The sequence below is a fragment of the Mirounga angustirostris genome, unplaced genomic scaffold (genome assembly GCF_029215605.1).
Source record: "Mirounga angustirostris isolate CCGP_5_RB_7025 unplaced genomic scaffold, mMirAng1.0.hap1 SCAF_10, whole genome shotgun sequence".
Classification (NCBI taxonomy): Eukaryota; Metazoa; Chordata; class Mammalia; order Carnivora; family Phocidae; genus Mirounga; species Mirounga angustirostris.
Genome location: NW_026991718.1, coordinates 72,478,156 through 73,594,137, shown reverse-complemented (window position 1 = coordinate 73,594,137; position 1,115,982 = coordinate 72,478,156). Strand labels below are relative to the sequence as shown.

Sequence of the window (1,115,982 nt, the reverse complement as noted above, 5' to 3'; positions counted from 1 at the left end):
CATTCTGCATGGAGCACTGGGTGTTGTGCACAAACAATGAATCACGGAACACTTCATCTAAAACTAATGTTGTAATGTAAGGGGATTAACATAAGAATAAAAAAATTAAAAAAAAAAAAGATGGACTTTTTAATGTTACAGTGAATGTAATATTGCATATGTCAGAAATAATGTATATATTGAAAAGGAAAAAAAGGTAATTAAAAGCCTGGAGGGGGCACTCTATAGAAAATGTGAAGCAACTAAAATATAGTATACTTTTCTCAGAGTATAAGAGAATTCATTTCACATGATACTTGGAACATTCTCCTTCAAGAGTTAGTGGCATAGAATTATGTTTCCTTCTCTGAGGTCCCAAAGATACTATTTTACCCCACAGTTCACAATATTTAGAGTCCAAAAAATTTAACGAATTGCTATTCTTTTCTAGGTTTTAGAACCAGTTTACAAACAAACCAACAAAGCCAAAACAAAACAAAACAAAAACAAAACACCCAGACACTTCATTGCAGTTACAAAGAATATAAATGCTTTAAATCTCAATGCTGTAAAAATACTGGAATGCTAACAGATGTGGAAGGGTAACAGAAAATAGAGTAAAGAAACAAAAAATAAAGAAAAAAGGGTGAAGGAATTGCAGATACCTTTATTTTCTTACTTTACAAAGTAGTGAATCAAAATACATACAGTCTAAAGTTGGGCAAGAAAAGAGGGCTTACATATATTAAAGCTTAAAAAATAACCAGGAGAAGACCTAAATAATAAAACTATCAGTCTCACATTTTAAGATGGAAGAATAAAGAAATCTCTGACTCTGTTATGGACTGAACGTTTGTGTCCCCCACCACAATTCATACATTGACACCTGTTCCTCCAGTGTGACGGAATTAGAAGGCAGGGTCTCTGGGAGGAAATAGGGTGAGTGGGGGCCCCATGAATGTAGTAAGTGCCCTTGTAAGAGTTGGAGTTTGCTTCCTCTCTCTGTTCTCTCAGTGAGGAGTCTGCAGCCTTGAAGAGGGCTCTCACCAGAACCCAATCATGATCTCAGACTTCCAGCCTCCAGAACTGTGAGAATAAACTTCTGATGTTTATAAGACACCTAGTTTATGGTATATTGTTACAGCAGCTGGAGCTAAGACAGGCACTGTCTGCTTTCTAAAACCAATCAGAAACAACAAGGGTAAAAAATGAAATAAAAACTCTATCTATGAGGGCGCCTGGGTGGCTCAGATGGTTAAGCCTCTGCCTTCGGCTCAGGTCATGGTCCCAGGGTCCTGGGATCGAGTCCCGCATCAGGCTCCCTGCTCCTTGGGAGCCTGCTTCTCCCTCTGCCTCTCTCTCTCTCTCTCTGTCTCTCATGAATAAATAAATAAAATCTTTAAAAAAAAACCAAAACTCTATCTATGAGGAATCAGGCAACACTTATGATCTGAACCTTTTTACTTATAAAGAAGGGCTGCCAAGTACAGTGAAAATTAGGTCAGAGAAAGGGTGCCAAGAGACAATATCCATGGTTGCAGATCTCAAGCAGAGGCAACAAGGCACAGTTTTCCAAGTTAGTTAGTGTACCCTGAGGAGCAAAAGCAATAGTTACTTGTTTTAAAGAAGGCTGACGTTTGCAAACTGGTTCTAGAATTCTCCATGACTCCCTTTTGAAACCACACAGACATGACATTCTTGCAAAAAAAAAATTCTGGAAGTAGGGAAACTAGGTTAATGGATGGAACTGAAGTTACCAATTCTATTCAATCAATATTGTGTAAAGTCTGAATCCACACTCACAATACACTCCACTAGACCTTGTGTATGTAGGCCTTTACTGTGAGTTAGGACTTGTTAGCCTAGAAGTTGTTCAAAGCCTCTGATGCCTCTCTCGTATTATCTTTCCCCATATAGGTGGTTCAGAAAGGACTGTATCCAAAAATGAGAATAACAAAAAAGGATCAGGAATGGTTTCACAACCTTATGCATATGCTAAAAAAATATCAAGTTGTATGCTCTAAGTGGATAGATTATATTTTATGTGAATTATATTTCAATAAAGCTTTTAAAAAAGGAACGAGGAGACAAAACCATTGCAGGAAAAAAGACAAAAGAAATAAGAAAACAAATTCAACATATGTCAGAAAACTGTGGAATGGTTGAAAAATGTGACTAAAAATGTGACTAAGTGGTTGGAAAATGTGACTAAAAACTGTGGAATGGTTGAAAAATGTGACTAAAATATGGATTCAAAGAACTTGGTGAAAAAGTGGCCTCCATGAGTTAAGAGTTCAAAGCACAGGTAAAAGGACTGAAGGAAGAAATGATAAGACAACTTCGGATAAGATAAAATTGACCCGAATGAGCCCAGGGAAGATGTAGAAAAAAAATTTTTATTCTTAAACTGTTACTCAATTTTCACAGAAATGGAAACTGCAGAAAGAAGAAGAGATATTGTTGAAAACAAGCTAAAGAAATGGGAAGATAGTCTTAAGAAAACTTGAGTAACAGGGCACCTGGGTGGCTCAGTTGGTTAAGCAACTGCCTTCGGCTCAGGTCATGATCCTGGAGTCCCTGGATCGAGTCCCGCGTCGGAATCCCTGCTCGGCAGGGTGTCTGCTTCTCCCTCTGACCCTAACCCCTCTCATGTGCTCTCTCTCATTCTCTCTCTCAAATAAATAAATAAAATCTTTAAAAAAAAAAAAAAAGAAAACTTGAGTAACAGCTTAACAGTTACAGTTTAAGAATATAAATAACATTTGTAAAAAAATCAAAAAGAAAAAAAAGAATTTTAAAGAATTATAGGGAAAAATCACCTACATGGAAGACAGATAAGAAAGGGTTAATGTTCAATATTCATTCAGAAGACAACAGAACAATCAGCACACAAAAAACATTCACAGTATAATTCAAGAAAATTTTTTTGAAATAAAACAACTTGAATCTATAGATTTGAACAGGCACACCATCTTCCAGGAAGAACCAACAAAGATTAATCAGCACTAGAAGATGTCCTAATAAAGTTACTAGACTTCAAAGATATGATCTTTCAGACAGAAAATCAAATCACCTCAAGGGGAAGAGATAGAAATCAGGATGCTTCATACTTCTTTAAAGCACTATTCAATACTGTAGAAATTCACGGTCTTCAAAATTCTAAGGGATACTCTGATCCAAGAATTTTATTTCCAGCCAAAGTATAGTTTAAGCATAAAGGCAACATGCAGATGATTTGAAACATACAAATACCTAGAGAACACAATTCCTAGGAATCTTTCTTGAAAAAACTACTAAAAATAGCCTCTGTCAATTGAGACAAATGGAAAATGAAAATAATTAAGTGTCCAATTCAGTAAGTTAGAAAAGGAACAACATAGCAATCCTAAGAACAAAGGCAACGAGATACTTATAAAGATAAAAACAACAATTTAAGAATTAGAAAACAGGAGAACTATAGACCAAATAAATATATCCTAGAGAATATTCTTAAAGAAAAATAAAAAGGTAAAGATCTAGGAAAGCTAGCCGAACAATATAAATAAAAAAGGAAGAAGCACATATATAAATGTAAAAAATGAGTATGGAGAAATGAGCATAGATACTTAGGAAATTAAATCATGAGAATATATTGTTCGGCTTTATGCAAATATATGTAATACATAATTAGGGAAATATAAATTATTAAAACTGACCCCAGAAAAGGAAGAAAATACAAATAGATCAATTTTCAGAAAATTTTATGAGTGAATTCTATTAAGAAATATGTAACTCTAATATTATTTAAATGGTTCTAGACAATTAAAAGGAACATTTCCAAAATCTTTTTGTCGATTCAGTATAACATTGAGACAGTCCAATCCCTAAACACTGTAAAGAAAATATCGGCCAATTGATTCTAGCACATTAATCAAATATATCATGATTAAGTAAAACTCATACCTAAAATGCAAAGATGGCTCAATATTAAGATGATTATTGTAATACAACTTAAACATATGTCAAAAAAGAAATACTATATGAACATTCCTGTACCTGCTGAAAAGGCATCTAAAAAAAATCTATCCATATAGGTAATAGATGAATAGTTTCTTAGCATGAAAAATATACATATATCATTTCAAAGGCTAGAAACCATATAGTGAAACATTGAGTCCCATTAAAATCAGAAACAAAACTAGAATGCACATTATTACCAGTATTATTTAGCTTTGGCCAATACTAGCCAATGTCATTAGAGAAGTAAAAAATATATATATATATACATATATATATATATAAAATCATGAAGGAAAAGGAAGAAAACATTACTATTTGCAAATAAGATGATGCTATGGCAGAAAATTCAGGAAAGTCAACTTAAAAAAAATTAGTTACCAAGAGTAAGATAATTTAGTAAGGTGGCTGAGAACAAAATTAAAACACAATTAATAGTTCTCCAATATATGAATGATTATCTAGAAAATATAACAAAAATACCCAATTTACAAAAACAAGAAACAAAATACCTAGGAATAAATCTAAGAAATAGGTAAGATTCACATGATGAAAATGTAGAAACACTATGAAAGGTCATTTAAAAAGATTTTAATAAATAGACATATTCTTAGGTAAAGATATGATGGCAATCCTTTATAAATAAATATGTAAATTGAACTTTCTCAGGAAAAATACCAATACCCATTACTTTGGGAATAAAGCAAGGAAACAGTAATGAAGGAGGACTAGCCCTACCAGATACTAAAAGGTATTATAAACATTATAGTAATTAAAAGTTTGATATCTCCATGCTCAGCCAGGAGTCTGCTTGTTCCTCTCCCTCTGCTCCTCCCCCATCTCATGCCCTTGCTCTCTCTAAAATAAATAAATAAAAGTCTTAAAAAAAGAAAAGGCGGGGTGGAGCCTGGGTGGCTCAGTCAGTTGAGCATCTGACTCTTGGTTTTGGGCTTGGGTCATTATCTTGGGGTCGTGGGATTGAACCCTGGGTCGGCTCTGCACTCAGTGCGGGGTCTGCCTGTCCCTCTCTCCCTCTGCTCCTCCCCTAGCTCATGCTCTCTCTCTCTTTCAAAGAAATAAATAAAATCTTAAAAAAAAGTTTGGTATCAGCACATGAACAGTAAGATCTATGGAAAAGAATACATATCCCAGAAATAGATGCAAATAAATATTGGGATTAGTTCCTGATAAAAGCTGGCATTTCAAACTAGTGGGGTAAAATGATATATTTAATAAATAGGATAAGAGGGTAGCCATCTGGAAAATATGAAATTGGATTCTCTCTTTCACTTACACCAAATTAAATTCTAGATAGATATATATTTAAAAGAGAAAAATAAACATAAAGGTAAAAGAAATGATACATTTGATTTTACAAAAATTTTGATTTTTATGACAAAAATTTCCAATTATATTTTTCTTTCCAAATACTCATTTGGTTTCTTTTATCAGACCTACTTGATCACTTAAAAAATATTTTCTCCTTCTTCAAATGAATTGTGTTCAACCTCTTCTTTCATTAAAACATATTAAAAACACTTATTTTGTAATCTGTGTCTAATTCCAATGTGCAAAGGGTTTGACTCATTCAGCTGTTTTTTCCTGCTGCTTCTTACAGTGGCTTGTTTCTTGTTTTGTTTGTTTCCTTTTAAATTTTTTATTGTGATATCATATTCCTTGAACTTTCCGGAGAGAATTCTGCAGAGACTTGCATTCACTTCTGCAGATGCCCAGGGGCACAGTAATTTTAAACAATATTCTCAGCTTGAGGATTTTGAGATCACTTCAGTAGTATGAAGCAGTTTTATTATTTTTGGTAGTTTGTATATTTCTTCTTTTTTCTTTTTTAGTTCTAAGTATTTTCTAATTTCCACTTTGATTTCTTCTTTGACTGATGTATTATTTAGAAGTATTCTTAAACTTCCAAACATTTGTTATTGTTTTTTGCTACCTCAATCTCCTCTGCCAGCATGCTGCAAGTGAATCTTTATCACCACTACCTTATTCAGGCCTTGGTTACCTCTTTTTTGTAATAGAATAACCACTATGCTTGATCTATAGCACCAATACTGTCTTTACACTTAGGGGAGAATGCTCTTTATTCTTCGTGTATTTTTTTAAAAAACTGTATATAGGAGTGTGTCTAATCCTGATCTTACAAAATTATTCCAGAGGAAAATTCACAGACAAAACTTAGCAAGGATATCAGTAATGAATTGTATCACCTGCTTCACCTGAAACAATAGAGCCCATTGAATTAGGGCAGTCAAACATGCTTCCTCTAAGGACACATAATTGATTTGTTTAATTTCTGCAAGGTCATCTGCCCTGGGAACGGGCAGGGGGATTCTGCATTCCCTTCCATGGTTTGTAACCTCATCCCTGACAGCTGCAGGGACACGTGCATGGAGAAGAATCTCTCCTCTTCCTTCCCCCCTCCTCCCTGGCATCCACACATAACTTTGTGGCAATTTACTTTTATCACCATGTCCTGCAATGAGCTTTACTTGCTTAGGCATCATGTTCTCCACAGAGGCTTGCCATGGGAAAAGTCTCTCCTTCTGAGCCCCCTCAGATCATCAGACCAGGCATTTTTCCCCATCTTGGGTTCATCCTTGGATTGATATCAGTTCATCAACAAGTCCTAATGAGTGTACTTACCCATGTGGACTGAGTCAGTGCCTATTCACACTAACTTAGACAATCCCAGTTCCAGAAGGCAAAATACAAGACAACAGAGCCAAAAATCAAGCGAAACCCAGGCTCGCGTGAACTTGTACTTTAATTGCTGCAACTGCTTCCTAACTTACCTCCTGGATTTCTCTACCCCTCGCATCCCCCCACAGTGCATATGTCTGCTAGAGCAACTTGCCTCAAATATTGCTGCACATGGTTAAATGTTCACCAGTCCCTTTCCCCACTCAAAATCTTTAGTGGATCCTCTTTGCTTAGAAAAAAAGGTACAAATTAAGAGAACCAGAAATGGTGGATTAAAAGGTTAATATAACGAACTCTATAAGATGAAGTTTCTTGCTTTCCTCTCTTTTATCAGGTTCTTTAATAAACATAAAATTATATAGTCATCACTATACCAATGTATTATTGTTGGGTTTGTAACACATATAGATGTAACAATAATATAACAATAATAAGAACAAAAAAGGGCGGAGGGAATAGTTATATAGGGCTGATGTTTCTGCACCTCACTGGGAATAAGTTACTGTAAATGTGAGGTCGGTTGATACCTACTATCTTATCTGGTAAGCCTACAGAAACACTAAGAAAATAATTCCAGACAAAGACATCACAAGTAAAGAAAACAGATCAACATCTGTTATGAATACAGATGCAAAAATCCTCAACAATAAACTAGCAAACCAAATCCAGTAATATATAAAAAGGTTAATTCAGTGTGTAAGTTTGTTAGAGCTGCCATAACAAAGTATCACAACATGATGGCTTAAACAACAAAAATTTATTCTCTCACAGTTCTGGAGGCTAGAAGTCTGAGATCAATGTGTTGGCTGGGCTGGTTCCTTCTGACGGTGCTAGGGAAGTCTGTTCCAGGCCTCTCCTACCCTCTGGTAGTTCTTCCATTTATGGTAGTATAACTCCAATCTTCACATGACATTCTCCCTGTGTGCATGTCTGTGTCCAAATTTCTTCTTTTTATAAGGACATGAGTCAATTAGATTAGGGGCCCATCTCAATTGAGAATGACCTAATCTTAACTACTTACATGCTCAACAGCCCTATTTGTAAGTAAGGTCACATTCTGAGGTACTAGGGGTTAGAACTTCAACATGTGAATTTTGGGGGGACACATTCAACCTATAACATAAAACCATGACCGGGACACCTGGGTGGCTCAGTCGTTAAGCGTCTGCCTTCGGCTCAGGTCATGATCCCAGGGTCCTGGGATCGAGTCCCGCATCAGGCTCCCTGCTCCTTGGGAGCCTGCTTCTCCCTCTGCCTCTCTCTCTCTGTCTCTCATGAATAAATAAATAAAATCTTAAAAAAAACCCAAAAAACAAAAACCATGACCAAAAGGAATTTACCCCAGAATGCAAGATTGGTTTAACATTCAAAAATGAATTGATGTAATATATCACACTAATAGAATAAAGGACAAAACCCACACAGTCATCTTAATAGATTCAGAGAAAGAATTTGAAAAAATTCAATATCCCTACTTGATGAAAACAGTAAAAAACTAGGACTAGAAGGGAACTTCCTCAATCTGATAAAGGTCACATACAGAAAATGCAAAGTTCAATTGTACTTTTTTAAAAAAATATTTTATTCTTTTTTTTTTATTTGAGAAAGAGAGAAAGCAGGGGGAGGAGCAGAGGGAGAGGGACAAGCAGACTCTGCTCTAAGCACAGAGCCCAATGCGGGGCTTGATCCCACAACCCTGAGATCATGACCTGAGCCAAAATCAAGAGTTGGACGCTTAACTGACTGAACCCAGGTGCCCCCTAAATCATACTTAATAATGAAAGACTAAATACTTATTTCTTAAGAGCAGGAATAAGACAAAAATGTCCACTTTCACCACTTCCATTCAACAATGTACTGGAGGTTCTAGACTGAAAAATTAGGCAAGAAAATTTGAGAAAAGAAATTCAGAGTGGAAAGAAAGTAAAACTATCTCCATTCACAGATGGCATGATCTTATATATAGAAAATTCTAAGGAATCCACTAAAATAACTATTAAAAGTAATAAGTGAGTTCCATAAGTTTACAGGATACAAATCAGTACAAAATAATCAATTGTATTTTTATACACTGCAGCAAACATTCAAAAAATGGATAGAAGAAAACAAGTCCATTTACAGCTGCCTCAAAAAGAATAAAATACTTAGGAATAAACTCAATAAAATAAGTGTAAAACTTAAACTTTGAAAACAGCAAAACATTAGAAATTAAACACCTAAATAAGTGGAAAGACATCCCATGTTCATGGATTGGAAGACTTAATATTGTTAAGATGGCAGTACTCCCCCAAATTGATCTACAGATTCAATGCAATACCTATCAAAATCTCAGCTGGCTTCTTTTCAGAAATTGGCAAGCTGATCCTAAAATCCATACACAAATGCAAGAGATCCAGAATAGCCAAAACAATCTTGAAAAAGAAGAGTTGGAAGATTCACACGACATAATTTCAAAATTATTACAAAGCTAAAGTACTCAAGACTGTATAGTACTGGCATACGTACAGCTATAAAGACCAGTGGAACAGAATTTACATATATGTCTATAGTATAGAACCCATATGTCTATGGTCAACTGATTACTGACAAGAGTAGCAAGATAATTAAATGAGAAAAGAATTCTTTTCAACAAATAATGCTAGGATGACTGGATAACTACCTTAAAACAAAATCAATCGGATCTCTACCTCATTTTATATACAAATTAACTCAAAATGGATCAAAGATCTACATATAAGAGCTAAAATTATTAAACTCTTAGAAGAAAACATATGTGTAAGTCTTCATGACTTTGAATTAGGCAATGGTCTCTTAAATAGGACACCAAAAGCACAAGAAACAAAAGAAAAAAATAGATAAATTTGACATCGTATCAAAAACTTTGTTTTTCAAGATGAAACCAGAGAGGGAGACAAACTATAAGAGACTCTTAATCTCAGGAAACAAACTGAGGGTTGCTGGAGTGGAGGGGGGTGGGAGGGATGGGGTGGCTGGGTGATGGACACTGGGGAGGGTATGTGCTATGGTGAACACTGTGAATTGTGTAAGACTGATGAATCACAGACCTGTACCCCTGAAACAAATAATAAATTATATGTTAATAATAAATAAATTAATTTAAATTTTTTGTTTTTCAAAAGAACTATGAAGAAAATGAAAATAAAACCCTACAGAATGGAAGAAAGTTTTTATAAATCTTCTATCTGATAAAGGGCTTACATCGAGAATATATAAAGAACTCCAAAATGTAGAAAAATAATTGAAAAGTGGTCAGAAGCTTGAATCGACATTTCTTCAAAGAAGATATATAAATGCCAATAAGCACATGAAAAGATGCTCAGTGTTATTATCCACGAAGGAAATGCAAACTAAAACCACACTGTGAAACCACTTCACACCCACTAAGATGCTATAATAAAAAATAGAGATGAACAAATGGTGATGAGGATGTAGAACTCTGTGAAAATCATTGACTTGTAGCTTTTAAGTGGTGAATAATATCTCAATAAAGCTGTTAGCAAAATCCAAACCCAAACAAGACCAAGGTAAAGTTTCTGAAGGCAAATTTGTGATTGCAGACTATTTTCTTTGGTCCTGGCTCCATTCACTGGGGCCAACAGACTGTATTAGTGAAGAGTTGGCCAAAGCCCAAAGGAACTCTCTTCAGCCGTGCTTTGCCTTGAGCAATTTATTTTAAAATAGCCCTTTGTCAAATTAGACATACACAGTCTGGTTTTGCATATCCTCTCCTAGGGTTTTTGATGTTTTTATCTTGGGGATTGGGTGGGACATGGAGGGTATGTTTTCCTCTTTGAAAGATGTGATGGGTTAAGGGCCAATTAATTGTCAGTTTTAGTTTTCTTGGCCCCTGACTCATGTCTATTTTCAACTCCAACAGCTTCCAGTATCAATCATACAGGAGCCAAACTCTCCATGAAGCACAGAGATCTCACTGCTCTGAATTTCTAATTTTCTTTCTTTAATGGTAGTGCAGTCTCTGCTTACTGTTCTTAGAAGTGTGGGTGGGACGGAAGTAATCTAAGGGAACCTTGTAAGTGATGAAGAAATAGAGTTTTTTCAGTATCTGGGTTACCCAGTGCTGCTATAAATTATGAGGCCAGTGATGGGTAGGTGCTGGGGCTGGTTTGCTTGAGAACTGGTTAGGCAGCTGAGTTAGAGTTGAGTTCCCCAAGTACAGAATAGGAGCAAGGGATAACTGGTGGGAAAGGGAGGGAATGGTGGGCATTCATGAGCTAGTGGATCATGTAAACAAAGTTAGTTTGGAAGAACTTCAATTCTAATGCTCCAGTAGCTATACTGGGCTTGTTTATGAGGCTCCCAGATTCACCCAGCCTCACTGGGTGACACCTACCCTCATCCTCAGCCATTGGCTCCACAGGAAGGCTGGCTGCTACTGTAGTTACTGCTGCTTGCTGGAGAAGTAGGGATAAGGACCAGAATTCAGTGTGGCCTCTATCACACCTGTTGCAGTGGGATCCAAAGTAGCTCCAACACAAAGGTCTGACCCAACCACATCTACTTCCTTAGTAACTGTCCACAGAAGGCAACCTGGAAGCACAGGGGAATCAACGCCTGGTAGAATGAACTGTGACCAGCGAGAAACAGGAGACAGGAAGGAGAGAGAAGATAAACTCCTCCTCTTTCCCACCTTCCTTCCACCCTTCCACCATCTGAGCCACCATCATTCCATATAGCTTCTTCAGAGACAACCTGGTCACTAAGAAGGCTGGCAGTGTTTTCTTATGAGGCTGTACACAACATCTTCTTTTGCTTTCCCACTACCTGGACTCACTGCCCCCTTTCCCTTGCTCTTCCTGACCTGGGATTGTAAACCCCAATAAAGCATGAGTACATAAGTTTTTTCTCATGCTGTTTTCTAGAGAATCTGAGCTAATGCAGAGACCAAGGCCAAACACTGTATCTGGAGGAATCAAGGTAAATATATTGGACAGCTCAGGTCTGATGAGGATGCGGTCATAATAATCTGAGGAGGTAAGGAATGAATAAAAGGGGGTGAGGTCCCAATACCATGCATAGTGGTGGGAATGCAAGGTTGCTGTCTTCGTGGAGTTTCCAATCTGTAGAGGAAGATCTTAGTTAAGTGCTGTTATCACATACATAAATGTATAGTCATAAACTGTGTGTAGGAAGTGAAGGAAAAGTACATGGTGCAAGGAGAGCCTATAAAAGGGAACTTCATTTAGTCTGGGAGCTTAGTAAGTCTTTTCTGAGAAAATACCATCTGTGGTGACATCCAAAGGGGTGGGATGAGAGCAAAGGGAGGCTGTTCTGAGCAAAATGAATGGCTCTATGGTGAGAGGAAACATGCTCAGTTTGGGGGGGGGGGGCAGGCAGAAAGGATTTCTCTGTAGAGAAGGTGCCTCCCAGCCTCAGTTTTTATACTTTTAGAGAATATCTCAACAACACAATAAAGAATGTATTTTACATCTTAACGTAGCACCAACACACACACACACACACACACCCCGAAACAAAAGTTTCATGACACAATATTTATCTTTATGGGGTTTTTCATAAGAGCCGTTAACAATGAAATGTTCATATGCTTGGAAAGAGCGCTAGCACTGCAACAATGCGCCACGGTGTTCATCACAGAACTGTCCGCGGTGATTTACATACATATGATGAAACATATCAAGGTAGATATGTAGGTACTCACATGGAAAGATGTACATGCTATATTTTAAACAGAATAGGTACAATATATATAATCTTATCCCGATTTATTAAAAATATTTATTACATCAAGAAGTATATGTGTGGAAAAAGGGTTGAGGGAAATATAAACTAAAAGGTGCTACTTCTCAAATTACAGGGGATTTTGTTTTCCAACTTTTATACTTCATTATTTGCACTTTTTACAATATTTGTACTACTTTTTCAATTGGGAAAAATAATGAAAATAAAGTTAAAAGAAAATACCTTCAGATGTTCCTTGAGGATGCCACTACAGGTAAAGTGAGGTTATTGGTTTACTAGAAAATTGGGTTACCCAAGCAGCAAATTATACCAAATCTGACTCAACTGGCATATTGAGTTTTAGCTTCATGGAATCATTTTCACGTTGTGAAGCAAAGAACTTGAACAAACCTTAGGTTTGACTTTCACTGGTGCCACTTTCTTCTTCATTGCCAAGAGACTCAAACCTGGGAAACAGGTGGGCAAATGCCAAGTGATCAAAGAACCACCACTGCGACCAGAGATAGACATCCGAAGGGGAGTTGCTCCATTGTGGAAAACCTCCCTAGTTACCGTAGGCCTGGCTAGAAGTAAGGAGGTGGAAAGTGCGTCAGAATTGAGAAGGTTTTAGTAGCAGGCTAACAGCAGGCTGTTACTTGACTGCTTTTGCAAAATTCTATGACAAATCTGGAGACTTACATTTGGCCTCATTACTTAGATAAAACAAGACTTTCAAAACTTGAGATAAACAATGCTGGGCTATTCCACTGCTCTCTGTCTGTCCCCCCATCTCTCCCTTCAACACTGCATTTTTAACTTCAGATTTTTCTGCTCAGATTGACCTGTCACATGAGATGGGTTATATAGCTCTGACAAATTCTCTGGTATCTGAGAGGTTTCCCTGTAGTATTTAGATTAATAATTTATTTCCGTTCTTCTTGGGATAGGCTTCTCTCCTTAAAAATACTTGGGGGGGGGCATTATAATCCTTATTTAGATTCTTGATATGAGCTAAGTGAATAGCAAATCTTTTCTGGGGGAAGGGTTTAATTTCTAAAGAGGTAATTTTTGGTGCTGACAGGACCAGAGTCTGCTTATCCTACGCTCCCTCTAAATAATAAACCCAGCCTCCACGCACAGAATCATCTTCACCATATAAAATGAATGAGTGGGAAGAAATCTATATCTTTCTTCCTGTGGAACAGACTGCTCTGGCAATAAGCCCAGTCATTCTGAAGTTCTCCATGATCTGTTATTTAAATCCAACTCATTATGACTGATTTCAGGCAGGAAGCCAAAATGAAAAGACTGACTAAATACGTATTTTTGTTTTTTTCCATTCTGTCCCTTCTTTCCATCTCCAATTTTAACACAAGTGCTAACTCTGAGGTCAGGGTCAGATATAGAGACACCTCAACATGAGCACTCCATTAATACAAAACCAAGTATTCCAAAGGATCTTGTGGCTTCATATGATTTGGGATGATACCATATTCTAAAGTAGATAGCAGCCAGGTTTAACTCCAAAATGCCCACGAGATTTAACTTAAAATATTCTGCACTACAGCTTAAATTCCAGCTCCCTGTGGCTGCAGACATCCTCAGAAGATATCATATTCATCTTTTGTCCCCAGCACCTGGCACAGGGTCTCATGCTGGGTGTCCAAAATAGGTCTTCTGAGTGGAACTGTGAGTCTACAGGCCCATTGTTCTGTTTTTCTTGCATTCTGCAACCATGGCTCTTCACTTTGTAAAGCTCTTCTATGTTTGCTTGTAGTTCTTTAAACATCTTACTTATGTTTAACGCATCTGGAATGTATTTTTGTGTGTAGCATGGTAATATGATTTTGCCCCGCTATGAAATGCCACTTTAATGTACATTAAATCCCCACTGATTTTGAATTGTTTATTCCTCCCTTCTGTTTGTCTCTTTCTGTGTTAGTACCACACTGTTTAAATTATGGCAGCTCTTCACTATACTTTAATATCTGGAAGGACAAATTCCCTCATACTTACTATTCCCTCATATTCTTTTAAGGTATTGTTTTGACTTTTTTCACATAATCCTTCCAAATAAGTTTAATTTTTAACTTAAGTGTAAATAAACATACAAACAAAAGCAAAGCTGATTAGAATTGTGCCCAAAGTAGACATATAATAATTTTTGGAGGACTGATCTTTCTACAAAACCATGTCTTCCAATCCAGGAACATGGCATGCCTTAATGTTTTCTACTTTTATTTTATTTTCAATAGTAGAGTTTTCTAAATTGTCTTCATACAGATCCTGTACATTGTTTGTTAGATTATTTCTAGATATTTTATCGTGTGTTGTTGTAATAAATGGGAACTGTTTATTCCATCATATTGTCTAACATGATTAAGGAAAACTGGATTTGGGGAACATTTTATATTCGATCATTTTTGTTGAACTCTTTTATATTTATTCATCCAATCAACATTTGTTGAGTCCCTGTCACAGGCTAGTTTTTTTCTATGTACAGGGGATTTAGTAAGGCACCACATAAATGCATATTAGGGAATACACATTACTGTAAACCTCCCTCTGCCCCCTCAACAGCTTAAATGAATAAAGCTTGTTTTTCTCACCTAATGTGAAGTCCAGAGTAGGCAATTCAGGGCTGTTGTGTGACTCTACAATGCCAAGATGGGTTCAGGGACTTTCTATCTTTCTGTCCAGCAGTCCCTATTGAGTGTTTGTCACTGTCTGACCTCCAGCACCTCCAGCATTCTGTCTGCATTCTGAGCAGGAAGGAGGGCAAGGGCAAAGGATAAAAAAAGTATGATAGCTGGGCCTGACGTCCCCACTGTTTCTAGCCTTTCTAGAATCCCGTCCCCTGACTTTTACCTACACTCACTGGCCAGGACTACACCACATGGCCACATCCGTGTCCATTAGTCACATTATGTTCCCCTCAGATCCGAATTCTTTTAGTAAGGAAGGAGGGGAGAATTCTGAATAGGCACCCAGGAAGGCCCTGTCACGATAAGAGAGATTCCTGCCCTTAGGGAGATGTTCAAAGATTTTATACACATTGGTGATCTTAGTCAGCCTTGTGGCTGTGGGTACAGTTTTATGCTGCTGGCCACCGACACTTCCAGCCCAGGCTTCTCCCCGGAACTTTAGGCTGAAAGAGCCTGTTGGCACCTCCACTTAGATGTCTAATGAGGATCTCAAATTTAACTGGTTCTAAATGAAGTCCTTCACTAAAATTGTCCAAGACAGCCTTTTCCACCTCAGTAGATAACAATTTCATTCTTCTAGTTGCTTAGGCCCAAAACCATCCTAGACTCTTGTCTGTCTCACGTCTTCTATCCAATACACCAGGAAATCCTGTTTGGCTCTGCCTTCATTTTCCAAATACATAGAGTATCCCATGCCATCTCACCATTTCTACCACTAACATTCTTGTCCAAGCCACCATTATTTTATGCCTGCATTACTGTGACAGCCTCCTAAAATTATCCACATAATCCTTCCTGAAGTGGTTCAGTTCCTTGTCTTCCTCTTTTCTAACGATCTTATCCTTGTCCCGTACCTCTGCTACTTATTCCCATAATCATTCCCTACCCTTTGTAATTACCAAGCACTGCAACCCCGAAACCTGTCATTTCAGAGTTAAGCATCCCACTGCTGACAGCCACTCTTTCACCCATTATGTCCTCTGTTATCCCCACTCTAAAATTCCTCCCTCAGGACCTACAATCACTAATCCTGTACTTTTTCACTGCCCCTCATTCTCCCCTTATACTCTTGCTTTCCTTCTTACGGAGTTTAAATTCCATGGTCAACAATTTCTTTGTCTACATGCCCTTAACTTCCTTGCCTTTCTGTCCATTTTACTTGCTTGGCAAACTCCCAACCCTGATTAGATCTACCTCTCCACCTGTGCTCACCCTGCTGGTGTGGTGGAAGAAAAACAGATAAGCAAGTGGACCGATCCTCCACTTGACTGACCCTGACCCCTCAGTGGAACATTTAACACTGCCCAGAAGTCATACTCTATTTCCCTAGGCTTTTTACTCTTTCACCCTTTGCTTTGTTTTCCTTTTCTTTTCCTTTCTTCTCACACCTCCAACTCCCTTTACTCCAGATCTTCAGGCCTATGATGACCTTCCTTTTTATTTCAATGAGAAAAACAGAAGCGACCCAAGGAGATCCTCGATGAGCTCCCATCACCACAGCCTCCTACCTACATCTGGGCCCATACAATCTTCTCTTGTTAATACAGACAAACTGTTTATATCTCTATCTCAGACTGTGTACTACATTCCACCCAGTCTCATCCACTCAAGGATATCACTCCAGCGATTCTCCTCTGTCTCCTATCTCAAATTTTCTAGTTTTACTAGCTCATTTCCACTTGTCCATATTATTATTTCTTCTTAAAAAAATACAAGAACTCTCTCTGGACTCCATTCTCCCCTTCTAACCACTATAATATTTCTCTTATTGCTTAACAGCCAAACCTCCTGAACAAATTGTCTATATTCGCTATCCCAAATCTAACTCCTCCCACTCTCTTTTAAACCCACTCTAATCAGGCTCTCACCCCCCATCATTCATCAGAAACAATGCTTGCTAAGGTCAACAAAATATGTGTCCTAGTTAACTTCTGGTCATCTTTCACATTTCAGTCAAACCCCACTGAAACATTTTCTGACATTTCTGACTAGGTAAACCTATCTATTATATGCTGTCACCATTATATTGCTTATTCTTCTTGTAATTTTATATTTGTATGTGATTTCTCGGTTAATGATTCTTTTTTCCTCAATAGACTCTAAGTTCCATAAGGGTAGGGATAATGTCTATTTTTCCATCATAATTGTATGGTCAGTGTCTAGCACCATGCCTGGCACTCAGGAGGCCACCAATAAATTCTGGGAGAATCAAAAAGAAGAAGATAGCAGGAAGGGAAAAATGAAGGGGGGGAAATCGGAGGGGGAGACAAACCATGAGAGACTATGGACTCTGAGAAACAAACTGAGGGTTCTAGAGGGGAGGGGGATGGGGGGATGGGTTAGCCTAGTGATGAGTATTAAAGAGGGCACATACTGAATGGAGCACTGGGTATTATACGCAAACAATGAATCATGGAACACTACATCAAAAACTAATGATGTAATGTATGGTGATTAACATAACATAATAAAAGAAAAAGAAAAAGAAAAAAAATTCTGGGAGAATGAATGCTTTATTACCATCATCCCCATTTTAAACTTGGGAAAAGGAGGCCCAGAGAAGTAAAGACACCAGATCAAAAGCACATTGTGGATTATTGGTAGGATAGGGACTAGGATTAATTGAACATACCAAGTGCCATGCTACATTCTAGGGGTACAAGACAAAAGAGACATGCCCCACTTTTCCCAGGCTAGGCCTTACAGAGCTTCGACGATGCTTGGGCTAGACAGGACAAACCATGCAACCTAGTGCAATATCAAGTTCTTGTGTCTACAAGGGCTTAGCTACCAGGTCAACGGAGCTGCTTCCACTGCTCTGGTTCTGGTATTCAAAATGGCCAAGGAGAAGGCCTCTTCCCAAAAAGCATTTGTTTGACTATATATGGTGATAGATGTTAACTAGATTTATTATGGTAATCATTTTGAAATACATACAAATATCAAATCATGTTGTACATCTGAAACTAACATAAGGTTATATGCCAATTATGCCTCAATTAAAAAAAAAAGCATTTGTTTGAAATTACATTGCAAGCTTCAGAATAAGACTCTCTGGGTGCATACTACTCATCACTGATCTACAAATTATGAACCAGGAAGAACACTGGAAGGAATAGGAAGGTCAACTTAAAGTTACAACATTAAGATCCATTGTCACTTGAAGACCAGTAAGAGAGAAAAGCGTTTCAGAAATGAAACTGTTGGGAAAACAAGCCTTGAGTTACACAACTTTTAAGGGAGCTACTGCATTAAAAAGATCTACGTACACCAGTTGGAAGACTGAATATTGTGAGATTAGCAAACTACCAGGCAGAACCATCAATAAACACAGTCCAATTTACCACTCTGTAAGGGACTATACTACTACGATGATCATATGATTTATTATGAACAATGGGGAAGTTTGGGAATAAAAAGAAGTACTATGAAAAACCTCTACCAGGACAATGAGTGTTTACTAGGACTGTCCCAGGCAAAAAAGCAGGACGATCACCCTCTTTAGTAAGCATCCTCCACTCATTACACATGGAGAAAACCAGGTACTCATTCAGTCATGCCAGAATCCATTAAGCAAATTAACCAGGGCAGCCAGAATGGACAAGACCCCAGTCCAGTGTGGGCTCTATTTAAATAATTTTGACCCTGAATGGTTATGCAATACTTACCATCTCCACTGAATAAAAACAGAGTTAAGAGTCACTTGCTTTATCTACTTGTTTTTTTTTGCCCCTTCACACCTAATCTACAGTCACTCTTTAGGAAGGCTCTTTCTTTCCCCATTTGAGGTTTAGTTCTAATGCTTAAGAAAGAAAATACCTTCGGTGCTAAGCAAAGTCAAACTGAATGCCATTCTTCAAGTTTCCCAATTGCTTGGGAAAGAGCTTCCCTCTTGCTCAAAGGCACAGTTGGCTTATATGGAATTTGCATGAATATGTGCCACATCTTTAATTAGGAAGGACTCCTAGGTCATTCACTGAATCAACATAACAAAAACAAGGTCACTAGCCACAGAACTTTATTGTAGGGATCAATACATATATACTTCTCAGAAATGTTTTGAGCCATTCACTTGATGGTTACAAACACATCAGGATCTATCTAATTGGTGTATTTTTTATTTGCTTGGCAAGAGAAAATCATGAATCAAGTCCAAAGGCCTGATTAAAAAATCTGTAAAAAGGGAGGGCTAACCACTGCCTGCCCTATGTCAAGAAACAATGTACAATTCAAATCAAGAAGACAATTCCATACAAGTCCAGCAAAGCAAGCTGGCAAGTAGAAATGAAACGACAGTCTATTATACAAAATGCAAAAGGAGTCAAAGATGAAGTACAAAAAATAAAATTTGGATCAGAAAATCATTACTAAATAAAACCACATGAGGATGTCTATTAGTTGTTTTCTTTAAGGGGAAAAGAAATTGAGCTGTTAGTTTCCTATTTATTCAGAAGGAAAAGTAAGGCAAGTGTTTGAAAAATACTTCTGATATTGAGTGAATTCTTTCTCATCTGCCACCTAGAATTCACAAACACCTGACTTATTCTTGCCCATCTCTAGAAATGAGAAAATAAAATCAGTGTTTGATCTTTAGTGCGACACTCACAACACCCGAATGAGGTCCAGAGTAATCCTCGATCGGGGGATGTCAATGTTGAGTACTTGGACTTCCACTCTTTCTCCAGGACCCAGTCCAAGACTCCTTCTCTTCTTTGTTTTAGAAAGTTTTGCTTCTGTTACATTTCGTATGGGAATCAGCCCTGATCTCCCCACTCCTATATCTACAAAAATTCCAAACAGAGTGGCATTCTCGACTTTGCCTGTAAGAACTGTCCCAACCTGCAGGTCTTCCAAGCAGACAATGCTTCTCTTGAAATCAGGTTTATCAAAATCTACAAGGAAAAGGGGACAAAAGACAGTGTAAATAGTAGGTACTACACTTCCTGGACACAATATACATTAGTAAATAAGTATTTACTACATATCAGTTATGTGCCCAGACCACTAGTCAACACTGAGAGGGAGCATAAAAGAGCTGAAACCCAGGCTTGCCTTCAGAGAAAATGCATCTTAATTGAAGAAGCAGCATTCACATAGTAGGAACAACACAAGAAAATTTACTCATTTTCTTCTCCTCAAACTCTACCTTGCTAGCATGCAAACATTAGCACTATACACAAGGATTGAGAAGAGTAGAGAGTCTTATTTTCCTCTTTATGAGAAGGTGATGAGAAAATATCTTTGCTCAATGAATATATAAGGCCAAATCACAAACACTGGGAAAATTAAGACTTTTAAAGACAGAAAATTGGGAGATTTTTTTCCCCTGGTACCTGAATTTGCAAACTGTTTAAAGGTGGTAGAAAGTACATCAACATTTGAAATTAAAATGTTCTCTTCTCTCATTTCCCTCCACGAATTTGGAATTCAGGAATCAACTTCTGCCCATTTTGAATATACTTGTCCAATCAAAACTTAATACATTCTTGATTATCTATGGCTCAGAAACCCAGAGCAGCCAGGTACCTAATCTTCTTTCTCCTTTTTCAGTTCAAGTCATTAAACATTTATTAGCTCCTAGTATGATCTCCTGTCCAGGCACTCCGCTGGGTGCTAGAGATACAAAGATGAAGACACACAGATCCCTGCTCTCAAGTTCCTTACAGCCCTCTTTTCTTGCTCGCCCCACTGTACATTTCTCTATTCATTAACACCAGCCCTCCCAAAAGTGGGTATAAAGCATACCAAGGAATCATGGCTCTAGTAAAAACAAAACAAAAACAACAACAAAGGTTTTATGAGGGAGAAGGGTAGAACTAACAGTCTAAATGGGGCTTTTGGGTTATCTGTGGATTCCATTTTCCCATGCTCTTCTTGGCCCCTTTTCCTAGGATTACTGAATGTTGATTCTAATAACAAAGAACATTCTAAGCTTGGATCTCCTTTTACTAAGGCCTCATTTTCCCTCCACCCATCCCACTTCCTTTTCCTCCACAGCTGTTGGCTTGATCCTGATTACTTGTTAAAGCTATCCTTTACAGTTGTACTAACAACTGGCCACCTCTTGGTTCCCCTCCCCCATCCAACCATCCTGAAATCAAGTTGTTCTTTTTTTTTTTTCTAAATTCACCTTTTTCCAGTAAAACAAAACAAAAACCCTCTTTAAACTTCAAATCTCATTTTCCTCATAAAAAAAAGGAATATGTGAAAACTGGAATTGATTCTGTAGAATTTTCCCTGACACTGCAAGTAGTGGATTCCAAAAGCAAAAAAAACTGTTGTAATATTACACTGGGCAAAGACTGTGTCAAAGCAAAGTGAAACTAAGTCATTGATCAGGGCAGAGGTAGGATGGTCTCTAAGGTCTCATAGGCATTGTTTTTATGCTTGGAAATCCTATTCTCTTATAGAGGTCCAGCTGCTATAGATTCCCCAAGGGTTCCTGATCAGCTGCTTAGTTTAATTTTGCATGGAAAATCAGAGTCAGGAACTACTTAACATGTTCCTGAAGACAGCCTGGGCCACTGAGAAATCAGAAAATCCTCCATGTACCAGGCAAACTTTAACACTTTGATTGCCAAGGCAACAAATTCAGTCGGCTGTCACTAGGCTGCTTCTGATGACTCCAATTATGGAAAATAACTGGCAACCAGAGTGTTAATAAAATAGAATCAATTTTGTCAGAAGACAGGATGAGTATGGGGAAAGAAAGAGGCATCAAGGGAGGAAACACTTTTGAGAAAATGAAGAAAAGAAAAGATGTAATGTTTATAATACTGTAATGAGGAAACATCCAAAATACTATCTGCCTCTTCAAAAGTATGACTATCTGCCTTCCCCCTTGGGGATATTTTTAGTATTAAAATAAAAGCTTTCAGACATTTTGAAAATTGTGACTTACACAAAGGGCAAAGGCCAATTCCAAAGTGAGTTTAAAGAGACTTATTTGAAATTTCACTTATCACAATGATAAACACTGCAGTAACTGGTAAGCTCGGTCCAGAGCCCAGATGCATCTGTGTTTCTGCTCACTAAGGGCATGACAAGGTGAGGACCTCTACTTAGCAGTTGGTTGTTTAATTGAACCATATAATCTGAATGTTGATTTTCACTCTGAGTCTGCAGTGTAACTGGGAAAACAGAGCAATCAACACCAAGACAGAAAAACGATCAAGAAAACCAGTACAGGAGGCCTGCAGCTAGAGAGAGCATATTTACCAATCTTCTAATGTGGTGTCCTAGGCATACCAGCCTCGTAGCCCACTCTGTTTAAGAACTTAGTATCCTGCTAAACAATACCCAGGGAATTCACATACAATGGTATCAGGCCTCCAAATAGAGATGGGTATGTCTACTGAAACATCCACTTTGGATGGACCACCCTGGAGGCTCCTACTCCTACATTTTTGTCATAGATCTTATATATTTTTTCTCCGACTTTAAAAAAATTAATTTCTGACTTACAGAAAAGTTAAGGGAATAGTATAATGAACTTACTGGGTGTTTTTTTTTTTAAGTTTATTTATTTTTTAGTAATCTCTACACCCAACGTGGGGCTTGAACTCACAACTCTGAGATCAAGAGTTGCGTGCTCTTCCGACTGAGCCAGCCAGGTGCCCATTACTGGGTGTGTTTTTAAACTCCTTTAAACCTTTTCTTTTTTTTTTTTTTTTTTAAGATTTTATTTATTTATTTCAGAGAGAGAGAGAGCACAAGAGGGAGGAGCGGGAGAGGGAGAAGCAGACTCCCCGCCGAGCAGGGAGCCCGATGCGGGACTCGATCCAGGGACTCCAGGATCATGACCTGAGCCGAAGGCAGTCGCTTAACCAACTGAGCCACCCAGGCGCCCTCCTTTAAACCTTTTCAAAGAAGCATGTCTGACCCCTCAACAGAGCCTAACTCAGAATGAAAAGAACCAAGCCTTAAACACAGTATCCTAAAACTGGTTATGAGACAAGTGCAGATTCATTTAAATCTCAGAGCTTCCTATTCAAATATCCTTAGGAAGTGGGTCACTTGATACCTTAGTTCTTTTTCATCGGGTCATTGCCCTCAACAACTATGGCTGTTATACTTCCCTCACCATCTACCTATGCTGAAAGCTGAGAGCTCTTTTAATTAGAAGGAAAATAACAGAGTATCTGTTATTATAGTATCTTATTTGTTCAATGTGTTCACTGACACAGAATCCAGGAACTTGGAAGGCTGCAATTTAGGAAGAAGATTCACTTTTTAGTTTATGAACTGAATGTCTTACCTTGGACTTCTGGCTCCTACAAGATAAGAAGAGCTTACAAAAGGATTATGAAAAATGTATACCTCCATGCACACAGCAGCCAATGTGTGATGCATTTAGTCTAGTGTGATGGAAAATAAGCATGGGACAAGGAGTCGTCGGGAGACCTTGCTTCTTGCTTTGGCTCTGGATGCTAACCAACTGCAATGACTTTGAAGAAAGGGCACGATGCTTTAGTTTTCACATGTACAGAATGGAGAATAGTATCAGTTTTGCCTACGGCAGAGGTTTGTTGTGAGGGCCATAGAAGATTATGTGAGCTATGTAAATGAAGGTGCTGTTATTCAAATTTAATTATTTACCTGTTCGAAAATCAAAGCTTTCAGGCTGGCTGAGACCATCTATGATGACCTGTAAGGTGTGAACTGTTGTTTGCAAACTTTCTGCAATTTTCTCTATTCCTTCCTTTTCAAGGAATGAATTTATTTTTTGTTCCATTTCAGGCTTTCCAATCTCATACAGTGTCCCTCTGATGAATGACAAAAACCTGCAGGAACAAACAAACAAAAAACCCAGCACTTATTAATAATATTATTTATTTTCCAAAGTCCTTATATAGGTCACCCTAAAATTCAATCATCTCAGATCCATATATCATCAATCAACCAATCAATCAGTCTTGATTAAAAATCTATGTGTGTCTCATGCTGTAATGAATGACCTGTCTTGGAAAAAAAAAAGGAGGGGATGGACTTAGGTTCTTGTGCTATTTTCCAGTGAAGCACGTTCTCAAAATCAGCATCAGAAACGCTTTACAGTGTAATGTTCGTTAGAGTTTAGTGTTAAACATATTTTCTAAATAAGGATACCTGTTTACCTTATGCTTCCTAAATTTGAGTTAGGAATACTCATTTGAATTTAAATTAGCTAACAGGCAAACAATGAACTGATGATTTCAAAATCCAGCAAAATACCCGGTAAGCATGGCCAGCTTTTGACAAATGAAAATTTGTTATTCATGTGCCATATCACTGGCACATGAATACTTTTTTGTACTTTTTTTTTGAGTATCCATGATGACAGTGTTACCTAAGCAAGCATACTGTCAGCCTACTAATTCTCAAATTCCATTGACAGTCAAGCTTCACGTGGATTAAATTGTATCAAGTACATTAAGTATTCAGAGTCCAAAGGAAAAATATGGGGGGGGGTATCAAAAAGAAAAAGTACTTGCTTACAAAATGGAAGGTGTGGAAGCAAGTAAGACCTTAATAACATAATCTTGAGATGACTATTGTTTTTATATACTGTATAAATTATTGCTGCAATATTTACAAAATAAAAATATCTGCCTTTCTCAATTTCCCTTTTCTTTGTTTACCATTTCCCTTGCTTGCTGCCTCTCAATTACCTAGCTTTGGAGTTCAGTAATAAGTTAACTAAGAAAAAAAGAAAGGGTTAAACCATTTCCCCCTTCAATTTCATCTGAATATTGGGCTGTAGCTTACTTTCTTGATAGTTCTTGGTTGGGTATTTTTCAACATCATTAAGTTCCATTTCCTATGATTAATGGCACTTTAAAAATGTCAACACAGGAATCAGACAGATAGTAATACTAATGCCCTCAAATCCTTTCCTCTAAGGATGTCTCTGGAATACAAGAAGGGAAAAAGGAAACTGTTGGAGGCTTGTCCATCATCAGAACTGGGATATATCCCATTTGGCAGATTGCTGCATTATCACAAAAGGAATGCTTGTCATTTCCAGTCTTTTTTTGCATTGCTCTGTTCCACCAGAAAAGCTTCTTCAGTGATCATGCAGTACTGATAATCCAGCATCTGGTGGAGAAAGCGCTCTCATCTCTCATTTAGGACATATTTTGTGTTCAAGTGGGCAATCTTCCTACATTTCCATCCTACATTTTTAGTCAAAAACAGATAGATTCTCCAAAATCCAACTAATTCTCTTGAGAATATATCTTGGTTCGTGGTCTAATGAAAGACCAAGGAATTGGCGCTTGGTCTCTCTTTTTGGAAATGACCTTCCGTCCAAACTGGTGGCCAGTGAGACATACGATGTAAGTCTGTGTGTCCATGGCTTCCCCAGCCCCCACCCCCCAGAGAGGCAGCCAGTATCTGTTAGTGCTATTGGACAAGCAGTAGCACATAAGGGCCCTGGTGACAGGGAACAGCTGTTGAAGCTCTGACTGACGGGACAGATGACACATGACAACTTTTGCCCACAGCCAACTTCTCTGCACAACTTTCTCATCAATGCATGCCCTGCTGAGCAGGCTTCCCTGGTATTTATCCTCTTGGCTTGATCGGTCTGCAACTAGCTATTTGGTAGAACATCTTTCAAATCCTCAAGATTCTGGCTTACAATCAACTGTTAAAATGCCAAAGCATATTCATGGGCTGTAAATCTATAACCTTGAATGGCATTTTATAATTAATGAAAGCTAACTAAATGGCAAAAAATTCCTAAAGCACTGTATAAGTCTTGGCCTCAGTAACAAAAACACTGGCTCAGAAGGCTGCTTGGAGTTTTGAGGTTGTGTGTGCGTGTGCGCGTGCATGGGCGTTGTGTGTCTGCATGTGTGTGTGTGTGTGTGAGAGAGAGCGAGAGAGAGAGAGAGAGAGAGGGGGACTAACTGCTACCAAAGTCACTTCCATATAAGGAATTCTGTTTATAGTAGTTGCAGATGTAAGAAGAAAATTGGTCTGTTTAACCTGGGTGCATATTTCATATATCATTTTCATTCTCACATACAGAAGGTAACTGAAATCAATAAAAAAGTACCAAATTGTGCTCCTAGCTAACACTTCATATTGATCAACCCTATTTTTAAATGACTATGGAACAAAGTCAAATGTTACTTTATTTTGAAAACCTTCTTAAAGTTACAACAGGCTTACAGAAAAAGGAAAATAGCAAAACCAAAGGGAAGAGGGACTATAAAATGAACTGGGAATAGAATTCAGATTGACCTCTCCCTTACTGGATTTCAAATATATTCAACTGTAAATGATAGGAAACAATGCTTTACACCTGGTAATCACTCAAGAAACATGTGTTAAGTAGCCTAAGAAAAATTTATTCTACATTTTCTGAATTCTGGCCCTGGAGTTGAGTGTGATAAGTAACATGCAATAGAAAGTTTCATTTTAGAATTGGGTATGATAAGTAACACTAAATACAAAGTACTTTCTGCCTCGAAAATACCATATAAAAATACACTGCACTTTATGAAGCTTGGAACACAGTACTGACAAGTAAGTGCCGGGCATTATGCTAGTGCTTGATAGAGGTGTTCGTCCAATCCTGACAAGAATCCTAAAAGCTAGGTGTCCTATCATACAGAAAAGGAAAACTGAGGTTCAGGGAAGTTAAATATTTTGCCCAAGGCCACACAGCTATTTTCACTGATGACTGGAGTTTCATGCCATACACATAATGTGTGTCTGTTTATAACTGCAGTCATGTCAAAATAAGTGATGTGTTTGGTTAAGATATAAAACATAGTACTTCTGGTAACATTTCACCAACACAATTTAATGGCAGATTAGTTTTATTTTATTTATTTATTTTTTTAAAGATTTTATTTATTTGACAGAGAGAGACACGGCGAGAGAGGGAACATAAGCAGGGGGAGTGGGAGAGGGAGAAGCAGGCTTCCTGTCGAGCAGACAGCCCGATGTGGGGCTCGATCCCAGGACCCCGGGACCATGACCTGAGCCGAAGGCAGACACTTAACGACTGAGCCACCCAGGCGCCCCGGCAGATTAGGTTTTAAACAGGAGACAGTTAATACTGATAAATTCCACAAAGAAATTACTACATAAAGGCATTTATGTAGACAATTCTCTCAAAAGTCAATGAGTTATTAAAGTCATGGCATCATTTTCTCCACTGTCTCTGCAAGGCTTTTTTAGTTTGCTAAGGACTGTGGCCTGAGCTGCTGTTTTTATTTAATATGTAATTTCATCCATCTTACTTAAAATAAGAAAGTAGCATAAATGCAACAAATAAGCACATCATGTTCTTTTAGCGCACATCTGCACAAAGTTAAAATACAGACCTTGCAGCAGAGATAATGCTTATTTTTTGAGCAGAATGCTTATATAACCTAAAATCACTGATACTTTCAACAGAAACTTGTTACAAACGCAATATTCTTCCCATCCAGAGTAAGTCTTTTGGAAGATTCTTCCCAAAGAATAAGAAATTCTGAGATTAAGAATTCCTCATATCAGTGAGGTCATATGATACATGTCTTTCTCTGATTGACTTATTTCGCTCAGTATCTTAATCTCAGGAAACAAACTGAGGGTTGCTGGAGTGGTGGGGGGTGGGAGGCATGGGGTGGCTGGGTGATAGACATTGGGGAAGATATGTGCTATGGTGAGCACTGTGAATTGTGTAAGACTGTTGAATCACAGACCTGTACCTCTGAAACAAATAATACATTATATGTTAAAAAAAAAAAAAGAAGATAGTAGGAAGGGAAAAATGAAGGGGGAGGGAATCAGAGGGGGAGACAAACCATGAGAGACGATGGACTCTGAGAAACAAACTGAGGGTTCTAGAGGGGAGGAGGTGGGGGGATGGGTTGGCCTGGTGGTGGGTATTAAAGAGGGCATGTATTGAATGGAGCACTGGGTGTTATACACAAACAATGAATCATGGAACACTACATCAAAAACTAATGATGTAATGTATGGTGATTAACATAACATAATAAAAAAAAAGAATAAGAAATTCTCAAGATTAGTAAGACTTCAGATATATCCGTTCAGTTTGGGAGCCCAGGACTGGGTTCATTACATTAAAGTACCATGGCACCCGACAGAGCACAGAAGAACCATGGTGATGCAAGTCCATCACTTCAAGAACAACTTACTATTAGCACGTACTTTGGGGGCCCAACACACAGCCTGAAGAACCGTGCTGCAAGGGCAAAGTGCCTGTGGCTGTCTACCCATTCTCAACAGTTCCAAAGGAGACTTTTGTACTGGCTTATTTTTATCCATTAGTTTTACTCAGTTGTAATGATATCAATAAACAAAACATTAAATGCAAGAGCACAGTCATTTTATAAATAAGTAGGTACAGACAAAGCAGGTCATAATTTGTAATACAGGGAGATGCTCAGTGATTTATTTATTTATTTTTTAAAAGATTTTATTTATTTATTTGAGAGAGAGAGAATGAGAGACAGAAAGCAGGAGAGGGAGGAGGGTCAGAGGGAGAAGCAGACTCCCCGCCGAGCAGGGAGCCCGATGCGGGACTCGATCCCGGGACTCCAGGATCATGACCTGAGCCGAAGGCAGTCGCTTAACCAACTGAGCCACCCAGGCGCCCCTGCTCAGTGATTTAAAAAGAGAGCTTGTACTCTTAAGTAAACCCGGCCCTCTAACTGTGATTGTAGAGTAAGTGGTGGGACATAAATGAAAGTTCAGGAATAATCTGTTACACCAAAACCCACAGATTCAATATATATTTTTAAATCTGCTCTTAATATTAAAGGCTAAATATAAATTCCAATGTGGCAAAAGAGAAAGACCCATTGGTCCTTTTATGCTACCTATGGGGAGCTGAATTTAGACAGGTGAACACACAGCAGTGCACACTTAGTTCAGCTTAAACAGAGTGTGCTGGCTTTACCACATCTGCTGTTTCAGCAGCCAAGTCAAAAGGGCAGCAACGTGAGTTGCACTTTAATCATCAAAGAACCTTTTCAAACTTCTAGCCTCTTTGTGAAACCGAGACACTGAATTGGGCCAAAATCTTTAAAAATCGTTGCTGGTGCAAAATCTACAAGTACTGGTAAATTCAAGTAGAGTGCAAGGACAGTGCATTTATGGAACAACCTACTGTACTGCAGAAGCTGGGAGGTCAGTGAAGACAAGGTTTAAATGGCTTTTCTTAGCATGTAATCAACCACAAAAACTTACAGCAAGCAATTTTTCACAAGAACTTACAGCTAACTGGCTTTTGAAAACTGCAGATACTTTTTAAAAATGTAGCCCTTACAGACAGGATAAAGGAATTTTTCTGGAAGCCCTTACAGACTTTTGTCTGAGAGTATAGTTTTAAATGGTGTGCAGCTATCCAGGCAGCAGCCGGGGGTATCTTCAGTCACATTGGCTTGGTATCACGTGGAGGGTCTTTGGAGCACTTCCTGCGTCTAAACACACTCTTGCATTTATGAGTAGCAGGAACAAAACATAAACAAAAACAAAAACAAGAGGATCTGAAAAGGAGAAGCTGTCATAGATTAAGAAATGCAGTTTGTCTTCCAAAAGACTTGGTTTATAAGCATCAGACTGTTACCTGCTTCTAACTTCTGAAGAACTTAATAAACGTTTCCTTCTTTTTCAAAGATCTGTTATACATGCACAGAAACTGGATACAGCATGCATGCTGTATTAATTGTACATAGGAGAACATACCCTTAGAAAGCTGTTTTATTTTATTTTAGCAATTTAGTATAGGGAATTGGCTTTATAAAAAAAATGCCAGTTACAATGTGCTTACATAGTTGCACCACACAAAACATCTAAGATCAGTGAAATAATAACCAATGCCACAAAGAATAAGTAGTAGTGATTTTTTTTTTTTAAAAGATTCATCCATTTATTTGAGAGAGAGAGAGCAAGAGAGAGTGCGCATGAGCAAGGTAAGGGGCAGAGTCAGAGAATCCTCAAATAGACCCACTGCTGAGCGTGGAGCCTGATGCAGGGCTTGATCCCAGGACCCTGAGATCATGACCTGATCCGAAATCAAGAGTCATTTGTCACCCAGGCACCCTGTAGTATTGATTTTTATGTAGCTTTTCCTATTTCAGAACCACTTGCTAGGTCATGGTACACTGTGCGATGATAATATAATTTAAAAACCCAAATGTATATACATATACATCCAAATGAGTATGAGTACATAAAAATAGGAAGGCATCATGTATTGAAATGATGTGTTACTACTCTAAAGATTTCTAAAATCCTGTTTTAGGAACTGCTTTAGAAAAAAATTTACAAGCAACAAAGGAAAATTAGTTTTCTTACATTTTTTAAAATAACAACACCCCCTCCAATAAAAAGAACCAGAGAAAACCCCAACAATCCTATATTACTCAGCTTGATCATCCTCTTTCCATTGAGTCTGGTTGTTTTAAACATATACATAAACACTCACACCCTTAAATGATAAAGATTTGCTAAAAAATCAAGGCTCTTCCAAGGAATATGACAAAATGGAAGCATTTTGAAGCCTCTGAAAAATAATTTAGAAAAACATGCTCAGCTTTCCTCATTAAGTATTCATTTACTGTAGAAGACGACTATGGAAGATAACAGAGCCTCTGCCTTGAATGAGCTTACAAAGTCTAATTGTAAGCAATGAGAGTATGTCAGAATAAATACTCTTCCACTTATATCTGTTCTTTTAGAGGTAGGATTTTACATGCAGATAAGTATACTTTTAAAGTGTTCAATAAAGATGACTTCACTTAATTCTTCAAAAATTTATTGTGGAGAAAGATTTGCAGATAAAGGAGTCAAAACTCTGATAGATTAAGTGATCTGCCCCAAGTCACAGAGCTGAGACCACAAGGTTGTAGGTAAGGTAAAAGCTGTCAGAGATCACCTCTTCATTAACACTCCTTAACCCTTTACTTCAGGGAATATCCAATGCAGATAGAAGATTTAGATCCCAGATAAAATTTGGCATCCAGAACCACTGCCTGGGAATGATTTATTATTATTTTTCAAACCAAATTCAAAAGGAAAAAGTTTGGCTCTTTTTTAGTTACTCAGTATGAGTTGGACAAAATTAAGTTAGTGGTTTCAAAGGCTGTGGACTCTCTACAGCTCAAAAACACTGTGTTTAGAACTCATATAATTTAATTTACTGGCTGTAAAGCCATAACGTGGATTAGTGCTTGTGAGTATTTGAAAGAAGAGGGTAAATAAAAAAGTGGTGCTCAAAACCACTAGGCTAGACGGCAGAGCTGGAATTAAACAGCTCTGGCGCTACTGGGGGATAAATCCTAGGTATTAGAGTAAGGACTGTCCTCCTTGGGAAAACAGCCTTTTTACTATGAGTTTGGTCCTGTCAAAGAATTCTCCTTTCAAGGACTTTGAAAATGCTTAACATCTGTCATTTCCATAAAACCCCTGGTTGTCCTCTGAATAGGCAGAACCATTTTTATTCCATTTAAAGAGTATGCAATTGAGGTCAAAGTAATTTGCTTATGGTCACACAGAAAAGTTAGAAGACAGGCTAACGTTAAAATCCATACCGAGACGGGACAGGAAAGGGAGGAGGGAGATAATGGGATACTAGATCAATACCCTACTGAGTTTCAGGCTCCAGACTGAGTGATCTAAGCCTGAAGAAGAGGAGAGAAGAAGAGGGCCAATACTCTGGAGATGACAGAGCCTGAAGCAAGCACACCACTGTGGCTGGCTGGCAACTCCCTGCCACTCCTCCTCCACTGGGTGCTAACAGGCAGCTCCACACACACCGCAGAGAAACCACAGCATTTTCTCTAGTCCCCAGACCCAGTGTTAACGTTAATTAACAATGTTCAATGATCCAAATTATAGCCGATCACACGGTAAAACAATTTTTTCCTGGGAGACCAACAGTTGTAAACCACACCCCCCTTTTCTTTAATGGCTCAGTTTGACAGCTCTTCCTCAATCTCAACAAAAATAACAGCAATAAGGGGGCACCTGGCTGGCTCAGTTGGAAGAGCATGCAACTCTTGATCTCAGGGTTGTGGGTTCGAGCCCCATGTTGGGCGTAGAGATTACTTAAATAAATAAATAAACTTAACAACAACAACAAGCCAGTAATAGTAGTTAACAGCAACAATAGCTTACTCTGTCCCAGGTGCTAAGAATTCTAGATATATTAACTCATAAAATCCCATGACATAGGTACTATTATTATCCTCATTTAACAGACAAGGAAACTGAGGTACAGGGAGGTTAAATCACTTTCCCAGATCAAACAGGCATGATTTGAACATGTCTGGTACTGTACTGCTTCCAGAATGAGCTAGGGGAAAGTTAGGCACTACCTTGGATTCTTCAGCTTCATAGTTCCCTCTACCAGCCTTGCCTTAAACTTCATGGTGGTGGTGGTGGTGGGGGGTTGTTGGAACAGCATGTAAGACATGAGACATGACAGTCAGTTCCTAAGAACCCCACAGTTTAGTCAAGTGGGTAGATGCTCTTTCATCACTTTTCTCTTTTGTGAAGGTACTTTTGAAGATACGATAAATGCTACTTCCTGGGAATTACAGTATGATGTTTTTGGGCTTTACTAACAAGAAGGGAAAAAATATCACCTTTATAATCTGTCCATTTATCATCTTATAGTTTAGGTTTGGCTTCCCTTTTATGATGCTGTGCCTCCTTCTGAAAAGGCAGTCTACTGCTGTCTAATCCTAGCTCCATAGGAGCTACAGCGGGGAGTAACTCACTGATATACATGCTAAGACATCACTTATCAAAAGCCAGCAATGATTCTGCCTTAATTTTCATGTCCAAATGCTGCCAACTCTTGTGGGCAAGTCCAGAAAAATGTAAGACCTTTCAAATTTGCAAATAATTTCTTACATCTGTTTACCTAACCTTCACTTATTTTACAGAATTTGTAGTTTGGTTTCTTTTCAGGCCAGCTTCCCGCAAAGAAACATGTTTTTATCATTGCAGAGTTAGCTGGCATGCGAATGCAGAAGCAAGTCATGGTGTATTTTAGATGTGTGGAGGTGTGTTAGGCATACTCAGCAGGCTAAGTGACTTACCGCTCAGAAAAATTACAAATCACCTCAAGTCACATGCCTTCTGGGTTGCTCCCAGTCAAAACTATGCATGTCAAATCTGCAAATGTCACTGTTCTCCTGCTGCTGTTTTGTTTTGTTTTGTTTTGTTTTAAAACAACAATCTAAACTCCCTGCATTACAGCTGCTTATTAGCCAAAAGACTTCCTTCCTTGCTGGGCAGAAAGCTAAGTTTGGGAAGAATGTGACAAAACCTCTGAATGCAATTCTAAATGAAGAGTTCTGAGACGCTAAATCCTTTAACAGGAATGGGAAAGAAACAGAGGTTAAGATGTGCTTACTCATTAAAGGTCTTCGGTACGGGGTACTTGCCACTGTCTGGCTTGACTTACTATAGCCCTATGGCAGGGAGCAAGGCAGGACTCTACAGGGCCTCCCCAAACCCTAGGCCCAACTATTTGTAGGCTATGAGCACTGTTGGGATCCATTTATCCATTTATCTCATCACAGAATCCTGTGTATCTATTGGTTTAAGTTTACTTTTGTTTTTCTTTTTCATTTTTTCCAGCTTTATTGAGACACAATTGACAACACTGTGTATGTTTAAGGTATACAACCAGTTGATTTGATACATTTATATAACTGCAAAATGATTACCACCATGGCAACTCATCCAACTGGTCACATAATTACCATTTCTTTTTTGTGGTGAGAACATTTGATATCTACTCACCAATTTTCAGGTTAATAGTCCAATAAAAAGGCATGGAATTCAATAATACAGTATTGTTAGCTATAATCACCAAGCTGTACATGCGATCCCCAGAACTTAACTCATAACTGAAAGTTTGTGCCCTTTGACCAACTTTTGTTCTTAAAAATCTGACATAAGTTTTTAGTAAATTAAGAATAAACATTACTGGTCTTTTGTATAGAAGATTCCCCCCCTCCCCCAAGTAAATATTTTGTCATGTTATATGATTATTCCCATCCTAGACCTGAATTTTAAATTGATGGTTGTTTACTCTCTGAAAACATACTTTTCCGCACTGACTGTAAGGGTCAGAAATGGGTACATCAGCAGTAATAAAAGGAGATGGTAGTGCTAGTACTGCTCATCAGCTACCAATACAAATCATTCTTGGTACACCTTTGCCTAGTCCATCAGAGTGGTGCTGCATGTCATAGTCCTGCTGTGCAGGCTACTAACCGCTTCCAGAAACTAGTCTTTTAAATGTCTCCATAATGGCCAAAATGGAAATAACAATTAAATATTAGCTAATGCTTTATCAAAGTGAGTGCTGAAATTTTTCAAGTTAAATCAAGAACATAACAACTTTCAAGCTTAACTATCTAAAGTGAATCAAATTCTCAATGCAGGATATTCTTTGGGAGAACACCAGGTCTCACTATGACATGTACAAACCAGCATAATCTGCAGCACAAAGCACTACCTCCTAGCACCTTATTCAAGAAAAAGGAAAAATCACATACTTGTCTTTGGCTCTCTTGATCAACCAAAGTGGTACGGCAAAAACTGAAGAGGCATGGGGTGTGGCAACCCCTAAATTGGCTGTTTCTGGACTTCATTCTACTCATAATATGGCAGCAACTTTCCTCATGGCCCATATTACCCAACACAATGAAATCACTCGCACATGAGGACATCATGACAATTTCTAAATGATGACAGAAAATGGTAAAGTAATCCTCTTTCAGGGTCTGTCTCTGTTTTCTAGTCTGTAAAGTCTAGGAAGGCTGTGGACACACATGCTCTGTGAAGGCATGGAATTCAATTTGGGGAGGTCTGAAAATGTCTTCAATCCACAAGGGATTCTGAAATAAGTACTTACTCAACTTGTGGGATAGGCAACAGCAGAAAGGATGCTCTAGATGTTCTATCAACAATTTTGCTTATGCAACTGCATTGACCTCAGCCAGTTTATACTAGGGAAAAAAAAATATCTAGATTGAAATAAAGCTAGACATTTCATTTTTAGCCAAAATAGGATAAAACTTACAAATAACCATAACACAGGGCAATAATTAGTAAGTGGCCTTTGTGAAGCATAGAAGTTGTATAGAGAAGAAGGAGCTCATTTCCAGATAGGGGTATCTTTGTAAGATTTCATGCAGGAGGTGACATTTAGGCTAGGTCTTTAAGAAGATTTCAACCAGTAGAAAGAAGAAAAGCGATGTTTAAAGAGTTGGAGACAGGAAAATATGGCTCAGGTCAGGTTTGGGGAATAGTTAATAGTCCAATAAAAACAACATTCACTGAGTATCTCCTCATTACCAGTCACGTTAGAAACATAATCTTGTTGACCTCATAGCAATCTTATGAGGCTGGTATATTATTATTCCCACTTTTTAAGGTATACAGAGTCTCAGATGGGTGAAGTAAATTACCTAAAATAACTCAGCTGGTAAAACCACGATATGAACCAGCTATACGACACTCCAAATCTTGAGCTCTTAACTAGCTCCAAAGCCTGATCTTTTAACTAGGTCACAATTAAAAAGCTAGTTTGGAGCCAGATTTAAATGTAATCATAATGATCTTTCAGATTAAGGATATCATACCCTTAAAGATGGTATGTTAGCACAGAAAAGTAACAAGTCATTTTATGTGTGCTTCCTAAGGACAAAAAAAGAAATGAGTATCTGGAATATGCTAGATTTGACTGTTATTCTCTATCACATGGCTGAAATCAGACTCTGCCTTTCCTCTGGAGAAAACATTACCTCCTCCATTAAAGGAAACTTTGTCTATTATATTAAGGGATCTGTAGGAAATGAATTCTTCACATAGAGTGTGTAGAATTTTATGCTGTTCTGCTGCAGATATATTTCCTGAATATTGCATTAAAAGAATTCCCTTCTGTTTTTCAGAACGAGGGTACGTGCATTTCAAATGAAGCAACTTGATAGTGACTATATTTGGTATCTTCTCATTTTAAGAGAACTGGGTATAGAGCAGGAGTAGTATATTCATCCTAGAGATGTACCCACCTCCGCCAGCAAATATTTTTAAGTAAGAGGGAGAGGGTAAGGAATAATGCAAGGCTTTTAGGAAATGTCGATGAAAAACACATACACAATCCATATTACAGAAGATTTAAATGGAACATGGGATTAAGAAACCTATTGCTACAGATAGATTTTCATCCAGTAATCCTTTGAAGCCATTCTGTTCTAAATCTCTCTTACTTGTTTCAGGGCCTTCTCACATTTACTTGATTACTGTCTACCTCACTGGAAAATTCAAAGCTACCTTGGGCGCCTGGGTGGCTCAGTTGGTTAAGCGACTGCCTTCGGCTCAGGTCATGATCCCAGGGTCCTGGGATTGAGTCCCACATCGGGCTCCCTGCTCAGTGGGGAGCCTGCTTCTCCCTCTGACCCTCTCCTCTCTCATGCTGTTTCTCTCTCGCTCGCTCTCAAATAAATAAATAAAATCTAAAAAAAAAAAAAAAAAATTCAAAGCTACCTTAAAATCCCCTTCCTTAGATGTCTCCATATCTTTACTCATCCTGCCCCATACTTCCCTACTACTCTTCCATTCCTTGATTCTGTTTCTCTCCCCACCCTCACTCCTCACAGGTTGCTATTAAGGACTCTTGACCTTGGCATTCTTGTGGTCTCTCTATGTCCTAGTTGTCTCACCTCTAAATGTGGTGGTGGGGGGTGGGGAATGACAGCTAAATGAACAAGGTCTTTTAGCTTTATAAAATGTTACGACTGTCTCTACCATGTCTCTACTACTTGCTCCTCTCATTTTGGCCACAGATGTATTATTGTTGTGGTCTCCCCATTCTCTGCTCCCTAAAAGCTAAAAGCAGCAACCACCCTTTATCTTACCTCTTCCTGGACTTCCACCACATGGCTCCTTCTTTTCGCTACCAAAGTTCTCAGAAGAACTATCTGTCTCTAATTCTTACTGCTTGGTTTTCCCCAGTCTCTTACACATTGGTTTCTAATCCTGCCACTTTTCTGAAATTACTCTCTCAATTAATGACCCCCCGATTGTCAACACATCCTTAAACCACTTACCCATTCTGCAATATTTGATACCATCAACTTACCTTCCTTCATGACTTTTGTTTTCATATTCTATCTGCTCTGCCTTCTCTTCCTCCTCTGGCCCTCTAAATGTAGATATTCTCCAAGTTTTTTACCTTAACCACCTTCTCCTCTTGTTCTACATGCTTCCTTGCATGAGTGCATCCACTCACATGACTCCTTATCTCTCGCCTCCCACTGATAATTCCAATCCTACACATCAACATGTCTAGTCCAGGCTTTTCTCCTAAGCTCTAGGTCTGCCTTTCCATTTGCCTGCAAGAGATGTTCTCATGAATATTTTAGCAACTCAAACTTAATATATCTAAAACCAAAACTTGTATCCTCCTTTCTCCCTCCCTTTATAACTCCCTCTTCTCCTCCCATTCATCCTTACCAGCCCTGCCCCAAAACAATAAATAAATAAAAAGGCTTGGTCTTCCTCTCTTGTCCCATAAATGAATGGTTAATGGCACTACGGCTTTCCACTAACTGAGGCTAGTATTGAAAGAATTATTCACTCATTCGTTCATTAAACATATACCTTCTGAGTGCCTGTTGTATTCCAGGTACTCTTCTGCAATCTTGGAATACATTCAAAGATCCTTGCTCTCAGGGAGACTGACAGGATACAACCAGCATAATAAATAAGTTGTAAAATATGATAAAGGTAAAAAGTGCTGTGGTAAAAAAAGAAAGAGCAGAGAGAGTAACGGGGATCAGAATTACCAGGCTTACAGGTAAGGGCATGCAGATTTAAGTAGGGTAGTTGGTGTAGGCCTTGTTGAAAAAGGTGACATGTGAGCAGTCTTGGTGAGATAAAGGAGGTGAAGTAGTTAGCTGTGCAGATATCTGGGGGAAAAGTGTTCCAGGAAGAGGGACCGGACAGCGTAAAGACCCTAATGTGGGAGTAGACTTGGCATGTTCACGGAATAACAAGGAGGCCAGCATGGCTACAGCAGAATGAGCAAGGGAGCTATTATAGGGACTTGGCCTTAATTCTGAGTGTAACTGGAAGAGATAGTAGGATTTTATGCTGAAGAATGACACACCCTGATTTACATGTTAAAATGATCTAGTTGTCTATTGTGCTAAGAACAGACTATCCGGCTGGGCAGTGGTAGAAGCAGGGAGACCTGTTAGACTAATTGCATTAGTTGTGATCCAGGTGGAGATGATGGTGACTGAGACTAAGATGACTGCATGAGTCGGTGAGAAGTGGTCAGACCCTTCTCACCAGGGGCTATATTAAAACGGCAGCCACTACAGCTGGCTAAAGACTGGGTGAAGGGTATAAAAGATAGTAACTGGATATAAATGGCAAAAATAACATGAATACTAGAGGCACTGGAGGATGAAGTGGAAACTCACTGTTAATGGAGGAAATGGGGGAAAAGAAAAGTTGAAGAACTAAACTTTGGTCACTCCTGTGGTGACTTCTTCCCATCTCATGGCTTTAAGGACCTGCATAAGCACAGGACTCTTAAATTTATATCCTTAGTCCAGTCGCTCTTCCACACTCCAGACTCATGCATCCAACTGCCCACCTGATGTCTCAAACCTAACAGGCCTTCAACTCAACTCCAGGTCTCTCCCCTAAACCTTGCTCCGACCATAGTCTTCCTCATCTCAGGTGATGGCAGTTCATCATTACAGTTTCTCAGTTCAAACACTCCAAGTCATCCTTGCCCTTACAAGAAAACCCCATCGGGAAATGACCTCTCTGTCCTGTGAACGACTTTGTGTTTCACAAAGGGCACCAACTATTGATTTCTATTATTTTTTTTTTGTGAGTAATAGTTTTAGCCTACTTTGGTAGATTCCTTGAGAGCATGAAGTGCCTCTGTTCATTTTTTATATTCTTCAGGCCCTACCACAGTGTTCTGTACATTCTAAGTAATAAAACCATCAACTATAAAATTCATAGAGTAAAAAACAAAACCATAAAGAATATGAAAGTATGGGAAATACTGAATTGATCTTAGAGATGAGTTATCTTAAGAGAAGGCCAATTTGCATAAAAGCAAAAAAATAGGTGTACTTCATAAAAACTAAACATTCATATTTCAAAAACAAAATAGCATTATAAGGAGATAAAAAAGGTAAACAGATGAGAAAAAATTCCAGCTCATACAACAAAGCACTTTAATATTTAACAGAGAATCTCTACATGTAAATAAAACTGGTAAAATAAAACTTTAAAAAAGTAATAAAAAGGGGTGCCTGGGTGGCTCAGTCATTAAGTGGCCGCCTTCGGCTCAGGTCATGATCTCAGGGTCCTGGGATCGAGTCCCACATCGGGCTCCCTGCTCCGCGGGAAGCCTGCTTCTCCCTCTCCCACTCCCCCGCTTGTGTTCCCTCTCTCGCTGTCTCTCTCTCTCTCTCTGTCAAATAAATAAATAAAATCTTAAAAAAAAAGTAATAGGGCGCCTGGGTGGCTCAATTGGTTAGGCGACTGCCTTCGGCTCAGGTCATGATCCTGGAGTTCCAGGATCGAGTCCCGCATCGGGCTCCTTGCTCAGCGAGGAGTCTGCTTCTCCCTCTGACCCTCTCCCCCTCATGCTCTCTCTCTCTCTCATTCTCTCTCAAATAAAAAAAAAAAAAAAAAAAAAAATTTTTAAAGTAATAAAAATAATAAAAATAGTTTAAAAAGGTAGACTTTTAAAAGAACCACTAAATGACTAACTCAGGTTAAAAAATACCATGACTTCAATTTTCTAAAATATTATGTGAGAGAGAATACCATATATACAAAAGTAAAAAGACTTAATGGCTTCACAACTTGGTGTATTTCTGGGAGGGGAGCATGAAAGCTACTACATTTCTACCAGTTTTCTGATGTAATCAAAAATGAACTTTACTGCAATGGAACTTACTTTTACAGAACTGAGGTCAAACCAATGATGACCTAATCATAACCTTAGTGAGCTTTTTTTCCCTGGGAAGACACTTGTGTAACACTGTATGAAAGTATGAACTACCTATGTTGAGTGATGTCTATGATGTCTATACTAAGTATGCTTAAAAGCCAGAAAGGACTATCACAGTGCCAAGGTGGATAATGGGGATGGTAAGTTTAATTAGATAAATTGGTAGTTCTGTTGCCAGATTTTCAAGGTTGAGAGTTGGACTTTATGTAAACAAAATTTCCCATGAAACAGTCCATAAGTACCCTCCTTCTGAGAGACAAGTCTGCTCCCAAAGGAAGCATAGAGAAGGGTGAAGTTACTGGTAGGACTTTTATGCTCCCCAGGCAGAAAGTGTAAAAATTGGCAGAAAAGTCCCGCTTAACAGGAAAAATTCAAGATCTCTTAAGCTTCAACACTGCTGGTGGCATTATAAATTAGAATGTTACTTGGCAATGTAGATCAAGAGCCACATAAACTCTCAAACCCTTTGGAAGAGTAATTCCACTTCTAGGAATCCATCATAAGGAACCACTACTAGTACTACTATTAATAAATTAAAGTTCAATCATGTGATGGAATATTACTCAGCTTTTTAAAAGAGATACGCAGAAATAAAAAATGTGTGCTTATGTTAGAGGGCAAGTTGAAAAATTTATGAACTATATTAGAACTATATTATGAAAACAAACAAAAATGTACATTAAAAAAGACATTGAAAAAAAGGCACTGATTTGCATGTAACAAAATGCTAATTTAGTACCCAAAGAGATGTCAGTTTTTGCAAGAAGTGTATAAAATCATGTGTAGCACATATGCATATTCTCAAATAACATTAAAAACATAATTATTATGAGACCGTAATTTTTTTTATATTAAAAAAAATAGGACCATGTGCTAAGACTGAGAACAGGACAACGATGCCCACTCTCACTACTCTTCAATACAGTACTAAAGGCCCTAGACATTGCAATGAGCAAGAAAAAGAAATAAAGAGCATGAAAATTAAAAAAGAAGTAAAGCTTTCATCTATTTGCTGATAACTGTTTACACAGGAAAACTTAAAGAATCTACAAACACCTACTAGAACTAGTCAGTGAATTAGCAAGGCTGACGGACACAAGGTTACTATGAAAAAATCAATTGTATTTTTACATATTAGCTATAAATTTAAAAAATTCCATTTATAATAATGTTGAAAAATATAAAATACACTTAATAAGAGACATGCAAGCCCTGTACATGGAAATTTTAAAACACTTCTGAGAGAAAGGAAGGACCAAAATAAGTGAAAAGATAGAAATTCATGGTCAAAAGACTCAATAGCTATTATGAAGACATCCACTGTTCCTACACTCACTTACAGACTCAATGTAATCCCAATCATAACCCCACCAGGTTTTTTGCTTTTTAATGAAAACTGATAAGCTCATTCTAAAATATATAGGAAAATGCAAATCATCTAGAATAGTCAGAGCAATATTTTAAAAAAACAGAGTTGGAGGACTTACACTATCTGCTTCAAAACTTAGCATAAAGCTAAGATAGTATGAAATTGATAAACAGGTTGATGAAACAAAAAGAGACCCAGAAATAGACCCACATTTACACAGTCACTTTATTTTCAACAGTCACCAGAGCAATGGGTAAAAAAAGAAAAGTTGTGTTGTTTTTTTAACATGGTGCCAAAATCAGTAAACGTTCATAATGGAAAAAGAAAATGAACTTTGACCCTTATTTTGAATCATACATGAAATGTAACCTCAGATGTATCACAGACCTAAATGTAAAAGGTGATACTGGGTGCTTGGGTGGCTCAGTCGGTTAAGCGACTGCCTTCAGCTCAGGTCACGATCCCAGAGTCCTGGGATCGAGTCCCGCATCGGGATCCCTGCTCTGCGGGGAGCCTGCTTCTCCCTCTCCCACTCCCCCTGCTTGTGTTCCCTCTCTCGCTGTGTCTCTCTCTGTCAAATAAATAAATAAAATCTTTAAAAAAAAAAAAAAAAGCTGATACCATCAAGCTTTTGGAAGAAAACACTGAAAAATATATTTATGATTTGAGGTAGGCAAAAGTTTCTTAGACAGGACACGGAAAGCAATAACTATAAAAGAGAAATATTGATAGAGTAGACACTGTCAAAATTCAAAACCTCTGCTCATCAAGACACCAATAAGAAAATAAAGAAGTAAACAACAACCTGGGACAAATTATTTGTGAAACATATACTGACAAAAAACTAGTACCCAGAATACATTAAAAAAAAAATGCCCACATCCTTAATTAATAAAAATGTAAACAACTCAATCAGAAAATGGCTAAGTGATATGAACAGAGTTCACAAAAGAAGGTATGCTAATGGCCAATAAGCCATGAGAAAGTGCTCAGTGTCACCAGAGAAATGCAAATTAAAGCCACAAAGAGATACTACCACACACACACGAGACTGGCTAAAATTAAAAAGACTAACATCAAATAATGGTGAAGATGTGAAGTAACCAGAACTCATATATTGTTGGTGAAAGTGTAAAATGGTACAACCATATTGGAGTAAAGTCTAGAAGTTTCTAAGAAAACTAAAATATTCACCTACCTTATGACCCAGCAAATCCTCTCCTAAGTATTTTTCCAAGAAAAATGAAAGCAAATGTCAACAACAGCAAAAACTGTACAAGAATGTTCATAGCAGCTTTACTCATAAAAGGCAAAAATTGGAAATGTATAAAGGTACTTCAATAAGGAGAATAAATTGTGGTATATTCACAAAATGAAATATTAGCCAATAAAAAAAAAACAAGCTATTTATACTTGTTACAACATGGATAAAAATCTCTAAACTTTATGCTGAAAGAAGTCTTACACAAGAGTACAACTGTATGTATCATAGCAAGTGCTAGAAGAGGCAAACTATTCTTTGGCAGAACAAATTAAAACATGCAGTTAGCTCCAGGAGGCTGGGGCAGGGATTGTCTAAGATGGGGCATAAGAGAAGGTTTTAGGATGATGGCAAGGGTTTTTTTCGTTTTGTTTTGTTATTTTTAATCTTGAGAGGGGTTTGGGTTAGACTGATATAGGTATTTATTTGCCAAAACTCAGCTAATATACACTTAAAATTTAATTGTATGTGAATTTTACCTCAGAAGAAAAAATACTGTTAAGAATTATAGAATTCCAGTTAATGACAGTATACTGAAGTACTAGCTGAAAGTATACTGATGTCTGCAATTTTCTTTGAAATGCATAAAATAAGATGGACTGATGAACAAACAAATGGATAGATAAGTAGAAAACAAGCATAGTAAAATGTTAATATTAAAATCTAGGTGTGGGTACATAGGAATTCATTGTAAACTTTTTTTCTTCTATTTTTCTATATGTTTAAATTTTTCTATGACAAAATTCTAGGAGAAAAACAGGTACCACTATTTTGATGTTGACAGAGTATTATTTTTTACTTCTTTTTTTTCTATTTCCCAAGTTCTCTATGATGTGCTATAGTCTATAATTTTAAACACTTTTAAAAGAAAGGAGGGGTGCTTGGGTGGCTCAGTCGTTAAGCGTCTGCCTTCGGCCCAGGTCTTGTTCCCACGGTCCTGGGACGGAGCCCCGCATCGGGCTCCCTGCTCCATGGGAAGCCTGCTTCTCCCTCTCCCACTCCCCCTGCTTGTGTTCCTTCTCTCTCTGTGTCTCTCTCTGTCAAATAAATAAAATCTTTTAAAAATAAATAAATAAATAAATAAAAATAAAAGAAAGGAAAGGAAACAAGGCATGCCTGGGTGGCTCAGTCAGTTAAGCTTCTGACTCTTGGTTTTGGCTCAGGTTAAGATCTCAGGGTCGTGAAATCGAGCCCCACGTCGGGCTCCGCACCGGGTGTGGAACCTGCTTAAGATTCTCTCTCTCCCTTTCCCCCTGCCCCTACCACCCCCCCACCTCCCGTACTCTCTCTCTCAAATAAATAAATAAAAGGAAACAAATTACATTGATTAAAATAATCAATAGAAACTTTTTCAAAACAAGCTAAAAATCTCTAGATTCACTGAAAGTTAAAATACTCACTATTTTTAAACCCACTGTCATTTAACTCACTAAAAGTCTTAAAATATTTAGTGATGTAGCAAGACACTGTTTTTTAACTAATTAAAAATTTTTAACTAATTAAATGTCGTATTAAAGTTATTTTTCTTTTAATGCCTTACATTAAACTTTTCCTTGTACTCAAAAAACCTCCCCCATATCATTCTGTGTAATGTATGCTCATTAAAAGTACATCATTTCTTAGACTCTAATAACTTAGCAGGGCAATATTTCTTAAGAAATCTGAGAGTTGGCTGTTTACTTTCAAAAGGGCTTTATCTTTAGATAAGCACAAGCTTTAGGCCAGGTGCTAGTCATTTGTGTCTCGTTAATTTCCAAAGCAAACAGAGGAGAGTGCCATGCAATTTCCATTACACACACTTCACCATTAGTACCAGGGTTTATGAGCTTGACACTGCTCCAGGAATAATGGTTTCATTCCTCATTGAAATAAAATGATGTGCCACATAACTCAGCAATGCGGAACTTCTGAAAAATGTTGTCATGTTAAACATGGTCATATTTTTTAAGTCTCCATTGTGCCAAAACAAAGGCCATTTGCTGTAGGGAACTCACTCTGGCCACAGAGCATTCTCACGTGGGCCTCAGACTTACCTCATTGCTATGTCATACGATTCCGGGTGAATACAAGTTTGGTCCAAAGGATTTGGCTTCAGCACAACATTCACTGCAGTTTTGCTCTTCTTCTTGCCCTGCTTCTCATTTGTGACCTCAACACCTGCTGAAGATGTCACAGCAACTCCCTGAACTTGACCGGCAGATTCAGTTTGCTGACTACTGTAACCATTTAAAAAGGCAAGGAGTGGGAGGGGAGGGAAGGTTGGGAAGAAGAGAAGTCTTTAAAATGTGTTTATTCCTCTGCCATGCAAATACACACAAACAGTACCCACATTCTGACCATTCGCCTCATAGAAATTATCACGTATTTATTTAAACACTATTAATAGAGTTTCCTGTTACTTAAAGCCAAAAACAATCTTAACTGATTCAGCCTGTATAATTGGCATTTTACAAGAGAAGACAGAAAAACGAGGGTAAGTAAATTAAATAAAAAGGAGAAGGAGAAAGAGAAGACGAATTCCCAGAACTGAAGAGAATTACAAGTTCTTAAATTAAAAGAACCTACTGAGTACAAAATAGGATGAATGGAAAAAGACTCAGGTTTGACATATTATAGGGCAACTTTAGAATATGATTTAAGAATCAAGAGAGAAATATAAAACAGATTACCTCAGAAGGAACTAGAATCAGACTGGCATCAGATTTCTCATTGATAAACATCAGATGCCAGAACACAGTGAACCATTATCTTAAAAGTTCTGAGAGAAAATGATTTTGAATCTAGAATCATATATCTCACCAAACTAGCATTCAAATAGGAGGACAAATTAAAGTCATTTTCAGACATGTCAGGACTAAAGTATAACCCATATAATATACCCTCTATGAAAAGAATTTCTTAAGGATATACTCCTGGCAAAAACAACAAGTTCAAGAAAAGTGGTAATGGGGGCTACAAGAAACAGTGATGAGCACAGAGACTATAAAAACTTATTAACTGCTCATGAATTACGGGAATATATATAAAGGGAAGTCTGAAACTAAAATTAAAATCCCAGGTCATCTCCTCATGGGACATACAGTTGAAGAGAAGAAGGCTGGGTAAAGTCCTAAGGTGCTAGTCTTCTCCAGGAGGAGGACAGAGACACCTATTAACTGCAGAAGCCAGTCCAAATGACACTTAAGGATAATCACCAGAAAAAAAGACATACAAGTTGAAATCACTAAGGGGAGATAAAAATGAGGTGGGAAAACTTGTTAGCTGAGAAATGTAACGAACAGCATGAAAGGAAATCAGAAAGCATGATGATGAGAAAATATGTAATAGATATAAGATTAAGTCCAAACATATCAATAAATCTAGTAAATGTGAAGGTATGAATATAAAATTGAACAAAACCATGAAATCTACTGGTCTCTAAGAGTCGTATCAAAAACTAAATGTCATAGAAAGTTTGAAAATAAAAAAAATACCAAGCATACTGAAAAGGCAAATGTAGCAACACTGCTAACAAATAAAATAGATTTCAAAGCAAAAAACACTCAATGAGATAGCAGTAGTCCATTCTGAATAAAGGTATGATCTATCAAGATGTAACAGTCATGAATTTTCAAGCACGTCATTATCAGCTGAAAAAACATACAGCTTTAAAAACAACCCAAATGTTCATCAATACAGCACTGATTACATTAGGTTATGGTCCACCCATAAATTAAATATTATGCAGACATCATATATAATGACATACATCTATATGTAATATGTGGAAAGAAGTCCAAGATATATTACTGAAACAAATAAAGCAAGTTTCAAATAGTTGGACAGCACAATCCCTTCTATCTGCATTTTTAAATAATAAATATACAAGTTGATCTAAGTATAAATTTACTTTCAGAAAGCAATATGTAAGAAACTATTTTGAAGTGAGAGGTTGAGGTGCCCTTTATTTTTCATTGTATTCTTTTTTATACTGTGTGAATTTTCTAACCAAGTGTTCCAAAAACATATAAACTAAGAAACATGGGATTATTTTATCCTCAATTGTTTTTTATTTCCAGCTTCTACGTTTTGTTGTCTACTTAGAAAAGGCCTTCTACCGCTCCGATGTTCTGCAAAACCTACCCATGTTTTCTTCTGGTACTTTTACAGTTTCACTTCTATATAAGTCTATGATCCATCTGGGTCGTATTTGGGTATAAGATATAAGGTGGAACTAGAGCTTCCCCTATGCATATCAAATTCCTGCCAGTTGTCGCAAGACTGCTTCTTGGACGGTTAATCAATTTTCCCCACTGTTTGAAACTTCTCCTTTATCATAAACTAAATTCTGCCTATGTTTTGGTGAATTTCAGACTCTATTCTCTTCCATTTCTACATTAAAACTAAATGGTTATGTAACTATAATTTTATATTATTATTATTATTATCCAGCAGGGCTGGTTTTCCCTTATTAGTCTTTTACAGAATAAAGATTATTTTTCCATATTACCTCTATTATAATTTTGTCAAAAGAAAAAAATAATATGAATGAAACAGGTAGTCCCAAAGTAGCAAATACATAAAAACTATTCTTTCGTGATGCCTGGGTGGCTCAGGTTAAGCAGCCAACTCTTGAATTTGGCTCAGGTCATGATCGTGGGGTCCTGGGATTGAGCTCCACATCAGGCTCTGCACTCAGTGGGGTGTATGCTTGAGATTCTCTCTCTCCCCTTCTCCCTCTGCCCTTCCCCCCACTCACACTCTCTCTAAAATAAGTAAATAAATCTTAAGAAAAAAAACCACTAGGGGCGCCTGGGTGGCTCAGTTGGTTAAGCGACTGCCTTCGGCTCAGGTCATGATCCTGGAGTCCCTGGATTGAGTCCCGCATCAGGCTCCCTGCTCAGCGGGGAGTCTGCTTCTCCCTCTGACCCTCCCCCCTCTCATGTGCTTGCTCTCTCTCATTCTCTCTCTCTCAAATAAATAAATAAAATCTTTAAAAAAAAAAAAAAAAACCACTATTCTTTCATGATGTTAAATGCTATAAATGCTAGGAAGTTTACCCAATTTCTTTGCTTTTGTGCTACCAGGATTAGCAATTAAGGGCAAGAATTTAGTTCTTAATCTACACAACTGATAATTATTCTTTGGTCAGTTTTCAGGGAGGAGGGAATGGGGAGGCCCAACTACACTTAGGGAAACAGCTGTTAATATAAAGTGGCCATTGTAAAGTCCTCTGTGTCACCTTATCTTGTACAAATCCTTCCCACTTGGGATGCTACACTCACACTGGCCTTAGTTTCATTTCCTGAATACACCACATTTGGTCATGCTTGGGACCCCGCACATGTACTATATGCTCTGCCTAGAATACTTTCCTTCCGATCCCTGTGTGCCTAGCTCCTTCATTTCATTCAAAATTAGGCTCAAATAACTTTTCAGTGAATAACTCATATAAAGTGTAATAAACTCATACTGTTCCCCAAGACAGTGTCACATCTCTGTTTTAATTTGTGTAATTTACACATCTGAAACTATTTATTTTACTAGTTAAAATTTAACTTCATGAGAGCAGGGAATTTGTTGATTTGTTCATTGCTGGATTCCCAGTGCCTAGCAAAGATTAGGGAGTCAACACATGTTGAAGGAAGGAATGAACATATGGACACCTAGGATTGGGGCCAGTGAGCAAGAGGGGCAATAGTAAAAGAGGAGAGTGGTAACAGAACCCTGAGCAGATACTTTACTAATCACCTGCAAAATGTTCGGATATAATCCTGGTTGATTCTGATGAAGCCAGCACACTGTTGGAAAGATTTTGGACCCAGACCTTTCACTTTCTTTAGCTGCTCTCGATTGACGAAGGGCCCATTTTTCTCTCGCCACTCAATAATACTTTTGGCTCGGTTGGCATTGAGTCCTGCAATATGCCTAGAAAAAATAAACAAAACAAGTAATGTGGCAGACACAAGAGTTCTAATAGTATTCCAAAAGGGAGCTAAATAAAAGAGACAAAGGGGGACGGAGTTGTCCAAGAGGAGACAAGGACAAGAGAATGCAGAATAATGATAAAACCAGTAGCTGTCATAAAGATGCTGGTAAACTGGTTCATACTGGTACAAGAAAAAGAACTGCTTCCCACAGTTCTATACTATTCACATTCCTTGTATTTATGAAGCAAATAATAATTCTGCCTATTCCTGTTTAGTTTACAAAGTGAGTTAGCAGCAAAAGTTACAACAGCTACAGTTGCATTGTACTAACCTATTTTTTTAATCAGCCTGTTCTCATTAACATAAAGACTTGAACTACAGAATGTACTTATCCATGAATGTCATGATTAGTGTAAAAATATAAAAACTGTAATACTAGGTAGTTTGCTTGGTGTTAATTAAAAAATTACAATTTAAGAGATTTTTAGTTCTATTATTGAATTCCATACATGAAATTATGGAATGTTTGTAGCTGTGGTAGAAAAGCAACACCTTAACACGTAAGGGATATTTTCTGCTATACTAGTCTCAAAGCAAAAGAGTCCAGATCTTTTACAGAGGTCCAGAATTTCATGCTGCATCAGCAGATTTGTGTAATCAGTGCAAAACTGTGAACGAAAAAAGCAGCTCTTCTATAACCACAGTAAAACAGGACAGAGTATATAAGATGTGATTATAGTATGATAAGGATTTTGATATGTGACTTGCAGAATCAAGGTAAAAATATGGTAACCATACCTTGAACCCTCAGAATTTATCTTTCGGTTACTGCCACCTTTGACAGATGTATGCACAAGACTGAACTGGTGAAAAATACCTACTCTCATGTGGTGGGAAACAGCTCTTTTCCCCATTAACCTTATTTAAATTCTATTAGCAACACTAATGCACTCAATGGTTACCATATGTTCTTCACTTTAGATTTGCAGTATTAAAAATGATAATGTGAATTGTTACAATTCTTTTCTTAAATGATGTCTTCCCCTCAAACTGATTAGCTCAAGCAATGTATGAACTCATAGATTTTCTATACTTGACAACTTTACACGTCTCCTTATTTTAGCTAAATTTGAACTGAATAGTCAGTTAAACTTAAGATTCTGTGATCTTCAGCCACAGACCTCTTGTCTCACCTTAACAAAACTTCTGAACAGATGTTAATATCCACTCCCACAAAGCTGACACATTCTTCTACAACACTGTCCAGTGTTGCCTTAAGTAAAGTCTGAGATACATCGTGCTAAAAAGACAAAGATCAAATGTCAACCCAAAGTGAAGGACATGCAGTTTTTGGACAATTTCATTACATACCTATATTACTGGTAGCTGGCTGAGACACAGCATAGTAAATTTTTTCATTTTTCTTAAACATATGGTTAGTATGTAATTGAGCTGAACTTAAGGAATCTGTTTTCTTACTCTCTAAATCACTCATACACCTAACTTCAATATAATAGCACCGGTAATTTTTGCTTTCCCAGAATTCTACCAGAGCAGTGGTTCTCAAACCTTAGTTTGCCCTCAAAATCACCTGAACAGCTTGTTAAAACACAGGCTGCCAGGCCCCCTATCCAGAGTTTCTGACTCAGTAGGTTTAGGTGGGGGGCCTGAGAATTTGCATTCTAAGAAGCTCTTGGGTGATGCTGTTGCTGCTGGTCCCAGGAGCACACTTTGAGACATACTAGTCTCCATCATTCACACAGTACCTGGCAGTGTTATCTTCACTTACATGTGTATATTATCCCTTAGTTCTTCTTAAGAGAAGAGAGAGTAAATTATAGTAGGATAGTGTATACACTAATATACAATAAGTCTGACAGCAAATTAAAGTCTCATGTTTCATCACATTAAAGATACTATTGCTGGGCGCCTGGGTGGCTCAGTCGGTTAAGCGACTGCCTTCGGCTCAGGTCATGATCCTGGAGTCCCAGGATCGAGTCCCGCATCGGGCTCCCTGCTCGGCAGGGAGTCTGCTTCTCCCTCTGACCCTCCTCCCTCTCATGCTCTCTGTCTCTCATTCTCTCTGTCTCAAACAAATAAATAAAATCTTTAAAAAAAAAAATATTATGGTGAATCCTGAGAAGAGAGCACTACTCAGAAGTAAGAAGAAACAAACTGCTGATGCCAGTAACAATGTAAATAAAACCAGTCTTAAAAGAATACACACCATGTGGGGGCGCCTGGGTGGCTCAGTCGGTTAAGCGACTGCCTTCGGCTCAGGTCATGATCCCGGAGTCCTGGGATCGAGTCCCGCATCGGGCTCCCTGCTCGGCAGGGAGTCTGCTTCTCCCTCTGACCCTCCCCCCTCTCATGTGCTCTCTCTCTCTCATTCTCTCTGTCTCAAATAAATAAATAAAAATCTTAAAAAAAAAAAGATACTATTGCTTATAAGATGCACTGTTATTTTATTTACCACTAAGAAAGAAAATACACTGCCTATTAAATCATGACACAATGCTTTATTACTTGAAATTTTTATTTTTTGAATTGAAAGAATTCTTTTAGACTTATTTAGAAAGTTCTTAAATCATCTATCATGCATAGATAAAAAGGAAAATATAAGCAATCTAAACTGGTTAAGGTATTCCTAAAATTTCTTCACATTCAGCATTCAAATCTTCTGGTCTAAGTTTTTTACTCAGAGTCTTAGATGTCCAAGTTTTTCCATTTAGTAATGTCTTTTACTCTCTTAAGATCCTAGGTAATGTAGCATTTCCTGAAAGAGTAATATTCTCTAGTCTCTGAGATTTTCTTTAAAGCTTCCGATGCTCATTCTGTAAGCTTTGATAGTGGTTCTATCTTAATCTTAATGGAAAGTATCAACAGAAGAGACTCTGGACAACAACAAAACTATTCTTTCCTTAAAGGTCCTTACATGTTTTACTGTTCAACAGTTTGCTGACTGAAATAGTGAAGGGTTTGCTGTTCAGTCATAACTCCAAGATTAACAATCGAGGACACACAGAAACTACACCATGATTTGCCATGAGGCCAACAGCAACTGTAAGACACGATTAATTGTTCAGAAGCATCCTGATTTCAGAAATGTGAAAATGTAAGAAAATGTGCAGCTTAGAATTTATAAAAGACAGTATTTGAAAGTAAATATTTGTTGGCTAACTGATGAGTACCTCATAATATACTTGATGTTATTCTTAATTCTAAAATTAAAGATCCTCTAGTTGTTCCCACACGTGAAACTGTGGGTCAGCATCCTTCTCCATGTGTTTCAAGAAAACAACGTTAATTTTGATAACCTTAAACTCCCAGGAAGACCATACAGTTAATAGAGTCCCTAGGTATTGTGACTATGTTATTATCTTTTAATAAGAGTAGAAGTTTTGTTCTGAAAGACTGAAGGGTGCAGGAGTACTTTTGTATTTCAGAGATAACCTCGTTGGTTATCTAGGCCACAGCTAAAAACCACAGACATAATTTTAAAAATCCTAATAAGCAAACATAATCATGAAAAGGATCATAAAGAAAAACCTAAAACCTTGCTGAGAACCTGATTACTTTTTCTTAAAAAGATTTTATTATTGCGGGGCGGGGAGAGAAACCCAAGCAGACTCCACACTGAGCATGGAGCCTGACATGGGGTCCGATCTCACAACCCTGAAATGAGACCTGATCCAAAACCAAGAGTCGGTCGCTCAACCAACTGTGCCACCCAGGTGCCCCGAGAGCCTGATTTCTTTTGAGCCACAACATTTAAGAAGCTGGATAGTCTTTTCTTGGTCCAAGTAGATGAGAAGCAGCAAAATGAAAGGGGGCTTTTAAAAATGAGAGGGTAGGAGATGATGGACAACATAGTGGCAAGCACAATGATATCAACAAGAAAAATATCTGAGAAAGAGACAAAACTATGAACAAATAGGAAAAACTAAAAGTAATAGTTGGGAGCCATTAGAATAAAGGCAAACAACTCCACATATGTCAAATCACACCAGACGCTTGGGATAGCTAAGTAAGTAGTAAGCAGTCCCTGTAGCTGGACAGTCTTGGTTGCCTATCCTACCTCTAACCTCCAACCCTCTTTTCCTCCTTCCAAACAGAAGCCCGGCTGTGTTTCATGCATCTACTCTACCTCTAGAAGGCCATATGATTTGGAGAGGCTGGCCCCCACTCCAGCAGATGATAACAGTAAAATCAGTGGTTTTCAAACTGAGGGTTCTGACCAATTAGAGGGTCATAAAGTTAATTTGGTGGCTTGCCACCAGCATAAAAAAGTCAAGAAAGAAAAAGACCATATCAAGTGTGTTGCACATTTTCTCAACATGGAATGAACAGTGCAATAAATAATGCAGCCAATTGAGAATATCATGTGAGAGGAATACATAAATTGGCCAGGAACGTGTTTTGTTCATGGAAATCTCATTGGATCTTCTGATAAATGATGGTCATGATTGATGGAGAGGTTAAAGAGTAACTCTACAGATTTATGAAGCAAAGTATCAAAAAAAAGCATGAGAAGTTTATCATTGATGGCAAAGCTCTGATTCTTACAACCAAGTTTAGTTACAAACTTTCAGTGTCTTTTTCAGAAAGGATGTTACTGATTATAACACTTTTCAAATTATAAGCAGTTGTAACATTTTAACTGAGTTAGCACAAGTTGACCTTAAGAATCATTATAAACTTCAGGGCGCCTGGGTGGCTCAGTCGGTTGAGTGTCTGACTCTTGATTTTGACTCAGGTCATGATCTCAGGATCAAGAGATCAAGCCCCACATGAGGCTCCGTGCTTAGCGAGGAGTCTGCTTTAGATTCTCTCTCTCCCTTTGTCCCTTCCACCCTGCACTCTCTCTCTCTCAAATAAATAAATAAATCTTTTAAAAAAAAGAATCATTGTAAACTTCGAAGAAAAAGAAAGAATAATGAAGCAAGCTCATTACCAGATTTGGAAGTGTTAACAGTGACAAAAAGGACAAAGTACTAACTCTATTCAATCTGACTTGAGGCACATTTTAAATAGAAAAAAATAACTGTAAGACTTTAAAATAAACTTAATTTAAAAACGATTTACAAATACACAATACAATAAAAATATATGACCTCAGATATACCACTGATAGTAATGTTCTTGTAAATGACAGTATAAAACCTGCAAAATTAAAAACCAAACAAAAACACTTGGAACATCCTCCCAAAATGGCTAAAATGCAAAAGATGGAAAATACCAAGTATTGGTAAGGATGTGCAGCAACTGGAATGCTCAAAATATCAGCGTGATAAATGTATTTTAGGTCAGATATGCAAGGAAAGGGAAGGCAGTTTTAGGACATATTTATTTTGTGTAGTTTAAATATAACATCACATAAAACTCATCATATGTATTTATACAATGTAAAAATGCATTCTTGTTCAATATAAACTGCAAAGGAGTAAAAAATGGACAAATTCCTAGAAAGAGAGTAATTGCCAAAAATGGGCTCAAGAAGAAATAAAATCTGAACAGACTTACAACAAGAGATTCAATCAGTAACCAAAAATCTCCCAACAAAGAGTCTAGGACCAGAGAGCTTGATGAATTCTACCAAGCATTTAAAAAGAATTAACACTAATCCTTCTCAAACTCTTTCAGAAGATAGAAGAGAAGGGAACCCTTCCGACCTAGTTCTTTGAGGCCAACATTACCCTGAAGTAAAAGCCAAACAAAGATAACATCAGGAAAGAAAATTATAGACAAATACTCCTTGTGAAGATAGGTACAAATATCCTCAACAAAATACTAGCAAACAAAAATCCAACAGTACATTAGAAGAATATGATGCATTCAGTACATGTGAACTCAAGAACCGCATGCATATTTTTTTTTCAGGTAAAAAACACCTTCTTTTGGAATTTTTAAACTTAAAATTTTGAAGTAATCTCAAATTCAGAAAAAAGCTTGCAAGGAATTTTCTTGGCTTTCCTTCAGATAAATACTTCAGTGTATATTTCCAAATAACAAAGACATTGTCTTACATACCACTGTAGAATAATCAAAACTTTTGTAGCAAAGTTATCATCAATGTAATATTATCTACTGTGGAGCCCATACTCAAATTTCATCAATTGTCCCAATTCTACTTTACAGCATTTTTCCTCCCCATCCAAAATTCAACCCAGGATCACACACTACATTTTATTTGTCTTATCTTTCTATATTCTGTGCTGGCCAGCTTCCAGGATGGTTCCCAATGATCCCAACCCCTGGTATGCCGGCACTGTATATCCCATCTCCTTGAGTATAAAATTTACTCAGGAGTCTTGTCTGTATGAATTATTACTAAGATTATTTTACCACTCACAGTGACCTATTAATGTAAAAAAGTATTTTCAATTTTGACTCAATCAGAATTTAAAAGAATAGGCTCAATAGTGTATCATATATGCTCATAGTCTTCATGTATTCTAGACTGGAACAAATTCATGAACCTTGTAACTATACATTGAATTAGATCTAATTTTTTTTTTTGTATTTGAGGGTTAAAAACATTTAATTATAAATAAAATCATATTTAACTTTATCATGTATATGGGTATTATATTGAGAAGCTTTTATTTTGAATTATGTTTAATTATGAAAGACATATACATATACACAAATATATGGGTGATGGGTATCTTAGTCATGGTATAAAGTGTATTTCCTACTGTGTATCATGATCAGAAAGTATGAAAAATAATGGTCTAAGCCAATCATGGTGGTCCCATTCCATTTATTCAATGATGGCAAATGAAATACGAGGATAAACCCGCTAGGGGCTTTTGAAAAAGCCTTCCTTACTGAGAGGTTAAAAGAGTAACTTAAATATAGACCCTTATGAAGAGCTGGATCTTTTCTTGTTTTCATTCAAATATGACAGTTGGAGCCAGGGTAAGCACTGTATCAGTGACTAGGCCTGGCTTGAGGATAAAGCTGACTCACTGAGGATGGCAGGTGGCACATAAGGCCACAGTTTAGTTCTACATGATACTCTTGAGATTTTCTATTAGCCAGTGCTGAACTCTCCCCTCCTCTGACCTTCCTGTCATGAAATGTCCTTATTTTTCAATAAAGAATCATACATTTACTTATTGTTCAAGCCACTTGGAGTTGGGATCTCTGATGTTTTTCTAACTGCAGCAGTTATTTTCTCAAGGGACTCAAGGTCTAGTGGGAAGACTGAGATAATAAAAACAACTAACAACAGCCTTACTACCAAAACCCCTTGAGATTGTACTGTCAGGCTTTGTTATAAGGCTTTATAATATTATCTAATTTAATCCTTACAATAATTGTACAAGATGTATATATAATACAATGTAGCGTCTTCACATGTAAGAGTTTATTCTAATGGAATAGAAAGATATGTGCAAAGGTATGACATATGTGTGTGCCTGTGCGCAATCTAAAAATATACCCTGAGGGGACTGATACAAATAAATATGAAACTGTCACCAATGTGAACTATTATTATGAAGTCATTAAAACGTATATGTATAAGTTAGAACAGCTATTTTACCAAAATGCCCTGCAAGATAAAAGGTCCCAGATAACTTATAGAGTTCAAATATTTTTTAATTCTTCTAGCAGGTAGACTTATGTAAGAAAAAATTCTTTTTTTTTAAATTTTTTAAGTATTTTTTAAAGATTTTATTTACTTATTTGACAAAGAGATAGAGAGCGAGCACAAGTAGGCAGAGCAGCAGGCTCCCCGCTGAGCAGGGAGCCTGACACGGGACTCAATCCCAGGACCCTGGGATCGTGACCTGAGCCGAAGGCAGACACCTAACCGACTGAGCTACCCAGGTGCCCCAAATTCTTTTTTTTTTTAAGAATTTATTTATTTGAGAGAGAGAGAGAGCATAAGTAGGCAGAGCGGCAGGCAGAGGGAGAGGGAGAAGTGGGCTCCCTGCACCAGGCTTATCTCTGGACCCTGTAATCATGACCTGAGCCGAAGGCAGACGCTTAACCGACTGAGCCACTCAGGCTTCCCTGTAAGAAAAATTTCTGCAAGAACTGCTGTGATCTATAATTCTGAATTTTGACTACATTCTTCCCCAACTTTTTGCTTAGGAAAGTACTAAAGGGTTAACACCATTTTCTAAAAGTACAAATCACCTATGTTTAGGGGAGGAAATAATGAACAAATCTCCATATTGTCCCCACTATAATGTCTTTGGCATTAAAGAAGACTCATTGATTTTTGTCATTTTGAAAACATTTTCTAAGCAACTATCATGTACCAGGCACTAGGCTAGCTGGGTTGGGTGTTGAGAGAACGGGAAAAAGCATACGAAGTCCATGTCTTTAAGAAGCCCAGTTTCATCTGCTGAAAGCTGAGATAACATGCACCACCTTCCTGGCAGTCATGAGTAGAAGAGGCAAGAGGACCCCAGGACTGACTGTGCTAATTGTCAAGGACTTGATGCCAGAAAAATGGATTGCTCCATTTTTTAAAAAGTTATCTAAGTCTGAATTTTTGGACAAGTTATTTGAATTATATAAAGTCTTTTTCAAATTCAAAGAAATATTGTTTGGGCCATTACATTCTTACCTAAAATTTATGAGATTTTTAAAAAGGAATATAAGCACTCATTCATGCTAGTCAGCTTTTTTGAGGTCAGAATCCACATTTTTATTATTACTCTACCACAAACTTCTGAAGAATTGCTGATTCAAACTGCTCTCCTTTTTTTTTTGTCCCAAAGCACTAAAATTATCTCAACTATTTTTAAAAAGTTCTTCCAGATGAAACCTTGTCTGTGGACTAAAGCTTCTACAGCAATGAAACTGCACATTGCATATTCCATACTAAACTTTAAATTTATTCCCGAGTGGTTTCTCCATGAAGTATTCTTGAGTATTTTCTTTAGAAATTATTATTCACTCATGGCTCTTCCTATCCTTTACTACTGTGAAAATACAAAATGCAGTTAGAAATTAAAAATGCAAAAAAGCTTTATAGAGAAAATCTAGTCAACTTCAAATAATGCAAGTTGATTTCCTTATCTTGCATCTACTTTTCTTTGACATGTGACAGTTTGTCATCTAAGGGAGTGTGTGTTAGATGACCTATGAAAGACAGAACAGATAGAAGAATGGAAACATTTCAGAAAACAGAGTATGTGCTTAAGAGTAGCTCCTCCTCTACTTCTTCAAATCCAGTATGCAATATACTCCCTTTAAAGACTAAGACAGTGTTTAGCACCATAGAAATACTGTATTCAATCTTCTAAAAACCTATGTGTTCTAGCTCTACTAGATCACAAATATTTATATGTAATGAGACAAATACTCTTGATAAAAGGCTTTAAAATATTTCTTCATAAACACATTCTTTTAAAAACAAATATTTTTAACACTAGCAGAACATTTTTATTTTTTTAAATGAATAAATTATACAGTGCACTTTCATTGTGCTTATGGGGCTCTGGGAATTAAGATGGCAAAGGGCATTAGTCTTTCAGCACTGGAGGGATTTTTCCAGATCTGGAAACATAAAGTATGGCCAGTGGTCATAAGAGGGGGAAAAACAACACAGGAAGAGATTCTCCTTGTAAATTCTCCTCCTTTAATAAATCACATGGAAGGTATGCTGAATACTCCTTTAGTGCTAACTCCGTATTTAGGCACCCAGTTGGCATTAACTTACACTATTTAATGTAAACCAATTTATTCAAGCCAACTTGATGGAAAGATCCCTGGAACAACGCCTGTCTTCTTTGTTCTGCACAAAACAAATGGAAACTAGTTTTTAAAACCCAACCTTCTACCCTGACTCTGGAGCTAGAGTAGCCCCCATTCCTAAGGCATGGATCTTCTGGGGATCTCAAAAGAGTGCCTGCAGTTATTCAATGGGGTCTTCCCACTCTGGATGGCCAGAACTCCTGTTTCCAGGGCACTGTATAATCTCTGGAATCTCCATTCAGCTCACAAAGCTCCAGCAGCTTTTCTGGCCTTATGGAGTCTTTGCTTATATATGCACCTTAATATCTGGTCAAAGACATTTTGAAAAACAAACAAACAAACAAGACTTCTCCTTTTAGCTGTAATTGAGTAATTGGTACCAGAATATTTTCCCCACCATAAACATCTCTAAAGCTGGGCATAATATATTTGGCAACTAATTTTAGATGGTAGACAATAGGCAGGGCAGGATTATGATTCTAGAGAGAGGGGAATTAAGTGAGATGAGTCCCACAATTGCCTACAGTCTGTCTGAAGACACTCTGTAGACTGTGGCATAGGGAGGTGGCCAGCAGAGCACATCCATCTCACTGAGCTGGGAAAGCAAAGATCAGAGTTTGCAACAGCTGAAGTAACTGGAATTTTAAGAGTGGGATACCAGAGAGAATGGAGCTTCGAAGAACAGAACTACAGAAATTTGTATGAAACTCTGAAAGTATTTATCTAAAGACTAAGCTGCATATACCCAGGGCACCAGGACAAGACTCTACAAGACCCGGCAGAAAAGAGCTGCCTGGGAGTTTGGGGGCTATACAGAGATTCCTGAAAATGTGTAGAGCTGGGAGACATAGAATGTCCCTCCCAGCCTCAGTGGGGAGACCTCACTGAATACCCAGATACTCCACTGATACCTCAGAAAGGACAGGCCTTAGAAGTGGGGCTATTTTAGTCTTAGAGTAGGGGCAACTCTACACCCATTCTAACCAAGTTTATTAAATAATCCTTTTCCAGATGCGTTCACTGGTGTAGTCTACCAAACATTTGAGGAAAAAATGATACCAATTCTTTACAATCTCTACTAGAAGACAGAAGTAGCTTTTATTCATACAGATCTTCCTTGACTTATGAAGGGGTTACATCCCGGTAAGTCCACCAGAAGTTGAAAATATCATTGGGTCGGGTGCCTGGGTGGCTCAGTTGGTTAAGCGACTGCCTTCGGCTCAGGTCATGATCCTGGAGTCCCAGGATCGAGTCCCGCATCGGGCTCCCTGCTCGGCAGGGAGTCTCCTTCTCCCTCTGACCCTCCCCCCTCTCATGCTCTCTCTCTCTCATTCTCTCTCTCAAATAAATAAATAAAATCTTAAAAAAATATATCATTGGGTCAAAAGTGCATTTAATACAACTAACCCATTAAACATGATAGCTTCACCTAGCCTACCTTAAAGATGCTCAGAACACTAACATTAGCCTACAGCTGGGCAAAATCATCTAACACAAAGACTATTTTATCATAAAGTACTAAATATCTCCTATTATTCACTGAATACTGTTCTGAAAGCAAAAAACTGAATGGTTGTATGGGTACAGAATGGTTGTAAGCCTCAACTGTATACCCTCATGCTCATATGGCTAACTGGGAGCTATGGCTTGCTGCAGCATCCTGAGAGGGCATCAGAGCACCATACCACATTTTACTAGCCCAGGAAAAGAAGAAAACTCAAATTCGAAGTATGGTTTCTACTAGACATGTATTTCACATCCCTACCTTAAAGTTGAAAAATTGAAAGTCAAGCCATTTTTAAGTAGAGGACCATCTGTCAAAACTTGAAAGCAACCAAGTTACTCTTCAGGAGGTGAATGGATAAATAAACTGTGGTACATCCAGACAATGGAATATTATTCAGTACTAAAGAGAAATGCACCATCAAACCATGAACAGATATGGAGGAACCTTAAATGCATATTACTCTGTGAAAGAAGCCAATCTAAAAAGGCTACACATTGTATGCTTTCAACTCTACTAAACTATGGAAAAGGCAAAACTATGGCGATATTATAAAGATCAGTGATTGCCAAGGAAGGAGGAAGGAATCAGCATAGCAGAGAGGATTTTTAGAGCAGTAAAATTGTTTTGTATACTATAGTGGTGGATACATGTCATTATATAGTTGTCAAGACCCACAGAATGTATAATACCAAGAAAGAAGCTTCATATAAACTATGGACTGCGGGTGATATTATGTGTCAACTGTAACAAATGTATCACTTTGGTGCAGAAAGTTGATAGTGAGGATGACTCTGCATTATGAAAACTCTGTCTTTCCATTCAATTTTGGTATGAACCTAAAAACTCTTCTAGAAATACAGTTTTTGAAAAGTTTAAAGTTTATTAAAAAAAAAACCACTCCTTACAAGATTCAATCTGATCTGACAGAAAATTAACTGATTGCTGGAATAAAATTCAACACTATTTAAAAGAAGACAACAAAATTTGCAATCTCAACAACATCACAATGTCCATTATACATTAAAAAATAACTAGACATACTAAGAAGCAGGCAAATAGGGGCGCCTGGGTGGCTCAGTTGGTTAAGCGACTGCCTTCGGCTCAGGTCATGATCCTGGAGTCCCTGGATTGAGTCCCGCATCGGGCTCCCTGCTCGGCAGGGAGTCTGCTTCTCCCTCTCCCACTCCCCGTTTGTGTTCCCTCTCTCGCTGTGTCTTTCTCTGTCAAATAAATAAAATCTTTAAAAAAAAAAAAAAAAAAAGCAGGCAAATATGTCCCATAACAGAATGGGGGTGGAGAATCATCAATAAATAGAAACCAACCTAGGATAAACCCAGATGTTGAAAACAGCAGACAAGAAATTTCATGCAGCTCCAAGATGTAAAGGAAATATGGTCATAAATGAACAGATGGGAAATAGAATAAGATAAATGGAAACTATAATAAATAACCAAATGGAAATTACAGACCTGAGAATATAGTATCCGAAATGAAAAATTTACTTGATAGGTTTACTAGCAGACTGGAGACGAGCAGAAAAAAGGGTCAGTGAACACAAGAGAGATCAACAGAAATCATCCTATCTGAACAAGAGAGATAAAATAGAAGCAGGGGGAAGCAAAGCCTTCAATGACCTTTGTGACAATACCAAAACATCTAAATATGTGTAATTAAAGAAGAAGAGAGAATAGGTTATGCAAACATTTGAAGAAGTCATGATCAAAATTCCCCAAATATTTTGTAAAACATAATATATAGATCCAAGAAGCTCAGTGAAGAATCTCAAGAAGGATAAATATGAAGAAAACCACATCTATGGATATTATAGTCAAACCGCTGGAAAACAAAGATAAAAAGAAAATTGTAAAAGCAGGAAGAGAGAAAGGACACATTGCAGAGGGAGGAACAACAATAGGAGAAATGGCTAACTTCTTATCAGAAACAACAGAGGTCAGGAGACAAAGAAATGACATCTTTAGGGTGCTGCATTAAAAAACAAAACTCAGGGGTGCCTAGGTGGCTCAGTTCATGATCTCAGGATCCTGAGATCCAGCCCCACATTGGGCTCCATGCTCAGCAGGGAGTCTGGTTGTCCATCTCCCTCTCCCTCTGCTCACCCCCACCCCGCCCTGGCTCGTGCTGGCTCTCTCTCTCTCTCTCTAATAAATAAATCTTAAAGAACAAGACTCAAAATTAAGAACACCAAATTCTGTTTTCCAAAGAAGAAGGAAAAATTAAAGGCATTTTGAGGTAAATGAGAACTCACTGCCAGCAGACCAGCATTACAAAAAACATTAAAGGGAATTTTTTAGGCTAAGGAAAATTGATAACAGATGGTAAATATAAATATATAATTCAGTATGTTCTAATTTAACTTAAAAGACATATGAGCATTTAAAGGAAAAATTATAGCATACTTTGGGATGTCTATATATGAAAACAATCACACAAAGAATGAAGGGTGGTGAGATAGTATAATTAACTCTAAGTAGACTGTGAAAAGAATATAAATAATAATGGCTGGAGTAACCACTAAAAAAAAAAAAAAAAACAGCCAAGAAGTACAGGTGAAAAGTCAGGAAAAGAATTAAAATAGTAAACTAGAAATTATTTGATTTTCTTTTAAAATAAGGCAGAAAAGGAAGAGAGGCTAGGAAACAAATGAGACATATAGAAAACAAATAGCAAAATTGTAAACTTTAATTCAACCATATTAGTACACTAAATGTTAATGAAGTAAATGCTTCTATTAAAAGGCAAAGATTGTCAATCAAGATATGACTTATGTTGCCTGCAAGAGACACACAGTAAATAAAAAGAAACGAAAAGGTTGGAAGTAAAAGGATAGAAAAGAAATACCATGCAAATATTAGGACTACAAAGATTAAAGTGGCTATATTAATATTAGACAAGAAAGAGTTCAACACAAAATGCTTATTACATAATCACAGAGCTTCAAAATACTTGCAGCAATTCAACTGTTAAGTGTTTACCTAAGGGAAAATTTTAAATATGTTCTTCCAAACCTTGTACAAGATGTTCATGGCAATTTTATTCATTAATAGTAAAACGAAACAAAACAAAACAACCTAGGAATAGCTCAGGTGTCCATTAACAAGAGAATGTATTAAAAATGCGGTATGTTCACATTATGGAATACTATTCTGCAACAAAAAGAACAAACTACTGATACATGCAAAAACATGGATGAATCTCACACACGTTAGGCTGATTGGAAGAACTGGGTTCAATGGACTACACACTGATTCCATTTATGTTAAATTCTAGAACAGACAAAAGTAATGTGTGGTGAAAACATCTGGGTATGTGGGAAGGACAGGAATAAATTTTCTGGGATGAAAGAAATGTTTTACTTCTTGATATATGTGGGGTGTACATTTGTCAAAACTTATTGCACTATATCACTTTGCCCTTTTCTGTATGTAGATTATATCTGAAAAGAAAAGAAAAGAAAAGAAAACTGTAAATAAATAAAAATCCAACCTAAGTTTCTGAATCATTAAGCTGGGAACAGTAATGCCCTTAACTAGAGATCTGTCTCAGGATTCACAGCTCTGGAGCAGGTGGCTGGGATACAAAATATAGACTACTCCTGACTTTTGTTTCTTGGAATTTGATGGTAGATGTTCTCCCCAGATGTCTCACCTCCTGAACCTAAAAGAGAATTCTTTTTTGTATAAAGTAATTTGCAAATTCGGAATCATTGTCAACATAGCTTCAGTAGACCACATAGGAACTTAATGACAAATGCATGCTGTTAGATGGCACAACTTGCTAGTTAGCTGTGTGCTAGTTCTCATTCCATAATTACTAACATAAAATACTGATTCTGCCTTAAAAAGTTTCCCATGATGATTAAAATTTAAACAGAATGTATAACGTCTTTATGAATTATGAAGCTAAAAAATGAGTCTCTGCTATCATACTAGTCCAGTGTTAAAATGTTAATCTGATCTGGCTTTCATTTTGTCTTCTAGTAGGTGCTCTTATGTCCCCTAGTGGATACAGGTCGATATGGTAGAGGAAAGATAAGGGCAATACTGGCTAAGTAAAGGTCCATAAATCCTAAATGCCTGCCTTGCCCACATGCTTTTCCAAACCAATGCCTCATACTACCCAATTTACCATAAAAAAAGAAAAACATTAACACATCTGAACTGGACCACACCTATCTGCCCCATGTGTGGTCACATATAAGGCCTGGGCTAAAACACAATCCTGATTTATGACATATGCACGAACAAATGCATACCAATTAGCTAGACATTTTGACTTGATATAATACAAAGAAGTCGGCATTTCCACTGTAAATCTCTATTTTTAAAGATTTATAGCTTAGTCATAAAAGCAGACTTTAGAAAAATTTAGGGTGCAAAGATTTAGCCACAAGAGAGAAATTTCCCTTCTAATAAATTAAAAGTAAAACAGTATGTAGAAAATCTGATCTGAAACTCGTGTGTGTGTGTGTGTGTGTATGTATTAGAGAAAAAGAAAGATCCTTGTGCACAGAAATTTTGACCGCCTACTGTTTAAATTGTTAGGGGGGACAGGAGTTAGGGATAAAAGGAGGGTATAATGCAAAGTAATAAAAAGGTTTTTTTCATCCCCAAATTGTAGAAACTAGGTTCCTTGTCAATATTTCCAGTAATAAGCACTAATAATACATTTTGTCTCCCGAAATTCACATACATAGACTCATATGCAGCCACATATGCAGCCATATATGAATTGGCTTCCAGTCCATTAATACCATGGACAGTAAAATTACTGGAAATATTGACAAGGAACCTAGTTTCTACAATTTGGGGATGAAAATACATATATATTTTATATGTATAGTATACACATACACACAACAAACCTGTGTGCAGTAGATGACAAAAAGTACTCTAGATAAAAATAAAATAGGAAATGGGGATAAAAGTGGTGTGGAGGATGGAGTTGGGAGCCCTGGTCCACAGTAGGTGTTCAATCCTACTACTGTTTTAGTTTGCATTTCCTTGAGTACTGGTTTGGTGGACGATCTCTTTGTATGTTTGCTAACCAGTTAGACTTTTCTCTGTATTCCCATTTCCTAACACTATGCTCTTCAGCACATGGTGGGAACTCAATTAATTACAACTTAATTGCATAAAGGAACAACCAAGAGCCAATTTCTGGCAGTTTTGCTTTTGGATTCTTCTTGCTGAAGCTGGGAATTTGGTTTAAGAAGAAGAGTCACCTTAAAATAAAAGGAGATACCAGTGACAAGGGATTGCTTGAGGGCATTACAGCAGTACAACCCAAATTCGTATTATGGGGAAACTGTTCTAGCAGGTACCAATCAATAGCACACTCAGAAGGTGAAATCTGAAAATGAAATCTGAGATGCCCTACCATGACATGTTAAGACTGACCAGGGCCACAAGGTCCCTTACTCCAAGCCACCAAATCCTCCGGTGAACAGTTTCTGGTAGGTTTCTAGGTCAAAAAGAGTTCTTAACTCAGACCCTGGTCATAGACTAATCCCTAAGGCTATTAATTAGAAAAGCTTAATTAAGTCTTTCTTCTCTTGGGAATTGAATTAAACTTAAGCTTCTGTCATTTTGAACATAAGCTAAAGTACAGCATCCTGTCACACAATAAAAGGAGACCAAAGAAGCTGAGAGATTTGATCCAGAAAGCAAAGAAACCCTTAGAAAGTCCTGAGTTGCCAGCTTCCAGATCAAGATTTGTGAGACTCAGTCACAGGACTCCATTTACAATGGTCAATCTCATAACCAGCATGACTGAGAGTTGTTTAGGCACCTCTACCAGAAAGGTCAAAGAGCATACCTCGATACAGGTACATACATACCTTGATACAACTAATGGGTATGGGGGAAGAAATACTTTTGATATGCAAATTTGTTATATTTACACAACATCTTTTCCTTAAGGCTCAGTGCAGTATAATGACTCATTTCCCTGAAATATCTCTGTGGGTCATGGCAGAATTGGGCAAAATCAAACCCATTTGACCCAAGAATAAGTGGGCCACAGACAAGGGTTAGGTCACAGAATTAAAGAAAATACAAATTGGAGAACTCCAGAATTTAGAAGGGGGATCCAGATGTTACCAAGGAAAGAATACTAGGACATAAGAACTAAACACTGGTCCTTATAGGATCAGTTATGCAAACAGGACCAGAGCACAATTCATAGTATTCATTTCTCAAACCACTAATGGGATTACTCAGGTGGAGTACATCTCAGTTTAGAACTGACAGTTTATTTAAATAAATTTGAGTTTTAAAGTGAATTAGCAACTTACTTCCCTTTAATTTTATTTTAAAGGTTTTATTTATTTGAGAGAAAGAGCAAGAGAGCACAAGCCAGGGGAGGGGTGAGGGAGAGAGAGAAGCAGGCTCCCCACTGAGCAAGGAGCCGGATGTGGGGCTCAATCCCAGGAACTCGGGATCATTACCTGAGCTGAAGACAGATGCTTGACCAACTGAGTCATCCAGGCGTCCTTTACTTCCATTTTATATGAAAGGTTTTTTTGCCCTCTTTATGTCCCCTCCCCTTTCATAATATTCTAACAAAACTTCTTTCTTTGTTTTTGAGGCAGAAGTGTCTCTTGGTTCATAAGAGATGGTTTATAATTAACACATACTATTTTGAATGGAAAATCAAGAGGCGACCACAGTCCCTCATTCCAATGCAGAGAAGTGGTAAGCTCCACTCTTTTAAAAGTCACATTGATCCAGGTCACACTTAGGGAAACTGACACTCTATCATTAATTACTGTGGCAGACAGACTCTTAGGAGACCCCCAGTGAGATTCACCTCCTGGTGTTCAGTCCTTATATAATCCGCTTCCCTTGAGTGTGAGCAAGGCCTGTGACTTGCTTCCAAGTAGTGGAATATGACAGAGATGACAGGATGTCACTCTCGTGATCAGGTTAGATAACAGGGGAAAGGTGATTCTCCCAATATCTTGATGAAGTAAGCAGTCATATTGAAGAAGCCTGTTTGGCAAGGAACTGTGGGTGGCCTCTAAAACCTGAAAGTGGTCTCCAGACAGTAGGCAGCAAAAAGCTGGAGCCCTCAGTCATCCAGCCAGGAAATACTTTCTGCCAACAAACTGAATGAGCTTAAAAATGAAGCTTGGAAGTGCCTTGAATCGAGTCAAAGCAAGAAATTAAAAAATAAACTTTCTAATGCTTATAAAAACTTATTCATTTATTCATTCAATGAATGTTATAAATATATACTGAGTATCTGCTTTGTACCTGGCCTTGTTCTGATTAATGGGATTATAGAAGCAAACAGACAGGATGTACAATTAAACAAATACAAATTATAATGTGATAAATGCTATAAAAGAACTAGAGTAACATGATAGTCACAAGCAATAGAGATAGCTACTTGAATGATTGGTAATTGATTCTTTGAAGAAATACATTAAAACTGACACTTTAAGAATGAGAAGGAACCAGCCATGCAGAAAGCCAGAGAAAGAACATCTCTTGGCCAAAAAAACAAATGCAAAAGTCCTAAGAGAGGAACGTGCTACTATGTTCACAGAAGTGAAAGGAGGCAAGTGTGGCCGGGACATAATGGGGAAAAGGAAAAGCAATCAGAGATAAGGCAGACAAGGATCTGACAGGTCCTATGGCAAAGAGTCTGAATTTTATTCTTACCCCAATGGGGATAGAGACAGGACCTAACACACATTTTTATAAAAGCATGCTGTAGAAAATGGATTGAAAACAGACGAAAGTAGAAACGGGGAGTCCTGCTAAGAGACTTTGCAGTACCCTGATATACCCTGACAGAGATGACAGTTGTCTAAAGTCAGGTGGTTGGGGTAGGGAAAAAAGGAGACACAGTCAATTTTGGGAGATGATGAAGTAAAAGGAAGGATCAAGGATTTTAATAAAAGTAAGTTTTTGGGGGTGCCTGGGTGGCTCAGTGGTTAAGCGTCTGCCTTCGGCTCAGGTTATGATCTCAGGGTGCTGGGATCGAGCCCTGCATCGGGCTCCCCGCTTGGTGGGAAGCCTGCTTCTCCCTCTCCCCCTCCCCCTGCTTGTGTTCCCTCTCTCACTGTGTCTCTGTCAAATAAATAAATTCTTTAAAAAAAAAAAAAAGTAAGTTTTTAATGAGGATAAGTTTGTGACTCTACTAATTGGGTGGATGGTGATGCCATTAATCGAAATAGGGAAGGATGGCAGAAAATCATGTAATGGTTTTCATTTTAAATTTGGGGGAGACAGGGAGAGTTAGGAGACAGAGGTCAAGAGTTCTTTTCTAGACAAATCTATTAGACTTCCAAATTGAAAGATCAGGTTGGCAGATGGATATATGGAGTCTGGAGCTCAGGAAAGAGATGTATTGGGAAGCATTCTAGGTATGAACATAATGAACTTCTAAAACCTGGGGCAGGAGGCAGAGTGTAGGGAGAGGATCCAGTAGCATCAAGGGATGGAAGTGGAAATGTGCATATTGGAAGCAGCCACATAAATCAAAAACTCAATGTAATTCTTTTGCAGTTGCTATTTGCAAATAATTCTGAAATTCACCTAAAAAATGGGAGAAGGTGATAACTACTACTACCTGGCTTATACTGAGTGTTGCCTCCAGAATCCTTTTTACGAACATCCAGTAATTTTCACTGGATGAGATGCTTAATATTTAATGATAGATACTCCATAAGTAAATGTCCATGATAGGGCTAACTTTTCAAATGACAATTCATAATTTGGTGCAGTTGTTATTACCATGAAGGGGCAAAATACAAAGGGTTATGGAGAAGCTATACTAAGCTGTCAAAGTTCTTCAAGATCCCTGTACAAGAAAATCCATTTTACAATAATAACACCAGAAAACATATGTATTTCGTGCTAATAAGTGTCTGGAATTTTATAATGCTAACTTAATTCATCTTCACAATGCTGTGGTTGTTGTTATTGTTATATTATTACCTCCATTTTGCATAAGAGTAAACAGGCACACAGTGGTTAAGTAAGTTGCCCAAGGTCATACTGCTAGGGTGCTACTGAGCTCAAAGGGTCTATCTCTGGAGCCCAAGCTTTTAAACACAATAGATGCCCCTCTGTTTCTCATAAGTAAATTAGTATCATTTGATCTAGGAATGCTAATTTTAGCTCTCTTGCTTGGGTTGCAAAGAAAGCCCAATGACTTTACCTATTCCATTTTTTAAGGGAAAGTTTTGTAACAACCACGAACATATTTTTTTGTTTACAAGATATTTTCTATTCATTCATAAGGTTTACCAGAACTAAAAATGTTCTGACAAAATAGGTATGCTTTAAAAATTCTGTATCACCTTGCTCTTACTATAAATCTTAAGTAAATGGTAACAGTGTCTATGCAATGACCAAACAACAACAAAAAAGATTTCTGAAGAAACTACTTGCTTTGACAGGGCACTAGTCTTTTCTCTTTTGAAACTATAATTTACTTTCTCCTGTTCCCTTTCCTTCTAATTTTTCTATCCTTCTGTCAATAAGAAAGATCAATTACAGCATTTTATTTGACACACTGAAAATAATTATGATTTGCCACCTAACCAACTCAGCTATGAATGACAGATTTTGTTCTCAAAGGAAACTTGACTGCTTTGGGACATTTCCATTCCTGGCTGGTTCCTTCACAGCAGCAGAAGAGTAAGAGTGGAGGTTAGGACACAAGTGTGCACATGGCAGAGTCAGAGGAAAAGGAGTATATCCCTCCTACTGGCAGTTTTCCTTCTCCTTTTGGGTAACTATTAGTCCTGATGAAGTTGTTTTGTTTTTTGTTTTTTTTTTAAGATTTTATTTGCTTATTTATTTGACAGAGAGAGCACAAGCAGGGGGAGTGGCAGAGGGAGAGAGAGAAGCAGGCTCCCTGCTGAGCAGGGAGCCCGACGTGGGGCTCGATCCCAGGACTCCGGGATCATGACCTGAGCCAAAGGCAGATGCTTACCCGACTGAGCCACCCAGGCGCCTCGCCCTGATGAAGTTCTAATTTGGATTTTAAACATCTGCATTTTTTAAAATGGAAAACGCAAAGATTTTATGGTTACCTCCCTTTTTTGGACAAGTAGTATAGAAGAATGATGTCCAATGATCTTCAGGCCCAATGTCCCCTGTTTCTCCTCAGCAAACTGTATTCCATTATTAGACTACAAGAAGACCTTCTATGCCAATAAATTCTCAACATTTAGGACTGGAAGGGCTTACAGGCGATCATATAATATAACCTTTCAATTCACAGATGAGAAAATCTAAACACAGAGCAACTGGCTAGAGTGACTAAGGTTAATATAGTCTTCATATGCTACTGTCCCTTCCACCATGAGTAAGAAATACAACTTGAGTTTCCTCAATTTGGTTTTTCTACAGCCACATTTCAAAAGACAACAAATTTTTCTTTATTCAGCAAACACCTAAGAGGCAAACTTAAAAATTACTAACTGAAATACAGTATGATGAAGGACACTGGTTCCCAAATGTCAGTTCATGACAAACTTCAGTGGTCAATAGCAAAATGAGTAAAAGAACAATGTCAAAATTTTTCAACAAAATAAAACAACTGTCCTTTACTATATAATTATGACATTCCTATTATTTTGGTGCTAAAATAGTCTTTTTACTTTTCCCTGTGACTAAAAAATAAATAAATAAAAATCCTGGAAATAAATTGGTCTCCCTAATCCTACTATATTAGTTATCTACTGCTGTGTAACAAATTACTCCAAAACCCAGCAGCTTAAAACAACAAACATTTATTATCTCACAGAGTTTCTAAAGGTCAAGAAACCAGAAGCAGCTTAGCTGGGTGGTTCTGGCTCTCATGAGGGTCTCTCATGAGGCTGCAGTCAAGATGTCAGCTGGGGCTAAAATCATCTGAAGACCTGAGAGGGTTGAAAGATGTTTTTCCAAGATGGCTCACTCACATCACTGTTGGCTGATGGCCTGAGTTCCTCAAATGCTGTTGGCCACAGGCCACGGTTCCTCTCCATATGGGTCTCTCCTAGGGCTGCTCATGACACAGAAGTTGGCTTCCCCCACAGTCAGTGATACAAGAGAATGAAAGCATCCAAGACAGAACCACAATGTCTTTTATAACTTAATCTCAGAAGGGATATGCCATTACTTCTGCCATATTCTACTAGTCACCGAGACCAGTAGAATACGGGAAGGGACTATATTAGAGTGTTAATACCATGAGGTAAGGATTACTGAGGACCATCTTGGAGACTGGCTAGCACGACCACAATTTTTTAAAAAATTATTTTACTAGTCCATGAAATCAAATCTGAAAACTGTTGTAGTAGAAAGGACATAAAAGTTAAAAGATCACATTCTAGTTAGTGGTAGATAAGCTACTCAATTTTCTTGCCTTCAGTTTCTTTAGAAAATAAGGGGGATGGATTTAATAGTCTCTCAAATACCTTTCAGTGCTAATGTATTACACTTCTACACTAGGGATGATGATGACGATAACAATGATGACAAATTTGATAACCTGCCCAAGGTCACTAGGCTAACAAATGGTAGAGCCAAAATTTGAACTTAGGCAACTTGACCATACACCCTATGCTATATCTTACTTAACCTTTGGAAATAAATGAAAATGAAAGGTAGTGAGAAAGACTAAGCAAATCAAATAACATCTTGCTGCCTTACTCTTATCCACTACAAAAGGAAAAACAATCTCATTTCATCCCTACTAAGTATTTCATAAATACTAATTAGCTGTTTTATTATTATTGACATAGGACAATGTAATATAATGGCCTACTTCAGGAAACCTACCTTCATAGCAACTTTTAATATAATAATGCTTTGTGTAATGTGAAATTTCCATTGTAAAATCACCATGCTTACTATATAGTTAGGGTATCAGTTCCAGATGACTTGGGTAAAGAATATCTATAGTCAGGGAAACCTGTTCAGGCTTTGAATGGAGGTAGGGGTGGTGGTAATTTTTAATCGTGGTATTTTTCTCTCCTTTACTTTTCTTTCTTTTCCCTAAGAACTACTTTTAATTTCCCTGGGAAACTTTATAACAGCTTAGTTTTTAATAAATCATTTTTTGTTAATGTTTTTCAAGAAAAAATACCAATTACTATGCAAATAAACAAAAGACCATACTACAATGGTTTAATATTTTTATCCTTCTCTTTTAGTTAAAAAAAAAAATACACACACACATATATATGTATGTGTGTATATACAAACTCACTGGCATCATATTCATGATAATTTCAATTATGTTTTTTCTAGATTTCTTCTGAATGTACTTCTCAATCCCCCAAATGTTAAAATTCTTTTACACCAGAATCAGAAGCCACTGGGGGAGGGCGCCTGGGTGGCTCAGTTGGTTAAGCAACTGCCTTCGGCTCAGGTCATGATCCTGGCCAGAGTCCTGGGATCGAGTCCCATATCGGGCTCCTTGCTCAGCAGGGGGTCTGCTTCTCCCTCTGACCCTCCCCCCTCTCATGTGCTCTCTCTCTCTCTCTCTCATTCTCCCTCTCAAATAAATAAATAAAATCTTAAAAAAAAAAAAAAAAAAAAAAAGAAGCCACTGGGGGAACTCCTTTGGTATCAATAAGAGACAAGGAAAATCCATGACCCTGTGACTGCTCAGTGTGCAGTAAAGGCAATCTTCTGGCATGAAATAAGGCCAGAAGTCAGTCAGAAAGAATGATGCAAAATTTCTTAAAAATCTTGCCAGAGAATGAACATGAAAAATAGAGGGCAAAATAACATTGTCAAATTTGCTTTCCATTTTAGAACTCCAGGCAAGACAAAAGTCATCTTGGGAATAGTAGACAATGTTTCCATTGCTTTTAACTAATATGGTAGAAAAAGCATTTAAGGTTCAGGCATTCAAGAGTGACAACTGTCTTTTAGACAGTTGGAAAGGACTTGAAGAAAACATTTGTTGGAATAAATGGAATGTGCCTTGGCTTCTGTGGTCAAAATTTCTGGGACTCAGCTGAAACAAGATTCTGGCTTAAGACTTATATGGTTTTCATCACCCTATAAACATTAACATTATTGATGCAGATCTGTCGCTTGAAATATTTTACCCATATCCTCCACTGCAAGGAATTTTCTTTTTACCCATTCATCTCTAGTGACAAATTTGTGGCACTTACAAATTTAAAAGGCTGTCAAAATCTAATAATGAAACCTTGGGGGGAGTCATATGGGGGCACAGATCAGAAAGAACCAAAATTAATTTCAGAGGATTTACTACATCGGTTAAGGGTCACAATGAGGTGAATTTCATTCTATAATGTGAAATTTACAGAAGCAATACCTTCCCAGAAGTAAAGAGAAAGTAGAAAAGGAATTAGCGCTAGCTAGTCAAACCACAGAACAAAGTTAGAAACTCATTATAGAAACCAATGCATAGACAGCAGAAAACCACATGTTGTCAGTGACTTGAATCTATGCCACTAATAGCTAGTCCTAAAAATCAGATATGCATTTTAATTACTGATAACTCACCTAGGAAACTATCCATCTTAACAGGAACTGAATTTAAAGGCTTGAGTTCTACAACTTCTCCCTAGAAAGTGTAATGAAAATGGAAAGATAATTTAAAAAGAGAAAAAGGCCTGGGCTTTCTCCCTTGCCTAAACCTCTGTGATGTACCTGCTACTAGAGACAGTTCAATGGCTAGGAACATATTTTCCTCAAGGCCTTAGTATTAGGTGTCTTGAGGAAGGAAAGTCAGAAGGAAGAAGTTGCAAGCTGGGGCATTCATGCAGCAGACACAGATGAGGAAGGAGCTCATGAATCCTGGCCTGGGGTATGTCAGAGACCATACTGGAACAAGACCTGGGGCATTAATTCTAAGTTGGACTATAAGACACTTGCCTTCTTATAAGAGGTAAAAATTAACATGCCAGGACTCCTGGCAGGCTGACTTCACGTAGAAAGGAGATGGTCTTCAGTATAGCATGCCATGGGAAAATGTAGCTCAATGCTTAAGATAATCAATCCTGATAGAAATCTGGGGTGGGGAATCACATCACTACTTCACAATGCCCCTAACACTGGAACTGCAAGTCTTGAGACCATAGTCCTTTTTTATCATGCCGGGGATGGGCTGGTGGTCCCCCAACCACAAATGCTGAGCAAGCAGAACAGGAGTGCAGATAAAAGGCTCTGCCACACCCTACCACAACTGAGTCTTTCCAACCTCTACTTACACCAGGGGAGAGACTAATCCCTCCTTAATCTGTAAAGCTAAAATCTCATGGACTAAGAACTGGAAATCCTTTACTCATGCCTGAGTTCTCCAGTCTGAGGTCTGGCCCTTTGAAATTCTTGTGTACAGTGCCCAAATGCAAAAGGCCAGGAGGCAAGAGATGCTGTTCAAAAGGCCTGGTGAGTGTGCTGGTCAGGTCATTGACTTGGTTGCTGCATACCTATTTCAGTTTCCTAGGGCTATCGTAACATTACCATAAACCGGGTAGCTTATTAACACAACAGAAATTTATCCTCTCACACTTGTGGAGCCTAGAAGTCCAAAATCTCTGAGGAAGAATCTGTTCCATGTCACTCTCCTGGCTTCTGGTGTTGCCAGCAATCCTTGGTATTCCTTGGCTTCCAGTTATATTCACTCCAATTTCTGCCTCATCTTCACACAGCATTCTTTTTCCTCTATGTATCATTGGATGAGGGCCCACCCTAACCCAGTATGACCCCATTTTAATTAGATCTACAAAGACCCTATTTCCAAAGAAGACCACATTCTCAGGACTTAGGTAGATATGAATTTTGGGGAGACATTACTCAACCCAGTACTCCTCCAAACTCACCACAAGAAGCATCCAACATATTTATTCCACCTATACAGCCAAATATTTATCCTACCTTCCCTCACCAAAGGAAAAAAAAAAAATGTCAGATTCTTCACTAAGGAAACTGAAAAGGTCCCAGGGGAAAAAAGTCTTCTGAAATGCAGCATGTAGACATTCCCCAGTTTAAGAAGAGACATCTCACCCTCAAGAGATCACAAGAAAGCAAAGCCTACTAATGAAACAAACCCCACCTGCATATAACAAAGCCTTATTCGGCCTCATATGGAGATATTCTTAAATAGGAAGAAATCACCAAGGCTCTCTTAGAAACTAAAAAACTCTCCATTCTAAGAGATATCAAGATAACAAAAAACCAAAACACATAAACAAACAAAAAGCAGGAGAAACAGAGATAAAGGGGGAAATCCCTCTGGTCTGCATTCTTAGGAAAATAAAAGAAAATGTTGTAGCTAAAAATATAAACAAGAACATAACACCATAAGGAAAAAATGAGATAGAGATCAAGAGACCTTTTTTTTTAGAAATTAAAAATAAGCTTACCAAAATGAAATATTCAAAATAAAATGATTAGAAGATAAAGTTGAGGGCTCCCCCAGAGCAACAACAATGATAAAAATCAAAAGCTGAAAATTTCAGGGGAAAAAGACAGATTCTACCTAAGATGTCCCTTATCTACCCTAGCAGAGAAAACACAGGACAAGAAATCAAATGCATGGCACAAGGTATTTTCCTAGAGCCAAAGACATCTTCAGATTATGGAGGCATCCAGCCCAATAAATGAAAAAAGACAAGCACCAAGGCATATAAAAAAAGATGAAAAAAAATCTCCAGAGATATGAAAAACAGGTCATCCTCAAAAGAATGGAATCACATCAGCACCAATTTCACTAGATGATAGGAGGCAACAGAATGGATGCAACAAAATCTTGGAGGAAAAGTTATTTTCAACCTAAAAGTGTGAAAGTCAAATATCTTTGACTTTTACCTCTTACACACCTCCAAACAGCTATCCATCAGTGGTAGGGTTTTATTTAGTGCTTTTTCCTCTTTTCGAACTTCCCATGTACTCCAGTGTAATAAATGCTTTGTGTTTGATGAATGAACACCCTTTCCCTGAAGAGTTTAAAGCAGAGAACACTTTTGTGTTTTTTTTTCTTTTCCCATCACTTGTAAATAATTTGAGAATGGCACGTCACAGTTTCTAAATAGGATTCAGATATAAGAGTTACGTGACTTAACCCTCATGAGATGATTAGAAACTTCGGAAAGCATATTTTGTTCCATTTAAACCAATTTTCTCCCTCTAATCAGAATCCCCCAAATTGTTGTTTGCTTTTTTTTGCCAAAAGAAAACCAAAAGGTAAAAACAAAAAAAACCATATACTTGAGATAATAGGCATTAGGTATATAGAACTGTGAAAGTTGTCTATTAAGGTATTTAGCAGAGAGCTTTGTTTTTAGATAATTATGGTAGGGGTTATGTAATGTTCCTGAATATGTTATGTAATAGGAACTGAATATATCAAAATTACATATCTGAAGTCAATATAATTTTATGTTAAGAAATAGGTATACTATTCTTTAGTATAGAGAATAACATTTATACCAGGTTTCCACAGCAAATACCAGTATTTCCTCTCTTTCCCATCTTAACACAATGTACAATTATAAACTACCAACACCGCTTTCTCCTTTCATTTGTGACACGCATACACATGAATGGCACTTGTTCCCAAGTTCTCTCTTCCATAACATAAGCAGCAGAGACTCCCAGAGATGCTCAAGTATATTAATTATGCATACAACTTAACTATTAAGAGCACAAACTTTGAATCAAAGTAGAGTTAGCTTCAAATCTTTGCTCTATTAGGGCCAAGTTGTTTGGCTTGTTTCCTTGATAAAATGGAGGAAATGATAGCACCTAGCCTTACAGAATGGTGAAAATTAGATTACATGGTTAATCTAAGTTGTATTATAATCCTGGCACATAATAAGGGCTCAACAAATGCTAACTGCTATGATCACCATCACCACCACCATCACCATTCTCATCTGCTGGGCGAGCAAAACAAAACCAAAAACTACATGGACCATTCTACTACTGAGAGAGGTGTTCAGCATTAGGCACAGAGCTGTTCAAATACAACATTTGCATCTCAGAGACCTGGGAGATTACACGAAGGTATGAATCAGGCCAGGAATATGAGAGATGGGTGGGGGCTGTTGGTGTACTGGAGAGGGTGTGCCCTCTCCTAAGGGCATTCAAACTTAAAAATTATTTTAAAATTCCAGTGCTAGCCAAACAAAATCCTCTGCTGGTGGAATATGGCCTATAGGTAACTGTCTTTCACTTCCTGAACTAGGACCATTATTCAAGCTCTTAAGCCAAGCCTTTGAAAGAAATTAGCAAACTGGATTCTAAGATTCCAGTGTGTCACTACTATTTTTTTTTTTTTGGTTTCTCATTTAATAAACCTTTTTCTCCCACAGAATTAAAGTTACATGTTTTAATTATAGCAAATTATGAAAGTGTACAGGTGCATAAAGGAGAAGAAAATAATATATTCAATCTTATCACTGAGGAGCAACTGATCTTAACTTCTGGGAATTTTTCCTCTAACTTTTCCAAGGCATATTTTTTCTCTTGTAATACAAATATAAATCTAACTTTCTGACTGAATATTTGAACATTTTATTTAAGATTCTTTGGAAACTTAATATTAAATGGTTGCAGATTATTCAATTATATGGACACACTTTAGTTAATTCAGTCTTTCTAATAATTGAGCATTTTCTTTTGCTTTCTCAGTACTCAATTAAAGGTAACACTGTAAGAATTTGTTTATGCATCAAATTTAAAACTAAACTTGCTTCCTTAGGACATAATCCCCCCTTCCCAAGAATTGGTTAAAACAAAAAGGGATATTTTAAGGTCCCTTGATACTACTGTCAATCTGTACAATGAAATAGTTATATCAGTTGATATTCCCACAGAAAGACTGAGGAATGCCTTCTGGCTACCTGTCTGCCAACTATAAGTCTATGGGTATGTTTACCACATAAGCAAACTAAGATTCCAAAACTACTTCCACATCATCAAAAGATATTAAAATCCAGGGATAATATTAAAATTATCATTCTAGCCAATATTTTCAACCAGTATCAACCTGATTTTCCTTCTGCTTCAGAGCTATAAGAATGAAAATTAAAACACTGTATCTTACAGGAACATTCTCAGAGGGCCTACTGCACAGCTCTAGCTCACACTAGGATGTGATCTGGAATGTAAAGACCATCTACCTAAGGGTAAAGCAGCAGCAATATGCCAGCAACAGTTAATATAAACTGTATAATCATCCTGAGTCACCTATTTCAATTAAACTTGCAGGAGTAGGAGCTGAGAAGGTAAAGATCAGGGCTTGCATAAAAGTGATCAGGGTCTTTAGTGATTAACTATCTCAGTTCTCTGTCTTAAGACAGGTGAAGCCAGGTATCATGTTCAGATTTAAGAGCCCCACATAACACAACAAATAGTGCCCTAAAATCTGGAAGTGAAACCAGAGTTTTATGTTTCCTAACAGATAGCATGGGAACCCCCCCCACAGACACACACACAAAACAACAACAAAACAAAAAAACCCACAAGGAATAGGATACTAAATTTTCTTACTTGCCTTATGAGACTGTTATATGGAAATCAAGTACAAGGACAGCTAGGCATTTGAAAAATTAAACATCATTATCACTAGATGTTACAAACTGGTGCATTTCGAAGCACTAATTATTGGTTAAGTTTAATAAGAAGATACTGAATTCCAAGTTCCTAAGGGCAGGGATCACGTTCTTTGCAATTCCCATGGTTTTAGCACATTTGCCTTGAAATTGAAGGTATAATTATTTGTTGGGTAAATGAATAAATAATATTAATAAACTGTATTTGTATAGTCATATGCAAAATGGTTTTCAAAATATTTTCACAGAACAAATGAATCTGTAAGCCCTAGTAGCAACATGTTTACAAACATTTTAGATCCTCGATAGTGGAAGAAAACAATTATAATATTCCTAAATATTTTGTGCTCTATAACATTAATTGTGAAATAAGTTCTTCTTAGCATCGTATCTTAAAATAAAGCACTGTCTTAGCCCATTAGATGTCTAAGGGGGTAAATAAGAGAATGACTATATATGTCAATTAAAACAATTACAGAACAGAAAGATGTTGGGATGAATATCCATTAAGTTAGTTTTAGAACACATAAGAAGCATCAGAGTTTTGGAGAAAAAAAAGGGCAAAACTGCCCTATCTTGGCTGAGTAGCACTATTAAATTCAGATGCAGGGTTCTATTTAGTTTGGACAGGTCCCAGCCACAGAACAAAGTCAGTCTGTCTTAGTACCATAACTGAATTCTACAAGTTAACAGCTTTTCATGAAAAGCTGCCATTTCAAAATGTCAATCAAATCTGAGCATAAGTGGGAACTCCTGCAGAAATAACCAGCTGCAGGTTTGAAAAACATTTTTCACTGAAAGTGGAAACACAAAAGATGTTTGAACGGGATCTCTTTTCATTCCTGTAACAGTAGACGGCCATTTTCACAACATCAAGGACAGAAAACAGAGGACAAAATTGCAAATAATGTCTTGAAAGGGCTTTTTGCAGGGGTGATGACTGATTCAAGTTACAAATGACAGAATTATTGGCAAATGGGAACTCATTAATATGAAATTGTTTGTTTCTCATTAACTGATCATAGTCTCAGACTATTCTTTTAATTGCACTTGAATGACTGTGCAATACAGAATGAAATGTAGCCTCAAGTTTTGATATTTATTTTCAACCTCTTTATAGAAATTGATGATGGTATCACCTGTCTGTATGGGGGAGGAGGGGGATCCACCAATTATAGTTTATGATCAAATTTAAAAAAAAATTATTTCACTTTTTGGAATGTCAAAGATAATAAAAATACTATGCAATTTTGCACCTTTTTTCCAAGAAAAAGGTCCCTTGTAAGCAATGATATAATAAGGTGAAACTTAATAATAGAGTAGTAAATATGACATACTATAAGCATTTATGTGGAAAGGGAAATGCACAGCAGAAAATAACACTCTGCAGAAGATCTGCCACCATGTGAGGTCTTTGGAGGCATAAAACAGCATAAAAATTAATCAGAAAATAGCTTTTAAAAGTTGTTCCACGACTTGAAGTGATGCAACACAAATGCTCTGCATTTTCTTTTTATGTCACATACTTCAACAAATATTTTTTTCACTTGCTGCCAGCTAATAGAATTTAAATGTTCATAGAAACTTTGACTCCTTTCAATACCAATGCAATTGTCTATGTGTGCAGTAGAGATGATATTAATGTTGATTTTCTTTTGTAGAAATGAAGGGCAAAATCAAAACTGTAGTTTAAAAGGTACTACCTATATCATAAGGTTCTATTAGAATTTTCTAGACTCCCATGGTTAACCAATTTTTATGTATTTGGAAGACTTAGAGAAACTTTCTGAGCCTTGTTTATATATTTATTATACCCCATATTGTTGACACGTAAATATGAAAACAAACAGGTGGTATTTAGAAATTAGACTCTAACTCCCAAATAAATGCTACAAACCAAAAAGTGTTTTCATATGGTTATGAGATAATTCAGAGACATTAGAATCTGCTCTTATTTTTTTTTAAGTTCAATTTCCCTCATTTTCAGAAATTAAGACTCTCTGTTTTGTTGACATAAAAATTAACATACATCTATCCCAAATGCAGATTTAATTTTAGTAGGTATGGTCTAATTAGCATTGTCAACTCTAGCCCAAATTGTGATGCTCTGGTTTCACACACTTTCATCTACCTGGAAGTTCCTCTTGGGCTTATAATCAACAACAACAAAACCTCAAAATAAGCACCTAATAATATCTGTATAAAAATTGAGTAAGCAGAGAGCACTCTGCTTACTCTTTGCTCTACTTTAAGAACTTTTTACTTAGTACTACAGCATTCATAGATCTTTCTAAGAGAATATCCGATATTTGGTCCCAAATGCTTTTAATTCTTGCATTCAAACAGCTGTATGAGGTTGTAGAGCTTGTTAAAAAAAATTGGGAGGGGGGCATGAGTTGGTTACCAGTTGTCACCCAAAGATAACAGTTACTTTTATGGGGGAATTACAAATGCAAATGGTTAATGTAGTATAAATTGTATACTAGATTTTAGTGAGAATGTCTAAAGCTATCACACAAGGCATTCATCTGTGTTCCCTGTTTATGGGAATAAAATATGTAGTCATTTGAAGTCCACAATATGTATACTGTGTTTGTAATAACTGCAGATTTTACAAGCACATTATTCTTTCCATTAGGATTAAAACCTCACCGAATAGCAATTTGTGAAAGAATTCTAGCAGGGCCCGGAGCCCAGAACTCTGACCTCTGATGAGATGCTTGGCAGCAACAAACTCTGAGTCTAGGCAAAACATCTGGTTTGAGTTAGACTTCCTGAAAAAATAGCCCCTGTACTGGGGAAACTGGTATTCACTCAGCTTTGTATATATACTTTGACTGACTTCAACACTGCTTTAGAAAAAAAAAGAGAAAAAGAGAAGAAAGACTCCACTAGAATACTTGTCAATCATGAGAGACTCTTTGGTGGCCCCTCTAGAATGAAACTCTCTTATTAGCTGGAATAGTCTTTCTTTCCATACTCCTTGAGCATTTATTTTCCACATTATATCATGTAGAATGTACAATAACTTCAAAATATAAGTCCAAGTTTGTTATTAGCAAAATCTATTACTTTTCTTTTACTCACTTCAGGGGGGAAATCACCAGTTAATTTTATTTTCATTCTGTTTACATATATGGAGGGAAAAAAAAAAAACATTTTGAGGATTCCTATAAACCTGAGTAAATACTAAAACTCAAAAAAATTAAATAGCTTCTAATTAGTGTTCCTTCTAAAATGATACACGTAGTAGCAATGTTTATTGGCTAAAGAGGTTCTCTGAGTTTTTGCAAATTTAATAAAAATCAGAATCCAAAAATGATTCCTCTAATAGACATATACTACAGAAAAAATGTTCTGGGTTAATATGCAAACATGATACAACAATTTGGAGACAAGACATTACTTAAAGGTTCTCCTGCCACTTTCATCTTCTGATTAGCAGGTTTAGTAGGACAAATGAGGAAATCCAGCCACTGCAATTAACAACTCTCTAGTTCATTTAAACCCATCAAAGGGGAACCATTAAATTATCCTGCATTCTTATATATATATACACACAGTTTTTTGAAGCAGGGTTCTTATATATCAGACTGAAGACAATCCAAAACTATGAATGGTGCTTAGGAAAGAAAAAGGCAATATCTAGGTAAGCCGTTTTATAGCCAAAAGGACGTAATGTAATATTGTATATAAAATTAAAAGAAGCATAAAAGCAGGATATTCTAACGTAGTACTACTCTCTACCTTGACTATCATTTTATTTGAGTTTCTAGTAAAAGCAAAAATGTAACCCAACCTATCCTACTGTCAAACGTGTAAGACTAAGGCCGTATGGGATAATGATTGGGAGCATGATTCACTTTAAAGGACTTGGGAAAGTTTTGTCAGTCTCGGGTGGTGGTAAATTGCCGTTTTACTTTTCTATGTATCCCTTTAATTTATTACTTTTGTACAAACTCATTTAAATTTAGTCTTTTGAAAGAACAGTGTGGAATAGAATGCAAATTAATAGTTGTATATCTTGTTAGGTACAAATTTACTTATGGCATTGCTAAGGACTCTACTGAATAGGAATATGTTACAAAACATCAATATCATTCTCCAACAGGTATCAGCAATCTGCAAACCGCACTTTTACCATACTTTAGGGAGCTATTCAGGAATAACTATGATTATTTATGCTCTGCTTACAGATTAAAAATAAAATCTTATTTGCCAAATTCAAGCTAGCATCTGCTCAAAGTTCCTCAGAATCTTCATGACACACACACTTGTTTGTCTACTTGTCACAAATAGCACAAATAGTTTTTAATATCTGTCACAACTATTACTCAGCAAATAACAAACTTTGTACCATCTCCACATTATATAATTTTTAAAAAGAACATTCATGTCTCTACCACAAAGTCTTATAATTTCTATTCTAACTGAATCAACAAAATGACCATGGAAAGTAAGATTTTGCTTCTCCTAACACTATTTCTTGAATCTATAATTCTTATATATTTTAACACAGTATATGCACTTGCTGGCTTTGAGTAAAAGACCATGTTGCTGAAATTCAGCACTTCTTTCCCCACACTCTTGCAACCTTTTTTTGTACACACACCACACATATAACCCTTTACACTTCTTAGCTCACTGAAACTTAAATGTTTCTCCAAAAGGTATTTATTTTGATACAAAATAAAAGTTAATAAAAGATGTGACAAACTCTTCCCATTTAAATGTAGTATTTTGAGAGAGTATATTGTGAAGTCCAATGCAGATTTATACTAGCGAATTTCTACAAGCACACATTTACTTTTCCACCTCAAGACAAGGATAAACTAATCCTGTTGTATTCATTTCTGGAAGAAGGCAGAGGCATTTTTTTTTTAAACTGTGTAAGAATGCATGCAGAATTATCATACATATTTATAGGTAATCATACTTTAGGTATATGTTGAGAGACTTAGACATAAAGTTTTTAGAATAATCATTGCCTAAACTGCCTACATAAATTATTTTTGAAAGACTGCTTTCCCTTAAACCTGACTGTCTAACAATCTGTATTTGAGTCAGAGCATAAGCATAAACGTACATGACTTGACACATGCAGTTTTTTTCATTTTGTCTGATGATAAAAAAAGTCATTATCATAATTCTGAAGGCCACTCAGAGAAACTCTTTGAAGCATAGGGAAGGGGACTCCTCTGTCATCCTCCTTATAAAGAAGTAGCAAGTAAAACACTTATTTTCCTGATGCAGCTTTGGAATGTACATAGCTCACTCCTATGAGTACAGATCAAAAAAAAACTATAACAATGAACAGTTATAAAAAAATAACAGTGGTGATTTTGTATTATAGTAGTACTTTTATACTGGAATTAAACAGCAACTTTTCTTTCCAAAAGGCATAAAGAGCATTTCACTGCTAACCCCCTGCATTTTTGAAAGCTGTGGCCACAAAGGCACCTTTATAAAATAAGCCCCCACTTGTTAAAACTGTAACATTGCCACCATCACTAGAGTTTCACCTTAGTGACTTAAATAAATATAAATAAAGTAATAAACACTATATGTTTTATAGAGTTCTATGAACCAGGAAAAAAAAAATCACCTTACAAAATAACCTCCTGGCAAATGCAAAAGAAAAGCTAAATTTGGTTTGCTCATATTTTCTGAGTTCCCAGAATACAAGAAGGAGCTAGGGGAAACCTAACTTACTTAACTGAAAGACTTTTGCTTATTTCATTTTCCACATTACTCTTTATGGAAAGCAAGGGGGAAAAAAGTATTAAACAGGAAAGAATTAGAGAAAGGCAGTCATTATAATAAAAAATATTTAGGGGTTTAAAATAAGATATCTTTCATATTCTATGTTTTAAGATGACCTTGCTGGAAATCTTTCTACTGACTGATACTGGATACTGAAAATAAGCTCTGTAAGAATTAGATACAATGGCTGCTATTCTAGGTGGTCAAAATGTCCAGCAAGTAAGTTACCTATTTCACTATCCTATCAATTGAGTGATGGTAAAACTCCATGCTATTGCTGTCAGATGGCTGTGGTGTAAACTGTTTTGTTTGGAATTGAGGAATGGAAAATATTAATGGCTACTGTCATATGAACAACTTTTAAAAATATATTGTTTCACGCTTGTTAATATACTAATGGAGATTTTGTAAAGTTTGAATATAATTCTTGAGTCATCACCTGGATGATAGCAATTAACAACAACACTTATTTTAAAGAACTCCAAATTATATACAGTTGAGTCAATTTTAATTTGTTTTCATTTAAGGTCTTCTAAAGTTGAGGCCAGCATGCAGAAGAAAAATATTAAACTATGTATAACCCTGTGTCAACATATGATGCTACTGGGAATGGTAAGTGAATTAATTTTCCAAGGAAAATTAATTACTTATGACTTACAGTTGTAAAAGCAAACAACGTAACTCTGGATTAGGGCACATTTAATTTCTGTTTGTAGTAGCGATTAAATTAATTTCATATAATTCATGGTATGTAATGGAAAGCAGAACAAAAATGAAATTCTAGACAATGACTGACATAGAAAAATGTATATATTTATGAACCTGATCCAAAAATAAAGGTCATGGATATTAATCACTGGATAATAAAACAGTATTTTTAATGGTTCTTTAATAATGGATTTTTAGCATAGTTTTTAAAAAAACTTGTCCAAATAGAAATGTTTGACACAGAGAAACAAAGTAGAAAGCTGTAATTATATCCTGTAACATCTCTAAATCTCCCTCCTCCCCCTCCTGAAAAGGTAGTTGGAATAAAGGATTTGCACATCTTCTTTTTATAACAATAATTTTTGTCCACATAGATTTGGGGCAGCTAAAATCCAATATACCATTAAGTGATTTAGGAATGAAGTTCTTAAAATTACAACTAAATTATCTTCCTAACACTCAAATAGTAAAGTGTTTCTAAAATGAATCATCTGTGATTCATTTGACTCAATTATGCACCTGAGTAGCACTAAGACAACAGATTTTGGCTAATGGAGCTGTAAGAATATATGCACAGCTGCACATAGGAAAGTATTCATCTTTTTACTCCATCACTTCCTACCTGTTGTGATTAAGCCAGACATAATCTTTTAATTTTGGATTGCAACTTCATGGCACAGCCCATATGTTAAAATCAAGAATTAAACCTTGCCCTGATGGTAACTGTAATTACTTTCAAGTAGTTCTATGAAATGTCATTCTCATGATATATTAAAAACACACACAAAATCAGAACATTTCATATTCTGGTAATAATCCTAGGTACCGACTGTCACTGGCCACCTAGCAAAATCATTGTCAGTCAAATTCGGATCATTTAGGATCCTTTGGCTATGAGAGAGCAAGCATTTTGAAGCAAAATAAAATACTTCTATGACTTACACTTTTAGAAAAGAGTAGATGTGGGCTTCTGGTGAAAGATACAGTATGAACCCATGCAAAAAATAGAAATAAAGACTATCTGTATATAAAATATACATTTCTCCTCAAAATTTTACTTTTTTTAAATTTTAAAGTATTCCCCTTTCCTAGTCACAACTTCTATCAAAAAGAGCATTTACTATTCCCATATTATTTTATCTTTCAAGAGAAATATTTATATAATTTATGTAATGCCTTTGAGATCAAAGAGAGAAAATTACTAAAAATATTCTAAATTCCATTATAATTTTAAACCTATCAAAGGAAGGAGAAATTGTGACATTACTTTGGAGTCTATGAAAATAAAAATTCGTGGCACTATAGTCTTTACAGAATTTTTTTTTTTGAAGTAACTGCACTATGAAAAGAATAATTAAGGACAGATACTTTCATTCCAAGAGAAGCTGTGACTTAGGCATGATTAGGAGACGTTTTTGCTCTATTTCGAAGAGTAAAACTAAATGGAGCAATGAAACTTCACCTTTCTGGCTTGTTTTCCTAAAACACAGGTTACCCTTATTTCAAAAAGGACCTCACTCAGCATAATCCAGACTGAAAATGCGGTCTGTTTACAAAATGTCCTAGATAGGTTCTCTTTAGGGTCAGAGGCACATTCAGCTTTGATTCAGCTAGTAAAGCTACCCAGGAGGCTGAAACATCACCTTGGACTCTCAGAGAACTTAAACTTGACTTTATTTCCTTTCATTCCTGGCTTCAACATCAGAACAGGATTTTTAGAAGACAGAAAAAAAAGAAAGAACAAACGAACAGAAGAATGAAACCATGTCCTTCTGGATCAGAACGAAATCGATCCTGCCACCCACATCCATGCTGCTTAACTTCACTTGTGAGAACACCAAATGCTTTTCCGATTGGCAACAGAGTCTACAAGACGGGCAGGAGTTACAGTGATACTCCTTCCTTAGAAAACACACACACACAACACCCTCTACATTCCCTTCAGTTTGAAATGAATTTCAGAAGTCTCTTCAGGCATCTTTCTTTTATTACAACCCACATTCATATTTCAGTAGAATGACTACAAGGGAATCACTAATTTTTTATCTAAACTATGACATTTTGGCAAACGTTATACAACCAACTATAAATCCACAACAAGCCTCAAATACTAAAGAGTTGGTAATTATATGATGAGAAACAGCTTGATTATGGGAGAGGCAAGGCGGGCTGTCAACAAACAAACAGCTGTTTCTTATTGACAACCCATAACTAGATCGTGCATCCCAACAAACTAAGGAGTTTGTTTCTGTTGTTTCTGTTGTGTTTGTTTTTAACTAGTCCACCCTTTGCTCCTCCCACCTCCAAAATACTGAGTCAATTTAAACATTAGATGCAAACCACAACAGAAGAATCGGATACACAAGGATAACAAGTAAAGCACTATAGACTTACAAAAAAATTCTGTAGGTAATAACTAACAGAAGTTTAAAGTGTACTTTTCAATTCAACTTCAAATGCCTATCTTTCCCTGCGCAACACGTCCTGTCATTACTATTTATAAGAGGCAGCTCAGGCAATGGGCCTGTTTCCTCATTCCTGGATTATGACCACAGCAATGCCGCCATTCTGATCCTTTGTTCTGGAAGCTTTCCCTGGAGCTTCTTCCGTCCTTCCTTTTAGCGGAAGGGAATGAACATACTTCTATTTGCCAGCGTGAACTCTAAGGTCCCTTATAACTTGAAATTAACAGATTCTAGGAATACCTTAGCATAAGGAAAGCTTAGCATATGAATCAATAATAGGAATAGGAATAAAAAGAACCTTAACATCAAAGGCTTTAACAAAACATAACAAAACAAAACAACAACCCACCAATGTAAATAGAACCTGTTTATTTGATGGTCCCATCATTTGAAATAAACTCACTTTCACATTTGCACCTTCAGGCACTTTCACATCTTCTTTTTCTTTTTTTTTTAAATACACGTTATTTCCTTTAACACTCTTTCAGAAAGTATGTAGATAACCTTATTTTACTTTCCCACAAGGCATGAAGAAGTAAAATTACTTTCCCGAAGTCATACAGTAAATGTGGCTAAACCAAGGTAAGACCACAGCTCCTTTTGCTACCCTGCGACTCTGTGTTCTTTCCACTGCACCACACTGAAATGAGGAGGGAGGGCCAGCGAGAATGTTCATGCAATTTCCGTTTAAGGCAGGTTCCCTGTCTATACCTCTCGGGGAAATTTTGATTAAACACACCCTGAATTATAACTCTCCAAATACAAGAAGGAGTGTATGTCAATGAGCATAGCTATATGTCCCAGGTATGACTAACCAAGTTATTTTTTTTTTTTAAGATTTTATTTATTTGACAAAGAGAGAGACAGTGAGAGAGGGAACACAAGCAGGGAGAGTGGGAGGGGGGGGAAGCAGGCTTCCCCAGGAGCAGGGAGGCCGATGCGGGGCTTGATCCCAGGACCCTAGGACCATGACCTGAGCCGAAGGCAGACGCTTAACGACTGAGCCACCCAGGCACCCCATAACCAAGTATTTTAATCTAGAATCCAAATTTCCTTTGCAAGCTTAATGATAAACATGGGATTTCTCCATAAGAAGATTCCTCCTGTCTCACTCACAACCAGTGCTCCATTTTATTTAAAATCATGCTCTTACCGTCTAGCAGTTTGGGCTGGCTATCTTCTGTATTCTGCTGCCATCACTGGGTCTGTGTTCAGTTAATGCTACTCGGGTAACATGCCCATAAATTTATATTTTGCAAAACTCAAAGTTGCTTAAATTTGTCAACGCATATCTGGGTAGGTTTCAAATTGTAAACAAGGGTAGAATCACTTTTTTAAAAGCCTCGTTGTATTTCACACCATATGAAGGGAGGGGCCCTGAGTAAGGGACTAGGGAACAAACTACCTCTTCAAAAAGCAGCTCATAGGAGGTTGGAAGGGAGATGAGGAAAGAGGCACAGAAGCAAAGGACTCAGCAGGAGAAAATGCTGAGGAAGGCAGAGAAAATGGAGGGTGCACTTGGAATGAAGGTTTCTCCGTTATCCATGCTTTTAAAATAAATGTTATGCTCTGAAAGTGTTGTGATGGGCATTTGGGGGGGGGGGGGTTGGTAACAGACTTTTTAAAGCCAAGAATATTTAAATTTCCATCTTTCAAAAAGTAACCAAACCGTTATGAAGATAAATCTGCTTCAAGCAAGGGAAATGCTAGCTTAGGTGGTATCAGACCTAATGTCTCTTGGAGTGTCCAAAACATAGTTTCATTCTCCTAGTGAGGAGATCTCAAAAGTTTGAGAGCCCTAACTAATGTCACTAAAATGAAGTTTTGCCTATAATCCAATTCCTTTTAAAATTAAATTTCTCTCAGTCTGGGGCTGTGGATGATCATTACTAATCACCGTGGCTGGAGCAGTCTCCAAGTGGACACATTCTCGCCGGGCCTGACTGACTGCTCATGATGACTGAGTAATAACCTAACCAGGGGTGCCAGTGCCCCCTCCCAGTCTCCCCTGTTTACATAAACTACAGGCCTGGACCTCCCTCCTCTACACTCCGTCTTTAAACTACACAAATAATGTTTCTCCTGGTCTTTGCCAACTCTCTGGGGAAGTGCTATGAGGGAATGACATAATTTTTAGAGCAAATTGAGGACTCTGAATTCCACTCCAAAAGCAGCAGAGATAAAATCTAAAACTGACTGTCATCCTTTTCATGGAGTCTTGTAATGTCCCAAATATAAAATGCTCTAATGAACTCTTACCAATTAAATGCCTTACTGATTTCCAAGACTGTTTGTGAACGGTTGGTACATAGCACATCTGGAAAATGAAGGGGGTCTTTTAGAAATATTGCCAGGAAGATGAACTATTTTCCACTCTCTCTCTAGGCAGGTTCATATCACCACATGATGCTTGCTATGGCATAACTCCAGAGAAAACAAACTTTTCTTGGTCTTGCAATGGCTGTTTATGAGTATACAACAAGTGCTTTATACCCTGTCTCCTCATTAGATGGACAGGTCTCGTTTTGATTCCATTCCATAGTGTGTGTACTTCTATGAGGCATTACATCCTCACCTCTTCCCACAGTCATCCCCCACTTCCAAAGAGATGTTTGTCAGAGACTACTTTGCATGAGATTGATCTCCTTTTCCACTCCAGTATTCTAATACAGTATGTTGATAAACACATCCTACCAAAGGAAAGAACAATAGGTTCCTCACTTTTCCTTAACTCAAATTTGACACCAGGTAGTCATCCTCATTGGTTGAAGGTCTGGAATACTGATTTATTTTGTGAAGTGCTTCTGTGAGGTATGTGTGGGCTGCTTGGAAACCATAAAGATGCTACCAACTTCCCTAATGCCCTTTAATTTTTTCCCCCTTAATTTGCCGGCAAGGACTGTTTAGATCATTTATATTCAGTAAATGCCCAAAATAAAATGAAGGGGAAAATTTCAAGTTTAAAATTGGACAAAAACATTACAGAAAGAGAGAGAGAGAGAGAGAACCATTCTGTAGATAAACTTCATGCCCTGGTGTTGAAAGTTATGGTCCACAAATCAAAAAGCAGTCATTTCTACAGAGTGAAGCTTTTCCACCATTCTCTCAGTGAATCACGCTGTGGTTAGCTGAAAGTGCTGTTCACATAATAAATTAACCACCTCATTTCCTTCATCACCAAAATATACATAGCACCCCCACACAGATTTGTTTTAATAAACGTAATAAAGCAAGCCCAGAGGTTATGGCTGTTATGACATAATCACACCTCTGAGATTTGAAAACACTCACTTGCACATCATGCCTCAAAAAGTCTTTGCAAGCTCCCCTCCAACAAAACCTAACTGCACTCATACCGTCTGGCCCCATTTATTCCAAATAAATAATGAAACAAAAGCCTTGTATATGGCAAGAGAAAATTCTCCCTTTCAATTATACATTTGAAAGGGAAATACATCTTTTTAATAATATTATACAATAAATAGCTTGGGAGCCTGATCTGGATTATTAAAGAAAATCTATCAGCAGAGTTAACAGTGCACAAAGAAGGCAGCCAACTAGCCTACTATCTCACTCAAAACCGAAGATACTTTCTAAAGTTAGTTATTCAACAAGACAAGCGACACATGCATTTCCTTCTGTGGAACTAAGAAACAATCTTCATTCTATATAAATCCAGGCAAATTAACTTTTCTTACCTGTAATGATATTTAAAGTTATTGAGAGTAAACCCTCCCCCCAAAAACCTCTCATCAAGAGAATTTTTCCTCAATACAGACTTTCTCCCTTAGAATTCCTTTCCATGATCACCAAAAAGAAAGACACTGTGATACAACCATCCACAGCATAAGAGAGATCTGGGACCAGAAATGTGCCATCAGTAAACTCATGCCAAAATTTAATGAAAAGGCCAGCTTTCCTGTCTCAGCATCACATTATAATCACTTCGCAGGCAGGGTTCACTTCTTATCTAAATTCTATAAACTCCCCAGTCCTTTCTACAGTATTATGCATTTAAGGCATCCTGTTATATGATAATGATGATGCCTTCCTCTTGAATTTAAAATAGAATATAATCTTACAAGTAATTTACCTGTACTATTCTCTTTTATAATGTTTCTTTTTTTTTTTATTTTATTTGTTTGTCAGAGAGATTGAGAGAGAGAGCATACACAAGCAGGGAGGGGGCAGAGGGAGAAGTAGGCTCCCCCGCTGAGCAAGGAGGCTGATGTGGGGCTCGATCCCAGGACCCTGGGATCATGACCTGAGCTGAAAGCAGACACTTAACCATCTGAGCCACCCAGGCGCCCTTTACCTGTACTATTCTTAAATACCAAGATCAATACCTACCCTAACACAACATATATAAAGAATGAGTTCATCAGTATTCCTTAATAATATCAGATAACAGATATTCAGAATATAGTTTTTAAGTTCTCAGAAGTGGTCTTCCTAATATTTACATTTTATATCTCTTCCTGATTGCTATAATTATCTAGCATTAATTAATAATTAATCGACCTTAAATTTGGGTTTTCAAGAATTCTAAGATGAACATTACATTACAAAGATAAGTTTTTTGCACTAAGAATTACATCCCAGATTCTTTTATTATCCAAACTAATTATATACAAATAGCACAACAGAAAGTAATATCTCTTTGAATGTCAGAATTAAACATTTTTAGAATAATCTTATTCCACTATTTTTAGCCTGTAGACTATCTATCCGCACACAATACGAGACCTAACCAGTATACCAAAAACCTCCTTAGGGCTTTGTGGCAACAAAGATAAAATTATTAAGAACTTTCATAAACTTACATTTTAGTAGGTAATTTCACTTTAAAGATTCTACATCAATGAATCCCATCATAACAAAAGTTTTTCTTTGATAAAGATAGGACACTGTATTAAAGGTCCTTAAAAAGACTGATTGACTGATTTCATCACAAAGAACATTCCTCCGTAAGTGCTCTCCATGATCTGTCTCTGAGAATTGTCTCCGCTGAGAATAGAATATGCATCGTGGAGCAAGAAAGGAACGGAGCAGTAGGTGTTAAAATGAAGAATTCTAGTTCCTTTGGCCATAGCAACTGTTCTTCACTTTCCATTCATCTCACTGCAACCACTTGGCTACGCTAATGCTCTCTGCTCTGAAATTCTCACTTTGCCTGAAAAGAAATTCATTAAAAAAAAAAAAAAATACTAGTAACTCGTATTTTAGGTTTACCCCACAAAAATTTTAAGTGAGAGGCTACAAAATTTTATGGTGTGTTCACAACAGAGTTAAAAAATACAATAAAAGAGCAACTATACTGACACTCTACCATACACTCACTCAGCAAATACTATCTATCATGTGCCTGGTCATGGGAGCTGTGGATACAGAGGTAGAAACACCCTGCCCTCATATAAGGCTTTACATTCCATTAGACGAGACAGACAGTAAACAAAATAATACAATGATTTCAGAAAATAAAAAATTCTCTGTTCTTCTGGGACAAGGGGTATAGAATAGGAGGCTCCCACTTCACAGAAAAAGAAAACTATCCACGTAGGGGGAGCAACCCCTCCCAGTCCTGCTCTCGTCCACCGCTTTCCAGCCACCTGCCACTCTGGGAGCTTCTAGTTTCTGAACTCTTGTCCATTTCCTTCCTTAGGCAGGCTATGGGCATCATCTCCTCAGGCATCCAGCCTCTGCCTCTCCAGCATCTTCAACTTCTCCCTAACTACTTCTACCTCCTTCCTATCAACATTAAGCACATTCAAATCCCAACCTCCGTAAAAACCTCTCTTCTTTAGAAATGTGTATACACTTGTCTCTAAGTGCTCATCTTTCATTCAGCCTTCAATATGCTTTTATCTGACTTCTGCCTCCACAACTCCAATGAAACTATTCTCATTATGGCTACCACCACCATTTTTTTTTTAATTAAACATGAAAGCATTTTCAGTTTTTATCCTACCTTTATCTTTGCAGTGTTTTAGAATATTGATTTTTGCTCCTTCAAATTCTCATATCCCTTAGATACTGGCATATCCTGATTTTCCTCTTACATTGCATATACTATAATGTGCATTCAAAATACCTGGAAATCTTGTTAAAATCGGATTCTGATTCAATAGGCCTGGGCTGGAGCCCAACAGGCTTTCAGTAGGGTCTCTTGCTGCTCAAAGTGTAATCAATCGTCAGACCAACAGCAATGGTATAACCTGGGAGTTTATAAGAAACAGAATCTCACGCCCTACCCTAGACCAACTGAACCAGAATCTGCATTTTAACAAGATTCCCAAGGGTTTTATAGGCACATTCAAGCTTAACAGCTTGATACCACCCCCCAGAATTTGTGATTCTATAAGCCTCTGAAGTGGGTGCAAGAATATGCATTTCTAACAAGTTCTCAGGTGATACTGATGCTGCTGGTCCAGGAACCATACTTTAAGAACCAATGGTTCTCAACATGGCCTGTACATTAGAATCACCTGCAGAACTTTAAAATGCTGATTGATGTCTAGGTCCACCCTCCAGGCCAATTAAATGAAAATCTCTGAGGATGTGGCCTAGGCTAGTTATTTTTAAAAGCTCCCCTGCTTGATCTTAAGGTTCCTAATTTAGATAATTTAGGAGTGTGTTGGGGCAGTAATTAGTGGTGAAAGGAAAACAGTATAGGATGAATACTAGTTATATTATGGTACCATTATTATAACATACTACAATTCCTTAAACATCAATTCTACCTAACTCTGCCCTGTAAATAATCACTAGAAAGACACTCACTCACAGCTTTGTCCTAGGCCATATCTCTGAAATGACCATTTCAAATAATGGGGCCAAAAAAATAATATTTCATTTTTAAAATTCACAGAAGAAAAATCCATATTTGTAAAATGAAAAAAAAAAAAACCTTAAAGATAGTGTTAGAATTTTGCGTTAAAAAGTATTTGAGGGGTGCCTGGAGGGCACAGTCAGTTAAGCGTCTGACTCTTGGTTTTGGCTCAGGTGGTAATCTCAGGGTCGTGAGACTGAACCCCGGGTTGGGCTCCACGCTCAGTGTGGAGTCTGCTTAAGACTCTCTTTCCCTCTTCCCCTCCCTCACCCTTTCTTTCTAAAATAAATAAATAAATCTTTAAAAAAAAAGTATCTGATTTGGTGCAAACTTACGGTTTTAAAGATGAAAATCTCAAGGAATATTACAAAGAGAAGTGTACTTAATATTAAATTTTTTTTTCATTTTCACTGAAAACAAAATAGTTTTTCTGACTATATAAATTCTCATTGTCACACACACACACACACACACACACACACACACACACGGAAGAAATTAAAACGAACTGGAAGTCAAAGTTCCTGAAATAAAACACCTTTAGCATTTGACCAAGGTTTCCTGCATCTTTTTTTTTTTTAAAGATTTTATTTAGGGGTGCCTGGGTGGCTCAGTTGTTAAGCGTCTGCCTTCAGCTCAGGTCATGATCCCAGGGTTCTGGGATCGAGCCCCGCACTGGGCTCCCTGCTCAATGGGAAGCTTGCTTTTCCCTCTCCCACTCCCCCTGCTTGTGTTCCCTCTCTCGCTCTCTCTCTGTCAAATAAATACATAAATAAAATCTATAAAAAAAAAAAAGATTTTATTTATTTGTTTGTCAGAGAGAGAGAGCGCACAAGCAGGGGGAGTGGCAGGCAGAGGAAGAAGTAGGCTCCCTGCTGAGCAAGGAGCCTGATGGGGGAACTCAATCCCAGGACCCTGGGATCATGACCTGAGCCAAAGGCAGACGCTTAACCAGCTGAACCAGCCAGGTGTCCCTGCTGCATCTTTTTATAAAATTATGATTTATTTAACAAAAAGTTATAGTGTATAAGGAACACCATGTACCCACCAAACAACTTAAGAAATAAAATACTACATATATAGTTGAAACAAAATACTATAAATATAGTTGAAACTCCTGGTATACCCCTCCCAGTTCCTACTCTCCCATTTCATGCCCCACCCAGGGTAACCACAATCATAAATTCCAGTGCTTATTTCTATATTCTTACTATATACATTGGTATTCACAAATAGTATACAGTATTATTTTTCATATCTTAAAGTTTTATACTAATCATATAATACTATACATATTCTGCAACTTGCTTTCTCTTTTAATATTATATCTTACAAAATTTATCCATATTAATACAGATAGCTCTAATTGGGTTATCTTCACTTCTAAACAATACTCTACTGTCTGAGTATATTACAATTTATTTTTCTGTTTTCTGGATGATGAACACTTGTTTCCAAATTTTCACTGCTATAAATAGTGCTTCAACGAATTTCTAATACATTTCTTCCTGTGCACATTTGAGAAAATTTTCAAGGCTATGTATATATAGCAACAGAATTGTTGACTTGAAGAGAATCCCATCTCCAACTTTATTAATGTTCAATTGCTCTCCAAAGAGGTTGCACCGGTTTATACTCCTATAAGTTAAGTACAAGTTTCCCAATGCTCCACATGGTTGCTAACATCCAAATTGTCAGACTAAGTTTTGACAACCTGAAAGATTTCCTATACTGGCTTTAGTTTGCATTTCCCCAGTTACTAGTGAAAGTGATCATTTAAAAAATATTTTTGGGGGCGCCTGGGTGGCTCAGTCGTTAAGCGTCTGCCTTCGGCTCAGGTCATGATCCCGGGATCCTGGGATCGAGCCCCGCATTGGGCTCCCTGCTCCGTGGGAAGCCTGCTTCTCCCTCTCCCACTCTCCCTGCTTGTGTTCCCTCTCTCGCTGTGTCTCTCTCTGTCAAATAAATGAATAAAATCTTTAAAAAAAAAAAATTTTGTCTTTTTCGTCTCTGCTTCTGTCAACTGCCCGTTGATATCCCTTGCCTATTTTTCCATCTTTTTTCATCTTGATTTGTAGATCTTTATATATTTTGGGTCCTTTATAGCTTATATGTTTTGCAAATACCTTCTCCCAGTCTGTGGATTTTCTACATATTTTTTTATGACTCAGAGATATTTTAGATTCTAATGCAGTTAACATTTACTAATCTTTTCCTTTATGGTAGTACTTTAAATGCCATGTGTAATTTTTTTAATCATCCATGATAATTACTAGTTTTAAACACTGAAAATAGCTTAATGTTTTAGAAATCCTAGCACTTTGTGCTGATGTATGAAAACTAAAAGGTGAACTTGAGTAAAAATTGAAACTGATCTAGTTTCATTTTCCAAGGTCAATGACATAAAAAGAGTAAGCAAACAAAAGATAAAGGAAATTAGATATTTCACTGTTAATAATTTAAGGCATTATTGGTAAAAATTTCTTTAAATCATCTTCCCATATCTTTTCAAGATAAGTAAGGTCTTATACTAGGATGTGTGTACGTATACATGGCTTATTACATTGTTGGTGATTTCTAAGAACCTGAGAAAACTGAAGCCAATACTTCAAAGAAAGAAGCATAATTCATCCTGAAGTGAAAACAAAATACCCAGAATAGAGATTTTAAAACTAAGTTTAAGGAATAATTAGCAAATTCTAATAGATGAGTTTATTCATACTCCCACAGCACAGATTCAAATACAGGCCATATGCTGGGACTTATAGTTAAGGGACAAGATTGTAAAAACATTTTGGCAAGGAACTCATCTACATAAGTGATGCCTGATTTTTAGAACAAATTTCTTCTATGTTTTACTTCTGTGTTTTATCTATTTCAAAATACTGCTTTAGTATAAAGGGGGCAAAAATCCAGGTAAAAGTCATCTAAGTGAATGTCCATGGGAAAGACTCTTTCCTATATCCCACTCTATAATAACAAATAATTAAGGGATTAAAAAGTTTAAAAGGATTTAGGCAAACAATATAAAACAGAGGATTCTTACTAACATTTACAGACCTAAACTAAAACATTTCATAATCCCTCCATGTTACCTATAAACAGTTTTTAAAACTATAATAATATCACCACTGAAGAATTATTTTTTTGTTTTTACTCATATCTGACCCCACAGAGCGGGTAAGGAAATAAAATACAAATTCCCACCTTTGAGGTTTTACCATGAAAAATTCAGCTGGGAAGATGATTTCCCCTTTACAATGACTTCTCCATTATCCATAACAATGAGGAATAAAGAGCCGGGATACAGAAAATTCACTAAGGGTTCCAAAAACTCATTTTGGAACACCATTTCATTCTCTAACATCATCAAATGATCTAACAGGCACGAAAGGAGGAAGAGGACTGTTTTGTCTTTTTCCCACTTTACTGTGCATGCTCATTAACAAATGGAGGTGTTAATGAGCACAAAAGTATCTCAAACACAGTCCAAAGAAGAAATAAATAGCAAGTAAATCCAACTTACTTAAGTTGTGCTCTGAGGATATGACAAGGCCAAGCTAAACCACACTCCCCATGTCCCACAGAACTCGACAGAGCCAACCCTGCATCATCCTGCTCTCACCCTGGAGTGTTTTCTTGGGAGTAACACCAAGCCACTTTCCAGCAGTCTGTAGGGGTCAGTTAGGGATATGTTGTCATTCGACCACACTGGCTGCCTCTCTCTCCAGAAATTATGACAGGCATGTGTTTTTAAAATCAGGTCTCCCCATTTTCTAAGACAAGAACTGGAGGGCTGCCTTTAGCATTCTAGCGGTTACTAAACCAAAAGTATTTTAGTTTCTATTGAAATAATATTATAGTTTCTATTATTTCATCTAAGTATTTAACACTCTTTGAATAGCTTTCATTTTCAAAATCAACAATGTTTGTGCAGCTACTTATATTTTAAATCAGAATAAATACAAGTATTAAATTTATACTGAAAGCATTTAGAGGTCCCAACTAAAAAGAAATTCAGTCCCACTCTGGTTATATTGGAAGTCTATTGTATCAAGGCTTAAAATTAAGTGGCCCATTGATTGGGATATAGACATGGATATATATATTTTACAATTTCTTCCTAATACATATTCACTACAGAAAGTTTGAAAAAAAGTAAAAAAGAAAGTAAAAACCCCTAATCACACCAACAAAAATATAAATATCAGTCACTAGCCAGGTTTTTTTTTTCTTCAGTGTAAACGTATATCTATATTTTTAAAACAGAAACTGGTTTTATTCTGTATCAACAACTTCACTGCAATTTAAAAATAAAGCAATTTCTAATGTCATTAAATCGTCCTTGAAAGCCTGTATTTTTAATGGTTGTATAATATTTCAACTGATGGATATACTATTCTATTGTAGTTACTTCCAATGATTTTTCTATAACAGCAAACTTGTATATAAATCTTATCAATAGTTCTTAATACTGCCTTAGAAGAGATGCCTAGGGGCACCTGGGTGGCTCAGTCGGTTAAGCGACTGCCTTCAGCTCAGATCATGATCCTGGAGTCCCGGGATCGAGTCCCACATCGGGCTCCCTGCTCGGCGGGGAGCCTGCTTCTCCCTCTGCCTGCCGCCCCCCTTGCTTGTGCTCTTTCTCTGTCAAGCAAATAAATAAAATCTTTAAAAAAAAAAAAAAAAAAAAGAAGAGATGCCTAAAGGGAGCACTACCAGGTCAATGGCATGCATTCCTTAAAAGTGCATCTTGATAGGTATTGGCTATTTGCTAGAAATAACAATTTATACTTCCACCAGCTGTGTATGTGAATAATCATTTCCCTGTATCCTCACTTGCACAGATGTTTATCATTTATTACAACTTTACTCAATTGTTAGATTGAAATAATATCCCTTTGTTTAATTTGGGTTTCTTTAATAAAGAAAAATTTTTATTTCATCTATGATAAATGGTGTCTACATGCTCTTTATGTATCTTTTGCAAATTTTTTATTTAAACCAACACACGATTGTGTACAAATCAACAAGAAAACACCAAAACCTTAATAATAAAAGATAGTTATGTACATACACATTTGTGGCAAATAATTTCCCTAGTTCATCATCTGGCTTTAAATTTTTATGTTAAATGACCTAACAAACACACTCCTAGGTATATATCCAAGAGAATGAAAACATACATCATAAAAATTCATACAGAATGTTCATAAAAGCATTATTCATAATAGCCCAAAAGTGGAAATAACCCAAATCTCCAACTGATGAATGGATAGACAAAATGTGGTATTATACACATACAATGAAATACAATATGCCCATAAAAAGGAATGAAGTAATGACTCGTACTTCAGCATGGATAAACCTTGAAAATATTATGCTAAATGAAAGAAGCCAGTTACAAAACGCCACATATTGTGTGATTCTATTTATATGAAATATCCAGAATAGACATACCTATAGAAACAAAGTAGATGAGTAATTTAGGGCTGGGGAAGAGGGGGTGGTAGAGAGTGACCGCTCATGGACACCGGGTTTCGTTTTGGGTGATGAAAATGTTCAAAAATTAGATAGTAATAATAGTTTCACAACCCACTGAATATATGAAAATTCACTGACTTGTACACTTCAAATACGTGAATTTACATATATATGTATGTATTGTATGTGATATCTCAATAAAGCTGTTTTTAAAACAGTCTGTTAAAACTTACAAAAAAGGTGAATTTGTCTCTTACTCTAATTTTAGAAGTTTTAATACAACATAATTTTTGAAGCTATGTTTTTAGATAACATAGAATGTTCAGGGCAATTACATCTTCTTGGGAAACTGTGTGTTATTAATATGAAATATCCCTCCTTGACCTGTTCAATGCATTTTGCCTTAAATTCTATTTTGTCTGATATTAGCAGTATTACGACTTTCTTTTGCGTTTGTGTGGAATATTTTTCTCCAAATTTCTAATTTCAAGGTTGCTTTTTTCTTTTAGAAACATCTTGCATACATATACAACTTAGAGCTGTATTTTTTTTTAAAAAGTATGAGATTCTACTAACAGGAATTTAACCCATTCACCATTACTATTATCCATACTTATTCCATCATTGTGTATTTTATTTATTTACTATATACTTCCTTGTTTTCTCTGCCTTTGGTTGGAATGATGAACTTTTAAATTTTTACTCTCATGATTTATATTAAATATCCTATTTGTGGTTATTCTTCATATATCTCAGATTATGTTTTTCTAACAAAGTATAAAGTTAATCTACATCTCGTTTTCCTGAAAAAGAATCTTTTATCACTTCTTTTTCTTCTACTCTCCCATGTTTAAGCTGATCTGGCCCAGACTGATATATTTAAAGATTAACATAATAGAGGCTCAACTAACATTTTACTGCACATGTATGTACTGTAAAGCTCTCCACTGTTTCTTCACCTTAATACTGTGTCTTCATGACATGCCTTCCCCTTCTTTGGTCCCTGCTTCCCCCTTTTTGGGGGTCAGGAGTGCTTTCATAAATAATTCTTTCAAAGAAGATCTGTAACATTCCAAAAAGGTAAATCGTTGCAGGTCCAAAAATGTTTATATTTTCTTCTCACATCAAATTGCTGAGTTGTCTGAATACAGAAGTATGGGTTCAAATAATATTTTTCCCATAACTTCAAAATTACTGCATTCTATCTTCTATTACTTGTTTTTACCAATAACAGGACCACTTCTTTCCTTTGTAGGTGAACTGTTTTGCTCTCTGGAAGCTTTTAGTCAGTTCCTTTTTTATCACTAGCACTCTGATGTTTCATATGAAGGTGTTTAAGTGTAGGTCTTTAGTTATTCTTTTATTCAATACTTACTGGGCCTTTTCAAGACTCGTCCGTCTTCAGTCTGAAGAAATTTCTTCCTATGATTTCTGTGATTATAACTCTCCTCCATTCTCTGTATTTGAATTTTCTATGAGATGAATGTTGAAGCTTTAAAATGGCCTCTACATAAATATGACTTTTTGTTCATACTGTGCAACTTTCTCAATTTAAGACTGTATTCTAAAGAATCCCTTAGCTCAATCATTCAATTCATTAATTTGTTTTTAGCTGTGTCCACTCTATTTAGACCGTTTGTTTTTTTCCATCTTGACAAGCGTATTTTTTAATTCTAAGACTGGCTTAATTCATTCTATCTTAGGTTTGTTTTATACATGCAATAATCTCTCTTATCTCTCTATGAATATTAATTTTACTTATTTCAAAGTCTGCTGTCATTGTTATTTTTTGCTTATTACATTTGGTGCCTCATTTTGCTATAAATGTTCAGTGATTCTTAGCAGAAGATCATTTCAGATTCCCCATTTGTCTGTATATGATGTTTTTGTTTACCACCATCAAAATCCAGTGATAATGCAGGATATGATGCCAGGTGTCAGGTATGTGCCAGAAGTCTGTCTTCCCAGCATGGGACTCCTTGAACTTCCTGACAAGCAAAGGCTACTTGAGGGGTCTCCAGCCTCTCTCTGGTCCCTGGGTTACACCCAGTGCTTGAGCTTGGATTCACAGGATATGGAGGGAGGGGTGTCACTACGGGCCTAGTCACTCCATATGCACCTCCTTCTCTAACACTACAGGCCCCCTCCCCAATACTTGAATATGACTCTGGTTTGAGAACACTATTCATCTGCATATTTTGAGATGCAGCTCCACCAGGTTTTATTTTCCATGGATGTGATTCCTCATTCTTATCATCTTTCAGGAATTCCTGAAATTTCCACCCACCAACCCTTTCTTGTTTTCCCAGGTTACCACTTTATTCACGTATGTGTTTATATGGACACAAATATACATGTGCACCTTCTCTGTCATCTTAAAGAAGGTGGAATCGTGGATATGCCAGTAGTGCTGGTAGCAGAGTTAAATGATATCATAAGCTCGGCTTACCCTCTTGATCACTTTCTCAGTATCGTTATTTGCTGAAAAGTCTGTACTCCAATGTTAATATGGCCATTCCTCTAAATCTCAGACTTGTATATGCAACTTCTATTCGACACTTCTTGAATTTCTCACAGGCATCTCAACTTAACACGTCCAAAACTGAATTATTGATCTTATGCCCACCAAATCCGCTCTAGTCAGGCATCATCCACATACTAGAACCCCTGGAGCAAACTCCCCTTCCTCCACTTATTACCAAGTAGTCCCTACAAAATAGATTTAACTTCTTTCCATTTCTACCACTTTTTTTTTTTTAATTTTATTTATTTATTTGACAGAGAGAGACAGTGAGAGAGGAAACACAAGCAGGGGGAATGGGAGAGGGAGAAGCAGGCTCCCCACTGAGCAGGCAGGGAGCCTGATGCGGGGCTCGATCCCAGGACCCTGGGATCATGACCTGAGCCGAAGGCAGATGCTTAACCAACTGAGCCACCCAGGCGCCCCCATTTCTACCACTATTAACTTTGTCTGAGCCACCATCATCACTCATCGGAGCTAGTATAACAGCCTCTGAATTGGTCTTACTGCTTCTCCTCTTCCAAGTCATTCTCCCCAGATTAGCCAGAGCCAATGTTTAAAAATACAAATCAGATCATATCATTCCCTTGCTTAAAGCTCTTCCATTTCTTCTCACTGCTATGGGAAATGAATTCCAAACTCTTTCACGTTAAATGCTGTATCTCTGAAGAATCTGGAGGCTAGGTCTCTGCTATTTATTAAAGATTTCTTTGATGCCAATAGCTTATTAGCCTGCCTGGGTTCTATGAGTTTGACTTCTCCTTTCCTTTTCTTTGTTCTACTACCTTGCTGAGGCATTCCATAACTTCACCTTGAATTAATATAGTTATAATTCCTCTTAACTACAGTGCCTATATCATAAAACTTATAGTTGTACTCTTTAGATATTCGGCATTTCTATCTAGCTATATAGCTAGATCTGTCCCTTCAGCAACTGTCCTTCCCAAATGAACAAGTCAAGTCAAAGGTCTAGATGCCTCTTAGTCTAACTTGCTATAAAATGGGAATACTACCAGTTAAGTTCAGTATATGACAGGTTAGTCTAGGCTTTCACTGTGTGAATCTGGGTAAAAATCCTAACTACTCTGGGACACAGCTTCCTTTTCTGTCAAATGAGGGTCCTATGATTTCTAAGATCTCTTCCTTTTCTAGTGGTCACAGATTCCATGCCCTAATATATTTCTTAGAGAGAAGTATAAAACCTATCACTCAAGTCCCATGAAAGTTATACAGAATATTCTATTTCAGATTTAAAAAAAGACTTTCATTGAAGAGAAAAATAACTCAACTCGAGGTTTCTGAAGACAAGATACCATGGATTCACTTTGCCAAGATTTAGTGTGTCCTCAATTGCTCAATGAACACACACAACCTCAAGAACTGAAAATACAGTAACAGTAACAAGCGCCACTACTATTACTGCTATACAGTAACAACTGAAAGGCTCTAGCTCATCCTGGGTAATGACCAAAAACGCATTATAATAATCAAGTAGAAATAGGAACCAGAAAAAAGAAATAAGGCCCAATAGGTAGCAAAGGCTTCTTCCTGAAAGATCAATAAAGATCAATATTTCATACTGGCTTACACAAAGAGCCAACATATCCCTCTTGCTCCATTTCTTCTCCTTTTTTATAATAATGGTAAAGGGAGAGGCTCTCTGGAGTAAGTTACTAGTCTGATCTAATTTGTTTTAATAGTCTTTAAATCTGACTACAGTCAATTCTAAATCTTGATCCAAACCATAAACACCAAAAAAAGAAAAGAAAGAAAGAAAAAAGAAAAACTCCCTTCTTCTCTAATAACCTAACTCCTAACTAACCTTCCCATCAACTGTGTAACCTCTGAGAATGGGAAGCTATTCCCACCGACACTTAATTACTACGCCAAGTCTGCATACTACTGACGGGTTTCACAAAGTAAATGACCCACACTGATTTACCTGGTACATTCCAACTCCAATATGCTTCGGCTCAATTTTCACCAGCTCAGCTAATGGGTCTTGTACACGCCTTGCTATGGAAACTGAAAAAAACAAAATAAGTATGGCTTAATGTGAAAAGCAGTATCCAAATAATTACGTTAGTCCCTCATAATTCAAGTATTTAATTCCTTCCCTCTTCCCCCACATAAAGAGACCAACAATTTAACTAAGTTTCAAAGTTTCCTTTTTTTTCACACAAAAAAAGTGAATGCAAAATTTCAGGATTAATTTTGTTACCAGAATCTGTAGGGATTCCTGAGCACAAACAGATTGAAAGGTTTATACATTTGGAAAAACAGATAAAACACTTACGTGCTATACATACAAAATCACTTGTTTAACATAGCATAGCAGGGCACCTCATACTTTAATGAACAAGTCGATATTTGCTTTTACTTTTAAATAATGCTGCATTATTATGACATACATTTGTAAATCAAATATGTTACTGGACTCAATCCTGATAGTGATAAGTTACTGATGGAATCAGTAACTTACTGCACCCAGAGACCAAGTCAGTTGGCTAGTGAACACACTTATATTGCCTTAAATGTGATTGCAAGATTAACTGTGAAGTGATCTGAATTTCAACTGCTCATCTCTGAACACACTCACAGTTCTAAATCACATCCCTTTCTTGACCATCACAATCCATGTTCAAGAGATTTGAGTTCGCTTCAAACATTCCTTTATCTGTTGTCATGTTTTTACTTCGTCATCACTTCTTATCTTTTTTTTTTTTATAAAATGTTAACAAAATTTTATATCTAATTTAGCTTATAAGATAGATTTAGCTGGAGGGGCGCCTGGGTGGCTCAGTCGTTAAGCGTCTGCCTTCGGCTCAGGTCACGATCCCAGGATCCTGGGATCAAGCCCCGCATTGGGATCCCTGCTCGCATTGGGCTCCCTGCTCAGCGGGAAGCCTGCTTCTCCCTCTCCCACTCCCTCTGCTTGTGTTCCCTCTCTCGCTGTGTCTCTGTCAAATAAATAAATAAAATCTTTAAAAAAAAAAAAAAAGATTTAGCTGGAGAAAAGAAATTTAGTATGAATATTAAGGATGCTTCCAAGGGCAGCTCTTTTTTTCCTTTCCCAAGTCCAGGTCCTTACATACAAACAGCTTTCATTTTCTAAATGCGAGAAAGCTAGTCAGTGTCATCTATTCAAACAGAAAGTTGGATGAAATATAAACTCATTTAGTGAAAACACTAAAGCCATCAAAGGATCCCATGCCTGTTCTTGTGTTATTAAACTGTTCAAGGTCTGGCAACAGAAGCCACCACTTGGAAGTGACTACCGGATTCTCCTGTCACTGATTTGTACCACCTCTTCATCAGAGATAAGATCTACTCTGAGCATTCAGTTCACTGCATGTTCATTCAAGTCTTTCTCAGATATTTTATTATTACTTCTAATATACAGTGACAATGGCAGCTTGCAAGCAAACTTAGAGAGCAATAAGCTGGTGTCATACAATCTGCCTATTTCCCCACTGAAGAAATGCGGACTCCAGCCTCCAAGGCCTTCACATACATTTTCTTATCAAACCTTACAAAAGGCTAATGAGGGCAAACGCTGCAGGTTACAGGGGAGCTGCTTCCCCCCAGTAATCACATGTATAATTACACAGCGAGAATAGATGCCACCAGAGAAACATCTGATACTCTGAAAGCAAAGATAATTTTTTATTCTAGTCTTTAAAAATATAATCCAATAAGACTGACTTTCGAACATATGCATACATTGCCAAAATACTTTCTGATTTAGAAAAAAAAAACAAAAAAAACACAACCCACAACAGTAAACCAAGTGAAAGATACAGGCATCAGAACATTCACTGCAGGAAGGTATCAGAAATTTTAAAAAAGGATATTAATAATAAGTAAATCTCTCTAATCTACCCCTTCAGGAAAACCCACACTATGAAAATCTAAACTTAGAAACTGGTTATAGAGCAGTTGTATAATTTGTTAAGTGTGAGTAGGTTTCTATATTTAAAATTTTTTTTTAGGTACAGAAAAGGACTTTCCCCTATTTTCTACCTGGTTCCCTCCTAACTGGTTCATTGCTAGCATCTCCTTTGTTCATCCTGATATTGCTAAATGCAGCAACAGTGAACTAGAAATGACAGTTTCTAGATGACATATTAATTCTCCAGTTAAGTCCCAAGAGCCTCTGGAGTTACAGTGTCCCCAATAAACAACCTCTACATAGACCCTAATGTTTCTAGAATTGGTATTTTGCTTTCAGATGTTACTCACTCTACAGAGCATAAAAACTCAAGCAAACATGGAAGAGATGGGAGATAGGAGAAAGAGGAATATGAATATTGCTCATCTGAAGGATGTTCACTGTTCATGAAGGAGGGAATTTAAACATTGTTTAAAGTAGAATTGGAAAGCTGTATGTCCAGGCTTTCAAGAGAAGATGATGCTGGCAGGAATTAATTAACAGTAGTAACACACACCTGTAGGTTGAGAATGATCAGGCTGACAACAGAGTCCTGAAAGTAAGAGATAGATAGGTAGCTCAGGTAAAAGGAGTCTTATAGAGTGCTGATAAAGAGAACGAAGAGAAAGGAAGAGTCATGGCCCAAAACTTGGGGGCATATTCACATTGTGACATAGAGAAGAAAAGATGGACACAGTGAAAGAGGCAGAAACTAAATAGTGAGGAAAGTATAGCAACAGAAGTAAAAAAAATTCTAGAAAATGTTTGCATAGTTACCATATGTCCGCAAATTTTTACTACTATGTGGCATATGTTCAAGAAAAATGAAAACATATGTCCACGTAAAATTTTGTATATGAATGTTCATAGCAGCATTATTTATAACAGCCAAAAAGGTGAAAACAACCCAAATATCCATCAGCAGATGAATGGATGAACAAAATATGGTATACCCATACAATGGAAAATTATTTGTCAGTGGGAAGGAATGAAGTGCTGATACATGCTACAGTGTGAATGAACTTTGAAAACATTATGATAAGTGAAAGAAGCCAGTTACAAAAGACCACATGTTGTAATGATTCCATTTATATGAAATGTCTGCAATAGGCAAATCCATAGAGACAGAAAGTAGATCAGTATTTATCAGGGCTTGGGGGAAGAGGGCCAAGGGGACCGATTGCTAATAGGTGTTGGGTTTCTATTTGGAGTGATGAAAATATTCTAAAATTGGATAGTGGCAATGGTTGCACAATTCTGACTGGACTAAAAAACACTGACTTACACTCTTTAAAGGGGCAAACTTTATGCTACTAAATTGTATCTCAATGAGGCTGTTATATATTTTTTAAATGTAATATATCCAAATGTATGCCAATACTATTTTGCCCACATGATGTCACTATATCTCTGTATCACTGTTACTATTCACCATTGTCCAGGAAATTCTAGTCAATGCAACTGGACAAGGAAAAAAAGAAGGTATAATTACCGAAAAGATAGAAACTAGATTATTATTTGCAGATGATGATTGACTACTTTAGAAAACCCAAACAAGTCAATGAAAAAATATTAGAACTAATAAGATTTCAATTGGCTGGTTTTAAGACACCCAGACAATAACTGATACAGAACCATATGCCATCAACAACCAATAAGAAAATACATGGAGGACAATCCATCTACTTTGTGTGTGCATGTGTGTGTGCTGCCTGTGAGTAATGAAGTGTACAGAACTAGGATAAAGGTGCCAATTTAACAGAATTTCAATTAAATGGCTCTAAAATGTATATGGAAAAAAAGAAATAGGAAAAGTGCAATTAAAAAAAGATCAAAGCAAGTCACATCATAAGCCACCATAACTGAGAGTCTTGCGCTGTGGCAAATTAGTCAGACCAAGGAAAAGAGGACTAAAAATACACACAGGAATTTCATCTTTAATATATGGTAATTTGTTAAATGGTAATAACATAACTCATTGTGTAAAGGGAGACAACCAAACCACTCTTGAACAAAAAGTTAAGCATTAGAGGAAAAAAACAGGTTATACCAAAAGGAGGGGAGGGGAGCAGACAGTGAGCTAAAAGGTCAGCAAGCAGAGCTACCTCATACGGTTAGGCAGGATGTCCAGGGCACAAATCTGCACAACCACATGGAGAGACCCTGAAAGCACCATTCCCCCCACAACATTCAAAATGTGTCTTATATCTGAAGGACAATAAGGGTTCTATGGATTTTGGTCTTCAGTTCTATGAAATATCTAGAATCTAAAGCCATTCTAAAGCAAATAAACTTATTGCTTAAAAGACTGTACTAAACTGCGTTCTCCTAAAAATTTACCTTATTTTGTTATCTAAGAATATCAAAGTGGAAATTTTTATTTATAAAGTCCAATACTCCCCTCAATTTCCCCTTCCCCTTGTCATCAGATAGCAATAGAGGAAGATAAGTAAGACTTCTCATGCTGTCTTTTTTCATTCAGCAATTCCGAATAAGAATTTTTTTCATTATAATACTTATTAAAATGTAGTTTTAATAAATGATCTTGATCCCCTAATAATTACATTTTTGAACAAGAAGTTGACAAATCTGTTGACCAGATAAAAATATTCTTTATCTTGATTGTAGTGTTAGTGGTTGTGGTTACCTGACTAGTTTAAGCTTTTCAAAATTCACAGATGAATTAAAAAATGCACCTAAAAAGGGTGAATTTTACTTAATGTCAAGTTCATTTAAATGAACAAAATACCTTTCATTTCTCTAAGGATGTAAAAGTTTTTCTTCTTTCTATATAGTCTTTATTTCCTCTAAGTGATTTCTGCACTACCCCCACATCTGTCTTTAATAGTATAAGTTTCCTCACATGATAGGTGACCCCTGACAGTCCACCTGGGGCAGAGTACCAAAAAGCTGACTGTAAGTGCCTTGCTTAAATGTGAAGTTTATCAACTGTGGGCTTCATTATATGGTGATTTGGCCCATTTCTTGTGGACCTCTGATCTACATTTGGAAGATTTAGTCTTAAGATCTCTATATCAGCATGTAAATAATTATCTAATCCCTCTTTTTTCAGCAGCTATCCCCACTATCATGTATAACCTGTGTCCTCCAGCAGAGAGACTTTCTGTTTAACCCTCTCCAGAGAAAAAAATCTCCAGTCTTCTGCAAAGGTGAAAGAAGGATAGTCACCCAACTGTGTGGAACAGGAGATCTAACTATTTTGTTTTTTTTTTAAATTGATGTGAAATTCACATAACATTACTATTTCAAAGTGTACAATTCAGTGGCATTTAGTATACTTACACTGTTGTACAAACCACCATTTCTACCAAGTTCCAAAACAGTTTCAGTGCCCCAAAAGAAAACCCTGTACCCATTAAGCAGTCCCTCTTCATTTTCCCCTCTTCCCAGCCCCTGGCAATGACCAATCAGCTTTCTGCATCTATAGGTTGCCTATTCTAGACATTTCATATAAATGTAACCATACAATATGTACCTTTGTGTCTGGCTTCTTTCACTTAGCATGTTTTCAAAGTTCACCCATGTTATGGCACATGTCAGTACTCATGCTTTGTCATGACTAAAAATAATAATATTTCATTGTATGGATATACCACATTTTGTTTATCCATTCATCCACTGATGGACATTTGGGTTGTTTCTAGCTTTTGGCTATGTGAATAGTGCTGCTATGAGCACTGTATACAAGTATTTGAGTCCTTGTTTTCAACTCTTTTGAGTATATCCCTCGGAGTGGAATTGCTGGGTTAAATGGTATTCTGTGTTTAACTGGGTCTAACTGCTTTCTACACAGAACTTTGAATCAATCCTTTTACTTTAGACCTACCCGCAGCCCTCCCAAGATATTTCTAAAGTTAACTTGGTGCATGCATTTCCTGAACCTATAAGGGTTCCATGATCATTTCAGATTAGTTCTCGGTTTTCTACAATGCTGTCTTAGTATTCAACTTTCTCCAGTTGGCTAGATCACTTATTATTCAGCCATCTGCTTTCTTGCTTCAAAATGATTATTGCAGGGTGGGAGGGATGGGGTGACTGGGTGATAGACACTGGGGAGGGTATGTGCTCTGGTAAGCGCTGTGAATTGTGCAAGACTGTTGAATCTCAGATCTGTACCTCTGAAACAAATAATGCAATATATGTTAAGAAAAAAAAAAGAAGAAGAAGAAGGTAGCGGGAGGGGAAGAATGAAGTGGGGGAAATCGGAGGGGTAGACGAACCATGAGAGACGATGGACTCTGAAAAACAAACAGGGTTCTAGAGGGGAGGGGGGTGGGAGGATGGGTTAGCCTGGTGGTGGGTATTGAGGAGGGCACATTCTGCATGGAGCACTGGGTGTTATGCACAAACAATGAATCATGGAACACTTCATCTAAAACTAATGATGTAATGTATGGGGATTAACATAAGAATAATAAAAAAAAAAGATTATTGCTGTTCTTTCCTCTCCCATCCTTGCCCTAGTAAGTTTGTGTCTTCTTTCTATCATGTTACTGTCATTTTAATGGGAGTTCAGAAGGGAGTAAAGGAATAACAGGTATACTCAATCTTCTATTTCAAATCAGAAATCCATAATAAACATTTCAATATCACCTATCTACTATTCTGTCTATCCAATTCAAATGCCTCTCAAGTATAATGAACTTATTATGGGGGACCGTAAGAATATATAAGGATAATCTCTGCTCTCAGTAAGCTGACAAACTGGTCAAGAAGATACAGTAATATGAAGGTCATCTTCTTACACATGTTAAAGACTGTATGAATGTTAAGGTTCTGTTATATTCTGATATAGTAAACTTACTGAGGGCTGAAAGGGAAAACCCACAACCATCGGTAGGACAGGTCTCAAATGAAGTATGAAGTCATCCCTGGCATCAATTACTAGGAAAGGAGTTCCAGTCAGAAATGAGGAATTGAGAAGGAAGTGAACCCTAGAAAATCAAGAGTGGAGACTCAGTTTCTTTCAATATTTGCCACCAGGATCAGTCCTTGAAGGCTCAAAATATCTAGGTGGATGTTTCGAGTTGATATGGATCAACCTAGTCATTGACATGTGCAGAGAATCCCAAATTGAAGACACAACCAGACTTTGGAATCTGAGTAATTCGGACCATATAATGATTCTTCTTTTTATTATCTCATATTTTCAGAGAGTCTTGTTGGAATGCTGTAATCTTGTCTCACCTATAACACTGTTGACAGTTACGCATCCACACAGGCCAGTGGTGAAAAGGAAACAGTCAACCCCTTAGCAGTGGGAGGTCTAAGAGACTGCCACTTCCTAGACAATATTTCTTTCAAATGTTCTTTTGGAAGATTATCTTTCAGTGTCAACTTGAAAGGTTCTGAATTTTATTTTTTTTTTTGAGAGAGAGAGAGAGAGAGAGAGAGCACGCGTACACAGGGGAGGGGCAGAGGGAGAGGAAGAGAGAGAATTTTAAGCAGGCTCCACCCTCAACCCGGACCCCAACGTGGGGCTCAATCTCAGAACCCTGATATCACCTGAGCCAAAATCAAGAGTCGGACACTTGACTGAGCCACGTAGGCACCCCTGAATTTTATTTTTTAAGAAAGAAAAGTATCCTTTTATTATACAAGTACACAAGTATTATATATGCACTTATTGATTAGGTGGACTCTTTAAGCCTTGGTTTATGAGAATAAAACAAAACAATCCTGGTAATGCATTTACTACAATGTTTCACGTATATTGAGTGCTTAAAAAAATTAGTATTAGCAGCTCCCACTATGATTACTATATCTCCTCCTCCTACAATTATTAATGCTATTGTTATTACAAGGTAAGTACCAAAAGAGAACATGGGAAGGAGGCAGAGACCACACTGAGTGCTGTGATAGGGAAAAGCTTCACAGAAGGACCAAGATTTTGAGCTGGGATCTGAGTTTGAGAAGATGATCATTTTAGACAGAGGATGATATCATGGAAAAAACTACAAGCTCTTTTGGATGTAAGAAATAGATTTTTAGCCTCAGACTAATGCAAAAATTTTCAAATGTGTATCTCCAAGTATAGATTTTAAGAACAGCCAATGAACTTGATGAGAATATTTAAGGACTATTTTATTTTTTTAAAAGATTTTATTTATTTGAGAGAGAAAGACAGAGAGTGCACGAGCACAGAAGAGCGGGGTGAGGGGCAGAGGGAGAAGCAGACTCCCTGCTGAGCAGGAAGACCAATGTGGGGCTTGATTCCCGAACTCCGGGATCATGACCTGAGCCAAAGGCAGATGCTTAATCGACTGAGCCACCCAGGTGCCCCTTAAGGAAAAATTTTAAATAAAAAGTCCCTTTCTAACAAAGCAGTCTAAATATCCTGCTATTACACAGAGAAATGATCTGACCAGATTTAATAATTTCCTTATAATACAAATTACTTTCACTAGATGTATCAAAGTATCTCAATTTCTTCACACACAAGATTTTAACTATTCCACAAAACAGAAACCAAAGCAACTTAATACAACTAAAATCAAAGCAGGCTGTTTTAAACATTAATGACTGCCCCTATTAGCAAGACAAGAGAAACTGGTCATGTGACAAATACTTAGCAAGAAACTGTGCATATTTATATATTTGCACAATATTTATGTTAATATATTATTTTTGTCAAGAAAAAGCTGTAATAAATAATATTTTGTAGTAGTAATAAGAGATCTGGAGTATTTTATTAATTTTATTATCAACTCTCAAGCACCTAATTTTACTAAAGATGTTTTGGGCTAATTTTTTACTATATTCTTTAAAAACACTATTCTTCCTCTTCTTTTCCATAATTCCAACTATTATCCCAATCAGCCATTTTCTTTCTAACATGCTAATTTTTACACATATATCTCCTAAATTTTCTTGCTTGCTAAAAATAGAAGTCCTTCAAAATATCAAAACCACATGCTTTTGTGATGGCCCATAGTTTCTTACCTGCACTTCTCAAATTAGGGTCCAGCCCTGGCATCTCTTTGTTAGCTTCAGGGCTGACACTGTAGATTGATGCCCCTGCTTCACTGACGATACTGAGAAGAAAGAAAAGGGGGAATATCATTTTCCAAACTTTCTGCCTGGTCAAAGAAAATTAATGAATAAGACTGGGCATCATAAGGAAAAAAACTGCAGGGCTAACTGCTCTCTTTATATTTCAATGGTACCTATAGCATTTAATTTTTCATAAACATCAAGTGATCAAGTAAGGTTTGTGTTTGCCACAGAGGAAATACACAGGTTTAAATCCATAACGAATTCATTCAGTTGTTTTCTGTCAGTAGTAATGACACAGTTTATAGGTGAATACAAAAGATCCTTTCCCCTAATGCCAACTTTGAATTTCCAGAATATACTGAGATTCTTTATGTTTATAATCTATTATTGACTAACACTTATGACTCCCAACTGAATTAATCATTCTAAAACATCATGAGAGCACATACATGTGTGTGGATATGTGCACATGTGGATATATACAAAAACCACTGCCATAAACACTGCCATGATCACTACTCAATTATAATGAACAACCACAATGTGAATAGGAAAGGGATCAGATAGGATATTATTCCACTTCTTTTGAGGAGGTCTGAAATCATCCTTTTAGTAAACTTGAAGCCTTTCACTTTAGGCAGGTGTTAAACCATTTATTTAATCAAAGCATCACACACATTATCCTCTTCTTTGGCTCCAAATACTTTACAAACCACGATGGGAACACTCTTTTACAGTGGACAAGTATATAGTAGTTGACATCACTACAGTTTATTCAACATTTTTAAGTTAGAGGTTTCCTTTTTTCAGATTTTATTTATTTCTGAGAGAGAGAGAGAGCGCGCGTGTGCACGTGCACAAGCGGGGGCGGGTTTGGGTAGAGCAGAGGAAGAGGGAGAAGCAGACTCCCCACTGGGTGGGGAGCCAGATACAGGGCTCGATCCCAGGACCCTGAGATCATGACCTGAGCCAAAGTCAGACACTTAATAGCCTGAGCCATCCAGGTGCCCCTAAGTTAAAGGTATTCTCTATGACATAATATGCAAAGAAACATCATCTACCCGAAGTATTCATGATACCTGTGGCTCTACCACAAGACCATCTAGGTGTCAAGACTCAAAAGCAGAAACATGTTTGTGCTTTTTAATCCACTCTCAGAAACTTCTTCCTTTCTCTGTTCCTCAATATTTACTTTAATTGTGAGACAAGTTTAGTGGATAACTTTTAACATATTGCCCCATTGTAACAGCTCAACACTGACAAGAAAAGTGTGAAAAAGTTAGTTTGCTACCCCTGTCTTTGAAGAACTCTTGACTGAACTTAGACAACAATCATAGCCACCAAGACTTGAGAAGATTATTTTGGGGAACATGAAGATTTATATTTTTTGCAACCAAGTCTACTGTCCTAAATTTCATAATAGGAAAAATGAACACTCTGTAATTGTTTATCCTCATCAATACTATCATCACGGTACAGAAAGCGGTAATTGAGTGCATATTACACACAAAGTACAAAACCAACCACTTTGTAGACATTATCTCATTTAATTCTTTTATGGTGATTTTTTTAAACAGATAAGTAATATGCCCAAAGTCATTTGGCTGGTAAGCTACTGAGCTGAATTTGAACTCTCATCTGCTTTAAACCTAAGTCTGAACTCTTAACCAGCACACATAAGTAATTTCTGAATAGCTTCAGAAACCTCTCATTAAAATGAAAACCCAGGGGTACCTGGGTGGCTCAGTTCGTTAAGTGGCTGCCTTCAGCTCAGATCATGATCCCAGGGTCCTGGGATCAAGCCCCGCATCAGGCTCCCTGCTCAGCGGAGAGCCTGCTTCTCCCTCTCCCTCTGCCTGCCTTTCTGCCTACTTGTGCTCTCTATGTCTCTGTCAAATAAGTGAATGAAATCTTAAAAAAAAAAAAATGAAAACCCATACTTTTGTGCTAAATAAGTGTAGTAACATCTTTTTAAGGAAGAACCATTTTCTTCCTTTCTTATGTGTCTAAGGTAGAATCTAAAGCACGTAGAAGGTCAAATATATTCTATAATTTCAGAGATGGACTTTAAAATTAAAAAGTAATTGTGCTTTTTCTCCAAAATAAGATTTAGATTCTGCTCATCTTCTACTATGTAATGATCAAGGAGAAAATGTAATGTCAAATAAAGCTTGAAGTGAAGAAAATTCTTAGTGTGGCATAACAGGATGTTAAAACCAACACTCTAGAAGGGATTTTTTCAGTTCCATTATAGTGGCACTTTCTAACCAGGGGCCCTTGGTCCTCTGGGCAGGGAGAAACAGGATTAATTAAAACTGCATACAAAATACCCTTGTTTATGCATTTTTTTTCCTAGGAAAAGGGATTATAGTTCAGTGATTACTTAAAGAAACCCATAACCCCTGAAAAAGTTAGGAAGCACCATCACAGGATAAGAATATTCAGTCACTGGTCATGGAAAATATGGTTTCAAATACAAATCACTCAGTCTAACAAAGTTTTTTCTAAAAAAACTCGAGTATCCATGAAGTGCAGGCTGGACCTATTATTAAGGGAAAAGAATATTTTTTAAAAATTCACCACAAATTTATTTTCTATCATTTCAAGAAGACTCCAAAATTGCCACTGTAAAAGGAAATGAAGTGGTAAATAAAAAATTCTAATTAACTGTGGCTTTTAGCAGTTTGGTACCTGAGAATTTGCTGGGTGATTCACTGTCTCTTGGAAGTTATAATTCTCAATAGACTGAGGGGAACTGTTGCAAAGAAAAACACTCAGATAATAAATATTCCTCCAAATACCACACTGCCACTTCTTTTAAACAGAGGAATACAAAACAGATGTGACATACTGCACTGAAAGATTTTAGATTAACATTAATATTAAATCAATACAAAATGTAGTAAATTTCATATGCTTTAGTTATTAGACAGCATGGGTCCAATAAACAGGTCACTACTAAGCACAGAACAGAATGCTCCAATAATCTAAATGAACAGAAAAACCTCAACACTGATTTCTTATACAACATATAAGGACCTAAGAAGTTTATGTGGCAGGAATTAAATGAAACAAATCAAGCTGAGATTGGTGATTTTTTCCAGGAGAAGTTGTGAAGAATAAAAGTTTATAATGATCCCACTCCCATCTTGTTCATTCCCATCTGGATGTCAAGGATAGAGACTAAAAAAGTATGCTAGATTTTATAAGCCACTTTCTCTTTATTGCCAAGTTTTCCAATAAACTATAGAAAAGTATTCCAATTATCTCTAATATATTTTGAGAAAAGCAAAAATGAATTTTACATAAAATTCAGACAGCTCATGATTTAATAAATATTATATTCCACAAAACAAATTTCTCTCAGGTATAAAGAAACCAGGCTCATAATGTTAGCAACTTGATTACTTTATTTCGCCATAAAGCAGACAAGACTCTGAGCAGGATTTATTATTTGGAGGGAATTTAACTGACACAGTTGTAAATGAACTGAAGGGTCAATATTATTACAGTGCTCTGAAGCCCCTTCAAACTGCTAATGCATACAAATAGTTAAATGCATACATATACTATCTCAAGTGTTAAAAATATGTAAGTACGTTTCAGAAGCTACCATTGGACTTACATTTTACCAGATACATACGTTAATGTGCTAATGCTCTATAATTAAATAGGTATTTTTAAAAACAATCAAATTCAGCATGATTTTAGGGTCTTTTTTACTTAAAAAAAAAAATACAAACCATACACTCAAAACTAAAAAGCAAGTGAAATGCCCACAATATGGATGCATATTTTAAATCCATTCTTAAAAATTTTAATAAAAACTCAAGTTAAAAATGCTAAAATGTTATATCTCAAGTAAAATTCAATGACATTACATAAATTGACCATTTATCAATATAATTTATTTTTTTAAAGATATGTTTAAATTATGCAATTTAAGTATCTTCTGCTAAAACAGACTGTATGTTGATGAATCTTTTAAAACCTGTGTTTACAAGCAGTTTTCTTATAGTGACTATTTGTTCTGACAAAAAAGAGAATGGCAATTTCTTTTACCAAATTGAGATGGGGTAGGGATTCTTTTCATGAGACAGGAAAACTAGCTGTTTGTGTTTTTTAAGTTACTAGGCTAATAGTTTTCACATTCATTTACAAGGTTACATGATGTCTGTCTCCTCTCTTCTCCCCATTTCCCAAATACGAAAATAGTTTTGTTATTTTCTCTTATTTTAAAATAAATCACATGCTTCCTTATGTTAACAGGAGAGATTTAATTCAAAGATAATCTATTTAAATGAAAATGCAGTTATTTATTAAGATATTAAAATCAGCCAGGATATATTGCTTGAATCAATAAAAACTGATATGTTCTTAATTCTTTTCAAAAGTACATTAGAATTCCTCAAACTTTACTGTTACCTAACAGCTTTCTTCTGCCCACCAAAAAATATGCACTAAATAGCTTCTACATTAAATGCACAGCTTATTTCACTAAAGTTTTTAAAAACAATTTATCTAAAAACCGTTCTTCCAAATTTTCAGACTGAGGAACATTCATACGGAGAGAGTAAATGGCTTGACCTAAGTTTCCCAACAAGTAATAGAAAGTGCTAAAACAGCTAGCCAACAGAGACCTTGATTCTGTGCTCTGCACATGAGATAACCCATTCTGAAGTATGAAAGGATGGCTGTTGTACTTTGGGGATAGGAGACAAAGCCAAAACCAAACCACCGTGAATAAAAGGGGGTCTAGGATTTAATGTTTAAAGGATAAAGCTTATTTCTAAGAAAATATCAAAGCAATTTTAAGTTCCTGTATTTAATGATGAATTGTCATTTCAGGGAGTCTCAAATGAGCAATATACAGCCGCTTTAAAAACCAGGGTAACCTGGTGATAAGGAAGCAAAGAAACAAGCAAAATCATACGCTGTTAAAGACGTTTAAACTGTAGAACTCTTTCAGATGGTAGCTTGAAAATATAGATCAAGTTATAAAAATATGCAATCTTTCTGAATCAGCTATTACATTTTTAAGAATTCATACAAAAGAAATTTAAAAATACACAAAAAAAATGAAAAACTGCTATTCAAGCTTTTACTGAAAGAAACTGAAAATCAAAACACCTATCATTACAGGGTTCATTAAATGAAAAACTATACTGTCACTAAAAATTAGTTATAAAATATTAAGTGAAAAAAATGGTTATATGACTATGAGACCAACTCTGATATTTTAAAATATAGACCTATATAAAAAGAAGAAAAAAGAAAATTTATGTAATATAATGTTAATAGTATTTAATTGAGTTATTCCTTTGATTGCATTCTCGTTTAAGTTTTTCTGCAATAGCCATGTAATATTTGTAAAAAGAAAAAGTTTAAAATTTAAGTTTAAAATAACAATTGTTAATTGGCCAGGAAATGGGGTATCACATAATGCCCAACATTTTCTTTTATTCTACCGAACTTTCTTGTATAGTTATTAAAGTTATTTTGAACTTAATCTGGGTAAACATGATGAATAATTTTATAAGAAATTACATATTATATATCCTTAAGTTTTACTCAGTCCTTGGCCTCTGAACCCACCACTCAAGTTATCCTTTATGATCGCCAAGGCACAATCAATTCACTACCCACAACGTACAAGATGTGAAGCGACAGAGTAGTGTGCCAGGAAAGTAGTGTGTGTGGAAAAAACACCAAAAGCAAAATATCGTGAAGGAGAAAAAGAAGAAAAGACATACAAGCTCAAGAGTTCACTGGCACCAAGAAGTTTACCCTTTAGATATGTAACACTGGCACCATCTGGTGGAAGACCAGTTAGAAAGAATTCAATTGCCAGTTTAAAAAAAAACAAATAAACAAGAATTCTAAGCATTCTTTCAAAAGATGAGCATTTTTCAAAGAGAGTAAGCCTAGCAATGGTACAGTAATCACACAGAGGACTCATAATAAGCCTGGGAGGACTTAAAATGTCTACCAAACGTGTATGTACTCCCCGACGGACATCCTACCATATCTTACCCACAGAGGAAGATTTCAACAGTACAGAATTCCCTCGGCTACCTTTCCTTCAGTGCCCCATACCACATCAGATGAAAAGAACACTTTCCAGCCACAAAGGAAACCCCAAAAAGGAAGACCCAAATCAGCAACTATGCATCAGAACTTTTAATTTAGAGTTAAAATTTCCTCAGAGCTACCTATCCTTCCGTGCTATAAATACACGAACAGTATTGAGCACGAGAATCTGATTCTGCTCTTTAGCATCAGAGGTTTATGTGCACAGTGATGCCGAGCCTCTACAGTGGACCAGTGTGGCAAAACATTACACTGAAATCACTGTTACTGCTGGCAGTGGGCCATTCAAAGACAGAGATGATCACTGGTATCTTCAAATGCTGTTATAGGGGAAAGCAAATCAACAAACTGAAAGACAAAGAGGATGGAGAGCTTGTCTCCCATCTGGAAGCTGGGTCCCTCCACTGAGGTAGAAGCTACTTCCAACCAAGAATGGCACCAGCACAAATGATCATCTCTGCTACTCTCCACAGTAAGCATCCCTTTTATTCTCTTTCCCTTCCCTTCACCTTCTTCTGCTTTCCTTTTTAAAAATCCCTCCTCTATTTCTTTTGTTTTCCCCATCTACATTTGAGACCAACCAGAAGTTGTTACAAGTACTGCATGATACCACTAAGGGAGCTCAAGAAAAGGCTGCCATAAGGCCTGGAGCCTGCGTAGTGTCAGACTAAGCAGAAGGACAGGCCCCCCTGCCTCCAACACAAGAAAATGGGGCAAAGAGAGGAGCACTAACTACAGAAGAAAGTGTTGTCTGCAGCAGTAAACACTGTAACTGTAAACATTCAATGTTCATGACTGACAAGACACAAAAACTAAGAGGGCGGGGAATAAAGACTGACCTGATTTTATAGTGAAAATGTCCTTTGATCAACATTTTGAAATCTATTGCTCTAAAGATCAACCTACTTGGGACGCCTGGGTGGCTCAGTCGTTAAGCGTCTGCCTTCGGCTCAGGTCATGATCCCGGAGTCCTGGGATCGAGCCCCGCATCGGGCTCCCTGCTCAGCGGGAAGCCTGCTTCTCCCTCTCCCACTCCCCCTGCTTGTGTTCCTTCTCTCACTGTGTCTCTCTCTGTCAAATAAATAAAATCTTTAAAAAAAAAAAAAAAAAAAAAAGATCAACCTACTTGCCAATACCCCACCCCACACCAAAAAGTATGCTTCTCCTGATTCTTACATTTTACGCCAAAACTGCCCATTACTCATATAATAACCAATTATCTGTATTTGTTTATTCTTCAAATGCAATTCTATTCAGATATAAATTTGAGAGTTGCATAGAGAATTGTGTTGAATTTTCTTACAAAGGGAAAAATTTGCCTCATTAACTCATCTTTTCACCTTTTCTAGCTTATATACATCTACCCAAGTTTATCCACTAGTAAATATGAAGAGTGCAGATTGTTATGGCATAGACTTTTTAGAATGAAACGTATCTCAAAATGTTTTATTCCTTTATTATCCATCCAATAATAAAAGTCAGAATCGGAATTACCAATTTAGAGATATAATATTCTAATATTTTGCTAATAGTAAGTGTTCAATAATGTCATACTAATTATTAAAAGTTTTAAGAACAGTAACAAAAAGGAGAGAAGCAAAGGAAACGAGACAATGAAAAAATAAAAACAACAATAATTAAAAAGAGAGACAGAGGCTGAGACCTACTTTGCCAGCGAGTAGTAGCCCTGTTCTTATTACCCACAGTGGAATAAAGTTTTGGAAACTGCAATGGTTTATGCTACATTCCCTAATACTCTTCTAAATATTACCATTGACAATCTCAGTGAACTCCACTAATAAGCGCTGCACATTGATTGGCTTGCATACATTGATTGGCTTGCATACCTTGCTACCCATTCCTCCTTTTCTCCCTTCTCATATTTGTTTTATTCCTAACCGTCCAAACCCCTACTTTCCTCTGAAGTGAATTTATACCTTGGCAGAAGTCATTGCCGTTCCCGGCTCCTTTGCCCCGTTAAGGGAGACCCTATCTACAAACTTCATCTTACACATGCACCAGCTAGCAGCCTGGAGTAGCCTCAACCTTCAAAATTTCCTTTGGCCACCCAGATAATGCTGGGGGGAGGGGGGAGAAAAAAGAAACCTGAACTCACATGCCAGGCATAAGACCACTACTCTAGGTCAACCAATTTTCTAATCGTAGTTTTTAAAGGTACACTGAACAGATGGAGGGAGAGAATGAATTTCAGTTCAGCTAACTGCTCCATTTACTTCTTTATCTATAGTCAGATCTTTACTTTTTTGGGATCACTGCACATTTCTGGCTCTGCTATATTACACTGTGTAAATATTTAGGAGAAATAATTCCTTTCAAGGATCTAAACTTCCACTGTCGTTATGGCAAATGAACCTGTTTATGCTATGTTTGTTAAGTAACAGTAAGCCTAAAAGAACACAGGAATTTACTAACATATGTGGTACACAAACATCACAATCATAAAGCTTCTCGTGGGGACATAGCAAGAACATGAAAGGCCAGTTTATTTTTATTCCCATTGCCCTGTAATTTTCTTTAGCTCTACTACAACAGTCCTTAATTCAAACCTTTCCTGCAGTTACAGGAACAGAGTAGACTGAATGTACATAAACTATACCCCAAACTACCCTCATCTCCATGTGCCCTTCCGTGATTCTAGAACAATGGTTCTCAAACTTGATCCTGCATCACAATCAGCTGCAGGCTGTTAAAACGAAGCTAGCTGGGCCCCACCCCAGAGTTTCTGCTTCACTGGGGCCAATAATTTGCATTACTAACAAATTCTCTGGTGATACTGATGCTGCTAGTCCTGGGACCACACTTTCTGTTTTATGGTTTTATTGAGGTATGATTTACATTTCATAAAATTCACCCATCTTAAGTGTATATAATTCAATGACTTTTAGTAAATGTTATACAACCATCACCAAAATCCAATCTCAGAACATTTCCATCCCCAAGATAGTGTGTGCCCATTTACAGTTCTCATTCCTACCTCCAGCCCCAGGTATCCACTTTCTATTTTCTGTCTCTATATATCCACCTCATCTGGACATTTCCTATAAATGTAATCATAAAATATCCGGTCATCTATGTCTGGCTTCTTCACTTATGATATTTTTGAGATTCTTCCATGTTGTTGCATCAGTGTTTCCTTTTTATTGCTGAACAGTATTCCACTGTTCTATATATACCACATTTTATTTATCTACTCATCAGTCGATGGACTCTGAGGTTCATTCCAGTTTTCTGTTATTAAGAATAATGCTGGGGTGCCTGGGTGGCTCAGTCCTTAAGCACCTGCCTTCGGCTCAGGTCATGATCCCAGTGTCGTGGGATCGGGCCCCGCGTTGGGCTCCCTGCTCCTCGGGAAGCCTGCTTCTCCCTTTCCCACTCCCCCTGCTTGTGTTCCTGCTCTCTCTCTCTCTCTGTCAAATAAATAAATAAAATCTTTAAAAAAAAAAAAAAAAGAATAATGCTGCTACAAATATCCATGTACAAATCTTTGTGTTGGACACACATTTCATTTCTCTTAGAAAGATTTCCAGGAGTAGAAATGCTAAAGTATAAATTTATGCTTAATTTTAAAAGAAACTGCCTTGGTGCAATGAATGAGTGCTGCAGTTTATTCATTTCCATGACGATACTTGTTATCGTCTGTCTTTTTGAATAGCTATTCTAGTAGTTATTAAGTAGTATCTTCTTACTTGTAGTTTCATTTACATTTCTTTAATTAATGATGCTGAACATTTATTCAAGTATATGTTGACCTTTTCTAATCTTCTAAAATCTGTTGCTCATTTTTAATGGGCTTGTCTGCTTGTTATCCAGTCATAAGTGTTCTTTATGTATTGTAAATACAAGTCTTTAACAGACACGTGATTTGCATACATTTTCTCCCAAATTTTGGCTTGCCCTGTGATTTTAATGGTCTTTTGAAACACAACAGTTTTTAATTTTGATGAAGTCTGAAATGATACTTTAAGAACCACTGTTCTAAAACTTCAAAAATACAAAAGAAATACCAAACCCTTGAAAAATGTGAAAGCTTAGTGGTTTCCCATCTGCATAAGCAAATGTAAATGTCACTCATACTCGCTTTTCTGTTTTGTTTCCTTTTAGCAAAGCCTATTACAACTATCATCCTAAATATATTCACCATTTTCAGGAGGAAAAGAAAATTTGCAACTAACTGGTTTTAATATATTATGGAATGAAAAATTCAGCTGCAAATATTCCGAGCTATTTGGAATAGTGGATGGAATGCCAGCACTAAAGAATATGAACTTCTGAGCCAGTGTTTTCAGAATCATTGATCAGTCCTATGGCTTTTAATGCTGTGCTTAAAGCTTGTAAGAAATATGTCTACACAATAATGGGAACAAAGATAAATGGTGTACCATGGTAGAGGGTATAGAGAAAAGAGCATTCCCTGAAAGATACATTTGATTTATCTTGATGTTTTTGTCTGATTTTATTAGCCTTCTTCACTGAAGATTTAAAGATAATTAATATATCACTACAGCCCTTTCTTTGTTGAAAAGCTATGGAACTTTAAATTAACTTTAAATTAAAAGGAGCCAAAGATGGCAACCAAAGTACTAATCCTGTCTAGGACCATAACTTGCAAATGTATGAAACACACCTCAAAAAAATACCAGATAGGTTTACTTCAGGTAGAAGCAATGGTAAGATTAGTAGTTTCTAAGGTGAAACCCAAAATACTCTATGTTTATTCCTTGATGATTATCCACATCCAAAAAGGAAATCATAAGATTAAGAAGCTTACTCAACATTATTTCTATAATCATGACCTGAGCCACATATATATTCTGTGATTTTATGGAAAAACCTTAACAATAGGAAGGATCCAGTTAAAAGATGAAGAAAATCCATTTAGGTTTGCAACAAGGGTCCTTCTTTATATAATTCAAGTTAACATAGGATGTGAAGCAAGAAGCTTTGTTCACTGTAGAACTACCAGGCTTCTACTAAAATGTTTTCGAATATTTATGTTCCAATACATGGATACTGTTGATAACATAAAAGCCATTAGTCCTCACTGCCTTCCAATTGCTGGAGATGTATTTTATATTTCTACTAACTTTTGTATATTACACTACAAGGAACAAGACTATCAGCCAATATTCATCCTCCCTTTTCCACTGAGCCACTTCAAGCCACTTCAAAGGAAGCTGTCCAAAGAAATGCAGAAGATACAGTTTCACAGGTGATCCACAGCCTCTGAACACAGTCTGGCTCCCAATAACTTAACTTTTAGGCATCTTCTCACCCAACTCTTTTGTATTTTTTTGCAATTGAAAATACCTAGTCAGTGGAACTTCTTTCCCAAATTATACCCAGTTAGGGTATTACCATCTCTGTGATGTTACTGGGCTTGAGATCCAACATAAAGATCAAGATAAGAGAAACAGAAGAAAGAGTTTACTCAGTAGCACATAGCCAATTATGATTTATCCATAAACCTGAAAGGTAAGGATAAGCAAAATATAATAGCGTTTTAAGCCTTCATTTTGTACCAGAGTTCAACTTCTCTCCTCAGTCATTTAGATACCAGTTACCACAAGGAACAAACTAATCAGGTTGGCACTTCTGTCTTTTATTCACCAATCTTTCCTCTGGGTGGCTCAAGGTAGAAAAAAAACAGAAACAACAGGGACCTCAAACAGGATGTCTTACTCCTGGCCATTTAAGATTTGACAATCGTTAGTGTGTGCATAAAGACGGCAATATGATCATAAAAGCAGCTCATCCTTGAAAATCTGCAATTTCCTAGTGAGGTTCTTAATAAAAATGAGGAATACAGAGGAGCACTCTGCCCTGACCCTCACCATTTATCCAGTGAACTCCATAAAATAATCACTAAAACATTTGTTTATACAAATAGCAAATCAGTATCCCATCAAATAGGTATAAAGGAGAGTAAGAACACACAAACACATACGAACTTCTACACAAACCCCGTGTGCTCTCCAAAGCTGGGAGAATTGTACCATTTCGGCGATTTATCCATGTATGAACAAATGCCCTCAGTTGATTCCTGGGAAAGGGAAGAATGATCAGTTATATCTGTCTTCACCTTGCCTGCGAATCTTGACATTTTTCGGCAAGTAAAAGTTCCAAATGGCAGGTGTCAGAAGGCCTTAGCCTCACATGTGGTGCTAGAAGGCAGGAAAGCAGCAGCAGCGTGCGGTCCTGTCAGAGCCACACAGACGCTGCCTAGAGAGCACATTCTGAAACGAGCAAACCTCAGACGTGGCTAAATCAATCTAGTGCCAGATGCCACTACTGGAGCACAGCCTCCCTGCCAAAGATTAGCTGCCCAAAGAAACATTCAACTCAAGACTCTCACAAAAGGGAAAATAGCTGAGTGCAATGGCACCTGCCCATATCCTGTCCATCTGATAATTTGGTCAAACTAGACCCTTCCATGCAGAGAAGACAATGGCCACAGAATCCTTTGCTTAGTCTACAGATGGGTATTATTTTTGCAAGGTCCTTTTCAGTTATTCTAAAGCAATAATACAAATCCGCTGCATTTGCATAATTCTAGCTTTTTGAAAGTGCTTTAAGATCTACTAACTCTAACTTCCTATAAGGAAGTCAGGATCACAAGTACCTCTTCATTTTACCTATGGAGTAAGAGAGAACCAAAGAACTCAAGTTAGGCCAAGATCATCTGAAACCAAGACTTAAAAAGAAAAAATCATCTCAAGAACTGTTCGGCCAGACTTCTTTCTGTTTAGATATCTACTCTCTGTCTGTTCCTCCCTCTCAAACATCTTTTCACAGGTTTTCACAATAATAAGAAAGTTTTGGAACTTTCTGAAAGTTGTTTGTGAAGGTCAATCAATAATCATTTCGTTCCCAGAGATTAATGTAATTGGCATGATGGTCTCTGTTTCTTCTCAGATCTCACTCTTAAGAAACAGGAATGATTTCTGAGGAATATTCTCAGGAGATGCTGAAGAAACACAAAATATGTCAATTGTTTAGGGTGGAACATTCACTATCAGGTCATCTGGTTAGAAACATCAGAAACTAAGCAAACTAGGATTCTCACTCAGAGGAGCAGTACACAATATAATGATATAATCCACAGAAAAGAAAATCCATTATCATTAGGATTTTATGCCCTATTTGAATATACAAAGGGATCACTGTGCCAAAGACTGTTAACGTCAAAACACCTGATTTACTCCTATACCTCAAAGGACAAAGCATAAACATGAACCAGGACTTCACTTGGATTCAAGTTATAAATTGTTTTTTTCCTACATTTTTACTTACTATGGCTACACCACTGAAATTCATTTATTTGCCATATACTTGTGCCTGTTTCCATGCTAAAACAATTCACTGGAATCTACATTATCTCGTCTTGCCTTCTAAGCAACCAGCAAGTACTATTCTTCAACTGTTTGCAGTTGCTCACATAATTTTTTCAATTTCGTATTTTTAGATCTTATTCTGATCTATATTCAGATCTTATTTTTATGTAAAGGATAAAAGTAAATATCAACACACACCCACATTCACTTAAGGACTCAGAGTACTCTCACATATATATTCTACTACTTGAAATCAAAGGTATTAAATACAACTTAAAAATAAATTAAAGTAAAATTTTCTAAATTAACTTCTTGCTCATCATTTAATCTGAAGGTTTTCATTTCTGTAAAACAAGTTATTTTGATATGATTATTTTCCATGTCTGCTATCTTTTTTCCTATACACTTTGCTAACTTAATTGATTCCAGTGTTTTTCTGCTTTACCCATTGAAATAGAGGGATTTGTTTCTTCATTTATATTAATAAAAACCAATCTGTGTTCACGTTTGGGGTATAGCAAAGATGAGGGTTGGTGAAAACAAAGTGTGAAGCTGTTGTCAAGGAACGATTGCTCAAAATCATGCAAATGGTAAATAGACACATGAAATGGACATACTCTGCACTAGAATCAGATCTGGCACAAATTTCAACTAAACACAAGCAGAACTAGGACAAGCCATATACAGGTATCTCATAATTTTCCGTATCATGAAAACAGTCATCAGTTTCACTCCCCAAAAAAGAGTGAGCACAAACTCAGGCATTTCAATGCTAGTTGGCTAATGATGCAATCTCTTCAATTAAGCAGAAGAACAAAAGAAAAGTCTTATGAAAATCACTGAATGTTCTCTGAAACTTAAAAATAAATCCATATACAGTCAATTCTCTCTTTGGATCTCTAAAATTTTCTAATACCTCTGAAGGTCTCCCTGGCCATTTTAAATATTGGGCCTTATTTTTGGCAAATGTATTTTATCTCAACAATCCTCAACATTAAGAAAATCATAAGCAGGAAGAAAAGGACTCTAAAACCAACAAATGAATAAACATAACCTCCTGGTCTAATCTTACCTAAAAGTAATGACATCTCCCCGATTCCTTCATAAAATTTCCTGCCCCCAATTTTTAAAACCTGGCCATAGATATTTACATAATTTTAAAAACACAATATACTAAAGTTGGATTGTTCAGATGTTTAGTCACACTGTAACCTACAGGTATACATATATATATATACCTGTATATATATATATATATATATATGTATACATATATATATATATACTCTTTAAAATTAAAAACAAATCTAAAAATAACACAAAAAAAGAAGAAAGCTAAAGCTGTGTTCTTGAGATTCCCAAAGGTAAGAAAGGAAAAGAAAGTTATAGCTGTCACTTAATATGTACTTAACACCATGTGTAAAGAAAATCTGCGATATAATCTGATCCTGAAGAATTTAAACTACAGACTTCCTGATTCTCCAGTGCTGGCAATCACCTCCAACAGTAACTGTGCACAATGGCTGAAAAAGCTTTTAAAATTATTTTATTTCCCCTAAGTTTGTTTAAGTATGAATCTCTATTCCAAAATAAATTTTAAATGACTTGATGTTGTTCTAAAAATATATTTTATATCAAAGGGCTCCAAGGAATTTTTTTCTGTTAATTTCAAGTTTTCTAACTCAAACTTGAATGACTGTTAAGTCAAATTACAATCGCTAAAGTAATGTTAATGTAGCACATCACATACTGGGGAGTCATATTCCAACATCATTTTCATTTGAAAGTTATAAAAACAAAACCAAAAACATTAGAATACAAACCCAAGTGTATGTTAATGTAACTATGACTTTTTAATTCTTTTTTTTTTTTTAAGATTTTATTTATTTATTTGACACAGAAAGAGCACAAGTAGGCAGAGTGGTAGACAGAGGGAGAGGGAGAAGCAGGCTCTCCGCTGAGCAGGGAGACCGATGTGGGGCTCGATCCCAGGACCCTGGGATCATGACCTGAGCCAAAGGCAGCCGCCCAACCAAATGAGCCACCCAGGCACCCCTATGATTTTTTAATTCTTAGAGGAAAATTGGATAGTGTTGTTTCTTCTTTATGTGCAGTTATAAACACTGGATTGCTAAATGTAATAAATGACTTTACTAAAAATAGATATAAAAATGATTTAAATCATGTCTTTATGAAACAAAATAAATTATAGACAGAGGCATTCTTATACAGTGATATGGAAGATGTGAACTTTTTCACCATATTTAAATGGTAGGGAAAAGAAAAAGAAAGAGGAGAGAAACAGAGGGAGGGGAGGCAAGGGAAGTAGACAGATAAATGTTTTCGAGAGAGAGAAAGAGAGCGAGTACACACATGCGTACATGACTGGCAAATCCATTAAAATAGGTTTTTTCCCCCACTAAAATATGTAGGATACAAACTAATAATGGCTTGTAAAGAAGTAACAGAATGTAACCAATCGACCCAAAGCAGTCTACTTTGCCAAGCCATCAACCCACCGCACTCTCAGGGGGATAGACTGGTAGTAAAATGAATGCATTTTCCTCACCTGGAATAAATCACTATCATCATGAGCAAGTTTGAGAGTATCCATTTCTAACCTTATCTGGTGGTTAAAAAACAAAACCTCACGTATTAGAAACACATGCACACACAAAGAAGAAACTAAAAATCACTTTTACCTTTTCTTTCAATCTATTTCCCAGGCTTAGAAACCAGGCTTCTGTCAACAGATATTTTTCAAACACCCATTTCAGTTCCAATTTGGCCCTTAAAATACTCCCCAATATACTTGGAGAAATGCAGGTTTCTCAGATATTTTTAAGAAATAATGAGCATGCATGCTTGTGTGTGTGTGTGTACACTTTATATTTGCTTCAAGATTTGACTTCACCATTTAAAAATGTAAATCTTCCATTATACAGATATAAACAGATCACTTGTATCTGCAACTAGTCTATTCCACCACTTTCAAATGCCAGGAACAAAATTTTAAAGCAAATAATACTTCTGAGTTAGAAAGAGATAGACTATAATATAATTAAAGAATAAAGAGGCATAAAATTCACACATTTTATACCTAAATTTATTGTTCTTATGGAAAGCTGTGTTTTCATCACAAAGGTAAGAATTTATGCATCAGCCCCCACATCTTAGTATGTATAGGGGGACAAAAGTCTTTCACCTGTGTAAGAAGAATTTAGGTGAAGCTCCTATGAAAAACCTGCCAAGCTTGAGCTATCATATTAAATGGATCACAGGGTTTACAAAATGCTACAGACGTTCAAAGGCATTCCCTGCACCGGTATCACAACCTTAGCGAGAGAAGACTTCACTTCAGGCACATGTCTAAGTCATTTTTCTGAATTGTTTCTTGTCAAATTAAAATGTCAAAAATTATTCTATCAAATGCTGTCCCTAAGGAATGTAAGCTCAACCCAAAGAGCAGCTACCAATTAGTAAAGTCGGGCCTTTTAATGGGAAAAATTTTCTTTTTCTATTGATAACTGAAATTAGCAGGGTCCAAAAAGAAAAGTTTCATCTCAGCAGTTAGTTTAAGTGCTACTGATAGCTATAATCACACTGGGGAGGCTGCAATTCCTTTTCAATTGAAAAAAAGCAATTGAATTGCTTTTCAAATGAACAAATACAAAGAAAAAAGAGAAACACAAGTGTTTTCATAGTGAATGACTGCCTAGGATTACTGAGTTATAAAAAGCCAAGGTTAGAGACCCAGATATACATGAGTATTGTGAACTAACAAACCAAAGTCAAATGAAATCCTTGCTCACTCTTTTGACAAGGTCAGTGCACTCATCCCTTAGCACAAGAACTGATTGAATTTCAAGTTATAGAAGGTGCTTCAGGAAAATAAAATCCACCACAAATCATTTAATGTTTCTCTACTGCCTTGGATGAACAAATAAAATCCTCTAAGGAAAACATTTCCGGTTCACTCCGTTGTTTTCCAAAAGCTGCATATCACTCAGACTGCCTTGTGGAAGTGTTCATTCATTAGCAGCATAAGTGTGCAGATGCAATAGATGTTCTTTGGCAGCCAATCACACTGTATCTTTTTTACCTGAAAGTCCAGATGAATTTATACAGTACAATTATCTGTAATTTACCCACAGAGGTAGAAGTCATGTTCATCTACTAGAAAGAGCTATTGATTGTCCATAAACTTCCCCCCAAAAGTTCTAAAATTTGATTTCAAAGGACAGAAATACAAGCAATAGGACAAACAAGCTCACAGAAAAAAACTGTTTACATGAGGCATGCACCCAAGTTATCTAGGCTTACAATTTGGCAAAAGTCATCGCATGACCTGTGACTACTAAAGTAATCAAAAGATTTTATTTTAACTGTGGCAAGGGACAATGTTAGAAGCAAAAAGTCAATGGTATATATTCCCATGTATATACTCCTTCTGCACTTTTTCACCGAAAGCCTCTTTGATTTGAAATATCAAACATTTCCCAATGTTGTTGCTTTTTAAAGTCTCCATTCCCAGAGACTAAGTTTCTTGGCTTTGTGGCTCAAGCAATGACAAACAGATCATTTCCTATTCACTCTACTTACCTCATCATCAAGACTGCTAGAATCCAGTTATGTTAAGAATTATTTCAACAGCCACCTTCAATTACAAACGTTTGACATGATCACAGACTTCCAATGCTAATCCCCTTTCAAGTAGAAATACCCACATAAGGGCCCTTTGAGACACACAGCATGGCTATTTTCTTCACTTTGCCTTATCCTGCAAAGCAGCTGAAATACACTTGAATCTTTTCTCTCCACCCCCATCACTACCATCCATCTCTTAGGCAAAGTAGCATGCAGACCCACATGCTTTTGTCAAGACAAAAGTGTTTTCATGGTTAAAACACTGTTTTTCTAAGTATGCTTCTAAGTCTGAAGGCCATTTAAAGAAAGGAAAAGAAAATCTTCATGTTATTGACTCTTCTTTCCCCACGTTTTCTACCTATAGACTACATTTCCTTAGTTTACATATATTTGCATGACCTTAGTATACTTAATTTCCAGAGCCCTATTGCTAACCACAATTCTGGACTTAGAAACTCTCAGTCTGGTCTATTCAAGGAGAATACCCATCACTTAACCCAGATGGAAAGAAAACCTGAATCCATAAAAAATAATCCTATCAACATACTGAACTATACTTATCTGCTGAAGAGATTTTTTAAATTTCAAAAAATAACAACAATTTTCTGGCACATCAAATTCAGGCATTTATGCCAAGAGCATATATCGAAGTCTCTACTATTTCCAAGTGACAATCAACCTGGGCTTTGAACAAAAAGAGGATGATTTTGCTTTATGTGTAGGTGGACTCATGAAAGTCTGCTTTTAACCTGAATTTTCATAAGTCAAATTCCATTTTAAATGCAACAAGGCAGCTCACTTGCTAAAGGAGCAGAAAGTGAAATTTTAATAGTGCAAAAAATTAATTGGTAAAACAACTGATCATCCCTTCCATTATGAGCTTTTAACTTGTGATTCTGTTTAGAATTTGCATAATTGAATTATACTTTTCTTAAGCCTGTACCGTACCTATATGAGTCATGGAAACATGAACCTCTGTGCTTTCCTATTAGAAGAAACAAAGTCTGTCCTCCTTAACCAACAGCTAGTTTATGTTCTTCCCAAGGGAAATGGGAAGAGGTAAAACCTCTTATTGAGAAGGACCGAGCAAGAATACAGTAATCGCTCACAAATTACCCTTAGAGCACACCCCCTCAGCTAAGAGGAAGCAAAATCTGAAAGTGAAGGGAATCGGGATATGTCACCCCCAAATTTGCCACTTTGACAGAATAATTATTTTAAGCTGAAGGAATCTGAGAAACAGCAGGCACAGGAAGGACTCTCTAACCCTCCTTCCCCCTGAAGCAGGTCATAAGACTCTCATGTCAGAGCTGTCTTCCCTGTATCTGAGGAAAGGAGCATCCGTATCTCTGAAGATGGAGGGATGCCGGGAAACCCAATACACAGGTCTTGCTAAGTTTCCACCAGTTCACTACCCTAAGCTCATACCCTTTTTGTGCTAACATGTATTTCCACTTTCCACTCTTCAAATCTAGTATAAAAACACTCAGTCTTAACCATTTCTTTGGGTCTTCATTCCCTCATGAACGCTCATGTTCCACATAGAACTTATATGAAATAAATGTGCATGCTTTTTTTCTGTTAACCTGTTTTTATCAGTTTAATTTTCAGACCCAGCCAGGGACTTTCTAGCCTCAAAACTGCCTACTTATATAACATGGGCTAGTTTACCCCTAAAAGTCCACTTCTCCAGAATGCTTTCTTAAAAAAAATGACCAGTTGAAATAGTTTCACCTTAGCATTGAGACAACTTTAGGTCATGCTGAATTCTAAAACATTTAAAAGTGGAAGAGGATGGGAAATTCAAGAGGTGATCTTTTCCACTACCTTAATAAAAAACTATTTGAGGGTCGACAAAGAACAAAATCTGGCTGGCTTGATCACTGAGTCTCATGCCCCTTTTGGAACGTGAGGACTTGGATGAGGTCTTTGAGGGTATTCTGACTCCAATACTGTATGATGCATGATTTGGGGAAATTCTTTAATGCTAAAAAACATATGAAAATGGATTAATCTAAACATAAACTCAGTCTTGTTCAGAAGTTTTTTGCTATTGTCTCCAACTTTTCCAAATGAACAAAGATAAAAGATTAAATTAAGAGTGTTGAAAATAGGCAAGTTTATTCCCTTAAATCAAACTTTCTATAAACACCTACCATATTTAAAGATTTTATTTATTTATTTGAGAGAGAGTGAGTGAGAGAGAGAGAAAGAGCATGAGAGGGGGGAGGGTCAGAGGGAGAAGCAGACTCCCCACTGAGCAGGGAGCCCGATGCAGGACTCGATCCCATGACCTGAGCCAATGGCAGTCACTTAACCGACCGAGCCACCCAGGCGCTCCAACACCTACCATTATTTAAACAACGAAGAGGTAAAAAAGCATGTGTGCTGGAAACAGCATGAGATTTAAGATCAGATAACCTGGACCTAAGTCCCCATTCCACTAAGTCTTTGATCCATACTCTCCTGCAGTCTAGTTTCCTCACCTGTAAAATGCAAATAATACTTAACAACTAGGGACTTCCTGTTAGAAATAAATAAGAATAGGTATAAAGGTACTTGAAAAAGCTGTAGTAAACCCATGGGATAGTATTACAAAAAAAGTCTGAATTAAAGAATTCACTAAAATCTACTTTTTTTTCACCTGTAAAAAAAGGACATCATGATTTAGGAAAGAAATACACATCAGAACACAAAATAATTTGCTATAAAGTAAAATATTTTCCAAGTAAAACTCCTAAAGTCAATATTTGAAGGCAAATTTCCTGATTTTTGATTGAAGTAACCTTTCATCTACAAACAATTTGAAATTCTTACTGAGAGTAATTCCCAGTTCATGAAATCACATTCTACAAAGCAATGACCTACTGACAAAGCAAATAAGCAGGAATAATTTGTTGTGGTGAGGTAGCATCGTGGCTAATCAGCAGTACTAAATAATACAAGTATAACTTCACAAGTAAGCGTGTATTAATCTCAAAAACCATGTGAGAGATAAAATTTATGTGGCAACCCACTTATGAAAGAAAAGGAAAAAGAAAGGGTTATTTTACTGCCATACAGTATTTCCTAAAATGCAAAAACACCATTCAGAAACACATCCCAACACAAATAATTTAACTATGACTTAGTTTAGTTAGCTTCTGAGCTAAAATTAGGCAGAAAAACAATTTTCTTACATGCCTACATAATCCATGACTGGAATGAAAACAAATACACATCACACTTCTGTACCCTTTTCAGCAAGAATAAAATGGAATGGGGGATGTTGGAACTGTCTGAGACCTCTGGCTCCATCATTATGGAAATCAATGACTATTCTGACTCAGGGTTTCCAGAGGAAATATCTACTTTCATCACAGTCTCTCTCAAAGTGTTCCAATTCTCATTTAAACCTTTTTTAAAATCACTAACAACTTCCTTATACCTTCAAATGTTATAGCACTTACAATTTTCAAAGCATTTTCAACCCAAAACTCCAAGTCTGTCTTAGATTATGAACAGCTATGACAGACCATATTCTTTATCAAATATCTTTATTTGGTCCTTTTATCATTGGATGTCACTTTCATTTTAAAAGGAATTTCTGTATCTCGTGAGAAAACCTACTACTGAGCAATATGACCAAGACACTTGGAAACTAACAGTGCTTTAAACTCAAGAACGGCAAATTCCGTGAGAATCTGGGAATAAGAAAGAGTAGATGAGATGATATCCTACGGACATGAAGTGTGGAGGCACTTCAGAATGAAATGGGACTTCTTATGAGTTACTGAGTAGCAGCACTTAACAGGGCCCAACACTGTTGTGCTACAATATGTATTAGTTTTCTGTAACTGTCACAACAACCCTGTTGTTATCCCATACAACAGCTGAGGAAACTGAGGTACAGAGAGGTTGGGCAATTTGCTGATGTTCATACAACTAGTCAGTGGCAGGGTTACAATAAGAACACATAATGTGACCTAAGAGCCCATATTCTTAACCATTATTTTGAGCTATGTCCAATATTCAGCACAATGCAGATATCTCATTAATCTTCATATTCCTGAGAGGCAGATATTATTCTAATTTTACTAATTAGAAAACTGAAGCTCAGAATAAAGAAACTTTCCCAAAGTCAGACAGCTAGCAAGGAACAGAGCTCAGGTTCAAACCTGAGACTATAGGACTCTAAAGTCTATGCTCCTAGACTTAGCATTAGACATCTCACCTACTAAAGAGGCAGAGACTCCTCCACCACCACAACCTCTCACCAATCATTGTGATATTTATTTCTCCTCCTCTGGCTCTTCCATGCAATACAGATTCTTCAAGGAATCTACTGAATATTTAATTATCCACAACACCTCCCAACTTCCTTGAGCACTTGCTAGGAGACTTATTTTGATAAAGTCCAATTTATCTATTTTTTTCTTCTGTTGCTCATGCTTTTGGGGGCCATATGTAAGAGTCCTCTGCCAAATTTGAGATCAAGATTTACTCCTATGTTTTCTTCTAAGAGTTTTATAGTTCTAGCTTTTATATTCAGGTCTTTGATCCCTTTTAAGTTAATTTGGGTATATGCCATAAGGAAAGAGTTGAATTTCATTCTTTTGTATGTGGCTATCCAATTGTGCCACCAACATTTGTTGAAAAGACTATTCTTTCCCCATTGAATGATCTTGGCACTCTTGCTGAAATCAGTTGGTCAAAGAAATGAAGGTTCATCTATGGACTCTCGGCTCTACTCCATTGATTTATATGTCTGTCCTTGTGCCACTTACCACACTGTCTTGATGATCATTGTTTTACAGTAAGTTTTGAAATCAGAAAATGTGAGTCTTTCTTCCACTTTGTTCTTTTCTGAGGTTGTTTTGGCTATTCAGGATCCTTTGCAATTCCATATGAATTTTAGAATCATTTGTCAATTTGACAAAGAATTCAGCTGAGATTCTGATAGGGATTGCACTGCATAAGGAGATCAGTCTGGGGAATATTGCCATTTTAACAATATGTCTTCCAATCCATGAACTTGTGAGGTCTTTCCATTAATTTAGACCTTCTCAAATTTCTTTCAATAATGTTTTGTAGTTTTCAGAGTAAGTTTATACTTCTTTTGTTAAATTCACTGCTAGGTATTTTAATCTTCTGGATGCTATTAAAAATGGAATTTTCTTACTTCATTTTTGGATTGTTCAAGTATATAGAAATATAATTGGCAAGTGGCAGTTGCCAAGTGGTAAGACCACTTGGTCTAGTATCTTGCAACCCTGCTGAATATTTTAATTAGTTGAACAGGTTTTTTGTTGGTTTTTTTTAGTATATTTTTTAGTATTTTCTACATATAAGATCATGTCATCTCCAAACAGAGATAGTTTTATTTCTTCTTTTCCATCTGGATATTGTTTATTTTATTTATTTTTTGCCTAACTGCCCTTGCTAGAACCCAATGCAATGTTGAATAGAAGTGGTCAGAATAGAATCCTTATCTGGTTCCTGTTCTCAGGGAAAAGTATCTAACCTTTCACCATTAACTGTGATGTTAGCTGTGAGTTTCTTCACATGCCATTTATCTGGTTGAGTTCTTCTAATCTTTGTTTTCTTGGTGTTATCATGAGAAGATGTTAGATTTTGTCAAATGGTTTTTCTGTGTCTACTGAGGTGATCATATGAATTTTGTTTTTTGTTCTGTTGATATATTAACTGATTTTTGGATGTTTTTAACCAACTTTACATTTTTGGGATAAGTCTCTCTTGGTCATGGTGTGTTGTTTTATGGGTTGCTAGATTTGGTTTGCCAATATGTTGTTCAGAATTTTTACATTCATATTCATAACTGATACTGGTCTGTAGTTTTCTTGGTCTGGTTTTGGTATCAGGGTAATACTCGCCTCATAGAATAAGGTCTCAGAAGTGTTCCTCCTGCATTTTAGAGGAGTGTGTGAGGAATTAGTATGGTTGTCTGTTCGTTTTAGTATGTGGTAGAGTTCAGTGATAAAGCCATCTGGACCTGGTTTTTCTTTGTGTTTGTTTGTTTGTTTTTTACTAATTCACTATTTTTATTTAATATAGGTCTATTCAGATAATCTATTTTTTCTTGAGTCATTTTTAGTAGTTTGTGTCTTTTCAGAATTTGTCCATTTCATCTAAGTTATCTAATTTGTTGGTATACAATTTTTCTTATTATTCCTTTGTAATCATTTTTATTTTTGGAAAGTTAGTAGTAATGTCCTCTTTTCCATTTCTGATTTTAAGGATTTTAGTCTTCTCTTTTTTTCTTGGTGAGTCTAGTTAATGGCTTGTCCATGCTGTTGATACTTTCTAAGAACCAACTTTTGATTTCATTGCCATTTCATTGCATTTGTTAATGAAAAGTCTATATTTCATTAATTTATGTTCTATTCTTTATTTCCTTTCTTCTTCTTTTCTCTCTCCTGCTTTAAGTTTAGTTTGCTTTTCTTTATTCAGTGTCATGTGGAAGGTTAAGTTTTTTAATTTGAGACTTCTTTTTCAACAAAGGCATTTACAGCTATAAGCTTTCCTCCCAACACTCCTTTAGCTGTATCCCATAAAGGTTGGTATGTTATGTATCTATTTTCATTCAATGTGTTTTCTAACTTTTTTTATTTCTTCTTTGATTATTTAGGATTAATAAGTTAGTATTGTTCAATTTCCATATATTTGTGAATTTCCCAAATTTCTAATTTCTATTTTTATTCCATTGTGCTTATAGAACATACTTTGTATTGTTTGTATCCTCTTGTATTTATTTATCATCACTGCTTTAAATTTTGTCTTTATTGTGGTAAAGTATTCATAACATATTTTTAATCATTTTAACCATTCAAAAGTGTACAATTCAGTTGCATTAAATACACTGTTAAATGTTTAACAGTTACCAGTACCTTATATAAGTGGAATCATGCCATATTTGTCTTGTGTCTGGCTTCTTCATGTACTTATTGACTATTTGTATCTCTTCTTTGGAGAAATATCTATTCAAGTCCTTTATTCATTTTTTAATTGGGTTGTCTGGCTTTCTGGTACAGAGTTGTGGGAGTTCTTTACATAAAATTCTGGAACTGGCACTCTCTTCTGCTGCTTCTCCAGATCTCTATAGGTTTTTGGCTGCATCCTGGTGGTAAATGTGGAGATCTTCTAGTTGTCATCAAAGATGCCAAAAACAAACTGCTCTTTGGCAGTTTGTGTGAACAGGTGTGAATCCACTTTCTCACAAGGCATCCTGGACTGAAGGGGTATCTCTTCCAGATGCTCTTCAGTGAAACCAGATTCAGAGCTTGAGCAGATATACTCCTGCAGGCATATGCCTGATTTGAACCAACAACAGCACAAAAGTACCACTGAGGCCCAGGGCCTGCTGCTGCCTCTGCACTACTCACTGCTGACTGCTTAATGGGCCCTCTTTGACATCTGGAAACGCTTTCTTTTGACTAGTAATTGCCTGGGATATAATTTTCCATTCTTTTACTCTTGTCATTTCTGTGTCTCATGTTTTAGATGTATTTTTTTAAACATGAAGAGCAACTTTATAAGGCTGCTACAAGGATTAAGTGAGTTAATGTATGAAAGTATTTAAAAGATTGCACCACTGCTATGTAAGAGAGGCAAATTCCATCCTCCCTGAAGAAAAACACATTAAATCCAGGCATCAAAGATTTTAGAGTTAAAATTCCAGGGAAAATGAATACACAATTTAAAAAAATCACATAATGCATGTGCCTAAGTCAGCAGAAGTAACAAAATTTGCTTCTGAACCAGCAAACACACAGTTGTTGGAATTATCACATGAAGAATATAGTGTGTGTATGCCGAATATATTTAAGGAAATAAAAGAGTATGCAATGGGGGAGATGGAGCACAATGAAAATGTGCTTAATCAAAGATAACCTTGTAAAATTCTTAAATGGCCATCTGGAAGCACAACGGGCCAGATGAACTTTTTGTTCCTCTTTTCCTTTGGTAAAGGCCTTCTCTTCCCTGAGCTAACAAAGCAAAAGTTTAGTTTGAAAGGGGTGGGGTGTGAGGTAAGGTGGTGGTATGAGCAAAGGGGTAGCCACATTGTACAGCCAAGGACCCTTATACCAACATTTACTGATTACATATTATGTGCCAAGCACCATTCTAAGTATTTTTAAATGTATCATTCCACTTCATCTTCACCACATCCTCTGGTTGATAATATTATCATTCCCACTTTTAGAGATGAGAGACCAAAAGATTAAATGATTTGATATATTCACTGTAGCAGTAAGGGGTGAAGCTCTAATTTGAACCTGGCTCGACAGACTGTTCTCTTAACTACAAAAGTAGAAAAAGAACCCACACAAGTTCAAAGAACAAATATTCCAATTTACCTGGAATATAAGAATTTCTGATATCTGAGAACACCTGTTCTGAGAGAGAAGGGCATTTAAGTGGAATCCACTGAAAATAGGAACCAAAATTTCACTACAAATAATAGGAGCAGATCAGAGGAAGATTTAAATGAGATTACCTTGAAAAATAAAACAAAATATTGAAAATGGACTTATTTTAGCTATTATTTAATGAAATATAGGTTTATAAATTATAACTTGGTGCTAATTCCTATAAGGAATGTTAACTTATATGATTCCTTAATGAATGGTATCGGTGGCATAATGTAAAGAGCTATGCAGACTCAGATTATGAGCCTGAATGATGAACATCATGCCTTGGGTTGAGAAGGGAGTATCAAGAGATTATCTTGGAAATGTAGCTTAAGGCCAGCTCATCAAAGGCTCACACTCTCAAAGAAAGAAGAATGGCAACAGGAGACACTGTAGGAAAGAAAGAGTAGAAACATTCCAGAGGGAGAATCAACAGGATTTGACAGCAATTTGAATGGAGTATATAGCCGAATAAGAAATCAAAGATTATCCATTTTGTGCCCAACGACAGAATTGCTAGCAAAGTAGAGGCTTATAAAAGAACAGAAACACATGAAGAAAAATAGTTGTGGGAGCCAAAGCATGGAGTTAAATTTGGTTGAATCTGAAGCACCAGAGAGGTACCCAAATGTCAGGCAGCAAGCCATTGAAACCTGAGTCCAGATCTCTGGAGAGAACTTCAAACTAAGGATGTACATTTGAACCCACAGATGCAAAAGATGAAGAAGCCCCACAAGTGGATGGAGAAATTACCAAGGAAAAGAAGACCTACAGAGAAGAAAAAGGAAATGAAGAAAACATTTGGAGCACTAAGTTGAAGAGCAAAGAAGAGGTGCAAGGGTGCAGAGAAAAAAGAGTTATGAGAAGTGGAAATTAGATTATTCAAAAGAGGTGGGAGAAACAGCAGTATATGAAACTGAAAAGGAGTCAAGATGAGCTGGACCAAATAGTAAATGAAAACTATTGCTTCTATATAAAAACAAAAAATGGATGCTGTGCTTACACTGGATTTTGGAGACAAACATTCCTCCAAGTTACTAAATTCAACAATACAGATACATTTTACATTTTCCCACTTAACACAAACCTGTCACTTCTCACTAAGGAAAAGTAGCCAGAAGGAGAAGATGACAAAAAAAAAAAAAAAAAAAAAGTCAGTAAGAAAATGAAGAGTAGAAGCAAATCAAACCTGAAAGATCTAAGATACTTCAGAAGCCCAACATGTTACTGGGAGATTCTCCGGTCAGCTTCTTTTATCCACTTCTCATACTCCCCTGCCAAAAACCATGAATGAGAAAAATATCAAGTCTCAAATCTGAAAATTTAAGCAGGGGTCTTTAACATCCTTCCAGTCTTTCTACACCTGACAAAATTTATTGAAACAGAAAAAAAGACTGATCTCTTGGTAAAAATTTTACTTATTACTTTTCCCACCAAAGTCAAAACCACCTAAAAGTAGCATTTTGTATTTAGAACGAGATACAGAATCTCAAAAAGAGTTTGACAGGTAAAGGCCCTCTCGTAAAGAAGTGGAGATAAGAAAGAAAAAAGATATCGGAGTTCTTCTTACATAACCAATAAATTTTTTTAAAAACTTTTTTAAAAGATTTTATTTATTTGAGAGAATGAGTGAGAGAGAGAGAGAGCACAAGCTGGGGGAGGGGCAGAGGGAGAGGGAGAAGTAGGCTCCCCGCTGAGCAGGGAGCCCCATGTGGGGCTCAATCGCAGGACCCTGAGATAATGACCTGAGCCAAAGGCAGATGTTTAACCGACTGAGTCACCCATGCGCCCCAACCAGTGAATTTTAATTCAAAATAAGCCTACGACCTGGAAGAGAAGGAAATCACTGACCCTTAGAAATCAGAGCATATGATCTGAATAGAAATGCACATCTTCAAAGTATTTCTTATACACTGAAGACACTACAGAAGCTTCTTCATGCCTGTATTCCACCTCAAAGTTTTAGCATTTTGGCCACACCAACATCTGAATTCTGAGCCAAGAGACATCCGCAATATATTACTGAGTGTAACTTAAAATAGCAAGTAGAACGTGACAATGGCAATGGTGACAGCATCAGGATGGAACCATGGAACTGTTGGAAATCAAACCTGTTGGGAGCTGGGAGGGTAGTCTATCACACTTCTTGTGGTCCCTTATATTCCTAGATTCACGAAAATCATTCTGTTGAGAGGAAAAATAAAATGCTCTGAAGAATAAGGGGAATTTTAGGTAAGCAGGGTAACTAAGGGAACATAAAAAAATCAGTCGAAAACATACCAGTCAACTGTAAGCTGGTGACTTATTTGCAAGCCCAACTTGCTTATCACTAATTGATAAATTTATAATCCTTGACTCTGTTGATCCTTTCAATCAAGCTTTAGATTAACTTATAGTTATTATGTTTGAATGATTAAATATACAATATTAGGGCTAATTCATGTGCTTTAACTACACTGACCTTAAATTAGATAGGATATATAAAACCTCAGAATTAAGGGAAAAAAAAAAAGATGCATGCATCAGTATGCCAACCAAAGGACTCCACAATACTGGGCCTCACAAAAGCTGAAATGCTTGCAAGATAGATTGTGATGACTTTTTAGGCAGTATCACGCTTCTCTGTCTCTCAATTCCCTAGGACTATGATGAGTCATATCAAATTCTTAAAGGAACATATCTTCTATGCAAAAAAAGATGTTGCTAACTGTGAAGGGGGAGAGAAAAACGCGGCATGAATGGAAAGGTACACATCTTCCAGCCTTCATTCTACTACCGATTTCCTAGTATCTACCCCTCTCAACCCTCAGTCACCTTTCCTAATGCCAGGGGTGAGCCATACATGGTGCACAGCAATGGCAGCAAGAAGTTCTGCATTTCCTATATCAGGAAACGGGCAAGAGGTACCTCTTCTACCCCCTTCCTCAATCATAGACTCAAATGCCAAGTAAGTTGCATATGCTGCTCACTCCCCCACATAAACTAAGCTATCTGTCTTCAGGAGACCTCTACAGCTCTGTAGCACTATGTTGACAGTGAGAAAGGCTGTTACCAAACTCCTCTGTGTTAGTTACACTGTTGGTTTCTTACACTTTACAGGCCAAAGACTTTAGTTCAATAAATCGCAAGATCAGGTCTGGGTTGAAATTTATTTTCCTGCCATATATGAATAAAATGTTAAGCAGCTAAGTGCAAACAAAATTACAGAATATCAAGAGAATACGCTATTTTTAAAGCGTTTTAATATTACACAAATACATTTTAACAAATACCAATTACAAAAAGTTTTTATTACAATAGATTTTAAAAGACTTCTATAGGTCAAGATTAAGTAATTTGAAAACAAAGTATAAATTTGAAAGCAAATTTCATTTTTTAAAATATTCTGTGATTTCTATTTTTCACTATTTAGATTAAGATAGGTCTGCGGTAAAGATGTTAGAAATAGATCCACAGATAATCCTTGTGATAATAACTGAAAAGCAAAATGTTTTAAACATTTTTTCTTAAGTAGAGAGAAACATCCAACAAATGTTTGTGAAACAAAGAAGGAATCAGTTTCAAAATTGAGCTACAAGAATTCTACCCCCATATATTTAACCTAGAACAGAGACCATAGACTCTAAAACATGCATTTACAGGAAAATAAATATTCCACAATACATATGGCAAACCTTGTCTGAGTCCTGTTTCCTTTGTTCTTCTTAAGACTCAGTTTCCCGCATTACTATGTTTAAAAGCTTTTTCTCAGATGGCTCAGTAAAGAATAAACAGGCTGTGAAGTTAAACTGGTTAAACAATCTCTGAATAAGATACTGACTTTGCCTTTTATTCTGTCTTTCATGGAGGTTTGATGAATTTTCTCTGGCCACCCTCTTCAATTTCCTTATAACCAAGATGAGTGCCTCCTCAACTCTAATCATAAGTGCCACTTTGGACTAAAGATTCCCCAACCCAAAGAAAAACACAAAAACAAACCACCTCGGGAGGAGCACAGCTGAAAAAAAGTATGTTCTTAACTTCTCGTTACTCCCTTCTCTAGCTAACTATTGCCACCCAGCCACCACCACGCCAGCTACCACCACCATAACCAGCCCCCCCACAAAAGACTTGAAACAACTGCTTTAAATTTCTTTTAGTGCAGCAAGCAATAGCTTGTAAAAGGATGCAAACCAGCTGAAACATTTGACAGACAGTGTTAAATACCAGGGAATTCCTATCAACCATTTTACTTTAAAAGGTACTTTGATGTTGGCTATCTTTCATGTACCTCTTTCATGGTACATTAATAAAGAAAATGGAGCTGAAGTAAATCAAGTCCCAAGGTCACATCTAGAATTACAGCACTGTAGGTACCTGATGAAATACGGATTAATGCTGCATGAGTAGTGAATAAATAAAAGCACCTCTACCCACCAATCAGGCAAGTTTTACAAGTGCTTCTGAACTTTATTCTGCAACTAGACCTGAGACATCTTTAATCCTCCATGCCCCTGAAACCTAATTATCATAATGTGAACCCAAATGTTAGGGTCCCTTCAAAATGCAAGTGCTGTGAAGCAGAAAAGTAATGGGAATTAAGCTGGGTGTAACCTTAGAAATGTACGGATGTGGGGGAACTTGAAAGTTGTATTTCAATAAGTCAGAAGAGCATAATACAAAGATTTAGCCACATAAAATACATTAGACTCAAAAGGTTCCTCCCTCAAAAACAAAAACAAAACAAAAAAACCCAAACCATATAAAACACAAATAAGTTGGATTCAAACTATTTGCAAGTATAAGTTTCTGGTCCTAGAATCTCCAAGTCCCATATAATCAAATGAAAAGGATCTCAACAACAAAGAATTCTAGCAATTTTGCATTCTCCTAATGCAATTGAAATGAGAGACAGAATCATAGTGATTCTGTACAACCCAAACTTCTCTAATTTAAAAAAAACAAAAACAAAAACCTTAAATGCTCCCAAATAATCAATGGAACATGTTTTTTTTTAAATGTCGACCAAAGGTGAGGGAAAATAGCAAGCTCTTTAATGCCAAAGAAAAGAGGAAAAAACAAATTAGAATGGGCCAAGGAGTTAACAATCTCAAGGTAAAACTCATTCCATCAGTAATTTGTTGATAATGTAGTCTTATTCCTTACATATCTAATTTATTGAGGGACTAGGACTTTAAAAAGAATTAAAATTACGTAATATAAATACATTCATCTTGTACTCACTACATGTCTGTGTTCACTACAACACAGAATTCAGCATAAATCAAGATTGTTCTGGGCCCGAATCACAGAGACAGTTACTTAGTGTACCAAAAGATCTACAATACAAGCTTATAAAATGGTTCCTATCTTTACCAAGTACAGCATTTATGGAAAGATCTGTGAAAACTTATTTCATCTACTTATTTATAAACATTAGAATATTTTTTTAAAGATTTTATTTATTTGAGAGAGAGAGCACAAGCAGGGGCAAGGACAGAGGGAGAGGGAGAAGCAGACTCCCCGCTAAACATGGAGCCCAATGCAGGGCTCATCCCAGGTTCCCAAGATCACGACCCAAGCTGAAGTCAGATGCCTAACCGACTCAGGCACCCCTATAAACATTAGAATTTAAAAACTATTCTATGCAACTGATGTCTCTATGGCAGAAAACAGTATTTATCTGATAAATGTACTTTAATAACAGAACTTGTGTACAGATGAAAATGGTGAACTCCACTCCACTTTCAAGATCACAGTAAAATGTTAGCTTGGAGGAGGATCTAGGAGTGTAAGACTGTACATATACACAAACTGGGATAAAGAAAAAATGTAAAACAATTGCATAAAATAAGGCGTTGTTCCTTCCATTTCTAAAAGTTATCAAAAATACTCATAAAATCCCAAACTTCATCACTTGTTACATTAATGCAGAACATACTATTGTTTTAATTTAAATTTTAGGTTCTGTTATAGCAAATACACTTGTCTAAACAGAACATCTGTTTTGGTTATAATACATTGTATCTTTGGCAAGAACTTGTAATAAAACTAACAAAAACAATCAAGACTCTTTATTGGATCTGGCAACAAAAGCAGATTTGTAACCAAAAACCTTAAGACTAGAAATGACCATCACTGGGCTCTAGGCCAGTTCTAATCTAAGTCAATAAACAAAGATCTGCAAGAAGGGCTACAGTTAAGGGGGGTTGGGATAACTCCTGCAGATATTTAAACTGGACTTAGAGATACAGAAACACATGGGTTACAAAACTGGTAAAAAATATTTTATTTTGATCAAAAACTGTCAAATTGAATCTGAATCCAAATAGTATTTTAAAACCACACACACACACACACACACACACACACACACACACCCATAATTATTCATTCCTTATGCCTCCTTTCCAACATATCTCATTGAAACGGTCTACTTAAATATATATTTTTAAAAGTATATATTAAAAATATATATTTTTAAAAGTATTCTGCCATTTCCACAAAATGAACATAAAGTATATGGGTTGTAAAATAATTTTACTTTAAAATTTATTTAATTTTAAATTGTATGTCACAAACATACCAGAAAGGAAACTTTAAAACAAGTCCAGTGTTTACAATAGTCAAAGAAATGGAAAGAGGATTATCAGTCAATAGGTGAAGGACAACAAAATCCTAAAACATCACAATACATTTTCTGTAGCCATCAGTGTAGAAAGAAGTGAGACAAATATTCTATCACCTTAACCTGTCATTAAGCATAGTATTCAAACTAATATCCAAAAAACACTTTTAGGCTGTCCCATGTTTCAAGTCTAATTCATGGCCTCCATCACTGCTATAAAATGGAGATGGAGGAGAAAATCTTTTTAAATACAAAGAAACTGACCTTACATGAAAAGCAGAAATTATTGTACTAGTCAAAAATAAATAACAGGGGGGCGGCCTGGGTGGCTCAATCAGTTGGGCCGCCAACTATTGATTTTGGTTCAGGTCATGATCTTGGAGTTCTGGGACTGGACCCTGTGTTGGGCTCCACACTCAGCCTGGAGTCTGCTTGGGATTTTCTCTCTTTCTCCCTCTGCCCCTCCCCCTGCTTGCATGCATGCACATGCTCTCTAAAATAAATAAATAAATCTTTAAAATAAATAATTAAATAAATAGATAACAGCAACCACAACAACTTTTCCTCCATATAAAATAACTAACTTCACAATATAATGAGCTTTACATAGCTAGATATATCTTACGTCACATAGCTAAGCTTATTGATTAGATGGGAAGTAAATTCCTTTAAAACAAAACCATAAAATTAAATCCAGGTGGTTCAAGAGATCTGCTACACATTATTCTGATAGAATCCTCAATGGTCAAATTTCAAGGAAACCTTAGAAATCATCTCATCGAAATCTCTACTGAAAATTCCTTTAACATCACAAAAGTCATTTATCCCTGTGCCAGTTCATCTTGTTAAATTGGGTTCAATGTGTTTCCAAAATTTTCCTGATCCTGATTCTTTTTTTTAATTTTATTTTATTATATTATGTTAATCACCATACATTACATCATTAGTTTTTGATATAGTGTTCCATGATTCATTGTTTGCGTGTAACACCCAGTGCTCCATTCAATACGTGCCCTCTTAATACCCATCACCAGGCTAACCCATCCCCCCACACCCCTCCCCTCTAGAACCCTCTGTTTCTCAGAGTCCATAGTCTCTCATGGTTCGCCTCCCCCTCCGATTCCGCCCCCCTTCATTTTTCCCTTCCTACTACCTTCTTCTTCTTCTTTTTTTTTTTTTTTAACATTTAATGTATTATTTGTTTCTGAGGTACAGGTCTGTGATCCTGATTCTAATACACCTCCATGTCTGCAAACTTGAAAATCTTGACTAAATCACTGAGCAGAACATTAACTAATACAGTGTCTGTGGCAAGCCCCTAGAGACCTCACACCAGACATCAAACCAGTAGCTAATCAACATCCTTCCGGGAGCCACGTAACCAAATCTCTATTTCTCTAGTTTCTCCATTAAAGTATCAAGAGACTATTCAAAGTTGTGCTGAGATCTAAATGTGCCTACCAGTTTTAGTTTTCCAAACAGAAAATGAAATGGGATAAAGCCAAAATGTTTTATTTATAGAAAGTGTGCACTGATTTCCAGTAGATATGTTCTATTGTCCCTTCCTAGGTGCTCATTAACCATCCTTTTCTGATTTCATAATAGCCTGATCAAGATCGACACTCAACAGTCATTTGCATCTTTATTCCCCTTTGGAATATTAAAATACCATCCACCCCTCTCCAAGCTCCCATAATTTCTTAATAATTAACCAACAGTAGCACCAAAATTTTATTCCCAAGTACACCCAGAATGCCAGAAAATATTTTATCTGCGCCAGAAGATGAAATGAGAAATGGAAACACTCTTACTAATGCCCTATTTTAGTTACATTGGGGTTTTCTTTGGTGATCTTTATTCTATCTTCTTAGCCCCAAATCATTCTATCTCGCCAATCAAAAGAAGAGCACTTTTACTTTCTGATAGGCCCTGATAAGGAGGATGACATTATGTACAAGCAGTGGGATCTCTTTCCTCACTCTCTTTTTCCTAAGATAATCATTATAAATCTTTTATGCTATATTTAACATTTGTGGAGAGGCAATAAATAGAGGGATTCAGGCCTGGAGCCTTAGTCTTCCTGTACTATTTTTGGCAGATCAGTGACTCTTCTTTTACACACACTTGGTTACTTACTTTTTATCAGCTTTGTATTTGACCTTGTAAAATATACAATTGACTGAAAGTTTACAGCCAACACACACAAACTGATTTACTTCCCCATCTTTTTCTGGTGGTAGAGCCCCTGGAAGTCAAAATGCTCCATTCAGAACATGATGAAATATGTGAATTTCAAACCATATGATTGAATATACAGGGCTAAATCAAATACTAGATACTAGTAGACATCAACAAATTAAGAAAAATATATGACTGTAAAATAAAAATTGCTCCAAACTTGGTTTGACAAAGAACCATTCTTGTATAATGTAATTTACAGCCTTCTTCTATGGGGGGGGGGGGGGGGGGAAGCATTCTTCACAGAATGTGTCAGCAATTTTCATATACTTAAATGGGTATAAGACTTAGCAAACCAGTCACCCAAACTATTTTGTTTTCTAGTGTAATTATCCTACATTCTCATTTTCCTCTAGAATTTTGTTACCAAGAGTGAATCTCTCAATTGGCCTAATAGAAGCCTTTTCCTTTGCAAGAAGATTACCAAAAAACTAACATATGTAAATGAAGTGTTTGGAAAGTTTTCTTTGACATGAGGAATTTTAATTGAGAAAATTCTATCCATTAACTTTTTCCAGAGAATTTGGAAAGGATTGTAGTTCATAATTTTAGTGGTGGAGCACATTAGTCCAGCTTACATTTCCCAATATGTTGAGGACTGTTGCCCTATTTTCTTTCCCTAAGAGGATCTTTTGCAATTTTATAGGGTAATCTGAATTATATTTCTAAGAGTTTCCCAGCTTCTCATTAGGGACTCCTATAATCTTACCTCTTAACTTTGCTTTTTTTTTTTTAAGTAGGCTGTGGAGCCCAACACAGGGCTTTAACTTATACTCATGACCCTGAGATCAAGTCCTGAGCTGAGATACAGAGTCCAACACTTAACTGACTGAGCCACCCAAGTGCCCCCTTAACTTTGCATTTTTAAAGGTTCAAATATCGGACTTCATATAGCAATATTTCTTCAAATTTTTCTGATTATTATTGACAATAAAATATGCTTTACATCACAATCCAGGGCACAATACATGTATGTACCCAAAACCTATATTCATGGAACAATACCTAGACTTAATAACAAGAGATGCACTCTAGTTTTTATCCTTTTTTTTTTTAAATGCTGATTGGGACCCACTATATGGATGTCACCTTCCTCCAATGGACTGCAACCCACAGTGTGAAAACCATGGGTCTAGAGAGCTCATATGACATGGAAAGATGAGGATAATGAGGACATGAATGTGGATGCAGATAAATGAGGGGCATAAACTCATCATGCTTTTCTTCAGCCTGGGTGATACCATAACACATGGAAAGAATTCCTAGCATAAGAGATAAGAATATATGTTATATCTAGATCTACCTACAACTGCACTTGTTACTTTATCTTCTTACCTTGCTTTTAATTCTCCATAGAGAATTCATCACCAATTAGCATAATATATATAAACAAACACATACACTTAGATTTTCATCTGCTTTCCCTACTAGGTAAAAGCATCAAGAAGTCAAGTCAAGTACCTCCCAGCACAGTACTTCGCCTGCCACATAGTCTTGAGTGCTAAGAGTACTTTGCTGACCATATGAGAGCATGTGTAATGGGATGTTTTTGTTCTGGCTTAAGTCCCAAAACCCCATTGTGCCACCATGAGCAATCGCCCAACTTCATCCTATAAAATGGATATATGTTTGAGGAGAAGGACAGGGGTGTTAGAGCTGAAAGAGAACATTTCTTTAAGAAAACTGTTGGAATGCTGCGGCATTTTTCCTGCTGCTGAACATCTCATGTGGAGGCATGTCCCACTCACACCATGCCAGGAGAGAGGGGCCTGCCTGGGACCAATATGTGAGTGTGACATAAGAAAGAGAACAGATGTAAACACAAGCATGAGGGGAGAGGGGAGGAAAGGGAGAGAAGGGGAGAGAAAGGGAGAGAGAGAATAACAAAGGGAGAGAGCCATACTAGGGATAAGTTGCTGATCCCCCTTTGAGAGAAGACAAGGATGTATGAACCAAACAGGCCTGCAGGAGACAGTGAGAGGGAGCTCTAAAAAGATTCTGTCCAAGATGACTGAGTAGGAAAGTGATTCAGACAAGAGCAGCCTGTCTGAAACCCAGGACTGAAGGAGGGTCATGGTCAGCCTGAGAACATATCTGCCAAGTCACAGAAACAATTCAAGGATCCTGTTGGGGAAGATCTCAGGAAACAAAAATAAAAACCAAGTACTTCAAAAATTCCCCGTGGAAGAATGAATCAGCAATTGCATGTAGGCCACCCAGAGGGCCCTATTCTCAGACTGCAACTGTCCCCACTGTGTAATATTATGGCTCCTTTTACCTCTTCACAACTCTGAAGACTATACTTAAAGGAATCTGAAAATTCAGCTGGTGAGTTGGGAAGAAAGGGAACAATAACAAGGAGGGAAGAGTGAGGAAGCTAACCATGCCCCTACAAACCCCTAGAGTGAGGTGGTGTTTCCCCAGAGTGAAACAGACCTGACATAGAAATTAATGCACATCAAATGTGGAGCCTTGAAGATATTTCAATTGTTGATATGAGACTGTTCTCCAGACTAAAAGGGAATGAAAGAGCAGAGACCCTTATCTCAGCCAGGGATGGAAGAACTACTCCAAGCATGAGCTGACTAGGAGTGGGATAGTTAAGTAAGCAGTTGTCTTCTTCTTGCACCTTACTGAGTGAGTCCATCTCATTCAATGAAACATTTACACATGATAAATACTTGTGGAATGAATGAATACATAAATAAAATATATAAAAATGTTGATACCATTCTCTGGTAAAATCACAAATTATTTTTATTTTCCTCTTCATATTTTCCTAGATTTTTCAAAACCTCTTTTAAACTTAAAAAACAAAAACAAAAAACACTAAATTGCCAGAGAACAATGTCACACACATTTCAGTGAGCATTCATAAAGTAAACAAATAAAAGAAACAAGTAATTCTTAATTCAAAAGTATAAATTTAGATGATTAAAAATGATCATCTAATTTTACCTTATGTTTTATTTGTCTTCAATATCTGAAAACACCAAATTTTAAGTTTAAAGTAGTAGATAAAAAATAGAAAATCAAGTGGAGGGGGGAAACAAAAATAGAAAATAAAGTTATGAACTTGTTTGCCAGTAATATGGAAGATCAGTTACCTGGACCTAAAATGTCGATTTTATTGAAAACAACGAGAAGTCCTAGATGTAATACATCTTCTTATTTAAAAATTGAGTTGGCAAGAAAGAAATACTCAACCTAAAAAAGGTTAAGTGAATGTGGGAACCTTGATTTCTGAAGCTGACTTTCACCCGAGGGCATTTGTTGAACCAGGTGATTTTTATTTTCCATCTTCATGGTCTCACAAAGCTTCACACAACTAGAGGACTAGAAGACAAAACCCAGGGTCCACCTATGATGCATATGGGTTACAAAAGATTCCCCTGCCTACTTTTACATATATAAAACCCCCAAAGTGGGGCTCCTGGGTGGCTCATTCAGTTAAGCATCTGCCTTTGGCTCAGGTCATGATCCCAGGGTCCTGCGATCGAGCCCCGCATGGGGCTCCCTGCTCAGCAGGGAACCTGCTTCTCTCTCTCTCCCACTCCCCCTACTTGTGCTCTCTCTCTTTCTGTCAAATAAATAAAATCTTAAAAAAAAAATACAGTTTAATATCCCAAAGTATATATATCCCAAGGGGTTAAACCCCCATGGTTTAATATCCCAAGTATATATATGGATTAATATCCCAAAGTATATATATCCCAAGGGGTTAAATATCCCATGTATATTTAATATCCCAAAGTATATATATCCCAAGGGGTTAAATCCCCATGTGTATATATGTATATGTATATATGTGCATATATACACACACACACATACACCCACATAAGATTAAACCCCCAGTATAAGGGTCAAAGAGAAATAAGCTCACTGCACCCTACCCCCAGGATAGTGTGATGAAAATGGACTATCTCAAACCTTGTCACAAGGGGAATCTCTGATGAGAACATGGAACAACCATAAGCCATCTCTCTAGTGTGCAGCTTAAATTCACACTACCTGGGTGGCCAGAAAAAAACTCAAGCCGAGAATTTAATTTAAATGATTCCAAGCTCGTAGTGTCTACAGGAGCCTGACAGAAACAAATGCAAATCCTTTTTGGAGTGTCTCACAATCAGTGTAGGCCTCAATGAATTCCCACAGATAAAGTTCATGAAAATAAGGAGTTTTCAATAAAAATTAACTGAAGAGGAAACAAAGCAGCAGAACAAGCAGTAACAACAGATAGCAGAAATAGACTTCCAAGGATTTTCAATACTAGAATTATCACACAAACTATAAAACAGCAATGGTTGGTATGGTTAAGGAAATATAAGATAGGTGTGAAAATATATTCAGGAAAAACAAAAGACCGTAAGAATGATCAAGTGGATCTGAAAAAATACAGAGCTTCTGGAAATGAAAATCATAACTGAAGTTAAAAATTGAATCAGATGGTAGCTACACTCATGATGAGCATAGCATAATGTACACTTGTTGGATCACTATATTGTGTGCCTGAAACTAATGTAACATCATGTGTCAACAACACTAAAAAAAAAAAAATTACATGGATGGATGTCAATTCTCCACAAATTAAATTGTAGAGCCAATTTAATCCCAATCAAAATCCCAGCAGGACCATTTGTAGAAATTGAAAGGCTGATTCAACAGTTTATGTAGAAGCATAAGAGCCCTACAATAGCCAAAACAATTTTGAAAAAGAAGAATAAAATTGAAGGACTTACACTACCTAATTTAATGACTTATTAGTGTTAAGACATATAGACCAATTAAACAGAACAGACTCCAGAAATAGATTCACATGTATATGGTAGTTGAACGATTTTGAACGAACATGCCAAAGCAGCTCAATGGGGAAAGGAAAATCTTTCACAAATGGTACTGGAATAATACAGTCATATGCAAAAAAATACCTTCATACCATATATAAAAGTTAACTTTAAATGGGTTATAGACAAATCCCATACTAAATGTGCCTGCAAATAAATACCGAAAATACAGCTGATTAGTCTATACTCATAGGTTTAAAACTGAAGATACATCAAAAATCGAAAATAACCAGTTGTCAACGGATGACTAAAATATGGTGTAACCAAACAAGAGAATTAAAGAAGAAAAAGGAGGGAGGGAAGGAGAAGGAAAATGAGGAAGGAGAAAGGGAAGAGGAGGGAGAGGAAGGGAGGAAAGGGAAGAAATCAGGTGGCTCTGCTGTTTAAAAAACACTGCAGCTGGCAATAAAGGCCTTCAGAAAGAAAGGGAAAAATCAGCATCCATCCTTTTTTCAAAACTACTCTCAAAACTAATTAACAGCTTTCTATTCTGTTTCTGTTACCTAAGCTGATTAAGGTTCTCTGGTTAATTTTTGGTTTCTTGGAGAATAAAAAGCTTCAAAGCAACCATATCAGTAACTGAGAAGATAATAAGGTTTTATGGCTTTACAAAGAAAAGTCAGAAGACTTAAAGAAAAGTTAGAGAGATAAAAACTTGAGGGAAGCCTGCATTAAAAAAAAAAAAAAAAACTTGATATTCTTGGACATATAGGAGGTTCTTATTTTCTACAAAAACTAATAAACTTTCTAATATTCTAGACTCAAGATTAATAAAAAACTCAAAAGCCATAAAGAAAAAGACAGATAAATCTTAAAAAGATAGGGGCGCCTGGGTGGCTCAGTTGGTTAAGCGACTGCCTTCGGCTCAGGTCATGATCCTGGAGTCCCTGGATCGAGTCCCACATCGGGCTCCCTGCTCGGCAGGGAGCCTGCTTCTGCCTCTGACCCTCCCCCCTCTCATGTGCTCTCTCTCTCTCATTCTCTCCGTCTCAAATAAATAAATAAAATCTTTTAAAAAAATTTTAAAAAAATCTTAAAAAGATAAAATTTAGGATTCTATACAAAATAAAGCTTGAATTTAAACACAAAATGGAGAAAACTACTTGCATAATCTGCAAAAATTACAACAAATGGACCAATAATTAATATATAAAAACATTTACAAAACATTATGAACAAGACAAAAACCTCCAACAGAAAAAAAATGAGCAAAGGACATAAGCCATCCACACATACACAAACAATTCAGAAATGGCCAGTGAGCATACAAAAATATATTTGACTTCATTAATAATAATAGCAAGTATATGCTAAGTGCTGTTCTAAACAATTTATATATACTAACTCATTTAACCTTCACAATAATTTTGTAAAATAGGTACTATTATCATCCCCTTTTACAGATGATGAACCTGAAATACAGAGAGGTTAAGTAATTTGTCCAAGGTTACACAATTCGTTAAGAAGCAGTACTGCTGGGATATCAATATGCAATTAAAACAAAAATGATAGAACAAACATGCATCATAATAATACTCAAGGTCCCAGAGAAAGGTGAGCAGAGACACTGTAGGTAAGAATATTAATTGGCACAGTCATTCTGGAAGACAGCACGGCAATGTACTTCAAAAGCCCTACAAATACGCAGTTTGAAAATTAATTTTCTCAAACAAGCAATAATTCATACAACCCAAGACAGTGATTACATGGGGTAGAGGCACTCCAAGGAAAAAACACACAAGGAGCCTAAAAGCTGGGAACAAGGACAATCATTTTATTCTTCCTCAAACTATATATAGAGGTTCTATATTCTTTAGATATATTTCACACTAAGAAGTGCTTTATTTTCTTCCCTCTTCATCTGGACTTTTATACGGACTTATAATATAAATATTTTTAAGTAAAGACATCCCAAATTAGCCAACATGCTGAGAAGAGGGAGAAATAGCATGGAAATAATCTCAGTAATAGATTGGGTTTGGTAATTAAGCACTCTGCAGTTTAGGAGCAGTGGTAAGGTACCTCTTTAAACCTGTAGTCTACTTCTTGGAATGGATTCTAAAGCAATAAAGGTATGTGCAAAGATTTAAGCATGAAACATTTATTATAGCTTTGCTGATAATAGTGATGATTAGAAAAAGCCAGCGTCACACAATGAGGAATGACTAAAATATAAGATCATATAAAAGTTTATCCATAGTAATTTTAAATGACTTTGTAAAGTCCATTTATTGGCATGGGAGTGTATTAAGTTGGGGAAATGCTGTAAAACATGTACAGTGTGAGGTTCTTTTTATAACACACACAATCTAGAAATATGCTCTAAACTATAAATAACAATTGAGCTAATAGAAAAGCCTATCACTTATCTGTGTTTTCCAATTTGAAATAATATTACTAATACCTTTAAAGAAATAACGTTTGTTTTCTAATTTTAAGGCAAGAGTTTCATTAGCTTCACTCTTAAACATTTTTCACAAAGGAGTTAACCCTTTGAGGCTCAAGCTACTCCCTGCAATTAAGTTAAACTCTGGAAAATACAACAACTAATCTCAAGCAACAAAATTACGATTCCTTAACTTCTATTTTCTTTCTATTAAATGGTTGGTACCCTCCTGGAATGAAAGAAGAGAGAAGTCCAATATGTACTTTACAGATGTCCAGCACCGACCCTCTTTTCCTAATATGATTTAGCCGTCTGCTCGTGCTTCAAGGGCCAAGCCTGCTACATCTAACCTCAAGCCCATAACCCCACGCCTCTCCAACAGCGCCTGTTCCCTTTTCTCATTCTCTCATCACACACCGCACCTCCTCAGGTCACTCTATTTTCTAATTCTTTCATTATCCTAATGATCTAGGGCATTGGGAAGCAAAATTAATTTCTTTTCTCTTATTTTCTATATTTGCCTGCTCAAACTCACTTGTATACTGTAGCTTTCAGGGAAGAAACATAAAGTGCAGGGTCTGAATTAACAGCACAAAATTTTCTTTTCCATTTGCTGCTCCCAGGTTTTTATGTGATCTCATGTAATTCTACAGAATGCACACAATGCTGTGATTTCTAGCAATGATTCTACGATCAGCGTAAAGTGTGCCAACCATAGTTTGAAATATAAGAAGGCAAACATTAAAGAGTCCTTTTAATTCTTTCACAGTTCATTAAATAAATATATAACTCTAACCATGCAATATTTTTTATTTCAAAATTATCATTTATCTTGGGCAAAATATAATCTCTAATCTACCAAATGCAAATTTCTCTATCAATGAAAAAAGAGAAAAAACAGTAAGTCATAGATTTACCAGAGTGTTAAGCTGAGGGGAAGTTTTCTACAGTTGTTCCATATTGTAATTCTAGTCAATAGCTTGAAAATATTTATCTGATTAAAAATAATTTAAACCTTAATTTGTTGAGATGGACCTATATACAGATGTTTGTGCACAGATGTTATGTTTAATGGGAAGGAGGCAGAGATAAATAAAACATGATCCCCTGATTTAAGAAGGTTTCAATGTAGGAGGAGAAACTAGATACATTGCTCATAAGCATAAATGTCTCATAAGGAGCTAGCCGTTTCTACATTTCAATAAATGTTACCACTGCTACACAAAAAACACTATTTTTTTACAAAAGGAAAAACCAGGACAAAAGCAGAAAATAATCAAGTATAATAATTTAACATGAATGGAAACAAACATTCAGATATTCAAAAAATAAAATGAGTGCCTACTATGTGCCAGAAGATTGAAACAGCAAATCATACTAGCACATTTAATATTTTAATGATCTGAAAGTTCTTTTTATAAGCACTACAAATGTACCCAAGATATTTATATTAAATTAACATGAACAAGTTAAAAAAAAAAAATCAGACAAGTTGCCTGAAATAAACGGAATCAGCTATATCGGGTCCTTGTACCAGGTTCTCAAAAGGATTGGATGCATGTGCACAGTTCCCAGTATAGGTAAGATCCAGAGTATTCCCCAGACCATCCTGAACAAGAAGGGGGACAGGGGAAGCTGAGGTGGACTTTTCAATCTGGTCCTTTCCTGAACCATGGCCTGTGGTACCTACAGCTTTTTTCTTTTTCCCTGACCTCCTAATCCCCTTTGGTTACCCTGCATTTGTTTTCCTGACATCTTGATTACACTCTTGGCCTATGGAACACTACACTAAATACAAGCCCTCCTCTTTTGGCCTACCTCCATGGATCTTAGGATTCTTCTTCTTGTGTTGGGTTTTGTTTGTTGATCTTGTCAGTCACATACTCATCAGTTGACTTATAGCAGTGGAAAATGGTGCTTGTGCACTCTTCCCTAGATATCAGCTATTGTAATTATCTTCTGTCGTAGAATTAAACCCTTAAGAACTTAATATTCTACTGTAGTTTGAAAAAGGTAAGCCTGAGGGCACCCGGGTGGCTCAGTGGTTTAACTGTCTGCCTTTAGCTCAGGTCACGATCCCAGTGTCCTGAGATCAAGCCCCACGTTGGGCTCCCTGCTCAGCAAGGAGCCAGCTTCTCCCTCTCCTGCTCCCCCTACTTGTGCTCTCTGTCAAATAAATAAGTAAAATCTTAAAAAGGAAAAGAAAAGAAAAAGGTAAGCCTGGCTACCTGAGGTCTAAAGGGAAAGTAAGGAAACGAAGGTGAATGAAAGCAGAACTACTACAGATCTGGGGAAGGACTAGAGAAATGGGTCATGCTAAGCCAAAGCTATTCAGAAGTTAAGTGGATGCCTATATAAAATGAAAGCTTGCAATGAAGACACAAACAAGAAAGGAATATCAGAAGTGCTTTTAATTGGTAATACCCTTGGCTGTCAGTTCTGAAAACCAATTTATACGCATCAGAACTTTGGGAGAAAAAAGCTAAGTTATCCACAGTCCTATGTACTAGTTTGTAGTTAATTAGAACCCTCACACAAGGTACAACCTAGAAAACCCCATGAACGCAAGTAAGTCCTATCTTGCTATTTCTGTGGGAATCTTTAGGATACTGAAACTCAAATTTCTCTAGGAGACAGACACTTTACATTGTCCTACAAAGCGCTTGTGAACAGCAAAAGGTGTTTTGCAGGCAAAGAAGATCGATATTATAAAGAAGAGAGAATTCATCACAGAAGGAACTGTAGAAGTTCCTTTGCTTCTCAAAGAAAACAAACATTCCTAATATCCTTACCAGTAAACAACATCCAGTGGTGAAAAGTAATTTTTCATTATCAGGTCAGCAAAGTAAGCTTCTGTTTCCCGGCAGGCAGTTCCATTTCCAATCACCACCGTGCTGCAGCTGCAAGGGATAAACAAGATGAGAAATGGAATGAGCTCAAGGCATGCTTCTAAATCAATCAGGAGAAAATGCACAGAATGCACAAATACTATCATACGATGATCTTATTCTCTCATATAGCCAAGCAACATCTCCACTATTTCACAATGGAGGCACAGACTTTTATAGAATAAAGGACAATGCCCCTGCATTTGGTATGGGAAGCAATGGAGAAATATTTTACTGTCATACAATCAAGAACAGTCAGCTTTCTTCCCATCTAGAAGGAACCAAATTTACACATAGATAAGAAACTCTGGAGCATTCTAGGCCATAATAAAGACATCATGACTGAATTATGTGATATGTTGCCAAATAATCTCTGAAGCTTCAAACTACCATCACATCCACTCCTCAGATCCATAAAAAAAAATGGAAGGAAGGAAGGGAGGGAAAGAGGGAGGAAGGGAAGGAGGGAGGCAGAGAGAGAGAAAGAAAGAGAGAGAGAGAAAGCCCAAATAAAAGAATTCAATGCTCACTTTTGCTCATATTACCACCTTTGTTTAGTGAAGGTGGCAGAGGAAGGGAGAAGCATCCCTCTGGAGTCTCCAAATGTAGAGTTCTCCAGCAATTTGCCCCAGCATTGTTTTACATGATTCCTTCTCTCTCACCAGGGCACTTCCCTTAATCCCTCCCTCCAAATTAGGAGCTACAAAGGTATCTCTGATTGGCTGAGCCAGTGAAGTACTCAAAAGGTTACTTATGTTCATACTTGAAATTCAGCAAAAGCCTCTTTATTTTCTCTGCCTCTCGGAAGCCTTGTCCACAATGCAAATAAACCACGTCAGTATGAAGTATCTGACCTTAGAGAAAATGAAAAGAATAAGCCAATTTTGTAAGAAATTACAAAACACAACACAAAGATGATATGCTTAAGTAATTTATACCAGAAAAGGGAACTGCTTTGTCTTTTAAAATGCAGGATGAATCATTCATATTCACTAAATCAGATTCTCCCAAAGCACTCTGAAATTTTGTTACTTCCAAAGTTATAAGGACACTACTTTGCTACTTATTATTAACAAAATCATATTAACCAGATTATATGCCATGACACCTAAAAGATAAATGGTTTTTAATAGCACATAACATCAAGCTAACATTTACTGAATATGTACCAAATGCCAGGCAATGTTGTAATATGATTCTATTTCTTCTTTTGGGGTGTAGATATGTGAATGTAGATATGTATAATTCTTAAGCTGCATATTTATGACTTGTGTGCTTCTCTATATATTATATTATATTATATTATATTATATTATATTATATTATATTATATTATATTTCAGTGAAAAATATATTCAACATTTGAGGGTAAAGACCTCAAGAACAGAAATAATGAGCTAAGTGACCAACTTAGGAAGCTATGAAAAGAACAACAGAATAATCTCAAAGAAAGTAGAAGGAAGGAAATTATGAAGTTAAAAACAGAAATTAACAAAATAAAAAAACATATATATAATGGAGAGGATTGGTAAAGTTTAACGTTAAAAATCAGTTAAGCAACTTCTTCCTAGAAACAACGCCAAAGGTAAGGGAAGCAAGGGCAAAAATGAACTACTGGGACTTCATCAAGATAAAAAGCTTTTGCACAGCAAAGGAAACAGTCAACAAAACCAGAAGACAACCGACAGAATGGGAGAAGATATTTGCAAATGACATAACAGATAAAGGGCTAGTATCCAAAATCTATAAAGAACTTATCAAGCTCAACACCCAAAGAACAAATAATCCAATCAAGAAATGGGCAGAAGACGTGAACAGACATTTTTCCAAAGAAGACATCCAAATGGCCAAGAGACACATGACAAAGTGTTCCACATTGCTTGGCATCAGGGAAATCCAAATCAAAACCTCAATGAGATACCACCTCATACCAGTAGAATGGCTAAAATTAACAAGTCAGGAAACAACAGATGTTGGCGAGGATGCTGAGAAAGGGGAACCCTCCTACACTGTTGGTGGGAATGCAAGCAGGTGCAGCCACTCTGGAAAACAGTATGGAGGTTCCTCAGAAAGTTGAAAATAAAGCTACCGTACTACCCAGCAATTGCACTACTGGGTATTTACCCCAAAGATACAAAAGTAGTGATCCGAAGGGGTATGTGCACCCCGATGTTTATAGTAGCAATGTTCACAATAGCCAAACTATGGAAAGAGCCAAGATGTCCATCAACAGATGAATGGATAAAGGAAATGTGAATGAAATATTATGCAGCCATCAATAAAAATGAAATCTTGCCATTTGCAACGATGTGGATGGAATAGAGGGTATTATGCTAAGCAAAATAAGTCAATCAGAGAAAGACATGTATCATATGATCTCACTGGTATGAGGAATTCTTAATCTCAGGAAACAAACTGAAGGTTGCTGGAGTGGTGGGGGGTGGGAGGCATGGGGTGGCTGGGTGATAGACATTGGGGAGGATATGTGCTATGGTGAGCACTGTGAATTGTGTAAGACTGTTGAATCACAGACCTGTACGTCTGAAACAAATAATACATTATACATTAAAAAAAAAAAAAAAGAAGAAGATAGTAGGAAGGGAAAAATGAAGGGGGGGAAATCGGAGGGGGAGACAAACCATGAGAGACTATGGACTCTGAGAAACAAACTGGAGGGTTCTAGAGGGGAGGGGGGTGGGGGGGTGGGTTAGCCTGGTGATGGGTATTAAAGAGGGCATGTATTGAATGGAGCACTGGGTATTATACGCAAACAATGAATCATGGAACATTACATCAAAAACTAATGATGTAATGTATGGTGATTAACACAACATAATAAAATAAAATTTAAAAAAAAATCATTTAAGAAAAACACATACTTTTAGCAATACCAATCAAGAAAAAGAAAGAAGACACAGATAAATTAAAAAAAGAAAATACAAATAAATCATATTAGAAATGAAAAAAGGGTATTACTAGAGCTTCAGCACAGATTAAAAAGATATAAAGACTATTATAAACAACTTCATGTTAATTTAAGTGTTGAAATGGATAAATTCTTGGAAATGTCTTACCAAAACAGAATGAAGATACAGACATATATATGTGGGTGTGCATAAAGTATTTTTAAGAAGTCATCCTGCAAGCAATACAAATAATATATCCAAATACAAATACATATGGTATCTCAACAGATGCAGGAAAAAACATTGGCAAAGTAGTCTTCCCACTTACTGTAAAAATATATAGTATAATAAAAAGAGCAACTAGGACAGCAAAACCAAAAATTCATGGCTATCTGTAACAAACTGTTCACAAAACTCAAAATTGATGATCAAGTGGGAATAATGCAACTATCAAGACCTACATGCATTGGCATTTCTGTGGGAGCAAGAAGAGACAAGCAATGAAATATCTCATGGACCAAAAAATATCAAAAGATACTTCCCTGTAGTGTGGGAAAGACCTCTGCATACCACAATTTATAGGTCAGTAGAAAGACTGCCCACTGAGTTCAGGAAGGATTGGACAATTCTAATCTCTATGAACTCTTGAAACTAACAGGCAGGATATCCTTTTCAAGACAAAAACCCCAACTGAGAAGAAGTTGTTGGGAATCATATCCCCACTGAACAAGATAAGGATAACATGGGCAAAGGAAAAAGAAGTCTAGGTAAAAGAGAGAAAGTATCAGGAAAACAGATTCCAGAAAGTAGAAGACTATCTCTTTATTCATATAGATATTACAGTGCTTTCCCCCCAACACCAATAATTTGGGGGAAAAAGAAGGGATAGTTCTAGAAATATAACGCTAGAAAACCTTTCCTGACCTGGTCTTCTATCCTAAAAGTTGGGGAAAATGAATTTTATGTCAAATTCCATATAGAATGAGTATTTTTTAAAACAGTAAATTAAAAAAAAGACTAGTATGTCCTTACAGAAAGATGTGTCCACAAAACACAGAGAAAAATTGTAACCTAAAGAATGAGCTATTAAAAAAAATCATAGAAAATGAGAATAACATAAATCAGAATTAGAAAACCCCAGAAATAACATGAGAGAACTCAAAACTGAAGTAGACATGAAAAAGTTATTCCAGGAGTACCTGGGTGGCTCAGTCAGTTAAGTGTCTGCCTTCAGCCCAGGTCATGATCCCAGAGTCCTTGGACTGAGTCCCCTATTGGGCTCTCTGCTCTGCGGGGAGCCTGCTTCTCCCTCTCTCTCTGCCTCTCTCCCCTGCTTGTGCTCTCTCTCTTTCTCATGTTCTCTCTCTCTCTCTCAAATAAATAAATAAAATCATTTAAGAAAAAAGTTATTTCAGAAAGAAAAATCTAAACCAAAAGAAACACAAGAACAATAAATATAATAGTATATAATATATGTAATATATATGTAATACATAATAATATATAGTAATAGTGCATAATATAATAATATAAATATAATAAGAGAACTATAAGGTAAAAATAAGAAAAATATAAAAGCTCAAAAAAATTTAAAGTGAAGAAGTTCATTATAGGACTGAAATCTATTTTTTATAAGTACCAAATGGAAATTCGAAAACTTGAAAACATAATAATTTAAATAAAGAACTCAATGGACAGCTTTAACTGCAGATCAGACACAGCAGAATAGAGGCTTAATTAACATAAAGACACAGTATAAAATAAAAGAATGAAAAACAGAAGAAAGAGGAAGTTGAAAGGTCTAATATACATGTAATTGGATTTCCAGAAAGAAATGCAAGAAGCTCTAAAAACCCCAAGGAGAATTCATGCTAAAAAACCCAAAAAAAAAACAAACGCACAACACACACATACAACACACACACATACACACACACACAGAGCTAAGCACATCATAAGAAAACCTCTGAAAACCAAGAGAGAAAATCTTAGCAGCCCGAGGAAAGAGACATCAAAAGAGCTCTTCAAAAGAGCAATAATAAGATTTTTGGTTGAGTTCTCATTCTCAACAAAAAGTGTAGTAGTCAGAGGGGGATAAAAACAGAAACAAAAAATGAAATGACACCTTTAAAGTACTGGAAATAACTGCCAATCATGAATTCCATGCCCAACAAAAATATCCTTCAGAAAGGAGGGCAAATCAGAAACATTTTAGACAAAAACTAACACAATTTGTCACCAGCTGACCCCATATTAAATGTAACAGGTTAGAGGGTCAGGCAGGGAGAAAATGATCCCAAATGTAAACACAGAAATGCAGCAAGAAATGAAAAGCAATAGAAAGGGTAGATAGTAAATAAGGGGGAAAAATGGGCAAAACAATAAAAATGGTACTTAAAATACACAGAGTTAAAATGTATCATACATTTTATAATACACTACAATAAACAGAAGTTAATGGGGGAATAGTAAAACTTGAGCCTGGTTAATCTTCAACATCTCCACAGTGACATAGGGAAGGGCATAAATGACAGTAATATGTTGAGATTTTTGATCAACAAATAAGACAAATATGAAGTTTGGTTTTCTGGCTTCCACATTGCTGTATGTGAGAAAACCATTTTCTAAGCCTTGAAAATTAACATTTCAAATCCTCACAATATGTATGATGTGAAACTTAGGACCAACCAAACAACTTTTAATTGAAGAACTGAAAGATGTCCTTACTGGTAGGAGAAATTATAGCCAATTTGCAACCATGTTTGTAACCAGGATCCACTCCCATCATGGTGCGCCCTGGAACAGGGCTTGTTAAAAGGAGCTGACGAAGGTTCCGTCCAAACATCATTACTGATTCCTTCTCTGCATCTGATGTTAGTTTGGCTCTTTAGAAACCAAAAAATAAAAGGAAAAAGAGAAAGAATTTAGTTTTTTATTCACCTAAAGTTTCTTCCTGAAAAAGAACAGAATTCATTCCATACACCTATTCCTCACAGGAATAATTATTATAACAAAATAAAGGAGAAAACACCACAGATAAAATTATGCTGAGCCTATTTTTGCTAATTGCAGTAATATATGAAACCATAAACAATTCTGAAGCAAATCTGAGGAGTTTGTCATACCTACATTTTTTCTCTATCAACTCTTTATATATAAAATCTATATGTATAAATATCTGTGTATGTGAAAGAAACAGAGTATATAAAGACCTAGACATCATATAGGAAGTCAAGTTAAAGTTTATCAGCTGATTAAAAATACAAACACAAAATTAGTGATAAACTATCCAATCCTAAGTAGTCTCTTCCATCAGTACTTAGTTTTTACACTTTTACCTATACAAATCTCAATGTCATCTTCTCACTCTGTTCAGTTCCCCACATTTAGCCCCCACCTTGTCATTCTCACAGACATGTGACATGACCAAGGATATTAGTAATCAGTCCAGAACCATGCTTCATGCACATAATTTCCCAGGTTTTCTCCAGAGAAGTTATTAAAAGTCTAATTTTAAAACTTTTTCTAGGATAAAAATATATGCCTAGAATGAACTTAAAGGCATTCAGAAACTAAGTTTTAACACCATTCATTTTCTTTCTTTTTTTTTTTAATATTTATTTATTTAAGTAATCACTACACACAATGTGGGGCTCGAAAACACGACCCAGAGATCAAGAGTCACACACTTTTCTGACTGAGCCAGTCAGGTGCCCCTTAACACCATTCATCTTCTTAACAAAAGCTCTTAACATATTATCTCCTGAAATTCTTATGAAATTTATAAGAAGACATAAAAAGTATGTCTTCTCCATTAGAACAGGTAAAGACATTCATGCCATGGCCACAAGAAAACTGCCAGTACAAAAACCATTCAAAGTACATTTCTTATCAGTGCTGAGGTAGAATTATCTACATATCTGAAGCTAACTAGTGTCTGCTTTTCTGTCGAGTCAATTTCTGAAGGCTTTCTCTCATCTTTTCACTGTCATTCTCCCGACGTCAGCCAAGCAACATGAAAAGTATCACGATAGGTATTTCTTTTTTTTTTTTAAAGATTTTATTTATTTGAGAGAGAGAATGAGAGAGAGTGAGAGAGCACATGAGAGGGGGGAGGGCCAGAGGGAGGAGCAGGGAGCCCGATGCGGGACTCGATCCCTGGACTCCAGGATCATGACCTGAGCTGAAGGCAGTCGCTCAACCAACTGAGCCACCTAGGCGCCCCCGATAGGTATTTCTAAATCTTCACTTTTAACTTTATTTATAAAGCGAATGTTTCTTGTCAGTCTTATATAAAGTACCATGATCGGTGTAAGATACAAAGCTGAAAAAAACAAGATCCCTGCTCTGAATACGACTGTACAGTGCAAAAAACAGAAAATAATCAGATAAGTATAAACAATGATAAGTGCTATGCCAATGAGAACATATGGGATGGACACCTAAACTGCAAAACTTTCTAAAACAGATGCCTTCTTAGGTGAATCAAGAAGAATAAGTATTAGAGTTAAGCAAACAAAGGCAGGGAGAATAGAATGAAGGCATAGAGAAAATGTTGCAGGCAATGCCATACGTAGACTCATGACTCATTATAGAAAAAGCAAGTAATTTCATATGCTAAAGTAAAAAGAAATACCAAAACACAAGGCTGTAGAGCCAAGATGAAATCAGACCACAAAAGGCTATGCATGATCTTCTAAAGAGCTTGGATTTAATCCTAGAGACAAAGAAGAGCCACTGGAGAATTTTAAGTAGAAGAGCATGATATAACCAGATGGGAGTGTGAGGATGGCAATATGAAATGTGTAGTATGGCAAAACAAAGACAGGGATCATCTATGACCCTAGAACAGTAATCCAGACAAGAAATTATCATATCCTTAACTAAAACAGTAACCACAGAGATCAAGAAGCGGCAAAATTCAAGGTATAATAAAGGAAGGGAAAACGGGCAGCACTTGGTAACTGACAATGTAGAATTGATGAAAGAGGTAGGTGTGAAAAACAACACAGGGATGAATCATCTTGATAGTTACAGAAATAAGAAATCCAAAGTAGACTGCATAGTATATAGTCAACTGAATCAAATGTCTGCAAAATAATATAGTCCGTATGATTGTTTTAAATACTCACACATGAATGGAGAAAAATCTGGTTAACAGTGATTATCTCTAGGAAGTAAAATTTTGTGGGTTTTTTTCCTTAGTGTTTTACTGATTCTTTCCATTTTTCTACATTAGGACAAATTTCTTTTTAATTAGAGAATTGAAGTAATTTTCTTTAAAGAAAATTCAATTGGGAGTTTTCTCCCTCAATTGCTGTTCGGGTAATTACAAGTATTTCTATCAAGAGACACATCTGCAGACAATGTCTGCAAACCAACTTACAGACTAAAATAAGATATATTTTTTTAACCACAGGCATTTTAGAAAAAGAAAAGAAAAGTGCTCTTGTTTGCCCACTGCTAAAAGAAGTCAGAGAAGGATTATACATTAAACAATCCCACACCAAATCGCTTACAGTAAATCTCAATGAAATCACCCCATAGGCAGTGAAGCTACTCAATTCAAATGTATGCAAAAATGTCCAAAGCACTACTGGACATTATATGCAACATGAAAAACCAAGATAAAGAAAAACAAGAGGAAATGAAATTTTGAATAAGGTAACTTTCTCTTTTTCCTTATGAACAAAACCCCTTATTTTTAAATTTTATGCCCCAGCACTCAAAAGCAAGAGATGTAACCTCGCACAGACTTGAAATAGGATACGAAAAGAAACAATATTGTTAAGGGACAACTGAGCTATGAAGGATGAATCAAGAGAATGAATGACTTTGATACAAAGAAGCTGGTCGAAAAAGCTATGTGTCTTTTTTAGTAGTACCCCCTCAGTCCCTGTCGTCAACACCTCCAAAGTCAATGGCCAAGTCCAGTAAAAGAAAAACAGGCAAACATTATAAAGGCTGCTATCAACTATAGTGAGCTTGAAGAGATGGCTAGAAATCTACAGTTTTCAAGCAACGCTTGCTGAAATCCATAAATAAGAGAGAATGAAGAAAGTCTAGACACGTAGGAAGGAATATATGAGGGAATGGCTGATTTGAAGTTTGACTACAAAGACAAAGGCTAGAGATAAGCAGGAAAGAGGGCTTTTGCCTCCTCAAACGTCTTTCCATCTCTTCCCCTACAAAAACCCACAATCTGCACCTCAGCTCTTTTGCAGTTCTTCTTTGTAACTCTTAGTCCTTCCACGAGTTCATTTAGATGGTCACTTTAATCATCTCCTCTAATATGTGCTCATCACTGCTGATAATTATTCACCTAAATAACTCCCATTTAGAATTAAAAAGATGTATTAGCTTTCGCTCTTCATAGTAATAAATTCATAGTAAGAAATTCATCATGTGCTCAGTGGGGCACATGATGAATTTATTATGCTGTTTTTGGTTCTCTTACCTCCAAAAACTGTTTCCAACTAAATTCTCCATTAACTTCTTAGTTTATTATCCCAAGCTAAATCTCTCATCAATAAAACCATTTGTTTGTCTTGGCTGTCAAATTGCAAAACTGGTTTTGTAGGACTGGAAGGGGTACACATTAACTGGTGAAGATTTGAAAAGTACATTATAATTAAGACCTCTGTTTTGTGGTCTACGCATATGAATGCCTCTACAGATTGAAATCTACGCTTAACTATAATTGCTTTGTGATCCTGACTCAGTCTCCGGATGGGTTAGTAGATCAACAAATACTTACTTCATGCTTTAATAGGTCTATTAGCATAAATAATAATAAACAGTACATAAAATTAAATAAGACAAGATACATACCTGAACTCTCTACAGAGGAGAGGATAAATAAGGCGTTTAAAAGAATCATCAAGTGAATTGTGTAAGATCTTCATTAACTCTGGCCTTGCAAAGCCACGTGGTCTCCACCTGCAAAAAAGAAAAGCCTACACTAAAACCGATGTAGCAATAACAAGAGCATAAAAGGGTTCCTGGAAGAGGGGAGAGGAAGTGGAACAGAAAAGGGGGAAAAACTTTACTGAAGCCAAAGTAACATAATCTGTGAGGAAAGACTGTGATGTCTGGAAATTATTACTATGACATCTGGAGTTCTTATTTTTAAAAATCTGGTAACCACGGTCACATATAAAACTTGAGGAAAAACCTTTCTTATTCTGGGAAGAGTCTCCAGAGCATTATTAATAATGGTGAAAATCTTAAGATATAAGAAAGTCACCAGAAAATGACTAATACACTTCTGTGAACTAAATTATATTCCCTAAAATTAATATGTTGAAGCTCTAACCCCCAATGAGATTATACTTAGAGATGGGGCCTTTGGGAGATAATTAGGATTAGATGTATCATGAGGGTAGGGCATCATGATGGGATTAATGCCTTAGAAGAAAAGATTATCAGAGAGCCTGCCCTCTCTCTATCCCTCTCTCTCCCAGCCAGGTGAGGGCATAGAGAGAAGGCAGCAGTCTACAAGCCAAGAAGAGGGTTTTCACCAGGAACCAAATCAGCCTGTACCTTGATCTTGGACTTTACATCCTCCAGAACTAGGAGAAAATAAATTTCTGTTGTTTAAGCCACTCAGTCTATGGTATTTTGTTATGGCAGCAAAGCTAAGACAAACATGTATCCTTCTTTGTCCATTCCTTTATCTCTTCCTGAGAGTTAAAGCAAACTGAGCAAAGGAGAAACTCTGTTTTAACCCTTGCCTCTTGCCATTCCTTAGTAGAACTCACTCTACTCCTCAGGCTGCAGTGCTCTGCCACACAGTGCATCTGCATACATGCTGATGGATATAAATGTCAGAGAACTAAATGGTAGTGGGCACTGGATAAAAAACAGTAAGAGAAAAACACAAGCTAAAAAGGATAAATTCAGCCCAACCCTTTCCATGTTTCCATCCATCTATAGCATCTCTGCCTTTGCCCTTCAATGACTCTTGAGTAGAAACCATTAATAAAATATCTATTTTATAAATCATAATAAAATAAACTATTAATATAGCCCAGGGACACTGTCATCTCTCTTACATCTCTTGGGTAGGAAATAAACTAAATTTCAGTGGACAAATCTTTAAGCATCTATAATGTGATACACCAACGGTTTCATAATAACAACTAATTGAATCCTTTCCATAGAATGTTATCATCTGAGTAGAATACAGTTTTGTTTTTTAATTTGAATGAAAGTGCTTTCAGGACATATATCCTTCCACTCAAATCCCTGTTACTCCCTATTGTCACCTTTACCTGAGGGCATGAGGGCTAGGGAGGAGTCGGAGATGAATTAGACACACATTATTAATATTATAATTAATACTATGTTGTTACTGTTATTGCTGTTATTATTATTAATTTGGAGAGCCCAATGTCATGAAAGATGTCCCAGAAGAAACATTTGAGATGGGTTTTAAAAAAGGAATTGTGCTTTACCAAAGACCCAGAAAAAAAAGAAACCACAGCACATGTAAAAGCATAGAGGCGTGAAAGAACATGATGAGTCCTTTCAAGTAGATTAGTACTGCTAGAGTATAACTGTCAGGATCAGGTGGGCGGTAGATGGGGCTAGAAAATATGGCAGTGGCCAGATCATTAAAGGTCTTATACAGCATGCTATGGAGCTTGGCAAGTTAGGAGAGAACACAGTCCTGGGTCATGGGACAATATACTAGGAAGATAATCCTTAGAGGCAGGAAGGCCCCAGTGGAGTGATTTTTTAAATATATATATTGGATATCTGCTGGGGGTCATTCCCTTTAAGACCAAACTTAGGGGGCGCCTGGGTGGCTCAGTCATTAAGCGTCTGCCTTCGGCTCAGGTCATGATCTCAGGGTCCTGGGATCAAGCCCCGCATCGGGCTCCCGCTCAGCGGGGATCCTGCTTCTCCCTCTCCCACTCCCCCTGCTTGTGTTCCCTCTCTCGCTGTGTCTCTCTCTGTCAAATAAAATCTTAAAAAAGAAAAAAAAAAGACCAAACTTAGGTTTCCCCATTGCTAGTAGGAAAAACATAGAAATCCTTAACATTGCTTACCCAATCCCTCTGTAAGCCTCAATAGTTTTCCACAAACCTTATCTCTTGCCCCGATATCTACTCTGGGTTCCTTCTAAATAATTCCCTATATTGAAGCCAGAGTGATCTTAAAATGCAAACCGATCATGAGAATCATCTGTTTAAACTCTTTATTGGCTTTTCATTATCCTTAAGAATAAAATCCTTACCCTGTCTAGAAAATTAGGTATGATGTGGCCCATGCCTACAAATCAATCCTCATTTCTTGTTGCTTCCTGTTCCTCTCCTTTTGTCTCTGACCTACATATACACACAACCCAGACTACATTAGGGTTCCCTGTTACAAGCTCATGAAACACTGCACTTCTCCTTTATAACCTCAGCATACTCTTAACCATTTGCTCAGGGTCTTCTCCATTAAACTACATTGTCACCAAGGACAAAGAGCATATTTGTCTGGTTTACAGGTGAATCCCCAGCATCTAGCATATAACCTGAATAGATGAATACACGAGAGAGGTGGAAGGTGGAAGAAGTAGGGACAAAGAGAGTAAAACAAAAAAAGAGGAAGAAGAAAAGATTTGAGTATCTCTAGTCATTCACATGTGTTTAAAAAATGAAAACAATTCCTTGAGAATGGTTCTTTGGTTTCCAGAGAAGTATTTTAGCTGGCTCTTGTTTCAGTTCTTTAGTTCCCATAGAAGAGTTTCTTCAATTATCTATATGAAGAGAAACTTCTAGAAAGTAACTGAAACTTATATTATTATACCATCTATACTATCTCTGTAAGGAAACCATTCCTTAACATTTACTTAGTATGAAGATACAGTTTAAAATGTAACTAATACTTGTTAGCTATTGAGGACAGACTCTGATACTGAGCATAATGAACATTCACAGGAAAATAAGATAGAAGTTGTTTCCAGTTTACTGTGATATATTTACAAAAGCCATTTCTAAAAAAGAGTTTTGCGGGGCACCTGGGTGGCTCAGTTGGTTAAGCAGTTGCCTTCGGCTCAGGTCATGATCCCAGGGTCCTGGGATCGAGCCCCGCATCGATCTCCCTCTGCCTGCTTCTCTGCCTACTTGTTCTCTCTCTCTATCTCTCTGTCAAATAAATAAAATCTTTAAAAAAATAAAAATAAAAAATAAAAAAATAAAAAAGAGTTTTGCACAACAATCCCACTACTTTGTAATAATAGATACCACTGAAGGCTACACAATTACATGGAATATAATTTAATTCTCTTAAATCTGTGAAAAAGGTATTACTCATCATTTTGACAATAATGAAACTAAAAGAAATTAAGTAATGTGCTCATAGTCACAAGGGTAAGAAGTAATATAATTGGAATTCAAACTCAGATATATGTTTCTAGGATTTTGTTCTTTTTATGAAACTCTTAGAATTTCATCATATTTTAAATTAAAATTATCTAATTTCTTAACACAATTGTTTAAATCTATAATTTCTTTTATTTATTTCCTTTTTATTTTTAATGAAATGTATTTGTTTACAAAAGAAATAAGCATCATTTAAAAAAAAACTCTACAGGACAGTATACAACAGAAAATTAAAATCTTGGGCGCCTGGGTGGCTCAGTTGGTTAAGCGACTGCCTTCGGCTCAGGTCATGATCCTGGAGTCCCAGGATCGAGTCCCACATCGGGCTCCCTGCTCAGCAGGGGGTCTGCTTCTCCCTCTAACCCTCCTCCCTCTCATGTTCTCTGTCTCTCATTCTCTCTCTCGCAAATAAATAAAATCTTAAAAAAAAAAAAAATTAAAATCTCACACTACAGCTATGGAATAGATCATCTGTGTTTTTCAAAAATTTTCTTACACATACAACGACCTATTTTTTGACACTAACGAGACCATACTATAAATACTAATTGTAAGCTGTCTTTTTAACCTAATAAGACATGTTTATATCTCAATTTTAGCTCTATCTCACCTTTTCTAAAGATGGCTGCACAGAATTCCACTGAATGGATATAACATAATTGGCTTACACAATTTACCTACTAATTAACATTGAGACAGTTGTTTCACTTGATGGGTCCTTGGTTAGCATTATTTGGTCATTAAGCAAGCTGATCCTTCATGGAATTGGGTTTTGGCAAACCAGTTTCCAATCAATTGATCAAAGAACGATATTGGATGAGAGAGTTAACTTTCAAAGTATATAGCACTTGTTCCTCTCAAAGAAAAATTCATCCAACTCTTCAAATAGCTTTCCCAGCAATCTCCCAAACTTAAGGTTACACAGAAGTAGCTTATGAGGAGCATGACCCAAATCTACATGTCCTAACTGCTAGGCAAGCTTTTTTACCTTTGCATCAGTTTTCTCATTGGTCAAATGGCAGCTACAAATCTGCTCTACCAACCGAACAGACTGTTGTAAGGATCAAATACACTCTGAAAAGCTAAAACTAAAAGTTAGAAGTTCTATACAAATACGTGGTGCTATTTTAAAAGGTTCCCTTAACAAATGAAAAAGGATAATGAAAAGTTACATAAGTTTAGACAATTCTCTGAAATATCCAATAAACTTAATGTTTGTTTCAATCATTCTTAGTGTGCAAAACATTTTAAGTAAATTGCATATACTATGTTTAGAGACTTATATTGTAATATCCGATAAATTATATTCTTGTTTCAATTATCCTTAATGATCTGTATCCTTAGTGATACAGATATGCCATATACACTATATTTTTGTTAATTTAGCTTCTCATAAGAGAAAACACTGTATAAGATTCGAATGGGGGCGCCTGGGTGGCTCAGTTGGTTAAGCGACTGCCTTTGGCTCAGGTCATGATCCTGGAGTCCTGGGATCAAGTCCCGCATCGGGCTCCCTGCTTGGCGGGGAGTCTGCTTCTCCCTCTGACCCTCCCCCCTCTCATGTGCTCTCTCTCATTCTCTCTCTCTCAAATAAATAAATAAAATCTTAAAAAAAAAAAAAATTTAAAAAAAAGATTCGAATGGTACAAAAAAGTATTAAAGTAAAAGTCTTTCTCCCCAGAGATAATCACTATCAATAATTTATTTTAATATTTAATATATCCTGTTTCCTATGTAAACATACACAACATTTCTACTTCTTTTTGACATAAAAAGGACACATATCCATTGTCAATGTTTGTTTGTTTAATAGAACGGACATTTTCCCATATCAGTAAGTATAGGGTCTCAGTATAGTATTTTAGAAATGGAAGACAGAAAATTCTGTAAAATCTATAAACAGACCTGTTTTGGACGCACCACCTGCAGAATTCATTCTTTACTCCATCAGAAATGTTGACTTTGACAGTCAATATCTTCAAATTTTCTCCACGGTTAATTGCCAGAATCTGAATGCAAACATATATAGCAAAGACTGATGATACACTAAATAGGTAAATGGTTAATTTAACCAGTCAACACTGGTAAAATAAATAGCGTGGTTATCCAGCCAAGAGCTAGATCAATTTTTTATTAACTTATTTACCAAAAATGTATTTAAAAATAATCATTTCTTTATACTTCTTTCAAAAAAGTTTTTTTTAAATAAAATATAGGTACAAAGCCTATGACATTCACAGGAAGAGATTTTGGTGAGATTATTTCAGATTTGACTAACTGAAATTTTTGATCATCTGGAGTTAGGAAATTTTCTCTTTATATTTGTGAAAACATATTGCTAAGATAAAGATGCATGCAAATTCCCAAGTGGAATAATACTACTAACTGTTATCATTTATTGGGCATTTACTAATTGTCAGGTCTATCTCAGCCCTTTAAATACTTATTTAATTTTCCAAGCTAACAGGGGGATATGTATTATCTTCACTTTATATAATAATTTTTTAAGATTAATTTATCCCTAATAACAAAGATAACAAGTGAAGGAAAAATTTAAACTCAGATCAAGCTGTCTATCTCTTAAGCAAATGTCTTAAAATACATTAAAAACACTCCTTTAGGGGCACCTGGGTGGCTCAGTCGTTAAGGGTCTGCCTTCGGCTCAGGTCATGATCCCAGGGTCCTGGGATGGAGTCCCCGCATCGGGCTCCCTGCTCAGCGGGAAGCCTGCTTCTCACTCTCCCACTCCCCCTGCTTGTGTTCCCTCTCTCGCTATGTCTCTCTGTCAAATAAATAAAAAAACCTTTAAAAAAAAAAAAAAAAAAAAACACTCCTTTAAAGAAAAGCAAACAAACCCAAGCAAGTAGAATAAAGGAAATAATAAAGAACAGAGGAAAAATTGAGAATAGAAAACAACAGAAAATAGTGTTAACAAAACCAAAAATCTTCTTTGAAAATATCACAAAATTGAAACGCCTTTCCCTAAACCAAGAAAAAAAGGAGGAAGCATTCCAATTACCAAAATCAAAAATAAGAGGGGCCATTACTATGGAAGTTATAGAAATAAAAGGGATCATAAGAATACTATGAACAACATACGTCAAATTATACCACTTAAATAAAATGGAAAAATTCTTAAAAAGACAGACTGCCAAAGCAGAAAATAGAAACAGAAAATCTGAAAAGATCTACAATAAGTAAAGAAGACTAAATTAGTAATTTAAAATTTTCCCACAAGAAAATGTCCAGGCCCAGATGGCTTCACCACAGAATTCTTCCAACCATTTAAAGAATTAACACCAATTCTTCACAAACTCTTCCAAAATATACGAAAGAAGAAAAAACTTCCCAACTCTATTTACCCTGATACCCAAACCAGACAAGAACATTGCAAAAAACAAAAATAAAATAAAGACCATTCTCTCTTATGTATACAGATATAAAAATCCTCAATAGAAAAAGTAAACCAAATCCATAAATATATAAAAAGGATTACACACTAGGATCAAGAGGGATTTATCCCAGGAATGCAAGGTTGGTTTAACACCCAAAAATCAATTAACATGATACATCATACCAATAAAATAAAAAACAAAAATTACACAATCTTCTTCTTACACAATAGATGCAGAAAGAATATTTGACAAAATTCCAGGTTTGTTCACAATAAAAACACTCAACAAACTAGGAACAGAAACCAACTTCTTTAATGTGATAAAGATCACATACAAAAACCCCACAGATAGTATCATATTTAATGGTCAAAGACTGGATACTTTCCCTCTAAAATTACAAGGGTCTCCTCTTGCCACTTCTATTCAACATCGTACTGGAGGTTCTAGCCAGGGCAATTAGACAAGAAAAAGAAATAGAAGACATCTAGATTGAAAAGAAAGAAAACTATCTCTATTTGCATATAACATGACCTTATATATGGAGAACCCTAAGGAATTCACTATAAAACTATTAGAACTAATAAAGAGTTCGGCAGGATTGCAGGATAATCAATTTTTACACATTAGCAATAAGCATTCTGAAAATAAATTAAAAAAAAAAAAACTCATTTACCATAGCACCAAAAGGAATAAAATACTCAGGAATAAATGTAACAAAGGAAGTGCAAAATGCATACTCTGAAAACTACAAAACATTGCTAAAAGAAATTGAAAAAATGGAAAAATATCTCATGTTCCAGAAAATTTAATGTTGCTAAAATGGCAATACTAACCCCAATTGATTTACAGATTCAATGCACTGCTATCAAATCCCAGCTAGTTTCTTTGCAGAAATTGACAAATTCTAAGAGTCATACAGAAATTCAAGGGACCCAGAGTCAATCTTGAAAAAGAAGAAAAAAGTTGAAGGAGTCCTACCTTCTGATTTCAAAACTTATTACAAAGCTACAGTAATCACAACTGTGTGTTCAGAAATAAGTCCATACACCTACAATCAACTGATTTTCAACAAGGATGCCAAGACAATTCATTGGGAAAAATAGTCTTTTCAACAAGCAATGCTGGGTTGACTGGATAGCTATGTTCAAATGAATGAAGCTGGACTCCTTTACATTTTCATACACAAAAATGATTCAAAATTGGTCAAAGACCTTAACATAAGAAGTAAAGATATAAAACTCTTAGAAGAAAATATAAGAGAAAATCTTCATGACCATGAGTTAGGTAAGACCTTACACATAACACTACATGCACAATCAACAAAAGAAAAAATAAATAGATTAGACTTCAATAAAATTATACATCAAAGGATACCATTAAGAAAGTAAAAAGAAAACATATAGCATGGGAGAAAAGTTTTGCAAATCATTTGTCACATAAAAGAATTAGATCTAGAACAGATAAATGACTCTTATAACTAACAAGAGCAAAGGCCATGTCACCTTCACACCCCAAGTAGGAACCAATATATAATAAGTGTCCAAGAAAAATTTGTGGAGTAACTGATGACTCTCCATGTTACCTTAAAGCAAACAAACACCTTTGCATGTCTGTATATCACCATAAGTTAAAAAATTAAGAGTTGTAATGGTGGAAAATATCACATGAAAGGTAATGCACTCTAATTCTTTTTATTATCTTTTTTTTTTTTCAAAGATTTTATTTATTTATTTGAGAGAGAGAATGAGAGACAGAGAGCACGAGAGGGAAGAGGGCAGAGGGAGAAGCAGACCCCTGCTGAGCAGGGAGCCCGATGTGGGACTCGATCCCGGGACTCCAGGATCATGACCTGAGCCGAAGGCAGCCGCTTAACCAACTGAGCCACCCAGGCGCCCTTTATTATCTTTTAACAGTAAAATGCAGATGGAAGGAAAAATTAATTTTAAAAATGTTATACTGAGGACTTCCAAGCTTGGAGAACACTGGCAATCTCTTGATTCCAAATCTCCCCCTCATCTTCCTATAAAACCTTAATAAAAGAGACAAAAACAATACGGACCCACATCTTTGGCATTTCTAGGGAACAGAACTAAATTGCCATCTGATTTCTCTGAAGCAACATACAAAGCAAGGCAACAACAGAGCAACATATTTAAGAAAGTTAAGGAAAGAAAGTAAAAACAAAAAAATAATATACTGATCTAAGCTGTCCACATATCAAGCCCATTGGAAACAACTGTGAATGTATTAGAACTCAGAGAATACTGTACACATACACTCTCCTTAAGAAATATAGAAGAGCAGGGGTCGGTACCCTGGTCAGTAAACTATGGTCCATGGGACAAATCCAGTCAAACATCTGTTTGCATAAATAGGATTTTATTAAAACACAACCATGCTCCCTTGTTTCTATATTATCTGTGACTACTGTCAGCTGCAATGGCAGTTGTGTAACTGCAGCAAAAGCTACCTGGCTCAGAAAATCAAGACATTTATTCTCTGGTCCTCTACAGCAAAGCTTGGCCAACTCCCTACTGGACTAGACAATAAGCTTCATTACAACAAAAGATTGGAAAGTTCTGGCAAAACGACTAAGGGCAAGCATTTCATATAACTGTAGGGCTAAGATTAAAACAAGGGAGAAATCAATTTCCATTAAGAAAATACAGGTACAATCCTGACACCAAAGTAGATTTTAAGCTAAAAACCATTAAACAAGATAAAGAAGGACAGTTTATAATGCTAAAGCCACATTCTGGTTTTGGAATAGAGCAAGGACTATTAGCACACTTTAAAGTTGCTGTTAGGTGTGACATCACCAACACAATAGAGAAGGGAACTCCGAAAGTCCATCCCTCTACAACAGTAGCAAACTGGCCGAAGCTGTCAGAATCAACTTTTTTAGAACTCTGGACCCTAATAAAAAGCTTACAACAACCAGAGGAACATTTAAAGAAAAAAGGAGACACAGAGTTTTGGTAAAAGAGCACTTTTAAACTTACTCATTTGCCATCCTCTGCTCTTCAGATGAGCAGTGGCCATGAAGATAACAGCCTACATTCCTAGCACAGGTTGCTAGTGCCAGAGGGAGCAACATGGACCTCATTCTCAAAAATTTGTAATTGTGTGTTTTGATCTGTCTGATGGCTCTGTGAAGGATGAACTCAAGGGCTTGCCTTTGTTTTGCCTGTCTCAGAGTTTCCCCAGGACAGAAGCCATTCTCTGGGTGGCATTTGTCAAAAGTATTTAAAGGCAAATAAATTAGTCGCAGTGTTGAGGGGTAAGGGATAAAAGTAGGTGATGAGGGATTACAGTCAGGGTAACCAACAAACAGACCACAAAAACCTGGATGAAAAAGACGCTTGAATACTAGATACTTGAGGAGAAGGGGGTTTTTTAAAGTTCCTGCATAGATTAGAGAATCTTGGAGTCTGTATGCATGCTTGGGACTAGACACATGCTCTGAAAAGACCTTAAGCTTTCACCTTTGACTAACCTTTGGGCTCCATGCAAACAGGAAGTGAAGGCTAAGGACAGAACTGTAAATAGCCTTGCTATGCTAATGTTGAAGGAGTACCCCTAACAGTCAATCTGCAAGAACTAGGAGAATATGCTTTTTGTTTTGGCTATCTAGGCATTAAGAAAATCTGTCAAATAACTAGCGGTCCACTAAGCTAATGGAAGAGATTTCAGTGGTCACACATGACAAAGAATACAGACATTTAAAAATTAGTTTAGAAGGCACTAAACAAACAATAAAATCCCCAACAGCAGCAACAACAAATACTAAGGAGGAGGATCTGATTTTCAGTGTTGCCAATTTATAATATTCAAAATGTCAAGTTTTTAAGATAAAATTACAAGGCATGCAAAGAAATAAGAAAGTATCACCCATTTACAGGAAAAAAGAAACCAACAGAAACTATCTCTGAAGAAACTCAGACATTGGTCTTCCCAGACCACTTTAAATCAACTGTCTTAAATATGCTCAGAGTTAAAGGAAATCATGGACAGAGACCTAAAAAAAATCAGGAGAACGTGGTCTCAACAAAAACAGAATATCGATAAAGAGTTGAAAATTACAAAAAGAAACCAAACGGAAATTTTGAGCTGAGAACTACAATGACTGAAATGAAAAATTTACTGAAAGGGTTCAAGAGTTAATTTGAGCAAGCAGAAGAAAGAATCAGCAAACTTGAAGACTGGTCAATTGAGATTATACAGTCTGAGAAGAAAAAGGGAAAAAAAAAAAAAGAAATAAACAGAGCCTAAGAAACCTGTGAGACATTATCAAGTATACCAACATACATGTAACAGGAGACCCAGGAGAGGAGAAAGAGGCAGAAAGAATATTTGAAGAAATAATGACCCAAATTTCTCAGTTTTAATGAAAAATAATCAACACATCCAAGAATCAGAATGAACCCCAAGAAAGATAAACTCAAGGAGATCCACAGTGAGACACATTATAATCAAACTGTTAAAACCTAAAGCCAGAGAATCCTGGAAGAAGAGAAGTAATTCATCATGTGTTAAGGACTCGGTAAGACTAACAGCTGATTCTTCATCAAAACCATGGAGGCCAGAAGACAGTGGAATGACAAATTCAGAGCTGAAAGAAAAAACTGTCAGCGTAGAATTCTATACCCAGAAAAAGTTCTGGAGATTGGTTGCACAACAATTTAAATATACTTAACATTACTGAACTGTGCACTTAAAAATGGTTAGGATGGTAAAATTATAAGTTAAATACATACGTTACATATATTTTACCGCAATTAAAAATAAATTAAAAAAAACAAATTAAGACCTTACAAATAAACAAAAACTGAGGGAGTTTCTCTCTAGTAGACCAGCCCTACATAAAATGTTACAGGAAGTCCTTCAGGCAGAAATGAAAGGACACTAGACAGTAACTCAAAAGCATACAAAGAAATAAAGAACACTGGTAAAAGTAGCTACATAGGTAAATGTAAAGCCAGTATTATTTTATTTTCAGTTTGTGAATCATCTTTTTTCCCCATATGACATAAAAGCCACTTTCCACATTGTAGATATAACAATTAGGAAAAAAATTAGTAAAATGAAAAATGATATTAAAAGACAGAAATATAAGAACTATAATTTACACAACTAAGTGAGATCTCACACTTTAAATCAGATTATCTCTAATTTGTATGTCACACGGAAAAGTATTGAGCTCTAAACCAAGCACAGCGAAAAGCAAAATCTAATATGAAAGATCACCAGCCAAAACCTCAAGATATCTGAAGTGGTATACTGTCAGTTCTGCTAATAAATCTCAGTTTTACTAACTTTTCTGGGTCTTGAGTTCCACATTTGTGAAATGCGAAAGATATGACAATATTATAAGAATTTATATGGAAAAAAGAAAATGGTTGCCTTAAAATTCTTTAATTCCTTAATAAGTAAAGTTGTAGGCAAATCCAAAGTATCATCATTATTACTATCAGCATGGATAAGCAGTTTCTTTATTTACCTGATGATGTTGAATGTTTCTTATGTTGCATGAAAAATTCTGGTAGAGCAGAAACTTATCAACATCTTTCTCATTTACTTTTTTTGAGGACACCTTTGCTAGAGATGACTGGATACAAATATACCTATTTTGGCACCTGTTCAGTAAAGAAACACATTATATGGAAACAACGTTAGCAAAAAACTTAAGCTATTACCAAATGAGATTCTTTTTTTAAGTGATGCCCAAGTATAAAAAGGTACTGACCCATCAAAAGAGGACTCTGCTAGTATAAGTCCTCCAGATCTGTGTATATGTCAACCCAATCCTCCTATAAAATGCCTAAATCAGTTCATCTGCAGTTATGTAAGAGACCAAAACTACAGATACCAGATCAATAATTCTGGTCTAGATATCATCCTTTTCTAACCACTGAGTCAGGCAGTCAAAAGCCAAGTAAAAGCTAAAAAGAAGGGAAATGAGAGGATATGGCAGGACAGCTTTCCAGTGACAGTTTATAAAACTGAAACAAATTTCGGTAGTATGATACTTATAAAAACACATTTAAACCTGGTCGATTCTCCTCCTTTGACTCATTCCTACTAGGAATTTTTACTATTACTGAGGAGATAGGAAACTTCTCTCCCTGTATTAACAAAAACCCTGACAAGCCACTGCAGTCAACTGGTTCATCTCCACCTTTCCTCTCCTCTGCACACCTCATACAGAGATGTGGAGAAAGAGTAAGAGCAGACAGTCTTCTCTGCTGATACACAGCTGAAAAATATATTAAAATAGGGTTTTAGGATAGTATCTTTTTTTAATGAGGCATAAAATCCAAAAGCCCAAGTAGGGCCTACTAGGTCATGAGGTTTTAATCTCTTATAAATGGACCATGATACCATGGATAAGCAGCTCTCTCCATCAGCTGAAATTCATTTTGAGGTCAGCACTTTTATCTATACCTGATATTAAACATTCTCAAATTAACTCAATCACTTATAAATACCAGAAATGAGATATTATAATACATATATAGTACATACGTCTAAAAAGCATGCCACCCAGTCTAAATGAATATCTCTAGCATACATTGTATAATGTAATGGGTTTTTTTTGTTTTTTTTTTTAGTTTTTGATGTAGTGTTCCATGATTCATTGTTTGTGTATAACACCCAGTGCTCATTCAATACATGCCCTCTTTAATACCCATCACCAGGCTAACCCATCCCCCAACTTCCCTCCTCTCTAGAAGCCTCAGTTTGTTTCTCAGAGTCCATAGTCTCTCATGGTTCGTCTCCACCTTCGATTTCCCCCCCTTCATTTTTCCCTTCCTACTATCTTCTTCTTCTTCTTTTTTAACATATAATGTATTATTTGTTTCAGAGGTACAGGTCTGTGATTCAACAGTCTTACACAATTCACAGCACTCACCATGGCAATGTCTATCACCCAGCCACCCCGTCCCTCCCACCCCCCACCACTCCAGCAACCCTCAGTTTGTTTCCTGAGATTAAGAATTCCTCATATCAGTGAGATCATATGATACATGTCTTTCTCTGATTGACTTATTTTGCTTAACGTAATACCCTCTAGTTCCATCCACATCGTTGCAAATGGCAAGATTTCATTTTTTTTTTGATGGCTGCATAATAGTCCATTGTATCTATATACCACATCTACTTTATCCATTCATCTGTTGATGGACATCTTTGCTCTTTCCATAGTTTGGCTATTGTGGACACTGCTGCTATAAACATTGGGGTGCACGTACCCCTTCGGATCACTACATTTGTATCTTTGGGGTAAATACTCAGTAGTGCAATTGCTGGGTTGTATGGTAGCTCTATTTTCAACTTTTTGAGGAACTTCCATGCTGTTTTCCAGAGTGGCTGCACCTGCTTGCATTCCCACCAACAGTGTGGGAGGGTCCCCCTTTCTCCACATCCCCGCCAACATCTGTCGTTTCCTGACTTGTTAATTTTAGCCATTCTGACTGGTGTGAGGTGGTATCTCATTGAGGTTTTGATTTGGATTTCCCTGATGCCAAGCAATGTGGAACACTTTGTCATGTGTCTGTTGGCCATTTGGATGTCTTCTTTGGAAAAATGTCTGTTCACGTCTTCTGCCCATTTCTTGATTGGATTATTTGTTCTTTGGGTGTTGAGCTTGATAAGTTCTTTATAGATTTTGGATACTAGCCCTTTATCTGTTATGTCATTTGCAAGTATCTTCTCCCATTCTGTCGGTTGTCTTCTGGTTTTGTTGACTGTTTCCTTTGCTGTGCAAAAGCTTTTTATCTTGATGAAGTCCCAATAGTTCATTTTTGCCCTTGCTTCCCTTGCCTTTGGCGATGTTCCTAGGAAGAAGTTGCTGTGGCTGAGGTCGAAGAGGCTGCTGCCTGTGTTCTCCTCTAGGATTTTGATGGACTCCTGTCTCACATTTAAGTCTCTAATACAATGGTTTTTAAACTGTTCCTCAGAGCCCTCCACTGAGGTATGTCAGTGTAAGGAAGATGAGCAGGCAGAGTTCCAGGCTTCCTGCCTAGAATTCAATTAAAGCAACATCACTTTTATCTGTTTTATATGTTAGGGTTCTATTGCTTGAACAAAGAGTTCTGCTACCAAAAAAAAAGTCTAAAAATAAAGTTTTTAATGAACACTAGTGTTAGCACTAACCATACAACCCTTAACAGCATGAGTCCACAAAGCAGAAAACGCTAAAAAAGAGTTACTCACAATTTCCGAATGAAGTCAAGCGTGTCTTTGTCTTTAGCAATCATGTCTGCTAAAATATGCTGCACTCCTGTTTCAATATCCTGGAGTGCTGAAAGTCCTTTAGGAGAAGTTTAAGGGGGAAAACAAAGCAAAAACTACAGATTGGTTCTTTAAGTCTACAATTAAATCATAATAAATTTACTCCAGTCAAAATGAACCCTTAAATTGAAAACCTTAAGACAGAGAAGTATCATAGCAGTGACTAGCTTACCTCTGCAAAAAAAATAACAAGTCTCCAAAGCAATAATACAGGACCTTTACATATCATATAACCTAGTGGTAAAAAATGCAGCTCTGGAGCCAGCTGCCTGGCCTAATCCTAGTTCTACCACTTACCAAATGTGTAACCTTGGGCAAGTTACTTGACACCTCTGTGCCTCAGTTTCCTATAAAAATGGAATAATAGCACCTACTTCATGAAGTGTTTATAAAGAATAAATGTACTATGGGAAATATATATTAACAGAGTTATAACCTAAGGTATACCATTTCATACCAGTTACAAAAATTATCCCTTACAAGTAATTTTATTAATATTCTTATTTTGACTTATGAGGCATTTATTCACATTTTTAATGATCCATTTGAATTTCTCAAATCTCATGAGCACAAAACAAGAGCCATTATGTGGTCATTCATCTTCATAGTTGAATTGTCTACCAGTTGTGCATTATGTTCTTTCCAAGTGCTTCTGGTTTGCTAATTTATAGCAGTGACTCTTGAACATCAGGGCCCTGTGATATCAACTTATATATACATTAAGAGAGATCATTCGCATTGCTTTTTTTTCCATTTCTTCTTAGTTGTTCTATTAAAGCTTTTTTTTCTTGCATTAAAGTTTGAATTACACAAGCAGTTAAGTATCATAAGTATGTTTTTCTGAGAGCATAGTTTTAATGAGTAATAGGTACAGAAGACAAAGAAAATAAGAGGACAGACTTAGGGAGTCATTAATAAAGAGAAATGCCTTGTTGGGTTTTCTTATAACTACTCTTAACTATTAAAATAACTAAAATTATTTTAAAGAAATTTAACCATTAAAATTAGTATAAATTCTGTTTACATTTTAAGAGAGTTTCCCTACGAGGGGATTTTCAGGAGTGAATTACCTTTGAGAGGTGGAAGGTTGTATATATAAAGGACCTAGAACAGCTGTGACATACAGTAAGCAGTCAGTAAATATCTGCTCTTGGGTGAGCTATCTCCCTACATCAGTCTTCATCTCAGAAAACCAGTCACTGAGCCTCAGTTGGTTGAGCGGCTGCCTTCGGCTCAGGTCATGATCCCGGAGTCCTGGAATCGAGCCCCGCCCCAGGATTAAGCCTGCTTCTCCCTCTGCTCCTCACCCGACTCATGCTCTCTCTCTCACTCTTGCTCTCTCTCAAATAAATACATAAAATCTTACCAAAAAAGAAAAAAGGAAAGAAAGAAAAGAAAACCAGTCACTATGCACTAATTCCTGGAGTCCCAAAGCACCTTACAGCATCATTACACAAAATTTAATAAAAACACCAGGGTAGTAAGTCAGAAGTAAAGATGGAACCTATCTCCAATGAGAATCATCAATGAGAGAGAACAGAAAAAGGAAGTTATATATTTTTCTATTATAATAATAAGAGACCTTTAAAAAGCCCCCATCATTTTTGACGAATACAGTTTGTAAACTTTTTATAATTGACAAACCTTATATAATTAAAATTACACTAGAGCTCTAGAGCAATGTTTTGTACAGTCTAAGGACCCAAAAATAAAATCACACTAGGTACTTACTAAAAATATGGATTCCTAGACTTGGGGATTTTTGTTTTGCAGAGCATTCCAGATGATTCTGATACCCATTAAAGTTTAAAAAAAAAAAAAAGGGCAAAAAAGCACTGCTGGGGAGGTGCCTTGAGCTACCTTTACAGCAGTGGTTCCTAATGGGAGGTAGAAATTATCAGAGTCACTTGGGTAGCTCAATCACATTACATTACCTCCTTCTCAGTCCAACTAGAAAGAGAAAGGATTGGGAAAAGAGTCTTGTGTGTTTGAATAAGCATCTGCTTCCATCAGAGAGAACTGATCACTGGGGCTTAAGACAGCCAAAAATAACAAGAGTTCAAAAAGTTTAGCACCTCAATGAAATCAGGAGGATATAAGGACCACAGAAGCAGAAAATCGTTATCTCCTCTGTTGTAGTGAAAACTTTCCAGCCAGATTCTTCAAAGCTCCACAACTGTAACAAAAATTGAAGGGCCAACACTTCTTTTCACTTTATCTGCAATACGGCTACCTCTTCTTCCACACAACAGAGCAATCAGCTACTCCTCCTTGTAAACAACATGGGGATATTCTGAAAATTCTAGGATGTAGTTCATCTGTGGCATGTATATCTTTTTGATTCAGACCAAATTCTTATTGGTCTGTGGCAAGTAAGAAGTGTCTTCCACTTCACACTGAAATAGCTGGTTTCTTAAATATTTCTCTGAGAAATGATGGGAATGATGAAAATACATCTTTAGAAAAATAAGAGAATTGAGGATGATCATGAGTATGTGTATAGCCCAAGAAATGAGGGGACAGAGAAAAGAAAAACACAATCCAAGCAAACTTTAAAAACCAGTATCTAGCTTGTTTGGAATTAATTGTAATTCTTTGACATTTATAATCAGAGTAAAAGAAAGAGGGAATAAAGCAAACAGGAAGTTCAATATATGTGCTAGTACTACTGTAACTGCACTGAGCCCTGACTGAGCCCCATTAACAGAAGTATCACTAAGTGTCCATCACCATGTAGTTCATGAGCATCACCATATATGGCCATGCAAAGAGACAGAGTTATCAAACCCACCCAGTAGGAACTCAGTATATGTGCAAACTAAGGAAAACTTGGTAATAAAGGAGGTGAAAAGGAACAGAAATCGATCATTAAAGAGTAAGAACAGACAAACCTTTATGCACCTGACATTTTGAAAACTCCAATATTTGATTCTAAGAAAACATATCATCACTGGGGAAGAAAGTTCCTTCTGTGGCTGACCTTAATGCTTGGCTATACAGTCTCAGCTTCTATTAAAACATTAAAATTGCATCATTTGAAAATCTAACTAAAAATACACATTAAAAAATAAATGAGCTTTACTCATTTCGATCCATCTCTAAATTTAATACTTACTTGCTTTTTCTTTTAATTATTGCCATTTTCAAATCAGATATTAAGATGTGTATATTTGTATGTGAATAGATACAGACACTCATCCTTAATTTTTTATTTGCAAACTCACATTGCTGAATAGTTTAAAATGAATGCAGGTTATAATATGCTAGGATTCCCCATAGTGTAGTACAGAATGTGGATATTCTTATCAGAGACTGCCCCCTATAGACACTTAGGTCTCCTAGCCAAAAGAATAAACAGAAGACCAAAGAAACTAGAATGAGAATAGGACTTAGGAGAGCACCAATCTCCCCATCCTATCCTGTCAGAGCACTCCTGTAAAAAGTCACTCTTGCTCAAAGAGCTCTCACTCTAGGGCTGATTTTGCCAATAAAACCAATGTATCTTGACATGTATCAGTTGTCACTTTCCATGGGTTTCTCTTAGAAATTCTCTCTCCCCTACCCTCCTCCCATCTCACTCTCCTTCTTGTGCACACATACACAAAAGGTTAGAAGATACATTTCAGAAAAAGACCCTCTATTCCTGGAGAGTAGAAGTGTGGAAGCAGGACTTCACTTTATAACTAATATATGTCAGAATTGTTGAGATTAGTATTAAAAAGTAAATATGATTTTTATAATTAAATAAATTTTTAGAAATAGAATCCAAGAAAATATATTTAAAAGAAAATATAGGACATTCTTTATAACCTTGGGACATGAAGAAATTTCTCTAAAAAGAAAAAAAAAAAGCAAGTATCTTAGAGAAAAGATTAGCAAAACTGAAAAGATTAATAAATTAACTATAATAAAATTAAGACCTTCTATTTTCTGTTTATTTAATAGACAGCATAAAGAAAGTGAAAAGAAATTACAAACTGGGAGAAAAGATTTGTAATACATATAACTGGGAAAGAATATCTTAAAAAGTACTTATAAACTAATTAAAAAAAAGAGAAACAACACAATAAAAATGGGCAAAAGACTAGAACAGGCACTTCAAAAGAGGAAGCTGATGCCTAAGAGGAGGTATATGGGGATTTGTTTATTAGAATTATTTATTCTTATATGCTACAATACTCTTGTATAGTCATTACTTAATGAAAAAAATTTTTAAATAGTTTTCAAATTAAAAAAGGAAGAGAAAGAAATAGGGATGATCTCTTAAAGTAAAGCTGGTACCTTTTATATTGGGTCTAATGTAAGATAGCAGATTGAGCTGTCCTGGATTCTCAAGCAGTATCTTGGCTGCTCCTTCTAATCCCAACTGCTTTGCTCTCTGGGCTTTGGTGCCTTTGCTTCCAGTTTTATATGGAGCTGACTAGAAAAAAAAAGTCAGAAAATATACCATATCGTTGTTTTAAAAAGCAAGTCAAAATTAAAACACAAAATCAGAAGACATAGTGGGAATGCTAAAGACATCCTTTTCTCAACCCTTTCCTCTCCCTTCAGAGATGAATTAATACTAACCAGAGACTACTAGCTGTACAAAGATGGTTATTCCTTATGTGATTCTTTAGACTTTTCTATTCACTTCACATTAGGCATTTGTTTGTATTCACTCATCTTAAAAACTCAGTGCCTGGACTGCAAAGACTGTCAGGTCCTCTCCTCAACCCAAGGGAGCTCCTCTAATAGCTGCTGACACACAATGCTTCTACTTCTTAACACACATTCACTCTTCAACCTGAGCCAGTGGGCTTCTCCTCCCACACCTTGCTGAAAGTGGTATCCCAAAGAGGCACAATGATCCCCTAATTACCAAATATACATTTTTCAGTCCTTATCTTGCCAAACCTCCCTGCTACGTTTACTTACTTAACTATTGATCATTACCTCCTTCTAAGACTCTCTTCCCTACAGTCTTCCATGGTGTCATCATCTCCTGATTCTCCTCCTACTTCCCTGACCATTCTTTCCATGTCTCCTCCTTCGGTTTTCCCTTCCTCCACCCATGCTTCAAAAGTTAGTGTTCCTCAATGGTCTATCCTGACTTGTTTACCCATAAACTCTCCCTGAGTGAAATCATCCATTCTCATGGTTTTAAATACCAACTACATGCTGAAGACCCTCACAGCTAGGTCTCCAGCTGAGCACTCTCCCTTAGGTTTCTCAATTCCATAACCTACACTCCTTTGTCTCCCCACTCAACTGGGAATGCCTTGGAGACAAGGACTCTGTATTACCTATCTTAGCAAACCACACAAAAAAGCATTTGATAGATATTTACTGAATAAGCACTTTGTTGAATTAAATAATGATGGCGGATGACTTTAGCTTTTTATTTCCAGATCTTTTTTAACTTTATATAAAAAGATCCAAATCATAATATAATTAGGTAAGTATGATATTAAAAGATTAAAAGAGTTCCTTACCACATGTTCTAGTTCTTCAAAAGTTTTACAGTTCAGCAAGGTTTTTAACAAGCACTCAGACATCTTTCCCTCCTTCTTAATTTTTTGGATTGTACTATGAACCTTCTTTGCAACAGCCCTGAAAATAAAAACTTTTGTAATATACAAGATTTACGTGTCAAAACTTCCTTTTTGAAGCTATCTCAAACTTACAGGAATGTTGTAGTTGAGATAAAAACATTTTCCCCCCTTCTGGACCATTTAAGACTAAGTTACCATTACCCAAATATTTTAGTGCATATTTTCTATAAATAAGAATCTCCTCCTACATAACAATATAGCCATCAAAATCAGGTAATGAATATAGATATATTACTATATTCTAATCCACAGATCTCACCTAAGTTTCACCAACTATTTCAATAATGTCCTTGAAACTGCTCAGAGTCCCAGTCAATGCCCCCACTTACTCAGAGAAATATTCCTCCATTAATATTCAATGTATTTCACTATTAATAGATACCCAGGAAATGAACTCTTTTGAAGTGTTTTTAATAGAAAAAGAAAATAATAGGAATCTTGACATAAAGTTTCTATTTGTCCCCCACACAACCAAATATTATTAGAATATCTTTAATTTTTAATGTAAACTATTCCTGCTTGTTTGTGACACTCTCCTCAATTTCAGATCCCCAAATCCTCAGATTTTCTCCATTACCTTGAATTCAACCAAATAGAAAGCTTACTTCAGAATTTGTAAACTACTGGCCTTCTACATGTGACCTGTAGATGGTTTTGTCTGGCCCAGGAAGTTTTTATATAAAAACTCAGATTACCAGATTCTTTGGGGAAAAAAAAAAAAAAAATAGGACAAGCTGGCAAACTGGGTGGACAAGCCTGCATGTCAGTAATCAGCTGGAATAGATGCTAACCCTCTTATGAGTTAGGATCTCGAGTTTGTATCCCTTAATGCTTGATTATACTACCCTGGGCCTGGAAGACTTAAATCTGAAACCACCTGATTAGCTAATCATTTATACTTCTGGGCTGGCTAATTGATTTTTCTCTCAATGAAATATAACTCTCCACCTATTAGCATCTTAATCCTCCTGGCACTAAAAGAACTTCAACAAAAGGTATAGAAATCCTAGTGAGATGCAGGTTCCTCCCAAATCATAGGAAGATTATTAGGTTGCTTGTAAAAAATAACTTTTAGCACTTTTAGAATGGCTTGAAGGTTAAGATTCTATCCAATTTTAATCAGATCCTTGTCATAGAGTTGAAGAACACACACATTAACAACACAGTGCTTGGCATGTAGGAGATATGCAATAAATACATGAATGGTGAAGAGTGTTTAATAAACTCTACTGAAAAATATAGTTAATCTTACAGTCTTTGCATGCTTATTTCTGAGTTACTACAGTAAGTCCAGAGAAATAATTTTTAAAGGATGCTTTTCATTCTATAACTATACAAAACTTAAAACCCACCAATACCAAATTACCATGCCCTTTAAAAGATCAGAAAAAGGAAATATACATATTTCCCACAAACTCTATACTGCCAAAAAAACTCTCCATTTAGGGACTTCATAGTATTAAGAGGACAGTTTTACATAAGCTATTTAAGATTCAGACTAAAATGTGTTTTTCTCAGTTTCCTTCCTTTGCCATTATGCACAACTATTTCTATGAGAGAATATGACAGTCAAACTCTTAGGCACACACTTTTAAGGCAAACCTCCTTTCTACCCATGCATGCCTGAGCTATTCATAAACACTCCAGCAGAGGGACTCTATACACACCTAAAGAAGTAAAATGGAGCTGACTTCCTCTGTCAGAAGGCGACTACATTCAATTACAATAATTCAAGAAAACAAAACAATGGAACTGTTGAAATAAGCTGTCATTCACTTCCTCACTGTTTCTCCTCACTGGCTCTCATGGCCTCTTTCGCCCCCCAGTAGGCTCATCCCTTCCCAGGTTTCTTACCGGAGCTCCTCCAAGGTTTGTCGAACTTCTCTCAAGGAATCAGCATCGAGGTTATTAATAAGCTCTTTTCGATACCGTATAATGAAGGGAATTGTGTTATCATCATTAAAGAGACGAATAATGTTGGCACAAACCCAAAGTTCAATATTAGTTCTCTCAGATAAAACCTGCAAATTAAGGATACTTAGTGATTTAAAATCCTGAAACTTAAATATCTATATTATAATGTATGGTTTAAATATAGAATCAAATAATGTTCTCCAGTCACTTAGAAACACTTGCAGTGATTTAAAAAAAATACATATATATACTGACAATCATAAAATAGTCATTTCACTAATTCAGTAAAATAAAATCAAAGCCACTCTGTAATCATTCAAATTCTACAGGGCTCAATAAGACACATTTTTCACCTCTCAAGATTAGCAGCAAAGTCAAGGAGTTGGTAACTCATTATGTTGACATGTGTCAACATATGACACAGTGTTGTCTCACTGCTAGTGAGAAAGTGCAATGGTATAACCTCTGGAGGAAGAACAATTTGGCAGTATCTATCAAAATTTATAATGCATAAACTCTTTGACCCAGCAATTCCACTCCTCAGAATTTACCCTGATATATTCATACTCCTGGAAAATGATATTATTTATAGTGATATCTTTTGAAGAACTTTTTCCAGTATGGAAAAGTCAGCAAAAACGTAAGTCCATAATGGGAAACTGGTAAATAAATCATGATACTATAAGAGTAGAATGTATACCATGCAACTAATCTTATGTGAAATGATATGGAATGACTCACAAGACCTAGGAACATGGCTTACTTTCAGAAAAGGTAATTGATTGGATGGTTAAGGATAGGAAGACTCTTCTGTATCTTTTGATTTTCATATCATACACATATACTACATATTTGAAATAATTAGTTCTTTAAAAAAAAAACAAATCTATAGGTTTCAGGAGAATGTACATGTAAGCAGAAAAGTTTAGGGAAGTCAGCCTGAAGAAGAGAAAGAAGGAAAGGCAATTTCAGTAACTGTTCTCAAAACCTTGCAGATTTTTCAAAGTACAGTACAAAAGGTATAAATTTTATTTTTTTTTTAAGATTTTATTTATTTTTTGACAGAGAGAGACAGCAAGAAAGGGAACACAAGCAGGGGGAGTGGGAGAGGGAGAAGCAGGCTTCCCACTGAGCAGGGAGTCCGATGCGGGGCTCCATCCCAGGACCCTGGGATCGTGACCTGAGCCGAAGGCAGACACTCAATGACTGAGCCACCCAAGCGCCCCCATAAATTTTATTATTATTTCAATCTTGATGCCCAAGGTCAGCCAAAACTGGAAGGGGAAAAAAAAACCAGAAAAATCACTAAGGAATTATCAAAATCAACTAATTAACAAAATCAAGTCAATATATAAAATAGAGTGAATTTCAAAACTACAGGTGAAATAAGAGGCTGAAATCCAGAGATTATCAAGGGAGGATACTCTCATTCTTCTGGCCATCTTAAATCCTGAGGCCTACATCTTATCACGTTTTGATGCATTAATACCATCTCTCTGGTGAGTGAGAACGTTAACTTCATATCTCCAGCGCTGGCTCTCTTCCACATGAGCTCCAGACTCATTTAGACAACTACCTGAGATATTTATTCTCTTGAAAACATAATGGGCATCTCAAACTTGGCTTTGCAAAGTGTTCTTCCTCTCAGACTTATTCCTTCTCCAGTTTTCCCCCTTATTATGTCCAAACAGCAGTTCAAGCCAGAAAACTAAGTCTAACTCTTTCGTTTCATTCAACTCTTAAATCCACTCTATCACAAGAACTAATTAACTCTAGCTATAAAATATTTCTGTAGTCTCTTACTGTTCTTCATTTCTTCCTCCCCATACCTGTCTAGTTCAAGCCAGGATTACTCAACAGCCTGTAACTATTCTTCTTGCACCCACTCCAATCCCATCTATTCCAGTCTCCGTGAACAAACAAGGATTATTTTTTTAAAATGTATATTGGGCGCTTGGGTGGCTCAGTGGGTTAAGTGTCCAACTCTTGATTTCAGCTCAGGTCATGATCTTAGGATCGTGAAATTGAGCCCCACATCGGGCTCCATGCTCAGCGGTGAGTCTGCCTGATGTTCTCTCTCTCTCTCTCCCTCCCCATCTGCCCCACCCCCCTGCTTGCATGCATGCACACACACAGGCTCTCTCTCTTAAATAAATAAATCTTAAAAAAAAAAAAAGGATAAAATGTATATTGAATCATGTCACTTGACTAGTTAAAACCTTTTAATGATTTCCCATTGCATTTAGAATCTAAACTCCTTACCACAACCCAAAAAACATCAGCCTCCTGCCAACCTCATCTTATCTAGTCTTCCCCTCATTAGAAGCCAGCCCCAGGGGCGCCTGTGTGGCTCAGTCGGTTAAGCGTCTGCCTTCAGCTCAGGTCATGATCCCGGGGTCCTGGGACCTCAGTGGGGAGTCTGCCTCTCCCTCTCCCTCTGCTGCTCCCCCTGCTTGTGCTCTCTCTCTGTCTCTCTGTCAGTTAAATTAAAAAAAAAAAAAAAAAGCCAGCCCCAATGACTTCCTCTTAGTTCCTAAAACAAGCCCAGCTGTTTCCCTCTTTAGAGGCCTTCCTGAGGTTGCTCTATCATTCAGAAATGCTGCTCTTGCTTGTTATCTTCCCTGACCCCTCCAAAATCAGATTCAGTAGTATTTTCTCAAACTGGTACCTCTTCCTATTTCTTATTCCAACCAACATCATCTTCTACCACAGAAATCCTCAGGGATATTATAGCTACCTCCTCCAACACCATCTTCCTACCATGTAGCAGCTATATACCTTAAGAGTACTTGACCTCAACTCCACCTCCACAGCATTTTGTTCAGTATCCAACTGTTTTATCATTAACAGCCAGAGTGTGGCCAGAAAGATTGGTACAGTCAGCATGAAGCTCAAGATTTGGGTTGAAACTCTGGACAGTTTCTTCTAGAGAAACATGGTTTGTACACATAGATTCTTAAAAGCTGAGGATGGCAGTGCTAAGAGAATCCTGGAAAGATTGTGTCAGTGCACTGATCAAACTTTTCCTGTTACAGAGGTCAAGAAATATCCTTCATTGCGTAAGCTAGTTCGAGACGGGTTTTCTCTTACTGCAACCAAAAGCATTCTAGTCAATGTCCTCAGTATCACTGTGTGTTCCCTATCATGACCAGCTAATCTGTCACCAAGGAAGCAAACTGAACTTCTAAAATGTCTGTTCTTTCCCCTCAAGTTCCCTTTCTGCTAATATCATCTTTTATCTGAACCACAGAGCAGTTTTGTTTTCTATGTTTTCCACCCAGCTTCTCTGCATTACTGATTACATTTTTAAAACACAGATATAAATTGGGTATTTTTTCTCTTTTTCTTCTTCTAAACACAAGTTCCAATGACTTTTATCTACATACTGGTAAAAGTTCAACCACCGTGGCATAGTTTTAAAATCTCTTCCTAAGTGTGGTTCCAAATTGCACTGTCTTAAAGGAGTAAACAATCTAGAAGGGAAGGCAAATGTTAATGCAATTAAGTACAAATAAAACAGGATGTGCCAGTGATATACTGTTTTCAGAGAAAAGAAAGGTCTCCCAGGAGTAATCAAGGAAGGCTTCCTACAGCGGTAGCATTTCAGCTGGCCCTGGAAAGATAGGCAAGATTCTAAAAGACAGATATGAAAAATGAAAATGACCAAATGCTCATCATTTTGGAACTGTGTGATTGTTAAGAGAAACCCATGGGTTCCCACTATCCTAAACTACCTCAGCTACTGTTAACTGAAAGGGGCTCAAACATAGCCCAAGATCCACATTTGGGTCGTACGTGGTCCTAACAAATCCAGAAGCATCATATGTGTTAAGGGAGTGTATACTGCTGCTTATGTAGATTTGCTCCTTGAAATTAAAGACAACAAAACTCCATATAAGCAGTCTCCACTTTTGGGTCTCCAAATCATCCAATTCCTTCTGTCTTTAGTCAAATGTTTATTTTAGCTCATATTATATGCCAACAACTATATCAAGCCAGTGAAAATGAAATGTAAAATACCAAGACTCTCTTCCCAAGGAGCTTACAAGCTAGAAAGAAGAAAGACAGACAAGTAGTTAAAATATATTGTGATCTGTACTCTGACAGAAGTACATATAGACTGTTTCAAGAACACATGGGAGGTAGAAACATCTAATTCTGCAGCGATGGAAAAGCAACAAAGAGAATGAAGGTACCTCCAGGCAGCCAAACAGGGACAGGAATTCCACGAAGAAAGAACAGCATATCAAAAACCACTGATGAGAAACCACTGCACATTTTTTAAATTGTTGTAAGTTCAGCAATGATAAAATGTACAAGGGGTGTTGAGATGAGGTGAGAAATGGAAAGGTGGATAGAGCTAGATGGTGAATTCCATGTAGTTTGAACTTTATTCTATACTCAATATTAAGCCACTCAGTGACGATCTGCTCATTACTTAATTTCAGCGGTTGAGTCAACCTCCCTGTGCAAATCCCTGTGACATTTTACAAATCAGTGAGATCTGTGGACTAGAGAAAGTGGCTCACAGCGTGTGGTCCTCAAACCAGTAGCATAAGCATCACCTGGGAACTTGTCAGAAATGCAAATTCTTGAGCCCCACCCAGATCCACTTAAGAAGAACCTCTGGAGTAGGGCCCAGATATCTATGTTTCAGAAAATGAGGCGCACAACAAAGATATAACTAAAAGAGCTAAAAGCAGAGATCAAACCTTAGGGATGGGTAAGGGTTCAGGCCAGAGAACTACTATAGTTTTTACTTTTAAGCTATTCACACTTATTACTATAATATTATTTATAATTAACTGGTTAGGAATGAGAGTAAGTAAAAAGGAAGGCAGTCTCAAGATTTTTTTCAACGCTAACACTTAAATAAGAGAAGCAGTTTTTGTGACTGTTGTTTGAAGCTAACACTTGTATAGAGTTTATTATGTTCCAAACACTTTCACATATTCAGTATTAACTCAAACTATATGACATAGGTATTATTACTCACATTTTATAGATAGGAAAACTAAGGCCCAGAAAAGTTAATTGCCCAAAGTCCCACAAGCTACATTACCTTTTCAAAAATTTGATTTGTGTGCAAAGCAAGATGATTTTTTTTAGGCAAAAATACAAATTAAACAAAGAGCCTCACTTCTCTTCCTGAATCCCACTGCAGATGAAACATGGTGCCTTCATACTGCCCTCTGGTGTCTAAAACTGCCAACAAAATGGCCTTCTCCCAAAGTGTCCTGAGATTTACTCCTCCAATCTATATTCCCGTTCCCTTAAAAAAGAAAATATCTGAGTATCAACAAACTATAGCCTTAATCATCCTGGCAGCATCTATATTTTAAAAGAACTAAAATTAAATTAAATTCTACTCTAATGAATAGAATTGAGAGAGAGAATTTTCTACTCAAAGTCATTTCCCAATCAGCAGTTTGACACCTCCTTTCTCAAAAGCTTTTGATTCCTGCTGTTCTCTTTATCCCTGCCTATTTATTTTATTACTTATTTTATCACACATAGAAGCTTCCTTAAAGCTTTTCCTGCAAAAGGAAAAACTAGGCTGTCAGAAGTCAGAAGAGTGGTTAAAAGAAAGAGGACAGGAAATTGGAAAACCATATAAAGGGGATTGTAGGGTGCTGGTAAGGTTCTGTTTCTTGATCTGGAAGCTTATTACTTTCGAACATTCATGAGCTATATATACTTCAAAATAGTATATATACTTCAAAATAGAAGTATATATACTTTCCCTCATTAGAAGCCAGCCCCAGGGGCGCCTGGGTGGCTCAGTTGGTTAAGCATCTGCCTTCGGCTTGGGTCATGATCCCAGGGAGCGAGTCGCACACCGGGCTCCCTGCTCAGCGGGGAGCCTGTTTCTCCCTCTGCCTGCCGCTCCCCCTGCTTGTGCTCTTTCTCTCTCTGACAAATAAATAAAATCTTAAAAAAAAAAAAAAAAAAGATGTTTTTTAAAGCCCATAACAATACCAGCTAAATCATAAAAACAAAAAGGGCTAATCCAATTGTTTTACTTAATCCCTCCTGGAACAAACAGGTAACCTAATGGGTGGTGTGTGCTTATATACAGAAGTGCAGTGAGAAAGCCAACTCAGACACACTCACCTCCCTCCAGTCCCACTTCTTTCCCCAACTTTGTCATCCCATGGTCACATCATTCCCCATCATCTCTTGCAAGAAAAATGGCTAATAAAGAGGGTTTTGCTTGCTTTTCCTCTCTAATTTGGCAAACTTTACTAACATATATGTGGCTACTCCACTCCTATATTCCCAGCCCCCTCAAAATAAAGAGACTCTAACAGCAATCACCATTTTGAAGCATTTAATTTTCTCAAAAACTGGTTGTAGCTAGTTACCTCTTCAAATTCTAAAAAAGGTCATGGTATTTGTATCATTATTTGCATAAATATATAATGTTTTTTAACGAAAACTAGTTTCTGATAGCAACCACACAATTGCAGTTTGGGGAAAAGGGCTGAAGAATAGGTTGCTTCTGCTCAAGGGACCTGGAAATTCCCAAAGCCTGAGTAAGAAATGGACACAAAGTTTGTTTATACATAAAGTCTGTAAGTAACCTAAGTACTTAAGTATTGGCAATGCAGTTTTCCCTCCCCAAACAAGATGGTAATGTTCCTGAAAAACCAGTCGACTTTTCAGAGTTGAGAAACACACCATGAAGGGAAAAACAGAGGCTCATGATGACATGGTGGACAGGGGCTATGGGGAACAGCACATAAAATGAAAGAAATAGGGCTGCCTCGGTGGCTCAGTCGTTAAGAGTCTGCCTTCGGCTTGGGTCATGATCCCAGGATCCTGGGATGGAGCCTGGCATCAGGCTCCCTGCTCAGCGGGAGCCTGCTTCTCTCTCTCCCACTCCCCCGCTTGTGTTCCCTTCTCTCGCTGTCTCTCTCTCTGTCAAATAAATAAATAAAATCCTTAAAAAAAAAAAAAAGAAGGAAATAGAAATGACATTTCGCACATGATCAATTAGTAATGATTTAACAATTAATTTCCATTGACAATTCCTTACTAACTAGGTATCTTTCAGGATTTCCCCAAAGAACTTGGCCACATATTTTGTTTTGTGGCAGGTAATAAGCATATCACAGACATTTCAATGAGTCTGCTCCTCATCCAATGGGTCAAGGCTCTTCTGACTGTTGGACTCAGCACTGGTGACTCTCCCTCTTCTTAGTCTCCTCTCCCCTAACACCTGCCACTGCTGTCCACCATGTTTGGAAGCAGGAATGCAGTGCCAAGATAAAATTATTCTCTGCTGTTTACGGGGGGAATAAGAAAGGAATGGAAAAGAAATTCACATATACCACAAGAATTGTCTGAAAAAGTAACGCAAGGTTGGACAAGGAGGACTGCATCTGGTTAAACAAAAAAACCCAAATGCAAATCACACCTAAAGTTCCCCGGGCAACCCCTAAAGCCATCTAGAAAATGCTGAGCTTACTAGTTGTCAGGGTGCCCGGTGAAAGTGGCAGCTGTAGCAGCCATTTCTCCCAACTCACAAGCAAGGAGTGCCAGATTCCAAGAGCAGGATTGTTTGAACTGTCAAAAAATCCCTTCCAGGAAGGAGGAGGAGGAGGAGGAGAAAACAACTTCCTCAAGTCCTCATGGTTTTCCAATTTCTGGTTCAAGGCCTTTGGGAGCCTTGATCACACTTCGTCCCTTCCATTCTTTGAAAGACCCCTGTGTCCTTGGTAATAAACTCTTTTCTGTTTCAGATTATTAGAAGCATGTTTCTATTACTTATAACCAAGAGATAATGGGCTAAGTAGGACCATTTTCATCGCTTTCTCTGTTACACAGATTAGGGGATGGGTGTGAAGCAAAGGGTCACAGAGTAAGGAGCCCTTAACTTTGAAGAACTTATCTCTGCATTTCAAGAGACTTCATGGTCTCTGAAACCTTCTTTCCTCCCTCCTGCTGACTGTCCACTACTAGAAGCAGATCTATGTCAACAGCAGAGACATAAGCTTTTAAGTGTTAGTCAAAGGAAAGGGAAGTGGGACACATCCATCTGTTCCTGTGAGTCTGGAATGGAACTAAGCAAGGGGTCTGCATTTTAAGAAAGCCTTCAGGTGAATCTGATGCAGATGGTATATGAATCATCCTTTTAAAACATGACCTTCTAAGGGGGTGGAGGGTAGGGAGAAAAAGTAAAAAACAAACAAAAAAAAAACATGTCCTTGTAGACCTAAGTGAATAAAGAAAAAGATGGTATAGAAAGGAGCCTAATGATACATTGCTTCTCCAAGAAACTTTGGACTGTTCAGTTCAGGAACAAGGATGAGAAGAAAGTTCTGAGGCAACATTCTACTCTTTCGTGGGCCAGAGAAAAGAAAAATCATAATTAAAAAATAATGGTGATGTTCTACTAATAGGTAACAGAAGAGACAACATGGGGAAAAAAAAATTCCTCTGAAGAAAAAGGTAACGCACAGCTAGTCCCAGACTGAGAAGTAGTATTTGGAGCAAGCAGAGGCCCCGGGCTCTAAGCAGTAATTCACAGAAGGGGAAGGAGTACCCATCAGAATCACCATAAGACAGACAAGAGGAAGGGAGGTCACACGCATCTACCCTGAGAGGCACTACCATAATTAAGTTTGAAACGTTCCCAGTGTGTGTTGGCACAGACAAAAGGTTGAGAATCACCATTTAAAAATCACTTTTCCGGGGCGCCTGGGTGGCTCAGTTGGTTAAGCGACTGCCTTCGGCTCAGGTCATGATCCTGGAGTCCCTGGCTCGAGTCCCTCATCGGGCTCCCTGCTCAGCAAGGAATCTGCTTCTCCCTCTGACCCTCCCCCCTCTCATGTGCTCTCTCTCTCATTCTCTCTGTCAAATAAATAAATAAAATCTTAAAAAAATAAATAAATAAATAAATAAATAATAAATAAATAAATAAAAATCACTTTTCCGGTCTTCTCTGCCATCCCTAAAGCCAACCAAGAAATTGGGAGAAATCCAAGGCAGCTCAAGTTGGAATTCAGATAGACTTTTCCTAAGAAATTTCTAGACCTTGTTTACAGTATATTACAACATTACTTTAAGAATTAGAGCTGTACTAAGGCCAATGTCCCAATCACTCACACTACTTTTATAAGGAAATACAGTCCAAGTTCAAAACAAAACCTTCACAATGAACTTATGAGGGCCCAGTCTGTTAGTGTAATCTCTCTATAGACTCATGTTCACCAAAACACCATGGCAGAGACCCACCTCACCTGAGGTCAAAGCTCTTAGCTCAAGAGCTGATGATGAGCTATAATATGAAACAGCATACCTAGGATAGGAACCAGTGGCCAAAGCCTCCAGAAATCACTGGCAAAAGATGTCCATCGACAGATGAATGGATAAAGAAGATGTGGTGTATATATACAATGGAATATTATGCAGCGATCAAAAGGAATGAAATCTTGCCATTTGCAACGACGTGGATAGAACTGGAGGGTATTATGCTCAGCGAAGTAAGTCAATCAGAGAAAGACATGTATCATATGATCTCACTGATATGAGGAATTCTTAATCTCAGAAAGCAAACTGAGGGTTGCTGGAGTGGTGGGGGTAGGAGGCATAGGGTGGCTGGGTGATAGACATTGGGGAGGGTATGTGCTATGGTAAGCACTGTGAATTGTAAGACTGTTGAATCACAGACCTGTACCTCTGAAACAAATAATACATTATATGTTAAAAAAAAAGAAGAAGATAGTAGGAAGGGAAAAATGAAGGGGGGGAAATTGGGAGGGGGAGACAAACCATGAGAGACTATGGACTCTGAGAAACAAACTGAGGGTTCTAGAGGGGTGGGGGTGGGGGGATAGGTTAGCCGGGTGATGGGTATTAAAGAGGGCATGTATTGAATGGAGCACTGGGTATTATACGCAAACAATGAATCATGGAACACTACATCAAAAACTAATGATGTAATGTATGGTGATTAACATAATAAAATAAAATAAGAAAAAAAAAAAGAAAGAAATCACTGGCAAAACTGAAAAGAGACCTGAAAACTCCCAACCCTTTCTTAGCCAGTGGCACTCCTATCCTAGTCAAAAAGAAAGGAACCCCACAAACTAATATGACTACACATACCTGTACTATGTCCCAGTTCATTTCCACCTCCTCTTTAATGCTGTTGGCATTTGTTGGAAACCTCACAGGCTGCCCCTGAGGACATGTTTCAGTCTTCATTTTCTTTAAAGGGGACTGACCAAATGTAAAGTCATCTTCATTCTCTTCCTTCTTGCATGCACCTTCCCACACGGTGCTCGTGGATGGTGTCTCGGCAGTGTTGACCATGTTGGTTTCTTCATCAACTTTCAGCTTTTTGGTCCTCTGACCCGAAGGTGACTGAGCTGAATTCTTCCGTTTTGTCTTTGCTGTTTTCAGAGTCTTCACGCTATCCAATTTATTTTTCCTGTCTTCCAAATCAACATCAGCAATAGCCACAGAGTTATTCTATCAAACCACAAATAAAACACATGAGAATTAAAAGATAAAAACCGAATGCTCTGGAATATTATTCAGCAATAAAAAGGAACAAATTATTGATACACACAATAACTTGGAAGAATCTCACAGAAACTATGTTGAATGGAGGGGGAAAAAAGCAATTTGCAAAAAGTTACATACCTTATAATTTACATAACATTAATGATTTATGCTTTATATAACAATCCCGAAAAAATTAGTGGTTACTGGGGGGGTCAAGATGGGGGTAAGGGTCCGAAGGGAGGTGGGTGTGGCTACAAAAAGGCAAATACTAGGCAGTACTAGGGATTCTTGTAGTGATGGAACCATTCTGGATGATGGATACACATATGTATACATGTGATAAAATTGTACAGAACTAAACATACAGAAATACACAAATAAATGAATACAAAAAAAACAGAGAAATCTCATAAGATACCTGGATTTTATCAATATAAATATCCTGGTTGTGGTATTTTACTATAGTTGTGTAAAATGCACTATTGGAAGAAATTAAAGGGTACACAATCTCTGTATCATTTTTTATAACTGTGTGTGAATCTATAATTATCTAGAAATAAAAAGTTTCATTTTTTAAAATGAGTAAAGGATAAGTCTACGCATGCTGGAAAAACCAAGATTTAAAACTTGCAATCAAAAGTCAACCCTTTGGGGGAAAAAAGTAACAACTCACACACTCATAAAACTCAACAGACTATACCTGCCACCAATTTATGCAGAAGGCTAGGGAACAGAAAACACAGCATGACAGCAGAGTGGTGTCAGGCATTTTTCTTTAGGAAGAATCTACATAATAGTCCACACTAGTGTCCAGGGGCCACTCTCTCCACCACCCCCACCCCTCATGACAGCACAGGTGTGAAGGAATGACACCTGACATTCATTTTGGCACTGGAGTGGTAAATAACATACAGACGCTACCTGTATGGAGTTTACAATTTCACAAGCTAGCCTGTTTCTGGTTACCTAAGCAGATGCAGATGGCACAAACTCAAATAAAAGAAGAACTCCCAAACTATTCTTCAGTCAAAATTCAATTTTCTCTCCTATCAGGTATTTTTCCAGAATTACTGACTACTGAAAATACTGGGAACTACTATAAAGAGTGTCCCCATCCTAATACCCACCTACCAATACCTAACCTGGAAATGATGTACCTTAGATAGCCCTCTGAGTATTACATTTTTAGCTGAAACATAATGGATAAGAACAGAGATATAAAAATAGAATGACTCCTATGTCCATAAGAGTTGATAAGAACCCGGTCAAATAACTTGATATAGTAAAAGAAAGGTGTCAACCATACAGAGGGCTGTCAGCCATAGAGCGGCAGAAAAAGAGGAACTGTAAAATGCAAAGATGATCAGCATTCTTCTAAGCAATGTACAAGGAAGAGGAAAGCTTAGCAAACAGACTCTGAGTATTTTGGTCCCAATGGTAAGACAGCCCTCCTATGAGATGGATACATCAGACTACCTTAGATTCGTGCATTTAAAACATTTGATGTCATTGTGACAAACATAATGCCTAGACCACAGTAGGCATTCATTAAATCCAATAGAATGGATTTATCTAATTCTCCCAATCTGGATCCATGCTCATCGAGTAAATTTCCGATTCTTATTTAAGTGCCTACTTACTTCAGCCTCTGAGGAGAGACAACACCAGTCAGAAAAAATTTCATGTCCTTGTGATTTGATATAATTATCAAATCATTAATTATTAAATCAGCACTCTGGTTTTACACATCCCTCTTATGAGCACGGCTGAGGTAAAACCACCCATGAGAGATATATTGGTTCCTGAAATGCTGACAAAATCATGTTGCTAACTTAGAAACCCAGTTCCATCACCTACTATCTATTATCCATGAGCAAATCACTTCACGTTTCTTGCCTTGGCTTTCTCATCTATAAAGTTAGGATAGTAATAGCACCTGCCTTGAGGGGCTGTTGTGAGGATTACGTAAGCTCACACAACCGAAATGTTGAACATGTTGCCTGGCTGCTGATAAGCACTAAAACATCTGCAGATCCCACCATCATTGAATACTTTTTAAGTGCATTATTTTGCAATCAAAAGTCAACCCTTTGGGGGAAAAAAGTAACAACTCACACACTCATAAAACTCAACAGACTATACCTGCCACCAATTTATGCAGAAGGCTAGGGAACAGAAAACACACATCGTTTTGCTGCAAGTGTGGCAGTGAAGGGAACAGTGATTGCTACTACTGCTTGGTGCCATTGCCTTGGGGTTTGCTACCATTGCTCTTGTACTATCAGTGAAATGTCAACAGAAAAAGGCAAATCATGTCTTAGCATTATTATGAATAGTGTGACCTCGCAGATCCCCTGAAAGGGTCTGTGGACAACACTGAGAAACACTAGGCAAATCTTGCCTGAAGACTCCACAGAGGATGCCTTTAAGTGTCTTTATGATTGCTGACTTTTCTTTTTTTCCTCTTGGTCATTTTACTTTTTCTTCATTTCTTTGTCTACTTCCTGAGCCTGGGTGGCTCAGTTGGTTAAGCGACTGCCTTCGGCTCAGGTCATGATCCTGGAGTCCCGGGATCGAGTCCCATATCGGGCTCCCTGCTCAGCGGGGGGTCTGCTTCCCCCTCTGCCCTCTTCCCTCTCGTGCTCTCTGTCTCTCATTCTCTCTCTCTCTCAAATAAATAAATAAAATCTTTAAAAAAAAAAAGTATTCATTTTTAGGGGTGCCTGACTGGCTCAGTTGGTAGAGCATGTGACTCTTGAACTCAGGGTTGTGTGTTCAAGCCCCACACTGAGCATGGAGCCTTTATTTATAAATAAATAAATAAATAAATAAAGTATTAATTTTTAAGGTCTCAGTCCTTGAAAACACACCTTTTTAATACTCTATGCTGAAATAGTGAGTACACATAAAACACTTCTGCTGCATGCCAGTGCATACGGATGTGCAGTGGTCGTCTCAAACAAAAGCTCTCATGCACCCGTTTCAGTTGTGAACTGAACCAGCTTCTTTTTCCATAAAGCACCATTTTTACTTGAAATAATGACTGACAAACTATGGTTATTCAGACTTGGGTATCTGGTGGACATTTTTTCAAAAATGAACTGAGACCATCACGTTAAGGAAACACCTGACATTTGCAACCAGTAGTAAATTTCAGGCTTTAAAAGTGAAAATTAGAATTTTTGGAAAATTGTATCCACTGTGAACTTGACAGCTTCCCAACACGGTGATGAGACTGGAGGTTATATTAACAAATGTGTTTTTTTGACATCAGATAATGAAAGATGCTAACATTTGGAAGATCTGCATAAATCAGTGAACCGATATTTTTCAAATGACCAATATATGTCATAAAATCATGCATGGGTAGAAGACCCATTCAAATAACATGAACCAGTGGATTTTAATGTAGTAGAGTATAAGAAGTTCATTAATATGGTTTCAGATTCCACAATGAAACAAACTTTTAAGAAACTACCATTTACTGAGTTTTGGTACCACATCAAATAAGAATATCCATCTGAAAAAGCTTTTAAAACACGTCTCCCTTTTCCAAATACATATCTGTGTGGAGGTGGGTTTTCTTTATACATTTCAGTTATATTCTAGTAGGTCAGACATTAAAGACATCTGTAAAAATGTAAATAATGTCATTCTTCTCACTAATTTTTTGTTGTTGGTTGGGAAAATATATATTTATTTTTCATTAAAATAAAAATTAGCTACATTAACATGTACTAGGTTTTTTAAAAAACTAATCAATATTTTAATTTCTCATGTTTAATTTTTATATGGTAAATATCAATATCAATAACCCACATATCCAAAAGTTCCTTGGGGTCCTCAATAAGTTTTAAGAGTGTAAAAGAGTTCAAAGGCCAAAAAAGTTTGAAAGAGGTAGATCTAAACTATTGAAAACATAGGGAAATATCTCTCCATTTTATGAAGCTTCTAAGATTCTACAGCCTGTCTCAGTGATATACTCAAGTTTAGTAAGCCCCATGAGAACACTTTTCTTCCTTATGTTCAACCTGAATCTTTGGCAGACTGAATAATCAAAGTTCATTTTCTTCTGCCTTCATTGTTTTTTTAACCAGCCTTAACACTCCACATGGTTATTATGTAGCCTATGACTAAGCCCAAGACTCCAAAAAGAATGTGATTATTCTTCTTTTTGCTGTCTCTGAAAGCAGTCAACTATCTAAAACAAAAAAGTAGCTCAATGTGTCTTTTCCAATCAAATCAGTCAGCAGGCTTTGGCCTTGGCTTGTGTTGTACTGGGTGAGCTTGACAGATAACTGGAGACGGATAAGGAGCTGAAGGGAGGCTTCTTAAAAATTAGATTTAAAAGAGCGTTTTTATACTCTGTAGCAATTGAGCCACTGGAATAAAAGTTGATGAGAGAAAAGAAAGGGGATGACTGAAGACACACAAACCTTGAGCAAGAGGGGACAGCAATGACAGCCCCAGCAGTGGGACTAATCCCGGACAGGAAGGATGACATTTCCTCCATCGTAACAGGACAGAAGAGGAACGCAAACATAGCTAGCCTGGTTGTGAGATAATGAGGAGCTTCCTGTGTTCACAAATACGTAAAAGGCAATGTCATCAGCTGAGAGGGAGAGAAAGGAATTTAGGTAGTTTAAGAAATGAGAAAAAAAACTGGAAAAACACATCTGCCAGAGAAAAGGAAGCAGTCTACCAGGTATTCTTAGTGTCATTTTGAGGTCTGAGATTATGAATCTAAAGGGAAACAAATTCAGTCAAGGTTGTTCTCCACAAGAGTCAGCTGCTCGGTGCTGGCAGAGCACAGGCAATGGCTCACCCAGTGTCAGCTATGATCGGCCCTGTGTCACGGAAGGAAACAAGGGCAGAACTGGGGAGGCTAATAAAAAGTGGCTGAAATGAGAGATTCTGTGGCCTGGACTAGGTAAAGTAGGAAAAGAAAAGGGCTGACTGATAGTGATGCGTGAAGCAGATCTGGTGAAGCGCTAGAGTCCATGGATTAGGTCGTAGCCCTCGGCCCCTGTCCACAGAAGTCACAGGAGAGCTTTAGGAAAGAAATACCACTGAGGCTTGGGCCCACCCCCACCCCCAGAATCCTTTCCATATTTAACTGGTCTAGGACAGGGGCTTCAACAATGGCACTTTTTCAAGCTGCCCGGGTTGAGAGCTACCAAGGAGAAGATGTGACGAGGCTGGAAAAGTATGGCTGTGAGGGCACCTGGACAGTGAACTGGGAGAACAGGAAATGGTAAGATGGTCCTCCGAATGCGGGATGCTTGAAAAGGAATGTCAGTAGCAGAGTTTCTGATGATGGCAAGATTCAGGCTGAGTTCCTGAGAGGGGTGATGAAGGCAGAGAAGAAGACACAGTCCCTGGAGATGAGGAGGTCAAAGAACCAAGAACACAGGGCCCCAGGGAGTTCATCCCAGTGGAGGGGAAATCCCCAAGAACAACAGCAGAAGGTGGCAGACAGGGGATGAGAAGTGGAGCTGAGCTAAAGTCTTCAATGAATGGAGTGGCCACCGGGTTGGTAAATGCCAGCAACATAGAGAGGAAGAGGCTAAATAACGATTAATTTTGTCTATGATGTTTGCTAAAAATAAAGTTATAAGGAGGCTACCAATTCTAATTCTACCCAAAATAAGGTTTTCAATTACTTTGTTCAGTGGTGGCTACGGCAGAGCAGAACGCCAAACCTAATGAAATGAAGTCTTCTAACATGCTCCATGTGCTCTCGCTGAGGTATAAAACGGGTGAATTTTGGCAATTCTGAAAGAAATTTTAAAAAACCCCCAGAATGTTTCTTAAGTGAAAGACTTTCTATTCGAATTCTTTTTTATACACATATAACTGAGCATCACTGGAAGGATCAAGAAATCACCACAAGGGTTCTTAAGCTGTACCTTCTTGAGCTATATTTTAATATTTAGAGGCTAGGCACGTGCACATTCTACAGAAGAGAGGGTTCATAACTTTTATCAGATTCTCAAAGGGTTTATGACCCTAATGCCAACAACCACTGAACTAAGAGCTATTTCGTCGGTTAGGCAATCAAGCTACTTTTAGGTGCAGCCATGCCACGCTTAATGAAAAACCTCCAAATTTTGCCAACAAGATGATAGAAGTCAATACTTTCTCAGCTATAGGTAAAGCCTACTCACCCATTCAAGTGTGTTCAGTGAAAAGCCTGTATGTAAAGATGAAGAAACAGAGGTACTGGATAACATGAGAAAGACTGATTTAGATAAAAGCCCTAAAAGCAAAGCAGGTACAATATAATGTCCTCTACTATACACAATAAATGTGTCCCTGAAAAGTCAGGTTTCTACTGCATATTGAAAGAGTATTATTTCAAATGTACCATGGAAGCAGTTTCTTAGCGGAATACCATAGAGAATGATTTGGGAAATGCACAACACTTTTTGCAATGCAACAAAGCCTGTAATTTATTGCTGCTGTTGTTTTAATCCAGATTAGTATAAATACATCGTTTGCTTATAGCAAAATACATCAATATGTCAGTTGATAAATATTCTTTCCCCTCCAACACAGTGGGTCTAATGATAAATACTACTATGGCCTGCGGTAGAGAATGCCACTGCCCTGTACTTTTGTCAACTACCTACACTGTTCGCTCTCTGTAAGGAGAAAGTAGCGTCACCAATTAGGAAAGCACTACAGAGTTCCCTCCACCCAACTCAAGCACCTACCAGCTCCTCCTTAACAGCCACGCCTTCCGAGCCATCACTGATCTGTAGGGTGGTCTTCTTCACTCGCGGCACCCTCTTTGGTCTGGATTCTTTGGGAACAGGCTGCTTACGACTTCTGGGGGCTTTCTTTTGGGGCTCCCAGGCACTATCTTCCTTGTCATCTTCTTCAGAGGCAGATGATCTAAAAGTAAATTGACAGAAAAATATCTAGGAAAAATGAAGCTAAATGCTAAAGGCAAAAAAACATGCTTCTCAAAAGAAAAATAAGGTAGGAGGTGTTTAATATAAAATGGAGTGATATGAGCACAGGCTATGAACAGATATAGCTAAGTACTAAAACAAGAGTTGATCGAGGACCAATGTAAAAATAGCCCCTGGTATGCTATGAATCACAGGTCTCTCCATTCCCCTCTGGTGAGTGAGAGGGGAATGGGATGTGATATTTAGAGGCTAGGCATCCCTCCATTCCCCTCACACACACACACACACACACACACACACATTCAAAACAGAGGAAACCATTTATTACCTTAAGCAATTTACTGAGTGATGTCACACCATAGTCATTGTAAGGTTTACCATTATAACAGAGAAAAGTGCTTAAACAATTTCCTAAGTGATGATCAAATTTACTTATTCAGACCAATGTAAGGAATGGGAAATGGTGCTAGGAAACACCCTAAATTACAAAAAAAAGCTAGCACCAAGACCCTTCCAAATGCTTCAATTAACCATTTCATTTTGTTTTGTTTTTCCCTTTTACAGAATGGATTTGTTTCCTAGACTGGATCAGGTGCAGATACAGTACTTTCTAACAATCCATGAATCAAACTCACAGCAAGAGCAGAAGAAAAATAGCCATGTGAACTCTGGTAAAGTAACATCATGCTCCTGCCAACCCACTTAAATCTACGTCTACCCCCAATGTAAAAGGTCAGTATTGGTGGGAAGGACAACCACTTCCTTCACTAAGGCTAGTGAATAGGGATATCTGGCTTTTTGAATGGTTTTAAGTTCTGCCTGGAGGCAAAAACCTGATTAAATAACTTCTTCTAAATTATGCTCTCCTAGGTCAAGCCACTGATAGTCCCCCCCACCCCCCCAGTGAGTTCTCTTCAGAAGCAGATGCAAACTAAAGCCTAAGAGTAGGCAAAAACAAACAAAATCATTTAAACTCACCTAACACATAGCAGTGGATTGAAAGGAGGGAGAATGAGAAAACTAAGGAAACAGGAAACCAGGGTTCTGCTCATACTATCTCCAAACTAGCAGAACAACTTCATTCCAGCAGGAACGCGGACCCCAGTTCATAGGGGAACATTGCAAAAGTCACATGACAGATACAAAAGGGCTTTCAGGTATCAGAAAGAAAAACATAAGAACAGGTATTATTTTATGATATGTGAGGCAGTTTTAAGTCATCTCCCACTAACCGTACCTGACCTATTACTGGCATCCGGCTGTCACTTCTTACAACACATCCTTCACACCTTCCAGGTCTTTCCAAGGTCTTCATGCCCCTGGTTTTCCTCCTACTTCCCTGGCAGCTTCTCCAGCTTCTCCTTGTCCCTTTGCTTACCGCTCTTCCTCTCCCCAGCCTTTCAATGTTGGGATACTCTAAGACTCAGTCCTCAGCACTCCTCTAAGCAATCTTACTAGATGACCTATCTTATTCGATAGCGGAATAGAGAGGAATCTCAATTTTCTGTCTTCCTTTCCCACTTGACCTGAGCTCAAGACTTGTATATATATCTTCACTGGATGCCTCACAGTCATCTCAAACTTACCAAGTCCAAAACAGAACCCTTGATTTTACCACCCTCATACCTGATCCTCTTCCAGTCTTCCCCAAATTCCTGTCTTTCCTTCACACCCCAAATCTAATCCATCCCCATATCTGGTCTAGTTTATCTTCAAAATATATCCCAAATTAGACTACTTCTCACCACCTTCACTTCCAGGACCCTAGGCTTCTACAGTAATCTCCTTAACTGACCCCTTGCTTCCATTCTTGCTCCCCTACGGTCTGTTTTCCACCAAGAAATCAGAATGATCTTTTACAAATGTAAACCAGAGCATGTCACATCCCTGCCCCAAGCCTTCCAATGGCTTTCCAACCCACTGTCACCGGCTAGACCCCAAGACCTGACCTTTATTGCCTACCTGCTTTGTTTACATTTTTCCTTAAGCTCTTCTTTCCAGCTTACCTCTTAACTCAGGCAAATGAAACCCGAAACCACCCTTCAGGTGATGGAAACTGGCCCAGACCACTCAGCCCCTTTGAGCTAAAGCCCTGACTCACGCCTGCGCAGACGGACCTTGGAGCAACCCCTGGAATGACTGGCAATTACCTTTACCTCATCATAATACTAAAATCTCTGCCCAAAGAGGAGGCTCAGCCTCATTTACATGACATACAATGTATATATAGGCATGATTCCTTAAGGTGCACGCACGACCTGATACCTGCCTCTACACAGATGACAAGGCTTCCCTATCTAAATCTTCATCCTAACCCTAAACAAAAGGTACCCATTCACTCTCTTTGGAGGCTTTGAAAGCTACTCCCCAGCTATTCCCTGTGATCTCTTTATTTGCTGCAAATAAAGTTTACTTTGCATGACAACTCCACCTGGTGTATCTGTGACTCACCAAGGAGCAAACTCATATTGTTCAGTTATACCACTTCAAATAAGACCATAATGCTCTGTCATGGCCTATTAGGTCCTGCCCATTCCCATCTCATTTCCAGTCACTCTCTGCCTTGGTGACTCTTGTCTGGCCACACTGGTCTTACTATTCCCTGAACACACAAAGCTTGTTCCTGCCATAGGATCTTCACATTTGCTGCTCTGCTCCCTCTACTTGGATCTTTACAAGTTATAGTACTTCCAAATTTCATTTAAATCTCTTGGCACATCCTCCAAAAGAACTTTCCTGAATACTATATCCAAGATGTCCCCTGCCCAGAACCACTGACCACGCTCTCCCTTGCCCTGTTTTATGTTCCTTTAGAGTACTTAATACTGCCTAACATTCATCAGTCACTTATTTAACAAATATCTTCAGGGCACAAACACTACAGTGCTCTAAAGCAGAGGTTCTGAACCGGAGACAATTTTGCCCCCATGGGGAATATCTGGCCATGTCTAGAGACATTTTTGATTGTCACAACTGGGGAGATGTCACTGGCATCTAGTTGGTAGAGACCAGGGATGCTGCTAAACATTCTACAATGCAAAGGACAGTCTCCACAGCAAAGAATTATCTGATCAGTAGTGCTGAGTTTGGGAAACCCTACTTTGAAGTGATATAAAAAACTCCCTGCTCTCATGGAGCTCATATTCTAGTGTAAGTATCATGTTATATATTTAGTTGGTTACTTTCTCTCTCCTTGTTCAGTAGTTTAACACCAACACTGAAACAGCGCCTGAGACACAGCATGAGTTCGATAAACATTTGTCTCATGAATGAATGAAAGAGACACAAATGACTTTCATTAGTAAGTGACAAAATGCATTCCTCCTTAAAATATACATCATTGTCCTAACCCCATATGAAGCCAATATGCTTACAATTCAGACAAGGAAGAGAATTCATCTTTGGATACCACAGTCTGGACCTTCACTTTTGCTCTTCTTGGCAATGATGACATCTGGAAGAAACAGAATATAAAATCAGCATGATCTGAATCACTTGAATGACTGATCACTTATGTTGTCTACCAAGTGATGTGCCATTCAAAACTAACGCTCCAATAGCTCTGCTGTTAAAAAATGCCACAGGAAAAAAAATGAGAAGCATTCAAAAGCCTGAACACTGGTTTCCCCTCCCACGCAGCTGCCAACTATAAGAGCAGCTAACAGCCTTCGAATGGTTTAAAAGCCTGATGAGTATGTACCATCTTTGGAAAAACGTAAGCTCCAACAGGGTGACAATTTTTAGTTTCGTTAGAGTTATATGCTTGCATATACCACAAGTGCTATTAGATGGCTCATCAGTCAGCAAATTATAAAATCCTTTATTAAACTGTAAGAAGTATTTCCCCACTTCTATATTTTCTCACAATATAAAAGAAAGGCCTTTCTATAAAGTTGACAGTCAAATAAATGATGTTGATGGACTGAATAAGCAGCCAGGTTATTCCTAAAACAAGATAATCCATTCCCTTATAATAAAATTTACAGCATTTAAATAAAACACTTATTTGAAAATAAAAAAAAACAATCACTAATGTCCCTAGAAAATATTTACCAAATTCAAAGGCCTAGTGCTTTAAGAAATTGAGACAAATAACCAGAGACATCCTATAATATAGGAAGTAAGCAAATTCACTTTAGATCATATAGTTTATTACCTAAGGAGTGCATATCAAACCACAAAAACTACATGAGACTCTGACATGCTTGGAACCCTTTAAAAAAGTTTCTAAACCAGTCATATGTTACAATGCCTCTGGTTCTAACTTCCACTTAGAAGAGAAAGGAATGCTTCACAGAAATACCAAACAGGTTCTCAAAAAACAGAACATGTGCCCTCGGTTCCATAGCTCAACTCCAAGAAGTGTAGCACTATTAGCCAAGAGAGCACTCAGAGTAAAGCAGGAGAACAAAAGGAAAAGAATCTCCAGGAAGTAGACAAGATAATCTGCCATCTTTTCCTTCACCCCCCTTTGTGGCATTTTATGTTTATAGAGGTCATTCTTCCTCAAATAAGTGCTTCTAGATATTGATCATAAAAGGAATGGGTAACTTGATTTCTGTGTCACATGTACTTTACCAGAAAACAAAAATGCAAACAGAGAAAATTAGTGTATGACGGGGTAGCATTTTAAACCAGGGCAGAAATGAATTATTCAATAAGTGATATTAAGACAACAAGGTATCCCCCTGGAGGAAAACAAGTATTTAAGTCCTACTACCACATCCTGAACAAAAATGTATTCCACACTGACTAATGACTTAAAATGTACAAAATAGGGGCGCCTGGGTGGCTCAGTCGTTAAGCATCTGCCTTCGGCTCAGATCATGATCCCAGGGTCCTGGGATCGAGCCCGGCATCAGGCTCCCTGCTCAGCGGGAAGCCTGCTTCTCCATCTCCCACTCCCCCTGGTTGTGTCCCTCTCTCGCTGTCTCTTTCTTTGTCAAATAAATAAATAAATAATCTTTTAAAAAATAAGTAAAAATAAAATGTACAAAATAAAAACATAAAAGTACTACAGAAAATAAAGATGATCATTTTCATAATTTGGAGTAGAGGTGGGGGAATAAAAGTTTTCCTAGGCATAACTCAAAATTTCAAAAGCCAAAAAGACAGATTTCACTACATAAAAATTAAAATTCCAAGTCAGCAGTGGGAGCATTTCAGAAGCAAACTGATCTGCTTTGCACTATCCTCAAAAAAAATCACAAGAAGCAGTACCTAATACCTTGGAACTATGGATGAAGGGACTAAGGGCTGGTGTAAGCTGTCTGAGGCAAAGAAATATCTCTAGAGGCCCCACTCTATTTCATGCTATTAAGCAATTGCCCCAGGAAAACATCTGGAGGTTTATTCACTGAAGAGGATAAAAAGAGTTTCTGGACTAGAGGACAGCAAGTATAGTTGTGGGCATGGGAACCATACAGACTGAATGCTAAATATACAGAGGACCCCTCCCCCCAGTCCTCTTCTCCCACCAAGCTCCTAGTCAGATCCTTACCTTCCAGGGAGAATGGAAAGACTGTTCTCTGGACAATGTGAACAGCCCCAAAATAAAAACCTGAACATACTAAGTTTCCCAACCAAATCATCTACTCCCACCACCCTATTCTACAATATACCTGAATTCAGAACATTCCCTTACAGACCACCACGCACCAGTTCTCACTCCATACTTCATCCTTAATAGAAATGGGTTTAAAATAGGAGTAGACAAACCCTTGGCAGTCTCATAAAATTCTGATTACCCATTAAAGAAAACTTCCCTGAAACAAGTATTCCCAAATGCCCCTTAATTAGGCACCCGGGAAGCAATGTTACCATTGAAAGATGAGTAAGATGTAAACTTGTCTTTTGACAAGCAGAAAAATAATGAGTTTGAAAAGGGAGGTGGGGGGGTTGCCTAGGTGGCTCAGTCAGTTCAGCTTCAGACTCTGATTTTGGCTCAGGTCATGATCTCAGGGTTGTGAGATCCAGCCCTGTAGCAGGCTCCACGCTGGGTGTGGAGCCTGCTTAAGATTCTCTCTCTCCCTCTCCTGCTGCCTCTCCCCTCCCCTCATACATGTGCATGGGCGCACTCTCTCTAAAAAAAGAAAAGGGAGGTGGGAAAAGAGAACATTCATGAGCACGTAGGTCAATTTCAGACTGATCGGCTTTAGAAAGAGTATATACAGAAACTAAGGACCTAGAAATTATTTCTTAAAAACTGCCTATGCCATGTATATCCCAAGAATATTCATATTCCAGTTTAAAAACCAATGTTCTTGGGAGAAGTTTCTCCATCTCCACTCCTCCCATATCCCCTTTCTTTATATCATAGGATTTGTTAGATTAACAAAATTCCATCCATTTCCATGGTTTTAAATATCTGTATCACCTACTTAATAACAATCCTAATATCTCCATTCCAATCTTGCCTAAGATACAGATTTACATAATAAACTATCCATACTGCCTATGAAACTATGCAGGTGCCTCAAAGTTACCTAAAATGTAACATACCCACAATGAAACCTTGACAACCATTTCTTGTTTTAAAACCCACTCCTCGGGCGCCTGGGTGGCTCAGTTGGTTAAGCGACTGCCTTCGGCTCAGGTCATGATCCTGGAGTCCCTGGATCGAGTCCCGCATCGGGCTCGCTGCTCAGCGGGGAGTCTGCTTCTCCCTCTGACCCTCCCCCCTCTCATGCTCTCTCTCTATCTCATTCTCTCTCAAATAAATAAATAAAATCTTAAAAAAAAAAAAAAAAAACCTACTCCTACTCCAGTCTTTCTCATCTCAGTAAATGACACCATCATCCACCTAAACGGTGAGCCACCTAAACGGTGAGCCAGAACCTTAGAAAATTTTTAACAGCTTCATTGAGCTATAATTGATATACAATAAATTGTACATGCTTAAAGTGTATAAACTTGGTAAGTTCTGGCATATGTATACACATCTCCACAACCAAAATACTGAATACATCTATCATCCTCTAAAGTTTCATTTGCTAAGCCAAAACCTTGCAAATCTTTTTTTCTGTCACCTCCCACAACCAGTCTATTAGTAAATAACATAAATTCTTCCACCAAAATATATGTTAGGGGCGCATGGGTGGCTCAGTTGGTTAAGCGACTGCCTTCGGCTCAGGTCATGATCCCAGGGCCTGGGATCGAGCCCCGCATTGGGCTCCCTGCTCGGCTGGAAGCCTGCTTCTCCCTCTCCCACTCCCCCTACTTGTGTTCCCTCTCATGCTGTCTCCTTCTCTCTCTCTATTAAATAAATAAATAAAATCTTTAAAAAAAAAAATAGGTTAAATTTCTATGATCTCCAGTGAGTCTTTAGTCCCCAATATCTCTTATCTAGACTATTATAATAGCCTCTACTGGCTTCCCTGCTTCCCCTTTTGCCTCTACTACCCATTCTCCACATATCAACCCAAAAGATCATTTAGAAAATGCTTAAAAACCATTCAGTGGCTTTCCACTCCATTATCCACTTAGATCAAATCATATTTTTTACCATGGCCTTCTAAAATGCCACCCCTGCCTACCTTTCTAACCACATTTACCATGTGCTGCCACTCTTCAGCCACAGTCACAATTGTTTCAGTCACTGTAACAATCATGATTCTTTGCCTTCCCAGGTTCACTCGGCCTGAAACACTATTCTCCCTGCTCATCAATAGGCTGGCTCCTTCTCATCTCTTAGAGCTCAGCATTTCAGGCCTAAAATGGGTTTCCCAGATATAATATTATAGGACCCTATTTACTTCCTTCATACAGTACTATATAAAGCACAATCTATAATTATCCTTGTTCATTGTCTGCATCCCCCATGTTTACTTCGTGACAGTAAACACCATGAAGAAACCACATTTGCCTTACTCACTTCTGCATAACACAGAGCTTAGCACTTAATAGCTATTAATAACTATTTATTAAATGAATGTAAGAATATATACAACATGGTCTCTATAGAAGAGTATACATTTTTCCCCATCACTATGAGGCAATAGCACACAAGGCACTCATTATTATTATTATTATTATTATTATTATTATTATTATTATTTTAAAGAGTGATGGTACAGAAGAACATTCCTATTCTTAGCGGCTTGAGATTTTTCATTTTCAAAGTTGTCTTTTCTCTGTGGACACATGAGCATATTCAAAATCAGATGCTGTGATATTACTAAGGGGGGAGGCACTAAACTAGGGCAAGTAAAAATCAAGGGAAGAGGGGGATGAAGAAAACCTGCAGACACAAATATTACATTAAAATTGGGAAAACCACAATTAGAAATCTTAAGAAGAGCAGAGGGGAACACCTTTTTAAGAGGCACCTAAAGAAGTTTCCCAGTACAAAATGAAGTGCTTGGAATGTCAGCAAAGATCCCTCCATAATAAAGTAATACACCTGGAAAGAGCCTCTTTTTTTTTTAATCTCAGAAGCCTGAAATCCACTGAAGTGAAACGGTTTACTCAAAGGGAAAACCTATGTTCTAGTTATGTAGCTAGAACCCAGAGCCCCAAACAGCAAGACTAGGCTTGTTTCCCATTCCACAAACATATTAATAACATTCTGGCGCGTGGGAGGTTCGAGGAAAGTTGCCTAGAGTTCCCATTCATTCATTCCTTTCCTCAAGAGTTACTGAGCGCCTCCTATATGCCAGACACACTGCTGAGGATGCGGTGGATGCAGTCAAGGCCATGATGTGCTAGTTGAAAAGGGTGCTTCCTCCCTCATCTCTGATAACTTGAGGTATACAGATAATCTAGGTTTGCCTGGGTTTTCCCATGTCTACCCCTACGCGCTAAGAGCTGCAATTTGACTGAGAAGACGCGCCAGGTGACACGCGGCAGCTAGGAGGGGTTTTCCGGGTGTAGGTTGGAAGATAGAGACCGCAGACCGTAAAATGTAATGAAACTTCTCACTTTTAAAAGGGGTATTAGTTCCCAAATGAGCGCTCCGAACTTTTTAAATGGCCCCAAAAATACCGGAGCCCCGGCGCCGCGCTCACGCGAGCCCTCAGGAACACCGCCAAGGCGGACGCTCAGCTCACCTTCCCGCCCGGCGAGTCAGAAGGCCCGGGATTCTGTGTGTATGACGGCATCTTCCGGTTCCCGCCGGAAGTTTTTCAAACGCCGGAAGTCCCGCCTCGCTTCTCCCTCCCTCGCCGCAGAGGCGCTGGGCTACCGGAGCGGGATGGAGCGGAGCCGGACGGAGGCGGGGCTAGAGCGAGGATCCCGTGGGAGCGCTGAGGTGGGGCCCTACTCCCGGGGCCGGGGGGCGAGCTTTCTCTCCCCGGATCCGGGTGGAGGTGGGGCCGGCGGTGCTACGAACTCGGACCCGCCTCTCTCTTCTTTTTCTTCACACACTGTACTGTCTTCGCATCCAGCGTCTTTTAAATTCAGTCAATAATATTTTCATTACATTATTTGTAATTGGCAGTAGAAAAATGAGAAAAAAATAAGTTTTATTCTTTCTAAAGTCAGTTTTGGTTATCGTTAATGAACTTCCCTCAGGGTGTTTTAAGCGTATTTTTAGCATGTTTCATTATTTCCTAAGCCCCGAGATAAGGATTTTTGCTCTAGTTTATGAAAATACCCAAATCTTGCTTCTTTTTTTTTTTTAAAGATTTATTTATTTGAGAGAGAGAGAATGAGAGCGAGTACATGAGAGGGGGGAGGGTCAGAGGGAGAAGCAGACTCCCTGCCGAGCAGGGAGCCCGATGCGGGACTCGATCCAGGGACTCCAGGATCATGACCTGAGCCGAAGGCAGTCGCTTAACCAACTGAGCCACCCAGGCGCCCTAGTTTATGAAAATACCCAAATCTTGCTTCTTCTGAGAAGCCCTCGCACATCCCTGAGGTGCATGCTACCTCAATGGAAGAGTTTAACCCTACAGTCATCGTTGTCTTACTGCAGTCTCTGAGGCAGCTTGTACTGCCAAGTACATCGATTTGGAAACCAGGTTCTCTTAAAAACTTACTAGTACATTTGGGCAAATCCCTTTATGTCTTTGAACTTGTTTTCACCCCCTCCCTTCCATCTTACCCCATACCTGATAAGGTACCCCCTTACATATTAGGAGTAGATACTCAATTAATTTACTCAAGGTAATCGCAGCTCGAGATACCTTATCTTGGGCAAGAATGAGAAAACCCTGCCCCATTTCATTTTCAGATTTTTGGAAGGTGCTGTGACTTGAGTCCTAACAACCCAAGTGTCCTAGGTGAGCCTTGCTCCTAATCCAGCATTTCCAGTCCCCTTCCCACAAAACACAAAAGTAGCTCCTGCTTTTTATTTTAATGACTCCAAAGTATCTTAACCCCACTTGCACTCCCTAAGCTCCACTTTTTTTTTCACTAACCCAAGTTAAAAGCTATAAAGGCCTCCCCAGCAATTCTTTACCTTTTCCTTGAATATATTTTCTCAAAATCAGTATTCAGTAGAAATGAAAAATGACTTGTTTTTTGGTGATGTGTTTTTTGCCAAATACACCAAACCCTAAACTCACAAAAACAGACAAAAAAATTAGACTGAAAAATTAGGGAAATAAGTCTGTTGGTAGTCTATATTCAAATTTAGCAGATCAAAACCCTATGGATTTGGAACGTCTTGCTGGCTCAGTTAGTAGAGCATGACTCTTGATCTTGGGGTTGTAAGTGTGAACCCCACATTAGGCGTAAAGTTTACTTAAAAATTTTTTTTAAATATTTAAAGAAAAAAACATTTGTTTTAGAAGATTCTGTAGAGCAGCTTTCCATGCTAATGACTCATTTCCATGTGAGTACTGAAAGACCAAGCAAGACATTGAAATGTCTTATGAGTTGGCTTTGCTACAGATTCACCCAAAGTGAACATAAATTTTACTGGATAACGTTTGAGACAGAAAGAGAACAAGATTCTTTTTTGAACAGTGTGTTCAGCTATATCTAAGCTTCTTGGTGAGAAAGGATCAGTTTCTGAGATTGTTCAGAGGTTGGTGTTGGTTTTTTTTTCCTTCTTAATTTGTAGTTTTATGTTGCCTTTTGAAATGGTTCCAGAAGGTTTGGAACTGTCTGCTATAATCACAGTCTGCTCTGTAATTTCTAGTTCTGAAAATACTAGAGAACACATTACAGTTCAGGATTATAGAAAGGGAAACCAGGTCATAATAATCAACAATAATAATTTACTCTTTTACTATTCACCTATTTTTGATGTTGAATTATGCTATACAGGTTTAAGGTAAGGGATAATAAAGGTTAAGGTAAACCAATATTTTACAAAATCTTTTGACATAATTTCTGCCCTGGAGGAATTTACAAACAAGCTGGAGACTACATATAGTCACAAGAGGCAGAGATCCATGTAAGACAGTCTAGAATCAGGATTCGTTTGTATATCAAAGTAGCCACAGTATAAAGTGAGGGCAAGAATAGGGATTAAGCAGCTTTGTGTTGGATCTTGACTCCTCCAACAGGGATATTTGCCTTTCAACTGGGGAAGAAAAAAGATTATTAAATGAAAGTAAATAACCTATAAGGTTTTAGACATCAGACATCTGGGAAAAATAAAAGCTGGGATGGAGTCCTCTAAAATTAATGCAGGTGGTGACCTACTCCAAAGACAAGTAAGACTGTCCAGAAAACATTTCTCTGCTGGAATTTTGTAAGACAGTCACTCCCACTAAAAGCTGTCAAAGGAAATTTATAATCACTAAATATAAGCCAGGCCCCATCACAAAAACTGCCTTTTCTTTCTAGGACCTTGCCCAATCTGTTGTTTACTTTTGGATCTTAAGTGCTGAATTTCAAAAAATTCATGGCTTTAGCCTGGAGTAATCTAGACTCTCACCTGAGACTTATGCAATAGGGTTTGTGAGTAATGAAACATGTTTTGGATTTGCTTGCAGGTTATTTTATTGCTGTAAAACATACAGCTATTCATATGGTATTCATTGGTATGTTATCACTTGCATGTTATTTTCTGTGTTTTCAAGTTCTTTCCCTATGAGTTCTGTCTCCCCAGGGACACTGTAATAATGGTAATGACTTCTAGTCATGGATCATCTACTTTGTGTCAGGCACTAAGTTAAAACTTTTACATGTATGTGTATTTAACTCACATATTAGCTCAATGAGATGTTACTATTATCCTGTTTTTATAAATGGGAGGACCAGCCAAAGTCACATCAGCTATTAAATTGCAGATCTGGATCTAAACCTAGTACTCTTTTTTTTTTTTTAAGATTTATTTATTTATTTGAGAGAGAGAGAGAGAAAGACAGGGGAGGGGCAGAGGGAGAGGGGAGGAAAGAATCCTCAAGCTGACTCCCCTCTAAACTCAGAACCCAATGTGGGGCTAATCCCAGGACCACATGATCATGACCTGAGCCGAAACCAAGAGTCTGTCGTTCAACTGACTGAGCCACCCAGGCACCCTTAAACCCAGTACTCTTTTTTTTTTTTTTTTTTAAGATTTTATTTATTTATTTGACAGAGAGCACAAGCAGGGGGAGCAGCAGAGGGAGAAGGAGAAGCAGGCTCCCCGCTGAGCAGGGAGTCTGACACAGGGCTCTGTCCCAGGACTTTGGGATCATGACCTGAGCTGAAGGCAGATGCTTAACCGACTGAGCCACCCAGGCATCCCTAAACCCAGTACTCTTAAAGCCATCCATATACCACCAACTCAAAGCAAAGATCTTTCTTTTTTCCACTGTATTGGCCAGTGCAAGACTGAATCTTTGAGATGCTCAGGAACTGTTAAATCTCTAAATAGACATAACAATGCCCTTCTCCCCCTTCACTTCAAACTAATCAAAGTTCCATGGGAACAAAAATTCTAAATATAGATCCACTATATTTTGCACCCACTAAATTGTAAGGTACTTGGATCTAAGTCTTAGTCATTTTGGTCTCCCCTTCACAACTTCTCCCTCAACCTACACAGTGCCTAATAATCTTGACAAATAATAGGTATTTAATAAAATTGTAGACTAACTTGTGGCCCAAAGAATGTGCCTGGAGTAAAAAAAAAAAAAAAAATCCTTTCTCATACTATGAAAGTAATCTAAAGCTCCTGCCATTGTGGGTTACCATTTAAAAACTCAAGTGTACTTTTGGAAGCTCAAACTTTTTGTCCCTGAGAGTCAATCACCTAGCAAAGGTAGAGGAGTCTCTTTCAGATTAGAGAATGCACAAACTGAAACTAAGACCTATTTTATGAATTTGCATATTAGCCTTGCCCATCCACTTTCCCACTCTTAGAAGCTCTCATTCCTAACACTGAAACTCATTGGCTTCAAAGAGCTTCTCTCAATAATTCAGCCAGGAACTTAGAGATTTCCTGCAAAATGTAAGAGATTGGTAAACAGAGAGGGGACTGCCTCTGTTTTCCTAATGAGAAAGAGTGTTAAGTGAGCTAGACCAGGCTGGTAGTTGGGTTCCCAAACTTGGCCTTCTCTATTATTTTTTCAGTCTGACTGGGAGCAGCAGCATAATTCCAAAGTGCTTGTCTAGTGCTGAGGACATTGTTCTAGCCCAGAGTAAGTATGCCAGTCTTTTGTGTCAAAGAAAAAAGATTCAAGGGATTAAAATCCTGAGTTTTGATAAAATAGCGAATGGATCTTGAGGAGCCATCAGTGAAGCCTGAGAAAATTAATTGTAGATTTTTCTAGGAAATAGATATTCAGGCATCATTCAAAGGGATTAGATATATTTAACTTATCTTACATGAAGTAAAACTATGGGGCCAGCATGTTGAACTAGAATATAAATTCTGCTTTAGCTGAAAACTGAGATTTCCAGTGTTTTATCCCACTTACTTTTTTTTTTTTTTTTTTACAAATCCTCCAGATATTTTGTAATGAATGCAATTAAAAGCAAGATTAAGGGACACCTGGGTGGCTCAGTTGGGTAAGTGCTTTCAGCTCAGGTCATGATCCCACGGTCCTGGGATCAAGTCCTGCATCAGGGTCCTTGCTCAACAAGGAACCTGCTTCTCTCTGCCTGCTGTTCCCCCTGCTTGTGCGTGCATCACTCTCTCTCACAAACACACAAATAAATAAATAAAATCTTTATTTTAAAAAAAAGGCAAGATGAAGACAAAAAATACCCGAATAATAGATGAAATACTTTATTGCATGGTCCACTGTTCCACTCATCACCTGCCTGGCAAATTCACTGGCTAAAAGGCTCAATCAGTTGATTCATGAGCAAATATATTGCACAATTTTCTCATGATGAGTTTCTCATTCTCAAATAGTATTCAGGGACTCTCTCAAAGGCCCAAAATATCCATTAAATAACCTGAGATCTAAGCATAGAAGCCCCATAGGGTTCATTAGGATCCTAATTATGGCATGGCTGGTTGGATTGCAGGGAAGGGATGAAAGGCAGCATAGTGGGGCCAAATTTATTTTGTTCCTCACCATAGGGAGCCATGTCTGGAGACTGAACATCAGAACTAGGTTTTGTTTCTAACACCTTTGGTCTATCTTACAGCTTAATAAGCTGGAACTATCCTGCAAAATGCTTGCTAGAAACACTCATCCAGAACGCCTACAGAGTTCTAATACTGGAAGCTTCACACACTAACTGGAATTCAAATTCAGAAAAGCGTGTGTGTCAAATCAGTTTATGTCCAAGTTTGCCCTTTTTTTTAAATCAGGGTTTTGATATAATTTACACAGAGTAAAACTCAACTCTTTTATTCTGACAAACACACACAGTCATGTAACCACCACCACAATCAAGATATAAAACATTTCCATTGCCTAAAAAAAAAATGCCCCTTTGTAGTCAGTCTCCTCCCCCATGCCCAGCCCGTGCAACCACTCATCTGTTTTCTGTCTCAATAATTTTACCTTTTCCAGATTGTCATATAAATGGAATCATACAGTAAGTAGCCATTTGAGTCTGGTTTCTTTCACTTAGGATAACACATTTGAGATTAATCCATGTTATTGCATGTATCGATAGTTTTTTTTTTTCTTTTTATTGCCAGTTAGCAGTCCATTGTGAATGTACTGCAGTTTATTTATCCATTCAGTAGTTGATGGACAGGGGGCACCTGGGTGGCTCAGTCATTAAGCATCTGCCTTCGGCTCAGGTCATGATCCCAGTGCCCTGGGATCGAGCCCTCATCGGGCTCCCTGCTCAGTGGGAAGCCTGCTTCTCCCTCTCCCACTCCCCCTGCTTGTGTTCCCTCTCTCGCTGTGTCTCTCTGTCAAATAAATAAAATCTTCAAAAAAAAAAATTAAAAAATAAAAAAAATAGTTGATGGACATACAATTTTTTCCACTTTTTGGCTATCATTAATAATGCTGCTATGAACATTCATGTACAAATTTTTTTATGTGAGCATATATTTTCATTTATCTTGGTTAGATAAATAACCTAGGAACAGGATTGTTGGGTCATATGGTAAGTGAGTGTTTAGTTTTATGAGACTAGTAAATTGTCTTCCAAAGTAGCTATACCATTTTGCATTCCTACCAGTAATGCATGAGAGTTACAGTTGCTCCACACCCTTGCTAGGACTTGATATTGTCAAGTTTGTTTGTTTCTTTCTTTCTACCCTTTAATAGGTGTGTAGGAGTATCTCATTAGAGTTTTAATTTGCATTTTCTTAATGATTAATGATATTTATTACTAATGTGTTTATTTGCCACCCATATATCTTCTTTGATGAAGTATCTGTTAAAATATTTTGACAATTTTTAATTGGATTTTTTGATTTGTGAATCATGAGAGTTCTTTATATACTGTGCATACTAGTCCTTTATCAAGTATGACACTTGGCTTTAAGAGTTGTAAGTTATCACAGGCAGTTGCCAGCATAATAGCACACAGAAAAATGAATTCTTCTCTGACCACAAAGAAAACTCTGCCACAGCCAAGTGTTTTTCAAGAGCCTAGCTAAAAGATGATATCAAAACCAACACCATTTTTACATACATGAATTTTTCTGAAACCAACATCACCACAGACAGAAAAATGTGTCATTGTAGAAAAATGACCTAATTTCACAGTGAAAGATCATCACCCTAAAAGAATGCTTTAAAATCGAGAAGGTGGTACCCACAGCTTTTGCAAACAATGTGGAAAGTCAGTTAAGCCATAGTGTTCATACAGCATAACTGGGTATTTTGTTTAGACCGGACTATGATCTGAATATAAGAAAATCTAAATAGTTTACCAAGAAACTTCTTAGCAGAAGTAGGTATTGCATATATAAGGGCCTTTGATAACTTTCTGCTATGAGCTTTTGTCAGGTCTATAATTCCTATAACTTTCAGGCATGTTTCTAGAAATTATTAGCTAGTGTTTCCCAAATTTTAATGCACATAAGAATCACCAGCAGAGATCCTTTTAAAAGCTGATTTCTAATTGGGGGAAAAGATGGCAGAGGAGTAGGGGACCCTATTCCAACTTGTCCCCGGAATTGAGCTGGAAATCTACCAGACCACTCTGAGCACCCACAAAATCAGCCTGAGATGTAAGAAGATCTGGATCTCTACAAACAGAACATCGCAGGCAGTTGGTTTCGAGGTACGAAGCGGGGAGCTGTGATTCCGCGGGCAGATATCGGAGGATAAACGGCAGCGGAAGGGTGCCTGGCCGTGGGGATCCTACACCTCCTGTGAGTGACAGCCTTGCTTGCTGGGGACAGGGCACAGACTCGCAGACTGGTAGTGGCAGGGAAAGGACTTTAGGGCAGCCTCCGGGGCAGAAACCCAGAGCGGCAGGGTCGCACGTGTGAACTGGGAGCGGCTGGCGGTTTTAAAAGCACAAAGGGCAGAGACATGCCCCGACCTGGAGGCAGGACTGGGAGCACTGTGGAGGGGCACACAACCCAGGACACTGCAGGTTATAGCAGCACAGACAGAAACAGAGACAGTGTGGCCTGGAGAGCTCACTGAAGAACAGACTGCGATCTCTCTGCTCTGAGGCAGAGGGTTGGAAATGGTCTCTTCTGCTCTGACTCACAGAAGAGACGCAGAAAGCCGCCAGGGAAAGCCACCAGAGAATAAAAGCCCCCAAAACTGATTCCCACTGAGCCCATCCCCCACCACAGGGGGGCAGGGCAACTCCGCCCAAACAGGGTTGCCTGAGTAACAGTGCAGTAGGCCCCTCCCCCAGAAGACAGGCTGGGAGAACAAGAGGCCAGCAACCCCAAGGTCCCTAGAAAACAGATGCATCTTTGGGCACCTAGGTGGCTCAGTCGTTAAGCATCTGCCTTCGGCTCGGGTCATGGTCCCAGGGTCATGGGCTCAGGCCCTGCATCGGGCTCCCTGCTCAGCGGGAGGCCTGCTTCTCCCTCTCCCACTCCCTCTGCTTGTGTCCCCTCTCTCGCTGTGTCTCTTTATGTCAAATAAATAAATAAAATTAAAAAAAAAAAGAAAACAGATGCATCTTGCTTGGGTTCTGGTCAATAATTTGGACTTTATACATTCCCTCAACCACCCCTCAACAGAATGACTAGAAGGGGGAACCCCCAAAATAGGAAAGACTCAGAGATTATGACTTATGCCGCAGATTTACAAATGGATGCAGGTATAACCAAGATGTCGGAGATGGAATTCAGGCTAGCAATTGTGAAGACAATAGCTAGAATGGAGAAATCCATTAATGGCAACATAGAGTCTCTGAGGGCAGAAATGAAAGCTGAATTGGCAGAATTTAAAAACGCTATCAATGAGATCCAGTCTAATCTAGATAATCTAACAGCTAGGTAAGTGAGGCAGAAGAACAAATCAGTGACCTGGAAGACAATTTAATAGATAAAAAGGGAAAAGAGGAGGCCAGGGAAAAACAACTCAGAATCCATGAAAATACAATCAGAGAAATAAGTGACACCATGAAGCATTCCAATGTCAGAATTATTGGAATCCCAGAGGGAGTGGAGAGAGAGAGAGGGGACTAGAAGATGTATTTGAGCAAATCATAGCTGAGAACTTCCCTAATCTGGGGAATGAAACAAACATTCATGTCCTAGAGGCAGAGAGGACCCATCCCAAGATCAAGGAAAATAGGCCTACACCCCGGCATGTAATAGTAAAACTCCCAAATTTTAGAACCAAGGAAACCATCTTGAGGGCAGTTAGGGGGAAGAGATTCCTATGTACAGATGGAGGAACATCAGAATAACGTCAGACCTATCCACAGAGACCTGGCAAGCCAGAAAGGCCTGGCAAGACATATTCAGGGTACTAAATGAGAAGAACATGCAGCCAAGAATACTTTATCCAGCAAGGCTGTCTTTTAGAATGGATGGAGAGATGCAGAGCTTCCAAGACCGGCAGAAACTGAAAGAATATGTGACCCCTAAGCTGGCCCTGCAAGAAATATTAAGGGGGGGTTCTATAAAAGGAGAAAGACCCCAAGAGTGATATACAACAGAAATTTAGAGGGACAATCTATAAAAATAACGTCTTCATAGGCAACATGATAATTAATTCATATCTTTCAATAATCACTCTCAACGTGAATGGCCTAAATGCTCCCATAAAACGGCACAGGGTTGCAGATTGGATAAAAAGACAGGACCCATCCATATGCTGTCTACAAGAGACTCATTTTGAACCTAAAGATATATCAGACTGAAAGTGAAGGGATGGAGATCCATCTTCCATGCCAGTGGACCTCAAAAGAAAGCTGGGGTAGCAATTCTTATATCAGACAAATAAGATTTTAAACTAAAGTCTGTAGTTAGAGACACAGAAGGACACTATATCATTCTTAAAGGGTCTATCCAGCAAGAAGATCTAACAATTGTAAATATCTATGCCCCCAACATGGGAGCAGCCATCTACATAAGCCAACTGTTAACCAAAATAAAGAGTCATATAGATAACAATACGTTAATTGTAGGATACCTCAGTACTCCACTCTCAGCAATGGACAGATCATCTAAGCAGAAAATCAACAAGGAAACGAGCTTTGAATGATGCACTGGACCAGGAGGACCTCATAGATATATACAGAACATTACACCCTAAAACAACAGAATACTCATTCTTCTCGCGCACATGGAACTTTCTCCAGAATAGACCACATACCGGGTCACAAATCAGGTCTCAACCTATACCAAAAGACTGAGATTATTCCTTGCATATTCTCAGACCACAATGCTTTGAAACTGGAACTCAATCACAAGAAAAAATTTGGAAGAAATTCAAACACTTGGAAGCTAAAGACCACTCTGCCCAAGAATGTTTGGGTCAACCAGGAAATCAAAGAAGAACTTAAACAATTCATGGAAATCAATGAGAACGAAAACACATTGGTCCAAAACCTATGGGATACTGCAAAGGTGGTCCTAAGGGGGAAATACATAGCCATCCAAGCCTCACTCAAAAAAATAGAAAAATCCCGAATTCACCAACTAACTCTACACCTTAAAGAACTAGAGAAAAAGCAACAAACGATGCCTAAACCACACATTAGAGGAGAAATAAGATTAGAGCAGAGATCAATGAATTAGAAACCAGAAACATGATAGATAAGATCAATGAAACTAGAAGTTGGTTCTTTGAAAGAATTAATAAGATCGAGAAACCACTGGCCAGACTTATCCAAAACAAAAGAGAAAGGACCCAAATTAATAAAATTATGAATGAAAGGGGAGAGATCACGACTAACACCAAGGAAATAGAAACAATTATTAGAAATTATTATCAACAACTATATGACAATAAACTGAGCAATCTGGATGAAATGGAGGCCTTCCTGGAAACCTATAAGCTGCCAAGACTGAAACAGGAAGAAATTGACAACCTGTATAGGCCAATAACCAGTAACGAGATTGAAGCAGTGATCAAAAACCTCCCAAAAAACAAGAGTCCAGGGCCTGATGGATTCCCTGGGGAATTCTACCAAACATTCAAAGAAGAAATAATACCTATTCTACGGAAGTTGTTTCAAAAAATAGAAACAAGGAAAACTTCCAAACGCATTCTATGAGGCCAGCATTACCTTAATCCCCAAACCAGGGAAAGACCCCATCAAAAAGGAGAATTTCAGACCAATATCCCTGATGAATATGGATTCCAAAATCTTCAACAAAATCCTAGCTAATAGGATCCAACAATACATTAAAAGGATCATCTACCACAACCAAGTGGGATTTATCCCCAGGATGCAGGGGTGGTTCAATATTCGCAAATCAATCAATGTGATAGAACACATTAATAAGAGGAGGGAGAAGAACCATATGGTCCTCTCAATTGATGCAGAAAAAGCATTTGACAAAATACAACATCCTTTCCTGATTAAAACTCTTCAGAGTATAGGGATAGAGGGAACATTCCTCAAGTTCATAAAATCCATCTATGAAAAACCCACAGCGAATATCATCCTCAATGGGGAAAAGCTGAGAGCCTTTCCCTTAAGATCAGGAACACGTCAAGGATGCCCACTCTCACCACTATTGTTCAACATAGTACTAGAAGTCCTAGCAAAGCAATCAGACAACAAAAAGAAATAAAAGGTATTCAAATTGGCAAAGAAGAAGTCAAACTCTCTCTTTTTGCAAATGACATGATACTTTATGTGGAAAACCCAAAAGACTCCACCCCCAAATTACTAGAACTCATACAGTAATTCAGTAATGTGGCAGGATACAAAATCAATGCACAGAAATCAGTTGCTTTCTTATACACTAACAATGCAACTGTACAAAGAGAAATTAGAGAAACAGTTCCATTTACAATAGCACCAAAAACCATAAGATACCTTGGAATAAACCTAACCAAAGAGGTCAACTATCTATACTCTAGGAACTACAGAACACTCATGAAAGAAATTGAAGAAGACACAAAAAGATGGAAAAATATTCCATGCTCATGGATCAGAAGAATAAACATTGTTAAAATGTCTATGCTACCCAGAGCAATCTATGCCATCCTGATCAAAATTCCAATGACATTTTTCAAAGTGCTGGAACAAACAATCCTAAAATTTGTATGGAATCAGAAAAGACCCCGAATCACCAAGGAAATGTTGAAAAGAAACACAAAGCTGGGGGCATCACGTTGCCTGATTTCAAGCTATATTACAAAGCTATGATCACCAAGACAGCATGGTACTGGCACAAAAACAGACATATAGGCCAATGGAACAGAATAGAGAACCCAGATATGGACCCTCAACTCTATGGTCAAATAATCTTCGACAAAGCAGGAAAAAACATGCAATAGAAAAAAGACAGGCTCTTCAATAAATGGTGCTGGGAAAATTGGATGGCCACATGCAGAAGAAAGAAACTCGACCATTCTCTAACACCATACACAAAGATAAACTCAAAATGGATGAAAGACCTCAATGTGAGACAGGAATCCATCAAAATCCTAGAGGAGAACATAGGCAGTAACCTCTTTGACATTGGCCACAGCAACTTCTTTCAAGATACATCTCCAAAACCTAGTGAAACAAAAGCAAAAATGAACTTTTGGGACTTCATCAAGATAAAAAGCTTCTGCACAGCAAAGAAAACAGTCAACAAAACAAAGAGGCAACCCACAGAATGGGAGAAGATACTTGCAAATGACACTACAGATAAAGGGCTGGTCTCCAAGATCTGTAAAGAACTTCTCAAACTCAACACCCAAAACACAAATAATCAAGTCAAAAAATGGGCAGAAGACATGAAAAGACACTTCTCTGAAGAAGACATACAAATGGCTAAGAGACACATGAAAAAATGTTCATCATCATTAGCCATCAGGGAAATTCAAATCAAAACCACATTGAGATACCAACTTACACCAGTTAGAATGGCAAAAATGGACAAGGAAAGAAACAACAAATGTTGGAGAGGTTGTGGAGAAAGGGGAACCTCTTACACTGTTGGTGGGAATGCAAGTTGGTACAGCCACTTTGGAAAACAGTGTGGAGGTGCCTCAAAAAATTAAAAATAGAGCTACCCTATGACCCAGCAATTGCACTCCTGGGTATTTACCCCAAAGACACAGATGTAGTGAAAAGAAGGGCCATATGCACCCCAATGTTCATAGCAGCAATGTCCACAATAGCCAAACTGTGGAAAGAGCCGAGGTGCCCTTCAACAGAGGAATGGGTAAAGAAGATGTGGTCCATATATACAATGGAATATTACTCAGGCATCAGAAAGGATGAATACCCAACTTTTACATCAACATGGATGGGACTGGAGGAGATTATGCTAAGTGAAATGAGTCAAGCAGAGAAAGTCAATTATCATATGGTTTCACTTATTTGTGGAACATAAGGAATAGCATGGAGGACATAGGAGAAGGAAGGGAAAAATGAAGGGGGGGAATTGGAGGGGGAGACGGACCATGAGAGACTATGGACTCTGAGAAACAAATTGAGGGTTTTAGAGGGGAGGGTGATGGGGGGATGGGTTAGCCCAGTGATGGGTATTAAGGAGGGCACGTACTGCATGGAGCACTGGGTGTTATACGAAAACAATGGATCGTGGATCACCACATCAAAAACTAATGATGTAATGTATGATGACTAACATAACATAATAAAATTTTAAAAATTTTAAAAATAAAGAAAGAAAAGCTGATTTTTGGTCCCTAGCCTCCAAGATCCCAATTTAATGAGTTTAAGGTGGTATCTACATGTATATGACAACACCAGGTGATTCTGATGGGTTGTTCAATGCATTACAGAAAGATTGGCCTGATTCTTTTTTTTTTTTTTTTTTAAGATTGGCCTGATTCTTACTGGGCACTTGGTTTAAGAAAGTTAGAGGACTAAGCTGTACCAGTCTGGTCTCTAAATGTAGTGTTTTATGATGCTTAACCTTAAACATGCCCTTCCAAAAGGTTAAACTAGATATTCACAGTTCCTACTAGCCACACTTACTACTGTGGTATAGATTACTAATTGAAAATAGCTTACACTTACAGATTGCTTGATATTTGTAAGATACTCTGCTAAATACTTTATATAATTTTTTTGTTTTAAAAGTAACCCTTTGAGGCAAACAGGTGATATATTTATCCCCATTTTAAGATGAAACTGAAGCTTAGAAAGTTTAATTCACCCAAAATTACAGGAAACAATTAAATGTATGTATCACAAACCTCAAGAACTAAAAAATATATAGTTATGTAAAATAATTATATACCTACTTCAGCTGAACCCATATGTATTAGTTATCCATCGCTGCATATCAAATTACCCCAAAATATTATTTTAGTGCTGTAAATATTTTAAATAATCTGGTAAATATACTGGATGAACTGAAGTCCAGAGAGATAGAGTCTGGTAAGTAAGAGTATTTTCAACAATATTGAAAATAATGTCCGGAAAAAAATAATGTCTGCAGACTATTTTATAATATAATAAAAGCTTCCAGTTACAAGATAAACACATTCTAGGGTTGTAATGCACATCATAATGAGTTTAGTTAACAATATTATATCATATATGAAAGGTACTAAGGGAGTAAGATCTTAAAAGTTTTCATCACATAGAAATGTTTTATGTTTGTTGCACATTAAACAATCTTATTAAAAAGTAAATTTATATAAAATTAGGTCGTCCTAATTCTAAGAAGTGTTGTATCTGTACCCTAAAACACAAACCACTGAAAATTGTTCATTTCACTCCTGGGCCTTTAAGCTTGCTTCACCCTGCACCAGCCTACCTTTAACAAGGAACCACAAACGCCGACAGGAATTGATGGTAATCACCCTGAATCCTGCTCTTATCCACATCCAAACATCACTGGCTTTGATCCCATCTCCATCAAGCTTGAAAGCTCTGACCCTAAAAGTTGTACTTCTGTGTTAAACTTTCTGAGTTCTTTTCGAAATAGGCCTGATATCTCACCCCTGCACTGGTTATCCGTTATTCTTTGCCACCCAGGATTGCTGGGATTGATTTTGCCTACTTGAGATTTAATACTATGTTTTGTGTATATAAAACATTCAGAGTGGTCTGGGAAGTGGATCTTTGCATTTCTAAATATTATCAACAACAGGAATGCATCAGCAATGCTGTTTTAATCGCATGCATAACTGCCAACATCTTAGAGTCATTCATTGCAGTTGCTTCCTGGTTTATTTAGCAAACACCACGTATGAGCTATCATGGTAACCCAGTTGTTGCCAAGTGCACTGGTGCCAATTAAACTGTTTTTCTTCTCTTTTCAAGATGTTTCTCTCCTCATTCATCTAGATGCTGCTAGATGGTTCTGCTGGAAGTCAAAGTCTAACAAAAACAGAGCATCTGATATATTTACACCTTGCCTCATGGAACAGATTTATCAGTAGAAATATCAAGGAAACAATGAGGGAAACAGCTATATTGAACTTAGTTTTAACCAACAAATATCTGGTTGATGATTTACAAGTGACAGAAATCCTGGGAGAAAGGGATGATGTCAGCTGGAGTTAATGGCTGGCCGGGCACCATGCTGGACTCCAGATGAAGAGTGTGTATGCAGTGGCAAAGCCCTTCCTTCACAGTGCTCATTGGTCATTACTAGGAACAAACACAAAACTATGTACAAGTCTGAACAAAGTAGTGGTGTCAAGAGGACTCATGTCCAGTTGCATTTTTTAAATCTGAATTTATTATTCAAACATTTTATTTGTTAACCTAGTTATGTGATTCAAAATGCAAAATATACAAAAAAGAATGTGATAGAAATTATCACCTCTCTTCCCTAGCCACTTAGTACCCATCCCTATGAGCAACCTATGTTACCAGTTTCTTGTAAATCCTCCCAGAGAAAATTCTTTGCGTATGCAATCAAATGAAATAATGTATTTTATCAAATCTAGGATGCCATTGATTGCATACAAGATGCAATTATTCTGTTTATATGCACTATATATGCTTTTTATTATATATACTACAAATATAGTATATTATTATAATACTACAAAAGAATTTTTTTAGAGCCCTGGCAATTAAACCATGTCTTGTTGTCAACTGTACAGTGAATTCTAACTTCAGAGACATCAAAAATCTGTACATTTTATAACCAGTAAAATATGGTCTATTTTATTTTTTTTAATTTAACACTAAAGATAGTAACCTATGTTTTTGATTCTGTATCATGCTTGCTTCACTTAACAACACCTCTTGGAGCTTATTTTGTATCTAAGGCATTTCTTTCTCCTTTTTTATGTGGGAACACTATGAAATGTGGTGTTTAACCAGTATGTCCTAAGTCAGAAAGTAAAAAAGGAAGGAATAGGACACTCTTTAGAAAAGATCATGAATAAGCTGCAGAGAACTGGAGAAAAAAAAAAAAAAAACGGTAACCCTAATTTTGTTTCTTTCTTCTCCAAGGATAAAGATCTTCAAATTGGAAAGTGTAGAACAAATACCATGAAGAAAGACTCAAGTTTGCCAGAGAAGAAGAAAAATACTAAGATGATCTCTAGTCAGGTTTTAGGAGTTAAAGTCTCTGAGTGTGCACAAATACAAACCACAACACTAAAACACACAGATGTGACAAAATCATTCTTGGGAATCACTATGAAATATGAAAGAAAGAAGAGGTGACTAAAGGTTTTTGCACAGGTGGAAAATGTAGATTATAAGAAATACAGACTGGTAAAGTTTTTCATTCAGAAGTTTTAAAATACATTATTAAAAAGATGGTTTATTAGCATTTAAAAATTAAAATGTCATACTATTTTTAAAATTTAAAGAAAGATAATTAAAAGGCCCCAGAATAGGTTCTCTAGAAATCTTATGCCACAACCAGGTTGTAGCTCTGGTGTGGGGGAAAGAACTCAAGAGATGCTTGCTTTGCCAGCAAACTAAATGACTGCATCCTGTCAACAGTCATTTGACTGTTCCCTTCACCTCTGCTCCGAGTGACCTATAAAGAACAACAAGTATGCATTGTATGTCAACTACACTCAAACAAAAAAGATTCCCCTCCTTAAAAAAAAAAAAAAGAAAGAAAAGAAAATGAACAACAAGCATAATTGGGTGAAAATTGGAATTGAAATTGAATTCAAATCCTGTCTCTGACACTACCTAGTGACCTTGGGCATATCACTTCATCTTATTTTTCTTTCTCTAAAATAAGGAGATTACATTCATTAACTGCTAAGTTTCTTCCAGTGAATTATATTTTAACTATAACCTGGTTGTACCTATATTATATATAACTATATATATTTTAACTATAATCTGGAAAATTTAGAAGATCTAGAGTTTGTTGATGTAAGCAAAGTGTCTGATGTCTCATAAAATCTTTGTGGAAGTGATGAAGAATGTGGATTAGATTTCCACCTAGTTCCAATCAGACTGGCATTTCTACACCATGTGTTGACTGATAAATAAAATCGTAAAATTGGGAGAAACGGGGTACAAAATCATCTCGTACTACTTGAAAAAAAAACAATCTCTGAAATCAGTAAAAGGAAATTTAATAAAGTTGTCCTTGAACTCCTCTATTTCTAACAGTTTGGAGGTTCCTCAAAAAATTAAACATAGGGGCACCTGGGTGGCTCAGTCGTTAAGCGTCTGCCTTCGGCTCAGGTCATGATCCCAGGGTCCTGGGATCGAGCCCCATATCGGGCTCCCTGCTCGGCGGGAAGCCTGCTTCTCTCTCTCCCACTCCCTCTGCTTGTGTTCCCTCTCTCACTGTGTCTCTCTGTCAAATAAATAAATAAAATCTTTAAAAAAAAATTAAACATAAAGTTGCCATAGGACCTAGCAATTCTACCCTAGATATATACCCATAAGAAATGAAAGATGTGTACATATAAAAACTTACACATGAATGTTCATAGCAGCACTATTTGTAATAGCCAGGAAATGGAAATGAACCCAACTGACCATCAGTTGATGAAAGAATAAATAAAATGTAGCATATTCACACAATGGAATATTATTCAGCTTTTAAAAGGAATGAAGTACTGATATATACTACAATATGGCTGAATCTTGAAAACATAATCCTAGATGAAGGAAGACTGACACAAAAGGCCACATATTATATTATATGGTTCCACTTACATGGAATGTCCACAATAGGCAAATTAATACAGACAGAAAGAGGTTGTTGGTTGGCAGGGTATTGGAATGGGGCCGATGGGGAATGACTGCTAATGGGTATAGAATTTCTTTTGGCAATGATGAAAATGTTCTGGAATTAGGTAGTGGTGACAGATATACAATCTTGTGAATAAACCAAATATCACTGAATTGCACATTTTAAAATGATGAATTTTACAGCATGTGAATTATATCTTATTCTAAAAAATTAATTTAAGGGGCATCTGGGTGGCTCAGTTGGTTAAGCGTCTGACTTAGGCTTGGGTCCTGGGATCAAGCCCTGCATCGGGCTCCTCACTCATCAGGGAATCTGCTTCTCCCTTTCCCCCTACCCCTTCTCCCACACATACTCTCTCTCAAATAAATAAAATCTTTTAAAAAATGAATTTAAAAGGTATTTACAAAAATTCAGTGTCAGAGACCAGACTTCATAGTTTTATGTGATGAAAAGAAAACTGAGATTTTGAATTACCTATGAACTCATAATAAATCAATAGACTGAAAAGGCTGCTTAATATATGCCATCTTGGGTTTCATCAACACTTATTGGGGACACTGAGAATTGAGTCAAGAATTCCCAGGATCATTACAAAAACTTTGTAAGTGGGTATTATCTTCATTTTATAGAAAAGGAACCTGAAGTTAAGTAATTTGCCCAAGGGCACTCTGCTAGGAAAGGGAGAGTCAGACTTTGAACCCAGTTTAGCTGACTCAGAGCCTATGTACCTGACCACTGCACCATACTTGCATTAAGAAAAGATGAAAAGTCCAGGGGCACCTTGCTGGCTCAGTTGGAGGAGCATATGACTCTTGATCTCAGGGTTGTAAGCTTGAGCCCCATGTTGGGTGTAGAGATTACTTAAAATCTTTAAAGAAAAAAAAAAAGATGAAAGGTTCAGATCAAGGGACATGATAGCCTGACAGCAAACTGTACTGACTGTACTTCATCTTGGCCATCATGAGTGACCAGCTTTGAAAAACACACTGATCATTTTAAATTATGTCCACAAACTTTTTAATGCTGGTACCTTCAAAGGTGAAGCCAAATTTCCCTCCTTGAGTGTGGGTTGTGCTTAGTAACTAGTTTCTATAGAATAAGAAGGAAGTAATAGTATGTCATTCTGATATTAGGACATAAAACAGAGCTTCCCTCTTGCGCTCTTTCTTGGATCACTATCTCTGAGGTAAGCAAGCTGCTATGTTTTGACAACATCCAAGTAGCCCTGTGGAGAGGTCCACATGGTGAGGAACTATGGCCTTCAAGAACTGAGAACTCCTGACAGAAACCAGAAAGAACTTGCAAGGTACATGCATGAGTCTTCTTAGAAGCAGATCCTCCTGGTCCAGTCAAGCCTTCAAATGATTGATTCTTTTTGGGACTTCATGAGAGACCCAGAGCCACCTAAGCCATTCCTGGATTTCTGTCTCTTTCTTTTTGGAATGATGAAAATATTCTGGAATTACCTAATAATGATATAGTTGCACAATTTTGTGAATATGTGAAAAATCACTGAATTGTACACTCAGAAATGGTGTAAGACGATAAGCACTTGTAGCCTTCAAATGATTGATTCTTTTTAGGACTTTATGAGAGACCCAGACCCACCTAAGCCATTCCTGGATTTCTGTCTCTTTCTTTTTGGAATGATGAAAATATTCTGGAATTACATAATAATGATATAGTTGCACAATTTTGTGAATATGTGAAAAATCACTGAATTGTACACTCAGAAATGATGTAAGATGATAAGCACTTGTAGCTTTAAGCAACAAAGTTTTAGGGTAATTTGCTTCATGGCAATAGATGACTAAGACACATACTTTAAGAGACACTGAACAAACTTAAGTGTGACCCAAGTGTGTCCTTCTTGGACAATCAGGAGGGCACTAGGGTGTGAAGCCCTGTCACGTGTAGATTGCACTTGAGGTTCTTTTTGTCTGAAGTAGGAAAGTCCAATGAGGACCTGGCTTCTGAGTGCAAATATCTTCCAGTTGGATGACATCAGCATCATGACTAAATAAAACATCCCTCATCATGTCCCATCCCTCAACAACAACAATATGGCATCCATCCTCGGACAAAAGTGCCTTTTTGGAAACTGTGCAATCCAACACCATACACTAAGGAGTCTGGGAGGAGTATCGCCCACATGTGTGTCAGGTAATGGACATACAAACTTCAGTCCCAGCTGTGGACCCTACGGTGGCCTGTGAACCAGCTCCAACCCTTCTTGACAATGGTCTGGGATCCCTGGAAAACACTGTCTCAGACAATCACTCATGGATGAGATAAGTTTTGTGGAAGTCCAGCTTTCCAGCAAAGAGGTTCCAACATACCTTTGAAGCAAAAAAAAAAAAAGAGTTTGGATGCATTGGTTAGTAAAGACTGGAGGAGGTGATTGCTAATTCAAATGCAAAGGCAGCAATGGAAAACTTCAAGAAACATGAAAAATCAAGGAAACGTGACACCACCAAAGGGTCACAATAATCTAGTAACTGACCTCAACAACATGAATATCTGTAATTTACCCAATGAATGAAGAATTCAAAATAGCTGTTTTAAGGAAACCAACAAAACTAAGAGCTGGTTTTTTGAAAAGATAGACAAAATTGATAAACCTTTAGCTAGACTAAGAAAAAAGATCCAAATAAAATCAGAAATGAAAGAAAAGACATTATAACTGACACCATAGAGATAAAAGGATCAGAGAGACTACTATAAATAATTATAAGCTAACAAATTAGACAACCTAGAAGAAAAGAATAAATTCATGGAAACACACAAACTACCAAGACTGAATCACAAAGAAATAGAAAATCAGAATAGACCAATAATGAGTAAGGAAACTGAGTAATCAAAAACCTCCCAACAAAGAAAAGCCCAGAACCAGATGGTTCCCCTAGTGAATTCTACCAACATTTAAAGAATTAATACTAATCCCTCGCAAAGTCTTCCAAATAATGGAAGAGGAGGGAATACTTCCAAACTCATTTTACATGGCCAGAATTACCCTGATACCAAAGCCAGCTAAGAACACTACAAAAAAAAAAAAAAACTATAGGCCAATATCCCTGATGAATATAGATGCAAGAATTCACAACAAAATATTAGCAAACCAAGTTCAGTAGCTCATTAAAAGGATCATAAATCATGATCAAATGGGATTTATCCCTGGGATGCAAGAATGGCTCAAAATATGCAAATCAATAAATGTGATACACCACAGTAATAGAATGAAAAATAAAAATCATATCATCTCAATAGATGCAGAATAAACATTTGGCAAAATTCGGCCTCCTTTTATGATAAAAACTCTCAATAAATGGGGTATAGAAAGGGGGCACTTGGGTGGCTCAGTGGTTGAGCGTCTGCCTTCGCCTTGGGTCATGGTCCCAGGGTCCTGGGATCGAGCCCTGCATCGGGCTCCCTGCTTCGCGGGGGGCCTGCTTCTCCCTCTCCCACTCCCCCTGCTTGTGTTCCCTCTCTCGCTGTGTCTCTGTCTGTCAAATAAATAAATAAAATCTTTTAAAAAAATGGGGTATAGAAGAAATGTACCCCAATATAATAAAGGCCATATATGACAACCCCACAGCTAACATTATACTCAATGGTGAAAGGTTGAAAGCCTTTCCTCTAAGGTGAGGAACAAGACAAGGGTGTCTGCTCTCACCAGTCCTGTTGAACACAGTACTGGAAATTCTAGCTGGAACAGCTAGGAAAGAAAAAGAAATACAAGACATCCAAATTGGAAAGGAAGAAGTAAAATTGTCTGTTTTCAGATATTATGATCTTGTATGTAGAAACTCCTAAGGACTTTACCAAAAAACTGTTAGAACTAATCTACAAATTCAGTAAGGTTGCAGGATATAAAACTAACATACAGAAATCAGTTGCATTTCTATATGCTAACCACAAAATAGCTGAAAAAGATACAAAGCAAACAAGTATCTTCCAGCCTGTGGAGTAGGCAGACCTTCTCTATGTAACTCCAACAGGAAAAAAAGAAAAGATAGGTTTGGATTCTCACTTAGGAAGCATTTGGTAACAGTCATAACTGACCCACATGAGAAGGGGGCTCTTTAAAGAAAGTTACCAAAAGGGTCCCAGCTGAGGCTAGATGGCACTGTTAGAAATGTGTATGTTCCTACAGGGGAACAGAGAATATCCTCGTAGGGACATACAAAGTTATTCCTCTCCTACCACCCACCCTCATGGTATAGTATCCTATTTTAGGATACTCAATTGCAACTTAGAGCTGACCACAACTGAGCTGTTAGTGTCAATGGATATAAAGAGTTGTTCTCTTTCTATCAAACTACAAGCTGTTGGAGTTCAGGATCTCTGACCAGTGCTGAATGCTGAGCAGTGGTGACAGTTAACATCCTGCTGGGGCAAAGATTTTTACAATGGTATTATTTACATCAGCACTACCGACTTCTAGTGTTTTCATTGTGGTTTCACATATCTTCTCTCTCTTGTTTGATATCAACACTGTGAGTAGGTGGCAGCAATGACTCGCCTCTTTTATGTGGATGAGGACACTGAGGTTCAGAGTCATTTAGTGATTGACTCCAAATCACACAGCTGGCTGGTTAGCTGGTCAGGCAGGAACTTAGAACCTGGATCCAGTCCATATCCTAAGAGAAATGTCACAAGAAAAGCTGAACTATAGGTAAATAGATCCCGTTGGGTGGTGCCCAGAGGAGTTTTTGGTAAACTTCAAAGCTAATTAAGGCAAACAAGCCAGTGAAAGAGAGACTAGTCCTAATGCATACAGCCGGAACAGTTTTCCAGAGATAGTCTTCCACCTGCCTCTTCTGAATTAAGCTTATTCATGGAAGGAACAAGTGTGGGGTTCCTTGATTTGAAAATAGGACAGTTGGACAGTTTCCTTTCCTGGAAAAGGAAAATTATCTTCTAAGGAAGATAAGCAGTGAAAAGGAAGCATGATTTCCCCCAACTGTGGAGTGCAAGAGAGAAATCAGTGATAATAACCAGGGGTTTAAATTGGGGGTTTAAAAACTATATTCCCATAGTAAGCTTAACCTTTTTCTCTTAAAAGTTTAGCTGGTGCTCCCTGGGAAATTCATAAGGATTGGAGAGAAGGGGGACCTCTGGCTCTGTTCCTAGTTGCACCACCCTGAAGGCTAATGGCACACTTCAAACACTATGAGTATACCTCTTTCAGGGGAGTGTGTTCTGCAGACTGAGGAAGGGTGGATTGGGAGCACGGAGGAAGTAGAATAGGAAAAATCAACAGCACTGCCTCCTTTTCCAAATAGACTTTCGGCTCACACCAGTACTAGTCACCAGCCTGGGTTGAAACAAGCCCCAAAACCTGAGGTAGGCAACTACTCCTATCTTTTCATCTCCGAGTGATCCACGGTTCCAGGGTAACTGAGAAGCTCAGGTCTCCAGTAAACCACATACAAGCTCTGTGTCATTTCATATGCAGAGTGGCATTTTTTCCTTAATTAGCCTAGACACATTTCATCAAAGAGTTGATTGCTCCTTTCCAAGGACACTGAAGATGTTCTGCTGTCTATGGTGATAGAGCAACAGAGAAACATGAATCCAATGCTTCTCTCATTCATCTTTTGCTCTCAATCTTGAGCCTTTTCTTACTTCCACAGGGACACAGCAGTTTCTCATGTAGAAAACATGGGTTTAGGAGCCAAACAGACCACAGTGAGTCTTGTTTCTATCACAAGTTATGTGATCATGGGCACATTATGTCCCCTCTGAGGCTCAGTTTACCCATATATGAAACATGAATACTGCTACTACCTACCACATACAATTCTTGTAAAAATTGAGTAAGATTGCGTGTGTAAATACCTAATACAGGGCCAGGCTCACAGTGCTTGCACAACAAACATTTGTTCCTTTTCCCCAAACTTTTATTCCTAGCTCTTTGCCAGAATCTTCAACTATCAGTTACCTGGTCAGAGTCACCTGGGGGGAATGAATCTACCAAACGTGTCCTTCTTAAGGAAATTTGAAGGCTCTTGGAGAGACGGGGCCCTCTGAGTTGTACCCCCAGGAATGAGAAAAATTTGTACTGAACAGTCTACCATACTGTTTCATCTGATTTCTTGGGTCAAAGGGCATGCATCTGAAAGACATGGTCAAAGTGAGGAGTCAGGGTTGAGATGAAATGTGTGACTAGAAGTTATGAGTGTATCTTTGAGTATATACTCATATACAAGGCACAGGCTAACTGGCCTACTTAGGGTCAAAGCTGGGACTCTGAAGAAAAGCTGACCTGTGTAGAGTCGACGAATTCTTCTTTATGACCTGAAGACTTCCCTTTCTTGGTCTTTATTTCATTTAATCACTCAGGAAGCCCATGCCACTTGTCTTAGTTTCCTGTGGCTATACCATAAACTAGGAGGTTTAAAGCACCAGAAATTTTATTATTTTACAGTTCTGGAGGCCAGAATTCTGAAATCAAGGTGTCAACAGGGCCTTACTACATCTGGAGGCTCTAGGAGAGAATACTTCCTTTCCTCTTCCCGCTTTTGGTGGTTGTCCTCATTCTTTGGCATCCTTGCCTTATGGCCTCATCATTCTAATCTCTGCCTCTGTCTTCACATCACCTTCTTCTCTATGTCAATCTCCGTCTACTTTACTCTTATAAGGATATTTGTCATTGAATTTAGAGCCCACGTGGATAATTCGGGATGTTTCCTCATCTCAGGATCTTTAACTTAATTACATCTGCAATAACCCTTTTTCTAAATAAGGTAACAGTCACAGCCCCAAGGATTAGATTCCAGAAATTAGGAGGTAATCCTATCTTTTGGGGGACCACCATGAAACCTCCTTAAACCATCCAAATCCTTGCTGACCAACTGATTCATGACACCATGAGCCCAGGTATAACTCCTTCTTGGTATATTTGCATTATAAATATATTAACCTAAAAGAAAAGGGCAATTCTTAATTTAAAAGGAAAAATAATCACTAATAGTGGTATTTTAGGCACTACCAAGGAACTCTTTCTTTCTTTTCATCATTTTCTTCCTAGAAAGCTCCCCTACTTCTACTTCTCACTGGATAGCTTTGTATTATATGTTCAGTCTTAAAATAATCACAGGTAAGAGGGATGCTTTATATTTCCTGTGGTTGGCTTAGAGTCTTAGACTGATCAGGAATTCACTCCTGGGGCTGGGGAAGTAGGGGAGGACCCAGCCTCTGAGAAACATATAACCTCCCACCAAAAGCAAAATAAAGCAATCTCAGTAAGGAAGTAGGGCTTGGTGGATGGTTGTTGGAAGGCAGCCACCACTCCCCTTGCGCTACCCCCTTTCCCACCAGCTATAGGGCTGACCCCTACCATTCACAGTACTCCACCACATGGAACATACCTACTTGGGGGCACTTGGCTGGAAGGAAGATGAAAAAGAGCATTTAGCATTTCAGAAATGCCAGAGGCTATGGGAGAAGGCTTTTTAATGAATATCAACTGGATCTTTTAAAAAATATATTATTTCAAAAGATAGATACCTTGTCATAAGGCAAATAGCCATACATGTTCACTCAGTATTTTTAAATTACCAAAGTTTCAAAGCACCAGGAAAAAAGCTCTTTTCAGAACTCAGAATGTCTCTTTGGAAAAATGATTGGCTATTCAGATATGGCTGAAAAGATGCTAGAGGAAGAAAGACCAAGATATCTGCATTTAAATCAGTTTAGAAAAAAGTAATAATAAATGAGCCTGGAGACTATAGGGAGATTAGCCATATCTTACTTAGCCTGATTTGAACCTGTGACCTGCAGGTAAGGGGTAAACCTTTTTCCTCCAGAGGAAATGTCAAAATGGCAATTTTCATGGAGCAGCCCCTGTCCTTGACTTACCCAGGAACCTCCCTTTCAGTACCTCTATCCTCAGGGAGCTTATATTTGCTTTTGATACAAGCTACACCTTGTGAGGTCCTGTCTTGATTGTTCTTGTCTTGTTATTACTCTTAACTTTCAAATCTACCTCAAATTCCATCAAAGTACAAAGTAGCCTCTGGGCATCTTACCCACTGAGCAGCACTGATAAGAGTTTAAATTCAGGCTGTGGAGCACTGGAGAAAAACTATTGCCTCATTATGCAATTGTACTGCCATGGGATGTATCTTACCTTACTCATGCTATTATGCCAGAGACCTGACAGCCTACTGGAAATGTCTGCCTTGCAGATTTTTTACTTTTTAAATGAATTGCTTACATTTAAAATTATAAAAATGAAAGAGACAGATCCAAATATTTATTCTGTCTCTCCCACTCCCAGTCTTTCCTCTTCTAGGACTGCAATTACATTGGATATAGATAGATAAGGCTGTTTAAAGTTGTTCCACAAGTCAGTGATGACCTTTTCATTAAAAATTTTTTTTCACTGTGTGTTTCATTTGGATACTTTTTATTGCTATTCTTCAAATTCACTCAGTTTTTTCTTCTGTGCTGTCTAATTTGCCATTAATTTAAATGCGGTTTTTCTTCTCAGATATTGTAGTTTATATCACTAGATCTTTGATTTGGGTCTTTTTAATATTATCTATCTCTATTTAACCTTTTGGACATAGGGAATTCAGTTATACCTGTAATGCTTTTGTCTGCTAATTCTAACATCTGTGCCAGTGCTTCATCAGTTTCAATTATTTCAATTTATTTTTCACCTCATTATGGGATACATTTTCTTGCTTCTTTGCATACCTGGTAATTTTTCTTAAGTAGGCTCCACACCCAATGTGAGGCTTGAACCCATGACCCCAAGGTCAGGAATTGCACTCCCAGTCAACTAAGCCAGCCAGGCACCCTGCATACCTGGTGATTTTTGATTGGATACTAGACATTATGAATTTTAACTTGTTGCACAATGGATATTTTTATTTACCCTTAAATATTCTTAAGCCTTGTTCTGGGGTACAGTTAAGTTAGTTGTAAATAGTTTGATCCTTTTGGGTATTCCTTTAAAATTATTAGGCAGGGCGCCTGGGTGGCTCAGTTGGTTAAGCATCTGCCTTTGGCTCAGGTCATGATCCCAGGGTCCTGGGATTGAGTCCCGCATCAGGCTCCCTGCTCAGTGGGAAGACTGCTTCTCCCTCTCCCTCTGTTCCTCCCCCTGCTTGTGCTCTATCTCTCTCCCTCTATTTATTTATTAAATAAATAAAATCTTTAAAAAATAGAATAAAATAAAATTATTAGGCAGAACTAGAGCAGTGCTCAGTCTAGGGCTAATTTTCCCCACTAATAAGACAAAATCTTTCTTAGTACTCAATGCCCTGTGAATAATGAGGTTTCCCATTCTGGCTGATGGAAAGAGGCACTATTTCTAGCACTGGGCACTATTCCCTCTAATCCTCTCCTGTGGTTCTTTCCCAGGCAGGTAGTTTACCCACACATATATACTAATTGGTGCATGGATGAAAACTTGAGGATGCCCTCTTTACTTATCTTCTCTCTAGTACATCTCACCTCTCCAGTACTATGTCATACAGCTTTTAGCCACTGTGGTCTCCCATACTGTCAGCTATACCTCCCAAGCTCAGCAGTCCACCAGGCTCTATCTGGATTCTTCCTCATTGAACTATGGCCTGGAAACTCTCTCAAGGCATTAAGCTGAGTCAGTCATAGGACTTGCTTTGTTTGTTTCCCATCTCAAAGGAATCACTCTTCATTATTGCCTGACATCAAGCATCTTAAAAAAAAAAAAATCATTGCTTCATATATTTTGTCCTTTTTATGATTGTTTTGATGGATAGATAAATTCTGTCCTTGTTATTCTTAGTTGGAAGTGGAAGTTTTTCTCTTCTTAAATTTCATTATTTATTTATATTTCACATAATAAAATAATACATGTTTAAAATTCATTAAAAAGTAAATCTACAGGGGTGCTTGGGTGGCTCAGTCGTTTAAGCATCTGGCTCTTGATTTCAGCTCAGGTCATGATCTTGGGGTCATGGGATTGAGCCCCACATCAGGCTCCATGCTGGGCATGGAGCCTGCCTGGGATTCTCTCTCTCCCCCTCTCCCTCTGCCCCTTACCTCATGCCCCACTTACACTGTCTCTCGCTCTCAAAAAAAAAGTATCTATAAAGGTTGGTACTTCCAGTTCAGGGTGGATGGAGTAAGTAATTTAAAAACTAGACAGAATGCTTGGAGAAGCCATCTGAAGACTCTGAAAAGTAAATGATAGCAGACATATGTGGGAAGGAAACCAGAACCAAAAGTACTAACGACCTGGTGATGAGTTCTCTTTTTTCTTTTCCATATCTCCTGGTCTGGATTTAAACAAAGACCAAATCCCAAACTGTACCAGCCATGTCCCAAAGAAAACATCTTTCTGGTTTGAGGAGCACAAAAGGGGACAGATCTGAATAGTACACCAAAGACTATGAGAGTTGAACAGACATTGAAACATAGCCCATAGAGGAACTTGCACCCTGACCTTAACAGGCTTATTGACTATTAAAACAGACAAGTAAACAAAAAATGTATATTCTCCATGGGACTTAAATGAAACACAGAAACTTATAATATGATATTTAAAATGTCAATTCAAATGTTTTGGATCCAATTCAAAATTACTCAACTTATGAAGAATCAGGAATAGCTCCATAACTAACAAAGGAAAAGACAACTGATAGACACCAATCTCTAGATGATGCAGATGTTGGAATTATCAAAGACTTTAAGGGACCATTTTATTCATGTTCTAATAAGTAAGTACTGGAACAATGGAAAGACCAAACAAAACAAAACAAAACAAATCTTAGCAGAGAAATAAAAGTATTGAAAAAGAACCAAATGGAGTTTTTAGAACTGAAAAACACAATAAGCAAAAAAAAAATTTTAATTTAAAAATCACTTGAGAAGATCAGTAGCGGAGTGGGAAGGACAGAAGAGAGAATCAATGATCTTGAAAAGAGATTAATAGAAATTATCCAATCTTGAAAATAATCAAAGAGGAAATTTCAAGGGAAATTGGAAAATATTTTGAAACATTAGGAGACATTAGAAGATATTTTGAACTAAATGAAAATAAAAATACACCATGTTAAAGTGTATGAGCTACATTTAAAGCAATGCTGAGAGAGAAATCTTTAATACTAAATGCTTAAATTAGATGATAAGAGGAAGAAAACTACACACGGATATCCCTCATGAATGTAGATGTAAGAATCTTCAACAAAATATTAACAAATAAAATATAGCAATATATAAAAAACATAATACATCACGACCAAGTGGAATCTATTCCAGGAAGATAAAGCTAGTTCAACATTTAAAAATCAAATTAATGTAGTCTACCATATTAACAGACTAAAGAAAAAGAAATGATCATATTAACTGATGCAGAAAAAAAAGCACTTGACAAATTCTAACATTCATTTATTCATTTATGACAAAGAAAAAAATCTCAGCAACCTGGGAACTGGCACATCCTTAATAAAGTGTATCTATAAAAACCTACCTCTTCCTTAAGAACAAGAAAAAGGCAAGTACATCCACTCTAATGAGCCCTGTTCAACATTCTACTTGAAGTCTAGTGCAATTAAGCCTGGACAAAAGAAATAAAAGGCATATTGCAAAGGAAGAAAAAAAAGTGTCCCTATTTGCAAATGATATGATTGCTTACATAGGAAGGCCTGAGAATTTACAAAAAAATTTCTAAAACTGATAATTGAGTTTAGCAAGGTTGTAGAATACAAGAGCAACATACAAAAATCAATAGTATATCTGTATACCAGCAATGAGCAAGTGAAAAGTGAATTTTTAAAAATACCACCTATAAGGGCTCCAAAATAAGTGATACTTAGGTATAAATCTAAGAAAACATGCATAAGATTTGTATGCTAAAAACTAAAAAACACTGATGAAAGAAATCAAAGTAGCTCTAAATAAGAGAAATACTGTGTTCATAAATCAGAACACTTATATAGTTAAGTGTTAATTCTCCCCAAACAAGAGTTGCCAGATTTAGGAAAAAAAAAAAACATTTCAGGATGCCAAGTTAAATTTGAATTTTAGGGCGCCTGAGTGGCTCAGTTGGTTAAGCGACTGCCTTCGGCTCAGGTCATGATCCTGGAGTCCCTGGATCAAGTCCCACATCGGGCTCCCTGCTCGGCAGGGAGTCTGCTTCTCCCTCTGACCCTCCCCCCTCTCATGTGCTCTCTCTCAAATAAATAAATAAAATCTTTAAAAATTTTTTGAATTTTAGATAAACAATAAATAATTTTTAGTATAATTATGTTCCATGCAATATTGGGGATGTTATAATGCTAAATATTCATTTGTTTTTTATCTTAAATTTAAACTTAACTGGACGTCCTGTCTATTATCTGGCAACCCTATAGGACCCAACTGATTTTAGAGACTTAATGCAATAACAGGACTTTTCGTAGATATAGGGAGGCTGATTCTAAAATGTATGTGAATAGGCAAAAGATCTAGAATAACCAAAATAATTTTGGAAAAGAAAAACAGGGTTTGAGGACTCACACTATTCAATTTTAAAACTTAATCTAAAGATAAACAATCAAGATAATGCAGTATTGGTGAATGTTTAGACCTAAATAAAATAGACCTGTGGAGAAAAATAAGAGAGTCCAGAAATAGATCATCACAAATACGATCAATTGATTTTTTTTAGTATATGTGCTGCCGAAGCGAGCACACGATCAATTGATTTTTTAAGATAGATTGTTTTATTAAGATAAAATTCACATCTATAAAGTTTACTGTTTTCATCATTTTAAAGTGGACAATTCATGATCAATTGATTTTTGACAAAGGTAGGAAGACAATTCAGTGGATAAAGGATAGTCCTTTCAACAAATAAAACAACTAGATGTCTATATGCAAAAAAAATGAACTTCAACCTATACATCAGAGTATTTTATAGAAAATTTAACCTCAAATGGATCACAGATGTACATGTAAAATCAAAAGGGTAAATTTTACATTTAAAAAAAAATAGGAGGGGAGCCTGGGTGGCTCAGTCGTTAACCGTCTGCCTTCAGCTCAGGTCATGATCCCAGCTCCTGGGATCAAGCCCCGCATCGGGCTCCCTGCTCCGTGGGCAGCCTGCTTCTCCCTCTCCCACTCCCCCTGCTTGTGCTCCTTCTCTCGCTGTGTCTCTCTCTGTCAAATAAATAAATAAAATCTTTAAAAAAATTTAAAAAATAAATAATAAATCATAGGAGAAAAAGACTGTGACCTTGAGTTAGGCAAAGAGTTCTTAGAAATAAAAAAAATGACCCATAAAAGAAAAAAAAAATGATGAATTGGCCTTCATCAAAATTGAAACTTTTTTCTGCAGAAGACATTGTTAAGAGAATTATAAACTTGGAAATATTAACAAATCACAAATCCAACAAAGGACTTGTATCCAGAATACATAAATAAACTTCAAAACTCAACAGTAAGAAAACAACCCAGTTTAAAAAATAGGCAAAAGGTCTGAATACACTTCACCAAAGAAGACATAGCATGGCTGATAAGCACATAAAAAGATGCTCAACCTCATTAGTCATTATGAAAGTGCAAATTAAGACCACAAATACCCCTATACACCTATTCGAATGACAGAAGAGTGGAACAGCAGGCGGAATGCTAGTGGGGATGCCGAATGGCTGGAACCCTCAGATACTGCCAGTGAGAATGCACAATGGTACAGATACTCTGAAAACAGTTTGGCAGTGGTTTGGTTTTTTTTATTTTTAATTTTCTTTTTAAATTGTTGTTGCTTCTGTGGGTGACAGGTGGTAGCTATGGCAGTTTCTTATGAAGTTAAGTGTATATTTATTATATAATCCAGGAATCCCACTCCTAGATAATTACTCTTAAGAACTGAAAACTATACATGAACGTTTATGGCAGCTTTATTCGGATTTACCAAAAAACTGGGAACACCCTAAATGCCCTTCAATGAGTGAATGGCTAAATAAAACATAGTATACCTTTTCTTTTTTTTCTTTTAAGATTTTATTTATTTAGTTGAAAGAGACAGAGACAGCGAGAGCAGGAACACAAGCAGGGGGGAGTGGGAGAGGGAGAACAGGCTTCCCGCCAGGCAGGGAGCCCGATGTGGGACTCGATCCCAGGACCCTGGGATCATGACCTGAGCTGAAGGCAGATGCTTAACAAGTGAGCCACCCAGGCGCCCAAAACACAGTATACCTTTTCAATGGATCACTACACCGCGAGAAAAAGGAGCAAATTATCGATGCACTCAACAACATGGATGAAGGTCAAAGACATTCTGCTAAATGAAAGCAACCAGTCTCAGAAGGTTACATATTGTATAGTTCTGTTTACATGATATTTTGGAAAAGGCAACACCATAGAGATGAAGACTGGATCAGTAGTTGCCAGAGCTTAGGCATGGGAAGCAATTTCACTACCAGAGGTAAAACAAGGGAATTCAGAGCAGGTAATAGGTCTGTTCCGTATTTTTACTGGGGTGATGGTTATACAAATCTGTATGTGTGTTAAAACTCATAGAAGTGTACACACACACGCACACGCACACATTTTACTCTTTGTCAATAAAAAGGATGCATATATTGAAGATGTGTGCCCAAATGTTTAAAATGTTAAAGATGCACCATCAAAAAATTTGGAAGTGTTTTGGAGTGGAAGCAGACCCCTCATTTTACAGTTGGAGAAACTGAGGCCAGAAAGTGAAAGTAACTTAAAGCCAAAAAAATATATGAAGCAACCATAAGAGTGTATTTTCTCTTGGGAACTCTGTTGCCTGTCTCACCCCAAGGCTACCCAGCCAGGTTTAATGTGGCTCTTTTAATTAAGGCAGTTTCTAAATTCAGAGTTTTCTGTAACAGACAGAATAGAATCATGGTTATATGTGCAAGTTAAAATTGGTATGAATGAAAAACATACATATCCTATTTTATAGAGTGTGCTGTCAGCACGGTCCCAAGTCCTGATGGACAGACCTATGGCTATTAGGGAAGATGTTTGCAGGATGCCAGAGGCTGTAAAACAAACAAACAAATAAATTGGTGGACGCTGGATCTAGACCACTTGTGTCTGAAGCCAGGCTGTACTACCTAATAGTGGTGGGACCCGGGGTACATTGCTTAGGTTTTCTCCATCTCCATTGCCTCATCTGTAACCTGCACCCCAATGTTATGTACTGGTAGGAGATTTTTAAAAACCTCACCAGCAATTATAGTATGACACAGTACTTTTCTTGGATTATAAGATGTTAAAATGTGATTTTAAAAAACAAAACAAAACAAAAGCATGTCTTAGAATTGGAGATACATGGTAATGCTTATTCTACCGGGTTGTTTTGGTGATTAAAAAAAAAAAGTTGTTAAAATTAATGCCTGGCACATAGTCCTCAATGAATAGTTGTTCGCTATCATTATGATTATATTGTTGTTATTATTACCATTACTACTATTACTATTTTAAGAAACGAATAGCAGAACTTGCATTGTAATAAATTGTAAGACGCCCCTCCCACTCCATTCTGCCTTCTGCCTGCCCCACCCACTTTGCTGTTGAATTTTCAAGCTTTGGCACATGCAAACACAGAATGTGTGGACGTCACTGGAGGAAAAACGTGAGAAACATTTACCACTTCTCAATTCTTGTGAGAGAACACCCACAACAACACTCTACATGTTGTGTTGGCAAAGGTCATCTCTTGCATTGGCATGTAGACTGGTTCCCACGAGATGAGGGAGTCAGAGTGGGAACTTGAACTAACGGAGCAGTGTGTGTGTCAATCCGGCCCTGAAGGACGGGGGACAGGAAGCCGTGTGTAAGGTGGCAGGAGCATGGACCCAGCCTGCATTTCTGGGTTTGCCACTTGCCAGCCGTGACATGTGGCCATCTCAGTTTCAGTTTCTTCTCTGTGAGATGGAGAGAAATAATGACTACAGCCACTGAGGGGTATACGTAAATTAGAGTTCCAGGTGGGTTAAAGGGTTGGAAAACTCAACCATGGCTGCAAAAGGAAGCTGGTTAACCACATGATTTCTTTCCTTATTATTTATATTTTTATTCAAGTTCCTTGAATTTGTCTTGCAGTTCTCTATCTTATTGTAGGAAGGAGCAGTGTATAGGGGGATACCCCAGACCTGGTCCCAGGGCCATTCTTTTTTTCTTTTCCTTTTTTTTTTTTTTTTTTAGAGAGGGAGGGAGAGGGGGGTGGGGAGCAGAGGGAGAGAGATAATCTTCAGCAGGCTCCACGCCCAGCACAGAGCCCAATGTAGGGCTCGATCTCACAACCCTGAGATCATGATTTGAGCCGAAATCAAGAGTCGGACGCTTAATTGACTGAGCCACCCAGGTACCCCTCCGGGTCATTCTTATTGGGGTGCTGGGCCCAGCGCAAATTCCTTTGTGTGCTTGGACCCTTCACCCAAACTTTGTTGTTCAGGAGCTACCTGGTTAAAAGGCTCTAAGTAGCCTTGGGGGAACTGTCAGTGCTAGAGATAAAAAGGATTAAAAATGAATTGTTTCTTAGGGAGTGAGTATATAAAGAAACTTCCTGAGAAGTACTCAGTGCCAGGTACTGTACCTATCTGTAATACAATATCCATTGTTATTCTAGAAAGTAGTTGTTACAAACTCCTTGTTACATTTGAATAAACCAGGTCCCATTGAGAGGCAGGTGATATGCCCCAGATCCTATAAACAAAGTCCCTGAGCTTCCAGGCTGGATTCCACCCCACGTGGCGCTGTGCTGAAGTGACAGGCACTTAATACCAGCCCATTCACATTGCCCAGGTGACAGTGCTGAAGGTTCCTAATGAGAACCACTGGTCTGCTAAGCACTAGCTAAAGATCCTTTCTTCCTTTCATTCTTTCATTTAACACCTGTCTATTGAGAGTCTTGCCTGTGCTCTAGATCCAGGAATACTCCTGGGAATCCGACACACAACCCTGAATCCGGGAGTTCGCAGAATAATGGGAAAGACCACAAGTAGACCTGGGTTTCATGTGGCCCAAAACTTAAACAATTTGAAAAGCCCACTTTAGGAAAAGGAAAATAAAATTAGCAAAAGGGTCTTGGAAGGAGCAAGGAAGGGTGCTGAAGCTGAAGCTGTATTAGCTTCCCTACGATTCTGCCTTTGCGGGAAACCAACAGGCAGACCTGCACTGACAATTACATGTAATCAGGGCTGATGGGGGAGCAGAGGAGTCTCTTGGGAGATATGCCATCTAAGCTGAGACCCCCTTCCCCAGATGGGGCAGGGAGCCCTGGCAGAGGGAATAACGGGGAGCAGGATCCGGGTGAGGGAAAGAAGCTGCCACAGTTTTCAGGGAGTGAGGAGAAAAGCATCTTTTCTCCTTCCTTCACTAGACCCCAAGGCACCAGGGTCCCTCCCAAAGTGCAGGGCCCTGAGTTGCCACACCCTAGAGGTTAATAGGACTTGCCCCAGGCAGGGTTTCTGCCTTTCCTCCCAGCTGCTTGGGAAATCTCAGGTCCCAGGAGAAGGGGCCCAGGCTTGGCATCTGCACTCTAAGAACACAAGCCTGCACTGGCATTTGTAGAAATAAAACAATCCAGAAAAGCTTCCTTTGTCAGAGGTTAACCTGAGGTGCAACAGGTTCCAAGCAAGAAAAGATAGGAGAAGGGAGGAAGGAGAAGTAGAGAGAGGCTGGCTTTTAAAATAAAATCCTTCAATGCGATAAGAACTTGAGAGACATCTATCCTAACCCAGAGGGGGCTGAAGTTAGTACCCCCTTTAAAAGCAATCAGCAGGGTGCTCTTGTAGCTCTAAGTTTCAAAAGTGATGTTCTGAATACCCTCATTTCCTCTCCGTGCAGCCAGTGCCCTCCCTGCTCCACCACGATTCGAATGTACCCCTGCCAGGACTCCTTCAACCCTCACAATCCCAGGCAGAGAGTGGATGGAATGACTTGCACGTTGGAGCCCGTGTCTCCATGCAGCCCGCCAGCTGGAATAGCAGCCTGTGTCCTGCAGCGCAATGAGGCCTCAGAGGTTCAGTTTCCCCAGGAAACTCCAGAACAGCCGCCCCCCCACCCCCCGCTATGCCTTGACCACCACACAGAAAAGGTTGGTAATGTGGGTCATCCCAGGGAAGCCCCTTCTAGGCAACCAGGTTTTGCTCTGGGCTCTGCTCCTGTGTGCGCTTCACCTTCTCTGAGTTACTTTTTCTTCCCAGTTACCCCATCTGTAAAATGGGAATAATGATACTTGTCCTGAACTTGTGGTTGAGAAGGGAGCAATAAAGGGGGGATAGATCTAAAACCTCCCTAGGAAGTTCAGAATACAGAATATTATAACATTTGAAGTCTCTGCCTGGTGCTCACTCGCCACCCCACACTTTCACCCCACGCTGCACTGCAGCATCTCCAAGGTCACCTGAAGGGCTGACCCTGACCAAGTTCACTTGTGGGTTGAGAATGGACCTTTCTCCCAGGAAACAATAGGTGATGTCTCCTGCCATGTCATACCTGCACCAAAGATGAGAGCAACCTGGCATTGTAATGGGCAGGGAGGAGGGGCTGAAGAGCATGTCCTCTCTGGACACCTGTAGCTCAGCACCCTGCTCTCTTTCTCCTGCTTCATCACCCTTCTCTTGGCCCACACCTGCACCTGTGTCTTTTTTCACAGCTGCAGCGTCCTTGTAGCTCTTTTTGACACATCAGATGGGAAAAGAATGAGGAAAACGGAGAGGAGATCACATTTGCATGGATGGTTAACCCAAGTGGAGCGTCCTAATCTCCAGCAAAGGGAGAAAGGACCAACTGTGAGCTGCTGCCCTCTGTTCACCAAAAAGCCATGCTCTCCTCTTCTTCCTGACTCTTGAACAGACTATGTTTCCCAGCTTCCCTTGCAGTTATATGTGGCCGTGTGACTAAGTCATAGCCAGTGGGATGTAGGTGACCTCGCCCATAACAACCTTCCAGGCTCCATGCTCCTCCATGATCTTTTTTCTTTCTGGACGATTCCATTGGCTTCAACCCCCAAAGTGACTGTGGAAGCCTGAGGAGACAGAGCCACCCTTTGACCTGTTCACCCACTCAATACTGTTAGGTGAGCAAGAAATAACCATCCGTTGTGTTTGAGCTTTTATACATTGGGTTATACCTGTTGGAACGGTTAGTCAACCCTAATTCATACAGAGCAGAATAAGGCACAAATCCTGCCACCTCCAGGAAGCCCATGCTGATCTCTTCCTTCTTTTACCCCTATTTCTCTATCAGTTGCTACCTTGTATTGCTATTTAATGGAATGTTAACTAAACTTTAGACTAGGGACTCATGTCTTCTCTATTTTATGTCACGTCTAGCAAAGAGATGCTTAATAGTCATTAGATAAAACTTCCCTCCATGCATTTAGTGGGCAGTCCTTCCCCCAGGAATGCCCTTTCCCTTTTTCTCTGCCTCTGATATTCTACCTGCTGTTCCATTTCCAATTTCCATCTCGCTCCCTTCTTGGGGGCTTCTCTTACCATTCCACGCCACAATGATCTTTCCTTCCTTCAATGTTTACTGCGCCTCAGGTCACAGTTTCATTGAGACAACTTTTGCATTAAATGTCTTAGCATTCTGCAGTATAACCGTAAAATAACGATGCATTTAAGAGATGAGCAAAGGACCAAGAAAAGGAGAGAAACTGGAAAGGAGAAGTCAAGGAGGAAGGAAGAAAATTTTGGAGAGCTCAGATGTCATGGAAACCAAGGGGAGAGAGCATTTCAAGGAGGGAGAGGAAACAGCATAAGCTGGTGCCAAAAAAGTGGTTAAGTACACTGGGGGACTCCACAAATGGGCTTAGCAGGGTGGAAATGATTGGTCCCCTCAATGAGAGGTGTCTCAGTAAGCCTCAGCTCCTGGGCTCAGGCTTAGATGGGATGGAGAGGAAGAAAAGGAGACAGGGAGCATACATAATTATTAAGGAGTTTAGGGAGGAGAAGAGGTTTGAGAGGTGGCCAGAGAGAAATCTGAGGTGAGGCAGGGTGTGAGATGTTTTTTAGGATGGGTGAGTCTCACTGATGGGAAAGAATGGCAGAGAGGGGGAGGTTGAGGAAGAGGATGAGAGGTGGCCAGCTGCAGAGTCCCTGAGAAGTAGGGCTGGGTAATGGGTCCAGGACACAGGCGGGGGCCTGGGCTGGGGGGACCTGCTTCCATGACAACTGGTGGGATGGAGGTAGGACACTCATCCCTTCTTCCTTCCTAAGTGGTTGTGGGGTTAGGTGGCAGAAAGTCAAGTAAGCCCCGGGCTGATGGCTTCGGTGTTTTGTCAGAAAAGGAAACCAAGTGATCTGCTGGAACGAGAGGAGCAACCTCTGGGGGGCCCCAATTCTCTACCACTCCCAATTGTCCCCCGTCTGGGGGTGACAGTAGGGTTCCTCGGCCATCTTTCACAGCCTTCACCTCAGCTTCAGGAGCTGATCTGCAGTGTGACATCAGGAAAAAGTTGGGGTGGGTCCCTGGGGCCTGTCTGGAGATAACATTTCTTTAACTTCAAGTTCTACCTTCTCTAAATCCTGGACTGCTTCTCCTTCATTGTTCTTCCCGGACCCAGCATGGATTTAACTGGCAAATGGATGGCCTGTTGTTCTGATGCAGTGATAGGAACAGAAGTCCTCGTTTTGAGAAGCTTAGTTCGTTAAAAAAAAAATTTTTTTTTTTAAAGACTCAGCATTGTTTTTTCATAAGGCAGGTGCTCGCTGACTGCGTTTGTCCCCTGCTCATGATGGGCATGTGGATAAAGCCAGTGGTCCCATGCCACGAGGTCGGCCCCTGAAACTATCTCCATAGCTTGTCAAGCAATCCTAGTACTCCCAGCTTTTGGAGCCCGGCTGGGCGCGCTCGCGTCCGCCAGAGGGCGCCATCGGCTCGCAGAGCCCGCCTTGGTGGCCTTGGGTCTGGAGGTGCGGCCGCGAGGCTGCCCATTCACTTTATCACTTCATCCCCTGTTGCGGTGGAGTGCAGCGAGCCAACCATCGCCAAGGCGCTCATCTGTGCAGGCAAGAGAGAGGCTAACAAGATTTGTGACACTCTTCTTATTTCAAAGTGTCATCCTTGTGACAAGTATTTATAGAGCACAGGGTTGTACCTATTCCCGTCCAAGATCCTGGAGAGTAAGTGTCGAGATGAATCATACTGTATCTCCAAACTTAAAGACCTTTCAGGGAAGTGGCAGAATTAAGACAGGTCCCAAATAAAAAACAAAGCAAAACTGTAGTTCGGGCAGAGATCAGGGCTATGAGAAGTGAGGGGAAGTGGTGGGATGGTTCAGAGAGGAGGATCTATAGCTTCAGCTAGGGGAATAGGACTGGGACAGGGAAGGGTTGGGCCTTAAAAGAGAGAAGGATTTGCCACCTTGCATCACATCTTGGTTGCAACAGAAACTGTGAATTTAACTAATTCTGGTTGTATATCTGTTATACCTAAATGATTATTACCAGTGATGACAAGGCAATATTCCCTGCCCTGGGGAACTAGCTCTTTAACCTTGAAAGGTAAATTAGAAGTAGAGATGGATTGACCTACTGTCCAGAATGGGTTAGAGATATATAACCTAATCTGAACAGTCAGATCAAAAAACCCCCCAAAAACAAAAAGAAAAACGTGTGTGTGGGGGGGGAGGGGGGTGCCTGGGTGGTTCAGTTGGTCGAGCATGTGACTCTTGATCTCAGGGTCATGAGTTCGAGTGCCACGTAGGACGTGGAGCCTACTTAAAATTAAAAATTAAAAAAAGAAAGTTTCACTGAACAGAAAGATCAGTCCTTCTGCTAATTGATGAATTAGCCACAGGAGCCTTCAGAAACAGCTGTTACACTTGGTACAGGTATCATAAAATCATACACCGAAGATACATCTAATTGGTGTTAGGAGACAAGATGCAAAAACAGAGAAGCTGAGGAACAATAAAGTCCTTTTGTTTTAGGGACTCTGTTTACAAGTATCCCCCAAACCTAAGGAAGAACCCTGTGAATATCACAGTCCCCTGAGAATTATTACAAGTCTATAATATCCTATTGCGCTGAGGCCAGGTAAGTTTGGAACCAATACATTAAAACACACCTGGACCTTTGATTTACAGAAATTTCGTTTCCAAGGTATTAAAGTGTAATTGGAGTTCTTAAGTGGCATTGCATTGGTTCTAGTGTGACCATGTAGGAAAAGCAGTAAACTCCAACTAGGAAGCGTTAAGAGTTTATTTTAGACCTCTAATTAGTGCTTTCTTTGGTTATTGTTAAAGATTCTCTTGTGTGGCCTGTTAGTTAACTTCTCTAGCTCTTAGTTTCCTCATTTAATAGAGGAATTTAATAATAAGAGAGAATATAGACCAGGTCATCTCCCAAATCTTGCAGCGTGTAACAAACGAGTCCTAGTTCTGTTGTGTCCAAATGCCCCCTTAGGGCTGACTTGGTTCTGAGGTCGCTTGAAGGACCTACAGGTCCTGTGAGGTTAAACATATTGAGGGAAGGGGAGAGGGGCTTAGGTGGCTGCTAGTTCTGATACAGGCTGGATTCTGTGTGTCATCTGAAGTCTTCTGCATGCAGTGGCCCAGGGCCATGGGGGATCAAACAGTTTGCCTCTGATTGTGATTGTTGTTACCTCTACATTTCTATAGCCCTTTCCGGCTGTGCCATTTATCTCTCATGTATTGTATGCTGCCTTGAGTCATCTTTCTGCACCTGATAGTTGAGGACAGGGTCTATGGAATTCTTCATTGTTCTTCACCAAACAGTCCAGACTCCTCACCCCTGTACATGGGGGAACGTCCCAGGCCCCTGGTGGTTGGGGGAGAGAGGCCATGTGACTGGTTCTAGCTAACAGCTAGTGAGCAGAAGTGAGTATCGTTTAGCACATCCAGTGGACTAGTTAGTTGTCTGGGTAAGACGCTCTAGAGGTTCTTTTGCTTGCTGCCTGTGACTAGCTAAGTTCCAGATAGTGACCTTTCTGTTGGTCTGGATGCAGGAGCAAGAATGATACTGAGGCAGAGCAGAGCTCCCAGCCAACCTGCCATGGATTTAGAGCAGTGTGAGGAGAAACTTGTTATTTTAAGACCATGGGATATGGGGACTGTTTATTACAGCAGCATGACCTGGCCCAGTCCGACTAATAAAGGGTCACTGTGTGTCATCATCTTTGCTTCCCCAGTGCTCCAAATGACGTCGCACTCAATACCAACTGCTAACTAAATGACCTCCCGTCTCCCCCACTGGAGAAGGAATCATCCATATGTCCATCTGTCCTCCCTAGAGCACCTGCCCCAGGATTGTGAACATAGCAGATGCTTAGCAAGACCCATGGGTTAACTTATATACTTAAAAGTCCCCAGATGCAGGGCGCCTGGGTGGCTCAGTCAGTTAACTGTCTGACTTCTGCTCAGGTCATGATCCCAGGGTCCTTGGACTGAGCCCTGCACTGGGCTCCCTGCTCAGTGGAAAGTCTGCTTGTCCCTCTCCCTCTGCCCTTCCCCCTGCTCATGTTCTTGCTGGCTCTCTCTCTCTGAAATAAATAAATAAATAAATAAATAAATAAATAAATAAATAAATAAATAAATAAAATCTTTAAGGGAAAAAAAAAAAGTCCCAAGATGCAGATCAACATCACAGCCAAAGATGCGGTATGTGATGTTACTTTCCATACGGTGCTTGAGAGAGTGGGATGCCGGGTCAAAGAACTGAGGAAGGAGGGGCAGCAGGCCATCTCCTGCCTGCAGCTGCCTTTGAGCTCTACGGGATTACCTCTGATCCTTCCAGCTCTTTGCAGGGTGTCAGTGAACCTTGGTCTCCGGGTCACCTAAACGGAGTTCAAAGCAGAGTCAGGGCCAAAATAAGAAGACAGGGCAGGCCAGACATAGGCCAGCAACCAGAGGGAGGAGCTAGGGTGGGGTTAGCAGTGGGGCTGGAACGCAGGTGGGGCTAGGCCAGGCAGGGCCAACAGAACTCTGGAAGGTTTTCTGTGTCATTGTGCTGCTGTGTATTCCATCACATGGCCCAGGCGGTTGAATTCTGTTCCACGGAGCATGTGTGGAATGGATGACAGTCCCTGACCAGGCCGACCTTTGCAGAAGCCATTAGCATTCTATAAATGGCATCCACTAGCACAGCAACGAGGACATGAATATTGATATGCTAGTCTAAGGTTCTGACACCCCCTCTCTGCTCCTTTAACCCATTGCAACAATATCCACAGCATGTTTCTTTTTGACTAGAGTAAATCATCTTCAGGTGTGGATCTTCTATCTCTTTAACATCCTGTTTTGAGGTGAGTCTTCTGGGGGGGAAATGGCAGAAGAGAAACCTATCCATCCCTGCAAAATTGCTTTTTTAAGGTATTAACTCTGGTTATGCTCTTCCCGACCTTAGAATGATCAGTGTCTGACAAGGAAAAAATTCAAACTCATTTACAGGCTCCCCAGAGTCTTAATGATCCCATCCAACCTACCTAACCTCCTCTTCCTGCCTGCCAACATGCCAGGTCCACCTGAGGGCTGACTCATCTCACTCAGCCGTCCCCTTACCTACTTGTGCTCTGCATACCCTATTCCCATTGCCTCCCGTGCCCTTCCCTCTCCTCTTTGCCTATTGGAAAGTCTAGACCTGCTGGGTGATGCCTTCCCAGGCAAACCCAGGCAAGGGGTGAGTCTGCCTTTGTGCTCTCACTCTCAGAGAGGCTGGTGCACCCCTACCTACACCTACTGCAGCACTTAATCATGTGGCCCTGGGGACTCTTGCTCAATCAGTCCTTTTCCCCCATGAGCTTAATTTTTTTTTTTTTTTGATTTTATTTATTTATTCATGAGAGACAGACAGAGAGAGAGAGGCAGAGGGAGAAGCAGGCTCCCAAGGAGCAGGAAGCCCGATGCGGGACTCGATCCCAGGACCCTGAGATCATGACCCGAGCCGAAGGCAGACGCCCAACCATCTGAGCCACCCAGGCGCCCCCATGAGCTTAATTTTTAAAGCACCCTCTTGGTCATCTTTGTTAAATTCTGATATCATCATTCTTCCTTCCCCTCTCCCAAAGATCACAAAATAACTAGGCCATAGCTGGAATCCAAAGGGCATCTTACTCAATGTCAATGCCAATCTCCGTCCTATCTTTCAGGACTGCATACATGGGCCAAGAGAAGGCTAAAGTAGGCAAAGGTTATTGATTGGAATTTTACCTTCTAAACTTGCCTGCCTCTAAGGGCTTGTTCTTCTTTTCATGTGAATCTGGAGCAAAGGGTTATTTTAGACAACCCCCCCCACCCCCAATCCTCCCTTTCAAGTAAATTTAAGGGTTTTCCCTAAACAAGCTCACATCTGGCGTATCCATGGTGATCCTGGAGAATACAGATTTTTGTTCGGCTAAGTCAGAGAGTAAGAAGGTGAGATTTATTCAGAAATAAGGATGTAATAAGAGCAGGAATTTAGGAATGTTTGCAATGTAACGTACCACCATTCTCCCTTTATATTTAAATATTCATTCAGTACAACACAGGCAGTGTGTTTGGTGAGATCTTTTCATCACTCCACCCCCCCACCCCTTTTTAGACTTGTAATTAAAAGGTGGACACTTGTGATGAGCACCGGGTGTTGTATGGAAGTGTTGAATCACTATATTGTACACCTGAAACTAAGATTACACTGTATGCTAACTAACTGGAATTTAAATAAAAACTTAAAAAATGGTTAAAACCCACAAAAAAAGGTGAGGTTACACTGGTGTTGGTTGCATCTGAGAATCGCTGCCTGATTATTCACATGGTGTAACAGCCTGCTAAGAGGCAGATGCTGCGCTCCTGTAACCGTACCCGGGTCAGAAGGAAGTGGTATTGGAAGGTTGTAGGTTATTGGTTTTAAGAATGCTTAACCACTGAGATGGCAATAGACCTTATTTATATGTATCTGGGAAGTTTTGTCTGGGTAGGGGTGGAATATGGTATTATGCAAAAAGTTCAAGTTCAGCGTGCCCTTAATTCTAAACTTACTTCCCGTGTAACACATTGAAGAGGAGGGATTTGGGCCAATGTTTTTCAATCCTGAGTACTTCTCTGTTTGCATGGTAATCTCACTTAGAGAAAGAGTACAGAGAAGGTATGAAACACTTATGGATCCCTTAATTCATGAAATCCTTGCCTTTCTAGACTCCTCAACAGGACTGGGGCTAGGGTGAGGCAAATGGAGCACTCATCTCAGGTACAGAATTTCAGGGGTACCTATCAACTTGGTAACCTAAATATTTTAATGCAACATTTAAAATTATTTAAATTTTGGATATGTTCATCCATTTTTACATTAATTTAGATTTTAAAAAATATTGCATTAAAGTATTACTCATTTTGATTACTGCGCTCATTGGTACCCCTTAAATTTGGCCTCTCTGTCAAGTTTTTCAGCTCTGTTACTCGCTCTGCTGCCCAAATGAATGTTCAGAAGCTCTAGCCCTATTTGCCATTGCCATCCATCACATGCCCCCTGAAGGGGGAAACAAGTTTAATAAGAATAGAATGGTGGAAAAAATTCTGATGATCAAAGACATAATAAAAATTGAACAGCAGTGAGATGTCCCACTTGCGCTTTGTCCAACTGACAGATTCTAAAACACACCTCCCGCTGGTGGGAGTGACCATGTAATAAGGCATCACTTTCATACGTATCCTGACTTTTTACATTCGGAAGAGCTCAGTTGTCCCCAAGACTGCATTTTAGCACTCTCCACCCAGCTGCCCCATTCAACAGGGCGGGCTGGGACAAATGACAGGATCAGGGAGAGCAGCGACTGCAGGCCTTAGGAGAGGATCACCCCGGGACTTTCTGATCCTTTTTGCGACCTGTGTGCCGCGCTTGGTATCCAGTTGTTCCAGGGGACTGCCTCCTTCCTCGCCTTTAATCCTTTTTAAGCCTTTAAGCCACAGGCAGTGATAACCTTTTCCACTGAGAAAATGTAATCGAGAGGTGGGTTTTAAATTTTGGTCTACACTGACCAAACGCGCCACATAAAATACTCCGTTTATCACGATTCCTACAAAGTCCCTGACTGGGCTCGGCACACGCGCGAGGGCCGCGGTTTGCTTTTTCCCTGTGCCCAGCGTCCTGCTCTTAGGTTGCGGGAGATGACCTCTTCCCAGCCCAGTCCTTCAGCTACAGCAGCCAGGGCCGCGCCCAGAGCCTCCGCGCTCTCCGCCCCGCCCTCCCAGGTTCGCGTCCCCAGGCGCGGGGCCGTCCCTCGCGGGGCCGCCTACCCCGTCCCCGGCTCCCCGCGGAGGAGATTCTTCCCCAGCAGCCCAAGGCTCGCCTCACGTGATCAGCCGCCGCGGCTTCCAGCGAGAGTTTAAAGGTTATGGAGGAAATTAGCACGGACACAGTCGCTCGCCCCCCAGAGGGCGCGCCCCGTTTTCCCGCAGCTCGGACGGCCGCTGTCAGCGCGCTGATCAGAGGCCTGTCCCCCAAAAGGGCACAGACGAGGTCCAGAGCAAATATGAAGTCACTTTGTAAAAACTAAACAAAGACAAATAGAGCCGAGCTTCTACTAAGCTTTCACTTGTCAACAAGTTCTCGCGGCCCGAGAAGTCCAGGACAAGTCCCAAAGGGGTAGAATGCCCCCAAAGCAAGGGAGGAGCGAATGAGTGTTTAAAAACTCACACACCGAGCCTCGCACGCCCCTCCTTCCTCCCCTCCCCCACCGCGGCGGAGCAGAGCGGCTCCGGACAGAATGACAGACAGACGGGCCAATACTCCCCAGGCTGCTCTCGCCGGCCTCGGCCCGAGTGGGGGTGGGGCTGGGGAGGGTCCCGAGTCCCCTCCCGCAGGGCGACCCCCGCCACTGCCCCATCTCCGGCTCTACGAGGGGGTTTTGGCCGGGAAGCGCGGGGAGCTGCGCGGTCCGCGGGTCTCCCGGTGGGGACCAGAGACGGGGTGTCCACGAGCCCGCCGCAAACGCACCGCCGCCCGCACCGCCGCGGCTCCCCGGGGTTCCGCGCCGGTCCCCGCTCGGCTCCCCCGCCCTCCGCCGCGACCCGGCAGGCTCGCCCTCTGCGTCGTCCTCTCCTCGGCTCACTTTTCCCGTATTGCTCCCCCAACAGGCAAAACTTTCTATTTCCCCAAACACAGGAGCGCGCGCGCGCGTGCACACACACACACACACACACACACACACACTGACGTCTTTTGCGCATTTCCTGCATTAGAGGGAGGGAGACTCGCTCGCACACCGACGGAGGGAGAAGAGACCGAGGGGGAGAGCGGGCGGGCGGGCGGCGAGCGAGCGGCAGCCGAGAGCGGGGACGCGGGGAGCCCGGCGGGCGGGCGCCGGCGCCCGGGAGGTGGGGCCGCGCCGAGTCGCAGTCCCGGCCCCGCCGCCGCCGCGCTGCGCACCGCCCGGTGCCGGCCTGCGCCCCGAGCCCGAGCGGCGGCCACCCCGACTCCCGAGCCCGCGCGGATGTGAGATTCCGGGCTCCTGGCGCCTCCGGATCGCCGACCGCCGCGTCGCGCGGCTTCGCCCAAGAGGAGGCGGCCGGGCTGGCTGTGTGGCTTGTGGATTTTTTTAAAAATTTGGCTCCGAGGAGGACCATTTCCTCTCGACATGCATCCCTCCGGATAGACTGAACATCCCTCGATCCATCCCCCGCCCCGCGCGGTCAGCGGCAGGCGCTGGGTGTGCGAAGAGGATCCGGGTTGAAATCTGCGCCCCCGGTTCTCGTCCCCGCCCCGTCCCACATCCCCCTCCCCCTGCCGGAGTCGAAATTTCCCGGGGATTATGTTTCGGAAAGGTAGGTAAGCGCCGGGCGCGGCGCCCGCGTCCCCGCAGCCCGGACCCGGAGAGCCAGCGAGGCGGCGACACAGCCCCCGCGGCTTGCCGCGAAGCCGACAGCTCGTCTCCTCTTCTGGGGGTGCTGCTGGTGGTAGGGGGGGAGAGACTTGCTCCAAACACGGACGTCCCCCAGCTCTCCCCCCCCTCCCTGTTTTCCGTTAGGAACCCGGCGGGGAAATACATGCACTCGCTGAGAATCGCCCGCGCCAGGGCACAACGCTACAAGGTGTAGGGACAGTGTGGGGTGGGGTGAGAGGGGACCCAGGAGTCCCCGTGGCTCAGAGCGCCGGGGCGTCGGTTCTTCATTCCTGCCCTCGGGGCGGACGGAGTGACCCCGGCCCCCGCTCCCCGCCCCGACCATGGTAGTGTTCAATGGCCTTCTTAAGATCAAAATCTGCGAGGCCGTGAGCTTGAAGCCCACAGCCTGGTCGCTGCGCCATGCGGTGGGACCCCGGCCGCAGACTTTCCTTCTCGACCCCTACATCGCCCTCAACGTGGACGACTCGCGCATCGGCCAAACGGCCACCAAGCAGAAGACCAACAGCCCGGCCTGGCACGACGAGTTCGTCACCGATGTGTGCAACGGGCGCAAGATCGAGCTGGCCGTCTTCCACGATGCCCCCATCGGCTACGACGACTTCGTGGCCAACTGCACCATCCAGTTTGAGGAGCTGCTGCAGAACGGGAGCCGGCACTTCGAGGACTGGGTGAGTCGGGCGCTTCCCGGTCCGGGAGCCCCGCTGTGGGGTTCTGGGGAAGCACTCACGGCCTTGGCATTGGTCATGGGGCGCCGAGACTTATTGCCATCTGGGGTGTGTGTGTGTATGTGTCTCAGTTGCCTCGGGGAAGCATACTCCATTTCGTAGTTGAGGAGAAGTAGGCACTGGGGCAACGAAGAGGAGACTTGGAAAGAGGGTAAGTAAGGCCCTCTGCCCCCTCCAGACGACGTGTGCGACAGGGAGCTCGCAAGCTGGGAGAGCCCCAGCCACTGGTGCTGAAGGTTGGCAGAGAAGGCGGTGCCTTCCGCAGGAGCGTGGTGGGCTGGCAGTGTGTGATTGTGTGTGGGTGGGTTCCTCCGTCCTTGGAGAGGCACATGGAGCCCTAGACTGAGGGCTTCTTGCACGTCCTGGCTTTGTCCTGCGCCGCGGAGTGAAGAGCCGCTTTATTTTTCCCTCCAGGAGGAAGCTAGCTTGTTTCTATTCTGTTGCATGGTGGTTAGCTCATCTTCTGACATACAGGGAGAAAAATGTGTTCTCCTGGAGGATGTCTCCCCCAGGGTCCCAGCAACATAAGCCAAGCTTGTTTTGCCCCATGCATCGCCCGTGCATCCAGAATGAGTGTTGTATCTTAAGAAGTGGTTCTGCTTGTGAGAAATTGGAAGTCAGTGCTTTGAATCCTACTTAAAGTTACTCGATTTCCCTGTGTTGATTTTCAAGATGCTGTGCAATGAGATATTGCTAAGTCTGACATTGAGTTAATTGATTACACTGTCAGAATACTAGGGACTTGGAAATAGGCCTTCCTTGTCCAGGTACTGTAAACCAAATGCATTCAACCTTGGCAGCCAAAGAGGCAGGGAGAGCCAACCTTCTTTTAGCTCTTTTAGGAAGGAAGGTGTTAAATTAGGAAATGGATTTCGGTGTTTTCTGATTTGCTCCATGTTTCCACCAAGAGCAGGTGTGGCTCTGGGTGCATATGTTTTCAGGGTTCTTTGGTCGATACAAAAAGAGACATCTCATGGAGAAACATAGAGGAATCCCCCTTCTAATGATTGGAAACAGACCACTTCATGATTGTCCTAGGGCCAGAGGCTGCATATGAACCACCTAGGCATGTCACCTTACATATTTTTTTAAAAGGAGATAGAGTCTTAGACAAAAATAGGAAAAAAGCCTCTTCTCTCTATGCTCACGCTGTGATGTAGTCTGCCCAAAACCATGGTTACGGGGCTTACAGGGAAGCTCCAACAAACCATACCAAGTACAACCCTGGGAGGTTTGCGGCTTACATTTTGTGGAGCAGGAGAACCTTTATGGAATTCCAGAGAACACCATGCCATTCCATTCCATTTCATTCACCGATGCCCCTTCCTTCTGCCTGCCTCCCACCGCCAGAGTTCCCACTCACTCCTCATTTCCTTTCCACAGATGGGCTCTTTGACTCAGGAGAGTAGTGAGCTGAAGGGATAACTAGTTTCAGGACCAGACCTTAACACTCAAAACCTGTGGTTTTGAACTTGTTGTTTTAGAACAGGAAGAGGACGGAAAAAACATGAGTATAGTCATGAGGCCACGGGGCCTTTATTGTGCATGCAGATGAGGAAGATGGAGTGAGGCAGAGAGCAGGTGGGATGAACCGTAAGGCTGCTTTAGCCACAGAACACATCTCTGTTGGAGGGACAGGTGTCCGAGTGTGTCTGGTGACGCTTTGCCGGGGCCTGCCCAAACCCTGGGTGCATCAGGGCACCATCCCCACTTTAGAGCACTTGCAGTGAAGCATGCCGTGAGCACCAGCCTTGCCTGGTCATTATTCTCTAAGGTGCTCAGTTTCATGTTGGACTTGGCCCTAGACCAGATCCCCAGTGCAGAGGCAGGTTTTAGAGAGAAGCAAGGTCACATGGCACGCACAGGGTACTGGAGGTAGGGCCCACACTTCCAATTGCCCACGGCTTGCCTGGTGGAGAACGGAGCCCCCCGGCCCTCCCAGGCTACTCACCCTGCAGATTCATGTGCTGTGTCCCTGATGTTTTCACTGTACTCAATAATTTAAAGTGCTTTCAAAATCATCTCTCCTTTGTCTCATAGCAAGTGTGAATTAGGTACAACACGTATTGGACAGATTGAAAAAACAGAACAAAAACTTGAGCTACAAAAAGGCCAAAGTCACAAAATGAATTAAGTAGTGGAGCTGGTTCTGTTTGCTCACCTGGGGTTGGTTTCACTGGAGGATGCTGTGGCGTTCTGGTTCCTCCAGAAGGGGAGGTGGGTGGGGGTGGTGGGGAGGCTTCAGCAGAGGGGGCTGGCCCTTGGAAACAGACCTGTTCACCTGGGCTGACTGAAGTCCCCATTCCCATTGCGGTCAGTGAGAGGACACCCACAGAATCACACCTTTGGGCAGCATTTCCCAGGCTCCCGGGCTCTGTGTTCTTTACCTGGAAGTGATGAAGAGATACACCCTTTCTCGGGTGTGGCCAAGAAATCTGGCCTGAAGTAAGGCGAAGTGGAGGGCATGGAACAGCTGCTTCTCTCATTGATGCGGACAGGTTCATTCAACTGCACCATGAATTCACATGTACTCACCCAGTTCCTGTTTTGTGCTCAGGCCCAGTCAGGGAAGTTTAGCACTCTAGGTAACCCAGGGGTAAAGGAGACTGTGGGTGACAGCCCAGGGGGCTTCCATGTCACTAGGGAAGTGATAGATACGAGTAGATACTTAAGTAGCAATTAGGTTCTAAATGAGTGGGACTAGGCATATGTTCTAGGAGTTCAAAAAAGAAGTGTGGGGGGAGAGCTGGAAGAATCTGGAGGGTTCCTGGAAGGAGGCATGGATTGGGCGTGAGGTGGGGGGTAACATTTAAAGAGGTATTTACAAAAGGAGACAGCATTCCATGGGCACAGACACTGTGGGAAGAAAGGCCGAGAAGGCCTGTGATTAGGAGTGGGGAATCAGAGAAGCATGGCCGAAAGGGAGGGTGCCTGTCAGCAAGGACCAGGCAGGATAAAATTGCCCAAATTTAAGACTTTTGTCTGAGTACCACCTGTGCTATTATTGACTTAAAAAAAATTTTTTTTTTTAAAGATTTTATTTATTTATTTGACAGAGACAGAGACAGCGAGAGCAGGAACACAAGCGGGGGGAGTGGGAGAGGGAGAAGCAGACTTCACGCTGAGCAGGGAGCCCGATGCGGGGCTCGATCCCAGGACCTGGAATCATGACCTGAGCCGAAGGCAGTCGCTTAACCAACTGAGCCACCCAGGCGCCCTTGACTTAAAATTTTTAAACATTGATTCTCTTATTTCCCACGTAAGCCCCGGTATGCTTGAAATCACCGGTTGGGATGTTGTAGTTACAGTTTTATTTCGTTCACATTAGAATAAACTCGCGGCCTCTAAAATAAAAAGGAAGGATGTTCATCCCAGGTGCCTCTTAAAACCATTAGCGATATGGGGGCCACACTTTGGAAACCCTGGAGTAGGAGAAAGTAGGAGAAAACTGAGGTGGATTCTAGAATGTTTAAAAGCCAGGCTGAGATAATTATTCTCCAGATAATGAGAGATGTATCAGTTGTGATGACAAAGGGGGTTGTTTTAGAGAAAGCTCATTACAGAGAGACGAGAGGATCTCACTTACACTGAAAGCAGATTCCCATTAAACACTATTGCAGCCGCAGGAATGAGATATTCCTGCTGCTCTGACTTGAGTGTGCAGAAGAATCACTGGGGTGGGGGGGGTGTTAGAAATATAGATCTGGGGCGCCTGGGTGGCTCAGTTGGTTAAGCGACTGCCTTCGGCTCAGGTCTTGATCCTGGAGTCCCTGGATCGAGTCCCGCATCGGGCTCCCTGCTCAGCAAGGAACCTGCTTCTGCCTCTGACCCTCCCCCCTCTCATGTGCTCTCTCTCTCTCATTCTCTCTGTCTCAAATAAATAAATAAAATCTTAAAAAAAAAAAAAAGAAATATAGATCTGCCCACCACCTTCAGAGCTTTTCATTCTGGAGTTTAGGACAAGCGCTAGGAATCCTTATGCGTACCAAGCGCTTCTCGAGAGAATTGGACTATGCTTCGAGAAACACTGGAGTAGAATGGAAATTGTGGGCAGGGGAGGGCTCCCGATAATTATTGTATGAAGACTTTGTACACAGAAATGTCCTGAGATTTTATAGTAGACCTTTGTGATTCCTTCAGCAAGATTTATGAGCCTCGTTGTGTAAAGGAGAGGTATTGGGGTTCATTAGGAGTGGAGGCCCCGTGAAGGCTGGATGGAGCTGCTTTGCCTTTCGGACGGTTGGTGGGAGCGTGATAGATGGCAGAGAGGGTACATGGAGCCAGCTCATGACAGCTAGCTGTTCCTGTGCACAGCATGGAGTTTGCTGTGTGGTCACCTCACTAGTGTGGGTGCTGAGCTCCGCGCTCCCTGGTTCCGCGACCCCTGCCTCTGAAGACATCTCCATTTGTGTTACTCCCGTGCCGCACTCATAATGCAGTGGTAAGGACAAAAATGTCATTTTCTGAGAGGTGGTTCAGCCCAGCGCTTAAGCTCTGAAGCCAGGCTCCTTGGGTTTGAATCCCGCCTCCACCACCAACCACATTTGTGACCTTTAGAGAGCTATTTAACCTGTGTTCCTGTTTCCTGTTTCTTCCTCTGTAAGACGTGGGTGATAGTAAATGTCTCTACCTCTAACAAAAGGGGTTGTTGAGGGGATGAAAGGAGTTACTACATGGAAAGTGCATGGACCAAGCCCTGCCCTCAGCGAGAGCTCAGTGAATGTTTAGCTCCTACAGTTATTATTATGTCCCCTAAAACTGCCATGGGCCTGGCCTTGGAGAAGGTTCTTTATTGACTTGATTATCATACAGGACCTAAAGAAGTCAAGTTTTTCATCATCCTCAAAATGTTTCTTTTCCGCTGGGTAGTCTCATTCGGCAAGGAATGGGATGCTAGTATTTCTGTTTTCTATTTCCCAAATAGCTCATTGATAGGGTTTCCCAAAATTATCCCACCCGGCTGACCCTGTGAGATAGGCCTACACTGTTTTTGAAGAGGTAAGACTCAGGGACTGTTATGCTTTGTTGGCCCCAGAATCCCTTGGGGGGATTGTTCTAACACCAAGGCTAAGGCTGTTGTTTCGGATGCTGGTGCTCTGGGTGGAGCCTGAGGACATGTGCTGTGGTTAAACAGGCCCCTGCTGAATCTCACACTGAGGGTGGGTAGAGTACACCTTGATATGCACTGCCTGAAGGCGTATCTCTACCTTCAGGACTTCTGTAGGGAAATCTTAGAAGATCCCTGAAAACTTTTATCATCATCTAAATGGAGTGAGGTGGGAAGGGTCTAGAAAGGGATGTGGAAGGACTGGGAATGGCCAAATCTCCCTTTGTGTGCACCTATCCCTTGAATTTGTCCACCAGCTGCTGAGGTTCCAGGATCTCTCCATACTCCACTCCCTACAGACTCTTGTAATACTTACCATCTAATTAAATATGGCTCCCCTTGGTACATGATTGGTTATTTAACAACTACTCTGAGGCTTAGTTCTTGCCCCAGTGCTATCAGGGAAAGCTACTTGGCTTTGGGGCTCTGCAGTTAAAGGGCCTTGGGTTTCCTGGGCAGTCAGACCTTGTCTGTTCTGTTTCCCCTTCTCTGTGTCTTTGACCAGCAGATTTAGTGATTATTTGAGATCCTCAGTTCCCTACCTCTTCAGTGGATCCCTTTCTCTCAGTCTGTGGGTTCTAACTACAGGATGCGTCTACCACTCTCGAGGCAGGTGACCTAGGCTCTTTAAGCCTGTTTCTTCATCTGTAAAATGGGAATATAATAGTTCTTAGAATAGTTCGACAACCTCTTTCGGTTGTTGTGAGAAATAGGGGAGTCTATGTAGAGTTCTTAGCAAAGGGCCAGGCTACTGTACACTCTAACAATTTTATTAATATTTGAAGAGTTATATGTGTGTATTCATGGTTTGAGAATCTTAAATCAGAACATATGGTCCAGTGATATTTTTCTCTTTGATTTGTGAATGTATTTATATGAATAGTCTAAAAATAAAGTTAATTTAGTTACACTTAACAATTGCCTTTTTGAAAGTATTAGAATTTCTTGAAATGAGATTGTTTTGAAAAGTCTAGGAATTGTGTGGCCACTGTAGCCGAAGGTTAATTATTTGTTGAAGTGTATGACCAATTGAAAATAGGGATATTTGGGAGCTGCTGTTTTGGGTTTACTGTACCAGTTTCATCTAGTTTCATGGATCTCAATGCATTCTCAAATGCTGTTTTCTCCAAATTCCTAATTCCAGCCCATTTAGCTATAGCTTCAGAACTCATATATGTGACTGCCTCTGGTCATCGTCATTTGATTGTGCAAGGGCATCTCAAACTCTGTTATGTCAAAAACTGTATATCCTATGTTCCTCCTCTCCAATCTTTTTTTTTTCTTTAAGATTTTATTTATTTGTTTGAGACAGAGAAATACACAGAGAGAGAGAGCATGAGCAGGGGGAGAGGCAGAAGCAGGCTCCCTGCTGAGCCAGGAGTCCGATGCAGGGCTAGATCCCAGGACCCTGGCATTATGACCTGAGCCAAAGGCAGACGTTTAACCATCTGAGCCACCCAGGCGCCTCCCCCATAATCTAAGCCTCCCATAGTCTTCCCCATCTCAAGAAATGGCAACTGCATCCTTCCAGTTGCCCAGGCCAGAAATCGTGAGAAGCCATTCTTGATGACTGTCATTCTCACACCCCCATATCCAGGCCAACAGTAGCATCTTTTGTCTTCAAAATATATCCCAGATCTGATCATCTTTGTATATTTCTGCTGACATCACTCTGGTCCAAGACCACTCTGGTCTTATCATCTCATACCTGGATTATTTTAACAGCCTCCTAACTGGTTCCCCATTGCCCCAACTTCATCAGCGTATGTCACTCAGCTCACAGATCTCTTGGTAGAAACCCATGTCTTTATACTCTACAAGGCCAACATGGTCAGGCTCCTGTTAATGACCTCTCTGACCCTACATCACCTGTTACTCTTTCCCTTCACTCCTTTCCCAGCCATATTGACCCACCTGCCACCCTTCAACATATTCACCATGTTCCTACCTCAGTCTTTGCACTGGCCATTCCATCTTTCTGGAATGTTCCTTTCCTAGATACCCTCATGGTTCAAGTTTAAAATTTTACCCTTGGGGGACCTGGGTGGCTCAGTTGGTTAAGCGTCTGCCTTTGTCACAGGTCATGATCCCAGGGTCCTAGGATCTAGCCCCGCATCAGGCTCCCTGCTGGGTGGAGAGCCTGCTTCTGTCTCTCTCCCTCTGCCGCTCCCCTTGCTTGTGCTCTCTCTGTCAAATAAATAAATCTTTAAAAATAAAATAAAATAAAATTTCACCCTTCATCTTGATGCTTTATATACTCTCCTTCTTTAGTTATACTCTTTAGCTCTTATCTCTCTTATATATTTTTCTTATTTATCTTTATTATCTGTCTCTAGCACCAGAACAGAGTTTCTATAAATGCACAGGTTTTTGTTCACTGTTCTGCTCTTGGGACCCCAGACAGTTCCTGGTCCCTTGTTGAATGAGTGAATGAATTTAAGTAAACAAGTGTGTATTACCCTAGCACGTACTGTGGTAGACCAAAGTTGTGTGGGGTTATCATTCCTGCCTCCAACAAGGAGTATGAAATCTAGCTGGGAAGACCAGTATGCTAAGCAGTTGAAGGAATTCCCTAAACAGCCTTTCTGTACAGTTGAAAGAATTGAGGAAAAGGCAAAAGAAAAGGATATTTTATAAAAATCTGTAGGATTCCTTGAAAATGTTCTTATGAGAGAATGCCTATTATTTCCATGTGGCCGTTTGCACTAAGCTGAAGCAGCTCCGTCATGTCTAGGGTCTCCAAGAGTAGGAATTGTAAACGTTCTGGGTGCCCAGGGCCTGTGCAAGGTGCTGTGGGAAGGGGAGAAGAAAAAAGGCCCGCTTGTCCTCCCTTTGCAGAGTTTAAAATCAAGTTCAAATTCTCATGAGGGCCTAAGATACAAAACCCTTAGTAATTGGCAGCAAAGAGAAATGAAATTTTAAATTCCAGTGCCTGGACTCCAGGGCTGGAGCTCGTCGAAGCATATGCAGACAAAGCTTCGAGGGCTTTCATTTAGACTAAAAGAACTCCAGAGCAGGCCTGCAGTATTTTACATAAATACAAGCTACACTTGGCAAAACACTGTATTTCTCTCCAAGTTCCTCCGGGTATATATGCGCTGGTTAAGTAATTACAATCTATTATAATGCTAATCAGCAGGATCACACCTGTTTGAAATCCAGTTTTCTGGCAGAAAGCACGGGAAGTGGCCAAACGCCTGTACTTGCTGGGATTGTAGATGGGACAGGAACACACTGTTGTCACGCCAGCTTGCCCGCCACTAAACAGAATGGAAACTCCAGAGGGACTATGATTGAGCCCCATAATATCATGCCTGGGAGGAAGGGGAGAAGCACAGTCTCTTACCGAATCCAAGCACAGAAATGAGAACCTCCCCTGCCCCATGCCCTCCCCGTCCCCTCTGCTTCACCTTGAAGTCTCAGAGAGGTAATTTTTTAAGCTAGTGAAAAAGTCACCTTTATTTGCCAGCAAGGAGTAAACTCATTGAGCTAATGACCCCAAGAGGTAGATCAGATTCAGAATATAATCAGGTTCAAGAAGGGTTTAGGAAAATCATGGCAGGTGAACCTGTAATTAATTATTGAGGAAAACCATAGACTTTGATTTTGCCTATGTCCTTCTTGAGTAGATTTGTTTGTTTTCAGACTATAGTATCTCCTGATGCCAGTTATAACGTTGCCCCAGCCAGATGAAAGCGTCTCGTGAGTAGAAGTATCTTCCTCCCAGTTACTCACCAAGCAGAGTATGAGCCACTCAGGAAGTACATGTAGCGACTCACTCATCTGTTGGTTGCATTAAAGGCTGCCTTTGGGGTCTGTCTTGTAGAAGGTCATATAGGCAACACTCTTTAATCAGACTAACTTAGATTCTGCTCTAAGTTAGTCTGCACTCTAGAAGTACACCATCCCAGGTCGCCTGGGTGGCTCAGTTGGTTAAGGGTCTGCCTTCGGCTCAGGTCATGATCCCAGGGTCCTGGGATCGAGCCCTGCATCGGGTTCCTTGCTCAGCAGGGAACCTGCTGCTCCCCCTGTTTGTGTTCTCTCTCTCTCTGACAAATAAATAAATAAAATCTTAAAAAAAAAAAAGTTCACCACCCAGTACAGTGCTGAAAAGAAAGATGGCGGAATCCACAGGAGATCCTAACTAGTGGACAAAATGGTTTGTTCATTCATTGCTCCAGCCATCCTTTCATCCATTTAGCAAACATTTATTGAATACCTTATATGCCAGGTGCCATGCCAGGAGCTGTTCTCATGGAGCAGATAGTCTGGTAGGAGACAATGTCATCAATATATAACATAAATATTCTGGTGTATAAAATTAAGAAGGAAAGCTCATCACAAGGCTTTCTGAGCCTGGGGACACCTCTTTAGAGTTGGATTGGCTAACCCTTTTCTTTTCCCCCTACTGATTAGGGAGTCAGGTACCTCCTATTAATCAGTGGTGTTGGACCTTAGGTTCCACATCTGTGAAAGCAGGAGGTAGCATAGATTTAGATACCCTTATATAAGGCCTCTGTTAACAATGATTCTGACTGACTTGGCTGTCTGCATTTTGGGCCTTGACTTTGCTCGACCTAGCACTTGATGATGTTTTATCTTTATTGTTTTCCATGAAGCTGAGTCTTGTATCTCTGAAAAACTGTCAGCTTCTGCTTTTTTCCCTCCTTATCTTTCTTTATTACTGTTATCAAAATCACAAAGCCATTTTTGATAGCGTGCTTCTTTACCTAGTGTTCAAGGCCCACAAAAATATAGTTATTTTTTTAGATGGGGGAGAAGCAGAGGGAAAGGGAGAGAGAGAATCTTAAGCAGCCACACTGGGTGTGGACACGGGGTGAATTCTCCAGTGAATTCCCAGTGTCAATCTCAAATGGGGCTTGATTTCACAACCGTGAGCTCATGACCTGAGCCGAAATCAAGAGCCAGACACTTAACTGAGCCACGCAGGCACCCCTACATTTATTTTTTAAATGGAGCCTTCTGTATCATTGAGCCATTCGAAGGATATTCTAAAAACAAACAAACAAGCAGAATTTCTGGAATGCAGGGCCTATGAATCCATCTCCCGACATTTTAGATGGATGATTATCTAAACCATTTTGGGCAGCTAAGAGAATCATCAGTCAGCCACCAAGGATGGAACATGTAATCGACCAGTATTTGCCAGAGTATCTTTCAAAGAGTAGGAGACTTCTGATATTCTCAGGTTTCTGTGATCAAAGATGTCGGGAATGTTTCAGAGTCAAATGCACATTAGTATATTAAAGACTCCCAAGATGGCCGGTAGCAAAGGGACTGGTACACCTCTGTGTGTGTAACCACAGATTTTCCAAACTGATTCATCATAGAATGCTCTTATTTGTGAAAAATTATTAGAACCATAGAACTAGTGTTTTGTGGACATATATTGAAAAACATTATAATGAGGAAAAAAAAGGAATGGACTTTCCTCAAGTGGGCCATTTGGGGATTTGAGATTAACACCCTTTTATGAAACAGTGAAGTTGAAGAACTGCAAGAATTCACTGGAGAGGAAGATTAATGTGGATTCTACTAGTTGGCAAAGTCTTCATAAGATCTTGAGCCAGGCCTGGTAGAATATGGAATCTGAATAGACAGGGAAGGGAGCCCCTCTAAGTTGGAAGAAGAGCGTAAAAAATGTCAGGCAAGCATTTTGGGTGATGAGGGCAGTCAGGAAACCAGCGAGATTAAAGCAGGAATGCAATCCAAAAGTAATCGCTTCATTAAAATACACACACACACACACACACACTAAAACAATAAGCTATCCAAAGAAAGAGAATAGTGGATAGAATGGATATTCAGTCATTAATCTATCCATCCATCTAGTTAGCCAGCCATTTAGCAAATATATAATAAACACTTTTTATGTTCTAGGAATTTTGCTTGGGGCAAGGTGTTGAACAGAATCACTATGATTTATTGGGGCGCCTGGGTGGCTCAGTTGGTTAAGCGACTGCCTTCAGCTCAGGTCATGATCCTGGAGTCACAGGATCAAGTCCCGCATTGGGCTCCCTGCTCAGCAGGGAGTCTGCTTCTCCCTCTGACCCTCCTCCCTCTCATGCTCTTTGTCTCTCATTCTCTCTCTCAAATAAATAAATAAAATCTTTAAAAAAAAATAAATAAACACTTTTTATATTCTAGGAATTTTGCTTGGGGCAAGGTGTTGAACAGAATCACTATGATTTATTGAACTCTTGGTTATCAAGGGAATCTATCCTAAGGGCTAACCCAAATCTCCCATGCTGTATTTCCAGCTAATTTTCTTCGTTTATTTCTTGATAGGCCTGATAGGGATAGCTTTGTAGCATCCTTCAGGTCGCTGAGTGGTGGCTTGTCTAAAAGTAGTGTGGGCTTTGGAGTCAGTTCTGGGTTGGATTCTAGTTTTATCAGTTGTGGCTACATGATATTGGGGAAATTCTTTAACTCACCTGTAGCCGTCCCCTCATCTGTAAAATGGGAATAATAGCTATCTTGTAGAGTTATTATAATGACCGATGAAACATGATAAAGTGCCCAGCTTCTAGCAACTTCTCAATAAAAGGTAATTTATTATTGATAATTATTTGCATTTAATATTTTTTATTTGATATAGGTGAAATTGAGCTTTTGTCGGAAGATTTCATTCAGTAATGCCAACTGAGGAGTTTCAGGCAAAACCTTTTCCACTCCCTACTTCCCTCCCTTTCTGAAATAGCTAGCAACGGGAATTCTGGGTTTGCCAGATTCCAGATATGCAGAACTAGAACCTCACACTCGGCCCTTCTTAGGCGGCCCCTGGGGTGGGAGGCACAGGGAACATGGATTACCTGCCCTGGGGCTGGCTTTGCTCCGGATGGATGGGCCTACCTGATATACTACTCCCTCTGGAATTTTTAAAAAGCAGATTCAGTGTTGCATTTTAACCTGAACATCAGCTGCCTTTGCTTGTGGGCCTAATGGGATAACTGAGGTTTGAAGATTTATTTTACTGTCCATTTTGCTGTGGTCCAGTGTACATCCCATTTCTCTGGGCCAAAGGATCTGATTTCATTTTCCTACCGTGTGTCTCTTCTGTAAGCCCAGCCTCTAACGGGATGTACGCCGATTGCTCTGTTCTGGCCTGACTATTGGTAGGCACAAAGGTTCTCCACTGAGAGGGCAGGACTTTGATTTTGACCAGGACATCAGAATTGCTTAGGAGTAACATGAGTTGAAGGATAGCCAGCGTTTTAAAAAGATTACTGTATGCTTATAAGGAATCATACATTCCTTTGTTAATTTTCTATTAGGACCCTTGTTTTTTAAACTCAGGTTTCATTTTAGATACTTGACATTGAAGTCACAGAACCAAAAGTAGCAGAGAGCTCCTCTGACCTTCCTGAGGGATCCGTTCTCAGAACCTGCCTGTTCTCCTCTCCAACCATCTGAGTCCTTTTCTTCCTTCAAAACTTTCTTCAGAATTCACCCAAGAGCAGGGGGTCTGGTTTTTCTATTTTGTAGCGTTGTGACTTTGTGAGCGTTCACTTAACTTCCTCAAACTTTTGTTTCTTTGTTTATGAAAGGGTTAGGAATAGTCACCCTCCTTGGGTTGTAGGGTTGCTGGCAGGAATGAAGGAGGTCCATGTAGGTGAAGGTTCTTGGGCTTGTAAGCATTAACTCTGTGTCCTGAGCATCTGTTGAGGTAGGTGAAAAAGTTTGTTCTGGGCACCCAAACTCCTTTGTCTGTATCCTTTGCTCTCCCAGGACTCTGTCCTATTTCTGTTAGGTGCCCAGAGTTGCCAGATGAAGTATGGGAAGCCCAGTTAAATTTGAACTTCAGATAAACAACAAATACTTTTCTGCTATAGGTACATCCTAAATACTGCATGGGACATACTTAAACTTATACTTACATACTTCCACTAACAAAGTATTCATTGTCTGGAATTCAGATTTAACTGGGCATCCTGCCTTTTCATTTGCTAAAGCTGGGTCTCTGTGTCCCCCCTACCCAAGTAACAAAGCATGCCCAGGAAAGGATATGTTTGTCATTTCTTTGTCCTGCTAAAGGCAGAGGAGGGACATTTGCAGTCACTTTAAAATGGAAGCCTTAGCCCCTTGTAAAAGTAATTCCAGCACTTGCCAGAAGTAGGGAACATGTTTTTCTGATGAACAACCCCTTTCAAGAACCCCTAAACTCGTGGAGGTGGCCTCCTGCCTTAACACTTGAAGTCCAGTCCACCCCACTGGCCTGTTATGTATGTCAGGACCCCACAGCTTCTTCTTTTCCCACATTGAATTGGAGAGCTCAGTTCACAGGAAGTGCAAGTCCCCAGCCATGACCACCTAGCTGTTTTAAAAGTATTTTTTTTTTTTTTTCATTTTAGAAAAGAATAGCTAACTGAAGTGTCAGATGCCTGAGTACTAATTCATGATGATAGCTTTAGGGTTCATTTTCATATGTTTATTAGCCTGGTTCTCTGGAATCCAGGGGATTTATGTAAGAGTTGTGCAGTGGCCCTAACTACCCTTTTGGGGTGCTGACTTACTTATAGGATGGAGTCTAGCCTCATCACCCCACCAGACATTTCGGGCCCTGCATGGCTCGCATCCTTCCCCCTCCTCCATTTTTCTGCCAAGGGGATCCTGCATCCTCCACGCTGGGAACCTCCTCCATGGGAGCTTGCTTCTCTCGTCCGTGTCCAGTTTTTCTGGGTGCTCCGATCCCCACATGTCCATATTCCTGAAATACTAGGAATACTAACCACTTCTCCAAATCCCCCTCCTTCTTGGGCCTCTTTCCTAGAACTCTCTAGCCTACAGCTCTTTTGGCCCTTGGAATCCTAGTAACATTTACTATTTGTGCCCTCCATTTAAAATTATTGATGTCTCGGGGCGCCTGGGTGGCTCAGTCGTTAAGCGTCTGCCTTCAGCTCAGGTCATGATCCCAGAGTCCTGGAATCGAGCCCCGCATCGGGCTTCTGCTCCGCGGGAAGCCTGCTTCTCCCTCTCCTACTCCTCCTGCTTGTGTTCCCTTTCTCAAGCTGTGTCTCTCTCTGTCAAATAAATAAATAAAATCTTTAAAAAAAAAAATTATTGATGTCTTGTGTTGATGGTCGGATACTCTCTGCCTGTTCTCTTACAGAGGCAGAAAAGGTCCCAGAGAGGAAGAACTCATGCCAGTTTATGCTAACACTTGGCATAGTGCCTCGCACAGAATAGATGCTTGATTGTTTAAACACATTCTAACATGAAATTATAATAGTATCTACCTAAATAGTAGGTGTTCTGTAGATATTTGCTCTGGAGTGTTCTTCCTTCCATGACAGAGAAGAATGTGTTATTTAAAAAATCACACACAGGGGCGCCTGGGTGGCTCAGTCAATTAAGGGTCTGACTCTTGATTTCGGCTCAGGTCATGATCTCAGGGTCATGAGATCGAGCCCCGTGTTGGGCTCTGTGCTGAGTGTGGAGCCTGCTTGGGTTTCTCTCTCTCCCTCTGCCCCTACCCCCGCTCTTTCTCTCAAAAAAAATCACACACACACATCTGTATGTTATTTTTTTTTTTAAGATTTTTTTAAATTTATTTATCCATTTGACAGAGAGAGAGACAGCGAGAGAGGGAACACAAGCAGGGGGAGTGGGAGAGGGAGAAGCAGGCTTCCAGCCGAGCAGGGAGCCCAATGCGGGGCTTGATCCCAGGACCCCGAGACCATGACCCGAGCCGAAGGCAGTCGCCCAACCAACCGAGCCACCCAGGCGCCCTGTATGTTATTTTTAAAAAGGAAAAGGCAAGGGAGGGTGCTGACATATGGGGTGGTCTTTTATCTTTAAACTTTATTTCAGCATTATTTAAAAAAAATCAATAAAACTTGCTTTTTTAGAGTAGTTTTGGGTTTATAAAAAATTGAGCAGAAAGTACAGAGTTCCCATCTACCCCCTCATTCGCACACACAGTTGCCCCATTATTACAGTTGACCCGTGGGCAATGAAAGGGGTTGGGGGCGCTGACCCCTGTCCCGTTGAAAATCTGAGTATAACTTTTGACTCCCCAAAACTGAACTCCTAGTAGCCTGTTGTTGACTGGAAGCTTTACCAATAACATAAATGTAGATTAACACATACCTTGTATGTTATGTATATATTGTATACTGTATTCTTACAATAAAGAAAGAGGAAAAAAAATGTTATGAAGAAAATCATGGGGAAGAGAAAATACATTTATAGTACTGTATTTATCCAAAAAATTCTGCCTGTAAGTGCACCTGCACAGTTGAAACCCATGTCATTAAAAGGTCAAGTGCATGTATATATACTTGACTTTTAGGAAAAGGCGAAAAAGCTGCAGCACCAGCTACTGCATATTGAAGCAGGTGGCATCACGGTTAGATGTGAAGGCTTTGCACTAGAGGGATGGGTTCTAATCCTGGTGGCGCCACCGAACCAGCTGTTGGTCCTTTTGACAAGTTGTGTAACCTCTCTGAGCCTTCATGTCATCATCTGTAAAACAAGATCGGTAATCTCTCTGTAATTGTGTCATTTGGAATGCTTAGAAAAGTGTTTATCACATGATAAGCACACATAAAATATTAGCTGTTATTATTATTATTATTAGAATTCTATTGTAAAAAATAAGTTGTAGATTATCTGGTTTGGGACTTAATGTTGTCAGAGTCCATTTGATCTGATTCTGTGTGTTGCGGGGTCGCTTGGGGTTGAGGGTTGCTTTCCATCTGAGGGGCATGACTTGGAAAGATGGTAGTTCTGATCGTAACGAGTTACATAGGGAATCACTATGTTTTGCTAAGTTTGTCTTTGCTGCCTGCCTTCAAGCCTTTATAGGCCAGTATACATTCACAAAGGGCTACATTGACAGTGTGCTTGTTTATTCTTGATTAATTCAGCTCCACCCTAATGAGCTGTGTGACCTCGGGGAAGAAATTTAACCTCTCTGAACTTCAGTTCCCGCAACTATAAAATGCAAATAGTTATATTGGCTCTGCCTACCTCATTGGGTTGCGAGACTCATTTAATATCCCTCTGCAAAATGAAACATGTGACAGACATGTAAGTAGCAATGATGAATCACTTTCAGATTTGGGGAGAGGCATGGCATTTTCATCCAAAGTTTGCAGATGAGAAAACTGGGGATAGCGGTGTCTCCTGGTAGGGACTAGAATAGAACTCAGGTCTTATCTCCCCAAGTACCTGATAACACTGAACGGCATTTGGGTTTCTCAGCCAGTGTGCCTAGCTCTTTCACAAGGTCAGGGCTAAAGATTTAAAGTTGATCTCTGGGCTTTGTTTCTAGGAAACTGGAGTCTTAGGAGCCCACCCCCAGGCGCAGGAGAACACGTCTCTTTCACTTTGCTTCCTTACTCCTTCTTGGCTCTTTAAATTTTTTTTCTTTATCACTGCTTATCATATGACTGTGCACAGACAACTGTGAAGCCAGCTATTTTAAGGGGAAAAGGGAGGAAGACAGATAAGACAGTGATTCAGAAACAAGCAGGAAAATGGAGTCATGTGGTTGTCCCCTTGTGGGTGGGATGTACAGCAGTTTTGTAGACTGAGAAAGCGTCCTGAGTCCCCGGAGAGTAAATGAGACCCATCAGGCGTGTGTCTGAAAGCCCTTCCCCGTGTTCAGAGAAGCTTCAGAGCCCAGCCGGAGCGCCCTCCACTGGGTTCCCACGTGTGTGCCCTCATTAGACGCAGGCTTCTTAGCGCTCTCCTGTCCCCGTGCTTCCAGCCCTGCTGTGTGCCAGGGGCTGTGCTAGGAAGAATAGGGTCTCCAAAGGAGAGATCTCCTGCCTACATTCAGGACTATAAAAAGGAGAAATGCCCACTTGAAGAGACTGATCACATTAGTTTTAGAAAGGGAAGTGGATTCTGTCCTAACCTATTGGTGGAAGTAGAGTGACGCCCACACACAGTAAGGCTACCATGTGCCTTCTCTCATGTGATTTGGATTCTAGGCAAGTGAGCATCATTTGACACTTTACAAATTTAAATCAGTTAAGAACTTTTAGAATTTTTATCTACTTCTTGTGGAGGATCCATTTTTTCCTTTTGTGGGGGAGGACAGAGAATAAGAGCACATCATGAATAATTTTTCAAACTATGGGTCAGGACCCATCAACTGAAGTCATGAAATCCATTAAGTGGATTTCAAAGAGCAATTTTATTTTATTTATTTTTAAAAGATTTTATTTATTTGACAGAAAGAGAGAGAGAGAGAGCATAAGCAGGAGTGGCAGGAAGAGGGAGAAGCAGGTTCCCGATGTGGGGCTTGATCCCAGGCCTCTGGGATCATGACCTGAGCCGAAGGCAGACGCTTAACTACTGAGCCACCCAGGCACCCCTCAAACAGCAATTTTAAGTATGGAAGTAGAATAGAACAGTATTGAAATTATCAGAAGGCATTGCATGTGGTAAGGGTAAATATGGCTTTATAAAACTTCTGTTTCAGTTTTATTTATATGAGTATTATTTATATGATCTGTGGGTCCCAGTAAAAATTAAAAAAAAAATTTAAGAAACATTGGCCTAGAACACCCATTTTAACTTAACAGAACTTTAATTAGTACCAGTAAGATGGGGAGAAGAAAGTCAAGAAGACAGGGTTCCCTGCACTCAGTAAGCTTCTAATTTGTTCATCCAAACAATTCCATGAAGACAGATGCATTATGTTTGTCCAGGGGAAGATTGAGAAGAGCTTTGTGCAGGAGGTGGCTTTTGAAGAATGGGTAGGATAGACTGGTTCTGAAAAACCTGCCCAACTCTTCCTCTGTGAACAAGTCCATAACAACATAGGATGCAGAAATGACCTGATGAACTGACATACTTTTTGTTGTCCAGGAGCGCCCCCATCTCCTGACACCCCCTGCAAATGGCACTCAGGATCAGATAGTGGTGCTTCTGGGGTCTTGGGGTGAAGCGTCAGAAACTCCAGGTTGGAGAGCTCGCCTCGCACCTGGTGCTGCACGGCAGGTTCCTGCCTCTCTAGTGACCCTTCAGCCTGCACAGGGTGGTTCTGCACTTTTTGATTGGGAATGGGGGCGGGTCTTTGGAAAATAATGTGTTATGACCTTCATCCCTCAGTTAATATATTAATCAGACATCTGTACTTGTTCTCTTGATTCTTCCGTAGTACTTGTATGGTGAGAAATACATGTTCTCCCTCTTAACTTGACATCTCAGGACAGCAAGACCCAGGGAAGTTATAGGATGACTTGGCAGTTGGGGCAGATGAAGGAGCACCTGGGTTTCTTGGTTTTTAGGATGAGGCTGTTTACTGCACACGCACGGATATATAGTCCCCCAAACATACTGAGTCCAGGAGGCCAGGGCATGGCCCAGAAGGCATTGATACCAATACCATGACACATTCAATACCCTTATGTATTTATACATGTTCAAAAGGCATTCAACTGAATCAAAATTCCTCCCTACCTTTGTCTTTCCTTCCCCTTCCTTTTCTTTCTCTCTCTTTTCCTCTTAGGGATGATCAAGTGGCAGAAAGGTCTATGGAATATATTCCCTCCAATTGAAAGAATGTAAAAACTGATACCTAGTAACAGAGCTTCATTAAATCCTCATGTATGGATGGAAAAATAATAGAGCCCAGAACTTAAGTAATTCGATCAAAGTAAAAAAAATGCGGTGAAGACACAGAAAATATGAGCCAACAGGCTTCTTGATTCCTAGAGGGTGCATGTGGAGCTGGCTTTACCACACCAAACCCAGCCATCACCCACATGCCACACTCCCATCATCCGCCACCATCCATCCCATCCAGATTAGTGGTCACAAGTGAATGCCAATACCATGTGTCTGCAACTTTTAGTAAGGGAGGCTGATTTATTTATTTAAGTTTTCATTGTGCTCTTCAGCTGTTGGCTGAGGTTGGAGCACTTTATCAGCCCACACTTTGGGCTGACAAAAGTTGAAACTTGTCTGTTTGGTTGAGATAAGACATGCGCCTGTCTCTGAGGGATTGGTCTTTACCTGTCAGAAGGATCGTAAAAACCGTGACTCTTGATTTCAGCTCAGGCCATGATCTCAGGGTTGTGAGATCAAGACCCGAGTGGAGCTTCATGTTCCGCAGGGAGTCTCCATGAGGATTTCTCTCCTCCCTCAAATAAATAAATAAAAGTCTTAAAAAATAAGAAATGCCATAATCAAATAGATTTGGGAAACAATAGATTAAATAAAGCTAAACATTTATTGCAGGACTTCTCAGAGCCTTTAATATGCTAATTTCCATTAATCTCCAGGATGACAGTTGAGTGACTAGTGTTCCCAAGCTCATTTGATCATGCAACACTGTTTTGGGGAGAGAAGCTGTGGTTGGACAAGTGTTTTTATATGAATATAGGGTTGCAAATAGGATCCTCGTAAGCAAGATTTTCTAAATGATATTTTAGTAGTTTATCCTTGTTCTGTCTTTAGCCAATGACATTTATAAAGTAGTAGCAAAGCTAATGTTATGGTCTCGAGATCGTTCAAATGGAATTACAGGGACTGAGGCCAGAAGCCCCTGGTTCCTCTTCTTTCCTGAATCGGGTCAGGCTGAATATTATCCAAGTGCAGGTTAACTCTAGCTCCTTCTCCTCACAAATGGTCTCTTACTTGGTTGTTGCTACCAATCAACTCTATTGTGAAGGCATATTTTACTATTTCATTCCCTTGAGATTATTAGAAAAGATGGTGAAAAAGCTACTTTCAAAGATCTGGGTATGATCACTGGGGCTGACTTGCAGCAAAAAATGTGAAGGAAGGAAGGAGACAAAGATCGATTTCAAGTTTTCATGCCCACTCGAGAGGCCCTCCTAGCCTGGGGCAAAGTCAAGGTTCCTGGGTTCCTCTTGCTGATAAACTCATTTACACTGAGGTGTAGACACATGATAATGAGTATTCTGGGCTGGCATTATAGAAGAGAGTGCTGTAAAGGATGACATCTGGGTGACATCTGTACCTCTGGAATTTTCAGATGTCAGTGACAGGTGAAGATAAGTTTTTTGGTCAAGAGGAATCTTTCAAAACCAGGCACTCACTTGGACCCAGGTGGTTATTGAGACCATGCTCTATGTCAAGGGCTAGGGTCATCACATAAGCCTTCAACAGTGGGTGAGTACCCAACTCACCTATGCTGACTGGACATATTTCTAGAATACCTCCCATTGGAAACACTTGTCTTTCCCCTCTGTGAGTGATTAGTGCTTTTCCACTTGAAAGGAAAAACAGGCCATAAATTACTGAGGAATTTTATGGGACTGTCCAAAGCACAGATTGGAAGCCAAGGAAAAATAAAACTCCAGCTTCTTTATGGAAAGTTGAATGGAAAAGAGAGATTGCTTTCTGAAAAGAGGGAGCCACTGCCTGAGGGAATGGAGGGGGTGGGGAGATTTCAGTGAGTCTACAGAAACTCCTCTTTTGGTGCTCTTAATGGGTTTATGAGTATTCTGGGCCTCATTCTGGTGAACCTGAGAACTCAGTTGGCGTCACTCTAGCAGGTGGTTGAACGGTTTGGGAAGTGGATGGGAAAAGGGATTGCTTTTGGTAGCCAAGAGTTTTGTGTTTGGATTCTGCCTCTTATAGATCCAATGTCTTAATTGACATTTGCCCCAACAAGGCAGAAAATTCCCCAGGTCATGCATGTACCTGATTCCAGTTGGATGCCAGTTAAATGTTGGAGAAGGAAAAGAAGGGATGGAGTAGGGAGTTTCTGAGGCTTGACTGATCAAGGGAGAAAGCAGACAGATCCTAGAGACTGGACTTCATCATAAATTACAAACAAATGGAACAGTCCAGAAGGTTGTATGTTGGAAAGCAAAACAGGACCAGCATGAGAAAGCACTCTGTAGACACACGAAGTGGTCTCCTTTCCAGAAAATGTTTCCTCCGACCAGGAAGACCTAGTGAATCCGTTGTCCTCATCTTAACCCAAGCTTTCAACTCTTCTTAGCTTTTCTTTTCCTACAGCTGATGAGCACAGAGCTGGTTTGAAGTCTGTGCTTGCATGGTTTTATCCCATCTTTTGCTCAGGCATGGTGGGGGTGGTACTATGACCGGTTTGGGGAAAATAAATCCAGTCTCTGCACTATCATCTCTCATTTTGGAATTGGAGTGAATCTAAATGAATCATAACAGTTGCATTTAATAAATTCTTCTGGGTATTGGCTAATTTTAAACCGGTCTGACGAGTTTTAAGGTCCATGTGGTTTGGGGAAATGCAGTGGTGCATTTCCTGGTTTGGTCACCCCGTATTTCCCTCCACTCTGGCTCCTTTCAGCATGCTGGTCTACTGGCCTCCTTATCTTGCTTCATCGTAGGGTGAGAGGAGCGGGGGAAGGGGAGGGGCTGGGCTGGGCTGGAGGTCAGACGAGAAGAGGCCGGGCCTCTGCTTGTTAGTGCACACCACTCAGAATTCCTAGGGGTCTTCAGGGAGCTAGTCTTCAGCCCACGGAGGGCCCGGGTGGGAGGCCGCCATCCACCAGGAGGCTCCATCCAGCTGGCAGAAGCGGGTGGGGGCTGGGGAGGGGGCAAATTCTGGTCGTGGATGGGAAAGTGTTTCAGCGTTGTGCTGCTTTTCCTGACCATCCCTGCCCCCACGCCAGGCTCTGACACGAGAAGCTTCGGCCTGTCCACACTGATGTTTTGCCTTGGCTCTACAATCACGGTAGTTGATGGAGGCCAGTTGTTGTTATTTTTCTTTGACAAGTTACTACTGAAGCGGGGAGTTCTTCCGGGGCCTCGGGAACTTCAAGATGGCTTCACTCGAGGAGATCATTACCAGAATCATCTCCCATCTCAGGATGCCCCTCCTGCCCCTGCTTCTGTGCTAGATGTGCAGCCCTATGGACACGTCCTAGCTCACCTGTGTGGGTTGGCCCAGCAGCTTGTGTTTTGATCATTGTTTGCCTCACAAGGCAAACAGTGTAGTGATTGAAGTGTTGCTGTGAAAGAGATTTTTAAAAACCAGAACAATTACAACAAAACCGTTTAAGACATTTTAATAACGTCTTAAATGATACAGGGCCTTTTCCTCATTTAACACATGCAGTTCAGAATGACGTTGGTGAGGACTGTATTTTCACATCAAGAGGAAAATGAAGTTCAAGACTGGAGCGTGGACAGAGAGGAGGACGGCCTGCTTGAAATCAGCTCTGACCCACACGCCAGAGCCAGGAAGTGGCACCAGAGGGTGCAAATACCATGGCCTTCTGCACTCTTTGCAGGACACACACATCGTTCCACTGGGATGGAAGGTGGTAGTGATGAAGAGGGTTGTGAGGAGCTCAGCTCAGGTTCTGAGGAGGGGTGAGTCAAGGCAGCATGCTCCCCTCCTTCTGTGGTCAGTCATCGCTGCTCGTCCAAGGAGGGGATGTATCGAGCATTTCCATCCTTTCCCATTTTCTCCCTGTTTTCTAGATCACTGATGCAGTCATTCAACAAATCACTAGGGAGCCCCTGCCACGTGCCAGGCATCAAGCAAGGCCCTTGGGATATAACTAGGAACATGATAGGTATGGACCCCGACCTCAGAGGGCTTACACTCAAATTGGGGGACAGATAAGCAAAGAGGCAATTATTATACAGTATGAAAATCGCTGTGATGTATGCCATGGGGGTACTTGAGAGGGGTGCCGAACTAGACGGGTGGGGTTGGGGGAGGCTTTTGAGAAGTGACAGTTAAGCAGAGACCTGAAATGGGAACCTGAAAATAGTTTAGTGTGGCTGCATTGTGAAGTGGGATGGTGGGTGGGGGTGACTTGGAAACATGGGGAAAAGCGAGATTTATTTTGTCAGCTGACTTCCTTCCTCCCTCTCTTCCTTCCTTCCTCTCTTCCTTCTTTCCTTCCTTCCTTCCTTCCTTCCTCCCTCCCTCCATCCTTCCTTCCTTCCTTCCCTCCTCCTCCCTCCCTCCCTCCCTCCCTTCCTTTCTTAAGATTTAATCCTGGAATCACGAGAAGCTGCTTTAAGTGCACTGCAGTTTGTGAGTTTGGGCTCTATTCTGAGGGTAACAGGGGAGCCAGTAAAAAATTGTCAAGCTGAGATATAGCCTGATCAGATTTGAATTTTATCTTTCTGGAGAATGGATCAGAGAGAGATTAAAAAATTAGGGACCCGTTGTAGTGAGCCAGTTAGAGATGCTGGTGGCCCGAAGAGGGAAGTTGGCAGGGCTGATTATAGAAGAAGGTGGGGCTGGCAGTGGATTGAATGTGGGGAGTGAGGATGGCCAGGATCTAGGATGAAACCTAGGCTTCTGGCTTGAGCAGTGGGTGGCTCTGGGAGCTATTTACTGAGAAGGGCAGTTCGGAGGAGCGGGTGTTTTTCTAGGTGCTGGGGTCTTTGACAGCTGCTTTATTTCTGCTTTGGGGAATTTCGTTTCAGAATAAATAGGGCTGTGTAAACTGGGGAGTGATGCGGATAATTGAAAGGTGAATTGAGTGATAGAAACTCTGAAGAGGTAGTAGGAACTGAGATGAGCGTATTGGAAACTTTTCCTGCCCTTTTCTCTGCCCCTACAATGTAAATATCAACCTCCTTTTATGAGTCTGAGAAATCTTTGAGGACCTAATCAACCAAACTGGTGTTTCATGCACTGATCTGGGGGAAAGCTCCGTGTCTTTGTTATATCAAGGGAATTTCTGCCCACTTGGCTCCCTCACCTATTTCTTTTTGGTTTTCTTGGATTGTATGTGTATGTGAATACTTCATATTGAGATTTGGGCTTTTTAAAAAAAAATTTAATATTCCACCTATGTTCAAATGGGTTCAGAATATATAATATAGTTCTTTTGAATAATGTGATGCAAAATGTTCTTAAAATATTTTTCTTTTAAATTAAAAAATAAAAGAAACCGAAGGTAAGATTTTTAAATTTATTTTGGTGTTTGTTATTAGCGTGTTGTACAGTTTTGGTGACATGTGTGAGGGATCAGATTTTAAAATGTCTACCGTGTTGTTATATTCTGTAGATTGCAGATGTTTTGCAACAGTTATTGACAAATAAAAAATGCATGTGCTAGTGAAGATGACTAGACATTTCTAAACTTCTTTCTGATTGTAAGGGCACGGACGTGAACTTGAGTAAATCCAAGTGTTAAAACAAGTATTAGGTGAGGAAATTTTATCAGTGAGAAGTTAGAAGGCATGTTTGAAATCTGTAGTAAGGAAACTTTGGCGGGAACTCTTCTTTCAAAATAACTAAATTATTTGCTGTCCAGAAATTTATCCTGGATTATCTGGAAACTTTTTTTCGTTTCTCGGAGCTGAAGCTCAGCCTCAGTGGATGGTGAGATGTCACAAATACGTGTTTTTTAAATTTCAGAAGTCATGGGAAGCGGACTGCACGTGTAGGCATTTGTGAAATGTAATGCAAGTAAAATGAAGAGATACGTATTTCAGTTGTTTCTGTTCTATTCTTATTGCACTATCTCATTATCAACAAGGTTCATCCCTGATGAGGCCTAGACAAGTGGAAAGTTTCTCATTTTGAAGTTTAGTTGTTTTTTAATTGGTCACACAAAAGAAAGGCTTACATTGATTTTGAAAGACAATACATGTCATTGTTTTTTTCACTAATGCCCAACTTCTACATGGCTGACTGGATATTGTTCAGATTTTCCAAAAGAAAAAAAAGAATGAGAGAGAGAGAGAGAGAAACACCCTTATTTTGGATCAGAAACCAGTCATGGAAAATTTCATCCTGAAAGGATAATTTTTCATAAATATGCAAGCAACAAATGGCAGTGTGACCACAATACAGTCTGCCCCTGGATTCCACAGATGATCTCTTGCTGTAGCAGTAAACTCCAGGCCCACATGTTAGGTGCAAAAGAAAAACACGGTATTGGAAGTGTAATCAGGCATTTCTACTGGGACTGAGACTTTTTCTTCTAAGACCCAGACTGGCGGAGGCAGAAGCTCCTACTTCATCCTTACTCCACATGAACTCATGTATTTTTACAGCGAGTCTACTGTGCAAAAGATGGTTTTGCTAGGGAAAATTCTGCCCTCTGAGTTTGCAATTCAATTGAGAAAATGGAGTCTACATATATGAAAATCTCAGTCTGTCTGTAAGAAGTGCCAAGGACGTGATGCAGGCAGGAAGCACTGCAGATCTAAGAAGGTCAGGCTCAGGGGTGTATGGGCTGCGATAGTTGGAAAGTCCTGCAGGGAGAAGTGGACTGTGAGTGATGGGTTGAAAGATGGGGAGGGTTGTGGCTCATGTGGGATACTTACATGAAGAAGGGGCGTGAGGGGCTGGGGACTGCCAAGAGCTGCTGAACATGGGGCCCTGCTGTAGGTTTGTCGATTGACTTCTGTGGGCACTGTGACCTTCCTGCGTCTGGGTTCCTGCCAGCTAGGACAGAGGGCTGGCTCGACTCAGCTCTTCCAGGTCTACCCAGAGGACTATGCAACACAAAGGTGAAGTCCTCCTAGAGTGAAGGGTGGGAGAAGTCTATTTTCCAAAGCTAGGCTCTGCCTATTTCCCACACTTTTATTCCAAGCTGTTAGTTTGAGGAAGAGATTTAGTATCTCTTTGTATAATAGAAGATTTTGAGAGAGATTGTAATAACTATTGAGAGACAGAAAGAATCAAAGATTAACAGGAGGGCGTTGGGATGGAGGGTGAGGGGACAGGTTTGAAGCTAACATTGACAGACTCAACGCTGGCTGTTCTAGAAACAAGAAAAGTCACTAGACAAATCATAAGGGAGTGGTTCGGTATTAGGGCTATAAAGTTCTAGAGGTTGCCAACTTTGTTGAGTTTGTTTGTTTGTTTTTAAAGATTTTATTTATTTATTTGAGAGAGAGAGAATGAGAGAGAGCACATGAGAGGGGGGAGGGTCAGAGGGAGAAGCAGACCCCCCGCTGAGCAGGGAGCCCGATGCGGGACTCGATCCCGGGACTCCAGGATCATGACCTGAGCCGAAGGCAGTCGCTTAACCGACTGAGCCACCCAGGCGCCCATTTTGTTGAGTTTGAATGGTGAGTGCCAGTAATCTTAGGGGGCCTAACAGCATGATTTGTTCCTTCCAAGTTAGGAGATTCTGGTATGTTCAGGCTGATAGAATGGGCTCTGTATGCCTTTCTCTCTCCCTCACCAGAAGGGAGAATGGAGAAGACCATGCTCCTAATATCCCGAATATGTGCTAATATATGGTAGGGATGCTGTTTCTTTGACTGATAGTTTTATGATTCCCAGAGTTAAACATTAAAATTGGGTTGTTGACATTCTCAGGACATGGAGAGCCAAATTGGGAAAGTAAAAGATAAAGACAAGCTGATAAACACAGCCCACTTTTGCCATTAGGCGAAAACTCAGTCACTCTGAGATATGCACATACACACATACCTAAGGCATCCTGCTGTCGAGTGATTTTCAGAAGAGATGAAAAACTATTTAAGAAATGTACATATTACAGAGACTTTCCGACACCTTGCATACTTTGACTTGTGAAAATAAGTAAGAAGATGTGGTTGTCTTAAGGTGCTTATAATGGAAACCAGGCTAATCCACATAAAACAATCAGAACGTTGTCTTAAGACACTTTAAAGTTCCTATGCAAAATATTTGTTCTTCGTTCAACAGACATTTATTGACTAGCTACTGTGTTCCAGGCACTGTGTTAAGAGGTTAGAAATTGTAACACTTTAGTAACTTAGGTATTCCAGTCTGTAGTGTTTCTTCCTATACTTATTATAGACTCTCTTCGTTTGTCTCCTGTTAAGAACTAATTATGATTGAGTGTCTGGGGCCCCGTAGTTCTCCTAAATTTTAGCCAGGTGGGTTTTAAATTGCTCTTTGGAAATTGGTCCTATTACATTTATCTATAAACCGACTCATAAAGTTTTCAGAGTGCCCAAGTAGGAATTTACACACCGAAATAGAGGCCAATCTGGTTTTGGTTTTAGTGTGTTGGTTTTAGTGTCTATACCTGTGATTAATGCCACGTTTGACTCCTGGAGCCATTTCGTCTGTCACCGTGTTCCAAAATGTTTCTAGTTCTTTCGGCTCTCTCTCCCTTGGCCTGGGGGTGAGGCCAGGGAGACCAGAAGCGTGGGTTATTTCTTGGTGGCACAATTGCTCTGTCCCCTGCGAACGGACATGCTCAGGTGATGCCTTTCGGGCTGGGAGAGGCGCGCATAGCCTGCATTTGCGACAGCGGAGTGGCTTGGTCCCCTGGAGCGAAATCAGCCAGCAGTCACAGCTCCTGGAACATCTATTGTCTGAGTCACTCAGCTGGCACCTGTTACATCCTGTGTTAGGTTATTAGTAACCTTTGCATGCGCTGGCTTCTCGTCCTCAGCTTTACCGCCCCACGGTGTGGACACACGGTTTCCTTCCCCTTCAGAGCCTTTCCCAGTGGGCTTTATGGGAGCAAACTTGATTTGTGTTTTAAATGGGGGTGCTTGAGTTAGGAAAATATAAGTATTGTTTATTCAAACAATTATGAATGGACTACCTGAACTTACTTAAAAAAAACCCAGATTTAGGGAGGCATCATTGACATATAGTAAACGACATGTATTAAAAGTGTACAATTTGGGGCGCCTGGGTGGCTCAGTTGGTTAAGCGACTGCCTTCGGCTCAGGTCATGATCCTGGAGTCCCGGGATCGAGTCCCGCATCGGGCTCCCTGCTCGGCAGGGAGTCTGCTTCTCCCTCTGACCTTCCTCCTTCTCATGCTCTCTGTCTCTCGTTCTCTCTCTCTCAAATAAATAAATAAAATCTTAAAAAAAAAAAATAAAAAAATAAAAGTGTACAATTTGATAGATTTAGATTTGATAACTTGATTTCTTTTTTTTTTTAAACATTCAGTAAGCACTGATTTTATGTAAGTTGCCTTAGAGTGTAAGGTAGGAGCTTCCACAGTGACACGCGTGTGGTGGTGAGGGAGTAATTTGGCACCCAGATGACTTTCACATTGTAGCTGTCTGACCGGGGGGAGTTGAGCTGCTCCTGGCATGCAGTAGGCATGTGATAAATCCTGGTCACTGAGGGTCACGTGTGTGTGTGTGGCTCTCAAGTTGTCATCTGTGTGCCCTTTAAAAAAGGAATACTTGACCTTTTTTATTTATTTTTTGACAGGATAGTTTTTTACATGTATTTTTTCCAGCTTTATTGAGGTGAATTGACAAAAATGTACATATTTAAAGTGCACAACATGATGTGATACATATACACATACGTATATATACACATACATATATACATATATGTATATACATACACACACACACATAGTGAAATGATCCCAGTTAAATTCATTGACAGATCCATCACTTTGTTATAAACTATAATGCCCTCAGCAACATCAGGCGTTTTATCCTTTTGACAAATCCAGCAACGATTTTACTCCCTGAGCGGAGGGATGCTGGCTGGCTAAGTCTCGGTTAGAATCTCTGCAGAATCTCTTTCTCTCTGGATCCCTCTTTGATTTTCATAAGGGCTGAGCAAGTCCTGGAAGTTAATTCAGTGCCAAGGCAGGCCAGCTGGGTTTTAACTGATTCTAATTAGCACCCCCATAGGCTGTAACAGTTTCCCCCCCCACAAGCAGTCAGCCAAGTAGCATCAGGAAAGGTGAGACGTCTTTCTTTGGCATCATCAAAAAAGGCAAAACTATTTTCAGGCGCAGTCTCTGCAAGTCCTGCCTTTCTCAGAAATAGGGAGGAAGTGAGATAAGGAAGAGAAATACCTGAGGGGCAGAATGCCGGCAAGTATTCCTTCTAAACCAGACTCGTGGGCTTCGAGCAGCAGGAAGAAGATGCTGAAGGTCTTTGCTCTCAAGTCCTTGCAGCTCTGGATGGACATAGTGAGATGGGATATAATCAAGCCTTCCTGTTTCATGGGAGCCAGGGAAGTGTTTCTTGGGAGCAATATTTATGGCCTTTTCAGAAGGCATCTTCTTACCTTGAACAAAACATTAGGGCTGGAACGGTATACTGATGCCCAAAGAGTAAAGTCTAAAAAAACAGATAGCCCACAGTCTTGAGCACTCCTTCCCCTCTGGCCACACTCAGTAGGGATCCCATGTCTGTCTTCGATACTCAGCGGATGCTCCTGTTTTTTCCTGCCTTGCCTAGACATATGTTTTCCATTGATGGACAGCTAAATTTGCAGCCAATTCTCAATCATTTGTGGTGTTCGGGGGACAGAAATCATGTGGGAAGCCCCACCCACAAGTCGACCCAAGGCCTTATGAGTCCGAAGTTTCAGTCTCCCCTGCTGTCCAACACCATAAATGATTTCAGAGTACAACTGGCTTGGTGCTGGGGAGGGGGGTGGGGGGTGGGAGGCAGTGAGAACTTATGCCAGAGCTGGACAAAGTGGTGAAGTTCAGTGGGGATATCATCATTCCCTTCCTCTCCATTCAGTGAGGCGATGGTCTTTTCCCACCTTATTGAAACTTGCTCTCAGGAACATCTGCAATCAGCAGTTTAGACCCCAGTGTGACTTAAGTCAGGGGGTTCCCCTTTTCAGGAAATCTGCCTTTTGAATCTGGGTCTCCTTGGTGAGCTGAAAGGCCTGGTGAAAGACTCATAAAGAGATGAATAGGCAGGCATGATTCTGGGACTGCGCTCAAAAGACAATGTGGGGGCTGCCTGGGTGGCTCAGATGGTTAAGCGTCTATCTTCTGTCTCAGGTCATGATCTCCAGGTCCTGGGATCGATCCCCACGGCCAGCTCCCAGCTCAGCAGGGAGTCTGCTTCTCCGTCTGCCCCTCCCCCTGCTTGTGCACTCTCTCTCTTTCTCTGTCTCTCAAGTGAATAAATAAAATCTTAAAAAAAAAAAAAAAAAGGAGCACCGTGGGCCAGCTTCAGGCTGGGTTTTCAACACCTGGAGTTGAAATTAGTTCAACTAGGGGCGTCTGGGTGGCTCAGTCGTTAAGCGTCTGCCTTCGGCTCAGGTCATGATCCCAGTGTCCTGGGATCGAGCCCCGCATCGGGCTCCCTGCTCCACGGGAAGACTGCTACTCTCCCTCTCCCACTCCTCCTGCTTGTGTTCCCTCTCTCGTTGTGTCTCTCTCTGTCAAAAAAATAAAATCTTAAAAAAAAAAATAAAATAAAAAAATAAAATGGTATTGAAAAAAATTAAAAAAAAAAAAAGAAATTAGTTCAACTAGACCCCCAGTAGGACATACATTCCACCTTGTGACACAGGTACACACATGGGGAGTGATGGAGTAATACTTACCTTACTACATGAGAGGCACATGATCCATTTTACTACCCTATTATTTAATTTAAAAAATGTTGATTGGACCTCCTAAATTGATTCTACCACTCACAAGTGGCACATTGAGCTAGAGGGCCAGGCCCAGCTGCTGTTGTTCTGGGTTTCCCATGGCCGGGCGCCTAGTAAGGGGGCAAGTGGGGCTGAATCTCAGATCTCATGTCTCTTGCCAAGCAGACTTCCAGACTCGGGCTGGATCTGCCAGAGGAAGAGGTGCCTTTTAGAACATGCACTTGGAGCGGTTCATGTGTCTAAGGTGTGTATGCATAGGAGTTGTGTGCCCCTACCCAACACCATCTTTAATTTGCAAATAGGATCTGTGTGGCTGGCATGTCCTCTCAGTAGACATGGTGTGGAAGAGAGAGAAGGAAGAAAGTTACAGGTGTGGAGAGGCTCGATCCAGAGAAAGGACAGCCACCATGGTACTGGTTAGTGTATTGGTTTCTGGCTTTTTTTCTCGTGCCCCCCCCCCCTTTTTAATAGATTTTATTTATTTATTTGAGAGAGAGAGAGAGGAAGAGTGTGAGCACAGCAGGGGGAGAAGCAGAGGGAGAGGGAGAAGAGGGAGCCCGACTCGGGGCTCAATCCCAGGACCTGGGATCATGACCTGAGCTGAAGACAGATGCTTAACTGACTGAGCCACCCAGGCACCCCCTCTTATGTCCCCTTTTGTGGTCAGACAATCCAGAAAGTGCTGAACCAAGACAAGGGAAAAAGAGCCTGTCTCACCTAAACACTGGCCACTGCCTCTTAGAGAACCAAGGCTTGTCTGAAGAGAAGAGCTGCATTTTTGTCTGTGTAGGAAAATTAGGGAAGAGAAGTGAGGGAAAAAAATAAATGCAGTAAAAAAGGAAAATAAATCATAAGCTCAAAAAATATTTGTTGAGAACATTCTCTGTACCCGAGACTGAATGAGATGCCGCACTGTGTAAATGGCTTTTTATAGTCACCATGGATTATAATAAATTCTCGAGAAAAAAAAAAAGGTATTTGCCCATTTGCATGAATGCTCTCATTTGAATTCTATGAATTTTCTTCACTCTTAGCTAGTCACTGAGCATAAATTTCCTGACCATAGAGAAGACTCAACTGTTATTCAAATAATGACCGTTGTGCCAGAAGGGAGTGTCAGAGAATAAATTAAAGTTAACAAAACATTTGCCAGGTTTCCTAGGGTAAGAGAAAGTTTTCTTTTCCCCTCGTGTTATTGATAACACTGTGGAAAGCATAGACGTCTAACTGGCGTTTCTTTCATGTCAGAGTTCCTCACTCAGCAAATATTTACTGAATGTCTACTGTGTCCCCTGACACGGAGTAGGCACCTGACCCGAAGCAGAACTGAGAAGGTCAGGGGCCCTCAGGGAGCAGGCTGGAGGGGAAGGTAAGGCTCACTCCTGATCAAGCATGAGAAAGGGCCCTGAGCCCCCCTGTGATGGTGATCAGTGAAGGTTCCACTCAGTATGGACCCGTTAGGATTAAGTGTGTCTGCATATGACAGGAAACCTGTATTAACAGTGGCTTAAAGACACAAGGTTTTATTTTCTCATGAACAAGAGATCTTAATCGGAGCTGATACATATTCTGTGAAGCTGTCAGAGACCCAGGCTCCATCCAGCTTTCTACTTCATCATTGCTAGAATGTGGTCCTCATTTGTATGGCCCAAGGTGGCCGCCAGGCCTCCAGCCATCACAGAGTCATTCCAGAAGAAAGGGGAGAAGAAGGGCATACTTTCTCCCTTTTAAGAAAGGTTGGGGAGGGCGCCTGGGTGGCTCAGTTGGTTAAGCGACTGCCTTCAGCTCAGGTCATGATCCTGGAGTCCCGGGATCGAGTCCCACATCGGGCTCCCTGCTCAGCAGGGGGTCTGCTTCTCCCTCTGACCCTCTTCCCGCTCGTGCTCTCTGTCTCTCATTCTCTCTCTCTCAAATAAATAAATAAAATCTTAAAAAAAAAAAAAAAAAGAAAGGTTGGGGAAATAGAGCCTTTTTTTTTAGGCAGTCGTGTGCACAGCTAAAATTCGGGAGGTTTCTTACTAAGAAAGAAGGGGAGAATGGATATTGAGGTAGGCAACTAGAAGTCTCTCTCCAAGGATTGGGTACAGTGGTGTAGGAAAGTTTTGTAAAGGGGGTGGGATGTGATTCAGGCTTTCATGGACTGGGCAGTATTTGGACGAGACTGGCTGACACCCTGTATACTGGAGACCAGACTCCTCTGCTGTGGCAGATACACTAGAGCTTGTGAAGGTCCTGCTCTAGCAGTTTCGTTGCTCCCTGTCCATTCATTGATCCCTGACCGCCCAGTGGCTCGAAGAGGCAAGTTATAGCTCAGGAGGTTTTGGGTAGTATTGTCATTGAAAACTTTAAGTATGGGAGATTTTGTAGGTATAATGTAGGAAATCACTCACGGAAGTTCTTAGGATGGGTTTTAGTTCCTTGTTTTGTATTTGTCATTGACAAAACACCCACCTGGCCTCTATAAATTGTGGCACATAAAGGGGAGGGGGAGGCACCCAGAATCCAGGGGGCCCTAGTGGTGTGGGAGGGGCGGTGGGGGGAGGAGCAGTGGGAGGATCCTAGTGAAAAGCATTTTCTTCTTCATCATTTCCCTGCTTCTGTTTCACCCAGATCCCAGAGTAGAAACCAGCAATCTGATTTTCTCCTTTTTTTTTTTTCATTTCTTCTAAGGGTTTGCCGAATATAGAGCTCGCAGGATTACATGGGTTGTTAGGGATCATGCTGCCATCAAAATGAAGATGTCCACTGCATTTATTAAATGCTGTTGTGTAGGTACTAGCTGATGCTCTTGGACAAGAGAAACAAAGAAAGAAAGTACACATGCAGAAAGCAAGAGGTGGAGTTATGCGCATATGATATGTTTATGTGATAGCTGAATGATACACTATTTACTGTAAACAACAAGAGACTGTGGTAGAGTGGCTTGGCGTGAAATTAATATAGAAAGACAGCTTTAGAGAAAAACAGTCAGGTAAGAAATGGAATGGAAGCATCGGCTCTATTCATGGTAAGGATAAGTGAGGATAATTAAGATAAACTAGCCCTGCCGGATATTAGATGTTTTAAACAACATTATATATATTATATATATATAATATATATAATATATATATTTTATATATATTATATATATATATATTTAAGTAGTATAGTAGTATAGTTCTGACTCCTGAATAGACAGATCAATAGTACAGAATAGAATCTGGAATTGGGTGCCGATACATACAGAAACTGTCTTCAGATCAAGGTAGCATTTTGTATCAGTAAGGAAACGACACATTATTCAATACATCATTTGGGATAACTGGGTTGCCATCTGGGAAAACAAAAATTGGATCCATACCTCACTTCTTATGGCAACATAAAAGCCAGATGGATCAAAAATCTAAATATTAAGAGTAGTAGAAGGAAACAGAAGTTTAAAAAATCTTGTGATAGTGCGGTCTTGCTAGGTATAACACAAACCCTGGGAACCATAAATAAATAGGTGAATAGGTTAAATTTCAGAAAACTAACCCAGACCTCATCTATGACAGCTTCATGGACCATCATAAGTAAGGTAAAAAACAAACAAACAGTGAACTTGGAATCAGAAATAAAACCCAAAAGACAATATCCTTAATTGATTAAAAGCTCTACTAAATAAAAGGTCCACAACGTGATGGAAAAATGGGGAAAGACAAGAACAGGTGATTGATGGAAAAAAGAAATAAAGTGAGTCTTAAATATATAAAAAGATATTCAACCTACAATAAGTTATTTTTTTTTAAAGTACCAGAATGGTAAATACATAAAAAAAAATTATCATCGAGGATAGAGGGAAGCAGACATTCATGCATAATGGGAGCTTAAATTGGAATGACTTCCATAGTGGGTGTTTTGATCATCTTTACTCAAATGGGTATCATTAACTCAATAATTTCACCTCCAGAAATGTTATCCTTCAGAAATATTTATGTGTAAAGATACGTAGGAGAATATTCGTAGCAATGTCTGCAGGTCTTCATTACTCTGGGTTTCATTTTGCTCACCCGTGAGGGAGAAATAATGATTCGAGTTTCCTGACACTTGAAATGGCGGTATAAGGGTATCTCAGAAACAAGTGAGGCTGCCTGAAAGAAGAAGACAGGTATTCTCTAAATTTAGGATATGATTCTGGTGTTTCAGAAAAAGGAAGAGTCCTAATTATAAGGTAATTGCCCTTAGGTAATTGAAATGCCGGGGCAAAGTCATCCTAGTCGTGCTAGGTTTCTGCTTGCTTCTCTACTCTGGCATCAGATGCTCAGGGGAGAAAAATGCACAGAGAAGCACAGAGGGTTGGGAAGCACTTGGAAGGATTTTGGAGGCCAATGTGATGGGGGTGGCTGGTGGCCTTTTTGGCACTGGGCCCCAAGAGAGGGAGCCCCTGGTTGACGGGCCCCTCACCATGTGAGGGCACGCAGCCTGGTCTTCTGGCATGCCTCGGTGCGAGGGGGGCGGGGGGAAGCTCCTCTGGGGCCATCTTCTTGGGTTCCAGAACATTGGAAGCCCTCAGATTTGACATTACATTGACACTAACAGTAATTTAACTCAGAAAATGATGCAACCTGTTACACAGGCCATCAGCATAATCATAAGTAAGGAAATTGCTAAGGGAGGTCCCTGAGCAGTTGGAGGCCAGAAGGAAATATTTTCAAGTAATTAATGGATGGGCAGGGATAGAGTTTTTTTAATATTACAAAAACAAAACAAAACAAAACAAAAAACAAGATAGCCCTAGAATAAGATGTCATAGCATTATTTGTCCAGAAAACAGTATATAATAGAAGGTGAGCTGAGATTCGTGGAAGTGAAAGCTCATTTCTTTTTTAAAATGTCGTTATAAAAAACACCATGTTTGTTTTTTTCCCCTCAACCCCAAAATAAAGCCTAATAAAATAACCATTCTGGGAGTTTATAAACAGCAGTGGCTACAATTTAGCAAAATGAAGGGAATTTAACTTGGATGAATACATTATGCATAAGAAACAGAGCATCAGTCTGGGCTTTGTTAATGGCAAAAGCCTAAACCACCAAAATGATTGTGTTGATTTTGTGGGTTTCTTGAAAGAGCCCAAGCATTTAGAATCTCCCTGACTTATGTAACATTTCAGCTTGCATTGGTTAAGTCAAGAAAAAAGGCATGGGGAACAAGATTTCAAATAAAGCTTCCTATCTGAGTCGGAGGAATGTACTCTGATTATTTTTTAGGATAATTTTATAAATTGCACCTATAGCAAATGGCATCTTGGGCCTTGTGTCAAGTGCATTAGCTGAAGAGGCTTTCATATCAGAAGGCTTCTGAAGTGACTGAACGAGGCATAATTCATTAGTCACACATCAACGATATAAGAGAATCAGTGTCGACCTTTTAGGGAGCTCACGTTTCAAAACAGATAGCACTGGTCTGGCCAGAACATTGGAGCATGAGGAAAAATGAACAAAATATTGCAGACAGGAACGAGCAGAGGTGTGCTCTGTTTACAGCAAATCCCATAAAAGAAAAGCAGGGTTAAAGAAACCTAATAAGCTGGGGGATCATTTCTTTGGTTTTCATGAAGGGAGTGATTTGAGCACAACTCTTGTAGCAAGTTGAGAATAGAATCTGATTTAAAAAAAAATCCAGATCATGGATTCCTTGTTTTAAGCATGTAGTATAAGTGAAATGAATAACGGTGACACTTCATGTAATTGGGGAGTCGATTTCAGGTATCCTTGGGCAACCAGAACATGACCATGAATGAGGAGACACTGTGGAAGGGCAGAAAGAACAGAACAGAAGGGCCAGAGGTCCAGCCTCCAGCCACCCTCAGGTCATTCTTTGGACTGTGCTTTCCTCACTGGGGAAATGAGGGCGTTAGAAGGTCTCAAGGTCTCTCTCCTTGTTGAAAACTGAAAATGTGTAATCTATGCTTTATCTGTGTTTATATGTTTATTTATAATATATATTTTTTAAAAAGATTGAATACATAGACCTTAAGAGGAATTCAAACAGTAAAAAGGCAGATGTTGAAAAGTTAGCCTTCCTCTTACCCCAGATCCCCAGGCCCCTCTCCAGAGGAACCACTATACTAGCTCCTTGCATATCCTTCCAGAAATATTCTGTAGGTATATTATGTAGATATCTTTTGAAAACGAATGAGATGGGACGCCTGGGTGGCTCAGTCTTTAAGCGTCTGCCTTCGGCTCAGGTCGTTATCCCAGGGTCCTGGGATCGAGCCCCACATCGGGCTCCCTGCTCGGCAGGAAGCCTGCTTCTCCCTCTCCCACTCCACCTGCTTGTGTTCCCTCTCTCACTGTCTCTCTCTGTCAAAAAATAAATAAAATCTTTAAAAAAAAAAAAAAGAAAAGAAAACGAATGAGATAATCGGCATACACATCGTCCTGTTTCTTCTTTTACTTAACAGTTTCAGAAATTGTTATTATAGGCTCATATTGATCTACTTTCATTTTCTGAAAGACTACAGTGTAGTAATCCACAGTTCAATAATTAGTTTAACCAGTGTCTTGATGAATAGTCACTTTATTTTCAGAGACCTTCCGTTCCCGGCAGCTCTGAATTTCTATGACTTTAACATCTTGGCTAATAAGATGTCTGAGCAGGGAAAAAATAGTTGTTACAAATCACATGTGCTTCTCCTCGTGGATATAAAAGCGCACGCACTGTCAGCCCTTGACCGCAGTCGTGTGTGGGTTGACGAAGGTGAGCGATGAACCGCCAGTCCTTCTGTCTGTAGAGGCAGGAGATGGGGGTAGCACATCGACTCACTGCAGGGTTGGGCCTCTTGCACTGTCGTTTGTACCCTTGAGAACCGCTGTTCCTGCTGATGGCTGCGTCACTGGTAAAAGGTTAAATCAGATTTGAGATAAAAACCTCACTGCCTTATAAAATGATAGACACTGGGGTTGCCTGGGTGGCTCAGTCGGTTAAGCATCAGCCTTCGGCTCAGGTCATGATCTCGGGGTCCTGGGATCGAGCCCCGCATCGGGCTCCCTGCTCAGCGGGGAGCCTGCTTCTCCCTCTGCACCTCCCCCGGCTCACGTGCTATCTCAAATAAATAAATTTTAAAAGAACGATAGATACAGAAACTAATAAAATGAAATGATAGATACATACATATTAGAGATTATTCCTTTAAAAAAACTTAAAGAGGGGTGCCTGCGTGGCTCAGTTGGTTAAGCCACTGCCTTCGGCTCAGGTCATGATCCTGGAGTCCCTGGATCGAGTCCCGCATCGGGCTCCCTGCTCGGCAGGGAGTCTGCTTCTCCGTCTGACCCTCCCCCTTCTCATGTCTCTCTCATTCTCTCTCTCTCAAATAAATAAATAAAACCTTTAAAAAAAAAAACAAACCAAAACTTAAAGAAACCCCTGGGGCTGTGGAAGAACCCCTCAAACAGAGGGTTAAGCATATATATGGGAGCTGGCAGTAAGGGAGTGAAGAGAATCAGGGAGGTGAGGGCAGGAGTGATTGTCCCTCTGTGTGTAGTGATCAGTGACGAGACTAACACACTCTTGGGGAGGTGGAGTGGGGGCAAAGGACAGGCGATCGGGGACCGCCCAGGGCTCTGGCCACTGAGGAACAACGGAGTAGCAGTGTGGGTCACGCTTGGCCGCCCAAGGCTGACGAAGCACCCGCAAAGCAGGGGCCCTGCAGATTTATTTTGGAAAGAATTTTATGTTACGTATTTACCAAAAAGCTTCAGAATGGCCATCATGATGTTTATTGGCCTTCTTTCCCTTATGGCTTAGTATTCATTTCATTTAAAATCGCACACACAGACAGCACCAAGGTTTTGGGATTGAGGATCTAAAGGCTGGAACCAGGCCGGAGCAGGGGCCTCTGGAAACCAGTGAGCCGTGTCCGGCAGTGGCCAGACTACACGGTTCTCCTTCCCAACGTGTTCGGGGAAGAAGGGACCATTTGCGTTTCTGTGGCAGGGATAGTAGTTTCGCTACCCCCAAGTTGTGATTTCCTCACTGGAACGGGGCTAAGTGCACCTGATGCTACTGTCCTGTGTCTCCGGAGAGACTGTGGGTTTTCACTGTGACTCATAGGTAGTATTTATGGCCACCGTGCTGGTAGCGACGGACAGACGGAGTGACACGGGCTGGGAGAGCGCTTCCCCTCTTTCCACTCCGAGGTTTTTCTGGAATGCCCCCAATGTGTTGGTTTTCAGTGTTTGTTCAAGAAAGAGAAAAGAGAACGACTCACCTTCTGGCTCTTTTTGCCACCCCCCCCCGGCCCCGCCCCGCCCCGCTCCCCTGCCCCAGCCCCGTTCATTCCTAAAAGGCGTTTGGTGTGAGTGTCCACTTGGTTGAATTGAAAGCATTTCAGTGTCAGCATTGACATCGTGATAATTATGCTCTGCTTCACTTTGCGTGTGAAGAGAGATACTGTCTTTATCAGCCTCTTCTCCCCACTCCCTTTTAGCGAATCTAATTTCTGCTGGCTGCTATTTGAGGTCATTAGCTTAGTGGAACAGAGCCCCGTGCTAATGAGTGCAAGGTCACAGCTTTGCACGGAGGAAGGCCTCACTTTCCTGAGGAGGACACCTGCAGGCCCGGCCAGCTGCTTTGCCAATGTTTCCATGAGGTGCAGGGAGGCTGGCTGAAGAGGGTGGCTTACACTCAGCCCATCTCTTTCTCTTTCTGGACACAAAACGCACATCTGAGGTTCTTGTGATTATAGATCAGTAATCCTGTCTTGGGAAATGATGGTTTAAGTATGAATATACATTTAAGTCTAACAGATTTTTTTTTTTTTTAATCTGCCCTCATGGTAAAAGTTCTTTGGTGTGCATGGTTCATTTTTGTTCGCGAATTCACCAAGAAGTTAACGAGTTTCAAGAAGTCCGTGGATACTGAGGGTCCACAAAGAGGAATCAAGACATGATGCCCGTCTGTCCTAGTTTCCTAGGGCTGCTGTGCAGAAGCACACAGAATTTATCCTCTCGCAGTTCTGGAAGCTACGAGTCCCAGATCAAGCTGTTGGCAGGGCCACATTCCCTCTGAAACCTGGAGGGGAATCCTTCCTGGTCTCTTCCAGCTTCCGGTAGCCCCAGGCGCTCCTTGGCTTGTGTCCGCAGAACTCCAGGCTTCGGCCCTGTCTTTACATGGCTGTCTTCCCTCCCACTCTGTCTTCTCTCTTCTAAGGACAGCCAGTCACTGGACTGGGGCCCACCCTGATGATCTCATCTTGATTGTCTCCACAAAGGTCCTGTTTCCAAATAAGGTCACATTCACAGGGATGTAGGACTTGGACACAGCTTTTGGGGAAGCGCAATTCACTCCGTAATTGCACCTGTCCTCAGGAAGCTTCCATTTCAGTGGGGGAAGCTGATAGGAAAGGATGGTGAAATCAGTGCTAAAAGAGACCTGAGTGCTACTGGGCTGTAGGAATCCTGGGGAGAACACACACACACACACACACACACACACACGTACATGCACGCACATGCACACAAATATATACATGCACACACAGGTACATATACACATGTACACACACATACACACGTACACCCCAGCCAACACCAAACACACATCTCTAGTGTGATGCAGAATTGCTAAGTTATAAAGGCTCTGTGTAGTATTCCCTGGTGTGTCCTTGAAGGATGGGTGGATTTTAGTTTCAGAGAAGTGGGCAGTGAAGGGCATCTCAAGCTGAGTGTGAACAAAGTTATGAAAGCACGCTTGGTGAGACCTGGGAAGAAAGATGCTTCTGGCAGAAATAGGAGGGAAGGATTAGAGATCTGGAGACTGGAGACCAGCTGAGAGATTCCGCTGAGGCCAGGAGGGCTTAGGAGGGCCTGAACTTGGAAATGATGGGAAGTCGGGGAGAGATCATGAGGAGAGGGGTAGGGGCGGGGAGTTGATGGAAGGTGGCAATGGATGAGGAGGGGGAGACGGTCAGAGGACTTCTGGTGGAGTGGGCTGGGAAGATGGTGATGCCTTTAGACAGCGGGGGGAGCTCAGGAGGAAAGCACATTTGAAAGGGAGGTAATATGTTTGCTTGTCAGTGTGTGGAGTTTGAGATAACTGTAGCTCCAGGTGCAGATGTTCGGCACAAATTTAGAAACTTGAGATTGGCATTCTGGAGGAGAGGTCCGGGTTGGAGGCAACAGTGTCCACGTGGTAGTTGAAATCATGGGAGCAGGTGAAGTGGACCTGAGAGTGGCCAGAGGCCCCAGGGGGAAACAGAGCAAGGCCCAAACCTTGGGGCGAGCCCAGGGGATGGACAGAGATAGGAGAGGGTGTAGGCCAGAAAGGTAGGGGGGAGAAAGTCGAGACGGTGCACCCAGCAGGGCTGCGTCCTGCTGTGAGTTAGTTGAGGAGAATGGAAAATAAGGAGACTGTCAGAACTGACAGCTGATGTTCCATCTGAGAGGCTGATTGTGAGAAAACCCTCTCTGCGAAGCGATTGGTGGCAGAATCCAAATTGCAAGAGGTGAAGGGGATGAGCAGGAGATGTGGAAGTAAGGCAGCAAAGAATAGTCTGTCACTCTTGAAAAGGGAAGAAGGGTAGACTGTCACTTCTTGGCAGGGAGAAGAGAGATGGTGGGGGGGTAACCTGGGGATGCAGAGTAAAAAGAAGGAATAGTTAGGAAGATAGAAAAGAGAGGATAATTACTTGATGAACTAAGTTCTAGTAAAGGTGGCAGGCTGTGGATCGATCGCAGGGAGAGAAGTTTAACTGAGACTCTCCAGGGAATTTTGAGAAAAATATAAGTGAGTCATTGTGTGCATGAAGTCTGAATCTTATGGAGATTTTTAATCCGCGAGGATCACTCATGTGATGGGGTCCACCGCCCTCCCGGAAGACTGGAGAATGAGCTAGTTGACCCACGGACAGAGAACTTTGTGATTATTGACCTCTTCTGTACCCTACTGGCATGGAGATGGAGGGTTCCCACCCCAGCTCCAGTAGCTTCCCCAGAGATTGTCCAGCTTTTTCATTTTATGGCTCTTTCCAAAACTAAAGGATCACTTTTACATACCAGATAGGCTTTCTCTGAGCCAAGAACTAATGCCAAGTAAAATGTCTCATCTGGGAAACAAAAGTGCCATAGGAGCCTGACCTGGAAATAACAACTATTTTCCCTCTGTCACCATCCAGAAAAACAACTCTGTTCTTCCCTTCTTTCCTACCTCTCTCTAGATCTGCATTCTAGAGAACTGGATCTAGATCTAGAGAACGGGGCAGGAGAGTGAGGATGGGGTCAGGAAGCCTGGAGTGTGTGACCACAGCCCTTTGCCATACTCCTTAGGTACCAAAGGCATCAGTCAGTCTAGCTCCATGCTAAGTGCTAATAGATGCAAGAGGGACGGGCCTCCTGCTTTCATGGGACTTACATGGGACTTAGAGCCTATTCCACACTAGTGGAGGAGAGCAAAGTTCCCTGAGAAATGCATGTGTGCTAGTTTTCTGGTTCAGAAAGGAAAGGCAAGGGCAGTATTGGCTAGAGTGGTTGAGAAGGGCTTCGTGGAAGATGGGAGTGGGACTCTGAATGATGGGTGGTTGGTTTACGTAGATAGGTAAGAAATGCAGAAGCATCTCGGGTTGATGGCATCAATGTGACGTGTCCATGAGACGATGAGAAGATTGGCCAAGTCTAGAGGGGTTGTATCTAGGATTGGGCTGTGACCAGGTAGGATGAATCTGGACTGTGGAGCTTTGAGTATAAGGCTGAAGAGTGTAGACTTTCTTTCTGAGAGAGACTGGGAGCTACTGAAAATTATAGGAGTCACACGAGGAAGCCAGTGTTTAAGCAAGAGAATGGCCTCTCCTTTCTACTTCAGCTTGGCTGTGAAGAGCTAACTGCCTGATGCAAGATGCATTGGCCGTGTTCCCTGCCCCTGTGGAACTCACATACAGGGAGGGCAGCTCTTCCTTCCTGTTGTTCCTCTTTCTGTCAGGAAACTTCCCGCGGGAGCTTGGGTTTATTCCTCCAAACTGTGCAGAATGCGGATTATTGTACATCTTTGAGAGGAAAGACCTGTTCCTCGGGTTTTTTTCTTCTTTTCTTTTTCCCTCCACATCGGTCTCTTCTCCTTAGCCTTGAAGGACCTTGAGAACATGCCTCTTCAGATTTTCCCTAAATCCACAATGAGTTTCCTGAAACCATCACCACTCACGGGAGAGAACACAGTCCCAGCTGGAGGCTGAGAGGCTGAGTGCCTTCCAGTCCTTCTCTCCTTTCCTGCAGGGAGACGGTGTATGTATTAGATCAATGCACTGCAACCTAACAAAATAACTGCCCATCACAGAGCTCCTTGAAGAAATCCTAAAATCACAGTAATGGAACACATGCCATACTTGTGCGAAGTAAGGGCTTTGTGGGGAAGCGGGTGGGGAGCAGAGAAAAGAAACAGATTTTAATGTCAGGCTGACAAGAGTTTGTTATACACATCAGTGGTTAAAAGAATTACTTTTTTTCAAATTATGAAAAAGGCTTTCTGGTGCCCTGTTAAATATCAGCTATAATAGATTTGCTGGGGCCGCAAGAGACACACCTTTGCTGTTCCAGATCCCTGTGGGCATTTTGGCAGGAGGCAGTGGCGTGCACCCATGCCCTCCTTGCCCTCGAATTTCAAATTTCACTTGAGATGCTTTGTGTGTCTTTGCTCTCCTATTGGCTTTTCTGATTTCCCCATTTTGCTTCTTGGGTTTGCTATTGTCCTTCCTTAACCGTGTTTCACTTTCTCACGGCTCCTAGGGAGAGAAGACACGGGGCCACTTGGCATCATCTTTCCATTTTTTTGAAAAATTGAGGGCTTCCGGAAATAAGCAGAAGGCCTGCCAGGGAGCTGCTAAGAGGGGGTGGAGGTGAGCATAGATCTGAGAACCCGGACCTCAGTTTTCCCACCCAGCTAGAATCTTCTCCCAGAAAGCTGAGAATGCTGTCAGATTGTTCCACACCGTGAAATCTGGACACCGTGTGGCCTTTTGTTCCAGCATCAGAACTTTTGTTAGATTACTAGGCTCATCACGGAGCTTGAAAAAGCTCTAGTACCCTTGACTGTGCAGTGAGGACCAGGAAATGATTGCTCAGGACACTGCTCGGGCCCATGACCGATCATGTGACCACACCACCCTAGTCACAGATCCCTTCTTGCTGGGACCCCGAACCCCACTTCCTTTTTATTCAAGGGCCTCCTGTCTGCCTTGGTTTCATTACTTGCTGAAAAGGGCTATGTTTGGTGCAGAGCTGAAGGCACACCCTTTAATGACCACTCTTCCATTCATGTCCATGGTGATACTGGGGATAATAGCGAGATCACAGATGGATTTTTGTCTAATACTTAGGAAGATGCCTCCATATGGAGTGAGATGCTCTGATGTAGCTGACAAGTGATTTCTCATTTCAAAGCCAGTGCTCTATCTGGGAGAGCCTGGGAGGTGAGGAGGGGGTGCTCCCTTCTAGCCTTATCCTATCCTCCTTGCTGCCCACATTCTGCTTGGTTCTGGTCCTGAAGGGTTTTATTTTGGAGCTCTAGAGAACTGGTCTGGCTGACATTATTGCCTTTGTACCCCCTAATGGTGCTCTGATTCTCTATTGGTCTTGGCCAAAATATGGGTGAAAATCCATTTTCTTCTTCATTTAACCAGGACAGATATGGACTTTTACTGTCAAAAATAAAGTAAAACAAAACCAGAGTAGAAATGGCAAGCAGAACCTCCCAAAAAAGCAAAGAAGTGAGGGGGCGACATGGAATAGGCTTCTGCTCCTAACTCAGTGTGCCCTGGCCGACACCATCTCCAGCCCCTCTTTTTTACTCTAGACCTGGCTACCTCACACCTTAGGTGGCTTCCGACAGGGGCCGGCTTCACCTGGAGGCCCAAGGCCCTAACCTGCCTCCATTCCCAGGAGCTTCCTGATTCAGAGCCCCACCCTTCCTTTGAGGGTCCAGACTGAATGGTCAGAACAGCTCAGCTGACCACCCCAATTCCTGGCAAGCTTTTTCGGATGAGCCAGTACCCAGATATTTTGTGGGCAAGCTTCTGGACCAGTGGTGAATATAGGATTTTGTGTATGATTACCTAGATGTACGTTAAACTGTCCAGATCACTGGTAGGTGAATTTGATGAAATCTTTTCCTACCAGAATCCCAAATCATATTTAGAATCTTATTGTAGTAAAGTTAATGTAATCTGGCATGATAGAAAACATAAATCTCCGGTGGGGGGGAGTAAAAGGGAGGGGCAGTTTGGAGGGAGTGTCCCCAGTTACGCCAGGGGCCGTGGCTCCCTGGGAGTGGGGGCGGGGGTGAGAGGCTTGCTTTTGCTCAGCATCTCTGCTAATGATGTGGAGCTCAGTAAACATCAAGTTAATGGACTTCCCAGATATGTGAAGTTCTGCAGCTGTTACAAACAGCAGTGAGCACAGGAAAAAAAAAAAAAAGATTCTAAAGGAAGAAAGAAAGGAAGAGGAGAGGAAGAAGAGGGGAGGGAGGTCAGCAATGTAAGCAGGGAAATGGGGATGAGGTTCAGTTTTTCAAATCCAAATTCTTGTATCTGGGCATGATTGCGAATGTATGTATCCTAGGAATCCCTTCTGGAAAAACAACCAATCTGAGAGAGCCCCGAGGGTGACCGAGCGAGCGCAGGCTCGTGGACATGAGTGGTCTGGGTTTCTTAGGGTCTGGTGTGTGTGCAGAGGTGAACAGAACAGGCATTACATGGGGATGCATATGTGCTTACACCCCCTTTAAGAGAATTTACCACCATGATCTTAAAAATTCACCATTAGTATGAGGGCAGAACTGAACGTAACATCAAGAGAGTACGCAAAGTAAGATCCTTTAGAACAGTTATGCGCAATACACGCAATACTGAATTTATACATTGGATCCCAGGACATGACTGACTGGAAAAGATGGACTAGGCATGTCGGGTGTTGGGGGAAGGAACCCGAGGTGACAGAACACACAGTAAACACACATCCAGTGTGAAGAGCGGCCGCAGCTCTGGCCGTGGTGCCTCTGAGACGGTGGAGCTAACTTACGTTAACCCATTTAGGGCTACAAAGACAGGTATCATCAGCATCAGGATACAGCTGCAGGGTTTGGTGAACCATTCCTATTTGGAACTTTAGGAAACTGACGTTTTTTCTTAGGCCATTTTAATATTACTTGAGTAACAGATCAGATAATAAGGACAATATACACAATCTCCAACTAAAATCCTGCTGTAGTCTAGACAGTGAAGTGGTACAAATTATGCCTTGTCAGCTCATTACAAGACCCTTTATAAAGTGGCCCCTGGTTTTATCTTTTTAGCTTCATCAATTTCTATTTTTACTGGACACCCTACAGGCAAATGGTGTGGTTTGCTGTTCCCATAACGTATTTTTCTTTTCCTCTGCTTGGAAGCCCTGCCTCATGCCCCCCACGTCCGCCCATCTTCCTCCCTGACTTCCCGGCCTTCGTGCGCGGAGGTGCCACTCCCCAGAGATGTCACTCCCCCTGCAGCCTGTTTGTAGTCACCTCTGCTGGGGCATTTACCCCGCCTGCTGCCTTCTCATTTGATTTCTTGGCTGTGTCCCTCCAGGGTTCAGATGCTGGAATGTAGGAACAAAATGGGCCTCTTTCTTCCCACTCTATCATTTTCAGGGTCTTAGACTGTTCCGTTGCCACTGTAAGAACTCAGTGAAGGTTGGTTAGCTGAGGAGGTGAGTGAGTTATCAGGAGTTGCAAGGTGAAGGAGTGGCCAGATGGCCTTCCTTGGTGGTGCCACCCAGAGCCCCTTGGTTGGAGGGGCTGTTGGTTGGGGGTAGGGGGCCAGTCCCCATGCTGGGTAGCTGTAGACGTGACTCTGCTGTCCTTATCCATCAGCTGTCCTTATCTATACACAGGCCAAACTTGCTTTAGCTGCAGTGACTCTTTACAGCTGATCCCAAGGAAGCCTGCCTTGTTATTTTGTGGTCCTGGAGGATTTCAGAAGCAGAGGGTGTTAAGAGTATGAAATTGACTCCTCAGGACATAGTGGCTTTAAGGAGGCTGTATTGGTGTTGCCAGCTGCCGAGGAAGGGGTGAAATGAAAGCACCTCTTAGGACCCTGGAAAGCTCTAGTGCGAATGTCACCTCTTGTGTCTGGTGGGAGGAGAGACACCTGTTTCCCACACTGATAAGGGCTGGATGTGGGGTAGAGGGAGCGGGGGGAGCTTAAGGGGGAGCTGGGTGATGGCTCTCCGGTTCTCAGAGTTGCCAGCCACAGGCTGGGCTGTGGGGGGGGGGGCGGTGGCTGGACCCAGCCTAGGAAGGTGGGAGGTACAGGTCCCAAGGTTAATGACTGCACTTAACTAACCAGGATGCTTGGGGCTGAGCATAGAATGGTTACCTGAGTTTTCTTTCCAAGGAAGAGAGGGCAAAGCTCTGAGCCCCACCTGAGAGCCAGGGGCTGTGCTGAGCGTTGGGGATATAGCTGTGAGCAAAGCAGAGAGGTCCTCGCCATCTGGGGGGTCTCAGGCTGGTGGCTGAGCGAGAGGCCTGTCAAATAATCCTGAAACAAATGGAAAATTTCAATGTTGATGAGGACAGTGAGGGAGAGAGAGAGATGGTACAGAGATCCCTAAACCGGTTGACCTGGTCTGGGAGCTCCGGGAAGGCTCCTTGGGGTGGGGATGCATGAGCCAAGACGTAAAGGAGGAAAAGGCGTAGTTGGGTAAAGAAGGGAGAGAAGAGGTCTGAGGCAGAGGAAACAGCTGTGTCAACTGTGGTGGAAGACATTTCTTTAAGATATTCGAGCCGGTGCTTCTGCTTGACTGGGAATAATCTAGGAAATGAGACCGAACGTTGCTTTGCCCAGGACCTTGTCGGACCTTGAGGTCCTCTCATAGGTGGGTGTTATGAGTTGAATTATGTGCCCCCTCCCCCACTGTGAAGCTGTGTTGCCGTCCTCATTCCCACAGTCTCAGACGATGACCTTATTTGGAAGTAAGGTCTTCGCAGATGTCATCGATTTATACTGAGGTCATTAGGGTGGGCTCCAATCCAGTACGATTGGCAGACTTATAAAAAGGGGAAATTTGGACTCAAAGACAGACACGGGGAGAAGAGGCCACATGAGGATGGAGGCAGGGATTGCAGTTAAGTAGCCACAGGCTTTGGAGAGAGCGTGGCACCATCCACACCTCGATGCCAGACTCCCAGCCCCTGGGGCTGCGAAAGAATACATTTCAGTTGCCTTGAGCCACCCCATTCGTGGTGGTTTGTTCTAGCAGCCCTGGGGAACCAAGACAGTGAGGAAGGAAGGGTCGCGTTGAAGATCTCTAGAGAATGGCTTATGCCCTCATGCTAGAAAAAAAAATGCCCCCATCAGTCCACCTATGATGAGACCTCCAGCCCTTTATCAGGGGACAGCTTTAAATGCAGCTGCAGGGGCTCAGTCGGTTAAGTGTCTGATTCTTGGTTTCAGCTCAGGTCGTGATCTCAGGGTCGTGAGGTTGAGCCCTGCCTCGGGCTCTGTGCCCCGGGTCGGGCCCCATGCTCAGCGTGGAGTCTGCTTAAGTTTCTCTCTCCCTCTCCCCCTTTCTCAAATAAATAAATACATCTTAAAAAAAAATGCTGGCGCACTGAGACCTGCAAATTCACTAACAGGTAAATGACTGACCCCCAGATCTTTTGAGGGGGCAGTTTTTATCTGGAGAGGGGAGAGCACAGAGCCTACCAGGGTAATAAAGGCTTGACGCACGGAAGAGGGCGTTCTAGAAGGGCTAAAGCAGCGAAGAAAGCAAGTTTTGCCCACCTGGTGGGTAACCCAGGTATGACCCCAGGTGAAGGCCGGATTTTTCCTATTGGTCCAGGCTGCTTTCCATTCCCACTTAAATTCCAGGCTAATAAACAACATAAAACACCTTTTACATTGGTGTTTTAAAAAAGCATCTGGATTCTCAGAGACATTGATGAGTCTAGAGTCTTTCCTTCCTTTCTCCCTTGGTATCTGAAATTTAGGAATCACCTCGCAGATACAAAACGCGAAACCAAATACAAAGAGTGCATCTGAAATGGGGAGTTACACGCTGAGGCAGGAAAGCGGAGATCAGCCTGGTTTAGCAGCTAGCAAGGACGCTTTGGTGATGACGAGGCTTTCGTGTGTCGTGGCCTGGCGTTCTAGTCCCCGCTGTTAGACAAGTTCTTTACCTTTTCTCAATGTCAGTTTCCTCATCTGTTAAGAATGGGATATAAAGCCTGCCTCTTTCGTGGTGATCACAGGCAGTTTGTTGACTATGTTTACCTTGAGCTGAGGGATTCATGCCTCCTGAAGGCTGATCTCTGCGATCTAGTTCATTTTTTTTCCAGTTCTGTTGAGGTACAGTTGAGGAAAAATATAGATATTTAACTGTACAATGTGATTTTTTTTAAGTGTGTGATGTAACGATATAATATACATAGACTTTGTGATCACGGTGGATTCCCATAATCAAGGTTATAAACACACCCATCAATTCACATGCCCACCTTTTTTTTTCTTTCTTTCTTTTGCAGCGAGAACACTTAAGATCTACTCTCTCAGCATATATCAAGTACAATATTAACTGTAATCACCATGCTGTACATTAGATTCCTACAACTCATTTATCTTATAACTGGAAGTTTGTACACTTTGACCGACGTATTCCCATTTCCCTCATGCCCCTGGTAGCCGTGGCTCTACTCCCTGGTCCTATGAGTTGGACTTCTTTAGATTCCATATATGAATGAGACCGTACAGTATTTGTCGTTCTCTGTCTGGCTTAATGCACTTAGCATAATTTTGCCAAGTTCTTCCGTGTCATCACAAATGGCAGGATTTCCTTCTTTGTTATGTCTGAGTAATAGTCTCTGTCTATAGATATTTTAAAAATCCATATCCTTTGACAGTTACATAGGTTGTTTCCGTATCTTGACTGTTTAAAGCATCTGGACTTGAATGAGCTTTAGCCAATGTTCTACAACAGTGGTATCCAAATTATTAATATTTTTTAGTAGGAGGAAATCCCCTCCCCTTTTCTTTTTCTACAGAAAGCTCTAGGGGAACCCTAGCACATAAAGTAAACCTAAGGAACTCCTCTGGTTGAAGGCAGGGCAAGGACTGCCTCTTCTGTCCCAATCCCTGTCCTCATCGCCCCTTGGACAATACTCTCAAAGGAGCTGTTCAAAAACCTTACACTGAGTGTAGAAGGAGCTAGAAGGGGCTTTTAGGTTTTGCTTTTAAAAAAAATTTTTTTTTTAGGAAATTAGTCCTTATTTTAACTACAAATCTTACAATTTAGCTGCCCTAATAAAGGTGGAATGTATTGGGCCTCAGCTTCTGTGTAATTATTTTAGCATTCCTGGTGACTTTTATGTACCCCCCTATCTGAGTTTGAGATCACAGTGCTATGTCCTTTCCATTAAGTTTTATTCTCTAGCCCAGAAATACACAACTCGATGAGAAGCTCCTGGAGGGTAGAGGCATTTTATTTGGAATCCCCAGAGTACCTTCTACTAGAAGGACAAAGGCCATCCGTTCATAGAACAGATTCCTCTTTGGATTTTCTTTTATTGTCATAAGTAGAAAGCTCCACTTGCTCTTGTAAAAATTCTTTCCTAGAACATTTATTTTGCTCTGTTTTTAAAGAGACAATAATTGGGCTTCTGTCACATTTTTTGGGAAAACTATCGTCAACGAGGCAGTCTGTTCACTTGCAACAAAACATTCATATTCTTTTGTACATATGCTCACAGAATAATAAAGCTCAAATAGCTTGTTTTATATTACAAGTATTAAAATGACAAATATGTCTCCAAATATGAAATGATTGGAATAGTGCAGATTTGAATTCCATCTAGATTAGGAGGCATTATTACTAAAAACATTATTATTTTGTCTGCCCATCCATCCATCCGTCCAACAATCCATCATTCACTGAGCATTTACTTGGTGCAGAGATCCAAGGGTGATACATACCTGCATAGAAAAAGTCCAGGGAAGTCATGGCAGGGGGTCGTGTATAGTGTTTGAAGTTATTAGCATTTTACCTCCACTTAATTTCTTTCATTGTTTTTAGGATTAAACAGGGAAAAAAGTCTGTATGTGCCTCTTCAGAGCAGTATATCTGAAGGTCACTACTGGCTTACTCTGTAGGTGCTGGTTTTCTGGTTTGTAGATTCTTTACCCCATCCCTTGAATATTCCATACCTTTGGACAATGTCCTTCCCTTTTCAGAGATGGGGCCGTTGGAGAGGGACAGGAAAGGAGGGGTAAGCCTTTAGTTTTGCTTTTTGTTAGCAAATCCTAAAATGACTTTCCTGTACAAAATGTGACCTGGGGTCCTTGCATTTTCCTGAGCCTGGCACTGTGGTGTGGTGCCCTGGCCTCTGCCAGCAGACCCACTCGACCCCCAGTACTAACCCTGCCAATCTGGGTCTCTTGCCTCCCTACTCGGAAGAAAGGGCATCACCAGAGCACTTTTGTAGCAGTTTTGTGCAAGGGCAATGCCTGGTGTGGTGTCTGGCATGGGTGGATGCCTGGCAAATGCCAGTGTCTTCCTTGTCCCTGGAATTTGTCAAGATAGCAAGCAAGATTTTATCAAAGATAAAAAGCTTTGATAACGTGGTTCAGTGCCATATTTTAAGATTCTGTTGTAACTCCTGTACTTACTATTAAAATCTATAAAATTTGGCTGAAGAAGACCAGCGGTCAAGAGGGTAGGTCTTGACCTTACCAACTATCGTATAATGTGACCTTAAGGCCTCCTTGGCCTCTCCTTTGCTCCCATTTACCACATGTCAGATGAGAGCGTGGAAGGCCCCCTCCTATCCCCATGGCAGCTGTGTGGCATGGATGAGATGTGGGAGTCAAGTGTTTTGAGAAATCTGAAGCTGACCATTGCCCTGTAACTCCCTATCATCGCTATCTGGATATATCAAAATTAAATTTGAGTTCCTCATTCAGTATCATTTTTGGAAGCATAATTTTTCACACCACCTTTCATGCAGATGTTGCCCCTGGATCTGGAGACTGGCTCCGTGGAACCCGAGGGACCTGAACTATTGTTGTGCTCTGAGGACATAATTTCATGTGGGGGGAAGCGGCAACCTTGATTTCACCTGCTTAAAGCTCTAGTTGCAGAAAAATTTGGCTCAGACTTTCCAAAATAAACTCACCTTTGGGTCGAGTCCAGGAGTGGAAAATTTTAGCTGGAAGCAATGGCTTTCAGAAAACATGGAAGGGACTTCAAACCACGGCATCTGTACCCATCGGAGAAGGCCGGGCAGAGCCCCAGCCTTAGCATCCCCTGCCCTCCCCTGGTCTAGGCTCCACGGAAGGAGGGAGGCAGGGCAAATCGTAGGAATTGGCTGGGTTTTTTCCGCTGTCACATCAACCTCAAGGCTTTGGCTTCTGGAGTGATGGGTGGGCTTGCTTTCATTTTGTGGGTTTGATAGTGTTTGACTCTGTACTATTCCTCTCAGCTGAATATCCCTGAATATCCTCTGACCTGGTGCTGGTATAGGTGGCTTTTCCAGGCATAATTCCTATAATCCATGTAGTGTCAAAAGAAGGTACTTAGTTTCAGATCAAACGCTGCTGACCTGATTAAGCTTCCATCTTGCCTTGGAGCTGAGGATAATCAGTTTGTCCAGTGCAGTGGCCAGTGGGACACGGGAGCTTTTGGAAAATGGTTCTCAGGCTCAGTGCTGAGCAGGGCTTTAGAACCCTGAGGCGGGTCAAGTTAGATGTATGCTTTGGAGCTCGCTTCCTGGCTTTCTCTCCTCTGTTCACTCTGTCCCGCAGCTCATTCTTGCATATCAAGGGGTCTCTGGTCCTCCTCGAATTTTCCATTGTTCGCCGTCTAGAAACTATTTCTCCCAGGGCTTTCACCTGAACGGAAACGTGTCCAGGTGACACTTAGGGGTGGGGTGGGAGGAGAAGGAGCTAAGGGCAGAGGACTGTGAGCTGATGGGGGGCCAGAAGTGCCCCAGGGCTGACGGGAAGGCTAGTGCTTCACAGCTGCTGAGGGTAGTTGGCAAGAAAAGGAGGCTGCAGAGTGAAATATTACATGGAATTGCCCTAGACTCTCCATGGAAAACTTTTTTCCCCTTTCAACAGAGGAACTGAATGCACAGTAATGGTAATGAGAAAATGACGTTCCGAAAGTGCCCTGTTTCTCGTCATTCTTGTCTTTCCCTTCTTTTCCCTGAATGCCGCCTGCCCTGTTTCAGGCCTCGTCCTGTGGTTCTGTCAGGTCAGCGGGACTTGAAGCAGGGGCTGCCAAACAGTCTGCAAAGAATTTGGAAACCTGGCCTCGGCCCTTGCAGGAGTCGGACTGGAATCCGGAATGATCTTTGCTCTTGCTTCTGCTTTGAATTAATTGTTTGCAGGTGTCACAGCTCTGCTGTCTCGTTCCGGCAGTGTCTTCTCTCCTGTTTATCCCACGGCAGAATTTTGTGTTGGCTGCAGGACAGGTTGGCTCCACCACATTGAATGAAATTCCAGCTGAAGGAAAACGGGAACCGCTGTCTTCTGTGTGTGAGAGAATCTGAGAACACTGCAGGTGATTCATGGGGAAGAAACTTGATCGTCGACAGCAAGAAGTACCTTTCATTTGGACTGTGTCTTTTAGTTACCAGAGTCCTTTCCCATTCTGTAGTTCTCTGAGGCGAAGGATGCTGGGGTACAGGGTGGACAAGTGATTTGCTGAAGGGTCCCGAGCTGAGTCAGTGATGATAGACATGAACCTGTTTTGCCTTTCACAGGTCAGGTGGGAAACTGAGTTGGTTTTCAACTTTTACTTGAGAACTAGATCACTTCCCCCAAGGACCGGGGTCCTGGCCAACTGTAGAATTCTGTGATTTTTTTTTTTTTTTTTTTTACTGTATTCCTCACACTTCCAACACACTTCCAACATCTGATTCTGCAAGAGCCAGCTTCTGGTGAATTCGGTGGAAGTCCCTTGTGGATCACAGTTCTTTCTTTCACACGCAGATATTCCTTGCTTAAAGCTCATGTCCCAGAACATACCCGGCCTGTGCCTGGCCCAGGCTCGTGCCTCAGTCCCCATCTCTTAAATGTGGAGGCCACTGCCTTGCTTCCCTTCATCAAGACAGAGCCCTAGCCAAGATTGTAATTGTTATCAAACATCTGAATTTGCTGGAGAGGCGGGGCGGGGGGGGGATGAGTGGATAATAACACCTTACAGTCCCATGTAAAGTGTTGTACTTTCCAGAGCCATTTAAACATTGATTATCTCATTTGAACTTCAGAACAGCCTTTATTATCTCTATTTGACAGACGGGGAAAACTAGAGACGCAGAATCTGTCACTTGCTCAAGGTCACAAAGCAAACCGATAGCTGTCCTTGCTTCTTGTTCTTTCCCCTGCTGGCCCCTTCCGGGGAGCCTTTGTCCATCCCCTGAAGTCACGGGTATTCCCATGGCCACTTTCTTGGGGCTCCTGCAGTTGAGGCTGCGGTGGGGGAGGGAGAGCGTTTATCCTGTGGCTTCTCATGTCTGTGGGACAGAGTTCGTGATGAAGATGAAATAAAATGGAAACAGCTGCTGCTTCCTTCCCACACAGACAAGCTGAGAGTCTGCCTCTGACGTGGGCACAGAGCGGGAGAAGGCTCTGGCTGTTCCCTTCTCCTCGCTTCCACCCCTCCCCCCCCCTAAAGTGGACCTGGGGATCCCAGGCGAGAGGCTCCAGTGAGTCACACCGTGGTGTTCCTGTGACACGACTCACACCTGGCACTCCGACACCGTACTCCTCCCCTCCTCCCCATTCAGTGGACAAGTGGGGGGCGACTCTGTGCCGGACCCGGCCGTGTGCAGGGAGCGCTGGGGATGCCGTGGGGAGCCCTGTGCAGTTCTTGCCCTCAGTGGGTTCCCAGTCTAGAACGATTTGTCCCTGTCATTCCCCCCTGCGTGTCACAGCCTGGCACACGGAAGGCCATCAGAGTCCCTTAGAAGTCACCTGGGCAGAGCAGGTCACTGACTTAAGCTGGAGCTCCAGACCAGGACCGTTCAGTGCCACGCAGCAAAACTGTAAAGTGGGTTGGAGCAGAGGGCCTGTGTGTCCACCAAAGCCCATTCCAGTTTCTGGGCAGACAGCTAGACTCTACCTCTCAGCTTCTGATATGGCCAGGTGTGGCCATGTGGCTAAATCTGGCCAGCAGAAGGTCGGTAAAAGGGATAAGCCCATAAAAAGCTCTGGGGGTCATGCCCCACGCGCCTTCCCCCCCGTTGGCTTGAAGCAGCCAGTTGTGGTATCCTGGGGGCCGTGGGTTGAAGGTGGCAGAGTCACAAGGAGGAAGGAGCCTGGGTCTCCAAATCCCTGCTTGGAGGAGAGCCCTCCCGTGTGGAGGGGCGCACACAGTTTGGATTTGGATTGCACTGAGCCACTGAGATTTGGGCATCTACCTATTTCCCTAATATACCAGTTTCAGGGACTATTGTTGGCTTGAGTCGGGAACTTGGAATCGGTCTGGATGAAACAAGGGACACTGTGGGACTTCTTGAGCAGCTTCTTGTGGACTAGGGCTCCGACCAGGAGCCACTTCTGGGTGCGAAAGCATAGGAGGTGAGGACCCCCAATCCCCACTTCTGAAAGAAGAAATTGGGCCTGAGGCTTCTAGGGACTGCCAGAGCTTGGTGGCAGGTGCTGCTCAGGAGCACCCTGGGCTGGAGCCAGCGTGGCAGCTCTTTTAATCAGGCCGAGACTGAGACAGGTCGCCTGGGGGCTCCCAGCCTACCTGGGGTGGGACCAGAAGATGCCTCAGCTCCAACAGCTCTTGGCTCTTGCTCTGTTCCCCATACCAGCCAGCTCTGTGACCTTGGACAAGGCCCTTCTCTGGCCCTCAGCATGATCCTTTTCCTGCTCAGTGGGTCGGGTATGGACTACATGATTTCAGATATTTCTGAGTGTGAATTTTGAAAGCTTTAGTAGAGACCACAGTGTAGGAGTTTCTAGAGTTCCTGGTCCACCCTGCCCCACCCTGGATTGCAAGGCCCTGGCTTTGCCGTGAATCGCTGCTCTAGCATGTTGCGGAATCGTCCTTCCACTCTCCCGGGGACCCTAAATCAATAACCTCCAACTTTTAACAAATCTAAACTCTATTGGGATGCCTGGGTGGCTCAGTTGGTTGAGCGTCCAACTCTTGATTTCGGCTCAAGTCATGATCTTGGGGTCCTGGGATCGAGCCCTGCATTGGGCTCTGTGCTCAGTGGGGAGTCTGCTTAAGATTCCCTCTCTCCCTCTCCCTCTGCCCCTCATACCTGCCCCCAAAATAAATGAATACATCTTTAAAAAATAAAAAATCTAAACTCTTTAAAAGTAATAGAAACATCTCATCCCCAACCCCCACCTCCATGAACTTGAATATTACGGTATCTTATACCATGAGATAGGAATCATCTCCTATTTCCCTCAGCCTGTTTATCTTATTTAATAAACACATATGTACCACTGCCTAGGTTTTGGGATTAATATATATTAATATTACATAATGTTAATATAATATATAGAAAGCTCTCAGAGCTTTAATTCATTTAATTCCTGTAACAACCTGATGAGGTAGGTGCCAGGAGAGATGAAAGAACATGCCCAAGGCTCTCAGCTAGTAAGTGGTCAGGCTGGGGTTTGAACCTGGGGAGTCTGGCTTCAAAGCCCATGCCCTTGACCATTGGGATATGCAGCCTGTCTTAGTGCTCCTTCCAGGTCCACACATCCTCCAGAACCTCTACTACGCCCTCCTGGGGGTTTTGCCCTCTGGCTTCAGAATCACTGCCTTAGATGGTCTGGTCTCAGCTAAACCCTGCTGAAACCATTTTTTAGCTCTGTTTTCTTCTTTAAAATTTCCTGCATGTTTTCCTCCCTAGGAAACCTGTCCGTAGATGAATGATTCCATGGCCAGGCCCCAGGCCAGGATTCCCGGTCCCGAGGGGTGGCAGAAGGCTCTAGACATTGCGGCTCCATCATGGCCCAGAGTGTGCCCAGGGCCCGGGGAGCTGCTCTCACAAGGACTCACAGCTGTTGATAACTGACATCTTGTTTTTGCCAGGACCCATCAGCCAAGCCCGGGCCCGACTGAGATACCATTGTTTGCCACCCTCTGTTCCCAGCGCCGAGGCCTGCAGACCCTTACCCCCAAGGGCCTGGGGTGTTTTGTTGCCTGGCTGACAGGGCCTGGCTTGTCTGCCAGACTAAGCAGGGGTGCTGGGATGGGGCTGCTGCTTGACATTGGGTGGGACAATGCGGCCAGGCAAAAAGCACACTATTCTGTGTGCTTGCCTACTGCCCTGCGTGGCTGGCTTTCCTTCCAGGTTGCTGCCCCTCCCTGTCCCCTCTCCTTATTTCTCATCCTTTTAGAAGGAAGGGAGAGGGGAGAGCCCTTAAGAGCACAGACTTTGCAGTCACACAGACCAGGTTTCCATTTGCAACTCCACTGCTTACTGGATATATAACCATGGGCAAAGTACTTATCCTCATTGTGTCTCAGCTTCCTTGTCTGCAAAATAAGCATCAAACGTGCCTACCTCATAGACTATTGTGAGGACAGAGGTAACAAGCAATTACCATTGGAATAAGCAGGAGGCCATGGACATGAGCAAAAGCAGGGACTGGGGCCAGACTGCCTGGATGCAAATCATAGCTCCCTTACTTCCTGCCTGGGTGACCTGGTATAAGTTACTTAACCTCTCTGTGTCTTGATTTCTTCATCTGGACAATGGGGATAATAAAAGCTCACAGGATTGCTACAAGGATGAAACGGACTAGTACTGGTAAGTGCTTAGAGCATTGCCTAATGGGTAGCAAATGCTAAGTAATTGATCAAGTACATAAGCGCTCAGTACTTGTTGGCTATTATTTTTATTATCTTTCCATTATTATTGATAACTTTATCATAGTCCTGCAAAGGAGGTAGTATAAATACTGTTCATTTGCTCCGTGGGTGAAAGGTTAAGTGATGGGGACAGATCCCCTGTTCAGCCCCCACTGTCACTTGCTTTACCAGTTGTATCTTCTCACCGGTCTCCGTGTGCTCCCAGGTGCCCCTGGTAACCTCTCACCAACTTACTGCCTGTCCCGTCCTCCTGACACCCAAATCTGATCATGCTGTTCTTCTCTTTGATGCTCCACGATGGAAGACTGTTGGTGGCCTCCAGGAAAGTCTCTCCTCCTTGGCATGGTCAATGAGGCTATTGGCCAGTTGGCCCTGGCTGATCCCACCTGACCTTTGCAGTCCCTTCATGATCTGTCACACCTCTAGGGTCTGGGCATGCTGTTCCCTCTGCCCGGAGTGACCCATTGCTTCTTCTCCATCCATCAAAGCCTTTCCTCAAGTTCTAGCTCAAACATCTATCTCCCAGTCCTTGCTCCTGCAGATAGAGTTGGGCTGTCCTCCTCTGGGCTCCCAGCCGCTTGACTCTAGGGTTGCATCCTCTGGTACTGATTTGTTTAAGAGACAGCTCCTGCAGTATATGTCCCTTTCCTCAATGGGCAGGGACTGTGTGTCACTTACTTTTGTATTCACCCCCACGTTTACCTCCTTGAGCCTAGAAGCACATGTGGCATACAGTAAATGCCCCAAGATCTGAATGGATGAGTAATGTTGAGAGCGACAACACTGTTGCCTTGCATCTCCAATGCACATCATGATTTCAGAGCTCTCGTGCTTCTGCATTTTTATCCTCATCCTGATCTGGAGCTAGACTTGTAACATTGTCTTCAGTAAGCGAGTTCATCTCCCTGGGCCTCGGTTTGTCCACCTGTGAAAGATCTGCAGTCACAGGCATCCCAAGGATCTTGTAAAGGTGAAATGGATGCTTATTGAAGAATGTCTTGGGAATGGAGCTTTAGACATACAGAGGGCATCATTGTTTTGCACATCTTGCCCTTGGACTCCAAGCCAATCACTTTGCCAGATGGGAGCAGCCACGGGAGAGCACAAGCCTGGGGGTGGCTGATAATTGTGTATTTTTCTGTGCCCTACTTAGCTGAACACTGCCTGGTGGAAATGGATAGCTGTAAAGACTCATTATGTCCCGGGTAGTGGCGGGAGTATGCGTCCTTCTCCTGCATTACTAACCAGGAGGTCAGGCCTCCAGGGAGCCTTCCAGTGCACAGATGAACCCTGCTGTAAGAAAATTCAGTATAGGAACATCCAAACCAACAAAAACAGTGGGCGATTATTAATGCAAACAAAAATCACCCTTCATTTGAAGAAAGGATTCATTGCCATTTTGTAAATTAGAAACCCATGAATGTTTATGGCTTGAAAAATTTAAACTGGCGGCATCTGGGTGGCTCAGTTGGTGAGGCATCTGACTCTTGATTTTGGCTCAGGTCATGATCTCAGCGTCCTGAGATTGAGCCCCGCATCGGGCTCCACGCTCAGTGTGGAGTCTGCTTGTCCCTCTCCCTCTGCTCTTCCCCCCACCCCAAATAAATAAACACATAAATAAATAAATAAATGAAATCTAGAAAATAAAAGAAAAATTTAACCTACATAATAAAGAACTTGGTGAAGAAAGGGGAAGGCAGAAGAGCCTGAAGCTGTGATATTAGTGTCCACTGTTGGTGAAGGACAAATGAAGATAAAACATCTGGATTTGTAGACATTCCATTTATAGGTACCTGTTTAAGGCACCTCTAAAAACCTCTGGTTTTTAATAGAGGGATCCCCGTAATATTCACAAAAGGACCTTTATTCTGTAAAGCGTTGGTTTGCAAACTTCTACATTTCTTGAAATAGTAAAACGTTTCCTCTTCCTGGCACCCCCCAAAAGAGGAGGGCACCAAGGTAGAGTTAAGCTTAATTTTTCCAAGTAGGAATTTGAAGAATAAATGTACTACCGTAATGGTTTCAGAGACAGCATTTTAGTTCAATGATTGAATAAGCATTTATTGAGAGCCAGTACGCCCCAAACACCGTGCTAAGTACTGGCTGTTTAAATGGCATGGACCCTGCTCTAAGGGGACTTCCAGTAGGGGAGGGGATTGGCACAAAATAAGCCAACAGATATGTGCACATTGTCAAAAGGGCTCTGAAGAAAAACGGGGCCGGGATCGAGGTGAGGAGAGGAAGCTTGCCTCTTCCAGTGGCAGGTTCAGGAAAGGCCTGTCTGCGGAAGGTACAGTTACACTGAGAGACAGAGGGAGAGAAGGAGCTGGGTATGGAAAGGAAGATAAGTATTTAAGGCAGAGGAGACTGTGCCTGCAAAGGCCCTGAGGTAGGCAAGGACCTGGTACTATCAGGAGAAAAAATAGAAAAAGTAGGATAGACATAACTCAGAATAAAGAATGGCTCTTTAAATTAAACACATTCAGCTGTGTGAAAAACTCACAAGGTCTGTCTTTCTGTGTTTCCTCCTTCCTCCCTGCCTCCTTTTGCTGTGGCCTAGTATATGGTTTTCTTGGCCCAGCACTGCTTAGCTTGCTCAAGAGGTGATGCCCTTTCTGTGCATGGAGGACAAATTGTGTGGGGAGGAGCATGGGGAAGGGGGATCATGGTTCGACATAGTGGATGCCTTTCCTGACTCAGGGGATGGGGCTTGAACCTGTTGAGCCTGTCCTGGAATCTCTCGGTGTTCTTGCAGTCTGATTTCCGTTTTCCTTAGAACCAAGGCAGACCTGAGGCGCTGGCCGCTGGCTTGAGAGTATTAATAACTGTCACATATGTGAGTAAGTGGGTTGTAGCCTCGTGGTCTGGGTGTTTGGGTCGAGCAGACAACCACAAGGCGGCTCACCTCTTGGCTTCAGGGTTTCTAGCATTTGCAGGTCCCTCCCCAGGCTTTGTTGTTTTCCCTGGAACAGGCTGGATTGTTCCCTGGCAGAAAAGGAGACTGGGCTTCGCAGAACTCTTCCGAAGGCAAGCAACTCAAAGACGTGAATTTAATGAATAACTCATTCACTCACTTAACAGATATTTCTTTTTTTTTTTTTTTAAAGATTTTATTTATTTATTCATGAGAGACAGAGAGAAACAGAGGGAGAAGCAGGCTCCCAAGGAGCGGGAAGCCCGATGCGGGTCTCGATCCCAGGACCCTGGGATCATGACCTGAGCCGAAGGCAGACGCTTAACCATCTGAGCCACCCAGGCGCCCCACTTAACAGATATTTCTTGAGCACCGACAATATGCAGGTGTGTGTGCATGTGTGTGTGTGGGGGGGACATCATCAGATGACTTCGGTGGGCACTTCGTCATCTTTTGCCACGGGCAGTCCCCAGTGTATTGGTCTTATGACCTCTGCCAGGCTTAGGCTTCTAGTGGGGGAAGCTTCTCTCCTCCTTAGGTTCTGACCCCTCTCAATACCCAGTGCCCCTTGACACCCTCATTAGGTGCTAGTGAATCTTAAATTATGTCACCCATTTTGGGAACCTTGGGAAGATCAGAGTCCTTAAAGATATTGATTGGCTCTTTGCTCTGACCAATTTCCGCTCTGTCCCAGAGGAAATCCCTCTCCTCTTGCTTTTATCCATCCACTGTCCTCTCATTGTCTTGGAGCTTCTGAGGAGCAAGGGAATCCTGCCATTGTTCCCAAAGACTTGGCTTCTTCTGGAATTTTCTACAATCATCAGCCTACTGTTTCCATAGAAACAGACTAGTATATTCTAAGGAGTCAAATCCCTTTCAGAAATAAAGTTTGCATGTGGTGAGGGGATAAAGAAGTGAGGGAGGGGTGGACCATGTTTGGGTGGATCCTGAGAGCGTCCTCACAACCCAGGGAGAAAGGCATTGTTGTCGCCATCTTGCAGAGCAGGAAGCTGAGTCTTGGGAAGTAAACCGCCTTGCCCAAGGTCAGTTAGCTTCTCGGTGGTGGAGCTAGGGCTTGAGTCCGGGTCTGTTGGCCTCTGGAGTCTGTGTGTACTGCCACACCACGGCGCCATGTTTTCTGTGCTGACATAAGTGCTCTCACTGGTTTCTAGTGAATAGTGTTTCTCCTCCGTGTGGCCCACGTCCTCTTGTTCCTCCCACTTGGATCTCTTGACTGCTAGTCCGATTTTGTTTTTTTTCCTTCTTGCCCTCTCTCTTCACCAAATAAATTGCCTTTCTCTGGTGACTCAGTTATTTCCTCTTGCTTCTATTTTTGGGGCAGGATGGGGTCTCATGTTTTGGGACAGGTTGAGCAGTGTTAGCTGAAGGCAAACTAAAGTCCACAAAGTGTTGCTTGTCCTCTCCTTGACCCTGGAGCCTGTCACCTCAGAGCACCCCTGAACCCTCCCTGTTGGGTAGAGGCCCAAAGGTCTCTCCTCCTAGTGCTGTGCCTCACCTCACAGTCTTAGCTGAGTGCCACCTGTCGAAATCCTGTTTTTAGTTTGTCACCTAGAAAGTGCCTTTTGAAGCCTGCAAACACTAGCTTTCCCTCCCTTTTGTCTCTGTACTCCCCTCTTATTCATCTTCAGCTGTTACATAGGGGCCCGGGCAGAACTTGAATCCTTGAGCAGGGTCATTTCTCCAGCTTTCAAAGGTCAGGGCTAATGCCATGGAGATAGTACATCAGCCCCAACCTATTCAAGGTCCTTGCATGCACAGTGGGGCTCCCACTGTGTCTGCCTCAGGCAGAAGCTAGGCCCCTTTGAGGGTGACGTAACTGCCACGAGGAAGGAGGAACTTAAGCCTCTCATTTGCTCCCAGAGTGCAGCTTTCCTGGCTTGCAGATTGTGTCTGTCTTGCTGAAACTCTCCTAGGAAGGAGAGCTGGACTTGTGAGTTAAGGAGCGGCGGTTTAGATACCAGCCACTTTGTAATCGCTCAATCAATCATCGATGTGCCTGTCATCCATCTTTTTTCCTTTATTTATCTACACATGGGCACATGTACTTCAACACAGAGATGTGCAAATTTGGGAGAGTTTTGCTTGCACAAGGAAACCTACGTTGGGCTCCCCCCTAAAGTATAACGCATGCTTCATGCGTATCTGCAGGTCCCAAGGAGTGGAATGTGTTCCTTCTATCTGAGTTCATTAATCTGCCTTGACTTCAGGAGAGGGTCCTGAGGCCTCTTTCCTTGTGGTTTGTGTTGTTGGTCAGTGGTGATGGTGGTATTCAGCTCACTGGCATGGTCTGTGGTGACAGTCATACTCTTTGGCTTCTGCCCCTGTGATGGGGGCTCCTAAGGGGAAGGGGCAACTGAGGGGCCCAAGTGCCCACCAGTCTGGCTGCTTCTACAAGCTGACCACAAGTTTTTGAGCAAATGAGAATGAAATTGTGGCCAGGCCCCAGCCACAGGTTGTATCTCAGGGACATTAAAAGAAAGGCTCTCAGTCGGTTAAGCATCTGCCCTTCGGCTCAGATCATGATCTCGGGGTTCTGGGTTCGAGTCCTGCATCAGGCTCCTTGCTCAGCAGGGAGCCTGCTTCTCCCTCTCCCTCTGCCTGCCGCTCCCCCTGCTTGTGCTCTCTCTTTCTCTGACAAATAAATAAAATCCTTAAAAGAAAAGCTCTTTTTGTACTTGTGAGCAAAGATGGGCTCCCAGCAGAGGCTGATGGCTATCCAACAGTCCTTTCTGGGTGGCATTCATTGTTTTAGTGAATTTATCAGTATTCTCAGCCTTACAGACCAAGACCGTGAGTCCATAGGTTTTCCAGCCTCAGCACTATTGGCGTTTTGGGCCAGATAACTCTGTGGCCAGGGGCTGGCCTGTGCATGACAGGATGTTTAGCAGCATCCCTGGCCCCTACTAGCCGCTCCTTCCCAGTTGTGACAACTAAAAGTGTCTCTAGACATTACCAAACGTCCCCTCAGAGGGCAAAATGCCCCTAGTCGAGGACCACTAGGTTAGAATGTGAGAGGGGCTCCAGCTGTTTGGAGAGAGCTAACGGTAAGCAGGTGCTTGCAATTGATGTATAAAGTCAGGGTTCCAGTTTTTATCAAGTTACAAGGAGAATTGGGTGTCACACCAACTGGGATCTGGGCTCGGTTTGCCATTCTATTCTGTCTCTGGAGTTTTCAGTGATTGCACGGTCTAATCTGGGGTTCTCAGGAACACTAGTTCTGAGGGCGATTCATGGTTGTTCCACGAATAAAGGGTTCTCTGGTCAAGTGAGTTTGGGAAACATTGAGTTAAAAAGTGAAACAGGCTTCTTTATTGCAGAGCTTCTCAGAAACTTTCATGTGCCAATGTGGGTTATAATTTTCCTAGAGAGTTGATATTCAGTGTTGCCCACGTTTATTAAAATTTGTGGATGTTTGTAGACTATACTTTCAGTCTAAAGTGTGGAAAAATGGTTTATTAGCTAGAGGTAGAGAAGGCCCAAGGCATCCGTCCCCACCATAGGCTACCCTCCCCTGTGGACAGTGCTGGGCTGGGTGGTGTCATATTATGTTTTGGGACTTACCTCTTTCTTGGCCCTCTTCGCTAGTTCCCCTCAGCCCACCCTGCTCCAATCCCATTTCAGCCTGTGATTTTTTTTTTTTTTAGATTGTGTTCAGGTGTTTAATCTGAGATCTAGCCTAAGTAATTGACTTTGCTTATTTTTGCGCAGATTCATTATTATGTTCTTACAGTTTGATTCTCAGAGGGCAAGTTGAAGTTTTTTCTTAAGGGGGGTATCAGTGGAGGCCCTTTAGCCCATATCCCCAGGGTGTCCTGTGGGGACCACAGGAAGGACTGTTTGGGCATCCGCCTGTCTTCATTTCATCCAGCTCATTCCCACTCTCGGGAAGGCAGCAGTGGGCACTGGGCACTTGGGAAATGCGTACTGAGTGAGTGGGTGGATCAACTGATGGTGGATCACATTTGAAAGGGCCAGGCTTTTATCTAACAAATATTCCCAGGTGTGGTCCATCTGAAACGTACGTGCACAACGCATCATGTGTAGCTGTTAAGCGCACATAGCATGTGGATATGGCTTGGGAGAAATTGTCTCTCCCTCCTTTGCAATCTAGATCAAACAAAATTGTGACTCCCCAGAAAACAATGAAAATATTCAGATTGCCTGTCCTGAGTTCACACACAGGGCTTGTTTGCTGGGGTCCCTTCCCAGGGATCACGGTCCAAGGCAGTGGAATCCACATTCACACAGAAAAAGCATTCCTTGGCTGCTTCCTGTCTCTCTCTGATGGAGCTGTGGGCTGTCTGCCAGAGGGGGGTGGGTACTGGAGGGATAGAAGAACTATGGGAAGGTGCTCTAAGTGAAGGAGATAAGCTCTCAAAGCTGGGAGCAGCCACTTTCCTACCCTTCTGGGGGAGCTGAGATAAAGTGATGTGGATGCTCTATCATTTCAACCTATTAGTAAGAGAACTGCCTACCTGAGAGGTTGGAGATGCTGACACCCTTCCTAGGGATTGGGGATACCCTTAAGACCCCAGGGATAGCTGGGGAGAGACACTAGGGACCCTCTTCTATGAGCGAGAAGCTTATGATGCTGTGTACTCGACGAGGCACCAGGATAGGGAGATGGCAAAGTTTGTGTCTGAGATAGAAATCTGTGACGCTTGGGTGGATGGAGACTTAGATAATGTCCCTGCCTGCTAAAGGTCAGTAATTCCTGCTCGCTAAAAGCCAGCAGCCCTCTGCCCAGGCTCATTCCCCAGTGTCCCCTTAGGAGTGTGTGCTGTACCCTGGTGAGACCCAAACTTACGTATTGACGCATGCATCACTCACCTAGGAAGGGCAGGTGATTGTTAAGGTCACTTCTGCCTGTCATGCCAGCACAGTCGGGAAGACTGATCAGCATCCTGCATGCCAGCACTGTGCTTGGTGCTCAAGATTGTTTTAGCAGTTTGTTCTCAGAAAAATCCCCGGTTAGGCGATGTTGCAAAAGCAAGCGATTGCCTGTGGTTCACAAAAGTCTGCCTACTCTGTGTTTTAGAAATAAGGAAACCGAGGCTTTGTAACTTGCCCAAGGTCAGCCCACTAGTTAAGAGGCAGAGCTGAGATTTGGACCCATTTTCACAGTTCTACATTGCCTTGGGGAAACGGGACACACCCATGGGAAAAGTTAAATCACAACAGGAGCTACATAACCTGGGAAAACAATGCACTGGATGTCACAGGGCGGCATTCGATGAAGATATAGAAAAACTAGTTGCCAGGGGAGATGAGAGGGCAGAATTTTGAGAGCCCTGGGTGATCAGCAAGATTTAGAGGATCCTGAAGGGTGGGTAGAGTCTGATGGGCAGAAAGGAGCAGAGCTGTTCAGATATAGTTCCTTAAGAAACACAGATGGGATGCGAGCAATCTTTTTTTTTTTTTTTTTTTTTTTTTAATGACATAGTGGTTCTCATACTTTTGGGTTTCAGGACCAAAATTTAAATTACTTAAATTTAAATATTTTAAAATTATTGAAGACTCCACAGAGAGGTTTTTGTTTATGTGGGCTATACCGACCAATAGTTAACATCTCAAAATTAAAACCAAGACATTTAAAAATCAATTGAAGATAAATTCCATTATATGTTAACATAAGAGCGTATTTTTATGGAATATCTTAGGATATTCATGCTGTGATGACATGGCCCATTCTTGCATTCTTTTAGGAGATCCTGCTATTAGTTCTTGTTTTCGATGGAAAACCTTAGGAGCGTGGCATTGTTTTATAGTTTCACACATCCCTTTCACGTCTGGCGTAGTAGAAGTCAGCTGGATTCTTCTATCTCCTTCTGCATTCAGTCTGTTGCCAGATCACAAGTAGTCATGTGGCCCCTGGAAACTCTACTCCACACTCCTGACAGTGTGAGAATGAAAGAGACAAAATGATGAACCAGTATTATTATGAAAATGATTCTGACTTTGCGGACCCACTGAAAAGTTCTCAGGGACCCCCAGGGGTCCCTGGACTATACTTTGGGAACCACTGCTGTGAACCAGTAGGACTTAACACAGGCAGAAGAGGGTGCTGACCTTGGGATGTTGGTCTTGGTGGGTCTCCCTTGGGAAGGGGGAAGAAGAAGGGAGGCAGATCGGACACTCTCCTCTCACTTCGGGAATGACTGTGTGGTCCGTCTCTTGAGTCTGAGTGTCCTCACCAGGGCTGAGGCGATGGTGGTGCCACACTTGGCCTGTTTCCACTTGGAGCGGTCATCTCACACTGTTTATGTAGGGAGGGCACCTCATAGAAACCCAGGAATGTCCCTTTTTCTGTGTGAATGTGGATTGGTGGTTGGTTAGGGGATAACAGCATGGATTCCCCATTGCCTGACTGGGAAATGGGGATGAGAGCAGCCCCTGTCCTCTGGGAGCACTCAGCCCACATGGCTTACACAGGTGGTTGTTCTAGCCCTGGAGACCCTCGGTAGCAAATGCTGTGAATCCTCCCCGTTAAAATACTCAATTAGGGAAGAGAGGCCCCGTGGGCCCGGGATTCAGCTCACACGTGTTTCCGACGTAGAACTCAGAGGATGCCTGCAGTGGAGCCCCGGGAATCTTTTTTTTTTTTTTAAGATTTTATTTATTTGACAGAGAGAGACACAGCGAGAGAGGGAACACAAGCAGGGGGAGTGGGAGAGGGAGAAGCAGGCTTCCCGTGGAGCAGGGAGCCCGATGCGGGGCTCGATCCCAGGACCCTGGGATCATGACCTGAGCTGAAGGCAGACGCTTAACGACTGAGCCACCCAGGCGCCCCAGCCCCGGGAATCTTCCAGGGCCTGAGGTTTCAGTGTTAATCATCCACCCAGTTGTGCTTCTGGGCTTCTTTGGGGCTCCAGGTTAAGCGTTTGCTGCTTGTTGCTGCTCACCGGGAAGGCACCATCCCTTTTCCTAACCAGTTTGCGCTGTTGATGGTCATGATTCACCAATCCCTTCTGCCCACTGTGGGTTTTCTGCTGCTCAGGACAGCTCGCTGGTTTTGAGTGTAATGTTCCAGCACAAGTTTTTTTGAGTTTCTTCATGCTGTGATGACATGGCCCATTCTTGCATTCTTTTAGGAGATCCTGCTATTAGTTCTTGTCTTCGAGCAGCTTCAACAGTCTGGAATCTCTAGTTATACCCCTGCTTGGCTTTAGGTTCTGGATGGTGCACTGGTGTCCCCGCTGCATAGTTTTGATTCTCCGGGAATATTTTTCTGAGACAAACCATTGCTGATTTAAGGAACCAGGTATGTCGTGGGAGTCTTTGGCTTCTGCTGGTATTGTCTGGTACTGTTTAATGGCAGAGAGGGCCTTGTAGGGAAGCTGTACTCAGTTTAAGATTTGGCCTTAGGGTTCTTTTTTTTTTTTTAATGTTTTATTTATTTATTCATGAGAGTCAGAGAGAGAGAGAGAGAGAGGCAGAGGCAGAGGGAGAAGCAGGCTCCCCGTCCAGCAGGGAGCCGGATGCGGGACTCGATCCCAGGACCCCGGCATCATGACGTGAGCCGAAGGCAGACGCCCAACCATCTGAGCCACCCAGGCACCCTGGCCTTAGGGTTCTTATTAGGAGAGCTGCCATTCACTGAGCAGATTTTCTAGATGAAGATGGATGCCTGATGTGTTCCAACACAGTCCCTTCTCTGCCCAAAGTGAAACTGATACTGTATGACTGGGAGTGGTTCATCTTTGTGGGCCAATGGGGCCATCCGCTCCTGAGAAGAACCTTATGTGTACAGTGAGAATGGTTTACTTACCTGTTTAGGGCACAGCTATTTATTCAGTGTGAGCCAAATGCAAGGTGATATGGGAGATACACTCTGGAAGTCCCTTCAGGAGAATGAGACGTGTATTGAGGACAGAAAACAAGCAACGGAATATTCTGTATGCCCAATGAGTGCGCGGCAGTAAATGCGAGTGGGTGTCTCTGATGGGAGCCATCGGTGGGGGTGCAGTATTTATCGTGGAGGCTTCCAGAAGAAGAGGGGTTTGAACTCCTGCCTTAAAGGATAAGAGGATTTGGACCGGGAGGGAAGGCATTCCCAGTAGCTTAGAGGATTTGGCTAAGCTTTTTGTAACATCTGTCATCCCACCCAGATGTGCTGGCTATCATTTGAGCCACTGACGACTCTATTTTCTTGCCGTGGTAGCGGTCTCTGCTTCTTGGCTCCATACTTGGGGCATGTATTTTCACGCTGTACCAGAACTCTGGGAAGTGAGGAAGGGCACCGACGAAGCTAAAGCCTCGTCGGTCTAAACTAGGCCGAGGGAGGTGGTGTATTGTGTAAACACTGCCTCTCTGTGTAAGTGTGTTTTTTAAAGTGTGACTTCACATCCCTTCCAAAAGCCTTTTGTAGCCCATCAAGAGACTAAGGTGATGACTGAGAAACTATTCTTCACAAATTAAAGGTACGATCAGTTTCGACTTCAAAGGGCAGAGAATCAAGGTTAGAGCAAGGAGAAATCTCTCCCTCCTGCTTTTAGGGGAAACTTTAAAAATAAGACCCTCATCGCCTGCCTGGTACCTAGGTGTTCCAAAACTTCTCTGGAGGCTGGTCTAGCAAACAAAAGAATAACAATATAGGCAATGACAGTTGTGGTTAACCACCCCCTTTCCCACCAGCGCCCCTCCCCCAACCCTCCCACACCCAAACTCAGTCACTCCTTCATAAGAAACTGCTGTGCATGTAGCTTCCTTTGATGGTGGCGAATGTGCTATTGGGTGTCATTTTATATTACAGTTGTAAGACCCACATGACATTTTAGTCTTTAGCTCTTAGTCACAGACTTCTAGAATATCTGAGCTGGAAGGAACCTTCCTGGTAAGCCCCTCATTTTCAAAATGGGGAACTGAGAACTCAGGTTGCCTGAGACTCGCCCAAGTTTCACCAGTTCACGCTTCTCTTCAGTATCAGAGAAAATAACGACATTGCCACTCATGGATGCCCCGTGCTAAGTGCCTTGCAGGCACCGTGTGCTTTTTATTTCTTGCAACAGATGTATGAAGGAGGTATGGTTATCCCCCCTCTTTTAAGGCCAGGGAGGCCGAGTAATGTGGTTCCAGTCAGATGTTAGCAGGTAGTGGGGCAGAGATTTGAACTGAGAACGCAGGTGACTATGGAGCACTGGGTCTTCTCCACTACTGTGTTTCCCAAGTGAGATTTTTCTCTCTGCTCTCACTTCTTTCCCCACTTCCACCCCTTTCCCCTTTCCCCTGTCCTACCAGGGACCTCCGTCTCTACTATGGCATGAAGGTAGGATTCTGACCATGGCCACCATGATGACTCAGAGCCTGGGCTCCTTCCTGTGGAGCCTTTTGGATGGTTCAGAATCCTTATCCTGGGGACTTAAAGGGGCTGAGATCACACCACTGACACCAGGAGTCCTTGGCTGCTCAGTTTGGGCAGTTAGGACAGCAGAGGCTGTAACGCTGTCCCTTCTTACGTTGGCTTATGAGAGACTGAGCAAGACAGAGTAGAGAGAAAGCAGACGGAAGGCTCTGTGAAACCCATCCTCAACTCAAGCAGGGGTCAGTTGCATCATCTTTACCATCAAAGAGTATGTTCCACAAACGGATGGCCTAGGGTAAACCAGTGTAGATGTGCTAGCAAGCTAGCTGGAGGGCTCCAGCCTCCAGCCTCTACCATCCATATCTGTGTGTCTGCCTTTCATTCTCTTTTCTTCCTGCAGCAGTGATCACTCACCTCTGGTTTGTGTGCATTTTTACACAGTATCCAAGGGATCTGCAGACTCAAGAATACAGCTGTTTTTGAATCTGTTCTAGAGGTTCTGGGCCGTGCTAGAGGCTTCATCCTCCATGGAGGCTTATTTTTCAAGTTCGGGCAGAAAATATTCCAAGGGACACTAGCAATCTAAGTGATCAGCAGACCCAGTCTCTGTGGTTTTTCAGCTAATATTTTCGGACCATCAGTTCTGTGGCTTATATGGGTCTGATGTAGAAATATGTGGCCTAGAAGCGATGCCTAAAGGGGTGTCTAAAAATGGACTATTTTTAGAGCAATAATCATCTGTCTGGAGATGTTTCATTTACTGAGTCCCTTCCCTTAAGTTTTCTTTTTTTTTAATTATGGTGAGAACAGGGGCGCCTGGGTGGCTCAGTCGTTAAGCATCTGCCTTCGGCTCAGGTCCTGATCCCAGGGTCCTGGGATCGAGCCCCACATCGGGCTCCCTGCTCCGTGGGAAGCCTGCTTCTCCTTCTCCCACTCCCCCTGCTTGTGTTCCCTCTCTCACTGTGTCTCTCTCTGTCAAATAAATAAATAAAATCTTTAAAAAAAAAAAAATTATGGTGAGAACACTTGATATGGGATCTGATGCAGGCCAGAGTGGGGGCCAAGGGATGCTCTGGTCCTTCTCTCCCAAGGGAGAGACTGGTTCCTTCACCTCACCCGAAGGGGAACGGACTTAGCAATAGCTTAGGAACCCATCAAATGGGATCCAGGGTTCCAGACCCATCTGGGATCATATGAGAGAAACTGATCACTATAGGGGAGATCTCTGGGTCATGAGCTTTTTTGGCATTGTTTTTTTAAGGATATTTATAGTTAAACAGCACTGACAAGAATGGATGCTTTTGAGTCCCTTCATTAACCTTGCATTAAAAAAGAGGAAGAAAGGTGGAAAAACCACATATCAGAAGAGCAGCACTGAGAAAAAAGTCATGTTGCCGAGGACACTGAGTCTGAATTGTTATTGGGGTCTTAACAGAGCACAACATTTTTAACTGCCAGGACCTTTTGTCACTACCAGATTGGTTTTTTTCCTTCTCTTTTCTCTTCTTCTCTCTTCTCTTCTCTTCTCTTCTCTTCTCTTCTCTTCTCTTCTCTTCTCTTCTCTCTCGGGAGACACTTCTCCCAAGAAACAGTTCCCATTAAAAAAAGAAATCAACTGTGTGTCTATGCAGCATATCATGGGAGACACTGAGCTATTATTTGTAAAATGTTTTAAAAATAAATTTTAACATTCATGGACTATGACAATGATATTCCCCAGATTTACCTAAAAGGAAGCCAAACCCCACTTGGTGTGAAACACACATGGAGGCCATTAGTGAACACTTTGAGGGGTAGGAAGTAGAAGCGTGGAAGACAGTGGAAGCTTGGGTGCTTTTGCACCAGGAAGGAGTCTTAGGCAGAAGGTAGCTGTGGGGGACAGTCTGGGGCCAGGTAAGAAGGTGAGTTTTAGGGCCAGTTGATTACTGTGATTAGTTAGCACTCTGCTTTTAGGGAAGAGGATGGTTATTGCTGTGACTGTCAGGGGAGCAAGGTGTGACTTAACTCAGGGACACACGATCTTTGTCTCTGATTGATTGACACATGGTGTTCTCCTGTGGTTTAAGGATGGAGGCCACTTGCTGAAAACATGGCCTGCCTTTTCCAGCTTACCCTCTTGGGCCTTGCATCTTCATTCACTTAGAGCAGACCCAGTCTCTGTGGTTTTTCAGCTAATATTTTCGGACCATCAGTTCTGTGGCTTATATGGGTCTGATGTAGAAATATGTGGCCTAGAAGCGATGCCTAAAAGGGTGTCTAAAAATGGACTATTTTTAGAGTAATAATCCTCTGTCTGGAGATGTTTCATTTACTGAGTCCCTTCCCTTAAGTTTTCTTTTTTAAATTATGGTGAGAACACTTGATATGAGATCTAACCTCTTAACAAGTTTTTTAAGTGCACAATACAGTGTTGTTAACTATAGACACACAGTTGCATAGCAGATCTCCTGAACTTACTCATCTTGCATGCTTCAAGCCCTATACCCGTTGAACAGCATCTCCCATCCCTCCCACCACCGCCCCCCAGCCCCTGGCATCCACCATTCTGCTCTGTCTCTATGAGTTTGACTATTTTAGAGACCTCATATCCACGGAACCATGCAGTATTGGTCCTTCTGTGTCTGGAATATTTCACTCAGCATAATGATTTCACTCACCAGGTTCATCCATGCTGTCATATTTGGCAGAATTTACTTCTTTTTAAAGGGCAAATAATAATCCCCTGTGTGTGTCCCACCTTGTCTTTATCCGTTCATCTGTCCGTGGACATGTAAGTTGATCTTGGCTGTTGGGAATAATTCAGTTGTTTGGTTCACCTTCATTTTGTGGATGAGAGAAGGAGTATACCACGGATCAGGGAGTAAGTGGGAGACTGAAGCTTAAAAACAGAGGTCTTCTGAACTGCAGTTTTTTCCCGCATCTACGATGCAAATCAAGCATTAGGGATGATCTCCCATTCCACAGAAGGCCTGTTCTGCCTTCCACCACAGTCCTTGACACTCTACCTTTAGAAAGCCTTTCCTGTAACTTACACCTTTTTATGACTAGGTTAAAATACAGATGTCCTAGAGAAGGACCATACTGTCTTCTCAGTCATTTGAACATCACTGTAAATGAAATTGATAAGCACTTTACCTGGGACAGACTGTCATTGGAGGGGATGAGAGAATACAGGGCCCTGCACATCCCAGGGCAGACTGGGGCCCCACACAGGGAGGTTGTGGACAGACATGTCTCAGGAATTCAGGTTTTTTGTAGGTGGCCCTGAATGCCATTATAAGTACATTCTGCCCAGACTAAGAATGCTGAATGCTGAAATCTAGGATATTTTGAGGTTCTTTGTGTGCTGATATCAATTCACAAGGCAACTGTATGCTTTCCGAGTACCTGCCAGACAACCAGGATATTACTAAATAATCAAATAATATTCTTGATCTTTACCCATGTTATTCAGGCTTGTCACATCCAGTGATACCCACTTCTTTGCAAAAAGGTTTCAAGTCAGTCTTGTCTTTTTTTTTTTTTTTTTTTTTAAGATTTATTTATTTGAGAGAGAATGAGAGAGCACATGAGAGGGGGGAGGGTCAGAGGGAGAAGCAGACCCCCTGCCGAGCAGGGAGCCGGATGCGGGACTCGATCCCGGGACTCCAGGATCATGAACTGAGCCGAAGGCAGTCGCTTAACCAACTGAGCCACCCCGGCGCCCCCAAGTCAGTCTGTCTTGCTGTATGTTTTACAAATAGCTGATTTGGGGCAGTAGTAGTGGTGGGTCCAACAATAATAATATTTTACGTGTCGCTTCCTCCAGGAATCCTTTATGGATCCTCCTAATCAGGCTACGTGCAGCTTTCTGTGTGCCTCTGTAGTATCTTGTTGCACTTTCCTCCACCAGCAATTAACACACTATTTGGTATCTTCCTGTTTGTTTGCTTATTTGTCTCTTTCACCATCTTTCTCAGATAGGATTCCTCAAACGGACCGCTGGAAAAAAAAATGACATGAGTGACTATTTTCTCAATTCTCCCAAGGATGGTACATAACTAGTACAATTGTGGATGAACAGGAGAGATATTAATTCATTATAATTAATGGGTGCCCTAGATCAGGGGTTGGTAACTTTCTGCCCCAAAGGTCCAGATAGTAAATGTGTTTTTTTTTTTTTGGCTTTGTAGGCTGTACAGTTTCTGTCAGAACAACTCAAATCTGCTGTTGGAACACAAAAGCAACCAGAGACCATACAAATGAATAAATTAATACATAAATAAATGGCCATGGTCCAATACAATTTTATTTACAAAAACAGGCAGTGGCTGGGATTTGGCCCCCCGGGCCGTAGTTTGCCCCCCCCTGGGGGGGGGCTTAGGGCATTAGGGTTTACTGCTCTTTCAGACCCTGTTTGAGGAAGTGCTAGACCAACAGTGGGCTCCACGAGGGCAGAGTCTGGCTCAATCCCCACCGTTTCCCTGGTAGCTGGCCTGTCTTGGCACATAGTAGGTGCTCAAGAGATGTTCGTGCTTTTCATTCATTCATTCATTATTCATTCATTCATTTATTCATTCATTCAACCAGTATTTATTAAGTGCCTGCTCTATTCTAGACATTCTAGGAGCTTGGGATGCATCGGCACAGAAAACAAGTATCCCTGTGCTCCTGGGGCTTACATGTTGGCAAGGGAAGACAGATAATGAACAATAAGCATGGTAAATACTAATGATGCAGTATGTGATAAGATCAAACAGGCTATGGAAAAAGAAACAATACCAAACAGGATGAGGGGCATTGGAATGCTCCCGGGTGGTATTGGCGGGCGGATGGGGGGGGGCAGGTTGCTGAATGATTTAGTCAATACTTTAGATGGAGAGCGTTGGCCTCATTGAGAGGGTGGGACTTGAGTTGAGTTGAAGCAAGTCATGGGGTTGGCCAAGTAGCTTCCTGAAATGGCCATTTGTCCTCCCTCTCACATCCCCATGTGTCATTCTCCTTTCTCCCCCAAGGTACCGTGGTAGGTAGGGCCTGGGGTTTGGGGAGTCCAGCGTGACTGACAGTCACCTTGTGGTCTCTTCCCACTCTGCTTAGGTGGGAAGGAGGGTAAGGAGCCCTGCTGGGCCTGCCATTCCTGCAGTCTGAGAACTCTGATTTCTTTTTTAAATTTTTTATTGTTATGTTAATCACCATACATTACATCATTAGTTTTTGATGTAATGTTCCATGATTCATTGTCTGCGTATAACACCCAGTGCTCCATGCAGTACGTGCCCTCTTTAATACCCATCACCAGGCTAACCCATCCCCCCACCCCCTCCTCTCTAGGACCCTCAGTTTGTTTCTCAGAGTCCATAGTCTCTCATGGTTCGCTGAGAACTCTGATTTCACTTCGAGCCCGTGCCTCTTGAGATCCAGCATGTAACAGATTTATGGGGTGTTCTTAGCTTCTCAGGAAAGTCTCCCTGAAAGCAGGGACCGTCTCCTACTTTTTCTGGGTACCGTATGGCACGTGGCACAATGTGGGATATGCCTTCGAGGCTCAGGAATTGGGAATTGGCTCAAAGGTGCACAGTTTAGGCAGGGTTGGGTTGGAAGTCCTGCCTGATGGAAATCCTGATATTCGGACATTCAGTTCCATGTCCCTAGTTGAACTCGTTTTGTGTACTGATTGCAATCTAGAAAGGTGGCGCATTTCTTTGTGCAAATGTGCGGTTGCCTGTGTGGAGTGGCCTGAGCGTTGGATGAGAGCAACTGTCTGTAGGAGAAGACATTTATGGTGCAACTTGGGAGTCAGGCAAGGCAGAGGGGAGATGAGTTGCCCAGGTCTGAGGCAATAGGACTTTTGGTCTGGGCTTCTAGCGCGTCGAGATCATCCCTGAGCCTGGGTATAGTGGTACATGGTGTGGTGCCCAGACCGCCCCCTCCAGGCTTGAGGCATTCATTCCCCCCAACTGCTGGGACTGTAGAGCCTGGACAGTTCCCAGTCACAACTGTCCCCTCCTGCCCAGCCTGCTGTGCTTAGCCGAAGAGAGCCTTCTTGCTCAAGGTCCCACCCCTCTCTGGGGGTAGCCAAATGGAATGACTGGCTTATGGGGAGTAAAAAGGCCTGCCCCTCCCCCCAATTTGGGACAACTCTGTAAGGCCATCTTCGTTGCGGAGGTCCCCTTAGGATCGCCTGAGACCTGTAGGGCTGCGTGACGGCCCATCCTCTCCCCTGCCCTCCCCTGCTTCCCTCACTCCTCCCACAGGGGTTGATGCTGAAGAGCAATCCCCAGGAACCCAACCTGTGACACTGGATCAGGCCAGCCTCTGGTGAGAACAATAGCTTGTGAGCCACGGGGACAGACGTGAGTGCATCACTGCATGTGGCCCATTGCCCCTGTGGGGTGGTTTGGGTCTCTGGCGAGGCTGTCCACCGTATCTCTCATCACTAGAGATTTGTATCTTTGAGTTGAATGTTGTCCACCTTCCTGCAGGCTCTCCTTTGGCGCACTGCATCCCTCGGGGACTATCACCTCAATACAAACAAATATGTCAAAGCGATTTAGTCCCTAAGAAGAGCGAGCTGAAGCAGCAGTGAGATGTGAGGCGGTACAGTTCGGGGCTGAGGGTATAGACTTTGGATCCAGAGTGCTGGGGTTTGCATTTCAGCTCCCTCACATATTCGCTTTGGTGACCATGGGCCAGTCACTTAACCTCCCTCCGTCATCTGCAAAACGGTGCCCCCCTGACAGGGTTGCTTTGCAGATGAAGTGAAGTTGTTAGCGCCTTGAGAGCAGTTCAGGGGTACCTGACACATGGCGGCGTAAGTGCTGACTCTTAGGGGATTCATAAGAAGAGAAAGGAGCTCAGGGGAGATGGGAAGTGGCAGAAAAGTAAAGTGTGCGGGGCGGAGGGGGGGGGCACCAAAGAGAAAATAGCTCTTAGAACATGAACACTTGGTGCATTTTGTCCAAGGACGCACATGGGAATGAATGGGGAAGGCGGGCCAGACCCTTGTGCTGAGGAGCATGGAAGCAAGGACAAGAGATGCTACTCATAAAGGCCCGGGCTTGGATTCTAGAGTTGGGGAGGGCTGTTGGGAGGGAACTAACACTAATTGGGCACCTACTGTGTGCCAGGTGCTGTGCCAAGTCCTGCCCTGTATCGTCCCATTCATCCTTACCATATCCACTTGACATACGCATTTTCATTCCTGTTTCACAGATGGGAAACTGAGGTTGGGAGAGATTAAGTTGCTTGTGCAAGGCCAGAGAGCTGTTATGGGATAGGCAGGGTTGGAAGGCAGGTCTGTGGGACAACAGGGCCCATGTTCTTGTGGCTAGATTCACACCGCCTCAAGCATTTTGCTTTAGTGCTGTCATGTGCCAGGGCCAGAGGGGCATGGAAGAAACCAGCTGCTTACAGACAAATCAGTCTGTTAGGCAAATCAGACAGAGAAGCCACCTCCTCCAGGAAGCCTTCCCTGAGTTCTCCGGCCCTGGAGTCTACCCCTTGCTCTGACTTCTCTGACGAGGCTCCTCTCACTTTCTCCCGGCTGTCGTGGCTCCCGGTGGAGCTGTCCTCACTCCTGTTACAGTCAAGGTTCTAGGGAACAGAAAAGGCTGAATCTCTTCCCTTCCATAGCCCTGGATGTTGCCTTTCCCTGAGTACTGTCCAGTAGGTGTGCAGGAAGCTTTGTGGAAAGAATGAACGAATGGGAACCCTAGACAGTGGTAATAAGTCAATAGATCCTGCAGCCTCAGGTGCTTAAAAATCCGGTGCAGATAAGGTTGATTTGGTGAAGGGTGGTCAGGGGAGGCTTCACTGAGGAGGTGAGGCCCAAATCCAGATCGTGGAAATGGGAGCAGATGGGGGTCGGGTAGGGCAGAGGGAAGAGGGGCACGACCTGTAGGGGAGCTGCTGCCTTTGGGGGGACGCACCATCGTCGGTCGTCTGCACCTCTCCTCCTGTGCGCTATCAGGCCCAAAGCTGGTGGCCAGTGTCTCTCTCGCAGCACAGGGGACGGGATGGCTCCCCCAAGGGAGCGTGGATGTGCCAGCCTTGCCAGCTCGAAACCAAATGTTCTTCCTACACAGCTGTCTTCAAAATGAAATCCTTATGGGAGGCGGGTGAGCAGGCGAGCATGAATTACCCTTGGCCCACGTCTTGGCTCACTTACAGGCTGCCTGCTTACTTGAGCTTTCTCTCATTTTTTTCGATAAATCAGGAACTCCCCAGTGCTCCCCATGGAGCCATCCCCCCCTCGCTGCCCTGCCTTGAGCCTGCTGGAATCAAGGCTTGCGGGCCTGGAACCCTCTGTGCTCTTCCTCGTACACACGGTACCTGCCCACTCCTCACTCGGGGGGCCGAGAGGCAGAGCACGAAGCTGTGCATCCATTCACATGGCTGGAGACTGAGGTCCAAAGCGGAGGCTGGTTCATCTGAGGCCTGTGGCCCCAACTCTCAGCTGCCTAACAGAGACATAGTGGTTCTCTGACCTCCCGGCTCCTTTTCTGCTTCTTGCCCGGGGTCTCTCCTTTCATCCCTGACGTGTAAATGTTCCCCCCCGCTTTGCCATTACTGGCCCCCTTCTCCTCTGGAGCCAGGAGAGGTAGAAAGTCGGGGTTGGAAGAGTCAAGTCCAACCAGGGGCCTTCTGCTGATTCTGCCCACCGTCCTTTCCTGAAGGCTTTCCTGAAGGCTCTGCTCCGAGACCCTCTCCTCGCTCTGGGGCTTGAGACTCACCCCACCCGCTAAGTTGTTTGTGTTTCCAAAGCTTCTTGGGCATCTCGACGTGGACGTTACCCTAGCATCCCGGTTCAGCAGACCCAGGAGTGAACTTACTATCCCTCCCCTCACCTCAGCTTCCCTTCCTGAACTGGCCACACGGCCGGCCGTGCTTCTGGTCTCGCTGGCTTGCATGCTGTGTGTCATTCCTTCCCCTTGTCCTCGGCACCTCCTTGCAAGTCCTGCCTGCTCTTTCCAGACAGTCTCCAGAACCAAGGTCCTGCCTTCCTTCCCCGAGCAGGTGCCTCTGATCGGCTCCCTCCCACCCGGTGGCCCTGCGGCCAGTCTCTCTCACCTCCAGGCCCAGCCTACATACTCTTACCAGATGTATGGTTTTAATTACGTTAATGAAACTCATTTATTAACACAGTTTTAATTATGCTCTGTTCCTGCTCAAATCTTTCAGGGTTTTCTCTTTGCTTTGAAATTAAATAATGACTTCTTGCATAAAAATTAGAGTCTTCTGTAGCATTTACTCAGCCTTTCTGACTTCATTCCTTGACACCCGTAGGTAAACCATACCTCAGCCGAAGGCCTGGTGTGCTGTTTTCTGAGTAAGTGGAGTTTTTCCTTCCTCTGAGCCTACCTCTGCTTCTGCCTTCCCCTCCCCTCAATGCCCGTCCTTCTCTTCTCCATTGTTTGAAGTCCCACTCACTCTCAAATAACATGTCTTCAAGGATCTTCTGATTTTCTCAGCCAGATGTGTTTTCTCTTTCCTTTGAGTTGCCTTTAGGGCAGGCTAGATCTTATTAACCCTTCCATAACCACAGACCCTGGCCTTGTGTCTTGGTCTCAGGAAGTGTTGGCTGAACTGCACTGGATGTGAACCTCTTGGGAAGAGCCAGCGTGAATCTCCAAGAAGCCCTCACTGATGCTGAGAGGTCTTGGTGTGTTTGGCTGTCATACGTGGCATGACAAATGCCTTGCCTTTGGCCTTGGAGTTAATTGCAACTTTAGATGTGCTAGCTCTTAAAGGCACGGGCTTGGGAATCGTGTTTCCACAGCCTGAAATAGATGCGTTTGAACATCAGACATCTGTGTAGTTTACATGGGCCTGTCATGAGTGTTATCTTATGAGCCCTCCAACACCTCGGAGCAATGAGGTTGCTCATGTATTATTTGTATTAAGCAAATAAAGGGACTGTATTGGTTCATGTGTCAGTCCAGGGATAGATGGAATTAAATTGGATCACCGTGCTCGTGTGATATCATCGCATTGCTATCTTTGTCCCTCCAGACTGATGTCTTCTGGCTGGTCATGTTCACAGATCGTTCTTCCCATGTGGTGGTAGAATTGGCCACCAGCAGCTCCACGCTTGAATTCAACTACTAATATTTTAGGAACCCACAGAATGCCAAGAGACAGTCTTTCCTGATAGCTTCAGCAGCAGTCACTGGGATGGTCTTTCCTCAAGTTCATCCCTGTGGCCCAGGGGGTGTGGTGCTCGGATTGGCTACATCTGGGCTTCACTGGACAGAGAAAGAAATGATGAGCCTTAGCAAGGCTAAGTGACTTACCCAAGGTCACACAGCAGAGTGAACTACACGTCTTGGGACCAAAGATCATGTTCTTTGAATTACCCTAAGTTGTTCCTGGACAACCAGTGTCTTCTTATGTCTCTGTGTGAGCCCCTTTGAGTTGAGGGCAGCCCTTGGCCCACTTGCAAAGGTAGCAGATTGTATCTTTGGGGCTTGTACTTTCCTTTCTCTGGACCCTTTTGGGCCAAGAGGACTCAGAGAATACCCAGTTCCTTCTAATTTTTTCCCCATCCTTTTTTTTTTTTTTTTTAAAGATTTTATTTATTTATTTGACAGAGAGAGACACAGCGAGAGAGGGAACACAAGCAGGGGGAGTAGGAGAGGGAGAGGGAGAAGCAGGCTTCCCGCCGAGCAGGGAGCCCAACAATGTGGGGCTCGATCCCAAGACCCTGGGATCATGACCTGAGCCGAAGGCAGACGCTTAACGACTGAGCCACCCAGGCACCCCCCCCATCCTTTTTAAAAACCTGATAATGAGCTCAGAAGCATTATGCTAAGTGAATGAAACCAGACTCAAAAGGCTACATATACCATATGATATCTTATATGTGACTTTCTGGAAAAGACAAAACTGTAGGTTTGGAAAACAGATGCCTGGAATGAGGTAGGGGTGGAGGATCGACTACAAAGGGGCATGGGGGAATTTTTTGAGGAAACAGATTGTTTTATATCTTGATTGTGGTGGTGTTTACAAGACTGCATCTATCTGTCAAAACTCACAGAACATGTACACGAACACGAGTGCATTTTATAATAAAGCATGTCAGTGACACTCTAATAAAAATAGCAGCAAAAAGCCCTGATCTGAGATCCTGTTCAGGCCCGAGTGACAACAGGATTTGTGTCTTCACCAGCATCACGACCTTAGGTTGTGACTGAACTAAGTAGCTTTGAGATCTCACCATAATCTGATACCGAGAAATCGCCAAGTATTGCAGTCATTCAAGAATAATTACTCTATTTTCCTGGGAAGTGAACAAGCCCTGCCTGAGCCAAGTGAGTCACGCCCTCCTGCTGCTGTCGCCGTCTGACTGGAGCAGGGAGGCTGTGCCCCAGCTGCCCTCCCTTGGGCTGAGTCAGGGTGCAGGCTTCTGGGATTGGTGCAGAGGGCTGAGGGCACGGCATGGGTGACAGAGGCCGATGCGCTGGGAAGACAGTGGGAGAGGAGGACTGCTCCCAGTGCTTAGCACTCACCCCTTACGCCCCCTTACTCGGCCAGCCCTGCCACCCCATGCGTGCTTTAGGACCCCCTCGGGTGCCCACTGCCCCCTCCCCGCTGCACGTCCTCCTCATACAGCGCTCTCTGTCCTTGGCTCCCAGCGTCTTCCAGGGCACCGTCCTTGCTGGCTTGTCATGCCCGTCTCTGGATTCCCTGTTCCTCCCCCGTCACATCTGGCTCATCCAACTACAATCTGGGCCTTTTGCTTTTTCATTCCTGCCTGATTATTCACGTCTGCACCCACAGATGCTTTGCTTCCTCCCGGCCCCGCCCTGATTCTACCTGGTCTCGTCTCAGACCACGGTTGTTCCGCGGTGCGGCACGACAGCCAGACGCTTTGTGATAATATACCAATTACGTAGCGGTTTCTGAAGTTTTAGCTGCCTTCTGCTCCAAGTCGCTGCTGACAGCGAAATAAATACTTTCGGTTGTAGATACCGCATTTTCTGATTGAAAACATCTGATTAAAAATCTACATTAGCTGCAAGAATTTTTATGTTTTCTGAAATAACTCTTTTACCAAAAAAGAGAAGCTGCTCACCAAGTACTAAAACTGAAATAGGGAAAGCTCTGGCGGTAGACTTGAGGCATTAGGAAGCTGGTGTCAGCAATCCCAAATGGGGTCGCGTCTATCTGCGCCTGTAAAGGGGTCACTGAATAGGGAAGCAGGCTTGTGCTAAGCTACAGGTAAGATCTGGAGTCAAGGCAGACCGTTGTATGTTCAGCGACTAGAGGAGCTTTTCGAGGAGTTAGAAAATTCGATTGAACAACATGCCCTGGAAGCAAGTTGGAGACGAGAGTCCAGTTGTAATAAAGTTCAGAGGAAACATTTCCTGGTCGTTGTTCATACTTGGCCTTCAGCGTGCACAGGTCTGACACTTTCTGGCTCTAAGTTGCACAGAAACACTTAATCAGTTGTGTGATTGGGGAGTGAGCCGGGGTCTTGAGCCCGTTGGGGAGGAATATCAGGGTCTTGCTGGGGCAGAGAGGGCCTGTCTTTGGCAGAGAGAGAGCAAGGGCTCCTCCGGGGCAAGTCAGCACTGCCTGGTGGAACGAGGCTTGTTCTGCTCTGACGCAGCCCCCCGCCAGCGTCCACCAATCAGGTCGGAGATCTTGCCCGACCGGCCCAGCAGACGGGCATGTGCAGGTTTTGGGCCCGTGCCCGGGCTGGGCGGCATTGCTGACTGGCTGCGGGTTGTGGTCTCCAAGGGCAGGTTCAGGAGGGAGCTCTGTGCTAATACGGCCTGTGCTGGATTACCCGGGAAGGCTGCCAGCCCGACCGCTACTGCGGCCAGAGCACACCAGGCCTCTGCTGCTCCAGCATCGTGCTCTCGGTTGGGCTTCAAGGAGGCCAGGGACTCCAGGGTCCCACAGCCAGTCCCCTGTGATGCTCAGACTCTGACAGCACCGGAGTACGTGCCCTGTAATGATGGTGGAATGACAGGCTGTGGTCGGGCAGGGGAGGCCTCCTGGGGCCTGCTTGCAGGGGCTCTCCACCTTCTCTCGGGGGGTGGGAACTGGCCTTATTCTTGACCGTGTGTGCCCTAAGTTACCTGCCGGAGCTATGCTGCTGATGGACGTGGGTGCGCCTCTGGAGCTGCCTCCTTGAAGGGAGTATAGACGCCAGGGCTGGAGGGGTCTGACAGATGGAGGGGACTGCCAGCTGGCCCCTGGGGACGCAGCCGACGCTCTCCTCCTCTCAGAGAGACAGCCTTGAATTCTCTGTGCACGGGAGCACCAGACAAGAGCTTGAATGTATTTTTTCCCCCCTCTTTCTTCTTCTTCTTTACACTGGCCCGGTTAAAACTTCCAGAGTTGGGATAAAGAGTCAGCCCCAAGTCAGGGCGACCCAGTGGAGGCCTTTCTCCTCTCCTGCCGTTTCCTATCCTCACAGACAGGTCCAGGAGCCTTCCAGGCCAGAATGATGCTTTTCTGTCTTTGAAGCTGCTCCAGAGAAAGGAACCAGGAGAAGCTGATGTCGGAAGTTAGCTCATCCCTTCCCACTGAGCCAACTCTGGTTTATCTTTCAGATCCCGCCCTGCCTGGCTACATCTGTGTACATTTACTTATTCCTCACATCCGTATTGTGGGCGTGGGTATTCCCCCTCTGCCCCCACTGCTGCTTTTCAAAAGCTTTCCCCAAGCATGAGGTTTCTTAGATTCTGTTCAGTCCAAATAGTTTGAGCCAACACACCCACAATAGCAGACTGCAGAGCTTGGTTCCGGCCCTGGTTCCTACAGATGTTCTCTCAGCCTCTGGGCCATCAAAATAGGAAGCCGGCCTGGCCAGGGAGGGCCCGAGCGCCAGAATGACCTCATCACTGGGCCCTGGTGAAGAGTTTGGAGACCTGAATGGACAGGAAGGAGCCTGACTCCTAGGAGCCAAGTTGGCTGTGGAGTTGGCTGTTGTTTTTCTTTAGATAGTCCATCTAATAAATGACGTAATGGAAAGAGGCAGATAGCTCTGGGTTCAAATCCTGAGCCACCACAAACTGGATAACCTTAGGTAGCCTGCTTAATGTTTCTGAGCTTAGTTCCCTCATCCGTAAAAGGGGGATGATAAGACCGGCTGTGTTGTTTGGTATGAGAAATAATAGAGACGGTATGTGTAAGTACATGGCTCAGGATCTGTAACGGGAGGGGCCCTCAGTCAATGGTGGTGATTGTTATTAGCCCTGTCTGTCAAGGAGGGGGTCTGCAATTCTGCTCTCCAAAAAATTTCCTCGAGCAGGCAGTGTTTTTCTCTCAATTCCGGGCACACATTAGAATCATACAAAGTGGTTTTAAAAATGCACTTGCCTGATTTTTCAATTCTGGCAGTTCTGATTTGTGAGTCTCATGTGGTGTCCTAGACTCCGTATTTTTCAGAGTTCTCCTGGTGATTCTCATGTGCCTTCCGCTTGAACCGGAAGGAATTATTTGCCCTGAGGATCATTTTAAACATGGCTGTGGGGGGTGGTGTGGGGGATGGAGAGGGGAGGTTTGCAGGCCAGGAGGGCTGCTTTCTGAGGCCTCTGAGATGCGTCACATCTTACAGTTGTCCTTGTCTGTTGTTGGGGGTCCCGGAAACCACGGCATTCTTCCCTCAGTGGTGGACACGGGGAGCCCTGGTACACAGGTGCCCCAGGCTCACGGTTCTCTGACAGGCCCACCGCGCCTCTCCATCCAGCGGCCCCAGAACTTGTGCCTAGAATCACAGCCTTTGAGGCTTCCGTTCCCATCTGCTCTGGTGTGTCTACCTTTCTCATTCCTTCTTCCCTACTGCCCTGTCTGCTTTGGGCACTCTGCCGCCAGGGCTAGGGGATCTGACTTCTGGATTTCAGAGAAAGCTTTCTCAATTAAACCACAAGATGTGAAAGTTTTGCTTCCCTGTGTTTATGGTCTGCACAGATAACCGCCCCCAGATGGAAGTGGGTATGGCATTAAAAAAGTTCCAACCTCACTTCTAATCACAGGCAATTTTGTTTCTGGTGGTTGATGGGGCGCCTGGGGAGGAGAGTGGGTTCTGACCGGCCTTCTCAGAGAGCACGAATGGGGACCAGCCCCTTACAGCATCCCCAATGTCCGGACAGCGCTGAGCTGTGGAACCAGAATAGCACCGGGTTCTTTCTGAGAATCAGTTCCAGTTCCTGTATTTTGGTTTGTCCAGCATCTAAATGTTTTTCAGCCTTATCTTGGTCCCGAGTCACTGTGTGAACTTCAAGGGGTTGCCTGAGAGGTCACTGTAGGTGAAGTCACAAGCTTATGGACTTCTACCAAACTGGATGTTCTTCTCTTTCCTAAATGCATAGGTCGATTGTCAGGTGCCTGCCTGTGATAGTAGAAAGAAATCAGGCTGTGGAACCAAAGGAAATTAGGCAGCAATCCTAAGTATGCCTGTCTCTCCTCACTGAGAATTTCTCTTTCCCTTCCCCTCCCCTCCGCTCTTTCTTTATTTCAGCTTTTATTTGTATTTGTAGGGAAAACTAGCTGTTCATCTAGTTCCATGGTTTCAGACACCTCCTATGTTGCTGGTTCTTAAAATTGTTCCTTCCACCCGAACCTCTCCTCTAAGACTTGTGTATCCACCTGCCTGGGCGTCCAGTAGGCTTCTCATACTCCAGATGTCCAAACCTGAGCTCCTGGTTTTCCCGCCCAGCTCTGCTCCTTCTGCAGCCTTTCCCATCCTCAGCGTTGAGAAGAGAGGACCGGCACAGAGTTGGTGCTTGATAAATATGTGTAGAATGAAGAATAAGAAAATGAAGGGTTCACACTGGTATGCTTTGAGTCAGGAGTGGGTGCATTCCCAACTCTGTGGCTAATGAGGTGTGTGTCGCCCCCCTACCTTGGTTTCCACCCCACTAAAATGGTGATGATGTTACTGAATCCTTGGTGGATGGCGCCAGGACGTAAGGAGAGAACGGGGTGCTCTCTCATCACAAGGCTTTGTGTCACACACCTTCCCCGGAGCATTCAGTGTCCCCCTTTGCCTGCAGGATCATGTGGACATCGTGTGCAGCTTGTATTCAAGACTGCTCTACACATCTCTGTCCTGTCCACCCAAAGGCTTTCTCAACACGCCCCTTCTCTCTAAGGAGACAGACTTCCTCATTGTCTTGGGGCCACACACCAGCTCCTCGGTCTCCTCTCCAGTCCTCTATCTCCAGACTCTTCCTGTCTCTCAAGGCCTCAGTCCCCTCTGCCCCCAGAGTCCGCCCTCCGCCCCCGGCCACTCTGCGGCTGCACTGGTTACTTGCTTTTCCCATTTCTCCCATACACATTGGTACGCTCCCTCCCTCTGCCCCCCGGTTCGTGTCCTTGCCTCAGGGATGGTAACTGCTAGAGGCCAGGACATTTGTTTCTCATTCTCTTTCAGCCCTGTAGTACATAGCATGAAACAGCTCTGGTTTTCAAATTAAAAAATATTGTGGTGAAATGCACATAACATAAAAGCAACCGTCTTAACCATTTTTAAGTGTGGCGTTCAGGGGTATTAAATACATTCACACTGTTTTACAGTCATCACCACCATCCGTACACCTCCATAATTCCTTTCATCTTATAAAATTGAAACTCTGTACCCATCAAACAGTAACTCCCCATTCTCCCCTCCCCCCAGCCCCAGGCAACCATCATTCTATTTTCTGTCTCTATGAATTTGACGACTCTGGTACCTCAGATAAAAGGAATCATACAGCATTTGTCTGTGATTGGCTTCTTTCACTTAGCATAATGTCCTCAAGGTCCACGAATGTTGTAGCCCATGTCAGGCTTCCTTTTTTAAGGCTGTCTAATGTTCCATTCTAGGTGTAGGTGTGTGAATAGTCTATTTAGTTCATCCATTCCTCCATCAAAGGACACTTGGGCTACTTCCACCTTTTGGCGATTGTGAATAATGCTGCTATGAACATGGGTGTACAGATATTTCTTAGAGACCCTGCTTTCAGTTCTTTTGTGTATATTCCCAGAAGCAGAATTGCTGGATCGTATGGTCATTCCATGTTGAACTTTTTGAGGAATGGCCATACTGTTTTCCACATCGGCTATACCATTTTCTCACCAGCAAAGCACGAGAGTTCCAATTTCTCCACATCTTCGCTAATACTTGTTTTTGCTTTTGTTTTTTTTTTTTTTGTTGTTGTTAGTAGCCTCCATTTGCATTTTCCCTAATGGCTAATGATATTGAACATCTATCTATTCATGCTTAGTGGCCATTTGCATATCTTCTTTGGAGAAATGTTTGTTCAAGTCCTTTGCCCATTTTTTAATCAGATGATTTCTTTTTTGTTGTTGTTGGGTTGTAAGAGTTCTTTATATATTCTGGATATTAACCCCTTATGAGATATATGATTTGCAATAACGGGGTACTTTTGATAGGGAACTCTTTGCTAACCACTGCCTGGGTATTAGAGGAATCCGCACTTGAAGGCCATGAAATGCCAACTGGCAGGTAATTTGAAAGGTTTTCTTTGATCTACGCCTGGTATTTTCCATGCTTCATCTCATGCAGAACTTCCAACAATCCTGGAAGGTGTGAGTTATCACTTCCATTTTACAGATGAAGAAACTGAGGCTCAGAGAAGTCCAAAAATTTACTCAAGGTCTTCCAGCCTCAGAAGTGGCAGAACCAGGATGGGAAGCTAAGCCCGCCTGACTCCACTTGACTCCTGCACCTTCAGGCTGCATGTGAGCAAGCTTCACACATGTGTTGCTCATCACTCTGTTCTCTGGATTTCATTAAAGAAACCCCTGTGACAGACAAGCTAGTGCTCCTGACTCTGCAAAATGTGATCCCTTTCCACCTTTGGATCTCGGCGTGACTCAGATACCTAGTGTTTCTTTGCCCAGCTTCTATTGGGAGGGCAGATGCTCTGGCTTTTCAAATCCAGCATCTCTGCTGTCCTGCTTCTAGCTTCAGACTTCTCAGAGCTGCTCATGTGCGTTAGTCAATTAGATTCAACAGGAAGTTTGTGCTGGGATAGTCCCACCCCGAGGTAGTAGACGCTACAGGGACTGGACGAGGTAGTAAACACAACTCTAGAGCAAAGAGAGACGTTGTGCCTTTGAAAGCTGAGTCAGTGGTGTAGTGCAGGCTGTGAAGGCTCCCAGAACAGAGAGGGAACAGATTTCACGTGTTTCCTGACCTGTTACAAGGCTGTGTGCTCAGAAAAGCCCACCTGCTCAATGTCAGGCTGAACCAAACATACTCAGGAAGGAAATGTGCTACAAAACAAATGGTACAGTGTGGTCAAAGCTAAGAGATGCCATCTTTGAATTTTGTGTGTGTGTGTGTTTTTTTTTTTTTCCTAGCAGCCTAGGCCTGGGTTTAGTTGGGATTGAATGTCTACCCCTGGGTGTCATTGGCATGGGGCTTGCAGCGCATGGGATGTCTTTCTGCTATAGGACACCGACCTGGATGAATGTGTGTCATAAGTGAAGGGAAGTGATTACAAGAGGGCTCCAGCAGCCTTGGAGAGGGAGTGTACAGTCCCAGGTAGAGAATGGCATTCATACGACGTAAATTGCATATTTTAGCGCTTATACGATTATCACCCCCATAATGAGCCCTTAACCTCTTTGTGAATGCACTCTCATTTATTTTTTGTAAAAATCTTGTGAAGCATAGGTGCTATGATGGGTGAGGCAGAGTGAATTCTCCACTGTCTCACAACTGGCGGGTGATGGATTCTGCTTCGTTGCTAAAATCTCTGCTTTCGGATGCTGCACAAAACCACTTTTCCCTCGCACACGGGAAGATAGGACATCAGCTGAGAAAAGGAGGTCAATATAAATGCCTCTTACCTATGCCCACAGTGAGCATTTTTTCCAGAGATATTTGTAAGGGCCAAGAACCAGCTAAAAAGATGAGGTCTTTTTGAGGGAGAACATACTTTCTGTATTAAAGGAAACCTTACTTGTCTTGCAGCCCTGAGTTCTTTCAGGATGGCTGATTTTCTAGGCTCTTAAGTCCAAGTAGCAGATAATATGTCACTTTCAACAGTTCCCTTGTCCCCACACCCAAAGGGTTGTTTGGTCCTGTTAGGGTTTTTTTTTTTTTAATTGTAGTAAAATACACACAACATAAACTACACCATTAGTGACATTTGGTACATTCATAGTTTTGTGCAGCCTTCACCACCGTCTCATCCTAGAACATTCCCATCACCCCGGAAGGAAGCCCTGTAGCCGTTCAGCAGCCCCTCCCCGTTCCTTCCCCTTCCGTCTCTACAGATTTGCCAACTTCGGATAGTTCACGTAAACAGACACGGACAATATGTGGCCTTGTGTGCGTCCTGTTAATTTTGCCACTCGTGGTTCTCTTTTTTCCATAACAATGTTTGCAGCCTCACTGCCCCAGTGGAGAGCTGTGTCCCAGGCTGGGTATGGCTTTGGGATCCGAGAGACCACGCTGGGTTAATTGAGGTGGCCTCCCGGAGCCGGTCAAGGTTGTTGGAGGATTAAGTGAAAACGAAGCTCCTTGTTCTGTTCTTGACCTTGGGCCAGTTATTTAACTTTGCCTCAGTTGTCTTTCCCTGTAAAATGGGGATGTAATCGTATCTCTATCCTGGGGCTATTCTGAGGATTAAATGAGGTAATATGTAGAATATGGGAATTGCTTTTGATGTGTTAGCAGCACACGCTTGGGTTGGTGGCATGAATTAAACCAGCACTATGTCGTCCGCTGGGATAATCTTAGAGGCCCCTCAGTGGCCCGTCTGCCCTCAGAGCCAGGCTGGATGTCATCACCAGGGCACTGCTGTCTACTACTCATCCCAGGAAACTGCCCCAGCTCTCTGCTACCTAGTGCAGAGAGTTCTGAGTCTTCAGCTCTGCATTCAAGGCCCTCTGCATCTCCCTTCTTAACTTTCTGGGTTCTCTCCCCATCCTGTTGTCCGTGAGCTTATTCCTTGCCACCACGCTGGGCCACCCCTGGGTTTCAAAGTCGCCTGGGTTGGCCAGCATCCACACCTTTGTCCCTACTCTTCCCTCCGTTGGGAATGACCTCACACTTGTTGTCATCTGGCAAAGCTGTGCTCATTTCTTTCTTTCTTTCTTTTTTTTAAAGATTTTATTTATTTGAGAGAGAGAGAATGAGAGACAGAGAGCATGAGAGGGAGGAGGGTCAGATGGAGAAGCAGACTCCCCGCCAAGCAGGGAGCCCGATGCGGGACTCGATCCCGGGACTCCAGGATCATGACCTGAGCCGAAGGCAGTTGCTTAACCAACTGAGCCACCCAGGCGCCCCGCTGTGCTCATTTCTTTCCCTCGGTGTTTTCATCTGTCATAGTAGTATGTACATCACAGGGTTGTTCTGAGGATTACCTGACATAATACATGACTGGGATGATACATAGTGCATAATCCCGTTAACTGAGATAAAAAGCACACGTGTGTGGGGGACATCTGGTAATTGTTCGGGATGTATCAGTGATCTTCATGTCATTATATCACTCTGTGAGGACTCTCTGTGCACACCTGCTGTCCCAAGTAGACTGCAAATTCCTTGGGAATAGGGTTGTCTTCTAATGTTTGTATCCCCACTTGGGCCCGGATGGGGCCCTGCATATAGTTTCTTTTCTTTTTTTTTTTTTTCTAAAGATTTTATTTATTTATTTGAGACAGAGAGAATGAGAGACAGAGAGCATGAGAGGGAGGAGGGTCAGAGGGAGAAGCAGACTCCCCGCCGAGCAGGGAGCCCGATGTGGGACTCGATCCCGGGACTCCAGGATCATGACCTGAGCCGAAGGCAGTCGCTTAACCAACTGAGCCACCCAGGCGCCCCTAGTTTCTATAGTTATTTATTAAATTGAATGAATATGAGCGATCTTCTTGTCTATTCCCGGCCTCTGCTTCCATTAGGGAGAGACATTCCTTGAACTCAGAGCCGGTTGGTGCAATCAGCCGACTTTGTTTCTCGGCCTTTTAGGGTCCCACACCTCTGCCTTGGAACCAGGGGCCCCGTGTTGCCGCCCTGTGGCCTCCTCCCAGGGCTGCCCCGGCCAGGCCCCCGTTGGTGTGGTTGGCCCTTCCCCGCCTCCTCCCACACTTCACAACTTGCCTGCTCCGTGCCCCGTCATTCGCCTAGGTCTGTGGTAGGTAAAGGGCTCATTAGGCTGACTGATTGATGCCGGCGGGCCGAAGAGGGACCAGCAGGGCTGCAAACTAACCGCGTGAACTTTAGCAAACGCCTTCATCATCCTGCCCCCAAACTGCTTTCAGATGCCGTTCCTGGAGCTTGCCTGCCCTTTCCCGGGCCTCCTGGCTGTCTTCTGGACCTCCCCGCGCCTGTCTGGGCTTTGGTTTACTCCCTTCTGTGTGGAACACCTCTTCCGTGGGGACTCGTGGTCTGTTAACCACCTGCCTTTGACTCTGTCCTCCTCACGACTGTACACACACAGGTGTATACTGTGTCTAATATCTACAACCTTCCCTTCACGGCATGTCCTAATTTAGGTCCTAAACAGTTTCTCTGCTTTCTCTAATCAGATAAAAGAAGTCAGGTCCCTGAAGGAGGGCCTTTGGCCTCTTGCATCCTCTGATCCTCCACGGCATTTAGCGCCTGGTTGTGCAGACAGAATAGGATTAATGCATACCTGGTGAATTTAGTTAACTTAAAAAAAATTACCCAAACAGCATTAGACATTTTTGAAAATGCAAAAATGAAAATGAAAATTTCCTGTCATCCTACCTCCGATGTTAGCACTGCTAACAGTAGAACCAGGTAATAGGGTATGTAATCCCTGATATTTACTGAGTGCTCATTATGTGCTAAGCCCTTTGCTAAATATCTATCTGATATAACTCATTTATTGCCACCACGAGGCAGGTGTTATTAGTATTCCCATTTTACTTTATTTTTTAAAAGATTTTATTTATTTATTTTGTCAGAGAGAGAGAGCACACAAGCGGGGGTGGGGGGACAGCAGGCAGAGGGAGAAGCAGGCTCCCCGCTGAGCAGGGAGCCCGATGCAGTACTCAATCCCAGGACCCTGGGATCATGACCTGAGCCAAAGGCAGACGTGTAACCGACTGAGCCACCCAGGCCTCCCAGTATCCCCATCTTAGACTAGGAAAGCAAGGCACAAAGAAGGTACCTTATGCAAATCCTCAAGGCTTGTAAATAGAGGAGCCGAGTTTTAAACGCAAGCAATCTGGCTTTAGGGTCTATACTCTTTAACTCTGTGCTCAACTGCCTTCCCTCCTTCCCACACCCACTGACGTGCGCCTCCTCCTTCCTACCTCATGTTTAATGGAACAAATCAGCACCAGGACTCAGGGAAGCTGGGTTTTCTTTCCCCTGTGCATTCACTGGTTGTGAGATGTTAGGACAGTCACTTCACCTCTTTGAGCCTGGCTCCTTCCCTAGAAATCTGGGAATTGGTTTCTGCAATCTCTGTAATTCAGCTAGAATGTTCTGTGATTTTTATGAATTAAACACTGAAGCAGGGAGTCGCTCTCCTGCCATGTTCCCCGCCCCACTCCTCATCTCCTCATCTTGGGGCCTGCAGGCATATTACCTTCCATCGTGTAGGCCAGCAGTCAGGTCACCCTGACCCAGGTACCTCCCTCCACCTCCGTGTGCTTGGAAGAAGCTGCCAGCTCGCCGCTGTGAGTGAGGTTTGCTGAGCATTTGGGATTTAGTGGGTTATGTAATCCATTTACGATCCCTTTTAATAGAGTGTGCATCCTTTGAACTGCAGATGGGCGCCTGCTGTTTATGGGGCTTTCTGGAGCATGGACTTAGAGGGAGGGTCCTCAAGGTTTATGGGGCTTCTTACAGCGCATGCATTGAAAAGGAGGGCTGTGTCATTTTAAATCTTCCTCCTGCCACCTTTCTGATCAGGGCAGTGGGCGGAAGGCAGGGTCTGAGCACCGTGTGTTTACACCTCTGCTGTGTATACAACAGGCTCAGAGAAATGTCTGGTTTATCCAGCAGCACCGATTAACGAGCATCAGAATCCCCTGAAGGCTTGTTAGAGCACAGCTTGGGGGGGGCACCCAAGAGTTTCTGATTCAGGAGGTTTGGGGTGGGGCCTGGCAATTTGCATTTTGGACAGGTTCCTAGGGGATGCTGAAGCTGCTCCTCCAGGGACCACACTTTGACAACCCCTGTACCAGAGAATTGAAACTTTCCATCCCTTTAGCAATGAAACCGAAACTAAACCACTTTTGGCCATGTTTGTAGGTAAAAATGATGGACTTGTATTCAGGTAGATTGCGCAGAAAGAATTGAGTATCTTTTTTGATATAGAAAGTCGTAATTATGACTATTGATTATGGTGGTTGGTTGTGATTGGGGGTCTCTGGGACCCCCCTTGAGGTTGGCCCAGGCTGTTGAAGCTGTTGGTCTGTGTTTTACATTTTTCAACCCTTCCCTTGAGGTCGGGAGGTCAGCCTCATGCTGCCTGGTGTGCCTGTAGCTTTCTTTCCTGTCTGGAGCTTTTAAGAAAGCTTTCTTCTTAAAATGTTTGCACCTATAAAAGTAGAAGAGAGTAGGGCAATGAATTCCCATATACCCATCATCTGGATTTTTAACATTTTTGCTTCATATTTTTGGTAGAAGTAGTCTAAAGCCAATCCCAGACATCATAACATTCCACTCGCAAATATTTCCGACTGCATCTCTAGAAAATAAAGACATTTCTTGCATAACCACAGGAGCATTATCACAACCAACAAATCCGACAGTAATTCCTCAATACCATTCAATATGGAAACTATATTCAGATTTTTCCCCAGTTGTCCCAAAAAGTCTTTCCAGTTGAATCTGGATGGAAGAAAGTTTTATGTCCGCATTGCCTTTGATTGTTAGGTAACTTACCTTCGAATTTGCTACTTTGGGGCCAGGGAATATTTCATCCTTTGGGGAGAGAGGGTCACTGCTGGTGACCAAAAAGCTGATGGTTTGTGTGTTGAAAGTGGGGGAAATGGGTTTCAAGTGAGGGTCTCTAAGGCGGGTGCAGGTCTGGTGCAGGGGCTTGGAGACATCGCTATTGTCTGCACAGGTGTTCTTGAACTTTCTTCTGTTTTCTTTGATCAGCAGAGGCCAGGAGATCAGGCATGTGACTTCTAGATCAGTGAGCTGCTTTCGTGTGGGAGTACGTATTTGTGAGGATATGTTTGGAAAGCCGCTCTGCTGCCCAGGGTTGGAAAAGGAGTTCTTGGCCCCAAGGACTCCTGGCTGTGGGTGTTCTAGAGTGTCTGGGATGTGTGTTTTATTCTCCTTGCTCCCTCTGTTAACAATCCAGCCTCCCATCCAAGCTTTCCGGAGGGAGACTATTCCTTAGAGCTCCCGGCTCTGAGAGTTTCTGTGCACACACCTAGTCCCCTTGGGTGGCCTGGTTTCCTGCCAGAAGTATGATAAATAAATATTGATGTGCTGTGCCCGGCCCCCTCACAGCCCTGCCTCCATGCTCATTCTTCACGTAGGTGTTTCGAACATGTTACAGGCTTCTAATTTAGTTTCCCCGTCGAAACCAAAGGTCCCTTGCTGCAGTTTAAATGCCACGGTGTACCCGTGGCTGGGGCTGACGTGGATTGGAGAGCGAAGCTGTCCTGCGTCACACAGCATCAGCTGTACCGCCATATGGCCCACGACGCGGTGCTAACTGCAAGCTGGGCTGAGGATGGAATCACGTGTGGCCAACCAAGAGGGGAGGACTTTCCTGAACAGGGACCTGATGGTCAGGGGGCCTCCGGGGGGCTTTCCGCCACTGACTCAAGGTTGGGGAGCAGCACCCTTGAGTGACCCAGCAAGGAGGGCCTGGAAGAGAGGGGAGAGTGCTTGGCTCATGGCCGCGTGTCAGCCCAGTACAGTCCCCCCGGGCTTCTTCCCCAGCCCCTGCCAGCCCTCTTTGTGCAGCTGCTGTGAGCCCATCAGGCCAGCAACCACCCAGGGCTGTAAAGGGCTATTGCCTTGTCCTTCTTCTCCTCCGTGCCGGAAGGTCATCAGTGATGTTGACTATCTTGCTTTTTGGTACACAGTGGCACTCAATAAATGTGCAGTGAATATGTAACTACAGCCCAGGAAATAGAGGGCAGGGACATGTCTTGGTGGTGAATTAGGTTGAGCACAGTATAAAAACAAATCAGGGATGGTCCTGAATGTCATATAGTCCGCCTAGCCCACCCAAGGTACCAAGGTACGGGACTTCATCGGAATGTGCCGGCTGATGACCGCTCTTTTGCCGACAAACCCTTGTCCGTGTCCCGTTCCTCACCTTTTCTTGCCTGGGAAACCCCCACTGCATTGAGCTCCAATTTCTTAAGGCCATAACCAGGCTGTTTAGAAATATTTCAGTTGTAACCATGTCTTATCCCTGATGTGGACTGTGTCGTGTCCCAGGGCAGCGTTTATACTTGGTTTCTCTTCCCATCCTCCTGAGCCCTGGCACTGCGCTCTATGCATAGTAACAGGGACTCTGATCTAGTTGCCCCATGAAACTCAAGGCTGCTGTGTTTTGTGAGTGCTAAAGACATGGCTGGGACAATGGTTCTTTTTGAGTTCAGAGAAGGGAGGACTCCCTGGGCGCTGCAGGCGTCGGGAGAACCCTCCTCCAGGAGGCTGGAACCGATCGGCACAGTGGAGAGAACTGGGGAAGGTGGAGAGGCGGAAGAGGAAGAGGAGGGAGAACAGGTTTGGTGTTGGGAAGATCAGAAGAGACTTGGAATCTGCACCGCTGGCTTAATAAAGAGGTGTGGCTAATTAGTTTGGACCCACTGGCTTCTGGGTGTTTATTAGACATGCTGTGAACTGCCAAGAACTACACAGACTGACCACAGGGAAGGGTGGCTACAAAATTCTTAAAACATATGCTCACTCCCGTTCCTGGTGGGACCGATGGGGATGAGTCAGGTTAAGACAGAGATAAACATTTGCTTATCAGATGGAGATCCACCCTATTTTCTAGCTTCTTGGACTTTGAAAAAGCATGTCCCCAAACACCAGATAGTGGAACAGGAAGGAAGAGGAGGGTTAAGGGACTCCTGCCTCCAGGCTCTGGTGGGTTAGCTGGAAAAGAAATACTGCCTTGGGTTGAAGAAGATGGAAATGTGCAGAGTTTCAGACTGAAAGAAGTGTCGATGGTACAATTGCCTTGGAAAATAGTCCAGCAGTTTCTTTCGAAGTTAAGCATACACCCACCGTGTGATCCAGCCATTCCGCTCGTAGGTATTTACCCAAGATAAATGAAAGCATATGTCCATACAAAGTCTTGTATGGGAATGTTCATAGCAGCTTTTATCTGTAATAGCCCCAAACTGGAAACAACTCAGACGTCCGTCAAGAGATGGGCGGATGAGCAAACTGTGGTGTATCCACACAATGGAATACTATTTAGCAATAAAGAGGAATGAAAGGCTGAATCTCAAAATAATTACGCTGCATGAAAAAAGCCAGATTAAAAAAATACATGCTATAGGATTCCATTCATATGCAATCCTTGAAAACGCAAACTCATTTATGAGCCAACTTTTGGAGCTGATGGATGTCTCCTATCTCGATGATAGTGGTGGTTTCACAGGTGTATGAGTCAGAACTTACCAAGTTTACTCTTTAAGTGTGTTCAAATTATTGTCTGTTATTTATACCTCAACGGGTGTTAAAAATTGCAGATTCAGTGCAGTTCAATAGAACAAGCCATTATGGCAAATGTCTTACATTCTCATCCCTGAACTAGGATGAATTTGTTTCAGTGGAAAGGAGAGGAGAAAAAAATGGACAACCTCAAAGATCTTAGGAGGGCAAGGAAGGACCGCTATTTAAACCAAAGACAGTTAAGGCAAGCCTCGATGGAAACCAGTACTGGTGAGAACGAAAGGTACTACTTTTGAGGACTGGCCAGGAAAAACTCCAGGTGGGTGTAATATCAGAGATGGACTTCATGGAATGGAGACGATGTGAAAAGCGGGGAGGTGCCAACTGAGCAAGGCCTAAAAAAGATGGAATCAACAAGCCATGTTGAAGGACAAGAGGGAGGCAGGTGCAGGAAAGGCTGAGGGTGAAGTTTGAGAAGGGCTGATATCAGGAACTAAGCCTGGATGTGGAATGGATCCAGACTGCCTGGCTGTGTGTCCTGGCTGCACCACTCAGAAACTGGGCAACCTTTGGACAAATTGCCTAACGTCTCTTTGTCTCAGTTTTTTCATCTGCAGAATGGGAATAGTAATAGTCCATACCTCATAGGGTTACAGTGGACATTTAGTGAGTTAATGTACAAAAAGTATTTAGAACTATGCCTGGTATTTCCTAAGTGCTCAACAAACGTTATTCCTGCCATCACTGTCATCATCATCATCATTATTATTGTCTGCTATTGGGCAGGATGTTGAATGTCAGGATCATCAGGAAATAAGCAGAGAAAGGAAGATCTGCTTCTAGCTTGGCCCTACCACAGGGCCTTTGCTCTTGCTGGGACAACTCTGCTTGGAATACTCTTCCTTGAGAAGTCCACCTGGTTGCTCCTTGACATCTCTCCCATGTATCAGGTCTCTCCCCCACCGCCGCATCAGAGAGGCCTTCGCTGATCACCACTTTGAAGAATAGCAGTCCCCTCACCCCCTACTACCTGACTTAGGTATGTGTCTGTTTGCTTATGTCCTACTTGCCCCCGACCGGAATGTAAGCTCCATAGGCACTGTGCTTTGTCTGCCGCCATATCCTCTGAGCCTGAACACTTCCTGGAATGTGGCAGATGTTCAATAAATATTTGTTGGCTGGAGGACTTCTCAAGCTGTGTCCTGGGGTAAATCAGGCTCCTCACCTGTGAACCTATCCAGTCCTCCCAGCCTGAAGGTGCTGTGCTTCTGCGGGGGGCTGGGTGTGGAATCTCAGCAAGGGGTGATGTGATGAAGGGGCCATGGGAGAGTGTTGGGGCTCACAAGAGAAGGGAGTAAGGAGAGAGGGCTTGCAGGAAGGAGGGCAAGGAGGACATGGCCCTGGCCCACAAGGGCCACATGGATGTGTAGAAATGTAAATTGCTTCCTTCTGCTTGTCAGTCCCCCCATAGGGCAAGGATTTGTACTCAGTTCTGTGCTTGGTTTTAGGGATTCTGAGAGGAGAATTCCTTCCTGCCCACAAGGCACTAGTGGTAGGCCAGTGTTGCTTAACTCCTACCCTGCTTTTCTAGAATAGCTTCATTATACCATACAAGTCACTCATTTAAAATGTACAGCTCAGTGGTTTGTAGTATATTCACAGAGTGGTGTAACCATCACCTCCATTTTTAGATCATTTGATCACCCCCAAAAGAAAGCCCATACCTACTGGGGAGCAATCTCTCCCCTGAGCCTCATGGCAACCACGAATCTACTTTCTGTTTCTTTGGATTTGCTGATTCTGGTTATTTCATGTAAATGGAATCATAAAATAGGTGGCCTTTTGCATCAGTCTTCCTTCCCATTGTGTATTGTTTCTGAGGTTCATCCATGTTGTAGTGCCTTATCAAGAGAGCTTCGGTCCTTTTTATGGTTGAATAATATTCCGTCATACTGGCCGTGACACTTCTGTTTCTCCATTCACCAGTCCATGGATGTTTGAGTTGTTTCCACTTCTGGCCTATTATGAATCATGCTGCTATGAATATTTACATGTTTTTGTCCCTCTCCTTTAAAAAAAACAAAAAAACACCTCCTACTTGATGAGACTTAAGCGTGTTCTGCCCCCGATGCCTTGTTCGAAATTACTAAGTGAATTCAGGGGCACCTGGGTGACTCCGTCGGTTAAGCGTCTGCCTTCGGCTCAGGTCATGATCTCAGGGTCCTGGGATCGAGTCCCGCAGGGAGCCCACTTCTCCCTCTCCCTCTGCCTGCCGTTCCCCCTGCTTGTGCACGCTCTGTCAAATAAATAAATAAATAGAAATCTAAAAACAAACCAACAAAATGAATTCAGTCACTTAAAGGTAATTTTGAATATGATTTTCCAGACTCTCTCCTCTCTCCTTTGGGCTCTATGCTGTCTGTCTCCTGCCAGGGTCCTCCTGCATTGGGCATCCTGCTTGAGACACACGTGGAACACGAATATGCCAGATCAGGCAGTGTCAGTAAATGCCAACTGAGTGGTACGTGGGGGTCATCACTGTAATATGTCATGAGCTGTTCCATTTTGAAAAGGGGCCGACTCCAGGTTCTGTGCATAAGGCGCGCATTAGGCTGAGGGGGCGTGGAGGCTGGGAGAGGAGCTGACACGTGTCAGAAGGCGAGCCAGCCAGATGGCTCTGATTTATCCATGTCAGCGCAGGGCCGGGAAGGAGCCCAGGCCTGCCGGGCACTGCCATGGGGCTTCCAGGCTGCTCGGCCCTGGGGAGACTGGGCCTCTGCCCTCACACCTGAGCTCCCTGCGGAGGTGGAGGCGGGGGCGGCAGCGGCTGGGAGAGGCCTGCTGTTCCTCAAGTTCAGCAGTGAGCGTCATCTCTATAAGGGCAGACCTCTTAGCTCTAATCTGAAATGTCACTTATTACACTCTTTCAGTGTAAGTTTAGAAGCACCTCGGTTATGCTCTCAGGAGTAAGACAGAAATAGCTAGTCCGTGTGGGTGAGTAATCTTCTGAAAGCATTCCCAGGGATCATCCTTGCGATGGCATTATGTACTGTTTCAAGTTTGAGTGAGTGTTCAGGCACCCCGCATTTACAGTTGGGGGGTGGGGGAAGGGAGGCGAAGGTCTTAGGGAAACCCCGGGCAAAATTCCTCGCAGTCTCTGTCCCGGGTGACCCACCAAGCACCTGATATTCTTTGGTTCCTACCGTGTTTACCGTCGTTAGATTTTATGGGTGGTACTAAAAAGCTCAGGACACAGCCCTTGGGTCTTAGCTTAGACACCTCTGCGCAGGTTAAGGGGGTGCATTGGAAGTGCCACCTGAAAGGGGCTGTAAGAGCTGCTAGAATCTGGTGGTTGGGGGGGGCTGGTGTAGTGGGATCACTGTGGACTTGGGGCCATCAGGGAAGGTTTCTTGGAGGAAGCAGCATGTGAAGGAGGAGGTAGAGATATTAGGGATGGAATGTTTGGCTTTTACTTGATTCTCAACCTGCCTTTGTCTACTAAGGATGGAAGCGCCGTGTACAAGGAAGTTAACAAACATAAATAAAAAAAATCAAAGCCACAGAAAGAGAGAACTGGCTAATCTACTTGCTCTGATTGAGTACCGCGTTTGTTTTTGAGTTTCTTGGCAGCCAGGACATAATGAAAACCAGCTTCACGACACAGCTCTCTTGATCAGAAAGGGGAGGCAGAATTCTTCCTGGCACATTTTTCTAAAATTATTTTCTCATGTAGGAGTTTATACAAAGGACATCGGGGCATAATGGCCACTGATCCATCAGCAGCAAAAGCTTTTATAAATGTGGAGGATTGAGCACCAAGGTGTGATGCAATGAAGGTAATTGGGCCAGGGGCTGAGCTGGCAGGATCCAGTTAACGTGGCTTTGGGGGCTCTGACTTGATCATTGGCTAGAAAAGTAGGCAGAGGAGAAATCCCAGATGGAGCCTTTTTAAGGGAAATTCAGAGGGGAAATCTCCTTGGCCCCAGTGAGGTTATACCCAGGGAGAGGATGTGGATGCTCCTTCCCTCGGTCCCCACTCTCCATCATATAACTCGGCTGTCTGGGGGATCAGATTTGGTGCTGAGGGTCCTGGCAGCCAAGGGCACAAGAGAAAACACTTGTCTGATTCTAGAGTCCAGAGCTGGTCTTGTCTCTGTCACCAGTCCCCCTTGGTACCCTGTTCCTAGGTTTATGTTAATGGAGGCCTTGAAGCATACGCTCTCTTGTGCCTGACAAGTTCCGAGCACTCTGAAGTCTAGAGAGGGTAATTTTGCTTGAAACAATAAATCCCCGATAGGCCCAAGTACAGAAGAGATGCCTGCTAGTAGGTTGGCTTTGCAGTTATCGACAGCTGCTGCTTGTTGAGCAGCACTCTGCCCTCAGAACTCTACCTGTATTAGGTTGATGTCATCCTCACAACTTCCAGAAGTACATGCTGTTATCCTCTCCATTTTATCAGAGAGACTGGGCCTTATGGAGATTGAGATATGCTCTGAAGCCTCCAGTCTGAGGAAGATTCCAGCCGGCCTCACCTTTGGGTCTGGTGGAATGAGTCTTGGCTCCCTGTCTACCCCTGGCCATGGATCTCGCCCTCTCCCCTCTCGCACCCCCTCTCTGGCTGTGGTCTTCTGTTTCAGGCTTGCCCTGGGCCTCTCACAAGACCCTGGCCTTTTGTATGAGACAGGCACTTGCCTATCTGATCTCTAATGTCCCCAGAATCATACCCTTCCTCCCCCTTTCGGCTTGAGCCAGTAATGTCTGCATCCTACCAGTGCCTTCCAAGGATCATAAAAAGCGGAGTCCAGGTCTCCTTGGTTTTAAAGTTCGTGTTCCCTTCAGGACGACCCAGCAAGTTCCATGGGGGGCACTGCAGGTCAGGGATTGACAAGGGTCTGTTCTGTCCTCCCACCTGTGTTCCCCAGGCTGGCGCTCCCCTCAGCTACTCGAGGGGCTGCCATGAGGCATTGCTGTTTTATCACATCAAAAATATTTTAAAACTATGTCAAGATGATCACTCTCATTGGTGAAGGAGGAGAAGGACATTTTGTCAAGCTGACCTCTGGAGGATTTGGGATTCTTGCTACCTTTGGACCCTAGGATCCGTGTGCATTTAATCCTATAGGGAGAGATTGCGTATCTGGGGATGTTGCCAAATTGGTCCCTCTGTGTTGGGGAAGCTGGTGACCAGCTGAGTAACTCTTGGGTCTAGGCCGAAATTCCTGCCTTTGTCCCTGCTCTGTCTGTCTTTTGCTCCCATCTGACCTTTGTCACTGGGAACAGGATGGGATGAGCTGGGTGGCCTCAGATGCACATTTTCAGAGGCTCAGAGGGAAGCCCTTTCAAACACCAGGGCTTTTTGTTTATTCTTTGACGCTTTTGAAGGACGGTGTTTTCAATGGGATCAACTTGGCCTCTTACGTTTGGCTGTCTCTGGAAGGGCTGGCCTGGGAAGGAGAAGAGGGTGATGTCTAAAAGGTACGTTGTGAGCAGCTCTCCCTGGGCTGTACACATGAAGGTGTGTGCTGAGAGCTTCATTTCTGCCATCAACATAAATTGCTCCCATCTATTGAGTGTTCATTAAGCGCTGTAAGTGTATTCCTTGATCTACACAGCAACCTAATAGATACCTATTAGCCCATTTTACAGATGAGAAAGTGGCAGAACCAGAATGGAAACCACTGTGCTGTGGGAGATCCTCAGGCTGTAAGGTCCCAAGTGGCCCAAGAGCCCTGTGAGGTAGCCCCCTCTTTGGCTTCTGCAGATCCTGGATGTGCTTGGGCCTGTGGATGGGAGAGGTGTTTCCCCCTCAAGTAAAGAGCCCTTGCAGCACAAAACAGCAGAGACCTGGCTGGTGCAAGACTGAGCCCAAGCTTCTGCCAAAGGGCAGGGGCTGAAATGGTTTCATATCATTCTTCATTCCCATCATTTGAAGCCTGACCTAGTGCTACACGGTCAAGTGCAGGAAATGTCATGGCCCTAGCCATGTCCCATCTAATCTTCCCTGATGTCTTCCTGAGGCGACCTTGGCTCTCATTGATTTCTTCTCTTCTCTGAAAGTCTCAGCGCTTGGATTCCATAATATCCAAATATGGCTTGATTCTCCAGTCTTCCTTTTCTTTCTCATGTTGCTGCAGGTGTCAGGGTCTGGCTCTCACTCTCTTTTGCCGCTGTCTTTCCCAGACTTGGGTGAGCCCTAGAGTCAGGAAGGGCTTAAGAGATCATGTAGTAAGAGATCATGTAGGTTAATGTACTCCCTTTATCAGTGAAGGAGAAAGGCCAGCTTTACAGTCTCCTTTCATAGTGGAGGGAAAAGTTATACACCGTTGTGGAAAGAATCTCAAACCGAAGGGAACAGATTGGGAGCTTTGTGTATTATTTGTTTTGGTGGATGCTTTCGTGCATGCCTGGGATTTCTCCACTTAGATCGTAAATCCTTTTGCTTAATTAACCCCATCTCTCCCTGCCCTCCTTCCCCATCTTGCTTATGTTTTAGGCTGTTTCTGATTTTTAGTATCAAATCACACAATCTCTACATAAAATCATATCAACAAATAGTGAGTTTTACTTCTTCCTTTCCAATTTGGATGCCTTTTATTTATTTGTTTTGCCTAGGGCTTCCAGTACTGTATTGAATAGGAGTAGAGAGATTGGGCATCCTTGTCTTGTTCCTGATCTTACAGGAGATGCTTTCAGTTTTTCTCCATTGAGTATCACATTAGCTATGGGTCTGCCAAAATGGTCTTTATTATGTTGGGGTATGTTCCTTCTTTATCCAATGTGTTAAGGGTTTTTATCATGAAAAGATGTTGTATTTTGTCAAATGCTTTTTCTGCATCTATTGAGATGATCATGTGATTTTTATCTTTCATTTTATTGATGTGATTTGTTACATTTATTGATTTGCATATGTTGAACCGTCCTTGCCATCCCAGGGATAAATCCCACTCGGCTCATGGCGTATGACCCTTTTAACATGTTCTCGAATTTGGTTGCTAATATTTTGTTGAGAATTTTTACACATCTATGTTCATCAGGGATACTGGTCAATAATTTTCTTTTCTTGTGGTATCTTTATCTAGTTTTGGTATCAAAGTAAAGCTGGCTTCATAGAGTGAGCTTGGAAGTGTTCCCTTCTTGATGTTTTGGGAAGAACTAGAAGGAACTTTGAGGTTATGAAGTGCTATTCCTTCAGAGCAAATGCCTTAGGTTGTCATTTAAATCATTCTCATTATTCTCCAGAAAGAGTTATGGGTGCCCACTATTGGACTGAGGTCAGTGCTCCAATTGCAATCCCATAGGAGTTCTTGTTATTGGTGACTCTTTGGAGGAACCAGGAGTCCTTCCACACCAAGAATAGTTGTCTTTAATTTATCTGCTTTTTTTAAAATGCCGATTCTCTTATTTTGAGTTTTTAAGGAAAAGTCCACTTGTAAGAATGTCCATAGGTGAAAGTATTGGACCATGCAAGTTACAATTGCACAATACAAGATGGGTGAAATTCTTTTTTTTTTTTCTTTTTTTAAGATTTTATTGACTTATTTGTCAGAGAGAGAGAGAGAGCGAACACAAGCAAGGGGAGAGGCAGGCAGTGGGAGAAGCAGGCTCCCCGCTGATGTGGGACTCCATCCCAGGACCCTGGGATCATGACCTGAGCTGAGGGCAGATGCTTGAGTGAGCCACCCAGGTGTTCCAGATGGGTGAAATTCTAATTAACTTGAGGAATTCTAACATATGTTTTACCAAGAGCCTGTAAATGAAGGCAAAAGATTTTAGTCCAAAGAAAGAAGTGATTGTGGTCAACAATAAAGTCCACAAGAGGTCCTTATTTAAGGAATAATTAAATAATTAAATAATCTGCTAACTGGTTTCTCTTGCTGCCGGGGTTCAACCTCCACACACGATCCATAGGCACACGTATGTGTGAAATCTAATTCTGCAGCATAAATGTGAGTGGTGGGCTAGTCATGGCCCTGAAACCCAACAAGGAAATCTGAGGCTGAACGATTGGAGATCTGAAGCTGAATGAAAGAGGTGGTTGATGGCAGGTCTCAACTCTCGAAATTTCTCTTTATCCAGTTCCTGCGCACTATGAAAGTTGAGAAAAACACAGCCGTCCATTTAGTAAGGCCAACTAAAAGTAAATTCAAATGATTATTTCCATGCCAAAAGGCAAAGGTAGGGGTTTACGATGATTTTTGGAGTGGAAAGAAATTGCCATTGGTTGTGCTGGAGATGAATTAGACTATGTTAAAAAAAAAAAAAAACATTAAAATAGTATATCAACATTATTTATCTTCCCTGCCTTTATTCTTTGAGATTTTGCTATTATATCTTGCAAAATGTTTTGACTGGATGCCTTAGAGACAAAGGGAACCCTGGTATCTCTTGGAACTCTCTTTGCCATCAGCACGAGGCATGCTGAAGAATGGGGATCCCACTTGAGCTATAAGCCTTCCTCTCTTCGACCTTGGCCTAGGGCAGTTCTAAATGTCAGACCCTCAGAACCCACCCATTGACACAGACCTTGTTCTCAGCAAATGTTCAAGCCAGTGTAGAGGGGATGCTTTCCCCTTAATTTGTTCTTATACCATCTGTAACTTTAAGAGCAATTGAGCCTTGTGCTTCTAATTAATTCTTACTTAATTCCTCAGTGGGTTTTTTTTTTTTTCCCTTCATATTTTAAAAAGAAGAGGTCACATGGTGAGGGAGCCTGGAGATTAAGCTTTCTGAAGGGGTTTTATTGACAACAAAAACAATATGTTTCTTGAAAGGTGCAGCTAATGGCCAGAGCCTGTTGAAGGGCCCGGTTGGGTTCTTAGGTGCGACCTGTGGGTGGAAATCTGAGGAGGTGCTTCATCTGAACTCCCTGACGCATCAAAGCTGCAGGGTATTGAGCTCCACGCTGACCTCATTCTCAGACTTAACTTCTTCCCTCAGGGCTGCTCTGCTGTGTGGCAATACCTTTTGTGGTCTGCTTCTACAGTATACTTCCACAGAAATACTCCCACCAAGCATGGTTTGCAGTGTGGTCATCCCCTTCGACTTCTTTCTTTCTCCCCACCCCACTCTTTTCATTTGGGGGGAAGGGACTCATGAAAAGAGGTCAAGCATCTTGGCTGAAGTTTTGATGGTGCTGGAAATAGAACTCTAGACCATTGACCCCCACACCCCAGGCCCAAAGATGAGACCACCCAGCAGGAACCTGGGCTGCCCCCAGAACTGCTTCCCAGAACTGAACTCTTGGCAGGGTTTGCCTTCTAGAACACAGAGCATCACTGCACGGAAGGGGATTTCCCCTTTCTCTTGCCACCCTCCCAGCTACCACTTCCAGCCAGAAGAGCCAGTCTTGACCAAGTTTAGGAAAAGGGAATTCCATTGGGTGAATGGGGGCAGCAGAGAGAACTAAGAACTTGATTGCAATGAACTTGCAAGTCCAGAAGTTGTTTTCAACCTGACCCCCTGGCCCCTCCCTCCGGGCGGCAGCTAAGTTTTAAGAAAAAAAACTTAAAAGGGATTTTGGAGATGGGAGAGATTCTTCCAGCATTCTGGCAAGCACAGCAAGCAGGTCCCTTGTGTGGCTGGCGGGTACCCAAGTTTATCTGTGTTTATGGGGATTTGCAGCGTTAAGCTGCAGTGGGTGTAAATGTGTAGGTCTGTGGACTCCCTGGTCAGTTAAGTTTCCTGCTCATCCAAAAATGTTAGGCCAAAATAATCAACTGGGGGAAGGAAAAGAGGAGGTTGTTTGTTAATCTGAAGGACTTAGACCAATGTTCTGTTCCCTTTTTGGTTCAGGGTGCTGTATACATCTCGGTCCGTTCCGAAGGAAGAATTGAGCAAGAAGCTAATCTAGCACTTTTTCACTTACGTGTGTGAGAGAGAGAGCCCTGTAGCTCAAACTCTCTTCTTTTTCTCCAGCTCACAGACCTTCTATTTTTACTTTGAATAAGATCAGAGAAAGTCCTGGAGGATTAACTGAGATACAGAGAGAGGTGGGGAAGAGGTAGTGAGAGGAGTTTGAGAAACAAATCACAGTAAGACAAAAACAAGAGCCTGTGGTGTACCTGTTAAGCCCCGCTAGTAAATCTTAATGGTGGAATTTTAGACCCTAGCATGGGCTAATGGATGGGGGATATTTTTTGGTTCAAGTGAATAGCATTGCCTGAGCCTCCTACGTCACATTTTCTAGGTGTCTCCTCCACTTACATTCAAGTTCCTAATGGTGGGACAAAAGAATGAGTCTGGCTTGCTTGAGTAAATCTGGGAAAATGGCATGGACATTTTTTGATCTTTATGTTTGCCTTCCATGGAGATGTGCTTTTTTTTTTTTTTTCCTTCGAAGGGATCTGCATATAAATATCACAAAAATAAGATGGAGGCAACAGTTTTTTCAAATACTCTCCTTCTGGAAGGAGGGTGGAGAGGAATTAGCCCACCTTCCTAACCCAGTACATTGATGTTTTTTGTGACTGTTTAAAAAAAAAAAAAAAAAACAAGAAAATAAAAAGCCTGCACAATGATGTCCCCTTTTAATCAACCTCCTAATAGGTGATTTCAAACACTTTTAGAATTCAGCAGTATTTATATCAGAAATTGGTATTATCTAGGCATCCTTGTGATGCTTATCTGAAAGTCTTGGTCTTCCTACCTCTTCTCATTCTAAGGGCATTTAGTTAAAAGGAGGGCCTGTCCACAGCCAAGTTCATATTGCAGAAAGCGTTTATACAGGAAGACTCTGGCATAGCCTTGGTAATAGTGGAGGCCAAACATACAGAATATTTTTATAATCCAGCACACTCATACTACTTTTTCTCTAGTTATTGCCCTCAGTTTCTATTATGGATCAAAGAAACAGCCTTAGAAAAAAGGTGCCGTCACTCTTAGCGGAACTCCTGTTGACTTGCTCTCTACCCCGGGATGGGTGCTGTCTGCCCCGTGTCCACTGGGCTGGATCCATGAGTTGGATTCCTTACTGGATTGTTTTGCTGGAGGGAGACTTAGGGCTTTATTTCAGGAGTTAAGGACATCTCTTATCCCACCGTTTGGTGTCACAGGTGTTGGCTTCCCACGTAGGGCTTGGTGAACTAGAAACACTGAGGGATAGAAAACATTTGGGGGAATAGTGGATCCATGCAAAAATTCCCCGAAGAGCAAAAGTTAACCTGATACCAGGCAGAGGAGTTCAGGCTCTGAGAGCTGAGTCTCCAGAAGCTTTCCAGAGAGGGGCTGTTCCTTGACAGCCGTGCCCATGCCCTAGTGAGAAGCAAAGCATTGGCCAGGCCTTGCGGATGGTTACCCAGACCCAGGCGACTGAGGTCATGGGGGAGGGACGCTGAGACCACCAAGCTTTTCACACCTTTTTCCCCCAGATAGTTTGCAATGAGTAGACATGACCCTTGAGGAAATCTGACAATTTTGTTGGTAGGAAAAAAAAAAAATCAAAACAATGAAAGAACCTCAAAAAGCACTTACATTGCTGCATGTACATTTTGGGAGTGCTTTTTCTCTTGGTCCTATCCCAGCCTGACTCTAATTATCTACAGTGACTCTGATTAACTCCAAATGACATGCTCCATGCACGAGTCCCAGGAGGATGGGTTTTTGGAAGGAACAGTTGAGAACCATATCACATTTCATTAGTTGGGTCCCTTCCCTCATGGCACCATCCAGTTTGATTGAGAAATGAAAACATTTTAGTTTTTTCCTTCCCTCTTTTCCTTCTCCCAAAGCTTAAGGAAGTGATAGTTGGCTAGAGGGAGAGGAGGATAAGGGAGAGTTAGAAGGGATGGTCAGGGTTGAGAGAGAATACTAGATAGTTCTTTTTCTTCTTTCCTGGAGCCCCACCTGAATAACGGACCAAACAGATGCACAAGAGAATGGATGTGGGCCATTATGCTGTCTTCCCCTGTCTGTTTGTCCATATCCTCTGTGTCCTTCACACGCCGGATGAAGGAAAACCCACCTCCACCTCTGATTGTCTGTCCTTTCTCTGAACATCTATAGCATTCGCGATCTTTTCCACAGAGTTTAACACAAATTACTCTTTGGACTACTCTTCCTTGCATTCAAATGTGTGTCTGCTTAGCAGTAGGTTCCCGGTGGCTCGGAGCTGACTGGGCATCGTTACATGGCCACATTTCCAGAGCAGGGCTTAGCCGCAGAGACTTATGGATCATCTGCCACATTCATCTCCTCAAACCCCGCTCCCGGTGGTTGGCAGATCCTTGGCAATTTTGGCAGCAGAACTGTGGGGCAAGATTTATATTATTTGTTCCGTTTTATTGGTGAACTAGGCACTGCATCCAGATTTAAAATGCTCTAATCAGATTAGCTCATTTTTAATCATCTGGAGTCTGGCCGGGTTTGTTCTGTGTGGGAGCCAACGAGGCCCAACTGTTGCCCTGACTTCCTCTGTACACTCTTGACGAAGGTCTTTTCTACCCTCGCCCACCTCACGCCTTGAAAACTATGAGTCAAGCTGTGCTTCCAGGAGTTTCTCTCCTTCCTCCTCACGCGTTACTTTGTTGTTGCCGTTTTATCTGCCTCCCCCTTTTGTTCAGTTTTACAGCTTCACAGCCATGCTGCCTCCCCTTGGGCAGGACTGGAAGGAGTGTGTGTCCCTGTGTGTGCATCTGCGTTTGTGTATATGCTTGCGTGTGGATATATGTGTACGTGCATATTTATGCACACACACCTGTGCATACACACACGTGTGTGGGTTTCTGTGCGTGTATCTGAGTACTGTGAGTGCACGCAGCCATGCACATTTGCTGGTGAGTAGCCCCTAAGTGAGTGATAGGGCACTGGAGTAGGATCTAGGGCCCCTACCAAGTGAAAAAATAACGTTTTTCGCATCCAGAGACTATAGCTTATTTCTCACTGATGTTAAGTTTATTTAACCTGTGATACAGAATTGTGGAGGAATTCCGTGTCCTGAGTCTGTAAGTTATTTTCTCTTCAGTAGGCTTTACCCAGTTTGCTTTTAGCATGCAGTTTGTATTCTGTGCTCATATGGTTTGGTGTGCTCTGCTACTCGGGATCATTCCTAGGGTCTGGGATTAGCCTGTGGATGTTTAGCCTTCGCTAAGTGCATACGTGTCTCCAAACCCTGAAATTCCGGCGTCTTGGAGAAAACTGTAGGAGGACAGGGGAGGAACAGATAGAAGTACATACACAGCCCCAACCTCCATGGCTCCTTGCTCTCTCCAGGGCGCAACAGGCACATGCATATCCCATACCCAGGCACTGGGCCACCCATATCCACAGCCCTGGATGCCCAGCCGAATGTTGATGCACGACCACCACAAAGGATTTGCAATTCTCCAAGAGGTAGGGCTGTAAAACCCTCTCCTTCCCCCGTGCTCACAGGTCTCCCATCTCTTCTCCTGGGTGGTTCTTGTGTGGAGGGTGCCAGGCATTGGCTTGGGGGTAAGCTCCAACCCCCCCTACCCAGGGTCCCCGTGCGTGATGTTCTCCTGCCCTCCCCCTCCACGGACTTGCGTCTCTTCCCCGGGGTCAAGCCCCGAGCAGCCAGGCGCGAGCTGGAATTACTACACAGATGCCTCAGGAAGGTGGAAATCCTGCTTCCTCTATCTGGAAAACACTACACTGGCTGTGGCTTTTTATTTTAGGACTATGATACTGCTCTTCTGTTTCCAGAGTTTGAGTATAGCTCAAGTGTTTCACAGGCACGTAGATTGTAAGTTTGAGTCATAGTCACATTCACGGAGAGCGTAGCATTTGAAATGTGTCCCGAGAGGTAGGACGTATGGCGTCCCTTCCGCAGCGCTGCTGGGACTCGTCGGGGGGATGATGGACTGTCCTCCCAGCAAGAGGAAGATCGCTTTGGCCTCATACCTTCGCTGGAGGACCGGGCTGGCACAGCCCTGGGCCCGCCCCCCCAAACCCACAAAAACACCCTGTGATTTAGGCGGGCGGTAGTTATGGTTATCTTTACTTCATAGGTGGATGATGAAGTTGAGGCAGTGCGAAGCCTAGGGGCTGGGGTGCCAACTCCCCAACCGCACCCTCTCTCCTGACCTGTAGGGCATCGCGGCTGGCCCCTTCACGGCCCATTATTTCTTCCTTCCTAAAAATCCAGCCTGCTTCTTGCCATGCGGAGACAATGAAATCCTCAACCGAGGGTGAAAAAGACCAACCAAATCAAAACAAACAAGGGCTTTTTTTTTTTTTTCCAACACTTTTCTTAGGAAGTCATTAAGGAATTATTGAGCTGATTAATGTGGGTGGAAAATATTTAAGTTTGGTCATTGTTTAGGCTGGCCAGTTTAGCTGCATTCGGAACTGACTTTTAGAAACCAGTGTACTGTTCTCTCCACGTGTCCTCCTAGTTCTGGAGTGCTCTGGGACTGGACCAGGTGCCCCCCCGAAATCCAGCGGTGGCGAGGGGCGTCAGTGTTCCGAGGGTAGGGGGGGACCTGCTGACGAATAGGGAGCGGAGGTTGGGGAGGTGGGTCATCTCCCACTTGCCCAGGCTGACACCCTTTCTTGCCCTGTGTTGGCAAAGCTGGAGGTGACCTAGGGGAGTTGGAAGCCGAAGGGCAAACAAAGGGAAAGGCTCAGGAAGAAGGCGCACGAGAAGGAACAAGCGGAATCTGTTTATGTAGGGCTTGCATTAAGCAGATCCTTTTCCTGGCAGATGCTGCTCGCAGTGGGCTGGGGAAGAGCCTCACAGACGGCTAATGAGAGGTTGCTTCCCCAGCGAGCGCTGGACATGGGGAACCTGGCGGCCCCAGGTTGACCTCTCCCCGCAGCTGCTGTCTCCTCCGAGGCACGGGCACAGAGCGGCGTGCGCTCTGGGGCCCAGGTTTTTCCTCCTCCTGAGAGCCGCCCTTTGTGACGTGGACGAAATCCTGGCCATCTTCCCCTTCCTCCTCCTTTGTCTTTTCTCAGAACTTTTGTTCCGGTTTTTCACTTGCCTAAGACACAGGGGAAGTGGGGTGGCTCTGTTGGGGTGATTCTGTAAGTGTGCATGTGTTGTGGGGGGGGGTCAGCTGCCCGCCACCAGTGACCTCGGGCTGTGCCCCTTTCTCTCCAGAGGCCCCCCAGCCTGTTCTGCCTCTGCTGGAAACCTTGCAAGATCTGGGAGCTTGCACAGGCTGCTGGGGGCGGAGAGGGGGAGTGGAGCTAGAACCCCGTGTAACTCCAGCTTCCTGGCTGGCACGCTCAGTCACTGCCCTGAGGGCCAAACCGCGGCCCCCTCCCCTCCCAAAGTGCACTGCAGAGGGGTGGAAGGCGCTGGAAGGGAAGGGCCGCCTCTCAAAGTCACATCATTTCATTCTCTCAGCAGCTCTTGGAAACGTGATTGTTTCCATCGGACAGAAGGGGAAACTGAGGCCCAGAGGGATTGAGGGGCATATTTAACCAAGCTAAGCGGGTAGTTTGATTAGTAGAGTCAGAATTAGCACCCAGACATGCTGGTGCCTGATTTCGCGCTTCTTCATAAAGCCGGAGAGCAAAGGAAAAGCGAGGGAAGTAAAAGTAAGTGAAGGAGAAGGGGAAACAGAGCGCTGCCCAGGAACGAGAGTGGGGAGGTGGGGGAACCAGGGAAGATTCAGGCCCTGGTGAGGGACGTTTTTGTATCTGTCTCCAAGGGTCACTGCGAGAAGGCAACGCAGTAGCTCCTTCTCCAGTAAATGTGATCTGGTCAGCTTGCCCTGTTATTTCTCTATCGCTTGTAGTCAGTGGCTTTTTTAAGCTTGTTGGTCATCTTCTGGTCATCGTGCTTGGTCTTGGGCCCTTTGGGGACACCTGAGACAGGGAGCGATGGGCTCTCCCCTCAGTGAGTTTGCAGTCTACACTGGACCAGCGCTCTTGGGAGTGCTAAGTAAGGCAGCAAAAGGTTGACTGAAGAAACGCTTGTTGAGCACCTGCCAGACGCCTGGTACCATTTAGGACGGAGCCATGGTGGGGAAGGCAGTCAGGGAGGGTGTCTCAGTGAAAGGAGAGAATGCTGGAGAATGGGGGTCCCCCCACCCTGCTGTGGAAAGGCGCTGGAGACATGTGAGGTGAGCAGCGCTCACCTGGCCACCTGGGACGCTCAGTGAGTGACTTTTCGCTAAGTGTGTGTCTAGAATCCAGCTCTCCTGAACAGTGGTGACAGCAGGCGGGGGGTGGGGTGACGCATCCGGGCTGGATATAACCTGAAAGGGGGGAGCACTGTTCCCAGGAAGGCCCAATAACTTCCTCCCGCCCTGCCCCTTTGGGTTTCCTTGGGCATTGGCTGCACAGCCCCTGTGAGGGGTTCTCTGAGCAGGAAGGCCTTCAGGGCGGGACTCCCAAGGCCATGAGTCCAAGAAGATCTGCCTTGGCTCCTGCGATCTGCCGCCCACCATCTCTGCCCTGTGATGAGTGAGCTCGCAGAGGTGCCCCCAGGAGAAGGGTGCCCGGGCTGCAGGGGGCAGGGCAGAGAGGGGCTGGTGGGCCAAAGGAGACCTGGACTGTGCTTGCCCCCGGCCAGCCATGCGACCTGGGTGCAGACGGCCGTGCTCACCACTCACTGTGGCACCCCTTGGTCCGATCCTCCCAACAGCTTATGAAGGAGGTGCTGTGGGTACACCCCTCATGCCGGTGAGGGACCGGGAAGCTCTGGGGATGCATGGGTGCCTGGAGGCAGAGCTGGGATTCGAGTCTTCCTGGCACCCAAGACCTTGCGCTAATGATTAGGGCCCACCGCACCATCTCCCCAGTTATCCCCCCGGGGCCTCTCCTATCTTGCCTGCAAGATTAGGACATGAATGGACTGACTGCTCAGGCCCCTCTGCCACTGTTCCTTCTAGATGATTAGAGAGGAGGTATCCCTGAGTGGGCAGAGACCTTGGGAACGGAGGCACTAAAGAAGTGGGGGGGAGGGGGAGAGCCAGACTGCTGGGCCACTGCTTGTGGCCTGGTGACGTCGGGCCCACCCCTCAGCTCCTTTCTCCCTTGGCCTCCAGGAGCACACATGCCCTGCTGGAAGCGCTCTGAGTACCCCCGGGGGCTGCTGTACCCAGAGCCACCAGGCGCCAGAGAAGGCACGTTGGGTGGAATGCCTGAGGCTGGGCCCTTCAGACCACCCCCGCCAAGCACAGCTCACTAGCCAGAGCTGTCTGCTTCTGTCACCCTGCAGCTGCCACTGATGGCCACATCAGGTTAGAAATAGAAATTCCCTGCTGGGCCCCAGGGCCCTCCCCTCGGCTGCACTCACCCGGGGGACCCACCTGTGCGCCTTGTTGGTGGGGCCTCTCTCAGACGGGCAGGGGACTGGAGAAGCCAGGGGCTCGTCAGCCTGGGAGTTCCATGGCGGCCCTGCTGGGGTGCATTGGGGGACCCCCCCTTAGTCAGGGCCCGGGGCTGGCTCTCGGGCTTCAAGGCCTCCCCTCTGTCAGCAGCTGCCTCACGAGCCCCTGTAAGGGGATTCGACACCGGCTTGGTGGGGAGGCTCCCCGTGCCATTGGTAGCTTCCAGGCTTCTGCTGTGGAGGGGCTCCCTAAATACGCGTTAAACTGAGCCGTGCACACAGCACGCGGCAGAATGGAGGCAGGGGCCTGTAGAGTCCACCTTGGCACAGCTTCAGGGATTGAGTGCTGCTATTTCCTTCTTTGCTCGGAATTCCCTTCCCTCCCCATCTCCCCTGTCTTCTTTCCATTGTGCAAAAGCACCTAGGCCCCCCACCCTCAATCCCCATGGTTGTGTGCCTTGGGGAGAGCCGGGGGCTAGGACTCGGGTGTGGATTGCTGTGACCCTACAGGGCAGGGCAAGGTGAGGAGGAGCCCTCCACCCGGTGGGGGGGGTGGAGGGTGGGGGGCTCGTTCTGAATGCCCAGGAAGACCCACAGGCCTTGCCTCTGGCACCGTCTGACCCCCAGGCCTGCCTCCTGAGAGCTGCATCAGGCTGGGACAGCTGGTCACCCTGACCCTGGGTCCCTCCCAGAGAGGGCCGCCCAGACTGCACCCGCCTGGAGCCAGTGCGGCCCTTCCCATGTGCCTCTGAGCACCGGCCCTGCTCCTCCCATTCCTGAGCCCGGCTCCAAGTCCAGGGTATCACGCTGACCCGAGGAAGCACAGCGAATTGGTCCCAGCAGGGTGTGGTGAAGGAAGTTGTTTTTCTTAATGGTAAACAGGATAGTAAAACAACAATAGCAGTGCAGACACTTCTCAGTTATTTACAAGTGGGTTCATCGGCATTCTGGATAATCCACAGCTTTCTCCTCCCCAGGTGGGATGGGTTCCCAAGGGGGTTAGCGGTAAGGAAGGAACTGAGATTTATTGAGACTGTATTATACGCCAGACATTGTGACAGGCACCTTGCCCACATTTGTTCATGTCAGTGTCCCCCAAACCTCATCTGTCCATGTTTTTATCCCATTTGCTCATGAGGAACTAAGCCTCATGGTCACATGGTTAGAAAGGGTCCTAGCCAAGCTCCTGACAGGTCTGTGTCTCTCCAGGGATGGCTGTTTCTCTTCTTTCTCCCCTCCAACCCTCCCCCCTCCCCCCCGTGTGTGTGTGTGTGTGTGTGTGTGTGTGTGTGTCGCGCGCACAGGGATATGAGGGCAGATACATGGACAGACTCCATGCAGACCATCCATCCTCATGCTTCATGTAGTGCCCATGGCATTGGAGGCTCCTGAAAGTCCTCCACCAGCAAGAGTTTATACTGCTATGAGGTTCTAGGGGCATTTTTTTTTTTTTTAAGAGAGAGAGAGGTGGGGCGGCAGAGAGAGAGGGAGAGAATCTCCAGCAGACTCCCCACTGAGCATGGAGCCTGGTGGGGGCCAGTCTCACAACCCAGGAGATCACAACCTGAGCCAAAATCAAGAGTCAGACGCTCAACCAATTGAGCAACTCAGATGCCCCACTAGGGGCATTTTAAATCAAAGTGGCCCCAAACATTTCCATATAGTTGTTGTTTCCCACTTATTTTCCTACCTGCCTGGAATATAGAAGGGGGTGCAGACACTCTTACAGACTGGGAAATTGAGGATCCAAGGAGGAAATGAATCCCAAATCTGATGCCTCCTCTGCATTTCCACCATCACGGTCTGAGTCTCCAGGTCTCCTGCCAGGATGATTGCCAGGGCCTCCTGATTGGTCTCCCCATCTCTGTCCTTGCTCTCTCCCTGCTGCCCCAGCCAACATGGTCTCCAGGTTATCTTATTCCTCTGCTTGCAATCCCACCATGGGTCCTTATCCTGGGTGAAAACCAAACTCCTTAGGGCAGCCAGTCAGGCCCTGCATGGTCTGCACCCTCAACCCTACCTGTCTGATTTCATTTTGTATTTTTCTCTCCCATCTCGTTCCACTGGCCTTCTTGCTGTTCCTAGAACAGACCAGGTGCTTTGCTTTGCACCTTCCATTCTCTCTGCCCAGATTACTTCTGAGAGCGGAACCTTTCCCTTCACGTCTTTCCTGCAATGACCCTACAAGGAGGGATGCCCCAAATATCCTACCTAAAGCCACCATCCTCTTGCCCTGCCCTGCCCTGCCCCTCCTTACCCTGTGCTCCCCCCTACTCTTTTGTCCAGAGTACTTGTATTCTAACACATCATGTAATTTATTGACTGCCAGCCTGCAAGGACAGGCTCTGCAAGGACGGTGACTTTTTCCCTTTGGCTCACTGACACCTCCCACGTACCTAGAACAGTGCCCGGCACGTAGTAGGCACCTCAGTAAATATTTGATGAATGAATCAAACCGCGTATCAGGTCAGCCAGGGACTCATGACTAGAACCTGGTGTTTTACTCCCAAGCTGAGGGTTTCCCTCCCACCAAGTGTTTTCGATTAGAGGAAAACAATTTTGTGTTTGGAGAGAAATCAAAATGTAACATGGGCATAGAAAGCCGAGAGCACCCACATGGACAGGGCATGAACTACACATGCCAGGTGCTGTGTGTATGTGTGAACTGCCTCATGCTATCTGCACATCTTCCCCAAGAGGACGGTGGGATGCAGAGAAGAAAGAGGATGTGCCCATGGCCCCAGCTACTCAGAGACTGAGCTACGTTTTTTTTTTTAAGATTTTATTTATTTATTTGAGAGAGAGAGAATGAGAGACAGAGAGCAGGAGAGTGAGGAGGGTCAGAGGGAGAAGCAGACTCCCCGCTGAGCAGGGGCCCGATGTGGGACTCGATCCCGGGACTCCAGGACCATGACCTGAGCCGAAGGCAGTCGCTTAACCAACTGAGCCACCCAGGCGCCCCGAGACTGAGCTACGTTTAACCTCAGGAGTGCAAGGCCTCCCTGGAGGGAACAGCACTGATAAGCTAGCTGTTTGCCCTTGACCATCCTGCTGGCTCCGTGGAGAACCAGACCTGCTGCTGAGCTCCTCTGGCCTGGGCCCTGCTCCCCTCTTCCAGGATCATGAGGGCCGGCCCCTGCCTCCTCTTCCTTTTCTGGGAGGCCTTGAGTGGACATGACTGCATCCTCATGGGCACTTGTGGGTCAGGTCCTGGTGCTTGCCCGGGTTCTAGCTAAAGCAAGCCAGCAGGTTGCAAAAGGTTTGGCTACTCATGGAAGGGCATGTTGGCTACTGATTTCCAGGGCTGGGGCACCAGTGGGGGCCTCCCCTCTCCAGCAAGCTTGGTCAGTGGTCCTGTGAAGGGAGCCTGCAGGGGACCATGACCAAGACCCACTTGCTGTTCTTGACGTCCTACGGTCTCCTCCCCAGTATGTCCTCCACGCTGGTGTTTCAAGCTGTTGAGAACCAACCAGAAACCAGGTTGAAAGCCTCCCTCAACGAGCATGTGCTCGTACATTCTAGAAGGACTCACTGTCCAGATCATGTTGGGGGCCAAGGAGATACAGTGAAAGGTGAATTCATTCTTTTCATTCAAGGAGTTTCTGTTCTACTCAGATTAGATATGCTATATAAAATTACTAATATTACAGATACACAAAGCAGGAACACAAATACAATCCATAAGCTATGTGCTAGGGATGTCTTCTTCATTGGAGGTTTGGAAGTGAAAGGCACTGCCCATAAAAGATGTTCATAAAAATTCAGAGACTAGTGTGAACAGTATTGCAAATGGGGTTGGTCTTCATGTAGGGCAAGGGGTACCACTTACCTGTAGGTTTTTGCAGTGGGAGTACCATCGTCTTTGAATACAAAGGGTCAGGATATACCAAGCAAGGCCCTGGGTTATCGTAGGTCACACTCACTGGAAAGAGATATCCATTTCTGTCCAGATTTGCCAGAACAAGCCCTCCTGTTGGCTAATAAGACAGGAATAATTAGGAACATTGAGCACACCTTTCAGAACATTGGGTTCCAAAGAAGTGAAGGTTTTGGGAGTTTCCATGGAGACAGGAAGGCTTCACTTAGGCTTCCTGTAGTAATTTAAGAGCATTTCTCATCCCTGCCTACTCTCAGGTACAAAGGGACCCAAGCTGCTTCACTTCCCTCAGCCTTGGGTCCTCATGGACTGTGGAGAAAGTTAAAAGGATTATAATGGAGCCCAGTTAGGATTGAACTGGTTCCTCTCAAAGTGCTTGGATTGCATTTACCCACTGGAGTGTTATCGGGTTATAATTCCGCCTTCCAATATATTTATTAGGCCGCAAATTCAGCACCTCACACAGGACAGAATAGTGAAGCTTCTGAGAAGAAATGGTCTGGTGGGTACCCCCTCTCCCCACCCCCACCACTGAGGCCTATTTCCAACTCCCCACCCAACCCCTTCTCCCAGAAGACATTCTTTCTTGACCACCAGGCACACCATGCCAACCTGTTATTTTCTGAGCCATTGCTTTGGCATTTTCCTTGAGGTCAGGGATCAGACATCATCATCCGAATCCCCTGTGGGCTTCGGCACTTGTACTCACACATGCTCCATAAAGACCGGTTGGCTCAAGAGGAACAGAAACTGCCGCTGCCCACTGAAGAGAATAAATAACCAGGAACTTGCAGATTCAAGGACGAGGAAGGGTGGCTTTTCTCAGGGCATCCTAATAAACTGACCAGGCCTGGTATCTCAACCGCAAACTCATGCTAGCTTTTCCTCAGGGGACTTGAATCTTAACTCCTGCATCAAGCTCTGTGTTTTTCAGTAGGTGGTCTGTTTGCAAACTTACTTGCTTTTACTCAAGACCTGGCTGTGAGAACTGTTAATTCAGATGATCTAATCAAAACCACATATGAGGCTTTAATGATGCTCCTCTGTCTGCTACTCCCCACCCATCATTGTACTCTGGTTCTGTTTAAAGAAGCTCAAGTATGGTTCCAGAGCCTCGGAGAAAGCTGCTGGATGAGGCCAGCCTCAGGCCAGTGGACATCCCCCCGCCCCCCACCCCCTGCCCCAGTCTTTTCTCACAGACGAGTCTGGTTCTTTTCTGGACCAGAACACGCCAAGAAAACTCCTCCCAAGAGCCCAGAATGCCAACCCTTTCTGATGATTGAGTATCTTCTCAGTGAGAAAGACTTCAGTCTTAATATGAACATTTGCATTTTATTAGACAGAACTAAGGAGCCCTTAGGAGTGGCCTGGCCCAGTGAGAAGAATACTAGATCTCACGACTTCAGGGGGCACTGGGGGCTTCTGGCTGTTGCATGCTGACTCTTTCTCTTGATCTGGGCACTGACCTCAGAGTTGCCATCACTTTGTGCACTTTTCTGGAAACCAATTCCATTTCAAAGTTAAGAAGACCAGAAAATTAAGCAAGCAAATAATAAGCACAAATTCAGGGCAGTGCCTCTCCTGGGGGTTAGGGAAGGCGGGAAGATGGCATCATTGGGAGACAAGGACTTTGACAGCTTCAAGTTTCCATTATAGTCTTTAGGTTACATATTAGATTCATTAGAATTCTTCTTGTTATACTTCATAATTCTTATAACACATATACATTATATTTGTTTATATGTATCAAATATTAAATAATAAGCTACGTAAGATGGCTGGCTGGATAGATAGACAGATAGATAGAGAGATAGATAAATAGATAGATCAATCCTGCAGGTTCTGTGGTCAAATAGACCAGGGTTTGAATCTTGCCCCATCACTTACTGGCTATATGGGTCCTGGATGAATAACATAAGCTCTCAGAACGTCCATTTACTCATCTGCAAAATGGGGACCGCAATTCACAATAACTGAGTTGACATTTGGAGTATGTATTTCAAAGCAAAGTATATGGTCTTGTGAGAGCATAAAGCAGTGGGGCTGAAGCTAGTTGAAGAGGGCATCTAGTAATGTGGGAGTGGGGGACGTCAGGGAAGACTTCCTTGAGAAGCTATGTGTGGACCGAAGGCTAGTTTTAAGTAGGCCAAGTCAGTACCTGGATTCATCTCCCCTCATACTCAGATACTAGGTCTTGTGGGGAAGGGGAGAGATGTGTCCCATAGAAGCATGGATTTTTCAGAGCCGCAGTGGACTTCAGAAAACATTAGGTAACCCACTCTCTCCTACCCTCAGACCCCCTAGATTTTGCCAATGAAGAAGTGAAACCCAAGAGATCATGTGACTTGCTCAGGCACCTCAGCTGATAAGCAAAAGACCTGGGACTAGAACACATAGCCCCATCTGCCCCTCTAGTGGCAGACCCATGGCTAGTGCCTTACATGCTTGATATTTAATCTTCACTAGCAACTCTATGCAGGACTGTTATCACTCCTTGTTTACAGATGAGGAAACTGAGGCCCAGAGAGGGTAAGTAATCCACCCCCTCCAAGGTCACACAGCTCAGAGTCGAGTCAGGATTTGAACCTAGTCTGACTGCAGAGTCCCCACATTCCTAATTACTATCCTGTACTTTCTCCTACCATGACCTCAGTTTCCAGTATTTCTGCTGAACCATGATGTTTTCTCTGCCCTCATGGAGCTGTGGTCTTCCTGGAGAGAAAAGATAGTAATACAACATAACACAACATCAATGAGAAAACCCAGCCCCGCAGAGCCGGCTCTGGGAGGGAGTCAGTTCATCTCTTGAGCTTCCCATTCTTCGTTGACAACATGGAGGAAGGGTGAGGGTGGACTATAGAATGTTCTCTGAAGTCCACTGACTGATAGGTGGGGTTCAGACCACTTGCTGATGACTCTGTCACAGGGTAGAGTTCAGACTTTGTCCTGAGGAAGCAGGGTGCCAGTGAGAGGTTGTGGGTAGTAGGACATGAAGAAGAAAGTATTGCTTTAGGAAAGTGGAACCCGAGAGACTTTTATCTGCCAACTATGTTTCTCTAGAGCCTGACTTCCAGAGAGGACATGCCTGGCCACTCAGATCCACAGATTTTGTGCTCTCGAAGTCCCCCACAGGGGAGCTTATTGTGAGTGGTCTCATTCATGTTCTTTTTCAGAGGAGGAAGGTTGAATCATGGTTTGGACTTCCAGGAAGTTCTCAGGCCTATCTGGGGTTCCCTCTTTGAGATGGAACCTCCGTTTCCATCACCATCACCCCCACTTTTACTCCCCACATCCCGTCCCGTCCCTCAGAGAGAGAGGAGGGATCCTTGATGGGATCTCGTCATTGGTATTACTAGATGCTCTTCTAAGTTGGTGCATTATCTCAAGCCAACTTCTATTTCATAGTATGGGGAAATTAATACAGACCTGTTCTCCTTTGTATGGGCCTTAGAAAAATGTTTGTTTTCCTCTTCTGACGGCCCTCCCCTCTATTTGCATAATGGCAAGAAAACAACACTGCCACCTAGTGGGAATTCAGAGTGTGACCTTCAGAGCTCCTCCTCCTGACCCCAGTACATTATTTCTATTATAAGTACATAGACTAATATGCAGTTCTGAATACAGTGTTCTTCTCAGTGTGTGGATCCAAGTGCGTTGTAAGGTCCGGGTTTTCCATCCTCATAAAACTTGCAGTTGCAAGTGTCCCTGAAGCTCAGACATAGCCTTTGAGACAGGTGCGGGGAACTCTACCTACTTTCCCTTGACTAAATCTGATAGCAGTTCAATGAGGCGGGTATGTGTAGCCCCGTTCACAACTGAGGAAATCAAGGCTCAGAAAGTTAAGCAACTTGACACTTTATTGAGCACCTGGTGTGCACTCACACCGTGAAAGAGGCCTCCTAGGTAGTATGTGGATTATAGCCTGGGTTTCCCTCCAGGAGTGCGCTATCCAGACACAGTGGCAAAGCGTTGTCAGGTCCTGGCCATCTTGCAGAGTGGGGACACCCTGTGCCCTGAGGTAGCCCAGCGGGACTACCTGGATAGAGCAGGTGGGTCCAGGACTTGGAAGGTTGCATGGGAAGAGAACAATCGATGGATGAAGGCACAGAGGTGGCACAGGAATGGGGATGTCTGTGGGCCAGGAAAGTCTGCCAGGGCAACCCTGGTGCCATAGGTGGAGGTTCAGTATACGGAGCCTTTGAGAGCTAGGCTGGGGGCTCCAGAGAGTCACCATGTCTTCTCCCATGCTACGTATGTAAATTGAGAAGGAAGACGTGCTTGATAAAAGAAACTGAAACAGTGTAGAAGTACATAAAGTGAAAAGATGACTATCTTCCTTCCATCCCGTCCTCCATCAGAAAAGAGAACTAATAGTTAAAAGTTTGGTGTATATGCTTCCAGAAGATTTCCTATGCCTGTAAAATTACAGAGACAAATACGTCGTCCATTCATATATGCAGAAATACATGCATATATAGTATGAGTTATTTTAATTAGGATTATTTTAACTACAATTTTATAATGTCCTTGTTATAAAAAACTCAGAAATGTAGCCAGCTTTTAAAACATTTTTTATTATTACAATTTTAGACATATATAAAAATGGTCTGATAAATCCCTTCCCCTAGCTTCAACATTTTTCAATACATATGGCCAGTCTTGTTTCACTTCTGCCCCTCCCCATAGCTTCCTCCATGCAGGATTTTCTAAAGTTCCAGACACCATACACTTTGTCTTAAATATGTATCTATCTCAAAAGAACACTTAAAAAAATACAACCAAATGCTATTATCATGTTAAAAAGCATGAATTCCTTCATATCATCAAGAATGTAGTCAGTGTTCAAATTTTTCCACTGTCTTGTAACAGCTGATGAGTTTGAATCATGATTTCAATAAGGCCAATATATTGCATTGCTTGATGCTTTTTAAGTCTCTTTTCCTTCACAGATTTCTACACTCTCCTTTTCCTTTTTTGTTTTTCCCATTCATTTATTGAAGAAACTAGTCAATTCTCTTGTAAATTTTCCTGCATTCTGTATTTTGCAGATTTGTGTATATCCCCGTGGTGTCTTTTAACCTGTTCCTCTGTCCCTATATTTCCTCTAGCAGGTGGTTAGTTCTAGGGGCTTGAGCAGAATCAGATTTGATTCCTTGGCCAAAATGTTGGAGCCCCTTAGGCAGGGGAATGAAATGCCCAGGAGCAGGTGTGATAGCGTCGGGAAAGAAAGAGACATTTTCTCTTTCTCGGCCTCCCCAAGCAATCTGTTGGGTTTGCTCTCCATAGAGGCAGGTGGGAGACAAAGGGGAGATTGCCCCTAAACCTCCACAGGGTTGGCTTCAGGGATGCTCAGTTGCTGGGGGGAGGTGTCTCACATCACCAGAATCTTCCGTAGGGGCCATCTGACACTACTGACTGGCAAGTGGCTCTCTCACATGGGAGCCCTTAGCCTTCTCCTCTTGTGGTTTTGCACTGGCTTTCTTCCCTTCTTCCTACATCTCCACTTAAACACACACACACACACACACACACTCACACCCCATAAAAATGCTTTTCTCTCCCCTTCTCAGCCAGTTTATCCAGATGACACTGCTGAGCCACTGAAGACAGCTTAACTGTCTCAGCTCAGAGCTAGGAAAAATCTGGACAGTGTTTGCAGAAATTACTAGTGCTTTTGAAATGCTTTACGTGTGGTATCACACACTCCTGCAGAAGAATCACTTAATTTCAAAATTAAATGACTAGCCCTGAATTTTACTTCCCGCCCCATCCCTAGAAACTCATCTTCAGCCACATTTTCCTTAAATGATCACTCCCAGTTTTTCAGTACCTTTGACTGGCTTCCCTTCCCCCCACCATGGGAATAAGTTGCATTTCTTAAAGATAATTTGATAGCTCTTTTCTATTAATCAGTCTTGGACCCAAAACTGCTCATCACCAGCAGCAAATACAAGGTCTGTACACGAACATGATGTTAAAGCAACTAAACCTGATCATTTAACTTGCTATGTACTCTTATCTCAGTGAAATATATACTTTTCTTTTGGCCTTTTGAAATATTAAAAGTCGCTCCTTATCATCACTTTCCTGAGCTTCTAGGAGTCTGTGCTACCACAGGGTTACTTGTCTTAGTTATTCGATTCATCAACCTTCTTGCTGGAGAGAACCACAAGAGATAACCTGGTTCAGGGTTCTGCCTGATCTCTCCCTCCCTAGTCCCTTCACTTAAAATAAATAAGTAAGTAAATAAGTGTATATATATATATAATCTGAACCCTAGGTGAATTATATCACTTATCAGAATCATTCAGTAACAAATGGAAGTGAGTTTTGAGCCTAGTCTTTTGTTGTGTCTCTTGGAGCTTTGTCAAAATCCTTGTATTTTTGATGATTTATCCAGAGATAAAGTCCGAAATAAGGGGCCTCCTTCATCGATACAGTCTGCGAGTTGGGAATTATTCCTCTTTCAGTCTGCCACATAAATTCGTCTTCACTGAGTTAAGGGGGAGTACTTTCCTGCTTCATCAAGTCTCTTCTTATTGTCCTTTTGTCCACATCCTTCTTTTGACTCTGGCCCGACAAGTACTCAGGGGCTCAGCTGCCCACCTCCTGGGAATCTAGGTTGGTTTTATTTTTTTTATTTTTATTTTTTTTTAAGATTTTATTTATTTATTTGACAGAGAGAGAGAGAGAGAGAGCAGGAACACAAGCAGGGGGAGTGGGAGAGGGAGAGTCAGGCTTCCTGCCGAGCGGGGAGCCCGATGCGGGGCTCGATCCCAGGACCCTGGGATCATGACCTGAGCTGAAGGCAGACGCTTAACGACTGAGGCACCCAGGCACCCCCTAGGTTGGTTTTAGAAACTGAATTTATGTCCTTTCACGGAGCCATTGTGGTGTAGTTAAACAAACCCCAGGCACACACTTAGGTTCAAATCCCGAGTCCCTACCTGGTAGCAGTGTGGTGTTCGGGCAAGTCACTTAGATAACGATCCTCAGTTTCTTTATCTTTAAAATGGGCTAACCATTCCCATCCCAGGGTTGATGAGCCATTCCAGACTGTACATCTCCAGCCTTTGGCGTATACCACATGCTTAATAAATGGTCGCCATTGTAACTGTGGAAAGGCAGAGTTGAATCCAGTCTCTAGGGAAGGGGGCATAAGAGAGATCGAAGATAGAAGGCCAGTGTTTTCAGGATAATGTATGCCTTTGTTTGACCTTCAGATTTGGGAAGGATGGTTGTTTTTTATGAACTACCCACTTTTCTTCCTCACAAGCTATAAACTGAGTGGAGATAATCAGCTCTCTGTCATATAATCTCTTGAGTGTTTTTTTTGGTTGAATGATTATATATACATATATATGCACACACACACACACACAGAGCACGGGTGGGGTAGCTCAGCAAACCTCTACCCACGGTTGGCATAAGATTTCTGGCAAGTCATCTGCCATGGTTTCTTCATATCTGTATCCCCAAAGCAAACTGGGTTGGAAGCAGCTCATGAGAAACGTCCCCTCCGTTGACCTACTCAGTCAGGTACTTGCTTCCTCTTTATTATTTCATTACTTTTTGTCCCGGCGAATTTGCTCTTACAGTTTCAAGATAATCAATTTATTTTCATGCGCCTTCCCCATCCAAATTGGATTACAAATATAAATAGCGATGTGCTGGCCCCGGCGGCCAGTGTGCCCTCCCGGGCTGGTGCTTGGCAGCCAGGGTCCTTGGGCAGGCTTGGGCTGTTTGTTTATTTTCAATTGAAGCTCTAAGTGCTGGAATGACTTCCACCTCCTTCACACACAGCCATCTCAAAACCCCCTTTGTTCCCGGGTTGCAGAGGACAAATATTCAGGGTTTTCATTTGCTGTGGTAAGAATGCCAGTTCCCTCGGCTTCATCCTGCTGGTAGCTGTCCTGTGGTTAGCCTTTTCATTTACAATTTTTTCGAAATCACTAAGTGCATTTGTGCACACATACACCCCCAATCACCTCAGGCTGCACCCCAAAGATTTACCTTACTCCTGATATTTTCCTTCCAGGAACAGGAAGATACCATGATGTAACCTTATAAGGAAAATAGGACAGGGTCCCAGGTCAGGAACCTTGGTCTCCTTTGCTGGAGTTCAGCTTTTCCCTCACTGAGGATCTCCTTCTCTCTTCATTTTCTTTTTACTTCGTGTTCATTTTTGGTTGTGTGGAGGTGGTTTTCTTGCCATTTAATCTCACCTCCAGTGACAGATGTAGAAGTAACTGGAATACAAATTAGGCTCCACTTGCCGGTTGGGAATACCATTTTCCTTGGTCTTCTAGATGCGGGGATTCATTATCCCACCTGACCTTTGTTCACAGGTGGTGTTTCTCTTGGTGTGGTCCTTGAACCACCAGCATTAGATCTTCCAGAAAGTGAGGACTCAGGTCTGAACATATAGTGGTGGGACCCAGGAATCTGCCATAGGAAAGTTGCAGAGTGTTGGTCTGTGTACAAAATGCCATCTCTGAAAATATGCCTACAGCCCCCATTCATTTCTTCCTTTCTCTTCAAGGCTGACTCCAAACCTTGTCAGGATCCCACCTGCAGGCTGTTGTCACTTCAGTTTGGTCATAAATACATTCATCCACACGTACCTCTCTCTCTTCAATATCTTTTCATCAATGCTGAGATAATTCCACGCTGGCCTTCAAGGAGCTCAGGGTCTAGTTAAAGAGATAAAGCGTGCTCACGTTAAACAATGAGGAACGGTAGAAGGCAAGGAAGGCTAAGTGCCAGTGTGTGATATAAAGTTGATTTTAATGGGACGGAGGGTGTTGGCCTTGAGTGGGGTCCTGAGGAGGGACGGTGCCGCGTGGGAGGTAGCAGGAGAGCACCCCTCAGAGGCAGGAGCATGAACAGCAGCTTGCAGTGGGGATGAGGGACTCCTGTGGGTGAGGAAGGAAGCCAAACCAACCCAAGAAGGAGGAAGAATTGGGTTGGTTGTGAAGAAATGTGAGTCTAAGCTGCCTTTTGGGGAGCTTAAAAGATAATCAGATTAGTTGGGATTTCGGGGAGAAAATTTGGCAAATCAGTGCTATAATCAGGCTCATGTTAGGATTTGCAAAGTCAGAATCCAATTCCTAATTTGACATCTTCCCCTTCCATTCATTCAGGGTGCCCAAAATGGTAGATGTCATTCCACTGGAGGGTCTGGAGAAAACTGTAGGTCAAGAGTGGACAGGGTGTTCCAAAACGGGAAAACAAAACAAAATTTTTTATTACGAAAATTCTCGAAAATATACAAAGGTAAAACATTATCATAATTTTTATTTAATGATGAAAAATCCATCCCTGTGAGGCAACAACATGAAGTTCAAGACCAAAAAGAAGCTAACCTGTGGGGATAGAAATCAAAGTGGTGGTTGCCTCTGGTGGGGGCAAGGGGTTGACTAGGAGGGCAAGAGAGAAGTTTCTGGGATCGTGATAAACTTCTTTATTTTTCTGGGGGCATTGGTGACACAAGTGTATATGTTTGTCAAACTCAGCAAACTGAGCAGATATGAGCACTGCACTGCGTACAATTCTACGTCAAAAAATAAAGCTATTCCTCCCTTTTTGCCCCTAATTTTCTTTCAGTCCTTTTGATCAGGCCCAGGAGAAACTGGTTGGGGCCAGTGTGTAATAGCATGTAATACTTATCTCCCTCCCTTTCTAAACAAAAGCAGGCCTCAGAAGAATATTCTTTTATTTTCATTGCATTAAAAAATAATTATTTATGCCTGTTGGGATACTAGCTCTCCTAAAAAGTACTATAATGTACTATAATATTTTTTCTTCAAAAATAAAATTATCAAAGGGAAAGAGATACAAGTGGTAAGCTTGCAGAGTGGAAACTGAAAGGTGGTACCTGGTTGGCAGACATTCGAGAAACACTAGTGGATGGGGAGTTATTACTTCAGGGTGCCCCTGTGGGACAGAGGAGAAGGGTCTTGCTGGACAATGATCTGTTGTTATTCAGTCAGACGTTACTTGTCGAGTTTGGCTCTGTTTTCTGAACTCATGGCGACAATGCCCCTCAGAGCCAGCGGCACTGAGAGATGGCTGTCAGCGTCCAGGCATCTGGGGTGGGCTGGAGACCAGTGCATCTGGGCTGTGGAAACAGTAGATGAGAGGAGTTCAACTGGAAACAAGACTCTGGTCTGCACCTCACAGCGCCGGGTAACCGAGAGGCCCGGCCATGCCGTCTGCTGGAGGAAGAGAGAGACAGGCTTGTGAACTTGCCTTCAACCCTCTCCCTCACTCACCTGTTGCTGTGACCCAGTGCCTTCTAGGTTCCTGCGGTAGGAACAGGGTATAGCCAGGCCCCGTGGGCCATGTGGGCCCTCCAGGGACCCGTGGCCTTCCATAGATAACATGCCAAGGATCTTTGTTTGAAATAAACAGTGTGTAGGGAACATCAATGCAGTCCTCCAGTGCCGTGTACATGGCCTTGCTGCCCCCGGCCCTCTGGTTTCTAGGGAGCCCGGGTGTCCCGGGTGTCATGGCATGCAGAATCCATCCCCTGTCTCCAGGAGGCATTACACTGAAGAGACAGCTCAAGCGACAGCTGCTGTTCAACCACCTCATCCACGGGGTTCCTAGAAAAGCATGCCGCCATTGAAGCTGCTGTTCCTGACCACCTTCTGCTTCTGTACAACATCGTTCTCCCAAGCCCTGCTCTCCCAGGCTGCTCCTGGGATCTCTCTTCAGCCATTTTTTCTTTCGGTTCCATCTGTACAGAACCTGGTTCACTGCAATGGGACAAGGCAGACCCGGAGGGACCTGGCCCAGCTCCCAGGGATGGGGCCGGCCTCCAGGGCACAAAGAGGGTCATGTCAGGCCCTGGATGTTCAGTCAGGAAGGCGGAGTATATTGTGTGAGAAGCCAGAGGTGGGGGAGAGGTGGCAAGTGTCTGAGTGCATTATCAAATGGCAGCAAACCTTCCTAGGGGTTTGCCATGTACCGAGTGGGCTCTCGGTGCCACCGAGTCCTCCAGGGACCCAGCAAGGCTGCCACTGTCCCGATCCCTGCTTTACTGATGGGGAAACCATGGGCTCAGACAGCTGGGGTTACTTGCATAAAATCACACGGGAGTCAGAGAGCCAGGATTCAAACCCAGGCAGTCCGGTTCCAGAGCCTCACAGTTGACCGTGAAGCCAGTGGTTCTCAACCTCACCCGAGTATAGGAATCACTTGAGGCTTTGGTTCCCGTGTGGATGCCCCTGGTAGTTCCATCACAAACTAGGATCCCAGGCGCCTGGGTGGCTCAGTCGGTTAAGCATCTGACTTGATTTCAGCTCAGGTCGTGATCTCAGGGATGTGGGATGGAGCCCCCCATTGAGTTCCGTGCTTGAGATTCTCTCTCTCCCTCTCCCTCTGTCCCTCCGCCCCACTCACATTCTCTCTCTAAAATAAATAAATAAATCTTAAAAAAAAAAAAAAAGAGAAAAGAAACTAGGATCCCATGGGTTCAGGAATCTGAACAATGAAAGAGATCCTAAGTGAATCTTACCTGCTGGTGGCTTTCGGAAGTTCTGCCCCAGGCCATTTGGAAATGAGGTGCCCTCCCCCCGCCCGCCCCAGGTGGGAGAGCCCGGCTCTGATTGCAGGCTTTGCTGGGAGCACCCCTGGCAGTGGCTTCCTAACTTCAGCCTGTGTCAGCTGGAACATAACCTTGACTTAGGAGCGTGATCAAAATGGGGTTCCAGGTACACAAGCTCAATTAGCAGATCTTGGTGGCTTTGGGGATGGGTTTGGGGATTAGAAAGACGGGTAGAATAAAATATAATGGGGGGGTAGGTGCCCACATGAAGGAGAACAGTAGCTAGGGGCTCCACACTAGTCATCTCTGCTGGGTAACATTGGCCACTGAGTCACAGAGGGACTGAGCCTTTGGGTGGGTCTGGGGAAGGAGGCCAGGCATGTCCTTTCCAAGCGGTTTCTCAGCAGGTGTTTTATGGAACTTTGATGGGACTCCAGCTACCAAGAGCCCTTCAACCAGGCGTGTCCCATTTTATTCGTATAATATATTTGAGTTCCCTATATTTCTTCTGGAGAAGGGAAAATTTTGAAAACAACGGCCATATGATATTAACAAAGGAGACCTGACAAATTGGTTAAGTGTTCACGGTTCAGGTATTACTCATCCAGGGCTTTGCATTTAAAAGACGTGTCTGGGGGGCACCTGGGGGTCTCAGTCCATTAAGCTTCCGACTCTTGATTTCGGCTCAGGTCATGATCTCAGGGTAGTGAGAGGGAGCCTTGCGCTGGGCTGGTGCTCAGAGTGGAGCCTGCTTCTCCCTCTCCCTCTGCCCCTGCCCCACTCTCTCTCTAAAAAAAAAAAAAAGACGTGGTCCTGATGGTGGGATGTGTGGCCTCAGGGATGATGTTCTCAGCAAGGAATTGGGCTTGGAACCCCTGTGCAGTGGAGATATATTTAAAAGGAGCAATGAGAGCCTACCAGCCCGGAGGGATTCCCCTGGGACTTAGCTGTGCCTGAGCTTAGGTTTTCCCTGAAAACTCAGAGTACTCTGTCTGTGCCCTGGTGCGTGGAAACCCTGAGTGTTAGGATCACCCACTACCATCTGCCTCCCTCCAACCTCACTATCTTCTGCCCTCGACAGGGAGGGGGAATTCTTGTTGGTTAAGCTAAAGCTTTTCCCGCTAAAATGTCTCCTACAGAAGTCTCTGGCTACCTGGGATCCTCAGGAAATGAGTCATTCTGGGTAGCTGCAATTTCCAAATAGCTAAAGATTCATCCTTTTAATACCTCTTCCTTTTTATTATTACTATTTTTGGTGGAAGTCATCACATGTATTTCAGCTTCCATAACCAGGCTGTAATGAACGTAACTTGTTCTAAGGTATTCTGGGCTATTCTTAGAATTATTGGTGATGTCCTTGGTGTCCCCAGAGTCCTTTCATTAAAGGACTCTGACTTTAATTCTTGTTTGTGCAGTGTCCATTTTCAATTTTTCTGCCCCTTCCCTATTAGCAGGCACTCACTGCTTACTGAATCGGGGGACCTGTTTCTGATAGTCTCCCTCCTTTCCACCTGCCCCCTCCATCACTTATGATTTGCCTGATTCTAATCTGCTATTGGTTTAGAAACCAGATTAATGATCTTGTTTCAAAAGTGTATGAAATGAAACAAGCACTGCATGAGGACCCCAGGGACACTCAGCCTGAAAGGGATGTCCACGGACATCATGACATCAAATTTAACTGTTCATTCAGATGCCTCTGTTACTTCCGTTTTAAGGTAGGCAAAGTAGAGCTGTCCTTTGGATCTTTAGAGCTGAAGAAATACACAAAGATAAATTCCCTGAGTTCCCCATCTTCACGTGCTTAAGGATAAGTCAATCACAGAAGTGGCATTGACCTAGACCAGTGGTCCTCAACCCTGGCTGAATTTTCAAATAATACTCAAATACCAGGACTCAGCTTCATCCCAGAGCACTTAAGCCAGAGTCTTTGGTGGGGGGAGGCCCAGGCACTCACATTTTAAAACTATTCTTGGGATTCTAATATGCAACCTTGATTGAGAACCTCTGATTTAGATCCTTCCCAAAGCACCACGCTGAAAAACTGTGTTTCTTCAAGACAGCGGTTCTCAACCGTGGCTGCCCGGGAGAACTACCTGGAAGAGCGAGGAACAGTTTGAAAATGCCCCTGCCAGGTTTTCCTAATGAGCCATCAGGGCTGAGAACCACTGGTTTAAGATATTTTGGCTGTAATATTGTTTTTTTATAAATCTGCATTTCCTGAGAGGCTTGGAAATCTTTTTTTCGTGTATTCGTGTTTCTGGAGCTAATGGTGACCTTTGCCTTTAGATTAGCTTTACCAATCTAACACCCTCATGATAGCATTTGTTCATGTTGGTAAGATAGGAGGGAAAGGAGAACTTGATCAGACACTCAGGACAGCACACATTTGTCTCTGATCATGAGAGTGGAGATCCCGAGAGCAACTATGGATTATAGATCCAGTAGGAGCTCACGAATGGCTTGTGGTGGGATCAGCTTTTGCGATGGCCGCCTGGACAGACAGCTCTTGTGTAACTAGCTCTTCAGTACTGTCTATGGTGCACATTTATACTTGCAAAAATGCACGAGTACATAAATGAGAGTATCAGCCTTCACCCTTCCGATTAAATGTGCAGCTGGATCAGGGATGCTGAAGAGGTACATCAGTGCGACGAAATTCACCAGTGTTGCATGCAGGCAGTGGTTTAAATGAGTTTCGGAGGGGGGGTGGGGAAGGATCATGTGAATCTGTGTCCAGGGGCCCGGAATCTGAGAAAACTTACAGGAGGCATGGAGAGAAATGCACGTGCGTTCCGATCTCCCTGTTTTAGGTTCTGAAATTCACTATTAGGGACTGTGATATATTTAGCCTTGTCATCAGAGCACAGAGCAAGTTTTCAAGGCTTGTAGGATGTATCTATTAAAATAACCTATGTGGCTGAGTAGCTGCTCACTGCAACATGTTTGTTCCACTGAAGTACAATGAGAGGAAATGGGGCTCCAGGAAGTGGCCATTATATCAGGGGATCCAAAGCAGCACGGGACCACACATTCTGGTCATTGTGCTTGCAGCCTTGGGCCACCCTCCACTTTTTTCTGCTCCTGTTTCATCTTCTGCAGACTTTGAAGCCTACCACGCTTGAGGAGGGATGTCCTAAGCTCCGGGCACCGGGGAAACTGATTTGTGGACACACTTTGTGTCTCTTTTGGTGTCTTCCTTGAAGGCTTTCAAGGTTGTTGATTCTCCAGCCAAGCAGCTGACAGTATAACTTTGTCCTCTGGATGTTTGTGGTGGTGGTCGGCGGGCGGGGAGGGGGGGTGGGGGTGGGTGAGGCACCACTGCTCTGGGAGACCCGAGGCCTGTACTTGATCCAAGGCCTCTATAAAGGCGTCTTGGCCTCCTGAAGAGGCCAGGCCAGCATCTCCAGACCTTTTGCATATGCTCCTCACCGTCTCCAGTTTTGTAGTCTGCAGCCGCCTCACTTTGGTGATGAAGGGAAGGTTTCTAAATTGGCCTGCAGAGATGCCTGTCTCATCATGGGGCTGGGGAAATAGGTCAAGGTGTCCTCCACTCTGCTGATCACCCCCTCCCCATTCCCATCTGTCAGCTCCCTGTGTGCATTTTAGGTATTAGGCTTTCTGAGAAGGAAAATCCTGCTACTGAAAGACTGAAATTTCCTCTTTATTTATTTATTTTATTTTTTTTTTTTAAAGATTTTATTTATTTATTCATGAGAGACAGAGAGAGAGAGAGAGAGAGAGGCAGAGGGAGAAGCAGGCTCCCAAGGAGCAGGGAGCCCGATGCGGGACTCGATCCCAGGACCCTGAGATCATGACCTGAGCCGAAGGCAGACGCTCAACCATCTGAGCCACGCAGGCGCCCTGAAATTTCCTCTTTAATAACAGCACACTAAAGCTGGAAAAGACCCCAGGAGCTGTGAGTCCGGCTCCCAGGCTTTTGATGGAGAAAGGTCACCATTGGCCAGGTGGTGGTCTCAGTCCCGAACCCTTTGCCCAGTGGGACCTACATAGTAGCCCCTTCAGTCCGGTCCTGTGCCCATGGGCTCTCGCTTCCTTCTTTCAGGCGCCCCTCTGGGCCAATAGGATCCGCATTACACTGCCTTTCTGTAACTCCCTATTTTCTTCCCACGTCCTTTCTTTTCTTTCTTTCTGGAAGAATAGATTGATTGATCTTGAGTAACCAAACAGAAGCCCAACTAAATACCTGCTGGATTGAATCCTAATAGCTTATGCAAAGCAGTTGCACGTTTCTTAAAGACAACCTTTTCTTAATTTGGGGTACTGTGCTCATGTTTCTGTCCTTGTTGACATTAACGCAGCACTGAAGCTCAGATTCTCACCCGCCGGCTGTAGCCCCATTAGAGCGTTCTGGTGAGGAGCACAGCCTCTGACCCCAGCCGTCTGGATGGGAATCCTGGCTCTAGTACGTGCACTCCACAGGACCAATCTGGATTTTGATTTTCGCATCTGTAAAAGGAGGATGATGGTGCCTCTGCCAGAGGGCATTGTAAGTGACCACAGGCTTGCGGCCCCGTTGGCACACGGTAAGCGCTCAGTATATGTTGAGTGTTATTGTCACTAGCCACTTCCCCTCGCTATCCTAAACACAAAGCTAGAGAAGCCACCCCCTCACCTCTATTTAGCTGCTTCTTCGGGCTTTAAGACACAGGAGAGCGTGGTGGCCGAGCGTGGTTTCTGTGCCAAACTGCCCAAGTTCATGTCCCACTTCTAACCGCTCGCCAACCAAGTGAACTGGGGGATTTACTTAGCCTCTCTGTGCCTAGGCTTCCTCACTTGTAAAATGGGGGGTAAAAACAGTTTCTCCAAGGATTGTTTTTAGGATTAAATGAGCTAATGCTTATAAACCTACCCATTCGGTAAACCCTGATAAATGGTAGGTGGTATCATTTATTTACCCTTCCTTGTTTCAGAATAGACTTAAACAGGGCACAGAAGACATATTCAAAACACAAAATGTACCGGGAAGCTCTTTGATGACCATGAGAGCAGTGAGTCTTCCTATTTGTTGAATCCAGGTGACTGGGGAAAATGTACAGCTCTGGATCCTACTGGTTCCCGGTCGTTTCCTGGGCTTCTGCTCTTCCCCCTGGCTTGTTCTCTTTCTTCTGCTAGCCTGTGTTCTGTGTGTGGTCACACAGTTCGGGGCAGAGGGTGGGGGATGGGGAGGGGAGCAAGCTGAGAGAGGGAGGAGGAAGAAGAAATGACAGGTAGACTTTCCCCAGCCCTGCTCCTTGGAGACCCTGAGCGCTCCTGGCGTCCTGTGTCCTGTTTCTGTGCAGTGAGAATGGCCCAGGATGCCTAGCTTCAGGTTGTTTTCCTCCAGCTGTGGTGAGGTTTGTGTCAAAAAGCAGCTCTAACTGGAGGCCTGGGCTTCCTGATTTTCTCTGCGATGCTCTCGCGTTCACGTCTGCGTAAACATTTGCTGGGCACTTAGCCAGTGCCAGGTGTGGGGTTCTGTTTCCGCAGCCCGGATCAGCACCAACCGCTACGCTCCATCGAGGCCACTGGGGACCATCCACGACAGCAGTGATTGTTTAAATTTCCCTGCAGAGGTGTTTGGACCCAGGATCTGGGCTCAGCCGAAACCTGTGCAAGTGCTTGTGAAGGACAAGGACAGGTTCTCACACTGGCTGGGGAACAACCTTGTTAAACAGCCAGGGCGGAAAGGACGCTGAGTCATGACGGTGCAAATCGTTGGCCTTTCGCTTATTTCAGATCGGTTCCGGTTATTGGTACATTAACAGAGAGTGATAGATTTAGAGAAAATCTACAGCAATCCCACATCCCCATGCCCAAATCCCGAAGAACATGAGATTGTGATCATCCCCGAAACCCTGCCTCTATTATCCCGGGGCCATGGCCGCGGGACCCCGGCAGGCGACCCAGGGGATCGCAGATGGTGCAGCTTGCTGCAAATGGGATTGTTGACCATTCAATGCAGAATGCATCCTCAGGAGTGTGGCGTCATTGATTTATGAATTATGGCCCTTTTAAACTCTCTGCTTGCCTCCTCAGATGTCGATGTTTGAAAAAGTGATCTCTCATGTGGATCCTTTTCAGAAACACATACACATGGCCCAAGATTAGCTCTTATACCAGAATAAATGGAGTAGAGCACTCAGGGCTGATGTTTCCTTTGAGTAATGAATTATTCAGGGGGAGATTTTTGTTTTTGAAAACGGCAAATGCATTGCCAGGACAGACAGGAAGGAATTGCACTCTGGGTTGGGTTTATTCTTATCTTTTAGGGAGGGATTAACCAGCCTGCATGAAGCCAGAAGCTTCTTCTCCCCCGCTTGTGCCTTAGAAGCACTGACCACAGTGTAAACCTTTTGTGTGGTTTGAAGTGCCTGGGGAAGGACCTGAGCATCACTGTTGCTGGAAATCTCAAGAAAAGCGTGAATACTGCCCACCGGTGCTATCCCGGGAGGGAGGTGTGTGACTGGTCTCCGACCACTCACTGTTCTGTCCTTTTCCTTCTGAGTGTCTCTGCTTCCTGTCTTCCTCCCACATTGCCAACTTCGGATGGGTGAAGGGCTGTCTTTCTCTGTTTCTGAGTTATTTTAAGTATTAACCATAACCGTAGCCACCGTGTGTTGCTCACCTGCTACGTGCTTGGTCACTGTGCTGGGGGTTGCCATGTCTCATTCAGGTCTCCTAGAACCCTGTACGGGAGCGACTACAACTGCCCCCATTTCTTTCTTTTTTTTTTTTTTAAAGATTTTATTTATTTATTTGAGACAGAATGAGAGAGAGAGAGAGCACATGAGGGGGGGAGGGTCAGAGGGAGAAGCAGTCTCCCCGCCGAGCAGGGAGCCCGATGCGGGACTCGATCCAGGGACTCCAGAATCATGACCTGAGCCGAAGGCAGTCGCTTAACCGACTGAGCCACCCAGGCGCCCCCCCATTTCTTTTTTAACAGAGGAAGAGACGAAACTTCAAAGAAAGTAGAAATTTTAGGATCACACAGGTAATGAGAGCAGAGTGATCCAGACCCAGTTTTTTTGTTGGTTTATTGTTGTTTCCCAGACGCTTTGCTTGAATCTCTATGCCACCCACCCTTCCCTTTGGAGATCACTCCTGCTGGGTGGAGGGGCCAGTTTCGACCCCCCTCTTCCTCTCCTCCAGCCCGTTGGGGTTTCCAGAGACTGCAGCACCCATGCCGATGAGCCAGCCTGGCCCTCCGGCCTCACGGTTTCTGGTCCCCCTTGGCACATGTGTGCGCCTGCATGCCCGCTGCAGGGACCAGAGTGGGCACCTGGAGGTTCTACTCTTGAGACACCTTGTCACATCCCCCTCCGACCTCAGGCTTCTTACCTCTTGCCTTTGACCTCTTCCCCTCCTGAACATTCTTGCTCTGCTTGCCCTCAAACCTTAAACACTTGAACATTTCCAGTTTGCCCAGCCTATTCTCTACTCCTTGGCCACACTGGATTCCCTGCTTGGCCCAAAGATCAGAGTCAGCTACTTCAGAAGCACACAAACTGGCCCCTGGGCTCTGATTTCCTCACCAGGGCTTGCTGGGGATCAGCCACTGTGCCCCTTGCCCCTTGTCCCTTTGTCGTCTGCGAGTCCCGCCCTGGTGGCCAGGCATAGAGCAGAGCTGGGCGATGTCACAGGACCCTGTGCATTTGTCCACTGCAGATTTCTGCGTTTTGTTTTGTTTTGTTTTTGCATGATCTCTACTGAGGCACAACAGTGCCTTACAGTTTTTTCTTATTACAGAAAATCTGAAGCATTCAGAAACATTGAAAAGACTAGAGAAGTAACATAGTTCATTTTCTCTAAGTAATTCTCCCATCCTCCATCCCCCTTCCTTCTAGCTTTACTTGCGTTTCTTTGAATGGCGGTTATTCTCTACACCTCTGTGCCTTTGCCTACGCTGTTCCTTTAGGGTGGAATGCCCTTCCCTGCTCTACTTGCCTAACTCCAGCTAATTCTTTTTTTTTTTTTTAAACATTTTATTTATTTATTTGACAGAGAGCTAGAGAGCACAAGTAGGCAGAGAGGCAGGCAGAGGGAGAGGGAGAAGCAGGCTCTCCGCTGAGCAAGGAGCCCGATGGGGGGCTGATCCCAGGACCCTGGGATCATGACCTGAGCCAAAGGCAGCCGTTTAACCGACTGAGCCACCCAGGCGCCCCAAACTCCAGCTAATTGTTTAATCTTCTCCAGCAGCCCCATCCCAGTGTCTGCCTCTGGTCAGTTGTCCTTCTTCACTGCACAAAATGTGCAGGTGTAGTTAGTGTGATACACTGGCCAATCACAGACTCTGGAGCCAGGCTGCCTGGATTCAAATCCCAGCGCTTACTTACCAGCTGAGATCTCTGGCTTATCCCTCTAGGCCTCAGTTTCCTCAAATGTGAACAGGTGATAATAATTATTACTTCTTTGAGCATTAAATGAATTAATATATGTGATGCTCTGAGAACAGGGCCTGGTGCTTAGAAAGTGCCACCTATGTGAAGGCTGGCTCTTGCTGATCCCTTCCGATAGCGTTTGGTAATTGCCAAACTGAAATCATCACTGAACTTGAACTTCTCGAGTGGAGACACTATCTTACCTTGACTTGCACAGTCTAATTCTAGCAAGGCAGCTTCGCCTTTCTGGCCTCAGCTTCTCCATCTGCTACATGGGGTCACTCCAGTATCTCCTTCACGGAGGGAGACGACATCAGTGCGTGGAGGCGAGGTGCTCAGGACGGTGCCTGGTATGTCATGGTCAGTAAGGGAGAGTCGTCATTTTTAGGTATTGTGTATTTTCCCCAAGGCTCAGGTCCAGAATTGGAGAGCTAGAAAGGACTTCAGAGGTCATGAGGCTTCTGAACTTTACAGGTAAGGACATCAAAGCGGTTAAAACATCGTTCAAGTTCCCCTAGCTCTATCTGCTGTTTATGTGAGATATGAGAGTACAGGAGGATGTGTGCCGAGGAGGGTGCCGCATGCTTCGGACAATGCAGGCTGGAGAGGAGGCAGAGCGTGCTGCTTTCTGTGCGGTGTGTGGTATTTTCAGACTGCCTCCTACCTGCTCTGTGTAACCGGTTGCGCGGGTATTATTCGTTAGCCTCCTTGTCCACGTGGCAAAAGTGTACCCGAGCCTATTTTAGCTGACATTACACAGCTGGCCACTCGAGTTCAGGACCCAGGTCACCTCACTCCTGCTGCTGCATTGCTCGGTCTTCTTTGAGCCAAACCTGTGGCAAAGACAGCCAGGTGCGTGGGGGAGAGGGAGCCGCGACCCCCGAGTCCTTGCTAGAGTTGCCCAAGCCGCCATGTCCAGTTTCGCCCAGGACAGCCCCGTTTGCACCTGTGCGCCCAGGAAAACGATGCATACCATAGTACCTGTCACTCTCCTGAGTGTCCTTTCCGGAGCTTGGGGGCCACGTCTTACGCTTTCTCTTGTAACAGCCTTCCAGCAGGCTTCTACTGGGCCAGAGGCTGGGGTCATTTATTTATTCCCTGTGCAAACCAGTTGAGCTCTGGGAGGAGGCGGAGCCCCTCAGAAAGACAGGGAGCCTTTAAACAGGCCCTTGCCCTGGTCTCTCTAGAGGGTCTCCCGGCGTTTTGAGGGAAAGGATGGCCGCAACTTCCACATGCCCAGGAAGGGTTGCGTTGTACTTCATCATTTAATTTTGTTCTGAACCCCGTCTTTTTGAATTGGGACCACCGTGGCACCTTTGGTGTTTTGCTTTTAGTGTACGTGCTGCCAGGCTCTGCCTCGGTAAAGGTTGAGGGTGTGGAGGCGTCCTTATGGGGCTCTGGTATTTAGCTAGATTTTAGCTGGAAGGAGAATGCAAGTTGCCAATACAGCAAAACTATGTGCGGGCCTTACCGAGCTCCTGTATTTGTAAAACCAGGAATGTAGGCTTGTTCCCGTTTTCTCATTTTATATTCCCGTGAAGAATTCTTGGGGATGCATGATGTCATAAACCCGGGAGCTGGCTCCTCGGTGTCCTGGGGAAGGCCAGGTTTAATGAGGTTCCCACGACCACCTCTTAGTGGGCCTTCTCCCAGCTTGATCTTAAGGAGCGTGGCGGTCATTTGTTCAAATGAAGCACCCGGCTGAAACCACAGTTCCCTGGGATTAGGCTAAATGAGATTGTAAAAGGCAGATGGGAAACCTAACAAATAAAGAGTTATAGAATAAACAAAGGAATATACCTTCGTGGAGCATATAATATGGGCTAGATTTTACTCTGTCCATTTTATAGATGTGGGAACTGAGGCTCCCCCAAATTAAGTCATCCAGCCAGTAAGTAGCAAAGCTGTGATTTGAACTTGAAAGTTCAAGCTCTTACTGCTGAAACACGCTGCTGTCTGTTTCAGCCCATACACATGCCTGCCCCAACATTTATGGGACTGGGTGAAGGTGCTAATGAAGATCTGCATACCATGTGTCTAAATATTAAAAAGTTATAAATCAAACAACCAAGTGTTAAATAAAAGATGGTCTAGCATCCTAGCTTGACAAATAGATCTTCAGAATGACAAAATGAATAAAATGTGTAAAGACAGTTTGAGATGGTTGAAAGTCAACAAAATATCACGTCCAGGTTGCACATTTGATGGAGATATTTTTCTTGCTAATTTTCATTGTATCAAGTCTTGAATCTTTATTAAATCAAGAATTTATAGCATTCTCTTTCAGATTATAGGTAGGCCACACACAACAGAAGTTTCTTTTCTTTCATTGTTTTTAGTTTTTAAAACTGAAAGCATTTTCAGGGGCATCTGGGTGGCTCAGTTGATTGACTAAGCGTCTGACTCTTGATTTTGGCCCAGGCCATGATTTTGGCTCACGTCATGATCTCAGGGTGGTGAGATCAAGCCCTCCCCTCCCCTCTCTCTAAAAATAAATCATTTTTTTAAAAAGTAAGCATTTTCCTTTGGTACTGATTTCCTTTTTTTTTTTAATACTTTTTTTTTTTTTTCTGGGCTCCACTTTCTTTCCTATTCCTTTTTTTTTTTTTTTTAGGTTTTATTTATTTCTTTATTTGAGAGAGAGAAAACGAGAGAGCACAAGTGGTGGGGAGGGGCAGAGGGAGAGGAACAAGCAGACTCCCCACTGAGCAGGGAGCCTGACGCAGGGCTTGATCCCAGGACCCTGAGATCATGACTTGAGCCGAAGGCAGACACTTAAATGACTGAGCCACCCAGGTGCCCCTCTTTTAATTTCTATTGTGATCTCAACTTATATCCATTCTCAGTGATTTAAAGCATTACATAATAAAATGTAATTATATTTAAAGTATAGCAAAATTGAAAATAATTGTTATCAAATATGCAAATTAGGGTAAATCATGAAAATTAGGAAACTAAATCGATGTTTTCCAAAAAATGTATTTTTCTTCAAAAATATTCAAAATTGGGTGCCTGGGTGGCTTAGTTGTTGAGCGTCTGCCTTCGGCTCAGGTCATGATCCAAGGGTCCTGGGATCGAGCCCCACATTGGGCTCCTTACTCGGTGGGGAGCCTGCTTTTCCCTCTCCCTCTGCTGCTCCCCCCACTTGTGCTCTCTCTCTCTGTCAAATAAATAAATAAAATCTTTTAAAAAATATTCAAAATTATCTCATGAAATTAAAAGGCAAAGTGTTGATATAATTAATGAATATTAAATTTTAAATAAAAATCCTTTAAGTAAAGCCAAAACTTTAACTTTTGAAAAAATTAATGAAATCTTACTGAATGTTTCCATCAAAATAATTTTATTTTTATTTTTATTAAAGAAATTTTTAAAGTCTAAATTCTAGTTAGTTAACATACAGTGCAATATTGATTTCTGGAATAGAATTCAGTGATTCATCACTTACGTACAACACTCAGTGCCGATCACAATAAGTGCCCTCCTTAATCCCCATCACCCATCTTGCCCATCCCCCATCCACTTCCCTCCATCAACCCTTGGTTCGTTCTTTATCGTTAAGAGTCTCTTACTGCTTATTTCCCTTTCTCCTTTCTTTTCCCCCCTTCCCATGTGTTCATCTGTCTTAAATTTCACATATGAGTGAGATTATATGGTATTTATCTTTCTCTGACTGCCTTATTTCACTTAGCATAATACACTCTAGCTCCATCCATGTCATTGCAAATGGCAAGATTTCATTCATTTTGATGGCTGAGTAGTATTCCACTGTACAGATACACCACACCTTCTTTAGCCATTCATCAGTCGATGGACACTAAATGTTTTCTTAAGACTAAAACGATTCCCAATTTTAGGATTCTAATCCATCTAGTTGCCAATATCTAGAATCGCTATCACCTTTCTCTTGCTATGTCTACACCTAAGTCTATACACATTTGAGAGTAATATGAATCGATCCCGCAAAATGTTCCACCGCCAGGTGCATCTCCTGATGCTGCGCGAATTTGTGAGTATCCCTGAACCATGAACTGAAATGCAAGGAAAGAAAGTGGTTTCTTGGCACTGCTGAGAAATATCCTTGATTATGTAAGACTCAATTGCCTTTTTGCATGTGATCCTTAAAGAATTGTTCAAGTCAGTTAATTTGCTTCTCCTCTTACCTCGCTTCTTAAGCGTTTAGATCACTCCGATGTCCCCACACTCCAAAGCAGGGTCTGTCTCCACTCTCTGAAGCCGCACAGCCCACACATCTTCCTGGCATTTGGATGCAGTCATCTTTGGTTTTGCGGACCTAAGATAAGAGAGATGGAGAAACATGTCCCTGGGGGCTGAATTAAGTTCATACGAGAGCAGATGTTTAGGGTGATGGGTCGCCCTGGGTCTGTACTGCTCATTGGCTCCTTAGCAATAGAAGCACCATGTGTTTTTTTTGTTGTTGTTGTTTTTTTAAATTTTATTTATTTATTCATGAGAGACACAGAGAGAGAGAGGCAGAGGGAGAAGCAGGCTCCCAAGGAGCAGGGAGCCCGATGCGGGACTCGATCCCAGGACCCTGAGATCATGACCTGAGCCGAAGGCAGACGCTTAACCATCTGAGCCACCCAGGCGCCCTTTTTTTTTTTTAATAAATTAAACTATTTTGTATGTTGTGTTACGCACGGCTCTCTTAGCATGTGGGCCCAAGGCAGGACCACTGCTGCCCAGAAGCCTCAGAATCAGTTTCTTCTTGCTGAGGTGGTGGAGGGATTCGTCATCAGAATGAGAGCGCAGTGCAGGGCCAGGGCTGTCCAATGCAGGCAGGATCAAGAGTCAGAGTCACGTCACCAGGTGGCAGCTTTGTGAGTTAAGCCCTTAGTGTCTGGGATATCTGGACTTCTCATCCACAAGACCAGGAGAGCCTAAGTTGGGTACTGTTCCCATGGTGTGCCCTGAGGAGGGGGAGCACAGGTATGTGGGTAGTTCCCTCTAGGCTGGCCAAGTGGGGCGGGATCCCCCCCCAGTTGTCTGGGTTGTATAAGGCTGAGTAGATGAAAATACACTTATGGGGGGAGATGGGGGTGATGCAGGAGAGGCACGCTGCCCAAGACTAGATAATGTGTGACAGTGAGGGCAGGAGGCGGCGATGTAAATCTACACGGCCCGGCCCCAGGCTGCTACATAAGTTGGGGCTCAGGTGTTTTCAAGAGACAGGAAGGAACAGAACAGATAAGAGCAAATAGTTCCTTTGGGAACAGGGGGAGTCCCTGGCCTGAATCACATTTCGCAGGCAGGAGGGCTTCCCTGAAGCCACTCATTAGGTCACCTACTCCAAGAGCAGCCACCTGGCTGTGTCATCGGCTGTGGTCCCCAGGCCAGAGTCCCAGCAAACCCGCAGTACCTGGCAGGTGCCAAGGGAGGTTTGAAGAGGCAGTTGGCTAGTGAGAACTCTGGCAGTGAGAACCCTGTCTTGGACTCTGGTTCAAGGGCAGCATCCATTTCCCAGAAGGCCTAAGGACTGGAGAGAAGGACAAGAGAGAGCCAGTCTTGGCAGAATGAGGCTGCTGGGCAAGGCACCAAGTCCATGCCTTAAGCCTCATGGGGAGTTTCAAACTACGGTGTTTGAGGCAGAAGAACAAAATATAACTCCCATTATTAGAATTGGGGAAGGAAGTGGGAGCAGAGCTGGTAAAGCTGGACCCCTCTTCCTTCTACAAATATTCATGGATTGTCTCCCACGCAACTTGCATTGTGCGGGGGCATTCACACACAAGTATGAAGGAGCCATGGACCCAGCCCCTCCCCACCAGGTGATGAAAATCCACCATACAAGGTGGACAGAGCAGAAGATCATTAAAATACATTGAGACCAGTGCAGCCATAGAGAAGAAGGCCTGTGTCAGGGAAGACTCCTTGGCCAGTTTCAGAAGATGGGTAGAAATGAGCTGGTCAAGGGCATTCCAGGCAGGGGGAACAGCGTGAGCAAAAGCAGGGAGGTGAGTGGTGGCACAGGAGTATTGTGGGGATCCCCTGGCAGAGGAGCTTAGGAGGTGTGATGGGGGAGGGTGTGAGGAGGGATAGCCACCCCTGGGGGCCTGTTCGCTGGGCTCAGGCCTACTCCCTTGGTCACCTAGGCCATGATGGGAGGATTTGAAGCTGAAGAGTGGCCATTTTTAGTGCCTTGTTAGAGCCTGGGTTTTCAAATGAAATTTTCAGGGATGTTTCTGGAGAGAAGACCAGAGGAGGGGAACCAGCGAGAGGCGGAAGGTGGATGGAACAGGAACTGGGACTGAGTTCATTGGAACGGGAGGGGGAGGACTGGAGAAATATTTAGGAGATAGAGTCACAGGACTTAGGGGTGAGTGTTGAGGGTGAGGGGGAAGGTGAGGAGTGCAGCACGGGAGCTGATGGAGAGGGGTCTGTGGATGGCCGGTGGGGACACAGTGAGAGTGAAGGTCCCAGGGAGGATGTCCTTCCCTGGTGCCTCCTGGCAGTCACCAAGGCAAGTTGCCCCAGCCAAGGGAGGGAGGCCACCCTGGATGTGAGGCTGGCGACCCGAACTGGTCAGGGAGCTGAGTCAGGGTCCCAGCTCTGCTGCTTGTACCAGCCCTGTGACTGGGTCCGATCTGACTTCTCTGTTCCTCTCCTTTTCTGCACAATACAGCTGATGACACGTCCCATCCAGGTGGAGGGTTAAAAGCAAGATGGTATGTCACTGAGTCTAAGATGCACAGTTTTGTGCCTTTTAACATCTCTGAATTCCAGATCCTTCTTACGATGGTAGCCTGTTATATACTTTAATTGGCAGCATTTTTTCCCCTTAGTGATAGATAAAATAATGGTCCGTCTTAAAAGTGATGGCATCTTAGATTAGCTGAACTGTAATTAATGTATGTTTTGAAAATCTCAACAGAGGAAGACTAGTATAAGTCCTTTGACAGCCTACCTCCCACTGAAGCTGAGTCTGTCTTCTGGCTTAATCTTCAAGACAACAAACAAATTAAAATGTATTAAGGCACAATTCTAAACAAATGGAGTAAACCCTCCAGGGAAGCTGCAGCAATTTAGAACTCCCCAAACAGCCCCCTTTCCTGGCAGCGGATTTGATAGATCTCTAAAAGCAGAAAGGTCTGTGAATGCTGTGCATGGGCTTACCTTTTGTTCTTTCCATAGGGATCCAGTTCAGTGGTTCTCAAACGTCAGTGGGAATTAAGATCATGGGACACAGAAGCATAAACACACATAACCTATACACTCTCTGGTATGGGTGACTGAAGATTCTCTAGGATATTTTTGACTGTTATTTCAGCTTTTTTAGTTATTCACTTAAGAGCCCAACTAGCATCTGTATATGACTCTGTTATCATCACCTGTTTCCCGAGGAAGGGCTCAAGTGTTATGGGACCTATAACCAAACTAGAGTGGGACCAGTGGACTAATTTTATGATTGGTGCTACAAAATGTTGCTATGTGGGCAGAGGTGTATATTTTTAAAATTTTTTTTTTTTAAGATTTTATTTATTTATTTGAGAGAGAGAGTGAGATAGAGCGAGCATGAGAGGGGGGAGGGTCAGAGGGAGAAGCAGACTCCCTGCTGAGCAGGGAGCCCGATGCGGGACTCGATCCTGGGACTCCAGGATCATGACCTGAGCCGAAGGCAGTCGCTTAACCAACTGAGCCACCCAGGCGCCCAGAGGGGTATATTTTTTAAAGGAGAAGTATGAGCACTGGATGTTATAGGCAACTAATGAATCGTTGAACACTATATCAAAAACTAATGACGTACTATAAGCTGGCTAACCGAACATAATAAAGAAATTGTAAAAAGCAAAAAAAATAATAATAATAAAGTGAAAGTAAAAACATGGCTTGAAAGGTGGAACTTCCAAGGAAAAAAAATAAAATTTCAAATGTCTTAGACAGTGGTGGACCTCAGAGGAATCATATTAATAACCACGACAGGCCCTGGAGAAAGGGGGCAATGTTCAGAGATGAGAGAACAAGATTTGGTCTATGCCCAGGTGTTTCACTTGTACAAGACAATGTGATCAAATGATCCAATGTGATCAAATGGTCAGCTGTGACCATTTTGCACTTCCAAATAAGACATGTGGAATGAAGTCCCAGGATGAGAATGTTGGACAGAGTTTTGGGGTGGGTGTGGACTTGGAGGAGCTGCTACTGGCCCTGAATTGTCCAGTTTCCAGTGTGTCCCCCTCTTGGGGCTTTGCCCCATGGGCACTCTCAGCTGCCCTTGGCCGTGGGTTGCCCCTGGAAGGTAGCTTGTGACTATATGCTTTCCCCATGGGCATCGACGGAGATAGTGGGGGAAGGTTTGCTAGAATCCCTTTGGCCCTGCTTGTCACATTTGACTTAAGAGAGTGGTCGTTGAGAGGCTTTTAACTTTAATCCTATGCCCCCAGCTGTAAGCTGGCCTTTAATATTTGTCCATGGCTTGGGTTGGAGAGTCGTGGCTCATTACCATCCTCAGTGGAAATGAATGCTGGCTCGGCCGCTGTGGGCTATGCTCTATTTAGGCCAATGGAATAAATGTTTAGTAAATTGTTTCTGAAATGTTTTAGTAACAGAGTGCTTCCCCCCAAAATATTGTATACACCGTAAATTTAGTTAACTTTAAACAATGTATTATGCTTATGCTTTGGGGGGGGTTAGTCCCATAAAATAGTCTGTCTAAACTTGCAGGGATTCTGCAGAGAAAATGTTTAAATGGGCAAAGCTAGAAGTCAGGATTCCTGGATCCTTATCCTCACCCCTTCTGGGAGAGGGACCTTTGGTCACAAGTTTGCACCAAGCCCCACGTTCACTATCTTGCAGGAACACATTTCTCCCTTACTGGATTGGGTTTTGATGCTCCAACCAGTAGGAGGAAACTTAATGCAGTATAGCCAAAGCTGAGAGCTGTTAGGGAAAATAGCGAGGATGAGGTCTCAACCCTGACGAAGCATCAGCATTATCTGGAGCAGCTTTACAAAGTACAAATACTCAGGTCCCACCCCAGACCTAGTGACCTGAAACCCAAGGTGAGGACCTGCCACGTGGAGGTAGCTGCGATTTATTTTAACGGTCTTCTAGGGCTGAGAGCTCGTGGCCCAGGTTGGGCAAGGCAGATCGGGAAAGGCTTTGTCCTAAATAGGAATAACTTCTACCCTGAGTGGCTAGGGGAAGGACCAAGCTCTGGGCAAACCTCCACAGGATGTTCCGGAAAGCACTGTGGACTTTGGAGTTGGGCAGCTCCTTGCCGAGGGCAACGTTATGGGGAAAGAACATGGTTCCACTCCAGAAGCAATTCAGCTCTCTCACGGAGAGAGGAGAGATGGCTCTACTTTCTACCCTACCACCCGGTGAATATGGAGACCCAGGAACCTAAGTCTCTGGCAGGAGGCTGCACTGTGTTGACATCTGGATGCCGGAAATCAGAGATTAGGGCAGTTAGCACAGGAAGGCTAACCAGGAATCAAATTCGAATGTCTCAAAAGGCTTCTCTGTTTGTTTGCTTCTTTGGGACAGGATATTGCTTTAAGACTTTAAACACTCTGTTCAGCTAAATTCATCAACTGCTTTTTGAGCACTTACTGTGTGTTCTCAGCTCTGCTGCCGAAATCCTAGAATGAGGTTAGATAAGTGGAAGCAAAGAAGGAAACAAAGACCCAATAATTTGAATAGTTCATCTCTAAATATCTCTTTCTCCTTTTCAGATACTGTTCTGAGCATTAATTTGTCCAGTCTTCATAGGAACCCTGTAAGTTAGCTACTTTTAATGAGCCCTAGTTTACAAATGAGAAAACGGAGGCACAGAGAGGGTAACTTGCCCAAGATCACACAGCGGGATTCCACCCCAGTCTGGCTGCATGGTTGTATGCTCTTAACCACCACACATAGGGCCTTTTAAGGGGTCCAGAGCCTGGTGAGGGATAGTTACACAATTAGAGAGGAATCCTGCCTTCTTGGCTGGGTTCGGGGTCCTCTCTCAGCACTCATGCCCACTCACACAGCGTTCCATGGTGGTGTTTACTTGTACCTGCTCCTTCCCTGTTTGCTTCCCTGGGTCATGACCTCTGGAGGACAGGACAGGGTCTTAGAAGAACAGACCCTGGCAATTAAAGATTCTCAGAGAACTTCCACTAAGCATTTGTATGCATTACCTCATACATCCTTTTAGAGCTGTCCTGTTTTACCCAGAAAGGAATAACCTTTAGAGAGCCCAAGGGACTTGCCCAAGGTCACATAGCCGTCCAGTGCAACTTTGTTCATGCCCTTAAGCTGCCGTGTTTAACTCAGTAAATGTTTGCTCAGTTGAGTTCAGGGGCTAGGGGTTGCAATGCAGGCTTTTAGCAGCAGGAGGTGAGACTGGGGCCCTCATCCCAAGCTTCAAGTGGGAAGTTATTTATTTATTTTTTTAGGGAGGGGGAGGGGCAGAGGAAGAGGGAAAGAGAGAATCCTAAGCAGGCTCCATGCCCAGCGCACAGCCGGACGCGGGGCTCGATCTCACGACCCTAAAATCATGACCTGAGCTGAAATCAAGAGTCAAATGCTTAACCGACTGAGCCACCCAGGCGCCCCACAAGGGGAAAGTTCTTAATCAGCATGTATATCATTGAGAAAGTAGGTTCTAGAAGGGTTTTGTTCTGGGGACCCTGGCGGGTACGTCAGCCAGAACGGCCGTGTGTGTGAGAAAGCTAGCGAACTGAAGAGCACCATAGACGGCAGCAGTCTTCTGTGATCTGCATGCGAGCAGCAGACGCCGGATACCCCCACTCAACAATTTCCATCCCCCGCTCCACTCCTGTTCACGCTCACTTCCCACTGCACCTCTGTGAGCGGGTGCCGGGGACATCGGCTGGCTGGGACAGGACTCGAGAGCCAGTTCTCTTCTCTCACGGGATTCACTCGTTCACTCATTTATTTTATTACAATAAAATGGACATCGCATGTAATTTACCACCTTCATGGTATTAGCCATTGTGAAGTGTACTGTTCGGTGGTCGGAGGTGCATTCCCAACGCTGGGCAGCCATCACCACCATCCATCTCCAGACCCTTCATCTTCCCCAGCGGAAACTGTGTGCCCATCAGACACAACTCCCCATTCTCCGCTCCCTGCAGCCCCTGGCAACCACCGTCCTACTTCGTGTCTCTATCTGACTGCTCTAGGGACCGCATATAATTGGAATCAAATAGTAGCGTCCTTTTGTGACTGGTTTTTTTACTTAGATCACTTGAGTCTTGCCCCTTAGTGGTTCTCAGGTTGTGTACAGATGAGGCAGGACCTGAGGGTGGGTGAGGAAGTGAGTGTGCCCGAAGAGACCATGTGTGTTTTGGGATCTAAGGAGAGGAGGGCCGGGAAAGCTCCGAATCCCCGGGGGGCTGTGACTGAGGGGTGGGGCTCGCCACTCAGAACCTCTGTGGGGCTTGTTTATAGACGCTGGGTCTCTGTGGACATTTTGCTTAGAGAGCCGCTGACGGTCCTCACTGAGGACAAGACCATGTGGAAGCAGCATCTGTGAGCTTTCTGCAGGACTGGGTGGGGTGGATAGAGCTGGATAGGCTGCAGTCTGCAGGCCTGGTGTGAGCTCAGAAGCAGATAGACATTGGTTTTGAATACCGGCTCTGCCTTTTCTTAGATGTGATCTTGAACCAGCCATTGAACGAGTCTCACCCTCAGTTTTTCATCTGTAAAACGGGGATGATAATCCCTACCTTGCAATGTTGTTCTAAAAATGTAACATACACAAAGTATGAAACGCTGTGTCTACACACATAAGCATTCACAAATAGTACCAATGGAGTGATCCAAGATGGGTTTCTCACACTCACTTGGCATTTTTTTTTTTAAGATTTTCTTTATTTATTTGAGAGAGAGAGAGCATGAGTGGGGGAAGCGGCAGAGGGAGAGGGAGAAGCAGACTCCCGCTGAGTGGGGAGCCTGACGCGGGACTCGATCCCAGGACCCTGGGATCATGACCTGAGCTGAGCCACCCAGGCGCCCCTCACTTGGCATTTTTAAAGAAGATGAAATCTCCAATTGGAAGGGGTTTCCTGGTCTTTGCTGTCGGCCCTGAATCATGACTGCTAATTTCTCTTAAAAGCATCATGTTTCACACGGAAATGAGCAAGTCGAGTATGGATAGAAGTGGTTGTGGTTAGTGGTGGTTGATGTCCACTGATCCCATCTATAACAGAAACAGAAAACAGTGACAGGCAGAAAAGCTCTTTGTAGAAATGGAAAAGACCAAGGCACAAAATAAACGAAGCAAGAGCCCCATGCCCTTTCTTCCGTGGGGAAAACTCCCAACGGCCCAGCGTCATGACCCTCTGCAGTCTAGTCCAGAGGTTGCTGAAGTGTGGTCCCTGGACCTGCAACAGCAGCACCTGGGAGCTTGTTAGAAATGCAGATTCTGGGGTGCCTGAGTGGCTCAGTTGGTTGACCCCCCCTCCCCCCCGCCACTATTTCACACAAACTCTGCTCCAGTCAGACTGGTCCCCCTCTTGAAAAGGCAAGGGACATTTCTGGCCTCACTCCCTGCACTTGGAATCTTCTTTCCCTTACCTAATTTGGATCATCTCCATCCTCCAAGGCTGCCCTTGGAACTCAGCTTCCCCAGACTGTTCCTGGTCATGCTAGCCCATAGTGGTTGCTTCCTCTCTCACCATCTGTCACCCTTAGGATCCAACCCACTCCCTGCTGCTTTTCTCATCAGCTTCTCTGGAGATTGGTCTTGTCCCCCGAGCTAGAGTTGCAGGTGCCTGGCTGGCAAGGAAGGAGCCTTCCAGTTCTTTCTTTCCTGTTCAGCATTCAGTGTGTGTTTTACCATCATAAACACCGATGGTAGACACTCAAAATATACCTATCTGAGACAAAGAACTATAGAAAATTGTCCAGGGAATACTGTTCCTGTCATCTTTGATGGTCACGATCAACACTAACCAGCACAAGAAAGTGTTATTCCCCATACACCTGGCTTTTCACATCATTAGAGGAAACTCAACAGGTGTTGCTGGAGAGCTGATAAAACAATTATCACCCCTCTCTGGCTTCCTGTTTGTGTACAGTCTGGAGAACGCCTAATCCACCAATCTTGCAAGCCCTTCCTCTGCCAGGGAGCTGCCAGATTAGAGCCCCCATAGCTGGGCAGTCAGGGTGGGTGGGAAAATCTCACCTGCCCCTGGCCCGGCTGAGCTGAAGAGATTGTCAAGGCTGCCTAGACTGTGTTTTGTTCCAGGTAAAAAGAAGTAGATAATTTGGGGCCTGGGAATCCTCTAGTCCAGTCTTATTACGTGGGGAATCTGAGACCCAGGGAAGGAAAGCACCCCACTCAGTCAACACAGCTCATTAAGAGCAGAGCTGGAAGGGAGGCTGGCTTCCCTGATTCGAGCCCGGTGCCTGCTCTCAGCTTTACCTGGGATGGGCAAATGTACAACCAGAGTTTGGGGGTCTCTTCATGTATCTTGCCCTTGACCCACTTCCAGGCCAGTCTTTCGACGTCACCGCTGTCGAGATTGCCCAGAACCTAGCAGCGGGTGGTACTCATCTATCCAGGTGACTTGTCCCCTCTGTGAGTTCTGTGGGTGTGAGACCGTGAGTGAGCTCGTTGAAGGGAAGGACCTTGGGGTGGGCGTATCCTGATGCTCTGCCTCATCCTGAAACTCCACAGGCCTTCACATAGGTCCCTGTAGTGTGCTGATTGAAATCTTCTCTGGAATAAGGTGGGGTATATAAATCGGTGAGTTCTGGGTTAGAACCTGGGCGATGCAGAAACTTGTGCTGATTTGTGATCCTAAAGCAGGAGGGCTGTTAAATGTCATTTGTAACTCTTTTTGATACTAATGACCACTTAGAATGTGACCTTGAGAAGCATTCTGAGTAAGGGCTCTGAGGGAACAAAGCACCGTGATTGATTAATGTTGTCTGCCAAGGGAAAATCTGCTGCTGTGCAAAGATGAAATCACTACATATTCTATTAGTAAAAATTTCTCTTGGAAGTTATTGCTCTGTTAAGCTTGACTTTAACAGAAAACTCTCGATAGCAGTGACTTACACAAGAAAGACATGGGTTTTTCTTGCACATACAAGTCTGGGGGAAGTCTCAGGTGGGTGTGGTGCCCTAGGGTCTCAGGGATCCAAGCTCCTTCCATCTAGGGTGGTCTCGATCTTATAGTCCAAGGTGGCACCTTCTGTGTCCCAGGCAGCAAGAATGGAAAGCAGGGTTATGAAAGGATCATTTTTTGAAAAGGTAAAATCATGCCTGTCACACAAATGTAAAATAGACACCTTTTAAATAGGGAGGGAACTTGTAAGATGTTACAGCTTGTCCAAAGGAGAACTAAACATACACACATATAGGCCACCAAGAACACTGAAATGAACCTACAGTTAGATGGGGAATTATGGAGAATTGATCAGTATTCACTTCAATCTCAACTTCATCTCTACTGGACCACGTTTGCATTTTTTTCCAAAGATTTTATTTGAGAGAGAGAGAGAGAGAGAGCATGAATTGGGGGAGGAGCAGAAGGAGAGGGAGAGAGAGAATCTCAAGCAGAGTCCACACTGAGCGCACAGCCCAACGCAGGGCTTGATCCCAAGACCCTGAGATCATGACTTGGGCTGCAACCAAGAGTCAGATGCTTAACCATCTGAGCCACCCAGGTGCCCGCAAGTTTGCATTTTTATGCACAGAGCTCATTTCCATTACGAACAGTGTTCTGCCACTCACAAGGTTGTAAGATAGCTCGAAGACAACCAAAGGCTGATAGGGCACAGAAAGGTGCTCTAGACAGAACCAGTCATTATTTTGGTCCATTTCACAATTTTTCCTAACGAGTTAAAGATGAAGCAAGTAAGGGGAGTACATCTGCTTTCCCTTAAGGAAGGTTCCTAGAAATTGCCACATATGCATTTGCTTACATTCTGTGACCAGAATTTGGTCACGTGGCCCCACCTCATCGTTAGGGAGGTTGGGAAATGCGGCCTTCATAAACTTCTCTTGTATGGGAGAAGGGGGACACGGGACATCGAGGACAACCAGCAGCCTCTGCCTCAGCTCTCATCTATGGATTTGCGGCATCGTTCTTGATAGCAAACTTGATGGCAAGTAAAGGTCCATCAGATAAGCTGTGCTACATCCACACAATGGAGTATTATGCAGCCATTAAAAGAAGGACGCAGCTATAGGAGTCCTGATGTAGACATCTCCCAGATAGTTCGTTCATTGAGAAAACACAGGCAGAGGAGTGTGTATAACTGACCATCATCTGAGCTGGGATAAACCTATGAAGAGGCCTATAAATACATAGATTCCCACTGAAAGAAACAAGAGAAAGGAGTAAAAGTTTCTGTGTGACAGGGGGCAGAAAGGGACACTGACTTTTCATTACTATGATTGTTTTTTGGTACTTTGTGAATCTGTACTATATTCGTGTATGATCTTTTGTCGATAAAGTAAAAGTCACCATCACGTATGGCTCAAAGGAATACTGGAGTAGGTCTGAGGCTGGGGAGGGGGCAAGGTCTCTAAACTGTTACCACAGTTTTCCCAAGTATCGGAAGAAGTGGAAGGCTCCAAGAAGAAAATGAGGGAACCCTAGAATAAAAACACAGGATATTCACTTCATGTCCTTTTGTGATTCTTGAATTTCGAATTGCTTGGATTTAATATTATTTAAAGCCTTAATGCCATTTAAGAACATTATTTTTTTTTACCTTTTGACCCCATCAGTATGTATTTTTTTTTTTTAGATTTTATTTATTTATTTGACAGAGAGAGACACAGTGAGAGAGGGAACACAAGCAGGGGGAGTGGGAGAGGGAGAAGCAGGCTTCCCGTGGAGCAGGGAGCCCGATGTGGGACTCGATCCCAGGACCCTGGGATCATGACCTGAGCCGAAGGCAGACGCTTAACGACTGAGCCACTCAGGCGCCCCCCGTCAGTATGTATTTTAATCAAAATATTAAATGAAAATTAAAATTATGATAGCTGTTATCATTCACACCTCTGCACACCCTCTCCTACACATCTGTATCTCTCTTTCTCTATCCATATCCGTGTCTGTGTCCATATCCATATATTCCTGTCTAGAGGATTCCACTACAGAGCAAATCTCCTGGTATTACTTATAATCATCTCTTCTTAAGTTGGGCAGGAAAGTGAACCAAGAGTTAAGAAGTCTGGGTTTTTGCCTCAGCCCTGATAAGCTACGTGAGTTTGGGTGTCACTCCACTGCTCTCGAAGAGGCTTATGTTGGCTGCTGTTACCTACCTTACAGGAACATTGTCAGGATTGGTGATGGGTGGGGAGGTGATCTGACAGTGCCTGTGAAACCGTAAAGGCATTATTCAAATGTGAAGGATTGTTATTACCCACTGAGAGACAAAGCACAGAGCTCAGATCTCTCCTACAGGAAATTCTATCCTGGGCAGCAGAAGGGCTGTTTGAAACCTGAAAGCTGAAGGCTGAACGGTGGCGTCGGCTGCCAGGAAAACCAGGGTTCACGGCGTGCCTGGGATGGCAGGGGGAGGCAGCCAAGTGTGGTGGTGGAGAACACAAACTCCCTGACTGCTGGATGACCTCAGGCTGCTGACCTAGCCTCTCTGTGCCTCGGTGACCTCTGCTGTCCCCGGGCGGGTAATGATATTAGTAGCCACCTCATAGGCTTGTTTTGATGATTGAATGAGTTCACGGATGTAGGAGAGTTCTAACGACAGTGCTTGGCTCGTGGTACGTGTGGTGACACGATACCTTGGGAGGTGGTGATAATGAAAAGCAGTGTGGATTTGAGAGGCACCCAGGGCGCAGGGCTGGGAGGGGGCCTCACGGTGGGAGTGGCAGCGGGGCAGAGGAGAAGCCGAGGCACCGATCGAGCTGTTGGCTGCTCTCTTGTCTTGTACCATCTCGTGGTGGAGGGGCGCCCGTGAATCCAAGCACCCCAGCAACATAGGGGTGGTGCACCCCGTGAATAGTTCAATATTGAGCGAGCTGATCGCAGTTGTGGAGCCTCAGCAGGTTAACAAGTTCCTTAAGGAGAGTCTTTAGCTTGGTTGCAAAAACCCATGGAAGGCCATTAGAAGGACCCAACTATTGGAAATTCCATTTCTGGGGTTTCCTGGCCCTGCGAGCAGCCCGGAGCTAGCCTTGTTTGGGATAGAGTTGATAAGCTTTTGGCATCTAGTCCCAGGCTGCAAAACTTCGGGGAATTTGGCATTATCTCATCCAGTGTGCTAATCACCAGCCGGGAAGCCATTGCGCCTTCCTGAGGCACTTATCGAAGGCCATTCGGGAGCCCAGCTGTCTCGGAGGTCCCGGGGCAGGCTCGCAGGCTCCTCCCCACCTGCCCCTTGCTGGTCATTTTTGAAAAAGGTCCTCACAGTGACCCTTTGGCTGAATTAGCAGGAAGGGGCTCACGGGGTTAATGGCTGGGTGCAGATGGTGTGAAGCAGAAGCAGGTGCTCATGACAAGTGTGGGGGGGTCTTATTCCTAAGTAGAGAGGAGAGGGAGGGGCAGCCTTGTCCTCCCCTTTCCTTCCAACTGTGGGGCCAGCCCCTTGCTGAACACATGTGAGGACATGAAGGGACCTCGGAAACCATTCCTACACTTTCACAAGTGAGAAAATTGGGGCTTGGGGAGGTGCCAGGAGGCCAGCTGGAGACATGGACCCAGCCAGACCCAGCGCTCAGGCCTTCAGAGTCCCAGTTCTGTGGCCATGCAGTACATTACAGAGGGAAAAGCAGGCAGAGCAGGGTCCAAATCATGCCTATCATGACTCTTCCTCTGTAAAATGGAAATAACCCTGTAGCATGTATGTCAGGAATTATTAAGATGACATAAAGTGCTTAATGTGGCCCATGGAGCACGTGTTCCAGAATGTTTGCCTTGGTTCTCCGCTGTTAGGTCATAAATACAGCTGAGCTTAGCTGGATGTTTGTGGAATCTAAACCTTCAGGAGCACGTACGGTAACTCAAAGATAAGAATAGTCTATGTGAGTCTAACATGAATCATATAAATTGACCCTTATCAGGGAACTGAGCCCCTAGGGTGGACAGGATAATCAGAAAAGTCTCCTTCGCACTCCCTTGCCCCAGGAGATGGATTTTGAGAAAAAATTGAGATTAGGGGAGGTTGGAGTGGTGTAGAGGGTAACCACCCCCCAGCCGTGGTGATGAGGCTTCTGGTGGCTGGGGGCCTGAGCATGACTCCGGGGCCAGGTTGAGAAGAATCTGGAAACTAGAGCTGGAGATTGGAAGGGGCAGACTTGATGGCTCTGAGCAAATTCTGCCCATCAGGAATGATGTGGAGCCATTTTTGCACAGGGCCCACAGACCTGAGTAACGGTCCCCCGGCCCCGCAGCAGAGGGCTGTCCGATGACTCCACAGAAGTGCTCCCTGAGTGCAAGGCGGAGGCTTCCAGGCTGCAGCTGGAGCTCAGAGCCTTGCCTCTGTGCAGATCTCTGCTTTCATTCCATGCATCGCTGCTGGAGGCCAAGCTCACTCCTCCTCCAGTGGGATTTTAGGAATCTTTCATGCCAAAAACCCAGAAGGCAAATAAAACTCATGGACAAAACATGGAGTTGTATGTGGAAAAGGAGAGATGGAGAATCTCGAGTCACCGCCAGTTTGAAAGGAAACGGGCAACCTCAATTCTCCTGGGGTCTGAGCTACTCGAGGGTGTGAGCCAGGCATCTTGATTCTTTCAGACTTTGGGCACATTCAGGAGGTGGCTTAGGCGCCAAGAATATTTAGTGCCACAGAGTCGCTGAAATGTCCTAGCCCCAGACAATGTCTTACAGGGCACGTTATACTCTCTGGAGGGGGCAGGGGGCGGGGCGTCGGTTGCATCTCAGCCACGGGTTGCACTTGTCCGGATGGGCCCTTAGGAAGAGGAGAGATCCAGGAAGGGGTTTCGGGGATGCCATCCCATGTCCCAGGCTTGGAGGCTGTGGCAGTGTGACTTCTCCAGAAACGAACCAACATGGCGTTGGGTTGGGTGCTAAGTTCCTTTCGGCCCTAAAGCTCCTGGTTTGAAATGGCTCCAGCTGTACTTGTTTAGAGCAAGGGATTAGAGGTCCCTGCTCCTACCCTGTTTCATATAATCAAGCATCCCCTGGTAATATAGGAGCATTACCCGGTGGTATAATTTAGTTCCCAAGCCAGAACCTCATTACCATTAAGAAGGCACTAATCTCATAAGAGGATTATGCAGGAAATTTGATACAGCCATTTCCCTCCTCTTTCTTTGCTCTCTCTTTGATGGTTCAGGGTCAAGAATCTGATTTATTATTTATTTATTTATTTATTTATTTAACAATCCGAAGGAAGAAACGCATTTGGTAAAATGCTGGTTCCGGAGCCCAAGGAAAGCTGTGTGTTCTTTGAGCTGTGACCATAGTGGGCAGGCCGGGGTTCCATGTGTTAGGAATCCTGCGTTCTCCAAAGCTCAGGCGGTGCCTTCCTCACTGCTCCAGCTGATCCTGCCTCTCTCTTGACCCTGTCTTACAGGCTCCTGTTCTGATTTGACATTTCATCCTTTACCTTCAGCTTTCCAACCCTGGATACTGTGTCTTTTTCTCCCGGGTTCCCTCCATTAGTAAGGCCCTACCCATGGTTAGTGGCTTCTTCCTCACTCCCTTCAGGGGAGGAGACTGCCTTAGTGAAAATCCTTCGGGCAATTCTAAAGATTTTATTTATTTTTATTTATTTGAGACAGAGAGAATGAGAGAGACAGAGAGCACATGAGAGGGGGGAGGGTCAGAGGGAGAAGCAGGCTCCCCGCCGAGCAGGGAGCCCGATGCGGGACTCGATCCCGGGACTCCAGGATCATGACCTGAGCCGAAGGCAGTCGCTTAACCAACTGAGCCACCCAGGCGCCCCCTTCGGGCAATTCTAAATAACCACATGTTTCAGAGGGAGTCCAGGCTCTCCCTCTGGGAGAGAGAATGTTCCAGCAACATTCTCGGTCTTATATATAAGAAAGAGAGAGGGGGGGTTGGTGAGTAACGGCATAGAGCTGGAGTAGAAAATCATCAGTACTGGTAGAGTTGCTGGTATTGGGACTAGTGGGTTCTAGTTTTGCTTCTGCCACTTTCCAGTGAGATGCTCTTGGGTAAATCATCCTGAAGTCTCAATTTCTCATCTGAAAAATGGGAGCAATAGGATCCACCCCAGCAGTCCAGTGCCAACGTGGGGATGATGGCTGTGAATGCTAGCAGAGCATTTGTGAATCTGGCCATGAAAGCAAGGTCCATCCCAGGTGTAGATGGGCCTTTCATCTAAGCATTTCCTCTGGTCTGTGAGGAGTACGGGGAAGACGCTCCTTTCTTTATATTTGTGTTTATTCATCTGTCCACTTATTTTCCCAGCTCCTAAAATCCCTGCTACGGTTGTGGACCAGCACAGCGTAGATGGAGGTTTGGTGTGTGGCCTTTCCCAGTGAGTGCATGATCTCAGGATTCCACTTTAAAAGCCCCATTTAGCTCTTCCCTGAGTCTCAGACTGACTAAATAAATAAATAAATATATAAAGAAATAAAGAAATGCAAGGACAATTTGTCCTAAAATGACCAGGCTGAGTGGTATGTATTCATTATCTCCTGGACTGTACTAAGGTTTACACTTTTGGGGATATCCTGGCCCTCTGGAACTAAAAAATCCATTAGGTATTTTCCTCGGGGATGAGACCAGGTGCCCTTTCTCCAGGATGGAGGACACAGGTGGATAACTGGCACCTCATCATCCCTGACACGGAGAGGTGTCCTTCCCCTTCTGTGTCAACTAGACAGAAGCAATCCAGGGCCGGCCAGACTCCAATGTTCTTGTGAAACTCCTGGCTTTTGTTTGTTTTGTTTTGTTTTCAATGAATCTTTCTCTCCTTGGCCTTAAATTCCTGCCATTTTATTATTATAATTATTTTTCAAGTGCCAGGCCTTTGGTCTTGGAACCCTCTTGTTTTTCTTTCTGCCCTCTCTTCCATAATCGTGCTCCCATGCCCTGGTAGCCACCGCCACACTGCGCCCTGTACCCCCACACATCAGAAAGCCCTTCCCTACGAGCTGATTGCCACTCTTACCTCCTTGGTCTTCCTCCTAACCCTCCCCTTCTCTTTCCCTAATTGTTAGAGGGTGAACTGGCCCAAGGTATGAACGAGGGGAGTAGGTTCAATTGCTTTAGACGTGTTGCACTTTTAAACAGAATGTTTTTAAGAACTAAGGCAATCATATGACCTAGTATTGATGAAGATGCAAGAATTTATTCATATGGTGCAAGTGGGGGTGTACCTGATGAGAGCTTCCTGGAGGGCAGTATGGCAAAAAATAATAAGAACTTCAAAAATATGCATCTTTCAGTGCATATGTCTTGACCCAGCACTTCCATTTCTAGGTGAGGATGATTATAGATGTATATAAAAAATGTTCTTTTTAGTGTTGTTTAAAATATTGAAAAACTGCAAAATATCCCAAATGGGGGTTTGTTGTAGCTACCCCAAAATAGTCATATTAAACAATTGATTAAAACTGAACTCATCAAGGAGCGCCTGGATGGCTCATCCAACTCTTGATTTTAGCTTAGGTCATGATCTCAGGGTCGTGAGATGGAGCCCTGTGTTGGGCTCCAAGCTGGGAGTGGAGCCTGCTTGAGATTCTCTCTCTCTCCCTCCCTCTGCCTCTGCCCCTCCCCACCAAAAGACAATCAATAAAAATAAAAAATAAAATAAAATGCTAAAAAAACCTTAGCTCATCAATACTATGAAGACTATGTAGTTATGATAACAGAAAAACAAACAATACAATGCGAAGATTTTCAAAATATATAGACAAAATTTGCAGGTCATAATATTATGTTTGCTTTCATGTTGTAATGGTCTCATGGACTCTGCAGGGATTTGAACCCAGGCTTTGCCATTTACAAGCTGTGTGACCTCAGACACGTTTCTTAACTTCTCTGTGTTTCAGTTTCCTTACTTGTAAAATGAAGCATGAACAGTATCTACTCAGGGGTTATTGATACGATTAAATGACTAAAAACATCTAAAGTGTTTACACTAGTACTTGGCACATAAAAAGTATTTAATATAGTTAGCTACTATTTTTTCAAGATTTTATTTGTTTACTTATTTGAGAGAGAGAGAGAGAGAGCTGGGGGACGGGAGGAGCAGAGGGAGAGGAACAAACAGATTCTCCACAGAGGGGAACCCTATGCAGGGCTCGATCTCACGACCCCAAGATCATAACCTGAGCCAAAATCAAGAGTCAGAGCCCAACCAACTGAGCCACCCAGGAACCCCTCCAGTTTACTAGTGTTGTTAAAAATTGTGTATATATAGACACACACACCCACACACACATACACAAACAGATACGAAAAATTGAAAGGAATATATTGCAACTTATCTTTGGATAGCGAGATTATGGTGGTTTTTTTGCTATTTTGTTTCTTTTCTATAATTACTACTGTGAACTTTTGAAATAATAGTATTACTAAAAATCCATGGGAGTGGATGGTGGGGGGAGAGGATTTTAGGAGGAAATTACTCAAATGACAGAATGTCTTCAGAGTGTCTGTATGTGTGTGTGGTTTGGGTAAGTACCTGCCCCAAGCGGAGGCCCATGCCTCTGTCTGGGACCCCTCTACGCCACCAGCTGCAACCCCATCCTTTTCAATATGGCAGTGGCTAATTTCTTATGGGCATTGCAGTTTACATGTGATAGGACTTTGCAGTTTGCCAAATACCATCTTCCAAATATCTTATCTTGTAAAATCCTCAGATAACCCTCAGATTCTGCCAACAATGAGGCCCAAGTAGATTTCGTGGCCTGACAGCACCCCGGAGGCTTGTGTGCTAAGGCCAGGGGAGTGCTCTCTCTGCCTGTCTGCAGAGAGCTGGGAGGAGGAGGGGATGGTCATCTAACCGCCTGCTCTCAGGGTTCTGGGCAAGCAAGAGGCAGGGTTTTATCCAGCTGTGCTAGGAACCAGACAACGCTCAACCTCCCTGGAATTTCTCCTTTTGAAGCCTGGCGTCGTGCAGAGTTTAAATCAGTTTGGTCTCGGGAGTACGACAGGAGAAAAGAAGGTGACACATTTATGATTCGGTGACCCGCTCCCTTTTGGGGCAGAAGGAATTTCACAATCATTTTTGCATAATCAATCAGTCCAGAAGGTACAATTTAGTATCTATCACATAGAAATTTAAGTTCTGTTTTTCTTTTTTGGCATTCATAGGACATGTTTTTGTTACATCAAAGTGTTCATTCCAAATATTTGGGATTAGAGGCGTAAACAAAAATCAATCCTGCAACTTGTAGATTTCTATCTCTTTGGCTTCAGAAGATGGATAGACTGGCTACCCCACACCCCCTTTTGGATTTGAAAGTTGACTTTCATCTGAGCCATAAGGATAACATTTATGAGATCAATACCTCACCGGAAGTTTTAGCAAAGAAAGAATAAACTACCCTGGGTCTCAGTCATCATAACAGATGTTTGCTTAGGAAGGACAGGACCCTGGTGGGCAAGTCTCAGAAACTGTGTTATTAAATGAGAACATCTAAAGGGTTCATCTTACACTCTGGGATTCGGCCCTCTACCCTGCTTTCATCCTCAGTTTTTCCCATCTGCCTTATCTCCTTCCCAGGCCAAGCTCTTTGAGCTGGCAGTTTGAATTCAGAGGAAGAGAAGACACAAGGAGCCTCTGGCTTTGGTGGAGAATGACTGCTGTGGTTTCGCATTGAGGAGGGGGGGGACCTGTTTTTGATCCTTGCACTGTCTTGCTTTCCCTTTTGCCCTGCTTTAGCACTCACCGTGCTTGTTTCCAAAACATGTGCAGGGATGAAAACCTACATAAACATTCTTGAATTTGCCACCAAACAGAGCAGCTTGCAAGAATCTGGGGTATTTGCTGAGGAGAGAAAGCAAGGGAGAACCATTCACCGTGATGCCCGAATGCTTGGATGGATATTTAACATTTGAAATGTTGGAGGCAAAGAGTATAGCAGGAAGATCTGTGTCGAGGGTAAGGCATTTGCTCTCCTGCCTAAGCAAAGCAAAGAGAGGAGGTAATAATAACCGTAATGATGGTGATGGTTGTAATACATATTTAGTCCCAAGTCAGGCATAATTCCTATGCATCTTATATACATGAATGACAACCCGAGGAGGGAGGTATTGTTGTATCTGCAATTCGCAGATTGAGACTGAGGCATGAAGGGAGTAATTGACTTGCCCAGGGTCACATGGCTATGAAGTGGAGCTGGAGCCCAGGAAGCCTGCGTCCTAAGTCCACCTTGTGCACAGTGTGGTAGGCTTTTCCTCTTGATTTAAGAACTCACCTGGCTCAGAAGGCTGCCTTTCCTCTGGGGCAGTCCAGGGAGAACACTGCTCAAGGTCTGTCGTGTGGATCCAAGAGGACACGTTGTCCTCACTTGTTAAGAGCCGTGGAGCTGGGTGGCTGGTCTCTTCCTCCAAGCCTGTGGTTTCAGGGACGATTCTTTTCTTCCAGCTTGCTCTCTGCCAGGCTGGCTGGTTTGTTAGCATGTGGTTTTTCATGTTCCCGGGCCGGGGGCGAGAGTCCAGGTGATGGAAATGCAGCTCACATGTAGTCCAGATGGGACGTGGGAGGTTGGAGGGTGGGGGCCAGATTTGGATGACACCGTATGGCAAGCTGGTTCATGAAATTGTTCACCTCGCAGCCACGAGAGCCACCAACGTAATGCTTTGAAACCCATGGTGGTGCGCTGGGAAGTGTGGAATGTAATGCAAGTCATAATTCATTTTTTCCAATAAAGCTTCAGACATAGCTCTCTGGGTAAATGAAGAACAATGGTGAGACTGCCGGGAAGCAGCAACACAAGGAAGTAATTGCATCAAGATGGGCCGGAGCCAATGCCACCGTGTAGCCCAGTGCCTTCGTAATGTATGGATCAGGGCTGGCTGTTTCTCTGCAAAGGAATAGGGAGTTTAGCAGGGGTTGGAAGTGATCACTGGTCTGGAGAAAGCCCACGGAACTTGGATGCAGCACTTTGACAGGACCAGGATGAGCTCAGCCAGTAAAATGAAGGAGGATGGTTTAAGGGGGTTGGACCGAAGGAGTCAATCTTCAATGGGGTTTTCCAGCTGAATGTAATGGAAACATCATGGAGCTCCAGTTTTTCTTGGTATTACATCATTTAACGAACAGGAGTCATCGAGCACTTCAAGTGCCCAGCAGTGCTCCACGTGCTCCTGGTGGGGAAAGGGGCATCCCCGGGGGCGGGGGGGGCATACAAGGATGTAGGTGTGGACCTGCCTTTGAGGGGTCCCAGTATTGAAAGGAGGGCAGGTTCCAGGTGGAGGTAGATCTGAAAGTTGACTTAGATTTTATGTTGAGTTTCAGGGTGTGGGGTTGGAAGGAACATTCTGTGCTGAGGAAGCGAGGGTGGAGCAAGAAAGGCCTGTGGTGGGGGGCACTGGGGGGGCGGGGATGGGGGAGTATGGCTGAAACAGAAGGGAGAAAGAGTTGGGGCTGAGTTTTAAAGAATGTTAAATGCCAGCAAGAGAAGTTCTGACTTGTGGCAACAGCAATGACCAAACTGAAGATTTTAACTTTGTTCTCTGGAGAATGAGGTGCCTAGGGGACCTTTCATCTTTAAGTCTTAATTCAGGACCCAAATGGCATTGAAGTTCTCAAGCTGAAAGCTTCCTTCTCTTCATTTGTTGGGTTCTTGACTATTCTGAACACTCCGCTTTATGCATCATTGTTGCCGATCTCCACCCCGTCCCCGCGGGAGTTTACAGTGAGGGTGGCTGAGGTTCTGAGTGATTGCCCTGGGTCCTTGGGCCCAGTGTCAGAGGCAGGGTGACAGACCTGGCCTTCGAGCTCTTCCACAGGACAGCGAGCTGAAATCCAGTGAGGCCTAGTGCTGGTTCCCTCACTTCCAGAGAGCTTGTTCAGGTGGGGTGACAGATATCTTACACAAAACTGCACAGAGCCAGCATCTCTGAGCCTCAAGGGTTGAGGGAGCCAAGCCTGGGATGTAGCGAGGTGGGGTGGGGGGAGGGATGGTGGGAGAGGGGCTCTGTGTTCAGGACTTCCAAGGCTATTCTGGGATCATTCACCCTTCCAAGCCCCCCATGCCCTGTAGTGATCTCATCTACTGTAGGCACACTACCCTTTTGTAGTTTTAGAAACTGGTTGGTTGATGGAAACGAGGTATAGCATTTCAAAAATATTGTTTACATACAGAGTCACTTTGCTTAACACTGAACACTTGGAGGTTGAAGTAATTTTATCCTCTAAGTTATAGATGCTAAAGGAAGAGATGGAGCATCATAGCCTGGAATGGAAATGAGTAACAAATGTATTTTTTTATTTTTTAAGTAGGCTCCACACCCGACTTGGGGCTTGAACTCACAACCCTGAGAGCTCAAGAGTCGCATGCTTCACCAACTAAGCCAGCCAGGCTCCCCATAGCGAATATTTTTTGAACAGCTCCTATGTGTGGAGCCCTTTACTAGGGCCCAGGGGCCGAAGGACAGAGGAACAGGGGAATATAGAGTGGGTCATGCCCCTGAAAGCTACCTGTGGAGCCCACTGAGCACCAGCAATACAGGCGAGAGGAGAATTCCTGAGCCTAAACAATGCCCAGCGCCAGAGGAGTGGCTCCGTGGAGAACCTGGAGGCGGCGTGAGGGGTCAGGCTGGGCCCCCAGTGCAGTGGAGGCCCGCATGTGCGGGAGAGCCGGGGCAGGATGGGGGCCCCGTGAGCCTGCCCGGAGCCCTGGGCCTTTGCAGGGGAAAGAAGCACAGGGAACCGAATGTCACCCCCTGGACAGAGAGACGGTTGGGGAAAGAGGCATCACGACGACAGTGTTGTACGTCTGCCAGTTGGGTTTGCACATGGAGCGTGGACCAATGCTGGCGAGTTCTGGGGCGCTCAGGCCCCGTTCTGGGAGGGCTGGTGCTGGGGGTGCGAGTGCACAGAGTGGGCCCAGCAGCTTATGAAGAAGGATCTGAGGGGCTCCGTGATGGACCAGACGTGAGGGGCCGCGTGTGGGAGGACCCGGAGCTGGCCTTTGTGTCGCGCTCTGTCTTTCTGAATTCTTCATATATATGTCTTCGGAAGTTCTTGTAAAGTCAGTGTGTGTTGGTCATTGTGTAGATCAGCTGTGGTGTGTACAAACAGGCAGGAAAGCTCTGTTCCTGTCGTCTCCGGAGGGGAGAAAAGGAATCGTGCTGTTTGGGGGAGAGCCCGCGGCATTTTAAGAGCACTGCTGTCCAGAGAAGGAAGCTGAGCACCCCACCCCACCTCCCGGGGGACTGAGGGGTTAGGCTGGGCTCCGAGGGCACCGTGAGGTTGCCGTGCTGTGCTATGGCTCTCGGGAAAATTAGAAAGCAGCCCGAAGTGCCCCCACTCGCTGCCCCAGGAGATACGGTCAGGGAGAGTGTGCAGTGAGGGGTGATTGCCCGCGATCCCCCGTTCTGCAGGTGTTTGCTCCTTTTGCCCGGCTTTGCATGCCCTGGAAGGACCCTGGGCAGTAGAGTAGAGAGGGCCTGGTTCACTCAGGTGGCTGGGCCGTGGAGGTGGCGGTGATGGGGGAGCATTTGGGGAGGCTGTGGACCACGAGGTGTGAATCTACGTCACTCACTGAATGTGCTGCACAGTCAAGGGTTAACTCGCTCCTGAGACTGACTTCTGTTTTCTCTCCTAGGCGGGTTTGCTTTTTAACCTCTCTCTCTGTAAGGAGAGTTGCTTCTTAGCTTTTTATTTTGGCAATGATTCCCTTATGCAAAACATAAGCTCACATTAATAATTACCCTTATTCCTGGGGCGCCTGGGTGGCTCAGTTGGTTAAGCGACTGCCTTCGGCTCAGGTCATGATCCTGGAGTCCCTGGATCGAGTCCCGCATCGGGCTCCCTGCTCAGCAGGGAGTCTGCTTCTCCCTCTCCCACTCCCCCTGCTTGTGTTCCCTCTCTCGCTGTGTCTTTCTCTGTCAAATAAATAAATAAAATCTTAAAAAAAAAAAAAAAAAGAAATAATTACCCTTATTCCTACAAGAGGTCCTGTGATTTATATGTAATAGCCCAAACAAAATGTTACACCAGAGACATGAAGTTTCTCATTAGTCTTCTGGTTGGGATAGTCACTCCCCTGGGACTGACACCTGTTACCCCACCCTCACCCCAACTGCCCGTGCCATGCCAGGGTGCCATGCTGGGTCTGGGGAGACATAGGTGAATGGGAACCTGTTCTGGAAGAGTCCAGGCTCCCATTGAGGTTGCTCCCTGTTGTCAAGCCCTGTGCCCCAAGAGACTTGGTGAAGAGGAAAGGGGGCTCAACTAGGACTTTGAGCACTGGAGCGAATTCCCATTGCTGTGATTCTGAAGGTTGAGAAGTTGGCCCTGACACCCATATCCACCCCTCCTCCTCAGACAGCACACCTGGGCCTGCCAGGTTCCTCAGCAGGAACTTTGGTCCTCTGTTCTTTCCGGATAAAGAGAAATTGTTGGAAAAGACTTCACACAGGGGTTGAGCAATGGAATTCACTTTCTCAAACAGGTGATTGCAAGACTTGGATCCCACTGAATGGGGAAGCCTATTATTCCCCGATTGGTTGACGAATGAAAGACTCAGAGTCACTTGACTTGTGAGGAGAAGTGATGGTGGCTTTGCTCATGTTTGGCTACTGAGGTGCCGGGGACTCTGTCACACTGTAGGAGAGTCACCCACGGCGGTAAGTGTGTGGGGGCAGGGGGCAGAGCGGGAGCCAGGAGTGGGCCCTGGCAGCAAGCCCCCTCCCCACTCCCTGCTTGGTGTGCGTGCCATCTGCAAGCTTCCCAGGAGAGCCCCTTCCGTCTGTCTGTGACAGAGAGCCTCAGGTTCTCCGCAGCTATCCCCTTGGCTGCACTTCATTGCTCGGTTGTTCCCGGGCCCAGTCCCACCTCCGGGGGGCACGCCCAGCTCTGCCTGTGTAGCCACAGAGACATCTGAGATGTGTGTGCTCTGGGCAGCGGGTTCCGTCCCTCGCTGCTGGCGTGCACAGCCATTGCTAGCCGAGGTCACAGCTCCCGGCATGCATGAGGGCAGGGTGTCTGGCTTGGCTGACACGGGCCAAGCTTTGCACTCCCAGGGAATGCTCATCAGCTTGCTGGCTCTTCTGTGGCACATCGTTCACAGCCTGGAGGCTGCCAAGGCCTCTGTCCTTGTCGGTGCTGACTCTGCACATCTGGCTTTCCACGGCGGCACAACCGAGCGCGGGCATATGGAAGTTTCCTGGGTTTGGTGGCGGTGAGGTAATCTCGAAGCCATCAAAGGGAATTGGGGATAATTTGCAGGCTTCGGCAGGACCGTCGTGTTGTTAACTCAATTAGTTCCATTAATTCTCCCTAATCATCTAAGGTAAACAGACAGCCTTTGAAGTCAAGGAAAACATCTTTATGAAGAAAGGAAAGCATGAAGTGATCAACTCCTTTTTTTCTCCAAAGCACTTAGCATTGCGAATGGCGAAGGCAACTTCAGGAGCAGCTTACTGTATCTGCATGAGAGGGTCAGGGGAAGGGCGTGGGGAGGCTCTTTAGAGGGGCCGTGATGGGGACCAGACTGGACAGCAGCGGCTTGTGATTACTCATCCCTTTGTCCCCCGCAAGGTATTGGGTCGAATTGATTGGGACAGAAGGTGGGAAGGGTTTGAGTTAAATTCGGCACCCTGTTCCCCAGTTGAGGTCTTTAAGAAAACCTAGGCTTAGCCGTGGAACATGGGTCCACCTGGGATAGTGACATTGAGTACTTACTGCCTCCCTCCATCCCTCTTTTCCTCTCTTCTACACCTCCCCCCAAAAAGAAGACTTTTTGTCTTATGGAGAATTTCAAACATGTACAGAAGTGGACAGAGCAGAATAATGCCCCCCCCCACCCAGATCTACCACCTAGTTTCAACACTTATCTTGACCAATGACTGATTTTCCATTTGTTGTGTGTTGCTCATCTGTTTTTGAATAAAGGAGCTCCCAGAATTTCTTTTTTAAAAAAGATTTATTTATTTATTTATTTTATTTGCGAGGAAGAGAGAGAGAGAGAGAGAGAGAGAGAAGGGAGTGGGGGAGGGGCAGCAGGAGAGAATCCTCAAGCAGACTCCCCCCTGAGCGCACAGCCCGCCCTAGGGGCTTGGTTTCACCACCCTGAGATCATGACCTGAGCCTGAAACCAAGAGTTGGATGCTCAGCCAACTTCGCCACCCAGACGCCCCAACCCAGAATTTCTAATAGAGATTTCTCGTCTCTTCTTTCTTAAGTTAAATGGGCCAACGATTTAGGCTGATATGGAGGAGGTCTTCTGAGCCTAGGAATCTGCATCCAGGTCAGGAGAAGTGGATGGGTGGGGTTGGGTAGTGGAGCCTGGGAAGGCAGTAGAGCCTGGGTCCATTTGGGGGGCTAGATGGATTCGTGAGTAGGAGTACCTTTTCATTCTTATTTGTAATTGTTTACAGGGCTACTTATCTTCAGCAAACCTGCCCACTCCAGAGCACGTTTATCCCCTGGAGTGGGCATAGGAATAATGGCGTGCCTAGCAGCCATGTGAGCGGCAGCTTCCCTGGCCTCGGATCTAAATCCTCTCACCCCTTCTCTGTCTTGCCTTAGAACACAAGGCTTCCCCTGTGAGGGCCCTGTGGCTCGGCAGCCCCAGGGGACACCTTGGGTCGGGGCTGAGATACCACCTCGCGCTGCAGAGTTTTCCTGCCACAAGCCCGGGACTTGGGGTGCCCTGCTGCACCCCCTGCCACTGCGTCCTGACACAGTTTTGGAGTTTGGATGTTTAGGGGTGGAAGGAGGGACACTCAATCTGTTAGAGCAACAGTAGTAGGCAGACAGGCTTCCCAGAAACAGGAAATGCCTTGATGCTAACTACAAGCTTTATTTATGGTTTTCTACAGTTTTTATTCCTCATCACACACACCCCACCTTACGACAAGTGCAGCGAGTAGTTCAGCAGTGCATGAAGTCAGTGTTTAACAGGCTTAATAAAAACTGTGTGTGTGTGTGTGAGAGAGAGAGAGAGAGGGAGGGAGGGAGATTTTTGCCATCTCTTTTGAAGACACAGAGAACGCTAAGAAAACCAAGGCTTTTATAAGCCACATATCTGTGATGAGTGCCTGGTGGATGCTTGGTGGTGGTGGTTTGGAAGGAAGATGGAGGGAAGTCAAAGTTGACTCTATCCAGGGTACTGGAGGTCAGGCCTCTGGAGGAGGATCTTTTCAGACGTCTGGGCAGGTCCCTCCTCTTTCTAATCTCTCTGTGTTGGAGGGCCCCTGGGATCAGTTCTCATCCCTCTAGTGTCATGGCTCAAACTACAGATCCACACCCCTTATCCAAAACCCTTACGGCCAGATTTGTTTAGAAATCACTTTTTTTTTTTTCAATTCTAGAAGGTTCCCATAGTATGTATTCCACCCAACACCTCTAGCAGACCCTAGGGCAGCCCTTCCTGATCAAACAAATAAATATTTCCAGCACAAATGTATAAACATTCACACTAAATGGAGTAAAATCAACAGTAAATTTGTTTGTTAAATGATTTTGGCCCAAACTTCAGAAAAAGCCAAATTTTTAGAACCTTTTGAAAGTCAGGGTTGTGGGTCAGGGCTTGTGGATCTGTACCATCTACCTGCTAGTGACTACCAAATCCGGACCATAAGCCTAGGCCTTTCCCTGCGTGTATCCGGTTGTCCTTGGCTGTCTCAAGGCGCGTCTCCCGCCAAGCCTGGGCAAACCCTCCTTCCGGCACTCGACTCCCACCCAACCTGCTCCGCTCTGTCTCCTGCTCAGCTGATAGCAACTCTATGTTTGGCTCAGGCCAAATATCTCCTCACTATCCTTGAGCCCTCTTTTTATCTCCCACCCGGCATCCAATCCATGAGCAATCAGAATATCCCGGAGTCTGACTACTTTTCATCACTAGTACTACCATCCCTTCTGGCCACCATCGTTTCCCACTTGGATGATGATGATAGCCCCCTAAGCCACCCTCCTGCTTCCGGAAGTCTGCGCCTGAGGTTTATTCTCCACACAGCAGCCAGAGTGACCCTCCCAAGGTGTAAGTCACAGCGTGTCACTGCTCTGCTTAGACTCTCCCCTGGCTCCGCATCTCACTGGGAGCCAAAGCCCATGTGCTCATGGCGCCCCACCTCTCTGACCTCAGCTCCAGCTGCCCTCTGGCTCCTTCGAGTACCAGGAAGGCCTTCCTCGATGAATTAACACATACGTTAACACGCAGTCACCAAACCCAAACTTTGAACACCGCCTTTCTGCAACCAAGGCATGAGATACTCTAAACGAAAACCAACAACAGCTTTAACACATTAGAAAGGATCTATTAACCAAAACTAGGTTCCAGTTACAACCACTCTGAGCAATAAACAAAGCAGTGACGACTTTGAGGATAGAACTGGATGTTTTAAACTTTATTTCTCTTTGATATCTTCGAAAGGCTGAGAGCTTTCTTTATGCTTTGGTAGTGGTTTATATCTTCTGTTTATTTCAAGCCCTACCCCATTAATTAATTAGTGATTGTAGATGGCCCAGACTGTCCTTACAAAGTAGATTTGAGTTCATAAAACCTATCTCATCTGGTCTGTAGCATAATGTACATGTGATAGAACTCTTTTTGTGGTTGTCCAAAATATATGGAAATCTAATATCCAGGATAGAAAACTGTGAATTAAGGAACTATTCTGACATTTAGAGCTTGAACAGACAATTTTCAGATCTCCTTTGCTGTGTGCTTTAGGAAATTTCTTTCCTTCTAGTTCAGATGTTGATGTGGGCTTCAGTACACGTGTGTCCAATTTGTGTGTCCCTCTGCATTAACCTGTTTATCTTATAAGCCTGGGACTTCATTAAGGTGTAGAAAATTAGAACAGAATGTACAAAGAGAGTTGTTCATCTTCAGAGATGAGATAGTTCATGCTTTCATATATAATTTGTATGCATAAACTTTTATATTCATTTATTTATAGAAAAAAAATCCAACTTAATATTCACGCATGCTCATTAGAGTACATGTTAAGGCAGGCTCTATCCCAGAAAACTGGAAATTATGCCAAACTTCTTACTTACATCTTCTTCACCTTTTTGATACAAAATCTAGAAGTTTTAAAATTTTGTTTTCCTTCCAAACTCAGTAGAGTCAACTAATGAGTATCCAGTGGAGGGAAAATTTTGATTTATTCTGACAGGCCTAATAAATTCTATTTTTCTTTTGGCTTGATTTTTGTAGCAGAAGCATTTTTTGTTTTAATTTTTTTCCATTTTCTAGAATGTTGAAGACAAATGGGAGCATAGAGTCCAAAGAATCCCTGTAGAACAAGATGGTAATAGCTAGGTGATAGGCACTGTATGGACATGTCATAGCCAAAATGTCTGCTCATTATATGATGGACAAAGTCTATGTTGTCATGAAAGTCTGTTACATGAAAGGCAGTTTGAAGGCAACAGTGTGTAAGGTGTAAAAATGTAGGCCACATCACCCCCCAGAAACAGAGGAACACCATCATGTAGAGAAGGAGGTTTGATCAAAGAAAAGGATTTTTAGTCTAGTGTGTTCCATTTGGTTGAGCTATGGAAGGTTTTCCTTAATATGTTCAAATTGTATCTAATTAAGAATATGCCTGGTTGAGAGGCGCCTGTGTGGCTCAGTCGGTTGAGCATCTGACTCTTGATTTTAGCTCAGGTCATGATCTCAGGGTCGTGGGTTGGAGCCCTGCGTCAGGCTCTGAGCTGTCATGGAGCCTGCTTAAGATTCTCTCTCCTTCTCCCTCCCCTGGCTTGTTATCTCTCTCTCTCAAAAAAAAAAAAAAAAAAAGAGGGAGAGAGAGAGAGAGAAAGAGAATATGCCTAGTTGATTAGGATTGAATAGTACTATTACTATTTGGCCAGAAAACTACACTTTAAAAAATATGTAAATTTAGAATAATGTGTTTCATTATAACTTGCACCTTAGCTCTAGACTGAAAATCAAGATAACTGAGTTTCGTTTCTTCCTTTCCTTTCCTTTCCCTCTTTTTTGGCTGTGGGTAATTTACTCAGGTGCCTGAATGGATTGCTTAACCTCACTGTGCCTCAGTTTCCTTACCTGTAAATGAGGGGATTGAGCTACACAGTGTTCTTCAAGCAACAACAAATTTACTCTTTGATTTTTTTTCTTTTTTAATTTAATTTAATTTTATTAAATTATGTTAGTCACCATACAATACATCATTAGTTTTTGATGTAGTGAGCCATGATTCATTGTTTTTGTATAACACCCAGTGCTCCATGCAGTACGTGCCCTCCTTAATACCCATTCACTGGTCTAACCCATCCCCCCATCACCCTCCCCTCTAAAACCCTCAATTTGTTTCTCAGAGTCCATAGTCTCTCATGGTTTGTCCCCCCCTCCGATTCCCCCCCTTCATTTTTCCCTTCCTTCTTCTAATGTCCTCCATGCTATTCCTTATGTTCCACAAATAAGTGAAACCATATGATAATTGACTTTCTCTGCTTGACTTATTTCACTTAGCATAATCTCCTCCAGTCCCATCCATGTTGATGTAAAAGTTGGGTATTTATCCTTTCTGATGGCTGAGTAATATTCCATTGTATATATGGACCATCTTCTTTACCCATTCCTCTGTTGAAGAGCATCTCGGCTCTTTACACAGTTTGGCTTTTGCAGACATTGCTGCTAGGAACATTGGGGTGCATATGGCCCTTCTTTTCACTACATCTGTGTCTTTGGGGTAAATACCCAGGAGTGCAATTGCTGGGTCATAGGGTAGCTCTATTTTTAATTTTTTGAGGAACCTCCACACCATTTTCCAAAGTGGCTGTACCAATTTGCATTCCCACCAACAGTGAAACAACCTCTCCAACATTTGTTGTTTCTTTCCTTGTCCATTTTTGCCATTCTAACTGGTGTAAGGTGGTTATCTCAATGTGTTTTTGATTTGGATTTCCCTGATCGCTAATGATGATGAACATTTTTTCATGTGTCTCTCAGCCATTTGTATGTCTTCTTTGGAGAAGTGTCTGTTCATGTCTTCTGCCCATTTTTTGACTTGATTATTTCTTTTTTGGGTGTTGAGTTTGAGAAGTTCTTTATAGATCTTGGAAATCAGTGCTTTGTCTGTAGTGTCATTTGCAAATATCTTCTCCCATTCTGTGGGTTGACTCTGTTTTGTTGACTGTTTCCTTTGTTGTGCAGAAGCTTTTTATCTTGATGAAGTCTCAAAAGTTCATCTTTGCTTTTGTTTCACTAGCTTTTGGAGATGTATCTTGAAAGAAGTTGCTGTGGCCATGTCGAAGAGGTTACTGCCTATGTTCTCCTTTAGGATTTTGATGGATTCCTGTCTCACATTGAGATCTTTCATCCATTTTGAGTTTATCTTTGTGTATGGTGTTAGAGAATGGTCAAGTTTCATTCTTCTGCATATAGCTGTCCAATTTTCCCAGCACCATTTATTGAAGAGCCTGTCTTTTTTCCATTGGATGGTTTTTCCTGCTTTGTCGAAGATTATTTGACCATAGAGTTGAGGGTCCATATCTGGGTTCTCTGTTCTGTTCCATTGGTCTATCTGTCTGTTTTTTGTGCCAGTACCATACTGTCTTGGTGATCACTGCTTTGTAATATAGCTTGAAATCAGGCAATATGATGCCCACAGCTTTGTTTTTCTTTTTCAACATTTCCTTGGCGATTCAGGGTCTTTACTGATTCCATACAAATTTTAGAATTGTTTGTTCCAGCACTTTGAAAAATGTCACTGTTTGATTTTTTTTTTTTTTGTCACAAAAGTTATAGTGGGGCATAGAGGAAAAATAAAATGCTTAAACAAGTATAGATATGTACAAAGAAAAAAACTCACACATTATTCCACTCTCCCCTAGGTAATCTTTTTTTTTTCCCCTTTGTGTATGTACCCAGCCATACACATTTTTGTTTTTGTTTTACAAAATTGTACCATAGAATACATATTCCTTTATCATCTCATTTTTCCTTTCACTTAATACCGTATTTTGCATATCTTTCCATGTCATTAAATATAATTCAGCAAGATCTTTTTTCATGATGGCATGGTATCTAATGATTTGACTATGCCACAATTTATTTAAGTAGTTTGCTATTGTTAAACAATTAGTTTCTAATTTTACCCTCTTAAAAAATGCTGTAATGATCATCTTTGTTGTTAAATTGTTTTGCACATGTGTGATTTGGGATAATTTCCCAGAAGTGGAATTGCTAGGTCAAAGGATTTTTGTTATATAATGCCAAACCCCTCTCTACAAATTTTGTGCCAGTTTACACTTCATCAGCAGTGTATAAGAATGTCTGTTTCTCCTCTACTCTTACAGCACTGGGTTATATATCATTTAAGATGATATTTTTTTAGATTTTCCATTCAAGGTAGTCTTGAAGCAAATATGTTTGTTTCTTTGCCTCCTCAAGGCCCCATCTAAATAATAGAAAAAGGCAAAAGTGTAGGGATAAAATTGTATAACACCTTCGTAAGCAGAAAGAAACTTCATCAAACTATTTCAGTGACTTTCTGGGGATGAAAGTAGAGAGCATGGTGGCAATTCATGGAACAGAATAGCAGTACAGACGGGTCACAGCCTGGAACAGGTGCTGAGGGGATTGGAGCCTCACCTGGAGCCAGCCGTTCTGCAGAACCTTTATTTTAGTGCTCACAGCACTAAGATAAAAAAAGATCCTAGAACTTACAAAGAATGAAAACAACATAAAGTCACCTACTAAACAACAGCTATCAAGCTAACATGAGCTTCACTGGCAATATTTATGTTAGAAAAAGAAAGTTCTGATAATGATTTTTTTTTTCCTCCTAGAATTCTATATCCAGCCAAACTATCAATCATGTGTGAGGACAGGCATGTCTTAGCTGGCTTTCTAGGCACTCTTAATCAATATTTCAATGAGAACTTTATTTCAATGAGTACTTTACTGGTAAAAGCAAGGGAATAACCCAGAACAAAGAAGATGATGGATTCCAGCAACAGCAGGTGCATCCAGCAGAGCAGTGAAAAGAAGTCACAGCACTCCAGCTGTGCAGCAGGCAGGAGAGCAGTCAGTCCATTAGGAAGGAGGACAGTGGGAGTTTCTAGAAGGGCGAACCCCAAGAGAAAAGGAACCCGGGAAAACTTGATCTGAGAAATGCAATTGGTTGAGTGGGGAAAAAAAAATCCATTTAAATTTGATACAAGGTATAGTTTCCATTGAGTGGCACATGGGTTGTCACACTGGACCCATGGAAAAGAAAGTGTATGTAATGCCATGTAAAATTTAAAATAAATAAACACTATCAATTTGTTTTCAGATTTCTGAAACAACATATATAGAAAACATGGACCTCAATTACAATTAGAGAACCAAACGTCAGTGTTGTCATCATTGATGATCTAACAGGAAAGACAGAGTTGAGGACGGGGGTGGATGGGAGAGGTGGTCAGAGGATAGGGAGGGCTGGAAGAAGCACTAATGTCCTCTAGTTATAATGTGGAGGGTCAAGGAATATTATCTATAGTCGATGAAACAAGAAATTGACATTTTGGATTGCTTTTTTGCAGTTGCAGAGCATAGTGAAGGAACTGAGCATTGCGATGTATATTTTGTGGAAGGGGAAAGTGGAGGGAGGTGGTGAGTGCACTAAATCCTCATCGATCACAGCAGCAAGGCAAAAGAGAATGTCTAAAATAAGAAACCAGGAAATTGAGGTAAAAGCATTTTATTTAGGGACATGGCAGTGACCACCAGCAAAACCCAAATAGAAATTGTTAAAATTGGCTCCCCCTGGGGAATAATGGGGCAGGGGACTGTCAGTTCTCATTATAAGTTCACATGTAGTTTTTTATTTTTAAAAAATGAGCATGGGCACCTGGGTGGCTTAGTCGGTTAAGCATCTGCCTTTAGCTCAGGTCATGATCCCAGGATCCTGGGATCAGGTCCTGCATTGGGCTCCCTGCTCAGCTGGGAGTCTGCTTCTCCCTCTGACCCTCCCCCCTCTCATGCTCTCTCTCTCTCTGTAATAAATAAAATCTTTTAAAAAAAATAAAAACCAAGCATATCATGACACTTGATTTTGTTTATATTTTAATAAACAAATAACACAAAAATACATAGCCCCAGAGCAACTTTGGTTCATTTGATAGGGAAAAGAAAATTTTTAAAAATCTTACCCTTTAATTTGTATTTCTTTGCTTATTTTAACCAAGTGATTTCCAAGTGGCTTATGACTCTTAAATTTCGTGCTTCTGGGATTTTTATAAAATGCAACAGGAGCACCGGGTCCATAGTTGGAGAGCCCTGCTTTAATCCAGGATTGTCATCTTCATGCTGTGAGAATGTGGGCAGGTTACTTAAATCCTTAAGCCTCAGTTTCTCATCCCTGAAACAGTTAAGAATAAGGGTATTACCTCCCTCACACAGATGACGTGTGAAAAGTGCTCAATAAAGGGTGTTTACTAGGGTTGTGATTATTCTTACGAACAAAACAATCTCTCTTGAGGAGCTCGAAAGTGATGAATAACAATTGTACGTCTTGGATTTTGAAGGGAATCAAGAACTGAACATCTTTGCGAGCAGCTGTCGGTCAGAGGTTCTGCTGGGTTGTCATGTGACAGAGACAGGGAAGTCTGAAGACGGTTTTTCTGGTTGCACTCTCCTGAGCTCCTTACTCAGCTTGTCATTGTTTTACGTGGATCCATTCAGTTTCACTTGGAGTCTCTAGTGATTACCCGCCTTGCGCTCTAGCCCTGGAGCAAGTACTGCAGAACCCCCCAAAAGGAGCCCTCGACTCACAGTCTGGGCAGGAAGGAACAATACTGGCCTGACACCTTACGTTTATAGGCTGCTAGCGGTGTGCCAGGCACAGCTCCAAGTGCTACACCATGTCATTCGATCCTCCCCACATCATGAAGCAGATGCCACTGAGGTTCTCAATTGATAGATGAGGAAATTGAAGCAAGGGCCACACAGCTTATAACAGGCAGAGCTGGGATTTGAACCCAGGAGGGCTAGCTTTAGAGCCTTTTCTCTGAATCACTATAATGTATTGGCTTAGTGAAACAGATGGGAAATGTAGAATACAACACATACATACAAATACACCCAAGGAGAGAGAGCATTGCAACGCAAAATGCAAAATGCAAAGTGCTGATTGGTGGTGGGATATTTCTCACTTCAGAACACTGGGGGTAGTTGCCTACGTTTCCTGCTGTTTGCATGCACCATCTCCTTTTGGGATGCACAGTCATGTGTATCTGAAGCCGTTTCCCTGAAGGAAGCTAGAAAATCTAGACTGTTCCTGGATGAAGTTTTGTAAACCATTCCACACTCCTGATATTAGGTTTGGCACCTTTGGTATTTTCCCAGTGCTGGAGAGCATTTGAGCACACATAAAGCTAATTGTTTTCAGCCACTTCTATCTTCAGAGGGAGCCAGCTCTCTGGGTCTATTTCTGAGCCTGCTGAAAAGAGGAAGCAGGGCGTGCCTGGGTGGCTCAGTCAGTTAAGTGTCTGCGTTCGGCTCAGGTCATGATCCCAGGGTCTTGCAGTTAGTCTGCTTCTCCCTCCCTCTCCCTCTGCGCCTCCCTTCTCCGCCCCCCCCCCCTTGCACACACTCTCTGTCTCTCATAAATAATAAAATAAAATAAAAAGAGGAAGTAAGTACTAACTTGAGTTTACTCCATCTGTGGCCTTGGAGAGCTAGAATCTGCAACATAGGTCTCCAGTCCAGTCAACAGGACTTCCACGTGAAGATGAGGGCTGCTGCTTGGTTGGTCCCCATGACCTGGCCACAGGGGATGGGAAAGCAATCTGTTAGCCAGTTTCGAGGGGCGTATCTTTAAGATGCAGCTGGTAACCGAAGCAAGCTGGTCTCTGGGGGATTGGAGGTTAGAAATAGCTAGAGAAAAAGGTATTGACAAATTTTGTAGCAAGTTAACCCAAGAACATGATTTAAAAAATCATAGGGTTCAAAGAGCTTAAGTGAAGAATCAGCTTTTTCTGTTTTCTGGTCCCCCTTCTATGTCTTGAGGCAACCCCTGTGTCCTGTTGATTAAGACTTCTTCTGGAGGGGGCGCCTGGGTGGCTCAGTCGGTTAAACGTCTGCCTTCGGCTCAGGTCATGATCCCAGGGTCCTGGTATCATTCCCACATCGGGCTCCCCGCTCAGCGGGAAGCCTGCTTCCCCCTCTCCCACTCCCCCTGCTTGTGTTCCCTCTCTCGCTCTCTCTCTGTGTGTCATAAATAAATAAAATCTTTTTTTAAAAAAAAAATACTTCTTCTGAAGATAATCTGTGTGGAACAAGTGTGAGAGTGTGTGTGGGGGGTGTATTCACACAGTAGCCTCGCAAAATAAACACATGGCACCTTGCTTCCCCCCCCCACTCAATATATCCCAGAGATCACTTCATATCGGTACATTTCGATCTTTCCATTCTTTTTTTAGGCCTTGCTTAGCGATCTACCACACGATGTACCATATTTCATTTAAGCAGCTCCCTCTCCGTGGGTATTTACGTCCTTAAGGTCATTAAAAACTCTTCTAGAGGATTTGGTCTAATTGTCTTGGGACACACGCACACAGAGACAGATTTAAGTAAGTCAGCAGGCTCTTAAACCTACATTTCGGATGTGGTTTTCTTGCTATTACTGTATTTTGATCACAGAAGACAGAAGAAGGTGGCTGTGCCTGCGAGTGTGTTCTGCCCACATGGGTAGGTGTGCATTATGTCGTGTGACACATATACTCGAAAAACTCTGAATGAACCTTTTATTTTTAAAACTGGAATATGAAATTTTAAATGCCCCGAGGGTGGGAAGATGATTTGTTATTAAAGGAAACTTGTAGAGGAATCCTGTGCAATGAAGTGATGGCTTCTTTTTTCCCTTTTAAAAAACTACTTCATTGAGGTATAATTTACATACAATAAAGTGCATTCATTTGAAGTGTTAGGCTCGATGCAGTTTGACAAAGTATATATATGTTCCTGCAACAACCGCCTCGATCCAGATACAGAGCACCTCCCCCGGGCCAGAGAGCGTCCTCTACCCCTCTTTGTATTCGCTTCCCTCCTTCACCTCCAGGAGATCACGAATGTGCCTTTTGTCTCTCTGGATTGGTTTTGCCTGTTCTAGAACATCACATAAGTGGAATCATGCATTATGTACTCTGATATGTTTGGCTTCTTCCTCGTAGCATCCATCTTGTTGCAGATATCAGTAGTTCATTCTTTATGGCCGAACAAAATTCCATCATGGGCAGGCAGCATGGTTTGCTTATTCATTTACTTGTTGTCGGGCCTTTGAGTTGTTTCCAATATTTCGCCGTTCTGAATGAAGCTGCTAGGAACAGTAGTGTACGGGTTGCTGGCTTTCCAAATGAATCATCTCCATAATTCAGTTGTGCTGACTCAATTGAAAGTTAGGCCATTCATCCATTGAGCCAACATGTACAATATGTATTAAATCCCTCCGGTGCGCTGGTCGGGCAGGATTCTGCCCTGCAGGGATGTACTCTAAAGCGTGCGTCATATCTTTGCACTGCTGTGGAAAGTGAGAAACAATCCTTGTCTCCCCTTCTTTTATGAAAGTGAGTGCTATGGGACGACTTGAAATATTTAATTACATGGGCACCCTCTACTTTCAAACCGTGCCCTCTCCCAATAGGGCTAGTAGCAAACTCCTCCTCAAATGAAGCCTTTGATCAGCTGCGAGCTTCAGAATCAGCACCCAACAGCTGCTCGAGACTTGGCCAGCATCGTGCCTCATCCTTCTGGGTTTTCCGAAGCAGGGGTGAGGAGGATGTCTGCTGCGTGAAGGTCTCCTGCTCTGTCTGGCCTGCCTCTTCCATGCCGGGTGCCTCTGGGGACTGTAGTGTGACTGTGGTTCCCCCAGGGGACAGTGGCCAGCAAAAAGGGGTGTGCGGACTTGAGAAGTGGGACCCCGGCTTTGGAAAGGAACCGTGGAATTCCTCTCTCGATGATTCCCCTCCGCCTCCTCCTTCCTCACTCCCCTCCCCTCCTCCAGGTAAAAAAGAAACAGTCTATTATCTAGGGCTTAATTGGTGCAAGACAGACAGTGCAAGCCTCTCTCCCTTCTCCTCATCCTTTCTGGATTCATCCTCTGACCCACTCCCTACCTCTAGCTTCGTTCTAGCCCCTAGGTGCCTGATAACAGGGGGAAAAGGAAGCGAAACTCAAATTGGGCATGTGTGACCTTTGCGGGCTGTTCCAAGGAAAGGTTTGCCTAGAGGTCTCTGGTGGAAGTTGAGCCTATGGTTAGGAGGAGGCTTGACTGTGAGTTTCTTACCTCCTTTGCCTTGAACTTGATCACCATCAAAACGATGGCGTGCGGACACCTGCAGGTCACAGTGCCACAGCCTCGGTGGAATTTCCCGCTGGGCAGGTGAGGTGTCGGGGAGGACTGTTGGACTGAGGCAGGAGTTGCAGATTTGAGCTCAGACTCCAGGCTGTCCAGCTCTAGGGCACTCATTTCGCAGAGGCTCCCCTGTGAACGGCGCCCCTGTGTTCTCCCTAGGCATGCTGTACTGGCCACTTACCTTCCTTAGCCTCAGCTTTCTCACACATGCAGTGGTGCGCATCATACTTACTCTCCAAGGAATTGTGAGGACCACGTGAAATGATGTGTGTGAAGGGTTTGTGAAGTCGGGCACCACCCCAAGGAGTGCCTGTGATACTTTGTGCTTTTCAGAGCGGGCCTTTTTCATGGGTTTCTCTATGGTTTGGCCTCGTTCCCCATTGCCTTGTTCCTCATTCAAATGAATAGAGCTCTTGCTTCTGCCCAGAACTTGTTTCCTCACCGCCACCTTGGCCGCGCCCCCCCCCCCCTCCCCCCCGCCCCGAGCTCTTGGTGGGGCAGGGAAGGTGCTGAAGGCATTGCCCTGCTCCAGCCGGCCTGGCTGGGGAGCCAGTTGTTGTTCCTGAGAGGGAGCAGGAACACGCAGAGAGCTGGAGGCCTACGGGAAGGGGAGGCCTGGCACTGGATTGTCCCAGAAGGCTTCCCAAGCTGGGCAGGGCTTGACACCAGAGCTCCGGCAGACTCCTCTGTCCCATGTGACCCAGGGAGCCCCGGGTGGGAATCCGGCTTAAAGCTCTCGGAGCTCCAGTTTTTCCGTCCGAAAAGTAGGGAACAATGCTGGCCTCACAGGAGATGAAATGAGCTAATGCCAACTAAACACCGGGCACGGTGCGTGAGGCATGGCAGGCGTTTGGGCACTCTGCGGCCACCCTCCCCTTCTCCTTCCTCATGAGCACCTCATGAGCCTCTGAGGACCAGGGCTATCGCCTACTTTGCCCCTGGGCTCCCCAAGGGCTGTGCATGAAACCCTCACTGCAGTGCTTTATTTGATATTCCCAACTCTGTAAGGTCGTCCTGGAATAACATGGAATAATATCAACTTTGGGCAAGAAAATGCCTTTTTTTGTTGGGGGAAAAGCTTGACAGAGTGGAAGGAACATCAGACTAAGTAGCACATTTGAAGACTTGGCTTTTTAAAAACAATAGCACCAGCGGTTACTGAGGATTTTGTGCCGGGCACCATGCTGAGCACTTGACATGGATTATCTCATTTAACATCACCACAGCCCAAACGTCACAGGGCCTGTTATTCGCTCTATTTCATGGAGAAGCATTCTGAGGCTCAGAGAAGGTAGTCGCTTGCTTCAGGCCACAGAGCCAGGAAGTTCACACATCACCACCACGTACCGAGTATCTCCTGAGGGCCAAGAGCTTTGTGTGGGAGTCTCATGGAATTTTTACAACAGCCCATTTCACAGATGATGAGACTGAGGCCCCAGCTCAGGGAAGGTACATGATTGCCCGAGCCGGGATTCAGCCCTGGTCTGACTCCAAAGGCTGTGTTTGTCTTCCCCATTGTTCTACTGGCTTGCTCCTGGCCTAAGCTGGAGGCGCTAGCCAAAGGTGCTAGAGGTCTAAAGAAAACATAGTCAGAGATAATAGAGATTGTAGCTGGGAAGACTCATGAAGTAAATGGATGAGTTTCAAGGAGATTTGGAAAACAGGGTCGCATCTGGGAGAATTTGGAGGACCCCTGAGTGCAGGAGAAAGAGCTTAGACCCAACCCTGGGAATGGCTGGGGTGGGGGTGGGGGGCGGGGGGAGGAGGCCTGCTTTTATGTAGTGCCAGGCGCCTGACAGTGATGGCAATGGACAGCTTGCAGGGGCTGTGCAGGCCTGGGCACCCACATTGCTTCCTTATCCGGGCCAGGTCATTGTGAGCCGAATTTGAGATTCAATTAATTTGACCATGAAGTTACACCACACTCCACCACGTTTTGTACCTGATAACCCTCCAGTCATCTGCGTAGAAGTCCGACCTCCCTACATGGATTCTCAGCGTCTCCTCACTGGGCCGGCTGGGGCCTCGCCAGCGCTCTGTGGCCATCTGCCCAGGCTGCAAAGCTCTTTGTTGCTTTTGGCATGTTTAAAAGCTTAATTTCTCTTTTTCTGTTTGGAAATGCAGTTCATCGGCATTGCAGCAGCAGTGGGTGCTAAAATGGTTTCTGATTGCTATCTTGAACGTTTAATATCCTAATACATTTTATCGTCAATGACCTGTCTTGCCACAAGTTCTCACTCCCCTTTTGCAAAGAGAGGCAAGCCGCTTGCCTTCAAATAGGCGTCCCGGCCCAGCTCATTCCTTTGCTCTCTCCCTCCCCGCTTTTCACAGATAGCATTGTACTTTGCCAATGAAGCCCGTAGTCGTGGGAAATCTCTGAGTTGGAGGATATGAGAAATTGTTTCATTTAGCCGGCAGGGTTTAATAGAGATGATCTAATCTCTAAAAGGCATACATTATTTAAATTCCATGCTCTCGGACAAGAGGACCCCTGATATTTGTGGCAGGGACAGGATTTTGGTTTGGCTCTGTTCAGTGGAGCTGACTGTTGGTTTTCCTGTTTGTAATTTAGTGCGGGGGCTGGGTTATGCTTGTGGCAGTGGGAGGGGGTGGGGGTTCCTAGGGGTGAGGGTGCTGGAGAACATTTTCTTTAGACAGAAACCTAAAATCACAGATTCTTGGGGCAGAGAGGATGGGGAGAGTCGCTGCATGGCATCACCAGTTTGCTATTGGGTTCCCATCTGGGTCCCAAGCTCAAGATTCCCAACTCAGGTGAGTGGCCCCTGTGGGGCAAGCTGAGAACTCTCTGCAGGGGCTCCTGGATGACTCAGTCGGTTAAGCAACTGACTCTTGATTTCGACTCAGGTCATGATCTCAGGGTCGTGAGGTCGAGCCCTGTGTGGGGCTCCGTGGAACATGGAGCCTGCTTAGGATTCTCTCTCTCCCTCTTCCTCTATCCCTCCCCTCCCCTGTGCCCATGCATGCTCTCTCTCTCAAAAAAAAAAAGTCTCTCTTTCTCCCTCCCTCCTTCCCTCCCTCTCCCTCTGCCCCTCCACCAAAGAACTCTGCATTCCCTCACTCCCTGCCCTGACAGACTACCTGCAATATCACCAGGGGCCTCACCTGTGAGGCACTGAAAACCTTTGTTGACATAACTAAAATTTTGAGAGAAACCTTAAATATTCTCAACCACTAAAGACCGGGTCTGGAAATAAAGTGGGACTCATGAATGTCTCAGGGAACCCGGACTGTGAGTGGCATGAAATGCTGGGGGAAGGACCTGGAGAATATCAGTCCCAAGGGAGTTTTTTTTACCTCAGAGGGAGTATGTGGTGATCCTGGGAGAGCCACCTCTTGTTACCCTCCCACTTCATTTGAATGTCACCTTCGTACAGATCACATGCCCACAGGCCTTCCTGGGGATGGGGCCTTGGCGGGGGCATTTGACCCCAGAAGAGGCTCTCAGAGTTCCAAAGGTAAAGTCTTTTCCCCTCCCCAAAGGTTTTTTGAGTGTCTCCTGACTAACAGACAGTGAGCGCTAGGTACACAAATGTGATTCTCATTGGCTCTGCCTAGCAGACGAGACAGACATATGGACAATGTATTCCAGTGTATTAGGAGCCAGGGTTCAGATATGCGTGTGTACCATAGAAGCACAATCGAAGGGATAATTAATCCTGACTGGGAATATCTGGAACGGCTTCAGAGAGGAGGTGACCTCAACCTTGAATGAGAAGGAGGTGTTCACCAGACTGAACCTTTCTCAGTACTGCTTGCTGAATGAGTGCCTGCTCTTTGCTGGGGACGATGAAAACAATAAGGAGGGGTGGGGGCTCCTGCCCCCAAGAAATTCACAGCTTGCTGGGGAGACAAGCCTGGCATGCATGAGCCAATTAAAGCTCTGCATAGACAGATGGAATTGTGGAGGCGAGGATAGGCCACCGGGGGTACTTGGTGATCCAGGGTTTCCAGAGTTACTACTCTCTCATGGAGCACACAGTTTCTGTAAGGATAATTCAGACCTTGCAAAAACGTCAACTTTTCTGATCAGCCTGGTTCTGTATAGAAGTAGCTAGTTGGATTTGGAGGTGGGCTGGGAGGTGAGGGTGGGTGGAGAAGGTTGATAGTAAGAATTTAGTGGTGTGGGCTCACTCTTTACAACCCTGGTAGGATGTGGGGTTTGCAAAACGTGCCAACACACAACCTGAGGGCGGGCACCCCTCAGTGTCCCACGAGCACCGTGCACATTCCCAGCCTTGGTGTATGGGCATATGCTGTTTCTTCCACCTCAATTGACTCCCCTTTCTCGTCTTCATGAAGTCTTCCCAGACTGCTCTTCTACACTGATTTCCAATTGCCGGATACTTGATCCGTGATCCTCTGCTGCTCATCATTAAGCTGGGTTCAGCATTGTTCTCTGTTTTTTAATTCCCCCGTGAGATTGTAAACACCTTCTGAGTGTGAATAGTTATCGTATGCTTTTCTTTCCTTCCCTGTGAGCAATTTGTGTAGTCTAAGGAACATGGGTTTCTTTAGATAGTCTCATCATTGAATCTTAGCATTGCCACTTACCCTACAGCTTTGAGCTCAGCTTCCTTATTGGGAGAATGGCGCAACCCGGGGTTTCTCAACGTTGACACTGTTGGCTTTCTGGGGCTGGATAATGCTTCGTTGTGGGGACCATCCTGTCTGCTGTAGGATGCTTAGCAGAATCTCTAGCTTCCACCCATGAGATGCTGGTGGCAGCCCTCCCTTTCCAGTCATGACAATCAAAAACATCTCTAGATAGTTTTGTGTCCCAAAAAGGTTCCCTGTGTCAAGCGTCCCCCATTCCAGGTTTCCTTGCAGTTGGGAACCACTGAGATGACACTATCTTTTGGGTCTGTATCAGACCTCCTCGTGCTGCATCCGGAACATTCCATAAACGCCCATTCTCCTGCATTCCTGGTTCCCCCGGCACACTACAGGGGGATGAACTGGACGGAGCCGTGACTCTAGGTGTTAGCCATTTGGGGTGGAAAAGTCATGGAACTCTTGGGCTGCCCCCACAAGGCACTAACTGAGCCACTGTCATTTTCTTCATTGCAGATTGATCTGGAGCCAGAAGGAAGAGTGTATGTGATCATTGATCTGTCGGGGTCGTCGGGTGAAGGTAGGAGAATGTGATCTCTCCTCATTGTTCTCTTCCATTGACCCTTTGTCTTCCCACGTCTCCCTTCCCCCCTCGGCTGGGACATATTACAGCGACATTTAATTAATTGGCACACGTGAAAGGAAAAGGTTATTTTGAAGATGCTTACGCCTGTGTACTAAAAGGGACCAGCCATCTGTTAACTTTGGCGGAGCAGAGGGAAGATTTTTGACTTACCAAGTGAGGCCAGTAAAGCAGGCGTCCCTGCACGCTGGTGCACAAGGCAGGCTTCGGCGGAGCGGCACTCTCACCCTGGAGACTCGCGTGGGGGATGTGTGAGTGTCGTGGGAAGGAAGTAAAACCAGTTGGTCTAACGGTATTCAGAAATGACACAAATAAGCCGTCCAATTTCAGAATCTTATTTTTTAGAGCTTTTATAGTAGTGTTACTTCTTTTTACAGTTCCCCACGCAGGCAAAAGCCCTGCTTTTAGGGAGAAATAATGGGGGGAGGGAACGTCTGCTCCCCACTGGCTGATGAGACAGGGTGTAAATGGTGTCTAGTGGTCTTTCCTTCTTTCTTCTCCTTACATCCTCTTCTCTCGATCTCATCTTGGCACACTTACTCCCCTTAAAGGCTTGCCGGGTGGTGAGGACTGAGCAGTCAGAGTGCAAGGGGATTCTGGATGGTAAAACCTTGTCCACACAGAACAGGGAGATGAGATGGTGGCAAACGTGGGCTCTAGGGAGGCTGGGAAGTAGGACGGAGATTTAGTGGGGACAATCTTTCTTCTCCTCTCTCTATGTGCAGGAGGACAGAACAGTTGGCTTTAATGTCATGGTGGAAAAATGGAAAGACCAAGACTGGTTCCGCTTGGCAATGAGAAAAAAATGGGACTTAGGGGCTGTGGCAGTCTTTAGGGTGAGACAGTCAGCTCCCTTAGCCCCTGGTTGGAAGACTGGGACCTTTTACTGCATCTCTTCAGAACGCTGGAGATCACAAGGACAGAGTCACACCACCACATGGTCTACTCTGTGTTAGGGATGAAGCTCTAGTTTACAGTTCAGTAATGAGAGGAGAGATTATGTCCACAAATTTGAAGGAGTGGGTCAAACCATGTGCTTGACCGGGTGCCCGATGATTTTCATTTGGCTAATTTATTACCCAATCTCAACAGGTGTTCAGAATAATTCAATAATTGCATGTATATGGGGCTTATAATAGAATTCAATTCTCTTTGAATAGATCTCAATTATTTGGCATAGGTTTAAAACTTTAAACATCCTTCCAAAATTGGTCTCGTACATTTTCTTCTCTTTATTGCAATTACGTTTTGGCGTTTCTAGCTTTCCTTCTCTACCCTCAGCTCTGAGCAGCCCAGAATAGAATCTGTTGTAAAAGATTCGGGGATTTAGCAGTATTTAGTATGAAATATTTAAGATGTGCCAAAGGGCCTGAAGAATAATAAAATGAGCACCGCTGTACCCACCACCCTGATTAAGAAATAAAGCAACTATTAAGGTGAAAACTTGCATTGCTTTAACTAGTGTGCAATTCCAGATTCACCAGACTTAGAAGTATTACAGTGGCCTCCTGATTGTAGATATTGGAGAAACATTCAATGAGCAAAATCAGTCCCCCTTTTTCCTTACATAATCTATATGCAACAGGATAATTAATTAAATATGCATTTCCTGTGCCAAGATGCTGGGCAACCAATAGGAAGGTTGGATTATTTTTTTTTCCTTTGAAAAAATTAACTTGCAAAATCACAGCGGACATCCTTTTTTACATTAGAGAAAAAGGATGTGCACGAATGAATGAATAAATAAATCAGAAGCGATTGATTTTTTTTCCTCCTTGCTTCTACGGCTTATTGCATGTGAATGGCCAAAGCAATTTTCACTGGGCTGAATTCTTAGTGTTTTGTTTTTTTTATCTCTTTCATCTAAAGAAAATAGAATTTACTTCAGAAACGCTGAGACACGCCAGACTCTGTAAAGTGCTCGCATGTGTTACTCTGAAGAAAAGGAGAACTTTTTCTGCCCTTTTTCTCTTGCTCTTCCCGGATCCGGGATTCTTTCTCTGGATGGTGGGAAAGACTACCCAGCAGTCTCTTCGTAGGATCTGATCTTGTTGCATTGTGTTTGCGTTCAGTACATCTGTTTGCCCTGTCCTACTGTTCAGACTTTGAGGGCTCCTGATCCAGAGATTTCTGGAAGGGTTGGGAGGGCGAGGAGAGGAGCAGAGGATGAGAGGCTGAGACAGTTGTTACTTAGACTGCACGAGAAGGATCCCGTGCAAAACCCGGTTGTCCCAGCTAGACTGTGGACATTCATAGATTCTTATCTAAGTCCCTTTCTTTAGTGAATATACCTAACTGTATTCTGCAAAAGGGTGCGAAGAGAGTTGGAATGAGTCAGGGCTGACGCGTTCGCTCTATTATTCTGCCATCAGGTATCCCTACGGCTTGCCTATCTCAAATGCTCCAGTCCCATCAATTGGAAAAAAAGACATATATTTATAGAAATCGCACACACTTTACAGCACATGCAAACAGCGAGGAGCCCAGAGAAAGGTGGGTGAGGATCCAATTCCAGGATGGGCCAAAGGTTTCTTTTTCTTGCTCACGCACTGTAGGACGCCTTGGACGTTTGTGTCTGCTAGAGCTGGGGCTAATGTGATTTCTAGCTGTCTAATAAAATTCCACTGCTTGCTTGTCCTGTGCAGCTCAGCATAATGGGATTTGACTGCTGTGTGCTTTAGCTAAACCAGGCAACCTAACCCCAGATGTAAGGGGTCAGGCCCGATGACAGCTAAGGCCGTTTCCGGTCATGCGGTTTTGATCTCTGGTCTAATCTGAATAGCGATCAGAGCTTGAGGCTGAGGGCTGGCTAATGTCTGTAGCAGGTCGAAGGGGTTGAAAGAAAAGGGCTCTTTTTGACAGGTACTACGTAGCCAGGCACCTTACCTACATTATCGCAAATAGCAAACCTTCCTGGAATACTCGAGAGTGATCCTCCAGTCTTGGGTGCCTTTTATCACAAGCTTTTATCCTAAGTAATAACCACAGGGCTTCCTGGTAAACGGGGCACTACAGGCTCACCAGATACTTAAGTCAGAGCATAATTAGCCCAGGTGACAGACGCATAAACAGCAATGTAATTCTCCAGCGTGTCAGCTACTGTTTCCGGCTGTGCACATTAGTTAGCATTTCTTCCTTTGTTGGGGCGCAATTTGTACATTATTTCTATTCTTTTTAATAACAGGACAATGCACCATTATTTGCAGGCTCCCAGAGGAGGGGCCACCAGGGTCTGACCCAGGGATTTCTAAGGCTGTTCTTTTCCTGCCTTCCATCCAGATCTAGTGTTCACCCAGGGGAGTTTTTCAGAGTCTGAACAACAACAGAGAGAACTAGAAGTGGGTCTCACTGATAATGTTTGGACTGCCAACCTGTGTCTCCAACAAAACGCAGAAGATACAAAAGTAATTTGAAGGATTTTTTGCAACGCAGATCACAACGCAGTTAAATCAGGTTACAGAAGCAGAAGATAAAGAGCAGGGAGCAGGATCCACACTGTCCCCTTCTTTCTGCAGCCACATGCTGCAGACACACCACACCATTCAGTCTCCTCCCTGCCCCCCCCCCCCCCCCAGCAGTTAGGGCAGGAAGAGCACAGTCCCAGGAGTCCCTCAGCCCTGGCTTTAAATCCTGGTTCTAACGCTTGCTAGTTCAGAGCTTCAGATTTTCTCACCGGTGAAGGGGGATAATCGCATCTCTGGTAGGGACTGTGGTCAGATTGCTATAAGAACAGTGCCCTTGAATATAGGTGATGCTCAGTAAATATCCTAAGGGCCTGGAGACCTGAGGGCAGGGAGGTGGGCAAAGCTCTGACCTGCTGCACGTGGAGGAAGGGCAGGCAGGGTATTCAGGGAAGGAGTTTGAGGGCAGGTTTCTGACTCTGGGGCATATTAAAAAGGTAGAAGAACAGAGCAAGGTGACAGAGTGGCAATTTATAGAATAATATCTGTATCTGGCCAGGGCTATGAGATTGCTTTCTGCAGAGCTCACACCTTGCCATAGTTTTGCCCCATTTTCTGTCTTTCTCTTTCTTCCCCACCCTTCCTCCAATGAACTCTTTCCTAGAAGGACATTCTCTATCTTGTTTGTATCCTGTGGCCCTTAATGCCAGAAACTTCTCTTTGTGGGAGCCTGGGTGTGCTCTCTGTGCTCGGTGCAGATTGAGCACATGTGGACCCCACGCTCTCACTGGCCCTTGGCTAAAAGCCCTTCATATATTTGAAGACAGTTACTAGATCTCTCCTCTTCAGGTTTGAATCATTCAAATCCCTTATAATTTCTGAAGGGGTGGTTTAGAAATTTAAACTCACCTTTGCAGCTCTTTTCTGGACTTTCGTTCAAGTTGCACAGGCAGGCAGACAGACACGATCACACCTGCTTGGGTTTGCTCTGAAATGGCAACATGGGTAGACCAAGTGCCCGATGGTATTACCGGCGTGCAGGAGATCGTCACGTTGAGAGGTCAAGCGACGTGCCCGAGGTCAAAATGTTGATTACCTACCTTTTGATCGTACCCTGTTGGATCTAGACCCCCAGCTACGATCCAGTGCCCTGCTCTAAATCATGGCCTCAATAGTGAGTTTGCCAACATGGCAAAGACCTTCCCACCTCTCTGTTTATTTTAGTTCTTTTCTTCAGACAGCTTGCTTTTTTCTTTTTTTTTTTTTAACAGTGATGTGGAGCTAGAGTTCTTAGCTTTGAATCCAAAAGTGACCCAGAAGTCCCTTTCATAAACAAGCAAATTTCTTTTCCGTTGTCTTAGAAATGAGACTCCCTGGGTCCCATTTCAGGAGCCATCGGCTCCTTCTCAGGCTCTCTGTCAGGCAGGTCCCTAACTAAGTCTTGGTCTGCAACTAGACCAGATTCAAATCCCAGCAGGTTAGTAATCTTTCTTCCCTGAGTCCATGGCAAGCATTGGAGTGCTGCGCTCAGTGTTGAAATAGAAGGGGAGGACTTCTAGAAACTGCCTCAGCCAGTGGCTGTTTTCTCTCTCAGATCCCAGTGCCCCAGTGATGCTCCAGTTCCTAAGAAGTCTACATAATTCAATCCAATGCCTTCGGTTACCAGGTAGTTAAAGAAGAACCATTTGTTCAAGGGAACGGTAGTCACCAATGCACTTTAACAATTGTGCCCAGCTTGGTGCTGGGTTTGGGAAATGGGAAGTGGGGAGGCAAGCAGAAAATGAGAGGTGACCTTCATAAGCACATGTGGCTTTGCCTTCAAGGGAGTATACGGTTCAGTTAGGAATCTGAGACTCACTTGTAGGACAAAAGCACTAGAGAAAAGTGGAAGACAATATCACATTGAATGCTTAATTGGGTGTTACCAGGAGTTCTCCAGATGGGACCAAACTGGGGCTGGGATAACCCAGGACAGCCTCAGGGAAGAGGCAGGGCTTGGGCTGAAAAGGAAAGGATAGGTAGCCTGGATTGACAATGAGGAGGCCATTCTGAGCAGAGGGGAATCATGTCATCACTATCAAAGGCAGCTTTGAAGCTCTTATTTTTAAGTAAGGCTGAATAGACACCATAAATTAATAGATGCAAATTGTGTTCTCTAAGAGCTTCCAAACAAAGACAATTATCAGTATTGTAGACAGAAATTTTCATGCCATGCAAACAAAAAAATGAAATACCTTCATGATTAAACTGTGTGTGAAGGTTGAAGGCAGTTCTTTCTGGATGTGTCTTCATGGTCAAGGCCTCTCACCCACTTTGGACCCCAAGCAGGAGGAATGTTCCAGGTCAAGTTTGGTCAAGTCTGGGATGTTGAGTAGAGCACATTTTATAAGCATGAGGCTTAGGTGATTGGAAGGTCAAGTCCAGGCACAGCCATCCCTTGTGTCTTTTCTGCCCTTTCTCTCTTTTCTCCCTCAGCAATTCCATGGAGTTCCATGGTGAGCACTCCACCACCCCCAGCATCCACTTCCTCGCCAGCCTATCTAGCTTGTACCCCCACGGCAAGCCCTGACACTCCCTCTTTCTCTTTTCAAGTTCTGTCCAGTCTCTAATAAGAAGCATTGCTTGAGAAGCTAAAGAGAGCTCTCACTTTCCCAAACATGGGATTTCCAAGTCAGGCACCAGCTCCAAGATGCTGAGAGGTCTCCCTCCTATGAGGTGCCTTTAGGCAATGAGATCTGGTCTGGCTCACCCCACAGGCTCCCCAGATATGCATGGACATGGTGGATTCTCTAGTGGATTCTCTCCCTTCAACATTCTCTGTACTAGAGAGTACAGAGGCAGCCTCAGTGCTTGATAGTGTGAAAATGAAATCCAGATGTTCAAAAACATTGATCTGGCCATGTATACCCCACATCCCCACCCCCAGCGGAACTACTTGCCACTGATCCTCAGACCCAGGGAGCGGGACCCTTAGTCTCCAGGTTTTTGGCTTTATCTTCTGTCCTGATGGAAAAGTGCCTGTTCCTAGAAGTGACCAGGCACCAGATGAGACAGGGGGAGTCAGGAATGGACCAAGGGAGAAAGCAGTGAACTCCAAATCCCCGTCAAGGGGTTTATAATGTCCCAAAGAGACAATGCTAAAATGCTTGACGAGAAATAAGCCAAGAAATCCTCATTTCCTTCCAAATAGGCCCTAGATGCACAGCAGTTCCCCTGAAATGAGTCATCCACGGTTAACAACACCAAATGCCAACCATTAGCAGATGAAAAACAGAATTGCAGTCTCAGTGTTTATAAAGAGCAAAGCTTTTTAGTATCACTACCAAAGCCTCCTTCCCCTGTGCCATTATGGAGCAAAGATGTGTATTTCCTATTGACTTTTGTGCCTATTTTACTAATGAAGTAATTGAAGAAGGAACAGTCATTGAACAGCTGAAGAAAGCAGCTTATAGAAAGGGCAGGTTTATAATAGATCCTTAGTCAAGAAGTGAGCCCCGTGTTTTCTGGCATGGCCTCTAATTCTGTCTCTGTTGCCTTGCTGTGTATCATTTCTGTCTCTTATAAAGAAGATTGTTTTGGGAAATTCATGTTTGCAGCTCAGAGCATACTGGGTCAAAGTGGCCTATAATTTAATCGTTTACGGTTGTTGATGTCCTCATGATTTGGCTTAAAACAAAAGGGTATTTCCATTCATCTAACCTAATTTAGAGAGTTGTCTTTCAGGATCAACTACTTTATTCTTTTATCCAGTTGAAATTGGCCACTGCTGATAGTTTTATTGATTTTCCTTATTACCTAGCTTTGTTGAAACATTAAGTTTCACAGCCCAAGTGCTGAATTCACCATCTTACTGGAGCTGCCGACGAGGGGTCTTTTACCTTCCTCCTTTGTTATAAACCTTTGGTGTGAGCTGTGGGGGTCTGTGAAGATCTGGGCATTTGTCCACATACACAGAGATGACAATCAGTGTCTCTGAATCACCTATTCTGTCTCCCCTCCATCCTCTGTTTCCTGCATTGGTTGGAAACATCATATATTTGTTTATCTAAGATGTAGTAGGCCCTGGGAGTAGAGCTGATGAACTTGGCCCTTGCTCTCAGGTATCTGTACTTCCGCAGAAGGGGGCAGGCAAGAGACCAGTAGGTACAAAATGCGTTTTAGCTGTTGAGTAGCTATTGGTCGAACAGGAAGCTGTGGGACCACCGAGGAGACTCCCTTCAACTTGAGGGCTCTCCCTGGAGTAGGCATGCAGTAAATGACAACCACCAACATGTCCACAGGCTCTCACCAGCTCATTGTCGTGGCAAACCTGAAAGGCATGTTTCCCTCGGTGGAAGAAACGGAGCCACTGTCCACCAAAGATGCATCCACTCAAAAGATAAAATAAAGGCAGGCAAAGATTTGATTTACCTAAATTTGAACTTTGCAGGAATGCATCTGATTTATACATTCATTCATTTGATGGATAGCTGTCTCTGCAAGGTCTCTGGGGAAGGGAAAGGGTGAATTTAGAGAAGAGGGAGACCTTCCTGTCAATGCCTGTAATCTTGTTTTCCTTTCCCATGTATGTTTATTAACTATTAAGACAATTACTTAGAAATTAAAAAAAAACATAATTAGGTGGAAATAGGACCATTGCCATACACACAGAGACAGCAACTTGCCCATGGCCAGAGGCTATGACAGGCTCCAAAGACCCTGCAGAGAGGAATGACCTGTCATATCCACAGAATAACATGTTTAGGACAGGGACACTAAGAATAATGCCCTACCTAATGCTCTGCATTACTCCAGAGACACCTCTGATTTATGATGGGTTATGCTGAAATGTAGGGTATGTATGGCTTCCCCCAAACTGCGCCTGTCATCAAGAACTGAGTGCCCCAACCTGGCGAAGGAGGTTGGCCAGGTAGTTGAACTCCCTCAGAGTAGGTGATAAATGAATGCTGCATGCAGACATTCAGTCCGTGGAGCCCCTTGCGTCTGGGCACTTAGCCCTGCTGCTGCTGAGAGGCTCGCCCCTCTCTGGATGCACAATCCCACATTGGCACCTTCACTAGCCCTCCCCTCCCCCCAGCACTCTCCAGCATTTAGGGTCAGCAGCTACTTGTCCCAAGCTTGGTCATGTCCACAGACCAAGTGGCTTCACCAGCTCGGGTGCCTCCTGCCCAGTCAGGTAGGGCCAGATGGCTGCCAGTGTGTTATTCCTACTCTCCAAGCCCCCAGCTTTGCCTCTTTCCTGACATTGAAAATAATGGCCATGTTTAGCTCAAACAGAGATGTTCTCTGCAACAGGAACCCGTGGCCACTTTGATTGGCCAGGTGTGAACTCTTCTGAAATTGTCAGAAAGGGTGAACTCAGAGGAAGTGGAGTTCCCTTCCAGGTGTGTCTAGGTGTTATCAGGACTAGGCTTTCATAGACACCTACATTTAAGCTCCTGGTGCATATTTAGTTAAGTACTTGCTTTACCAGTTGATCGAGCAAACATATCCCGAGAGCCTGTTGTGTGCCTTGTGCCACGTGCCATGCTGAGAGCTAGAAAATCAAAGAGGAGAAAGACCAAGGCCCTGCCCTCGGGGCACTCCCAGGCTAGGGCATGTCAGCAAGAAGTCACGGGCTCTCCTTGGGCCTCAAGGGTAGCTGTATGAGGAGGGTGTGACGACTAAGGGCACCTTTTCATTCTGTAGCTTTGAGTCAAAACCAAGAATTTACACACAGCCAGGTACCCGAAAGGGGGCAAATGGGAGAGCCACAATTTTGAGCCAAGTCTCTGTATAGAGATCATTTTATTTAAGCCGAAATGGATGGGTCAGGTAGGTTTTATCATCCTTGTTTTACATTTGAGAAAACTCAGGTTTAAGGAGATTAAGACTGTTGAGTCACCCGGGATCCTGAGAAAATGCGGCTCCTGACTCAGTGGGCCTTGGGTGGGGTCTGCCATGCTGCATTTCTCAGCAGACCCCGGCGGGCGACGGCCGTGCTGAGGGTCCTCAGAGGACACTCTGAAGCATGGGGAGAAGGCACCAGTTTCTATTTCACTGAAAATTCAGAGGGAACTCTACTGACTTCTCCCATTCCCAAGTCCCGTCTCAAAGTCAATCCTCTTGAATCCTTTTCCATCCCCCTTCTCCTGTCTTCTGGGAAGGGGGCTGAGAAGGCACTCGGTATTCTTAGAGAAGGTGGGCAATTCCTGGGCCTGGGTTTTCCAGCCCTGGCTTCATTGTGTACCGAAGGTCAGAATGGATAGAGTCAGTGTTCTGCAGCTAGGGAAAAAGGAACCAATTTATACCAGGAAAACAAAAAACAACCTGTCAGGATATTGGAGTTTTTGTTTTTGTGTTTGCTTTTCTATAAATACCCTCAAGTATTGAGTGGTGCTTGAATTTGATCCCACTGTGCTAATTTTCTCCTGGTTTCTGGGGCTTTAATTAAGATAGTTCACCAGGGGCCCTTGCTAGAACTTACCTTTATGTGTTCCTCCTCCGAGGTAGGCAGGTTGTACCTACCTTTAATGGATGGGGAAACACAGGGAGTTCTGGATTAGATGTTGGGTACACAGGAGGGGCATAATTTGTATTTGTTGAATAAATGAATGCATGACTAAATGAAATAACAGGAAAAAGTGTCACTTTCAAAGGAAACTATTGAGATAAACAAGGTGTTGGGACTGGCTTTGCTTTGGATAATCAGTTGTTTCATATTCCAGCGTAGTCACTGGTGAGTTCCCGGGTGAGCGTGGGCTTACATGTTCAAGCTTTGTGTGCCTGGTACTTATTAGGGGCTCTCTGAAGCCACCTCAGCGCCTCCATACACACCAGGCCCTACTTATAATACCCTCACCCCTCCCTGCTTATTCAGCTACTCCTCCGTTCTTTTCAAAATTTGATTTCAAGTTTGCCTCCTCCTGGGGGCCGTCCCACATCAGCCCGCCCACCCCCACTTGCTGGCTCACCACACTGTAGTCATTCCCACACTCCTCTGTGTCTTTCTGTACAACCCTGCACTCATATATTTATATTGTATCGTAACTACAGTCCTGGCTGTCCCCTCCCACCCCAGAAAGCCATGAGCCATTTGAGGACAGAGGTCTCTGTAAAATGGGTGCAGAGCTACGAGCCGGCCCAGGGCACATGAGGCTCCTGGGTGGCCTCATGATTTGGCAGCACTGAGCCGAGGGTACCATCCCACCATTCGGGCTACACAAAGCTAGATGGGAAACAAGGGCCATCTCTGTCCTTAGAGCCTCTCGGTCCAGTGGGGAACCAGACCACCCAAACCCAGTGTGACACTGGATACCAGAGAGGCACAGACTAAATCCCTGGGAGCCTTGATTATTGCTGGGCCTGGCTCGTGCTGGGCACAAGGCTCCCGATTAGTTACACTGAATGCAGCATGAAGCAGCTTTATGGTGAAGTGTAATGGGAGTAACCCCTTTACTGACATCAGAAGCTTGGATTCTGTTCCTGATCTTGATACCAGCCAATTAAAGGTGAACAAACCAGTGAGTGTTTCTGGCCCTTGCCTAGACTGCATGGACAGCCTGAAGATGCTGTGATTCAGTGAATGTTCAGGATTCCAGATTGTCAAATCAGAGGCTTTCTGAATACAGGTGTGAATCAGCAAGAAGGTTTCATAATCCTTCTTTATACTTACCACTGGGAAGTCAGACGCAGTTATCCTGGACCAAAGCACAGGATCCTTAGCAGTGGGTGAGACATAGTGGGAATCTGAGGAACTTAAAATGTGGCCAAGTAAAGAGGGAGTTTATCCTGTAGCTCCTTAGGGCAGTTCTGGGACCAGAGGGGTAGAGTTATAGGGAGGCAGCTTTAAGCTTGGTTTGCTTATTTATTTATTTATTTTAAGATTTTATTTATTTATTTGATGGAGTGAGACACAGCAAGAGAAGGAACACAAGCAGGGGGAGTGGGAGAGGGAGAAGCAGACTCCCCGCTGAGCAGGGAGCCCGACGTGGGGCGATCCCAGGATCCTGGGATCATAACCTGAGCCGAAGGCAGAAGCTTAATGACTGAGCCACCCAGGCCCCCCAAGCTGGGTTTAGTGTACAGAAAAAGCCTCTAATAGACAGAGCTCCTCAGGAGCTAAATACATTTGACCAGTAAGTAGGGGGCTCTCCATCTCTGGAGATATTCAGATACTGAATGAGCATTTTAAAATACTATAGAAAAAAAAATCTTCAAATGGTTTTTGGTGAGATCAGAATATTTGTGACAGATAATTTCCATAAGTATATACAAATGAGGAATATATAAGGCAACTTTATTTTATTTAAAAAACAATCCGAGGCCCACATTGTAAAAAGGTAGAGAAAAAGAGTGTATGAAATAATGGGGAAAAGGAACAAGTTGGATCTTAGCATCTATTTACAGAATTGTTGTATTTCTTGAAAATTCAGGCAAAGACGGTTATGTTAAAATGTGGATCTTGTTTCCAGAGAACTAGGAAAGGTCTCTATTTGAATGGACCCTAAATTGTGTCTACCCCTATTGTGAAGACTTTTTGTGAGTGGAAAAATCTCTTGTAACGTCAATATTTGGCACTTAGTTCTCTCTCATGTGATATGCACACAGAGTTCACTTAAAGAGTGGTCCATTGGTGTGCATCTGTGAAGAGATCCACCTAGGGGGAAGAAAGATGGCAACAAAGACCCCTGATTTAAGGGAAACAACATTGGTTCATGCATGCTGTGAGGTAAAGATTTTGTCCTCAGACTTAGGAAGGTTTTGCATAGGAACTATGGAAGTAGGAAGAATGGAGGTTCCTTTGAGAAGTTTACTTGGCCTTTTGCCCTGAGAAATGGTTTGATTTTGAATAGATAGCTTCTCACTGTGGTGGCTGATGTACTGACATAAAGATTGCTGTAAAGAGGGGTACCTGGGTGGCTCAGTCGGTTAAGCATCTGACTCTTAATTTCAGCTCAGGTCATGATCTCAGGCTTGTGAGATTGAGCCCCATATTGGGCTCTGCGCTGGGTGTGGAGCCTGCTTAAGATTCTTTCTCCCCCCAACCCCCAGCTTACGTGTGCATGCTCTCTCTCTCTCTCAAAAAAAAAAAAAAAAAAAAAAAAATTGCAGTAAAGAACTATTGCCTATATGAGGTGGGATACCAGGAAGGCAGTTGAGCCATCTCCCCTTAACATTGGCCTACCTTTTGTCTAATGCTTGATATTTTACCTTCAGAGTTTTCATGTGTTTGGTGGTTTAAGCTCCTGATGCTCATTGAATATCTAACACTTCCTTAAAAAAAAAAAGAAGGAAAGAAAGAAAGACAAATCCTTATAGAAAGATGAAATCCTAAGCATCTCTTGAATTTCCTCTTGCACAAAGGACCAAAAGCTATGTTTGTCTGCAGGTTCCTAAATCTGCACACGGTTCTAAAAAGGTGTCTGAAGGTCAAAGGAGTGAAAGTTTGAATTACTGAGTTAATGTTCTAATGGGAGATTACATTCCAGAGAACTAAAATATTTACAATTGCACCAAAAAGAATAAAATACCTAGGAATAAACTTAACCAAGGAGGTGAGAGACCTATTCTCTGAAAACTGTAAACACTGATGAAAGAAATTGAACACGACACAAGCAGATGGAAAGATATTCCATGCTCAATGATTGGAAGAAGTAATATTGTTAAAATGTCCATACCACCCAAAGCAATCTGCAGGTTCAGTGCAATCAAAATACCAACAGCATTTTTCACAGAACTAGAACACATAATCCTAAAATTTGTATGGACCCACAAAAGACCCTGAATAACCAAAGCAATCTTGAGAAAGAACAACAAAGCTGGAGGTACCACAATCCCAGATTTCAAGATAAACTATACAACTGTAGTAATCAAAACAATATGGTACTGGCCCAAAAATAGACACATAGATCAAGGAACAGAAGAGAGAGCCCAGAAATAAACTCACGTTTTTATGGTCAATTAATCTATGACTAAGGCAAAATCATACAGTGGGGGAAAGACAATCCCTTCAATACGTGGTGCTGGGAAAACAGGACAGTTACATGCAAAAGCATGAAACTGGACCACTTTCTCATACTGTACCCAAACTCTAAATGGATTAAAGATTAAATATTGAGACCAAAAACCTTAAAACTCTTAGAAGAAAACATAGGGAGTAATTGTTGTAACATTAGCCATAGCAGTATTTTCCTGGATATGTCAGAGAACGAAAATATATTATAAAATGCTCTCATTGTGTCTCGTTGTTCAGACACCCTCTTTGGTCATATTTCCAGCATTTTTCTCCACTTGGTCATGTGGGCAGCCTGTCCACCTGTTTGCAAGCTGGGAGGGTCCAGCTGAGGCTAAATAGGGGCCTTTGCAGCCCCCCGAGGATCATTTGCTGATTTGCTATATTACACTCTATTCTCTGAAGTAGAAAAGATGTATCTTGGGGCGCCTGGGTGGCTCAGTAAGTTAAGCATCTGGCTTCGGCTCAGGTCATGATCCTGGGGTCCTGGGATCGAGTCCTATGTTGGGCTCCCTGCTCCGTGGGAAGCCTGCTTCTCCCTCTGCCTCTGCCCCGCACAAATAAATAAATAAATAAATAAATAAATAAATAAATAAATAAATAAATAAAATCTTAAAAAAAAAGATGTATCTTACCGTAAGGTCCAATATTTTCTTTTTCATTTTATTTTATTATGTCAGTCACCATACAATACGTCATATTTTCATTTTTTTCCTTACTCATTATTTTTATTTAACAAAAAAGGGCAGGAAGCAATAAAATATTCAAATAATTGCAAAATCACTTCCTTTGGACTCTAAATTCTGTGAAGGCAGAGACTGTGTCTGTTTTGGTCTCTGCTCTCCCTTCATGGCCTCCTGCCGTGCCAGGCTACAGTGGTACTTGGGCAAGACTTGTTGCATGAATTCCTGAGTGACTACCGTCCGGGCAAGTATGGAGATGGTGTGAAGGTGGCACAGTGGCTTGGCTAGCAGACAGCAGTGCTGGGAAATGTCATTGCCTGCTGGTGGCCGAGCATCCATGCGTGCTGTTTGAAAGCTACCTGTAGGAAAGCCAAGAGCTGCCTCTTAAAGATTTTTTTTTTAAATTTATTTATTTGAGACAGAGAGAACGAGAGAGAGAGAGCACATGAGAGGGGGAGGGCCAGAGGGAGAAGCAGGCTCCTTGCTGAGCAGGGAGCCCGATGCGGGACTCGATCCAGGGACTCCAGGATCATGACTTGAGCCGAAGGCAGTCGCTTAACCAACTGAGCCACCCAGGCGCCCCAAGAGCTGCCTCTTATAGGTGGGTTTGGGGTCACCTGGGTTGTCGGCAGAGCTGCTGGAGTCTGGAAGACAGACTTCACCTGCCTAATTACAGGTGTCCGTCTAGCCACTCGACCTCTCCCTGGCTGTAATTATGGCGTTCGGAGCCCCCGCGCTGCTGGGCCAACTAGGAACACCTAGCTTGGACTGCAGAAGGACCTAGTTTGCTTTTATTTTTAATTTTTTAGAACATAAATCAAACCAGGGTACTTTGGATGTAGCATTCACTTTACATACTGCATGAGGCCTTCACTAGGCTTTCTTGCCTTAGAAGACAAAAAAATGATCATTTCTTTGTTTGGCTTGAGGAAAAAAAAATACCCTCTTGTGATCTGTTTCCCTTGACTCTGTCCTTTAAGATTAATTTAAGTCAGCCTTACTCTCTCTCCACTATTTTTATTCTGAAATTATATCATATTATATATCATGGGTCATCTGTACCTATGCTCCGGATTAGGGGAAAGAACATTTCCGGGGTGCCTTTGTGGCCCCCGTAGAACCGTTTGTTGATCTTGTCTTCACCCTTTTGTCCCCAAACGTAGTAACTGTCCTGAATTTTGTGTTATTTTCTCGCATTTCTTTTTTTTTTTTTTTAAGATTTTATTTATTTGACAGAGAGAGAGACATAGCGAGAGAGGGAACACAAGCAGGGGGAGTGGGAGAGGGAGAAGCAGGCTTCCCGCAGAGCAGGGAGCCCGATGCGGGGCTCAATCCCAGGACTCCGGGATCATGACCCAAGCCGAAGGCAGACACTCAACGACTGAGCCACCCAGGCGCCCCTCTCGCATTTCTTTATGATTTGACCGCCTGTATGTATGTCTTAAATAATATATTGTTTTGTTTTTACCTACTTTTTAAGGTTTATTTACATAGTATCATCCTATATAAATTCTTTTGTGGTTCATGCAGTGTTATATTTCTCAGATTCATGCATATTGATGTGGGTGGCTGTAGTTCATTCATTTTTATTCCTATATTAATATGTCAAAATTCATTTATCTGTTCTCCTCTTCGTGGGTATCTGGGTGGTTTTTAAATTTTTGCTATTAGGGACAAGACAGTATTTGGGGGCATAGTCATTTCTTCAGTTTCTTTAGGTTATTTATTTAGGTGTGGAAATGATGGCTCAATATGTATGTGTGTGTTCAACTTTACTAGATAATCATTGTTTTCTAAAGTATTGTGTCAGTTGATGCTCCTACCAGACATGTCTGCAATTTCTATTGCTTTATATCTTCATGAATACTTGGTATTATCAGACTTTTAAATTTCTGCCAGTATGGTGGGTGATGTGTCATTATAGTTTTAACTTGTATTTTTTTGATTGTTAATGATACTGAGAATCTTTTCATATATCTACCGGTTTTTGGTCACTCCTGAAAGATATCTGTTCATTACTTTTTAAAAAAGATTTTATTTATTTATTTGTCAGAGAGAGAGCACAAGCAGGGGGAGTGGGAGAGGGAGAAGCAGGCTCCCGGCTGAGCAAGGAGCCTGATGCAGGGCTCAATCCCAGGACCCAGGGATCATGACCTGAGCTGAAGGCAGGCGATTAACCAACTGAGCCACCCAGGTGTCCATGTTCATTACTTTTTATGCATCTTTCTATTATGCTTTTTTCTATTTCTTATTGCTTTAGAGGCAGTTACATTTGTTGCAAATATCTTCCCCTAATGTTTGTACTAGGCTGATATTTACATTCTCTCTATGGTCATCAGATAAATAGAGCTGCAAAGAATGAAACTTCTGGATCTCGAACAAGTCATTTCATATGTTTGGGCTTCTGTTTCTGCTCAATCAAGTGAGCATCCCCACCCTACTAACAGTGAGTGATAGCAAAAGGAGTTTTTGTGCATGGAAACACATTTTGAAAGTAAAGCACCATACACAGATAGGGAAAGTCTAATTTTTTTCTACATTATCATACTGCCTCCATTTTTATACCATAACATATTCTCTGGGAATCTTTTTTGTTGTTGGGCTGCTTTTTAAACATTGCATTTGGTACCTTTTGAAATTATTATAGGGGCGCCTGGGTGGCTCAGTTGGTTAAGCGACTGAAATTATTATAGACACTTTGTTCACTTATTATCTATTTGTCTTTTTAGTTTGTAAGCTCCAGAGGGCAAGAACTTTCTCTTACTGGTTTATCATTGCATTCCTAGCAACCTGGACTAATGCCCAGCACATAGTAGGGACTCAAAAACGTTTGTGCAAATGAATGACGGAACCAATGGTGTTCATAGCAGTCATGATATCAATTGCTGTGCAATTGTCCAAATGCCGTATTTAGGATTTGCTCCCTGTTCAGATAACTTTCAAACTCGTGTATTGTTCAGTGTATCTCTGGCCTTTTCCTTTCCAGGGAGGGTGGGTGGAACCACAGGAAGGGAATTGAGCCCTTGGGAGCCGAGAGCTCAGTTTTTAGATTTGTAGCTCGGGCCCCTGGTGGGCTGGCACTCCTCTGAGGGCAGATTTCTAGGGTGAGACCAGAGTTTCCCAGGCTTTTTTTCTCTGCCCTTCTGCATGGTTGCCGTCAAGTTCGCTGCTTTTTCAAACCCTGTTGGCTTTTGCTTTGTTGCTATAGAAACCAGAGCTGGTAGTTTGGGGGAAATGTGTGTGCATGTGAATGCCGGGGGGAGGGGTGTCGTGGAAGTGATGGAGCACCAGAGCTGGGTGAGGACGTGGAGGGAGGACACCACAGAAGTCTCCGTGAAGGCCCTGCCCACTTTGGAGGGTGCTCTCCTCAGAGAGCTTTTGATTTCGAATGGTGCACACTCGGGGAACAGGCGTCCCTTTGTAGGTCTGCAGGGCTCCCCCTGGCACCGGTCCAGCCCTTCAGCGGAACATCTGGAAAGCTTTGGCCCCTCCCAGAGCCAAAGCCGCTGAGCCCTGGAGACAGAGATCAATGACCCCTTCTTGGCTGCTCCTTAACCCGTGTCCCAGACAAGTGCTTTTCTGGGAACCAGTGAGTAACGCGGATCTTTGATGCTGAGGCTTGTGTAATGCTGCAGTGACTTTCACTTTTGATAAGAGGGTGGGGGCAGAGAAAGGGTCTGGGGAGGGAGAGCAGTGAGAATTTGGCTTTTCAGGAAATCAGAACCCAAGTGGAGAGCCCTGCTTCCTCCTCACTGGGTTTCTGGCTTGGGAAAGCGACAAGCTGAGCTATTGCCTGATGTTAATGCTCTTTCATGCTGGGGCTGATATTAGGGGTGGGGGTGGGTTTGAGGCTAGAGACTAATTTGGTTCTGACCCCCACAGACAGTCCTTGCAAGCCCTGGGAGAGAATTCTAAAAAAGCACAGGGTGATTTTTTTTTTATGCACATAATTTATCACACACTGGATTATGCTAAAGACAGTGAAGAGAATTTATGATGTATACTAGATTGGGGTAAATATGCCATGTAATTACTTGTTCTGCAGTAATGTTTTATAACTCACGTGTTAGATTGCACATTTAATATTTATCATAAAAATATATGTACAATGAAGAAATACAGAAAGAGCAGAAATTCATTTCTCACTAAATGGCCTCTTCCTACTTGGGGTCAGGTGTTCATGATCAGTTTACTTTCAGTGTCATTCAAATAAGAGCTGTTTTATTGCACATGGTAGGTACTCAGTAAGTGCCATTTGAACTGTTGGCGGGAATGTACCTGGAGTTTCCCTTGATCCAGAAATTCTCCTGCAGGTTTATCCCTCTGGCAAAGACAAATTGCTGGATTTGAAACAGCGAAATACTGGAAACAAGCGAAAATCCTATAGCTAAGGGCCATTTCGTACCTCCCTATAATGGAATAAGAACCATTACAAGTTTTTAGGCTGATTTTTATATATTAACGGAGAGAGATGTTCAAAACAAATGGTTAAGTAAAATAAGTAAGTTGAAATAGATTATGACATGATCCCATTCATGCAAAAAGAAACACACACATATACAGGCTAGACTTGTGTACGCACACAAAATTTTACCTCTGAAAAGTTGGAAGGGGAGCAAAGGACTTTTGCTTTCCCCCATATCCTTTTAGCTCAGTGACAGTTTTGTCTTGAGCTTATATTTGTAATCTGTTCATCTGAATTCCTCATCATGTTGCCTCCTAGTGTATATGACTACCTCCTCCCTCCCGTTTGCAGGTCTCACCCCTTCCCTAGCACCCCGGGACCCGCAGCAGGTGGGGCTTGGTCTCCTTTCTGAAGCCCCATAGGACTGTCTCTGGTTGTACAGCTTAGCAGTACCTTAGGCCTCTCTTAGGTTGTTCTCTGCCTCGTTCACGGGATCAACAGCTCTTCAACCAGACCGTCAGGAGGGAAGATGGCAGTGTGTACAAGAAGGCATCAAGGTGCAGCCTGAGGGGCAAGGGTCTCTCTGCCTGGCCCTCCGGGCTGAGTGCCCCCGGAGCTGAACTCTGAGTCACTGACTTCTGCGGCCCATTTCCAAGGGCTGCAGTGCTGGGAAAACTTACGGCCTCATCCCCCTACAGGTGTTATGAATAAGGGCACAATACCCAGGGCTCTGTGTGCTGCTAGGACTCAGGGCAGATAGCTAATTACTAATGTCAACTCAGTTCCAGCCCCCAAGGCTGTACTTATGGGTGCGTGCACCTGCGTGTACACGCAGGCGCGTGGGAGCACGCTCGCACGCACCTGCGTGTACACGCAGGCGCGTGGGAGCACGCTCGCACGCACACGTGCGTTCATAATCACCTACTGAGCATGCTCAGGAGAAGCTACGTCCTCGGCGAGCTCTGCAGAAGCTACGTCGGATGCTGGAAACGCAGGTACCCTCCCACCCCAGGACAGAGCATTGTGGCTGTGAACAAAGAGCCTTCCTGGTTCTCTGTTCTACTCCCTGGTGCCTGTAGGCACCGCCGCCCCTTCCCCCAGCTTGTGGGGGCTCTGCTGGCGGAGGAGGGAGAAGTTGGGGATAGTAGGTGTGAGGTTGTGGAACAGGGCAGCCGGAACTGCAGTTTGTCCTGTTAATGTGTGTTTGGGGTTCCTGAAAGTTGGGTGTGCGGACTTAATTTCCTGGTATCTGTTAGCCTTCAGCCTAGACACCGTGGCTACTTTGTTTGGAAGAACTTGACTCTTCAGGACGGTGGAGGGTCTCAGGGCCACCCACTGTATATGTAATGCCTATATAACATGGGCCTTGGTACTTCCCACATAAAGGTAGGAAAACGCCCCTGCATCTTCAAGGGTTTTAATGTTCGGTCCTGGAGACCAGCTTGTCTGCAAACACCTACCAGGGCAAACGAACACTTGCGAAGACCCGAAGGCTCCTCCACTGAATCTCTGCAGGCTGGAGTGGTGCCTGGCCTCCCCTCCTCCTCTCTGGAGTGCTCACTGGCCAGCTCTGGGGATGCAGCGATGAGTCACACAACTCTACTTGCAAAGAGCTCACGCTTTTGGTTGTGGGAATAGGCATTACAGCAGTTGGCACAATACGTGTTAGTGATTTGAGACCTCTTTCTGTTCAGGATTCATTGAGGCTTAAATGATGGGCTGGCCAACCCCACCTGGCTTGGAATAGAGGCTTGCAGGCAGAGATGGGCCTTCCCTGGATGGGAGGGGAAAAGTGGTCACAGATGGCAGGACTTGGCTGGTAGGGGATGGGCTCTAAAGGGTGGGCAGTAAAGATGAGACCGGTGTGCCCGGCTGTCCTGGACCTGTGGGAAAGGCCGCATTCTTGCAACCTCATGTGTAGCAGATGGGCCAATGGAAAGGCCATTGAGGTTTAAAGATTGGCCCTGTCACTGGCCCACCTAGACTAGTACCTTACTTTTCCAGATTTCAGTCTCCTTACCTGTAGCATGGCAGCAATTAAACTGGCCTTCCCACATCCACTTTTTCAGGGGAATATGAATCTCTGCTTGTTGTTCAGCTGGTGAGAGAGGAAGCCAGTATTTGGTGTGGGGTCTGAACGGTCCCCCCCCCCCCCACCGAGTTTGCTGCATTCTGCTCTCTCTGCCTGCTTTCTCTACCAGAATAGGCATCCTTGGCATCAGACCCATTGGCCTGTAGGGGCTTGACTTCCTGACACTGAGTGCAAAATTTTCTGTGCATTCTGGACACACATTTTAAGGGCAGAAGGTCTTTTCTCCAGGTCTCAGAAGAATTCAAGACCTCAAAAAGCCTAACAGTAACTGCTCATGAGAACGGTGTTGGGTCCTACAGTGCCACCCTGGAACGGCTTTTCTTCGTTTTCCCCTCCCCACCTCCCCATTTTAGGAATGAAATACTTGACATGATAGACTATTCTAAGCAATTATGTTTTGCTTGAAAGAAATGTAAAATGCTATAATAGAATTCTCAAATGTGAACTTGGTTGCCATCTCAAGGAGAATGTACGGAACACAACCAGCATGTTGAATGTCTTGGATGTTTCGATGAACATCCATCATTGGCCTATGCTTTTCTAAGGATCTCAGGTTGTTTTGTTTTTAATTCCTCCCTGCCACTCCTGGTTAGTTTTCCTATGTCATGAGTTATAAAGAGATACCTGAATTTATGTATAATTGTTTGTGTGGGAGCCCAAGGATGGCTTCAGCTTCTCTTTTGAAGTCAGGTGCTGTTCTTATAATCATTACTTGTGGCTTGGGCAATACAGAGTCATGTTCTAGACTCCAGAACAATGGGTCTTATATCAGCATCACCAGGAAGGCTGGTGAAAGTACAAATACAGCTTGCTGGGCCTCAACCCCCAGAGTTTCTGACTCTGTAGGTCTGGGATGAAGCCCCGAATTTACATTCTTAACAAGTTCTCAGGCCGAGGCCCCTGGTCAGGGGAGCACGCTTTGAGAACCACTGTTTTAGAGTGGTACTTCTCAAACTTCAGTGTGTGTGTGTAAGTCACCTAGAGAGGCTTGTTAAAATGTAAATTCTGATTCCAAAGCTCTGGGGTGGGCCCCAAGATTCTGCCTTTTTAACCAGCTTCCGGGTGATGCTGGTCTGGGTAATATGCTTTATGTAGAAAGACTTTTAAGCAGGGCTTCTCAATTCAGACTGCACATTAGAATCACATGAAGAGCTGTGGAAAAATGAGGAAGGAACAAGAGGAGGAGGGAAAGAAAAAAGAGTTACCTATCGCCCCAGACCCAGAGCTCTGGGAGTGGAGTCTGGCTGTAGGTCTAGCTCCCCAAGAGATTAGATATGCATTCGAGGTTGAGTAACTGGTTGTCAAGGTTGTGAAGTTGCTGAAAGTCTGTCCTCAAATGGAATGTTACAGTTTTGAATATTTGATTAGTGATTGGTCTCCAACTGTGGTTTCACATTTGAATCATCTGGAAAGCTTTAAAAGATATTGATACATGGATGAAATAATATGTCTGGGATTTGCTTTAAAATAATGTGGTATGTTAACTTGAACTTAAATAAAAACTTAAACCCCAAACAAACAAACATGGTGGCGGGGAGAAATGGGTAAGGGTACTGATCTGGGCTGTCCAGTATGTAGCCACCAGCCACTATGGCTTTTTGAATCGAAATGAAAAATGTTTAAAAACTGAAAGTGCAGTTCTTCCATGACACCAACCACATTTCAGGCACTCTCAGTCACATGTGGCTAGCGGCTCCCATATTGGACAGCGCAGATATGGAACATTTCCATCACTGCAGACAATTCTGTTGGGTAGCACTGATATGTGGAAATGTGATGGGCCATGAGCTGAAAATTGTTGAGGCTGAGTGACTGGGTACCTGGGGTTCATTTCTTCTTGTTTACTTTATACGTTCTTAATTTTTTTCTATTATGAAGTGTTTTTAAAAGATGCCCAGGCATAAGGAGTAGGGCCCAAGCATCAGCGGGCTTTTGGCAGCTCCCCAGGTGATACCAAGGTTCAGCCAGGCTGGGAACCCACAGGGCTAATTGAACAGGTGGGCTTAGTAATGATGAGACCCAGCTGTGTTTTTTGACCTACGTGGCCTTTGCTTGGTGGCTGTTTTTCCTCCCTCATCTGGTTAATGAGGGTGGAGATAGTTGTCCTGCTTTCCTCTCACATGTGTAATAAATCTGGAGAGAGAAGAGTTGAAAAGGCTTTAAAAATTGTCAAGCACTGAATATGCCTAAGAGATTTGTTGCTTTTCCTCGCCACAGTGAGGCCTTGGAGTAAGGTAATATTGTAATTAATAATCGTAAATAAAATATTGTAAATAATTTCGTAAATAAAAATAGGGGAGACCCAGTTAAATTTGAAATTTAGCTGAACTACAAATAACTCTTTAAATTTTTTAGTGTAAATATGTCCCATGCAATGTTTGGGACATATATATATACTAAACGCTTATTTGTATTTTATGTGGCAACCCTGTTTGGCCCCTCTTTCCCCACTGCAGCCCAAAGTGGGTGGAGGCCCTGAGTTTTTCTTTTGTAGCTGCACACCCGTGGGGCTCCCATTGTTTTGGGGGTTTTTTTCTGTTAACCATCGCTATAATTTGAGACCAGGATAACAGAGGGAGTTGGAGAGCTTGCTTATAAAATTCAATGAAGGAATATCTGTTTATTTAGATCTTCTTTGATTTCTTTCATCAGAGGTTTACAATTTTCCTCCTATAGATCATGTACATATTTTGTTAGATTTAGATCTGTTTGTACCTAAAGAGTTTTTATGGGGGGCGGTGCTAATGTGTTTTTAACTTCTAATTCCAATCGTTCGTGGCTAGTATATAGTAAAGCAGTTGGCTTGTATTATACAACCTTGTTCTAATGGCTTATGAGTTCCAGAGTGTCTTGTCAGTTATTTGGGATCAGCAGTTCCCTGAGGGTGGAGTTGGGTTTAGAGGGAGGAATGAACAGGTAGAGCACAGGGGATTTTTAGGGCAGTGAACTATTTTGTGTACAGTAATAAGGGACACGTGTCATTATAGATTTGTCAAAACCCATAGAACATAACAATACAGAGTGACTCCTAAAGTAAACTGTGGAGGCTAATGTATCAATATTGGTTCATCAGTTGTAACAAATGTGTACCACATGAATACAAGATGTAATTCATAGAGGAAACTGTTTCTGGGGGCAGGGGATATTTCAGAACTTTCTACTTGCTGTTCAATTTTTCTATAATCCTAAAACTGCTCTAAAATCTATTTTAAAAATGATAGAGGGCTTTGGTGAAATGAAGACGGCCAGGGTTGGCACGTTTTGAGTCTAACCTCAGCTGAAAGGGTGACCTGCCTCATGATTTGATCGTGTGATGAACCTGGGTTTCTTTTAGTTTCTTTCTTGGTGTGTAGGCTAAACATGTCTTTTTTTTTTTTCCCCCCCTCCCTGTCTTTCAGGACTTGAGTGGATTTATAAGGTGCTAGCTAGCCTATGTTTCTAGAATAAGAATGAAAAAGAGATTCCAGTAATGGTTACAGCATTCATAAAATAAAATACCACCTTAGAATCCATGTCACAAGGAAAGTGGTTAGGAAAGGCTAGGAGTGGAAGCCTTCATTTCCCCATCTGGAAATGGGGATGATAATTCTGTCTCTCCTCAGGCTTTAACAGGATCAGGCTGTGGTAATTAAATGAGGCAAAGGGCATCAAGTGCTGGGTACCATGTGAGGGCTCAGTGATTACAAAGACACTGGATCTTTTTTTTTTTTTTTTTTAAGGATTTTATTTGACAGAGAGCACAAGTAGGCAGAGTGGCAGGCAGAGGGAGAGGGAGAAGCAGGCTCCCCACTGAGCAGGGAGTCCGATGCGGGGCTCAATCCCAGGACCCTGGGATCATGACCTGAGCGGAAGGCAGACACTTAACCAACTGAGCCACCCAGGCGCCCCTGACACTGGATCTTTGAAAAGAGTAAACCCAGAGGACCAAGGGCAATTAGGAGGAACAGGCTTCCCAGAAATTGGTGAGTGAATGCCCTTTCCCCAGCTGTGTCCACAAACAGTGGAGCCCGGTTGTCGGGGACATTGTGGAAGGGACTTCTCAGAGTAGAGTGCCCCAGGGGCTCCCAAATGCTTCTTGTCTTCAGAGATTCTGGGGTGTCCTATTCCTCTCAGAGGGACTGTCATTAGATGTGGAATGAGAAAGTTGACCTCTCATGAACCATGGAGATGGGGAGAGACCTTCTCTGCCCCACTTCCTGCCCCTAGAGAGGATCTCATTTGCGAATGGCTCTGGCTTTGAGAGTATTTTATGCCCTCCCTGCTGGGGACAAATGGAAGGTCTAGCAGGTTCACACACAAGCCTGCAGCTGGGGCCCAGGATCTGTGTCTGAAGGTACATTTACATGGGTAAAACCCTTTACCTGTTGGAGATTAAATGCTTTGAGACCCGTAGTTAGATAATCCAGCACTAAGGAAAAAATATAAATAATTGCTCTGTTGCTTTAAACTTCTCTTGATAGAAATTAAAGCTTGTTTTCTCAGCAGCAGGGTGATTTTAAAAACATTTTCTGAGGAGTAGTTGGGTTTTTTTTTTTTTTCCCTGAGTCCTCGAGAGCAGGTGATTTAGAAGCATCTCTATAGGAGATTAAATGGAATTCAGGTAAACAGCTGAAGGTTTTACATCGGATTACGTTTTTTAAAAAGCCATGCTAGGGGGTATTTTTCTTTGCGGAGATGAGGGTGCAAAGCAGCGGCTTTGGAAGCCGGATCAGTGGTGAGGAGTAGACTTCTCTGTAGTCCCCTCCCAAGACAGTGCCCCAAGGATGGAGACGGACCTTTTTCATGCCTGCTGGAATCGTCCCCTTAGGCACTGAGATGTTTGCTGTCTGGGTCTGGTGACCAAGTGGAGAAGGAGCAACCAGGAGATGTTGGACCAGCTAGACCAGTGATCCACAGAACTCCACAAATGTATTGAGCACCTACCTCATGCCAGGCACTGTAGTAGACACTGGGGCTATAATGTGGACAAAACATGAAAGTCTCTGCCCTTGTGACGCTTTCATTCTGGTGGAGGAGTCAGACCACAAACACAGTAAGTGATAGTTTGTTACCTAACTGTAACTGCTAAGGAGAAAAAAAGTGAAGAAAGGGGGATATGGCTTTTAGGGGGTGGGGTACCCTGAGATGTTAGGGGACCGGGGAGACCTTTGAGTACAGTCCTGAAGGAAGCCAGGGGATGAGCTATGCAGGAATGGAAGAACATTCTGGGCAGAGAGAGCAGCACGTAAAAGGCCCAGCATGGAAGGAAGCCAGTGTGCCTGGAGCAGAGAGAAGGAAGAAGCAAAGGGTACGAAGCAAGGTCAGAGGGCAGCGAGGAGCTGGCTTATGCATGGCTTTGCTCTGAAGTAAGGTGGGGGCCCCTAGAAGGTTCTGAGCAGAGGAGAGGGGATCTGGGTTTTAACAGGATCATCCTGGCTACTGTGTAAGAGTGGACAGTGGAGAAGCAAAGGCAGAACCAGAGGCCTCGTAGGAGCCCCTGCCATGAGTCAGGCCAGCAGCAGGATGGTGGTGGCCTCCATCAGGGTGATGGGGTTGATAAGGAATGGGATTTTGGATACATCTGAGCAGATGATGTAAGAATTTCACTGATATGTTGGAAGTTGTGAGATGAAGGGAGAAATTAAGGATGATCCCGAGTTTTGGTCTGAGCAACTATATGGATGGAGTTGCCATTAACAGATACGGGAGAGACTGAGAGGGATGGGGGGTATTTTGGAGCTCCACTTTGGCCCCGTTTAATTTGAGATGTTTGGGAGTTGTTGAGGGCGGATGTCAAGTAGGCCGTAGGATGGATGTATGTCTCTGGTGGTCAGGGGAGAGGTCTGGGCTGGAGATGCGAACTGAGCAGTCGTGAGCAGGTAGCTAGTCTATAGAACTGTAAGTCTGGCAGAGAGCATGACACCTGGGAGCTGGAAGGGTCCTTAGTGGCTGCCTGGTTCAAACTTGTCATCTTCTAAAAGGAAACTCCATGACCTAGAAGTAAAGGGTTATACCTTAAGTTAGTTGGAAAATCTGGATTAGAACCCAAGTCTGCTAAGACCTACCACATTGTGAACCTTTCTGAGTCTTAACCCTTCCCTCTGTATAAAACAGGGCACCTATCCCCTCGTCGTAGCTCTGTTGGGCGGGTAGGTGAAATAGTGGTGTGGGGTGCCTGGGAGAGGAGCTGGCGCTAAAGAGACTATCAACAAATGTTCTATCAAATCATGCCACCCTGTAGGGAACTTTCTACTTAAGACTCCAGACTTGCCCCAACCTTCCATCTTTCAAGCTCCTCCTTCTGGGTGGGACCTTTAGGGTGGTTCCTTCTCTCCGGGTCTCCTCCCTTCCCTGCCTTTTCTGGGGGTAGGATTAGATCATCAAGGGGCTAGATCCCAAGTTGCTGGATGGGCTACCCTGTAGGGCTTTAACTAAGCTCCAGAGGGCTCCATTCCTGCTGGTGATGAAAAGAGGAGACTGGGGGGGCTTTTGTGATTACCTTGCCCTGAACTTGTACCTGTCCTCCCACCTGCCACCCTGCTATTTTCAAGGCTGAATGACGGAAGAGGCTTCTCAGCCCACAGTGGGCTGTCAGCTCTCCAGTAGGCCCTCCCTACAGTTGGACAGAGCCTCACAGAACTGATTTTCCAGTGTGTCACTTGCCTCTGAGCCAGTTGCCCCCCTTTCGGGGGCCCCCTTCTCCTTTATTCTTACTCTCTGATATGGGGCCTCAGAAGAGTCACATGGCCACGAGATGTGTCCAGTATCTAGCTAAGGTGCCCTACTTGTTTTATTAAAGTATCACTTAAGGAACCCTTGCCATTGGGTTCTAAATTCCTGGTGAATAAATGCAGCTGGTGGCTTGTCGTTCCAACAAGCTGCATCCCACTGTGTGTGTGGGGGGGGGGGGCGGAGAGGGAGGGAGGGGATTCCTGCTTTCTGCTCACTGCTGGCACTGGATCTCCTAGATTTCAGAATATGCTGCTGAACAGATGGCACCTGGGGATATTGGGGATTTAAGTGCCTCATTCTATCTGGTTCCGGTTTGTTTTAATTTGGGGGTATAGCTTATGTCTATTTGGCCTTGTTGCAAGCAGGTGAGAGTGTCCTGTATTATTTTGGTGGGAGGAAATATATACATACACAGATATAGGAATTCGTTATGAAATAGGTATGCGCATATGTGTGTGCCTATAAATATAGATTGAAAACCCCAAACAGGTGCACCTGATCTCCACAGGTCCCCTTAGAAGCTGCAAGATGGAGCATTTGGCTGGTGTGGACATGAGGGACTCAGGTGCACAGGCCCTGGGCAGCTCTTCCAGGTGAGACCCAGTGCAGAAATGGTACAGCAGAGTCTGAGAGGAAAGGGCAACCAAATGCAGATTTTCTAGTCCATTCGTAGAGAAAGCCATACATTGGAGGCCAAGGCGCAGCCAGCAATGTTTGTGGTAAAAAACTCCCAGTCCACATAATCTCTATCTTGGTTAGCTTCTTCATCTGTTGCCTGGGGTCGTGATGATTTAAAGCTTGCTAATTCAATGCTCACAACTCTATTGAAGATTCTTCAAGTTGGGGACCAGTTCTAGGGGCCACATGCTAAGGAGGATGTTGGCACACCACAGCCCAGCTTTGGAGGGAACCAGGAGAGGGGTCCAGAGGCTCTGAGGAAGGAAGCTTGAGGGAGGAGACACCTGGCGCGTAACAAGCCCTCAAGGCAGCCATCTCCAAGGGAAGGGTGGTTATATAGATGAGGGATTCATTTTGTTCTGCATAGATTAGGAGAATAAAGAGCAGTGGGGTACGATGCAAGGTAAAGGTTTGCCCACAGTTAACCTGGCTGCTTTGTGAAATAATGAACTTGCATCCCCCACGTGTTCATATAGATGTCAGCTAACCTTCTTCCTACAAGGAGTCTAGTAATGCCTGGGAGCTTGGACTTAATGGCTTTTCAAACTCCTCGTGACATAATAGCTCTTCCTAGTTAAAAGTGCTGAGTCTTTTGTATTTCCCACCATGCTAGGCAGATACTCAGTCCTCATAAAATGCTAAATAAATGTTAATAGTCCAGTGGGCAGATTTTAGAATTTCAAAATTAAGCCAGTTTCTGAGGAGTTTGGTAACTGTGGTGGGAATAATCTTCTCTGGGGGCTTGAAAATCCACTTTCGCTTCCCAGATTTTGGTCCCTCTGTCTGGGGAGTGGGAAGTAAGCCATACTTCCCTGTACATCGCTGAGTATGAAGGGTAGTAAAGAAAAAAAAAAACAAAAAACAGTGGCCCTGAAATCAACAGTGGTCTAACTGGTCTCCCTACTTTCAATTACTCTCTTATTTCATCTTTCACAGTCATGCCTGAACAGTTTTAAATGCACTGCTCATCAAATTACTCTCCAGCTTAAAATCCTTCAGCAGTCCCCTGTCACCTGCAACATGCAAATCTACATTCCTTTATCAGAATACAAGCCCCCCACCATCTGGCCCCTGTGTTTCTTCACAGGTCACCTTCAGCTTAGTCTCACCTCAGAATTCATACTCGAGCCACATTATTTCTCAGATGGACCAAGTTGCTCTTAGACACACTAGTTTTTTTATTATGTGTGCATAAGTGTATCGTATTGCAACTTGAGTTCCTAGATTGTGTCTTCTGTGCTTCTTCCAATACTTTTCAACCATTTAGGATAAATTCTATGATTGTTTTCTGGCCTCTGTGTGGTGTGGCCAACCCTACCCCTCCAGGCTCAATTTAGGCCATATTTTCCTTTCATCTCTACACCTCACTGCACTGACTTTCTATCATTTCTGCTTTCCTACTGCTGGGCCTTTGCAGATGTCATTATTTCTACCTAGAAAACTATTCTTGGTCAGGTCAACAGCTTCTGATTCTTTGTTATACCTTGTCTCTTGTGACTAGCACACTGCAGGATTTTTAAGAATCCAGTCTCACAATCCTTGTCTTTTAACTAGAATATCTATATCTACTTACATTTAATGTAATTGCTGATGTATTTGGGTTTAAACCTAACATTTTTATTCTTTCTTCATCTACCCTTCTGTTTCTTTTTCTCTCCTTTCTTGAATTTTTAATTTTTAATTATTTTTTTTTACCATTTTCTCCATTTACTAGTCTGGAAAATGTCCACTTTCTACTCTTTTAGTGATAATCTTGAAATTACCATGTAAATATATTGATACCTACTTTTCAAATTTTAAAGTTTAATCAAACTTTACCCTCTTTTCAGATAATACAAGGATCTTAGAATAATTACATTTATTTTCCCCATGCTCAATCTTACATGCTGTTGATGCTGAAGATTTTAATTATATTAAAGGAAACTCTATAAAACATTACAATTCTTGTTTTATGCAGGCAGTATTTTTGTTGATAGTGCCACCTATTTACCACTTTCTTTGCCCTTTGTTCTTTCTTGTACTTCAAACCTACCATTTAAGATACTTCTGCCCAAAGCACATCCTTTGTAAGTTTCCTTACAATTCACATTTCAGTATGCTCATGGCAAACAGTCTTAGTTTTGCTTGAAAGTATTTTTCATCACTTTTATTCTTGAATGATTTTGTTGTTGGTATAGAATTCTAGGTATGGAGTTATTTTCTTTCAGCATATTAAAGGTATCATTCCACTGTCTTGCATTGTTCTCATTGAGAAGTCCCCTGTCAGTCTGTCACTCTTTTGAAGGTAATATGTTTTTTCGCTTTTTTTCAGGATCCCTTTAAGATTTCTCTCCTTATCGTTGATGGTGTACATTTTAATAGTGATGTGTCTAGGTGTGGCTTTTTATTTTTCCTTCTTAGGATCAAATTGGGTTTTAAATTTATATATTGATATTTTTCAAAAGTTCTGGAAAATTATCAGCCTTTATCTCTTCAGATATTCCCTCTACCTTATTCCCTTTTCTCTTTCTGAAATCTTGATTACATGACCCCTCATTTTCTCTCTTTACATCCTCTATCCTCTCTTCTGTATTTTCCATCTTTTTTGTCTTTTCATGATATACTCTGGATAATTTCACCTGATTTTTCAAGTTTTTCTTCAACTATATCTAAGTTGGTATTAAACTCTTGAGTTTTAAATTTTTGGTACTATATTAATTTCTAGAATGTCTATTTGGTTCTTTCTTAAATCTTCTAGGTCACTAGTTTTCCTATACCTGGCACATAATTTCCAAGTGGTCTTCTTAAAATCTTTTCACATTGTAAGCATGCTTTATAGTCTGATAGTTCCAATACTCGAAGCTTTTGTACTTCTGTTCTTACCATGTTTTCTTTTCATCTAGTTCTTACAGTGCCTTGTTTCCTTGCGGACTCGGTTATCTTTGGTTCATTGTGCTGATTTGTATTTGGGACCTCTTATGAAGGTGCCTTCCTCTAGTGTTTGTTTCTGCTTATTGCCTGGCATTCAGAGCCAACTTAAGCCAAGTTTAGGGTTTGAGTCTCTTGTCTTATTCCATCCAGATCCAGGTTGCTATTTCTGTCTTTGTTTGGGCTGCTGTAACAAAATACCATAGATTGAGTGGCTTATAAACAACAGAAATTTTTCCAAATTGGCAAATACCCTCAGGGAAAAAGTGGCTTCCTGGTTTCCTTTTTTCCTCAATTTCCCTAGTTCTTGGCTACTATCTAATCTATACTTTGATGCTTTAAAGAAGAATTTTATCTGGCATTTTTAAAAATCTGGTTGTTATTTTTAGTGGTACAGTTGGCTCACATAACCTAGTAACCATTACCAGAAACTGGAGATCTCACTTTGAATGTCACTTCTCCTGGCAGAGAATTGGTGAAGTCTAGTCTTAATTAGGTCTCCTCTATGTACACTTTCATAGCCCTGTTTTTAGCTTCATGACCTTTATCTCCATTAACAATTTTATATTTATTTTTATGACTAAAAAACCTGCCTGGATGGCTGTGTGAGGGCAGAAAGTGCATGTGGGTCCACACTTAGCACAATGGCTAGTTCATAGCGGGTGCACTATAAATACCCGGTCTCTAGAAAAATGAATGTAGTGGAGTATTTGTTGGTATGTAGGTACTGGCTAGATGCAAGGGAACCTGGTGGTTTGAAGCCAGTTCTATCAAGATGCATAATTTGTCACATTTTCATAGATCAGTGAGAACTAGATATTAACAGCTCAGAACAGCTCTATCAAGATTTCTGGGTGCATTTGCCTCCAGGGACTGCAGCTGGTATCTGAATGTGCCCACCTTCTCCTGCTCTATGCCATATCTGCCAGGAGAAGCTGAACCACAGAATTAAGGCACCCCATATATAGAACATGCTGTGTTTTAATTTTGTCTCGTACATACTGAAAAACAAAGGGTGAGGCACACGTGCAATCTAGGTGTACACAGTTAAAAATCTCTACGTGTACACATTCGAAGTTGACAGAACTTCCAGGCCTCGTTACTCTATTTTGATAACGTGTGATGCTGATAACCTTTAAGTGCCCAAGTCAGAAGTGTATGAATATAGCTATTACTATTACTGCAATTTAAGTTTTGGGATTCACAGTTCTTAGTAGGTCCTCAGCAAATGTGCATTAAGTAATTTTAGTCAATAATAGCCAACTCTTACATAATGTTTACTACATCCCAAGATGTGGAGCCCGACGTGGGACTTGATCTCACGACCCTGAGATCATGACCTGAGCCCAAACCAAGAGTCTGATGCTCAACTGACTGAGCCACCCAGGCAGCCCTTAAATGGCTTTTCTGAAGCTATCCAGGGCTGCGTGCTACTGTGCACGTTAGCCAGAGATTAAGAAGCTCGGTGGTAAGTTGAGGACCTCGGGAGCTTTGTGCATCATTATGCCATAGGCCCTGTAGAGGCCTTTTCCTGACTTCCTTTGGATTTATGAGTTCTTTCCAAAATAATATGTCAGGTCTGGCTGGCTAAGGGGAAAGGCGTTTCTGTGGAAAGAAAGAAAACCAAACATAAGTAAATTTTTTTTTTTTTTTTTTTTTTTTTTAAGTTGAAAGATAAAATTGCTACCTTAGAGTGGTTTCTCCTCTTTGGTGACTTGTCTCACCTCCTTCCTTCACATTTCATGGGGATGGAGTTAATCCTATATGGAGAGCAGGTCCCAGATTTCAGGGTGGGGACACGTCTGTGTAGAAGCTGTGAAGGGACACCAGTGAGGGAATGCGACACCCTTGCCCTGATGGTCTCAGGCACACAGCAGTCTGAGGCTGTGTGATGCTTGGCGGTTTCTTCACCAGATGGGTTACTCTGTGGGGTTGGGTCCTCCTACAGCTGCTGAGATTGCAGAATAGAAAGATGACTTCGGGCTTGGCATTCAATGACTCAGGAAGAACGATGTTTGGGGAAATTCTCATTGAAGGATAAAAAGGCATGGATTGCCTCCTCCCGCATGCCTTTCCTCACCTTGCTAGTGGGTGGGCATTTTTCTTTTCCTGAATTACCCTGAAAATTGGCCTTGTTCTCAGGGACTCCCTGCCACCCCCCCAGGGACCTGCCCCCAAATGGCGGAGCAGGATTAAGAGGCAAGTGAACGGAAAGAGCCTGCCTTGTGAGTTAGAATTCAAGATCCCACCTGCCCCTTTGGGCCTGCCCCGAACTCTTCTTTTTAAATCTTCTTGTGGCACCTCTGAGTTTGCTGCTTCAGGGGTAGCTCTGGCTTCTGTCATCAGCCCCGGTGGGACAGACCCGTGTGGAGGAAGGCGGGCTCCATTCAGCAGGACTTGGAAGTTGTTAATAACGCTGGCCACTACTTGGAAACATAAAGGCTTGCCATTTGTTCATCTGGCAGAGCTGGACGGAAACCACAAACCACAGCAGTGTGTGACAATGACCAGTCACCCTGAAACTATTTGGCTATCTGGGCCTTAAATCTTAGGAGGTAAAAAAATAATAATAATAATAATAATCCTCACCTATTCACATTCCTGTCTTAGTCCTCTATTTAGGGATTCACCCTCACTGCTGCAGCCAGCCATCGTGCCTGGTCATTGTGTGCGTTCACTGCATTTCAAGCCTGCCATTTGGGGGCTACCCTAAAAGATCGCTCATGAGTAGAGCCAAGCATGGATTTTGAGTTTGTAGGGATTAACTGGACATTGAGTTTGCATTGATTTGAAAGCTGCAGAGCAATTGCAGGGCGTTTCAGAGAGGATTTTGAGGGCCTCGTAGGGGCGACTCTTGGCTGGCCCCAGGGTGTGGTGAGTGCCCCAGGCCCATGACGTGCTCCCAAGCTGTGGCCGGTGGCTAATGCCCTGAGGGAGCCAGGCCTCAAGTATGGAAGGCGCCTGGGCTGAGCTCCCTCTGTGTTAGGGTCTCTCTGCATTTGTCTTTCTGGTTGACTCCTCCCCCTCGCTCCTCTTTATGAGGTTTTGCTTTTCTTGGGCAGAAGGAGTTACATTTATACTGTATTTTTTCATGCATTTACAGCTCTTCTCCTGAACGGGCTGAAAGGGAGCCCGTACAACTGCAGAGCCTCTTTCCCACCCCTGCACGGATGGTGTCAGTCAGTACCTCGGGAAGGAGCAGTTCTCCCTCCCTGTCCTCCTGTGGGAAGGGCAGGCTGGGCTGGCATATCCGTTCCTGCACGGCCACAGTGGGCACGGGAGGTGGGGGCTTAGGCAGGGGAGCGGCTGGGAGACCATCCCTTCTCCCTCGCGTCTCCTGGAGAGATGCCCAGGCTCCAGCTTTGGGGAAAGGTCCTGGGAATCGCTCCTTGGACGTTGCTTCCCTAATTAACTGTCAAAGTTCTACAGAGCTGAGGTTTATTTTTTTCCTTTCCGCAGAGCAGCTTGGAATCTGTGAGCCTGCTCAAGGCCTTCTGGGGCACAGAGCTGGTTTTCGGCAAATGCCTGGAGAATGGATGGCTCTGCGGATGGCTTATCAGCCCTTGTCTCTGCCGTGCACTTTCTAGGACACCTGTTTTTGCCAATCAAGGCTGTTGTGAACATCTGGGGGCCTGAAACCAGCCCAGTTTTGGTGGAGGGGACAGCCTGGAGAGACGCTGGGAATAGCAGCCAGGAAGTGGAATGAGAGGGTTTCTGGGTTCAAGTGCTGTCTACCACTGGGCAAGTGACTTGACCTCTCTGAGTTCAGTTTCCTCTTCAGGAAAATCAGATACTACTTATTCATTTGTTGAAAGGATGCCTATGATAATGTCTTCCTTTTTATTAATGGGTGGACCAAGACCCAGAAGTGACCTGCCCGATGTTCCCAGAGGGCAGACCGGATAGCAGTGACAAAGGAGGCCTGGGCTCAAGTCCAGGTTCCCCCACTGTGGCCCATGTGGCTCCGGGCAGGACATTTAGCCTTCAGCACCTCCATGTCTGTGTAGGTAAAGCAGGAGCAGTCCCCGTCTCTGGAGTATCTCGTCCTGATGGCTGTGGCAGTGTTAGAGGAAGAAAAGGGGGCCATGTGTGCCCTTTAAACGGATGGAATGGTACAGCTGCCGAGCACTGCGCCTTTACAGCTTCCTGCCGATGGAGCAGGGCTGACACTGAGCCTTCCTGGCCTGTAGGCTCTTAAATGGATTCTGAAATGTGCTCATGGCTGGTTTTTCTAATTATAAGGGCATACTCCGGGTAAAAATTCAGCTAGGGCAGAAGGGTATACAGTGGAGAGGGGAAGGCACCCCTGCCCCGGTCATCTTTGTTCTCCAGAGAGGACTTGCATTTCCTTCTTCTATAACCTTCCAGAAACTGGGCACATGGACACGGACATGAACTTGTATAAGTTCGCAAGCTGCATCTAATCTCTTATAGATGGGCTCGGATCTTTTTTTTTTTTTTTTTCCCCACCAAGAGCCCAAATGTTGAAAACCCCACTCGTTCCCAGTATTCCAGTTATTAGAAGCAGTGCCGTAATGAGCAGAGATCTACTTCTATCTTGGTACCCCTAGATTAAAAAAAAAAAAAATGCTGAAAGCAGCGCTTAGCAGCTCAACACTTTCAGAATTATCTCCTTTGCATTTGGCAGAAAGGATCTCTCCTCAAAAAGAATTATGTTGTTAATACTGTGGTTTTCCACTGCTCCACCCAGTTAAATTTAATCACACCATGTGACTTCCAAATAAAATGATGTGTGTGTCTGGAGGGAAGGACCTGACAAAGCTTCCCTTTTTTTAGATCCGAGAGAATACAGCAAAGCTCTCTTCAGGCAGCCCTGTTTTCAGAGCCTTCTGCTCGGAACATTTATATTTGCAGCTAACTCTTCAGTGTCCTTAGAGGAAGCTGTTGCCATTCACTGGATTGTCGAAGGTGGCTGTCTGTATTTTAAAACATTGTCTTCCTACACACAAAACAAACCTGGCCAACTTCATTTCAAAAAGCAGTTCATCTCCATGAATTCCTTTATCCCTCTGATTGCATTTGACCTGCCTGGCGCTTTGGGCAGTACATAATCCTACCTTACCCAGATTTCTTTGCCTGTCATTGACCCCATATGGGGTTTAGTTCTCTGGTTCAAGCAAACACTTGAGACCTAAAGTGCATCTTCATCCTCAAGTGAATCTTTTAGGGTCAGGGCAATCCCGATCATCATTTTGTAGTGTGAAATATTTTCTTTTACGGTTTTAAAAAAAAATCCACAGATTTGCAGGGTTTTAGTGCTTTGATTTTTATGTTGATATTTTTCCAAAAGGTTATGCGTAAGACCAGTTAAGAAGCTAAATCTTATTTTAAATGCACTAGAGAGGCTAAAAGGAATCCTGTCGAGGTATGTGTTTTGTTTTGTTTTAATGAAGGCTTTTTGGTAATGTAAGTGAAAGAATCCGGTGTGGAGAGAATGTTGGGCCCACCCCTCTTGAGGGCCTGGAGCCTTTCCTCAGGACTCTCTGGTCAGTGACCTCCCCATCATCCCCTGCTTCTCTTTCCAGAGGCCTGCCTGGGCCTCTTGCTGCTGACCCAGCTCTTGCTGGCAGGTCTGACCCTTACCTGTGCTGGGCCCATGGGTTCTGGGCTCCACATGCTGGCTGACTTCTGTTCTGGTCCTGGAATGCATGGTGAGTTGATTGCAGAACAGTCCTTAGCCCAGGGAACTCTGGCTGCATGATTCTCTGTCCCCTCCTGTCATTTGTCCCAGTTCCTAACCCGCTGCCCCTCTACCCACTGAGAACGCTGAGCCACTTCGCCTTGGTCTGGCCACGGCCTGCTGTCCTGCCTGTTAGACTGTTTCTTCCTGAGAGCCCCTTGGCCGGCCTGTGACTGTGTGTTCTCTTACAGCAGTTTGAGATTGTGTCGAGAGGATTTGCTTCGAGGGGTCATGGCATTTTAAGGTTAGCACTGAAACAAACCCTCCATATTGATTTCCTGTTGTGTCAAAAACTGAAGAAACAGGAATGATGCTTGCTTAAAAACAAACAACAATAACCACAACAAAACCCCGGAACTGTGAAGGTAAAGGAAATATTGCAGCCATCTTGTGGGATGGCACAAAAAGACAAGGGGCATGAAAACAATAACCCTGCAGTGGGTCTTGATAGTACTGTTGAAATGAGCTGATTTAAAAAACAAAAACAAAAACAAAAAACAAAATTGCCAGTGCTTGGCTATAATCTACAGGAAGCATTGCACTTCAGTGCTCTGATTTTTTTTTTTTTTTAATGAGGCTCATGAAGCTTTGTCTCTAAATGCCAATGTGCTGAAAATTAGGAGTATTAAAGATTTAGCGAGTATATTTAAAAGTATGGAAAAAAGGTTCTTTTCTTGATTATGACTTCTGGATCCTAGTACTAATATTAATTAGTAGTAACAAATGCCATCCTTTAATAAGAATACTCTCTCCCCACCCCTTGCACAAAGACCTTTCAGGTCTACCCTTCCTTCCTATCTCCCTATGGGGTGGAGGGTGCCATTGTCCCCACTGGGCAGAACAGGGGTCTACAACTCACTGAGTCTAAATGGCATGGGTTGCAGTTAGAACCCAGGTATATTGCTCCTTCCTGTAAACTCTGCTGCCTGAGCTTTATGTGGTTTCTACCACTGGTGGCCTCTAACCTATAGTTGCTACTCCAAAGGGGTTTTGGCATCGTTACTTGCTCGGGAGGCAGGCATCTGGTTGACCTGACCCACGATGCATGCTTGGTTGCAGGAGGCCAGCTTTGCAGGTTTTCAGCATTTTGCCTTCAGTCAGCCATATGGAAGGCTTTCTACCTGGATGGAATGTAGACAGTGACTATTTAGAATCCCATGGCCATGAAGGTGAGACTGAGAGGCTGGATCATCCTTGCTGACAGGCAGACTGGGTTGGAGTGTTGATCAAGGTTTAGCTGCAGGAAGCAGAATCCACTGTAGCAAACTCAGGGAGCAAACTCAGGGAGGATTTATTGCAGGGAATGAAATGGCTTGAATTATGAAGAGTTCTGAAGACACCATTCTCTAGGTGGAAAGTTCAGGAATGAGTGTCCCAAGGGCCCGCTAAGGAGCTAGACCACCAAGGAAGCTGCTGCCGCCTCTACGGTGATGAAGGAGCTTCTCCAGGACCACATTGGGACTGCCATGCTTGAGAGGCTGGCTTGATCAAAACCAGGCCACCCTGCTCTGATCTGCACCTGCACACGGGTGGGTGTCCTAGTCCTGCCTCCTTACACCTATAAAGTTGGCACCTGCATGCTGAAACCTCAGCTAAAGCCATCGTAGAAGAACCGACTACCTCCTGGACTTTGCTTGCTGAGGAAGGAGCAGCAACCGAGAAATATGGTCTTTGCCTCACTTTTGCTTTCCACATTTCCCAAAAAGTACATATGAACGGCCACACTGAACTCCCATCTGGAACCTTAGCTGTAAGAAATCTGGGAGATGTGGTTCTAGCTTTCCATCCTCTGCTGGACAGGTGGGCACACGAGAAGGAGGGTAGCATGTGTGTTGAAAACCAATCCTTCATATCCCTCATTCTTGATGATCAGTAGAAACAGTAGACCTTGATTTTTCAGTCAGCTGACAAGGACAGAATGGAGATTATAGCCATTATGATGTGGATTAGGGAATGGTCGTGAATCTTTTGGGGGTTGTGTGTTGATGACTCCAGATAACAGGCAGCAAAGGTCTGTCCTCTGGCTTCTTTGGGACTGAGAAGCTGTAGCTGCAATATCCCAAGGGGGAGTGCTAGAGAACTCTAATCTCTCTGGATGCTATTAGGGGAGACAACACATTACGGGCCCTAATTGCAGTCTTTACTCATGTGTGTGCAAACCTCTCTTCGATGACAATACAGAATGCAAGTGTTCCCCAAACGTGGTCACAGGAAAGCCCCACTTTTTTTTTTCTGATTCGTTATTTTTATTTTTTTATTCTTATGTTAATCCCCATACATTACATCATTAGTTTTAGATGAAGTGTTCCATGATTCATTGTTTGTGCATAACACCCAGTGCTCCATGCAGAATGTGCCCTCCTCAATACCCACCACCAGGCTAACCCATCCTCCCACCCCCCTTCCCTCTAGAACCCTCAGTTTGTTTTTCAGAGTCCATCGTCTCTCATGGTTCGTCTACCCCTCCGATTTCCCCCGCTTCATTCTTCCCCTCCTGCTACCTTCTTCTTCTTCTTCTTCTTTTTTTTTCTTAACATATATTGCATTATTTGTTTCAGAGGTACAGATCTGAGATTCAACAGTCTTGCACAATTCACCGCGCTTACCAGAGCACATACCCTCCCCAGTGTCTATCACCCAGTCACCCCATCCCTCCCACCCCACCCCCCACTCCAACAACACTCAGTTTTTCCTGCGATTAAGAATTCCTCATATCAGTGAGATCATATGATACATGTCAGGAAAGCCCCACTTTTAAAAGATGTAGAAGTAGTGTTTGCCCACACATGTAGAAATACTGTTTCAAAGAGGAAGCAAGGGAGTACCTTGGAGAAGAGGTTTACTTCCAAGGAGCTGACCTTTTCAGTAGCCTCAATCAGGAACATTTACATCAAAATGATTTTCCTAAAAGAGGGTTGGTGTTCTGCCCTTCAAGGACAAGCCGAAAGGAGACCTTCACCTGTCTGGCGAAATGAGCCTGTGTGGACAGAGGGGATTCTCTTAGGCGCCCAGATGGCCTGAGAGCCCTCCCTGGGGGCCTCTCAGGAGGTAGCCCTCTGATCACTAGGAGAAGTTACAACAATAACAACATGTTCATCAGTTGTAGGCCACGTCTCCTGTGTGGTGCAGGGAGGGAATTGCGTTTGGCTCAAGGAAAATAAGGGCAGCAGGTGAGGGAGCTCGGAGTCTCCGGTGAGTGTCCTGGGTAGAGGAGGGGGTGGTGGGCATGTGAGTGCAGGAGACCTCTGTGAGGGACAGCTGCAGCTGAGGGCAGGCCAAGGCAGAGCCCTGCTTATAAGAACGTGCGGCCCGGGTGGCCCAGAGCCCAGAGATGGTGACGAGAGTCGGACCAGCAGGAAACGTGATCAGTAAGCACCTTCTCAAAATCTGGTGATGCAGAAGAGGGTGAGAGAGGAGCCCCTCCAGAGATGAGCTGCTCTCTCAGAGTTCGTTTTCCATTGGTTTTCGTTTTCTGCCTGAACTTTCTTAAGCCAGTCCTCTTGGAAGTTTCCGGTGAAGCCTTGGAACAGCGCACCGGCTGTTTTGCGAAGTCTGCATGTGCACCTCTGTTTCTGAGCACGAGGTGGGCTCCCACAGGAAGTCAGCCAGACATGCCTGAAGTAGATTTGTATGCAGATCGCCCAGGAACGGGGAGATGGGATCTACAGGATTCGAGTAGTTTGGTGCAAGGTGGAAGTTATGTCTGTACCGCGGTGGGCATGTTTCTGACTCCCCACGTCGTTACGTGTTCTGGTTTCTGAACCTGAGGTCATGGGATGGACACCAGTTTCCTGTGTATGCAGGGCCCTGTCCTGGGTGTCCGTCGCTCCTCCAGTCCCCCGAAGGAGCGGAATGGGGCAGGGAGCCGTGTGTCGCCAGCCCTTCTCCCTTCTGGGCTCTTTGCACTCAAAACCCTCCGTGCTGATTCCCTTCCTGAAGCACTCCACCCCACCCCCATAAGCTCTTGAGTAAATGGAGGTTTTGCATTATTACTAAATCCAAGCTTTTCCTAAAGAGCTGGGGCTCACTGCTTACTATCTGTCCTGAGCAATTACTTATCCCACAGTCACTGGAGATTGCTATCCCCTCTCTATTCATGCTTAGCCCGCCAAGGACAGTCATTTAATTTTGAGATCATTTCATCTTTTAAAGTGTGTATGGTGGAAAATTTCAATATTTAAAGAGGAAGAGTAAAATACATCCCCGTGTACCTATTCCTAGCTTAAGTTCTCCATTCATGCGTGGCCGGTCTTGTTTAATCTATACTTGTACCCGTTTCTTCTTTGCCCTGGATGATTTTGAAGCAAAAATCATCATTAGATTTATTGTTATGTTATTCTACTAGTCGCCTTCTTTCTCAGCCTTTGTTTTTTTCTCCATGTTTTTACAAGATTTTCTCAACATGGTAGCACTGAGGACTTTGAACTCCCGTGAGAGGCTTTTCAGATTTTGCCCTGAAGGAATAAATGAAATTCAGACCCCTCTGTAGGTATATCCGGAGTGCCTGCCCTGCCCAGAGTACTCCCAGTGTGGGAGTGGGTCAGGTTCTGCCGGGCGAGGCGGGGGGAAGACTAGTGAGGCCACAGACGTGGGTTTAAGAGAAGACGTGGGCTCTGTCCCCGCTGTGGCGGTAGCCCAGTCAGTCCATGGGACACTGGCTGATACAAGTGAGCATGAGCGTCTGTGTTCACACAAGCTAGAGGGGTTCAGCGGGACAAGAGGCTGTGCCGTCTGGGTGTTTGGGGACAAGGGCTTTGAGGAGGGGCACAGAGCATGGATTGGATTTGGTATCTTTATCAGTGTGATTCCGACTAAAGGAATTTTTGGGGGGCTGTTGAGTGAATAAAGAAGCTCCAGGCTGGAGCATGGCTGGAGAACCACAGTCTGCCAGACCACAGGAACCTCAGCCCGAGTGGAACCACAGAAGCTCTCTGGCTTGGTCACGGCACTGTGGATGCTGGCTGTCGCTGCCGGGTGCCTCCTATGGGATTGAATCCTCATCTGTCCCTGTGTCCTTGTCACCCCCTCGAGGCTCAAAGTCCAGTTGGGACCATTTGGGGGAGGCACACATCTGAACAGCGACTGCCAAGGAGAAGGGGGAGAGGACAGTCAGTCTCCTTCAGTTTCTCTAGAAGACACAGGCTCTGCCTTACATCAAGAAGCATGGGAAGGGCAGGGGGTTCTTCTCCGGTAGAAAAGGGTGTAGATGCTAAGTCTGCAAAAATAGAAGTGTCCACTCTGAACAGCCGTGTCCTCTTGGGTGGTTTTTTTTTCCCCCCTACTGTTCTCAGCACCAGCATATCTTTGTTTTCCTTAAGCCATTTGCATTCGGTGCTCCTGTTTCTCTGTTCCCATGGCAACTGCCAGAGCCCAGGTGCCCCTCACCGGCAGGTGCCTCAGAGCATCTCCCGTGCAGGTTGCTGCTTCTAGTGGCTCCCGCCTGCAGGCCTCGTACCCGGTGCCCCCGCTGCTCCCATCCCCCCAAAACAGCACGGGAGCTCGAAAACTCTTTGCTCTCTTCCTGTCGCCTGGATGATAAAGGCCGACTCCTTACATCGGCCCTGCCTTCCACAGTTGATGTCTGGCCTCCATTTGCAGCCTTTCCCATGATTCCGGAAACTCTCTTCCCTGGCTGAGCAGGTCCCCAAATATACCCTGTGCCTTGCTGGCTCCATGCTTTGTTCATTGATCTGTTGTCTGGAAGGCCTTCCCCACTGCTCCCTGCCCAACAAAAGCCCTGTTCTGCTCAGGTTCTGCACAGCTCCCCGGAGAGAGGCGACTGCTTGCGTTCAGCTCCTGTGGTACATGTGTGCATTGCTCACGGGGCCCTGTCGTGTCTCCCATCTGTCCACGTAGACCGACGAACTCCTTGGACAGCATGCTGTATGGGTCTTTGTATTCTCCCACATGCCAACACTGCGCTGAGCACATGGGAGCCCGCGAGATTTTTGATGCTTTATTTTTTCAAAGAAGGAGTGAAGAGGAGAAACAATTAGAAACAGAGAAGGTCAGATATAAAGTGCAGAGGTAGAAATGCATGGTCCTAAGTTGAGGTCAGGCAGGCTGGAGTGGGGAAAGATGGGGTGGTTAGGTATTTGCTCTGGTTGTGGTATACACTTTGGTTGTATGTTCCCAGGGGCTCTTCGAGTGCCCACCTGGTTTAAAAAAACCTCTGGAGGTAGCCAAGAGTCCAGCAGCAAGGTTTTCTGGAGACTTAAGCATGATTTTGTATAAATAGAGGCAAGAGTGGCATGTGCTTAAGCAACATTGGCTGCTTAATGGCACGTGGATTTTCCAGCACGCACTGATAGCAAAAGGATCGTCCTGTTTGCACTAGCCTGGAACTTGGAGATGCATCCTTGTGCGCTTTGCAGCAGGAGAGCTCAGCAATGCATAAGTGTTGCTAATGCACCCTCCACCCCACCCCCCCAACAGCCCCCCAGCCCCGGCTTGCTGGTGACAGATGACTTCTCAGGGGCAGCATCTCCAGGCATTCGGGAAATCACTGTGACTCAGCCCGGGCCTCCTGCCCACTTTCCCATCAGCCTCGTTGAGCTGTTCAGAGAAGTGTTGAAAGGGGCCCCCAGCTGGGGCTGACCGCATCCCTCACAAAATCCTGAGGGCCATGTCCACAGCAAGGTTCAAGTAGGGAAGAGCGAGAAGGAAGAGTTGGGGCACCGAGAGCATGATCGGCTGGGCAGTGGGTGGAAAGAAAAGAAAGCGGTGACCTGTGCTTTCTGAGGCTTTGGAGAGTGGGCGACGGAAGGGAAGGCCCATGAGCATGACCGCTATCCGGTGTAGTTAGTGCGCTGTGGACTCAGAGGAGAGTCCATCAGGATCAGCCTCTGTCTCCCTCCTCGCAGCCTGGCTCCTGTCTTTCTGCTTGGGGTGTCCCCAAAAGCCCACCACTTCCTGCCTCAGGGGCCACTCCCGCTTGGACGCTCATTCATCCCTCCGCAAACACTCCCTTGAATCGTGGGTCCTCTTTGCACCTAACGGCCAGGCCGGAGCTCTGAGCCGGGAACTGGTTTGTTGTGTGCGTGCCCTCGGGCACGGAGCCCTGTGAGAGCCCACTGGCAGGGGCTTGGGCTCTAGGACCACAGCCCTGCCTCTCTGCTTCCGGGTGAAGGACTTCTAACTTCAGTCCGTTCCTGTGTAGAAAGGATGCAAATGTATCTCAGATTTAAGAGGTGACATGTGTGAGGCCCCCTACATACAGTAGGCACTCAGCAGCACAGACTATCCAAATGAGCACCCACCCCGCCCATACCCTGCAGGCCAGACATATTACCACACAGGATCTGTACACTGAGGGTAATAGTTGTTCCATAAACACATGTCTGTTGATGGATGGTGATAGGAGTTTTCATGATCGCGGTTTTTGAAGGTTTCTTTTAGAGCTGACTTCAGCCTGCCAGCATTCAGGTCTAGAACCGCTGGGGGGAGCCTGGAACTTGTCTTACTCAGAAGGATTAAGGAATTAGGTTGTTTGATAAAGGAAGATTAAGGGAACTAATTACTTTGCTGAGCAGTGAATATCTGGTTAATGCCAGGTAGAGACCTCTTAAGAGAGGAAGTTAAGCATTCAGTAAAGGGAACAATAAAAATTAATAGGGTACACTTAAGAGGAAAAACAGATGGAATGCCTGAGAGTTAGAGTGATCTGTGGTAACACTGAGGGATCTTCTGAAGGTGAGGCAGCCTGGCAGGGTGGCGGGGAGACCAGCTTTCTGCACCTTCCTCAGTGTGTGAGCTGGTGTCCTTAGCCCGGGATGGGGTTGATGCCAGTTCTTAGAGTAGACGTGAGGACAGGATTTGTCCGTGCACGTGAGACACTTCCCAAGTTGCCTGGCTCACAGTGGGGAGACGTGACCACGTCCCCCTAAAGGGGGAAAAAACCTGACCATTTTCAAAGTGAGCTCAGTCATCTTCTCCTTCTGTCTCTGTCCAGTTAAGTTTAGGAACTTCGGCATATGGAGGTGCGTGTTGAGGGCATTAAGTTGTAAGGGTTTGGCCGCCTGCTGAGAAGAATGCCTGCCGAGAAATAAAATTGTTGCAGGACAGATGGTGTAGATTGGGTATCTTTTCGCAAATTGATTTCTGTTCGGCTTTGTTTTCACTCGTGGTCACGCTACAGGGGATAGGTGTGTTCCTCCGGAATGCATACAGCTGTGGCAGCCCTAGCTCCCAGCAGCGCGGAGCCTGATGCTGGTGATACTCACTTTGGGGAGTTTCCAGAAGAAAGTGGGACTTTCTCCTAGAGCTTCTGTGCAGTGTGAGGAGGCCCGGCTGTCTCCGGGTGTTCTGATGGCATTCGACTGACCTCAGACTGTGGGGGCAAATGGTGCATGGGACCCAGAAAGATAGCCATGTGGTGATTTTACGAAGTCACTGTGGGACACGAGGAAAGCCCAATTCATTCTTTACTTCTTCAGTTTGGTTAGGGGAAGAATGCTTTTCTCAGTTTATGCAAAGTGATCATGTTTTATTCATCATTTGGTAGAAGTCACTCTTAAGGCATGCAGGGTGGATGATGTAAGCTTTTCCATCTCAGCTGAGTCAGATCTTACAGAGCCCTTATGCTCTGTTAGGGGCTGGGGAACCCAAGTGGAGGAGGGCGTGCTTACCATCCCAGTGTGTTAGGAAACTAGGAGTTGTCTTGGCAAGATGAGAATCAGCACAGGGGTACAGAAGTGCTGTGGGTGCAGAGGATGGAACCACTAAGATAGAAAGGTGGGGGCACGGGCAAGGGATTCCAGAGGAGCTGGTGTTTGTGCCATGGCTGAGGCTCATTGCGTGAATGTGTGTCCACAAGGAAGGCCTCCGGTGTAGAAGAGCCCTTGACGGAGAGTCCCAGCACTTTAGGATGGCCGTCCTGGACATGCCTGAGCTGGGGCAGGGTGCCATAGGGTGCGGATATTGCCCTTGCCCGGTGCCTGGCTCTGTTCCCTCAGCCAAATCACACTTGCCAATTGGTTAAGTGGTTGTAGTCCTCCCCACCCTGCCTATAGGTGGTCTGCACAGGCTGCAAGGGAAGGAATTTGAAAGTCCTGGGCTTTCTGCAGCTGAGAAGAGGTTCAAGAACCTCTCTGCTCCATCCTGTCTCCTGAGGGTCTCACCTCCCAGACCTCCTTCAAGGATGGTGTGACCACCTAAATGTTTGTTTTTCTCCTTTACCTTCTTTTCTGTATTCCCTCTCCCTGGCTGTTGATATATTGGATTTACATATTTGAATCAAGAAATTGGCTTTTTAATAATGGTGAATAGCGGGTGCCTGGGTGGCTCAGTTGGTTAAGCGACTGCCTTCAGCTCAGGTCATGATTCTGGAGTCCCAGGATCGAGTCCCGCATCGGGCTCCCTGCTCGGCAGGGAGTCTGCTTTGCCCTCCGACCCTATCTCCTCTCATGTGTTCTCTCTCATTTCTCTCTCTCTCTCTCAAATAAATAAATAAAATCTTTAAAAAAAAAAAAAAAAATAATGGTGAATAGCACCGTGTACATATTTTCCTTATAAGAGGCAAATTTAAGGGCGCCTGGGTGGCTCAGTTGGTTGAGCGACTGCCTTCGGCTCAGGTCATGATCCTGGAGTCCCGGGATCGAGTCCTGCATCGGGCTCCCTGCTCGGCAGGGAGTCTGCTTCTCCCTCTGACCCTCCCCCCTCTCACGTGCTCTTTCTCTCTCTCATTCTCTCTCTCAAATAAATAAATAAAATCTTAAAAAAAAAAAAGAGGCAAATTTAAGTTGATACACCCTTATCAAAGGACTGAAGTACCCACATACATTTGTTTGAATGGATTATAGAGAAAATACAGCTGGTAAATAATCCTGAGATATTATATACATGTTTATGAATGACCAGAGGTGACCCATTGTGGTCTAGAGCTTCATGTGTAGCCTTTAAAAAGCAAGGGTGTATGAGAAAAAAATAATGACCATGAATAACTGGATGGGTGCTATCATTAAGTGTAAGCTTATATCCTTTGAAATAGCTAAAATTATATTAAACATACACTCAAATAATTTAGCGAACTCTTTAGTTCTATAACTAGTATAGGCATTACAATCTGTTTTATCCACCCATCCATCTCTCTGTGCATTCATTTTTCCATGTGACCCTGGTCCAGGCTCTATCTCCTACCTTTAGATCTCTTGGAGGACACGGCTTTTCCACAGAACACCATCTGGTAAACGCTGTTCGAGGCAGTGTGTCCATGGCTCTGATGAATCGAGGCTCCTCCTTTTGGTCAACCTGCCCATCTTGTTCCACGCCGACAGAAATAAGTCATTGGATGGTTTTTATTTCACATTTGTCTTTTAAAAATCAGAAAAGTTTATATAGGCTAAAGGGATGAATGAATAACCAGTGTTGTAGAATATAATGCAGTTGAGGATCTTTAGGGAAGAAAGGTGCTTTTTGGCCAAGATAACTGCCAAATGTCTGGAGGGTGCAGCGGAAGATGGTGCCACATTGCCTACACTGTATTTGTGACTTTCATGGTAGGGATTACCTCTTCTTACCCCCCGCCCCCGGTCTGTCTCGTGAAGTAAGAGGAGTCAAGGGGAAGTTTGGAGGGACATAGACAAGAGGGAACATTGCAATATGGTGTATGATTTGAGAGAAACCTTTTCTCGGCCACCCTGATATCTTTTTGTTGGTCTGCTGGAAATTCCATCACCAGAGACTCAGTTCTTTGAGTTAAGAATTGGCCTTTAATGATAATGAAAACCACTGCAGTTAGCCAGGGGATAGTGAGAGGGACACTCTGATAAACTGCTGGAAGGATCTACATTTGCCCCATCTTTGATGTAATTTGGCAATATGGATGATGGCAATCATTTAAGGAAGTGTGTGCCTTTTCTTACCTAGCACTTCTATCAATGCTAAGGACATACTTGGGCAAGCACATAAAAAGCACATGAACAGTTATCAACTGGTAATAGCCTAAATTACCTTTTTAAAAAAAGGTTAAATATATTTTGTATACAATACTCTGCAACTAGTCCACATATTGTTGTAATTTTATCTTTTTTTTTAAAAGATTTTATTTATTTGAGAGCGAGCGTGCGTGAGAGTTGGGGGAAGAACAGAGGGAAAAGGGACAAGTAGTCTCCGTGCTGAGCATGGAGCCTGACGTGGGTTCGATCTTAGGACCCTGAGATCATGAACTGAGCCAAAAAGCAAGGGTCAGATGCTTAACTGCCTGAGCTACCCAGCTGTCCCGTAATTTTATCTTTAATGACCCTTGAAATGGTATTCAGTATTGTTAAATGATAAAGCAGTTTCCATGTAATATGGGCTCATTTTTATAAGAAAAATACACACATACACAAATAGAAAACATGAAACATTATACATTAAAATGATAAAATTAGTTATCTTTGAAGAATATAGGTAATTTTTAAAAATGTCTTTTTTTTCCTGTTTATACTTAAAATTCTAATATAAGCATACATTAATGTTATAAATACAATTTTTCTTAAAAGCACCCTTTCTTAAAGTATAAATAGTCCTGAAGTGATAGAAAGCTGTATTAGGTACATATTGTTGTACAACAAATTATCCCCAAACTCAGCTACTTTTCACAACAAACATTATCTCACAATTTCTGTGGGTCAGGATTTCAGGAGAAGCTTGGGTTTTTTTGGTTCTCACTCAGGGACTCCCGTGAAGTAGTCCATCTTCTGGCTGCTACTGCAGTCATCTGAAGGCTTGGATGGGGCTGTTGGGTCCGTCCACTTCAGAAAGACTCTCTCACGGCTGTTGGCAGGAGACCTCAGTCCCTTGCCGTGTGAACCTGTCCATAGAGCTGCTTGAGTGTCCTCCCAGCATGGCTGCTGGCTTCCTCCACCGAGAGTGAGCCAAGAGTGAGCAAGGAGGAAGCCACAGGGGCACTCTTATGACTTAGTCTCTGAAATCACACATCACCATTTCAGTTTATTTATCCATTAGAGGCAAGTAACTAAGTCCAGCCCACACTTGAAGGGAGGGTAATACACTCCACCTCTTGAAGAGAGGAGTATGAAAGAATTTGTGGACATATTTGAAAACAACCACAAACATGTGAGATCATTTGCAATCATTAGGTAGTATGGTTAGGATCTACCCACTGGGAGCCATCTTTCCTCTCAGTGGCCAGTTGAGGAGAGTCCTAAAGGATGAGAGTTTTGGTTTTGAGATGAATATGTGCTTGGGTGGTATTTAAGGAACAGGAAGCCATTCACAGAACAGGAAGCCACTCACTGGGTTTTTGGAGTCCAGAAACCTGGTTCTACCATATATTCCTCACATACCTTTGGTAAATCAAGTTTCCCTTTGGTTTTCCTGTCAGGTTATGCCGAGGGTCAAACTAATGCAGTTGCAGGCCCTATGTAAACCATAAAGCAACAAAGGAAGCTGGCTGTTGGTGTCATAATCACCACTATTGTTGTTATTGTTGGAAAGGGGTAGTGCTGTGGGAGACGAAGGAGCAGGGCACAGAAATGGACTGGGAGCAGAGAGGGAATCGAAAACTCTTCTGACCAGATTCCCGAGGGCTGGCTCTAAGGCAGGAATGGAGAAGGCCTGTCTCAGCTGTAAACTCCCATGACGCTGCGACAGTTACAGGGACTTCTGTGAGGACTGCTGTCTTGGGTCTTTACAGAACGCCAAGGTTCTAGTTCACGAGAAAGACTGCAGTCAGGGTAGGATGTGCCAAGAAGGCAACTTTCTCTCACCTTTGGGACCAGGAAGTCCCTAATCTTCTTAGACTTGTCATCCATTCATTTATTGCTTCAGGAAATATATATTTATTCCCAACCGTGCGTCAAGCCCTGTGCTAAGGGATGGGCGACCCAGTTAGGTAGGCCACACCTTTTCTCTCCAGCAGGAAGGACTGATGTGCAGTCATTTTGAGTGGAAGACGGAGCCTTAGCTGGCGGCCTCATTCCCCAAGCCTGGATTTGAGTTTCAGGAAATAGTTTTCTCAGATGGCCATATTCTCTCAGAAGTCACATAGCTCTGAAAATTTTACGTCTTTGGAAATTAAACCTTTTTTCCTCCACTGATGTTTATAGGCTCTCAGAGTGTTGGGCAAAGGTAAAGGCAGGCAATTGCATTCAGACCGCTGTAATTTCCAGTCCTTCCTTCCTTCCACGTCTTTTTTTTTTTTTTTTTTAAAGATTTTATTTATTTATTTGACAGAGACACAGCGAGGGAGGGAACAGAAGCAGGGGGAGTAGGAGAGGGAGAAACACGCTTCCCGGCTGAGCAGGGAGCCAGACGTGGGGCTCGATCCCAGGACCCTGGGACCGTGACCTGAGCCGAAGGCAGACGCCCAACGACTGAGCCACCCAGGCGCCCCACCTTCCTTCCACGTCTTGATGGCCAACACCACACAGTCTCCAGAGGCCCCCTCACTCTCTCCTGGAGGTGGCAGGCCTGTAGTTAGCGCCGGACAGAGCAGCTCCTGCCTGAGGTTGCAGTGTTGGTTGGGGCCATTTGCAGAAAAGGTTGACACTAGTATGAGGAGAAAGCTACCCAGCGGTTGGTTCTCTTTTCTTTTACTCGCTGCTATTTGTAGTGTGCGTCTAAATACTCAGAAATGATCCTGTGCTGTTAGCTCAGCCTCAACTGTGAAAGTTAAATGATTTTTTATTTAGCTGTTTGTGACTGCTGACTATGCAGTAGGTGGGAAGCCAAGTCATGTTCAAAGGTTTTTTTCAGTAGATCCATTAATCTACAGCAGACCTAGGTGGGAACTGTTGCTTCAGATAAAATGCAATTCTCAAAAAACCAAAAAAACAAAAACCAAAAAAACCCCCAAAACAAAACCCCGAAAACCCCCCAGAAAATAACAAGTGTTGATGAGGAAAAATTGGAAGTATGTGGAAAATATCATGGCGTTCCCTCAAAAAATTAAGCCTGTGTGATCTCAGGGTCTTGGGCTCCAGCCCTGCACTGGGCTCAGTGTAGAGTCGGCTTGGGATTCTCTCCCTCCCCCTCTGCCCTTCTCCCCACTTGCATGCATGCACGCTCTCAAAAATAAATAAAAACCTTTAAAAAGTTAGATTTAGAACCACCGTGAGCTTCGGCAGTTCCGCTGGGTGTATGCCCCAGAGAACTGAAAGCAGGAGATTGAACAGGTTATCTGTAAATGGAAGTTCAGAGCAGCATTATTCACAATAGCCCAAAGGTGAAAGCAGTTCAAATGTCCGTTGATAGATGAGTTGACAAGGTGTGGTATATACCTGCAATGAAATTTTCTTCAGCCTTCTAAAGGAAGGAGATTCTGACACAGGCTACCGCATGGATGAATCTTGAGGACATTATGCTAAGTGAAAGAAGCCAGACACAGAAGGATAAATCTTGCATCATTCCACTTCTGTGAGGTAGCTAGAGTAGTGAGATTCGTGGAGATGTAAAGTGGAATGGTGTTTGGCAGGGGTTGGGTGAAGAAGGGAGTGGGGAGTGGGGAGTCAGTGTTTCATGGGTACAGAGTTCCGTTGGGGAAGGTGAGAAAGTCCTGGAGATGGGAGGTGGTGATGCTTGCACAGTAATGTGAATGTGCTTAATGCTTCTGAACTGGATACTTAAAAACGGTTAAAATCACGCATCCCGTGTGATGTATGTTTTGCCACAATAAAATTAAACATTTTTTAACATAAGTGGCTTACAAATTTATGCTTCTAGGCTCTTAGCCCTGGGGACACAGAATTGGACCGGGCAGAGGACTTGACTGCAAAATCTTTTAGATTATTTCCTATCGATGGGAGGTGGGCAATAAACCTTTAACAAACGAAGAGGGCGGGTGTGGGTACTGTAAGGGCTTTGAGAACGATAAAATTGGGTAACTGGTGGGGCGCCTGGGTGGCTCAGTTGGTTAAGCGACTGCCTTCGGCTCAGGTCATGATCCTGGAGTCCCGGGATTGAGTCCCGCATCGGGCTCCCTGCTCGGCAGGGAGTCTGCTTCTCCCTCTGACCCTCCTCCCTCTCATGCTCTCTGTCTCTCATTCTCTCTCTCTCAAATAAATAAATAAAATCTTAAAAAAAAAAAATCGGGTAACTGGTGTAGTGGAGAACCACGTCACATGTGGGATGCTTTAGCCAGGGAGGCCTGGGAAGGACTCTGAAGGGTCTGCATTTGGGCTAAGTCCTGAATGATGCGCAGCCATCTGATCCACTAAAACTTAATGCATTTGGACTCCATTTTATCTGAAATCTCACTGGTATTTCTGAGATACAGAAATTGCTACAGAATCCAAAACCTATTATGAATTGTGCTCGCAAAACCATGTCTGTGTCGAGTATTTAATTGATTGCTTGAGGATTGAGATGGGGACAAACGAGGCATTCGTGGTTTAGAATATTAAAATATTTCTTACCGATTACCAAACATTCAGACCTGGCAATGTTTTCATCCAGGAAACAATATTAACCGGTTCACATATCTTTCATTTACTGTTTTCAGGAACTAAATCCAGGGAAGTTTGCCATGGGCCTTCTTGGAAAGACTTTAGGCCGTTTAGAAAATAATGGATTTACAAATATCAGTGATTACTGGTATTTTTATCACATTATCATTCAAAAGGAGATCAGTCTGTTTTTTTCCTTAGAAACCAAGGCTATTTATTTAAAGCTTCGAGTGTGGAGTTTGAAGATTTCTTTTTTATAATTGACTTGATATGGAAAGATGTAGGCTTCTAGGACAATGAAGTGTGTACACAGTTGATGAGTAAAATGTATTTAGATTTCCCATTATGTGTTTTAGAGACTCCCCTGTTTTTCCTCAGATTTTCCTTTTTAAGTCAGTCTCGGGGTAGAAGATGAGAGTCCCCTGAGGACCACAGGAATGGAGTTAAACCGTTAGAAGTTTGCATTGCACGGGCCTCGATTTGTGATGGAGCTCACAGCACAGTGTCTATAAAACCCTGAAGTCCAGCCAGGCACATTAAAGAAAAGAGTACAGTGACTTCAGAGTTTGAGATAGGTCATTTTGCAATCTCTTCTTTTTTATACGAGTACATGGCTGTCTTTGCTTTAGGATAGTGTCATGGTATTTCCCAGGACAGAAGAACTGGGCTGTGGAATCCCATAATTCTTGGGAATTTTGACTTATAAACTAACTGGGGAATCGTTCCAGCTTCATGAAAATCTCTGGCCCTCTCGAGTCTGTTTCGCCTCCAGGGGCTTGGGTCAGAGTTGGGGTGCCTGCCAGGGTGTAGTGACTGATGGGAGGAGTACACAGTGCAGGGCTCAGGAGACAACTCTGAGATTCATCTTTGATCTTTCATGGTGCGTGAGAGAAACCAGTTCATGGCTCTTTTAGAAAAACCATCCTTTTTTTTTTTAAAAAATCTGCAACCATTAGAATATGGGTGCACGAATAGACATAATGCTGTCAACAAGTATTTACCAAAGGCTTACTGGATGCCCAATCCATCTTGCACTAAGTGGTTATGGTTTAGCAGGAAGGGTCTTGCCCCCAGGTAGTTTCAAGTCTGGTTGAAGAGCCAAAATATATAGAAATGAAAGAACAGAAAGTAATAGTTAAAGAATACAGTCAGGGAATTTGGATTTGTGCTGGGAGTAGGTGCTGAGTGAATGATTAGATAAGGAAGTGGTCCTTGTGGGCTGGAGAGGTATGAGGTCAGGGAGCCTGTGTGGAGCATGTAGAGCTTGGGGAAGGCCTTGATAGAAGGCCATGACTGAACAGGTCTGGGAGCAGGACGAGGAAGACTTCAGAAAAACCCAGAAGAACTCCAGACCCAAGTAGAGGATGGAAAGAAATATTAAGTCAAGGGTTAGTTGTGTTGAGAAACGTTCATCTGTTTCTAATATCCAAAGTGCAATCTCCAGGGTTAATAAGTATTAAATGGGGGACGTGGAGGCCAGGGGGCTCTGTGGTCAAGTAAGTTTGGATAGTGCTGGAATCAGCAGCTGAGGATTTCCTTCCTGCAAGACTCCTCAGGCCTTTTATATGTTGACGCTCACAGCGACTTTCCCAGGTCGGCATATATAACATGTAGTTTCTTGCTTATTTGACCACAGAACTATGTCTTTTCTCCAGGAGATTCCTGCAGGAATAGAGTTCTGAAGAGTATAATTGAGTTGGGGAAGTACTAGCCTAAATGATTTTATTTCAGTGTGTTTTTTAGTGCAAGTCACTAGCAATAAAGTCTTGTGTTCAGTGGTCTGAAAGCCCAGGGGGATTGATTGGATGGAATTTAGAGGGACTTCATTTAAAGAAATCAGTGAATAAGTCGTCCTCCCAGGATGCCCAGCCTGGAGTGAAGTACTGTCTTAGTTATTATTTCCCAGTATATTAAAAGACCCATACCACAAGCTTTACAAAATGTTGTTTTGTTACTGTTATTCCCCTGATTCTCTTAAAACCTGCGGAGGGATTTTGTGTCAACAGCATGGCCTCTCTGGAGGGGCAGAGTCCTGAGTCCCAGCAGCTGGGGCTGTGCGTGAAGGTGAAGCTCTAGGAGCTGACACGATGGGGGTTGCCAGATAAAGTACAGGATGCTTGGTTACATTAGAATTTCAGATTAGCTCTGCATAATTTTTCAGTATAACCATGTCCCAAATATTGCACGGGACATAATGGCACACAAAAATTACTCCTTGTTATCTGAAATTGAAATTTACCTGGGTGTCTTGTATTTTTATTTTCCAAATCTGGCACCCTCGCCCAAGATGCTTGGGGAGCCGAGCCATGCTGGGACTAGAAAGTGACTTAGAGTTGTAAAGACAAGGTAATGGGGCCAAATCCCAAGCTCCCAAGAGCCGGGCCCCGCCCTCCTGGGAGATGCGTGACTACAGCCTCAGGCCTCCTCCTCACTGCGGTTCTCCTCGGTTTGGGAGAGTGTATATGTGAGAGGTCATAGCCTCTATTTGGTCATGCACTTCTACAAACAAATAAATGGAAGACCCAAAAGTGTACCCCTGAAAGCACAGACTGGAAAACACAGAAAGCTTATAGTTTCTAGGAAGAAACTAGTTGTGTCTGAACCTAGGAGTCTTGAAACCAAAAGAAGTATGGATGGGGGTTGGCCAGGGAGGGCTGTCCTTGGGGAGAATATACAGGCTCTGGGGTTCCTTTCCCTGCTGAGATGCAGAGTGTCTCCATTCCAGGTTTAGTGGTGGGATGGTTGTTACTAAAGTGTCGGTCCTTGCCCGTGGGCTCTGCTCCGGGATATCATCAGGAGGAGAAAGAATCAAACCAATCTCTCTGAGGGAAAGATCTCCCCCATGACCTGCAGGTTGGCTAGACCGCCCACCACAGCTGCACTCCTCTTCCTGATGATTCGCCCCCCCCACCTCCTCTCTGCCCCAGGAGCCCCACCTTCCCCCCCCAGCCTTGCATGGGACATGCTCCTGACAGCGGGGACTTAGGAGGAGGTTGGGGGCAGCCCCCGTGCTGTGAATGTGTGTTGGTGCCCTGGGTGAGGAGGCAGGGGATGCTGGGGCCATATATGAGGGTCAAGGCATGGAGCTTCTGCTGCATGGACAGACACTGGCAGGGACTCCACGTCGCCTCTGCGGGCATTGTGACACACTGGATCACTGGCTGCCACCAATGGTAATCACACCACTGGTGCTTGCTGTATCCTATGGCAACAGCAGCTCCTTGTTAATTCAGGGAATCTGGGGGCAGGCGGTAGAACAGGCCACTTCACATGGTCTGGGGAAAACCCGGGATCATGAGCATTCTTGATTTATGGCCAAGCCCCCGGAACCTCTTTGTTTGTTCTCCAACATCCTCGCTGCCCTCCCCCCCACCACCAGTTTCGGAATTTGGTTAGTGGAAAGAGAGGGGAGCTCCAAAAAAATTCATTCCAGAAGTCAAACCGAATTCTATGTAATGAGTCCATTAGATTCCACAATCAATACCCAGCTTCTAAGCATTATATATATTGATGAGCTGATTGCTAGGAGACTAGTACTGAGGGAATTGGAATCCATTTTTACGGGGGCCAAATTGGTTGTTGATGGGCTGTAGTAGACTATGACTTTATAATCAGCTAAAACATCCTGCAGTCTAGTAAAACATAGCTTCTGCACCTTGTGTACTTTCCTGAAAGCCTGGCAGAGCAGGGTTTGCACTGAGCCCTTGCACTGAGCCCTGCATCACGGCCCTGGGAGCTCTTCCCAAGGGCCAGAGGGGCTGGCCGAGGCCCCAGCCGAAGCCTCTGCTGGTGTTGGGGTCAACAGGAGACAGGTAGGGAGGGTGGGGGTGGGGCGCAAAGCTCTGCAACTGTGATGGGAAGGCAGGACGTGTCCTGCAGGGTTCATGGGGACTGGCTCTTGCCCCGGCTGTCCAGAAGCACACATCCTCGCCTGAACTGCTTCCCCAGCTCTGTTCTCTGGATCGCAAGCTGGGTGAGACGTGCCTCGCACACTGGGAAATCATTTCCTTTAAGGTCTTTATTCCAAGACTCTCAGTGGGAGGAGGGCGGTTTGTGCACAGCATGATGGGCATGCATGTGTCTGTGTGTGTGCGCGCACACGAGTGTGCATTGCAGGGGGGCAGTCTGGGGAGGGCTTCCTCTTCCCACTTGCCCGTCCCAGGTCTGGAGCATGCCATGCTGTCTGGTAGCGCAATGGAATCTAATATGGATTCTCCTAATTAGCTGGGCCATGGGCAGTCGAAGAGTCTCAAGCTTCTGGACTCTTGGGCACCTCCTGCTCACCTGGGCCACTGCGAGGCATGGAGGTGCTGAGTCTGGGAGTTTAGCCCAGCTTACAGTTCTGCCTGGGCCATGACTGCCCGGCCAGGTCACTGCCCGCTTTCACAGAACAGGTTTCTGGAGGCAGGAAGTTGAAGGTAATTAGGTTAATTAAACCCCTTATAGCTCTCCAGCTGCAAAATTGCTCTCAGATACTCTGAAGATTTAAAAAGCATGCATTTACTAAAACAAAGCCCAAACACCCACAATTAAACCAAGGCGAGCCCTTTCCACCTGTGGTGTTAGGCACGGCTCGGTTTAACTCAGGTGGGAAGGAGGGTGCAGGGTGTCTCCTCTCCTCCCTGAATGTCTTTCACCTGGTTCTGAACACTGGCCTGGCTGGTGTGATCTCGGGATCACCCCTTGATCTTACCCCCTGCTGGGAAGTGGGGGACGCCTTGACAGGGTGACGTGCTCCTCTGCATGTCCCTTGGTTCAGGGGCAGCAGAAGCAAAGGCTGGGATGCATTGCCGCCGGCCCGCCGTCTGTCAGGTGGCGGCCCTGGGTGTTAGAGTTCCAACAGCTTCTGAGGCACCTGGCTGAGCTAGCAAGCCCCACAGAGGCCCCAGGCCCGCACTGACTGAAACTCCTGTTGGAGACTGTCCCACCCTCCACTTGGCCGGGCCAGGGGTTTGCGGGGCATCTGCTTGTTGTCCTCTCTGAGGGCTGTGCTGGATTCTGCTGGTCTATCCAGAGCCAGAGAACCTGGTGGGGGGCCCTGGGTGAGTGAAGGGGGCACAGAGGGGGAATCTCCCATGCCCCCCGCTCCGCCCCAGGCACTATGTGGGGAGGTGTTCTTGGCTCCAGAACAAGCCAGGGGAAGTGTAAGTGTGGCAAGAGATGGAAGAAAGGAGGCCAGAGGGGGTGCCCGGTGCATAAAATAGCTCAAGAGCAAAGGTTAAAGGATGGACTGTAGAAGTGATCGGATCAGCAATGGAGGAGAAAGCCTGAGAGAGAAGAAAATCAAGGCTTAAATATCACGGGCTATTGGACTGGCAGTAGAAGGGTTTTAAGTGGGTTGGCAGTTGGCAAAGGGAGAAATAAATCAACCCCTGACTGAGCGACTTTCAGGAATTAGAGGCAGACCAATTAGATGTTGTGGAAACATTTGAATGTACTGGATTGTGTTTGGATTCAGAGGTCAAGAACGTCTTTGAGGCCCTTCTGTGTTTTCTGAAGAGCTCCCGGGGGTAACTCTCCTGTGGAATTAGGAAAAAAACTGAACTCGACCGGATTTGTCCATGACCAGGTGGTAGCCAGGGATGGAGCACATTTCTCTGGGGGTTTCATGGTGGAGACGCCAAAGAGGGTGTGGCTGACGCTTGCCATGCACCTGGTGTGTTCCCAGAGAGTCCGTCTTGACAACCTTCACTGTTCTGTGGGCTGTCCTACCTCTGGGGAGGCAACGTTGGCTAGAGCAGAGCGGGAAGCCCATACCTGCCGCAGATCTCCTCTCCGAGCCCCAGGGGGACCCAGGCCCAGAACTCTGCCTGGAGTCACAGTGCCCATCTGCCACTCTCCACCACAGTGACCGTGAGCAAACTTCTTGACTCTGGGTCTCCGGGCCTCATCCTAAACTGGGCGTACAGTAGTGCCTATTTGATGGCCCTGTTGTGCAGACTCGAGGGTTAGCATACGTAAAGTGCCGAGAACAGTGCCTGCCACCTCTTAATTAATAAAACACCTTGTCCAAAATGATCTCTCCTGTTTATCACAGTTTTCACTCCCTGTAATTCTCTTTGATCTTCTCCAAACCTCTAAGGTGGGGAGGGATTTTTGCCCCATTTTGGAGATGGGGAAAGCACAAGGGGACTTTGGAAACCTTGCCGGAGTGCCAGTGGCTGGCTAGTGGATGGGCGAGGTGGAAACTAAGAACCTGAGCGCTCGACCGTACCACCTTCGGAGTAGGAGGAGTTGTGTTCGAGTCTCTCCATTTCCCCTCAGTTTCCTGGTCTCGTCATTGGCCCTAGGGCCCACTTCCCAGGCACAGGATGAAGACAAACGAACAGATGATAAAATAAGTCCTCGGTGCTGGGAAGAACTACGTGGCAAAGAAGCAGCTAGGCCACTGGCCATGGGAGGGGACGGCGCTGCAGGCCGCGCACTGCACAGCCTGACGTGGGGAGGAGAGAAACGACCCCGCGGTCTGGGCTCTGTGGCCCAGCGTGCAGCCTGCTCCCAAGTGCTAAGGAAGTGTGACTGGAAGTGACCACTCCAGCCTCTCAAGTTCTTTGGACAGAGGCCTAGTGAACTGGAAAGGTGAATTTCCCACAGCACTGAAGAGGCCGAGGTCAAGGGTTGTCCTGGGTGGAGAGGAGGGGAAGGCTGCGCTAGCCCCTGGGCTTCTTGCCGAACAGTGATGCACCTTGGGTGGGGGTCCTGCTCCCTACCAGATGATCAGGATGCAGGCAGGTGGGAGAAGTCGACCAAACACCTGCCAAGGAGTCCTCACCCCACCCCCTACCTCTCGGGTACCAGAGCAGTGCTTCTCAAACCTTAATGGCACAGGACGAGCCTGGGCACCCCATTACAAGGCAGGTTGTGACTCTGTGGTCCGCGTGTGGCCGCAGATGCTGCCTCTCTCCCCGGCTGCCGGCCTGGCGGACGCGGCCGTCCGTGGGCCGGGGCCGGGTGGTGTGGACCGGATGTCTCTCCCGTCACCGGGCACCGCTTCTGTTCTCCTGCTCACGCTCCCAGGTTTCTCAACACAGCCAGATGGAAACAAGACTAATGAGGCCCCGGGGGCAAAGTGGAGGCCCTCTCTGAGAGAGTGTTGCTCTCCTTTCCCTGAGAGGGAAGGGTTACCCTCCCGGGTGGGCACCACCCTGGGGAGAGGGGGGCAGACCAGCTGTGCGGCTGGAAGATTCATACCTCCATCTTCCTCTGAGCCCTGCAGTCCTCGGCACGGGCAGCTTTCTACTTAGCACTCTGATTTCTGTGTCCAATCGATTGGCCACTCTTTGTGCCACATAAAAATGCGTGACTGAGTTTTGACCTTGAAGCCAGCCAGCCATGCAGGCTTCTGTCTTTCACTGTCTCTTTGAACTCGGAGAAAGGTTAGGGAGGAAAAACAGCAAGCCATTTTACTGAAATAATGTTGTCATTAGTAATGGGACTTCTTTGCATTAAATCCTGCATTTATTAATAATACGGTAATAGCACTCTCTTCCATTTGTGGATTATATTATGTTTTACAAAGCACTTCCATTGCCATTATCTTATTTGATACTCCAGCAGCCATTATGAGATGAAAGGAGATTATCATGTTCAGGAAACTGAGGCTCGGGTTGGTTTATGAGCTTGCCAGGATCACAGGGCTCTGGGGGACAGAACTGGGATGTGGATGCATATTTGTCTGGAGTGGAATTAGGTCAACAGCCTTGCTGATGCTCTGGGTCCTAATTTGCCCCACCCCCAGCATCATGAGGCCACACCAGGGAAGACACAGTGTGGCCTGCCTGTAGCTGGCTGTCAGGACTCTTCCTGACACGATTGTGGCCATATTGTTCCTCAAGTGCATAGCTGAGAATGCGCTGAAGTTTTATAAAGTGGTTAAAGAAGGCAAATAAGCAATCAGCAAAAACAAAACCGTAGAGAAATAAGCTAGAGAATGTGTTTTAAGTTACTCAGTTGCTTTCTCGCTTTCTCTCAGACTTGCGTGTAAACACACACACACACACACACACACACACCCACCCACCCACCCACCCCCCTCTCTTTGCCTGGTTTTCCTGGCATGGTGTTCCCCAGTGAAGCCTCTAGAAAAGCCAGGCAGGGGTCACCTGTGTGGTGCTTGCTGGACTCGTTCCTGGAACGTTTCCTCCAGGTCACCATACCTCTCTTTTTCCTTCAGGCAGGCATTTCAAGCCACTGGCCGTGACAAAGGTGGGACAGACACGTGGCCAGCCACAACTTAATTTCCCCCCAACCTTCTCTAGGCTCCTATTTCACAGGCTGCTTCCGGTTGCCATGGAGATAGTCTACTGCCTTCTCCCTCAAATAGAACTAGAATCACACTTTTGCTTATGTGCAAGGTAGAAGTGACAGAGCCCCATTTCTGTAAGCGGCCCTTTCCAGTAAACTCACCCCCAGCTGAGTGCCCAGGAATGTGTGACCAGGGCCCGGAAACTCACCCTGCAAGGCACTTAAAGCAAAACAAAGCACCTGAGAACGATCCCTTCTAGGTTTCCATTTGTAGTTAATGATTCTTGGAATGTAACTGCTAAATTGCGTTTAAAAGAAAAAAAGGTCACTGCACAAGTAGAGAGCCTCACCATAGAACGGTCTCTGAAGGCGACTGTCACTGGGACCCGGTTGTTCCGGAGTCCTTACGGCTGTGTGCACTGTTCCAGGTGGGGTGACTGGGAATGAGAGGACCTCATGGCGGGAAATCTGGAGAGGCCTCAGGCGGGGATCCTGTCCCGAAAGGCTTTGCCTTCTAGAGGGAAGACAGTCACGTACCCAGTGTCTAGTGCTGCATCGGGGTTCCTGCTGTGCAGTGGAAAGGAACCTGGAGGGCCTCTCCTGGAGGCAGGCTGCCATTCAAATCCGAATTCTTCCGCTCCTTAGCTCAGGGTCTTTGGGCGGCTTCTCGCTATCTCAGTGCCTCAACTTCTCAGCAACGTTGCTAGGAGAACTAGGTGAAATGATGCGAGTCGAAGAGACTCACCTGGTGTCGCCTTGCATGTAGTCGGCCCTCCCTGAACGCCAGTTCCATCTCTCTTTTCCTTCCCACCTACTAAAGGAGGGTGGGGGCAGTGGCGGAGGGGGAGGAAAGGCGCAAGGGTGGGCGAGAACCTGGCCAAGCGTGGGGTGGGAGCTGCAGGTGTGGACAAGGAGCGGCTGTGGTCCTGGAGGGGGCTGGACGGGGACACACCCTGAATTCCTTGGCACAGCCGCAAAACAGACGGCGTGGAGGCTCACGGCCAGCGTGTGCTTCGGGGGAGCTGGTCAGGGGGTCGTGGATGCGCACAGGAGGTGTGGGAAATAGGGCAGGAAGCAGTGCCCATCACAGGGTGGGTGGCGTGGGAAATAGGGCAGGACGCAATGCCCATCACAGGGTGGGTCAGTGTTTTCCCCGTTGGCTGCTCCGATCGACCCCCGTGGTGTGCTCCTGCTCAAAGCTAAGCAAAGGCCCGGGGGTTCTGCCTTGCCCCGAGAGATCCCGAACTCTGGCCTTGTCAGCCCAGCGGGGTTTTCCTTACAAATCTCCTCTGACTGGAATCCAGGAAAAACGCTTATCAGCCAGCATCAGGAAGCGATGGGTTCTTTTAAAACAAAAAAAGCTGTGTCTTTTTTGCTGTAGGTAACTTCCCCAGCCCCGTGGCTCGCCGGCTCCGCAACCCTTCCCCGACTTTTCCCAAAAAGCGAATCCCTGAGCAAACGGGCCACGGAGTAGCAAGTGCCTGCACGGGGCTGGGTGATGCTGTGCTGCCTGCTCAGAAGGGCCGCATGACGCAAGCAGAGCGTGGCAGCCCCTGGGGAGGATGGGTCACCCAGTCCCAGATGTGGCTGGAAGCAGCTGTGACTCCATTTCCAGCCAGGCCGTGCTCCTGGGCTGTATGTGGTTTCGGTTCCCCTAAGCCCCGGGAGACCCGAACGGGAGACGGATTTTAAAGATTTTATTTATTTATTTGAGACAGAGAGAATGAGAGACAGAGAGCATGAGAGGGGGGAGGGTCAGAGGGAGAAGCAGACTCCCCGCCGAGCAGGGAGCCCGATGCGGGACTCGATCCCGGGACTCCGGGATCATGACCTGAGCCGAAGGCAGTCGCTTAACCAACTGAGCCACCCAGGCGCCCGGGAGACGGATTTTAAAGAGCGTTCTTTGTAAGCCCAGCCCAAAGGCAGAGGATGGATCAAGTCGATGACCACTCAGCCTCTGTCAGTCCCTTTTCGGAGATTTTTAGGCATCTTTCAGGCCAAAGGACACCCGGTCCGCTAATGTTGTCTGGCTTCAAGGACTGAAGGCAGTGTGGTGCAGTGGTCACAGGCAGGCCCGCTGACAAAGAAACCAGAGGAAAAAGGGAATTTTTGGTTTGCTAGGGACCTGGGAGAATATTGCCTAAGCTTTTTGGTAACTGGATTTAAGGGAGAGCCCTTAGACTGGCTTCTCACCAGTGGAGCATCATGGGTCGTCTTAGCAGTGAGAAAAATACCGGTGATAAAAGCAAGCATTTTCCAGCATACCCCTAATCTCCTTGGATCCTTACAACACTCTGAAAGACAGGCAGGGAAGGTGTTACCCTGTGTGATAGATGAGATGAGAGGGACTTGTTCTGCCTGCAGCCACACAGCTTGTCAGTGACGGATGGAGGCCCTGTGATCCGCACCTCCCCAGCTGCAGGCTAGTGGCACTGCCCTCTGAGCATGCTCCAGGAGCAAGGGAGGTCAGAGAGGGAGGAAATCACGTACTGCCATCACCCCCACCCCCCTGGGTCCGCTCTGCCTTCAGCTGGTACAGGAGGGTACTCAGTCTTGGAACCGTTGCTTCCTGCGAGGCGGGTTCTGCCACATGCCAGGGTTCTGCCACACGCCGCAGGTCTCTCTGACTGCAGAGGGCTGAGACTTACAGCCTCCGCCTTTGTCAGGGGAGAAGGCGTCTGACAGCTTCTGGCAGTGGTGATAATTCAGCAGGCTGGAAGGAGCCTCCCCGGGGACGCTGAGAGGCTTTGCAGGTGGCCTGGAATGGCCTCAGAGACTCACCTTAGACACAAGTCTCGCCAGAAACCACCAATGGAGCAGCCAGGACTCATTCTTGGTGTGAAGGTTTCTAATACAGAATAGATTTCAGAGGAAAACTTTGAAAAGAGTCTGTGACATGGAAGATTTGGAAATGACAGAATAGACTGACTTAGCTCAGGTATCTGGGAAGGGGCCACCCATACTTTTGTAGTCTGCTGCGTGGAAGCTGCCTGGGGCCACCAGCCGACCCCCACCAGAGGCCAGAGTGAAAATCCTGATGACGTTCAAGTGCTCACCTCACTGGGCCAGTCGGGACACAGCAATTACCTGGCCACATTACTGCAATGTATAGGAAGGGGGCTCACAAGCCACTTATCGTCTGTGTATCTTCTAACCCCCGGATTTATGGCGAAAACAGAGCCCGTGTTCACTTTGTATAAGGAGAGGCCGTGGTCAGACACGAAGTGGAGCTGTGTGTTCTGCTGTTTGTTGGGTTAGGTGATTCTCATCGGAGAGCTGTTGAAGTCTGAGGCCTGGGCGAATCGCTCCAGCCCATCTTAAGGACTTGAGGTGGAAAGACCTCCTTTGGCAGTAGACCAGTTTTTTGTCTGCTTGTCCATCTACTGAGTTGGGCAACTCTAATACATTGAGCCCAGCCCTGGGCTTCTAGGGCTATCACCTGCAGATCTCTTCCTGCTGCCTACCCAGTACATGGTATATGGTCGGACTGGGGGGAGCCAGATGTAGAAACAGACATGTTGCAGCGCAGTCATACAGTGTGGAACTCTCATCCTGATCATTCCAGAACTATACTGATAATGCCACCAGCCAAAACTTGAGTCTTTAGTCCTCAAGTCCTAGAAAAACAAGGACCCCTCTGCTTTTTTTTTTTTTTTTAATTCTGAGATTTTATTTGTGACCTACAAATTTAATGGAGCCTGGTACTTTTCTTCCTAGGTAGAAACATTAACAAAGCCAAGAGCTGTTAGTGGATGCAGTTTTCTCTGCATGTGTAGCAAAGTGTAACTTCTGGTTTCTGAAATAACTTACTGGTGACTTAAATGAAAAGTGTGGATATGGTATAAGTGCTCTGAGGCATCAAGGAGTTTACTACATAATTGTTAGGGAGATGATAAATCCATACATGAATTCAAAAAATAACAATACAGGCCAGGCATAGGGTAAATGCCACAGTCCCTCAAATAGCTAAGGTGGGTGGACGGTAGGTCCAGGGACTGAATAAGGGAACACAAGGGGAAGTGGCAAGTTCTGATTGGCCATGTGAAGTTGGATGTGTCTTCAGGACATAGAGCTGGTGGCTCTCTGGGTGTGGAGCCTAGAGGAGTGTTGCATGCTGTCTCTCTAGGTTTGGGAATTGCCAGCATTTGGAGAATCCCAATGCCAGATGGTCAAGAAAGGTGTGTGTAGAAGAACCCGTCAAAAAGCAAGAAGCTAAGGAAACCCCAGATGCTTGGACAGGCAGAGGAAGAAGAACTTAGAGAACACCTGGAGGGGGACTGACCAGAGGAGCAGAAGGAAAACTGGGAGGTCGGGCTGCTCCCCAAACCAAAGAGCCTTTGGGGACAAAGAGGTAGGTAGTTTCAGGTGTTCACGGGTGACCCACATGAGAGCTGGGCAGCAGCACCTGTTGGAACCTGGTGGCCTTGGCAAGAGCCATCTCAAAGGGAAGTTGAGGGCAGAGGCCAGTGTGCACCGAAGTCACTAGAAGGAGGGGCCAGTGAAAGAGTGGGAATGTGCGGGAAGAGCCCACTTTCAGGACTGCAAGGGGAGGAGAAAGTGTGGGTGAGAGCTTTCAATATCCACGCCCCCTAGAGGTGGGGGTTGTTATTTTCTGATTACAGAGAAGACCAAACTTAGAGAGGTGAACTACTTTGCCCCTTTTTACATTACTGTTGTAAACAGAAACCCCACCCCTGTCCCCATAAAGGTTATTCAATATGGTTCCCAAAGGTATTACAAGTAGAAAGTGGCAGAGTAGGGATGCACATCCCAATATGCCTGGCTCCGAAGTTTGGGACCTTGCTACTCAAAGTGTGGTGCAGGGACCCGGAATGTGGGCATCACCTGGGACCTGATGAGAAATGCAAATGCTCAGGCCCCCCCCAGACCTACTCCAAATCTCTTTAACAAGAGTCAGGTGAGGCACACGCATGAAGCCTGAGAAGCCCTGCTCCGTGCTTTCCCCTGTACCTCTTGTTAGTTATCCAGGTGTCAGGTAATGAGGATCCAAATTTATCAGGTAGACATAAAAGAGAAATGGGTGGGAAAGGCATGCATTTTTCTTCTCTGAGCAGCTTGGAAGCTGCCGTGTCCTCCGATGGCCTTGAAGAGCTCCCTTACCCGGGAAGGGCATGCCCTCGCGCCAAGCACTTCCACAGAGCCGGGGCCGAACCGGCCTCCTTCACCATAGGCTGATGCAACACACTGGGTTCTGGGCAAGTTTTGCTACATTTTTTAATTAATAGCCATTTCCATCAAATAATAATTCAGATGCAAAGAAAGGAAACACCCTTTCAATTGCTAGAGTAATTAAGCTGTGTAGATTAGCCTGATCTTTGCTGCCTCCTCAAAGCTCTCCAAGGGAAGATAACTCACATGAGTTATCAGCGCATGAGGTTTGTTCAAATGTTGTGCTTCTGAAAGATTCAGGAACTGCCTACCTATGAGGTTTTTTAATTATAGCAACCACCTCTTTGAGTACTTGTTTTTTCAATGAGTACTCCCTTCAGGGTTCTGCCACCTCCTTTCTACCTAAAGCAACCTAAAGCAACCAGACCACATGCAAAAGGCCAAGAGACTCTAACCTCCTGGTTCCTTTCTTTTCTGAGAGCACTCTTTTTCTCTACTTTCTATTTCTTGCACCCCTGGCGGTTATGTAGTTCAGTGTTTTCCAAAGTGACCCGTAGTTGGTTGTGAAATAAATTTAGGGAGTCTCGATGAACTTAAAAAATATATATTTATGTATATGTGTGTATATATATATATATATATATACACACACACACACACACACATCACTGAAAATATCAAAGTACATCATATGCAGTAGGGGCAACAATTGTTTTGTGAAACTTTTCTCTCAGTTATATAAATATGTATGTATGCTGAGTTTCTGTGCAAAAATATTTTCAATACGGTGGGTCATGGTCAAAAAGTATGACAGCCACTGACCCATTTCATTGGCTCCCTATTTATAGAACCATTGAAATCACAGAATTTATTTTTTAATGACCCTATTTCTACCCATTGGTTTCAGTAATCTGCATCTGAAAGCATTCCCAGAGATTCCAGCCATCAACCATGTTTAAGATCTGCTGGTCTGGTTCAAACTCCCACCCAAAGGAGGATTCCCTTTTATATTATTTTTGGCAAGTAATAACCACACCTCTGGGTGCCATCATTCCCTGTTCACCACCAGGTATATGTATGAAGAGCCTAACTGGTGAGCAGCTTCCCCACAGAGCAGCATACCGCCCAGGCCTTGCGGAATGCACCTTCTTGTTAGAAACTTCTCCTGTTTAGATCACTAAACCTGGCTGGCTTAAAGCTTTCACTCTTGCAGGCTTTTTGTCAACCCTCTGGAGCTCTACAGAGTAAATCTGTCACGTCCTTCACACGGACAGCCCTGCAGAGAATAAAAAGCAGCTTTTGTTTTCTCTGAAGCTTTCCTTTTGTCCAGTTAAGCAATTCGCAGGAGCCTTCCTGATCCTACCCTAGCATCTCTGAACTACTCTTTTGCCAAAAAGAGAACACGCTTCACTAAATACAGCGCAAACAGTGCTCTGAGCAAGGAGTTCTGCTTCTGCTAGGGCTGGTGATGTGACCCTGGGTGAGCCATCTCCTCTCTGGGCCTTGGTTTCCTCATTTGTCAAGTGAGGCTGCTTGGCTGAGTGACCTACTTTATGAAGTTTTGGTGTTAGCATGAACTGGGAGGAGGGTACGTGACTCTCAACAGCTAACACTCTTCTCACTTTCATGTTAAAGTCAATGAGCCATAATCAGATTAGGAATTTTTTTTAAGAGTCCGTAGAGCCTTTCACTGATGGCAAATTAATCAAGTGTTGCTTTTCTTGGCTTGGCATACATAGGAATGAATGAATTCCATGTATAGCCATTCAGGAGCACCCAGCTCTTGGGGATTACACATGCAGACCCAATAGAGAACCTTTTATTGGGCTTCCTGCCTCAAATTTCTATTTTCCCTTATTATCAGCGATACACTGGGAAAAAAAGTAGCCTTTTGCTAGGATTTACCATGCTGTATTTCAGACTGAAGAGATTTTTGTTTCTTCCCTTCACCTGAAGTTTTGTGCGAAATGATTTCAAATAATGGAGGAGTAGGGCATGCTATTCTTTCAGCCCAGTGAGAGTCTTTTTGTTTTTTTTTAAGGAATAGATATTTTTTTAAGAAGAGTTCAGCCAGCGCATCCACTGTTAGCATCTAAACACATCTCCAAGATCCGTGGTATGAATTTATAAGAAAAAGGGTTTTAAATATTAATAAGGTTGAGAATTGGTTGTTCTGTATGCGTGTTCTAGAATTCACTAAAGCTTCAGTGGACCCTAAAGAACTCAGCCCCTCATCATTAGAGAGTTAGGATCCCTGGGGACCTTTCTAGGAGCAAGTGTTTTTGCCTGAAGTGTGAACAACCTAAGGGCAAACAAAAAGCGTTATAGCTTCCTGGAGATGGATGCAGATTTTCAAGTCTCCCCAAAGTTTTATCAAACGCACAGTCTTTTCTGCACTTGCCAGTTAGCCCAGCAGAGGCTGGTGCGGCAGAGCCATGTCCTGGCCTTGTTTGGGTATGACTGAGCCATGTGTGCTCTTGGTCTCAAGGGGGAGGTCGCAAGAGATGTGGGCAGGCTGAATCAACCTGAGGGAACCTATCTGCACCCCCGCCCCCCCCCGCCAAGCTCCCTGTGGTGACTTCTTCAGCGTCTGCGTCCTCTCAGAATTGTCATTAGCCAGAAAAGGGAGGACTATTTTCCTAATCTAAGGGCGCTCACCCCTTACTGTGAAAACGTGGCCAAGCTCAGAAAGCTTGCTGTGGATCTGGGGCTCCCGTGAGGAGGGACCACCATGTTGAGAAGGAAGCATAGACACAGAGAAGGACCACCCTGGTATCTGGTGGGCTTGTGCTGGTCTTTTCCATCATGACTTACTTTAAAGTTTTCTAGGACGTAGTATTCTTCTGTCAGGAGAGAGAGTAGGTTTCTTCCGTTTGCACTGAGGAAATTTCTTACCGGACAGAGGCGCATCTGCAGTAATAACATTTTATGTGGACAATTTCCACATCCTCTCACACTGAGTATTTGTTTAGCCGAATAGAGAATCTGTGATGCTCCGATCTCTAGAGCTAGGCTGTACTTTAAAAGAGCAAACTATCCCAACACAGTGAACTCCATGATGGCGTCTTGTCATTCATCAGTTTACTTACTGTTGCAGATGAAACCTCTCCTGCTAGCTGTTCAGGGGGCAGGTGGAGATTGTAAGGAGGGCTCTAGCTTCATCTCTCAGGGTCTACTCTCTGAGAGGGCTTCACTCTACTTTTCTTTCAAATCCTAACTCATTTGTTTTTAGTTAAGCTGTGAGCATTGTACCAAACACGTTCTCAGCGACACACATTGGAGATGAAGCCTCTGCTCTGCAGCTACCATTTTGCAAGGACCGTGGGGGATAGCATGACCAGAACCACGAAGTGTCCGCGCTAGTTAAAGAGCCGAGACAGAGGTAGCTGTTGTTCTGTGAAGCCCTGTGTGTGTAGATATGCATACTTAGATGACGACCCTAGTAGGCCATGCAGGATTAAGGACCAGAAAAAGTTCAGACAATACATTGAATTGCAGGAGGGAAACTCACTGTAGAAATCATTTTTTAGGTTTCTATAGTTCCTTTAAAACCAGATGATTCAAATTCAGCCCAAATCCCTGAAGCTTTCATGGTGGTGTATAGTAAACCAATCTGTCCACCAGCTGGAAAGTAAAGGCACATATAGGAATTATTTGTCATGGGCCAAGTTTATTGCCAGCTTGAGTCCTCTGTGGTGGGGCTGGCAAAGGCTGGGGGTGGGGTGGGGCATACAGGAGCCTGTGAGGGGGCCGAGGTTGGGATGGGAAAGGAAAAGTGCAAGGCCTCAGAGTCCTCCAAGTTTGTCTATGTTTGCAGAAGCCCAGAGGACAGACACTGTTATGCAGAACATTCTTGAGGTAGGACGATCTCACAGCTCTTTTCAGGGCCCAAGTTATGTTACCCTCCTTTTTTTCTTTTTAAAGATTTATTTGAGAGAGCATGTGCGTGTGCCAGAGAGAAAGCGCAGGCAGGCAGAGGGGTCGGGGGAGGGACAGAGGGAGAGAATCTTCCAGCAGATTCCCCACTGAGTGCAAAGCCCCACCGGGAGCTCGATCCCACGACCCATAAGACCGTGATGTGAGCTGAAACCAAGAGTCAAAGGCCCAACCTACTGAGCCACCCAAGCACCAAGCTGTGTTACCCTTCCTGTCAAATAGTCTTTGTCTTCAAAGAGCTTCCCTTTAAAATAGGACTACAGGAAGGGAAGACCTGAAAAGCTAAACAAGGCAGGATCTGTGATGTGAACACTCTCTCTCTCTCTCTCTCCCCCTCCCCCTCCCTCCCTCCCTCCCTCCCCCTCCCTCCCTCCCCCTCTCCCTCCCCGCCTCCCCTCTCCCTCCCCGCCTCCCCTCTCCCTCCCCGCCCCCCCTCTCTCTCTCCTGAGAGAAAATACTAACAGTTTTGGGTTTGGGTGGAGTTTTGAATAGCTTTTCTTCCACACACACCTGTTTAATTTGCCAGGTTTGCTTCAGTATCTTGTGTAGTGTTTATGAGGAAGATAAAAAGGTTGCTATTGAAGAGATGTCACAGGCAGATGAAAATGAATGCCAGAGGGGGCGGCACGGACATGTGACAGTGACAGTGAGTGGGATGGGGTCACTGTGGGCCACAGCCCCAGGGAAGGCATCTGTGCATTGGCAACATGGGCTGGGCTGGAGAGGGGGGTTGGGGCTGCCGCCGGGTGTGGAGGGAGGAGAGTGTAAGCTACCCCAGGGGCCTGGGGACGCTCACCCGGGAAGAGCTGACAGGATGTGGCAGTGGCCAGGGTGTCCCAGCTGGGACGGACAGCCATCCAGAAAGTGTGTCAGAACAGGCCAGAAGCCAGCCCGCGTTGGCTTGATAAAGCTTATGTAAATCAAGGTTGTTATACGGAAACAGCTGGTTTCACTCTAGTTTAATTGGAAACAGGAGCACATCAGGGCGGGGAGACGGGGAAAGGAGGCGGGTGGACAAGGGGAAGGAGGCCTGGCTTGAGCCGGCGGGGCTGAGGCGGCACCGAGAGCCCATCACGGGAGCGGAAGCGGAAGCGGGCCGACGCTTGTCGGCACCAGTCTGGCTCGGAAGACCAGGTGTGGGCAGGCCGAGCTGGATGCTCCGGAGCTAGCTTGGCCTCCGAGATCCTCTTCCTTTCCAGAGCATGTGGTCTCCAAATCACTTGGCAAGGGAGGCCACGGGAAGGCCCGCGCGTGTGTGAAGGTGTTTGCCTTCTACCCTCCAGGCGTGCTTGATTTGCTGCTTTTCCACTGAAGGGTGTGTTTAGGTCTCATGTTTGGCCGGAGTTTGGGGCCCCTCCTCTGGGAGAGAACCCACGCCTCTCTTCCTGCGCCTCTTTCCCGTGGACAGCCGGCATCCTGGGGTGCTCGGTGCTGTCGGGCTCATGCTTTGGAGAACACTGCGAAAATGCGGGCCGGGAAGGCCTACCAGGAGACTCAGGCCACGGGGAAGCTGAGGAAGGCAGCCCAAGAGATTGTTGTTAGGAACTGCCTTTCTTTTTTGTTTTGTTTTTAAAGCCAGGCCTCCTGTAGGGTGGGGGCTGGACAAGAGTACAGTGAACAACTACGGACTTTTGTCACAGCGCGCATGGGGTCTGTTCTCAGAAGCAGGAGAGAAGAGTTGTAAGAACCTCTCCAAAAGAGGTAAACAGACACGTGTGCCGAGTCCTCACTGTTGGGGAGGAAGCTGGCGCTGGTGTCCATCAGGCATGGAAAGGATTTGGTGGGTGAAGGAAAGGACCTGGGAGCAAGAACTGGCCCGTCTCATCCTGACCCTGCCGGTGGCCCAGTGCCCTCGGGCTGGCCAGCCTACCTCCTCAGGCTTTGTTCCCACATGCCTGCATGGCGGCCCAGCCGCTGCCCCACACCCCTGTCGTCTTAATCTCCCGCAGCCTCAAGTAGCCCCACTGGAAGGTGAGGACACGGCTTTACTCTGCGATGTTCAGGCCAGGCCTGAGCAGGCTCACCATTCAGTTTGTCTCTTTGACAAGAGAACGACTTTGTTCCTAAGGTCTCATGGAGGAAACAGAGCGACATTAGCTTGAGCGTAAAACTTTAGAAGGCGACGGCATGTACTCTAGGCTTCAGCTTTAGGCTTTCTAACTGGCCATTTGATAATGAATCAGATATGGGAATGTACATGGTGCAGCTGCTTTGGAAATGGTCTATCAGTCCCTCGGACGATTGCACATTGACTTACCATATGACCCAGTGGTTCCGCTTGTAGGGACGTTCCAAAGAGAAACGAAAACTTGTACGTCCACACAAAAACTTGTAACGGTCATAGCAGCATTATTCATAATAGCTGAAAAGCAGAGACAATGCAGGTGTCGATGAGCTGTTGAATGGAAAAATAAAATAGGGAATATTCATACAAGGGAATATTATTGAGCGGTAGAAAGGAGTGAAGTATGGATACATGCTACAGCAGAGATGAACCTGAAAATACCGTCTAAGAAACCAGACACAAAAGACCATGTGTTGTAGGATTCCACTCGTGTAAAATGCCCAGAGTAGGAAAATCTGTAGAAACAGGAAGTATATTAGTGGTTGCCTAGGCTGGGGGTGGGGGTGACAGTTTAAGAGGTTTCTCTTTGAGATGATGAAAGTGCTCTAAAATTAACTACGGTGATGGTTGCACAACTCTGTGAATATTCTAAAAAAACACATTGAATTGTATAGTTTAAAGGGGTGACTTATGGTATGTGAAGTGTATCTCAATAAGGTTGTTTTTTTAAAAAAAAGGTCAAGTAATTGTCCCCACCTCCTGCTCTTCCCCTCCCTGCATGCGCAGGCCTGTGGTTAGGCATTTCCAACAATCAGCCAGGTGCTCAGCCTATCCCTGCTAAACTGAGCCCCAGAAATGAGAGGCTTGCACACTGTAGGACGGACATGGGACACGAGGAGGGTCTGCAGATGGCCCTGCCCTAAAACATTTACCTCAAACTATATCACAAAAAAAGAAAAAAAAAATGATTAGACCAAGGTCTTCAGTGAGCCAAAGGAGATTGAAGAATATGGGCCAAATACTTAGGTGTGTGTGTGGGGGGGGGGGGAGTTATATCTTAACATGGCAGAGCCCCTGCCAGACTTCCCAAAATTTTTGTGAACAGAAGATGTGCTGTGTGGGGTTGGAGCTGCTGAAATTCCTATGGCCTCTGATAGAAACTGCGGCCAGAGATGATAGAAACTAAAGACCAATGTGGTGCAGTTGTGTGAAGAGAGTTAATGGGATCCTCTCAGAAGATGGGGGAAAGGGTGGCTGTTGGCCTTCATGGAGAACTTATGTTGTGCCAGGCACTGGTCTGTATGTATGAGTGTATTTGTTCCTCACCACAAGCCAACGACTTGTTTGCTATTCTCATCCCCATTTTCTGGACTAGGAAACTCAAGTAATTCAGTCACTTGCCCAAGGTCATGTAGTTGGCAGGTGACAGAGCTAGGGGAAATTGGTGGACAGAGCCCCCGGGCCTGTTGTCTCTGGCCGTGGGCAGTTTCATCCAGTTATCTATACGGCTGATCAGACGCTGTCATTTCCACACATGCCATTCCATAGCAAAGGTGCAGCTGTGTACCACCCCTGGGCCGTAGCTCTTCTGTAAGACCTTGGAGGGCAGACCTAGGGTTGTCTTCATTTTGGTGCCAGCTGGCTTATACATAGGACTCACTACACATTTATTGCCTTGGACTGACTCAATTTGGCTGTATGATAAATGAAGGTGGTTAACGGATTTCTAGATTGTTTTTGATATCTGGTTCAGTAGTGGGGATAGAGTTATAATTATAAATAATACATATCCATTTGTGCCCTCATATAGGAAAAATGAACCTAAGAATCAAATGAGCTTACAAGTGGGCAGGTATTCTGAGATCTCAAAAACGAACCTTTGCTGCATTGGGGGCCGTCTTCCCTTTTGTGACTTGATCTTCTTAAGGATACCTGGTGGTGTGCGTGTGGGTGCCCATGAGCCAGTGTTCCTCTGGGAGGTCACGCTGAAAGATCTGGTGTGGAAATGGCATGAATGTCTCTCCATTGACATACAGCTTGTGGTTGTCTCTGGAGGACTGCAGTAGCCTGGATGATTAAAATCCATAGAATTGGTTTAGGACCAGTTAAGATCTACTTCAAAGGAGCTGTCCCCAAGGACCCCTCTGGATTAGTGTAAATTGCTTTTCCTATACTTTTCATTGCCCAGCTCTTAGGCGGGCAGTTAGAAAACTAGGCAATGGAAAGAAGAGACTCTAGTCTCTCGATTCCCTTTTCCTGCAGCTTTGCCAGGCACCTGCTCACTAGTTCACGTTGTTTCATACATTGGTCTCTCTCCATCCAGCTGAGCACCTCTCAGGGCAGGTCTTTTGATCTGTCATAGTATTAATACTAGAGCTCCATAGACAAAACTTCCTTCAGATACCCATTTTCTCATTTGATCTTCACAACAATGCTGGGGTGAATAAGGCAAGTATTTATTATCCCTCTTTTTATAGATGAGGCTTGGAAAGTGCTTTTTTCCTGGTTCCAGAGCTGATGAGTGGTAGAGTCTGATCTCCAGCCCAGGTATCCTAGGTCCCAAATCACAGCTTGCTTTCTGATCCTATGTTCTTGTTTCTATCCCTCCGAGCATCTGGAAAAGCTTGAGCTCTATAGTAATCTATTAAATAATGTTTTCACGAATCCCTGTTAGTTTTACAGTTGGGTTTAGGTGTGGTTCAGTGGAAAAGAGTTGGACTAGAGGCCCCAAAATTCTTTGTACTGGCTGAGCCACTAACCGACTCTGAGACCTTTCTGAAGTCAAGGCCCCCCCCGCCTTGCACCCTCAAGAGGTATAGTGTCTATGGACGGAAACAGAGGAGTAAGAGGTTAAGTGCAAGGCAGTGTTTCAGAACCCCCTGAGGAGGTTAACTGCCCTCTCTGGAACTGTAACCTGTGCCTCATTTGGACTTCCTCCTTTAATTTCTGGAAAGTCTGCTACCCACTCGCTTCCCACTGACTCTCTTCACTAAACCCTGCCTCCTGGGCTGCCCTCACCCCAAGCATGTGTGGCCCTGGCTCTGCCTGGCAGCCGGCTGCCCAGGGTACCTGCAGTGCAGACCCATGCTTACCAAGAGGCAAGAACTGCTCTTTAATAGAGACACACGAGCTGATCCTCCAGCTCGTGTTGCTAAGCAGCTGGCTTTTGGTTGTCTGGAAATTATCATGGAGTTGAGGCCACACGGTGAAAACGTGGCTATCTCATCTGGTGCTGGGATGTGCTTGAGTGCCTAAGAACCACGAGACCTTTCTCTTGCAGGTCTGATTTTATGTTAAATCCCTGTAACTTGAAGGTACACCCTTCACATATTAGTCCCTGGAAATAATAAGTACATAAAAGATCATGTTCCGATATCCCTGGGTTTACAGGGATCGGGGATTCTTTCTTTGGGATATAGGAGGGAAGAAAATACCACACACCTGTAAAGCAGGATAAAGGAAGGAAACAGAAATTGAGTGTTGTCCTTATAAAAGAGGGGAGGGAAACGGTGCCTTTGAATTTTCCTCAGAGTGACTATTTGTATGGGATGTAGGGGGGGAGAAGTAAGCCTCTCCCAGTGGGGAGTATTTCAGGGAGGTCCTGTCAGAGAGAGGGTGGCGCTGAAAGTCTTAGAAAATGCAGACAGTGTAGGTCCCTGGACCACTGGGCTGATATTTGCCTCTTCTTGGCGTTTTGACAGCTTTCAGGTCAGGAGATAGGAGTGCTGGATCATTTGGGAGGATGTAACCAGTCACCCAGCACATAAGTGTGCTTGTGTGCCCAGAACAGTGCCTTGATGGGAAGTTGTGAGCCCAACTCCCTGAGGCTCGCAGAGCAGGCCTGGGGATCTGGGGAAGAGCTGCCAAGGTGGGGGTCGGGGGGGTTGATAGGATCTGTGACTCTGACGTGCAAATTGCCATTTTGACACTGTTTTAGACACTGGAAGATGCAGAAGTATAAGATGCTTGATTTCTCTCCCTAGACTAGTGGAGAAGACACATGTGAAGCAATGCATGGTGCTGTATGATTAATTAAGCACTGACTTGCATTAGCATGGACTTTGTGAGGTAGGAACCAGAGCAGGGAGCTCTCCCTCAGGCTTCACAGGGTTGGGAAGCCTCCACAGGGGGAGGTGGAGCTGGGGCTGGCCTTGGAGGACAGATTTCTATGAACAGAGCAAAGTGGGGGTAGGAAGAGCCTTGTAGGCAAAGGTGAAATGGTGAAAAGGCAAATGGTGAAATGGAGCGAGCTTGGAATGTACTAGAAAATGTATGGGAACCTCACTGACCAGGGTTGAATGTTCTTGGGTACCACAGGCAATGCGGGGAGAGGGGTTTAGCATAATCAACATTTATTGAAACATGAGTTTGTTGTGTCTTAGGCTCCTTGGAGATAGTGAAAAAGAGAGAGGGAACGAGGGAGAAGTATGAACGTGAACTCTCCCTCCACAGGCCTTCATTCCCAATAAACAAATGGATCCAATTCACTGATCCATATTCTCTGTGGAAGGAGAATCTTCTTTCTCCCGTGACTTAAGTTGGTCAGCAACTTGCATGGGAACCTTTCATCGTGGGTGGGGACGGGCAGCTGAACTGGCTGTTCATCCCTGGCCGGGCCCTGTAGTTGCTAAGGAATTTGTTTCTTGATCATTTGAACAAAGGGAAACAAATACATTTTCATTTGGGGAGAGGTAAAACCAATATGTCCACTGCCAAAAGAAAGAAAGCCTTTTGCCAATTTGAGTCTTTTTTTTTTTTTTTTTTTTTTACCAGACCAGTTGGGTCTGAATAGGAAGATGAAGGATTGAAAGCAGAGGAGGCATGAAGGAAACAGTGGTGGTTGAAAGGAAACGTGCCTCACTGCACACAGGTGCTGTGTGGAGACAGAGCAGAGAGGTTGGGAAATGCAGCCTCCTGCCCAGACTGGACCAGGCTCTGCCACTTCCCAGCAGTGGGACCTTGGGCTAGTTATTTAACTTACTGGGGAAAATGCTAATACCTGCCTCATGGCGTTGTCCTAAATGCTTAAAGGGGAGAGCACGCGTAAAGTGTTTGGAAGAGGGCTCAGCAAATAGCATGTGCTCAGTCAGTGTTAGAGATGCGGCTGTGTTATTATTGGCCCCAAACACAACGCTGAGGGCAACGAGTGTTTTAATCTGGACTGGTTCCAGGAAATTGATGAGAGAAGTGAGGCCGAATGCAGACCTTGGATTGAGGGCAGGTGTATATGGCAGAGGGCACAGGCTGGTTACCAAAGCCAGGCCTGGGCTATGCAGAAGCCAGCAGAGCTCTGGATGCCTCAGGGCTCATCAGCTGGCTGGGATGTGGACAGCTCTGAGAACAGTAGGACGAGAGACCAGCTTGAGGTCCCATGGCAGCCAGGACTGAGCAGCCAGAAGTCACGGATAGGCTCAGCGAGGGGAAACTGAGGAAAACCAAAGAGGACCAGGTCAGGTGATGCTAGGCAGGGTGTTTTAAAGGTATCCAACTCTGCCTCAAGGGTAAGCTTGCTAAAGTCTTTTTTTTTTTTTTTAAGTTTTTATTTTAATCACCTGGTGCTCATCACAAGTACACTCCTTAATCCCCATTACCTATTTCACCCATCCCCCCAACCTCTCTCCCCTCTGGTAACCATCAGTTTGTTCTATATAGTTAAGAGTCTGCTTCTTGGTTTGCCTCTTTTTTCTCCCCTTTGCTCATTTGTTTCTTAAATTCCACATATGAATGAAATCATATAGTATTTGTCTTTCTTTGTCTTATTTCACTTAGCATAATACTCTCTAGCTCCATCCACGTTGTTATAAATGGCAAGATTTCATCTTTTTATGGCTGAGTAATATTCCATTGCATCTGTATACCACGTCTTCTCTATCCATTCATCTATCGATGGGCACTTGGGCTGCTTGTTTGTATATCTTGGGTATTGTAAATAATGCTGCTATAAACATCAGAGTGCATGTATCCCTTTGAATTAGTGCTTTTGTGTTCTTCAGGTAAATACACAGTAGTGGGATTGCTGGATCATGGGGTAGTTTTATTTTTAACTTTTTGAGGAGCCGCCATACTGTATTCCACAGTGGCTGCGCCAGTTTGCATTCCCACCAACAGTGCAAGCGGGTTCCCCTTTCTCTACATCCTCGCCAACACCTGTTGTTTCTTATGTTGTTGATTTTAGCCATTCTCATGGGTGTGAGGTGATATCTTATTGTAGTTTTGATTTGCATTTCCCTAATGATAAGTGATGATGAGCGTCTTTTCATATGTCTCTTGGCCATCTGGATGTCTTCTTTGGAAAAATGTCTGTTCATGTCTTCTGCCCATTTCTCAGTTGAATTGCTTTTTGGGTGTTGAGTTTTATAAGTTCTTTATGTATTTTTGATACTAATCCTTTATGGGATATGTCATTTTCTTTTTTTTTTTTCCCCAAAGATTTTATTTATTTATTTGACAGAGAGAGAGCGAGAGCAGGAACACAAGCAGGGGGAGTGGGAGAGCGAGAAGCAGGCTTCCTGCCGAGCAGGGAGCCCGATGTGGGGCTCGATCCCAGGACCCTGGGATCATGACCCGAGCCGAAGGCAGACGCTTAAGGACTGAGCCACCCAGGCGCCCGGGATATGTCATTTTCAAATATCTTCTTCCATTCCATAGGTTGCCTTTTAGTTTTGTTAATTGTTTCCTTTGCTGTGCAGAAGCTTTTTATTTTGATTTAAGTCCTGATAGTTTATTTTTGCTTTTATTTCCCTTGTCTCAGCAGACATATCTAGAAAGAAGCTGCTATTGCTGATGTCAGAGAAATTAGTGCCTGTGTTCTCTTCTAGGATTTTTATTGTTTTCTGTCTCACATTTAGGTCTTTGTTTTTGAATTTATTTTCATGTATAAGGAAGTGGTCCAGTTTCATTCTTTTGCATGTGGCTGTCCAGTTTTCCCAGCACCATTTATTGAAGAGACCGTTTTTTCCCCATTGGATATTCTTTCCTGCTTTGTGGAAGATTAACTGACTATATAATTGTGGGTTTATTTCTGGGTTTTCTATCCTTTTCCATTGATCTATGTGTCTCTTTTTTTTTGCCAGTACCATACTATTTTGATCACTACAGCTTTGTAATATAACTTGAAATGCAGAATTGTGATGCCTCCAGCTTTGCTTTGCTTTGCATTTTCAAGATTGCTTTGTCTATTTGGGGCCTTTGCAGTTCCATACAAATTTTAGGATTGTTTGTTCTAGTTCTGTGAAAAATGCTGGTGGCATTTTGATAGGGATTACATTAAATGTGTGGATTGCTCTGGGTGGCATAGACATTTTAACAGTATTTGTTCTTCCGATTCATGAGCAGTGGAAGGCTTTCCATTTCTTTGTATCATCTCCAATTTCTTTCATCAGTCTTGTATAGTTTTCAGAGCGCAAGCTTTCGCCTCTTTGGTTAAAGCCTAGGGTTTCTCCTAGGTACCTTATTATTTTTGGTGCACTTATAAATGGGATTGTTTTCTTAATTTCTCTTTCTGCTGCTTCATTATTGGTGTATAGAAATGCAACAGATTTCTACACATGTATCCCGTGACTTGACTGAATTCACTTATCGGTTCTAGAAGTTTTTTGGTGGAGTCTTTCAGGTTTTCTATATATAGCATCATGTCATCTGCAAATAGTGAAAGTTTTACTTTCTTACTGATTTGGATGCCTTTTATTTCCTTTTTTTAAAATTTTTTTATTAATTTTTTAAAAAGATTTTATTTATTTGAGGGAGAGCAAGAGAGAGGGAGAGAGAGAGTACAAGAGCATGAGCAGGGGCAGAGGGAGAAGCAGACTCCCCGCTGAGCAGGGAGCCCAATGCGGGACTTGATCCCAGGATCCTGAGATCATGACCTGAGTCGAAGGCAGATGCTTAACTGACTGAGCCACCCAGGCACCCTTACCATTTATTTCTTTTTGCTGTCTGATTGCTATGGCTAGGACTTCCAATAAACAGAGAACTATCTGGAGCCTGATGACACCATGTCCCGAGGACTTAAGGACTATCCTTTTAAGATCTCCAGTTCCTCATTTCTGAGACTCATGACTTATATTGAAGGGTGAGGGTTTTCTGCTTTCCTTTCCTACAGGCCCTATAATCTTGCAAATTGTCCTGATACTTATCTCACCTGACCTCTTAAGCATCCTTCATTTTTATCAATTCTTATCAGCAAGTATTTACTATGTACCTAAGATACATCGAGCTTTGCAATGAGCCCAACTGGAGAATGCTGGAGCTTAAGCTTAGGGAGCTCACAGGCTGGTCAAGGATCACTTAGAGGGAGCTTACTCTTATGTTAGAGCTAAGATCCTGTGATCTTGATGAGAGAAGGCTTTTTTCAATCATCGTGGGGTGGAGAAACCTGGACTTAGTTCCAGCAATGGGTGCAACTTGGGCAAGAACTTCAAGGTTTTCTGTAAGCAGACAGAATGATGGGGTCGCCATTCTGGCCCTGATGCAGAGGTCCCCTGAGAGTGGGGTTCAGTGGGACAGAATATTAGAAGCCTTAGTACCACCTACTTTCGGTTGGGAGTTTCTAGGAGAGCATTGTGCCAGTTTCTCTTACATCCCGGGAAACTGGGGACTTGAATCTCACAGACTTGTGTGGTATAAATAACTCAGAAATTTTGAGAAATGACAAGGTTAGCAGGCATGAATTTTCAGTCTGCTGCTCAGCAGCTGACTGAGTTTGCTGGAGCTTGCAATTATATTCATGGAAACTTGGCTAGCTAATTTTGAATTCTCCTTTCTCCAGGGCCCTGGCCAAGGGTGTGTGGGGTAGAAGGGTTGTCTACTCCTTGTCTTAGGACGACTGCCATACATAACCACTTTCCTCAAAGAAAAATCGAACAGAAATAAATTTCCATATTATACAGCAAGTCAGGAAGCAGCTAGTGAATTCAGTGAGTTATATATGAGTGTCCACTCCTAAGAACCCTTTGTGTGTTTTGGTGATGATGGTAGAGGTGGGGGCGATGGTGATGATGATGATGATGATGATGGTATTTATGGTAGTGGTAGTGATGATGGTGGCGGTGTTGATGGAGGTGATGGTAGTGGTAATCATCCTGGAGGTAATGATCATGGTGATGATTAATGGTGGTGGTGGCCACGGCAATTATGATTATGGAGGTAGTAGTGATGGTGGTGGTAGACATGGTGGTGGTGGTGATGATGGTGGTGATAATTATGGAGATGGTGCATGATAGACATGATGGAAGGGATGGTGGTGGTGATGATGATGGTGGTGGTAGACATGATGGTGGTGGTGATGATGGTGGTGATAATTATGGAGATGGTGCATGATAGACATAATGGAAGGGATGGTGGTGGTGATGATGATGGTGGTGGTAGACGTGGTGGTGGTGATGATGGTGGTGATAATTATGGAGATGGTGCCTGATAGACATGATGGAAGGGATGGTGGTGGTGATGACAGCGGTGGTGATTATGGAGGTGGTGGTGACAGTGATACTGATGACGATGATGGAGGGTGTGGCAGTGATGGTGGGGGTCGTCATGGTGATGAGGGAGGTGAAGAGGAGACCTTGTCCTTGTGTAATACTGGTAGATCATCTAGCTCTTCCATCCAGGTAATCTTACTTGAGCCTAAAGCAAAACCATGAGGTAGACCAAGAAGGTATTTTGATTTCCAACTGAGAGATGAGGGCTGAGATTCAGAGAATTTGCAAGTCAGGGCTGCTTTTTTTTTTTTTTTTTTTAAACACTGCTGTGTTTCTTGTCAGTATCAAATCTATGGCTAGAAGTGTTCAGATGGAAAGGGGTTCCTAATGGCCAGAAGCACCAAAATGGCTTCTGGAAATAGAATTTGAGCTGAGAAGTTTGGGCTGGAAAGTAGGACACAGGACAGTCAAGGGTGTGAGAATGCGTGTATGTGCATCTGTGAGTGTGTGTTGGAGGCAGGGGTGTTTTCAGAGAAGAGGGAGACTTAAAAGACATAATTTGTGAACGCACAAATTTAATTGGATTTCCCTCGAATTGGAACCTAGAGAAGGGAAGGCAATTAATATTTGCTGACTCTCCTCAACATGCCAGGCCCTGTGCTTTTTATACAGGCTTTAAAAAAATGTGCACTTTTATATGCATCATCCAATTTCATCCTCACAACCTCCTTTTTTACACACACAAAAAAGACTTCATTTATTTATTTGAGAGCAAGAGAGCATGAGAGAGAGAGCAGGAGTGGGCGGAAGGGGGAGGGACAGAGGGAGAAGGAGAAGCAGGCTCCCCACTGAGCAGGGAACCTCATGTGGGACTCGATCCCAAGACCCTGGGATCATGACCTGAGCCAAAGACTTAACTGACTGAGCCACCCAGGCACCCTAATCCTCCTTGTGAAGCAGGTACTATCTTCATTTTACACAGTTGGAAGCTGATGCATAAAATGAATACATATCTCCCTCAAGGTCACTTAGGAAAGCCACATGAATCCGGGCTGGTAGGACCCACAGGCCATAGCTTTCTACAGCACCCCAGTGCCTAGCCAGGACCCAGGCATGCTCAGTGCCAGTCTGTAATGGCAAGTCCGAAGGTATGCAGCCTGACATAGGTTACTGGATTCTGCAGCTTAGGCGGGAGGGTGGCACTGGTCAGAGAGGGAAATTCATCTCCAGAATTGTAAAGGGGCAGCAGGTCCCACCTAGCCCCTCTATGCTGGTCCCCTCTCCTGCAGTGGATTTGCATATTTGTCTTCCCATTAAACAGGTAAACATAGAATTGCCAACTGCTGGTGTATGCTAAGAAAAAAATACACCTTTATTTCTCTTTAGCTCTAGAAGGACTTTTATGTAGTGACTTTGAGTCCTTGGAAACATCGAAGGCTTCATTCATGCGTGTCTTCTGAGATAACTGCTGCCTGGTGCATAACCTATAACTTGGGAGCAAGTGGAGGGAGGGCGGGCTGAAGGATCCCAGTGTGAGCGGACTTACCTTCCATGAGCCCAGGACCTGGGAAAGGGTCTTCGGCTTTTGTATGTTTTTTTGGGCTCTGAGGTAGTGCCCCAGCACTAATAACCTCCTTGACTTTTAGGTTTCCTCTCCGCTCTCTCCCTAGGCTCTAGTTCTAGAGGACCTTATTCCATGTCGTGACCTCTGAGAGGGAGGTGGCTTGGCCCCTAGGCACCCCCCCCCAAGTTTTACTTGGGGTGTGTCGTCATGGATTACAGTTCAGACTCGTAGCAGTAACGCTTTACATCTGAATGTAACTTTATTCCTTTCTGGATACATTCGTTCTTTCATCAGTGTCCCTCTGCAACCCTCTGTCTAGAAGAGATGGTAGATATTTTTTAACACAGAGATGCTAATCTTGAGAGAGGTGACGTGTCTGTTCTAGAACAATGATAGCGGACAGCCATGGGGTTAGGGCCAGGTTTTCTCAATCCTCCTTGATGCTTTTTCCTGCCTCCCACTGACATTGCCAGTGAGCATTTTTTTTTTTTTCCCCCTAGAAAGGTCCACAAGTCATACCTATAGTACACGTATGACGAGAATTAGGTGATCCTGCAGCTGCCAGCTGCCAGGGCCCCTGGAGTATTTTGTCGCCGAGGCCAGCCACCTCCATGGCTGGCTCGGTGGACGTCTGGGGGCCTGCCTGTGGGTGCTCAGCTCCACCTGCCCGCGTTGTGCTACTTGTCCTCGTGTGCTTGCTGCAGGCGGAGCAGCCCTTCCTAACGTGTTGCAGTTCAATTTGGAATGGTGCGTTCTTTCTGCCTTCCCCTTTTAGAAGAGATGGATTTAGCTCTGGCGTGCCAAATACAAACCCTCACTTCATCTCGAGAGCTCACTTCCCATCCACCCCTCCTTGGGCAGGCTATTTACAGACCTGTCATCCCACCACGCGGGTCAGTCCACCAGTGAAAACGAAAGGAAGGAAAGGCCCCCAGCCAACGAATTTGGGCAGATGAGCCTTATATAACACGTGCTAAAAATATGCAGCTAATTGGAAGGGAAAAGCAAAAAACGATTGTGTTTAAGCCTTCGTCTGAGACACCAAAGAGTGATAGGGAAGCAACTCCTCCCAGTGGAAGATGCTCATATATAAATAATTTTACTCTTGTGTGTACTCTCCATTTTGTGGCTTCTTAACCACATTCAGTTCCCTCTCATCCCCCCTGCGAAACTGAATTGGGGCGGCAGAAACCAAGACTGAGGGAGTAACAAGGAAGGGGTGCAGAGAGCTGCTGCCCCTCAAGAACAGAAGGAGGCAACGTCTAGTGGGGTGGCCAGATGTTATGGTGGTAAATAATGCTCCCAGTTCTGACATCTTCTGAAACCAGAGACTCACATTTTCAAAAGGTTCTTTCTGCCTTGGAAAGTGTTTAGCACTAGGGACTTTGCTAAACCTGAAGGGAATGCTGTTTTCTTCCAGCACCATCCCCGTCTACCACCTCTGACCCCCGGGTCCTCGCTCCATCAGTTTCTTCCTCCTGTGTCTGTCATGGCCTCTTCCATGGCATCTGCCCCTCGGCCTGCAACATGGGCAGCGCTCCTTTCCCATGCCCTGTTGTGTGGTTAGTGTTTAAGGTCTGCATTTCCCACAGAGCATGAGCACCCTGAGGGCAGGACCATGGTCTAACCCAATACCCGGCATGATCAGGCTGGTCCAAGGTGAGCACCAAATACTTGCTTGTTGAATAAATGAATGATTCAGTGAATCACTGATTGGTCAAACAAAGGGGGGGTGTTACAGTTTCTGAAGAATAGAGTCCGAGAGATGAATCCTGCTCTCCTTGTTCTGGTCTGATTCTTGGTCTCCTCTGGCAGTCAAATGGCACTTCCATCCAGCTCGCCAGTCACCTGATTACTGTTCGTGTGATACTCCCCAGCGAGGACAGGAGGACTCCAAAGACAGCTGAACAAGATGTCGCGGGGTGAATTAGAGATCGGGGAGGGTTAGCATCAGTGTTTGGAAAGCACGTGGGTTGCTAAGAGATGTGGGCATGACCTGGTACTATTGATCAGTTTTAAAATGAAGAAATGAAGGTCTGGGATGCTCAGAAAATTTGACCAAAAATGACGTGGTTAGAGGATGGCCGTTCCAAGACCATGTCTACGGGCTCATGTGGGATGCTCAATAAGTCTTCCAAACAGACCTAGGGCACATCTTCAGAGCCCACGTTCAGAGCCCTCTGCAGACAGCACCCTGCCCCTTGCTGGGAAGAAAGGGGACATCTATTGACCCTTTGATGCAGGGCAGCCACCCCATACACAGGGAGCTCCAAGGAAGCTGCCGGCTGCCCGCGTTCCCATCTGAAGGCCAATACTTGGTCTTCGGAGGGCAGGCAGTTGCAGTTACCTGTGCTGAACTCTGCTGCCTCGTGGTTGGGAACACAGCACCGTCACTCGTGATTTATTCCACCTCCAGTCCGCTTCATGCATCTAGTGTGTGTTTGCCTTCGTCTGACTCAAAGATTTGTGTCTGTCTAGAGCTGAGTCACGTTCACAGCTCCACAGCCTCCCATTGCTGGGGTGTCCTGAGCGACCCTGCTTCACTCTTTCTGGGGCTCGGGGCTCAGGTTTTCCTGGGAGTCTGTGAGAAGGTCCAGAGTCTTCCCAGTAAACTCCCGTTCGTGTTGAAGGTGCCTGTTTGAGTCCGTTACTTGCAAATGAAGGAATCTGAACTGATCTCACAGCAAAGCAGGAAGGGAGCAGAGCATCCAGTCCTCACTTTTCAGATGTGACAACGGAGGCCCAGAGAGGGGAGGCCAGTGGGCCAGCATCTCACAGACGGGATGGACTGGATATTCATCCCTGGACCCCCCCCTCCATTGTACACAGTGTTATTTCTGAGAATCACAGCAGGGCTCTGAGATCCCAACACCTCCACCAGTAAGAGGCTCCAGTGGGTGTTGGACTGGGGACAGGAGAGGGATTCACTGGGAAAGAGGCCAGGAGAAGAGGCTTGAAACAGTTAAGTGTGGCAGTGGAGTGCACATTTGTCCTTAGAAATTTGTAGTGCTTTTTAGACCCAAGCCCTGCCCTAACTGAGGTGATCCAGTTCTTCTTGAGTTGTGGAACTTACTCAAGACTTAAACTATGAAACTAATAAAGAAGAGGCATCTGGCTCATGAAAAGGAATGTATGGCTGCAAAAGGGATTCCTGGTGACAGATCAGAAAGTGTGATTGCGTGATGCACGATCCCCCCGGAGCCGGCTTCGGAAGATGGGAAGAGATGAAGGATGGAGGAGTATCCAGATTCTTCGTCCTGCCTTCACTTCTGCTGAGGGTCAGAAGTGTATACGGGCTTTAGGGGAAGACAGCTACTGTGCTTGCCTGCTGGGCACTTATCTGTGCCCCTGATCCCCCATTTCCTCAGCTTTACCTCCTATAATTTATCTCCTCCTCCTACCAACCCTATGTGGTCCCTGCTACCTTCACTTGGAAGCTGCAAAGCCAAGGCCAAGGATATTCTGTAACTTGCCCAAGATCTGTCCTGCTTCAAAGCCCCAAACCTCTTTATTATAAAATTGCCCCTGAATAGGTATTCTAATATTTCTAAGTCCCTGCATTAGCTGATAACACATTTAATTTATTATGTGATTGTCCTATAACTCCAGTATTGCCGTGTATCGTTACCAAACAAGTGGCTTTGACTCTTACAATATGCCTGGCCCTCTGCTTTCAGGGAGCTTATAGTTAAGGAGAACACTCATCAAACACTTAAATAACAATACAAGGCACCATGTGATTAGATGCCAAGATGAATGACCTAGGTGGTAAATGCTTTAACAACACCTTCTGGTGTCATCAGCTCATTGACCTAAATTTTCCCCACTCCTAAAGGACTCCCTGGTGGTGAATTACACTCTAGTGGAAGCTGCATGCCTTATTTCCCTTCACCAGTGCTCCATTATGGCTTACCTTCCCCACACTCTTGTGTCTTAAATATTCCATAATCGAATACTTCACTATATGCAGTGCTGCATGTGACTTTGTTTTTTATGTCAGCATTTTTATTAAAGTGATATATACATACAGAAAAATGCATAGCTCATGGGTGTGCAGCACACTGTATCTTCCCAAAGTGAATACACCATGTGATCAGCATCCAGATGAAGAAACACAACATGATGAGCCTCCTCCGTGCCCCCTTCCTGTCACTATCCCTCTTTGTCTGCCATCCCAACTTCCAAGAGCACAGAATAGTTTTACTTGGTTTTGAATTTTATTTTTATTTATTTATTTGAGAGAGAGGGAGGGGGAGGAGGGACAGAGGGAGAGGGGAAGAGAGAATCTTAAGCAGGTTCCACACCCAGCAAATGAGCCCAATGCGAGGCTCGATCTCACAACCCTGAGACCATGACCTGAGCTGAAATTGAGAGCTGGACACTTAACCAACTGAGCCACCTAGGCGCCCTACTTGGTTTTGCATTTTAAATAAGTAGATTCATATGATATATACTCTTTTGTACCTGGTTTCTTTCATTCAACATTATATCTCTGCCATTCATCCCTGCTATTGTGTGTAGTTTGTTCATTTCCTTTGCTGTAGGATTGCGGGAATATATCCATTCTACTGTCGATGGACTGTGGTGGTTTCCAGTTTAGGGCTAGTGTAAGTAACGCTGCTTTGAACATTCTAGTTTGTGGCTTTTGGTGAACAGATGCACACACTGGTGTTGCGTGCATACCTAGGACAGGATCGATGAGTCATAAGGTAGCAGCTGCTCAGCTTTGGTAGACCCTGCCAGTGTTCCAAATGACTATACGGATCTACACTCCTGCCGACATCATAGAAGCATTCCAGTTCCTCCACAGCGTTGCCAAAACTTGGTATTATCCATCTCTTTCTTGCTTTCAGCTCTTTCGGTAGGTGTGTTTCATTGTAATTTTTTTCTTATGGTAAAAAGTACATAACATTCAAATTTCCCACTTAAACTATTTTTAAGTGTACAATTCAGGGGCATTAAGTCCATCCACATTGTTGTGCAGATATCACCACCATCTATGCCCAGAACCTTTTTTCATTTTTCCAAACCATTGTACTTCGTGTCTATGAATTTGACTACTCTACCTCAAGTAAGTACAGTATTTATCCTTTCATGACCGGCTTATTTCCCATGCATAATATTCCCAGGGCTCATTCGTGTTATAGCCTGAATCAGAATTTCCTTCTTTTTTTAAAGCTGCTACTGTTCCTTTGTATACACCACATTCTCTTTATCTATTCATCTTTCCATCTCATTCTGATTTTAATTTGCATTTGAGAACTTTGTATTTCTCTTGAGCACCTTTTGTACGATTATTGGCTATTTGGCTATCCTCTTGTAGAAGAGCCCGCTTAAGTCTTCTGCCCATTTTTCTATTGGATTTTCTGCCTTTTTCTTATTGATTTATAGGAGACTTATTCCAGATATGAGTCTTTGTTGAATATATTAATTGCAGCTACCTTTTTCCACTCTGTGTCTTGCCTTTTTATTCCTTAAGAATATATTTGATGAGGGGCACCTGGGTGGCTCAGTCGTTAAGCGTCTGCCTTCGGCTCGGGTCATGATCCCAGGGTCCTGGGATCGAGCCCTGCATCAGGCTCCCTGCTCCGCAGGGAGCCTGCTTCTCCCTCTCCCGCTCCCCCTGCTTGTGTTCCTGCTCTCGCTCTCTCGCTCTCTGTCAAATAAATAAATAAAATCTTTAAAAAAAAAAAAAGAATATATTTGATGAATAGAAGTCCTCAATGAATGTAGTATCATTTTTCTATTTTTTTCTTTATGGTTAGCACTCTTTTTGCATTTCATTTCAGAAAGGGCCGCCTACCTGAAGGTCATGATACATTCCCTTGTGTTCTTCCAAAAGCTTTATTGTTTTGCCTTTCAACTAATGTGTCTGCCTTTTCAATCGGGAGTAGTTTTTAATCCAAGGGAAACTGGGATGCTTGCAGGGCAAACCTAGGATTTGGGCAGCACCTTAGAGAAACCTGTTAAGGTGACCAGGCCCAGTGACTAGTGGAAGCATACATGGGTGTAGGCGCTTCTTGCTCAGGCATCGTGTTTGTTTTTATGAAGAGTTGCATGTAAATTAGGGAATTTTGTCATATTGTAAGTGCAGAGTGTGTGACTCTTCAGTTATTTCCACCAAAGTTTAGGAGAAGTTAGGTATTCTCTTAACACACCTCTGCTTTACAGACTTGTTAACTCTGCATCCCATTCCCTCTGACCGAGAGACACTCAAGGGTGCACTTGAAACCCTCAGCTACTGCGCGGCAGCTCGCTCTCTAGAACATGTGCACTTGTGTCCTGACGTTTCAGTTGTATAGTTATCGAAAGTCACTTATATTTGTTGTTCTCATAGTAATCACCTAATTTTGTTTCCATCTCCTTTAAACTGGTGAGATAGGAGTATGAAAACAAAAAGTTGGTGTGAAAATGAAGTTGAATGTGTCGGAAAGAGTGTGTGAAGAGAGGTTGCTAATAAAATTGCTGTTGAACTATGTGTGAGAGAGAAGACAGTAAAATCCTGGGGGGTGGGATATGCGGATAATAAAGCTTTAATAAGATTCTGAATTCAGATTGCTTAATAAATATCTTGAAGTTTTTGTTCCACTCTAAAGAAACAAATTAGAAATCGCAGATGACCCATTATCTACGAGAGACCGTGCCAAACACAGAACAGGGATATCCTTTAAAGAAAAGTCCTTGGCTTTATCTTACTGGCCAGTGGGTAGACATATTTTTAGATAAATGTTTTAAGTTTGAATGTATGCTGTCAGTAAAAATATTTAAACTATAATATCTTAGTTTTGCATGATTCTCTGCTTTAATGGACTCCTTTACACCAAACATTGTTCTGTTCATATAGATAAGAGAGCAGAGAAGAATAAATCCTTCCTCTTTCCTGGCTGGCCTCAAGCTACGAACTTCTCGAAGTACTGTTTTGCCTTAAAAACAACAACAACTACATTTATATTTCAAAATTTGCATTCTGACCCATGTTTAAAAACAAAATAAAAAACTCGGTTTTTTTTCCCCCCAAAATCTTCAAAGAAAACCACATCCTTCTCCTGTGATAGGAATTCCGTGAGTTAGCTGAATTCTTCCGAATAGGAGTTCGGTGGTTTAAATCCCCTTCTCTAATTTATCTGTTGGATCTGGGCCCCTGGGACCCACGGTGACCTTTAAGGCAGGCCCACCCATGGCCAGGAGCCTGGAGTACAGTCTTGCCTGTACCGTGCAGCGCCTGGCAATGCTGGGAGCTTGGGTTGCTGGACTGGCCCTTCGGTGCTGGCATGTGCATATGTGGTAGGGAAGAAGCTCCAGCCTGTGGGTGTGGGAGAGCCTCTGTTCCAGAAGCTCAGCACTGCCCTGTTTGGGGGCCAGCCTGCTGCCCTGCCTCTCAGGCTGGATTCTTTACTCTCTGAGCAGATCTGGCAGGCACTGAGGGTGAGCATGCCTTTCGTGCCAAGGACACCATGGTGACAACACTGAGAAACAGGCGATGGCTTCGCACCCCCAGCCCCAGCCTGCTTTCTGTCCTCCAAGACATCTCTGGGGTGTGTGTGGCGGGGGTTCATTTGCTCCCCAGCTGGCAGGTTAGGTGGTTTTCATTTGTGAACTCTTATTAACTGAGCTCTCCTCCAGGCCACCCTCCCCTTCCCTCCCCTCCCCCGGCGTCATACGGTAACCGGCCCAGCACCCAGGCCGAGGCTCAGAAAGTGAGGGGAGACCTTTTGGGCAGGTGCCCACACGACTTTGAAACACCCCAAGGCGGATCAGCCTGAGTCACTGGCTTGATGGCAGTGGGCCAAGCAAGGAATCATCCCGAGCGATTCTCCGCTCCTCCTCCTCCTCCTCCTCCTCCTCCTCCTCCAACGTCGTTCCTTTCTTACTTCTTAGAGCAGAAGCTGGCGCGCGGGGCGGGGCGGGGTGGGGTGGGGTGGGGTGGGGGTGGTGGTGGTGGTGGGTGGCCCTCAAGTCCAAGGCGTTGACTCGAGTGCCCCCGTGTGGCCAAAGGTAGACGTGTTTAGGAACTGCAGCCAGGTTTTCCTTACACGTGGGCTGGAGAGTGCCGCAGGCGGCACCTGCAAGCCGGCACCCTCCTTAAAGCAGACCTTTTACCTAATCTCTGTTGCTATTTCCTTCTTAAAATTTTTATGTCTGTTGCTACTATTTCTTAACAAGTAAGCATCCTAGGGCTTTTTTCAGCTTGAGTTGTGAAAGAGTGGCTTGGGGGGCCTGGATTTTCGGTAGGTGTAAGTAAGGTATGCTCCCTCCCAGTTCTGGGAGACTTCCTCCAACCCACAGCCTCTTACAGGTGCGCGTTTTTATTCAAAGGCACAGGAACAAAAGCTAGAGTTCTGCCTTTCCAAACCCTCACACTTTCAGGCCATAATCAATCACAGGCGTTTGCAAATACCCGCTAGGGCTGTGCTATTCAATCTGCAGCCTCAAGATCAGGGTCTGGTCCGGACACAAGGCTTCCAGTGCTTGCACTTTGAACTCCACAGGGAGTTTGGACCTTCTTTTATGGGTCCTCCCCGCAATGCTCCTGAGAGAGGGCGGGGGCTGTGGGGGGGGATGTCCCCAGGGAGCAAGCAAGGTGATCCCCTTTGGAAAGAAGAGATTCCGCTTTCATTCATATTAATTTTTTTAACCTGCTTTAAGATTTTTTCCTTTGTGTGTAGTTTTTTTTTTTAAAGAATTTTTTTTTTTAAGATTTTATTTATTTATTTGAGAGAGAGAATGAGATAGAGCATGGGGAGGGGAGGGTCAGAGGGCAAAGCAGACTCCCTGCTGAGCAGGGAGCCCGATGCAGGACTCAATCCCAGGACTCCAGGATCATGACCTGAGCCAAAGGCAGTCACTTAACCAACTGAGTCACCCAGGCGCCCCCTTTGTGCGTAGTTTTATAATTAAACAAAAATACCTGTTTTGGGGGGGGTCATAGCAGATGTTGTCGGTAGCCCAATCATAGCAGTAGCCCTGGGCCTACCACCAAAGGTCAACCTTATGACCTCCCATGTCTCTCTGCCAGAGGGTGACCCTAAGCCGGGATGTTCTGGGGGGGACTAAAACATGATGGGCCCACATTTTGGGTAGTTTGGTTTTAGGAAAATTACTCGTAGGTATATATCATCATTGCAGTAATTGCTACCATTATTGAGTGCCTACTATGTGCCTGATACTTTATAATGATTATATTCTAAAGGTCACAGTAACCCTGGAAGGCAGATATTATTTCTTATTTTAGAGATGGAGAAACTGAGGCTTAGCAAATGGCCGTGGGATCTGGGAGAAGAACTCGGGTCTCGCCATACCCAGATCCACTCACCCTCCTTGCTAGCCTCTCTGTGGTGAGAGCAGTCTCCCCTTTGTTCGCCACTGACCTCACTCAGAGCGCCCCAGCCCCCAGTCCCAGCTGTCTCTCTCCCTTGCCACCTCTTCCCTCCCCGGCCCCCGTTCCTTGTACGTTCTCAGAAGCCAGTGTGGCCCCAGAAACGAAGGACTGTGACCACACACGATTAGCATCTGTTCAGGAAGAATCAGGAGCTCTCCCACCGCCGGTTTATGGGGTGGTTTTGAGCCCTTGGAGAGGTTGTGTAAGTACAGAAGGCAGTGTAGACAGCCTGGCTGAAGGGGGTGCTGTTTGGCCAGTGAGTGCATCTTGTGGGTTTTTGAGAACTAGGGTAACTGCATAGTTGATTCTTCCAGAAAGGACCCAGTGGACGGTGAAGGTGGAACTATTCATAACGACTCTGGGGGAAACAGGCAAAGTCTAGGACTCGCACAGGCAAATCAGAACCTACGTTCTCCCTACTACTCTATCAGTTTCCCTGAATTTCCCACCTTGCTTCCACCATCCACCCTTTGGTGCCCTTTTAACGTTTCTGTCCCCGCCCTCCCCACCGAGCCAGTCCTTGCAACACTATCTATTCAGCACACTTTTTCTGGCCTCCAGTTTGCTTCCTGTACTAATTTATGGGTCCCTTCTCTTTTGCCTGAACGTTGCCTCTTCCTGATTATTTGACCATAAACTCATTGTGTCTCGCCTTATTCAGCAACTTTTGGAACAGAAGGAACAAATGTACAAATTTGCTTAAACTGAGAAAGCGTATACTTACAAAATTATGCCAGTTTTCTTTCTCGCTCATTTACATGTCTCAACAACATTGGCCCTATTCGTGATGTATCCTCCTGTAAAGCCCCGAGGGCAGAAGCCGGTTTTCTCACCCAATGAGCCATGGTGGGCACTGCATTCAGAACTCACTCTGGCACTTTAGTTCTCTGCCCTCATGGAGTTCTGTGGCTGAGTCAACAGTCAGGAATGCAGCGCAGTAGGCTAATTCCCCACTGGCTCCGACCTCATTCAACCCTGCCGCCATCCCAGTGAGATCCAGTCCAGAGCCCCATGCCAGGGTGTCACTCTTGGACTTGTTGCTTCTCCTGGACCTCTATACATTGTACTCTTCTGAGCTTCATTCATATGGTCGCCGCGGAGTCTTCGATGCAATAAGGGATATCAGCGTGCTTTGGAGAGGTGAAATTTGATACAAGTATGAAACATTACTGAACAGCTTGAGTTTATCTTGGTAGCACCCCAATAGTGACAGACAAGAGACAGGCTTATATCAGGCCAGCACCACCAATTTCTTCAGCGTTCACCATGTCAGCCGCTAACAAGTCTTATTCTCAGGTGGTCGAGTCGGCGAGCTGGCCTTTTTTGCTGCTTTTTTCCATCACGTTATATCCTACTCTCCTGTAGAGTAGTATCTGGGCACTCTCTCTGGCTGGATTGCTAAGGCTTTCAAAGAGACATTTTCAACTCCAAATGAAATGCAATGAATTAAAAAAAAAAGTGTTCTACTTAAGTGATTCCAGCAGTAGTTAGCTAACGCACTTTTAGGCATGCTTGCTGTAAATTGTTTTGGGAATCTGCTGTCATTTCTGAGATGCGGGTATAACTCAGCCCCTCACCAGCCTGGGCTGGTGGTGAACTGCCAGCAAGTACATTAAAAACCAAAAAACAGAAACCATGAATACCCAACCCTCCCTGCCCTGCCAGTCCCACATAACCTCAGAGATTCTCCTTGCTTCGTTGGTTTCATGTTTTAGAACTCATCTCTGCATCTTTCTGGCTTCTTTCTTTTGCCTCTCACTTACTGGCTCTTAGAAATTGGCACCAGCAATGCAAAGTGGAGGTTGTCCTTACATGCAGAAGGACACAGACCCCATGCCCAGGCCATCACTGGATGTTTGCTTTGAGTGATCCAATGCTAACCCTCAGCAGGGGTGTGTGTGTGTGTGTGTGTGTGTGTCTGTCTGTCTGTCTGTCTCTGTCCGTCCGTCCAGGAGTGGGGTGAGAAACCAGATTAGGGGCAGTTGTGGTTTGGAAGTGAAATTCGTGCACGCAGCGCAGGCTAGGCAAGATGAGCTACTGGCTAGGGCAAACAAACAGTAGACCTTCCATTTGTGTTTATTTTCTTACCTAAGAAACAAAATGATTGTACTTTAATATTTTGTCAATAGATTGCCAGTAGTACATGTTTGTAACTTATGAGACCAAAGACTTTTTAGACCAAAAAGTTTTTGCTGGCATTTGCAGTCAAAACTATGGGGAGAGCTTTGGCTCGGTGGATCCAAGTAGATCCAAGGAATGGTAGGAGCTGAGAGCATGCCAACTGGAACAAGAGCAAAAGTGATTACTTATGTCCAGGGGCTTGTCCGTACACTCGTGCATGTGCCCGCATACACTCACACGATATACATAGCATGTATTTGTATACTCATACGTGTGCTCATGTGCTTGTCCTGACGGACTCACCACATGCCATACGCACATGATACGTACATACTCACCTCCACTCTGACCCTCACATGCTCAGTTACATTCGTTCAGAAACGCCCCCGCGCTCATGCTCACCTACAAACACTCAAACACATACATGCACCTTCAGCTTAATAACCTACAACGATTGCAAACTTAATAGACACCTATTCTCAAATAAGCAAATCACTTGTGTGTTAGCGCAAAGTGGGAGCACACGTTCCCGGGGGCGGAGGGGGTAGCAATAGAGAGGTAGTGGCCACTTGCTGACTGATGCAGCCCACTCTGATGGCTGGGATCAGACCTGAGCGTCAGGAAGTCGGCATACAGCATGTGCATGCTGAACCTTAGTAGCCAAGGCATTTTTTGCCCATTCAGCAAGTGTTGGGTGGATACCATGAGTGTGGTCACCTACAGATTAGGTGACAGGAGGGCAGATGAGAGGTCTCCAGTCTTAAGAAATTTAGCATTTGGATTGAGAGATAATACAGACCTGCGCCAAACTGGGCGCTGACAGGTGTTTGCAACACCCCAGACCGCGCAGTTCTGAGGCAGGAGGGCCAGTGGGAGAACTTTGAGGAAGAAGTAGGACTTCAGCTGGGCCTTGAAGGATAGATAGTCAAATTAAAAAGGGAGAGGGAAGGGAAGATTCAGCCAGCACAATTCCATATGTTGAGGGAGCGAGGACCCACTGCACTAAAGTCACCTATTCAGGAGTGGGTAGTGACGTGGTCATTGGGCATTCCAAGCAAACACTGGAGAAGCTTAGGGTGCATTTCAAGTGGGGGAAAGTTATTGACCTAGGTAATTCTGAAGGTCCGCTTGAGCCCTGCGGTTTTATGATGACATAAAAGCCTTTCCTGGCTGGCTGTAGCTAGGAGGTGATAAACTCAATGATTATGAGGTTGGTTGTTGGGATCAAAGATCCTTGTTGCTAGAGAGGCTTACCTCTCCTACACTGATTAAAACAGAAGACCCAGGGAAGAGGCTGCTGCTGGTGCCTGGAGGTTTTGAGTGGGCTCTGCCTTTCAGAATTGCTATCAAAGGAAACTCTTGGAAACGGAACCTAATTGCTGTTCTGAATTTGCCCCTCCTTCTTGAGGCGAGATCCCTCCAGCATGGTCCATGGACTGTGAGCAGTGTTGCTTAGAGAAGTGTAGGACCCCAGTATTAAAAACAAGTATTTTTTCACTTCCTGTCTTCATCTGAGGCAGAACAAATAAGACACAGATTCGATTTCTTCTACCTGTGAAATGTTGACAGAATGAATCATGTGCTAGTTAGGTTCCAAAGACACCGATGAAAGAAACATTTCTGGCTAAAGGCAGTGCTTATCTTTAGGATAAAAACATGGTAACATTTGGTTGATGACTTCTAACTTGTATAAGTGAGAAAAGAAAGTAACAATGTAAGTAACATTGCCTTCCCAGAGTCAGTTCAAGGCTCTTGTGCATTTCACATATGCATCTGGTGTGGAGGAAGAGGTGATGTGAAAGGTCCTCCTAGCTCTGGGGAGGAGAGCAGGGACAGGCACAGGGTGTGCACTGAGTAAATCATGTTGACCACATAATGGGTCCTCACAGGAAGGATTAGAACGTGAATGGAATACGAATTTCCCTGTTCCCTGTGCTTTGTTACATAAGCATGCTGTTTTCTTGTTCTGCAATTAACTCTCAGGCAAGTCATTTAATCTCCTTGAGATTCAGTTTTTTCAACAATAAAAGGCACTATAATGCATTGTATGTAGTATAATACACTGTAATTAAATGAGTGTGTCAATGTCAAAACTTTGTAAACTCTAGTTTTAATTAAACATTATTTAAAAAATAAAAACCATGTATGCTTACAGGAAAACATAACAGTACAGAAGAGTGCTTTAAGGAGTAAAATCAAAGTTGCCTGACCTCCCGGACCTCCCATGCCCACTCCCCTAAGTTAGCTGGCTACAGTTCCTTTCCTTATATATTTCAGAGGGCGATCCTTTCACCTTGTATAATGTTTTGTAAGTTGACAATTTTAGCCAGAGAGATCAGTTGCATCTTGTGGACTAGGACACAGCAATGAAGATTCAGGAGGATTTAAGAGCTCATTTTAGGTAATTTTTTCCTTTTGAATATTGTAGGATGCAAATTCCTTTGTTAGAGCACATAATCTCTTTACCTTAAACCCGACTAACATTCATTCATTCCTCCATTTTAAAAAAGGATGTTGCCAAAAAAAAAAAAAAATTGCTTTAAAAATACAGCAATAAAATTAAAAAGGACGTTGCACTTACCAGGCACAAAACACTTACCCAGCCTGTGAAAGATTAAAGGGACTGTAACCGACTCATCGGGAGGTGGGAGATGGATGCAGATAACCACAGTACTGGTGTGTGTGTGTAAAGAGCAGCTCAGGTAGAAGCCACAGGAATTCTGCAAGGACCCCTCTGGCCAGGGACTTAGGGGAGGGGCTTCCCCGGGGGAGAAAACCTTTGAATTGGGACTTGCAGATTCATTAGAATTCAGACGTACAAGATGAAAACTAGTTTTTCTACAAAGACTAAAATCATTGAGATTACACAGACCAGAATTTCTTCTTTCCAGATCCCCCTTTGTTTTTCGTAAATGTTCTCAAGTTCCACTGGCCCAAATGCCTTTGAGGAGGACACAGGAATATGAAGTTCTCATGAGACACCAGGATATGAAAATTGTGTCAGCCAAGTCCCACTGTCTTGGCGTACACCAAGCCTCCGCTTCTGCTTTTTTGTGTCCTCTTTACCGAGAGAGTCCCAGCTTTGCAGAAAGCACCAGACAGCCACGGGGGAGGCTGTGTCTGTGTTAAGTAAACAGGGGAGAATTTGGGGTCACCATGCAGTGGAATCGCCCGGTCTAGATGTGTAAAGTCGCTGCAGCCTGAAATGACACAAAGGAGAGTGGTCGGTGCACTCCCATTGTCTTCCAGGTCCCACGACTGAGCCACAGAGCTGTGCCGTGATTTACTCAGAGACAGATGGCAGGCGATGGTTGAGTCAGGTGTGGAAGGAATCTAGGTGTCACGAGCCAGTTGCAGGGCTCAACCACCGTGGCGTTCCCTGCAGATTCTTGCCCAGACTCTCTGACCCCACAGCCCCTTCTGATGGAACCAGTTAGCCGGCTACTCCGTCCTCCTCACATTCGGCCTCGCTGCTCTCATTCCCTTGACACCATTCCAAGTTCTTGGTGTCGCTCTTGTTCTGCACCTTGTGGATTGCTTCGGGCACTGGCACTCGAAGGGAAGGTCCGTGTCTCCACAGGCGTGTGTCTCTGACCCGTGGGCTTGGTGCGGAAGCCTTTGAGCCAGTACATAAAAGGCAGTTTGGGTTGGAGTGGCAGCTACACTGGGGATACATTTGTCAAAGCTCATCAACTTGTACACTTAAGATTTATCCGTTCCACTTTATGTACATGAATTCTCAAAAAAAACCCCACAAAAAACAGACAAAACCCTTTAAATTAAAAAAAAAGAAACACAAAAACCCTCACTTGTAAATCCTTGGGCATTTAGGTTGGTACATTCCACCCATGCCCAAAACCATTTTGCTGTGGATACAGAGGTTGCCTTCAGGAGAGTGGAGACCCTTGTCTTCAGACTCCAGCCATCCTTCTCCATGCTTTTCCTCTCTAATAACGGGTCTTCCGTTTCCTGTGCCTCTTCCAACCTCCCCCTTTCTGGAGCCTTCAGCTGCCCCAGGTTGCCCCCATTAGGCAAGAAGTGACTGACATAAGCTCCGAAGCGCTGAGAGTTGGACACGTTCCAGGCGGGTTTCAGGCTTCGAGGAGGACCTGGAGAGGCCCGCCCCATGCGGCAACCCCAGCCACGGCTGTCATTTCGTGGGCACCCTCTCTGGGCCAGGCACTGTGCTCCGTGCTTTCCACGAGGTAAATACTATTACCCCTTTCCTACAGATCTCTTAAAAGGAGGCTGCGTAACTGTGCCCTGCTGGTAATTGCCAGAATCCGAATCCAGGTGTGTGCCCCCAAGCCAGGGCTTCTTGTCTCTATTTTAATATGGTCTTTTAAGAGGAAAGTGGGACTTGCTAAGGGTAGAATGTCAGGTACTGGTGGGGAAGACCGGGGAAGGGCTTCTCCATATCCTTCAGTGAGGCCACAGGCATGGCCACTTTTACCTCTGCATGAGGCCAGCCCCGGATGGCAGTGATCATGAGCCAAAAAAATGGATTGGTTTCAGTGCTCTGCATGTACAAGTTGTTTGATGTTTATTAATGACTAGGGCTGCCATTAATCCCTCATCTGCAAGGCCAAGATTGCTTATGAACCTGACAGAGGCCCTCCCAGGGCCTAGGATGCTGGCTGAATACCAACCAAGGTGACTGGAGTTTGCAGAACCACTCTGCCAAGGAGCCAGGAGGAGCCATGCATCTCTTAAATCCCTGCCCACCATGGGGCGCCAGGCCTGGTGGGACCCGGGGTGACTGAGAGTCCTACCCAATCAATCTGTGACTGACCGTGCAATAAGGCCACTTGGCCAGTTTGCCCTCCCATTTGTTTTCTGGCTCACTTCACCTGAATCTATTTTCCATTTAAATTTTATGGAAATGAAATGGGTTATAAACGACCCACGTCAGAGCCTTGGGACATGCTGGCTCAGCTCTTCCCAGGATTTGCAGGGAAAGCAGGTGCAGCTAAAACATCTGTCCGTTTGAGGGGAGAGAAGGCCAGGGCCTGGAGAGCAGAGCTGTCCAATCCCAAAGACATCAGCTCTCAAGTCCTGTTCAGAGAACTTCCATGGTGAGAGGTAGGAGAGTCACCCCTGAAAGCTTAATCTTGAGATCCGTGCTGGTGCCCCAAGAATTAGGCATCCCTAAGAGGTCCTTGTGGGAGTGCCGTGGGGAGGGAGGAATCGTTAAAGGCCTGTAGAACCAGATTGTGCTACAGGTAACAACAGACGGACTGGGTTAACCCTCCCCCTGCCTGCCTCCAGGGGCTTCGGTGGAAACAAAGTCCAGATAAAGATGGGTGTGAGCACATTCTTGCTCCGTGCAGGATGCTGTCCCACTGCAAAGCTTAGTTGTCACCAGCCTCTGACAGGCCCCAAGCCCTATGCAGGGGATGGAAGTGGCCTCCTCTCAGCTGGCAGTGGCCAGGGGCCCCGAGGACTGCCGCCCCACAGCCGCAGACGCAGGCCTCCCAGTCAGACTTGGGTTCAGAGCCTGCTCCGTCACCTTGTATCGTATCATTGTTTAACCTCTTTAAGTCTTAATTTTCTGATCTGTAAAGTTAGGATAATGATGGTACCTTCCTTAGAGGTGGTTGTGAGGATGAATGGGATGATATATGTTAAACCACCTACCACCATGCTTGGTGCACAGCAGATAATCAGTGGGGCCAGGGATGATGATGGTGGTGGTGGTGGTGGTGGTGGTGGTTTCTTCCCTCCCAGCCTTTTGAGTGCAAAATTTCTGTAACCTTTACCTCCCGTGAAGGCTCAGTCTACAGAATGCAGGGACCATGTCCTCTCAGCCCTGCCACCCGTGGTCCTTTTCTGGTTTCAGACCCCTGGTTGTGTAGCCTGGCTAGGCTTCAAGCCTTCACTAGGCTTTCTGTAGTTGAGAGAAACTCTGCCCCATAGCAAGATCCACGCCCTAGGCTTGTGTTCCGTGTCCCTCGGCTTTTCATGCTCCGGGTCTGCTCTTGAGCCCAGGCCTGTGCTTGGGCCCCTGCTCCTGTGCCTGGACCTCCCCGAGCAGCTGGTCACCTGTAGGGACCTCTGCCTCTCTTGTGCGCTGCACTCTCCTTCCCAACTCCCACCTCCTACTTGTGCTAGACAACTTCTCGTTTCCCTTTTTCTCTACCAGAGTGCACTAATAGTTCAGCCCGTAGGGACTTCTGGTCCCCAGATCCCGGCCCCTTCTGTCTGGGCTCTCCTACCCACCAGCCAAGTCCCAGGATGACCCAGTAGACCAGACCCTATGGATGTTTGTGGCAGCCCTGAGATCACCTTTGAGCTACCAAAAGTAATCCATGTCAGAACAGGGTAGACAGAACACTCTCTGAACCTCTCTCCATCACAGAGTGTATTTATTGTTATTGTAAGAATTAGTACATATAAATTGTGGTATATCCATTCAATGGACTATTATTTGACAATACAAAGAAATGCAGTACTGACACTTGCTACAATATGGATAGGCCTTGGAAACATTATGCTAAGTGAAAGAGGCCAGACCCAAAAGGCCACATATTATATGATTCCATTTATATGAAATGTCTAGAATAGGCAAATCCATAGAGACAGAAAGTGAATTAGTGATTGCCAGGGCCTGGAGAGAGGGAAATGGGAGAGGCCAGCGAATGGGGATGGGGTTTTCTTTTGGGGGTGATGAAATGTCCTAAAATTGACTATGGAGATGGTGTCACAACTCTGCGTAGACTAAAGACCATTGAGGCTACATTTTAAATGGGTCGGTCAGCTGTACATGCTCTGATTTATACCTCAAAAAGCTGTTGGCAAAAGAGAAATGAATGTATCAAAATGCTGAAGAAACTATTAACGTTTATAATAATAAAATGCTGATGTAACTGTTCTAATGTTCACATGTCTTCTGATCTTCAGGGGCTCGGAGATACCTATTTACATAGGTATCGTCACAGTGCCCTGTTTTCATTTTTCTTTTTAGCAAGTGCAGCTTAATTTCATTACATAGCCTTTATAATCATCATTTGTATTCTGTCAGTTTGATATTTTGGGTCATTTTCCACTTGGTAGGCATTCGGTTTTCCAGATTTGTTGCAGGGATGGGTATTATATAGACAGCGTCTGTATAGAACTACCAAATTTCTTCAGAGATTTTTTTTTTTTTTTTTTTTTGAGTGAGACTCCGGTCAGATCTCTTGCAATGAAATTCATATTTCTCTTCTAGCCTATTTTACCCGACGAAGTTTGGAGGTGTAAAAATGGCTTAGAATAGCAGGAGGAAGTCCGAGAACAAAGCACGTGTGAGGTCAGCAGCGTCCTCCTGGAAGAGTAAGACAACACACTCTCCCGCCCCTACCCTAGACGGTGCTCAGGCGCTGCTCACGTGTAAATTGTCTAAACATTGGACATCAGCTGATAACTACAGCTGTGGGGAACAGTTAATCTATAATTTGCATCGGTTGTAAAGCCGTGCAGTGCAAGACAATCACTTATGAGTGCTCACGGGCCCCATCTCCAAACTCGGGGCACTGAAGTTGAGTCCTTGTTGTAGGTTAGCATGGCACATTCAAAACAAACGCTGTCTGGCATATGAACACACAGAACCTTTAAAAATGTCAGGGATGGGGCACCTGGGTGGCTCAGTCGGTTAAGCGTCTGCCTTCAGCTCAGGTCATGATCTCAGGGTCCTGGGATCGAGCCCCACATCAGGCTCCTTGCTCAGCGGGAAGCCTGCCTCTCCCTCCACCTGCTGCTCCCCCTGCTTGTGTTCTCTTTCTCTCTCTCTCTGACAAATAAATAAAATCTTTAAAAAAAAAGTCAGGAATATTTCAAACAGATGAAAAAGCAATCGAATTACCCCTAGTTAGCAAATATAAAAATTTAACATCCTGGCTTTGTTAAAGAAAGAGAACCTCAGATAGAGTTGAAGTCCCCTGAACGAGGGATTTCCGCTCTTCCTCTCCCCCCAGAGGTGACCACTGGGCTGGAGTTGGTATTTAACTCATTCATAATGTTTGTTGTTATTATTATTGTTATTTTTTTTTTACAAATGTGTGTCTGTTCCTAATGTTTTGTGAATTTGATTTTATATAAATGGTATGATAATCATACATATTCTTTTGTAATTTGCTTTTTATTTTTAAATTTTATTTTATTATGTTAAACACCATACATTACATCATTAGTTTTTGATGTAGTGTTCCATGATTCATTGCTTGCGTACAACACCCAGTGCTCCACTCAGTACGTGTCCTCTTTAATACCCATCACCAGGCTGACCCATCCCCCCACCCCCCTCCCCTCTGGAACCCTCAGCTTGTTTCTCAGAGTCCCTAGTCTCTCATGGTTCGTCTCCCCCTCCGATTCCCCCCCCTTCATTTTTCCCTTCCTGCTATCTTTTTTTTTTTTTTTTTAACATATAATGTATTATTTGTTTCAGAGGTACAGATCTGTGTTTCATCAGTCTTACACAATTCACAGTGCTTTTTTTAAGGGAACGTTATGTTTCCACATTGTGTACATGGTGTTATAGGACGTCCAGTGCATCGTTTTAACTAAATGATCTTCCTTGTATGACAATATTACAGTTTTAATCCATTCACTTGGTGGGCCTTTAAGTTGGTTTTCGTTTTTTGCTGCCACAGACTATTTCAGTGAGCATCTTTGTGTGTCGCTCTGGGTATATTACAGCATATAGTATATGCAGTCGATAGAACAGCTAGGTTGTAGGATTGCACATCATCAGCTTAATTATAACTCAGTTATATGGTCTTCAACATAGTTGTAGTCATCTACACCCCTACTGGCAGGAAGTAAGAGTTTATTTCTTTACACTCTCACCAATATCTAGTAACGCCAGATTTTAATTTTTGCCAACCAGCGAGTATAATGTGGCATGCCATTATTATTTTAATCTGTATTTCTCTGAGTAATGAGGTGGAGAATCCTGCTAGGGTTTTTGGCTGACTGTATGTCCCCTAAAAAGAAACTATTCATATCCTTGGCTTATTTTTCTTCTTGATAGTCAGTCGTTGTCTTATTAATGATAGGGGTTTTTGATATAAAGTGGACTACCAAATCCGAGTCTGTTATGTGTTGCAGATATCTTCCCACAGTGTCTGTGACTTGTCATTATAATTTATTTATGGTGCCTTCTGTGCAGTTTCACATTTTAATATGATTATATTTGGTGTGTGCTGTTTGCATTCTGTTTTAATAAATCCTTCCCTGTCTAAATGACAGAGGTAGTTTCCTACTTAATTTTAAATATAAGTTTCAGTGTTTTGCTTTTTACACTTGGGTCTAAATCAATTTTCCCCAAGCTTAACAACCTGTGGACCTAGGATCGTGCTGTGATCAGTCCATATTCTTATCCGTTGATCCTCCTGTTTCAGATCACTGTTCTATTCTTGTGGGCTGTCTGTCCATCCCTGAGCCCATATGCATTGTTCTAATCACTTTATCTGTGAAACAAATCTCGATGTCTGATAAAGCACGCTCTTTCTTTATTCTTACTTGTTAACTTTATTGCTGTTGCTATTTTTGGCCATTTTTCTTTGAATTTTAGAATCAACTTCTCAAATTCTGTGAAAAACCTACTGGGATTTAAATTGGAAATGCATTGATTTTTTTTCGAATTATTGATTTTTTTAAAAAGGCTATAGATCTGTTTGCGTTTTTAAATTTCTTCCTGAGTTAAAATTTTTTCTATGAAGTGAAACATTTGCCTAAAATAAATACTTAGAAATATGTCCCTAATTGGCATCCTGGGGAACAATAACAAAGGTTGTTTTCCACGAAATGAATTTTTGACCAAAGCCTGAGGCTATCTTCAGCTTAGTATTTTGTAGCTTTTTTTTGCCTTTTATAAAATCAATATATTTAACAAAATGTAATGCTGAGTTCTAATAGTAGGTATAAAAACATACCACTGCTTTCTAGATCAGGTAATTTATTACCCAGTAATGGATATCAACCAATTTTGGCCTTTAGATGAGTGCATTTGATTTTCTGACTGAAAGGTTTATCTTGAAATTTGCGGGCAGAATTAAGTTACGCTCACAGAGTTCATTTTTTCTGTTTCTCACTCTCTGATTTTGAGGGTCGCTCATAAAGATGTCACAGCACATTTGCATGGGTAGCTCCGGCTGGGTGAGGAGAAAATAAATAGCTTTCAAGGTCATCACCAGGGTTTATTCCTGACGCCCTAAGTCAAGTGTCGAATAAGAAATGCAGTAAAGAAGATTCCCACAGGCACACGGAGAGCAGAGAGAGATGGTACCTCGGGGAGGCTGCCCAGCCTCTGCGGTTCGTGCTCCTGGTGGCTCACGGGGAGAGCTGTTTGGGGACAAGAAGTAGCAGTTGGCAAGCGAGTGGGACGACCAGTGTTCCTTGAGCACCTCTGAGATCTTGGCTCCCCTCAGTAAATGTCTTCAGACTTGCCAGCATCAGTTCTTTGGCCTATCTTTGCCCACTGGGAGGCCCCCGATTTTCTGCCTGGGCCCCTGTTCGCTTGGCCACCCTGACCAAAGGCCCCAAACGGTGTCCTTCCATTTCCCCTGGCGTTGTCTTTCCCTGGCCAGGATTGTGAAGAATTTCAACCCTTTCCAGAGCTTACTCCTTACCCAGTGACAGGTGATCCCTCTGAGCCAGAGTTCTTCAGACACGGTGGTGCCGTCTGGTGCTGTGCTGGCCGCACCGGATTTCCTGGGGAGCCTCACCCGATAGGACTGGGTCCTGGTTCAAGGGTGTGGCTGCACCAGCTTCCCACATACCGATCAGCAGCCAGGTGTACTGGTCATGGAGGGAACGGCTTCACGTAGACTGTTAAGTACTGTTGCCATCCCCAGCCATCTCTGCGATGTGCCCTTCTACCTTGCAAGGCGTTGGGCTTCCATAACTCCCCCTTAACCCTGACTTCCTCACTGAAACTAGGTGATATTTGCGTGTACCTGATCTCCACCCAGGAGCCAAGCCTCCTCTGGGTCCTGCAGGATAACTCTTTTGTCATGGGACCACACTTTGATGTTAACCACAAGATTTGTGCTTTGTTGTCCTTAAGTTTAAAGGTCCTGCTGTCACCAGGGTGAGGCTGAACCATGCAGCCTCTCACACATCAGGGGCCACAGCGGACCGAATGCAGCCCTGTGCTGGGGACAGAGGTAGCAGAGGCAATCACACACGGTGGGCTTGGTTCTCCCACCTCTCATTCTCCGAGTTTACGTCAAGCTGGATCAAAGCACTTATAGAATGGTTGTAGGGCTGTAAAATTTGACAACCTCAGATGACCCAGACGGTCCAAGGAACCCTAAATCTTAGGAGGCCAGAGCTGGAAAGGACTTCAGAAATCACCTAGCCCAATATTCCCATCACACAGATAAACACACTGAAGCCCAGAAAAGGAAAGGGACTCCCGCAAGGGCACACAATAAGGCAGTGGTAAACAGAAGAACCTAGGCCCCCAACTCAGTGATTATGCTCATTTCATCACACCATGCGGCATCTAGGCCTTGCGAAAGCTAACACTGTTCTGTGTATGTAAGTGGCTCAACCACAGAAGCATACTGAAGTTTAAACCAGTGAAACATCCCTCCTCTTGCTGAAAGTATTCTAAAGGAGCGTGAACTATAGCAGAATTTATTATAACATATCCAGGACCCCCCCTTGTTAAGGGTTCAAATTAAGGGAACATAAAAAACCTGTGTTTTACATTTAAATTGCTATGTTAAAATTTAGATTTACCAAAGTTGAAGTAAGGTATAATTATTAGCATTACCAAAAAATTAAGTCACTCTTCAAAAGCACTCACCCCAGGGCTCCTTTACACAATATTTAATGTACATCTAAAATTGGGTTTGACTGATGGGAATTCCACCGACATACAGCTTTCCAGGAACACAACTTAATTGTACGAAAAGAAAGAACCCTAAGAGTGCTTTAAGTCATGCCACACAACACACAAGTTCTATTAGACAGTTTCTACTCTCAAGGAGCTTATAAACTAACAAAACACAAAAACACAGTAGCCAAATAAAACTATAGATTATAGTATGGGGTAGGCTGAGTTCCCCCCAAAAGCTAATTTCATGGACAGGAAGTTCAAGCCAGCTACCTTTTTTTGGCATTACCGAGTGGTGGTTGAGATAACAAAATTCTCAAATAGTTGATAGCTCTGAAATAACCCTCCACCAGTTGTCCTCAAGCTTGAGCGGCTGCATTAGATTATCTGGAAAGACTCCACTCTGAGGCTCCTTACTCTTCCCTGTTACCAGGGGACCCAGGCTAATGTCCATTTAAACAATCAGGTGACCCTGATGGGACATACCTGGAGAATTTCAGGTCCAGAAGGGACTTGCAAATTCACGGCTGTCCATCCATGTAATTTTGGGGAAGCTGAGACAAGGCAAGCAAAACTTATGTAGGGGTCACATCTGATTAGTGTCAGGGCCAAGACTTTATCCTCCATTAGTGGATTCCCAATCAAGGGCGCTTTTCATACACTTTTTAATTAGGATAGAACATCGTCTCCCTTCCTCTTCCCTCCCTCCCTCCCGCTCCCCTGAATACCAATTCCCATTCCTTCTTCTCCCTTATCCTTGGACTACTTCCCCTGGAATACCCAAGTCTGTGTCATGCCCCCAAAACATGGAACCCAAACATTTGTTCAGTTGCATGGGCAGCTGCTGAGTCAGAAGCCACTGGCTTGGTCAATGCCACTGTCCCTCCAGTTCCTCTCCTGGTTTTTCATTGCACTACCACCCACCCTTTCCACCAGTGCTTCTCAAACTGACTGCACATTCGAATCCCCTGGCGAGCTTTAAAGAAATAGCGTGCCAAGTTTTCTCCCCCAGAAATGGTGATTCAGTCGTCTGGGTGGGCCCCAGGCACTGGCATATTTCGGTGCTCTCCAAGTGAGTCTAATGTGCAGCCAGGGTTGCGAGCTAATGTCATGCAATATTAGTTCTAATTATTTTTGTACCTGCTAAACCTAATTTACCAGTTGATGTGGGCGAAGCACTGCGGGGATTGAGCTTTCAGGAAGGTGAATGGATTCACAAAAGCTGTACGTTTTCCTAAGGCAGAGAGAGAAGCCTTACTGCCCTCCCCTGCAGTCTTATCTACCGCCTGTGTATTTTTTTTTTTTTTAAGATTTTATTTATTTATTTGACAGAGACACGGCGAGAGAGGGAACACAAGCAGGGGGAGTGGGAGAGGGAGAAGCAGGCTTCCTGCGGAGCAGGGAGCCTGATGTGGGGCTCTATCCCAGGACCCTGGGACCTGAGCGGAAGGCAGACGCTTAACGACTGAGCCACCCAGGCGCCCCCCGCCTGTGCCTATTAAAGAGAAATGAAGGAGACATATTTAAATGACATTTTTTATAGCTCCTTTGGTTTTTGAAATAAAACAAATCTCCTGGCTGTGGAAATGCTCTCATCATTAGCTGAAGGACGGGGTAAGTGAGAACACAGACCTCCTTTGGGCCAAGAAGCTCCGATCTGATTCACCGGAAGTTCCCAATTTTGGCTCCAGGTTAAAAGCACCTGGGAAGCTTTAAAAACTTCCCCCAAGGGTGTTCCCCCAGCCATTTCAATGGAACCTCTGAGGGTGGGGTAAGGCTTCCATGTATTTTAAAGCTCCCTTTTTGTCACAGGGAGAAAGGCTCTAGGATCTCTTACTGGGAGAAGATCTGAAGCAGCTAACCATAAACCAGGGCTTCTCAGCTTCCAAAGCAGGGACCCCAAACGCCCACAGGAGAAAGAAGCTGAGGCAGGGAGGGCGGGATGTCCAGCCCCCATGCTCTTCCCTGGGGCGAAGTGCCATCCGACAGTCCCCCTCGCAGAGCTGGGCTCACTTCTCCACATAGCAGGTGCTCCGGAATGCCTGAGAATTCGAGGTTCTCCTGTTAAGAGATGTTCTTCTCCCTGTCCCTGACTCAGCCATGATCACCGATCCCCTTACTGCCAGTCTCTTTCCCTAGCACTTGTCCCCTGCTCACTGAGACGCTCCTAGAAGCTGGTTTCTGAGATTTGAGATGCTGTGCACCAGGCATGCTCAGGAGCAATGCCCCCGGGGGTCTCCCTCGCTGGGGCTGTGGGGGCTGCTGTTAGGAGTTGATCCAGGGGACCATAGGTGTCTGGGCAGCCAGCAGTCCTTGCAGTGCACTGGTTGGCCCAGGGGCAGGAGCATCACCTGGGAGCTTGTTAGAAATGCAGACTGTCAGGCTCCACCCCAGGCCTCCCCAAGGAAGTTGCCTGGGGCCCAGCCGCCTGTGCTTTACCAAGCCTCCAGGGATTCTGGGTGGTTTTATGTTATACTCACTGGTCGAGTAGCATTCTTGTGTCTATTGTACTTTGTCTACCTGGAGATAATACCTAAAGTCACAGCTGGAGTTATTCCTAGAAACACTGGCCTTTGGTTTAGACAAGACCCCTTCAACTTTCCAAGCCTTTTTAAGGCTCACCTCCCACTTTGAAGGGGCCTTGGGGTGTACAGGCTCTTTGTGCTGCCCCTGGGATTCCCAAAATGGTTCCCAACTCATTCACATACATGTCTCTATGATATTATTGGAGGGGGTCCGTGTATCCAAACCAAAGGAGGATTGATAGTTTCCTTATCACTAAAATGTCAACAGAGTCCAGAGTTCATACTGGTTAGAAAATTTCTGAAGAAACAACAATTTCCTTGCAATCAAATAATTCCTTATCACTACTGCACTTTCTATTTATACTTTACCATAGAATAACCAAAGAGCAAATAATGAAATGTAACATGAGACCCAGAATATGATGGCAGTAACCCAGCATGATATTCGTGCATTGCTGTTCTGCTGGATTAAAAAGACTAATTAAATTGGCCTATCTAATTTAAACATAAGCATGCATGAAAATAGGAAACATCCATAGAGGGTGCATATGAACTCAAGATGCTTAGTCAAGGACTTCTAAAGGAAAAAAAGAAATGTGTAGAATTTTTTTTTTTTTTAAAGAAAATAACCCAACCCTCATTTGTATGTGCTATCATGAAAAGAATCTAATACATGGAAACAATCAAAAGATGCATTTTCTTGCCGCACGATTTTGGGTCATTTAGGGATTGTGAAATTCTTTACAGAGACTGGGATGGATTTTATTTTGTGAAAAGACATTTTAATCACCTTGTATGTGAGGAAGAAATTCACAAATATTTTATGATATAAGCAGATGAATTGCCCTGTGTTTAATACCACATTAATTAATTCTCTTACTATTGTCCATACTTTGGTATTTCATTAAATTAATGACGGTTGGAACCAAGCAATGGTGGGTGTGTTAGAGGTGAGGTTGGGGAGAAGGACACACAGGAAATTTTAAGGGCTGCTTCTCTTCCTGAAGTAAGCAGCTGAGGAGCTGAGGAGACAATTATGAACACCACGTCAAACCATCAGAAAGTGTATAATTAAATGTTTAGTGAATGGATATCAAATTGAATAGCTATGGTAGTTCAGAGAAGAGGAGATCTCAGTGGACTGCTCTGGTAAAGAAAGGTTTTGTGGAGGGCGCCTGGGTGGCTCAGTTGGTTAAGCGACTGCCTTCGGCTCAGGTCATGATCCTGGAGTCCCTGGATCGAGTCCCACATCAGGCTCCCTGCTCGGCAGGGAGCCTGCTTCTGCCTCTGACCCTCCCCCCTCTCATGTGCTCTCTCTCTCGTTCTCTCTGTCTCAAAAAAAAAAAAAAAAAAAATCTTTAAAAAAAAAAAGAAAGAAAGGCTTTGTGGAATATTTAGATCTTAAAGGATGGGAAAGCTTTAGACTGGGAGAGGAGAGAAGGAACCCTGTCCTGGGAAGGAGGACTGACTTGACTGGAAGATCACGGAGGGAGGAAAAATGTGACTTCTGTGAGGGGCAGTCAGGATGGACCTTGTTAGGCTGGTGAGAGCAGGAGAAGAACAAACGTTTTCAGGTTCAAGGTGGAACCAGACAGCGGAGGGGACCTGCTTCGTGCCAGGTACCCCACCTCTCTCTGGACTAGAGTCTACAACGTCTCCTGCCCACCTGAGTTCTCAGTTGGCGGGCTTTTTTAAATGCTTTAGGCAGATGTTCATTCTAAACTGTCCTCAAGGTGGTTCTTTGTATCTCTAGTGACTCTTGACACAGGGCTAAGGATATGGTAGGTCCTCCCTAATCACTTAAAAAAAAAAAATTTTTTTTAAGGTAATATTTATAGACCGTAGAATTCACCCATTTTAACATACATTTCTGCCATTTTTGACAAATACATGCATTCCTGTAACCACTGCCATGATCAAAATATGGAATAGCTCCATCACCCCCAAATTCTCCCATTATCTTTCTCATAGTGTACCATAGTAAAGTTGTTTGATGCACAGGGTTGGGTGGGGGAGGCAGTGGGGAGCAACCACTGATCCTTTTTCAGTGCCTACAGTTTTGTCTTTTCCAGCACATCATTTGGATGGAATCATACACTATGTAGCCTTGTGCATTTGGCTTTTTTTTTTTTTTTTCCACTTAACATGGTGCATTTGAGCGTCCTCTGTGTTGCTGATTGTATATACTGATGTGTTCCTCCTTGGTGCTGAGTAGAATTCCATTGTGTGGGTGTCCCACCAATTTGTTTATCCCTCCCCCAGATGAGGGACCTTTGGATTGTGTCCAGTGTTTGACAGTTACCAATAAAGTTGCTAGAGATATTCACATATAGATTTTTGCATGACTATCACTTTTTATTTGAGTAAATACCTGGAAATGGGATTGCTAGATTGTGTGTGGTGAGTGTGTGTTTGATTTCATAAGAAACTGTGAACTGTTTCCCAAAGTAGTGAAACCACTTTGTTTTCCCACCAGCAGTGTACGAAAATTGTACTTTTCATCATTAGCACTTGGAATTTTCAAGTTTTATTTTATCATTATTTTAACATTAGTCATTCTAACAGGCATGTAGCGCTTTCAGTGTGGTTTTCATTTTCATCTTCCTAAAACTAATGTTTGGCATCTTTTTGTGTGTTTAATTGCCATCCATTTATCTTTTTTGGTTTGGTGCCTTTCAAATCTTAGGTTATTTTTTTATTGGGCTATTTCCTTATTATCAAGTTTTGAGAGTTCTTTATATATTCTAGCCTAAGCGCTTTCCCATATATGCAATTTGCAATTATTTTTTTCCAGGTTGGGGACTTGCCTTTTTATTCTCTTAACAATGTCTTTTGAGCAGCCGATGTTACTAATTTCGATGAAGTTCAATTTATCAGTCTTCAATGAATTGTGCTTTTGGTGTCTTATCTAGTATTTACCTAACCCCAAGCTCTCAAAGATTTTTTCCTCTATTTTCCTCCAGATGTTTAATAGTTTTTACATTTTTGCCTACCCTCTATTTGGGGTTTGTTTTCGTATGAGGTGCAAGGTACGGATCTGTGTTTATTTTTGCATATGGATATCCAATTGTTCAAGCAGCACTGTTTGTTGAAAAAGACTACAGTTTCTCTACCTTTGTTGAAAATCAGTTGAACGTATATGTGTGTATTCCTCTCTGGACTCTGTTCTGTTCCCTTGTTCTATTTGTCTATTTTTGGTTGCAATGGTGGGAGTGGTGGTTTTTCTAGCTTTCTACATTCTCAGCAGCGCCCTAACTACTTTTGAAAAAGTAAGGGTCGCGCTTTTAGGTGATTCAGATAAGGCGGCTACTGTGGTCTAGACAGTTCTCAAAATGTGGTCCCAGACCAGCTGCATTAGCATCACTTGTGAACTTGTTAGAAATGAAATTCTCAGGGCCTCCCCACACCTTTTGAATTAGAAACTCTGGGGATGGCATCTAGCTGTGTATGTTTCAAGAAGCCCTCCAAGGAATTCTGATGCATGCTGACCTTTGAGCAACACTTATTTTAGGGAGGCGAAGACTTCAGAATTTGGGTCATTTAGAAGGAAAGGATGGGATTATGTTAATGGGCTTAATCTAAGTTCTTCTGTGTTCTAATTCAGATTTGACTGGATACTGTGGCCATTGCCTATCTGAAAGAGTTTCTTTTTTCCCTTCCGGCCTTAAAAACATTTTTCTGAACTCCTGTGGCCATTACACTCCCAACAGGAAATGAGATTTCCCTTTAAGGAATGAGAGAGCATTTCTGCTATCTAGAAAGGTTTTCAAGCGAGACATCAACTTCAGATAGAGCCAAGTCAGGGATCTAATGGGTGTACATTTCAGGTTCATAGGTTGACAACCAACGGGAAGTTCTTCTGGTCAATGAGCATCAAGTTTCAGGTCCTCCCCAGCCCGAAATCCACTGGGGCTTTCCTGACTGCAAATAAGGGGGGAGAATATTGTGCAAGCTTTTAAAAGGCCCCAAACTTCCCGACTGCAAGAGGAAGATTGTTGCCCTGTTCTTCCCCTGTTCCAGCAGCAGATGCAGGAAGAGCTGTCCTTTCAACAGCCAGGGAGGCCAGGGCAGCTCCAGAATAAAGGAAGGATGCCTTCTTCAACACTGCAAGCTTTTTTTTTTTTCCCTTAGGAAAATGGTTTAAAAGAGCAAAGGATAAAAAATAAAGTAAAAAGAGTACAGGATATAATGTTATATCTTCATTGTAGTTTTTCTACCTTAAACACACACACACGATTTTAACCTCTCACTTGTAATTTTCCAGTAATAGATTTGAACTGGGCCTGTGTTAACTGCTGTGTTTGGAGAAAAAGGGTAATTTTTATTTAAACAACTAAAAAAAAAAAAAACCCAGCAGGATTAAATTTCCATGTTTATAGCCTCAAGATTGAGGAGGGGACCGCCCTGGGGAAGAGAATAGATTTTGGCCAGGTGTTCCTGATGGACACAAGATGGCTTGGGTCAGGTTTGGGGAACACTTTGAACTGACACTTTCTTCCTTGCTTGGTTTGAGCAAATATAAACTTTTGTGGTGATTATATGTGTTCCTGCATCAGACCTCACATCACCTCCTGCTTTTCAAAATTCTGTATGACACAACTGAAATCAGTACAAATGGGCTGAAAGCGGGGGCTCTCATCTTTCTGTCACCCCTTTGTGCTCCCTGGAATGTGTATTGTGGTATGAGAGTGAGTTGTCTTTGCGAGTTTGCATTTTCTGTTACTTTGCGAGCAGTCTGGTTTCCAAAACAACATTCAGAACTTCTCATCAAACTCCATATTCACTTGAAAGAAACTGGCCTCTCTCTTTCCAATCTGCTAATAATCTTTCACATAGTTTTTTCATTTACAGCATTTGAGAAGGAAAGTTCATTAAAAAACAAAAAACAAAAAACTATGAACCACCTGTTAGAGAAATATGAACAGCATGCTTGAATTTTCTTGTGTTTTTCCTAATTTCCGTATGAGATATAAAGCAGGGGTGGGGGGCGGGGATGTGCATTTCATGTTCTTTAACATGCGTAGTATGGAGGGGAAACCGTGAACTTCAGAGCCAGAGAGACCTGGTTACAAAATCAGTCTCTACCACTTAATAACCACATACCCTTGGGTGAGTCGCTTAGATTTTCTTAGCCCCTCATTTGTAGAGTGTAGATAATAATACCAATCCTGTAGGATCCTTTTGAGAAGTTATTGTGCAGTAAATGGTACCTATTATTGTTTTTTTAATTTATTTTTTAATTCAAGTATAATTATACAGTGTTATATTAGTTTCAAGTGTGCAATATAATGATTCAATAATTGTATACATTATGCAGTGCTCATCACAATGCTTAGATTTAAAAAAAAAAATGGATTTCATATTTTGCTTTAGATATGCCAAGCACCCAGCAGCCTTGGATATAAACTTTCCAAAATTTATCTCCTGACGCCACTCTGTTCAGGTCCTACCGCCGTTCATGCCCCACTTGACATCTCCCAGTAGGATTGGAAATTCACATACTAAACTCGTAAGGGCCCTTCCAGAGGACCTAAGTTTTAACCAGGTTGAAAGCCTCAAGGTTGAACGATAAAGCTTACACAGTACGGTTGAAAACCACAAGGACCATTTTGGTTTTTAGGACAGCAAGTAATCTCTCTGAATTCCTGGCTTCCCGGAGCCAGGTCTGAGAAATTCATTTTTACATAGGCTCTGGGACCCATGTGAGAGTGATCTGATATAATCTGTCCTGTTAGCATTTATTCTTCTCCCCTCTCTCTCCATCCGCAGGCTAAGTGTGTGACACAAAGTATAGACCCAGTACCTGGCACCTAGGAAAACACTTGGTAAATACTGATGGAGTGAATGAACAATTCTCACAAGTAAAAAAATATTCCTTCTGATGTTTACCCTACATCTCTCTTGCGTGGCTCATCTTTTACCTCTTGAATTAGGTATCCATTGGTGTGTAACAAATTACCACAAATATAGCAGCCTAAGGCAATAATGGACATGTGTTATCTCAGAGTTTCTAGGGGGCAGGATTCAGGAGCAGCTTTAGCTTGGATGGTTCTGGCCCATGGTCTCTCATGAGGTTGTATGGGATGTTAGCCAGGACTGTGTTTAGCTGAAGGCCCAGCTGAGGCTTGGAGGGTCCACTTCCACCATGGCTGACACACGTGGCTCACGAATCAGTGTGGACTGTGGGCAGGAGGCCTCAGTTTCCCACCGAATGGATCTGGCCATAGGGTTTCTTGGGTGTCCTGTTGACATGGCAGCTGGCTTTCCCCAGAGTGAGTGATCCAAGAGAGAACAAGGTGGGAACTGCAATGTCTTTCATGACCTAGCCTCAGAAGGCACACTCTGCAAAATCTTTTCCGGTACACAAGTCAGCAGGTCATCTCTGTTCACTGTAGGAGGGGGCTACACAATGGTGTGAATATCAGGAGGCAGGGATCACTGGGGTCCATCTTGGAGATTGGCTACAATACCTCTTATTCAGCCCTTTCTTATTTCTGCCAGAAACTGAAATTTCTTTTTACCTCTTTCTTCTAGATGCATTTCAGTTCTCTTCCATTAGGCATCTCATGACCTACTAAGGGATAGCCAGACTCCCGAGCATTGCAGAGATGTGGCAGAGATGTGCTTTGGCCAGGGGCAGTGCTAATCCATCACCAGAGGTTCTTGACTCTTAAAACTGTGTGATAGACCTTAACCTCAGCTTAACCCTTGCTGTAAGTTCTCAGCTCCTGCTAAGCCAAGACCCGTGGTATTCAGGGCCCAGATTTCCAGATGAGGAAAGTGCCACCTTCCATAAATATGCAACTCTTGGGCTGTCCTGACACAGGGATAGGATGGAAGCCATGTTTATAGGAGAAGTTGGATAATGTTGAACCATAACAACTTCTTCCCCAGCGCTCTGGTGACCAAGACTACATCCCTGCAAGAAGTTGCTGAGATTCACAGGCAGGGCCTGTGGCCAATATTTGCCTCTGGGCACAGATAACTGACTTGCTTGAGGAATTTGATCTTCAGTTGTACTTCATTAGCACTAAGACCTAAACTAAGTGGATCTCCCATCAGCATCTGTGGCCTCAAAATATTTTCTTATGTTCGATAAACTGGAAAAAAAGATTCCCCTCCCCCCACTTTTCCTCCTGGCAGTTTTGTTTTCTCTGTATGGGAGTTTAGATATGAGGCCCAAACCTCAGTGAATGTCTTTGTTGTTTTGCAGAGTTATTAGAAAATCATTTTTTTTCCCCCTCACAATAGTGACTCTTGTTTCCCCAACATTCCTATGTCACTAGGGGAGACAGCTCGGGGGAGGCAGGAGTTTCCAAGGCCCTAAGAAGCAGGAACTGGGAATTTATTAGTTTTCCTGGACTGCGGTGTCCCTTGGTTGGGGAAAGTTCCAGGAGCTGGGAGGTGGGCTTGGGACACACTGTGTACGTGTGTGTGTGTGTGAATGAGAGAAGGTGCGAGTACACACCTCGAAGGAACACGGGTTGGATTATGGATGTTTTTGATTAATAATAAAAAGCATTATTGCTTTTGACCTGTTCATCCCTCTCTCTCCATGTATGGAGTTTTGGTCACAGTCTCAACGGAACATAAAATTTGTAAGAACAAGTATAAGCAGGTTTTTATGAAGGCAGGGGAAACCATCTAACTTCTGCAAGAGCTAAGGCCATTCTAGCTGTCTCTGTAAAAAGACTTGGGGCTTGTTCACCTGTGTTAAGCTTCCTAAGGATGGTCCTTTCCCCCCCAGCACCACCCTGCCCTGGGGACGGGCCTCGCCCGGGCTCCTAGGAGGGAGGGTGGAAGGAAGATGAGCTCATTTCTTGGTCGGAATGATCCAAAGTACCGGGGAGGGTAGACTGTACTAACGACAAATCCGTCTACTTCCTGCGAAGGCATGAGCTTAATTTAGCCCATTATCAGCCTGGACTTTGTGACTTCACAGACCTCTTACTTCTTTTTATCTTCTTGCTCCAGCTCCTTTGTCTTACCATTCTTTCACCACCTTTTCTTGTCGCCTTTTCATCTTGTAGTTCCTGAACCTCTCCTCCTCTCCCCAAGTAATGTAATAGGACATACCCACCTGCCCAGCTTCATGGGTACCCTGCCCGGGACTCCAGATCACTCTGGGACAGGACGTGGCTTCTCCTGTGAACTCAAACTTTCTTAGTGAGTGCTGAAAACTGAAGAAGCAGCTGGGGGAAAGCAGAGGTAGTTCATTGTGGTACTTTTGGAAACGCTGCAGGCACCTTTGAGAAGCTCTGTGGAGCCCAGGATGAGGTCGCTAGGTGCCACTTGGGCACTAGAGCTTATGACTTGTAGCTCCCTATGCTTGAACCTTCCTGAGCTCTGGATGGCGTGGAAGGGCTCGTATCGACAGCACTGGATGGGTGTGAGCTTTTCCACAAATGACCCCGTAACATTTTTGGCTGGGGTCCCTGTGGCATTAGAAGGCTGGTTATATATTTGAAGGAGGGTTGCCAGCCTTCACTGGCACTGACCCTTTCCCACCCCTCCCCCACGACGACCAACGGCCAACTAGCACCTGGGCGTGGACAGAAGCCCTGTTGAGACTTCTGCCACTATTCTCCCACAGGCCTTTTTTTCATACGGGATTTTAGAAACAGGACCAGTGGACCACACCCAACCTCACGGACATGAGCTCCAGGAGGGCTCTGGTGCCCAGGAATGCAGGGACAGCTCCGTTTCCTGGGATCTGAATCACAGGACCGTCACTGGCCCCTGCGGGGACTCTCAGCCCATCCTTGGCTGGTGGCCCACTTGGCTGATTGCCCAGGCTAGAAATGTTCTTTGAGTTTCTAGCAGGTCTGCTGGGAGGGTTTTGGTCTGTGGTTTCCTCCTGGCAAGTAGTGACTTTTCCTGGGTACCAGAGGCATTCAGTCAAGTTCTGGTGTAACTCGAACATGTAATTTTGAATGGATGGAGGAGGGAGAGAGGGAATGAGTGAGTGAGTGAATGAATGAAGACAGAGGGGAAGGAGGTGAGCACATTTCCTGCTTCAGTGAAATCCCTGTTGCCCAGTGGTTGTCTGTGTTCACATGTGTGCTTTCCTTCAGAACATGGGCTTGGGGGCTTGCCCTCCCCTTTCTCCCTGGGCCCCTCCCTCAGTGACCACCATCCCACTGTCTGGCCATCACCATGTTTCCCCTCACTTTATACTCTGGGGCTCTCCCTATCTTAACAGCGTGTGATTCTTTCACGTGTTCTTCCTACAAAGCACGAAGTAGCTTCAGTTTTATTTTAGTAAGTGAACAGAGCCCTGGCTCTGCCATGAAGACAGAACAGCTCCTTCCGAAAGTGAAGAAGAGAAAGACGAAAACCGCTTCTAGTAAATTTGAGATGCTAATCTTGAAATGCCCCCAGTGCTCTTCTGACGAGATTCCACACAGAATAAAACATGCAGACAACTGCCAACCTCAGCCCTCAGCCCTCTCCGATCCCCCTTGTGTGACTCTCTGGGAAGGCGTAGACAGCACGGGGTCGTCTCTCTCGGGGAATTAATTGCTGTTTCCTCTTTCCTGTTTTGAACAGAAAGTTTCTTTATTGTGTGGGTACAGCATGTAGAACATATTCTTTGGCATCACATAAATATTTACTTCGTATTTAAAACTCATGTCATGAAGCATTTATTCCACTTGAAAATATTATAACCTATTTTCCTCATGGCGAAGAAAAATAAAAGGCATTGCTCCTTTGGTTTTTAGTACCTAGTTTTTGGGGTTTTTTTCTTTTTTTTTTTTTTGGTTTGGTTTTCCTTCCACTTGTCTTGCATTTTTTTACCAGTAAGTCCATAAAATCAAGCCAGAGAATTATTGAGAGGGAAAATTAACTCCTCAGAGATGGAGTGGCAAAGGTTCTCATCTCGCTTCTGTTAGGAGCTCTCCCCAAGCCATAACCACCATTGTCTGGAATATCGTGGTTATTCTTTGCTTTGTTAGTGGAGACCTAGTCTGTCAGGACCAGAGAACAATAACTGAGAAGAGTGGTCATGGGCCATCCCTCGTGGTAGGGAGTCTGTGCCCAGAACGATGCCTGGCATCCAGTATCTACAGAGTAAACATTTTTAGATGGACAGTTTATTTTATACCCTTCAGAAATTTTCAATGTGTATTTTCGCTCATATGTTGTTTGAGTATATTTATCTTTTTCTCATTTTATATACATACAATACACACGTTTCTTAGTTTTCCTATTTATTTCTCAGTGGACTTAGCATATCTACTTTTTTAAAACGGCAGCATTAAATTCTATTCTGTGGGTGTATCATGAACTAATCGGTCCCCTTTAGCTTCCTTCTCCAAGTCTCTGGATGAGAGCGGAGGTGGATGTGTGAAGAGGTGGGTGGGCAGCAGTGGGAGTTGACTTCCATACAGTCGGGTACAGGTGGGACCCAGGCTGTTCCGCCATCCTTGGGAGGCAGGACCGGATGGGCCAGGGTGGGAGTTCCTGAACCGACATTGACTGTTTGTTAGCTGTATGACCTTCAACAAATCAGTTACTTAAGCTCTTGAAGGCTTGGTTTCTTTGTAAGTCGAGAATAATAACCACTTCGTGGTATCAGAGGATGTATGTGAGTTGCCTATATATCTCATGTATATGTAATAGTACCTCATGTATATGTAACAACACCTCATGGATATGTAATAGCTCCTCATGGATATGGTACAGCACCTCCTACATATACCTCATGTATATGTAATGGCACCTCATGTGTACAGAATAGTATTTCATGGATGTAAGGTGCTTAGAATGGTACCCAGCACATGGCAGGGGGCCCATATATTGTAGCTGTTATTTTTCAGCTTCTGAATATCTCAGGTTTGACAGTTTCTTAGACAAAAAATACCAGGATGGTTGAACTGTTTTCTTCGTGTTGTGAAATTACCTGCCTTTGAGGACTGGCTTCATTCTTTGCTTGGATTCTAAGAAAAGCCTTCTGAGGAGGTCCCCAGCCTTTTCTCAAATCAGTTATGTTTCTTACTGTTTTGTTCTCGAACTGAGTCAGTATTCCTTGCCCAGTCCAATCTTCCTGGCAGCTTGCCAAGTCTGAAGATGGAGTCGTTTTTCTAAAGCCCCTAATGGATGGGGTGGGGAGAGAGAATGCTGACTCTCTTTTGCTCACAGGGACAGGTGTGGAACATCTGGAGGCAGCTGGGCCCCCACAGGGTGGGACGATTGGGGGTGTCATGCAGGGTTTGCAGGGCAGGGGGTGAGGCTGTTTCACTCCCCCCTCAGTAAGGAGGTGTCGTGTTGGCACCAGGAAGAAAGAGAAAGAAGCATACCAGTTTGGGGTTTAGGCTGAGCCGCTGCATTACCCTCTCTTGATAGATAGGAAAGCAGAAACCCAAAGAGATTGAATGCATTGGTCTAGAACATAAAGGAAGTTTTGGGCAAAGGCAACATTTGTCTGATCTCCTAGTGCCTAGTTCAACCATATTGGCAGAAAGAGGTCAAAAGAGGGAGGTCAGAAAAAATAAAGAAGACCCCACAGCATACTTGCTTGTGGAAAAATCCCTGCGTGCCCTGAACATCAAGGGGAGGTGACTGTCCTGTGGTGAGGAATGACAGTGGTACCCAGAGGCTGCCGGTCAGGCATATTGGTCAGCCTGGTCCGCGCTTTCTGGGTCCAGGGTCTTGGACAGGGTCGATCCTTGGGTTTGGCCGTCCTTGCTACCTACATACCCTGGAAGGAAGTGCTGGGATGCAGGAGTTCATAAGCCGGGCCTGTTAGAAAGTCCCTGCCAGATATTCTTAAACTGAAAGATACCCTGAGAGTGTGGAGGTGAAGGATGTTTGTCGCCTCGTGTAGGAAATGGTGTTCCAGGCCTGGCAGGTCAGCTCCCTTTTTGTGCAAGAGGAGGTGAGGCGGGGTGAGGGAGGAGATGGCGGAGCAGGGAGACGCTCGATGATCCGACTGGCATAGGATTTAGTTTCCGCAGCTGCCTCTCCCTTTGTCTGCCGGAGTTCCTCTGGCTGAGACGCGGTGGTCTCAGCCCAGGGAAAAGGGGCCTGGTGAGGTTGCAGAGTCCTTAACTCCGAGATGTGGGCTCCTGCTGCTGCTTCCGCCACCTGCCTGCACCCGGGGTAGATTCTTCTGTGCCTCGGGCCGTCAGATACTCATTGTGTAGAAGCTCCCAGGAGTTTGAAGTCGATAGAGTAACGGAACCAAGCAGGCAACATGCCTGGAATGTTGTTAGAGGCTGAGGTAACAGAGGATCCCATAATTGCTCCAGAGGACATTGCTGTTTCACTTTATGCCTTGGCAAACTCTTGTCATTCTAGCTGACAAATCTTCATGTCCACAGAAAGTCTCACAAAAGTTATCCAGCTTTTAGTGGGTCCCTCCCTGACTTGAGGTCACTCCTTATGCTGCATGGCTGATGCACCCATAAAACAAAGGATCTGGAAAGGGCCCGATGGGCTCTCTGGGAGGAAAGCCAGCCTGAGTTTTGCGTCTGAGGCTGCCTCAAAAGAAGGGTTGCACCAGGTGGGCGTAGCGGGGGGCATCCAGTGACGGCAGTGAGCACCCTTCAGAGCGGGCGTAGGGGGGCCAGGTCGGGGTAGCTCTTCCCTCAGTCCAGAAGCACTGGCAGCTTCGAGCTGATGAAGTTTGTCCTGTCCCCCTTTCCACCGCAACACCTAGTGCCCTCCCCTTGTTCATGCCCAGTAGCCCTCCACCTTCCACAACACGAAGGACACTTAGGCACAGAGAACTGCTTTTAAAAGTCACTAAAGAGCATTAGAGAACATTGTTTTCAAATACTACAGACAGTACACAAACCCATCATCCTAGTAGAGCATAATAATTCTTTTATGTTACCTTCAATCTGCAAGTATGTTTTACACAGGTTTGTGTTCTTGCGCATTCTGTTTTTACCGTATTATATCACATTTCTGTATGTGCCTACTTGGTCTTAACCCACCATTTTAAACTTGCTGTAGATGTAATATAATTTGTCAGACCATTCTCCTAATGTTAGACAGTCTGGTTACTTCTGTTTATTGGCCAAAATAAATAGCAATGTGGGTACATCTGTAAGTATATAGCTATTAGTTTCTGTTTAATTATTGACTTAGAGTGAATCCCAAATTTAAAGGATGTGACTCTTTGGTGTTTGCTATTATTATAGTATTATTTCTGGAAATGTTACATCACATTGCACATGTATAATATGGATAATACCATTTTAAAACAAATTTGTTTATCAGGTATTAAATGGTAAGTCGGTGGTATGTCAAGACTGCTCTTTGCATTTTAAAAATTCCTAAAAGAGTGAATATTGTATAATTCCTATAAATTTTACATTCATGTCATTTACACAGTTATTTCTAGGGATCTTTTTTTTTTTTTTTTTTAAAGATTTTATTTATTTATTTGAGAGAGAGAGAATGAGAGACAGAGAGCATGAGAGGGAGGAGGGTCAGAGGGAGAAGCAGACTCCCCGCCAAACAGGGAGCCCGATGCGGGACTCGATCCTGGGACTCCAGGATCATGACCTGAGCCGAAGGCAGTCGCTTAACCAACTGAGCCACCCAGGCCCTATTTCTAGGGATCTTGATGGATATATTTGGATTTGTTGATACTTAGACCTCTGTGGTATTCTTGCCATTTAATGTGAAACTAATGGGGAGGAATGAGACAAATCCAGGTTGTGGAACATTCCATAAGACAACATCCTCGACTCTTCATAAATGTATCATAAAAAGGAAACAAAGCTGTTCTAGATTGAGAAGGCTAAAGAGACATGGCAACTAAATGCAAAGCAGGAGCTCTAAGTAGCTTCTGAAAAAATTTAAAGCCACAATTATAAAGGGCATTTTGGGGACGGTTGGAGAAATTTAAATATGAACTATTAGATAATGTCAATGTTTAAGTTTCTTGACTCTGATAACTTTGGTTATGTAGGAGAATGGTTTTGTTCTTAGGAGATGAGGCTGATATATTTCAGGGTAAGGGTGTCACTGTGTTTGCAACCTTCAAATGGTTTAGTCAAACTATATATGTTTGTATCATGTTTTATATTACATATTAATAATTATAACGTGATCATGTTATAATATTAATTATATTGTAATTATACTGTTCATGATATAAATAAATGTAATATATTATTAGCCTATATAAGTATAGAAATTATAGAAATTATTTACAATGTATTTAATATATGCTATATTGGTTTTTATATCCACATCTATATACATTTATAAATTTATCTGTCCCATTCATACCACACACTCACATACACACATGCATGGGATGCATTACCCCATAGGAACTGCATTTTAATGGAGACCCTTGACAGCAGCAGAAAATGCTGAAGGGATCTGTTTCTGCTGGTGACTCCAGGCCCCGGCAGGGAGGTTCTGTGGGGCTGGGGAACCCTGGGGCGCCCCTCAAGATCTAGGCATGTGGGTGACAGGCACAAAGATGCTCTGGCTGGACCCTTGGCTCCCCTGTCCGGAGGAATGGGGGATGGGAGTATTTTCACCAACTAGGGACCCCATCCCCTTTCCCCTCTCCCCTGTCCTGCTGCTTGGCACATGGAGGGCAGGGAGGTTCCCATGGGGGGCATGAGGTTTACCTGTGTTTCCCTCTCCTGTAGCCTTCTGTTTCCCCACATCTTTGATGTCAAATCTCTCTTACAAGGGAGTGCACATGCGCTCTGGGGCAGGAATTACAGAACCTTTTGGGGAAGTTCAGTCAGATAATCAGACCCCACTTAAGGGGAGTTATTCTTGGCTCTCTAACCTGCTCCCAGGACCGCCCCCTCACCCCCCACAGGTGGTAAGCAGCTTCTCTCCAGGTGTGAGTACACACGACCGAGAGGTCTTTAAATGTCAGTTAAATTAACGGGTTTCTGTGTTAACATATTAAATCAAAGTAAATAGAGTTTAGACCTTCGATTTGGTTGCTGGTCACTTCTGTAAAAAGTTGAGAAATCAGGCCCTCAGGGACACCTGTAACCCCCGTTCCAGCAGGACTCTCTTGAGAAAACTAGATTGGACTCCTCAGCAGTTTCACTGAAAATGCAACTTCCCAGGATCAAATGACTAGTAAATTTGAGGGATTTATAAACCAAATTGCACCTTAAATGCATGAGGGGGCTGACTTACCGTTTAAATGTGACCCATGGTGAATCCGGTGAAGGCAGTTAGTTGAATGCCCATCCTCGGGCCTCAGCTGCCCAGGCCTGGGGATTGGGGTCTGGATTTTTGTAGATCAGGTTTGTAGCAAGGAAAGGCTACTGAATAGATTTATTTTTTAAATTACCGTATTTTTTCTGCTTCTAAAAATGATAGAATATTCTGGATATAGTGAAAAATGGGCAGCAGAAATGAAAGTCACCCATCATTGCACAAATGGGTGATGATGACCAGATTTCTGTGTGTGTGTGTGTGTGTGTGTGTACATGTCTCTGTATTAAACAGAGCTGGGATGTCCCCATGAGAATTTGGTCAGCTGGGCCTTGGTTCCTAGGTTGTGGAAAGGTGGGAGGTGGGCTTTCCATACTCCATCTCTTTCCATGTCAGAGACTTTTTGAAATAATAAGCACCCGTTCAAAAGGGGACCCAGGTGGGCTGGGGGTGGGCGAAGAGAGGGGCGGCAGGCAGACACCCGTCTAGGTCGTCAGGGTCTGTGCTGGGGATCAGCAGCTCTGCCTGTCTGCTTGGAGGCTGCTTCCCCCTAAAACCCCTCATTGGGCATGTGCTCCCCATTCTTGCTTTTCTCCTCCTCGTTTTACGTCCCTCCACACCGACCCTGTCCGCACTGACAGACTGCCCTCGGATCCTACAGCTGCTGGGCTCACATAGGTGCCCTCCAGTGCAGGGAACCTTATTTCCAAAGAGGTCCAGGAGGAACGACATTCCTCCCCACCCCAAGACTGACACTGTCATGGAGGCATGTCAGGTGTGGGGGATGTTTGGGGGGCACTTTTATTTTAGCTCCAGTGCATTTTCAGCTGCACCATGTGGGCGACCTTCCAGGGTCTGCCCTAGTGCTGGGAACCAGGCCTGCCTTCCCTGCCCTCGGAGAAGCCAGAGACAGCTCAACTCTTGCATCTGAGAGCCCCTCAGATGAGCACTTTGGGACCTTGCTGTCGGGAGAGTGGGCTGTCCCCCAGAGCAGCGGGTGGACCATGTTAGCGGTGACTTCTCCTCTGCTCTCTGGGTTAGAAGCTGGGCCCCACCGCTTAGTAGCTGTGTTAACAGAAACACGTTATATAAACTCTCTATTCCTCAATTTGCATACCTGTGAAGTGGGGATACGATCAGTACCCTTTAAGAAGGGCAGCTGTACTACTGGGTATTTACCCCAAAGATACAAAAGTAGGGATCCGAAGGGGTACTTGCGCCCCGATGTTTATAGCAGCAATGTCCACAATAGCCAAACTGTGGAAAGAGCCAAAATGTCCATCGACAGATGAATGGATAAGGAAGATGTGGTGTATATATACAATGGAATATTATGCAGCCATCAAAAGGAATGAGATCTTGCCATTTGCAATGATGTGGATGGAACTGGAGGGTGTTATGCTGAGTGAAATAAGTCAATCAGAGAAAGACATCTATCATATGACCTCACTGATATGAGGAATTCTTAATCTCAGGAAATAAACTGAGGGTTGCTGGAGTGGGGGGTGGGGTGGGAGGGATGGGGTGTCTGGGTGATAGACATTGGGGAGGGTATGTGCTATGGTGAGCGCTATGAATTGTGCAAGACTGTTGAATCACAGATCTGTACCTCTGAAACAAATACTGCAATATATGTTAAGAAAAAAAAAAAGATAGCAGGAGGGGAAGAATGAAGGGGGTGGAAATCGGAATGGGAGACGAACCATGAGAGACGATGGACTCTGAAAAACAAACTGAGGGTTCTGGGGGGGGGATGGGAGTATGGGTTAGCCTGGTGATGGGTATTAAAGAGGGCACGTTCTGCATGGAGCCCTGGGTGTTATGCAGAAACAATGAATCATGGAACACTTCATCTAAAACTAATGATGTAATGTATGGTGAGTAACATAACAATATAAAAAAAAGAAGAAGAAGGGCGGCTGTAAGGATTCTGTGAGCACCTGCCGCAGAGTGAGCCCTCAGTAAGCGTTAGCTGTGAATCTCATTGTATTAGTCTGCTTGGGCTGCCGTAACAAAATACCGCAGACAGAGTGGCTGCAGCAGCGGAAATTTCTCTCTCCTAGTTCTGGAGGCTGAAAGTCTGAGATCAAGGTGCCAGCACGGTTAGGTGAGGGCTCCCTTCCTGCCTTGTAGATGCCCACCTTCTCTCTCTGTCCTCGTAAGATAGTGAGCTCGGGTCACTTCCTCTTTTCATAAGAGCACTAACCCCATCCTGGGAACCCCACTGTCACGACTGTCACATTGGTAGGTAGCGCATCACCTTGTGAATGGCGGGGGGGGGGACACACAAACATTCAGACCATAACAATCATCATTATCATTTTTTTTTTTAAGATTTTATTTATTTATTTATTTGAGACAGAATGAGAGAGAGAGAGAGCACATGAGAGGAGGGAGGGTCAGAGGCAGAAGCAGGCTCCCTGCCGAGCAGGGAGCCCGATGCGGGACTCGATCCAGGGACTCCAGGATCATGACCTGAGCCGAAGGCAGTCGCTTAACCGACTGAGCCCCCCAGGCGCCCCATCATTATCATTTTTGTTGTCATTTATTAGTGCTCTTGCAGGGCTTTCTGAGGCTTGGGGCAACCTCTGATGTGGACTGAAGGAAGAAGTGAGGACAGTCCTTTTGTCTTCAGGGAGGTCTTATAGTCCATGGTGGTGGGTCTTGAGTCTTCTGGAAAACCGCTTTCACAGTGTTAGGTTTCCCTCTCCTTTAGACCTTCGGGAAAAGGTTCCCGGTTGTCCTAGTCTGGAAAGGGGGAAGGAAGAAAAGTCCGGTTTCTCTGAGCCGGGCAGCTGGGTACAGACTCCACAGCGTCCTGCGGTGTCAGCACTATTTACCCCATTTCCAGAGGGCCAGGCCCTCAGAGGCTTCAAACAAGGACACACTGGCTGGCTAAGGCCACGCTCCTGAGAAGCTGCAATAAAATGTGAACCTTGAGCCTTTTGATCCCACACCCTTGCAATGTGCAGCCGGTACTGGGGGGAAAGGAGCAGCCACACCCGGAGCAGGACTGGGATCGGGATGAATTTGGGGGGTGCCACTGGTACGGGAAACGGCAGCCCGGTCTGGGCCTTCCTCCCTCACATGGTGCGAGTGGTGAGGCTCAGACCCCGGAGTCCCTCAGCCAGGGGATGCTGCCCCCACGCCGCTCCCACTCTAGGCGCTGAGAGTGGGGTAGGAGGTCTCTTCCCAGGTGCGCTAACTCAGACTGTTTTCTTCTCTGCTCTTGTCCTTCCCCAGCCCCTAAAGACAATGAAGAGCGCGTGTTCAGGGAGCGCATGCGGCCCAGGAAGCGGCAGGGGGCCGTCAGGCGCAGGGTCCACCAGGTCAACGGCCACAAGTTCATGGCCACCTACCTTCGGCAGCCCACCTACTGCTCCCACTGCAGAGATTTTATCTGGTAAGGCCCTCTCTCCCAGGAACCTCTAGCTAGGCCTTCCCTGAGGTGAGAAGTGGGGGAGGGGGTGTAGGAGAATAGAAACTTTATTTTTAAAGGGCTGATGGGCTTTATTTCTTCTTTACTTGATTGCAGAAGACTTTTCTGGAAGGCTAAGTGAGTGTTTAGTGCCTGGAAGGGTTAAATGGAAAGAATGGTGACTTTATACATAGGATCATATCATATATCATGTTTAATGAGTTAATATTTTATAACCAACAGTAGTATATTGTGATTTTTTTTTTTTTTTAAGAATCCTTATCTTTTAGAGACACAAGCTTAATTATTTAGAAATGAAATAATGTGATGTCTGGGATTTGTTTAAAAATGATCTGGAAGGGGGCGCCTTGGTGGCTCAGTTGTTGAGCTTCTGCCTTCGGCTCAGGTCATGATCTCAGGGTCCTGGGATCAAGCCCCGCATCGGACTCCCTGCTCAGCGGGAAGCCTGCTTCTCCCTCTCCCACTCCACCTGCTTGTGTTGCCTCTCTCGCTGTGTCTCTCTCTGTCAAATAAATAAATAAAATCTTTAAAAAAAAAAATGATCTGAAGGGAGGGTAGAGGGGCTAGGGATAGAGATGAAATAAGACCAGCCATGTATTAATCATTGTTAGAGCTGGGTGATAGGTCCCTTACCTTTATCTCCTTATTTTTGTATACATCTGAATTTTTCCCTTACATTTATCTCCTTATTTTTGTATACATCTGAATTTTTCCATTATAAAGCTTAAAAAAATACTTGATTGCCAGTATCTGTAATTCAAAGCAGTTCCTAATAACTGTTAGAACGGTGGTGCTACTAGGATGCCCAGATTTCAGAGGAGTGAGAGAGCAGTCTTGGCTGGAGTGCTCAGGGAGGGCTTCCTGGAGGAGGTGGCATTTCTCCTTTCATGATGACTAGGATTTTGATAGGCAAAGACAGGTAGGTTGTAGGCCTTTTTGGGAGGTAGAGAAGGATAAGGAGCACTGGCCTTGGGTATCAGAGGGGGAATTTAAATGAATGCCTACCATGTGCCAGGTTCTTTCTTAGGCACTGAAAATATCTAATTAAATCATTCCAGTATCCTACAAGCTATGTATTTTTAAGCTATTCCACTAACAACAGTACTGAGACTCAGAAAGGAAAACAAGACTAGTGTGACGTCCTCCAGCTAGGAAGTGTCAGAGACCCAGTTCCACCCCTGGTGAGCCCAACTGAAAGCTTTTCCTGACCTCCCACCAGCCTTTCTGGCAACCTCTCTGAGCTCTTGAACTTTGCCGACACACTTGGATCCTGTGGTGGAGAATGAGTGAGGCCAGTCTGCAGCATGAACCAAGCCAGGGACCATTTGAATTAGGGTTTGAATTGCCAAGGTGTCCAGGAGTGGCTTGTCTTGTCCTCGTGGTTTTCCACAACTAGTCACTGAGGTTGCATGGGCATCTGAGGCGGTGCAGCTCAGAGCACCCTCAACCTGACGGAAGCAGACGGAATGCCCCTCTCCCACCACAGATACATCTCACCCCCAGGGGCTGCTTCCACTCTCTGACCTCCGTTTTCTGTATTTCCGTCATGAGTGGTGTGTTTGGAGGGAGTAGGTTGTGAAAGCTGAGATTTATGGATTCAGATCTCCTCTCAGCCCATGGAGAATACCACTGGGTTCTTGGCTTCCTGCGGCACCCCCCCCCCCCCCCCCCGGTGACGTGTGGCTGCTCCCACTGGGCTGGAAATGGCAGATTGCCCCCTGGCCAGTTGGTGGTGGTGCTGACAGGGCCTAGGCCAGGTTGGTTGGATTGTTCTGTGTCCATGTTGACCCTAATCCTGCCCCAGGGGAGCCTACACCTGCCAGGGAAGGAATCTCTGCCATTGGCCTTGACCAAACAGTACATTGAACCCCTAGGCCTGGCCACAGGCTGACCTAGAGCCCTTGACTGCTTCAGGAATGCCCAGGGAATGTGCCTGTAAGCAATAGCCCTCGTGCGTGATTGCCCACAAGGAAGGGCACATTCAACTAATCAAGACCCGCCTTGAGCAAGCAGTTTTTGTGGCTTTCCAGAACACTAATGGTCCCACTGGACCCTGTTGGTCTAGGAAACCAAGCCCTGACATTGACCAGGCCTTGTATCCATTCCAAGCACTGAGTCTACCCTCTGTTGTCTCTGAAGGAGACATTTTTTTTTTTTTTTTAAGATTTTATTTATTTACATGAGAGAGAGAGCACGAGCGGGGGTAGGGGCAGAGGGAGAAGCAGGCTCCCCGCTGAGCAGAGAGCCAAACTCAGGGCTCGATCCCAGGACTGCGGGATCATGACCTGAGCTGAAGGCAGATGCTTAACCGACTGAGCCACCCAGGCGTCCTGAAGGAGTCATTTTAAGACACTCTGCAAGCAGGAGTGAAATCCCACTGCTACCTGGATTCGTCTACTCGGTGCATCATGGTTCATGGCCAGAATGGGGTGGCTTTGTGTGGTTTTTGACCTACTAAAATTTATTAAAAGGTTGTATTCTTCTTTTCAGGGGTGTCATAGGAAAGCAGGGATACCAATGTCAAGGTAAGAGGCATCGTATGAACTAAATGCTTGGGGCCCACAGGTCTGTCCAGATCAGTGACACTCCTAGGAGACGTGTGCCGGGTTTGATGACATTTAGAGGCTCTATACATACGGTTTGCATGCTCCGTTCCCTCTCTGAGAAGCAAGACCCTGCTTTTTTTTGTCCCTGCTTGGCCATGGCTCCTGTATCCATATATGGGAGTACCTTGTGGGTACCTGTCTCTGGCTGTCCCAGGGGTCTCTGTACCTTTCCCAGTGATCCGCAACCATTCAAGACCCTTCGAAGGCCCCTCTCTGCCCTGAGCCAGGCTCCGTGAATCCTGTCAGCCCCTTCCCTCTCTCGCTCCCTGAAGAAGTTCCCTCATCTGCTGGGTTCACTCCTATCACTGTGGTCCTTGCTGATTCTCTCTCTTTTTTTTTTTCTTTGGTCTCTACTGTGGAATCATTAGCTCTTCACCGTTTAAGACTCACTTGAAATTATTGCAGTTTGTTTGTTTTCAGTTCTTTGACTAAAATGCAAGGTCAGGTTGTCCAGGATTGGAGGGTGGATGGGTGCTGTGGTCAGAGTTTCTCTGTGGTTAGAGCTGGGAGACCGTTCTATCTCCTTACCCAGCCCCTGGTTAAGTTGGGGCTCACCCCTGGGGGACCTGAGTAGGTTCTGTCGGACATGGCCATGTCCTTGAGGTAGCCTGTGTGCAAAGAGTTGCTTACCTCTTCGGCCGCCGCTGCTCACACTGCCCCAGGACACTGAAGACAGGACAAAAATGTTTTAAGAACTCCTGTGCCACAAAACACCCATTCTCCCGCCAGCTCTGACGTGATGTGGGCTGGAGAACAGCACTGCTGCGGTGCCTTTAATAGACCCACTTCACAGAAGGGAAACCGTTCCCTGACCTTGGCATCCAGAAGCGGGGCAATTGATCGGTACTTCTGGAACTAGAGAAAACTGCTGATGCCCTCTGGGTATAAGTGGTACATTCTCCTGCAGAGCATCGAGGAAACCCTAATGGCCCTGATGGCATGGTGTTCTGAAATGACTTAGCCTGCTGGGCCTCAGCCAGGGTCTTTCTGTAAGACTTGGGGACAGGAGGGGCGTGGCTCCCCACGTCCCTCCACTGAGACCCGAATCTCGGGGTGGAAGCGTTCTGTCCCCACTTGTCGCTCAGCCTTCCCATTTTTGCTGTTTCAGTTTGCACTTGCGTGGTCCACAAGAGATGTCATGAGCTCATAATTACGAAGTGTGCTGGATTAAAGAAACAGGAAACTCCCGATGAGGTAAATATTTATAACATTGAAATTCGGGGCTTTCTTCCCTGCCAATTCCTCACTCCCCACCCCGCCTCTTCCGTGGTTCCTAAGAAACTCCTTATCTCTCTGAGATGCCCTGGCTTTCTCTGTTGTGTTGATCAGAGTTAAGGGAGTTGTCCACGGTGGTGTAACGAACGACCGTGGCTCAGAGTCCGTGTCATGTCTGTGGCTATTAGGCCAAGAGCCGCGCGATCCCAGAGCTAAGGCCCGCGAGGAAAATGTGAATCGCTTTATGTCATTATCTCCTTGGAAGAGTGACGTCGCTAAGTGACCTGTCACTGGCTCCACGCCGCTCATAGACAGGGAGAGAGACACAACACACAAGCGGGAGCCTTGTCTTTATGAGGTGATGGTGGAACGGAGAGGAATTAGCAAAACCAAGAAACCCTCAGGAAGTGGGAGTAACCACAGTGGTAATACCAGCCGACATTCATGGGGTCCTTACCGCGTGTTGATTGAAGTACTTCGTCAGACAGTATTTCATCTCAAAACGGCCTTAACGAGAGCTCTGTGATGATCATCTTCATTTTGCAACAGGGAGAGTGGAAGCACAGAGAGGTCACGTTAGCTTGCCCCAGATCACACAGCTAGGGTGTGGGAGAGCCATATTCACACCCGGCAGTCTGTTCCATAGAGTCTGAGCTCTTGACTGCTGGACTTCGTTGTCTCTTATTCTTCCAGCCTGGTATCGGCTTGACTCCTAGGGGAGCCCCTAGGGGTAAGGAAGCAAGACAGTTCACCAGTGAAGATGGGTTTCTCCTAACTGAGCGATTGGGAGGAGAGTGTGAGGGTGGGTGTTACCTGTGTTCACAGCAGTGGATTTCAAAGGCCTGCTTTGAATTCTTGGTGAAATAGATAAGTACTGTATAATCATAGGGCATTAGAATAAGGGGGGTCAGAGAGACGCTAGGTAAGTTTAGAATCAGGTGGATTTATAATTCGGCTTCCAAAAGGAGTAACTTACAGGACCTCTACTACTTAAAGATAATTCACCCAAGTGGCATCTTGGCATCCGAAGTATTTCCTATCTTTTATCTCCTTTCGCTTTCACACAGTCTCTGGAAAGCAGTGAGGGACACGGCCTGGATCAAACTTTCCATGTCCCTGAGGGGGCAGGCAGCCCAGGGCACCGGAGTTGTTTGCTGGGCTCTGCTGTCATGGTGGGAAACTGCAGATGCTCGCCACCTGGGCCTCCTGGCTCCTGGGCCAGGGTTCAGACCCAAGTACATTGTCACGCTTGCTACTTGGACAAGGAAAGGAAAGGCAGGTGGCTGGCTTGCTGTCTGTCTCCATTCTGTCCTGTGGACATTCTCTGAGCGCTTCCTCTGTGCCAGATACTATGCCACGTCCCACGGAAACAAAGAGGAGCACACGATTTCTTCCCTTCAGAATCTCTCGGGTTTCTCCCACTGCGAGCCCTCACCGGTTTCTAAAGCTCTGCCATATCCCTTGGAGGGAAAAGTCCCAAATGAGTCCATGCCCTGCAGGTTAGAGGGTTGAGGTGGGAAATACCCCTGAACAGCTGAGTCTGTGACCGAGTGCTTTCTGATGGCCTTTCCTGGCCTGTTGGCAGCGCATAGAAGTCACCAGCGAGATGTGTGCCCAAACGTAGCATGTGTCCCAAGGGAGAGAAATTGCCAAGGATTGAGGATGGGGGCTGTGGGTTTCTCTGCCTTTTGGAATTATTGCCTGTCCTGGGGCTCACAGGGCCAGGCTCCCGGAGCATTGGTGTACCCCCAGCGGGTGGCGGGGGTGGCGATGGCGAGCCCTCTGCCGGGTCCTGCACGGCTGGGGAGCCTCCTTTGAGCTCCTTTCTTCCTGTAACTCCTGCCTGTGCACACATGCATGCACACCCCAGATACACGGAGCTCTAAGCACCGGGTGTCTAATGTCTTCCTGTTATTAGATGCTCTGGAGCTTTGCACCACGAGCACCCAGCTGATGTTCTCTCCCTGCTTGGTGCCTGTGGGTTAGCGCTGAGGACACGCTTTTCCCCGTGTTTCCAGTGTGGTGACCCCAGAAGGCTCTCCTTTGTGTCACCTTCCTCCCTTCTTTTCCTGACCTTCCAGTTCTGTCTTTCTGCTCTTTTCTTCCTTCTCATGACCTCTGCGTTGGTCTCACTCGCCCCTGTTTCCGGGTCTTCGCCGCAGAGTGGTGTGTGCACGTGGGTACCTGCGTGCATGCGGCCCTTGAGCCTCCGATTCTGTGGCTCTTGGGTGCTCCCTGTCCTTCTCCCACCATTCTCCAATACCTTAGAGTCCTTGGTGTTCCCAGCTGAGGGTCACACAGCTCTCCCGAACCTCCGAGTTCCTGGACACTCCCCAACCTCTTCACCTTTCTCTGTCACCCATATCCCTGTGAGGCTCTTCCTGGGACGCCCGAGTCTGTTCTCAGTGTGGGTCCATCACATCTTCAGCATTTGCAGGAAGAGAATGGGTACAATGATCCATACCCTTCAGGGTGATCAGGCAGACGTAGAGAAGGAGACCCAGAAAGGGGGACCATGCCGACGACCCCTTGCTTCCGTGTGTCTCGTCCCCCTCACAGCCCTGTGATGTTAGGTGGGATGAGGCTGCCATCCTTGTTTGCCAAATCAGGAATCCAAAGCCCCAAGAAGTCAGGAAACTCCCAAGACCTCACATGTGGTTGGTGGCAGACCCAGGCCAACAGATCAGAATACCCAGACCCCCCCTCCCCCCCCCCCCCCCGGTCCTTCCCCATCCACCTTACCGCCTTCTCTTTACTCCTTTTAAATAATCCCTAAGTGACGGCATGGTGGTGAAAAGGCCTGGGCTCTGAATTCACACTCGTGGGCATCAAATTCTGCCTCTGCTGCTCATCAGCTTACAGGAGTGCTTCTTAAACTCATTGTGCCTCAGTTTCCCCAGCTATAAACTCAGGCCAACAGTGGCACCTGCCCCTCAGGGTGCTGGGGAGGTTTAACTGCGATGGTGGTGCCTGGCCTGTGGGCAATACACACACCTTCCTGCCCTTAGTGCTCACCGCTCTGGATTAGCAGTCTTCACTACAATTATTGTCTGTCCTAACTGATGACCTGCAGTTTCCACAGCTGTGCTGGACTTTTAGGGCATTTATAGAATCTGTCCACCATCAAGCTGCTGAAAGAGAGCCCGGTGCGGCCTCCAGGCACAAAGCAGCACTGAGAAACACACGGTGACATCTCATGAACAGCCAAAATGTGAGGAGCAAATTGAGTGCTGTGTGCCATGAGAGGTGGAAGCCCGCGGGCCTGGCCTCTCAAGGTCCAACAGAGAGAGGCGGAGAATGAGCTAAGGGCATCAGGGGCAAAGGCCCCGGGAGCTTCTCTGCACCTGGTTTCTCGGGGCAGCTTTCAGAGCCGAGCTCCAACCTGCCCCCTTCAGTGGCCAGGCCTTCTGGGAAAGCCGGCCTGTAGGAGCTCCGGCCGTAAGCAGGCCAAGGTGTGAGCGAGCTTGGCAGTGACCCTGTGTTTTGCTATCCCTGCAGGTGGGCTCGCAGCGGTTCAGCGTCAACATGCCCCACAAGTTCGGTATCCACAACTACAAGGTCCCCACCTTCTGCGACCACTGTGGGTCCTTGCTCTGGGGCCTCTTACGACAGGGTTTGCAATGCAAAGGTAAGGCGCTCTGGGCCCTGCCCTTGTCCCCCCCACCCCCACCCCCACTCCGGTGTCCCTTTCATCTCCTCTTTTTCGAAAACTCTTTGTTCCCAGAGCCTCCCAAGTAAGATCCAGGTTTGGCCGGAGGACTGAGCACAAGCCTTTGTTAAGCTCTCGTTAGTTACTCGAGAATTTGTTCAGCAGTCTCTGTGCGGAGAGCGGCCAAGGAAACTCCGTAGAGGGAATGCTGGGAGGAAGGTGTGCTTCCTCCATCTAAGACAGTGAGCAAGCTGGGGGAGGGGGGACTATTTGAGTCTATAAAAGTGGAGAAATAATTTAAGGAAAAGATACACTGGAGCAGAAGGGAAGCATATTTCTGGAGTTCGGCCCTGAAATAAGTAACGGGTGTCCTTCTGTCACAATCCATGGTTCCGAGCTTACTCTGGGAAGGAGCCATGCTAGGATGCTATCACATACGAAATCTTATTGATCCCGCACAGACCTGTTATGTAGGTGATACTATTCCCATGACCCTGAGGCTCAGATACTAAGTGACTTGTTCACATCACACCACTTAGTAGCAGAAATAAGGTTTGAACCTTGACTCTTGAGTCTCAGGTTCCCTCCTCTGTTTCCTGCTGCCCTGCTCATGAATTGTCTTCGGCTCAGATGAGATGGGTAACAGCACATGATGTTATGGAAAGGCAGGAACATGCTCTGGGGGCCTGAATGGGGTGCTTGCTTCCATGAGCTGGTCCAGCTGGCATGCAGAGTTGGACGTCCATGAACTGTTGGGCCGGAATATCGCATGGCTTTGTACTGAATATATGATTAATAAATTCCCATTTAATTGGAAAAATTAGAGAGGTCACGTATAAAAAGGAATAATGAGGCCATGAACAGATTGGTCATTGAAGGGATCCCAATGTGAAATTATGACGATTAGAAATAAAGTTTGTAGCTGCAGAGAGAATGAAGAGAGGGAGAGTGACTGAAGAGATAGTGAGGAGTAATTTATTGGATGTGTGACCAGATCCAGCTGGGGGGTTGGTGACACCATTCTCTGAGAGAGGAGATTCGAGAGTTTGGAGGCAAAGGTGGGAGGGCTGAGTTACGGCCATGCCAACCCTGAGGTGCCTGTCTGAAATCTCCATGGAGCTGTCCGGCTGTTGGGCGCTCTCATTGAAATTTGGGGGGAGGTCTACATCGAGCATTCAGACTTGGGATTTGCCCATGTAGTACTTAAAGATATAGTAGGTAGTGGTTGAAGCTATAAAGTTGATGTCCTCCCCAGAAGTGCCTTGAGTGTGGGGAGAAAAAGTAACACCCTGAGGTTTGGAGGAGGAAGATGACCGGCATTCAAGCACAAGCCTGCACATGCAATGGAAGGACCTCAGAGGTGGGAGGAAAAGTCTTGAGGGATGGCATCGTGGAAGCCAAAAGAGTAGAGAGTATTAAAAGATGTTTAAAGGAAGTGATAAGTGGTGCCAGATGCTTCCAAGAGGTCATTGAAAGTAAGAAGTGGAACACGGGGTTGGATTTAACTATTAGGAGGTGACTAGCGACCTCAACAGGACTGGTCTTGGTGGGATGGAAGCCCAGCTGCGGAGGCTGAAGCAAAACGGAAGATAAAGTATTCTCTCAGAATGTTTCTCTAATGAGGGAGAAGACCATGAAAAAGGAGAGATTAGTGAACCAGGAGAGAGAGGGTTGGGCCTGGGGGAGAAAGATGGATACCCTGTCCTCCCAGCTGGAGGGAAAGCCTCGAGACCAGGCCTGGACGCAGATATGTTTCCTGCGTCAGGGACAGGAGGTGAGGGGACAAGAGGATCCTCTAAGTTCTGGATCTGTTGAGGGCATTGCTAGGACTGTCCCCTGGTCTTCTGAACTGGGAGATCCCTTTTGGAGTCGAGGTAAGAAGTGGGTGTGGATGGCGGGTGGGGGTCGGTGAAGGTTGGAAGTGGCTGTGCGGGGAGCTGAGGGCACCCTGACTTGGGGCAGGAGGAGGTGCGGACTCTGGGCACATCTGCCATCCTGGGCCAGCTGCCCAGACGTTCAGACCTCCCTGTCCAGTGTTCTGGTGCATGAACCTGAAGCAGGGCCCACCTGAAATCCTTTGACGCTAAGTGACGTTAAAACAATGGGAGAGGAGGAAATAAATGGAGCAGGACTCCCGAGTGTTGTTAGCGGAGGAGTGATGCATTGGGGGCAGATTGAGTGGGGCTGTTGGGAAGCACAGCGCCTGCTTTGGATGGGATTCGGATGAGGCCATGTCTGGTTTTCAGTAACTATATTAATGATTGGTCTATCTAGGGAATCTAAATGAAGGTACTATCATCTCATAAATATTGACATTTTAAGAAAGCAGCCCAGACGCCCGGATGTTGCTGCCAGGGCCGTGAGGTCCCTGGATGACCCTGGAAGAAGGCAGGGCCCAGGGATGTGTCTTCAGCTGTTTTGGCAGGCAACACTCTGATGTCTGCTCAAGCAAAGGCAGGGAGAATGAGGCTACCTGTTCCCAGGATCCCAGGGCAGCAGGAGGGAGGCGGGCCACACAGACTTCGAGGCCGAGGCTGTTTAGAACGCAGGGTCCCCAGTACACAGTCGCAGATCTCCCCTCTCCTCTTCCTCCGTTACTACGATATGCTCACTTGCCGTTGCTCCTTTCCTACCCCTGCTACCTCTCCCTGACCCCTCAATTAACAGACTATTTTTTAGAGCAGCTTTAAGTCCTACAGAAAAATTGAGAGAAATGTGCGGACATTTCCCATATACCCCCCTGTCCCCACGTGCACACAGCCTCCCCACCGTCGGCATGCCCCCCACTGAGGGTTACGTTTGTTACAGTTGCATGATGACAGGAATCCACCCTCATCCTACAGAATGCTTCCCCTGCCCCAGATCCACCATGTTTACTTCTCTCTTTTGATCCTTTCTCAACCTCAAGTCTTTTTGCCCCTGTGGTGGAGAGGGGGATGTCAGAAGAGGCCGGCAGGGGCCAGGGCAGGGGCCCCTCTTACCTGGGTCTGAGTCTGCTTCTGCTGCTATGATTGCTAAGGAACAGAACCCAAGAATTAGAGAGCTGCCCAGGGTCCTGAAGCATCATGTTCCTGTGGAGCGGGTGCTATCCTCCCCCCCCCCCCCCAGCTCTGATCTGTGTTCCACGCCCTCTCCTGCTCTGGAACCCTCCATCAGATTCCCACCTTTGCAGGGTCATGCTGCTTTGCTCCCCTAGGCTGGGGCCCCTGTCCCCTGGTCCATGGCTTCTGCTTTGTTGCCCGTCCCACTCCTGGGAATAGGGTCACATATGGTTAGTGGAACAGTTTTCTTGAGAGCTAGGATCTACAGGGAAGGATCCACAAGACTGTCTTGGTCACTTCCCTTCAGCCTCAACTTGCCTGAGCCACCTGTGTTCGGGGGTTGTGCACGTACTCCCCTGAGCACCGGCCCTCTGAGGGCCAGGTAGAAGGCACATAATCACCGTGTTGTACTGGAGGGAGATGGAGAGCAGGAGAAAGTGGACGATGTGCACAAGGGGGATACAGCCAGGGACCTGTGGGGACCCACCTGTGTCCTCTGGGCTGCCACCTCCCTGCCCATGGCCTGGAGGCACCAGGCCCTAGGAGGATGCTCGCAGACATCGTTGCGTAACCGAGATCCTTAGTCAAGGGTAGAAAAACGCCGGCACTAAGTGAGCAGAAAAAGTATTCCATTCCTGTCTTTTTTTCTTGGGATTCAAGTACCTGTAGAGTCTGAGTCTCTCTCCAGACTCATTCCTGGGTCCGCCTGAGCACCCCAACCAGAAGCTGGCTGTTAGACCAGAAACTGGCTTCAAACCTTCAGATACCAGCATCCGTCACTAAGGCCCTGAGGCCTTTGAATCCTTTCTGTTCTTCACTTTAACTGCGCTGCTTCCCCAACCTGACCTCACCTGCACCGTGAACCTCTCTACGCCCTTTTGCACCTGTGTTTTATTTTTCCCATTGATACATGGAGTCAGTCCACCTGAAGTGAAAGACACCCGAGACCTTATGATTTTTGTTTTCTTCTAAAAAAGGTGAGCGGTTCTCATTTGCCTTATAACCCACGTCCCATTTCTCTTCCGCCCACCGTCCCACACTCATGCCTCCAGCCCAGCCGCCCTGAAGCCCTCGGCACCGAGGGGCAAGTGTGCAGAAACCCAGCTCTCACATAGCTCACAGTGTGCCCTGCGGGAACCTGTGGAAGCCTTGGTGTTTTCTCGTCCCAGTGTGAGGTGGGCTCCCTGCCCCTGCCTGTCTGCTCGGATTGCGACTCTGTTCCCAGGCAGGGCTGAAGGTATCCTGGGAAAAGGTCTGGCCTAGAGATTCCCGGAGAAGCCCCTTCCCAGTCCCCTGCCTTTCTTTGAGAGCCCATTTTAATAACCACTATGATCTGAGGCTGCTTTCATGGAATAAGGGACCAGAGTATCACTTGCTCTCCAAGAAGGGATAAGGAAGGGGCCATTTTGTTGGAGGACCAATGACTTAGGGAGCTGTGGCCCATCGAGATCACAGGCTAAGAGTCTGGGAAGCCATTCTGGTCCTGGTTGCATTATTGCCAGGCTGGGCAGTGGTAGGGAAGTCACTCTGGCTGGGTGACCCTGGGCTTGCTTCTAATCTCAGCTGCCCTCCTGTCTTCTGAGAACTAGAATGAAAATAATGAACTGAGTGATCTTAGCTGCATACTTCGTGCAGTGGCTGTGGGAAGCCAGAAAGACAAGAGAAAGGAAGAGTCTTCCCTCCCACCTTCCCTTCCTCTCTCCCCTTCCCTTCCCTTCCCTTCCCTCCCCTCCCCTCCCCTCCCCTTCCCTTTTACATATTGAGAAAACTATATGGCTCTCCCAGGGAAGTAATAGAGTTTTTAAAAATAGAAAGCAAATCTTTGAGGGGAAAAGAAAGAGTTTTAAAAGTAAAAAGTGAAGATGTCCCGAAGACCATTTCTGTTCTGCTGACCTGCCAACCCACAGTAATTGATTTGTTAGGACAGACAGGTTTAGCATTTTAACAGCAGAGGGCGTCAGAGGTCGAATTATATCGCTCTGTTGCCCTTGCTAAGAAATTCTTTCAGGTTGGTTGCTTTGTTCTTGTCCTTTCTGTCACCTCATGAGGAGGCAGAAGAAAGCATTCCTGGGGCTGGTGGGCAGGAGTAGGTAAGGTAAGCTGAGTGTCAAAGGGTAGCTGCTGCTATGGAGAATGGGACCGGTAATTTAGAAGAGAGTGCTGGGAGTACATGGTGGGCCTGAGGATTTCCAGGCATCACCAGCAATAATTCAGTGAATCAAGTCAGCACCATGGCTAGGCTGTGGTGGAGCTTTCTTATATGTTTATATTGTCTGAGAAAGGCCCCTCCTACCAGCATCCCTACCCTGTACCCTCATCTTTGGTCCTGTGGGCATCTTGAGCTCCATAGCTCAGCTGAGCCTTCCAAACCTGAGTTGGGGTGGGGGATGGTCTCTGCTGCCCCTCCCTCCAGGCCAATGACCAGACCATGTGGGGCCAGAAGGAGGTCCAGCCACTCTTCTTGGTTTCATTCAGAAAAGTTTGTGTTGGTTTTTTTTAATAGACTTGAATTTTTAGAGAAGTTTAGGTTCACGGTAAAATTGAGGGGGAGGGTACAGAGATTTCCCATATACCCTTACCCTCACACACAGTTCCCCCAACTCTCAGCATCCCCCACCAGAGAGGTACATTTATTACAATCAGCGGACTTACACTGACCATTGTTATCACTCAGTTTACTTTAGGGTTCGATCTTGAGGTTGTACATTCCATGAGTTTGGACAAATATATAATGCCCTGTATTCACCATTATAGTATCATACAGAATAATTTCACCTCCCTAAAAATCCTCTGTGCTCCACTGCTTCCCCCCAACCACTGGCAACTACTGAGCCTTTTACAATCTCCATAGTTTTTCTTTCCCAGATGTCATATGGTTGGAATTATACAATATGGAGACTGTTCAGATTGGCTTCTTTCACTTAGCAATATCCATTTAAAGTTCCTCCATGTCTCTTCATAGTTCAATAGATCATTTCTGTTTAGTGCTGAATAAGATGCCATTGTCTGGATATGCCACAGTTTATCCATTCACCTGCTGATGGTCAACTTGGTTGTTTCTAAGTTTTGGTGATTATGAATAGAACTGCTGTAAACATTAATTGGATGGTTCATTTTCTTACCGTTGAGTTTTAAGAATTCTTTGCATATTTTGGATAACATTCCTTCATCAGATGTGTCTTTTGCCAATGTTTTCCCCCAGTCTATGGCTTGCCTTCTCATTCTCTTGATATTGTCTTTTACAGAGCAGAAGCCTTTAATTTTAATGAAATCCAGCTTATCAATTCTTTCTTTCATTGATCATGCCTTTGGGGTTGTATTTTAAAAGTCATCACCATACCTAAGGTCACCTAGATTTTCTTCTACCTCCTAGGAGTTTCATAGTTTTGAATTTTATTTTTAGGCCTGTGATCCATTAATTTTTGTGAAGGGTGTAAGATCTGTGTCTAGATTCGTTTTTGTGTGTGTCTGGATCTCTAGGTGTTCCAGCACCATTTGTTGAAAACTATCTTTGCTCCGTTGTATTGCAAGATCAGCTGTATAATTATGGGGATCTCTTTCTGGCTCTCTATTCTGTTCCAATCATCTGTTTGTGTACTCTTTCACCAATACACACTGTCTTAATTTTTATACCTTTAGAGTAAGTCTTGAAGTCATGTAGTCTTAGTCCTCCAGCTTTGCTCTTCTCAATATTGTGCTGGCTCTTCTGGGTCTTTGCCTCTCTATATAAAGTTTGGACTCAGTTTATCAATATCCACAAAATAACTTTATGGGATTTTGATTGAGAATGCCCTGAGAAGAACGGACATCCTAAAAACACTGAGACTTCCTACCCATGAACATAGAATATCTTTCCATTTATTTAGTTCTTTTTTGATTTCTTTCATCAGAGTTTCATAGTTTTACTTATATAGACTTTGTACATATTTTTTTAGTTTCAGACCTAAGTATTTCAGTTTTTTAGGTGCTAATATAAATATCATCATGTTTTTAATTTCAAATTCCACTTGATCATTGGTGGTGTATATGAACATGATTGAGTTTTGTATATTAGCCTTGTATCCTGCATCCTTGCTATAATCACTTACTAGTTTCAGAAGATTTTCGTCAGTTCTTTGTTTTCTACATAGACAGTCGTGTCATCTGTGAATAAAGGCAGTTTTATTTCTTCCTGTCCAATCGTTATACCTTTTATTTCTTTTTCTTGTCTTATTGCATTATCTAGTTTTTCCAATAAAATATTGAAAAGGGATAGTGAGAGAGGGGATATCCTTGCCTTATACTTAAAACTAGGAAGCTTCTAGTTTTTCATCAGTAAGTATGATATTAGTTGTAGATTTATTGTGGATGTTCTGTATTAAGTTGAGGAAGTTCTGTACTTTTTGGTTGCTAAGAGATTTGCTCATGAGTGGGTGTTGGATTTTGCCAAATGTGTTTTCTGCATCTATCTATAGGATTATGTGATTTTTCTTCTTTAGCCTGTTGATGATGTGAAGGATTACATTAATTGATTTTCAAATGTTGAACTAATTTTGCATACTTGAGATAAATCCTACTTGTTTATGATTTATATTTCTTTTTATGCATTGTTGGCTTCAATTTGCTGGTATGTTGTTGAGGATTTTTACATTTATATTCATGACAGATACTGGGCTGTAGTTGTCTTTTCTTGTAATGTCCCTTCTGTTTTCATTTTCTAGAAGATATTATAGAGAATTGATATAATTTCTAATTTAAATGTTTGGTAAAATTCACCAGTCACCTCATCTGGGCCTGGTACTGTCTGTTTTGGAAAGTTATTAATTATTGACTGCTTTAATAGATATTGACCTTTTACATTATTTCTTTTGTGAGTTTTGGTAGATTGTGTCTTTCAAGAATGGTTTTGCAGTATCCCGATAATTATGAGAAGTTGTGTTTTTATTTTCAATCAGTTAAAAATATTTTAAAATTTCTCTTAGGATTTCTTCTTTTACCCATGTTTTATTTAGCAGTATGTAATTTAATTTCCAACATTTGAGGATTTTCCAACCATTTTTCTGTTTTTGATTTCTAATTTAATTCCACTGTGGTCTGAGAGCAGATTTTTTTTTTTTGTATGCTTTTTTTTTTTTATTCTTTTAAATTTGGTAAGGTTTGTTTTTTGGCTCAGATTGTGGTCTGTCTTATTAAGTGTCCTATGTGAGCTTAAGAAGTATGTGTATTCTGCTGTCATTGGATGAAGTAGTTGCTAGATATAGTAATCAATTTTATTCAGTTGACTGATGGTGCTGTTGACTTCAACTATGTCTTTACTGATTTTCTGCCTTCTGGATCTGTCCATTTCTGATAGAGGAGTGTTGAAGTCTCTAACCATAACAGTGGATTCATCTATTTCTCCTCGCAGTTCTGTTTTTGCCTCACATATTTTGATGCTCTGCTGTTAGGTGCATGCACATTAAAGATTTAATATCTTCTTTGAGAATTGACCCCTTTGCTAGCCCTGATAATTTTCCTTGCTCTGAAGTCTGCTCTGTCCATATTAATATAGCTACTCCTGCCTTCTTTTTATTAGTGTTAGCACAGTATATCTTTCTCCGTGCCTTTAATCTATATTTGTTTTATATTTAAAGTATGTTTCTTATAGATTAAATATAATTGGGTCCTGTTTTTTGATCCACTCTGACAGTCTCTTTTAACTGGCATACAGTGGGCCTTTGAACAACACAGGTTTGAACTGCGTGGGTCCACTTATATGTGGATTTTTTTTTTTTTTTACACTACTATAAATGTATTTTCCTTATTATTTTCTTAGTAGCATTTTCTTCTCTCTAGCTTTGTTGAAAGAATATAGTATACAGTACATATTACACACAAAGTATGTTTCATCAACTGTTTATATTATCTGTAAGACTTCCAGTCAGCAGAAGGCTATTAGTAGTTAATGGGAGTAGTTTTGAGGGAGCCAAAAGTTATATTTGGATTTTCAACAGTGCAGGGGGTCAACACCCCTAACTGCTGTGTTGTTCAAGGGTCAACTGTATTTAGACCATCGACGTTCAAAGTGATTATTGATATAGTTGAATTCATAACTACCATTTTTGCTCTTGTTTTCCATTTGATGCCCTTGTTCTTCGTTCCTATTTTTATTTTCCGCTTTTTTTCTGCCTTTTGTGTTTTCAGTTGAGTATTTCATACAATTCCATTTTCTCTCCTTTTTTGAGCATATTAGTTACTTTTCTTTTTTTACTGATGTTTGTGGTTGCCCCAGAGTTTGCAGTATAATTTACCACAAATCCAAATCCACTTTCAAATAATATTCTAATGCTTCATAGGCAATGCAAGTACATTATAATAACAAAATAATCATAATTTCTCCCTCCAACTCCTTGTATCAGTGCTGTCATTCATTTTGCTTACACATAAGCCTGCATATTTATATACATATAAGCATACGTAATTGGATATATTGTTGCTATTGTTTTGAGAAACTTATTTGTGAGATCAATGAAGAAGAAGGAGGATAAAAGTTTTTATTCCTTCTCCGATAGTCTTTCTTTCTTTATGTAGATCTGAGTTTCTGACTGATAGTTTTCCTTCTCCCTGAAGAGCTGCTTTTAACATTTTTTTGCAAGACAAGTCTACTGTCAGTGAATCCCCTCAATTTTTATTTGTCTAAGGGAAGTCTTTATTTCTCCCTCCCTTTTGAAGAATAATTTCATAGGGTACAGAATTCTATGTTGGTGGGGGGTTTTCTCAATATTTTAAATATTTCGCTCCATCATCTTCTTGTTTGCCTGGTTTCTGGGGATGAGTCAGATGCAGTTCTTATCTTTGCTCCTCTGTAGGTCAGGTGTAATTTCCTTCTGGCTTCTTTCAAGATTATTTTGCTTTATCTTTGATTTTCTGAAGTTTGTATGTGACAGGCTCAGGTGAAGATTGTTATTGTGTTTTGTTTTTGTCCTGCTTGGTATTCTCCGAGCTTCCTGGATCTGTGGTTTGGTGTCTGACATTAATTTGTGGATATTCTCAGTCATTTTTGTTTCAAATATTTCTTCTGTTTATCTTTCTTTGTCTTCTTCATCTGGTGTTTCCATTATACACATTATACCTTATATAGCCCCACAGTTCTTAGATAGTCTGTTTCTTTTCTTTAGTCTTTTTTTCTCTTTGCTTCTGTTTTGGAAGTTTCTATTGACCTATCCTCAAACTCAGAGATTATTTCCTCACCAGTGTCATTCTACCAATGGGACCAGCCATGGCATTCTTGTTTTCTGTTACAATGTTTTGTTTTGTTTTTTTTAAAGATTTTATTTATTTATTTGACAGAGAGAGAGACACAGTGAGAGAGGGAACACAAGCGGGGGGAGTGGGAGAAGGAGAAGCAGGCTCTCTGTAGAGCAGGGAGCCCGATGTGGGGCTCGATCCCAGGACCCTGGGATCATGACCTGAGCCGAAGGCAGACGCTTAATGACTGAGCCACCCAGGTGCCCCTGTTACAATGTTTTTGATCTCTAGAATTTCCTTTTGATTCTTTCTTAGAATTTCCCTCTCTCTGCTTACATTGCCCATTTGTTCTTACATGCTATTTACTTTATTGATGAGAGCCCTTAGTATATTAATCACAGCTGTTTTATTATTTTTTATTTTTTTAAATATTTATTTGACAGAGAGAGACACAGTGAGAGAGGGAACACAAGCAGGGGAAGTGGGAGAGGGAGAAGTAGGCTCCCCGCAGAGCAGGGAGCCCAATGCGGGGCTCGATCCCAGGACCCTGGGATCATGACCCGAGCCGAAGGTAGACGCTTAACCGACTGAGCCACCCAGGTGCCCCCACAGCTGTTTTAAATTCCCGGTCTGAAGGGGGCCTGGGTGGCTCAGTCAGTTGAGCATCTGACTCTTGGTTTCAGCTCAGGTCATGATCTCAGGATTGTAAGATGGAGCCCCGCATCAGGCTCTGCACTCAGTGCAGAGTCTGTCTGTCCTTCTCCCTCCCACTCCACCCCTCTGCTCACTCTCTTTCTCCTTCTAAAATAAATAAATAAAATCTTTAAAAATAAATAAAAATAAAAAATAAATTCCCGGTCTGATACTTCCAACATTCCTGCCCTGCTGTGTGTTTGCCTTTTAGAATGCCTTTTAACTTTTTCTTGATAGCTGGACATGACGTGCTGAGTAAAAGGAACTGCAGTAAATAGGCCTTTAGTAATGTGGTGGTGAGGGTGTGGGGCAGGGGAAACATTCTCTGGTCCTATGATTAGATCTCAGTCTTGCCATGAACCTGTGCCTCTGAACTATGACCTTTATAAGTGTTACTCAAGGGGCTTTTTCCTCCCCCCTTAGGTGGGACAGGATGTCTGGAGTGGGCTGGATTTGGGTATTTTTCTTCTTCCACATGGGAAGCTAAACAGGCTAGAGTAGGGTATTTTCCTTCCCCCAGGTGAGGTGGGATCTGATAAACCTACAATAGTTTAGGCTGTGGCAAAATAGTTTCTCCTAAAAGCAGGCCTAGTTAAGAACAGAGTATTCTGGTTTATTTCAAAATGGTTCCTTCTCCCCTGCCCCTGGCAGAAGCATAAGGGAATTTTTTCCCCAGAGTTCACTGTGAGGACCTGATCAAACTTCTAGAAGCAAAACTGACAAAGGTGTGGGAGGCCCCTACGACTGGGTCTGCCCAGAGTTTAGACTCAGCCTCATCCACCCTGAGACTCCAGCACTTTGCCAATTTCAGTTCCGGTTTCCTTGCCCTGGTCCTGGTTCCCACAGAGGTTGCTGCTGGGGAGTTTCTGCCCGGTGAGTTGTGGTTCACAGTAGCTGCCTGTCTGTCTTGTTCATTTGGGGGCAGCAGTGTGCCCTATAACCTTACTCCACTAGTAGACCTGAGAAGAGTTGTTGATTTTTCAGTTTGTTCAGCTCTGCGCCTGTTAGGACCAAGCAACATTGTCTCAGCGCCTTACGTGTTAGACTGGAAACCAGAACAGTTGATGTTTTCGCTTTTGACGTCCTACACTGACAACTAAATGATGTGGGCAAAAAAAGACTCTCAAGCATGGCTTTTGTTCCTTTGAAATTGGATTTTAGATTTGAATGGAGTCTTGGAGGTCACCTCGTTCAATGTCCTCATGTTCAGATGAGCATCTCAGTAGGCTGTACTGTGGGCACTTCTCACTTGGTAATATTCCCACATTTTAGCAAAGTAGTAAAGCACACTGTGTATGTGTAACCCATTTGTACTCAGGATCCAGATGAACTTTCTCCAAATAAACGGGTTAAATTCTCTTATGGTCTGTGTTCTGTTCCCTAGGAGGAAATAAAATGTGATATTTATCCATAAACAGTGGTTATGTCTGTATGGTGTTCTGAAGGATGCTGTTTTAGTTCTGTGTGATGAGATGATGGGTGATTTTTATTTTTCTCTTTTTGTCTTTCTGCATTTTCCAAATTCTATCAAATGAACATGTATTACTTTTGCAATCAGGAAAAAAAAAAAAACAACCCACAAGGTAACGTTTTAGGTCACGAACGTTGGAAGTCTCCTCTCCGTGTCTCCTTACAGTCTGCAAGATGAACGTTCACCGGCGCTGTGAGACCAACGTGGCCCCCAACTGTGGGGTGGACGCCAGAGGAATTGCCAAAGTCCTGGCTGACCTAGGTGTTACTCCAGACAAAATCACCAACAGCGGCCAGAGGAGGAAAAAGGTAACTGGCTATTTGGAGGTGTTTCTGGAGCTTTTTGGAGGCCACCACCTCTCATCTCATCTTGAGAGCCCCCGCCCCCCGCCCCTGACCCCGGAGTAAGGTTCTAAGATTCCTGGGTTTGAGACACAGCTAAAGACATGTGCTAAAAAGGGAAGAAAAAAAAAGTGGTCGGGCAGGTGACATTAAAGTCTCCTTCAGTTCCAGAAGTGGGGGAAAAATGAAGCAAGTCTCAAGTGTTCTGTTCCTCAGGGAAACCTAATCTCTGAGATGAGGACTTTGGAATTCCCTCGAGAAAAAGCACACTTCTAGACAAGGAAGTAGGCTTATCTGCATCCAGAACTGGCATGAAAGCAATGTCAGTGTTTGAACTTTGTCCCTGGTGTCACTATAATGAGGATACATGCATGAAGCGCTGGGACCACATTCTTCTCTAGGGAGCAGGCCAAGGAGATTTGTGGTAGTACCACCCAAGGAATATTGTTAATGCCCCACCACGTGAAACATCTGGGCCTTTCTTTGGAGACCAAAGCCCCCTGGCTCTATCCGTGTGACGTTCTGAATGTCAGTAGGAAGAGATCCATTTGCTAAGATGCTATTTTGGTAGTAAGTCAGGGCCCACAGATGTACATAGAGCTCAAGGCATCCATAGCATTTTGTTTGAAGGTTCTTCTTGGCCTTGGCTTCCAGCCTAGAAAATGTAAAAGTCTTCAAAAGAGTAAGTTATGAGAAAATCAGAACCATTTTAACTGGGCAAGAAATCCTGTTGGGGGTGGGGGGTGGACAGTGATCCTCATCACCTAGTATCGGGCATTCTCAAGCACTTACCAGAAAAGCAAGTCTGTCTCAGGGTGCTCTACAATTTTGACTCCTAAATGTTCTCCCTAAATTCTGCCCTGAAATACCTTCTGAAGGGCTGTGTTTCCCTTCTCCTTTTAGAAACTGCCCGCGCCTTTTCCCTGGTGCATCTCAGAAGAGCTCTTTCCCTCGAATGGGGAGGTTTGGATTGTTTCCATCTTCTTTTTTTTTTTTTTTAATATTTTATTTATTTATTTGAAAGAGAGAGACAGAACACAACCAGGGGGAGAGGGAGAAACAGGCTTCCCACCAGCAGAGAGCCCGACATGGGGCTCGATCCCAGGACCCTGGGATCATGGCCTGAGCCGAAGGCAGACACTTAACCATCTGAGCCACCCAGGCGCCCCTGTTTCCATCTTCTTAAACCCCTCCCTCTCCACCTTCCCAATAAGCAAAACTGTTTTGCAATGGTTGGGAAAAAAGAATTCTCTTCTCCCTGGTTGGTTAGCTATGAGATTTTGTGCCTCTGGATGGGGGTGGCTCTTGGCTCTGTAAATCCCACTAGTGGAAACAGGACTTCAGTTATTGACCCAAGACATTGCAATTGCAAGCAGAATGTCAGCACCCAAGAATGCTAGGCTCCCACCAAAGAGGTGGGTTAAGCAAACACCCTGTCATGACAATGTTGGACACACACATTTATGAGCTCTAGGGAGAGCCCTTCGTGGGAGATGTGGCTTTTTGCCTTGCTAGAAGTAAATTGAGACAGAATCGTTAGTCATTGTCATGAAACATTTAAGAGAAAATGCAATACACACCTGCCCTCTCCCCCCTATTTACACGAGCTGTAACACCAATAACCAGGCATCGTCTGCCTGTCTTAGATTTTGGGGAACCTCGTGGTAAGAAGCCAACATGGAGAAATTTGGGAAGAGAGAGAGTTAAAGACTAGAGGATTCTGATGTTTTTATTGCTGGATTGCTTCTGGTGCAAAAGCTGGAAAAAGCCACGTGACCAAGTAGTAGCTCAACTTCGTGTGAGAGGAAGGGAGAGAAGTACCCTTGGTCAGAAGCTAAAAGGGCTTCTTTGCAAGAGTGTTAGGCTTGCTGGAGTGCTGCTTGTCTTCACGTTGCCCCTTGCAGGTGGTCCATTGTCCAGAGACAACATGTGCGCACAGCTGGTAGATCAAGAGTAAAATAGAGCAGAACTCTGCATGACCGCTTAGTCCAAACCTCTGACTTTAACGGGAACTTGACACGAGTGTGCCAGCATCTCTGCCAGCAAATAGACTTCATGGCGGAGGGAGGGGTGGGGGTGTTGTGTGCTCTATGGAAATTTGCCAACCAATATCAATACATCTAAAAATATTTATTGAGCTTCTACTAAAGGTATCATTTTGTGCAAGGCGCCAGGAGCAACACAAATACTGGCTAGAGTCTTACCTTCCAAGAGCCTGTAGTCTACCTGAGTAGAGAGCCCCACACAGTATCCACATGCAGAGGCCATGAACTAAATACAGCTGAATAAGACGATGGATAAATGCCCAACAGGTGCTAGAGACAAACATCGAGTTGCTTTGGGTGCGGTAACTTGCGTTGCTTGCATAGGCGAGGGAGGTCTCGATGGAAGTGGGACAGTTGTGCGTGGGTAGAACGAAAACTGAACAAATTGCAGTCTCTCTCTTTAAGTTTTTATTTTGATTCCAATTAACATATAGTGTAATATTAGATCCTGGTGTACAGTGGAGTGACTCAGCACTTGCATACACGGCCCGGTGCAGTCACTTGTCTTCCCTTTAACTGTCAAATAAAACTGAGCCTGCTTTCAGAATGTCCATTCAGAGAGTGCTGCTGGGCAACAGGGACTCCTACAGCCCTCGCTCCATAAGGACAGCGCCTCCATGCTCCTGACCTTGGGGCAGCCTCCACCCTCCCTTCTCACGCCTCCCCTCTTTCTCGCCCTCTCTCTAGCTCCTTGCCGGCGCCGAGTCCCCACAGCCCACTTCTGGAAGCTCACCATCGGAGGAAGATCGATCCAAGTCAGCACCCACCTCCCCCTGTGACCAGGGTGAGGCCCTCGGATTTGCTTTGTTACCTCTGAGCAATGTCATCGGAAGGACTGAGGAGGTGGAGGCCTCTCCACCCTTGTTCCACCCTTGTTAGCTGGAACAGGGGCGGCCCTGGAAGGGCTTCAGACACCCTCTCCCTACTGACTCCTTAGCTGCTCTTTCTCTCTGCAAGGCTGTCTTGAGGGATAGGCACTTAAAAAGCTGTATCTGCCTTAAATCCTGTCCAGGCCAGGGTAAGAGAGAAAGAGCAGGTGATGGTGTAGCTCTTTCTTTACCCTCGCCTCTTTCCTGGGTCCCAAATGTAGGAGAGTGCCCCGGGGCCTATTCCCAGACCTGTCCTCCCATCCACCATGCCCCTCAGCTGAGTGCCACTTCCTTCCATCCTGACTCTGATCATCACCCCCAAAACCTGAGAGCAGGGCAAGAGTTGCGGGAGGGGGACCACCTCCTGCTGGTGGCCTGTGGATGGGCAGGGACAGGAGCATGGAGCTAGAGAACAGACCAGGAGAAGGGAGAAAGCCAGCTCCAGGCCTGACTGCTTCCTAAAGCTCAGGTTTCCTTTTTCCGCATAAGAATATGCTTATATTCAGGGTTTTAGAGGGGCGGGGGAGGGGGATGGGTTAGCCTGGTGATGGGTATTAAGGAGGGCTCCTACTGCATGGAGCACTGGGTGTTATACGAAAACAATGGATCGTGGATCACGACATCAAAAACTAATGATGTATTGTATGGTGACTAACATAACAATAAAATTAAAAAAAAAAAAATGCTTAACATAGTTGAAGTTTCCGAATTCCGCGGGCATCCCAGAATGCTGAGGGGAGACTAAGACATTTAAAACCTTCCCTTCCGGTGACCAGACATCCCTGCAAAGGGATGTACGCTTCTGCAGAGTGAGAATAATCATCATTGCGTGACAAGCGTGCCTTGATTTTCTGTAGCCTCTTTGTGTTCATTATCTTAATCTTAGGCTCACACCAACTCTGTGGTTCTCCATCCCTGTCCCCATGTCACAGGCTGGGAAGTGGGAGATCAGGGAGTCGAAAAGTTCTGTCCCAACAGTCTGGAACGAAATCGGCAGTAAGGGCGAGACCATACCCCTCCTGGTTTCGGGACCCCGGTCTCAGAGGGTCATCACTGTGACCCACTTCGGCTTACCCAGGAGTAAATAAAACGGCTGCAGGGTGGTGTGTGCCTCTCCTGAGGCCACAGAGTAATTGGTCTGAGTCGCTGTTCTTGCTGCTCTGATTAGCTTTCTGCATCTTTACACTCTGCTTCATTCCAAAAAAGATTTGACCCATTCATGAGTAATCCAGTGGTACGCAGGGGCCTCCAAACTAGTAGGTATTACCCTGCAACCTGTGTGGGTGTTTCCATGTGTCCCTTTTGAGTGCTGAGACCTCCTTTGAGAACTTCAGGGAGACAATGTTATACAGTAGATGCCCCCAGTAAGAGTGAAGTGGAGCGTGGTTTCTAGGCCTGGCTGCCACCTGGCGGGATGTCGTGCCTGTGTTTGTCTCTGGTCAGTACAACGGTGTGGGCACGTTAGATGCAAAGACCCTCTTAGCAAGACACGGTATTGCCACAGGAGAGAGAGAACACACAGTTTCTCTTCCTTCCACTGTGAGAAGACACAGGATGACATTTTCTTCAAGCTTTGGAAAACCTAAACACCCAAGTTCTGTTTTCCAAAATCCGTTTAGTAGTTTGCCTTGAAAACTGAGAATTTTAGCTGTTTGCTGAGACTAGAGGTATACTGAGTAAGGAAAAAGTGCTAGGGAATGGCTGAATTGGCAAGGGGAGAGCCTGAGACTCAGGAGCCATCCTCAACCCTCCCTCCCCTCACCCCAGCAGATCTAAGAAAGATCCAGATTCCTTGAGCAAGCTCTTATGGGCCTCCATCCTTCTGAAAAGAGCTGAAGATTTCTTTATGTCAAGCAGCACCTGGTCATCATGCCTCATTCTGATTCCCAAGGGTTGATAGTCTGTGTCCCCCTTCCATCAGCCCAGTTTGTGATGAGCATCTCTTAAAATCAGATTATGCTTGTGGTGCCCAGTTCTGCATTGAGAGGTGTGTGTGTCTTGGTGGATGAATAGCTAACAATAAAGCTTGCTCAAACAGGAAAGGTCAAAGGGCCATCCAGTGTTATCACCGCCGGGTAGTTTAGGTCACCTGCTCTGCAGGGGCACAAGACTGCCCCGTGGTTGTGAAACTGTACTGAGGAATCCCTGCCCCATCTGAGATAAATTTGCAACATGTCACTCTCGGACAGCAGTTCTTTAGTTAATGAGAAACCCGTGGCTCATTTTGTTGAATAACCTTGTGGGAGATGGATATTAGAATAAATGCAACAATAAGGCCAAGTAGAGTCCTTCAGAGGTTCAAGGCTTCCCGGTCCTAGCTTCTGATACAGTTATATCACAGGTGATAACTGTGATGACACTTCTCCATTTAACCACGCTTCTAATTTTCAAAGGGAACTTGAAGGGAGCCTGTTGTCTTTGAGACTCCACAGGGTTACAGAGAAAGCCAGGATTCCTGCACTACACCTAGAATAACAGAACAGGCCACAGGCCAGAGGGGGCTTTCAGAGAGAGATTGGGCCGGGTTTCCGTGTAATCTGGAAGTGTCGGCCCTGGGGAGCTGTGTCCTCCTCCTCTTCGCATCCCTAGGCCCTGCTGTACATTAGGTGCCAGTGAAAGCTTGGAGAGCAAAGGGAGGAACCCATGGAGGGATGCCAGGCTGGATCTGCTGCTATGAAGAATCCGAAGGCGGGCTGAGACCTCACGGTGCGGTTCGGGGGTGGGGGGTGGGGTCTGAGTGCTGAGTCCCGATGCGAAGGGATCCTGAGGTATGCACTAATGTGAGCTCTTGTCACCCTTGGCCCTAGAAATAAAAGAACTTGAAAACAACATCCGGAAGGCCTTGTCTTTTGACACCCGCGGGGAGGAGCACCGCGTAGCAGGCGGCGACGGCCAGCAGGCGAGCCCCGGGGAGAACGGCGAAGTGCGGCAGGGCCAGGCCAAGCGCCTGGGTCTGGATGAGTTCACCTTCATCAAGGTGCTGGGCAAAGGCAGCTTTGGCAAGGTCTGTGGCGTGCATGGGTACAACTGCTGACTTTCTCTGCCCTGTGGCGTTGCCTCATCTGTCCGATCTGAGTAAGATCAGGCTGTGAACATCTCAGCCTGGTCTTGTTGCGTCTTCCTTCCTTGTTCCGTGGAAATGGCGTGCGGCCAAGCAGGTGGGAGCCCGGGATCTGCTGCTCATTCACTGTGGGACTTCCAGCTAGTCACTTAACTTCTTTGGGACTCAGTTTTTCTCCTTTGTCAAATGGGGACACAGGCATCAAGTGAGGTCGTGGGTAAAAAAAAAAAAAAAAAAGGTACTTGGGAACGTTTAAATTGTTTTATGTGTGCTTGGCATCCCCATTCTCGGCGATACTAGCTAACACTGCATTTCTTCCCTCCTTCAGAGATCCATCTGAAGTTCTGGCTGTAATTCATGACAGAGACTTTGAAAATGAACTCTGGTGGGGCACCTGGGTGGCTCAGTTGTTAGGCGTCTGCCTCCGGCTCAGGTCATGATCCCAGGGTCCTGGGATGGAGTCCCGCATTGGGCTCCCTGCTCGGCGGGAAGCCTGCTTCTCCCTCTCTCACTAGCCCTGCTTGTGTTCCTGCTCTCGCTGTGTCTCTCTCTGTCAAATAAATAAAAAATCTTAAAAAAAAAAAAAAAAAAAGAACTCTGGAATCTCTGCCCTCCGGGAACTTCGGGCTCTGAGCGAATCTGAGCATGTATTATTTGGAAAGTTAAATGCTATTTAACTGACTTTTCTGGCACTTACTAAGGGCTGTTTATCCTGCACATGTGGCAAGAGAATGAGAATAATCACCTCCTGGCTTGGATCTTGCCCTTGGTGCCGTTCTTCCTGTCCTGCCCTACACTGAGATAAGCACAGCCTTGCGGGGTGTATGTGCCCCGTGAAGCTTTCGGGGTGATCGGACTCCATTCTAGCGGCACAGTGACTTGGGGAAATAATCCCTGTTCATTTTAGAAAGAAGATGGAAGGGCAGAGGGCCCAGGATGCTGGCTAACCCTTCAGCTGAGATCCCTGATCATTCCCTTGCGCTCCGCAAAGATGGGAGTCCCTAGGAGGTGCCTTTCCACACCCTGCTCCTGGGCCCAGGCCCTGGGCCTGGCGGCTCCCAAGTCACGTGCCCTCACGTGTCCTGGGCTCTTGAAAGCAGCAGCCTGCAGATCAGCCACTTGCTGAGCCACAGAGCTGCTCTGCTGTTCCCTGAAGGGAATGGCTCTGGAAACCTCCAGGGCGTGGGCCTGCCTCCCAGCCCCTCACCTGCCCCATCTCATCCTGAGATCGCTGTAGGAGGAAGGTAACCCAAGGAGGAGCACACTTAAATGTAGAGGCTGAAGCAATCACATTCTTCAGAGACTGAGTAAATAAGAAGCTGGCCCCAGTGCCCTGGTCCAGGCGTAACTCGGGGATGTGAGCAGGTTTAATTTTGAACAAGAGTCAAGGGAAACGAGCAGGCTCAGAGTTTCCAGGTCTACTTACCGTATAGGCAGGATGGGAACTTGGATGACTCTGGAGCATTCAGGTTGTTTTTTAGGAAAAATCGCAGCCAGCATTTGAGCTACTTTTAAAGATTTTGCATTACTCGTCGGCGATGAAAGTTCCTCAGGTAGCACCCTGAATTCCTTTTTGAAGCTTCTGAGTTACCAATCTTGAGGCCTGGCAGCTCACCCTGGAATACTGGGCTTAGGAGATGGTTGTTTAAAAAAAGAAGGACTTGTCACATTGCGGAGAAATGAGTGCAAAAATATCAAACGATGGGAAAACTTGAAGCTCATAGAACTGTGAATTTGCTCTCTGGAGAAGGAATCACATTCCCAGCGTTAATGCTATAGAAGAACCATGAAGACAAACATGACAGATTTAGCTATGTAAGGACAAGTGATCCTGTTTGCTATAGAACAGAAAATCATAAAACAGGCTTAGACAAACCTCTGCAGAAAGCAGAGTGTTAGTATCGTTATATACTAACTCATACAGATTCATAAGAAAATAATATAAGACAGTAGATACAACTAGACAGAGTTATCTTGAATATGAAACTGACAACTCACACAAATACAATTTAAGGAAAAATTTTTTAAAAAGTTCCATTGCAAGTTAAAACAGCCTTGAGGTTATATTTCACACCTGTTATATGAGCAAAAACACTTTTTAAGTGAAAACACCCAATGTGGGTAACACTGCCATGAAACTAGAGCATCTCTACATTCCTAGCAGCAGATTATTTTGTACATCCTTTTTGAAACTCAAGAAATGTGCAAAATATCTAACCTTATACTCTATTTCTAAGACTTTCTAGCTTAAGGATATGCCCCCCCCAAAAGAAACAAAATGACATGTACAAAAATACTCGATCCAATTTATTTCTGTGATATTTAATAATTAGGTTTCACTTAAGTGTGTAATACGAGGTAAATGGTTAAATAAATTGTAATATGTTTACTTCAATTGAGTATAAGCAACCCTGATAATGATGGTGACAATGTAGATGATAAATCCTTATTAATGTCAGTTAAAAATTATTACTTGTGCAATACTGTAATTGCAAGTATGACAAATGTATATGTACGTATGAATAATTCTTTCACACATGTGTGTTTGAACTTCTTTTTTCTTTGCTTAGGTCCTGTGCTAGAGATGAAACATAAATAAATGAATTATAGTAGCTATATTAGGATGGGTAGTTTTTCTAAACATTTTTTAATGTTGTTACAGTATTTAAAATGAAAGACAAAAGAAGTTAGCTTTTAAAGCCTTTGGTATTGACTTGTGTTTTTTCGTTTGATTCCATGTGTGTATAGATTGACGGGAGTGGTTTGGGTTCATTGCAGGTCATGTTGGCAGAGCTGAAAGGCAAAGATGAAGTATATGCTGTGAAGGTCTTGAAGAAGGATGTCATCCTCCAGGATGACGATGTGGACTGCACGATGACGGAGAAGAGGATTTTGGCGCTGGCGCGGAAACACCCGTACCTAACCCAGCTCTATTGCTGCTTTCAGACCAAGGTATGGCTAAGAAGAAAATGGTGGGCCGCCATCTTGGGGTAGTGCTGTATGATGGGATGGCATCTTGATGTCAGATAAAAAAAAAAAAAAAAAAAAAAGTCAATTCTAGACCCTCTACGTTCTTTTCTCATAGGCCTTGTAAAGTGGAATGGATTTTACCCTTGAAAAGATCAGGGTATATTTGAACAGCATCCTCTTTTTTTAAGGGCATGGAATTTTCCATTCAAGGTTGTGCTTGTGGAGGGATGAGAGGGCAGTAGAACTCTTTGCAGAGGTAGCTGGACAAAGCCAAATGGCTAAACCCAGTATTTGCTCCTTGGAAAAACCAACAGGCGTGGTTAGTCCTTGCTCCTAACTTTCTATCACTATGCAAATCACTTAAGTTCCCTGTTGCCTTCGGGTCAGATAAAAAGGAGTGAAGCCCGCCCTAACCACTTCTGACTTGTATAATGTCAAAGGAGGCAAAGGCTGTGGGCAAGTGCTTACAATGCCCTGGTGAAATACAAATATAAGGTGGCGTTTTAAATTTACCGTGTAGGAGCCTGGGAACCAGAAGGTGGCAGTAAAGAAACGAAAATAATCTGTAACAGCATTATGGAGTCTGACCTATGAGTATCATAACTGATTTTTTTAACTTATTCTTAGTTAAGAAGAGAAATGCCAACATTCTTCATGAAGCTCGTATTTTATTACCCCTTTTTGGAGAAAAAAGAAAGTTAAAGTCCTTGAGGATGCCCTATGGGTCTGTAGCCCCTAGCTTCTTGAGAAGGCACAGGCGACTTCACCCGAAACTCCTCCCTGTGCCCATTGGGAGCCCAGACAGTTAAGGGCGCCATCTTGGAGAGACGATCCCTTGCCCCTTGGCATCCTCCCACCTCTACGTCACTGTGATGACATTCTTCCACTTTGAATTCAATAATTACTCATTTGGTCATTTGGCAAAATTTTATTTTATTATATTTGATTGAATTCTTCCAGTGTGCCAGGTGTGGAGATATAGTGGTAAGCAAGGCCCAGTCTCTGACCTCAGGGACTTCACAGTCTCTTTGGTATACTGTTTCTCAAAGGGTATTTCTCTGAACTTTCATCACTTGAGAAACTCTAAGCATAAAGGACTCTGTAGCCCACGGTTTGGGAAATTGCCATCTGACCTCTTTTAGACTGTCTCGCGACATACACTTGCTTATTGAAGTCCCTGAGGAGAACTGCAATGGGACAAAAAATCACCTTTATTTAATATAGTATTTTCTAATTATTTGTTCTCAAGCTCCATCCATACCACTACCTACTCCACACTGAGAAATGGTGATCTACTGGCATTTTTCCTATCCCTCCAATCTTGGAGAATCTTAGGAGAATAAGAAATACCTTCTGAAAATCTGGAAATCCCTTTTCCAAACAAGTACAGGACCCATTGGCAATCCTTGTTTTGGACATGTTTTATGGAATGCCTAGTATTTGTGGGTCTATGCATGTATGTGCACATACACAGAGCCCAACATGAGAAAAGAGAATCATATGGTCAGTGTTCTTTTCTCTACTTTTTACTCCATTGAGAAAATCAGATTTCAGAGGAGTAGAAGTCTTTTGCCCATAAGATACTCTGTTTTGGCCAAACGGACTTGGCATCTGGTCTCTGGAACTCCCAGTCCACTGAGCCTTGCCCTGATACCACACTGATATGCTCTGTTGCCTGATCCAGAACAGTGTCCCCTCTGTTGGGGGAACTTTCCCCCTCTTTCCCTACCCCTCACGGGTAGCCATCTCTTCCACTGTCTGTGGTGGTTTCCTGGGTAGGGATCCACACCGGTGTTTTTTTCTTTGGACACATTGCCAAGAGGCCCAATGTCCTTGGGGAGCCACAGTGGAGGGTCAGCTTTCCTACACCTCTTGGTGAACGAGTGAGAGAATGAATATCTTCCATGTCAGCAGTGTTCTCCTCTATATTGTAGAACATCAAGGCTAAGCTTCCTCATTGTATGGCAGCTTTTGGAGCACAAAATGGTGTTGAGTAACACCATGGATTTCCTTTATGACAGAACAATAACCAAAGTGACATGGAGATTAGGATCTGGATAGCTGAAGAGTGGGGTTGGGGAGAGAAGGGACTTTAGTAGTTCAGAGATTTACCTTTTTCTCAGGCCGGTATCAGATAGCCACAGTTACAGGAGTGACTTTGCCCCACCTCTGCCATACCACCATTGTTTGGGAGAACAGTAGCACACCCCACTTTACACAACAGGTGTATGTTCATCTAACATGTCAAAAGGGAATCCTATTTCAACCTCACCGAAGGACCTTAGCTTACTAATGAAAGCAATCTTAGGAAGAATCATTTTCTAAACCCGCAACATCTAGAAAATGTGACTTTTCCTATCACAACCAGCAGTCATGGTTTTAAAGAGTAGCTATTACTCATTCTTCTAACTATGAGGTAGGTGCTGGCTCTGGGCTTATCAGCAAAAAAATGGAGGGGTTTGCTCCCTAAGCGATGGTGAGTTATACTCCTTCTGTAAGCAAACGGCAGCAAAGAGCATGGTGTGGGGTGTTCAAACCAGGAGACTCAGAGGAGAGGTGCTCTTGGAGTTTGGAGTAGGGTGAGAGCTCAAGCCAGGCTTTGAGGAGGGGAGGATTGGGCCACGGTCGGGGCTGGGAACGGGAGCCAGGCTCAATCCCCATAGCTCCATCCTGCTTTAGTTTCGCTTTTCCTGAAAAGAAAGGACAATTCCTCTGAGTTACCCTGAACCTGGTTTCAACTAAGACTCTAATACACAGTTAAGGAATGTGAGATCTGATTGCAGGCCTATTAAGATTTCTTTCACTCTTGTTTTATTCTGACACACAAAGCAGCAATAACGTTAAGTCGGGTTTAATTATTTTTAGGTGAGGCTTTGTTTTTCAGTGTATAGGAAGAAGGGGCCCCCATGGAAGTTTGAGAACTTCCTAATGGTTTGCACATAGCTTCAGGCCACGCACTACACGGGTGGCCTGACAGGACTTAGATGTGTGTAACGTGTGGGTGCCTGTCCGGTGTGGTGACCACTGGGGATGACTGTGTAAATCCATTGGTGCCAGTCATGATGTCAAGTCATGAATTAGGTCTGGTCTCCACAGCCTGCTGTGAAGATACGGTTCAAGGGTGATTGATTTGGCCTTTTCTATGCCTACTGACTACTTGCCGTTGGTTCATGTACCCTGATCGTTCTCCAAGGGATCTGGAAAGAAGAAAAGCAAATGACAATGCCTGAACAACAGCAGGAAGGAGAGGAAGAGTGGAGGGTGTTTGGGAGATGATGAGCAAAATTCCTGCACCTGTGAGATCTGATGATTTGTAGAGAGAAGATGGAAATACAGTCAACCCTAGGCCCACACGGGTTCGAACTGGCCCCTTACATGCGGGTTATTTTCGAAATAGTACAAGACTGTAAACATATCTCCTTTGCTTCACGGTTTTCTTAATGACATTTTCTTTCCTCTATCTCACTTTATTGTAAGAATACAGTATATAAAACATGGAATCTACAAAATATGTTAATCGACTATGTTCTCAGTAAGGCTTCTGTTCAACAGTAGACTATTGGTAAAGCTTTGGGGGGAGTCAAAAGTTATATGGGTATTTTTGACCATGCGGGGGCTTGGTTTCCCATCTGCCGCGTTGTTCAAGGGTATACCGTGCTGTTAACCCGCTTCCTTGGGCCGGGCACCCTGCTAGTCTCTACAGGTTATGGGCTTAGTCAAAGTCAGGGCTTAGGGAGAGGAGCGACTTCAGGAACTGCCTTTTCAGGCTTCTCCCTCACCCACAGAAATCTAGGGATGGGAGAGCCACTGAGTGATGGGCTTGTTTTTGCTTTTGTTTTTGTTTTTGTAGTTAAAGGAAATAAAATTCTCAGGCATTTTTAGATTCTGTGTACAATCCCCATTGTGAAATCACCGCTTCCGACTGGATCCCATAAAATTTGTCTTGAGTAATTTCATCCATGATTTTTTCCTCTTTAAAAATATTAATCTCCACCTCGTCGCCCCCATCCCCCACCCTTTGGCATTTCCCGCCAGGCCTGGGAAGCTAGCTCCTGGAGGGCTCTGCCTCTCTCAGCTGCCGTAAAGGAAACAGAGGGTGAACTCCTAGAGAATCTCCCTTGGCCAGCCTCCCTCGCTGCCCTGGGGGAAATGCAGAATGGAAAAATCCTTAAAAAGCAACTGGAGACATTTTTCAAATGAGTTTTAATAAGCTGTGTGAGTGTGGGGTGAGAACTGCGGAGAAGGAGTGTTGACAATGGTAGGGGAAAAATTACAGTTGCAAGGAACCTTGATGTTTATTTTGATCATTGACTCTGTAGGACAGCAAGCACAAAAGCAGAAAACAAAGTAAAAAATTTGGCCATTGGTAGATTTTTTTTTTTTTTTGAAAGAGATGACTCTGTCAGATTAAGTCGAAAAAGAGCCAAGAAACCATTAGATGAAGTATGTCTCCTACTAGATAGAGCCTGCAGTCTGAAGCGGCCGGATATGGAGGGGGCTGGAGGGGTTTTGATTGGATGTGGTGACTCACAAAAGGAGATTGATACGTTTAGCACCATGAGTTGGTCTGTGGGTCAGGCTGCCACCTGGAAATCAAGATGCTATCAAATCAAACTAGTTGGTGGGGGGAGGGTAAATGCTATGCTCTTGAGGAGGGATGGTCTGAGGCCTGTGGCGGGCTGGTGAGGATTGAGAGAGAGGGAGAGATGGCGAGAGAGGGAGAGAGAAATAGAACGCGTGTGTGTGTGTGTGTGTGTGTGTGGATGTGTGTGTGTGTGGACCAGCCAGGCATGCCCCAGCCAGTTAGAGGAGATAAGAGTTTCCATAATCAAGCAAGGCTTCATGGAGCAAAAGGATCTGACTCAGGTCTTGAACCATACCAGGATGCCTTCTGCCTGATGAAACAAAAGGTAATAGAGTTAATTAACGCTCACATGCCCCCAAGACAGAGAGGTATGCATGTTGGCTCTTAATCTATGATGCTTCTGCCTCTTTGCCTCTAAGGAAACCTTGCATTTGATAGGGACAGGACAGTTGCTTTTAAAAATACCTTCACTTCTGTTAGCCACTGCACATGTTCCTAAACATCTCGGGGAGGCAAGGATGGTCACTTGTCTTTTTCAGGTGGGAAACTGAGGCCCAGCAAGGCCTTCCCACTTGACTGTAATAGAATTCAGATTGGAATGGAGATTCCCCGACAGCCCTTGCTCACACATTATTCTGTCTGCTTCTCTGAGCTCCTTCCTGCTGTTCAGATTCTCTACTTCAGATAGCCTCATCTCTAAACCCCTCTCCCCAGTCTCCATTTGCTGTCACACATTGCTGTCAGAGAAAGGGTCTGAAGATGATAGCCCTGTTTTACTTGGACTCCGTGAGATTGAAATAAAAACAAACAAAACAATGCCCCCTAAGCTGGCAAGTGTAGCAGGATCCATCAAACTGTTTCTGGAAATGTGTCTGCTTTCTGGAAGTACAAGAGAGAAGGGAGGAGAAACAGGACATGGGCACAGGAATTATGGATCTTTCTCTACTTAATGGGGTAATATCCTGACAAAACCATTGTCTGTTGAATATATCCTATGCTGAAAATGCACTGAATACCCCTAACCTACCAAACATGAGAGCTTAGCCCAGCCGACCTTAAATGTGCTCAGGACGCTCACGTTAGCCTACGGTTGGGCAAAGTCACTTGACACAAAGCCTATTTTACAGTAAACTGGTGAGTATCTCCTGTGACTGACTGAATACTGTACTGAAGTGGGAAAACAATGTTTGTATGCATCCAGATTGGTTGTAAGTACACAGGTTGTTGGCCCTCACGATCAAGTGTCTGACTGGGAACTGGGTGGGACTCACTGCCCCAGCTCAAGAGAGTACCGCATATCACTAGCCTGGGAAAAGGGCAAAATTTGAAGTACGGTTTCTACTGAATGTGTATTGCTTTCACATCATTGTAAATTAAAAAAAAATCCTAAATTGAACCATCGGAAGTCAGGGACCGTCCGTATATTCAGAATGGGCTGGAGTAGGATGAGGTCCTCACACTTGTCCACTCGGCCATCCCTTAGGGAGCACCCACTGTGTACCACGCCATGGGCGTTGAGGTGCCGTGCTACCTACCGAGGGAGCTCATGGTGAACAAGGTAGTTACGTTTCCCGACCTGGTGGAACTTGAAGCCTCACTGGAACATGTTCATTACACCACAGTGTGGAAAGTGCTAGCCTGCATCTCCTGCCCAGGACTCATTGCTTTGTTTTCTTTCAGAAACTGCTGTCCTTGGCTTTTAAAAACATAATATTTTATTATCACAAAGAATTTTTTCTCAATTGTAGAAAACTTGGAAAATTTGGTAAAGAAGAGGTCAAGAAAATAAGAATGATTCTAATGACCAGTCACATTTTGATGTATTTTGAGTGTAAAAGTACTTATCTGTTTATACATCTGTATTTATAAACTTGGTATCATGCTCTACATGATGAACAGTTTCATCAGGGGATACAGTGTAACTGTTCCTGCTATCACTAAATATTCTTCAATCAAATGATTTCTGAGGTCACTACCATATGTGAGGGCCTCTTGTAGAAAAATGCTGCGTTTGGGGGTTGCAGGTCGCCAGTCCATGCTTGGCTCCCTGCGGAGCTGATGTTAGCAATAAGTGAACCAGAAGGTACTGCCCAGGGATGGCTTTTGCCTCTCTGCCACAGAACTCCCTCTCTATGTTTCTCTCCCTCTGTAACATCAACTTGAGTACAAATTGTAAATCATCTATTTGATGTCGACACATGGCAGAAGAGATTTACACTCCTTTGACTTTCTGTACATATGTATACATGTTCGTCTAGTAAATACTCTTCACCACCAGGGAATATACTTGTGCATTCTCCTAAATTATTGGCATATTATTCTTTTTTCCTTTCTTTAGAACGGGAGAGAGGGGGTATGGCAGAGGGAGAGCGAGAGAGAGAATCTTAAGCAGGCTCCACACCCAGCACGGAGCCCAAAGCGGGGCTTGATCTCACGATCCTGAGATCATGACCTGAGCCGAAATCCAGAGTCAGACGCTTAACTGACTGAGCCAGCCAGGCGCCCCTATTTGCATGTTCCTCTAAGCTGTACGTTTCAAAGTCGGCTTTATGGAGGTGCTGTGTGTGTGTGTGTGTGTGTGTGTGTGTGTGTGTGTATGCACGAACGTGCACATGCGTCTAGACACACGGACCCTGGACGTGCTGTGGCAAGAACATCTTCACTCTCCTCCTCCTGCTCCATTGGGAGCAGCCCCACTTTTAACTGCTTCGCACAGTAGTATTCCAAGTAAGATATCATTTGAAGAAAGAATTTCATCTAAAACAAAAAACAAAAACCAAAAAAACCCGCAGTTTAAAACCAGTGTACGTTCCGAGAGTCTGGAGGAAATCGTGATGATTTTTACCTTCCCGCATACAATGTGATGTGTGTAGACAGCCGCTGTGCCTGAAGGCTTCCATTACAGATGTCCTTTCATTGTTAAAACGGGCACATTCCTGAGAGGTAGAGATGGAATTTTTGGAAGCAGATTCTCTCTCGTATTCTCTGTGAGTGCTGTCTCTAAATTGGTTGGATGAGTAATGGAAGTGTTTGAAGAAAACAGTACTGCGAAGCATGTGTATAAAACACTTCGGCTCACTGGGGATGGTTTCCCACCAGGGAGAAGGATTGAGAGAGAGAGAGTGAGAGCGATAGAGGGAAGTAGATAGAACGTGAGAAGGATAGGACACTCCTGCAATGATGAGAAAGTTGGTCAGGAGGGTCTGTACCAGCAGCTTACCTGGTGCCATTGGCAGATAGCAGGGAGCGCAACTCTTCTGTTCAAGGAGAGGAGATATAGTAGACATCAGTTAGCAACTGGGAATAAAGATGGTATGTGATGAGAAGGGGAGAGGCTTCTACTTAACGAGCACCTTCTGTGTGGCAAGCCTCGTGCAAGAACTAACATAATAAATCTTACACAAGTTTCATGGGGTGTGGTGCTGGTGCCATGTCTGTGGGCAGATGAGGAAGAGGTCAGGGTGCTCAGCAGCTTGGTCTGGCTCACACAGCTAGCTAAGTGCCAGAGCTGGGACTCAGACCAGCGGTCCCCACCCTCGCCTCCTGGGGGTGAGAAGGGCTGCTGGGGAGGAGGGTGGAGGGCTCAGGTGCCCTGTGGGGAGTCGCTGGGTGGAGGTGAGGAGCAGAGCACAGGGAGCTGCAGGGAAGGAGAGGTTTGCAGGCACAATCCTCCAGTGTAGGGAGAGCGATGACCATGCTGGAGCAGGAGACCTGCAGTGGGAAGGCGTGAGAAAGACCCTTTTGGGAGGAGATTCTGGCTGCGCTGTGGAGTTCTTACACTGCCAGCAAGGAGTTTGGGCGTATTCTGGAGAGAAAGTGTTCCTTGGAGGTCTTATAGGAAGTGAGGACTTGAAAGCACAATGTGGCAGCTCTGTGGGGCATGGATGAAAGGGAGAAAGGTACAGCAGAGGTACCGGGAAGGAGGCTGTTTCAGTAACCCCCACGTGTCCAGAGGCAGTAGGAGAGAACTTCTGAAGGAAGAATCACCACAGGCCATTTGATGTCCCCTGTGCATCTAGAAAGGCTGGCCTGCTTGTGAAGGAAGTAGAGGGTGCCATTTGATACTCTAGAAAATATGGATGGGGTAACCCTGGCCTGATGAGAAACGTGGACTTAGATCGCTGCCCGTCAGGTTCAGTGACCTGCACCGTTCCCAGATGTCCTTTGCTCACAGTCCAATGGGTACACAAGGATCAAATTTAAATAAAAAGTTTTATCTTAAAACCTAACACCAGAGGTCCAAGCCCTCAAACCTATTCACCAAACAAAGCCAGTTTCCTCAATGGTTGACGTCAGACCTCCTGCCTCCGTCCAACACCATCTGTTGAGCTTCAGGATTTACTTTTTTTTTTTTTTTAGTGTGTCTATTTTTAGATTCATATTGAATTTTGATAGTGGACTGATGTTGTTTTCCATACAGGGCGTTTTGTAGATGCCAGTCTATTGAGATTACTTAGCTTAAGCAATAGGCTTTCCTCACATAACCTGACCTTTTGTTCCAATGATCTCAGATGCTTCAGATGGCCCTGCTTGGCCCTTAATGCTTTGACTTTGAGATCTTGCCAAGTGGTGGGTATGTCCCATTCAGCTCTTTGTGTGTGTTTGGGCCCTGTTGATTTGTAGGGGCAATGGGATCTAGGAAAGAAGGCACTGTGAGTCAGGAAACTCTGGTTCTTGCTCTGGTTCTGCCACTGAAGCGTACTCTGGGGTATTTCTCATGGCATTGATTTCCTTACTCATAGTAAAAGCTGGGGGAGGACACACACACAGGGATAGACAACGTGATCTACAAGATTCTAAAGATCTCTGAAAATGTGACTCACTGGGAACCATACACAGGACCCTTCCAGACTTGCTTGTTGCTAATGTGAGTGAGAGAAAAACAAGGGTGAAATCAGTGAACAGGGCTTCTATTTAGTGTTTCTTTTTCAAAGCTCGATTCAGTAAACACTTCCTTCTACCTTGATCAGAGCCTTTATGTTCACAAGGCTATCCTTCTACATCAGGGTTCCAAATTCAGACATACTCTCAATGACTAATGGTCACACATCAGAAGAACTACCAGGAGGTATTATAGTTGTTCCTCTAAACCATAGCACAGTTTCTAGCACACAGCAGGCATAAATTTTAGCTTTTGTCATATTCAGTTATCAATTTCAATATCCTTTACAAAGACAGATGCCAAACTGGACAAAGAGCTTTGTCGTGCTTCACTTGCCTATAAGGATGACCTCTCCTGACCAGTTGGCCAACTGTTCATGAAACCAAGTTGAAAAACCATTGTTGGTAAATTTGACCCCCGGGCACACTAGCTCCATGGAGAGAAAATGCATATTACCTATTCCCTAACCTGAGCCCAGATTGTCCTTGACTATAGCCATGGCCCATTCTCTTAATTCACCTAGTCCTCTCACAAGTACATCAGGAGGGAGACCTTCAAGTAAGAGATGACTGAGAGCCATCCTTTTAGAAGAAGTCTATGTTCAGCTATAAGATGAATGCTCTGTTTTATCCTTTTTCTTTTTTTTTTTTTTAAAGATTTCATTTATTTATTTGACAGAGAGAGACACAGTGAGAGAGGAACACAAGCAGGGGGAGTGAAAGAGGGAGAAGCAGGCTTCCCGCCGAGCAGGGAGCCCGATGCGGGGCTCGATCCCAGGACGCTGGGATCATGACCTGAGCCGAAGGCAGGCACTTAACGACTGAGCCACCCAGGCGCCCCTATCCTTTTTCTTAATTATTAAATCTTTTTTTTTTTTTTAAGATTTTATTTATTTATTCATGAGAGACAGAGAGAGAGAGAGAGGCAGAGGGAGAAGCAGGCTCCCAAGGAGCAGGGAGCCCGATGTGGGACTCGATCCCAGGACCCTGGGATCATGACCTGAGCCGAAGGCAGACGCTTAACCATCTGAGCCACCCAGGCGCCCCTTAATTATTAAATCTTAATGGTAAAATATAATACATTTAGAAGTGTAACTAGTTAATGTGTGAGGAACATGCCTTTGGTTGTGTGTCCCTGGAAGTTAGGTAGTTCATCCTTCTGACTGCCCAACCCATAGCTTGAACTAGGTCACCGTGAAGGTGGCTTCTGCAGAGCTCCTCTAAATGCTTTGTTTCATCCACAAGATTCTAGGGAAGCTTTGTTGGACCCTTTGTCTCCTTCCTGTCACTGAGGTGGTGGGCAGAGGGGGTCACATATTGGGGCTGGCTCCCCAGTGTGGTTCCAGTAAAGAACATCTTGGACCCAACTGAACATCTTGGACCCAACTGCTCTTCTGATGGTTTGTCTTTGGAGGCTGCTGTTGTCTGAGAAAGGGGGGCGGGGGTCATTTAGGTGGGCTAGTCATCACCTTCCATTTCAGGGCCGTCCTTGGCTTAATAATGACAATCATAGCAAAAATTTCTATAAGACTCCTATTCCAGGTTCAGCTTCAAACATTTTATGTATGTTAACTCATTTAATTTTCAAGTCAACCCTCTGAGGTAGGCCTCTTATCCCAAAGACAGGTCACACAGCTGGAAGTGGCAGAGCCTGGATTTGATTCAAACTCACTTGGCTTCTAGAAACTTCATTTTGTCTGAGTATCCAGGGGAGATTAGGCTTTTGAGGATGGAGAAACACAAACCAAACTCCCAAAGACCAAGGTATAAATAAAATGGCAGTTGGTTGATTTAGGGTTGGGTGACTACTCATCTCTGTTGCCCAGGGCACCCTGGAATAACTCTTTGGGGTGGTATTTTAGGCAATCTGATTTGTATTGGGAGAGCAATGGAAGGAAAAACAGACCCTCTTCTTCCTGTTAGAAGAACTTTTTTTGCGGAGGTGATAGGAAGTTGAAACATCCACTTTTGACCCCCATCAGGGCATTTTGTTTTCTCATGATGTTCCAGGGAGAGTATTAGCAGGGATCACAGAATTCTGTCATTCAGCCCAGGGTGTGACAGCAGGTACAAATTAACTCCTTTGTTGGGTCAATATGATATTTACTTGGGATTCATCAGCAGTATGTAATCCATTTTATCAGCAACACTCATGTGCAGGTTGCTAGGGAACTAAGCTCATTACCCAGCCCTGGCTCTCAGAGCAGAGCTGCCTGGCTCTAAGCCTTGATTTGGGCCTGGCTGACTGATAGCTACACGAGTGGTAATGGGGTTTGAGGTCTTCCCTGGTCCTCTAGAAGGAGCATGGAGGGTGCAATATGGTAAGAGTCTGAGAAGGGAGTGGTCGGGGAAAACGATGTCTTTGTTCTTAGCATTTCTTCCACTATTTATCCAACCCACATCCATTTTGTTTTGGTTTGGTTTGGTTTTCAGATCATAGGTTAAATCCAACCCCCTTTATCAAGTCCTAATTTATGAAGGTTTCCTAGATTCAGCAAAGTGAACACTAGAAACGCACAAACACAACCAAATGAAGCACGTTGCTGTTAGTGTGGCAATAATTCCCTAGCCTAATTCACTCTGACTTGTTTCCTTTGGGGGAATTTATTAGAGATACGGGAAGCATTTCTTGATGTACATAAACTGGAAATGAACCACACAAAGCAGGACAAGCAAGTCTACTAAAAGAAAACTTGAAAATAAAATGTGACCTTTTAAGGAAAAAAAAATATTTATATATATATATATATATATATATATATATATATATATAGGTGTGATTGTTCACCTTACAAAAGCCAACTCCTTTTTTTTTAAATTTTATTTTATTATGTTATGTTAGTCACCATACATTACATCATTAGTTTTTGATGTGGTGATCCACGATTCATTGTTTTCGTATAACACCCAGTGCTCCATGCAGTACGTGCCCTCCTTAATACCCATCACTGGTCTGACCCATCCCCCCACCCCCCTCCCCTCTGAAACAAACCCCTGTTTGTTTCCCAGAGTCCATAGTCTCTCATGGTTCATCTCTCCCTCTGATTTCCCCCCTTCATTTTTCCCTTCCTTCTCCTAATGTCCTCCATGCTATTCCTTATGTTCCACAAATAAGTGAAACCATATGATAATTGACTTTCTCTGCTTGACTTATTTCACCTAGCATAATCTCCTCCAGTCCCGTCCATGCTGATGTAAAAGTTGGGTATTCATCCTTTCTGATGTCTGAGTAATATTCCATTGTATATATGGACTACATCTTCTTTATCCATTCATCTATTGAAGGGCATCTCGGCTCTTTCCACAGTTTGGCTATTGTGGACATTGCTGCTAGGAACATTGGGGTGCATATGGCCCTTCTTTTCACTACATCTGTGTCTTTGGGGTAAATGCCCAATAGTGCAATTGCTGGGTCATAGGGTAGCTCTATTTTTAATTTTTTGAGGCACCTCCACACTGTTTTCCAAAGTGGCTGTACCAACTTGCATTCCCACTAACAGTGTAAGAGGGTTCCCCTTTCTCCAAAACCTCTCCAACATTTGTTGTTTCTTGCCCTGTCCATTTTTGCCATTCTGACTGGTGTAAGGTGGTATCTCAATGTGGTTTTGATTTGAATTTCCCTGATGGCTAATGATGATGAACATTTTTTCATGTGTCTGTTAGCCATTTGTATGTCATCTTTGGGGAAGTGTCTGTTCATGTCTTCTGCCCATTTTTTGACTTACTATTTGTTTTTCGGGTGTTGAGTTTGAGAAGTTCTTTATAGATCTTGGATACCAGCCTTTTATCTGTAGTGTCATTTGCAAATATCTTCTCCCATTCTGTGGGTTGCCTCTTTGTTTTGTTGACTGTTTCCTTTGCTGGGGCAGTAGGCACACTCCTGCACACGGGAGGGTCAGTCCTCTCACCTGTGAAGGACTTCGTCGCGGGAGGAAGAGCTGTGGATCCCATTTCCGTCAGGAGCGCAGTGGTGAGAGCCCATCTGCATCAATGAGATGGGCTCTGTGCGCTCATGTCATTCTGTGACAAGGAACGAACTCGTCTGAGGTATATGTAAAGAGCTTTAAAAATGATGGCTATCTAGTAAGTGCTGTCAATATGCCAGTTGCTTTTATTTTTGGCTTCTAGAAAACCTCGTCTGAGACCAGTCTGGATGTTTATGTCATTCAGGTCCTCCCATCCAGCTGCACGCCCCCCCGCCCCGCTCAGTGTTGATCTCTGCAGGTTAGGTTTAAACCACATTAATGGGGGTGGAGATCAGCCCCTGGTCTTGGGAACTGGAGAGAGCCTGGCGTTCTGGTACCAGGTCAATACAGGAAGGCAGTGTCTTGTATATGCCGCAGGATGGAACAAATTGGGTCCTCCCCCAAACTTAAAAAAAGATACATAGATGCTTGTGTCTCAAAAACTGTGTGATGCCTGTGCATCTATATCCCCAGAAGGATGGATTCTGTTCAGCTCTTTGAGTTCCTGGTTAATGCCTGAATCGTGAAGACACTAAGTTCAGCATAAAATACAGACATTCTGATGCTTTGTAGAAAATGGTGTGAACAGTTTGCAGGATTATGCGAGTAAAAAGCCCATTCAATCCAAATGGGCATTTTTGCGGGCGGAAAAAAATACAGTTAGAGGGCTTTGAGAACACCTACACAAATTGTTCAAAGGTTACGGGAAAGACATGAAACTTAAAATCCTATTCCATAAAAGGGACATTTAGACTTCATCGGTAAGGAAGGGCAAGAATAGGAGCGTGAACCATTGGACAAAACCAGAAAGAAACACAGAATGTGCAGAAATATTAAGAATTTGGTACTTGGTGGGGGAAAGCCTCCTTTGGGAAGAGGGTATCATTTGGAAGGCCTGAATGCATTCCTTTGATGTTTGAATCTACCAAAAAATGTCATTTTGCTGTAAGGGAATTATATTTGAATTGAAAAGGTGAGGAACTGGCCACAGCTTAAGTAAGTGTGGCAGGCGGTTCACATGCAAGGGTATAGGAATAGAATGAATCGATTCAGTTGCTGTGTCATTGATATTGCAGGGAGAATGTTTGAGGGATGCTTTATAAGGGTGCTTTTAAAAGATAATGAGTGAGCCTCCCCCCTCCCCCCTTAAGAATGGAGACCCAAGCTATAAGAGCTTGTGATTAAAAGGGGAGGACATGCAGACAGAAGATGCAAGTCCCAGAAAGACACATGTAGCATGCTGCATTTACAGAAAGTCCCCAAACAGAAAAAAAAACCCAATATATTCTTCAGAGAGACACGCACAGTGATGAAACCTTAAAAAAAACAAACAAGGCAGTGGTTACCCTTACCCCTGGAAAGGGAGGGAGGGGCAAGCTCCTGGCAGAGAGGTTTAAAGGGGCTGCTGAGGACCAGCAAACATTTTCTATTTGTCAGGATGCGTCATGGCTAAAAGGGGGTTTGTTTTATTTGGTTATTCTTTAAGATACATCTACTTTATGTGTCCTTCTGTAGGTATATTTTATAATGGAAGGGGGAAAGGTATATTTTATAATGGAATGGAATCATGAAAGTATCCAAACTACCATAGATGTTAGCATTTTAAATGATAATATCCCCTCCTCCCCCCAGAAAAATTCTCCCTGTAGTAAGAACTGAGCTTGAGGACAATGTCTGCATATCATTATTTTGCCACCATAGTCTTGATTTTCCTGTTGTCTTTGGCAGAGAGGTCTGTCTCAAGGACAGGAAGTGTGGCAGCTGATCACATGGTCAGTTTAGCTGGAAGGATAAAGCACAGTCCCTGTCTCCTTCCCAAGACCAAGGCCAAGATGGGGCTGAAACCTCGGGGTTATCCCAGGTGGAATGCTGGCCCGCGTTTAACCCAGCCTGGGGACACATGGGCCGAGAATTCTTAAGGGGTACCCTAGCCAAGCCTTGCCCTTTTGGCATGCAGCTCTGATTAGGGGAGAAATCTCTCCTAGTTTCCACAACTTTGGCGTTTCTCAGCATTTTTTTAAACCATGTTTTGTAGCTAAGAAGATGTAGTCAAACATTTCATTCGGCAGTTTATATTATGAAAACCAGAGACCTCTTTCCATTTTCCATCAACAAAATTTTGTGATAAATTAACTCTGCTTGGATGCTGTGTATGTGCATGTTCTTTCTGGATTCTGACACATCTTCTGTGGAGGCCCATGCCCCTTCCTGGGTCACCCTCCCCTGTGCCTACCATTGGTTTTCAAGTAGCTTTTCTCACTGCCGTCACCAGCAGCAAACATTTACAGAATGTTTTCTAGAAGCCAAAAATAAAAGCAACTGGCATTTTGACAGCACTTACTAGATACCCATTATTTTTAAAGCTCTTTACATATACCGATTGATAATGCTTGCAGGGGACCTATGAGGTAGGTCTCCTGAGATCCAGAAAGACCTTTCCCCAATAGTACACAGTCCATAAGTGGTAGAACTGGGATTTGAACCCAGGCAGTCCCCACTCCTTTGTCTGTGTGCTCACCATTCCACCGTGCAGTCTCAGGTCATATGCCAACATCTTTATAGGTGTGATTTACTCTAACCACACCTCTGACACTTTCCCGTTTCCCCATTTTACAAATAAGCATACTGAGATGCAGGTTTGAACAGCGGAGGGAGCCACCAAAGTGGCTTGGAGATGGGACCTTTGAGGATCTTGTTTGTTCATTACTCCCCACCCCCATTCCTTCACCCCCACTACTGACAACCCTCTGCCCCCCCTTCCCCAGGGGAATGAGAGTCCTCCCTGTCTCTCCCTCCCCCCAGTTCTGGGGTGAGGGACTCCTGTGACAGGAGGAAAACAGATCCTGGAGCGAGGGCATGAGCAAGCCTGTTCATGTGTTGCTAATTGCTCAAACATCATGGAAAGGAGTTTGTCTTATTATGGGTTTTTTGTGGGAAAGCTTTTCATACAATGTTGGCTGACTCCTGAGCCTCAAAGTAAACAACTACATCATCCTGTACAGAGAGCGTCAGGAAAAAGGAAACTGCAAGAAAATATCAGACTCCTCCGGCTCACTTGGCTCACTCTCTCTTCTTTTTTTAAATATAAGTGGGGGAAATTATGTTTAGGGGGATTTGCTGGGGTCCTTGTCACAGAAGGCTTCACGAATAATGACCCCCTTCCCGAGCTGCATATTTGAGTCAGTGTTTCCCACGCCGTGTGTTCTTCTCAGCGCCCTGCCTGTGATGTCAGGAGGAAAGTCCACCCACAAAGCATGGGCTAGGAGATTCTATAAGCCCATTAGAAAGTTAAGGCCTTCCCATCAGGGACTGGTGAAAAGTCCTCACAAAACCTCTGGGTGGTTGAGGGGGGTGACCAAGTTGACCATTCTTTGTGGTCCTCATATCCTGGGAGGTAGGGGGAGACGGGCATGTTCACTTCTGTCTTCCATCTAAGAACGTGGACCATATTCTAGGCATCCCCCATGTACTTGGAGAGGGTGAGGACATACTCAAACACAGCAGACCTGCCAAAAAAACAACCTCACTTTCTCACCAGTCCCTCAGCCATAAATCTCCTGTGGATGGATGATGTCCACGTCCTTTACACCCACACAAGGACTCTCTGGAGGGCCTTTCTGGTTGCCTAATCAGACTTCGGCTTTTCCTGTCATCCCAGGGCCCCTGAGGGACCGTGGTATTGGGTAGTGGGGGGTGGAGGGGAAGGGAACTAAGAGGGTCAGAAGACACAATTGTCACAATGCCCCGTGGGCTTTTCCAGCCATGCACCGAACCTGGAGCTTCTCTCGCATCCGTGTTCCTTCTGAAAAGCAGGGGCATCCTCCGGAGGTGACTGGGGGATTTAACAAGATGTCGAGTCATGGCTACCTTTAGGATCATTGAAATGTGTGTGTGGTAGGGTTGCCGCCAGGCCGACACTTTTCTGCAGCAGACTGTAACTATGCTCCAGCAAAAAGGAATTGTCCCCTAAAGTGACTGTACCCACTTCCCACTTTCTCCCACTCCTGCGTGATGTGCGATAGTCCCTGTCTTCCTGTCCCACAGACTCTAGGCTCCTTGCCATCTTTGTCATCCATGGAATCCATTTCTTCTCCCCGAAAATAGTTTTCATTTTGTGTTTCCTCTTCTGATAAATGGGAGCCTCTCCGGGGTGTGTATCTTGCACTCATTCTGTATCCATCACTCGTTACCTGTAGGGCATCCTGTTTGAGCTGCCTCCTTGTGAATGACAGGAGTAACAGTACTCCCCTCAAAGGGCTGCCAGGAGAATTGCGCGGGGACGCATATGGCCTTTAGCACGGTGCCTGGCAGGTGCATGCAGGCAGCTCCTCGGCTGCTTTGCAGAGTCCTTTGTTGGCTACATCACCTCCATTTACCTTCGGCGAACCTCTGAGATAGGTAGGGCAGTGGCATATTTTCCTTTGAGAGATGAGGAAACCGGCCCATGAATCAGTGAGGGGTCTTCTCAAGGGCTCATCGTTCACGAAGAGCTGGGGCTGGAACAGAGATGTTTCCGCGCCTGCTCAGTGCTCCTCCTCCTGGCAACATGCATCTTGGGGGCCGCGGGGAGAGAGCACAGCCTTTGCCTACGGAATGAGCCTCAGCACCTGGCTTCTGCCTACCCCTCTGCTCTCAGAATGGACGTGAGTTTGCTGGCGAGACTTGCCCTCGTTATGGTCAAGCCTCCTCCTTACCCCCCAGCCTTCTGGAAACTTCCCCTCTGCTGGCCTCCAGCCGTAGGATTTGTTCAAGGTTACCATGTATTTTTCTTGCATCTCAGTTGTCCCAGAAAGTTCCAGGATGACTTGGGAAATCATGGGCTTGGAAAATACCCGGGCAGTGATGGTGTGTTGATCCTGGAGTCAGATGGGCTGCACAAGCAGTGATTTATGAAGAGCCCTGTAACCCTAGAAGCTCCTAACAGGGAGGCCAAGAGAAAGGGATGAAGTGTCTTAATCCTCTGTGTAATTTCCTCATTAAGAGCAACTCTAATTAGTCTTGGGGAGAGTTCCTTTTCCAAGGTGTGTGCTTTTGGGGATATTAATGCAATTTCATGTTTTCCGGCTGGGACTTCCAAATCTGCAACCTGCCAGTGTTTTTGGCTGTGAGAAAGGAACTCGGCCAGGAATTTATCAGGTATTGGAAACAGGAAAGTATGGAAAATGAAGTATCTATCCTCAGGCACTGCTTCTAAAGGTCAAAGTTTCATTTACAGCCCTGGAGCCATCCAGCTGGAGGAGAAAGGCCCATTCTCCTCTGTGATCATGGGAACGGTGTCGAAGTGTGGATCGGAAGGCCCCCACTCATGAGGTGACGGCAAGAAATCCACACGTAGTATTTACAAACATCGGTCATTTCTGGGAAGGCTAGATAGGAGAAAAGGTGAACCGAACATTCGAGAAGGACTCAGGCCTGTCATTTTCGTCCAGCAGTAGGATTTGTTCAAGCAGAACAGGGAATGGTGCCGTAACAGCCCATCCACATTTGCGGGGCAAGGGAGGGGTCAGGGGGCCACTGCTCTTCCTCTTTTTCACTAGGCGTGGTGGCAGGAGACCCATATGGTCTCCAGGCCAGAGGCCCGGGACATGAATCTTGCCACCCAAGCTGGTTATTGTACCTCCCTTACGGCAGGGTCCTCGGACCCTTGTGTGTATTCCGTCTCCCAGGGAGCTCGTTAAAGGGTAAATTATAGGTCCTATCCTTGGGGATTCAGATTCAGTAGGGCTAGGGATTCGAGTTTTTTGGTTTTTTTAATACAATGCGGTCTCTGACAACACTTACAGAGACAGCGTCAGAGTGGCACAACCGCCTGCTGTCAGGGAGGGCGAGTGACCTCCCTAGACACTGTCCCAGGCCCCGCTGGGATTTGCAAGAGAGTCATATGCCACGAACCTTATTCCTGAGAGGCGTAGGGAAGAGAGGGAGCGGGCAGGGCAGGATTGGGCAGACTCGGATGCTGGACTGCCGGAGGGGCTGCAAGGGGCCCGGAGAGTCAGGGCCTGCTGGGCAGGGGTGGGGGGGCCCCAGCTGAGCTCAGAGGACAGAAGCACCTGCACAGAGGACTCCAAGGGGAAAGGGCGCATTTCTGATGAGGGGCACCACTGTGAGGGCAGCCTCGAGCCTGATACTTCACCAGCCTAAAAGCACACATTTCAGTTTTGTGCAGGTCGTGGTGGGCTCAGCGGGCAATGGCCGAGGCTCCCTGAAATTTGGTGTCCGTGAACCCGGGACGGGCACCAAGTTTGGGCAGGGGCCCCGCCCACCATCAGCAGGTGAGGACTTGTCCCAGACCACGCTGCGGATGGCAAGCAACACTCTGGGCTGTCAGAGTTGTGCTCTGACCTAAAGGATGTGGGGCGCCATCAACTATGGCCTCTGAGAGTACAGACCTCAGTATTTCTACCTGATGTTGCATGTGAAGTGTGTTCCGGATTTTCAAAGCTCTCGCTTCTATTTGATCTTTTGGTACAAATTTAGGGGACTGTCACCTCCTTCAATGGATGAGAAAACACATGGGGTGTTCTTTTTTTTTTTTTTTAAAGATTTTATTTATTTATTTGAGAGAGAGAGAATGGGAGACAGAGAGCATGAGAGGAAGGAGGGTCAGAGGGAGAAGCAGACTCCCCGCCGAGCAGGGAGCCCGATGCGGGACTCGATCCCGGGACTCCAGGATCATGACCTGAGCCGAAGGCAGTCGCTTAACCAACTGAGCCACCCAGGCGCCCAACACATGGGGTGTTCTTGAAATCCTCTTAGTGATATGGGGTGGGATTGAGTCCCTTGCACGCACGGGCCCTCTCACCCCCAGCTGAGATTCTCCCACTACCCTGAGGCCAATTTACATGTGAGGACCAAGGCTCTTGGTGTCATTTTAGGGCTCTGCTTTGGGAAAGAAAAAAAAAAAAAAAAAAAACCCTCTCCTGTTGCCCTTTGAGATCCATCTAAAATGTCTCTCTCTCTACGAATGACCTGCACCATCCCCCACTCCCCTACCCCCACCCTCAGACAAAGCTACTCTCTTCTTCCTTTTTCCTCTTTTCTTCCTTCCTTCTTCCTCCCTTCCTTCCTTCCTCCTGAGATTTGGTGACTCTGGGTAGTATGGCCCCTGTCCTTCTCTGTATGGTAGTAATGTCTGTGACCGTATTTCCCACCAAACTAGACTGAAAACCTGAAGGTGAAGAATTCAATAGTACTCATATTTTTTATCTTTTTTATCTGCTTTGGCTGTGAGGTAAAAATACCTGTCTTGCATTTAGTAGCCCTTCAATGTGTGCTTAACTAATCGAGTTTAATCTACCTCATCACAAGAATTACAATAGTAGTGTTGATTGTTTCAGTTATCATTGGCTACACAACAAACCACCTCAAAACTTGGTGGCTTAAAACAATGATAAGTTGTTTCTCCTTATTCTTGGGTCAGGAATTTGGGAAATTTGGTTGGGTGGCTTTTTTGCTCCATGTGGCACTTGGCTACATTCAGCTGGTTGCTTCTTTCCAGCATGGTGGCTGACTGCCCCCCAGAGAGCACAAAAACAGAAACTTCCAGACCTTTTAAAATTTGGTCCAGAACTCGCACAGTTCTGGTATCACTTCTGTGTATTCTGTTGCCCAAAGCAAGTCACAAGCTAGCTCAGGTTCAAGGGCAGGGCAACAAACTTCACTTTCCATGGGAGGAGCATGCCCATCAAGGAAAGGGAGACCTGATGGGGCCATCTTTAGAAACCATCTACCAGTCATGAAAGCAAGTAATGCTGAGCTTTCACTGTTGTCAGGCGCTAATGCTAAGTGTTTTTATGCATTTTATTTAATTCTCATAACACTTTTATGAGGGAAATGCCAAGTATCATTTCTATTTTATAAATGAAGAAGCCAAGGCATGGAAAAATGAACTAACTCTTCCAGAGTTAATGGTTGTCCTTGGAGAGGAGTGGACTTGAGTCAGGGAAGTCCAGTTTAGAACTCCCTCTTGGGCAAAGAGACAATCTTGGTGGAATTTGTAGGTGAGCTTGGAATTCTTTGGTGTGCATACCTTTGTGTTACTTGCTGTGGGGAATCTAAAAGTATAAACCACGTCTGGGAAACAAGGCTGAAACGTACAAAATGAGTAGAGATACATGTACCAATAATGAGTTAAGCTGTATGCACCAGACAGTAAGTGATAAAGGGATTTGGGAAAAGGAACGCGGGTATCTTGAAGGAGTTAGGGAGTTGGGACTTCTGCTGGTCCTTGGCTTTGGTCCTTTGGATGATCTGCTGGTCCTTGGGGATGTTGGGGGCGGGGCGGGGGGCTTCGTTAGGAAGTAGCATGAGCCACAGCAGCAGGGCTGAAAGATGCTGGTGCTTACAGATGAATCAGGTGGATGGAGAATAGGAGGGGTCCTAACTCCAGAGAGCAGGGAGAGCCTCTGAAGGAGTTGAGACTTCCTGAGGCAGCCTAAAGGGGTCTCCTTGAGGTGGAGCCTCTGATTTTACAGCTGGAAACAATCCCTCCGGACTCTGAGTTCCTTGACAACGGACACCGTGACTTGTCCACTTCTGCTTTCCCCTAGACAAGCTCAGTGCCAGGCAAAGAATTGCGCTCAGCCCGTGTGCAGCGAAAGAGTGACCTTAGAGACCCTCTGTCTAACTTGCACTTTCACGGATGAGCAGACCGAGGCTGACGGACCAAGCGAGGTGGCAGGGCCATGACCACAGCAGAAATTCTCTGACTTCCAGGGTGTTAGGCAGCCTAGTGGAGGTTAAAAATTTGGACTGTGGAGTCACACTGCTCTGGTTCTTATTAACTAAAGAGCCTCAAGCAAGTTTCTTAAGCTCTCCACAGCAGTTTCTTCATTTGAAAAATGTGTATATTAACCCCTACTCCATAGAGGCACCGTGAGGATTCAGTGCGGTAATTGGGGTGAGGCCCGGAGAGCTGTGCCGGGCCCTCAGTAAGCGTCCCATAAGTGATGGCAGTTACTGGCCTGCCCCCGCTGCTCTCTGAAGCAGGAGAGCTGGCTGTGCACCTGTGCGGGGCGTACTTGGTATTATGTTTTTCCTCGGTCAGAGTCTCTTCCCTCCAAACTCAAAACGTTGTAGATTTCTGGCCACCACTCCATCACAGTTCAAGAAAGAGCAGGATCGCTGCTTCCTCTGCACAGACCTCCCTTCCACACCTGGAGGGGTTCCACAGTAGCTCAGTCGCTGCAGCCTTCACCCCCATGGCTTTGGCAGCACTTGGAGGCCAGGGGCTGTGAGAGGCCGCCTGGCATCCTGGACCGGGGATCCCAAGCTGGCTCTGCTGCGTAACCACAGGGGGTCCTTCGGCAAGTGAGCCCATCTGACCTACTTGGAGGGTGGTTGCGAAAATTATTCTAGCGTCGTGTCAGGTACCTATCCGGGACTAATAAACAGTAGCTTGGCTCATTATTGGTGGCATGTCCTGAGATCTGCAACTTTGGGGACTACTTGCTCTTTGGCACATGCTGCCTATCCATTGGACTGACCACATGATAGCCGCACTGTGTGCAGATCTTGGTTCTGGGAAGGGGACCATGTATCTGGATTTTACCCACAGAGTCTACTCTCGGAAGCAGCTTGTGATCACATGAGTTGTCCTGGAGCTGAAGGTCTTACTTGTCTCTTGCCTTGGACAGGGTCTCCTTTATGCCAGCAAAATCAGGGTGACCCCGGATCTTGGGGCTTATGTGCAGAGAACGTTCATAGCCTCCATCAGCCACCCATCCCTCCACACACCAGCAGGCCTGTCCATAGCTCGGGTGACCAGACTTCAGGGTGTACTTGGTACGTTCGTGGAAACATCAGAACTGAAGCTGAGCTGAGAGCCCAGAGACCTCCCTATGGCTGTAGGGACCCGAGCCCCCTTCTGCAGAGGGAATGAGGTCCAAATTTCCTGTGTGGGCAGCAAGCAGAGAGGGCCAGGGCTTTGTGTGACTAGCCCATTCCTCTCATTAAGGCTCCTTTCAGGCAGATGCAGGCTAACTTGAAAAATTTCCCCTTGATTTCTCAGGGCTACCAGCCAGGAACTCACACTTGAACCAGTTGTCAAGTCAGCAACTCTTGTCTTGTGAGCATAGGCCCAACCTGGCTGGAAAGTTGTAATGTTGGTCATAGAGTGACAACAGGATACTTTGTCCGCCCCCCCGACCCTGGCCCCTACCTGTTCTATCCTACCTCACACCTCCCCTCTTGAGACCAAGGGGTACCCCCCCCAAGCCATGGGGAAGGAGCATGTGAAATGAATAGACCAATTGGGGTCTGAGCCCAGAAACAGAATAATATTGTCATTTATAACAAATATCTGTTGAGCAATTACCATATGTGGTATATACCATGTGTGTATTTCTCATACGCCTATGTGTATATGGCCTAGCCCTGGCTAGGCAAAGGATCGGTAGTAACAGAGATATTCATTCATTCAGAACCCATTTAACATGTATCTACTACATGTAAGGCGCTATCCTTAGTGTTGCGGACCCAGCAGTGAACAAAACAGCGGGGAATCCTTTTCCTCATAGAGCTTACATTCAAGTAGGGGGAGAAGGGCAATAAACAGATTTAAAAATCCATGATGAAAGAAACGAGACCAACGAAGCAAGGGAAGGTGGAAGTGGAGTTCTGGGAAAGGGTGTTTGTTTATTTGTTTGTTGCAATCTGGGGTAGTTGCAGAAGCCTCTCTGATAAATTCTAACAACAGAGCAGAACCATTAAGGAAGGGAAAGAGTGAGCCATTTACCTGGGGGGGAGAGTGCTCCAGACAGAAGGAACAGCTGGTGCAAAGGTCCTGGGGCAGGAGTGTGCCCAGCCTTTCTGAGGAACAGTGAGGAGGCCGGCATGGCTGGAGCAGAGTCAGCCAAAAAAGAGGGTTGGAGGAGCTGGAGTCATAGGGAGAGCAGGGACTCACCTGGCCACCCTAGAAAAGAAAGAACATAGTCACATAAAAACTTAGGTGGCTGGGCAAAGCAGGATGTGGTAAGTACATGCAGAGGGACACAGACAGACAGTTTTAAAATACTCAGAGGAGAGAGCATCCTCTCTGGGCTGGGGGTGGTCAAGGAAGGCCTCCCACAACAGGTAGGGCTTCAGCTGACAAGAGGAAGGACAGCGAGGCCAGGAGGGGGACTGAGGATGTTCCTGGCAGAGAGACACGAAGGAGGCTAGCGGATGATAAAGCTGAACCCAGGAGTGGAGACTGTGTTTAGAGGGCCTCAGATGGCAGATGAGAACGGAAGCCTGGCTGTCCCATGTTCTGTTCCCCCAGACCGGCAGCTTGGCCCAGGCCAGTGGAGATTCCGGCTCCCCAGAGCTTCTCAAACCCTGCCTCGGGTTCAACCCTGCCGTTGCTGACTCAGACTTCCCTCTATCCCTTCCCGTGATGACTATCACGCTGCCAGGGGCACAAACCAGGTCCCCTCCCAGCCACAGACACCCTCCCCAGACATAAATCTCTGAGGTCTGCAGGAATGCGCTTTTTGGCTTTCTGGAACCACTGGAATCCCACAGGAAGGGGGTGGGCAGCTATTCTTATGAAAAGTGCTGCTCGGTTTCTGGACGAAAAAGGCATGCGAGCAGTAAAGATAAGGACCTCCAGCTCCAAGGCAGGCTTATCTGCCAGCAACCCTGAGAGCAGCTCAGCGCTTTCCTTCCATCAGCAATTAGCCACGTGTGAGAAAAGCAGGGAGGCACTGTTGCCGTATGACGGAGCCAAATGGGATTACCCGCCAATGCCATTTGGCTTAGAGAGGCATTATTACATAAAACACTCGGGAGGAGTGGGAAGGCCCCCCCCCGCCAGGCTAATGCTGACATCCTTAGGTTGGTAACACTATAGTTGAGTATTGTTTTACTTTGCCACTTTTCAAAAGAGGGAGAAAAATACCCATGCCATTATTCAGCCTAGTAATACTGCTTTTCAAGGAAATAGCCACAGCTTCCAAACCTTACTTCTGTGGGCAGGATGTCGTGGGGCTATTGTTCCTTCAACCTACAGAAACTGGTCTCGGTTATGATCAGATTACAGGCAGGATTAAGAGGCCTTTGGGGGTGGGAGGGAAGGGCTTCAACATGGCAGCATCACTCTAGCAAAGGGGAAATGACCACAGATGTCAAAGCCAGACGTCTGTTTTTGGTGCTGGTTGGCCCGGGACAAATTATCGAGACTCTCTAAATCTTCGTTTTCTCATCTTAAAAAAAAAACAAACAAACGACATGGAAGCAGGTGTCAGCTAACACTGTGGTGTAATCGTTTTACAGCACGCTGGTGCGTCAAATCAAGGGATTGTGCACCTTCAACATGCACAATGTTAGATGTCAGTTAGATCCCAGTGAAGCTGGGCGGAAAATGGGGAGAGGGTGATAGTGACCATGTGCTGGAGCTGTTTCAGGGTTTGGATGGGAAGATGTCCATGAAGGTGGGCGCCCGGGTGGCTCAGTTGGTTAAGCGACTGCCTTCGGCTCAGGTCATGATCCTGGAGTCCCGGGATCGAGTCCCGCATCGGGCTCCCTGCTCGGCGGGGAGTCTGCTTCTCCCTCTGACCCTCCTCCCTCTCATGCTCTCTGTCTCTCATTCTCTCTCTCTCAAATAAATAAATAAAATCTTTAGGAAAAAAAAAAAAAGATGTCCGTGAATGTGCCTAGCACATAATGCCAGTTTCCTTCTAGCGTCAGCTGGGGACTCAAGAAGAGCAGTTGGGTGTGGTACTGACTAGCTGGAGGCCCTTCCTCTATATTTATCTTCTTTATAAGCCAATTATACTCTTGGTATAATTTGAGAAAAAACATTCAAGAGGCTACATAGCATTTAAAATTCTTCTAAAGACAAAGCCTACTGGCAACAAATGCCAAATTATTGAAGTTCCCAGACAAGGGAGTGAATGTCGGGTCTTGGCAAAGTGGGGTGGGGAATTTCTGAGTGTGATATTTGAATAAAGAAATCTAAACTAGGGAAAAAAAAAAAAAAAAAAAAAAAAAAACAGCTTCCCCAGATCTTATCATCGTACAATGAAGAGTTGTATAAAAACTGTTTGTCCCCACCACATGTTTACTTACCAATGGGCAGGATATCTTGCCGGGCAAAAGTTCAAACTCCTGTTAGCTCCCAAGTGATGTGTCAACTTAAAATGAGCTGACTTCAGAAGAGGCTCGAAAAGTGCTTTGACCCACAGATGCTCCTGCCTCCCCCAGTGTTCCCCAGTACTTGCCACTGTCCTTGGTGATAGGGTAGAAATGTCTGGAAAGATGAAATGAGGGCATAGTGGTTAACAACCTCCCTCCCAAATGCATACATTCTCACATACAAACACACTTTTTCCAGATATTTCCTTGTGAGTAATGTTCTTGTTCCATTACATCAACCTTCCAGGCTTAGCCATACTTTATAATGATAAACAGAGCCACTCTACCGACTCCACAAACAGCAAAATGAGAAATAGAATATTTATTTTGATTTTTTTTTTTTAATACTGATTTATTCTGAATTTTCGTGCTTTTGCTGAAGCAGCTATGAACATCTTCAATTTGGGACCAAGATCTTACTCATTGATGTTTGAAGTGCCAGCACAGTTCCTGGCTTTGAGTACATATTCAAAAATGACTTTCAGGTGCATTCTATCCACTTCCTTAGGTGCTGTATTCTACTGTTCGAATGCAGTTTCCTGGGTTGGGGGAGGGTAAGATCATGACCTTGCCTTAAATCCCACCTCTCTTTTAACTGGCTGTGTGATTTTGGTCAACCTACTTAACTTCTTGTGCTTTGGTTTCTGATTCATCTGCAAAATGAAAATAACAGTAACTAATAAGGCTACTTTTGAGGATTAAATGAGTGACTAGAATGTGAAGTCTGTCATGTTAATCTGCTATGATTTTTATGACTGTCCTCTTCAAGTTTACCACTTGCTCTCCCACCTCCTCCCTGGTCTCTCTGTGCCTCTCCCGTTCCCCTCTGTGAGAGCAGTGGAGCCAGGGAACTTGGAAACCAGTTGATGGGTCTGCCGCCCCATTTCTTTTCATGTTGCGTTTGACCCATCAGAGCTTCAGGTCCGCACACTGATGTTTAAGACAATTGCTGCCGCATAAACCTCCACCTAGGCTGTCCCTTAGATCGCTATTCACCATGTTTTTCTGGTTTCATTATTGGTTCATATTATTAAAAAGCAAAAGAACAGGGGCAGCTGTCTGGCTCAGTTGGTAGAGCTCAGTTGCAGCTCTTTATCTCGGGGTCGTGAGTTCATGCCCCATGATGGGCCTAGAGCTTACTTCAAACAAACAAACAAACAAACAAAAAAACAAAAAAAAAATAGCAAAAAATAAAAACAAATAAAGCAAAAAATAAAAACAGTTCTGTTCCCGGGGTCTAAATTGGATCTTTGGATCAGCTTAGCCTTTGTCTTCCGGAAGTCTGTTCTAGCTAATATTCTTCACAGTATCTTTACTCTTATTTATTGTTTATTCAGGAAATAGTTAGGGATGACCATATTGACAGTTTCGAGATGAGGCCCTCTTAGACCTGAGTCTCTACTTGCTAGTTCCCTCTGTGGCTCATGTTTGTCACTGAACCAGGGGGAGGATATTTGGGGTCTCACCACCGTCTACTCTCGTTGGGTTCTTTATCGGTCTCCTTGGCATCCTAGATTTATTCGTCCTCTACCTGGGTTGATTGTGGTTATGTTTTGGGGCTGCCGTACTTATGGGCCTGTGCTGTTTCTAGAATTGCCATGTTTGCCTCCTGAGCGTGGGACATTTGCTTGGGGCTAGTTATCTCAGAAAATTTGCCTTCTCAACCATGGCAGCAAGCTCCCTGAAGGCTGGTCCTCTGTCTTGGGTATCTTTTTGTGTTCTCTGAGTCGACGCAGTGTCTGGCTCCCAGTGCGATCCCAGGGAGCGTTAACTAAAGGGGGCCTCCGAGGATGACTAAGATGGTCGCTGGGAGAAGTGGAGAGCTGGCGGCATTCCAGGTAGAAGTTTCTAGGCGAAAGAGGAGCCCGTAGGAAGCAGGAATTGTGAAGGGTGAGCCGCAAGTAGACTGATGTTCAGTTACAGACCACAGTAAGTGAAGGACAGATGACAGACGCCAACAGTGCGGTGAGCACCTCACAACGGTGCTGTCTGCTCTGGCTTCAGTTAGAATCACTTGGCCTACTTTAAAAACATCCCCCCTCCTGGCCTCACCTTGTTTCGGTTCAAACTGAATCCCTGTGGGTGGGGCCTGGAGGGTTCTGGGGCTGGCTGACAACCACAGAGGGAGGACTTACAGGGACACTTTGCAGAACGGCAAGAGTCCCACCCCCCGAGGCTTGCTTTTTTTTTTCTTTTTTTAATACTATAAATTGGTAACAATCTTGGGGAAATGGCAGAATCTGCCTCTGAGTCTTCCAAGCTGGAGTTGAGAATTCTAGAGTGAACCCTAGAAACAGATGGGTAAAAAGCAATGAAAGAGATCAGTTAATGGCAAAGAATTCACAAGAAGGACTGGTGACAACTGGGGCGGGCAATGCTTTCCCTTAACTGTAACCCTTGCCCTCTGAAAATTGCTGACTTCCTGGATGCTTGCAAACTGACTAATCTCAATTTTAAATGTAGTTCAGACTTTACCCTATATCTAGGTCACAGAGAAAGCTCCATATGTACCAGGAATGAGAAGTCCACAAGCTAATTAGGGTACTGTTTATATTTCCAGTATTCAAAATAAATCATGCAGCGTAACTGTCACATCCTGACTTTTTGAAAATTGTTTCTGTTCATGAGTAAGTGAGACGAGGTATTCATTGCATACATAGGGCTGTGTTCCCCAGGTCTTCAAGTTCATGGTAAGGACTCCATCTCGAGCAGTTCTCTTGTAGGTCCCAGTAATTGTGCCATAGGACTTAAACTAAGAAATAATTACCTAACTACATTATATAAGCTTTTCTTTTCTGTGGCTGACTTTGAGTTATTCAAAAGCACAGGTTGCAATATAATTTGATGAGCAGCCTCCTTTCTAAGAACCTCACTTTTATTTGTTTCATTTTTTTTTTTAAGATTTTATTTATTTGAGAGAGAGAGAATGAGAGAGAGGAGGGTCAGAGGGAGAAGCAGACTCCCCGCTGAGCAGGGAGCCCAATGCAGGACTCGATCCCGGGACTCCAGGATCATGACCTGAGCCGAAGGCAGTCACTTAACCAACTGAGCCACCCAGGAGCCCTGTTTCATTTTTTTAAAGATTTATTTATTTATTTAAGAGAGAGCGAGAGAGCGAGCACGAGAGCACAGGTGTGAGGGGCAGGCAGAGGTAGAGGGGCCCGACCCAGGGCTTGATCTCACGACCCTGAGATCACGGCCTGAGCCAAAACCAAGAGTTGGATGCTTAACTGACTGTGACACCCAGGCGCCCGTGTTTCATTTTTTAATATGTGAGTTATAGCTAAGATCCAAAAGCTGACTACTACGAATACCAGCCAGCTGAAAGTAGTAGGTTAATATGAAAAGGACAAGTCAGAACTGGTGAATGAGCAGTGTAGTGAGGACGCATACCTGCGGGTCTTTATAGCATGTGGACCTCATGGAACCCTCTGACTGAGAGGGGCTGTAGCTTCGCTGCCTGACCCACATTCTGTCTCTACAAGGTCCCCCTTCCTGTTCTCTTCCCCCCCCCCCCAAAACATCCTAGTCCCAAAAGAATAAGGTTGCCCTTTTTTAAAAATTCTTATTAAGGGAAGGCAAACACTTTTTTCTGATTGTTTACTGCCTAGATAAGTTGGGCTTTTTCAAAAGGAACATTGGTAAGAAGGGAAAACAGAAGCAAACAGGGGAGGTTAGAGTCCGAGATTCTGTTCCAAATTTAAATAAGGTTTAGCCACAGAGTGGAATGGACAGCAGGGCTTAAGAGGTACCCATCCCAGCCTATAGTTCTCCCTTTGCCTCTGGAGAACCGGGGCCGGAGGCCTCCACTGCCATTGTCAAAGCCCAGATACCCCCTTTTGGTCCTTCTATTTAATTCCAACCAGTGGCATGAGCCCTGAGCACTATACTGTTAAATAAGCCGTGGGAGAAGAAGTCTCCTTCTCCATGGGAGTCTTCTGTTCATCTTAGACTATGCCAGAGGCAAGGAGTGGGGGTTCATTCCCGGAAGCCCAGCTGCAGAGACCCTCTCCTGCTTCTCCCAGGTTAACCGGCGTGGTTACTCTGACCTGACCACGAGCCTCTCCGTGAACACACCTCCTCAGACAGGCATCATATGCTGACACAGCTGTGTTGTAGGTGGCACTTTTAATAGAAGGAGAAGGTGGTCAAGTTTCAGAAACTGTATTGGCCTCTATGAGGCTCCTGCCTCTTCACCCTCTTTGAAAATCGTGGTGGTTTCCTGAGACACCCTGTTGGTTTTATAGCTTCATTCTAAACTCTGAAGGCGACTTTCCATCCAGATTAAACGTGCGAAGTGGGAAAACTTTGTGGAGCCTTCGGAAACACATTCTTTGAAAGGTGTTCTGTAAATAGGGGATTATTACTGCTCCCTGTGCCAAAATCATGGTAAATAAAACAGTTTCAGATCTGTACTTCTACTGACCCAGAGCCCTCTTTCATCACAATTATGTCCTTAATCTGTTCTAGGATCATTGCCATAATCTTATCACTCTAATTATAGCCCCCAAAAATGTGAACTATGTTATATAACTCAGAGCTTGTTTGGACTTCTTATATGGCATGCTTATATGGCAAGAAAAACAACTTTCAGTCCAACAGTGGAGGGTAAGAGTCATACATGTGGTAATTATTCCAATTTCCTTTTTTTTTAAGTAACATTAGAAATGCCCAGTTGATATCTCTTTTGAGATATTACATTTAAATTTTTTAACTCAAAAGGGCAGTTACATGGTACATCCCGACTAGAGATATGTGGGTCTGAAGGTCATGGTTGCCTGTAAGGCATTATGCTCAATCATGGAAAGATCCACCAAACTTCTGACTTATCAGTAAAAAAAGAAGAGATCTGGTTGTGTGTATCGGTGGTGGGGATGGGGTGCGGGTGGGAGGCACAGGGCAGGGCTCTAGCTAGGCAACTGTGATGGTCCGTCCGAGAAGGTAAGGTGAAAGCGGGGTTCTGTATTTTCTGTTTGTGCCCCTGCATCTTCATCATGGAACTCCAGATGGAGGGAATCAGAAAGGAATTTGTTTTTATGCCCATGAGTCATTACAGCTCTTATCAATTCGTCTGAAAATCTGGGTATTTTTGCGAGTGAAATATGAGCCCCTCCTTTCTTCTTGCTGTGATCATCTCCCAGCAGATGCAGAATTCCAAAGTGGGCAGACCTTCCTGTGTGGAGAGGATCGTGAGTGTCTGGGCCCATTGGCTTGAGTGTCCTGAACACAGCAGTGAGGGGTGACATCAGGGGCTCTGTCCTCATTAAGACTGCATGCCAGCCACCTTAGACCTGAGGCCAAAATACCCTTGTAATCCTGGTCACCAGTTATGTGCAATAAATTCTGTCCTATGCAAGAAGTATAGACTGGATACTCTGCAAAACCCTGGTCTAGAGACTAAGAATACAAGAGAAGGGCAAGGTGGTGCTTAGTGGTACCAATCTTCGGTACATGTTTGTTGATTGAATGACTGAATGAGACAATCTGGGCTTTGTCCTTAAGGCACTAATATTCTTATTTAGCAAGGACGATTCAGCTACCTGAAATAATTAAAGGGCACTTTAAGTCCCAATCACATAACACAATTTGTTAGAGAAAGCAGGTATCGACGGAACCTGGGTGAGGATAGTCAGGGAAGGCATTCATGGAGGAGGGAGGATGGCAACATTTTGCACTGTGAGATGAGCAGTGGGGAAAGTGCTACAGGCTGGGGAATCGGCACAAGTAAAGTCTCGAAGGCAGGTGTAAGCAGAGAGAGAGGACGGTGAGGTAGTTCCAGGGTTAGTGAAGAGAGTGAGGAGACTCCCCTGACCAGAGAGGGAGGAAGGAAGGAGAGTTTGGGTTGGTAGGTTGGGACCAGATGATGGAGGGCGGTAGATCCTACTGTGAAAAAAGCCTGCCTCGTTGGGTGACATGGGGCAGAGCAGCTCCACAGGGTAGTCTTTCTCGAAGAGTGGCCTACAGAACCACTTGTTTCACATCAAAATCACCTGCTGAAGCAGAAGCTCCGGGCTGAGTCCCAGGTGATTTTAACAAGCCTTCCAGGGGATTCTTCCCAGTAAAGTTGGAGACTCTCTGCTTTGGCTTTCTTTGATACACATAGCACACTGGACAATGGAAAAACTGAAGCAGGTGGAGTGTATGCTTTCATAATTAAAAAGTTTTAATTCAGCTTCGTTTGGGGTTCTTCTTGGTCAGGGCTTTTACGTAGCTGGTTGGGAACTAAAAGGAAGTGGGGGGAGGGTAGATTGTTCATCTACCTTAGCGACAGTAGAGCGTGGCCCTTGGGCATGACCCCTTCAGGAATCCTTTTGAAAATACCACCTTAAAAGCAAGGACTCAGATGGGATTCAAAAGGTGTTCCGCATTCTCTGTTTATTTCGAGTAATAAGTGAACCTCGTTAGGACAGCCCTATTTCCAAGTACATCTGCCAGTTAACCAGAAGCTCTCGAGAGCTCACCACAGGCCTGACGCGGAGCTTTCTGCTTCCTTCCTAGTTCAGCAAGGAAGGGCCATGCTCAGCCTTGTTCTCTGTCGCTTCTCCTAAAGTGGATTCTTCCCAGGCCAGGAGAGATGTAGCTCATATCCATGAACTATTTGAGGGAGAAATCCTGTGCTGTTTGTTTTTCCTGGAGACCCAGCCTTCCTGGCCGTATTTTTTTTTTTTTAGATATTATTTATTTATTTGAGAGAAAGAGAGAGAGAGCATGAGAGGGGGGAGGGTCAGAGGGAGAAGCAGACGCCCTGCTGAGCAGGGAGCCCAATGTGGGACCTGATCCTGGGACTCCAGAATCATGACCCGAGCCGAAGGCAGACACTTAAATGACTGAGCCACTCAGGAGCCCCATCCTGTCCGTATTTATCCCTCTTTAGAGAAGTTTCAGGGCACATGAGTTGGTTGAGCCAGATGAGCCTATGGCCAAGGGCTCTTACTGAGCTGTGAGCTTGTCTGAGAACCCTTTGCTATACTGTTTTCTGAAAACTCATTAGAAAATGAGTACAGGAGGGGCACCTGGGTGGCTCAGTCAGTTAAGCGTCTGCCTTCAGCTCAGGTCATGATCCCAGGGTCCTGGGATCAAGCCCCTTGTCGGACTCCCTGATCAGTGGGGAGTCTGCTCCTCCCTCTACCCCTCCCCCCCTGCTCATGATCTCTCTCTCTAACTCTCTCTCAAAGAAATAAATAAAATCTTGAAAGAAAGAAAGGAAGAAAGAAAGAAAGAAAAGAAAAGAAAATGAATACAGGAATATCCAGTTGGCTAAGGAAACCAGGCACTTGAACTTGACAAGATTTTGTTAGGGGTTGATAAATACAACAGTAATGTGGTGATGCACGTGCTCTTTTATAGAGTGATGAAGATCCATGGCTGGAACCAAGAATAAGGCAAAACAGGTGTCATGGAAGACATTTTGGGAGGTCACTGCACCTTCTGCCCACCGAGCAGGCTGCCAAGTTCACGGTGCCATGGAGTCAGTGCAAGGTCAATGCAATTGCAGTTGGCACATCCTGGGTAACTTGCCGAGTTAGAGGTCACCCACGGAGCTCAGGCCATTAAGCACATTTTAGATGTTAAATGTTTGAGAAGCTGTGCATTTTAGAACACTGAAGTGGATTGGGTCACACTTGACAATGTTGGTTGTTTCACTCATTCAAAGCTTTAAAGCAAAGCAGTTCCCGTTCTCCCTTCTCTTATTTACTTAATTAACTCATTTATTTTTGAGTGAGAATGCTAACTGACTCAAAAGCAAAACTTGGGGGAAAAAATCTTTAAGCGAGAAGATATCTTGGCCCCAAAATGCCATCAAAGCATTTCTACTTTGATTGCTGACCTTTGACCTGCATACAGAAAGTTTGCTGTCAAGTACCAAGCAAATCCCGGAAAACTGAACTTGATTTCAAAATGCAATTCCCTCTCTTGGTTTCACCAAGACCAGCTGGGTAGCTCATTAAATGTAAAAAGTGTTTTGAAAATTGAAAGGCCAAAGTACATGTTAACTATTCTCAACAGTCATAAAATCAATGTCTTTTAATTTAACTCCCACTTCTGCACAATGGGTAGGAACTCCACAGATTGGCCCACCTGCCCGCTGCCGTAAGGTTTAGTGTTTTGCTCAGGGGCATGTGGGGGAAAACCAGGACAATTAAGTACTGTTTTCTCTTCTTTCTCTGACTAGCTGTGGGACTTTAGGGCAGCACCACGATGCTTCCTTTGAGCCTCATTTCCCTCATCTGTGAAATGAGGACAACATTCCTTACCTGCTTCATTCAGTCATTGTCCTCAGGCTTAAACAAAGTCCTAAGGGTGTTAGTAAGATGGAAAAGTCCTGCCATGTGTTCTTTTTGTGTTTTGTATTCCCCTGTCAGTTTCCCACTTCCCTGGATGCCTCACCTCTTTCAGGAACCCATGTGGGGTTCACTGCATTCAGCAGCCCACCAGCAACCCCCACCAAACAGATGGCTCTCTGAGCAATGGCCTCAACCTCACCACAGAGGTCAGGGGTGGGGGCAGGTTCGCCTGGGGTGGCCACCTGCCCAGTTGTCCTTGACCCTTTTCTTCCCTGACAATTGGCCTGTCTCCAGGGAAAGGCCAGTGACAGCTGCAAGTGATCTGCTCTGCATGGGGGTTTTGGTGGTGGTGAAGGAAGCCAGTATCCGACAGCGGTTTCCTTTGGGTAGGAAAGGCACTAGACGTTGAACACAAAAGAGCCTGGTCCGGGAACTCAGAGCCTCTTCCAACTGGGGAAATGGTGCTCCTCCTGCAAGACCCAACTCAGTGTGACTCTTGCCTTCTTGCTTCTCCTTCCCAGAGAGAAGGCACTGGCCCCTTTCACACCTCCACAGGGCACAAGTCATGGAGTACAATAGTTGGGCCTGTGTCCTCAGACTCTTCAGTGATGCCTGATATCTGACCTGTATAGAAGGAACTCAGTAGAGGTTCTAAAAACGGGTTAGTTGGCTCTTCCTTGCAGTCTGGAGTCCCAGAGACCTTCCTTGGAGTCCCCTGATAGAGAGGTCTTGACTTTCACAGTCAGAGTTGGAAGGGCAGGAAGAGGAGACAAGGCCCTTCTTTCCCCCTGTGGACTGAGCTTGGGGCAGGAATGTCTGTCCAGGTCCATCCTTCCTGGGGACGAGGAGAAACTCGCTATGTCCCTTGCCCTCTCCAGGGGCCTCAGGGTTTCTGCGGAGAAGCTTCCCAACCAGTGACTAGTTGCAGAATGGGCTTGGAGTGTGATGGAACCCTGGGCCCCCAGATTAATGCCACCGGGCTTCTTTCCAGTCCCAACAATGCCAGCAGCCCAGCCCTCACTGAGGCCTACACATCCTCCAAGCCTCTGTTGACTTAAAGTGGTCTGAGGTAGGGCGAGATGGGCCAGCATGTACCAGATTGGTGCAAAGCCCTTTACACACACATTTTGCAATTAACCATGAGCCCAGACCAGAGTCCAGAGCCATACTGGCTTAAGCCTGAACTGTTCCTGAGAAGTACGCTGGTGGTCAGAGCTGGAAAGCCAGCTCTGAGGGGGAAGCAAATCCAAGTTTTGTACCTATTGCAAGAAGTACCTTCTGGTTTCCTTGTGGCCGTGGGAAAGTACTCTCCCTTGATTCCACGTGGGTCCCCAAGGGTTAAGGAACCTCCCCTCCACTGTTCTGCTATCAACTCTCCTAAGTCCCACCTGTTCTAGAAGGCCTATCTTGATCTCCCTCAGTGGGTTCCCTCCACCCAGTTGCTCATGCTTTGCCTCAACTTAGCTCTTGAGGACAGACCATTTCATGTTCTGTGATTCATGTCTTGTGATTTCCCCTTCATGACTCTAAAGGCCCCTGGCGCAAAGACCAGGCCCTTCAGCCCTTGGCCGGCTGCGAGTGCCATCATCATGGCCAGTGAAGGCTGCAGGGCGAAGCGAAACCGAGCCCCGTGACCGATGGGAAACTTCGAGCCCCGTAGTCTTGGGGGCTTGGCATTTCCTGCATTGGCCTCCTATTGCTCCCTCAGCGGCCCTGTGCATGGGGGTGGCCTAGATGAGCTCATGGCCTGGGACACACATCCCCAAATCTATAAAGTCACTTCCCTGAAGTCATGTTTCCCTTTCACAAGAAAAGGGCTGAAGCAGAAAAGCTTAAGGTAATTTCCGGAGAGCAGTTTTGTAATTGTTGAGTTTATGCAACTTAAGTCAGCAGTCTTCCTCCTAATCCCCAAGCCGTGAGAAGCTATCTGAGCACTACTTGCTGGGCGTCCCCACCTGCCTGTATTGTGGCACACCTAGGCACTAGGTCCTGCTCCCCAGGAGGTGTCTCATTTCTGTCATCACTCCAAGCTTAATGGCTTTCAGCCTTGTGGGTTGCAGTGGAGAGAAAGCATTATTTCTGGTCTCTGGGTCTCCTTTCCTGCCTTCCCGCCTCCTCTATGTCCTCCCTGCTCCGCTGTGAGCTGAATGGATTATAAAATGCTATGTGTGACCGTGGGCATTGGGAAGGAACCACCTTGGGGGTTGGTTTTCCTCTCCCTCCCCTACCCCTCCTCCTCCCCCAGCACTGGCCCCTTGGTGAAGTTCCAAACTGGGGGCAATTTCAGGACACTGCCACCATGGCCTAGAGAGAACATGACTTGGTAGGTCTTTGGTTGTTTTTCGTTTTTTAAGATTCTATTTATTTATTTGAGAGAGAGAGAGCACAAGCAGGGGAGGGGCAGAGAGAGAAGGAGAAGCAGACTCGCCTGCTAATAAGCAGGGAGCCCAATGTGGGGCTCGATCTCAGAACCCTGGGATCATGACCTGAGCCGAAGGCAAACACTTAACTGACTGAATCACCCAGATCTTTGGGTGAATCCCAGATCTTTGGTTGTTGTTTGGTTTTTTTGCTTTTGCTTTGTTTTTTTTTCCACCTTGTCCTGGGAGTAATTTGGGGGCAAGCTGGCACATTTTGACTATGCCTTCTTCCATTTCTCTTACTTTATATCAAAGCCTCACCTTCTCCCAGGAAAAGAAAAACAAAACAAAACCAAAACCAAAACAGTGATTTTTCTTAGTGCCCGCCACGGGCAGAAGCACCTCCTGAGTCATCATCTGAGAAGTCCCCATAAGGCCCTGATTCTTAATGATCCTCTTCTCTGCTCACCTCTCTGCACTTCCATCCTGTGCCTGATGGGAGAGGAAGGGGGATGACCCATCTGTGTGTCATGTCAGGTTGGATGCTGCTTTCTTAGGCCAGCCCACAAATAAACCCTGAGATTATTTCGGGTCCTCCTGAAGAAACGAAGGTGATAACGAACTCTCTTAACTATTGCAATTTGCAAAACACCTCCAGCTCCTGTCATCTGATGCTCAGATGTGACCTTCCCAGACAGGATACGAGGAAGGGGGCGCAGGCAAGCCTTAACATGATTCCTGTCAATAACGAGGCCAGCCCTGGGGCAGCCTGGAGTAGTGGGACCTGGGGTTGGCGGTTCCTGGCAGTTCCAGACATCTCAGTGCCGCATGTATGGGCACTGGGCCTTGGTGGTTAAGGTTGGGATGCTGTGAACAGGGCCAGTAGCTTTATCTTGCTCTTACAGAGGAGGATGCTGAGGGTCAGTGTGTAGCCCAAGGCTCGGCTGAACCCCTGGGTGCCCAGCAGCACCCTGGCTGTTTTCTTCCCGGCTGCAACTCTGTCTGATCTCTTTTGGGGAACCTGGAAGCTATTTCCTGGATCTGGTACCCATATGAAGTCACGCGGCATGTCATTTCTTAGGGACTGCTCCGTCTCTTTAGTGCTTTACCACTTGCGCGTATTGCTTTATTTATTGATTTTTTAAGGCTTCATTGAAGTCAAGTGAGCAGCAAGTCCTCAGGGATGATTTCTGGTGCATGGAGGCAGAGGAGTAAAACTATGTAATTGATGGTTTTGTCTCCTCTGCCACGATCCCCTCATCACTCTCGTAGTTGAGTATACCTAAGGGTTGAGCCTCTTTCAAAAATTGCTGTGTACGATCCTGTATGTAGAAAACATTGATAAATACACACACATAAAGAACCTACTAGAACTAATGAAAGTGTGGAGTAAGGGTATGGGATGCAAGATCCGTTTACAAGAATGAATTGCGTCTCTATGTACCAGGAATGAGCAACCCAAAAGTGAAGTTAAGAAAAACAGTTCAATTTACCATGGCATCTGAAAGAATTAAATGCTCAAGAATAAATTTAATAAAAGAAGCTAAAGACTTCCAGACTAAAAAGTACAAAATGTTGCTAAGAGAAGTTGAGGAGGTAAATAAATGAAAAAACAGTCCGTGGTGATGGATTAGGAAACTCGGTATTATTAAAAGGGCATTTCTCCCCACGTTGGTCTATACATTCAGTGCATTTCTTATCAAAATCCCAGCACACTTCTTTGTGGAGATCAACAGTCTGATCTTTGAATTCATGTGGAAACTCAAAGGACTTGGAATAATAGCCAAAGGAATCTTGAAAAAAGAACAAAGTTGGAAGATGCGCACTTCTTCATGTCGTAGCTTTCTCTAAAGCTATAGTGATCAAAATAGTGTGGTGCTAGCAGAAGGCTGAGCCTGGAGGTCACTGGAACACAGGTGAGAGTCCAGAAAGAAACCCTCACTTTTACAGTGAATCGCTTATTGACAAGAGTGGCAAGACCACTCGGTGGGGGAAAGGATCATCTTTTCAGCAAATGGCGCCAGGACATTTGGAGTCTTCTCCCACACCATCTGCTAAGATCCACTCAAGGCGAATTATAAACCTAAATGTCCGACCTGCGGCTTCCTGTGGAGTCACCAGGATGAGGACATCAGAGGCCGGGGACAGTGGCCAAAAGGGTGCAAGCAGGAGCTAAAGGTTATCCTTTTGCCGAGAACTTCAGTGATTTCACAGAAATGACTGGATGGGAGAGAGACATGGAGGGAAAACCTGGTGAGAATCCATGCTCTAGGGAGGAAGCAGCAACCTCTCACTGTTTGGACTCCTCTAGTCATTTGCAGACTGAGACATTTGGACCTAATAAGGAATCTTATTATGGTACAAGGGAGCTTCCTTTTTTAATGTAGCTCCTTCTTCTTTCAAATGCTTTTTCTTATTTCTTATTTCCTGTGTGTAGCTCTTTCTTTTTTTTTTTTCCCAATGCTCATAACCTCCTGGTGAGATAAGAACAGAATTTCCATGGTCCCCATTTTAGCTAACGCTCACTTCATGCTTGCCTTGTGCCAGGCTCTGCCCGTGGCCCTTGACAGATTACGAGCTCACTGGATTTTCACGCCAGTCCGAGGAGGTGGGTGCTGTTCTCACGCCTGTTTTACAGACGAGGAGATTGAGGCGCCTGTGGTTTTGTGACTTGCAGCTGGGAAGGTGCAGAGCTGGGGTACAGAATCGGGCAGCAGGGCTACAGGACGGTGACTCCTCACCACGCCTGGTACCGCCTCTTATCACTGACACGTACCTGATGAGTCTGCAGTGCAGGGACAGACCGTAATTGTTCCAGGTCATACAGCAAGTTGCTGCCTCGTAGCCTCATGCAGCCCCTGCTCACCAAGAGCACGCATCCCAGATACATAAGATAAGGGAAGGTAAAGAAGAATGACAGGGGAACAAAAAATCTTTGATTCTCAGGGCGCCTGCTGTCCAAATTTAGTATTGCTGCAGTTTCATCCATGCATGGAATCCCAGGGTTCAGAGACTTCCCTTAGAAATCCTTGGGCTGGGTCTCTCCATCAGAGCCAAAGATTCACCAAAAGCTCACTACGCCGCTTCCAATTATGCATTTGCTGCCCTGGGAAGCTCACTACCTTGTGACTCTTAGTCATTTGACAGCCGTACTAGATAGAATGTCCTCCTCCTCTTTGAGCCCCAATTGGCATTGGCCTTGTTGTGACTTCCATCCTCAGACCTGAGTCTCCCTCTGGAACGATGCTCAGTGAGTCCAGTTTTTGCATGCCAGTCCTGCGTAGTTAAAGCAGGGCTCAGGACTCCAGTTTCCTGGGTTGGAAGCCCAGCTCTGTCTCTCTCTCTCTCTCTCTCTCTCTCTCTCTCTCACACACACACACACACACACACACACACACGTGCACGTGCTCTGTAACCTTCGGCCTTAGTTTCCTCATCTGTAAAATGGGAGCAAGGTGTCGGGATTTTTGCATCCAGTCAGCCACATCATCAGGTGCCCCGGAGCTGCCTGCTGTTTCCAGAGTTGGTAATTCCATTCTAGCTTCCTCTTCTTCACAGCAGCATCTCTGGCTCTTTACCCTGGTCTCCACTGCCTCCCGTGGCTTGCAGACCCTTCACTTTCAGATCTCTCTCTTCTAGGTGTGTTCTGTCTGCAAATACCTGTCCCAAAAGGGAGATGCCAGAGCCGAGCTCAGTAACCCCAGACCTGCCTGACCAGGCCGTCTTGTGAGCTGAGCACACAGTAGCTTCTAGATGGGATTCATGCGTCTTTATAAGGCCTCCTGATAGAGCTGTTCATTCCGTAGGTGTTACCTGGAGGGACCGGATGCTGCTGTCCCCAAATCCTCTCCTCACTGATTAAGACAGAAACTGGCAGCCATGAGTGTACGTAGGTGTTTCTAGATTTTAGATTATTTCCTCTTGAATCGCTATTCATTAAGAGCTTTTTACTATGTCTTATGAGTAACCATCTCCTTATTTAAAAATAAAAAAATTTAAACTCCAGACAAGCCTGGAGTTAGATTTGGTCCTCCTCATACCACCTTTCCAGTGGGTGGCAGCAAGGTTGAAATTCCCTCTTCTCATGCCTAAAGATAGCTCTCGAGCCTTTCATGTTAGTGGTAGAATTCATGCTTCTGATACTAATGAGAAAACCCAAGTATATGAAGGCACTTTTGCTCTGACTGAAAGATAGGGCTTTGGCGCTGTTTTGGTTACTCTTGCTGCCAAAGAGGCCACCTCAGCTTGGAGGCCCAGCTGGTTGGTTCTGGCTCAAGGCAGTTGGAGGGTGGTTGCCACAGGGGTTGGGGGGCTGAAGTAGCTGGGGGCTGGCTGGCACCTCTCCCTCCTCATGGAGTCCCCCAGCCTCTCGGACTGCATGGGTTGACTTGGGCTTCCTTACAGCATGGTGGCCCTGGGGCAGGTGTGGTGGCTGAAGATTTCAAGAGAGAACATCTCTGTGACCAACGTGGGAGCTGCATTGCCATCTATGATTGACCTCGGGAGTCACATTGCACCCCTTCTGCCACAGAAGCCCACCCAGTTTCAAGGGACACATGGAATGAGAAATTGGCAGCAATCTAAAAAACGTATCACCTTCTTCCCACCCGGCTTCTCCCGACGGAGGACTCTTTAAAACATAGTTTGTAAAGTTACTGGGGTAAAGTCTTGGATGGAGAGTGAGGCTGAGGATAAGAACAGAAAGATTCTCTTTTCTTTTTCAAATTGCTGAATGACTCAACTCTGTGACTTTGCATTTTTGTTGTGTTTTGTTTGTGTTTGTGTTTTTTACTCAAGCATTCAGAAGTTCAGTGTGTTCCTCCACAAAAATGGAGACTTGGTTATAGCTTCCCTGCCTCCCTGGCCAAGCTCTTGGGAGGATCCGAAGAGCAACCACTTGTGAAAAGATCAGAATATAAAAATACCTCTGTTCAGATTATTCACAGTGACTTCCCTTACACTTGCCGAAACACAGAAGATGCAAAGGCCCCTCGCCAGCGGATCAACAGATAACATGTGGAAGTTCGATTTAGACCTCAAGAGTTACCTCTAACCCAGTTTCCTCTCCTCGGCCCCCTCTTTGCCCTCACTTTTGGGATGAATTCGTTTCTCAGCACTTTGCTCTTGGAGCAGGAAGGGACCTCGGCGACTGTGCAGTTGAATTCCCCTGAGGGAAAGTGGCCTCACACAGATGTTAGACAAAGCTGGAGCGACGACCAGGGTTTGCAGCTTCTGCGGGGATCAGGTGACTACAGCTTTCCGTCATGACAGGACACAAACGTCCTGGCCTAAGTGGCCTATGGCAGGTCAGGATAAGAGGAGGTCAGCTGGCCATCTCGTCCACGCAGCCTCTGGAAAACCGGAATAGGACTGGCTGGGATCCAGATGCCCATTGTGTGGGATGGGATGAAATGTTTCCAAAGGAACTGGCTCATTGTTTAGGATGCTAAATATTTATTCAACCAAACCAGACTTCAACCGAAGAAGCCAAAGGGTCTGAATTTTAAATGCCACAAATCTTGCTTGGAGGGAACAGACAGTGGGGAAGGAAGGAAGAGAGTGGTTTTCAATCAGAAATTGTGACCAAGATGTTAATTCAGGACACGGTCTGCATGGTGAGAGGAATGGTGGGCTGTCACCGAAGCGGGGCAGATCCAGGGGCTTCTCGTTTTTCTAGATGTTCCTAATGGTTCACCAGATACCACGGGCTCGGTCACATTGAATGATTCTTTATTCTGTTGCTTAAAAATGTCACTTTTAAATAAAGTAAAATATTATGAATTTGCCTGCACTTTAATTGTTTTCCTTTGGCCAGTAAAGTTCTCTTCTGCAGCTCTTTGAGGGCTGTGGCCACCGCCCATAGAGCACTTTATCAGCGAGGATGCTCCTTGTCACTCAGATCCTTAAGTAACCAGTGCAGTTTTAAGTGATCAGTTAGTCCTTGCAGAGTGACTGACCCAGACTCTGACTCAGAAAAATTCATCTTTGAGACCATGGGGATTCATCTTGCTTTTGCAGGGATTAGTGGTTTTGCTAATGTTTCCGAGCAAATGTGGGAGGCACTCCACCCTTTGGGGTATTCCCTACCAGCCCTGTGCATGTTAACATTCTCTGAGCCCAGCGTCTGGCTTGGGCCATCTGCTCACTACTTGTAATGTGCTCACTTAAGACAGTATCTGAATTAGTTTTCAAGTAAATGAAAATTCAAGAGATGTTTGAACGTTTCAGAAATGAGCCAATAAGAGTGTTTCTTATTGCTAATTTTACTTTTCCTTACTGCTTTATGCTCCAGGTCACATGTGTGCACTATTACCACATACATGGGGAAAATGAAAACCACACAAAAACTTAAAGGCCTAAAGAAAATAATAGGCATTGAAGTAACTGAATGTGAGTTGTTCTGTATTTTGTTAAAGAGCAGCAGAGCATATTGTTGGCTTTGAGTTGGACACTATTAAATGTTGAGAGTAAGTTTGCTGTATCTCTTCTCTAAGGAACATACCATTTCAACTTAGGAATGCATGTTCAGCCCCTCAAAACTGAAGTTAACAATATGAATGAATGAGGAAGCAAGTTCATGTATGATCAGGCTCCCTTCCATGAGTGCCGCCTGGACACAGAGAGGAGACCCTGTCCAGGGTTTCGGGATACCTGTTGTGAGACTTGGGGTAGGCAAAGCTGTGGAGCATTAAGTCCCAGAGCTCTGCCAGCCCCTGGGCAGCCCGCATGCATCCCAGGACCGAGCTGGCCTCCGGAGGGGAAGGCAAGCAATGTCCATTCACAGTAGCCACACTGTGTAGCCTTTCCTTCGGGGCCGCCGGGTTGCAGCGGGTGCAGGGCTCTGGAATGTTCTTTATGCTTGTAGGATGTTCAGCCCTGCTCACATTGAAGGCATCTGCATCTGTGTGTCCATCCCAGTGACCCAAAGAACTCTGACGAATCCTGTCAGTGTTAGAGTCAGGTTTTATATTTTTCTTTAATTGTGTCCTAGTCATTCTAATTTTTTCCTATAATTTATTTGGCATTGTTCTCTCTGGTTCGAAAAGCAATTCTCTTTGGTTCATTGTTATTCTGCTGAGACCAATGTCCTACAGCAGGTGATTTCAGGCTGTTTATAGCAATGGAATCTTTCCTTAAAATGGAACCTGCAGAGCAGCTCACTGGATAAAATGATAAAAGGGGACACCCCCCCTTCTATCCAAGAGAGCTGGGGAACCTGGCTGTCTGGTGGCTGGCCCCCAAGGCTCTTCCTTGGCATCTGTTGTTCCTGGAGTATAATGTTAAATCCCCTCTTTTAGTTGCTGGGAAAATCAGGACTGGCAATCAGAGTCCTCCGGAGATTAGCGTTGTGCTTGCTTTCCTGAGCACCTTTTCAGCATGTTGCTCTCATTCATGCATAAACTATGCATTTCTTGCTCTCTTCCCAGGTTTAAAGCACTGCATCAGATGCTGGTGATGTGGAAATGACTAAGATAGACGTAGCCCCTACCCTCTTGCTGAGGAGAGGGTTTTAGGCTTTCAGGAGTGAAATCTGGCCCAATGCATAGGCTAATTTGCATGTTGTGGCCACAGGTCATCCCTGTGGGTGCTCCCGGGGCGGATGTGTCTTACCCAATCTAGTCAGCCTCTTCATGCAAAGTGTTCCCCTTAAGAAGCCATGAGAAGCCCAGCATGCCAAGAAAGTCCCGCTGTGATTCTCAGACTATCCCTGGGAATCAGGGACCAGACACAAACTATGGGGACTGAGAGGTAAATAAGGAGAGCTGGGCTGAATGGTGGCTGAGGTTCTCCGAAACGTATTAACTTTTTGTTTTATTTTGGATCCATCTCTCTCCCTCCCCACTTCACCACCCGTATGCTTTGAACTAGGAGGTGAAGGATAAAACCTCAGCTTACTCATGTAGGTTTTCCTACATTTAAAACAATGGCACACAAATATTCAAGCATGTTTCTCCTTTTGCTAAGTGTATTCTTGGAAACCACAGCAGAAAGCGGAGTGGGGATCTTTTTCTGTTCTCTGAGCATCTTGCAGTTAACGGCTTTTGCCGCTAGAGGGCGGTGATAGTTGGAAAGAAGGGCTGACGGTGGCTATTGAACCAGGGGACCCTAAGGAAATAGCAACTGGTTAATAGTTTGATTCAGGGCCAGAAAGAGCAGGCTGGATTGCTAAAGGCTTTAGGCTTAGCCAGGTGAGCGAACGGGTGATATTCTAGGAGAAGAAATTTTGGAATTACCCCTGTTTCCAACAATGCAGTACACTTTTTTATGAGCAAGATCCTGAAGTTAAACAGGAAAAAAAAAAAAATGGACAAAAAGTCAGGGGCAGAGCTGTGCTTTTCTTTTAAAAATAGATACATAGAAGTATGTGTTTGTTTGTTCCTACTTGGTGTTTTTGTTTTACTTCTAAAATGAGAACAGCTGAAATAATTTCTGAATTGTTCTGGACTTTGGAGTACAGACTCCCAGTCTCTGTGGTCTGGGCCCTCAAAAACCCACCTGATGAGGGCAAAAGCCCATCCTTGGAAAAAAGCTATTTGAGGCTGTGTGAAGCAGCCCAAGTTTGTTTTCCCCTGCATTTGAAAATGAAAGCCTAGCAGGCTCCCAGGACAGAGAACTCTGTAACTGTGACCATCTCGGGGCAGGGAGGGATTTGCAGCTTTTCTCAGACAAAGCCTCATCTCTGTTCTTTCTGCTGTGGTAGTCCTCACTGGCGACTCTCCTCTGCCTAGATTAGAGCAGTAAACGTTTTCCTATCAAACTCATTGAAGATGTACATTATGAAATAACCCGGAGAGGGGGTGGAGGATTCATTTCTGATGACCTGACAGAACCCTCCTTCCCCTTGGAGGTTGTAGTCCTCAAGTACTTCATTTGCTCATTTTCGCTACCCACAAGAGCAGCTGACTGCCCTTCTCTGACACCCCCAAATCATCTAAATATATCTATAAATGGAGTTTACATGAATGCCAGTTAATGATGTGTTACTTAATACTGACTCCCAGGCAGCCCAGAACCAGTGAGACTTCCTTTGCACGGAGGGCTCCTTCAGAAAATGGCAGTGGAGGATGATGAGAAGGACATCTTGGCCGCAGAGGCTTCAAACTGTAGCCGGAGGGATTTAGATTACCATCAGCAGCCTGCCCCAGAAGCAGAATCTTACCAAATGCTATCTCTCTTCTAGATTAGATAGGAAGAAGAATTGGGGAGATACTAGGAAACATTTTCTGAAGTCGGTTGTCCTGCGAGTTGGGGGAGCTGCAGACTGGGGGAGTGGGGGTTGGAAGGTGCCTCACTGGCCTATAACGGGGAGCACAACCGACTACCACAGGAGACACAGTTACAGTGACCGAATGTTCTTTAGCTCTCTTGGGCTCTTTCTTTGGGCTCCTTAGTATTACGGGGTTTTGCTACTTGATGCTCACATGTCTCTCTTTGCTTGTGGAAGTCCCTGGCTCGGGGAATTTATGTTCCTTTGCAGGGAATTGAGGGGGCGGGAAAGGGGAGGGGGGCCTTATTTTTGACAGTGAGCTTAAGCCTTCTACAGATGTTGCTCTTCATTTTTAACCAGAGTACTAAGGAGAAAGTGTTGACTTTCTAACTGGCAAGACCATACTCTTAAGTTATTTGACCCTTGCACATTCTTAACCCTTTGGAATATTTTACTTAAGTTGTTCTACCCTTCAGAGCTAGGGTCGTAGAATATAGGATAATAATTCTCCGGGCTTCTTTTATTCGTAAAGGCAGGTAAAGGAGTTGGGGGGGGGGGGCGAGGTGTTGATGTAATTCCTGGGTTATTTAAACCAAAAAGCCTACTCCTAAGGGAAGAGAAAAGGGGACAGCAACTGCCCAAGACCTGCTCCTTGGAAGAATGCTGTGCATCTAGTATCCAGGGGGACAGGAAATGTGTCTGTGGATGAACTAAGCAACACTTCCCTGAATCTCAAGGAGAAATAGTGTTTGGGGTTTGTCATAGTTTCTAGCACACTCTAGAAATAGCTTCTCTCCCGACACGTGAATACCTGCATCACTCCTTGCAAAGACTTTTCTCTGATTTCCCCAGTCGACCTTCCATCTTACTATCTGTCCAGGGAAGCTCCACAGTTGGAAAAAGATCACAGCCATTTGGGGGAAATGATGTCTTGTTCTTCTCATCTGAAGAGCCGAAAATTATTTGTGTGTGAGGACAAGAGAAGTTCAGAGAAGATCTGTCGTAACTAAATTTGGAGAAATTACTTTTCAGATTTTAGCACACCCCCTCTTACCTTCTGATTCTAGAATTGAGATACTTCTGACAGGTCTTTGTTTTATCTTAGTGATCAAGATCTGATGTCACTAAGAGGTCAGAAGCATATGCAAAAAAAGAACATTTAAATATTTTCTGATTGGAAAATTACCCTGAAATACCTTTATTATATTTCCAAGCCATACATGACCACAGGTACTTTGAGTCATGCTGCTGATTCCAGGAAGGTGTTTGCACAAGTTGAGAAAGTAGAAGGGGCCAGTTGACACATGCTTTAGCAGATGGCATTGTCTCCTTAGAAGCTAAGGCCCCCTTGCCTTATGCATAGCGGCTGGAACGCCGCTCCCGAGTTTGTCATAACTATCTCTTCTGAGACTGTATTGCTCCCCTCCCTGGCCCCAACCCTTTTGCAAAGACCCAGCAGCAGCCCTCCAGAAATCACTATTTCACAGACATTTCGAAGGGCTGCAAGCGGAGAGCTCAGCCACCATTTTAACCTTGGCATTCCCCTTGAGAGACTAGAGGAGTAGCAAGCCAGGACCTAGAGGAAGGACATGGAAGTGGTAAGGGGCTTCAGGGGTCTGTGGGGAGATGAGCTAGCCCTGTACAAGATCGAGCGAGGGGGAAGCATCTATAAACTCCCTTTCCTGTCTTGTGTTCTTTCCCCTCTGTCTCTGCATGCACGCTGTCCATTTGAGTGCCGGCTTGGCTAAAGTCACCCCAAAGGAAATGTTGCAGTAATAAGAGTCACCTACCTTTATTTCGATCTTGATTTTCTTCCCTTCCTTTCTTTTCCCCAAAAATTTATGAATGGAGGTAGATAAGCAGAGGTTGAATTGGCTAAGGCTGTCGGTTGCCTCTTAATATTCCAGTCTCGGCGGAAAGGGGGGCAAAAGACTGCCTACTCTAAATAGAAATCCTAGACCCATTTTCATTTAACAACTTTATATTACTCAGTACCTTGTGTTCAAATAAATTGTGAAAATAAGTGATTTCTAGTGCTCGGGGCATTGTCTGTGAACTGATCTGCCTGTGTCTCTCATAAATTTTCCATTTGGATGATCAGAGCAGGGCAGAAGATTTTTAGGCTACAGGCAGCTGTTGTCACTGGTGGACCCTGGGTTGTGGGTACATGGGAACTCTGTCCAGGGCTTCGTGGCATGGAGGAGAAGAGCTAGTTCTGTGGGTGAGGTCTGCCTGGGGTTGGTGGGAGCTCCTGCAAGTTCTGTCGGTGCTTCTGCTTTAACCAAGTTGGCAGAGTTTTATCTTACCCAAACAGAGGTACACAGCAAAAGAAAACTAATTTGGGCAATTAGAATTGGTAAATCTGAATTAGGTGGAATATGTTCAGAAAGATGACATTATATTGCGTGCATGGAAAGGAATTAGAACAGCTAACACCTTGCTGCCAGGGAGAGGTTCCTCAGAACCTTCCATGATAAAAAGATAAGGGTAATTTTAATTAGCGCAGTTGCTAAATAAATCGGTGCTGGTGATGTGCTTAAAAATTTGTGTTCTTCAGTTACACATTTTTCATGCATTTGAATTGGCCATGAATTGGCCAAGGAAGGCATTTCTTCTTAAAGATAAATTTTCAGTTTACTCCTGTTCAAGATACTGCAATATCATATTTGAACAAATGCCAAACGCACTATATAACGCGGCCTTGTCCATCAAAATAATTTGGTTCAAAGAGTTCAGTCTCATGGAAAAGAAGGGTATTAAAGCAGTGGTCTAGAACCCTGAGCACCAGCCTGAGAGGCAGCTTGGATGGTACCTGGAAGGGTGGCGGTGAGAGGGGGTGCCTGGCAGCTTAAGGCTGTGAGTTCTCTGCCCTCTTGCAGTCTTGCCCATGTCTGCTGCATGTTCAGCGCCTATGCAGATCGAGGCCCAGCCCACGCGGTACAAGAAGAAACACCAAGTGTACTCTCAAGAGTAGATGTGTCTTGGAGGTCTCCGAGAACAGAGAGGGAGAATGGGCAGTGTGTGTGTTGGAGGCACGCTGCCTTGCATTTTTGTAAGTGTGCAGAAAATATCTGCCAGAGATGGACTGGCATTTGTGAAATCAAGGTACCAAACTTAGGATTCGCTGGGCAGAGCCCCAAGGCTCAAAGATGCAGGAGTGCCCATTGTTATGAAGCCAGTGCACTTCAAGATACTTACTTCGTTTTCCTCTGATGAGGCAAACCAAGAATCGGACGCAGAGTAGAAGAACAGTAAAAGTCATGTGAATCTGGGAATACACCTCTTTTCCAGGCATTTATTTAGAGTTTCCTGGCATTGGATTGTTTGTAGGTCAGTATTGCAAGAGAATGCACATTTTTTACATAATACTGTGGTTGGAAGCAGTGTTTCCTTACCAGTTCACTGATTACTTCACTAAGTAGGAATTAGTCAGAAGGCAATTGAAAAGTCTTTTGTTTTCATTGTTCATAAGAGACTCTGGTGGTTTGCCTGCACTTTACATCATTGGTGGGTAGATCGCCCCTATGGAATTCTTAAAAGAAGGGTCATGAAAGTGGGTGACTTCAGCTGGTCTGTAGAGAATGAAGAGAAGTAATCTATTTGGGTGAGCCTCTTCAGTGATCAGCCATCTAATTTATAAGCATGCCCACTCTGCTAGGTCCAGTAAAGGATTCAGAAAGAGACCCTGAGAGCCACTCTACGAACCAAAACCATAAAACAATGCTGAATTGGGTTGTCTAAAGTCATAGTGCTCACCCACCTAGTAATTCAGATAATCTTAGCTGAGCAGAACCAAAATTATATTAAATGCCTTGACCTATAAGTCTAATTAATCTGTCATGATTTATTGATGGACTCTTGTAGGCAGGGTATAAGTCCTGCTCTCGTGGACCGAAAAAGTCCAATTGAAGAAGTAGGCTAGAAAAACAACACTATATATGCCAGTGGTAGAAGTTGTAACGTACAGGATATAATTAATCATCCCTTGCGAGGTTTAAAGACTGCAGTGAGTTCACCAGAGAAAGAGGTCTCGAAATGCTGTCTTCACTGGAGAAGGCGTCGCCAAGGAGGAGGAGAACAGGAAGTGTTTCATACGTGGAGAGGAGGCACGGGAAGCAGAGTTGCCTGGATAGTTCGGGAGCGACCCAGAGCAAGGACTGGTTGTGAGATGAAGACAGAGCAACTCCAGTAGGAGGCAGTGAAATAGGCTGAAATTTAGATTCCTGCCAGATGGGGAGCTTCTACCGTGAACGCCTCAGAACGCAATCCCTGGACTAGCAGTGCAGCAGCCGCGCGGGAACCTGCCAGAAGGGCAGAATCTCGGGTCCCAACCTGGACCCACAGACTCAGAATTCTGGGGTATGTGGTCCAGGAATCTGTGCTTTTAAAAACGTGTCCATTTGGTTCTTCTGCAGTTTGAAAAGCACCACGAGGGATAGTTTGGGCTTTGTTCCAAAGGACAGTGGAGACCCATTGAAGGCTCTGGAGTAGCGAAGTGGCACGTTCTTTAGTGAGCTAGCAAACCAAGGCCTTGGGGAAGCGGTCTTCCACACGTACGCTTCTTCAGTGTTCTCACTTACCGTTCTCACTCCCCTGCTAGTCACCAACCTGCACGATAAAACCACTCCAAATTGCCAGTCAAGGAACTGTGGGAGCTGAAGGCATATAACTGCTCTTTGAAGTGGTTTCTGAAAGCTGAGGGTAGGTCTTGTCTGGGTAGTGATGTGGTGTGCATCTATGGTATATTTTGTAATTAGGGGTTTTATTGTAATGTGTGTGCTTTGCAAAAAGTGATTTAAATCAGTGACAATAACAAACCCCTATATGGTGCTTTATAGTTTAAAAACACAGTACGATGGACTGATGGGAAACGTGTCCATCACTGAGCCACATGCGGCCACCGAACGAAAGGAGGCTTGTGAATGAAAAACTAGAACTAGTATTTTCCTTAGCGGTTCTGTTTTTTTTCTAGACCGAGCACCCACGGTAAGGATAATCTATTTTAATTTTCTGTCAAGTGGCTACCATCGAATCTCGATTTGGTAGTTGGGAAAGCCAATGCCTATATCTGTCCAAGTTCACACAGCCAGGAAGTGGCTGAGCTAGGATTCGAACTCAGGCCAGAGGCCAAGCTGGCACCACTACACCATGCAGGTGAGGGTGTGGGCAGAGGAAGCTACCAGAATGTTAAAAAACACCCACTGACCAAGTACCACAAATAGGCCTTGACTGCAGTCAAGTCCTGACCCATTTCATTCGAGGTTCTCAAGCTCCCGAGTCTTTTTTTTTTTTTCCCCTCATTTGTGGCATTAATGCATCTGTTTAGATAATGGATTTCTACATTTTAAAGAAACCAGCATCCTATCCAAATTAAAATTGTTGGCCCTCAGCCCATGTCAGAACTGCAGCTCATCCTGAAACTCCCCCCTTGCTTTGTCTGTACCGCCACCTTTCCAGGTCATTAAGAACGAAAGGTTTGTGACCAGATTAAACACAGGCTGTTTGTGTTCTGCTTTTTGAGCACCTGCTGGTTGGAGTCCGTGCCCCTAGATTTTTAGAAACAGCACCTGCCGGAATTTAGCACCTTCTTACGATAGCACAGCCATGCTTAAACGTTTAGTTCCTTGGAGAGGACCGTGTGCTATCATGCCAAATATTTATAAGTGTATCTCCCCACGCTGCCTGGCATTCTGAGTAAACCTGGACAGAAGTGTGGAGATCAAAGAATGTAATAATCAAAAACCCTCCCTTCACGCTCTATCTGCCATCAAATGAAAGTATTAGTGAAGTGGTATGGAAATCCTCTTGAGCCTGCCTGCAGCCACCGGCCCTGCCAGTCACGATTTAAAACAACGTGACTGAGCGCTCAGAATCCTCGGGGTTGAGTTGTGTGCGTACCTTAGTGTATTACTTCCAAGTTGCCAGTTTCCCCCAGATTAGCACATTGTCATTTCGGCTTTATTAAAGAAGTCAGGACATGAAAGGGTAGATTTAGCACAGTGGGGATGTCAGCCACGCTTCCTTGCCGTCATGGGGTGGCGGCTTTGGTAAAGGCAGCCATGCGTGTGAATCCACTCCCACTAAGAGTCAAGCCGAGTGGGACTGAGAGAGAGGAAAAGACAGAAGTACAAGGATGCAGCAAAACCACAGCTCTCCAGCCCCGGGTGGGAACTTCGGGCCCTTGCTTTGCCGTCTTAGGGCCTGACGGTTGCAAAAAAACACAACACAGCCGGGTATCAGCGACACAGTAAGTGCTCTCTCATGGCATTACTGGAATGGCGTGGATGAGCCCAGCGTGGTGTTTAAGCATTGTAGGGATGCAGCCAGGTGCAGGACACAAGACCCTGGTCACTCTAGGGGACACCTCCTGTCGTGGAAAACCATGGTTTTCCCGAGGGCGCACTCTGTCTGTCAGAGTGCTAGGGTGGAAGAAGGCTGGAGACCATTGGTCCAGGAATTTACAGGATCCTTTTACATAGGATCAGCTCAGACTGCAACCCCCTCCCCCCTCCCTGCCAGGAGGTGTGAGGGGGAAAGCTTTTCTTTTGTCACTTTTCGTGTGATCAACCCGAATATTTCCACCTAAGCAGGTTATGTGTTTCTCCCACAATCAAAGGGAAATAATGATGTACCTTCTCCACTCAGAGTCAGCTACCTCGTATTTGCTTATCTTTAAAACTGTCACAAGAACTTTGCATAATCTTTGGAAAGAAAAGAAAGGTAAGAAAAGAGGGACTATAGTGATGCTGATAGCTGGTTGTAAAGGGAACAATTCGGTTAACTGGTCAGTCCTTTTGTATGCCCAGGATTGAAGAAAGTTTCCTTGATTGCTTTTTGCTGAATGGACTTGGTCACTTGACCACTAACGTGGGGATATTCTAATCCTCTGGTTGGTGAGCAGGATTTCTGGCTAAATAGAATTAAGCAAGCAAAGAAACAAAAAACGCAGCTAGCGAAACAGCAAACACAATAGCAACAGCAATAACATGCTCAAGGGTTGACCTAACCCAGGACCACAGGCTTTGTTTACAATGGTAGTAGGTGCATGAGCCTCCTGGAAATCAGACCTCTGTAGGTACTTCTGTATGACCTCTGTATGACCTCTGTATGACCTCTGTAGGTACTTCTTCTTTTGTTGGGTGCAGGAAATAATAAGATGACAGCTAAGTTTCTGGAATCAGGGCAGCAGCTCTCTGGGCTGCTTCAGTCCCGTGTGGGGTCCATCTCTAGCATCTGAGCTGGAGACGGGCAGACTTGGTTCTTCTCACTGAGCTGCACATGCACTGAGCCTAGACAAGATGGGGAAGCACAAGAAAGCGATGTCCTGAGCCCCAGCTGTTGGCACTTATGACCTAATGGACTCACAGGAAGGCTTATGTGTGGGAAACAATCAGAGTTTGATGCCGTTACACACTGGATTGGGAGGACCAGCCTGAGCTCATGGGAAGAACATTGGTAAAGGACAAGATTATGATGTGGGCCTTGGCTGGGTTGGGGAAATGGGATTAGAACAAGAATACTTTTATTCCTATGCTTGAAAACACTTAGAAGGAACATTCCATAGGTCCTTAACATTGGCTTCAAACAGCTGACTACTGGTGACAACAGGCTCCAATGAGCAGGCGATGTCTTCTTCCGATTTAGAGTATCTCTTGGTATCATCAAGGACTGATTTGGCCTATGTCACCATCTTGACCAGGTTCTGGGTGGGCAACAGGCACAACCCAGAGCCTGAAAGCTCTGCTGGATGACCAGACCTCTAAGTTGGGCAGATGAGGGAGGGTCAAGGTTCCTGATGCCTTCCTGCTTTCCTGGAGCCCAGGTCAACAGCCAGGGACAGAGGATGATAGCCCGATGCATCACCCCAGGAGTGGCACTTGATGAAGAAAGCAGCTGACTCAGGAAACCAGGAGGAAGCAGGAGGAAGCTGGGTACTGCGAGGTGATGCTGAGGTACCAGACATTGATCCTCTGATGATGGGATGGACTAAAAGAGAGAGCCTCAGCCAAGCCACACCACTGTCCTTTTCACTGGCTGTGTTCCCCATCGAAACCCTCTTGATTCTGTCATTTTCAAAACGGGAACTAACAGTAAGCTGTTACTCCCACTTGACTTCAGACACTGTCCTTGTTCAGGGCAGGAGGTCACCCCGGTGGTCAACATCATTGACACGTAACCTATTTGGGGGCTGTTCCCGCCATACTGTCATGTCATGTCAAAGAGTCTTCTTTCTCAGAAGAGGTTGAGGACCCTGTAAAAGGAAAGTATTCTCTGATGCGTTGAAGGCAGACCCTTCCCCTTGCCCCTGGCTTTCACACAGATGATAGCGTGTGGGGCAGGTTGGCAGTGACTTGAAGTTGTTCTCTGAGCAAAGTTCAGCTCTAATCAGAGGCAGGAAGTGTTTATTTGAGCTTTATTGGGTGAGTCAGTTTGCTACATTTTAGGTCCCTTTAAACCTGGGGCATCCTGTGTACGTCAAATAATCATAGTTTCAAGCAATTGGAAACAAATATCAGATGCAAATGAATGAAGTGTAGACCTTCCCAACCAGCAGACTCTTATGCAAAATTTTTACTGTTTGGCCAATTCTGATTAGGTTAAGGCTTTCCCACATGAAAATGAGCATCTCCCCTTTTACCCAAAATAGGGTAGACTCTTCCCTCGATGGCTTCTAGAAGATCATCATAAGACACAACCCTGTGAAAATCCACTCTGTATTTTCCCTACTACCATTTGTGTTGGTGGAATTGGTTATTGCTGTAGGAATTTGGCTGAGATAAATCTGAACTTGGGGAAACATCACACCAAGGCCATGACACTGGAGTAAGGCCTCGGAACAGTGGGAGGTGGAAGGAGGGGAAGGCCTTTGAGAAGAAGGGCTGACGATGTGTGAAAATGATTTTTTTTTAACATTATTCAGGTGATAATTATTTTTGTTATTGCTTAGGGAAACTTACCCCAGTAATCATAGTTACTATCCACACGAGACTCTCCTTCTCTATTAACTGAGAGGTAAGTCTCCAGTAAGAAGAAGGGTGTTTACTGTGACGAGGGCTTGCTGGCTTTGTGGGGAAATAAAATGGTTTTGGTTAGGTTTCCCAGGGTGGTTGGATCTTGCCTTTGGTTCTACCAAGGAGGTGTAATAGAGAGGAGGGAGAGTGCCTGTTGTTTGTTCTTTTTAAAAGATGATGAAACGTTGAGGACAGGACAGTGGAAATAGGGAAGAAATGGAATAACTTCAGGCTGCCTTCTTCCACTCCATCTTGAATTCTGCTTCCAGAATAGTTTTGCTTTAGGTCAGCTTTAATCATGCCATTTTACAACTCAGAAGATTTCTGGGGTTCTTTGCTTCCTACCTGTGTTTTTTAGAACCTCCCCGCCTCGCCCGCTGCCACCACCAATCTGTCTCCTTCCTACCTACATCCAGAATTTACGAGCAGTTTCCTAGATAGCAAGTTTTTTTCGCCAGCTCAATCCCACCCTCCCCATCCCCGCCCTGTGGTGTCCCTTTCCACTTACCTCTTCCTTGAGGGCTGTTCCTTTAACTTGCCAGGACTACTTCTCTCTCGCCCACATCCTAACCCTAATTCAGATTTGTGTCAACCAAATTCCTATATTGCAACGGCCAGTTCCACCAGGACCAGTTCTAGTACGGAAAATAAAATATAGAAAGGGTTTTCCCATGACGGTTTCCTATCATGATCTTCTGTAAGTGCTAAGGCCTGGATGACAGACAATTACTCTGTATGGATTAACTAAGTAAGACCCAGATACCTAGGTTTCACAATCTGATTCAATAGAGGAGGGTTTCGCACATAACCATAGAACGTTTTGTGTTGCTTTTTTGTGGTATCCCATGTTCAATTCCTACTTCTTAGAAACCAAAGCCATGGCTTATGGCTTATGTCATCTTTCATATCCCCCAGGGACCCACCCCAGGGCTGGGCACCCAAGAAAGACCTGTTGAATTGATAGATTAAATGATGCGAACATGGAGGGGAGCGAGGAGATGTCACAGAGTGTGAAGTGAGGACCCATGATTCCCTTAGATGACGCACAGGAGAAATTGTTCATCCCGTCACTGGCACATCAAAGGCAGACTGTTCCAAGTCCCATCTTTTGTTGGGCGCTCATGTGAAATTGATTCAAAAGTGATAGAATCTCTGCACATATAAACAGCTCGCAAATGGTGGGGAATGTGCATCCAAACACATCCAATTGGCAGGACATGTGGTGCTGCTGAGAGGAAGCCTCTGGCTATCCATCACACCTTGAAAGATGAACAGGGCAGGCCTAGCGTTCCCTTCAAAGGCAGGAAAGGTTAGCGCTCTGGGAAAACAGAGCCCAATGGGAATTTCAAATACACGGTGTGGCCCTTCCGGCTTGTAGGTCATGATTAACTATTCTTACCCTAAATGGCCATGACATATAATCTCTTTCCTAATTTCATTATTTTACTTACTATCACAGGACCGTAACTTTTTGGACATTCAGGTGAGATTAAGGGAGGAGAAGGTGGAATAAGGCTTTTAAAATCTTTGATTACCTCAGAAAACATATTTGCTTACTTTACCAGGAAGTTGGGTTTTTGTTTTGTTTTGTTTTCTACTGATGCCAAGAGGGGATTAATGACTAGCTGCTGGGTCTGCCAGCTTTCTTTTGATTTCAGTTTATGTAATTAAGCAGTTCCCAGAATGACTTAAGGTTCTCACTCACTCTGCATCAAAACATGCTTCTCAGATGTGTTAGGTGTGGAGGTCAGAAAGGATCCAAACTCCCTGAATGGAGGGAGGGGGAGTGAAAAATTGATCTGGCTTTGAACATCTGTCCCTCCAATTTAAAGAGGGGTGATTCTGCTTGGGGGCTGTGCACATTGAGGTATATTGAGTAGAAAGCAGGTTTCAGCGGAAGTTCAAAATGAGCTAATGTTAGACTAACTCCAAGTGAGGTTAACAACAGGAATAACACAGGGAAACCAGCTCTGGTTCACTATTGAATTTCCAGCAACTAGAGCTTCATGTGTGGTGGATGTTCAAGAACTCATGCATTTGACAAAGACGTACCGGTAACCCTCTGTATACCGGGCTCAGTTCTCGTTGCTGGAGATCCAGTAAGGGATTGACCCGACAAGAATCCCTCCCTCGGGATGCTCACACGGAGCGAATGTTGGATGAGCAGATTTTTATTGAGTGCCTCCTTAGTTACGGAGTTCAGAGCTGGTTGCGGGGTGGGGGGGGGGGTTTGCTAGGAAGAAGAAACTGTGTTCCTCAAGGAACTGACCATCTCACTGGGAAGTGAAGACACTGCCCATGGAACGAAAGAACTGTTTAGAGTTGTAACTGAATCCAGGGTGCTGATACAGACAGACCCCCATGCGGGCAGACTGGTCAGAATGGGTACTCATTTCCCGATTCCGCAGGCAGGCGGCTCTCTGCAGCAGGCTGACTTGTCTCTAGCTCCTTAAGCAGTAAGAGTTTGCAGCTGCAAAAATCAGAGTTCCCTTTGGTTCCCTTTCTCCCTTCCAGCCCGTAACCTTTTTTCATTCTTCCATCCACACGATGATTGTTTTTAAAGGGAATTATATATAAAAAAAATAATAATAATAAAGGGAAGCTTTTCTTTTGGGCTCAGGCTAGTTCCCTTACAAACTAATAGGGCAGAATTTCTAACAGTTCCTGCCTTCATGAAACAGACAGACAGCCGGGGGAGAAAGACATGAGTCAGTTATGCAAATCAAACCTCCTTAATGCTACAGGGGAGAACACAGCATATAATAATGAGATTTGACCTTGTCAGGGAAGTTAGGGACAGCTTCTTAGAAGAAAAGACGGCTGTACTGGAATCTCAAGGATGAGGAGGGACTAACCAGGGGAAGGGAGAGGGGAAACATTCCAAGCAGAGGGAATAGCATAAGCAAAGGCCCTGTGGCCAGAGGGAATTTGCTGTTGGGACAGAGGGAACCAGAGGTGGCTGGAAGGGAGACGACTCAGAAGAAGGTAGATTGGGCAGATCATAATAGGCCATCAGGCATATTAAGGAGTTTCTTATTTATTCCAAGAGTAATAGGAAGCCCTTAAAAGAATAATCAATAGAGAAGAGGGAGGGGGATGGGTTACACTCAGATTTTCATTTCAGCAGGGTAACTGCCTGTAGTGTGATCCGCATTTGCTAGGGGGACTAGTCAGTGTGGGGAGCATTAGGAAGAAGGCACTTGTTAAGAATCTAGATGAGGTGATAATTAATTACTTGGACCAGAATGGTGGCCCTGAGCCGAGGCAGGCAGAGACTAAAAGAAGTAGACAAATGTAGCAGGTACAAAATAGTCAGTACACAAGTACAACAGGGAGGAGCAACAGGGCTTGGTGATGGATGTAAGGGATGAGGGCGAGGGAGGTACCCGGAGTGAGTTTCAGGTCTCTGGCTTGTGCACAGGCGCCTTGGACGAGGACCGGTTCACTGGGGGGAAATTACCGAGTCAGCTTTGAACGTGTTGGGTTGAGTGCTTTTGTGGCATCTAGAGGGAAATGTCAGAAATTCGGTTGGAAAGGGGCGCCTGGGTGGCTCAGTCTGTTGGGCATCTGCCTTCGGCTCAGGTCATGATCCCGGGGTCCTGGGCTGAAGCCCCACATCAGGCTCTGTGCTCAGCGGGGAGCCTGCCTCTCCCTCTCCCTCTGCCTGACGCTCCCCCTGCTTGTGTGCTCGCTCTCTCTCTCTCCCTGTCAAATAAATAAATAAATAAAATCTTAAAAAAAAAAAAGAAACGCAGTTGGATAAATGGGTACGCGGCTTGGAGGAGAAGTCTGACACGGAGGTTGACGTTCGCAGGTCACCTGTGCCGAGCGAGGTGCATTAGACACTGTGGGTGTGGATGAGACTGCTCAGCCAGGACAGAGTGAGGAAGGGGGGGCCCTAGAGCCCCCTGATGGCTGGGGAGAGAAGCCCGCACGAGCAGGCCCAAGACCACCTGCCCGAGACATGGGGAGGAAACTGGCCTGAGAGCCAAGGGAGCCAAGTGTTTTTTGGAAGAGGAAGTGCTCCGGGGGAAAATACTGCTAAAAGGACGGGAAGGGAAGACTTGGTGATGGTAGCAGCTCTATGCCATCGGTGACAATAGGATGAGGCCACCTTCCCGGAGCACCCGTTTCGAACCTGGCACTTTGACATATAGTATCATCCCCATAAGACATCTGTAAGGCAGGTCCTCTATCATCCGCTTTTTACAGATGAGAAAACCGAGCACAGGGAGGAAGCCATTTGCCTGAGCTCACCTAGCCAGTAAGTGACAGAGTTCGGTGGGAGCCCTTCTTTGTCACTCCACAGACCCTGTTCTTAAATGCTGTGTGTCTAGGGTTGGTGGGATCAAAAGCAGCCGGGGAGCACAGGAGGGTGTAGAGAAGCGAGGTTTTCTCCTCTGGAAAGCCTTGGATTCCTTCAAACAGAGCCGAGGAAAGACGGCATTGTTGCTGAGGCCCACGTCCAGCTGGGCCACACGACAGGGCATCCCAGAGGCCATCTGATGCTGTGGCTCAGCTAGATCGGGGCAGTGCTGGGTGCACGCTGCAGCTGCCCTTTGGCCCCCAGCGTTCTGGGGCCGTGGTTCTCAGTGGGGCCAGAGAGGCCGATGCTCCGATTCACCACCCCGGGGCTTCCGAATCGAAAACTCGGGGGTGAGGGGCGGAATCCGTGTTCTCACAAGTCTTCATGTGATTCCGATGCACAAGCTGGAGAACCCGTGTTCTTGGGAGATCCTTGCAAACAGAAGAAGGAAAATTTAAATGATTTCTAATCCATGTATCTCTCGGACACCAAACACCTTGGCAGAACCCAAATGGAAGCGTGGTTCTGAACCCGGGCTGCACACTGCAGTCCCATGGGGAGCTTTGTGCACGACCGATGCCTGAGGCCCACCCTCAGAAATTTTGGTCTCATGGGGCTGGGGTCAGCCTGAGCATTCGGTTTTTGTAATGAGGATTTGAATGGGGAATGGGTGATTGAGGGAATGGCTGACAAGGCAGCCTATGTACTTTTGAGTCCAGAATCGTACTCTGGGGAGAAAACGGGGCAGACCTTTAAGGGGAAGGAAGACAAATGGAAGAGAAGGTAGACCGTAGGCCCTTTGTGAGTATCAGTATAGCTTGAATAATTTGGGAGACTGTCGGGCAGAAGGTAGTCTGAATTCGTAACAGTTCTTAACGATGGACTTATTTTCAAAGCAATGCCAATAATAAATATGCTATCACAGCTGCTTCATGAATAAAGAAGGAGCATGATCACCTCCTCCTGGCAGCTTCACTTAGACTCTGTCTATACGTTAAGAATGTGTTCACCCCTCTGGCCTCCCCAGCGTTCCTTCCTCCCCCGCTGACCTGCTCAGCCCCCACCCTCGGCATTCTCACCCTGTCCCCAAATCCTGGGATTTGTTCCTGCCCCCCACCCCCGCCTCCTTGTTGTCTCAGGCCCTAGCTCTGTCCAGAATCGTCCGTGGCCCCCAGTTTAGAGAGCCCACCTTTCTCTTGCTCGTTCATCTTTAAGACACTCTGCTCCTGTTTTGTTTCCTTCTCATTCTGCCCATTTCCCCTTCACCACCCTTGGCTCCTAAGTTCTGCAGGGGACAGTGCTGGCTTGCCATTCTTTGCCTCCCGCCCAGCACAGCACCCCACACCTTACAGGCTTGGGAAATAGTAGTCAGAAAGCTGCAAAAGTGAATTTCCATCTGTCTCCTTCACACATTGGCACTGAGTGAAGATAAAGAAGGCCCCTCCTCCGATGAGGTATGAGTGTGGTTGGGTCATTCGGAGGCCACCTTGAGGAAAGAAGCCATAGGAAATTCCCAAGATGGGTATCCCAGTAGGAACATCCTCCAGAGTGAAAAGTGTCCCACAGAAGGGGCCCTCGCAGCCTCAATAGCCCGTGGGACCTTGTAGTACTTTCTCAGGGCTGCCTTCACATATTACCACCAGGTGGGGGCTTAAAACAATCTGAATCTATTCTCTCATTGTTCTGGAGACCAGAAGCCTGGAACCAGTGTCACTGGGCTGAAATCAAGGTGTCCATAGGGCCCTGCTCTCTCCCCAGGCCCTCAGGGGAGAGTCCATCCTTGCCTCTTCCAGCTTCTGGTAGCCGCCATGTTCTTTGGCTTGTGGCCACAGCACAGTCTCTGCCTCTGTGGCCACATTGCCCTCTTCCTGCTTCTCAAATCTCCCCCCTGCCTTTCTCTTATAAGGACACCTGTGATTGCTTTGAGGGCCCACCCTGGTGATCCAGAATAACTTGCCATCTCAAGATCCTTACTGTAATCACATCTGCAAAGTTCTTTTTTGCTGTCTCAGGTAACACTTGCACGTAAAGGGATTAGGACATAGATATCTGGTGGGGAGCCATTATCCAACCTCCCGCACATATAAAGGTAGCTGGAGCCTCCAAAGGGACAGCGACTTGTCCAAGGAAACACTTCAGGGTTGTCACAGAAATCAAAGACCCAGGTCTCCTTTCTGTCCGTTTTGGGCTTCCTCCACTAAGCTAAACTGATGTTCATAAAAGTAAAACAGAGAAAGAGATTTAAAATAATACGTCATACCCTAATCCGTGTGCTGTCTGGATTATCTGTCTTCTGTCTTCTGTCTGGATTTCGTGCTACCAGGATTCATCCATCTCTGCACCTTCTTCCCCCTTGGATTCGGGCTCAGGAGATGCTCTCTGGCCCGTGTGGAAGCAGCAGTGGAGTTACCTAAATGGCATTTTCTGCTCTCCTTTCAGGACCGCCTCTTTTTCGTCATGGAGTATGTAAATGGTGGCGACCTTATGTTCCAGATTCAGCGCTCCCGAAAATTTGACGAGCCTCGTTCCCGGTTCTATGCTGCAGAGGTTACGTCAGCCCTCATGTTCCTCCACCAACATGGAGTCATCTACAGGTAGCTCTTCCCTCCTCCTGCCTTTCGTGAAAGCGAAAAAATAAAGAATTCTCCAGACACTTGAACTGACTTTGGCTCCCGCCCAACTGGTCTCTTAGCAACCCGCTTTAGATGAGTTGTTTGTTCTAATTTGCTCGCAGAGGACTTTTTTGGGGGCTGTTTATCACTGTGAATGTTAATATTTGAATAGCCTCAGGAGATCTGACCCACCGTTTGTGCCAGTTTTGATTGAAAGCCCAAGCACAACATTTTAAAGGCTTGGCGCCGAGCGACCTTGGAGTGACCTTCATTTCTCTCCCTCCCCACCCTCTTCCTTCAACATCAGGGCATTCTCTTTACTTTTTCCTTCTGTGCCATGAACTTCCTCCCCTTCCCAACCTCTTGCCACTTCCTGAGTTTGTTTGGCTTTGTTGTCTCCAGCAGATAGAATCAGGAGGAGGAGGAGTTGCTTGGGGGTCTCTGGGTTTATGATTCGAGGAGGAGGAGGGGAAGGGAGCTAGACAATATCCAACAGGAAGTTACTGCAGATCATCCAGTCCCTCACTGCCGCCCTGTCCCCCTTCCAAGAAAACATAGAACACACACACACACACACGCACACTCACACACTCACACACTAATTTTCCAGTAAGGGAGCAGGGCTATTTACGCAGGCTCTTCTGTGAGGTCAGGAGTTCTGGGAGGAGTAAATATTTATAATTAGCAACAAGGACACTAAAGTTCCTTGAGGTTTTCTCAATGACTGTCAGTTTCTTGACTTGGTTTTTGCCGCCGCCCTCCGCCCCCCACCTTTTTTCAATTGGGTAGAAGAATAGCTAGCTGGGTTCAACCCAGAACTTAGTCACTAGAACCTTCCTGACCCTCTCCTGGGAGCAGTGTTCTGACTAAATGCTCGTTGAGGGGTTCTGACCAACCCTCACCCCAGACTTCCTTTTTACTGACGACTCTTAATTTCCTCAAATATGCGTCTCTCTGCTCAAAAAGAGTCAGTACCTCCCCCCCAGCCTACAAAATAAAGCTCGAACTTTTCAGCCTGCCGGTCATGGTGCACCACACTGTGAGTCCCTGTATTGGCTTCCTCTTGCTGCGTAACAAAATACCACAGACTTAGGGGCTTCAGACAGCACCCACTTATTATCCCCCCGTTTCCGTGGTCCTGGAGTTCAGGCACGGTGCACCCTGGCCCTCGGCTTGGGGTCTCTCTGCTGTGATCAGGGTGTCAGGCCGTATGCTTGTCTAAAGTTTGGGGTCCTTCTCTGAGCTCACACACTGGTAGGCAGAACTCAGTTCCTTGCAGCATGTGGCTGGCTTCTTCAAGGCCAGCCGCAGAGAAAGCCTTTCCTGCTTGGAGTCTCTAACTCCAGGGACGGCTTGGACCGTCTTTTTATAGGATCACTTGATTAGATTAGGCCTGCCTGGGACAATCCCCCTTTTGTTTAACTCATGATTAGGGACCTTTATTATATCTGCACAATTACTTTGCCCTGTAATGTCACATTATCGTGATAGGGACATGACATTGCCTTTTCCACCTTCTTTTGGTTAGAGGAAGTCCCGGCTTCCACCATACTCAGGGAGGGACTATGGGATTATAGCAGAGTGGGACTCACTGGGGCTCTGCTTAGGTTGTGTCTGCTACATCCTGGTACCCCTTTCTCTCTGCAGTCCCCGTAGCACCTTGTTTTGAACCCACCAAGGTTCTCAGCTTTTCTCAAACCCACCTGCCAATTCCCAGCTAGCCTGTGCTCATGCCCTCCTCAGACAGAGGCCTCACACAGTACTGCCTGCCCACACAAAGCCTGGTCCCACCAGCCAGAGCAAGTTTCTCCATCACCCACGCTTCCGTCTGCAATTCGGGAATGAATGGGACCTGAGACTTTTGTTGCTGTGCCTACCACTGTCCACCTTGTGTTAGTTAGCGTTAGGCGTTGCTATGGATCCTTCACTAAGTTGCAAATGCCCTTAAGGACCATTTATTTACATATCTATTTTTTGTAAACCCCTCCATCATCTTGTTTTACACGCTCTTCTTGTCTTACACATAGTAAATAGTCAACAAATGACCACTGACTTCAATTAGTTTAAAACCCTAATCTCTGCTTCCAAAGCAGCTCACAAGCCCGTTGGAGATACAAGAGTTAGGTGTAGGAAGAGCTCAGCCATACTACAAGGCAGTACACTGTTAGGTGCCGATGACAGAAGAAGGACGGCCATCCTCTGAGACATCATTCCCCATTCCATCCCTATTACAGTGGGTATAACCATCCAGCATACTGGCAGGGATTCAGAGAGTTCCCTTAAGTAGCTTGCCCAAGGCCCTACTCGGTCAGTGGCAGACCTAGGAAGCCTAAGTGATTGATCAGCAAGCTCATGCTGTACACCAGGACATCTGTCACCCCGCCTTCTCAAGTTCAAGTCCAAACTCTTTGGCTTGTCATCCCAGGTACTCCAAAATTCGCTTCTCCCTTACATGTCTACTTCTCCCCTTTCCACTTCCCTCTCATCACACCTGTGAACACTTTTGTTCTGTTGGCTTCTATGAGCCACACTTTCCCCTCCCTCCCACACACATTCCTTCCCACCTCCTGACCATTCCTTCTCAGTCTGTGTATGGCCTGGCCTAGCTGTAGCTCTCCTCCAACCTCCATTCTCTAAATGCTGGTTTTCCCCAGGGCCTTCATCCCTCCTGCCTCCTACCCTAAAAGTCCAACACGTGCGTGCTTTCAAATGACTCCTGTGAACCAGTGACCCTCTGTCACTACATCCAGCCCCCCAGTTATCCCCAGAACCCAAACAAGCTCTCTCCCCCAAGCCTCTCTCTCAAGACATGACCTCGGGGCCTTGTGCCTTCTTCCCAGGTGAATTTGCAGTCTTTGACAGACTTGACTCTTTCACTGCCTCTCGGTTCCCTGCCCTCCTGTCTGCCCTCCCCCTCCACTGCTGCCCGCCATTCTTTGAAAGCACACGGTTGTCACACGCTCCCTTTTTAGCCTCCTTCAGACTCGCGCGTGCCCCAGGCCTGCCATGCACAGCTGTGTGGTCTGGGCACAGTGCAAGAGCCAAGGGCGCAAGCAGTGAGTGGTGGATGGCATCTAGGCCGGCTCTGCTGGTGTGGCTGGCTTCAGCCCAGGGAAGGGGTGCTTTTTCTACCCAGAGGAGATGGCTTATTGTGTCTCTCACAAAGACACCGTCTGTGCACACGGGGCTCTGGTGGCCCCCAATGATCTTGTGCCCCTTAACGCTGTTCCCTCCAACCATATATCCCACCCTCTAGGTGCTCCAAATTATTTGCCATTCTGCCCCCAATGCCATTCTTTTTCATTTCTCGGAGCCTTTGTCCCCCCATCCTTGGAAATCCCTTTCTCCTAATCTGTGTCTTGATCAATGAGTGGTTCCCAGTTCACATCCATGTTCTGACTGCCTCAGAGTCCCTGGTTTAAAAGGTACAGAGATTCCATAATACTGGAGGAGGGGAAATGGATAAGGATATTGGTGAGAGAGAAAACAGCCCTGAGTTTATGATTGCTGAGGCTACGTGATGCCCACGTGGGAGGGGGGGTCCACTGTCCTATCTACTGTTGTATGTGTTTGAAGTTTACCATAATTATAATATCTTTTCTTAAAAAAGAATAGCAATTCCAGGGTAACATTCTAGAATTTTTGATTCAGTATGTCTGGAGTGGGGTTCAGGAATCTATATTTTTTTAAAGTATTCCTCGGGTGACTTGGGGACCAGAGATGGAGAAAAATTCTATTCTGCCTCTGGGACTGTGTCAAGCACCCCCGCTGATGTGAGGCTCTCCCGACCACCCAGCCTGTCCTGGGGATCATGCCTTCCCTCTGTACCAGGCATTTAGCAGGTTCCCTTTGCAAATCTTAATGTTTTTACTTAAGATACCTCTTCTGTGATTGAGAACTCTGCACAGGAGTGCTTATCTGGTTGGCCTAGAACAATAGCCTGCTTATAGTAGGTGTTCACTAAATGTTTGTTCTTCTAGTCTCTAATGCTCCAGAGCCTTCCAATCTAGTGGGTTGCTCCCTCCTAGGTGTGTACTTCTTAAAAGTCTGTGTTGGAAGCATTCCTAACTCCTTGACCCTAAAAGGCCCCCAATTTCTTCATAGCTCTCATTTTATGGGTTAATGAGGATGCTAGGATCTCTGTTTCCCATGTTGCTTTGTGTTAGGCTGCCGAAAAAGAGGATGAAGGGCAGTGTGTGTACAGGGGGCTGGGGAGGCCCGGAGTGTGTCTCCACCTCTTTGCCTCTGGCTATTCTGAAGCCCGGCCAGAGACCATGCTTTGTGCGATACAGGGGTTTATTTGGGAGATTGGCAAGGCCAGGTTTTGGAGGAGGAAGCTGATTGCTGGAGTGGAGATGGAATTTTCGGCCTTCCTGCTGGAATTTATACACACGCTAATTAGCAGCTAACTGGCCAGTGTTCAAGAATGAAGGAAAGAAGTCATTTCTCTGGCTGGTGGCTCACACTTTAAGGAAATCCCACACTGACAGGCAGGGCCCCCTTTCTTCTGGTCCTTGTCTGAGTCAGGTTCCAGCACCAGGCAGCCCAGGGTACCGTCTCTCTGTCCCCTGCCCGGTGTTCCTAGAATCCTCTGTGTGTTGTGGCAGACGCTGGCCCCGTGTGTCCACTGCGTGTCCAGCCATGGCTTAAATAAAAAGACCTCTTCCTCTCCTTTACCCGCCCTTCCCTCCCCCGCCACCAGACACAGTGAGAGGTAGAGGTTTTGAAGGGTGTAGGCCTCCGTTAAGAGTGGGTTCAGAGAACTTTCTCTTCCTCTACACCAGGCTCGCTGCCTGTCCATTTTCCCCTGAGACGCTCGGTTGGAGCAGCTGACTCTTCGAGAGCACCCCTCTCTCTGTGCAACACGAGACAGAGAGATGGTGTGAGCCGCCTCAGACAGAGAGGACAGCCGGGGGCCCTTAGGAAGATGAGCAAAGCCTTGGCAGTCAGGAATGTATCTTTGTATTCTTTCAGAGTTCAGAAGTCAGGACTCCTGTGGTGGAGGGTGGTGAAGAACGTGGCCTCGGTCACATGGCCAAGCGTCTTAACACTCCGTGCCTCAGTGTCCTCACCTATAAAATGGGAATGATAGTTGTATGTACCTATCTCATGAGGTTGTGGAGATTTCGTGATTTAATAGGCCTCAATAATTTTGAATAGTGCCTGCCACACAGTAGGTCCTCAGTAAAGGTTAACTATCTTATTGTATCTTGGTTTTTATTAAGATGGATTGAAAGAACATTGGAGATCTTTTATCCAGCCCGAGCTCCAAAAGAGATTCCTGGAATCCTGTCAGAAGAATGAATTCCTTTCTTCCTTATAAAATTTAATTCCTTTTTTTATTATTATTATAAAAGTGGTAGTCCTAGGAAAAATAAAAATGTAAGCAGCCGAGAAAGGTATAAAATCAGCTTTCCCTTCACCAATCTTAGAGCCACCCAAGGTGAAACAGTGGAATGGGTTCTAGAGAATCCTTCAAGAACTCTTCTTGAGCAAGTTCCTGGACCTCTTTGAGACTGGCTTGCATTGACCCGGAGCTCAGACAATGCCTGCATTGTCTCCTGCATGCAGGAGCGGAGCGTGATTGCTCCAAGTCAGACTGAGGAGGCAGAGGTGAAGGATCAGAAAGCCAGCGGGGAATGACAAGGCATTTTCCTTCTGGGAAGGCTCATTAATGATTAACATCTCACGTGGAGCACTAAAATTTGGTCTTTATCTAGCACAGGGGAAGTATGACTTCTCCCTTAATTTTTCAGAAATTTCCATCTTTAGTGAACTGTCACCACCACTCCCCAATAGCCATCCTGCACTGGGGACCTGTTGTGCGCCTGGTTGCCCTAACTGGGGGCAGTGGGGAGCCACGAGGAGAGAGATGTCTCTGCTTTGGCCCACTCTAGATCACTCTATACTCAAGAGGTGCTTAGGAAAGGCCTTCCTTGTTGATGCTCATGTTCCTAAGAAGTCAAATAGGAATGAAGAGCATGGAACAAAGATTTAGGCAATACCTCCAAGGACCTAATAAACCTGAATCTTAAATGCCTTGTCCTCAGCGGGATAGGAGGACAAAGCCAAGAATGGGGGGCTTAGGAGGGGTTTCCCTGGACAGAGCTGGAGACATACTGAGGTCTGTAGCTATGCTCTGCAAGCCAGACCTCCCTGGAAAATGCACATGGAGTTGTGCTATAAACTGTAACCTTGTCTTCCTGCTAGTCAAAGAGGGAACGTGTGTGCCTAGCTTGGGAAATGATAGCCTGCCTCGATCCCTGGGATCATCTCCTGCCGTGGACACTATTCGGCATTTCCTGACTTGGGGAAGGGCTCTAGTTAAAGCCTGTGCTAACAAATGGAAAGTCTAATATTTAGATTCCTAGCTTCTTTCCCTACATTTTCAATTTATCTAATGCTAATAAAAGCAGAGGAGGAGGAAATAGAATGATTTCTTCCTTCTTCCTTGCTTCCTAATCTTCTGTGACCTGCCCTCAGAAAATCACTCAGGACGATCTGGTTTCTTCTCCCCCACAGAGCGTTACCCTCCACTGTCAGCATTCCTCCGGCCATTCTAGAAAATGATATTGTGATATAACACTTCTGAGGATGTAAGGGCTGAGTGTGTAATGGGAGGGTGTTGGGAGTCTCCAACATTAGATCAAGCAATCTAAACCAACTCCATTTTCTAGATGTGGAACTTGAAACCAAAACTGGGCAGGAACTCACCCAAGTTTACACAGTGAGGTACTATAAAGCTTAGATGTTATTTTAATCAAAGATATACATAGAGATAAAGAGTCAAACCACTCTACAAGGAGCTTAAACAAATAAAAAGCTGTTTTCTGCCCTCCTTCCCATTCCCGCCCAGTTTCCTCTTCTAGGGAGACAACCATTTTTCAGTTTTTTCAGCTGATGTTTTTGGTACGGACCTCTGTATTTCTGAATAAAATGCTTTTATTGTTACTTTTGTAAAACTTTATTTTAGGCATTATGTAGTGACTTTCCACTGTAGGAGTGAGAGCTTACTTCTCCGCCCCACTCCCTACCTGCTCACTGCCCCATGATATCCACACTCCCATCCCAACCTGCCATCCTCCCTTCCTCCCAGTAGAGTTTACTATAATTGTGGTTAAATGAATATACATTGTATGCATTATTATGACTGTGAAGTACTATTTGGGGGCACCTGGGTGGCTCAGCTGGTTAAGTATCTGCCTTCGGCTCAGGTCATGATCTCAGGGTCCTGGGATGGAGCCTCGCATTAGGCTCCCTGCTCAGTGGAGAGTCTGCTTCTCCCTCTCCCTCTGTGCCCCCCACCCATGTTTGCAAGCTCTCTCTCTCTCAAATAAACAAATAAATAAAATCATTAAAAAAAAAAAAAGAAATACTATTTGGAACTAAGCCATGTGGTAAGCTATAATTACTTTTCCTATACCTTTTCTTTGTTTTCCCTGGAGACAATAATTATCTCTTTGTTTTCTAGTGGTTATTAGTTCAACAAGAGCTCTACAAATTGTCCACATCCCCCTGCAGGATGTTTCAGTGCGATGGGTACTCTGTCAACTTCATGCTCGTGGGTAGCTCTCTCCTGGAGTCCTCCAAACCACTCTGGTCTGAACAGTGCTCCCTTAGCTGCTGCCTAGCCATCATTCTGGGCTGTCCCCAGACTGCTGTACTCATGCTTCCTTTGGCCTCTCTTCTGTGAAAGCTCCTGTCTCTTGTATCCCACATCTCTTTCTCAGTATACTCCCTTGATGTGAAGCAGCCACAGCAGTGTTTTGGGAAGGATGGGCAATAAATCTTTGAGATCTTCCTTTTATATGTAAAATCATCTTTATCTCACTGTCAAACTTGATAAAGACTTTGGCTGGGTATAGAATTCTAGATTGAAATCCATTCTCACTCAAAATTTGAAGGTATTCCATTGCCTCCTAAATTCCAGTGTTGCTGTTAAGAAGTCTGAAGCTATTTCAATTCTTGATCCCGTTGTATGGATCTATTTCTTTTTCCTGGAAGCTTGTTCATTACTTATTAATGATGTGCTATAGGCCATTCTTCATCCATTGCACTGGGCTCCAGATAGACTTTTTCAATTTAATAAAATGTGTCCTTCAGTTCTGGAAAATATTTCTTTCTTTAATGATTCTTCCTGTTTTCTCTTTCTAGAACTGTCATTTGGGTATTGGATTAGTCAACGTGGCCTTCATTATAGACTAATGTGGCTAGCCACATAGTTGGGGAATCCTGACTGTCAGTACTTTTAGAACTTTCCTTCTAGAGTGTTCAGATTACCCTGGGAAGACTCTTCCAGCACCCTGCCCAAAGGGAAAGGACTTAGCAGCCAGTACTGTAGGAGTTACATGAGGAGGCAGACCTGGAGGGCCCCGCTCCCAGAATACATTGTCCAGTGAACTCCTCCATTTCCAGCTCTATACCCTGGTGCCTACCCTCTGTCCCCCATCCCACCCTGTGTCCAGAGACCCACTGTTTTTCTTCTCTAGAGAATAAACCTCTGAGGTCAGGGAAGGGGCTGTGCAGAGTAAAGAAGAGAATCTGAGTTTATAATTGCTTTTCAACCAACTATTTTTCTCTCTTCCCATCTTCATCTCCAGAAGTAACTGTCACTGCAAATTCCTGAACTCTGGGTGGGACAGAGGATGGGAGATTCTTCAGCGTAAATGTAACCATTCTTGACTTTCCCTGTTGTGGGTTCTCGATTCAGCTCTTTCTCAAGTCTATTTTTTAAAGATTTTGTTTATTCATTTATTTAGAGAGAGTGTGCATAGCAGAGGGAGGGGCAAAGGGAGAGGGAGAGAATTTCAAGCAGATTCCCCATTGAGTGTGGAGCCCGATGTGGGGCTTGATCTCACGACCCTGAGATCATGACCTGAGCCAAAATCAAGAGTCAGATGCTCAACCAACTGAGCCACCCAGGCGCCCCTCTTTCTCGGGGCTATTAAGCTATCTACCACTCATCCCTTTGCTTTCCAGCTCCCAAAATTGCTGTTGTTTCTTCTCTCCTTCTCCCCATCTTTGAGTATTTAGGTCTTTGTGTGCAATCTTGGGAAGAAGAGAAAAACAGTTGTGGCTATTCAAGCTACTCTCTTTATCCAAAAGTCAGTAATAATAATAACAAAAACCACAGCCACAGCAGCAATGACAACAACAACCATGGATAGCAAGACCCTTATTTAGCCTTTGTTATAAACCCAATGCTATCCTGCACACTTCACACCTATTAACTTACTTCTTCATCACAGCAGCTCTCTGCAGGAGATTCTGCCACTATCCATGGGATTTATGATCTCCCCGAAGGAGGAGATCCTGCCAGATCCCACCTGCTGTGGCCACTGTCAGGTCTCCCTGTCCCATTGCTGCGAGATGTGATTTCACGTGGGAGGCAAAGCTGTATATTGGAGACAGCGCTGAGTTTGGGCTCGGAGAACTGCAGCCGAGGCCTGGCTCTGCCGCATCTTTGTCATGTCTTCCTGGGCAGAATACTGAAACTGCCTGGAAGGTAGTGTCCTCATTCCCCCATGGAATTACCCAGGACTGTTTTGAGAATCACATGAGAAAGTATTTGCAGAAGTACTAAGTACAATCGTCGGCTCCCGGGAGGCTCCATACATATTGGGTGGATGAATGGGGAGTGTAAGGTTATGGAGTCAGAGAATGTTATGTGCTGAATTGTGGCCCCTCCAAATTCGTATGTTGAAGTCCTATTCCCCAATACCTTAGAATGTGGCTGTGTCTAGAGATAGGGCCTTCAAAGAGGTAAAAAGTGAAATGGGATCATATGGGCGGGCCCTAATCTGATAGTGCTGGTGTCCTAAGAAAAGTTGACCAGGACACAGAAATGCATAGAGGGGGCCATGTAGAGACACCAGGAGGAAGACCCATTTACCAGCTGCAGAGAGAGGCCCCAGAAGAAACCAATCCTGCTAGGACCTTAATCTGGGACTTGCAGCCTGGGAGAAATAAATTTCCCCTAAGTCATTCAGTCTGTGGTACTTTGTTATGGCAGCCCTAGCAAACTGATACGGAAGCCCCAGGTTCATGTCCCAGCATTGCTGCTTACTAACTGTGTCGCCTTGGGTGATGTCCTAATCGCCCTCAGCCCCAGTGTCTTCATCTATAAAATGGAGCTGATAATAATAAATAAGATGGCCAAGGCTGCAGTGTTGGCAGAAACTGAAAGATTTAAATCAGCTAATGGTCACACAAAGGCCTCTGGGAGTCGTTTGGGGCCCAGCAAGGTTTGCAGAGGTCCAGGCACACAGCAGCGATGCTAGTGCCATAATGTCCTTGTCTGAGGGGTGCAGCGTGGTGGGCATGTGATGTCGTGTCCCCCATGCACGGTAAAGGGCCCACCTAGGGCAGGGCCAAATCTCGGCGCACCGCGTTCCAGAGAAGGCAGCCTCTTCTTGGCACTATTTCAATACTGTGAGCACTTGGGGACCCTGGGACAGGACAAGCAAGTACTGATAAATGCACATGACAGTGACCAGTGGGCTGAACAGATGTGCTTGCACTGGAAAGCTGCAAGTCTGACTCTGGTGTCCCAGACTTCTTGTTGGGCCCCGTTTACATCCATCTGCATGAGTTCACCACGACACCCCCACCCCCTGATACCTTACGGGACCCCCTTCAGCAAACGCCGTACTTGAAAAATGTACATTTTGGTAACGAGAGTCATCCTGTCCCTGTACCATGTTGTGTCATTGAAGGGCTTGTCCTCCTGATAAAGGAATGCTAAATATCATCAGGAGTTTTTGAGAAGTAGTTACTTTTCTATGGGGCCATGTTTACTTAAATGCGAGATCATCTTTACCCCAGACTGTTTCTGTGCTGTGTTACCTGGCCAGTAACAGCACGGGGTGAAGTCACCGGTACATGATAAAGGGGGAGGGACAAGAAGAGGCAGGGCCTGCGCTTGCTTGGGCTGAAAAGCCAAATTTACATTCCTCTGAGGAAGCCACATTATTGCTGACCTGATCAGAGTAGAATTCTGTCTCTCATTGACATCAGAGGCTCAGAGCAAACAGGAAGTTTGGAACCAGAGGGAAATTCCTGATTAAACCTGTTTGAGGGTTTCAACACATAGTATGTGTTCAAAAAAAAAAAAAAAAGATCGAGGACCTTGTCATCTATTTTTGTATTTCTCATGACACCTCCCATAGAACTGAGAACCCAGTATGGTGGTAAAGGACTTCTGGGCTCAAGCTCTGTCTTCACTGCTCATTAGGTATATGATCTTGGGCAAGGAACTTACTTCTCTAAACCTCAGTCTCTTCATCTGTGAAGTGGAGGTGTTCGCTTCCTCAGAGGGCTATTGCAAGAAGCAAATACACATTGATACCTGGAAAGTAATTATGACTGTGTCTGGTACAAAGTAAGTACTCCCTAAGTGTTAGCTGCTGCCATTATTGTCCTACTATTCTGTTTCACAAGTGGCTGAGTGAACAGTTGATAAGATTCACTTTGTCCATCTTGAAAATCTCACTGTGAGTGGATCCTGCTGGCTGGCAAATGGCTGAAAATGCCTTGTCAGTTAGAGCTTCCAAACAAAGACAAGTCTGAGAAGGTGGGACTGGCCTTAGGAGGGGGGAATCAAAACCTGTTATTTTTATGACTATTATTATTATTTTATATTATTATTTTATGACTATTGTTTTATGGGTATAAAACGTGCTCTATAAAGTAGAAATCTTGGAGCATGCATTACTGCAATGTAGTCAACAGTCGAACCTGAATCCTTCCTAGGTGTAATCAGAGGATTTTGTTTTTTCAGTGACTTTGACTAATGATTGAACTACTAAAAATGGGAATTGTTTTAGCAAACAATGGGTGGCTTTGCCCCGTGGTAAGCAGAGTGTATGCGAACATCTGAGCTAGTCCTGTGGTCTCTGCGGGCCCTGGCTGAGTCCAGAATGGCTCAGGAAGGAGGGGGGAGGCGGTAGGCAGGGTGCTTCAGCACGTGGAGGCCACAAGGGTCACACTTAATTGTCTTTGCTGCTTTCTTTGGTCATGTGGTAACAGGCTGACCATTCCTGCAGATTAATTATCATAAAACAAGGAGTTGACGCACTCTCTGGCTCAGAAGTCTGCAATCACTCTCTGTTATCAGGATAATGTCTAGACTACTTCTACCTCTTACCCAAAGCCATCCCCAAGCTGACCCTCTTAACTAGCTTCATCTCTGGGATTTGCGCACATTCCCTTTCTACCCCCCACTCCCACCCTGCCAGCTTCTCAAGTGTTTCCCCCGCCAAGCTCCTCCTCGAATATTCTCTTGAGCCCGACAGGTGTCCTCATCGACACAGCCACACACTCTGTACCTGTGTTGCCTAGATCCTGAACATCAACAGTCGCAACAAGACTCCTCCCTTTGCCTTCTCCTGGAATCCCATACCTTCTTTTTCCTTTTTGTTTTTTTCTAACTCACATCCTTTGAGATTCAGCTTCAGCTCATTTACCCTGGCCCTTTCCAGGGTAGTTAGTCCCCTCTTCCTCCTGTTAACATTGCATCTGTTACATTATATAATAGCATTTCTCACATTGTATTGTAACTGTTTCTTGGTTGAAAGATCCTATAGAGAGAGCTTCCCCCAGTTATACTAAACTTATGGTTTTGCCCCATGGCCCTTGATTTCTTGGCCAACCCATTCAAATATATCGAGGAAACACCTCCAGGAAGGTGGGGGGAATTTTCTAAACATATTTGGCCACAGGATGAATTTTCTAATGGACTTCTTGCTGGACCACCATTTCCCTGGGCCCTTTGTCTCTGTGTGCTGTGCCCCTTCCATGAGTCTTTTTATTCTTCAGTGTCTGGTTGATGACGCGCTGCAGTGCAAGGAACATGGGGCTGGGAATCAGGGCCCAGAACTCTAATAGGCACTGCCTTGGCCAAGTGACCTAGGCACATTCTCCTTTCTGGACCTCAGTTCCCTACAGGTAGGCAGGATTGGTTGGTCTAGCCCTGTGACCCTAAGATGTTGGTCTGGGAATGCCTTCAACAGAATCTGAAAATGAAACTCTGAAAAGCGTCTCCAAATGATCTTAGTGAGGCTCTGGAGGTAACTGAATCCAAGTAGCAAGAGTACCTGGTGCCCTTTGGAAGGGTTCAGAGGTGTGGCCCGCAATTCCCATGATCCCTTGGAACATGAGACATCATCAGTAGGTGGTCCCATTTGCTGTTCTTTGAGTATCAAATCACCATATGTGGGTTCCCCTTCCTAATGTCTCCACAGTCCTTCCTCTTAATCAAAATGAATAGTTTTTCAAGGCTCTGATGTAGCCAAGTTAAATGTTTATCCCGGTAGTGAGCAGAGTTCCCTTCAGGGGCTGAGACCCACCATATGGGCAGGAAGTGACTGAAGAACGGGGCTGCTTACTTAGAAAGTTGTGGTCCCATTGGGACTGAGAATCTCATGCTCATGGGTCAAAAACCCTCTCAGAAGTGGGGCATCTGTCCGATGAAATTTGCTCCCATGTTAGAAATCTGCTAAGTAAAAGCATTCATCCAAAGGGGATTTCTATTTGGATTTGTATCTTTTCTTAAGAAGCAACCAAAAAAAAAAAAAAAAAAGCCTCTGTTGTTGAGAGATCACCGTGCTTAAGCAGATGCTCATTTATTCAATCAATGTTGTCAAGTCCCCTTGGTATGTCAGGTGTAGGACTTCATGAAAAGGAAAAGACACACATTCTCTGCCCTCTTGGCACTCAAGTTTGGGTGGGGATGCCAGATAATAAAACAAGCAATAACAATAAAAAACTGATAAGAATGATGATAGACAAAGGCTAGGGTACTAGGGCGCCACATAGCAGAGATACCTCAGCTACTTGGAGAAAGTCAAAGAAGGCTTTCTGGGGGAAGTGACCTCTCCCATAGAGGCCCAATGGGATAAGTAGGAGTTGGCCAGAATGAAAGGATGTGGGAGAGTGAGCCAAGAAGTGGGGACAGGATGTGCAAAGGCTTGGGGTCGGGGAATGCCAAATGGGTCTAAAGAATTTCTACATGCCTGTATCTCAGACCACAAAGGGAGGCCTGGTGAGCCATGAGGCTTGAGGGAAGGCCAGGGTCACCATCCTGAGGGGCCACAGATGAACTGTGAGAAGTAATGTCACTGCACATGGACATGATCTTACATTGTGTGATAAGTGAGAGCTGTGGAAAAGAGGCTTATACTATTTGATAGAATTTCACAGGTGGAAGCAAACTTGGAGGTCAACTCCTCCAGTTCTATCCTTTATAGATGAATAAACAGAAACAGAGGTTGTGTGACTTGTCCAAGGGCATTGTGTCTCTTGGTGACACAGGCAAAATCATGAGTTGGGGTGTATTTTGATGGTACGTGTTGATAAACTGGCTCTAAGCAGACAGAAATACCTAATTTGTAGCTGATTGCTGTGGTGTAAATATTCCCCGTGAGGTCTATTTCAAACTACCCATGTTTAACCGTCAGCTCACAAAATTCTTGGAAATTGAACAGTCTGGTTTGTGAGCCAGGACAAGCCAGCAACAGCATACCAAAGGGAAAGCTGACTCTGTGTGCCTCTTCCCAGCTCTGTGATCAGTGACATTTCGCTAGTGGCTTGAAATCAGTGGTGGAATTCAGCAAATGCTACAGATCAAGGTTTGTTCCCCTGGAGAGCTATTGTTAAACATTGACCAGCACACTGCTATGGAAGGAATCTGTAGTTGGAGTTGGGGAGTGCCATTCAGTTCACCCACATCCTTACTGATTATCTGCCTGCTGGATCTATCACTGAAAGGGGCCATTTGTCCATTTCTCCCTTCAGTTACAATTATCTTTTTTTCTGACAATTTTTCTGAGATATAATTCACACAATGTACAATTCACCCACTGCAAGTATACAAATCAATGGGTTTTTTTGTTTGTTTGTTTGTTTTTGTATCTTCACACATAGTCACAGTTGGCTTTAGCCCATTTCCATCACCCCAAAGAGAAGCTTCGTTCCTTTTAACCATCATTCCCCAGCCTCCCACCCCTCACCGCCAGCCCTGGGCAACCACTTGATCTATCTTCTTTCTCTTTAGATATTTCATATAAATGGAACCATCCAAGGCGTGGTTTTTGGTGACTGGCTTTCTGGATGTTTGCAAGGTCCATCTGTGTTGTAGCGTGCATCAGTTTCTCTTTCCTTTTTGTGGCTGTGCCGTGTCTCATTGTAGGGCTATAGCACATTTTTTATATTCATTCATCAGTTCATGGACCCTTGGGTTATCCACCTGCTGCTATAAATATCACTGTACAAGTCTTTGAGTAGACATATGTCTTCATTTAGCTCCTCTGTGTACCTACGAGTAAAAGTGCCAGGCCGAATGGCAGCCATGTTTAACTTTCTGAAGAACTTCCAGACTGTTTCCCAAAGTGGCTGTGCGGTCTTTCGTTCCCACCAACAGCGTATGGAGGTTCTAACTTCCCCACATCCTGGCCAACGCTTGTTATCGGCTGGCTTTTTGATTATACATCCAAGCGGATGTGACGTATATCCCATTGTGGGTTTGAGTTCTCTCAGTTTTTGCCTCTACTCTGATACTCTGTTGTTAAGTCCGTACCTGTGGGGATTTTAGGTCATTTGGAAGAATTGACCCCTTTATCATTACGTAATATGCCTCTTTATTCCCGATAAGTTTCCGTATTGTGAAGTTCTGCATTGTCTGAAATTAATATAGGTAATCCAGCTTTCTTTTAGCTAGTGTGAGGACTAGGTATTTCTTTCTCCATCCCTTTTAACCTATCTGAATCTTTATATTTAAAGTGGGTTTCATGTAGACAGCATGTGTAATGGGGTCTTATTTGTTGTTTTTTTAATCTCCGATGATCTCTGTCCTTTAATATTCCGATCATTTTTCTTTGGTATATTCAGATTATTGATACAATTGAATTGATATCTCCCATTTTTGTAACTACTCATTACATTTGTTTTTTGTTCCCCTCCCTTTTTCTGTTGTCTTTTGACTGAAAAGAACAATTGTCAATTTTAATTGTAAGATACGTCATCAAAATTGTTAAAATGCAGGGGGAAAAAGTATGTTCTAGAATCCATGAAACATGGTCATAATACCCCCTTACAAGGAGGCTGTAGAGCTTACATAGGACCATTTATCAAAGTATTTAGCACAGTATTTGGTTTGGCAGTGAGCACTAGATATTAACCATATTACCATAATTCTTGTGTTAGCACCATCCAATTACTTTGTGGACCGCAGCTGACTTGGGCACCCCACTGCCATTACTGTTCCACAGTTGAAAATAATTACCCTAAATACATAGGAATATAGATCTGGACTAAGTTTTTTTGTTTTGCTTTTTGTTTTGAAGTCACTTACTGAGAATATGTTCTCTTGACCTGCTCTATAGTCCACAGTTAAACACAGAACTCTGAGGTCAGACAGCCCTGCCTTTGAATCCCACCAGACTTGTCACTTCAAATGTATGATCTTGGGGAATTTCTAAGCCACTCTAAGCCTTAGTTTCCTTATTTGTCAAATGCTTATATTAATGCCTTCCTCATAGAATGTGGTCAGGACCTAGCAGATGCTCACATCATAGATATCATTATCAGTTGTCATATCTCTTCTTCTAAACCAAATGTTCTGTGTGCCTCAGTCTCCCTTTTTGAGATGGAACCTCTAGGCAGGACCTGAGGAAGGCAGAGGGTAGGGTGCACAGAAGGATTTAAGCATTAGCAGGAGAAATGCCCTGAACCATAGGGACGGATATCTCCAACTAGACGTGGCAGTGGGGAGAGGAAGTGGGGCTGCTTCTGGCATGCCTCGTGTAGGGGATTCCCTCTCAACCTTGGACGGGGTAGCTCTGGGGCAAGAAAAGATTCCTGGCTGATTCAGGCAATAGGGGTGACAGGCCAGTAACCACCCTTCTCACGTCTACCATAAAGTAGTGAATCTTGTTGGAAGACCAGCTATGTATTCATCTCAGTCCTAGCTATTGTGGGGATAGGTGATTGTGCTTCATCTCTGCAGTTTTCTCCTCAAGAATATTCTGGATACTTCTGGTTATTCATTTTTTTTTTAACTTATATGCTTTTCTTATATATATATATATATATATTCCCCCCCTCCTTCGAATCTGCGGTTTTGGTTTAATGGGAATGAATCACTGCCTCTCTCTTCATTCCCAGACACATTTTTTTTTTAAAGATTTTATTTATTTATTTGACAGAGAGAGACAGTGAGAGAGGGAACACAAGCAGGCAGAGTGGGAGAGGGAGAAGCAGGCTCCCCGCTGAGCAGAGAGCCCGATGCGGGGCTCGATCCCAGGACCCTGGGATCATGACCTGAGCCGAAGGCAGACACTTAACGACTGAGCCACCCAGGCGCCCCTCCCAGGCACATTTTTAATGTCTGAACAACTAGCAGGCTGGCCTTTGGACCCAGATGAGCAGAGAGACATACATTCACAGAAAAACTCTATAGTGCTTGGCTCAGTTTCTGCTTGGCCCAGCAGTGATGGTCATGTCAAACAGCATAGAACTAAACCTATGCAGACCTAGGCCTGTCCAAGAGGAAATTTCTATGTCGGACCTAGTTTTCTGTGGTCAGGGGGCTTTGTTCATGATTTTCCTGAGCTAAGGCACAAACTTCTAGAAGCTGGGCATCACCTAGCCAACATAGCTGGAAACAATATTGCCCTTCCAGAGCCCAAGGCTTCTAGAAGAATCTAAAACTCTTTCCCTCAAGAGAGCCTCTTTACTGTGTTTTATGATTCAGTGAGAATTTTGTGATATACTGACATGAATTTTAAAAATATGGTGAAGTAAAGCAATTATCTGGATTATGTAAGCCAAGGAAAGGCAGGATTTGAAGAAAAAGGATTTGAGGCATTAATAATGTGTATTTAGGGATCCCTTTTCTCAAGATTGTGTGTTCTAGAAGATCCCAGGAAATCCCGTCCCATTGACCTGGGCTGCTGAGGAGATGCAGGGACAATTTCATGAAGCCTTCCAGCCTGTCCTGAGTGGCCCTCCACGTGGAACACACTCTGGAGAGTTTCTCCATCTTATGTCCCTCCTTGACCACAGTGGAGTGCGAGCCTCAGTCTTACGCACCGGAAGGTTATACTTGGATAAAGTGGCAGGGAAGTATTATTTCACAAGTTATCAACTATCCAAAGCAGAACAAAGGTTCCAAGCTTAGCTGGTCACTTTAGACTCTTGCAACCTGACCTTGCAAGCTCCCACAGAGAGGGCCCGTTCCCAGACACTGCTCCCCATCCTGTGTTCCTGAGAGGTAGCGGAGGTGATTGTTATCAGCGAGAACCTGAAAACCTAGGTTATTGTTAGCACAAAGAAATGCACATCCCATAAAACCCAAATCCCCAGCACACAATGTCCACCCAGTCCGTCTTGTCCAGAGTTAAGCCACTGAGCACATGACTGGAAGAATACACTAAGAGGTGTAAAGAACCCAGAAGCCCTGATTCCCTGAAGATTCCACAGTCTTCTCCAGTGGGCACCCTTTATAGTCTAAGGACACATTTGTGTGCATACAGTATGGTATCTGGCCATTGATGAGGGAACGTATCCTTGCATGCATGAAGCCAGAGTTTGGAGCTATCTCTATGCGTGTCTGTACTTGCTTCAAAGCTACCAAGTTCTGTGTGTGTGTGTGTGTCTGAATTATAAATCAGTGTTTTCAATGGAAATAAGATACAGAGCTATAATCAGAACCTACTTGGAATCAAACACAGGCTCCTTCCTCTCTCTCTGTAATTAGCACCCCGTCACAGAGGGTATCCTGGGGAGCACAGCTCAGAGAGGGTTCTCCCATCATTTGCCTTCTTTTCTGTTACCTTCGTATATGACTCTTTGGTTTTCTTTAACAATGTGAGACAAAATTCCTTACCATCAGGAACCAAAGGCCTGAAGTTACAGGAGGAAAGATCTTGCTTCATAATGCTACAGGGGCAGGAGGATTGGGGTGAGATTTCCCCAAAAGGTGAATGAGCACTTGCCCAGTGGCCGTGGGATTTCAGAGTGTGGGTAGGGATTTAGTGCTTGCTCAGTCTCGCCATGCTTCATTTTTGTTCTTCCCAACTGAATTGTGAGCCCTTGGTCAGAGGCCTTGTCCTCTCCTTGTCCCTGGCCCTCCAAGGGGCCCAGCCTACAGCTGCGTAGGAGGTAAGCCACTGTCAGGGAGGATACCCCTGTTGACACGGGCACACACACCTACAGATGGAGAGCATCCAGTGAGATACCCTTTAGAGCTTCTCATAGAACAGTGTGCACACCTGGGCATGAACTGCTTTGCAACTACAATCCGTAAGAGAAGCTTCAGGATTCTAACTTAAACCATCTCCATGCTGGGTAACAAGCAGTGGGGTAAATGTGACCTAGGTGTTTCGAATAACATAAGAGGAGGAAAAATACAAAAGGAGATTGGAGAGCTTCTGGGGTAACCCAGTACAGTAACCCCATCCGGTGGACAGCTTGGAACGATTGTGAGCTCAGGAGTCTGGGTTGTCCTGAGGATGAGTTCCTCCCCACTTCCCACCTCAACCAAAAGCCATGTCACTGATGGGGTTTGGTCTGTGCTAGTAACAGTCCTAACCCCAGAGCCTCCATGTGCTCACCAGCCCAGGTTACGTTTGCTGTCCCCACTCTCCCCTGTGGCTGGCCAGAGACAGTAGTTTAATAATCACAAATAATGCTTTTTCTGTTAAAAAAAACAAAACAAAACAAAAATGAAAACTCCTTGAAAGGCTGGCTAGAGAAACATGAGGATTAAAAACTTCCTATACTGGGCGCCTGGGTGGCTCAGATGGTTAAGCGTCTGCCTTCGGCTCAGGTCATGATCTCAGGGTCCTGGGATCGAGTCCCGCATCGGGCTCCCTGCTCCTTGGGAGCCTGCTTCTCGCTCTGCCTCTCTCTCTCTCTCATGAATAAATGAATAAAATCTTTAAAAAAAAAAAAACTTCCTATACTGAAATTAGGGGAAGGAGAAAGTAACAAATGAACATGTGCTTCAGTGCTGAGGTTTGCAGAAGGGAAAACCAAACTGTGGATAGCAGAAAGATATTTCACTTGGAGAATCTAAAGAATTTTTTGGTGGTTTTTCTCGCTATTGTCTAAAGGGAAGCCCACAGTAAAGAAAATTGTGGGTCAAATTTCATATAAGAAGGAACATGAAACAAAGGATCTTATCTTTAATAGCTAAGAACCCAATTTAATGTTTGAAGGAACATGATGAATAAAACCACAGGTGACTATCAAACGTACTATAAAATCCTGTCAGATTAGCTCTTTCAGAAAGCATGCAAGGGCATCAGGAGGCTGGGAATTTCTCAATTCTGCCATAAGGAAATGGACTGATTTTTGGGGGGCAAACATACCAGAATTTATACATCCAAATGAGTATTGTCATCCCCTTTGAGAGAATCCTCCTGGGATACTTTATTCTCAGAGGAAAATACTGCTTTTACTTTGAGTATTTTTTAATTTTTTAAAAAATTTTTATTTTATTATGTTAGTCACCATACAGTACATCATTAGTTTTTGATGTAGTGATCCACAATTCATTGTTTTCGTATAACACCCAGTGCTCCATGCAGTACATGCCCTCCTTAATACCCATCACCGGGCTAACACATCCCCCCCCCCCCCCTCCCCTTTAAAACCCTCAGTTTGTTTCTCAGAGTCCATAGTCTCTCATGGTTTGTCCCCCCCTCCGATTCCCCCCCTTCATTTTTCCCTTCCTTCTTCTAATGTCCTCCATGCTATTCCTTATGTTCCACAAATAAGTGAAACCATATGATAATTGACTTTCTCTGCTTGACTTATTTCACTTAGCATAATCTCCTCCAGTCCCATCCATGTTGATGTAAAAGTTGGGTATTCATCCTTTCTGATGGCTGAGTAATATTCCATTGTATATATAGACCACATCTTCTTTATCCATTCATCTGTTGAAGGGCATCTCGGCTCTTTCCAGTTTGGCTATTGTGGACATTGCTGCTACGAACGTTGGGGTGCGTATGGCCCTTCTTTTCACTACATCTGTGTCTTTGGGGTAAATACTCAGGAGTGCAATTGCTGGGTCATAGGGTAGCTACTTTGAGTATTTTTACACTCCCCTCTAGGTTTTTCTTTGAATGGTGTCCTTCGTGTCTGACGGGTCCTCCTTTAGGAGTAAACCTGATTTCTAAAAATCATTTTGTGTCAAAAATAGCGTGTGCATTTAATGGCAAAATCCTGGTTTATCTGAGAGGCTTTGAAATGACACTTTCTGAAAGAAATTCTACATGAGGTCCAGAAATCAAGGGGGCAGAAGTGGCAGCCTCAGTGGTCTCCATAGTAACTACCAGGGACCTGACATGCAGCAACCTGGCTGGGCGATCACACACCTCTGAGCCAGACACACCTGAACAGGTGGGGTCCTGGCTCTGCATGCTAACCTGTTCTGTTCCTTTCTGACCTTCAAGTTCCTCCTTTAAAACTGGGATAGGAATAATACCTACCTCATGTGACTGTTACGAATATATATTTTTAAGTTTTGTTTGTTTGGTTGGTTTTGTTTTTTTTTTTTTTAAGTAATCTCTGTACCCAGTGCAGGGTTTGAACTCACAACCTGGAGATCAAGAGTCGCACACTCTTCCAACTGAGCCAGCCAGGCACCCTGTGACCATTAGGAATATTAAATGAGGTAATGCTTGAAAAGGACATAGGCAGGGCATAGTGATTATTTATTGCTATTTTTCTTCCCTCATAATATCATACTGTGGAACTGGGCACTTGGTAAGTGATCTCTAAGAGTAGTAGATTTGTTGTGAGGTTGACGCTAAAGATGCCCGGCTTTGACTTGAAAGTATAGCCGTAGCTGAAGAGTGGGGTCATCTAAGGTAATCGCAGAAGGGCTAGGAAAACATGTCTAATCCTCAAACCTGTGAAGCTCTTTTAGAATGGTATTTATTTACCTCAGAGTTCCACCTCAGCTCTCCTAGTCTGGGGAGTTGACTATTACATCAAACAATGGAATTCATCTGAACAATAAGAAAAAATGTTAAGTAGCATGGATAATTGAAGAATAAACTGTCAGAGAGACGAGTAACCCTATATAGAGGAAAATGTCCTTGGGACAGTTTTGTCAACCCGGCAGACTCCTCTGTGGCCTCGTCATTCAAAACCAATGAAGTAATTTGTTTAACTTGAGCATGAGAGGCATCACCAAGAAGAAAACCTACCTCAAAGTCCACAAAGGAGAGTGGGTTCATAGGCAGTCATGGGACAGGGTGGGGAAAGAGAAACTGCCCAAGTTTCGCCAAAGATCTTGTCACCCTTTTATGATGACCTCAAACTGATAAAGAAGTTTTTCCATAGCTTTTCACATTTGAAAGGGAGAACAGGCACCGGCAGCTCTGCACATAACATGTTGACCGCGAAGCCCAGTGTGATGCGGTATTATAAGCCAGATATTAAAAATTAGGGAAAAAGGCAGAATCACAGTGGGGGACACTTTCCATGGAAAGCCTTGAAGTAACAAAAAAGACAAACAGAGATGAGGCTATTTGGTCAGCACTGCATCGTCGCTTACTTCAATAAGGAGGCTCCTAATGCTCTCTTGGAAGCATGGAAGGTGACGCGTAAGGACGAAGACCTTCTTAGGGATAAAACATAAGAGCAAAGATCCCTAGTGATGGGCAAGAGTAACTCTGGGACCTGGAGGTTTAGGCATTGACCTGTCCAAAGATACACCTGGAACACGGACCCAGGGAGCCTGGTGTTTGACCCAAGACCCTCTCATTTGAACAACCGGATTGAATCTCAACCTGAAACACACAAGGAGCAAAAGTGTGTTCTTGGGATGCAGAAACTAAGTGGGATGGGGGGGCCAAAGGGACGTTGAGGGCCGTGGCTCCTGGAGAAGGAGCCAATGGCTTATGAAGATTTTTCTTTCACTGGTTCCTGGGAACCATGGAGTCAACACAAATTAGCAGAGCTAAGTAGGCAGATTTGTGGGTTTGGAGGCATAATTAGTACTGTTTTTCTCTAGTCTTGACCTAACTGGAGTTCACTGGGTATGTAATGGAAAAAAAACAACCAGCTTGATATAAAAATACAGGAAATGCCTCCAATCACTGCTGATTACAGTAGCAGCTTTCCTTCTGTTATTTTTGTGAAGGAGAGAAAAAACAACATTTGTTAGGTTTGGTCTTGTTTTGCCTTTTTTTTTTTTCCCCCCTTTCCTAAATGGTAGAAACAACTTGGCCTATTAGTTCTTTTTAGGGCATTCTTTAGCTAAATGATGTCACTTAATCTTTATAAATAAGGGGTGGGGTGGAGACAAGAAGACATTCAAATTCTTATCATAAATAAAATTCCTTTAAGCATAAAAAACATTTGAGTGGTTCTAAATGCTCTAAATGTGGCTTATGAGCCCGGGGGGCTCATGGTTTCTGAATTCCTCCAATTGCTAGTCCCTCTAGGCTGTTCAGGATGAATTTAGTTATTAGCATAGTGCCTCATTTTGCAATGTGGTTTACATAAGGACTGAAAGAGGTAGTACCGTTTCCAGCATGTTCTTTTCCCAGAAACCAACACCTCTTAGCAGGTGAAGACACTCTTACAAAGAGATCTTCTGAACCAGTGGACTAAAAGACACACGATGTTCAGACACAGAGAGCTAGATTCTTGCCAACCAGGAGCTAGCAAGAAACACCCACCTAGTCTGTTAATGACATTCATCTAGCATGTTTTACTTTTGGCTTGAGGATTCTTAATACCTGTGGCTGGAATTGGGTTAGAAGTTATGGTGATACTGTGTCTTTTAAAATGCCGCCTGGGAACTGGTTGGATTCTCCTAGCTTTCAGTTGGTGAGTGCCCTGGGAGTTTGCAGTTGGGTGGCCCCTTGGGCACCACCCAAGGATGCTGTGCTTTGCCTAGGGAGCCTCAAGGCTCCTTTGTTCGTAAGGCTCCAGGAAGTGTTGTCATTCTGGACAATAGACTTGGGCAACTCAGCTCCCCAGCATGGAGCTCAGGGGAAAAAAAAAAAAGGAATTTGGTTCTCAAGCAATGACACTGTTTAGGGGGGAAAGCGCTGAAGTCAGGTTCAGAACGCTGTGTTTGGCCATAGTTTCTTCAGCCCTCTGATGAGATTGGACCTGGTGATTCTTGACGTTCCTCTGACGTGATTCTCAGTGGGGGTGATTGTGCCCCCAGGGGACAATGGGCAATGTCTGGAGACGTTTCTGGTGGTCACTTCTGGGGAGGGGGCTGCTGTGGCATCTAGCGGATTGAAGCCGTGGGTGATGCTACACAGCCTGCAGCAGCCAGGACGGCCGCCGCTGCAAAGCGGCCGCCCTACATGCCGGTGGTGCCCAGGCTGAAACTCCCTGCCCGGCTCTGAAGTTCTCTGATGATACAACTCCAATGGTGTGGAGAGGTTGTGAGTTAACAGGTGCCTCGTTCGGGCTAGTAAGGGTTATGCAGCTTAGGGGGAGCACAGCCAGAAGGGCAGGGTTCTCAGACCCTGAAGAAATCAGATCGAGATGCTGAAGGCTTTTTGAACCCTTTTGAAGATAAGGGGAAGGCATAAGGGAGAGATTTCCATTTGTCATTTCATTTCCTTTTCTCCACTCTCCAAGATCCTACAACCAAACCTCGGAGATCGTATTAAACGTTTTGTGAAAGAATTCCACCCGTGTTTGAAAAACCAGAGGAGCCTTTTTTTTTTTTCCTGTAAATGTTAAATCAAGAAAATATTTAATCTACCCATACCATAAAAACTGGAATAGTCCAAGTATGATCCTCTCTTCTTCTTCATGTATTAATATCAGTTTCCATGCCCCAGGTGGCCCTCAGGTTTGGTTAAAATGAACATGTGGCAGGATCCTTTGGAACTGCTTGACCCATTCACAAACTAAAACCACTTCTCTCCAGATAAATTTTGCTTCAAACAAAAGAAAAAAATTTGTTAAAGTCATTTTACCATCATAACTCGATCTAACCAGAGCACCTTAACATCACCCCACCCTTTAATTTTTTATGGGAAGGTTTATGCCAGGAATGGTTTGGTGTTCTTGGGATTAAAGAGATTAAGAATACATCGGTAGACAATTTTCATTTCCACCTCAATGCACCCATCGTAAAGTAGACTTCGTATCGTTTATGGCCTCTTGGGACTAGGCTGCCTTGAACATTTTATGGCATGAGATCAGACTGCGGAGGCTCCGCCCCAGTCCCGAGACAGGCTCCACCCTGCGCCCTGAGAGAGAAGTCTCCCGGTTCTATTCTCTCTGACTCCGGGGTGCCCAGTGCATTCACTGCCTGTCTTTGACACCCATAGTCAGTACCTGTAAACACCTGCCCAGTCTGCAGCATAGTGGGCTCTGAGATGGTAGAGGTGCCCACAGGGAAGTTCTAGGACCTAGCATGGTGCAGGGCTTGTTAGGGGATGGCTAGAAAATGTTGACCGGTTTGCTGACTGGAAATTTTGGGTTGGTGGTCAGGTTCACCAATTTCAGTATGTCAGTAGGTACATTTGTATTGAAAACAGACCAACGTGCCATCTCTGAGCATATACTCCCATGGCTCCGTACACCTAAATGTATACCCAAAATGACACTCGTGAATGTCTCTGTACAGTTGGCTCACTCCTTGACCAATCCCCTCCTGAAACTGGGTTTGTGGGTAATTTACATGGAGCGAGGCGGATTAAGGGAAAAAATGATTTATTCCTGCTCCTTGTTTTTTTCTTTTTTTTTTTCCCCCCTTCTTTCCTCCTCCTTTTTCTCTCTCCCTCCCTCTGTCCCTTCCTCCCTTCTTATTTCTTTTGTCTTGTTGAGGTCTAATAGGCCTCTAGTGAAGTACACAGTTCTTATATGTGAATAAACCTTTCCATGACTAGAGTGCTGTATAACGCAGATTGAGGTACAGAGTGTTTCTAGCACCCCAGCAGATTTTCCTACAGCCCTGCATCAGTACCACCCCACCCCCTGGGAGGTAACCACCGTCCTGGCAGTGGGGAAGTTTCAGGTTCGGGTCTCTTTAAAGATGACCTTAGTGGTAAAATACCCTAAATAGCACTCATTGTCTCCCTCTGACCTTGCCTGGGTCTGGGTTGATATGGGAAGCTTCTCACTTTGAAAATGAGTAATAATAGCTATTGAGGGGTTAAATTGTGCCTGGTAATAAGCGTTTTCCATATGTTCTCTCATTTAACCCTCAGGAACACAGCCTATGTGATAGATAATACTGTCCTTTACAGATGAAGAAACCAAGACTTCAAGTTGTAACTTGAAGCAAAAGGATCCCGTAGGCAGGAAGTCGGGGAGCCACATGGGAACCTGGCCCCGGGCACCATAGCCTGGTTTCTTTACCCTGTGCCAACAGGTGTTTGCCTCCATTATATGTAGAGGAGTCCAAGCAAAGCCAGATTATTTTTCATATAAAATTAAATTTGGTCCTTCCTACTAAAGCTTGAGGAAAGATTCTAGAAACTTTTACCAGACCACCTTGCCATTGATCATTGTGGCAATATTTACTGCCCATTGGTCATGGTTTCCGAAACCTCTCTCTGGGGTGCTATGTTTTATCTTTAAGAGGAAGGTTTACTCAAGTTCACTAGCAAAAATGTGCAAATACAAGGAAAGGAAGAGCCTTACAAAGGAAAACACTTGAGCCCCCCATCCCCCTCCTTTTTTTTTTTTTTTTTTTTTGTCTACACACTGCTAAGAGGAAACTCAGAGTAAAAAGATAAGCAAGTTACACATATTAATGTCTTAAACTATTGCCTCCAATTGTAGGACAGTTACTGAGAAGTAGGAGACTGGAATAAGGTTCATTGAGATCGTGAAGATAAAGGAATTTGGGGGAAGTGTCAAAGCACTACCCCCCCAAAAAAAGTAATTCCTTTTTTTTGGGGGGGGGGTGAGTGATTTCACCTGTTTACTCTTAGAATCCTTAAGAAATCCATATCACATGGATCAAAGGCAAATGTATTGGTTTTAAGGTCATATTGGATCTTGTTCCTCCTCCCACCCTCTTTGGTGTTGGGTGATAAGGTTTAGCACCTTCCTACGCACAAAGAAATCAAGTTGCCAACAATGAATGAAGGAAAGGAGTGTTTATGAGGCACGTACTGATCTGAAGGGGAAGCAAACTCAAGGCTCTGCCGAGTTCAAGCAACTGACAGTGGTCAAGGGATTTCACCAAGTTTGAAAAGTCATTTTAAAACGTTTGCTTGTAAATGAAGAGATGTTAGTGTCGAACCGCGGACACTCTTCTCATTTCTAATCACAATGGTGTTTTTGCCTCCTGAGACGACACAAGGATTATGAATAGACAACCATCTAGAGAGAATCTCCTTTTAAATACTAATCTACTGAGCTGATGTTAATATAATCAAGTGCCTCCTGCTCAATGAACCTTACCTGATCGGTACCCTTGACACTGCCCTGTGTTTATTCACCAGGTGGAGAGTCCTGCTTATGTGAAAAATGACCATGGAATCCATGGCTCTGTGTTTCTTTTAGAGCTTCTGGGTAGAGGAAAGAGATCATACCCTTTGTACCCAAAACGTCACTCATTGACCTAACTTTAACATGCTACACATTCTTTAAGGACTGGGAACCAGTCTTCCAGCTCTCTGATCTTCTACATCTGGCAAAGATCTTTACATAGCCAACATCGTGAGTGGTAAGGATGGATGTGTTGCATGTTTATATAATGTCAGGTGGCCCTAAACAATTAAAAATATTTCTCCACTAGCAACCTCTACCTAGTTGGTAAATATGGAGAGTCTTGAAATGAACCATTTATACACAGTCAGATCTTTTCTGGAATTAAAAAAAGGATATCTCACTTGGACTATCTCACTGGGGCACAAATCAGACACTTTGGTACTTATTTGCAATGGTGTCTTGCCTACTTAGCCACCAATTCAGTGCTCTTTCTCTGTAGCAATTTCTCAAGTTCTTCTCCACTGCCATACTTTAGTCCTTCACTGCCATACTGTAGAAAATTGGAATTTAGTCGATTTCTACTTACAGAAATCTAAGTATTAGAATCAGTGTCTTTGGAAGAATATTTGGGAAAATGAATTGATGGGCAGTGCCATACTTCATCCATTCTGGAGAACTCAATGATCCAAGTTGTGTTAGAAAGGAAACATAGGCATTGTCCCCATTATGTGGCTGACAAAGAGGATTATTTGGTTTCTGATAGACTATGCTCTTCTAGGAAGTTCTTTGGAACCAGTCAGTAAGTGAATACACAGTGACTTTGAGGGGACATTTTTGGTAACAATGACTGAGTTTAAAATGAAAGTTTGAGTTTTGGGAATGATTTTATCTGGAACAAAGGAATCTTTTCTGTAGTTGGCACAACGGACCAGGGGTTGGCTGTTGCCAGGCAGGGCTTAAAGGGGGGAAGGGAGAAGAAAAGTCATTTTCCTATATATGGTTCACTCTATATCATCAGAAGGGAAATGAATTAGTCACTGACTTCATCTAGCCAAATACAACTAACTGATGGACTTTTTCCACTTTTTAGTGTCTTTGTTAATTCCCTTCTCCTAAGTTCACACATGCTAATAGATGAGGACACACACACGCACACACAAAACATTAACAATGCAGGGACACTTAGTAGGTACATAATAAGTAAGGATCCTCTGAGAAAAACAGATGTTCAGCCTAGGACAGTGAGTCATTCATAATTCACATTAGGATTAAATAAGCATGAAAATCAAAGTCCATTCCATACATGATTACCGCCAGAACAAAATGGAATGTGAATCAAAATCAAGTTGTACGTGTCTTCATTGTGCCTAAGTGAAGTATCTGCTTAAAATGATTAAAAATTATTTAAGGAAGTTAATTTCTGCAAACAGCATGGCAGATGCAAGCAACGGGTTTGAGGCTGCCAAGTCCGGGTGCTAATAACCCAGCAGGTTGGTTCTTGTAGAGAGGGTTCAGGCCGTGTTGTTTGATTAGCTTGGCATCCGAGCTGTGGAACAGGCAACACTAAGTTTCCAGAAGAAAATTACTCAATGGATCTTTCTTTAGCAAATTTTCCCAAGCGCCTGCTGTCTTGGAATCCGGCCGCCTTCAGCCCACAGAGATCTCTCTCAGTCTCCTCTGAGTACCTGTGTTCATTCTTAGTCAGCCCACAGGGTTTTTTAAGTGCCTCCTGCATCTTAGGCACCATGCAATGTCCTGTGGAGATAAAGTGGTGAACTCAGCGTGGTGCCTTCATCCCTTCTTCGGGCCTAGTTTGGGAGATAGACAAATAAATAGAATTTCAGATTGCATTGTCATGAATACTATGCCAGGGGAGATCCAGGTGCCTTGGGACCCCTTAGGAGGGGCCCTGAAGCTCACTGGGGGAGCCCATGAGAGCTTCCTGCAGGAAGTAAGTGATGCAAGTTGGCCAAGGAAGAGAGCGAAAGAGCATTATAGGCAGAACAGTTTCTGCAAAGGCCTTAATAGGTATACCTTTTATTTGACGTTTATCAGTACTTAAATATATTTTCCATTTTAAGGCCAGCTTAAAAGCTTTTTCCTGGTAGAAACTCACTTAGTGTTCTTGGGTCTCCCTGCAGCACCTGGCGCGTGGCAGGAGTTTGACAAATGTGAATTCCCTTCCCTCTCGTCCGGCGCGCTCACTCCCCATGGTAACGCTGCCGCGGCAGCCTTCCTGGGAGCTGGCTGGCTGGGAGCACGGGCAGAGGCCAGCGGGCCCAGGGCCATGGAGAGCGCAGCACTGAGGAAGACCAGGCGAGAGGAGCAGAGGCTCCGGAGAGTGAAGATGCCTCTCTAACTTACACTTTCCGTAAGGCCCAGCAGTAATAGACTTCTCTAGATGAGCTCCCTTGAAATATGGGTAGTTTGGCTGAGCTTTAACAGCTAGGGTCAGTTTATGCTATTTTAGGCCTCCACACCATTAGGCTGGGAGTTGAGGGCCAAAGTATGGAAAGAGCAGGGCTTGGGGGCCAGAAAGCCTGCAGGCTTGGGCCTTCCCAATTAGCTGTGTGCTTCAGCTTTGATTCTTTCTAACAGCTTCCAGGTCTGTTCTGCTCAAAATCATTGCCCTGTGCCCTTAAACAATTTGTCATTGATATTTCCTTTTCATATTGCTAAAGCCCTGGACTCTTAGAATCCTCTTAATACAATGGCCCTAGCAATGATTCCTCCAGGTTTTAATAGCAGCTTAGTATTTTTCTCTTATTTTTGAAGTTGGTGTAGAAACAGCTGTATAAGCTATTTAAAAGAGAGAGAGAGAGAGAGAGATCGGGCCCTAAACCAGCATCTGATCCTAATCTCTCTGCTTCTGGAGGTCCGTGGGTCATGTCAACATACATTGTGTGGCTACTCTTCGTTCCAGGCTTCTCTTAGAGCGTGGAGACATACTACATGTGATATTGCTTATTCTGCGGCCCCTGACTGCTTTTCACCATATCGGTCTCTGTTCTCCATCAGTTCTGTGCACATAGTAGCTGATCTACAGGTACTTGTGAGTGTATGAGGACCAGCAAGGGCTCTCCACTCTCAGAGTGCATTGGTCTGGCTCCTGAGATAGTTCCAAGGTTGGAAGCCTTTGAGAGTGAGTGGCTGTCATCACGGGCTGCCTGCTACCACTGATGAGTGAGGGATTGTTAGACCGGCCTGGGACCCGGGGCTTAGTCAGGGGTCTTAGTGCCAAGCAGAGCGCTGGCTGACTTGCACAGAAAAGGAATTTGGGGAACAGCGATGGAGCGGGTCACAGATACAATGGGCAAGCTGGAAAATCAATGAGAAATGGGCAGGGACCACGGAGGCTGGACACAGCCATGCCTCATAGATGTGACCATGGGAACCCACAGCCTGGTCAGCTCAGTCCCTTCACCCACCTGCCTCTGCCTCAGAAGTCACAGGAATACCAAACTGGCCAAGCCTTGATGTCCCACGTCCTTCCACAACTCACACAGGTCAACTGACTCACCAAGTCAGTTATGGTGGGGAAATAAAGTCTAGCAGTGAGGGTACAGCCACTATTCTATAATTCCTGGTTCTGTTTCTTCATTCTGGTTTCCCCTTCTCGTGGTTGTTTGCCATTGTGCTGCTCCCTTACGGTGTCACTTGTAATGTGGTCAGTCTGGAAAAAAAAAAAAAAAAAAAGCAGCAGGCATTCAAATCTATTTATGGGGCAAACAGTCAATTTTTTTGTAGGTGAGGGTGGAGTATGAAACGAGTGGTTTCAATGCTCAAGTTTGGAAATTGCTCATGAAGGAGAATTGGAACAATATTTGTCAAACACCTACCCTGTACCACTGGAATAAATTTTTACCTATTGTCTTATCTGAGCATCACAGTAAGCCTTTGAAATGAGTAATTGCTATCTCCATTTTACAGGTGAGACACGTGAGCCTCAGTGAGGTTAAGTCATTGTCTTCACGTATCGTTAATAAGAAGTCAGAACCCGAGTAATCTCCAAAGTCATGTCTTTCAGATACCACAGCCCCCTGTTCAGTCTCAGACAGTTTTGCCCTATTAATCCTTAAGTGACATCATGGAGAGTCCCTGTTTTGGTAAATGTTTCCTGATCCTTATGCCCTTGACGTGTAACCAATTTCCCAAATCTAGATCTCTGGTTGACAATGAAATGCAGTTATTGTGAAGTCAGGACTGGACCACCACACCTCACAACCTCCTGGGATGGCTATTGAGGTGACCCTGAAGTGAGACCCCCAGAGAATGACCCAGCTGTCAGTATGTACTGACCTCTCCTGGCACCTGGCCCCGGAGCAGGCCCAGGGGTGTGCGGGGAGAATACAGATGTGGGCCCTTCTTCAAGGAGCTTCCAGCTAGTTAGAAACTCCTCCAGTGCCGCTGGTCTCCACCACCCAGTTTAGGCCCACCCGGCGGGGGTTGGTTAGGAGGCTGCTCTGTGGGGTGCAAATCCTGGTCCCCACCCCCCAAGCTAGTAGTGGGCTTCTGGGCAAAGCATTCACCCTCTGCAGACCTCAGTTTCGCCATCTGTAAGATGGGAGTGATGATGGTACCCATTCTGGGGAGTTTTGGAGAGACTTAAATGAGATCATCCACACGAGGTACACTAGTAAATCCTCACCAAATGCCATCCTTGAGCAGGTGGCTTACGGCTTGCTCCTGTTTTCACCTGCAGGTGACAGAAGCTACAGCTTAGCATTCCGTCTCTTGCAAGTCATCTCACAAAGCCAGGCATTTAGAAGGTGCTCAGTAAATACTTGTCTTTTCATGGAAGAGAGATGAGGACATGGGCCAGAGTTCATTCCAGCTTCAAAGTTCATAGCACTTTCATTCTTTAACATACTGTTTATTGTTATATTAACCGATGTCTCCTTCCACGCTAGAATGTAAGCTCCATGAGCGCAGGAACCTTGTTTCCTCCATGCCAAGAATAGTACATGCCACGTAGTAGTTGCTTAGCAAATATCTAAAGGCGTGAATGAATTTTTTTTTTTCCCTAAGAAAGGAAAACAAGCCGGCTAGCGACCTGTGGCCAGCCTCTGCCCAGGGAACTCCTGAGGCCCGGGCTGATGATCCCACTGTCCCACAGACTCCAGCCCGCCGTGGGTTCTCACTGGAGGCCACCCACAGAAAGCTGCCTGTGCCTGTCCCTTGCCCCTAGCTTCAGCCAGCTCACCTGCAGGGCCCAGGGCACAGCTTTTCAAATTGGCAGCTGCTTAGTTCGATGTTGTAAAACTCACTGGGAATTGCTGCCATTTGGATTTATGATTTTAATTGTTTTATAGTTTATACTTGTGCCCTGCAGTGATTTTCCATTAAATCAGAACATTTATGTTTTGAAAAAGAGCAGGTCTGGTTGTGGGTATATATATATCTTAACAGCTAATCTCTGGCGATGAAAACTATGTAACAGTCATCAGCAGATTAGGAAATTAGCATTTGTTTAATTAACCTCCATGTGGGGCTGCTAATGCATGAAAATAGTGAAGTGTTTTTTTTTTTTAGCTTCATAAGGTGATGGATTTTGCATTTGTATATTCTTAAGGCTTCAAGAGTAATTGTTAGCATCCATCTCTGTTAGCATAAATGAGTAGGTGAGAATAAATTGCAAAACTGGAAAGAGACCAACACCATCAAATACAATCTAAGAAGTCACTTCAACCTATTGATTTTATGTAAAACATACAGTATATGCACATGTATTGTATATACATATACAAATTACATAAATATAAATACATATACAAATATACTAAAGATTTGTTACATATATTAATACTAGGTGCTTTATTACATATTACATATATGTTTTTATTACATATACATTTTGTGTCTATATAGGCAATGTATAATTCCCCAAATCTCTCTATATATCATGTCTATTAATCATACTGTGTATTTATTACATACATAATTTATTTTATATCCATATTACTTTATTATCTATACTGTATTATACACACAATAAAGTACCTAGTATGATTAATACATGAGAGAGAGAGTTACATGTTGCCTGGACTCATTCTCACACAGCATGTTACCTACTTTATTACATATATACTTCATTGTATATACACAGGGGACACATGACTCCCAACATCTCTGCATATATTTGTGTCTACAAATATTAATTTGTCTCTATATTAACAACACTATATAATTTCCATGTATAATAAAGCACGTAGATAATGAAGTGTGTGTCACAAAGTATAGAGTACGATTACTATAGCCTAGAGCTGTGGGTGTTCAGGGAGATGTTGAGAGCACATCCTCATAGCACATGTTCATTACCTTTTTAGTTTCCACTGAAGTTTAGCTTTTGCCACAGCACTTGCTAAAATAAATTCACAAGTCATGATTTATTTCAGAATAGAATATGTGGAGAACTGAACCACCAACAAATTGTCCGTTTTTGTGTTTAATTTGGCCACTCCCCTTGCTTTCTGGCCGAGAACTATACCGCTCATAGACCTCCTCACTATGTCTGGCCAGCAGGCTTACACTGAGCACTGGCTTCATTCAGAACCAAATTAAAATATGTACGCTGTACAGGTAGAAATTGCTACTTGTCATGCACCAGGAAAGCTGTAAATGCTAAATCTGAGGGTCCACTCTGCTCCGTGTGTGTACCGCATGCCCTTAGTCCCCTTCTGTGACCTTGATTGTAATGAAAGAGACTTTGTTTGAAAGCTAGATATCACTTTTCCCAAGGCAGAGATAGGTCAATCTTAATTATTAAGTGCCTCCCTCCACTGAACATAACTTACTACTGTTTCATCCACATCTGTGGCCAAACAGCCTGCTCTAGTGTGAGGATAAATGCAGCTGGTGATTGCCAGCAAAGTCAGGAAATGAACGGCACTCTGAATTTTAGCTGAATGACATCAAGAAAATCCAGTCATGTTCCAAGAATGGTCCTAGGGTTAAATAAAAGGAAGCGGATGACTCAGACTGAACTCAGAGGTGGGGGAAGCCAGTGGCCGCTAGAAGGGATGTAGGCCCCCTCTAGCCAGGATCTGAGAAGTGGTATTGAAGCTGTGCCCCCCAGCCCATCTCCCCCACTAACTCTCTGGAGTCTTCTCATCAGTCTATGCAGGTTCCCTGGGGGAAGTTACACCTCAAGCCATAAGTGCCCACCTTAGCTCAGTGACACTGAACAAATTTGCAACTAATTCAAAAGAATTATAGTTTGAGGAAGGGTGGTTTCTAATGAGATGGAAGCAAAGAAATACCCAGGGCACAGTGACCCCCTCAGATGGAGCAGAAGGAAGGGAGGGCCAGGGAGAGGGCAGCCAGAAGGCAATGGGCCGGTAGAGAGGAGAGAGAAGCCCAGGAAACTGGACTGTTGTTGAGCTGGGCTCCCACTACACCCACCAGCTGGGAGGAGGAGCCTCTAGGTCCTTCTTGGTTGGGAGACTGGACGGCACCTGGAGAACAGGGCGCTCCGGTGAGTTTTCTCTGAACGGAGTTCCTTCTGCATGGAAAACAGCTGCTTTCTTGTGCGAGGGCAGATCTCCCAGTGTCCCTGCAGAGTTGTTGCTTTCTTTTCTTTTTTTCCCTGAGCCGAATTCTGGAATTCCCTTCCCTTCTTCCCATTGGTGGATTTGAAGTTTACAGTTCTTTTCTTTACTAAAGCTGTTCACTGGGCCAGCCCTGGCACATGATACCTCTACTGATCTGGAAAGTGTTTTCTTAAAAATTACAATTTATCATCATCATCATCACAATAATTATTTAGAAATAATTATTTCTAAATCAGAGTATCTAAGCATAAAGAGAAAATATCAATAAATACAAATAAGGGCAAGTACTTCTATCTCTCTGAGCTCGGGTGGATATTAGGGCTTCCTTGGGCTTCCTGAGTTTCCTCTCTGGTTGTCCCATTAAACATTGGGCTTGTTCACAGACCAGTGTCAGCTCACTTCTCTGCTCAGACTGTTTCAGTCACACTCATCATTTCTCCAGCCCAAACCTTCATCCGTCACCACCTGGTTGGCATATCCACTTAGATGTTTCCCAGTCACCTCAGATTCAGCATGTGCGAGCTGAGGTGTCAGTAGACCCCTGCCCTCACTCCAAAACCAGGACCTCCCTGGTGCATAGTAGCTGCCTAGTAAATATTCATCAGCTGGAGCGATGGAGGCTGCCTGTTTCATAAATTCCACCAGATTTTGTGCTCCCTGATAAAAAAAAAAAAAAAAAGAAGGATCTCCTTCACCCGCCTCCTCCTCGTGAACCTGTGTATTTTCCTTCTCTATAGGCTGCAGGCCTGAGCCCGTGAACAAATGTGTGGGTGTGAGCAGAACCCTATAGCTGTCCTTAGGGGCTTGTGTGCATGCGCACACGCGCGTGCATTCACATTTCTGATCAGCTGAAAAGCACCACACAGTCTTAAAGCAAATACCTTCTATGGCCAAATTAAACAAATACAAATGTAAGACTTCTTTTTTTAAGAATAATAAAATCTGTTTTCTGTCCCTTCAGAGGTCAGTCCATTTTCGGCTTCCTGGCCTCGCTTGAGGCCTCTGATAGCCTCCAAGTAACTTGGGTGACCCTCACTTTGCAGGAAGACGTGCTTTCCCTACATCCCCCTCAACTTGTGCGGAGTTACATTTGTGTTTCCTCAGCTCTTTATCTGGGCGGAGGTGACCTGTGAGGTGCTGACCACTCTTCTAGCATGCGGCTCCTTGTACGGCTGGACGAGGAAGACCTACACTTACTAGTTCCGGCAGCTTCTCGCCCTGACCTTGAAGAGTGGTGTTCTGGCCTCCCTGGCTGGGAATCTGGGCATGAGGAGCTATAGTGCACTTCTGCGAGGCTCCAGGCACACCCCCCAGAAAGGTTACTCTTGGTCCTTTAGCTGGAGTGGCCCTTTTGTTATGACAGAATGCTGGCTAGATTTTGAGCTGCAAATCGCTGGGGCCAAAAAAAAAAAAAAGGCAAGAATGGCAGCCCTGGCCTTCTAAGGACAATGGTGGTGTCCTGTTTGTCCCTCTAGTGTAGAACTTACCATCCCAAGGGTTCTGGCCTCAGGTCCACCTCTCCCTCCAGATCCCTCCTTGAGGACAGGGACTGTGTCCTCTCTCTCAGTATCCTCAAGGCTCACCACAAAAAGCAGACTCCGAGCTGCAACCATAAATATTGTGGAACATGACACACAAGGGCCAACTAGGCAATGGAGGCATTAGGATTTGTAATCATGCCATTAACTAGACCATCACTGGAGTGGACTTAATACAGATCCGTCTCCTCCGGACGCTCAACCAACAGTGAATGCAGGCACTGTGCAGGGCTCTGGGGACGGCGCTGGGGACATGAAGACGCAGTCACTGTTCCCATGGAGCTCGTGTGGGGGAAACCATATACTCAAGGAAATAAACAAGCAAAGTCCTTCCAGGTTGTGGTCATTGCCATGAAGCAAATGACCGAGGTGACTGAGATTCAAGGAAGGGTCGGTGGGGGGCGAGTGGCGATGGGCTGCTTTAGACAGGGTGGCCAGTGAGAGGCGTCCCTGAGGAAGAGAGGTCGTGGCATGGACCTTAATGACAAGGGGTCTGTTCTCCAGGGAGAGGGGACAGCCATGGGGCAAAGGTCTTAAGGCAGAAAAGTGTTGTTGGAGACCCTTGACCCTGTGGCTAGAAAGACGGGGAGGTGGTGGCAAAAGAAGGGGGTGGGGGGCCAGCTCCAGAGTCAGAGCAAGGTTCTTGCGCTCCACTCTGACTACCATGGAAGCTGCTGGGGTTAGCGGAGGGGCTCTGCCTGAGTGTAATGGAAGAATGGAGGGTACAGGAGGATGCCAGATTCAGCTGCCTCCTGAAGGTTTGGCCTTGGTTTTAACACTTTCTAATACGTTTTAATAGTTCCATATGGTATCTGAAAGCATTTGTCTGGGTCGCCTGGATGCCTGGGGCCATGATTCACAAACTCCCCTCCCTGCTCCCTGATTCTTTCATCCTTTGACTGGCGGGTATTGTGATGGGAGGGAGGATCCCAGGTCCCGCCCTCACGGGGCATCTATGGCGGAAGACAGATCCTCATAGCAAGGCCTGTGCTGGGACTTCAAGGCAGGAGACAGCCTCACACACTTGGGAAGCACCCAAGGCCCACAGGCCCAGGTTTGGATTATGAGGGGGTGAGGGGAGGGAGGAAGCCAACAGTCCCAACTGGTGGAGACCCCAAAGCACCTCACACACCACACCAGGAAGCGTGTTCGAGGAGCGCTCCTGAAGAAGGCAAGTAGAAGAGCACCGTCTGCTTTGCATTTTGTACAAAAAGGCCTGCTGGTAAAGGTTTGCTTCGGGGTGGAAAGGGAAATGTGTGTGCAACAGCCTGATTTGCAAGTTCAGACTTCATGGGCTCCAGCTGCCTTCGCTTCCCAGGATCTCGGACGAAAAGGGTCCTTGGGGATTAGCTCATCCAGCCGTCTTTTCTCATATTGAGGACAGCGAGCTGAGAGAAGTGACTTGCTTGAGGTCATCGCTGTCCTTGGCCCAGTCTGTACACCGACCGAACCCTGAAGAGCCATTTCTAAGTGCAGGTTGACTGACGGCCTGGAGAGGACTGGGAGGCTGGGTGTAAATGTCACGATGGTCAGAGGGGCCCATCCTGCTGTCTGGGCACACAAGTCAAGGCCTATTTCCCATCAGTGGAGGTCAGGATATTATCTGCGGGTATATCAAGCATAAGAATTTGCTTTCATTGCTGTGGGTTAAAAAAAAAAAAAAAAAAAAAGTAGCTACAACCTCGCAGTCAGATAAGTTATTCTATAGGGATTCCACGTCTTAATGTCCAGGTACAGCCCCAGGCTCTTTATTTTGGCTATGAAAGGGGTACCATTTCACACCTCGGGTTTTCCAACTGTCAGTGTGGTAGCTGGAGGTCTGCTCTCTCCAGACCAGGGGTCATCAGTTTGGTCAAAACAGCAGTGCCTAGCTTATCCGTTACATCTTCTAACCACCTTGCCGTGAGTCCAAAACAGCCATCACCCCAACGGCGGTAACTGTGCTCTCAGTCCCACAGCGGGGCAGGAGTGTAGATACCATCTTTTTTGTCCCCCTCCTCAAGCAACATAGCAAAGTGATTCAGAGCACGGGAGTTGATGTCAGGCAAACCAACTGTGTCACTCACGCCCTGTGTGTCCGGGGCCAGGGACATAGCCCCTCAGAACCTTCTACCTCTTCTTTAAAATGGAGGCGATAACAGTCCTACCGGGTCCCTAGGCCATTGGTGAGATTAAATGAGATAATGCATTTAAAGACTTAACACTGAGCCAGCATACAAAAACATTTGGAAAAAACCCCAAAATGGTATTTAACTATTTTGTCCTAAATGACTGAGCTTTTCCTATGAAAAGACTCTGGGATTTCCCTGCAGACTGGCCCAGAGTGAAACATTACCACGGACTCCAGGTATCAGCATAGCGATGGAGAATTTTGAAATCAGTTACCTTGGCTCTGAAGCAAATGGTGCTTCTCTATTTGACAGAGAGGCAGGAGGTTCACTTTCCTAGGCTTCGTGCTTGTAGTCCTGCCTGGCCCAGGGTGGCACTGAAGGGATCTGGCGTTCCTGGGGGTGCTAGGGGGTGGCCACCACAGAGGGAGCCAGGAGGAAGGACAGCAGCTGGTCACCAATGTTTGCCCCAATGTCAAAGGGAGTGTGCTATATTGAAGGGGAAAGTTGGCTTTCTCTTGAATGTATGGTTCAATTTATGAAGCAACATCTGCCCCAAGAGCCTGTATTCCCATCTGATTAACCACAATCATGTGCTAGTCTCCACTATTTGTCCAAAAACAAGCAGAGTTTCTTCATAACCTCCCCCGAGGGCCTGCTCTCTCTGGTGATCTAAATACTTGGCATCCTGAGAAGTAATCTTTCTAATCTCTTATCTTTAAGTAAATGGAAGAATGTGCTGTCGTTTGTGTGGTGTTCAGGCCTGAGCTTTGGGGAATTAGCATGCCGGAGAAATATACCAGTGAGCGTACCATAGAAATGAGGGCATTAAAAATGGAGAGCCTGGGTCAAGAAGACAGGGACATATGGGTCTCTTCCTTTGGGGTGAGTTTTCAAGTCAAGCAAAAAAAGTTTTTTTCAATTTTTTCTTATGTGTGAAGGGTCTCCTGGGTGCCAACCCTTCGCTAAATGCCAGTGGTTTCCAGAAGAGTTTCCTGGCCCTTATTCTTGGGGAATCTACGAAATTGGGAAAATACAATTTCACAAGGAGGAGAGGATGATTTTTTCGGATAAGATGGCTGAGGTGCGGTGGGGAGGAGCGTAGGACTCCACCCAGCTTCTGCTGTTCAGGTCGCAGCTCACCTCCCGAGCTTTGGTGCCCACCCCCCACCCCCCACCCCCGGCCCCACCCCCAAGTTCTTTACAAGTTGGGGATGATGATACCCCTCCTGCCCAGGGCTGTTGTTGGGAGACAGAGATAAGGTGTGCAATCCAGCCAGGGAGCCGGGAAGCACAGGGATTCCGGCTGCTAGGATGCCACTCCCGGCTCTGCACGAGGGCCTGGGAAGGTTGCTGAGGGTCTGGAAACTGTCACCTTGATCCTGATGGGTGACAACTGTGCTGCCCCACCCCTCCCCCTTAAACCACCCCGCCAGCCTTTGCTTTCTCCCTGGGGCACCGGTGTTGCCCTGGGTGCGAGGTGTCATTCCCCAGGCCCAGGGGAAAGGAATCTGTGATTTTCTCCCCGGGCTGGAATAGAAGTTTCAGTCTCTTTCTGTCTCTCGATTTCAAGTATTCTTTGACATTTTCTCCCCTGCGTGATAGTTACATATGCTCCCTATTCTTCATCCCACAAAGTCTGTCTCTGTAGTTTATGCACACTAGGAAGTAATAAGTATTTCTCTAATATTAAAGAGTTTTTAGGGGGGCGCCTGGGTGGCTCAGTCCGTTAAGCGTCTGCCTTCGGCTCAGGTCATGATCTCAGGGTCCTGGGATCGAGCCCCACATCGGGCTCCCTGCTCCGCGGGAAGCCTGCTTCTCCCTCTCCCACTCCCCCTGCTTGTGTTCCCTCTCTCGCTGTGTCTCTCTCTGTCAAATAAAGAAATAAAATCTTTTTTAAAAAAAAAAGTTTTTAGGGACCCACAGGGCATGTGCGTCTTAAGAAATGACTGTCAGAAAACCCTGGAGACTGTTAGAGACTGTTAGTTACTCCTAGAGTAACTACCACGTATCAGGCTCTAATGCTTGAACTTTCACGGATTACATCATTCAATAATGGCAATATTATCCCCATTTTACAGATAAGGAAACTGAGTCTCAAGCATATGTGGGATTTTCTTGACTATCTTTTGAGTTTCTGGAAGTGCTCTGTGTTCCTACCTCAAGGGAACCATGGTGGTTATACCACCATGCCCCTAAATCACTCCTTCCCTATCAGCGGCTGTGATCTTTGGGCCTTTGTATTCCCCTTCTCATCATGAAGCCTGCCTTTTTTAAGTGCAAAGTGATTTGGGTCCCATCAGCAGATAGAGATTTCTAGCTCATGGATCTTACATTTGATCTGAAAGGTGGTCACACGCAGTTGTGTGAGTTAGGTGACTTAGCCCAGCACTGCCTCTTACCAGCCATGCAAGCGTGGGTGAGCGGCTTATCTTTTCTGAGCCACGATTTCCTAAGATGCTTAAAAAGGTGTGTTGATGGTACCAAATGCCAGCAGGCTAGTGTGCCAGGCTTCCTGTCTCCCAGGATAAAATGGTAGAGGACATTCAAGGCAGATGCACCCTTTCCTGACAGCCTTGCTCTCAAATCCCTATTGGGCTTAAGGATCTGGACCAGACCATCTTGGAGCCTTGATCACTGTTTAAGACAGCAGTAATTGTCCACCAGCGGTCTTGCAGGGGACATTTGACAATGTCTAGAGCCATTTTGGGTTGTCACAACTGGGGGGTGGGGGTGTTGATAAAAGCATCTAATGTGTATAGCTCACCATTTCTGTTGAACATCCTACAATGCACAGGACAACCCCCCACAACGAAGAATTATCCAGGTGCAAATGTCAATCCAGCTCCAAGGTTAAGAAGCCCAGGACTAGAGGGGCACCGCATAGCCTGTTCCTTACCGTCTTCCCCATAGCTCACTGGGACCTCTGGAAGCTGGGGAGAAAGGGAGTTTCCATGGAAGTTCTCACAGGTCCTCAGTCTAGTGGAGAATGCACAGTAAGATAGCCTTCAGTCAGGTTCCAAGTGACAGGGGCTATGATAAAGGCATTCTGCCTAGGGAAATGCCTTTATCATAACCAGAGACACCCCCCCCCCCCAAATCAGAGACTACCAAACACTATCATCATTACTTAGCATTGTTCTTAAGGTTCTAACCAACACAGGCAAAATAAATAAGTTAGAAATGTAAACACTGAAAAGGAGGAAGTAAAAATGATCACCAGTTACGAATGATTTGGAAAATCCAGGAGAATCATTTATTTACGAAAATAAAGAACATTCATACAGTGGCAGGGCATAAAACAATAAGTAGAAATTAAGAACTAGTACATACATATGCAACCAGATAAAGGATATGATGGAAGAAAAGACCCCATTTACAATAGGAATTTAAAATATAAAATAGCAACTTGGATTCCTCAGAAGTGGATTCAGCTGCGATTATCATATAAGCCGCAGACAACAGTGCTTTAAATAAGATACAAGTTTATTTCTTTTTCATATGAGTGTTATCTGGAGATAGGAAGTCCAGTGACCATTTCTGGGGCTTGGTCCTTTTCTTTATGGCTGAAGGTGGCTACTAGGCCTCCAGGCATTATATCCTCATTCAGGCAATGGGTAGAAGGAAAGAGAAGAGTAAGCCTCTTTCTTTTGAGACTTCATACAATTGACTGGCTAGAATTTAGTTATATAACCACACCCAGCTCTAAGGAAGGCTTTGAATTCCAGTTTATAGCTACATCACTACGTGCAGGGCTTAAAAAACAACAACAACAACAGTGTTCTCTTACTAAGGAAAAAAATGAGAATGGGTATTGGGACAACCAGCAGGCTGCTATTTAAATATAACAAGAAATGCACACGATCTATAGGAGAGAACTTTAAAATGCCCCTAAAGGACATAGACAAAACTTTAATGAATAGAAAGACAAACAATGTTATTGGATAGGAAGACTCAACATCATAAAAATATCAGTTCTCTCTGAGTTAATTTATAACTTTAGACGTGTTCCCAATAAAAACATCACCAGGATTTTTTTAAAACAAGACAGATGATTCTAAAGTTCATATGGAAAAATAAACAAGCAAGAGTAGCCAGGAAATTTTGAAAAAGAAGAAGGGGACCAGCCCTACTGGATGTTAAAATGCATCATAAACCTACAGTAATTTCAAAAGTGTGGCATAGATCAACATAATTGAATGAAGACTACAGAAAGACCAGTATTTGAAAAAGGTGATGTTTCAGTCAATGAGGAAAAGATGAACTCTCCAACATATGGGGTTGGAAACAAAGTTGGATCTCTACTTCACACCTTTTATCAGGCCGAATTCCAAATACATCAAAGACTTGCATTTATAAAATGAAAGCATCAAAGTACAAGGGGAGACCTTGGGGGGAATGCTTTAAAAGTTCGAAATGGGTAAAGCCTTTCAAATTAAGACATAAAACCATAAAATAAACCACCGTAAGCAATGTCAAAAATTAAACTGGGACAAGAATTTGCAATTCTTAAAACCACTCCAAGTTCATTTCCTAATATAGAAAAAGCTCCTTAAAAAAAAAAAAAAAAAACAATAAGAAACAAGCACCATAAAGGAAAAATGGCAACAGTTCACCAAAAAAAAAAAAAAAAAATTAAATATATGAAAAAATGCTCAAACTTACAGAGAAACTTTAAGAATATACCAAGATAAGGGCGCCTGGGTGGCTTGTCAATTAAGCGTCTGTCTGCCTTTGGCTCAGGTCATGATCTCAGGGTCCTGGGATGGAGCCCGGTCTGGGGCTCCCCGCTCAGCGGGGAGTCTGCTTATCTCTCTCCCTTTGCCACTCCCCCTGCTTGTGCTCTCTCATTCTCTCTCTCAAATGAATAAATAAAATCTTAAAAATCAGACTACCGAAAACTCGGTAACATACCATGTTGGCAAGGAGGCATCATCACGTACCGCTGATGGAAGTGTAAATCCTTCAGCTCTGAGAAGGGCAGTTTGGCAAGATCCATCAGAATCCACATTCCTGTTCTATTGGATTCAGACATTTCTTTTCTAGAAAAGCTGTACAATTACCTTCATATATTTATAAGCTTATTCACAGCAGCCCTGTTCGTAATAGCACAATATTGGAGGCGAGCTAAATGTCCCCCAGTAAATATGACAGAGTGTTGTACGGCCATAAAAAAGAATTTAGGAGCCTCTTAATGTGCCAAGACAGAAAGATCTCCAATACATATTAAGCAAAAGACTGCATATAGTAAGCTCCCAGTTGGTTAAAAGGGGGGACATGAATATATAATCACACGTTCTTATTTATGCAGGAAGTGTGACCCAGACAATACACAAGAAATAAAATGCAGTTGCCTATAGGGGGAAAACGTGGTGTCTGGAGAGCAGATGCAGGAGGGAGCATTTTTACTGTATGTCCTTTTATACTTTGGGTTTTAGAACACATGAAGATATTACCTATTGAAAAAAATTGAATGAAGCTATTAATTTAATAAATAAAAACTGGTTATATTGACTCACATAGAGGGGAAAGGATTTTGCTGTATTTTTTTCCACTATTAAATAAACTACCCCGTTCCTTAAAAAAATGTCCCCGCTCCTCAAAAGTACTCTGTCCTTGTATTTGAGGACTGGTGGGGATTAATATCTAGGCAGAAGTCCCTCTTTGCAAAGTTGTCAGTCCACAAGTTTGATGAGTACCTACTATGTGCCCAGCCCCTGACAGCACCAGGGGAGCACCCAAGAAGGAGAAAAGCACACTCACCCTGTCCTTGCAAGCTGGGCCTTAGACCCAGCAAGGCTGAGAAATGATAGTCCCTGACCTTCCCAGGGAGGCTTTGAAGACCCCTCGTGAACAGGCAGCACTAAAAGCCAGCAGGTGGGGGGATCCTGGGGCAGGAAAAGGAAGTCGAAAGTTGGGAGTCCGGGGCATCAGTGCTGCTAAGGGGGAGGGAGGGAAAACCAAGAGGGACCACCACCCTCAGCTGCTGTACAGCAAGCAGAATTTCAGGGACTCCACCCTCCTTCAGCAGCCCTTGTCCCCTAACCCCCTTGTAGGGAAGGGTGGATGTCCTCTCTCTTTTCCTCGGCCTAAGCAAGCATGGCCCTGGGCGGCCTCGGCTCTCCCCTCCGCTGAAACCCCCACTCAGGAACTCACTGAAAGCCCCGCACCAGACGGGTTTGGTCCCAGCCGTGGGGGTATTTTTCTTTTTAATGAGACTGAAGACTCCCAGAGGAATAAAGTTTTAACCATGGCATTTCTGGCCCTCAGGGGACTTTCCAGCTATACTCATCTTCCCTGTCACCAAAGAAAGGAACATAAGTCACTGTCTCTTCTTTGGGACTTGGTTTTGTGTGGGGAGGCCGAGCTTTAGAGAAATACAGACAGAGGGGAAATTTGAGGAGGTGAGTAGTGGCAGGATTTCTGGCATCCGCGGCAGGACTGTGTGAAGACGTGCTTTTTGGCCTGAGGCCTCTCTTCCCCACAGCAGAGGGGTAGCCTGCAGAACATGCTCGGCCCTCATGGGCCCCCTGGGCCTTCAGTGTGGGGCAGCTTCTTCCCTCAGGGAGAAGAGGGGGCAGGAAGCAAGGGGACGGTGTGCACCTGGGCCAGAGCAAGGGCAGGCAAAGAGCAGAAGATGGGGAGGGGTAAGACGTTCCAGCTTCTCTTGCCCCGAGGGGGAATCCTGAGCAGAAGGAAATGGCTGAGTTGAACTTTCAGATGGGCAAGGCTCAGGCTGGCTTGGAATCTTCCGAATCCACTCCATCCACACAAAGCAGAAAGGCGCCCTTCTGACAAGGCTTTAAAAGAGAGGGCTTTGAGAGGTAGCACGTGGGTCCTGTCTCAAACTGGGGTTGGAGGCTGGCATTGGAAGAAGTCCACCAACGCGAAGGCAGGAAGGTGAAGAAGTGTAGTGCACAGAGGCAGGAACGCCAGCCTTTGGAGCAGGGTGGGGACCGAGTTCAAGTCCCAGTGGAGTCAACCTCCTCGTCACCTTTCAGAAGTCACCTACCTTCTTCCAGCTTCCATCTACTTGCTGCTGCCACGATCATAGCAAAGCATGCTCTTCTGAACCCTCGCTGTTGTTCAGAGCATGAATGTGGTTTGTAGACCACAGAGGTGCTTTCCACACGTTTGTTGTTGCTGTTCCTAATACACGTGTTGCCATGGCAATCATCGTGCGCGCGTGTGGGCAAGGTAGCACATTAGATTAGGGAGCATGAAGGGACTGTAACTCAGCAGGGCACACAGGTTCACCTCTCAATGACTCCCACGTTTGCAGGTGGGCGGACAGAACCCCCGGTTCCCTCTGACTCTGGCTCCTCGTGGAGGAAGTGAGTGTAATGCTATAAAGGCCTGCTACTTCCACACACTTCATCTCAACCTTCAGACAAGCAGGAATGTGTCATCCCAATTTGATAGACAAGGTAACAGACCAGCAAGGTGACTTCACCAGGGCCATGCCACCCTAGGGATTAATACCCAGGCCTCCCATGCCCAAGTCTGTGTTCCTCTCCCTTCCCTCCCACCCTGGCTGGAGCTGAGCCTTGACCACACATGGTGGCCAGGGGGGTAGATCGGGGAGCCTGGTCCCAGGGGCTCCGCTTGGTTGGGCTCACTGTCCTTTCTGTAGTTCATAAGCATCTGCTTAGAACAGCATATTTTAATGAGCTTTCTCTTTTCTCAAGAAGTCCCAGCTGTAGGCGGAAACAGGGCCGAGGGTGCAAAGCAGGCAGGCCCTGAAGTGCTTCCTGCCCCACCTTTGCTCTCAGGCCTGGATTCCTGATGGTGGCTGGAGTTCAAGTCCAGACGCCAGCAGGCTTGTGAGAAAGACCCCTCTTGCTCTGTGTGCAGGGCAATGGGCCTTCTTTGCAAGACCTGCCCAGCCCAGCCCAGCATGACTGCTGAGGGAGGACCAGGGCAGGGACTGTCCTCTGACAGTCTGGGTCCTTCTATGGAACGGGTGTGGGACTTGCAGATTTGGTCAGTAGGGGGATTCTTACCCAGAACTTCAAATTTTATACAAGGTCTTACATGGTACCCCAAATTCTAAAGCAAGAGAGCTGCTCTGGCTGAGGCCAGTATACCACCCCCCGCCCCTGTCATCCCATGTGGTACTCACTCACTGCCCAGAACCGCCTGGGCTCTGTAGGGCCTGGTTGTTGCCACCAGTGTGTCTTCCCTCCTGTCCCCAGACACTTACCCCCTTTGCCTGCTTGCCCTATGAAGACTGATCTTGCACAGAGGTCATGCTCCCGCAGGCAGGTCTCCCATCGTCCTCCGCGTGAATTTCTTTTTCTTTTTCTTTTTTTTTTTAAGATTTTATTTATTTATTTGACAGAGAGAGGGAACACAAGCAAGGGGAGTGGGAGAGGGAGAAGCAGGCTTCCCACCAAGCGGGGAGCCCAATGCAAGGCTCAAGCCCAGGACCCTGGGATCATGACCTGAGCCGAAGGCAGACGCTTAATGACTGAGCCACCCAGGCACCCCCTCCACATGAATTTCAAACTCCTCTTGCATTCTAGGCTTTTCGGGGTTGGTTTCAACATGCCTGTCTTGCCCCTCCATTCACCAGGGCCCAATTCTCTGGTCCCTTCACTGTCTTTGGCTCCCACCGTGTGGTCTTTCCCTTCCTTCCCCCCTTCTCCCTTCATGCTGTCTCCAAACCTAACCCTCTCTCCAAGCTTCTCTTGAGAGTCACTTCGTGCTGCTGCCCTCCCAGCCTGCACCAGCCAGCAGTGGTCTCCCCCACGACACAAGAGCTCACATAGTCAGCGTTCTGTAAAGTAGCGTCTGATTCTTCCGTGGTTTTAGCCGAGTCATTGCTGTTAGTATGCATCCCTCCAGCTGACCCCATTAACTCACAAAGGAAGGAGGAGGAGGTGCTTCTTCCTCTCATATCATATGGATTTCAGCACACAGTAGGGCTTCAATAAATATCTACTGATTTTATTAGACCGCAGCAGTCTTGAGATATCCCTGATGTTATGGAAGCTCTTCCCTCATGTTGAGGAGAATGGAGGCACTTTTGGGGGTTGGGCAGTGTGGGCGAGAGCCCTGGACTGAGGTCGGTTGCCAGCAGATTTCCCTGAGATGTGCACATCTCTCCTAACTCAAGAAGACCCTATTGGGATGTCTGAAGCATTAATTGTGTGGGTGTGGCCCATCTTGCAGGGATTTGAAACTGGACAACATCCTTCTGGATGCAGAAGGTCACTGCAAGCTGGCCGACTTTGGGATGTGCAAGGAAGGGATTCTGAACGGTGTCACAACCACCACATTCTGTGGAACTCCTGACTACATTGCACCCGAGGTAAGATGGTGCGCAGAGGGCCACATTCTTCTGCCAGGGCTTAGGCAGGCGCCGTTCCCTTGCAATGAGGTCACCTAGTGGTGCTGGGGGAAAGCACTAGAAAACCAGGAGAGATTCTAAGGGAGGAGGGAGAAAAGGAAGGGTAGAAGGCTCACTGATTTCTCCATAAGGAAGTGGTGGTGATGGAGGAGATAACAGGCCAACTGTGAGCAACGGGCCATTCCCCACACCAGGACAGAGACTCGCTGGGCCTTACCCTTCCATCTCAGTCCAGAACTACCAATGGACTGGGACCAGGAGGACTTTGTAGACTTGTATCATTATCTTCACTTCTTAATAACCAGAATAAAGGAGTGCCATCGATAAAGGAAGAAATTAGCTTCATTAGCTGTAATGTACCTACAGTAAAACCAGGAATTATTTGCCATTTCTAGCATAGTGGTGATTCTGCATGGCGGGCCACAGGGTCGAGCAGGAAGAGGAAAGCGTGCCTTGTTATAAATGTAGATCAGAGATGTTCATTGGGAACCCGACCGACGGTCTGCCTTTCGTGAAGTTGTTTGGATGTTTTGTTCATCATAAAGTGCTTATTGACCTTGAGTTTCTCGAGTCAGTCTTGCCTAGGCTGAGAGATACCTTGTGTGATATGATTCAGATGTCATAGATGCTGAATAAAAATGGCCTTGAGGGTTCCCTTATCCCATGTAAGATGGGAAGGAGATACCAACGCCCCCGTAAGCACTGCCCATGGGGCGTAGGTGTTCGTTAGCGCATTCCGATTGCGTTTCCTTTCAGTTGGCATTGTTTGAGCACCTGCCAGACACAAAGCAATGTGGGGATGAAGAACTGACTAAGCACTCCTCATTCTCCTGAAAGAGCTTCTGGTGTAGAGGCAGTGGGCTCTAAGTAAACAGCTAATTAAGCAGAATAAATAGATATAAAAGACAAGATGGTATCCTCAGGGATAAGGGAAGGCTTCTTGGAACACCCGGTAGATGAACTGAGTTGTCGAGAATCAGCAGGATTTCCTTTGGTGGTAGGTGTGGGAAGCATTTCTGAAAACAACCAGGGGATTGGGGTGGGGGGCAGGGCAGCACAGGAGGTTCAGTATTCCTGGACTCTGAATCCTTTAGGGCAGGGGCTGTGTCTCTTCTGAGTACTCCCAGGATCCCGCACACAGATCAGGCTCTTAGTAATGGTTTTTTGAATGAACAAATGAATTTGAACTTGTGACACTCAATGTGAGCAAAGACGAATGGATGAGAATATCCTTGGCCTTCATTCAGGGAAGGAAAATAGTATAGGTAGAACAGAGGAGTTCTTAATGCTCATAGTAATGAATAAAATTAGGAAAGAGGGCCAAGGGAAGTGGCCTTTATCCTAGAGGATCTGTAGACCCACTGAGAGTTTTCCGGTGGACAGTGTCCGGGTCTCTCAGACCTGTCCCAGAAAGAAGACAGACAACAGCAATCTTGTGCAGAAGGCAGAGAGTGCGGGAAGGACAGTTAAGAGACTTTTCACAGACCAGACAAGACATGGGGGGCCCGAGGAGAGGCGTGAGGATGGTAAGTATAGTTGAGCTCCCTTTAGAACCTTTACCTTCTAAGAGATCTGAAAGCAGAGATTTCAATCAGTCTTCTTTAGCAGGAACACTAGGAATTTAATCTTCAAGGAGAAATCGGTAAAAGCGAGGGCCCTCAGTTGGGACCTGCTTTTTTACCGTCTTCCTCATTCATTCCTTCTCAACAGAATGCCTGGTTCCAGTCCTCTGTAAGGAGGAGTCAAAGGGTTAACAGGACAGCAGAGTAGTTAAGGACCCAGCCCAAGGCAAACAGTCACTTTATGATGAACAAAACATCCACACAGCTTTCATGACAGGCAGTCCATTGACGCGAGTCACAATGAACAGTGCTGATCTCTCTGTTTATAATGAGGCACAGACATTCTTCCTTCCCATTCCTTCTTTGTGCCCACAATGCAGAATCACCGCTACATGCGAAATGGCGAGAAATCCTGGTCTTACTGTAGGCGAATTACAGTTATAAAGCTATTGCTACTTTTATCAAGGGCTATTGGGGAGATAAAATAAAATTATGCCTCCCACGCATTTAGCACAGTGCCTGGCCCACAGCGAGCACTGGGTCGTTATCATCACTGTTGCCGGCTTGTCTGGAGGCGGGGGCGGGGGTGAGGCACAGTCCTGAGAGTTGAGATTCTAGGCTAGACTGGACCACTGATGCCCCCATGTGACCTTGACCAAGTCACAGAAGTGTTTTAGACCCTCAGCTTCCTCATCTTTCAAATGGGAAGAGCACTTCATGCCCTACCTACCTCATCAAGCTGTTTTGAGAGTCTAATGAGATTAGAGCATGGGAATGCTTGAGAAACCATAAGCCTCTATTCAGATAGGAGGGGCTGTGAGGCCCCTGGTTAACCCTGAAACCACAGACACCTAATGAGGTCCTAGCTCTTCCCCAACACTTCTCGTCCCACCATGCACCCTGGGCTAGCCCCTGCTGCACCCTTTCTCCTTTCCACATGCCCAGCGCCTGCTCCCCAGGAAATGGCAGCCAGCCCTGGGTATGACTGGCACCACTGGGCCTGATCCTTGCCCTTCTACCTCAGCTCTGAGCCACTCGAGGGGTTAGCCACCGCACCCGTGCCCTCCCATGGCATGTGAAGCCTTGCCCTTCTCACTGCTGCATTGCTGACAGGCCGGTTAAGAAGCAGAAAATTAGGACCCAGCCCCAAAGGAATTTTATGAAAGAGGCCACCCAAAATGGGAAGGCTCTGGAGTGGGCCTGGGGAAGGGTGGGCAGGGCCGCTCTGTGGTTTCTGCAGAGCCATCCTGTCTGAGCACACATAGGCCACCTGGAGGTCACCTCCCCCCCATCCTGTGGAGGCACAGGACCCAGATCTGCCACATCCTGGAGGCTGGAGGGTGGCCACCCCAGCATTCCTAGCCGTCTGAACCCAGAGAGAAGGGTGTGCACCCAGCGAGACACACACGGTGGGCACACATGGCCACCAGTCTCCCAAGCGCTGGAATTGGCCTGGTCACGGTGGAGGGCTCAGAAGCATGCTAGAGCCCCTACCCTTGCTGGCTTAGAGATGCCCAGGGGAAACAACTGACCATGAAAAAATAACTAAAATCACGGTTTATATGGAAAGTGCTTGCAGTTCTTAGGGACAGGAAAGGGTCTTAGGATGTGTCAGAAGAGACGAGAAAAGCTGGGGAAATTCGGGAAAGCTTTCTGGAGGAGATGCATGATAACCATGCCCTTGAAACCAGCAGTGCCATGGTGAGCCGGGTGGGGCGCTAAATCTTTCATGATTGAAGGAGCCACTGACTTTGGCTTTGACTTTGGAACCGAGCAGCATTTACTGGCTTCTCAGGACAGCAGAGCCTGTAGCTCTGACCTTTCAGTTACCATGTGTGGACCACTGGGCTAAGAGACCAAAGATTCTCACCAGACAGATTGCCAGCCCCCAATAACTCAAAGTTGGCTGTGTTTGCTTACGTTTCTTTTCATTCTAAATTCAAAGGATTCCTAAAACATGCATGTTTTTACTGTTTTCAAAATAATTCCACCTAAGTCTTTTTTTTTTTTTAAGGATTTTATTTATTTACTTGAGAGAGAGAGAGAGAGAGAATGAGCAGGCAGAGGGACAAGCAGACTCCCCGCTGAGCAGGGAGCCTGATTTGGGGCTCAATTCCAGGACCCTGGGATCATGACCTGGGCTGAAGGCAGATGCTTAACCAACTGAGCCACCCAGGCACCCTCTACCTAAGTCCATGACAGCATGTGTCCATGACCTCTACCTAAGTCTTTTTACTTAATCCCAGGCAGCCTGTAGTCTGTGGTCTCTAGAATGGTGTTTTGAGGAGACCAGCAAAAGTCCCAGCACTCCCATTCAGCCTTCTCTTCCCTGGCCATCCTGAAATCTGAGAACTGAGCTGGAGCCTCATTCCAAACAGGTTACCTGAGAAGTTACCTGCCTGGGGTGTCCCGCAAGCTGAAGTCACTGGGCATGGCCTTTTGCCATTTGGGGTAAAGTTCTGGATGGACACCCCTTTACATGCACCCCAGCCATGCTGGTCCTCTATCACCTTCACTTTTTGGAATTCTTCATAGAATTACAGAGCTGAGAGTAACCCGGAGAGGCCATCTCATCTGTGTGTTTGTGTGCAGCACCATGCCTAATCTGGCTGACAAAAGGAGAAAATAATTATGGGATGGGGATCTCACTTCACAAACCCTTCCTTAGCAGTGGGGCCAGCTCAGCATTTATTTCTACTCTGAGCCAAACATATATCCTTGACCTGCTGCATGCTCTCTAGACGTGGAGACCAAACCTAACAGAAGAAAACTTGGATTTCATACCAACTTGCGATTATATAGAGTTTTGTAGTTTGCAACATGCTTTCAAAATCTTCCACGTTAGCTAATCTTAGGAGGCTAAACTGAGAATCTGAGCTTCATGTGATGAGGAAGTCAAGTGAATGGCTCAAGATCACCCAGAAAAACATAGCCCCAAACTTGGGATGGAATAGAAACACCCTGGTCAGTCTTCTGTCTCAGCCACTGTAACACATGGCCAGGGCTCCAGAAAAATAGGATTGGGGGCCATTACTGGCTTTTCAGAAGGTTCTGCAGCTTCTTTAGGTAGCATTCCTCCCAGACATTGAAATTAGGACTCAGTTCGTAAAACTGCGGTCCCCACACATCATTGTGCAGGAAGCTGATGGCAACAGAGTATCCTGCAGCCATGTGTCGCACATACATTTAGCATAAATGAATTTGACTTCTCCTTCGGTGAGAAGAAAAGAAGCAAGAGAGACTGAGAGTGTAGGTAAGAAAAATGACCTGTGACAAAGACAAAGCACACTGGATAGTCAAGGAGATGACTTAACTGGGGCTATCGCACTAGGGAGAAGGTTCTGCTCAAGAGTGAGAAAAAATGAAGGGGCCTGAGCCTTATGGAGGCAGGTACACAAGGGATTCATCAACGAGTTTTGTGGGAGTCGTGATGAACATTGGAGGTGGGTCTTTTCCTGGAATATCCAAAAGCATAGGCATCCTTTGTGGTTAGAACACAAAAGGATGGGGAGATTTATTAACTATAGTTTCTTTTCCAAAAACATAGGGCTCAGGCAAATTCAACATTGTCACAATTTAAAGAAGACTGAGATTCTGCTCACCTTCCCACTCAGTGTGAGATGGTCCTCGTTTGCTCTCAGTCACTTACAGCTTGCTCGTGTCTCTCTTAGCCTGCGTCTTGCTCCTCTGACCCCGATTTTCGTGTCAAAAACACGCATGTATTTTTATATGGTCCTAAGTGCAAGTCAGGAACTTCATCTGCTGAAACAAAGAGATAGCGATTTATTCCCACGGGAGGGCAGACTGTGGGTGTTGACTTTGGACAGTTGATAGTTAGGCCCCAGCATAGTGCCTCCCAAACTCGGTTTTCCCTCAATTTGCTGATTTCCAAACCTCAGTTATATGAGCCAGGGCTCCGCTGTGCCGAGGAGCAAGCTGGAAATGAAGATGCAGTTCCCACAGCACACGGAGGCTGTGGGCAGGTGTCCGTGGCAGTCCCTGACCTTGCCCGCTTCCCCAACAGATCCTGCAGGAGTTGGAGTACGGCCCCTCCGTGGACTGGTGGGCCCTGGGGGTGCTGATGTACGAGATGATGGCTGGGCAGCCCCCCTTCGAGGCCGACAATGAGGACGACCTATTCGAGTCCATCCTCCACGATGACGTGCTCTACCCGGTCTGGCTCAGCAAGGAGGCTGTCAGCATCCTGAAAGCTGTGAGTCCTTGCCCTCCCCCATGCCGCTGCTCCCCTGACCTCTCGCCCTCTTCGCCCTCTTCGCCCTCTTCGCCCTCTGTCCCTGTCATCCCTTCCTGGTTCCTGAGGACTCCTCTCTCCCTTCCTCCCCTCCTCTCTGCCGTCCCACCTCTGCTGCCGAATGAGAGGCCTTGCAGGCTGTCACAGCGGGGAGTTGAGGCACAAATTGCTTTCTGCGGGACTGGGACACGTTTGTGTCTCCTGAGAGGGAGCTCTGCACGTGTCTGCGTGCTCCTGAGTTCCACAGGGAACACAACCAACCCAGACTGTGCCGGCGTCATTTCTGCCACATGTACGCCGGGCCTTGGACCCTGCCTCCTCCCCTGCCACCCACGCCTATATCCTTCCACTGGAGCCTGTGATGGGCAGGAGGGAGGTGGTCACTGCGCAACTGTGTCCATGACAGCATCTCTGTGGCTGAAGAGCTGATGAGAAAAGAAGTGCCCGCTCAAGACCTGTGCAGCCGTGCTGGATTCAGACACGATAGAGAGATGGTCCCCAGCCCTGCAGATAATCCCACACATATGAGATGCTTAGCACTTGCCCAGCACGGCTGTTTCTGCGACGTAAGCCACTCAGATGAGGGCAAGTAAGTGAAGTTCCCCGTCCGCCTTGGAAAGCTGTGGAAGGCGGGGTGCAGGAAAGGTAAGCAGAGCAGTTGACCTGCTGGGTTGAGGCAGGACTGAGGTGACGACAGCCTAAGAACTTTGACTTCCAGTCCTGGCTTCTGTCGCCCATTAGAGTGCGGCAGAGTTCAGTACCTGGCACATCACATTCACCAGGTTTTCTGTATCCAAGTACCTTCTCAACTGTGATTTACTTGTTCCCTTCAGTCAACTACCGATATTTACCTAATTCTAGGTTTTTTACCAAGAAATTTTATATCACTGTCATAAACAGAAAACCAGTATCATTTACCGTAAATAAGTAACATCGATCATCATAGGAAAATGGCAAAAAGACCTCACATCATTCTGTCGGTGCCACATCATTCTGGAAAGTGCCACATCAGAGCATGCTGTTCTCTCCTGCGGCTCTTGCTTTCTTCCCCTTCCTTCTTTCCCTCACCTCATCCATTTCCCTTTGTCTCCCTCCCCCTCCCCATCAATAATTCAATGACCGGCTGTTTTTTGAGGGTTTCCCATGTGTGGGGCATCACGCGTCGTGCCAAGTAAGCATTGGCGAGTATAATAGCCATCGTCCAGCAGGCAAAAATAAATAAAAAAATACATCCACACATAGTCACAGCTGAGAAGCAAATAGAGAATGTATATTCACTCATCCCGTGCAAAGCAGTGAGCATCAAGTATGCACGAGGTGCTGTGTCAGGTGCCGGCTAAGGAGAAACCCGCAGGCAGCACCCGAAGGGGCCAGAACACCAGCGTAGCAGAGCTGCTCGCTTGCCCGGGGCCCTGAACGCCAGCCCCACAAACCGATAAGCCCCCTGCCAGCACCCCAGCGAGGCCCTTTCATTTTTGGATGACCCAGAGCAGTGTTTCTCAACAAGGTGTGATTTTTTGCCCTCCCACCCCTGCCCCAGGAGGTATTTGGCAATGTCTGGAGATGCTTTCGCCATCACAACTGGGAGGGGGGTTGCTGCTGGCATCTAGTGGGTGGAGCCCAGGGACATTGCTAAACATCCTACAATGCCCAGGACAATTCCCACAACAAAGTATCCAGTGCAAAATGTCATTAGCACAGAGGTTGAGAAACTTCGACCTACAGAGATTCAGAAGCTAGAGATCATGCCTGTGTCGGCTGGTTGGTGAGGGCAAAGTCTCTGGGAGAAGGCATCTTCCCTGCGAGAAGAGCTTCTGACTCAGGAGCAGCTTCCTGAGATGTTAAAACCTGTATGTTTATCAGTAGCCCTGATACTTCCTCTCCCAGAAGTGGAAGGGCAGGAAGAGCTAAGGAAGTAAGGAAGAGTCTTTACTCCCTTGGCCTTGGAACATTTTACTTCCTCACATTGTCCCTTGATTCTCGGGCCAGGCCAGGTTTTCCATGACTCTGGCCACTGAGCTGTGTCTCTGAGGGCTGCTACCTACATGAAAGTGGTGCAGAACTCTGTACAACCACGAAAGTGGCGCAGAACCCTAGAGAAGGTCATTTACATCATAGAGTTATGCAGTGCCCAACCTGTGCAACAGTAAGTGCTGGTCTTAGTGCCTTCCTTCCTCAGCACTGTGCTCTGAGGCCCAGCATTCAGCCCCGCACTGAGTCATTTAAATGTTCTGAGTGCATAATAGAAGCCAGGCACTGAACCAGGTACTGAGAAGATAGGACTGATTCCTATATCCTAGAGCTCACAAGGGAAAGAGAAGTTTAGGCAAATTATAATTTAAATAAACAAGAAACATGAGGTCCCAGGTACCTACACAGCAGGGAATCTGGGGAGGCTTCACAGAGGAGGCAGCATTTTGACTGGTTCTTAGAGGGTACGTAGGGACTGGACAGGGGCATTCAGCCAGGGGAATAAAGCATACTAAAGGCCAGCCAAGGTAGACTGGGTTCAGACTGAGAAGTTTCTGTGTGCCAAAGTCTATGGACTTTATCCTGCGGGCAGTAGGAATCAAGAGTGTTGAAGCAGGGTAGCCTCTGCTGACTTTTAGATTTACGAAGGTGAAGTGTGCGTTGGTACCATTCTACCTTGGATCTGCCCACCACCCCTTCACTCTCTTACCTGTCGCTCTCCCAGCGGTGTGTCCACGTGCTTTGGCTTCAGGAGCACCAGGCAAGTGTCAGTAGGAGACGCTCCCTGCCCAAGAAAATCTCCCTTGCTAATGAAGCCTGAAAGTGTCAATATAGAGTTCTTCCTTTGGATTATGGTTGGTCCTCTTAAATTTCTTCATTTAAATACAGACGCTCAGCCTTCACCCTGTGAAATGTAACTCTTGTCTCTAGCACAAACGCGCGCGCACACACACACCCCTGCCTCTATTTTGGGTGGCTATCAGAAATATTTCCACCTATCAGTGGATTTTTTTTTTTCAAGGTTATTTGGTACACATCTACTCAGATTAGTTGCCATCAGAACTGACTCACTTAATAGGAATAAGCTCATCTCGGTGTGTGGGGAAATATGAGGGCTACGGATAAAAATACAGATTTTTACATCTCGGGAAGCTGCCCCCAAGCCAGAGGTTCTTCTCCCAAGACGTCAGCCAACAAATATAAAACATATCAATGTGGTTTTTACAGACAAACATTGAGAAACCATAAGCTTTTCCTTTTCTTGTTTTTTTTTTTTATCAGTTGATCTACATGGGTATTGTATGCTAGAGATTACAAATTCAAATTTAAAAAAAAAAAAGAGGGCCCCGGGGCCAGGAAAAGGAGAAGTGCAGGAGGTGCCTTTGATAATTTACCTTAGCATGAATATCTGTTCCTCTTTCCTTCCCTCAGCAAGGACCTCAGTGTAAATGAATTTATCAGACCCTAGTCTCTCTGATGAGAAGACTCGAGAATCTGAAGAGAATCAGGGAGTTAGTAACAGCCCAAGCTCCTACTCCCAGCATGGTACTTTGTTGGCTGTTTGACCTTGGCCGAGTTAATTAACCTCTCTGTGCCTCAACTACCTCACTTATAAAATAGGGACAATAATAGACCTCAGAGGCTCGCATTTGGATGAAATGAGTTAATGTTTGCTATGTTTAGAATGGTGCTGACACATAGTAAGTTCTAGACAAGATTAAAAGAGGACCCTGGGGGGCAGACCCCCCAGAAGTGCAGGAAACAGGCTTGGGAGAGGGTGCTGAAGACCTTGCCCTGGCTGGCTTCCATCTTTTATTCGAAGCGTGTCCCTGCCAGGTCTTTGTCACTAATTCCGTCCTGTCCTCCTTCCCACAGTTCATGACCAAGAATCCGCACAAGCGCCTGGGCTGTGTGGCGGCCCAGAATGGTGAGGACGCCATCAAGCAGCACCCGTTCTTCAAGGAGATCGACTGGGTACTCCTGGAGCAGAAGAAGATCAAGCCGCCCTTCAAACCTCGAATTGTAAGTAGGGCCCAGAGCTCATTCCACACTGTGGGTCGGGCCTGGGCGCGTAGACAGAGTGGTCTGGGGCACTCTCACAGCCCAAATGACAAAGGCAAGTGGTAGCCAGCATCCCCCGCCCCCCGCCCACCGCCGAAAGAGCCTTCCAAGGCCCTAAGAGTTTACTGTCAAAAATACGTAACCTAGAGCCGTATCCAAGATGGTGGTTTACATGGGACACAGAAGAAGACTTTTTGATTTTAACAGAGATCCATCTATGGCTTTCACAAATGCCACATTCTGCATACGGTAGAGATACACGGTCTCTTTATAAATAAACAGGTCTGCTTTATAACTGAGTCAACTTAAAGAAACCCACTCAGTAAGAGCCACAGTCAGAGTCAGGATGTGGCCCTAGCGCAGAGTGTGAAGGTAAGGCCCGGGACCCAACACCCGGGGAGGGCCGTGCTGCGCTGAGCCTGGGGACCGAGCCTGTGAGAGGCGGTCTGTGGAGAGCTCCCGCACCTGCTCGGCTGCGCCGTCCCTGCCGAGCCCTCTCCAGCCCCAGCCCACACCTCCGTGCAGCTTCTCAGCCCCGTGGCGGTGATGCCTGTCCCCGGGGGCTGCAGTAAAGTGTTGTTGAAGCTCGGCGGCTGGAAAGAGGAATCAGAGGGCAGAGGCCATGTGCTGGCCGTGACCTCCTGCTGGAGGCCAGAGGGTTGGCAGTGCCGTCCTTCAAGTGTGTGTGCCTGCCTGTTCAGGGGGCGTATCTTAAGTCTGTTGGCGTGTCGCCTGATGAGGCAATCATCCAGACTGAAAATTGGGGCGCCAGCTGGGCTAGTCCACTGGGAGCACAGGGAATATGTAACATGAGGAAATTACAGGGCAGGAGCCCCAGAGCGGTGGGGCTGGGATCCTGGGCGGGAAAAAAACCCGAAGTCATCCAGTCAACCCTCAGCCACCCCACTTTCTGTCAGGCGGTCCTCCCTCACTTCCAAGTACAGGAAAGACCCTCCCCTACTTTGTGAATCATCCATGAGGAATTCCATTCTATTCCAGGAGGTTTTCTGGGGAGCGATTACAGATAGTGCTGGGATTCTCAGAAATGTCCCAAGGAGGAGGCAACTCTCAGCTGAAGGCGTGGTGCACACCTCGGCCAGATTAGAACTTGGAAGATTGACTGGCCCTGGATGCTTGGTCGGGTCACCGTTCCTCATTTGCTTCCTCCTTCGGTTTTGATGAGTTTTGCTGGCTGGCACACAGCTTGGCACAGGCTAGATTTAGGTTCACCTTCTCTCTTTGGTAACATCACCTCCGCCCCTGCCCGTCTGTCTCCCCCTCGGCTCTGGGGCCTGCTGCGGCTCTGGGCAGGGCGCACTGCACATGACGGCCTACTCCAAGGCTGCCCCCACCCCTTCACCTGGAGGGTCTCTGTGAGTAGTCTTCAAGGACAAGTTTAACCGTGTCCTGGAAAAAGTGAGGCGAAGTAGGAAACCAGAGGTCAGGTGGGGAAGGAGGGGAAAACTAAAGACTCAGATATGAGGGTCCAATGTTAGTGTGGGTTTAGTCTAAGGTAATTAACCCAAAGCAAAGTGGGAAGTAGGGCTAAGTAGCAAATCCAGGCCCGACCAACGGGACCAATCAGCCAGTGGAGGTCTGCAAAATGACTTACATGACTCAAAGCTAGGCTTGCAGAGGGCTGGGCTGGACTAGAGGGGCAGCCCCTCCTGCGGGCATGGGGCCAGAGGACAGGGCAAGCCTGGGGGTGTGAAGGGGGGAGAGTGGGTCTGGGGTGTGCTGAGAAGCCACAGGGAAGCAGGGAGTTAGAGAAGATCTTGACAATAAAAGGCCCAAAGAAGTTTTAAAGTATAGATTCATGGAGAAGAGTCTCTCTTTGGGGTAAACAGATGGCAGAACAATACTCAAATCCAGCAGAGGAGAGTGCTCTGAGATTTCAGGGGCCCCGTGAAGCTCCTGTCTCTAGAAGCCCTTCCCCAAGGCCTAGCAATACCAGGGATTCCTCACCGGGCTGCCATGCTATGTCTGAACTCTGAGCCAATGAAAGGGCAAACCTAAGAGAAGTGACCTTTTGAGCTGTAGCTGGCTTCCCCAGAGTGAGAGAAGGGCGTGAAGAACTAGTGTGAGGTTTCTGTGGGCCTGCGGGATGGAGAAGGAGCCAGACATGGAGGAAGGGAGGAAAGAGAAAAGAAAGACCCAGGAAGCCAACCCGTGACCCAATCCATTGGTGGGCAGTGGGCAGGCCTCAGCCGGCTGGGACAGACAGGGATGGCTAGCTGGGAGTGCAGGTGCTCCTGTGGACCAGGGTGGGTGCCCGGGGAACCAGCAGTAGAAGTACATCCCTGCATGAGGGGGTCAAACTCACCTGGGGGCCAGGTGGGACTCCATCTCCACCCAGAGTCACAAGGGACCCATGCTTCCCTCCCTTGGGCCTCTTGCAAGCCCCCAGCCTGGAACCAGAGGGCAGGACTCTGCTTGCTTGCTTTGCTCAGGGGCTCTAGGCTTCCTGGGGTGTACCCATCCCCTGGGAGGATGGCAAAGAGTAAGGACAGGGGCCATCCAGGAGCTCCCAATGATGTCCACCTGAATCCGCATTCCCAAAGACTGAGTTCATCCTTGCTTCACACATCACCTTCTGTGCATGTTCCTACTCGACCCCACAGACCTCCAGAGTTATCCTGGACACTGTTGGGGGCCGGGGGAAGGGCATTTATCCGGCTGGTTTGAATTCCATTTGGAAGAGAGAGTTGGAACATCTGAAGGAAGGATAAGAAGGGAAACTTGCATCTTGCAAGAGACGTTTCTAGGCACATTTCGAGCCGAATACTGTTGATCCTTACACAGTTCTCAGCTACAGGTCTTTAAAGTTGTGTTCAAGTTATTTAAGTATCTGACCGCATTTATATCCTTGAGATTTCTCTCTGGAGAAGTATCAAAATGGGAAAGAAAAGACCAGTCTACATCTCATTATCAGGTGGGAAAGATGTCCCAAGTCTGTCCCTAAGTTGAAAGCTCTTTTCTGAAGAATGTGGATGGTACCATCTTGCATCCTCCATGGGCTTGTATACGGCAGAAATAAATTTTAAGTTGAATTAAAGCCCACCACAGTGAAGAACATACTGAAAGCCTCACAGGACCCCTGTGGAACTCATGCAAGGTTTTTATAAACCACCACCCACCTCTTACTAACTCAGGATTAACCCTGGGGTACGAGTACCCACTGTCTCGGATACCAGCAGTGGGGATGGCTACACTTCATACACAGGGCCAGGTACCCACAGGCAGAACAGGTACAACCCATGAGAGGTCACTGGAGAGACACGGGGGGCTAAAGTATATCCCCCAGAAGTTGTCCCCTGTTTACAGGGCAAGGGTTCCATCACAAGACAGGCTGTCCTTGGGCTGAAGGTATCCCATAGTTTTAGGGAACATCAGATGCCTTTTGAGGCAAGCTGGGAAGAAAAGGTTTTGACAGAGGGAGGAAGGAAAGCGGGTTTGGAGCCTGGCATTGGGAAGATGTGGACAGGATAGTGGGTTGTAAGCCACCAGGGATAGGGGGAGGTTCTTGGATCTTAGGGACAGACTCCTTGAGAAAGGAGAGGACAAGTATGTGAGCAACATCACCAGCCTTGCGATTTGGGGGTGGGCTCAAGAAGACATGGGGCGTGTGCTTTAGAAGGCAGTGGAACCAGATGCACAGACCACCCCCGCCCCCAGTCTCATCGTGCTAAAAATCCCCAGGGCATTCAGTCAAAGACCTGGGGCCCTGAGGGAACTCTGGAGCTCCTTCATCTTGGGCTCGCTCCATTTGCTCCCTACCTGTGTCCTGTTGACATCACACCAAAATGCCACCCCCCCGCCCGAGAAAACAGCTGGAGAGCGACGACCCCACTGAATTAGCTGGACATACCGAATCTAAGGACTTGGGCAGGGTCCTGCCTGTCTGATTCAGGAGGGAATTGGTTTTGTCTGGTGGGAGGTGCTGGAGGTGAGGCTGGGCGAAGTCATGTTATCCAGTCCAGGCTTAAGAAGAGCCCAGACATAGTGCTATAGTTTCTGGAGCTCCTGACTCTTCCCAGTCCTGCGGCATGGTTGGAGCTCCTCCACAGCAGAGCCTGCGGTGGGAAAGCAAGCCCACCTGCATGCTGCCCAGGCTGGCTCAGCTGAAGCCTGGGGTGCCTCGATCACCCCCACAGGGGCTGATGATACGGCAAGTTCCCGGGCCTGGTTTCCATCTTCTCTGTAGGAAGCCTCGCCCCTCCGAAGATCTGACCAGCAAGATTGTCCAGATTTGTAGTTGGCCTCTGGCTTCTGGCCTCTGGTCCAGTTCCCTGGTGTACCTTGAGTGGCTGCTCTTCCCTCCAGGCCTTTACCTTCTTGAGATGTTTGCTAGGCTGAGATTTCTGCTCCCTGGCGCCTGAGCCTCCCTGACTAACCCCTGCCCTGCCTCACCAGCTGTCAGCCCGACCGGGTGGCCCGCCTTTGCGTTTACGCCCCCTTTGCATCACCCCCACTGCAGAACATTTTGCAGTGGCCCCTGCTTCAGTGGGGAGATTTCCTCTCATTCATCCCGCCAGCATTCTTGTATACTCTCCCTCCTTCCCTTTCCCTTTTATATTCCTCCTGTCGGCCCCCTCACCACCCACGGATTCCGACTTTGCGCAAGCGATGTGCCATCAACGCCAGACCAAAGACTTTGTGCCATCGTGTGCTCACCTGCATCTGGAGGAGGCCCGCGTCAGAGCAGGGGTGCACAGGGTGGGTGGCAGGCCCCCCACCCCACCCCCGGCAGCGGGCGGGTGGGGGAACCGAGAAGCCAGTGAGGCGGGAGCCCAGACCTCTGGTGCTGGGGAAAATCTCCCAGCGTAGAATCCGTTTGCGCGTCCCACTGGGGATTCCGTTCCGAGGTGGCGGCATCACCCAGGAGCCCGTAAATGTAGCACGGTCTGCTTTTGCGTTCCTAGTGGGCTCGCCGCCTCGGGGGGCCGTAGTGGGCAGAAGTGATGTGTTTGGTGTGCTCGGACAGTAGCATCTGACCGTGCGGGTCTTGGAGGCACTCCGGGCTCCGGGCTTCTCTCCCGCGTGTCCCTCCTTTGCCCAAAAAGCACTGGGCTCTGAGACGATGGCTGCCAGGGCTCCGGTACTGGCATCGGGGGAAGTCAGCAGAGGGGGGAGAGCTCTGCCTCCCCAGAAACCTAGCTCTCCTCAGTGAAAGCCAAGGGCAATGAGGGGAAATGCCGGCCAAGTAAACTTCTCTTTGTGTACGTGTTCTCTCTTTTCAAGTTTGCTTCAGTGTGAATGCCCCTCTTTAAGGTAAGGCCTCCAGAATGGGGAGTCTGTCCAGGTAGGTGAGCCCTCAGGCCCGCTGACATGGAGGCCCTTCCAACCTCATGATCCGTTTCCATCCAGCCATCCACACTGCATGGCGGGACCCTCAAGGGAGGCCCTTCCTGCATGCTCCTGCATGAGCGGGCTGTGCTGAGAGAAAACTGGGAAGTGGGCTTGAGACCCTCACAACCTCACCGACTTCACAACCTGAGGGAGGAGCCCTGCCCTAAAGCTAGCCCCCCTGCATGAGGACCACCTGATAGTGTGCACCATGAAGACCGTTCAAGGCTGTCCTCCACCTGGCAGAACAGGAACGGGGCCAGCCAGTTCCTACAGACGCCAGTTAGGACAGTCCCCTGGACTGTGTCCGTGCCAGAGTGAGAGCCCTGAGCCTCCAAGAGGCTGCAAGGTCCCACAAAGAGCCAGGACACTGGTCCGGGCCCGGGGGGCATGGGAGATGTCCAGGAGCCTGCTTCTGGCTGTTTGCCCAGGTAGTGACACGGCACAGCGGACCAGTGCCGGCTCTGAGCACAGGGAGGCTTGCGTTGGGATAAAAGTGCTGTCACAGATAGCCATGGAAGCCTGGGAATTCACTTCCCCCAGACCTCTGGCCTCCTTGAGCCCCACCTCCTTATCCGTAACGTGGGGATTAAAAATAGCCATTCATAAAATTATTCACAGGATTAGACAAAGCTGTGGCTCTCTAGGAGTTTTAGTTCCTCTCTCCATTCACACCGCCCCCCCAAGCCTGATAAAGCCCCTCCTTCTCCCTCTCATCCCAAGATGAGGAACCAAGAGCTAAGGAAGGCAGGAGGCCGTGCGGTGTTGGAGGCCAGGCTGCGGAATCCGGTGTAGCCAGGTCCCCATTAGGGCTGCAGGATCTTAGGAGAGTCGTCTCATCTCTCCGAGCCTCAGGCTGCCGATCCAGAGCATGGGGATAGTAATACCGACTATGCTGAAGGGCGAGGGGGCGTGCAAAGCAAATTGTGTGAGGCGGGCAGCACAGTCCTTGGGCTGTAGCAAGTGCCGGCACGGTGCTGATGCTGACAGTGCTGGAAACCCTGGGGGTCTCACCAAGGGGGCTGGACCTGGACCTGGACCTGGCACGGTTCCCGGAGAGGCCAGGGGTTCAGGTGAGGGATGACACCATGTGGTCAGGGACGCTGCCATCACAGGGCAGAGGGGCATCTGAGGCCTGGCCGAGAAACTTCTGGGGTTTAATTCTGGCTCTGCCCCTGGTCTGGGATGGGCTGGGGGGTGGGCAGCACACAGGGAGCCAAGAGACTCACCCCTAGCCATTCTAATGTCCTTTGGGGAACCCCAAATTTCCCCCCAGGGTCTGGCCCCCTTTTATTGTGTGAGCTGGCCAGCGCCTTACCCCTCCTGCCTTCTTTCTTGTTGGGCTTGTTGCTGAGCACAGCCGTGCCACCCAGCCCTAAAGCCGCGGCAGTCTGTCAGGACCCTGAGACCCCATGGCCGTGGCCTTGTGAGCACGTCAGGCTCCCAAGGATTTCTAAACTAAACAGACTCGGCAGGGTGTCTTTAACTCTGCAAGAGGGATCTCTCGGGTCTGAGAACTGTGTCTGCAGGAGTATTCCTATGGCTCGACCTACACATCACATTGGTGCCCCCACCCATCACCCCAGGGGAGGAATTGGAGCCCTGGGCTGGGCTGGGCATGTCTATAAGTTCCCAAGTTTTCATTTATGACTTCACAGCTGTTAGGTTGGGATTTGCCTTCGTGGGTTCATCACACTAGCATATATTGAATTTAATCTCCTCCCCTCTCCACTGGCACGGGAGGAAACACACAACCTACCAGGGAGCATGGGACCTACAGGGCTATGTGTGACTGAAGGGGGGAAGGTTCTCCAGAGGAGCTGGATCTTGGCAGAGAAAGCCAGAAAGCGTTAGGGAGAGACAGCTACCACTGGGGAAGGGATGGGGGCGGGGGGAAGGCAGGCTTCAAATGCGCGATTTTCAGCAGGAATTTAGCGAGCATGTACTTCGTGCCCTCTGGGAAGCCACAGAGGGGAAGATTGGTTGACAGAAGAAGAAAAGAATCCCCTACCATCCCCTTAATGTTACTGTTTGAGGAGTTCGGGCAGGAGGAGGAGACTACCAGCATAGTGTCAAATCCAGGACTTGGGGAGGGAGTTTCGGGGTTTGCCTCTTGAGGTTAGAGGACAGGGAGGAGAGGTGGTGTGCAGAAGAGAGGCCTCCGCGGACAGGCCAGCGAGCAGCGCCTCTGTGGGCCTCGCGAGCCCCTTCCCACCTGCGGTCTCGTAGAAGGCAGTGCCCTCCTGCCCCTCTCTTGCAGAGGAGGGTAACGGGGCATCTGGCAGCCTGGAGTGGAGGGCCAGCGGTCAGAGGCTGGAGACTGGGCATCGAAGTAAAAGCGGAAGGAAACTCAAACCTCCCCTGTGGAGGGGCTCAAGGCCTCCAGGCCTCCAGCTAGTATTTGCTCTTTGAAGGGTACAGGCCCCAAGGGAAACCATGCATGCTGACAGTGTCCCCACCCACACCAGCCTCCAAGGCCAGGACCTTGAATCCCAGGGGCCCAGCTGGCTCTCCTGGAGAAAAGAAGCTCTTGGGAAAGAGCTCTGCCTCAGGGGGATTGGTGCCCTGTTTACCCCCCACTGTTCATGGCGGGGGGACAGGATGGTAATGAAATTGGACTTGGCCTAAACTTGACACACAAGTGTTATTCTAGGATTCTGGGATTTGACAGACACACATTGGGTACATGGCCCATCATTGTGGTTCCACAATGTACCTCAGTCTTTTCAGAGTGAGGAGGCCTTCAGCACTCAGACCCTGGCTTCTTCCTTCTGGGACCCACTCCACCCCCAAAGGGGGTTTCTTGGAACGTAGAGTTTGAATGTCAGTAGAGTATTTCAGGTGTGTGAGCCCTGCTAGGTGTGGAAGAAGGTCGAGAATGGCCAGGGCAGTGAGATACGATACTTGCCTGAAGTAGAGAGATGGGAAGATAAGCCTGTGGCGGGGCTTATCATCTGTGATGACTCGGGAAATAAAGCAGACCTTGACTTGGGGCTTTGGCCAGACTCCTCCTCCCCTCCCCCCGGCATCTCAGCCAGTGTTTGGAAGCCACAGAACTGGTGGTCCTCCTGGGGAGGCAGGGCAGATTCAGGCTATAGGGCCTGGGCACCTGGGATGTGGGTGTTCCAGTAAATGATTCAGAATACAGTCCCCTTGAAATGTGAGATTCCAGAATTGAGCCCTCACCGTGTACCAGAGGCGATGAGCTAAGAGAAAAACGCTGGACAGGTGCTGGTCCCTGTTGTTTGTATCTGTGAGACTCGAAGCAAGTCACTGAATTTCTCTGCTCCCTTCTGGTAACATGAGGGACTTAGGTAATCCCTAAAATGTCTTCTAGCCCCATGAGGGCAGGGCTTAGAGGCCTTAGGGCTTTGAAATCAACTTTATTATAATAAAATTTACATAGAATAAAATCTGCCCATGTAAAGCATGCATTTTGATGCGTTTTCACAAATGGGTGAACCCACGTTACCACCAGCACAGTGAATATATAGAACATCACTAGCCCAAACAGTTCCCAGGTGCCCTATGCCCCAGGCAGTCCCTGATCTGCTTTCTGTCACCAGAGAGTAGATTTGTCTCTTCTAGAGTTTCATATATATATATATATGGAGCCATGTAGTGTGGGCTCTTCTGGGTGTGACTTCTCTCACCCAGCATCATGTGTTAGAGATTTGAGAATGGTATTTTTAAATTTTTACCATGGAAAATTTCAGACACGTATAGAAGTAGAGAGAATCCCTATGTGTCCATCCCCCAGTACCGACAATGAGCTACCTCCGGTTAATTTGTTAGGGGAGGGATTTTCATCTGTTCCATGCGCAGCTGGATGCTCAGCATAACTCCTGGCACATAGAAGGTACTCAGTATATATGCGTGGGGTGAGTGAATGAGTGAATCCTGTCGATCTACATTGTTTTTCCAGAGAATATTTCTCTCTTAGCTCCATCTCCGAAATCTCTTCTCACCTTTTATGGCCCAAGGTTCTAAGGGCCACACATTTATTGGTATAGTTTCTCATCTACCTCCCCGCCCCCCACATGCAATGGGGCAATAAAAGGCTAGGTAATAGAAGCATTTAATGAATTAAGTTATTCTTATAACTTATAACAAGAGCTATTCCAGTTCATGCCCGGGAATTTGGGGTGATAAGATCCTGCATTAAGAAACTTGAAATTGTTGAATGGTAAGAGAGGTGGTGACCTCATCTTGACTTGAGAGGCATGTATTAGAGTGTTTACAGTTCCCGTTTCAAAGCCAGCAGGCAGAGCAATAATAAATCCCGGCCAAGAGAACTGATTTCTATCTAGAACATTTTCATAAATTGTGGTGGTGGGGGGGAGTGGGATAGGTGAGTGGAGGAACAGGGCTTATGCCAGGACCAGGTAGAAAAGCTTCTTTGGGCACCAAAAAGGTATCTCTAGAATTAACTAAACCCAACAGCTGTCAACAATGACCCGGCTTTGAGAAGTAGATGCTACGTGCAAAAGGGCCCCACGGTGAGAGGTGGAGTGGGGCCAGCTTTGCCGCCGTGGGCCCCCCCACTTTCAGCTGGAGGCGTGGGTCCTGCTGCTACACATCCCGCCACGTGGGGCCAGCTCGCTGCAGAGCCCAGCTCGGGCGCTCAGGCCTTGGGCAAGCCGTGGCATGCAGGGCGCTCTCTCCTCCTAAGGCTGTTTATTCCTGGATATCCGCACTGGGCTTTATGTGCGTTGTCAGTCCCTCACACCCCTACTGGGCGCCCCGTGACCCTACTTCAGGATCTCCCCAGCAGTGGGTTGTAAAAATCCATTCAATGAGTCAGGTGAAGAAAAAAAAAAAATAATGAAGAATAGGCTAGGGGAGGGTGGGGTCGGGTCAGGTCAGGTAGAATAGAACAGAACAGAATAAGAAGATCAGGCTAGAGCACAGAATGCAATGCAGGTAAAGTACAGCTTGCTGAACCTTTTCTGGGGCTGGTGGGACGAAGGGATGTGTACTAGGTTATATACAAAATGTATTTCTTGCTGTTGGGCATAGTAAAACATTTTGAAGGGTTCTGCCCCTCTTCACTCCTAATGTCTAAGAAGTGACCCCAAAAAGCATAGCAGGGATGGTGATCTCATGGACTGTGAGGGATACAGGGAAGAATGCAGGGGTTGGCTGGTTGGTTGGTTGGTTTGTAACACAGCAACAAGACTATTGGTGGAAGCCAGTGAACTGAGTGCTTGTGCCGGGCTCTTGCACAAACACACTGATGCCTCTCAGCAGGAGGCAGGATGGCCCATGTCAGGACATGGGCCTTGAGGCCAGAACACCTGAATTCAGTCCTTGGCTGCGCCTTGGGCAAGCTGCTACCCAATCTCTCTAGTGGGGGCCATGGCAGGGCCCGCTTCCCCCCTGGGGAGCGGTGAGCAGGAATGAATTAGGTGGGTGAAGCACTTAGTGCAGTACCCGGCACCTGGAAGAGCCTCCATCTGTGAGCTTTATGACGTTTCCACATGCAGAAACAGGTGTGCCCAGCACTGTGCGAACTCTACAAGTACAAGACAGATGCCCAGTGTGTCACTAGTTAGCCCTAGTTCCGAGGAGTCCCAGGAAAGAGGCACGGGGCAGCCTAGGCGTATGAGGGGGGACCAGCCTAGGTTGAGGATGGTTCCCCAGGAAGGGGTATTTCCTTCCCCCACTGACCCTCTCTTTAGTAGCAGCATGGAGGCCTTGTGGCCTCAGGAATGGTTTGAGAAGTCCTTTACAGCATTTGAGGGGGAAATGGACCCTCCTTTACTCTGATTTCTGATCTGAGAGGTTGGTGGGCTCACCTTCTGAGCAAAGGTATTGTGCCTTGCCATCCTCTGAGGACTCTGCAGGATCCGTGTAATTAACCGGAAGCTGGCAAGTCCCAGTCCTGAACCAGGGACTGCTAGTGGTAGACGATCCTGCCCGCCTCATCAGGGAGCCAAGATTCACAGGGCACTTAGAGGCACCTCCAGGCCATTTATAAACTCCACACCGAATGTCCTTGAGCGCCTGTGTGCCCCACACCGACAATGAGGACTTATCCCTAACCACGTGGCTCAAAATGACTCTTGGCTGAAATGTATACATTATGCATTTGTGACCAAATTTTCGAGTCAAACAGTCACAGCCAAAGGTGTGCATACGTCTGGACCTTGGCAGGCCCAGGAGGGTGGCAGGCTGGGAGGGTTTGAGCAGGTAGAAGCACCCACCCTTCAGAGCTGCACAGAAATGCCTCCTTCCCTAAAAGGAATAAAGAGTTAAAGCTTTGATAAAGATGGCTTCACCTGGTCTTAAAAGAACCCTCTGGAAAGAGCTTCAGATACATAGTCTGAGTCCAGGGGACTTCCCCCAATCATTTTCATAGGGTCGCTTCAGCCTTCCTGCCTAGCACTGAATACGCCATTAGGGACGTCCATACTGGGGACCTCCATGGTCCGAGGGACTTAAGCCAAAGGGGACATTTCAGGTCCTGAGCATGCTTCTCAGGGCTTCCTCCTCTATGTGGATTCCCCAGAGTTATCATGCCTTGGAGAGAAGCAGGCTTTGTACAATGGGAAACTTCCAAATCCGTGGGTCTTAGCAATCAAGAATCCCAGCCCTTCAAGAATCCGATACAGTAAACTCTCTCCAGGAAAATGTTTCCATACTCACAACAGCCTGTACTTGTATTTTATGAAGTTCACGGAGGCCCTGAAGTCTGTTCCCTCGTGCAGGGCTTGGCGAACTGGCCCACAGGCTAAATCCTGCCCCCTGCCTCTTTCTGTGCAGCCCTTGAACTAAGAATGGTTTTTACACTGTTCTTCGTATGGTTGAAGAAGAAGGTTTCGTGACACACGAACATTATATGAAGTTCAAGTGTCAGTGTGCATACATAAAGTTTTCCTGGAACACAGACGTATTGGTGCAATTCTGTCTTGTCTATAGCTGCTTTTGAGCCACAACCCAGAGTGGAACACTTGTAACAGAGACCCTAGAGCCCACAAAACCTGAATATGTACTATCTGGCCCTTTGGAATAAACTTGCCACTCCTGCCTTAGGAGTAAGAACCCAGGTTAAGAGGCTTGCTTGAAATACTTCACATTTTAAAATAATTGAGCTGTAACTGGATGATGCACATTAAGGAGGGCACGTGATGTAGTTGAGTACTGGGTGTAATATAAGACTAATGAGTCACTGACCTCTACCTCTGAAACCAATAATACATTATATGTTAATTAATTGAATTTAAATTTTAAAAAAATAATAATCGAGTTGTAGAATTTAGAGGTAGAGCAACTTTGAAAACCACCATGACAAGTTCCCCCACTTGACCGTGTTAAGCAGAGGACGCCAGGGAGTTGTGTCTTGGGTTCTCCTTTCAAAGTTCTGTGGGTTTCCAGTTGGTACTGCCTTCTAGCTGAACCCAACTTTCAGGTAGTTGCTGTGAAGTTTTGTTTAAAAAGCACTGTAGCAAGTGTACAGAGTTTGGTAACAACTTCTTTATAGTGGGGATACCCGCCCTTCGCTGTGATGGACCTCCAGAGGGCCAGGTCTGCAGGCCCCTTGTAGACCACTAATTCATAAACACATTGTAGCTGGCCGAACTCCTCAGAGCACTGCAGTATTTTCTGGGTGTGAGGGAGGAGGTTGGTGTTAGCTAGTAAGTGTTTCCAAAGTAACTCTTCAAATGGAATTTGTAAAAATGTGTATTTTTCTATAGTCTAGCAAACAATAATGAGGGGACCAGGAGAGAGTGGAAATCGTTGAATTCCATCCAACAGCTGATTTGACAGAACTCAGTTGTGGTGAGTTCGGAATGCCTGGTACTCTGAGGGAGTTGGTCCTTTTTAAAAAATATGTTTGTACAGACCGCCTCAGGAGTAAAGCAGCTTTCCCTCCGAAGTGGTTTAGACAAAAGGCAGTTGACCAGATTTGGGGGAGGAGACATATGAGGCCACCACCTGAGGCTTGGGTGGCTCCTGAGCTCTGCACGCCAGCGACAGAGACCACCATGCTCCCATAACCCTCTCCTTTGGACCAGTGACCGGCCAGGAACCAAGTGTCTCCCCATTTTTAAATGCCATGACGTGAATCATTTGTGCTTAAAAAGCAAATGAGTCTTGATTTTCTTTTCCCCTAAAAGATGGAAGTAACTTTACTAGAGTAGAAGTCACAAACTGGAGATTGTGTGACCCTTTCAGCCAGGCTACCATTTTTTTTTTTTTGATTGAATTAGTTGGCAACACTTGAAAATTAGATCTAACATGAAAATGCATCTGGAGCATTTCTTGGGCATTCAGAAGACCTAGAAACCCTGGGTCTTGTTCCTGAAGGCAGCATCACGGGTGAGGCATACGGTGCCCACTGCACCCCATTCTTTAGCAGCTCTCCTTGCTCCCTGGGCTCCCCCTGCGTGCGTGCACACACACACACACACACACACCATGCTCATTACAGAGGAGCTCTGACGTCACAACCAGCAGTACTAAACGTAAAATGTATCTTCTTCTTTTTGTTTTTTTTTATCTTGCTTTATTCTAGAAAGTTTAAAGATGGCCTACCAGGATATATAAAGTACATACTCTAAATATAATATCCGTGAAAATAGGAAAGAAAAACAGGGGCAGGAAGGCAAAACAAAGCAAAACAAAACAAAAAACCAAACCCCAATATCAGGAACGTTCTTTGGTGGGTGTCGTGTCACACATTTGGCTCTTCGCTTTTAAGAACAGACTGTTAGTTCTAGACTTCAAGCGCGTGGGACAAGAAAACACCCAGGTTGCCCCAGGGAAACAGTGACTATTCTGTGAAATGAGATCAAGTAGAACTCTCTTTCAAGGACCATCCCAAAGACAATGCTGTTTGTTCTAAACATACACTTGTGATAAATCTTGATGAGGAAAGAATGCTAATAATTTACTTGTACTTCATGCCATGTACTATTCTCACCACTTCAATGTATTATTTCAAGTGCTCCTTATAACAAATATGTGGGGAGGACGACTAGCATCCCCATTTCACAGATGATGAAACTAAGGCACAGAGGGACTGCATGATTTGCCCAAGGCTGCCAAGCTGGACAGAAGCAGGTGTGGAATGCCGGCTGGCTGAAGAGCCCCCGCACTAACCCACTGAGCTACACTGCATCTCAGAGGTGGCACCTGGAGAAACCAGTGTGGTGCCCCGTGAGCTCTTGGACGTCCCGATGTATAAAGGCTAATATCGAATAAGGAAAGGCGGGCACGAAATTGAGAAGGAAGGCCAGTATGTAGCGTGAACTTGAGAGGAAGCCAAATCCAGAACAACCCAACCATAGGCCCCTAAATAGGCTTTTAAACCACAAAAAGGCCTTTTGAAACTGCTAAGGAAAAGAAGGAAGAAGGGGATCCGCTGCTCCTTTACACAGAGGGACTCAACCAGGCTGCCTGTCAGAATCACTTATGAAACTTTAAAAAAATACAGAGGTCTGAGCCTCACCCCTGGAGGGTCCAATTCATGAGGTATGGGGCGAGGTCCAAGTGTCCATGTGGTTGCACTTTGGGTTGTTTTTATTTTTGTTTTTTAGGTATTTTAATCACATGGGGCTCATCATGGCATGTGTGTTCCTTAATCCCCATCCCCTCTTTCCCCCATCCCCCCAACCACCTCCCCTCTGGTAGCCATCAGTTTGTTCTCTATCGTTAAGAGTCTGTTTCTTGGTTTGTCTCTCTCTCTATTTGCCCTTTGTTTGTTTTGGTTCTGAAATTCCACATATGAGTGAAATTATGTGGTTTTTGTCTTTCTCTGACCGACTTACTTTGCTTAGCATTATACTCTGTAGCTCCATTCACATTGTTGCAAATGGCAAGATGGCATTTTTTTTTTATGTCTGGGTAATATTCCATCATATATATACACAACCCCTTATTTATCCATTCCTCAGTCAATGGATACTTGGGCTGCTTCCATATCTTGGATATTGTAGATAATGCTGCTGTAGACATCAGGGTGCATGTATCCCTTTGAATTAGTGTGTTTGTATTCTTTGAGTAAAAGCCTAGTAGTGCAATTGCTGGATTGTAGGGTAGTTCTCTTCTTGAGGAGCCTCCATACTGTTCTCCACAGTGGCTGCACCGGCTTGCATTCCCACCAGCAGTGCACGAGGTTTGCTTTTGATGCATCAGCAGGATGGAGAACCACTGTGTTAACCAGTGACAAAAAGCAAGGCTGTTATTTTGTCTCTAACTTTTCCCCAAAGGGAAATCTCTTGGAAATACAACGATTAGGGCAAAAACCACTAAGAGTGAACTGAAATCCAAGGGAGGTGAATTAATGAATCACATTTCATAGAGATCCCCAGGGGAGCTAGGGCGTGCCTGGGCCAGATCCCCGAGCAATGACATTGAGTCTCTGACGTGGGGCCGGCCTCACTGTTCTGCAGAGCTCCTGGCAATCCAGCATGCAGCCCCTTGCTCTAGGCCCAGGTGAATTACATGCCGGGTTACTGAAGAATCCTCTATGCCCACTACTTGGTAAATTGGATTTGATGGAATAGAGCAGTGATACCAATTGATGGGAGATGGGCAAATAGTCTCCCTGTATGCAAAGATACAAAAAATGTGGATTGGGGATACTTGGAGTTAGATGCTCTAAGAGCGAGATCTAGAAGTTTTTCTAAGAAGATAACTTGTGGACACTTGAGGGGCAAATGGTAATCACTTGGAGCCAATTAACTTCATTTCTAGACCAGTAGACCAGAAAAATGAGGCAGGCATTATGTGTCCTTGTTCCAGCAAAGCAAATGGAAGTCTCTGATATCATCCTCTTGAACAAGATGGAAAAAGGGACTATGGCTGGTCAGTTCACAGTGGATTTAACAACAGTGCCCCCCCGCCCCCCAGTGTGCTGGCAGACCTGTCAGCTTTGCAAGAAGGCTCTGTGGGGGGCAGGTCAGAGGGCTCCGAGCCTGAGCCTGCCTCACACAGCATTTTCATACGTGTGTTAATGGAGTAATGGGAGGCATGCCAGTCATGTTTTAGGATGACACAGAGCCAAAGGATAGAGCAGAGAAGATGGATGATAGAATTAACGTTATATTCCCATAGTACTTCAGAGTTTACATGAGCTTGACTTATATGCTCTCCTAGAACCCTCGGCAAGCGAGGTATATTTATCATCCCTCCTTTCTTGGCCACAGACTGAGATCAGAGAAGTAAATTACAGAATTGTTATTTATGGAGATTTCTCGACAAGCCAGAAATAAGTCCCAGAATAAGAAAAAATCAAAGTTAAGTATAAAGGATTACATTTGGATTCAAAAAATCAACTTCAGAAGGTTGACATTTGTATTCGTTTCCTAGGCCTGCCTTGACGAAGTACCACCTGGGTGATTTAGAACAGAAACCTATTGTCTCATCGTCCTGGAGATGAGAAGTCTTTAATCAAGCTGTCAGCAGGGCCATGCTCCCCCCATAACCAAGGGGGTTTTGGGCTGGGGGAGTCCTTCCTTGCCCCCATCAGCTTCTGGTGGCTCCAGACATTCCTTGGCTTGTGGCGGCACCTCCATTTTTCGGGTGGCATTCCCCCTGTGTCTCTGCACTGGGGTTCCCTCTGTGCAAGTCTGTCTCTGTGGTCAAACTTCCCCTTCGTATAAGGACACCAGTCACGCTGGGTCAGGGCCCACCCTCATGACTCCATCTCAGTTTGATGACATCTGCACAGACCTTATGTCCAAATAAGGTCCCATTCTGGGGTGCTAGAAGTCAGGAATTCAACATATATTTTGGGGAGACACCGTTCAACCATAATAGGGTTACGTTGGATTGAGAACACTAAGAGCACCAATGATTCATCACAGCTACTTGAGAAATGATAATACATCGATACGATCTTAGACATCCGTTTAACTTGAGGGTTCCCACCAAGTGGAAGGTCATACCACAGCACTTGGCATTGCTCAGAGTCAGGAACTGAGAGGTCCGCTGTGGCCACTACATGCCAAGGAGGAGGTGGATTTTAAAAAGGTAGGGAACCACTGAGGGCTCAGAGCAGGGTAGGTGCTAGAAAAGGTCCATGGGCAGGCCAGTGCCGGATGAACTCTGTACATCTTGCCCTGATTTCTATAAGGAAGATCCGAAAGTGTGACTTGTACTCGGTTAACAAAATTTTTTTTTAAGATTATTTATTTATTTATTTATTTGAGAGAGAGCACATGAGAGTGGGGGGAGGGTCAGAGGGAGAAGCAGACTCCCTGCCGAGCAGGGAGCCCGATGCGGGACTCGATCCCGGGACTCCAGGATCATGACCTGAGCTGAAGGCAGTCGCTTAACCAACTGAGCCGCCCAGGCGCCCCCCGGTTAACAAATTTAAAAGGGAGAGAAAGGGATGGAGGATTATGTTTGGAGAAATTTCTGGGTAAATGATTGTTAACTTGAAATTCTGTTCCAATCTTCATTTTTGCCAGGCAAGGCACTACGCAGTTACACATTGTTTATTTCATTTAACTTCACATGTAAGCATGTGTGTTTAAACATAGACACGTGTACTCTGTTATTTAGAATGTATGGTATAATGAATACATGTGTGTATGCAAAGATTCGGTTCATTGATAGTGAGCAAGCATTCCAATTATTTAAATTCTTGCTTTTCCTTTTCAAGTATTTAAAAGAGCAGAGTGGAGCTTAGAGAAGACTATTGACATTTCAAAGCTAGGAGGAATTTGGGGTTTGACTGGTACAGTGAATGAAATTCGTTCAAGCCCATGGATGTTACGTTCTGCCGTTGGGCAGTCGGTACATTCCGGGATCTGAGAGGGGGCCGTGACACACAGGACATATTAGAAGGGGCCACACGTGTGACCCAGGAAGTGCCGTGGGAGCTGGGAGGGGATGAGATTGGGTGAGGCTGCTGTCAGAGGGAGTTGGAACCTGACATGGGGCCTGGACAAAAAAAGCTGGCCTTGGAGACCGTGTGGAGCTAGCCTGTCCCTCCCCCACCCTCCCCCTTCTGGTCGTGCTCGGGGATCACAGTGACTGCTACCTGTGCTCTTGTCATGCCAGGCAGAGGTAAAGAGCTGGGCAGGGACCAGCCAAGTGGCCACAGGAAAGCCAGCCCCACGCCCCAGCCTGTGAGATTAGGGAGTTTTCTCTGTGCTTGAGAACAAAGTCATCTGTTGATCTCCTCGTAATCAGATGAAGACAGAAGCAGAAATCGCTGACTCCTCCGAAAGCTCGTGTTTATGACTTCTGTACAGTAAGTGAAAGAATTGCACCAGCCAGACAGGAAGCGAGCCTTCAGGCCGCCGGCCCAGGTCCGTGCCTACGTCCAAGCACTACAACAGCAGGCCGATCCCCAAGCCCTCAGCCGCCTCTGGTGAGTTAGAAGGCAGGCCCAGCAGCTCTGCTTCTCAGATGCAGTTTCTCAGAAGGATCTGGAGCGCCCTGTAACTGTTTCCACAAGCTGCCTCACTCGCCTCGCTGCGGATACCAGAAATGTGCCCTTCCCCCACGGCTGGCCCTGGCCTCTCAACTCCCAGACCTTACCTCCAAAGGGGTGCCAGCAGGGAGGGGAGTGTCCTTTTCCTCTAATAGCAGCCACAAGGGAAGTGACATCAACTCCCCTTAACCCATCCGTCTTGATGGAATTGTCCCAGACCCTGGTTGAACCTGTTTGTGTTTGTCTCGTTCCAGCTATCAGGGAACCCCAGGGCCCCGAGCTGACCACTGCTCAGGGAGGAAACCCCACGAACTAGGCCTAAGGCTACCTGTTTCTCTGGGCTGCCCCGCTCTAGGCCCCTCATGAGTCAGGCGTCGGCCATCTTGCCCCTTGGCCTGCGCTCCCCCAAACGAAAAGCCCCTCTGGTACCACAGCTGCCAGTGGTCCTGAATCCAGAACACTTTACTGGCTATAGGTATAGTAGCAGCAAGAGAAGTACAGCCACTCCTTTTTCAGCAGATATTTGTTGAGCACTCACTGTTTGCCGGGCCAGGCAGTAGGCTGGGGACGGAATGTGAGTTCAACCCAGTCCTCGTCCCCAAAGCTCACAGATGAGTTGAAAGGAGGAGTATACATGCGATCCATGAAGTGATGAGTTAGGAGAGATGATGGGGCACCCATAAGAGGCATAAAAGGACAGGAAAGCTGCTTGAAGGAAGGGCATCTAAGTCAGGATGGGCAAGGTGAGAAACTCAGCTGGGTGATGAGGACGTGGGGGCAGAAGGTGGAAATGGGAGAGGGGGTTCCAGGCCGAGGATTAGCTGTGCAAAGGCTTGGAGTCGAGGGAAGCCAGTGAGTCCAGAGAACCTCATGGTGCAGCAGGGCCCAGAAGAAGTGGGCAACTAGGTGGGGATGAGACCCTGAAGGGGCTTAGAAGTAGAGAACTATGAGACCCGGGGGCTTTTCCCAAGAGCTGTCTGGTGCCATTGGAAGAATCTCAATCTCTGGAAGAAGCCCTGGGACGTTCAGGCAGACCCTGGCTCTGCACTAGTTCAGCACTCGGAGGTATACAGAGAATGTAAGGCTCAGTCCCTTCAAGCAGCATTGGCGTCAGTGGGCAGATCACACAGACTGTGTTGGGTAACAGCTAAGCTGCACATGATGTGCCCATTGCCCACGGTTGCTAAGATTTGGAGGACACATTTATTAGGTGCCCATTATATTTTGGGGTCTACACTAGGCACCTAACTTTTGACATCTCACTGAGTCCTCAAGGCAACCAATGGAGTGCCTGTTACTACCTCCATTTTACAGATGAAAGACTAAGTCTCAAAGAGTGACTTCACACAGAAGCATATAATCAGGAAGGGCCAGTCCCAGGACAAGAGATCAGCGGGTGTTCTCTCTCCTACTCCATGTTGCCCCCCTGAGTGTGGGACAAGGATGTGGGAAGGGCTTCATGGAGGAGATAAGGTCTGAAGAGGTCCCAGGGTCACCTCTTAGGCTCCGGGGTATGGGCTAAGAGTCTGACATTTAGATTTTAGGAGAGGCATACGGGATGACCAAGGATCTAGGTAAACAGGGAGTGTCTCTGAGGGTTTGCCCATCTGAACCTTGGAGTTGAGTCTTTTGCTTGAGTCTTTTGAGGGAGGCGGCAGCTTTTCTAAGAATAAAATCAGTGAGTAAAGGATATAATCACCAATCCTCTTCAAATTGGTGGATGTTATGCATGCCGTCTCCATGCTATTAATAGGGAATGGTGTTTCCCAGAGATACCTGCTTTGGAAAACTTCTCAAGTGTCTAAGGTTAATAGGCATTGCACATAGTGGGGATGTTGGCTTTTTGAATTGGAGATGAGTAACTGACATGCACCTAAAATGTTTCCAAGGATTTGGAAGGGCCTGGGCCAGGTTGCATAAGGGGGTGGGCGAAGCAAGTATATTTTTCTCGAGAGCTCTTGTACAATGGCACAGTCACTCACATGCTACCGAGGATTCTGTGACCCCTGGAAAGCCCAGAGCTGGGCTAGATGGCTCCACAAACTAGCGTGAAATGGAGCTAGAGGTCCCCTGGGAAGGATATCCCTGGCTGTGCTGACTGACCCTGGATCCCTGGTACTCAGTCAGAGGGTGACAATGCTCATACATCCTGTGGAATCTAGCTCCACCACCATGCTCAGCTGACCTCGGGAACCAAAACCAGTTTCCATGACTAATGGCCACTCAGAACTGAAAGGTGAAGCACAAGCAGTAGGTACACAGGGAGAGCCAATGCCAGAGCAGTTCCAGATTTCCCGAGCTTCTCTATACACATGCTCCCCCTCGTGCGTGCCTGGTGAGAGGGAGCCGGGAAGGAGGGGTCCCCGCTTCTGTAGGTACTGGAGACCCAGGCACGGCCCACCCTTAGCCATGTTACAAAATGAGTTTTCCTCCCGCCCTTTTCCTTGCCTCCCTTCTTCACCCCTCTTCACACACCTCTTCTTCTACCACCCCTTCTGCTGCTCTCCAGCCCCTTCTGCCCTCCCTCGAGGACATCTTTTGGTCACCTTCTGGGATGATGCTCTGTGCTTCCCAAGTCACTCCTCCCCACCCCGTTCCTCCTCCTAGACTCATTTTACCCAGCGCAGCAGGCCCATACTCAGCAACGCCTTCCTCAGTCCAAGTGAATCCATCCCTCCTTGGACAGAGATGTTCAGAAGAGGCACATCACCACACCCTTTCCCCTGGCACTGACCCTCCCATGTCACTGTGGAGATGGGCTTGGTATTCCTCTCGGAAGTCCCTGTCCATGAAGGGCCCCCCTTTCCTTTCCTCTTGTGGTATACACAGCAGAGGTGGAGACCAGATCGTCCTCCTGCCCAGGAGCCAGCCCTTCCTGGTAGAGGTTACTGAGCCATGTCTTGGCTTCCCCATCTCAAGGGCAACATGCACATCCTTCAGTTTGCAGGTCCTGTTTCCATCCCTTGGGTTTTCTGTATCTCCCTTCTGTCTCCCCTCCAAGGTTTCTGGGATGTACTGAACTATGCAGCTCAAGCCCAGAGAAAAGACACCAAGCAGGCCTGATGGGTGCTAAAAGCTTCACTCATCCCTGCTCTGTGCTGTCCACCTGATTCTGATCTCAGCCTGGGGTGATCGGCAGACATGGTCCCCCGCCAAGCCCACCCACTCTCACCCCGACCCATAGCCTCTCCTGCCATGCTTGCCCACTGGCCAGCCCTTCTGGCTCCATGATAGCCCAGCAGCCTGGCCTAAATATCTCCTGGTGGGCTTCGATCCTTGCCCTGTCTTTCCATTTCTGCAGGGTCCAGCTTTCCAGACACTCCACGCACGCGGCATCCTGCAGAGACCCGGATTTGACTCTGACTCTGCTCTTAACTAGTCAGGTGATCCTGCTTGAGTCAGCAGATCTCTTTGAGCCCCACTTTCTTCATGTGTATAATCAGGGTTACAATACCTGCCTGTTCCAAGGACCAAATAAACAAATGGGAAGGTGCTCCGTAAACTATAAAGCCGCCCTTCCCAAACCGTGTCCTGCAGAACTCTTCTCCTAAGGGAGGTGCTGAGAAGCTACTCAGGAAAAAAAAAAAAAAAAAAAGTTTCATGTCAAATATGAGGAAGGCTGTCCTAAACACAGTGAACCCAGTTTCTTGACTCTAGGACGTCTCAGAGCCTTTAATCCGCCAGTGCATGGCAAACCTCCAAGAACTGGGTGCAAAAATAGCTTTGTCTCAAAACCACTTTTTTCAGACTACTTATTAACGTCTTTCAGGTCACTCATTTGCACAGAACAAAGCATATATTAATAATATTCTTCCTACAAATAATAATGCGATTTCCACAAGAGCCATTCCATCATCCAGGTCACTAATCCTGGGTAACACCAGTTAATCAGCGCCTGGAAGAGTATGGCAGGAGCTCCTTCAAGCCCCTGGGCGTTATGCCGTGTACTACGGGGGAGGGGGGCTGGTGCTGAAGGCCCCTGCAGTTGGACTCGCCCTCCCTCCCTCCATCCCCAGGCTGGACTCTACCCCAGGCGGCTCGGTGAGCCCATCGTCCTGTTCTCCATCTTCCGTGTTCCTGCCCCACCCCCACCTTTGCCCCATCTCTCTCCCTGCCAAGGCTACGTCTTCCATCTCTACCAACGCGACTGTAACTCATTCTTCCAGCCCCAGCCAAGTCCCGACTTCTCCATGGAGGTTGTTCTAGCTCTTGCAGTGTGTGTTTGAGACAGGAATACTGGCTCCCAAATTAACCAGAAGTCCCAAAAGGCAGAGAGTGTGATTCACACTTTCAGATTTTCTCCCCAAACCAGGATTTGTTTGATTGCTGCCCTCCACATCCCCCCTATAGACCATAAGCCCTACTTTGGGAACTTGAGCCTCCCAACCAGGTATGGGTCCTTCTGAGCTGGGGAGTCATTGGTGGGTTTTTTCCCATGTTCATTCATTCAGAGGATGCTTCCTGTAGGGAACCCAAGGCTGAGGAAGACAAGGCCCCTGCCTTTAAGGAGCTCTCGGTCAAGACAAACACACAAAACTCATTGCAAATAATCATAGAAATAATGTAGGAGCGCAAAATAGGGTTCTGAGTGTGTGCAGGTAGGGATGGAGGCAGGCTTCCCAGAAGATGGTCCCCCCGCCCCCCACTCAGCCTCCTACTTAGAGGATGTGCTATGGAGCAGACTTGGCAAGGTTAGGGAGGTCTACCACTAGAGAAGAAAGACCACTGGAGACTCTGTGGGAAGGAGATTCGAGTGTGTTCCCTGGGTTACAGGGATGGAGGTCTCGATGGGGGAAGGAGATTCGAGTGTGTTCCCTGGGTCATAGGGCTGGGGGTCTCGATGGAGCTAAAGGGTTAGACTAGGAAGGGCAGTGTGAGATGAGAACTCTGCATCCCACTCTCCCAGACACACACACCCCACCCCCACACAACAGTCTGTGGGAATCCCACTTCCCTGCTTTTCCATCATCCCCTCTCACCTGGACTCATTCTTCCTCTCCAAGTCCTCTGCCACCTCCTGGTCCTGGGGCCATCCATCGTGACCTCATCGGAGCAGCCCTGGGTCTGCTCTCGGTAGCCAGCAGTCTGCTTTGGTGAGAGGCTGGTCAATGTGATGCCCAGTCCCCATGGGGGGCCCTGGGGAGGAAGGTCAGCCTGGAGTCAGTGCTTTCTTTTTTCTTCTCGCAGAAAACCAAAAGAGACGTCAATAACTTTGACCAAGACTTTACCCGGGAAGAGCCAGTACTCACGCTCGTGGACGAAGCAATTGTGAAGCAGATCAACCAGGAGGAATTCAAAGGCTTCTCCTACTTTGGTGAAGACCTGATGGCCTGAGAAGCTGCTCCAGGTGGAGTTTGATGATGCTGCGGGAAGGGGTGCCAAGAAGAGTCCGATTTCTGGAGGCTCCGAAGGCCTTGAACTGCTTCTCCTGTTCTCCAAAGCCCCAGTCCCTCGTCTACCCTCTATTTATTGCATTCCCTTGACCCAGGCCGGGTCCTCCCTCTTCTACCTGGGGACCAGATTGCACTCTTGGTCCCTGTCTCAGCAGTCGTGCCGAATCGCATGGGGTCGGCGGGCAGTGTTTGGTGTGTCGGCAAGCCTGTCTCCCCTCCTCGGGGGTTCCCAGCAGTGACGCAACTTCAGTTCTTTTCCTTCGAAGAGCAACAAGAAGAGCAAACAAGAAGCCCCCGGCTCTGCTGTCAGACAGAGGGTCCCGACAACTGTCACCTCTCATCCTCCCCCTTCCCCCCCACCTGCCATCCTCTGCCCTTCTGTCCAGGAGAGACGGGTGCTTCTCCAGCCTGGGGGTGGGCGCCCTCGGGGCATGCTGTGAAGGAGACAGCCGGCGAGATGCACGGGTGGGCTCCCTGTGTCAGTTTGCTCTGGAATGGCTTATTCGCCTTGCTTTGGTGTTAGCTTTGGGCATGCCAGCGTCGTGAGAGCATGTATCTCGTGGAAGAAATCCCTCTTTGTGGAAAAAGAAATTTGATTTTTGAACTCGATTGACATTTGAAAAATATATTAGCAAGTTGGCTTTCTGATTGGCCAAAAGATATAAATTCCAATATTAATGCAGGGAGCTATTAAAGGGCTAATATACAATGAGAAACCAACCGTCCAAGGTTGATGCTGTTCACACTTTCGTGGCACATGGGGGCTGGATGAATCGAGAGAGAAGGAAACAAGGGGCGCTCCTCATTCTTCAAGCTCTGGCTGAACACAGAGGCCACGTGGCGATGGCTCAGACCCTGAGGTTCTAGTCAAGCTCACTCCCAAATTTTCTTTCCGGTTTTGTTCTAAGTTCCCAGCACACACACTATTTATTTCCTGCGACGGCGTGTTCCTTTTGCGCACTTCTGCGAAAATGGTAGTACTACTGTGTCGTGGTCTTTAGACGTTACACGTGTGAAGTGAAATATGAAATCTCCGCTCTTGAGACGAGCAGAGTGAGGCTAAACGGGGGTTGTGTGCAGGGTGTCCAGAGACGGACGAGCGACTTGTTTGGAAACTGAGAACGTGGCCGATGTGCTTGGAGCTGTGTTTCTGTGTGCCATGCCGGGGCAACTCATGCGGACACGATCTCATGGATGTGATGTTACCTCCTGTAGATATTGCTAACAGTGTTACATTCTTCGATTTCCAAGGGTTCTCTGTGGCTGTGTGTATATGTTTCCCGGAGGTCATTTGATTTATCTATTTTACCGAACTGATTTAGCAGGGAATGGAATCCATTCCAGCTGTTGCACGTGGATTTCCCAGCCGCCCCTAAATATGTATACTTGTGAATGGCAGAGTGGCACTAATGAAGCTTTTTGCCTTTTGTACATTTGAGATTTTTGTATATAGTGTTTGCTGCAAGCCTGTGGATTTAATTCATTGAGTTTAGAGGTATCAACTGCTGCATGTTCAGGCATATTATAAAACTTTAGTCTATGAAAGAATAATTATAATAATGTCCAGGTGCAATACTCTGTAAGCATATTGGTTCAAGTTACCGAGAGATAAGGTGTGTTTCTTTCTTTCTTGAGGGCGGGGAGGAGTCCTTTGTATTGTTTATTTCATTTTGGTTTATTTCAGGAGATGTAAACATGTATTAAGTCTCACAAAGAGTTCTCCTGTGCTCTGTTATGCCCTGATAGAGATGGGGAAGGGAAAGGGATGTTTTTGCTGGTTTCAAAGCTTGGACAGTGACTAGCTCGAGCCCCTAGGAAGTTGGTGTCCATATTCGCATCTGGCCGGTCGCAGCCTTTGTTACTAACGATGACCTTCAGTTCTCTTTTGTTTTTATTTTTTTAAGAACTCAGGTGTAATTATTATCTGTTCTTACGTTAATTTCAAATATTGTACTATATCAATTTGTGTGTTTGGCATACCAGTGAAGTGATGAAGAACAGTAGATTCACTTAATTTATCTTCGGTAACTTGACATACTGGGGAGAGACTCTTCTGGAGTTGGGTACAAGCACAGAAACATCTTCATGGTGGCATCATCTCATTTTTTAAGAAGACATGACAAGACTGCCCGTCATACTCATGCATCACTACTGCTCTGTTTTTCCTCGGCTTCCTTCACCACGATGAACTTGGAGTGACCAAGCAAGCTCTAACTGCAATGCCAAATGGCCTGCACCAAGGCCGCCTCGGTGGTGTTCCCTTCTCAGAAGGGCTTGGGCCCTTCCCACAGGACAACTGGCATTCTTGCTGGAAGGTCAAACAATACATTCCACCCGGCAGCTCCAGGCAGTCATGCGCGGGGTGTCTGGCCCAGAGACGCCCCCTTTCAGCACCAGAGCTGGGCTGGCTGGGACGCCCCCTGCTTGGGGCTGGAGCTGACCAAGTTCTCACACGGGCAGGTTCAAATCCCACGTCGTCTATAGAAAAAAAGCTTGTGTGTTCCTTGAACATTCTTTGTTTCCTTTCAGTTTTCACAAGGGTTAGGAAGCGGACACACGGTTACATTTCTTTCTCATCTATCCAGCTCTTGAGTGAAAAAAAAAAAAAAAAAGCCAAAAAAATACATGAAGGATAGCTGTTCTCCTGTGTTCTCTCATTATGGACTTCGTGAAGTGGAAACATCATTTTTTTCCTCCAAAGGTGAAAAAAATGCATTCTTGCTTTAAAAAAAAAAAAAAAAGCTAAAAAATTACCTCTTTTTAAATTATGTGCAAAATAATTCTGGCTAAATATAAAATGTATTCAATTTTAGGGGTTTTTTTGTATTGTGATGCTTTATTTGTACATTTTTTTTTTCCTTTCTGGATGTAATTTTAATCTCTTGCCATTCATTAGTGTTATTTCATTGTAAACATTATTGTGCCAAATGTACTGTATTCAAAAGGATGTGAATGTGTATTGTTTCAGAACCTAATAAATACAATGGCGTTAAATCTTATTTCTGGGCTCCAGTGAGCATTTCTATCTCCTTTGTGAGGGGCAGGGTCGCTAGAGATTCCAAATTCCAAAACCTAGACATGGTTTCAGCTTTCCCCTGTCCTTTGAAGATGCAGGAAGGATGCACATGGCCATATTGACTCACCCCAGCCTTGCCTCTAAGCTTCTGGGAATACCACCGCGGGGATGGAGGGGGCCTGAGTAGATCAGACGTGGCTCTGGGCGGTCTGGGCGTGGAGCGAAACCGCCCCATCTGCCTGGGAGTGTTGGAAGATGGGCGAGCCAAGCAGGCAGCACCCGCGTTTTTGTCTTTCTAGAGAAGCAAACGCTGAATCTCCCTGAAGCCAATGCCCATTCAAGCCTCATCAGGACTCAGGTTCTGATTGGCCTTTCAGAACGTCAGGTCTTTGGAGTCCAGGAAACTCCTCCTAGACTGGGAGCCCCTTGTAGGCTGGACCTGGAGCACGACTGACCACTGGGGCTCAGAGCGTTAGGTTGTGCCCGCCTCCGCGGCTCGGCCAATGTTCGTGGCCATCATGGTGATTCCTGGGCTCTCTGGTTCCTCCTTCATTCTGGGGCTCCTTTCTCATGTCACACTGCTGGTTCTGCAAGGCTCCTCCTCTTCTTTCTCCAACACAGATTTCTCAAGAATATTTGAAACTCAAAAGTCACTCTTGAGTACACCACAAATTTCAGTTAGCCAAAACTTTGTCTTCCTTAAGAGTTGTGGAAATGATTGCAGGTTTATTATTTGTCATCCTCGGGTGAAGGGATGGTCAACCTGTCATCCTTTCAGCCCTCAAAACCTCTTCCTCATAAGCCCGCCAATGACTGTGGTAGGTCATCCCGAATGTACTCTCAGTCTCCCCTCAGTAATGTCTCCTGCCTGCCTGGGGATGTAGCATGGACCTCCAGACCCCCCCACCCTCAACAGGAAAGCTGTATATATCACATAGTCTCCTCCCTGATTCAGGCAAGTTGTCTTGGTAAGTGACCAAGGAAACACAAACATCTTGTCAGCTTGTCTGTCTCATTAATTTAAATAAAAGTCAGAAGAAATAAAAGGAGCTATTCTAGGAAGGTAAGAAGACATCTCCAAGCATTTCACTGAATGAAATCTGACCAGCCTGTACCTCCCTTGCCTGGTGGCCCAGAAGAGACAGCTCCAAAGTCTGGAAGATGAGGGAACTCATCCTCCCAAATCTATATATTCCACAAACCCCATGGAAGCTATAAGAAAGGTCAATTGCTGATCAGCATCCCTGGTTTGGAACCTCTCTCCCACCCCCAGCCACGTTCCAGGAGAGAGAGCCAGGCACTGGTCGATCTGTTCCAGGAAACCATGGACGTTTGTTCCTGGTGAGGCTTAGATGGTTCCAGAGCTGCTTCAGGGAAGCCTGTTTGGGTGGCTGTGCCCTTGAACTGAAAACCTGCCAGTCTAACAGATTCCTTATGGAATCAATGAGCACATTGCCCCTTCTCCATCTCCTTATACCTGAACCGAGTCCAGCACTTGCGTTAGCAGCAGCCTAAAGATCCCCATGTGATAAGATGACTGAGCCACGTGACATGTGTTGTCATAACTCTTGGGTGGCAGAGATGGAGTGGCAAGAAGGCTTAGACACCATATTACGAAATCTGTTTCTTATTTGAGAGTACTTTAGCCTCGACGATGATACTACACTGAGGGTACGTTGGTTGTAAGCAATACCTGAAGAATGGAACAGCTGTGCCAATCAGGAGTATCTCCTCCAGGGATGGAGAGCTGGTCAAAGAGTGTTTGTTTTTTTCCAGAAGCCTGCTGCAAGTGCTTCTGCTGCCTCTTATCTCCCATCAACACCTGGAGGTTTTGTCACTAGCATAAAGGATTCCAGGAAAATATTTTCTCAAGGAAAATGGTGGCTTGTTAACTAGCATAGAAAATGTTAGAAAGGTGACGTTGGTGATATTTGAGATAGCAGATGGTCAAAGATATTTAAAGACAAATCTCCACATTGAAAAACAAAAAACAATGAAAGAAGTAGCCTTCTACCTCCCTAGCAATCGGGGCAGTGAAAATCTAAATCCGTGCAATCCCACCTCACGCCTGCCAGAATGACTACATAAAAAGGCAGACATTATCAAGTTTTCTTAAGGATATGGAACAGTTGGAACTTTCCGTGTTTCTGGTTTGAGTATAAAATGGTACAACTACTTTGAAAAATGTTTGCTACTAAAAAGGCTACTGAAAGTCTACTAAAGCCAAACAAGCTTGGCTCAACAGAACAGTCTATCAACCATAGAATAAGAAATGCATTGAGGAGTATTTGCAGAATAGGACACTGGAGAGAGCCTGGAATGATTTACAGCTACGAGCAACAACATAGATGAATCTTGCAGCATAATGTTGAGTTTAAGAAGCCAGGCACAAAGGAAGGCAGACTGTATGATTCCATTTGTGTAGACTCGCGAAACAGATCATCTGTGCTACTAGAAATCTAGCAGGCTAGTTGTTGCCTTTGTGGGGAGGGGACGTCGTGACTGGAAGGGGCCACAGAAGAAGGCTTCTAGGATGCTGGGTAAGTTTTGTTTTCTGAGCTGGGAGCTGCCCAACAGCTGTGTTCACTTTGTGATCAGTGACTGAGCTTATGATTGGTGGACTTCTCTCTGTATTATACATCAATAAAAAATTGCCACACACACGCACCCACCCCAGGATCACTTTTGTCTCTTACTCTTGGGGATGGCACAGGTGGGCCCTGTAAGCTGCTCGTGTCCCTCTGCTGTCCTGGTGGAGCCTCAGTCACCTAACTCCCACAGCAGCCTCTCCTGTGGCTGGCCCCAGGTCGCATTTGACCTGGGTGGACCTTTTCTTCAAGGCACTGTTGGAAACACTGAGGTTGACAGAGCTGGAACTACATGGAACTTGCTCAACAGCCACAAGACTCTTCTGTGCGTGCTGGCTAATAAAATGTCTGTGTGTCTCCGAACGTGGTCCGCGGGGACCTTAGGGAGCAGCTAAGCCTCCCCCTCTGGCAGCCACTGAGATCACCAAAAAAGAAGCCCGGGAAATGCATCACCAAAATTGGTTCAGGGAGTCTGTGACGAGAGGTTTGGCTTGCGGGTTTTCCGCTCGGGCAGGCAGCCGTGCCTTTCTAAACCTGTTTCCACATTCATCAAATGGTGATAACAAGACCTACTACCCCAAAGTCCTCTTGTGGAAGGTCAGCGAGATAAAAGGTTCCAAAGCACCGCATCTAGAGTTGTGGCTCTTCTTTCTCTTCCCCAAGGCACTCTGTCCCCGATCAGAGCCCAGCCTGCATCACGGGCAGCGTGGCCTGGTCTGCCGGGGACTGCTTGGCTCTCCTGTCTGCACTGTGCTTTGTTTCCCCTCATCCTCCAGATGGCCTGCCCCTCAGCTCTCCGGGGGCACCTACACACCCCATCCCACCTGTGAAGGACCCTCTTTGGGGCAGGAAGGGAACACGGGTGAAGACAAGGTCTTAGCACTCAGGGAAATTACAACCCACAGAAGATGTGATAGGCCCATGCAGAAGAGCAGCAGAATGCAGACAAGAGAGACAAAGATCAGCCCTGTAGATGATGCCAGGGAAGTCCAGAGAAGGGGGTTAGGTTTGTGCTATCCAGGCAGGCTTCCTGGAGGAGGCCGTGGTGAGAGGGCACTGAAGGAGGACAGGCTGTGGGGGGGGCAAAGGGCAGAGAAGGGCCTTCCGTGTGGCCCCTCAGCTGGTTCAGGTAGTCTGGCAGTAAGCAACCTTGCCGCAAGCCATCTTCACCCCATAACTAATTAGCCATAAGGCGATTTTGCTGTAAAAGAGAAAAATCACGAAAAATAGATGAAACTTTCATTAAAAGGGACATAATAAAACATGAAAAATGAGTAACAACATTAAAAAGACTTTATTGTGAAATTCAAAATATTTGAATACGTTCAAAATGTATAGTGTAGATTATTGGCAACACTGCTCAACTGATTTTACTTCATGGATTGTAGAAAAGCGCATGTCTTCAAAGCCTTTCCATCATAATATTATACTGTGTGTGTGTGTGCGCGTGTGTGCGTGTGCTGATTGATTTGTCTCATTTGGCATCTCGCTTTTTCTTTCTTCGCTGCAATTTCTCCCTTCGCTAAGAGAAGTATGTGTTTCCGAGTACGAGGACGCATCTTTGTAACTGAGCTTTGTGTCGCACTGTGAAGGCCTTCCACGTTGCTGTTTGTTCTTGGCGTGTGGTCGCATGCCCATTGCCAGAAGCTCCGACGATCTGAGGGAAACGTGGGCTCAACACTCGTGCTGCTGTGTAGACCATCATGAGGGTGAAGATGTATAGAATATAGAAATGGGCAAATACAAAAATGGGCACATGGCATCAATGGAGAAATAAAACCAAACCGTCAATCAGTTTTTTGTTTGTTTTTTTTTTATCTTTTACAGCAGAGTTGTCTTATGGCCAACTAGTCATGCGGCAAAAGTGTTTGCAGCAAAGATGTCTATGGCAAAGATGTTTACCGAAATAGCACCAGACCCGAGCTCAGCTTGGAGTAGCACGGAAGGCCTGGGGTGGGGGACCCGGCTTGCAGGGCAGTGGTGCAGCTTCATCTCTCAACATGAGATTGTCAGGGTCACGGGAGTCCTTCAGAGTAGCCTGACCGTCTCTGCAGGTGGGACAGTCTCAGTATCGATAGAGGGCTATCTTTGTGGATGACGGGAGAGATCAGGTCTCACTGCCCTCTCTGATTCTGATCAGATCCAGTAGTTGCTGCCCGAGGACTGAGATCAGGTCAGCCTCAGTTCTAGAACCCAAATGCTGAGTAAACTATTCCAAGCCTTACTGCTTCTCAGGCCCTTCTGCGAGTGGCGAAGTGGCAGCAGGAAGCCGCCCGCTGCTCTCGAGGCTGGGCACCAGCTGCAGAATCTCACCGTTTATGCTTCCTTCTTTGGGTCGTTAATTATTTGTTTCACCTGCATTATCCTTCTTTGTTCCAGACATCGAATTAGGCACTTGACATAAGTAATCCATTTAAGCCTCACAAAAATCACATGATTCAGGTAGTTGATGGTTTCTGTGGTAGTTAATACTCCATTTATCCTCCTTTTATAGATAAGGAAACTGAAGGTCAGAAATTACATAGCTCAGTCCGTATGGCTGCGTGAAACTGTTGTGTTCTTAAACCCATTCTACAGATGGTTGCCCAAACCGTCAGACCCAGGGACAGGTCAGGTGTGCTCAGACAGGACAGAAAGTACTTAAGCACAGAACAGATAATGCAGAACTATTCGTTCTCTCATTTATTCCACAAATGTTCGTAGAGTTCCTACCATGTACCAGCCCCTCATCGGGACATCAGTAAACAAAACAGATGAAAATTGGTGCCCTTATAGAACTTAGGTGGGGGCAGGGTCTTGACAGACAATAAACAGTAAATATGACCATTAAGTGAATTATATAATGCATAAGAAGATCAAGGCCACCCCTAACATTTGAAGCAAGAGTACAAATGGAGGTCCGGATTGTAGGGCTAAACTTTTTTTTAAGTTATAAGTAAGGTACCATTGAAGATGTGCAGCCAGTCCCTTGTGTCACCTGCATAAGCCCCCGTGACTCAGTGCTCATCACCCCTGGGGATTCTAGCTACTCTAAGGGGATCCGCTCCTGAGGGCCCCTCCTCGTGGGTTCTGTTCACTAAGAGGTGACAGTGGTGACACAAAAGACGGCAGATGAAATCAGAGCAGGGGCTGCCCTGGATGACCCCTCCCACCTTCCCTTGCTGCCCTCCCGCTTAGCCGAGGCCAGCGCATCCTCTGGAGCTCAGGCCCATGGTGGGGGTGCAATCAGAAGACTGGTCCTGGCCAACACCGCCTTAGAAATCGTGCTCCGTGCTGACGTCCTTGCTGAAATGGCCCTGCCTTCCATTGCGCCCATCCCAGATGTATGTGGGGGTGTTTAATCTGTACTGTGTGTGGACGCTGGGGTGGGGTGGGGGGCTCCTGGGTGATCCTTGGCAGGGGAAGAGTCTAAGCCGGGGAGGATAAATGCAGCCAAAGGCAGGCTGGGTGGGGCCGAGGAGGAAGGTCTTTCCTTCAATTCATATTACCACCCACTGCAGCAATGAAGAGATCCAGGAGTGGAGTGGGGAGGTGGCAGACCAGGGTGTGCATGCAGGTGTGGAAAGGGGGTGCTGGTGGGGGTGGAGGGGGCCGATCTGGGAAGGCTCAGCAGCAGCAGCTGGGAACATCTTGGCTGCAGGGGAGCCGATTGGATTGCTGTGGGAATACATGTGCCTCGTCCTCTTGCCCACGTACCCCTTTCACTGCTGAGCTCGGTTGGAGGGAAGGAGGCTGGCTTCCAGTGTGCCTGCCATGGGTCGGGCAGGCACTGTGCCGCTGAGATGTTGATTAGGTCCCCAGCTTGAGAAATGAGGGCTCTGAGGCTCAGCAAGTTCAGGAAGTTGTCCAAGCCACACAACCAGCCCCCTGCAGATGCAGAACTCAAGCCTGCCATTTGTGGCTGCGTCTAGTTGGGGCCAAAGACCTGGCTCTACCCCTGGGGCCCCTGGTCCCTCCCCCCACACAGGTCCTGCATGCTTGTCGCTTTATTTTTCCCAGAGAAACGTCACCTCCGTGTGTAGAGATATAATTGTTTGATGGAATTAGACTTGTGTTGCTCTCTCAGAAAGCTTTGAATGTGAACACTGAGGCACAGCCAGGAAACAGGGCAGAGGCCTCTGGGAATCCTTTCTCTCCTGCCCCACCCCTCTCCCCATGCCACTGCCTCCTAGCAGGGCCCTGAGAGCTGGTCCCTGAGCCCAGCAAAGCCTGCATCCTCCACCCTCAGACATCCCTCCCAGCACCAGAAAAAGAACCCCTCCCTATGGACTATTCTAAGCAGGAAGCCAGTTTTCAGTTCACTGGAAAACAGGAAATGCCTCCAAGGGTCTGAAGTCTCTTTAGTCACTGCGCGCCCTTCATGCAGGGTCTGCGTCCCAGGCCAGCTGCTGAGCACAGCCCCAGATGCAAGGCCACCCCAACCCCCAGCCTGGAGAGCGTGAGCCTCGGTACCACTCACAAGCCCCTCTGCTCCCGGCGCCAGAGCTAACTTCTTCATCCCCTGCTCAGGACACGGGTCCTTCTGGACTGGGCGAGAGCCCTCGGGATGCCACGGATGCTACATGAAGCACCAGGGAGGCTGATTAGCCTCTCACCAGAGCCAGAGACCTCAGCCCCCGCCGAAGGCTGACCTCTCACCCACCCCCACCCGACTGATTTCTAAACCCCGTCAGAGATTGGTGGGCCCCCAACAAAGCCTGACTTCCTAGTCCTTTCCTATGGTTTGCTTCCTCATCCTGGCTACACACTCACCCTCTAAACTTGACCTTGTCAGAAACTAACCTTTAGTATTAACCACGGCTTCACTTCCTCCCCCTGGCCACAGACCAAGCTTGAAAGCTCACCAGCCTCCTTATCCATTCAGACATTTACTGAGCTTCTACTGACTGCTAAGTGCTGTGAGCCCAGCACAGCCTGGGGGGGCGGGGGGGTGGGGGGTGGGGGGTGATGTAGGCCTCACACATGAAGCCCTAATCAGATTGGGGAGGGGGGCGGGGGGAGGGGAGTGGGAGCCTTGTCTGAGACTCCAATGCTGTCACTGTCTCCGACTTGCTGGGTGACCTTGGGTTGGTCACATCATCTCCTGGGCCGGGATTTCCACGGGTTCCTCTGCAGCAGGATGGCATGCGCAGATGGTCTCTGAGCTCCCCATCCTCCATGGTACATGCCAAGGGGAAAGCCTAAAGCAGTCTAGGACATGAGACATCATCAGTGTTGGGAGGGTGTAAGGGATCAGGCACTTCTAGTTCTATGTGGTAGATGAGGATTCAAGGAATCCCTCCTCCATTTGAATGTTGGTTGTTTGGTTCCACCATAGATGGTGGGTCCCTGACTAGATACCACTAATAGTTCTTCCTGCCTCAGCTTTTCCATCTGTGAAAAGAGGTGTGACACCAGCCGTTCAGGATTCTGGCTGTCTATGAGTTGACCCAGATGGTAGAGAAACAGGGTAATTTGGGATAAAGACCACCCAGGGCCCAGCACAGGAGCTTCAAGCTCAGTTTGATTCCCCAAAAGGCACAGGGATGGCAGTGGGTAGAGTGTAGACTGGCTGTGAGGGGGACAAACCACTCTTTAGAAACCTGCCCCCATTCTCCCATCATTAACTGAATTAATAAGCTCGTTCCTTATTAACTGCACAATGCCCAGAAGTCCACCATCAAGGAGCAGCAAGCTCATGCACAGGCAGTGCCCTGCACCTCACCTGCACGTTACCTGTCCCTAGCCCCCCGCACAGGCCTGCTTCCTTGACCAGCCCTCTTCCCCATAACTGCTGAGAGCAGGACACTGAAAGAAGAGCAGATACTGACTGGGAAAATCCACCAGGGCAGGTGACGATAGATGGGTCTAGAGGAGGTGAGGTCTGAGGACTCCTGGGGTCTCCAAGTTCTTTTCATGAGGTGTAATCTATGAGCAATCTGTCGCTGTGTACTCAAACACCTCAGAACTTAGCTTAAAACCACAGACATTACCTCATAGTAACTCACAGTAAGTCAGGACGCAGGCATGGCTTAGTTGGAAGCCTCTCCTCAGGGTCTCCCACCAGCTTCAGTTAAGGTGGCAGCTGGGGCTGCAGTCTCATCCAACGGCTCAACTAGGGGAGGGTCTGCTTCTGACTCACTGCCGTGGTTGTGGGCAGGCCTCTGTTCATCACTCAGGATATCGGCCAGAGGCCTCTTTCAGTTCCTTGCTGGGCGGGCCTCCCCACAGCACAGCTTGCACCATGGCACCTCACTTCCCCCAGAGCGAGAGAGCAAGAGAGGGCACTCAAGGTGGAAGCCACAGTCTTTGTGACATCATCTTCAAAGTGACATCCCGTTGCTTTTGCTCTGTGTGTTCCTTAGAAGCAAATCACCGGGTCCAGCCCACACCCAAGTTGAGGGGATTCCACAAGGGCATGGAGATCAGGGGGTGGGGGTCATTGGGAGACACGTCAGATGCCGCCTAACAGAGGATCCGTGAGGGTCTCTCTTTTCCAACATATCTCTGTGATACTGGATTTTCTCCATATACTTTGCCCAGAAGAGACTTCATGCAGAAGCATACGTGAGAATCCAGCAGTCCTCCATAAAGCTGCATATGAAAGAGATTTGTAGAAATGGAAAACAATGCCACTATATTGATAGATGTAACCCACATTAATAAAGGCTCATTGGGGTCCTCCTAATTTTCAAGAGTATAAAAGGATCTTGAGATCAAGAAGCTTGAGAATGAGGGCGCCTGGGTGGCTCAGTCGGTTAAGCATCTGCCTTCGGCTCAGGTCATGATCCCAGGGTCCTGGGATCGAGTCCCGCATCGGGCTCCCTGCTCTGTGGGGAGCCTGTTTCTCCCTCTCCTCCCCACTTGTGCTCTCTCTCTCACTATCTCTGTCTCTCTCTCTCAAATAAATAAAATCTAAAAAATAAATAAATAAATAAATAAATAAATAAATAAATAAATAAATAAATAAATAAATAAATAAATAAATAAAAATTTGAAAAAGAAGCTTGAGAATGACAGGTCTTGAAGGTTAGAACTAGGAGACTATCCAAGGAGGGTTGCCCTGGGGGGTGGGGGGACATGCCAGTGAGAAACCTCCCAGCCCCCAAACACCTCAGAAGCCTCAGTGCCTGGGAGAGAGGCAGCCAAACACAGCTAGTGAGACCAAGAGCCTACAGTCTACCTTTCACTTTCTTTACAGCTTTGCACACAAAGTGTCTCTGAATGTCTGTCGTTTTGCATCTGGGTGCGTGAATAGGTCCACCATGCACACATAGTAGTTGGCGTGGGCATATGTGTACATGAGCTTGCACAGGCAGATCTGTGTGAGCACGCATAAAAGTTGTCATGCATACGCAGATCTGTGTGTACGAGTGCCCGGTTAAGGAGCTCCCGGGAGTGGGCAGGGCCCGGCCTGCAGGTCCAGGGGCATCCTGCTACAGGCTAGGGTGGCATGGACCACCACCTCCACGGCCATGCATCCCTGCAATCCCCTCTGCCCTCAGCCTCTGCACTCAGCATGACTCTCAAATATTTTCATCTTCTATGGGAACTTCCTGTTCAGCTTCCTGTTGTTCTTGGACTTTTCTTTTTCAGTTGTATGGGTGTGTGTGTGTGTGTGTGTGTGTGTGTGTTTAAGGTTGTAATTCTTTTAATCTGTTTTAATCTGCCTTTCTGTTTTGCCCAGAGCGGCACTGTGGGCCCCGGCCACCTCTGAGGGGAAGAAGATACCCCGCAAGAGCAGGCCAGGTCCTTGGCTGGAGTTAAAGGCTCTCAGGCACTGAACACGGGGAATAACTCCTCCTTCCATCCAGATTAACTGAGGCTTTAAAAACCCCAGTTTATTCTGTAGAAACTGTTCTGTGCAAGGGGCAGCAGGAGGGGAAAGAGACCTGAGGGGAGCAGAATGTGCCACCCCAAAATATGCCTCTCTGGCACAAGGATCATTTTGAGCTGCCTATTCTGAGAAAGTGCAGACACAGGAGAAGCTCTGAAAACACAGTAGAATTTCCTTACTCCCTCGTAGGGAAATTCACACTGGTAAAGGAAAGCACTTATTTGTCATCGTGTTTCCCTTTCAGTGCTAAGCAGGGAACCTCTACCAGAGATAACTTTTTCACTGGGAGATTTATCTGCAAAGCTGGGCAAGCTTTCTTTCCTTACACTTCCTCCTCTGCCCTTCCCCAGAATTGCCTTTTCCCCCTCCAGAAGCCCCAGGTCCCTGTCCCTTCCTTCCTCGGGAGGGTAGATAGACCTCAACTGTCTGGTCACCTTTTGAGTCTCCCATCTTTGTGGGGCTCCTGACCGCACACACCAATGTAATTAAAATTGGGGTTTTTTTTCCTCCTGTTCATCTTACATTACTTAAGTTCATAGACCAGCCACAGAATCTAGAAGAGTAGAAGGGAACATTTTTCCTCCCCTGCAGGCCTCAAGGCAGATTTCTGGGGGCGTGGGGCAGGCGGTGGATGGGGCGGGGGGAGGTGGGCAGAGAAGGCCTAATGAGGGCAGTACCCCAGGTTTGCGGGCTCAGTGACTCTATTAATCCTGCCCTCTACCCACCTCTCCCGCTGTTGCTGAAGAGGTAGGAGCACAACTAACAAAGAATGTGGGCTGTGGCCAGCGCCCAGCCTCGGGTTGGCCCTGCAAGTCCCCAGCCTCACCCCCTGGCCGGCCCCTTCTCCCAGCTGGATGGTCCTCTGCATAGACTGGTACCTGAGCCCTTGGCTGTCCCTCTGTTTGTGCCTTTCATTTCCCAGCCACCCTCCACCACACCAGATTCTTCTTTCACATTGTCATCAAAACTCCTCCAGGGAATCCTTCCCTGGCACTCCTAGGCCAAGGGGAGAGCTTTGTCCATGATGCCCTCTCGCCAGAGCCACCCCCCAAGGTCTCCCTCCCGGGGCTCCCGCCTCCTGCCCCTGTAGCTGGTCTAGTGGTTGAACCATCCTTGAGCTGCCTGTCACCCCCGCCTCAGGCAGAGTCCAGTGGCAAGTGACCCCAAAGCTAGACCAGCCCACTTCTCTTGCCTGCCTGGAAAGGGCAACTGGTCGCCTCCAGCTGTTGGTGGCCCACAAGGGCCCCACACACGTGAGAACTAGAATTGTCATTTCCGAATATTGTTCAAGTAAAAATGAGGACTCTTGGGCTCCACCCCTCAACTTGGGAAGTCAGATCTGAGGGCGGGGGGTTTCAAAGGTGATCTGATACGCAACCAGGGCTGTGAAAAGATCCTCCTGTGTCTAGGGTGTCCTGGGTTTCTAGCTGTGGGACTGCCATGGTTGGTGCCTGAAAGTACAGGAGGAACTGAAAGGGAGACAGGGAGATGCCACGCAAGGAGCACCGGTTCCGAGGTCTCAGGGATCTGCCACTTGCTAGGAGACACTGAGCAAGCTGCTTGCATTGTCAGTGTAGAGACCCTCACCCCTTCCTCGCAGGGTTGTTGGGTGGGGAAAAGATGCTGACGGTGCCCAGGCTGGCTCCTCCCGGGGTTCAGGGCGGTACCTTAGAATGGTGTGGAAGGAGAAACCTCTCAGCCCATCTTCAGGACCTGGGGGAGGGCTAGCACCCACCATTGCTTAGGGCCTTCGCACCCCAGCCTTGGCCCCAGAGAGCTCCTTGAGACTAGTGTTCAGTGGGCCCACCGGGATGGTTCCTCTGAGCCCAGCCCAAGAAAGCAGAACTCCTGAAACCTGTTGTTTATGAGCAGGAATAAAGGGACAAAACACTGCTTCCTGGTTAAACCATCTCCTGTAGACGTCCTCTCTGCCCAGACACCTTTGTCCCCTGAGGCTGCTGTTCCCTGAAGCCACTACAGTCTGAAGAGGGGCAGTTTGAGCTGAGCCTGTGACCCACACTCACCTCCAGGGAGTTGTCCTGCCCCCACTGCTGCCTCCCTCTGGAAACTTCCCTCAGGACCCACTGAGTGAACCTCCCTCAAAACCAGCTCAACTTCCACCGTCTGCCTTCATTTGAACTGATAAGGCCCTCATTGCCCCAGACCCCCAAACTGCCCACCAAGGATTCAAGATGGTAGTTTAAAATGTCTTCTCTCCTCCCAGCTCTCCCCAAGACTCTAGCTAATCCCTATTTACTTCAGCCATCACACATGTCCTCAAGGGTCTTCCTGCTCTGATCACTCCTGGGCCCAGCTACATCCAATCCTCTGCTATTCCTTCCTTCTCAAGCCTTCCCACTGGGACTCCATCACCTCAGACCCGCCCCTACAACCTCCACTATATCCTCAGCCCGTGTGCCTCAGCCCCGCCCCCCCCAAAGTCTTCCTGTCCCCTGTAGCCCTCCTCAGTGAAGGCAGCTTTCTGCCCGTCCAGAGCTTGGGTAGCTGTTTTCCTTGCCTTCCACTGACATCCCCAAGCCTTTTTATACCTTCCTTCCAAATCCCAGCTCCTGCGACACTGACCCCATCTTACCATACCATCTGCACCCACCACCCTCTTCTAACCTTCCCGCTCTTCCCTCTTGCATTGAAGATTCCAATTGTTGGCTCATTTTTTCCCATGCATGACTTCATTCTAAGAGATTATAACATCCATGGAGCCCCTGCATCTAATGCCCTGATCTCCCAGTTCCCTGCCCTCCCTGCCTCCAACTCCAACTTTCTTCCACCCCAAACCAGCCCCCCCATCCCGATAGTCACCCCATTCCTATTCAACCCCAGTAACTGCAGCACCTCTGAAACTCAACCACAAGCCTCAGACTGTCTCACCACAACCTTCTAGCCTTCTAACCAACAGTGCACTAAGGTTTTGTATCCCCTCAAGGAAACTGCAACTTCATTGAGACTTAAAATCCATTGAGCCCACCACCTCTTCACCATCCATCAGCCTACTTTTGTCTTCATAGTTCTCTTTACCTGGCTGAGAGTCCATCATCATTATAATGACTATTCTTTCAAACACTCTTAGCTTCCTTGGGGCTTAGCGTTACTTGTCTGACAAAATTCCAAACTTGGTTAAATCCAGCAATTCCACTGTGCCTACCCCAGAGCAGCTAAATACTGGTTGAGAAAAATCATAAACTCTAGCTCGAAGGCTCCCCCTTACCTTCATGACCACAAAACACAGTGGCCATTTAACTTTTCCTGGCAATCCTTGGATGGTTCCCAAATAAGTTTGGTCTCCCATTCTAGAAGATGATTAGCTAATACCTTTCTCTCTTGCTGAACTTCTGACTTCTTTCCATCCCATAATTTCTCTCTTGCTGAACTTCTGACTTCTTTCCATCCCTGATGACTTTGCCTTATGCTTCATGGGGAAAATAAAAGCCACCAGTCAAAGAATTCCTCATCCTTCCACCTCCAAATCTACTATGGTGAGGACCACAAGGACAATTTGAATAGAGGCCATTATAACCAACACTCTTGATTTGCTCTTGGTTTAAACAGGAAGTCTATAGCTTCAACAGTGAGTATAATGATTACTAGAGATTTGTTTTTTGGGTTTTTGTTTGTTTGTTTCCTTTTGCTTTGTTTTTCATACAGTTTTATAATCTATACTCTTGCTGTAGGTTTTTGAAAGCCATCCCTTCTCATGTTATTTTCTAATGTCAGTTTGCTATGAGATCTGGTTTGTTTGTTTTATCATGATTGAGTGTTGGATTTTATTAAATATATTTTCTATATTAACTGATATAATTATATGGAGCATAGTAATCCATAGACAAATGAATGAGAAATAATTGATGTTGTAAATCACTGAGTTTTAAGGTGCTATTTGTTACATGACATTATCATGGCAAAACCTGACTAATGTGCTTTATAAAATAAGCTGGATAGCTTTTGTTCTCTTTCTATTATCTGAAACAATTTGTATGTTTTTCTGTTCTCTGAAATGAAGCTTCCATTTAAACCATCTATGCCTGGTATCTCTTGAGAGAAGGAAGCTTTGGTTACTGATTCACCTTCTTTTAGTCTCATTAGTTGATTTACTTATTTTTGAAATTCTCCACATGCGTCAATTATTACCATTTATGTTGTTCCAGAAATGTATTCATTTCACTCAAGTGAAATTTTATTTACTATATTACTATACTATATTTACTAATTTATTACTATAAATTACCCTGTAAGCAATACTTTCACTGCATCCCACAAATGTTGCTACTTGTCTTTTCATTTTCATTTAGTTCAAAATATTTTTAAATTTCTTGAGATTTTTTCTTAAAGATTTTATTTATTTGACAGAGAGAGACAGAGCAAGAGAGGGAACACAAGAAGGGGGAGTGGGAGAGGGAGAAGCAGGCTTCCCACGGAGCCGGTAGCCCAATGCAGGGCTTGATCCCAGGACCCTGGGATCATGACCCAAGCCGAAGGCAGACACTTAACGACTGAGCCACCCAGGTGACCCTCTTGAGATTTTTTTTTACTCGTGTTATTTAGAAGAGTAATGTTTAATCTGTATTTTTGGTGGTAATCTTTTTGTTATCAACTAGTTTAATGCCCTTGTGGTCTGAGAGCGTACATGGTATGATTCCTACTCTTTTAAATTTGTTAAATTGTGTTTTATGGTGCAGAATATGGTCTATCCTGGTGACTGTTCCATGTGAGCTTGAGAAGAATGTGTTCTCTGCCATTGGATGAAGTAGTCTATAGATGTCCATTATATCCAGTTGATTGATGGTGTTGTTGAGTTCAACTATGCCCTTGCTGATTTTCTGCCTGCTGGCTCAGTTCATTTCTGATAGAGGGGTGGCAAAATGTCCAACAATGATAGTGGATTACTCCATTTCTCTTTACATTTCTATTATTTTTTGCCTTTCACAGTTCGATATTTTGTTGTTAGTTGCATATACATTAAGGATTGTTATGTCTTCTTGGAGGAAGACATTACCCCTTTATCATTATGTAATGCATTTCTTTATCCCTGATAACTTCCCTTGTTTTGAAGTCTGCTCTGTCTGAACTTAATATAGCTATTCCTGCTTTCTTTTGATTAGTGTTAGTATGGTATGTTTTTCTTCATTGACTAATTTTTAATCTATATATGTCTTTACATTTGCATTTGAATGGGTTTCTTGTAAACAACATATGCTTGGGTCTTGTTTTTTGATCCACTTTGACAATCTCTATCTTTTAATTGGTGCATTTAAATCATTGATATTCAAAGTAGTTATTGATATAGTTGGACTAATATCTATCATATTTGTTACCATTTTTCTATTTGTTGCCTTTGTTCTTTGTGTCCAGTTTTGTCTTCCACTCACTTTCTACCTTTCATAGTTTTAACTGAGCATTTTATATGATTCCATTTTCTCTCCTTTCTTAGCATATTTTTTTGCCTTTTTTAGCAACTGCCTTAGAGTTTGCAATATACATTTACAACTAATCTGACTCCACGTTTAAATACCACTATACTGCTCACAAGTAGTATGAGAAGCATATTATTTAAAATAGCCCTATTTCCTCCTTCCTGTTCTTTGTATTATTGCTGTTATTCATTTCACTTATACATAAGCATACACGAGTCTTCCTTCTTCAATAGATGCAGAAAAATGTTTATAAAAAATAAACGTCCAAATTATAATAAAAACATTTAACAAGTGAGGCAGGAAAGAGGCAGATACAGTCCTGCAAAGATACAGATCTCCTTTTTTTTTTTTTTTTAACAAAAAGAAATATATTAGTTCAGGTAACTGGGAGGTTTAAGGGTGATATTAACAATAGTGATGGATAGATTCCAAGCCTCCAGAAGTGTCAGCAAGACACTGTCTCTCTGCTGGCTGTGCTTTGTTCTTTTGACTCCATTCTCAAGAAGGCTCTCTTCACATAGTTTGAGATGGCCACCAGCCACTCCAGACTTCTACCTTCTGTGGACCAAGTAATAATTCACAATGTGATGGTTCTAGCAAAATCCTGTGATGAGTCTAATTGATCAGGTCTGGCTCATCTTTTGAGCTGGGCTCAGGAGAAGAAGAAAGCCCTGTCCAACCCACACAGATGATTCCCCAGAGAAGAAGAGATATTATTTCACCAGAAGAAGAAATGCTGGACAAGCAAAACAACAGATATCTAGTACAGAGAGACTTTTCAAACTTTTCTCCCATGAATGAGGATTACAAAGTTTATGTGGCATGAGTTCAGGAGTAATTTAGCTGAATGCTTCTGGCTCTGGGTTTCTCATGAAGTTCAACTGGATGTTGGCCAGGGCTGCAGTTTTCTTAAGGCTTGCCTATAGCTGGAGAATCTGCTTCCATGATGGTTCACCCATACGACTATCAAGTTTGTGCTCTTTGTTGATGGAAGATCTTAGTTCCTCACCATGTGAGCCTCTTCAAAGGGTGCCTTTATGGTCTTCTTGAGATAACAGCTGGCTTTCCCCAAGAAAGTGATCCAAGAGACCAAGGAAAACGCTGAAGTGTGTTTAATGACTAGCTTTGGATATCACCTATCATCACTTCTACAATATCCAACTGATCAGAAAGGTCATCCCTTTCAATATTAGAGGGGACTGCACAAGAGCATGAACACCAGGAGATGAGGGTCGCTGGGAAGGGGTAAAACTAATCAAAGAAATAATAGAGGAAAACACCCTAGATGAGAATCTCATTAGATTCTAGATTAAAAGGCTCTTCAAGTTTCTAGCACAATGGATTAAAATAGACCCTCCCCAATGCATGTCCTGAAATTCCAGAACACTGAAAGTCAAAGGGAAGATCTCACAAGATTCTGGGAAAGAAAAAAAGATGTCACATACAAACATTTAGAATCAGAAGGACTTCATAATTCTCCAAGGCACGTGTGTAAGACTTTTTTAAAATTCTGATGAAAAAATTACTTTAGATATAGAATTTTATACCCAAGACAAACCATCAGTCAAGTTTTGGTGTAGAATAGAGTCACTTTAGATATTCAAGTTTCAAAAAATGTCTCCCACACACCCTGTCTCAGAAACTTTAGGAAAACAGACGATCCAGGAAACAAGAGATTCAATACAAGGAAGAGAAGAAGGAAATCCCCAGAATGATGGAGAAAAAAATCCCAAAGACAACAGCTAAGTGTAGAGAGCAAAGAGGACAGACTTGAACAGGTCAGAAGACTCAGGAGATTATTCCATGAGAAGATTACACTGATAGAGCACCTAACATGTTGGAACACAATGAGAGATTTACACAACTGAGAGATTGAAGTTGAACAAGTGATGAGTTGGTCAAAAAATAAGATAATGACAAAATAAAACAAATATTAATTTCAGGGAAAACAAAATATGGTGGGGAGAGGTTAAAGCAGTCAGAGTTTACTCTATGTCTCAACTGGAACTGGCATTTACAAAGTCATGAAAAATGCAAACACAGAACAGCGAATCTAACTAAATTATGATGTAACTATATTGGGAGGACAGAGGAATGAAGAGCATGCACGAGTGAAATGTGATGGGGCAGGCCAGGGTTAAAAGAGAGCTAAATCCTTGCTTTCCACAGCAGGAAATCACTAGATCATATCTAGAACTGAAAAATCAATAAATAGCCGTATAATCATGTTACTTAGAGATGTGGAAGTAAATACCAAATGAATCGACTAAGTGGTTGGAACTGGCTGCCTCTGGGGAGCAGTAATTAAATGGAGGGTATGAGGGCAGATGTGCTACTATTCATAATAAACCTGTATAGCTGCTGTAACCTCCCAGCTATGTTCACGTAAATTTAATCAAAATAAAGCTAAATAGAGAGGATTCTGAGAAGGTGGCAAAGGCGGCAGCACCAGGAACCAGGAATCCCCACCAGGTGCATCCCCACCTAGACAAAAATTACATTGGCAGAATCTGTCTGATGGAACTGTTTTGGAACTCTGGAGCCTACGGAAGGCTTGCCACTTCCAGGGAAAGGCACTGCTGTTGATTTCAGTCAAGTTCAGCTCTTAGCACTATTGCAGCCCCCCATCTCAGCCTCAGCCCCATGGCAAACGGCAGAGCACACGTTCCAAGAAGAGCTGGCATGAAGCATATGGGAACCAGGGTAGGCAAAGGGGACTCTGCCCTCTTTCAGGGATCTGTGTTCCACAGCTGTCTGTTGCTTCTTTTCACAGAGGTGCAAAGAGGTGCGTGGCCATTGTTGCATCTCCTCCCATTTTTGCTAAAGTCACTTTGGGGGAGGGGAGGATTTAAAAGGCTAACACCCCTTTTTTCCCCCTCCCTTTTCACTTTCTCTTTTTCCACTCTTGGAAGCCAGACATAAAAAACCAGGGTATTCAAAAGCAATTACATATATAAGGAAAGTTAGAAAGTGACCACACACACCCGGAGAAAGGTGCAGGTTCAGAAAAGACCTAAGGAGACCTTAAGTTTATACCTCAGGCAGATCCATGGCACAGAGAGAGCCTACAAAAACAAACAAACAAACAAACAAAAACAATAATAAAAAAACAGCAAACCCCAGGGAAGGGGGGAAATCTGATTTCCAGAGTTATCACATTATTAGATTCAAATGTCCAGTTCTTTTAAAGAAAAATCACAGGACATAAAAAAAAAAAAAATAGGAAAGTATGGCCCTTTCAAAGGAAAAAAAATTAATCAACAGAAACTGTTTCTGAAAAGGATCTGATGGCAGATCTACTAGACAAAGACTTTAAAACAACCAACTTCAAGATACTGGAAGATCCAAAGGAATATGTGAAGAAAGTCAAGAAAACAATGTATGAACAAAATGGAAATACCAGTAAAGAGACAGAAGACCTAAAAAGGTTGTTTTTTTTTTTATTGGTTTTGGTTTTGGTTGGGACTCAGGTGCTGGTCCCAGGGTGGGACTCAGGGCTATTATGAGGGTACAAGAGGCTTGGAACACTCTTATTGGGGCAGAGCATCAGGTTCATCTCAGGGTAGGGTAACTTACAGTATGAGAAGTCTTGGAAGGCTGGTCCTGAGGTATCTGCACCTGCGGCTGCTCCCATAGAGCCACCACCCAGGTTCTGGGAGATGAGTTGCAGGTACATGAAGTTGCAGAAACCACAGGGATGAGTTTCCCCATCTCACATGGCCAACAGCATGACTCCTGGAAGCTGGTGACAGGAGACGGCTTGGCATGCAAAGCCTGACTGTCGAAGTGGCAGTTATGGGGTGCAGATGCTAGCCATCCTGCCTCTTCTTTGTGCTGGTACCTGACATAGATATTGCCTGCAGGGTGGTCCCTTGGTTTTGGCTAAACACCTTCAGCTTTTGTTTATCTGGACATGTCTTCATTTCTCCCTTACTTTTGAAGGACAGTTTTGCCAGATAAAAGATTCTTGGTTGACACTGGGGGTGGAAACCCCCTTCGTATTCAAAGAGATCAATAAATCAAAAAGGGAGAAAAGATAAAACCAAGAGAAAAATAGGCAAGGAATATGGATAGACATTACAAAAAAAGAAATACGATCCTCAGGAGACGTGTGAATAAATTTTTCATGTCATTCATAATTCAAGACATGCAAATTAGATGATGTCATGCCCAGTTTTTGTAGCATATTGACACAGGAAAGAGAATTTTATACTCCTCACTAGCAAAAGTAAGGGCGGATTAGCAGGTAGCTAAGAGTGCAGATTGAGGCAGACTTGGCTGAACGCCAAGTGGGAATATCTATGAAAATGTATTAGGTACCTGCACACTGGGCTTTTCTCCTATAGGCATACTCCACGAGTAGGCCCTCTGTGTTCAAAGGCACTCGTTGGAAAAACCACCAATGTCTCTCTGGACAGGACTAGCTAAACAAACAGTGATACCTCCTTTTCGTGGTATCTTAGTCTATTCAGGCTGCTTTAACAGAATACCATAGACTGGGGAGCTTATACACAACAAAAATTGATCTCTACAGATCTAGAGGCTGGAAGGCTAAGATCGAGGCACCAGCAAATTCAGTGTGCAGAGAGGGCCTGCTTCCTGGTTCAAAGGCAGCAGTCTTTTCTCTGGGTCTGCCCGTGGCAGAAGGCGTGAGGAAGCTCTCTGGGGGTCTCCTTTATGAGGGCACTCATCCCATTCATGGAGGTTCCACTTTTATGGTCTAATCACCTCACAAAGGCCTCACCTCCAAATACCATCACACTGGGGATTAGGTTTTAACATATGAATTTTGGGTGGGACACGAACATCCAGACCTGAGCATGTGGAATACTCTGCACCGTTAAGAAGAGAGGCTGATCTGTGTGTGTTCATATCAAAGAGAAGACAACATATATTAAGTTTAAAAAAAAAAAGAAAAGCTTCTAGCCGTGTTTATAGCATGAGTCCATTTGTGTGACAAAGGGAGAAAAGTGATATTTGTAATAATCTGGCACCTCCTTGATGGTCATTAGAAAGTACTTAGCTACTTTCTCTAATGTAAGCTGTAAAACTAAACAACAATGATGATTCAAAACAAAATACAGAAATTCATTTGATAATGAGGCTCACTTGGATGCAGAGGTCATGCAGAATCTTTACATTTTTGTGTGATGTACAGCAGCTTTGTTATTCTCATTCAGCAGCTCAATAATGATAGAAGTAATACATTTGAACTTAGGAAAGAAATGTATATAACATTCCGCTTTTAGATGTTTTGTAAGTTTTAGTTATTGGGCTTTTCTTTTTTTAATGAGCTTTCTTTTAAAAGTATGTAATTCTTTAGCTTAAAGAAAAAAAGAAAACCCTAGAAACTAATATCCCATATTTCTTTCCTCAGCTGGCTGGGAGTTTCTTGACCCAGTAAGACCTTAGCGGATTTGTCCTGGACTAGAATTCAGGAGGCCTGGGTGCCAGTCCTGGCTCCACTCTTTGCTGGCTGGATGACCTTGAGTAAAACCTGTAGCCTCCCTTAGCTCTTTTTCTCAGCTGTCCCGTGGGGTACAGCACCTTTCCTGTCTACCTCATGGGACCACTTTGAGGAGCAAAGGAGATCTATCAACTTGGAATCTGTACAGGCTATGCAAACGGAAGGGCTTTTATTCTGATAACGAGGAGGATCTTCTCAGAGGTTCAACATTTCTGCTTTCTGGTTTCCCCAGAGGGCAGGCAAGCCTGGGTATTTATTTAATAAACCTTGAGTGCCTTTCTGAACAGGCACTTTGCCAGGGGCTTGCTCTCAAAGAATTCAGTTTGGTAGGGGAGGCAACTCACAATTGCAGTAAAATGGGAGAAATGCAATAGAACAGTTACAGAGTGACAGGAGCCCGAGAAGGAACTCTGTCTGGTTGGGAAGGTGTGCTGGAAAAGGTGACATTTGGGTTGAGTCTTAAAGAATCTGTTAGGATTTGCCAGGGGATTGAGTGGTTTCCTGGTTGAAGCCTGGCAGTGCCCAGCCCCGGATCAATTTCTCACCTATATTTATCAGCCCTTACCTGGGCTGTGTTGTAGCAAGTCACTGGAAACTTGCTCTCAGCTGCCTGTCCTATTGGAAAATATTTGTGAAAATGTGTTAACAACAGGTTAGGAGTGTTTCCCTCCCAGGAATATATGCATTTGGGTCCAAAAAGTAAGATGGGTCCCTACACACAAAGGAATCATAAATGTTTTAGTTTTACAGCTGATGCTAGAGAAAGTACCTAAGTACTTTCTACTGGCCGCCGACTGGGGCTAGATCATTACAAATAATTGCTCTTCTTCATTGTCTCAGCAACTTAGTCCTGGTCCTATTACCGGCAAGGAAAGAGAAGGCCCAATTCACCAGGCTAGTTAGTAACAGAGCCAGATGCAAACGCAGGCCATGAGCTTGCACGTCCATTGTTAGGTTGGTTCTCACAGCAACCCTGGGAAATGGGCAGGAAATGCACATGATCCCCCATATAAGATAGGAAATTTGGCCTGGGAGAGCTTTGCGAGGGACCCCGGCTAGCATCCGGACTCCTGGCCGGGTTGAGGCTGCTGCCTTGAGGTGGAGGTCAAGGCCCTGACAGGCAACGGGGGCAATATTTTGGGGGTAGGGCTGTCTCCCTGGCACTTCTCAAATCTCATCTCTGGAAGCAGGTGCCCACTAAGCCTGGGTGTCAGGCCTACCATGGCTGGGCCTAGGACCCTGCTATTCTGGAAAGCTATTTGGGAGGCGATACCTCTACTTTTCTGATTGTCCTCACCATGAGGTGGGTTAGACGCTGTCTACCAGGGACCACTCCACGTTGACCCTTTTCCTGTCCTTGTTCAAGGAAATGACAGGGATGTGGAAGGGGTCTTGTTTCTCCCTGGCTTGAGGCAACATTTGAGGTGATAGAGAATAACGTCTTCTTTCATGGATTGCTTGGATTAGTGCATTGGGAATGGCGTCTCTGTGGGTTCACAGAGAGGGGGGTGCAGTTGAAAAGCTTGAGCAATGGTTAACCAGGAGAAAGTCACATTCAAACACAAGACCTCCTGCTATGCATTCCTCCAAACCCACTGAATCTTTTCTGTCTCTGTCCGTCTCTTTTCCTCTACTTTCTCCCGTAGGCCCCCTGGTGTATCTGTACCTGCTTCCTTTTCCCTCTGCCCCTCTTCTATCTCTCTCCCTCTGCCGCTCTCCCTCTCCCCTCCCTCTTGTCCTTTCTGTCCTCCGTCCCTATGGGTCCACCCCTTTGCCGGCCCCATGGCAGACCTACACACATTTAGGAGTCAGTGTTTTTACCAAAGAGATTCTGTAATCCCTTCTGTTAAAAAGTAGGCAAGTTGCACTCTTTATGTGCCAAGAAAAAAACCAAGTCATCTTCTTTTAACTTTTCTTTTCAGGCCGTTGGCCTGTGGCTGGAGCAAAAATAGGTCTCCCTGCTTCTGGCACTCACACCTCCCTACCCAAGCTGCAAGCCAGCCCAGTTGGCAGATATGCTGCTGGGGCCAGAATCCTCTTACCCAACTCAGGGCTGCTACCAGAGCTCTGAGCCCAACCAGGCCTCCCAGCCAAGACCTCCCAGCCAAGGCCCTGGATTGCCTGGAGGCCTGGGGGGTGGGAGGTGGGGCAGACTGGCCAAGACTCCTGCCCACCTGGCCCTGGGGCCCGGGCTGCTTAGCTGCCTTCTCCCCTTCCCTGGTGAGGCTCCAGGAGGGAGGGGGTCAGCAGGAGCCCAGCCCCTCTCTCTGCTTGTCAGTATTCCCGGTGACACCCTGCAGCCTGAGCCAAGCTGTCAGGTTAGTGCCCAGCCCAGCAGTGTTAAATTTATGGGACTAACATTTGAATGGGAAGTTAGAGTTACATAATGTTCTTACCTCATAACAAGCTGCTGGAGGCAGTTTTATTGAGTCCTGAGAGTCAAACTGAGGCTCATAGAGTTTAAGTTACCCACTTAGGGATGGAGCTGGTACTTAAGACTCTGGAATTCTTTGCCTGAATGCCCTCAAACCAGGTTCCAGAGTCTGCACAGGCCACTTCTCCAGGCCTGTTATCCTAGGGCAGATTGTATAAGGTGTATACATTGTCTCTAGTCTCAAGGCTAGCCACAGGCAGAAGTGTGCTGGATGTAGATGGACCTTGGACGTGTAGGCTGGCCTATCCCCACTCAAGTGTGAAGTTTCTGCAGAGAGAGATGTCATTGGGGGTAGGAAGAGGAGGGGACTGGGTCCGCTCTATCAGAAGTACCACATTCAGGCATGGGACTCCCAGGAATCTGAAAATTCCAAGTTTGAACCTGGCCTCCCAGGTCATTGTGAATGTGTATTTGTGGAGTTAGGAGGATAGAATATCTTTTCTTTTTTTTTTAAAGATTTTATTTATTTATTCATGAGAGACAGAGAGAGAGAGGCAGAGGGAGAAGCAGGCTCCCAAGGAGCAGAGAGCCCGATGCGGGACTCGATCCCAGGACCCTGGGATCATGACCTGAGCCGAAGGCAGACGCTTAACCATCTGAGTCACCCAGGTGCCCATGGAGGATAGAATATCTTTTACTTAATAGTTAACTCAATTTATCACTTAAATATTAAGACTTATGTTCATTGGGATATCACTAGACTTATGGGTTCTGGGGCCATAAATGTTAGAGGGGGCCCAGTTGAACACCTCTTCATGTGTTTACTGGCAGTTTGGATGTCCAAATCCCTTGCCCATTTTCTTTTTTTTTTTTTTTTAATTTATTTATTAGAGAGAGAGAGAGTGAGAGAGAGAGCGCAAGAGGGGGTAGGGTTAGAGGGAGAAGCAGACTCCCCACCGAGCAGGGAGCCCGATGTGGGACTCGATCCCGGCACTCCGGGATCATGACCTGAGCCGAAGGCAGTCGCTTAACCAACTGAGCCACCCAGGCGCCCCCCTTGCCCATTTTCTACTGGGTCATCTCAATCATGTTTGGATGTCTTTGTGCCTCAGCCCTTCAAAATCTCAGGAGGAGGGGCAGAGTTCTAGAGAGTGTCCCTCACCACCTATGTCTTCATCTTGGCCCACCTGAGAGATCAGTCATGCTTTGCGGTTGAAAACTTTCTTGTCATACCTGGCAGTTTTCTATGTCCTGACATACCTGGCATTTTCTGTGTCCTAGGCTCAGTGTCTTAGAAGGTCCTCCAAGTCAACACATTCCCTCTCCCAGACCTGTTCTTCCTCATGGCTTCCGCACTCATTCCCAATTCCCCACCTACCTGTCACCAAGTCTGATCTATTTTACCTCCTTGAGGTCTCTGAAGACCAGCCATGTAGCTCTATGCCATAATGACCTCCCAGTTCCATTCAGGGCCTCTCTGTGGGAGCCAGGGAGAGTCTCCTGACGGCTGTCCCTTCCTCCAGTCTTGCTCTTCTCTATCCCACGCTCCACATTGCTGCCAGAGGGTCTTCCTAAACAGCTCAGAAATCTGCCAAGTGCCCCACTCCCCATAAACCAGAACTCCAGTTCCTCAGCCTGTCCTTCAAGGGACTTGTTTCCTTATGACATCAGTTGTAAAGATCAGGTTGCCCCCTATAACACACATGTGGGGTATGGGGCACAAGTAAGGTGCACAAGTAAGGAGGGAAATCAGGCAACAGCAAACCTCAAGCACGTGACTACACCTTCTGGCAAAAGCCAGGAAACAAAGCCACCAAGGAAGACCAAGGTGGACAGCAAGCTTGGAATTCCTGAGCTCAGAGCCTGGGCCACCTCATTACCTCTTCAGCTCTTGAGCTCTGCTCGTTGCAGAAAGATGTGCCCTCTTTCCCTTCTCTCTCTGCCTTTTTCCTTCTACTCTCACCACCAGCCAGCTGCCTTGTTTTTCCTATCTGTACTTCAACCCTCACAGGGAAAGAATCTCTTGACCCAATTAGTCCCTATCTTCCTTGAGTGGAGAGTTCTCGCCAGACCACCTCCTGGACAGGACTCGGAGCAGGTGCCTGGCCTGATCTAGTCAACTGAGAGCAGGATGGGGGGTCACAAGGTGACCAGGTGGACTGGCCAGACCTCCACCAACCATCTCCAGAGGTTTAGAGATTTGAGAACCCATGGTGTTCTTCCCACCTTCCTCATCTTTGCTAATGCTCTTCCCCACACCATGTACACTCAGTCTCTATGGCTCAGACCCATGCTGCCCACCCCTGTGTTTCTCCCCCAGGAAGCCTCCTCTAAACCCCTCCAGCCAGGATGAACACTCATTCTGGGCCCCTACAGCCAGTTGCACTGATGTCCTGCTTTTTGTGCTTGTGAGTTGTCTGTCTCCCCAGTTGGGTTGTAAACACTATGAGAGCAGAGACTATACTAGCCATCTTTTTTTGTTTTTAAAGATTTTATTTATTTATTTGAGAGAGCGAGAGAGAGAGAGCAGGGGGAGGGGCAGAGCAGGAGGGAGAGGGACAAGCAGACTCTTCCCTGAGCACAGAGCCAGACGCGGGGTTCAATCTCACAACCCTGAGATCATGACCTGAGCCGAAATCAAGAGACCCTGTGCCATCCAGGCACCCCAATACTATCCATCTTTGTATATAGTCCAAGTGCCTCTTACAGAGCTCTGCGCATAGAATAAGCTTCCAGTTCAATACTTTGGTGGATAAAGTATCATGCTGGATAACCTAGCATAGCTGATGATCTCAAAACTATTTCTTTTCTCTTAGATGCATCTTATAAATATTTTTAAACACCAGGAACAGATTTTAAAACCCTGAGAGCTCAAAGACCCCCTCCATCTCACCCTGCACCAACTCCTCCTCAGCCAGAGCCTTCCCTCTGTCCCGGTACACAGCCTGTGATGGGGGCAGTGGGGCCCCCCCCGGGAACCTGTGGGGTCGTGGGCTCTGTGTGGAGGGCCTGCAGGGGCAGCCTGGCATGAGGCCGCACTGCTGCTGGGCCTGGGTGATGTGGGAGGCGTGGGCAGCCCCAGCGTGCTCTCCCTCACGTCCTTGAAGCTTCTCCTGTCCTCTGACTCAGCTCCAGCATCTCAATTCGTGGATGAATGCCCTGGGCCCAGACAGAGAGTCGATTCAGCCCAGCAGGGTTTCTGGAGGGCTCCCAGGAGGGGGAGGCCCGGAAAATGGCCAGGGGGCAGTAAAGTTGGGGTGATGGCCAGTTCGCTCCAGCTGCAGCTCAGGGCACATTTTTCTCCGTCCCCACCCCCACCCCACATTCTTCTGGTGCCCTCATCAGGGCCCAGCTCTACTGGACAAACAGGAGACTGGAACCTACCTTGGGAGCTCAGCTGCTAGGGTCCTACCCTCCCCTGCCCTGTCCCTATCATTTCCCCCACATCTGAGGTTGAGTGTGAACATGTGTGCGTGTGCATTTGCGTGTGTAACGGTGTACACCCCTGATAGCAGATGCAGATGAAGCCTCTCCTCGGGGGTCCCTGCACCACCCAGGGCTGCCACAGAGAGCTGAGAGGGAGTTAAGTCCCTTTTTGAGCTCAAAGGTAGGCTCAGACTTCTTTCTTTATATAATTTATATAATTATACCTAAACTTGGTATCATTTGATAATTTAACACACAATAAAATGTACATATCAGTTTGATCATTTTTTACAGTTTGGGTACAACCACCATCCGCATTCTAGAATATTCCCATTTCCCCAGAAATTTCCCTCATGCTCCTTTCCACTGAGCCCCCTCTCCTTTCAACCCCTGTCTGATTTTTATTGCTGTAGATCAGCATTTAGGTTTAAAGACTTGTAAATCCGCATCAAAGGAGACATCATCAGACTCCATGGCATGTGTCTGCATCTAGAGACTGCCAGGCAATCTCCGGTTCTGAAGCTAAGGGGCCCTGGCCTCCTCCCCTTCCTCCGGGGTCCCCACTCCAGGATCCAGAGGTGCTACCTGACAGCACAGCAGGGTCACCAAACAGTGCAGGGAAGGAACACAGCACTGGGGGGCCTGAAGGCCTGGCCAAGGGGCCTGGGCTCACCGATGGCTGTAGGCTGAGGCACTTGAGCTTTTGGGTCTCGGGTTCCTTAGCTGTACACTGGGAACAGAGATGGTCACCCCCCAGGGCTGCTGGGAAGATTGAAGCCAATTTTGTAGCCAGCTTTATAGGTGAGAGGCAGGGCACCAGTCAACTGATAAATTAATCCAAATAGTTGTTATTTACTGAACTATCTTGGGTGCCAGACGTCATGCTAACAACTTCCTTCAATCCTCCAGTCAGGGCGGGTACTATTATCCCCATTCGACAAGTAAGAAAGCTGGGACTCAGAGCAGTCAAAAGACTGGCCCAAACCAACCAGAAAATACTGGAATCTGACTTTGGCAGCCACTCTAGTCTCCCACTCTTGACCCACTACTCCCTCTTCCTCCCAGATGAATATATTCATTGACAAAAATGAACTATAGCTGACAGCAGTTTGTAAACAAAGCTGTGTAATGCTGGTACGACTTAACTGTCAAGCCCATGAACAGGTCTGAGAGCCAGAGAATCCGATGACCACCCCCCCAACAGGCTTCACCCCCTAAGTTGGTCTGCCCTAATAAATTTCAGAATCATGACTGCTGCCTCTTCTCCTTGGACCCATACATAGACTATTGCATTTCAGCTTCAGAGACAGAAAGTCCTTCTTCATATCTAACTTCAGTCTTGCCTGCTGTTGTAAAGCCAACATCCAGCTCACCACTGGCCCTAGGCAAACCATGAAGGTACTAAAGAGCTTTCTGCCCTACAGGGCACCCCAAAGCGCTGAGGCCTAGAGCGGGGGCTGGTCTTCACAGTCCCTTCCCACTCCGAAGCATGGTAAGTTCTAGGGCTTCTCTGGGGATAGAAGAACAGATAGGCAGGATGAAAAGGGTCGAGAAAGGATGTCTGAGCTGCCTCATCTGTTCTCAGCTCCCACAGTGGCCCCTGTGTCTGGCTCCTTCCTCTGGGAAGCCTCCACCCACCACAGATGTCACTCCCATGTCCTTGTGACATTTCTGCAAGGCTTGTCAAGGGAGGGTTTGGAGATAGGAGAGCAAAGGGACTGGCAGAGTCTTCTGGAAGAAATGCATTGCCTTAGTGTGGGGAGAGAGGCCTGCTAGGTCACTGCCTGACCTTGGTCAGGCCAGGTCCTGGCTTCCCCCCAGGGCCAGGAAAGATAATGTCACTGCTGCTCAGGAGTGCTCAGAGGCTCAGATGATACCAAGACAGGGAAACGACTTGGCAAAGCGGAAGCTGAAGTTCAGCCCAGGGGAAAATTTGAGACACACTGTGATGCAGAGAAGGTCTCAGACTCACCTAAGGGAGCTCAGGCCCAATGGCCTGGCTTGCTGACCACGGTCTGGGCTTCCCATGGTTCCCTCTGTGACAAAGTGGGAGACAGAAGGACAGTCAACTTGCCTGAACCAAAGGGCCCTGGCTGGGTCTGTGGGCCTCTGTGCCTGCACACATGTGTCTGTCTGTGCTACAGTGTGCAGGTGGGAGCCTTCCATGATTGCTGTCCCCTGCAAGCCACAGCCTGCTTCTCCAGGGTCTCTGTATGCATGTCCCCCTGCACGGGCTCGTGCGCCTCTCTGTGTCTGTGGATAGGTCCATGTTGTGGAGCAGCTGTTTTTTATAAAGTGCTCTAGGATTTATTGTGTCCATTAAATGGGAACAGGGTGCCTTAGTCCCTAGAAATCTTGAGGCACAATGACTGTGTTGGGGAGCGCAGGTGGGTATCTGCAGGGCTTCATAACCACCCGTGGCTCCCCATTCCTCAGTGTGAATGTCTTACCCTGACGTTCAAGGTCCTCCATGCCTGGCACACATAGACCCCTCCAGCACAATCATCGCTCTTGCCGGACACAGATAGGAGAGACTGCCACGTCCTCATCGTGCGACTCTGGACTTGTCCCTTCCCCTCTGATTCTCATTGTGTCAAATGCAAAGGGGGCTGGAAAAGTCCTTTGCAAACTGGCAAGCGTGACACTCACAAGAGGGATTTCTCCTGCAGCCTCCTGGCCTTTGGGTTCAGAACCCCTCAGTGCCTTTCCTCCAGCTGTTCCTACATCTCCACTCCCTGAATGCCCCCCCGTTCTCTGAATAGTCAAGCTCAGCCTGGCCCTGGCTTCCCCACCAAGCTCCCCTCTGTCTGCAATCACACCCGCTTCTATGAGGACCCTTGTTTGTATGTCTGCATGTGTGATGGGAGGGCTTCTGCATAGGCACTCGGGTCTGCCTTTTCCATATTCTTTCAGTTCACTTGACAAGTATTTGTTGAGCACCTACTACGTGCCAGGCGTCATGCTGGGGAGTCTGCCAGGAATGAGGCCATCACTGCTAGCCCATTGGGCAGAGTAGAAAAAGGTACCCCTCAGGTGGATGCCATCTCATGGGTACAAGGCATGGTCAATAAACTATGCTTTTGCACAAAGGAAAAGGAGCCTTTTCCTCCTGGAAGACGCAGCCCCAAATTCAGGTCCATAGCTTAGAAAGTGGAGGTGGGGCCTGAGCTTCAGTCCCTCTTTCCTACCTTGGCTAAGCCAGGCACCTTGTGTGCTGAACAACTCGCACCTCTCAAGACAGCAGCCCAGAAAGCTCTGAGCTCCCTTGGATGGAGCACTTGAGCTCTGGGTCTGTCTGTGCAGCTCTGCACTGCTTATGTCTACTCAGCCTGTGTGAACATGTGATGTCATTATGCACCTGTGTGTGTCCCTGCCTTGGGCAGATCTCTCCATACCCTTGTTGCAGAGAGGGGGGCAGACCTGTGTGGGGCCATCGGCTTGAATGTGTGTCCCCACGGCCCTGCCCACCACGTCCTTGCCAGCCTGCATCCTCTGGGCTGGCTTTCTCTGCCTCCTTAATTGTTCCTGGTCCCCAACTGGACCCCAAGCTCTGTGAAGGCTTCCCCCAGCCCAGCAGGGCAGAGCTGAGCCACAGGAGACAGCAGACCAACCCTGGGCCCAGCCTCCTCCTCATCTGCTTCTGCTTTTTCCTGCTCTGCGCCCCTCTGGCAACAGCATGGGACAGGGGAAAGCACAGGGCCACTACGCAGAGGATCTGGGGTCCCTCTGCTTGGGAATCTCTGGGAGCCCGTGGCCACGTCCCTAGGCCATCCTGAAATCTCAGCCGCGCGGAACTTGATGAGCTGGTTTGCTCTTCGCTAGATGAGGCTTGCCTAGTCTTGCTTCCGCACCTTTGCTCGGGCTGTTACTCTTGCGGCATCCTTGAAGCTGAGGGCAGCCACCTGCTAGGGAATGCGCCTGGGGCACCGACGGGCCGGAAGCATGGGCTGCACACCCCGTGGACCTCGGTGTCTACGGTACGCGCGGCTCCCCTCAAGGCTCCCGGGCAAGTCAGGAAATAGGCATTGTTCGCAGCACCGTTTGTGAGACGAGGAAGCCAAGGTCCGGAAATGTCCGAGACCCCTCCCAGGGTCCCACCGCCACGCTTGCCGACCAACACCGCTGGGATTAGGCTCCCAGGCCCATCACCTCAGGTCGCTGTTGCTCTCCCCGCTCCGAGCTCCTGGCATCCTAGTGAGTGTGGCAGCCCTCTGGACTTACGCCCCCAACTGTCGTCTTCAAAGTATATCCATTTTAACACTGCATCGACCTCCCGACTAGACTGTCTGTTTCTGAGCGTAGGGACTGTCTTGTGTTGCTTTGTGTCTCCATCTCCATATGCGTACAAGATAGTGATGATAGTGACCCCTGCCTGCAACTCTCTCTCAGCCTGGCTCTCGGGCCACAAGGTCACAGTGGTGGCTTTGAGTGGTCTCAGAAACGCTGTGAGCTGGAAGAACAGCGTCCTTTGGAGGGGAGTATTTTGGTTTGGGAAGAGGAGCCCTGGGCAGACATGGCCCTCTGCCCTGGTTACCCCAGAGGGCTTCTGTAGCCTGAGGACAGGGGCAGAGAGAGCGGGTCCCTCCCTCCCTCTGGAGGCGGCATCCTGGCCAACCCTCCACCTCTGAACCCGCTGGGCTCTGTAGGCCTGGGTGGGGAGGAGGAGGGCTCCCCCCACCCCCACCCCCCCACCTCTGCAGCTGTGACACAAAACTGTGTGGTCCTTCCAGTATGTTCAGGAGTCCCACTCCCACGGAGGCCGGGACCAGGTGGAGCTGACCCCCTGAGGGCAGCCTGGCCTGATGGTTTGGGTCTGGGAGGTTCCTGACAGCAGCGGCAGGGTCCGGGCTGGGATACCTCAGCTCATCTGAAATCACAGTCCTCACATCCAGGAGGCCCGGAGGCCAGCGTCCCTGCACTCAGCACCGTGGGGGAAATCTCTGAGATGTATTTCCAGCCCCATGGGTAGAGGATCTAGGTACAGCCAGTCTGCTCACACAAGGAAATGGGTAATAAATTCAGAAAGCAGCACTGGATCCCAGCAGTGTTGTGTTATGCTCAGGAGGGAAGAGCATGGTGGGTCAGAGGGTCTGGGAAGATGAGGCGGAGAGAGGAAGTGGGTTTGGCAGTTCACCAAGGAGAGGCTCAGAGGATCGGGAGGGTTATCTTGGGCAGGGAGGAACAACACGGCCAGGGTGATGGTAATGCACACGCTGTTCCCCAGCTCCTGGGTCTGACCTCCCTCGACAGTAGAGGGAGGACGTGCCCTGGTATGGACTTTCTGTGAGTACACCAGCACCCTCTCAAGGCAGAACTGACAGCCAGGAGTGACGCAGCCACTTTCCAGGCGTGCAAGCTGGGGATGGTTACTTCACTTCCCCGAGGCTCCGTTTCCTCATCTGTAAAACAGAGATGAGACCCTTACCTATGAAGGTTGTTGGCTTTTGGTATCATCATTCTTTGGAGTGAGACAGGACTCCCAAGAGAAATGCTACTCTTTCCCCTAATTTAAATGAGGTGGAGAATGGCACTGTTTGGATTTCCCGACCTGTCTCTACCAAAAAGTGTTTATTCCCATGAGCTTTGCTGTGTGTCATGAGGGAAGCAGGGGCGTGACCTTTGGAATCTATAGGCCTCCCTGGAAGCATGAAGACTGGCTCTGGGGAGACGAGATTGTGCCTTGACACGAGGCAGGGCCGTGTGGACTAACTGCATAGACCTGGGTGCGGGGTTTGGGGTGGGGACGGCAGATAAAAGGGGAGGCCCAGGAGAGGCCTAGACCTGTTGTGACACTCGCTGTAGAAGCTGACACTTGAATGAAACTTTTGACTTGGTTAGGATGCCCAATCATGTTTCATATGGGTAATTTTTCTGCCTGTCTTTTGATTTTTTTTTTTTTTTATGTTAGTATATTAGTTACTGCTGCCTAACAAACCGTGGCCAAACATAGTCACTTGAAACAACAAACACTGGTTTTCACAACGTTACTGTGGGCTGGGAATTCTGGAATGGCTGAGCTGGGTTGTTCTGGCCTTGGGTCTCTCATGAAGTCACGGTCAAAATTTTGGCTGGGCTGCACTGTAATCTGAAGGCTTGACTGGGCTGGAGGACTCCCTTCTACATTCATTGCTGTGACTATTGGCAGGAGGACTCAGTTCTGAGCTGATGGTTAGCCTGAGGCCTTGGTTCCTTGCCATGAGCACTGCCTGAGTATTCTCACAATCAGGTACTTGGCTTCCCCCAGAGTGAGCCATCCAAGAAAGAAAGAGCAAGGAGGAAGCTGCACAATTGTTTATGACCTAGTTTCTGAGGTCACACGCCATTGCTCCCAGTTCCTGTGTATTAGAAGCTGGTCCCTAAGTAGAGTGCACACACTTAAAGGGTGGGGGGTGGGCTTCACCTATGGAAGGGAGGAGGATCAAAGAATTTGTGAAAATATTTTAAAACCATCACCGTTATGGACATTTTTTTTTTCTCTTTAACAGGCAAAATTTCAAACATACGCAAAAGCAGAGAGAATAGTATAATGAAACCTCATCATACTCATCATCTAGTTTCCAGTGATGAACACAGGCCAATATCTTTATCTGAGGGATAAACAACACATGATAAATTACATATATTTCAAGTGGACAATTCATTAAATTTTGAATATGCTTACACCCATGGAACCATCCCCACAGTCGAGGTACTGAGCATATCCATGGCCAGCAAAAGTGTCCTTGTAACCCTTTGTAATCGATCCTTACCTCCCTGACCACCCCACCCCCATCCTCAGACAACCACTGAGTTGCTTCCTATCATTGTAACAGAGTTTACATCAACTAGAATAGTATATAAATGAGATCATGTGGCATGTACCCTTTTGTGTTGGATTCTTTCACTCAGCCTCATTATTTTGGGATGCATCTATGTTGTTGTGTGTATCAATAGTTCATTCCTTTTTATTGCTGAGTAGTATTCCATTGGAGGGATATATTATGATTTGCTTATCCATCCACCTGTTGATGGACGTCTGCATTGTTTCCAGTTTGGTGTTATGACAGATAAAGCTACTGTGAACATTCATGTACAAGTCTTTATGTACACATCTGATTTTTTCCCTTCGGGCAAATATCTAGCAGCAGAATGACTGAGTTATATAGAAGGGTATGTTTAACTTTTTAGGAAACCGTCCAACTTGCGTGCAAAGTGGTTGTACTATTTTACCTTCCGACCAGCAGTACATGAGAATTGCTTGTTCCACATCATCACTGATACTTGACATGATCAGTCTTTTTAATTTTAGGCCTCCTAAAATTAGTAGCGGCATTTCATTGTGGTTTTAATTTGCATTTCTCTAAGGACTAATGAAGTTTGACATCTTTTCGTGTGCTTATTTTCCATTTACACATTGTCTTTGGTAAAGTGTCAGTTGAAATTTTTTGCCCATTTTTTTAATTGGGTTGTTTGTTTGCTTCTTACAGATTTTTGAGAGTTCTGCACATATCCTGGATGAAAGTTCTGTTTTGGAAATGTGATTTGTGAATATTTTCTCCCAGTCTGTGGCTTGTCTTTTCATGTTCTTACATGTCTTTTAAAGAGAAGTTCTTGATTTTGATGAAGTCCAATTTATCCCTTTGCCCTTTAAAAAAAAAAAATCCCTTTTTAAATGAAAGAAATCATGCTTTTGGTGTTGCGTCTAAAAAATCTTTGCCCAACTCAAGGTCATAAAGATTTTCTCCTGTGTTTTCTTCTAGAACTTTTGTAATAATTTCAGATTTTACATTGAGGTCTATGATCCATTTAGAATTAAATTTTTTGTATGGTTCAAGGTAGGGTTAAAGCTCCTTTCTTTTCTTTTCTTTTCCTTCTTTCTTTTCTTTTCTTTTTTTGTATACGTATATCCAGTTTCTCAAGCACCGTTTATTGAAGAGACTGTCCCTTCTCTGCTTGTGTTGAAGATCAATTGACCTCATATCTGTGGATTTATTTCTGGAGTCTTCAGTGTTCCAGTGCTTGACTTGTTTATTTTTAAACCAATATATACTATATTAACTACTGTAGTTTTATAATAAGATTTTTTTTTGTTTTTTGATTGAGATATAGTTCATAGATAATAATACTCACTTTTAAAGTATACAATTCAGTGGATTTCATATATTCACCAAGTTGTGCAACCATCACCATTATCTAATTCTAGAACATTTTCATCACCCCAAAAAGAAACTCTGTACATATTAGCAGTCCCACCCCAACCCCCCTCAGGCCCCTAACAACAACTGGGGATCTACTTCTGTCTCCATGAATTTACATCTAATGATATGGTCACTCCTCACAACTAAACTCTCCTCCCGGCTCCTCACATTATGTAATAATAATCCTGAATCCCACATTCTTGTTCTCCTTTTTATGAGTCATGCTATATCTATATAATTCCTAAAATGTTATTTTTAAAATTTTACCTATTTGTACCTTTATAAAAACGATGTCATGCTGTGTGGAAAGGTGGGGGGGGGGACTTATTTTATTCACTTGATATTGATTTGCTGAGTTTTATTCATATTGTTGCTTTTTATTTTAACCCGTATGCGAGAATATACCACGCTATAATTGTTCACTCTGTCTAGATGGACACTTGGATTGTTTCCAGGCTTTTGCTGTTGTGAACAGTGCTGTTCTGAATACTCTCGCACATGTTTCCTGAGTACATGTGAGTGAGTGAAAATCTGGGGCATAGGTTATGTTGGAAACCTAAGGAAATAACACAAATCTATTTTTTCAAAATTGTTCCCCCCACATATACTCTCACGGGCAGCGTACAAGAGATCGTGTGGCTGTAGATGCACACACTGCAAAACCCACCATCAGCCTTTTAAAAATTGTTTGCTGATTGAATGGGTGTGAAATGGTGTTTCACTATGGTCTTGATTTGTGTCTTCCCGATCACCAGTGACGTTGCGCATCTCTTTACATGTTCATTGGCCGTATGTGCTTCCTTTCTGTGAAATCCCTGTTCGTGTCCACCGTTCTGTTGGCTTGATTGGACCTATCTTATTTAAAATGTTTGTTGATAGGGGCGCCTGGGTAGCTCAGTCGGTTGAGCGGCTGACTCTTGATTTCGGCTCGGGTCATGGTCTGGGGGTCCTGGGATCCAGCTCCGCCTGGGGCTCCATGATCAGTGGAAAGTCTGCTTCGGGAGTCCCTCCCTCCCTCTCCCTCTGCCCCTCCTCCCACTCTCTCTCTCTCTCTAATATAAATAAATAAATCTTCAAAAAAATATTTGCTCATATATATATGTTTATATGTGTATGTGTGTGTGTGTATATATATATATTCTGATACTAATCCCAGTCAGTTGTGTATATTGCAAATATCTTCTCCCAGTGCATAACTTGTTTTTTAAACCCTGTTCAGGTTGTCTCTTGAAAAACAAAAACTCTTTTATTTTTAATAGAGTCAAATTTGTTCATCTTTTATATTTCAGCCAATGCTTTTTGTGTGTTCAAGCATCCTTCTCTACCCCAAGGTATAAAAGATATTCACATATATTTTTTGCCAAGCATATTAAAGTTTTGTTTTTGACATTTTAAGGCTTTAATCCACATGTAGTCATGAAGAAGGTATCTGATTTAACCTAGTCCCTCTGGGTAATCATTTTTTTCCAGTTTCATGTAGGAATGAATCCTCTTCCCCACTGGCTGAATGTATGCTATCTATCACGTGCCCAAGATTCGCTGCATGAATCTGTCTCTGAGCTCTCTGTTGTAATGCATTGGTCAGCCTGTCCATCCCTGAACTGTGTGGGTGTGCCACATGGCCTGAACCACGATAGCCACAAAGTAAGTCCTAACATCCCTAAGGTAATTCTCCTTACTGATCATCTTCAGAAGTGCTCTGGCTATTCTTGGCCCTATACTTTCCCAAATAAATTTTAGAATTATTTTCTCAAGTTCTAAATAAATAAATAAATAATCTCCTAATGAATTTTCAGTGGAATTACATTTAATCTATAGATCAGATTAGAAAGAATTGACAACTCTATGATAATCAGTTTTCCTGTCTGTAGGTATAGTATTTTTTTCTATTATTTGCGTTTTAAAAATATTTCTTAATACCATTCCTCTGGTCTTTACTATCTTTTGTTACATTTATTCCTGAGTATTTTCTATTCTTTAATGCTATTTTCTATGTTACCTTCTCTTCGATTGTGTTTTCCCCTTATTTGCACTGGTATAGAGAAATGCAATGGACTTTTGAGTATTGATTTCATATACAGGCAGCTTGATGAACTTTCTAGGTTTTGAGGATTTTTGTCTTTGTCTGCAGGTAGGTGTGAGCCTTTCCATGTTCTTCCTCTTCGATACTCTAGAGGTCCTCTCAATCTGAGGCTGTTCAGTTCTCGTTTATTCTTTAATTTCAGGAAACACATCTCTGCTACTTCATAAGATGTTTACTCTTCTCCCTTTTTACTTCTGTCTCTTTCTGGTAACGCCTAATCCAGATACTAGCATTCCTACCTCTAAAATCCATATCTCCTTAACTTTCTTTGCCTGGTTCCATTTCTTTCCCCTTTCTGTTGGAGAGTTTTTTTCCATTTCATCTTCTGGTTTATCAATTCATTTCTCAGTTGTGACCATCTGGATATTTAACCATCTATTGTGTATTTTGTTTGAAACAGTATTGTTCATAACTAATATTTCTACTTGGTTCCTTTTTTTTTTTAATTTTTTTTTCAAGATTTTATTTATTTGCAAGAGAGAGAATGAGAGACAGAGAGCATGAGAGGGAGGAGGGTCAGAGGGAGAAGCAGACTCCCTGCTGAGCAGGGATTCCGACGCGGGACTCGATCCCGGGACTCCGGGATTATGACCTGAGCCGAAGGCAGTCGCTTAACCAACTGAGCCACCCAGGCGCCCTTTGGTTCCTTTTTTATGAGCTCTTCAAGTGGCCAGCTATTTTGTCTGGGGGCTAGTTTTCTCCTATGTGTATTGGCTACTTTGTTAGGCCACAATTATGGTGGCTGGGCCAGGAAGATTCCAACAACTCAAGGGATGGCCAGTGAATAAATCTCGAGGTGGAGAGAGCCTCAGGCAGCAGAAAACCATAGTTCTCTATCCATCCGCCCCAGCAGGCATGGTGCCTGGGGTCCATGATTCTTTCAAGGACCCATAAAAAATGTGTGATTTCTAATTCATTTTAATATAAGAAGAAAAAATGAACATAATAACAATGTATATATAATCATGAGTCCAGCCTGGATTATATTAATCTTCATATTAACACAATCCTAAAATACAATTTTTAATATATTTTAAAAAGGAAAGGTCCCCCAGATCCTTTGAGGTGAGCTCTGTCCACTCCCCGCGCCCCATAAAACATCACTGCTCACTCTCCAAAACAAGCCTCAGGTCAGGTCTGGTCTTCACCCTCCCCTCCACGCCCCAGACACAGAAGTGCTTTAGGAGGAGACACTCCTTAGAATGTAATTCACCACCCCTGGGGGTTGGAAGGAGATGGAATAAGCAAAGAAGCCCGTTGGTCCCCACCTGGTTTTGTCAGGTCCTCCTGAGGCCACAGCTCCGGCACTGCCCTAATTTCACCTCTGAGGCACCGTAAATGTGGGGTTTGACTCAAGGAACTGCTTGTGGAAAAGCAATGGTGGACCGCCAACAGCTCTTTCTATTTGATCCTCCCAGGGAGTGCTAGAAGCTGGAGTGCTTGCGGCCCCAGGCCAAAGTCACCACCCCCACACAACAAATCAAAATAGCTCCTGTCATCCCTGGGGGTTCCCATAGTTTTCTATCTCACAGATCCTCTGGGTCGATCTTGGAGGAAGAAAGCCAGCACTTGCGCTCCTTAAAGATGCAAATCTTACTCTGTCACTGGCCTGGCTGAAGAGCACTCAGGGGTTTCCCATTGGGTTTCCGGATTCTTAGCTGAACTCCTTTAGCAGAAAGGAGAATTCATTATAACCTCCACTCTTAGCCTCTTCCTAGCTCTCCTCCAAGGAGAGTTACTAACCTGACTGCTCTAAGTTGAGAATTGCTGGTTTGGCTCCTGAGAGATGTAAATGCTGTGGATGAATGGGTCACATGCATTCACTTCTCTTTCCCCATCCGGATCGATAGGCAAGTTGATTTAGGAAATTAGGCCGTGCCTTACTCTACAAACCTGGCCCTATAACTCCCGTCTCTCCTTGACTTCCTCCATACAGCCCAGACAGAAATTGGTGAGCTCACAAACTTTAGAAGTGGGCCTAGGAGGAAGTAGGAAGTCTTATGCAGCTTACAGTCTCAGCTTCCTGCCTCAACCCAGCTTTTGTTCAAGATCTGCATATGTGCAGCATGTAAGTATAATTTTGATTCCCTTTTGGCTCCTGTTCCTTCCAATGGGAACTTTCTGGGGCTGAGAGGAAGAGAGAAGAAATGACACACAGGGCAGGATTCTGACTTTCCAGGATTCCTGACCACAAAGTCATCAAATACCAATAGCTCCTCTTTGTTCTGGATGGAAAAGGTTGAGCAGCCCCTCTGTTCCTGCCCTGTCATGACAGTCTTGCCATTTCACCTCAGCCTGTGGTGTTCCTGACATACTGGTCCTTACTGAGTGTTCCCAACATTTGGCATGGGGTCTGGCACTTGGCGTGTGTGTGTGTGTGTCTGTGTGTGTAATGGATAAAGTTAAGTATCGTTCCTCCATTTCCTGGCTATAGCTCAGAGAAGCTAAGTCATTTACCCAGAGTTACACAGATCTGGGACTGACATCAGATTGGTCTGATTCCCAGCGTCTTCTCCTCTCCACAGGGCCAGGCAGAGAGCTGCTTCCCTGACATGGCGCCATTTTCATCAGGAGAGAGAAATTTGGGCTCACAGAGATTACCATGCCCCAGAGCTGACGGCTTGCTCTTCTTGTCCACTTATCTGCTGTCTATCTTCCTTACTAGCTGAGATACTGTGGGCATAGTTCTTATTAAATTAAGCATGAGATGAAATCATTTATTTAAAGCCTTTTACCTGTCCATTTCCCCAGGGCAGTCTTTTATTAAGTGATTTCTCACATTTTCCGAGTGACTCAGTTCGTTTGATGGATGGTATGCCGGGGGAAGATCGGGAGAGGAGAGAGACCGGGAGACAGAGAATGCTGTAACAAAGGTGGCCTGGGTAGCTGGAAAGGAGGCATGAAGATAGAGAGGGTACCTGAAGCCTGCGGTGAAAGACCTCAGCTCCCAAGAGCCCTTGGAGTTCATAGAAAGTCTGCCCTTTCTGAGCCATTCCCTTAGAAGTGCTGATTTCCCCCAAAAGAAAAACACAGCTGCTCTTTAAAGGGGCAGGCAGCAGGAGGGCCTCAGGGCAGAAGACAGGTCCTATGTTTCCAGAGGCGTGGGAGAAAGTTGGAAGGGTCTAGAAAGACAGGGAGGTTGGAGGTAATACCAGAGGCCACACTTCATCCAGAGCAGAGTGTGGAGGAGACTGGGCCCCTGTGAGGAAGAAAGCCTCCCTCTATGTGATTCAAGTCCTGACATGGTGACAGGGCCCAGACAACCAAAAAATGGCCACAGTCTTACTACCACTACGATCAAGATTTTGGTAAACTCTGAAGTATGAGTTAGGAGAATTTTTGAGAAGGAGAAGCAACTAGACTGGGAACTAAGACACTGAGATACTGACTGTCACTCTGCTCTCTGGACTCAAAGTTCCCATTTATCAAATGGAGGTGTTAATCTAATGGCTCTGTTGGGTTCTTTAAGTGAGGTAGGGTCTTCGGCCTGGGTCGAAGCTTCCTGATGATGCTCTCTGGATCATGACCACCAACTTGATCCCTATGGGCATTCGTCACACCACCATGAATGGATTGCATGCAGGCTTCTTGAGACCCACACTCTGCCCTGAATCTCAGTGTATGCAAAACATTTTCTGACATGCTTCAGAGCTTGGAGCAGGCTGGCCCCTCAGGCAGCCTGATAAAATCAAGATTATTGACCTTAGATCAGGACACCTGGACCCTAAGACCAGGTCCCTGTAGGAACCAGATTCCTAGTATCAGGTTCTTAGTCAAGTCTCTGATGTTTCTGGGATTCAACTATAAAGTGAGGAAAATAATGCTTATCCTTCTGTCCCACGGGGTTGACAGATCTGAATGGCATGACTATGTAGGTGCTTAGAAGAATATAAAGTTCTCCTGCAGAGCACTAGTGTGACCAATGCTGACATTACTATACAACTGTGAAGAGGAGACTCTTCAGAAAAACAAACCCTTAATTGTATGAATGAAGAAATGCTTTCCTGGGGTTAATTTAAAAATATATCATTTCCCTTAAAGAAAGGGATTATTCCAAATTGGCCATACAAGGTGCTAGCCAGAAACATTGTCCCCTACTGGGAAGTCTGGATGCTGCTATGACCCCCCCACCCCCCGCTAGAGATTCTCATCTACATAGTCATCAGGCTCGGCGCCATATGACACCCCTTTTGGCTACAGCCAACAGGACAAGTGAGCAACCCTAGTCAGGCAAGATAGCAGGTGTGAAATCTCTGTCCCCTCCACCCAGGAGTGTGCTCCACTGGATGCTGATTGAGCAATCCACAACATATGTAGGTCCATCCCCCATCCCTGACACCTTCCTGCCACCCCACAACCTCGTGTAACCATGGCCTCATTCTTTGGCTCCACTGTGTTTCACAATTCCTCGAGAGAGTTATCTACACTTGTTGTCTCCTGCAAGGAGAAATTCTTTACCTCGCCTTATTTTTTAAATTCATTCTAGTTAGACTTCTTTCCCCTAGCCTTCCACTCTTGAAGGAGCCATCCATGGCCTTCAGCTTGCAAAGCTGATGGCCAATTCTCAGTCCTCATCTCCCCCCACATCTCAGCAGTTCTTTACATGGTTGCTCACTCTTCTCTTCCTTGAGGTCTTTCTTCCTTTGATGTCCAAGGCCACTCTCTCTTGGTTCTCCTCCACGGTTGCTAGCAGCTCCTTCTTGATCTCTTTTGCAGGATCCACTTCATTTTCTTGATTTGTGAATGCTGAGGGATCCCAGGGCTCAATCCTCAGCTCTTGTCTTCACCATCCATGCTTACCTCTAGTTGAGCTCATGTAGTCCCGGGTTCAACCACGGAATGCTGCTGATTCCAAATGTACTCTTCAGTCCAGATCTTTCCCTTAAGTACCCCTCATATATTCCATTCCTATCCAAAATGTCCACTTGGATCTCAAACTAAATGTGTTCAACACCAAATTCCTGACACTTCCCGGCCCCCTCCACCCACCCCCAGTATTTCTCTATCTCAGCAACTTTTTTTCCCACTTACTCTAGCTATCAAGTCATCCTTGACTCTCCTCATTCTTCTTCTCTCTGTGTCATCCATCAGCATCTGTGTCAGTTCTACCTAGCCACTCCGTGCCACCACCCTGGCCCGCATCACCCTCACCTCAGCGAGAGAGCTGCCATGGGCTCCCATCTGCTCCCCTCACTCCATCCCCATCCCCAGTGCCTATGCTCACTCATAGCTGCCAGGGTGATCCTTTTATAACACAAAAGTAGGTCCTGTTATACATGTCAAAACCCAGAGGATATGCACCAGGAAGGGTGAGGCCTACCATGAGTTATGGACTCTAGTTATAATGTGTCAGTATCAGCTTAGCAATTATAACAGACCTGCCACACTAATGTAAGATGCAAATAATAGAAGAAGCTTGGGGGGGGGGTGCGTCGGAACTCTGTACTGTACGGTTGATTTTTCTATAAACTGAGACTGCTCTAAAAAAAAATCATCTATTAATGTGGGGAGAAAAGTAGATGGCAGCACATCTCTAAACCCTCCGGGGCTTCCACCTGGCTTTGGGCGGAGGGGAAAGGCCCCTACGATGATCCGCAAGACCACTTGGTGAGGGGCCTCCCATCTCTTCTCCCAGCCTCTCCTTCCCCCCTCGCCATGCTCCAGCCACAGTGGCCTCTCGCTCTTCCTTCAACACAGCAAGCAAGCTTCTCTGCCTCCCCACCGCCTGAGAAGCTCTCCCCCCCGACCCCCCCGCTATCTCCATAGTTCCCCCGCTTGCTGTGTTCAGATCCCACCTTGAAGTGCACCTTGTCAGAGAAATCTCCCTTCCTGCTCAGTGAAACACAGCATCTCCTCTCACTCTCTCTTCCTTCAAGATGCTTTCTCTTTCTCTGCATGTGGCACCATCTGGCATTTGACCTGGACGTGTGTGTAACTTTTTCTTGTCTTCCTTCACTAAAATGTAAACACCGTGATCATTACTGAAGATCATTACATTACTAAATGTAAACATCTCCCAGAGACTTGGCTACTTAGTACATTTAATGTTTCCTATTAGGTTTTTTTTTGAAAAGCCTAAACATGTCTCCTCCATGCAACAGAAGGATCTAATTCACACAGAGAGGTAATAGAGCCATCCTCATGCTATGTCTAAAAATTCAGTATAATGTTTAAAATTATTTACCTGCTTATTTTCTTGACCAACCTCAACTTGTACCAGGTTGCTGGGAATCAAAAACCATAGGTGATAATACTGTCTCAGAATTTTTGATGTTACAAGTAACAGCTTTTAAAATAAGTCTTTCTTTCCATCTCAGACCATTTTTTTTTTCTCTTCCAAATGGCAGAACGGTTGAGTCTCTAGGGCTGTGAATCCTGATGCGCCCAAGTGTGAGGAAGGTTTCTTATGGTTTTTTCCCCCATCCTAAGTTATTCGTCAGAAAAGAGGGAATCATTCAGTCGTCAGGTGTTATGAATGCTTTTATTAGCAGTACTCCTTAAATTACTTTATTTTTAACAGCAAAGAACTGTTGGCAGAGAAAGATACATAAATCCAGTGCCTCTAAACTCTGGCTGGAATCCTAGGGCGATTTAGGAAAGTAGTGACTGGGTCCCATCTGAGAGCAGTCACATCAGAATCTCTGGGGGGTGGTGTTGGGCATTGGTCTTTTTTAAAGGCTTCCCAGCTGTTTCTGTGTGCAGCTAGGGCTGAGAGTCCCTGCCCTGAAATGACCTCAGTCTTTGTTCATTTTGTATATTTATAAAAGTCACTTCTCAGAGTCAGTATTCAAGGAGCTAAAGAAATTTAGCTTGGATTTTGTCATTATTCTTGGGGTGTAACTTCCCTTCCTTCTTATCAATCCAGTCTCAGGAAACTGACAAGCTCAGTCACACTGAGGTGTCAATGCCTGATAACAGTCATGTGTTAGTTAGCCTTTTGATAGGACACCCCTTGCCCTGAACATGAGGAGCCCTGGGGGTCTTCTGCATCCACGCCCCTTTAGCCTCCATCTAGGGGGTGAGTGCCTGCGTCCCGTAAGGCTCATCTAGATTCCCAAGAGCTACTCTTGGGTTCCACCCATAAAAAAATAGGGCATTCCAGGGCCCATAATCAGCTCTGAGACTGTAAGCAGGGCAGTGTCCCTTTAATTTGCTGCTGGAATTGGGCAGTATCTGAGATCGAGACCTTTTGAAATATTTATCTGCTTGTTATTTATCTGGGCAGGGTGCAGAGGAGAAGAGAGGTCCTGGGAACTATGCCCAGAGCCAGAGAGAGTACAGGGAAAACTTTGCTAAATTTGTTTTAATAACTTTTACTGTATTTTTGTATTACAAAAGTAATAACCGCTTACTGGAGAAAACTTGGAGTATGCAAAAGTATAGAGAAGAAAACAATCACCCGTAATCCCACAACCCAGAGACATCCAATGTTAATGGCCTGGCATATTTCCATATAGACCTTTTTTAAGCACACACACAAGCACTGTATATAATTATACATAGTGTTGCATCCTGTTCTTTTTTCTTTTAACATTATATCATGAGCATATTGCTATGAAATTGAAAGGTTTTTTTTTAACGTAATTTGGAATGGCTCCAGAACTTTCCCTCATTGGCTATCTCACCATTTATTTCACTGATTTCCTATTGTTGGATATTTAGGTTATTTCCAAGGTTTCATTTTAATGAAGAATAATGAGACTGGCATCCATCTACAGATCTGCTCACATTTCTGATTCATTTTTAGTTTAATCTGTGACCAGAAAGTTGACACGGTATAGGGGAAAAAAAAAGCACATTTTTTTTCTTCTTACTTTTTTTTATCATTGAGGTAAAATTCACATAACATAAAATTCACCATTTTAATCCTTTTTAAGTATGTAATTCGGTGGTTTTTAGTACATGCACAATGTTATGCAATCATCACTAAGGTCTAAATCCAGAATGTTTTCAAAACCCCGAGAAGAAACCCTGTACCCATTAGACTCTCACTCCCCATTTCCCCCGTCACCCCCTGCACCCACTAATCGGTTTTTTGCCTCTGTGGCTTATAGCACACTGTTCTTGTACTCAGGAATACCACAGTTCGAGTTCCGATCCCCCTACCAACTAGGCTTGCCACGATAGCAAATTCACTTAGCCTTCTTCAGCCTCAGAATCTTAGGTAAACAAACTTGAGTTCTTGGCAACTTAAATGAGATACAATATGGGGAAACTAATGACACAGAGTAGATGCTCGATCATTTTAAAAATAAAAATACTACAGCGGAGGGGCGCCTGGGTGACTCTTGGTGTCGGCTCAAGTCATGATCTCAGGGTTGTGAGATTGAGCTCCATGCTGAGTGTGGAGCTTGCTTAAGATTCTCTCTCTCTCTCTCCCTCTCTAAAATTAATTAATTAATTAATTAATTAATTAATTAAAATATTACAGCTGAGATGGACTTTTGAAAATACTGTACTATAATCTACAGAAGAGGAAACTGAGAGCCCGTGGGAGAAAGTAGCTAGGGTCCTCCCAACGTTGTGCTCGAGCTTCTGTCTACACTAGTTTGCAGGTGTATTTTGGACTAACAATGCTCCACGTTTTGTGAAAAATACAGTCACTGCCAATGGTTGCCCATGGCCCTCGGACCCGGAGATCAGCAGCTGGTAGAAACGTCTCCTTTTGCACACACACCTGCAAAGGTGTGAAATAAACCAAAGATGACAGTTGCAAAATATCACTCCATAGATTGCTTCCTGATCAGAAAGGGGGAAAGGCAGCTCTACAGTGGAGACACATACTGGAAACCACCTTAGCTACGTGGTGAAGCCTAGCATCCCCACTAATGGGACAAACTGACATCACGTCCTCAGGACACAATATCACCTAGGTAGTATTCTTGCCAAAAATGTCTGTCCTTCCACTCCTGAGGATCCAGAGACTAATCCAGAGACAGTCTCCAAACGACTGGCCTGGGGGCTCTTCTAAACTATCGCTGCAAAGCAAAGGATACAGAGGACCTGGTGAAGAGTAAAGGACACTACAGATGTGTGTCCATCTGCATTAGGTAGCTGATTAAGAAAAAAAAAAGAGTCACAAAGGAAATTATTATGATAATTGGGGAAGTTTGAATATGGACTGTGTATTAGATGGTATTGTATCATGTTTAGTTTGTTTCTTTCTCTTTTTCTTTTTTATTGATTTATAATTGGCGTATAACATTATATTAGTTTCAGGTGTATAATGTAATAATTCAGTGTTTGTATATATTGTGAAATGATCACCACAATATGTCCAGTGAACATTTCACCATCCATAGTTACAAAAACTTTTTTTTTCTGAGGAGGAGAACATGTTTAGTTTCTTCAATGTGATGATCATACTATAGTTAGGTAGAACTATATCCTAGTCTTAGGAGATACATGCTTAAGTGTTTAGGGGGGGAGGATCATGATGTATACAATTTATTCTCAAACATTTAGCAAAAAAGAAAGTGTGCATGTATATAAAGAGAGAGAAATAAAGCAAATGTAAAATGCTAACAGTAGGTGGGTCTAGATGAAGTGGGAATGGAGGGGTTCATCTTACTCTTCTTTCAACTTTCCTGAAGTTTTTCCACATAATAAAGGTAGGGAAAATAAAAATAAAAAATAATGGAATCTTGTCCAAAGAAATATATTACTTGAATGAAAGTTCAAGCATTTAACAAATTTTAAGCCAATATTTAAACATTGAGGAATTTCACTTGAAAATCTAATTTCCAATTTGTTTTCTTAGAAAACTATCGAATTTGGCCACACTAAACCCATATTTTCAACAAGGCAACCCAACTACCAGCATTGTTGAGTGGTCTCTTTCTGCTTTAAAAGGTTGCCCCCACTCCAAGGATGCATGCTTAGGCTCTTATACTCACTGGCATTAACCAAGAAAACCTTGATGATGAAAAATTTGCACACCAAAATTTAAATGGAGAAGGAGCGGGTTCTGGACCAGAAGCACTCAGAAACCTACAGAGCAGGTTGGGTTGCCAACAGAGCCAACCAAACCTGGAGGCCCCTAAGAGCATAACCATGGCACTCCTCCCAGACAGATGGGAGGTTCACTGAGCCTCACCAAGGATGGGGGCTGCACCTCCTACTTCACCTGGGCACCTCAACGGCCCCATCCTCACCAAATGAGGGGCTTCTGTGAGAGCAGAAACCTGTAGGTTTCTGCCTTTATGCTCATGCCAGAGAAAGGTGTTTGCTAAGGCACACAGCCTTGACAACTAACATTTTAGGAATCTCAACCACACCAACATGTACAATGACTACTCCTAACAAAATATTTTTCTTGGAAGCCTATGAATTTGTTGGTGGCCAACCCGTCACCATGGTGCCCATCATCTTGGCCAACCAATCACAGGTCAAAGCAGGTTGGGGCAAGAGCAACAGTTCATGTCCTCACAGAAGATTATGACACTTAATTGACTAAAATGAATCTAATTAGGAGACACATATACATGCCTCACATGACATAATCATAATAGGATAATGTCCTTCACACTGGTGGAGGAGAGAGAAAATCCCAATTCTGGTCTCAGCTTCACCACTGACTCACTCTACAATCTTGGGTGAGGCACTTAACCCATCTGAACCCTGAAATGCCTCATCAATCAATTGGAGATAATTGTCCTGCCTTGCCTACTTCATAGGGATGTTGTCATGAAAGAATAAGATAATACATAAGAAGGGTTTTTTTTTAATTTTATTTTATTATGTTATGTTAGTCACCATACAATACATCATTAGTTTTTGATGTAGTGATACACGATTCATTGTTTTTGTATAACACCCAGTGCTCCATGCAATACGTGCCCTCCTTAATACCCATCACCCCCCTCCCCTCTAGAACCCTCAGTTTGTTTTTCAGAGTCCATAGTCTCTCATGGTTCGTCTCTCCCTCCGATTTCCCCCCTTCATTTTTCCCTTCCTTCTCCTAATGTCCTCCATGCTGTTCCTTATGTTCTACAAATAAGTGAAACCATATGATAATTGACTTTCTCTGCTTGACTTATTTCACTTAGCATAATCTCCTCCAGTCCTATCCATGTTGATGTAAAAGTTGGGTATTCATCCCTTCTGATGGCTGAGTAATATTCCATTGTATATATGGACCACATCTTCTTTATCCATTCATCTGTTGAAGGGCATCTCGGCTCTTTCCACAGTTTGGCTATTGTGGACATTGCTGCTATGAACACTGGGGGGCATATGGCCCTTCTTTTCACTAGATCTGTGTCTTTGGGGTAAATGCCCGGGAGTGCAATTGCTGGGTCATAGGGTAGCTCTATTTTTAACTTTTTGAGGCACCTCCACACTGTTTTCCAAAGTGACTGTACCAACTTACATTCCCACCAACAGTGTAAGAGGGTTCCCCTTTCTCCACAACCTCTCCAACATTTGTTGTTTCTTGCCTTGTCCATTTTTGCCATTCTAACTGGTGTAACATGGTATCTCAATGTGGTTTTGATTTGAATTTCCCTGATGGCTAATGATGATGAACATTTTTTCATGTATCTCTCAGTCATTTGTATGTCTTCTTTGGAGAAGTGTCTGTTCAGGTCTTCTGTCCATTTTTTGACTGGATTATTTGTTTTTTGGGTGTTGAGTTTGAGAAGTTCTTTATAGATCTTGGATACCAGCCCTTTATCTGTAGTGTCATTTGCAAATATCTTCTCCCATTCTGTGGGTTGCCTCTTTGTTTTGTTGACTGTTTCCTTTGTTGTGCAGAAGCTTTTTATCTTGATGAAGTCCCAAAAGTTCATTTTTGCTTTTGTTTCACTAGCCTTCGGAGATGTATCTTGAAAGAAATTGCTGTGGCCGATGTCAAAGAGGTTACTGCCTATGTTCTCCTCTAGGATTTTGATGGATTCCTGTCTCACATTGAGGTCTTTCATCCATTTTGAGTTTATCTTTGTGTATGGTGTTAGAGAATGGTCGAGTTTCATTCTTCTGCATGTGGCTGTCCAATTTTCCCAGCACCATTTATTGAAGAGACTGTCTTTTTTCCATTGGATGGTTTTTCCTGCTTTGTCAAAGATTATTTGACCATAGAGTTGAGGGCCATATCTCCCACCCACATCTCTGAGGCAGTCACTCATTCAATCAACAAACATGTCTTGTCTTCCTACTTGGTGACAGGTCCAGGGTAGAGTCATAGGCTACAGAGACAGGTAAGGCCCATCCCTGCTCCAGCAGAAGTCTTGAGGTTCAAGTATCCATGCCTCATCTATATGTGTTTGGGGGCCAGAGTTTTCAAGAGAAGCCATCCCTGAAAGTTTTAAGAACTCCGGGATGGGGCAAAGGAAAGTTTGGAGTAAGGAACATAGGAAGGTTTTAAAAAATATTAAGGACTGAGATGCTATTGATTTACTATTCGGGAAATGTACTGTAATATTTTCTCCCTCGAGACACCTTCCCCACTCCAAATTCATCTAATCCTTCCCTCTCTGCCCCCCTTCCCCCATTATCTCTCCTTACTCCAAACTTTCCTTTACCCCATCCCGGAGTTCCTAAAACTTTCAAGGATGGCTTGGCTTGAAAACTTTGGCCCCAAAACACATACAGATGAGGCATGGATACTTGAACCTCAAGACTTTTTCTGGAGCAGGGATGGGCCTTACCTGTCTCTGTAGCCTATGACTCTACCCTGGACCTGTCATCAAGTAGGAAGACAGGATATCTTTGTTGATTGAATGAGTGAGTGCCTCAGAGATGTGGGTGGGCCCTGCCTGAGTTGGGGAAGGAAGGAGGCAGGATGGGAACCAGCAGCCAAATTCTGTACAGCAGGATGACACAGAAGGCAGAGAGGAAGTGTCTGGGCTTGTAGCCAGAGGAGAGAAAGGTCTTCCACTCTGTTGCATGCAGGTGGTTTGGGCAGCCTCCTTCTCTCACACCTGGTGACCTGGGAGCCAGCTGGGCATGTAGAATGGGCTAATAAGGGGCTGTAGTCAGGAAGGGCTGAGAAACCCCACACCTCACCTGAGGCCTGATAAGAGGGCCCCCCAAAGTCACCACTTCGATGAACCAGATGGCATGAAAAAAGTTTCAAAGTAAAGCAGCCCAATTTTCCTCTTTGGATTTGTTTAAATTTCTTTGGGGTGGAAAGCTGTGGACAGGAAAAAAGACTCCCAAGCCGTCAAAGCACTCCAGTGATAAGAGGCAAGAAATGGTTGAGGGAAAAGGTGGTCAGTGTGGGGCTAAGGTCATGCAGAGGAGGCACCCTGGCCCAGCACCCGCGGGAACGTGGAGGCTTCCAGAGCCGGGGAATGGGGAGAAGAGCATTAGATAATGGTTGTTTGAAATAAGCCTTTTTTTAAAGAACCATGTTTTGCTTGTGTATAAGCACACACATGTAATGAGAGCAGTTTACTTTTTTTTAAAGGTATTTATTTATTTATTTGAGAGAGAGTGAGAGTGAGAGAGCACAAAGCAGGAGGGGTGGCAGGCAGAGGGAGAGGGAGAATCAGGCTCTCTGCTAAGCAGGGAGCCCGACGCGGGACTCGATCCCAGGACCCTGGGATCATGACCTGAGCCAAAGGCAGACGCTTAGCCCACTGAGCCACCCAGGCACCCCAAGAGCAGTATACTTTCATGTGGTTACTTCTAAATCCTAATCTGAAATGCTTCAAAACAAGCAAAGAGATGGAAAGATACAGTAGAAAAATGCAAGCTGTGTAAGTATGCATGCAGAATTACCAAATAAGTCATTTTCTCCTCAAGTAATTACAGTTCTCGTCCTCCATCGGACTCCCTCCAATATGGCCACTGCTCTCAGGCAATCCTCTAGCACCTCTTCTGCTCATCACTTGTGGCACGAATCCCTTTCTTCTGGCACTAGTTATTCCCTTCACTCAACAAGTGTTTGGTTTTTGAGGACCTGTTACATGCCCAGGCACTGTTCTAGAGGCTGGAGTGTATCATGAACAAAACAGATAGAAATTGATGCATCATAGGGTTTATATTCTAATCGGAACAGATGGACACATAAATCAAGAAATAAAACGTCCTTATTTATAACATATGCCAGACAGTGACAGGTACTGTGGAGCAGCAGAAAGCAGGAGAGGGGAACAGGGAATGTGTGTGTGTGGAGGATGGGGGTATGGGTCCGGAGCCTCACTGAGGATGGGTTTGAGAAAGCCCTGGGGAGATTGAGGAGTGAGCCACATGACAATCTGGAGGAGGAGTGGTCCGGGCAAAGGCAACCGCAAGTGCAGAGCTCCTGAAGCAAGCGAGTATGAGCGGGAACAGCGGGGGCCAGCGTATTGAAGAGAGACTGTAGGGAACACAGGGGGAGATGACAGCAGTTTGGACCAAAGTGGTTGTGTCGTAGCTGATGAGACGTGGTCAGCTTCTGGATCTGTTCCAAGGTAAAGCCCACAGGTCTTGTTGATGAATTGAATGGGGGTATAAAAGAAAGCACGAAGTCAAGGTTGACTCCCAGATCTTAGGACTGGGCAACTAAAGAATGGGGTCACACTTAAGAGAGGGGAAAGATGAGAAGGGGTGGTGGGAGTTGGGGAAGAGCGGGAGGCTGGCTTTCGACCTTCTGAGTTTGAGTTGTCTGTTGGAGATCCAAGTGGAGATGTTGGGTAGGCAGATGGATATGAGAGCGCAATTTTGGGAAGTGGTGCAGGCCAAAGACCTAAGTTTAAGAGTTATCAAATTTATGTTATTTGTGTTCGGCTAGGTCCATCGGGCAAAAACCATGTCTTATTATTCGCTGAACTCCCACTTAACTTAGGAGTGATTTGCCTACCCATAGTAGAGATCCAGTAAATATTTATAAAATACCTGGATGCATCTGTCTGTGAAAATACAGCCAAGATTCATGGAGACGTGAAAACAGTGGCACCCCCGCTTCCGTCATGCGCAGATAATGGCAAAAGCCCAAGATCTAGAATGAGCTGATCCAGACATGAGTCCTCGTTCTGCTGCTTCTAACAAGGTAGTCTCGGCCAAGTTACTTAACATCTCCAAGCCAGTTTCCTCATGTGTAGAGTGGGAGCAATTTCAATAACTACATCAAGGGTGATTATGAAGACTTAAGGAGTCCATGAGTGTGAAATGTACAAGCACCTTACAGATGGGAATTAGCTGAGAGAAGCAGGCAGGGCTTGGTAAAGACACAGTTCTGTTCTTCAGGCTTATGGCTACCTTCTTGTTCACCTGAAGGACTTTGAGTAGAAACCCTAGAAGCTGGGATTCAGAATGCAGCAGGGTGGTCCCTCCCTGGCCAGATACTCCTCACCCCTAAAGGGCGAGTTTAACACCATTACTCCCAGCCCCGCCCAGCCCACACTCTCACCGCCCAGGGAATTTTCTGGACCACCTCAGGCCAGACTGAGCTCTCCCTCCTCACCTCCTATAGCAATGGCCTCCAAAGTACCAACAATTTATCTCCTACTTGGGTAAAGCTGGAAAATACTGGAGATTTACTCAGATTTATTTTTTTACCTTAAAGAATGAATAAATAAAAGATAGTCAACATCAGTCATTAGGGAATGCAAACTGAAACCATAATGAGATACCACTGCACACACATTGCACTAAGACCAAAACGAAACAAAAAACATAAATCCCCATGACCCTGCTAATACCGAGTGCTGGTAAGGATTAGGAGCCACCAGAAGTCTGATATGCTGCTAGTGGGAATGCAAATGGCACAGACATCATGGAAGATAGTTGGGCCATCTCATATAAAGTAAAATATACGCCTACCATATGATCCAGTAATCCTTCTCCTTGGGATTTACTGAAGAGAAACAAAAACTCATGTCACACAAATGCCTGTAGGCAGACGCTTATAGCGGCTTTATTCATAATTGGCCCCAACTGGAAACAACCCAGATGCCCTCAACTAGTGATGAGCAAACGATGGTACATCCATGTAATGGAAGGGAAACTGCTTAGCAATGAAAAGGAGCAAAGAGGGCGCCTGGGTGGCTCAGTTGGTTAAGCGGCTGCCTTCGGCTCAGGTCATGATCCTGGAGTCCCTGGATCGAGTCCCGCATCGGGCTCCCTGCTCGGCAGGGAGTCTGCTTCTCCCTCTGACCCTCCCCCCGCTCATGCTCTCTCTCTCTATCTCATTCTCTCTCTCAAATAAATAAATAAAATCTTAAAAAAAAAAAAAAAAAGAAAAAGAGCAAAGAATTGATTCAAACGGGCGCCTGGGTGGCTCAGATGGTTAAGCATCTGCCTTCGGCTCAGGTCATGATCCCAGGGTCCTGGGATCGAGTCCCGCATCGGGCTCTCTGTTCCTTGGGAGCCTGCTTCTCCCTCTGCCTCTCTGTCTCTGTCTCTCATGAATAAATAAATAAAATCTTTAAAAAAAAAAAAAAAAGAATTGATTCAAACAACATGGATGAATCTTAAATGTATTTTATAAGTGAAACAAGCCAGAGCCTTGAGGCTGCGTGTTGCGTGATTCTGTTTATATGACATTCCAAAAAGGCAGAGAACAGATCAGTGGTGGCTGGAGGTTGGGAGGAGTTGATAGAGAGCCAGAATGGGGGGACTTGGGAGTGATGGGATGTTCTGCATCGCGTGTTTGTCATGGTGGACACACTACTCTATGCATTTTCCAAAACCCATAGAAGTGAACATAATAAAAACTGAATTTTATGATATGTAAATTAAGAAAAAAACCAACCAGGATATGGGATGAACTCAAAATAGAATACAAATTGTAATAAATGAACTTCAGTGTATTATAAATGGATGACGTCACTATACTCAAGGGGGTGAAGAAGGAAAGACCTAACCTATGTAATTCTGGAAACTGGTACTTTGACTGGATGTTGTCAGGTTAAAGGAAAAATAGACTGTATACAAAAATAATGTGGTTAATAAATTAGTTTCTCACGGGGATATGCATTAGCAATTCTGAAAATGGATATAATTATATTGGACAAATAAGTAAATATATTATAGATAAGCACAGCCCAATTTCTCACGGTCAGAGCAAGAAGTTACAAAAAAGGAAAAGGGGAAGGCCAGAATGAACTCTGTGGTGTTGGATCGGAATCAGAGGTATCAGCATGAAATCATGTTTCTTTGTTTGCATGGCACACTATACATAACATTTCCCATTTTAACCATTTTTAAGTGTAAAATTCATTGGCATTAAGTACATTCATAATGTTGTGCAACCATATCTACTATCCATTTCCAGAACTTTTTTATTCCAACAGAAACCCTGTAAGCATGAAATAATAATTCTCCATTCCTCTGTCCCTCCAGTCCCAGTTAAGCTCTATCGTATTATCTGTCTCTGTAGATATGTCTGTTATAGATAACTCATGTAAGTGCAATCATGCAATATTTGTTCTTCTGTGTCTTGCTTATTTCACTTAGCGTACTACTTTCTAGGTTCATCCGTATTGTGGCATGTATCAGAATTCCAACCCTTTTTAAGGCTGAATGATATTCCACTGTATACTATAATGTCTACGCCATGTTTTATTTATTTATCCATTCATTTGTGGATGGACACTCATGTTTTTTTAAATTCATATTTATATACAGATAGAAATATGGAGACACGAGTGTCCATGTATTAGTACACAGACATATTTTCCTGTCTCTGTCTCCTGAGAGGGCCAGGAAGCAACTATTCTCCAAGGGTAATGAGCACACCTGGCACCTGGATCTTGGTTTATGTATACCATTTTTTTTTTAAGATTTTATTTATTTATTTGGCAGAGAGAGACACAGCGAGAGAGGGAACACAATCAGGGGGAGCGGGAGAGGGAGAAGCAGGTTTCCCGCAGAGCAGGGAGCCCGATGCGGGGCTCGATCCCAGGACCCTGGGACCATGACCTGAGCCGAAGGCAGACACTTAACGACTGAGCCACCCAGGTGCCCCTGAATACCACTCTTCAGTAAAAGGAACTAGGGCTCTTTGGAGAAGTGGTTGATTGCAGGCCTGGGGCAGGGAAAATGTGAGATGAGTCTGAAGCATCTTGTGAACCCAGAGAGTTAGGAAATGCTTTTAAAAGGTCATGAGCATGTAAAAAGGCACAGGAGCCAATGTTGAAGGAGCTCCTGGTAGCCAAAGCCAGAACAATTGGAGGAATAAAATAAATAATAACCTGAGATTATAACCACATCCATGAATTCATACCAATACAAATAATTGAATAAATAAATAAATGGAAGTGAAAGAACAGCTCTTCCTTTCAGAAGAATTTCAACTCATAAACGTAGAAAGAGTATAGAAATGTGGAAAGAATTAAGGAAATGGGAAAACCACCGTTAGAACACCACAGTAATCATTGTTACAGGCTAATCCGCGCAGATGCTAAGATTAGCGGGCAAAAGTCTGAGGAGAAAGTAAATATTTGCATAATGTCCAAGCACCTCTCCCAAGGTATTTATCATTGACACAGGGGCACACTGTAGCTCGACAGTGGGGAAACCCAGCAGACACTCTCTCAAGCAAGGCGCCAAGTAGACATGACCAGAAGTGAGCCCCTGAGGTGACACGCTGGCAAGAGCGCAAGGGCTCTGTGGTATTCTTGCCGAAAATCCAGAACCACAATCTAAGCATCAGAAAACATCAGACAGATCCAGACTGAGGAAAATTCTATAAAATGTCGAAGTCAGGAGAGACACTGAAAGGCAGAAGCTATCACAGAGTGGACCAGGGGACGAAGGCAACATGACAAGTAAATACAGTGTGGGATTCTGGACTAGCTCCCAGAATAGAAAATGTATATTAGTGGGAAAATTAGTGAAAATCCAAATAAAGTCTGTCATTTGGTTAATAGTATTGTACCCATGGTACTATCTTTGTTTTGATAATTGTCCTTTGATTATGTAAGACATTAACATTGGGAGAAACCGGGAGAAGGGTGTGTGGGAACTCTCTGTGCTATTTTTGCAACTTTTCTGGAAGTCTAAACTTGTCTGACTAGTGGGAGTTCACAGTCCGAAAGATCTGGAGACCACCGCCTTTCAGCCTGAGCAGTAAGTCCTGCAGCTACCGAGATTAGTCAAACTCACAGAGACCGAAAGTAGAAGAAGGTGGTTGCCAGGGGCTGGGGGGGAGGGGGGGAGAGATGGGGGGTTAGCGTTTAATGGGTACAGTTTCAGTTTTGCAAGATAAAAAAGTTCAGAAGTGGACAGTGGTGCGGGCTGCACAGCCGTGTGAATGTAATTAATGCCACTGAACCGTTTGCTTAAAAATAGTTCCGATGGTAAATTTTATGGTATGTGTATTTTACCACATTTAAAAACAAAACAAGGACTGCAGGGTTTATGGTCAGCCCTATACTATCTTGCTTCTGCATCATTCTCACGGGTTAGACGTGTCTTCCCAACATGGCTTCACGAGAGCTGGGTCTGGAAGCCCACTTGTTCTTCAAGCCCGAGTATCAGTTCATGCTTAATCCACCGATAGGACTCGACAGGAGGTGCGGAGGCTCCGAGGGCAGAAAGGCAAATTCTCTTGGGGGGAGCTATGAAAAGGTTTCATTGAAGGTTATCTTAATCACCCAGAGACAAGATGCGCCTTCCCTCAGATCTCTGAGTCCTAGTGACTCAAGGCTCCAGGGGTGACCTGGGAGATGCTGCCTGCCTTCTGTCCCCCTTCTCCGCCTCCTTGAGGAGGAGGTTGTGTGTGTTCCTTGGCTCTGTGGGATTTCCCTTTGGGATTTATGCTCACTCCATGTGTATTTATGTACAAAGCCGTCTGCATAGGCAAGGTTCTGTTGTGGTAATAAACAATCCCCAGCTTTCAGTGGTTGGAAGCATCAGTTAGTTTCTTGCTCATTCTGCACATCCACCACAGGTTGGCTGGGGCTCCCTCTGGGTTCCAGGATGATGCCATAGCCATTATTGGGGACACAGAGGTAACTGTGGGTGGGGGCTCCAGCCTTTGCCTGGAAATGACCCAGGTCACTTCTGCTCACACTTCATTGCCTAAAGCATGTCATATGGCCCAGCATGACTTAAAATAGGTGGGAAATGACAAGCCTCCTGCAGGGAGCTCACTGACTGTCCCCCAACAGTGCACCGCACTGACCCAGCTCCCCAACACCTCCCTCACCCCTGGGGGAAGAAATCTGGGGCTGGGGAGGGCTCCATTCCCGCCCCACCCCCACCCCACACACTCTGCTCCACTGAAAGAACTCTTAATGCCTCTACCTCCTGCAGTTGAGGACTCAAAGCCCAGTTGGGGGGATTTGTTGGTCCTCTCCATGTCTGTTCATTTCCTGTCCCATTCCCACACTCGGGGCTGGGTCTGCCCAAATGGTCGCAAGGGTCCCACCCTGCTCCTTTTGAGAGAAGATTCATGGTCATTCTCGAGGAGCACATATGGGCGTCTCACAGGGGCCACTGTGTGACTCATTTGGCTTCCCAGAAGCTAATCAACCAACTGTTGATTAGTGATACACCAGCCTATTTTCCCCTCTGTTCCTACTGGGAATCAGTGACTACAATCCTGGAAGATTAAGAGAATCCCTATCACTTATTTACATTTTTAAGAGCAACAGTGTTACTGAGTTTCTTTTCTTTTTTTCTCTTTGATAATATAATGTAATCTTTATATAAGATTGGTCCCTTAGCAACAGATAAAGATGCAGGAGGGTTCAGTGAGTGTGTATCTGTGTGTGTGATTTAGTCAGATTTCACCTTATGCTAATTCAACAAATTACTCACTTTCTATACCAATTCACAGCGTTCTTAAAATAGCCAGTTCCCCATTGTGCATTTAAAATACTAAATTGTTTTCACAAAACTCTGATTTACACCCAATTTTTCAGGAGCATTGTTCCTTTATAAAGCAAAGCCTTTGCTGATGTTTCTCAGCAAATTCCTAGAACTATAGACAATATGGAAATGGAAGGTCCTGGATACAATTGTAATATTCGTGACTCACCCAAAACTTGCTTCCCTTTTGGGATGAGGGATTTCTGGCAGGGAGGAAAAAGATTTATTCATTAATTTAACAAATATTTGTTTTGCTGAGTGACTTCTAAGAGCTGAATACTCTGATAAGTAGTGCAGAAGATGCAAGGAAAGATTAGCACCCGTTCCACCCTGCTTCGAGTTCACAGTGTGGCTGTGTGATTATCTTTCATTTGCATGCCATCCTCCAGAGGTAGCTTCCCGCCTGGAGACCAGATGGGGAAACTGACCCCTGGACTGGTCTGGCCGCTGGCCCTGTCCCACACAGCCCCTAGCCGAGACCTCTTCCCTACCCTACTCTCCCTGGCACACGTCCCCTCAGTAGTCGTTCTTGGCACACACAGCTCCCTCCCCCAGCCCAGTGGCCCCCCAGGACCCTGTCCTGGCCCCAAAGAAGGCGAATCACTCTGACACAGGGAGCCTCAAAACTTGGGCTTCTCTTTTTGCTTAAGTTAATTCTTGGTTATTGTCAGGCATTAACATTGTACCACATCAGGGCCGAGCGTGATTGGCCTGTAGGTGCCAGCATAGGTAAGGGCTTCCCGGAGCGGGGCAGAGGCCTGTGCGGGCTCAGGAGCCAGCTCCGAGGTTCGCAGGTCTGTGTGGGGCCGGTGGTCATGGTGGTGCGGCCCCGAGCGCTTCCTCTTCACCAGGACCTGCGAAACCTGGTCACAGTATCAGGCAGATGGGACTGTGTGACGGAGACAGGCCTCTGGAAAAGGTTGGTCCCTTCTCCAAGGTGAAAGCACTCGTTGCCCCAAAAGGGCAGATAATCCTAATACTCATGGAAGGGGGGACACTACTACATTGAGAAACTTCTCCTGACCTGCCGTTCAGTCGCAAAGCCTCAGATGTGGGACAGTGTTCCAGGGGGGTTAGGAAGGTGACCTAGGCTCCTCAGAGGCTGACCTGAGGGAGGTCTATGACATCTGGGGAGCAGATCGTCCCAGAAAGCCAGTGAGAGCAGGGCAGGGCAGGGTGCAGCCCCGAAGAGACCCCTGGGGCCCATGCAGAGGTGTCGCCTAAAGCAGACAGACTGACTGGGGCTTCCGTCGGACTGTCATTTCTCTCCCTGGGAGATTATTGCTGTACACATAAACATCCTGCAGTTAGTTCCAGGGTGGGATTTTAAGAGGTGATCTGACTAGCACCATCTTCTGCCTCCAGACAGGAGGATGTCATTTAAGCTTCCTTCGAAGTTTCCATGCTTTTCCTCTCCTCAGGGCTACCCTAAATCTGCTCACCTTCTTCAGAATGTGCCCCTGCAGGAACTACAAATCAAAACCACAATGAGCTAACACCTCACACCAGTCAGAATGGCTAGAATTAACAACTCAGGAAATGACAGATGTTGGCGAGAATGCGGAGAAAGGGGAACCCTCCTACACTGTCGGTGGGAATGCAAGCTGGTGTAGCCACTCTGGAAAACAGTATGGAGGTTCCTCAAAAAGTTGAAAATAGAGCTACCATATGATCCAGCAATTGCACTACTGGGTATTTACCCCAAAGATACAAATGTAGGGATCCGAAGGGGTACGTGCACCCCAATGTTTATAGCAGCAATGTCCACAATAGCCAAACTGTGGAAAGAGCTCAGATGTGGTGTGTATATATATATATGAATATATATGATGGAGTATTACTCAGCCATCAAAAAGGATGAATACTTACCATTTACATCGACATGGATGGAACTGGAGGGTATTATGCTGAGCAAAATAAGAAAGATAATTATCATGTGGTTTCACTCATATGTGGAATATAAGAAAAGGCACAGAGGATCATAGGGAAAGGGAGGGAAAACTGAATGGGAAGAAATTAGAGAAAGAGAGAGAGAGAGAGACAAACCATGAGAGACTCTTAACTATAGGAAACAAACCAGTTGCTGGAGGGGAGGTGGGTGGGGGGATGGGGTAATTGGGTGATGGGTATTAAGGAGGGCACGTGATGTGATGAGCAATGGATGTTATAAGCAACTGATGAATTATTGAACTCTATATCTGAAATTAATGATGTACTGTATGTTGGCTAATTGAATTTAAAAAGAAGAAGAAGTAGAATGTACCCCTGTAGAAACATTGCTTCCCCTTTCTTTCTGCACCTGATTCCCCATCAATCCCAGACTGTACAGTGGGGCCCGGCTGTGGTGGGCAATGTAGAAGGCAGGAAGCTGCCATTCTCGACGTGGGCTCAGACCCTGCTGTTGCGAGTGGAGGCTCAGACTGTTATGGAATTGAGCTGAAGCCTTCATCCGTGCCCCGCCCAAGAGACTTACTGGCCTCCCTTAGTGACTCCTTTCCAACTTTCCCTGCCAATTCCTAACCAAAATTCTTTAACCCCATCTCATTTTTTTTTCCCTTAGAAATAAATTACTAGACAGAAGTTGGCTTCTTCCCTGCTCTTGTGGTTTTTATAGGAAGGAATTCTCTGTACCCTCCCGGCCCCCTGCTCCACCCAAAACCCCTCCCCACAGAAGAGAGCCCGGTTAACTGAGTGAACAGTTAGGGAGAGGAGCAGTGTCCTGCCAGGAACCTGAGCTGACGTTTTTATTTCTATCTGCTGTTTCTGTATTTTGGAAATTTTGTGGGGAAAACATGGGTGTTATATATTGACCTCCTCAAGCCCCAGCAGACCCAGACAGAAACCACAGAGACATTTTCAAGAGCTGGCTTATGCCCCAGAGGCATATGGTAAGCTGGGTGCCCAAGGCCTGGCACCCCATGTTACCAAGTACCCTTTTGTGTCTCTAAACCCATTCAGTGTTGCTCTATCTCTGTAGAGTCTCCTGACATGTACGGATGCCTGGCTGGGTCCCAGAAGCTGCAGAGTGTTGAATTAGACACTGTGCCCAGCCCTGTGTAATTATCCAGAGTCAAAATGAGTCAGCAGGCAACCCAGATTAAAAACTGTGGCTCCTGACTCAGGCCCACACTCACAGTGCCCACAGTCTGCTGAAGGAAATCTCTGAAGGAAATCTGAGGGGGGGGGGGGGGCGGGGAGAGATAATGAGGAGCCACCAGGGAGCTAGACTAGATTCTGGGTGAGGCAGGAAGGATGATGAAGTGTCTCAGGAAGGAAGTCAGGACCCTCCAGCACCCATTCTTCCTTTGTAATTAGAACGCCCCTCCCCCCCCACCACACCCCACTCCCCGCAGCTCTCTGCTCCAGTCTGATTCCCTGGAGATCAGAAGTACTGGCCAATACCTCCTGTTCACAAGAAGCATTTGCTGTAGCTGAATTCTGTGCCCAACCCCTGAAATGGTGACATATGGAGGGCCTTGTGAACCTAGATAAAACATGTTTCTAAAAGGATTTTAGGCTAAGCTACACTATTTTCTGAATTAATTGTGGAGGATTCCCTGAGGACTTGACACTTGACGACTTTCATGGAGCAGTAAGTAATTGGATGAATATTCCTGTAAAGAAGTCCTGAAACTTCTGAGCCCAGTGCGAGCCCAAATTAAACACTTTAGAAGACCACTCTATCTTTAACCAACTCTATGACTTAGCCAACCCGGAAGTAAACAGCTCTGGGTGATTTGATAGAAGGGTGAATCCCAAGCTGTCATGTCCATGGCTAGTGGATTGATCACTTTTCAATCATCAGGGATTTCCAAGTACTCTTGGGAGCATCTTTGACATTGCACGGATCTGTTCAATCATAGAGTGGGAGACCTATGGGAGGAGCCAGGGCATTTAGCCTAGAGAAAGGAATACTCGGTCTACTAAAATGGGAAGGTTGCCTTGTGGATATGGGTCAGGCATGTTTAGTAGGGCCCAGAGAACAGAACTGTTTTCAGTGGATGGAGGTAGTGAGTTTTCTGCCACTAGGGAATTTAAAGGGAGACTCCGTGTGCATCAGTCAGAGGGGCTGTTTATGGCACCCATCAGGGTTGGCCCCCAGGATGCTTCCCACCTGTTATGGGATTGAATGTTTGTGTCCCCCAAAATTCATCTATTGAAGCCCTAACTCCCAATGTAGTAGTATTAGGAGGTGGGGCAATTTAGGGGGTAATTAATGAGGGTGGAGCCCCCATGATAGGATTAGTGCCCTTAAAAGAAGAGGAACAGACACCAGAGCTGCTTCTCTCTGCCATGAAGTGAGAAGGTACTTGTCTACAGGTCAGGAAGCAGGCCCTCACCAAGAACGGAATCAGCCAGCACCTTGATCTTGGACTTGCCAGCCTCTAGAACTGTTAGCCACCCCGTCCATGGTATTTAATACAGCAGCCCCAGCTAGGACACCCGCAGAGCCATTGAGTTCATGGGAATTCAGGAGATGAGGTTGAGTCTACACCAACCTTAGGAGATGCCTAGAACATTGTAAAAATGAAAGCAACGATGTCTCCTTTGTCCCCTCACATAAGCAGAAAAACCTGCGGTTCATACTTTCATTGGATTGTGGATAAACAGGAATCTGCAAAACTTCCATGTGTTTTCCTGGGATCTGGAGGGTGCTCTTTAGAGGTGCTGGGTTTCACTGCATCTTCTAAACCCCCCACTCACTTGAAGATTGCAATGATAGATGTGGACCTGGGTTACCTGGAAGTGACAGCGGCTGGACCCCTCTTGCCAGAGACGACCTCTCAGGTGCCCTTTTCTGTCCTTCTACCTCCCCCACCCTTTCATTCATTCAGTGACAATGGAGGTCTAGTTCAGAAGCAGAAAATAAAACTTGCAGGAAACCAAGGAAGTAGGTCGCTTTTTATGTGGGGAGAGCAGGTGAGCCTTGAGAGACCCTTAGAGAGTGTCTCTGCCTCCCACCCCCCTCCCTTCCACACCCAAACCCCTGCACATCCCTTCTACCCACAAAACTGTCCTGGCACCTTGGTCCCCAGAAGGCTGAAAGAGCAGCGCTAAGGCAGGAATCCAGGACGTTCACTCACTCAGCCAACCTCCAAGCAGTCATCATGGAAAAGAAAATAGGAATCCGGTCGCTCTTCCTTGTGCTGATTTTATTTTAAATCTTGACATATTTTAAAGTTATGAAAAAGCGGAAAGAATGATCTACCCAGCACCTGGAGTTTCACCACCTACAATTTAAGCTAAGATTTTTTCCCCCTTGGCTTTCAGTCATTCAAAATTTCAGGTAGAGCTGAGTGCCCTTGTGTTCATGCCCCAATCCTAGTCTTACATTTCCGTGTGTTTGTGGAGCCTTCTGTTTATTTAAGTAAAAATAATGTAATTCTAAAATTACAAACGGGGCTGGGCCCCCATGATATTTTCTGCGCTTGGGGCCCTGCTGGGGTGGGGCTGGTCTCTGGGGCCGGCCGACCCCAGGTTGGTTCTCTCTGCCCCCCGAGCGGGCGGGAGCTACCGGCGAGGGGGGTGGGGGGCTTCCTAGAAAAGCCCGCCCAGGCTTCCGCGGCCTTGGCCTTCCCGCGGCGAGCCATTGTGCGCGCGCCTGGGGACCGCGCCGAGGGCCGGGGGGAGCCGTTTCCGGGACGCGCGGCCGGGCAGCCTGGCAGGGCGGCCCCGCCGAGGAAGCGCTCGATTCTCCGAGTGGCACGTTCGCCTCGGGCCCTGCCAAATGCCCCGCTGGGCGGAGGTGAGGGGGCGGCGCCACGCTGGGGTCCAAACCAGGCCCTGGGTTTGCAGGGGCAGCCGGGTGCGCTCACTTCTTGGCCTGGTCCTTCCTTCCTTCCTTCTCCTGATCGGTATAGCACTTGGGACTTACAAGCTCTGTGTTGGCTGCTGGCATTACAAAGCTTGGTTTCTGCTTCATTCATTCGCTCATGCATTCGTTCCACGAGTCCTTACCGAACTCTGCATGGGCCAGGCAGCGTTCTAGGCGCTGGGGGTCCCCGCACGGGTCCTTGCCCCTGAAGCTTTCATTCTAGCAGAGAGCCAGACTACAAGCAACAGATGTAATAAGTAAATATACCATACTGCCCGTGGTAAGTGCTGTGGAAGGAAAGAAAGAGGAGGAGGTGAGGAAACCAATAATGGGAGTGGAGGACCGATTTGCCAAACAGCTCTCTGAAGGAAGAACATTCTAGGTAGAGGAAACAAGCAGTGGAAAGCTCTGAAGTGGGAGCTTGCCTGGCAGAATGTGACTTATACAGAGATGGGTTTTCCCCTCAACCACCTGTGCCTCACCTAGACCCCCCGGAACTCAGCTGAAGGAAAAAAATCTCCCTGAGACAGGGCCCACAGTGAGTGGCCGCATCTGTCCCCAGTGGCTCCCCTTGGTCTGCAGAATCACATTTCTTCTCCTTGGGATGTGGAGGTATCCTCATTCCCCAGGCTTGCTTTCTGTCTCCAGTCCCATGTCTGACCCCTCTCCACTTGCCGTGTGCCTTGCAGCTTGACAGGGGCCACCATGCTGCCTCAGGCCTTGGCACACAGCATCTTCTGGAATGCCGTACACATTCCTGAACCCGCGTCCACCTGACAAGCCCCTCTTCTTCCTTCAAGAGTCTGTTCAACATCACGTCCTCCATGAAGCGCCTTTTCACTTCCCCTTGAACGTTCCATCCCATCCTCTGCTTATGTGATGCCTGGCACAGACCTCGACACATGGCAGTTACGTGTTGACTTGTCAGTGGCCCCAGTCGGCCCTGGCCCTCTCTCCCTTCCCTCTATGACCTCAGCATCCGGCACCTGCCTGGCACGGAGTAGGTGCTCCGTAAAGGCAACTCGACGGAGTGAATGAACACCACTTGGCTGTTTTGGTTCCCTGAGCACTCTGGGGCTGAAGCAACCAGTCCATGGCTTGCTCTTGGATATTTAACAGACTGTATTCACAGCTGTGGACTCCCGGGTCACGGATTTCCTGTGGGTGAGGGACTGGCTGGGGGGAAAAGGTCTTCATTTTAACCACAGAAAATGGCTGGCTCGAGGGGCATTGTTGTCCGAGAGAATAGAAGAGGCTGCCCCCCTCCCTGACCCCACCCTAGCCCTGGGTGCCAGGCTGCGCCTGGCCACACAACTCCTGGAAACCCTGGTCAGAAATGGGCTTCCTCTCCCTCCCACCAGGACTGGGAGCACTCCTAGGGCAGTGGCACTGACGAAGAGTGCAGTGGACCGGCTGGCCGGCCACCCCTCAGCCCCCCAAGGCCTGCCTGCCTTCCCTTGAAAGTCATTGTCCTTTTCTTCCCATTCGGACATCCACAGTCCTAATCCATCCGCCTGTCCTCGCACGTGGATGGCCCAGAAGGTTTTCTGGCTCACCGCCTTGTCTCCATCCCCCATCAGTTCCTACCTTCTCCTGCCAATGTTAGAATCATCTTCAGACACTTCTGTTTTCCAAGTCTCCCAGCAGGGAGGTGACCCTTAGTGTCAAAAGTCAAAGTCTGGACACCCAAACCTGGTGTCCTGGGTTCTCTGAAAATTGAACCTGAACTCCCCTGTGTGCACTTTTTGTCTTTACTCTCCCCCGTCACCAGCCTCCTTGCAGCAGTCTACCTTTTAGCCTCTCGAGTACTGTCCCAGCTCTGAGCGTCACCTGTCCTGCATGCCTTCCCTGGGTCTCCCCACCTACCCAGTCCTCCCAAATGCTTCTGCATACAAACCTGTCTAGATAGCCCTGGGTCACTCGTCTCTGAGCCCTGGATCACGTATGCTTACTACCTATGACAGTCATTTAATACCTAGAGAGTTGACCTTGAGAGCTTTTAAGGTCCCTTCAGTCCTGCAGTTCTATTCTGCCCAGGTATTTTTGCTGTCATTTTTTACAAGTTTACTTTTCCATTCACAGAGTAAGAGTCTTTTTTTTTTTTTTTAATTTATTTATTTGACAGAGAAATAGCACAAGTAGGCAGAGTGGCAGGCAGAGGGAAAGGGAGAAGCAGGCTGTCTGCTGAGCAGGAGCCTGATGTGGGGCTCGATCCCAGGACCCCGGGATCATGACCTGAGCCGAAGACAGCTGCTTAACCGACTGAGCCACCCAGGCGTCCCCACAGAGTAAGAGTCTTAAGGACCAGGGGTGCCTGGGTGGCTCAGATGGTTAAACGTCTGCCTTCGGCTCAGGTCATGATCCCAGGGTCCTGGGATCGAGTCCCACATCAGGCTCCCTGCTCCTTGGGAGCCTGCTTCTCCCTCTGCCTCTCTCTCTCTGTCTTTCATGAATAAATAAATAAAATCTTTAAAAAAAAAAAAAAAAGAGTCTTAAGGACCAGACCTTACCTTGGTCAGTGGGCATGTTCTATGCGAGAGCAAAGCCTGGGATGTGGTCGTAGAGTCAGTGTGGCTTTGCTGATGGGAAGTTTCCAGACCCCACCCCCAGATATTCCTATCTTCAGTAGTTCCCTGCTCAGCCCTCGTATGCTGGGACTGCCACACACATGCTTCTGAAGGGGAGCTGAGAAATGCATGCATATTGAGGGATCGGAGATTTCATACATTTGTCCTCCAAAGGGAATCTGCATCGCCAGAGGTGCCTGGGAAGAAAGAGCATGAGGACGCCACCCGTGAGCTTTAATAGTGGAATGCCCCTTATCAGCAAGGGAGGAATGGTTGGCATGGAAACCTTTCTTGGAGCTATTCACTCATACCCTGCTTGACCCCCAGAACACCGTTCTAGACAGGGCACGGGGCACGGGGCTGGGGGGCTGGGGGGGAACAGGATAGAAAGGGGAGAAAGGAACTGTCCATTTACAAGGAAACTCACCTCTAGGGCCTTTACTCCATGGAAACCTTACTTCCCTAGATGTGAGAAGAAACCTTGTGGCTGGGTTGTCTGGGAGGAGGCGAGCAGGTGTCATCCCTGCCCCTCTGTCCCCGGTCAGCAAGGCTGCCCAGAGGTCCTGCCAGCACCTTGCCCTGAGGAAGAGCTATGGGAAGGAGCTGACTCAGTCCTCTTGGACCTGCGGACCCACTGGGGAGACAAACGTTACTCAACTGTAGGAGAGTGGGCCAGACTGCCAAGGGCACAGAAGATTCAGGATGGGAAAACCGGGTGTGGGGATGCAGAGGGAAGGAGGGATGAACTTGCATTTATGGAGCACCTGTGGTGTGTCAGGCACTGTGCTAATCACATTTATGTCTGTTACCTCCTCTAATTTCCCCCCCAAATCTTGTGAGATAATTGTCATTAGCTGCATTCCCCAACACAGTTTATTTCCTCTCACACCCTTTCTCCATTGTTCTTTTTCCTGTTTTTTTTTTTTGTTTTTTTTTTTTCTTTTCTGGTCATAAAGTAATTAGTGTTCATTATGGACATGGTATATGAAAATAATATAAAAGTACAAGGAAGAGAAGGAAAGTCATCTCTAAACTCACAACAAACATAAAGCCATTATTAGCACTTATATGTGCGTATTCCAGTTTTTAAAATTCATCTTAAATATATGTGATATTACCTTGTACGCACAATTTTCTATTCTTTTTTTTTTTACTAACTTTTATCCCAAAAATATTTTCATGTCGTTAAAAATTCTAAAACAGCATCTGTAGCGCCTTCGTGGGGCCCTGTTCTGTGGATCCACAACTGATTTTCCTGTTTCCCAACTGCTAGGCATCTGTTTTTCTATCATTTGAAATTATAAATAATGGTTCAGTAACATCTTGGTACTGACATCTTTCTATGAATTTCTGATTTTTTTTTTTTTTAAGGATAGATTTGAAGAACAGTTAGGGGTCAAACGGTGTCATTGCGATTTTAAATAGCAGTTTTATTTTCTGACTTCAGAAGTGAGAGTTGTTTATTGTGAAAAATTTGGAACACTTAAAAAAGAAAACAACATTCCTAACTTTTCAAGTGGCTATTATTAACATTTTGGAGTGTTTATTTCTCAGTCCTTTTTCCAATAACATTCATATGTAAGTATAACTAAATGTAGCTGCAAAAAATTGGTATTACATGGGATATCCCATGCTGCAGCCTGCTTATTAGCAAGCATTGTATTGTGATCATTATATTATTGATTATCTTTGACAATATTACTTTTAATAGCTGCACAATTCCACTGTAAGGATACACCACACAAATTGAAGCATTCTTTTACTCATGGCCATTTAGAGTTTTGTTTCCAAAACTTACCTATTAGTAACTCTGTTATGAGTATGTGAACATCTTGAACATCTGTGAATATTAATCTGTGACCTCATCTCTGATCATATCCCTTCATACGCATTCCTAGAAGCAAAGTTACTAGGTCAAAGTGTACGAGTGTTGTCAGAGCTGTTGGTACATCTTGCTTAAGTGTGTTCCAGAAAGCATCCTAATAACCAGAGATCGTCTGTCTTACCATACCATTGCAAAACTGATTGTTATTCATTTCTTTAATTTTCACTTTTATTATTAACTATCATGTTTTGAAATGTTTATCAGCTACCTGTACTTCGTTTTTTAGGAATGTTCATGAGTCCTATTCACCTTCCTGTTTTTGTCTTCAGTGTATTTCTTGATGTTTTAGATGAGCTCTTTATATTTTAAAGATATTAACCCTATGCTTATCATATTCATTCTTGAAGAATTTTCCAAGTAAAGAAGAAAAGATCTCCATTTTCATAAATGAGTAAACCAAGACTCAGTGAAGAAGTGAATTATCCAAGGTCGCCCAACTGGCAAGTGCTATAGCTGGGATTTGAACCCACGTCTTACTGGCTGTAGAACTCTTGATCAGAAAAAAACAAGAAGAGGAGAGGAAATAATGGTAGCTGTGGAAGCCTCGGTGGTGGAACTTGGGCATGTTCTGTAGGATGAGTAGAAGTCAGCTGCTGGAAGGGTGGGGGATGTTTATGAAGGAGGAGGAGGAACACAGTGCTGGGGGCCTGGAAGCCAGGAAGGGGCCTGGCCTGGTGCCAGCTGTGCATCTTTCTGCTCATTACCTCCGAGCTTAGGGACACACTTCTGGCATCCCTGGTACATTCATGATCCTTCAGAGGACTGCCTCCAGCAATTACCCACATCCTCTCCAGATCTGTGTGCCGTCCCACAACCTTCGGTTTGTCCTCACCTGTATGTTCCTGAGGCTTTGAGAGGCCCCTTGTTACCTCTTGCACTGATATTTAGGGATGGGTGAGGCCCTGGAGGCCACATCCTCAGCAGGGTCCAGAATCAGAGGTCTTTGATCACCTTTTCTTACCCAGTTACATTTCTTCTAACCTTCATTTCTATGGATGCTTGCTAATTGCCAGGGAAAGAAAGAGGAAGAAGGCAGAAGACTGGATTGTCGATTTCCTAACGATGGGTGCACACGGTCTCCCACCTAGTGCAGAAGCTCCCTGACGTTCCTGCAGCCCCTCTCCACCTCTGCCCTTCCTGCCCCTAGCACAAGGCCTGCACTGAGACTGGGCTCAGTAAATGCTTGCGAATGACTGACAGGGGATGCAGCCTACTGTGGAAAGGCTGTCGGCTCTCCCCCCCTCCTCCAGGAAGGACCGGATGTAAAAACAGCAAATAAATGTAGCAGTTTGATTTTTCATTCTGGGGTCAGGCAGATGCCCTTCAGAGAGAGGGCAGAGGCGGGGAGGGGGGAGGTGGCGTTGGAAGGAGAAAGAGGGGAGGCCTCTTGTTACTTGCCCTCTTCTCTTTCATGGCTCCAGCTGGACCCATCCTCAGGGAGTTTGGAAATGCCTAACATTTTATCTTGGCAGTTAACCGCACTATGGGAAATGGATGGAAACTTGCAGATTTTGGAGCCTTGGTGGAAGCAGGGATGGAAGGACAGAGAGGCTACAGTGCCCGTGGAGGTTGGACGAGAATTGTGTTCCGCAGGTTGAAGGGAAATGATAGCACATGGAAGCATGATTCACAGAGAAGAATAAGGAGCATCAGAAATTATTATATGGGTGACTCTAAGAGAACAATTTCTCCATTCTTAATTTCTTTAAAAGGCGATGGTCTATAGCAATAACAACAACAATGTGTCCTGGGCTTATATTCAAGGAATAACATATGTGACAACAGAACAAAGGACGGGGGGGGGGGGGGGGGGATGGTAAAGGGTTTAAGTTCTCATGTGCAAATTCCAGGTCAACTGTGCTAAATTGAGGATGCATATTGTAATCCTTAGAACAAAAAGTTAAAAAAATCAAAGAGGCTTAGCTGCAAATCCCAGAGAGGAGGTAAAATAGAATACTAAATTATAACCCAAGACTGATCTGAAAGAGCACAAGAAAAATGAGCAAAGAACCAATGAGAAAGCAAACAGAAAATAAATGATAGCACCTATTAATTATACTATCATCCATGAAGGGAAGAAATGAGATGATCTCTAAGGTCTTTTCCAGCTTCTGGTGTCTCTGATTTTGGCCCACACCCCCGTGACAGTGCCTACTAATGGCTCGGAGGCGAGTTTATGAAGACGAGTTATGGCAGAATTGGGAGGAGAATGGGTCCGCTGGTTCGGGGGGCTGTGATTGGCCCCCCTTGAGACTGTAATTATGGGTCTGCCCATTGCGATTAGTGTAGCAAGTTGAGGTGATGATGTGGGGCAGAGTTAGAGTCAAAGAAGCTGCCCATCAGGCCCAGGGCGCAGGCCCGGATTAGAGTCCGTCTGCTTGAAGTTCGCGGCTGGATTTGGCTTCACTGGCGGGCTCCGTGGGCTGAGAGGAGCCGGGCTCAGGAAGGGGAGGTTGCGTGGGGCTGGGCTGACCCAGCAGAGCTCCTGCGGCCTCTCATAGCAGCTGCTTGAGGAAGGTAGGCCTGTGTTTCCCATCCTCAATAACCTCTCTCTCCCAGGGCTTTTCTCTCTCTGCTAACAATGCAGTGCGATAGCCATTCATTCAAAACCCTTTACTGATGACCTGATATTACCTGATCACGCGCAGGTGCTACTCCAGGTACTGGGGATGCTGCAGGAGCAAGACAAAGTCGCTGAGCCCAACCCCACTGGGGTTCTGATCGGGGGAGACGGAAGCAAATGTGATTCCGGGGAGCAAAACCAGGCCGGCGGGTGGAAATGGAGAAGACCCCGTGCCTGCGCAGCGAGCGTGGTGAAGGGCCGGAGGGGAGGAGGGGCAGCGAGCACAGGCGGCCCGGGCCGGCGCCTTGAGGGCAGCAGGGCGGCCTGGGAGGTGGGCAGGACCGGAGCTCGGAGAAGGAGCTGCAGCTGTGCCAGGAAGGGGACTGTCCTCCTCTCCCGAGAGAAGCCACGTGAGGCTGTAAGGAAGGGAGTGACATGGTCTCGTCTGAGATTTAAAGATGACTCCGTTGCTCGGAGGAGAATAGCCTGGAGCAGCGACCAGAGAAAACCAAACAAAGGAGAACAATGGGCAGCGAGATAGGAGTCCTGGATTCCTCAGTGTGCTGTGTGTGATCTTGGGTGCGTCACTTAGCCGCCCTCGCTCCTGTGTTATCTGGCTGTCAAATGCCAAGAGTAGGATCTAGGCTATTTACGTCATGGAGACATGGGAGCCAGCGGTGATTTAAAATAGTGCCTTTAAAGGACAAAGGCTGTACAAAACAAAGGCGGTGGCATCTTCTTGCCCCTCAGGATATTGGGCACGCTAAATTCCGGGGATGAAATGGGGCCTGTGTAATAATAACTTGAGTTCGTTTCCTCCATGAACATCATGGCAGCATCTGCGACTTCCCTCGAATGGGGGCTGGTTAGCTCATTTGGTGAATGAGGCCAAACTCAACTCCAGTGCCAGCCAGATTCTTCCCCTCCATTCCCAGGTCACAACTCATCAGACAGCTCTTAACTGGATGTCACTGGTCACACCGGCCCCACCGAACCAGTGGCCGCCCCCCACCGCTGAGGCAGCCCCCCATGCACGGGAATGAGTGCACCCCCCTGCCCTGGAGCTGAAGATCAGCTTCAAACCAGCCCCACTGCTGAGCTGCTTCGCCCCGCCGAGGCAATGGCCTCTTCAGAATGGGGAGCCTCACCCCGGCTTCTCACAGGGGCCTGTGGGATCCACAGAAACCCCTGGGGAGGGGTTGGCGTGTTAGCCATGTTGTTGCGGCTGCCAAGGGAACCACCTCTGTTGTCACTGGATTGGGAAAGAAAGCCTGTGACACATCCAGAAAGATTTCTGTGTTCCTCCAGGCCTGCAGGCTGGATTCCAGCGGAAGGCCATTTTGTGAAACACGTGCACAAGGCAAAAACCAAACAAACAAAAAACCGCAAGAAGCCAGATGCTAGGCACACATACCCTTTGGGCGACATGGAGGTGATTTTTGGGCCTCTGCACTGCATGTGCGTTAAAGCTCACTTCGCCCTCACGGCATCCGTCCGAGTAGATATCATCATCCTCATTTTACAGACTGGGAAACTGGTATTCAGAGAAAGTAATGGATTTGTCCAAGGCTATCAGATGGGCTGCAGAGCTGGGAGTCAGCCCCGGTCAGCCTGATTCCAAAGCCACGTGCACCCCAGGCCTTAGGCTTACGGCCCTAGAGCATTCAGCGTACCTCTCCATTGTTCTTTTTGTGAAGGCCAGCACTCCAGATATTCTGGGAAACCCTCAGGCCAGAGATGATTGAGGACAAAGTCAGACCTCTTGGGGCTGGTTTGTCATTTACTCCATCAAAAGGCAAATACTCAATCAGCCAGCAAATATTCATTAGGGGGCCAGGCGAGAGGTCTAGCCGGCAGGCAGGCAGGAGGTGTGCAGATCCAAGAATAATTTTGAGAGCAAGATGCAGCCATGTCTATGCCCAGAGGAGAGACAGTGCTGGCCACTGAGGAAGAAGCTGACCAGGGGCTAACAGTGAGTCAGGGTCAATGAAATGCAGACAGGTGCAAAAGGCTGATGCTGTGGGCTCAGCTGCCACCATGGGAAAGCTAGAGGGCCTGACTGCTTCCCTTTCTGGCACCTGGGACTCGGGTCCTGGATCTCTCTGGAGTACAGCAGAAGGCCGGCCCAAGGCCACTGGGAGTGCCAAGCACAGACTGCATGCCCACCTCGGGCTAGCCCAGGTGCCCCAGGCACAGACCCTGACCCCACTATCCATTTTCCCTCTCAGCACTGCCAGCAACTAGCTGATGACTGGCTGAGTGGTTGAGGCTGCCCAGAGCCTGGATGCAGGAGCTGAGCTAGGAAAAGGGATTTCTTCCTATGTAGGGGGGAAGCCCCTGGGGAAAAGGGAAAATCAGTGGGGAAGTCTATGTGGGGCCAGTGTAGTGCCCTCTAATGTGTGCGATTGGGCCCACAGCTCCTCTGGGGTGACAAGGGGACAGGGCGTGGGCTCACCTGCTTGGCCTGCTTCAGGACCTCAGGCAGGGAGAAAGGGCAGAAAAACCTGCCCTTCCTGCCATGTGGGCCTCCCTGCCTGCCTCCCTCCCTCCCTGTCTCTCAACACTATTTTAAAAATGTAACTAGAGGCTTACCTGGTCCCCACCCATCTGCTCAGGGAGAAGGGGAGGGAGTTCAGATAGATAGCCCTACCGTAGTTGGTGCGGAGGGGGGAAAGTGGGTCCTCCCTTCCAGAATTAGGCTCATTTAGAAATGGCAAAGAGCAGAAGAGAGGGGTCTTTACTAACTCTTAAAAAAAAAAAAAAAAGGCCTCTTAATCTTAAATTGATTTAAAATTATATCGCATACTAAGCTTTAAATATATGAAATTTATATTAGCGTGCAAGATTTAGGTTTTTTTAGTCTATTCTGAGACTATTCCATCTTGCTAATGCTTTCCCTTTGGAAACCCATAACAGTATAAGAAACTATGACATTGATAGGACATGAATCATCACATTTGTATCGTGGTTTCTAAGGTGCTTCTGGGCACAGTGTTGCACCTGACCCTGTCCCTAAGTCTGTGAAGTAGGAACCACTAGTATCCCCATCTTGCAGATGAGGATGCTGGGTCCTTATGCCTCTATAGAGCTTTAGACTTTCCCCATTCCGTGGCTCGTTAATGTCTTCACCTTTCTCTTAACTTGGAAGAAAAATGTCGGAACAAATGGGAAATGGGATGCATTTGTTCCTCATGCCTTCTCTTGAGCTCTCTTGGCCAAACCTCCTCAGCATTTGTCGTCCCCATGCCCAGCCCAGTGCTGGGTTACTCAGCACTGGCCTGAGTGACTTCAAGCCACAGAAGCTGGCGGGACTGTCACCTCGCATGTGTCTTCCCACTGGTTCATCATAAACGGTCCAGGCAGGCCTGCGGAGAGGGGCCTCCTCACCTCTGCTCTCTCTTATGCAGATACTAGTGGAGGTGGCCTCCTTATCTCTGTGATCATCATGGCTGGGCAAAGTGTGGTCATTGAAAGCCTCAAACTCAGTAGAAACTTCTGAAGAAAAAAAAAGGAATATTTACCGGGAGAGAGGACTGGGGAGAAGGAAAGGAAGAAGAGTAGAGAAGAAGAGAAGCAATAAGCACAGCGAGCAGGTAGGGGGTGGGATTGCCCAGGGCAAAGCATGCAGTAGAAACTTGCAGGGCCTGGGTCCCTCTGGGTCCACTCGTCACAGCTCCAGGCTTCCTCCATGCTGCTTACACCTAAATATCCCCTGAGCTGGACTGTGGGGAGAGTTTGAGTTGCCCTTGAACCTACTTAACACCCCCAAGATACTAAGGCCTCCACAGTCACCCATCTATACTCCCAGGGTCATGCATACAGACCAGCATCCCCTCAAACTTCAGGGCTGTAATAATTAACTCCTTGCTTAGAGCGGGTATACCCAAGGAGATTCTAGAACCCACGGAATTTTGCTCTGATGTTAATACCTATTGTGCAAAATTCTAGTATAAATTGAGCATGAAGGTTTTGTAAAAAATTGAACTGAACAAGAAAGACAAACTGTCCTTATGAAGGCTTGGGAAAAGCTACCTGGTAACCTGAGCTAAGGGCCACCCAGGTCAAGGACATCCATGCTCCATTCCACATATGCTCCCAGAGTTTGCAGAGAAATACTCACCACTGGATATTGGTATCATTACTGCCACAATGGCCACGTAATTATTGGGAGCAAATTCATGGGGGGAAAGCTGGAATGTCATGGCTAAAAGATGAGGGTCACATTCCTTTTCTAACCAGCACAGGTGTCATGGTCATCCTCCAAAGGCCCCATCAAGCATTATAATACAGGTGTTCTAAGTGCTCCATAGCACCAAGACGAGCTGGTAATCTCCGATGACCATAGTAACTGAACCTCCTCGAAGGGTCTCTTGTGATGCTTCTGTATGCCCTGCCCTTTGCTTTGAGAGTGGTAAGAGAGGATTCAGTCCCTCCTCCCAGACCAAAATGCTTTTCTGCCACTTCTCTGACTAGAAAACTCCAGGTCACCCTTGAAGACCCAGCCACAACGTCACCTTTTCTGCAGACTTTCCCTAACATCCCCACCCACAACCAGGCTGACAGAATCATTCTCCATTCTGAACTCCCAGAAAAACAGGGTTTTAAACTTACCTGTGTATTTTGTCTGTTCGAAAGTTTGTCCCCAACAGTGGACTGTGAGTTTAGAGGGTAGGGCTGTGTCTTATTCATCTTTCTAAGCTGAATTTCAACCACATTGATGAATAAGAGCAGGACATTTGATAAATGCTTAAGAAGGGAAGGATGAAGGAATAAATTTAATTAATTAAACAAAGATCGGAATACGTACAAAGGGGATGAGGCTTCAAGTGCAATGAAATTTGGAGAGAGAATTTGAAAATGTACATTTTTATTTTTATCTATTTTTTTAAGATTTTATTTATTTATTTATTTGACAAAGAGAGAGAGAGTACAAGTAGGCAGAGCAGCAGGCAGAGGGAGAGGGAGAAGCAGGCTCCCCGCGGAGCAGGGAGCCCGATGCGGGGCTCGATCCCAGGACCCTGGGATCATGACCCGAGCTGAAGGCAGATGCTTAACCCACTGAGCCACCCAGGTGCCCCGGAAAGGTACATTTTTAAATGCTGTTGTTTTATTACTTTTAAAATGTGCTTTCTATTCTTTTTTAAAAAGATTTTTTATTTATTCATTTGAGAAAGGGAGAAAGAGTGAGCATGAGTCGGGGGGACGGGGCAGAGGGAAAGGGAGAAGCAGAGTCTCCGTTGAGCAGGGAGCCCGATGCAGGGCTTGATCCCAGGACCCTGAGATCATGACGTGAGCCGAAGGCAGACACTTAACCAATTGAGCCACCCAGACGCCTCTGTGCTTTCTATTCTTCACAGGTAAAATTACTGTGGAGTCGTCTATGGGTCTTTCCAGAACTCTTCTAAATATGGCCTTACTTATGAACCTTAGGCATTATGAGTTTCCCTTTCATACACAGTGAACTCTGGGCTCCCTGCCTTGGCATCATCTACCTAGAACTTTGCCACTGGCATGTTTTTATGTCACAAGGCATCTCTCTACCATAAATGACTGTTTGATGAAGATCCACTTTAATTTAGCCTAAAATAGAATGATTAGGAGGGCTTATCTGCTGTAATGTAAAATTAACGACTAAGGTAAGGCATTGTCTAAAGGCGTTGAAACGTCTGTGCCTCCGCTTGCCCGGGGGTGGGTCATTGAGCACACTGGTCTCAGCCGGGCTTGTGACCCCCAGCATCCATGCACCAGAGACTGCAGTCCTCGGAGGCAGACGGAGAGAAAAGCCTCAAAGTTTAAAATCTTAAGTATTTACAGGCACATTCTCAGCATTGCATCCCTGGTTTTCTTCAAAGGGCAAAGACAGAGGTATGCACTCAGAAAAATGAAGCATTTTAAATGGGGTTTGTGCAGGAACATATTTCTGGGCTTGGCACCTGCGCTCCATGTGCATGGATGTGTGTGAAAGGTTCTGGTTATCTGGTTATGCATTTGGGGCCGTGTTAGTGTATGCCCCTGACGCTGCCCCCTCTAACCTCAGTGCTACAAAAGGACCCAGCTGCAGTCCCAGAACAATGCAGACCGGAAAAGCCTTTACGTGGCCATGGAAATCATAAAGGGGCAAACTGTTCCCTAATTCCTTGTATATTAATAAGTTTCAAAACCAACTCCTGTAGTATCCAGACGCCCTAAATGTCATGTAACCATCCTTCTCCCTTCACATAGATCCGAAGTCTCAATTGTCTCCTGCTATCTCTGAACATTTCTTGAATCTGCAGGCACTTTGCTGGGGAGACATGACGATGAGTTGCGGGTCAAGCCATTTCTGGGGTTGTGAGGCTTTTTCCTCCCATTTTCCTTTGTGCTTCTCTTAGCCTAAATCTGAAATTTAAACCTGGAGAGTGGGCCAGCCAACACTATGAACGTCTCTCTGCAGCTAAGCTCCCTCGCAGACATTGCTGGGTGCTCTGTGGTCTGCCCCAGGGTTTCAGGATGGCAGGAGAACTGTTCTAAATGAGATCAAGGGAAGGTGAGGTGAGACAGTGCTGGAAACCAGCTCCTGCCAAGTCAAACTTTAGCCAAGCACCTGCCCAGATAAGATGCCCAAAGTGATTAGTTTTCCATGTAGGAAATGGAGGCCCTACAGAAGCAGTTTATGCCCTGACCTAAGTAGTCCACAGAGGGCCTCACATCTCTGCCAGCTGAGGCTTCTGGGGCAAAGACTACCACTTAATTCAATGATGCATAGCCAATCCAAACATCAGAGCCTAAAGGCTCTAAGATCCAGCCCTCTCGCTTTAAAGAACAGGAAACTGAGGGCAGAGATAGAAAATTAGTTGTCAAGGACTTTTTTTTTTTAATTTTTTTTTTTTAATTTGAGAGCGAGAGAGTGGGAGAATGAGAAAGCATGAGAAGGGGGGAGGGTCAGAGGGAGAAGCAGACTCCCCGCTGAGCAGAGAGCCCGATACGGACTTGATCCTGGGACTCTGGGATCATGACCTGAGCCAAAGGCAGATGCTTTACCGACTTAGCCACGCAGGTGCCCCCGTCAAAGATTTCCTATCTGACTGGAAGTTCCTTGAGGAATGGTGCATGTCTCGTTGATCTTGGTATTACCAGTGCCTAGTAGGATAGCTGGCATATAGTGAACATTCACCGGATGCTGATCAAGTAAATACTGCATACAAATGAATGAGTGAATGAATGAATATATCAGCCAAGATTCTTACCTGCAAGTAACAGAGATTATCTCCAGCAATTTGAGAAGAAATGATTTATTAAAAAGGTTCTGGTTATCTCACAAAATCTCTGAGAGGGGTGTAACTGGAGGGTCAGGCTCAGAGGTTGAGGCAAGCAGGAATAAAGCCCCACACTGGAACCCTGCTGCAGGTGACTGTAGTTCACATGGCCAAGCCACCAACTCACGACTCTGGATGCTGATGCTAGAACTTCTGGCACCAAGATACTGTCAGCAAGGTGGCAACTGCTTTACAAGGTGCCTGCTTTCCCCAGATTCAGTGAGATTCAAAGTCTGGGTAGATGTGTCTGATTCAAAGAACCCGAGTCATATGTCCACACCACGGGTTCTAGAGAAGCTGAGATTATCTGGCATTTTTACTTTCTTTAGTGAAAGGCTTTTCTTTAGTGAAGGCTTGCTTCATAAGGTGAGTGAGGAACTCCCCAAACATAGAAAGGTGCTCAGGTTTGGATGCTAAGGAGCTAAGGAGAAAGATGTCCCTTGCCACAAATAAATTAAGACAACAGAGGTGCAAGATATAAATACATTGTGCATTTGGCTAACTCTTGCCTCTATTTGCCCCCATATGGCTGACTCTTGCTGCAGGATGTCCCTCCCTCTTGCTCCTCAGTCTCCCCATTACTTATTTCTGGGAGTCCCTGGAGCATCTTTCACAGGTTCTGTCTGTAGCTGCCATTTTTCCCCTAGCCTTCTACAGCACTTCCTGTGATTTCCATAGTTAAGGCCCTCTCCAAAATTAGTCAGTACATTTGCCACTTGGGCCCAATTTTTTTTCTGGTCACCTCTTGAAGCCCTTTCAATGGATCACCAGCACTGTGGCTTCTGACATTAGCCACATGCAAAGCCCTGAAAGGGGCCTCAGGAACCCCGAAAGAGGGGCGCCTGGGTGGCTCAGTCGGTTAGGCGACTGCCTTCGGCTCAGGTCACGATCCTGGAGTCCCGGGATCGAGTCCCGCATCGGGCTCCCTGCTCGGCAGGGAGTCTGCTTTGCCCTCTGACCCTATCCCCTCTCATGTATTCTCTCTCATTCTCTCTGTCTCAAATAAATAAATAAAATCTTTAAAAAAAAAAAAAAAAAAAGAACCCTGAAAGAGTTAGGTCAAACAACTGGGATCTGTATCATACAATCAGAAGGCAACGTTATTATTAAACTTTCTTCCATTAAACTTTTAAGCGGTCCATTTGATGGATTATTTAGTTCCCACTTCAAATAAAATCTCAGTGAGGTCCCAAGACTTTTAAAGTCACTCTTTAGTAGTAAAAATAGAAATTCCCTTGCTCATACTAAATAAACATTGGAGTCCAGTAGGTAATGAAAATTCTCAGCTTTACCCCTACTTAAAGCTCTGTCCTCCCCAACTTAGATTTGCTCCAACCTGGAAACCTGAGCAGACAGGAGGGAAGATGCTATCTGTTGCTTGCACCCTAGGATTTTGGCTGATACATTAATTTGTTCATTTATACGTTTGTATATTTGTTTGGTCAGCTTTACTGAGTGCCCCTTTTATGCCAGATGCCTTGTTGGGCACTGAGGAGCTTAAGATATTTCCCTACCTAGCACCTCTACACTTAATCCCTCCACTGGCCTACACTGGCCCCTCTAGGGCCTAGGAGAGGGGAAAAATAGAATAGGAAATGTCGTCATCTTCTTCTTCTTTCTCATCTTCTTCCTCTTCCCCCTCTTCTCCTTCTTCTTCTTTTTACTAGCATGGGTGTAATTTCTCTTTGGTTTTCCCTGGCCATAGCAACTATTTGCCTCTTCGGTATCTTTGTAGATTCCTTGGATAGTCTCCTCCAACAGCAACCCCTCATGGTTCTAGAAGGGCCCTCCTCCAGCGGGTCACTTGTGGTCTTCCTCAGCTTCTGCCTCCAATGGTACCTCCATCTCTTTCTGTTGAGACCTTTTTGAAGAGATGCACGTGGCAGGATCATCTTAAAAATCCTCAGTGGGTATTCCTCCTGTGAATTCCACATCTGGTCTGGGAACATCATGCTCTGTATTGGACCTTCTAATCACTGCCCCGATACCCCTTCAGGAATGAAGGCCTTTTTCCCCCTGGGTGCTGTTGCCTAAGGCCACAGGCCTTGACTGATCAAGGCAGAGGTAGAAAGGCCTGACCCCTTTACTCCACTTTGGGACAACTCTGAAGAGCCATTCCAGCTTCAGACACCCTAGGGGTTGGATGAGACCTTTGTGGAGGCTCTACTTTGCCCTCTGCCCAGTCCTACTTCTGTCCCTTCCCTCCCACAGGTGCTGATCCCCAGGGCACTCCCTCATAAACCTGCTGAATGCTAATCTCCCTCTCTTGTTGACTTCCTGGGGAATCCAACCTGCAAACACACCACTGCCATGACTAGGTGAGTGGGAGTAAGCCTCAAACCCAGCCCTCCACATGGCTCCAACAGCCACTTTAGCCAGCCTCTCACCTTGGGGGGGGGGGGGCAGTCTCCTGAGTCCCTCAAGCTGCAGGGGATGAGCATCAGGCTTTCCTGTGGTCTCCAGTAAGCCCCAGTCACTGGACTTGGAGATAGCTGAAAGGCAAAACTTTGTCCACGGTGTGCGGAGAGGAAATCCATGATGTTGACAACTCCATCCTAGAAATCCAACTTCTAGTCTTTGTCTATATTGGTCCATACACTCCCTTGAGGTGGGCTTTGACTACAGCATGCAAAACCATCTCAAAAGCTCTTTTGCTAGTTCTGTATTTCTGTATTTTGAAAGTGAGCTAGACAAAGTCCCATTTTGACACCCCTTACAGGCCAAAGCAACACTATAGGGGTGAGGAGGGTGTCTCTGACCCCCAATTTGTGCCATTCTTAGTTACCAGACTTCAGAGCAGTACTGCTTGAGGCCTAATGTCATCATCTCTCTTGTTAGTAGCACCTTCATTTCTGCTCTAAGGTGGGGCTGGCACATCCTTCCTATAGGCCCTTCCTCCCACAGAGACTGCACCCACCAGCCTAGCAGATGGGCCAGTCTGGGTGAGGCATCTCTTACTCCTAGCAGTGAAGATGGCTGGGACTCTAGCTTTAGCTTCCTTCTTATTCACTCTCTCCACCCTCCCACCCACCACCACCAAATCCTTACAACACCTGTTGTTTAGAGCATATGATTTTGTGCTCAACTTCTATATTTAGAACGTTTTAAGAATATATAAATTATATATATATTAATTTAAAAGGGGTTTGGGAGAGGAAGAAAGGAATCATTACGTATTGATGCTCACTGACTTCAAAAGCCTTAAAAAATAAGTAAACGTATATCTCCTAATCTGGGAAATGCAGTGGGTGCACAACTGGATTGACTTCTCCTGGAGGGGAGGGAACCACTGTCTCTCTCTCCCTCCAGATTGATTCCTTCCATTCTCCTTGAATCCGCATAACACAGTGGCCGTGGACCAATGACTCCTTCACTATTTGCTGAATGACCAAATGACAAACACACAAGACCTCTCCTGGGCAAAGACATTAGTCTCTAAGTCCCTGATAATCCAGGTGTGGGGTGGGGAAACTGGTTTCTTTAAAACTGGATCCTTCTTCCTGGTAAGCACTAAGAATTTAAGTAGAAACAAATGTTCAACCCTTTCCTCAATAAGAATCCCGAATTCTTTTTGAAAGATGGCAAAATCTGGATTTGTAGGGTCAAAAGTCATGTTTAACCGTAGATATAGCATATGTTCCGGCTTTGGCCTGAAGCCAAACACAGGAGGTATGGTTTTCTGGTCATAGAGTTCATTGATGAGCGTGAGGATAGACTCCGAAAGTCACAATTTAAGAGCTGGTTTTGTTTGGAGGACTAACAGGCAAATGTGAGGGAATGGGTCCCTTCCCTTCCAACCCAATAAATGGCGGGACTAGGGCCCGATGGTTATTACATTAGATAACACATGTGCAGGGCCAGGGCTACCACCACCAGAGAGTGAATGCCCCCTGAAATGTTGCACCCCAGCCCTGACATGTGACAATACATTGAAAGTTGTAAAATACTAAAGAAATAGCCCAGACCTCCAAGATCTCCTCTCCTGTTAGATCCCACCCATCCCAACCTAATTTCCAACCACATCCTGGGTCATACTGTTACTTTAACAGGATTACCAAGGCCCTCTGTCTTCCACCTGCCCACCTCAGCCCAGGTGTCTGCTCTCTACCAAATCTGTAAGTTAACAATTTGTCTCCATCTATCCCATCCTCCTAAGGGTATGTATGCTCTACAGAGGAGAGAGGAAGCTAGAGACCCAGTCTCGTCCCGCATTAAAACAAGTCAGTATTCTCCTGGGGTCACAGACTGTGTTGCCAAGCTGTCCAGTCTAGGGTTGGGGGACAGGTAGAGAGATTTGCTGGGAAATGGGCAGCTGCTCCCATTTTAAGCAGCTTGGGAGTTTTGCCTAGTGATGCCCTCTGCTGCCCTCTGTGGCCAAAAGATCATTGTCTCTAGAGACACTCTAAATCCTGGAATCCATCTCTTTCCGCCATCATCTTTTAAAGCTTTTCTCCTGCAGTGCTCCGTGGGCATTAAAAAGTAAAATGGGACACTCTAGCCACAGGCCTGTGTTGGGTTTACACTCTCAGCTCCTTCCTGCAGAGGTTGTTTAACTGAATCCTGGAAGAAATCTTAAGAGGTCATTGGGCTGCTCAGCTCTGCTCTAAGCAAGGCTGGGTCCAATCCTTCTATATAGGGCTTTTGGTGAATCTCTCAGACACTGCCAAAATTCCAGACTCTTCAAAGTTACTCCCTGGGATTTTCATAATATCCATCCAGTTGTTTATCGGAGCTTGGGGACCTTTCACTCAGAGGGCAAAATCCCAATTAGAAAGATGGGCAGTCTGGCCATGGGGAAGGAACAATATTAATATGGTAGATGTGTTGAGCGACCCTTTACCTTTCCTCTTTCTTTTTTTTTAAATACCAAAATATCTAATTTCATAAACTCAGCATTGCTGAAATGTTCTGTGTAGGTTGGAGGTGTTGCTTTGTGACTTTTAAGCATAGCCCAGGACGCAGGAATTTTCTCCTTCCTCAGGCAGTGAACCATCCGAGCACCTGGAAGCCACCAAAGCCCCTGTTTCTTCTCCCACTCCAGCACCAAGTGAGATAAGTAAGCTTATTGTCGATTAAGGAAGCACTGTGTCTTACCAATCTCTTTATTAAGATAAATAAATGTATCCACTAGGACTGGGTGGCTGGAGAAGCCCAGTATGAAATCACTCCATTTCTGAAACCTACCAGCCTTCAGAAATGGCTCCCTAGAGAGATTTGCAATCTTTGTTTGAATCCCTTGACTGTCAGGCGTGATGTTTGATTTCAAAGTCTGTGTACACAGTCATGGCTCTAGGAAAATGAGAAAATGTGCCTGGTTCCCCAGTTCTCGGCAAGTTTTCTCTCTCTATTCTGCTTTCCAGTGCCTTCCAAAGGCCCCTGAAAAGTAGCCCCACCCCTCCCGGCGTGCAAGGGAAAAATATGTTTACTTTGTATTTTGGTAATAACACAAACCTATACCAAAAAAAGTTCCATTTACGATTATTTTTTCTTGAGCGTGAGGAATTATTTTTGCATTGTGGTAGAAAAAAAAGCTAGCATTAAATTTACCACCCTAATCATTTTAAAGTGTACAGTGCAGTGGAGTTATATTCATTTTGTACAAGATTCTAGAATTTTTTCATCTTGCAGAAGCAAAACTGTATACCCATTACACACTAATTCCCATCCCATCCCCCCACAACCACCTTTCTACTTTGTTCCTATGAATTTCGTTACTTCAGATACATCATAATAGCTGAATCATAAAGTATTTGTCCTTTTGTGAATGGCTCTGCTCACTTTGCATAAAGTCCTGGAGTTTCATTATGTAGATTATTTAATATAAAATCTGACAAGGCTTATGGGGAAAACGTAGAGCAAGGCTCTCAGTGCGAGGGCTCCCAGTCCCGTGGCCCTTGCTTTCTCCTCTTCCACTCACACCTATGAAACTTTTCGCAAATCTTGGAAGACTGAGCCTTCCCTGTCCCATCCTGAGATCTGGATCAACATAATGTAGGTAGTAAATGGGGTGGGATTCTTGGGAGAGCAGATCGATAGGGTCGGGGCAGAGGCACGTGGAGCATAGATGCCCGGGCCAGCATTTGTTGAAAGCAGAGTTTAAAGCGCAGCTGGAAAATCCAGGAGCTCTAATGGCCTGCCCCTTAGATCACTGATCTCTCTACACTCAACACCTGCAGACTTGATGTTCCCGGCGCTTCAATAAAACATTGGAGACACATAGGGCAGGCCTGAAATCCTGTGACTTGAGGACACGCTGTCAATTCTTATCCCCAAATCACACTAGGAAGCCAGACTGACTTGTCCAACTCTGAATTGGCCCAGGCCCACGCTTTGGTGGTCAGCTGTTGGGAGCAGGGCGCAGCAGGCCCTCGCTTGGAACGAGGGCCCGCCTCTCCCGCATCCTCACCAAAGCCACACGGTCCAACACGACCCTGCAAGCAACAGGTCTACCAGTTGAGGGAAGGGAAGAGCAGGTGAAGCCCTAGCTCTATTTCACTGCACTGTTTTCCCGAGACCCCACAGGAGCAGGTGATCCGTCTCCCTGCCTCTTCTTTCAGATGGCAAAGTCAGCTGCGTTCTGCCGGGAAAAGCGCAACGCCTAGGCTCGGAGCGCCGCTGCTGGGCCCTCGGAATTCTCCCGAGAGGGCCCGGGGGCGAGGCAGCAGAGCGAGCGACGCGGGAGCGGCACTGCGGAGCGGCTCCGCGTGGCGTGGCAGAGCGCGGGACCCTCGGGGCTCACAGTCCTGCCCCGGGCCCAAAGGTACGGCAGAGGAGAAAGGACGCCAGGGCAAAGGGGCACCCCCGCTGTCCGCAGCACTCCCGGAGACCGACTTCTCGCTGCCGGCTAGCCCCACTTGGGTTGCGCTTGCCCGGTGCGGAGTCCCACCATGCCACAAGCCACCCCGCCGACCTCATAAACAACTTCTGGAACTGCAGAGGGAGGAGGCGGGGCGGGCGGGCCGCGGCGGAGCCGAGCGCGGGGGCAGGGGGCGGGCCGGGGTCAGGGCAGAGGCTGCGGCCGCGCCTCCCCATTGGCCGGGACGCAGTGGGCTGCCCGGGCGCGCGGCGCGGCGCGGCGCGGCGCGGCGCGGGCGGGGTGGGCGGGGGCGGGGCCTGCCGGCGCACGCCCGCCCCCGCCCCCTGCGCCCGCGCCCCCCGCGCCCTCCCCCGCCCTCCCCCGCCCGGCCGCAGGAGTTTTTAAAGTGGGCTGGCGGCCCCGGGAGCCGGACATTTGAGAGCGGTCCACGACACAGCCCCTGTACCCAACACAGCGCTAGCCTGAGGCGGCTGTACAATCCTCGGCAGTGTCCTGAGACTGTATGGTCATCTCCGCGGTCGCGCCCGCCCGGCCTTGGACTCTTCCAACTCCAGTCGTTGCAGCCACTTCTTATTTTTATGTTTATTTTTGAAAACCCAGAAAAGTGACTCCTCTTCGTGGGAAAAAGAAACTAAGGTCCCGCTCTCGCGGCCCTCTTTTTGGGTTTGACAGCCTCCTCCCACTCCTTTCCCCGACCCCGCCTCCCCGTGTGCAGGTTCCTCCCCGGCACCTCTCTCCACCCTCCTCCCCGCACCTAGCCAGCAGCGCGCAAACTTCCACCTGACCGTGCGGGGCGCTCGGGACCTGCGAGCACCTAGGACCTTTAACACCGGCCCGGGCCACAAGGAGTAGGCGAGGGCCACAGCGAAGGCGGCGACTGCAATCCCCACCGGCCGGGGAGCTCAGGTGTCTGGCGTTTGAGAGCGCCACGGCGACAATGACAGCTGACAAGGAGAAGAAAAGGTAAGCGGGCGTCGGAGCTGGTCTAAGGGGAATGGCCACGCCGCACGGGGTCGGAGCGACCGAGAGCGGCTAGAAGAGGAGTCCGCAGGGGTCTTTGAGACCCGAGGATCGGTGTGGAGGGCTTTGAGGGGGGAGAGCAGGTGCCCCGTCTGTGGACGCGGCGCTTCGGCTTCGCAGTGGAGGGCTCTGTGGCCCGAAGAAGTCGCGAATCTGCGCGCGCGATGAGGCCAGGAGGCCCAGGGAGATGGCCCTGGAGGTCGGAGGGGCTGTGGCGCGCGGAACCTTCCCAGCTCGCCGCCGCTCCAGCCCCCCGCTCCAAATTCATGTGGCCAGCACGTTGAAATGTTTCTGGGTTGACTTGACCCGGGTCAACTTTGGACTTTCTCAGGTTTCGCATGTGGGGCACCATCCACTGGTCTCTTTTCCTTGGGACCCCACGGGTCCTTCCAAATGAGCTACTGTGCTCGCACTGCGCCCGATCTGGCCAGGGGCCGGAGGCGGAGCGCCGCGCTGGGACGCGCCTCCGCGGAGGGGCCAGAACGCAGCAAAGGGCCCTACTCCGGGTTTGCAGACCCCACTGAAGCTTCGAGAAGCCCCCTTCCTGATCCCGCACCTTGGCTCGGGAGGAGAGTTGTGTGGTGGGCAGGGTTGCCTCGCGAGGGCAGATGCGTTGGTGTGCGGGGAGGGAATGGAGACACTGGGTGCCCCCGGCAGGTCCCAGTGTCTCTCTCTCAAGAGCACAGAGAAGGGCAGCCACGATCCGCCCGTCTGCCCTCGCGAGCCTCTCGGCACTGGGTGAGAGGCAACTCGGGCCAACTCTCACTGCCTTCCCGCCCCCGCCCGGCTTCTCCCCGCCCGGCCCTCTCCCGGCGCGCGTGTGAACGCACCGTGCGGCCACGCAGGCGTGGGTACGGCCTCGCCTCCCGCGAGCGTGCGAGGCTGGCTGCCTGGCCCCCTGCTCCTCTGGTCTCCGCTGGGGCTGCCCCGGTGCGCTGGCGTTTTCAGCCCCGCCCTCCGCGGCGGCTTGGCGGGGCTGGGTTTCGCGGGTTGCGGGGCGGGGGGGCAGAAATGGAATGAACGTGCGGCCTGAGCCCGGGCGGATCGGCCGCAGGGCTGCGGGGCGATCGCGCGGGGATGGGGGGCCGAGACGCGAAGGGAGGGGATGACTAGCCCCGAGAGCTCAGTGCCTGGGTTGATTTGCTCTTGTTCGGACTGCCACTGTGGGACCTGCGCCAGAAACCGTGTATCTTCTGGTGGAAAGCGGCGGTTCCCACCTCGGTGCGCGGAGAAGGAGTTGATAAACGGCAGCGAATCGCGCGCGTTCTGGCCAGGCGCCGGGGCTCTCGCTCCTGGGTCTCTGGGGGACCCGGGTCCCCCTTCCCGGCCGCAGCTCCCCCTCCCGCGTCACGGTGGCGGCCCCGGACCTGAGCTGGGTGAGGGAGCGTGGGCCCCCGGGGCCTCGCAGCTCCCTTGGGGGCCTGTGTCTTTTGAGGGCGGCAAAGCAAGGAAGAGAGCTTAAGATCCCAACGCATTTTGTAAAATGTAAATTTTGTAAAATAGCCTGCATCCTGATGCCAGTAATAATGACTGAACAACCAAAAAACAAAATTATAGTCCGCTCTTCTGAGCGCGCTTTGGGCTCTGGAGCCGGCGAGGGAATTTATGGTACATTATACAACTGTGATGCCTATCAGTGACTGTCGCAATCGTGGAGGTGGGGACTGATGGCAATCTTGACAGTTGTGTGAAGTGTTAGCTTCTCCCCGCGGCTCAGCGCCGGGTCCTTGTGTTATGTATATTAATCGTCGCCAGAAACTTGGGAGCAGGGGAAATAATTACTTTGACCCGCTGTAATGCCTCCTTCGTTGGAGAGGGAGGGAGCTGGAATAGGAGATGGAAAGAAATTGGGTAATCAGACTCCGAATTACTCTCCTGAGCGGCGGGTTTAAAGAACGGCCGCGGCGATCGCCTGGTGAGCCGCCTTGAAGGCCGCTGCGGGGCCGCTGCGCGGAGCTGGTGGCCGCGCCGAATGTGTCCGCCCTCGGCGACTTGCTTGGTTGTTTGGGTTGCAGACTGGCCGGACAAACAGCGTGCACCTCGCCTTCCAGAGCCCCGTGAAGGGTTGTCTAATTCTTCTCGGGCTAATTGTTTTGAAATCTGTATTTACTTTTCGCGTCTGGCTGTTTGTTCGCTGCAGGCTCCTTGCGGGACCAAGGTGAACCAATACATTCAAAGTTAGTGTGTCATCTAAGTGTCTGTCCTTAGCTTTCCAGAAGTACCAAGAGCAGTGTGATGCCCGCTGAGGGGGCTCTCATGATGATGATTCTGCAACATTGGTTCTTAAGATTTGTCATTCTTCTGGTTCAGCAGAGCCGTTTTCTTTCCCAAAATTCCAGATGCACAGAACACTTGCAGTGTTCCTTCTAACAACAGCCCTCAAGAAGTGGGCGGGATTATTTTTGTTTCAAAACGTTCATGCCTGGATGGATATGTTAATGTTTAATAATAAAGAGTTTGCTTTCTAAATGTTGGCTGGCTGGCTGGCCTCCATGGTGGATATCAAAGTGCATTTTGGTGGTAGTGGGCGTTCCTATTGATCTCAGAGACAAGCGGAAGCTTGCTAAGGGTACTGCACACACTTACCTTTCTGTATCAATGTGTCAGGTGGAAGTGGTGTGTGCGTGGGGGGGTCTCATTAATTAAGGTTCTCTTCGGTGAAGAGCTAGAAAGTGTCTGGTGCGCCTGGTTGGCTGAGTCGGTTGAGCATCTGACTCTTGATTTCAGCTCAGGTCTTGATCTCAGGGTGCTGAGTTCAAGCTCAAGCTCAGCAGGCCATTGGGCTCCATACTGGGTGTGGAGCCTACTTAAAAAGAGCTGGAAAGTGTCTCACTTCCTGAATAGAACAATTTCTGAGTCCTTTCCCTGAGAGAGAAGGGTTTGGATGTTCTTAGGTGTGTGGGGATTGGAGAGTGGTTCAGGTAAATGTAAATGAGATCTTTGGATAATCCAGGAGCAAAGTCCACTCCAAAGTCAGACCCAGCTCAGAGCACCTTTCTGGAATGCTTAGATCACTTAATGCAGGGCCAGCGGTGGAAGGGGAGTTGGAGACATGGACCAGAAGTTTTCAAACTACTGTCCCCCCCAACCCCACCCCCCACCCTCACCAGCTGGACTTAGTTGTTCCTCTGCTAAAATAAAATCAAAGCCCACCTTTTCCCAATTCTGATGGGAAAACTATTGCTAGGCAGTTTTTCTCAATGTAGGTGTATTTTCTATAAGTATTCCTTTATCATTTGATTTCTCTGTCCACTGCATTACCAGAAATCACCAGAATGCAGGGATGATAAGGAGTTGGTTTAACACCTTCTAGGTTCAGGCATTTCTTATTTAATTCATTACAGCTTTCACGAAGTTCAAAAAGAATGCTGTGGTCTCAGGTGTTTTTTCCGTGTCGCTGATGGGGAACTTAACAATCATCTTATAAGCGCTCATGGAAATCATCTAGTTTGAGGCCCAGAGAGGTTCAGTGACTTTTCTAGTCACAAGGAAAGTTAGTGCTGGTAAGAATCAGAACCCTGGTTCATTGCTTTCAATTAATTATGTATTTTCCAATTGTTGACGAAATAGTATCCCCAGCCCTGAAATGCCTCTAAACAGTGAGAATGATTTCCAAAGGATTACAGTGCCCTCTCCCCCACCCCTGCCAAATCACTGAACCTTGTAGAAAGGAGATTTGCTCTTCTAGATAATTATAAAAGACTTCAAGCTGCAGCAGCAGTGCCTCTGTTTGCTTTTTGCAAAATAGGAAGCGGAGTTGGCGCGGGTTCCATTGTCTATAAACTTCGGGAAGTTTGAATTCAATTGTCTTAGTGCTCTCCCTTTATTTCACTTAGAAAAAAAATTTACTTATCTGTGGACCTCATTAAAGAAAACCAAAGCAAGGACTGTTGCACAGCAGAGCAGATTGTTTTGTGAAGTAGAGAACCCCATGTCAGCGGAGACATTCAAGCAGCTGCCAGATTGATTCCTGTCCTGAGTTGGCATTTTCTCTAGGAGTGAGAACTGTGAGACTCAAACTATTTAATTCACTTAGAATGTAAATCAGTCAGTGTGTGTGTGTGTGTGTGTGTGTGTGTGTTTGCATGTGTGTGTAGGGTGATCCTCAACTCTCTCTAGGAATTTATGGTATAAAATGTTTACAGATAGAAGGAACCAATTAGATTAATTCTCAGTGCTCCAGGATTCCAGCCCCATACATTTGAAAATACCTGCTGTCCTGTCTTATCTCAAGATTTAGGCGTTTCTCCTTTTCAAGAAATCTGTCCAGTAGCATTTGCTTTTTATGTATTTTCCCCAGTTTTGTCTCATACCAACATGACTTTTCATTTTACCTAATGAAGCTTCCCTTTTGCTTCTAGTACTGCCCATCACTGATAGTTCACCACTGATAGTTCACCTGGTAGGGTTTTTGCCAATGATGTCGAGTTAGCGATGTTTCCTCACGGAGCCCCCAGGCCCATGATGTCTGTTTTCATGATGAAAAGCAGCTCTGCTGTTCACACCCTGATATAAATCAGTAAGACAACAAATGTGTGTTGAATACTTGCTCCTACTCTGGATAAAATGCTAAAGAAGAGACTAAGAAAGAGGAGATATGGTGCTTTCAGTCGCTTAGTTTGATTGGTGGGGGGAGGAGGACACATAAGGAAGCTTACCCAAATATATAGATAGTAGCAGCTTACATGTAGCTTTTTTGTTGGGATCAAATCTTTTGAAGCTAAAGATGAGAAGCTCTTAGTAGCACTTCAGGCTGTAACAGTTATTGAAAAGTATTGTGTGGGTTGGTGGGTGGGAGAGTTGATCCGTAGTTTTCCTTGGAATCATACAGGGCAGATGCTGACCACCAGCATGGAGACTGGCTCAGGTAGGGTCAAATGGGGGTAGTCAGGGTTGGGGGTAATGAGAGTAAAGAAAAGGCAGAGGGTTCAGGAGTGTTCCCTCTTGTGTACTTCCATATTATGGACAGAAAGGCCCCGAAGATGAATGTTGAATGTTCTTTAGCACTTTTGGGTGAGGAGCACAGGAGGAGGTGTCCAGTAGGGTTCTGGGAGTGATAGGGTAAAGGTTGTGGTCCCTCTGAGGATAACAGTGCAGACAGCTATGACTTCAAGAAGGCCAAGAAGAGAGAGGGAGCTTAACCTGGGCTTTGTGAGTAGGCTTCATTCAGGGAGTGGTCTGTGAGCCTCTGAAATTGGGTGCAAGATATTATATATATAAGCCATTTTTTTTTTCCCTGAGGGAAGTTTGCCCAGAGCCTCAGTAGCCTTTCAGAGCTTCTGTGATCTGAAAAGGACAAGCCCTTGTTCTTCAGCGTCTGATTTGGTGACTGCCTTACATTTCAGGCTCTTTCTCTTCAGGTCCCAGACAGTTCCCACATTTCACTGCCAGTGTCTCTCCCTGTCTTGGAGATGGGGGAGGGGTTTGGTGTGTGTGTATCTAGTAAAGATTTTGTGGTGTACTTTTAAGCTTACCTGTACCTGGCTGGCCTGTCTACCCACCTACACAGCTGCCTTCAGTAATGGAAGGAAGGGGAGTGAGCAGACAGCACAGGGTTAGTTCTGGTGTGATTCATTTCCTTTTTCTTGTCTTTCTTTTTTTTGGGGGGGAGGGGCGGAGAGAGAATCTTAAGCAGGCTCCACAGCCAGCATGAGTCCAATGTTGGGCTCCAGTCCCACAACCTGGAGATCATGACCCGAGCTGAAATCAAGAGTCAGCCGCTTAACCGACTGAGCCCCCCAGGCACCCCATGATGTGGTTCATTTCTTAATGCTCTTAAATCAGCCATGAAAATTTGTCCTCACATTTTCCATCATCCCCAAACAGTTATTTGGAGGCCCTTTTATGCACTAAGAATGTGTGTGTCCTTAAGAGAAATAATATATGCAGTAGGACAAAACCATAAAACCTGAACATTTTAGTCTCCTTTGTGTAGGCTCTGTTCTCAGAACGTTACATGGATTAACTCTTTTAATCCTCCTAACAACCTTGTAGCATGAGCCCTGTTATCCCCATTTCACTGATGGGAAAGCTGAAGTATAGAAAGGCAACTGCCAAAGGTCAGATCAGTGGGAGTGGGATTTGAATTGGGCCAAGTGTCTCTAGATTCTGTACATTTAACCAGAGGTCCATTCCCCCTTACCTTTTCTAAGCTGTCTATGAAGTATTTAATACCATGCCTGATCATGGTAAGTACTCTATAATGATAACTGCTTTTGCTGTTGTAGTTATAATTATTATAATTACTTTTTTATGACTCATCCCTGTATTGAACTTACACACAGGGATTGAAGATCTGAAGGGTGGACTGGAAATTCTTATTTTTCGTGGGTTTCCCTCAACTCTGACCGGAGGTGGTTCTCTACTGCCCCCAAGAAGTTCAAAGCTTTCCACCTCCCGCCCTTCACTGGTGGCAAGACTTCAATAATTACTTTAGCCTTCAGACTCCATTGTGCAGGAGAACCTGTTAGAAGTCTTCCTCTGTGGCTTCTGAAGAACCATCTCCAAATCAAGATGCACAAGACTTCCTCTGGCTCTTTTGATCTTTTGAAATTGCACGGACAGGAAGGAAAGAATGGATGGAGGAATAAAGAATAGCCAAGACTGTTGCAATAATAATATGTTGCATTTTTATATACTCCTCTCTCTGAGAAGCCCTGAGCCTTCACAGCCATCCCAACACTGGCTTCGGCACTGTGAGCCTAGGAGGGTTTTCTGAGCTTTCCCCGTGCTGTAAAATATAAGTGCACCAACACATATCATAACCGAGAGAGAAGCAAGTCCTATGGGCAGTTGCATATCATCATATGTGTGGTAGTTATGCATGGGTATGTGCTCCTCACAGCCTCTGTGATTTCCAGGCAGAGTTTGGGTGTACTTTGTTGCCAGTTGTCTGGTCCTGTGTATTGAAAGCCACAGACTGGCATAGGAGTATGAAGTCAAGAAGGGTGGCGGGGCCCTTTGAGATCTCTGGATCCAAGGAGACAGGTGCCGAATGGGTTAGAATGTTATCTACTTGGAAGAGGCCTTTTGTTTTCCTAGTTTCTCTAGAAATACTGGTTTGCTTGACAGCCTCAGGCTGTTTCCAGGTGCCACGTGTACATGAGCAAAAACTCTTACATGGCAAGACCACCAGAAGCTTCACATGTTCCCAGGAGGCACACACTTCCCCCCCCCCCCCAATTTGGAAAAAGTCTTCAGTTTTAATGTGATAAGTAACTTCTGTGCAAGATAATGACTCTGGGAAGCAGTTCCTTTTCTCATGTGGGAAGATACTTCAGAAAGGGTGGTTCGTTAGTAAGGAGAATGACCCATTAAAAAAAGGGTATTTATCTGTCACACACCCACCTGGCATTTCCCCAATTCTCCAAAGCCTTGGAAGTGGATTGTTAGAACTCTCTTCTTATATGCCTCTGGTGACTTCCTGCATCCCCTTTTCATGGCATCCTCCAATAAAAAAAAAACAGAAAACTAAGAGGTTAGTTCAAGGAATCTTAGCAGATTAGTGGTTTTACTGAGTTAGGCTGTATAATAAAACACATGAGCAAGGAAAATGACTCCATTATGCTGTATTCGTGATGGTGCTGCTGGAGGGTAGCCCCCATCACTGTGTCGGCTTCCTGCAAATGCTGGGGGTACAGCCAATATTATAGTTTTTGTAGAAGTTAATCAACTCTGTGACTTTAGTTGTTTGGTTGTGACTTTAGTTGACTCTCTCAGTCTCATTTTCAGTCTGAGACTCCCTGCTTTTGTGGGGAGTCAGTGGTTTGCTATGAATAAGAGACACGTGGGCTCAATCTGAGACCATTCAGAAGCCTTTTATAAATCGTTTAAAATACATCAGTTAAGGCATATGGTTATTGGTGGCAGTAATCCTTTTTTTTTTTTTTTTAAAGATTTTATTTATTCATTTGAGACACAGAGATACAGAGAGAGAGAGCATGAGCAGGGAGAGAGGCAGAGGGAGAGGGAGAAGCAGGCTCCCCGCTGAGCCAGGAGCCCGATGCGGGGCTCGATGCGGGGCTCGATGCGGGGCTCGATCCCAGGACCCTGGGATCACGACCTGAGCCGAAGGCAGACGCTCAACCATCTGAGCCACCCAGGCGCCCCTGTGGCAGTAATCCTTTAAGTCACTGTGCTGTGTGTCTAGCCATACAGTGTTTTTGTCCTCTGTGTCTTGATGTTGTATTAACAGATACGTGTATTGTACTTTGATACAAAATTTTCAAAAGTTTTTTTCATATTGTCACCACTGTGTATAATATTTGTCCTGACTGCCCCTGGGTTGGGGGCAGGGGGAAGGAAGGGCAAAACATTATCCTAATTTTATACTTGGGAAATTGAGCTGCTAACAGAAGCAAACCACACTGTCTGCAGTGAAACCTACCACTGGACCCAGGCGTCCTCGGTGAGGTTAGGCCCCTAGGCATCCCCTGGGGCTCCTGTTACAAGGTAATAAAGAACCAAGAGCACAAAAGGGGTGACTCAAACTTCAGTAGTAACTATTCTCATTACTAATGAGTAATTACAGCAAATATTTACAGGCCTCCTTCCTACCTTTACAACTTCCTGTTGCTGAAGCACTTTGGAGTATTGAGAAAGATTGTCCTGGAAAAAGACGTCATACACAGTTGCAGGAAAGAGTGGCTTTAAGCACACACCAAAAAAATTGGTTGCTTTGCTCTGTTTATGAATTCCGCAGGGAAACAACAGAGAATTATGCTCCTGAGGGGCTGTTTGAGGATCCATTTCTAGGAGCTTTAAAACAAATTTTTAAAAAATCAATTCTGGATGATCGAATATCTGGGAAAATGGGACCCAACATGTTTTTACAGATTGTTCTAGAAATAAAAAGACTGCAAAGTAAAATTTTTGAGTTCAAGCACAGGTCATTTGGTCAACAGTCTTTTGTGGACATAATCTCTGCAATATTTTTCTGAATGAAGACAGTTGTGCATGATGGAGTCAACCAGGATATATAAAATACACCATGTGGGTACCACAGGGAGCTAGAAGACTACCATTCACTTAATAAAGATTCCAGAGTAAATCCTGATAGTGCTCATTTCCTATACACTTGGTTTAAAGAGCAGTCCAGTGAAATTGCTTTCTTCAGTATCTAAGCCACTGTACCCTTCTATTTCTCTCCTGTGTTTCCAAGAGTCCTCAGATGCTATTTTCGAATGGCAATATTCACTCCAGTACTGGCTAATGTTGATGAAGCTAATTTTGGTGCCCGGGGTTAAGGGAAAGAGAAGTCCTCTACAGAGCCAAAAGGGCTTTCTGGTGCCTGGGGTTGGAACAGCGTGGTGTTAGTAGACACACCACGGTTCACCTTTAGAACCTTTATTTGTGCGCTTGCACAACAAATGTTTACCCAGATATTAAGATAAGAAAAGTATGAAGGTCACATTTCGCTGGTAAGAGGGGAGCTTCTATAAATGTAATCATATCACTATGCAGCAGGAGGCTCTCTTTTATTCTATACCAGGGACTTAGGGGAATTAATGGTGGGTGGGGCATGGGAACCAGGCCCTTCTCTGTCTTTTGGCTTCCTTGCCTGCACCCTGCAGGTCCTGGCTCAGCTGATGTGCCCCTCCCATTAGGCGAGGCCCTTTGGGTTAGTCGAGAAGTCAGAGGAAATTGTAGTCCACTGTGTGGCCCCACTCTCTGGAGTCTTGTGGTGCTCCATGGAAATTGGTGCCCCGTGCATTTCCCTGCTATCTGACTGGCTGGGAAGCAGGCTGGCTACTAAAATAGCTTTCCTAGCCTCTCAGGAGAGGTTTGCATGGTGCTGATATTGCCCCTATTTTAGGCAGGGCTGTCATGTCCTGGGAGCACAGAGAGTCTTCAGGGTGGCAAAGGGGTTTCTTTTGTTGTGGATTTGAGTGTTTCTCCTAAAGATCTCTAAGGGTTAGCTTTGCTCAGAGCCTGAACGAAGACATGGATCCCTGGCCCAAGTTCCTTCCCAAGGGCAGCCTGCATGGCAGTGCAAGTTCATCTCACTGATAGTAAGGGACCCCACCCCAGCTCTCCCCTCATCTACCATCCCTGGACATGCCTTCTGAACTCCAGCTATGCAGGCCCCCTCCCTCTGGCCTAAGAGCTTTCTCCCCCCAGGTCACAGCCTCCCTTCCATCCGGATCCCCTCAACCTCCTCCTTCCATCTTGGACTCTCCTCTCCTCTCCTTCTACTCAAATATCCCCCCACTTTCCTAGGGTGAGCCCAAGGGCTCCCACTCCAGCAAAGCCTTCCTAGTAATTCGCATGCTGGCACCTCCCCTCCACCCCTGCGTGGCTCTTCCTTAGGTTTGCCAAAGAGCCTGCCTGATTCTGTTTCCTTGTTGTCTAACGTCATTGTACATGTTGTTGTCTTTCCAACTAGACTGCGTGCTGTTTAAGGGCTAGGATGTCTCATTTTCTGCTGTGCTCTGTCATACTTTCCACATTTTGAGTCCCTAAAATCATACTTCATTTTTAAAAATCATAGAATTGCCTTTTTTTTTTTTTTTTTGCCGTCCCTTGGGTTACTTGGAAAGCCTGCCTCTTGGGTTCTGCTTTTCTCATTCATGTAGATTTTGAGCCCTTTACTCATTTTCCTTTGAAAAGAAAGAAAAACTTGGGGGAACCACGGGCAGGTCTTGTTGATACAGGATTTTACATAAAATGCAAACATCAGGCTAGTATTATGTTAATGTTCCACACACCAAGGCAAGTGTCAGCCAAACAACAAAGTACTCCAGCTTTAGTCTCAAAGTTTAAAAGGCCGCATGGGAAGGTGTATGCAGGCAGAGTACACAGCTCTTAGCTCAGAAATCATCTTCCCTGGGGAGCCTTCCCTGAGCAGCCGCACCTTGGTTACCCCTTATTTATGTAGTCTTCGGTCTGTACTTTATTATTTGTATAATGCTTTTATAACTTGCTTTTGAATGTGTATGTGTCTGTCCCGGAAAACATTTAGGTGGTAAGCCCTTCATGAGCAGGGACCAGTCATCTTTTTCTTTTCTTTTTTCATATTAAACGTGTAGTTTTATTCAGGTTTGATTTTAACAAATGTTTAACGAAAGAAAGCCCACAGGAAAGGGTGGAGCTCACTGATGCCCGAGGAGAAGGCAGGTCCCCTCCCCTCCCCTCTCCTCCTCTTCCCTCCCCAGCTAAGGGGATTTGAGAAGAGACAAAGGCAGGGGAGGGGGCTGGTCCCCAGTCTGTGGGGTGGGGCTTGGGGTAAAGGGCCATGGGGAACAAGGGGCGGTCCTCTTTTTCTGTTCTTTCTTCCCGTATATGGCACCCAGAACACAGGCCCACATTTGGGCCTCAGGAATTCTGTGTCCAGAATTTGGGATGCTTAGTACAGAGGGTTAGAGGGACAGGAAGAAAGCTTTGCTCAGATCAACTTACTCATTTTCCTTGATCACCCAACAGGCATGTAGTGAGGTCTGTGTGTAAACGTTTATAGGTTACCTGCCACATTCAGGTGTCATGCCATGCAATGAAGTTACAAAGAATCATTAGATGGACCCTGCCCTCAGGGATTATAGTCTAGTTTTGAGTTAAAGAGTCCCTAAAATTGTTTAAAACATTGCAAGATGGTTATGTTGATGGGGACCCTAGACCCCTCTATAAGATGTCACTCTCTTCTTGGGTAGTTGAAACTAGCTCAGATAAATGATGGAGCAAACAGAGGAATATTAGTAATTAAGTGAATGTGAATAAGGGGAAATAGATCTAGTGTGTTGCGAATAATTAGGAGGTCAGCATTGATTAGAGGGCCATTTAACAGAGGAGCATTAAGATCTAGGTCTTCAACATTGGGTAGAACTTAAACAAGCATATGCGTATGGGGCATTCCAGTTGGGGTGAACAGCTTAAGTCAAATGAAGAGGCAGTAATAAACAGGTTGGGCATGCCAGGACTGGTGAGCTGGCTCCTTCCACAGCTGAGTCCAGAGCACTGTTAACGGACAGGAGGTGAGGACCAGGCCTGGGCTGGTATGGGGGAAGTAGGAATAGTCCTTCCTGAGTCATATTGTGATGGAATCTTTGGGCTGTCTTGGGGCCATGAGAGCATGCCTGCCTCTCTTGAGAATAAGTGAGACATGGGAGAGCTGCTCAGGGCACCTCTGTTACCTGCCAACCAGGAGCCTGGCTCTCGTGTGAACACCACAGGGTACCTGGAGGGCGCTGTGATTATTCTCCATAAGAATGACCTCAAAGACTAGAAATGTCCCCCCATATTGCTTAGGAAATCAGTCATTGCCAATGTGCCTGAATCACTCTGGAATATATATATTTGGACTGTACCATCCCTCAGGCAATAAATACCTCCCAGTGTACAAAACCAGAGCTGGAAGAGGACAGCTTACCGTATGCTAAAATAACTTCCTTCAGGCTCTGAGGAGGGGTGCAACCACCCTTATCCTGCATTCTCATTTTGATGATAAAGTCTCTGTCCCCTTAATACTTTGGTAAACCTGTCATTCTATCCCTGCTTGCTCTTTCTCATTCCAGATTCTAGGGCTTTGAATCTGATCATTGTAGAAAGATAGGGAAGTCCCTTCAACACAGCACTATTTACAGGGAGGGAGACAGCCACATCCAAGTCAGGTCACCCCTTTTGTCAGTCTCAACCGATAACTGTTAAGAGCATCCCTCAAACAGAGCACTGCAACCAGGCTGTTCCTGGCCCCATCTCCTTCCTGTTACATGGCTACCCCATTCCCTAAAGCCTGAGCTCTGCTGGTCTTGGGCAGATGCTGCCAGAAGAGAAAGAAAAGGAGTTGTCTTTGTGGAATCACCAGGGTAGGGCCTTTTCCCTCCCCCAGCAGGTATAACCTTTCCCCCAGAGGTATTCAGAAGCACTTGAGGTCATGGTTGGACACTTGTGAGCAGGGCCCTGGCCAGAAATCTCGAGAAGCTCTGGAGAGGCTCTTACACCGGGGACCAGCAGAGTCCCTTCAGTGCATGCTGTCCAATGGTACTTTGAGGGAAGCTGTACCCCCCGAATGTGGTTGGCTTGGGATTTAATCTTATCGTGACATCGGTATGCCTCCATCTCTTAATCCTTCTCTGTCCCCTCAGTAATCAATCAGTAACTGGTCGTTGAAGTGGGCAACTGCCACCTAGTGCTGGCATGCTGGCTTTATTCCGTGGTATATGCTCAGGCATCAAAATACCTGCTCTGTGCAGGCCGCTGAACGTTGGGGCTGAACCCAGAGAAGGGTCTCCGGAGGCAGGCGGAGGGAGCCTTCCTCATCGGGGATTGCAGGTGACCGAGAGCTGCAGAGCCCAGTGCAGCCCGGACATAAGGCTGTCTGTGCCTTGAGCAATCCCCAGGAAGCTGCCTTGGGGACATCCTAAGAAACCCCATTGGCCAGACAGTGGTGTTTACTCCAGTCTGGCCAGAGCTAGAAGTTTGAGTTTAGCATCTACCGAACCACAGCTCCAGGTAGGCCTCAGGAAGGAGAAGACAGGTGTCCTGACCAAACTCATCTGTGACTACACCACTGGGGGCTGGAGTCTGTGAACATACCATATCTATTCCTTTGTGGTTTTTTTCCCTTCCCTTCCAAAGTAAAAATTCCTTTTGAAAAAATTTCAACGTTGCCTGTGCTGAACTCCTAGCAAACTGTTCTCCCCGCTTAGACCAGAGTGGGGAGGGGACCCCGGGCACATTTGGTGGTGGTGTGGTCACCAGAGCCTCTGGCCAGTTCCGGGCCTTGGGATATCCTGGTGACCAGAGCATGCAGGCGGAAAGGAGCTCTGAGCTGACTGTGAATGTTGATCCCTTCTCTCCGGAGCCGTTCATTTGAGCACACTTGAAACGATTTTCCATATTCAGATGAACATAAGCCTTGTGATTCTGCAGCACCTGTAACCCCTTATATGGACTCCACTCTTACAGAATTAATGACCACAGCCGTAACTCTCCTTGACTTAGGTCTTCTGGGCCTCAGCAGGGCACATGTTGGTATTGGAAAGGGACAAACTTTCACCCACCTGAATTTCTTTGCCTCCAAAATCAGTGTCAAGGGATGACCACAAGAGTTCCATATTTCTTAGCCTTTGTTTTGCCAACCAGATTTAAATGCTCCAGGGTATTTACAATCTGTTTGGCAAAACAGATTGTAAATCTTCACTTGTTTTGTGTCCCTGGCAAAGCTTGCCTCCACATGAAGGTCACAGGAGCTCTCAAAAGTCCCTAGGAGTCGGAAAGACTGTTCTAGATCCCTTTCTGACTTGTGTGACCTAAAACAGGTAATTTAACCTCTCTGCGTGTTTCACATTCCAAAAGGGGGATTAGACACACTGACTGCTTTCTAAGAGTACTGTCAGGAGGTTGAAATGAGCTAGAGTTTCAGTAAAACCAGGCATTTAAAAAGCATATTACACTTCAAAAATCATTTTTGCAACCATTATCTCACTACAAAGACCTTTGAAAGGATAAAGTGCAGTCTGTTAAGGCATCATCATTAACAAGCACAGCGGTCTAATCATTCGGCACATCGGTACCTGTTGGAGTGATTTGACTGTAGTTGAAAGGGAGTCTCAGGAGAATCTGAAGGGAGATGCTTTTCAGGATTATGGGCTCTTACCAACAGTGATTTCGGGTTATGAGTTATATTTTTCCCATACTCTGAGATGAGAGGAAATCTGATAACACCAAGAGACCAAGGAAACTTCCAAGACTCTTGAAAAATGGTCTGACTTGGGACGTGTCCCTTTCCATGCCTGGCCTGCTCTCCCCTCACCTGGGGAGATAGAAGGTCCATACCAGCTGCCATCTTGTGAAAAGTGGGAATTTCCCTTTGACTTTGCACTCCCAGGTCTCTTGACCTAAAGGGCTGTACGCACACTCCATCTGCTCAGGTCCCACCTGCTGCTTTGCATCTTATGAGTAAGATCTCATTGTGGACTCCCGAAGGGACAGAGTCTTTAAAATAAAGGTCAGGCAACTTATTGCAAGATCCAGAAATGGGGGGCATACGAGTGCCATGACGATAACCTGAGCCTCCCGGTGTTACTGGAAGTGGGAAGAGGCTTTGGGTGTGAGGACCCTGGCTCTGCCACACTGGGACCATGATACTTGGCCTCAGATCTGCAGCATTCCTGCTACCTCTTGTGCCTGAACGTGCCCTTCCTGCATCCCCACGCGGATCCAGCCAGAGACTTGAGCCTGAGGTCTCAGCTTCAGTATTACCTCCTTGGGAAGCTTTTCCCAACCTTCCTCGGTTAACTTCCTTCCCTCCATTCCTGTTCTCCTGTTTATTTTTTGTAAGAAGACTTCCCACATGCTGTTGTTGTTATTATTATTATTATTTTGGTCTACTTATTATCTTTTGCTCCCCTAGTTTTAAGATTCTAGAGGGCAGGGACTGTGCTGATTTGCTCACCACTGTATCCATAGTGTTCGGGGAGTGCCAGGCACATATTAGATGCTCCTGAAAATAATTGCTAAGTGAAACAATTTATCTAGGATTGCTGGGTCTTTGTCCTCAACTCTACACTTCTGTTTCTTACATGTGTTTGGTGCTTAATTTTTTTTTTTTTCCCAAAGCTGTTGATGTAAAGTAGTTGTCATTCTCATCATGTAGATGAAACCATTGTGACATAAAAATGTGATCACAAAGCCAGAAAGTGGTGGAGCCCATGTTAACAAACCCCCAGGCCTAGCCTCTTTCTACTGTCTCTCTGGGCACCCGATTTTTGTGCTGTGGTGGTATTGTTTGTCCTGTTTGGCAATGTTTACACCGGAGGAGTAGGGGCCATTGTGTGTTGGTGGCGTCTGGAAATACACAAGAGAGTCCCAGGAGAACACCACTGGTGGTTCTTACCACGATTAGCAATTTGTCAGGCCAGGGGCAGTGACTGGGTGGGTGTCCTTCCCTATGTGGCTGGTCCTGCCTGCTCCTGACAGAGGCAAAGGGGAGTGGGAATCCTTGGACCCCAGCCCCATTTCTGTCTGGTCCTGTCTGTCCCACCTCTCACATCTAGTCCCTTTTTGCTTGGGGAGTGTCCTGTTTGGGTATCTAGTGGAATTTCTGTGGTCTGATGGAGAGGAAAGAGGAGTGCTAACTGGCTCAGTGACCTCTGAGCATCAGTTTCTCCACCTTTAAAATGGGCCAGTAGGTGGGAACCAGACACCAAGATCCCTTTTAGGGTTCTAATTCCATTGTGAAGTGAAGTCCAAGGGGAGCCTGGTTTCCAGTGCTTCCTTAGGGAAGGAGGATGAGCTGTTAGAGGTGATCAGGGGGAGCCTGGAGGAAGCCTCTCCAATTTCCTTGAACCCTCCCCCCCCACTCCAAGAGGAGGTTCTGTTAAAGTGGACAGCGGTCGAGACGTGGCAGTCACTATTGGGCATGGAGTGATGCTCCAGAAGAGGGCTGGGTCCACTTCCACAATAACAGCAGGACCGCCCTTGAGAAGGAAGGGGGGTGAGGTGTGACAGAATGCACACTGCGCAGTGGTTTCTACCGAGGGAACAGCTATGTTATCAGGAGGAGCAGTGGCTCATCTCCTAATGCCTGAGGAGAGGGAGGCGGGCTGCTAAGAGAACTGGCTCCCACCTGCCGCAACCACACCGCAGTCTGTTGCGGACACCCTCTGAGCCTCTGTTTTCCACACTGTTAGAAGTCTGCTCTTGTCTCTGCCTGCCGGTTGGATTGGGCTGGGAAAACAGAAATTGCTGCTGGGGGTTGGGGTTGTTACTGCCACGACTCCTATATGCAGGAATAGTTATTTATAGATGTGTGTGTATAAATGAACAAATCTGGAGTGCTCAGGCTTGATAGGGACATGGGACAATGGACACACGCCCCCTGATCTGAGGCAGTGAGCAGCAAGCCTGAGTTAGGAAACCGGGGGCCTGGAGAGGAGCAGGCTCAAACATTACGGAATGGAGTCGGGCTGTACTGGGGGGAGGGGAGCGCACTGTGGGACAGAGGTGAGTCACCGTGCATGAGTGTTGGGGAGTCACCTTGAACTTGGGCCAAAAAAGTAGAAATATTGGGATTTGGGTTTATCTGCCTTTAATCAGGTACATCAAGTTCTGGATGGCCGCCCACTGGCCAGAGACCTGGGGTGGACGGCTCTGCCTTGCCGCCCTGGGAAGGCTTTCTGCTGGCTTCAGCCCTGCTGAGCAAAGTCCGCTTGTTCACTGGAGTTCACACAGACTCCTTGCCAGGCCTGCCCAGAATCCTGTCTCCTCTGACTTCCTGTGCTCTTGCATAATATTTCCTTGCTTCTTGAATGGCTGCCCCCACCACGGGGGCAGCTCACTGACTGACGCTGCTGGCTGGAGAGCAGGATATGGAGGGAGGGTGGGTGCGCATAGATATCACCCAAGGGTGCTCTGGGCCCTGTGGGTCGAGGGTAGGAGGCACGGTGCTCCCCATAGTGGTTGGTGGAAGATTTTAGCATAAGGGTAGTTAGGGAGACTGTTCAGGTATGTACACACACACACACACCAGTCCCCATACATCTCTCCTGTAAAATTATTTTTAAAGTAGCTAAGGTTTTTTTTAATCATAAAAACTATACATGTTCCCTATAAAAAGACCTAGTATAGGAGGGTGTCAAGATTAAAAATCAGCAAAATTTTACCACCCAGAGGTAACCACTGTTAACATTTTCTTGAACCTACTTCTACATAATAAATATAGATGTGTAATCCAGAATGCTATTATATTATGTCTTGTGAAAAATGCATTTTCTATACAGCAATATATCAGAATTATCTCGTAGCTATCATGGTACATAGATTTACTAAGTAGCTGTATTAAGTTCCACTTACAGATGTATCATAATGCAACCCCTATTCACTGACGTGTCTAGGCTCAGAAAACAAGCTCTAACCAGCCCAAAGATTATTCTCAAACCTGAAAAGCAGCATCTCTCCCATATTCCTGACCAGTGTGTTAGCTCTGGTATCCCAGAAATAACTACAAATTAAAAGGTGTTTTTTTTTTTTTTTTTAAACCCATATAGGGTTTTCTCTAGGCTTAGAATAATTCACATGGTTGCATAGATGAGACTGGGACGATAGGGCTGTCAGGGCTGGGCTGGGTCTCACTTTGGATAAGATGATCTCCCAGTGTGGCCCATATATCTGCTTTGAGCAAGGAGCCACTAGCTGGGAAACCAAGTTTTTCTTCAGTGGTGTCCCTGTGCCCAAGACTTCAAATAAGCTCCATTTAAAATTTTAATTGGTTTTGCCCTTCTGACACAATGATTTTGTGACACAATCCATATCTTGTAAAAGGCACGCTTTCTTCTTTACACAGTAGTGTATTTGTGATATTAAAAACGTTAATGTGTATACAGTATCATTCAGATTTGTTACAGTTAGAAGATTTTTAAAACTCGGCTAAAATAAATGGTATCAATGCAGTGTTTCTATCCCAACCCTGAAAGCTGAATATTTTCAAGGGTTGTGACGAGCTACTTCTCTTCCACTGCTGATGGCTGTTGGAAGTGTGGCGTAGATTTTAGTTCACTTCAACGTAAAGATGATGCCTGTTCTTTTGAGGGCCAGGTGTCTACAGCATTTGCTTAATTTTCTTTGAATCATTTTTAAACTGGATTGAATATTTCTTTGATTTAATCAGGAGTTTTAGTTTGAGGCTGGGGTTCATTGCTTGTGGTTGGTAATTGCTTGTTAGGTTTACTCTTGAGTCAAGACAAATTGTTTCCTAGTGCTTTCTGTTTCAGACTTTTCTTCTAAATCTAAACCTTCGAAAGCACGATAATGCTAGTCAATTTAAACACATTTATTTAAAACCTCTCAGGCATCATTTAAAAAAAAAACTTGCAATCAAAATTAGCACCGATAGAATCCAAGTATCTTACCCCATTTTGTTTATAGTTGTCTGCTGTCTGGGCAAATAATCTATTACAACAAATTTGCGTAATTATAGTCTCTCCTTCAATTTCTTCATCCTGGACTCTTTTTTCTAGAATTACTGGTGAGAGTGTTATTACATCAAATTCCCTGACTGTATTCCTGAAGAATTAGGAGGGGGGTAAGAGTGAGAGAAAACAGTGTGTTGCCTGCTTTATAGCGTTTGCAGTATGTAGACATGTAGCAAGTTAATTTTGTCATTGCTTCCTTTCCTCATCCTTACCTGATTTTGGTGGGGTCTTTGCCATGTGGGCACATTTGGGAAATGGGGAGGGACGAGAAGACTGAATCGGTCCTCAGAACTATGCAGCAGGACTTTGCTGAAATTGATACTTCTGTACAGTGAACATGGAGCAGCTGTTGGCCTGGCAACCCCTACGTGGAAAAGTGCACGCTGCTTGCAGATGACTTTTGCAGTACTCAGTGTTAATCTGATAAATGGCTTTTTTAATAGTAGTTTCTGGGCTAATGGAAAGGTCGAAGCAAACCTTCATGAACGGGAAGAAGGATGGGGATTTTCAAGCCACTGAGTGAACATGCTGCAGAGCCCCAGCCACATCTCCAGTTTCAGCTGAACGTCGCTTTTTCACATCAGATATGCTTAGAGCTTGGCAAACTGAAGAAAGCTGGGAGTGCTGTTTGTCTTGAACAGGTGTAGCTGTCGTTATCATTTCAGATTTCGAACATGGAGATGTTTTGGAGTCCTTTTTATTCAAGACGTTTACTTTGAGACTTAAGGACTACTACAGAAAGTTGACATTGTGGTGTCTTTTTCCTTTGCTGATGGTGGTGGAGTGAAGGTGGTTCGTGACTCTTTTTTTTACTGTGGTAAAAAAAATATAGAACATAAAATTTATCATTTACGCCATTTTTAAGTGTACGCTTCATTTGGCATTAAGTACATTCACACTGTTGTGCAGCCATCGGCACCATCCCTCTCAAGAACTTTTTCATCTTCCCACACTGAAAAGTCCACTAAACACTAACTTCCCATTCCTCCCTCCTCCAAGACCCCAGTAACCACTGTTCTACCTTCTCTGTGAATGTGACTACTCTAGGAGCCTCAGGCAAGTGGAATCATACGATATTCGTCCTTTTGTGTCTGGCCGATTTCACTTAGCAGAACGTGTTCAAGTTTCATTCATGTTGTAGCACATGTCAGAATCTCATTCCTTTTAAGGCTGAATAATATTCCATTGTTGCTTATACTGCATTCTGCTTATTCTTCCCTAAATGGGCATTTGGGTTGTGTCTACCTTTGGCTATTTTGAATAATGCTGCTAGGAACATGGGTGTACAAATATCTGTGTGAGTCCCTGCTTTCAGTTCTTTGGGGTATAGACCTAGGAGTGGAGCTGGATCTATGTTTAAATTTCCCAGTGCGGGGCTTGAACTCACAACCCTGAGATCAAGACCTGAGCGGAGACCAAGGGTCGGATGCTCAACCAGCTGAGCCACCCAGGCGCCCCCTATGTTTTTTTTTGTTTGTTTAGACTTTATTTATTTATTTGAGAGAGAGAGAGAGAGCAAGAGAAAGCACAGGTGGGGAGGAGAGGGAGAAGCAGACTCCCCACTGAGCAGGGAGCCTGACTTGGAACTCGATCCCACCTGGGATCGTGACCTGAGTGGAAGGCAGACGCTTAACGGACTGAGCCACCCAGGCGCCCCGGGCGCCACCTATGTTTAAATTTTCAAGGAACCACCAAGTGTTTTCCGTAACCGCTGCACCCCTGCACCTTCCCACCAACAGCGCACAAGGGTTCCAATTTCCCCACATCTTCACCAACACTTGTTGTTTCCTGTTTTTTTTGTTTTTGTTTTTAAAAGCCATCCTAGGGGATGGGAAGTAGTATTTCATTGTGCTTCTAATTTGCATTTCCCTAACAATTAGTTTATTTGTCCTAATGAATATATTGGCCCATGCACGATGGCCTGCACGGGAGTGGAAATCACACCCGTGGGTTATCCCTGTGAGGCAACTGGGACTCTCCTTGCAGTGATGCTTGTTGGCCTAAGAGGTGAAAGGGAGGGAGGTGCGGGCATTGTCAGCAGCCCACCTGTTCTCAAAGTTCGTACTGTAGAGCAAGTGAAACTAGGTGAAACCGGAGAGACCTTTGGGACTGAAATAACAGCAAATCTTTGGATGAGGTTTAACAAAGGCAAGCCCTCTGTGGGCTGGACCTATGCTCTGTAATCCTTCCTGCTTTAGCAGGATGTGTAGGCGTAAGTATCTCTCTTCCCTCAGAATAAGCACTGTTGGCACTGGCTACAGAAGCCTGAGCCCAGCTTCTTCCCTCTCCTCGGGGAGGAAATCCCCCAGACATCTTGCCAGAGGGTTGTGGAGGTCTTTGAACTGCCCTGCTAATTTCTCCACCTGGAACCGTATACACACACCCCCTCCTCGTATCCACCCCCTAAGTTCTCGCGTGGGCAGCTTGTGTTTTGGCAGGAAAGGAAAAGAAGTTGGAATTAAAGCATCCAGGGCAAGCTTGGCACTTCGCTGGTCACTTTGTAGCAGATGGAAAACATGACTTCTATAAGACTTACAACTTAATGTACGACTCTTTACGACAGGGGTTCCAAACTTCAGCATGCATCAGAACCAGAATTCACAGTCCTGGGCCTCATCCCCAGAGTTTCTAATTCAGGAGGTCCGGGGTGGGGCCCGAGAATTTATCTAACAACTTCCCAGGTAGATGCTGCTGCTGCTGGTCTAGGGACCACGCTTTGAGAACCACTACTTTGTATCAACCCTGTGAAATAGGTCTTATTTCCATTTATAGATGAGGAGCTGAGTTGTAGAGAGGCAAAATGACTTGCCCCAGGTCATCCAGTCAGAGTGCCCAAGCCCCGATTTGAGGGCGGGGCCCTCACTCCAAAGCCCCTGTTGTTTCCATTGTATCTGGAGGGGTATAGATGCACAGCCCTTGAGTATCCCTCCTACAGTCCACCCCCAGGACAGGCAGTATCAGCCAAGCATAGCACCTCTGAGCACACAGGTGGCCTTAGAATCCTTCACACGCTGCTCCCAACAACCATAGCTACCCAGCAGTGGGGGCTGAAATTAGTTATACCTGTAGCAATGAATTTAGCCTCTCTAAAATAGAGACATTACCAAAGAGCAATTTGTTAACATCTGAAAAGGGCCCTAGCCTGAGCTGCAGTCTCCACTGCTTAGGAGGAAAGGGGTTGGTGGATTTGGAGCTGTGAGGAGCACAGCCCCCGCAAACTGTGCTGGGACCTGATGGGTCACCAACGAGAATCTTCATTTAGCACCCAGGCAAAGGCAAGATCTTGGCTAGGGGCCTGGACCCTTAAAAAGTTTTAAACTTAGACGACATTAATAAGGAGATTTTTAAAAAAGCCACCATAATTTATTTAATTCACCTCTGCTATATTTTACTGAAAAATTAGTTATTCCATTATCTCGCACTAAGTTCAGTGATGGCTAGAAAATAGTGCTTGATAGACAGTAAGACTGGAAAAGGTAGAGTAGTTGCCAGAGGCAATTGTGTCCACACTTGATGAGGTCTTTCAGCAAATGGGCAGAAGGAATACATATACTTAAACAGTGATGACACCTTGAATTTACATAGCATCTCTGAATCCCAAAGTCATCCACAGACTTCTCTCTTGTGTTCTTGTGAAATGAGAGATTGATAGAAAATTGATCTCGCTGATAGATCGGGAAGAATAATTCATTTTTTTCTCTAAAAATTGTGAATTGTATCAGGCATTGCTGCTGTTACATTCCTTGGACACTCGCTTATATGTTTTCCAAAGGGAGTAAATGGAAATAAAAGCAGAGTTTTACAGAGGTCAAGAGTGTTCTGAACTATATTTGTAAATCGCCAAAGTGAACTGATTGTATCAGGTGTGATTATCCTGTCTTCTGAAATAACCCACCACCACCTCTTGCATGTTTCCGCCAGCCCACACAATGTGTGGCCCTCACTGCCACCACCAACAAGTATTTAATCTGTTGCTGTTATGTGTATAGGGAGCTCTCTTCTTTCATTGGCTATTTATACTCAGCCTAAAAGGAAGGGCAGGATGAATTATGATTTTATACATCTCGGGTGCCCCATAATATTTAGCAAGGCTTTTGTAGTAGATACTCGATAAAAATTCATTATCTGAAAATACAGATCTTTTTTAAATTTGGAAAAAAGCAATGTAATGTCTGTAAGCATACGTGTAAGATAGGTGGATATGTATACATCTACCTTGTATATCTGACACAAGAGTATGTATAGGTATCTGCGGATGTGTTTGCATGGACGTATTCTTTTTAAGTGATGGATGACTTTGCATTTCAGATCCGAATTGGACATATGATGGGGTTGAGGGGAAGATTGGAGCTGAGGTCACATGTACAGCGTTGAAAAGAACACCAGTAGGGAAGGTGTATGTATGTTGGAAGTGGAGAAAATAACCCTGAGAACAGACTGGTGCAGGGCTGTCTCTGGCCAAACCAGGAAGCAGTTACAGGGAGCATTTATGTTTATTACCTTGAAGGGCCTTCCTGGGTTCTTCCTTCTGGGTTGTTTTGAGAGGAAAGACTTTGTGGTCCTTGATCTCCACCTTGGAGATCTCCTTTATAGAGGAAAAATTTCTCTGCACATTCCTAATGCCCATGTTTCTATATGAACATGCTTGTAGTCATGCTATCTTTTTTTTTTTTTTTTCTTTTTAAATAAGACCTCCTGTGTAGCCTGCCTGGCAAAAGGAGGAAGAAAACTTCATCCAACAATATGTCTGGAGACAAGAAAGCTTTCCAAGATGCTGAATGGGTCTTCAATGAAACCATATGGGATTGGAAGTCAGTTTCATGCAAATACACAGCAGTGACTCAGTTGGCCATTGAAAGCCACTGGCCATGGCCATGCAGGTCAAATGAAATAGATCAGCAAGAACAGGTCATTTAATGGTTAAAAATTTGAACATCGGACCCCTAAAAAAAAGGGGGGGCATTCCTTCATAATGTCGCTTGTCCTGGCTTATAGTATATGTGCTTTGAGCAGTCCATCTTGGTTTGGGAGTAGCATGTAGATGGAAAAGGAATGATAACATCTCTGCCCATTTTGGCTATGATGACGCTCCATGGTGGGCAAGACTGGGGCTGGTTAGAATGAAAACTGGTCATCTTTGGGCAACTCCTGGATGCCAAGGTTTTTCCACAGTAAGTTTTAAAGCCACGTATTAAAAGCAGCTACGTAAGTGGGAAGCTGACTGCACCTTAAAAAAGGCTTAACAGGAGAGGCAGAGTCCTCTGTTTGGAGCCTGTTTCATTAAATGTCAAGGGTAGGGAAATTCAAAACCAGTAAATGTTCCTGCTCTGCACTGAAAATGGATTTGGCTGGAGCCAGTCTCATAGCCGGCACGAGCTATACTTCTGTCCTGCTCAGTGTGGGAACAGACTTCAGCTACGGTACTGGGTTGGGAAGTTCCCAATCGACAGAGATTGTTTAATATTTAGGTATGGTCTGTAGCTCGTTTAACATTGAAAGAGAAGAAAACAGATCCAGTTTATCTTTTGTGTGGACCTGAACTTCCCAGGTGGAGCAGAAAAGTCCCCTGAGGACAGGCTCCTGGGAAGAGCCCCCCCCCTCCCTACTCAAGTGCCGAGGTCTGATGGCCCATCGCTCTCCGGTGGGCAGTGGTTTGGGATGTGCAAGGTCGGAGTCTTGGATGAGAAAAGGTTTTAAAAGTCATTATTGTGTTATATAAGAATATTTGTGTCTTTTGAAATTTTTCACGTAGTTATTTTTTGGAGGGAAAGCAATTTTGCCCCATGCACTGGGGATGGGAGAGGAGTGTGAAGAACTCTGTTAATGGGAGTGTTTCCTTGGGGCTGAGAGACTGGGGGAGACACCAGGGGTGCGGGTCCTTCATGGTAAAATCCCTAATAGTCTCAGTGTAAGAATGACCAGGAACCAGTCTGTGGTGGCCTCCTGGCAGTTCAGCTGAGAATCGAGGCACATCAGGTCGGTAGAGGTTACCTGTACGGTAGCTGCTGAGCTTTCACGTTGTTCGGCAGGAGGATGTTGGCCAGCCGGCCAGTGCTATCAGGCAGGTGGGAGAGGATGCATTCATCCCCATTTTCTCTGTGCCTGCCATTGGATACAGGAAAACTCCACTGGGATGTGCACCTTCACTTCCAGTAGGTTTTAGGTACATTTATCCATGGCTTCTGTATGGATGAGAAATTTGGTGAAAAACTTAAAATTCCATTACCATGATGGTTTGCAGAATTCGTGTTAGGGCTTTTTGCTTTTGAAACAAGGATACAAAATATAGAAGCAATAGAGAGCTGTAGATACAAGGGTAGTGAACACCCCTCACTCCTACCCCATTTATGTCCTGAGCAGAGAAAATAGCGCTGAGCTGTAGTGTTTACTTCCTGCAAAGAAAACTGTAATTATGGGGCCCGGTTAGTATTCCTAAGGGGCAGCCTTGGGTGTAGCATGGACGCTGCTTTGAGTATTTGAGAAAAGAGTGGCATTCACTGTGAAAGGGAATGACCCTGTGCTGCTGGGATTGGGGCAATTCCTTCCAGCCTCAGTTGCCTCAGGGATAGCCTGGTTCCCTCTCCTGTGTGGGTTGCAGGGGACCAACTTATGCTCCTGGAAAACACTTCCATATAAGCCTCCAATCCCAGCTGCCTACTTAAGGGAAATAAGACATCTTAGAGTAACAAGTAGCTTAAGGATATGGGCCAGCATGAAGTCTTCTGCACAGAGTGAAAGAATAAGGGAATGAAAACCACGAATAAGCTGCGGAAAGGAGTGGCTGGATCACCTGCCTGGAGGACGAACCTCCCATAGGACTTCATAGTTGTGCAAGACTTGTGCAACGTTTGGCCAGGCTGGAGAGGCCTCGGCAAAGGCATTTGCACTCCTAATAGATGCCTAGATCCTCCATGGGGAGGACAGGTGTGAGAAGTTCTGCACAGCATTCTAGGAGTGAGAAATCAATCACGTTATCTAGCCTAACACACTTTATCTGTACTTTCTTGGAGGTTTTTTTAAATTTTTTTACGCCCCCCCCGCCCCCCATAAACACCCTCTGTAGGGTAGGCAGTGGCCTGGAGAGCCTGGAGGATTAGGGGAGAAGGAGACACCTTTGTTCCTGCCCACTTGAGCTCGCTCCAGTCTAGTGCACGCGGTCACAGTCAAGGCAGGAGATGGTAAATGCCTTGCTAGGAAGGTGGGGGGAGTGGCTCTAGGGCTTCTGGAGGGCTCTGGAGTGGCAGTAACAGTGTAGGGCCTAGAGCCAGATAGGCTGCTCTCTGGTCCTGACTCTGCCGCTTATTAGCGGAGGCATCTTGGCTAGCTTGCTGAAGTACTCCCTACCTCTGTTTCCTCATTGGCAAGATGAGGGGCCTTCTAGTAGTGCCTGTGTCAGAGGGTATGTCTTAGTGGCTCATGAAGTTGGTCTTAGCTCCAACAGGGGTTGTGCCACTTGAGTCAGTGAATGATGCCCTCTAGGCCTCAGTTTCCCCATCTGTACATCGAAGGGACCGACTCAGACGGGATTAATGCTGACATTGTGTGTACTCTAAAATGGTATTGTTCTGTGACTGGTGCCTGCTATGTCCTATTCCCAGGACTGTGCTGAGCATGGTGGCAAAGAGCAAAGGTAGAATCTTTGGCCCCAGCCCTCAAGGAGCTACAGTCCAAGTGAGGAGAGGACACTAAGATTCAGGAGAATATTAGAGAGTGAGAGAACATTAAAGATTTAAATCTTGGGGCGCCTGGGTGGCTCAGTTGGTTAAGCGACTGCCTTCGGCTCAGGTCATGATCCTGGAGTCCCGGGGTCGAGTCCCATATTGGGCTCCTTGCTTAGCAGGGGGTCTGCTTCTCCCTCTGACCCTTCCCCCTCTCGTGTGCTCTCTCTCTCTCATTCTCTCTCTCAAGTAAATAAATAAAATCTTAAAAAAAAAAAAAGATTTAAATCTTGGTGCTATGGGTGGAAAGAAAATAGGAGCAGAGAGTATAGAGGGGACCAGAGCCGTCAGGAGATTTGTGGCAGCCATAAATCCAACAGAGGGGACCACAGAAGCTGTAGACAGGAGCTCCGGCTTGTGTACCGAACCCCAGGATTCTCCAACTTGGAACATGGCATTCATATTTAAAGCAGAACTGCAGCAAAACCACAGTTACATATTTAGGATGGAGCCGGGACAAAGTCTATAAAACTCCTCGCGCGAAGCACCAGTAGGGACGGAAACTATAAGGAGGCTCACCCTCGTTTTCCAGATCTTCTTGGATGATCATTCCAGTAGAACGTAGCGCCTGGCCCAAAGCAGGCACAAAACAATCACGTGGGAGAGCCCAGTGCTCTGCCCCCCGTAGCTCTGGGCAGAGCAGCCCTGTGCGTCCCGGTGGTGTTCTCAGCCCCTCCTCTAGAGGGCGGCACACAGGCGGCGCTGCAGAGCCCCCCAGCCACCGCTCTGCCAGAGCTCCGTGTTGCCTCGGGCCTCATGAGCCATCGGAGATGAGTTCCCCATCCTCTCTCCCCAGCGGCGTTGGAACTGAGGTTTTGAGGAAACTCGGCAGCAGCCCCAAATTTCTCCTGCAGCCTATCCCACAGTTGCTCAAGGTAGACATGCACATTGGGCCATGAACGACCCTTGCCTCCGCAGGTCACAAGACACTTAACAGTACTTGGCAGAGACTGCCACGGGAGCAGTGTAGACAGTAAGCGAGGTCACCTCGGCCAGGGAATGGGGGACACCTCCTGGAAGGGGTGAGCTGGGAGTTTGATTGGGCCTTGAAGGATGTGTGGAGGCCAGGCCAGCAGATAAGATGGGTAGAGGCATCAAGTAGTTATATTCCCCCCTACTTGTACCCGCACACTTCCTCCTCACTAACCAAACCTGGGAGGAGGCAGGGCCGGTTAGATCTGGCGCTTTGTCCTCGGGGAGGGATATGAGTGGAAATGACAGATGAGCCGTAAGAAGGAACTCCCTGGCCTCAACCGGTCACGGAGAATTCCTGCTTATCCACCAAGCAGTCAGTGATGGCGCGGCTTGATAGGCCAGTTCGTGACATCCTGGCTTCAGAAGAACAGACCACAAACCCTCACACAGCTTTCTGCCGAATTTCCTTCCCAGTAAAAACCCAGTAATCTTGGTGATAACTGTCAGTACATTTTATTTACAGAGCATCCTCTGTAAAGGCACAAGCATGGGTCATATTTGCCGTCAGAACACATGTCCACACAAGCACCCGCAAAGGTAGGGAGGACAGATGGGGTCACGGGGGTTCGTAAGAGGGAAAGGTACAGTGACCTGGCCTTACAACCTTTCAGAGAAAATCAGAGATGACAAATGTTCAGTACTTGAGCCTGCCCTCCAGGCCAGTATGCTAAGCACCTTTCTTCCCTCCCAAACTTTACCCTTGGCTCATCCGCCCCCCTCCTTCCTTTCATTAAAAAAAGTTCTCTTTTCCCAAATAAGCAAGATGGAGTCAAACTTTGCAACCCCAAATGTATGAAATAAACATTATTCCTAATGAGCCTCTGGGAAAGTGCTCACCTTTGAACTTGGCCAAGGATTATAGAGGAAAGAAAAAGTCTTAAGAGCTTGATAGAGTGTTAGAGCTTCCTGGATTTTTGAAGTCAAGTCACATATTACAGTTCTTTTCCTTAATAAGGGCAGCTCCAGAAATCCTTCCTGGATGATTAGACCATGTCCAAAAGTGGAGACCTCTGGTTGGTCCCTGATGCTGGTTTGGAGATCGTCATCTGGGTGCTAGGCAACAACAGGACAGGAGGTGCTGTTTCTAGAATGCTCCTCCTCTCTGACTCAGCCCCTACTCTCTGGACCCTTGCAAGGCAGGAGAGGAATATGTAGGCTAGCCTGCAGAACAGGAAGATGCTCAAGGGAAGCTGGAAGCTAAAAGGCAATAGGACTGAGGAGCCCTCTCTCTATGGCAAGTTCCCCCCCCCCCGAGATTTGCGTGTTCATTGGCCTGTGCTCATCTCTATTTCTGTCTCTAAGAAATAGAATAGTAAGATTTTCATTAAAAGATTTTTTTTCCTAAAGATAAAAGCACCACTGGCTATCTGTATAGCCTCTCCCTGCCTCCTACGGAATACTACACATTTTAATTTCTCCAACCATCCCCCCATAGCCAAGAAGTTTACTTAGAGGCATCAAGATGAATCCTACACAGAATGACTTAAATCCAACTAAGAATGTGTAACCGCTGACCATATCTTGGTTGAGGGCCCAGAACACTTGTGCTGCCCTGTGTTTGTTGTAACACATAGAAACAGCAGGACTATGTTCCTTGTTTCCGTTTTCTTGAACCTGTTCATTCAGGTTTGCATCTTAATGCTTTTGCTCATGAGAGCATCAGACAAGCTCTGTGCTCCCCACTCCTTTGATGTGAATTGCACTGGGCCCTCCCGTTCCCACAGAAATCTGGGGTGAGATGTTTCATGGAATCCAGAAGTATGGATGACCATTTCTGAGCGGTTACTGCCTCAAATCCCCGCACACAAAGCGAGGCACACAGAGATGTTTAGTGGGCCGCCCTGAACCGACACGGTCCCACGCGCAGGCTGTCTCCTCTCTAATACCTGTGTAGGGCAGCTTGTCTTTTCAAATAAGCCATCCTGCAAAGAGCAGGTTCCCTGGTGGCCGTGGGGTTTGTCGGAGGTTCTCTGGAATTGGCAACTTAGCTGTGACCTCAGAAGTCTTGGCTCCGGCAAGGCAAAATCTTTGCACTAAAACAGGCTCAGTGCCCATGGAGATAATCACCTCTTGTAATATCCACACAATCATCTCATTGTCAAAGCACAAGGAATGCAAAAATAGAAGAAATGCCACAACAGGGTTGCCCCATGGTCCAGCTAACCCAGCGTTCTGCTTCTGGCTGAGGGCACCTTGGGACACCTTGGGAGGGACGGTCCCAGCCATTGTTCCGGACGCCAGCCCCGATTGGTAAGGCCCGTGCTCCTAAAACCTGAGCCAAGTGCCTCTTTATTAGACCTCACAGTGCCTAATTCTGCTCCATCTTCTCGGGGCCCCTTCACTGCTTCTTTGTTGCGGCCAACTCCTATTTGTCCTTACAGTCTCCCTGAGGAAGCCCTCCATACGGCTCCCTTTCTCCCTGCAGAGCGGGTTATGGCACCCTTTGCGCTTCCAGAGCACTCGCTACCGATTTCTGCAGCGATAGCTTCAGGACCACTGAGCGCACGTGTGTGTCTGACACACACATGGTTCTAAGCTACATGGTTGTGTTAGTCTGCACGAGAGCTCAAGGAGGCTGGGACTTTTAGAGTCACTGTTGTGAGGGACGTGAGGTTTAGAACAACCTGAGGAGCTCTCGCCGGGTCACAGAGGAGATGTCTGAGCCCCACAGCCCAGGCAGCCCTTCTGGCCCCATGCCCTGGTTTGCTTGTCTGTCTACCTCACTAGGCAATCCAGCTTGTTGAGAGAGAGACAGACCTGTCTTTCCTTCCATATCCCCAGTGCCTGACACAGGGTGGACACTCAGTAAATGTTCAACTAATGAAAGCTAAAGCTCGCCAGACATGAACACCAGCTGGGATTTAAATTCCAAAGAGCCACACTTCTTTCAAAAATGCTAAAATGCAAAGGAGTCCTTGCCTTCTAGCTAAGTCCTCTGGTTGCTTTAGAACTTTCTTCTAGGTGCTACCGGGTTGTGGGGGGTGACCGACTGCGGTGGGTATAGGAGCAATGGGTTTGTCACAATCTCTAAGGCAATCAGAAGTCACTGCAAGAAAGCAAAGCTGCGTCTGACATTTAAAAAAAAAATAATTAGGGGAAACAAGGAAGCAGGAGGACAGAAAAGAGCATCTCTTAGTTGATTCTGGAGAAAGGGGCCTTTTCCTTCCAGACACTGGCAGCCCTGTTGGGAGTGTCCCAGGCGTGGCCGAGAGACACTCATGAGAGCCACTGAGGTCACAGAGCCACCCTCCTCTCTGGTCTCCCCGTTCTAGGGCTAATCTTCTAAAGCGTTTAATCAAACACTCCGGCCTCTGAGGTTTCAGGGACTCTGGGGCTGTTTTTTTCCCTGGGCTTAAAGTCTCTCTCTGCTGCTGACTCATATGTTAATTATCGCTTTCCACAAAGTAGAATTAACAGTGCTACAGCACTCGCCCGCCTGGGTGTTATACAACCGTTTTATCTGCCACGGTGGAACGGAGTCTGCGGGACAAGCTGCTGTGTAGCCAATGGGCCCGTCTTGCGCATTCAGGGCCACGGGCATCAGAAACACAGAACCGCGCCTGGGGTTTTTAAAGTCGCTGCGGAAGAGGCTGCTGGGGGGCCTCTGTTCCACCCAGGAAACAGAGGGTTAACCGCCCAGTCTTTTGCCCAAAAGTGTGGCCAAGAGTTTCAGTTCGCTGTCACCTGTCAGCGTTAATGGACAGAACTGGTGTTTCACAGAAAAAAAATATCAAATTGTTTTCTCTTTGACTGCTGGGCTGGATAATGAAGTAAAAATGACATTATCTCTAATAAAAGTGATCTGCAGAAATCGCTGATAAAATATCAGTAACAGAGATTTGCCATTAGCAGGTTAGCCAGATAAGGGGAAGCAGCTGGGTTCTATTAACCCCCTCCTGGTCTGGTGTGTGTGTTGAGGGGGTGGGATTGAGGTTTGGAGACTAGATTTTTAAACATTGAAATTTGGGCTAATGGAGAGTGTTTATTCCAAAGTGTGGGTCTTTCTCAAACCCTACTTGCTGACTTTTAGGGTTGTCACTGGGTTTTTAATTTGTTTGGTGTTTGTCTCTTATGATTTTTGCCTTTAGAAACTTTTTTGGGGGGGGTGCTTGGCCCATTTTCTCACTTCCCTGTTACATTACTAAAGGGGTGGAACCGTGGCCAAGCCCTGGCATCTTCCTTGTTAGAAATCTGACTCCAAGAAGGGCATCTCTCCATGTGACATGAAGGCTTTGGGTGATGGGTGGTGTTGGGCAGCAGATTATTGTGTCAAGGAACTGGGATCAGAGGTAGAAACCCCGCCAAGTCTCACTCATCTGGTGGGGAGAAGAGGGGGCCGCCCCTGTCTAGGCTTGTACACCATAAGTGAAAGCCGAGTGGCATCTGGCTCACTGAACACCCCCTGTGATGTGGACAGCAGGCTCAGCCAGCACCTTCTGTATGAAAACATCCCTAGGGTATGGGAACCTGTTTCCTGGGATGGTGAGGAGTCATCATTGTTAAGTAACCTAGTGAGGAAGACAGCCACCGTCACTCCTCTTTATTAACCCACTTTCTACTCAGAAAGCACCAAAGCATTCTAACTCTGCAGTCCTAATCCTATAGCTGGAGAAATCCAGCTGCTTTGGCCTTCACTCCAGCTCGCCATGCTGTATCTGAAAGAGATGAAACTGTTATTTTGGGGGTAAGGTCCAGTGCCAGGCTCTGTGTACATAAGAACTTGGACATTTGCCTCTGCCCTCAGAGAAGACCCGTATGATAAGGAACAATAAGGTGATGCTACCTTACAGGTAAGTGGTATCGATCAGTTCTTCAGGGCAGGAGTGGGGGATCAGTGTGGGCTGTGTAGAGTGATCAGAAAAACCTCTATGGAAGTGGTGGTTCTGAATATAGGATTTGGAGTATAGGAGAGGAAAGATCACATTTCGGGTGGAAAAAGATAACCGGGTGGCAGACAGGGGTGCTAAGTTATGAGGTCGGTGTGAAGTGTGGTCTGGCTGGAGCAGGGAGGGCGCTGCTGGCTTTCGGGAATGAAGAGACCTTGAGGGGCATCTAGAGCTTGGGCTTCACCATGAGGGCAGTAGGGAGCCACTCCCGCTTCTAAATAGGGCGGTGACATGCTGAAATGGTCCAGGGGCGAGAGGGGTGGATTGGTGAGCTGTTCCTTTCCCTGAGGTCTGATTGGAATTGTATGCTTCTTGATCAGGGAGCAAGGGGAAACAGCCAGAAGATGGGGGCTAGAGTCTTTGAAAATAAACAAAACACCACTGGAGCCAGAGGAGGTGTGCGCCCTCGGGGAAGTTTGCTTTTTGTCCCATGGGGTAGTGTTTATGAGTTACTGTTCAGCGGGAATGCCAAGGCTCCAGCCTGTGGTGGCCCACGAGTTGCTGCCATATTTAGCGCACAAAGGGACTCGTTTCCCCTGGTGTAACTACCGAGAAAGACGGGTTCTCATACTTGCTGTCCAGGACGGCAAAACTACAGGCAGCAGAAGAGGGATCCAGGTTGGGTTCTGCACTGCCCATCACCTGGCACCTTGGACGCTACCAGTGGGGTAGGCAGTTATCCGATCATCTGACGTTATTTACCAGTCCTTTTATTGCTGAAAGCCCTCCTCTGTGCTTGGCCCCTTGTGGATACTCGACGGTGTTTGTGGAATGAATGCATCCCCACCACTCTGACTTTGCCAGCCTTGTACCCTGCTCCAGCCTGTCTCCTGACCCCTGGCCACCACCCCCCATTTCCCCAGCAGTATCTTTGTCCTTGTCATTCCTCCTGCCCTCCATTTGCTCCCTCCACCCCATCCCATACCTGAGCCTCCTTCACACCCCGCCTCCAGCACCCAGCTCTCCCTGGATTATTCAGCCTTGTAGACTTTCTCCTGGCACACTGACATCCACAGCGGCTGACTGCCAGGCCAGCCCTGCAGCACTTGACTCTGCCCTTCACTGCAAGCTCCCCGAGGCCAGGAGTCGTCATTCCAGGCTTCCTGCTACTGCTCCCAGCCTGAGCACACCAAGAGGGGTTCATGAATACTTGCTGAATGAGTGGAGAGGAAAGGCTGTTGCTGGGGAGAAGAACAACCCCATTTCCCAAATTGCTCAAGATCATCATTTGAAAGCATGATAGTAACTTGGGGAAGACTTTGGCATTTCCCGTGGCTTTTGATGACTTCTCTACAGAGGAATGGAATGTAGCTTCCGCAATGTGCATGAACATCTCCCTTCTCGTGGTAGTATGACTAGGACAGGCAGAATGGGAAGAAAGCAAAGCCTGGCACTTGGCCATGAATCAGATCCCACAGCTCTGGACAGGCGACCATGTAACCGACTGACAATTGGAGGAAACCCAGGACAGAAAGGGTCTCTGAGATTTTCTTTGAGTTCCCCTTTCTTTCCTTTTCTTTTTCCGTTGTCTTTTCTTGCTTTCTTTAGGGAGGAGAGAAGGGGTTATGGGATGGGGGGGATGGGTAGAAAGGGAGAGATTCTGTCCCCCCACCCCCTTTGCTGTTTTGAAATACTTTAAATACCAGGCACCAGAAGTCCTGGCGTCAAATTGGGATTAGTAAGGCAGATCCTGGGGTGCTCCACTATTAGCATATGACCAAGCATCAGTCCCGATTCAAAGACTAAGCGAACGTTCTTTGCTTTGAAATTAAGGTGTCTGAAATGAAAAGGAGAGAACTGACCCTTAAAATCATATTCTGTACAAGGAAAGAGTTCTCGATGACAACCATCTACTCCAGTTAGGGCTTTTTAAATGCTTTCACCCAGTATGTGTGATGACACTTGCCAAGGGAAATTCTGCCCCCTCCTTCCTGAAGCTACCCAGCGCTGGCCCCGGAGGCGGCCCCGGTCCGTGTTCTCATGACACAGGGATTATTTTTGGCATCGCACGTATTTTCTCTAACGTTCTTGCCCGCCCCCTCCCCTTGGTTGCCTTTTGAGGAGTGGTTGTTTGGGCCACGAGGTGCAAATCGGGGGTTAACTCGGTTCAGCAGGGTGAAGAGGGAGTGGGAGAGAGGGCTGTCGCCTTTGCCTCCTCTGCGGTCCCCAGCCCCTCTCCCCGGATCATGAAAGAGCCTGCTTTGACTAGGCTCTGTGCTCACCATTCATCCCCTTTGCCGGCGAGCTGAGGGGATATCTAGAGGTGCTGCTGGGGGCTGCACTTCAGGGATGGCATCTTAATGACTCGACTTGGCGGGCGTTAGAACAGCCCCATTCAGAGTGAGTTCACTCCCTGTGCAGTTGGCTCTCTCAGCCCCTGTCCATAGATGTTCTCTTGTTCACGCTGCATGAGGAAATGGAGGTTTCCAAGTGGGAAGCAGCCTTCCTGGTGCCTTAACTCTTCACTGAAGGGAAGAGGAGCTGCCGAGCACTAACTAGAATCTCAGAAGGCCCAGCTGCAGCTCCTGGGAGATGCAAGGGCCCTGGGCTGGGGCTGGAGGCCAGGGCAGCTGGGATCGCTTTTGCTTTTGCCCTGAGAGGGAAAGGAGAGAGGAGTAAAGGGCACGCTTGAACTGTCCTTACAATCAGTTAGCAAATATTTACCCAGTTTGTCTGCCGTGGGCCAAGGTCCCGTGAAGGATGCACAGAAGTCAGTGTTGTGTCTGCGCCCCCTCTCCCCGCAAAAGCACCAAGGTACTCACAGACCAGTTATAGCAGCAGGACGTTGGCTTAGAAAAGCCAGCAAGACAGGGAGGCCTTTAATGAGAGCCGGTGAGTAATGTGGGCAGGAAGCGCCCGTGGAGAAGGGAGCGAGGGTGGCTGTGGGAAGCAGGGCTTGGACTGGCCCTGAGGGAAGGAGTTTTACGAAATAAAAGGGGATGAGATGATGCAGGTAGGGCGGGCGGGAAGAAGGACAGGGAAATCCAGGTGGGGCTAAGTGAAATAATCCCATAAGGAGATATAAAAAGAGAGGAAGATTCTCCCTGGCAGAAGAGAAGTTCTGGCTTGTTAGACTTTAGGTGGCTTTGGCTAAGGATAGCATCAGGGTAGCACTGACCCTGTCAGTGATGACATCTCCATCGTGTCCCTGGGTGTGGTCACAGACCGGTGGAATCAGCATCATCTGGGAGGTTATTGGAAATGCAGATTCTCAGGCCCCAGCCCACCCCTGCTGAGTCAGAAACTATAATCAGATCCGGGGGTGATTTGTGTGCAAAGTCAAGTTTGAGAAGTGCTGGTCTGTGCCGCTCTAGTTCAGAGCCCAGATTTCATTCAAAGAGTTGGAAACACACACCCCCCCCCACACACACACATCTTTGAGTGTCTTTCTGCGCTAAGGCTCTTCCTTGATGGAAACCTTTTATTCTGATTGAGAATTGGATTAGAATTCTTATGAAAGACCTAGAACGGTGAGAGACTTTGAGGAATTCACAGAACAGAAATCATTTAAGTGGTTTTCATTCCCTCGGGAATGTGTGGTCTAGCTGGAGAGACAACTGCTCCGGAAGTGAAATAAGTAGAGAATAAATAACGGCTGGCTCATGCAGTGTGGCATCGCTAAAGCCGGATATGCAGAAATCTGCAGAAGTGAGGCCTTCCTGGAGAAGAGGGGCTGTGGGAGGCCCTGAAGGATGGGGATCCCTTATCCAGGCCGGGTGGATGAAGGGCACGTAGGATGCGGAAGACAGGGGCTTTAGAGGCTAGGGGGTACTGGGGCAGGTTGCTCCCACCTCCCTCCAGAGAAAGTGCATGCTTCATGCTGGCGAATCTGTTCTACATCTCCTCTCAGGCACTTTTTTCTTGGTCTTTCTGCTCTGCAGTTTCTTCCGTTTTCTTAGCTGAACACAGTGGTGTAGGATCGGGGCGGCTGCACATGCAGAATGGCTTGAGCCACACCACAGATCGTGCTGTTGGAAGCCTGTGGAACCCCGGGGGAAGGAGGCTGCAGATGGATAGGAGCTTTGGAGAAAAGCCCTCAAGGGGGGGAAAGAGTCCCAGACCCAGAGAAGTGGCGGCAAGGAAAACAGCATTGGAACTAGACATGTTGTGGTGATTGCTTTGCAGTGTATGCAATAATCATTGTGTTGTGTACCTGAAAGATATAATTTATATGTCAATTATACCTCAATAAAAATTTTTTTAATTAAAAAAGTTGGCCTAGTGAGAATGAAACTCTCTGCAGACTCTCCCAACAAAGGAAGAACTTTTTTTTTTTTTTTTTTTTTAAAGACAGACATCTCCAAGCGGAGAATGTATATCCCACTGGGCCTGGTTGGTCGATGGAGGGACTGACCTAGGGCAAGAGGGTGACCAGGATATCCCCTTTGCTGCTTCCCAGAGCAAGAATTCATCCAATTCAGTATCCTTAGAGGGCTTCACCCCCAGTACACCCAGTCAGCTAAACTTCTTGAACCTACAAGAGGAATCTGCTCAGGACATTTCTCAGAAGGCTGCAATGCAATCAAGGGGATAGGACTTACAGTCAAATGACAGGTTTGAGTGCTGGCTCCATCCCTGGGTGATACTGGGCGTGTCACTTAACGTCCTCGGGATCTGTTTCCTTCTGTGCAGAATACCTACTTTATAGGATCGTTTCAGGATGAAATCAGAGGCAGGATGACGAGAGCCCTATACCACGGCAGGTACCACGTGTGGCCCCTTCCTCACTGTGGCAACAGGATGTCAGCTTGCTGAGGTCAGTTAGGCTCTTGGCTGGAGTCTGCACGGTGGAGGGGTCCGGCAGGAGCAGGCCTCAGAGGACAGAGAGAGCAGTGGAGGGCCAGGCAGGGGCTCCCTGCAACTGCTTGCTTTGCTCCCCTTTTCACGGGTGTAGATGCCACTGAGCCTGCTCTGTGCATGCACTGGACGTGGTAAGATCGGGGGAGATGGACAGACACTTTACTTTCACAGTGGGGGAAGAGTCCTGCTTACCAACAAGAGCGGCCGTCTTTGCAGACCTGGAATTTCCAATTCCACCGTCTCTCTTCGGGTGTGTTAACATGGATATGGCACGAGGGAAAGAGGAAGCCTAGGAGAGCCTAGGTGACTGGGCAGGGAAAGAGGGAAAGTTGCTGAGCAGGTGTGCACATCCTGCTTTCCTTCCCCACCCCCACCCCGACCCCCATACCTCCCTCTGCAGCCCCGCTCCGCTCCGTAGTGGTTGTCATCGGCCATGGTCCTGGAAACGCTGATGTTGTTCAATCCCCAGCTTTCAAGGGGCAGTCACTGGGAGGCAGCTGTGGGGAGTGGGCAGCCAGCAGCATGCGTGTCCTCTTTAATCATAAAAAATAAATTAGAGAGCAACACCTGGTACACAGTGACCATAGTGTTGTTTATAACACCTAGGAACTAGAAACCATGACCGAGCAAGAGTATGGTGCGTTGTGATATGCCCACAAAATAGGATGTGGCTGGCTCTCATGAAAACTTTTAAAGAATTCTTTAAAATGTGATAAAATATTAAGAAGCCATAAATCTAATGAAATCTCAATTTGTTTTATTTATACCTTTCTGTACTTTTAAAATTGCCTACACTAAACGCGTATTACCCTTATCTTCACCAAACCATTTTTTTAAAAGGAAACGATTTAAGATAAGCAGAGTTATAGGAGGGTAATGAATAACGAAGTTCTATTTGCCACTCTCTGACATGTCTGGTGTTGGTTGGCAGTGGGCTCCCCGATCATGTGTCCTTGAAAAAGTCAGAACTCGGGGCTTTTGTCCCAGCTCCACACATTCCCATTGCCTTTCTGAGCTTCACTTTTCCTCATCTCCAAAACGGGGATGATGGTACTTGCTCTTTTCTATCCTGCTGGGTGAGATTTACAGATTAGCTCATAAAGTGCTTTATAAACTGTAGTGATTGGTACAGTTCCAAAGTGGTATTACTCCTAACACGTCGAATAAAGAAAACCCTGCTAAGGCTTGGGCTCCGTGAGGCTAAGCGTGGCCCCAGTTCACCACGGTCACTCCTTTATACTCGCCTGGCTTTTCCCAGCTGGGCTGGGGACTGCACCTGTCCTCAGATTATATAAGGAGCTGGGTCATCTGGAGCCCCACATGGGCTGTAGCTATGGGGCTGCTTGGTAATTGGGTGTGCGCTCTTCTCGGAGGCTGCCTGGAGCCCAGAAGCCCACTAGATAAGCATCTCCAGTGGGCCCCAAGCAGAATTGACCATTAGAGGGCCATGTTGGGTGGGCCCCAGACATTACTGTCAGCTCTGAATGCAGTCCAGGCCCGCTCTCTGGGGATACAGACCGTCTGAGTGGGTCAGGGAGGCAGGAGCTCGGCCCCAGCAGAGGCGAGGTTGGGAGGCTGAGGTATGAGACACTTTCCGGGATTCCTCCTTCAGGGAAGGGATGAGTGGAGACATCCACTCCTGTCGTAGCTGCCCGACCCCTCACCCCCTCTTTGTATCCCCTCTTTTAGGACTGCTGATATACTAGTCTGTAGTATGTCTTATCTCCCAGTGGGGCTTGGTCTCCTTCAGAGCAGAGCCTATGCTCCTCACCAGAGGTGTGCATGTAGAAGCAGATGGATGCTTTTTTTCCCCCTCGTGGAGGTCTGTCTGATCTGCCCAATTCCTCCTGAATTTCTTCTATTTTGACTGGTTAACATTGATGCCTTTACTCCCCTCTATAATAGATTCATATGCTAATCACCACTGCCTTTGGATAAACGTCAGAATTCACCCAGAGAGTTGGCCCCAGAGTACCACCCGGTTCTACGCACTTTTGCCACTCCTTTGGAATTGCCTGTAGAGCCAAAGACCATTCTTTGGAGTACCTTCAGTTGTGGCAAGGCCTTATCTCTGAGGGCACATTTCATTCTTTCAAACAACCAACATCCATCCACAGCCAAGTCTGGTGACTAAAGGAGGTGGGCGAACACGATAATATTGTTTGGGGTTGAAAATGAAGTGTGTTCTATGAAGTGTGATGACTGATTTTCTTGTGTGGCTCTGAAATTCATTCTAAAAGGCCTCCCAAAATACTTAGAGCAACGGTTAGTTCCAGAAACAGACCCGGATGTCAGGCCTCTGAAGACACGTGATCACGGGCATAGGAGCCCTCCAGCTGATTCCGCTGGAGATTGAAGCTGAGAATCCCTGCCTTACCAAAACAGGACCAGTGCTGCCACCGAGTTTAGCTGAGGATCAGATGAGATGGTCCATGAAAATGCACCTCGCCCCAGTGCCCATAAATACCAGTTTCCTTTTCCTTCCACCGAAACCAAAGAACAGAAAACAAACCTTTTCATTTTGAGCTGACTGCTTTGCAGTACTGGGTCCCAGCCCTGGGTGCGCATGGGAATCACATGGCAAGCTTGGAGACCCCCGATGCCCCGGCTGCACCCCAGCCCTATTAAATCAGACTCTGGGGGTAGGGGTACGAGCAGCCAGGATTGAGAAGCACCCGCATTGGCTCTGCTCTGATATTATCCAGCCAGCTATCAACCCCCGGGTGTGGGGGCCCAGCCGTTCCTCCTGATCTCTGGGACCCGAAGCTCCTCCCTTTGGGCAGCCCTTGTGCACACAGCCTCACGGAAGAGTCACGAGACCCCTCCCTGTGGCATTTGACCTTCATTTCCTCCACTCACACCCTCCTGCGAATTGGCACAAGCTTAGAATTTCACCACCAACCCATAGACTGGTTCAGGCTGGCTTAATTAGCTTCAGTCTCTCTCCCTCCCGGCTGAAATCCATTCTGCTTCTAGGCCAGCTAACCTTATAGGGTTAACAGGCCTAGTGTTACGGTACCCTGGTGGCCCACAGGCATTAGGCACGGAGTCCTGCTCCTGCTGAAGGTCAGGAGAGAATAGCTAATTAAGGAATCAGCCCCATTGGTGCAGCTGGAGACATCCTGGGAGCCCCCACACCAGGCTGTGTTCACCTGGAAGTCGGCAGCCAGGATCATCTTGATCAAGAGCTGATAATGGTTCGATTATTGACTTAAGCCAAGCCTGGAGCCAAGACCCAGAAGTGAAGAAGACATTTATAAGATAACAGAGCTCTGGACACAGGTCTCTCCTGGCTGAGATGTAGCATATACCCACGGGAGCTTGAGGTCAGTTTTGCTTTCTCTCCTGACCAGCTGCCTGGTCCTTAAGTGGTTGCTTCCCTTAGGATCAAATGTTTCAGAGTGTGAGTTTCCACTTTGGGGAGGGTAAGCATAAACTTGTAGGTATTATCATGTCAAAGAAAAGGACAGAAATGTGTTCCCCACCTGCAGTGTGGAGAGGAACATTCCTACAGTCTGGACCTGCAGCCTTCAGGGAGTCACCTCGAACGTATCCCTCTCTCCACACCCCAGCCCCGCAGTGATGGAGGGTGCATCCCTCTCAGGCCCACAACACTGACCCCTCCTTCCTCCCCCACCCCATGCAAACTCAGTGCCTCTTAATCTTACTGCTGAGTCTCCAGGTCTTTTTCCAAGCTGAGTGGGTGCTCCCTTAAGGACAGAGAATCTTTATGTCACTGTGTCCTTTTCAAATCTTAACCCTCCCCTCCTCCCCATGGTGTCTGTGAGCATCCAATTTGTGGGCAAGTGTCTAAGACGGCATGTAGCAAGTTAGAGGTGTGCGATCGGCAGCAGTTTCCTTGCTGCCTGTGGGAAAATCTTTGATCTTGGACCCGGAAGAATTCAGTTGGAGACAATGTCTTTTATCAAGTTAACTGAATCTCTCTAAATCTCCACCTCTTCATCTATTAAGTGGGGATACTAGTTCCTCTCCCTTGGGGTTATGAGAAACAAATGAGCTAGCACATATAGGGGGAGAAAGTGGATTCTGACCCTCAAGCGATGTAAGGGTGGTGTTCCGTGTCCTTCTGGGGTCAGCTGAAATCCTGCCTCTCTGGGTAGGTTTCCGTGACCTTGCTCAGACTGACTCTCGTTTCTTATCTTAACCGTGTACGCTGTTTATTGCCCGTACGTATTTCCGTGGTTAAAGGAGGTGTTTCAGGTTGTTGGCTCCCTAACAAGACCACATGCTCCTCACAAGCAGGGTGCACCTTATCTGCAGTGCAGTTGCATGAAGCCCAGCACGGAGTTCAGTAAATGCCTCTGGGTCTGCAGGAGGATACCGTTAGCCAGGGCTACATTTATGTTGTGTGTCCCGTACACCGAGTATTGTGCACCCAGGACCACCCTGTGGTTGCAGGAGAGCCACCAAGAAAGACAGGAGCAAGTACTTCATAGAAAGAGCAATTTGGAATAAGAAATAAATTTGAGTCTTTTCTGATGATTTCGAAAACTTAAGATAAACCACTGTTTTACGAGAAACCAGAGAATTCTAAAGTGCCATGTCTAGAATTGTCAAAAAAAAAAAAATGCTGGTCTGTTGCAGGTAGTTCTAGGACCTATCTAGAGAGAGAAAATAAAGTGCAAGTATTTTAGGAAATGAAGCCTCATTGACCTGAGAAGGTTCAGCAATCTAACACAAACTCGTCAAGATCAGCCTGACCCCAGTTACACCTCCAGCCCTGGGACCGCATTGATTTGGCAATGAAGAAGAGCTGTTATGGCCAAACTCTGAATGTGACACTCAGATTTGCCAGGTGTCATGATAGTTTTCATCTGTGGAGAGTTTTCTAGTACTTCCAACCCTTGTACACTCATCTCCTTTGATCCTGACAAATAAGATGTGAGTCTCTCCCATTTTACATACAAGGATATAGGGGCACTGAGAATGTATTCTCTAGCCCAGATAACATGGTTAGGTAGTCTTGTGGCCAGTATATTAAAAATACCAGTCCTCCTGACTTCCAGCCTCCTTTTCCACTTGCTAAGAGGCCCAATCCGAGGTAAACTGCGTGAGGAAGTAGGCTGTGTATGCATCAATTAGGAACGTCTTACCTTCACACTTGGCGTTAATTATGCTTGTTCTTCAGTGTTGCTAATTAAATGAGAGCAGTGTTACACATTTTTGTTCTTCCAGGAGTCAACATTAGACAGATATCTCTGGGCTGTGTCAAGGTTAACTAGATAATCTAATTAAAGTCATGCTAGCCCCAGAGTGCAACTATAAAAACAAGGTAGCTAAAATGGAGCTCATGGCTTTTAAAACAAGAGGCTGCATGCAATTCTCAATCTTTCTAAATGTTAAGATGTTGCGGTTTCTTTATTTCTAACACCGCTATCTCCTGGGGTTAAGCAGTGGAAAGAGTATTAGCCTAGGAAGTGATGGGTTCTAGCCCTCGCTCTGCCACTGATTAGCTGGATTGCCCTAGGTGAGTAACTTAGCCTGGTCTGGCCTGTTTCCAGATCTGTGGAATGGGGGCAAGAGCAATGCGTGTCTTGCCCATCTCACATGCAGGTTGTGAAGATGGAATTAGACACGGAGCACCCGTGTGTCTCAGAACTTCTAGGTGTCTGCTCACTGACTGTGCATGCTCTCCAAGGCAAGCAGGCATTGATTTTGTGACCTTGGGCAAGTCACACTTCACGTCTGAGCCTCTGTTTCCACATGTGGACTCAGCACCTGCCATATTGTCATTAGGATTATAATATCATATATGTAGGGTCCTTGGTGCGGTGTTGAAGCACAAAAGTAGGTATGAATAAACTGTGTGGTCGAGGGAACATGGCAGGACCCAAGTCTCGAATGCTATTGCCAGACAGAGCATCAACTCCAGGCTGCATTTTTCCCCTCCTGGCTCTTCCTCTCTGCCTTGTCTGTTCTTGCACTCCAAGGAAGGGGCAGTAGCAAAGGGAAACTGTGTGCCTGCAGACATTGGTATTCATGTCGCAGCCTGTGCTGGGGATCCCTTCTGCCTGGGATCGCTTCTCTAGATGCCCTAACGACTGGTCATGTGTTGATGATGCTTTTGTCGGGGAGCACAGGTTGGTGCTAGAGAATGGAATCCAGCGTCTTGAAGACGCTGGCTCTCCCTTACCTGCTCTCATGACAGGTGTGAAGTGTACAGTTTTGGTGTCCTGTCCCCTCCCAGCCTCCTTCCCTGTGCCAGGACATCTGCAAGGCTTGAACAGTTGCTTTTGCTCCAAGGTCAGGTGTCAAGATTCACATGCAAATGGGAGGGACTCCTATACAAACTACTGTTCAAGCTGGGGTGTAGGAGCAAGCCGGTCCTGAGGGCTGGCTCTGAGAGAGTGCAGATGGTGGGGTACGGGTAGGGGGCGAGGGTTCAGAGAATGGACGTGGGGGCAGTGGAGGAAACAGGAGTTCGGGAAAGGAAACAGCAAAGGGAGAGGGGACAGGAAAAAACAGTTTCACCCATTTTACTATTTTTCTGAAGGTTCTCCCTGCCCATCAACAGCCGCTGGGTATTCTTCCCACAGTCTGAATATATGATGCGTAATCCATCCAAGGAGCTGGGTGCTCTGTTTTGTTTTTTTTTAATGCAGCATGTTGTAAAGTGAAACAGTGCCTCTGCCCAAATCTTGAGGGGTTTGAGAGGCATGTCAACATTCCGTGAATCCCAAAATACCGATCTCTGGCCAGATAATAGGCTGCAAAACCAAACAGAAGGAGAAGCCTCGGCTGGCTTTGGAAATCTCAAAAGGGAGGACAGAGGGAGCGAGCTGGAGCTGGTTGGAGGAGGTCTTGAGAACCACGAACTGCACTGGACAGTTTATTGAAAAATACTTAAAAAAAAAAACTTGTTTATTAAATAAGAAATACAGGTTATTTATAGAAACATAAGAAAATACAGACAAGTACTAAAAAAAAAAAAAAAAAAAAATCCCCCCTAGCCTCACTAATGGATAAAAGCCTAGATTCTGGGACCCACCTGCCTGGTGTAAAGCCACTTTCCCACGTACCTGCCCAAGGGTGCAGGTGAATTACCTCACCTCTGTGCATCTGTTTTCCTCATCTGTAAATTAGAGATAACAATACTACTACTTCCAAGGGCAGTTGTGAGAATTCAGGAACCTAATGTAGTAGTACTTAAAAGAGCTCCTGGAATACAGTAAACACTATATATGTATAGCTATAAGAATAATATTTTAATTTTACTCTATTTCTAGACTTTTTCCTATGTAATCTATAAGAAGTATTATGCAGAATACCTATATTTCTATGAAAGTAGGTTATACTATACTCTGGTAACATTTTTACTCTGACGATCATTTTTTTCAGGGACAGATTTGTTACTAGTATTAGCTAACATGGACCGCTTACAGTTGGGATAAACCTGTGCTAAAGATTTTACATAAATTATCATATCCAATCCTCACAATAACTCTGTGGGATGATTATTACCATTATACAGATGAGAAAAGAGAGTCTGAGCGGTTTAAACAGTCGACGTGTACAGAGCTGGCAAGCGGAGAAGTTAGAATTTCAATCCAGGCAGGCTGGCTTTTGAACTTGCCTGTGTTAGGACTTAATCTTATGAGAAGATTTAGGATTTCTTTAAGATTTCCTGCAAGAGGCAGGTTTGGGTGTGTGTCCTCGTTCCTTGTGTCCTGCGAAGAACAGGAAAGTGAGCGTGAGACAGGCTGCTAACCTATGCTGACAGGATGAGAGAGAAAACGTGTTTGCGCTCACTCCTTTTTAACCCTTCCCAGCTGTGTGCTCTGGGACACCAGGCTGACAGATGTCTGGCTGGCTGTTTCTGCTTGGGCTCTAATGGCATTTCCAGTTTTTACCGTGGAGATCACTCTCTGATACAAAATGGGATCTGAGGTCCAGTTGTGGGCTTCATGTTTTCTAAGTGCGTTCTATCCAGAAAGGGGACCTCGAAGCCGTTCTTCAGCGTGTTCTCCAGGGCCTTTGACATAGCCACCTGCGCCCGGGGCCCCAGCCTCCTCACGCTTCCCTCGCCATCCCGGGGTCCTCATCCCAGTCCTCAGATAACCCAGGACCAAGTCGCAGGTATTGCCAGGTGATGAGTCGGCAAGTCTGTGCTCAAAGCCCTGGTGTGGGCAACACAGGTGTGTGAGAGGAGGGAGGCAGTTAGAAGCATGAACACACGCGAACGCAGGGCTGCGCATGTATGGCAGAGGCCTCGTGTGCTTGGACGACAGGTGTGAGCCGCATCCGCTCAGCGGGAGGCTCTAGCTGCACCACAGTTTGGGGCCCTGGGGATGTCCTGACCAGGGGCGTGAGGGGATGACAGTGACATTTCAGGAACTAACCCCTCCTCTCTGAATTCAGGAGTAGCTCGGAGAGGAGGAAGGAGAAGTCCCGGGATGCCGCCAGGTGTCGGCGGAGCAAAGAGACGGAGGTCTTCTACGAGCTGGCCCACGAGCTGCCCCTGCCGCCCAGCGTGAGCTCCCACCTGGACAAAGCCTCCATCATGAGGCTGGCCATCAGCTTCCTGCGCACACACAAGCTCCTGTCCTCAGGTGAGCCTGGCAGCCTCCCCCGGGCTGGTGCCGACGGCAGCTCCCCCGTGGTGCGGGAGCGGGGAGGCCCCTGGGAAGGCCTCTGCTGAGCCTCCGCCCACATGGAGGCCACCACTGGGGCTCCATTCCTTCGTTCTGAACCCCTCCTTTCCGGCAGTGACCCTTACAATGAATACGGCCACGGGGCGCCGAGCAGGAATGGGACCAAGGGAGTGCACGGGCACCCAGAAGCTGAGGAGGGCAGCAAGGGCCCGGAGAGCAGGAGACGCCTTTGCCAGCTTCCCACTGGGCCGGCCAGCCGCCAGACCCACACTCCACTCCAGAGCGCATCTTTAGGAAGCACTTTCGTGCTTATCTTGCAGCTACCTTCTCCAGAAGGGCAGCCGTGTGCCCGTGCGCTCTTTTCCCTCTCACTAGCCAGCATGCCAGGCAAATCATGTGGTGTCTCTCGCCTGTAAAAAGGGGTTAAAAGCACTTACCGCACAGGGCATCTGTGAGAACGAGAGGAGGTGAAGTCTGCACCGCACCTGACCCGGCCATACTCCTTCGCGCTGCAGAGTCCTTGGCGGATAACAGCCTCCCCACAGAACCAGCTAATTCTCACCCTCCCTGGTAGCATGGCGACTCTCAAGTTCACAAAACTTTTTTTTTTCCCCTCCGAGTTCACAGTCCTCAGAACACCATTTCCTGTTCGTCCTGACCAGAAAGAGGCAGCCTGGGGAGCTTTCCAGTTTCAGATCCTATATGACAGTCCCGTCTGGTCTGGTGGTTTCATGAGGAAACTGGGCGGCAGGTAGTGCCTCTCCCATGTAGCAGAGATGCTGCAGGTGTGGCGCCCCAGCCGGGGAGCCCGAGGGAGGCAGGCAGGCAGGGGGAAGGTTCTTTTGTGGTTGGTTTTCAGTTTTCCTGAGTGAGCCTGGTGCCTTGGAGCTGGTTGACTCTGCCATCCTGTTATGAATGGCTATTCTGGGAAAGAAACCCAGAGCAGAGGGAATCCAGTGCGAAGCGGGGAGGCCGGACCAGCGTGTGCTATTCTGGGCCCTGGAACACAGGAAGGATATGGGGAAAGAAAGACTTTCAGAAAATAGGATGACCACTCAATGGGTCCAAGGGTCAGAGGGCTAACCCTGTACTGCAAATCTGGAGTCTCAGAACTGAGCAGGCAGGAGGGGGAGAACCAAGGGCAAAGACACTCTCTATAAATACTTTCAAAGAAACAATGCCAAGGAATGGCAGCTTTGTCATAGATGCGACTGAAGGAGGGAACAGTGACCTGGAGACACCATCAGAGGGCACATGTGTACCTCCTTCTTTAAAGAGGCTTCTCTTTCTGGACAGGTGAGGGCAGTGTCTGGTAGTGTTGGAATCATCTTTACATATACAGAGTCTGCAGTGGAGGATAGACGGAGACCCTTTCCCCACACTGAGAAGCATCTCTTCAACTTCCCTGTTACGGTACTTGAAATTCTACTCTTAGACATGAATGCCTTTGGGTGAATTATTGCTTCCTTCCAGCACAAGGCCCATTCCTCCACCAACAGAGACCCCAAAAGGAGTAATTTATGCATCCCGGGACGTCTCTCTGATTGAATTTGGACTTGTAGAACATTGGAGAACGATGAGAAGTGAGGTACAAAAACGTTAAGGTGGCTCAAAGCCTCACACTTAGCACGTGGTGAATCTGCACCTGGAATGCAAGTCCTCTCAAATCTGCGTTTGTGAGAAAGACAGGCATGGGAGGGCAGGAGCATTCCGCAGACCTGGTCAGGCAAAGACATTGACGAGGGCTCAGTGTGGGGGACAGAGAAGGGTTCTTCCTTGGCAAGAGAATCAAAGTTAAACAGAGGCACCTGGGGACCAGCCCAGAGCAGCGGGGTGCAGAGATGGTCCTCACACATTCTATGAGTTGTCTCTATCCTTTCTCTTGGTGTGCGGTGTTGATTCCGTGCTCTCCCCCACATAATTATCCTTCTCAGTGGTTCAGAGGTTGGCTTGGAGAGGGCCATGAATCAGAGGCTGGGTCCCCTGAGCACGTCTGCCTTTCCTGTGTGCCGGCGTGAGCTCGCCTCATGCCAGCCCCACCCCGGGAAATAGGACCACAGCGAGACAGCACGCACCCCTGCTTGGGAGCTGTTGCAAGTTGTGGGCACCAACTGCCTGCCCTCTGGCGGGGCTTGGCCCCAGACTGACCAGAGCCTCAGCTTGTCCGCTCTGGTCCTCTCTGTCCAGGAGCGAAATGACAGAAAAGGATAAGAAGTGTCTACATTTGGCCATCTGGTCCTGGTGTCCTTGACGGAGCCGTTCTCATAAAACAAGCATCATCCAGGGGAGGAGGAGGAGGTGGATGGCTTTTCAAGGCCCCCTTTCTCTGCCTTCTCTTCCAGTCCTGCCGCACATTCTTTAGACCAATTGTGGAAATCATTTTCAGGAATTGCGTGTGAGATGGGGTCGGTTTTTTTCTTTCTTAAATCACATTTTGCTTTTTCAAAACGTGGATTCCCGTGGAAAGGAGTACAGGACTTGTGGGCAGAGCGACCCACCCTGGAACCTCAGTTGCACAGTCTTCTTTACAAGTTTGTGAGCATCTCTTCACCACCTTTGAGCTTTACTTTCTCGTCTGCACAAGGGCAATCCCAGTACTTGCCTTGCTGTTCTATTTGAGGATGGGGAGAAGTGGCTAGAAAAGCCCTTCTCCTCTTGTCTGCCACATCTGAGGCTCTCCGTAAGTGATAGCTTAGAAATAAAAGTTATGATGAACAAGCAAATTGATTTATACTAAGTATAGGCTTCTGGAGAAATGATGTCAGCGGGAACCCAGTGGAAATCCACACTCATACGGTCTTTTTACCCACCGGTCAGCAGTGCCTATCAAAATGCAGAGTAGCCAAGTTTTTCCAAGTCAAAACAAACCACAGATTCATCACTGAAGCATTTCTAACAAAGGTGAGCACCAGGGTTGGCTCACTTTAAAATAGGAAATAGCTGGTTGCATACCTCAGAGTTCAAAAGGCTAAAAAAGACCAGGTTTTGCTTTAGAAAAGTTTCTTCTTTACTTAGTAACATGCTTCCCTTTGATTTTCACAGTAGGCTGTTCTGTGTGGGAATGTTGGAGAGGAAATCTCAGCACTGAGAAATTCAGGCTGGGAGTCGGGGCAGCCGATTGAGATTCGTATCACAGGAAGCAAACTGAAACAATAGCTTTATGATATTAGCTTCCACGCTGGGCAGAGAACAGAACACACTCTGACGGGAACATCAGTGAAAATACCGCTTGATTGTCTTAAATCCTCTTTCAAGATGAGCGCCGCAAACCATGACCAAATGAGGCTCACTTCTGCATTCAGAGGGCATTAGACAGCAGTAAATATGCAAAATTTGTCTTTCACTGCAAAATTGATTTTTGGCTTCCCCACACTCAGATGTGGTGAAATCAAATTGATTTTACACGATTGCTAGAGGTCATTGTGTAGCAAGGTTTCGAAAGAGAAATGTCAGGTTTATTATTGATGCATTGGCATGAATGAATCAATTCATTCATGCTTTGCCCCACTCACCTCCCAAATCAACGCCTTTTTCGGTCCTTTTTGGAGAGGAGCTGAGAAGCCAATTCATGCCAGGATGTTAACGACTGAAAGCAGCTAATGTACAATCTCTTCCAGAGATAATGACCTTGTTCAGATCACTCCCTTAACTTAAAAAAGTCTGGATTTCAATCAGCAGGTGTTTGCTGACCCCAGCCCTGTGCAGAGTAGCCAAGTTTTATAAAGGGTATACAAGAGGTAAGATAGGATAATAAGTTACGTAAAGAACAAAGGAATGAGTCTCTAATGGTGGACTTTCCAGGCCCTTTGGGAGGCCAGCAAGATCAGGTAAAACACAGTGCCTTCTGCCAAAGATGGGAGGGTCGCCCAAGCCTACTACCAGGTAATGGTAGTGGAGGGTCTACAGGCCTGGGAAAGCTGGAGTGAGGAATCGGTTTTAAAAAGAAAGCCTCTGTAATGATACCTAAGTGGTGTCTGAACCAGGAAGATCATATCAGCATGGTTTTAAGAATCGTCAAAGAACTTGTCAGAGGGGGAAACAAAGGGATGATGACCCTCTGCTGGAATAAAGACTGATCCTGACCAGCAGGGCCTTCTCACAGTCTGGTCTCAGAGACCTGGTCTGGAGCGTCTCCCCTGCCACCCTGCCACCCTGCCTGCTCACCCCAGATGCCCGGCTCCTGCTGCCCACGGGGTCCCGCCCCACATGGGTGGTGCTGCCTGAAGGAAATGAGCGCTGCTCCGGAAAAAGTGCTCCGAAACCTCAGCCCGCGCATATCCTGGCTGTGGGGAGTCGTCATCAAAGCCTGTTTACTGGGGCTATTTTTAGCATTAAAGAATCTTGTTGTGCTCCCCAGGCTGAGCATGCTTGGTCTTAGCACAGCACCTCTGATTCCGATCCCTCTTCAGGGGGGTCAGACCCTGAAGGGTCCCGGGAAGCAAGTAACTGAGACCTAGAGCCCACGGTGATTTAGAGACCCCACGGGAGGCTTCTCAAGCACCTACTGTGGGCTCCTCTTTATTTAGCACCAAAGGTTTCTTCTGGATTGTCGTGTAACCTTATGGTCTTATGGTGGTCTATCTTTGTCTTCCCCACCAGTCTGTAGATTCCTTGAATGAAAAGATGGCTCTTACACCCTTCAGTATCCCTGATTCTCCCTAGGATGGGACTGAGCACACAGGGACCCTTGTTGACAGATGGCCTGACTGATTTCCTGCCTTGTGCCCAGCGTAGGGCAGACACATAGTAGGAGTATAGTAACAGCATAGTGACTAGGTGACTCTTCTATGTGCCTGACACTGAGTCGGAGATCACTGATGTCGTAGGGAAGATCTGATGCTCCCAAGAAAGAGCAGGAGAGGACGCAGAGCAGTCTTCAGCAGAGGGTGACAGGCATGCGCCCCTGGCCCCTAGGGTGAGGGTCTGCCTCCGGCCCTGCCGTCTTCACCCTCAGCCCCAAGCTGACAGTGAGCTGGCCGGGTTCCTACAGAATCCCCCAGGAGGAAAAGCAGGTGCTGCAGGAGCGAATAGTTCCACAGAGGAAAGAGGCCAGGTTGTCCCAGGGGTCCCTTGGGGCTGGCCCGCTGGCTTCCTGGTCCTCCAGCCATTGTGACTTCAGTTCCAAGATGTTCTGTTTCCATTCGTGGTCCCTGAGCGCCCCTCTCCCTTCCTCCCAGAGGCCGGCTGGCCGGCTGCTCTTGCCAATTCACCACCTCCTGGAATCAAGTGTACTGGGCACGGATGGAAACCAGTTTGGCTGGGTTGGAACTGTTAAAAACAGGAAATTTTAAGCAGAACTATTTCCTCTGGGCCTAGTTAACCCAAATAGGGTTGTCTTGGGATTACACCAGATTTTGATGTCAGTGTTGCCACTGAGATCAAAGAAGTTGAAGAGAAAAAAAAATCTTCTCACTAGGCCAGAACTCACAAGGCTGGCCTTTGCTGTCTAGAGAAGGTGGTCACCTATCTGGTGTGATTTAATGGTGCTGGAAACCTCTCCTCACCCATCCGCAAAATAGGTCACCACCTGCCAAAACAGTTGGATTTTCCCAGCATTAAGGGTCACTCCTAGGACCTTGAGTTATGGCAGCGATCCTCAACCTGTGGTCCTAGCAGTGTCCACGTCACCTGGGAACTTGTTAGAGAAGCAGATTCTCGGCCCCCACCTGAGACCTACCGAATCAGGGACTCTGGGGAAGGGGGCTCATCCAAGGCCAGCTTCATGAGTGTGTGACCTATGCAGTCCCACAGGGCTCCATGCTCAGAGGGGCCTGGACTTGGCTAAATTTTTCAGCAAGAGGCCCCACATTTCCCCACTGGGGCCCACAAGTTATGTAGCAGCCCCAGGCCCTGAAATCCTTGCTTTAGCAAGCCCTGCAGGGGATGCTGGTACACGCTCAACTGTGAAAGCACTGAGTTCCATCACCATCTCTCCTAAAGCCCCTATTCAGATATGGCCGTTAGCTGGAGCATCAACATTGGCAGTGGCCACACCCCCACCTAGAACTTGGGCTCGTCATCATCTGTTCAGCTGACTAGTTAGTTGGCAGAAACCCTAAGCGGGGATCACATGTGGGTATGTGTGTGGTATAAGGCCATCCCTAGATGGTCGCCCTTCCCAGAAGCTAGCTAGGGTGTGAAGAGGAAAGAATTTCCCTCCTTTGTTCCACCATTTTAGCAAAACAGAGGGAAGTCACCAGGATACTGCCCTCCGTAGCCCAGCGCTTGGCTCTGAAGGCGAGCCCATCCCTGGATGGGCCTGCTCTGTTCCTCTGTTTTCTGGCACATCTGCTGATCTTGTGTCCGGAAGGTGGCTTGTCCCCAGTGCTGCCACTGAAGCCCCTTGGTAGAAACCTCTCCTAATTTGGATTTGTTCTTCTCGAGGAGTAACAGCATATAGCCCAGAGCTTAAATTTAGGGGCTCAAGGGAAAAGAGAACCAAATAAACCCAGTGCCCTCGCAGAGAGGCCTTTGGACCTCATTTCATAGTATCCCTGCCTTCCTTGCCAAGTGGCCCAGAAATCGAATTGCATTTTACATTCCCTAGAACAGTCTCAAGTTGGAAGGTGCCTTTTAGTTAAGTAAATATTAACTTTTATAAAGGACAAATTATTCTCTGATCCCCTCGTTCTATAAATTAAATGAGGTCTACTTGGCGTGCTGTTTGTCCTGGATGAATTCAAGTTTTTGTTAAGTAAAGGTATATTTGGAGTTAAATAATATGGTAGGAAAAGCAGGGCCGAAATAAAATCTGTACCTGGGGACAACAGCCAAGGGCCTGGGGCCTGAGAACTTTGTTTGGGACAAGAGCGGAGCCTACATTTTGTCTGCTATGTCGCAGCTAGCAGAAGTGTTCTTGAAAGGCTAGGGCTACTCACAGTGGTTGGCTGGGGAGTGGGTGCCTCCCCAGGTTGCCCCTAGCAACTGCTTCTCCAGCCTGCCGTGAGTGCAGTGGCCTCCTCATGCGGTTCTTGCCCCTCTGGTCTTCACTGTCTCTCTGCAAACCATCAGCATGCCTTTGCCAGGTGATTCTCCCCAAAGCAGTGCTCTAAGATGCCGCTGCTCCAGGATGCCGCACCCACCTCAGCAGCCCAGTTACTAAGTCTGGGAAATGGAGCCTCCTCTTTGGCCAGATGGGTATCTTCTTAGTCCCCAGGGAGGGAGCTTGCTCCAGGCTCTACCACCTCCATGTTTGCCCAGTGTCTGCCCAACCCAACCTGGCCCACAAAGTTCTTTGGCTTTACAGAGTGAGTGCCTGTTTTTCATGAGCCTCTTCAAATGCCCTTTTGTGGAACAGTTGTCTCTGACCACCTCAAAGTGATCCCATGAGCACTTACTGTCTACACTCTTCTTTGGTCGCCCAGCTCTGTCGCCCCTGAGTTCTTACTTAGATTTGCGTCTCGGTGTGTTACACGTCCCCTGTCTAGGCTTTGAGCAACTTGAGGGCAGCAACAGGATCCTAGAGGGAACAGAAGGGAAGAAAAATCACAGTGATTGGTGGTGTTTGGGGCATTTTAAATACTTATTTAATCCTTACGACTCAAAAAGATAGAAATTATTATTTCCATTGGGCTGATGAGGGAACGGATGTTCAAAGAGGTCATTAGCCAAAGTCATAGCCTAATAAGAGGAATAGAACCTGTGTCTCTTTGTCTCCATTGTCCATAAATGGTTAGGAGTGTATCTGCTGGATTCAGCTGCCTGAGCCTGCTAACCAGTCTTTACAGCCTCTGGCAAATGAGCAACTGCCTCTCTCTAAGCCTCGTCTATAAGACGAGACCAAGAATAGTACCTACCCCACAGGCATTGTAGAGACTATATAGTATGTTCAGTGTAGTACCTGATGTGCAGTCATTGCTCAGTGTACATTAGCGGGGAAGGTCATGGTTCCTAGTATCACTGTGACTTCTGTCACAATCATGACACCTGCTGCCACGATTACCCCTAAGCCCAACAGTGTGCCTCCACGACAGCTTCACCACCTGCAAAGCCCCGTCAGGGTGTCCTCTGTGTAGTGGTGCTCATCAAATACCCGCTGCTTGGGCATGTGCTAGACTCTTAGATTGTTGGCAGTGTGCACTTCTGGAAAAGTCCACATAATGCCTTTGAGGCATCCCTGGCAGATGTTTGTCCGTGCCAGTCACATCTGTCTTAGTACCACATTCATGTAAGCCGTCCGACCCCCCTCTCTTTCCAGTTTGCTCTGAAAATGAGTCTGAAGCTGAGGCTAACCAACAGATGGACAACTTGTACCTAAAAGCGTTGGAGGGTTTCATTGCCGTGGTGACCCAAGATGGCGACATGATCTTTCTGTCAGAAAACATCAGCAAGTTCATGGGACTCACACAGGTGACATCCTCCTCTGGCTCTTTCAGAAAGGGAAAATGTTTCCATTTGGGGGTAGAAATGAGTGGAGGGTACTGATCGCATTCCTCCTGACCTCTCCCTGCCTGTGCCCACCCCGCTCCTCTCTGACCTCAGGTTACAAGCCTCAGGAACACAGTCCCAGCCCCTGGTGTTGGGGTAGGCATTGCTGGTGGACAACTCTGCTGACTAGATTAACAGACGAACCCTTGGAAATCAAGTCTCTGTCATCAGTGGCAGTCCTTTGTTATGTCTGCATGTCTGTGGACAGCACTGGATTGGGATAAAAAGACCTACTTCAGTCTGCTCCCTGTCTCCCAACCTGCAAGGTGGCTCAGGGGCCTCTTGGAGACTTCTTCAACAGTACGAATAATGAAGCCCAACCTTGTTTTTGAAACAGGTGGAGCTAACAGGACACAGTATCTTTGACTTCACTCACCCCTGTGACCATGAGGAGATTCGTGAGAACCTGAGTCTCAAAAGTGGTAAAGTATTCTTCGCTGTGTGTTTCCTTCCTTCTTACACCACCTGGGAGGGGATCTGCATCCCCTTTGTCTACAAATGTAGGGTTGATGGATCAGGGTCATCATGATCCAGAAAAAAAAAAAAAAATGGCATCCATGAAAGATCCAGCAGAGCTTGTGGCATAGATGGAGGGCACTGGAGGGACTTGGTCCTCAGAACTGTCTCCTGCTGGCCCTTCATGGTGCCTGATGCCACACTAGGAGGGCAGTCCTCTGGGTTAGGACACTGTCTCCAGCAGATGTCACTGCCTGAGAGGCCAGGTCTCTGCCAGACGGCACCACCCTAATCAGTACACTCCTCTGTCCCCAGATGTTCACGAAACCTATTGCTCTTGTCTGTCATTGTGTAACATACCACCCAAAGCATGGTGGCTTAAATGATCATTTTATTACCTGTCATGATTCTGTGGGTTCTGTGGGCTATTCTTTTGCTCCGCGTGGTATCAGCTGGGCTGCCGTTGTCTGGGGGCCGTACTAAGTGGAATGACCAGGACAGCTCCCCCACACCTCTGGGACCTTGCGGCCAGTAGCTGGAGGCTGGGACTCAGCTGCTGGCAGGGCTGGATCTCTCTCTCACGCCATGGAGTCCCAGAGCCCCTCCCTCTCCAGACCTCTGACATGTCCACTCAGGGCTCCCAAAGTGCAAAAGTAGAAGCTGCCAGACTTTCTGAAGGCTGAGTCCTGAGACTGGCCCAGCATCACTCTGCCCCTTTCTGTTGTTAGAGGGAGTTATAAGCAAGCCCCTGCTCAGGGTGGGAGGGAAGTACACAAGGCCACGAGTATCAGGAGGCACGCGTGACTCACTGGGGCCACCTTTGGAGCCTAGATACCCTGGGAGCCAAAGAATGAATCTGGTCCCCTGGTAATAAGACTCACAACAGGTAGTTTTTGATGGAGAAGAGATTGAGAAGATCTCATATACTATACCCTACCTGTGGGGGTAGCCAGCAGATGCCCGTGGATGGGAGGGCCCACATAAGCAGAAAGCACTTTGCAATGACTGTTGGAGCTTCTGCTTCCATCTCTTGTCACTGGGGACCTTCAGGCAAAGGCACGGATGAGGATATTGTCAAGAGGACTGAAGCTTTGAGCAAGCGGGAGTGGGGCTCAGTGACTTTCACGGTCCCTTCTGAACCAGAAATTCCAGCACTGTTCTGGGCAGATTGTGCCCATGTCTGTGCATCTCCTTTACCATCTCTCACCTGTCGCTACCATGGGGGTGCGTGCTTGTGCGGCCTGACTGACCGAGGCTGCGGCACCAAGCCTGCGAGCCTGGGCTTTCGTTAGCGCACACGCTGCAGAAACCGGTGCTCCGCAGGCTGCTTCCACCCCTGTGACTGGCTGAGCCCACGAAGAGTGGCAGTACAACCCCCTCCCCGCCTGGAGCTCTCACGCAGCCCCTCTGCTCCCCCACCTCGAGGCCTCAGGCCACCTGGGCCTAGAGTACACAGGCTGGAGAGCACTCCACGGGGCTGTCCAGTGTCTTCTCTGGGCTGCTAAGAAATCTCGCCTGCTTCTACGAGGCAGGGGCTGTCAGACTTTCTGAATCGCTTTCTAAAGCACGTGCTCAAAGCCTACGAGAGTCAAAAAGTCTCTTCTTGTCTACTCCAGAAACGCTTCGGCCCTTCGGTTCTCAGTCTGAGTTCAGCCACTGACCTAGTGTCAGTCCAGCCGTGAGACCTGAACCAGGTCACTGCGTTGCCCTGTTCCTCAGAAGCTCTCCTTTTAGATGAATGGTATTGGACCAGGCAAAGTCTAGGACCTTCCAGCTCTCAAGTACCATGATTCATAGCATGATTCTATTCCACTTATCTGAGTAGAACGTTAGGTCTCTTGGTCCATGTGTCAAGGACTCGGGATCAAACTCTGAATCAGCCAATCCTCATTGAAGGCGCCGGCCTGAGTGGACTCATGATCTGGAAGCAAAGGGTTAGTGTGAACACTGAGAGGAAGATAAGACCGTGAGGCAGATTGTGGAAGGCTTTGAAGGCTGGGTGGAGGGCCTCGAACTTTATCCTGTAGACAGAGGGGAGCTTCTGAAAAGTTTTTGAGCAGGGGTGGGGTAATCTGACTGGAGCTATGTTTAGAAAGACTAATCAAATGGCAGAATGGGGAGAATCCAGAGGTTAGCAAGTTAGGCCACAATAGTAACCCATGACATAGCCACAAACAAGTCTCTCCAGCCCACTTACTCCCAGCACCTGAACTAGTCCTCGGGGTAGGTCCAGACCCTAGGATATAAGAATACCTCATGATTTGTAACCCCCACCTGTGAAAATTAAAATTGGAAGGAACATCATTAAGTTTTGGAGAGATGGTTTTATAAATAATCATGATGGAGGAATGTTCTTTCTTAAAAAAAAGATTCACTTTCTCACTTTCATGTTTAAGATAGATTCAGAAATGTCAAAATTCATTTGACACAGCTTTCTGGGGATACATCCATCAAATAAATCATGGCCCTCTAGAGGTTTATGGAGGGGTGTGACTATTTGAAAACAAGGCTCTGGTTTGTTCTGTGATGCTGGCCAGGGGGCCGGAGTGTCCCTGGGAAGGTCCGGGCTGGAGATGGTGGTGGTGGAGGCAGAATTTCGGCTTGGACACGGGAGGCTCAGCCGGCACTTTCTGCATTCATCGCTCTGTTTTATGGAAAGTGGGAAAAGCTCTGAGTCAGCAGGCATTTGGAGACCACCAGGAAGGAGGCTGTGTCATTTGTCTTGGTGATTTATTTAATTCTGGCTGAGAAAGGATCTGATCCATGTTGAGTTCATCCTCAAAATGAACTTGCTCACCAAACCCAGGAGGCTTGGGCCAGCGGTCTCTCTTGAGCCTTGACACACGTCACTTTAGGGAGAAAGCTGATGGCGCAGTGTCCCGAATACATCTGTGGTGGGTTGAAAATAGGGCGCCGGAGGGTTCACGTTCGTGAGGGACAGGGCTGAAGACAAAACAGGGGTGTCTGAGAGACCTTTCTAATCTGAGAGGTTTATCCCCTTCAGGAGATGGTGGTCTCACCCAGACTGTCCCTTGGACTTCCTGCTAGGGAACGTGGGCCTGCCCTAGGAGAAACGTGCCCAGATTACAGCTTCCAGTCCCTTGTTGCCTCGCTGCTGTGAAGTGAGCACTGACGATATGCTAGGTGCAGGGGGAAACAAAACAGTGTAACAACCCTCAGAAGCTTAGACCCCAGTTGGGGAGACAAGCTGGAGATGAGAAAACATTAATCCCCAGGCCAAGATGAGACTCAGCATTCATGGCAGGCGACTGGTGCTAAGGGAGCAGATCAGTGGGAAGTATCAACAAGGCATTACCCAGAAAAATAGCACCAGGGCGCCTCTTCTGAATATAAACATAAAACCACAGTCAACCGGCGCCCTCTGTTCTTCCCCATCCAGGCTCTGGTTTCGGGAAGAAAAGCAAAGACATGTCCACAGAGCGGGACTTCTTCATGAGGATGAAGTGCACAGTCACCAACAGAGGCCGGACTGTCAACCTCAAGTCAGCCACCTGGAAGGTAGGATCACATCAGGCCTGGGTTGGAGTTCCCTCTCCACCCCGCCCACATCCCACAACCCCCTTCCCCAAGACCATGCTCTTTGGCCCCACGTCTGACCCTCCATGGCTGGTCTCCAGGTCTTGCACTGCACTGGCCAGGTGAAGGTGTACAACAACTGCCCCCCTCACAGTGGTCTCTGCAGCTACAAGGAGCCCCTGCTCTCCTGCCTCATCATCATGTGCGAACCCATCCAGCACCCATCACACATGGACATCCCCCTGGACAGCAAGACCTTCCTCAGCCGCCACAGCATGGACATGAAGTTCACCTACTGTGACGACAGGTGGGGGCCCGGGAGCGTGTGTGCCGTGGCCGGACTGTCTTACCTGCCTCTGTGTGTGTGTGTGTGTGTGTGCGCGCACGCGTGCACGCGTGGGAAAAGTATGGGTCTCGGGCATTGCTGGGTACAAGTTTGTGGACGTGTGTCTCTGTGTCATCCCATCAGTGCAGCTCAGGGGCTCCTGGTCCCATATATGGTGGTGCCCCATTGAGGCAGCTTCAGGGGCTGACGCCAGAGCGGTTCTGCTGTGTAGCTCATTGTTGATTGTTGTGGTGTGGACACAGTTCTCCACATATATGTCAGGCTCCTGAGGAAACTTCCAGGCCAGTCTCCATCCCCAGGAGACCGGAGTCTGGCGATCTCCCTCAGCACTCGCACTTCAGAGGCACGCTGGGAGCTTCGGGGTCTGGCCTGGAAACTGCCCCACGGTTGCACGACTTCCACTGTTCTCTTCCACTAATGAGCTCTTCTCTCAGCCTTTGCTGCTTCTCTGTCACCTCCATTCCAGCCACTGCTAGCCTAATTTTGAACGCTTTTTGATAAAGGAAACTAAGCTAGATTCTAACCCCCAAAACCCGGCCCCACTGGAATTCTCCTGTGGGACAGTGATGTGGTTCAGAGTATCAACTCTGGCGAGATGACCTAGGTTCAAATTCAATAGGAGATGTTTGGCATGAGCAGTTATTCTTACTGCAAGTTGTTCTTTATTATAAAGTTGTAGAAAGAGTACCTAAGATTGCACGTGCCCCTTCTTAGAACTGGCTTCCACTCGAGGCAAAGTCGAAGGACTTTTAGGATCCTTGAGTCATTCCTGTCCCCTTGTTTTGACCACCATGGTGCCAGGACCCAGGACCCAGGCAGCAGGTCAGTCTCTAAGTAGAAGGAAGTGCTCTAACCTCATAGGGAGAAGATGTCACATATGAAGACTTTTGTCCTGGAACTCTGACACAGCATTGATTACAGTGCTTAATAGTGTTGTTATTGGGATCAGGATGAAGACTGGAGATAAAGATTGTCCCAAAGGCAGGCACTAGAGAAATCCATTCTGTGTGTAAGGTCATTCCTCAGATGGAGACTTTGCGTTCAAATGAACATTGTGGGTGGCAGACACACTTCTGTAATGTGCACCCCTCTCTAGGCTCTCAAGATGCCACGGGAAATCCCACTGTGTAGCCCACAGGTCTGGCTGGAGGATGGGGCGGCGCTGTAGACACCTTCATCCAGCCCGGAGCAGTGGCTGTGGTGCTGGGGATGGAGCGAGCACCTCTGAGTGAAGCTCAGCCCTCATGTGGCCCCACAGCCCTGGGGAGACCCTGCAGTCTGAGAAAATGACTTACCATCTCTAGCTAAGAGAAGACAGGCATTTTTTTTTTAAGCTTAAGACTTTGATTCTTGTTAAAGAGCAGAAAAAAAAAATCTGGAAAGCATAATCTGAGGTTGTCCTCCATTCATTACCTTGTTTTGAGTGAATTTCAGGTCATTTCCTGAAAGCAGGGCTGCTTGGGATAGAAGAGGGGACAAAGACAGGAGGAACTGTCCCAACAGTGGGCGAAGAGGAAGCGGCCGCGGAGCGGGGAGACCCCCGCGCGGACTGCTTGCCTCGTCTGGCTCAGGGCTTGCCAGCAGTCGGTACTGGCTTGGATGAACCTGTGATTTAGGACTTGGTGACTCAGGGTGTGGAGGGCGATACTGCGTCTCAGTGCTGCTGGACACACTGCATTTTCAGCAAAATCCTGCCTTTCAAGAAACCTAATTACACGGCCCCAACTCGGAGTTCGGTGGTGCTGGAGGGATGAAGGCAGAGGCGCTTAAATACACAGAATGCTGTGCCTCACGGAAGCTGTGTTTAACCGATTAGCAGATTAGTTAACAAGGGCACAGACAGGGCTTAGACAGTTTATAAAGTGACTATTTTAAGTCCTTAATCCCTAAGTGCTATTTCTCTATTGCTTTGTTGAAGACTGGGACTTTTTTGGTTTTGGTAGCTTGTTTTGTTTTCGCTTTCATTAGAATGGGGTAAGGTGTGCATACATGCGCCCACTCTCTCTCTCCCTCCCTCCCTCTCTCTCTCTCTCTCTCTGTCCCTCTCTCCCTCCCCCCCCCTCTCTCTGTCCCTCCCTCCCTGCCTCTCTCACTCTCCCTCCCTCCCTCTCTCTCTCTTTTCCTCTCTCTCTCTTTCTGTCTCTCTCTGTCTCCTTAATACCCTTCTAAGATCAATGCTTCAAAAACCAACTTACATACGATAGCTAATCAGGGGGGAGTGCTTTCCATTTTCGTTAAATCTAGGAATTCACTAGATTTGATGACATCTAACACACACTGAGGGGTGATGATTTCTTACAAGGGGATTACTCTCCCATAAGGAGAATTGAAAGAATTTGATGAAAATATAAGGCAACTGGAATCCACAAAATCACTTTTAAAGCCAGTTTAGCACTTTTTCTTCAATGTATGAAGACCACAGACATAATTAAAAAAAGAAAAGGGTCATGGAGAAAAGGGAAGGGAGAATGGAGAGGGGAAGGAAATAAAACAGAAGAGAGAAAAGCAGGCTGTGGTCTTGCATTGAACTCTCAGGTTCCCAGAGTCGCCGGAAGCTGAAACAACCAGCTCTGGAGCATCTGGAGTTGAGTAAAGGCATGCAGGTGACTCAGAATGCATTTGTCCCGCTTCTCTTTTTTTTTTTTTTTTTTAAAGATTTTATTTATTTATTTGACATAGAGAGACACAGCGAGAGAGGGAACACAAGCAGGGGGAGTGGGAGAAGGAGAAGCAGGCTCTCTGCAGAGCAGGGAGCCCGATGCGGGGCTCGATCCCAGGACCCTGGGATCATGACCTGAGCCGAAGGCAGACGCTTAACGACTGAGCCACCCAGGCGCCCCCCGCTCCTCTTAATCAAGGGTCAGAGGACCGTATTAGGTCTCCTAATAATTATCTAAAACATAGTAAACATTTTAAAAAGTAAATTCTGTGACACTTCACGTCTGTCACATTTACGTGTATGTGGTTGACTGCTCTTGACCAGGGGAGCAATGTGGTGGCAAGGCTAAAGGAGGATGTCCTAATTATCACTGTGATCCATGATGAACTGTCTCCATTTATGATTCACAGAGCCGTTCTACTCCCTTTCCTAAAGTACTGAGCAACCAGTGAACAACCTGGTATTTACTGAGCACGTGCTCTGTGCCTAGTTAATCCTGTGCCAGAGACCATTATATCAAAGAAGTAAAAGAGCTTTTTCCTGACTTCCAAGAGTTTAGATATTGAGACACCAGCCACCTAATGAACCACAGTGAATGGTACAAAATAGAGCATTCCCTTCCCTGAAAAGGGGGAGAGAGGTTATTCCCAATAGTTTAACTCTAAAATGGGGGTGGTTCTTAAATTCATGTGGAGGTGCCACCTAGTGGCGAAAGAGAGTTACTGTGAAGGCAGCCGGGTATCAGGGAGGATGGGGCTGGCTGCGTGATTCATATAACCCCACTGTGATTTTATCAGTTGTAGGAGTCTTCCTGTTTCTGAGAAATAAAATATCCATGCAGATTGTGTAGAGAGGATCGGTATCAATAGGGAGAAAACGGTATCACGGTTAACAGTGAAAATTTCAGATTAACAAAGCGGATCATGTAATCTTTACAGTTAGAGAAGCTGAAGGCAACCCTGTTTTGCCGTTGGATTGAGGCCACATAGGGCATACTAATACCAGAAGTTTACTAAATCGGGTAAGTTAAGATGCCTGCGTTTCAAATTCTGTGGCTCAAATTTATGATGAATTATTATTCAAAGAAGTTGGGAAGAGTACAGATAATAGTGAGAGAAGAGTTGGGGATCATAAAGAGAAGTCCAGTGAAGAAAATTATAAGGAGCCATGAGTTGTACGATAAATACACATCAAAACACCTGGAAGGCAAGAGTTTTGAAATCTGAGAAGAAGATAGGCTAACTTCAGGCGAATTCAAAATAAAAGATTATACGCTTTCATTGCATAAGGAGATACATTTAATAAATTATTTTTCTTTTACCTTTTTGTAGAGGATGGGTGTCATTTTAAAGTCCAGACTGATATTTCAGATTAATACGTTACATGTACTTTTTTAGTTTCCTATATAGTATATTCTAAATACTTTTGCAGATCTACACATTATTAGCCTTTCTGCACACGTCTTATATGAGAAGGTATAGTGAATTTCTCTAGATCCTTGAGTTAGAAGAAACTTTAAGTGCTCTCCTTGGGCATCTGTGTCTCCTCCAAATGGCAGTGTTCTGAAATCAACCCAGAGTTTGAGCACATATATAAGAAATGCTTACATATTATCCTGTCTAGTCTGCTCCAGATACTCCTGGAAGAGGCAGCTCTACAAATTCTCTTTGCAGTTTATTTCAAGGTTTAATCGACCTCATAATTCAAAAATTATTCCTTCTACATGATCTGCTCCACTCTTGCTACAGTTCAAGGCAACCTTCTGCTTCCTGCATGTGAGGGCAGCTGTGGCATTTGGTGGCACTCAGAGCAGGGTTGGTCCCGGATTGAGCCAGGGCAGTCTTCCTGGGTATAAAGTACCTGTGACACCTGTAACACATCGCCCCAACAAGATGAAAATGGATTGCCCCTGAACCACAGAGCTGGTTTTAGAGACTTCATGTACCCACATGACATGTGAAGAAAACACAGGGCTTATAGCAGAAAGCCTTGAAATCTGAGTGAGTGACTAGTCTGGGTAAGATTAAGGAGATGCTGTGCCAAGGCTCATAAGCACCTATAGAAACCCAAATGAGGTGCATCAGATTGTTGCCCGGGAGAGACCATCACCAGAAGGGTAAAAGGAAAGAAAGCAGACTTTCATATAAGCACAGTATATTAGCAAATGCGTTCTTTGGAAAACAGGTGGTTACAAAGTCCTTAAAACTTGTATCCTCTTAAAGAGTTTAAAGTACTCTTCTAGCCATCTTGTTGACATGATGAATTGACGTAGCAAATCCTTCACGGGTGTAGGGAGCAGGGGTAAAAGCCTCGGCCAGACCTTGCTTGACTGTAGGCAGTGGTGGTGGCAGTCCGTGCACGCGGCGGCCAGGGCCCGCGTGCACCTGCGCCTTGGTGCTCTCCCGGGAAGAGCGGCAAGCCGTCTTAGCTAGGCCTTTGCTGGACTCCCGCTGCCCGTTGAGGCAAGGGCATGGACACTGTAGCCAAGAGAAACGTTTCCTTCCTGGCATTCGGGCACAGGGAATCCATGCTGAAAAGAGCCTCTGAGCACCTAACGGTAAAGAACAGTTGCAGGATGATAAGTAACTATCATTTTACGTTAGGAGGACATCTCGAATTCTCAAGTCCGAAGCCCGGTGGTCTGACCCGCATATTTACTCGGCGTAACACTTCAGAATATAATGACCCTTTTCCTCTGTATCTTCTGTTCTCTTCCTCTTTCGTCTCTCTCGACCTCCTACAGCTGCCCGTCGGTGTCTACATCTCTCTCCTCACCTCGTCCTTGATCTCTTTCTTCTTCCACTTCACTGTTCCAGAGTGACCTCTATTCTTGCTTCTGAAATCTGGTAAATGAAGCCCTTTTACATTTCCCACTTCTCGAAAACAGAACAGCCTTACTGAGTTGACTTTAAATTTATGGGTGACCCCAGACTGATTTTTTTTTTCCAGTGACTCAGGGCTCTTAATTAGAAAGAAAGAAAGAAAAATTCCCTGCCCCTGATGGAAAGAGCAGATGAAATTGTTATCACAGCCCAGCTCCGCAGGCTTCTCTGGGACCCGGGGAAATCAGCAGGGAAGGCCCTTGTGTGCTGTAGGAGCTGACCCTATAAACAAGCCGGGTTCATTAGCCTCCCAACTGGCGTCTGCATGCCTGCAGATGGAGGCGAATGACCATTAGCTTCAAGTTGGGGTTTCCTGGCTTTGTGAAGTTTGACAACTCGAACGTTCTTCAATTGTGTTTGGGGTATGTGTATTTCCCAGTTTTTATAGTAGTCTGTTTAAAGGAATGAAGAAGGAGACATTAAATATTTATTTTAGTTGACAAGATAAATGAAGGCCACTCCTGGGAAGCGAGCTGGCGATTCTGAAATCTAGGTTTGTTTGTGCACTTCCAAAACATGCCCATTGTGTGCCTTTGAATGCTTGGTACAGTAATTAGATTTTAAAAATGTTTTATTATGAGGCTGATTATAATAAACATTTACTTTGAACATTTTAAAGATTCTAATCTTGAAAGAAAAGTTCATTGCTTCAGGGAGTGGTACCATATCTTTTCCAGAATAGCCTCACTCTGGAGGGTCTCTAGAAAATTCTAGCCCTGCCCGGGAACAGAAGCAATGTATCTGGCAAATCATCAAGCCTGTTAATGGCCAGCTCACTGTCAGCAGGCCCCGCTGGTACAATTCCTCTTCCCAGGCTTAAGCTCAAAAGGCACTGGACCGGACAGGAAAGCTGTTTGGTTTCAGAGAAGGAAGGGCCAGCACTGTTCTACCGTCTCCTTACTCTGCCCCAGTCTCCACCTCGCTAAGGTGCCGCTGGGCACCAGCCCCAGGATCAGGCTGCCAAGGAACGTGAGTTCAGAGACCTCTCTGCTCCGGGTCAGGTGAGGGGACAGATCCTCCTGGTCTGAGACCAGCCTGCTGGAGCAAGCAAACTACTGGAATCTCGCTGGAAGTCTCCACCAGGCTGAATCAGCTGAGGTCTAAGCAGCTCAGCCCGTTTGGGCTGCCCCTTGTCTGACAAAGTCTTTCACCCCTAAGTTTCACTGAGGCAGAGAATTTTTCTCTTCTCTGACCACGCCAACACCAGGCATAAGTTCCAGGATGAAGAAAGGATGGATTGAATATCGCGAGGGGTCCCACTGAGAGCTGTGTGCATGAGTGTGTGTGTGTGTGTGTGTATGTGTATGCGTGTGCGTGCACGTGCGCACTGACGTTCTAGGAGAGAAAGTAAAGTTTTATTGCCCAGATCCCTTAGCAGTGCTGGGGAAGGCAGGGCTCTGGTTGTACCTTGGGTCCTAAGAGAGACTAGATCTACCAGTCAGCCACTCAGGTATTTACTGAGTACCCCTTGTAGGGAAGGCCAAAGAAGGAAGTGGTCCCTGAGTTCAGGGGTTGGCAGCTGAGGATGTGGGTAATTCTCTGTGATGTGGGTTTGCCTATTAGGGCTTCATGAGAAGGAGACGTCGCTGAGGGCTGGCGGAATGAGAGGGCTCCATGGAGAGGGTCAGGCCATGAGCTAGCCTTGCAGTCATTGGGGCTTGGAGAAGAGGGGTGATGAGACAATGTCAATGCTCTGCAGCAAGAATGGGTTTGCCAGGTGTGGGGAACTTCGAGGGGAGCGGTCTGCCAGGGCACAGGATGTAAGACACGCTGCAGGTTAGCCAAAATCACATTGTGTGGAAATTGGAGACCAGATTCTAGAGGGTCCTGGAAGCTAGGTGGACTGTATTTACTCTGGATCATGGTGACGATAGTGGTCGATAGCAGTTGGTAATAGGGAAAGCTGTAGATGCTTAAATGGGGTGGGGCAATAGGGAAATAGGATTTCCATCCTATTTTAGGATGATTTATTCTGGCAGACATATGCAGAGGTCCTTTGGAGCGGAGAGAAAATAGGGACAGGAAACCAAGGAGACCCTGCTTCTGCTCTCTGCTTTTGCTTTCCCTTCTGTGTTGTTAATTTCCATCGTGGAGAAATGACAGGGCTGGACTCAGAAGTCATACATTCTGAAATAGAGCTCATAATCATAAGAGTATAGCAACACTTGTGACTTGTGGTAGGCCAAGTAAACAAGACAATGAGCCCATTAGAAAAACTGCAGGAGACAGCAAAGCTTATAAGACATTTAGGTGTGATGTGGGAAAGTGGCTAATCTGGTGGTTCTTGGGTGGGGCTTCTTTATTTTAATGATTCTGATACAGAGCAAAGAGTCCTAAGTGTGAAGTGATCCTTCATGGTTCTCCACATTTGTCTGTTTTCTGTCCGCTTCCTATGAAACCTAGACACGTTATAGGAAGAAGAAAGGGACATTTGGGACGGCCGGGCCCTATCGTTTCAGAGCTGCCCATTTATCGGAGTGTAATGAGGAAGCACATTTCTAATACCTTGATTTTATATTTCTTCCTCTCAGCACTTCCTCCCCAACCCCCTTTCCTTGAAATGGGGAGGGGCAGGTAAAATACCATGGAAGGCAAGCCCACTGTGCAAGAAGTACCTGAGGTCACCAGGCAGGACCTGAGGAAAAGTACTCAGAGGAGTGAAGATCAAACAGACAGGGCGGGCTCTCCTGCCCGGGGCTCCTCCTCACTTGCTGCTTATCACACAAAGGTCGTCTCGACACTCCTCCCCACAGAGACGACACCATTTTCACTTTTCATTTGTATCCCCCAGTAGTAACATAAGCTTGATCTGGTGATCTAGAACTCTGTTTTTCATTCTTGTTCCGTCCCGGGACACTTGTGTGGACATCAAGCAGATTGTCTGCTCTCCCTGGATCTCCCTCTTCGACAAAAACCAGGGGGTGGAGGGTGTGAGAGACCCTTCCAGGGGTTGGTGGGTGTATGTGTATATTGGAGGTGGGGGATAGGGAATCCCCTGACTCTCCAAACACGATTTCAGGAAGTGCAGGAAGAGTAGGGGTTGGGTGGAGCCTCAGTTGCAGCTTGACCACCATGTTTTTTTAACCTGGATGAATGGGATGACCAGGAAGCCTGGAGTGTTCTCATCTGAATGTATGCATTTTCCTGCACAAGAGGACGCCTTCTGGATTTAGCTCCTTGAGTCCCTGCCCACATTCATATAGTCTCTCTTCCCACATGCTTGGGTTTTTTTGTTGTTGTTTATTTGTTGTTTTTTTGTGATTTGTTGTTTTTTTAATTCAGAATCACAGAACTAGTTGGTTACCACCCTGAGGAGCTGCTTGGCCGCTCAGCCTATGAGTTTTACCATGCTTTGGACTCAGAGAACATGACCAAAAGTCACCAGAACCGTAAGTTCCTGGAGCACCCTGTATCTGTGGCTCCCTTGTATCTGTGGAATATGGCCTTGAGTGAGGTGTGACCAGTGAGACCAGAGAAGACCTGCTTCCCTCCTTCACAGAGCCACCATCTTGTGTGGCAGACAAGACCTGTGCCCTCAGGATGGTTAGAGATCCGAGGCAGCCACCAGCCCAGATGACAACTTCACGCAAATTAGGAAAAGGGCCCCTTCCTCTGAGGGGACACACCCATACCACGGCCCACAGCTTAGACAGTGGAAGGTGGGCTGAATCTCAGTCCCCACATTCCATCTCCACCCAGCGCCCCGTGCGGCCAGCAGTTGGCACAACCCTGTAGGACAGCCCTGTAGAGAGCAACACAAGAGGACACATAGTCAACTGGGTTGTGGGCTATAGAAGCAGGTACAGCCGAGAAGAGGAGACCTGGGAGAGTTCAGGAAAGGAAAGCACAGAGCCCTTGAGCTGGACCTTGAAGGATGGGGGAGGGTGGGGCTCAACAGGTGAAAGTAGAAGGGCAGCAGCTTCACAGATGTGTTGAGGTAGGCCCCGGTTCTCCAGCGGCTCACTTGCTGGGTCAGAGAACTCAGTCTGAGGCTGTCCAGGCAAACCAGCGGTGGCACATGGACACTGTGCTTTGCAACTTTTGAAAGAAAACCTGAGTTATGAAAGGATCCTGGAACAGCACTGTCCAATAGAACTTTCTGCAAGGGAGATGTTCTACATCTGCATAGTCCACATGAAATGTCTAGTGCACCTGAGGAACTGAATTTTTAAAAATTTAATTTTACTTTAAATTGCCACACTTGGCTAGCGGCTACCCCACAGGACAGGGCAATTCTAGTGCCTTCACTTGGCCATATTCCCAATGCAGCCTTCCTGTTTGCAGGCGATCCAAGACATCCTTGAGTCCATGCCGCCCGTCAACATGCAAGGACTCTGGGTCGATAGCCCTATACTTGGCCCACTGGGGGACATAGAAATTTATAGGATTGCTCCCCAGCGGAAGGAGAAGGAGGGTTGTGAACTCTGTGGGAGCAGGTGGCTCATCTCTTTAGCCTCAGTATCTAGCATAGCGTTTGATAAAATGTGGGCACTAAGTCCGCAGTAAACCCAAGGGCAACACACATATCTGGGAAAGAATGCTTCAAAATAAGTGCTGACAGTGGTGGAGACAGAGGTGCCGAGAAGATTGTAGGAGGATTAAAAATGGGTAAGGTAAGTCTAACAAGCTTGCCGGTGGCCCTGCTGGTCTTGGGCCCCCAGGGTTAGCTGTGGCTTGGGGTGGCAGTGGAGAAAATGGAGATGCTGCTATCTGTCCACCATTTCTAAATCCATCGTCTACCCTAAGATTAGGACAGCTGAGTTCAGAGCAGCCAACAGATTAGCAACCCCGTAAACTGTATGTGAGCGCAGTTCATATCCTCTGATGGAGTGAGAATCTTCTCTAATTTCTCTGCTTTTTCCTCGCGGCTTTGGGGTTTGAGCTAACCGTACAAGAGGGCCCCTTATGATATCTCAGAGAAGTGTTGGCAAAAAACCAACCAACCAACCAGCCTAGATTCAGCCCCATTCGGGGACCCTGAGAATGCGGGAGGGAGGTGAAGTGCCTTCGTGTGCCCGTGGATGTGACCCAGCCCTCGCCTGCCCCAGCTTTGAAACTGTGGGATGTGGTGCCAGCTTTCATGCCGGGATTCCCCATGCTTTTCTGTTACTCGGTAGTTCTTGCTCCCAAAGTCATCCCAACACTGTGACTCTGGGACCTGGGCTCTGGCCCAGCTGACCCACGGATTTCCCAGGGCCTGGCTTTCTGGGCCTTTCCTCCTTTACATGTAAAATTGGGGAAAAGTCCAGCTTTTTTCCTCAGCCAAGAGTGAAGTCAAAGCAGGGGACAATAGTAAAAGTTTCTGGGAATTCCTGGAGGACAGTATTATACTCTGTCTTCTGGGGTAGAAGGGCTGAGGAAACTGCTATCAAAAGGAACAAAAATGATGACTTCTCACTGGGCATAGAAAAAGGATTTTCTCCTCCTCCTTAAAAATCTTTGACCCCTAAAACAGAGCTGGGATAAAAATTTGTCATATCAGTTTCCTGCTGACTCCAGGGGGAAATACGGTGCTTTTTATTGAATCCATATATTGAAACATTAGGCACACTTAAAGGTAATTCACACCCAAAGAGAAATCACAGGCTCTCTTCTTCCCCTGATGGAGCCAAGTAAAGCTGCCCTGAGCTCAGCGGCCTCATACCCAGCCTGCAAACCCAAATCCAGCAAAGGGAAGTCTGTGTGGGTTGGAAATTGGGTTAATGCCAGCTAAAACAGAAGCATCTATTTCTGTCTCTCCACCTATGTGTGTGTGTGTGTGTGTTGTTGGGTTTGTGCAAATAAAGTTGTACCACAGACTCACATTAATGCGGCGGGATAATTGGAGGTCCAACTTGGAGGCTAGTTCAGGTTTATACACCAGCATCCTGAGTTTCCACACGAATGTGTGTTTTAGCCTGTGAATGTTTACTGTCGAAATGAGTGGGGAAGCTCTGTCCTCCAACCAGATTTAGATAATTGAAAGCCATCATTTCCAAATGGATTAGTAATTTATACATCGTTACTGTCGGGGGTAGGGGCTGGGGAGAGTTGGGGGGGCGGTTTCTCTTTGTTGTGTGAGGACATTATGTGCTCTTAGGAAAACAAGATTAAAGGCCATAAACGGCCTATCTGCCAAGGAGCAGGCCCCTCACCAAGGCTGGCATTAATGAACAGATGGTTAGAAAGCAGACGTAATTATATTGTACTGTCAGAGCAGGCCCTCGCCTGCAATCACTAGAAATGCAGTTAAGACCTTTGCTCGCTGTACTGCTTAATCAAAAAGAATAGGAGCCCTGAACTTTGTCTGCATTAAGATCCGTCTAAATAAGTTAACTCCAGGCACTTGAAATTGTGCAAGAATTGTTTCTCTGCAGCAAGGGGGCCTCAGTGGGGCACCTCCCCCCAGGGAGGACAGCAGTGATTTCTTTGGCCGAGGGGCCCATGACAATGCAGGACCACAGACACAGCAAATCGAGGCTTCCCAGTGAATGGCGGCCTGGGAGTCGTAGCCAGAGAGTGCGGGGCTGGGAGTGCCATTGTCCCACTCAGAGCGCGTCGCTCCTGTCCTGCGTCGTGTTAAGCAGGTCACAGTCCCCCTGGCCTTAGTTCCTTCATGTCCAAAGCAGGTGACATCTATCCTCTCTGCGGCCCAGTATTGTGTTCAGAAAGACTAGACTAGGGTGATACGCCACTTTGGAAAAGAACGTGGCAGCTTCTTACAAAGGAAGCATGTACTGAGCCGGTGATCTGGCCACCGCCCCTCTAGCTACACCCACAATATGTGTCCATACAAAGATGCGTACACCAATGTTTATAGCAGCGTTATTCGTAATAACCGAAAAAACTGAAAACAACTTAAACATCCATCTACAGGTGAATGGATAAACCAATTATGGTACCTCCATACAATGGAATACAACTCAGCAATAAAAAGGAACAAACCCCGAATACCTGCATCACCCTGAGGAATCTGGAAAACATGCTGAGTGAAAAGAAGCCAGACACAAAAGAGTACATGCTCTTGTATGAGTCCACTTATATGCAGATGGAGAGAAGAGCAACATATAGTGACAGAAACCAGATCAGGGGTAGCCTGGGACCAGGGGTGGCAATGGGGATGACCTGGCAGGAGGCCTAAGGAATTCGGAGGTGGCGGACTGATGGGAAAGTTGTTTACCTTTGTGGTGACAGTCGCATATACATTTGTCAAAACTCGTTGGACTGTGTCCTTAAAGTAGTTGCATTTTTAAATTGAAGGTAAACTAAACCTCACTGAAGTTGATTTTAAAAATGAAAACCAAACCACGAAAGCTTAGATTGGGAGTCTCACATTTAGACTGTGATCCTGTCTACTGTTTCCACTGAGGGGCCCTTTCAGCAAATTACCCGGGAGTTCTCAGCCTCAGTGTCTTCAGATGTAAAACATGGAATCGTGATAGACACCTCATGGTGTCATAGCGAATTACACGAGCTGATGGTAACACTGATCCTTACGGACGACTTATGTGCCAGGCAGTTCTAATTGCTTTGCAGCAATGAGTTCATCTTGAGGCAGTTTTGAACCCTGCAAAGCACTGCACACAAGTAAGTTACTACTTCCTGCACCTTGGAGGTAGGTGCTTGTTCCATTTTTGAAGTGGATAAAATGTGCCCAGAAGAACATAAAGGTAAAGGACCACAAGCGGCCTTAGTAGGAACCAAGCTGCCCTCCTCAGCCTCGCAAGCCTGGTGAATGGGGAGGTGGCCCCCGAGCCTACCGGGAGAACGGAGTGCAATTCTCCGTGTTTACTGAGAATCTGGATATTCTCCCGTGGGGCCCCTCGCAACGTTCTCTACAGTCCCGGGTAAGAGGTGGCTTTTCCTATACAGCATTTGTCCAGGACGTTCAGTCCGCATTTCTGCACCTGATCAGCGAGCCAGGCAGATGTGGTCCTCAGTGTGAACAGCTGTCGTATGCCGGCTAGCTAATAAGGAGCATTATCATCATTACTATTATTTTTATCCACACCTCGTTTTGCAGAGGAGGAAACCAAAACTAAGAGGGACTGTGCTTTTCCCAGAGTCCCCAGGCTAGCAAGATTTCCTAATGCTTCCATCATGCCTCTTCCAGTTCTCTGTGATTTGAGGAGTTCGGAGGTAGGATTCTGAAGAATGAATTCCCAAGGAATGAAAGTAGATGGACAGTTCGGAAAACTACCAGAAATTCTAACATTAGTAGACTTTAATTGAAAGAGATTTATTGATTCCTTTTTAATGGGAGCAGATGAAGCCTTCTGGACTGGGCAATGTGGGACACCTTCCCAATGCTTTCTTACAGTAAAAGAAATGTTAATGAGCATGTAGAGTAATCTGGAAGAGGAAAGAAGTCATGAGGAGGTCCTTGTGTCCCGGTGCCCGGTCTTGTCTGTTTCCCCGTAGACCGCCCTCCCCATGAGGTCTCGCTCCCCAGCCTCCCTGACCTCAGGCTCCGTTTCTCCTCCCCTAGTATGCACCAAAGGGCAGGTGGTGAGCGGCCAGTACCGGATGCTTGCGAAGCACGGGGGCTACGTATGGCTGGAGACCCAGGGGACAGTCATCTACAACCCTCGCAACCTGCAGCCCCAGTGCATCATGTGCGTGAACTACGTCCTGAGGTAAGCATGTGAGGGCCGCAGGGCGGGGTGTGCAGGATGCCTGAGCTCCCCGGACTGAGGGCAGCAGGCCGAGGGAACGCACACCTGCCCAAAGCCCCGCACTGCCTCTTGCGAGCTCTTTGTGCCAGTCCTTAGGACCTACAGGATTTTCATGGCTGTCTCGGGAACTGTAGGACACCTGGGGTTGCCCCTTCCCGGTGATTTTTTTTTTTTTTTGTCTGTGTCTCTCCCCGCCCCCCCATCTGTCATCTGTGTCATGCCTCTGACCCACGTGGGGAGGCAGATAGCATAGTTGCCACTTAATGAGTATTTTCTGAACGGGGAACAAGGAAAGAGATATTGCTTGGGCTTCCGGGGAGAAGATGTAACAGCTTCACTCCATAGTGCCTGGGGAGAAAGTTGGAGATGGTCACCACTAGAGTAAAATGAAAACCTAGCCCTCACACCTGCGTACACAGTGCAGTGCACGCCCAGAGACATCCATATCCGGAGGGCATGCTCGGGCTTGCTGCCTCCGTGATTCCAAACTTCACTGTGCGGTTCTTTACAAAGTGCTGGCACGGCGTCCACACCCGTGTTTTCGCCTGAGAGGGTTGGCTGTCTGGCTTTCCATATGTCCGGGGGTATAACAGGATTTTGCTAGAAAATGTGGAAGGTCTGAAGCACCTCTCGTCCCATCAGTGAGATCGAGAAGAACGACGTGGTGTTCTCCATGGACCAGACGGAATCCCTGTTCAAGCCCCACCTGATGGCCATGAACAGCATCTTTGACAGCAGTGGGGAGGTGGCGGTGTCTGACAAGAGTAACTACCTCTTCACCAAGCTGAAGGAGGAGCCCGAGGAGCTAGCCCAGCTAGCGCCCACTGCAGGAGATGTCATCGTTTCTCTGGATTTCGGTGGGTGCTTCTGAGCTGAACAGGGGCCTGCTCAGCCCTCTCTGGGTGGGGAGGAGGTTCTTACTGTACCAGGCCTCCCTGGCTCAGGGGTTCCTCAACCCCTGCCCCTTCCCTGGCCCTGTGAATCCTCTGTCGGAGGCCAGACTCTGTGCTGAGTGCCATCTGGCACGGAGTAAGAGGGTCCTACTTCAGACTCTGCAAAGTGCCAAACGGGCGGGGGTTTTGGGGGCTCTCTCCTGAGGAGCCAGGGGATTCTGCAGCACAGGCGGGGGGAGTCTGACATGAGGGAGGAGGGGCAGCAGGAGAGATGCTCTGAGGCCGCTGCCGTGTTTTCACAGAGAGGGTGGCTCTCTCCTTGGGCCTTAAAGGACAGATTGCTTGTTTAGGGAGAGGGCCAGGCTGAAATGGTAGGAGAAATAATTCCAGAAAAGTGGAGGGAGAAAAGATGCTGGCCCAGGATGAAGCCCTTACATGCACTATTTCTTTAAAATGCTGGCCTGTCCACGGGGTGCCTGGGCGACTCAGTTGGTGAAGCATCCGACTCTTGATTTCGGCTCAGGTCATGATCTCAGGGGTCGTGAGATCAAGCCCCATGTTGGGCCCGGTGCTGGGCATGGAGTCTGCTGGAGATTCTCTCTCCCTCTCCCTCTGCCCCTCCCCCCACCCTGTGCACATGCTCTCTAAAAAATTAAAATGTTGGCATGTCCAGATGTGTGGCCCCAGGCAGAGTTTTCGGCCCTGTCCCCCTCCCATGCTGGAAACACCTTCGATGTGTACCTGGGAAGCCCCTTGTTCCCAGGTTGTGACCCCCATCACCCTCCCCGGCCTCCCGTGCCTGCCCCAGGGCTAGCAGCACCTCCCCCTGCTCACCCTACACTGGCTTGGCCTCTTTGGAAGTGCTCTGGAGAGGCCACACAGGGATCGTGACTTTAGAAACCGTAAAGGGCAGTGGCCCCGGGACGCGAAGTCTTGCAGTGGCCCTGTGTTGTGGCAGGACTGAGGAACTCTTACAACCTCCTCCTCGGGGACATTCCCGACCCCTTGTCAAGGAGGCAGGCCCTAGTGCCTGTAGTCTCTGACAAGGAAATGCTCCAGAAGGGCGCTCCCTTCCAAGAAGGCAGTTCATTGCCTCACAGTCCCGGTTCGGGGCCCGTAGTTGCAGCGGGGCCTCGGAGACTGAAAGCCCCAGGCATGCTTTCCGACCCTCTGAGGACCTTCCGTGCACCCTCTGGGCTTTCTGTGCCCGGGGGTAAGGCCAGGGGTTATGGGTGGTAACCAGCCAGGCCCTTGTCTCCACAGGGAGCCAGAGCTTCGAGGAGGCCTCATCCTACGGCAGCACCCTGCTGCCCCCAAGCCAGCCGTGGCCCAGAGAGCCGAGGAGCCAGAGTGAGCCGGGGAGCCTGCCCGCCTTCACCGTGCCCCAAGTGGCGGCCTCCGGGAGCGCCACCCCAAGTGCCAGCAGCAGCAGCAGCTGCTCCACGGTGAGCACCCCGCCTTGGGGTGCAGACATGGAAAGGGTGGGCTGCCCCTTTTGGCTGCTGCAGGATGGCCGAGTAGACGGCCCACCTAGGAATATGGCCCGGAGTCCCCTAGGGGCGGGGGGACACTTATTGCCCGCTGTTCCAGCCGGGTGCTCTCACTGTGTGCACCCCCATCTAAATGCTAAGTTCCTTGAAGGTGGGGGCTGAGTGGCACACAGCTTTGAGCCCGTAGCTTAGGCACCGGGCAGGGCCGTCACCGTCCTGCTCGGGGCAGAGAGCTGTACGGTTTCTGGAGCCCCGCCAGCCACGGCCTTCTCGTAAGGAGGGGTCCCTGTCCACATACTTGTGTCTCAGACTGGGGATGAATCTGGGAGTCTAGGAATGTACTGCTCCTTTCACCTTGGACTTCTGGTGAGAGCAGTGCCCTCCTCTTGACTTGGTCCCTCTCCTTCCTGGCCCCCAGCCCAGCAGCCCCGGAGACTATTACACATCCCTGAATGATGATCTGAAGATTGAAGTGATCGAGAAGCTCTTCACCATGGATACAGAGGCAAAGGACCAGGGCGGCACCCAGGTAGACGGGCCGTGCCTGCCCGCTGGTGGGTGGTGAAGGCTCACACCCGTTCTTGCAGCTGCATCCCTTTGTTGCAGAGACCAGTGGGGGCACTTGGCCAAGGTCCTGATCTTACATGGGAAGTGGAGCCTGGGCTAGTCCCCTTCTCCCACCTCTGTCCTCTGCTTTGCAGGCCCATCCAGCTCATGCACTCTTTACTGAGGCCGGGTTTTCATGTGCACCAAGAAAGCAAACTACCTGATCCTTTCTTAAAGAAGCCCTATGTTTAAAGAGTAGATCCAGAACTTTGAGAGGTTTATAAACCACAAGGGACAATTACTCTCCTCACAAACACATTCATGTTAGGATTCTGGAATAACAACTTCTATTTTAAATGCATCTTAGAAGGACCTCTGACAGATTTTCATTTACACACAACTTTTCAGGGATGCACATGGGCAGTGTCCTTGAAAGGGACTGGTGTTCCTGAAAAATTACAAAAACAGGGACCAAGTGGGTGGATGTTTAAGGCCCCCTTTGTCTTAGTTCCAGTTCTTCTAACGAATCCCCTTGCTGCTCAGCCGGTCTCTTTGGCCTGCCTGGTGCAAACTCCCGCAATTCGGCACAACTTCCCTACTTGAACCCTTCCTGCTCTCTCCTCGGAACTCCTGAGGGGTCCGTTACTCAGGACTTGATTCTGTCTGCTTCTCTTCTTCCACGGTGCAGTGCATCATCACTAAGCTGCACACTGCCTCCGCGCCACCAGCGAGGGCATCATTTTTGCCGTGGGCTTTTAGGTACACCCCGTAGTGCCCGCCAGGACACTGGGAGCTTAAGCACGATGCCCGAGAACTTTTGTGAAAGGCTCTCTGCCAGCAGAGCGCTCTTACTCTACAAGCAGGCCACAGATGAAGCCGGGGCACGCACTTTGTGCTCACACCTGTGCGGGAGAGGAGGACAGAGCTGTCCCTGGCTCCCCACGAGCCACCGTGTACACCACGGGCCTCAGGGGCAGCCTCACTGGGGCCACAGGAGAGAGGGTGGGGTTTGGACAGGAGACGGGAGAGAGGGAGGCGTTTCAGGTGGGGTGAGGCAGGGTCACCCATGGGGAACGTGCAGGGACCACCGAGTGGAGCGTGGAGATCTGGGGCACACACTGAAGGGGGCGCAAACCCCTAGAAAGGCTAGCATCCCAGGCCAAGAGACAAATCTGAGTTTTCTGTTGCTGGGCCACAGGGATCAAAGGCTGTGCTAGAGCAAGGGAGGGACACTGCTGAAGGGAAGGGGTGCAGGAGAGGGAGGGCACAGGTGGGGCTGTGAGGGATGGACGAGGGACCGTGCCTTTGCCTCTGCTCTGTCCTCAGACGGACTTCAGTGAGCTGGACTTGGAGACCCTGGCACCTTACATCCCCATGGATGGTGAAGACTTCCAGCTCAGTCCCATCTGCCCCGAAGAGAGGCTCCTGCCGGAGAAGCCGCAGTCCACCCCCCAGCACTGCTTCAGCACCATGACGAACATCTTCCAGCCGCTGGCGCCGATGGCCTCCCATGGGCCCTTCCTCCTGGACAAGTATCAGCAGCAGCTGGGAAGCAAGAAGATAGAGCCTGAGCACCAGCCCATGTCCTCCATCTTCTTTGATGGCGGGAGTAAGGTGTCACTGCCACCGTGCTGTGGCCAAACCAGCACTCCTCTCTCCTCCATGGGAGGCAGATCCAACACCCAGTGGCCCCCTGACCCACCATTACATTTTGGGCCCACTAAGTGGCCTGCAGATCAGCACACGGAGTCCTTGGGGCCATCACTGTTGGGCGCCCCCCTCACCTCACCTCACCTCTCCATGTTCAAGAAAAGGTGAGCTTCCCTTGGCTGCGTCAGCAGAGGCGCCCACGGCAGGCGGTGGGGGGAGCTCTGGGGCCCCAGAAAGGCTCCCTGTTCCTCCCCTGCCACAGCCTTCCCTGTGCTCTGAGGGTGGAGGCCTTGGGGGAATCACCCCGAGGTATGTGAGGACACATTTCTGTCAGGGCCGAGGCAGAGAGAAGGGGCCTGCTGAGGGTCTCCCTGCAGACCGGGGCTCATCAGCCGAGGCACAGATGCACACGAGCATTTGAATGACTCCTCTTAGTTCTCTGCTGGAACCCTGGTTGAGAAAAGCATAAATGGTGCCCTTGCTTCTCCCCTGCCTGTGGGCTGTACCTGGTTCCACGGCAGCAGCCTCCCCGGGCTCCTCCCATCGCCCCAGCAAGGCCCGTGTCAACCCGTGGGGCGCTCGCTGGGCCGAGTCACGGTGGTCGATCTGGGGCTTCTCGCTCCCTGGGGCGCTTGCCCATCATCACTGGGGAGCGACAGGGCAGAAGACTGAGATCTTCAAGCCCAGCGTCACCCACTGTGCAGCCGCAGATGAGGCTGCCCGGATACAGCTGGGCGGGAGGGCAGATGTGGAGGGAGGTACAGGTCACGTGAACCATCAGCATCTCAAGCCCACTGCGCCTCCTCTGGGACTCTGAGCCAGCACGGGCAAGGAGGGGTGTGGGGCCCCCAACTCCTTCACGGCTCCCTCTCTTGGGCTCAGCAGGTCTGCAAAGGGCTTTGGGCCCCAAGGCCCGGATGTGCTGAGCCCAGCCATGGTAGCCTTGGCCAACAAGCTGAAGCTGAAGCGACAGCGAGAATATGAGGAACAAGCCTTCCACGACGTGAGCGGGGTGAGCCACCTGCCTGGTGCCGTCTGGGTTCCCTCCACAGCCCCGGGGGTGGGGGCGCGGCTGGGTGTGGAGACAGGGCTGAGGGCGGAGGTCCGGCCGGCCCGGAAACTCTCGCAGTGGCTGTGAGGGCCCAGAGAGCCTGCCGGGGGCAGCGGGGAGAGGTGTGGATGGGGCCTTTCAGAGAGCACACCAGCCCCCATGCCGGCCCACCCTACCCCCGAGTCCGTTTGAGGACCTGGTTCTCTGGCCTTCTCCCCTCTACATCCAGGGCGATCCGTCAGGCAGCAGCACTTCGCATCAGGTGTGGAAAAGGATGAAGAGCCTCAGGGGCAACGTGAACTGCCCTCTGATGCCTGACAAACTGCTGAGCGCAAACCTCCCCAGTGGTAAGCTGCAGCAGGCCCAGGCCTCCTGGGGGGCTGCGGGGACAGCATCTGCAGGGGCCCCTCTGGGTTCCTCCACAGGCCTTGGCCAAACAGGACAGGGTCCCATGCCCCGCCCCCCCGGGCACACACCCACCTCCCCCTTCGCACTAGGCTCAGATGATAGAGTCAGGAAGTGCTACCTTTTGTGAAGGAAGGGGGCTTCGGGGGGGGGGGGGGGGTTCAGTCTCTCCTGTGCCTGGGCCTGGCACTGCCCTCACTTGCTGGCATTGGGCTTTCAGACGAGTTCACCCAAAATCCCATGAGGGGCCTCGGACAACCCCTGAGACACCTGCCACCACCACCCTCTGCCGGGACCCCTGGGGAGAACGCCAAGAGGGGGCTCCCCCCCCAGTGTTACGCCCCTCCGTACCAGGACTACAGCCTGCCATCAGCTCACAAGGTGTCAGGTGAGTGCGTTCGGGAACGGGAACCTCCGGGCAGCAGGGCTCAGCTCAGGACGAGGAGGGGACTGCCGCCCTGGAGGGCAGCTGCCTTTCCCAGAAAGAGTACAGCAGGGGCTGCATGCCGTCTGCCCCCAGAGTTCTAGAAGGGACATCCAGGGCTCTTTGGACCGACGAGTCCCCAAGCCCATGTCTTCTGCTCAGGGGTTCAGGGTGCCATATTGCCTACTGCCTCCTTCACAGCAGGGGCATCGCTCTGCCTTCGGGCGGGAACTGAGCTGAGGACATGCACAGAGAATGCGCTGCCACGAGGTGGCCTGGAGAGTTCTGGGAGGGTTAGCCACCGGACGCCCCCCCCTCCTTCTACCCTGGACTGCCTGTGTCTGTTCCCATCTTACAGATCCTAGATACCATCCCAGAAGGGTTGCTATTTGACATGAATATAATCGGTGGCTTGGGGGAAACATCCCAGAAGCCCTCTTATGGAAGAGACCCTTTTTGGAATGTTTGACTGAGAGCTTTAAACACACGGTACCAACCATTCTTTCAGGCATGGCCAGTCGGCTGCTCGGGCCCTCCTTTGAGCCCTACCTGCTGCCCGAATTGACCAGATATGAATGTGAGGTGAATGTTCCGGTGCCAGGAAGCTCCACGCTCCTGCAAGGAGGGGACCTCCTCAGAGCCCTGGACCAGGCCACCTGAGCCAGGGCTCCCCCCTGGGCGGGCGCCCCCACCTGCCGCCCGCACCGCCCTGCCAGCTTCATTCTCTACGTCTACTTTTGCAACTAGGTATCTCTAACACCAACACACTTTTTACAAGATGTACCTACCTGGCGAACCTGCCCACGTCACCAAGTAGTGGCCTTTTTCTAAAGATGCTCACTTTAGTAGCTGTATTTTTAAATACACCGTTTTCCCTGCTGTGTTTTATTCTGTCAATGAACATGTTCTTAAATTTCATAAGATTTTTCTTTCCCCAACTTTGATTACTTCTAATTTATATTATTCATGGGTCCCTCTGTCTCGCTCTCTCACACACACAGTATCCATACTAACGAGTTTTGTGTTAGGTCTGTTCTCTTGTCGGGAAAGCTTTGGCTTCATTTAACTAAAAAAAGGTTTTGTTGTTGTTGTTGTTGCCAAAGAGAAACAAAGTAATTTTGCTATCCAAGCTGGATTTTCGTGGCCTGTTCCTCTCAAAGCCTTTCTCCTTTCTTTCTTAAAACTAATCACCCTATGGTAAATTTCCATCTTTTTTCTCTTCTTAAGCCTACCTTAGCTCTAATCTTGACACAACTTTTGGGAAAAAGAAATGTGAAGGGTGAACTCCAGCGTATGTGGTTGTCTGTGAAGGTTGCGCAATGTGGCTTTTCCCTCACTGTTTGGGGTTCTTCTCCTGCATTGGGTGGATTTGTTTGTTGATTATTATTCAAAAACATAACTGAGTTGTTTTTTTTAAAAGAAAACATATCTGGGTTAATGTGTTTATCATATATATGGGTACTTTGTAATATCTAAAAACTTAGAAATGGAATCCTGCTCACAAAATCACTTTAAGATATTTTTCATAAGGTGTTGGTTTTCTCTCCCTGGTGTTGCCGACACTGCAATCGCTCGGCACTCCCCTGGGCCTGGCCTAGCTCTGCTCAAGGTCTCTCGCTGTTGGCTTTTTGCTCTGGGGATATGCCATGGGCGTGACAAACAATCCAAGACGTGGAATCATGAAGTGTTGGGAGCATTGCGAGCTGTCTTCTCATGTTCTATATGTATTATGTATGTATGTATGTATGTATATTATTATTGCTGCCAAGAGGGTCTGATGGCATGTTATGGGGTGAGGGTGGGGCGAATCTAAGGGAGGGGAAGTGCTTTAATTTTTCTTCAGATTTTGTTGCTAGCCCTTCAAGTGCACTGAGCTATGGGACTCCAAAGGTCTTTCACGTGGCACATTTGGATATTTCCAGAATTACCATGAGATGGTTTCAGTGGGAATTCAGGAAAGAGAGTGAGGATTCAGAAATGGTGCAGTGATCCAGCCCACGGTCCTCCCAGCTTACCAGCCCGGAGCACATGGAGCTGGCCTGAGGGTGCGGAAAGGGGGTGTAGCTGGTCCTGACCAGGCCCGCACCCCTTCTTCCGCCTGCTGGTTGGCCCCTAGCCTCAGGCCTTCCCCAAGGTCTGTCACCTGAAGTGACTTACACAGGTAGGAAGCACTGAAAATCAAGTGTTCTCAGAGCACTTTATAACCCACTGGTTAAGAGGAACAATACCTTTTGGTTTTTAATTACCAATCACATGGAGCTCTTCTGTCCTGGGTACAATGAGGAAGTTTCTAGAAACACACACAAAGCACGGCAGGCCAAGAATTTGGTAAAGCTGGATGGACTTATTGCCAAAAACACAACAAAAAACTCAAGTTCAAAAGAAATCTAGGAGAAAAATGACCTGGTCACTGCCTTGACCAAATCACACTGTAGCACCACCGCTTGGCCCCACGCACGGCGGCAGAACTTGAAGGGTTACTGACGTGTAAACGCTGGTGTTTGATTTCCTGTGTGTGTTGCCTCAGCATTAAGGGCATTTTACCCTTGCAGTTTTACTAAAACACTCTGAAAAATATTCCAAGCTTCATATTAACCTTACCTGTCAACGTAACGAGTTCATGAACATTACTGTATTGTCAAACTCCTACTGACAACATTACTATAGAGGAGCTTAACTTTATAAGGAAATGTATTTTGACACTGATATCTTATTAAAGTGTTCTGATCCTACCAGTGCTGGTGGCTCTTGTTTCGTGGAGAGTTGTCACAGGCTACACCGCTGTAAAGTAAAGCCTCTATTAAATAGTTCACAGACAACGCACGCGGACCCTGAGCTCTGTGAGGCAATGGAGGCCAGCCGACAGGAAGGAGAGAGCAACATGAACGCTGGGGAACCTGCTCAAGACTGGGCACCATTGTTGGATCAGCCATATTTCCGCCTAGTTTTCTGTCTGCCACTGGGCCCTTTCTCGTATTCTGCAGGGGGGGGGGGGTTACCCAAGGATAGAAGTCACGGTCGTGCTTTCAGAAGGCTACATGAACCAGCGTGAGAGCTGTGCTGGTCTACACGTAACAGTCTGCACTTCGAGATGAAGGTTTGAAGGGGCAGCATGGGTACTAGCAGTCAGGGAGGACCTCAGTGTGGAGGTGGCAGGGCTACAGTGGGGCCTTCCCAGGGAGAAGGTAAAGGTGGGAGGGGAAGGGCCAAGACCGCCTCAGGCAGAGACAAGGCATGACGGGTTCCCAAATTCAAATTTTACTTTCCTAAGTCGTGGCCTGCTTATGAACAGGCAGCTGTCCCTATAGGGCCATGCAGGGGCTGGGGAGAGAGCCAGCAGCAGCCTCTGCTCACAACCGTCAGTCCTAGAACCAGCCCTTCCAGAATATTCCTTTGAACTCCGTGGTCCCAGCGGGAACTGCTTGGCCTCTCAGTGGCCTTTGTGAAATCGAAATCAATCCCTTCACTTCCATGACCACCCAGGCAGAATCAGGAGAAAAGACTTAAAATGTTAATGCTACCCGCCCCCCCCAACACACACAGTTTTTTTAAATGAAACTCATTTGGTGAAGTCATCTCTCCAAGAGCTTACCAGCCAAGAGCAGAAACAAAAGCAATTCTGAGTAATTCCCCTGTATGAGGTGGTATACAATGATAGAGGCCCAGGGCCCACATTTTTTTTAGGTAGTCCCTGTCTCAAATACTGGGCTTCAGTGTCCCCAGGTGCACTAGTACTTGGGCCAAGGACCCCCCCATCTTGGGCTCAGAAAGCACAAAACTAATAGATGCAGATGAACCCTCAGTTGCTTTTGGGTGGAATCCAGGTCCTATGGGAGTTCAGAGGCAGCCAGGAAAGATCAGCCTGGGCCTCAAGAGTGGAGAAACCCCCACTGGAGCTGGGAGAAAAGAAGATAGGTAAGACAGGGGTGTCAGGGAGGTCATTTCAAGAGCAGATGACGAGGACAAAGGCATAAGGCCAGAACAGACAGCACATGCAAGAGCTGCTGGGGAGCAGGCAGGACACTGGGATTGGGGAGACGGCAGCCTGGCCACTCACAGCACAGGCCTGGAGTCAGATGGACCTGGGCTCAGGTCCTCACTCTGTGGCTTCTAGCTGCGTAACCTGGGGAAGCCCCTTTAATGCCTGAGAGCCTGTGTCTGCCTCCCCGGGAACTGGGCATGGTAAGAGTCCCTGCCTCATAGATGAAGGCTGGAGATACAAATTTGGGAATCAACAGCAGGTAAATTGTACTTAACTCCACGAGACTGGATTAAATTACCCAGCACGTAAGAGCAGAGACAGAGAGTACAGTTCTAAGGTAGAGCCCCGGACCATGTAAGTGCTAGTCAAAGTCAGAGGAGGAGCCAGCAAGTAGAAAAAACCCAGGAGTGTTGCATCCCAAATGCCATGAGAAGGGGGTGTTCCAGGAAGAAGGAACAGTTAACTGGGCCACACGCTCTACTGAAAGGTCAGGTAAGAGAAGGAAACAAAATTGGCTCTGGGGTTTGACAACATGGAGATCGTCATTGACCTTGCACAATGCATTTTGGGTAGAGAGCACAGCACAGCAGCTTGATGGGAGTGGTTGAATGAGCTGGCTGGAGCAGAGAGTGGATAGAGACCACAACTCTTTCGGGAAGTTTCCCTGCGAAAGGAAGCAGGGAAATGGAGTAAAGCTGGAAGAAGAAGCTGTTTTGCTTTTTAATATTTAATGAGTTTTTGTTTTAGAATTTTAGATTTGCTGACAAGTTGCAAGAATATTATAGAGAGTTCGTACACACAGTTCCCTCTATTGCTAACGTTATCATGGTACATAAGAAACCAATATTGATATCATTCTTATTATCTAAGATTTGTACTTGATTTAAACTTCCTTAGTTTTTGTCTAATGGATTTCTTTTCTGTTCCAGGATCCTATCCAAGATACCACATTGCATGTAATTGTCATGTGTCCTCAGGCTTCTCTAGACTGTGATAGTTTCATGGTCCATCATAAGGAGTCATTCAGACTTCCCGTGTTGTTGATGGCCTTGACAGTCTTGAGGAGTGCTGTTCAGATATTCTTATGTAACAGCATCCTTCAATCTGGATTTGTCACAGGTTATTGCCATGGTTAGAGAGAGATCATGGGCTTGGCGGGGGGGGATGACAGCAGACATAAAGACCCAGTCTCATGCCATCATATCAAGGGTACATACTATCAGTGTGACTTCTCACTGTTGATGTTAACCTTCATCAGTTGGCTGAGATGGTATTTGTTGGGTTTCTCCCCTGTGAAATTTCAGATTTTTCTCAGGGAAGTTATATTTCAAGATGAGCTGTAGCATATGGAGTGTTTGCATGGTGATGGCAGAGGGAGAAATTGATTAAGGCAGGCAAGAGAAGGGATCCTTGCAGGGTAATTTCATTGAGAAGGTGGGATGGGCACAGATGAGATCTAATGCAGCGTGGATAGAACCATGGGCAGTTCATCACTTTAAAGGAGGGAAGGCAAAGTAGAATAAGGCTGCAGCCTGTCAGGTGCAATTGGTGAGGGGAAGATGATGATCAACCTCCAATCTAATGGTTTCCATCTCCACAGCGATGGAGGAGGCAAGACCATTAGCGGTGAGAAGGGGACGGGCTGTCAGAGTTCTGAGGAAAGAGACGTGTGGAGTCCTCATTTTAGGAGGCCAGACTGATGGTCAGTATCAGATGCTCACATGAGATTTTGGTCACAAATTGACCCCTGGCACAGCTGTATGTTTTTCTCTGACCACACTCTTCTACCCTAAGGGAGGCCGAATGGATGGTTAGTTGAGGTTGCCAGGTTGGGGGGGCAGCCGGAACAGCATGTTAGAAGGAGTTAGGAATGTTTCCAAGAGAATGGCTATTATGACAGACCATGAAAACTAAGTTGTATGAGAAGGAAAGAAAAAAAGATGAAGAGGAGGATGACCAGTGAAAAATCAGTAGGCTCAGTGAACGAGAGGTCCTAATGAGGTCAGGGAGAGGTCAGAGAGAGGTGTGGAGAAAGGGAACCATGCAGATAGTCATTGTCAGAGGAGAGGAAACTGAAAATTGAAATCTCGTTCATACTCACCTATGACCCAGCAACACCATAAATAAATAGGTATTTGTCTTAAGTGAAAACTTTAAATTTACATAACATCTGCCCACAAACATTTATGAATAATGCTGTTACAATTATCAAGAACTAGAAATAACCCAAATGTCGTTCAACAGGGTCATGATCTCAGGGCCCTGGGATCGAGTCCCGCATCGGGCTCCCTGCTCTGCGGGGAGCCTGCTTCTCCCTCTGCCTGCTGCTCCCCCTGCTTGTGCTCGCGCTCTCTCTCTGACAGATAAATAAAATCTTTAAAAACAACAACAAAACAAGCTGTAATCCATCCCTACAATGGAACACCGCTCAGCAATCTAAGCTGACTAACTCGATTCACACAGCACCATGGAGGAGGTGCAAAGGTATCATGCTGAGTGAAAGCCAGCGTCAAACAGTACAGTCTATATAATTCTATGTCTGTGACATTCTGGAAAAGGCAAAAAATACAGGAACAGACAGCAGATCATTGGTTGCCTGGGGTTAGGGGTGGGAGAAGTTTGAATAGAGGGGCTGCATGGGAGAGTTCTTCGGAGTATTATTATTCTATATTATTCTGTATCCTGTCGGTGGTGGGAGTTATGAAAATCTGCATGTGCAAAATCATAGAACTGTACATTAGAAAAAATTTTGCTTTATGTAAATTTAAAACTTTAAAAAAAATTTTTGAGATTTCAGAGGTGGCTGAAATAACATGGAGAAGGTGTGAGGAAGTGAGGAAGACTGGTTGACACAGCAGGTGTCACGATGATGCTGAATAGAAAGGCGGAGGAGAGGTATGAGCTGCGGACTGAAATCACTGAAGGGGGAGTAACTAGAGGCCAAGGTTGACAGCCATGAGGAGAGAGAAGAGTCCTAGGACATGAAGGGAGTGTCGCAAAACTAGGAGGACCCCCTCCACCCTCAGGCCCTGCCTAATACCTGCCTATACAAGAGAACCTAGCCCCTCCCTGATGACTGCAGGGAGCAGGGGCCTCAGCAGAGAGCCAGGCTCCAGTCAAGAGGAAGGGGAATGCACATTCAGAGAAGAGGGGAGGATCTAGGAAGTGACTGATGTCAGATGGAGTTCCAGAGAGTGTGGTAGAAGGATCTAGAGGGTAGGAGGGGCGGGAGGGATGGGAGATGGAAGAGAATGATGCATGTGCAGAACCTTCTGGGCACAGGGGCCAGGTGGTAACAGATGACCTGGAAGCCTTGGTTGGCCACTGGTGACTGAGACAAAGAGAATGAAGAGATGATATATCATCCTGAGCATCTCTTAGAGGTTCAAGCCAAAGGGTGGGGAGCTGACCTTTCCTGCAGCCTGCAGAGGCATGGAATAGCAGGGAGGCACACCAGCTTCTCCACCATGCCTACAGAGCTTTCTAGGCCCTTCTTAGATCCCACAGCAGCTAGGGGCCATCACTGGAGTGTACTCACTGAACGTAAGGTGGGGTGGTTGCCTTCTAAGGCAGGTGTGAGGGTAGCCAGGAGGCCGCCCCTCCCTCTCTGCCGGTTGGGACCTGGGTTTTACACTCTGTGGGTGGGACCAGAACTTGCAGAAACAGAGGAAGACAGCTGTAGTTGGAGGACCCATTGGCCTGAAACAAAGGGACGTTCTCCTGTCCTCGTTAGCCTGGTTGAGGCGAGGGCAGCTGAGCATGAACACTGACATCATTCGGGGGCCTTGCTCAAAAGCCAAGGCAGAGCTCCAACTAAAGATCTGGAAGAGAGGGAGGACTCAGACTGGGGTAACTTGGCCCAGATGGGTGTGGGAAGTGCAGAGAACACGCCTCCACTTCTGCTGCTGCTTAGAACATGCTGACCAGGGTGGCCTCTGCCATGTAGGCCGGTTCTGCCCAGCACCCCACATACCAACACTCTCTGGGCTGCGCTCAGGCCCTGGAAGCTCATAGTTCCACGAAACTACAGGCTAGGCAGCAACCCCAATACATTATGTCCCTCCCTAGCACCACACCTTAATAGACATACAAACAGGACTTTGTTCACAGGCGGACGAAAATGTGGACAGGGCTCGCAACCACATCACCACAGTTGACTGGAGAAGTTGAAACAGTTTGTCCTGGAGGAAATAAGATTTGGGGGAACTCGAAAGGCCACCTTCAAATATCTGGAGAAAGCATAGTGTATAGTTTTTCCGGATGGCCCCACATAATACAACCCGGTCTGTAGGTTCAGATTGAGTTCAGCTCAATGCAAATCTACTCAAGAGTAAACCTCCCTTCTCCCTTAATGTGTCTGTGTTTGCCTCCTCAGTATAATAAGGAAATTTAGTCTCTACTCCGATCACCAAACAAAGAAAGTGATGCCATCTAAGGATCAAGATTAAAAAAACAAAAAACCCCCTGATTTCAAAGCTTTGCTCAGATCTCAGCCTGGACTTTGATGGTCCCATGGAGCCCAGGACAAGCAGAGGGAAACTCTTACTGCCCCTTAAGTGTTCGTCTCTTGTCTGGGCAGAAGAAAGTGCAAATTTTTTTGAATTTAGAATTTTAAAATGGTTTTCTTCATATGGATTTATACTGCATGGTCTCTTACGAAATCAGTAAACTTAAGGAATTGTCAGAGCCAAGGGGAGCCTAAGGAGACATGACAGTTAAATATAATGTGGTTTCTTGGAAGGGAAAAATGACCATTAGGTAAAAAAGAAGGAAATTTGAATAGAGGATATACTTTAGCTAATACTAATTGTATTATTGGTTCCTTAATTGTAAGAAGTAGATTATACTGATGTAAGGTAGTAATTGGGGAAAGTGCCTGCAGGGGAAGTAGTGATTCTCTGTACTGTCTTGGCAATTTTTCCATAAGTCCAAAACTGTCCTTTAGAGGAAAAAAAAAAAGTATTGAATAAAAAAAGGATGCCAGATAAAAACAAAGAAATGCCGGCGAAAATGGAGAGTGAAGGAAAGGATAGGTAAATGAGTAAATCTAAGTGAATAGTGACTGTTAAAGCAGTAATAATGAAAATATATTGTGGGGTTTTAAGTAACAGAAATTAACGTACATGCAAACAATAGCATAACAGGTGGGAAGAGGTAAATGGAGTAAGTGACTTTCAGTCTTTGCATGGTCTAGGAAGTGACAAGTGCACTAACGTATATGAGACTTTAGTAAGTCAACAATGCATGTTGTAATCACGAGGGCAATCACTAGAAGAATAGTAAGCTCGTGTGTAACTAACAAGCTAATAAAGCAGGGAAATTGAATCTTTAAAAAAATACATGATTATTCCAAAAGAAGACCAAAAAGGGGAGAAAAATGAACATAAAATAAGTGGGACAAACTGAAAACAAATAAGATGCTAGATTTAAATCTAAATCTATCAGTAATTACATAAAATACAAATAGGTTACATATTTCAATTAAATGAAAAATGTCAGACTGGGTTTAAAAAATAAATAGAAGCTGCTTACAGGATATATGATGTCTAAATAAGACTACAGACAGAAGAACTTTAAAAGGACAAAAAAAGATATACAAACACACAAAAAAGCTGGTGTAGCATACTAATATCAGATAAGTAGACTTTAAGGAAGAAGCATTACTAGAACACAGGGACATCTCATAATAATAAAATGTGTCAATGCAACAGAAAGATATGATAAGTCTATGTACCTTATGAGTCTTAGAAATAGATACTACTCCAAGGAAAAATAGAAAATCTATACTCATAGTAGGGGATTTTAACATACCTCTCTCAGTGACTGATAGAACAAGCAGAAAATAATAAACAAGAATCAAGGAAGTGAAAGATGACTTTATAAATGGGAGAAAATATTTACAAAGTTGTATTTGATAAGGACTAATATCCAGAATATATAAAGGACACTTACAACTCAACAATTAAAAGGCAAATAATGCAATTTAAAATGGGCAAAACATTTTAGACATTTCTCCAAAGAAGACAGACAACTGACCAAAGATCATATAGAAAGATGCTCAGTGTCTTTAGTCATTAGGGAAATGCAAATGAAAACCATAATCAGATACCACTTTACACACCACTAGGATGGGTAACAGCTAAAAGATAGACAATAAGGAGTGTTGGTGAAGATGTGGAGAAATTGTAACCCTCATCCATTCCTGGTGGGAATGTACAATGATATAGCTTTTTGGATAGCTGTCCAGCATTTCCTCAAAAAGTTAAACTTGGAATTACCATATGACCCTGAAATTCCGCTCCTACACACACACACACACACACACACACACACACACCCCCAAGGGAACTGAAAACCTATGTTCACACAAAAACTTATACACAAATGTTTATAGCAGCAATATTCATAATGGCCAAAAAGGAGAGACAACCTAAGTGTCCAGCAAATGATAAAAGCATGAATAAGATGTAGTATAACTATCCAATGGAATGTTATTCAGCCATATAACGTAATGAAATACTGATACATACTACAACATAGGTGAACCTTGAAAACCTTATATGGAGCAAAAGATGCCAGGCACAAAAGGCCACATATTATATGATTCCACTTATATGAAATGTCCTGAATAATTAAAGCCATAGATACAGAAAATAAATTAGTGGTTGCCAAGGGATGGAGGAAGGGAGAAATGGGGACGGTTTCTTTTTGGGGTGAGGAAATGTCCTGAAATTAGTGGTGATGGTTGCACAATTTTGTTAACATACTAAAAACTACTGAATTGTATACTTTAAAGGGTGACTATCATGGCATGTGAATTATAGCTCAATAAAAAATAGACAACGGCATAAAAGATTGAAGTACACAATTAAGAAACAGACCTAATGGCATATGTAGAGCCTTGTGCCCAGTAACTACAAAAGAGACATTCTTTTAAGTGCAGATGGGGAATTTACTAAAATTGGCCATGTACTAAGCCACAGTATTAGTACCAAGCAAATATTAATACATTTCAAGGGTTTAAAATGATGCAGGGCATATTCCCTGACCACAGGGAAATTAAACTAGAAGTCAGTAACGAAATGGAAGTTTAAGAATTACAAAGTCTTGAATGTAAGGATAATACAGTACTTCTAAATTATTCATGGTTCACAAAAGATCACTTTGGAAATTAGAACATACATTAAGTGTTAATGAAAACAGTGTATCAAAACTTCTGGGATTCAGTTAAATGCATGCTTAAAGGGAAATTTATAGCCTCAAACGGATATACTAGAAAAAAATAAAGGATGAAAACCAGCGATATAAGTATTTATATCAAGAAGTTAGAAAACAAATAGCAAAGTAAACCTAACAGAAAACAGAGATAAGAAAATAATATGAGAGGAAAACAATGAAATAGAAAACAAATGTAAAATAGAGAAAAATCAACAAAGCTAAAGTTAGTTCTTTGAAAAGAATAAAATTGATAAACACCTAGCAAAATGTATCAGGAGGTAGTATACAAATTACTAATATCCAATAATAAAAGATTATAAAATATTAGAAACAATTTTATGCCATTAAACTAGATGCAATAAGACTAACTTCTTGAAAAGCCAAACTAAGACTGACACAAGAATAGAAAATATGAATAATTCCATATTAATTAAAGAAAATGAACCCTTAAATAAAACTTTCCCACTAAGAAAACTTCAGTTTATGAAGAATAAGTGAACAAATTAAGAAGAATAAATTCTTTTTAATGAAGAATTGCTTCATTATTAAATTCTCCCACTTGGACTCCCTGCACAGCAGGGGAGTCTGTTTCTCCTTCTCCCTCTGCCCCTCACCCCACTCAAGTGTGCTCTCTCGCTATCTCGCTCTCTCTCACATAAATAAAATCTTTCAAATAAATTAATTCTCCCAAATGTTTGAGGACACTCTTTCTCAAACACATTTAGCAAGTAGAAAAAGAGGGAACACTTTGAACTCATTTATGAGATCCTTGATGCCAAAGCCTGACAAGCATTTAATAAGAAAGAAAACTTATAGGAGGCCAATCTCTTTCACAAATGTCAATTTCAATATCTTCAACAAAATATTACCCAATCAAACCCAGTAACGCATGGAAAGGAAAATGCACTGTGAGCAAACTGGATTTATTAAAGGAAAACAAAGCTAATTTAACACTGAACAACTGATCAGTGTAACTTACCATATTAACAGAATAAAGAAAAAACTCAATTGATATAGAAAAGATATTTGATAAAATTTGAAATGCATTATTAGGAAAAAAAACTCTAAGTACACTTGGAATAGAAAATAATTCCCTCAACCTGATAAAGGATATTTATTAAAAACCTAAACAAACATCATACCTACTGATGAAATTAATACTAAACACTAAAAGCTTTCCCCCTGAGAGAAACAAGGTAAAGATGTCAACTATCATTACTTCTATTCAACATAATGCAGGAGAACCTAGCCAGTGCAATAAAACAAGAAAAATAAATAAAAAGTATGAGGATTAGAAAGGAAAAAAACTGTCATTATTTATAGCCTACATGATTGTGTATATAGAAAATGCAAAAGCATCTTCAGATTACTAAATTTAAAGATATATAAATCAACTGTATTTTTATATATTAACAATTGAAAATAACATTTTTAAATATGTATTCAACCAATAAAAATATAATATCCAGGAACAGATCTAAAAGATGTAGAAGAGTGCTAAATATAAAACCTTGAAAAATATTGAGAAAAATTAAATACCAAAATAAATGAAGGGCTATCCCATGTTCATGGACTGGAAAAGTCAATATGTCTAAGACGTCAGTTCTCCTCAAATTTAGTTATATATCAAATGCAATCCCTATCAGAATACTAGAGTTTTTGTGTTGGTAGTCTGAAAAATGTATTCTGAACTTTATGTAGAAATGCTGAGCCAAAAGTATCCAAAACAATATTAAAGAAGAGCAAGTTGGAAGACTTATACTATTGGATACCAAAACTTATTTTAAAATCACAAAAATTGGGGCACCTGGGTGGCTCAGTTGGTTAAGGGTCTGAATTCAGCTCAGGTCATGATACCAGGGTCTTGGGATAGAGCCCCACATCAGGCTCCCTGCTCAGCAGGGAGTCTGCTTCTCTCTCTTCCTCTGCTCCTTCCCATGCTTGTGCTCTCTCTCTCTCAAATAAATAACATCTTTAAACAAATAAAAAATAAAATAAAATCACAAAAATTAACAGTGTGATATTGTGTAAAAATAGACCAATAAAACAGAAAAGACTGTCCAGAAATCAACCCACTCATACATGAACACTCATTCTATGACAAAGGTAATACTGCAGGGCAGTGAGGAAAGGATGGTCTTTTCAATAAATATAACCAGTCAATAGGATATACATAGGGGGGAAAATTATTCTTAACTCCTACTTTACATCAAACTTAAGATTTCCAGATGGAATAGAGATCCAAATATAAAAGACATACAAAGCCTCTTGGGTTGCCTGAGTGGCTCAGTTGGTTAAGCCTCCGACTTTGGATCTCAGCTCAGGTCTTGAAAAAAAGATATATAAAGCCTCTAGAAAATCACATAGAAGACCATCTTCATGACCTCAAAGTAGGCAAGACTTTTTGAACATGAAAAGGTAATTCACAGAAGACAGTATTTGTGATATTTACATCTGACAAAAAAACGCATGTCCAGGATATATGAAGAACTCCTCAAATCGATTTAAAACATGACAGAAAAATAACAAGACTTGAAGAGATACTTCACAAAAGCTTTTATGACCAAAAAATATATAATGCAGTAGTCATCAGGAGAATGAAAATTAAAACCACAGTGAGAAACCACTTCCACCCCCACAGAATGGCTAAAGTTGAAAACCTCTGTCAACATCAAGTTCTAGAGAGGATGCAAAGCAGCTAGAGCTCTCAATTCGATTTACAATGCCAAACCTAAGCACACTCCCTTATACCCAGCTGTTCTACTCATAGAAATACTCAAGAAATTAGTCCAGTTGTCCTACACGACAGGTATAAGAATATACATACCAGTATTATTCTCAACGGCCCCAGACTAAAAATCACCCAAATGTCTGTTACTAGCAGAATGAACAAATAGGTCGTCCTGTATTTTTTAAAATGGAATAAGCAGCCTCAATGAAAATGGATGAGCGGCCGCCACATCCAAGAACATGGATGAGTTTCATAAACGCTGAGCCTGAGAAACCAGAAGCAATAGATTACGAACTATATAATTCCATGTAAAAGTCTAGAACAGGCAAAACTAACCTATGGTATTAAGAGTCAGATATTGATTACCCTTGGGCAGAACAGTGAGTAGTGACAACAAACATGGGGAGGGGCTCTGGGATGCCGTTCATAAGCGACTTCTGACCTAGAAGGTAGTCGTATAGGTATGTTCCACTTGGGAAAACTCATCTACTATATACTTATGTTTTGATAATTACTGGTGCAGGTTTGTGGGGAGACAGACACTCTATTGTGGGTGGAAGGATAAATTGTAAATAACATTGAAAGGCAGTTTGGTCATATATATACAAATTGAAATGCCATGTAACTTTTGAGCCAGCAATTCTACTGCCAGGATTTTTACAGTTATATTTGCACATGTGCTCAGACATACATATACAAGGATATGCATTACAGCATTATTTTTCAGCCTAAATATCACGGCGTGGGGGAGGGGTTGCATAAATGACAAGGCATCTAAACAATAGCATACCAGTGTCAGAAACAACCAAACAAGGGTCGACCCAATCTGGCCCAAGTCCTCGAGCTTCATTCTAGGTTTACATACGCTGGACTGTCCCTGGAAGGACATAGGGGGAACCAACAGTGGTGGTCACCTCTTTGGCCGGACACGAGGCGGCAGAACCACTATTGTACCTTTTGGATCGTGCACCACATCAGCATGTAAATACATCAGTCCAAACAGAAACAACCGTGTCCAGCAGTGACAGCACCCTAGGATGCCAGAGGACAGGGTGTCAGAAACCACCAGGTCCAATCCCTCATCACGCCCACGAGGAGACGGCAGCACCCACCGTCCACATTCCTCCAGGATGGAAAATACTCTGGGAGTTAACTCTGGGAGTTAAACACACCCACGCGCCATCCCCCTTCCACTGTGTGCAGATGAAGCTACCAGGGAAATGTGTGCAGGAAAAGCAGGTGTTTGGGGGGGGGGGGGGACGTGCAGGTGACAGGGTGGTAGGGAGGCCAACGCCAAGGGTCCTGCGTGGCGTACTGGGCAGACCAGAGGTGGGACAAGTAGGAAGGAACTATTGGCAATGTTCTGCGGGTCCAAAGCAGGCTTGATAGAGCAGAGCCGGGTGCAAGTCCAGGGGCTCCACTTAACTGGATCTTCATTTCCACATCATTCAATAACTCCTCCATCTTTTTGCATGCCTACCAGGCGCTAGGCTCTGGGCTCAGCCTGAGGAACAGCACCATCCTGGTGCCGGGGTCCCGGCGGAAACTGGGAGTGACAGAACAACGTTCTGACCCAGCTCACAGACACTCTGTGATGATCTGGGGAGACCATCTAGTGAGAGTCAGCAGACAAAGCCTCCTTTCTTTCTTGTTCTGTTGTGGTTTAATGAAATGTAAATGTAGCATTAAAGCATATTTTTGTCCTTTGTGCCCCTTTGAAATCTATCTTTTTAATTTTCTCCCCAAATGGATTGTGGTAGAATTAAAGTATATTGAAAGTACTCAGACTGATTGGTCCTGATATGTACCTACCGCAGCGTCATCACAAAACGGTGAATGCTCCCCCTACCCACCCGCCTGAGTCTCCTGGTGCCCCTCACGTCCCCTCCCTCCTTCCAGCCCCACCCCAAGGCAGCCACTGTTCTACAGAAAGTCTTCCTGGAAATCACATCTGCTGTTCCTCTGCTGTGTTCCCTGGCCAACGCGGTGGGGACAGAGGTGAGGCTGAGCGTGGATGCTTCGGGCTGGAGGAATCAGGACACTGAAGGGCAAGCAGCTCTAAGGACACACTGGTATCCCACCGTCACAGCAAACTTATGGCTATGGCACATTTGTCGCCCTTTATGGACGGGGGCAGGAGCCCCAGATCAGTTACGGGGCCGATCGAGGGTCACCTGGGTGGTGAGTGCCAAAGCTGGAGCTCAGTCAGCCTGGGTCCAAACCCCACACTCGCCCAGCTAAGTGTCTTCCCTCCAGGCCCTGTGGCCACAGACAGGATTGGCTGAACTCACTGAGGTCCCCACCTGGGCCCCAGAGATGGCCTGCCCTGGGTGCACCAAGCCCAGCTCGGTGTCCTGCAGGACTCTTAGCACCCCTCCCCTCCTTAAGAAGGGAGCCAGCAGTGCCCAGGGGTAGGGTACTCGGACTTCCCAGCCAAACTGTGGCCCAGCTGATCTGAGGCTGCTGTGCCCAGGGAACCCCACCCTCTATGGGGGCACCTCCCAGGAAATCCCCAAGCTTCAACATTTTGGAAGAGGGCCCACACTGAGGACATTTTAATACCACCTAAAACCAACACAGCCACATGCACACAACTAAACATGTTACTTTTGACAAATTACAAGGTATGTGCAAGTGCTTTATTCTCTCCTTGCCTCCCCCCTCGCCCCCCATCATCTGAGATCTGAGGGTCAGGCAGGGGCTGAGGGAGGTAAGGAAGTCAGGCACGGGGTATGGGGACTGAGGTGGGGGCTATGACTAAGGGAGGGCTGCAGGACATATCACTTGGGGACTTAAAAAAAATAACCAGTGATTTTACATTTGGATGGGGCCATTTTGACACATCCACACCAAAATGGCTCTCTCTAGATGGCGGAGAGAATGTTCCAAGCCCTCTCTGGGCTTCAGCTTCCTCAGGAAGCATGGGGTAGAGGCTGCAGGAAGCACCTGGAAACAACACACATTTAAAGAGGGGAGGCTTCCTGGAGGAAGGAGCCCACGCCGCCAAAGCCCACAGACCTCAGTTCCTTCCGGGAGCTGGACAGGCTGGGTGGTGCGTCCCACTCGATGGGACAGACTGAAGGGAGGAGATGCGTCCAAATCTCGAGTGACTGGCCTTAGAGACGGACAACTTGGGGGTGAGCAACCTGGTTCCTGACGCAGTTTCCTCTCCACGAAGGGCAGGACCCCCCGCCCCTAGAGTCTCAGGACTGTGTGGGGGTGGCCAGCCCAGTACCTGGCACATAGAAAGATCCCGTTCAGTAGTGGTCCTGCTGCCATGCTGCTACCCGTCAGCGCCCCTGGAACAGGCTGCTAGGCTGAGGGAAGCTTCTGGGGCCTGTGGCAACTTTGAATCAGCCTCAAAATGCTCTGCCTGACCCGACTCTGTTGTGGTTTCAGAATGAATACTGCGAGAAAGACATTTCCTTTATTCTGTAAGATTCCTTGATTCTAGGCGTACAGGGGCAGGATGGCCCCTGGCTCTACATTTGGATTCCCTGTTACCCAGTCATCTGAGTTGGGGTGACTGTGGTGGTGGAGGGACGTCCTAATAGAACCCACTACTGGTCTGTCTCCTGCCTTCAGCCCCACACCTTCCTTCACTCTGTTGTCCTCTTAGCTGGGCCTGATGTGACCCAAAGCCACCCAGCTTCCTCTTCCCCAACCGAAGAGAAATCAGAGCCTTTCCCGAGTCTGCTGGCTCCTTGTGGCCCCCCTGCAGTCAGCAGACCTAATCAAGAGCTGACCATACACACGGTCCTGGGCAAGAGAGAGGAATACTTCAAACCAAAGAGCGGAAGAGTGGGTGAGGCTTCTTGGAGGAGGCAAGTCCCAGATAAGACTTGGGAAGGGAGGGCAAAAGGTTGGTGGAAACAAGAAGGCATCCCTACGGATGACCCTTCACCCATCAGATCTTTTGTTTTTATGTAATAAAGATGCATGGGGGCGCCTGCCCAATGCCAAGCACTCTGGGAGCAGGGATGCAGAAATGAATGGAATGGGGTCTTTTCCGTCCAGAGGTTCACAGGAGAAAGCAACGGGACCAAGGCCGTGACAGAGGTACAGCAGTCATCAGCCCGGAAGACGGAGCACCAGAGGAGGCCTGGAGAGGCCGGAGGCTTCCATGGAAGGCGGTGCCCGCGAGGGTCCTGAAGCGTTGTGAGCTGGTCAGGCATACCTTCTAGAGTTGGCTGCGTCGGTCTGCACCCAGACTCTGCCAGTTCCTACTTCTAGAGCTCAGTCAACTTCTGTGCCTCAGTTTCCTCACTCTGTAGATGGTACCTACCTCCTAAGGTTGTTGAAAAGATTCACTGAATTAAGACACCTCAAGCACGTTTAGAACAATGTCGGCTAGTAGGTTCGGTCAATGTACTTGTCACTATCGTGGTCTTGAAGGAACAGCAGGCATTTGGCAGATGAGGGAGGGTGTAGGGAAGGTGTTCCAGGAAGAAGGAACCGCATAAATGGGGTGGGGGGTGGAAGCATGGGTTGGGTTTGGCATGGCCGCTCTGTGGGAGCCTGTGCTGAAATGCAGCCGGAAAGGTAGGCCAAGGCCAGATGTTGGCAGGCCATGTGCACCTGGGGCGGGTGGGGGCTCGGTCCCGTAGCTGCCAGACAGCGACCGGAGGCCTCTTGGGAACGATCGGATTTGGTGGTTGCGTTGGACTGGAAGAAGTCAGATGGGAGGTATGGAGCCCGGCTGGCAGCCTGAGCCCGAGGAAAGAGAGAAGTAAAGGGTCCTACGCTAACACAGTAGCACCAAGAATGGAGAGGCGGGGAGTTGCTGGGGCCTGGAGGCGACCGGATGCAGGGGAGGCAGATGCGCGGTCCAGGAAGACAGAGCCATTCCGCAGCACCGGGAAGCCTGGGCAGGGTCAGGCTGGAGGGGAGGGGAGGTAAAGAAGAGAAAATACCAGCTGCTGGGCACTGATCTAAGGAGCTCTCCACGAATTATTTCATTCAAACTCACACTGACCCTTTGAGAAGGATGCTGTTACCATCCCCATCACCAGCTGAGAAATGAGGTGGAGTGATTGAAAATTATCATCAGAGCCATGACGTAGTTTTCAGAGCCTGAATCCTGTCCTTAACCCCTCTGCCCCACACTGACCTTGAAAAACCCGAGAGGAGGTGGTGTAGACGTCTAGAGCCCAGCAGAGAGGCCTGGGCTGGAAGCAAGGTATACGGGGAGCCATGGGGCGATGAGGTCCTCTGAGAATGTGTGAGAGAATAAGGAAGAAGGGCAGGGCCGGATGTGGAGAGGGGCTCTGGCATGCAGGGGGCCTGAAGGAAGGTGTCCAGCCAGCCAGGAAGCTCCCCAGGAGGATCCAGCAGGCACCCCCCTCCCTCCCTCCCTGCCGAGAGAGAACACAGGTGGGCCCGGCCCTCCTCTGGAGCGGGAACCAGTTGCATAACCTCACTAAGCCTAGGGAGGCAAGGATAGCATTACCTTCTTCCCCTGGAGGCATCGAGAGGCCAGGGCTAAAAGGATTAGGCTCAGCTTTTGGAGACAAAACGAAGTACTCTCGGTGGAGAAGAGCCCGCCCTCCCTGGGCTATTGTGAGGCCTGATTCTGTCTCCCAGTCCACACGCGGACAGGGCTTAGGCTCTGTTGACAAAGTGTCTCAAGGTGTTTACCTCGGCCCCAACAGTGGTTGGCCTCAGGCCCAGGTCCTGGTAGGCTGTGTCACTGGCTCAGATGCGGGGACACACACACACACACACACACACACACACACACACACCACTCCCTCCCCAGGAGCCAGCTCCCTGAGTCCTGAGTCACCACAGTCCCAGCCAAATTTACCTGCAGCGCCTGGAACTTCCCTGGACACCCCACCAGGTATCTAACTAAGAGCTGTCAGGGGAGAAGAGCCTTGCCTAGTTTACTAATTCACATAACGGGCTTCAGAAATTGCTGACGGCTGTTGAAAGTTGTGAGGTTTCTGCAATGCTTTCAACCCTGGAGAAAGGGAGAGGATGGGAAAAGAGGGAGAGTGAGAGCCAGGAGAGGGAGGAGCTCCTCCCCACCCTTCATCCACACCCCTCACTCTGTGTCCAATCACACAGGGCACCAACGTTTGGCCCCCAGAGTGGGGACAGGAAAGAAAGAAAAAACACCGAGAAGTGGGAAATCACAGAACATAGAATGTGTGTCCTCAAAGGACCTTACAGATGATTCATTAGCTTAACCCTCTTGTTTATAGAGGAGGAAACTATTTGTCCAATGGTGAGTTAGGGACAGAATCCAAGGTGTTTAATGTGCATGCAGAGCTCTTGTCCCTACAACCCACAGACTCCAGGCAAGGACTGGAAGAGGCTAAGATGCCTGGGAGTCTGACCCTACATCTATTCCCGGAGATACCCCAGAGCACATGCCCCTTGCACCTCCTCAGGGCTCCGCAGGCTGCAAAGCACCGCCTGTGACCTAGTTTCCTGCCTCTCCAAGTTTTAGGGGCAACGATGGGCCCCACATGTCACCATCAGGCAGCATCTGTCACAGAGAACTGGAAAGATCTGGACTGGTCCAGGTGTCTGGAGCCAGCTGGACACTGGGAATGATGCTGGCGCAATGTCTAGACAGGGTGGGCCCCTGCCCCCACCCTCACAAACCACCCCCCACCCCAAACAACCTGTGGATGTCCTGGGAGCACCTGCTACGTGCCCAGCCCCAGAAGACCAAGGAACCACACATTGGGGCAGCTAGTTCTCCAAGTTCTTTCCTCTAAGCACAAAGAATGAATAGCCCAAAGAGGGCAGTAAGAAATAAACCCAAGAGTTCTCATGCTCCTGATTTAAAACATATAAATTTTTAAAAATATGCTCACTGTGCAAATAACAAATAGACCAAACCTTACTCCCCAGCCAAATATTGATATTTCCTTTAAGGCTGGGCTAAAATATCCAGACTTGGGAAGGGAGAGACTTGTGGTTATTGGCCAAAGGCTGTGCTAAGTCATATACAGCCATTAAAATTACAATTCTCAAACAAAAGTTACAGATTTAGAGTGACTTTCTGAGCCCAAAAGTTATTTTGACCTTTCGTAAAATAAATCATCAGACCAACACATCACATTATGTTGACAACAGTGTCCAAAATCGTTTTACTATCTTTAGTATTTTTATTTTAATTGGGTTATAACTATGGGATTTATATATAATTTATAATCAAATAGTGTTTAATTATTTGTGTTTTTAGATTTAGGATTTTTAAACAGCCAGTATAAACCAACAAGAACGGACCGGTTATAGTAATGTACATGGCAGAAAATATGGAAGGTACCCTTTTCTGGAATTCTCCTTACCTGAACACTGGTTGGATCTGTCGCCCAAGAAACTTGTGCTCTAAAATCAGGTGGACCAAGCAAAGTAAGATACAGCACAGGACCCATAGCTTTAAAGTTGTCAGTTGAATAATTCAAGTGGTATCTTTCTTCAATCGTGGTTAGCAGCTCAGCCTAACATAACTGATTCCTGTCCAGAACCAAATGTCAAGGACCCCACTTTTAATACTCTGGCCCTGACTTACCCCAAGGTGTGACAATGGCGGTCTCACATGGAAGAGCTGTGCCTGGAGCCTGCCTGCACCTCTTGTAAAACAATGGACCAAGAAGCCCTAGCTTATAATCTGTTGCACAGAAACTGGCATTTGTTTTAGAAGGAATGCTCACTCAGCCCACTTAATACTTTAAGGGGGTGGAGAGTTGCCCTTCTAAAAAGGGACAAGATGGCACCAGTTAGGACTCCCCATAGAGACAATAAAGGCAAGAAGATCCCGAACATTCTGAGCAGCTTTTAAATGGCTTTGGGACAAGACATCTTCTCAAGATGACATCATATTTACTAGCAAGAAAATAGAGAACAATTAGAGATTGGCCTGAGTTCTGCATAATTTGAAGCAATGGACCTTGATTTGGTAAAGCTATATGTTAATGGAGGCCTGAGCTCAAAAATCATAACTGAGAGGAGTTGACCCCAGCAATCATCTGATTTACCGTACACAGAGAGGTAGTACAGCAGGTGCTTAGCTGCCTCTGAAACAGACAGCAAGAATTTGCTCCCAGCTCTAACCCCTCTTAACTTTGCCACTCCAGGCATGTAACTGACCTCTCTATTTCTTTATAAAATGGGCATAATAATACCTACCACAAAGTGTTGTTTTAAGGATAGAATAAATTTATATGTATAAAGAACCTAGAGAGTTCCTGGCACATAGCAATCACCCAATAAATGTTAGCTATTACATGGTCAAATCTAACCATCTTTATTGGAATGTAGGTTCCAGAAGGGCAAGAATTCTCATATGACTTATTCACTGCTGTATTCCTAGTACTGAGAATAGGGCCTGTTGCACAGCAGGCAAGCAATCAATACTGAATTAATCTAATAGCATATTTAGGAAATCCAGTAGGATCTATTGTACCTATAGCTATAAAAACAATGAAAATTTTAAAATAAGCTTTAGCTCAAATTTCTGTATGTTGTTTAGAGTATTGGGCTAAGTTTGGGACAATTCAGTGAAGGAAGTAGAATGGCAATATCCACTGAGTTCAAAGGAGAATGGTTAGTATTTTGAGGACTTAAAATCTAGTTGAGCTTCTGTTTCTGGCCCAGATAAAGTGATACACACTAGGTTTATCCTCCCAGCTTCAACAATAAAAAAAAAAAAAAAAAAACTGGGAGGAAGAAAGGAAATTATAGTTTTCAGATATCAAGCAATGCGTAACAGGTATCCCTGAGAGATGGGAAACAAACAAGGTGAGCCCTATTATTGCCCAAGCTTTTTCAGGGCACAGTGCAGAGTGGGGGACCCAGGCAGAGCCTGGCAGTCTCTGAGTTGAAGAGACAAAGCTGGGAGTCTGGGGAGCCCCTGGTAGCTAGAGTTTACACAGCAGGGTAGCAGAAGGGAGAGAGCTGCACAGAGGTGGGAGAGGGGGAGATCCAAAGATCCACCCCACCTCAGCCCCAGCTGCAAAACAGGGTACCCCCTACACAGATTCCCCCCGCTTCTTATGCCTCAGTCAGCTCCAGCTGCCCCACCAGGGTATCCCCTAGGCAGAGAGCCCCAGGATATACCGGCTTGTACCCACTTCAAGTTCAGCTGTCCTGCCAAGGCACCCTCTGTGTGGAGAGCCCAGAATCTACCCAACCCACACCCACTTCAGCTTTACCTGTCCTGCCAGAACACCCTTTACACAGAGAACCTTGGGACCCCCTGGTTGGTACCCACTTCAGCTGCAGCTGTCCTGCCAGAGCACTCTGAATGGAAAGCCCCAGGACCACCCTGCCTTATGCCCATTTCAGCTCCGACCATCCCACCAGGGCAGCCCCAGCGCAGAGTGGCCCAGGACCCCCAGCCTACACCAGCCACAGCTCCAGCCAGCCAGCCAAAGTCACCAGACACACACAGGATACACAGGGGATAAGCATACATAAGATTATTCTTTCACGTTTAGGAGAAGTAGCAATATTGCCTGATTCATAGAAACAAATACAGAAAGTCAAGCAAAATGAGGAGACAGGGGAATATGCTCCCAATGAAAGAACAAGACAAAAACTCCAAAAAAGAACTACATGAAATGGAGATACACAATGTGCCTGATAAAGAGTTTAAAATAATGACCATGAAGATGCTCACTGTACTGAAGAGAAGAGGCAGAAGAACTCAGTGGGAATTTTAACAGAGAGATAGAAAATATAAGAAAGCCCTAATTAGAGTTGAAGAATACAATTAATGAAATGAAAATACACTAGAGGGAATATACAGATTAGCAGATACAGAAGAATGCAGTGACCTGGAACACAGGGTAATGGAAAGCACCCAAGCTAAACATCAAAAAGAAAAAAGAATTTTTAAAAACTGGGAATAAGTTAAGGGATCTCTTGGAAAACATTAAGTGAACTTTCACATTATAGGGGTCCCAGAAAGAGAAGAGAAAAAGGAACAGAAATCATATTTAAAGAAATAGTAGCTGAAAATGTCCCCATCTTGGGGAGGGAAACACAGAGTTTCAAACAAGATGAACCCAAAGAAGTCCATACCACAACACATGATAATTAAAATGTCAAAAATTAAAGATAAAGAATTTTAAATGCACTAGGAGAGAAGCAAATAGTTAGGTATAAGGGAAACCCCATAAGGCTATCAACTAATTTTTCAGCAGAAACTTTGCAGGCCAGAAGAGAGTGGCATGATATATATTCAAAGTGCAGAAAGGAGAAAAATCTACAACCAAGAATACTCTATCCAGCAAGATTATCATTCAGAATAAAGGAGAGATAAAGAATTTCCAAGACAAACAAAAGTTAAAGGAGTTCATCATCACTAAATCAGCCTTACAAGAAATGTTAAAGGGACTTAAGTGGAAAAAAAAAAAAAAGCCATAAGTAGGAAACATATAAATAAAAATATGTAGCATATCATGTCATATACATAAAATGTGGAGGCAGAGAATTAAAAGGTTCTCTTAGAATGTGTTTGAACTTAAGTGACCTTCAACTTAATTTAGACTGCTATGTACTTAGGATGTTATATATGAACTTCATGGTAACCACAAATACAAAACCTGTAATAGATAAACACACACACACACACCAAAAAAAAAAAAAAAAAAGAGGAAAGAAAAGGAAAGCCAAGCATAACACCAGTCACAAGGGAAAAAAGCAAGAGAAGAAACAGAACTACAAAACAACCAGAAAACAAGTAACAAAATGGCAATAAGTACACACTTATTGATAATTACTTTAAGTATAAATGGTCTGAACGCTCCAATCATAAGACATAGGATAGCAGAATGGCTTAAAAACAAAACAAAACAAAACAAAAACCAAGACCCATCTATATGCTGCCTACAAGAGACTGACTTCAGACTTAAAGACACAGAGTGAAAGTGAAAGGATGGAAAACGATATCCCATGCAAATCGAAGTGAAAAAAAAAAAAAGGTTAGCAATTCTTCTATCAGACAAAAAAGACTTTAAAACAAACCTTGAAATAAAAGGCAAAGAAAGACATTACACAATGATGAAGGGATCAATTCAGTAAGAGGATTTAATCATTGTAAATATCTATGCACCCAACATTGGAGCACTTAAATACATAAAGCAAATATTAGGAGACACAAAGAAGAAATTGACAGTAATACAATAATGAGACTTTAACACTTCACTTACACCAAAAGATAGATCATGCAGACAGAAAATCAATAAGGAAACTGTTTTTAAATGACACATTAGACAAAATGGACTTACTAGGCAAATACAGAACATTCCATGCATAAACAGAATGCAAATTCTTTCCAACTGCACATAGAACATTTTCTAGGATAGATCACGTGTTAGGCCACAAAACAAGACTCAATAAATTTAAGAAGACTAAAATCATATCATGTATCATTTTCAGCCACAATGGTATGAAACTAAAAATCACAAGAAAAAACTGGAAGCACATGGATGCTAAACAGCACGCTACTAAACAACCAATGGGTCAATGAAGAAATCAAAGAGAAATTTTTAAAAAATACCTGACACAAATGAAAATGAAAACACAATAGTCCAAAATCTTTGGAACATAACAGAAGCAATTCTAAGAGGGAAATTTATACCAATACAGACCTACCTCAAGAAACAAGAAAAAGTTCAAATAAACAATCTAACCTTAAACCTAAAGGAACTAGAAAAAGAACAAACAGAGTCCAAGTTTAGTAAAAGGAAGGAAATAATAAAGATCAGAGGAGAAGTAAATGACATAGAGACTGGAAAAAACAAAAAACAATAGATCAATAAAACCAAAAGCTGGTTCTTTGGAAAGATAAGCAAAATTGATAGACCTGTATCCAGACTTGTCACAGAAAAAAGAGGACCCAAATAAATAAAATCAGAAACAAAAGAGGAGAAGTAGCAACCACCACCACAGAAATACAACAGATTATAAGGGACTACTATGAACAACATATGACAACAAATTGGACAACCTAAAAGAAGAAATGGATAAATTTCTAGAAACATAATCTTTCAAAACTGAATCAGGAAGAAATAGAAAATCTGAACAGACCAATTACTAGTAACACAACTGAATCAGTAATCAAAAAACTCCCAACAGAAGTCCAGGACCAGATGGCTTTGCAGGTAAATTCCATCAAAGATTTAAAGAGTTAATATCTAATCATCTCAAACTATTCCAAAACACTGAAAAGGAAGGAATGCTTACAAGCTCCTTATATGAGGCCAGCATTGCCCTGATACCAAAACCAGACAAAGACACTATGGAAAAAAAGAAAACTATAGGTCAATATCCCTGATGAACATAGATGTAAAAATCCTCAACTAAATATTAGCAAGTCAAATTCAACAGTACATTAAAGGAATCATTCACCCTGATCAAGTGGGATTTATTCCAGGGATGCAAGGACGTTTCAATATCCACAAATCAAACATGATACACATTAAAAAATGAAGGATAAAAATCATATTGTCTCAATAGATGGAGAAAGAGCACTTGACAAAATTCAACATCCACTCACTATAAAAACTCTCAACAAAAATAGTTACAGAGGGAATGTAACAAATGTTATATATGACAAACCCACACTAACACCATACTCAATGGTGAAAAACAGAGCTTCTTTTCTAAGATCAGGAACAAGACAAGGATGTCGACTCACACCACTTTTATTCAACACAGTAGCGGCAGTCCTGGCCACAGTTATAAGAGAAGAAAAAGAAAGAAAAGACATTCAAATTGGTAAGGAAGAAGTTAGACTATCACTATTTACAGATGACATGATACTACCATACACAGAAAACCCTAAAGTCTCCACCAAAAAAATGATTAGAAGTAATAAATGAATTCAGTCAAGTTGCAGAATATACAGTTAATATACAGAAATCTGTAGTATTTCTATTTGCTAATAACAAACTATCAGAAAGAGAAAAATAAGAAACCAATTCCATTTACAATTGAACCAAAAAGAATAAAATACCTAGGAATAAACTTAACCAAGGAGGTGAGAGACCTATTCTCTGAAAACTATAAAACACTGATGAAAGAAATTGAAGATCGCACAAATGGAAAGATATTCCATGTTCATGGACTGGAAAAATTAATGTTGCTAAAATGTCCATACTACCCAAAGCAACGTAATTCCTATCAAAATACCAAGAGCATTTTTCACAGAACTAGAATACTAAAATCTGTATGGAATCACAAAAAACCCTGAATAACCAAAGCAATCTTGAGAAAGAACAAAGCTCAAGGTATCACCACTCCAGATTTCAAGATATACTACAAAGCTATAATATCAAAATAGTAGGTTACTGGCACAAAAATAGACACATAATCAATGGAACAGAATAGAAAGCCCAGAAACAAACCCAAGCTTATATGGTCAATTAATCTATGACAAAGGAGGCAAGAATATACAATGGGGAAAAGACAGGTCTTCAACAAATGGTATTGGAAAAATTGGATAGCTACATGCAAAAGAATGAAACTGTACTTTCTTATACCATACACAAAAGTAAACTTAAAATGGATAAAAGACCTAAATGTAAGACCTGAAATCATAAAACTCCTAGAAGAAAACATAGGCAGTAATCTCTTTAACATCAGCCTTAGCAATATATTTATGGCTACCTCTCCTCAAGCAAGGGAAACCAAAGCAAAAATAAATACTGAGTCTACACCAAAATAAAAAGCTTTCACACAGTATAGGAGACCATCAACAAAATGAAAAGACAACCTACTGAATGGAAGAAGATATTTGCAAGTGATACCTCCAATAAGAACTTAATATACAAAATATATATATAAAGAACTCATACAATTCAACACCAAAAAACCCACAAATTTATTTTAAAAATGGGCAGAGAACCTGAACAGACATTATTACAAAGAAGACATACAGATGATGAACAGACATGAAAAGATGTTCAACATCACTAATCATCAGGGAAATGCAAATCAAACCCACAATGGGATATCACCATACACTGTCTGTATGGCCATTATCAAAAAGACAAGAAATTGCAGGTGTTGGTGAGGATGAAGAGTAAAGGGAACCTTTGTGCTCTGTTGGTGGGAAAGTAAATTGGTGCAGCCACTATGGAAAATAGTATGGCTCTTCCTCAAAAAATTAAAAATAGAACTACCCTATGATCTAGGATTTTCACTTCTGGGTATTCATTCAAAGGGAAAACACCAATTTGAAAAGATATAGGCATGCCTATGTTCATTGCAGCATTATTAAAAATAGCCAAGATATGGAAGTAACTTAAGTTGTCCCTTGACAGATGAATGGATAAAGATTTGCTGTATAGATAATACACAATCAAATACTACTCAGCCATAAAAAAAATAATAAAATCTTGCCACTGACAACAACATGGATGGACATCAAGGGTATTATGCTAAGTGAAATAAGTCAGAGAAAGACAAATACCATATGATTTCACTTGTATGGGGGGGATCTAAAAAAAAAATAAAACAAATGAGCAAAACAGAAATACACTCATACAGATAACACACTGGTGGTTACCAGAGGGGAGGGTGGGAGAGGAATGGGCAAAATAGGTGAAAGGGATTAAGAGCTACAAATGTCCAGTTATAAAAATAAATGAGTCATGGGGATGTAAATTACAATGTAGGAAATACAGTCAATAATACTGTAATAAGTATGTATGGTGGCAGATGGTAACTAGATATATTTCATAATGTAGATAAATGTTGAATCACTAGGTTATACACCTGAAACTAACATAATATTGTATGTCAATTATACTTCAATTTAAAAAAGTAAAACATGAGACAAGTTTTCATACTATCACTATTTCTATTCATTGCACCAGAGGTACTTAGCAAATATGTAAGTCAGCAAGGACTGGAAAGCAAGAAACCAGTATTATTTGCAGATGATATAACAGTGTACATGCAAAAATCCAAAGGTATCTACAGGCACATTATCACAGTTAATAAGTGAATTGGGCAAGATCGCTGCCCCAGGGTCAACAAACAAGTTTCAGCTATATTTCTAGATAGAAGCAAGAAACAGAAGGTAAAATTTTAAATACCATTTACAGTAGCAAGAAAAAATATGAAATATCTAGGACTAAACAAAAATTCTGTAAGAGCTTCACAAAGTATAAAATCGTGAGAAAAATTAAAGATGAAAACAAGTGAAAGGTTTTACCACATTCATGGATTTGAAGACAGTATTTCAAATGTATTATTTCTCCCCATATTGATCTATAGATTCAATGCAATCCCAATCAAAATCCACACAGTCTTATAAAAAGTGCAGACAATGCTTTCTAGAAGTTTGGTGGTTTGGTGGGGGGGAGGAAGGCAGTGAAAAATAAGGTGATAGCTAGGATAGGTCAGGGGATCAAGGAATGATTTTTCTTTAAGATAGGGAAAATTTTAAATGCTTACAAAAGTGAGGCATGATTGATGATTTATACAAGGGGTAAGATCCAAGCAAAGTGGAATGGGTGGCTTTAGAAAGAAAAGAGAATTTATAAGAACAGAAAGGCGGGAAGAAGAGGTGGGTGTAAATGCAGGTTGGTTTGTAGGTATGGTTTGGGAGTTGAAGTGAACTCCCAACTGATAACTCCAATTTTCTTAGCAATATAGGAGATAACTGAAGAGTGAAACAGACCTTGGCAGAAATAAAGGGTTTTAAAGTAGTCCTTGGGAGGTATGAGAAAATGAGTTGATGAGAGAAGCAGAGTGCAATTGCTGAGCAGTCCCAAGTGTCTATTTGAGATTGCAAAGTGTGAAAGTACAAGTCAGCAGACAGAAAAACATGCAGGCGGGGTGTTAGGGAACCAGCAAGAGTGGTCCCTAAGCAACAGGGGGCAGTGTCTAAGCTGGATAAACAGGACATGAGGGACGGGGGCGCTGGTGAGCTGGGAGCTAGAAAAGGGATCAGTGGAAAGTGGATGTCCCAAGGAAAATCATGTCTTTTCTTCTTTCTCATTTAATTCTGTACCCTTTTATCCCTTATCTCCCTCAGAGGCAATGGGGATCTAGAGGAGAGATGATGAAGCCTCCCGGGGACACAGCCAGGAGTGGAAGGGTCACCTCAGGAACAATGGTCCTATCAGTTAGGACACCTTCCGCTGCAAGCAACAAGAAAGCTTGACTAACCAGGCCTTAAAATAAGATCCAGGCATGGAGCAAACTGCAGCATCGGCTTATTCAGAAGAAGCCAGAGGACCACTGAGGACCCAGGTTCTCTCCATCTCTCCACTACCTTGTTCTCAGATGACCTTCTTTGTGGTTCCAAGTGATCACCTCTTGGTCACCTCTGTATTCGCAGTGCCTAACGCATAGTAGGTTCTCCAAGTGTTCTTGTGGAATGAGTGAATAAACGGGTTTATTTCGTGGTTTTCTATAGACTTAGAAGTCCAATCAGCCTGACAAAGTAAGGATTTTAATACCAGACTTGGTTCATATCCTCAGAAACCTCTGGACACTAAGATAATGGACTTCCTTGGAGAGCTGTCTAAATCCGGGGAAACCACTGTCCTGTGGCCAGGGTCACAATGGGGCTTTGTAAAGAACCAAATTAGTTGCTTTAAGTAGATGTCATCCATCCCTCGAGCTCCTCCCTGTTATGAAGGCTCCTTGTGCCCCAGCCCCAGGCCTTGGCCCCCTGGGAGGGCCCCCTCCTCTCATGACCTGGAGCAGAGGTATTGTGTTGTTTGTCACCATCTGCTCACACCTGTCTGCCCACCTGGACCACAGGTCTCCAGAGCACAGGGGCTGCAGCTTATCCATCACTTCTTATTACACACCTTATTAACCTCTGCACTTGAGTTTGGACTCCATGATGACCTCCCGGGTGACCTTAAGCAAAGCTACTCTGAGGTCGAGTCTCATAATTTATAAAATGTTCCCTGTGGGGGGCACCTGGGTGGCTCAGATGGTTAAGCATCTGCCTTCGGCTCAGGTCATGATCCCAGGGTCCTGGGATCGAGTCCCACATCGGGCTCCCTGCTCCTTGGGAGCCTGCTTCTCCCTCTGCCTCTCTCTCTCTCTCTGTCTCTCATGAATAAATAAATAAAATCTTTAAAAAATAAATAAATAAAATGTTCCCTGTGGTCCCATCCAACTCACAACTCTCTGGTTCTTTTTGACTGGTTTTTGTGGCCCTTTTAAAGATATAATGAAGAACAGAAAGCATGATGGCCAAACAGCATAGCAGCCATTGTTGATGGAAGAAATTACAGGAAAACTCAAGAAGAATCCAATGAGATGAGCAAGGGAAGAAACACTGGGGTTGGGGCGGGGGGTGGTCTGGCTCAAACCAAGGTGATAAAGGTCCTTAGCCTGGCAACTCCATGGACATTGTCTGCAGAAACCATAAACCTGTGAGGGCCACCAAACCTTCCTGGAACCGGAACTCCAAGTACAGGGCTGTGAAATTGTGGGGCCGGTAGGGATGCATCCTGGACAGAGTGACCTGCCCTTTCAACTCCTTAGCAGGCCAACAGAAATTTAATCTGACCCGCATGTAATTTAAAGTTTGCTAATAAGCACATTACAAAAAGGAAAAAGAAACAGGTGAGATTAATTTTCACATTTTAGTTAACTCAATTTATCAAAAATATTGAAAACTTGTTACATGTTGAAATGATAAACTATTACCAAGGTACTTCACATTTTTTATACTAAGTCTTTAATATTTAGTGTGTATTTTACATTTATTCTCTCTTCAAACTAGCCACATATCAAGTGTTCAATAGCCATGTGGATAACCCATGTCTAAATGATGGGGAATTCGGGGGGTGCCTGGGTGGCTTAGTCATTAAGCATCTTCCTTCTGCTCAGGTCATGATCCCAGGCTCTGCTTCTCCCTCTCCCACTTCTGCAGAAGCCTGCTTCTCCCTCTCCCACTCCCTCTGCTTGTGTTCCCTCTCTTGCTGTGTCTCTGTCAAATAAATAAATAAAATCTTTAAAAAAATAAATAAAATAAATGATGTAGAATTCGAGATGCAAGAGTTCAGTCATATATTAAATGCCAGGCACGGTTATAGACGGAGTTTATCCTTTTCTCACAAAGTTGACATTCCTGTATGAGACACAGCACATGAAACAGATTTCCTTTTAAATTTACTTCAGACGGTGACAGGTACTGTGAAAAACAGGAAAAAGGGTAACTTGACAGAAAGCAACTGAAGAGGAAAAGGTAGAAATGACTGCAGATAAAATGGACCAGGGTGAAATTTGAGCACAGACCTGAGAAGCAAGAAGCCAGCAGAGTGAAGACCTGAGGGTAAGACATGCCAAGCCGAAGAGTCAGTGCAAATGCCCTGGGGTCAGGATAAGCTTGTCTGGACTTGCACAGCAGAAAGAAGGCCAATGTGGCAAGAGTGTGGGAATGAAGGGGACAGTGATAAGACAGAAGTCAGAAAGGCAGGCAGTTAGCTACCAGACTGAGTAAGGCAGTAGCTCTCGATTCTGGCTGCAATAGAGAACCAGCTCTACAGCTTCTAGAAAATATTCATGCCGGTGGGGCACCTGGATGGCTCAGTTGGCTAAGCATCCAACTCTTGGTTTGGGCTCAGGTCGTGAGCACCTGGGTCACAGAAGAAGGATCGAGCCCAAGGTCAGTTCTGCTCTCAGCGGAGAGTCTGCTGGAAATTCTCTCCCTCTGCCCTTCTCCTCCAGCGCATGCATGCATGCACCTCTAAAATAAAGAAATCTTAAAAAAAAAAAAAAAAAAAAGGAAGAAAGAGAGGGAAGGAGGGAGGGAAGAAAGAAGGAAAGAAGGAAAGCAAATACTCATGCCCAGCCGTCCATCTCCTCACTCTGAGGCTCTGATTCAACTGGTCTGTGGAAAGCCAAGCATCAGTATTTTTTTTTAATATTTTATTTATTCATGAGAGTCAGAGAGAGAGAGAGAGAGACGCAGAGGCAGAGGGAGAAGCAGGCTCCCCGCCTAGCAGGGAGCCCGATGCGGAACTCGATCCCAGGACCCTGGGATCATGACCTGAGCCGAAGGCAGACGCTTAACCATCTGAGCCACCCAGGCGCCCAAGCATCAGTATTTTTAAAAACCATTCCAGGTGATTCAAAAGTGAAGGCAAGGTTAAGAGCCACCTAAGTAAGGAGTTACACGCCCCAAGAATTAGCATTTATTTTAAAGTGCAGTGGGAAGGCACGGACGGGTTTAGGGAAAGGTGTGACATGATCGGCTGTTGATGATTTGTGGAGAAGAGACTCTAGAGAGGTGACAGCAGAAGCAAGGCACTAGTTAGGACCTCCCAGGGGGAGCGAGTACAGGGAATCAGGATGTATAGTGGACATAGGGCTTGGGGAGGGGGTGCTCCTCAGAAGGTGGCATTTACTTTGAACTTTTGTATCAAATTTGCAAGGTGGACTTAGCTTGGTGAGATTCTCCCTTGGAAATGGAATCTGTGCATGGGCCCCAGAGTTGACTTCTACCAGCATTGCCGGCCAGCTCTATACAGTCCCCCATTCCCTGAAGGCTTTTCTGACCCTATCCCTGCTGCATCTGAATGACCCAAAAGTGGGCAGATGATCAGTGCTGGGCCAATAAGGGAACGCTGTCGTATAGACTGAGAATCTCAGAGGCCGCGCGCACCTTGGAATTATCCACTGCCACGTTCCCTCCACAAGGAGTGAGCATGACACAGGACACACCGAAAGCCAGAAGGAAGCCTCCCAGAGGCCTTGGAACCCCTGCTTCTGGCCATTCCTGAGGACCAACCATGGGCCTGCCCTTCTTGAGGCTGTGAGAGTAGACACTTAATGAGGTGAAATTCACACGGCATGAAAGTAATCACTTTAAAGTGGACAATTTCATGGCATTTAGCACATTCACCATGTTGTGCAAGCATACTGCTAATTCCAAAAACACTTTCATCATCCCAAAAGAAAAAGTCACTTCCCATCCTTCCTGCCCCCCTAGCAACCACTAATCTCATTTCTGTCTCTAGGGATGGACCTATCCTAGACATTTCCTATAAAAAGACCTACCCCCAGACCTTTCTCTCTGGCTTCTTCAGTTAGCTAAGATCTTCAAGATTCATCCATGTTGTAGCATGTGTTAGAATTTCTATTTGTGGCTGGATCACATTCCATTATATGCATGCAGCACAATTTGTGTATCCATTCACCCACTGATGGACACTGGAGTTGCTTCCAGCTTTTGGCTACGTGAATAGTGCGGCTAGGAGCATGCACGTACAAGTTTTTCTTTGGTCTCTATTTTCATTTTTTTGGTGGGGGGTATATACTTAGTAGAATTGCTGGGTCATAGAGTGATTTTTTTTTTTTAAGGTTTTATTTATTTATTTGAGAGAGAGAGAGAGAGCACAGCAGGGGGAGCGGCAGAGGGTGAGGGAGAAACAGACACCCTGCTGAGCAAGGAGCTCAATCCATGCACAGGGCTGATCTGGGGATCATGATCTGAGCCTGAGCCAAAGGCAGATGCTTAACCAACTGAGCCACCCAGGTGCCCCTCATACAGTAATTCTTTTCAATTTTTGGAGGAACCACCGATAGCGTTTTCTTTTTGCTTCAAGTTGTAACACCATATTTCTGTTAGTTTCATCAGCAAGAGTCGGGCTATTATGAGCTCAAACCAGCTTTCTGGTCCATTCAGCAATTCCTCTGAAAACCCAAACAGTAGCAGCAGGACTGGATGCCGGGCGGGACTGTGGCCTTGTCCTTTCTCTCCCTGAGCTCCCCTGCTCCCTACCTGCCCTCCTTTACCACCCCCCCCCCCCCCGCTAGCTCCCCCCTGTGCTGGCTTGGGCTCCCTGCTCTTCTGGGCTTCCACCTGTCCCTGCTGATGCAACCATCACCACCCTCTTCTTCCTCCACAGCATACAGCTTACCTGCGGCCCATCTCAGGTCCCCGTAGAGCCTCCTACCTCTGCCCCACAGCCCCTGGTACTGCCATCCTCCTGGGTATACCCACAGCCCTCACTACAGGTTTCTGCCCCATTCCGCCCTCAGCTCTGCTCTTTCTGCTTACCGCTCCTGTCACTTCAGGGGTCAGACAGCGAGGCCTACCACCCCCCTCTGGTGGCCCCCACAGGGCAGCCACTCGGTGCAGCCCATACAGATGGCTGGCACGAAGCAGCAACCGATGCAATAAACCCCCGCCTCCGAGGGGAGCACAGATCTGTTTGATCACAAAGGCCCCTTACAGCCTTTACAAAACAGAAATGATATTTTTCAGTGCCTACTTCCTAGGCAGAGGTATTTTGAGCATCCACGGCGATAAAGGACAAGGACAGTTAATAGTTGTTTTTGAGGGGCCCCTGGGTGGCTCAGTTGTTAAGCATCTGCCTTCAGCTCGGGTCATGATCCCAGGATCCTGGGATCGAGCCCCGCATCGGGCTCCCGGCTCAGCAGGCAGCCTACTTCTCCCTCTCCCTCTGCCTGCTTGTGCTCTGTCAAATAAATGAGTAAAATCTTAAAAAAAAAAAGTTGTTTTTGAGCATGACCCTGCAAGGCAGGGATTGATATACCCATTTCACGAATGAGGACTTTGGGGCCAAAAGATTAAGAAACTACCTGAGGTTAACTTGCTTTGAGCGCTAATGCTGGGTTTAGGTCCAGACCAGTCTGACTCCAAATTCTAGATTCCTTTCACCACATGAGGCTGAAATTGCCACATACTAGACTAGACACTGGCAAGATGGCAGGGAAAGAATTACATGCATTCACTCGTGTTGTACCTCATATGGGAAGGTACATGCTGGTGGAAGTATTTTGAAAAGCAACTTGGCAATAAGTATCAAGCCCCTAAAAGTGTTCTTACCACTTGATCTTGATGAATTTATTTTCAGGAAATCAATTTTATTATAGAAAAAGGCACATGTCCAGGGAATACATTTCTGCATTATTTATAACAGCAATTAATAGGGAGTAATCTCAATGTCCAAATATAGGGGACTAGTTAAGAAGATTATGGTATCGAGTCAAAGGAATATTGTACAGCAATGCTTCTCAAGTAGAAACAATTTTTCCCCGCCAAGAGACATTTGGCAGTGTCTGAAGACATTTTTGGTTGTTCCAGTGGGGGAGAGGGAGGAGGAGGGGTTCTATGGGCATCTAAGCAGGAAAGGACAGGGGGGCTGCTAAACATGCCACAATGCATAGGACAGGCCCCTGAATGTCAGTAGTGCAGAGGGTGAGAAACTCTGTTTTATAGAAATTATTAATATGAAGACTATATTTTATGTTAAGAGAAAAAACAGAAATCTAAATTTCGGGTACACTATAATTTTCACCATAGAAAACTATCTTGCATAGGAGGGAACACTACATGAAAAGATGGAAAACAGAAAAAATACTTTAGTGGAAACAGAGATAAATCTGACTCTCTGAAAGAGACATAACCATGTCATGTTATTTATTTATTTTTTAGAGAGGGGAAAAGGGGGAGAAGGAGTGGGAGAATCTTAAGCAGGCTCCACTCCCAGCGTGGAGCCAGATGTGGGGCTCGATCTCACGACCCTGAGATCATGGCCTGAACTGAAATCAAGAGTCAGACAATTCACAAACCGAGCCACCCAGGCGCCCCATGTCATGTTATTTTTTGCACTAAACAAAAAATGGGGGGAAAAAAGTTGAAGCACAACTTGCTACAGATAGGAGTAGCAATTGTTACTATCTAGATTTGACATTGTGTTCAGCACATTTTTTATGCTAAAATACTTTTGGAAAGAAGAATTTTTAACGAAAGCTATGTGAACAGATTGGATCAAAAGTGGTATTTTTAGAAAATCATCCAAATGTCATAATCTACTGTGTTGATCCAGACCCCTTCTGATGCAAGGGACAGAACCAAACTGAAACTAGTTTATACACAAAAAAGAAATATATTGGTACATGAGACCCGGAAATAAAGGCAGAGATCTGGCATGAGGTCACATGGATCCAAGAGCTCACACCATGTTCTCTTCAACCGTGGATGCTTTGTGATTCCTCGGTCTTTCACTCTCAAACTAGCATCCCATACCCAGTCTCTGAACATGGCCCTCATCCCTTACTGCATACAACCTCCTCGTGCTGATGGGGAACGAAGAGGCACAAAAGGCTCTGGGCTTAAGAGCATTCTCAGTATCCATCTGTGAGTCCAGAAAAAGAGAACGCTATCTCCACTCCATCAGAGAAAAATCTAAGAACGGTTTCTGACTGGCTTTGTTTGGGCCACACACTTATCCACTGGTCTAACTGCCATGATTGAATGCTGGTAATAGAAAGTAGGAGCAGAACTGGCAAGAAAGGGGGTTAGACAAAAACCACAAATATCCACCATCCGCATGAACTGGTGAACATTCGGGTACTTGAAAACATCTCGCGACACAGGCATAGGAGTGAGGTGGGAGGACAGAGTCCAAAAGATAGAAAATGTTTTGGGTGTCACATTATCAAAGTATAATGAAATATTTTGGTGGTTTGCTTTTCTGCAAAAACAAAGAAAAAAAAAAAGAGGTAGGCTTCGGGGTAGCTGAAAGGGGTCTTCAAGAGTGTCTTGATCAACCACTTTGTTCTTGTAGACATAAGGTAACATAACAAACACACTTTTTTGGAAGCCTACAGTATCCTAGTCCTAGGTTAGGTTCTGGATACTTTGGAGAGAGGGAGAAGCCATGCTTGTCAGCCTCCATGGTGAGATGGAAGAGTGCAGGTGGACTTCGGCCTCGAAGGGTATTCATTGAACCGGATCTTAGAAAGGACAGACCCAGTGAATTAACTGAAAAAGATATTGTGTAGAGCATTGGCTTTCAAAACTTTTTTGATATAAACTCAACAACAAGAACAAAAAATACATTTTACATTGCAGTTCTGTATACGTACGTCACATACACATGGAACTCACACAGAGTGTGATGAAACCTAACCTTACTACACAGGATGCAGTCTGATACTCTTTATCTCATTCTATTTTATTTCATTTTTGTTTATTTGAGAGAGAGAGAGAGAGAGAGAGAGAGCACATGCATGAGTGGGGGTAGGGGCAGAGGGAGAGGCAGACTCCCCGCTGAGCAGGGAGCCCAGAAGTGGTGCTCAATCCCAGGACCCTGATCATGACCTGAGCTGACGGCAGATGCTTAACTGACTGAACCATGTAGACACTATTTCATTTTTAAAAATACATCTTTGATGACCCATGAAACTGATTTCAAGTCAAAACCTACCAATGGTTTGAGACCAACAATTTGGAACATTTACTAAGAGAGGAAAAGTGGGCAGAAGACATGAATAGACATTTTTCCAAAGAAGACATCCAGACGGCCAATAGACAAATGAAAAGATGGTCAACGTCACTGATCATCAGGGAAATGCAAATCAAAACCACAATGAAATAGCACCTCACACCTGTCAGAACGGCTAAAATCAACAACACAAGAAACAACAGGTGTTGGTGAGGATGTGGAGAAAGGGGAACCCGCTTGCACTGTTGGTGGGAATGCAAACTGGTGAAGCCACTGTGGAATACAGTATGGAGTTAAAAATAGAACTATCCCACAATCCAGCAATTGTACTACTAGGTATTTACCCAGAGAATACAAAAACATTAATTCAAAGGGATACATGCACCCTGATGTTTATAGCAGTATTATCTACTACAGCCAAATTAGGGAAATAGCCCAAGAGTCCATCAACTGATGAATGGATAAAGAAGAGGTGATTATACACACACACACAGACACACACACACAATGGAGTATTATTCAGCCATAAAAAAAGAATGAAATCTTGCCATTTGCAACAACATGAATGGATCTAGAGAGTATTATGCTAAGTGAATTAAGTCAAAGAAAGACAAATACCATATGATTTAACGCATATGTGGAATTTAAGAAACAAATGAGCAAAGGGGGAAAATAGGCAAACCGAGAAACAGACTCTTTATAACTATAGAGAACAAACAGATGGTTATCAGAGGGGAGGTGGGTGGGGGAATGGGTGAAATAGGCGATGGGGATCAAGGAGGGCGATTGTTGTGACGAGCACCGGGCAATGTACGGAAGTGTTGAATCATTACATTGTACACCTGAAACTAATATTACACTGTATGTTAACTAACTGGAATTTAAATAAGAACTTTAAAAACAAGAGAGAGAGGCTTCATATGTATTATCAACAAGGTTTCCTTAGTCCCACATGTGGCTGGGGCTTGAAGTTTGCACCATTAGACTCACTACTGGGGACTGAGGCATCTTCAGAAGTCCCCACTAAAATGTAAATACCTTAATCTGGAGCAATAATAAAGAACTCCTTAGGGCCTACTGGATGCTCTTCTATAGGATCACACAGAAAACTCTAAGAGTGATACTGGTAGCCCTATCTGGAGAAGAAAAGTGCCGATGGGGCCTGGGCATTAGGGGTTGGCAAGAAAAGCTGAAAGAAATGCAGACAATCATTCATTCATTCACTCATTCAAAAGCTGCTTAAATAAATTTCCTGAGCCTTTGTTTCCTTGTTATAAAACAGGGCTAAAACTGTAACATGCCTTAAAACTACTCTACCTGGAGAGAATCGTACATGCTTTATGTGATGCTCCCAGCAAAGCCAGGCACCTTCAAGGAGTCTACAGTAACAGGCTCCATTGTTCCCAACTCTTGGCTCTCTTCCTTGGAAGATGACCATACACCCCACCAACGTCAGGTCTGGCCACAGAACTTGGCTTAGGCCAATGGGATGTGCCTGGGAAGGACAGAAAAAGCCTTAAGGACAAGGGGAGTTTCTTCCAGTTCTCTTGCTCTCTCCTTCAGCCCTGGCTTGTCTCGAATGAGGGCTTCCCTCGAGCAGGAGTCCCAGAAGACACAGGTGGCAGCGCCACAGCTGACCCAGAGTGGCCTTCATGACACAGAAACAAGTCCATGTCCCACTGAGGTCCGGGGATTCCTTGTCACCACAGCAGAACTGTCCCTACAGAGCCCTACAAACACAAGGAGAAGCGGGAGGCACAGGAAGAGGACAAGGCAGAACAGCGGGAGGAAAGGAGGAGAAATTTTGAGTACCTGTCGGTGTTTCCAATGGTGTTAAGGTCTGGAAGAAATAGAAGACTAAGGTTAGGATATACATGCTGCCCTCTAGACATTTGAGATCTAGTTGGAGTGGAGCCATGGACAAATGAAATGGCCTAGCCACAGGGACAGCAGAAAGTAAGGGCCAAGCAGGCTCCTGACCTAAGGCTGGAGTCGTTCCAGGTATGGAGAGAACATAGAGGACCTGAGCGGACCGTGAAGGAGGCCATAGCACGCGTATACAGAGCACAGCCTAGAGCAGCCTGAGCAAAGGGCACAGAGCACAGCAGTGAGGGCATCTCAAGGAAAGAGGCTATGGCTGAGGAAGACATTCTCAGCTTAAGGAGTCCGTGACTTCTCTTGGGGGGTCATCGCAAGTCCCTCTACCTCTTAGCCAGGATGGTACAGAGCTCACTGGCCCATCTGTCTCTTTGGTGGGTAAAGGAAAGATGATTAATGAGAGGCCCACAGATGCAAGTGGTCATATAGATACCTGGAGCTCTGGCGGCTCCGCCACGCTGAGGGTAGGTGGCTGTTCACAGCAGCTTCTTGTCACCCCAGAGGAGAGGCCGACTGCAGCTGTGGGACCTGACAAAGGGTGTGCTTGGTTTGGCTTGTGACCCCAATCATCCACCCAGTAGGACTGCATTTCTAGTCAGTGGGCCCAGACTTTCATTTCTGTCTCATCTCCATGATTTCCTGAGAAAGCTGAACCTTGCGGCCGAGTGTATGGCAGGTGACAAGGGAGAGGAGAGAGGAGAGTCAGATGGACGCTGACCTCTGTTCTCCAAGGAAAGAGCTACTCTTTGCTCTTGCCTCTGGAATTTCCCATATGCCACACTGACCTTCATCAACGGACAGTAGTCTTTCATAGATTGATACGTGCCCTGACCTGTTCATAGAGGGTCTTGTGCCAGTTACAGACCTCCATACAGCACAATTAGAGTTTTGTTTCAATGAGAAAATTGGCCTGAAGGAAAAATAAAGTAAGCAAAAGAGATAAAGCAAAGGAGTAAGACACACCACTAGGTAGAGAGAGGACCACAAATTTGACAGTATACACCCCAGGGCAAATACACAGGGGATAACATCATTTGCAAGTTTCCTGGGTTTTTTGGTTTTTTTTTTTTTAAGATTTTATGTACTTATTTGAGAGAGAGAGCATGAGTGGGAGGGGAGAGGGAACAGCAGAGGGAGAGGGAGAAGCAGGCTCCCGCTGAGCAGGGAGCCCGACATGAGGCTCAACCCCAGGACCCCGAGATCATGACCTGAACTGAAGGCAGACGCTTAACCGACTGAGCCACCCAGGGGCCCCTCAAGTTCCCTGGTTTCTGACAGAAAAGAAACAGGTGCCTAGGGGAAGCACGACTCATACTAGCACTGAAACCAGTGAGGACTTTTCTCCCTGCCCCAAGGGAGCTGGCCGCAATGAATTCCACCTTCAGTAGGGACCCCCAGTGAAAACAACACAGGGCTCAAGGGTCAGTACAGACAAATGGCCCACACTTCAGTACAGAATAGCGGCACAGGTCAAAGTTCAACTCATCAACGTGAATTATTTGAAAAACCAGGACAATACAGTCTGAGTCCGTAGCCACCTGAAGATAACCTTTGACCCAAAGATAATATTTAAGAATATAGAGAAACAGATGAATGGCTTATCCTTCAAGCAATCCTCCCTAAACATTGTTTCTGAAAAATGAGCTTCTGATAAGAATTGAGCTGCCGAGTTTGAAGTTATACCATCAGGCAAAAGCTTTATTTTTTCTACTAAAGGAAGGCTGAACAGGCTTTGGCCATCAGCCAAGTGGAGGGTGGAGCCAATGTCCTCTTTTGCCAAGTTAAGGAGCCTAATCAGGATGGGAGCCAGCATGAAAATCCACTGAACCTCCACCCAGAACAGGGCCAAGATGAGCAGCAAAGTTTCCCACAGGAATTAGTTCTGCATCTACTCCAACGTGGGGGCAAGCTCCCAAAAGCTGTCTGCCATAGAGATCAGCTACTAGCCCGTTAGCGCAGGAAATGTTCCAAGCGGCCATTACCAATTGCCCATTAAGACCACAAAACATTTAATAAAGTGCCCAGGTCACTTAGAATCTTAATACCAATTCATGGATTAAAAAGAAATACTGCAGAATCTAACCAAAATGAACTATAAACAGTTATCTTTACAAGTCATTAAAAAAAGAGAGAGAGAGAGAGAGAGAGCTAGCGTGAGAAAGAAGGGGGAAGAGTATACCAAGGCTAAGAAGAAAAAAAGGTTTGGACATCACTATGAATTATGGTCTATGAAAATAGATACTTGTCACCACAAAGTCTTCTGGTGATGTGAAAAGAAAGTTCTAAGGAATTCTCATTTGTCCCTCCCCCCTCCCTTGCCCAATTGTCCACAGCTCACTCAACACCCTGAGGTTCTGTTTCACTTTTTCCTTCCCACACAAGCATCACACCATAGTATGACCTTTCCAAACCGCCACTGGCAATTTCAACTAACCTGATCACATACCAATTAATTCTAGGAGGCTAGTCCTGATGCCAAGAAACTATGGCATTGTCCCCATCGGAAATCACAACCCTCATCTACCAAGCTGGACTTGTCCCACAGGCAAGTGAAGGAATTAAGGTCCTCCCGTTTACTCATCTGAAGCGACGAATTTGAGACAAATTTTAATTTAATTCAAATTAGCCTTAAGGGGGGGAAGATTGTTTGTTTGATTCCCCATGACACCTCATATTGTGTACACTGTAGGAGCTCAATAATTGCTGAATTGGTGGATACTTTATTCCAGGTGCTGTGCTTGGAGCTTTATATAATTTATTTCACACAGACATTTTGTCATTCATTCTAATAACAAACTATCCCCATTTTAAAGATGGGGAAACAGAGGTTCTGGCAAATCCATTGACTCATCCAAGACAATACAGCTAGTAAGCAGCAAAGTGGACTTGGATCCCAAGACTACCCAACGCTAAAGCCTAAACTCTTTGCGCTCCTCCCGAGCCATCTTCCTATAAACACTTCGTGAAAGCTACAAACTCCTCCAGTGACCGTTGAGCCAATGACAGAAATCAGAGGCGGGCAAGACTTGGCTCGACACCATGTAAACTTTCTAACAGTTACGAAGTCCAGCAAGAGAACTGACCATAAGGTCGTGAATGCTTTATCACAGAAATGACTTTTCTGAGTTAATATGGACGGGGATCGCTACTTCGCTTGAAATGCTGACCTAGATGATCTCAATATCAGAAATCAAAAAAACAAAGACTGAAAGTCAGATTCTGAGAAATGAAGCCAGAGTGGAGTTCCAGGATCCTTTCCTAAGCACCTTAGGTAGGAGACACTGTTTTTCAGGAGGTACAGAGATGAAAAGACACAATTCCCAATGTAATTTGAGCAGGACATTGAAGAAAAACAGGAATCCAGAAAATGGGAGTGGAAAAGAGTTGAATGTTATGCCTGGTCCCAAATGCAGGGAACAGGATATTCAACACAGGATCGTAAGAAAGCATAGAAAATGTTTACAGAAATAGAGCGTATATCACAGAAAGTAGTGGGAGAAAAGCACAGACAGGTAATACGAGGCCAGATTATAGAGGGCTTTGAAGGAGTAAGGAGTCTGGATTTTAATTGATTGAACCTGAGAGCCCTTGAGGCTTTTTGAACAAGGGAGTGATTTATTCATGGCTGGGGCTTAAGTAGATCAAGCTGAATACTCAATAAAACATTAACAAAGATAATCCAATAACGTATAACAAGAATTATACACCATGACCCAGCAGAATTTATCCTAGGTATGCAAGGCTGGTTCAACATTCAAAAACCGATGTAACTCACAAAGTCACGAGGCTAAAGAAGAAAAGTCATATAATGATATTAATTGATTCAGAAAAGGCATTTAACAGAATTCAACCCATTTGCGGTTAAAAAAAAAAAAAAAACGCTCAGCAAACTAGGAATAGAGGGGAACTTCATCAACTTGATACAGAACATCTACAAAAAACCTACAGCTTACATCCCATTTAATGGTGAGAAATGGGTTACATTCCCCCTAAGTTCAGGAACAAGGCAGAGATGTCCACACTCATCATTCCTATTCACAATCACACTGGAAGTCCTATCTACTGCAGTAAGACAAGAAAAGGAAATTAAAAAAATATACAGACTGGGGGGGAAAAGAAACAATCTTCATTCACAGTTAGCAAGATTGCCTATATAAACAGATCAGTCTGGCACCTGGTATAGGAAGGGCTCTTACTAATTTGATAACATAATTTTGAATTAAAAAGATGGAACTCATTTCTCAAGTTCATGCTAGAGACCAACCAGAGCCCATTTTAGCAGTCAGTTTAGCATCCCACTCGTGTTTTCCACTCAGGTCATGATCTCAGGGTAGTGAGATTGAGCCCAGCATCGGGCTCCCTGTGGAGTCTGCTTGAGATTCTTTCCCCTCCCTCTCCCTCTGCTCCTCCCCTCTCTTGCACTCTGTCTCTAAAATAAATAATATTACAAAGCTGTGATCACCAAAACAGCATGGTACCGGCACAAAAACAGACACATAGATCAATGGAACAGAACAGAGAGCCCAGAAATAGACCCTCAACTCTATGGTCAACTAATCTTCGACAAAGCAGGAAAAAACATCCAATGGAAAAAAGACAGTCTCTTCAATAAATGGTGCTGGGAAAATTGGACAGCTATATACAGAAGAATGAAACTCGACCATTCTCTAACACCATACACAAAGATAAACTCAAAATGGATGAAAGACCTCAATGTGAGACAGGAATCCATCAAAATCCTAGAGGAGAATATAGGCAGTAACTTCTTCGACATCGGCCACAGCAAATTCTTTCAAGGTACATCTCCAAAGGCTAGTGAAACAAAAGCAAAAATGAACTTTTGGGACTTCATCAAGATAAAAAGCTTCTGCACAGCAAAGGAAACAGTCAACAAAACAAAGAGGCAACCCACAGAATGGGAGAAGATATTTGCAAATGACACTACAGATAAAGGGCTGGTATCCAAGATCTATAAAGAACTGCTCAAATTCAACACCCAAAACACAAATAATCAAGTCAAAAAATGGACAGAAGACCTGAACAGACACTTCTCCAAAGAAGACATAGGAATGGCTAACAGACACATGAAAAACTGTTCGACATCATTAGCCATCAGGGAAATTCAAATCAAAACCGCACTGAGATACTGCCTTACACCAGTTGGAATAGCAAAAATTAACAAGGCAGGAAACAACAAATGTTGGAGAGGTTGTGGAGAAAGGAGAACCCTCTTACACTGTTGGTGGGAATGCAAGTTGGTACAGCCACTTTGGAAAACAGTATGGAGGTTCCTCAAAAAGTTAAAAATAGAGCTACCCTATGACCCAGCAATTGCACTACTGGGTATTTATCCCAAAGATACAGATGTAGTGAAAAGAAGTAGCACATGCACCCCCATGTTCATAGCAGCAATGTCCACAAGAGCCAAACTGTGGAAGGAGCCAAAATGCCCTTCAACCGACGAATGGATAAAGAAGATGAGGTCCATATATACAATGGAGTATTACTCAGCCATCAGAAAGGATGAATACCCACCATTTGCATCGACATGGATGGAACTGGAAGGGATTATGCTAAGTGAAATAAGTCCAGCAGAGAAAGACAATTATCATATGGTTTCACCTATATGTGGAATATAAGGAATAGCATGGAGGACATTAGGAGAAGGAAGGGGAAAATGAAGGGGGGATATCAGAGGGGGAGATGAACCATGAGAGACTATGGACTCCAGGAAACAAACTGAGGGTTTCAGAGGGGAGGAGGGTGGGGGGATGGGTTAGCCCAGTGATGGGTATTAAGGAGGGCACGTATTGCAATGAGCACTGGGTGTTTACGCAAACAATGAATCGTGGAACACTACATCAAAAATTAATAAAGTACTGTATGGTGACTAACATAACATAATAAAAATTAATTAATTAATTGAAAATAAATCTTAAAAAAAGAACAATACAAACCAACAAGCAAACAAAACCAAACTCCCAATTTAACTTGAACTGAGTTGATATGGATGCTAACACACTTCAGTGAAAAGTGAGGGATTTCACTAGATCTCAGATATCAAGTCATCTGTCCTGTTTAGGCTGACTCAATTGCCCTCTTCTCCTCTACCCCAGAAATCAACTTCAATTTTGGAGGGTAGGACATAATAGGATAGCTGTGTACTAACAAGTTGCTTTATAATGGCCATGTAATATATTTCATCTTCTGCTAGCCTTAGCCCAAGCAATTAGGATAACACCAGAACCAAAAATGGCCACAATACAATCCAACATTTCCATATTTCTGTGATGGTTTCCAAGTGAATATGTCCTTCTATAACTATCAAACTGGAGTAGAAAAACATCAGAACAATTCAATCAGTGGGAATACAGTTGAGTACTGACAAGTGCAAGCATTGACAGAAAAAAAAGGAAGTTTATGACAAGTAGAGTGTGAATGAATTTCTTTTACTATATTCATGCAAGGGAATATTATAAAGCAGTGAAAACAAGCAAGCTGCAACTATACACATGACCATGGGAAAATATTCCTGATGTAATGTTGAGCAAGACTAAAAAGAATACATATAGTTTAATTTCATTTAAATAAAGTTCAGAAACAAGCAAACTAATTTTTTGTCTAGGCTCATATACACAAAAAGTCAGGCTAATGATTATCTGTAGGGGAATGGGAGGGGAGTAGATTAGAAAAGGATACACAGAGGTGTCTAGGATGTTGGCTATTTCATTATATAGAGATTCACATTGTAACAATTAAACTGTATAATTTTATGCACTTCTTTCGGTGTATATTTCACAATAAAAGTGTCTAAAACATATTCTTTAAAAAGACAAATATAGTGTGGTTAATTAAATAGAAAAAGTAGATTTCAGCCGGACAAAGCGGAGTTTTGAGTCTTGCACCATTACTTCTAGCCGTGTGACAAGCAAGTGTCTCCATCTCTCTGAGCCCTCAGTATTCTCACTTTTGCAATGAGAATCATAGTAATATCTACCTAATATCTAGCAATGAAATGTGAAGATACACATGAACTTGATTGACTGTCAATGGCTAAACAAATGTTTGGTTTGTTTATCCAGTTGGTAAGACCAAGCCTACCCATGAGAGCATTAAGTGTCCAAAGCAGATGAGGGTATAGGCAATGCCAAGGGCAGAGGGAGTGTCCTGAGGGCTGGAGTGGACAACAGAGGGATCCCAAAGTGCATGGGATTCCAGGTGAATCTTAAAGGATTTGCTTGAAATAAATACTGGATGAGTAAATGAATGAAAAGCATGGAGAAACAAAAGAACAAATTGGAAGGTGCAAGTTATATTCCAGAGGCAGCGAGTAGACCAGGGATTAACATTAAAGATGGCCCTGAACTCTGCAGAAGTTTTGTTTAAACAAGTTTTCTCCCTGTGGGTGCCCATTTGAACATTCAGGCATTTTCTAGAGATGGGCATTTCTGTTTCCCCAGCCCTAGGGAAGCCATGAGTCTATGGAAACCACACTGTGGCTGATTTGACCCCCTGGTACAATGCTATCTCTCTGACTTATCTGTGACCCGAATATTTGGGTGTATACATTTCCTGTAGCCCCAGTGGGACAAGACAGCTCTTGCACCTGCTGACATATTTAGACACATACATTATCTCAACGGCCACTGTTCTCTGTTGATAACCACCACGTCACCTAGATTGCTAAAGTCAGCTTCCTCCACAAACCACAGTGCAAAAGATTCTCATGGGGAAAAAAAAAAAAAAAGGTGCCAAGGCATCTTCTGACTTTGGTGCTTGTGTTTTCAAAATGAAGTTTTCAGATAAGAATACTGGTCAGAGGGACAAAGAGGTTTTAGGGCTGGGGGATTGTCCACAAAGGTAGAGTGGGAAAACAGGTAGAGGAGAGACTTAGAGGCAGCAGAAATTGATGGAAAGTGTCCTAGAGATCCAGGCTCTATAGTTTGGGGCCTGTCATTAAATCTTTCTGTGACCTTGGACAGATCATTTAACCTCTCTGGCATTAGTTTTGTTATACGGACATCAGGAGTTGGTGGATGTGACCTCTAAGAATCTCACAGCTCTTACATTCTAGGACCACAAATCAAAGAGATCCAATTTCTGTTCTGGGAAGAAACAGATCAAGCCCGCTCTTCTTTTCTGATACACCTTTCTCCCCCTCATGACCCCTAGGTAACCCAGAGAAGTAACTGGACCCATCATTAGAGAGCCAATGAATAACTAAATTTGGGTGGAATCAGCAGGTTTTTCCTTTTTATTACTTTTGGTGTCCCACAAAGGAGGAGAAAAAAAATCACTGCAGGATGGTTTCCTCTACCCAGTGAGGCTTGAAGTGGGATTACTCAAGTTCAAATCCCAGAAACCCCCTATGGGTACCACAGCTTTGCTAGACATTGACAGGCTGGCATCTGCCTGGAAGAGACAGGCCAGAATGGCAAGGGTTTGGGAACCTTGTCTGCTGAGGAGCAAGTAGGACTGAGGGTACTTAGACTGGACAGGAGCAGACTCCAGAGAAGCAGAATGACGGCCACAAGCAGCTGGAAGGTGGACAGAGGATAGGTATGTCCTATCCTCTGATCAGAGGACATACCTATCCTCTGGATAGTGGACAGAGAGGATAGGTATATCCTATAACTCTGATAGGAGTTGCTCCACAGTGTGGAACCAAAGGGCCACCAAAGGAAGCTCCAAGGAAGGCAGATTTCACCACAATCGCTCACCTGCAATTAGAGCATCCAAGACTATCCCATGGGGGTGGCGACCTCCCTGCCCCAGCAAATGTTCTAGCCCCAAAGGCTCCATGCCCATCTGTCGAGAGACTTCAGAGAGGGGCGCCTGGGTGGTTCCATCGGTTAAGCGTCTGCCTTCGGCTCAGGTCATGATCCCAGGGTCCTGGGATCGAGTCCCGCATCCGGCTCCCTCCTCATCAGAGAGCCTGTTTCTCCCTCTGCCTGCCACTCTCCTGCTTGTGCTCTCTCTGACAAATAAATAAAATCTTTAAAGAGAGAGAGAGAGAGAAAGACCTCAGAGAGCATACATTCAGCAGGGCAAGGGGTCAGGTGTCCTTTCTAAGGCTGAGATCCCCTCCACAGGGGACTCTGGAGTTTAGCAACTTTCTAGCTTTTTTTTTTTTTTTTTTTTTTTTAAACGTGTCTGAATTCATCCAAACAGAATTCTATGCTATAGGTTTGTACTTACCACTTTTCCATCAATCTTTAAGGGGAGAGGGTTTTGGTTTAAAGTCCCCATAATTTCCATTTCCTTTCCCCAATCAGAAGTGTGATTTTAGATGCAACAGGGATAAAACATTTTAGATGCAACAGGGATCATTAGTTACAGGTCTCATAATATCAATTATCCCTATGCAAAGTGAAAAATGTTGGAAGTTTGGATTTTTCAGATCAGACTGCTATAGAAAGAGAGACCCACCCTTTCCCTGCAGTACAGAGATGAATAAAACCCAGTCCCTTTTACACAGCAGCTCAGTGCTCACACCAGGCAGGGGTCCTTAGCTTAGCTTTGCTTCCATAACCTGTCTCCTGTGCACACAAGACACTCCTCTTCAAAAAATCATTATCACCAGTGTCGCCATGTCAAATTGAAAGAGACAACCGAGCTTTCCAACAAGAGAGGACAGTTTTGTTCGACTATGAACTGCCCATGCATGGCAATATTATGCAGCCCTGAGCAAGAATCATTGAAGATCCACGAAGCTACACGTAAAGATACCACCGTGAGGTGGGAAACACTGTACACATTGTCGGCTCATAACTCTAGCAAATACGTATGTGCACGTGAAATGATACAAAAACTATTTAGGACAAATTGTTGAAATGATCTCGGCAGAGCCTTATATTAGGGGCAGATTCTCCTTTCACCCTCTCCCTTCATCGGCCTGTATTTTAAGTTTTCATTAATATCTTGAAATTGTTTGCATGGCAAGTAATGACTTAAATAATCATTTTAACATTACTTTTTTTAAAATATTTTATTTATTTATTTGAGAGAGAGAAAGAGCACAAGCAGAGGGAGAAGCAGGCTCCCCACTGAGCAAGGAGCCCAATGTGGGGCTCAATCTCAGGACCCTGGGATCATGACCTGAGCCAAAGGCAGACACTTCACCGACTAAGCCACCCAGGCGCCCCTCTAGTACTACCTATTGAAGGCCAGTTTCCTTCCCTCAAGACACACTCATGTATAAACTGGGGCTGATCTCGTTTATGTAATTTTTACTTGGCCATAGCCTGCTCACTCTGAGGTGGACACGCAGGTGAGAAGCTTCATAAAACGGCAATAAGCCTCCAGCTTCATTTTTTTAGCCAGGAAAGGTTTGCTCATGGAATGGTCACAATAACCCTCTGAAATAGGGATCATTTTTAGTCCTGGTTTTAAGAGTAAGTTTCACAGCCAGAACATGGTAGAGCTGGGCCTCTCAATGCAGAGTCTCTGTCCTCCACCCATAGGCCCTGGGCAGAGTGCTCCCTCTGTGTTTTGTTAGCCTTGGTTTCCAAAGAGTATTCCAGCCAGCTGGGAAATGGCTGCCCCCACCAATGTGACGGGTACCAAGGGAAGCAGTTAGGACTAGGTCAAGGGAGCTGAAGAAAAGAAGACAGACATTAGAGGGAAGTTGGCAGAGGACAAATTGGAAAGTCACCATTGGACAGGCTGGGGGAGAAAGGGGATGCTAGGTCTCCATGAGGACTTGGGCAGGGGCGCTGTGGGAGGACAGCAGGGGACAGAATGGAGAAGGGGAAGGTGGAGGAGGAGGGAAGGACAGACTCTGAAGTACCTGTGGGAAGCTTGTCCCTAAACCACTGGACACGTGGGTCAGAAGGGTAAAGCGAAGATGGGGTGAAAAAATTGGGAAGGCAGAACATTTGGGGGGGCACTCATAGTGATATGTAAAGAATATTGTTAATCCAGTTCAACTCCTAAGTAGTTTATGGCTAAAGCTAGCTTTTGTTTTATTAATTTTTACAGATCTAAATCTCTAAGGGCTAAGGTAGAACCAACGTGACAACTCACCCTGCCTTTTACAACCACCGCAAAAGGGGAAACTACATAGCCAACTATATCAAAACACAAAACAGCAAGTCCTCCTTATTCAGAACGAAACAGAGCATTCCCAAACCAGCTATGGCCAATGCCTGAGCCATGTGCACGAGAACAGCAGAGTGTTCAACACGGTACCTGCCTTCAGGGGCTACCAACATCCCTCCGTCCCTGGCATCAAATACCTGCCATGGACACGCGGGCTAAATGGGTCAGTCCACCGTGTCCTAATGAGTCCTGAAGTATCTTTCACAATTTAGGATCTGGTCTTGCCTTGAAGTTGCCAGGTTCTAGAAACTCTGTTAGGTCTTCTTTTATTCACTTGGATCATCAAAGGGCTAGGATACATAATCATTTTTCCATTGTTTGAGCAGAACCCATTATCGCTGCTGAGAAGTGATAATTGAGTTTACCAAACGTAATTACCTCTACTCAACCGACCTCCTCTTCAGTGCGCCCTTCTCAATCAGGAAGAACTAACACCACCTTGCACAAAGGACTCTTGCATATTTGAATGGCTTCCCAGGAGTCTTTGAGTGGCATGTAATTACACTTAATTTAATTTTCTTGTCATTAGTCCCAGAGGCTTTGATCCAAGGTCTGCATTATTCTGATATAAGGAAAATAAAGCTCCACCTCAAATTAAATATTTGCCTTTGTATACAGTTTGCTGTTCATTGTACAGCCCCTCTTCTGCTCGAGTCTCTGGTTTCCAGCAGCCACTTCTCGATTTGGCTTCTTTTCCACTTCCTTGTGTTTCCCAGCAGGTGTCAGGTCACCAGGAGCCCGAGCACATTCAGGTTTCAGGGACGCTTCCAGACCCCAAGGTCCCAGGAGGTGACACACATGGGAACTGACCATTTCTGGTATTTTCCAGGTGAGGCCAGAGCCATCCTCAGACCTTAAATTTGGGGGATGGGGTATTCTCACTGAAACCACAAATTGGGGGCACATGGGTGGCTCCACTGGTTGAGCATCCAATTCTTGGTTTTGGCTCAGGTCATGATCTCAGGGTGCTGAGATCAAGCCCCGTGTTGAGCCCGGTGTGGGGCTCCATGCTCGGCAGAGAGTCTGCTTGAGATTCTTTCCCTCTGCCTCTCCCCCCACCCCCCTCGCTCCACTTACGCTCACTCTCTCTCAAATAAATAAACCTTTAAAAAAAAAATCAAATAAGTAAATCTTAAAGAAGAAAAAAGAAAACACAAAGTGGTGGAGAAAAAATACAGCTGTCACCCATTTGTTCCAGGTAATGTACCCAGCACAAGTCCCCATCTGGCCAACTCTCCATTTTAAAACCAACATTTATTAAGTACCTTCAATGTGAGAGTACCTTATACCTATTCCCAAGGACCTAACAATATTGTGAAACAAAGATACTGAGAGAGGTCAGTATTAGCAGGAGGCTACATTAAACATAGCCTAGCACAGAAGTGCAAAAAATGTGCAGAGGAACTTCAAAAAGAGGAACAAACTTACCCCGTCATTCCTCTTCAGCTTTTGGTTACCCCCCGCCCCGCTCCTTGGTACTAAGCCAAGCATTGCACTGACCCCAACTCCCCATTATCATGATTCCTTAGGGACCACCTGAACTCTCCCCAACTTAGATCGAGAAGTTTATCATCCAGACCACTGATTTCCTTTTCACTCCAATTCCCGGCATCATCTCAGGAGAATTTTGAATCTGTGTGAATGGTATGTAACATCCCCATCTCCAGGTCCTTAACATTTTCAGTTCCATTGACCTTCACCTCCTGTCTCTGTTGGACTGCCCATCCCCCTGGAGGATCCACCTTTCCAGATTACAAACACTGAGAACCACTTCACCTTTGAAGTCCTAACCTCAATGCTCCACTCCCAGGCCACAATCTAATTCCTCTAGCTCTCACTCAGGTCCTCCCACCACACCTACTCTCTGACCTCACCTTGACCTCTGAGCTCCTGACTCTACCTGGTTCTCCGTATCTATCAGCATCTCCTGACTTCACTTCCGCCCCCATCTAGCCAAGACCCTACAGGGTTTCACTTCAACTGTTCTCTTGACAGCTACCTCAGCTCAATCATCTGCTTGTCTTTCTAGCACTTGTCCTCCATAAAATCCTAAGCCAAGATGATCCACCTTCTATACCTGGGTCCCTCTAGCTGGGACTGATGGAGAAAATCTCACCACAAGGAAGAATGGTGCCCCACCAATTTATAGCATCAGCTATACCCTCATCACTCTCAGCAATCCCTCCACAACTTCTCCCATTACCCTCAGAGTCTTTTCCTGACTTTCATGTTTTTCCCCAAGTTCCCAGCTCAACTCTTGGTTGAGCCTTCTCTCTTCGTTGAGCCTAATTCTTCTTTTGCAGAAACATAAATTAAAGTCTCTCAACTTCCTGCCCCTCCATTGACACTTCCTAGAAAGTGTCATCTGCTCCACATTACCCTGCCTCAGAAGAAAAGGCATTCCGGATGTTCAGATGTATCCGTTCTCACTGACTTCTTTAAGGACTTGGTGCCATCAGGAACAATTTCTCTTCTAGAATGGTCAACCTAGGGGTTCTCACTGGATTCTTCACTTCTTCTACAGACAAACTTATACGTCTTCTTTTCAAAGATTCTTCAACCCAACCCTCCCCTCACTTTCACATACAGTACCCTTCTCTCCCACAGCCGGGCTTCTAGGACTTTCTCACCTCCAGTCCACTCCCCAGCAAGGACACTCTGGGATTCCCCTCTCCCATATCACTGAGAATGCCCACTCAACATTGATATTTGGATGTCTAATGGACAGTGCAAACTCCACGTGCCCCAAACTCAACTTCTGATCTTTGAACCCAAACCTTCTTCACCCACAATTCCCACCATCTCAGTTGAGAGAAACAGCATGAGCAACTGGAAAGATGACAAGAAATTTGAAGTGGTCCTTTTCTTTGTCTCATACCCCACAGCCCAATCCATCAGGAATTCTGTCGGTTCTACCTTCAAAACATATCCAGAATTTGACCCTTCTGACCATGGCCAGTGCCACCATCCTGACTCAAGATGCCATCATCTCTTGCCTGGATCACTGCAACAGGTCTCCCTGCTGCTCCCCTCCCCTCCCTACAGTCTATTATCAATGCAGTAGCCAGAATAAGCTTTTTTAAAGCTTAAGTTAGACCATGTCATTCTTGGCTCAAAAGTCTCCAGTGGCTTCCCAAAGTCAAAGCCCTTCCCATGGCCTACCAAGCCCCTACCCGCCACCTTACCTCCTTGATGGGATCTCCCACTATTTTCCCCTCACTCACTCCCCTCCAGCCACACTGGCTTCCTTGCTATTCCTGGAACATGCCAGGCACATCCTACCTTAAGGCCTTTTCACTGGCTATGCCTTTTATCTGAAATACTTTTGCCCCAGATAGTCGCATGGTCAACTTCTCCCCACTTTCAAAGTCTTTGCTCCCATATAACTTTCTGACAACCATATTTAAAGTTGCAACCTCTGCCCAGCATTCCTGATTTGCCCCTTATATGTTCAACTTTTTCCCTTTATAGCACTTACCACGTTCTAGCATGCTTTAAAAAAACTTAGTTGTTATGTTCATTCTTTAACAGCTGTCTCCCTCACTTGAATGAGATTATTCACTGATATACCCCAAAACTCTAAGAACAATTCCTGCCATATAGTAAGCATTCAGTAAGTATTGGTTAAAAATGAATTGAATTATCAAGGTCACCAGTGCATTTCTGCCAAACCCAAAGAGAACTTTCCAGTCCTCACCTTTTTGGATCGCTCTTCAATTGTGACACTGTTGACCACTGCACCTTCCTTGAACCACTCTTTCAGTTTCTCTTCTTCATCTCTGGCCACTCACCCCTGCCTATGTATAGGTTTCTTTTCCATTAAGTATCAGTGGTCCTCCCGGCTCTATCTTCAATCCTCCCTCCTCCTTAGTCCTCTTATTCTCCTTAAACAGGGTCATCCACTCAAGGTTTTGGCCACCACCTTAACATTGACTGACTCATCTAAAATTTGTACCTTCGGACAGACCTCTCTTCCCCAAGTTTCAGACCTATGTAACTAGCTGGTTACCGGATAATCTCAAATTCGATATGTCCAAATCTGCTCCTCTTCTAGAGTTCCCTCTCTCCGTGAGCACTGTCTGCCCAAGCCAGAAGCTGGGAGGAACCCATGTCACTCCATCGCTCTCTCGTACCCCACATCAGATCATTCACCAGTCCCCTTGTTTCCATCCCCACTGGTCTCACCCCTCTAGCCCATCCTCCATGTCATGCCAGCATGGTCACTCAGTGAGGTGCTTCCCTGCTTCTCAGCCATCTACAGGGTAAATTGAAACTCTTTTCAGGCAGGAATGCCAAGCTGTTCATACAGGCCCTCCACCCCTGCCTTATCTCCCACCCCTCCCATTTTCTACTCTGTCAGTCCTGAACTCACATTCACAGACTCCCCTGAATGTGCCCCCCAGCCTTTGCACATGCTCTTCCCTCTGCTGGTAAAGTCCTGCCCCTGCCTATCTGTCTTTAGACATCTCATTCTTCAGAGTTCACTCAGGCACCATGTCCTCCTCCAGCCTCGTCTGATCGCCCCAAGCAACCCGAAGCATTCCACCCATCCTTGAACCACATTCTGTCCGTGCCATGGCAATTACCTTGTGGTTTTGTAATTCTAACAACATTCCCTACTGACCTTCCACAGTGGTTGTGATAATAGGGGAAAGGCTTGATAAGCTGTAAAACCTCAAACAGATGTTAGTCACGAAAGGAGACAGGAGCCCCGTAGGGAGGGAGGCAAGGATACGATTACGATACAGTGAGATTACTACTGTCACGGAGCTATAGATGTGGAAACGGAGGCTCAGAGACCCTTCCAGCTTCACCGAGGAGCAAGAAGCACGAGGACTTGGATCCCAGTATATCCTGGTGACTGAGGAGTTTCCCTCAGAGATCAAAAATAGGAAACAGAAACCACCCCTGCTCATTTGTCAAGCAAAAGCAGTGTAGCGTAAGGAATTTGTGCTTACGAAATGGATGGTGGAAGGAGCAGGAGGAAAGGGCTCCAGGCTGGGCTGTCAGAAAGGATGAGCAGAATCCTGCCACGCAACTTGCCTGCCAAGGGAGCTGCCACCTCTACCGTAATCACAATGACAGAGAATCAAAGCCCATCACACAGAATCGCTGAAATCAAAAACAGACCACCAAATCTCCAATCCCTGGGTGGGGGAGACGCCGCCACCCACCAATGTGCCAAGACACGCGTGGAGCTCGTGGCTGGGCATCAAGTCACAGCTGCAGAAACATCCACACCCCCAAACCGCGCTGGTTGCCAGCCTCCATTCCACCTCCAGACATTTCATGAGTCCATCTAACAACAGAAACCACTTTAAATCTGGAACCCTAGGAGCAGGGAAATCCGGGAAATGCCATTTTTAGCTTTCCAGCCTCTCAGGTACGGGAAGGCACGTGGAAGGAGTCGGAAATGGATGCCAAGTGCCAACCCACCACACAGCACAGAGAGGGAAATGCATGAAATGATACGCATCTTATTATGGCAAAGTTCCTCTCGGGGGAGACAGCGTGATTGTTTGCTTGTTGGTTGGTTGTTCTAGAACAAAGAACTAAAGGACATTTTAGTTCCTGGGGAAAAGATAAAGCTTTTCCTACTATGAAAGGCTGAAAGACCTTTCTCACGTGGAGGCATTCCTTAGCGGATGTTATGTGATGTTAAGGGCTGTGTCCTCAATGGAAGCTTGAGAGCAGATACAGGAGAGTGTTCACGACTGGCTCTTAAAGTGGCTTTGGCTAAAATGCAAAGGCAGCACATGGACATGGATTAGGACCTCACTTGTCCCTGTATCTGTCATTAGATTGTCCAGCCCCTAGCTTGGCCTGTGGGTTTGCAGAGGAGCCTGGGGACTCAAAGCCCTTTCTACCAGAACCGTCAGTTTTTATCTTAAGCCCACATAAAATTCCCTTAGGAAAAAAAGAAAAAGGCATTTAATTGTTTTAAATGTTTGAAAATGAGTCTGTGACCATCTCTCGTAAAAATTATTTCTTACGACCAGCTTGTGGTAGGAGGCAAACGGTGGGCAATGTGAGGGTTGATACCGGCTCACAAGACCAGAGTTCTGTTCCGCCGATCAAGGCTGATTCAAAAGCTTTTGAGAGGCCAGAGATGGCCAATGTTGATGTGGTCTTTCCAGATAGCAAAGTCTGTGCATTCTTCTCCAGCATCACCCCCATGAGCCCAGGTCCAGGCTGGGACTGAGACACAAAATACGTGACAAAAATGTCAGGGTATGAAAGGGGCTTAGAGATCCTCCAGCCTGGTACTGGCACTTAACAGATGAGAAGACTGAGGTCTGGAGGGAGGGAGGGACTAGTCAGCCGCAGAGCTGGGCCCGCCCTCCCCCACCAGACTCCTCCTTGTGGGCGTTCACACCTCGCCCCTCTGGCCCCTTCTACATTGCATCAATGTCCTGCCTGCACCTGCGACTCTCTTACAATCGAAATGCATACCTCACAATGCTAGCAGTGTTCTCCTGCAGGCTGCTGAGCATTTACTAGAGATTAGGGATTCCAAGAAAACTGCTGCAAATAAATGTCTCCATCCATCATATGAGCAGCTGTCTGAAAGGGCCTAAACTGCAGAAACAAAATGCCCCCCCCCCACCCGCTGCCTTTTGTTTTTTCCCACAAAATTATCTACCACCCTTGTCATCTCTCTCCTCCTTCTTCGGCAGAACTCCTGGCCTCTAATTCCCAGAGAGGCCTGCCAAATGTGGCTAGACTTTTTACCAACCCAGCAAAAACAGCTGAGGCTTGGCTCAGCCCAGCCATTGCCAGGGATCTTTCCACCTAGGCCAAGGGTCAGATCTCAGCAGAAAGCCAGGCCAGTCAGCCCAGGTTCTCAAACTGGTAGCTAGAGGCCGAGTCCCAACGCAGGGTCAGGGTGGAGAGCACATTCTGAAAGGACAAGGAGCCCAGAGTGGTGGAGAGAGCTTGTTGGAGGAGACCCGTCAATCGGGAGCTTCGGCTCTGCTTCTCACCAGTTACTGCTTATATTTGGCCAAACGAACCCAGTCACCTCAGGTGGAAGACCTTAAAGCTAACTTTCTCCCCACACCAGGCTTTCCTCCAGGGCCTTGCCAGTTTCTGCCATGGTACCACTATGCTCTTGTCTTAGGCCTAAACTCAGGCCTCTTGTCTCAGGCCTAAACTCAGCCAAGTCCTATTGATCTTCATGCATGATGGCTTTTCTAGGGGTCCCTTGGGCACCATCTTGCTCTCACATGCCCTCCTCTCTGTCCCAGAACTTACAACAGTCTCCTAAATGGCTACCCTTGGTCTCTCCAACCCTCTCTCATACACAAATGGCCACATCAATCTTCCTCACATGACTTTGCACGAGATCCTTGCTCATAAACTTGCAATATTCCCCAAAGTAATGAGCCGGGACTTCAAGGCCTTCCATAATTAGATCTCATACCATGTTTCCAGACCTGCCTCCCCGTTACAGGCATACTTTCATGAGGCTACACACACACACTTTTGATTAAGCCAGAATGATGTACTCACTCTTCCCAGGAAACGTTCCATGGGTTCCTGCCACTGTGCTATTGTTCTCATCATTTCCCCACCTGGCGCACCCTCCCCCATAATGTGCATGCACCTAAATCCCTCTCATCCTTCTGACCACCTTGGTCCTCCTTCCAGGCCCATAGAGAGCCCTGTCCTTCCCGAATGCCCACCCCATTTGTCATCAGCACCATCTCTACGTACGTGGCATGACATCTGTTGTCATGCCCATTTTACAAAGCGGAAGCTGTGCCTCAGGAGGTAAAAGATCTGTCCCCTCAAGTCTGCATGGCAATGGGTCGTTTCGGCACAACTAGTCCTGGTCTCCAGCCCAGCCCTCCCCGGCTTAGGCCTCAACTCAGGCCTCTGAGTTTTTAACCCAGGGTGCTGAGAGGAGGAGAAAGAGGTGGGAGGAGGGGGGATGGCACTCACGCTCCAAAGACCCTGAGGAGAAGCAGTGAGTAACGGTTGGCTCCCCAGTCAGCCAGAAAAAATAGGGCACGCTCACTCAGCTCGAGGGGGGCCTCCCGCCCAGCGCCCTCCGGGTGAGCAGCCACACCTAGGCCGGAGGAGTGGGCGGCTCCATGTAAACAGCCCAGTGCCCTGGGGTAGAAACACGAGGGGGCAGGGTTTCTGGGTTCCCGGGAGGCAGCACCCACTCAGGCCATCTTTGCCGACTTCTGCGTGATCACGTTGACTTGGGGGAGTTGCGCACCGTTTGTCAGACCGTGTAGGAAAAGCGTAGCCAGGCCTACAAAACAGGGCGCCTTTGTCCACAGCGGACACCCTGGCCCAGAGCCCGGCTCGGCTTCGGGGGAGGATTTAGGTCAGAAGGAAAATGGGGGTGGGGGTGAGGGTGGCTGCAGCCTTAAAATCTGTTTTAGCACAAGATTAGGGAGCGGTTTCCCTCTTCCCACGGTCACACCCTCGTCCCCAGGAGCAGGGAGCAGGGGAGGCCTGGCCTTACCTTCGTACTTAATGACAGACTCTGAGGAGAAAATATCTGTAGGCCTGATTAGCCCAGCAAAAAAAAAAAAAAAGCTGTTTGACAAATTCCCATTGTGCTAGAAAGTCCCCAGGCCATTTTGTGAGGCTGTCCCCTCTTTCCCGTCAGCTCAAGTCAGAAAGTCATTACTTACCTCTTTCGAGTGTGCAGACCCGTGCAGATATGGGAGCCGAGAAAAGCTTGCAGTCAACCAGACAGGTGGCCACAGGGCTGGGAAGGATTTCCAAAGAAATGAGCTTCACGAGGCAAAAAAAAGATGTTGTCCTGAGTCATTTAGAGTTTGAGGACCGTGTCTGCTTTATATTAAGTTCATTTTCCATGGCGTTCGAGAAACTCTACTCAAATAGGGTTTACGAGGAGCAGCCCCCTCATATTTTCCTGCTGTCATATTTTCCCTTTAAAGACATTTTCCTAAAAGCTCCTTTTCTCAGGGATCGGCCAAAGAACCCACCTCGAAAGCCAGTTCTTATCATCCATGCGCATTTATAGGGTCGGCAAATAGGTTTCAGGTTCCTGCATCTTTTACAAAAAGGGGTCAGCTGCGCAGGCCTGGCCCTGAGGGCCTGGCCCCTGAGGGAAAGAGAAGAGTTGCAAGACTTTTCTGCTGGCCTCGCCCGCCATCTCCTGGACAAAAGTGGAACTGCCTCCAGGGAGAGGCCTCTTCCTTGGGCAGAGGCTTCTGAACAAACTTGAAAATCAACCAGGGGAGAGCCATGAAAAAAATCACTTTTAACTGCCAAGAAAGCAGAAATCGATTTCACGTGCTACAGCAAAGCTGCACTGAACCATATACTTTGTTGTTGTTGTGTTTTAACCATTTCCAATGTGTCTTGCCTTCCTCATCACTCAATAAGCACGTGGTTGTGCACCTATTATGTGTCAGATGCCATGCTAGGTACTGGGGGAGAGATGAGTCAGTCTTTGTCCAAGAAGAAAGAAAAGAAAAGAAAGAAAGAAAAGAAAGAAAGAAAGAAAAGAAAGAAAGAAAGAAAGGAAGGAAGAAAGAAAAGAAAGAAAGAGGAAGGAAGGAAGAAAAGCCTAAAGTCTTTTTCTATGAACCTAAAATGTCTCAAAAAAATTAAATTAAAAAAAAAAAAGCCTGAGGTTCAGAAGTCCAGAAACATGTGAGAGCCATTAGCCATTTCAAGGTGATTAGTGTCACGAGGGAGATGTACCACATGCCACAAGACCCCCAGAAGGAAAAATCTGCTTGGGGCAGAGAGGGGAAATGGTCCCACGGGAACAGAGAAGGCGACATTTGGGGGGAAGCAGCAAAAAGGGAGAGCCGAGAAGGCTCAGGGAAGCCTTGAGCTGAGTCCCACCACTGCCTTCACTCCCCAACGTGGTCAGCAACACTTCACTGGGAACCTGGCGGGGCATCTAGAGAAGGGGAGAGAAGCAGGGTCATGGGATCTGGTGGAAGACGTCTTGTGGGGGCTGTCGGGCCCCTGGCCAGCCCGCAGGTGTGGGACAGTGAGTGCTGTGGCCCTGAGGGAGTAAAACACCAGATTGGGTTTGGATCTCCGTCTGCCCCTTCACAGCTGTGACATGGGCAAATCATGCAACCTCTGCCAGCCACCGTTTCTTCCCGCGCACAGAGCCGTGACGATAATCCTTCCGGAGGGAAGTTAAATGCAACAATGCATGAGGAGCCCCGGCGCGGGCCTAACACACCCGGGCCTTCATAAATGGCTTTGCTGTTGTCAGCACGTGGCACCAAGGTCCTGGTGCGGTTCTGTGCGGCTCTGGGGTCACCCCTTCCCAGAGGAACGCCCACAGCCCCCGGGTATTCGTTTAGGATGTCTTCCTCCCCACTTCAATCTCCTCCCTGGAACACAGACATCCACAGAGCCACTGCTAAAGATTTGGGTTGCCACCAGGCATTCTGTGGATCTGGAACCCCGTCCAAGGGTCTTGTGGGTCCGCTTTTCTGGGTGGCCTTCTGATAATTCTGCAAAGGGTCAGGATTAGGAATCTGAGAAACTCCCGCGCTGAACGCCTCCCGGTGAGGACAAGCTGGGCCACAAGGGGGCAGTATTGGCCAACAGCTGCTTCACGGAGTTGGTCGCCCTCTTACTGTTTGGGGAGGGGAGGAGGAGGAGGAGGCGGCCGCACAAAGGTGAGGAGAGAAAAGCTCTTTCCTGGAATACGTTTATTTGATGTAACTCCCATGAAATGAAAGCAGAGGGTCAGATGAAACACCCAAGGAGGTTTTTTTGAGGGCAATGTCAACGTGTCAGGGGAGACCGTCCATTACCTCCTCCGGCACACTCCAAAAGGCCAGCTGGGGGCAGCTCTAATGGCAGGGCCACCTCCGCCTGTAGAAGGAAAACCACCGTGGCAGGCCTGTAGGACGCAGGGCAGGCTTAGTTGCCGCGGCTTTACACCCACAAGCTGCACCTTGGGAGGGTTTCGATGACTTGCCAAGCTCTTGGCTTTTAGCTAGTGGCACAGCTTGGGTCGCAACCCCAGGCCCCCTATCACCAGTGCAGAACATTCCCTGCAACACTCCACTCGTCCCCTTCTCTGAGCCCAAATGAATGAATCAGAAGTGGTTACTGAGAGCCACTGTGGGCCAGGCTGTAGCCTCCACAGCCCCCTCCAGCTGTGAGGGATGAAAAGCTAGAATCTCAGCCTTAAGAAGGCTCTTCATTGGAATATTCCTCCCATCAAGAGCTCCAACGTGGTGAGAGCTTAAGGGCGCTTATATCTTGCCTTCTCTGAGGTCACCACAAATGGGCTCTGCATGAACAAGCCCAGGGTATGAATGGCCATTGGATTTGCATTCATGATAGATGGGAGGAAAGCAGCTTTGTGAAATTATGCCCAAAATTCTTTTAAATAGCAAAGTTCCCACACCCATCACCCTACTTCCCAAGCACTTAAAATAGAGTCACACATATAAGAGTTTACTTTACACCCAGCTGTATGGAAATTCATCAGCTGCTAATTCACCCACATCAAAGTAGAGTGGTCAAACAAGGAAAGTGGGTAGGAAGTGAGGCCTCTGGTTCTGCTGGGTGTGTAAAGACAAAGAGGAGAAGGCATAGCTCCTCGGCCCTCTGGCCTGCCTGCCTATGTGACACTAGCCAGAAGGGAGCCACAGCCTGTCCGGGGCCATTGGCTAAGCCAACCCCTTGCTGGTATCCACTGTGAGCAAGGCAGTGTGCCCTGCCCCACCCAGCCTCTCATCTAGCGGGAGAGATGAGACAAGCACCAGATCATTTTAACACCAAGCAGCCAGAGACACAAAGCCCACAGTTTCACAGGTGGCAGTCGCCGGGATGGACCCCAAAGGTTGGAGGGGACTTTCAGAGTTGGAGATAAAGGAGAGAAGGTTTTGTGGGCTAAGGACACTGCCAGCAAAAAGCCCGGAAGGCAGGCAGGCTAGGGTGTACTTAGGGAACATCTAGAAGCACTCCTTCTCTCTCCGTCCTGATTATTAAAGAGAAGAGTTGCATCTGATGATCCGGGGTGTTCTCATCTGTACCTAACGCAGGGTCAGGAACCGGGTGCGTTCTTGTTTCGGGTGAACTTCCCCAAAAACAGGGCGTTCCCCCAGAGCACTGGGGCAGGTATGTTGAAAGGGAACGGAATCCCTAGTATACATACACACACTATGCCAGTTACCAATTTACTGCCTCCCGGCTGCAAATCTAGCCTTCATTGCCCTGGCCTGGGTGCTGAAGCCAGAGCCTAGAAACATGCCTCCTGCCAGAGCGCGATGTTACGCTTTGTCAGCAGAGGGCGCCAGAGAGACATCGCAGGAGGAAGGCGCGTCCTCCCCCGCTTACTCCCTGGACGCTGCAATGCTTGGCGGGGACATCAGGTGACACGAAGCTTCCGAGAGTCTCAGGGGCACCTTACAGGCAGCTTCACAAGAAGCTGATGTTCTATCCAGTGACTTCCTGCTAAGTTCAACACCAAACCCCAGGCAGCTGCCTGGTGAGTTTTGTTGGCCCCCCATTGGGTAGTTTCCTGCTTTCCAGCCTTGATGTGCTTGACCTTGGCCTTAGTAAACTTTTACACTGTTCAGGGGCTCCAGCCAAACCCTCTCCGGTGAGACCTGAATCTCAGCTTCAGAGGGGCATCTCTCCCCACTTTATTCCTTCCTGCATTTTTTAGCGTTCTCTTTACCCCTGAGTAGTCATTCTCCCGTCACTAGTAATAATTCTTTACCGGCTACCCTCCCTGTTGGAAATACCATGTGGTTTCTGTCTCCTGATTAGGCCCCGGCTGATAAAACGCTCCTACACATGCCTTCACACACCTCCCCGCGTCCTCTTCGGAGGCGCCCTCGTCTAGCAGCTCCTTGCTCCCTCCTCAGGTGGATTCCCCCCAACCCCCAGAACCCTCTGAGCATCTGGAGGTGCCTCCTCCTCTTGAATAGCCCCTGTAGCAACAAGGGTTCAGTCAGGACAACAGGAACCGTTCCAAATATTTCAAGCAGGAAGGAATTTAATACAGGGACTTTGGTGCTTAACAGGCTCCCCCTGTTCCTAACTGTCACTGTGGGCAGGGGACTTGGCCTCTCTGAAACTCAGTTACCACTTCTAGAAAGACAGAGATCACAATGGCACCTAACTCATGTGGCACTTCTGAAAAATGACGTAAAATAGTCCAGGAAAAGTTCTGCGTGCCCGGTACGTGGTTAGTGCCCAAGAAATGTAAGCTCTTGTTGGTGTGATGAGTATGACCCTCTTATGCACCAGTACAGCTAAGCTCAAGGGTCCCAGAGCCACAACACTGGATCTGAGGCAGCCAGGAAGGCAAGAAGACATTTCAGCAGGAAGCCTTCCATCGTGGACTGAAGTAAAGAGACTATTGCAGACTGGGGAGGGGGTCCGAGAAGGGGGGGATGAGGTGTAGGGTGGATATGACCCAGTGGCTCCAGGATCCCTGCCTGTCCTCAATTAGACCAAGTTATGTACCCTAAACGTCCTTCACCTACACTGAGCAAAGCTCTCTCATCCAGATTCCTTTTAAAATCTTTAATTGAGAATGTAATATAGGCACACGATTTTTTTAAAACGTCAGAGTACAAAAATGCTATGCAGTTCAGACTGTCTCCCTCTCACCCCAAACCCCCAACCCCTCAGCTCTCCCACCTCAGAGACAGCCACCATGAACCAATTTACTAGGTATTTTTCCGGGCGTATTTTAGGCATACCCAAGTATAATGTGTTTTCATCTTTTAATACATATGGGAGTCCTGTTTTTGCTTTTCCACTGAATAATATATCTTGGAGAGCATGCCATATTTGCGCTGATGCCTCTCCCTTATTCATTTTTTTCTTAAGTCTTATTCTTTTTTAAGTACGCGTAGTATTCTTTTTTTTAAGATTTTATTTATCTGAGAGAGAGCATGAGCGCAGGGAAGAAGGCAGAGGGAGTGGGAGAAGCAGGCTCCCCGCTGAGCCGGGAGCCCAATGCGGGGCTCGATCCCAGGACGCTGGGATCATGACCTGAGCCAAAGGCAGACGCTCAACCGACTGAGCCACCCAGGTGCCCCTAAATGTGCATAGTATTCTTGTCATGAGTACAGCACAGATTATTTAGCCAGAGATCTTCTGATGGAAATTTAACTTTTTCCGCAGTCTTTTCCTATCATAAACAATGACGTCATAAATATCTATTGTACAAACTGACTTCTTTATTTTCACGAGGTAAAAAAATCATCTCACCTCTTAGAGTTGGCGCCCCAACGATTGTCCTTATGATCTAATATAAAAACACCGGGGAAGGAGATGGGAAACCTGCATTCCAGTCCTGTCTCTGCCAATAATGTCCTTTCCCTTCAGACGCCAATCTCCTCACCTCCCTGTGGGTGACTCAGGTTCCTTGCTTGTCAGGCAATAATTGTACCTGCTTTAAAATTGCCTCACCAGGGCATTCTGAGAATCAAATGAGACAATGTACATGAAAGCTTTTGAGCGCTGTGCTAATACCCAAGTCTCTCATCTGGTTATTGGCCAACCCTTGAATTGATTTGTTGCTCTATGAATGTGCCCATAAATAACATGGTGCCGGCCGCACCCAGTACCCCTTCTAAAGGAAACCTATCCCCCCGCCCCCACCACGGCTCCTGCTTATGGACAACTGGAGGCTGCTTGCACATCCCTGCCTTCCCTGACCTCTACTTCTCCACCTCCGCGCTGAACCTGGCTGAGCACGCTGGGAGCACCATAGGCTTCCCAGTGGCTTGAACGAGGAGCTCTGTCCAAATAGAGATAAACCAAGTCATTCTGACTCTTGCCTTTGGAAAAGTCTACTAGGAAGTCAAGAGTGACTAAGATAGTTAGGACAAGCAGAAGACAGAAGATGCAGAGAGAGGCCACGCAGTCAGGCCCCCGATGGGCCATTCAAAGCTGCAGTTACCAGTAAGCTGAAATGGAGAGGAAGCAGAAACCCCAAATACAGCGAAGCTATGACGCAGAGAAAACGTGGTGGATGCTGGTGAGAAGTGAAAGGACACAGAGACACAGAACCACCAGAACCAGCACGTCATAGCAGCGACAGGTGTAGCTGAGCCCAGCACGGAACGGCCCTGGGGAGGCTCCGGTGTGATCCTGTCTCCTTTGCTCCCTCATGTGGCTTTACCATAACCTGCATTTCCCTGGGCCCGGTGGAGGAGGGGAGACCCTCTTCATGCTGCCAGGCATGCCAAACCAACCCAAGGCTCCTGTGACCCATGTCCCCAGCTCCCTGCAGAGTCCCCTAAAGGATGGGTGTGTGAGGATCTTACCTTGGGGCAGGAGAAATGAGAGTCCTGGATTCTATTTTGCTTTGGAACATACAGCTTTGCTTAATGAATTAATGCGGTTTCGTGGAGGTCAGCCTCCTGGGAAAAGGTCAGGGTGGCGAGGGGCAAAGAGCAGAAGTGGAGAGGAAAATGGCTAAGAATGAACGGTTGAGATTTTGCTCATGCAGATCCTTCCCTCTTGCCCAAATTCCACCCACCCTTCATATCGCATCTTCCACTAAACCCTTCCCAGCTGCTTCAGCCATATCAGCACTGGTCTTCTTAACTACAGTGACTGACTACATTGCCTGATGGGCCCCAACACTTCATCATCCTGCCCTGTAGCCATACCATTTACCCTATGGCTTTCCAGTTCTTTCCACTAAAAAGGCAGAATACATTTCTCCATCCTTTGACTTTGAGTTTGGCTAGATCATTGGCCAAAGCCAATAGTATAAGATGGAGGTGATGGTGTACCAATTCCAAGGCCTCTCGTGCTCCTTCCATTGCCATGAAAAGAGCATTCCCAGGCTAACCCACTGTTCCCAAGAAGAGGATGAGGGACATGTGGAACGAAGTTGCCTGGGACAAGCCCCCTAGCTGAGCCCAGCCTAGATCAGCCAACTCTTAGATGCCTGAGCTACATAAATGTTTATTGTTTTATATTTCTGAGATTCTATAGTTGTTTGATGGATAGCTGGTACAACTGCCCATCATACTTATTATGCTTTTTAGTACTTGGTGATTTTTAAGGACAGTTCATTAGTTGATCATACATCATTGTTTCTTTGGGTAGGTCTCTCCTAGTTAACGCCAGATTTAGCAAATAAAAATACAGGATCTCCACTTAAATTTGAATTTCAGAAAAACAAGGAATACTTTTTTAATATACGAACATCCCATGCAATTTTTAGGACATATTTATACAAAAAAATTATCTACTTGCAATCCAAATTTAACTGGGCATCCTGTGTTTATCTAGCAACCCTACTTCTAGTGCTTGAGGCAATATCAACATCTGACTCAGTAACTGTGAGCCGGCTCCCCTGGTCATCATCATAATGGTGGGAGGCAAAAGCCACGGTTTTCAAACTGTAAGATTTGCAAGATGGTAGATCATAAGCACTCTCTTTTCTCCAGTGACAACCCCACCCCTTACGATGATGGTGATGATGATGATTTCTGCCCCCGCATAGGCAGGTAGCGGGCAAATACACTCTGTTTTCATATCAGGGCTACAGTGCAGTGAAGTGGTAAATCTTGCCCCCATTTATAAATGAGGACACTGAGCCCCAGATGAGTAGAATAACTTACCCTTGGCCACACAGCTAGTGAGCGTAGTAAAGCTGAAACTCAGATGCAATCCTTTCTTTTTCCATAATGTAATTTTGCCTCCAACTACTGAAAAGGTGTTCTGTCATTTTCACAAATGTGAAGATAGCAAAGTATATTCCCCAGCCTCCCGGTTTCTTTGTTGGTCCCACTCAATCCATTCTGTGAATCCTAGGGGAGTTGTATTCATGTCCCAGGGCTTCCACAACAAAGTAAAAAAAAAATAATAAAAAATTAAAAATTAAAAAAAAATTTAAAAAAGCACCACAGACTGGGAGGCTTAAACAACAGAAATGTATTTTCTCACAGTTCTGGAGGCTGGATGTCAAGGTGTCAGCAGAGTTGGTTCCTTCCAAAGGCTCTGAGGGAAGGGTCTGTTCCAGCCCTGCGGTCGGTAATTTTGTCTCAACCTGACTGGGCCATGGGTGCCCAAACTACTTCTCGGTGTGTGTGTGTGTGTGTGTGTGTGTGTGTGTGTGAGGGTATTTCTGGAAGAGATTAGCATTGGAATTGGTGGGCTGAGTAAAGTAGATGGCCCCACCCATTGTGGATGGGCATCATATAATCCTTTGAGGGCCTAAATAGAATAAAACCCTGGGATAGGGGCACCTGGGTGGCTCAGTCAGTTGAGCGTCCGACTCTTGATTTCAGCTCAGGTCATGATCTCAGAGTCCTGGGATCGAGACCCCCATTGGGTTCTGCACCGAGAAGGGAGTCTGCTTGAGGATTCTCTCTCTCCCTCTCCCTTTGTCCTCCCCCTCTCTTCTCGCTCACTCTCAAATGAATAAATATATCTTTAAAAAAAATTTAAAACAGGGCACCTGGTGGTTCAGTCAGTTGAGCATCCGATTCCTGATTTCGGCTCAGGTCATGATCTCGCAGTCGTGGGATCGAGCCCTGAGTCAGGCTCAGCATTCAGTGTGGAGTCCGCTTCAGATTCTTTCTCCCTCTCCTCTCTTTCCCCCTCTGCCCCTTCCCACTCCCACTTGGTTCTCTCTGCCTGACTGCTTGAGCTGAGCTATCAGTCTTCTGGCCATGGACTGGGACTTAAACCCGCAGCGCTCCTGCCTATTAGACCCTTGGACTAGGACTGGAATTTACACCACCAGGTTTCCTGGGGCTCCCACTCACACACAGCAGATCATGCCACTCCCGCTCAGCCTCTACAAGCACATGAGCCAATTTCTTATAATAAATCATATATATATGTTCTGTTTCTCTGGAGAACACTGATAAAACAACACCTCTCTCCTTGGTTTGTAGATGGTCATCTTCTCCCTATGTTCACTCCATCTTCCTTTGTGCATGTCCGTGCCCAAATTTCCTCTTCTTGCAAGCACATCAGTCATATTGGATTAGAACCTACCCTAATGACCTCATTTTAACTTACTCACTTCTAGAAAGGCCCTAGCTCTAAATAAGGTCACATTCTAAGGTACTGGGTGTTAGGGCTTCAATATATGAATTTGGGGGCAGACACGATTCAGCCTAAAACAGGATTTGAGGAGCTAACTGTAACTCATCCCAATACAGTCTGCCTTTAAAAGAGGGACCCAAGGGAGATTTCCAATGATAGAACTCTGGATTTCAAGTGGTGGAATTCTAGTGTCTAAAGCCGTCCCTAGGGTGGCAAAGGCCCATCCTACAGTTCCTAACAATGGGCCTCAAAGGTGTGTCATAGCCTCTGCCAGAGGGGCCCTAGCAACTAGTAGAATGTGGGTTATTATGAGGACAGGGGATTGTGATGGTGGCCCAGCTGTGGAATCTGGTGAGACCAAATGTTAGTACCTTAAAAGATATCCTTTGGCCCCAGTTGGCAGCATTGTGGTTTTCTGGATGGCAGCAGAGGACCGAGAAATGATGGAAGCCCGGGGAGCAGGAGAAAGCTGCCCAACTTTCCCCAAGGCGGTGCCTGATGACCCCATGTCTGAAGGGAAATCAAGGGCTTCTTTGGTAAGGGGGGGGGGCCTCGTTTCACTGCCCCCACCTGCCCCTACATGGGGAGGAGAGTATCGTGGGGACATGTGATAGGAGCTGAGTGCTAGGAGATCCCAGAGAGCTGCGAAGAAGAGCAAGTCATGTGCACCCCACCCCCACAACTGGCCCCCGGCTGTCACCAGGGACTAGGTAGCCCTTAATAAGATTGTGAAGTCACTCGAGGCTGGTCCCATTCAGGGCCCTGTCCTCCCTCTGTGAAAGGGACCTGGCTCCCCCATAGCCCTTGTGTTGGTCTCCTACATTTAGGTTCCTCCCTCTGTAGCCCCAGGAGGACTGGGTGTCTAATTGTCTCAAAGTTAGATAGAGTGGGGGTGGGAAAGTTATCAGGAAGATAGACTTCTGCCTCAACTCCTCAAGCCACCCCTTGCAACTTGAGGGCACCCTTCCTTCATGTCAGGGCGCCCTCTCCTTCCCTATAACTCCCGGTGAGTGCACCTCTGGGTAGAACTCAGCCTAGATCCTTACAGGGCCAGCCCCAGGCCCACTCTTCACTGTCCCCTGAATCGCCCCGTCACTGCTCCAGGAGGCAGAGTCCCCGAAGCCAGACTCTTCCCACGACCACCTGGAGGAGATGGAAGCTTGCGAGGACGGAGGCTGCCCAGGGCCACCCAAGTCACCGTCCTCCAAGGCCAGCTCCACCACCAAGGGCCAGGCGGGCGACGGACCTGAACTCGGGGAGCTGCCCCCCGCTCCGGCCGCCCCGGAGACCCCGCGGGCCGAGCGCAACACCGAGCTGGAGCTGGAGAAAGTGCGCATGGAGTTCGAGCTCACGCGGCTCAAGTACTTGCACGAGGAGAACGAGCGCCAGCGGCAGCACGAGGAGGTGATGGAGCAGCTGCAGCAGCAGGTGACGCCCCGCCTGGTAGGTGACCGGGAAGTAGGCAACCCGAGGGTCAGGGGCACCCGTCCCTGCCCTGCAGGGGGAGCCCACTGACCTGCTTTGCCCCTGCATCCCGCCTGGGTCCAGAGATGGGCTGCCGGCTGCTTCGGAGGTTCCTGCTGAGCTGAGATCAGAGGTTCCTGCTGAGCTGAGATCAACTCTTTAAGGAGAGCTGACCCTGGGAGGGGCCCCGGAACCACCCCCCCACCCGCCTGCCCTGCCCACCGCTTTCCTTCTCAGGGAAAAGTCCTCCACGTTCCCTGTGACTGGACTTCCTCCGTTCTCTAGTCCTCTCTACATCTCGTTTCAGAGATGGGAGCCCTACGGCAGTCTGCCCAGGGATTTTGATAAAACCATCACCCCTCCCCCGCCCTTATCAGAGCTGCGTTTGTTCTGTTGGATTACTCTGTCTTGTTGCCATCTAAAATTTAGACATCTCTAGCCAGGAAACGGACCACTCTCCCCTAATCTGTATTAAATGGGGGATGAGAAAGCCTAGTTTCAGTCTAATGGGATGGGAAATGCTTAGCCCTGTGAGACCAGGCCTCTCTAAGTCCTAAATAACGAAAAGATGCCATTGTTGAAAGCATGTTGCCTGGGCTTTAAAATCAGTCCCGGTTAAAACTCTGGCTCTACCATGTATAAACCGCATGGTATTGGGCAAGTTACGAATCCTCCTTGAGCCTAGGTGTGCTCGTCTAGAAAGTAGTCCCTGCCTCATAGGGCCCTATCGAGGAGTGAGGGAGGGCATGCATGTGAGGCACTTTGTGATGAGCCTGGCACATTAGGTAAGCACTCAATAAATGTTAGCTATTACCATTTTTATGTACTCATGCAATTCACTTCTTGACCCAAATGCAACAACTTACATTCATCACTTTTCAATTTTATTGGAATGTAATGTATTAGCTATGCTTCCCAGCTCTGAGTCATCCTCACTTCTGAGAAACTTGCCTTCTGTCTTTATCCAAGTCATTGCTATAATTGTTGAGGAGGATATGACCTAAAGTAAATACCACTAAAAGATCTCCCTACAGGTTAGCAATGTTCCATTAATCAGCACCCTTGGGTTACATTTTATCCAGCTCACATTTCTCTACCTTGTCCAAAAAACTATCTTGAGACACCCTGTCAGATGGTTTCCCAGAATTAAGATATTACGCTACCTATAGCATTTCCCTAAATGACTGGTCCTTTTTTTTTTTTTTTTTTTTTTAAGAAAAGGAGATTGGTTTTGCATGATTTTCAGTGAACACATGCTGGGTTTTAACAATTATCTTTTTTTTTTTCTTGCTCACAAAATACCTGCTTAATTATACACTGAATGGTTTTGCTGAGCCAAGTCAAGCTTATTGACCTGGGATCTCCGGAATCCATCTTTTTTCCCCTCCTTTTAAAAATCTAGAAAATATTTGCTCGTCTCTAAGATTCTGGCACATTTCCTGAGATTTTTTTTTTATTTCTCACTAATAAGCTCCATTTCCAAGCTTGGGGTTTTGTTCTCAGTATCGTGGGATAAAATGTGTCCCGAGTTCGAACCTGAAATCCTTAAAGCACCTGTGGTTAAGATATTATGCCTTTGCTCTATGCCTCCTTCTAACCATATTTGTTTTCCTTTTTTTAGTTTGAAAATCTTACTCTTGTTGGATGAGCTGGAAGCCTTTGGTGTATAGTCTTATCTGCTGTCTGTCTTCTGCTCAAAAGATAGACCATTGAAAATGTTGTGAAAAGTCTAAAAGGTCTCACAAACGCATGTTTGGTTGTCAAAATCATAGTTATCACCCATGAGCATTTCAGACTAGAAACACATGCTGGCTGCTTTGGGCGGCAGAAGTCCACAGACCACCCGCTCAGCCACCCCCCCACCCCGCCCCATTAGAACCCTGGGTTTCTTCCTCTGGTCTTTAACCTGCCTTGCTATTCACCTTAGAAATGGCATCACTGGAGTCATTTTCTGCCCCCTCGGGTTTATTGATTTGCCCTCACATTTTCTGTAGTTGTGCAAACAATGGTGTGTCCACAACCCCGGTCTTTGGTAATCGTTTACAAAGTGTTTTATGTTTTGTCCATTTATTGGCAGGTGGAAAGCTGACTTGATGTTTAAGCCCCCTCCCCACTCTCTCTTTTTCTGGATGAATGGGCGGGTAGATAGATTTCACTGTACTGAAAACTACCTCTGTGAGTATGTTTCTAGCTAGCTTAGGGCATCCCGGTCCCTGCCATCTGCCTGCTTACAAAAAGCATGGCATGATTTTAAAAGATATTTTAAAGAATAAACCATGGGTGATGCCTTCTTAACTATAGATCAAAATAGTTACGTCAGCTTTTGCTATGCTTATATGTTGATGCTTTCCACAGTTAAAATGGGGGCTTGTTGGACCTCAATTATATAGATTCCAGAAATGAGCAATATGCAGGCAGAATCAGCTAGACAACTCAAGCTGCTTTCCCCAGGCTCGATACTGGGAGGGTTCAGGGGGACCCTATCACCTGTCTCTGACCACCCGTCCCCCAGGGAGACCCAACCTCAGGCCGGTAGACCACAGACAGATCCTGTGAGACATTTGCCAGGACAAAGAGAGTCAGAAACAGGCATTTGTGCCCAAGGGACACCCTCTCATTGTGCCACTGTGCAGAGAACAAGGCTGAGTGTCAGGGCAAGCCATCCAGAGAACATTCCCAAGACCGGCGTGCAGATCTGGGGATCTCAGAGTCAGAGAGAGTCTGCCACCTGCGTGACTCAGAGGCAGCAGAGAACGCGGAGAATGGATGGTGTTGCCTGGTGCCGGAGTCAGGAGGGATAAGGGCAGACTGAAGAAGTGAAAACCCACGAGGTCCCTCTATGTGCCCATGACCTTGCTAGGAATGTTTCATTCTTGGCCCACTCTTCCTCCCATAGTCTGTGAGGGGGGCACGGTGACCCTTCCCTCAGGTGAGGAGGATGACCTGCTCAAGGTCAAATTCCAGAAGGGACAGGAGCAGGACTGACACCCAGACCTGCCTGGCCACCGAGCAGTGAAGTTTGGCCAGCGACACTCTCTTCTTTCCCCCACAGTTCTCGGGAGGCCTCCAGGACCTCCTGCTCCCCCAGAACCAGTTTGCCATGTTCCTGTACTGCTTCATCTTTATACACATAATCTATGTCACCAAGGAGATGATCTTCTTTCTCTTCTCCAAGCACTACCTGTTCTGCATCGCGGCCATTTTGCTCTGTTTGATTAAAACTTTATGGTCATACTTCTAGGTGCTCTTCTCCCTCCATCACCGGGAACCCCCATGCTAGCGGGTCACTAGGACACAATCCAAGTTAGCCCCCGGCCTCCGTCCCTCCTCCTTCCCTCACATGAGCCTCCCTCCAATCAGAGCTTGCTGTTAGGAGAGGCTCTGCTGTCAACCATTTACACTTTAGTGGGAAGAAATGTGTTCAGGCCTTGTACGAAGCCTGAGTTCTCAGTGTGGATGAAGATGCTTTGTGCCCTGAGGGGAGGATTTCAGAAGTGACCAAGCTAGGGAGGTATCTAGAGGGAGAAGTGGTTTGGGGTTTCTAGAATCACAGAAATCATATCATGACCAGGTTGGTTTAGGATCCACCACATCTACTCACTTGCACAGATCTTCTCTGAGGTGTGGGGTGCTGTGGTAGGCTTGGGGGTAAGTCCCCCCAAAGATGTGCACATCCCAATGCCCGGAACCTGTGAATATATTACCTTATATAGCAAAAGAGACTTGAAAAGGTGATTAAGTTAAAGACCTTACAATGGGGAGATGAGCCTGGATTATTCTACAGTCCCAATTAAGGCAGTCCCTGACCAGTGAAATTGCTCTAGGAAATCAGAGAAGACCCAGGCTGCTTTTTGCCCCACTTTCTTAGCACTCAGCTTTTATTCTCCTCACACATGGCCTTCAGCCTCATGATCTTAAAATGGCTGCTGTAGCTCCAGGTATCAAATCCACAACTCCAGGTCAGAAAAGAGAGGGAAAAGCAGGGGCTGCTTTCAAAAGCTTTCTAGGAAGACTCACTTAGAGACTTCAGCTTATATCTCATTGGTCAGATTGGGTCATGGGGCTGCTCCTAGCTGCAGGGCATCTGAGGGGGTAAGTTTTTCACCTGGGCACTGTTGCAGCCTTGAACAAAATTAGGATTCTGACAGTGTGGGGAGAGGGAGGGATGGATATTGAATAAGCGAATAACTATGTCTACCATGGTAGACTTAGACCTAACTTGCACTCCCCCAGCCCCACGCCAGTCTTGGTGGGGGTAAGACACGGGGCAGGGCATGGGTGTAGCCAATCCAGGCCTGGCCCACTGCAACACTACCTCCCCAAGCCTTCATTTACCACAGCAGGAAGGCCATGGTTTTCTCTGGACTCCTGACTACAACAGCTCTGCCTTCATCCTGACCTCTGCCTGAGGCCCCAGGATCTTATACATCCAGGTAGCAGCCCGGCCTGGGACCTGGGACTCCAAGGGTACGCCCCTCTGTGCTGAGTGCCCTCAGCAAAGCTGCAAGAGGCAAATTTGCTCCTAGAGTCCCTCCCTCTCCTGAGTCCCAGAGTCCACAGAACGGAGCCCAGTGCCTCCCACCCCCATCTCTCTGGTCAGCCCATGCACACCGAGCTGCTAAAGATTGAGGGTGTAACAGATCCTGCCCGTTACAAAGATCCACTCAGCTTTAGGCCCGACAATCAAACACCAGTAGTAAAGTTTCAGGCAGGCTTAGGGAGGAAAAGAAGGAAGAATCCTTCCTGCTCCCCAGATGGAATCACACAGGTTGTACCCCCAAGCCTGAGGACAATACGAGAGCCCTGGAGACTGCTGGTATCTGCAGGAGGGAAGAGGGGACAGGCTTGGCTCCAAAGGCCACTTCTCAGCCCTGTCTGTTTCTAATCCCACCTTAGCAGGTGACTGCCAGCAAGTTGGTTGAGGTTTCCAGGCTTCACTTGGATGACCTGTAAATTAAACTCTAACTCAGTGGGGGGAAAAAAACAGGACCAAAGCCTAGGGTCTGACTTCAGAAATTCTAATTTAATTGATCTGATCTACGGTTCAGTCACTTCAAAAGTGCCTGAGCTGATTGCAAAGTGCAGCTGCATTACAAAACCTAAATCCTTGCTACTCAGGATCCGAAGACCAGCCTCTTCAGCATTGCCTGGGGCATCTTAGAAATGTAGCATCCTAGGCCCGCCCACCCCCAACACATCCCAACATCTGGCACAGCCCAGGGTGGCCTGGCGTCTGCCCCTCCTCCCTCTGTGCCTTCAGGAGCCCTTGCTCTGGGCTTCTGAGGAACCAAATGATCTCTCCCAGCACTCAGGGATTTACCAGAAACTTCCGGAATCCCCCCAGGCCTGTCTCTGCCTCTGTCCCTTTTTTGATCTAGCTCCTTTTTGTGTGTGTAGCTTGGGAGAATCTTGCTAATATGCATTCATTCATTATTTAAAGGTTGCCACTGTTCCTTCAGGAAGGTTAAGCATGATTAAAAGATGGGATTTTTCCACAGGGCACAGCAGAAAGCTAGGGCTCCCGCATTTTTAAGCTGTTTTGGCCAAGCCTTGTTGCATAATTTAAAGTCTGTGACTTATTTAGATTTAATTAGCCCAAGGGGCAACAGCTGAGGTTCACTAGTCAGTATTTATTAAGCACCCTCAAAGGGTTTGGGAGCTCTTTAGAGCAAAGAGCAGGATCAGCTTTGGACTCACACATTTCCCACACTAAGCAGGAGGGCTTACAGATCCTGCCAGCAGGTAGCATTTTTGTTTCTCAAGGAGAACAAAGGAGTGGCATCAAAGGACCTGTGGTCACAGGACAAATGCCCGCAGAAGCCTTCTCCTCAGCCCCGAATCGGTGGGGTGAGCCCCGTCCCAGGGCTGTAGTGACAGGTAAGTAAATGGAGAGCCATACAAGTGAGAGGTGCTAGTAAAGAGAGGAGCAGGGAATGTGTAGAGATCACCACCAGACCCGAAGAGCCAGGTGAAGTGGAGAGGACAGGCTCCCGATTTGTGGGGCCCAGTGCAAAAGGACAATGCCAGGTCCCATGTTCAAAACCTATTAAGAATTTCAAGGCTGCGGCAGCAGAGCCTGAAACCAAATGTGCCCTCCACCCCCATGATGGTGGGGGGGGGTCCCCCTGAGCACAGCTGGTGCCACAGCCCCCATGGTTGGCCCATGAGGCCAGCCCTGGAGTAGACGGAGGAGACCCTCAGGGTATGGCTCCTTTTGTGATGCTTCTCAATCCCACCCTGAGAGAGAATATATCCCTGGCTACCCTATCGGCCAGAGGGAGGGCAGAGGGTTCCGTGCCCTTTGAAAAGGTGTGGGGACCCCTGGAGCAGAGCCAGGGGTGGAGGAGGCTGCGTCTGGTGATCTGTGGGGAGGACAGGCCTTCTCTCGGGCCAAGTGGACCCCTTGTCCAACCGCCAGCTCTAGAAGCCCAGTGTGACTGAGCAGGAGGCGGCTCCAGGCTGTCAGGCCCTGCTCCAGGCCCGCAGCTGCAAATCACAGGGCTGAGGAAACCCCAGGCTTTCCGACTCTGACTCTAGGGCATTACCCCTCCTGGCCTCTGCCCCCAGCCCATTCAGCCGATCATTTTTCTCTGGGCTAGAAAATCCCAAAATAAGAGAATAAAGTTACACTCTTAACCCCTATGAGCCTCTCTTGTATCAAATGACACAGTCGCTTTCCCTCAAACTTCTCATCAAAGGAGGTTTTGTAGGGTCCTGGCGCAGAGAGCAGGCCTTGGAAGACGGCCACCAAAGCCGTGCAGAAAGTGCTGAGCAAGGCAACCCTGGATTGAGAAGGGGGTTGCTGGGGCGCGGTGTTTCAGGAGCTGCTCTCCAGCCCAGGAAGGGCCAGTGCGGGACCTCCCAAAAGTGGAGCCGCTCTTCTCCCCGGTACCCCGCCCAAGCTCCGGGCGCTGGCTAATAGTGTGGCTGTGGGGAGCCCCCCACTGCTGGAGACGTACCAGTGCTTAACAAATAAATGAACAAGCCAGGGAAGGAAAGGATGCAGTGGGCAACCTGAGAAAGGCTCCGTGGGCTAAAGCGTTCTGTGAAGGCTTACGGGAGAGGGGGGAGGGGCGCACACACTTACTCAGTGCCCCCTGGGGACTCTGCCCTGTCCAGTGCACTCTGTGTCCTAGCATTTCATCCAGAGGCCACTCCCCAGGGAGCACTATTACCATCCCCACTTTACATCTGGGAAAACCCACTCAGAGAGGTTCAGGAGTTGCCTGAGCTAACTCAGCCAGAAGGTGGCAGAGACCACGTGTGGCAAGGAGAAGGAGCCGAAAGTTGATGTTAAAAAAAAAAAAATCTATGTCTTGTGTACTTGGGTTTGTGGATGAAGATTCAGAGCTGCTTGGATAACACACATGAAGAATGCTGTTACTGTATTTCAAGTGGTATGGTGCGGACCCACTGGGTCTCTCCAAGTATGTATACTTAGGGGAAGCAGCTTTAAAGGTATTGGCTTAAAAAGCTACCTTTTAATTCTACCCAGTTTCTCATTTCCTCCCACCAAAGGCTGTGGAGGGAAATGTCTTTGAGGGAGGACAAGGATGGAAGTCCTCACTCACTGGCCCACCTGTTCCACTCACACCCACCATTTTCTTGAGAGGTGAGTGGGACATCCACGCTCAAAGCCCTGGAGAGCTTCCTCTGGACCCCACCCGACATCTACTGGGTCCCCCAAGTCAGGTGAGGGAGTCTGCAGCTGGCCCGGGGGGTCTTCTCTCTTCAATCAGCCATGCCTGGCTCTGTGAAGACCAGGATACCATGGCAGGTGTACGAAAGAGGAGGGAGGTGGTCAGACCCAGAGAGAAATCTTAGCGTTCACTCTCACTGACGTTCACTTCTGGGTGATATTTGTGTCCTCACAAACACAAAGCACCCTCCCAACTCCCCCACCCAGCCCATTTCAGAACTTGACTGAGTGGGTTCCTAGAAAATGATGAGCTTCGACTGGAAGACTCTGGAAGCATAGCAAAGTATAGAAAGCTCACCTGCTTTCAGCTATTGGCTTACCTTCAGAGGAACTCCAGATAATTGCCCTAAGCAAACCACACAGTGCAGGACAACCCTGATTCTCAAAACAGATCAGCTAGGGCAGGAGTCAAAACCTGGCATGCCCAGAGGGCCCACGTGGGGCAGGTAAAACAGGGAAGCTGGCCAGGTGTGGCTACCCGGAAATGATGAGCCCATGTGGAGGCAGCCCCCACTCGCCTCCCTCCCACCTATTTTCACCCTGTCAGGATGCTGACCCTGTGTCCAGTTCAAGGACAGCCAGGAATCCAATCTTTTTATGTGATACCTGCTGATAGTGAACTGAGTTGGTTCCTTTTTTTTTTTTTTTAATTTTTAAATTGTTTTAGCCAGGGGCACCTGGGTGGCTCAGTCGTTGAGTGTCTGCCTTCGGCTCAGGTCATGATCCCAGGGTGCTGGGATCGAGCCCCACATCCGGCTCCCTGCTCTGCGGGAAGCCTGCTTCTCCCTCTCCCACTCCCCCTGCTTGTGTTCCCTCTCTCGCTGTGTCTCTCTCTGTCAAATAAATAAATAAAATCTTTAAAAAAAAATAAATTGTTTTAGCCATACTGTGGACCTAACAAAAGTCCATGGGCCCACTGGCTCAGAGCCTCTGAACTTGCGATGTGATTTCCTTTATGGTAGAGTCTCTGTTTCACTCAGAGACCAGCTAGGGGATTTATTTAAACAGAAAGCTCTCCTGGTACAAAAATAGAACGTGATTCACTCCAGCAGTGTTTAAGCATGGAAGCAGCAGCGAGGGATCTTTCTGCCCTCCACAACTGTCTCGCCTTGAGGTGTTTTAAGAGACAGATCTCTTAATGCATTTCAAATCCAGTTAGAGTGGCAAAAATCTAATTTCCCTACAACTTCTTGAAGGAAGATGGGAATTTGGCTCAAGCCTGGATCAGGACTAAAGCAGGGGCAATGCAGTGGCCTGGAAGTAGGGAAATGAGGCAGGAGAGTGTGTTAGGGGTGGAGGGCAAAGCTGGGTGTCCAGGCTGAGCAAGGTGGAGGGAGGCAGGCAACAGCTCTGTGAGGCTGGTCAGACAGAGTGGTGGGGCCTGGGGAGCAGAGCCAGCTAGAGAGGGGAAGAGGGGGAGGGAGCATCATTAGTTGCCATGGCGACCGAGGAATCAGGAAAGGGGGAGAAAGAGTGAGGGGAATCTCAGAGAAGAGCTATGTTGGGCTGCTTCCTACAACCAGCTCTCTCCTCTCCACCCAGGCACCTTGTCTATGACTCCTTGTCTATGGCTCCCCTCTTATACCTCCGCCACCCGACTTGGCTCATCCCTGGCACAGATAAATTAAAAATATGTTCTCCACTGTCCTGCCCTAAAGCCTATAATTCCACCTTCAGGGCTACGCTTCTTGGATAAGGATTTGTTCCTGTTCCATTACAATCCCTCATTAGGAAGGCTAACATCCTGGATACTGATTTCTAGACTCGCCTAGGGAATGAATTTATCACACGGAGCAGGGATCTCCGCTTCAGCCAAGGCATGTCCACCAGTAGGGTTCAGACATAGCTGAACAGATACCACAAACTAGTGGGGCAGACCCCAGACAGGCCAGTCCATAGGACGGCTCCAGTGATGTGCACTGTGTATGTACAGCATTCGTTTCCCCTTGATTTTCTTTCGGGGGAGGTCCGTGTTCCCTAATCTTAGTCAGTGAAGTTCAAGGGGGCTGATTTCCGATCAAGGGTTGGCCCAAGACCCAGACCAGCCAATCAGAGCATTCCATCTCCTGGTCCGAATGATTAGTTTCTGTGCGGACACGTGACGCAAGCCTGACCGATGGGCCTCAAACCTGGGACTTTTGCTAGAGCTCCTGGGAAGATAAGCTCTGAGCCAGTAGACTGTATATGCACAGAGGCTGATGGCCATCTTGTTCCACTAGGGGAAAACCTGAGTGAGAATAAAGCTTACAAAGAGAAAAACAGAGCCAAGAGGAGATAAGAAGACACTGACAGGGAGAGACGGGTGGGAAGGAGAAGGAAGGAGAAAGCGAGCCCCTTGTTGGCATGATTCGAGCCCCTGGATGTACCGGAAATAAGAGACATCCCTAAAGCTTTTCAGTTGCTGTTAACGTTGATTTGAATTGGGTATCTGTCACTTGGAGCCAAGTGTTCTGAATCACACAAGGGCTTTCCCATTTGGCTAAAGAAAAGAGGATTATATAAGTTGGAACCTGGGATTGGCAATAGCAAATGGAGGAAATATCACGGCATCTGCTCCCAGCCTGTCTGTGGAGAAAGATGTGGAGATGAACCTAAACCAGTTTAGGTGGAGTTTGGGAGACATGGCCAGAGGTGGAGTTCTCACGTACACAAACTCAGCAGGAGTTTTCTTGAGGGAAAACAGCCCTGCTCTGGGGCACCCTGAGGGGTTGGGGCATCTTGTCCAGAGTTTCCCTTGGCACTGTGGACATTTTGAGCCAGATAATTCTTTGCTTGATGGGGACTGGGGGGTAGGGGGTTGTCCTGTGCATTGCAGGATATTTAGCAGCCTCACTGGCCTCTACCCACAATAACAGGCTCCCCGTTTTGGTTGTGATAATAAATGTCTCCAGACATGGCCAAACGTCCCCTGGGGGTCCAAATCGCCCCCAGTTGAGAACCACTGCTCTAGTGTAAACCCCGCCCCACCATCTCCAGTATGATTAATGTCTACAGACTGAAGGCATGACGGGAAGCCAGAGAGATGGGAGAGATGGGAGAGATGGGAGAGATGACAGTGGGCCGGACGAGCCTGGTTCTTGGAGGAGGAGGTGGCATCTGAACTGGGCCACAAAGGATGGGTAGGATTTGGCTAATGGAGCTAGAAGGACAATGCCCAGACGGAGAGGAGAGGCAAGCCAGCCAAGTAGCCAGCACTCTGTCGGGGGCTCTCGCTTTCTCTGGCCCTGGTTGGCCCCACGGCACTCCTCTCCACTCTGACTGGTCTGTGAGCACCCTGCCCTGGCCTACAGAGGCCCTGCACAGAAGAATGAGAAAGAAGTTCTTTCAACAGCTCAAAGGAGGCTGGACCAAAAGGAGAAGGAAGGCTCTGAGAGAAGAGCCTGGACCTGGAGACGGACTGCAGCCCGCGTGCCTGGGTTCGGATCACTGCTGTTGCTGCCCCTGGGCAGAAAGGCCCTGAGGATAGACGACCACCCCTCAGGGAGGCCCCTCTGCCCAGAGCCCCGCCCCCTCCTGCGAAGAGACCTTCAGAACCTCCAGGACCCACTTGCCCCCATCACTTCCCTTCCTTTGCCCATCCATCCAGCCGTGGACCAGTACAAACCAGGGCGCAGGAGGTCTTGGGGTACCCAAAGATCGTCACAGGGCACGTATTTGCGTGTGGGTCATTTTAAGAGCCTCACAGGATGAGCCCTCAACGTCCACAAGGGCTTTCCCCTGCAAGTGTCCTGCCCGAGCTCACGGAGGTCAGCGGTCATGGTCCAGGGATGCTGCTGGTTCCCCTCCTACTTCCCATTTCACAATCACCCTTCTCCCACCTCTCAAAAGAAAGGCACACCGCTCACCCCTCCCAAATCTTACCATGGTGCATTAACTTGGGGAAAAAATATATGGTGCAACAAAGCTACAGTCTAAATCCTGGTATCCACGTTGAGGAAAGGAATGACTAATGACTGGGCAAATCCATGAGCTTCCAATTCTCTGCTTTCATTCAAAGTGAAGGATCTCTTCAATTGTCAGCAGATAGACTTTTAATGACCCACCCATATGATCTTTGGCATATAACTCAAAAGGAATTTATAAAATTGATTGACAAACTCCTTCTATTCCTTTGTACTTATGTATGTGAAAAGGCTTCTGAGCTCAGCTCTCGCATCTGTTAAAACACACACACACACACACACACACGGATGAATTAATGCTGAACCATGACCTCATCTAGCAATGAGTAATATTCATCCATGGGTATAGGAACTAATTGGGGCAGGAAAAAAACTTCATCTCATTAAGAAATGTATTTCCAATTAAGCTTTATTTTTTATGTTTCCTTAGTATCTATTAAAATTCCTAATAGCATTTGCTTTGATTAATTGTATCCTAGTTGTCATGGTACAAATCCAGACAAAATGTTTTCTAACATTTAGAATCTGTGGTCACAGGAAACATAAAAAAATAATGCATTTTATATACATAGCTTTTGGAGGGAAGTATGATAAGGCGATACATAAAAGTCATTCAATCATAAAAATATATGAGGATAAATTTCTGTAGGGAAAGTAGAATGAAAATATAAACTGGAGGAGAAAAAGGAAAGATGACATCGTTCCTACCGTTAGGAACTTCACGTGTTTTTTAAAAGGATGGCAGTGGGTGTCCAACGCTATAGTATTTCATTTGGAAATATTTTTCAGAGTTCTAAAACAGTTTTATTTTTCAATGTCAATATTTGCACACCCTATGTAACTATACTATGAAAAATAAATTGAATGTTTGCTCCTACAAATGTGCAAGGGGGGTACCTAGATTTCCACGATTCTTTTAGGAGTCTGCAAGAAAAACTTTAGACACCCCCCGCCACAAGGGCCCCCAAGCCTGGCTCTTGCCTCCAAGGAACGGGGGCCTAGAATGAATGCCAAACCAACAACTTTGAATATGCTCCTAAATCTTGGGAGACTTGAGGGCATTCTCAAAGCTGGGGGGGCTCTCCCTGGCGCTGGGTTGGTGGGAAATGGGCCAAGGAGATCTCCCTCCATCCAATCAATACTTTCCTCCTGTCTTTTTTGTTTTCTCATTTTATTTTAAGTATTCCTCTAAAATGCCATTCCCTCCACTCCAGATGCCCTGTCAGGTCGGTGTGAGCCCTGGTTTGCCCCTGCTGCCTCCACCGCTGGGTTTCTCCTCCCGGAGCGCCCACTCTGGCTGGGCCCACTTTGCACGCGTGCACACACACCCCCTCCCCCCACTGCTTCCTCCAGGTCTCTGTGGCTCTGGGCTCGTCCTCACTCCCAGCACGGCCATGAGTTCTCTTATCTGGGTCTCCAGTAAGATGGACATAGTAAGTAAGGCAGATGAAATGTGTACAGAGCCTGGCACCGAGCCTGGCCTGCAGCCAGAACTGGGCACCCAGTAGCATTCAGCAAATACTAGCTAAACGTGCGATGAAGTCTGGGCTTCCTAGCGTCCCCCTTCTTGGCGCCCAGGGAACCAAGGAGCGTTCCCAAATCCCCAGGGCTCCTTTGGGTAACCCGCCAAGCAGGCGCGATGAAGATGCCCTCCGCCTCCTGCCACCGCGGGTCCGCTCCCGGCGGCGTGGGGAGCGGGGAGCTGTGCGGTCACGCTCAGGTCACATGGCCCTCTCCGCATCTGTCACTTTGGTACACTTACTAAGACAGTCGGGCGTGTGACTTTCAAACCAGTTTTCCCTCCTCCTCCTTCTCGAGTACGCTGGCCCCTTTCACACCAAGGGACCGTTTCAAAAGTCCAGGACCCTGAAGGGTACGGCTTCTAATGCTATGATTTAAGGGCTGGGAAAGAAAGGAAGGAAGGGAGTGGGAAAAGAGAATCCGAGATCGAAAACCATGCTGAAGCCCCGTTTTTTTTTTTTTTTTTTTTTTAAGATTTATTTATTTATTTGAGAGAGTGAGAGTACATGAGAGGGGGGAGGGTTAGAGGGAGAAGCAGGCTCCCTGCCGAGCAGGGAGCCCGATGCGGGGACAGGGAGCCCGATGCGGGGACAGGGAGCCCGATGCGGGGACAGGGAGCCCGATGCGGGGACAGGGAGCCCGATGCGGGGACAGGGAGCCCGATGCGGGGACAGGGAGCCCGATGCAGGACTCGATCCCGGGACTCCAGGATCATGACCTGAGCCGAAGGCTGTCGCTTAACCAACTGAGCCACCCAGGCGCCCCTTAAGCCCCGTTCTTTAAAATCTTTTCTGCCAAAGCAATTTGGCATGGTATTAAAGAGTCGTTTAAAAATCGTCATATTTTTAACCCCTTAATTCCAGTTCTAGGATGCTTGTCTATGGACATAACATCAACTGGAGCGAAGGTTTAGGTACGCAAAAATCACTGCCTTGTTACAGAAGCTAAAAAATATATATGATAAACTTGAATAGATTAGGGTATAAAAGAACAGTACTCAGGTGTTTAAAATGGTGATTTTTCAAGAATTCGTCATGGCATGGAAAATGCATGGAAAAAATGACCATGGGGAATATTTGTTGAGCACTTCCTACGTGCCAGATGTTCTGCTAAATGGTTTATATAGATTGATTCTTACACCCAGACGAGAAAGATTCTGTCATTATCCTTCTTCTAAAAACTGTGGCCTGGAGGAGGAACTTGCCTAAGGTTGACTAGCAAATAAAGTGTGAAAATTGAGGCATAGAGTTTAACCAAAGGGCTTAACTGAGCAAGTGGCAGAAACAGGATTTAAACTCAGGGACTCTGAACCGGGCCTCCAGCCTCTTAACTCCCATGTTCTTAACTACCTGCCACAGTAGAAAGGAATCAGGATGCAACTCCGTGCGTGCACCAATAGGCCAGTAATGTGTATGCACACACACGCCCCCCCCCAATATATGCACAGAAAAATAATGGAAGGACAGACTCTACGTTTTCACAATGGTATCTCTCAGTGGAACAATTACCTGTGATTTAAATTTGTTTTATACTACTCTGGATCTTTAAATTTTTCAACAAAGTGTGCGTATTAATTTAACAAGTAGACAAAATGCTATATACAGATTGATTCCACTAAAAAGCCATGTGCTAATTGCAGCACTGTTTATTATAATAAAAACTGGAAAATAACTCAAATGTCAATTACTGTTTGAACAGTTAAAATCAATTACAAAACATATTAGGTAAAAGAATCTGTCGGCATTGAAAATGAGGTTTATAAAGACCAAGCAATTCTATATATGAGGAGAAAAATGGTAGGCATATCATGCAAAATTATTTGAATATCACTGTGAAATATGAAAAAAAGAAAATAACTGTATCAGGATGGTAAAATTATATGTGATTTATAAAAAATTTTGACTTCTATAATGTTTTTCTATTTCTTGTATGATAAAAATTTTTCACTGAGTTAAAGTTCAGTCATTAAAATTAGCATGGAACACATAAGCATCTCTTTTGCCTTTGTTTTATTTCAATTCACTGCCAAAACACCCCTATGAGAATAGGCATTTTCTCTACCATTTTACTGATTGGAAAATTAAGGCATAGAAAAGGTGAGTTACTTTGGGGTGCCTGGGTGGCTCAGTCATTAAGCGTCTGCCTTCGGCTTAGGTCATGATCCCAGGGTCCTGGGATCGAGTCCCGCATCGGGCTCCCTGCTCCGCGGGGAGCCTGCTTCTCCCTCTCCCACTCCCCCTGCTTGTGTTCCCTCTCTCTCTGTGTCTCTATCTGTCAAAAAAATAAATAAAATCTTAAAAGAAAAGGTGAGTTACTCTGCTAACGTAGCCAATGAATGGCAACCCTGGAAATAGAACCCAGGCCTGCAATCTCCCACCCCAGGGCTCTGGCCTATAAACAACACGGATTCCCTTATGGAAGGACTGCATGGTGCTGTGTAGAGAATAGAAACCACTATTATTAAGACCTCAAACTGAGATCCAAGTCTGGATTGTCTCCAGTGGGCAAGAGCCTGAAGACAGGAAGCATGATGCCTCATTGGTGCTCTCTGTGTCCCAAGTGGGACTGCCTAAGGCCTAACTAAGCTTTCTCCCACCACTCTCCAAACCCTTCCACCCACACCCACACCACACCCACCCAACCTGGTCTGCAAATGCAGGCTAGAAACATGCCTTGCCCTTGGTTGGAGAGAGACCAGTAGATTTGCAGTTTATCCTCGCCCGTGCAAGGGGACAGCCCTGCCCATGGCCCCAAAAGAGGGGCAGGGATCCCAGAGGCTAGCATGTGTGGCACCAGGTAAGCACGAGAAGGAAGCCTGGAAAGAGAGATCAGAGGAGATCAAGGGTCAGCAATAGTGGGTGAAGCCAGCAGTGGGAAGCTGGGCGTCTGAGGAGTCCCAGGGAACTTGGTCATGAGGCCCTGGTTCTTCACTTAACAGATGGAGATGTGACCCTGGCGGGTCACACAACAACCAGAGAGAGTAGGAGTGAGTCTAATCCAAAGCCCAAGGGACTCAGTGGAAGACCAGGTTATGATTCCATAGAGCCAGGCTTTATTCATTCAAGATATATCCAGTGCCATCCTGCTTACCAGATCTTTCTGTTCTTATAGGGCCAGAGTCAGTACCTTATCTCCAATTCCACCCCCCTTGGGGGTCACTGACCCTCATGGCTCAAGGTGGGAAAAATCTGGCAAGTCACAGGAGAGGGGGCAGCTCCCTTTCCAGGAAAACAAACCCAATCTCCAAAATACATGAGACAAACCAAAGGGGTGAGAGGCCAAGGGTGTGTCCAAGTCCGAGGATTCCAGAGCCCAGTGGGCGAAGAAAGGTTCCAGAAGGCAGGAGGAGTCAGGAAGAGACAGGGGTTGAGTGGTCTAGAAGAGGGACATGCTGTAAAGAGCCAAGAGAAAACCGGAAGATTCTGTAAGTATGGTGACAGCACAAAACGCTAAGAAGTGGGGCTAAGCCCAGGTTTCGCAGTCCCTATGGCAGGGAAGCGTCCCTGCTAAGGAGAAAGGGAGGAGGGAATTTGGATAGAGCGATGTGTGCAAATAATACATTTAAGTTCTGGCTACTGAAGACAAAGCTGACATTAATGGTACTTTCTGTAAGGAAAGGGATGTCATTGGCCCCGGAATGCTACAGGGAGCTTTTCAGGAGAAAGAAAAATAAAAAGCGTTGCCTAGAAAGAGACCTGTCCCGCTGTCTGAACTGGCTGATGACTGCGTACTTGCTTTCCTATTTCTGTGGGGTCCGAGCAGTTTCTTTGTAACAAAGAAGGGGAGGGGCACGTGCTGTCCTGGGGACCTAACGGAAAAGCTGGTGCATTTTACACAGTTAAATGAGCTCAGGTCCCGCTTCTGCCGCCCCCCTGGCGCTGCTTGTGGGCTCTCTCACTGCAAACCTGGTGCCCTTTTGTGAAGCGGCAGCCGAGGAGACTCCACGCTCCCCATGGCCAAGGAAAAGCCCCAGGCAGGAGTCAAGACTGAGAACCACCATCACGTTGATGTGAAGGTGGCCAGCAGGATGGTTCCATGGTGCACTGTAACATTAAGAGGCATATACAGCACTTAGTAAACTAATGAAAGCCTATCGTGAACGACAGGGCTTGTCAATGAGGCAGATCAGATTCCGATTTGACAGGCAGCCAATTAAGGAAACAGACAAGCCTGCACGGTTGGATTGGAAACAGAGGAGGAAGATACATTGGCTGTGTCCCAGCAGCAGACGGGAGGTGTCTACTGAAATGGGAACCTGCTGCTCTACTCCAGAACTCTGATTCTGCAGGCCAAGAAGACATTTGCAGTTAAAAACTGTGATTTGGGTCCATCACATCCTGACTCGTACAGTACAGCTTTCTCTAGTCTTCCATTTCCCCTCCCCATTCCTTTCCTGAACATCAAGTGTGTATGTGCACAAGCATATTGCGTTTTATTTATTTATTTTTTTAACTAAATGGCCAGTGGTATGTTTTGATCGACAGCAAAGGGAGATGAGGTGGGGGAAAATACTGATTCCATGAAAATAGCCCCTTTTCCCATTAGTGGCGTGCTCCTTCAGCTCTCACCTTTATATCCCAGAAAGTTAGTTTGTTCTCACTGTTGGACAAAGAAAGAACAATATGGAAATTCTTAAATACTTTCTTCGACTGGAGAATTTTAATGTTTTTCATTTATCATTGTACAACCAAGGATAATTTTATGATTTTACAAATTTTGTAAATTATAATTTTTAAATATTTTTTGGTATGTCGCTGTTACCTGTGGGGCAACTGTCTTTAAGCAGGGGTAAGTTATTCTAAAAGAAATAAGTCCTAGATAGTTTCCTTTCAAGTCAAGTTGTCTTGATGTTTAAATAAACTTCTTATTTAAAAAAAAAATGAGGTCATGTGCCTTCTATGCTTGCCAGCCCTGAATGACCTCCCATTGTACTTAGAATACATCCAAATTCCTCAAAGGCCACCCACAAGACCCAGTATGATCTGACACTGACCCTTCTCTCTCCCCTTCACTCACTTAGAGAAGCCCCACTGGCCTCGTCTCTACTCCTCAAACCAGGAGAGCTTTTTCTGTCTGGTGCCTTATACTTGTGGTCCCCTCTGCTCAGAATGCCCTTCCCTTCTGCCCACCCTTCCTCTCTGCTGTAGGCAGGACTGGCTCCTTCTCATGCTATAGGTGCCCAGGGTGCTACCTGAGCAGAGGCCTCACTGTCCAAAACCCTTGACTTCTTTATGGCACTTGGATCACCTGGAAATCACTAGCTGTCTGCTTGTTTGGTGTCCCCTCCCAAGCCCTGACCCCTCCCACTTGTGGCCCTACCAGCCACATTAGAATGTTCTAGAATGTTCCTTTGTGAAAGCTGGGGCAGTTACTGCAAGGGATGCTGTGCCTGGCAGAGTGCCTGACATTTGTTAATCATTCAGTAAATATTTGTGGAATGAATGAATGAATGAACGAATAAGAGGTCTACTGATTTGAATTTAACTGACTGAAAGAAAACCCAGGACTCAAATTCCAAATGAGGAAAGACAAGAATCTTCCAATATTCTCTGTTGTTCCCCCTTTTCCAGTTGAGTGCTGGTGCATTTTGCTTCTACTTTTTCCTCTCCTCCCTCCTCCCTCTCTCCCTCCCCTCCTTGCTTCCACAGAAGTCCATTAACAGCTGGTCTGTGCTAGCTGGGCTAGGTGCTGTGTGATGGACCCAACTTCCCCCCACTCTGATCCCCAGCATGCCCCCCGGGCCCGCAGTCTTTCCCTGGGCCCCCTCAAGTTACATGCTTTGTGCGGTCACCCACTGGTACCCCTTCTCTGTGGGCTTTCACTGTGACCAAGCCCTGGGGTTAGATCACCCTGGGGAGGAGAAAGGAAGGATCCTCCCAGAAAGCAGCTATGGCCCTGTGTTTGCCAACATGTTTGTCCTAGAGGGAGTCAAAGTTCTGGAGCCTCTATAGAGCAAGTTTTTCATAAAATGAACGACAACAACCCTGTCTTTTCAGGTGTTTTCTTTGCAGTCCCAGGAGTCTCATTAGTTGATTATAACCCTGGACTGTTCCTTGTTCCCCCTGAGCTTCAGATGCAAATGTGCATCTGGCTCTCTGGATCCTTCGAGTTCTAAACCTTCCCTAAGCACCAGGACATGAATGCATGAGTCAAACGTCACCCTCTATGGGTTCATCTCCCCGTGACAAAAGAATGTGCTCAGTTCCATCATTCCAGGCTGTGTGGGAGGGTGGGGTGAGCTGGGCCAAGGGTCTGCCAGGACAGTCAGAGCTGGGATCCCTCTTGTCTGTAGGGATAAGTGCAGTAAGTAGCCTGCTGCCCAGGGAAAGGGATGCTGTCCTGCAGAAAAGGCCACCAGGTGAGCTGTGGGATTGTATGGGAGTATGGGGGTGCTCTGACAGCGGATGGGGTGCTTTGACAATGAGGGTCTATCATGCTTTGGAATCGAGTTTAGGGAGGTGGGGGCGGGAGGAGAGATCAATCCTTTCCCAGTGCCGTCAATAACAGGCATGATTTCAGAGATGAGGTAATAGACGGAGAGGGTACAGGGAAGGACACAGAAGAGTGCAGAGGAAGGGGGCAAAGCCTTGAGCAATTTCCCAGGGGAGCTCAGCAAAGGGCTGAACTCGCTCCCCAGAGGCATGGGGAGTTGTGGTTGGCCCAGAATAGATCTGTTGACCTACTTCCAGGGGTCCTGGGACCCTAGAATCAAAGAGGAAGCCCTGCAGCATGTTCTAATCTGCTGGTCTGCTTTCCTTGCCTCCTCTGAGGTTCTAGCACATGCTCAAACATCCCCTCCATTTCTGCTTGTCCAGGCAACTCAGGATTAGAATTAAATGTAGGCTCTCCCTCCACCATGTGACCCCTGGCAACAGGATTCCTGGGTCCCTGGGGCAGAGGCCTCAGTGAAGGGCAGGGCCTGGCTCTGGTGGGCACTCAGCTTCCCCCAGCAGGGAAGGAGCGTGCAGAAGCAGCCCGCCCCCCTCCCCACCGCACAGCCTCTGTCTCCAGCGCAAACAGCTCCCCTTGCACCTTGGGACGAAGTGTTAATGAGGAGCGCTGTGGGGAAGGGTTGTGCCTGCCTGTGGTTCAAACAGTTTGCTCCTTTTGGCTCACAGGGACCGAGGAGCTTACAGGAGGTACACGCCTTCTTGAGGGTAGGATAGTTAACACTAATAAAGAGTGTGTGTACTTTTGTTTTTGGTTTTAGTTTTTTTTAAGATTTTATTTTATTTTTTTAAGTAATCTCTACACCCAACGTGGGGCTCGAACTCACAACCCCAAGATCAAGAGTCTCACGCTCCACTGACCAAGGCAGCCAGGCACCCCGTTTGTACCAGTCAACTAACCGGAAGTGCCCCATGCAAGCATTTCTAAAGCAAAGACCCCTGCAGGAGTGCAGGTGTCCGAATGGTGACAAGCAGCCTACCCCACAGGTCAGGGCTAGTGTTGAAGGCTAAGGTTTGCCTTTCCCGTGGCTGAGGCCCGCAAGGAGGACCCAGCCCCTCCACAGTCCCTCTTTGCACCCGGGTCCAAAGCAAAGCCCCTCCCATTTGTTTCCCAGGGAGGGAAGCAAAGCAATAAACCCACAGCTGCCTTTGGGAGGTAACCAAGGCCTGACTGAAGGGAGTTGGGGGCGGGGGGCAGTCCTGCTGGAGCTCAGGCTCCGACCATCTTGCAGGATTTTCTTGTCAAGCACCATCCCTGGACTATAGTCCTGGCAGCCTTCCCTTGGTCCCCATCTCACATACTTGCCTCTTGCTATGGCACCATCTATGTCGAAGAGGAAAAAGACTCTGGAGGCCTCCATCTAGGAACCAGAGCCAGGCCAGGAAAGAATGCAACAACCGTAGATGTTTGTTCAGAACCTACTATGTGTGCTGTGCACGCCCAAGATCAGCACTAAAATAACAAGGCAGCAGGAAATGCAAGAAGGAAGAATCAAAACACTGTCCCACTGTCCCTACTCACAAGGAGCGATGTTTAAAAAGATGGGCTGAGTAGAAAAAGCAGCTAACAGTAAATAAAGGTGGTGCATGAAGAGTCCTCACTGGGGACTGTAGAGTCCTTGTAACCAGGGACTGTGGGAGGGCAGGGCTCCCTTAGCCACGAGCTTTTGTTTTGCTGAGGGGACATTATGATGGAGGAGACTGGAGCCCAGGTGTTGAGAGGCTGAGGAGGAGAAGTTTGAGGAGAAAGAGAAAGTATCTGGCAGCTCAGGGCGAAAGAAAAGTTTGGAAAAACAGAGAGATGTTTAAATGGAACTTAGGGAGGGGCGCCTGGGTGGTTCAGTGGGCTAAGCGTCTGCCTTCTGCTCAGGTCAGGATCCCAGGGCTCTGGGATGGGAGCCTCCTGTCGGGCTCTTCGCTCAGCAGGGAGCCTGTTCTCCCTCTCCCCCTGTCCTCCCCCCACCACTTGTGCTGGCTCTCTCAAATAAATAAATAAGATCTTTAAAAAAATAAAATAAAATCCAATAAAAGAGGCTTAGGGTAATTGGGCCCCACAGGCACTCTGTAAAGCTCTCCTCAACTTCCCGTAAAAACCTTCATAAAATCTACCTGTCAGCTGTTTTGGAGATGAATTAATGTCAGGGGCCCCAGTAATGAATTGAGGGCAGCTCAGAAGGCCAGAACTGGGGCAAGCCAAGGGGCTTCAGATACTCCTGGATTACAGCAGGAAGTGGGGTCTGGCTTCCCAGGAAGAGAGGCAGCTGAGGGCTCAGGCAGCTGCGGAGGGGAGGCTTTGCTGGGCCTGGAATGAGAGAAGGGGGAAGACTCTGAGGGGAAGCACACTCTCATAAGAAAAAACTGTAAGATGAAGCAAAACTGACAGAAAACCTCAAGCCTGAATGAGGGAAAGAATTTTCTTTCTTTATCTTTTCTTTCTTTCTTTGTCCCCAGGGCAGGGGAGTGGGGTAAGACATAACTCACTAATTCTAGTCTCTTCCAGCCTGTGTGTTAAAGAATCCGACCTATCTCACAAAAGAGCTGCATCGATTATTTATCGTCTCCCACTTGGGCTGGTAAATAAGCCCCAACAGGGCTCCTGCCTCCAACCTCTCTGTCCCTCCAATGTGTTTTCCACACACAGTGACACCAGCCTAATCTTTTAAAAGTCCAGCTCTCATAGTTTCACTCTTACTTAAAGTCCTTCAATGAGCCCTCATCACCCATGCAGCAGAATTAGCCTAACTCCAGAGCAAGGCCCACTGCACCTCATAATCAGTCTCTGTCCATCTTTCCAGTTTCATCTGTAGTCACGTCCCCCACATCCCTCATACTCCATTACAATGAACTATGCGCAGTTCCTCTAACACAACTTGCTTTTTCACACCTCAGGGACTTTGCATATGCTTCCCCCACCTCCTTTGCCTAAAGCAGCCAGCACCCCAGAAGCCTTCTGTGACCTTCTCTTCCTGTACCGTATTCTCACAGTACCTCTTATACAGCTCTAGGCGGGCACCTGCACCTTGTATCATTACCATTACATGAGCCTCACCTGTTTATGTGTCAATAACTAAAGGACAGGACCCGATTGTATTCTTTGCAGCCCAGCAGCTAGCAAAGGGCCTCACTCATTACTGGCATTCAGAAAATGTTCAGTAAATGACTGGACTCACAGCTCAAAAAGACCCACACAGAAGACACCCTTTGCAGAGATTGTCTAGCTGGCACGGACCCCCTTTCTCTGAGATGTCAGCTGGACCGAAGGTGAACATCTGACCTGAGCTGGGCCAGATGGACTCCTTCTCAGGAACGTGGAATTGTAAGAGAAGAAGTTCGTGTCTGGAACTATACCATGAAAACCTTAGAATGTAAATTTATGAGGCATGTATACTCTACCGTTGAAACTGTGCAGTAGAGAAAGTGACTCCTAAAAGAAAGATGAAGAAGCCAGGTAGAGGATTTCAGATGGCTTTCGGAGTCCCAGGCCCAGCCCTCTCCTGAGACCATAAGAGATTCCTATATCCAGGCTTTGTGAGACACCCTGATTTCTAATAACCTGTCTCCTACTTTGTGTTTGGGCTTTACAACATTTCTGTTCCTGACCACGTAAGCCAAACTTTGTCTTTGGCAGAGTGGCGTGGGGTTTCTTTTCTTCAAAAAACCTTTATTTTAATACATAAACCACACTTGGCCATAGATTAGACTGTAAATCAGCATACACATGCAGAACTAGCAACCTATAATTTACAGGGCCCAATGCAAAAAGAAAATGTGGGAATCCTTTGTTCGAAAAGTACAGTGAAAAGTCCTAAAAGATAAAGCTTTTTCCTTTCTTCTGCAGCCTCTCTTTTGACTTGTCATTGTATTTATTTGCTATTTAATGGCTAAGTAAATAAAAATTAAAATTTTAAATCATTAACATGAATTTTACCATTTATCTTTATATTGTGAAATACCCATATGGAGAATCACCAAAATTACACAATCTGTATTTCTTGGCTTCTCTTGGAAGATGTCTCAAACTGGCCAAAGAAATGAGCATAAGTCCCCCTAGGCACTGAGCTGTCTGAGGGGCTGGGATACTTTCCTCATAAGGTCCTGATGTTCCCAACCTGAGACTCAGGCCCAGCAAGCTTGACAATAGCTGGGTCCTACTTCCCACCAGCCCCCACATCTATGTGCTATGCCCTGGCTGGGGTCAGGGAAGTCAAGCCAAATAGCTCCCATTCCAGTAGACCAGCTGAACCCACTCATAGCAGACAGGTGAATCCCAGGGTCTTTAAACCTCCACACCAGGATGTGCTCAGTATGTGGTAGGCAAGAAACTCACCCTCACCAAGTCACTTGCTGAATGTGCCATGGAGCTGCCATTCTTGGGCAGAGATGGCCACCACTGTGTCCAGCTCTAAGACTCTGCAGAGCATGCACACATCCCTGACCCTCCTTGCAGGCACACCCAGACCTCACCAAAGGCAGAAAGCAGCAATGTTGACTGGGTGAGGGAGGGGAAGGCTGGGTCTCAAGGCACCAGTAAGCTGGGAAATGAATGGCCAAGAATCCATCCCAGGGAGGAGGGTAGGCTTTGGTATTTTGTACCTTGCATGAGCTAAGGCTCCAAGTGCCTGGCATATGCTCCAAAGTCCCAGCATTCTTCACTTATAAAACACATTTTCAAAGATAAAACTAAGAATTTCAAGTCATTGCTGTAGAGCATTAAACCCCAAGCATTGGGCTCTTTTGCTCATGGAACCCTATGTGACTATTCTGGTCACATGCCCATGAAGTTGGCCCTATACACACACACAAAAGATCGCTAAACTTCATTAAATAACATAAATACAGAAAGCTGAAGCAAAAGAAGGAAAACACACTTCAAATAATATTAAAGAATTTTAGAGTACTCAAACCCACAAACCACTGAGATCCTTCACATCTCAACTGAAGGACAAGCTAAAGAGCAGATGTCTTTACTCCCTTCAACCTAGACTATTGAACTGACCAGAAGACGCAGCATGTATGGATAAACCAGAATTGGATTTCTAAGCATTTCCAAGTTTCATTGCAAAATATAATGCCTTTAGCTATTAAAAGGGTATTTCATGTAAGAAGATAGAATCCTATCAAAGCAACAAAGAAGAGGAAACATGACTAGTTTCCTTTGCCCTAATAACGTATGCTTTTAATGGCTTAGCACTTCAACATGAGCTTCATTTGGCAGAGGCTTATATGAAAAACTTTCTGTTGGCATTGGCTCCAAACAAGGCTTTTCGTATTTCAGGCATCTTTTGTTGGGCTAAGAGATCCAGTCGACTTTCTAGGGTATTGGAAACCTTTATTCTCTGATTGCCACTGTAGACCTCCACACCTCCAGCTGCATTCATAGCCAGGTGCACCTCTTGATCAACTTGGACATCCACACATTTTTGGGAGACTATCATGTACTCGGGGATGGCTTTTTGCACTGCAGCCTCCACCAGGAGGATGTCCTGTGGCCTGCAGCGTACGATTACCACGGGCTCCAGCAGTCGGAGCAGACCCTGAAGCACTAGTTTATCCAGCAGCCCCTGGTAGATTTCTGGGTCTGCCACAACCCTGCTGAGTCTCAGCTTTGCATCATTCAGCAACTCTGAGACAAGGTCATCTCGGGCTCTCAGGACTTTCAGCCTTGCCTGATTCCTCATGGTGGACATCTGGATTTTCTTCTGCTGTTCTATCTGCTTCTCCTTCTTCTCATAATACTCCATAATCTTCAGTCGTTGGGTTTGCACAAGGCGTCCTTTCTCAATGTTGAACTCTTCCTCAGACTTGGCATCTATTTCTTCTGCCTTCTCATTGGCTTCCTGCTCAATGAAAGCCATCATGTGCTTAATCTGCTTCTGCACATCAACATCACTCAGGGCCATGGTTGCTCCTGGAAAGGGAGGTAGAGAGAAAACTTGCAGGCCTGCTGGTTCCTTTGATTTAGGGCAGAGTTTCAGGAATGACTCCAGAATTCCACTTCCTCAACTATGGAGTGCAGAAGAGAAGGAAGGAGAGTCAGAGTCTAAAAGGAAGGATCATGGAGACCATCTATTCACTGCTCATCTCACAGATGAGGAAACTGAGACCCAGAAAGGAAACTAAACCTATCCCAGGTCATACCCTATAAGAAGAGAGATGTGAACCCGGGCTCTCAGAGTTCTACCTTTACTACATTCACCACTTTTTTGTCATTAAATAATAAAAAAAATTAGGGTAGACTTAGTCCAGAAGTTTTTTAGACAGTGATGGCTTAAGACTCATATAGCAAATTGAAGGGATAAAATGCCAAATTAATACAGAAATAGGAAGTATAGGCCCATTTGGGGTTGGAGAGGGCTGGGGAGAATTCTAAGAAACTCATGGTCAGACAGGAGTCAATCCAGGAAGGCTGCCTGAAGGCAGAAAGGGTTCAAGATCCCTCAAATAATACAGAGGCAGAATACTGGTAGACAGATGGTGGCATCTCAGAGAGAAGTGGGAAGTGGGAAGGGTTGAAGGTAGTCTTTTCATTGGAAGTGTTTTCCAAACCTAGAAGTACATCTAAATTACCTAGGGAAACTTTCAGAAATACAGATTTCCAGGCTCCACTACGGACTACTGAATTAGAATCTCTGCCAATAGGGTCTGAGAATCCATATTTTAAAAAGCCTCTCTGGGATGCTTAATGAACTCAGGAAAATGATACATGAATAAAATAAGACTAGCAGCAGCAGCAAGGAGAAAATATTTTAAAAGAACCAAATTTTGGAGCTAAAGAATATAACCGAATTGAAAAATTCACTATAGGAGTTCAACAACAAACTTAATTTGGAGAAGAATGAACCAGCAAATTCAAAGACAGTTCGTTTGAAATTATCCAGCCAGAGATACACATTTAAAACAAAAAAAAAAAGTTAAGAAAACCTAGGGACATATGGGATATCATTAAGTGAATTAATATACACAGTATGGGAGTTCCAGTGACAGAAAGCATATTTGAAAAATAATGGCCAAACACTCCCCAAGTCTGAGCAAGGAAATGGACATCCAGGTTCACAAACGAAAATGAGAAAGGAATCAAGTCATGTCAATAAAACCAGTCAACAAAATACAAAGTAAGGCAGCAAGAGAGGAAGAGGGGCAAAAAAGCTACAAGACATACAGCAAACAGTTAACAAAATGGCAACATCATGTTCTTCCCTATCAGTAATTACTTTAAATGCAAATGGATTAAACCCCCTAGAGTGGCTGAATAGATACATTTTTTTTTTTTAAAGACTCAAGTATATGCTGTCTGCAAGATACTCACTTTAGATTTAAGGACACACATAGGCTGAAAGTGAAAGGACGGAAAAAGATATTCTGTGCCAATGGTAACCAAAAGAGAGCAGGAGTGGACATACTTATGTCACACAAAATAGACTGTAAGTCAAAAACTGTCACAAGGGGAAAAAAAGACATATAATGATGAAAGTTCAATTAATCAGAAAGATATAATAATTATAAATATGTATATGCACCCAATATCAGAGCACCCAAATATATGAAGTAAATGTCAGAACTGAAGGGAGTAGTAGACAGCAATGCAATAATATTAGGAGATTTTAATATCGCATTTCAATAATGCATCCAGACAGATCAACAAGGAAACACAGGTGCTTGAAAAAATTATAGAACAAATGGGCTTAACAAATATAGACCTATCCAGAACAGTCGACCCAACAGCAGCAGAATACACATTCTTCTCAAGCGCACATGGAACATTTTCCAGCATAGGTCACATTAGGTCATAAAACAAGTCTTAACAAATTTTTTTTTTTTTAAGATTTTATTTATTTATTTGAGACAGAGAGAATGAGAGACAGAGAGCATGAGAGGGAGGAGGGTCAGAGGGAGAAGCAGGCTCCCTGCTAAGCAGGGAGCCTGATGTGGGACTCGATCCCGGGACTCCAGGATCATGACCTGAGCCGAAGGCAGTCGCTTAACCAACTGAGCCACCCAGGCGCCCAAGTCTTAACAAATTTAAGAAGATTGAAATCATACCAAGTATCTTTTCTGATCACAATGGAATGAAAACTGGAAATTAATAGCAGAAGGAAAATGAAAATTCACAAATATGTGGAAATTAAACAACACACTCTTGAATAAACAATGGGTCAAAGAAGAAATCAGAAGAGAAATTAGACAATATCTTGAGCCAAACAAAAATGAGAACACAACATATCGAAACTTAAGGAATGCAGCAATAGCAGTACTAAGAGGGAAGTTTATAGCAGCCAATGCCTACATTAAAAAAAGAAGAAAGATCTCAAACAATCTAACTCTACACTTCAAGGATCTAGAAAAAGAAGAATAAACTAAGCCCAGAATTAGCAAAATAAAGGAAATAATAAAGATTAGTGGGACTCCTGGGTGGCTCAGTCAGATGAGTGTCTGACTCTTGATTTCAGCTTGGGTCGTGATCTCGGGTTTGTGGGATTGAGCCCTGAGTCAGATTCCACACTGGGCATGGAACCTACTTGGGATTCTCTCTCTCCCTCTCCCTCTACCCTTCCCACTCGCTCTAAATAAATAAATAAATAAATAGATAAATAAATATTTTTAAAAAAATAAAGATTAGAGCAGAAATAAATGAAACAAAAATGGGAAAAAGGCAATAATACTAAAACTTGGTTTTTGAAAAGATAAAATTGGCAAACCTTTAGCTAGACTTAAAAAAAGACTCAAATAAAATCAGAAACGAAAAATGAGTACTACTGCAGCCACGAAAATAAAAAAGGACTATAAAAGACTATCATAAACAGTTACATACTGACAAATTGAAAAACCCAGAAGAAATAAAGTCCTAGAAACATACAACCCACCAAGACTGAATTATGAAGAAACTGGAAATCTGAACATTTCTATAACTGGTGAGGAGATCAAATCAGTAATCAAAAGCTTCCCAATAAACAAAAGCCCAGGACCAGATGGCTTCATTGGAGAATTCTACCAAAAATTTAAAGATTAATGCTAATCTTTCTCAAACTCTTCCAAAAAATTGAAGAATGGGAAACACTTCCAAAGTCATTTCATGAGGCTGGCATTATACCAAATGTGAAAGACACTGCAAGAAAAGATGACCACAGGCCAATATTCCTAATGAACATAGGTGCAAAATCCTCAACAAATACTAGCAAACGCAATTCAACAGCACATAGAAAGAATCTTACACCATAGCCAAGTGGTATTTATCCCTGTGTTGCAAGGATGGTTCAACATACAAAAATCTATCAATGTGATATAGCACATTAACAGAATGAAGGATCAAATCACATGATCATTTCAATAGATGCAGAAAAGCATTTAACAAAATTCAACATCCTTTCATGATAAAAACACTCAAAAAACTAGGAATAGAAGGAAATTACCTCAATATAAGACAGGCCAGGACACCTGGGTGGCTCAGTCGGTTAAGCGTCTGCCTTCAGCTCAGGTCATGATCCCAGGGTCCTGGGATCGAGTCCCTCATGGGGATCCCAGCTCAGCTGGGAGCCTGCTTCTCCCTCTCTCTCTGCCTGCCGCTCTGCCTACTTGTGCTCTCTCTCTATCTCTCTGTCAAATAAATAAATAAAATCTTAAAAAAAAAAAAAAAGACAGGCCATATATGAAAAGCCCACAGCTAACATCATACTCAACAGTGAAAAACAGAAAAATCTAAGTCTTTCCTCTAAGAAAGATCTAAGTCTTTCTTCTAAGATCAGGAACAAAACAAGGATGCCCACTCTTGCCACTTGTATTCAACATATTATTGGCAGTCTTAGCTATAGCAATTAGACAAGAGAAAGAAAGAAAAGGTTTCCAAATCAGAAAAAAAGAGGTAAAATTATCTCATATCTTACATCTTATATCTAGAAAACCCTAATGATTCTACAAAAAAAAAAAAAAAGCAGTTGGAACTAATAAAAAAATTCAGCAAGTTTGCAGGGTATTAAATCAACATCAGTTGTGTTTCTGACTAATAATGAGTAATGCAAAAAGGAAATTAAGAAAACAATCCTATTCGATATAATGCTAAGTGAAATAAGTCAGTTTGAGAAAGACAAATACCATATGATTTCACTCATATGTGGAATTTAAGAAAGAAAACAAATGAATAAACAAAGAAACAAGAGACAAAACAACCAGACTCTTAAATACAGAGAACAAAGTGGTTGTTGCTAGAGGAGAGGTTGGTGGGGGGATGGGTGAAATAGATAAAGGGAATTGAGAGTAATGAGCACTGAGAAATGTATAGAATTGTTAAATCATTATATTGTACAACTGAAATTAATATAACACTGTGTTAATTATACTTGAAGAACAAAATTAAGTGAGTTGATTATGTAAAGTGCTTAGAACAATGCCTTGGCACACAGTAAGTGTTGATATTATTTGTATTACTAAAAAAAGAAGAGGAAGAAAAGAAAACAATCATATTTATAATATCATCAAAAAGAAAAAAATACTTGGAGTAAACTTAAACAAGGATGCTAAATGCTTGTACACTAAAAGCTACAAAACACTGCTGGAGGAAACTAAATAAGACGCAAATAAATGGAAAGACATGCTACTTTCATAGATTAGAAGAATTGATATCAAGATGTTCATATTAACCAAAGCAATCTACAAATTCAGTTCAGTCTCTATCAAAGTCCCAACAGCATTTTTTGAAGAAATAGAAACAACAATTCTAAAATTCATATGGAACCACAAAGGACCCTGAATAGCCAAAATGATCTTGAAAGAGAACAAAGCCAAAGGCCTCACACTCATGACTTCAAAACATATTACAAACCTATGGTAATTAAAACAGAACGGTAGTGGCATAAAGACAGAAATATAGACCAATGGAGCAGAATAGAGAGCCTGGAAATAAACCCACACATATATCATAACATGATCTTTGACAAAAGGGCCAAGACTACACAATGGGGAAAGGACAGTCTTTTCAACAAATGATGCTGGAGAAACTGGATACCCGCAAGCAAAAGAATAAAACTGGACCTTTATCTTCTATCATACACAAAAACCAACTCAAAATGGATTAAAGACTTACACATAAGACCTGAAACCCATAAAACTCCCAGAAGAAAACATAGGGTAAAATCTTCATAATAGTGGTCTTGGCAATGATTTCTTGGCATGACAAGAAGCTCAGGCAATAAAAGCAAAATAGACAAACGGGACCACATCAGACTCAAAATCTGCACAACATAGGAAATACAGTGATGAGGCAACCTATAGAATGGGAGAGAATTTTGCAAACCATATATCTGATAAGGGGTTAATATCTAAAATATACAAGAAACTCCTACAACTCAATAGCAAAGAAAAAAGAAAAAAATTTTAATGGGCAAGGGATTAGACATTTCTCCAAGGAAGACATACAAATTCCCAGAAAGCATGTGGAAAAAAATGCTCAACATCACTAAAATCACGGATCTGCAAATAAAAGCCAAAATGAGATAATACCTTACACCTGTTAGGGTGGCCATTGTCAAAAAACCAAAAAACAAACAACAACAACAACAACAACAAAAACAAGTGTCGGCAAGGATATGGAGAGATTGAAACCTTTGTGCGCTATTGCTGGGAATGTAAAATAGTGTAACACGTATGGAAAATAGCACAGAGATTCCTCAAACAATTAAAAATAGGACTACTGTATGATCCAGGAATCCCACTTATGGGTATTTATCCAGAAGAATTAAAATCAGGATCTTGAAGAGCTATTAGCACTTTCATGTTCACTGTAGCACTATTCACAATAGCCATGAGATGGAAACAATCTAAATGTGCTTCCATCACTAATGAATGGATAAAGAACATGTGGTATATACATAGAATGGAATATTATTCAACCTTTAAAAAAAAAGAAAATCCTATAGATGTTGCAACGTGGATGAATCTTGAGGCTATTATGCTAAGTGAAATAAGTCGATCACAGAAGGACAAATACTGCATAATTCTATTTGCATGAGGTGTCTAAAGTAGTCAAACTCAGAAGCAGAAAGTAGAATGCTGGTTGTCCGGGACTGGGAATAGGGAAAATGGGCAACTGCTGTTTAATTGGTATAGAGTTTCAGTCATGCAGATCTAGAGATCTGTCGTGTAACAATGCAGATACAGTTAACAATACTGTACTATGCACTTAAAAATTTGTTAAGAGGGTAGATCTCATGTTATGTGTTTTTTTACCACACACACAAAAAAAGATAGAATACCATCCCAGAAAGATGCACACTACTCACCAGGTTTGGTGGTAAAACAACCTAGCATTTGTGATGAAGACCAAGATTTAGGGTTCGAAGTCTTACAAACTGTCCCATTGTTTTAGGATGTAATTTAAAAAAAAACTGCACTTTTGTAAACAGAGCACTACATTCTCTGCTCCTAACTAAGACACTTAAATGGTTTTTTTGTGTTTTTTTAAGTCTTCCCGGGTAACCCTGGTTGGTCACCAGCTTTGGGAGTCCCTATGAATGAAAGCGGAGAGAGTGGGAGATGCAGGAAGCCCTAGGTTATGTTGTAGAGGAAAAAATGTACCTGACGAACCCTTACCCAGCGTCCTGCCAAGGGTCAGCCTTCGATCTGGCGCTGGGAGTCTGCGCACGGAATGTGGAACTTGGAACACGCACCGGAGCCTGGCACTGTTACTGTCTTCTCTCTGCAGAGAGACCCTCACCATCTGACCAGGTGACTCAAGTCCAAAGAGCCTGGCTGTCACTGGGGAAGGCTGGCCAAGCCTGCCGAGGGATTTCCTTGGCACACAGGCCAGGCTGGGGGCTACCCTTACATACTCGGAATGGCAATGAAGTGGGCACAAGGCAGGCTTCAGCTCTGGGGTGGGCTCGCTTTCTCCAAGCCCTCAGAAACAGATCTGTGTATGAACTCAGGCAGCCAGCTTGTTAATTGACTAATGAAAAACACAGCTGTCGTGTTGGCAGATCATGACCTTCTTTCCCTGTACGTAGGTTGCACGGGAAGCCAAATTCAAAGGTTGTTTCATAAGAAACCAGAGCAAGCAAAATTTGCCGGATGCTCTTCAAGAGTGCCACGCCCAACACAGGGGCTGCTCGGCTCCTGTCTGGTCGGTGAAGAAAACCTCCTTCCCAAGACCAAGCAGGGCTTATGTGAGCATCGCCGGCTTCCATGACATGGGTGCTGGAGTCAGACTTCTGGAATCAGATCCCAATTCTGCATTGACCATTTCCATGACTTTGGAAAGCAGCTTACACCTCAAAAGCCTCGGGGCTCTCATCTTGCAGGCCTACCCAGAGCATCCACGTGGTGGGATCATCATGAGGATCAGATGGAAGGAGCGAATGTTCAGCATCATGCCATCTACAGCGTTCCTCCTCGTGCCTGCTGGTGGTGGTTCTCCTTCCTACTACTATTATTACCAGCTCTTCTCTGCTCTAGCCTGTATGCCCGTCGCAGTCACTCTTTGTGTGTATAGAGTACTTATGACTGATTTGATTTCCACTCCCAAAGTAAGTGGAAACACACCCGAGTCTTGCCTCCTGGTATGAAACTTCGTAGCCCTGCCCCGAGCTTGGGAACCTCCCCACACTCTGTGGCCCCCTTACCCACGGTCTCAGGTGACCAGCCACATCCTTGGCCATGGCGGGTGAAGTCCCAAATTCCAGGGCGCTTGGGCGGGGGGTGGTGGGCTGAGACGTCATCTCACAGACTGGCACTCAGGGCCGTCCCTGAACCTGATGTCCTGCACTCCCACCTCAAAAGAGCTTGTCAGCGCTGGACCTGACAGCAGCTGCAGGGTGGGGCCGGGCTAAAGTCAGGGACTGAGCAAGCGTCTCTGCTGGAATGCTGGTGTCGTGTAATGTGTCTGGCAGGTAGAACTTCCAGTCTGTCTGGGATAGGGATTAGGAGCCCACATGGTCCTGTGGCTTGAGCAAAAGAACAAAACAAACCAAGAAATGTGAAATGCACATGTATGCTCTTGCTGAGGACACAGACCCCTCCATGCCAATGGGGCAGCCTTCCACTGGAATGGCACCCACCTTGCCCATGCTTGGGGCTGGGGGCATCATCCAGGGCTCTCCAAGCCAGTCCTATTCTTGTGAACTATTCAGCACCAGGGTCCCTGCATTGTCTGCCCCCCCCCGCCCCCAACACATCAGGCTCAGTCCCACCCAACAGCTTTTTTGGATCACGCCATTCTCTTGGCTAAAAAGCCCTCCTCTGCTTCTCTCTGCTTACCTAAATCCCACTGTATCTTCCAGGCCCAGTTTGAGCCCCACCACCTCCTTGACCTCTGGACTCCTCAAAATAAGACAGCATGGCCTATTTTCTAGATATAATTCAGAGCTGGAGTCCATGTCTTTTGTTCCTCCAGGTATTTTGCTTCCTCTAGGAAATTCCTTGAGGACAAGGAGCTCCTTCCCTAGCAGGGGCTGGATGGAGATAGGAACTGGTTAAACATGGATCGATTGGATTAAGGGTTTGGGAGTACAGGTCTGGAGGAGGGCGGCGGGGGGCGGGGCAGGGGAGCTTCCTTCTTTTTTCTTTTTTCTTTTTTTTTTAATCTTTTTTATTGTGAAATATAACACACATTCAAAAAGCATCTCAGACATAAATGTATGACTTAATGAATTATTATGAGGCAAGTATCCTGTAACCATCACCCAGGTCAAGCAATAGAACTGTGCTAACACCCCCCAAATCCCTCCTTATGACCTTGGGGAAGGAGATGTTTTCAAAACTGCTGCCTCGGCATCCATGGGCATAGGAGGCATCCTTCGAGGACGTGTGTACACTTGGAAATCTCTCTTCTCTGGCCCTCGCTTCTGTTGGCCTATGTGTACCCTGCAAAGTGCAGTGTCCCCAGCACCATGACAGAGAGGAGGGGAGGCAGGAGTGCCTGGTGGGCAAACTCTGCCTGTCCGTCTGGAGCCGTGCCCAGACCCTACAGCAACTGTTCTTCATTCCAGCTGGGGTTTGTAAGCAAGTCTGAGGGCAGACGTGTCTGGGTGTGGGCTTCCTACCCTAGCCAAAAGAAAGGAAGTGCCGAATGTGGGCCTCCAGACATGTAGAGATGACAGAGTGAGGGAGGAAAGGGGCTTTCCAGAGCTTGGAGCTCAGGGTAATTTGCAGAGCCCAGGAAGTGGGTGAGGAAATTTAGAAGAATAATGACTCCTTCGGGGGAATTTCAAACACTAAATATGTGGGAAGGGGGCATCCCCTTTTTTTCCATTCAACAAATACGGGTTGAATACCTATTATGTGCCAGGCCCTGGAGATCGAGAAAGGCAGATGCCAGCCCTATCTCCCAAGCCCACGATGTAATAGGGAAAAGGAACAGGTAAGCAGGTCCTCACATTACAGTCTGGTGTGTTAGGAACCAGCAGTTGCCAGAAAGTTAAGTGAATGAAGGGATGCAATGCCTAAGCCCCCTTCCAAGATCATCATGCACTCTTCTATAATGTATCGCCCTTCGGACAGGTAAACTGGCGTAGTGGGTGGTTTGAGACATACCATCAGTGACAACAGATACCTCACTTTGGAGGCAGGTGCCCTGGACAAGATAGCGAGTTGGTAGAATTCATTAAGGATAATTTATCCAAATAGACAAGAATCGCTCAAGTCTTCATGGACATCCTATTCTAAGCAACGCCTTCGAGTTTCCAGAGAGGACCTTGGCTCAGAAACGTAGAGAGGTGCCTGGCACCCAAAATGGGTTGGGATGGCAGCCAGGAAAAGAAGCAGGCTGCAGCTTCAGCTGAAGGAGCAGTCTGGCGAGCAAGGGCTCATCCAGGAGGGAGCGGTCAAGACGGGCACGAAGGGTGGCACATTTCGATGGACGGAAAGAGTGAGCTAGTTCAGAGAGGGAGAATGCTGTGGGCAAAGGCACAATGGTGGGCATGTGCAGGAGGACTGGTTTGGGCAGAAGCAGACAGATCCATGGTGGCAGTGGGAGTGAGCCATGTCCGGAAAGAAGGTTGGCGTTCAGCTGGGGAAGGTGTGAAATGTCATGACTGAGAGCTGGAGCACTGGGTAAAGAAGACTCATCAAAGGCTTCTGAGCAGAGCTGTAACTTGGCCAAACCTGGATTTAGGAAGGTTAGCCTGGTGGTGACAGAGGCAGGAGAGTCTGGCTGTAAGCCAAACGCCGGGTCGATACTGCACGGATGAGCACCTCGACAAGAACACAGGAAGGGAGGTCTGGGATGGGAGGAGATGAGGCAGAAGAGCTGGCAGCTTTGATTGCGCAGGGGCTGGCCCCTAGAGGCACCCACTGCAGCTCCGTGCACAGGGCCCAGCCGCTCAGCTCAGGGTAAAGATGCGGGAGAGGGGCCATTCTACCTGCAGCTCCCTCTGAAGCAAGCTGGGGGGGGGGGGGGGGCGTGGAGAAAGCAATAGCCAGAGAGTTCATTTCATCAGAAAATAAAAGGAGACACCCAGAGAGAAAATCAGAAGTGGCCATAAAGCTTTAGCTCTGCTTCAGTGGCTGGGGAGTGATGGGCCACATACAGTTTTATCCAGGAATTCCATCCCAGTGGCAAAGCAGGCTTTGGTTGGGGCCAGAGAAAGCGAATGCCAATAGGAGCCCGGCAGGTCATACGAACGAGAGAACCAGGCAGGGTCAGAAACGTTCCTCCCCAAACACTTCACATTACGAATTCACAGCTTAATTTCTCCTTTTCAAACATCTGCAGGAAGGTTTCTTAAAAGCAGCCAGCTTCTCCCCAAGAGGAATCTGCTTCAAAGTTGCATAGCTAAAAGGTTTTCAGTGATGGTTTCCCCCCAAAAGAGAAGCCCTTCCGTTCTACATCTGGCTAAAGGGCCCCTGTCACCCTTCCTTCCTAGAACCATACTCCTTGAGCTGCCTGTGGGGAGGCGGGCACAGGATAGCAGTCTTTGCCCCCGAAAGCCTCCCGAGGGGCTGAGGGTGAGTATCAGGTCAGCGAGAAGCCCAGGGGCACAAACACTTGGAGGGAGCTGGCTGACCAAGCCTCCAGCCTGTGAGCTATGGTCAAGGACAGTCTCAAGAGAGTGCAGATGCTCTGCTTGCTCAGAAACACACAGGAACAATGTTTGCTACAGTCCTCAGCTCAGGGGACACATTCAGATGGCAAGCGCTGCTTTAATATTGATTTAAGTCTCACTGTTACAGGTCCTGACTGGCCTCGGCTCTGCTGCGAGACATAGCTCAAGCCCTGACCCAGGGAAGGGTGTGGCTTGCAAGGAAGAGAACGTATCCATCCAACTCTGTCCCTCACCATGCACAGAGACTTCCACGATGACCCTGCTGGAGAAAGTACTATTTCGGAACCCTCCCCCATACTCATCTTAACCCTTCCCACAAGCAGTAGAGTGACAATAATTATTTGTCGGACCCACGGATGAATGATGGGTGATGAGGACATTGTCTCCCCTACAGATTGTCACAACCACAGGATTTGCAAGCCTCTTTCAAACAAAAGAGAGAGGCATGTGAAGTTGGGAAGAGGGTCTGCGGTGGCCTGCCCCAGATGGACACCTCCTTGTATCCTGTCCACATTCCTAGAACACAAAGCTCAATAAGAACTTTTAAAATGTAACTTGTTTAAATGAGTATGCCCACGGTCCTCTGGTTGTGTTTCTTCTACTCAGATTGGTGACTAGAAGGCCCAGGCAGGTTCCCACAATCCTAACCCATTCCATAATCAGGGATGACCCTCAGTATAATTAAGACTAACCAACCAGAGTGATCCAGCCTCAGTTGGAACAGGGTCTTGAAAGTCCTCTTCTCTGTCAGGCATTAACTCTTTAGATGTTGAATCAGAAAGTCAGAAGGAGCCACGAAAAGGCCTGGAGTGATGGGGGCAAGGTGGGGGCATTCAGGGCCGGGCAGCATTTACCAACCAACATGCATTATTTCAGAACTTTACAACCTATTGGGCCAAAGAGGTGGAAGGTGAGCCCTGCCCCTATGGAAACTACTGGAAATTCCCACCCTTCACTGAAGGGCTCCGGAGCCCACAGTTTAGGACACAGCTGCTGTGTTGCATGCTCTGTTTTATTTCCTCAGTCTTTTGGTCTCTGTGTTTTGTCTGCATCATTTCTAGTGCCATGTCCCACCTGCTGTTAAGCCCAGCCAGTGAAATTTTCATTTCAGGTATTGTAGTCTTCAACTCTAGAAGTTCAATTTGGTTCTCTCTCTCTCTATCTTCAGTTCCCTTCCTCCCCATGTTCATATTTTCCTTTAAATCCTCGTATATAATTATAATGCCTTTTTAAGTCCTCATCTACTAATTGCACTATCTCTGTCATTTCTGGGTTTGTTTCCATTGATTGATTCTTCGGCCAATTACATTTCCTTACTCTTTTGCATGTCTGGTAATTCTTGACATTCTGAATTTTGTGTTGTTGAATGTCTGTATTTTGTTGTTGTCCTTTAAAGAATCATGAAATTTGTTTCGGCTGGCAGTCATGATCATAGTGGGTGAACTTAGTTTTTATGAGGCTTGTTTATAAACTTTATTGAAGGGACATCTATAGGTACTTTTATTCTAGGGCTAATTTAGCCCTTCTACTCATGGATGACTTTTCTGGAGTTTCTCTGAATTTTCTGGGCATTGAACAAGGTCTCTCCACATTGGCTGGTTGAAAGTCAAACATGTCCCAGCTGTGTGTGAGTCCTGGGAACCAGCCCATGCTCCCTGGCTGTCCCTTAGCTAGCATTGAGGGGTTTCACTGTATGTATGTGTAACTTAGTATTAGCAACACTCTCAGAAGGATAGGTCTGGAGTCTTTGTTGCTGTCATAGTCCCTCCTCTCTGATAGTCTGCCTCAGTAAGACTGCTATTGTCTTTAGGATCCCCCTCATTGGCTACAATTCAAAAGGTATTTCCACCAGAAATTTAGGGTGATAGCAGAGCTTGTCCCATTTGTTTCTTTCTTTCAGGAATCATAGTCCTTTGCAAGGTGCTGTCCAATATCTGAAAACAGTGATATATATTTTGTGTAATTTTCCAGTTGCTTACATTCAGAAGGTATTACAGGTGGAATGTGTCCCCCCTAATGCCTAATGTGATGGGGTTAGTAGGTGGGGCCTTTAGGAAGTGATTAGTCATGAGGGAAGAGCCCTCATGAGTGAGATTAGTGCCCTTATAAAAGAGGCCCAGCAGAGCTCCCTCTCCCCTTCCTCCATGTGAGGATACAAGAAGTCTGCAACCCAGAAGAGGGCCCTCACCCAAGTGCTGGTAAACTGATGCCAAACTCCCAGCCCCTAGAACTATGAGAATTAAGTTTCTGTTGCTTATAACCTACCCAGTCTGTGGTGTTTTGGTATAGCAGCCTGAATGGACTAAGACAAAAGGTAGTCTGGTACCCGTTACTCGGGTATGGTAGAAATGGGAATCTCCACTCCCTCTTCATGAAGCGCAGTCAATACAGTGATGTGCTCTTCCAGCCCCTTCTCAAGAGGCTGGGTTGCAAGGAACAGAAGCTGTCTGTGGCTGATTGAACAGACAAGGAACCTCAAAGGATCATGGTAGCTCACAGGATTGCGGAAGGGCCAGAGAAGCTGCTCAAGACTGTCTTTATAGGAACTGTGCCCGACACATGCCTCAGACACTATTCTGATGAGAAAAACCACTTCTGGTACCATTGCTGCCACCAAACTCTGGACAGTCAGTGTGTAGAGCTGTCACTTCTGCACCAGGAACTTAAATATACCACAGGCACCACCACCACTGCCTACCCTTAGGTGCCACTTCCTGTCAGGAACTAGATTGTGTACCCACCGCTAAAGCTGCAATCCCCACACAGACCATGCCCTGTATTTAACTCTAGTTGCCCCAGCTCTAGAGTCTGACAAGGAAAGCAAGAGTCTGTAATCTTCAGCCTCCATAAAGGATGATCTTTTCTTCCCACCAAGACTCACGAAGGGGAAGATTCCCACAATTCAAAATGTTGTCGTGATGCTGAGTGGCTAAAACATCCACATGGAGGAACTTCCATTCGTGAGTCTTGGATGGCTTTCTGGCACTCTTAGTACTGAAGCATGAGGAATAAAATCCCTGATTTCGTTTCTGGAAGAGGGATCTGTGATCCAGTCTCCTTTGGAGCTTATGAGAGGGGGTTGCTCCCAGATCATATGAGTATTCCATACCAACAACCTCGAGGGAAGCATCCTTTTCTATAGTTCAGCAACTGGTAGCAACACCATCAGTTATAATGACTTGTCTTCTGACCTCAGATTGCAGAAGAAGACAGGAATTAAGATGGCAAAATATTATTAATGGTTCTTGAGTCAAAATTCTCAGAGGCTGGGACATACTTCTGAGTTTCTGGTATGTAATGAACTAGAAAAAAGGGATCTGGCTATATTCTAGAAGTATAACGAGAAATGAAAACCAAGTGAGCCAATCTTATTGGATCTATTTATTGTTCTGATCATTAAGGACCATTGATGTTTTAAACATTTTTAAAAATTTTTTTAAAGATTTTATTTATTATTTGACAGGGACAGGGAGAGACACAGTGAGAGAGGGAACACAAGCAGGGGGAGTGGGAGAGGGAGAAGCAAGCTTTTCGCTGAGCAGGGAGCCCAGTGCGGGGCTTGATCCCAGGACCTGGGATCATGACCTGAGCTGAAGGCAGACACTTAATGACTGAGCCACCCAGGTGCCCCTGGACCATTGACCTTTAAGAAATGCTACAATGTTTAAGCCATTACTAACACCTTAGCTAAAAAAAAAAAAAAACTATGCAAGTTACATCATGTCTGAGTCCTAAGAAAAAAGGGTGCTGACAGGAGGTTTTAGTGGTGGGAAAGAAAAGAAGAGTGGGTATAGCATATGGCATGATGCTATGAAGGTGGGCCAAGTAGAGTCTGGGAAGCAGGAGAGCCCTAGAGAGAGAAGAGGCTTCAATCTGAAAATACTGGGCATGTGTGGAGGAAAGAAGCACAACAGAAGACAAGAACAGCCCAGGTAAAAGGATGATAACCATTCCACCTCCTTACCAATAATTCTAAGAAAGAGGTTCAGAGGGTGGAGAAGAGTACCCACTATAGGCCAAGAATTAGGGATTCAGAGTGAGTCCAAATTTAGGTATTGACAAACCAACTCACTGAAATTTGGAGCAAATCATGATTTGACTTGGATCCTTCTCACTTTCCCCTCCCTTGAATTTTGCTTCTCCTAAAGTTCTTTATTTCTAGTATAGCTTGGGAAGGCCTAGGAACCTTGGTACATGATAATCCTGATGGAATGGAATTGCTGGTTGCCTCCCCCGCGCACATTCCCCCCATACCTGCCACCCACTGTGGGGGAACCACAGAATCTGAGTGGGAGCAAAGCTCTGGCCTTGGGTGGGCCCCGATAGGCCCGATCAGGGGAGTCCCAACCCCTTGTCACAGCGATGGTTTCAGAGATGGGCAGTAGCCCAGGTGTAAGGCAACGACTGTCTGACATCCTGTTGGCCGCCATGACTGGTTCAGGGATGAACCAAGCTGATCTGATCGGAGGAAATCCAAACTTTTGTGCAATGAGTGAGTCAAGAGAAGCTCTCTCTCCTCCTGGGCAATGTGGTGTAAAAATAGAGCCAGAGTTTTGATCAAGCCATGTCTGAAGCTCGAGTGACTTCTGGATGTTTCCACTAAAGAAGTCCATATACTTCCTTTGCTGGTGAAGCCAATTGGGTTGACTTTTCTATTTCTTGCAACCCAAAGCATCCTAGCCTAGAGACCAAATGATCTACTGGAATCCATTTTTCCATTTCTGGGGTAGATGTGAGGGGAAACAAACAAAATGTCTAAAAAATGAATATATTTTAGGGCCTTACTGTCCTGGAGTTCTACTCTGAGCTTGGTTTAAGCAGTTAGTTGCAAGGTTAGGAACAGGAGATGGGAAAGTATTGAAAAGTGAGCAAGAAGCCCAATGAAGGAGTAGAGAAAATAAAAACAGGAGTTTAAAAAGCAAAAGAGAGGGAGAAGGTCAATTCAAACATAACATAGAAGCCTCAGAGTTAGCGTCCTCTTCCGCATGCTGTGTTACCAAGCCCAGTGGATTCTGTCATCTACATAGCCCTGATCCCCAGGGCCTCCTCTTTATTTTCACAGCGATGCTCAGTTCAGACCTTCATGACCTCTCTCCTCATGCTCTCTGCCTTCACTCTCATGCCCTCCAAATTTATCTTCTACACCACCACCAGAGTGATCTTCTCAAAAGAGAGCTCTAAACTTGTCATTTTCCTATTGAAAAACTTTGGATGCCTCCCTCCTGTGGAACGTGGGAAATAGCTGAGCTTTGAAGACAGATCATTTTGAAATCTATCTCTGCCACTTACCAGCTGTGTGGCTTTGGGCAAATTTCTTCATTTCGCTGTACATCACCAATCTCAACTATAGGCAGGATTCCTTTGGTTACCAGTGACAGAAAATGACCCCATACTCATTAGGCAAAAGGGGAGGAGAAACTCATGAGCTCAAGTGACCAACTTAAGGACAATCGTACAACAGGGTCTCAGGGATAACTAGAAGCAGAACTCACAAATAGCCTGTGTTGTCTCTGCCTTTTTGAGGGGTGGTGGTAAGGGAGGATTTGTATTTCCATTTTTGTTTCTCTCGGCATTTTAGCTTTATTTTCTTGGATTGGTTATTTCATGAATGGCTGAAACATGAAACATGAAACATGAATGACCAACAGCTTCCAGGCTCACATCTAGTTTAGTTAGCAAAACAGGGGAGACTCCTGTTTTGAATCCCAAATTCAAACCTTTCAGGAAGGGCTCTGACTGTCCCGTCTTGGCTCAAGCACCCACCTAGGGCTAATCAACAGGGGTCAGGGGCAGGATGTGTAAGAAGATAGCAGCTTCTATTTAAACCACATGATCACAGAGAACAAAGGAGAGAGAATATTTAGCAGAAGCAAATGGTCTGTTCTGGACAGGCAGACAACCCAAGAGATGTTCTCTACAAATTTTATCTCGTGTGGTTGTTTTGGGGGCCAAAGAAGAAGGCCCACATAGATGAGTACCAAGTACCCACACAATACCTGGGCACAGTACACGGCTCTGCAAATTCTCAATTAAGTGCCCAATTGAATACAAACCAGTTTCCCTAGACCACCAATCCTCTACTCTGTCCACCCTAGATGGTTCACCAATCCCAAAAAACTGTGTGCTGTGTCTTCCTACCCTGTGCAGGGCTGTCTTTCCTAGCCATTCTTATCTTACTCCTATTGGCCTCTTAAACCCCAGGCCAGTGATCCCTTTCTGCAAATCCTTCCTCAGCAGACATACAGCTAGGTACTAACAACCTTCTCTGCACTTCCAGAAGGCTGTCCCTTAGACTCCAGTATAGCACTGACCACATTATATAGTAATTACCTGTTTGCTCATCAGCTTGTTTCCACCTCCCTTTCCAGCAACTGTGGCTTTCCAGTTCTTCATCCGCGTCCAGGAATAAAGCCTGGCATCTAGTGGACCTCAGTAAATACTTGTGAAATGAAACACTGGATGAATCAATGAAGAGGAGGAAGAGTGAAAAGAGGGGAAGGCTAAGGATAGATTTCACTGTTCTCACACAGACCTGTGTGTGTTTTGACATGTGCAGTCACAAAGGGACAAAAGCAAGCACAGAGTCTATGGGATGCTTAGAAACAAAGTTGCCTCCTGTCCCTCCAATCCCGAAATTGGAAAACTGTTTTTTGGGGTTTTGTTTTGGTTTGGTTTTGTGTGTGTGTGTGTGTGTTTGGTTTGTTTGCTTTTGTTTTAACCACTTGAGGCATTATCTTCTTTGCTCATAGGAAAGTAAGCTTTCTGTTGAGATCTGTTTGGTCCTTCCAGCTAACCCATCTGTGGGCTTGGGCTGACCTGGGGCATCCAGGATAAGTCCCCCCCCGCCAACTACACTCCACTTACACACTGGTGGAATCAGCCCAGAGCTCTAAGTATTCCTGGCAGTCAGTTTTGGTTTTTCTATGGGCCAAAGGGATGAGGTCACTATGGCCAGTGAAGTCACCACTGCATGATTCATCCGACATCAGCACCCCACTGGAGTGCTCTGACATTCCCAGAGCTTCTCCCAGAGCATCCAGAACCTGGGGTCCCTGCCATTTTTCAAGGTTCTGGAGCTCATCCTCCAGCTCCCTGGATCCCTAGTAAGTATCTACCACTTTGAGAAGTATTGTAAGAACTAAGAGGAAAGAGTCCTGGACGGGGGGAATCTCTGGGAAGCCTCTCTCCTGCAGCCCCAGGACAGACCTCGTCATCCCTCATAAAGGCCTTCCCCATGTCTCCAGCAACTGCTTCTCCCCTTGTCCCAAAGCTTTTGCCAGGGTCTGTCAGGACACATTCTGAAGGGCTCCAGGGTTCTCAGGGGCGAGACCTGATTCCACCCTTATGGATGAGCTCACATTTATAGATGAGAAAGCTGAGGCCAGGAGAAGAGAAGTGACATGCCCAAGGTAACACGGTTAATGGGTGTCAGAGCTGGGACCCAATGCACTTTCCCTGTTGGGGCTACTCTGGGAGCTCCTTAACCTCTTCTGATAGACCTTCCTTTCAGGACACCAGTCTCTATACACGCTGCCTGAAGAAATGGTCCTCTAGGCAAAGGGGACTAGTCCTCCCGAAAGTGGCAGAGACCGGCCTTGAACCAAGATCTGACTTCAAGGCACTGTACTGCCTTCCTTAACCTGTCATTCCGTACACACAAACTATCTTCCAGATTCACTGCATAACCTAAAGCAGTGGGGCAATGGCAATACCCACACTTTGACCCAAATGGAGGGGTCTCATGAGATGTTCAGTGTGACTCCACAAGGACCTTCCAATAATCTAGGAAGTCTTTCCGGGACAGTAGAAGTCTGATTAGGGTTTGAGAATCAAGGCCTGGGAAGTGAGGCATGGGGACATTCCCCCAAAGTGTGCTCCTTCTTTGACTGCCGGAATTAGCTGGGAGCCTTTGGGATAACCACTTTGCCTCCCTAGGTCTGTCTGCTTACCTACAACCTCGGGGAGAGCTAAGGGAGATGGTCCAGTTGACCTCCACACGGCCTCTCAACATAACATTTTCCAATCTTGTGAATCAATGAAAGAAAGCGATTTCTCCGTGTGAGCAAGGGGTAGGGGGTGTGGTGTCAGTGTGGAGGGTACCCACTCTCCCCTGCCCTCGGCCGGGTGCCTAATGGTCAAGAGGCCAGTGAACAGGACCTGGCCAGATGGTGTTTCCGAGCTTTGCCCAGGCAGGGGTCAGGGGTTGCTCCCTGGATCACCGGCCAAGTCTTAGAGCAAGAGTATCACTCCTCAGGGATCACAAGCTAACACCTTCGAAGGACACTCGAGACTGCAAGGGGACCTCCGAGAATGCTGCCTCCAGAGGGAGCACAGGTACATTTGCCGCATCCGGAGTCCGCAGGGTCTCCCTTTGCTGGCTGGCTGGGGGTTGCTTCAAAGGTTCAAGATGCTGTAACTCCCTTAGTCACCAGTTTCAAAGTAAATGATTCAAGCGCCGTGCAGTGAACACAGCCTGGGGTGGTGGTGGTGGCGTGGGGAACCAAGCAATAAGCCGGGAGTCCCTACTCTACAGCTATGGGACCACCACCACCCTCCCCTACCACCCCGCGCACCTTAAAAAAATTTTTTTTAAAAACCTCTTGGCCTTTCTTCCTTCCCCGAATGCTAGTTCTGTTGTGCTCTTAGAGGCCGATAGTATGGATCCTGCCTTCCGGGTGGAGTTTAAATATATATGTATAATTTTGCATGACTATTGCGTCATCGTTGAAGTCGTCGTGGTTCCCCAAGAGGCCTCCGCGGCTTCTTCCAGTACCGGGGCCTTTGGACGCTTCCGGGCGCTGCGGGCACTTGCGCGAGGAGCCCTCGGCTCCTCCCGAGCGCTTTCCTTTCGGCCCCCTCCCCCAGCCTCACCTTCCCTCCCCGCCACCCCCCCGCCGCAGCTCCGCGGCTCCTCCCCCTGGCCCCCTCCCCAACCCTCGCGGGGAGTCAAGCTAGGGTGAGCGGGCAGGGCCGAGCGGCGGCCTCGGGCGGGGCGCCCGGCGCGGGGCGCGGAGCCGGCGGGCGGGGGCGGGGGCGCGGGGCGGGCGGCCGGCTCTCGCGGAGGCGCCTGGGCCCGCCCTCCTCCGGGGCCCAGCCGGGAGGGGGCCCGGGCGGGCGCGGGGCGGGGAGAGCCGCCTGGCCCCTCCCCTCCGCAGCCCTCCCCAAAGTTGCTGTCTCCCCCGGGGGCCGGCCAGTCTTATGATCCAGCGGATCCTCCTGGGGAGGCCGGGCCGGGGAGAGGGCGCGGGCGCCGAGCGGCGGGGGCAGCGGACGGGCGCGGCGACCGGGGCCCGGGCGGGGATCCGGGCAGCGACCGAGGCGGCGGCAGCGCCCCGGGCCCGCCGCCCCCTCCCCTCGGGCGGGGGGAGCCGCTGCATGGGGCCGGGGGGGCGGCCCTGCTGCGCGGAGCGGCGGCGGCGGCGGCGGCGGACCCCCCAGGCGGGCTGGGGCTGAGCCCGGGGCCGGGGCGGGGGCTCCGGGGGGACCATGCCCGGAGGCCGGCCGGCCGCAGCATGGCTCACGGGCCCGGCGCGCTGATGCTCAAGTGCGTGGTGGTCGGCGACGGGGCGGTGGGCAAGACGTGCCTACTCATGAGCTATGCCAACGACGCCTTCCCGGAGGAGTACGTGCCCACCGTCTTCGACCACTACGCAGGTAAGCCTCGGAACTGCTGACTAAGGGGCCCCTCCCCGGGCCGGGAACTTTGGAGCAACTTTGGCGGAGCCCCCTCGCCGCCTCCCCCGAGCGCGCTCCCCACCCTCTCCGGCGCCTGGCCCTACGCGGGGCTCGCGGCCCCACCCCCAGGCCTCCCCTCCGGCCCTCCTTGTCGCGGGCAGAGGAGACCCGTCTTCCTACCCCGCCCCACCCCCGGCCCAGTCCCGGCTCCCCGTACTTCCCAGCCCTCGGACGCCCTGGGCCGACCTCCTTGACCTTCCCACGGCCTCCTGCCTCCTGCCCCAAATCCCCCGGGGAAACACTTGGGGCACTGGGCGAGACGTGGCCAGGGGACTTGGGAGAAGGGAGTGGGCACGTGGGGCCACATCACACCCCGGCCTCACTGCCACTTAACAGTGAGCTCGGCACAAGGGAAAAGGGGTGACATCTCCCGGGGAGCGCCCGCATGCTTCCGGCTGGGTTGGCATAGCGGGTCCTGATGGGGAGGGAGATTGCCCCAGGCCCTAGATAATCGAGCTTCTCTCCCCGCCCCCACTTCTGCCCTTGCAGTCAGCGTCACCGTAGGGGGCAAGCAGTACCTCCTGGGACTCTATGACACGGCCGGACAGGTGAGTGTCTTGGCCCCTGGCCGACACCCCCTTGCCTTTCCTTAATTCGGGGTGGCTGTAATGGCCTTTGGAAACAGATGTCTAGGAAGGAGGGTGTGTCTTCCAGGGGCCCCTGTGGATCAAGTCTTTATTTCTTTTTTCAAGTCAGCAAATTAGGAAAAGGAAAAAACAAAACCCACACAACCCAACAACAAACCCATCCCAGCCCACCCCATGCGAACCCCTGGGCTATGAAAGTTTTTGCCTGTGTGCTTTCTGTATGGTGCCTGGTGTGTGGGTCCCAACTCCTGTTGCAAAGTGGCAGCGGCCAATCATGAAGCGCCCTTATTTTTAGTTGCAGATGACCAGGTCTCCCCCTCACAGCCTCTGTCTGGTCCCTCATTGGTGAGTGGTCTGCCTGCCCGAGGAGCCTGATTGGTGCGAAATGGCATCATCTAATATGATGGGAAGGCATTTGGTCCTGGTTATGTTTATTACAACATCATTGCACTCTGGGACTCGAGTCCCTGCAAACGTAATTTGTGGTGTTACCAGAGGACCACAGGGAAAAAAAGAAATGAAACAACAATCATCCAGCCACTCCCTGGGGTAGGGAGGAGGAGGAAGGGTTAGGAGTTCAGTATGAGTCTTGGAGGAAGAGCTTCTCCCCCCCCCCCCCCGCCCCCCCAGGAAGGCCAGGTGACTTTGTCTGGGTTTTCTTGGGGAGAGATTATTGTGCAGAAAGAAAATGCACAATCCTCCTGGCAGCCTCTGACCGTTAGCAAATCAGAGGTGGCTCTCCTCTCTGTCTCTGTCCCTCTTCCCAGACCCACTTTTGCTGTGGGGCCGGGATGATTGCGTGTGATGAAGTTTTACAGAATCCAGCCCTGTGATTAGACATGGGCAGAAGTTTCCACGTGGCATGCAGACTTGAGTCCTTGAGGACATGGGAACAGCTGAGGGGCTTAGAGAGTGCTCTGGCAGATGTCCGGTAGTACAGTTTCCTTATCCATGCGATGGGTTTCAGAACATTCCCTGTTCGTATATTATATGCCAGATGCTTAGTACTGAGCCTGGCACACTCGGGTAGGTGCTCAATACAGGGGAGCTATTCTTTGCAGCTTTTCTAGATTTGGATTTCAGAATTGTGGTTCCAGGTTGGATTCTGAGAAATGCCTTATGGAGGGTGTCTTGATGGGGCTTCTGGTTTCTAAACTGTTAAGATAGAGGAGCATCTGAGGATAGAGGAACTGTTGGCAGCGCAAGGTGCCAGAGGCTGTCCCCCTTCACCAAACCGACCCAAGTCACTACAACCAGTCCTTAGCTTGCCAGGGCCCCTTCGGGCTGCCTGCCTCGTAGCTGTTACTTATTCTATCGGAACGTATGGAGGGCAAGAGGCAGAACACAGTCCATTAAGTAAAACCAACTTTTGAGCCGTACAGTTGATAAATAACATTTATCGTTGGTTGAAAAGGAGGCCGGATTTTAAATATCGTCTCTAATTTTAACTGCTCTCACTACCACCTCTTCCCTTTTCTCCTTTAACTTGTCACCATGACCATTCATTTGACCACGAGCCCTATTCAACAGGATGTGTGTGTCAGACCTGTTCTGTGCACCTTCAAACCCAACTAGTATTTACTGAGTTCCTTCTGCGTATCAGGCATGGGGCGGCCACATGCAAATATTCTTCTCTCCACAAAACAACCCCATGAGCTAAGTGGTATTCTAGCTCTGCAGATGGGGAAACTGGGGCTCAGAGAAGGTAGGTAGCTGACCTCAGGTCACACAGCTACTGACAGGTATTGTTGGGATTAGGACATGGGTCTGAATTTGCCCCAGTTTGAGGTGGTTATACACACAGGAAGCCACGGGAGAGGCCGAGATGCCACCTGGGTTGAATGGATTCCTTGTGGGTCTGTAGACATGGTACCTGGAATCTGGACAGCCGTTCTCTGAACGGGGGTTCTATGCTGCCGCTGCAGAGAAGAGAACTCAGATCCAAATCATCCCCTGAAGTTGGACCCACTCACAAAACCAGGGCTTCCCATAAGTCCTCATGATTGCTGTGTCCCGTGGCGATTGTAAGACACATTCCAAATGGGATCAAACTATTAGGAAGGTTCACATATTCCTGTTTTCACCCAGTGGTGGGACACCTACACTGTTGACCAAGATGTGTTTTAAGGCCCCTTGGTGTTTTTCCCAGTGTCTGGAACTTTTCCTTTTAGATAAAAGTTAGTGATAATTCATCTTTCAGCACGTAACGGGTTTATTACTAATAAGCAATCTTAGCAATGTAATCATCAAGGAGATTAAATGAGGAGTGCCCAGTGTATGCCTAGCACGGTGCTAAGCACCTGGGGATTACAAAAGAATAAATTTAAGATAGGGATCTGCCATGGCTGATGATAGCATAGAGAGAAGGATCTGAACCAGATACCTGTTCATGTGTGTTAAATAGGAGATGCCTGCGTTGTTCTTGGTCATTAAGATCTCGTGCCTCTATGAATCAGCATCAGGTTAATCTACGATAACAGTAACGGTCGATAAACCCACAGACATGCATACGCACATGTGTACATATAGAGAGACATTTTGAAGCCTCACGGACAGCAGAGAAAAGCCCACGGGCTTTGGAACCAAAGAGGCCCGAGCTCAGATCTCCAGCTTGCTATCCTAGTCATGTGATCCTGGCTGTACCTAACCTTTGTGATCTAGTAAAAACGTGGATAATTCAAAACTTTGCTGCAGTGTCGTAGACTGGCCTAAACTGTTTAAGGTATGTAAAAGTGGCTGGCACTGTTCTTCGCTCATAGAAGATGGGTATAAATATTACAAGAAATGATAGTACTGCACTCCGGGCAGTTTTGTTGGGGGCAGGGGGTCACGGGCAGAAGAGACTAGTGTATTATGTCTGCAGTTGACAGAAATTCCACGAGATGCCAGATGCTAGAACCTTCTCACCCGGAGGTATAGAGCCAGCTCGTACTTCAGGAGTCCCACAGTCCCCATCACTGGACCCGTGGACGCAGTCCAGTGCTCCCTGCTCTAAATGCCCTGTGGTATCAGATGGTCACCTTTCTCTGTCAGAGCCTGCGTGCCCAGTGACGGGAGAAAAACTTAGAAGAGCTAGGAGTCCAGTGTACACTCAGAGAAACAAGTGGGGTCTGTAGGTTTCAGCTGACTCTACTTTGGGAGGTAAGAAGGGCTAAGGAGGAAGCGCACAGCCCTGGAAAACGTCACTTTCTCTCCATAATCTTGGCTCAGAATGGTCACTCGCTGTATTTGAATAACAGAAATCGTGCCTCCCTTGGGTGGAAACTTCTAGTCTTTGTGCTTGCTCTTGGTATCCTCTTTGACCCCAGTCAAGGTCAAAGCTAGAGGTAACATTAGCCCAATTTACACATTAGGGAACATAAAAGATGACTGTCATAGATGACCTTTGGCCTTCCAGAGGAGGTCGCTTCCCCCTTGGCCTCTGTGGCTGTTGGCACAGAGAGAGAGAGAGAGGATGAATGAATATGAATGTGAGTGTGCTTTAGTCCCCATCATGTGCTCTTCTGGGCACATCCCTCAACATCCCCAACACACTTGGCCGAAGGGAAGCCCCCCTCTCTTGGCCAAGCCCAGGAACGGCCCTGACATTTTGACTGCCCAGCATTTTGGAGTGGAAGTTGGGGGCCGTGGTGGCTTCCTCCTCCCCGGGGCCTGGTGGAGGGGTCTGGCTTCCGGCCTGGGCCTTGGTGGAGCTTCTCCTTTCTTGCCCGCCTCTCAGGACTTCAGTGTGGGTTCCGCAGCAGCCCCATTGCCCACCGGGGAGGGACGGGACAGGCAGTACTTTCCCTCCTGCCTCTGTGCTGTTTGGGGCTCAGGGGAAGTGGGGAGAGCTCTCGCTCTCTGTGCAGATGAGCAGCCTGGCAAGCTGCTCTTGAGCAATGGGCTCCAGGCTGATCTCTTAATCCTTGGCAGGAAGGCAGAACTTGATACCCTAAAGGGGGAAGGACTGGCGCCCAGTTTATCCCAGGTCTCAGAATACCCACTCTCGGGAGGGTGTGTGTTGGGGATGCGTTTGGGTTCCCTAAAGTTCCAGATTTAGCCACTGCCTCAGTGTGTGGAAGTCCTTATGTATGCTTTTGGGTGTGGTGTTGCTGAAAACACATACAGGTTCAAGGATGCATACATGAGAGCTATAAATATCTTTAACTTAGGTGTCCCTGGGGTTGGCTTTTCAGTGACAAGTGAGATCTGTTTCTTACTTGACATAGCCCAGCAGCTGTGGCTGCCCTCCAAGCCCTCTGGGGAACCAGGGAAGTACCTTCCCTCCAGAAAGGAATCTCCAGGGGAGGCAGCCTTGGAATGCCCCACCTTCTGGGTTTCTTGGGGTGGCAGGCACCTAAGGGCCTTGTAGAATGGGAAGGGGCCAGGGGGAGGGCCACGGTTTGCCACTCATCAGGCTCCTCCTCCTTCAGGCAGGCATCCTCCCAGTACCAGTCTACGAAGGTAGACTCTTGCCAGATGAGGAATTTGAGAGTGAGTAGGCTTATGGAAACTAGACAGAGATGTAGTTAGGAAAAAGGTTTTCCTTCCTTTGGAGGGGGCCTGCAGGGCACATCGGTAGGGCTTAGGAAGCCCCCACTCGCATTACGCGGGCTCCAGGGGCCAGCAGCCCCACACTGCATCCCGAAGAGCCCAGAGAGCAGAGTTTGGGAGGAGCCCCAGAGTTCCTCCCCAACACAGCTTCAACAGGTGAGCTGCTGGCCCTAAGCATCCTGGTTTCCCTTAGTAACCTACTGTAGATTTGTCATCTGTGCATTTTCCCTAACCTTTTTAGAAGCTATTTATATCTCCAGCCTGCACCACATTACACAGAATTCTGGTTTCCTCCTCTGCATTGGGAAGGTGGATGGCCTTTGTTGGCTCCAAAGCTTCTGCAGTGACTGAATGTCCTATGCTCCCCTTGTTGTCTCTCTGATGTGGGTTTGGGCTATGTCAGCTCAGACCGTGGTCGTGCAGACAGGAGCCCCAGGGTGGGAGCAGTCTCCGTCAGCTCTCGTTGGTTTTCTGTTTGTGTGCACATGGGCCCTGTCCCCTTCCTCTGATCTGCCTGGCTCTTCCACACCTGTCATGATTGTCTTGAGGTTTACTGACATTTATCCGATGGGAACCAAAGCTTCCCAGCAGGTGTATCCGAAGCGGGTGTTACAGATGTGCTCAGATCCCATCCTCTTAGCTCTGGGAGGGGCGGGGGGCCGTGTGCAGCCTCAAGGGGCCTGGGCATATGTTGTCATTTCTGTGTGTGCCAAGGTATGAAAAAGGTGGGCAGCATTATTTCACAGCTCATGGGTCGGAGGCCTTATGGGGAACTGGGTGTTTGCGGTTTTGTTGTGGAATTTAGGGTTTCAAAGATGAGACCTAGTGGTATTAAAACGAGAGAACAAAGCAGCTTTCCATGGGGGTATCAGTTTCCAGCAAGGACACACGTGTTGGCAGCAGTGGGCACTACCAAGAGGCCGCCAACAGAATAGCAAACTGCAAGGAGGAGGGAAGAGGAGATGTTACAACGAAATGAAACCCAAGACCACACATGTCTTTAAAAACTGAAATTGGTGAGTCTCAGCTGGATTTCCTTTCACTCGGAGGGGCTTGGTTTTGCCCTAATGTGGCAAGCTCAGTTCAAGGAGCAGCTTTCCTTGCCCTCAGCAGTTTGCTGTTCCTCTTTTAGTTTCTGGCAGGCCGCTGCTTCGTCCGAGGAAGTGCGGGGAGGCCGGCCGGGGAGGCTGCGCGGCGGCCACGGCCGGTTCATGGGAGCTCTCCCGGGGCTCCCCAAGGAGAGTTCTTCCAGATCCACTGCCTGCCGGGCCCTCTGGGGCTGTTTCTTGCTCTCTCTGAGCTCCGTGAGGACTGACTGTCTTTTTCTCCTCCCCGATTCCAGCACTTAGTCAGGTACTTGGGGCACGGAAGGCATACAACAAATATTTCTCAGACTGAGCTGATTTTTCTTTGGCTGTCAGCTCCTTTCTGCAAAAAGGTTAACCCAAGACTAAGGTGAGAGCCCTTAGATGATAGCTTCAGGCACAACCCGTTGCTTGGAAAACAGCTTTAATACAGTTGAAGTCTCCAAGGGTCAAAGGAATCCCAGGCTCCAAGGGATGCAGCCGGCATCCATTATACTCCCACCGAGAGCCTGGGGGCTTAGCGGTCGCCAGTGGGCCTGTCCCCCAATACTGTCTCTCAGGCTCAGGCCTTTGCAACTTTCCTGAGGCCTCTCATGTCTAGGTCCCCTGAGGAGGAGGCCGCTGGGCCACGGAAGTGTGGGTTTGGGATTCTCCAGACCAGCTCTGGATCCCGGCTCCTCTTCTCTGTGGCTGGAAGGCCATGGGCCAGCCGGGTCCTCCCTCCCTGCGTACTGGGGAGGTAATGTCTGCCTCCCGGGTTGCAGTAAGGATTAGAGATGGTGCCTGTAGTCACCACGCACGGCGGCTGAGAGTGATGGTCCAGGCCAGCGTTGGGGGCCCACACCTGTTCAGCTCAGGCGCTGTTGATGCAGTGTCTGCTCCGTGTTCTGTGGGAGCGGACAGGAGGGGGTCTGATTGCCTACACAGCTGGGAAAGCTCATCCTGTGAAACCGAGTGCTTCATGGTCCCACCCCAGAAGAGGTGGCAGGGCTGCGCTTTGTGGAGGGCGTGGGCTTGCAGGAAGAGGTGGGAGAGACTAGAGTATACTGGTGGCCCCTGTGAGCCCCCACGCTGCACTAGCAGGGCCCACTTCCCAGCGAGGGTCTTCACCTCTTGGAAATTCAGTGTTCTCATCTGTCAAATGGGGATGGTAGATGTACCTCCTCGCAGAGTCATTGGATCAAACCAGAGTTCCCCAGCTCTCGGGCTCAAGGTGGCGGGGTAGGGCCTGGGACAGGCAGCCCCGGGCTTGGGCTGTCCCTTCCAGGGGGAGCCGTCCCACCTCAGCCACTTCACTGCTGGCCCCTCCACCCCACCGTGTGCACAACTCATGATCTCCCTGTCCCGTGAAGTGAGACGGGGGCGGAGCATTGGATTAAATGAGGTCACGCGGGCAGAGGGTCACGGGGAGCTCGTATTCTGGGTGGGGGGGGAAGAGCGTGGGGAGCACAGGACAAGGGGGTGTCCCAAATGTGTCTGTATGGACCCCAGATCCCATATCAGTGTCGACTTGTGGAGCAGGGCTGATCATTAAATGACGGAGTGTTTCACCCGGTAACTGACAACTTAGTAATCAGAGAGATATTAATCTGGTGCTGTGTTGCTTGTTGATTTTAATAGAAAGAACAGAAAGTCGGGGGGGAAGGGACTTTATTGTTGTCACTCTCTTCTTGTCGAGTGACTGGTGGGAGTAGGGGACCAGCCGCCTCTCTCCTGATCTCACACTTGCCAGCCCTGCCCAGATTCGGGGTAGAATCTGGGGTTTACTACCTACACCCTCCCCGCCGAGTGGCATTTTCACAGCGTGCATAGCATGTTGCATTTGGTTCCTCCCGGAGGCCTCTCGCCTGCTCTGTGAGGAAAGGAAGCAAGTGGGTTTGCCTCCATTTGTGGGGTTAGGGAGGTTAAGCGACGGGTTCCAGGCCACGAAGCTGCTGGAAGGTAACAGCAGGCTGCCCCTCTCCAAGCCCTGGGTTCTTTATGTTAAATTACTCATGCTAATCAGCTCGATGGTGTTAAATGTCTCTTTTACATCGCATGTATTCCATTGTTGAACGTTTCCTGCAAGAAGGACATCCCAAGCGCATCGCTTTTCTAGATAGAAGAGCTGATGGAATTGTCTGTAGGTGGACCGGTAGGGGCTCCTGCTAACGTGGCCCCCCTAAACACCGCCCCCCGGAAGTTAAGGGTGTTTTGTCAGTGTGTTCATTAACGTGCACTCCTGCTTCAAAAGAGGCCTTCCCCTGGGTGGTGCAGGTGGCTGCTGCCTGTGAGGGTCTGGAAGCAGCTCAGTGCTGTTTGCGCGCAGGGAAGGGGGGACCGGGAAAGTTCTACGCTGACTTCAGCTGACTCCTTCCTCCCCAGCCCTTTGCGTCTTCGCCCTTGTTTTTGGCCTGCTAGCCTTGACTTGACACGAGCTTGCTATCTGGGGGCTGCTGGGCCGGGCAGCTTTGGCCTGCCAAGGTGCCTTTTCTGTCCCCATAGGGGCTGCCCTAGGCCTTCCTTTCCTCCCTCTGAGAGTTCCTATTTAGGTGAAAGCTGTTTCCAAGTGAAGCATTTCCAATCTGTCCCACTTACAGCTGAATATTCCCTGTTTACAACCCGAGGCTGCCTCTCCCACCCCTGCTCATTTTGCTCGCCTTCCTGAGCTGTCCCCATTGACAGCAGGTCTGCAGGGACCCCCTTTCCTCCTGCCCCTGCGTTAGCCACCCCACCCCCCATGGCTCTCAGGACGAGCTGAAAACCTTCATGCGGTCTGTCAGCAAACAGTCCCTGAGAACCACAGCTATATGGGGACCCGGCGAGGGGCAGGGCTTACTGGGGAGAGGCCAGGCATAGGCCCTGCCCGGAGGAGTAGCTCCCAGTTCAGTGAAGGGGTAGGGCCCACACCCAGTGATGGGAGGGGAGCCGCTGCCTGTTCACGGAGTGGGGGGTGGGGGGGAGCCCGGGTGGGCCTGGCTCTGTCCATAGGAGACCAGCTACTCCTGGGAGCTCAGCTCCATAGGGGTTCTCCAAGTTGATTCGTTGGTGCAGAAAGTGCCCAGATTAAATTCTTCCATGTACTAGATGCTCAGCAAAAGTTTGAATTACTGCCCTGGTTCCCAAATGTGCTCCTCGAACCGAAACCCATCTCGCAGGAACTTGTTAGAAATCCGGTTTCTTAGGCTCCACCGCAGACCTCCTGAATCGGAAGCTCTGGGACAGCTCTGTCACAGCGGACCCTCCGGGTGATTCTGATGCGGGCTGAAAAGTCAGAGCCACTGAGTTAATGAATGTTTGTGTACCTACTGTCTCCTCAGAGCAAGCCGCCTCCCCTCCGCCCCTCCCCTGTCCCCCCACGCCCCCCCACACCACATATACACCACACACATGCACACCACATACACACACCACATATATACACACATACTATATACATACACACCACACACACACACATTTACATGACACACACAGACATCACACACACACACCCCCCACCTCGTACGCTGTCCCTGGAGTACAGGGAACATAATTTATTCACTTTTTACCCCCCACCCCACCACATACACCTCCACACACCCTATTTCTAGTTTTTTTTTTTAAGATTTTATCTATTTATTTGAGAGAGAGAGTGAGAGAGAGAGAGAGAGAGAGAGAGCACAAGAGGGGGGGGCGGGAGAGGGAGAAGCAGACTCCCTGCCGAGCAGGGAGCCCGATGCGGGGACTCGATCCCGGGACTCCAGGATCATGACCTGACCCGAAGGCAGTCACCTAACCAACTGAGCCACCCAGGCGCCCCCTATTTCTAGTTCTTTACACAGGGCGGGGACTCTCCGTATTTGTTGGGATGAATCGAAGCCGCCTACTTAGCTCGTCTGGTGCCGATGGGACCAAGGGCACTATCAGAAGAAATTTGAAACAGAACTTCCTAAGCTGCCCTTGACTCCACTGATGTGCTGTCTGGCCCAGGGTTGTGCACATAGTAGGCTCCACTGGTATTCCTTGATGAGGTCCAAGTGCCAAGGCGTTTTGTCTCCTGTGCATTAAGTGGCTAGACAGATTCGGGGCCTGGGCCCTGCTCTGTTCACTGTAGCTGAGGTTAGCACTCCGGGTGGTGACAGACCTGCCCCCGAGGACTAGGCCAGTTTGGTGTGTGCTAAATTAGTTCCAAAGCAACAGATGGTCTATGACGTCCTTTTGTATTAAAACTCCTCAGGCAGGTCACCAGGAGCGGTTGGAGGAAGGGCTGTTACTCAGACATGCATCTCGGCCGTAATTAGTCTGGCTGACCAAAGCTTTCAGTGTAAGTGTCCTCTTCCATTCTCCTGGCTGGCCGACCTTTCTTCCTTCCTTCCTTCCTTCCTCCCTCCCTCCCTCCCCTCTCCCTCCCTCCCTCCCTCTCTCTCTCCCTCCCCCTCCTCTCTTTCTCTTTCTTTTTTTCCAAACTTGTTTCACTATAGAAAAACCATCCTCTTTCACATGGCTTAATGGTTGGGATTATAAATGTGTTGGCTCAAATTATGCCCCCTCTAAGAGCTGCCAGGGAAAGAGAGAGAACATTTACTCCTGATGGTCCAGTTCAATTAAAATAGAAGCTTACTTTTCAGCTTACTTTTCAAAGGGCTGTCTTTGAAAAGGCACTTTTCCCAGCTTAACCCAGCTTACTTTTCAAAGGACTGTCCTCCCCAGTGAGCTGGCTCAGGGCTCACATTTATTACCTTAAGGTGTTTCTAGTGGGCTCTGGCTCTGGAGGGATGCTGGATGTGAGGGGCAAGAGGCGAGAGAGGTGGCAGGGTCCCTGCTTCCTTCAGACCCAGGGTGGGGGTGTGTAAAGACTGAAGCCTTCATCCAGGTCTCTGTCCAGCCTGCGGAAAGTGAGAAGGTCCTTCTGAGGTTGATGCACCCTATGACCTCCTTCCTCCTCTGTGACTCCAGCCATCTTGCAGTTGAACCCTTTCTTTGAATTTCAATGGAGAAATTGTCTAGAGGCCACAGTCTAGCATTTGGTCTTATTCATGTAGAACTCTTTCCTCGGCACCCAGATTATAATCCCCCAGAGGGGGACTACCTGTGGTGCCCAGCACTTAGCACGAGGTTGGGGGATCCCAGCAGGAGCTAGGTGAGCGTGAGATTTAGGGGACTCCGTTGGAAAGATTATTGTGGAAAGAACCTTTCCAGTGAGAACAGCTCTGATCTGTCTGGACATTATGGAAGGTCTTTAAAATCAGATTATAGGTGGTCATTCTAAAGCATTGCCCATTTAAGCATAATAGAATTCATTTCTTAACTCATAGAGCCCATTAGCAGAAAGGCTGCCAGGTCTATTTGGATAAAATATTGACCAGGATGTGAACTGTTCTCCAGCAAGTCTGGATCTATACGAGTCTGGCAGTGTGTTTTATGTCAGGTGTCCTTCCAGAGTGTGTCCTGTGGCACTCTGTTAGCTGCAGGGGGAGGGGAGAGCGAGTGGGTTGACTTGTTCAGCTCGGCCTGGAGAGGAGGGGACACACACATGCTGCCTGCTCCCCTGCGGGGAGCTGTGACATCCTGCTGCCCGACCTCACAGAGCAGTGTGGAAGCATCACAAGCCTGGGCAAGCTGGTGTTACAAAGCAGGGGATTCCTCAGAAATTCCTCATGGACCAAACCGTTGGGTGTATAAGTTTTATTTCTTCCTTCTCAAAAATTGAGATATAACTCACATTCAGTGGATTTTATATATTTACAAAGTTGTGCAACCATCACCACTATTTAATTCCAGAACATTCTTGTCATCCCCCAAAGAAACCCTATACCCATTAGCAGTCACTGTCCATTCTCCTGTCCCCCCCAGCCCCTGGCAACCACTAAACTACTTTCTGTCTCTATGGACTTGCCTATTCCAGACATTTCATAGAAGTGGAATCATGCCCTATGCAGCCTTTTCTGTCAGGTTTCTTCCCTCAGTGTAATGTTTTCAAAGTTCATCCATATTATAGAATGTATCGGTAGTTCATTCCTTTTTTTATATTTTTTTATTTTATTTATTATTTTTTATTCCTTTTTGTCAGCCTTTATTACAGGGGCACTCTGCCCCAGGCTCTGGGAACCCGTTTTTGGGTGCCGAGGCAGAAAGTCAAACTCTGTTGCACTTGCACCCCTCGCACTGTCTTCACCCTTGCCTCAGGGAGGGGTGGAGCTGGTCTCCCGTCTCCCCTTCCAGGCTCTGGTTCCATCTGTACCTCTGTTCATAGTCTCCCGACCCCCACCCACACCTTTATATCTTTAGTCACCAGATCTAAGAGTATCTGTTAAACACACGTGAGGTGAGGAATCAAGACCCATCAGATAGGCATTTAGAGTCCAGTAGGAAGAGAAGATGTATACAGATGACCAAAACACAAGTAGAAATGGGATAGAAAAGAAAGAGAAAAGCAAGCAGTGTGATATGCCAAGAGAAGGTGGAAATGGTAGAACGTGAGGGGTGACATAAAGGTGTCTTGGCCACTTGCCCAGAGCCTCACAGATAGTGGGGCCATTGAGATTCAGAAACACAATCCAGGTGCTCATGGATCATTGGTTCCATGGGTCTGATTTGTGTTAACTCGTAAGAGATCCAGACATAAACGAAGTTGCCAAAGGATTAATTTACCATGTGGTCTCGGTGGGAAAATAGACACAAGACATAAACCAAAAGCTCACAAAAGAAGCAGAGCATAGAGTAGTTCCCCCCTCCCCCCCCCCCCCACCGTCCACGGGTTTGCTTCCTGAAGCTTCAGTCACTTGTGGTCACCTGCAGTCCGGAAGCAGCCTCCTCCTGACATACCATCAGAGGGGCAGTAATATCCTAACGCTCCGTCACAGTACTGACTTACGTCCTCACCTCACTGCATCTCATCACGTGGGCTACGCATCTCACGGCATCCCAAGAAGGAGGGCAAGTACGGCACAGTAAGATATTTTGAGAGAGAGACCACTGTGCATAACTTTCATTATGGTATATTGTTTTATCTCATTATTAGTTATTGTTGTTAATTTCTTACTCTACCTGATTTATAAATAAACTTGATCATAGGTATGTGTGTATAGGTCTAGTAGAGGGTTCAGTACTGTCTGCAGTTTCAGGCATCCACTGGGGGTCTTGGAATGTATCCCCGTGGATAAGTGGGGACTATAATAGCCAGTGAACATACAATACGCAGAGATATGCAAATAAAACCTTTTTATTTTACCTATCAAGTTGGACAAGATGGGAAAAATTGATACCCAGGCGTTAGGGAAGCTGATGCTCTGTGCACCACTGTTGGGAGTAAAAACGGACCCAAACTGTTGAGGATTAATTTGGCAAAGATCAGTGATTCATTTCTATGAATTTACATGCAGGAAGCATCAGAGTACACAGAGATTTACATAAAATTATTTTTTCACAATGAATTTTATAATAGTGATAAATTATGAACACATCAATGCATAGTAAAAAGGGATTTGTTAAATGATAGCATGATGTGTATTAGGATAATCACAGCCATTAAAAACTGCTTTCAAGGGGCACCTGGGTGGCTCAGTTGGTTAAGCATCCGACTCTTGGTTTTGGTTCAGGTCGTGATCTTGCTATCGTGGGATCAAGCCCCACATCAGGCTCCGTGCTCGGGAAGGGGAGTCTGCTTCGGATTCTCTCTCTCTCTCAAATAAATAAATAAAATCTTAAAAAAAAAAAATCTGCTTTCAGCAAATATTTAAAGATGGTGAAAAGGCTAATGATGTGTTATGTGTGAAAAAGGATTAAAACTATATATATATATAGCATGATTACAACTTCGAAAAATACCCATGAATGTCATATGTGAAGAAAAAAATTGGAACAAAACTGTCAAAATATTAGTGTTTGGCTCTAGGTGGTGATATTGAATATATTTAGAAATTTACTTCTCGGGGCACCTGGGTGGCTCAGTCGTTAAGCATCTGCCTTCGGCTCAGGTCATGATCCCAGGGTGCTGGGATCGAGCCCCACATCAGGCTCCCTGAAATTTCACAATCATGGGTTTTGGAGTAGGGTCTAGCTGGCTATCGTGGACCCTTTCAATCTGGAACTCATGTCCTTTGGTTCTGAGAAATTTTCTTGGTTTATTTCTTTGATCTCTTCATTTCCAGTTGATCTTTTCTATTACACTACAACTCCCAGTATTTAAATGTGGGAGTTCTTGGGCTGGTCCTCTAATTTTTTTTTAATATTTGTCCCCTGTTTTTGCTCTGTTTTGGGGAGAGTTCCTCCATTTTATCATCCACCCCTTCTATTGTTTCTTTAAATGTGATTCTATTTTTAATTTTTAAGAGCCTTTTCCTGTTCTTTAGACGTTCCTTTTTTTTCCCCTTTGGCATCTTCTAAGTCTGGTTTGTTTTGCTTTTTTTTTTCTTAAAGATTTTATTTATTTATTTGAGAGAGAATGAGAGAGAGCACATGAGAGGGGGGAGGGTCAGAGGGAGAAGCAGACTCCCTGCCGAGCAGGGAGCCCGATGCGGGACTCAATCCAGGGACTCCAGGATCATGACCTGAGCCGAAAGCAGTCGCTTAACCAACTGAGCCACCCAGGCGCCCCTGTTTTGCTTTTTTGATTGTCTTTTCCAATTTCTCTGAGGATATTAATAATAGTTACTCAAAACTTTTGTTCCTTGCATAGTATCACATTTTGATCTGTCTTTCATGGTCGTTCCTCAGAGGTCCACTCGTCCACTGGGGCATGTGGGAAGCTCTGCGTGTGAGCGAAGCTGGCTGACTCTGGTCCTTACTGAAGGTCAGGGTTTCCCCCCGTCAGCACTCTCGATATTTTGGGCTGGAAAATTCTTTGTTGTGGGGAGCTGTCCTGTGTACGGTAGGATGTTTAGCAGCATCCGTGGCCTCTTCCCACTAGGGAGGTGCCTGACCCCACCCCAGCCATGACCATCAAACATGTCTCCAGACATTACGGAATGTTCCCTTGGGGCACCATCACCCCTCACTAGCCCTGACACCCGCAGTTGAGAACTGCTAGAGGCGAGCTGTCGGGGCCTTTTCACTGGGGAATCTTTAACATCAGATTTTGGTCTCTCCCCTTGGGCTACTCATATTCCTTAGAAAGGAATCTTCCTCTCTCCTGTCTGAGGGGTTCACGCATAGCTGCCACTGTTCTGGGAAGGGAGTGCCGGAAGCAGAGTAGGGGTCTTAATTTTTAGCATGTGTCCTGAACTTGTGTTCAGTGTGTTCAACTGGACCTTGCGTCCCCCCCCCGCCACCCTGATCCAGGGAGCCCTCTGTTCTACCCTCTCCAGACACTAACTCCCCCTGCCTTTTGTCGGGGTTTGGGAGAGTGCTCACCATGATAGAGCATGGAACCTGGGATTTAAGTGCTGCATAAGCAGACTCACTTCATCCCCTTGTTGTGGCTCCAGCTTCAATCCACCTGCAGGTGAACAGGCCGCTGCAGTTCCCACACCTTCAGGGGGTTGTGTCTTTAGGGGCTTCCTACCTTTCCCCTCATTGCTGCCCTTCTGAGTCTGCTAAGTCAAGTCCCACTCGTTCTTCTACCTCCCAGCTTCTAGAATTGTTTTGCTCTTGTCTCCTTTCCTGTTTGCTTTGTCCCTCTGGCTTTATGCCTTTTGTCTTTCTTTTTTTTTTTTTTAATTACCATAATGTTAGAGGATTTGGGAGCAATCAGAGATAAATGCATGTGTTCAGTTGGCTGGGATTTAACTAAAGTCATCCCGTTTTTTTTTTTTATATAACTAGGAAACAGAAATATGAAGAACAAAGTTATAGTGATAGATATTCTTTCCGGTGCCTGCTATCCATTGTAGCTTTCCTTAGCATCACGGGACTTGGGAAAATGAATTCAGAAGTGGCTTGCTTGGGATGGAGGCTGTGGAGCACACAGAATTAGAAATCTTAGAGGAAATGTATATTTTATCCGGGCCCTAGAACCCAGTGATGAACTTTTCCTTCCACACGAGAGTGTGGCTTTCTAGTGACCGGGCTGTGTGTGTCCACCACGGCCAGCGTCTTACCGTCGGCAGAGCTAGGTGGACGCTGAGATTCTAATTATGCAGTTTCCTCCTTTGCTGGACTCTGTGTAGACCACGACTTTTCAGTTAACCTATTTTTCAGCCAGGCCAAAACGCACTGTATTAGGTTACGGCTTTCCTTAGTTACATTCTAGACCCCTTGATTGGATTTGGGTGTTTTCCAGTGTGACCCATACTGCAGATGACTAATAACAGTTACGGTTTGATTTTCATTAATCTAATTCTCAAAATGTAGCCTTATGTCGGATTATTAGGGTGTCCTACCATAGTTCCCCTTGATTTATTCACCATACCTACAGGTGTTAATGACAGTGGGAGGCGGGCAGGAGCACTTCCAGCTCTGGGGACAGGCAGTTTTCTTAGAGAAGATGACACCTGTGTATGGGGTGAGGAGGGGACACAGGTAGGACAAGATACCCCAGGCCATGAGAAAACACAGAGGGAGACGCACAGGCAAGCAGCAGACTGCCTCCACTGGTTGGTCACCAGGGAAGCCGGTAGATGTAAGTTAGGAGGGAATCGGCCGTCCGCCGTGGCTAACCTCCAACACCAGGCTGAAGGGCTTGGACTTTCTAAGGGGTGCCATGGGGGGGCCAGGGAAGTCTTCTGAAGGTCTATGCCACGGTGGCAGACTAAGAGAGAAACATTAGGTTGTGTGGATTTTTCCATGCAGCCTTTTCTAGTCCTCAAGGGCAGACGAACTGTCTCCCCTCTGAACTCCTGTGCCCCTTAGCACATACGTCTCCTGTCATTAATTCTGTGCCTACATTTGAGGCCTTCTTTGGACTTGTTGATCCCATTTAGCCACAACAACCACCTTATGAGGTAGGTGATATTATCTTCCTGTCCAGACCCCCCCCTTTTTTTTTTAAATGGATGAGAAAACAGACCCAGAGACACTGAAAGAACTCTTAAGGTTACACGCACGGCCCAAGAGCGGCAATGCTGGGCCTCAGACCAGGCCCTGCGGCTCCATGTCTGTAATTCAGTTTTCTAGGGCCTTCCCCCTGCTGCCAGTGGCTTACTAGATCGCCTAAGTCAGCCGGTGCCTCCCTGAAGGGCGAGGTGTGCTTTGATTTTCCAGGCAGCACATGACACATGCAGTGAAGGAGCTGAGGCGCTGGACTGGGGGCTCCAGCAGGACTCACCTGAGGGGGAGCACGGGGTGAGCTCGGAGCGGGCACCGCGCAGGTCCCTGTGCAATCTGACCAGACCGTAGGGCCACGCCTCTAAGACTGAAAACCACGCTCCCCCCGCCCCGCCCCGCCAGCCAGCCCCCCTGCCCCCCGCCAGCCCCCCGCCCCACCCGACTGTCCCACCACTTCAGCTGGTGCCCTGGGCGCAGCGGCTGTCCTCGGTGCCCGGGGAGGGCGGGGTCACAGCACCTGTCCCCGCGCTGCCTCCAGGGTTCCGTGAGGATACCCGAAAGAGAACGGATGCCAGGAACCACGGGAATGACCACGTACCTGGTGCTTTTCTCCCCAAGTTTCGCTGTTGCCAGCTTCCTGGTCGGCCGGGAGCACTCCGTCTCTTTAATTTCGTTTCCCCGGCTCCCAGTTTGCTTCCGCACATGCCCCGGCTGCCCAGCCAGGTTCTGGGCAGTGGGAGCGCCTGCTTCTGGGTTGGCCGAGCCTCTCGGAACACACGGAATGGCTGGTGCAAACGTGCGTCCGGCTACCGTTTCACAGCGAGCCGCCGAAAACTGCCCGCGGCTGTGTGCCGCACGAGCCTGCAAGGCCCTGGTGGCCGTGCCACCGCCCACGTGCAATGCAGTTTCAATAAAATGCACAACTCTGCCCCCAAAGTGGCTGAAACTGAGTGCAGAAGCAGCCCCACCGGGCAGGGCCATAAGCTAGCAGCCACCACGTCTGCCGGGAGCCTTTCCTACTGTATGGAGCTCATTCTCATTCAGCCTTCCCGACGACGCTTAGTCCATTCTGTAGGTAAAGGAAAGAAGTGGGAAGTAACACAGCTCGGAAGCCCGTGATTCAGAGATTCAAAAAGCCTGTGTCCAAAGCCTACGATCTACAGCCTGGTCAAAACAAAGGGGCCAGGAGGGGCCTAAAGTATTGTTAGGACGGCAGTCCTGCCTCACTTCTGCCCCACTCTCCTGGGCCTCTGGACGCGGGATGAGCTTCTCCGAGCCTCGGCTTCCTCCTCTGTCAAGTGGGAGCTGCCCGATCTCATAGGCTAGTGGTGCAGGGTCAGTGGGGAGCTGGCGTTGGCGTGAGAGTGGGAGCAAGCCGCGCTCCTCAGGTCTGGGAAGTGAAATAAGGCTGGAGCAAGGTGGTGCGATTATGTGCTACGGGCCTGGCAGACTCTGTCGGAAACCTTCCGTAGTCCAGAGCTGGAGTGGGGCAGGTGAAGGAAGTGATGCAGGACAGGTAGAGTGGGGGTAAGCCGTGCTCAACACCGTGGAGGAGTGTAGTGATCTAACTCAGGTCCCGAGGAGTTGATGCGTTGGGTGTTTCTGCCCTGTGCAGCACCTCTCTGAATTTCAAAGAAATCTCTGAGAGAGTGTGCGTGTATGTGTCTGTGTGTATACGTGTGTGTGTGTGCACGTAGGCCCAAGGGCCCTGCTTTGCATACTTGTGGACCTGTGTGTATTTTTCTGAAATTAAGGTGAAGTTGATAGAACATAAAGTTAATCATTTTAAAGAGCACAATCCAGTGGCATTTAGGACATTCGCAGCGTTGCACAACCAGCCCCTCGATCTAGTTGCAAAACTGTTCATCACCCTAACGTAAATTGTGTGTGTTTTTTCAAGGGTCTGTTCTGTGAAAGTGTATTTGTGAACTACATTAGGGTGTCCTGATTTAACTGCCCGCCCAGAAGTCTTCCTCGTCTCAGATGGCAGATTGCGCCGTCTGTTTGGCCAAGGAGTGTGGTTCAAGTACTCAGATTCCAAATGGGCCTGTTAGTCATGGCTTAACTCCTCCGTGCAGTTTGGCTGCCTCATTCTGGACATGGAGAAAACCAGCATTTCAGGCTTTTTAGTTTTATTTATTTTTATTTTTTAAAGATTTTATTTATTTATTTGAGACAGAGAGAATGAGAGAGAGCACATGAGAGGGGGGAGGGTCAGAGGGAGAAGCAGGCTCCCCGCCGAGCAGGGAGCCCGATGCGGGACTCGATTCCAGGACTCCAGGATCATGACCTGAGCCGAAGGCAGTCGCTCAACCGACTGAGCCACCCAGGCGCCCCCAGCATTTGAGGCTTAATCAGAGTGTAGTTCCTGGGGTCTTCTCTTGCTGCCTGGCTGCTTGTTTTCTAGTACATTAAAAGCCCAGGAGTAGGTATATATGTCAATGAGTGTCTTCAGGCTTCGCAAGCGTCTTCCCTGGCCTCCGAGGCAGAGAACGGCAGGTGTTAGTCCACAGCTGAGGAAGATTGTGCTTCCCCTGGATTTGGCTCGTCTCTAACTCCCAGTTCTCTGTTGGCTGTCTGTGCTCCATGTGTGGTCCCCCGAACCCCGGCTGTGGGAAGCCCAGGTGATCTGTAGCCCAGATGTTGATGGGCCCCTGGCAGTGTCAGTCCTGATACTCACATATGACTCCCTCTGTGTGGCTAGTCCCGGGGTAGCATACTCCAGTGTGATACAGGGACCACAGCACTGGCTGATGTAGAGGGGAGTCCCCAAGTAGTCTCCATGAGCTGCAGAGATGGGGCCAGTGAGCGGCAAATCCTTATATACTGATGGGAGTGGATGGGAGGAGGGAGAGAAAGAGACGAAGAGGAGCAGCAGAAGACGGAGGAGGGGGTAGCTACCTTGGATGATCTAGGGAATACTTCATTGTGATCAGACTTGTTGGGTCCTGTACCCATCCAAATATCAGTGACCACGACCCAGGGGGCAGGGAATGAGCCCCTTGGAACATCCAGGGGCTACTTCATTCTGATTGGACAACTTAGGTCAGGTGCCCACTCTGGAGCCAATGGCCGTGGCCAACCGTGGTGAATGGAACTCCATGATTGGCTGAGTCTAGCCAGGACTTCTTCTAGCTAAGGATGGACTCCGAGGCCCTGTAGGCATGCGTCGGGGTGGAGGGGAGATGGGTCTGAACTAAGTCAGTTTTAGGAAGGGAGGAAGTAGAAGGATGCTGGGTAGGCAGGCAACAATACCCCCCTTCCCTAGGTAAAACAGATGTCCAGACAATGAAAAAAAGGCCGCGGTGAAGAGCAGTAGCAGGGCCTAACGTGCTGAAAGTATCTCGGTCTGAGGCTCTGCTACGTCAGAGCTCCGTTGTTGGGGTGGGGGGGTTGGACCCCTCGGTGCATCACAGGAAAATCGCCCTGCTCGCAGGAGGCGGTTTGATTCTTGGCTGAGGGCGGGGCCAGCAATGTTGCTGGAGAATTCAGACACTTGATCCACCTTCTGCAGCTTTGTAGCCAGCCCAGTGCAAGCCAGCCGCGATCTGGCTGCAGTGGACCTTTTGGACTTCGCCTTCCCACACAGCACCCTCGTTCATTCAACAGGAATTTAGTAAGCAGCTACTATAAGCCACGCTTTGAACTGTCCCCTGCCCTCAGGGCGTCTGTGGAGGATACAGATAAGGAGGGAGGCAGTCCAGTTCTAGCACAATGGTGGGAGGGGCCCAGGGTGCTGAGGAAGCACAGAGCAGTGGGTGCTTAATCGGAATTGTGGGTTCAGAGAAGGTTTGCTGGATGCAGAGGTTTTTAGACCAGAGCTTGGAAGATGAGTAGGAGCCGCCCAGGTAAAGGAGTCTGGGAGGGGAAGGACAGTGAGGGGCTGGGCAAGGGCTGTCTTACTGGGTATCGGGTCGTCTCCGGGTCTGGCCCCGGGCCTGATTGCATGGTGGTATCTTGTACTGAGATGAGGAACACAGCAGGAGTTGGACATTTGAGGGAGAAGAAATGATTGTAGTGCAGAAATGTCAAATTTGGGATGCTTCTGATTCAGCTAAAAGGAAGCGTCTAGACCTAGGTCTGACACTCAGAAGGCAGAGAACTCCTCCACATACACTTTTCTGACTGTGTACTTGACATCTCAAGCTTAACACATCCAACACTGGCCTCTTGAGTTTTCTCTCTCATGTGCTTCTCCACCCACAGGCTTCATCATCCCTGTCCAAGACCATCCATCCAGCTGCACAAGCTGAACCCTGGATTCTTCCAGAGACCTCCCTGACCTTCAGCCCCACATCCAGCCCCTCGCCGAAGCCTGAGTCCATTTCCAGGGTAGATCTAGAATCCCCTGTTTCTCTAGCTGTATCATCTTCTCTTGCCCGAATTACTGTAACGGCCTTTCTCCCGTTCTCCTGTCCACCTCTAATTCATTCTCCACAAAGCAGCCTGAGTTGCTTTTTAAAAAAACAAATTACATGACCTTTTTTCCCCCTGAACCTTTCCATAACTTTCCATTGCAGTAGGTTCTGATGGTCCAGGATGGCTTCCTCTCCAACCCTACCTTGTCTGTCACTCTGGCCTTTTCCCAGGACCTCAGTTGTCTGTCAGGGTGATTCTGCCTCAGGGCTTTTGCACACACTGTCCTCTATCTGGCTCCTTAAACTGGCCCCCCACCCCAGATCTCAGGTTGGATGTCTCTCCCTCCAAGAGGTCTTTCCTGACCCCCCCAGACTGAATCTGGCCTCCCTGGTTATTCTCTCTCCCAGTACCTGGCTCCTTGTGTCTCAGAGCAACTATCCCGATTTGCATTTCTCGTCACTTCGGTCTCATTTTGTTAAATGCCTGGCTCAGTGCCTCAACTGTATCAGACCCATCTCCCCTTTTTATAACAAACATGTCTCCTTTCCTCATCCTCAGATGAAATCTACAGGAGTTGTACTCTCTACACATCATTTTAAATCAAGGTAACATCTTAACGGTGTGAAGGAGAATAAAAGGAAAGTAATTCACAATAAAAATATTTATTTCAGCATTAAATTCCTAAGTTCCCAGGGCTGAGTACTCCACAAATCACAATGAAGTAGTCAGATGCCTACACCTACAGCTGGAATTACCATGAATGCCCAGCTATCGAGGTTGACGAATATAATTGTGTTTTATTGGTGGTTCCACACTAAGAGCGAGATTGCCAGGGCCATGCAGTTTTCTACAAAGGTAAGCAGCTCCTATAATGTTTTGCACGAAATAAAGTACAGTCTACCTTTCTCCTTCAATTTGCACTGAAATTACCTTCCTAGAAAATTCATGAAAACCGTGCAACAAATACTTTGTGCTTTTATATACAACAGAGTTAGGTCCTGGATTCAGGTGATTATACAAGAGTCTTTCATGTTCATGAACGCCTGGCAGTAGACTCACCAATCCTGTGGGACCTGGGTCCGTTTTTCATTACACAGGTTATATAGCATGCTGGCTCCCATCCCTAAATGCCCGTAGAGGTCCCCCATTGGTGTTGACCATAGAAACACCCCCACATCTCCAAAAGATCCCCCAACATGGAGCAGTACTGCCCGAGCTGAGAGGCCCTTGCCTTCGCTCTGTTATCCTGCGAGCTCATGAGGGCCAGGGCCGTGTCTGTTTTTCACCGTAGCCCACACAGTGCCCAGCACCTAGCTGCTGGGTACTTGGTGGGACAAACGAATGAACAAATATTCCACCGCCATGAACTTTGTGCCGAGAAAACCCGAAGTGTCCTGCATGGGAGTGTGCCCTGACAGTTACCTTCTTTCTGCATGCCTTAGGCCAGCTGACCTCCGTTTCAGTGAAAGAGACGTGTAATTAGAGCCGCCAACGATGTAGAATTTCAGCTAGCTCTAAATCCTTTACAACAAGGGAAGTCACCTCGCTGTGCACAAAAGAAATCGCACCAGCTCTGAAGTTGTGGTTTGTCTTTTTTTGGAAAGTCAGGCGTGTGTGTTGAAGAGCTCAAAACACTTGACCAGCTCTCTCATTTATCTTAACATGTGTGTGCTATATTTATTCTCCCTTCACAGATGGGGAAATGAAGCTCGCCGAAGGGCCATATTTAGCCAAGTCTTGATCCTCTGCCTTGTGGGGTCAGCGCAGATAAAACAGAATCCTAGAGCTTGATTGCTAGCCAGTAGCTGAAACCTCCTCCCACATTAAATCTGTTACTAGGGCTGCCCCCGGGGGTGAACAGTGTTAGGCTGAGCATTTTGAACTCTGTGATGTGCCCATCCAGTGCAGGCCTCTCCTTTTGGAGATGAGGAAGTGTTGGGTCATGAGGACGCGGTCAGACAGAGCACACAGTCCTTCTGCTACCCCACGCCTCATTTTCTCTCCTTTTTCTCCAGCCCATCTGAACAGGACTTAGGATCAGTCAGGCGGTCAAAAAGAAGATAGTGATGGAACAGAGGCCAAAGATCTGGTTCACTAGCTCTCCAATAATCGTTAAATTAATTGGAAGACTGACTTAGTACGAATCAAAGTACATGAAGATGACAGTTGCCAAAAATTAGAAGCTAAACCTTCCATTTCAAGAACTTTTTCACTAACAGCTACTCGGGCCGGTTATCTTACAAATTATACCACTTCACAACCAAACTAAAGATCAAAAAATACTAAAAATAAAGCCAAATATTTGGAAACCTTTTGAAAACATTGACCTCTTAGGAATTTATAGCCCTTTAACAAAATTCTTTCTCCTTCCCCAGTGCTCTTTAGTTTAAGGAGAGGGGGGCGAATTCAATAAACTCATCACTGATGCTTGTTGAACCAACTTAACAAAATGCTCCCCAAAGGGGCCCAACCCAGCTTCCTTGAAAGACAGTTATTTTCGGGGCGGGGGGGCTAAAAAATGATGTTTTCATTTCACAGAGTTAAATGCAAAATGAGCTCAAAAGGTGACCCAAAAACTACACAAAGGAGACAGGGCTTCACAGACTACTATTACGGAGAATTACCGCAGAAGTGGTCCTAAGTTGGATTTCTGACAAAACACTTTTCATCTTCAGAAGCTAGCTGCAGTGCACGTGGCCTCTCGGATTTGGGAGAGCGCCCTTTGCGGGGTGGAGTGTTCCCAGAGCCAGGCCTGATACCTATTTTGGGCTTCTTAGTAGAAACACATGTTTGGATAGAGGTTGCTACTATGCGCTTTGGAAGTGACAGAGTTGCCCCTTCACGTTCCATAAGCCACCAGTCGTAAGGGCCGTTCTTACTTGGTTGTCTTACTTACATTTTATCTATCTCATAAAGGAGTCAGAAGCTGGTCTAGACTTCGGACATCTGGGGCTTGTCTGTTTTTGTTTGTTTGTTTGTTTTTAAGATTTTATTTATTTGACAGAGCGAGCACAGGCAGAGGGAGAAGCGGGCTGAGCAAGGAGCCCGATGTGGGACTCGATCCCAGGGCGCTGGGATCATGACCCGAGTGAGCCTAAGGCAGCCGCTAACTGACTGAGCCACCCGGGCGTCCCCTGGAGCTTGTCTGTTAAAGAATTCTCTGCTCTGGTCCCGCTTTTTCTGATCGTAGGTTGTGTACAGAGGAAGACTCTTGTAGGTTTTGATAAATGACTATTTCCTCAGTTGAATTAACATCCTGGATTCTTTGGTGGTGTAAGACGTTCTCAGAGCACTTTATAGCCTTCAAAGCATTTGTCCCTGACATTCTCCCAGTTTGTGGCAGAGACACTAAGCCTCTAAGAAAGAAGTGAGTTGACCAAAGCCACGTGGCTGGCAGGTCGTGTCTGTACCTTTCCATTCAGTAGGGCACGACTAAATACTGCCTCTTCTGAGTCTTTTCTTAGCATCCCCTCATTACTGTAACTCTTAGTATTTACCCCGTTCTGACTTGTGATAAAGTGTTCGCCTATGTTTGTCTCTCTTGCCATAAACCCCCTCTGAGCAGAGACTGTTAGAAATGTTGTGTCTTTCCCCACCTATCAGATTCTTCCTCTTCGGTGCCAGACTTCTGCGTGTGGCCACACCAGCACCCCGATGTCGTCTTCTAGGCTGTGGCCTTGAGGTCCCCAAGGCACTGGTGAGGCCCACAGGCACGTCATGCACACCACTGCCTTGTTTTGGACATACAAATATGAGAGAGCTTTGCACATGTAATAAGGTGTCTTACAAATCAGGTATAATCTGGGTGCCTGGGTGGCTCAGTCGTTAAGCGTCTGCCTTCGGCTCAGGTCATGATTCCAGGGTCCTGGGATCGAGCCCCGCATTGGGCTCCCTGCTCGGTGGGAAGCCTGCTTCTCGCTCTCCCACTCCCCCTGCTTGTGTTCCTGCTCTTGCTGTCTCTCTATGTCAAAAAAATAAATAAAATCTTTAAAAAAAAAAAATCAGATATAATCTGAATCTTGTCCTTCGTTGCCCTGATGATTGCACTTAGCACCATTGTGAGCACACAGTAGGTGCTTGTTAATGTTTCTTGGATGAAGCATTTATATATTCCACCTACTCTAGTTTATGCTTTTCTTTCTTTCATCGTATATGACTACCTCTTTTTTTTTTTGAAGATTTTATTTTTAAGTAATCGCTACACCCAACGTGGGGCTCGAACTCACACCCCTGAGATCAAGAGTCGAGTGCTCCACCGACTGAGCCAGCCGGGCGCCCTATGACTATCGTTTTCTCTGGATACATCCTCAATTTCTCACAGAACCACAAGCTCCAGAGGGGACCGTTACTTCCTTTCTTTGTGTGTGTGTGTCTCCTTGGAACATCTCTCGTGTGGCATGGGCTCCGCGAACCTTCGCTGAGTGAGTTGAAAGGATCAGTATATGGTAGCATGCCAGCTAACGAGGTATGGCCAGAACTACCCTGTCCACTGTGGGTGGTTTTGCTTCAGCTGTATGTTTTGGATATGTATTTTAAATAGGCATACGCATCCTAAAAACATGGATTTTACACGGAATTCACAAAAGGAGGAGGGAGCACCCAGGTCCTCGGGAAGCGGACCGAGGTGGTGCAGAAGTAGAGATGCTCCCGGGCACTGGCGGCCGAGCTGTCGGTGAGGAGGGGGCTCCCGACCGATGGGCGTTTGCTGCAGTTCCCTGTTTCCGGGCAGGGCCCGTTTCTTCAGGTTCTTCTTGTTGGCGGACTCTGGTCAGGTTGTAAGTGTGTGAGAGTTTTCAGGGGTTAAGGCTGTCATCACCACAGATCAAAGACTCTTAACAAGAACGGAGAGCCTAATCATGAAGCTCTCAGAACACAGTTTGGTTTTGTTTTTTTTTTTAAAGATTTTATTTATTTATTTGAGAGAGAATGAGAGAGAGAGAGAGCATGAGAAGGGGGAGGGTCAGAGGGAGAAGCAGACTCCCTGCTGAGCGGGGAGCCCGATGTGGGACTCGATCCCCGGACTCCAGGATCATGACCTGAGCCGAAGGCAGTCGCTTAACCAACTGAGCCACCCAGGCGCCCTCAGAACACAGTTTTGAGAAATTGGTAGCTCTGGGACGCCTAGGTGGCTCAGTTGTTAAGCGTCTGCCTTCGGCTCAGGTCATGGTCCCAGGGTCCTGGGATCGAGTCCCGCATCGGGATCCCTGCTCTGCGGGAAGCCTGCTTCTCCCTCTCCCACTCCCCCTGCTTGTGTCCCTCTCTTGCTGTGTCTCTCTGTCAAATAAATAAATGAAATCTTAAAAAAAATTAAAAAAATAAAAGTAAGGGCTGTTGTTCCATATTCAGCTTTCTTTGTGTCAGCAAATTTCAGAAGTAAAGCTGGAGGTGAAAGGTGCTGTATGCTTCAGCCTATTTTCCTCCCAAATCTTCGTTGCACCTTGAGTTCACCCAAGATCCCGCACGGTGGCCATAAACAGCGTCATACCGTGATGCAGGGTACAGCATGCACAGGGGAGAATTTATTTTTTTTTACTTTGCTATCTATGATTGGATTTCTAATTACTCAGGCAGAATAGAAGCAGAAAGGTCTCCTTCATATAATAACTGCCAATTATTTAGCCACAGATGAGAGGCAGTAGTTCATTTTCGATAGTTCAGATATAAGAAGTAACATTGCCTTCCAAGGAGTTCTAAATATACTTGTCTTTGTTTTTGTTATAACCTCAGTCCATCACAGTTTAATTGTTCCAACAAAATCTGCAATTTTACAAGTGTCTAGAAATGACTGGTCTAATTTCCTTCCTATGTGCCCGCGTGTCTCTCATTGAGGAAAGTCTATGTGAGTTATGGTTATGAAAGGGATCTGTACAACAGACCTATGTTCTATGGAGTATTTGTGTTAATGTTATTAAGCATTTCTAGAGGGCTTTGCATTCACTTAGTCTTTATTTCTTCTAATCCCCTTCTAGAGAAAGAGTGCACATTCTATTTCTCTGATGAGGTAAATTTGCTTGGAAAGTAAAATTTTCATTAAAAAAATCTAATTTGATTATTTATTTATTGGTTACATTTCAAATAGTCTTCAGGCTCTTGAGTTCCAAAATGACTAATTAGTACAATGATAATATAGCATTCTTTCATTGATCTGAAAATTAGACTGTCCTCAAGAGACCTCAGTTTGATTGGTGTATTTTGATACCAGTGCAGAAAATGTTATTTCTCACAAAAGAGTTTCTTCTCTGCGGTGGGAGAGAGCTGCGAAGCCAGCCCTGGTGTGAGACAGAGGGGACCCTGCGTGGATTTGCAGAGGAAAAAGGGAATCAGTTTCCTGTGGGATGAAGGATTTATGTTTAAGCACCAGGAGAATTCTTTGCATGTGCCTGGCACGATGCCGAATGCTTTTGTTGCATGATTTCATTTATTCCTCAGAATCCTGAGATAGTATCCTCATTTCTCATTCTGTGAAAATGGGCTATTTAATTATGGATGAGAGATTTTTAACAAGAGCACCCACCTATTCATTGCCTGGCCACGCTGAGCACACGTTTGCTCAGGAACCTAGAGTTGCCAGGTAGAATGCTAAGATGGGTGCTGTCCCTGCTTCCCCTCATGGCCGTTATTTATTCCACGCACCCATCCTACTGCATAACACTCAAACTAAATTGTAGAAACGTGTTACATTTTTTCATGGTAGCCCTCTTAAAGTAACTGGCTGGGGTACAATGTGTTCTACACCCACGCTACCTGATTTCTTCATTAATTAACGCCATGCATCAATGCCAGAGCACTGCTTTCTTCAAAACCAGTTAGAGGGCCCCTGGTTTAAAAATAAAGGGCAGGGGCGCCTGGGTGGCTCAGTCGTTAAGCGTCTGCCTTTGGCTCGGGTCATGATCCCTGGGTCCTGGGATCGAGCCCCGCATCGGGCTCCCTGCTCGGCGGGAAGCCTGCTGCTTCCTCTCCCTCTCCCCCTGCATGTGTTCCCTCTCTCTGTGTCTCTCTGTCAAATCAATAAAATCTTTAATAAATTAATAAAAATAAAGGGCAAAGAAGATTGGGGATGGCATTTCCCCTCTTGTCCTGTTATAGCCAGCACCTGAGAAACCTTCCACTGCCCCCGGCTCCAGACTGCAATTATGCTTTTTGAAAGTGTCAGAGGGAAACAGAAGGGTTAACTCCCAAGTCAAGAGTTTGAGACTGGTTGGCTCAGTCTTTAAGCATCTGCCTTTGGCTCAGGTCATGATCCCAGGGTCCTGGGATTGAGCCCCGAGTCAGGCTCCCTGCTTCTCGGGGAGTCTGCTTCTCCCTCTCCCTCTGCTCCTAGCCCACTCGTGCTCTCTCTCTCTTAAATAAATAAAATCTTAAAGAAAAAGAAAAATGTCGGAAGATGACATGAAAGTTGCCCCATGAGGGAAATGCTACAGCTAAACCGTGAGCGGAAGGTATTTTTAATACTCCTTCAGTTCTGCATTCATGCAGTTTTAGTTGTGAAGGGGTGGTGGCCCGAGGCAAAGAATAAAGCTTCCCTGAAACCAGAGGAGAATCTAACCACGAGAAAAATGGAGTCCTGACTGTTCACTCACCAGAATGGAAATAAGCAGAATATTTGTGTTGTAGAAAGTAGTCTAAGCAAAATAGAATCTTCTGCCTTTTGTGATGGAGAGATCCTGAAACAGCCATCCATAGGACAGCCCTTCTGTGGAATTCAAAGCAGCAGTTTAAAATTATATAGTAAGCCAGGGGCACCTGGGTGGCTCAGTCGGTGAAGCGTCCGACTCTTGTTTTCAGCTTAGGTCATGATCTCAGGGTCATGAGATCGAGCCCCCAGTTGGGCTCTGCGCTCAGGGGGCAGTCAGCTTCTCTCTCTCTCTCTCCCTTTGCCCCTCCCCCCACTCTCTCTCCCTCTCTAAAATGAATAAATCTTTAAAAAAATAAAATTAGATAGTAGTCTTACATATTCTCGTTTGGAAAGCTCTCCAGGAGATACTGAGGGGTGCAAAACAACATGGATCGCTTGATCTCTTCTATGTATAGATGTTTGAATATGTACAGTTGTAGGCTTATAGATGCAAAGAAAAGAACTGAGAAGGTACACCTGAAAAGACCTACATTTGGGGAAGGGAATGGAAATTGAAGAGGAAAGGGGGATTTTTGTGCATTTACTCTTTATGTTTCTGTCTTTAAACTTGCACGCACGTGTAATTAAGAAAACAGTATCAACAGGGAAAGCAGCGATTTAAGGTCTCCGTGAAATGTGTAGTGGTTATGGTGTAGGTTCTGGAGTGAAACTGTCAGGGTTCGAGTCCCATCTCCTTTCTACTGGCTGTACATGTTTACACAGGTTATTTAACTTCTGTGCCTCCTTTTCCTCCAGCGGAAAACAGGGATAATAGTCCCATCATGTAGCTGTTAGGAGGATGAAATAAGGAATGCAGGGGAGAGTGTCTGGATCACGACCCGGCACACAGCAAACATTCAGCATCTGTTAGTCATTATAAATTGTAGTCAGACGACTAAAGCTAGTCAGACGACTTCCAGCTTTAATCAGTTCTTTGTGCAAACGTCTCGGTTTAAAATGTTTCTAGTGACAGCTTTAGTAATCACGATGTATTTTCTCCAAGTTTCCTTGTGGTTGTTAATGGTATTTTCATTCTCTTAGCCCACTGGTAACCTCAAAAGGAAGAATAACAAACACAAATGGAATTACCTTGTTTCGTGTAGAGTGCCGCACGTTCTGTTTGTGGAATTCTCTTGACTTTGCTTCTTCAACCATGTAACCTTACGCACCTGTTATTAGTCAACTAAAGAGATGGGAATAATGAGGTTTTCCTCTCTTCCTTAGGAAGACTATGATCGTCTGAGGCCTTTATCTTATCCAATGACAGATGTCTTCCTTATATGCTTCTCTGTGGTAAATCCAGCCTCATTTCAAAATGTGAAAGAGGAGTGGGTACCGGAACTGAAGGAATACGCACCAAATGTACCCTTTTTATTAATAGGAACTCAGGTACGTCTGCTTTAATTTTACCCATTTAAGAAGAGTCTCTTTGGCCCATCTTGTGGTGTTGCTTTCAGACACATAGTCTTAAGTTTTAGCAAAAGATATGCATGTTTAATCTCAGTTGCAAATTATAATAAATTCTATTTATTATAGAAAAATAATAATTTGGTAAAAGTAGTGCCACACCTGGTTTTGAAAGTGAAGTTCATTTGTTTAATCTTTTTTGGGTATGGGGGATTAAATGGGACTCCACGTTTGATTTATCTTTAAAGACTTGTAACATTACGGGACATTATTGACCTTTCTTGATTAGATTGATCTCCGAGATGACCCCAAAACTTTAGCAAGACTGAATGATATGAAAGAAAAACCCATTTGTGTGGAACAAGGACAGAAACTAGCAAAAGAGGTAATGGAACCTTAACAGAATGTAAAAATAAACGTAAAAGCAGCTTGGGTAGTAATAGAAGCTGACACTGATTGTGCGTTTACTCTATGCCAGGCATTGTGCTGAGTGCTGTGCGTGCATTATCTCATTTAATCCTTGCACCTGCTCGCGCGGGTCTGACTACAACAAACGAGGGCTTGGCGATGTCAGATAACTTGTCAGGTCCCGTCCGTAATAAATGGCAGAGCTGGGTTGCAGGGAAGACCTGACCGCAGGCATGCACAGCTGCGTGACACTGCCAACAATATTTTCCTCTTAAGTTACCTGTAGAAAGAGGCGTCAGAAAAAGCCCTTTTAAATCTCTTAAATGTTTATACTGTGCCAAAGCAGACTCTGTCTTCAGTTAAGACTCATGGAGTAGGTGGTAGAATGGCATATAGGATGAGTTTAAATCTGCAGCTAAAACCAAAAAATGATGGCCAGGTTTGAAAAGAAATGTGTTGAATTTTCTTCCAATCCTTTTATGAAAGATAGAAAATATTAGCATTCTAAAAAATACACCACTGTGATGTGCATAAAGCTTTTAACTTCTGTTCTCCCTCGCCCTGAAGCTAGGCTTACTTTTCTCTCTGCCCCCTAACATTATTGGATTCTATTTTTTTAGATGTGACTTTAATAGGACCTTTGTGGAAACAGAATCTAATAAGGTCTTTTTAAATGTACTATCAGGAGGCAGAAGAAAGTGAGAAAGCTTTTTGGAGAACAGTTTTTCCTAAGACAAAAGACAAATAGCTTCACTAATAAATCGCTTTAGAAATTCCGTGCATTCAGTTTCATAATCTCAGGGAGAGAAAGGGATTTCTAAAATGTCATAGAGGTAAAATTGGTAAATGAAAATCTTGGTGATTTAACTACATAAAAATTTGATACATCAAATGCCAGAGATACAATTGAAAGTCATAAAACAAACTTGACATGTGTGGCTGAAAAAATGGGTTAATATCTTAGTATGCAGGAGTTCCTTACATATAAATTAATCAGAAAAAGACATGTATACCCCAGTAGAAAAAACCAAAAATACAGATTGCCGTTGAATATAGGAAATATGTTCTAAGTCCTTCGTTGTCAAATGCAAGTTCAATTTCCGCCTATAAAATTGGCAAAAAAAAAGAAATTAATTATAATAGCCACTGTTCCAGGGGTGCAAGGAAATGGGCACCTTCTCGTATCGTTGATCATTGAGTAAAAGCCATCTTGATAATAGGCAAAAGCCTTAAAGTCATGCACACTTTTGATCAGGCAATTCCATATGTAGGAATTTATCTTAAAATAATTATTACAGATGTGCTTAAAGATGGCTACAAAGTTGCTGCATTGTTTATAAAGGCCAAAAAAAAAAGAAAGAAAAAGCCCCCACACCTATTAAAAATTTATACTAACACAGCTATTGAGATGTTTATATTTATTATGTAGTTTAAGGGGGAAAAAAGTGGTTGCAGAACACTAGGATCCCATTTGGAGGCCTGTTGGCAGCATTAGGGGCAGTGGGTTCCTGGGTTCCTTCTTAAAATACTTTCGCCCGGCCCCCTTGCTTGCCCTCTCCTGGTTCTGTCCCCTGGCAATGGCCTCTCCTCCGTGTCTCAAGTCCCTGTCTCTGCATGCTGGATGCCCAGGGATCAACATGCGGCTTCTGGAACATCTCTTCTTCTGCAGCCACCCTCACCAGGCCCAGGTGAGCTGGTCGGTCTTGTGGTTTGAAAAGTCTGCCACTGAAGATTCCCAAGTTTCTATCTCCAGCCTGACCGCTTCCCTAAACTCTAGACTCGGTTATCCAGCTCTTCACCCAACAAGTCCATCTGGGTGGCTAAGCATCTAAAAATTAACATGTCCAAAACAGAATTCCTAATCTTCTCCTCCGCGCCTGTCCTCCCAGTTACTCAGCTCAAAAACCCTGAAGTCACGCTCGACTTTGCTCTTCCTCTCCTCCTGTGCAGGCAGCCGTGCGGCAGAAGCTCTTGTCCTACCTTCACAATCCATCCGGCATCCGCAGGCTCCTCACCAGCTGCTCCTCTAACAGGCTGGTCAGGCCCCCCTCTCTCTGGCCTGGATTACCGGAACAGCTCTGACTCACCTTTCTGCTTCTGTCTGTGACCCCATGTCAGTCTGTTCTCAATGCAGCAGCCTGAGTGAGTCTTTAAAAATACAAGCTCCATCAGGTCACTGCTCTGTTCCCCAGCCAGTCACAGAGGGCCAGAGCCCTTACCGGGGCCTAGAGAACCCTGCTATGTCCCGCCCTCACTGATCGTAGTCTAGGCACATGGCCTCCTTGCTGTGTCCCCAAAGTCTCGTACCTCGGGGTCTTTGTACTTCTGCCCCTCCCTCTGCCTGGAGTGTTCTTCCCTATGGAACATTATTTTCTCACTCCGTCTAGGTCTCTGCTCAGATATCACTTTCTCAGTGAGACCCTGCCTGATCTTGTCCCCACTCCCTATCTTCCTTCCTTAGACCACGTATTCCCTCCTGACATTCTACCTCTAGTAGCTCGCGGTGGTCTTCTCCCTCTAAAATGTAAGCTTCCTGAGAGTCGGGGAGACTTAATTTTGTTCCCTGCTATATTCTCTCATTTGGCAAAATAAGAATGCTCAATTTCCAGTGAATGAATGAATGGAGCCTCGCCTAGAGTAGAAGCCCAAGTCCGTACCCCGGCCTCAGGGCTGCCTCACCACCTGCCTCACGGCTTGCTGTTCCCTCTCTCCTGCCGGCTTGCTGTTCCCTCTCTCCTGCCGTTCTGGCTTCCTTACCATTCCCTGAACACTCCACTCATGCTCCTGCCTCAGCATCTTCCCACCTAGGGCTCTGTCTGCCTGGAAACTCTTCCCCTCCGTGGCGCTCACTGCTCACACCACTTTGTTGAGAAGCTTCCCACCTGTGTCCTGTGCACTCCCCATCTCCCCCGCTCTGTGCTCCCAAGTGCACACCACCATCTGCTCTCTGTTCCCTTGGTGGGCCCCTCCCCCGGTAGGATTTAAGCAAATATAAGCATCACACAGCGGGCACTTCGGTCTTTTGTTCAGTTCTTTGACATTATCTCCAGCACCTAAAACAGTGCTTGGCATATGGTAGGTAACCGGTAAATACTTGATGAATGACATTAATTTTCATAAAATAAGTGTGGAAGGATATACACTTAGTTTTTAGTTGGCTGTCTCTGGGTTTTTATGAATATGGATGATGATTTCATTCCTCCTGCATAGCTGTGTTTTCTCATCTTCCTTATAATGGGGTGTTGTGTCATACCAACTGTGTAAAAAAAGATTTTATATGTTTGTGATTTCTTTTTCTCCCTCCCAGATAGGAGCATGCTGCTATGTGGAATGTTCGGCTTTAACCCAGAAGGGATTGAAGACTGTTTTTGATGAGGCTATCATAGCCATTTTAACTCCAAAGAAACACACAGTAAAAAAAAGAATAGGATCAAGGTGTATAAACTGTTGTTTGATTACGTGAGAAACATCTTCAGTGGCCAAGGAAACTGTCCATTTCTCTCAAAAAGCATATGAAATGCTACAGCTATACCCAGACCTCTTATAAATAATGAAGCAGTTTAAAACTTGAAACAAAACAAAACAAAACAAAACCTGTCCTCAGAATTCTATAAAATTCATTAAGAATGTTTCTTAAAGGTCCAAGAAGCAGCAAACAGCATCTGAAGCCACAATCTACTATAAATACTTTATTTCAACTAGAAGGTACAATCTCTCAGGGGTTTCATAGTTTAAAAAGCTACAATCACACCATGTTGTAACTACATAAAAAACAGTGCTGTAAATGGAACTGCCTGGCTTAGACCATGTACATTTCTGCACAGTCCTTATGGAATCTGCACAATGAAGTATCTTCTCCCTTTGCTCCAATTAATTGTTCTTGTATGTAAGTTGCTTTCTATTCCAGTATATCCAGAGTGGTGAAATCACAAGGCCAGCCACGTAGCCAAAGGTCGCTCCAAGCGTACAGGAGATGGGCCATACCTGAGGAGAGAATGTATGAGATCAAAAAAGAATAACTGTTTTATTATTACTTGAGCACAAGTTAAGTGTAACCTAAATATTTCTATATTAAAGCTTAATGTGCTTTCTTAAAGAATGTCAAAAGTGTAACAAGGTCATAACTGCATTTATCATGAACACTAAAAATGTACACATTCTAGTTAATGTACATTCGACTGTAACAAGGCTTCTGGCGACTGTAGATTTAGTTTGATGCTCCCCAAACTGCATGAGATACACCCTAAAATTACAAATTAAAATTCTGGGTCAGACTTTGTCATAATCCTGAACTCGATATAGCTGTCTGAAGTAGCTGGCAAGTTTGTCTTTTAATTTCCACCTTGGCTTATATAATCAGATGACATGAGACGTGTGTATGCTGACCAAACTACAAGAAACTTTAAATAGTGCTAAAGAGAACAGACCTAGAATTCGAGCATGTTACATGGAATTTATAACAAAGCAACTGCTTCCATAGTAATACTGATGTTACCTTTCAGACACAGGTATTGGAACCATAGCAGAAGTTCTAGAACTACAACTTACGTACACAACTAGAGTGTCAGTTAAATGAAATACTGGCTTCTAAATACCCATTTTCTCCAGCCATATTACATTTTGCAATATTACATCAAGCAAGCCAGAAGTAAATAATGTTGATTTCTTTCATCCACAAGCAGTGCATGCTAGTCCCTAGGTGAAAGGCCCTGCTTTAAAAAAAAAAAAAAAAAAATTATGTTCATCTGTGAAGCTTATTTGGTATACTGGAGCCTTTTCTAATCTTTCTCTGGGGGATCAGGCCATAGAACTGTGTTAGAGGTGAACCATCTTAATTACTAGTTCTGTAACCTAATTAAGCTTCCTTGTTTGGTCTGCTACTGGATCTGCCTTGTTCCAAATGCCATGCAACAGACAATAGTGTTAAAGTTTCAATGTGAACAAAGTAATGCAGTTCAGAGAAGCATAATCTAACCCATAAATTTTTCTCCAGCCTTTCCTACATTTGAACTTGCTGTTGACTAAATTATGATTTATTTATGTCTTTGGTAAGCTTCTGTTAATTTCCATGACTTGAGCTAATCGCTGTGTCTATTGCACAGATTGGGTAATGGAACACTAAACTTTTATACTTGAAAATGACAGCCTTAAATGCTCGTATCAGTCACAAATCTAGGATGTACTGTCTTGTATGTGAGCTTTGTAGAGATTTTTAAAAATATAAGCATCATCTTCCCCACTGAAGAGTGGAAAAGTCTACTGGATAACTAGTCAGGATCTTTCTCTCCGAACTGGACAGTGGATGTCTTCCTTCTCCCAAAAAGTGATGGTTCATATTAAGTACCATGGCCTTATGTGTGTTCAAACAGAATCTTTATGTAACTTTCTCATTTAATTTGGGTCGGTTAATTATTAGCTATTTTTAGATACAACTGAAAGGAATTGCATAAGTCAATTAGTATATTAACTAAGTTGTCCAACACATGGTATAAAGGAATTAAGACAGTAAAGTATTATACGTTTCCAACTGGCCTTTGGGGATTTGATGGGGACTTTTTTTTTTTCTTCAAATTCACCTCTGAAGCTTTTCATACTTGGTTTACTAGCCAATTAAAGTTAAAGTCTAGAATTTGATATGCCCTACGAGAAATGGACTAGGAATCCGGAAACACAAACTCTGGTGTCACTGTTTCCTGCCTGGGCCTCAGTTTCTTCATCTATAAACATGGGAGGTAGAACGAGAGGACCTCCAACATCTCTCCCATTTATCAACTCTTATGATTCTCTTCTTTCTTATTCACAGTATTCACTGTTGGACATTACCTTTTCAGCTGCACATTAAGATGGTAAAAATCCTGTATATAGATTATTAGAACTCTAAGCAAAGATGATTGTATCATCTGAACCTGAGGTGCCTTAGGTACTCTATTGACCTTGATGGGGTTTGGAGTTTCCCATTGCTTATTAAGAGCCTTTTCATTGCTTTGATTCCTTAGTATTTCTTTTTGCACTCAATCCTTCCTGCCACCCTATAAAAACCAAAGATTTGTTTTCTATTCATGAGCAGATTGTAGAAAAATTGCCTTATTTTCAGAAGCACGTCCTCATTAAAGACTTAAGTTTCAGCAGAAATTGAGACTAATCACTGGAGCAACTAGTTCAAAGTAGTCAAATATCTGGGAAATAAAATACTTCAAAAATATCTTACTGACATGAATTTTGCTAGTCAATGCAAATACATTGCTTCAAATAAGGTCATGTATGAATGAACTTAACGTACAGTTATTTTTTTTTTTTGCATATAATCAGTTCTGAAATTCTTAAAAATAATTTTAGGGGCTCCCTGAAGTCTTATTTCTAATACTTTGCTAACTTGTGCCCTTATTCTGTTTCTACAGATACATTTTAGGTTAGCCCATGTTGAATGATCTTATTTCCAGTAAGTAGAGCCTGAATTAATGGTTTTTATTGTGAATTAGTTACTTTAGGCGTTGCTTCCATTTGATTTTTAATTATTACTCTTAAGTACCAAATTAAATAACTGGTTTGTTGGTTGTTGTTTTTTAAGTGATTGTTACTTTAACAGTGTCCCATCTTAACACATGGGGTTATAAATAAAATAATATGCATAGTTTACTATCTATGTAAAGCATTGAACTTCTTACCTTAGTAGTTTTTATTTAACACCCTATGTAAACGTTTGGGGTAATACTCATTCTTGTTTCTCAAGCTGTGAGTCTAATCACCAGCCAAGTGTGAGCACCTGCACTTTGTTAAAAAAGCACATTGTCAAAGTGTAGCGAGAATAATAATCCCTCATGAATCCTATCCAAATTCCAATTTGGGTCACTAAATTCTACTTGAGTCACTTTTGTAATTTCAGTACGGCTCTTCGTTTCCAAACATACGCACACACACGCACGTTCCTTACACAGCCGCCGTACTGCACCTCCAGTGATGTGCTGAGATGAGTTTAAAAGTTGTGTTTAATGAGGGGTGGAGGCTTAGAACACTTGCTATTTATTCAATTCTTAAGAAATCCATGCCATCAGCAAGTTAAAATGTTGGACTGGCTTTGAAGACTATTTGCTAGTCATGAATCAGGCTTTCCTGCTTGACTTTCCTGGAATAAGGAGCCCTTAACTGTGACACAGTTTGTTAAAGGAGAATTTCTTCATATATGGGCAACCTTTCTGATTTTTTATTCCCAGGATAGGGAATGGCAAAAGGAGCAGCCGAAGGGAGCTGGCGGAGGCTGCCCACTAAATCACCTTTCCTCTAAGGTTTTCATGATTGAATTTCCTACTAACCTTCTTACAAATGCTTTAAAAAATGTAAAACTACACAATGGCAACAGATCTCATATTGACTTATCGAACCATCTTAGCTTCATCTTGCATTTTCATACTGAGATCTTGGGGTTTTCCATTTAGAACTGGGTACTTGTCTTACACATAGAGATGTTTCTATTTAACATTCTTCATGCCACAAGTAGGCTTAAGAAACAAAAACAACTGGTATCATCTACTGAACAGACAATCCAACTGCAATGCTACAAACATTTCTCCAAATTACAGTCATCTGAGATGGCTATATATAATTATCTTGTTTTGTTTAAGGAAAATAGAAAACTCAAAGACATTCATGTAAAGGAACTCATTCACAAGTGTTTGCCACTACAATTACTGTCTTCTTTTTATCCAGTTTTTTATAAATTAAAAAATTCTTAACCACTAAATGGAAAGGAAAAAAAAAACCCGTTGCATAACAAAAGATAATTTATCATGCAAGTGGGTAAAATTATTACAATTACTGTTAAAAAACCTATTTTAAAAAATGAAGAGCTACATCACATGAACAAAGTGTCTTGCTTAGAGTACTATACTATTATCCTTTCTCGAAACCAATTGACTCCTTAACAACATTGTTTTTTCATCACTTAAACCAAAAAAGGTCAGTGTTCTCTTCAAATACTCAGCATTAAGAAAGGCCTAATATTATAGGGTCTGGGTACGTGGTACCACCAAAAAGTTGTGTTTCTCTCAGAAATAAAACAGTTTCACCCTAATAAGCTGAAAACCGATTTCTCAATAAATACAGATTTAACTTTGTATGTTTTCTCTGTTAAACAAATCCATGTTATTGATGGTTGAAAGACATTTCAAAATTATACAAGCTTATTTCCACCTGAAGACCACACTGCTCTCTTCTGATCAGGCATTACTGATATATCTATGTAGTGTTGGGACTTTTCAAAACATGTTCTAAGTAGTACAGAATAATGATTTCAGAATACTACTTTTTGTATTAGACTAGATTTGAGTCTCAGCTCTGCCATTTATTAAATATGTGACCCTGCGCAAGTCACCTAACCTCTCTGTACCTTGGTTTCTCATCTGTGAAATGAGGATCATCATAAAACCCACCTCACGGGGTTGCTGTACTGATTAAATGAGATAATGAGAAAATACACTAAGCAGCTCTGAGAACCATACCTATAACAGTATCTGGCACATGGCACATGTGAGCTATAAATTGGTAATTTTTAGTCCATATTCCTAACAGACATATAAGTTGTCATTACAATCTAGAACACCATTATTCCCCAAATACACCATCTCTAAAGCTATTAAAAAATTCCTCCCCAAATTTTAAATTGTAGTTTAAAAAACTGTATCTAGGGGTGCCTGGGTGGCTCAGTCACTGAAGCGTCCAACTCTTGATTTCGGCTAAGGTCATGATCTCAGGTTCCTGAGATTGAGCCCTGTGTCAGGCTCTGCCCTGAGGGTGGAGCCTGCTTAAGATTTTCTCTCTGTCTCCCTCTGCCCCATCCCCCCTCTAAAAAAAAATAAATAAAAATAAAAACTACATCTAACAGGATTCATGTTTCCTTCTTGTCAAACATGATCCACAGATTTTGTATGTATATATCATACCATTTCAGGGGCTCAAAGACCCCCATCTATAGACTCCTGGTTAAGAATCCCTGTATTCTTGGGACACCTGGGTGGCTTAGTCGTGAAGCGTCTGCCTTTGGCTCAGGTCATGATCCCAGGATTCTGGGATCGAGCCCCGCATCAGGCTCCCTGCTCAGTGGGAAGCCTGCTTCTCCCTCTCCCACTCCCCCTGCTTGTGTTCCCTCTCTCGCTATGTCTCTCTCTGTCAAATAAATAAATAAAAAATCGTAAAAAAAAAAGAATCCCAGTATTCTTCATCACTCAACCCTAACAAGTACTTTTATTAACTGTTCTGGTTGTCAAAATAATACAGTGACCCTCTACATTTTGGTTCAGAATTTTAAGGATCAATTTCAGTAATGTAGATGGCATTTATTTGTTGTTATGTGATTTGAGAGTAAAAGGCTTAAATCTATTTTAATTATAATCTGCACAGTTATTACTTCGGTTCCTTTAACATGTATTAGATGCAAGTAGATTTTTAATCTTGTCCTGTCACCGAAATGATACCCACAGGTTTCTGATGCTACCACAGAACAGCTAGTACGGTATGTCACTGAGCCTGGCAGTTTCTGAGCTATTGCAGGTGTCTTAAAATGATGAAGAGGTGTTTGAAATTAGACGACGATTTCTTCTGAAGTTAGTTTCAGATAGTCAACGAAAGTTTTAAAATAATTGTATATAAACATTAGGCTACTTTTAAAAATACTTCCTATTTCACTTACGAGCTCTACTTTGCTTTTCTGGGAAGTAGCACAGTCAGTGGGGTGAGAATGAGCTGAGCTGCGGAGCCAGGCCAGCCACTTACTGACTGTGTGGCCTTGGCCAGATCACTTACCAACAGAGCCTCAGTTTCCCAATGTGCAAAACAGGGATAACAGTCCCTCTTGTCCTTAAAACGTGGGGCTACTGTATTACTTTAGAATTTGTCATGAAAGCTGTAAAGTACCATGCATCAGTATTATTTTGTATATGTTTTAGCTGGAAAAAACTAAACTTACGTGATCACCGATCTAAGTATTTCTTAGGTGATGGACACGAGTAGGTGATAATCAGAAGTGGCGGTTTAGAACAAATAAAATAGTTCATGAGCAATGTCATACTGTGCTGTAGGAACTATTCCCTTGCCCTGGTAATCCTCTTTAATACATGCCATTCTTCACACGAAATGTCTGGGGAGTATAAAGCTTATAAGAAAACTCTCAAAAGCCACACAACACACGGCATTGTATCAGCCATATGTAGCCTCACCTCAGAAATAGAAGGGCATTTCCTGCGCCTTGCTGTTATTTTTTATAAATTTTAAGAAGTGTAATACAAAAACTGATTTTAAACCCACCACGTGGTAGACATTTGTATCATTTTTAATAGTCTCATATGAATGACTCCATTCATTCAAAACTATTGAGCCCCTACTATGAACCAAGCAGTTAAATTGAAACTAAGATTATCTGATTTTGGATATTTAATTTTAACAACAAATTCCTAAAAAATAAGTGCTGTGATATAATTTTTGGAAAGATATAGAATGTTGCAGATATCATATGGAAACTGTTCTGTCTGCGGATCAGAAAACCTAAAAACAGAACAACTCACAGTCATTAGGATTACTGGCTCTTTCGGATAAAAAAAGGAAGCTAGTTCGAGGCAGCTAGTTCTAAATTTCTCATAAGCTACTTTTTAGTGTTTATTGTGCTTATCACAAATGTGTGTTGCATGACAGAATTCATCTTTCAAAGCCTGCTGACACTTCTACTGGCTTTAAATGATGATTTATATGTTCCTCTGTAATGGACTGTAAGTGAGGTGTTTTTCTCGATCTTCTTAACGTAAATGCTATTGTCTGATGTAGGAATACTTCATAGATGAATCTACTCATCTGGACACATTTCTCTGGTTGTAAATCTGCCCCAATCCAGGTGTACTCTACCCACTCTCCCATGACCAGAGCACAGATTTAGGAAGAGCTATTTGCAGACAGGTGTGTGGTCTCCAATCTGGAAGTTCTTGTGAAAGTAACGCTACATGGTCAAGATCGTACAAATAAGTTAACCTGGCTAGCACTATTCTTTCTCACATGAAAGTCCTGCCAGCAGAGCATTATCAGCATGATTACCATACAACCCACCTTTTAAATACAAAACCATTTTCTGTCAGGTAAGTATTACAGGTTTTTTTTCCATGCTTGAAACATAAATCATATTCATATAAGTTAGTATTTTATTTTGGTCTGTCTATAACACTGTATAATACCTTTGATAAAAGAAACACAATTAACCTAAAAACATGCCACTCTTCAATAATTAAATTTTTATCCCTCGCTCTAACAATATTTCCAGTAATCCTTATGATCCCCAGCTTCAATTTATGAGTTATCTGTAGCATCTGTGACTTTAGAAAATGAATATACATTTTCACAAATATTAAATTTGTAACCTGATAAAACTGGAGAAAACAAAGATTTTAACATACAACGATGCCTTAATTATCTGTCATGGGAATAAGTACAACTATTTTTAAACAATTTTAAATTGCTTAAAAAAAGTCTTAAATCAATTTTGCTTTTAACTTTACAGAAAGTAAGTACACTCAAAAGAGATGTGATTATCTGGGTCAACTCCATTTTAGAGGCAGCGGCACTCCAGGGCTTAAAGGCAGCTGTGGGTTTACTAGGCACAAAAGCTTTGCACACTAACTTCAAATTCTCTCTGACAAACGTATTAAATTGTATGGTCTGAAATACATGCACCACAGTGGTCATGGCATTTATATGAAATTCTTATGTGTGGGAAGAAATGCAATACAATAACTACTCAAGCTTTTCCAAAGAGATCTAAACTATGGCCTTTAAAAAAAAGAGAGAGAAGGAAATCAGGAAAGGAAAGGAAGGAGAGAAGGAAGGAAGGAAAAGGAAAAGGAAGAAGAAAAGTTATGTTTCAGAGTCCCCAGCAAGGAAGAGAATCAGGTTTGGATCCTAAGGCTTTCTTTTATCGGCCCAGTAATGTTGAGCAACATGTGTACTCCTCTCCTCACACTTTGACATTCTTATGTGTGAAAAACCCACCTTGCACTACACTTGTTATGATTAAGTTACCTGTGGACAGTGCCAAGCCCCATGCCTGGTACATACATAGAGAGATCTACACATTTTATATTTTCTTTCTATTGCCATCTGAAATGTCGGACAGAATTGAAAACTATGTGAAATCCAATACCTTAAATACCAAAGAACAAAAAGATGAATTAAACAATCCACTCTACCAACTGAAGGACTGGCAGGCAGAATAAATAAATAACTCAAGGTGGCAATCAATGCACTTTCTAACACTTTGAGAACCCAAATAATGGAATTTGCATTTTTTTTGTAATGCTAAAAATACAGTCATTAAACGACTCCTTTTATAGTCACAAATGCCTATAACATTGATTAAGCAGTAACTATGTGTCAAGTTCTGAACTAAGTACTTTGGAAGGATTATATTATTTAATCCTCACTAGTAAGTGGCAGAGCCAGGATCTGAACCTAATAATCTGATGCCAGAGCTCTTAATCATCGTGTTATCTGTCTACCTAGTAATAAAACAAGTGGGTTTAAAAACTTTATGACAAATTTCCTTTGCTCAGAATAACCAACAACATTTCTTAAATTTCCATTAATTTTTTTTTATCAACATGAAATACTGGCCTATTTCTGATAAAGGAAAGAATTATACCACTTTTCCAGATGAAAAGCTCATAACTATTCTATAAAATATTTAGAGCATATTAAATCTGAACCTTAATTATTGTTACCAAATAATTAAAGTCCAGTCCTGTATAATATTTAAATACCTGTTATACTTACATTGAATATATGCTTTGTACAGAGTAAGAACTTAAATACTTACTAATTAGCTATTTAGTTACTTACAGCAAATAGTTATAATGTACAGAGGTTTTCCACAGTCAAAATGTTTATTTTGTCAGTAACTATAAAACCATGAGCATTTCCTGGGAGTGAAGGAGGCTGTCTGGGTTATGGGCAATTTAAATGTTTATTTTCTTGCTGATTTTAAGGCAAATAATTAAGGCAGGGAAGAGAAGATGTCTTGCAAATATTTTTTTAAAAGACAACAAAAATGACCAACAAGGTTATGGGTAGCCACCCTACCATATTCTCTTTAATCAAATCCTCTTGCTGCCTCCTACAAAGGGAAGGCTTCCTCCAAATATAAAGATGCCTACTATCTTTTGTCACTCGTCATTACTTAAAATTATTTAAAGCTCCTGTTAGTAAATGAAAAAACTTCTTTTCACTGAGATTACATATTTTCAATGGGCCTTTCCAGTCATATAGAAAAAATATAAATCAGCTTGAAACTGCTCAATACAGAATTCATGTCATCATAAGTTTATGTTGGGCCTCTGAAACTTTATACAGAGTCAGATTTGAGTTCAAAGTAGAGAAAACTGAACTAATACATGTAAGAGTTTTTGTGAGGTTGTGTGTGTGTGTGTGTTTTTAAAGAAGAAATCTTTGCTTAACTGGATACACTTGTTTCTCTGAAAACCAGATCACAATCCAGAAAAGCTTGCTTTATCACAAACGAATCCTATCTGTATTGGGCTACAAGGCACAGAGAACTAAAATCTCTTCTTTATACATGTTGTATTTTATTTTTTTTTTAGATCTTATTTATTTATTTGACAGAGAAAGACATAGCGAGAGAGGGAACACAAGCAGGGGGAGTGAGAGCGGGAGAAGCAGGCTTCCCGCTGAGCAGGGAGCCCGATGTCGGGCTCGATCCCAGGACCCTGGGACCATGACCTTAGCCGAAGGCAGACGTTTAACGACTGAGCCACCCAGGCACCCCTATACATGTTATATTTTAGTTAATATTAAGTGTATACAGTAGTCTCTTCCCATGAAATTTTGCTCTAGAAAAATCTCCATTTTGAGGTAATGCCATATTCCTTTCTCAAGTTTATTGTTACTCTGGCAGATTCTGTCAGTATCATGAGCCACACTGAGTACTGACTCCAGGTAGTTACTTATGAAGAACAGAGCAAAACAAAACACCTTGTTTGCTGAAATTAAAAAGTGAAAGAAAACAATGAAGCCTCATCATTTCCCTAGTTTATCAGTAAATAACTGCTGAAAGACAGAGGGGCAGGTGATTATTATGTGAATACAGATGATTACTTTGTACATTAGTTCTATCATGCCACCAACAGCATGTATCATAATTTAAAAGATTATAGTGAATAAGTAGGTCATTAACTAGGAACACTCTGAAAACAACCCAACAGTAAAGACAATTAAAGTACCAGTGATAGTCCAGTCGAATCAAACATTCTTAATGAAGACCAACACTTGTTACATAAATTAGCTAGCTAGAAAATATTTTTTTAAAAAAAGTCAGTAATTCAAATGGAAACTTCACATTAATTTAAACAAGTGAACCCATCAATTTGGATCCAGCTTACCTCTTATTGTAAACAAGCACTGAGGTAGAAAAGTAGCTAAAAGCCTGAACAATCCAGAATAGATAAATGGATTGTAAATCATTAACACATATATTTTCTATGCAAACCTAACCCAGATTTGGGCACATCTACTTCCCATAATTCAGTTTCTACTTCTACATAGTCTTATAAACTTGTGATTTAGCCAAGTGTAAAATATCAGACATTTACACTCTAAAATATTCCATCTATATGCAAACTGACATGTTAATCATACATTACCTTACCAACTCACTAAAGCTGCAGCCCATGGTGCTTTATGTACCAATACTTTGTATTTAGACTTAATTGCATGTATTTGAAAGTACTGAATCTAATGCAGGTTAAGACACAATTTTCTATATATAGTTTCTAATGATTCTGATTATCCTGCTCCAATTTAGAAATCACTGACACTATTGAATGAAATTAAGTTCTGTAAGACGGTAACTTGAGTACAAATGGATCTCCATCTCCCAGTATAAAAGATACCTTTATCGGTCCTAAAATCTTGAGAAGGGCATCAGTGACACCCCAAACCTTGAGAAGGGCATCAGGGACACCCCAAACCTCCAAGGATTTCTATACAATAGAGGAATATTACAGGGAAGGGCAAACCCAAGAGACTTACTGAATGTAAAAGAACAACCTGTCTCTCTAGGAGACATGACATCTAATAGAACAAAGAATGGACTTAAAAGTAGGCATTTAGGTGCAAAACATATAATCCAAATCCCTCAAAAGCCTTTGGAAAGTGAGATACTTATCAAAGATTTAACCCAGCTATCAACTAGGAATTATACTAGAGAAAACTGGACAAATATGCAAAGATGTCTGTTTAAATATGATAATCACCATAATTAATAATAGTAAATCAATAAATGTGAAACTATAAACAATCTAAATGTTCATTGACAAGAAACTGATATATGATTTTACTCAAATAATGGAACATTACTTGTATGTAAATTTTCAATGACAAGGAATGAGCTCCATAACATACTGCTGATGGAAAAAAAAGATTAAAAATGACATATACATCACTCATCATCAGGGAAATGCAAAAAAGCTACAAAGAGATACCACCTCACACCTGTCACAATGACTAAAATCAACACAGGAATAACAGGGACCGGTGAGGATGTGGAGAAAAAGGAACCCTTGTGCAGTGTGGGTGGGAATGTAAACTGGTGCAGCCAATTTGAAAACAGTATGGAGGTTCCCCCCAAAATTAAAAATAGCACTACCCTATGATCCGGGAATCACACTACTGGGTATTTATCTAAAAATACAAAAACACTAATTCAAAGGGATACATCCACCCCTATGTTTATAGCAGCATTATTTACAATAGCCAAATTATGGAAGCATCCCAAGTGTCCATCAACAGATGAGTGGATATATATATATATATAGACACACACACACACACAAACACACACACACACACACACTGGAATATTATTCAGTCATAAAAAAGAATGAAATCTTGCCATTTGCAACAACACGGATAGAGCTAGAGAGTATAATGCTGAGTGAAATAAGTCAGAGAAAGACAAATACCATATGATTTCACTCATATGTGGAATTTAAGAAACAAAACAAAGGGGAAAAAAAGAGAAAGACAAACCAAGAAACAGACTCAACTACAGAGAACAAACTGAGTTACCAAAGGGGAGGGAGTTGGGGGGATGGGGGAAATAGGAGATGGGGATTAAAGAGCACACTTATCATGATGAAAAAAATAAAATGGTTTAAAAAATGCATACCCAGCAATTCTACTTCAAGAATTTATCTTAAGGAAATGATAATACTATTTTCCGAAGACTTATAAATAAGAATGGTAACTGTAATTTAAGATAATAGCTAACATTTCTTACAAATGATCTCATTTAATCCTCATAACTACTATTACCTCCATTTTACAGTTAACTTGTTCAAATCACATAGTAAATGGAAGAGTTGGGATCTGAATAACATGTACTACACACCCAAGTAGAAACAAGATCATAGAGGCCCTTATAAGTTATGCCAAAGGACTCCGGCTTTATTCAAGGCAAGCAGCGAGGAAGCCGCTAGAAGATTTTTCAGCAGGAGAAATGACAGGATCAAGTATTTTGCTATGTAAAGAGTGGTTTGTAGGGCAGACATAAATGAGATGAGAGACACTTGTACAAGTTAGAGAATTAAATGTAAATGGGGAGAAGACAGATCCAAGAGATGTTACAAAAACAAAACAAAACAAAACAAAACACTAAAATCAAAAGGGCCAGTGACCAGTTCAACCTGAGCTGTTAAGGAGAAGGCGGTATCAAGGATGACTCGGAAGGTTTCTGACCCAAGCAAATGGGTGAATGAGAGTGCTACTTAATTACAGGGGGAGAAAGAAAAAGCTGAATTTTAAGTTCAGGGTGCCTATGGAACCTCAAGAGGAACATCCTGCTGCATTTATGAGTCTGGGCCACGTCTGGGCAGGAGATAAAGTTTTGGGATTCAGTATCCATATTTTAATTGTAATCATGGCCAATGGAGGAGGTCATGCAGGGAGAGTGGGAGAAGAAAGATAATGGAAATCGCGGAAATACTGGTGTTTTAGGAGGAGTCAATCCAAAAGAAGCTTGCAGGGAGACTGAGAAGGAGAAACCAGAAAAGGAGAAGGAAAAGCAGGGGACACAGCTGTTGCAGAAAGTCAAGAAAAGAGTTTCAAGCAAGGAAAGAGTGTGTTTCCAGTGAGTTAATGCTCGGAAAAGCCCCGACAGTAAGGTCTAAGAAGTCTTTCTTTGATTTAGCAATGAAGTGACTGTGAACAGGGTGGTTTAAAAAAAAATGACATATATATTATAGTTATACACACGGAGAAAGAACTGCACAAATTGGGAGCCTGGGTGGCTCAGTCGGTTAAGCGACTGCCTTTGGCTCAGGTCATGATCCCAGGGTCCTGGGATCGAGTCCCACATCGGGCTCCCTGCTCTGCGGGGAGCCTGCTTCTCCCTCTCCCACTCCCCCTGCTTGTGTTCCCTCTCTCGCTGTGTCTCTCTCTGTCATATAAATAAATAAAATCTTAAAAAAAAAAAAAAAAGAACTGCACAAATTATCACCAAAAACCAGTGCAATGAGGGTTGCCTCTGGGTGGTTGGACACTTGGTAATTTTTACTTTCTTCTTTATAACTACTAATATTACTTAAATTTTCTAAATAAATACGTACTGTCTTCATAATAGGAAAACCATTCTCTTTGTGTTGAAAAAAGAAAGTATATTTAGTTTTTAATACTACGATTCCATTTGGGAGAAATTATCTTGAGAAAAAAACTGGAAAATGCACGAAAATATAGATTCAAAGGTGTTTATCCCAGCACTCTGTGTAATAGTGAAATGCTGGCAATAACCTAAAAGATCAGTAGTGAATCCGTGGGGATAGGGGTGCCTGGGTGGCTCAGATGGTTAAGCGTCTGCCTTCGGCTCAGGTCATGATCCCAGGGTCCTGGGATCGAGTCCCACATCAGGCTCCCTGCTCCTTGGGAGCCTGCTTCTCCCTCTGCCTCTCTCTCTCTCTCTCTGTCTCTCATGAATAAATAAATAAAATCTTTAAAAAAAAAAAATGTGGGGATAACTAGGTAACGGCATACTACAAAAGCCACTACAAATGAAGACAAAGATATATTCATTACTAACTCAGTGACCTTGGAAATATTACATATCCTCTAGGAATCAGTTTCCTCATCTGTAAAATGGGAATAAAAAGAACACTTAACCTCATAGTGCTTTACCTATAGCTATAACCTGTTGTGATCAGAAACAAAAAACCTGATGTTCACAAGTTTCCTCCAATATCACGTACCCCTATTTCAAAACTGGCTTCGCTATATTAGGCTTTTAAAAAGTATTTCAAAATCAACATTCAACTTGGCCATAAATCAAATTAAGAAGATATGAATCTAAGACCACAAAGGCAATGAGTATCAAAGTTGAAAACAGGAAATTCCTGCAACTTCTACCCTGTTTTTTAAAGACTCCTATAAATATTCACAAACTAAGCTTATTTATTCACCTATACATGTAGAAAACACAGTGCCTGGAAGACAGAACCGGGCTGATCCGGATGCCTATGGGCCCTGGGGCCAGTAAGAAATCGCCTAGGTTACGGTGACAGAGGGAACTGGCATCCCTACTTAACTGGACAACAACACAATTTATACAGACATACTGGTTAGCTTCTTTAGTTTTACCATCACTGTCCATTTCTTTTGTTGCTTTAAGCAGCTGAAACCAACCTGCCAAGGTCTTTCCCAATCGAGTGGAATAGGAAAGGCTCCCAGCCATGTTCCTATAAAGCTAGAAATTGTAGTGATCTGAAGGCTGTTCTCCCAAATGGATGTAACTCTGTAAAACACAAATACATCAATCACCGGTGGAATCTCTCTTAGCTGCTAGAGAATCAAACAGTCGTGCCAATAACACTACACATACAGGTTCTGTTCATTTAACAACCATCTCGAATTGACACCTATCTACCCTGAACTATTAACAACTAATCAGTAAGATGATATAAATGTTTTTCAGTTGGAAAGGTAATATGTGCACACGGGGAGAGTCAAACAATTGGAAAGAGCATTTGCAATGAAAGCTAAGTCTTCCTCTCACCCTTATCAACTCTGGTTCCTCTCCCCAGCAGCAGCTGCTATTACCAACAGAGTACATATCCTTCCAGAAATATTTTATGCATGCACAAATAATGTTTGGAATGATATATGCATAGATGTATACATCCTTTATCAAAACTCAAATGCATGTTATAAACCCGTTTTGCTGTTTTGTTTGCCTTGTTAACAGCTATCCTAGTATTCCACTGCATGGAGGTACTATCACTTATTCAACTAGTCCTTTCTAGGGCACATTTCATTTATTTACTTTTTTATTTTTTAAAGGATTTTATCTATTTATTTGACAGAGAGAGAGACAGCGAGAGAGGGAACCCAAGCAGGGGGAGTGGGAGAGGGAGAAGCAGGCTTCCCGCAGAGCAGGGAGCCCGATGTGGGGCTGGATCCCAGGACCCTGGGACCATGACCTGAGCCGAGGGCAGACGCTTAACGACTGAGCCACCCAGGTGCCCCTAGGGCACATTTTATTTAAACGAATCAACTTTGTTTGGTGGGGGAGAAGTAGAGAACAAGAACAAAAGATTTCAAAAGATCCAGCAATTTCACCTACTATTCTTATTTATTAAGTATATATCTTAGAATATAAAAGTGAAAAGACATAATTCTGCCATTCTCTGAGTAGGTCTTGCTTTCAGCCTGCCCCTCAGAGTGTGACCACACAGCTGGGTGGAGCATGAGTCTGGTTACAGTAGAGCAAAACCCCACCACAATGCAGTAAGTAGGGTTCCAAATATTCAGTTGTTTAAAATGCAAGGTTGACTTATTACAAAGTTTATGAAAAGCAGTTTCTTCCAGTCGGTGTGGGAGTAACTGAAGACATCTATTTTGTTAGAGGATTTCTTTCATTAGAAACAGGCCATACACACAAAATATATACTGAATTAAAGTAGCCCCAAATGACAAGTCAGTTCATAAGCCAACCACTCTGTCACCTGTCCCTCTCATTACTGCCCCACCCTCACCCTACTACACAAGATAAGAGCTTTAGCTTTTGAAATCGATTGAAAATTGGGACTGGAAGAAGGCTGGAGCCATTCGCCATAGATCCAAATTCGTGTTATTTTCTAGGCAATTGTTGCTATTATTGTTCTTTTTTATTTTAACACCTAAAAATGCAAGTCAATTTCTTCAGCTAGAGTTCAGCAAGACAGAGATCTGTCCCAATCTTGGAGGGAAAAAAAATGATGAGTTTAACGTAAAGAGGTAACTATACTGTTCAGGCAATTTCAAGGATTTTCTAAGGTTAATTTTTGACTATGTGTGGCCGTCAAATGTCAGCTGATTTTCACTTAACACATAACTCCTGTATGTTGCAATACATAAAGTGATGTGTCTAGAGACATGAAGTCTGGAAGAGGATGAAAGCAAGGTTTACTTTCTGCGGAGAGGGGTTTACTTCTTCCATTTTATGAAAGAGGAAGTTCCGCCCGAACTGAAAGAATGGGTGGCAGGTGGGCCTGATGAACTGGAGAAAGACCCGCACTGTGGGTAGAAAGAACGCAAGTAAGATTGGTCGAGGCTGAGTGGAAGAATGGGAAATAAGGCTGGAAAAGTAGGTTAGAGTTAGGATTTTTACAAATAACACCTTCGTTGAGTACAGTGAAAATCTGCCTCAGATAACCCTTTCCCAGCCATATAATTCACTCATTTAAAGTGCACAACCCAATGTTTTTTTGGTATATTTAGAGCTGTGCAACCATCATCCCAAAATGAAACCCTTTTACCCATTAGCAATCACTCCCCATTTCCCCTTCCCTCCAGCCCTAGGCAACCATTAACCTACTATCTGTCTCTATGGATTCGCCTATTCTGAACATTCATATACATGGAATCATATAACGTGTGCTCTTTTGTGACTGGCTTCTTTCACTTAGCGTAATGTTTTCAAGATCCATCCATTTTGTAGCATACTTCCTTTTTTATTTTCAAATAATATTTTGTTGTATGGATATATATCACATGCATCAGTTCCTGGGACATTAGAGTTGTTTTGACTTTTTGCCTACTATGCATAATGCTACTATAATAGTCATGTACAAGTTTTGTGTGGACATATGTTCTCATTTTTCTTGGGGATATAGTAAGAAATGGAATTGCTGGGCCATATGATAACTTTGTTAAACCTTTTAAAGGAACTGCCAGACTGTTTTCCAAAGCAGCTGAGCCATCTTATATTGCCACTCGCAATGTGTGAGAATTCCAATTTCTCCCCATCCTTGCTAATACTTGTTATCATTGATCACAACCATCTTAGTGGGCGTGAGGCAGTATCTCATTGTGGTAGATTTATGGTTAGGATTTTAGAAAAACCTGAAAAGTCACACTAAAGGAGCCACTGAAGGTTTTAAATCAAGGCAGATATGATCAGAGCTACGTTTCAACAAGGGTTATGTACATGGCTTATCTAACCTCTAAGCTCCAAGTTCCTTGGGCCAAGGGGCAAGATCCAGGTCTTCACATTTTTCATTTTTATAGCACACTGAGGCCATTGGTTACAAAATGTGCAAACATGCAGGAGGTTGTCCTCTATTTTGTTTGATGTATCCAAAGGGGTTTATGATCTTAACACATAATACAGAAAACAAATGGAACTAGGACCTAGTTTTAAAAATAGAAAAACTCTGTAGCCTATCTTTGTAAAATTAAAATTTAATATTCATCAAAATCATAATACATATCAACACCTTCAAGGTCCCAGATCACAATTAGAGGATGACGCCTACTACCAATCCTTCCCTGCATCCCTCCCCACTCCCGATTTCTGCTCCCAAGGCAGACACTGTAAACTCTTCACTGTTTCTTCTGTGTACCTCAAAATTTCAAGAGCATACATTAGGTACAGACTTTTCAAGACGTAGTTACTTCCTGCTTTCTACACTAGAAGAAGAGGACTTAGTACCCTTTTCCCACAAGCCTCCCATTGCCACATACTTATTTCTCTCTGACTCACCATTCCCTCCTCCATGGTAACATCCTCTCCTCTCGGCTGAATCAATAGCACAGTATCTACATGATTATGGTTATGAAAATGTTCATCACAGCTGAACCACACAGTAAACCACAGTCACATTTCCTTTTTTATAGTAAATTTTTCATGTTCTTTGGATGTTAAGAACTGCCTCGTTTTATCCTCCATTTGCTTACGTACCTGTCACTAAACCATCCTCAAATATTCCAAAGAAACTAAACATCACCTCTAACTACTTGCTTGTGCTCTCTGTTCTCCTTCTGTCTTTCTTTTTGGAGGCACCTCACCTGCTCCGAGCTGGTCTGGCTGCTCTCTAAGCCTGAGGCACAGCTGCTGTCCTCTAACTTCCCTACACCATCATCCTGTGAATTCCCTTTGCCTCTTTCAATGCTTTTGGGTGTCCTGCTTCCTAGATTCCAAGACTTTCTCATACTTTCCTTTTTCTTTTTTTTTTTTTTTAAGTACCTCCTTCAGTAGATTCCTGAGAAAGGGTAAAATAGATTTTAAAGATTGTTTAAAGTCTAAAAAGGACTTTACTGTAACTGTTGGAAATCATTTTGCCTCAGAATTTTGAAGGCATTGCTCCATTATTTTCTGTTTCCCACCTGAAAAGTTCAGACATTCTGGCTCCCAGTCCTTTTTAGGTAAGATGTTCCCCCTACCACTGCCCTCTCTGGAAGCCTTTGGAATCTTCTCTTTACTCTTGGTTATCTAAAATTTCACAATCCTATGTCTTGGAGTGGGTGTCTTTTCAGCCACGACGCTGGAAACCCATGGGTCTTCTTAATCTACAATGTCAAGTCTTTTGGTTCTTGGCATTTTCTTTTTAAAGACTTGCTTTTTTCTGCCCAGATCCTTAAGATTTTCTTTTTCTTAGTCTTTTGCTGGGAATACTACCATTTGGAATTAACCCTCTGATTTCTTTTTTTTTACCTTTTAATCCATTTTCTCTATTTTTGCCTTTTCTGTTTGACTAAGGGAACTTTTTAACTTTTTGTTTCTACTTCTGTTGAATTTTCTTCTCTCATATTTTTTAATTTCCAAGAGCTTTCTTATTCTCTGAATATTCCTTTTGACTGTCTCTGTTCATGTTTTACGGATATAAAATAGACATTTTTTAAAGTTATCTTCTGGTTTTTATATCGCCTTTGTTTCCACTTTCTTTTTTGTTTTCATTTCTGCGTTTCACTTTAGAGGTGTTCCTGAAATGCCCAGTGATTGTTCATTTCTCATTCTACTTAAAAGTAAAATACTTTATATGAAATGTTCAGAACAGGCAAATCTAGAGAGACAGCAAGTATTTTAGTGGTTGCCTGGGAAGGGGGTGAGGGGGTGTGCAAGGGTGGGTAGGAGGGGGAGTGCTAATGGGCAGAGTTTCTTTTTGGCATGGTAAGATGTTCTAAAATTAGATTGTGGTGATGGCTACAAAGCTGTGTCTATACTTAAAAACCACTGAATTGTACATTTGAAATAGTGGGTTTTATGGTATGAAGTTGTATCTCAATAAAGGTATGTTTTTAAAAACCAACAAAAAAGAAACACACTAAACAGATGACTAGATGTTCACTGTGCATGAGTAGCACAATTCACCTGGTCAGCTTCACTGTACCAGGGAGCGAATAGGAACCCGCCTTTTAGAGAACCCCCAAATGTCAGTATCTGTAGGTTTTTCTCTTATGCCATTTTTTTCCCTGAAAGAAGTATTTCTATACCCTGCCTAGATGGCATAAGCCTGGCTGTCAGTATTCTGGGCCAAACGAGTGAAAAAGACTAGGCAGGTGAGGATTCATCATTCAATATGTAGAATTTCATTTAATCCTTATTCCCTGAAGAGATGGTACCATAAAGGCTCAGGATCTGGGGTCAGCCAGAGTAGTTGGGGGTACAGTTGGATTTGCTTTATCTTCCCTTCCCCCACTGTGTAACTTCTATTGCTTATATTATTTTTATGGTGTTTATATTCTGTTCACTGTAACCCTAAACTGCAACTACTTTTTAAATGTAGTGAGTCCCCTTAATGTGCAAACCGCACGATTCCTTCATTTGGGGAAACTGTCTTCCATCTAATTTTGAATTACCTTCTGTTTTATTATTTTAGGGACACTAGCGGGTCTTAAGCTCATCTCCTTTGTTCTCAGCATTTATCATTTCTTTTCTAACTGCTCTACTCTTCCCTACCTCTCATTCATTCTGATTGGCTCAAACCTTTCTTCCAAGCTAGAACCTGATTTCCTAACTTGTCTATGTTTCTAATTTATGACCTGTGGTGGTGTGGTTTGGATCCTCATTTCATTTCATTAATTCTGCAATCTCCTTCTCCACCTCATTTTTTTTAATCATCATCTTATCTTTGAGCTTTTATTGAATTTATGCTCTTAATAACATTTTTCCATGATAAACTGTGTAGAGTTTTTGTTCCTTGGGTACTATTTTCTTCCAGACTGGATTCTTTTGTCTTCCACATGCCTTTTTCTTATTATTCTATAATGTGTTTTTAGGGTTGCCATGCCATTTCTTTTCATCTTGCTCACACTTTGCATGGGCAGACTGCCCACACTACATATTTGCTCAGATACAGTAAGTGAATTATCATTAAAACTGGCTTCCCATCTTAACTAGCACCAATTTTTCCTGTCTTGAAGCTGCATTTTGAGGACTGGATGTTATTTTCTACCCAGTTTTCTGTAACCTGAGGCAGAAGAAAAGAAGGGAGGCAGGGAGGCAGCATAAGGGAAATGCTATCCCTGCAATTTAATCAGTAATATTCTGCTGAAATTTAATAAATGGTTCGACTGATCAAACTTTCAAAAATTTCTGACCAGGGCTTATGCATCCCATTAGAAATCAGATGAAGCTACTACGGGGTAGCAGTCTGTCCCCTTGGCAGAACCCAGGAGGCAGCAGCCCTCATAAATGGATAAAAAGTAAACAGCCCTGACTGGGATTTAGGGAAACAGCCCTCTACTGGTAGGTAGGTTCATACTCTTCAAATCAGAACTTTAGTTGGGCAGTCTCTGTCAACTTCTTTTGATCTAGGAATTCTACACCAGGAATCTAGGCTACAGAAACTGTTGTACAAGTACATAAAATTATATGGTACAGAGATGTCATAACAACACTATTTATAATCCTGAAAACTTGAAAATAATCTTCAATAGGAAATTAAATGAACCATGGTACATGGAATGCTTGCCCAACATTCATCTCATCCCTGAGGATCAGACTAATTAAATCATGGTGATCCCATTCTCTCTCTCAGTGATTAGCTTAGGAAGACTCAAAGGAGAGGAGTTCAGCCTGAGGCTAAGAACCAGGAGAATCAGTGAGAAGCAAAGCTACACCTTGACTATCTATCTGTATCTAGAACCATACAATCTCTGCTATGTCAGATAATCAGTTTCCCGATTGTTCAAACCAATGTAAACAGAAGTATTCTTACTTAAGGATGAAGATATACTAAGGACATTATGCAAGAAGAGATAGATTATACACACATACAGTTAAAGATGTTCCTAATAAGTTAAAAAAAAAAGTAAGTTATAAAGCAGTGATAATATAACCATTTTTGTTTTTAAATTGCAAATATGTGATACGCGTGGACGAACTTAGACTAAAATCTGTTGTAATGGCTGCTTCTTTGATAGGATTACTAGGAATCTTTAACTTTCTATATTTCTCTATTATTTGAGTTTTTACATTATATATTCTTTTGTAATCAACAAGATAAAAATAAATTCCTTTCTATTAACTAATTTATAGCAGCGCTGACATTGGTTTATTACCCTTCTATAAGTTTCCATAATAAAGTCATCTGAATTCTATGGTTTGGGGTTAATTTTTTCATAGTTAAGGAATGTATACACATAGTCAAGAGGGCTGAGAGTAAAATAAATGGCTCACCATTCTGTGGACAAACTTAAAAAGTAACTAAAACAATACTACAGACCAATCTTCATGACAATGAGCTCCAAGTAACTGTCCATATTATCTGCCTCCACTGAAATTCATCATATCAAACATTAATTGAAATAAATAGACCATGTTGAATGCTTACTATGTTCCAGACACTGTACTGGGTGCCTGGGGTAGCTAACAGTGAGCACTGTGGCTTAGATAGGCTGTCCTCAAAACAGTGCTTCTTTAAATGAGCTGATCTTTTTAACTATTGAGCTCTTCATCTAAAAAGGAGACCACACACAACTAACTCCTCCTGGTGGCTAAAGACATTTCACAGAATTTTACTCCCCTACTGAATGAATACTAAAACCAGTGCCTCTTTGCCACTAAATTTTCATGCCCTTATCAAGGCTAAATTATCTATTTTTTACAATGTATACATTTTTGGTCATTCACTATCTTTTTACTGTTAAATGTCCTTGGTGGTTTTTTCAGTATAAAATCAATTTCCATGCAAAGATGACCAAAAACGCCTGCTGTTCTTTGTCTACACAAACAGGTCTTACTATCTTTACCTTGGCAAGATAACCACAAATTCAGGAATCTATTCAGAAATTCAAGTTTTTCAGTTCACCAAAAGTGGTCAGATCCTGATTTTAAAACATGAGAATAACAGCATAAAAGAACTGATAAATCAAAAAGCCAACTTCAATGAAAAATATAGGCTTAAGGTAGTCGGAATATTACTTTCTTTTATAAGAAAGTCTACAAAACAAAACAAAAAAAACCCCACAATAATTATAACAGCAAGGCAACAAACTGAATTATACTAGTACACATTGAGTATGCTCAGTAATAAATACCAAACAGAAGCTGGCAGAAGTTAAGAAACCAAATTATTTTTCTACCTTCAAGTTTCTTTAAAATAGCATTCCTTAAGGAGAATACCATTTTCCGGCTAGCAAGGAAACTGACAAAAATCTGTAAGTTTCATAATACATACTGTTAAAGGTTTGGGGAGGTAAGTGCCAATGGGAATATAAATTGGTTCAAGCTCTGTAAAATAGCATTCCTTCGTATTTTTTTAATCTAGAATAACTTCACATTTACTTTAAGGAAAAGTCTTGTTAAAATAGTATCATTTATGTCATTTAGTTAAGTATCAAATCTCAATAGTAACAGAACTGGTCCTTTACTCTTGGGATATAATTCCTACACAGTTCTCAGGATCAAAGCTTTTATGTTTCTCAGCCTTCATCTGGTTATCATCTACTCAATATTAAGCATGCAAATAAATACATTAACAATTTGGATATAGTATTTATTTTGCATAAAACAGTATAAAACATTTATACTGATTCCATACTGAGCGAGGTGTCAGCCCAATTCAAAACTGGCCTGTTTTTCCTGAACATTTTAGTCATATTTCAATAATACTAAAAAACAAAAAAACTCTTCCGTGTTTTATACGCTAAGACACAGGATAAATGATAAAAAGATTTAAATATTTTTTTTTTTTAAAGATTTTATTTATTTATTTGACAGAGAGAGACACAGCGAGAGAGGGAACACAAGCAGGGGGAGTGGGAGAGGGAGAAGCAGGCTCCCCGCAGAGCAGGGAGCCCGATGCGGGACTCGATCCCAGGACCCCGGGACCATGACCTGAGCCGAAGGCAGTCGCTTAACCAACTGAGCCACCCAGGCGCCCGATAAAAAGATTTAAAGCTCTAGGGCGCCTGGGTGGCTCAGTCATTAGGCGTCTGCCTTCGGCTCAGGTCATGATCCCAGGGTCCTGGGATCGAGTCCCACATCGGGCTCCCTGCTCGGCAGGAGGCCTGCTTCTCCCTCTCCCACTCCCCCTGCTTGTGTTCCTGCTCTCGCTACCTCTCTCTCTGTCAAATAAATAAATAAAATCTTTAAAAAAAAAAAAAAAGATTTAAAGCTCTAAAATCTTCAATCAAGAAAGTATTTTATGCACTTTTAATGAATTAGAACTATAGCATAAGAACTTCAAATCAGAACTTTAATTTCTGTTGTAAATTATTGGATAGAAAGAAAAATGTACTTTCATGTTAGTATAACCTCCCTACATAATAATGAAATTCTCTGAAACCAAAGTTGTGACTCAATGTAAATAATGCTAACTGTATAGTAGGACAATTCTGAAATAACATACAAGTTGTTTTTGTGGGTATTTCATATTATCACTTCAGAACCACCAGATCTTTGCATTTTTAAAATATTTTCGCCTCACAGTAACATTTAAGAAGGCCAACTCTAACATTAAACAAGTTAATCTATCAAATTAACTGTTTCCTTAACTCATTCAAAATTTGACATGCTTTTTATGCTAAATTCTTAAAAGTGTGATAAAAATACCAGAGAAGAAACTGAACTATCGCTAAGGGATGGTGGAGACATGAAGATTTAAGTTGCCCTCTCACGACAAAGTTCAAATTAATTTTACATTAAACCAACTGAAAAAACTTCCTCCTTCTCCATGGTTGTCCATGCCCTACACTCCTTGGTCTGCTACCTAAACCAGGAAGAGGTACCAAGACAAAGAGCAGCCAGGACTGGAAGTATGAAATATAAAAATGCTCCCTGACATTTGTTAACCCACTTGACAAACATTTCTAAGCATTTGCTATTTGATTTCATTTATCTCACTCAGTTCTGATAATAACCTTGCAAAGAGCTTATTAGCATTCTTCTAACAGTAGTACACATGAGGATCTCTAAAGGTAAATAGCTTCTCTAAGATCACCACTATGTAGTGAAGAGAAGGCAGGAACTCATCTTCTGACCCTCAGTGTGGTCTTCTAAAACCTTCTGTCCTTATCAGATGATCTGCATTCAAGTGCCAGCTCTACTGCTTACTGGCTATTCCAGGGCTTGGGCAAATCACTTAACCTGTCAGCTTTCTAGTATCTTCACCTAGAAAACAGTGAGAACAGGAGTATCTCACCAGGCTGCTGTGAGATTTAAATGCTCTAAGACACATGAACATGCTTTAAAAGTTGTTACTTTTGCATATTACTATTTCATGCCCTGCCCTGTGCGATGTTAACTGTTTCATATTACAAATTGATTATTTTTAGCTACAGACCTCCAGTAACAGAGCTATTATCTTGTTGTATGTTAGAAATTTTCGAAGGATATTTCTGCAGTCTACTGAGGTTTAGGTGGCATAAAAGAAATCTAAAAACTTCTTGATTCAGGCCTAACTTTCAATACCCCCCAAATAAGTTTAATATTGGCAAAACCTAATCCATTATAATTTTCATTTTGACTAGGTAGTATATTACTATGGTTTAAATTTCAAAAGACACCAAAGGGTATTAGTAGGTGCAAAGTCTTCTGAGCTGGTCCCCTAGCTTCTCAGACCCCCTCCCCAGAGACAACCAATATTTTTGTCAGTATCTCATGTATTCTTCCAAAGATACACAGGTGTATCTATTCTCTCCTGCCCACTTTTTACATAAATGGTAGCATCCTACATACATTTCTTCACCTTGCTTTTTTTCACTTAACAGCGTTATCAGTAAATAAAGAAGTGGTTGGGTTGTTGTTGTTTTTTTAACTGCATTAAATTTAACTTAATCCACCCCTTATTAAAGGACATTTAAGCTGCTTCAAAGCTACAATGAGTAATCTTACTCACTGAATATTCTGTAGGTATGAAAATATATCTAGTGCATAAAATCCTAGAGGTGGAACTGCTAGGTCAAAAGATGGGTATTTTTAATTTTTACAGATATTACCGAACTGCCCTTCACAGAGCTTGAACCAATTTATATTCCCATTGGCATTTACCTCTCCAAACCATATGTATTATGAAATTTACAGATCTTTGTCAGTTTGCTTGCTAGCCAGAAAATGGTATTCCCCTTCCTATAATGTTTAGTTTTACTTTGTTATAGATCTTTCTGAGAAGGGATAAAGTGCCGATAGGTACGAAAACAAGGTGACAACAAATTCACTCTGCAAACCTCAAAATACTCAAAAGTCGAATTTTATAATAAATTTTTAAAAAGCTCTTTTCAACCTAGCAGAAAATAATAGGCATGCTGCAAGGTATAGTTCAGTCTAAATGTAGGAATAGGGTTAAAGCAGAATTAGAAAATATATACATATTAAATTTGTGGTAAGTTACTAAGAGAAATTAAGGGTAGTTTCTCTGTTTCCCTTGAGTTTTGAAGTTTGATTTTTCTTTTTTTTTTTTTAAGATTTTATTTATTTTTTAGAGAGCGAGCGAGAGAGAAACAGCATGAGAGGGGAGAGGGTCAGAGGGAGAAGCAGGCTCCCCGCTGAGCCGGGAGCCCGATGTGGGACTCGATCCCAGGACCCTGGGATCATGACCTGAGCTGAAGGCAGACGCTTAACCATCTGAGCCACCCAGGCGCCCTGATTTTTTTTTCAATTTTAAAATTTTAGGAACTTATATATATATATATATAGTCAGTTCTGCTATAATGCTTATCTAGAACATGCAAATTTGTTCCAATTTGACTGATATATTAGGGGACAATATGAGCAATTTCATCTGAGAAACACTAAGTAAACACATAAAAACTGCACCCATCGGCACTGAGCAGTGTATGAATACACAAAACGTGCACATCCCCCAAACATCTATCACATAGTCAAAACAGTGGGGTACTGACATAAGGATAAATATATTGGTCAATGGAAAAACAACTAAAGTCATGTGTTTATGATCAACTGATTTTTGACAAGGGTGACAAAATCACTCAAAGGGGGAAAATAGCCTTTTCAACAAAAGGTGCTGAGACAACTGGTGGGCCACATGCAAAAGAATGAAGGTAGGCCCTTACCTCACACTGTATACAAAAACTTATACAAAATGGACCAAAGACCCAAATGTAAAACCTAAAATTATAAAACTCTTAGAAGAAAACATAGGAGTAAATCTTTATGACCTTGGATTTGGCAATGGATTCTTAGATGACCCTAAAAAACACAGCAACAAAAGGCAAAGACTGATTAATTAGATTTCATCAAAATTAAAATCTTTAGTGCTTCAAAGGACACAATGAAGAGAGTGAAAAGATAACCCACAGAAAGAAAGAACGTGCAAATCATGTATACAATAAAAGATTTGTACTTAGAATATATAAAGAACTCTTATAACTTAATAGTAAAAAAGACAAATAACCCAATTCAAAAATGACCAAAGGATCTGAAGAGAGATTTCTCCAAGGAAAATATATAATTGCTAATAGGCACATGAAAAGATGCCTCACATCTTTAGCCAGTAGGGAAATGCAAATAAAAAACCCCAAGGAAATAACAATTTACACCCATTAGGATGGCGATAATCATAAAGGCAGATAATAACAACTGTTGGCGAGGATGCAGGAGGAGAACTGGAGGCTTCATACCCTGCTGTGCGAATGTAAAATGGTGCAGCCACCTTGGAAAACAGTCTGGCAGTTCCTCAAACAATTAAACAAGTTATCATAAGACCCAGCAATTCCACTCCTAGGCATATACTCAAAAAAATAAAAACATTATGTCCATACAAAAACCTGTATACAAATGCTCCCAGCTGCTCAGTCATAACAGCAAAAAGTAGAAACAACGCAGATGTCCATCAGCTGATGAGTGGGTAAACAAAATGTGGTATACAAACGCACAATGGAATGCTATTCGACCATAAAAAGGAATGAACTACTGCAGAGATGAACTTTGAAAATATTATGGGTAAGTGAAAGAAGCTAATCACAAAAGATCACATTTTATATGAGAACACTTTTATGAATGTCCAGAATAGGCAAATCTACAGAAACAGTAGAGATTAGTTGTTGCTTAGGGCTAGAGGAGCAGGAGTAAGGAGGAGATACCTAAAGGGTATGGAGTTTCTTTTTTGAGGTGATGAAAATGTTCTAAACTTGACTGTGATGATGGCTGCACAACTCTTGTGAATATACTGAAAACCACTGAATTGTACACTTTAAATAGGCAAAGTGTATGGTATTTGAATTGTATCTCAATACTACTTAAAAGTGGCAACTCTTCCCACACTACTTCCAGAAAGCAAATTTCAGGGGTTTTTTTTCCCCAAGGAAAAGGACCATATTCATTATAATGTTTACCAACTTAACTATTTAACATGTATAAAACTATACTACCATTTTTATTAAGTTCCTGTCTTTTTTATGTATTATTGTCAAGAGTTTTCGAGTGTTATGCCTCAATCCTGCCTTTCCCATAAGCTCTGTGTTTTTTAGTGCCCAATTTGCATAGTGTAGGGATTTCTAGGGATGCATATTGCACACTCTGGCAGAACTAACTGCAGAATCAGATGACAACGTCTCCCCCAAATATACCAATATTAGAAACATAGTTCAAAACTGAGTAAATCACCAATCCAAACCTATAATGTTTCAACTGTTTTTTACTGCTTAAAAATTTCAAACTAAAATGCTAGAAGAAATGAATGCCATTAGGGATACTATGGTAACAATGTGGGAAAGTTTTCAATGATTACACTTTTGTTTTCTAGAGACCGTTTCTAGAAGACAGTTCTGCAGGGAAATAATATTCATTTCAAAAGGAAACGTCAATAATTTCTGGAGCCTAGCTGCTAGCCAGCAGCAGCCTCTGTACTACTTGCGCTGTTCCCTTCCAAATTACAAAAATTACCACTTTCACTTCAGTTTCTATGGTTTCATTCATTACCCTAGCATGGATATCTTTCCCTTTTCCCTTCATCTCACCAAATCTCACATTCCCGATCCAAATCCTTTACTGACCATTCCCCCTTCCAGCTCATTCTTCAGTGGTTTCCTACCCCTCTGAATTCCAATAGCATTTACTATCTGATTGACACAATTTTAATCTCGTATTGTTTGTTCATTTTATTCTTGTCCCTTGACCATACAACTTCTCAGCAAGAGAATCATGGCTAATACTTCAGAACCCACACAAAGCTTCACAGCATGGAGCACAGAATAAGAACTCAAGAAATTTTTGCTATTGGGTGATAAATAGGACAAAATCACGGGCACCCAATAACTTTACAGCTTTCTTAGTCACGATTTAACCATTTCTGATAGGAACCATTTCAATGCCTTTGAAGAAGCTAACTAACTTAGCTGTGCTGAATTTATATATGGCTGCTAAGGAAATAAAATCCTATAAAACTTGCACTCAGAAGTCTTACCACAAAAGAGGCTAAACAAGAAATTACAGTTGTTACACTAAGCATTTTTAGATTTTGGATCCCAATTCTACATTGTAAGATGTATGGAAGCAATTTTATCTATAGCAATTTTATCAGTGACAAATCATCCCTGAGGAGTGGTTCTCAAAGCCTTCTTTTGGTAGGGGAAACCTTTTTTCAAACAAAAGGCGAAGTGGAATCCTCCCATACAGAAAAAAAGCAGAGCTGATCTTGCTAAAGTGGAAGGAGGAGCCTAGAGTTCTACCTGCTTGAGTCCCCTCTCAAATGTATACAACCCCTTCCCTATCCCCAACCCCCAACCCCTTAAGGCATTCTTGAGAACCATAGTCTGGAAAAACACTCGTAGAATAATCAGAAAGCTGCCATGAATAGAAAAACACTACATTATTTTTTTTTTAATTTCAAACACCACTAAAATATAAAATTAAAACTTACCCATTTCTACTGAAAACTCTTAGCCATGCTTTGATGTTTGGTCCTAACAAACACAAACAAGGTACAGTAGTAAAGGTAGACAAAATAACTGCAAATAAAAATGTTTCCAACACCAACCTAGAAAAAAAAAGCTTTGATTAATTTTTTTAAAGCATTAAAGGTGCATGTACACGACATAATCTTGGCTATTTAAATAGATTTAACATAAAAACATTTTCTTATACTTTACTTTGAAAGGTAACAGGAGTCCTACCAAAATGATAACTATAAAAAATTTTACTACTGAAATACAAGCTATAAAAAACAATCTAGCAAATACCCGGCTTTATTTTTTTTAAAGATTTTATTTATTTATTTGTCAGAGAGAGAGAACAAGCAGGGGGGAGTGGCAGGCAGAGGGAGAAGCAGACTCCCGGCTAAGCAAGGAGCCCGATGTGGGACTTGATCCCAGGACCCCGGGATCATGACCTGAGCTGAAGGCAGATGCTCAACCGACTGAGCCACTCAAGCATCCCAAATATCAGGCTTTAATGATAGAGTTCAGAAGTGTTAAATACCCTCGGATCCATGTGAGACTCTCCACTGCAAGCAACCCCATTTTTAGATAATTAACTTTCTTCCTGAATAGTCTCTGGAACTTTCTCTGTAACTACTGGTTCAACTCTAGCTTATACTGGAGCCACTTGGAAAGTGAGATAAAGACTGGGGGGCTGCACCCCTAGAGTTTCTGCGGCCTGAGAATTTGCTTTTGATAAAATGCTGATGCTGCTGGTTTTAGAACCACTGCTCAAGACATTCATTCTACTCTACAATGGATTAAACAGAAACTACCATTTCCCATTACAAAGGTCTTGTCCTCACCTCTCTAGAAAAGAATTACCTATTAATTTAGTGTGTGTATATATACAACTATGTGTAAATATATATAAAACTACATACATAGCTATATGTGTGTGTCACAACTTGTCTCACCATGATCTTTTTTTTTTTTTTTTTAAAGATTTTATTTATTTGACAGAGAGAGAGAGAGCAAGAGAGGGAACACAAGCAGGGGGAGTGGGAGAGGGAGAAGCAGGCTTCCTGCCCAACAGGGAGCCCAATGCAGGGCTCGATCCCAGGACCCTGGGATCATGACCTGAGCCGAAGGCAGACGCTTAACGACTGAGCCACCCAGGCGCCCCTCTCACCGTGATCATTAATCACTGCTAGATGAAGTTTCCCAGTCTGTGATGAACATTATATAAGAAATATTCATGAATTTAGTTTTTTTTAAAAAACTGGTCAGCTTTGAAAAAGTGCTGAGTTAAATTTTGCTTTAAACTATCAACATTAGGTTATTAAATAATTAAATACAGGAATCTACTGACTTAAGAAAAACTTCTTTCAAGCACTTCAGAATCATATTTACTGATATGCTAATTGTAACTAATTTATACATATCATTATAGTAAGTTCCCTTAGAGGTTCTAAGGGCCACACATTTATTGGTATAGTTTCTCATCTACCTCCCCGCCCCCCACATGCAATGGGGCAATAAAAGGCTAGGTAATAGAAGCATTTAATGAATTAAGTTATTCTCCTTATGAAGTAATGTTAAAAGAATATCATTACTAACAAAGGGCAATGATGTCAGTATCCTTCTGTGATCTGGTAATTAAACACACCATGGTTTTTCATTCATCACCAACAGAATTAGTGCTTTGTTTAGTAAACAAGTGTTTTAAAATATTATTGCCTTAAGGTAAAAATTTCAGACTTACTCTATGAGTGGTGCTCCATATAGAACAAAAATTACATGAAAGAAGAAACATGACATAAGAAAGTAGATACAGCATTTCAAAAACCTGGTTACCTAAAAAAGAAATGAGAACAATTTGAAGGCTCATGACAATGCCTAGAGGACAGCAAATGCTTCCACTTTATCTACAAATACAACTTATTCCCATGTGTGCAACAGTTGAATGTTCTTTACGTCGGGTAGCCTGAAGTGCACGGACCTCCAGACAGCCCCACAAAAGAGCCTACAAGTCACAAATCATCACCCATATTCCACCCACCTAATCAGCACTAGAATCAAAAAAGCATTTCTGTTCCTACAGTATGCATTGAGCTATGTTACTAATCAGTATTTATAAAATATTTACCAACAACAGAACGCTATGATACAAAAAAACGCACAGTCCTTATTATGTGATGCATGAAATCTTTGCAGAAAATAAGGACTACAGTTTTTTTTTTTTCATTTAAAAACAAAATTCATTTAATTCATTTATAAAACAAAACAATTTGGAAAATTGTACCAAAAAAACACAATACTAAACAATCCCCCCAAATCATATTCATGTGATTATATGATGCATATGATAAAAGACCTGCATGTCTGCAAATCAGTGTGGGATCTACTTGATTTGGAGCTTAAGAAGATCTAATTATAAGACACACAGTGAGTTTTTTAATTGTAGGGGAGTAAATGTGTTTTAAATTATCTAAGAAAGCTACAATAGTATTGGGTAATGTTAAGGGAGGACTTTATTAACTTAAAGTAATAGTTAAGTGTTACACATAGTGAATATTCCAGAAAATAGATTCTGATATTTGAAAACTTTAACACTGTTTAGTCGAGGCAGGTCATGTTCAAAACAAAGCTACCACAGAGGCTTATTTGGTAATTTCTGAAAAATCCATTAAGTTTCTCTCAGAAATGGAAAAAATAAATGAAAATAAACTAAAATGTCTTATAAAGTTTAAAGATATGAGTGCTACATCATGCATTTATCTGCAATGGTGACTTAAAACATGACTATCTAGGTTTACAATGCTGTAATATCCACTGAAGACATCCTAATTCCACAACTGATGCTTAGCAAGGGTCTATTGAACATTGTGGGCAGCCTTCCAGCAATAATAGGCTATTGATTTGGGGAAAAAAAAAAAAATCAGGTTCTCTTTACTCATTGTAAATAACCCCATGAGTACTTGAATAATACTTTATTCTTTCATTAAAAGAAACACTACCTCTATCTAAAAATCAGTTATTAAGAAATAAGCCTTACCTTGTATGAAAATGAACTTCTTTTAGAGGATGCATTTGGTTTCACTACTAAATATAATACTAGATTGATGGCAGTTACAAAAACAGAACAGATGCACAACCATGTCAAGTGTGTTTCCAATATTGAGAAGTTCTCCAAGAAGAATGATGGAATGAAGATGCTTAGGATAATTGAAAATATGCATAAAAGATGGGCATACAGTAGTCTCTTGATATCAGTATCTTTCATGGTGTTTTCCTGAGAGGCTATCTAATGAAAAATTAAGAAAAGAGCATATCCAGTAATGATTTTTTCCATTGTCTAAATGCTCCAACACCTATAAGTAAACATGAACAAGTAAATTTTCTACGCACAATAATGTATTAGGTTCAGAATATGGGAAGATGCATATGTATAAATGTACATGTAGACTAATATGGCTCAAAAAGGTCTCAGAGCTTGAAGAGGACAAATTTACTAATTTCTTAAATATTTATAACTGGTTTCTGTAAAAGGGTCACGTATTAGGTCCAATTAAGGGATTCGTTTTCTTTTTCTGTTTTTTGCCAAAATCACAGAGGTAAAAACAACATGCACGGATTAATGATTTGCTCTTGTTGGAAATATAACCTATGCATTCTAGAAACCCCATGAATACACTTTGGCCAAAATGTTGGCTTTTTTTTTTTTTTTAACCACTGTGGACCCTTGTCTAACATCACAGTAATTCACATCTTCTGGCAAATGACAAGTGACACCAAGTGCACACTTGAATACTCAAATGGTGGCCAGTGTAATCAAGAAAGTTCAAAGAACATTATGCTAAACTAAGGGATCTCAATGCTCCAGAGATACCAAAATGACAATGTCTGTTTCATTTGCTAAGTTCCAATCAAAAGTAGAGCATAAATAAGAGAAAAAAGTCTACCTTCTCTCTATAAAATACACATTATATGTATAATATGTTTATTTATAAATTACTTAACATAATACATAGTACTGACTAATGTTAAGTAGGACCTTACTAAAGTAACAATCCACATGTTACACTGTGGTGAATATTCCAGAAAAACAAACGGGGAGGTCCAGGCCTTATCCTAACAGCTCTGATCTAATTCACACTACAATTTTCCAAGGCAAATATTCTACTGATAAGGAAACAGGATAAGACACGTTAGGGGACATGTCCAAGGTCCCAAGCTCCCAAGCACGAAAGCCACGTCAAAGCCTCGCCTCTTTGATATAAAGATACACATCAGGGGTTGAGAAAAGAACAAACTGCAAGAAGGGAGAATGGAAAAGTTTCTCGCAGGTCCTATCCTCCGCGGACTGAGGGGCGGGGCGGAGGATCCGGAAAACACGGTCTCAACCGACACCTCTTCGGATTATTCTTCTGGGCCCCTCTCAGAATCCCAAGTGACACGAGCAGATTTGGATCTAATACAGTGAGCAGTACCCAAACTCAAATGCTTGCTGAATGAATGAACGAACGAAGGAAAGAGGGTGGGTCCTGCGAAAGCAGCCCTGGGGTGGGCCCTGGGGAGCACACAAGGACGCCCGTCGGGCGCCCCTCCGGCTGCCACGGCCCTGGCGTCCGCCGTCTGACCTAGCCCGGGTTCGCAGGCACTGAGGCTCGCACAGGAGCCTCCGCGGAAATCGCAGGACCTGTCTCGGCAGCCCCACCCCAAGCTCGGTCGCTCGGGACTCTGCCCAAGCCTCACCCAGGGCGAGTGTGAGCAGCGGGGGACGCGCTGAGAGGCATAATCAAAGAGCACGGGCGCGGAGACCAGGAGAAACGGAGGGCCACGCAGAAAGACGGCTCCGAAAGAGGGCCGGGTCCATCAGGGCAGCCCCTGGGTCACGCCGGAAGGGTGGCCCTCGGACGGACGGCGGGCGCAGGCGGGCTGGGGGCACATACGCTCTCGGTTATATGGGCAATTGGTGGGGGCTGCTCGCACCCCCGGGAGGCCCGCGTGCCGGGAGGGTTCCGCGGGGCTTACCTAACTCTCCCGCCAGCGGAAGAGAAGCGGGGGCTACTACCTCCCACCACCAGGTACGATTCGCCGCCCTGGCCATCGCGCAGGCGCAGGCCTGTGGGGCGGAGACCCAAGACCGCACAGCCAATTGCAGAACCGGAGGGGCGGGCAATGGGCGCAGCCCCGCCTTCCAGCTCGCGTTTAATTCCTCCCGCGGCTTCTCAGGTGTGGAATGGGCGGGGCGGAGGGCGGAAGGGCCGGAAGTGGGTTATCGTAACCCGGAAGGGGAATCCTTCCCTGGCTGTTGTGTTGACATTTTCGAGCTGCTGCTGTTTCTGCGGCCAAGGGAGCCGTCGGGGAAGGATGGTGTGCGAAAAATGTGAGTTAAGGGGCCACATCTTTGGGAGAAGGAGGCTAGGAGAAGCTAACTGGAGCTCTTCGGGTACTTTGCCTTTTCTTTGTTTTTCTTTCGGCCACAGGTCTCCGATGCCAGCCTTTGTCCTTCTACCCCTTTGACCATTCCTTCCCTCCTCCACGACCGTATAGTCGTTTTGCATTCAGAGTGGTCTCAGTTTTGCACTCATTTGTCTATTTCCTTTGCCTCCCCTACGCCCAACCCGGGATCTCATACAGCTCTTGACTGGCTCCTTCGCCTCACAGACCCTCAGGGTTGGAATGGATCTTAAAAGTAACATACAATATCTAGATTTTCCAGATTTAGCAACATTAAAAAAAAAAAAAAAAGAACACTTTATTAGGAGAAGTAGGTCCCGTGCAATATTTGAGACTTGTCTTTGCTTGGTGCTCTTTACTACTGAAAGTGCATTGGACTTACTTTTAGGACGTGACAGTACTAAAACGCCATTCATTGTTTGAAATTTAAATTTAACCGGGCATCCTATATTTTAACCAGCAGCCCTAAGTTAGCAGCCTATCCAGTGGCTTAAATGCTCTTTGCATGAATACCTGTGGTATTGAGGCAGGGTTCAAAAAGTCTCACCACCTTCAAAGCAGTCTGTATCGATGTCTCTCACTTTTAGAAAAGTGCTTCCTCCCTATTGTTGCCATCAGTGATTCTAATGTAAACTCTTGAGGTTTCTAGAAAATACGATTTTTTGATGTCACAGACTGTTTGCTTTAAAACGGCTGTCATATCCCTAAGTCTCTTTTTCCTCAGGCTAGACATTTCTGGCTCTTCTGAGACAAGGTTTCAAGTCCTCTTATCTGGATTAATATTAACATAATCCACTTTGTTTATACCTCCCCCCCACACAGTAGATAAACCTTTGAACACAGGCACGCATGAGTTTGAATCACAGTTTTTACATTAGGTAAAAGAATAACTATGGGCTAGTATCGAATATTTCTTGGCCCCAGTTTTCTCATCTGAAAAATGAGAAAAATACATAACTTATGGGTTTTGTGAGAATTAGATAATGTAGGTAAAGCCTGATTTAAAAGTGCCTTAGTGTATACTCAAAAACTGGTTATTTCTATCATAACCCCCAATATGTGGCACTCAGAATTGAACTCTGCCCCATTTTATGAGGGGTAGAGTGGAACTAATATTTCCATTTTTCTGTGCTTTATATCATCGTCTCACATTAAGCTTTTAAAAAATTATTGCAATGTAATTGACATAGATACAAGTCACCCATTTAAAATGTACCATTCTGTTATTTTCAGTATATTCACAGGGTTGTGCAACCATCACCACAATCAATTTTAGAATATTTTCATCGCTCCAAAAAGCACATTAAGCTTTTTGACATTGATGTCCTTTAACTCTACTCCATCCAGTACTTAAGTTTTTTGGTTTTGCCTCTTTGAGTAAATATGACTTACATATATTTAGGTTATGCACCTTCCTTGATGTCTTCTCTTTTATGTAGTATAGTTCCTAAACATGTAAATTTAGCCTCCTATGTAATTTGTGTTAATTCTGTATATTTTAACTTTAGAGGACTGTTATTCTGCCTGTTTTAACTTGTTTTGTGTGATGTTCTTTACACCATAAGTGCTTTTTCTCAGGGAAATTGAGGATACTGGGCAAATTGTGAGAGTTAACTTCCTAAGATACATGAAAATTTTGAGAACCCAAGATCTGATGTGGTATTAAAATAAGTACACATAGTTGGTTCTGGGACATGATATGTGTCCTAAAAGGTCATTTGCTTTTTACTTCTCTGCACTTCTGAAAGTCTATGTATTATTTCTTTGCTCTGATACCTTTCTACCTTCTATAGCATCTTATTACTCAAATAAATAGACTCTTAATTCAAAGACCTTTTTTTCAGTCCTTTTCTACTCTGTGACTTTGAAACTTGGTCTCGATTCTCTTTGAATTTACTTCTCCCTGTGCTTCTTTACCATTATAGTCTCCAAGTTTTCTTATTCTCCTTCTCACTTAAAGTAGATGTTTCCCAGTGATCTGTATCTGACCTTCTTCTGACTGTTTTGGAAATATCTGGCTTCAAGTAGCATATCCATGTCAGTAAATGTCTAATCCACATCTCCAGCTGACTTCTCTCTAAACTAAAACCAGTAGAAGAATTTTCTCCAGACAATACTGGGAACCTCCATCTGGTTGTTACGTAGTAGTGTAGTACTTAGTACAAGATTGAATTTGTCATCCTACTTCACAAATCTGTACCTTCTCTTCCATCATTTAATGGCATGGCAGTCCTCCCAGTCACCCATTCACAAAGCCTTAATCATCTCTCATGCATTCCCCTATCCCTTTGTGATCCTGCATCCAAACACTTGCATGTCCTGCCGTTTTTACTTCCATTCAATAGCTCCTATTTTTCCCTAGCCTCTCATTTACCCCTCAAATACCCTAGCTGAGGTCTCCATCACTTGAGTTAGACTAATGTGATCCCCTACCAGCCCCTTTCCCTTCAAACCGTGTTCTCCCTGCCTTTGGCTCTTCTCTCTCTAAACTGTCCTGCCTGCGTGTGAAGGCTACTGGGGAAAACTGTACAAATGAACCAGTTGGTACCACTACAAGTGTATAATTCCTAATCTCCAAGATCTTTAATACTATTCATCAGTCTTTTTAACTTATCTTTAGTCAGTCCCCTTGCCCTTTGTCGCTAGTGACTATTCCAAGCTCTCTGGTCCCTTAAACTTCCACACCTTCACCTACCTCATCCTCTGTTGACAAATACCTCCTTATAGGTATTAGAAAAGCAAGGTAATTACACGGGAACATTCTCAACTTCTTTTATTTCTTTTGCCATCCCATAAACAAATCTGCATCCATGCTCATTTACTTCTTTCCCCTTTTTCAAGGAAAATTCTACTCATGTCCTTGTTGCCATCCCTCTCTACCTCTTTGTCTCTATATCCTTTGAAATCTTTAATCAGCTCCCCTTCCATATAAAAATGCTCAATTAGACCCTGACTCCACCTTTCATTCTTGCATCTTGTCACCTTTTCTTTTCATTCATGCAACAAGTATTACATTCCTACCAAATGCTAGACAGTAGAACCAAAGGGTAAAGACTTTGTCTTACTATCCTTCATCATTATGCCAGGACATAGTTTATAGTAATCACAACAGATATTTGCATTGAACCTAAATATAAGTGCATTCTATCGTTTCCTGGATTTAAAACCTTTAATAAATTCTCAATGTGCAGAGAATAATTTGGGGTTTCTATATTTAGAGCCTGGCATTCAGGATGACCCTCCACAATGAGGGCCCAGCTTATCTTTCCAACTTTATTTTCACTTATTCTTACCCTCACTCTTTGGCCAAACCAATCTACTTTGCATGCCCATGTGTACCCTGAGCTTTCCATGCCTTTCTTCAGGATATATCCTTTCTCTAGTTTGCCTTCATCATCTCTCCTCCTCTTTCTTCACAGCCCCACTGCCAGATCCAGACCCTCTTCCTGCCTTCTCCATAGGCTTTCCTGGATTTCCCCAGCTAAGGTTGTTTCTTTCTCCGTGGAATTTCTCAGTTACCCATTGCCCACAGTTAGTATCTTCAGTCTCGTTTCACAGTCCCTACCCCGGCATGAAAAGGCTCCGACTGTAAGACAGTGGTTGATACCACTGAATTTTAAGCTTCATGTAGTGTATTTATTAGATAGTAAATCCGAATTCCCCTTACTTTTACTATCTTGTTATAACAGGTGAAAAGAAACTTGGTACTGTTATCACTCCAGACACATGGAAAGACGGTGCAAGGAATACCACAGGTATTTTTCCATTTGGAAAAGAGAAGTTGAATCCCATGCTTCCTGTGACGAATGTTTTAGCTTTACATTATTTGTAAAAATAAATCTTTTGTGTACAAAATATTTTATCTCTTAACTATTAAAGAATTCCAGGTCCCCCAATAATTTAATATCTTTTATTTAGTTCTCTGGGTTACATGTTAAGAGTTCCTCATCTGTCAGGCAAAAGATAGCAAAATCATTAAATGATTTTCAACCAATGAGTAGATCATAGTAACTGATTTGATTCCGCTTTATTAGAGTCTGCATTTAATTCCCCCTCTCTTCACCTGACTTTTATATTCTTGAACAAATCATTTACACATTTACATTTTCACCTTCATATCATTATATACAGTTGAGGTGTTTCCAAAGGGAAGGAAAAGAACCACTTGTACTATATTCAGGGTCTATGGCACCGAAGTAGTGGCTTTAAGATTTTACACTAGATAAATTAAGTGTAGACCCATCCCTAAAGTCCTCTTTTGAGTCTGAGAAATAAAATGACTATCCACAATTTTATTGCTTTATAATAAATGTTTTCTTTTTAAGTAGTGTCTTAAAAACCTGGGTATTACCTGGGGATTTTTGAAAATTTTGATCCGGACTAGTCTACTGGTAGGAGGCCAAAGAATGAACTTTTTAACTAACTGTTAAATGTATATGTTATAGTGAAATGTGCAGAAATAACCTGCTAAAATACATGTATATTTTGATTTAGAAAGTGGCGGAAGAAAGCTGAACGAAAATAAAGCTTTGACTTCAAAAAAAGCAAGGTAGGTAATAGGAGCAGCCACTCCACAGGGATATAACTTTCCACTCTCTTTGGTCTTAGACATGCTGGAGTGAATTTGGTGTGCATCATTCTATCGCGATAAAACAGAGTTCAGTAGTTCCTAGCATGCAAAGCCAAGCTGTCTGTTACAACCTGCTGGTTTCACCCTGCTCCTCCTCAGTGTATCAATATATGAAGATATTAGTGCTACTTTTTTAATATATAGTTTCATCAGAAAAAATGACTTTTATTTAATCTCTTTTTTTTTTTCTTTTGAAAACTATGATTTCTTATCCCTAAAACTACTTTGCAGTTTCATTCAGGTGCTTCAGTGTGCTATGTTTTATAGAACTAGTTTTGGAATAATATTGCCTGGTTTAGGTTTACTCTAGGTTATTTTATCTGGTTCTTAATTCTCATACAAATTGGAGGTAATAGAGGGATGTAGACAGATCAGAAGCTCTGGAGTCAGCCCTAAATTTGGATTTGGACTCTGTTCCTGTCTAGCTCTGGGGCCTTCAGGAAATTAAGCCAGTTTTCTGAACTTTACTTTTTCATCTAAGAATGGAGATAAAAGTGTCTCCCACCCTAAAAATCACTTTTTTTTTTGACACCACGCTTTATTATTTCTAGTCTTAAAAATGCCATGAACCCTTCCAGCTGCCACCCCATTGCCTTGCTTCCCTTCACAGCAAAAGTTTCCAAAAGCCTTATTCAGATGCTTTCTCAGTTAAGTCCGATTCACGACTTCAGCCCCACCAAACCCCTGCAGCTGCTCTCAGCAGGATCACACCTGATGGACTTCTCTGTTCTTACCTTACTTAACCTTTTAACAGCTCTCATTTTTGCAACCTTCTGTTCTCTCTCTTTTTTAAAGTAAGCTCTACCCTCAATGTGGGGCCTGAACCCACAGCCCCGAGATCAAGAGTCGCTTGCTTCACTGACTGAGCCAACCTGACTCCTCTGCAGCCTTCTGTTCTCTGGGCTGTTGGGTACCATACTCTTTTTTCCTCCCAACTCACCGTTCCTTCTCAGTCAGGTGCCTCTGGACTCAATCCTAGACCTTTCTCTTTTTTTTTTATTTATAAATGTATATAATCTCTCCTCAAGTGACTTTAGTCCAAAGGCTTTAAATTCAAACTGTATGGTTTTTGTTGTTTTTTTTTTAAGATTTTATTTGACAGAGAGAGAGAGTGAAAGAGGGAACACAAGCAGGGGGAGTGGGAGAGGGAGAAGCAGGCTCCTGCTGAGCAGGGAGCCCGATGTGGGGCTCCATCCCAGGACCCTGGGATCATGACGTGAGCCGAAGGCTGACGCTTAATGTCTGAGCCACGCAGGCACCCCCAAACTGTATGTTAATGACTCCCAGATTTATATCCCCTGTCCTGACTTCTCTTTTGAGCTCCAAAGATATACCCAGCTGCCTACTTGACTTACCGGTTTGGTGTCTACCAGGCAACCTCTTGTTCCTGCAGTCTTCTAATCGGAGTCTCATCATCACTCCCCTCCAGTCCAGCCTTGCGAGCCTAAGAGCTAGAATTCTGCACTGATCCCTTCCTTTTCCTCACTTCTCTTTCATCAGCAAGTTCTTTAGCTCTGCCACCAACATGTAACCTGAATCCACCTGCTTCTGTCCATCTCACTGCTATTACCCTCTTCCAAACCACTGGTATTTCTTACTTAGATGCCATAATAACTCTCCATCTTTCTGCTTCCTCTCTAGTTCTTTATGGTTCAGTCTCATAGTAGCCTGAGTGGTCCTTTAAAGGGCACAGAAGTGCTTTTCTCAGAACCCTGCATTGCTTTTCTTTTCACGTAGAATATAATCTAACCCCTCCACCCACTTTCCTAACAAGGTTTTCCATGATCTGGCCCCTCCCACCTCTCTGACTCCCTGTTGCAGCAACTCCTGCATCAGATAGACCAAGCCCACTCCCATTGGAAGAGGTTTGTGCTTGCAGCTCCTTCCTCCTAGAGCTCGTCCCACAGAGCTTACATAGCTGGCACCTTGTTACTAGGGTCTCAGCTGAGATGTCACCTCCTCAGAGTGAGTCCCTAACCAGCATTTGAATTAATATCTTCCCTCCTTCCCCTCATGTCTGCCACAATATCCTGTTTGACTTTTCTCCTCAACGTGTATCACCATCTGAAAAACATGTTTATTCCTTTACTTACTGTCTGCCCTTTACCTGTTATCTTACTAGAATGTCAGCTTGAGGACAGAGGCTTTGTCTGTCAAGTCATCTCTGGTGTGTAAAACAGTGACAGGCACATAGTAGGCACTCACCAAGTATTTGCTGAATGAATAAACACCTGTTTCATGGCATCCCAAGGATTAGAAATAATAATAATAAAGCTTTTACTATCTGTAGTGTCTGGCTACCATAAGTACATAATGGTACTTTTAAAATAATGGATATAAAACAGCATAAGAGACTTAATCTTCAGCGGAGCGTCACACTAAGTATTGCTCTGACTTATTGATGTCTTCTAAGACCGTTCAGTTATTATTAACTAAGTTGTAATTTTTACAGATTGTACAGTTTTAGACACTTCCAGTTCCTTTATGCTCCCAACCTCACTCCAGTATCATTAATAAGTAGCTGTTACTTTGGATACTCCAAATGTCTCACATTGGAAAGCATACTATTGTATTGCATTGAATCTAAGATACCAACACTTAGAAGATGTATCATTGCTTTAAGAAAGAAAAAGCTCTGCCAATTAATTGTAAGATTTCAGACATACTAAAATGTACATCTTAGGATAAAATATGGTTTGAAGCAAAAGTAAGCATCCATATGGATGCACACAAATCGAGCTTATTAAAAAGAGGAATATCTATCTTCCCTTGTGCAGAGTACAGTGACATTCTTTTGGGTTTGGAGAAATTAACCTTTGAAAATGAGCTATTGTATTACACTACCCCAAGAGAAGAAACTAGGTCTAGGACAGTGTTGGCATTCGGTATATGAGTATTGTTACAAAAGTTATGGCCAATTTAGGGGGAATTATTTTCTACTCCAGTCACTATAAGGTGGCACTTTTATGTAGTAGAAACTCTTTTATGCAAAGGGATTGGATCAATTAATGGAAAATGTCAGTTAAAGGAGGCGATTATTTTTTTTTTAATTTTATTTTTTATTTTTTTAAGATTTTATTTATTTATTTGAGAGAGAGAGAGAGCACAAGAGGGGGGAGCGGGAGAGGGAGAAGCAGACTCCCTGCTGAGCAGGGAGCCCGATGTGGGACTCGATCCCGGGACTCCAGGATCATGACCTGCGCCGAAGGCAGTTGCTTAACCAACTGAGCCACCCAGGTGCCCAAAGGAGGCGATTATTAAAACATACACATACCTTCTTATAAGCCACAGCACATAACAGCACATGCATTCATCAGTCCTTTGGCACTGAGACAGGCTTTTTGAGTATGAGTCTACTGATAAGAGTTCATCATTTTCCTCACATAAATCATAACCAGAATGCACATTTCCAATATCTTTAAAGTGGAGCCAAAACTGACAGACTTGCAAAGTGGCAAGTCCTTCCACTTACGATCTTGCCCCTATTTTGAAGCTGTCTCACCTAATTCAGTGGCAGTTCAGTGATTGTCACTGACCCAGCCATCCTAAAGCATTCTCATAGTTTTTAATAGAATTGGTCACTCTTTTTGTACCACATTTCATCAGTTTCCATAATATTAAACTATATCACACACACAGATTGGCAAATACAACTTGTAGAAACAGGTTTGGGATTAAGGAACTGACTGTTCACCAGCATACAAGTCATATAGAAGGGGCAGGGGTGTGCAGGCGCGGGGAGAGGAGCCAGCTGCAAGCGTGCCGTGCCTGTCAATCAGACAGTGTGACACAGAACAAAGAGCATGGATTGATCCCATTTGTTGCTAAAGGGAGGTCATTTAAGTGTTTCTATTCTATTATACATTTTTTTCTTTTTTAAAAAAAAAAAAAACCTCTAGATTCGATCCATATGGAAAGAATAAGTTCTCCACTTGCAGAATTTGTAAAAGTTCTGTGCACCAACCGGGTTCTCATTACTGCCAGGGCTGTGCCTACAAAAAGGGTAAGTTTCTTTCAGTACCGTTTTTCTATTCATATCTAGCCTACTCTTGGTGCTGACTTAGATAACACAAGAAAGGAGTAGCCTTTCATAGATGCTGTTCATCAAGTGCTCTTTTTTCTAAAGCAAGATAAAACTTAGAACTTGTTTGTAGTTACAGGTCTATGCTTTCTTTTTCTTTTCTCTCATGCTGTTAATTTATGTTTTAAGCCTCAGGAGTGACTTAAATAAAGCAAACTGTTGGTATTCGGTATTTGGTATTATTAGTCGGTATTATGATTTGATTGCTTACATGTTTTGTTTGTTTGTTTTAGGCATCTGTGCAATGTGTGGAAAAAAGGTTTTGGATACCAAAAACTACAAGCAAACATCTGTGTAAATGTGTTGATGACATTTCTGGCTTTCTACATGATTTTACTTTTTGCTTTGAATTTTCAAGGCATAACATAGGTGTTCAAGTTCCAAAATAACACGTTTTAAGACAATATTAAACCGAGAAAGTTGATTGGTATGCATTTTTTGCTCTTAAGAAGTTCTAAACAACAACGTAACTAGTTTCCTGCCTTATTAGTTCTTTCCCTCACAAGCATCTTATTGAACTAGAATAAGTGGCAAATTTAATGAGAAATATTATCCCATTTCTGTAGATGCTTTTTATTTATCATTATTCATGTAATTCTTATCCTCACTCTCTACTTTATTGATATCGCAAAAGTGAGAAGGAGATTATTGATTGATATTTTGCTCTGAACTTTGCATCAGACTTATAACTCTTCCTTCATTCCCTTGTTGGTGGCATAGTTCTTAGAATCAGCAGTCTCTTCATTAACTGTAGGCTCACAGGGCATTGAAATATCCAAGACCATTAAACCTGAATAGTTCCTTAGTCATTAGCCCAGACCCAAATCACAAGTTGTATTTATGATACTTTTTATTTGTTCTTGAAGCCGAAGTGCCAATACCATTTATGTGAGAATGAGAACACAAGGGTCAACCCGTGTGTGTCCAAGTGAATACACTGGATTTCAGAAAACTACATTTTATGCACATTACCTTGAATTCAAACTGTCATGAAAGCCAAGAAAACATGTCATCCATGGGAATGTGTAATGAATGAGTTACAACTCTTTAGGAAAGCTCCTTGAAGCAAAAACCAAACTTTTTTTTACCGCCCCTTCCCACCCACCAAAAATAAATAGAACAAAACCAACATTTTGACTCTTCTCTTATATATGACACAGACTGCTAAAAGACAACTTTGAGGTTCAAATAAAAATTTTTTTTATGCTGCCTTCAGAGGTGTAGGACTTCTGCTTTTGAATCTTGCAGCATACTATGGGAAACCAAAAACATATTTCCTATTGCAAGCGCAGTATGTATAAATACATATCACTATAAAATATGTAGGATAGATAACATGATATACATGGTATAGATACTACATTTCTATTTGTTTTAAAATTATTATGGAAAGTATTTAAAGTTTTAACTGTTTATCTGTAAGGTTTTTAAAATAGTATTTCTCTAGGATACATTGTTACTCTTATCCAGAACGATCATAAGGATGATGCAAAATATAACAAAAAAAGCTCTGAAAGCAGAGAGTATCTCCTCGCACTTCAGTCGATTAGGGATTTTTCATTAAAATCAATACAAGGAACCCATAATAGGATCCAGTTAGAGAGTGGCCCAGATCTGTTAAAAGTTGGGTTGGTCGACTTTAGGAAAGTACATTTCTCAGGTATCAGCTGGGATTTAGACTTCCACAACTCACATTTCATATTCATGCCTTGCATAACTTCCTTCCAGAAATGATCTACTGGCCAGACTCAAGTTCCTCCATGAAGATTTTCATTAGTATTATACTCAGGATAGACTCTAAGCATTATAAATCTTTATATTATTGAAATAATAATATGGTATAAATTGAATAAAAGTTGTAAAATGTGAAGGAAAATCCCCAAATAAAACATGAACATAAAATATTTTTTAAAAGGAAGGCATAAAAACAAACTATAAAGTATGCCTGGGTGGCTCAGTCGGTTAAGCATCCAACTCTTGGTTTCGGCTCAGGTCACGATCTTAGGGTCATGAGATGGAGCCCCGAGACAGCTCTGTGCTGGGAGTGGAGCCTGCTTATGATTCTCCCTCTCCCTCTGCCCCTCCCCCCATATCTCTCTCTCTCTCTCCCCACCTCTAAAAAAATAAAAACAAAAAACTATAACAGAAT

At 44.6% G+C, this 1,115,982-nt stretch overlaps 8 protein-coding genes and 1 pseudogene across 16 annotated transcripts; 6 read left to right on the top strand and 3 right to left on the bottom strand.

The window, feature by feature from the left end:
- Nucleotides 1-19,120: 19,120 nt before the first annotated feature.
- Nucleotides 19,121-217,695, bottom strand: SRBD1 (S1 RNA binding domain 1). Of its 3 annotated transcripts, none has more exons than XM_045885069.2 (21): nucleotides 217,606-217,695; nucleotides 211,933-212,012; nucleotides 208,358-208,538; nucleotides 201,240-201,605; nucleotides 191,067-191,233; nucleotides 189,093-189,210; nucleotides 187,900-188,038; nucleotides 183,541-183,637; nucleotides 180,824-180,959; nucleotides 173,834-173,937; nucleotides 168,384-168,491; nucleotides 164,280-164,437; nucleotides 159,410-159,500; nucleotides 158,551-158,658; nucleotides 113,127-113,218; nucleotides 104,175-104,257; nucleotides 49,870-49,976; nucleotides 48,498-48,674; nucleotides 44,801-44,983; nucleotides 23,718-23,902; nucleotides 19,121-20,011 (listed from the first exon to the last, which is right to left on the bottom strand). In XM_045885069.2, exons 1-21 carry the CDS (start codon nucleotides 217,654-217,656, stop codon nucleotides 19,722-19,724), a joined length of 3,021 nt encoding a protein of 1,006 aa, XP_045741025.1. In that variant the 5' UTR covers nucleotides 217,657-217,695; the 3' UTR covers nucleotides 19,121-19,721. The 3 variants fall into 3 exon arrangements, with proteins under 3 accessions (XP_045741025.1, XP_045741026.1, XP_054365865.1); XM_045885070.3 differs by having other exon boundaries at nucleotides 44,801-44,980; nucleotides 217,606-217,668; XM_054509890.2 differs by lacking the exon at nucleotides 217,606-217,695 and adding an exon at nucleotides 217,478-217,604.
- Nucleotides 217,696-263,756: 46,061 nt separating this feature from the next.
- PRKCE (protein kinase C epsilon) lies at nucleotides 263,757-752,860 on the top strand. 2 transcript variants are annotated; one of them, XM_045885068.3, is made up of 16 exons: nucleotides 263,757-264,273; nucleotides 264,477-265,021; nucleotides 449,530-449,593; nucleotides 576,215-576,374; nucleotides 578,901-578,935; nucleotides 580,125-580,210; nucleotides 583,730-583,859; nucleotides 596,457-596,599; nucleotides 599,365-599,461; nucleotides 602,354-602,550; nucleotides 605,386-605,559; nucleotides 667,731-667,885; nucleotides 715,709-715,847; nucleotides 721,473-721,661; nucleotides 725,547-725,693; nucleotides 749,656-752,860. In XM_045885068.3, the coding sequence occupies exons 2-16, from the start codon at nucleotides 264,674-264,676 to the stop codon at nucleotides 749,800-749,802; spliced, it is 2,211 nt and encodes a 736-aa protein (XP_045741024.1). In that variant the 5' UTR covers nucleotides 263,757-264,273; nucleotides 264,477-264,673; the 3' UTR covers nucleotides 749,803-752,860. The 2 variants fall into 2 exon arrangements, with proteins under 2 accessions (XP_045741024.1, XP_045741023.1); XM_045885067.3 differs by having other exon boundaries at nucleotides 263,757-265,021.
- Nucleotides 752,861-838,314: 85,454 nt separating this feature from the next.
- Nucleotides 838,315-920,989, top strand: EPAS1 (endothelial PAS domain protein 1). 2 transcript variants are annotated; one of them, XM_045885065.3, is made up of 16 exons: nucleotides 838,315-838,884; nucleotides 884,605-884,795; nucleotides 893,035-893,186; nucleotides 893,602-893,686; nucleotides 897,121-897,239; nucleotides 897,359-897,564; nucleotides 906,427-906,533; nucleotides 911,612-911,759; nucleotides 912,441-912,655; nucleotides 913,955-914,136; nucleotides 914,600-914,710; nucleotides 916,054-916,541; nucleotides 917,260-917,389; nucleotides 917,658-917,775; nucleotides 918,054-918,221; nucleotides 918,766-920,989. In XM_045885065.3, the coding sequence occupies exons 1-16, from the start codon at nucleotides 838,859-838,861 to the stop codon at nucleotides 918,915-918,917; spliced, it is 2,598 nt and encodes an 865-aa protein (XP_045741021.1). In that variant the 5' UTR covers nucleotides 838,315-838,858; the 3' UTR covers nucleotides 918,918-920,989. The 2 variants fall into 2 exon arrangements, with proteins under 2 accessions (XP_045741021.1, XP_045741022.1); XM_045885066.3 differs by having other exon boundaries at nucleotides 838,316-838,884; nucleotides 917,263-917,389.
- Nucleotides 920,990-987,794: 66,805 nt separating this feature from the next.
- TMEM247 (transmembrane protein 247) lies at nucleotides 987,795-992,080 on the top strand. The gene is made up of 3 exons (XM_045886200.2): nucleotides 987,795-987,911; nucleotides 988,480-988,818; nucleotides 991,892-992,080. The coding sequence occupies exons 1-3, from the start codon at nucleotides 987,795-987,797 to the stop codon at nucleotides 992,078-992,080; spliced, it is 645 nt and encodes a 214-aa protein (XP_045742156.1).
- Nucleotides 992,081-1,005,913: 13,833 nt separating this feature from the next.
- On the top strand, nucleotides 1,005,914-1,006,207 carry LOC123850518 (small ubiquitin-related modifier 2-like; annotated as a pseudogene).
- Nucleotides 1,006,208-1,013,629: 7,422 nt separating this feature from the next.
- ATP6V1E2 (ATPase H+ transporting V1 subunit E2) lies at nucleotides 1,013,630-1,014,310 on the bottom strand. Its single transcript, XM_045883783.2, has one exon. It carries the CDS (start codon nucleotides 1,014,308-1,014,310, stop codon nucleotides 1,013,630-1,013,632), a length of 681 nt encoding a protein of 226 aa, XP_045739739.1.
- Nucleotides 1,014,311-1,034,539: 20,229 nt separating this feature from the next.
- On the top strand, nucleotides 1,034,540-1,074,161 carry RHOQ (ras homolog family member Q). 2 transcript variants are annotated; one of them, XM_045885064.3, is made up of 5 exons: nucleotides 1,034,569-1,035,091; nucleotides 1,035,662-1,035,720; nucleotides 1,065,460-1,065,624; nucleotides 1,065,932-1,066,027; nucleotides 1,069,358-1,074,161. In XM_045885064.3, the coding sequence occupies exons 1-5, from the start codon at nucleotides 1,034,950-1,034,952 to the stop codon at nucleotides 1,069,511-1,069,513; spliced, it is 618 nt and encodes a 205-aa protein (XP_045741020.1). In that variant the 5' UTR covers nucleotides 1,034,569-1,034,949; the 3' UTR covers nucleotides 1,069,514-1,074,161. The 2 variants fall into 2 exon arrangements, with proteins under 2 accessions (XP_064428598.1, XP_045741020.1); XM_064572528.1 differs by lacking the exon at nucleotides 1,065,932-1,066,027 and having other exon boundaries at nucleotides 1,034,540-1,035,091.
- Nucleotides 1,069,714-1,104,875, bottom strand: PIGF (phosphatidylinositol glycan anchor biosynthesis class F). Of its 3 annotated transcripts, none has more exons than XM_045885062.2 (6): nucleotides 1,104,694-1,104,875; nucleotides 1,102,715-1,102,963; nucleotides 1,101,422-1,101,513; nucleotides 1,099,662-1,099,778; nucleotides 1,084,765-1,084,873; nucleotides 1,069,714-1,070,034 (listed from the first exon to the last, which is right to left on the bottom strand). In XM_045885062.2, the coding sequence occupies exons 2-6, from the start codon at nucleotides 1,102,940-1,102,942 to the stop codon at nucleotides 1,069,921-1,069,923; spliced, it is 660 nt and encodes a 219-aa protein (XP_045741018.1). In that variant the 5' UTR covers nucleotides 1,102,943-1,102,963; nucleotides 1,104,694-1,104,875; the 3' UTR covers nucleotides 1,069,714-1,069,920. The 3 variants fall into 3 exon arrangements, with proteins under 3 accessions (XP_045741018.1, XP_045741019.1, XP_064428597.1); XM_045885063.3 differs by having other exon boundaries at nucleotides 1,102,715-1,103,030; nucleotides 1,104,694-1,104,795; XM_064572527.1 differs by lacking the exon at nucleotides 1,104,694-1,104,875 and adding an exon at nucleotides 1,104,415-1,104,640.
- Nucleotides 1,104,876-1,104,919: 44 nt separating this feature from the next.
- Nucleotides 1,104,920-1,114,257, top strand: CRIPT (CXXC repeat containing interactor of PDZ3 domain). 2 transcript variants are annotated; one of them, XM_045885060.3, is made up of 5 exons: nucleotides 1,104,920-1,105,048; nucleotides 1,108,812-1,108,877; nucleotides 1,109,617-1,109,671; nucleotides 1,113,652-1,113,755; nucleotides 1,114,067-1,114,257. In XM_045885060.3, the coding sequence occupies exons 1-5, from the start codon at nucleotides 1,105,033-1,105,035 to the stop codon at nucleotides 1,114,129-1,114,131; spliced, it is 306 nt and encodes a 101-aa protein (XP_045741016.1). In that variant the 5' UTR covers nucleotides 1,104,920-1,105,032; the 3' UTR covers nucleotides 1,114,132-1,114,257. The 2 variants fall into 2 exon arrangements, with proteins under 2 accessions (XP_045741016.1, XP_064428599.1); XM_064572529.1 differs by having other exon boundaries at nucleotides 1,104,952-1,105,111.
- The last annotated feature ends 1,725 nt before the right edge of the window (nucleotides 1,114,258-1,115,982 follow it).

Coding starts and splice junctions, on each gene's coding strand:
- EPAS1 (XM_045885065.3), top strand. CDS start 838,859: ATGACAGCTGACAAGGAGAAGAAAAG. Junction 906,534..911,611: donor GACCAAAAGTCACCAGAACC/GTAAGTTCCTGG, acceptor CTCCTCCCCTAG/TATGCACCAAAGGGCAGGTG. Junction 917,390..917,657: donor CCTTCCACGACGTGAGCGGG/GTGAGCCACCTG, acceptor CTCTACATCCAG/GGCGATCCGTCAGGCAGCAG.
- SRBD1 (XM_045885069.2), bottom strand. CDS start 217,656: ATGCCGTCATACACACAGAATCCCGGGCCTTCTGACTCGCCGGGCGGG. Junction 168,492..173,833: donor AGGTGGTGCGTCCAAAACAG/GTCTGTTTATAG, acceptor TCTTTTTTGCAG/GTGGAGACCACGTGGCTTTG. Junction 158,659..159,409: donor AGGCTTTTGCTGAATTTCAA/GTATGAACATAA, acceptor TATCCCTTGCAG/CTGCAGCACGGTGGTGATTG.
- TMEM247 (XM_045886200.2), top strand. CDS start 987,795: ATGGCAGCAGAGGACCGAGAAATGATGGAAGCCCGGGGAGCAGGAGAA. Junction 987,912..988,479: donor GGAAATCAAGGGCTTCTTTG/GTAAGGGGGGGG, acceptor TCACTGCTCCAG/GAGGCAGAGTCCCCGAAGCC. Junction 988,819..991,891: donor AGCAGGTGACGCCCCGCCTG/GTAGGTGACCGG, acceptor TTTCCCCCACAG/TTCTCGGGAGGCCTCCAGGA.
- CRIPT (XM_064572529.1), top strand. CDS start 1,105,033: ATGGTGTGCGAAAAATGTGAGTTAAGGGGCCACATCTTTGGGAGAAGG. Junction 1,108,878..1,109,616: donor CGGTGCAAGGAATACCACAG/GTATTTTTCCAT, acceptor ATTTTGATTTAG/AAAGTGGCGGAAGAAAGCTG. Junction 1,109,672..1,113,651: donor TTGACTTCAAAAAAAGCAAG/GTAGGTAATAGG, acceptor AAAAACCTCTAG/ATTCGATCCATATGGAAAGA.
- PIGF (XM_045885062.2), bottom strand. CDS start 1,102,942: ATGAAAGATACTGATATCAAGAGACTACTGTATGCCCATCTTTTATGC. Junction 1,101,514..1,102,714: donor GAAGTTCATTTTCATACAAG/GTAAGGCTTATT, acceptor TTTCTTTTTTAG/GTAACCAGGTTTTTGAAATG. Junction 1,084,874..1,099,661: donor AGAGTTTTCAGTAGAAATGG/GTAAGTTTTAAT, acceptor TGTGTTTTACAG/AGTTACATCCATTTGGGAGA.
- PRKCE (XM_045885068.3), top strand. CDS start 264,674: ATGGTAGTGTTCAATGGCCTTCTTAAGATCAAAATCTGCGAGGCCGTG. Junction 580,211..583,729: donor AACAGGAAACTCCCGATGAG/GTAAATATTTAT, acceptor CTATCCCTGCAG/GTGGGCTCGCAGCGGTTCAG. Junction 599,462..602,353: donor CACCTCCCCCTGTGACCAGG/GTGAGGCCCTCG, acceptor CCTTGGCCCTAG/AAATAAAAGAACTTGAAAAC.
- ATP6V1E2 (XM_045883783.2), bottom strand. CDS start 1,014,310: ATGGCCCTGAGTGATGTTGATGTGCAGAAGCAGATTAAGCACATGATG.
- RHOQ (XM_045885064.3), top strand. CDS start 1,034,950: ATGGCTCACGGGCCCGGCGCGCTGATGCTCAAGTGCGTGGTGGTCGGC. Junction 1,035,092..1,035,661: donor CGTCTTCGACCACTACGCAG/GTAAGCCTCGGA, acceptor CTGCCCTTGCAG/TCAGCGTCACCGTAGGGGGC. Junction 1,035,721..1,065,459: donor TCTATGACACGGCCGGACAG/GTGAGTGTCTTG, acceptor TCTCTTCCTTAG/GAAGACTATGATCGTCTGAG.